Raw genomic sequence first — 1153433 nt, 5'->3', positions numbered from 1 at the left:
TGCCCTCAGTGAATATCAAGAGACGGCGGAGAAGGAGTGTAAATAAAGAGGGAAATATACAGCGCGGCAGTATGGGGAGGGGGACAGACCAGGGAAGATGCTGGCGGCTTTGGTTCGACCTCCACGCTTCTCGAACACAGCATAGGAAATTGAGGGGGAAGATAGGCAAAGGCACAGCGACGCGGCTGAGATTGTGGAGATCTTCAGGCGTTTTTACAAACAATTGTATAAAACTCAGAGCTCAGACAGCTGATTTTGCTCCCTTCTTCGAGGATACAGTGATTGCCTGGCTGGGGGACGGGCAGAGGGAATACCTTTTAAGACACCATAAGGATGAGCAAATCATTGCAGCGATAATGCAGTTACAGTCTGAGAAGGCTCCGGGTCCGGATGGCCTCCCGGACGAATTTTATAAAACCTTCCATCATCTCCTTATCCCAGTTCTGAGACACGTGTTTGAAGAGGCCCGGGAGAGCGGTATACTTCCGCCCACTTTGAGAGAGACATGTATCATTTCTATACCTAAACCTGGCAAATCACCTACTTTGTGCGACTCATATAGGCCCCTCTCCTTAATAAATGTGGACGTGAAAATCCTGCCCAAACTTATCGCTAATCGTATCAGTCCCCTTATGACGGCACTGGTGCGTCCGGATGAATCCGGTTTCGTGCCCACCCGGGGCACATCTCATAACTTGCGGATGCTATTTGTGCTCCTCCATGACATAGACCCGGACGCCAACGCTGCGGCGGTATTTCTTGACGCCACTAAGGCGTTCGATTTCCTGGAGTGGGACTATCTCGCTTTTGTCCTTCAGCGCTTGGGGTTTCCGACCCCCTTTATGGAGTGGATCAACTTGCTTTACTCCAGGGTGCGGGCCGGAGTGGTGGTGAATGACATTCAGTCTGCGCCCTTCTCTATCACGGAGGCCGCTGCTCTTTGCCATAGCCATTGAGCCCCTATCGGCGAAGGTCCGGCAGCACTATCGTGAGCATGCCCTAATATATCCTGAGAGGCAAATTTAAATGTCCTTATACGCAGATTACTTAACACTTTACTTGCGGGACCCCGCGGTTAGCCCTAACCCCATTCTCCGACTGCTCATTCTCGTCGGACAACTCTCTGGCGTTAATGTGAACTGGGGTAAGTCCCAAAAATTATTTTGCTGCAGAAAATGTCCTATCTTACTTGGGGCCACTTATACACAAACGGGAAGTTTGAGACTAGTGAGGAGTTTTTTGGCCCCTACACCCCATCTCCTTTAGAGCGCTTTTACTATGTGTGACTTAGGCAAGATGTGCAGTCACTAACCCGGAGCTTCCCGTCGGAGCCTCCCGTCATGGTTCCTTTACATAATCTACCGCAACAAAATCCCCCTTAGCATGTGGTGTCGCGTTTGTATAGTTCCACTCAAAGAGAATGGGAAAGGAGCCCTGCTCCAGCTAAGGGGAAGTGGGAGGAAGAGTTGGATGCTCCCATCTCGTAGGAGCAATGGGCCTATTGCTGCCGTCAAACACGGGTCATCTCTGCAAATAGTAGGCTACGCCTCATACAATATAAAAACATTCACTGCTTATATTATACACCTGCAAGGCTACACCGCCTACCCTTGCGAGACACTGACCGATGTGACAGATGCAGGGCTTAAGGCGCAGATTTTGGACATTTGGCATGGGACGGCCGCTTGTTCGGGAATATTGGAGGGAGGTTCTACAGGCGCTGGATGTCATGATGGGGGAAAATGTGCCTGATGATCCCCTTACCGTCCTGTTGGGCTATATGGAGCAAATTCCAGCTAAGGTCAGGAGGTTCGCCTCTCTAGCTCTTTTGATGGCGAAACGGCGTATAGCCTGTCGCTGGGATGCGGCCGAGCCCCCAAATTTAAAGAGTGGCTTACTGACCTCGTAGACTTCCAGGAACAGCTGCACACTTATGCTGACCTTATGCCACCTTCCTCACGCCCTAAGGATATTTGGGGCCCTCTTAGGGCATATCTTCTGGAACATACTGACACTGGGGAGGCAGAGCTGGGTTCGTACCGGGTGGGGAGTGGGAGGGGAGGTTGGGGGGAACTTGCAGGGGCAGGGGACTCTTCAGGCGTGAGCCCATAAGATCCTTCTGTGGACATTGGGGCAGAGGGTGGGGTATGAGGGGTAGCAATCCTTGGTTATACATAATTACCTGGGACCTGAGTGGCAACCGGAATAAGGTACTAGATGACAATGTGGCTTAACTGTGACTGTTGTTTTTTGCAAGAATTCTGTTTAGGGGGTTTTGGTTTACTGTTTCTTTTTAGGAGACCTAAATTGACTGCTGCCTGATTTGATTGCCTACCTGACGCGGCCGGCCCATTGGGTTGTAGGCGGCTTGCTGTGTACGTACCCCCCACTGCCTTATGCATTGAATGTCATATACTGCTGTGCCGGCCCGATGGGATGTAGGCACCCGGCTGTGTTACGTTTAGGACTTCAATAAAGGTAGAGTTTAACACCCTAAAAAAACAACAACAAAAAACAACATTGTGTACTGTTATTTTCTGTACGGTCAGCAACATCTCCTTATGTTTGAGTCGCAACACAGTAGCACAGCTGCAGTCTTCCAACACAGTAGTTATCATTTAAGCTGTGACTTGTCCCCCTTGGGGACAGAGAGGAGTATTCTAGCAGAGAGACCAGTCCTAGAACGAACGAAAGCAGGACCTGACATGCAGCCTTGCGTAAACTGAGTTTACACTCATGAAGCAGACCACCAAACCATATACACCAGGTATAGGGTCTGGGGCCAATCCCAGAGAGCACTAATATCCCTGTGCTCACACAGTAAGGCTAGGCTTAGAAAGATAAATAATTTGCCATGGTGGGGTTGTTTATTGTATAGAGCCTGCTAGCAATGTTGATTACGTTGCTTAGTTGTATTTGTTTATGTGTCGTAGCACATCTGCTTCATAATCTACAATAGTTTCAATAAATGTATTGTTAACTTTCTTCAAACCTTTCTTTATTTATTATAGACATGCATGAGTGAGTGACGAAAGGTGATGATCTTTTTTCACGGATCCCTTGAGGACTAAACGGTAATGTTCTAGGTTGACAAAATCACCTTAGGAATTCAGCTGAGGCACTGTGAGCTAGCAAGGATTTGGGCCAACAGGTACTGACGTGATAGAGATACTGAGTCCCTATATTCTGACGTCCTGTTATCCCAAGGCACAGTTCTGCTTTACCAGCATAATCCCTGTGACAGTGTCATGCTATGCCAGTCTGAGAGGTTGGAGCAGAGTTGAATGAAAAGTCTTTGGCAACTTTGCAAAGATGAAAGACACTCCAAAACAAATGGACATAAGGATTGAGGACAATTGAGACGTGGCAGAAAATTCCAGTAAGCAATTTGGAGGCTGTGAGCGATAGACTTTAATGAAGGTGGGCATATCTGAGCAGATTTTAATGGCAGAAACAAGAGACAAGAAAATGAACAAGCATTGGCATAGCCAATAGGTCTCGCCTTTGGGATCTTATAAGGATTTAGTTATGCAGCACAATATCCTTACTGCAACAAAATTAACTGTTGCATGGCTTAACACTTATAAGGTCCCAAAGGCGAGACCTATTGGCTATGCCAATGCTTGCTTATTTTATTTACAAATTGATCCCCATGAGTTACATTATTGTCAGTCTATGTAATAAAAAAAAAAAGTTCACGCTGACAGTGACAAGAAACAAAACAATCATCTTATTGCGGCAATGAAACACAAATGTGGCAACAGGTCTGGGAATGGCAGGTGACAGGACAGGACATGACAGAGACAAGGAAGGTTTCATCTGTAGGGATTCAACAGCAGGACCAAGCTTTAGGACATTTCAAGATGTCATTTAAAACTCAGTGAGTCATTTCGTTCCAGGAAGAATGCTGCAGTGTAAAGCTGCACGTTTTGTTTAAGACAGGAGTTCACGTGTTTATGGAGCTACGTTTCCTGGATTAGCAGCTACGTCTGAATTTGAGGGTTTGGTCGGCCAAACGCCGGAAGGCCAATTAACGCGCCATACACCCAGAACAAAGGTGACAGACTGTGAATCAGTAAAACCCAAACTATACGTGAAGCAATTGTAATACTATAATGGGCTGAGCAGTCTATGGCCACTGAAGAAGCAGCTTCTGATGAGCCAAAACGAAGCACGTGGAATGTCAGGCAAGAGTGAATATTCGGTGAACCAAAATAACATGAGAAAGAGACATGAAATAGTGCGATGGATGTGGCAGTATTACCCCATAGACAATAATAAAAGATGTTCAGCAAAAGTAAAGCTCGGCAAAGGATTTGAAAGGAACGAGTCCTAAGCATAACTATAAAAAACAAAAAACAAAAAACTAGGCAGCAAAAACCTAGTGGCAAATGCAACTGGAGATTCTCCTGGTGAAGAAACAATGGAAATAGGGCACTTTGTGGGATTGGAAACCAATGACTAAAAAAAGCGGATATAAAAGCACATTTAACTAAGGCTAAGGCTATGAAAGCAAAGCGGATATAAAAGCACATTTACTAATGCCGATATTTTAAAACAATGTGGATATAAGGATAAAATTCGCAAGCAATGCGGAATTGTTAAAGGACATTCAGAAGCACATTCACTAATGCTGATAAGTGCGTGCATGTATGCGGGGAGTCTGCTCCTTTTCAAAGCACATACTTGTGCTTGTGGCGCGCCGCTACGCACTTCCTCAAGGCGTATGCCGCCACAAGCACGAGTATGTGCTTTGTAAAAAGAGCTGCACGATGGCTAAAGGTCTCCTATGCAGTCCATGCGCACTGCATAGGCGAGACCTAAAAATACTGTGACACTGGACAAAAACATTGAGTTCAATGAAGAGTTTCTCTTGGCAGAGCGTTAGCACTCAAAGATTGGGGACAAAATTCATCAAAGTTGTTGTTACACAGAACCACAGATTGGTTTAGATTTTTGTGGGATCCCAACTTGGCATGAGGACGTGACAATGCATCACCCCAAGCCTAAAGGGGTCCCCTGCTGGGTGGCTCTTACTGCCCCTCTGTTGATCAACACTAATGTCAAAATTATAGCAGAGAATATAAACTCCATCTCACTTGGGATGCCCAAATATGTTCACACAGGCCAGGCAGGTTTTATTGGCCAAGATCAACTGGGCGCAATATTCGCAGGCTGTTTGAAGTGGGCAGAATTGGGCTGGCGAGGCAGCAGTGCCAACATTCGATGCAGAAAATGAGTTCAAGTCAGTAGTGTGGGCTTACCTCCTGAGGTCGCTCATCATTTGGGGGTTGGTTCTTGTCTGAATAGATAGACAGTACTGCTATAGAGAGAACCCACATCTAGAGAGTATGTCATTTGCACACAGTTGCTGCTGACTTGCAGTTCAGCATGGGGCAAGATTGCCCGCATATCATTTAATACTTGTTCTCGCTGTGAATCCACTGCCTTTTGAGTATGAACATGCAATGAGGGAACTGGAGTTTCTGTATATGTAGAATATCTCATATGTGGATTGTGTCCTCCCATTTGCTAGAGACCCCAGATCACTCAGCCCATAGACACAGATATCTAGTATGATGAGGCGTCAGGTTTGGAAATTAATTTTAGCAAGTGACCGGCCTGCCCCTTTTAATGATTCAGACGCTAAGAAAGCCGTATGAGCGTCTTGGAAACTAGAGTGATGGAGACGGAAGAAGGCCAAATAGAAAAGAAACAGCGAGAAATAGATGGAGTATTATATGCGCTACAGCAGAAGAACGAGGATTTAGAAGCGAGGTCTAGGAGGAATAATATATGAATCACAGGAATTGCAGAAACAACAGACATACAAAATATGGAGAAATATGAAGAGACAATGATGACAGACCTATTCGGACCGGACCTGTCCGCCATGTTCCTAACTGAACAAGCGCATCGGACAATGGGCCCCAGGCCAAGACCAGGAGCGCCGCCAAGACCTATACTGGCGAGAGTGCTCAATTACAGGGACCGAGACCGAGACACTATCCTTAGGTCGGCAAGGGAGCAAGGAGCCATGCAGTATAAAGGAAATGATATTGCACTGTATCCGGACTTCACGTTGCAAGTTCAGGCAGCTCGCAGAGAGTTTATACCCGCAAAGAAAATCTTTCAACAGCTCGGAACCAAGTATGCATTGATATATCCCGCCAAGTTGCGAATCCAGGGTCCTGGCAAGCCCACCTTTTTCACGGATGCCAAAGCTGCGTTGAAGTATGCGAAACAACTGGCGAAGGAGCAAAAACAAAAAACGGTGAACAACAGCTCCCAACCTGAGAACAATCTAAGTGACAATGATTGATGGAACATTACATAAACACTGGAAACGCAGATAATTGATATTACAAGAAACTCATTTGCCGACTACAGCAGTGGGTATGCTTAGGAATAACAGATGGGGGAGGTGGTTGAAGCGTGTTACTCTAATTATGCTAGAGGGGTCGCAATACTTATACGCAAAGGACTACACTGGAAGACGCACCATGCGATCTCAGATAGTGAAGGCAGATATATTATATTACAGGGTAAGCTATACAATACACCTACAGTGATATTAAATACTTATGCCCCAAACACAGATACCCCAGAATTTTTTCAACATATATGGCAGAAAGTGCAGGCAATGAATAACGCAGCAGTTCTGTGGGGAGGCAATTTTAATGTGGTCCTTTCGGACGTAGCTGACAGACAGGGTGCATCTCGTGAACATCATCCCAAAGCAGCAGCGGTGTTGACGAGCATTATAGCAGACCTTTGTTTAGTTGACTCTTGGAGAGCGCTGCACCCAACAGACAGAGAGGGCACATGTATGACGCATCGTCGAAATGCATGGTCAAGATTGGACTTTTGGTTGGTCTCTAGGGATCTACACACTTGGATAACAAATGCTGTACATCACCCATGTACTCTCTATGATCATGCTCCCACTCAGATACAACTTAAAGTGCCCGGACCATACCTTCAACCGTTTAGTTGGAGATTCCCATCAGACGCACTGCTAGACTAAGTTTTCTGAGAAGAACTATGAGGGAAAATAGACGAGTACTTTACACTGAATGAGGGAACAGTAGACTCACCTGGTACACTGGGGGAAGCATTTGAAGCTGTCGTGAGGGGTGACTGCATAGCACTCAAAACGGGGGTCTTAAGGGATATACGTAACACACTACTTAGACTTGAGCGCGAACTTAGAGAGTTGGAGAGATCGCACACATTGAACCCATCCAATGCCACTGCAGCGCAAATTAGGACTAAATTGACGGAATTCCAGGCAGAGGCAGAAAGGGAAACGACATACTTGCATAAACATGCCCAGGCGATATGGAGAGGGAGAGCACTCGGGGAGAACACTGGCAGGTCTACTTAGATCACCCAGGGGAGCAGACTACATAACTGAAATGCAAAAGGACACAGGAGAGGTAGTTAGAACATCGCCAGAAATTTTAAGTACCACCATGTCCCAATCTATCAACAATTATACACATCACAGACCAACCCGTCCCAGACCGAAATTATTGATTACCTGGATACTATCGCACTGGCCTGGTTTAACAACGGCGCCAGAGAATATATGGAACTATCAATCACAGTGGACGACATTAGGCAGGTAATAAATAGCATGCCAGCAGGCAAAGCACCAGGAGCAGACAGCTTGACTGCAGCGTTCTATAAAGAATATGTGGATGTTCTTGCCCCCCCCTCCCCCCCCATTCTACTGCAGGTTTATCTGGAGGCTATGGACACAAGCATACTCCCCACCACCCTGCGTGAGGCTACCATAATCACCCTACTGAAACCTGACAAAGACTCGACCAAACCGGACTCATTACGCCCCCTGTCCTTAATTAACCTAGATGCAAAGATATATGCTAAATTAATTGCAAACAGGCTACAACCGATGCTCCCACAGATAGCTTTGTCTGATCAATCTGGGTTCATACCAGGTCGCTCGACTGCACATAACTTGAGGACAATTTTTAGCCTATTGCATTATTTGGCCTCCCACGTTCAGGCAGTAGCTACACTATTAGACGCCACAAAGGCATTTGATTCACTAGAATGGAAGTTCCTGTTCATTTTGCTGTCCTGTATGGGACTCAGTCCCATATTTATCAAGGAAATTCAACTAATATATACAAACCCAATGGCAAGAATTAAAGTCAACGGTAGGATATCAGAACCTTTCGCAATAACAAGAGGCACACAGTAGGGCTGCCCTCTCTCACCCTTACTATTTGCAATTGCCACTGAACCGCTGGCAGCTAGATTAAGACAACACCACACACAAAGGAGCATAGGCTTTACATCAAGAGGTCTGCTGATATCAATGTATGCAGACCACATGATAATATATCTGACGAATCCCAGGGAAAACTTTGTTGGGTAATGAGGGAACTAATTCGGTATGGTGGGCTAACGGAAATTCAGATAAACTGGTTGAAATCCATAATAGTACCGCTCACAGATAACACGCGTCTTTTGACACAGAATTTCCAATACAGTGGGCTGGGGGAGAAATTAAATACCTGGGAATATGTGTTAGTAGATCTCTACAAGAAATATGGCTGGCAAATTATGGGAGAGTGATGGACTGGCTCGGGTGTAAAAAACTGAGATGGAAGCAGCTGCTGCTATCTTTAATAGGGCGAATAGCAATCACTAAGATGGTAATATTGCCCTAACCTGCTATAACTGTTTGTAAATATCCCGATGCCGCTAAACAACCATTTCTTCAAAAAGCTCCGTTCTACCATTCTAGAAATGGTATGGGCAGGTAAAGGACCATGGGTCTCATTGAGATTATTGACACAGCCCTTCGCTCAGGGAGGCTTGGCGGCTCCAGATTTTGAGCTAAACGCATATAGCGGGCAGGCGCAGTACCTGCACTTTTGGCAGCACCCGACGCCTTACCAGCCCAATGTGGCAATAGAAATTGATCGAGTTGCTCCCATCCCACTTAACACGGCGGTATATCAGTCTTATAAGAGACCACACCAGGAAATAGACACAGTAGAAGCAACACGCTGGGCATGGAGATGGATTGCAAAAAGGGCACACCACAAGGAACGATATGCTCCATCCATGCCAATAGGGGGCAATCTGCTACTATCTCCATTAATCGACACAGCTACTACAAGACGGGTAAAGGCTCATGCATTGGAGAAAGTTTGTGACCTTTACCCGGAGGGAACCTTTTTATCACTGCAGCAGATGTGCAAATCACAACAACCCACAGCGTCAGACATGCTTTTGTATTATCAGATTAGGGCGGCCTGTAGGACTAGGTATGTTGAATTCCCTCAGTCACCACCCACACTGCCAGCATTTGAAAATGTTTTGTCCAACTCTTCCCCCCGTAAGTTAATAACGCGCTTTTTTAGTATAACACAGGAGGACTGCCCAATAATCTCTCCTACATCTAAAGCAGATTGGGAAAAAGACACTGATCTATCTATCACAGACAAGCATTGGCAGTTTTGTTGCGCTCAACGGGAGCACCTTTCTCCAAACTATAGACTGCGGTTAATCCACTTTAACTTCCTACACAGAGTATTATGCACACCACATCAGCTATTCCGCATGGGCATACACCCAGACACAAGTTGCTGGAGATGTGGAGCACAGAGCGCAACGTTTGCGCATCTAGCATGGGACTGTGGACCGATAGCACGGTTCTGGACGGATGTATTCAGACACATTGGACAGATTACTAACAATCAGGAGCCAACTAATCCAATGGTAGCACTCCCAAAGTGCTCCTGTAAACTTACGGCCATGTTGCTGCTGCTGGCTAAACGTCAAGTAGCAATACACTGGAATAAGCAGCATCCCCCTACGATAGCAGCATGGCTGAATGCTGCCACCTACTGCAGGGACCAACTATCCCACTATTGGGAACTAATGCCTAGCAGATCCAGACTACTGACATTTGAGAACCATTTGCGCACTGGCTGGGGCCAACATCTGAGTTGACCATACTACGCGAAAAGCTATGTATTGATATACGTCAGGTGCTTCCACCCTTTAAGTAATACTATATAGTTCATATGCACAGTTGCAGGCAGAGGTCAGTCGACGTAGAGTAAGGACGGGGAAAATGTAGTTAGTCCTGAGCATGATTACAATAAAGCGGCTATACAATATGAATTTAAAACAAGCATTGGAAATGCAATAGGTCTCGCAGCATTAGAGTTAGTGCTTTTAGAATTGTTTATGGGTTTTTTTGTAAATCTTTAGCATTTTTGTTTCCTGTAGCCAATGCTAAAGAATTAAAAAAAAAACCATAAACATTTCTAAAAGCTCTAACTCAAATGCTCCGAGACCTATTCCACTGTGTGAGGGTGAGGGGTTGAGGGTGAGTGAGGGTGAGTGAGGGTGAGTGAGGGTGGGTGAGGGTGGGTGAGGGTGAGTGAGGGTGAGTGAGGGTGAGGGTGAGTGAGAGTGAGGGTGAGGGTGAGGGTGAGTGAGAGTGAGGGTGAGGGTGAGGGTGAGTGAGGGTGAGTAAGGGTGAGGGTGAGGGTGAGTGAGGGTGAGTGTGAGTGAGGGTGAGTGAGGGTGAGTGAGGGTGAGGGTGAGTGAGGGTGAGGGGTTGATGTTGAGGGTGAGGGGTTGAGGGTGAGTGAGGGTGAGTGAGGGGTTGAGGGTGAGTGAGGGTGAGGGTGAGTGAGGGTGAGGGGTTGAGGGTGAGTGAGGGGTTGAGGGTGAGTGAGGGTGAGGGTGAGGGGTTGAGGGTGAGTGAGGGTGAGGGGTTGAGGGTGAGTGAGGGTGAGGGAGGGTGAGTGAGGGTGAGTGAGGGTGATGGGTTGAGGGTGAGTGAGGGTGAGGGTGAGTGAGGGTGAGGGTGAGTGAGGGTGAGTGAGGGTGAGGGGTTGAGGGTGAGTGAGGGTGAGTGAGGGTGAGGGTGAGTGAGGGGTTGAGGGTGAGTGAGGGGTTGAGGGTGAGTGAGGGGTTGAGGGTGAGTGAGGGTGAGGGTGAGTGAGGGTGAGGGGTTGAGGGTGAGTGAGGGACCGCAAAGCTATGGGGGGCAGAAATACCACAGGAGGGGGCTATAGCATAAATACCACTGGGAGTTGATAGAGCGGGAAAACGGCCAGAGATTTGCAGGGCAGAGAGAGCACCACAGCGAGACAGCAACATTTTGAGTCTGGTTCCTGTTTACGGATGTTAATTTTCCATTTACTATTCCAATGTTCTCAACCAGCTAATACCTATTTTGAGTTGGCTTAGTAGAAAAGCAGTTGTCCGTTTTCTAACCTTATTTAAATCATGTATAGAATGAAGACTAATTCGTAGGTGCCCCTGTGTGGTCTTCTGTGTTTGTGTGTGCCGTGTCCAGTCTAAAACTCTTTTAATGTTTAAAGTATGCCATGGTATGTAAGAGGGAAGATTCATGTTAGTTTACAGGTCTCAGGCGAGCCGTTTCACCACTCCACATTAAGAATGCAAGGCTAGCTGATACTTTTAAACAGTAATTTCAGTAGCCAATAATAGATGAAATAATGCTCTCTGACAACTGCAATATGACTTTCATTCTCAGAAGTATGTACATCGTAGAAATCGTAGTGTAATGTTTTAACCGGGCTCGTTCACAAGAGACAGCTGAACAGTGAAGTTTCAACCTCTTTACGTGCTGCTTGGCTTGTGCTGAGTTACGGAATTATACACTGGGATTGTACATTGCTGATCTGCAGATTGTTAGTATCAGTTGTGAACATTTCGGACTAGAAAATAAAATTCTTGAATGTACCATTACCTAGGGAAACTGTTAATAGCCCTACCAGCCCCGATCTAAAGATGAAAACAAGACGGAGGGAAGAGAGGGGAGGGGGGAGGAGAAATGCGACACGGCGGGAAGGGGAGGGGGCGGAGCGGGTACAATAAACAAGACGGAGGGAAGAGAGGGGAGGGGGGAGGAGAAGTGCGACAGGGGAAATGCGAGACGGCGGGAAGGGGAGGGGGCGGAGCAATGAAGACTAATTCGTAGGTGCCCCTGTGTGGTCTTCTGTGTTTGTGTGTGCCGTGTCCAGTCTAAAACTCTTTTAATGTTTAAAGTATGCCATGGTATGTAAGAGGGAAGATTCATGTTAGTTTACAGGTCTCAGGCGAGCCGTTTCACCACTCCACATTAAGAATGCAAGGCTAGCTGATACTTTTAAACAGTAATTTCAGTAGCCAATAATAGATGAAATAATGCTCTCTGACAACTGCAATATGACTTTCATTCTCAGAAGTATGTACATCGTAGAAATCGTAGTGTAATGTTTTAACCGGGCTCGTTCACAAGAGACAGCTGAACAGTGAAGTTTCAACCTCTTTACGTGCTGCTTGGCTTGTGCTGAGTTACGGAATTATACACTGGGATTGTACATTGCTGATCTGCAGATTGTTAGTATCAGTTGTGAACATTTCGGACTAGAAAATAAAATTCTTGAATGTACCATTACCTAGGGAAACTGTTAATAGCCCTACCAGCCCCGATCTAAAGATGAAAACAAGACGGAGGGAAGAGAGGGGAGGGGGGAGGAGAAATGCGACACGGCGGGAAGGGGAGGGGGCGGAGCGGGTACAATAAACAAGACGGAGGGAAGAGAGGGGAGGGGGGAGGAGAAGTGCGACAGGGGAAATGCGAGACGGCGGGAAGGGGAGGGGGCGGAGCGGGTAAACAAAGACGGACGTGCACGCGCTTTTAAGCTCAATGCGCATGCGCATTGAGCTTAAAAGTCACGGGCACTGCAAGGAATCGCCACGATTCCTTGCAGTGTGGATAAAGAGTGGATAACTCGCAATACTCTCGCCTTGCTCGATGCGCATGCGCATCGACAGGCGAGACCTAAAAATGATTCAGACCCTACAATTGTTAATGGTTTCCCATTCAGAAGAGCCTCACATTTTTTATATATCTCGGTACTACCGTTTTTAAGGCTAGAAATGTCTGAGGTCAAGACTCATGTTACGTAAGCCGGTAACTGTTATGTGAATTTTAACTACCTCTAAACATCTATGTGTCTACTGTACTGTAGCATGTGTGCAGTGCTTATAACCCCTTTGTGGAATTATAAAGTACTTAACCACATGGACAGAAAGCTACACCATGTTGGGTGTGTGACGGATTTCTTCATGTTGAGCCTATGTAGGAAGTGTATTCAGAGGATGACCATAGAGGTGTGCTTATTGTGGTATGGCATGCAGCGCCTGGCGGTATGATGGGTGGTGAGTAAATAAGAGATTAACACATATTTTATTTTAATAAGGACTAAAACACATAGGTAGCTACAGAACACCAGCCTGGCTGCAAGGGCAGCAGGATGCTCAGTTTGTGTACTCCAATAAAAGAAGTGGTGATCAGAAAAGCCCCAATAATTCATACGCCAACATGCACCAGGCAGAAAAGGTGTTAAATGCGTAAAGATTCCAATGGGCAAGAACTAAAATTGGTAACAGAAGTACCAGCCATTCCTTTTTAGGTCTCCCCCAAGCACATTAACTCTCTGTTGTGAGACATGTTGGATTACATACAGTTTAGAGCCAGCCCGTTGCTTCCCATTAGGTGGCTTCATTGGCACTCCTTTGCTTCCAATGCTCACGTTTCAGGCACTACTTTTTTTCTCATGTTTTAAGCACTGTACAAGAGTATGTGTTTACCAACTCTCACTCGTCTACCTCTCCCTCCTCCATATTCCTCTTTCTTGCTCTCCCTCAGTTGCCATTCTTGCTTCTTCTGCACCCACCTTCCCTTGCCATTCTGGTTTCCCACCAGCCATGTCCAGTTGCACTCCCGCCCCTACCGCTCTCCCTCCCTTGACAGCTTGCTGCTGTACAGCATAGCTAAAATCATTACCAAAACCAATAGTTCTCAAACGAAAACTACTAGCTTTGACAACACTTGCAAGGATACTACCTATTGCTGAACAAATGACCCCATGGCCAAGAAAGGTAGTGGAAGAGGAATCAAAGCTGAGAAACTGCACTTCTTTAAAATGTAAATGTGAATGTCCAGTATTTGTAAAGCACAAACAATTACCCGAAGGTGTCAAGGTGCTGGGGGCCGTCAGGAAGATTGAGCGAGCTATTGCCCAGAGTCACATGGTGATGGGCTGATCTGCCCCGGGCACCGGGGATCGAACTGTGTGCCCCAAGGTTCCAGAGTCAGTCGCCCTGGCTGCTGCACCACACCTCTTCCTAAGAGGCTCAGATTCCACCTACTCCTACTGAGGCTAAAGATGCCAAGATTTTGAGAAGGTATTCACGCCACAAGTCTCTCTCAAGTTACCAAAAGCAGACAACGACCAGTTGTGTGAGCTCTATTCAGGCTGTGGCTCGGCCCCTACTTAGTCTTGCACCTTGCACATGCGAGGGTGACAACCATGCACTTGGTCAGTTGATGCCATGACAGCGCAAGATGATTAGCCCGCTTCATAGTATCTTTTTGTCATCACCCCTCAATGTGATCCCAATACTTATCTTAGATCCCAGAGTCCCTTGCTCTTTCCAGTTTACACAAGGAGCCATCCTCCTGCCTTACTAAAAATTACTTGCAGATGAACTTCTGGTTTCAATATTATAAATGACATTTCATGGTAAAAATTAAAAAAAAAGACAATGGGTTGAAAGGGGATTTAACCTGCGTGCATTGTTTTTGTTAATAAAACAGCACGCCACAGATTTGGTACATCTCAATTTGTTCAGCCTAAACACAGCTGTTCTCTGACGTTCTCATTCATATCAATTCCACAAGCCATACAATTGTAAGTAAAATGGGTAGGACCACCAGCTAAGACTAAACTAGATATATTTAATTGGAAAATAAAGTATGGGGAAATTAAAGTGCCAGATTTTCTAGACTATTTCTAATCAGCACAGTTCAATCATGCAGTTCGTTGTAACATCTGGATAATTGAAATCCACTGGTACATATGGAGAAAAAAAATCAAACTGAGCATCCACAGTTGGTGGCCCAGCTGACTGTCCGTCCCCTTGTGACATCAGGGTGGTAGAGTCAAAACTAGCAGGATGTATGATATCAGATAGGAATGCAACCCCCTAAAAATCACAAAGCAAAATGCCTTATATTCCGCCAGTGCAGTTGCGGTACAACTGTGTGATAAATAATTTAGACTGAAGGGGAAAGGACATGAATATACCGGAGGACTAACGATCGGATTTATCAATATGGTTTAAAATTGTGTGATTGATCTTTTGCTGAACCTGGCTGCCATGATTAAAAGCCTAAGAGTTCGACGTAATTAACTATTTGTTTGTATTGGTGTACTAATTTCACCACGCTGGGAAATCGGGTTAATAGGCACCCTCTTCGTGCTACCATGTTTAGTGAAACTGTGCTAAACATAGATTAATGCAACTGTCAATACAATGGAGGCAGAGACACCACTAACAGCTGCACTGCTTCTGTAAATACTGAGTGTGACTACTCTAACAAATAAAGATACAGTTACACAATGGAATACAAAACATAAAGGGTGTGTGTGTGGCTTAGACATTTAAAGAAGAAAACAGCTGCAGACAACACATTCAGCCTGGAACAAAGGAACAAACGACTTTATGACAGGACAGAAAGGGCACTTCAGCATTCCAAGAGAGATCCAAAAACTGAGATGCAACTAGTGCTGCTAGAAACGATGGTAGTGTCTTGTAATTTGAAGATATAGAGTAACTAGAAGTTCAAACAGATAACTTTACTGCGCACACAGATAACTGCTGTTGGTGCTCCCTCTCCAGTCATCAGACAACCAACTACAAAGGGACCCATCTCTGTCACAGTCCACCAACCCCCTAGAACAAGGGCGATGCAGCATTCTAGGTTGTTGATATTCACTGTATATTAGAAGAGAAAGACTTCAACTTACTTGTTTTCTCAACTTGAGCACTTTCAATGTCTAGTCTTGAGTTGGTTCACAGCCTCATCATTATATTTATTTCAGTTGTTAAACATGGAAGTTTACAATTCTAAAGGGAGATGATGTTGTGTGGAGTACCTGAAGTTTCTAGACTTGTGCCAACTGTTCAATTTATACTTCAAACAAGTAATTATTCAAAAGTCTGGGACCGTCAGTCATCAATATGCAAATGATACACAAATAAACCTGAAAACACCTTTATTGACTCACTCCTCCCTCAATCCTGCCTCTTGAAAGTAAAATAATGGCTGATGAACAACTTCATTCTTCCATGTCAGCCACCCAACACATATTACGTTTGATGCCACATGTCTAAATTAAGTCGACTTCGACAAGTTTCCTTTCATATATACACCATTAACTAAATTCCTGGGCATCACACTTGATACTACCCACTGGCTTATCCCCCAAAATAACTTAGTAGCTCAAACAGCTAACATCCACATTCACTCTCTAGCGAGAAAAAACATGCATAGCAGAAAGCAGGCACCCATGCTTTGACCGTCTCATATTTAGGCTGCCTAAAAGCCATTCTGGCAGGAGCGTTTCAGTCATACCTTGCACCCAGTAAACCCACTATTCACTCAAAACCATTGGATCATTCCTTCATGAGGAAATATCATTGCATGTCCACATTATTTAAACCAATGCTTGAAATGGAAAAATAGAAGTGCAGGTACTCTGTTACAGAGTACCTGCTTGTTTCTGAGAAGTGGCGGTACTCTCCAATTAAAAGTGGTGCCTTTCTCTTGAGAAGTGCGGGTACTCTCCCTCTCTAAACCAAAAAGTGCTGGTACTCCATACCGGACAGTACCGGCCCATTTAAACCTACGCTGGTGCACCACAGAGATCAGAGGCAACACAGGATACCCAAAGCCATTAACCTAGAAAACCTCATGCTATTTCACCAATTTAAAAAATACAAGCCTGCAACTGCCTCAGAAGTTAAGAAATCACTAAAATTGAAAAAAATTGATTTCCAAAAGCTTATACTTAAATTTACAGGCACAGCAACAATGTTATGGAATTGCTTACGGAAAAAATGAAAAATCTTCTCAGGCCTCTTCCACAATGTCCTTGAACACCGATTTCTTTCAACTACACCTAAGCAGTCTCTAATGGCCACCTGAAGTGGAGCTAATCTTTTTTTTTTCTTTTTCTTTTTGTCCTCATAACCACCATATAGACAAAGTGCCAAAAGGAAATAACAGAGATCAGCTGTCTCAGTTTATCTAGAAACTGGAAGGGACACAAATGTAGTGGGGGCCATCTATCCCTCAGCTGTCAACTGTGATCCAAAAAGGCACAGAGTCCATGATTTACCAATCTGCGGCAAACCTTGGGGTAATTGGCAGCCAATTGGGGCCGGGCATGAACCGGGTAACGGCTGTTCCACTGGTGCAAACTTTAGAGGCACCATAGGAGATCAATCATTGGACCCGAGGGGAAAAAAAAACCCGGATAAGTCAATGGAGCCAACATAATAAATACCAAAAAGCCCTTTTACTCTGATTACCAGATCTGGCCAGATCGGTACATGAGGTCTGCAGGACTGAAGTTTGCCAATCTCTGAAGGTCGGAGATGAAGAGTCTTTCCATTTCCTACAGATCTCGCTTCTTGCAAGCAGGATTGCATAAAATACTAGGCACCTAGCTGGGCTTTGTACACCTTCTAGAACACCAAATAACACCAGGGGCAGATCTATAGTGACAAGTCTTCCCAATGACCCTGTGAGGGAATTGCTAATCTCCTCCCAAAATGTGGCTAACTGAGGGCATTCAAAGAACATATGTGTATCTGATGCAGCAATCAACCCACATTTAGCACAAGACACTAACTCTCCTCCTGAAAATTTAGACAACCTAAGAGGGGAGTAGTATGCCCTATGCAGGGTAAAGATGTGATTCCTGCGTAACCAGGAGGGCTTGACAATGTTCCACAGGGGTTCAAAAGAAGCCATCCAAAGATCTTGTAGATTGTGGTCCATCAGGTCAGAACCCCATAGCGACTCCGGCAAAACAAAGTCCCCATCCGACTCATCCAGTATGAGATTATACCACTTGGATACTTCTTTTTTAACTGGACCCAGGTTTACTAAATTAGATACCAGTGGGCTGTGTCCTCCAAGTTTGAACTTACTCCTGTTAGCGGGAGAGGTTTTATAGGCTAAAGTCCAGCTAAGAATCTGTAGGTATTTAAATCGTGAAAGATTGGGGCCAACCTTAGCCTGCAGATGTTCCCACGAGAGTAAATCCCCCTCATAAAAGAGGTCTCCCCAAACTTCCAGACCTGCCCCTCTCAAAGGGATAGCTAGACTATCTTCAAGCCAAGCAGGATTTTCAGGCAATCCCCACAGGGGTGTTTTTTCACAAAAATAATTTTGTTTTATAGTTTTCGTAACTTCAGTCCAAGTGGAGCTAATATCTTGTTATATATGCTTTGAATTGCTAAATTGTTGCATACGTTCACCACATAGCAGTACTAGTTGTGTCCTTTGTAAAGTGCTTTAACGCATCCTTGGTGCAGGTGCGCAATAGAAAAGCTTATATAAAAATAAATAGGCTACGCTCAGAAGGGAGTTGGGATGGTGACGGAATGTAAAGGTCACATAAAACACTATCTCCCCTTACAATCATGATTAGTGTGCAAGGCCGACCAAAAGGCTTTTGGGACACACAGCAAAACAGTTTAGAAAAGAGCAACAAAGATTTCCCTTTCAGTTCCTGAAGATCACATCTTTAACTTTGGCACAAGAACCAGGTGACGATTCATTAATGATTTATAGAATCGTGCGATTCTTGAAAAGAAAGACAAACAGGACATAGGCTACGGATAACCTCATGAGTACTTGTCTTGCGTCTGCGAATTAAGATTCATTTAAGTTGAAAACAACGCTCATCCAGTGACGTATGAAAATCTGCATGATGGATGGTAGACAATACTGAAATATTTTACGTACACTGATAGTAACAGAATATGATAAAAAGACAGCAGTTGATAAACAATAACGAGAGGCTGAGAAATGTACAACTGCATTCGACCACGGAGTGACAGTATCCCTCAGTCTTGGCGATAAGCAGCGTTCACCTACGCCTCTACTTCAATGTGTTGCTAAAAAAGCATAACAAATGACTCTAGGGCCCTAGTGAATGCAACCGCCCTTAAATTAAAACAGATGATCAATCTTATAGACAGTCAGTGTGCTAAAAGACTGCAAAGGCATGTTGGCATTGGGTACTTGGACATAGGGAGAGCTTTAACAACACTTTTCAGCCATCAAAATACTACTAGACCAACACCGTTTCCTCCTTGCCTGGATTACGATGTATCTAGGCCCTTCACATCCACTAGGCAACATAGGCCAGACAAGCTAACTAGATTACCTGAATGATTGAAAAAAGTAACATATGCATCACCAGCATAACCAAAGTCCTTATGAGTAGGACTTTGATTGATGCTCACCAGATGCCATGCATACTTACTGAATTACTAAACAACAGTCAGCATTCCAACCTTTGTCCCCATAAGCAAGCAACCCCAAGGCAATAAAGGGACATTCTTTTTAAGAAATGTGTGAAATGTAAGTGAAGGCCCTGGATTCAAAAGAATAATGAACCACACAGACAGTAGTTAAGACGTACAACAAATGCAGCAAAAGGGTTCAAACGGTGTGCTAAAAACGCATTTATGAGTTAAACATGGCACTGGCAACGTCATCTGCATGAGGAAACATTTTGACCCTTATTTGTGTCTTTCCTTCATAAAAGAAAACGTGGCACATTAGGGTTGCGACCTCGGCAATTCATTATCTGTGCTTTGTCTAGGTATAACTGGAAAAAAAACAGTTTGTGTGCATCGTCCTCCTCTGTAGTAGAGATGTGAACTTTGAACACTTGAACAGCAGGCACACAAAATCACTTCAATATCCTCTGCTCTATGTAATAAGCTGATGACCATATCACCTGTAGCTTGGCATATACTAGCTTTGGCAGGTGGCCACAGTTATAATACAAACTGAATCTTTAGACTCTGGAAGACTGCACTTCAGTGCAAACCACAATTTCTAATGTAAAAGTGATCTCTACGTAAAGTGTGCAGTTCTATATAAGAAGACTACCAAACTCGACTCTAGTTGTAAGTTACATATACATTAGATGTCTAATGGTACAAATATATATGTATGCCATGCCAAAAAAAATAAATGTGGCCAAACAAAAAAATTGTTTTGTCGCAAAACTATAGTAATCACAATTCAGACATCTGTTACTATAGTGCAAAAGTCAAATTGAATTTTTGATCTGTCGAGGGAGATCAATCTTGATCTTTATGTTCTTCATCTTCATACTATATGAAGGAGAGTAGGATCTGCTTACTATGATTACCGCCACTTTTTGCTGGTGTTTCACTGTTTTTCGACTTTAGTCTGGCCTGGGCCCTGCTATTCAGGACCCCAGCCTAGCTGCTTCCTCTCTAGAATGATTGCATGTACTTTAGGTACACTCCAGATTGGTTACTGGATTACGCTTGTGAGTCCCTAGTAAATGGTACATTAGGTACTAAGGGCATAGGTACCCCAGAGGCCTACCAGGGGCTGAAGCGTGTATTATGCCATCGCTGGGAAGCCTTCCAAAATGACACTACAAGTCTACAACTGCAGCCTGGGTAAGTTGGCGCATGCACCCCTTACTAAGATACAGGTTACCTATATCTACCTTTAATCACCGACACATATAAACCTATAAGTCACTCCTATGGCAGGCCTTATCAATCCTGAAGGCAGAGTGCTTGGTTTTGTGTGAGAGGGTGCCCATGCATGAGCAGGACCTCTCTGTAGCTTTCAGAATCTATTCTCTGGTGCTGTTCTGTGATGCAGCCAGACCATATACTCCTAAGTGAATTATAACCTTGCAGTAAATGCTAACTTTGGAATGGCTGCATGGAAACATGTCGTGTTTGTTGTCAAACACTTTGGAATCCTACCCCCACGCCAATCCTGGCGGCGGGGGTAGAATTCCACCCTTCTAGAGGGAGAAGACATGTAAACACTTAACTGACCGGTAATAGTTTAAAAGAGCCCCAGCATCACAAAATGGATGCTGCTGGACGAAACTCCGGCAGGGGAGGTCTAGACAATAGGTTTCCTGTCACAGGTAGGTGTAACAACCTCCCAGACAGGCTTTAGCTTATTGGGGCTGGGTGCGTGCATTCATAGAATGATTTTCAGACAGTGCTGTGGGTACACTTGATGTCCCTGTGCATACCCCAGTTCAAACCCGTTGCAGGGGCACTCAGCCCCTGCTCTGGCGTGAAACTGGACAAAGGGAAAGGGGTGGAACCACCCCCTCCCTGGGTCCTCCCATAGGTGGGACCCTAGAGTAAGTCCAACCCTTAAACTTAGTATAAGTATAGGAACTCAGTCCTTAGGACTTTAGATTATACCTGGACGAAACTCTGCAACATATATCCTGGAACTTCGACATTCTATTTCGACTAGAAGACGGAAGAATCTCCCCTGGGGTCAAGGAGTGTCTCCAATGTTCAAAACTGAGACCTGCAGCCCTCATGAGAGACATAGAACCGGAACTCCTGGACACCATGCACATTTGCAAGTGCATGGACTTCCCGAGCTTTCCCGAAGTTTTGCATTGGGCTACTTATAGTCCAAGCCCCGAGCATCCTTTGCACCAAAGATTGTGGGCCTACACTCCACGAGTCTTCCGTGGGCCAGCTTCTAGCATTTCCGCTCAAGGCTCCTTTGCGATCCCTGGTCTGTCGACTGGTGGGTCCCCTTGAAGGTAACTTTTTTGTTTCTTGGGCTTTCCTGGTTGGTCCAGACGTGCTATGACTCCCCTCCAAAGGGTGAGTCCCTCAGACCTTTCTGGTCTGCACGGAAGCCAATCTTTGCTTTCTGAGTGGGTTGCTGTAGCCAAGAATTCTTGGGTCCAATCCGGATACCGACGCTGCAGCACTCTACATGCTTCGTGGGACAGCTCGAATCCAGCTCCTGGTCGTCATCGACGCCTCCTGGCTGAAGAGTCAAGGTTCACCTCCTGCACCTGAAAACACCCGACATCGGTGGGCATCGGCTCATTGCCTTCCTGGTCACTAGCTAGTGACCCAGACTCAGCTTTCAGGTTCTTCAGACCTCCGATCCACCCTTGGATCCATCCGGACACTTTCCACTTGGACGCCTGCAGCACTTTTCAGCAGCTTGCCATAGAAAACTATGACAAAACCTGACACGAAAAGACACCTATGCACCCAGCTTCCCTGGGTGAGATAACTCGAGAACTCCGGTGCTCCCATGGGTATTAACTCTAGAACTGCCTAGTTCTAAAGGCGTTTGCTCCAAGTCCACTTCTAAGTGTCCCTAATCTTTAAAATTCTAATCGCAACTTTCTCTATAGAAGTCAATGGTGATTCGCAGCTGTGTATAGACACTGCACGCATCCCCAGTGTGTCCCCTGTGTCACTACCTTGGGTGGTTCCTGGTGGCACCAGCAGTTCTACAGGCCATAGGCCTTGTCTATATGTCTGTTGTGTGTCTTATAGCACTTTGTTAGCATATTGTTTGGTACGCCCCTAGGGCTAACCATATATTGTGCTAATTTACTGTGTGCTAAATACGCTTACTGCATGTACTTTTGCTTCTAGCCTCATAGAGACTAGAGGAATGTGTTTAGAATATATATATATATATATATATATATATATATATATATATATATATACATACATACATACACACACCCGGTGTGGTTCTCCTTTCATTAGGTCATTCATGAGATTATAGACTCGTAAAACAAGCTGCTTTACATTCCTTCAAGACTTAATCTGAAGGCTGCTCTCCACAGTTACCACTAGGATAGCTTTCTATATAGGTTGTCCTTAAACCTACCATCAATAAGGGTCGTTTGGACTGGTGCAAGGTGCCCACTCGAATAGTGGACAGCATATGCCAGGCCAACTTCTCACACTATAGGCCTAGGTAATCAGATTGAGTTTTGAGGCTGCTTCAATACATGTTTTTGTAATGAATGCACATGCAAAAACAGTATAGAATTAACAATATAAACTCAAGGGCAGAGAGTAATATGTCATTTACTACCATGATGGAGGAATGGAGATGCATCACAATACACTCGAAGCTTTGGCTCTTGTGAATGATAGCCTCACCCCACACTTAACAATGGCAACGAGAGACACTGTGCATCTACGTATATTACAAAGCGGTGATCGCCACTGTGTAATCATAGTTTGGTCAGAGTTTCCATTAGAAGAGCGTTTATGTTTTGCTAATAACTTTTGAATAGTTTGACAACTGCAGAAAACTGTGCCAAAAACAGTTCATCCACCTCAGCTCCTTCGTGGAATATTTTGTACTGATCTGTCAAGCATGGGCCAAGAAACGGGGTAGGGAGTCCCAAAAACGGTCTTTTCCAATGTTAATTCTCAAAGGAAACTCTGCCTTTCAATACAGAAAAAAAACTGAACAGAATTACACCCAATTTGGCAAAAAGTTAGAACTTCATACAGGATGCGTTACTTTCTGTAATTCCATTCAGCTGTTGAAGAAATTTACGTTTAAAAAAATAGAAGTTAGGTATACCTGGACGGTGGGTCTTGTGGTACCAAAAATGTAAAGCATCAGTCCCTCTGATTGGCCGAGGGAGCTTTTTTTTTGTGTCTTCCATTTCTGTACTGAAGAAAAGAGACCAGTCCAGCAGTACCTCGCAGTGTGATTGACTGATGGCAACACTTAATAAAATGTTGTGGCTACCATTACATGACCCAGGGACTTGGTTCCAGTGTCCTGTATAAGGAGGAATGTTAGGGATACTTGGGTACTCCTGCGGGACCCAGCACGGACCCTAACATGAGGTCCTGGGGTGATCCAGCGGGAGCCACAACGCAGGCTTCACCCCCTACGGTAAAGATTGCACTGTAACACTAGGGTGAAGCTTGAATAGTGGGTACTGCAATACCTGAAAAAAATCAATACAAAACAAAATATGGGTAGGGTGTCTGTGTGGGCATGGGTGCTCACAGGAGGGCAGAAACTGTGCACAACAGGGGGTTGGCTGCCACTACTGGTTTGGGGGAACAGTTCCTGGTGGCCATGTGCGGGAGAGGTTAATTGCCTACAGCAAGATTGGGAGCCGGGCCTGACCAGCAGCCAACTGCCCACTGCACAGAGCTAAACGCCAAAGGCTGTGCGAAGAGGCAGAGTCTGTTGAATATGACTAAAATAATAATTAGCTGAAAACACACAAAAGTTAAAATGACATATCTGTTTATCTAAACTTTGTAAACAAACAAAAATTAAACCACTAAAATAAAAATCTGTGATAAAAAGCGAATTCAGCAGGAAAGACCCATAAAAACATGTAAAGATCCTAAAAAGCAAATTCTATGCATAATAAATTCCAAAGTACAGCAGGTTAACTATTATAGTGCACAAAGCTAGTGACCTTATTGTCAATGGGCGTTCACTGGAAAGAAAGCCATTTGTTGGAATTCCAAAATGGAATCCATATTTAATAACTTAATATGCCAAAAGTCACACTGCCTGAGCCTACGACTATACAGAATGGGAAAAATAAAAGTGATACATAAGTCTGATTAAACCTACACATTCTTCCAAATCAAGTGTTCACTTCAGATAAAAAAGCATTAAGTCTCTGTCGAAACCCAACGAAGCACCAATAATACCACAAAATGGAAAACATTAAGGCGAAAGAGCATATATGTGGAACTAGTCTTGAGTAACAACCCCAAAGGATGATACCGCTCAACATTTTGCTGCATTATGGCTTGTTGTTTGCTTACTGAATTTTAGGATTAGAACAGTCCACAAATCTGCGCCAGGATCTGGAAAATCCTAATAGCTGTTCTTTTACACTGAAATGGTTCTACGGGGGGAGGTTATCCTTATTTGTAAGAGTACATGAGAATTGCACTTTGTCTTGGAATAAAATGTTATTGTGTGTGTTCATTCAATGACAAACAACGCAATAACACTAATCATTCTTTAGAGTACACCTGGCCAGCTGAATACCTACTTGCATGCCATAGGCCTTTAATGAGTAAAGATTGAATCCAGTGTTGGACTTCGAATTCATGTGCCCTTGGACTCTATTCCCCAATACCAATGGCATTGCTGGCTTTCATAAGACTGCCTTGCTATTGGCAGCAGTGACTAAAAAACGACAGTGCCAAACATCACTAGTAAAGATGTAAGGAAGGTATCCCAGCTCAATCGAAAATCCAGTAGGTAAGACCTTGATCTGTACAGTATTTTCCTATAGGTACTGCCCGAATCCCTGCTCATCCACAGAGCCAGAGCAGGCGGAAGATCCTACTCTCACATTCCAGCCAAGACCTGGAACGAGCTTCCGGCAGACATCAGACGTGCCCCCTCCCTGAACATCTTCAGGAAGACCCTCAAGACCTGGCTCTTCGGCTAAACAGATCTGCAGACACCCCCCCTCCCCAGCGCCTTGAGCCCCTCACGGGTGAGTAGCCCGCTTACAATTCCTTAATTGATTTATATTCAAAAACACAGTATAAGCTGAAAACTACTAGCACATATATTGACATAAAAACACGCACTGCGCTATAAATCATTTGCTGTCACTGTTCAAAGAAAACTCCAAGAACAACTGAGCCAACTGGAAAGCATTGAACTGCTCTCGACCCAAACTGTGTGGCAATGTAGCTGAGGACATAAAATCTGCTTTACAACTAGCCATATTCTTCTCGGAGCGGCTCCTTGCTAGCGGATTCGAAAGAGAACTAACTGATTCTATCAGGTCTGTGACGTGTAGGCATTTAAAAGTGCTATGCTCGAAGGACTAACATTGAGAGAAACAGGAGGGATCCTGCTCCAGAGATGGCAGCAGAGCATATCAAGCATCTGTCTTTGTCAACATTTCTGCCTTCTTCTGACCCTGACAGAAACCATTTCACCTTAACCTAAAGGTATCCGTCGAGCGAACCCAAAGGTGTGGAACGCCATTCTGACACTGCATGCAATCATTGCATGACTGACTGTAATAAGCTTAACAATTTCTGTAAATAGGATGCTAACTTTGTTTTACCACTGTAACGAGCATCTACACAAAGAATGACCTGGTCCAGCCTGCTCTCCATGCTGCTTCCAGTAGATAGTATTTCAATGAATCTAGGAGAATCTCTGAACAGCACTTATCCCCTCATACTTTAATTACATGACTCACATAATAAACGTTCATCATGAGGCTCTAGGTTCTAACCCTGTATTGGGGGATCAGTATATATTGAGTTCCTTTAATAACGAGTACAGCTATGAGATATATATTATAAAGGCCCAATGTCTGAATACGTGCATGCTTCTTTACATTAAAGACACCTGCTCATGGGTTACCAACCATTCAACCCTGTTAAAATAAGCTTGGGGAAAGCCCCACGAGTACACTCCTCCATATCACCTCGAGCATGACATTGGAAGCTATGAGAGATAAAAACACTACCACATCACCTTGGATATCATCTCTTTCCATTCTTGGTAGATGTCACTGAATGACCAAAACAGTCCTTCGCTGACAGTAGGAAAAATGATAAAAAAGTAAAACATGTATTCTATCAGACACAAGCATATACACAAATAATATCCACCTACCAAATCCATATATGCCTCAGATTTGTATAATCTCATTAGCATCGCTACTACAATGACCTCTCAGCTATTCAATCAAGAACAGCTTTCCAATTATGGATATGTCATACAATGGTGGATTTCACCACCAAGGTCAATTTCTGTGTTAAACCTAATAAAATGTGTTGAAATAAAAGTATAACTTTCCATTAGTTTCAGGTTACTAGAAACGGTGCTTATAGATTACTCATACCAAGGGACAGACCTGTCCTCAAAGAAAGCAGACCAAAGTTGGATGACAGAGACCCTCAGCTTTGAATCACTTAAGCTTATAATTTCCGGCCTATCTCCAACATCCCCAAATTAGCCAAACTACTTGAAAATGCGTACAATCCCAACTCTGTGCTCACATAGATAATTTCCAACTCCTAGACCAACATCAATCCGGCTTCCGGAAGGGTCACAGCACCGAATCGGCTCTCACGCACATTATGGATGACATCTTTAAAATGTTGGACCAAAATGATTCCTGCCTCCTAATACTCCTTGACCTTTCTTCCGCTTTCGACACGGTTAATCACGACAACCTTCTATCCATTTTGAAGATCAGGATGGGTTTCTCGGGTCGGGTGATACAATGGTTCTCATCCATCCTTCACCACAGATCACAAAGAATCAAAGCAAACCACTCCCTCTCCCAGCCCTCTCCAGTACTCATGGGAGTCCCTCAAGGGTCCACCCTATCTCCTATCCTCTTCAACCTTTTCTTGGAACCACTAACTAACTCTCTAAATTCCACGAACATTCTCTTCCATGTGTATGCGGATGACACACAACTATCTGAAAATCTCATCCCAGGACAACATCTCCTCACTCAACTAGACTCCAAATACTACGCAAAATTGGTTATCGGAGAACCATCTACTGCTCAACACCTCCAAAACTTAATTCCTTTTCATCTTTCCCCCTAACCACATTCCCAAGCTAGAGCCTTGGCTGATTCACCTCACTGCCTTCAATTGCACCCCTCTCATCATAGACTCAGCCAAATCTCTCGGAATCACCCTGGACAAACACCTGAATATGGAAACTCATATTAGCAATGTGAGTAAGGGAGCTAATCCCTTGATGAGGACATTCAGAAACATCAAGCCATTCCTTCCACAAAAGGACTTCAAGCAGGTGGTACAAGCACTGGTCCTGCCGAGGCTGGACTACGGCAGCGCTTCTCTCTGTGGCCTTTCCAAATACACTCTGGCTCCCCTAAGGGCATAACTGAACACTGCGGCCAGACTGGTCACTGGTACTAAACAAAGTGAGCACATATCCCCAATCCTAAAATATCTTAAATGGTTGCCCTATGAAGCTCGAATTCATTTAAAGATTGCTGTTCTAGCGCACAAAGCCCTGCATTTCAAAACTCTCAGGTACCTAGCACAAAAGCTTGAATTATCCTCCGGTGGGAGAGCTTCAAGAAGCGCTATCACTCCCCTCCTGAAACCACCCATCCTTAGTAAAAAAAGAGCCGGTCTCCAAGCCTTCTCAGGCGCTGCCCCAAGGACTTGGAACTCTCTTCCACCAAAAGTATGCAGAATCTCCCCAACGACTGCTTTCAAACTAGAAGCCAAAAGATTCTTAATGATCACATTTTTACCTTAACTTGGCCCAGGATCGTTTGCTCGAAATCACTGTTCCTACTACCATTGTACCCACATGTGATGCTGCCCTTCTTTACTGCATTGCGTGTCCCCTTTTGTAGCCCATTATATTCATGCTTCTCGTATTACTCTCTTGTTTGGGAAACAAGCGAGTATTCCTATTGTGTATTCCTACTTGTTAGAACCGGGAGTCTCTGGTTGGCAAAGGTAAGTACCTTGGCCCAAGTAGGGACCCCTAGCTCCGGTCAGGGCGACGGAATAACCCTCTGAGATAACCCCTGCTCACCCTCTAGGTAGCATGGCGCGAGCAGTCTAGGCTAAACTCGGAGACAATGTGGATAACATTTGCACTTAACACAACAATAATCCCCAATCCACCACAAACTGAGACCACACAGGTAAGTATATTTTTATAAAAAATATATAACTTTATCTAGTTTCAGCAAGGTAAATCAAGCAGTTGCACGATAATCACTTCATTATTAAAATGAGGCACTTAATCTTAATGGTGGTACGTAGTTTCAGGAAGTTGTCACATAAAAACAAATGTCTCAAGTCTCTTCAAATCAGTATTAAACCTAATGCCACCGATTTATAATGGCTACGCTCTAAAAACGAGCAGTCCAAACAATGCCAGCGTTTTGAAGATATGCCAGAGTTATTGGGTTGACAAAGCTCTCCAAATGAGCAAAGAAACAATGCCAGCGTGATTAAACTATGCCCCAATGGTCCCCTGGCTTCAGGGACCACAAGCGCTCCTAGCGCGTCTCACCCGGTATCCTGAGGGAGGGGGGACTTCTTTCCCCGTGCTCGCGGTGACGCGGGTCCCCCAGGGGCACCTCGCGGGGGAAGGCTCAGTGTGGCTCCCGCCCGGCCGGTCTCCGGACGCTCTCCGCCCGCTCTGGATCCTTCAAAGAGCAGCGGGGAGCAGAGACGGCAGGCCAGGGGCTGGAGCACATGCGGAGATCCCTCGGCGAGGTCAGGTCACTTCTTCCCGGGCCCGGCGGTGATCGCGCTGATTCCTCGGCTTCTTCAGCTGCCTCAGCGAAGGCAGCCAATCCCCTCGCGGCTCCTCAGGCGAGCCTCCACAGCACCCGGGAGTCAGCCAATGGCAGTGCGGCTCCCGGGACAGGCAACGATGACGCTCCGCTCCCTAGGCCAATCACGGCCCAGCACTGCTGATGACGCTGCGCCGCACGGGCCAATCCCGTCGCGGCGTTAGTGAGGGGGCTCGGCTCCCTCCACCAATGGGAGCGCGGCGGCTTCGTTCTTCGCCGGTTCAGCGCCGATCAGGATGGCGCTTCCCTCGGAGGTTCTCTGGCCCCGGGCAGCGGCGGTGATACGGCCAGCAATTGTTTTTCAGCGCCCCTTGCGCTGCAGAGGCTCACAGGTCTCCGGTCTGCCCCACACACGTGTCGATGAACACGTCGACTTTGGCCCTGCAGCAGGCTGGGTCAGCGCGGCGCTCTCAAGCAGTAGAGAGCAGCCAATGCGCTAAACAGGCAAACCACACGGTTGCACGATCTCCTCGCCACACAGCAGCTTCAGGGGGGGGGCACAGCAGATTCTTGTAGCCTTGGGCAACCTTTATGTTCCTGGGTTGCAGACAGGGAGCCAGCTCTTCTCAGGCCCTTGGAGATTCAAGCTGTAGGCACAGCACACAGCAAAGTCTCAGCAGTTTCAAGCAGGCAGGGACACAGCCCACAGCAAAGTCCCTTTCTCCTCCTCAGCTTCCAGTGATACAGCAGAACAGGTCAGCCCTTAGAGCACACAGCAAGGCAATCTTCCTTTAGTTCTCTCGCCGTCCTCCTTCCAGCAGAGGGTCCGTCTTGATTGTAGAATTTCAGAATCTAATCTTCTGTAGTAAGGGGTCCTTCCCTTATACCCCTGAACGCCTTTGAAGTCCTTTGTGCAAGGGGATCCTTGGCTCTGGAATGTTTCTGGTGTTCTTCTTCCTGACAGCTTCAGGGCCAGAGGTGACAGTGGATCGGCAGGGGAGTTAGCCAGCACGGTGGTCAGGCAGGCACAGCCCAGCACTATCAGGCTCTTCTCTCTCCCCTTCCCCGGGCAACAGATGTCGCCTTTCACCCCTGGGCTGACTCCAACCCCCTCCGGGGCCCTGCAGCTCCTGTCACGCAGGCATTCCACACACAGGCCCAGGCACACAGAAAGGTTTATACAAAAGAACAGCCACTTCTAAAAATGCTATTCTCAACCCCAGGATCCAAAAACAACCTTCACCAAAAGATGTGTCATTTAATTCTGAGTTCAGGGATATCTTTCATGGATGTTCCATCTTGTTCCTATAGGGAGATAGGCTGGGATCCAATGGGACCAGCCTCCCCAGGCTACCCTAGGGAGCCCTACAGCCCTACAGCAGTGAGCACACAAAGTGGCTGCTGCTCTCTACCAGAGCATGTTACCTGCACTAGTACACGCTCTACCCTATCCATTCACTGCACCCTACCCAGGGGGGTACCTGGAGCCTTCCATAGGGGTGGCTGATGTGCACAGACAGGGGAGGGTTAAGCCCAGCCAGTGGGGACACTGGCCAGGCAGACATGGCAGTCCACTGACTGCACACAGGCCCTGCGCTGGCAGGCCTGAGACCCCCTTTTTGAGCTACTCATGTGGGTGGCGCAATCTGCGCTGCAGGCCCACTAGTAGCATCTGTCATCACCAGCCCTGGCACACACAGTGCACTTTACTAGGGACCTCCTGGTGATACAGATATGCCAATCAGGTATGCCCAATCAATATGACAATTTACAGAGGGAGCACTTACCCTCTGACACTGATCAGCAGTGGCAGAGGGTCCAAAGCATCTAAACCAGCAAAAACGAAATCCAGCACAGCATCAAAAATACATGAGTCAGAGGCAAAAAGATGGGGGAAAACCATGCCAAGGATGTCAGGTCTAACACTACTTAATGACGATATTTGATCTATGCTCTTCTTTTCCGCAGTGTGTACCCCTTCGTAGTCTGCTACATACCCGTTTATGGTACTACTCTCCTTGATTCATTTGTTTGGGATTTCTGCGATTATTTGTCTGTACTTATGCATGTATTCCTGTTGTGTAATCTTTTCCTGTTGGCGATATTGGATTCATGTCCTTCCTTCCTTCGTAAAGCGCTCCGATATCCTTCAGGATCTTGTTCACGCAATATAAAACTTTATAAATTAATAAAACCGGTATGCGTATCGGCAGTTCTGCCCTATTCTCACTGTACAACTTTCCATTACATAGCAACATTTTATTTTTTATATAGTCTTCGTCATACTAATACCCTCAACAGAGATGGTAGGGGCCATAGGGAGATTGAAATAGGTGGTGCATATCCTCCCATCTTAAGAAATAGCAACGCATGCAGCGTTGCAAAAGTAAGCTTCTGCCTAACAGTAGTTGCCCTATAAATCTATGTGTATATCCATTAAGGGCATCATAATGCTAGAATCCTCACCCACTTAGGTGGCATGCTTCATCATCGAGTGCAGCTCCTACAATTGGTGAGCACTCCAATGCCTAGCTGGCCCGATACCACCAAAAAGAGGAGAGGGCACTTCTGGTGGGAGACCATTTCACTGCCCTATGTCGTGATCAGTGCAAAGGTAAATGTAGCGTAGCGCTGTTTTGTACATTTGTCTATTCAGCCAGCAATCAAAAGGGGTTTTTAAGGCATGCTTATTCCACTGTTCTTTACGACTAACTGGTGTTTGAAGATAAAGCACAATATTAATTTGGAAAGTTGCAAAAGAGATCGGGAAAATGTGTTCTATAAATAAAATGTTCTGGCACCAACAACGAAGTACATATTCTTCACATGGCGGCAGCTTGTCAAGCACAACAAAAGTAAAACAGAACACCTGATGTTGCAGGGAAGTCTTACGTTCGAAAAGCAAAACTAGCCCGGTGGATCGTCTTATACGTTACAATATTATAGGGCTGTGGACTGAAAAAGCAAAACTGGAAGTCACCCTTGAGGGCCACTGAACAGAGAGGAGTTGAATGTCATTAAATAATAAACACTGGACTAACTAACGCATTCCCTCAAAAAATGAGAGGCTGGTGGGACAAAGAGGTAATATTACTTTCCAAGAGTATTAAACTTGTTGATTAAGCGATTGCTACTGAGCTCTCCCTGTAAACAGGCTCTCCTTCCTAGGTCAAGTAAGTGAATACCAATGAGTAGGCTGAAAGTGATATACGTTACACTAAAGCGAGTGAAAACTACAGCAGGTACTATAGCCCAAAAATGTAGCAGGAAATCCCAAACATCAGCGACAATAGTGAGTAGAGGTGGTGCAAATTCAGCATCACGGTGTTGTTGACAAACACAGTAGGTTGTGAACCTAAACCTAGGAACTCTAAATACGGAAGTAAACATGGACATTAGCGCAGATTAACATATGTGTCGCAAAAGAGCTGTGTAAACGAAGAAAACCCGCTGCTGGCATTTGTTTCCGACCTGCGGATCAAGAGATCGAATCACCTGAGGGCAAAATATGATGGTCATGTTTTCTATCAATTGAGCACTACAACTGAAACACCTGTTATTCACATTGCTTAAAACGGCAAGACTGCCTTTAAAGTCATTCTGCATACAAGCTAGATGCTGAGTGCAAAGCTCTAGAGGTCTCGATTACCCCATGCCAGGAGTAAATAACCAAATAAACTCAGTGTTGCCTATATTCACCCTGGTTTAAAACCAGAACTGCCTGTTCATTCAAGATCGCAAAGATTATCAGTACTAAATAAGATAGGGACTAGCAAGAGACCTTTAAGTCTACAGAGGTTGCCGAGTGCTAAACAAACTGTCCTGTGTATATAAATGTTCAGTGCACAAGCTATCCAGCCTGTTGATGGGTGATAACAACAACCCGCCCCTGCGCGCGGTTTCCCGTTAAACGTCGCTCTCACTGTACCTCGCGCACCGTGCTCTCCTGTCGCACAGCGAACTCCTCCTTATCTTTTGGGGTCTTGACTGTGACTTTGATGGTGTCGGGGCTCGGGCCGGGCTCCGGACTGCCTTCGCTTTCGGACATGGCGCCGGCAACAGGGTAAAAGAAGCGACGCGAAAGTTCGTGTGGGGAAAGTGAATAGGACAGGCTCAGACCCTAACTTGCGTGAAGCTCGGAAGGCAGCCGGAATTGCTTCTCGCAGATCAGGAGGTAGTTCGGAGACGGCTGTGCGTCTTCAGCCCCAGCAGCCCATCACCATAGAGCGGAGCATTGGTGAGTAATCAACACAAAGAGAGGACCAGCTCGCGACCCACGGGCCGCCATCTTGAACAGGAGCTCGAGAGCAACCCTCTAGCTCACAATAACTTATTCCTGGACACAATTTATTCTGGCTTTCAAAAAACGCAAGCGACGTCTACGCGCTACATTTGTGTTCGTGGTGTTAATATAGTTTTGTTATTTCCGAAAAATAAATTATGTTTCTAATAAGTTTAATAACGAGGTAAGTTTTATGTCCGCAATACACAAGCTGATTTGTTGACATTTCGTTAGCCTTTAATGAAATAAAGTCCGAGAACTGTCCTTCTGGTTTCTGCTGTGAACGATTCACCCTTTATTATGGACTCCAGACTCAGTTTCAGCGTCATCAGTGTCTGTTTCCTAACAACGGCTGCGTCATCGTATCGCGCTGATGCACTGCAAATCTGAAACTACATTGGGCATGCTGCACCCCCTTCACGGCCGTCATAACATTCTTTGCGAAGTGCCAATGTAGAGACTGACCCATGGAAGTGGGGTGTTTGCGCCCTGGATTTGGAGGGTGCATAGGTGCGCGTGATGCCATGATGAATACTTTACAAGGGAGCGCTCTTCAATTGACGTCACGCAGGGAACTTACTAGAACTGGAGCATTGAGGAAAAAAGTTGTTGCTGCATCATTTGATGCTATAACGCGCCTGCGCGCCATGTCCCAGGCGTTTTCATGAGTTTAACTCCTACATAGCGTCTTCATCTGAAAAGCATTGTCAAAACCAATTGGCCTGTCTTGCCTTTTGTTTCTTTGAGAAAATATTTTAAACAAGCAATGACAATAGGTCTGGCTTTAAATGACTGTTGTATGGTAATGAGAAGTATTACAAGTAAATAGCTATGCATTTGTGTTGAAGCAAATACATGTAGAATAATATTGGTGTAGGTTAAAAGGTTAGGGTTAAGACTCCATGTAGGTTAATGATTGTCCTCCTCCTATCTGTGTTGCTGCCAGAGGGAAACAACATACATTATCTTGTTTTTTATGACACTTCAGTAGCATTCAAATGTTGTGTGTGCCCCTAAAGTTCAAGTTTAGGCAGTTGGATAAATAAACTAAATTATCACAACTGTGGATGACAAGCACTTTTTGTGGAAGCACACAACGGCTGCCCAATCAAAACATGTACTCTGTGCTGTGTTACTTGTAGAGCATACCATTGTGTTTAGTCGCCCGAGGGGTGTTTGTGTAACCTCCCCTTCTGGGCGTAAGTCCTGATAGTCACGACTGACTTAGGGGCGTGAACAATTGAATAAAGAGGCTCGGTATGCAAGCGAGCGAGAGAAGAGTATACTGAGAATCCTGTTTTGCTTACTTTCTAAATCCAACCTACTTTCACCGGCAGGAGTGGTGAACATAACGACTGGCGACAAAGCGGTTGGTTCCTGTGTCTGTTGTTGCTCTGGTTCTGTGGTCTGTGGCTGTGCTGCAGTGGGCAGGGAGCACGTCTGCAGAGGTGCGCTGTCTTTACGGTGGAGTCTGTGTCAGCGTGTGGACCTGTGCTCCCCGTGTGGCGCTTGGTTCCGCTGGTGGATTCCTATAGAGGCCAGCTAGCTAGGCCCGTTCATTCCCGGGAGGCGTGGCCTGCTGTTTGGGACGCCACAGCTGCTGGGCGTGAGCGGATCCGGCTGGGACATGCCGTCTGCTCGTGCTGCCGGAGGACGCCTTTTCCTTGCTTGGGGAGTGGAGTGACCTGGGAGCCCCCAGCACTTCGTCCGGCCTTGTGGTGCAGGACTTGGTTCTGTTTTGGGCAGGCAAGTGCTTTGATATTTCCTTTGGGGGTTAAGTGCAAGTTTGTTTGGTGCCCCCTTGTGCTTCCTTGTGGTAGTCCAGGGAAAATACGTATGTGGAGTGGCCAGGACTTGGAGGGGGGGGGGGAGGTGGGGGTTGTGTTGTATTGTCCACTTGCTGTGGCTCCCAGTCGTTGGCACTTTATTTTCACCTAGCGCTATGTCGGCCATTCCCCCTGTGGATCTGTTTCTGCGTGATGACCCTCCTTCAGCTCAGGCTGCTAAGTGGAAGGACTGGGTGGATTGCTTTGAGACTTACTTTGCTGACATTGCCCTGGATGAACAACAACGGCGTCCTGTACTTTTACATTTAGGGGGCTCAGCTGTCCACAGGTTTGGACAGTCGGTGGTTGAAGGGGGCCCGCCATACACCTGCGATACATTGAAGCGAGCTGCTAGCGAACTCCGATTATGAGCGGTTTCTGCTGCGTCAAGCCAGGCAGCTGCCGGATGAGTCAGTTGGCGCATTTTATGCGTGTCTGAGACTAAGCAAGTCCATGCATGTTGCCTGATGCGGCGGATGAGATCCAAGCCCAATTTATACAGGGTTGTTCCTCTATTTAGCTACGTGAATCTAACCTGCATGTTCCGGGCATGTCTAGGGGAAGATCTCAAGAACTGTCGAAGGTGAAGGCGGCCCACATGGAGGCGGTGCTCCAACAGGGGGTGAAAGTGGAGCCAGTCAATACCGTTGCAGCCAGGACCCCAGATAGGAGGAAACAGAGAAATAAGGTGTTGTTGAAACCCAGAACCTGTTGTGGCTGTGGGGGGCCATTCTCTCACAAAGGTCCGTGTCCTGCATAAGGGAAAAGATGCTCTAACTGTAGTAAATTGGACTATTTTGCGAAGATCTGTTGGCCCACCCCAATGCCAAGGTATCCTCGCCCTACACCGCTCAACCAGGTATAGGCTGCAGATCATCCGATTGAGGAAGGAGACATGGACAACGACGATGTGGAGAGAGCTGTTCATAGAGATAAACAAGGACCCCCTGAATAGAATGAATTTCCTGGGTCAGGGTAAAGCAATTTGAAGCAAAGGTAAACACCCAGGCAAAAGATTTAAAAATATCTGGCAAAGTAAAATACAAGAATAAAAACAAGCACAAGAAGAGAAACACAAAATGATGTATTATGATAGCATAAGGAATTTAATTATAATTATAAAAAATTGATATAGACATATTCAATTATACATAAAGTTTTCTTTAAAATTCATTAAAACAAGAACAGGTTTTCTTGATCAAAATAATACACAGTATTTAGGGAAATATTAGAACATTGATAGTTCCCAAAACTGATTGAAGAAGCTGATGTCTGTCAACGCGTTTCGACACATACAACGTGTCTTCATCAGGACAATTTCAGCATAGTTCTAAAATTAAACAAATAATGATTTAGATCATTAATTCTTGTGTTTCATACAGGACAATTGTTATAGATTATCATAATTGTGCTATAATCTTTTGCCAGATACTTGATAATTCGACATGATATACCGCTAAGAGAAAACATATACGTTAACTTAATACTATTTACATTAATTATAATCATATTGTACAGTATACCAACCAGTATCAACATGCGAAATCTAGAATTCATAAGAGTAAAGATGGAGACATAAGTAAGAAAAATAGAAATAGAAAGTTCCTGGTGCTAATATCCTAGCTAAAATTATAAACCAAGTTCTTAATTCCTTGGGTAGTTTCCATGTCATCTAGCCTATAGTACTGCCAGATGGAGCATATTCATTAGTTACCTATTCTAGTTGTGTCTGATCATGATGAAATATTGTTATTTAGCTTTAGGCAGTATTTATACTAAGCCTAAACTACTATCACTATTAATATTATCTATCCTATATGTAATCTCAGACAGAGTTGCTCACCTTTAATCATGAAAAAAGTTTTTTTTCCAAAGAATTTATGTTCAGATTGGTAGGTAAATATGTTGCCTGTTTTGAGTTAAGAAGTCTAAAAAGAAGGGGGAGGGATAAAGCAAACGAACACAGGCATTATATTTTGCTTGAAAAAAGATATAACAAAACTATAAATGCTATTTGGTTGGAAATACGAATATCTTCATATTATTTTCTTTTCTTCTCAAAGGACGACACGACTATTCATTTATCTATATATAGGGAAATTATTCCTAGTCAATTGTACGTCTGCGTTTTTGACATAGAAATTATTAAAAGCAAGAATAAGTTTGTGCGATGGATAGAGAAATACTGCGTCATGAGCCTCCAGCTGCTCATTTGGAACGATGTTAATAACAGGATAATAAAACATAAAAGGGTCTTGTAGGGGTCCTAATTATTAAGGTTCAATTTAACATTTCTAGCATTCAAGTATACCTGTTATCTTTCTGACGTATATTTCCTGACAAATCTTCTAGTGAAAAACGCACAGTAACTATAACGGAAATCTTCTGATATTGGCCAGTTGATGTCTTGCAATCTGTATTAGGGGGAGTAATAATCCCATGAATAGTTTGTGATATCAAATGCGAATTTCCTATCTAAACACCTAGGAATTATCGCGAGTTTTACCTTTGGTTAATACAAAGGCGCTTGCGGCGTTCCCTCTTGTTATCAGGTAAAACCCTGGGGCTTTTAGCTAGACAGAGTATGGCTTATGCTGTTTCCTTTCACATATAAAATAATTTTTAATTATTATCCTTTAGGACAGCAGCATCACGGACCACGCTGCCCTATTGATTTTTATATGGTGAAACTAGCCTGAAGCCTTGTCGTCCTTGCCTGATTGAGTAACCTCATTTTCGAAGGTAACATGATCCGTTTTAATGTTAACTGAAATTAAATCTGGATCGTAATGATGAATGTGTAAAAACACGATTTCTTTTTCCTGAGTAATTCTTTTCAGAATGCGTTGATTGGGATGTGGTCTTCTCACCCGTAAATATTCCCGTATTCAGAGGGAACGCCGCAAGAGCCTTTGTATTAACCAAAGGTAAAACTCGCGATAATTCCTAGGTGTTTAGATAGGAAATTCGCATTTGATATCACAAACTATTCATGGGATTATTACTCCCCCTAATACAGATTGCAAGACAACAACTGGCCAATATCGGAAGTTTTCCGTTATAGTTACCATGCGTTTTTCACTAGAAGATTCGTCACGAAATATACGTCAGAAAGATAACAGGTATACTTGAATGCTAGAAATGTTAAATTGAACCTTAACCACATCAATGCTGATGGTATTCCCCTCCTGTGCTGAGATTTGATGATTCCCATTATTCATGACGAGCTGGGCTCGTCATGAGCGTGCGAGGAGGCTACCTCATGACGAGTCCAGCTCGTCATCAGCGTCGAAGGGGTTAATAATTAGGACCCCTACAAGACCCTTTTATGTTTTAATATCCTGTTATTAACATCGTTCCCAATGAGCAGCTGGAGGCTCATGGCGCAGTATTTCTCTGTCCATCGCACAAACTTATTCTTGCTTTTAATAATTTCTATGTCAAAAAACGCAGACGTACAATTGACTAGGAATAATTTCCCTATATATAGATAAATGAATAGTCGTGTCGTCCTTTGAGAAGAAAAGAAAATAATATGAAGATATTCGTATTTCCAACCAAATAGCATTTATAGTTTTGTTATATCTTTTTTCAAGCAAAATATAATGCCTGTGTTCGTTTGCTTTATCCCTCCCCCTTCTTTTTAGACTTCTTAACTCAAACAGACAACATATTTACCTACCAATCTGAACATAAAATCTTTGGAAAAAACCCTTTTTTCATGATTAAAGGTAAGCAACTCTGTCTGAGATTACATATAGGATAGATAATATTAATAGTAATAGTAGTTTAGGCTTAGTATAAATACTGCCTATAGCTAAATAACAATATTTCATCATGATCAGACACAGCTAGAATAGGTAACTAATGAATATGCTCCATCTGGCAGTACTATAGGCTAGATGACATGGAAACTACCCAAGGAATTAAGAACTTGGTTTATAATTTTAGCTAGGATATTAGCACCAGGAACTTTCTATTTCTATATTTCTATTTTTCTTACTTATGTCTCCATCTTTACTCTTATGAATTCTAGATTTCGCATGTTGATACTGGTTGGTATACTGTACAATATGATTATAATTAATGTAAGTAGTATTAAGTTAATGTATATGTTTTCTCTTAGCAGTATATCATGTCGAATTGTAAATGTGCTGGATTTGTAAAGCGCACGGCTGCCCGTGAGCGTCCCGGCGCTTGCTTAGGGAACCCGTCCTGGTATTCCCCTGTGAGAAACCCCGGCAGGGTGTCCACAAGGTGAAAGCCAGGCATCCCGCCGCGAGGGGTCGTAGTGGAGATTAAGCAAGCTATTGCCCAGAGTCGCAGAGTGTGACCCCGTGAGTTGAGTAGGCACCAGAGCGAGAATTGTCGAGTCCGTGGAATTTTTGAGCCGAGACCCGCCGAGGCGGGGAATCGAACCCTGGTCCACGGTCGATCTCAGCTTCCGGGTCTGCCGCCTCTAACCACTGAGCCACGCTTCTCCACAATTATCAAGTATCTGGCAAAAGATTATAGCACAATTATGATAATCTATAACAATTGTCCTGTATGAAACACAAGAATTAGTGCTCTAAATCATTATTTGTTTAATTTTAGAACTATGCTGAAATTGTCCTGATGAAGACACGTTGTATGTGTCGAAACGCGTTGACAGACATCAGCTTCTTCAATCAGTTTTGGGAACTATCAATGTTCTAATATTTCCCTAAATACTGTGTATTATTTTGATCAAGAAAACCTGTTCTTGTTTTAATGAATTTTAAAGAAAACTTTATGTATAATTGAATATGTCTATATCAATTTTTATAATTATAATTAAATTCCTTATGCTATCATAATACGTGATTTTTTGTTTCTCTTCTTGTGCTTGTTTTTCTTCTTATATTTTACTTTGCCAGATATTTTTTAATCTTTTGCCTGGGTGTTTACCTTTGCTTCAGAGAGAGCTGTTCATGTCACCCATGCCTTGCAACCGGGGGAGTTACCTGCGGAAGTGTATTCCAAAGTGCAGCGTGATGGTGGTGGGCCACCCGGTGCAGGCTCTGATTGACACGGGAGCCTCTATCAATATAATGGCCCGGAGCCTCTATCAATAGAATGGCCTGGTCAATGATGCTCACGTTACCTGTTTCACCTTTCCTGAACCGTACTACCACCAGGGTCTATGCTATGGGTCCACGGATTCTCTTCGTCTGGCAGGAGTGTTCATCGCTGAAGTGGCGCTTGGATCTCGATTGACGAAGACCAGAATATATATCACAAACAGGGGAGAGGGTATGCTGCTGAGTTGCCAGACGGCGGAACTACTTCAGTTGGTCGCCTTCGCACTCAGTGTGCATCAGGAGAGCGTGGATGATCTGATGACACAGTTTGCACCGTTGTTTGAGGGCATAGGCTGTGTAAAAGGTCGTACGATAAAGCTTCATATCGATTAGTCGATTCATCCAGTGCCTTTACGACACAGAAGGGTGGCATTCCATCTTCGACCGAAGGTGGAGGATGAACTGGCCAAACTTGAATAGGCAGGCATTATTGAGAAGTTAGATGACCCGACTCCCTGGGTGTCTCCGATTGTAGTGGCCTGAAAACCCAAGCAGCCAGGAGAGACCCGAATCTGTGTGGATATGCGCCTACCTAACCTCGCCATCAAGTGTGAAAGGCACCTCACCCCTACAGTAGATGATATCGTGGTTGAGGTTTGTGGGTCACAATGGTTTTCGAAGATGGATCTACGTGCCAGCTATCGTCAGCTGAGGCTTGATCCTGCCTCTAGTGTGATCACCACGTTTTCCACCCATGTGGGACTGAGGAGGTATAAATGTTTACATTTTGGGATCTCCAGTGCTGCGGAGGTCTTTCAGGACACAATCAGGGGGGTCCTTTCTGGCCTTGACTGTGTGTTCAATGTCAATGATGTTATTTTGGTGCATGCCCACAAGCTGGATGAGCATTTTTCCCACCTAATAGCCATTTTTTCACGTTTGATGGAGAATGGGCTTACACTCCATAAGGATAAGTGTGAATTTCATAAGAAGGACATGTCGTTTTTTGGCTATCGTTTTTCACAAGACGGTGTGTCACCGGATCTCCTGAAAGTCCAGGATATACGGACAGCCCCTGCCCCCATCAATGTGGCTGGTATAAGAAGCTTTATGGGAATGGTGAATTACTGTGGCCGTTTCATTCGCAACCTAACTGATCTTACTGCTTCATTGATGGAACTCACTAAACCCAATTTCACCTGGAATTGGGGTCCAGAGCAGGAAATCGCCTTTCAGGCCCCTAAGCAAGCCCTTTTGGCAGAAACAACATTGGTGTATTTCAATCCGGCTAAGGAATCCGAGTTGTCCTTGGATGCCAGTCCTATCGGATTGGGGGCAGTGCTTTCTCAACAGCAAGGCAGTGGGGAATGGGCCCCGGTGGCATATGCCAGTCGAGCGTTAACAGTGACGGAACAGAGGTACTCGCATATTGAAAAGGAGGCCATAGCTATCTACTGGGGGCGCAACCATTTTCATTATTACCTGTATGGCCAGCCGTTTATTGTGTATACAGATCACAAACCCCTCATTCCTTTGTTCATGGGATCATCATCTAAGCCCCCACCCCTAATCGAGAAATGGATTCTTCAATTGCAGGACTATGGTTTCAATGTGGTCTTCCGTTCGAGAACACAAAACCCACCTGACTATCTCTGGAGGCACTTCTGCCCAGCCACTCAGAGCAAGGAGTCGGATGCAGAGGAAACCGAGGAATATGTGTGCGTGGTGGTCGAGCGATCTAGGCCCCTTCCTTTATCTTTGGATGAGATTCTGGAGTCCATAAACTTGGATGAGTGCTTCCAACGTTGTCTTTCTGCCATGAGAACCGGAAAATGGGGCATTTTACTGGACAAAACAATTTATCGCACTGAAGACGCAGGGTCTACACTCGTGTCCCTTCACAAATTGAGGGGTGAGTTGATAATATCCCCGGAAGGGTGTTTGATGAGAGGTCCACAGTTGGTGATTCCTGGATGTTTGCAGGAAATGGTGGGGGATTTGGCCCACTTAGCTCATCAGGGGGTTGTCAAAACAAAATCCAGATTAAGGTGCAAGGTGTGGTTTCCTGGTCTGAATGCCCTAGTGGAACACACCGTTGAGGAGGTGAGCGCTTTGTCAATCAGCCGGGTCTGCTGATACACCAGCACCCATCCTTACAGAAGTGATTCCATCGTTTCGATGGCAGCGAGTGTTGGTGGTCATTGATGATTTCTCCAAGTATCCTGAGATTGAAATTATGGAGTCCACCACGGCCAGCCAGATTATTCCTCGATTTGAGAAGATTATGGCTTCCCATGGATTGTTTAATAAACATCGTACCGAAAATGGCCCTCCTTTCTCAAGCCAGGAATTTGCAGAGTACCTCAAGTCAAGGGGAATCCATCACTGGAAAGTAACTCCCCTCTGTCCTCAGGCCAATGGAGTGGCGGAGCGCTTTACGCGCACTCCAAATAAGGCCATCAGGATTGCAGTGGCAGAACGGCAGGAGTTGGATTATGCTTTATGTGGCTTCCTAAGAGAGTATCGAATGACCCCTCACTCTACCACCAAAGTAAGCCCAATGTCTCTGTGCATGAATCGACCAATGGGTGATGTGATTCCTTACCTCAAAGCTGTATCTGGCAAACATGAGCTGGTAGTAGTTGAACTGCGGCAAAGCAAGCTGAAAAATGACAGAGTATCATTGAGGCGTGGTTCGAGATCCCGCTCAATCAAAGTAGGGGATGCCATTATGGCACGGATTCGGCACCCTAAAGGGAAGTTTAGCCTGCCTTTTGAGATTGAGCCATGGGTAGTTCAGACAGTGCATGGGACCAAAATCACAGCGACGAGAAAAGGTGCGACAATCACGAGGAATGTGTCTTTCTTTAAGGCCCACCGGTATCCTGGCAGCAGTCAAGCGGGGGACTGTGTGCTTCCAAGTGAGTTAGACCTGGGCTCTGATGATGATTCTGGAGCTGGTGGGGAACTTGAAAGTGTCGGTTCTCCTGTTCGAGGTTTGTCTCTGTTGGAACAGGGTGATGCCTGTCCGCCTGGGGGAGTCGCCATGTGGGGTGCCTGAGCGTGACCTGTTGCCCTTCCCTGAAGAACCCCAGGGGCAAGAGGCTGGCATGTGGCGAGGGGGTGCTGAGCGTACCAGCTTCAGCCTTGCCCCGCCAGGTCTTCGTGTTTGAAGAACTATGTAACGTATTCAACTACATTTATGAAATAGACTTTTTTTTCTAAATTGTGTGTTTTGTTTTGGCATGGTATTGGTAGTATTTTTGTGTTTTTTGTTGTTTGTTGTGGTTTTGTTTTGCAGGTTGTGGAGGAGTGTGCTATGTTTCTTGTGGGGCATACCATTGTGTTTAGTCGCCCGAGGGGTGTCTGTGTAACCTCCCCCTCTGAGCATAAGTCCCAATAGTCAAGACTGTGACGTAGGGGCGTGAACAATTGAATAAAGAGGCTCGGTATGCACACGAATGAAAGAAGACTATACTGGGACTTCTGTTTTGCTTACTTACTAAATCCAGCGTACCTTCACCATCAGGAGTGGTGAATATAACATACTCCTGGCTGTGGGCGGAGTCGAAGACCCTCTATTGTGATGCTCACATAATTATGTGATGATATATAGTGATGTCGAAGGAGGAAATCTAGAGACTCCAGTAAGTGTCAAACATAAGTTTATAAGGATATATATAGGAGCCCCCGTCCCGCATGTCCTGCCTCCAAGGAATCAAAGATGTAAGTAGTATAACTGCAGCTGGATACCATGGAGAAAGAATGCAGAGCTCAGCCAACATGAAAGATACAAATACAAACCTAAGAAGTGAGCGTGACAACGCGTTTAACAGATGTGTGTATAACTGGTAAGTGCTATAGAAATGAAAGGAGGACACAGCATTACACTACATCTTCTTCCCCCTTACAAATAACAACAAAAATAAAATAACTTTATTAATGAACATAAAAATATCTTTATTTTATTGGACTAGACATGTGTGCAGTTCTACCACTGCCAACTGAGCAAGTAGCATTAGTAGTCAGAGGTAGCTCACACACAGCCTCCTTCCATGCTACTTGTCAACACATATTCTGTGTGATCTACATCAGTGGAGGAATCAAATATTGGAGAGGTAGGAGCTGGGGGATGGTAGAATTTGACATTGCAAATGGAGAAATAAGAGAGTGATTTGCATTGCTTTCCTCAGAAGTGAACCAAACATCATTTTGTCTTCTGTCATTCTCAATGTCCTTGTGTGTGAGAATTTTGCAAGCTTGCTCAGGTGTCAATCTCACAAGTGCCCTTTTGCTCCACCAACCTATTCCATCTACCAAACTGACCCACTTGCAACTCTGTTTATTTGTACTGGATCAAGGAACATTGAAAACTCCTTTTTTACTCAGATTGGTGGTTTGCTTTTGTTTTTTCCCACATGTGTGTCTTGTTGGAACTGGATTTACTACCTGGTTTGAACTACACAGTCAGTAGAAGGATTATGTCACTAAAAATCAGGTGATATTTGACCTTTTCTTCACTATTTTTTCTTTAAAAGCAGTAGCGATAATGGTCCTGAAGAAGCAGCGAGATACCACGTGGATCTAGTTAGTCTGCAGAAACATGTCGACCTAACATCTATATTAGTGGCTATTTGTTTACACCACTACGCACCTTTTGATTCTTAGGACTGAAGAGAATCCTAATAAATTACTTTTTCTCTTCCTTACCTAATTTTATATTTACTTCACTTTATCTTCACAACTTCACTTTGCACTTTAGTTTTAGCACTGCTTTTCAGTCACCATACTATACATCATGTGTTCTTTTCACACTGGGTACCACTTGTAGGATTAGGCTTTACAACAACTGCCAATCCACAGTGGGTCTCAAAATCTACCCTTGGTGAAGAGGGATCCCAGATGATGAAGGGCGGATCCGAGTGGTGACTGATGGGAATCTTTTCACAGTAACGAGAGACCCGATGTGTATTCTTTACAATACATTAGTAGTCTTTTCCTTCTTCCTTTTCCTTTCAATTCATTTCGTAGGAATCTAACTTAGTGTACATAGGTGCTGACCCCTTGCTACCTGTTGTTGTTTTGTTTGATCAATAGCCTATCAGAACATTTAAAATCTACACTTTTAACAGCATGAGTTTTGTCATAGTGCCCTTTAAGGGTTGGCCATTGCGGCCACTTGCTGCCACTCTTTCTTTAACTATATCAACCATTTTACATTTGCAATCTTTTTTTTTAGTAAGAAGGTCTGAAGTCCAATCAGGAAAAACCTGAGATCTGGGTTTTCTCTTTCTCAATAAAGGAGAGACCCCAGTAGTAGAGAGTGGAGTGAGATGATAAGCTCATATCTTTTTTATGAAAAATTCCAATACAGGAACTCTGCTGGCCTAGGCAGATTGAATACATTCTTTGAGAAATATGCTCATCCTCTCAACCAGGCCATTTTAGGTGGATCTACGTGCCGGTTAGATGATAATGAACAAAGTCCCTCATCTGTGAAAAAACAAAATGTGTTTTATTGTCGGTTACCAAATCTTATGGTGATCCTTCTGCTTCAAAATTTTACTTACCAATTTTATGACGATGGAGGTACTGGTCTTAGGAACAAAGTTAAAAAAAAAAATTTGGAGAAGTCATCAATTAAAACAATTAAAACTCGTTTGTCAGAAGGCAGAATTGGACCAGCAAAATCTAAAGCAACTTTGGAACAAATTTAATTGGGAAGGAGAACACTATGTGAGGGTGTCTGGTGAGTAGTCCAGTATTTGAAAGTAAACAGGTGCTGCATGCAGATACCCAATTAGCTACCTGTGTGTCTAAGGAAGGCCACCAAAATAATTGTTTCAAATTTTTACAGGTGGCTCTAACCCCTAAATGTCCTAGATGGGCAACTTCAATGAGTTTAGTTCTAATGTTAGATTGGGGAATAGATGCTTGATTTCGTAGAAGTATCCCATCAACAATAGAAAATTCACTTTTAACCTGTGCAAAGGATCTGAGTGGAGCTGGTAATGATTTTACCCTGGGCAAGCCTTTTCTTACAAAATCCATAACAGCAGACACAGTGTTGTCACTTTTCAAGGCAGACAACCTTTCTTCCCGAGAAATCATACCTCTTGAAGAGGTCACTATGTCATCCAAGGTAGCTACCACAGATTCCACTTCCTCGTTATTTTCAGCATTAAATTAGTACAAATCAGGTGCATTAATAATTATGTTCTTGATTATTCACTCTAGATAAAGTTTCACTGGCTATTTCATCCCAAGTGTAATGTACTTCTTTCTGCAACAACTTTCTAAGTGATTGCACTACGACAGCATAGTCTTGAATGGATCTTGAGTAGTACTCATTCATTCCAAGAAATTATCTCAAAGTGGCCTGTCTTTGGGTGGATTCACATCCTGAATAGCTTGTACCAAAGAACATCTTGGTCTTATGCTGTCCCCCAAAAATGTGAAGACCGAAATAATCTAAATCTTGCTTTAAAATGCAACATTTCTCAAATTTGAGAGTTATACCCACATTTCAAAAAACTTCTAAAACTTTGTTAAGTGTGACCTTGTGTTCTGCAACTGTGATGGAAATGATTAATACGTAATTCTGGTATGCTTGAGTGCCTGTTATACCAGATAAGACGGTATCCATTATAATCTGGAATACACTCACTGCAGATGCAAGACCAAATGGTAAGTGGAAACATTTGTAAGCTCCAAAGCTCCAGGTCTTGTGACTCTAATGCAAGCAGGATCTGAACGTAAGTCTAAAAGTGTAAAATATTTGGCAGAACATACATTTGATAACAAATCATGTATTTTGGGTAAAGGATAGCAATCTACTACCAGATTCTTATTAAATGTGCGTACGTCCGCACAAAGTCTGATGTCCCCATCTTTTTTTCGAACTACAACAATGGGACTTACTCATTCTAAGGAGTCTGTTTCCACAATCACACCTTCTCTGAATAAATTGTCAAGTAGGTTCTTTAGCTCTGACCTTATGGATAAAGATACTGGCCTGACTTTGTGAGCTATCGATAAAGCATTCTTCTTAAGCTTCATTCTATGCTCCAAATAGTTAATATTTCCAATACTATTTGTAAAAACATTTTGATATTTTTGCATCACTTCAGATAAAATACTATCATTATTTTCAGTGATTGAGCATACACACACGTTGTTCACTATAACTGGTCTAGAAGCACCAGGAACAAGCACCACACCCAACATTGCTAAATCTTGCCAAGCAATGATGTGTTTACCTTTTTTAGCAACACATATCTTGGTATGTGTCTATCTGCCTAAACATTCCAAATCATCCATAAAGAAACCTACCATGTTTATGTCTTGATCTCCACATGCCTTAGGAGAAACATCTGGGGAATTAAAGGATTTGTTTCAGACCAAGTATGTTTATAGAAGGTGTCAGAAACTATTGTGATGAGTGCCCCAGAGTCAGCCATCATGTTGAGTTTTATATTACCAATATGTCCATCACATAATGGACTCTCCGCAGGTTTCATGTCTAAAACATTAACATCAAGTGTGAGAACAACCCTTGACAGATCTTGTGAGCATTCGTCCATCACACTAGAAATATCTACAGAACTCACTCTAGGCATGTTTCCATAACTTCTACATACCCCTTGAAAATGTCCTATTTTATGACATTTGTTTCATTTTTTACCTGATGGCAGACATGTGACATATTGCCTAGATGTGTTTTTGAACCACATCTAAAACAATATGTCCCATATTTTTTTATTTTATTTTTGTGATTATTATTGCCATATGATAAGGCATTACCAACATCAGAATTTTGTAAAGAGTTCAATGCGTGCACAATAGGTTCAGAAACAATATATTTACTGGAAATGACTGAGCGTTCCATGGCTTTAGCCTTATCCAAAACTTCAATTTTGGTGGGATCGGGGAAACTGACTAAACGTTCCTTAATTATTTTTAATTGCAAACAAAAGCAAACTGATCCCCGATAACTGTGTCTAAGGTAGCTCCAAAATTACATTTGGTTGTGAGAATCCTACGGGCAGAAACAAACTCCTCAGTTGACTCTTCCTGAGAATGTTTTCTATTGTTGAAATTAAATCTTTCAAGTAGAACACTGGGTTGTTCACAAAATGTGTTCTTTAATCTATTTGTCACTTCCAAATACTCATTCCAACCCTCAACATCTCCAGGTGGTGTTAAAACAGGAAGATTATAAAATACTTGTTGCAAATCAATGCATGTTAATGAAATGCTCACGTGTCTCCATTACAGCACGTCATTATCACAGAGCGGTTTCCTTAGTGATCTGTAACCGTACATCAATGAGAATCCAGAGTGGTTTCCCTGGAAACGTATCTTGAGCGCACGTCACGAGCGGTGCGCACTTGCGAGAAAGCAAACAAAGGCGGCTCCAACTCCAAACAGGAACTAACTCTATTGCATGAAATGGCAGCAAGCACAGGACCACGGCAATCCAGAAGTAATACACATTAACCAATCCAATGCAGCAGTATAAATCCAATGCAGCGGTGCGAGGGAGGAGCCAGATGAAGTGGAAAATGCAGAAAACAGCCAAAATGGGGTTTGGCTCCTGAAATGACCCCCTCTCATTACCAAACATGTAGTGAGGTGGAAGGAGGATATCCAGAGGCTCAAGTAAGTGTCAAACATACGTTTATTACGATTAATACAGAAGCCCACGTCCTGCCTCCAAGGAATCCAAGCTGTAAGTAGTTTAACTGCAGCTGGATACCATTTAGAAGGAATGCAGAGTGTGAGCCAGCATGAAAGACAACACATACAATCACAAGCAGTATGAATTAGACCAAGCCTATTCCCAGGGAAAGTGAGGGGTACCAGAATTTGTTCCTGGAATGTTAATGGCCTAAGTGCAAAGTTAGAAGATGATTTTGTGGAATTCATCCAACAATATGACTTACTTCTTTTTCAAGAAACCTGGCAGATAAAAAAACTCTCCTTTAGTGGGCTATAAGGAACATTTTATTCCAGCAAATAAGGAGGCACAGTATGGAAGGGCAAAAGGGGGCTTATCGACCTTTATATCTACCGAACTCCTTTGGAGAGAAGCAAGCATCAACCTCGACTCCACATGGATGCAATGCACCAAAGCTGACCTTTCAACCTCATTGGCCTACATGTATTGAATCTCTACATTCATCCAGCAGGAAAGCAGAAGGGTCAAAGAATCAAGCAACTAATAGCGGCATTCAAAATGTTGAAAAGCACTTACCCAAGTGTTAACATAATAATAACAGGGGACTTTAACATGAATTTAATCCAAGGACAGGAAAGAAACCTAGCGAGTTTAATACAGCCAAGACAGGGCAATCGAAGCAGACAAGACACTATGGGCAAGAAATGCTCAGCAAAATTGAATGACCTTTTCTTACATAAGTTAAATGGCAGAGGGCCCTTGAACAGTCCAGCAGCATTTACGAGAGTTACAAGGAAAACAGGTTCAACAGTAGATTTCACACTAGCAGACCCTGATCCATTCCCTTATATAACGGATTTTCAAATACAGAATCGAGTCGAAAACGATCATTACCCTCATACTTTCACATCAACAATCACCCCAAATGGGACAGAGCAGGCCAAGCCTCTCACACTAATAACGCAACTATACAACCTGAAACGGCTAACCCGGGATGAAAAAAACATTGACAATATAATGGAGACATGCTGTTTATTGTTAACACCTCCAGACGTAGATCAAGATATTACAGAGGTCTGGGAGTCTTTCATAATTAACATCAATAAAAAATTCCAGACCAATCACAGAGATTATAAAACTCCAAGAACTGAAGGGGGGCTGTGGTACACGCCAAACATACAGGCAATAAAAACGCGGCTAAATAAACAACTAATGTCATCCCAAACCAAGGGCCCCCAACTGTCACAACAGACTCTCATAATAATAGAAAAAACAAAAAAAGGAATTAAAACATGAAATTAAGGTGGCCAAGCGATCATATAAGGAAAAACTTGAGATCAATATGCTCCACGCAAGCAAGCAGAGGAACTCAAAACAGTTTTGGGAAAAAATTAATCTGCTAAATGGCAAACATCGTCAGTTCAACTCGGACATAACAGAAAAAACCTGGAGCACTCACATAAAAGAAACATATAACACCACAACTGTACAGACTAGGTTCAGCACCAGTGACATTACAAATGAGATCAAAAGGTGCTCCAGTCTGGATTTAAAATCAGAAGCCAGGAGTCAGAGCGCGAAAAAGGGAGCATATCCCATTCTCAGGCGGTCATCAGTGGAAGCATCAGCCACTGACTTAAATAATTCATCCAATGTCAAATTTAAAACAGAAATCAGAGAAACTCAAAAAGAAAGCGATTTCACCAAGCAAGTGCAAAGAGATGAACCAGTTTAGATAACACAAAAGCAGGTCTTGAACATAATGAAACACTTGAGATCGGATGGGGCTCCTGGACCCAATAGCCTACCGAATGCTTTGTTCAGACACAATGCCGTGTTCTGGTCCTGCTATTTAATCCCCTTGTTCTCCAACAGCTTAGAGAATGGTATTATTCCCGATTCCGGGAGGGGCAGTATTCTTCAACCTATTTATAATTCAGGGACACGTTCAGACCCTAACAATTACAGATTGATAGCCTTTATAGACGTAGAGGCAAAGATCTATGCATCAAAATTACTGGCAGACCTGGAGATATGGGTAAGCAGTAAAAACCTGATTCCGAAAACGCAGACTGGATTCCGGGCCGGCACGGGCACTTTAACAAATATATCGGCACTCACCCTTTTAGCAAAGAAAGCAATTATCAACTCACACATCCCCAACGCATGCTTTGTGGACCTCAAAGCAGCTTTTGATAAAGAGCCAAGAGCCAAGCTATGGGTCAAAATGAAAGCGTGGGGAACCCCCTCCCCAAATTATTAGGAGCAATTGTCAACCTATACTCACAAACCTGGGTTCAGCTAAAAAAAGGGGATGGCCGGAGTCTAACTAAGATATCTCTGACAATAAACGGGCTAAAGCAAGGATGCGTTCTGGCGGGGAAACATCCTTTACAACGCAACTTTTACCACGCAGTGCCTTTACGACGCAACTTTTACAACGCAAACCATTACAACGCATTGCGCTGGGGGGCGCTCTAGGATAGGGAATAAGTTTAATTTACTGTCCAACATCTTCCCTAGTGTCCACGGGGACTGGAGTTGGAATAGTAAATTAAACTATTCACTATCCAGCGCCCCAAAGCACTATGCGTTGTAAAGGTATTCGTTGTAAATACCGCGTTGTAAAGGCATGCGATGTAAAAGTATGCGTTGTAACGTCATACATCCGTTCTGGCGCCCTGCCTATTTAACATCTATACTGCCGATTTAGAGAGCAACCATAGTCTCATCCAGGGTGATCCTCCTAAACTGGGAAAAACATCAATAGCGAGCCTGCAATATGCGGACGATATTGTGCTACTCTCTCAAACTCCACTCGGCTTGCAGAGACTGATTTCACAGCTAGCATTATACATCTCGTACGAACAACTGATAATTAATCTAAAAAATCTAACGTCTTATGTTTTTCCAGCATTCACAAAAAGCGCCCAAATTCATTTGGAGGACAAAGTCCAGTATCTTATTGCAGGTGGATGTATATAAATACCTGGGGGTCCTCTTAGATCGTCAATTAAGTTACAAACAACATCTAGACCATGGTCAAACTAGAATTAAACAATTATTATTTGCTTTCAAAACCTTACAGAAAAGACTAAGTGGTAGTTAAACAAATCACCTCTTAAAGGTAGTGGCAGCAACATTTTTGCCATCAATAACATATGGCTCAGAAATGCTGAACACCAAGGACTCCACAACGCTAGATCTAGGCCAGTCCAGATTATTTAAAAAACAGTTTTTAATTCCGTGTCATATCTCTCAGGCGCAGATACGTCTGGAATATGGACTAACCAACCAGATACAGGCTAGACAAGGAATCCTGGTTAAATATTGTTGGCGAATGAGGGCAACGGAAGACAACACGCTAGCTCACCACTGCTGGTAGGAGGTTGAAAAACAATCAAGGCAGAACATCTCTATATGTCAAATCTTAAAACAAGCCCTTCTATCGCTAAATCTAGAGGAAGCCTGGCATACACCTATGTCATACCCTGATTTAAAAAAATCACCAATAAATCAACCAAAAAATTATTGTTACTAACTGATAAAGCATTACTGGTTGGTAAAAGTCATGCATGGTCGGTGATCCAAACTTACAAGCAACTGAAACCACAACCCTACTTGCAAGAATGCTTCAGAGACCACTACAAGCGGAAATTGACTTTACTGAGATTGGGGCCCTTTCTGAACAAAGACCTTACCCCAAAATGGCTACAGACTTGGCCAACCCTGGACTGCCACCTCTGTGGTAACGGAGCAGAGTTGCTATTACATCTATTATGTATCTGCCCGGCATTATATAATTTAAGGACGTCACTCTTAAGGCCAATCTTAAGAGAAACTTAAATCTGGACCTGCAGAGCGGCCGTCATAAAATGCCTCAGTGGTTCCTCAGTCCAACTGTCTTGTAAGACTATCAAATTCTTGACACTAGCAGCACAAGAACGTGAAAAAAAGGAAGAGGCGAAATAAGAATTTGGAAACAAGGGCATAAAGCAGACATTCAGAGTACGTTTTAGATCTTTTTTGCCCTCCCCTTCTTTGAAATCTCTCTTTTATGACACGCATTATATTTGAAATAGGAGGCATTGACACATTCATATCAGTACACGATCTTGGATAGAAAGCCTCAGTGACTTAAGAATCTGGAAAGAAGGTCATCACTGAGCCGGGCCAAACCCCCTCCAGAACGTTTTGCACTTTTCTCCTCTCCCTTTCCTCCATCACCTCAAGCACTTTACTTGAAATAGAAGGCATGGACATGTTTACATCATTGCTTATGACAAATTTTTGCACCTTGGTACCATACCACGTGAGGGTCACCACTACTAAAAATGTTTTATTGTAATTTTTATTTTGTATATTTGAGTTATGCTGTTTATATTATGGTGGTAAGTTCCACCCTTTTTATGATTTTAACAAATCAAATAAAAGTATTATTATCTATCTAATCTATCCATTATAAGCAGTAAGTATGACAACGCGGTTAACAGATGTGTTTGTAACTGGTAAGTGCAAATGAAATGAAAGGAAGACAAAGCATTACACTACAGGACAGCTCCACTTTCAAGGCAAACTATTCAAGAGATGCCTGATACAGGTCCTATATAAAAATGCATTTGAGGTAAGCAATTTTGTGTCAGTTTTCTTTGAGTTTTTGAAATGTAAAACCCTTCCTGCATTACAGTGTACACACTCCATAGGAGGTGGAATGTAAACAGACAATATTGTGAGAATTAGAAGTCATCTGTTAAATTGTGACTCCCTCCGCAAATAACTGTTTGTGCAGGGATTGCAATTATAAGTGGTGCAAGTTTATATTGAGTGCTATAAAGTTCCCACCCTTCGTTCAATTTCAGCAGGTTTAACCTACAGGAGTTTAAAGTGGAAAAAAGTCCCAGTGTTTACAAGAACATGTAGATATTGGTGCAGTAATCACCAAAATTACAAGATGTTCTCCAAAAAAGCAGAATAGGTGGTAATTATCACACCTGCTAACGTTATCACTGTGGCATATGATTTTATCAGGTGCCATAATCATCATATCCACCACTTGTAATGAGGCCTTTTCTATAGTGTAAACAAATCGTAACAGTAATTCTGGGTGGCATAAAAAGCACAAGTGCTTATGAAAATGTTTTAAAATAGACACAAACAGTGTAAAACTGATATTGAAAGCACTGGGTAACCAAAGTGAAAAGCTCCTGAAGTTATAATCTGATCTAATGTTTTTATTTTTCAGAGTTGCCTTTGTTCCTTGGTATTTTTTATATTTGACATTGGGTTTTGTATACGATACACAATCAAATTGTAGTCATTTAGAACTGACCATTTATTATTCCATCTTTGTATTTTTTTTACCAACCTCTATCTTCACCGTCCAGCTAACCACCAGTCTGTCTCTGCAAGCAACTCCTGCAACCCTTTTCTTGCCCATCTTGTCACAAAGTCTGGCTTCCTGTATGTTTGATATTGTGTAGTAGACAACTGAAAATTAACATTATTAAAACAACGTTTTCATTCTGTCACGTCAGTCTGTTTATTTCTACCCCTTCATTCTCCTTGACATATTCTTCCATACCACTCAACTCATCCTCATGTGGACTCCTCTTCACCCTCCAGATAAGCAGCGTGCCTCTTGTAGAACTTGAATGCTATCACCTTCCTGGAAAATCTTCCACAGCCAAAATAAACAATTTCATTTTCATTTATTTTAATGGGATTATTCACCAAAATAAGACAATCTCACATTCCTTTTTGACACAGAATGCTGATTAGTGTCCTCCTGTAGGCTGCACATAGTATATTTAGTTACACACAGCACCACTAGAGCCAGGGTATTGTATTGGGTCTACAGGAATAAGATATTTAATGCAGGAAACAACAAGCCACATAACATATCCTTCCTGCACCTTTTTCAGTGATATTACTAGAAGACGCGCCCCATTAGAGGAGTCAATATGAGGTCCCCTTTGGTTTAGATTAATGTTGTGTTGTGCACAGTTTGATTTTCAACCCCTCAGGTTGCCCAAGTTAAACCAGGAAGAAGTATCACCGAATTGATACTGTATTACTATTTAACAATTTAACCTTGCTGCAAGTGAAATACTACTGTCGTATTACAAAAGATTGTTAAAAATACTGTCTGCAGTGTACTGAAATATTGTAACAATGAATAATTTCAAACTTTCGAAAAAATTAATAAAAACACATTTAAAGAAAAAAAATTGTGGCTTCTATTTAGAGAATGGTGACCACACCTCTCCCTGTCACAGGCCTGTAAACAATGTGGTTGATGACAGTGAATGAGAAAGTCATCTGAGTGTAGAGTGTTCCTTTGCGAATATCGCTTTATGCAAAGTAATGCTTCACAGGAAAGAGAATGGTTGTCCTGTTAAAATTATAGCAACTTAGCAGGAAACTAATTAGTTCCTCCACTGTCAACCTTTTTTATATCATTGACAAAAAGGGTTCCTGCCAGTGGAAATAGTGGATTATGCTAGGGGAATAGGGGTCCCCAATCTACTGACATACTACATGGCTGCACAGATGATGTAGATGGCACAATGGCTAGCTGTGGAGACATATCACGAGTGTATGGACTTTGCTGGGATTGCAAGAGGCTATAAGGAGGAGGAGTGGTTGCTGCACCATAAGTGCAAACGATGGTTTGGCCGGCTGCCTTGCACCCGCCAAACCGTCATGCTCACTTAGCATGTTCCCCACCAGCTGTATTGCACAACCTGGGTGGAGCACATGCACAGCCTCCCACTCCCTGTCTGAGCGCCAAACCACAGTTCTCTGACCAATCACCACGCTGATGTCATGCTGATGACAGGAGCATAGTGGTTGGCTAGGGGAGTCTGGGAGCCTGGAGGCTTCCATGAGACAGGATACAGCTAGGACAGAGGAGAGGTGGCGGCTGGCAACCAGCAGGTAAGTCTTTTTTATTTTTATTTTGTTTCTAATCCATCCACCCCCTGCCACCGTCCCTTACCAGCCACCACTGCTATCCACGCGACTGAACCATCAGAATCCAAAGTATTTGGTACAATGGTCACACATGGGGTGCAACATAAAGCAGTGAAACGCATGCATAGAGCACTAGCTCCTACCTTGTGCTTCTCTACTACCACAATCAGAGTGACTTAGTAGCAACATCTAGGGGAGGAAATACGAGAGACAGAGTTGGTGCAGGTTTTAGAATACACTAAAACTGTTAAAAAAAATCCCCACTTTAAATACATTCAGCTAATTACCTCCACCATGCAGATATCGTTCCTGCACATATAGCTAAACTGTACCCAAGAGGGGCGTAAAGATGTTCCAAATACGCAGCTGCAGACTTTTGCTATATGGTGTAGCACTACCTACGACACATTTGGTTTGATTTGACGGACATTAAAAGGGATAATACAGGACGGAGTTTAGATCTAGATATGGCATCTTGTCTCTTGGTGTTGGAAAGTGGATTATTGGTAGGGGCAACTGTAGGTCTGCCACGGGCAATAAGGCTACTAACAGAGTATAGGGCTCAAAATAGGTCTTAGAAAATTATTCCTATGCTCAACCCTTGGTAACGTGGCTGCGAGCAGACAGGCTTAACTTCAAAGACAGGTATTTAAAGCATTTAAAATCACCAATTCAGTAAATAATTAAGACACAACACAAAATAAAAATCCAACACCAATTTATAAAAAGTGGGAAATATTTGTATCTTTTAAATGACACAAAACGAAAAAATCCACTGTAGGGAACCAGAGATACGATTTGTTAAAGATTAGTCACTTTCTAGTGCTTGGAAACCAACAGTGCCCCTTTAAGTCATTTTGTTTGCTCTGACAGGGACACATTCACCTTTAGCAATTGTTCTGGAGGATTTCTCACCACTCTTGTGCAGCCTCCTCCAGCAGGCTAGGTCCAGTTAGAACTCCTTCCTGAAGTTCGTCTTGCGGGTCCCTTGCTGGAATCCTCAAGAGGGTCCTAGAAAGTGTGAGCCTTCAATTCCTGCAATCCGCTTGAACAAAACCCTTACAAATCCACTGGTAGTACTCCAGGTTGGGGATTTGTTGTGGTGATGTCCAGGTGAGCTCCATTAACCTGTATCTTGTAGAAAGTCCACTCTTTAGTCCTTTTGAAGCAGGTTTTATCCGCAGGGCTGTAGTTTCGAATGGTGCAAAAATGCACAATCTTCAGAGTTCAGGCCTTTGGAAATGCATATCAAACTCTTCAGCGCAGACCCTTCTGATTCTCTTAAGTTTCAAGCTGCAGATCTGAGAGGCACTGCCCCTCTCAGATACTTAGTCAGTGTTCTCAGGGGTTAAACATGAGGGCACTCCTGTCCAAGGAGCTGCAGGATTCCACCCAAAACTCTGACCACTTCCTGCAGAGTGTGGAAAAATGCTAAACCAGAAACCAATATTCTTCCAGAATTCAATATGTCAGAATTTTCATCAGGGAGAGGAAGACCTGGCTAGACACCCCCCTAGGATGGCTATTCTCCGGAGTCCCTCCCCCTTGCATAAAAGGGGTCCTCCCCATCGCTTGAAGTTCATGGTTTACGAATCCTGCTCTGGCATTCCTATGCCCAGCAACTTCTCCTCCCCGAGAGGCTTCCTAACCCCAAGGGTAATTTATCACTCTCTTCAATGCAGCCAGGCTCACCCACTTATCTCTGACCAATCAGGGCAGAGCAGTAAGGGTTGAATTTTGGCTTACAGACAAAAAAAGTCTTATAACTTCTTGTCTGTACATTTTACAATAAATTCAACAATACCATGTTGTTGGATTTATCATTATCATTCTACTGAGACCTTTGATCCTAGTTTTATGGATTTTCTTTCTCCAGTCATTAACTAATAACCTTTTCCAATGTTAACCTAAGGCATGGGATTTTAAATGGGAAAAGTGTCTTGGGCCATTTTTCCAGCACCAGGGCTTATAAAAACATATTTTATAAGTATGCTACATATATCTACAGGACCCCAACCCCAGGTTCACCTAGGTGAGAATTTAGGGGTTCTGAATATGTAAACATGTTGCAGATCCTCCCTCCACAGTGCCTCTACCACCAAAGTCGATTTTTGGCAGCACTTTATCACAACGTGGGGAGTGAAATGTGCAATTTCACTTTACCCAGGGCATATAAAACTCATTTTATAAGGGTCTACCTTATGGATACCTGACCCCCCACCTAGGGGAGACCGTGCAGGTACCTAATATGCCTAAACATTGTAAGTTAACCATTTTTAAGTGCCCCAAACACAAAAGTTGAGTTTGGGCAAATTTACTTTTTAAAAGCAGTCCTGCCACACAGAGCCACTTTTAAAAAAGGGCCTCAGGCTTCAGCAGTGCACACGTGCAAGTGCAGAAAGGTATGCTGGTCTCTAAACTGCAATGCCCTATTAAATACTAGGGACTGATAGGTATTTTCAATCCCCCTGCCCCAATATGTACTAGGGCCCAATGAGGTAACTCATGCCAATCACAGGGGTACCCCAACCCTTAGTCTTCCCTCGTGTACATAGGTGTTTTCACTGTATTCTAAGCGTTGTCCACATAGCACGGGCTCTGGGCCTGGTTACAGGGGGTTGTTCGAGCACACCTCTTCCAGCTGGCTCCGTATTGATCACACCGCAATTAGCGGTAATGAGAGATGGCTAGCCATGGGAAATCTTAACATGCTCTCCACCCGACTACAATGCCACAAGCTAGGTAGAGCAGGAGCCAAGTAGGTGCATGTGCAAGTAGGGACCCTTTACGAAGTATGTGGTTTCTTATTTTCTTGGGGATTGTATTTACAGAACTACTGGCAGTAGGAAGCAGATACTGATTAGATGTCTTCCTTTTTACTTTTTATTCTTTACTACTTAACTACTTAAGAGTTTGACTTTAGGGCTACCCCTTTAACCTCCTGCCACCGTGCGGTTATATGTTCCCAAAGTTAGGATGAATCAATAGGAGAAACAAATCAGATTTTTAGGTCGAGCCTAGCTATTGCGTAAGCAATCGCAATGCGAGAGATATAGAGGGGCACCAGAAAATGCTGCCAAAGACATTTGGAATGCGGTTTATGGCCAGTACATGTGAGGCATTCAAGCACGAAGCTGGGATCTGGCATCGGACTTGAAAGCAGCAGACTACTGTCGGCCTCACTTCCTGCTCTCCCTCTTACAGCAATTAACTTTCGTTATCGCTCACACCCCATATGCTCGTTCCCTCCCACCCTTCCTTTGATGTCCGCTTTTCTTGTTGTTTGGATGTCTTGTATGCTTTTACTGTTAACATTTAGGGTACTATTTTGTTTTTCTTTCAGCAGTCCTTGAGTGTATGCGTTTTCCAGCTCCCGCCATTGTGTCTTAGTGTGCTGTTTCCCTCTCAACACTCACTGACCCCTGCGCTCTTGGTGCCTCTCCTGTGTGCTCTTTGTCCCACTCACTTCACCTACGACTTTATTTTCATTTTATACTCCCTCCTCCTTCAAACCCATTCCCCTTTGCTGTCCTACCCTCACAATCATATGTTTTTCTCCACTTTTTTATTTGAAAGGTCCAACAGCTGCCATTTAGCTCCACTACATCAATAACAATATTGCTCGCTTTGCCGAAGTACGTGACCTCTGCCATCTAACACCAATCAGTTAAAAGAAAATGGTATATGGCGCCCGTGTCATGCCGTGATTAGCAACAGCAGCTGCTTCATCTCACCTTTGCTTTTTTTTTTTGCCGAAGCAATGCAGCGTCGCTGTAAAGCATTTTGCTGATGCTTAACAGCATCTACAACAATCATTAGCAAAGCCAGTGGATGCAAAAGGAAAGCCCTATTGGTCTTACCAATGCTTTTTTATTGAAGGTTGCCGAAAGGCTGTTTTTGCATAGTGGTATTTTCTTTCAGATAACCGCACGTCCCCACCTTTTGATAACCGAACTGCCCCCCAATGCTTGCTGTAACAACCTACGCCCATTTGTACTGAAGTCAAGAACGAACTGAACCTACAGAAGAGAGCTCTCTCAAAGTTTGCATTAGCAGCTATGGGGCTCTTTTCAGAAGAGCTGATGTGAGATTGTCACAAGTGCCAGAATTGACCAGTGCATAGCTCTAACAGGTGGGTCCTTCCCTGCTTGGTCTTGCTGCTTCATTTTTGGCCAGGATCTTCTTTACTGACTTCACACTCCATCCAAAAGGTCAGGACTCGCAGAGCCCTCTGTGACGTTTGACTCTTCATGCTGAAATGAACCTGGCCAGCAGGCAGAGGTGCCCCTGACCAGAGATCCTACTCTGTGGGTACTCTACTGCCCTCACTCTACCGCCCTCATGCCCTCACTCTACTGCCCTCACTCTATCACTCTACCGCCCTCACTCTACCACTCAACCGCCCTCACTCTACCGCCCTCACTCTACCACTCTACTGCCCTCACTCTACCGCCCTCACTCTACCACTCTACCGCCCTCACTCTACCAATCTACCGCCCTCACTCTACCGCCCTCACTCTACCACTCTACCACCCTCACTCTACTGCCCTCACTCTACCACTCTACCGCTCTCACTCTACCGCCCTCACTCTACCACCCTCACTCTACCACCCTCACTCTACCACTCTACCGCCCTCACTCTACCACTCTACCGCCCTCACTCTACTGCCCTCACTCTACCACTCTACCACCCCCACTCTACCACCCCTCCGCCCTCACTACCACTCTACCGCCCTCACTCTACCACTCTACCACCTTCACTCTACCAACCTCACTCTACCACTCTACCGCCCTCACTCTACCGCCCTCACTCTACTGCCCTCACTATACCACTCTACTGCCCTCACTCTACCGCCCTCACTCTACCACTCTACCGCCCTCACTCTACCACTCTACAGCCCTCACTCTACCGTCCTCACTCTACCGCCCTCACTCTACCACCCTAATTCTACCACCCTCACTCTACCACTCTACCGCCCTCACTCTACCACCCTCACTCTACCACTCTACCGCCCTCACTCTACCGCCCTCACTCTACCACTCTACCACCCTCACTCTACCGCCCTCACTCTACCACACTACTGCCCTCACTCTACAACCCTAACTCTACCACTCTACCGCCCTCACTCTACAACCCTAACTCTACCACTCTACCGCCCTCACTCTACCACTCTACCGCCCTCACTCTACCACTCTACTGCCCTCACTCTACCGCCCTCACTCTACCACTCTACCGCCCTCACTCGACTGCCTCACTCTACCGCCCTCACTCTACCACCCTCACTCTACCACCCTCATTCTACTGCCCTCACTCTACCGACCTCACTCTACCGCCCTCACTCTACCGCCCTCACTCTACCACTCTACTGCCCTCACTCTACCACTCTACTGCCCTCACTCTACCACCCTCACTCTACCACTCTACCGCCCTCACTCTACCACTCTACCGCCCTCATGCCCTCACTCTACCGCCCTGACTCTACCACTCTACTGCCCTCACTCTACCACTCTATCGCCCTCACTCTACCGCCCTCACTCTACCACCCTCACTCTACAACTCTACTGCCCTCACTCTACCACCCTCACTCTACCACCTTCACTCTACCACTCTACCCCCTCACTCTACCGCCCTCACGCCCTCACTCTACCGCTCTCACGCCCTCACTCTACCGCCCTCACTCTACCACTCCACCGCCCTCACGCCCTCAATCTACCACCCTCACTCTACCACTCTACCGCCCTCACTCTACCGTCCTCACTCTACCGCCCTCACGCCCTCACTCTACCGCCCTCACTCTACCACTCTACCGCCCTTACTCTACCACTCTACCGCCCTCACTCTACCGCCCTCACTCTACCACTCTACCGCCCTCACTCTACCACTCTACCACCCTCACTCTACCACTCTACTGCCATCACTCTACCGCCCTCACTCTACCACCCTCACTCTACCACTCTACAGCCCTCACTCTACCACTCTACTGCCATCACTCTACCGCCCTCACTCTACCACCCTCACTCTACCACTCTACAGCCCTCACTCTACCGCCCTCACTCTGCCACTCTACCGCCCTCACTCTACCACTCTACCGCCCTCACTCTACCACTCTACTCCCCTCACTCTACCTCCCTCACTCTACCACTCTACCGCCCTCACTCTACCACTCTACCGCCCTCACGCCCTCACTCTACTGCCCTCACTCTACCACCCTACCGCCCTCACTCTACTGCCCTCACTCTACCGCCCTCACTCTACCACTCTAATGCCCTCACTCTACCGCCCTCACTCTACCACCCTCACTCTACCACTCTACTGCCCTCACTCTACCGCCCAAACACCCTCACTCTACCGCCCTCATGCCCTCACTCTACCGCCCTCAATCTACCACTCTACCGCCCTCACTCCACCGTCCTCACTCTACCACTCTACCGCCCTCACTCTACCGCCCTCACGCCCTCACTCTACCGCCCTCACTCTACCGCCCTCACTCTACCTCTCTACCGGCCTCACTCTACCACTCTACTGCCCTCAAGCCCTCCCTCTACCGCTCTCACTCTACCACTCTACCGCCCTCACGCCCTCACTCTACCGCCCTCACTCTACCACTCTACCGCCCTCACTCTACCGCACTCACTCTACCGCTCTACTGCCCTCATGCCCTCACTCTACCGCCCTCCCTCTACCACTCTACCGCCCTCACTCTACGACCCTCACTCTACCACTCTACCGCCATCACTCTACTACTCTACTGCCATCACCCTACTACTCTACCACCCTCACTCTACCACTCTACCGCCCTCACTCTACCACTCTACCGCCCTCACGCCCTCACTCTACTGCCCTCACTCTACCACTCTACTGCCCTCACTCTACCACCCTCACGCCCTCACTCTACCACCCTCATCCCACCGCCCTCACTCCACCGCCATCACTCACTCTACCGCCCTCACTCACTCTATCACCCTCACTCACTCTATCGCCCTCACTCACTCTATCTATCTATCTATCTATCTATCTATCTATCTATCTATCTATCTATCTATCTATCTATCTATCTATCTATCTATCTATCGCCCTCCCTCACTCTATCTATCGCCCCCCTTACTCTATCTATCGCCCTCCCTCACTCTATCTATCTACCGCCCTCCCTCCCTCACTCTATCTATCGCCCTCCCTCACTCTATCTATCTATCGCCCCCCCTTACTCTATCTATCGCCCTCCCTCACTCTATCCATCTATCGCCCTCCCTCCCTCACTCTATCTATCTATCTATCTATCTATCGCCCTCCCTCCCTCATTCTATCTATCTATCGCCCTCCCTCACTCTATCTATCGCCCTCCCTACCTCTATCTATCTATCCCCCTCCCTCTATCTATCTATCGCTCTCCCTCTATCTATCTATCGCCCTCCCTCTATCTATCTATCGCCCTCACTCTATCGCCCTCCCTCCCTCTATCTATCGCCCTCTATCTATCGCCCTCCCTCTCTTCCACCCACCTCCTTCTCTAACTCCCTGTTCTCTTCTCTTCTCCCGTGCTGATCTGCTGCTCTCTTCCACCCTGCCTCCTTCTCTAACTCCCTGTTCTCTTCTGCTGTGCTGATCTGTTCCTCTCTTCCACGTCCGCCTCCTTCTTTAACTCCCTGTTCTCTTCTGCTGTGCTGATCTGCTCCTCTCTTCCACCCACCTCCTTCTCTAACTCCCTGTTCACTTCTCTTCTCCTGTGCTGCTCTCTTCCACTCTGCCTCCTTCTCTAACTCCCTGTTCTCTTCTCCTGTGCTGATCTGCTGCTCTCTTCCACCCCGCCTCCTTCTTTAACTCCCTGTTTTCTTCTCCTGTGCTAATCTGCTGTTCTCTTCCACCCGCCTCTTTCTGTAACTCCCTGTTCTCTTCTCGTGTGCCGATCTGCTGTTCTCTTCACCCGCCTCTTTCTCTAACTCCCTGTTCCCTTCTCCTGTGCTGATCTGCTGCTCTCTTCCACCCCACCTCCTTCTTTAACTCAGTGGTCTCTTCCCATGTGCTAATATGTTGTTCTCTTCCACCCGCTTCCTTCCTTAACTCCCTGTTTTCTTTTCCTGTGCTAATCTGCTGTTCTCTGCCACCCGCCTCTTTCTCTAACTCCCTGTTCTCTTCTCCTGTGCTGATCTGCTGCTCTCTTCAACCCGCCTCCTTCTCTACCTCCCTGATCCCTTCTCCCGTGCTGTTCTGCTGCTCTCTTCCACCCCACCTCCTTCTGTAACTTCCTGTTCTCTTCTCCTGTGTTAATCTGCTGCTGTCTTCCACCCCCTCCTTCTTTAACTCCCTGTTCTCTTCTGCTGTGCTGATCTGCTTCCTCTTCCACCCACCTCCTTCTTTAACTCCCTGTTCTCTTCTTTTCTCCCTCTGCTGATCTGCTGCTCTCTTCCACCCCTCCTCCTTCTTTAACTCCCTATTCTCTTCTGCTGATCTGCTGCTCTCTTCCACCTCGCCTCCTTCTCTAACTCCCTGTTCTCTTCTGCTGTGCTGATCTACTCCTCTCTTCCACCCACCTCCTTCTCTAACTCCCTGTTCACTTCTCTTCTCCCGTGCTACTCTCTTCCACTCTGCCTCCTTCTCTAACTCCCTGTTCTCTTCTCCTGTGCTGATCTGCTGCTCTCTTCCACGCCGCCTCCTTCTATAACTCCCTGTTTTCTTCTTTTGTGCTAATCTGCTGTTTTCTTCCACTCGCCTCTTTCTCTAACTCCCTGTTCTCTTCTCCTGTGCCGATCTGCTGTTCTCTTCACCCGCCTCTTTCTCTAACTCCCTGTTCCCTTCTCCTGTGCTGATCTCCTGCTCTCGTCCACCCCAACTCCTTCTTTAACTCCGTTCGCGTTTCTTCTGCTGTGCTGATCACCTGTTATCTTTCACCCCGCCTCCTTCTCTAACTCCCTGTTCTCTTCTCATGTGCTAATATGTTGTTCTCTTCCACCCGCTTCCTTCCTTAACTCCCTGTTCTCTTCTCCTGTGCTGATCTGCTGCTCTCTTCCACTCACCTCCTTCTTTAACTCCATGTTCTCTTCACCTGTGCTGATCTGCTGCTCTCTTCCACCCCGCCTCCTTCTTTAACTCTGTTTTTTTTCTCCTGTGCTGATCTGCTGTTCCCTTCCACAACCTCCTTCTCTAACTCCCTGTTCTCTTCTCCCATGCTGATCTGCTGTTCTCTTCCTCCCGCCTCATTCTCTAACTCCCTGTTCTCTTCTCCTGTGAGGATCTTTCTGCTATCTTCCATCCGCCTCCTTCTCTAGCTCCCTGTTCTCTTCTCCTGTGCTGATATGCTGTTCTCTTTCACCCCGCCTCCTTCTGTAACTCCCTTTTCTCTTCTCCTGTGCTGATCTGCTGTTCACTTTCACCCGCCTCCTTCTCTCACTCCCTGTTCTCTTCTCCTGTGCTAATATGCTGTTCTCTTCCACCCGCTTCCTTCCTTAACTCCCTGTTCTGTTTTCCTGTGCTGATCTGCTGCTCTCTTCCACCCCGCCTCCTTCTTTAACTCTGTTCTTTTCTCCTGTGCTGATCTGCTGTTCTCTTCCACCTGCCTCCTTCTTTCACTCCCTGTTCTCTTCTCCTGTGCTGATCTGCTGCTCTCTTCCACCCCACCTCCTTCTTTAACTCCCTGTTCTCTTCTCTTCTCCTGTGCTGATCTGCTACTCTCTTCCATCTGCCTCCTTCTTTAACTCCCTGTTCTGTTCTCCCGTGCTGATCTGCTGCTCTCTTCCACCCGCCCCCTTCTCTAACTCCCTGTTCTCTTCTCCTGTGCTAATCTGCTCTTCTCTTCCACCCGCCTCATTTTCTAACTCTTTGGTGCCTTCCCCTGTGATGATCTTTTTGCTCTCTTCCATCTGCCTCCTTCTCTAGCTCCCTTTTCTCTTCTCCGGTGCTGATCTGCTGTTGTCTTTCACCCTGCCTTCTTCTCTAACTCCGTGTTCTCTTCTCCTGTACTAATCTGCTGTTCTTTTCCACCACCTCCTTCTGTAACTTCCGGTTCTCTTCTCCTGTGCCGAACTGCTGTTCTCTTCCACCCCGCCTCCTTCTTTAACTCCCTGTTCTCTTCTCCTGTGCTGATCTCCTGTTCTCTTCCACCCACCTCCTTCTGTAACTGCCTGTTCTCTTTGCCTGTGCTGATCTGCTGCTCTCTTCCACCCCGCCTCCTTCTTTAACTCCCTGTTCTCTTCTCCTGTGCTGATCTCCTGTTCTCTTCCACCCACCTCCTTCTGTAACTGCCTGTTCTCTTTGCCTGTGCTGATCTGCTGCTCTCTTCCACCCCACCTCCTTCTTTAACTCCCTGTTCTCTTCTCTTCTCCTGTGCTGATCTGCTACTCTCTTCCATCTGCCTCCTTCTTTAACTCCCTGTTCTGTTCTCCCGTGCTGATCTGCTGCTCTCTTCCACCCGCCCCCTTCTCTAACTCCCTGTTCTCTTCTCCTGTGCTAATCTGCTGTGCTTTTCCACCACCTCCTTCTGTAACTTCCGGTTCTCTTCTCCTGTGCCGAACTGCTGTTCTCGTCCACCCCGCCTCCTTCTTTAACTCCCTGTTCTCTTCTCCTGTGCTGATCTCCTGTTCTCTTCCACCCACCTCCTTCTGTAACTGCCTGTTCTCTTCGCCTGTGCTGATCTGCTGCTCTCTTCCACCCGCCTCCTTCTTTAACTCCATGTTCTTTTCTCCCGTGCTGATCTGCTCTTCTCTTCCACCCGCCTCATTTTCTAACTCTTTGTTGCCTTCCCCTGTGATGATCTTTTTGCTCTCTTCCATCTGCCTCCTTCTCTAGCTCCCTTTTCTCTTCTCCGGTGCTGATCTGCTGTTCTCTTTCACCCCGCCTCCTCCTCTAACTCCCTGTTCTCTTCTCCTGTACTGATCTGTTGTTTTTTTCCACCACCTCCTTCTGTAACTTCCGGTTCTCTTCTCCTGTGCCGAACTGCTTTTCTCGTCCACCCGCCTCCTTCTTTAACTCCCTGTTCTCTTCTCCTGTGCTGATCTCCTGTTCTCTTCCACCCACCTCCTTCTGTAACTGCCTGTTCTCTTCGCCTGTGCTGATCTGCTGCTCTCTTCCACCCGCCTCCTTCTTTAACTCCATGTTCTTTTCTCCTGTGCTGATCTGCTGCTCACTTCCACCCGCCTCCTTCTTTAACTCCCTGTTCTCTTCTTTTCTCCTGTGCTGATCTGCTGCTCTCTTCCACCCCACCTCCTCCTTTACCTCCCTGTTCTCTTCTGCTGTGCTAATCTGCTACTCTCTTCCACCCGCCTCCTTCTCTAACTCCCTGTTCTCTTCTCTCCTGTGCTGATCTGTTGCTCTCTTCCACCCGCCTCCTTCTTTAACTCCCTGTTATCTTCTGCTGATCTGCTGCTCTCTTCCACCTGACCTCCTTCTCTAACTCCCTGTTCTCTACTCCTTTGCTGATCTGCTGCTCTCTTCCACCCCACCTCCTTCTTTAACTCCCTGTTCTCTTCTGCTGTGCTGATCTGTTCCTCTCTTCCACCCACCTCCTTCTCTAATATCATGGTCAAACTTAAACCTTCAGCACACTCCAAAGATCCTCTCCCCGCCACATTAGCCCAAGAATTCAAATCCACCATTGCCCCTATTTGGTCTAAAATTATCAACCCTGCATCCCTCCAACTTGGCCAAATTACGCCCATTCCCAAAAACTCCACTGCGGACCCCAATGATCCAAACAACCTTCGTCCCATATCTAACCTTCCTTTCCTCTCCAAAGCCCTCGAAAAATGTGTCTTAATGCAACTAGAGAAACACATTATCTCATTCAACCTCCTTGATGTCTTCCAGTCCGGCTTCAGAAAGGGTTGCAGCACTGAAACTGCTATGCTAAATGTCATGGATGATATTCACCGTTCCCTTGACAAAGGTGAATCCTCTATACTTATCCTTCTTGACCTCTCAGCTGCATTTGATACCGTTCACCACCCTACCCTTCTCAACACCCTCAAAGATCGATTCGGCTTTGAAGGCACGGTACTCAAATGGTTCTCCTCATTCCTCCAAAACAGATCCCAACAAATCAAACTTAGCCATTTCCTCTCCAAACCTCAACCTGTTACACTTGGAGTACCCCAAGGTTCCATCCTCTCCCCTCCCCTATTCAATCTGTTCATGGAACCACTCACCCTCATCCTCAAACACGCTAATATCAGTTACCATCTCTATGCTAATGACACGCAACTATACTACAAGATCAAATCTCACAAAGACATCCTTCACCTAAATGAGACACTGATTAAAATTCAAACCTGGTTCCATCTGAACCATCTCAAATTAAACCCCAAAAAAACTGAAATCATTATCTTCTCCCCCAAAAACAACCCTCTTCCCATCCAACTCTGGGTAAAGGACATCAATGCACTAAACTGCACTCTCTCCACCTCTAATACTGTTAAGTCCCTTGGCATCAGTATTGACCAAAATCTCAAACTCATCCCCCACATCAAAAATGCCTCCAAAAGCGCTCTTCTCCACCTCAAAAAACTCAAACCTTTCATTCCAGCAGAAGACTTCAAACTTGTTGTCCAGTCACTGGTCCTCTCCAGGATCGACTATGGCAACGCCACTTTGGCCGGCACTCCTAAAATCCATCTTGCCCCAATTAAATCTGTCCTCCACCTTGCAGCTAGACTCATCTCCGACTGCAGAAAATTTGATCACATCTCCCCCATCCTCAAAAATCTCAAGTGGCTTCCAATAGAAGGAAGATCCACATACAAAATTGCCTGCATCACTCACAAAGCTCTTCACCAAAACTCCCCTTCCTATCTTGCAATTAAACTTCAGAAAGCAGGTTGTTCCAAATCCCTGAGAAGCACTAACTCACTTATCCTGATCCCACCCAGACTTAAACATCAGAAGACCCAATCTTGTGCGTTCTCTAGTAACGCTCCCACAATCTGGAACTCCCTCCCAAAGGATATCCGATGCAACCCTTCCTACCATCTCTTCAAAAAAGAACTTAAAATACTGCTTCTCAACAAATACTGGGGTATCTAATGTCACGGACCCCTTGCATGCCCAATGTATCGTAATACTTGTAGTATGACACCATCCCTGTTAACTCCTCTCTCTCATACCATGCTCTCCCCTCCCTCCTCCGCTTTACCCTTGCCCTCTCTATCTCTCCCTCGCTTCACTTCCATCTCTCTCCTCCCTTCTTTATTTTTTATACTTTTCAATTTATTGTCCATACTCCTCTGACGCACTTGACTTGTTTGATCTCACTGTTCAATGTTTGCTTTTACCTTCCTTGTAAAGCGCTCTGATACTCTCGGGTCCAGCAGCGCTATATAAAACCTTTGAAATGAATAAATAAATAAATTCTCTAACTCCCTGTTCTCTTTTCTTCTCCTGTGCTGATCTGCTGCTCTCTTCCACCCGCCTCCTTCTCTAACTCCCTGTTCTCTTCTCTTCTCCTGTGCTGATCTGTTGCTATCTTCCACCCACCTCCTTCTTTAACTCCCTGTTAACTTCTGCTGATCTGCTGCTCTCTTCCACCTCACCTCATTCTCTAACTCCCTGTTCTATTCTCTTCTCCTGTGCTGATCTGCTGCTCTCTTTCACACGCCTCCTTCTTTAACTCCCTGTTAACGTCTGCTGATCTTCTGCTCTCTTCCACCTCACCTCCTTCTCTAACTCCCTGTTCTATTCTCTTCTCCTGGGTTGATCTGCTGCTCTCTTTCACCCCACCTCCTTCTTTAACTCCCTGTTAACTTCTGCTGATCTGCTGCTCTCTTCCACCTCACCTCCTTCTTTAACTCCCTGTTCTATTCTCTTCTCATGTGCTGATCTGTTCCTCTCTTCCACTCACCTCCTTCTCTAACTCCCTGTTCTCTACTATTCTCTCGTGCTGATCTGCTGCTCTCTTCCACCCCAACTCTTTCTTTAACTCCCTGTTCTCTTTCGCTGTGCTGATCTGCTGCTCTCTTCCACCCACCTCCTTCTCTAATTCCCTGTTCTCTTCTCTTCTCCCGTACTGATCTGCTAGTCTCTTCCACCGCCTCCGTCTCTAGCTCCCTATTCTCTTCTCTTCTCCTGTTACGATCTTCTGTTCTCTTCCACCCACATTCTTCTTTAACTCCCTGTTCTCTTCTCCTGTACTGATCTGCTGCTCTCTTCCACCCCACCTCCTTCGTTAACTCCCTGTACTCTTCTCCTGTGTTGATCTGCTGCTCTCTTCCACCCGCCTCCTTCTTTAACTCCCTGTTCTCTTCTCCTGTGCTAATCTGCTGTTCTCTTCCACCCACCTCCTTCTCTAACTCCCTGTTCTCTTCTCTTCTCTCGTGCTGATCTGCTGCTCTCTTCAATCAATCAATCAATCAATAACACTTATAGAGCGCGCTACATACCCGTAGGGTCTCAAGGCGCTTAGGGGAGGGGGGGGTGCCGCTACTGCTCGAACAGCCAGGTCTTCAGCTTCTTCCTGAAGGAGAGGTGGTCTTGGGTCAGGCGCAGGTCGGTCGGGAGGGAGTTCCAGGTCTTGGCGGCCAGGTAGGAGAAGGACCTTCCTCCTGTAGTTGCTCTTCGGATGCGGGGGACGGCGGCGAGGGCGTGGTTGGCTGAACGGAGGTGGCGTTTGGGAGCGTAGAAGTTGATCCGGCTGTTGAGGTAGCTCGGGCCTTGGTCGTGTAGGGCTTTGTGTGCGTGGGTGAGGAGGCGGAAGGTGATTCTTTTGTTGACGGGGAGCCAGTGAAGGTCTCTCAGATGTCCGGAGATGTGGCTGTGTCGTGGGATGTCGAGGATGAGTCTGGCTGAGGCGTTCTGGATCCGCTGGAGTCTCTTCTGGAGCTTGGCGGTGGTACCGGCGTAGAGGGCGTTGCCGTAGTCCAGCCGGCTAGTGACGAGGGCCTGGGTGACGGTCTTCCTGGTCTCGGTGGGGATCCACCAGAAGATCTTCCGTAGCATGCGTAGGATGTTGAAGCACGCCGAGGAGACGTTGTTGACTTGCCTGGTCATGGAGAGGGAGGAGTCCAGGATGAAGCCCAGGTTGCGTGCATGGTCTGTCGGTTTGGGTGCGGTGCCCAGGGCGGGAGGCCACCAGGAGTCGTCCCAGGCGGAGGGTGAAGAGCCCAGGATGAGTACCTCCGTCTTGTCCGAGTTCAGTTTCAGGCGGCTGGTCGTCATCCACTCGGCTACCTCTTTCATCCCTTCGTGTAGGTTGGCTCTGGCGGTGGCGGGGTCGTTGGTCAGGGAGAGGATCAGCTGGGTGTCGTCGGCGTAGGAGATTATGCTGAGGTTGTGTTGGCGTGCAATGGCCGCGAGGGGGCTCATGTAGACGTTGAAGAGGGTGGGGCTCAGAGAGGATCCTTGAGGGACGCCGCAGATGACGCCTCTGACTTGTACGGTGGTAGGCGGACTCTCTGTGTTCTTCCGTCGAGGAAGGAGATGATCCATTCCAGCGCCTTGTCCTGGATTCCGACGTTGCTGAGGCGCTGTACTAGGGTGCGGTGGCAGACAGTGTCGAATGCCGCGGAGAGGTCTAGGAGGATGAGGGCCGCTGTTTCTCCGTTGTCCATCAGGGCTCGGATGTCATCGGCGGCGGCGATGAGGGCGGTCTCGGTGCTGTGATTGGCTCGGAAGCCGGACTGTGAGGGGTCGAGGGATCCATTCGTCTTGAGGAAGGCGGCCATCTGCTTGTTGACGGTCTTCTCGATGACTTTGGCTGGAAACGGGAGGAGCGAGATGGGGCGGTAGTTCTTGATTTCGGTTGGGTCCGCTGTTGGTTTCTTGAGTAGAGCGCTGAGTTCGGCGTGCTTCCAGCTCTCAGGGAAGGTGGCGGTGTCGAAGGATGTGTTGATGATGTCTCGCAGGTGGGGTGCGATGACAGCGTCGGCCTTGTTGAAGACGTGGTGAGGGCAGGGGTCGGTCGGTGATCCGGAGTGGATGGAGTTCATCGTGCGGATGGTGTCTTCGGTGCTGATCGGGGTCCAGGCGTTGAGGGTGGTGGTGGGGGGTGGTTGTTCGGTCATGGTGTGCGTTGGTTGTTTGTTGAAGCTGTTGTGTATGTCCGCGATCTTGTTGTGGAAGTAAGAAGCGAGGGAGTCGCAGAGGTCTTGCGATGGGGTGATGTCGTTGGTTCCTGCGCTGGGGTTGGATAGCTCTTTCACGATGTTGAAGAGTTCCTTGCTGTTGTGCGCGTTGTTGTCCAGCCGGTCCTTGAATGCAGTTTTCTTGGCGGCGCGGATCAGCTGGTGGTGCTTCCGAGTGGCCAGTTTGAGGGTGGTCCTGTTGTCCGGTGTAGGTTCCCTTCTCCAGACTTTCTCGAGGGCTCGGCAGTTCTTCTTGGAGCTCTTGAGTTCGTCGGAGAACCACGGGGCTTTCTTGCTGCCGGGTCTGCTGGGCGGGGTCCTCAGCGGGGTGAGCTCGTCCGCGCAGATGCTGATCCACTTCGTGAGGTTGTCGGCGGCCTGGCTGGGGTTCGCTGAGCTGGCAGGAGGGTGCTGGCTCAGGGAGGTGACGAGCTGGTCTGCTGTGATCTTGTTCCAGCTTCTGCGGGCGGCCTGTTGCTGGTGGTGGTGGGTCGTCGTTCTCTTGAAGGTGAAGTGGACGCAGCTGTGGTCCGTCCAGTGGAGTTCTGTGGCGTGGCTGAAGGCGACGTCTTTGCTGGATGAGAAGACGGCGTTGAGTGTGTGTCCGGCGATGTGGGTGGGGGTGGACACCAGCTGCTTGAGTCCAAGATTGGTGAGGTTGTCGAGCAGGGTGCTGGTGTTGCGGTCGTTGTTGTTCTCCAGATGGAAGTTGAGGTCCCCCAGGAGGATGTAGTCAGTGGAGGGGAGGGCATGCGGGCTGACGAAGTCGGCGATGTCCTCGCTGAATTGTGTGCGTGGTCCCGGAGGTCTGTAGATCAGGGTGCCTCTAAGGGTGGTGTTCGGGTTGGTGTGGATCTGGAAATGCAGGTGTTCGGCGCTGGTCAGGGTGTTGTCGGTGCTGGTCGTGAGACGGATGGTGTTCCTGTGGATGATGGCGATGCCTCCTCCCATCTGGTTGGCGTTGCGGTCCCTCCGGACGATCTTGTAGCCCTCTGGGATGGCGATGGCGATGTCGGGGGCTGAAGAGGCGTTCATCCAGGTCTCCGTGAGGAAGGCAACGTCAGGGGCTGTGGCGTCTAGGAGGCTCCAGAGTTCGATGGCGTGTCTGTGGACGGAGCGGGTGTTGAGCAGGATGCACTTGAGGTGGGTGCTGCTGGTGTTCGACTTGGCGGGTGCTGGTGCGAGGCAGGTCCGGATGCAGGTGAACTTGCAGGCGTGGCAGCTGAAAGGTCCGTGGGTGCGTCGTGGGGTGGCTTGGTGGCATTCTGGGAGTCGGCCGGTGTTGAGTGCGATGAGGGTGGCGGCGGAGTACGTCAGGCGGGTCGGTCGGGGTCCTCGTGGGCCAGGGGTCCTGGCGCTGGTCGCGATCCGGTCGCGGACGGGCGCAGACGGGCTTACCTTTGGCGCGCCTTAGGCGCACAATCGGCGCGCCCGCTGCGCGTCAACGCTGCGCGTTCGCACGGTCGCCATATAAGGCCAAGTGCGCGGGTGGGCGGAGCAGCTGGGAGGCGGGAGCGGGGAGGGAACAGAAGGAAAAAAGGGGCGGGGTCTGCGGTGGTGGCGGGAAGCGGGGAGGGAAGACGGAGGGCGGCGAGGTAGGCGGGCAAACAGGAAGGAGAAACGCTGACACGGCAACAAAATAATAATAACAATACAAATGGGGTTTAAGACGCTTCCACCCTGCCTCCTTCTCTAACTCCCTGTTCTCTTCTCTTCTCCTGTGCTGATCTGCTGCTCTCTTCTACCCACCTCCTTCTTTAACTCCCTGTTCTATTTTCCTGTGCCAATCTGCTGTTCTCTTCCACCCGCCTCTTTCTCTAACTCCCTGTTCTCTTCTCCTGTGCTGATCTGCTGCTCTCTTCCACCCGCCTCCTTCTTTAACTCCCTGTTCTCTTCTCCTGTGCTGATCTGCTGCTCTCTTCCACCCGCCTCCTTCTTTAACTGCCTGTTCTCTTCTCTTTTCCCCTACTGATCTGCTGGTCTCTTCCACAGCCTCCTTCTCTAGCTCCCTGTTCTCTTCTCTTCTCCTGTGCCGATCTGCTATTCTCTTCCACCCACCTCCTTCTTTAACTCCCTGTTCTCTTCTCCTCTGCTGATCTGCTTCTCTCTTCCACCCCACCTTCTTGTTTAACTCCCTGTTCTCTCCTCCTGTGCTGATCTGCTTCTCTCGTCCACCCGCCTCCTTCTTTAACTCCCTGTTCTCTTCTCCTGTGCTGATCTGCTGTTCTCTTCCACCCGCCTCTTTCTCTAACTCCCTGTTCTCTTCTCCTGTGCCGATCTGCTGTTCTCTTCCACCGCCTCCTTCTTTAACTCCCTGTTCTCTTCTCCTGTGCTGATCTGCTGCTCTCTTCCACCCGCCCCCTTCTTTAACTCCCTGTTCTCTTCTCCTGTGCTAATCTGCTATTCTCTTCCACCCGCCTCTTTCTCTAACTCCCTGTTCTCTTCTCCTGTGCCGATCTGCTGTTCTCTTCTACCCGCCTCCTTCTTTAACTCCCTGTTCTCTTCCCCTGTGCTGATCTGCTGCTCTCTTCCACCCACCTCCTTCTCTAACTCCCTGTTCTTTTCTCCAGTGCTGATCTGCTGCTCTCTTCCACCCGCCTCCTTCTTTAACTCCCTGTTCTGTTCTCCCATGCTGATCTGCTGCTCTCTTCCACCCCGCCCCCTTCTCCAACTCCCTGTTCTCTTCTCCCATGCTGATCCTATGTTGGAAACAAAAAGGACACTGAGTCAGTCAAGCGAAGTAAATATTCCTACATGCCCAGTACATGTGTCTGGCGTTGAACCTTTGCTAATTCCAGCACAAACAATGGGACGTAGTATTCTCTTAGGAAATGATAACTTGGAAAAGGATAAGGCTGATGTTTCAATAGCCACCAGCATTGATTTTGACCTCTGCGGACGATATGTGGATAAGCCATCTTTGTTTCATCTGGTGCCTAATAAAACCCCCACTGGAGAAACACCATCAGGATTGCTACTTTATAGCAGCACTCCCTCCGTTAAATCCACAGACAACCTTTCCTCGCAGAGTGGTGTACAATCTCCGGAACTTAATTTATCGGGGATTTGTGCTTTTACATCATCCAGTTATCCAAAAAATGATAAACCTATTTCTGAGTCTCTCATAGCCCTTGAGCAGATTTTGTCTTCCATATTACTTTTAATGGGTAAATTTGCTGTAAATTCTGATTGTATTTTGTCTTCGGTTACTGAGATATTGCAGGTATTGCTGGCACTAAATGTAAAAAATGCTGAAAATATGATTAATCCTCTTATTATTCCTACTAATTCTGTTTCTGTTGTCCAAAAAGTTGTTGATAACACTGCAGAGGTGGGGGGAACTGCCCCCATAGGATTGTCTATAGAGGCGGATATTCATAGGCCCCCAAATCGTTCTTCCCCATCTTCCTTGCCACAGATAAATGATTCTGTGTTGGCTGAACAGGAAGAAAATGTGGTTGTTGAGATGCAAACGGAGGGTCATGAACTTTTTCCTATTTTTGTACAAGATAAAAAGGAGCCTGAAGGCCCTTTGGGGACTATTAGAGCTCCTAAAGTAAAATCAAGAGGGAAAAATAGGAAACTGATACGTAAATATAAAAAGAAAAGACCTAGGCAAATTATTTTTCAAAAAAATATAACATCTGAAAGGCCTGCTCTTATAGACAGTGGTTATAATCCAGCCTTAGATATCCCCGGTATGGTGGAAGTGGGAGGTAGCAAAAAAGCTGTATATGGGAGTACCCCGATTGAAGTATCTTTGAAGGAGGAAGTCCCATGTCTATTAGAAAATGTCTCTGTTCCTCTGCCAATAAGTCCCGAAGACACTGTACATACGCCGATAGTAACTAGAGTATTTAATCCGTCTGCTCCTATATTTCGGCCACAGACAGAGGTTGTCAGGAATTCAATCCCTCATTCAGCAAAAAGCCCAATTTTAAATGTGGATACTTTGTCATTAGATTTTCTCCCATTATTTGATTCAGATTTAAAAATGAATAGAGCCTGGTTATTAACCTGCTTTAAAGAGATAGAAAGTCTAAAGTTAGTTTTAACAAATGATATTGATTTAGTTCTCCCAATAAAATCTATAAATGGGCAACGAACAAGGGTAAAGTTTTACTCAAAAATAATAACTAATTTAGTTCTTCACCAGGCGGAAGCATTTCAATGTAGAGGAATTGACGTGCTACCCTTTGTGAATAATAATTCGTGCCTTTCATCTAGTGAAAGAAACACAAAGTTGGCTTCTGTTCATGATGATTTTTCTATGTGCAATAAAGACCTAAAAATTTGGGTCTCCAAAGGAAAACGAATGGTTTCACAGGTGCTTCCATTACCTGTTAGTACAGACGTTCCTCTAAATGAAGACAATTTGATGTGGAACTGGTTACCAGGAGTCTTATCAAATACAACCTCGAGAAACCCACGACCTTTTTCGCATCTTTAACACTTGTTTAAAAATTGTTTCTTGGAATGCCGCCGGTTTGTCGAATTGCCCTGAGAAATTTGATTTTCTTTCTTCTCTGAAAGCAGATGTGATATGTATCCAAGAAACATGGTGTAAAACTCTCCCTTATGGAGGGAAAGATTACTTTGTCTTAGAGGCTCCTGCAACACCATCAAAAAAAGGCCATGCTAAGGGAGGAATTGCCTGTTTGTTATCAAACGCACTACAATGGCAATTTTCCCATCATAAGGACGAGAGTAATCTATTCCAATCCATAACCATATCCAATATGGACTCTGTTAGTCAACGGTCCTCGCTTATAATATTAAATGCCTATATTCCTCCAGAAGATAATTACACGAAAGTTTTAAAACGTATGTTTTCCCATGTTAAACAACTAATAGAGGTGGATCACCCGCCATATTTACTGTTGGTGGGGGACTTAAATTGTAAAGTGTCTAACACTTCTTTGGCCATGTTTAGAAATAAAGATAAGGAAGAAGCATATAATATACCTGAAGCAGTCCTGCCTGCCCATATTAAAACTAACAAAAGAGGCAAGATTCTTCTCGGGGAACTTTGCTCCTTGGAGGGAATTATTATAAATGGCAGGATGCCTTCTGATACTCCTGCAAATTATACACACGGATCTTTTAGGGGTGAATCTATTTTGGATTATGTAATAACGGATTTTGATATGTTCTTTTTTCTTAAAGATTTGGTGATCTCTCACTCCCCTTTGAGTGATCATAAAATTATCAATATAACAGTCTCATTATCACCCCCTGCAACGAGCCTCTGGTCTTTAAAGAATAGAGATTTTTCAATCAAGTGCAATACAAATAGATGCTATTGGGGAAAAATTACTAGTAAGGATGTACTAATTATCCTTAGCCAATTATTATTGGAGTTGGACTACTGGCAAGGTAGGGAATTCCTCTTTCTTGAAAACCTTATAAAAAAAGTCACCGCGGTGGCTAAGATTTCAGGAAAACCAAAAAAGAAACATTTTTCTCCTAGTCCTCTATTAAGGTTAAATAAAGAAATAAATAAACTTGTGAGGAAGCAATACCTCAATAGATCGGGGGAAATTGAATCTCAGTTAGCTTTATTAAAAAGAAGGAGGGTAAGATTGAGATATAAATTAAAAAAAGAAAAAGAAGATAATTTATGGATCAAGTTAAGAGAGGCTTCAATTTGTAATAACTCTAGAGATTTCTGGTCCATAATAAGGCAAGGATGTGGCTCTATAACAACGCCTACTCCGATAGTTATTACGGAAGATGTCTGGACCGTATTCGTGTCCACCCTATACGCGTCTAATGGCGCAGGGGCGGACCCTCGGGTGCCAGGGCTAAATAGTGACTGTATAATGGAACTCCCCACTGAGCAATCCATAGCAACCGTAATAAAGAGCATGCGCTCTTCCGGGGCTATGGGGCCTGATGAATTGCCCATGTCTATAATTAAACAAGATGTTATGACTTGGAGCAAGATTCTTCTTCCAGTATTTCTGGCATGTTTTAAATTACGAACAGTCCCCGACTCTTGGCGGGGAAGTATCCTAATCCCAATTTTTAAAAAAGGTGATCGGGACAACCCCTCTAATTATCGTCTAATAGCTTTATTAGACTCAATAGGGAAAATTTTTGCTAAACTGTTATTATTATTAATAATGAAATGGATAAATCAACACAATATTTTACCCATGGAACAGACAGGATTTCGTAAAGATCATGGAACTTTAGATAATTTAACATTGCTACAGGTAATAATGGATAAATATGCACGTGTCCGAGGTGGTGGCGTATACGTTGCATTCATTGATTTCTCCACAGCGTTTGACAAAGTGGATCGTCCAACGCTGTGGAGAAAATTGGCGGCTATGGGTATGCCGGGATACCTATTAGACTTAGTTAAGTCCTTGCACTCGTGCACATGGTGTAAGGTGTTACAAGGAGGTGAGAGGGGTCTTTCTAATTCTATCCCCTCCCTGAACGGATTAAAACAAGGCTGTATATTGGCACCCATATTGTTTTCTTTATATACGGCTGATCTCCCTACGACTGTTTCAGTTTGTGAGGGGTTAGCCCCGAAAATTGGAGGGTCAGCTATATCAATTTTAATGTATGCGGACGATATACTTGTCTTAGATCTGACTCCGAAAGGTCTTTCTAATCGTCTTCATGCATTGAATCAATTTGCAGATGTACATTATATGAAAATTAATAGTTCTAAAAGTAAAGTTATGTGCATCTTCGGTAAGAAGAAAAGCAGGTCTAGTAGCTATAATTGGACAATTAGCGGAGAAAAACTTGAGGTGGTAAAAACCTACACGTTTTTAGGCAAAATAATATCTGCTAACCTTAGTGAGAAGCCTCACATCGAACATAATTCCAGAAAAGCGATGACCCATGGTATGGGATTATGTTCCTTGTATAAAGCTACTGGGAAGAGACATTTCTCCATATGCTTGGAGGTATTCCGAATGAAAATTCCTGCAACTCTCCTTTATGGAATGGAATTAGTGGAGTTGAAACAATGGGGTTTCATGCAAAAAATGGAAGGAAAGATACTAAGAAAAATATTGTCATTTAACTCAGCCTGCTCTACATCCTCATGCAGGCTGGAATTCGGACTTCGAAGTTGTTGGGCACAGGGGTTGGTAGCCCTTGTGAGATGGGTAGCTTGTCTGGCCAGAGGTAAACCGGGAACCTTACGGGAAATTATAAAAAAAGAACTATCAGGCAACTTTAATGAGTTCTCGCTGCTGGTAAGAAATTTTAGAAAAGCGGTATCGCTGCTTGAACTGGATGAAAGCACATTATTCTTACTTTCTCCATTAGAGTTAAAGTTGAAGTTAAAAAGTATGTCCTGGGAACTCTGTATCAAGTCAGATATACTTGCCCAACCGAAGCAAAAAGAAAGGGAAGCACTGGTTACGACATATACTCCCAAAGTAGCCCAACAATATTTAATTTGGAATATTCCACATGGCGTCCGTAGATTCTGGTACCTTCTACGCCATAATTTGCTTCCACTGAATTCACTGTTAGCAAAATGGTATGGGGTTTCGCCTCTGTGCAGTTTTTGTAAAAATGTTGTTCAGGATTTTAATCATGTTTTGCTTATTTGCCCGGTATTGGGTCCCATGCGCCAAAAATGGATAAAACCAATTTGTTTACAATTGGGAATTGTGAATGTAAAAATGTTTTTCCATGCACTTTATTGCCCCCCAAGCGAAATGTTCTGTTCCAGAATTTTTAACTATTTTAAAGCGTTTTTAGATATTTATTAATGAATTTCCGGGAGATGTTGATAATTGCCTCTCGTGCAGATAATTCTTGTGGCTATTTCCTATGTCGTATGATGTTTTGTATGTATAATATTGTGTTAATATGTGTGTATCTTTTTATGTGGCCCTCAATGAGAGCCAAATCATAATAAATTTTGACTTTGACTTTGACTATCTATATATCTATCTATCTATCTGCCTCACTCTATCTATCTATCTATCGCCCTCACTCTATCTATCGCCCTCACTCTATCTCCGCCCTCACTCTATCTATCGCCCTCACTCTATCTATCTTTCTATCTATCTATCTATCTATCTATCTATCTATCTATCGCCCTCTATCTATCGCCCTCTATCTATCTATTGCCCTCACTCTATCTATCGCCCTCACTCTATCGCCCTCACTCTGTCTATCTATCTAGCTATCTATTTATCTATCTATCGCCCTCACTCTATCTATCACCCTCACTCTATCTATCGCCTTCACTCTATCTATCTATCGCCCTCACTCTATCTGTCTATCTCCCTCACTCTATCTATCTATCTCCCTCACTCTATCTATCTGTCTATCTATCGCCGTCACTCTATTTATCTATCTATCGCCCTCACTCTATTTATCTATCTATCTATTGCCCTCACTCTATTTATCTATCTATCACCCTCACTCTATCTATCTTTCGCCCTACCTCTAGCTATCTATCGCCCTCACTTTATCTATCTATCGCACCACCACAGCATCACTCAGGGGCACCACAGCATCACTCAGGGGCACCACAACATCACTCCGCGCCACCACAGCATCAATCTGTGCAACCATTCAACAACAACTGGCTCAAATATGTTCTCTCAATGTTTTAAGCTTTATTACAAATGTCACAAAAAGATGTTAATATTTCACTTCTGTTCTTGTATTTTCGTCACAATAAAATACACTGAACATAATCTTCACAAAAGTTATTTGCAAAAGTTTAAGCTTTTGCCATTATAGATTACAATAACTTTTATTTAAGTATTAATTATTAAAAAAAATTAAAAGCCATTGTTATTTGTAATATCAATACATCTAAGTCACGTAAATACAAAACATGTTGCATTACAAATGCTATAGGTGTCACATTTGCAAAAGTTAAAAGTATTGGCATTGTAAATGACAAAGCTATTAATTTTGCTATTTTCAAAACCAACACATAAATAAGAAATTTGTCATTTACAAGACCAATAGCTCAAACTTTCCTAATGCGAGACCCATTGCATTGCAAATGCTTGATAAAAAAATGCCATTTCCATGTATGCTTGTATGTTGGTATGCAAGTGAGAGCCCTGTCTTCTGTGTGAATGTCTGATGTTTAAAGCAACATACACTTTGGGCACAAAATAATGAAAGACAAATGCAACATAGTATGCTATCACATATGAATTTACCTCCTGAATGTTGTATGAGGTGAGTGTGCACCCACCAGTAAGGCATACGTGGCGGTGATCTGCAAGCAAATCCCTACATTAAGTTGCATGGAATAAAATTGTCATGGTCACTACACACCATACTAATGTGCATGAGAGTGCATGCCACATTTTAAATAGCTACACAATGGCACATGATAAAGGAACAGCACCATATGCGCAGCCAAGAAATGTATACTCAATCTTAAATGAGATTCCTTTTTACAGGTCGTACCAAGAGTGGCAAGTAACCTACCAGGGTATGCAGTTGTTAATTGCATGCTACACATGATCAATCAATTGCGCAAATAGCTGCATCACTGGGGCAGTGTTCCACAGTTGAATCCACCCTGACGAAAGCCCCGGACCTTTTTAGGCCTCTCAGAGTAGGGCTGAAACATGTTGGTCAAGCAAGGATCATAAGACCATTAAATACTGCAGTCCCCTTCCATAATTTAGTTTTTACTGTCCCCATCCACTCTGCGAATAAAGGGATACCTTGGAGTGGATGAGGGATTTCTATCTTCCAGTTATGTCTCCAGTCTTTATTCCTTTAAGAGCTCCCTGAAAAAGGTTGAGCCCACCCTGACCTTTAATAGTCAGGGTGAACCCGATGTGTGTGACGGTTACATATAAAAAAGGATTTTTTTCCTTTCCCACTCTAGTGGGGTTGAGTCTAAGTGTGGCAAGCACTTCCTCTCATTGTGCCCAGTGTTGTGAGGCTAGGAGGGATACTCTATAGCTATTGTTAGTAAAAAAAAAGCACGTAACTACACCCTACATTGTGTAGCTCGCTTCACCTAGCACATATTTCTAATAGGCTTTATACAAATGCTACAATACAAACTTGCTTACTTGTAGGCACAGCTCACGTGACATATCCCTGGCAGCCCACCAGCCCTCCTTTGCTGCATCCAGTTTGCGCTGTACAGTGGAAGATAGAAAGCGAGGTCGTAGGATTTTTTTTACATTTTTAACTATGCTTTCAATTCCTGCCTTCTATCATATAACTCCCCCCTGTGGGCACCAAATGGATCTTGATTCCTTTTTTAGGTCTCGCCTGAGCCAGCGCATGCGCTGACTGGTGAGACATTTAGTGAATGGGCTTTTAAAAGTCTGACCGGGTGGCATGGAACGTGCGGTTACGCGCACAATGACAAGCAGAGGCTTTCCTCTCTCGTCATGGTGTGAGCACATCGCACACCACTCACCAGATGTGCATCCTTTTTTTTTTAACGCTCTCAAACACGCACTTCAACGCTCCTCCCCCTCCCCCCACCAGAGAGCGCGTCCCACTCCTCCCGCTGGCTGCTGCTGCTCCCAGCGCCATCTGGTGATCGCGATCACTTTTACGGCCGCGTCACTTTAACGGCCGCGCGGCCAATGCTTGTTTTACATAACGTTCTGCAGAAAGGCCTTTTGCTGCCCAGCCATGTCACAGGGTTAGTCATCAGCTCAGTACAACTGGTTAAATCTGGATTTGCCATGTTATTACATTAAGAAGGCCCTCATGGCTTCATGTCACATCTTTGAGTCCAGAAGCAGGGTAAAAAGAAAAGTAAACTTGCCTTTTTTCAGACAACACTCGGGTCAGCACACAGAGGAACAATGAAAACGGATGTAAACAGAAGCAAATACCTTAATAAAAACGCTGCGTTTAGAGAAGCGCAAGACGATTTTCAGAACAAGCTAATAAGGATTGTGACTATTACCACGGACAAGAACTTCAAGCACCTTGTTGGCCATACCCGCCTCACTAACAACAACACCAGCAGTAACTTGGGACCATCAGAGATGAGGATTCAAGTTAAAATCGGCTGGTCTACAACATTTGGCAAATTCATCTTAACGACCAGCGACAGGTCCTTGATGTGTATTCTTTCTTTTTCGAAGCACAACCTCTTTCAGCTGCGCCAACGTCGGCACCAAAACACTGCATAGCCGACCTGCACAAGGAGACTTCCCCTCTGCCAGTGCTGGCTTTAGCACTGGTTTCGCCCAGTGCAACAATCTTTGTTCACACCCCCCCTTCCAAAACCTTCTTTTCCACAAATTCCCTCTCTACGACGCTCCACTGGTGCCCCTAACCTGTCCATAGCCCCTCTCGCATGTATATTTCATTTGCTTATAGCTAGGGTGACCAGATTCTCAAAACAAAAAATGGAGACAGGTCATAGACATAGAAGCAGGACTACGGTTTGCAGTAACCATCGACATAAAAGTAGGACTATTTGACACCTGTCATAGACATAGAAAAAGGACTACAATGACAGCTCCCTCCACAGACCGAGATGAAGCATTACAGACAACAAATCTGAGGTCTTTTATTGGCACCCCTCTCCTTTACACAGCAGCATTAGTATTTTTATTACATTTACACTTTTAATAACTATGGCATATATTAGCCAAAAATCAATAAAACATCACAGGCTAGCAAATGACTGTGCAAAGAGAGCATGCACGCGCATGCTCAACCGGAAACATTAAAAATAGGGACATTTCTGTGTTTAACCCGGACAATATTTGAAAACTGGCACATTTGAGTCACTTGGAGAAAAGATTTTCTCTCTCTTGGTTTCTCTATGCTTATCTCTTTTCTCACTTGCTTTCTCTCCAATTATGACAAAGGCAGATCCTGTGGGTTGCTTTTTTTCAACACCTTAATAAGAATAACACTGGGCTTCAACTTACAAAAGTCGGGTGCTTCATCTAGGGCATATGATAACTCGGAATGGCTTTTCGCAATGTGGCCTCTCCTGCCTCATAATTCTGGTGACCCTAACTGTAGCAAATTTTAAACAGCCATGCTCTATAGCAACAGCCAGGACCTTTTCCAACCATCTGCATTGGGCCCGAGTCTGGGGGGAGAATAGGCCATGCATACATTTGAGATTAATGCTTAGGCGGGAAGGAGCAGGTGAATTGAGACGTTACCCATGCAGCATGTTGTGGTGCAAGGCGGCTTTAGAAAAAAAGATCTTGCCTTTGGGACCGTATAAGTGTTTAGTTATCCAGCACAATATTCTTGATGCAACCACATCAACTGTTGCATGGCTAAACACTTATAAGGTCCCAAAGGCGAGACCTATTAACTATGCCAATGCTTGTTCTAAGAAGTCTTCAGGCTGAGCCAGAGCCAGAGCCAGGCCTCTGCGTTGAGCTTGTATGGCTTGAACACCTGTAATAAATATATTTATATATACATTCATATATTACCTACTGGCGGTGCCAGTAGGTAGTTACAGTTAGGTCTTAGTTCCCATAGGAAAAGCATTTTTTGACTTGCCTATATTTTTGGCGCAGTTTGACGAATCTTCACAAAATGTTCCCACAAAAGTACGCCAGTGATGCTTGTTGTATACTTGGAAAGTTTCAGGGGGATCCTTCAAGCAGGGGGCAAGAAAAAAAAGGGGGGGGAATGTGTTTTTTCAAGTCCCATAGGGATTTTGAAGAGGTCTACAACTCAAACCGCTGGACAGAAATACACCAAACTTGGCAGAAGGCTAGCTCTTGGTCCGGAAAGAGTGCTTCTGGGTATCTCGTGTTAATCTGTTCAGTAGTTTTGGAGGAATTAAAAAAAAAATACCTGTGTTTATAGGAACACAGATCTACCGAGGATCCACCAGCCCATGTTGAAATGTAGTTAGCTGCCAACACTTCAACTAGGAAGTGTTGGCAGCCATCTTGAGACTCGACTTCATCTGAGTCCCAAAAAAGACGTTAAAAAAAGGGACAGGGTAGGAACCTATGCCTTTTGGGGGGGGGGGGGTTAGGTCCCACTGGGAGCTCATCTGGGGCAAAACAACCTTTTTTATTTAATTTTGTTGGTGGAAGTAGCACTGGATCCGTGGCTCTTGATGATGAGAAAAAAAGAAACGCAGGCTACGGCTCTTTTCTACAATATAGCCCCTGGGTTGGCCAAGTCCCGGAAGCATGCAGGCTCATAGAAAATGTAAAAGAGGGTGGTGTATGGCCCCCCCTCCTGAAGTTCATTGAGCCCCGGGGACCACCACTTCCCAGAGGCTAAGTAACACCCACAAACAAGGCCCCCAGAATGCGATTGCTGAGATCTCATCGGAGTCCTGCCCCCTTTCTTAACCACCCTGCAAAGGGGCATCCCTTCACAGGGTGAGGGGATAAAGTCCCCTTGGCTGCTGGGAGTCGTTGGAGACCAAAAACCCCTATTGTTGCCACAAATAAGTTCCCCACAGTGGGATTATTCAGACCTCGTTAGAGACCCGCCTCTTTTCTCAAACACTCTGCAAAGGGGCCTCCTGACACACTACTGGTTGGAGGATAAAGTCCCTTAGGCTGCATAGCGTCATTGGGGGCTAAGAACCCCTATTGTTGCTACATGTAAGTTTCCCACAGTGGGATTGCTGAGACCTCATCAGAGGCCCGCCCGCCCGCTTTCTCAAACACTCTGCAAAGAGGCCTCCTGGTGCACTACTGGTTGGGGGATGAAGTCCCTTTGGCTTCTGGGGGTTGTTGGGGGCAAGAACTCTTATTGTTGCCACAAGTAAGTTCTCCAAGGTGATATTGTTGAGACCTTGTTCAGGCCCGTCCCCTTTTTTACCCACTCTGTAAAGGGGCTTCTTGGCACACTACTGATTGTGGGATGAAGTCTCCTTGGCTGCTGAGGGTCGTTGGGAGCCAAGAACCCCTATTGTTGCCACAAGTTAGTCCCCCATATCTCCCTTTAAGTTGCTTTTATTATTCAAATGTACAAATCAATTGGAAGCTCCGCCATTAGGCCCGCCCACCTTAGTAGTATGCAAACATCTTCACACCTTTTGCCAGGATGATGGATAGCTTATGTCTAGGGGAGGCTCCTCCACGTGGGCGGAGGAGCATCGCCCCACTGCTTTCTCGCAGTGTGAGAAGTAGAAACATAAAATGGTATTATGAATTCCATTATCGCACTGCAAGAAAGCAGAAAGCAGGGTTTGGTTGGGGGCTGGTGGGTGGCTGCTCCAGGCAGGGGAGGAGTGGCTTGCTCACTGTTGTGGGCGCTGACTGTTTGGTCGTCCCCAGGGCCGACCAAACCAGTCATGCACATTCTGCATTTTCTCTACGTAGGCTACATGCAGCCCACATAGAGAAAATGGCCTCCCCATAGACACAGGTGGGGTCGGCGTCCCAGACAATCACAACGCTGCCATTGCAGAATTGTGATTGGCTTAGGGGAGAGAGGCTGTCTGCTTTCTGTGTGGAGATGAGAGAGGAGACACAACACATCGAGGGTGAGTTTAATTGAAAAATTTTTAATTAACTGCCCTTCCTCGCGCGACCCAACCACCACACGCGAGTCATGCCAGCCGTGACTGCTTATGTCATATTATACATATGCGTGCCTGAGTCCAGTAGGCAGGTTTGCTGCTGGCCCTCCTTATTTATGCTTATGTCATAACCCACATCCCAGGCGATTCCAATGGGGCGGCGACGCTAGTTCCCGAATCCCCTCCAGACTTGCACTTGGTGTACATAAGGTGACACAGCTCCAGTGGCAATTCCCATGGGCAAGAGAGTTGGGATGGAGAGGGTGTGTGGAGTCAAAAGATGCTGTAGCTTGTATACTCAAATGCAACACTGCAGCAAGCATTCACACTAGTCTGATGAATGGTACCGGCAGATATAGTATCTACAAATAAACAAATCATAAGGCTTTAGTCTGGTTATATCTTTTAAAGTATCACCTTATGAATGCCTTTTTAAATCTCAACAACCTTTAGTTTTGTTGTCAGTTGTTTTTAGATAGTCCATAGAGGTTCCTTCATCAAAGTTTCGAAACTGTAGTGAGTATGATTCCAGCATCAAACCCACAAGCTAATCTTGACAGGATTAGCTTCACCCAAGTCCTTTCTGGCAGAACCCTGCCAAAAGAAAGTACAAATTGAAGAAAACCACTAGTAACCTTGTCTGCAAGCACGATGTTGCAGCTATACTCAGCGCATAGAGAAATCAAGATGTTAATGTGTCTCTCTTTTTCTTCTTGTTTTTACATCGAGGTGCGAGACTGATGCAGGACATCTTTTGCGGTGAAGTCAAAAAGGAAGGAACAAGGAAGCTGGCAAGTCCTGGAAGCCGGGAAACAGGTAAATGGCAGGCGAAGAGGCTAAACGAAGGGGAGGAGTGTGGATGGTCTTTAAACAAGACTGCTTTAGAACTTTCATAAAGGTCCCATTCTAATTGTTTGAAACAAGGAATGGTGTAAATAATTAACTTGATGAGGCTGTCTTCTAGAAAGGTGATAAGGTATGAACGCCTTCAAGGGATTTATTTCACACATTTTTGTTTCTCTTCTTAGAGAGTTTCAACTTATTAGGGTCAAATGAATGGACACCTTTCTTTTGAGGAACAATTCCTATTCTGATTTTAACACCATACAAATTTAGTAATGTCTGAATCTATGTCATTTGGTCCACTGCCAAAATGTATTAAGTAGACTTACACATATTGTAAGAGAAATCATGCAAATAACGACAAAGAAAAAAGCTGAGAGGGTGTACATAAGAAAATAGATGATTTTATCTTGATCAAATACATTTTAGGGTACATAGAAAACAATTACACAAATGTAACAGATAGGTGACACTATTATTCAAGTAACCTCACTGTGACATTAAAAAACACCTTTCTTCAAAGTATTAATTCAAAAATAAATCATGGAAGAAAAGATGTAAGTCGACGTTTCGGTCTCTACGTTGTCATACATGAGACCATCTTCAGGACAGAAAGTAAGTGTTACAGTTGACCCCTATTGTAATGTAGAAAAAAGAATATTATTCCTTATTTGCATTATATCGAATACTTTAGTAGAATCCATTTAACATATATATAACACCCATCTCAAACAATAAAAACAGCTTTTTGTAAGTATTTACATTAGATTTACTTATGTATAGTACAATATTATATCCAGTCATATTGAGTTTGTACATTCAATGTTTAAAATTCACATTCTAATAGAACAGAGAAAACAGATGCGATTTCAATTGCTAATAATTTGTTATTCTGTTTAACCCAATTAATCATGTTCACCACATTTTGCTTTCGGACTATCAAATGAATACAATACAAATCCTAATGCTATTTGAACACACATTTTGTTATTATAAAACATCAAGATTCTCGACATAAATCGTGGGACATTCATGTATTGGTGACCCAAGTCAAGCCCATCTGTTTTTAGTGCTACTTGAGACATACGAAATATTAGTTCTATACCCATTTAGATATGTTATTAATTGACTTTTACCTTGGTAGAGATTTAGATGGCGTTTATGAAATTCCATCTTGGCATTAGAGAAAAAGGACGACTTTAGTGTGTCCGCAGGTTTATTTTTGCAGAGTCTGTTAATCAAAAGCGAACATATACGAAAAAAGTCAAAGATTGAGCTCTACAGAGTTTAAATGGAGCATATAAGTTTGGAGCGGCCATCTTGCTCCTTTGTTCTACCTGGAGGGTGCTCGCAGCGATGGCCGGCCCCGGTTGGAATTCGCCGGTCGGGCCAGGGCTGATGTTCTTTCTCGTGACTTTGCTCGGACAGACGACGGAGATCCGGACTGACCTATTTTGATTGGCTGGCTGCTCAGGATGCATTTCTTTTTCCCGATTTGCTATAACATTGCTATCTCCTGGTTTTTATTCTGGTTGTGGGGGTTGTGATTATTGTATTGATCTGTGATTCTAGATACGGATGTTTAGATTCTCTCTTGACTGAATGTCTTTTGAATTTACCGTCACACGGTGTGGGAGCTGTGCGGGCCTGTGTGAGTTCGGGTGGCAGGATTATGGAAGGAACTTGTGTGTTTTAGGTCTGGTGTTGACAGCGGAGGCCGAGATTCTGTTATTAGGGCCCTCCTCCGGGTCGGCTTCTTTTGATTGCTGGCGCTGTTTGTGGCTTATACAATCCATTTTGCTTCTGGGTATCTTCTTTCTGTTGTGTACGGCCATTTTGTCTTTCCGTTTAAATGGGGGCGGGCCCTCCGGGGAGGCCATGTTCTGGGATCCGTTTTCGGTCTATCCGGGGCTAGGGGGGTATTTTTCTCGATGGGCTGATGCTTGACTGACGAGTGGTACTCGAGAGGGGGCGCTTCTTCATTTTGTGCTGCTGTTCTATACGCTGACTTTCCCCCTTCTCTCCTGTGTTTCGTGCTGTACTATGGTATTTGGGATGGACAGTTTATTTGCGGTTGGGAAGCCCGGGAGCATGTGCAATTGGCCCTCTTCTCCGCGATGGCCATGTCTGGTGGGATTTGGTGGTTCTGGCCAGACTGTGGGTGTTTCCCTTATTGGTCCTGTTTGCTTAACTAGTGAGGACCCGGACAGCACCGTATTTTGATATGTTGATTTGCGCTGACCCGGACTTCTAGGTCTGCCTGATTCTGATACTCCTTGGGTTCTCGGTCCTCCGAATCTACTGTTGTCCGTGGCGTAGAGGTTATATGCGGCTGGGAAGTCCGGGAGCTCTGACATTGGGTGGGCTCCTCCCCGCCTTTCTTTTCTTTTCTGGGGGTAAGGGGATTAGTCTATCCCTTCTTACTCCCTATATCTCAAGTGTGAGGGGTCTTTCTTCCTTTTTCTTCCTTTTTCCTTTTTCTTCTTTCTTCGTCTGAATTTCGGGTTCTTTAATGGGCGACAGACACTCTGCTGGGGGGGGGGTAGGCCGTAGCCTCCGCATTGCTGTTGGGTGGGGGGTGGGATTTCTTTTACATTGTTTAGTTTCTATGGGCCTTATTTTTCTGTTTTTCTGCGCTTTCTTAACCTGTTCTTTTCTGGGTCCGTGATAGGGGTTGATGGGAGGGGCGGCGCTGTGTATGGTGTGCGAATGATGGCTGATGTTTTGGTTGTTTTTACTTTGTACCGCCATATTGTTTGAGGACTTGATTTCCATTGTTGCTATCAGTTTTGCAGCCGCCTGCCAATGTCGTGATGCTGTTATATGGACTCAGCTCTCTTTATGTCTTATTCTTCATTGCTTTCACTTGGTTCAAAACCGATAAAAGAAAAACCTTAAAACCTAACCTTGAAATGCTCCTTCTCCTCGGCGCCAAGTTTCTATTGGACGTAATATTTGATGCTTGTTGTTCTATCATCCGCTACCGCTGAGGAGTTGTATTGCCTGCACTTGTGCCTTAATGTATCGTGGCCGGCCTGACGGTTGTGGGCCCGTATTTGTTCTTTTCTTTCTGCACAATAAAGGTTTTTGAAAAAAAAAAAAAAAAAAAAAAAAAAAAAATGGAGCATATAAGGCTAGTGTCGTTCAGTAAGGCGATAGAATGGCTTGTTTTTAAAAAAAGGGTTGTGTTTATATCAAAAATAAACCTTTTGATCGACTGCATAATAGTCCCAAACTGATTTAGACAAAGTTTGGCTATATACTAGTCTCTAAGATCTTATATCCTAGGCATCAATTGAGGAATATTAATGTTGCATGAGTTACCTCTTTTTATGTATCGGGCTATTCCGTGCCTTTAATGGGAAGATAGAAGAAGCAATTCTATGTCGTGTCGCTATAAAACACAACCATAGTCGAGTTTATGGATTATTATCTATTATCAAAGGGTTACAATTTAGGAAACACAATTTGGAATATATTACCTTATTAAGTTATATAAAGGCCACAAGATGGCATACTTCTTGTATATATATCCGAGTGGCTTCCTAGATCGATTACAAAGCACTGCATGGTGACTGTGATCTAGTCTCAGAAGAGTTTCTTGTACTAAAAGGCAAAGATGAAAAACCATTCTTTTAGTTGGGATACTAATCATTCAAAACCCAAAGCTGCAAGGGATTTTCACCTTACATACCTGTATTACTTGCTTTATTCGCTCCGAGCGTAGCGTGCCATTCAATGGAATTAGCATATAGCCGCTCCGACCCATGCACGGGGCTTTTAAGCTCGTTTGGAGATGAAAAGAGGACTTCAATGCAACATGGCGGCCATCTTAGTGTAGCAAAAGAAGTATGTCGGCCATTATTAAATGTGGTCGATTAACTGGCATGATATTAAGTTTATTTGAAAAGATTGATTTTAATGGAAAGAGTTCACTCCATATGGATTTGGAAATGACCACTTTTAAGAAGCGCACGATCCTAATAAGGGATAGATTATTTTAACTTGTTTTTAGATTACGGTGCAAAGAGCATTTAATTGATATCTTGGAAATCAAAGTGTATTGTATCATCCTAGGAATGATGTCGAAAATCCAATTCTTTAAGTTTTATGTATATAATGAATGTCCCACTTTATGTAGTTTTTTTTTTCCCCCAAAAACCTTTATTGCACCTTTAAGTTTACACAGCTGTAGGCCTACAACCCTCACGGCCGGCCGCCATCACATTTTTGCTGTCAACATGCGGTGAAATCAGACTGGGGTCCGCAAGGTATTTTATGCACCGCCACTTAACTGCATCAATCAAAAGGTACAGTACAGTCATTATTCTGCCTATTAGTACATGTTCTTGGTTTTCTATTTTTTAAACAACAACAAAACAAAGAAAGATGAGGAATCACATTATGGTCACGCATTGTGTCTAATCAGTCGTATCAACTAAGTGCAGAGGCTGCTCCCCAGAGTCCCACCCACCTGGTTCTTCCAACCCCCCATTAAGGCCTGCTCATGGGAGTGGTCAGGCTCCCTCGGACGCAGTTCCCCTGGTTCCCTTCTCATCTAACCCTCGAGCCTGTCCTATAGTATCTCGGTGTGGCTAAGCTCCGTGGTCCCCCTGCCCTTCTGTATCTGTGAGGTTTAGTACACCTCTTCCCCCTCTTCATCCGACAAGTCCTGATCATCGGTAAGGGATCACACATCTCTCCCCTATACACGTTCCATTTGGTCCAGATTTTATTCCACTTCCCCGGACATGCTCTGCTAGAGTACACCGCTCTCTCTGTCACCATAACTCTGTCCATGTTAAGGCACCATTGTGTCTTTGTTGGCACTACTGCCGCTCCCCATTTCTGTGCGATATCTCGTTTCGCTATTATCAAGCCCACTGTGACCCAGAGTCGACCGTGTCTGGACAGGTCAGTAGGTTCCCATACGTTTAATAGGCACCTCCGTGGTTCGGGTAACAATGAGATCTCTAGCGCCTGTGAAAGTGTACGCATTATTTGTCTCCAGAACTCCTGGATATGGGGGCAGTCCCATATAGTGTGGTAAAATGTGCCCTCCTCCCCGCACCCACGAAGGCAGTAAGGGTGTTGCGGTGCAACATTGTCCTAGTGAAATATACTCTATGTAAAACTTTTAGTTGCACCAGTCTCAATCTTGCAGAGATGCCGACTTCCTTGGGCGACGCCATCGCCTCGTTCCATTCCTGTTCGTCCATCTCACAGGTGTCACCCTCCCATTTCTCCTTCACTACGGTCATTGGGTCCGGCAGGTTGTTAAGTAGTTTACGGTATGTAAGTGATGTCGCACGTTCAATCATAAACTCCGTGAAAAGGCGGTCTTCAAGCGGGGATGATTCCGGCAACTCAGTGTCGGGGGGTATGACTGCGAGCAATGCATGTTGTATCTGTATGTACCTGTACAATTCTCTCTCTCCCATGTCGTATAACTCCCTCAGCCTATCAAAAGGTATCACACCTCCCCTTTCCCAGAGATCCCCCACCGTGGATATCCCTATAGCATCCCAGTGTGAGAAGCCCCTGCTGTTTCTCATGTTACCCAGGGCTCGAGAGTCCCACAGTGGAGTAAGTTTGGTCATTCTCCCCTTCCTTCCTAATGCCGCTGTCGCCGTATGCCACAGCATCGCAGTTAGTCTGGTGGGTCCCACCAATTTAAGTAGTTTGCTCTGGTCGTACAACGGAGCCAGTAGACTAACCGTGCCCAGTTGTGCCCTATCTGCTCGGAACGCCGGTTCATGTTGCAGAGTATGCAACCAATGGTTGATTGGTTTCAATTGTGCCGCCCAATAATACAATTTCAGATTAGGCAGCGCAATTCCGCCATCGTACCAGCCCCTATGCAGTTTGGTTTGTGCAATACGTGCCGGGAGGTTCCCCCACAGCAGGGTTGAAACCAATGCTGCGACTTTCTGAAAGAATCTCGGAGTCACCGGGTAGGGAGTATTCTCGAGTATATATAGAAACCGGGGCAGGGACATCATTTTGTATAGCGCTGCCCTCCCCAGTAGAGTTAAAGGCAGTCCCGCCCAGAACTTAACATCTTGGTTAAGTCGCGCCATAGGCGGTCCCAGATTTTTATCCATAAGTTCCGCTGGGTCCTTCGTAACATGAATACCTAAGTATTTAAAGGAAGATCCAGCTGCCCTTAGGGGGCATTCCAACGGTAGTGCTGGAGCCGGACCCTTCAGGACATACATTTCTGACTTGTTCCAGTTTAACGTATACCCCGATACTGTACCATGGCTGTCACAGAGATGTAAGAGCGCCGGTACCCCATGTTCCGGGTCTGTTAAGTATACAAGCATGTCATCTGCATAGAGGGAAAGCCGGCCCTCCCAGCCCTCCGCCCACCGTATCCCCGTCAGTAGCGGGGAGGTCCTTATCAAGGTGGCTAGTGGTTCCAGGGAAATTGCAAATAGCAATGGCGAGAGGGGGCAGCCCTGTCGAGTGCCTCTCCCCAGAGGGAACGATCCCGAGATATGGCCATTCGCCACCACCTGCGCTACCGGGTCTGCATACAACAACCTAATCCAAGCAATGAACTTGGGGCCGAACCCCAAACAAGACAGGACCTCAAACAAGTAATTCCACTCTACGAGGTCAAAGGCCATTTTGGCGTCCAGTGTCAATATCACTGCTTGTGTTGATATCGAGTCCGCTCTAGCCAGCGCCCCATGTAGTCTGCGCAGTTATGTAGTTTTTTAAAACGTTTTACAGCATTTAGTTTGCATTCACAATACATAATACAGGTTAGCTGTTATTACTAATCAAATTCAAAAATAGCTGTTGTTATATTCTATAATTGATTTTTAGATCCAAAATTGGAGAACTAGTAATTTCCATAATTGGAGGCATCAATAAATAGAATCACATATCACTATGGTTGCAAACCTGACAATTATAACATTTTATAAACATGCAATATACATGTAAGCATTCTAGTGAATATTATTCTCTTGATTGAAATATGGCATGTATTTAAGAAGATTTTGAACATATCAGGAAAAGGACAGCACTCATTTGATACAGGCCAAAGCATGCCATTCAGCGGCAGTGTTGAGACCGCGGTTCACTGTGTCAGCAATGCATATCAATCTGCGTTCCCTAAGGGATAGTATCTTATCTACATTGTTCTGTCTTCTGGAGGGCTTGATTACATCTAGAACCCACCACAGCATGTCCTTTGCTTTGTTTTCTTGCTGTTGGTAGTGTTCTACCAAAGGTGCATTCTCTTTCAGACAGCGTATACGTGATTGGTGTTGTAGGATACGCTTTTTTATCGGTTGAATAGTTTTACCGATATAATGCAGTTTGCAAGGGCATTGGATACAGTAAACCACGTTGGCCGTATTACAGTTCGAAAACGACTTAGCCGTCAAGGTAAAGTCATTGATTTTGCATGATTTAACTGTGGATGTTGTTTCACAAGCTAGACACATATTACATTTATGGTGGCCAACTAATGGGACCAACTGTCTCATGTTATCTATGATATCATTTGGTGTTTTATCTTCTTAGGCACGAACCAATCTATCCTGCAAATTAGTTCCCCTTTTAAATGCAAACATTGGTTTTTGAATGAATTCTGGAATACCTTTTAATAGATTCCAGTGTTTAGATATTATTTTCTTAATAGCGTTGGAATGGGTACCAAAAGTAGAAACACAAACCAAATTGTTATTCTTTTCACGTTCTCTAATTGTGAGTAGTGTTTCTCGAGGTTGTATGACGTTACAACGCATGCTTTTACCACGCATGCTGTTACAACGCAGGTTTTACTACACATACCATTACAACGCATAGCGCTTTGGGGTGCTGGATAGTGAATAGTTTAATTTACTATTCCAACTCCAGTCCCCGTGGACACTAGGGAAGGTGTTGGATAGTACATTAAATCTATTCCCTATCCTAGAGCGCCCCCCAGCGCAATGCGTTGTAATGGTTTTCGTTGTAAAACCTGCGTTGTAAAAGCACTGCGTTGTAAAAGTTTCGTTGTAAAGGATGTTTCCCTTTCTCGATTATTGTACCATGCACGTTTCAATGATCTTTTGAGCAATCTTGCTGGGTATCCCCGAGCTTTTAATTTGTCCTTTAATTTCTTGGCTTCTACAAAATAGTCCGCCTTACGAGTGCAATTCCTGCGTAAACGCAAGAACTGCCCAAATGGCAGTCCGTCTTTAAGTGCTTGCGGGTGATGGCTTTGGTAACTTAAAAGAGTGTTTCTTGAGGTTGGCTTTGTATACGACGTATATAGATGGTTATTAACATCATTCTTAATCACAATATCCAGAAAATTCATTTCTTGCCTATTATGATCAAGTGTAAATTGGAGATGCGGGCTTCTTGCATTCAACCAAAAGTGAAAATGTTGTAGTTGATTAAGTGTGCCATGCCATATCATGAAGACATCGTCTATGTATCTAAGCCACTTCCTGATGTTATTAGAATATGGGTTAGATACATGCCAGATGTGCTCAAGTTGGCAACATAGATATTCGCAATATCCGGGGCGTAAATTGCCCCCATTGCAACACCTTTAAGCTGCTTATAGAAGGTGTTTTCGAATATAAAAAAGTTTTCACAAAGTGAAATTCTTACACAGTTAATAATGAAGTCAGTGGGGACTTCGTGGGGCCTTGGTCGTGTGTTTAGTAAATTTGTCAAGATTGTCAAAACCTCGGTTTGAGGAATGTTTGTATAAAGACTTTTAATGTCCATAGTGACAAGAAAGTCATTTGAAGGATCGAAATCAAAGTTTTCTACATCATTGAATACTGCCATGGTATCTCTAATATAGAAAGTCTGATTGACAGCAAAAGGCCTGATAAAAAAGTCAGAATACTGAGCTAACGGCTTCAGGATCGAGTTGCAACCTGCAACTATAGGCCGTCCAGGGGGATTTGAAGGGTCTTTATGCACCTTCGGTAGCAAGTATATTGCTGGCACTGTAGGTGTTTTATTAATTAGGAATGCTGCTTCTTTTTCATTCAGCCAGCCACCTTCAAGACCCAGTTTGCTCAATGATGTAATCTCCTTTGCCAATCGATCAGTAGGATTACTTTTGAGTTCTTTGTAAGGAGTTGGTATTGTCAGTTGTTTCAGTGCTTCTTTATTATAGTTGTTTCTGTCCCACAAAACTATTCCACCCCCTTTATCCGCTGGTTTTATAACGGTATTTGATAGGGACTGTAGTTTTTATAAGGCCTGCTGGTGTTCTTTAGGGAAATTGGAATGGAATCTTATTTTCTCTTTGAAGAGATTCTCCATTTCTATCATGGTAGTATTTTCAAAGGTAAGCACTTATTTTCTTACCATAGAATTCATTGGAAAAAAGGTTGAGTTATTTCTTAAGCCTGTAATACCATCATGGAGTGTGTTGATGGTATTCGCCCCAAATTTATTTTTTTTTTTTTTGAAAACCTTTATTTGAGTAAGCAAAAAAGTACAAGGATGGGCCTACAACCACACGGGCCGGCCGCTAAAAGAGGAGTAGACACATATCATATATGCCCGCAGAGGTAAAAGTCAAGAAACAATGCAATACTCAGCTCTATTTACAGGACAAAAACAGATTTTATTTATATGAAAGAACAAACACACACAAAAGGCGAAAGTATAGTACCGAAGGTCAGCTCAATGGATGTAAGGGGGGGGACAGCAACAGAAGTACAGTAGCAAAACACTAAGCACTGAGGAGCTCGGAGGGGGGGGGGGAGGGACACAGAAGTCAGTACAAAAAAGGGGGAGGGGGAGGGCCGGAGACACCAGCACAACCCCTATATGAAAGGTTCCAAGAACGCTTGCCTATGGAGACAGGGCAAGCCCAACAGTGCCCACAAGGGGAGGAGTACAAATGTCGCCACGGTAGTCGTTCCAGTGACCCCACATCTTCACCCATGCCCTGGGTCTGCCCCTGGCCACATAGACAGTTTTCTCACGGAACATGGACCAATCCATGTTATCCTCCCATTTCGAGAGGTCAGGGGGCCTGGAGGCCCCCCAGAGTTGTGCAATGTCTCGCTTCGCAACCATATAGCCCAGGGTGGCCCATCTAGTCTGTGCCACCGAATAGTCCGTGGGCTCCCAAACATTCAAAAGACATCGACGAGGTTCCGGACACAAGGACACACCTGTCACCACAGCCATCACTTCAAGCACGGCCGCCCAATAAGCAGCCACCATCGGGCACTCCCAGAGAATATGCAGGAAAGTAGCACGCAAACCACACCCACGCTTACACAATCCATCGGAGGAAAAGCCCATCACCACCAGTCGCGGTCCCGTCACGTACACCCGATGAAGGATCTTCAATTGAACCAGACGGAGACGAGCCGGAATAGCCACCTCCTTCGGGGAGGAGAGGGCTGATTGCCAATCCTCATCATCAAGTTCTAACCCATCTCCCATCCACAATTCCCGAAGTCGGGCCAATAAGTCGGACCGATTGTTAATCAACTTTTTATAGATCAGGGAGATAGTGCTATCAGGAAGATGTCCATCAAGGATACGGTCCTCAAGGGGGGAAGAGTCAGGTGGAATCTCACCAGGAGCAAACACCGAAGCCAGGGCGTGCCTGAGCTGTAAATAACGAAAGAATTCCCGACCACTCAGGCCATAGTCAGCCTGGAGGGCCTGAAACGAACGCACAGAACCCTTAGAGTACACATCCCCCACCTTGGAAATCCCAATCATGTCCCAACGGTCGAAACCCTTGGAAGACCAAAGACCGCCCAGACGTTCTGAAGCATAAAGCGGCGTCGCCAACGTCAAGCGATCCTCCCAGCCCAAGCTCACATTCGCGGCACGCCACACCGTCAAAGCAGTCAATGTAGGTCCCACAAGATGGCGCCCAGCGGAGCGAGAATAAAGCACTCTGTTAAAGTCACCTCCCGGAAGCTGAAGTTTATCCATTTCAAACGCCGGATTACGACCTGGCGAAAACATAGCGTGATTGATAGCGGACAGATGGGAAGCCCAGTAATATCTCTTAATATCGGGGAGCGCCATGCCCCCATCATACCACGGGATGGAAAGTTTCGCGAGAGCAATGCGCGGACGCCCATCCCAAATAAGCTGCCTCTGAAGGCTCTCAATCTCCCGAAAATAGGACTTAGGGATAGGATCAAAATAATTCTGGAGAGCATAGAGAAACCGCGGCAATGACATCATCTTAAACAGGGCCGCCCGACCCAGGGGAGACAGGGGAAGTCTGCGCCAACGGGCAACGTCCAAACGTAGCCTAAGTAACGGGGGAAGGAGATTACGATCAAAACGAAGGGACGAGTCCAAGGTAACAAAAACCCCCAAGTATTTGAAGCCATCCCTGGCCACCTGAAGAGGAAGTCTGCTCGGCAACGGAGGCAAGACACCAGACAAAACATACACACAGGATTTAGTCCAATTGATGACGAGGCCTGAGTTAGCGCCAAAGGACACAAGAACGTCAAATAAAACAGTTAAAGACTTGCGAGGGGAAGTAAGGTACAAAAGGATGTCGTCCGCATAAAGCGAGACGCGGTCTTCGAAGTCCGGGGCCCAGCGAATCCCTTTAAGGGACGGTTCCCACCGGAGCCAGGCCGCCAATGGTTCAAGAGCGAGCGCAAACAACAACGGGGACAGGGGGCAACCCTGACGGGTACCCCTGCCCAAGGAGAAGGGAGCCGACACTCTACCGTTTACCACAACTTGTGCCAGAGGTTCCGCGTACAACAACTGAATCCAGCTAATAAACTCGCACCCGAATCCGAATTTCTCAAGAGTCGCCCATAGATAGGGCCACTCCACAGTATCAAAGGCCATAGAGGCATCCAGGGACGCCAAAATGGCCGGCTCAGTCAGAAGCCCCGCCCTCGCCATCACGCCGTGAAGGCGTCACAGATTCAAAGCAGTGTTGCGATGCGGGATAAAGCCAGACTGATCCGGATGGACCAAATCCCCGAGAACCGAAAGGAGACGAGTCGCCAAAAGTTTTGCCAAAACCTTGGGTTCAACATTTAACAGGGATATGGGTCTATATGAGGAACAGAGGTCACGTGGTTTACCATCTTTAGGGATGACGACAATTGTCGCCAGGCGCTGATCATAGGGAAGGATGTTACGTTCACGAGATTCTAGAAACATGGCGCGAAGATACGGCGCCATCTTATCGGGGCGTAGCTTGTACAACTCAATGGGCAACCCGTTCGGGCCCAACGCTTTGCCCGAACGGAGCGAACGGATAGCAGTCGCTATCTCATCATTCGTAAAAGGGGAGTCCAAAGCAATACGGTCCAGGTCGGTGACACAGGGCAAAGTGATATCGCGCAAGAGTAAGCGGGAGTCAGCCACGTCCCTCTCAGACACGGGAGCATATACAACACGGAAATATTCCGCAAAACGATCAACAATGGCAGTCGGATCAGTCACATTCTCACCACTCGCAGACTGAATCACAGGCACCACACGATTAACTCTTTCCTTCTTGTCCAACCACGCTAGGAGTTCACCCGCCTTATCACCCACATCGTACAATCTGCCTTGTTGCTCACGAAACATCACCTTAGCAGCGTCTGTGACCAGGGATTTATATGCAAACTGTTTTAGACCCAGGGCATGGAGCTTCTCAGGCGTGACACCAGATTCCAACTCATCCTCCAAAGCAGAGATCTCCCCCTCAAGGTCCACCACCTCCCTCCTCCCGGCTTTCTTGGCTTCAACAATCAAGGAGAGGGCCTGTCCACGAATCACAGTTTTAAAGGCTTCCCACAGGGACACAGCCGAAGGGACCGACCCCTCGTTCTCCAGGAAATATGCATCTATGGACTTGAGCAAGAGGGTACGAGTCTCAGGAGAGGAAAGATACCATGGGTTAATTGGAGCCACTCGGCCCGCTGTCTCCACCCCAACCTCGAAACGAAGCCAGAGCGGCGAGTGGTCAGAAATACCCCTTGGCAAATGCAAAATCTCGCGAACCTCTGACGACTGGGCCGCGGGCATCAGGAAATAATCCAGCCGAGACAGACTGCCATGAGCCCCAGAATGGAAGGTGTATTGGAGCTGAGTGGGGTGCAAAAGTCGCCAGCAGTCCACAAGGCCAAAGGTATCTAGAAACCCACCCAACCACTGCTGAGCCTGCGGAGTATCCCTAGGGGGATGGCGATCGTGAAGGCCGGAAAGCACCGAATTAAAATCACCGGCCAGGAAGAGAGTACTTTCAGGGAGATCTAACAAAACACGGCCCAAATCAGTGAAAGTAGAAGTCTGTAAACCCGGGGGAACATAAACATTAAAGAGAGATAGGGTGCGGCCCTCATATCTACCCACCAAGACAGTATACCTCCCACGGTCATCCTGAATCACCTCGTCAATCGCTAGGGGGAGGGAGGTTCGAACAAGGATACCCACACCCCTAGATCCGGAGGTAAACCCCGAGTGCGCCACAAGGCGGTAGCCCCATCTATTCATCGCATTACAAACATTACCAATCAAATGGGTTTCCTGCATGAAAACAATATCTGGCGACAAACGTCGTATACAATTCAAGACCACACTGCGCTTAATACGATCTCCCAGGCCATTAACGTTCCAGGAAACAAATTTCAACCCTCTACCCCCCATCCCAACCACCCGAGCCAAGACCCCTCATCCACGAGCAAGACACCAGAAACAGCAGCAGACACAGGAGCAATTCGCCTTGAAAACAACACACAAAAAAGAAAGAACTTCCCAGCCCCCCTCCCCCAAACTGAAGGGAAACACCCCCCACCCTGCACCCCTGCAAAAAGCTAAAGAGCCACCCCAACCTGCAGTGTGCCTGTCGCCCCATAACCCCTAGTCTACACAAAGACCCCGGAGGAGGAAAGGTCTCCGTTCCACCCGCCCCTGACAAACATCAAGAACGAAAAGTAACAAAAGAAAGATAAAATAATCACAATGCAGAGGAACGCCGGTCAACAATCCTGAAAATGTATTCAAAATAAAACATGTGAGCCAAACAGTCAGATCTCCACACCACCTTCGGCACCACCAGGGTGAGCGGCGGATTCAGTCTCAGGAGCACGGTCAGGCAAGGAGTCTAGCCAGTCATTAACAGCATCTGGGCGATCAAAGAAAAGGGTACGCTCATTATACTCGATCCGAAGTCTGGTGGGATAGAGCATAGCATAACGTAAGCCCCGATCCCGAAGACGTTTCTTGGCCCCACGAAACTCCATCCGTTGTTTCTGAACTTGCTGGGAAAAGTCCGGGTAAAAGTTAACCGTAGCATTCTCAAAGGCCACCGGGCCCTTCACCCGTGAGGCCTGCAGGATAGCGTCCCGGTCTCTATAGTGAAAAAGATTCGCTACAATGGGTCTCGGCGGGGCTCCCGGCCGAACCCTGCCCCCTGGAACACGATGTGCGCGTTCCACCGTGAAGAACTTCGTAAGGCCGGAAGGGGCAAGATGGTTCAAGACCAGATCCTCAACCAGGAGATCCACCGAGTGGGGTTCAGGGTTCTCCGGTACACCAAACAGGCGACCACTGCAGCGACGTGCCCTATTTTCAAAATCCTCCAGACGTCGGGTCATGAAGTCGTGCACCCGACGGAGATTTCCGATTTCTGTCTGGAGCTCCGAGACGTCCTTCGTGAGGCTGGACGATTTAATGTCCAACGATTGCACCCTCTCATTCGTCTTGCCGAGATCAGCACGAATAAGATTAACCTCAATAGCCACGGTGTCAAGTTTATGGGCCAAGGCCTCGTACTGTAGGCCGGTGGATTCCCTCACGCCCGAGATGGCGCCCATGATGTCCTGTAGGGAGGGCTCCGCCGACTCTTCCAAAACTCGTTCGGACGCTGTACTAGAACCAGGCAGGGCAGCTCCGGGGGACCCCTTAGAATGAGTATAGCGGTCCATGACATTTGATTGAACCGGGGCTCCGCGCAGTGGTGCTTTCGCCTTGCGTGTCTCTCTGTCCCCTCTGCCCGCCATTTTGAAGATGCGTCACAGGACAAGCCACCAGGGTCGACGGGCCCGACACCCAAAGCACAGGATCAAAAGTACACAAAAATGAGGGGCACAACTCGGGTAGAGGTCGCCAAGCCAGCAAATAGTCCACAGGTAAACCCAACAGCCGATCCGCTTCCAGGTCTCAGCCGCAACTCGATAGGCACACCCGTGGCCCAAGTCGGAACAGAATCGAAACCGAAACTTAGGAAGGGGGACCCACAAGGCCAGATCTCCTGCCGTTGTTGTTCAATTCCAGGACGGCTACAGAACCGCACCCCGTCCCGGGCGCACCTCGAGGGCGGAGTCCAAAAGTTCAGACCATCATATCTCAGGAATAAGAGATCCAAATCAATTTCTGAAAGGTGCCAGGCTGATCAGCCAAACGTCCTCCACACGGATTCTTGCAAGAAATCAGGATTCAGTCAGGATAAAATGCCGGGGGCGGCGAGGGTCCGGAGAGCGCTGTGCTCAAGCGGCCATCTCGGATGCCCGCCAAGCTCCTCCTCTCCCCAAATTTTTTTAAGCGTATTGTCCGAAAAAATCTATAGATCTCCAACTTGGTCTGAAAAAGATCATTCTTATATGTTGGAACAAAACTAAGACCTGCTGATAACACTGTGGTCTCTTGTTCAGACAAAATATGCGAGGATAGATTGAAGATGGGAATAGTATGATTCGGTTTTACCACTCGTAATTTTGGTTGCGAGTTTTGCGAAACCCTGGTGTGTATTCGTTTCGATACCATCCTCTCCTCGGGGCTTGGTGTCTCCGTGGTGGCCCTGAGCCCCTGCGGTCCTGGCCTAAAAAAGCCTGATGTGAAGTAGAAGGTTGTTGATCAAATTGTCTAGGATGCGTGTCAAATGATTTATCACTTCCTGATTCTGAATTAGTATCAGAAAAGGTAGCCCGTTTTCTAGTTTGGTGATTCGGGCCCTGTGAAATATAAAAATCTTTATTCAGGTAGGGATATGTCTTTTCTTTGTTATAACGTCTTATATCATTTTGTAGTTTGTCAGTCTTTTCGTGTGAATTGCATTCTTCAAATTCACGAATAGTTTCTTGCACCTTATCTAGGAGAAATTTACTGTTGGTGATTGTAGAATCCCCTAGGATTTTCTTTTCAAGTGAATCATTCTCTTTAGTCAATGTTTTGATAATTCTAAGGGCTGTTTCGATGCTGAGCACCATCCACGTGCGTGAGCATCTATTAGCTGAGAAACTAAAGCCTATTTTGAATTCTTCATCTTGTTGGCATTCAAGCAATCAGTTAGAAATTTTGCGTGTAATTCTTTGCGCACTAGTTTTTTCTTTAGTCGATCGAGTTGATTTATGTCTGATTCATAAGGAGATTGTATCTGTGGGGTTTTGTTACCCAGAAGTGATGGACCTGCTGCTATCTTCAATATATATTCATCTGAGTAGGACAGTGTCTCTGCCTCAGACATAAGTAAATTATCTAATTCAAAACAACCACTCCAAAAAAGTGGCCCACAACAGACGACTGTCTGCGCTTAAATGATCTCAAGTAGAAAGAGCTGTAGAATGTTCACAAAGGTAGTGTTCTAATCGCTTATAGCGAGGAACAGGTGCAGATGATTAATTTGACTAGGCTGTCTTCTAGAAGGTGTTTTAGAATGTTCACAAAAGTTGCGTTCTAATTGCTTACAACAAAGAACAGGGGCAGATGATTAATTTGATGAGTCTGTCTTCCAGAAGGTGTTTTAGAATGTTCACAAAGGTCACATTCTAATTGCTTATAGTTAGGAACCAGTTCAGGGGATTCATTTGATGAGGGCTGTAATCTGGAAGGTTCACATTGAGGTCATCTATGCTGGTTGTTTGATGCTTATTCTGGTGGATTTTCTGGATGTTTCCTTGATGCCTGAAACCTGACCTTGCATATGCATGGTAAAACATTTGTAAAAGCTATTAATCCTTTTCAAACAAACCAGGGAACACCAGCTGCAGCTAGCTAATACTAGTAGCATGTAATATGGTCAAAAGTCAGGGTACACAACATTTGTTGATTCATAAGTGTAGGGAGGAATGATAGTAGCTGGGTCTGGTGGCTCAGTGAACTAATCACTAAGCAGGTCCACTCAGCCTTTCATCCATCCAAGGTCAATAAAATGAGTACCACTGAGTTGGGGAACAATAAATATCTGTTATTCAGTGCCAAGATACCTACGGGTGAAGGTGTGCATGTAATGTTATGTTATATGACTCATGCCAGTATATTATGATACAAAAGGGGGTGGTGATGGACGGAGCATCTGAATCAATCAAACACTTACACCCAGTCAAAAGATCTGGGTTTAATCCATCACCGTTCTTTAGCCCACTCTGCCACCCCAGTTCAGACATGGCCATATGCAAATCAGTCTGACCCTGTGCCTCATGGGAACAGTCCAGCCCTAACTGCCAAGCCAGGTCTTCCCTGGACTGGAAAGAAGCTTCCGAGGACCGGTTTCTGGCATTCCAGCCATCTTCAGCCCGGCTTGCTTGAATCCAGTGGCAAAGTGAGCAAGGGACTCACGTCTGAGCATACCCTGCCACACTTATGGTGGCCAAAGGCGGTACAAAAGGGGGTGGTGATGGACGGAGCATCTGAATCAATGAAACACTCACACCCAGTCAAAAGATCTGGGTTTAATCCATCACCGTTCTTTAGCCCACTCTGCCACCCCAGTTCAGACATGGCCATATGCAAATCAGTCTGACCCTGTGGCTCATGGGAACAGTCCAGCCCGAACTGCCAAGCCATGTCTTCCCTGGACCGGAAACAAGCTTCCGAGGACCGGTTTCTGGCACTCCAGCTGTCTTCAGCCCGGCTTGCTTGAATCCAGTGGCAAAGCGACGCGAGCAAGGGACTCACGTCTGAGCATACCCTGCCACACTTATGGCTGTCAAAAGCGGTACAAAAGGGGGTGGTGATGGACGGAGCATCTGAATCAATCAAACACTCACACCCAGTCAAAAGATCTGCGTTTAATCCATCACCGTTCTTTAGCCCACTCTGCCACCCCAGTTCAGACATGGCCATATGCAAATCAGTCTGACCCTGTGCCTCATGGGAACAGTCCAGCCCGAACTGCCAAGCCATGAGGCACAGGGCCAGACTGATTTGCATATGGCCATGTCTGAACTAGGATGGCTGAGTGAGCTAAAGAATGGTGATGGATTAAACCCAGATCAGTTGACTGGGGGTGAGTGTTTGATTTGCTCAAACGCTCCGTCCATCATCCCCTTTTGTATCGCAGTATATTATGATAGTCAGAAGAGAGGTGATCTGTGGCATTAATACTGACAGCTTAACAAGCGCCTGTGTGTTTTCAGCCGATATTGGTGAGGTGTAGTTTTGCTGAGGAAAATGAGACTATCTCCACCAAACAAAGAAGCACTTACTTCATATACTTAAGAAGAAAGGCCCTTGTTTTGTGGAGATTTACCTCGTTGTAGTCTCGTCTTCTCTGTAGGAGGATTTACATTATCACATATTTCTGAAAAAAAGACGTCCCAAGAACAACCACATTGCCAAAAAGCACACAAGCTGATAGTTGGCATTTCCTCGTGCTCCATTATGCAGTTGTAGTGTATAATTCATACTGGATATTTACTCAAAGAGGTAGCACTTAGTAATTAATCAGTAGAAAGTAATCCCCCTGGGTATTTTGTGCAAAACTGAGGACTCTTGTTGGATAAAGGGGCAGGTGTGGTTCCTTTGTGAATCATTCACTCATATACCCACTGACAGACCCATTCAGAAACTGATACACCCACTCACAGACAAACTCGAACCCACTTACACACCCACTCACAGACCTACTCAGTCACTCTCACATGAACTCATACACCCACTCAGACACTCATAGAACCACTCACAACCCCACTCAGGCACTCATGCACTCACTCACAGAACCAATCAGACACTGTCTCAGCCACTCACAGACCCATTCAGACACTCATGCACCCATTCACAGACCCACAGAGACTAACACACCCACTGACAGACCCACTCAGGCACTCACTTACAGACTAACTCACACTGATAGAGGCACTCATGAACTCCCTCAGACACTCTGACACCCACTCAAAGACCCACTCAGTTACCCACTCAGACACTCATAACACCCACTCACAGACCCACTCAGACACTCATGCTTCCACTCACACACCCAGTGAGACTTTTATGCAGCCGCTCCCAAACCCACTCACACACCCATTGACAGACCTACTCAGACATTGTTGCCTCCTTCTACTAGCATGACAGGGGCAGGATACAGATCACGGGACCTGCCACCACCCCACATAATGACACTCTGACCATGTGTGTTTTTATAAGTATGCATCTGATACCTTACCAGAGCTTACAGTAATGCACCTTTGCCTCCTACATTTTTAGGACACCGCGATACTAGTTTCTAGAGCTGAACACCGAATGGAGTGACACTCTCCTTGCAGGAGAAGTGTGGCTCAATGGTTAGAGCGGCAGACCCTGATGCAGAGGTCTGGCCCAGGACCAGGGTTCAATTCCCGCCTCGGTGGGTCTTGGGCTCAATTTCCTCAGACCTGATAATTCTCGCCTCGGTGCCTATTCTAATCATGGGTCCCACTCTGCAACTCTGGGCAATAGCTTGCTTAATCTCCACAACGGCCCCAACAGTGCTGGGATGCCTGGCTTCACCTTGGGGGTGCCCAGGAGTGGACATTTCACAGGGAAAAGCCAGGAAGGGTTCCACAGCGGTATGCGTTGCTGCGCCAGGACACCCCAGTTGGGGTATAAGTGCGCTTTACAAGTACAAATTTCATTTCATTTCATGAGTTACCAGTACTGTCACTACGTCCCCCGTTGGGGGTCGCTAGAGCAATTCCATTCTACTTTTGCATAGCCGGCTTTTAACTCAGTCTTCCTTTTAATCCTTTTAATTATCTCAACACTGGGAGTGAGATGTTCCACTCCATTTCAGTAACAGTGCGGACAACTGTGGAGAGGATGTCGGATTTACAGTGACCTTTCTACTATGTTATTATTGTTACATTACTAAACTGTGTGACACCACACTTTCCCCCATTATCTCTTTCATAGGTCACCACTTGAATTGGCGGGACACTGTGCTTGCATTCATGGTGCTTGGTAGGTAGGACATTTACCAACCACTGAGTGTAGATAGTGCACCCACTTGGTTCTGAAGAAATGCCACGGATCACATCAGACCACTGTGCATGAAACATGTCGACCATGAGAGTTGAGCCTAGCTTCACTGGATCATAAAGTCAGAGAGCGGCCACTCTAATGGCTTTTAAGAAGGTGGATAGCCATCCTGAATAAAAGTCTTATTTGGACTATCCAACCTTTTTTAATACCACTCACTTTCACTGCATCTACACCACCTAGACCCCTCTCACCCACAGCACCATACGGCAAGGAACAAAAGATCTCCGCTAAAGAGCCCCTTTACCGGTGCCTGTCGGGTATTACAGTGCCGACCCGACAAAGAGCAGGTCCAAATGATAAAGGGGTGTGTGAGGACCTCTTGTGAGGACCTCCTTCATCTTTATCACTTTATCCGCCTTGAGGAACTGCATACCTTCTGTGATTAGAGTTTGAATGAGCATGTATGCTGGACCTCCCTAAATAGCCCTTAAAGTATCTTCCCTTGCTAAGCACCAAGAACAATCACATTGCCAAAATGCACACAAGCTCACAGTTGACATTTCCTCATGCTCCATTATGCAGTTGTAGTGTATAATTCATACTGGATATTTACTCAAGGAGGTAGCACTTAGTAATTAATCAGTAGAAAGTAATCCACCTGGGTAGATATTTTGTGCAAAACACACCCATTGACAGACCTACTCAGACACTCTCACACCTATTCACAGACACACTGAGACGTGCATGCACTCACTCACACACTCACTCACAAAGGTTAGGAACTAAAATAAAAAAAACTTTAAAATTCAATTAAAAAAGCAAAGGTTACAGGGACGTTATAGTTAGGAAATAACAATAAAAAAAAGAGTAAAAATTCACTGAAAAAAACAAAGGTTACAGGGACGTTATAGTTCGGAAATAAAATTAAATTGTTTATTAATTCACAGAAAAAAACAAAGGTTACAGGGGCGTTATAGTTAGGCTCAGATTTCAGTTGCACAAAACCAGTGAAATTCAGCAGTTATAGTTACCTGAGCTAACTATAACTTACTCCCCCGCAATGCACTGCTTACGTCTTCACATAATACATCACTCACGACAAGTTTATTGACATCATTGATCACATGACTGATGACATCTCAAATGACATCATGAACGAAATCATCCATGCTACGGGTTCTCAAATTATTCTATAAACTCTTACATCATTTTAGAAAACAAAGTAGGTGGTAGAGAGCCAGCAAAGACATTCAGCATAAATTGACCGTATGTCCATGTGTGCATGTCCAAAATAGAAATAGTGTAGTACTTGAGACAAGTCTTACTCACAATGGCAAAGTTATATGGTGCACAGTTTAACTGCCAGTAAATGTTAAGTGCAAACAGTAATTCATTTAAACAAGGTAGAGACTGAGCACAACTAGTGTGAGTTGTAGATATACGTTACAAATAGGTTGCAGCCTAACTCAATGTCCTGTTGCCAAAATATGTGAGGAAAATTAAATCTAATCCTAACAATACATTATTCATCTGTGGTTTTCTGTGCACAAGCTTGCATTAAAGGCTTATGTAGGGCTATTAACACTTTCTATATAAACTGGTGATTTATAAGGTGCAGATATTTATTTCCAGAAGTGAAGTACGAGTTACTTACCTTCGGTAACGATGTATCTGGTAGAGACGATTCTAGCCGCAGATTCCTTAACGTAGAATTATCCCCAGACGTGAGACTGGATCCGTAATTTTTTTGCCTATCATCCCTGCGCACGGGGGCACGGCTTCACGCGACTCCGCCCAGGCGTCGTACATACGTGACGTCAGCGAGGTCATATAAGTCCCACCCCTGCGCGCCTTCATCAGTTTTCGTTGGAGAATGGGAACAGTGTGCGAAAGAGCAGAAAAATTGGAAAAAGGGAAATGGTGATGAACAACACCATAAGGAGCAGTGACCACACTGCAGCACCCAAAGGCAGGGAAAAAGGGAAAGAACAGAGCAGGCACCCTGCCAGTATGTAGACAGCCTCCGCCTTGAAACAAGGAACACATGTAAAATGGAATGACAACATGTAGCAGGACTACAACCCCAACCAAGAACAATGAAGGGTAACCAGTTCCAAGACAAGCAGGAACGGCAAAACTCCAAGGCAACCCCAGCACAGAGTGTGACAACCCCCCAACAAGCAAAGGTCACAAACTTGGCCAGAGGACCCCAATCCAGAGGAAGTCAGAGGAGCCATAACCTTAGCAACAAAAAGGGGAGAAGGAGGGGAGGGAGAGAGTGAAGGCAAGCCCCAATCCAGGGACAACCAGAGCAGAGGGGCACAGGAGTACCTCTAAACCTATCCTCCAATGAAAAGCAGAGTTTGAAAATGCACCACCTTAGGACACTCCAACAGCACTAACAGGCAAACCCTAGTCCTGTGAGATCCTCTGCCACCAAAGTCACAAGAGGTACCATTGAGTTATAGCTCCTGGTCCAAAGAGGAGGAAAGGAACAAGAAACAAGACAAATCATACCGTCAAAAAGAACGAAGGGATGCACTCACAGAAGACATAGCCACCCCCCAGGAGGCGAGTGTAGAAGACCAAGCCAAAGGTCCTCGCAGAACGGGAAGGAAGGGCGGGCCGTGAAGGAATCTGCGGCTAGAATTGTCTCTAGCAGATACATCATTTCCGAAGGTAAGTAACTCGTACATCTGAAAAAGACTACTAGCCGCAGATTCCTTAACGTAGAATAGATACCCTAGCCATACCCACGGGTAAGAAGGGTCTGCAAGAGGAAACCACCAGCCTGGACATAACAGAGGGTCTACCGAGGACTAGTCCAACGGACAGGGTGAGGAGCCCCGTCCCCCCAGGCAAAGGGAACCCTTACAAACCAAACACGACCAACCCCAATGGGAGTGTGGGAAGAAGGACGAAGAGGAAGCCTGTTCACACTCAACAGAGGAAACAAGGTCACGGCAAAGGGAGGCCGAAGCACCCCATGCCCACACAAGGCAACAGAACCCCCATCCAAGCCTAAAGCAAGGAAGAAGATCAACCTAGAGGCTCCAAGGAGATGAGGGAAAGAAGTCAAGCCCCCCCACCGGGAACACACCCCGCGAATAGGGGAGCTGAGCCCATCACAGCCAGAATTCAGGAGACCAGACAGAACGGCGCCAACATCAATAAAGCAGTCGGAAGCAGAAAGAGTAGCTTGGGGCACCCAAGAAAACCGGATAGGCTACGCCTAAAAGAGGGAGGAACACAAAATCCATCTCAGCCTCCAGGACAGAGAACATGAAGGTGAAGAAGGGCCCGGACACACCTAAGAGAGGGGCCTGCCCACACAACCCAAAAAGAAGTAGATCCAGGGCCACGACGCCTGGCCGTAGACAGCAGGCAGACCAGGCAAACAGCGCAGCGACCCCGGAGAAGTACACCTCGGAGCGCCACCAAGGCATTCCAAACCAGCAATAAGGGAAGTGCACCTGCAACGTACGTAAACGCCATGGAGAGAAGAGGCCCAAAGGCGACCACAACTCCCCAGCATAGAACAAGCTATATAACAGCTACCACTACCCCACATAGGGTATGTTAAGTCCCAAGACATGGGAACCCTCTTAGGAAGAAACTTCTGCAGCAGAGGACAACAGAAAGAGCCGCGGGTAAAACCCCCCGCAGAAGGCTTGATAGCAGCCAAAGAGAAAAAAAACAGAAGGCCTAATCTCAGGGCCAACCTGGTGTAGATAACCTAGAACAAAAACACACAGTGAAGAAGGGCCGGCCAACAGCCAACAGAACCACGGTCCCAACAAAATGGCTTGAGAGCACACAGATCACACAACTGGGGCGACCCACCCCAACGAAAGAACTGCTCCCAAAAACCAGATCAACTCACAGGTCACTGAGGGGGAGAAGAAGGAGGAGGAGGAGGAGGAGGAGGAGGATGAGTTCGAAGCCCCGCCGAGAACATTCGGATGGCCGAGTCTGCCGGGGCATGGAACAAAAGAATGCCATCGAAGGGAAGATCCACCAGTCGTTCCCTCACATTTTCAGGGAACACACAGTCCCAAAGCCAAGCATGGCGGTGAAGGGCAACCGAAGAAGCCATGGCATGACCAAGTACTTCTGAGATGTCTAAAGCAGAGCGAAGAATAAACGCCGCCAGCTCCCGGCCATCCAACAAATGGTGCCGCAAGTCAACTCCAGCATCCTACTTAGAAGCAGCAGATCCAAGGGACTCCGCCGAGTCCCACAAGCAAAAGGTGGCCCTAGCCAACACACACAAAGTGTTAAGGGCCCGCAGGGCCGCACAGGGTGAAGCGAACATATTGCGCCCCCAAGAGTCCAGCCAGCGGGCCTCCGGAGAAGGTGGAGACAACAGCAGCGGTAGGGATGGAAAAGCAGTCAACAAAAGGACTTGAGGCAGAGAGATGGAGGGACAGACACACCGTGTCACGCGGTGCTGGAAGGTGCCGGTGCAGAAGGTGTTGGGGCAGCAGATCTCCCAAGGTGGGGTACCCCGAAGTCCCCATCAAGGAAGAATGGAGCGAACCCTCAAACGGAAGCAGCAGCTCCCTCCCAATAGAGCCCTGGTGGAGAACTTCCAGAAGATGATCCGCTGGAAAATGTGCAGCCGGATCATCCATGCGCAAAATACCCACAGCCGTGGAAAGAGCGCGAGCGAAGGCAGCACCCGCATCCGTAGGGCCCCGTGGGGGAAAAAGGAGCTTCTCCATAGGCGACGGCTGCAGACTTAGGCGGCTGTCCCCTAAGCTAATCAGAGTGGGCAAAGGCCAGATCCGGAAAGGAGAAAGCGGGACCAAGGAGCGGGGGACCAGTGACTCCTCTGGCAAAAACCGCGGCCGCCGTAACGGCGAGGAGCCGTCCTTTGATGACGTTAGGGAAAAAGCCACGATGCGGTGGGCCGTCTCTGGGGAGGATGACACCAGCAGGCACCCAACCTCTGGGGAAGAGGGGGCGTCAGAGGACGAGTACACAACCCAAAGCCTGTCCGGGCCCGTAGAGTCCTCAACCTAAGTCATCGTCGTCCAGCACCAAAGAAGACTCCGGACAGGCCTCCTCCACACCACACGGCGCAGGAGACCTGGGCTGGCACGGAGCAGCTAAAGGACGGCGCTGGAACGGCGCCGACTCGACCTCCAACGAGGCAGCCGCCTGCGTGGAGGGACGATAGGGCCCGGGGAATAACAAGAAGTCGCCCACCAGCCTCGACCCATGATGGGGCGAGAGGGGCCCGCTGCTCCCAGAGGCGCCAGGGCTGACTCGACCTCTGATGAGGCAGCCACCTGCGTGGAGGGATGAGAAGGGCCCGGGGAGGGACGCAGGGTCCCCCGCCAGCCTCGACCCATGATGGGACGAGGGGGTCCGCCGACCCCTGTGGCGCCGCCAGGGCCAGCAGCCGCCGGTGCCTTAGCGGTGTCAACTCAGCCTCAGACAAGAACGTCGCCTGTCCATAGGGCTGAGAGGGGCTCGGGGATGCAACCCGAGCCCGGCGACCTCCAGCGACACCAAGGGACTCCTGCGGATGTTTGCAGCGAAGCAGAGGCACCGTGGTCCAAAGGAGGGAACCCCGAAGGGCGGCACCCCAATGGCACCACATCCTCCGAGCATGGATCCGAACCAGTCAGCGCTGGGGCCGCCGGCGACGCCGCGGAGGGCCCCACACTGCGCAAGGGATCCGCTGACGTCCCTGGAGGGGAAGGAGAAGAAGCCAGTGAGGCCTGCAGAGCTGCCGCATATGTCTCCATCTGGGCTCTCAACACCTCCTCACCGGGAAACGGTGGATAGGGGGACGTTACGCAGAGTCGCATCACCCGCGGAGAGCCCAACAGGCCATAAACAAGCCCTCGGGGGCAAACAGCTACACTTATCTACAGGGGAGCGACGCTCTTGCAGCTTAGGAGAAGGATGAGGACGATGATGGCTATGTCGAAAACCTTCCGCAGAAGCTGATCAAGGTGACGAAGACATGCGAGCCGAGAGAAGTTTCATCCGGCGCTCCAGCCGAGACTTCGGCTTCAACTGCTGGCCCGCCTTGCAATTGGTGGAGCCGTGGTCTTCCCCCAAACACCACATGTAAATGAGGTGAGGGTCCGTTGCCGACATCAGACGTCCAGAAGACAAGCGCGTTTTAAAGCCCGAAGGCATCTGCACACTGTTCCCACAACACGCACAATAGCAAAAGGGAATGGCCTAAACAGGCCCAGAGTACGAACCAGATCCGCGATGCACGCGGAAAAGGAAAAAACTGACATAGGCGCGCCAGGGTGGGACTTATGTGACCTCGCTGATGCCACGTACGCGGACGACGCCTGGGCGGAGTTGCGTGATGCCATCCCCCCGGCGCGCAGGGATGCTGGGCAAAACATTTCCAGATCCAGTCTCATGCCTCGGGATAATTCTACATTAAGGAATCTGCAGTTAGTAGTCTCTATCAGATGCTAAAATCTTAATAAATATTAAGGGAAAGTGACTTTTAAAACATTACCTTTTCCTTGCCTGAAACTCTTGGAGGCAAAATTATTGTAAACCGTCCAGCAACTCCCATCCAGTGCTCAGCCTGGAAAAAGGTGTGACATTTCTACCAGTAGCACACAAGGGGCTCACCTAAATAATCAGAGATAAAAGTTAAATCTAAATGTTCAGTATTTGTAAAGCGCCCAGCTATCTCCAGAGAGGTGTTCCGGCTCTGGGGGCCGTCGGGAAGATTAAGCAAGCTATTGCCCAGAGTCACATGGTGCTGGGCTGATCTTCTGCCGGCACCGGGGATCAAACCGTGAGCCCCAGGATCTGGAGGCAGTCGCCCTGGCCGCTGCGCCACAACTCTTCCACACCTCTTCCATGACTCCTGTGAACTAGGTGGGACTGTGGGCATTATGTTGAGACCACATTCTCAAAACCTTCCTGACAGGCCTGGTGAGCCACATGTAACACTTTGGTGTGGTTGAAAGTGAGAGAACTGCATGTCAGGAAAATTCTTGTGTATTTGCTGTCTGTTTGCTGAAGGACCCTGCTTCTGTCCTATCAGATATCTGTCTTAGGTTTGGTCTGTGATCGGGAAATGGGCTTGACAGACCTCCAGCTCCAGTAAACTCCTACTACCACCTGACCTCCCCGACATCCTCAAAGTGGTCTACAGATTTTGGCAGGAAACCTCATGGGAAACGGGCTGTGAGAAAACCCTGACACAGCAGACTCCACTGTAGCATGGCTGGCATTTCACACACACAAGGTTACGTCAAATGGTATAGGATTGGTATCTCTACCCTTGGGGACGTCTGGTTGGGAGATACACTCAAATACAATTCTCCCTGTCCAAGGCCCAGTTACAAAAATACCTCCACCTATGCCATGTACTACATACCTATAAACCTCTACTGGTCGGACTGTCTGGCCATAACCCCCTGGAAGCAAAGCTACTGACAGGACAGGTAAATTATGAAAAGGGGGCATATCTCAAATTTACCACACACTAGTCATAAATGCCTATGATGGATTCTAATCCCTGAAAGAGAAGTGGGAGGAATGGATTTAGGCCACTGGAGGTCTTAGACTGGACCCTGGCAAGTATGGTTCCTTGGGAAATTGTGATATTCTTTTTTTATTAAATTATCTTTTTATTGTAACACGACAAAATCATGGCAGTACATCATCAAACTCACAAGCACAATTGAACTTTGGCATCACTTCCAGCCTCGTACATTGCTCCTGGGCCACAAAGGGCCTCCACCCTTCTTATTGAAATTGTGATATTCTTGAGACTCAGGCTCATACAGCTCAACTATCTACACACGACATACCTCACCCAGAGAATGCTGTGGTTTCCCAACGCGAATGCTGTGGTTTCGGATTACCAAGGCAGTCTACTGTTACCCTCACATCACACAGGCCCTACTGTTCTCTTCATCTTAATCCTGGAAGTTCTTTTTTATCCCTGCTCTCTTCCTATGTCATGCCTTTCCAATTTTCCTCCCCTCCACCCCCTTCAATCACTTCTTCCTCGCTCTTGTTATGAGTCAAAAGTTGTATGATAAAAATAAATCTCTGTAGTCAGAAGTAAATGCCATAGCATGTTTGACTTGTGCACACCAGCCACACAGAATGTGATGTAGCCAACAATATGAGGCCCATAGGAGGAGGGACATGATGGAGGACAGTCCAGCACAAATATCAGAGACTGGGACGAACAGAGAGATGGAAATGACATTGAAAGGGAAGTGAGGAGGTAAGGAAAAATGATCATTCAAGCACTATTAACAAGGAAGCGTGGCAAAACGAAAGGGCACAGAGAGTCACAAGAAGTGTGGCACTGGCCTAAACCAAAAAGACTACTGAAGGACGTAAAGTGGGGTGGAACATGGAAACAAAGAACAGAGATGGACGAAAGAGGACACACTTGACAGAAATGTGTCAGGGAGTAGTGCTTCTGTCTTTCTTTGCCAGTTCTGTTCCCAGTCAGTGGCACAGCAAGGATACCATGGACATTAATGCAAGCAAGAACAATAGAACCCCAGCCACTGGATGGCCATTACAAATCTGCAGTGATCAGGATCCAGTGTGCCCCTCCCTCTACTGGGCAGCTTCAATAATCATCTGCAGCGGCCCATCCGAATGGGCTGAGGTGCCATGCCCCCACATTTTTCCATTATAGAAAACAATTGTTCCTGTTGGGTAATACAATTGCTGTGATCAGTTTAAATTGATTTTTCAACAAATGTAAAATAATTGTTTTGAAAAGGAAAAGAAAATGAAATTTTACGATAAGGACACACCAGAGAAAGAAGATTTGCAAAGATAAAGTTTTTTTACTTTTTGTTATTTCCAAAGAAAGGCTGTCACAAATACATCTAAATTGCGGTGATAAAAATGTGACAATAGTGAAAATAAGTGACGTGTGGTGACCAGTGAAGTCAGTGGTGCACTATATACAAGACACACAAAAGTGACATAGATACATTGGATACAAAACATTTTTTTATATATGTACTGTCCCTTGGTTTTTCACATGAATACTGGACCCAATGACGACTTTGTATTAGGGTCAAGGATGCCGCATGGACAGGTATGATGGTAATGTTGACATTTCGACCCTGGCAACCACGCAAATGTGGTGCGTTAAAAGCGGGTCTTTCTCAGGACTGTAAAGGCCAAGATAGACAGCCAGAAATCCTGCCTGAAATCAGGACGTAGTAGAAGTGGGTAAAAAAATTCACTTAACTAGGGACATCCACCATCCGGTCGGAGTCTCGTTGTGAAATATGCTCGATTTATGGACGACCTTCACCGACAGGTTGGGGTCTCGAAAGAGAGCTGTAGCTCACACAGTTAAGTTCCCCCAGCCGGTTGAAACCGAGTATGTCTGATTTATTAGTACCGCCAAATGTGGTCAGGTACAGCAGATCAAGTCTTTCGTCAGCCGTACATCTAGCGATTTCCCACAATTTTTCCAGGAAAGAAGAGTGTCTTTCAGGCTGAACAAAGGTCAGCCTGATAGACACTCTTCTTGTTCACGACAGGCAGGCAGGAGCTAGACATGTGCAAAATGTGCAGGCTCCCAGCTGCATGTAGTGACCTTTGCCAGGCTGAGGATTTAACTGCCCTATGGGCGTGACCTTCTCAGCCTGTCAAACGTGCCTCAAGGCCCTCCCCTCCTGATGAAGGGGAGCATCACTGATTGCCTCAGACCTGGGCACTTCAGTTTTAATGGTTGAAGTGCCCAGGGCAGAGTGGCAATCAGGCCCGGACTGGCCGTTGCGGGCACCGGGCAATTCCCCGGTCGGCCGCAAGGGTGGGGGCCGTTTTTGGGTCCCTGGGGGGCCGTTTTTGTGACAGGGCCGTTTTTGCAGCAAAGCTGCAAAATCGGCCCTGTAACAAATTCGGCGGAAAAGCGGCCCTGGTAAAGAGCTTGGTGGCATCCCCCACCTCCCCCAGGGGGAGGAGGGGGGGCCGGCCTAGCACTTTGCCTGGGCCGGTTTTGGTTCCCAGTTCGGCCCTGGTGGCAATCAGTGACACCTCCTCACAGAGTGGGTTCAGCAGTCTTACTGACCCCATCCTACTCTGTGACGAAGTTGGGACTGCTGCTTTCTCTCATTGACTGACTTTGAAGGCGGCAATACCAACCCTCCAGAGTTATCTGTGACTTGGGATTGCTGCCTTCCCTCATTGGCTGAGCCAATGAGGGAAGACAATAGTCCCAATCCTTCAGGACCCTCCGAGGCTTTCCTATTGGGAGAGCTGCAGTTAAGGTAAGTTTTATGTTTTTTTAAATGTTTGGTGTGTGCATGAATGTATGTGTCTTTGTTAGTGAGTGTTCTGAATGGGCGTGTGTGCACGCTTGATTGCATGTTAGTGAGGTGTATATGTGCGTGTGTGCCCCTTTGCCTTGTAAAATTTCCGGACGCCACTACTGGTAGCTGCGCCTCTCCTTCCAGTGTTGACAATGAGGAGGCTGACTAAAGTGCTAATGTCTTCAGCATCACCACTTTCTCGCTGGCTTCTGTACACATTTTCTCAAAAGCTCCTCTCAAGCCTACCTTTATACTTCCTGCTATGCGTCTAAATATCGATGTGCTTGGTTAAAAGTGTTATGTGGATTAATTGGATCCTCTGTATTTCTGGGGGACAGGAAAACCGGATATATATTAACAAAGTGCTGCCAAAATGCCTCAAAAACACAATTGTGTGGTGCAAAATTTCTTCTTTTGGTACATGCAAAGTTTGCTAATCCATGCTGTAATATTCTGGGGGTAAGGGGGTTACTCAAAGGGACGGCTATAAGTTTGTGCCGAAAAGGGCTTGCATAAGGCAACCAGAATAGGGTCCAATAGTGCTTTATTAAAAGTTAGAAGAGACTCTAAATATATGAGCCAAGCTGTATAAGTTTCATAAGCAAATTGACTTTTGCTTCCTCTGATTAAAAAGGAAGCTCCAACGTTAGTTCCAAATTCCAAAATCACTCCATGCTCATGGTGGGAGGCCAGAAGTAAGCTCTAGATCCCATTCAGTTGAGGTGTCTTGGCCACTGTGTATCCGTATAATGGTGGGGGAGTCAATTTCTGCCTCCTCATTGTCATCATCATAATGTGAACTAATCTGTGGTATGTGAATAGCATTAGATTCAGAACCATTCTTAGTTACCATCCCAGTTAAGCTCTAGTATGTCAGATGTGGCAGATCTTCAAATTGGCTGTTCCTTATTTTGTTTCAATACTTTTATTCCATTTCCTCTAAACGAGACAGAAGAAAAATAAACAGCAATAACTATTATTGAATGCAGCCACCAACTGACATTTCCCACAAACACACCCCTGCCCCCCAAATCCCCCTCCCCGCACTGGACCGAAGACCGTCTTTAATCATCAATTCTCAAAGGACACAGAGGAGCTAAATCCTGAGATAAATTAAGAGTTGAGCAGACTGAGGGTTTGCAGTGTTTAAGCTCAGGAACAGCCCATAACGTCTGAGTTCAAATAAGAGTTGTGGTTGCCACAATTTGAGGAAGAGTGTGGATTTATCAACGAGACAATAGTCCAGCTTCTTATGCCTCAAGAGATGCCACAGTTGATGGACCCAGAAATAGGACAGTCCTATCTTTTTATGTGCGGTACTCCGCAGTCATAAAGATACTACTAGTATTATAAGGAGTGTGATGTACTGTGGACAGTGACTGGTAAAAGGAATGGAAGGTCTGAGGTTTACTGTCAGTTGTGTTGTATGTGGTCCCGGTGCTATCTCTGATCTCACTGCTAAGTCTTTGAGTCAGGTATGCCCGTAGTTTATGCACTAACATGGTGTTGAGTTTGTTGCTTCCTCATGGAAGCGAGCCCACAGTCTGGTGAGGATGTAATTATCTGTATCATGTTCAAGCATGCAGAATTGATGTCTTCCTGCAAGCACTTTCCGTCAGAGTTTATTGGAGGGGTGTGCAGTTGTGCTGCAGCTCAAAGTCCACCAACTCAGCGGCCTGGTGAGTCCTGGTAAGTTTGCATATTTGTTTGAGGAATGGGGCTTGTTGAACAATGGGTCCCCAAATTAACACTTTAAGAGCATTCCAGATCACCAGCTTGTCCATGTCCCCATTTCTTCAAGGACCTCTACCAGGATCACTCGAGCCCAGAGAAGGGAGTCATTCAATCATCAGGCTTTCCTGGAGGGCCCGAGTGGGTGTCATTCCATCGAAGAGCAGTAGCAACTGAGCCATGATTGTAAAAAGTCTGGGTGAGTTGGTCAGTCTTTTAGAGAGAGTGTTTGAGCTTTGTGTTCAAAAAGATGAGTTCAATTCAGATATATGTGCCTGCGCTGCTGAGTAGTGGGAGTAATCAATTTTGAGGGGGTGTCACATGTGCCACGCATCTATTAGGCCTAGGTCTACCAGTCATGCTCATCCCTCAGGAGATAACATGGAGGGCCCGCCGTGACGCTGCTGTTATTCATCTTGCGTTACCCTAAGGACAATATTAAAGTCTCCCCCAATTATCAAGGAGCCCTCTGCAGAGGCACTGCTGATCAGTAATTTGTCCCTCAGAATGATTCTTGGCCAGAGTTTGTAGCACAGATAGAAGGAATGCTGATCGTTTGAGCATCCCAAAGGCCATTGACCACCACCCACATGCCATGTTTACCTGAGCAATAAGGATTGCTACTCCTGCTTTTTTTACAGCATGAACAAGCATGCTATTGGAGTGGATACACATGTGAATGGAGTCAATGCATAGAGAGATGCATCTCCTTAGGTAAGCAAACAGTACCACCCATCGAGTGAAGTTCTTCCAAAATACCTAATCGTTTAGAGGGATTTTAGAGACCCTGAACGTTATAAGCCATAACCTTTATCGTTGCAGGATTAGTGGTCATTGAGGGGTGATGGCGTGGGAATATGCGCTACTCCCTTCCCAGTTCCGGAACAGACATGTAGCTACAATAGATGGGAGTGGGAGGGTCTCTGTTGAATACCCTCCCACTGCCCAAGGTGTAATACAAAAAAGTGAAAGGAACACCAAAGAGAAAAATTAAACAAAACATCAAACAATGAAGTCCACCTTCATTACGGACGGATATCATCCTCCACACTGGGGATGGCTGGCAAGGGGCAAACAGCTGTATAGACAACACTCGAATTCTTAGTCCCCACACAAGCCTGAAGAGAAGGCGTGCACAAAGTCAAAAGAAGGGAGGGGTTGGACATCGGCAGATCACAAAGGCATACTAGGGGGAGGTGCAGTGTAGTCTCCACTTGGGCTCCCAAAATATCAACCCCCGACACCAGGGGTCAGTGCAAGTAACAAGAATGCTAACCTTGAGGCCCAAAATGGGGGTGAGGAGGAATCCACCTGTAACAATTATGTTGGTATGAAGAAATCTCATAGGGCAGACCACGCAGGAGCGAGCCTTGTAGGAAGGGGGCATAAGTGAAGCAGGGCCCCCACCAACTGAAGTTCCACAAGAGGCCCGAAGCACAACATGTATCCATTTGCGGTTACGCAGACACTGCCCAGGGTTTGGGCAAAGTTGATGTTGTATATTTATGAATCACATGTGCGTTTCGTATTGCGCCATGAGGTGCACAGGGATTGTGAGAAATGTTGTTGTTTAATGGTTGCAAGCATTCTGGCTTCTGGCTCGTTGGAGTGGCTGTTGAAATGCTCCCATTCTGACAGCGGCTTTGACATTCAGTCATGGGCTTCCCTACTATGGGACACAATACATTCTCCAACTTGCATTTCTTAGCTTACTGTAGTGTATTCCTAATACTACATATTTTGGCAACTAGGATGGCTGTATCAAGTATCTTCCAGGAGGTAAAAAAAAAAAATACCTCTAGGGCGGACTATTTGTCTAGGATGCCCTTGGAAGTTAATGTAACAGAAGACTTGGTGGATGATGTTGAATGTATGGTAGCTCTCATTGGTGATGGGAGCAGTGAACAAAATTGCATGATTTCCAAGATGGAGTGGTTAGAAGCTTTAGATTGCAAAGTGTGTGAGAACTGGGTGTCCCAAAGAAAGAAATCTAGAATCAAGTTTAAAGTATTTTAAACAAAGAAAAGAATAGTGCCTCACTCACAGCAAGGGCCAAAATAAAGCACTGCATGCAAACATCCAGACCCAAGCGCCATTCACCTCGTCCAAGTAGGCACCAGAGGAGGAGGGCTCTGGCCTGCCTGTGCTGGGATAGCCAGGTATCACAGCCCGACAGTAAGCCACAGGCATAGGTGTCCAATACCAGGATTAGTGTGCACACACTGCATAGCCTGAGTTCCGCCCACAACACACCAGGGGCCCAGCGCAGTCTCCCAATATGGCGCAGATGAGACGCAGGGCGGCTTGCATCAGCAATCTTGGCAGCGCGGCCAAGTATCATGCTTCATCTGCAGAACTGGCTGAGGCGTTATTGATCCGCCGCTGCGAGGGCCAAGGGCGGGCCTAGAGAAAACTGAACGAGGCAGGTTGTATAAGGATCAAGTGTCCGCCATTTAATTTTTTAAGGTATGCAGGTTGGGCTCTTGAACAAGAGGGATGAAGAATACAATACTAAACAATATCTCTACATGCAGATACTGGGAGCTTCAAAAGGAGGAGTTAAACTGGGGGCTCTCTTCATGCGGGTCTGGTTAGGGGGAGCCACGCTGCACTGTTAATATCTGCTTCCCCAAGCTGGGCTCCGACCGTGAGGAGTCACTCTTTGTCTTAATCGGGCACAAAACGGAAGGTAAAGAGAAACACAAGAATGTTGAGTTTGAGCTTCCTTCATGTGTGACCCTGAACAGGCACTCATTTTTTACCAGCCTTGACAATAAAAGTAATGTTAAGAATGGTAAAAGGTGGCAGATACACTATAAAACAAATAACAACATGTATTAAACTCCTCCATAGATCAAGTTAACACCATGTAGAGCACGGCTTGAAGCAACAGTGAACATTTTAGACAAAGAGAAGCACAGTAGGGAGACAGCTTGAAAACAAGACTTACAGGCCTCTTTACAGAAACTGTATTTGGAGCAAGTGAAGCGCTTGTGTGAAGTGCTCTTAAACAAAGAAAAAAGTAGTTCCTAAAACAGTTCCTAAAATGGGAGCAGTGGGTGGATAATAGTAAAATAGGAATTTAATCGGTTTTTGTTAGAGCTACTATCAATTCATGGCTTTTTACTATATTATAAGTGAAACACGCCATAAATTGTATGCTCATTTGTAGCGGAACTTTTATGACAAGAATGTCGAAATAAAGTAATAAACGGAACGGATAATAGTAACTAGTCCATGCTCTCGGAGAGGGCTAAACACAGGAAGAGGCATAATGCATGCATGTCATTGACAAATGGAGAGGAAGAATACGAGAGCTACAATGAAGCAAGCATTTGCTGTCTAGCCGAGATCTAAAAAGGCTTAGAGTCAAAGGTAATAAGGCTTGAAGCTCTGTTAGTTAACACTGAGGATGGAGCTACCAGAGGAAATATGAATGGATGTCCCAACAACTCAGTGAGGTCAGAAGGTGCACCTGGGTAGAGGTGTAGTATTAAAAATTTGGGGCTAACCTCTTTGAAGGCTGCTCTCTGCTGCAAATCAAAAGACTGCCCAGAAAACTCAGGCACATCTTTTCTAAGGCTGGAATTGGCTCAGTGAACGAAAATAAAGCCAGAAGGGAATCCTGTCGATGTCAAGAACGTGACCTAGATCAAGAACAAGAAAGTCAAGAAGCCGAGGGGTCCCATTTATGATGTATTGAGTGCTTTTAATTCCAAGTCTTCTTCATCTGCTTTGCCCTCGGCTTACCTAAAGAGGGTGACCTGGAATGGGAATGGTTTTGCTTATGCGCTCCACCATGTACCGATTGGCCTTCTGCTCTCTATTTCTAATGAATAAGAGAGTATTTATTGCATTACTTGGAGTCTTGTTTAGGCCCCAGAAAACACAGACAAACTTGCAGGTCTGTGGCTGTATGACACTGAATCAATCTATAATTCTTTATTAAATTACTAAAATAATCATTACAGTACAAAATAATACCGAAATAAAAAATTACAATAAATCAGAAGAATCCATAAACCAGTTCAGATTAAAAAAGAATGGAATCATGCATATTAACAGTGCCTTTAAAGAAACATCCCACAAATTTACAGACTCCTGTGTTAGTTCGCATTTTCAGAAATCAGACAGCTGGTCTACATTTTTCAATTCAGGGATTTTCCAGAACTGTAATTAAAAGGCATTGAATAAACAACTGATAACATTTACAAAAAAAAAAAATTCGACAAAGATTGTGGGGAAGATTTATCCCTGGGATAGATGTTAATAGAAACAGACTTTTACTGCCCCAGTGGAAAACATAGAAGACAAAGGGGCCGATTAAGATGTCAGTCGAAAAGCCTCTGATTGCAGTTTGGAGGCTTTGCAACTGACATCCTTGGTTTAAACTCCGACCGCCTTAATACAAAGAAGGTGGTCGGTGTTTAAACAGGCTGGTCATCTGGGTGGCTTCTGACAGGTTCAAGAAGCCCGTCGGCCATTCGGAGGCTGCTCATAATCCCCACCGTCGGGATTCTGATGTCAATTTCAGACAGGCTTTCCATGTTGGGCTTTCTGTCATGGAAAGCCAGTCGGAAAGCGACATAGGGGAACTCTAGCAGGGCACCCATCCCTCAGCGACGTCTGGTACGATATCCCTTTCTGACAGCCTTTTCATGTCGGGAAGACCGCTATGAAAAGGCTGTTGGAAACAGAATTTTGGGGCCCTAAACTGGGCCCCCATCCATCGTGGGCTACTGTAAAGTGGCCCTGGGGGCACATGTAGTGCCCCCACTCACCTTCATACACTGTGTGCAATGCACACCATGGTGCATGGATGTGCAGGAGGTGCTCCATACCACTGCAGCTTGTGCTGTGCCCCTCTTTCTTAGCCGCAGCACAAGCCACTGTAGTATGGAGCAGTTTCTGACCTCCAGCACGGCGGTAAAATCATAATGTAGCGGGTCTCCTGATTTGGGGGTCTGACTGACCACCATTGTGATAAGACCCTAAGTCACGTAGAGAACCTCCCATAGAAAAATGGTACTCGCTGGAACTTAGAATCATGAAGAGAAAGTGCAGGTCCCTTGAACATAAGTGGAGACAATCTAAACATACCCAGGACAAACAAACTTACAAAGAAGAGTTCAATAAATATCATAACGCGCATAAACAAAAGAAAAAGTAATATTTTGTAAAAAGAATTGAGGAAAACAGTAGTTCATCTAAAGAACTTTTCCTTCGCTAATCCTAGCCGTCTTTCTCAATCAATTTTTTTACCGACAAAATTACCAAAATCTATTTCACTTTCAAAATGCAACCAACGTTAGAGGAGGCTAATTGGGATCGTTTAGAGCCCCATTCTGACGCAACCTCTTTTTCTGAATTATTTAAACCGATTTCAGAACAGGTGAAAAAAACTAAAGAGTGAGGTAAAGTCTGGATTGCCTTTAGACCCCGGTCCTCATTTTATCTACTCTTGCTTAGCAACTGTATTGAGTCCATGCTTAACAGAGATACTCAATCGCTCATTATCTGAGGCAGTACATCCTGATTCTTGGAAACAAGCGCTGGTAATGACCATAGCAAAAAAATCTGGCATAGATGTTTCCATTCTCTCCATTTATCAGCCCATTTCCTAAATTTCTTATGTTTCCAAAATTTTTTAAAAATTGCTCAATGACCAGCTGACTACATATTTGGAAAACAATGATTTTTTTAGACAAGTTTAAAGTTTAAGTTCATTTGATTTAGTTCTCAACTGAGAACAACAAATATTTACAACATAAAATGTACCTTTAAAATGTGCCTATAAACTGATAAAATATCATTCTAATACAAAGTTAAAAAAGATTTAAAAAATGTACACATATTGTAACATACAAATTCATTGGGCGGTACCTTACATAGAGAGATCAGGTTCTGAACCAAGTTGTTTTTACATTTTGTGCAATTGGTTGTATAAACCTCTTTCTAGCTTCTACCACTGTCACATTTGGACAAGCGAATAACATATGTTCCAAGTCTTGCACCCCACCTTTACATAGATCACAGGAGCTACTAGCTTTTTCTTTTGGGAACGATTTAAAGGTGAATAACTTTAGAGGAAGTATCCCGAGCCGGAGAAGTATAATGCATCGCCTGACTCCATGCTTTAAGTTAAAATGAATATACTGTTGTGTTTTCTTATATACAATAGTTTCAGCATATGTTTTATACTGTGACAATTTGGAGCAGTGTTGTATGTCTACAACAAAGCTTAACCTTGGTGTTAAATGTTTTAAAAAGAGCTTCAAGTGGGCAGGAGTCCAAGATAGCAGCAGAACAGTATTAACATTTGATATTTTAAAAGCAATAAATACATTCCTACACAAAATACATATTTCGTAAGGATCGTGGGGTTCCTTGTTCCGCATGGATGAGAATGTATGCCCATCTTATAATATTAGTGATTCCTCTGGCATAAGAACTGACTAATGAGAGTTCTAGGCGAAGAGCTTGTATCGGTACAGCTTGTGACGTCTTACTTAGTTTCCGGAGGACTTTCCCTTCTTTGAGATCCAGATGTTTCCATTGGCAAAGTGGAATATATTCAAGTGCATATGATGGTACTGAAGGGATCTTAGCACTATATACTTGAAGAAGAGAGGAAAAGTGCCTTTGGCCAGTAGAGGCGTATAACGTAAAAGTGCCCCACTTGGACGTCACATTTTCGGCTCAGGTTCTGCAAGTGAAGCAAGTTTTGCAGAGATTGTGAAAAATGTTTCCCTAGGTATGTATATTCCTTTACCACTTCCAGCGGTATTCCCCCTAATGTCCAGTAGTATTTAGCATACCGTTTCCTTCCTGAGAATGGAACAATTTTTGTTTTAGTAATGTTCGGTATTAAATAATTTTCTTAGTGTAATTATATCAAGTGCTTGCAGATTCCTTTGCAGACCAAATTGCGTTAAATCTAAGATGACTACATCATCTGCACACAACATGGTGTCAATTTTATGAGATGCGATTTTGGGAGGAAAATTGCTGGGTTGTTTAAATCTTTTGGGCAGATCACTAACATATAGATAGAACAGTATGGGGGCTAGAAGACATCCTTGCTTGAGGCCGTTCGGTGTAGCTATTGGGCTAGTAAGACCCTTCTCCCTCCCCATTTGAACTTGACACCAAGTCCCTGAAAACAAAGATGTTAATAAATGAAGGAGGTTATCCGGAATTCCCATTTTTTTAAGTTTTCTCCAAAGCGTTCCTCTGTCGACCCTGTCAAATGCAGTCGCAAAGTCGTCAAAAACTGCGTACACAACCTGAGACTTTAGGGTTACATATTTGTCGAATATTGTTTGCAACACTGCAATGTTGTCTATGACAGAGTGTTTTGGCCTAAACCCAGCTTGATATAAGGGAATTGAACCAGAAGAGAATGCCCAGTCTTTGAGGTGTTCTAATACCGTTGCCTCAAATATGTTACCTGTTGCATCCAGGAGTGCTACCTGGGGGTAATTACAGGGGAGCATTTCTTGTAAATTGGGATTACGATGCTCCCCTTCCAAGATTTTAGGATTTCCCCTGTATGAAAACTATGGCGAAAAAGGGGAGCAAAAAACTTCCTCCATTCTTTGGGGTTGCTTTGGAGGACCTTAATTGGAATTTGGTCTGGTCCCGTGGCTGTCAATGTTCTTGCCTTTTTTCTATATAATATTCATAATTAGAGAAGAAGATGGAGCTCCATTGTCTAAGGTATTAACTCCTGACTTACTTGCCGTTAGATTTGTACTTTCTGACCTCTTATTTAATTTATATAAGTTGGTTAAGTACATTTCCCATTCTGAAGGGGGGACTGGGATGGCATGTAGTGATTTTTTTCGTGCCTGTTTCTATGGCAATTATATTCCAATAGGAACGTTAATTATTCTGTTTTGCTGTTATCTGTATGTCCACCCATTTTTTGTCCTGTATTTTTTTGCGATTTTTTTCCTTTTCTCTCCTACGGCTATTTTTTAAGTTGTTAATTTCACGTTGTTTTATTTCAGAGAATTGAAGGAATTGTGCCTTTATTAGTTTATTTAGTTCTGTAACAGTTGTATGTATGTTCCGTCTTTAGTTTTTTTCCGATCTTGGCCTTCGTTGTTTTAGATTTTCCTGCAAAGATTGTACCAGATTATTGATAACTGATTCAAAGTTTAATATCGGGATTGTTGAGTGAATAATCTGTAATGGTTGTGCCATCTCGATTGCAGACATAATTTTGCTAGGTGTACTCGAATTCCATAGCAGCCGCCCTTGGACCTGGTTCACCAAAACAGTACTTTCAGAATACATAATATGGCCTGAAGATGGAGGTTTTAGTTTCAACTCTGTTGTTAGATGTACAATTGCGTGATTACTTCCTAACATGAAATTAATATTTAAGTGTGAAGCTGATCCGTACAAGTCCAGACTACAGATCATATAATCTATGGTTGAGGAGTTGAGATTGCCTTGCCTTGTCTTGTGGAGGATGCCAGAATATCTCCTTCTACATTGCCATTTAGTCTTACTCCGCTCAGCATTTGAAGTGAGGCTAATAGAATTTTCCCTCTTTTGTCTGCTTTACTTCCTATGGGAAATTGAGGAATTGATATTGCCAAGGCTTCTTTTTTTACGCCTTTAACCCATTTTTCGAGTAAGTTGTTAGATATTTTCCCATTGAAGGCACCTGTTATGAAAACTGACGGATAGCCTTGTCCTTCTACCTCCTTTTCTATTTCCTCAATTATTTTTATTGCTAATGCATCCATTTTAGACCCAGGGTGATATAGACATTAAAGATGAGGAGGATTTCCAAGGTTTCCAGTGAGTAGGTCCCGAATTTGCCCTTGATACATTGAAAGTGTTTTGAGCAGATTGGGATAATTTCTTGGTCCCAGTTGAAGTCTTTGTTAAAAAGAATTGCTATCCCACCTTTCGCGTGTCCCGGTCGACCGGTTCTGCAGGGATGTCATACACAAAATAATCAGGGTGGTCAAAAGTTGTTGTTGACCACGTTTCTTGTAAGGCCACAATCCCTGGTCACTCTTCCATAATTAGTGATAAATTCTCCTGTGTTTTGTGGTACTGAAAATTCTGGACCCGTGTTATGAACATCATCGTAGCATGACGAATTTGATATCAGAAGACCGAGAATGGCTAGTACACTATGCACAAGCATTTTCGTCGTATTCGAGTGACGATTTCACTCGAAATCGTAATTTTCGTCCTGAACCCTCGGATTCCATTTTGTGTACGGCAGCCATTTTAGTGAGTTGCCCTCACATAGGCTAATGATTAAGGCCAAACATGATTCCAAAGGACACGTACACCTTGGTTGACTTCTCTGCGACCTGGGCAAGCTGGAACCATTGCCCCAGGCTGAACCTGCCCGGCCAGTTCCTTTCCCAGTGGCCGAGCGAGATAGCATCAAGGCACAGCCTACCATAAACCTCTTCATCGCACACACACCCTGCCTAATCTTGCTCACACTTGTCCCTGTTTCTTTCTCTAAGACTTGCTTTACGAGGAGGAGGTGCCCGTTTTTATTGGGGGTCCGTCGATATCTGATGAAAATGCGGGGCTTGCCGGATAATTTATTGTGAGCTGAATTAACTGAAATATGGGCTTGCCATCATGACTCTGCTTTTCCTTTGTAGTGAAAACATGTGAATGGTCAACTGAAATTTAAGGAATGTTTGCCTAAAGCTTAATATTTTGTATAAAAAGAGAAGGCTGGCTTTGTGAAGTTGAGCAGTCTCCTAAGAAAATACACCGTGTTGTACTTCTAGGACGCCTGTTACTTGGTTGCAGCCAATAAATTCGATCTTTGACTTCACCTAGAAGACTCTGAGTTTCTGTAGTCTGAAACAGGAAGAACCCAAAGTCTTTGGGTGTTATCCCTGGCCCCGCTGGGTTACCGGTTCGGTACCGGTTCTGAAAAACCCAGTACTTCAGTTTTTCCAGCTATATTCCAGGAGGAGATAGTCAAGCCGTTGCTAAAAAAGGGTGTTTGTTTTCCTTACCCTGTTTGTTGCTGTTTAAGTTCTCCGCAATCCATGCCCATGAATTTTCGTTGGTTGTAATTTCGTTCTTTGGTGTATTTTTGCTCCAACTTCTCCTTTCTCTGTTCGTTATCAATACGGATACATTTTCTTTGAAGAAGTTTGCAGGGTTATTTATGCCACTTTGCCTTTGGAACAATTGCTGATTTTCGATTTTATTAGTTTCCTCAAGGTTGGCTAATCTTTGGGTCTCATAAATAGGTACCGGTGTCAAGTAAAACCCGTATTTATGTAAAGTCTCGCTTTCCTTTAATATTATTCCTGGTGTCACTGGAGACCAGAATTCTACGATGGCCATTGTCGCCTGATCTTTCTGGGAAACCTACCAATTTTATTTTGTTTCTTGATAGAGACTGTAGCGGCGGTATCTTTTAAAGTAGATTTGTGATTCTCTCTTGATTGAGCGGGACATCACCTGAGGGGACTGGATCTGTGATTTACAGGCGACATGGTTGAGTCTTCTGAGACTGAGTATACATCTTCCCTATAAAACGGATTCTTAATGGGATATCCTTATATACCGGCGTCTTTATTCCTGGCGCTGTAGCTGAGTAGCTTAGGGCCATTGGATTGAGTTGGTTGGAGTTTACCCTTTGTTCTTTGATTGAAGAGTTCTGCCCCTTTTCTGTCAGATTTTGTACTATTTCTAGACTTTTGTCTTTTTCTGGGCACTTGAATATGGAGGGCAAGGTACTCAGAAACCTTATCTTCCGGGCCATCTGCTTTGCAAACCTTCTTGGCGCCCTTCTCTTTGCCCCCTTCCTATTGATCTCATCTAGTATCCTTTCTTTTTTTGATCTTTCTGGGCCAGGGTAGACTAGGGACGGAATTGCAGAGGTTTCTGTTTCTTTTTGATTGGGCACTAGAACAGTATTCAGATTTAATAGTGCGTTTGTTTTTGGTTGGTGAAGATTGGATAGTATGCAGTAAGCGGCTGATGAGTATCAAGCTTGTTATTTTCTGTAAACAGTTTTGTAAGGCAGTACATTTGATTATGGTCTTGTGGTCCCTTGTTTGCGTTTGATGTACTCCGACCTGTTTGAGTTGCAGCTTCTTTCTTCAGCGGAATACGTTCTTCTGTTGATAGAATGACTTTTGATTTGAGGAGGTTTTTCCCATTTGGATCTTCACCTTTTCCTTCGGGTGGTAGTGTTTTTAGATGTCGTTTCCTCCTTTTTTACCACTAGGTATTTTAGCATTCCTAATTGGGTATCCAGCATCTGGTCTGAGTTTTCCAAAATGTTCCCAAGATGGGAAAGAACTAATTCCAAGATTCTTTGTAGCGTAAATAGGGCTTTAGACACCGGGGTGTTTTCGTTTGAGGATTCCATGGTTTTTAATAGTGAAAAATCTGGTGAATGAGAAAAAGACCCTTCTGGGTCGAATGATTTTTGTGGTGTACTGTTCTGAAATGTCCGTGGCTCCTTAGGAACATCCTTGCAGAAAACCAGGTCCTTGATGTTAATGTCTGGACAAGTGACATCAAATTCTAGAGTTTGTTTTCAGACCCTTCCAAAAACAGGGTTTAGAGGTAAGAATAGTACAGAGTCCACCCTTTTAGCTGTGTTTGATAATATCAGACTACTCGTGGATCACGGCAAAGCCTGATGCTACTAGATCAATCAGTGGCTTTTGATTCAGTGTCATGCATCTTACTGATGGAAAAACTGCATCAATGTGGACTCCACTTTAAAATGTTACAATGTTTTAGTTATTTTCTAAAGAAATAGGACTCAGACAGTACAGTTTGGCTCCTGGAAATCATCCTCCAGGTAGCCAGATGTGGTACACCGCAGGGCTCATCATTGAGCCCGACACTTTTTTAATGTGTTTGTTTCCCCCCAGGCAAAGACTGTGAAAAAATTGTACTTCGACATGTTCTCCTACTCGGATGATACACAGTTATTGATATCCATAGGAGAAAGACATGATGCTACTAGAGATAAATTGGTTAACTACCTTTTAGAAATTGCAAATTGAACGACTGATCACTGCCTCAAACAAACTTTAGGCAGAGACGTCATAGATCTTACTTTTCGGCGGGGGCAAATCTGAATTGGGACTCCAATTGGTGGCAGGCCCTATTGGGAGCTGAGCCAGAGCCCAAGACAGTAGCAAAAAATCTGGGTGCGACTGCTGCTGTTATTACCTCTTGCCGCCCCCGCTTCGCGGGTGCAACTCGCGGCTCGAGGTCTGCCGGGATTGTGACCCTGTGGGAGACCGGAGGAATCTCTTGCCCATCTGGGGACTGTTTTCTGCTGCTTGCTGCCGTTTGCTGGCTCTGGGGATTCGGCGGGTGCGGCGGCCAGGGACTGCGAGTACCGGCATTCCCTGCCATTACCAACAGCTGGTACTCTTCCCCAGCCGGCCCCGCCTCCTGCCTGCTGCTGTTATTACCTCCTGCCGCCCCGCTTCGCGGGTGCGACTCGCGGCTCGAGGTCTGCCGGGATTCTGACCCTGTGGGAGACCGGAGGAATCTCTTGCCCATCTGGGGACTGTTTTCTGCTGCTTGCTGCCGTTTGCTGGCTCTGGGGATTCGGCGGGTGCGGCGGCCGGGGACTGCGAGTACCAGCATTCCCTGCCATTACCAACAGCTGGTACTCTTCCCCAGCCGGCCCCGCCTCCTGCCTGCTGCTATTAACTCTTGCCGCCCCCGCTTCGCGGGTGCGACTCGCGGCTCGAGGTCTGCCGGGATTCTGACCCTGTGGGAGACCGGAGGAATCTCTTGCCCATCTGGGGACTGTTTTCTGCTGCTTGCTGCCGTTTGCTGGCTCTGGGGATTCGATTCAGAAAAGGGGGTGGTGATGAACAGAGTGTCTGAATTAAGCAGACCACTCTTACCCAGTCCAAAGATCAGGGCTTGATCCATCACCGTTATTTATCTCACTGCCCCATCCCAGCTCAGAACCTGGCTATATGCAAATTAGTCTGTCCCTGGCCCAGTGCATCATGGGAACAGAGCAGACCAAACTACCAAGCCAATTCTTCACCAGAAAGGAGACAAGCTACCGGGGACCGGTTTCTGGCATTTCAGCCTCTTCGGCCCGGCTTGCTTGAATCCTGATGGAGCAGTGAGAAAGGGACTCATGTCTGAGTATACCCTGCCACACCTATAGTGGCCAAAAACGATTCAGAAAAGGGGGTGGTGATGAACAGAGTGTCTGAATTAAGCAGACCACTTTGCATATAGCCAGGTTCTGAGCTGGGATGGGGCAGTGAGCTAAAAAACGGTGATGGATCAAGCCCTGATCTTTTGACTGGGTAGGAGTGTTCTGCTTAATTCAGATACTCTGTCCATCACCCCCCCCTTTTTGAATCGTTTTGGCTCTGGGGATTCGGCGGGTGCGGCGGCCGGGGACTGCGAGTACCAGCATTCCCTGCCATTACCAACAGCTGGTACTCTTCCCCAGCCGGCCCCGCCTACCTGACCTATTTATACACTCCTTGTTTCTGTCCCGCGGGACGCGCGTGGGTCAAAGCGCGGGGCTAAGCCCGGGCAAAGGGCAGGCCCTCTACGGCACTCAGAGGCCAGAGGAGGACGGGACGGGCCACCCCACTTGACTTTTGACTTTTGTACTGGAGGAGGTATAGAGACGCTTCTTACTTATTGACTTACTTTGTACCGTGTATTGCCGCTCTTTGGCGTTTTTGATTATAAATGATGTCCATTTGGGAGGAGCTCAATGCCTTGTGTGGCACTAAGTATGTTCCGGATGCATCACCCCCCCCTATTACGGGCAATAATTCCGATATTTTAAATCGCACTCCACGGGGCCCATATCCACCTTCAAATAAAGACCAAATTCAACCCAATGTATTGCCCCAGGGTCTTAACATGAAATGGAAGCATGACGGGGAAAATGTCAATGCCAACCAACCAAAAATTCAAAATTTGTGCACCAGCCTTACATCATCTCCCCCTAACCCAACCACACTAACAGAGAATACACCTGCCGATAAAATAGATGACCCAGTATCGTCCCTTCAATCGACCTTACTGGCCCACCTCGAGCAACTGTTATTATCTGCCATCTCACCTTTGGTTACTAAAATTACTGATTTGGGGGAAAGGCTGACTAGTATTGAGGAAATGATTAAAAAGAAATCTCCACCAACCAATAAAATGACAATACCCATTTGCCCTAATCCTCCCATCACCCCCGAAAAGCTTAAGTCCGTTATGTGCAAGAATGGCGAAACTCCATTACTGCCTCTAAATTTTCCTATCTTAACAGGCCCTAAAGTAACAATAAAACCTATGCCAGCAACTCACACAGTGCCGAGAGCCGCTTTGGTAAGAATGCCACGTATTAATTTACCCCCCGAAGCCGCCCCTTATGTGTCAGTTCTTTCTGGGGTCCCTGCACTTAGCCAGGGAAAATACGAATCACACGAGGACCTGCTTAACAAGGTTATTTTTTGGCTGCAGAATAATAGACCTTTGCCACCTCATTTTGATGGTGGAATCTTGAGCGTTATGAGGGTGGGGTGGTTAGGTACGCTGCCCAAAGACACTGTTGGGGATGTGGTGTTAAGCAAATTTAAGAACAGGAATATCGTCCCCTACCTACGATCTTGCCAGCCCAAAGAAGGAGATGGTTCCATTTGCATTTGGGACCTGCATGATTTTTACCCCAGCTTCCTACACATCCCGCTACAAAGATCAACGGCAAAGAAATACAATTCCTGGGGAAGGGGATCTTGTGCTGCTAGCGCCACTAACCTTCTAGCCTCTAATAGTTTTGAACCTTTGTTTAAAAGTTGTACTTATTAAGAACCAACTATAAAGAGGCCATTTAAGAGTTCTAGCCCAACTGACACGGTAGTATTAACTAATATGTAACTAACAAGTAAACTCCTGTCTTATCTGATATTGAATTGTTTCTATATGGATTAGCTGATTCGTCATATTTATTTAATTTTGTCTTTTAATAGTTGATACTAATTTTGTAATCTAATGTTATGGTATTTACATATGTATTGTTGTTGCTTTTATGATTTTTAAACTAAAATCGAATAAAGCTAATCTGACTGACTGAGTGCTATTAGACAATTCGTTATTGAGGCACAAACAGGTTAAGACGACCTGTGGTAAAGGTTTTGCTATTTTAAAACTATTAAGGAGACTCTTTAACTGGATTCCAGTCAATTGGAGAAAAAACATAGTCCAGGCTCTCATAACAAGTAGACTGGACTATGGGAATGCTTTGTACGTAGGTAGGGCAGACTATCTGTTTTTTAGACATTAGGTAACACAAAATGCAGCGGCCATATTGACTTATAAGAAAAAGATAGATATAGTTCTGCATCCGCTTGTCTAGCAACTCTACATTGCTTGCCCATGCGCCAAAGAGTGAATTTTAAACTACCCTTCCATTCACATTAAGCTCTGTATAAAACAGGCTCAGTCACCCATCAGAAGAGAGTAGAATTTTACACTCGAACACGCAACCTGAGATCTAATAATCTTGCATAAGCAAAACCAAGGCGCATAAAAAAAGTCAGGGCAGTAGGCCGTGCATTTCACATCTGGCGGCTATTAAGTGGAATAAGCAACAGATGCATTTGTGTGGGATTGAGAAAGAAATTTAAAAAAACATGGTTGTTTAGGACTTCAAGACACCTGCATTTTTTGCTAATCACTACCTCTACAAACAACAGGGAGCTAGGATAGCACTGTGATGTTACCTTGGGGATGAATGATGTGCTTTATAAAAACATTAACATAAATTAATACATTTACATTTTATCTGGGGCAAGTACTGACCATGCTCTATTAAGAATGTTAATAGGCAGTAAAAAGATAGGTGCAAAAACACATCCTTGATGGAACCCTCAGTCACGTGAAAAAGCTGTGGTGCGCTGCCCTCCTCCAAATCTAACCGATCCTGAAGGTCGATCAAAACCTGGTCCAGATCCATGCTGGATAAAAGGCCCCAGACCGTAGTCTGATTTGCTTGGTCATAGGCACTACTGAGGTCCATCAAGGCTAAATATATGGGAAACCCATTCGCTACAGTGTATTTTCTCACTAACAAGTATAGATGTAGGCACTGTTCGATTGTCCTGAGCGATTCCCTAAATCCACACTGGACCTCAGAAAGAATCTTAGATTCAGTCATCCAAGCAGATATTCTATGTAGCACAACACAACCAACAACCTTGACCCACTGGGGTAACATAGTCCGCCGCAGCCCCTGCGGTGCGGGGGTGCCAAGCTGCAGGGGGTCCCCTCAGCACAGTACTTAGGCCTTAGAGCTCCATATTAAATATGAAGTAGGGGCCCCTTCATATACCTTGAAGGGGGACCTCTCAACTTTCGTTATGCCAGTGTCTTGACCATCGAATCCAGCAAGGAGATAAAACTATAGCATTGAGGGTGTTCCCAATTTCCCTTTTTTGAATACCAACTATTATAGCTGAAAGCCATGAAGTAGGTAACCTGCTGCTACAAGTCACATTTAGGGAGCTGGTGATAACCGGTGCCCATAGATCAATTTTAGACCTTGACCTCTAGATCCCCCAGATGAGCTCCCCACCCTACAGTGGAGGCATCCGTTATCACTGTAGCCACTGGAGAAGGAGGTTGAAACGGCTTCCCATGACACTCCACCATCACAGCTCCGCTGTAGTGCTCTGGAGATCCTGACCACCCCCTTGAGATCTCCATTGGGTTGAAACCACAGCCTGTAGAGGAACGACTGGAGGGCCCTCGTGTGCCAGCGTGCATGGTTGACCAACAGTATGGAGGAAGCGAACAGACCGAGCAGGCGCAAAACCTTCAGGACTGAAACAACCGCTCCATCGTTAAAAAGTTGAATCATAGCCTGGTTGTCTTGAATCGTCTGCAGAGCGGGAAGGCACAATTCACAGTCATGTCCTGTACTGCCCCTATGAACAGGTTGCGTTGGGAGGGCACAAGGTGAGATTTGGGTATGTTTATCGAAAAACCCAAGTTGAACAACAGACGCGTTGTTACTTCCAAATGATAAAGCACCATCTCTGATGACTTTGCTTTGAGCAGCCAGTCGTCCAGATAGGGAAACACAAATACCCAATCATCTCAGATGTGCTGCTACCACTGCCATCACCTTTGTGAAGATCCGAGGTGTTGAAGTAAGACCGAACGGAAAGACTGCAAACTGGAAGTGTTGAGACCCCACTGTAAATGGAGATATTTCCGATGCGCCTTCAGGATGGGAATGTGAAAATACGCATCCTGCATATCGATCAACATCATTCAGTCTTCCTGCTACAATGCCAGAAGAACCTGAGCTAGTGTTAACATCTTGAACATCTTGTGCTTGAGGTAAAAATTCAAGATCCTGAAGTCTAGGATCAGGCTCGATCGACTGTCAGGAAGTACAGGGAGGAGCATCCTTGAACCCTTTTCCTGCTCCAGAATAGCCTCTATAGCACCTTTCTGCAGCAATGATCGAACCTCCTGCTGTAGTAGCAATAGGTGCTCCTCTGAGCACCAATGCTGGCGAGGAGAAAAGGAGGGGGAAACTCCGGGATGGGTAGGGCATACCCATTCTCTACGAGATTGAACACCCATAGACCTGAAGTAACAGACCTCCAATTTCATAGAAAATGGGACACCTGTCCTTCCACAGGACCGGGTCCCAGTGTATAGAGGAAGAAGTTACATACAATTTAAATAGAATTAATCAACAACAACTACTTTGATCCACAGAGTTTAATTCACAATGGGATGCAGTATATCAAATATACATCATGCAGAAAACATTCAACTGTATTTAAAGTCATACAGTGCCCCGAGGAGGGAGAAGGGACGTGATAGTGAGAAGTTAGGGAAGTGGTGGGATTAAGTGACAGTAAAATCAATCCTTTAAGCACTTGTTCATGCTATAAATGGTGTAGCAACAACTTGCATACCGCATAGTGACATTGTTTGAAAGAAGGGCATACGACACAAGGTACAGTGTATATACAAAATGTTGGCGTGAGGTTGCCACAATTAAAACAAACAGTCGACGTTTCGACCCTCTTGTGGTTGCAGGATCGTTTAACCTTGCTGTGGGGTCTTCATCAGGACCATGGGGGGGGGTTGGGGCAAAGGACCGAAAGTTCGCGTCCTGCTGGTCTCAGATTCGGTAGTCAAATGGTTAAAATCGGCTGAAATTATGCTGCATCGAATGCTAGCGTCTTGTTCGATCTCAAGGATCGGTAATTTCAGACATCATGTGGTTTAAAGATGGGTTCGATACAACTGAATTGAAAGGCTCCGTACGTATCTTTCAAACAATGTCACTATGCGGTATGCAAGTTGTTGCTACACCATTTATAGCATGAACAAGTGCTTAAAGGATTGATTTTACTGTCACTTAATCCCACCACTTCCCTAACTTCTCACTATCACGTCCCTTCTCCCTCCTCGGGGCACTGTATGACTTTAAATACAGTTGAATGTTTTCTGCATGATGTATATTTGATATACTGCATCCCATTGTGAATTAAACTCTGTGGATCAAAGTAGTTGTTGTTGATTAATTCTATTTAAATTGTATGTAACTTCTTCCTCTATACACTGGGACCCCTTCCTCTCAGTATCTATCTAACCCAGGTCCCAGTGACTGTATATGGGTTCAACCCCCTTGTTTATAAACCTTCCACAGGACCAACATGCTCTATGATGGAGGAGCTAGAGCTGCATTCCTGCCATACCAGTTGGAGGGGCAGGAGAGGAGGAAGAGGAGGAAGAGACTTGCTGCTGAGCTGTGCTTAGCAGGCAACCTCCAACTTTTCCCCTGTAAAACCAGTACAGAGGGTTCGCTTGTTGCTGCTGTTGCGACTGCTGCTGTGGCTGCTTTGAAAGAATGAAGTCCTGCCACATCCATGAAACCTATGGTATCCAAAACCCCTGGACTGGGAGTGGAGACCCAATGATCTCGCTGTGGCTCTGCTATCTTTAAAGCGCTCTAAGAACGAGTCTGCTTTGGTGCCAAAAAAGGCGAGGACCATCAAAAGGCAAATCCAATAGGGTAGCCTGTACATCCGATGAAAACCCAGATCCCCCTGAGCCAAGCGTGCCTCGTGGTTGCAACAGAGGTACCCATTACCCTGGCAACAGAGTCCGCAGTATTAAGACCCGATTGAATGACCTGACGGACCGCTGCTTGAGTATCAGAAAGTACTTCTGCGAATGGCCCTGAACATCCTCTGGAAGCTTCGGGAGCACCTCCCTCGCCGAGTCTATCAGAGCATGGATATAACGACCCAACAGGCATGTTGCATTCATTGATTTCAGAGCCATACTAGCAAAGAAATTACTTTCTTTGCAGATTGCTCTATTCGTTTTGAACTCTCTATCTTCAGGCGTAGATGGTATTGAGCCGGCAGACTGTTTAGAGGAGCACGATGCCTGGACTACCAAACTCTCAGGAGACAGGTGGGTAGAAAGGAAAGCAGGATCTCTCTGAGCCACCTTAAACCTCCTTGCCACAGACCTGGGCAACGAAGGAGCAGTCACACCTTCAAGATAGGCTCAGACAAAGCCTCATTAAAAGGAAACAGGGGTTCCGAGACAGATGAAGGGGAATGAAGTACTTCCGTTAAAATGTTAGATTTAAGTTCTGCAGTAGGCAATGGAAAATCCAGCAGATCCACTGCCTTCCTTATTACATAATGATATGAAGACACCTCCTGCATTTGAAGGCCTTTTAGTGAGGAGAGCTCCCACTCAGGAGATATGTCCAGCCCACTAGCCTCTGTAGGCCCTCAAACTCTCATACAGGGTCAACAATCTCACTCTCTTCAGCCTCCTTCTGCTGCTCTTGATATTCCTCCTCTTCCATCAGAGTTTGTGCTTTCCTTCTGGATCTCATCCTTGGGACCGGCGTTGGCAGCGCCAGGCGTGGCGCCGGTGACTTCGAGACTGGCTTCGATGGAAGTTCCACTGGGATAGTAGAATACGCCGGACGAGGTTGTGTCGGTGCCGGACCGGAGCCAGATGCTGTTGGAGATGATCCGTCCAACTGCACTCTTCCCTCCAGGGACTGCGCTGGCTTTGAGAACCTTGGCCTCGGAAGTCAATGGCAAACCTCCAAGGGAGTAAACCAGCAGACCCATGGGGCCAACCGAAGCTCCAGCAGGGTTAGCAGCTGTGGCAAAGATCACATTAAGGAAATGTGAATAATCCGTACCTGAAGCCAGAAAGGCTGGATACCCTGGATCTGGTACCACTGGTTCTGAGACCGCTCGAGGAGGTAATCTAATGGTTCCGACTGCGGCACTAGAGACCCTGGAGCCGGGGGAGGAGTGGCCGGGGGCAGAGGCGTAGTTACTCTGGGCGCTGGTGAAGCTCTCGGAGCCAGAGACTAGGTCAGAGTCACGTGAGGAGAAGGGGAAGAAGGGGCTTCATCCTTGCGGTGACTTCGGAGAACCGGAAACCCTCACTTTGGTGTTTCATTCTTTGATGACCGATGTCATGATCTATGACGCTGCATCTTTTTATGTTTCATTGACGACTTTGAGGTATGCGGAGTCAGTGACTTGGACCCGGATCTCAACCTCCTTCGACTTCTTTTCTGTTTTTTTGTCTTGGCCATAAACAGCTTGACCTCCTTCTCCTTTAAGGCTTCAGGGTTCATGCGCCTGCATGACAAACACTTCAAGAAGGCATGGTCCGATGAGAGGTACCTTAAACAATCTTCATGGGGGTCAGTAATCGACATCTGACCCCCACATTCCCTGTATGAATTAAAACCAGACTTCCCCTCTGGGTGACTTTGATTAATTACACGGAGTACTTGCAAGAAAGACACTTCCAGAAATGGAGAGCCCTGGAAAAACCGTTATGCGTCGACGGTGTGCAAAAAAAAAAGGAACTGACGTCAGCATGCCGATGAGGTCTTCTTATGGCTCTGATAATGTCATGCGAAGTCGTACGCGTAGCCGTTCCATTTTGACATCGTCTACGTGGGAGAGCCATGGAGAAATGTTTCTGTGGAATGCTGCGCATAGGGGGTAATGAAAAAGGCGAGGAATTCACAGGCAGAGATGTATCCATCAAAATACTACATACTTTCTACTGAGTCACCTCCAAGTATTTTGTATCGGGCCACAACAGAGAGTTCTGCTGGTGAGGAGGCTATGAGCAGCACAAGTTTCTCACAGTGCCAGTGAGGGACAAGTTGGTCAGAACACAGGTACATACAATCGCATTGTTGTAGGGATTTTGCACAAACACAGAAATATGCGCTGGATTATGGGACTTTGGTATATAGGGACTGAGTCTTCCTACCACCTTAGTGCCCACGAGCCCAGGACCGACTAGCTATAGTGTCTCACTTGCTCCCCTATTCACTCACCGAGAAGCAAATGATTAGACACCCCAGAACACAACACTCTCAGATCTCTCTGGAATCGTGGTAACAAGACACACCCTTTCGCTCGCACTCTTGTACCCGTCCACAATAAGCTCTGCCAGAGTCACGAAATAGTTAAAAATATTTATTTTAACTAACGTGCCCTAACATGCAGTATACATGCCACCACAAGCAGAAAAATGCATAATACAAACATAGTCAGCATAGCAGCTAGTCATAAATAATGATGGGAGATGTCATCATGAAAAGACAATGGAGCCTATCCCCTCTCCCCTTGCTAAGAAGCAGTATTATTATATATTAGAAGATCTCTGGGATTTGTCAGCAGATCCCATACCATAGCCCATAGATGGTAGATCTACATCACAGGGGCTGTCTCGCTCTTCTCCCTGGAAAAGTCCCCCTCCAAGTCTGTCTCACCTAATTTGTGTACCCTACTAAAAACCAAAGTATGTTCTCCCAAAAACAGCTGCATCAGTATGTTTTGTCTAAGGGCTAAGGTTTGGCCACAACAAAATAACAAGGGGCATTGTTGTGCGACCTTGCACATAATGTTCAGTCAAAATCCCAGAAACATGCAGAGTGTGAACACAGTGACGAGTTCTCATGTGAAAGCAGTCATTGAAATATTGCAAAAATAAACATGTGTAGTAACGTGCGCAAAAGCAGCAGACAAGCTGCAACGTGCTCAAGCTAAGTTAGTGAAAATGACAACATCACCACGGGACAGGAGACAGCACAGAGAAAAAGTCACCTATTCCAGTTTCGATTGTGATTCCATTCAAATGTGTGAAGAGGAGGTACACAGGCGACAAAATATTGACAAGGCTAAAGTAAAAGAAAATACGGTATTCACAGGTAGGTGGGTGCATTGTGTGTTTGGAGGCAGTCAAGTGAAGAAGATACGAGGAAATGCATTCGGGAGACAGTGAAAAGAGGGTGCTGAAGAGGAAAGAGATAATATGTAGGATATGAAGATGGAGGAGAAGTGGGGACAAAAAAAGGGCATGCATGTCTAACATGCAGTGAACCTAAAAGGCGTGATTGAGACACTGCAGATGACTACCTCTTCCACACGCCACAGTAATGTTTAATTCACAGTTTTACAATTTCAGAATGAAAACCATTTTCAATATTCATTATTTAAAACAAAATCATTGTTGTTACTCATTAATATGAAACAGCTAGCAACCATTGACAAAACCAATAGTCCTGGCTAGTTTTAGGTATATGTTAGTTGTTGCGTTATATATTTGGAAACAATAAAAAGCACAGCAAGGAAACAAAATACTGGTTGGGTGGCACACTATGGGAATCATAAAAATGTAGCTTCTGTGTTTACACCAAGCCCTTAAAAACATAGCCACACTCTTTTAGAGACCACCCCCCTCACTTTTTTCATCCCACTTAAAGCCCCTGTGATGCCATCAGCGCTATGTAGCGCCTGATGAATGGGAGGAGCTCACCTCCTCAGCCCCCTTCTTGATGTCCAAGATGCCTTCTGGGGTTTGAAGTCTTCTGACAGCAACCAGCACATATGACACAGTATGAGATTGATATTCTTCGCTGGCAAATAATTTGTTGATCACAAAAAGTTGTTACAAGTTGAATGAAAATCAGAGAAGCAGCGCTCCAGATTCATGTGAAAGGTCACACAAGAAAAGAAACCGATGTCAGCACACATAGGATGGTTAGGTTAATATGTCAATTTTTTAAAATAAAATATGACTGCCATTCAGAAGGGTGTCCTACCGCTAAATGCTGAATTGAACAAGCTAACTCTACTCAAGGCCAGTCTAATTATTTGAGGAGTCTTCAGGGATTTTCTAAAGCTCAGATGGCTAGGATTTGTCGGAGATGGAGAGCTTTCCAGTGTTTCCCTGCCAGCACCTGGAAAGTGTAGCCATTGGCTCCTTCTCTTCTGTAATGCAGGACAGGTAGATTTGTGGTGAAAGTTGAGCGAAGTAGTCAGTTAGGAATATAGTATTGATGGACAAGTTACTTCTCTTTGGTAATGCTTTATCTGGTAGAGACATGATCCAGCCGCAGATTCCTTACCTTTGAATTTCCCAGGTGTCAGACTGGATAAGGGAGATTTTTCCTTGAGCAAACCTCGGTCGGCTCCACATGACCTCGGGGGATAGCCTCAGCAGGAAGCTGACGTCAGTTACTTTTCAAGAAATTCCATGTCAGGAGCGCGGAGCCATGTATTGCACTGACAGTAGTGTGTTTAGGTTCAATTTTTTTCATTGACTTTATATGGTATAACAACAATACAGCATAAGCCACCTACAACTCTTGGCCGGTGGTATTTGCAAAAGGAAGCTTGCATATTAGTTAGTGAACCAGGTGGGGGAATAGAAATTATAGACAGATACAGTAAGAAGGGAGGAGGAGAGAGGTTAGGAGGGGGGAGGTGGAGGCGTGCTGCCCCTCTAGTGCGAAGGCGTCCTGCAAAGGTGGTTGCAGTCTAGTGTTGTGCGGTGTATTAGGTGGCTGTCAGCCGCAAGATTCGTAGGTATTGGGGGAGGGATAACTCTCTGTATTCGTCCGACAAGTACTGTAGGCAAGGTTGCCACATCTTGTCGAACCGGAAGAGTTGTTGTGTCGCTGCGGCAGTCAGCTTCTCCATTCCCAATATGTCCCATAGTTTATGTAGCCAGTCTTGGTTTGTGGGTATCTTATCTGTCCCCCATCTAGCTAGAAGAAGTTGCTTCGCTGCACATAGTGTAAGAGTGATAGCTTTGCCTCTAGGTAATTTCAATGGGTAGGTGAGTGGGTTAGGCAATCCCAGCAGTATGTAGCTTGGAAATTTGGGTATGTCGGTACTGAACATTGTGTTGACAGTGTCCAAAACGCTGACCAAAATGGTTCTCTCCTGGGGCACTGCTATAGGAGGTGTGTGAGTGTTCCTTGTTGGCCGCATTCATAACCCATTATTAGTGGTGTTGAGGGCAGATGTTCGTGCTCAAGGTAGAATGTCATTCCACTCTTTATCTGAAAAGGGGCGCTCGCACTCTGTCTCCCATCTGTCCCTTGCGGGGAGGGCAGTGTGTGCGTGGACTGTGTTAGGAATGCGTAAATGTCAGAGAGCACTTTCTTATCTTTGTACCGCGTAAGGAGCTACTTCTCGAAGGGCAGTAAAGGTCTAGTAGTGTGTGGTTGGATCCCAGTGTGCCACTGCCAGATATTGCCATCTCCCCGTGTCTGGGAGGGTGCAGCATGTCTGTAATATGGTGAAATCCATAAGCCCATCTGCGTCAAAGACGTCTCCCAACCGCTTACAATTCGCCTCCTGTTACACCCTGAAGCCCGATCCCGTGGCTGCCGGGGGGAAGTTTGGATTACCTATCAGTGGTGTCTGTGGAGATATCAGAGTGGAGAGGGTATGTTCCCTGACTCTGATAGTCGATCTTGTGACTGGGGAGATGTACACACCCACTAGCCTATGTGGTTTAGGTAGCCATAGTATTTTCCATATGTGTGTACCCACGATGGCTTGGTCTCTGAAACAACAGTGTTGATCCGTGAGTGGGCGGGACCACTCTACCATATATCGCAGCCGGGACGCCTGGTAGTACATGCAGATGTTCGGAACCCCCAGGCCTCCCTAAGCCAGTGTGAGAAAGACCTGTGCTCTGGACATTCTTGCACATATAACCTCCCAGACAAAATCCCAGATCAGCGCCTGCAAGTTATCGAGTATCCCTGGTGGGGGCTGGGGCAGCAGAGTTTGCATTACATAAAGTAGCTTAGGGAGTAGTGTAATTTTAACGGCCGCCATCTGTCCCAGCCATGAAATCCCCTCGGATGGTGGCCTGGAGCGTGGGCAATATCTATAGTCCTAGATATGGAACCCCATCCTCTGCCCATTGAAACAAACTGGTTGCGAAGATGGGTTCTTTCAGGCTCCTGGAGGGTAAGGACCAGGATCAAAGATTTCTGTGGGTTGATTTTAAAGGCTGAGGACCCCCCCAAAACCCGATAGCTCTGTCATGGCAGCAGCCAGAGTGCTAGACAGATCCATGAGGGTCAGGAGCACATCGTCTGCATATAACATGATCTTGTGCTCCCTCCCCCCGCATCCAGATCCTGGTCAGCCCCGAATTGTTTCTCATTCGTTCCGCCAGCGCCTCCATGTAGAGTGCAAAAAGGAGCGGGGTCAAGGGACAGCCCTATCTGGTCCCTTGCCCTATTGGATAATTGGGCGTCTCCACAACATTGACTCAGATGCTATCCTGGGGGGCTGTGTAACAAGATTGCACCCAGCTGCAGAATTGTGGTCCAAGGCCCACGTGTTCCAGCCCGGTATAGATATGGCCAATGCTCTTGATCGAAGGCTTTCTCTGCATCAATCATCAGTGCAAGTGCTGGGATCCAGGTGCACTGAATTTTGTCTGATAAATGACAGAGCCTCTTCGTCTTGTCGCTGCATCCCCGCTCCGAAATTAACCCAGTCTGGTCGGGATTGAACAGGCCCTGCACGTAGGGTGGCAACTTGTGTGCCAGTACGCTGGTAAAAATCTTCGCATCCACGTTTCACAGGGAGATCGGGCGGCAGGAGGCGCAGCTTTGGGGGTCTTTGCCTTGCTTGGAATCATTGTGATGGTGGCAAGTTGAGTTGAGTCTTGCAGAACTCCTTGTTTATCAATGGAGTTAAATAGGTGCCTGAGAATTGGGGCCAGATGGGAGGCAAATGTTTGTAAAATTCCCCTCCATAACCGTTGGGAACTGGCTCTTCAGGGGGTTGCAGTTTGTGTATAGCAGTGAGTACCTCCTATATTGTTGTAATGTTCGTCTCCAGGGTAGTGTACATTAGGGCTTCTACATCTAGGGGGTAAACATGGGCCTGGTATGTCACCATGTCTTTATTCTGTAAGGGTTCAGCGGTGTAAGGGGCCATATAAAATGCTCTAAAGACATTTGCGTTGTCTTCATTTGTATAGCAAATGGAACCATCCGCCCCTTGTATTTCAAATATCCGCCGTTCTGCGACCTGCGTCCAGCGGCGGTGTGCCAACATGCGTCCCGCCTTATTGCCCCCAGCATAGTATTTGTAGCGCAGCAGCAGAAGAACGTATTCTGCCCTTCCCATGTCTATGGCGTGCAGCTGTTTTCAGAGAGCTATCAGTTGGTGACAGACCGCCACAGCTCCTGACCAGGCATGCGCGGTCTCCAACTCCTTAATCTGGGCTTCTAGGCAGCAGCGCTTATCCTGCCGCTCCCTGCTATAGCCCGCCGCAATTCCAATAAAGTGGCCCCGAAGGACAACCTTTAGGGTCTCCCACAGCGTGGCTATATTAGTCTCAGGGGTATCATTGATCTCCAGGAAGGAGGTCAATGGCCCTAGGGTGGCCATTCATTCCATGTTGTAAGTGGCGCCTTAATACAAAACTGCTCAGTGACTAGGTATTGTTGGCTGCTTGCTGAAGCGCAGACTAATGGGGGAGTGATCGAAAAGGGCACCTACCCCTACGTCCGCAGCCATTATGTCCCTCGTTATCCCTGAAGTTGTAAGGAAGTAATCAATGCATGTGTATGTTTGGTGAGCCGCTGAGAAGAATGTGTAGTCCACTTCCGTAGGGTGTATGTGGTGTCAAATGTGGGTTAGCCCTGCTTTGTCCAGCCAGCATCTAGTACCAGGAGTGAGTCCTTAGTCTTGGCTCGCTCTGAGAATAGATCAGTCCCTCTGTACGTCCATTACGACATTGAAGTCGCCCCCCACCACCATCTCCCTATCTGGGGTGGAATTCAGGTGGCCCAAGATGTCCCTGAAAAAGGTTTCCTGTGTGTCATTGGGTGCGTAGACAGTGGCAATCATGTACCGGGTGTCTTGTATTTGTACATGCAGTGCTAACAGTCGGCCAGGGATGTCCATAAAGACACCCTCCACTTTCCCTGCAAAGTGTGTGGCAAACAAAATGGCTGCCCCCGCTTTCTTGGCAGGCCCGACAAAAATATTGACCGTCAAACCAGTGAGAGCGCAACCATCACCAGTCTTGTTGAAGCAAATGGGTTTCTTGCAGCTTGAGGAATGAGAGCACTGCTAGTCACTTCATTGGGGAGTTAAGACCTCTGACATTGAGGCTAAGCAGGAATACCATGATCAGAGCCTATGCACAACATTATCCACTCATCCAGGTGCCATACTATCCCACCAATCCCCCATGTTAAAGGACTGGGTTGGGCAATATAAGGGGAGAGAAAGTGAGAGGAATGGAAATTAGAGAGCAAGGAATAACACAATAGAATCAATAAGACAAACAACATCTCCCACCAGGGAGCCATCGAAGCGGATATGCCCAACGAAGCTCAGCCGGTGAGGACCATCTAGCCGGGGTGTTCAGGGCATTGATCTGGACCATCCATGCAGTCGCCATCCAGGAGTTTGACAAGAGGACCAGTAGGTCAGCGGGAACCAGGTGCACCGAGGAGCTCAAAGGCCATCAGTGGAAGGCACAGGATTCCCCTCCTACTGTAGTTGGGGGAGTAGACGTGAGCACTCCTCATGGATGTCAGCTTCGGTAGGCTTATTCAGTGTGTTTCGTCTCCGCCTAGAACAATGCCTCACTTTCCGACCCTCACCCGTGGGCTCTCGAGCCTGTGATTCATTAGAAGCGGATTATCGAAAGTCCAGTACGTCTGGCAAGTCGCGGGTGGCATACAAAGTACGAATTATATGAACTTCCTCCTTCCATGAAAACTGCAGGCAAAAGGGATGGCCCCATTTGTATCGAATTACCTGGGCTTGAAGGAAGTCATTTAGTGGCTTGAGGGCCCGACGGTGCTGCAGCGTGGTAGAGGATAGGTCCTGATAAAGCCAAACCCTAAAGCCTTCAATTTCGATGGTTTTCAGATCTCTCTCCACGGTCATTGTCTTTTTTCTGCCTACAGTAATGGAGGCAGGTGAATATGTCCTGGAGTTGGCCAGGTGTGGTGGCTGGTCTCCCGGCTCAATGTGTGCGGTCCAGGGCAATCTCCTGGTCTAGTAGGGAGGGTGTCACATGTTTGAAGAGACAGATCATGAACCCCTCCAGGTCACTGGAGACGGCCCAGGACGGCACGTCCTTAATTAATACATATGTTGGAGCGTTAGGACCTATTTTCCAGATCTCCAATCTGATAGCACAACTCTGTGTTTTCGTCCCGTAGTTCCTGTAGCTCCTGGCAGTGCCCCTTCAGCTCCTCCTCCTGGGCATCCTGGTTTTGCTCCACCAATGTCAATCTCTGATCAATGGTCGACGACATCTTGTCTGATCCCTTTGATGTCCGACGTAATATCTTTATTGAGCTCTGCGAAGTCATCGCGAAGGGAGCTAAACAGCTGCTCCATAAAGGCTTTAGTGATTGGGAACACTTCCCTGTCGCCATTATCGCCACTAGCCTCGTCTGTGGACGTCCCTTGCTCCTCAGCCTCTAGTGGCATATATGCCCTTTTCCAGTTTGATCGCCCAAACATGTCTGTCGGATCTTTCTTGGATTGCCAGTGGGTAGACTTTCCGGCCAGGGATGGACTTCCCAAACGCACGACGAATGGCACACCACACTTATGTGCTACTTCTCTTAAATATCGCCAGATAGCCTTATTCTGGGTGGGGTAGCAGTGGTGTAGCAGTCGGCCCCCAGCCGGGCAGTCACAGTCCCCAAGCTTACATCCAACAACAAGAAAGAGAGGTGGCACCTAAGATCAGGGCCCGGCCAGGTCAAAAAGTCTGTCGGGGCGGGCCGATCCACCGTCAGAAGGCTGAAATCCAATGCCCTCGCCTCCCAGTCTGGCCGTATGTCATAGGGGGAGGTTGGTGCAGGCCCCCAGGGTCAACTCCACTACACCCCGATGTTCTTAGGCCCCCAGGCTCGCCAGTGAATGAGGGGGTAGAGGGGGTCTGAAACATCGGAATCATAACCTGAATATCCTGGACTTGCTGCTCAGGAGGATAGGCCGGAACTGCACTGTGTCCAGAACAGCCTAGATGAAAGGGAGCCCCTCATAAGGAGTCAGGTGTGCCTTTGGCATGTTTATAGAGAACCCCAGCGAATGCAGGAGGTTCAGTGTAGTCTAGAGGTGGGAGGTAACAGCCTGCAGCAAGCTACGTTTCAACAGCCAGCCATTGAGATGGGGAAGACTGCCACCCCTGATCTGCACAGAGGAACTGTGACCACCTCCATCACTTTGGTGAACACCCACGGGGCGCTGGTAAGGCCACAGGGAAGCCATGTGAACTGAAAGTGCTTGTGGCCTACCATGATCCGCGGTAACGCCGATGACCAGGCAGGATGGGAATGCGAAAATCGGGCATCCTGCAAGTCCAACGCTACCATCCAGTCTCTGGGGTCTAGTGTAGACAAGATCTGAGCCCAAGTGAGCATCTTGAACTTTTCCTTTTTGAAGAAGTAGCTTGCAAATATAGGATAGGACGAAGGCCCATGTCTTCTTTGTGGGACCAGAAAGTGGAGTGAATATCAACCACAGCTGACTTCTGGCACCAGAACCCTCTCTATGGCTCCCTTGGCCAAGAGAGTGCTTGCTCCTGAAGCAAGTTCAACTGGTGCTCCATCAGCCAGTCGAACGTTGGCAGCATGGAGGGAGGGGTAGTTTTGAATGGGAGGGAATAGACCCTTCAGACTATCTGAAAAATCCACCTGCCTAAGTTGATGTTTTACCAGTGATGGAGGTGATGGCTGATCCTGCCACCAACTGGCCGCCCATGATCTTGAAGGGCCAGACTAAGAAGGTTTGGAGGCTGCAGGGGGAGGAGTGGACTGACCTGACCTCTGGTGGTCAGACCCAAGGGGTCGAAAGTAGCCATGCCCATGGACGCTCAGAGGTTGCTGATCTTGCGCGGTCTTGTGGTTGCGATATGGCTGGCACAGTGAAAGCTTCTTCCATGGCCACGTAAGGGGAAAAATGCAGATGAGGGACGGGTGGCCACTGAGAGGCCCAAGGACTTGGTTGTAGCCTGTGATTCCTTTAAGCTCTCCAGGGCCATGTTTGCCTTGCTTCCAAAGAGACGGGTGCCATTAAAGGGCATGTCCATAAGGGAAGCCTGGACATATCCAGAAAAGCCAGAAGTTCTCAGCCAGGCGTAGCGTCGAACAGCCACCATCGATGATATCGCTCTACCCAGCGAGCCGGTTGTGTCAAGCCCACAACCGAATGGTGAACTTTGCTGCATCTCTCCTGTGTGATACTGCTTGAGAGAATGACTTGGGCTTCCTCCGGGACCTGTGGCAGCACTTTCACTCCCTTTTCCAGAAAGGAGTCGTAGTAACGGCCCAACAGGCATCTGGTGTTCACTGACCTTAATGCAAGGCTGGCGAAATAAAATATTTTCTTGCCCCTACTATACAGCCTCTTGGATTCCCTGTCCAGGGGTGAGAAAGAAAACGCACCTTGTGCGGTAAATGCTTGAACCACCAAGCTCTCGGGGTAGGGTTGTTGGTGAGGAATTTTTTATTGCCCGGTGCAGAGCAATGGCGGAAGGCAATTGTCCTATTCACAGGAGCCCCTGTGCTGGGCATGGACTAGGTTCCCAGAAAGACATTCGTCAAGGCCTGGTTGAAAGGCAGGAAGGGTTTAGAGAAGAACCTCTGTCATGATGTTCATCTTGACTTCCACTGAAGGTAGCTGAATATCCAGGATCTCCGCTGTCCTTCTCACCACCAAGCTCCCTGCTCCATAGCCATGGCATGGGGTAGAATGCAGACCAGAATCTGTGCGGTATCCAGTTCACTGGCCTCAACCAGTTCCTCATACTTGTCCATTTTGTGCTCATGCTGGTCTTTTAAAGGGTCCAGCGACCCCTCTTACTCCATTCCTATCCCTTCATATTAGGGCTGAAGAACCAACCTAAGACCTAAGGGTGCTGTTGGCACCAGGATCGGAAGGCGCCGATCTGACTCTGGGATGTGGGGGATAAGAATTGGGCTGGCACTGCCAGGGGGCGTCGGGAGTCTCGGCACAGGGGCGGCACTGTGGAAGGTCGCAGTGGCATGAACTGGCCTCCATTCAAATCCACCACCGGATCCACTGGGGGGCACCCAATGGAGCCCCCTCTGGGCCTCCGAAGCCAGAATGCACGCCAGGAGGGTCAGGTTACCCAAATATGAGGCATATGGTGTCCCTAAGTCCGACCCTTTTTAACTTATACATGTCCCCTCTGCTCACTCTGATTGACTCCTTCGATATTGAAGCAATCAGTTACGCAGACGACACCCAATTGATTCTGACCCTGGATAAAAACTCCACCGCGGCAGAAGAAAGATTTCATCACTGCCTCACCTCAGTCATGAAATGGATGGAGTCAAACCATCTCAGGTGTAACAGCTCCAAGACAGAGATTATGCTGTTTGGGAAAGCGAACAACTTCAACCCAACCCTATGGTGGCCCATTAACTCAGATCCACCGCCCGCCACAGTGGACACAGCCAAAAACTTAGGTTTTAAATTCGACCCTTCACTGTCCTTTCACAAACAGGCACTCACAGTCGCAGGTACTTGCTTTCAAATAATAAGAATGTTGAGGAAATTCTTTGATCTGCTTCCCCTGCACGCTAGGAAAACTGTTGCAGTGTCCCTAATTTTGTCTCGCCTTGACTATGGCAATGGGCTATATGCTGGAACAAAAAAAATGGTGATAAAACGACTACAAGTGATCCAAAATGCCGCTGCCAGGCTGGTACTGGGACTCCCAAAACGGTCATCCTCGACCGATGCCCTAAAAACCCTCCACTGGCTACCAATCCAGAAAGGATCTTGTTTAAGATCCTAACCATCACCTATAAAGCCACTATTGGAAGTGGGCCACAATATCTGAGAAATCACCTTAGACCCTACAAAACTAAACGAACTCTGCGGTCTTCCAACCAGAACTTGCTCACCAGTCCCCATTTCAAAATGAAAACCCGAGGGGGGAAAACCCTGGCTACACTGGGAGCTAAAGCTTGGAATCTCCTGCCCACCCAACTAAGACACACCAACAACGAGGCCATGTTTAGAAAGTTATTAAAAACTTGGATCTTTAGCAGTTCAGACCAGGAAATCCTAGCACTCATCTGATCCCCCTGCAACCATCCTTTTCTGCACCCTTTCCCCCCCGTTTTCCCCTCAGTCTTCTGTTATCTAGCGCCAAGATGCTCCTTGGAGTGAACACTGCGCTCTATAAAAACTAGTTTCATTCATTCATTCATTCATAAAATTCTTTAAGCTGGATGGGAGTGGCTCCGGCTCCTGAAAATGGAAGGGCGGTGCCGAGCCAGGTGAAGGTTCAGCAGAACGAGGACTAGAGCATTGAGATTCCTTCCTCACGTCAGGCGACGATGGGTAGAAATTGAAGCACACTTCGACTTCTTGCGTTTCTTATGCCTCTTACCTAACCGAGCCGATAACTACGAGTGGAAGGAGAAAGACTTAGGACTCCCAGAGCGGTGCCGAGACCTTCCTCTCGACCAAGAACGAGACACCCGGGGCAAGCAGTGTGGTGCAGCTTTAGGTACTGCTCCTTCAAAGCTTTCAGAGCCATGAGCCAGCAGTCTGAGCAGGACTGTGAGTCGTGGTTGCGCTTCGGGCATCAGAGACAAATCATGTGCGGATCCGTCATCGACATGGAGCCATGGGCGGCGCTGAACGGTTTGAATCTAGAAGTCTTCTTTGTCATGTTTGGAAAACACACCAAAAATCAGTCACAAACATTGAAAAAAGCCTGTAAAAAAGTGACAGAGAGTAGCTCTTTTTACGGATCTGCGCTAACTGTCGCGCAAGGAAAAGAACTGCCATGAGCGCGCCAAGGTAGCACCTATATAGGTGATGCAGATGTCACTTCCAAAGTAGAAGACATCACACAGAGCCGACCGATGAACAAGGGTGTTGCTCGAGGAAGTCTTCGCATCCACCTTAAAGCCTGGGAAATTCAAAGATAAGGAATCTGCGGCTGATGTCTCCATCAGATATTTGCCTTCAAGGTAACTAATATCAGTTTTAAAGATTCCCGATGAGTGAGACAGAAGGTTTTGAAAAAGAAAATTCTTATTGGAAACCAGTAAATAAAACATGTAAGAGGTAATGTGAATGTGTCTTTGTAAACTAATTCTAAATCAGCTTTAGAGTAGCAATACGCCTCCAGGGTGAACTCAGACCCTTGATTTTGTTATAGTCCAGTTTTGCTGTGATCATAGCCTAAACAACTGTTTACAACAGTCAAGGGATAATAAAGAACAAAGTATTAAATGCCAGGGAGCTGTTCCATGAAGCGCCAAGATTTTGAACAGTGGACGTCGTCATGCGAAGGGGCCCAGGTCATAAGGCGTCCAGTTTATCTGACTGATCAGTAGTGTGTTGCATACCATCTAATCTATGGTGAAAGGGGGCAACACAGATCTTAAATAGAGCAGGTCTCAAAGAAGAGCCCTGAGGGACATCTCCTTGCTTGACTGATTTTACATCTGACTAGTAGGTTAAGATTTTTACTACTTGCGTTCGGTCTTGTAGATTCAATGCCAGCCAATCATGGGCTATGTCTCTAATCCCAACCTTCTAGAGAAGGATCATTAACATTTTGATGCAGGTGGTATTGAAAGAGCAGATAGGTATTGTATTGTATTGTAATTCCATTTATATAGCGCTTACTACACCTGATGAGGCGTCATGTAATTTAAGGGACACACTCCCATCCTCTTCCAAAGATCATCGTAAATCATACACCACTGATACCAACTATATTTCTGTGCAGTGTAATAGGCTAAAGCCTAGCTGAGCTGTATCTAGTACAGAGTGGTTACCCAGAAACGTGGTACTAACTGTGTTGACACATTTTTCTAATTCTTTGATTGGAACTGAGGGGAGAGAGGTTGCACAGTAGTTGATTGGGATACTAAGATCAGCAGAAGATTTTTTTTCCATACAAGAGCGGCAATGTGGTATTTCCAACTAAGGAGAACATAGGACGTCGTAAGAGATATTTGCATGTTTCTGCGAATACAGGTGGTAATGTATAAATTTCTAACTGCAGAATCCATTCTGGACAGACTTCACAGGGGGGAGTCTGGTTTAAAGGTTAGGGCTAGCTCCTTAACACATTAAGAAGTTAGAGGATTAAATCTAGTACGACAAGAGGACGAGGTATTACTGGTATGAATTTACGTGTGTCCTGAAAGGTAAGAATCAAACTTGGTCCTGATTGAAAAAGTTGAACAAATGTTATCTACTTATTCAAAAGGAAACACAGCTGAGGATTCGCATAATTTTTCGCCTATTATATATATATAGTAGAGAAGTGTGGCTCAATGGTTAGAGCGGCAGACCCTGATGCAGTAGTCTGGCCGGGACCAGGGTTCAATACCCGCCTCGGCGGGTCTTGGGCTCAATTTCCTCGGACCTGTTAATTCTCGCCTCGGTGCCTATTCTAATCACGAGTCCCACTCTGCACCTCTGGGCAATAACTTGCTTAATCTCTACAACGGCCCCAACAACGCTGAGGATGCCTGACTTCACCTTGGGGGTGCCCAGGAGTGGGCTCCTCACAGGGAAAGGCCAGGAAGGGTTCCTCGGCGGTATTCGTACAAGCGCCGAGATGCCTACGGGTAGTTGAGCGCTATACAAGTGCGTAATCATTTCATTTCAATCATCATCATCATCAATCATCGTCAATCATCATTTCATCATTGGGCATTAGATACAGAGGGGATATTACATTTAGGATAAAGAGAGAAATCCATGATTTTTTTGTTAGTAGAGTTCACTTAAACATGAATTTGTCATGCCAGAAATGCCGCTTTGCTGTCCTAACATTTTTTGTGACTGTCTAGGACGGCCAAACAGATTTGCTAACTGTATTACAGTCCTGTCTTAATTTGCATTCGAGATTTTAGGTCTGGAATTAGTAAAGAACTCCAGATTTTACTAACAATATAGGAAATATATACTCACTTATAGGGTCTTTCAGCCAGCGTTCTTCATTCATTTGTCTGTTATTGTGTCATTCACATTTTTCTCCTCTGCACTACAGCATGTGGCAGTGGGTCAGCCCACTTCAAAAATTGGCTAACTTCATTGTGAGTGACGGCAGTCCACCCTTTCATGAGGAAGACATCAACACAGAATAGTTTCCTTCAGTGTCAAGGACTACTATGACAATGTGTGTATTTTAAGACCTAAAAATATTTTGGCTTTTAGTAATTTTTGGGGGGATTGACGAGGGTTTGGTAGCTTACTCAACAATAAAGTTACGCAAAATTACATCAAAACTAACATTGACTAAGCCAGAAGGCTGGCAGCCAGCACAAGACCTGCAGACTTCTCCAATAATTGTTTTACATTACCGCTTAGATAGTGGCAGTTTTGGTGAGTACCAAGGGTCTAAAGGCCGGTAGTGAAGGGAGAAAAACTCATTCAAGGGAGTTAAAGAGTCTAAGTAATGGATTTGCTAAGTCGACAAGTTATAACGGAGTGTTGGCGTCACCAATACTGAGGCCAGGAGTGAAATCATCCAGCTCCTTCTAGTATCTCTTGAGTTATTACCCCATGCTATGCCTAGGACATATGAAGGCTAACAAGTCCTGTCCATCTTGGTTCTAAGTTACTAATCAAAATGGTCAAGCCAGTGATCAGTCCAGATAATAGGAAAGGTTTCCATCAGACAAATATCCTCAAAAGATGACAAAATAGGGCCCAACTTGTGGCCTTTTATAGGTGTGACGCTATTAACAAACTGGGTTAAACCAAGATTTTGGCAGGCATAAAGAAGCTTAATAGTATCTGCCCAAGCTGGTCTGTACACCCATCAATCAATCAATAAATCAACAAATTTATAGAGTGCGCTACTCACCCGTTGGGGTCTCAAGGTGCTGGGGGGGGGGGTGCTACTACTGCTTGAAGAGCCAGGTCTTGAGGTGCTTCCTTCAACTGAGGTGGTCCTGGTTCAGTGAAAGGTGTGTGGGGAGGGCGTTCCAGGTCTTTGCTGCTAGGTAGGAGAATGATCTTCCTCCGGTGGTGGCTCTGCGGATCCGTGCGATGATGGCGAGGGCAAGGTTGGTGGAGCGGAGCTGGCGGGTTGGGGTGTAGAACATGAGTCGGCTGTTGAGGTATTCTGGGCCTCTGTTGTGGAGTGCTTTGTGTGCGTGGGTGAGCAATCTGAAAGAGATCCTTTTGCTGACGGGGAGGCAGTAGAGATTTTTCAGGTGGGTTGAGATGTGGCTGTGATGAGGAATGTTGAGGATGAGTCGTGCGGAGGCGTTTTGTATGCGCTGGAGGCGGTTCTGGAGTTTGGCGGTTGTTCCAGCGTTTGAGGGCGTTCCCGTAGTCCAGTCGGCTGGTGACGAGGGCCTGGGTGACTGTTCTTCTGGTTTCGGTGGGGATCCATCGGAAGATCTTCCGGAGCATGCGCAGGGTGTTGAAGCATGAGGATGAGACGGCGTTGACTTGTTTGGTCATTGTGAGCGAGGAGTCCAGAATGAAGCCCAGGTTGCGGGCGTGGTTCGTGGGTGTCGGTGCGGCGCCCAACGTCGAGGGCCACCAGGAGTTGTCCCATGCCGAGGGGGCTTGTCCGAGGATGAGGACCTCTGTTTTGTCCGAGTTAAGTTTGAGGCGGCTGTGCTTCATCGAGTCTGCTACCTCTTTCATTCCTTCCTGGAAGTTGGTTTTGGCGGTGGCTGGGTCCTTGGTGAGGGAGAGTATCAGCTGGGTGTCGTCGGCGTAGGAGATGATGTTGATGTTGTACTTGCGTGCGATGGTGGCGAGGGGGCTCATGTAGATATTGAAGAGTGTTGGGCTGAGTGAGGATCCTTGGGGTACGCCGCAGATGATTTCGGTTGCCGAGGAGCGGAAGGGGGGGAGGCGGACTCTCTGGGTTCTGCCGGTGAGGAATGAGGTGATCCATTCCAGGGCCTTCCCCTGGATTCCTGGGTCGTTGAGACGGTGTATTAGGGTGCGGTGGCATACGGTGTCAAAGGCTGCTGAGAGGTCCAGGAGGATGATATATATAGTAAAATAATTGAAAATGACTACGCTGGCGATAGAAAACATTACAGGTGTCCACAGTTCTAAGAGTAGTGTGCAGAAACTCAGGTCAGGAGAAAGTCAATACATGAGAATTCCTGAAAACAAACAGAAATGAGATGTTTCTAATTTAAATGCTAGTAGTTCAGCAGCAGCTAAGTGATCTCAAACCGCAGTTCTTAACTTTTTGACATATGTAGACCTCCACTGAATCACTTCTGTAACCTAGGGACCCCTCCCTAAGCATCTGCTACGTTTTGAACCATACAAAAAACAAAGAAACAATGTACATCAAACACATACACAAATTATGAATTATTTTATTTACAAAAACAAATAACATCCTGCAAAAAAAAAAACATCTAACGTTATTTTAATGGGAAGTTCGGAGCTTCTCAAAATTCAGTTCTATTTCTAAAAGACGAAGCAACTCTACCCTATCTGCCCCTAATGCATGCTCCTTTTTTAGGTCTCACCTAGGCAGCGCACATGCGCTGCTCTAGGAGGGCCTCTAGCCATCGGTCTTCACTTTTCAAGCACCGCACTCGTGTTTGTGGCGGCATCCACCTTGCGGGAGAGAGCAGCGGCGCGCCACAAGCACGAGTGCAGTGCTTGAAAAGTGAAGACTGTGCGCGCACGCACGTCTCCCTTCTAGTTTTATTCGCCCTCTCACCGTCACTCGCAGCTTCATGATCAGACTTTCTCATGCTGTTTACCATCCCCTCCCTCTTTTCCTCTGATTTCTTTCTTCCTCTGCTGTGCTCTCTCCCCAGTGCTTGGCGCCTTTCCAACCCTCAGTGGTGCCTCCTTTCCACCTGGCTTCTCTCTCCTGCTCTCTCCACTCTCCCTCCTTGAGTGTCTTACTCCCAGCTCTCCTCAGCCCACCTCCCGCCTCTACCCGCGCCCCGCCCCCGCATCCTTTGTGTCTCTCTGATTTACATGGGATATGCTCAGTGTTTCCAAGAAGTTGCAGGCCCCACCCCTTGCTGTAAATGACAGATAAATGCTTAATTCGTATGATTTGTAAATTGAGACGAAGTCGAAATTTTATTTTACAATAATAGCTAAAACATTATTCAAGATTGCCTAATAATGTTGTGTTGTACATTTGCGTCACATAACTAGAATAACGATATATGCATCTGAGGAATGTTTACAGTCACCTACTGTTTTTTAGCTCTTCTGAACTAGGTTGCCGAGGATCATTTTGCCACCATGTGTACAGAGGTCCCCAGATAGGCGGAAGCTTTCTCTCCGGGGGTGTTTCTGAGGAGGACGCTTTAGCGCTGTGCACAGTGTCAGCATGCGCAGCTGTGGATGCTATTTTGTGTGTTCAAGCCAGGGTCATTGACTGTGTGCAGGATGGATGGCGGAGGCTTAGCTTTTCGTCTTATACAGCAAAGTGAGTTGTTGTTAAGAAGGACATGTAGGCGGGTGGGTTCTTGGGACCTTTCGGGGGCTCTGCTGCTTCTAGGGTCTGTGTTTTGTTGTTTGATGTGGCTGCCAAGAGCAAAAGCATGCAGATTCAGAATTCAAACAACTTATTAGATTTCAGGCTCCTTCCTAACCAGCAGATGCTGATGGCTGTTATGCAGCAACTGTTATTGATGTAGAATTGCTGCATTTTAAACGGAAAAGTTCAAATAACTGACTTTATACTGTTTTGAAGGTTACATCTGCATTTTACAGTGCGATTTACTTCCTTGTAATTTCCAATCCGGAGCGCAACATATTTGCCAAACCTAATCTGTTACTGCGAACATTTTTTTAACAAGAAGTGTCAGAATTGGGTATTCGCACCCGAGGCATGTTTTACAAAATGTATTTTAAAAATATGCTGTTATTCTCATACACGAGCGCAGCAGTTTTACCACTAATCCTTGATTTATATCATGTATTATGACGAGGAGTGCCCCCATTTCCGCACCTCTCAGAGTCCCACCAATTGGATAAATATATTTGAAAGAAATATATCTCTAAAAACTGTTATTTCTGGTCGCTTTATACTTCCCAGACTTTGGTCTGTTTTTTGTGTCCGATGTTAGTGATTACGTGCATTATCCATGTTGCTCAGTCTTTCCACCAGGGAGGTCAAATGCTTCATTCACACTATTCAAGCCCCTTACCACCTCTTTGCTTCCTTAGTTCCCTTCCATTTCTGGTGCTTTGTAGCAGTTTAAAAAATCTTCTTAAAGTTTCTCATTGCTCTAATTGGTTTCATTAATATGTTTCACTTGTCCTAATTGCTTTATTTTTCTCACGGGAAAGTGTCACTCTTAGTTGCTAAAATGTAACTCATAATTCAGTTTAAATTATGAAAATGTCACACATAGCAATTTGAAACCTAGGCAGATATGTTGTCTGTGTCTGCAGATCTGCAAGTCACAGACACCACTTGGTCGAGAAACCATGCCTTCGGCCCGCTGGGGGAGCAAATTGCAGCCTTAGCGCTTTCTTGTGACCGATCTGCCAGGCTTTTTATTTCATTCTTGAACACGCATTTCTTTAAACGTCCGCAAACTAAAGGTAGAGTTGTCGCCATATTGAGTATTTTCAAACTCTAATCCCTATGATTATTTTCGATGTAATAATGTCCTGCTGCCTCCTCTTCACTCTCACAACAAGTGCCCTTCCATTTCTGTGTCGCACCCCCCCCTTTACTCTGACATACTACTACATTTCTGTTCACTAGTCCTCGGTTCACTCCAGCGCTACCACCCTTTCTTTGTTTTTTTCTTCACATTCTCCTCTATTTACAACCATCCTCTTCTCTCATTTTCATCCACACACTGACCAGCTGTTCCGCTGTTCGTACCCCCCAATTCCCCCCCCCCTCCCTCATTCACCTCAGGGCTGACTTCCTTTTCTCTGTTTTCACCCCTGCCTCCTCTTCACCCTGGAACTGACTTCCTAAACACTTATAAGGTCCCAAAGGCGAGACCTATTGGCTATGCCAATGCTTGTTGTTAAATACTAGGGCTTCAATTGAGGGTGCCAATAGTTTATACTAGATTATCTCCTGTACTTGAGATGCTCCCACAAATCAAGCTAAGGATACCAAATTAATTGCTAGCCTCCAATTTCAAATTCCTTCATATTTACAGAGCGTTTTAACACTGACAATTTAGGTTTTTCAATATATCTTTCCTTCATTAATCTGTTTATATTTAATGTTCTAAGCGGTAACGTATCCCTGATTGGGTGTTGCCGACCCCCAGGATGCTGCAGACCACAGGTTAATAAATGCTGACCTAAAATAAAACATTGGACCTAAACCGATTCTTTAAAAATCAAAATAATACACCCTCACTCTCCTCCCCCTATTTTCCCTGCCAGCCCTTAACACTTAAAAAGAAATCTGGAATAGCACAGAATAAGTCAGGATTAAAGAATTCATGCACTTAGGCCTCAGTAATAATAAGCTTTGGCCAATAGGTCTCACCTTTGGGACCTATGGGCTGTTCCAACTCTGAGATGGTCTGAAAAAGGCTTGTCCATAAAAAACAAGTTACTTACATTCGGTAATGTTTTACCTGGTAGAGACTATCTCACCTTAAAATTATCCCTAGGCATCAGGCTGGATCCGGTGGCCTAGTTCAGCTCTGCATGGCGGCGGCGTCTGAGCCGGAAGTGACGTGCCCGGTGCCTATACATCAGTTACTTTTTGCGACTTCACACATGAGAAGCGCGGTGCCACAAAGTACACTGTCCAGGGGTGTGGAAAACTAGGGCCCTGAAAGGGTAAAGCCTGTCCCTAGAAATCTGTTTGCATAGTGGGGAGGATGCATGGGTCGATAAGGAATCTGCGGCTACATAGAGTCTCTAACATATATGGAGTTACTGAAGATAAGTAACTTGGTCATCTGATAAAGATTTTTATATGCAGATTCCTAAAGCTTAGAATAGATACACTAGCAATACCTCCCTAGAGGTGTCTCGAAGGGCTAATTTCGCACAAGGAAGTCGTGCAGGACCGAACGGGCAAAATACCCATCCCTACGGACTGGACTGTCCAGGCAATAGTATTTGGGAAACTTGTGCAAGGAAGCCCATGTTGCTGCCTGGCCGATGTCTAGGAGGGTAACTCTGCATGCAAATGCGGTGTATGCAGCTTTAGCTCTGGTGGAATTAGTACACAGTCCCTCAGGGGTTGCTTCTTAGTCAATGCATAACAGATTTTGATAAAGAGTACGATCTATTGAGATGGTCTGCTTCTGTACAGCCCGTTCTTTCTTTGCTCCGCCATACCCCACGAAGAGTTGGTCGTCCACCCGGAACCCTCATGTGCGGTTAAGGTAAAACAACAACGCTCTTTTTGAGTTCAGATAGTGAAGTCACTCCTCTTCCTTGGAGGGAAGAGGCGGAGCATAAAAAGTAGGCCTTCATGAAAAGGAGCGACTAATTTCGGTAGAAAGGAAGCTTTCGTACGAAGTACCAGTTTGTCTGGGTAGATGTTCAGGTAAGGAGGCTTGGATGACAAAACCCGAAGTTCACTGACCATCCGGGCAGATGTTATAGCCACACAAAAGGCCATCTTGATGGTAAGGAGCCTGAGTGGGCAATTGTACAGGGGCTCAAACGGAGCACACATAAGAAAAGTAGGTATAAGATTGAGGTCCCACTTGGGCATAATAAAATGAGAAGGTAAACATTTCAGAAACCAATTTACAATATGGGATTTGAAGAGGGATGGCTGGTCAGGCAACTGCAGAAAAGCTGAGATAGCAGAAAGATAGCCTTTGAGAGTGCCCATATAAGAGCCCTGCTGGGCAAGAGAGAGAGAGAGATTAAAAATGAGATCCTGAGAAAGAGGGGGCAGAAAGGGGAATTGATCTGTCTCTCTGTACACAATGCCACAAATTTTCCCTAATGGCAGGCATATAATGTCTTGGTCAAGAGACGCCTGGCTGTCAAGATAGCGTGCAATAACAATACAGTGTCTCAACAGGAATATCATGTAGACAGACAATTTAGAAAAAGGGTAAATCACATAGCACAGGGAAAAAGAACAAGGGAGACCAAATGATAATTCAAAGTTGTTATTTACATATAGAAGCACAGAAGTACAACTAGATTGCAGTAACCATAACAACCAGATGTGTACTGGCAATGTGTAGGTGAGTGAACGGCGCAGTGACACATATGATTGTGAAACAACGTGAGGCGGCGCAAGGTGAAAAGTAATCAGTGAAGGTCAAGGTAAGATATTTACAACTATACACAAAATGTCGTTATTTTGAAAGTGACCAATAGAATGCCGCAAATGGCGTTGCAGGGTCGACGGCGTTTCAACCTCTATAACTTGAGGCCATCATCAGGACAATGGTTACATGGTTGGAATCAGTGCTCTGTCAGGTAAGTAGATTCTACGTCTGTAATCAGAGTGGCAGCGTCTTAGCAGATAATAAATGCCAAGCGTTAATCGAAGGCAGGAATTATAACGTCTAGAAATGGCGAAAAGCTGAGCAAGGAGTCACGCTCACACTTGTGCAAGAATTGCACAGCAATCAAGATTCCTCAGGGCGGGGGCAAGGAGTCCCATTCTACGAAGCGGGAGCCGGGCAAGAGGTCACGCTCGTTCTAGAGCAGAACTTTTGTAATGGAGTAAAGTTTCCACGGTGCGGGGCTATTCCGGTCAGAAAATTCCTGGGGGCAGCAATCAATGCAAAAGAAATGTGACCGCCTAAGGGGAGTGGAAGGTCCAGTCGAGTCGGGCAGCCGTTCAGACGAAGGAAGCGTCTCGTACTCACAGGCTTTGGTGTATGTCAAGATAACATGGCAAAGACATCAAAGAATTCAGGCAAAAGATCGAAAGCTGTCAACTGTCGCCACTTAATCACCACGCAAGAAGGTGGAGCAAAGACTGGTTTGGGTGAAGAACCATCCCCTGCTGCTGCAACAGAAGATCCTCCTAAAGGGGCAGCCTGAGCAGAGGACCGATGACCATGCTCAGCATCTCAGAATACTAGACTTTCTGTGCCCAGTCGAGAGCCAAAAGGTTGTATTGGACCCAGGTGCTCCTGATCTTCTTGAAAACTCTGGGCAGGAGTGGTATGGATGGAAACATGTACAGGATGCCCAAGTTCTACTGAAGACAAAAAGCGTCTTCAAGTGAGAGCCACCTTGGACACTCCAGTGCGCAGAACTGCTGACATTGTGCCTTCTCGGTGGAGGCGAACAGATCTAACCAAGGCTCTCCCCACTGCTGAAAGAGACCTTGCACCACTTCCGGATGGAAACGCCATGCATGATCTGCTAGGCATCTTTGGATAACTGTTTGCTCTGGTGTTCAGAGAGCCCACCAAATGTTGAACCACCAGGGAAATGCCCTGACGTTCCAGCGATATCCAGAGATGTAGGGCCTCTTGACAAAGTGTCCACGAACCCACCCCACCATGTTTTTTGCAGTACCACATGGCAGTGGTATTGTCTGTGAACGCCTAATGCCTTCCCTCGATGGAGGGTAAAAAGGCTTTTAATGCCAGCTATATTGCCTGGAGATCTAAGTTGATGTGGAGTTCGGATTGTCTTTGGATATTCTATTCTCTCCTGCGCACACCATTAATTACCATGTCCAGAACAGCTCTGATGAAAGGGAGCGACTGAGAGGGAGTCAGGTGTGACTTCAGAATGCTGATAGGGAACCCCAGTACATACAGGAGTTCAGCAGTAGTCTGGAGGTGGGAGAAAACAACCTGGGGCAAACCCACCTTCAACAGTTAGTCCTCGAGATAGAAGACTCGCACCCCTGATCTCCACAGATGTGCTGCAACCACTGTCATCACCTTAGTGAACACCTGAGGGGCGCTGGTGATGCCAAAGGGAAGCATTGGAAACTGAAAATGCTCATGGTCCACTGTGAAACGCAGGTAACACCTGTGAGCAGGCAGAATAGAGATATGAACATATGCGTCCTGCAGGTCTAACAATGCCATCCAGTCTCATGAGACAGGACCTAGAGCAAGAGTGAGCATTTTGAACTTCTTCTGGAGGAAGAAATCAAATGAGTGCAGGCCGAGGACAGGACGAAGACCTCCGTCATCCTTGGGCACCAGAAAGTAGCGGGAATAGCAACCATGGCCTACTTCTAGCATCGGCACCCTTTCCGTGGCTCCCTTGGCCATGAGAGCCATTACTTCCTAACAGAGAAGGGATAGGTTGTCCCCCGTCAGCCTGTCAAGTAGGTGGCATTAAGGCAGGGGTAGATTCGAAGAGGAGGGAGTAGCCCCATCAGATGATCTGCAAAACCCACCTGTCCAATGTTACGGACTGCCAGTGGGACAGGTGATGGTGAATTCTGCCACCCATTGGCTGCCCATTAAGGGAAAAGGGCAGATTAGGATGTTTTGGAGGCTGCGGCCGAAGGAGGGGTGGTGAATCGATCCGACCGCTGGCTGCCCGACAAATGGGGCTGGGAGGTACTGTGTCCTTGGCCATGCAGAGGCTGTGAAGCTTGCGCGCCGCTGTGACTGGGCGGGTACAGATGTGGCTGGAAGCCCCTTTCGTGGCCACCAAAGGAGCGAGAGGTGGACTGGAGGTGGCGAGGGGCCATGGAAAGGACCAAGGACCTGGCTGTAGCCCTGCAGTCCCTAAAGCACTCCAGCGCTGATTCTGCCTGGTCTCCGAAAAGACAGGAGCCATCAAAGGGCATGTCCATTGGCGATGCTTGTACAGCTCCAGAAAAGCCAGTCGTCCTCAACCATTCGTGGTGTCATAAAGTCACTGTTGATGAAACCTCTCTATTCAGTGAGTCGGTCATGTCTAGTCCACATCGAATCATGAACTTCTCTGCATCCCTCCTGTCTGAAACAGCCTGGGAGAGAACAGCATGGGCCTCCGTTGGGACTGTTGGCAGCACCGGTGCAACCGTATCCCACAGAGCATGGGAATAGCGGCCCAAAAAGGCACATGGTGTTCACAAAATGCAGTGCCAGGCTGGCGGAAGAAATCATCTTCTTGTCTAAATTGTCCAGCCTCTTGGATTCCCGATCCGGTGGTGCAGTTTGGATTGTTTTAATCAAAAAAAGAGTGTAATTCCTATAATTACAATTACAACCAAGAGAAAAAGAAAAAGAACACAGAAATACAAAACCAACTAGGTTTGTATGGAAGGCCCTCACTCACCAACCTGGTTGGTGACATGCTTCATCATTGGGCCCCACCGGGAGAGGCCGAATGCCTCCCCAGTGTGCTACAACGCCAGATTTACTGCGGAGCAGGTTTTTTGTGAAGTTTAGTTTACTTATGGTCCTGAAGAATGCCTGGTAACTTTACAGCATACACGGCAGAAACATGTTGACCCGATTATAATTAAAAGGAAGCAGCCAAACAATCTATTTGGCTTTCTTCCTATACATTGCTTTTAATATGTCTGATTGATCAACCCCCCCAAAATTTTTTGATACAACTTAGACATTTTTAACTTTAAAACACCACCACCAACTCACTTATCACTTCACAAAAAACCTGCTCCGCAGTAAATCTGGCGTTGTAGCACACTGGGGAGGAATTACACTCTTTTTTTGATTAAAACATTATTGCTGGGGACTAAGAGTGTACCACTACATTTACCTTACCTCTCCTTTTGATGACTAGCAGTTTGGAATGTGCCAGGATTTACGTGGGAGGTGGAGAATTTGCGGGGTGGATTAAAAAGTCCCCGGTGCAGGACCCTGTCCTGTTGCTGTGAAAGCAGATCCTCCGGGGGCAATCTGATCGGGGTACAGATGACAAAACCCAGGAGTTTTAGATACCAAAAGGTTGACTTAGATCGGTTCTGATCTTCTTGAGAACTCAGGCATGAGTGGTATTGGTAAAAAGGCATACAGGAGTCCAGAGTTCAACTCGTGGCAGAGTGTGCCTCAGATCGAGAGAAGTTTTGGAAACTCCAACGCAAAGAAGTGCTGACATTTCACGTTCTCAGTGGTGGCTAACAAATCAAGCCATGGTTCTCCCCATTGGTAGAAGAGACCATCTGCCGCCTCTGGCTCTAACTGCTACTTGGGATCTGCTAAGCTCCAACAGTTTAGCTTATCTGCCCTAACAGTGAATGGTCCTGCCAGATGGTTCACCACCAGGAATCTCCTTGGTGGTCCAGTCACTTCCAGAGTTGCAAGGCCTCCTGGCACAGGGTCCCTGACCTCAGCCCACCCTGGTTGTTGCATTATCATATGGCGGTGTTGTAATCTGCAAGCTTCCCCTTTGTAGTGTAGTTCCTATATTCCCAATAGTCTCTACGCATTGGAATAGTATATCCTATAGTTCAGACGTAGGACTGAGGTCGACTAGGTCTCTATCGAATATACTAGACTTAATTGTGTGTGTGCCAGCTAGCTCAGAGGTCACTAGAAACTTTCTCGAATTCACAAGGGATTAGTCTCTGACAACCGCATAAACATGACAACTTTGTTTCCCAAGAATAAGAAATGTTTCTCTAGAGTCGCGGAAACAATACATATTTTACTTAGTCAATTGTGCATGCTTCGTTTCACCAGAGGTGCAGAGAAATAGAGAGACGGGCATTTTCAATAAAAGTATTTATTGAACAGTCTTCTTTCTCATGCAGAAGAAATGAACTGCTATAATCGTAATACTGGTTGCAAAGTACAATGCATACAGTACGAAGAGTATTATAAAATAATACTGTAAAAGCATGATATGGTTTCTAAGCCAAGAAATACATAGAATAAATACATTATTAAATAAAGACTAAAAAAGTACTCAACTGGTGCTTCTAAAATACGCCTACCCTGGTGTACACGACTCGGTTCTCCTTTCTTCCAGCAAGGGGCGGCAGTAACACTGATCTTGTTCCGTGGATTGCTAACACAGGTACTGGTTTTCTGTACGAAGGTCCAAATTCCTTCTTCACCGCAATCTTTTCTCTAACTAGATCCCCAATCTTTGGAATCCAGACAGATCTTGCTGGGACAGGTGGTGTTTCTTCAGTGGTCGAGGGCTTTTGTGTTGTGTTGCTTAGAATTCTTCTTGTTTCATTTAAGTCCTGCAAAACGGTCTTTGATATGAAAGGGTTTTTGTTCCACCACTGAAGTATGACGATCAAGATCCTGGATGAGCATTCTAGTACCCAAAAGCATTTCATATGGAGTGATTCCACCCAGAGAATTTCTTGGCAGATTATTAAGACTACGTTGGACACTTATTAGATGTTTGACCCACACGTCACCCGAGCCTAATACCCTAGCTGTTATAGATTGATTTACGTCACAGTTTTTTCTTTGCACTATCGCATTTCCCTCAGGATGGAATGGACTTGAGTACCGGAATGCAACGCCCAAGCTCGCCATGGACTCTTTGTAAGCTCAAGAGCTAAACACAGGACCCTGGTCAGAATGTAGCGGGCCGATTGCGTATGTGCCGATAAAGACTCGCAAATCTTTTATAACAGTTCGGGCGTTAAATGAATCGGTCTTAATATTTGTGGGACTGCATCAGTCCATTCGGATATCCGCATGTAGATAGCCTTATGCTGTCTAACAGTGGTGTCTGTACTGGGCTGGCTACTCTGTAGTCAGGAATCTGGTGGTGTTCAAAGCTGTGGTATTTGTAACAGCCATCGCAATTAATTCCGAATTCGTATACATGAGCTTTCATCCTTGGCCACCAGTACCTCTCTTCTAATTCTAATAGAGATTTAGAGATCCCTTGATATACCAGACCCTCTCCCATATGTGCTTCAAAACCGAGAGCACCTCTCCTGTTCCTGCTTGGAGTTACTCTATCCCCCACTCCAGGGATTCGAGCAAAAGGAACAGAGTTTGCATCAATTATGTATGTATACTCGAGTGGATAATTCAGAGGTAACGTGGCTCCGCTGCCTTTGCTCGTGGCATTGACAGCGAGCATGGTTTCACCGTTTATTGTTTTTTTCGAACAATTGATTGTAGCTACGGAAGCCGTTTGCACAGCTCCCTTCGCGGCTTCATCAGCTGATGACTCAGTGTATGAATCACGTGAGTCTTTTGTAGTTCCTTCTGTAATAGAACTATTTGTTCTCAAAGCATTTTAAGCTTAATTGTGCCACCTTTTGCGTCTTTGAAACCGTTTTGAACCCAGTTCTGCAAATATTCATGGTAAGACTGGACGCAGTAATATGAATCGCACACTAGGAGTGGGGAACTTGCGATCAGTATTTTCAAGCGCCATCTTGAAAGCCTTTAGTTCAGCTCGTTGAGCTGTACAGTCTCCTAGTGATTGAGTTTTAGTGACCATAGGTTGAAATTTACCTTCGCGCCAGCGACCTTTAACAATCGCGCACACAGCACTATATGCTTGTTTACCTCCAATTGCGGGTTGTGCTGATCTGTCTGTATAGATTATACATCCGTAATGTTCTAGAGGCAGAATCTCAATGGGCAGAGGACATTCTTGTTCGTATTGTAGAAATTCTTGTGTTTTCAAGTATGGGTCTAAAACGTATTCTACGTCTGTTGCAGTAAGAGAGTTAACCCATTGTATCCATCTCGGATGTAAAGCTTTAGCATTTGGAATGCTCGCTTTTGTTACTGCCTCTAAGGCAGGTACAGGTGTAACGATCATTATGCGTTTACCCTCTGCGAGGGCTCTCTCCTTTGCTAGTGCAGTTTGAACCGCTGTCAGAATTTTTTATGTTGAAGTGAATTTTATTTCAGCTTATGTGTACAAGTGTGATTTGTAAGCTATTGGTACCTTTTTACCTTCATTAAATGTTAGGTACGTGAATCCGCATCTCCCTGGGATGATTCGGATTACAAGATTGCGCACGTTGTCGCGTGTCTGTAACTGTGTTTTTGCTAACATATCTGTTTGTACTGAACGCAAAATTTCTGTGTGTTTTTGAGTCCAATTAGTTGGTTTGAAATCAGGTTTGATTAGTTCGTAGAGAGGTTTAACCCTTTCTGCGTAATTTAGAACGCAAGTTCTTCCGAAATTCAGGAAACCTAGAATTGATTGCAAGTTTTTCAGCATCTTTGGAGTTTGGAGCAGCGCACATTTCTCTAGAAAGTTTGCTGCCAGGCTTTTGCCTTCACTTGAAAGTTTGTATCATAAGAATAGGACATTGAGGTGGGCAATTCGTGATTTCTTAAAATTGGATTTGTACCCTTCAGAAGCAAACCCAAGTATAATGGTGCTCACTCTTTTCAAGTGCCTGTCCAAGTCATCGTCTGTAAGATTGATGTCATCGACATAAGATACTGCCTCATCATCATACATTTGTAGTAATTCTGTTACTCTTGCTGAAAATAACCCTGGGCTATTCTTGAATCCTTGGGGGAGACGGCAAAATTGTCGCTGTGTCCCCATGATTGAGAAAGCGGTCAAATACCTGCTTTCTGGTGCAATGTTTTGACAGAAGAAACCGTTAGAAATATCTAATGTGGTTTTATACTTTTTACACACGATGTTATTCATCAGTGCGGCACTGTGTGCATTCTGTACTGCAAACGTTTTGCAACAGGAGTTTAGATGTCTGTAGTCCAAAACTAGACGATATGTATTGTCCGGTTTGGAGATAGGAAACAAAGGATTGTTCATAGACGAGGTGCATGTTTCAATCACCCCTTGGTATTGAAGTTGATCTAAGATCTCCCTGATCTGTTTTTTAGCTTCCTGTTTAACAGGATATTGTCTTTGCATTGTTGGTTGATTTTTTAACTGGATTTTATGGTGAGGAGAGTCCTCATCCCATCCTGCATGATTTTTATATAATGCTGGAGCCTGGGCCACAGCCCATTTTCTGGCATATGTGTATTTTTTATGAATTGGAATATGATTAGAGAAGGCTGGCATAATGATTTCTTCGCCATGTGGGCACTCCTTGACAAATTCAGGAGGCCAATCTTGTTCAGCTAGAAGAATGTCATAACCCTTAGATAGCTTGTCCCAAAAGAGTGCCTTTATTTTCCTAGTTATGTCCCCCTCCATCCGGAGTGTTACTTCATATAACTTAAGGGGGACACTAACCCTGGTGTCGGCAGTTTCAACTTGAATGCATTCATTCAAGTCCATTGTCTCCAGATGATCCTTCAGGATCTTGCGAGCTATGGTGACTTCTGCTGCGCTGTCTAGCATTGTCTGGGTCCACTCCCCGTTCTTGAGTTGTGTCCTCAAGATCCTCGGCATGTCTGATCTTTACACTCGCTACCTTCTTCTTGGTGAATTGAGTCTTCTTATTTTTAGGAACTTTCTGATCGTCTTTGGACTTCACGCATTCTTTCTTTTGTTCTGACCGTCCTCTTCTATCTGATTTCTGCGAGGAAGTCTGAAAGGTACGTGTATCAGTATCTTGATATCTATCAGGTTTTCTCAAATTATCCCTATTTCTGAGGTTGTACCTCTTTTCAGAGGGCTCCTTTTGAGGAGACCTTCATCTGGACTGGGAGCGCTTCTCTTTAGGAAGTGTCTGTTTAGTATTTTCCCACTTCTTTTTAGGAGTAGTGAGATTATTTTTAATAAAAACCTTTTCAGGATTTTCTGTCAGTTCGGGCTTTACTGGGTTCCCTCCCAAACTATCTCTACCTAGTTCTTCATAGGATTTTTCAATTATTCTTGCAAGTTCATATGGTTGCTCAGTTATATCTGTTTCTTTTAATTTTTGGGTGGATTGCCACGGATGCTGCTTCACCTTTGATGTTAGCTAATAGTATAGCCGAGACCTGTTTGAAATCTTTTAGTAACTTCATACCAAGATTTAAAGCAGGTTCTGGTCCGTATTCATTTTGAATCGGTCTTAGGACGTCTGGTATTACCGCCATAGACGGAACACCATGTGTTTTTGTGTAGATTGAAGCAAAGACTGTACCCCAAGTGTCACAGTCCTCCACGTGTGGTGCAATCCCCATTGGTAAACAGATTGTTAAAATTCTGTGTTTTTCATGAGACGAAGGATCAGGAAATACTGCCTCAGTTTGAGTAATTTTCTGTGCTAACCAGAACGGAATTTGTTCCCTTTTTGCGGGCAATTTACCAATGACTGATTGTATAGTCTGTGGTGTAATTTTGTTTGTGTTCCCCTGATGAGGGGTGTGCTGTGGAATTCTTACAGCAGGTTGGACCATTAAAGTCCCCATGACATATTGAACCAACTGTCCATGTATTTTAATTAGCTGTTTTAGCTGAGGTAGTAGTTCTGGACCTGCCATTCCCTCAATGTCAGGATGTGGTGTATAGCGGTCTAGTACCGGCCATGTTGCTCCTGGTCTACCTAGTGGACCGAGCCTGGTAATGTGATTTTGATGTTGTAGGGCGCCTTTAAACCAGAGCTGATGCTCCTGGTAAGTTAGTGGAATTTGGACGTCCTCGAAAGGAACGTATTCCGCTGGAGGTTCCTCTACCTTGTAGTATGGAACTCATGTGTTACTGGATTTGCTGTAGGAAAGAATCCATCAATAGAACACCTCTGTCTGCCGATATTCATGTGCCTCTATAACAAAGATTACTTTACCACCTCTCGATGATACTCCATTATTTATAAGTTTTATAGTGATTGTTTTCCTTATATTTACCGGGATGAGTATAGCATCCGGGTCATTCTGTTGGAGACCTGTGTCGTCTAAAACTGCCTGAGCTGCTGCTGCTGCAGCTCTCTCTCTTTCGTCGTCACTCTCCGTCATTTTGTTGACCGAAAGTTTGCAGAGCAAGTTTCAAGGAAACAAAGATAAGGTGCACAATATTTTTGGAACACTGTATCCTTCAACGTTGAACAAAATATATACGATTTTTCGTCCTACTCAGTTATGGCGGATATTATATCCTTTTACCCACTCCAGACGTCTATTGGAGTATTTTACGGGAAAAAAGGGGTCTTTGTTAAAAGCACGACTGAGCTACTCTAGTATCTAGTGTTAAATTAGTGCCTTACCAAACGTTGGGCGCCATGTAGTGTAGCTCCTATATTCCCAATAGGCTCTGCGCATTGGAATAGTATATCCTATCGTTTAGAGGTAAGACTGAGGTCCACTAGGTCTCTATCGAATATACTAGACTTAATTGTGTGCGTGCCAGCTAGCTCAGAGGTCACTAGAAACTTTCTCAAATTCACAATAAGGGATTAGTCTCCGACAATCGCATAAACATGACAACTTTGTTTCCCAAGAATAAGAAATGTATCTCTAGAGTCGCGGAACCAATAGATAGTTATTTTACTCAATCGTGCATGCTCCGTTTCACCAGAGGTGCAGAGAAATAGAGACGGGCGTTTTCAATAAAAGTATTTATTGAACAGGCTTCTTTCTCATGCAGAAGAAATGAACTGCTACAATCGTAATACTGGTTGCAAAGTACAATGCATACAGTATGAAGAGTATTATAAAATAATACTGTAAAAGCATGATATGGTTTCTAAGCCATAAAATACATAGAATACATACATTAATAAATAAAGACTAAAAAAGCACTCAACTGGTGCTTCTAAAATATGCCTACCCCGGTGTACCTAACCTAGGTCTAATACAAGGGAAGAAGTAAGTGAGGTGTAGATTAGTTTCAGTATTCTTTGCCAAGAATCTATCCAATAATTCTCCAAGGGTCTAATCAGCTCCGTACCTTGGTTTTAGAATGAAGGAGGTCTGGTCTCTCTCTCTCTCAGGACTCGATTTCCCAACAACCCGCAAGGGTAGCTTGGAAACACTGGAGCTGGATTTCTCGGCAGGAGAAAAGACAGCGTCTCTCTCAGTGCGTCTGCTGGAGGGTCGGCTTCCTTCGGCACTTGCTGCAGCGAGATGCGTCGGGCAAGTAGATAGTCAAACTGCTCCAAACCACTGTGTTTTTGTTTGGGCAGGTGTGGGCATATTTATACCTTGAAGGTGCCGAGTTTGACGTAAGGTTGGACATAATAACGTCATCAAAGGGTCTCAGTTCTTTGAAAACTCCATGGGTTCTTGGATAAATCAATACTCAAGCAGGGGGAAGTCCCCGACTGCTGAAGGCGGGTTTTTCCAAGAAATCGTTGTAGATTTTCGGAACTAGTGGAAGTAGCCATGCCGTATTAGGACTGCATGAGGTATGTCTTAATATGGTTATGATTTCTATGCCTATATAAGGATACAGTACTTTATACCTATATAAGGGCATGAATCGGGAAAATTACACTAGGGTCCTAAAATGCTATACAACACCTTGATGGATGGAAAGAAGGCTTTCAACACCAAGCAGGTGGTCCTCACCTCCAGGAAGTTGACCTGAAGCCGGGACTCTGCACAAGACCAATGGCCTCTGATCTCTTTCTCTCCCAGTTGGCCGCCTCAGCCCAGAGGCGATGCATCAGTCACCAGTGTCAGCTCTGGTGGGGGTATGGAGAGGGGTCGGAGGCTGACCCAAAATTGGTCCAGTAACCACAAGTCTCCTCCAAAATCTGGGTGTGGACAGAGAAGTCCCCTTGATGTTGGGCCCACTAGAATCTTCAGATCCCGCATATGACACCTGGCATGCTTGGCTAGCAAGAGGCCATCAGTTCCAGCAACCTCACCGAAACCCAGAACAAAGGATGAAATATTGGAATCATAGACTAAATGTCCTGAACACTCCTTTCTGGGGGAAAGGAACAAGACCAAACCCTGTCCAAATGGCTACAATGAAAGGCAGCATCTGAGGAGTCAGGTGTGACTTCGGCACATTGATAGTGAACCCCAATGAAGTGTGGAGGTGGTGAGCAGCTGCTTGTGGCAAGCTCAAGTTCAACAGCAATCATCGAGGTAGGGGGAAGGCTGCGACCCCTAACTTTTGGTGGTGTACTGCTACCACTGCCATCACTTTCATGAACACCTGAGGGGCCAACCAGTGATAGTTTCAGTATATATTTACATATTTTTCTTCCAAGTCTAAGTTTTGGTTTCATGCATATGACTGGTGGCTTGCGACTACTGTACCTGAAACTCACCATGCACAAGTCCCAGGCTTATCCCCTAATTATATATTGCTTTTTCAGCATTGAATAGGGTATCTGTGTGCATTAGAAACATGGTTAATGTTAATAAAGTTCAAATGTTGCCACTTTCATGCCGCAGGGAGTTGGGAAGTTCCACAAACCGGCATTTTAATCAATGCTTTTAAATTGATGCATATGTTGTTCTGGATCACAAACTGTGCATTACCCTTTCACACAGAACAAGGAAATGAAGCCCTCTACACACCCTGACCCATTAGTGACTTTCCTAACATGTTTCATGAACGAGTGGACTGATGACGATGCAGCTGTTTTACATATGCAACTCAAAGGAATACTGCCTTATAAAGCCAGGGCAAGACCTTTATTTATGAGTATAATGAGCATGTGGTGCGTGTTTTTCTCTAGTATAACAATCCTGTTTACATGTAATCCGTATATCAATTCCCACTGTAGAAAAATGCCTCGCCTTGACATGTTTGCAGAAACACAACAACAGCTGTTTTGTCTTTCTGTGTGACTGTCCTTCCAATGGATAACATTCATATCCATGGTGTGAAGAGATCTTTCTGTCATATTTTGAGAAGTCTGAAAAACATTGGCTGTTCGATAGACTGCTTGATGCGAAACCGTGGGAAAAGTTTAGGTTGAAACCTTGCGTGAAGTCATACGACTATTCTGTGTTTTTGAACCTTAAAGTGCGACTTTTCAAAGCAACACTTTGGGGTTGTGTAGTAAGTTCAAAATATTTGTGAAACAGATATTGTGACCATACTGCTCTCCTCACATTATGGGTTTGGAATAAGGATGCAACCTATTCCACTTTACAATAAAAAGCAATGAGAAGAAACTAAACTACTAGGTTGTAATCTTCCGTATATTCACATAAATAACATTATATATATATATATATATATATATATATATATATATATATATATATATATATATGTATACATAAGCTACTTGCGGTCGCCAGTAGGTAGTTATAGTTAGGACCTAGTTACCATAGGAAAATCGCAACATTCTATTCCCAATAACTTTGGCGCCATTTGACGAATCTTCACAACATTTTCAAAACTTATGGCCCGCTCCGGTCCGCTCATATCTTGAAAGTTGCGGGGTGATCCGTCAAAGGGGGGCAAGAAAAAGGGGGGGTTTCAAAACGTGTTTTCCCCGTGCAATTTCCCATAGGAAATTTTAGACACGGCTACAGCCCGAACTGCTGAACGGAATTACACCAAATTTGGCAAAAAGGTAGCCCTTGGTGCAGAAAGAGCCATTTTTGTTAAATGGTGTAAATCCGTTCAGTAGTTGCTGAGAAAATCAAAATTAAATAAAATATCTATCTAGAGGTGCGCAGGATCCGCGGAGCCTCCCGATCACGAGCTTCATGCTAATTGGCTGTCTACACTCCAAACCAGGAAGTGTTGGCAGCCATCTTGTGCCTGGGTAGAACCGAGGCACAAGAAAACAGAAAAACAAATGCGCAAAACAGGAAAAGGGGGCAGGGTAGAAACACCCTGACCCCCCTACGCCTGCTCAGGGCCCAAATAAAATCGGCGAGATTCGCGCACCCAGCGCACTCCCGCGCTTCGTTTAATTAAGCCCCCGGGTGGGCCAGGTCCGGGGGTAGTTAAAAAATTTAATAAATGGCAATATGTTCATTTAACTTTTGCCTGTTTTCCACAACAACACCCCAAAAAACCTTAGCCCCAGAAGCATTAAAAGCGGATATCCCTATTGCACTGTCAGAATCTGAAATCTCTGCCCCCCGCGACCCCAGGTCGAGATCCACGAAGGCACAGGAGGGTCCCTGCTAACCTGGCGGGGTCGCTGAGCGGAGGCATCGGTGACTAACCCAGCAGCTCGGCGGGGCGACTGCCAGGCAGCCGTGGACCTGGAGGCTTCTTGCACAGAATGGCGGAGGAGATCGGCTTGTCCTAGGGGCCCCTCCGCCCACCAACATCCACACAGGTTGGGGCTTGTCCTGCTCCGGCGGCCGTGCCTCGGGTCTAGTAGACCTAGGCTTCCTCTGCCCACTCTGCCGCGGCAGCTCTGCCCCTTCGACCCCAGGTCTAGACCCACGAAGGCAGTGGAGGGTCCCTGATGACCTGGCGGGGCTGCTGAACTGAGACTTCGATGGTGGTCCCGGGAGCTCTGCGGAGCAACTGCCAGCAGCCGAGGACTGCAACGAGAGGCGGGAGAGCTCTTCCTCTATTCGCTTGTCCAGCTGCAATGTGTCCCCGGTGACTCGAGACCGGAGCAGAGCACGGTGGCTGAGCTGCCGGGCCGCGGAGGCGGCAGGCCCCGGATGAACTCTGTGTTCGCGGCGCAGCTTGACCTCCATGCCGGCCGCCGATTGACTCTGGTTTACCCCTGCAGCCCCCGATTGTGATGACTGGAGGGGCCTTGGTGGGTGAGATCCCCCCCCCGCAGCGGGGTTGCCTTGGCGACTGGAGCCCTCAGTTAATTGGGGACTGGGAAGACACAGGAACGGGCTCTCCATGCCCCCCCCCCCCCTTGGGGAGTAGTTGTGCACAAAAGCGTTGATTCTACTTTCAGTTCTCACATCGGAACTAGTGATGCAAAGGATGATACACGCAGCACCCAGTTTCTGAAGCAGCACTTCCCTCTACTTCCCTATACTTCCAATGGGTCACACGATGTAACCTGCAACTTTGACTTTATTTTGTTTCAACCAACTCCGAGACGGCATAGTGCTCTGCACAAAGGTACTTTTGGATTTCTTTACTACCTCTCTTTGTCTTGGACGTCTCCTTTTCATTTTACTAAGCATTTTCCACGTTGGCAGTGGCACAAAATGGCTGGGGTCATAAACTACAATGGCAAATTGTCTCCCCCAACCACTGACCATTACTAAACACGGGTAATAGCTTTGTTTTTGACCTGTGCTCACCAAAACTGAAATAGGACTTGACTCCTCTTCTTCATGACCTAATCATCCAAACTGAAACAGGACTTATCTCCTCAGCCCCAGGATAGAAAGCGAAACAGGACTACACTCTATCTCATAACCCATGGAAACAAACAGAGGACTACATAGCCATTCTTTAGCTCTTCTAAGGAGTCGGCCATTTTAAACTAGTCCCTAAATCATAGTTTCTTCAGCCTCTTCGGCTACCGATCTCACCTCCGGCACACATTCAATCAGAACCTCAGTGCATTACCCCCCTATTTTGGCTCGACCTATCCCTGCTGGTATTTAAGAATGCCCATATTTTTGATTGACTCAACCACCTCCACATCCCTATTACATTAGCCCCGACTCAACACTACCCCAGCCCCCCCAATTTTGGCTCGACCTATCCCTGCTGGTATTTAAGATTGCCCGTATTTTAGACTGACTCAACCACTTCCACATCCCCATTACATTAGCCCCGACTCATCACTGACCCCAGCCAACTTTGACTCTCTAGCCTACACATCTACACGCACCACAACACACTCCCCTCACCTACACCACAGCTCACAGCATGGAACTCACAGGCACTCACACCTACAAAATCATTTACCCCCCTAAACTTACTAAAAAATCTGCCAAACGCTTCAAACACAACTTTTTAAAATATCACCCAGAAATGCCCTTTGCTGACCCATATTTCTCACTACACAATGGGATCACGGCCACCGATATAATTTTCTACACTAAACGTAGAGCTCAATGGAGGAAAGCCTTCTTAGCCTTATTTGCGATTTCCTCCATTAGGAAATCCGCACATGGTCTAATGATCTACACTGCACCATCACAACTCTTCCAAGCGACAGCGACCATCACCATTCACAACAACAGAACTATTCTCATTCAGTCCACGGATCGTAGTCTAAACCGATTTGATAACATCTTCCCTATTATTAAAGAGCAGGTATCTAATCCACCTACTTCCACCCAACTGACCCTCACACCTAGCACCCCAGACACCACAACTCCTACCCCCTATGCCACCCTCCCACCCCTTACCCCCTGCCACAAAGGAGCTCTGAGCCTTTCACCTCCCTCAACTATTCTACCCTACCCTCCAACACACGTCTCCTCTCTTCACCTAACCCTCACATACTTCCAACTTGCACGACTGTAACAAACTCACCCCTTACCCAATCGGTTAGGTCCCCCGCAATGACCATAGCCCCCCACCTCTAGTCCCCCCTCCTCCATCACCATCCTTCCCCCTACCTCTGCCCTGCCTCACAACAACTCCTTCTTCCTCCCCCAACCCAGTACTGAGTCCACACATTCACCCACTATAGAAGTTGTTCCCCCACTGGTTCTTATCAGAGATCACTTCCCCTCTAACAGCTCTCCCACCTTAACTCTCTCTTCCTCTATACCTTCCTTATTCCACTTGGTCACCCCGAACTCTGAAGCCTCCCATCCTAATCAACACCCCTACGTTTACCAGGTTGTGTATAAAAGGTCTCCCCACCACGACCACTCATTGATCGTCCCACCACCCTCTAACCCGCCTTTAGAACATATCCCACCTCCATTACACGTCCCACTCCCCTCCCCCTACCAAACGCAACCACTTCCCAGTTAGCTGCAACTACAACTCTCCTAATCACACACGCTACACCCTCTCATACGTTTCCACCAATTCATACACCAGAGTATACTACACTCCTGGACACACCTACCACACCTCTTCTCCCACCACCAATCACCCCAACTACCCATACATCCATGCCAACAATATGCCCAAAAACTACTCATCACCCCCCCTGCTCCTCCCTTGCCTTTATCAGATTTCACACCGAAACAAGCCAAACCTCCTCAACTCATACCTCGGTCCACCAACACTACCGTTCCAAACACCACTTTGGACAAGATTATGGCCACTCTTCTCCAAATTAAAGACGAACTTCATATTTTCAAAGAGTTGATCTCGAATCAACCCAGGCACCCCACACCCTCCAGAACCCTTTCACCCAACAAGCCCACCACCCATCCTCTTTTTTCATACAAACATAATCCTCCTTACTGGACCTCAATTCCCTCCCGTAATTCGGCCACTCGTCCTCTGCGAAGCATCAATCCACTTTCGGCGCACGACATACGCTCCCTCCTGCACTCGTATGATCCCGCTCTCACGACCCAAATATCCCCCACACACCTTCCCATCCCTACTATCCACCTCAACCCTCACAGGTCTCCACACAAAACGACAGAGGTATCGTTGCCAATAATCTTAAAAAAGTCACACTCACTCTTGACCCCTCCTCCTCCCTTGTCACTCCCCAGCTTAAATGCACACTCCTGAACTGTTGATCGGCCCCTAGACACGCATCAGACATTGCCGATCTTATTATCGCACATGACCTAGACCTGACCATACTCACCGAAACTTGGTTAACAGAATCTTCCTCGCCTCTCATTGACATTCTAGTACCCCCTAATTACCACATCATCAGACTGGATAGGAGTGGCAAGACAGGGGGTGGAATCGCATGTATTCACCGGAGCAACCTCTCAGTAACTAGAGCCATATCCCCTATATTCCCCTCCTGTGAACACTTCTGCCTCGACATCAACAGTGAAGGCAATCCTGTATGCTCCCTACACATTATCTACCACCCACCAGGGGACAACCTCACCTTTACTGAACACCTCATGGACATGATCACAACGAAATCTGGACGGCAACACACACAAATATTCCTTGGCGATTTCAACCTCCACTGGAACAATCACAACAACGCTGTGGTCATTAGTCTCAAAAATGTCCTCAGCGCTCTATACCTCACCCAAATTTGCAACAGCCCTACTCACGATAAAGGCTCTATCCTGGATCTAATCATCTCCAAAGTGGACTCCATTCAACTTGAGTCAATCGAACCCTGTGACTGGTCTGACCACCACATTATCACATTCTTCATCAATGAAAACGTAAAATCGAACCCGTTTCAACCCACCAAACCAAAGATCTGGAAGAGAGACCTGAAGAAACTCAATCCCAACTCATTACCTTCTCCCAGCTACAATCTTCTCCTACCCCCTACCGGTGCCTCTGACTTACAGGTTCTCACCGACCACTACCTTAAGTCAATGTCCTCTACTATCAACGAGGTTGCCCCCCTTCAATTAAAGAGAATCTAAAAACTCTAAACCATGGTACACCGGGCTGCTTAACGAAGACAGACGAGCTATGAGTCTGGCGGAACGCAATTGGAGATCAGTCCCTTCGGCTAAGCACCTCAAAACACTAAAGAGAAAAAGAAACGCTTACTTTAGAAAAATCAAAAGCTCGAAAGCAGGTTTATTTAGCCACCAGCTTGACCAAGCAAGAAACTGGCCCAAAAAACTGTTCGAGGTAATCCAAACTCAATCCAAGGATGACCCTCAACGACTACAAAACACTTCTAGCACACTGCCCACCTGTGAAGAATTCTCTACTTTCTTTAAGCTCAAGACAAACAACATCAGGAAAGATCTCCTCACTGATCAAAGCCTATACTCTAGCCCCCACAGCAAAACGCCCCTCGATCTAAAAAGCCATGCTACCTGGTCTTCCTTCGAAACTTACTCGGAAGAAACTATAGGCAAGATTCTCAGCACACTGAAGCCCTCCAATCACCGCACTGATCCTCTACCCGCAAAGGCTGTAAAGGACTTTATCCCATTGCTCCTCCCACTCTAGACCAAAATCATTAATAGCTCACTCCAACAAGGATGCATCCCGGACTCCCTCAAAGTGGGACAAGTATTGCCCCTACTAAAGAAACCCACAGCAGACCCCACCGATCTGAACAACTATCGCCCTACTATCACCAATATCCCTACCTTGACCAAACTGTTAGAAAAATGTCTACACATCCAACTGATAAAACACATCGAACACTTTGACCCCCTCAACTCACACCAATCAGGTTTCCCGAGCAGGCCACAGTACAGAATCAGCCATGACACACATAATTGATGATGCAATTCAAATTCTTGATCAGAACAGTACTTGCCTCCTCATCCTACTCGACCTCTCTTCAGCCTTTGATACGGTCCAACACGAGAACTTAATCTGCTGAGTCTCAGAATGGGTCTATCAGGGACAGTACTCAAGTGGTTTACCTCCTTTCTGCATAACCGGACCCAGAAATTTAAGATTAACAATACTATGTCCACACTCGTTCCTGTAACTCTAGGTGTCCCACAAGGATCCTCCCCATCTCCAACATTGTTCAACCTTCAAGCATCTAATGTGCAATTTCACATGTACGCAGACAATACCCAACTCTACCCTAAATTACACACCCCTGAAGACATCAAAATACTCAACACAGCACTTAGGAACACACAGACTTGGCTAGCAGAGAATCATCTCAAACTTAACGCTCTAAAAACGGAATTCCTCCTAATAGCACCTCCCACCAAAGTCCCCATCACTCAGGCGTGGCTGAATCATCTCACTCCACTCAACATGCAACCTACCATCGTGGACTCAGCGAAATCATTAGGCATAACCCTCAACCGCAATCTCAATATGCAGGATCATATCAGCAATGCAACGAAGGGAGCTAATTTCCAAATCAACACATTGAGGAAGCTGAAAACCTTCCTCCCAGCCAATGACTTCAGGACTGCAGTCCAAGCCCTAGTTATCCCTCGAGTAGATTATGGAAGTGTCACCCTCTGTGGCCTCCCTATATCCACAATCGCACCCCTAAGAGCCTCTATTAATGCTGCAGCAAGACTCATCACCGGCTCAAAAACGCTCACATCTCTCCCGACCTAAAATCATTGAATTGGCTGCCATACGAAGCTAGAATACACCTGAAAATCGCATGCATGATACACAAGGCTATACACCACAACTCGCCCAGTTTCCTCGCTCGGAAACTGACAATCTCGGGTGGCTCAAGAACCACAAGAAGCGCAGAAAATCTTCTTTTGAAACCTCAAATATTCCACAAGGAAAAAAATATAAGTGCTCCTTCTCAGGGATGGCGCCCAGGATCTGGAATGCCCTCCCTCCAGAAATCAGACTTATCTCTTCCACGGCATCCTTCAAAAAAGAAGTAAAAACGCTCCTTTTAGCTAAACTCACCTGAATATAGACTATAGAAATCTCATGACTAATTATTTTTCCTCGCATGACTATGTCCAGCCAGACCACCTATGCACCGTTGCTACCTTGCTTTACTCTATTGTTAACCATTTGCTCATAATTGCACTAAATGACTTGTTTAATTATTATTCCTTTGTCTTGTTATCCCATTTGTGTGTAAAGCGCTCTTGTTTGCGCTCTATAAAACTTCCAAAATAAATAAATAAATAAATAAATAAATAAATAAATAAATAAATCTTAGTTCGAGTGGGGCCCCAAATCTGTACCAATCGAGACTGTGCTGCGGCTATCCATGGTGCTGAACTCTCATTGGTTCATACTGGTCTCGCAAATAATTTAAAGGAATTTAGATGAAATAAACCATGAAAGAAACGGGGTAATGTGGTCGAACATTTTAGTTGAGGATAAGTGTCTTTAGTTGAGGATAACCTGAAATTATTGCAACTAATAATTTGCAACGGAAAACAGAATCCAAAAACATTAAGTAGTGTGACGCAGAGCATAAACGATGAATCGGTTATGCATTTGAACGTCTTGCAAGTACTTGGCATTATATTCAGCACATGGTGGGGCTGCATGCAGTAAGGTACACAGATTAAATCCACGCCCTGTAGCCATCTGTGGCGATGTTTTGGGGTATAGTTGGCGCTATAAGGGTCCGCTTGTGCGCCTCTCAGAGTGGAGCTGCCCGAAGTGTGGTGAGTTTCAGCCAGCGCCCTGTGTTTTATGGCGTATCTCAGTACTAACACATGCCACGGCAGGGCATGAAGAAAGGGCACGTGGTAGTGTTTCTTATAAAGCACCCAGGGTCGAGAACTCTAGGTGCCACGTTTGGACGAGCTCCCCGATGACACTGAGTTGGAGGCAAACAGTCTCAAATAATAATCCAAATAATCCAGGCATTGTCCGTCTGTCCTGCATAACCTGCGCCATACCTGCATGCCCACACGATGAAAGATGTGCAATTATGGAAAATGATGCTTTGCACTGCGCATGTCAGCCTGTTGTGGTTTGGAGGTTTTAACTGAGGTGTAGGCCAGGAGCGTGCGGCCTCTGAGGAGCAGGGGGCCCCATTCTGTGCAAGGTCATTGGTTATCTGTGAGAATGGGGGCGTAGGAGGGCCCTCGTCACATTCTGCAGGGGAGCCCCATCAGTTTGCACGTTACACCACAGGTGCAGGAAGGTGAGTGTAGAGGAGCGCCTACAAAAGGTGACCTCGATCTGTGGCAGGGGCTCTGTGCACGCAGAGCTCGATGGGATGGTCATGGGGGGCAGCCTGTAAAGTTTATTACAGGGGATGGGAGCCCTGCAAGGCGGAAGCACGCCTAATTACTGGCTTTCCCTGAATCCCAAGTACACACGTGTGTTCTCCGTTTCAGGTAAAGTATTTGAAGGATGAACTTACCATGACCAACGGTGGTCCCGCCAGTGAACCCTCCCCTCCCCCTACACACACATGCATGCTATTGCTGGGTACAGCGGTTTTAGCGGGTTAGGAACACGTGCATCTGGTGGGAACGTGTCTTGATTTCCAGGGAGGTGTTAAAGGTATAGCGTGGACTTGTGCCAAGTTCAGTGATGCGAGGGGAAGGGGAGACAGAGTCCTCTCTGGCCAAAGCCTTTTACGGTGGTGTGCCGCATTAGGGGCCCGGGGTGTGGGGCTGGGGGAGTCCTGCTCGGCATCCCCCAGCTATCAGAGAACCTGTATAAAAAAAACTCGCTCACATTCGCGCGCGGTCCAGTGCGTAATGAACACTAGTAAATGCTGTTCAAAGACATGGATAGCACTGATCACATAACCACGTGTGCACGGGCTGTGACAGCACAAACTCGGCCGAGAGGACGTGAACCAGGGGGAAACAACCATGATTGTGGCGGATTCTTGGCTCTGCACAATATATTGTGTTTATTGTTTTAGCTAGTCTACTAGAAGTGGCGGTGCATATATATATCAAAAGGTACACCCGGTGATTAAAACAGGGGTTGGGTGTTAATCAAGAGAAAGGCAAGAAAGAGACAGTCATGAGAAATGAGAGAGGGAGGAAGAGATGACAGAGGGAAGGAGGGAGAGAGAGAGGGGGGGGGAATGAGAGAGAAAGAGAAACGTGCCACAGGGCGCCTTTGCATAGCGGTAAAGGGAGGGGGCGGGGCCAGAGGTGACGTGTGCAAACGCGCCCTGTGGTGCGTTTAGAGTTGGGGAATTAAGTCCCCTTCAATCCTGGGGGCCAACTAGCCCATCAGGTGCTTCCAGTAAGCACCACTGCGCTGCGTTGCAGAGAGGTGGTCCAGGCCATGCCCCTTTTTACACCTCTCAACAACACATCACTGTGATCATCCATGTGATAATTTCATGCATCTTCTCACACCCTAATATAACTTTAGATACACCCACTCTAAATTACAGACTGACATTCTCAAAACCATAGACACTCCAACACCAATAACTACATACCCACTCACTGATTCTTAGGTTTACACATACATACACTCATTCACCCGAACAGTCACTCATACTTATGGTCACGCAGTACAGGACTATCATATGCACTCATGCACCTATATAGACACACACACATCGCCACTCATCCATAGAGGTACTCACACACCTAGTCAGTCATGCAAATAATTAATCACACTCCCATTTACTCACCTATACAGTTATACACACACCAGCTCACTTACTCATACAAATGCTAGCACATTCTTACGTTCTTATACAATCATTGATACAAGCAAACACTCATCTATGCAGCCACTCTCACAATCACACACTCTCACTTATAGCCATTTATATACTCTAACACACAGATATACTGCCTTTTATATATGTAGTTACTCACACATGTACCACTGAGATATACATTAACTCACTAACGCAAACCAAACACACTCACCCACCCATATAGTCCATCATAGATGCACACTTCAAACTATGCACCCAGTGACTCACCCACTCACACATCTATGCAGAGTCACACACACCCCACCCACACAAACACTCAGGCACCCATGCAGATACTCAGACAACCAATTAATAACTCATATAGACACCTATGTAGTTATTTACAAACCCATGCTGCCACTTATACACCAACAGACAGATGGATACAGAGATTCACACAGTTCAGTCACTAACCTATGCATTCAGTAAGATATGTTTAATCACTCACTTATAGTCAGTCACGCACCTAGTAAAACATCCATTGACACACTTATACACCCACTCATTCTTCAATATGCCTTTCCCTATATATATTAAACATATTTAAACTTAAAAGAAACACAGTCACTGGATGATGTCATTTGAGATGTCATCAGTGACGTCACTGACCATATCATGAGTGATGTAATATGTGACTTCATCAGCAGTGCATTGCGGGGGCATGAGTTATAGTTAGCTGAACTAACTATAACGGGTGAATTTCTATGGTTTTGTACGAGTGAAATGTCCAACTAACTATAACTTTACCTAAAACCTATGTTTTTTTCAGTGAATTTCAAAGGTTTTTTAAATGCTAATTTCTATCTATAACGTGCCTGAAACCTATGTTTTTTTCAGAGAATATATGTTCTGATATACATTTTTATTGATAGAAATACATTATATATTTTGTACACATTTTGGTACTGGATTCATTTTTGCACATTAGTCTGATAAAATTGTTTATGTCGTTTTAACAGATCTGAGGGGAGTCGTTCTTTTTTCCACTACAAACATCATGGTCATCATTTCTTGACACATACTGCGCTTGACAAATGAAGAGGAAGAGTGTCAGCAAATGTGCCTGACCGATGTGTCTACATATTTTAGAAATGCCTTTTTGCTGCAAACAGGTCCGTTTGTGATCACCCAGAGTTGAAAGAAGTGTTGTGTGCCACTGGACTTGATCTTAATTTATGTGTTTCCTGATCAATTCTGCATCACAGATCGGCAAAACTGTTCTACAACAATTTGAATGTGAGGTGAGTGCCTTGCCTATTGTGACGCTTCAGAGAACTGGAGAAAACGCATACAAATAGTTTAAGTTTAAGTTTATTTTTGCATAGTTAACTAAAACCATTGCAATATTACACTTAAGAATAAAAAAAATGTAAATAGACATTTAATATGCTTTCCTTCACCTTAACTGCCTTTTAGTTCTTACAGTTACTACAGAACATCTTTGCTAAAATCAGTTAAAAGCCAAAGGTGGAAAATTCATTGCAGTTTAAAATCACAGTTAAATTATGCTGGTTAAGGAAAGTCATTTGCTCACTAGATGTGATGTGCGGTCTCAGATTTTCTTTACTCCAGCCATGCTTGCCCGTTTGTCACATCATTCAAGTTATCTCAACTTGTTGCAAGATTTATCCCTCTGCTTCTAGCGAGCATCCTTAAAGTGGTTCTGCTAAGAACTTTTCCGTCTGCTGGACAGCTTACGGCGGCAGGCTTTGTGGATAATTTTTTGGTGAGACCTTGATTTGAGTAGGCGACTACCCTCGACGATAGTTCTGGCCGGTCCCTCTGACTGCTGGTGCTCCGTTGTCGCAGTTTGAGTGTACTGGATTTATTGGACTTGCATTGCTCAATAATGGAAATGGATAGGCTGGTTTTTAGAAAGGGGCAATGTCGATGCCCCACTTTAGAAATATCACCAATTCAGCTAAGATTGTATCTGCAATTTTGCTTGTGGTCCACGTGGTCTTGGTTGCCTCTGGGCTTTGGGTATTAGCAGTGTGTATGAATTCTACGGAGAATAGATCCATTGAGCTTATGCCAGCATACAAATAGTATTTTGACTTGTAGCGTCTTCTGAAATGATGATGCCTTGTCACCTTCAGAGCAGTAAGTTCTAACAGAATAACATTTTGTAGTGCCTACTGTGATCACTTTACGTCAATTATCAATCCTGCCATGTATGCCACCCTTCCCAGTAACAGCTACATCTGTGGTAATGGTCAATTGGGGTTGAGGGTGTGCAAAAGATCTACCCAGTCATAGATTGAGTTTGTGCAATCTGTGTTATTTCCTCCCAACTCAGACCGATAACAACACTAGATCCTCCTATAATCGAGTCGCTTTAGGCCATAGACTCAAATATTTCAGAAAATAATATATCTGTAAACGTCTGTTTGGCACCAGCTAAATGCATGAACATTTCCAACAATTTCAACTACTTCCTCAGGAACAGATGTTGTTTTAATGTCTGGTAAAGAATTCAACTCTCTCTGTGATTGCTTCAGGCTTCACTGCTACTGAAATGTGAGCGGATGCCAGACTTGACTGGAAATGGGCTTGTGAATCTCAGATTGTGATATTGTCTTCAGTGTATGGTTCTGTCATTTCTGAATTGTCATTACCTTCACCTGTCAGTCACCAAAGTACGGGTGACAACTAAGGTAATGCAATTACACAGCTCCCTCAGCCAGAGTTAAACACTCTTTGTACAGACTTCCTGCCAAAAGGCTTCACTTTGTACTGGCAATTCTTCCCACCTACTGCAAGAAAAATATTACTTACCCCTGGCAACAATGTTTCTGGTGGATACTTTATCTACCTGCAGATTCCTCACCTGTAGAATCCTTGCAATCAAGCTGGATCCGTAAACCTCAATGCTCGCACATTGCTAGAATGGGGCACTGGCTCCGTATCGATGCTGGAAGTGGCTTCAGATGACGTCACTTAAGCCATATAGCACTCATCCCGATGCAACAGCATCAGTACCCTTTTTTCTTCGCCTTCAACATGTTTCTGGAGCTCGTTCGCTTTCTTCTGAGAGTCGTGAGTTTTCCCCACAGAAATAGTAGCCTAGGGCAGTCCTATGTTGTATCCAAAATGTTCAGGCTGTAGGCATTGTAGGGATTGTGAGGGGCAGATATTCACCACAGACCCACACTCCATATACTTATGGTGCTTTGGATCAGACCAGGATTCCTGTTCCTGCTAATCATGCCTCAGTATGTATACGCAGGCAATAAAGGAAAAGGAGGCCCCTGAGGACAGGGGAGTCATCAACATTCAAGGCCCCGTTCCAGGTCTACTTCATTGCATTAAAGAGCAAAAAAAAAAGATGATTAGAGAACACAACATTTGACCCTGCTTTGGACAGCTCTGTGCCTGTTCCTCAGCCAGAACTTCGAGACAGATTTGCCAATGCCTTCCTTTCCATCATCACTAGCGCTAGCTTTATTCTTGACAGATCGGTTATGGCCAGCACCATAGATGAAGGATTTCAAAGCACCAACACCATCTTTCCAAGAGTCCCAGTGTCAGGTATGGACCCAGCGGTGTTGCGTAACGCAATGTTTGTCATTTTTGCTAGGGCCACAAATACTTCAGGTGAACAACGTCGGCCAGGGGTATCATTCAATCTCCCCATATTCATACAAATGGTACCATACGATGCAGGGCCTGTAGCACCAGTGCCTGTACCAGTCTTTACACCAGTTCACAGTAGCACCATCAACACCAACACTGCCACCTTCACTGGAGCTGCACTCGGGCCATTGGGTGGTGCCGCCTCCTCAAACAGGTCCAGGGGGCGTAAAGGCTCATTGAAGAAGAAGATTATAGGAGAAGGATCCGCAATATCGTTGGTAAAGAGTCCAACCTTCTTAACCTATATCCCCAGGGGGATAATGAAGGGTGAAGATCCTTATATTAACGGCCCTTCCTCTGCTAGATGTCTGGACACTTTGCCAGAGATGGCCATGGAATGTTTTGCCGTACCCCCTTCCGCAGAGGTTCTGTCATTTCACTTTGTAATAAAAAAAGTAGCTGAGTGTTCTGGACGTACAACTACGCTCAGTAGCCGTAAAGACTAATGTCCACACAAAGGTTCTGACAACAGTCAGAAGGGTAAGCGAGTTGCAGGCGCTTAGTTCCTGTCCTACTTTTACATCTTTTTCCTCTAAGGAGTTAGTGTTGAGAACCAGGGCTCCTTTCCTGCCTAAGGTTGTAACTCTTTTCCATCTGAGTTAGTCCAGCATTCTTCCCACCTTCTATTCCCAGCACCGTTCAACACAGGAGGAACAGTTAAATAGTTTGGATCCTAGAAGGTCAGTCAACAACTACCTGGACCGTATTAAGTACACAAAACCAGATGAGCAGCTCTTCATAGGGACTGTGGTGCCAAGAAAATCAAAGTGGTGCAGAAATGGACCTTTTCAACGTGGATCATCCTCTGCATTAAGACCTGCTATGCGTTGGCCGAAGAGGAACCGCCACAAGGGATCAGAGTCCAAACCATCACTCCTGCCTCTGCAAGAAGAGTTCCAATTGAAAAGCTATTTGAGGCAGTACCATGGGCATTTCTTAGCACATTCGCTAAGAATTACAGCCTGGATTCCAAGGTGTGTAGAGACTGCCATTTTGCCAGTTCCATCTTGCAGGATGACCTAGTATAACCATATATCAACCCTCTTCACAGGTAGATATGGCATATGCAACGTACTTTAAGAAATATGCAGGTAGAAGTATTCATCAGAAGAAAGAGCTACTTACCTGCGATAACTAATGTTCTGGTAGACACTATCTACCTGCAGATTCCACAATGATCCACCCACTTCCCTGTATGATAGTTATAAAGAAAGGTTAATAAAATCCCAAATATACATATATTTTGGTACAGCACTACTCTGTCAATGTTGGTCCATCTGGTTGCCTTAATGGCAGGAGAATAATGGATAGAAACTGACATTGTGCCAGGGTGCAAGTAGAGTAAACAGCAAACACACAAGATGATGGACGGAATGTTGCACAATGGCAAACCATTCACCCCCAGTCACAGATCTGGGTTTAATCCATCGTTATTTTGCTCACCAAGCTACCCCAGTTCAGACATTGCCATATGCAAATCAGTCTTGACCCTGTGCCTCTTGGGAACAGTCCAGACTGAACTGCCAAGCCATGTCTTCCTTAGACCGGAATCAAGCATCCTAGGACCGGTTTCTGGCTATCAGCCATCTTCAGCCAGGATAGCTTGACTCCAGTGGCTTAGTGAGCACGGGACCCACGTCTGGCCATAACCTTCCCACGTAGGGTGAACAGCAAAACACACAAGATGAGGGACGGAATGTTGCACAATGGAAAAACATTCCATCCATCATCTTGTGTGTTTTTAGGGTGCAAGTAGTAGCATCCATCAGAAATTTCAGGCCTTGATGATGTGCTGCATGCATTGGCATATGAAAACATGCATCTTTCAGATCCAATACAGTCATGTTTCCTTTGTGAAGGAATATGCTACTTACCAGTATGCATCTGTTCTTGGCATGTAGAGCTGCAGAGTTGTACACTTAGAAATAGATCGCCACCTGGTGTTGGGTTCGGATGATTGCAGGTTGTTGTCTTCTTGGAAGAAGTCTTTGTAGTCACGAGATAGGTGACTCCTCCCTTGGACAATATGCGCATGGTCATCGACTCCATCCTCAGATTGTTTTTCGCCATGATGGGAAATGATGGAGTTAGTAGAAGTAAAGAGAAAAGATGTCCATGCGTGTGCATCTAAGTAAGATGAGTACTGGAACGGATACAAGTCCCGGGGAGGCGGGAGGGCGTGTACAACACTGCAGCTCTACATGCCAAGAACAGATGCATACTGGGAAGTAGCATATTCCGTTCGAGGCATATGAGCTGCAGATTGTACACTTAGCAACGATTGTGCAGCAGTGTCTCCCCTAGCGGTGGTCGCTTGTATCCGTTACAGCATACTGAAATAGTGTTTTAAGGACAGCTTGGCCTACTCCAGCTTGCTGCTTGGCTTGCACATCAACACAATAGTGTTTAGTGAAGGTGTACCATGTTGCTGCCTTGCATATGTCCTCTAGTGGTATGTTTCCTAAGAAATGTTTATCAAAGGTAGACTAGGACACTTGTAACTACGTTACACAAGATTGTCTAGATAACCCTCATAAACGCTATGTTTTGAATTGTGCGGTGTATCTTGGTTCTCCGCCCCACATAGACGTTTGTGGCATTTATCATCGGGTGATTTATTGTGCTACATGCCAGTCTCAAGCCTGAGGTCCCCTCTGGAGTAGCGTAGCAGTGTCCAGAGATGTCTTTAGGTATCACCACACAGAAAGGTTAACTATTTTTTTAAAAGACAAACCTACACCCAAATTACTATTTTATTCCAAAGGATGTGATTTGTTATTAAAAATGATATTTGGGTATACTGTTAGATCAAGCAACTGGACACTCGTATATCACTTAAAACATACAGTCAACATGTTTCTGCTCCTTGTTGCCCAGCCAGGTCTATGGAGCATTCGTCAGGACAAACAAATTAAAATATACTCACACCTCTTGTGCAGTATGACAGGGGTTGTAATTGTACCAACCGTAATGTTAATTCAAGGTTTAATTTACCTTTAATGGAAATCACAAAATCAACTTCTGACTCTTTCGTATGTGATTGGTGTACCTCTGCATGTATATATTTTTAATTATGTTGCAATATTTTTGCAATATATTTTTGCAATATTTTTCTGTTGTAATTTTACATAGAGGGCAATAGTTGCCCATGGCATCTTCTTTACAGTTGTAGCATTTATAGGAAAACAATTTGGCGAATCACAGTTTGGAATCTCATCAGGGCAGAATGAGGGCACATTGTTATGGAAGGCAGTGAATGTCGATGATATTCAATCACACGGTAATAAATCTATTGTTTTTAAAAGGAGAAAAAGACATTTAAGGAAGTTCGTCAATTCTTAACTGTTTTTGTGGCAAAATAGGACATCGGGTGAACTGTACTCGTGCTCACTCTGTTACCAAAACGATACCTATGTTATAACGCAATGGTGTAGATGGCATTGATACCCTCACTGCGTGACAAATGTTAGCATTACCTTGTTTCTAGCGATACTTTGTATCATCGGGGGATTTATACTTTTGAGTCTCAGGCTAAAAAGAAAGGAATAAAAAGTTTACCGTTGTTAGGGTCTTCATTATTCTTAGGCAGCAGTAAGAAGACTCAATGGAATCTCGCATCTGCCGAGCGAATCATCTTACCCGCAATGGAAAGCGTATTCCGCGTCTGGTGCTGGCGCTGCCCCCGGACACGGAAACGCGTCAGTGTCTCGTTTTTCTATTCTCAGGTCTCATAATAATAGAAAACGGACCACAAGCGGTATTTCGTGAATTGATAAACATGGAAAACAGACACTGATTAATAAAGTTTTTGCTTATGTACAATCAATTGGGATTGACATTACTTAATCATAGTTGTAAGAACCTCTAAATGCACAGATTATCGATTGAAAAACCATAGGTTCTTTTTTAACTAAAGGCTCTGTAAGTCTGCTCGAATGGTATGAAGGATTTCTGTATGTATTCGAGCGGGTCCTGGGTAACATGTATATAAGTTGAAACAGGTCATAAAGTAGAAGATATAAAATGGACCGTCATTGAAATGTTGAAAGATAAGACCGGTAATGCCGAGAAAATCCTATATGAAAAAGAACAAAGATGGGTTAATCGTCTCAAAACTCACCAAACCGGACTTAATGATAATGTCCCTTGGCACCAATTTGCTTAAAAACGTATATACATGTTACCCAGCACCCGCTCGAATACATACAGAAATCCTTCATACCATTCAAGCAGACTTACAGAGCCTTTAGTTAAAAAAGAACCTATGGTTTTTCAATCGATAATTTGTGCACTTAGAGGTTCTTACAACTATGATTAAGTAATGTCAATCCCAATAGATTGTACATGAGCAAAAACTTTATTAACCAGTGTCTGTTTTCCATGTTTATCAATTCACCAAATACCGCTTGTGGTCCGTTTTCTATTACTATGACACCTGAGAATAGAAAAACGAGTCACTGACGCGTTTCCGTGTCCGGGGGCAGCGCCAGCACCAGACGCGGAAAACGCTTTCCATTGCGGGCAAGATGATTCGCTCGGCAGATGCGAGATTCCATTGAGTCTTCTTACTGCTGCCTAAGAATAATGAAGACCCTAACGGTAAACTTTTTATTCCTTTCTTTTTAGCCTGAGACTCAAAAGTATAAATCCCCCGATGATACAAAGTATCGCTAGAAACAAGGTAATGCTAACATTGGTCACGCAGTGAGGGTATCAATGCCATCTACACCATTGCGTTATAACATAGGTATCGTTTTGGTAACAGAGTGAGCACGAGTACCGTTAAACCCGATGTCCTATTTTGCCACAAAAACAGTTAAGAATTGACGAACTTCCTTAAATGTCTTTTTCTCCTTTTAAAAACAATAGATTTATTACCGTGTGATTGAATATCATCGACATTCACTGCCTTCCATAACAATGTGCCCTCATTCTGCCCTGATGAGATTCCAAACTGTGATTCGCCAAATTGTTTTCCTATAAATGCTACAACTGTAAAGAAGATGCCATGGGCAACTATTGCCCTCTATGTAAAATTACAACAGAAAAATATTGCAAAAAATATTGCAAAAATATTGCAACATAATTAAAAATATATACATGCAGAGGTACACCAATCACATACAAAAGTGTCAGAAGTTGATTTTGTGATTTCCATTACAGGTAAATTAAACCTTGAATTAACATTACGGTTGGTACAATTACAACCCCTGTCATACTGCACAAGAGGTGTGAGTATATTTTAATTTGTTTGTCCTGACGAATGCTCCATAGACCCGGCTGGGCAACAAGGAGCAGAAACATGTTGACTGTATGTTTTAAGTGATATACGAGGATCCAGTTGCTTGATCTAACAGTATACCCAAATATCATTTTTAATAACAAATCACATCCTTTGGAATAAAATAGTAATTTGGGTGTAGGTTTGTCTTTTAAAAAAATAGTTAACCTTTCTGTGTGGTGATACCTAAAGACATCTCTGGACACTGCTACGCTACTCCAGAGGGGACCTCAGGCTTGAGGCTGGCATGTAGCACAATAGATCACCCGATGATAAATGCTACAAACGTCTATGTGGGGCGGAGAACCAAGATACACCGCACAATTCAAAACATAGCGTTTATGAGGGTTATCTAGACAATCTTGTGTAACGTAGTTACAATTGTCGTAGTCTACCTTTGATAAACATATCTTACCTGGGGAATTGACTAGACACCTAATTCCTCCTCCCTAAATTTGATCAAGAATGTTTCCTAAGAAAGCCATAGAGGCTCCTAGTTTGCGAGTGGAGTGCGCTCTAGGAGGAACTGTTAGTGTACGTTTAGCTTTTTGATAGCATATTTGAATACACTTTACAGTCCATCTGGCAATTCCTCCTTTAGAGATGGGATTGCCTTTGTGTGGGGAAGAGAAAGATACAAATAGTTGTTTTGTCTTTCTGAAGGATGTAGTCCTGTCTGTGTAGTATAAAAGAGCTCTTCTAACATCTAAGGTGTGTAAAGCCCTTTCTGCAAAATAGTCTGGTTTTTGAAAAAAACACTGGTAACTCTACTGATTGGTTAAGGTGAAAAGGAGTAATCACTTTTGGCAGGAATTTAGGATTGGGTCTAAGAAGCACTTTGTTAGGGTGTATCTGAAAAAATGGTTCTTCTATAGTTCACTAACTATTCTGAGAGAGGTGATGGCAACAAGGAAGGCAGTTTTCCATGTTAGGAATTGCAGTTCACACTTGTGTAAAGGCTCAAAAGGGGGACCCATAAGTCTTGTAAGGACCACGTTCAGGTTCCATACTGGTGCAGGTGGTAACCTAGGTGGGATTATTCGTTTTAATCCTTCCATAAATGCTTTTATTGCAGGTACTCTAAAGAGAGATAGATGCTGCCTATTTTGTAAATAGGCTGCAATTGCTGCTAGATGCAGGCGTATGGAAGAATAAGCCAAGTTGGACCTTTGTAGGTGTAGAAGGTAGCAAATAATATTTTGGATGGAAACATCCAATGGATCAATGTGATTGTTGTTACAGTATATTGCAAATCTTTTCCACTTAGCAGCATAACATGCTCTAGTGGTGGGTCTTTTAGCTTCTTTAGTTATGTTCATACAGTCTGGTGGTAAGTTTAAGTAGCCAAGCTCTAAGACCTCAGGAGCCAGATCGCCAAATTCAGTTGGTTTGGGTCTGGGTGCCTTATTTCTCCATAGTTCTGTGTTAACAGGGATGGCGTGAGCCGTAATTTCTGATGTGGAACCAGTGAGAGATCTAGTAGCGTGGTGAACCACGGCTTACGTGCCCATGTGGGGGCCACTAGTATTAGTTTGAGAGACTGTTGTCTGAGCTTGCGTACTACTAGTGGAATGAGTGGGAGAGGCGGAAAAGCGTACGCAAATCTGTCTGACCAGTTCATCCATATCGCATTTCCCTCCGATTGTGGGTGTGGAAACCTGGCGGCGAAGGTTGGGCATTTTGCGTTTTCGTTAGTGGCAAACAGATCTATTTGTGGATGCCACCACTTTTGGAAGAATGGTTGGAGAACTTGTGGGTGCAACTCCCATTCGTGAATCTGTTGTGACTGACGACTCAACAGATCTGCTATCTGATTGTGAATTCCTGGAAGGTGTTCTACAGTCGGGTGTATGTTTTGAGGGATGTTCCATCTCCAAATGTTCTGTGCAAGCTGGGAGTTGCAGAGAGTGTGTCCCCCCCTGTTTTTGTATATAATACATAGCTGTCATATTGTTCGTCCGGATTAGAACAGCTTTGTTTTGTACTTGTAAAGTTTTGAGTGCTAGGAAAATCGCTAGCAACTCTAAATGATTGATGTGGAAAAGTTTTTGTTCGCTGTTCCATTGGCCTTGTGTGGTATAATGCAAGAGATGGGCTCCCCATCCTGTGAGGGATGAATCTGTCGTGAGCACTATTTGTGGAACAGGGTCTAGGAACGTCCGTCCCTTTGTCAAGTTTTTAGTGTTCCACCATTGCAGAGAGCGATATGTACGGCTGTCCACCAACACCAGGTCTGTGAGCTGACCTTCAGCCCGATTCCACGGTTGTGCTAGACATTCTTGTAGTGGGCGCATTTGCAGTCTTGCATGAGGAACTATGAAGATGCAAGACGCCATCATGCCTATTAGTTTCATGAACACTCTGGCTTGAAGAGAGTGTTGGTATTAAAAAAGGGAGACTAAGTTCTGAATGCTTTGAATCCTGGCTTGACTGGGATACGATAATGTTTGAATCGTTTGTTTTGTGTGTTGTACACACTGGTTGAACGATCTTGCTTTTATGAGCCAGTCTTCGAGGTAAGGGAAGACATGTATCTGTTGTCTTCTGAGATGTGCTGCTACTACTGCTAAGCACTTTGTAAACACTCGTGGTGCTGTTGTGACCCCGAATGGAAGGACTTTGAACTGATAGTTTTGTCCTTGTATGACAAATCTTAGATACTTCCTGTGCGCAGGATGTATAGGAACATGAAAATAGGCGTCCTTTAGGTCTAGTGTTGAAAGAAAATCTCCCTGTTCTAGTAATGGGAGTACTTTTTGTAAAGTGATCATGTGAAAATGATCTGATTGTATGTAGTGGTTGAGGGGCCTGAGGTCGAGAATTGGTCTTAATGTCCCGTCCTTCTTGGGTATTAGGATGTACAGGGAGTAGACTCCTGTTCCTTGTTCCTGTAATGGGACCACTTGAATAGCATCTTTCTCTAGAAGTGCTAGAACTTCCTGTTGAAGCAGAGTTATGTGTTCTGTGGACATTGGACGCTGCCTGGGTGGTATGTTTGGGGGGGCAGGGGGGTTGCTGTGAGTTCTAGGCAGTAGCCATGTTGGATAATTTGTCTTACCCACCTGTCTGTTGTGATTGAATTCCAGACAGGTAGGAACTGTGATAGTCTGCCCCCCACAGGAGTGGAATGTTGTAGGGGAGGCAGAGGGAAGTCACTGTTTGGGAGTGGAAGAGGAGCGGTTGTTGTTATTACCTCTACCTCTTCCCTTATTGTTGTTGCCTCCGTATCCTCCTCTAAAGTAGCCTTTATTAGATGAGGTTTGTGTGTGTGTTTTAAAAGATGATGTGTTATCTGCGCCGGTCTGCTTGGAACCTCCTCTATAAGAGGAGCGGCGAAAAGAACTTCCAGCCTGGGTGGATTGTAATGCACCCATAGACTTAGCAGTGTCCGTGTCCTTCTTCATCTTTTCTAGTGTGTTATCTACTTCCTGCCCGAACAACTGGTTCTGATTGAAGGGCTGGTTCAGGATGGTAGTTTGTACTTCTGGTCTGAAACCTGAAATGCGTAACCATGCATGACGTCTGAGAATAACACTAGTGTTAACTGCTCTGGATGCTGTGTCAGCTACATCTAGTGCGCATTTAATTGAGGCATTAGATATTAATTTGCCTTCTTGTAAGAGCTCTGCTGCCTGATTTTTGTATTGATCTGGTAGGTGTTCCATTAATTTTTCTAGTTGGTCGTAGTGAGCCCTGTTGTAGCGTGAGAGTAAGGCTTGTGTGTTTGCTATGTGCCATATGTTTGTTGCTTGCGCAGCAATCCGTTTCCCTGACGCATCAATAATTTTTGATTCTTTGTCAGGCGGGGGTGTGTCACCAGAAGTTTGGGAATTGGCTCTTTTACGTGCATTTGACACTACCAAAGAGTCTAATGGCAGATGTCCCTTAATGTAGACTGGATCAGCTGGTGCTGGTCTATACTTTTTCTCTATTCTGAGATTTAGCACCCTACACCGTACTGGATCTTTAAAAATCTCTGGAGTATGTTTAATGACCCCTTTGATCATAGGTAATATTTGAGTAGACCTTTGTGACTGCTCAAAAGTGTCTAATTAGAAATCCTCCTCAATGGCATCAGAGTGCATTGAAACTCCATGGTAAAGTGCAGCTCTGTTTAATAGATGATTAAACCCAATACTATCCTCCGGAGGGGAAGGTTTTGTTGGGTAGTACTGAGGATCAGGGATGTCTGGTGCATTATTTGGTGGGAAATTATATGCATCGTCATCTTTGGGATATTCCGGGTTGACATCTTCATCCTCATCTAAAGGGTATGTATGTGGCTCTGGTACATCATCCCCCCCACCTAAGTCATACTCTTCGTCAGTGTGGTGTGATGATGCAGGAGATTGAGCAGGAGAAGTTATAGGTTCAATATATGGAGTGATAGGAGAGGAAGAAGATGAAGGAGAGGAGGGGTGAATTGGAGAAGTTGCACAATCCTTTTTGGCAGGAACCACAGTTGGAAGTGGTGTGTCTGCTGGTCTTTTTTTATAAGGAATTGCTTCCACATGTCCAGTTTTTGGATTAATATAGACTTTTTTCTGTCTAGGATCTGGTCTAAACAGATCTTCCTCTTCTATAATCTTCTTCGGCGTCAATTTTTTCGGCACCGATAGGGGTTGCTTAGTGTTTTTGCCTTAGGAGGAGTGATTGAGTCCTGTGGCAATTTCTTCGGTGCCGAAGGTGGTTTAGGCTTGTCTGTATCAGGCCTTGGAGTCTTCGGTACCGCTATTGAAGATTTTGGCATGGAGACAGGTTTTGTTGGGCCTGCAGTGCCGGAATCTAGCTTCCCTTCTTTATTTTTGGAACCGGATGGTTTCGGAGTCGAAGCTTTCGGGTCCGTTACGGTTCCTGGCTTCGGCACCGATGCGTCTTTTGGTTGGGGTGCCGAAGGGTGTTTGGGCACCGAAGGGCGTTTTGGCTTCGGTGCCGAAGAGTCCTTCGGTGTCGAAGGATGTTTTGGTGCCAATGGAGGCGATGGAATTGGCACATGTGTTTTTTTCAGTGCCCAGGCACCGGAAGGCGTAGTCTTTTTCCTCGGAGCCGAGCCCGAAGGCGGGGCGTCGGAGGATAAATTTCGGTCTCGACTGGGCCCCATGGGTGGGAGTGCTGACCGTTGCCTTTGGTTTGGGCAGTGTCTGTTGTGCAGGGGCAGAGGTACTCACGGGTTGTCGAGATGGAATTGAATCATCCGAGTCCTTTGCTCCCGAAATAATCTGGAGATCAGGCGAGTCTTCCTCGGCGACGAGTGGAGCCTCGTCCTCAGAGATATCTTCGAGTGGGTTGTCTTCCTCAGAGACGTCTTCTTCGACGATCTCCTCTTCAAAGATGGCCTCCGGTGCTGGCGCTGATCTCCTCATCTCGTGTCGACGGGCCCTCCGATCCCGAATGGTCTTCTTGGATCGGAAGGAGGCACAGGCTGTGCAGGTCGACTCGTCGTGTTCTGGCAAAAGACAGAGGTTGCAAACCTCATGATGGTCGCTATGAGGGAATTTTACTCGACATACTGGGCATTTCTTGAATGGAGTTCTGTCCATGAGGCATAGGCCGTACGGCGCCGATAGGCCCAACGGCCCGCAACGACGCACCGGGATGTTGCTGGTGATGTCGAAAAGTTTATTCGATGTCGAAAAGTGTTTATCTAAAGTTTCACGCTTCGAAAATGCCGAAAAGAGTGTTTTCTAGCGGGAGCGGAAAACTTTCATTCGAACCCAGTGGCAGAAAAAAACAATCTGAGGATGGAGTCGATGACCATGCGCAGTATTGTCCAAGGGAGGAGTCACCTATCTCGTGACTACAAAGACTTCTTCCAAGAAGATAACAACCTGCAATCATCCGCGCCCAACACCAGGTGGCGATCTATTGCTATGTGTACAATCTGCAGCTCATATGCCTCGAACATAGATTTACCTCTTGCAACACTGTCATCTTGAAATGCAATATTCTGACAGATTTGTTCAGGAACATCGAGTCTAAAACCAGTCTGAATGTGCTATCCTCTGGTATGAGTAAAGATAGAGAATACTCCAATCCCCCTCACTCCAAATGTTGCACTACTGAAAAAAGTAAAGTACTTTCCTCCAATTGTAGTAGTAATTGATCCTTATTTGTTTCGAAATTTGCTGCTGGATTTGTAACTCTGCACCACCAACACCAGTTTTGTTCACATGGGCACCTCCAAAAGATCCCTATCACTTGTGGAGTCCTCCTGGGTTTCATACTGCCTAGTCATCCTCAAGTGCTACATGGAGCTGGTTGGTGCTCTACTCACAGATGAGAGCATCAAAATTCATTAAATGCTGATATACGCAACTATACTTGAAAGTCTCCTTTGCTTCGGACATTCAATGCCTTAAACACCGACTGCACATACTCCAGGCCTGAATGTCCAGCAGCTACCTGAGGCTCAACTCAACCAAGACAGAATTCCTGTTATTTTCTAAGAACAAGAAACATTACAAACTTGGCTCAATGACCTGAACCTTAATGGCTTAAAACACCAACTTTCATTGAATGCATAGTCCCTCAGATTCATATTGGACACTCCCCTCATCTCAAGGAAAACGCTGCCAATAAAACAAATAAGGCCTGGTAGCAGCTGGCTCTTCTAGAAAAGTGAAACGGATAAGTCTAGACTATGACTTCAGAACAGCTGTTCAAGGCCTGGTACTCTTGAATCTGGACTATGGTTATCCCCTGCTCTATGTCCTCCCACATTTCACACTAGCACTCCTCCAGGCAATACAACATGCTACAGCACATCTCATCCAGCGCCTTAAAAACATGATCACATTACCCACATCCTGATAGAACTCAATTGGCTCCCCTTGCCAGTCCGCACCGCCTTCAAAACCAACTGCATCATTTACAAAGCCATCACAGCCAGCACCCCTGCTTATCTTGGTGACTAGCTCACCATCTGTGGTGATTCTTAGCACAGCAACTGAAGGCAGGAGACCACCAGACTGTAGACTAAGAAGTCTAAAAAAACAAGAAAAAAAACAAGGCAACAGGCCTTCTCCACTTCATCTTGCAGAATCTGAAACATCACCGCATTCATCTGGACCGCCCAATGCTAATCAAATTTATAAGAGCTGCAGATACAACTTTTTAAAGGACACTACCACACAGTCCATTAACCATTCACAAACCAATTACCTCTCCTAAAACTCGTTGGCTTTATGCTCAACTTTGACTCGGTACAGTGCTCTGCTGCCTTTTAGCTAGATTTACCATTCAGAAGTACCGCGTACTTCGATACAGTAGCTGTTCTGTGTTGTTGACATAATCCACTGATCAAAGATAATTTCTTAACATTTTGCTGGAAGTAGTCATTGTCTTTCTCCGATAGGTGTGTCATCAGCGAGAATGTGAAAAGAGTCACTTTGCCGAGACCCCTCTTTCCCATGTGGGCATCTAGGTCTACATCTTTAAACTGCCTTGGGCACTGCTGTGTTTGAAGACAAAGGAACGTCTGCATTCGATGCTGATAATGACTGATAAGGTTGTCTTTAAACACCAGTCTGTGTGACACCTTTAAATGGTAAGAGCACTGTTGTCGCAAAGCACTCTCCTCTTTGCCCTACTTTACCTTTTAGAGCTTTTTGTCCACTTTTGGCTAAAAAAGTGTTCCCTGTCAAAAGGTGTAAGAAGTGTGGCTGCACCTTGTTTAAGGCCCAGAAATTCACAGCCAAGCATATTGTCTCTGCAGTTGGGCTCTCCATGCTGAATGTATCTAAGGAATCGAGGGCACAACAAACTCTCTCACTAAAAACCACCTTGCACACTTGTATTATCCCCTGCTCTCGTTCCGTGTGGTTCAAGATGGTCTCCCTCCTCCTGATTGATGAATGATCTGTAAAGTAGGGCATGTCAATTAGAAATGCGCCTGTTGATCGCTTCTCTTGCAGCCACTCCCATACGAGCTACATCTAGATGTGTACAATCTGTGTGAGGTGGTGGACCTTCTCCTGCCCCAGAGATAAAGCTCAGTTTCTGGCTTTAAGCACAACATCGGAGTCCGGCTGTACACGTCCTAGAATATAAATAAGATTTTGAAGGCTAGCTTTACATTTCTTCTCCATCCTCGGTGCAATAACTCGCTTTTTTCCACTTGGTCTTTAACCCGGGGTTAAAGCGTCTTTTACTAAGTCTTTTAAGTTTTCGGTTGTAGACTTGGAAAAAGCCTTTAATATTGGTAGGTACTCATTAGCTTTCTTTTACTAAGTCTCAATGAGAAAACTGTCTTCCTCCACTTCAACCTGCATGGTAAACCCAAGGTGCAGTGTTACACTCTGACTACAGCAAGGTAAGAGGAGGCTTGGAAGATAAAGGGGCGAGGCACCATCCAACCTTATTCTTAATTCTTCAAATAAATACACCTGGGTGCACAGATTCACTTGTTTATCGTTCAATTATATTCCATTTCTTTTCCGTACATTGATTTTACCTCAGATTCAGCAGACTCACTTCCTTCGCTAAAAAATAATAAATAAGGCTTTGACGATTTCTCTTCCCTTGGCCAGATCAGAGCCTCGAGATGCAGGGGGTGGGAGTCGGACCCAGAGCTGCAGCTGCTGGTGGCGTCATGCTCAGCACCCAGCACGACCTTTGACCAGTGACATTTTAAGGATTTTGGGGGCCCTGGGCCAAACATATTTTGGGGGCCCCTGTTCAGAACAGCTTTCAATTTATGATCCAATATGAGCCCCTGTTTCCCATGCAGTTTCCGCTTCCTCAGTTGCGTTAGCGATCTAGTTTGCATCACAGGCATTAGCCTATATGTTCCCGATGAAATTGGTCGCGCGCAGCTGACAGCGGTAGGATTTAGTGTTTCCTGCCCTTCTACTAGGTTTTTAATGCTTTTTAAATTGTATATGTGTGGCTGAATTACTCTGTGCTTTTTAACAATTTCTCCTACCTATGCGCACGTGCACTTTACTTGATTCTGCTTGCAAACACCTCCTTTGCTGCTTCGATTCGCATCTCGCTTTTCCTCCAGTCCTGGTCTGCCACGGCTAATACGCCGATTGTGCAGAGGGCTTGGGCTACTATCGGGCTCCTCACTTCCGCCCACAGTTTCTGCTTCCTCAGCTGCATTAGCGATCCAGTTTGCATTATAGGCATTAGCCTATATATTCTAGATGCAAATGGATGCGCGCAGCTGACAGCGGTAGGATTTAGTGTTTCCTGTCACTAGGTTTTTAATACTTTTTCAATTGTATATGTGTGGCTGAATTACTCTGTGCTTTTTAACAATTTCTCCTACATACGCGCACTTTCAATTTACTTGATTCTGCTTGCCTACACCTCCTTAGCTGCTTCGATTTGCATCTTGCTTTTCCTCCCGTCCTGGTCCATCGCGGCTGATACGCAGATTGTGCAGAGGGCCGGGGCTACTATCGGGCTCCTCACTGCCGCCCACGCAGTTTCCACTTCCTCAGCTGCGTTAGCAATCCAGTTTGCATCATAATATATATTCCCGATGCAAACGGATTAGAGCAGCGGGTGCACCGCTGGCGCGCCAAAGGCAAGCCCGTCTGCCCCCGGAGGCGTGCGGCACCGGCCATGCTGCCCAGTTCCCCTCCGGTGAATTTCTTCCACTATATTACAATAGGGAAAAACTGCTTAGCCTTAGGCGGCTACCATTATGTCAGTGTACAGCGTCTGATCTGATCTTGGAGGTAGGCTTTCGATACAATAAGTGCAACTGGTCTCCCCTCCAGCCCAGGAAACTCGCACCCAAGATCCTCCCATGCAACAATGTGTAAAAACAATAAGAAAACAGAGGACTTAAAGACCACCCCTTTTACATTTTCGCTCTATACAAAAGCATGAACCACACATTTATGGCCTACTTTTAGACGAACAGCCTAATCTTTTATTTCTCTTTGAGACCTGGCTGTCTGAAGCCTCCAACCCTATCACCTCGGCCATTCTTACCGGTTAAAAAATCTATAAGAGTGACCGACCGAGTGGGAAGGGGGGCGGTGTCGCCATAATTTACAATCAAAAACTAGACTGCTCTACCATCCCGATGGAAAACATCGAGGGTGCAGAGTCCTTAGGTTTCCACTGTACCTTATCCCCCCCATCATAGCATAGCTGGTTTTCTGATTTAAAGACCTCCCAGTGCAATTGGAAATTGTATTACTAAGTTTAATACAGCCACCACCTCCCTGGCCTTAAAATACAACAACTGCCTTATTCTGGGAGATTTCAATATACATATGGACAATGGAAAAGACCCTCAAACAATTTCCTTGTTGGAGACGCTGCAGGCCTGCAACATGTTTCCATCTATTTCTTCGGCCACCCATGAGAAAAGCCATACCCTAGACCAAATCTTTCACAACTTTGACATATCAGTAAGCCTACCTCTTCCCATTATCTGGTCTGATCTCCTCCTATTAAATTTTGCCATTCTCAACTCTGCCACAGCCGCTCTGGCTACTGCAGGGCACAGGGTCCCTAATTACAGAACGTTTCATAAAATATCCATCCCGATGTAATAAGACGCCCTTGGTCATTCCTCACCGGAGCCGTCTGGCTGCCCAACTCAGACGCCCTCTCAATAGATTTATGGCTCCGAACCAACATTGATGCAGCCGTACCAGTTGTTTCCCGCTCCTCCAAGAGTTCGGCCCCACCAGCTCCACGGTTTAATGATTCCCTCAGATCTAGCAAAAGAAATTGTAGAAAAAAGAACGGAAATGGCGTGAATCCTATCTACCTGGGGACAGGAAGGTGTATAAGACAACTTAAAAGCTCATTCCATTCTCAGGAAGGCAGCCAAGAAAAACTTGTTCCAAAACAAGATAGAAAATGCCCAAAATAAGAGTAAAGAATTTTTTAGCATATTTAAATCCTTTACCGCTCGTAAGCCGGCACAAAGGAAGGGCCATGCACAGATGAATGGTCTAAGCAAACAGCTCAATTCTTCCACAAAAAAATCTCTGTGATCCAACAAGCCTTCACTAACATCTCAGAGGAAGAACTGACCTTCTACCTTGGTTCGAATAGCAAATTTCCCCTCGCTTTAACTGAGTTTCAGCTTGAAGAGTCTCTGACTCATCTCCAAAGCATTAAGTCTGGCTCTACTACCGACCCATGTCCAGCGAATATCCTGTACCTATTAGCTCCCAGCATAAACTCCACGGTAAACCAGCTCTTTAATGCTTCCCTCTCCTCAGGCAACATGCTGAAATTATGGAAGAAGGCTAAGATTCTTCCACTGATAAAAATGGCTAACGCCAAACTGATGGACCCTGCAACTAGAGGCCAATCTCCCTTCTTCCGGCCCTCGCCAAAGTATTAGAGAAGCATGTAAACAAGGCCCTTCAAAAACACATTGAAATTGGGAAGCTCCTTCATGAGTCCCAATCCAGTTTAAGGGCTAACTACAGTACAGGGTCCGCTCTGCTGGAAGTGACTGAATTTCTCAAGGGTAAGCTGGACCAGGGAGGCAAGGTTGTTCTGATACTGCTTGATCTGTCGACGGCCTTTGATACGGTCCCACATGAAAGGCTCCTGGAGAGACTTGCTAACATCGGTCTGGGAGACCACCTTAACATGGATGTCATCCTTCTTGGCAAATAGATCTCAGGACATCTGGCTCCCCTCTTTCTCATCCCAGGTTCCGGCCATGAATGTAGGTGTCCCTCAGGGCTCCATTCTCAGTCCTACCCTTTTTAATATATATCTATTCCCCCTTGTATTTCTGGTAGAGGAAGAGGGCGCTAAAATTGTTTCCTATGCTGATGACATTCAGCTGATTTTTACGTGTAAAAAAGGAACCGACTTTGACAGGGCAATGATTAGTTCTTGCCTCACAAAGGTTTTTAACTGATTAATCAGATGAAGTGTAATCCTGACAAAACTGAAGTGGTTTTCTTTGGTAATCCAGTAACGCCTGACTGGAGCTCTTGGTGGCCAAAAGAAAAAGAGAAAGTCAAAACCTTAGGAATTGTCATAGACAAGACACTCTCCGTGTGATTTCAAATCCAAAATCTAACTGGCGCTTGCTTTGGCATACTCTGGATGCTAACAACATTTCTGCCAATGTTAATGCTTGAGAGCAGAAAGATCGTGGTGCAGGCTCTGGTGACATCAAAGCTTGACTATGTCAACAGCTTGTACCTCAGTCTTTCCAAATCCCTTATCCACCGTCTTCAAGTGGTACAAAGCGCGGCGGCCAGAGCCATCCTGAGATCTAAACCCAGATCTAGAAAGACCCCTATTCTTAAGTCTCTACACTGGCTCCGCATAAAAGAAAGGTTTGACTTCAAAGCAATGACCATCTTTTTTAAAGCTTTCCACGGCTTAGGAGCAGGCTACCTACATAGGCGTGTTAATCGCTACACAACATCTAGACCCCTAAGATGTTCCAATGCCAACCTGGCCATCGTGCCTAAAATATGCCGTGCCCGCACTGGAGGCAGATACCTCGGCTTTATAGGTGCAAAAATGTGGAATAGCCTCCCTGAGTCTCTGAGACTAACCACAGACCTACTCTCTTTCTGCAGGAGAACTTAAAAACCTATCTTTTAAATAACTAATGGTTTTTTTTCGCACATTGTCCTCCCGCTGTCACGGGCCAGGACACTCTAGTCTGAGTAGCTGCGCGCTTTATTAAATACAATATTTCATTTCATCAGGTCCCTGACAGGGCAAAGGAAAACTCATGCAAATTCTAAGGGCCTTATTTATGAGGCCTTGCTTCACTTTCATGCCACCGGTACGTCACTTTTTGTGACGCACCGGCAGCGTAAAAAATGTGCCATGTTGCGCCCTATTTACAAAGTGGTGCATCTAGGCAAATGCGTCACTGAGAAAACCCCTGCACCAAATTATACCTGCACCAGGTATATTGTATGCAGGGTGTGTGTTACACCGCAAAAAGCCTCATAGAAGTGGCACATTGAAATCTATGAGAACTCATGCGCCACAAATCTATGAAAACTTATGCGCCACTTCTAGGATGCCATTGCGTCAATATCTTACACCTGCCTCACAGCACGTGTAAGACTGATGCAGGCAAATCCCATGTCAAAGGACACATTGCTGGAGTTGAGTCTATTTCCAGACACACCCCAGCAATGCATCACTTTTGCGCCTACAGATATGTCAGAAATACTGACGTATCTGTAACTCCTTGCGACATGATGTGTCATACAGTAAATATGACGCATCCATCATGTCGCAACGAGGGCACACTAAGAAGTGACGCATCCCTGTTTTCACACAGCGATGCATCACTTCTCATAAATAAGGCCCTAAATGTGTTTACATCTAATATTCAGTGATAGTTATGTGTGTTTTCAATATTGTAACACAGCAGCAGCTCACCAATATTACTGCACATAATCTCTGTGACGCCCTCCCGTTTCTTATATGTTAGGCCTTTTTTTGTTTTAAAGGAAACTTTTGAATGAAACATAAGCATTTCTCTGCAGATTGGCTGTACTAGACTATCACACATCAGGTACATAAATAAAGGAAAACGGTTTTTAAACCGATCTGTTTAAGCAATATTCAAGGTCATTGGGGCAAAACTCTGGAGAACAGAGCTGACTCTGTCAGGGGGGCCCCTGACAGGCTGGGGCCCTGGGCCAGAGCCCACTTTGCCCAAGCATTAAAACGCCTCTGCCTTTGACAGAACAATAGAAAGGCCCTCTATGTAGAAACAGCTGTGGTGTGGCTCAAAACAGGGGCGAGCTCCAGTAAGACAGGGGCCGCCGACGGAGGATCTGTAAAGGTTCCTTGGAAATAGAAGACACGACGGAGAGCAGTGGGAGAAAATCTGGAATATGACGGAGTCGGAGTACCTGCTATCGAGCGGCCCATGGGGCGGCATGACGTTATTTCTAGAGTCCCCACTGCATATTTAAGCAGGGGCGTAGCTAACGGGTGCAGGTGGAGCAGTGCACCGGGGCCCAATGAAACCTGATTATTGCTGTATACTACTACCCCAGCAGCAGGGGCTATTTTGCTTTTTTTGCACCAGGGCCCGTGGCATCCTTTCTGCGCTACTGCATTTAAAAACAATGCTATTCATATTGACGCAGTGTGAGGTGGCAAGTGTTATGAATTTTGTGCTTTCCTGGTAAAAAATAAATGGCATGTATCACAAGTTATCACTGGAACGCGTCCATCGTTTAATACATAATGAACGCAGATAATGTACACTATACCATCTATGTATTTTACACTTCTTAAAATAGAATTTTTATAAAGGCACATACTGTGACGCGCGTCATATCTTTTTAAAAGACACCAGTTGTTTGGAGTTCATGTGAAATATATGGCTTATTTTATAAAGATGCAGACTAATATGTGGGCTCGCGTGAGTGTTGTTTTCAAAAGAAACAGAATGCTTGGTGTCCATGCATTATTTCGAAGTGTGTGCTTACTCAATTGCTTTACCTAGGCTTTTACTTCAAATTTTCGGAAAAATATACAGTGCAGAGCACGGTGCTCAATAGTGGAGGCAGAATATGTAAAGGGCACGACAGGTCAAAGTCTAAAGAAACAGTTTACAAACAACGTCTTCTGGGTATTATTTAGATGCGGACGTACCGGCTCCACAAGAAAAGCGACAGAGCACCTGGACTACACTTGTGAACACGTAGGCCCTAAATATTGTACGAACTGCTGTCCCTGCTACCGTCCACAAGTGTCACAAACAAATTCAGAAAAAGTGCTAAAGAAAATAAATAGAATATCAAAAATAACATCCACACATTGAAATAGGTATAACTAAATATTGCAAACGGAGGAGCAAATTTTATTTAATGATGAAATATAACAAATTATGGCATTTCTTTACCAGCAAGGTCATGAATTCTGTTCGAAAATTAGTTCTCTACTTTTCACTTCAAAATACTTTTAGAACCAATAGAAGGTTCAAAAATGTTAATGCAATACTTTCGCTCCTTCCAGTAAAACTGCGTAGGTTAGCAGTTGCACAGCATAAATATGTCCCTTTTTGCAAAACCCTCAAAAACAAGATCCGACTTTCTTTCACGCCGCTGCCGTAGCAAATCCTTGATCACCTACAGTTCTCTGCTTCAGCGTTTCTTTTACCTTTTTTTCCACCCTAAAGTGGGGAAAGCAAAATATCAATTAATGCCATTTGCTGAAACACATCACCTCATGCTTTATAAAAGAACATTAATTTGACAAGGACAGTTGTAGCTTAAAAAAAAAAGACTGAAAACAAGCAACAAACTTAAGTGTTTATAGCTTCTCAAGCTCCACTTGTAACGATTCATTCGAGAAGACATGGACCTTTCCTAAAGTAGACACATAGTTTTTGATATAGGTTAATACCTAATGCTCATACCTCATGCTATTAAGTGTGCTGTTGTAAAATGAGAAAAGTGTTTACCCAGTAGCATAGGCTTTGCAATGAGTTTATTTCCACTGCCGTCCAGCGGTGGGTCTTCCAAAGTAATGGTAATAGGCAAATAAGATTTAAGATCTTACTGAGGAGACATGCTTCACCTAAGTATGGGAGACTGTCTCGCAACACATACCGGCCACAGTCCTGCATTTCAGTCTTTTCATATAGAACACTGGACCACATAAATCTAGATCTAATTATGGCAGTGAATTTCACTGAGAGGAGCCCACAGTGAAAACGAGCATTACTAAATAGAGTTAAATATGGAAATGAGATTGTCTTCATGGGCCACGGCTTGCAGAAAACATTTTATTTTTAAACTGTAAATTGTGTTATTATTCAAACCATGCAAACATAATAAGATGATGGACAGAGCACTGAATCTTTCCAGACATTCTCCCCGAGTCACTATTAGATCTGGGATGAATCCATCATTCTTCTGCTCACTTCGCCACCCCAGTTCAGACCCAGTCATATGCCAATCAGTCTTGACCCTCTTCCTCATGGGTACAGTCCAGCCCAAACTGCCTCGCCAGGACTTCCCTGGACCAGAAATAAGCATCCCGAGTCCGGGTTTGGAGTAACACCCCTCATCAGCCAGGCTATCTTTAATCTAGTTGCAAAGTGAGCAAGGAACCCTAAAAAAACGTCAGCCTAACTATAACATCCCTGTAACCTCAGTTTTTTTCAGTGAATTTCAATGTTTTTTTATAACTAGTAGTCACGCTTTCAGAGTGCTGGAGAAAGGGGGCTGGGCCTCCGACCAGCTCTCACGAATCCCGCAGTGTAAGACTTACAAGAGATACCAGGAGGGCTTCTTGACCCCAAGGTCCCTCAGGAGGAAAGTGGACTTCATGCTCCAACTAGTAGTGCCCTATGAGCTGCGTTTGCAAAGTGGCTGAGAAAGGGGGCGTGACCTTCGAAGATCTCTTAGCAATTTTGCTGTGTGGGACTTATTGGAGATAACAGGAGGGGTTAGTTGGCCCCCAATGACTTAATTGCTCCAGTAAGTCCCACACAGCAGGATTGCTGTGATCTGGGGGAAGCGGTACAAAAGGGGGTGGTGATGGACAGAGCATCTGAACCAATCAAACACTCACACCCAGTCAACAGATCTGGGGAAAGGCCATGCCCCTTTCTCCGCCACTCCAAAAACGCCCCTCCTGGCACAGTACTAGTTAGGGGATTAACCCCTTCACTCTGGAGGGTCCCTGGGAGCCAACTAGCCCTCCTGTTACCTCCAGGAAGTCCCACACAGTGGTTTGCAGAGAGGTTTTCGGTGGCCACACTCCTATTCTCCACCACTCTGCAAACACGCCTCCTGGCACACTACTAGTTAGTGGTTGAAGTCCTCTTGGCTCTTGAGGTTCCTTGGGGGCCAACTAGCCCTCCTGTTACCTTCAGTAAGACCCACACATCTAACCTGACACATCTAAACTGCTCAGCGTCATCAGAGGCCACGCCCCTTTCTCCACCACTCTGCATCAAGCCTCCTGGTACACTCCTGGTTAGGGGAAAAAGTCCACTTTAATCCGGAGGCCCCTCAGGAGGCAAGGGGACCTCATCCCCCCACCAGCAGTGCGCCAAGAGGCGCATTTGAAGAGTGGTGGAGAAAGGGGGCATCATTAAAACATTAGCCCTGGAGAGGTGGCTGTCCCCAGGGCATGGGGGTTGCTGTGAGGGCAACCCCTGCATAAATGTAGAAAGAAGCCAAGGGGAGGTGCGGTCCCCTGGGCTTTAGGCATTCTAGGAGGGTGGCCTACTTATTTACACATGCCCCTGGGACCAGGCCCATCCGGGGACCTATATTAAACGAAGTGCAGAAGCCAGCGTTTGTTTAAAAAAAAAAGAAATTTGATTTTTAAATTTCAGTGGGAGCCTCAAGAGGTCTAGGGGTCATGGTGTTTCTACCCTGTTCCCTTTTTTAATTCTTTTTTTACTTGTGACTCAGTTCAACAGAGTTACAAGACGGCTGCCACAACTTCCTGGTTTGAAGTGTTGGCAGGCAATCAGATCTCAACTTCTTTAAGTCCTGGAACCGGTTTGGGGTGGCTCCCTCACAGTTTTGACAGAAACCAGAGATGATGCTGGTTCCAAGCAGGAGCATCTAAAACATGAACACAATGAAAAGTGAACAGGCAGCACCTGATTATCACCAGCCTTCCTAAAGTAGCAATCAGAGAAAGACAAAAGAGCAGACCATGGATTGAAGATTCCTCACTCTTACCAGAATATGACAACTCACCCCTGCTTCTTTACCATCAACCAAATTGCAAGGCACGGGAACAACTAATCAGCAATCCTCTGCTAAAAGGTCCTCACAGAATTTCTAAGTGTAACCTTTCACACATCAGTGTCAAGGGCTCTCCGCTTCAGCTCCAGTAATGCAGACGATACACTTTCACTGTCTGTGAAAGCTGTATTCCATCCCCCATCTTGTACCATGTCAAATCAGGAGCTATCCAAAATTGATCCCAATGTTCCCAGTAATAAGATTCTCAGAACAGTCTTGCTACTATTCATACTATACACACATACAATGGACATTAACATGGGATTGTCTGCACAAGGAACTTAGTGTCACGCCATCTTCACTCGAATGGCCCAGTAGGCTGTTCTCTTCCTGAACCATGAAAAAGATCTGTTATCACACCATAAAAATGAAGTATGCAGCCCCCAAAGTTTAAAGTGAGCACTCCAGGACATGGATAGTAGTTTTATGTCAATAAAGAGGGCATGCTTTGAGCACTCCCTCCAAGCAACAGAACAAGTTCTGGACCATAGAATCACCAAGATAAGGCCTAGGCTTCAGCGCATATGCTAGATTAGTGAGTGAGCAGGGCCAACAAAAGCGTCAAGATGAACAAGGTACTTACCTTCGGTAACACTCTCTGGTAGAGACCATCTAGCAACAGATTCCTCAACTTCTGAATATTTTCCAGGCATCAGACTGGATCCGGAAACTTTTCAGCAGTACCTCCGCACAGTGGTGGCTGGTGCCATGCGGCTCCGCATGGACGCCATTCTGTTCCAGAAATGATATGAGGAGCATATATAGGTGCCACTACCTGCGCACGGATGTCAGTTGCTTTCAAGAGTGTCCCCACCCCTGGATGCAGGGCCCCAAAAGCAAATTGGCATCACCAGTGTGCAGATTCCTAGACTTGGGATCTTCTTTATGAATAGAGTCCAACCACACAACAGCAAGGATGGGAGGGTTAGTGAGATATCGCCAGCTTGTTAGAGGCTGAACCAGAAAGGGTGTTAACAAAGGTTTGTAAAGTATTCTTCTGATGTACACTTTTAGCCGCATATTTCTCACCTTTTGAATAAATACCAAAATGTTACTTATTTGGAGTAGGATCTGATAGACTAACCAGAAAGTCCTGTAGACCAAGCATGCATAATGCCCCTCTCGGTGTACCAGACTGTCCAGACAATACTGCTTTGTGAACATATGGAGAGACAACCCTGTAGCTGCCAGGCACATGTCCAGGATAGGAACTCCCCATGCCGATGCAGTGGTAGCAGCTTTGGCTCTGGTGGAATGAGCACGCAGTACTTCCAGAGGCTGCTATTTGGCCAATTCCTTGCGGATCTTAATGCAAAGTATTTTCAAGCGGGGAAGGTTCTCTTCTGCACAGCCTTGCCCTTTTCACTCCAGTGAACACCGCAAAGAGCCGATCATCCATTTGGAGTTCTTTAGTATAATCTATGTAAAAGGTCAACACTCTCTTGGGATCCAAGCAGTGGAGTCTCTCTTCCTCCATAGAGGGGTGAGGCGGCAAAGTACACCAGCAAGATGATGCTCTGGCTGTCGTGCTATTGTATCATAACTTTAGGCAAGAAACAGGTCTGTCTCTGCTAAACCAGTTTGTCTAGGAAGAAGGTGTTGTAAGGCAGAATGACACAGAGATTGAAGATCCCTCTCATGCTGCACCGAAGTTATTAAGACAAGGAATACCATCTTGAGGGTGGGAAGGAGCAGCTGTGAAGCAGCTCGAAGAGAGTGCCCATCCGAAAGGTAAGGACAAGATTAAGGTCCCACTGGGAATGACAAATGGAAGGCGAGAAAACAAATGCTGTAAACCTTTCAAAAAGTACATAACAACCGAAGACTTGAAACTAATGAGGGCTGATCAGCTAACCCAAAAAAACAACAACAAAAAAAGAGTCGAGAGGTAACTTTTAAAAGAAAAAGTTTTATTAGGTCATTTAGAACAATACAATCAACAAACAGGGGTCAGGTCATAAGTACCACTTCATACAAAAATGAACTACAACAGTGTCCCCCACACAGGAAGCGGTGGGAGCAAGCCGGCAATGATGCAGACCGTGCACTGAACAATCACATTAGAGGCATATATACAGTCAATGTTCAGACCGATTTGTCAATCACAGCCATCATCAGTGTTGTCCGCTTTTAAAGCTAGGTAGAAACTAAAGGGTTCCCAAATATCTTGTGGGCGAGCTTGCGGGTTTTGTAGCTTTTCAAAGTTCTTAGCATGCTCCCTAGAAATGGCGTCATTTCTCAAGCAGTCCGCCATTGTAGGTTATGGGCCTCTAATCCATTGGCCAGCTATTTCTTAGCCAACAAGAGTAACACTCCCTCCAATTGCTTTCAGTATGTGTGTTGTGTGTCCCAGTAGAGCTAGCTGTGGGGTGCAGTCGATTGTGTTGTCTGCTATCTCAGATATGGTGTCAAGCATGTCTTCCCAGTATTGGTGGATTGGCGGGCATGCCCATGCATGGTGGAAGAAGCCCGCAGGATCACAGGGGCATCTAGGACATTGTACCGATCTCGCTGTGCCAATCCTATGCAAGAGCTGTGGCGTGCACTAAAATCTATTTAGAAATTTAACGTGGAGCAGTTTGTGTCTGTAATTGTTTTGTTTTTTAAAATGTTTTTATTGGCATTTGACATGCAGAGGGCATTTTGAGTTACATATATAGAAACATTTGAACAGTAATTTTACATTTCCGGTCCCTTATAGATGGATCATCGGACCATAAACAATCCCTTTGCCTATTCTCACAGCGTATACAACATAACATTCTTGGAGAATACCCTCTTGACAACATAATCTGTTAACTCCCCTATATACTCCCCTCCCTCCCTCCTCCATGTCTGAATGTCTACTTGAACTCTTGTTTTGATTCATGTTTGCGGCTCCTCTTATGTCCTATTCAGGGCTCATCAGGCTATTGTTAGTCATTACTTTATTCTCTATGGAATGTCCCCAGTACCAGGATACGAAGATGAAGGAACTCCAGGTCATTGCGTTTCCTTTACATCTTTGATCATTGTCTCCCAAACCCGTAAATGATCTCCAATTTTCACATTGTGTCTTATTTGTTTCAAACGAAGTGCCTCTGCTGCTGCCCATTCATAAACACCCTTCACCCACATCGCTACTCTTGGCGGGGCGTGACTCATCCAGGATATGGCTATACAGCGTTTTATAAGTACAAGCCCTAACATCACAAATTTCCTACTAAGGTTTTTGTGTTTAGAGTAATCCCAACAGGACTGAGCATATCTCCCTAGGGATCACCCATCCCGTGGCTTCCTTTAATTTAAATAACATTTCGGTCCAGTAAGAGTCTAAAGTTGAGCAAGCCCAGGTCATATGCATAAAATCAGCTTACCTTTCATCACAGCAGGGACATTGCCTTGACTTATCTGGGTATATTCTATTTAGTGCTTTGGGAGTAAGGTAGGTTTGATGCACATAATTGTATTGTATCAGTTTAAACCGTGTATTCAAACTCACCCGTTTAACCCCCTCATGTATTTAAACCCAATCTTTTTCTGTTAAAGGAGCTTCCACTACTGTTGCCCATTTTGACTGAACAGGGAGTACCCAGATAATCTTATCTTCCCAGATCACCCGCTATAGATGCGAGATCAGGTGACGTCCCTGGGCCATACATAACATTACTTGCAATACATTTGTGAGAGGGGGTTCTTCCGGTAAAGAAGGCCATATTTCCTGGGTTACTTGGGATATCTTCCTATATTGCAGGAACTGTCCTGTGCCTAGGTTAAAAGCAGTTTCTGCACTTTCTTGTGTGATGAATTGCTTATTTTCAAAGAGGCCCCCCATTGTTAGGCATCCTCTCTCCGTCCATCTACGGACAGACATAGAAGCAGCAATTTTAGAGAAGGGCTGAATCACCCAAAGCGTCATCTCTGGGGCATATGGCACATGAAGCAGCTCCTTCCTAACCGTATGTTCCCATATCTCTGCGACGTGCCGTATAATGTAGGCGCAGACAGGGGGCACCCCCTCCTCAACATCAAGAGCTCAGGAAGCGAGCCTCCTGGGAAGGTGCCTGCTAACAGTCTCTTCTTTCAGTTCTCTGCTTCATCAAGCCAATGCACTGCATTCTGTAATTGAGAGGCCAAATAATACAATTCAAAACATGGCACCTCCAATACCCCAGTCTGCCTTGTTCGCTGTAGAGTGGTCAGACTTACCCTCTTACGTTTGGTACCCTATAGCAGGTCTATTAAAAGGTTACCCAGTATTTCACTTGGATGCTAAGGCACTTGAAGGACTTTACTCTAATTTCCATTGAAATGAATGGGCACTCCATGACGAGTTACCCTTGTCATTAGCATCCAAGTGGTTTTAAAGAAGTGCTGCAGGATTTTATAAAGGGAGTGCTGCATCGCATATAAACATTGGGGTAGCATGATAATTTTAGTTATAGCATTTCTTCCCATAAGAAACAGAGACAATTCCTGCCAGAAACGCACAGAGCCCCGTATTCCCTATATTACCTTCCATTTGTTAAGCTTCAGGTACCCCTCAGGAGTAGCCCCCAATCTAATTCCCAAATATCTGGGCTACGTCTCCGCCCACGGGAGTCCCACCTTCGGCAGTGTCACTCGCGGCTCAGAGGTCAGCAGTCCAATCGGGAGTAGTTTCGATTTACCCGGATTTGCTTTTATTCTGGATATATCACCAAATCCCGCAGCATATCTAGAACTAATGGGATCGCTTGGACAGGCTGTCGAATGTACACCAGAGTATCGTCCGCATACAGTCTGTAATTAATTGACATCAGTTTAGTTTGGAGGAGCAGTACTTCCATACATCAGAGCCTGCCTACATCCTACTCCAAATCCACCTTCCATGTTCTAGGGCTCTCCTCTCAGTGCTTGTGCACATTTCCGTGTACAATGCATATAAGGAGGATACTGCCCCATTTCGGTTTGGATAAGATAGGTGAGCGGAGAGTAATCAAAACAAATACCAAAACATCAGGTTACCTTACCAGATGGGGGGTCTATGTGCATAGTACAGCACCAAACCACAAATCTATCTCAATGACAGGCATATACAGTATTTGTCAAGGGACACTTGGCTCACAAGGGGTGAAAGGGGTGGGGGAAGACTGATCGCAGGGCAGATGCCAAAGACCAGGATATCTGGATATAATAATTTTTGTGTTACCAATCCAGAACCAATAGGATGAATTGGGCATGATCAGTCCTGATCTTCTAGAGAACTCAAACAGAAGTGGTACAGGCAGTAAGTCATACAGGAGTCCTGAGTTCCACTTGATGAGGAACATGCCTCAGAACAAACGACGCCCATAAAACTCCACCCCGCTTCAGTTCTGCCTTTGCATGTTCTCTGTGGTGACGAACAGATCGAGCCAAGGTTTTCCCTATTCACGGAAGAGACCTTGTACCACTTCCAGCAGCAACTGCCACTGGTGATCTGCTAAGCACTGAAAGGGGAGCCTGTTCACTCTGGCAGTCAACGATCCTGCCTGCCAGAAGGTTCACCACCAGGAAAATTCCTTGGTGGTCCAGCCATTTCCAGAGCCGCAAGGCCTCCTGGTCCAGTGTCCGTGACCCCACTCTGTTTTTTTGTAGCTCCACATGGTGCTGCTGTTGTCTGTGAGCACTTGTACCAGCCACCCCTTGATGAATGAATGAATGAATGAGCATTTATAAAGCGCTCTGTTACTTCACGGAGTGCCCTGGCGCTCTGCAACGTAGCCCACGCATTGAGGCCAGATCAGTTTAGACTTGGTTAAATAACCATGTTTTCAATCTTTTCCTGAAATAGGACAAATCTGTGATGCTCCGGATCTCAGAGGGAAGTTAGTGCCAAGCTGATGAGTCTAAGATGGAGAAGGATCTGCCGCCAGTCCTAGTACGTCTAATCGCAGACATTTTGGCTAGAAAGGCTTTGGCTGAATGAAGGCATCTGGAGGAAGCATAAAAACGAATTGGTGTCCTAAGATATTCCGAGTCAATCTGATTAAGGGCTTTATTGACCAGAACAAGAGTCTTAAATAAGATTATCTTTTTTACAGGGAGCCAATGCAATTTCCTGGCTGACAAGAATAAAAAAATTTAGAAACCTTCTTAAGATATGGAGTAATTCAAAGCAGGACCCTACTACTGAGTTCACCTGCAGTAAAAATGAAAGGCAATCATCGATTTAAATGCCCAAACTCTTCACTGAGTGCGCTTGGTGCCCTGGAAAGGAGAATTCCACTGGCCAAAAAGATTGCCATGAATTTGGGGCCTAAGGTCCCAAAAAAATAATAGCTCAGTTTTTTCTGCATTACATTTGAGCTGATGAAGTTAGCCACTGGAAGCTGGCACGCACGTTCTAATGTTTTCACCAGGGAACCCTGTCTTACAGTCCCATGAAAACAGAAGCTGGGTGTCGTTAGCGTTCAAATTATTTTAGCTCCCAGAGCCTCCACAAGTAGAGCAAGAGGAGTAAGGTAGATGTTGAATAAAGTAGAGGTTGATGGATGACAGGAAGGCTTTCAACGCTAAGCGGGTGGCCCTCAGCTCCAGAAGGTTGACATACAGCCGGGACTCTGCTGGATAACAGAGGCCTCTGATTTCACCTCCCCCAGATAGCCAACCCTGAAGCAATGAGTCAGTCACCACTGTGAGCTTCGGGCAGGTAAAGGAGAGGGGTCTGCCTCAGACCCAACTGCATTCCAGTAACCAGTACTGCAGATCTTTTGCAGTCTACCCCAACACCTGAATGTTATCGAAGTGGTCCCCTTGATGTTGGGCACACTGGGACTTCAGATACTGCTGCAGAGCCCACATATGCCACCTGGTGTGCCCTACCAGTAGCATGCCAGATTACAGCAGTTCCTGGAGCCTCAGAGTTGACCTCACTGAAATCCAGGACTTCAGACCCTACTGCAGATCCCACATATGCCACCTGGTGTGCTCTACCAGTAGCATGCCGGAGTTCCAGGAGCCTCAGAGTTGATACACGGAAATCCAGGACTGAGGCTGAAAGATCAGAATCATAGCCTGAATGTCCTAGACTCTCTTCCCCAGGAGAAAGGCAGGAAACAGAACTGTGTCCGTAATGGCCCTGATGAAGGGGACTATCTGAGAAGGAATCAGGTGTGACTTCAGCACGTTGATAGTGAACCTCAAAGATGACAGGAGGTTCACTGTAGTCTGGAGGTGGTTGATGACTGCTCGGGGCGAGCCCGCCTTCAAAGGTCAGTCTTCATGATAGGGGAAGACTGGTACCACTGAACTCCAAAGGTGTGCCTCCACAACCACCATCATTGTGGTGAACACCCCAGGGATGCTGGTGAGACCAAAGGGGAGCACAGCAAACTGATAATTCTCCTGTCCCACCATGAACTGCACGTAGTGCCAGCAGGTCTGCAGGGCGGGTATATGGAAATAGGTGTCCTGCAGGTCGAACGCCACAATGCAGTATACAAGGTCGAAGGAAAAAAAGACTTGGGCCAAGGTGAGAATTTCGAATTTCTGCTTCCAGAGGAAGGCATTAAGAGGGTACAAGTGTAAAATAGGACAAAGGCCTCCATCCTTCTAGGGCCTCAGAAAGTAGCGGGAATAACAACCACGTCCTACTTCTAGCACTGGTACCCACTCGACAGTTCCTTTGGCAATAAGGGCTTGCACTTATTGCTGAAAAATAGATGATCCTCCATCAGTCGCTGGGGGGATGCTGGAAGACGTGGTGGAGAAAAGATGAAGGGCAAGGCATATTACCTGTGAACTATCTGAAGGACCCACCAGTCTGAAATTATGGCTTGCCAACTGATTAGGAATCTTGGGATCCTGCCTCCTATTCGGCGGTTGTGGTCCCTTAAGGGCATGCTAAGGAGTTTTTTCAAATGGGATTGCAGAGGGGGAGGGTGCAGGGGCGTGTGCAGCCATTGACCCTGACTGCAGGGATGGTGGGCACTGCCAAAGCCGCAAAAGGAGCAGTATGGTTGGTGCAGCTGGTGTGCTGAGGCAGATAAGCCCAGAGTGTGTGCAGTAGCTCTGCTCTCTTTGAATCACTCTAAAGCGGAATCAGTCTTGTACCCAAACAGGCAAGTCCTGTCAAAGGGTATGCCCATAAGGGAGGACTGGACATCGCCTGATAACCAGGTCGATCGCAGCCGCGCATGGTGGCCAATGGTAACACTGGTGCCAGTGCTTGCCCAATGGAATCGATGGTGCCCAAATCACAACGAATTGTGAACTAGGTCGCATCACAACTGTCTTGACTGGCTGGCATGGGGGAAAACAAGTCAGAGACCTTCAGGAATACCAGGGAGTACTTGAGCCACTGAGTCCCAAAGGGCGCGGGAGTAGCATCCCAGGAGACAGTTGGGATTTACTTAACAGACAGCTAGGCTGGCAGGAGAGAGAACTCACTTCACAAGCTCCACCCGTTTGGACTCCCTATCTAGGAGAGGAGTCAGAAAAGTGCTGGTGTCGATATGCTTGTGGATGCCTGCACCACTAAACCTTTGGAGGAAGGGTGCTGAGACCGGAAAGCACAGTCGTTGGGGCAGGGCACTGGCATCTTACAGTTTGTCTGTGCTGACTAGGTGGTGGTGGGAGGGCATTGCAGAGCAAAGTTTGGTCCAGGCTCCTAACAGGGTACCCGTTTATGACTCAGATGGCAGAAGGGACTCAGAAGACGTTTGCCTCTACTGGAGGACTTCCATCAGCACATTTTTTAACCTCCAAAATAGGGAGCTGGAGGTCAAACACTTCAGCCACCCTACGCATTACAGTGGCATATGAAGTGGATTATTTTTTGGCGGCACCAGGGGGGAGAGAAGACCCAATTCTCGGCGGAGGGGGGGGGAGGGGGGGGGTCAGGGGGGGTATTGAGGATGCCGACGTACCAATTGTCCTCATGATAGGACTGAGTGAACTTATCACCTGCTTCATAATCGGTGTTTACATATGTGCCAAAAAAGGTGTGTAAGGTGTACGTTCTCCCTTATAGAGGTATCAGATCAAGTGGGAGGAAGCAGTGACTCAACAGTGGCAGGACCACTGAAGAGTCAGAGGGTACTATAGGTTCTCCTCATCAGCGTTGATGGATTCAGTACCGGCATCAAAGATTTAACAACCTAGGTGGATTGTGGCGCTAGAGGCGGGACGTAATCGGAGCTGGAGCCATTGTGATGGACGAGGGTACAATTGGCACTGAGGGAGAACCCACCGGTGGTACTCCAGATGGAAGGCTTCTCAGCTCCTTAGGGCTCAAAGGCATGCCGGAGGGAGCTGGCAAAGATCATAAGAGCCAGAGCATGATCCTATAGATCTTGCTGCCTGGATGTCCGCAAATTGCTTAAAACTGAACGGCAACAAGACTGAGGTGCTCGTGGTGGGGAGTGGGCCGTCTGCGTGGTCATCGGCGTGGTGGCCGCCCTGCCTGGGTGAAGTCCCAGTTCCCTGCCGTGAGGCCAGGAACCTTGGTGTGTGGCTGGATAGGGACCTTACCTTCGGCCCACAGGTCGGCCGGGTGGCGGGGGTGTGCTTCGGTGTCCTGAGAGCTCTTAGGAAAGTGTTAGATCTGCTTCCCATCTCTGCTCGAAAGACGCTGGTGCACGCCCTCGTCACCTCCCGACTTGATTACGGGAACCTGCTGTTTCTGGGGGCCACAGGTAGGGTTGTGGGCCGTCTGCAGGTCCTTCAAAATGCGGCAGCGCGGCTGGTACTTAGGCTCCCCAGGAGGTCTTCCGCTAAACCTGCTTTGCGGGCCCTCCATTGGCTTCCCATTGAGAGGAGAGTGGAGTTCAAGGCTCTCGCCACTTGTCACCGCATCCTGAGCGGCAAAGCGCCTAGACCGCTCCAGAGCCTAATAACCCACTACGAGCCAACTTGCAGTCTACGGTCTTCTCAGACTGGGCTGTTAAAAGTCCCCAGAGTATCAAGAGCTTGCATGGGGGGGCAGGTCTTTTAGATACCTTGCTCCCAAGCGTTGGAATGATCTCCCGCTGGAACTGCGACTTGAACCCTCTGAAGTCCTCTTCAGGAAAAAACTGAAAACACTTCTGTTTAGCAGATAGCCTTTTGCGGGAGGAGGGGGGACAGCTACTTCACTTATCACAGCGCGGGGACACGCCAGTGGCGTAACCAGGCGCTTAATAAATGCCCAAATAAATAAATAAATAGAACTCTTCAATCTGTTTTGGTGTGGTGGATGGCCCCGGAAACTCCAGTTATTGCCATAACCAGTTGGGGGACTGACCTCGAAAAGTGAGATCGAAAGCCATGGTTCCGCACCCATGCCTTCTCAGGAGAACATGAGTGCAGAGAATGGTCAGAGTCAAGCTTCTATTTTTTATGCTTCTTAGACTTACCCGACTATTTAGATCTCGGTGAAGATTGGTCTCTAGAACAGCCTGGAACAAAACCGGTTTAATCGAGGGGTTTTCTTGTGTTTACTGATGTAGAGTTGTACCTTGGGGTCCCAGATGGTCTTTGGGTACATCAGCGTGCCATGACAGAAGCCTGTAGCGTCATACCTCGACCACAGCCACACCTAATGGGGATCTGTCCAAGATATTTGTTTACCACAGTCCTTACTGGTCTTAAAACATGTAGCTTTTGGGGATGATATTCTCATGCACACTGTGAATTGTAGATGAAATTTCTGAGGTGTCTCCTAGAGATAAGAGCGCGCTTTGAATCTGCGTCTGGTGGCGCAAAAACAAAGGACCTGATGTCAGTGTGGGGGTGTGGTGCCTGTATAGGCTCCAAACGTCATTTCTAGAGCACAACTTCAACAGTGCAAAGCCGCATGGAGCCACCTACCGGCAAGCACTTTTACTACTGAAAAGTTTCCGGATACAATCTGATGCCTGGGGGAATATTCCCAATGTGAGGGATCTGCAGCTAGAAGTCTCTATCAGAAATGGTATATACAATTATACAAGTGGGATTCCCAAATCCATGTAACCAGATGGTAACAACTCTTCCAAAAACACTATCTCAGGGAAACCTGTGGCACAATCAGCTTGCATTGAATACGGCTGTAAAGGAGATTTTATGATGCAAGTATAGAAGTATGGAATGTCAGAGGTATCTCTGGGGAAAAGTAGACTGTGATAGTCGGATATAAATATGGTCTCTGGGATGCATTGAGAGGTTCAGAAGCAGTGAGCGTAAAACTGACAAAACAGAAAAAAGGAAATACACAAATTGACTAGATCCTGGATTGAACATACTATTTGGATTCTAACGATGTTCTACCATCAAAATTAGGCAATCATGTTGTGGTAAATAAATAATTAAATACCTGATCTATTTTTCGGAATAATTAATTAACAGATAGCTCAATAAATAAGAGTCAAGATTCGAGGTAGCTGGAGTTTGCAGGTTTTAATACAGCATAAAGGACAGGAACAGGACAACCTGCACGATCTGGGATGGCTAGCTAGCACGGGGGGCAGGATCGGGACAACAGCGTCACTTTTAATAACAGTGCACAAGTATATATAGTTAAACAAAATACATAGCATTCAGTACAGTAGGCGTAGCAGTGGGCGGGGTTTGTAGCAGTCGCGAAAGATAAGGCATAAAGTAGGTGTAACAAGAGGCGTGAACAGGGCGTATACATAGACATGTGATGCAAACGTAACAGAATATGTCATAAATGGGGCGGAAACATGGAGGGGGCTACCTAAGGAGCCGGGACCTCTAACCTAGTGGTGCGCGCAAACTGACAATGACGTGTTACTAGGAGGAACTGGGGGCTATGACTTCTGCGCTAGAAGGAGAGACTAAAGTCTGGAGAGTCAGAGCGACATGTACCTAAACACTATCTAGTATCTGATGTTTAAAGAACATGTTGATAGAATCCAGAAGTTATCAGGGCAAAGACTAACAGACTCTAAGACTGGTGCATGCATTATTCTACATGTAGTGCGTGTCGAGGAATATTAAATGACCATTAATACAGTATTTCTCTTACATGGAGACGTAAAGGCTAGACCATGACGGAAACTATTGATGCGATTCAGTAGCTTAGGAATGCAGAGAAGGAGAGCTGGACTGATAACTAGAATCATAACATACTCTTGGCAGACTAGCAGGCAGAGCCAGGCCGAGCCGGGCACTGTGAGGCATGAAGTAAGTGAAGGGTCAGGGATGTAGGTGGGGGCTGTATCGCTCCTCGGAGAGGGTTCAGGAGACAGGAGCTGAATCTGAGTCCGGGCCCTTTTGAGGCCTAGAAACGGGGACTTTACAATGAAATAACGTGCACACTGAGAAGCGTGGCAACGTAACTTTACATAGGACTAATACTCGTAGCTTTCACGAGAACTGGAAACTGGCATACTAGAGTTGGACACAACTGTAATTGCGTCTTTAATCGATCATGGGGAATACATATTGCATATTAATCATGCACATATAGCATAAGATGGGGAACACGTAGGGACACAGAACATGGCAAAATGTACTTTTCCACATTCCCTCCTTGTCACTACGTTTCCATCAGGAAACATCAATATTCATGATACCATCTATCATTTCATGTAGCATCATTTGCTCGTCTCGAATTGTCTTGGAACGGGACTTAGGACTAAGACTTGGAATACAGGATGTAGCACAAATGCCGCAAATCGCAGGGCCACATTGTAAACAGAGGCAGCAACTGAAAACGATCATTACTGCTATACCTAGAAATGACAATACTTTCCATCCCCAGGCAGAAATTATACTCCAAAACCAACCGGACCATGTCCAGGTGCCTGGATTCTGGTGTAACTGATGGGCAATTTTATGAAGTCTGGTTATAGCTGAATAAATAGACGGCGCGTTATTAGGAATGAAAATGCAGCAACTAGATCCGATGACTCTACATGCTCCTCCTCTATCGGCCAGTATGACGTCAAGAACGAGACGATTTTGGAGCACGACAAATCTCATAGCAGATTGCTCTTCGGTTAAGTTACCTAGAGCAGAAGTAGTCTCATTCACTACTGCTTCAAGGGTTCTGGTTAACCTACGGATTAGCTTACTATTCTGGACAGGTCCTATAAAGAAGAAGAATCCTTTATTGAAATCTTGATACTGTTCTAGAGCAGTTTCAGTTTGATCGACAATCGGGGACTCAATCTCCCTTCTATGTCTAAGGTGTACTAGATGTGTGTTTCTATGATAATCGGATGGGGCTAGGAAAACTGGTGGCAGTAGGAAGGCAATGTAAAATGTTCCATCCCAATCGAGGGGCAGACGAACATATGCGGTCTGACCACAAACAAAATAAGAATGACGTGAAGCTTTGAAAATAGATTTCCCACTGTCACTATACTTGACAATAGTAGTACAATCACTATGTCCTACATGTGCGGAACCATTCTTTCGGACACATAATTCGCCTTTGACTGGTAGTACTGAAATAGCAGGTAAGTCTGGAGTAGGATCAGACTGAACATTCAGGACCATAAAATTCGATGAATAATTACCTAAGTTATAAACTTCATTTTCTAGATCTAACCCTGTTCTGTGGGGAAGACCTTGCTTGTCTGGAAAACATGTACTATTCAGAAGGGACATATCTGTTGAGGATGACATTAACATGGACCAGGCTCCACATGAACCATTATGTGAAAACGGATAAGGAAAGAGTGGCAGAACTCCCTTCGGTGTCTGGAAAGGGGGGAGTCGACCACACACCCAACAATTAGTGGCATTGCTGGTCTGGTGTGAATAATGTAGCATTCTGATAAATGTATTGTTGCGCATAGCAAGACGATAGGATAGCTCGTGAGGAGGCAGATCACTAAACGTGTGCTCTACTGTAGCATTAGAAAACTTATTTACATGAGAAATTGGAAAACATAAATGAAATGCATAACTTGTGCAGGTAACCATCAAACTTAGGAACATTATAAAACTTAGAAAAACGATACATCGGATTGAGTTTTGACTAACTCTCTCACTATGGGGGTCTATCTCATACATGTCAGAAACCTGTCTAACCGTTTCACCCGAGGGGGACTTAGACAATTAAACTGGCTGACTTATTTTACTAGACCGGAGTTTACTTTTATACTCCTGCTGCGGAGTTTTCTCTAACAGGGGAGGCTTGGAATCAAAGTCAATAGTGGGACAGTCCTTGAGAATAGGGCAATGTTTAGACTCGGAAATGTCTGTAGAAATGTCATTGAACGTTTTAGTTCTTAGTCCATGAAATTTCTTGACGTGAGACAGGTGCACCCAGCCTTTTCTGCCTTCCAACTTCACGGCCGTACGGGTGGTCAGAAGGACTAGTCTGGGCTCCTTCCAGCGAGGTTCCAGCGGACTTGAACAATCAAAATTCCGGACAAGCACTAGACTTCCTGGAACGATTTCATGCGGTTTCACCTCGGTATTGTCTGGAAATGCGGCGGCAACCTGTGAACGACAAGAGTGTAGGGCAGACATCAAGGAAGCTAGGTAATCTGTCAGCATATTACTGGAAACATCTGTAATACTTCGGGGTCTAGGTGTACCCCACATGTTCGGGGGGCGGCCGAATACGACCTCATAAGGGGACAGACCTGATCTGGAATGTGCGACCATGCGCATATAGAATAGGGCGACTGGCAGAGCTACTAGCCAGTCCACTCCTTTCTCTTTACAGACTTTGGCGATGTGGATTTTTAGGGTCTGATTATGTCTCTCTACGAGACCTGCTGCTTCAGGATGGCGTACACAATGAAACTTCCACTGGTACCCTAACAGAAGGGAAACGTGCTTCATTAACTCAGATGAGAATGGCTGGCCGTTGTCTGAATACACGACCCTAGGGAGTCCATAACGGGGGAAAAATTCACGAACCAGCTGCTTGGCAGTGGTCGCGGCTGTGTAATCTGGAACTGGATATGCCTCTGTCCATCTGGACAAAGCGCATACAACTACAAGGACATACTTGAAACCTCGACATCGTTCCATCTGAATGTAATCCATCTGGAGGACCTCAAAAGGGTGGTCAGGAGGCTGAAATCCCCCTTGTTCCACCGGGACACTTTTACCTGGATTGAACTGACAACATATCATACAGGTGCGGACTTTCTGCTTGGCTGCAGCTCGTAAGTGCTTGTTGAACCAAAGGTTCTGAATACTGTCTAACATAGCTTTTTCTCCTAGATGTGCAGGACTATGTGCGGTATTAATAATGACTTGAACCATAGAGTCGGGGAGAAACCATGTGGTTTTTCCCTTCGTCAACCATCCCTGATCTGTCTGGACCCCTCCTTGTTCGGACCATTTCTTGATTTCTTCGGGAGTAGCATGTGACTGGATATCTATGACATCTTGAGTGGGGTCCTTAACTGTCATACATGTAGTCGGATCTGGAGTATGTGTCAGTGTCTTGTTAAATGGAATGTCTGGAGTCTGGGCTGTGAGCTTGGCTGTTCGATCTGCTAGATCATTGCCTTGAGAAATAATGTCTGTAACTTTCGTGTGTGCTTTGCATTTCATGATAGCGATAGAAGTCGGTAAATGTATTGCATCTAACAGAGCTTGAATAAGGAAACCATGCTGAATCTTGGTTCCATGAGAAGTCATGAACCCTCTCTCTTGCCAAAGCACTCCGAAGTCGTGTACAACTCCGAATGCATAACGTGAATCTGTGTAAATATTAACTTTCAGGTTCTTGGCACGTATGCAGGCTTGGGTCAGAGCAACTAGCTCTGCTGCTTGGGCAGACAGGGTGTCAATACGGTGTGTCTCTATAACTTCAGTGTCAGTAGTCACTGCGTACGCGGCTACTAGTTCTCCTGTACTTGTTCTCATACATGAACCATCCACATAAAGTGTCAGGTCAGGATCTGGTAATGGAATATCTGTCAGGTCTTGTCTTGGCTTTGTCATGGTGTTAACTACTTCCACACAGTCATGTGTGGCAGGATTTGAAGAAACTGACGGTAACAGTGTAGCAGGATTTAGAACGTTGCAGCGTCTGATTTCTATGTGTGGCTGGAACAGTGTCAGTTCATAACCTGTCAAACGTGCAATTGTCAAGTGCTGAGTCTGTGTTCGGTTTAAAAGAACTTCCACGGAGTGTGGAACTTGTACTGTCAAGGAGTGTCCTAATACTATGGAATCACTTTGTCTGATAGCTAGTGCTGTGGCTGCAACTGACTTGAGGCACGCAGGCAACGCCTGGGCTACTGGATCTAATGTGCTAGAAAAATAAGCACAGGGCTTGTATTGTCCTGCTTGATCTTGTGTGAGAACAGATAATGCTGTACCTTCGCGTTCTGTGACAAAAAGTGTAAAAGGCTTACTGTAGCTCGGTGTTGCTAGAACAGGAGCTTGGCATAAGGCTTTCTTTAATTCATTAAAAGCAAGTGTATGTTCAGATGTCCAAGGGAGGACAGTCGATACGGCTGCCTCCTGTGTCGTTAACTGTATCAGTGGCTTGGCTAGAAATGCATACTGAGGAATCCATTGTCTGCAATAAGAAGTGAGGCCGATAAAAGCTCGTACCTCTTTCTGGGTCTTGGGCTGAGGAAGACTCGCTATTAACTGGATACGGTCAGGTGTCAACTGCCTACCCCTCTTGGACAGTAAGTGGCCTAAGTAGATCACTTGCTGGACACAGAATTGAAGCTTCGAAGGGGACACCTTGTGCCCCATCTCGGCTAGGAAATACAGAACTGTAAGTGATGCCCGCTCGCAAGCACGTTCAGAACGGGCTGTGATCAGTAGATCATCGACATACTGGAGCAGGGCAGTGTCAGTTGGCATGTGAATATTGTCTAGTTGTCTCTTGAGTGCTTGACTGTAAATACTAGGACTTTCTGTGAAACCTTGGGGAGCTTGTGTAAATTTATAGCTCCTTCCATTTAAACAGAATCCGAAAAGGAACTGGCTGTCTGGATGAATGGGGACACTGAAAAATGCGTTCTTGAGGTCTATGACTGTGAAAAATGTGGCTTCGGAATCAATGGCTGTCAATAGGGATGAAATATCTGGAACAACTGGGTACTGGGGAATGATACATTTATTAAGTTCTCGAAGGTCAATCACTAATCGATATACTGGGGGTGCATTTGGATCAGTACGTTTCATGACTGGAATGATAGGAGAATTACATACATTGGAGTCAGTATCTACAACTACTCCTTGAGCCATGAGCTCGTCAATAATTTTGGATAAGGCTGTTACAGCCTCAGGTGGCAATTTGTACTGTCTGATTCGTGGTAACACTACACCTGGTTTGAGAGTCACACGATGGGGTGTGATTTGCATAAAACCAACATCAGTTGGACCTTGCGCCCATAGATGCTGCGGAACATTGGACAATCTCGGATCAAAATCTCGTAAAACATAGTGACCCTTGAAGTCACGCAAAAACAAACGTATTCCCTCTGGGGAACAACATATGACTGCACCTAATTCTTTCAATGTCTTAATACCTAACAAATTTTCTGGACATGATTTCGTAAGTAACAGGTCAGTAGTTCGGGACAATGGACCTACTTCTAGAGTAACTGGTTTGGAAATCTCGTTAACTATTGGCTTTCCTGAAAATCCAAGGGAAACATTCTTAGAGCCTGAGAGCGGAGCCCCTGGAACCTCGTCATGACTGATAGTAGTCCTACTTGCCCCTGTATCAATCAGAAACTTTCTGTCTTTCCCTAATACTTGACTGTGAACATAGGGACCCTCTTGATCTACAGGTATCTCGATGAGAGGCAAGCCTACCTCCCTCTCTAGGCTGTTTCATGAATACTGCTGGTACTCTGGATACTCGGATTGTGCATACTGGTACATTTGCTGTGTAACATGCTGTGTTGCAGCAATAGGCTGCGGTGCTGGAACTGTCTGTTGTGCATTCTGTGGTGGCTGAGAAGTCTGTGAAACTTGTTCTTGTCTAGGCGGACGTGGTCTTTCTTTAGTCTTACCGGTAGCTATGTTGTGTTTCAGAACTGCACACTCGTTTATAAAATGACCTGGCTGTTTACAATAATTGCAAGTCCCTTTAACGGGAGCTGCAGGATGACTGGCTTGATTCGGACCCCTCTTCTGACTATCTTGAGGAACAGATTGTGCAACTAATACTTTCATTTCGTGTCTTTCATACGTTTCCTTTCATGATCTTGCTCTTCTCTGATTCTATTCTGGTGATATTGAAGCATCTGAAGCATTTGGGACGGAGTATTAGCTTGCCAGGTACTCTCGACTTTCAAAACTCTATTTTTAACTTGTGGACTTGAATTCTCGACTAGTTTAGTAACAAAAAGATGAGGGTATGACTCACTACTCGTCTTCAAACCACTGTTGATACTAAAACATTTCTCAAATCTAGAATAAAAATCACTAGTATCCTCGTCTGGTTTCTGTTTACATGCTGAGATTGCATCCCAGTCTTCCTTTTTCGTGGCTAATAATCTTGGCAAAACTTGTATTAACAGTTCGGGTAATTCTTTACATTTATCTCCTTGACCGGTACCTGGTACACGTGTATTTTCTTCAGCTTCTAGAGCTGTCCAATCTATCTTTTTCTCTCCCACCTCCCATTCTTTTTCTTTGAGTTTTTCATATATGCCCGCGGGCAACAGGACCTTTAACATTTTAATTATATCTGGATACGTGTATTCTCCCATACGGAGCATGTCTTTTAATTCACGGTGGAACCCTGCTGGATCTTTGTCGTGACAGGGAATTAACTTTTTCATCTCTAAGAGTTCCATCTTTGTAATCGGGGTGTAAACAAATACTCGTTGCATTGCACCACCCTGTGTCCTAACTGGGTGTACTTCTCGTAACGGATGCTGTCTGTCTATGTAAAACGGTTTACTTTCTGGGGGTGAGACGTGAACAAAGTGCGGGTTCAGAAACGTTCGGTATTTGTGGCGTTGTTCTAGAATGATACTAATTAAATCGGTACCTAGACCTTTCCATCTATGCTGGAGTAACTCGTTCAGAACATCATGTAACGGACCTGGATCAGAATGTTGACCCTCATACAGTGTAATGAGGTGCTGGATCATGTACATACCCACCAGTCGCTGCTCGGCTGGGGGCAGTTTCAGAAACATTTGTGCCACTATTTCGTCTGGAAAAGTGGTAGAATCAGTAGCCCATCGGACTGCTGATCGGGCTAGTTCTTGTTCATGCATGGTACCTAACTCACTATAACCGATTCGTGATTTCAGAATTTGATCGGTAGCTTGAAATACTTGTTCTAGAGAACCTTGTTCTGGTGCTGGAAGATGAAAGACTTTCTTGTGTTCTAGGCGTAAATGTCGGTCTGGAAATCTAGATTTACCTACATACGCTATTCTGGCGGGATTCTCGTCATCTACCTCTTCAGTAGAAGAGTCATTTTCTTTCTCGCTTACTAGAGCTTCTTTGCGTTGTTCGTGTAACCTTATTATTTCCTTACGAATTTTCTTGTACATACTCTCTATACAACTGAGTGTCCTGTGTCTTCCCTCGGCTATATTATCACTCCACCTTGTCAGGACTTTCATTTCGGTCGGATCTTTAGTCGGATAATCTTGTTCCCTTATTAAACAATTTATTAGAAACTTTAATAGCATGAGCTGAATCTCAGCTTTTCTTAGAAACATGACTTCGCCAATACTTTCTGGGTCTGTTCCTGTACGAATGAAACGATATATTCTGTCTAGATCTTCTTTCATATTTGGTAGGGTGTCCAAATACTCGGACACCTGCCTTATACGTACGGAATATATAACCATACTATCCTCGCCTGGGACTGGATCATAACAGCATTCAGTAAGAGCTCGCCTGATTTCTGCAATGGACTGATATTTGGGCGTACGCTGTAACGCACGTTCATGTAACTCGACTACCCCTAGACGTCTATTTGGCGGCGGGGTACCAGGAGGACCTCCTCCCGCGGCCCCTGAACTGGAATCGTCGACTGATACTCTTCGTGCTGGCAAAGTGACTGATGTGGCGGGAATTTGTACTACGGGCTGGACCGGGGGTACCGTAACAGGTGCTGTAACAGGTGCCCCGGTGGCTGGAGGACCATGAATTACATTATTTACAGGAGCTGGTGGAACAGGATTTGCATATTCTGGGACTGTGTCGTCCAAATAGGACGAGAGAAAAATATCAGCTGCGGTCGGTTTGTGACGTAGCTTGGTCGGAACTAAGGGCGGCGGAAAATTACTGGATGCCTCCGGGGTTGCTTTTGGCAAGCCCTCGGCAAGAAGAGGATACATACCCTTAATGAGGGCATTTCTCTGTCTGTCCGACTGTTCGGTTTTAACTCGTTCACCTATTTCGATTAATTCCCTTTCTTGGGCTCTCTCTGTGGATTCCCTACTTAATTCTGACTTTCTGATTTCTTTTTCGGTTCTTTTATGAGATTCTTTGCGCCATAACTCGATGGCATCTTTCTGTGACTGTCTGGCTTTCTTTTTCCATAACGCTTCTTCTACTCGCATGATGCACTCGGCATCCCACGTACCTGATACAGGCCATCTATATTTCTCTTCTAATTCCTTAGTGTACTCGACCCATAAGTCTAGATATAATATGGCACTTATGCCATGCTTTTGATACATAAAATGACCTGGACTGTCCCTAGGCGGGACAGGAACTGCTTCCTCGAGCAGACCTTTCCTAGTTCTTAACTGACGTAATTTGGAGAATAGAGGCATGACTGGGCTGGAGTCTAGACACAATACAATACACAATGAACACGATAATTACTGAAGAACAACACATTCATACCACAACATTGAAATACATGAATGACATTTAAGATAACTGTTCGGACAAAATACTACCTGGAATACCAAAAACAGAATACATGAATTTCTCGAGAACAGAACAGACTAGAACAGAAACTAGATGCACTGCTAAAACAGTACGAAACTTACCGGTCTCATAAAGAGACACGTCAGGACCCGCATCCACCTAAGTGGACACTTCGTGTTGGATCTGTGTACCCAAACCCACGGACCAGAGACAATACAATTGACCCTGTCTAGATACTACCCCAGCAACGGTACTCACCGGGCAGCAAGAACGGAAGGCCTCGGACTGGACTGGACTGCTACGACGACGGACGGACGAACTTCGGACTTCTGTTACGGGTGGGCCTCCGGATACCTCGGACCTTGGACTCTCGGCTTGGGCTCTGGTCGGGACTCGCCGCGTTCCTCCACCGCCTCGTCTGGATGCTGGACCGCAACCTCCGTCTCCTCCGTGGGCCTGAGGGATACTTGAAGCAGAAATATCTGCACGTGCACGGTATGGTTCCGTCACGGCTGCAGAGGATCAGGGGGCTTGCGTGGCTTCACCGGCGCGTGGGGAAAGGGCAAGTCCCTATTCGGGCGCCATTATGTGGTAAATAAATAATTAAATACCTGATCTATTTTTCGGAATAATTAATTAACAGATAGCTCAATAAATAAGAGTCAAGATTCGAGGTAGCTGGAGTTTGCAGGTTTTAATACAGCATAAAGGACAGGAACAGGACAACCTGCACGATCTGGGATGGCTAGCTAGCACGGGGGGCAGGATCGGGACAACAGCGTCACTTTTAATAACAGTGCACAAGTATATATAGTTAAACAAAATACATAGCATTCAGTACAGTAGGCGTAGCAGTGGGCGGGGTTTGTAGCAGTCGCGAAAGATAAGGCATAAAGTAGGTGTAACAAGAGGCGTGAACAGGGCGTATACATAGACATGTGATGCAAACGTAACAGAATATGTCATAAATGGGGCGGAAACATGGAGGGGGCTACCTAAGGAGCCGGGACCTCTAACCTAGTGGTGCGCGCAAACTGACAATGACGTGTTACTAGGAGGAACTGGGGGCTATGACTTCTGCGCTAGAAGGAGAGACTAAAGTCTGGAGAGTCAGAGCGACATGTACCTAAACACTATCTAGTATCTGATGTTTAGAGAACATATTGATAGAATCCAAAAGTTATCAGGGCAAAGACTAACAGACTCTAAGACTGGTGCATGCATTATTCTACATGTAGTGCGTGTCGAGGAATATTAAATGACCATTAATACAGTATTCTCTTACATGGAGACGTAAAGGCTAGACCATGACGGAAACTATTGATGCGATTCAGTAGCTTAGGAATGCAGAGAAGGAGAGCTGGACTGATAACTAGAATCATAACATACTCTTGGCAGACTAGCAGGCAGAGCCAGGCCGAGCCGGGCACTGTGAGGCATGAAGTAAGTGAAGGGTCAGGGATGTAGGTGGGGGCTGTATCGCTCCTCGGAGAGGGTTCAGGAGACAGGAGCTGAATCTGAGTCCGGGCCCTTTTGAGGCCTAGAAACGGGGACTTTACAATGAAATAACGTGCACACTGAGAAGCGTGGCAACGTAACTTTACATAGGACTAATACTCGTAGCTTTCACGAGAACTGGAAACTGGCATACTAGAGTTGGACACAACTGTAATTGCGTCTTTAATCGATCATGGGGAATACATATTGCATATTAATCATGCACATATAGCATAAGATGGGGAACACGTAGGGACACAGAACATGGCAAAATTTACTTTTCCACAATGTTATCACTCATTTAGCCTATACTAATGTTCTGGGCATCTTTTCATTAACTGCTGATGACATATAATATTAACCATCGAGGTTGAATGAATTCAATTCTGAGAATGTATTAACTGTAAATCTAACTAAACCAAGGGAATGTCTTTTGGCAAAATTACCAAACATTTAGTTTTAAAATTAGGATAATAACACGTAGACCATGTAAAATATACAACTACCTGGAGTAACGATCAACAACAAATTAAGAGTCAACCATATCTCAAGAAAACGAAAATCACATTATAACAAACAGTGAAAAGGTGTGCACACATAAGAGTGACTGGTCCTTCAATTACCATCTGAAATTCTAAGCTTATTATCTCGCTCCTTATGCATCACCGGTATTCAATCTTAAAACAGTACTGGAGCTGGATAAAATCTAAATGCATAAAATCTCTATTAAACCTACGTACCTCGATGCGACACTGTAAATCTGACTTGAACTTCATTTAAAATCATGAATATTCTTCATAATGCAGCAAGGATCAAATATATTTGTGACTGGAGTAGAGCCAAAATGGATATCTTAAAGCAGCACATTTTTGCCAAATGAAATCCAAAAGTAAAAAAATAATGTTGCGCTAAATTTAACCAGCAGTGATAAAGATATAAAACAATATAATCTTCTGCAAATGGATTCGCTGATCAGTAAGAGCTGACCCAAGCGCAAAGAAATAAGAAGTACTTTGAGGAATAACAACTATGGGAAATCTCTATTAACAGTGTTAAAATAAAGATGAAATATTTCGACTTCTCCATATTCCATTACAACAGTTGAAGGGGCTTAGAAATCACAACTTATGGTTTCAAAAGTCATGTGATTATAACGACAAATTTTTGGACCACATTATATTGGTCTGTATCCAAGTGTAAGTTTAAGAAGAAAACATTTGCAGACTCCATTTATTTAAGTAAACGTAAGTGCAATTAAAGAGGCAACCAAGTGCTGTTTTACACTGCAAACTAATTTCTTTATTAGTAAACTAATGAAAAGTTTATACTTTGCTTACAAATTGTTACAACAGACTACAAATATGAACTATAAGGTGTAATTTTACAAGAGAATATTTAATTACAGGATCACAAAGCTGATATTACGGTGTACATAATGATCCTCAGTTGCCTTTTCTTAACTGTTTTAAATACACTATTTATTGTAACTGATTTGTTTAAATACAATAGAATGGAGTAGTAATACTGCTGTCTGATTTATCGTGTTTCAGTCAGATTGGCATTTCATCAGCATGTTGCATAGCAACTGGGTTGGAGAGTGGCAGCAAAAAAAAAGGAAAATCGATACTGTACCGCTTTACAGAGACAATTATTTTTAATGATGCTAATATAAAGAAATGTGAACATGTGCACAAAAGTAGGCTTAAAAGTAGGGGACCGACTTTAACTTTAATACAACTAGCTAGGCATAAGTTCATTAAGGGAATGTTAAATCCAACATTGCATCTATCCTTGCAGTGAAAGGTCAGAAAACAATAGCTGTAGATACAGAGAGGATTTTAGGGGTAAGCAGAAGCTGGATTAATGGACCCATGGGAGGTAAGGCACGCAGATCTTTGGCAAATTCCATACTGTCTTGGAGGTGAAAGGCCCTTCCTGTCACAAACTGTGAAGTGAATCTTAATTAATAATGCCAAAGGTAGCATCAGTGAGTCAGATCTAGTAATTGTGAGTCCTGGTTGGAAGATAGTATAGTCTTTCTTTGTTTCATAAAAGTCTATTAATATTTTAAGCAAATATTAAATACAATCCCACGGAATGGTACAACTGAGGCAAAATAAGAATATCAATAGTAGAAACCCAGATACACATATCCTTCAAGACTTCTATTTACTTGTCAAAAGACATGAAAACATTTAGCTTCTGATTCACAAAGATCAGTAATTTGTGTGGACATCACCCACCAACAGGTGATAATAGTAATGCACCCATCAAGTCAAACGGGTTCCTCCTCTCCAGAATAGCCAATATCAACTGCGGTGTACCTTCGGTCCTGCCCTGTCACCAATACTATTTAAGATTTATATGGCCTCCCAACTGTAAACCAAGACTTTGTCAAGAACGGATTCTACATCTATGTGGATAACACACATTTCCACTTCAATCTTCAAGATGAGCTTAACAACTTTATGAACTTGTCTTGCTGTCATTCACAGGTTCACATGTTGATTGTTTCTGCCTAAATACAAGAAAAAAACTGAAGTCTTATTCCTAGAACTAATGAATCCTAGTCTCTCTATTGTGCCAAGAACAACTGGACTTTTCTCCAGCTCATTTGAATAAAGCCCGCAATTTAGGTCTGTTCTGAGAGTCACTTACTGTTTAGAACCTAAATAAATGTGGTCTCTAAAACAACTTTCCGCCATCTTTGTTTCTGAAAAGGAGATCCAATGCTGCTCCAGTGCTCTCAGAATCCTCGCTGTGGGCATGTCACACAGACTTTTGCAACAGTATATATACAGCCTACTATGCTATATATCTCTGTCAAATCTACAGAGTTCAAAAATATATAGCCTACTTCATCTTTAAACTGAAACATGAATAAACGGATACTGAAATCCTTTCATAGTCTCTCAGTACAAGAAACAACAATCCTTAAAGCATCCTGACACATTTGTAACGTAATTCAAGTCTGTCTACCAAACTGTTCATCATTTGGACAACCATCTCCTACTGCATGCCCCAGCATAGTCCCAAGAACAGCTTTGCCTGCCTTCCTCATCCAGGAAATCAGGACTGCTCCTCTTCTTCAAGACTCTAGTCACATTGGGGACACATACGGCCAAAGATATCTGACATCACCTATCCCCGTCATATAATCAACCAGGTCTTCCACATATGCATTACATCTGATCTTCCCTCTCTTGCAAGTACTTGCTCCAAGTGATTGGAGGCCTCTGCAGTGTGTTTGTGATCCCACACTCCTCATCAGAATTGTATCAGGACTATGCATTCCAATGTTTTCTGAATTGTGAAAAAAATGGAAGACAACAAAGCGTTGCTCTTTATAAATTTCTGTAGCAGCGTTGGAGGAGCACAGCCCTCACAACTTACCTGAAAATACAATTTGCAACCAAATGTTAACTTTGTGAGCACAACTCCATTCAACTAGCTTTCATTAGAAGCAGCTTTACCAAGACTCAAATAGGATGGCACTGCCACTACCATCTGCAAGTTGATGATGCCCATCAAGGGGCCTAGGAGCTCTGTAGACTGTTGTACCAGTCCAGAGGGTTATGTATCCAAATGTCACAGGAAGTGGACCACTTTCTTTGAAGCAGTTCCTGAAAACTAGTTATAACAGTGATATAACCGGACAGCGAAAGCAATGTCTCCTCTCATATATGCAGCTACAGTATCTCCTCATTTCTGTTGGGCTTGAGTCTAATGAACTCACTGCTCTCCTATAGTTCTTAAAACTCTCCGGATTCCCTTTCTGCTTCTTGATTTTAATCGGGCTCGGCTCTGTCTCCTGTAACCTGCCATGTGCTTGGGCCTAGACACAAAAGAATCAAGGATAAAAGATCACTCCAAATGAAAAACTGATCGCTAAATAAATATTTATGATCTTTTCTGAAAATCTATACACAGTTATGAACCTACTTGCAAAATATTTTAGTTACATCAAGAACCTATTCTTTACAGACTATAACAATTCATTTATAGTTGCAGACAATCAAAGTATTATTACATTAGCCATATGACCTCGTAGTTTCTGGCCAATTTTTGACTACTAATAGAGAATATAAGAATTGCTCATGATAGGCCAGATTAACTTTTTTCTACTGGCATCCATTATGTTGCTGGTTTGGCATGATTTACTTGTCTCATGAGACACTACTGCTGTTCTCAAAAACAAAACATTCCTGTCCTCTGCAGGTAAACATAGCCCGATATAATGATTAGTAAAACTTGACCTTTTTCAGTCATGTTGAAGCTACTGTTTCAGTGTATGGTCATTCCTTCAGCTACTTCATAGTCCTATGTGTCAAGTAAGATCACTGCTATGGGACATGCAGAGAAGTGCAGTGCTTGAGAATCAACTGACGTACTGGGCCCAACAACACAAAGATTGGGCATCATTTGAGGAAGTTGAAGGTATCGCAAGAAAATAACTGCATGCAACACAGGCTCTGCAGTACTTCAAAAGGAACTAAGGTACCAGGAAGAAGGCTCTGCTCTGAAAGGATACTGGTCACAGACCAAGAGCCCAAAAACGGAGGACAATTTTTTGATAGAGGTTCTGGGACCTACCAAATATTTCTCAAAGCACTGAAGGAGGAGGGGAGATATGAGGGTTGATCTCACGGAGTAGAACACACTGTCTGGGCTTCAGGTTTATGGACGTCCTCCAGTCCCTAAACTGGTTCCACAACTCTACTTTTGGATTCTTCTACATAAGGTTCATGCACTACATATTTTCAGATTCCTTGAGAACCTAAGCACCTGCACAAAAACGAGTGCCTCCTTAATTATTTGAAAGATACCCCAGCAAAATTCTGACATTAAGACATGGAGGTGAATATGATATCCCTCCAGCCCCTCACTAAAGTCTGAATTCTTCTCACAACAACCTAACTGAATTATCAGTTTGTGGTTGGTCATTTTTGCCTTCAGCAATATTTCTTGCTATTGCTATGCTGTGTTTGATTTTGCTTCCCAGTTTGTTTTTTAATTGACGTTTCTCTTGACAGTCTTTTAGTTTGCTGAATAGCTATAGGCCAGCCCTGTTACTCAAGTCTGGTACACCCAGTTTCAATGTTCATTGTCGTCTTGCTGATTACAATTTCTCGCTCTGGGGAAACAAGGACAAGGTGCAAAGTCTTTATTGCTGCAAAGCAAAGTGTAACATTAACGAGATACTGCACATAATGCAGACCAATTTGCTAATCTCTGATTATCTGAACGATCTTGGAAAGTCCCTAATTTATGAGCTTTCATTGAAAGTTCCATTCATCCTACGTTACTCTGGGTAAAGAAACTCCTTGAAGTAAACGTAGAATTATTACGTACAGGGAGGCGGGGTAGTCATTAAAAGTTCTTGTACCTATTTTTTGGCGAGGTCCACGTGCCAGAAGGAACCAATCTTAATCAGCAAGGGCCGGATGTAGATGGCCAAATAGCGAGCGCTAACGCTGAAATTCGTATTTGCGATCATTATTTGGCTGTGAACAATGTAGGGGAGTTTAAACCTACTAGCAAAATAAGGAATCACAAAATTGCGATTCCTTATTTTGCTCTTGCATTTAAGGAATCACAAAATGCGATTCATTAAATGCACTGTAAGTAGCACAAAAGAAAGTGCACTTTAGCCTTAACGAATCGCTAATTACCACCAGCTTCAAGTTGGAGGTAATTAGCGATTTCCTAAAAAAAAAAAACTTTTTTGCTTTCTTTAAAGTGCCATGTGGCACACATTCATGCCCTTGCCACATGTGCAGACATGCACATTTCAGAGGTGCAACAGGGTGTCCTTTTGACACCCTGGGACCCTTGAAATAGCGCCCGCTATTTGTGATTCTCTAATAGCAAATTGCAAATAGTGAATATCTTCCCATTCATTCCTATGGGCCTCCCAGCCCATAGGAATGAATGGGTAGGTATTCCTTATTAGTGAATTTCAATTTTTGATTCGCTATTAAGGAATATTAAGGATTCTCTAATATTTTAGCAATTCCTACCTACATTCAATTTTGAGAGTCCTTAATAACGAATCAGTGAAATTCGCTATTAAGGATTCGCAAATTTGATTTTACCTACATCTGGCCCTAAGTGTTTGTAGGATAACAGCAATATTGTATTAAACAATAAACAAGTGAAATGCACATTGATGCAGTGGTAAAAGACTATTAACATCTCATAGCACAAATGTCAGAATCTAGACATTGACTGTCACCACGTAGAATTTGGGAAAAAACAATTATGCTGACTGGGAAAATACTGGCAACATGTATGTAGGTAGTGTTCTCAAATCCATCCTTATCAAGGAAGAAAATAGTCATTAGGCGTTCTAAATGGTGGAAGGGGGGTGAAGTGAAGGAGATGTGAGGAAGAGCATTCAGGAGAGAGAGAACACTTTACCGTTTGTTTTTTCAGTGAAAAGGATGTTGAAGAGGAAAGAGGTGATGTGTAAGATACGTAGACAGATGAGATGTGGAGAGAAATGGGGCTTACAAGTCTAACAAAGAGAGAACATAATGTGAGTGATTAAAAGCCACTTAAGACCACTACCCCTTCAGAGACCTCAGTAATGTTTAATTTCTCAGTCTCACAGTATAAGAACTGAAACATTTTCAATATTATTTACAATAAAATCATTGTTGTTACTTATTTATATTAAACAGCCAGTAACCATTGACAAAGCCAATAGTCCTAACAGGTCGTAGGTGTATGTCAAATGAACAAGTTCTTTACCTTCGGTAACGATATATCTGTAAGAAACATAGGTTAAAGATTCCTTACCTTAGAATTACCCCCAGGCGTCAGACTGGATCAGGAGAATGTTTTCATCAGTAGTACCCTTGCGCGTCAAAAGGTGGTGTCAGTCGGCTCTGCGTTTGTCGTTGGCGTCGTGGTCGCCAGGATGACCTTGCAGCAGCTACTTAGACGCTGACGTCAGTTCTGTACGCGACTTTCCACGCCAGAAGCGGAGCCATGCAAGACACTGACCACTGGTGCACAAAACTAGGGCCCTGAAAGGAAGTCCTTAACCCTAGAAGTCAGTTTGTAGAACGGGGAGATGGGTGAGGCGGTAAGGTATCCATAATTAACCTGTTTCTTACAGATATATCGTTACCGACAGTAAGTAATTTGGTCATCTAAAAGAAACATTTAAATATAGATTCCTTACCTTAGAATAGATACCCCAGCAATAAACAACCCCAGAGGTGGAGCTGCGAACCAAGTTCACATCAGAAAGTCCTGGAGAACAGAACGGCCCAAAAAACTGTCTCTCCGGACTGTCCAGGCAGTAGTGTTTAGTGAACGTGTGCAGAGATGCCCACGTAGCTGCCTGACAGATGTCATTGAGGGGGACGCCTTGTCCCAAAGCAGTGGTAGCTGCCACCGCCCTGGTGAAATGGGAGTGCAGCCCCACTGGAGGCTCCTTCTTTGCCAAGGAATAGCAAGCTTTAATGCACAAAACGACCCACCTAGAGATGGTCGGTTTGTGTATGGCCCAACCTTTCTTGGAGCCCACAAAGAGCTGGTCATCCACCCGAAATTGCTTGGTGCGATCCAAATAAAAGAAAGGCACCCGTTTTGGATCCAGATGGTGGAGCCTCTTCTTTTGAAGGGTGAGGAGGCAGCAAGAAGGTGGGCAAAGTGATGGTTTGGCCAGTGTGTAAAGAAAGGAAGGTCTGGTTCTTAGTACAACCATGTCCGGATGAACAGCTAGGAAAGGAGGTTTTGAAGAAAGAGCCTGGAGCTCACTCACCCTGCGAGCAGAGGTGATGGTAAGCAGAAAAGCAGTCTTTAAGGTAAGAAGTCTGAGAGGACAGTTATTAAGTGGCTCGAAGGGAGCGCACATAATGCAAGTCAGAACCAAGTTCAAGTCCCACTGAAGCATTATGAAGGGAATAGATGAGTAATGCACTTGAGGAAGCGATTTACAACTGGGGACTTGAAAAGAGAAGGCTGATCAGGAATCCTACGAAAGGCTGAAATTTGCCGAGAGGTAGCCCTTAGGAGTGCCCAGAGCAGAGCCCTGTTGGGCCAAAGAAAGGAGGAACAAGAAAACCGCAGAAAGGAGATCCATAGCCTTTGCTGTGCACCATGCCACAAATTTGTTCCATCTGCAGGTGTATACAGTCTTAGTGGAGGGATGCCTGGCTGCCAAGATAACATCACAGACTTCAGGAGGAAGGTCGAAGACTGTCAACTGTCGCCGCTCAATCTCCACGCTAGGTAGTGGAGACTGGACAGGTTTGTGTGGAGGACCGTCCCCTGCTGCTGCGACAGAAGATCCTCCCGAAGGATCGGAGGATTGATGGCCATGTGTAACAGCTCAGGATACCAAACTCTTCGTGCCCAATCCGGAGCCACAAGAATGACTTTGGCCCGGTCGTGCTTGGTCTTCTTCAGCACTCTGGGCAGAAGTGGTATAGGTGGAAAAGCGTATAGAAGACCGCAACTCCACTCGCGATGAAAAGCGTCTCCTAGCGAGCGCCGCCTTGGAAATTCCAACGAGTATAATTGCTGACGTTACGCGTTCTCTTTTGTGGTGAATAGATCTAACCAAGGCTCTACCCACTGCTGAAAGAGACCTTGCGCCACCTCCGAGTGATGACGCCATTCGTGATCCATCATGCACCTGTGGCTGAGTTGGTCCGCCCTGGCGTTCAGAGAACCTGCGAGGTGTTGAGCCCCAGGGATATGCCCTGATGTTCCAGCCATGCCCAGAGACAGAGAGCCTCTTGACATCGGGTCCACAACCCCACCCGCCCTGTTTGTTGCAGTACCACATGGCGGTGGTGTTGTCCGTGAACACCTGCACTACTCTTCCCCGAACAATGGGAAGGAATGCCTTTATTGCAAGACGGATCGCCCGGAGCTCCAGAAGGTTGATGTAGAGCCCGGACTCCGCCAGAGACCAGAGGCCTCTGATCTCTGCCTTTCCCATGTGGCCACCCCATCCCATAAGTGATGCGTCCGTCACCACTGTGTATTCTGGTTGGAGAAGGGAGATGGATCTGCTGTTGACCAAATCCTGGTTCGTTAGCCACCACTGCAATTGTCGTGCAGTGCCCTCCGAGATATTGAAGCAATCGGACAGATTCCCCTGATGCTGCGCCCACTGGAACTTCAGGTTCCACTGCAGAGCCCGCATATGCCATCTGGCATGATCTACCAGCATGATGCAGGAGGCCATGAGGCCCTGCAGCTTCAGGGTTAATTTGATCGAAATCCGGGATAGAGGCTGAAAGATCGGAATCATAGCCTAAATATCACGGGCTCGCTGCTCAGGAGGATAAGCCTGAAACTGCACTGTGTCGAGAACTGCTCAGATGAAAAGGAGCTAATGAGAGGAAATCAGGTGTGACTTCGGCACGTTTATAGTGAACCTCAGCGAGTGCAGGAGGTCTGCCTTAGTCTGGAGGTGGGAGACGACTGCCTGAAGCGAGCCCGCTTTCAACAGCCAGTCGTCGAGATAGGGAAGACTGGAACCCCTGATCTGCGCAGATGAGCTGCGACCACTGCCATCACTTTCGTGAACACCCGAGAGGTGCTGGTAAGGCTAAAGGGGAGCACGGTCTACCGTGAACAGCAGTTGACGCCGGTGGGCAGGCATGACGGGGATGTGAAAGTAAGCATCCTGCAAGTCCAACACTACCAACCAGTCTCCAGGGTCGAGGGCAGACAGGACCTGAGCTAGCCTCAACATTTTGAACTTCCCCTTCCGGCGGAAGCGGTTGACGTTCCTGAGATCCAAGATAGGACTGTGAGGAAGGTGCCTTGTGGAGGGAAACCCTTACCGAATCGGCAGAACCACGACATCCAGAAGCCTCTGCTCTGTTTCCACAGGGACGCGGTCAGAGATATGCCCCGGAAGTACCACCCTCGCCACCCGGAAGACGAAGCCCGGGACCAATAACAGGGGAGCAGAATCAGCCTGAAAAAAGTGAGGAAGGACGCTGGAGAGGACTCATCGAGGGAGAAGACGCGGGACCCGACTTGCTGAAAGAAGACGCGGGACCAGACTTGCTGAAAGAAGACGCGGGACCCGACTTGCTGAAAGAAGACGCGGGACCCGACTTGCTGAAAGAAGACGCGGGACCCGACTTGCTGAAAGAAGACGCGGGACCCGACTTGCTGAGAGAAGGCGCGGGACCCGACCTACAGCGAGAAGACGCGGGACCTGACAAGCTGAATACCTGGACGCCCGGAAATACCGAGGACGGTGAAGAAAGCTGGTGCGAGGACTGGTGGTGTCCGGAGGTGACTGGGGAGCGGCCGTGACTCAGGAGAGTTACGGCGGAGCCTGGTGAGTGTTGGTGGTAAAGGGTAACAGGGAGAGGGGAGGAAGAAGAAGCGGGTGGGGAATACAGGGGGAGAGCGTAAACAGGAGGGTAGTCGGTGATTAGTTGCATCCTGACAGTTGTAAATCCTTTTTTGTGACATGTACGCCTAATCAGCCCGAGAACTTTGCCCATAGTAGCATATTGTGCACTCTTCTTCCTACATCATCCTAGGCACGTAATTATAAATCGTGATAAGGAGTTTACTGTTTTCTTTTCCCCATTTTCGTTCCCCATCTATCATTCTTTTTCCTTGGCTTTTGGTACTCAAAACCTTTAGACTAAGCACACCCAAAGACCATAGAGCACCAAGGTGTGGTGATGGGACTATACCATACCTCTTAAACAGTACAACATTCTGACGGCTCCTTTTCCTCTCTTTATCCTCCTATGAGCCTCCGGGGTGACCACCAAGGTCAAGGGGAACCAGGAAGCGGAGCAACACCGTTATCCTCATCAAACCCTTCCAGCTCACGGGAATCATCTGAGGAAGAAGAAGACCGTCTAGAGACCCCATCTCAACAATCTACAGTACCCTCTTTTGTCAATAAACCATCTTTCAAACCTATACTTCAGCCTCCACGCCTGTTTATCAAGCCCGCACTACCACAAGGACGCAGGCCTTTGTCCTTCTTGGGCACAAGAAAGGAGTGGGAATTGCAAGGGGAATAGCAACCACGACCTACTTCTGTGGCAGGAACTCGCTTGATCGTTCTCTTGGCCAAGAGAGCTGTAACTTCCTGCTGGAGAAGGGCCAGATGATCCTCCGACATGCGATGGTACAGAGGTGGCATGGCTGATTGAGTAGTCTCAAAGGGGAGGGAGCAGCCCCTTCGGACTATCTGCAAAACCCACCTGTCCAATGGGATGGTGTGCCAGTGGGGGAGGAGATGGTGTATCCTGCCACCCACTGGCGATTGGTGGCCCTGAAAGGTCGGACTAGGAGAGTTTGGAGGCTGCTGCAGAGGGGGCGGTGGACTGGCCTACTCGCTGGCCCCCAGACCACGATGGTGGGTCCTAGGCCTCGCAGAGGCTGAGTAGCGTGCGCAGGCCTGTGGCTCTGGGTGGAACGTGGCGGGGTACCCTATCTGTAGCCTCGAAAGGGGTGAAAGGCAGACTGTGCAGGACGGGTGGTGGAGAGGCCCAAGGACTTGACCGTAGCCCGGGAGTCCTTGAAGCGCTCTAGTGCACTGTCTGCCTTGTGGCCGAATAGGTGACATCCATCAAAGGGCATGTCCCTCAGGGTACTTTGGACATTACCGAAGAAACCGGTCTACCCCAGTCAGGCGTGGCGTTGAAGGACTACCGATGTTGAAATCTTTCTGCCTAGCGAGTCGGCGGGGTCCAGTCCACAACGAATTGTACACTTCACTGTGTCTCTCCCCTCTGCGACAGCACGGGAGAGCACTGCCCGGGCCTCCTCCAGACACTGAGGCAGCACCTGCGCCACCATTTCCCACACTGAGTGGGTGTAACGGTCCAACAGACATGCGGTGTTTACGGACCGCAGTCCCAAGCTGGAGGAAGAAAACATCTTCTTCTCAAGAAGGTCCAGCTTTTTGGATTCCCGATCAGGTGGTGCAGTAGAGAAGGCACTTCCTTTGGAGTTGGTGGCTTGGACCACCAAGCTTCCCAGGGGAGGGGTGTTGAGAGAGGAAAGTAGGGTCGCCCGGGGCCGGGCAGTGGCGTTGGACAATCATCCTATCTACTGGAGCCCGAGTCCTTTTGAGCACCCGAGCCAGGTGCTCAAAAGGACGTCTGTGAGGGCTTCGTTGAACGGCAGCAGGGGCTCTGAAGAGCTCACTGCTGGCTGAAGTACCTCTGTCAGGAGGTTAGTCCTGACTGCCCCCGTAGGTAGCTAGAGGTTGAGAGCCTCGGCCGCCCTACGCAACACCATGGCGTAAGACGCCCCCTCCTCCGTAGCCACGGTAGGAGACAACATGCCAAGGTCTGGAGAGGTATCCAAACCACTGACATCTCCCAACTCCTCTCTCCGGTCCTGATCATATCCCAACTGGTCAGTTAGAGGGTCTCCAGAACCCTCCAAGTCCTCCTCACCCTCCTCTGGTTGCCAATTTAACTGAAAAGAACCAGGGTAGAGCAGGGGAACAAAAGTACCCATCGGCGTCGGCATACGCCGGTCCAGCTCTGTCTCTACGTCGGAATGGAGGCCGGGGTCAACGCTGGTTGGGGGCACAACCGGCGTTGTTAGCGGACGTGGTACCTGTGGATTCGGCGCCAGGGGAGGTGTTATGAGGTCGACCAGCACCGATGCGGATCCAGGCCTGGACCCTGTGGTGCCAGAGCCAAAACTGCCGGCGTCGAAGGCCCAGGGCCCCTGGCCAAGTCTGCGGGGCCCGGAGGTGTGCCAGCAGAGTTGGGCTACCCAAAGATGGCATACATCGCTTTGTAAAAAGCTCGAAGCTGGGCAGGGGTCGCTCCGGGTCCCGGGAAGGGAGGGAAACTCGGAACCGACCCTTCGGGCTCGGCACGCAGAGCCGCAAGAGGGGCACCACCCGCATCCCTTGTCACATTAGCCGACGGACGGGGAGAAGTCGAAGAGTGATGGTGCTTCTTTGACTTCTTCTTGTGCTTCGACATACCCGAGGACTGCTAAGACTTCGAAGAAGAATGGTGATGGTGGCTCCACGACCGGTCCGTCGACCTCATGCGGGACCAGGACCTCGAACCGAGCGGACTGACTGCCTCGAGAAGCTGTCGGGACCGCTCCCACAAAGACTTCGGATTCATGTTCCGGCAGTCGGAACACGACTTGGGGTCGAGGTCCCGATCCACGCACCACAGCACACGTGGTGCGGATCCGTCAACGACATCAGCTTTCGGCAGGAGCTATAAGCCTTGAGACTGGGCATCCCTCGTGCACCAGGAGTCGTTCGACTCAAAAACGGTGTCGACAAAAGTCGCAAAAGATACAGTTAAAAAGGTACTGGAAGTACCGCTCTCTCCAGATCTGTGCTGGTTGGCGCGGAAAAAGAAAGAAGTGATGTTAGCGAGCAAGGGCGGTGTCTAATTAGCTGCCGCAATGTCATCATGATACCAACGACAAATGCGGAGCCGACCAACGCCACCTTTTGACACGCAGGGGTACTGCGGACGAAAAAATTCTCCGGATCCAGTCTGACGCGTGGGGGTAATTCTAAGGTAAGGAATCTATAACTAACTGCTTCTTTCAGATGTTGCATTATATATCTGGATGCAATAACAAAGTTCAGAGAGGCACCAAAATACTGAGCGGTGGTATGCTTTAGGAATCACAGAAACTGTTTTCTTGTTATGCCATGACTTTAATTACATACATCACGCCCCTTTTAGGGAACCTCCCCCAAAAACTTTCATCGCACTTAAAGCCCTGAGTGAGAGGTAAAATGTCCGTTCATAATTCTCCAAAAACAGAACTTCTGAAAGAGAACTCCACAGCAAAGTAGCAAACATAGTGCATAGTTTGTGCTGGCAGTCGGCACCAGCACTTATGTGTGAACATCGGCACATGTTTATGAGAAACACCCACATGCTAGCACTGAGTGTGCATCTTTTAGAAGATTTAATTAGTGCAGCATTTCATTATTTAATAAATCTTTAAAACATGGTAAAACTAGGAGTTGAACTTAAAGTTTAAAGTGACGTGGGTAGGGACAGCTACAGTGGACACGTGTGAAATACCTTGGGCCTGGACATTTTTTTTAAACAAATTTCACTAATAGAAAAATATTGAAATGTATACTTGGAATTGCTTATTGTAAAGGCTACCGAAATATCACTGTTCCACAAATTGAAGTGCTACTCTTTTCACTGTTCCAAAGGCGAACACGCATTGAAAGGTAGAGTCTCAAAGATAAAGCTATAGTTAAAAAAAAAAAATCTTTTTATTAACAAAGACTCGAGAAACCACAGCAGACAGAGATGATACCGTGAGGACAATGTTGCCATGTACAAGAAACCACAGTTGATACATTCTCAGGCGGGGCAGGTCAAGATATAGCTTTAGTTGATAATGACTATATCGACTATTGAGAAAGGCTGCACATTAAAGAAAGCAAATGAATACTGGGAAACATTTTTATTGTGTTTCTCATGACGCTATAAATGTTGCGCTGAAAGCGATAACACACTTCTTGTACTAACTTGATTTGTGAAAAACTTTGATATGCATCAGGAATAAATTTTCACTAAAAGAGTGCGGCTCGTCTAAAACCTTCTAAAATGTTTGCTTATAAAAGAAATTACACATATTTCGGTCTTATATATGCGATAAAAAAAATGATTTTAAGAATTAATTATGCTTGAAACACATCTTCAATGTTCCAAAGAAATGTGTGTAAGCCACAACGAAAGTAAGCTGGGACCGTAAATTGAAGAAAATCTGATCTCAACTAGCCAGTTTTTCCCATGTCAAAACAAGTGGTTCATCCAGTTTTTTACCATTGCTTTTTAGTCTTTGCGGGTTTTAAAGGTATTTTTAATTGAATTTTCAATCAATTTTACATTAGAAAAAAAGCAATGTGCAATTTTGTCAATAGAGATAAATGCTAGAGGTACTAGGTTCTGAAGAGAGTGGTTGCAGAACACAACATATCAAATAACCGTTTCCTTCCCAAAAAAAACCCTCCCTACCCCCATTCCCACACCCAATCAACAACTATAATTTTAAGGGAGACATTAGGTTATCAAGTTCCTTAACCCCTTCCATGCTGATGACGAGCTCAGCTCGTCATCAGCGTTACCTGCCGTGTGCTGATGACGAGCTGAGCTCGTCATGAATCGCGGTAATTTGAAAAATGCCGCATACAGCGGGAAAAACGGCCGCACGCATGCGGTTAAACACAAGGGGTTCATAAACAAGTAAGTGTACAGAAAAAAAGGTTTAAACAAAATCAGTTACATATGTTAGCTCTTGATGCAACTCACAAAACTAACTAGTACATGAATATACTTAGGGACTTTAATCTGGGTGAAAAGAAATGGCTGGAATTGCTCTCAATAGGAAGGTTAAGAATGAACCCAAGATTGATTCAAAATCTTTGTGCCGATCAAGTGCCTACGAGTGAAAGCTCTCAACAGATGTTGCATGGTTACAACTGAGATAGACTCTGATACCAAAGTGTAATGGGTTGGGGGAGGGAGGGAGTGTCTTTTTCCAGTGTGATGCCAATATCAGTGGCGGCTACTTTATTAGGACGGAGGAGTGTCGACCCACCCCCACTGGGGGCGCAGCAAACATGAAAAGTTTAATGCAATAAAATAATGTTATTTCCATTTTATTTTTCATCCTGCCAACCGAGTCTAAGGGTGGGGCAGGTCTATTGCTGGTGACGGACAGCAGAAGGTAAGAGTGGTGGGCACTTCAAGAGAGTATGTTGGTTTGGCCCGCTGTCTTGTGATGGCCAGCCGGATATGCACACTTTAAATCTCTCCAATCCGATATGCGTTGCACATCCGGGTGTAGAATAGGCATAGGCTCCCTGTCTCCGAGGGAGCACCAAGCCAACCCGCTCCAAGTAGTACTCACAATTCTCTCATGCTTGTTAACAGTATTGTCAGCATGAGAGCCGTGTCTGGATTGGTTCGGCGTGTTCACAAGACTCTGGGAGCATGTGCTAGAGCCATGGACTGCTGGAACAGAAGCAGCACACGGAGGTAGGGGGTAAGTATACTTTGAAACTTATTCATTAAAAAAAAAAAATTTTGGGACTCACTGACAGGCACTGTGGGAAACTCGCAACTCAAGACCTCTCAGTCTTGGTACCTTAGAAACACTGTTTGGAAAGGACCACGATTGAGAGCTTTGGCATTGAGACCAAGAGCATTGCAGGTTTCTAACCTTGCCTGTCAGTGGGCCAAAATATTCTCCCCAGTGCAGCACCACAGCATTAATTTGACAGCAGCCGCCTCTGGACAATGCAGTCCTGGCCTTGCCCCAGACAGCTGCACAACAGAATGAGATCAATTTTAGTTTGGTATTTTACAAAGGCATAACACCACAAAGTCAGCGTCTTGGGGGATGAGATATCCAAAAATGATTTCATTGGTGCAAAGATTTCAGCCCAGAAAGGTGTTGTGTGGACAGTCCCACTAGATCTGTAAAGTCGCACATTAAACCACAAATCCTGAAGCATAAATCACTAGTGGGTAGGTAGAGCTTTTGTAGTTTGGTTGGGCTAAGATACCAAAAAAAACACTCTTTAGTAATGTGCTTCCTTCCCTAGGGTGCGATAGAGATGTTGAGAAAAGTCTTTCCACGGAATACTCGATGTCTCACAGTAGGATATCAACCCATATTGCTTTTCATGGGTGATGTGATGTGACGGAGGCTTCACAAAGTATGTTATGTAGGGCCTTTAGTAATGATCTTTCTGGTGGAGAACATAACGTGTATTTGTAAAGTGCATGTTCACCCCGACGGGGCATCTTGGTGCTGAATAACAGATGTTTATTGCTATCTCCCGGGATTTGAACCTGTGACCATGAGGTCGAACACAGGCCCCTGCAGTGGATGCATTAGTCCACTGAGCCACCAGACCCGGCACACAGATACTCTATCTTACTGCAGATTTCTCATATTGTAAATATTCCCCAGGCGTCAGAATGCATCCAGAAAATTGAAAGCTGTAGTCCTGTATTCTGGTAGGTGATGAGCTGTGTCGTCGTTCTGCTCTGGAAGTGACAGGCAACACTGCATATATGCGCCACCAATGAACGCTGATTTAAGTTGCTTTCTTAGGCTGTTCCTGCCTTCAGACTCAGAGACCATCAGCATATTGGCATGACCAATGTGCAGATCTATAGATGTTCTTTGGAGCAATCAATACGTAATGTAATGTAATGTAAAGGTGTATTTATTTAGCGTGGCTATCACTCCAAGGAGCATCTTGGCGCTAATACGGAAACCAGAGATTGAAACAAAGCTGGTTAGCTGCTAACAATAGAAAGATAGGTGATCAAATCAGAGTTTGGCAGAGTGTGTCCGGTGCGCTAAAGATCCAGGGTTTAAGTGCCTTCCTAAACACAGACTCGGATGCAATCTGGCAAAGTTGAGGTGGGAGTTTATTCCATGCCTTTGAGCCGATGACTAAGTGATTTTACTCCCTTTAATACCAATCTGAAAGTTGGGATAATCAACAGATGGGCCACTTCAGTACCAGCTGTGCAGCCACATGCTGGACCATCTGGAGCTTGTGCATAACTGATCTGTTGGTTCCTGCATACAGGATGTTACAATAGTCCAGCCTAGATGTTATAAGGGCAACGGCAACAGTTTGCCTGGCTGAGAAGGGAATCAGGTTGAATAATTTCTTTTGACTTTTTATGATGTGGAAGTATGTACCAGCAACTGCCAGTGTTTGCTGTTTAAATGATAGGGTAGTGTCAAATTTTCTTCCTAGATTCCTGGCTACGTTTAATGTATAAGAGGGAGGAGTGGCATTTTCTGGCCACCAAAGATTAGGTGCGAAAAGGTTTTGTTGGCCAAAAGGCAGGATTTCAGTTTTTTCAGAGTTACACCTCAAGATGGTTATTGTTCATCCATCTGAAAGTCGCTGCGAGGCATTTGCGGAGATTTTCTTCCGCCTGGGCAGTGTCATTGTCCAAGACCAGAATTAGCTGCGTATCGTCCGCATATGAGATGGTGTTTATATTAAAAGACGATATTAGCTTGATCAAAGGGGACAAATATGCATTGAAAAGGGTCAGGCTGAGGCTTGATCCTTGAGGCACCCCTGATATGAGTGCTTTTTCTTGAGAGCTATATTGTACTACTGTGATCACTTGGCGTCGATCTTGCAGAAACTTCTTTATCCACTCTACGACACTGCCAGATATGCCAGATGGTGCGAGACGGTCTAAAAGAATGACACGTGAGACCGTGTCGAAGGCCGCGGACAGGTCTAATCGCACCAGGACTGCTTTCTTTCCCTGATCCAGGGCTGCTCTTAGGGTTTCTACAGTATACAATAGAGCAGATTCTGTTGAGTGTTGGCCTCTAAAACCTGATTGATTAGAGTGCAGCGCATTTGTTTTCTCTAGGAATGTAGTGTGTTGGCTATTAACAGATTTTTCAGTCAGCTTGCACAGACTAGGTAGAAATGAGATGGGACGTAGATTAGAGAGAATCATAGGATCCGCCAGTTGTTTTTTTTGGAGAGGTTTTACTGCAGTAAGTTTCCATTCTGTTAGGATCTTGGCTGTGGGAAGCAAGGAGTTTATTATATTATTAATAATAGGATTCAGAATGTCGATGAGAGCGTGTAGTAGGGTAGGGGGCAGGGATCGAAAGGGGATCCCGATTTGATGGACAAGATCGCCAGGCGCGATTCTTCCATCGTGATTGGCTTGAAAGTTGTCATACAAGCTCTGTCTGTGCCTGCAGAAAATTCCTCATTTATGGCGGAGAGAGTAGGAGGGGGAAGTCTTTTAAGAGTGTCAAAACTTTTTCTTCAAAGAAATCTGCTATATTATTACAGATGCTCTGGGAGGGAGGAATCTCTTGACGTAAACTATTGGGATTTGTGATTAACTATTTTAAAGATTTCTTTTTGATTGTTATTGGAGGTTTTAATAGCCTCAGTATAATATGCATTTTTTGTGGTTTTGATCAGAGCATGAGATTTTCTGCGTGCAATTTTGTAGATACTAAGCTCATTTTCATCGTAATTCAAGCGCCATCTGTGTTCTAACGCCCTAACGCGGCCTTGCAGTTCTTTTAGTGATTGTGAAAACCATGGGGCAGAGGGTTTCTTCTTAGATGAACTGTAAGGTTAGATCGTGGTTGCCAACCGGTCTCTCAGTTTGTGCATCCATTGCTCAAAAAGCTCGGGTGTCCTACCATGTTGGGTCTACCCATGAGGTCTTTAGGAAGGAAATCTGAATGCCCTATTAGTGCGTTCCATCTGGCCTTGTCCTGTTGTGTGGCTTTTTTTCTATCCTTGATAGGGGGCCTGTCCTTTATTAGGATCTCAAAGGGAATTAATTTGAAATCGGTCCATGTTTGAGCTACAGGGGGCTTGACTTTGAGGGTATCTTAGTTAGAATAAATACAGTCCAGAGTGTGGCCTGCACTGTGTGTTGCAAATAGGGAGTGTTGTTGTAGGCCAAGTACGTCCATTATCTCCCTAAACAAGTTGCTCCAGAGTCCTTTTGTGAGTCAAGATGTAAATTGACGTCGCCTAGCTTATTGACCTCTTAGGGTCCAAACAATGGAATCTCTCCTCCGCCTTGGGTGTGAAGTGAAGCAAAGAATGCCAGGAGGGCGATAGGCAGCTCAACATGAAATTGAGTGACCACTTTCGATAGAACAGCTGCTCGGGTCGTCAACATCAACTTATCTGGAAAGAACGTTTGCAAAGTGGGTTGACAGAAAGAACCTACATTTTGCATGCATGTCTAGCCAACATTATGGTGATAGGAAAGACCATCTTCAGAGTCACAAGTTTCAATAGACAAATGTGCAGCAGCTCCAATTACACATCAAAAAATGAGCACTAAGTTCAAATCTCACTGTGGCTTCACAAAGGGTTTGGGTGGAATAAATGTTACAAACTTTTAAAATTATCATCACGGCAGGTTGACAAATAAAGAGGGCAGATTCTACTACTGCAAACAGGCCAAAAGAGCCAATAAGTACCCTGCCCTGCTGCTGAGACAAAAGATTCGCCCAAAGCGGCAGCTTGATCGAAGGACAGATGCCCAGGAAGACAGGTAGCACACTCTGTTGACCCGATCTGGTGCCTCTAGCATGACTGGAATAATTTCAAAAAGGGGGTGGTGATGGACAGAGTATCTGAGTTAATCAGAACACTCCTACCCAGTCAACAGATCAGGGCTTGATCCATCACCGTTTTTTTAGCTCACTGCACCATCCCAGTTCAGAACCTGGCTATATGCAAACTAGTCTGTCCCTGGCCCAGTGCATCATGGGAACAGGGCAGACCAAACTACCAAGCCAATTCTTCACTGGAAAGGAAACAAGCTTCCGGGGACCGGTTTCTGGCATTACAGCCGTCTTCGGCCCGGCTTGCTTGAATCCTGATGGTGCAGTGAGCAGGGGACTCACGTCTGAGCATACCCTTCCACACTCATGGTGGCCAAAATAATTTCAAAAAGGGGGTGGTGATGGACAGAGTATCTGAGTTAATCAGAACACTCCTACCCAGTCAACAGATCAGGGCTTGATCCATCACCGTTTTTTAGCTCACTGCACCATCCCAGTTCAGAACCTGGCTATATGCAAACTAGTCTGTCCCTGGCCCAGTGCATCATGGGAACAGGGCAGACCAAACTACCAAGCCAATTCTTCACTGGAAAGGAAACAAGCTTCCGGGGACCGGTTTCTGGCATTACAGCCGTCTTCGGCCCGGCTTGCTGAAATCCTGATGGTGCAGTGAGCAAGGGACTCACGTCTGAGCATACCCTTCCACACTCATGGTGGCCAAAATAATTTCAAAAAGGGGGTGGTGATGGACAGAGTATCTGAGTTAATCAGAACACTCCTACCCAGTCAACAGATCAGGGCTTGATCCATCACCGTTTTTTAGCTCACTGCACCATCCCAGTTCAGAACCTGGCTATATGCAAACTAGTCTGTCCCTGGCCCAGTGCATCATGGGAACAGGGCAGACCAAACTACCAAGCCAATTCTTCACTGGAAAGGAAACAAGCTTCCGAGGACCGGTTTCTGGCATTACAGCCGTCTTCGGCCCGGCTTGCTTGAACCCTGATGGTGCAGTGAGCAAGGGACTCACGTCTGAGCATACCCTTCCACACTCATGGTGGCCAAAATAATTTCAAAAAGGGGGTGGTGATGGACAGAGTATCTGAGTTAATCAGAACACTCCTACCCAGTCAACAGATCAGGGCTTGATCCATCACCGTTTTTTTAGCTCACTGCACCATCCCAGTTCAGAACCTGGCTATATGCAAACTAGTCTGTCCCTGGCCCAGTGCATCATGGGAACAGGGCAGACCAAACTACCAAGCCAATTCTTCACTGGAAAGGAAACAAGCTTCCGGGGACCGGTTTCTGGCATTACAGCCGTCTTTGGCCCGGCTTGCTTGAATCCTGATGGTGCAGTGAGCAAGGGACTCACGTCTGAGCATACCCTTCCACACTCATGGTGGCCAAAATAATTTCAAAAAGGGGGTGGTGATGGACAGAGTATCTGAGTTAATCAGAACACTCCTACCCAGTCAACAGATCAGGGCTTGATCCATCACCGTTTTTTAGCTCACTGCACCATCCCAGTTCAGAACCTGGCTATATGCAAACTAGTCTGTCCCTGGCCCAGTGCATCATAGGAACAGGGCAGACCAAACAACCAAGCCAATTCTTCACTGGAAAGGAAACAAGCTTCCGGGGACCGGTTTCTGTCATTAAAGCCGATGGATTTAGGCCCAGATCATTGTACTGGGGTGAATGTATGACATTGTTCTACATTCTGTCCATCAACTGTGTTTTTTGCAATTTTCATCCCGAGTGGGCTGGGTATGCTCAGACGTGAGTCCCAGGCTCTCCACACCACTGGAGTCAAGCTATCCAGGCTGAATGAAGGCTGATAGCCAGAAACCGGTCCTTGGATGCTTGATTCTGGTCTGGGAAAGACATGGCTTGGTAGTTCGGACTGGACTGTTCCCATGAGGCACAGGGTCAGAGCTGATTTGCATATAGCCAGTGTCTAACCCAGGGTGGTGTGGAGTGCAAAAAAACCGATGGATTTAGGCCCAGATCCTTGTACTGGGGTGAATGTATGACATTGTTCTACATTCTGTCCATCAACTGTGTTTTTTGCAATTTTCACCCCGAGTGGGCTGGGTATGCTCAGACGTGAGTCCCAGGCTCTCCACACCACTGGAGTCAAGCTATCCAGGCTGAATGAAGGCTGATAGCCAGAAACCGGTCCTTGGATGCTTGATTCTGGTCTGGGAAAGACATGGCTTGGTAGTTCGGACTGGACTGTTCCCATGAGGCACAGGGTCAGAGCTGATTTGCATATAGCCAGTGTCTAACCCAGGGTGGTGTGGAGTGCAAAAAAACGATGGATTTAGGCCCAGATCCTTGTACTGGGGTGAATGTATGACATTGTTCTACATTCTGTCCATCAACTGTGTTTTTTGCAATTTTCACCCCGAGTGGGCTGGGTATGCTCAGACGTGAGTCCCAGGCTCTCCACACCACTGGAGTCAAGCTATCCAGGCTGAATGAAGGCTGATAGCCAGAAACCGGTCCTTGGATGCTTGATTCTGGTCTGGGAAAGACATGGCTTGGTAGTTCGGACTGGACTGTTCCCATGAGGCACAGGGTCAGAGCTGATTTGCATATAGCCAGTGTCTAACCCAGGGTGGTGTGGAGTGCAAAAAAAACGATGGATTTAGGCCCAGATCCTTGTACTGGGGTGAATGTATGACATTGTTCTACATTCTGTCCATCAACTGTGTTTTTTGCAATTTTCACCCCGAGTGGGCTGGGTATGCTCAGACGTGAGTCCCAGGCTCTCCACACCACTGGAGTCAAGCTATCCAGGCTGAATGAAGGCTGATAGCCAGAAACCGGTCCTTGGATGCTTGATTCTGGTCTGGGAAAGACATGGCTTGGTAGTTCGGACTGGACTGTTCCCATGAGGCACAGGGTCAGAGCTGATTTGCATATAGCCAGTGTCTAACCCAGGGTGGTGTGGAGTGCAAAAAAAACGATGGATTTAGGCCCAGATCCTTGTACTGGGGTGAATGTATGACATTGTTCTACATTCTGTCCATCAACTGTGTTTTTTGCAATTTTCACCCCGAGTGGGCTGGGTATGCTCAGACGTGAGTCCCAGGCTCTCCACACCACTGGAGTCAAGCTATCCAGGCTGAATGAAGGCTGATAGCCAGAAACCGGTCCTTGGATGCTTGATTCTGGTCTGGGAAAGACATGGCTTGGTAGTTCGGACTGGACTGTTCCCATGAGGCACAGGGTCAGAGCTGATTTGCATATAGCCAGTGTCTAACCCAGGGTGGTGTGGAGTGCAAAAGAAACGATGGATTTAGGCCCAGATCCTTGTACTGGGGTGAATGTATGACATTGTTCTACATTCTGTCCATCAACTGTGTTTTTTGCAATCTAGCATGACTGGGGCCTGGTTGTTCCCGATCTTCTTCATAACAATGGGAAGGAGAGGCTGTGGTGGGACGGCATTTAGGAGTCCCAAGGTCGCCTCCAAACAAACACCATATCAGAGAGAGCTGCTTTGGAAACTCCAACGTGCAAAATTGCTGACATTTCTTGCTCTCGGCGGTGGAAAAAAGATCAAGACAGGATTCTTCCCACTGCTGGAAGAAACCCTGTGCCACCTCTGGGTGCAATTGCAACTTGAGTTGGTCCGCCCTGGCGTTTAGAAATCCCACCATGTGATTTACCATCAGTGGTCCACCCACTTCTTGAGGTGCAGAGCCAGGCGACTCAGGACCCAAGACCCCCAACCATGCCCCGCTTGTTGGAGTACGACATGGCAGTGGTGTTGCCCATGGGCACCTACAAGTGTTTCCTACCTACAAAGCTAAGTAAATCATCTTTAACTCAAACAAACTGAAGCGGAAGTCAGTCTTTGTAGGGATCAAAGGCTTCTCCAACCCAGTAGTGATACATCTGTTACCACGATCAGCTCTGAATGGAGCAGAGAAAAGGGTCTCCCACTGACCAAATGTTACTGCAGTAGCCACCACTGCAGTTTTGCAGTCTTTCTTGAAATCTGGATACAATCTGACCGATTCTCCTGATGCTGTGCACACTAGACTTTGAGGTCCCACAGCAGACCTCGCATATATCACTTGGTAGATTTGGCCAGCAGGATGTAGACAACCCCAGGAGCCTCAGAGTGATCCACAGTGAGATCCAGAACTGAGGCTGAAACATCGGGATAATTGCCGAATATCCTGGATTCTGCATTCCTTGGGAAAGGCACATAACTGTACCATATTCAGATTATCTCAGGTGAATCGGATCGTCTGCGAGGGAGCCAGGTGCAACTTTGGCATGTTGATGGTGACCAGGAATGACTTTGCACAATGTTATGAGGTTGGCTGTCGGGTGGAGGTGGTTGACAACTGTCTGTGGTGAGTCTGCCTTCAACAGCCAGTGATCGAATGAGGGGACGATTAGTACCCCTATCCTCCGAACGTGTTCTGCGACCACCACCATCACTTTCGTGAACACCCGAGGGGCATTGGTGAGGTTAAAGCGATGCACTGTGAACCTCCTGGCCCACCGTGAACTGCAGGTAGCTCGTGTGGACCTGCCAGCAGGGATATAGAAATAAGCATCCTATGCAACCATACAGTCTCTGCAGTGTAGGGCACACAGCACCTGGGGGAACGTGAGCATCTTAAATGTGTTGTTTCGCAGGAAAGCATTGAGAGGGCGAAGACACAAAATCGGACGAAGGCCTCAGTCCTTCTTCACCACAAGGACATAGCAACAGTAACACCCCGCTTCTGCTTCTGAGGCCAGAACCCTCTCCAAAGCCCCTTTGACCACAAACAGTCCACGCAACCTGCTGCAGAGGTGGTCGTCGGTTACCTGCACTGATGGTGGAAAGTGCAATGGGGTAGGAAAAAAATGAGAGGGCAAAGCCCCAATGGACAATTTGTAGGATCCACTTGTCTGAAATGATGGCCTGCCAACCCTGAAAGAAATATCAGATCCTGCCCTCCACAGGTAGTCTGTGTGCCGGCAAGGACAAACAAACATGCTTTTACAGCTGTGGATGCTGAAGGAGTTCAGGACTGAGTTGCACGGTGTTCCAGCTGTTCTGGGATTTGTTCTCTGAGAACCATGGCCTCAGCATCCAAGGGGTTGAAAAGCCTGCTGGGCTGGTGGAGGTGTCTGGCACCAGCAAAACGGAAACCCCCCGCCCATAGATATGGAGATGGCGAAATTGCTTGTGGAATTGTCTTGTGGGAGAGGAAAGACTCAAGAAAAAGTGCACTGGCCTGGCTCTAATTAAACCGAACCAGGGATGAGTCTGCTCTTTCCCCAAAAAGGAGTGAACACCCTTGGATAATCATGTAGACCTCATCCAAGTGTGGTGCAGAACAGCCACACTAGTGCACATCTCTCAACCTAAACAGTCAGCCGTGGCCAAGCCAGAGCACATGATAAATTTTACATCATGACTGTCTTGAATAGCCTGAGAAAGGGACGCCCGAAGGTCATCCAGCACAGCTGATAACACTTGTACTTCTGTATCCTGAAGGACATGAGACTAGTTGCTTAGAAGGCAACTGGAATTTCCCGATCGATGAGCAAGGCTAGCAGATGATAAATCAATTTTGCAAATGCCTTTATTCTTTTAAGACTAGCAATAAGGTAGAGTGGATGGAAATTTGCTTGGACTTACTTTGCTGTTATACATCTGTACCAATAAGCACCCTGGTGTTGGATGTTGGGGAAGACAGGTTGAGTCGCCTAGTGCACTACAGAGGCAACAAGTGACCTGAACATGATTTCAACCATGTGCCCAAAACGGTATCTGTGAGGGCCTCATAAAATTGTAACGGGGGCTCTGTAAGGGCCCTAGTTAGTTGAAGTAGCTCAATTTAAACTTTTCGTCTTCACCTCCATAGAGGGTAGCTGTTCAAGTCCAGACTCATCTAATGCCCTTCACATTGCAACTGCACCGGAGGTGCTTTCCTTTGTAACAGCACTAAGGGGAGACACAAGTCCACTGTCCGGTAAAGTATCCAGAACACTGGCACCTTGATTGTCTTCCTACTAGTTCTCCTCATCATATTGAGGAACATAGTTGTCCACTTCATTGGAATTGCTACTGTCCGAGTCAGTTCCAAAAAGATTGTGTAACATTTGGGTCCTACCACATGGTCAGGGCAGTTTATAAGAATAGAAAGGATTGCCTATCGATTGTGTGCTCGGAGTCCGATAGCATAGTGGGCTACACATGGTCCTTCAGCAAAGACGGCATTGATGCGAAGGGAACTGGTGCCAAACCCTATACGAGTTTTATGGGCTACAGACAAACCAAGGCCAGACTGGCTGGCAGAAGGCTAGAGGACCTTGTGGATAGTTGGGGCCCGAAAGCACGCAGATGAGAACCAGTAAAGTGCAGAAAACACACGGCATGGCCTCACTAAAGAGGTCTACTTGATGCAATGTAGCAGACGGACCTAGGAATTGGGGGTACGCTGGGACCAGACTTGAAATTTGCTCTGATGGAGATCGGGAGAGAGACTGGGATGCACATTGACACCCTAGTACTCTCTCTGGAATCCATGAGTGGCGAGATTCCCACTTCGGCATCTTATGCTTCTTCTTGGACAAAATGAAACAGTCTTCAATATTAGAAATCATAATGGACAACTATGCAGACGCTCAAAAGAAGTGCACACCAAAAAGGTGAGCACTAACTTCAGTCTCACTGTGGCATCACAAAGGGCTTTAGCAGAAATAAATGTTGCACATTTTTCAAAAGTCTCATCACAACAGGTGATTTAAATAAAGAGGGCTAATGCAGCAACCGTAAAAAAAGCTGAAAGAGCCAACAAATAGCCTTTAATAGTGCCCCAAGCAAGTTCTTACTGGAGCAGGGACAGACAATCAACAAAACTAAAGACAACTTCACTTGTAATGGGTCATTTTGTCAAGTGCCACACAAACCCACAAATTAGTTGCAAAGACTGTGCTACACTGATTCCTAGCTGCCAAGATGAGATCAATGACCTCAGGGGAAAGGTTGAAGAAGGTCCACTGCTGTCAATCTATCTCCAATCATAGAGATGCAAATTGTGCAGGCCTGGGTACAGTGGACAAATGCTCATTCCCAGGAGTTCCAGGTACAACTCTTCAAGGCCAATTCAAACACAGTTGTTCCTGATGACCTTAAGAACCTGGGACAGGAGAGGCAAGATGGCCGCCGTAGCTCTGTAGAGGACAGTCGCTTATTCTCCTCTCTCCCATCCTAGGATGTGAACGGACGTGAGAACACGGGGATGTGGGTCCTGGCCGGATTACTGACTCGCATCACGGCAGGAATATTCAGACCAGGTTTACTAAAAAGACTTTCGGCTAAATCGGGGGCAACTTTGTTTGGCTGTTGGAGAAGAATAATCAACGCTGCTAAAATACCCCACAAAATGTCTCAAAGAAGCAAGCAGGATAAGGACAAAGATAAGTTAGCAACATCTGGGCAGACTAAAGGTTCTGCAGTAAGAGAAGGTGCAATCCCAAAGGTACTAGCCGCTGCTGCTAACACTGCCAAAAAGCAAACGGAACAACTTAATCGATCCTCTAAGAATGCCTTACTTAGGAAAACGGAAAGGCAAGAGAAGAAGACTGAAGTAAAGCCAGAGACCCGGCTAGCAGCGAGCAAGGCTGCAAAGGAGTTAATATCGGACACAGAAGGAAAAATCCATCGAGTGCAAATGGTGGCAGCAAAGGAGCAGCTGCGGCAATCGACCTTACCGGAATCCTTTTCCTCTAAATCGCTCCCGCTGATACAGATGCAGGCGCACGACCTTCGGCAACCCAGGGGCGCGAGTGGACTCTCATCGGGAAAACAGATTGAAACGGAATCTCTGCAGCTCTCAGCTGGGCTGAACGCGGGCGCCGGAGAAGCAACAGACCGCGAGGACGCCAGCGCCGAGGACTCGGTTGCTGGGCAACCACTGAATGCTGCGGGAGATAGTACGCAGCGAGCGTTACAGAGTACAGAGGCTGAGAAGGCGGATGAGGGGGGAGAAGTGAAAGCCGATCCAAAAGGTAACGCGCTAGAGCAGCTGGAAAGGCATAATACTCAAATGCTAGACGCGTTACTGAATGTGGAATTAGACTTAAACAAAAAAACTTTGCAGCACCATGACCCGAGCTGGGGGAGCGCACAAAGCTTAGGAGATCAGCAGGGGCTTATGTATGAACAGGGGAATGGCAAAGGAGGCATAGAAGATAGAGGTATGAGGGGAGGTTCCCCTGAATTCTTTTCAGTCAATGAGGGCTCTGACACTACAGATATCAGTGAACCTGAAAATGAGGAAGAGGGGAGCAGCACGGATCAGTCTTTAGGTTCAGCTACAAGTAAAGACTCTAGGGACTTAGCGACCAAGAAAAAAAGAATTGGGGTTAGAAGAGACGGAAGAGGGTCCAGAAGCAGTATGAACAAGAAATTGTCGTGGGACTACTCGGCTACGTCGGAAACCTATCAAGAAAAAGATCAGAATGAGGGAGAAAACGAGGAGAGGGGAAAATCTCAAAATGTAACTCTGGAAATGCTGTTTGGAACTTTGAAGCAAATGCAGTCCGAGGCTAGAGCAGAAAGCCGAAGAGCAAAAAGAGAAACAAAAAAACTTCAAGCCTCTCTTAGAAGGGTAAACAGAAAGCAGGAAGAGGTCGAAGTGAGAGTAACACAAGTGGAGGAAAGGACTAGCAGAGCGGAAGATGAGATAACGGATTGGAAGACTTTTAAAATGGAACAAGAAAAAGTAGTGTGATGTATTCCTATAGGTTCTGTATCGATCCCCCTATTCCTGACCCTATTCTGGTTAACAAACTAACAAGTTAACTAGCAGCCATCCCATGAGGCAGAAAACCCCCATGATGCAGGAACCGTTATCTGATAAAGCCACACTACGGCACAGGAACGTGTTATCTGATTAGGTCATAACGCTTGCCATCTAATTAGACAAGCGATATTCCTCCAGCCCCAGATAAGGCATACGGAGTTCTCAAAACAAATCAAACCTATGACAGACCTGGGAAAAACCCTGCGGCCATTGTTTTGATTTCACCGAGAACTTCAGCAAAAGAATGTGCTAACGACCAAGTCGTATGACATCCTTATTGACGTATCTATGTCCATCCTTACGCCAATCTCGGCACCTTAAAGGTATAAATATTACCGATATTGCCCTATGCAAACACACGCGGTGGGGACGAGATCGGAGCAGCCAGACTTGCCGAAGCCCAGAGCAGACCCCGCTGGCGCAGCCCCGCCTTCCTGACGCGCTGAGAACGAGACGCTGCTTTCTCCTGCCGAGAAATCCAGCACCGGCGCTTCCGGGTAGCCCTCGCAGGCAGCCTGGAATATCGAGACCAGAGACGAGAGATACCATCCCTCATCCATCCTAGATTCCAGGTACAGAACTGAATAACCCCTCGCAGAGAATTCTTTAGTCAGTCACTTGGCAAAAACAAACTTAACTTAAACTGTAACTTTCTATTCCCGCCCACGTATTAGGCTTAGGTCAGGTACACGGGGTAGGCGTAGCTAGAAACACCAGTTGAGTACGATTAGTCAAATGTATATGTGTATGTATATATCTTATTCATTTTAAACCTTCATATGGCTTAGAATCCATATCAATGTTTTTACAGTATTATTTTATACTTCTGCTTTTAATGTATGCACTTTACTTAACCATAAGTATTGCAATAATATCGATCCATTTCTCTTGTACGAGAAAAGAGACTGATCAATAAATAACATCTTTTATTGAACACGCCCGTCTCTTCCTTTTCTCTACAATCTGATGAGACTAAGAATGCACGTACTGACTGAGTAAAATAAATTGCCTTTTGTTCACACGACTCTAGAGATACACTCTTGATTAGGGGAGAGCAAAGTTGTCATGTTCTATGGTTGTCAGAAACTAAATCCCTTCTTGTCTATCCAGGGAGGTTCTACTCCTCCTTGCCTATTCGAGAAAGTTTCTAGTGAACTCTGAGCTAGCTGGCAAACCCAAAACTTTAAGTCTAATATCGACAGTAGTAGACCTAGTTAACGTCTGGTCTAGGCCTATACTATTGAAGGTATTATTCCAATGCGCAGAGCCTATTGGGATAATAGGAACTACACTACATGGCGCCCAACGCGTTTGGAAGGGCGATAAAACTAACGTAAGACATTTAGAGTAACTCAGTCGTGCTTTCTCACTCAGACCCCTTTTTTCCCATAATACTCCAAAGACGTCTGGAGTGGGTAAAAGGTAATATCCGCCAAACCTCGCAGGAGGAAACTCCTATGTATGGTACTTGGTTTAGTCAACGTTGAAGGATACACCGTTCCAAAATATTGTGCATCTAATCTTTGTTTCCATAAGAAACCTGATCTGTAAACAAACAAAATAAGCTTCCTGTCGGTAAAATGGTAGACAGTGAGGATGAAAGAGAGGCAGTTAGATTAGCAGCTGAAATAGTAGCAGCTGATACTGCACTACAAGAAGCTGACCAGGATATAATACTCATCCCGGTCATCAAAAGGAAATCTATAACTTTAAAACTTATAGAAAATGGACTGACACCTAGAGGTGGCACAGTCATATTCGTAATTGAGGCACACGAATATCGGCAGACAGAGGTATACTATTCATGGATACATTTTCCAGCAGCAAATGCTGTAACAAAGTACTTCCACTATTACAAAATAGAGGAACCTCCCGAAGAGTACACTCCTTTCGAGGAGGTGGAAGTACCACTTAAATTTCAAGAGCACCTGCTCTTATTTAATGGCGCCCTAAAACATAATAATCACATCACCAGGCTCGGTCCTTTAGGTAGACCAGGAGCAACGTGGCCGGTCCTAGCCGGATACACACCACATCCAGACTTCGAAAGAATGTCTGCAGCAGATCTTTTAGTACAACTAAAACAATTAATAAAAATACATAGACAATTAGTCCAATATGTGATGCGGACTTCAACACTTCAGCCAGCAATTAAAATTCCACAGCTGACCCCTCACCAGGGGAACACAAATAAAATTACACCACAGAACATACAATCCTGCCTAGGTAAAGTACCAGCTAAACGGGAACAAATACCATTCTGGTTAGCACAAAAAATCACCCAAATAGAGGCTGTGTTTCCAGACACCACCCCGTTAGAAAAACACAGGATTCTGACTATCTGTCTTCCAATGGGAATCGCACCACACGTGGAGGACTGTGACACTTGGGGTACAGTCTTTGCTTCCATCTACACAAAAACGCACGGTGTTCCATCCATTTCAGTAATACCAGATGTGCTAAAACAAATTCAAGACGAATACGGTCCAGAACCCGCTTTAACTCTTGGTATGAAATTACTAAAAGACTTCAAGCAGGTCTCGGCTATATTATTAGCCAACATAAAGGGAGAAGCAGCAAACGTGGCGATCCGCCAGAGGTTAAAGGAGACAGATATAGCAGACCAACCAGCTGAGATTGCCAGAATCATAGAAAAATCCTATGAGGAACTAGGTAGAGATAGTTTAAGTGGAATACCAGTAAAACCACAACTGATTGAAAGTCCTGAAAAATATTTTTTAATAATAATTCAACATCACAAAAAAAGAGCTGGGATGGAAACAAACAATCCAATCCTAAAGAAAAGAAATTCCAGTCCAGAGGAAGGTCTCCTAGGCGAAGAGAAAAATCTCCGAACCAAAGACACAGGTCACCCCAGAGTGACCCCTCTGGGAAAAGATATAACCTTAGAAATAGGGATAATATAAAGAAGCCTGATAGATATCAAGACATTGATACACGTCCCTCTCAATCTTTTCAGACTTCCTCGCAGAAATCGGAAAGAAGAGGACGATCAGAACAAAGAGAAGAGCACGCCAAGCCCAAAGACAAGGAACCTGCTCATCTAAAAAAGAAACTACAATTTCCAAAAAAGAAGGTAGCCAGTATCAAGGTAGTCAACAATGCCGAGAATACTGAGGACACAACTGAAAAACGGAGAATGGGCTCAGACAATGCTAGACAGCGCAGCAGAAGTGAGCATAGCTCGCCAAGTCCTTATGAATCATCTGGAGACAGTGGACACGAATGAATATCTTCAAGTGGAAACTGCAGACACCAGAGTTAGCAAACCTCACAAAATATATGAAATAACTTTACGTATAGAGGGGGATAAGACTAGAAAAATAAGGGGACTATTTTGGGATAATCTCTCCAAGGGCTATGACATCCTTCTAGCTGAAAAAGACTGGCCACCAGAGTTTGTCAGGGAGTGCCCTCATGGCGAAGAAATAATTATGCCTGCCTTCTCAAATCATATCCCAATTCATAAAAAATATACACTTGCTAGAAAGTGGGCAGTAGCTCTAGCTCCTGCTTTATATAAAAATCACATAGGATGGGATGAGGACTCTCCTCCTCACAAAATCCAGTTAAAATCACAATCTACTGCACAAAGGCAGTACCCAATTAAGCAAGAAGCTAAAAAACAGGTAAAAGAAATTCTAGATCAGCTAGAATACCAGGGGGTGATTGAAACTTGCACCTCACAAATGAACAACCCTTTGTTTCCGGTCTCCAAACCAGACAATTCATATCATCTAGTTTTGGATTACCGACACCTTAACTCATGTTGCAAAACTTTTGCAGTGCAAAACTCGCATAGTGCTGCACTAATGAATAACATAGTGCGCAAAAAATACAAAACAACATTAGACATCTCTAATGGATTCGTTTGTCAAAACATAGCACCAGAGAGCAGATATTTGTCTGCGCTCTCAATAAATGGCACTCAAAAACAATTCTGTCGGTTAGCCCAGGGGTACAAAAACAGCCCGGGAGTATTCTCAGCGAGAGTAACAGAATTACTACAAACATATGATGACGAAGCATTATCGTATGTCGACGACATATACTTAACAGATGATGACTTGGAGACTCACTTGAAGAGAGTGAACACCATAATACTTGGGTTCGCAGCAGAGGGTTACAAATTCAACTTTAAAAAATCCAGAATTGCCCATCTGACAGTCCTGTTCTTAGGATATGAATTATCAAGTGAAGGCAAAAGCCTGGCTGATAATTTCCTAGAGAAATGTGCCGTACTCCAAGCACCTAGAACACTAAAAAACCTACAGTCAATTCTAGGCTTCCTAAATTTCGGAAGAACATACATTGCAAATTACGCAGAAAGGGTCAAACCCCTTTATGATCTAATAAAACCAGATTTTAAAAGAACCAATTGGACTCAAATACACACAGAAATTTTGAGATCCTTACAAACAGACATGTTAATTAAAACTAAATTAGAAACACGTGATAAAACACGCAATCTTGTGATTCGAGTCATCCCAGGAAGATGCGGATTCACATACCTGACCTCTAATGAGGGAGAAAAGGTACCAATTGCATTCAAATCACACTTGTACACTAAGGCTGAAATGAAATTTAGCCCAACGGAAAAAATTCTTACTGCAACACAGACAGCTATAGCAAAAGAACGAGCCCTGGCACAAGGTAAACGAATAATAATCGTGACACCGATACCAGCCCTAGTGGCGGTAACAAAGGCAAGCATTCCGAATGCTAAAGCACTACATCCAAGGTGGATACAGTGGGCTAATTCTCTTGCTGCAACAGACGTGGCATACGAATTTGATCCTAACTTAAAAACACAAGAATTTCTCCAATATGAATTTGAATGTCCTCCGCCGACCGAAATTCTGCCTCTAGAACACTACGGCTGTATAATATATACAGACGGATCAGCACAACCCGCAGTGGGGGGTAAGCAAGCTTACAGTGCTGCGTGCGCGATTGTTAAAGGTTGCTGGCACGAAGGGAAATTTAAACCAGCTATTACTAAAACACAATCTCTAGGAGATTGTACAGCTCAGCGAGCTGAACTACTGGCATTCAAGATGGCGCTTGAAAATACCGATCGAGAATTCCCCACACTCATAGTGTGCGATTCGTATTATTGCGTTCAGTCTTATAATGAATACTTGCAGATCTGGCTTCAGAATGGCTTCAAGGATGCAAAGGTGGCACAATCAAGCATAAAATGCTCTGGGAACAAGTAGTTCTATTACAAAAAGAACTACCAAAGACTCACGTGATACATACACTGAGTCATCAGCGTGATGGCGTTCACGTTGCAGGGAATTTATTGGCTGAGACAGCCACAGCGGTAGCAACTAAATCGGCTTCCGTAGTTCGAAAAAAGTGTACAGTGAAGTATATTGACGGTGAAACAGTGCTGGCGGTGAAAACGTCATCAAAAGGCGACTGCTCAGCGCTACCGATCAACTATCCACTCAATTATACATACATAATCGATGCAAACTCCGTCCCCTTTGCTCGAATCCCTGGAGTGGGGGATAGAGTGATTCCAAACATGGACAGGAGAAACCTGTTAATTGCAGACGCGCATATGGGTGAGGGTCTTAGACACCTCAAACTAAAAGATTCTCTGGAAGAATTACAATCAAGGTACTGGTGGCCAGGCATGAGCCTGCATCACACCATGTTTGTAAAAAACTGCCCAAACTGCAACAGGAATCGCAGTGGTGAGAGAAACGGTGTAATACCGTGTCGTTTCACTCCAGAAAAAATCAAGAGTAAAAAGCAAGGCTTGCGATTAACATATACAGGCTGGTTTCCACTTATAATGTAGATCACCAGCACTCGGCTGACGTCTGGACTGTTATACAAAGATTTGCGAGTCTAAATGGCATATACGCTAAGAGCATGCTACGTTTGACCATTGTTTTCACTCTAGCCCTCCAGCCTGAGGGGAAACATGGCCAAATGAGCATAGCACAGCGGGAATCTTCTCACTTCCTTCCTGAGGGATACGGGATGGTGTAAAGAAAAAACCAAGGCATAAAGCAATCTATAACGGAAAGGATATTAGGTTCGGGAGCTGGGTGGGTCAAACATCTAATAAGTGTCCAACGTAGTCTAAATAACCTGCCAAGAAATTCTCTGAAGGGATTCAGTCCGTACGAATTATTATTTGGAACTAGGATGTTAATCTCTGACCTTGACAGTCAAACTTCAGTGGTGAAGGAAAAAAGCTTTGATATCAAAGACCGTTTGGCTATTTTACAGGACTTAAACGAAACAAGAAAAGACCTGAGCAACATAAAGTTGAAACAGCAGCCAACAACCACTGAAGAACCACCACCTGTCCCAGCAAGACCTGTCTGGATTCCAAAAGTCGGGGATCTAGTCAGAGAAAAGATCGCGGTAAAGAAGGAATTTGGGCCTTCTTACAGAAAAGCAGTTCCTGTCTTGTCTATCAACGGGACAAGATCAGTTGTACTACCGCCACTTGCTGGTAAAAAGGAGAACCGAGTTGTATCCATCGACCTGGTAAAACCACAATCATGTGGCCGATAACAAATAGTAGGCCAAGTGGACTCCCCATAAGTAGCAGAACACCAAGGTTTGCTACCAGTACAGAGGTCCTAACAAAGAGGCTAATCACATTCGAAACGCCTACAGAAGAACAACAAGGACTATGCAACAATGCAATGGAACTTAGACCTCTGAAAACCCAAATAAAAACATTTAGCAGAGACACACCAATCTATAATGAAGTACCAAATGATAATGCAAGGAACATAAATCCTGAAGCAATTGGAACAATTGACAGAACTGCATCCGGCTACTTCATAAACTTCGAGGATTCCTCTGAAGGCTTCAGTGAATCAAAGACACAGCCATCATCAAAAACCTTTAAAGATAAAGCTAAAGAACTTTTGGAACAACTGAAAGAAACATATCTAATTTCTCCATGGATCGAATTTTGGGTGGGTTTTGGTGCATTTATCCTCATACTTTGGCTCATCATGATACTAACTTTGGGACGCTTCATTGAGGGAAAATATGCTAAAATGGACACAGCAAGTCAGAAAATCAACTTGATCCTCAAACCACACACATCTTCACACATTGAGAAAAGAGAACTTTCTTCAGTCAACTTCACAGCCAATCCTATACCGGGTGGGGTAGCATGGGACAACACTGACTACGAAATCTATGGTCGGGTTGAAATCCTGAAATATCCACACCAAATTAAGATCTCATTGAGTGAGTTTGTAAAACCAAGCTCATTTGCTGATGATTGGGACTTCGAAAGTATAAATAATATGATGTCTGACTTAGTGATGTCTGCTAAATTTACCAAACATGATTATTTGCAGGGTTCTACAAATTATGATAGTATGTATTGTTATAACCACTATGGCAACCATTTTCTACATAGATCTGCACAACCTAGAAATGTTTTAAATTATAATCAATGGGAACATTGTGCAACCCCTCCAAAAGGAAGCTCAAGAACCGTTTACGACAAATATTCATACTTTTCAGGTTTTAACATAAGTAATGCTGAAACATTTTATTTCAAATTGTCAAATAAGAAAGGGACAAAGACCATGATAACAAACACGAAATTGATATATTCAGACTCATTCTTTGAAAAAATGAATACTTTTGGTTTTGATTATTGGGACAAAAATGTTGAATTGAAAAGTGTTTGGGGCACAAAAGAATGGCAAGTACAGGGTATAGAATCTTTGTTTAGAGCCTGCATGATCCCAGAACAAATTATATTTTTAAATGACACTGTTCAACAAACTACCTGTCTTGGCTTAGCCAAAATCAAAGACTTAAATAAACCGTCTATTCCAAAACCAACAATGAACAGCAATAGCTCTACGGATGAAGAGATAGACGTAAATTATGTATTAAACCAAAACAGAACACATCCTGATTGGAAAAAGTGGTTGATCTGGCCCACAGATACTAATAACTGTCAAGATAGATTCCTGAACAAAACACAGGGGTTCAAAATGACCAGGCCAGACCCTAGATATTCCCAAAGACAACACCCAGGAATAATAACCACCTACAGTGTGGGCAAATTATGCCTTCAGTGGCTACAAACTTCCACACTGGCAGAAATTAAGCAACACCTAACTTTACTTACTGATGGTGCTGACTTGCGTGATTACATTATGGGACCGCGCAAACAGCGTCAAAAACGTTTCATAGCAGCCTCTGTATATGCAGCATACAACGAGGCCTGGAAGGTTACTCAAAATTGAGACAGCAGAAAGGATACGGGAAATTGACCGTATTCATTTGGAAAAATCACTTTCTGTAGTGGACAATGGGTTAATGACTCTGTCCTCCAGAATTTTTTCTCTGGACAGCATTGTGTCTTCAGCAATCGACATATTATCGCAAGACTTACTGTTGTTACAACACGGTCAGTCTCAATTGCGTTCTATTGTACAGCTTGGCTGGACGTTACAAAATCTGCGTTCAGGCTATGTGCCTTGGCGTTTAATCAACACAACGTCACTATTCAATATCTTTAACCTTACTGATAAACAAATCAGTATGGCACAAAAGGGTGCTGATTATACAATCCTGAGCATTGAGAAACTCGAGAGATTACCAGTGACAATGTCAGAACGACCTGTCAGTGAATGGATAATACATGGGATAATTAATATTCCTATATCAACCTTCAGGTTTCAATACTGCCAAAAATATATACAGGCTGGCATGTACGAAAAACTGGGAAAAGGGTACATTAAAACAACATGGAACCTGCCCTATTCACATGCATGTTTTAGTAATAAAGGACAGAAAGTGTTTCTTAGTGGCAATAATTGTGCGATGTCACTAAGCGGTACACTTCTGTGTAACGGAATTAGTTTGCATGGAGCCTGTGAAGGGAACTCAAATAACCTTTCATGTCACCAGCAAGGCGCACCTGCAACAGAGATAGAACCATTCTTTCAAAGACTCTATAATGGGAGTTACATTCCAATTGTGGACCGCAGATGCTGTAGTCTTTATGCCCGGGACTCCTTATCTCGTAACTACGACTGCGAAGGTCAAGTGCTGTGGACGCTTATTGTTCCCCAGCTCCTTTCCAGACAGGGAGGCAAGGGCATGGCCCAACTTGAAAATTACTTCTATTCGAATAGATACTTTAAGCAGAATGAAAACAGTGCTTCTTCAGACGCCGACAAGGCTCACGTCATCAAAAGAAACGTATGATCTCCAAGTCGCAAGGACGACTGCAGAGATACATTCATTGTTATCAACTAATTCCCCCATACATTTCGCAGAAATCCTGAATGAAATCTTAAATATTTCTGATACCAGTGGAGTCTCAAAAGTATTTAAGACAGTATTTTCGATGGCATTAACACCATTCAAAGCCATACTGGGTATTTTTCTAGATTTCGTCCATTCGATTTTTGGCGGACTTCCCCTCATTTTAGGACTGATTGCAGGAATCCTATTCCTAGTCCTTATATTTCGTTATGGCAAACCATGTCACAGACAAAACACCTGCGACAAGGGAAGAAACAATCCTAGCCATTGGATACCGGGACCGGATATCAAAAATCCTGGGACTATCCCGGCTTAGAGACCTGAACATGACTTGGTTTCTATCATTTCGACCAATGTGGCAACGATGTGTTTTACCTGTATTAAGGTGCCTGCTATGCGGAGAAGAATGCGTGTTAGACACCTGTCTGACGCTACAATCGGATGCGCCAATGGATGCAGAAACATTGTTGAGTCCAACAAAGGCTCATGCTTTGTGCTGCCCTCAACGGCTACCAATCCTGATGACGGCATTCGTGGAAGCTTCACCACTACGATTAAGGGGTAGTGAAGTTCAAGATGAAAGCAGCATCGATCAGGTACGACCTTCTGTCAGCAATCCAAATCAAAATGTCAATGGAGACAATCATGCGCACGAATGCATGGTTACACCTATTTCCGAGTTAGTGGAACTCTCCCAGGAAGCTGTTGACAACTTTTTCGAGAGTCTAAATGATATGATGTTCTCACCAGAGCAGAAATAGAGACTTTTGAGCAAGCTCGTACACAGCGTTCCCTGAATTTGGCCTTCAACTAGAAAAGCAAAATACCATGAACAATTTTCCCTCCAGTTCACGGACAGCAATTTTTTTAGCAGCCCCAAAATATTTTTGCATATTTTTCGGGACACTATCTTCTGCTTAAAGTAAGAACTATTCTTAGAGAACTAAAATTTCTAATTTTAGATAGCTTATAGACATTAGCTGCCCGCTGGTATGTTCATAATTATTTTATTCTGTGATGGAATGGTCTCGAACTTTTTTTCTGTATTAAGAGCCATTTCATGTGTAAATTCTCATATACGAATTAGTAATAATGTATAGATATGCGTGATTACTTTAGCATATTCTGCAGCTTGAGTGCATATATTACATATGACTGTTTTTTCCGTATATTTGATAATTTCAAAATGCATTTATGTATTTTGGGGTGGTAAGGTATGAACAATACTCTACAGTATGTTTTTACTATGCATAGATTAGTAAATATGTCCATAGTTAGCGTGGAGTGGGTGTGATGTATTCCTATAGGTTCTGTATCGATCCCCCTATTCCTGACCCTATTCTGGTTAACAAACTAACAAGTTAACTAGCAGCCATCCCATGAGGCAGAAAACCCCCATGATGCAGGAACCGTTATCTGATAAAGCCACACTACGGCACAGGAACGTGTTATCTGATTAGGTCATAACGCTTGCCATCTAATTAGACAAGCGATATTCCTCCAGCCCCTGATAAGGCATACGGAGTTCTCAAAACAAATCAAACCTATGACAGACCTGGGAAAAACCCTGCGGCCATTGTTTTGATTTCACCAAGAACTTCAGCAAAAGAATGTGCTAACGACTAAGTCGTATGACATCCTTATTGACGTATCTATGTCCATCCTTACGTCAATCTCGGCACCTTAAAGGTATAAATATTACCGATATTGCCCTATGCAAAAAAAAGCGCGGTGGTGACGAGATCGGAGCAGCCAGACTTGCCGAAGCCCAGAGCAGAGCAGACCCCGCTGGCGCAACCCCGCCTTCCTGACGCGCTGAGAACGAGACGCTGCTTTCTCCTGCCGAGAAATCCAGCACCGGCGCTTCCGGGTAGCCCTCGCAGGCAGCCTGGAATATCGAGACCAGAGACGAGAGATACCATCCCTCATCCATCCTAGATTCCAGGTACAGAACTGAATAACCCCTCGCAGAGAATTCTTTAGTCAGTCACTCGGCAAAAACAAACTTAACTTAAACTGTAACTTTCTATTCCCGCCCACGTATTAGGCTTAGGTCAGGTACACGGGGTAGGCGTAGCTAGAAACACCAGTTGAGTACGATTAGTCAAATGTATATGTGTATGTATATATCTTATTCATTTTAAACCTTCATATGGCTTAGAAACCATATCAATGTTTTTACAGTATTATTTTATACTTCTGCTTTTAATGTATGCACTTTACTTAACCATAAGTATTGCAATAATATCGATCCATTTCTCTTGTACGAGAAAAGAGACTGATCAATAAATAACATCTTTTATTGAACACGCCCGTCTCTTCCTTTTCTCTACAATCTGATGAGACTAAGAATGCACGTACTGACTGAGTAAAATAAATTGCCTTTTGTTCACACGACTCTAGAGATACACTCTTGATTAGGGGAGAGCAAAGTTGTCATGTTCTATGGTTGTCAGAAACTAAATCCCTTCTTGTCTATCCAGGGAGGTTCAACTCCTCCTTGCCTATTCGAGAAAGTTTCTAGTGAACTCTGAGCTAGCTGGCAAACCCAAAACTTTAAGTCTAATATCGACAGTAGTAGACCTAGTTAACGTCTGGTCTAGGCCTATACTATTGAAGGTATTATTCCAATGCGCAGAGCCTATTGGGATAATAGGAACTACACTACAGTAGTGGAAGACTTACAATGGAAGTTAGAAGATTTCGAAAACCGCCAGAGGCGCAACAACGTAAGACTTTTGGGACTTGAGGAAGGACGGGAGGGGCAAGATCCTAGAGGGTATGTGATCAAAGTACTAACAGAAGCCTTCCCAGAATCAAAATGGCAGTGGGAACTTAAAGTACAAAGGGCCCACAGATATCCTTTATTTGTAAGGAAAAACCGGGGGGGACAAGAGAATGCCTTACCAAGAGCAATGCTGGTTTTTTTAGGGAACTTTTTAGCAAGGCAAGAAATAATTGACAAAGCAAGACCTGATTCTAGAAAAACTGCTGACGGAAACACATTCTTTGCCCGCCCAGATTTCTGCCACGTTACCGTGGAGAGAAGGTGGAAGCTAAGGCAAATGATAGCTCCCTTCCAAAAGCAAGGTGCAGAAACCTATTTGTTGTTCCCGGCAAGACTGAAAGTTATTAGGAAGGGGTACACAAGGATGTTTACATCAGAGATAAAAGCGGGGGAGTATCTCGCAGAGATTACGGAGTTAAACAAAAGAAAGGAAGGTAGAGCCAGAAGCCCGCAAAAAACCCCAACAGATAGCCCACCAAAAACCCCGTAATGGTAAAAGCAAACCAAAAACGGATAGAAGTATCTGATAGACGTAGAAGCAGGATGAGAGAGAGTAGCGACTCTGCAGACTACAGGGGCTACACATAGGTCAGGATTGACCTATTTGCCTGTATCAAGGGGGGGGGGGATCCAAAGGGGAGGGAGGTAGAGGGGGAATGGGGGGGGGGGGGAGAGGAGGGGGGGGAAAGATATGCATTTAGGTGGCGGGTACAAGCACAATACACGTAGGAGAGCAAAGAAAGACTTGGTGGGTAAGGTACACAATAGCGTTGTAAGAAAATTTGTAGGCAAGGAAATAATGAAGCTTATTGAATATTGTTGGTATAGGTATATGCAGAAAATAGGAAACAGTAAGAACTATAATGACGTGTAGGATAGTTTCGATAAATATTTGTGGACTGAATGAGTTAAATAAAAGGCTTAAAACTGCTGCTCTGTTAAAATCATTAAATCCCGATCTGGTGTGCCTTCAGGAAACACACATTGAAGGTAATAAGGCTTATTTACTAGACCAACTTGGTTTCAATGTATTAGCGAAAACTAACCAAAATACAAAGACGAGAGGAGTGGCTATTCTAGGCAAGAGGCATGACACAGGTTAAAAGAAAGAAGGAGGACCGGTGGGGTAGATGGGTGATAGCAGAACTAATGTTCAGAGGAGAAACTATTACGATTGTCTCGGTTTATGGGTCTACAGGAGATGATCCTGATATCTTTCAATATTTAGACACTGAACTAGCACAATGGCCGGAGCCCATCATACTATGTGGTGACTTGAATATACACGATGCAGATAGTAGCTTTTTAGACCCTGGTAGGAAATACTCAGGGAGGAAAAAGAGGACCTACAGAGCCTTAGCAGATATGGCAATGAATAACTCTCTGGAAGATCCTTGGTTAAAATGCCACCCAAATTTAGATGGGAGTACCTTTTTTTCAGCCCCCCACCAGATAATGGTTAGGTTGGATTATTTTTTAATTACAAGAGCTCTGCTGGATAGAGTAAGGATAGACAGGGAACTAAGGATTATTTCAGATCATAATCCATTAGTTCTAACTGTAATAGTTGGGCAAAGGAGAAATAAAGAGATAAGACAATGGACCTTTGACAGAACACTATTACAGGACCAGTCCTATAGAGAAAGAATGAATACTTGGATTAAGGAATATTGGGAGATAAATAGGGGTACAGCATCACCAGGGATAGTGTGGGATGCTTTTAAAGCTGGTATAAGAGGGGAAACCCTGAGTTATGTTATTAAGATGCAAAGAAAGTCAAAGGTAAAAGCCGAACAAGATAATAAATTAATTAGGGAAGCAGAGGAAGCACTTATTTCAGCCATACTTAGACATTCTCCAATCGACCAGATATTATTGAAAATAGTCGCTTTAAAAAATGAAGCTATGGATGGGATGGCGAAAAAGACAGTTGAGAAGTACGCAGCACATAAAGAAAAGGTATATGAACTTAGCGAACGAGTGGGGCATATATTGGCAGTGCGAGCCAGGCAAAGGGAGGGGTTGGCTGATATCAAGGAGATTAAAAATTCTCAGGGAGTCGCGGTCAAGGAAGCTGAACAGATTAGGGAAGTTTTCAAACATTTCTATACGGAACTGTACACCTTAGATGGTCAGGAAAGGGACGAAGATATTAGGATTTACTTAAGCGAGATAGAGCCCTCAGCGCTAACAGAGGAGGACAGAAATGGATTGGAAGAGATAGTGCAGCTGAACGAACTGGTGGAGGCTTTGAGGGATTTACCATCTGGGAAGGCAGCTGGTCCGGACCAAATACCAGTAGAATTTTACAAAGTCTTTCAACCATCTCTTTTGAAAGAAATGTTTAATGTAATATTGTTAGCACAAAAAGGTGATGATGTTCCAGAATCATGGGGTGGTGCAGACATTATTGTAATACCAAAGAAGGGTAAACCGACAGATGTTCCGGGGTCATATCGCCCCATTACTTTAATGAATGCAGATGTCAAGGTGTTCTCCAAAATTTTGGCAAAAAGACTATCTAGGGTAATTGAAACACTGGTAGCTCCTTCTCAGCATGGTTTTATACCGGGTAAGGGAACAACTCAGCATACTAGACAAGTAGTCACGGCATTCGACGTAGCAAACACTCTAAAAAATCCTATGGCTGCTTTGTTTTTGGATGCTGAGAAAGCATTTGACAGGGTCTCCTGGAGGTATTTGTGGGAAGTTTTGAGATGGAACGGTATAGGGCCAAGATATCTAAAGGCTTTGCAGACCCTATATATAAACCCGACGGCCAAAATAAGGGTTAACAGAGGACAGTCAACTGCAGTTAACATCCAGAGAGGTACAAGGCAGGGGTGTCCTTCTTCCCCCCTGCTCTTCGCTTTATACCTTGATCCTTATATACGAAAGTTGGAAAGCAATGTTCAAATTCCACCACTAGTGCTAAATGGATGTAGATTTAAAACGTTAGCATACGCCGACGATGTGGCCATTTTGACTGCAAGACCTACAGTTGCTATTAGAACAATTGAGGGTGAAGCAGGGCGATTTGGGCAATTTTCAGGATATAGTTTAAATAATATTAAAACTCAGATTGTAAAAAACCAGTGGGTAGTATGTATTGACGATAGAGTGGTAGGAGAGGCAACTTATCTAGGGGTGTGAATTACATCTGAAGTAGATAAGATTGTTAAAAATAATATGGACCCCTTGATTGTTCAAGTCAAAAAGGATTTGGAAAAAATGAACAACTTACATTTATCTCTGGTAGGATGCACAAACATCATCAAGATGATGATTCTACCTAAATTTTTGTATTTCTTTAGGGCCATACCTCTGTTGTTTGAAGCCAGTTGGTTTAATGGTATAGAGGCCTTATGTAACAGGTTTATCTGGGCACATGGCAAGACCCGGAGGGCCTATAGATTTATGACACTTCCCAGGGAAAAAGGGGGTTGGGGTGCACCAGATTTTCGTTTGTATTATATGGCAACTGTTCTGCAATATATACAAGGATTAATTGGGGGGAATATTGATGATGTAAGAATGCAAACTATGTCTACTGAGCTCTATGCTGTTGTACTTGGGCCAAACGTTTGTAATTGTTTTCTAAAATGCACAGATTTTAGTTATTTCAAGAGAACCAGGTTCAAAACTGTTATGGCGGCAGCTACGGTATGGAATGCTTTTTTAAAGAAAGTCAAGATGGGGAGATATAATAGATATGTCTCCCTGATTAATAATAGATCGCTCCCAGCGGAAATATTTGCTGATCAAACTATGGCAGAATGGGCAGCAAGAGGGATTACGCAAATAGGTGACCTGTTTACTCAGGATGGTTTTAAACAGTTTTCAGAATTACGAGAGACATATGGTATAGATAATAGGGGCTTCTTCAAGTACCTGCAGATCAGAAGCTTTTTAAAGAACAAAGTGGGAGGCCCGGTAGGCTTCAATAAAATAGAAATAATGGAGAAAATAAAATTGATGGGGGACTGCACAATTAGGTCTTTTTACGCAGCTCTGCTGAAAGAAAAGCAGGATGATCTAGAGAAATTTAGTCTGAAGTGGGCAGAAAAATTGGGGGTTGAAAGTAATTTGTTTTTTGATTCTTTAAATCTAGGATGTACAATATTAAGTGCAGCCCCTTTGCAGTCCCAGCATTATAAAACATTATATTTTCTTTATTTTACGCCTGCAAGAATCGCAAAATGGGGTGGGAATACAGGAATTAATTGCCCCCGTTGCAATGAGTTGGAAGCAGACAGCATACATATTTTTGCAACCTGTCCTCAGCTGCAATCATTGATTAAGGAGATAGAGGGGTTCTTAGCAAGGTCCTTGGATATCGCGATCTGTATCACCCCATCCTGGATTATGTTAGGAGTGGCTGAGCAGGAGCATGAGCAGTACACAGAATTTCTGTTTGTATTAATGGCAGTTTACAGATTGACAATAGCCAGGGCTTGGCTAGATAAAAATCCCCCAAAATTCCAAAATTCGCTGGCAAATACGTTATACGCTTACAAGATAGAGGAAAATATTTATGCTCGGAAAGGGAGGAGAGGAAGATGTCTGGGGAAAAGAATATGGGAGCCATTAAGTAAATGGAAAGAGAAGCAAAGAAAGGATGATTAGGGGGTGGATGGGAAGGGTAGTGTGGGGATTTTTCTTATTTAATTCAATTGCCCTTTTATGTTAGGTTTTGGTTTCTGTCTTTAGGTTTTGTTTTAGATTCATTTACTGCTTAAAATGTGCTAATTTATTTTGGTTGAAGCCTACCCTTTGTATGGTATATCTCAAAGATGAGATTTAGAAATTAGAAATTAAGCAAATTACTGTAATTGTTAAAATGTAACTTCTGTAAGTAGAACTGTGCTTATGTTTGCAAAAGAAAAATAAAAACTAAAAAAAAAAAAAAAGAAAAAAAAAAAAGAACCTGGGACAGGAGAAGCAGTGGCAGGAAGGCGTCCAGAGCTCCACTCCAGATAGAATGCACCTTAGAGAGGGAGAGTCACCTTAGAGCCTCCAACGCACAAAAGTCCTGTCATGTTCTCGGCAGAGGTGAAAGCATCGAGCCAGAGTTCTCCTTAGTGATGAAAGACGCCATGTGCCATCTCAAGGTGTAACTGCCATTCATGTTCCACTAGGAATAAGTGAATGAGTTTGTCCTCCCTGGTGTTTAGAGATCCCTCCAGGTGGTTTACCACTAAAGAAATTTCTTGGTAGTCCAGCCACTTCGAGAGGCGCAGATAATCTTGACAGGGCCAAACACCTGAGCCTGCTTGCTGCAGTACCAGATGGCAGTGATATTGTCTAGGAGCACCTCAACCAGTCTTCCTCTGATACTAGGCAGGAAGGCCTTCAGCATATCACCCTCAACTTCAACAGACTGATGTGGAGTCAAGTTTTCACTGGAGACTGGAGGCTTCTGATATCCCCCTCTCCCTGATTGCCTCCCATACCCAGAAGTGATGCATCTGTGAGCACCATCAGTTGAAGGTGGGGTACGGGGAGGGGTCTGCCACAGCACCAATCACAGTCTAGTAGCCACCACAGCAGGTCTTTTGCAGTCTCCTCAGAAATCTGGACACAATCCGACTGATTCTCTGGCTGCTATGCTCATTGGAATTTGAATTCCCACTGCAGAGCCTGCATGGGCGGAATCAAGCATCCAAGGACCGGTTTCTGGCTATCAGCCTTCATTCAGCCTGGATAGCTTGACTCCAGTGGTGTGGAGAGCCTGGGACTCACGTCTGAGCATACCCAGCCCACTCGGGGTGAAAATTGCAAAAAACACAGTTGATGGAATTTTCACCTCGAGTGTGCTGGGTATGCTCAGACGTGAGTCCCAGTCTCTCCACAACACTGGAGTCAAGCTATCCAGGCTGATGAAGGCTGATAGCCAGAAACCGATCCTTGGATGCTTGATTCCGGTCTGGGAAAGACATGGCTTGATAGTTCGGACTGGACTGTTCCCATGAGGCACAGGGTCAGAGCTGATTTGCATATAGCCAGTGTCTAACCCAGGGTGGTGTGGAGTGCAAAAAAACGATGGATTTAGGCCCAGATCCTTGTACTGGGGTGAATGTATTACATTGTTCTACATTCTGTCCATCAACTGTGTTTTTTGCAATATCCTGAACAGGAGCATCTGCGGAGTCAGGTGAAACTTCTGCATGTTGATGGTGACTCCATCGATGTTATGAGGTTAAAAGTCAGGTGCAGATGGCTGACTGGCTGGGATGAGCCCACCTTCACCAGCCAGTCGTTGAGGTAGAGGAAAGCTGGAACTTGCGACCTCTGAAGCTGTGCTGCGACCACAGATATCACTTTGGTCAACACCGAGGGGCACTGGTGAGGCCGAAAGAGAGCATGCCAACTGAAAATGCTCTTGCCCACTGTGAAAAGTGGGTAATGCCTGTGGGCCAACAGGATGGGCATATGCAAATAAGCATGCTGCAGATTCAACACCACAATCCGGTCTCTGAGGTCTAGGGCAGACAGTATCTGGAGTATGAGAACCTCGAATGTGCCCTTCCACAGACCAAAAGGACCTGCATTTTCTACTGCAAGATGGTCAGGTGATCCTCCGTCAGCCACCCTAAATGTGGTGGAAGGTGCAGCGGGGTAAAAAAGGGAGGGCATAGCCAGATTCACAGTTTGGAGGACCTACTTGTCTGAAGAGATGGCCAGCGATCCATGGAGGAAATATCGGATCTTGCCTCCAATATGGTGGTAGTGTGCCAGCAAGAACACACTACAGTGGGGCGCCACCCCAGGGTGCTGACGTCAGTTTATTTTTACATTTTTCCATGCCAGGAGAGTGGACCAACGAAGAACACTAACCATTGGTGGGGAAGACATGGGCCCTGAAGGGGAAGAGCCTTGATCTTGAGTCGGGAAAGAATCTGCGGCTAGATAGTCTCACCAAAATAAGGCGTTACCAAAGGTAATTAACTTGTTCATCAGATAGAGACTTCTAGTGGCAGATCCCTTACCTTGGAAGATAAACCCAAGCAATACGTTCACAGAGGTGGGTCTGTCAAACAAATTCACACTTGAAAGTCCTGCAGGACTAAACAGGCAAAGCGCCCATCCCTACGGGCCCGATTGTTCAGGCAATAGTGCTTGGTGAACATGTGGAGAGAAGCCCAGGTTGCTGCCTGGCAGATGTCCAGGACAAGAACGCTTTGTGCTAATGCATTTGTCACAGCCTTAGCTCTGATGGAATTAGCGTGCAAACCCTCAGGGAGTTGCCTCTTAGCCAGCGCATAGCAGATTTTCATGCAGAGGACGATTCACAGAGAGATGTCCCGTTTCGGCACACCCTTTGCCTTCTTGGCTTCGACATATCCCATGAAGAGCTGATCGTCCACCCAAAAATCTTTTGATCGGTCAAGGTAGAATGACAACACTCTTGTTGGGTCCAGTCGATGGAATCGGTAATCTTCCTTAGAGGGAAGCAGAGGTGTATAAAAGATAGGCAGGGTGATGGACTGGCCTACATGAAAGGGAGTGTGGTCGTGTTTCTCCTGAACCCCTCTCCCTGAGGTCACTCCCTAACCCTAAGTACAGTCGGAGACTTTGATATTTGGATTCAAGGTTCTCTTTATTGTCAGTTCAGAGTCCCGTTTTCTTTTGGAGCCTCTTGGGTATCATTTTTTGGGTTGGGTCCAAACACACACACACAAAGCTAAATGAAAACCAGGGACGGATAGTCTCTCTTCTCCGGTGGGCTTTCACAAGGGTTCTCTCCTGTTTTCTTTCTTCAACTGGAGACTTGCAGTTACCCAAAATCATACAGAAAATAGAAACGAGGGTCAGGTTCTTGCCCTTTTGAACAACAGTTAGAAATGAGGGGAGGGGTAGTGCCTTCACCAGGTCCCTAACGTGATGTGCCTACATGAGGGAGACTTCTTGGTGAGCTTTTAGTGGCCCTTAACCCGCTCCCACAGACCCCGAAAAATCCCCTTGCATGCAGACTGCACTTGCCTGCTACCAGGACCCCCTTGGGCCGTGGCTTTGGGAGACTCCGACTCCTCTCTGGTGTTGAGGGTTAAAGTCCTGGGCGCGTTGCTCCAAGTGCGGTATTCAGGTCCTGGTGCCGGTCTGCCGTCCTCTCTGCCTCCCGGTGCTGATTCGCCGGTCTCTCTGCCTCCCGCTGGTTCCTCGATGCCGGGTAGATCGCTCTCCTCCGCTCCTGCCTCGCGTTGCGTGTCCCAAGGATCCGCCGTTTCCCCGCAGTACACGTCCTCGCTCACCGAAGAACGCCGGGCTTCAGGGCCTCCGGCTATTTCAGCTGTTGCCCCTTTGGTTTGTCCGTGAGCCGCTAGACCACACTTCCGGTTGAGTCGTCGACAGCGGCCATCTTGGGTTGGTCGGAAGTATCTTGTGGGGGTACGAAACCCTCACAGGGAGTTACAACATTAGGAAGAAAGAAAGCGCTAGTGTGAAGAACCAGCTTCTCTGGAAAGATGGTTAGATATGGAGGCTTAGATGACAAAGCCTATAACTCATTGACCCTCTGGGCAGTTATCGCCACTAGGAAGGTGGTCTTGATGGTAAGGAGCCTGAGAGGACAGTTATGTAGTGGCTCAAAGGCAACGCACATCAGAATTGAAACTACAAGATTGACGCACCACTGAGGCATGATAAAGGTTGAAGGTTAAAACATATGTTGGAGACCTTCCAAAATGAAAATGCTACGCACCCAGTATGCATCGGTTCTTGGCATATAGAGCTGTAGAGTCATATGCTTTAGCATAGATCGCCATCTGGTGTTGAGTCCAGATGTTTGCACTTTGATTTTGTTCGAAGCAGTCTTATAGTCATGAGGTAGGTGGTGACTCCTTTCGGTGATAGGTGCATGGGCATCGACTCCACCCATAGATTATTTTGCCATAGAGGGTGATGATGGAGTTAGTAAAGAAATACAAGAGATGTCCATGTAGATTGTATCTAAGTAAGACATCACTGCAACAGGTAAAGGTACCCGGGGAGGTGGGTGGGTGCATATGACTAGAGCTCTGTATGCCAAGAGCAGATGCATACTGGGTAAGTAGCATTTTCCGTTAGAGGCATATGAGCTGTAGATCATACGCTTTAGCATGGACTATAAAGCAGTTATTTTGAAGCGGTGGATAACCTGTAGCTGTTGCAGTGGTTTGGAATAGTGTTCGTAAAACTGCCTGGCCCACATTAGACTGTTATTTTGCTAACACATCCACACAATAGTGTTTTGTGAATGTGTGTGGTGTAGACCATGTTGCAGCTTTGCAGATGTCATCTATGGGTATGTTTCCTAAGAATGCCATAGAAGCCCCTAGTTTACGTGTAGAATGCACCCTAGGGGGAATTGATAGTGTGCGTTTAGCTTTGATGTAGCATATTTGAATGCACTATTCAACTTGCAATGCCTGATTTTGAAATGGGATTGCCTTTATGTGGTGGAGCAAAAGCCACAAAAGGTGTTTAGTTTTCCTAAAGGGCTTTGTTCTTTCTATGTAGTAAAGCAGTGGTCTTTTGATATCTAATGTGTGAAAGGCACGTTCTGCCACTGAATCCGGATGAGGGAAGAACACAGGCAACTCAACAGATTGGTTGATATGAAAGGCAGAGATGACTTTAGGTAAACATTTGGGGTTAGTTCTAAGGACCACTTTGCTTTGGTGTATTTGCAAAAATGGTTCCTCTATGGTTAGTGCCTGAAACTCACCCACTCTCCTCAGAGAAGTGATGGCTATAAGAACGGCTACTTTCCAGGTAAGAAATTGTGTTTCGTATTTGTGCAACGGCGCGAATGGTGGGCCCATAAGTCTTGTAAATACTATGTTAAGGTTCCACACTGGAGAAGGTGGAAGTCTGGGAGGAATGAGTCTTTTGAGTCCTTCCATAACAGCCAGGAAGTCCTGGAGAACAGAATGGCCAAAAAAGCAGTCTCGGGGATTGAAGAAAACAAGGACCCCCTGAACAGTGGTCTGAAGCAAACTTCTAGGACAGGGATAATAGCATGTGAGTAAAAATTCCTAGACAGTTCAATTATTACAAAACAGGTGACTTACAAATGACAGCAAGAAAATAGTGACCATGGTCGTATAAAAACAATTGCTATTTTAATAAACAAAAGTTAAAAAATCATATAGATTACTGAACACCAGGGACTATATGATGGTAATACATGAATCAAGAAAAGAATAAAAATTCATACATGAAATAAATCTTAAAAACAAGGACACCCTAGGAAGAAATTTATGTAATTATCGTGGATGTCCTGGAGTAGTGGCGATTAAACTCGACGCGCGTTTCGGCGTAGACAAACGCCTTCCTCAGGAGCCACACAAACCGATCTGAAACATATATTTAAAGAAACAACAGTTCATTGTTACACTACATATATAAAATAAAACCATTTATGCAATTTATACATTTTCATATATTAAAAATAAGAATTTTTCATACATATTGTCATATAATCTAAGAAACCATACAGTTTTTTTGCTGTCAAAGTATAATTGTCTACATCATGTTTTCACAGTTTAGAGGATCAGACATTATTTCAAAGACCTGAGTACTCATATCAATAACTACATGCAAACTGAAATGGATATGTTTCTACTATCCATGGCAATTACAAACTAAAGTAGGTTCATCATTATCTGATATGATTGCTAGAAAGGGTGTTCATTTTAAAGAAGGAGAAAAATAATAACAACAATGTTTTACATTATACAGATAACCAAATATGATAACAATGGTCTTTCCAATGATATAAAAGTTATGTCTGAATTGTCAGTACAACAACTCACAGTTTCAAAGCGGTCAAATGCTTATTGTTGATATGTGCAGAATCCGCAATTCCATATTATTAAATTCGTACCCATTGAGAAAGAAGAGATCTGAAATGATATTGATAACATCATAAATACATATGTGGATAGAACCTAAACTTCCAGGACATACTATCGTCCATTGTATTCATTTGAACATGAAGGTGATTCAGGACTATAATACGGCGTACCGGATGTGATATGCAAAACTTCCAAAATGTATTTTCTTAAGCGCTTCCATAAATATGAAAAAACTGCTCGAGAACATCTTTCAATATCAGGTACAAAGATGTCACAGTTAATGACATTCAAATCCTATAGGTTTCTAAATGGTGTAATACCAGAATGCTTTAAATGCTCTATCTTAAACTATATCTAACAACTGGTAGAAACGTATATTGAAGGGTAAGAAGCTATGTTGGATCAATACCTGAAATGAAAAGACACGTTCGCCACGTAGTCTCACTTTCGTTGTTAATCGTTATGGAACAATAAAATATATATCTAGAAAAAGAACAAGGATAATACACAGAATTACTGTTTATCCCTAGTTAATAGTTATTACCCACAAACATATCTATATCGTATACACGCTACCCTTGGGAAGACGAAACTGTCGTTTTGGGACCGTTGAAGATACCTCAGGTATATACGATCTTGAATTTGATACAGGCCATGCGTCAATATACCATGACACTTGATTTGTAACTCTGTTTGTAGGTAATAACTATTAACTAGGGATAAACAGTAATTCTGTGTATTATCCTTGTTCTTTTTCTAGATATATATTTTATTGTTCCATAACGATTAACAACGAAAGTGAGACTACGTGGCGAACGTGTCTTTTCATTTCAGGTATTGATCCAACATAGCTTCTTACCCTTCAATATACGTTTCTACCAGTTGTTAGATATAGTTTAAGATAGAGCATTTAAAGCATTCTGGTATTACACCATATAGAAACCTATAGGATTTGAATGTCATTAACTGTGACATCTTTGTACCTGATATTGAAAGATGTTCTCGAGCAGTTTTTTCATATTTATGGAAGCGCTTAAGAAAATAAATTTTGGAAGTTTTGTATATCACATCCGGTACGCCGTATTATAGTCATGAATCACCTTCATGTTCAAATGAATACAACGGACGATAGTATGTCCTGAAAGTTTAGGTTCTATCCACATATGTATTTATGATGTTATCAATATCATTTCAGATCTGTGGAAAAGTAAATTTTGCCATGTTCTGTGTCCCTACGTGTTCCCCATGCTATGTTATATGTGCATGATTAATATGCATATGTATTCCCCATGATCGATTAAAGACGCAATTACAGTTGTGTCCAACTCTAGTATGCCAGTTCCCGGTTTTCGTGAATACAACGAATATCAGGCCTATGTAAAGCTACGTTGCCACGTTTCTCAGTGTGCACGTTATTTCATTGTAAAGTCCCCGTTTCTAGGCCTCAAAAGGGCTCGGACTCAGATTCAGCTCCAGTCTCCTGAACCCTCGCTGAGGAGCGATACAGCCCTCACCTGTATTCCTGACCCTTCACTTACTTCCTGCCTCACAGTGCCCGGCTCGGCCTGGCTCTGCCTGCCAGTCTGCCAAGAGTATGTTATGATTCTAGTTATCAGTCCAGCTCTCCTTCCCTGCATTCCTAAACTACTGAATCGCATCAATAGTTTCCGTCACAGTCTAGCCTTTACGTCTCCATGTAAGAGAAATACTGTATTAATGGTCATTTAATATTCCTCAACACGCACTACATGTAGAATAATGCATGCACCAGTCTTAGAGTCTGTTAGCCTTTGTCCTGATAACTTTTGGATTCTATCAACATGTTCTCTAAACATCAGATACTAGATAGTGTTTAGGTACATGTCGCTCTGACTCTCCAGACTTCAGTCTCTGCTCCTAGCGCAGAAGTCATAGCCCCCAGCTTCTCCCTAGTAACACGTCATTGCCAGTTTGCGCGCACCTCTAGGTCAGAGGTCCCGGCTCCTTAGGTAGCCCCCTCCATGTTTCCGCCCCATTTATGACATATTCTGTTACGTTTACATCACATGTTCCTGTATACGCCTCCTGTTACACCTACTTTCAGCCTTATCTTTCGCGACTGCTACGAACCCCACCCACTGCCACGCCTACTGTACCTACTGTAATGCAATTGTTTTAGTATATATATGTTGTGTACTGTTATTAAAGCTAGCGCGCTCATTCCAGATCTTGCCCGTGCAGGTTGTCCTGTTCCTGTCCTTTATGCTGTATTAAACCTGCAAACTCCTACTACCTCGAATCTTGACTCTTATTTATTGAGCTATCTGTTATTGTTATATCCAGTCAAAAATAGAGGTATTATTTATTTATTTACCACAGATCTCTTCTTTCTCAATGGGTACAAATTTAATAATATGGAATTGCGGATTCTGCACATATCAACAATAAGCATTTGACCGCTTTGAAACTGTGAGTTGTTGTACTGACAATTCAGACATAACTTTTATATCATTGGAAAGACCATTGTTATCATATTTGGTTATCTGTATAATGTAAAACATTGTTGTTATTATTTTTCTCCTTCTTTAAAATGAACACCCTTTCTAGCAATCTTATCAGATAATGATGAACCTACTTTAGTTTGTAATTGCCATGGTAGTAGAAACATATCCATTTCAGTTTGCATGTAGTTGTTGATAGGAGTACTCAGGTCTTTGAAATAATGTCTGATCCTCTAAACTGTAAAAACATGATGTAGACAATTATACTTTGACAGCAAAAAAAATGTTTGGTTTCTTAGATTATATGACAATATGTATGAAAAATTCTTATTTTTAATATATGAAAATGTATACATTGCATAAATGGTTTTATTTTATATATGTAGTGTAACAATGAAATGTTTTTTTAAATATATGTTTCAGGTCTGTTTGTGTGGCTCCTGAGGAAGGCGTTTGTCTATGCCGAAACACGCGTAGAGTTTAATCGCCACTACTCCAGGACATCCACGATAATTACATAAATTTCTTTCTAAGGTGTCCTTGTTTTTAAGATTTATTTCATGTATGAATTTTTATTCTTTTCTTGATTCATGTATTGCCACCATATAGTCCCTGGTGTTCAGTGCTCTATATGATTTTTTAACTTTTGTTTATTAAAATAGCAATTGTTTTTATACGACCATGGTCACTATTTTCTTGCTGTCATTTGTAAGTCACCTGTTTTGTAATAATTGAACTGTCTAGGAATTTTTACTCACATGCAAAAAAGCAGTCTCTCCAGACTTGGCTGTCCAGGTAGTAATGTCTGATAAACGGGTGCAAGGATGCCCACGTGGCTGCAAGACAGATGTTAAGTAAGGGGACTCCACGTCCCAAAGCATTAGTGGCTGTCGTCGCCCTGGTAGAGTGGGCACACAGTCTTACCGGAGGATACTTTTTAGAAATAGCAGAACTTAATGCATAGGACAACCTATCGAGAGATGGTACATTTGTGCACTGCCTGACCTTTCTTGGCACCCACATAACCCACGAAGAGTTGATCGTCCACCTGGAAGTCTTTTGTGCAGTCAAGATAGAAAGACAGCGCTGGTTTTGGGTCAAGATGGGGGAGTCTCTCCTCCTTTTTGGAAGGGTACATAGGTGGAAAGAAGGTAGGCAATGTGATGGTCTGACCTATGTGGAAAGAGGTAACCACTTTGGGCAGAAAAGAGGGCCTAGTACGGCGGACTACTCTGACTGGATAGACAGCAAGAAAGAGAGGTCTAGATGATAAGGTCTGAAGCTCACTCACCTTGTGAGCAGAGGAGATGGCAAGCAAGAAAGCAGTCTTCCAGGTAAGGAGATGAAGAGGACAATTAGGTAGTGGCTCATAGGGAGCACTCATAAGATAAATGAGAACAAGGTTCAAGTTCCACTGGGGCATTACGAAAGGAGGAGGAGGAGGAGGAGGAGGAGGAGGAAAGAGATGAGTAATGCCCTTCAGAAATCTGTTAACTATTGGGGACTTGAAAAGAGAAGGTTGATCAGGAACGCGAAGAAAGGTCGAAATTGCCGAAAGATAGCCTTTAGAGTGCACAGAGCAGAGTCCTGCTGGGCCAAACAAAGAACTAAGAGGAGAACCTCTGAAAGAGGGGAAGAAAGGGGATCCACAGCCTTTGCTGTGCACCACGCCACAAATTTGTTCATCTACAGGTGTATACTGTTTTAGTGGAGGGACGCCTGGTTGCCAAGATGACATTACAGACTTCAGGAGGAAGGTCGAAAGCTCTCCACTGTCGCCGCTCAGTCTCCACGCAAGGAGGTGGAGGCTGGACAGGTTTGGGTGCTGCGACAGAAGATCCTCCCGAAGAGGCAGTCTGATCGGAGGATCGATGCTCATGCTCAAAACTCGGGGTACCAGACTCTTGGCGCCAAGTCCAGAGCCACAAGAATGACTTGGGCCCGGTCGTGCTTGATCTTCTTCAGCACTCTGGGTAGAAGTGATACAGGCAGAAAAGCGCTAAGGAGGCCGCAACTCCACTTGCGTCGAAAAGCGTCACCTAGCGAGTGCCGCCTTGAAAACTCCAATGCGTAGAACTGTTGACATTGCGCATTCTCTTCAGTGGGGAATAGATCTAACCCAGGCACTCCCCACTGCCAAAAGAGATCTTGCACCACCTCCGAGTGAAGACGTCATTCGTGATCCATTATGTGCCGGTGGCTGAGTTTGTCCACCCTGGCTTTCAGGGAACCTGCCAAGGTTGAACCACCAGAGATATGTCCTGATGTTGCAACCATGTCCAAAGGCGAAGAGCCTCTTGACATAGGGTCCACAACCCCACCCCGCCCTGTTTGTTGCAGTACCACATGGCGGTGGTTTTGTCCGTGAACACTTGCACTACTCTTCCCTCGACAGAAGGAAGGAATGCCTTCAGTGCCTCTGATATCCGCCTCTCCCATGTGGGTGCCCGATCCTTGGAGTGACGCATCCGTCACTACTCTGAACTCTGGTTGGGGAAGGGAGAGGGACTTGAAGGTGACCCAATCCTGGTTCGTGAGTCACCACTGCAACTGACTTGCAGTTCCCTTCGAGATCTGGACGACGTCGGAAAGATTCCCCTGATGCTGTGCCCAGTGGAACTTCAGGTCCCACTGCAGAGCCCGCATAAGCCATCTGGCATGATCCACCAGCAGGATGCAGGAGGCCATGACGCCCCGCAGCCTCAGGGTTAGTCTCACAGAAATCAGGGATAGAGGCTGAAACATCTGTATCATAGCCCGAATATCCCAAACTTGCTGCTCAGGCGGATAAGCCCAAAAATGCGCTGTATCCAGAACTGCTCCGATGAAAAGGAGCTTTTGAGCGGGTTTCAGGTGTGACTTTGGCACGTTGATAGTGAACCCCAGTGAATGCAGGAGGTCCGCCGTATTCTGGAGGTGGAAAACGACAGTCTGTGGCGAGCCTGCCTTCAACAGCCAGTCGTTGAGATAAGGGAAGAATGGAATCCCTGATCTGCGCAGATGAGCTGCGACCACCGCCATCACTTTTGTGAACACCCAAGGGGCACTGGTAAGGCCAAAGGGGAGTACAGTAAGTTGAAAATGCTCATGGCCTACAGTGAACCGTACACCGGTGGGCAGGCAGGCTGTGGATGTGAAAATACGAGTCCTGCAAGTCCAACACTACCATCCAGTGTCCAGGGTCGAGGGCAGACAAGACCTGAGCTAAAGTTAGCATATTGAATTTTCCTTTCGGAGGAAGCGGCTGACGTCCCTGAGATCTAAGATAGGATGCAGGCCTTTAGTCCTTCTTGGGTACCAGGAAGTAGTGAGAGTGGCTACCACAACCTACTTCAGGCACAGGCACACATTCAATGGGTAAATTGGCCAAGAGAACCCTAATTTCCTGGCGGAGAAGGGCTAGATGATCCTCCAACATGCGATGGAGTGTTGGCGGCATGGAGGGATGTGTAGTCTCAAAGGGGAGGGAGTAGCCCTTTCAGACTATTTGCAAAACTCACCAGTCAGATGTGATGTTACACCAGTGGGGGAGGTGATTGCGGACCCTGCTGCTCACTGGCAACTGGCTGCCCTGGAAGGTCGGACAAGGAAAGTTTTGAGGCTGCTGCAAGGGGAGCATTGGTGGACTGGCCCGCCCGCTGGCCCCCAGACCCATGACACTGGGTCCCAAGTCCCCGGCAGCGCAGAGGCTGGGCAGCTTGCGCAGGCCTGTGGCCTTGGGTGGAATGTGGTGGGGCACCCCTTCTGTAGCTATGAAAGGGGCAAAAGCCAGACTGCATGGGGCGAGAGGTGGCAGCAAGGCCCAAGGATCTGGCTGTAGCCCTAGAGTCCTTGAAACGCTCAATCGCGTTGTCCGCCTTGTCGCCAAACAGGCGTCGGCCATCAAAGAGCATGTTCAAAAGGGTCAATTGGACATCCCCGGAGAAGCCAGTGGACCTCAGCCACGAGTAGCGTCTCAGGGCTACTGACATGGAAATCGTCCTGCCCAGCGAGTCGTCAGTATCGAGCCCACATAGGATGGCAAACTTTGCTGCGTCTCTACCCTCTGCAACAGCATGGGTGAGCATGGCCCGGTCCTCCTCCGGACACTGTGGCAGCACTTGTGTGACCGTGTCCCACACAGATTGTGTGCAACGGCCCAAGAGACATGCAGTGTTCACCAACAGCAGTCCTAAGCTGGTGGAAGAAAGCATCTTCTTCCCAAGGTGGCCAGCTTCTTGGATTCACTGTCTGGGGGAGCAGTAGGGAAACCATCTTTGGAGGTTGAGGCTTGGACCATCAAGCTCTTGTAGGTAGAGTATTGGGAGAGGAAAAGTGGGTCACTCAGGGCCAGGCGGTGGCGTCGGGTAATCATTCTATCCACAGGAGCCCCTGTGTTGGGCTTGGACTACCTGCCCAGAAGGATGTCAGTGAGGGCCTCATTAAAAGGCAGCAGGGGCTGCAAATAGGCCATTGCCGGCTAAAGCACCACAGTCAGGAGGTTAGTCTTTACTCCCACCGTAGGAAGCTCAATGCCCAAGGCCTCAGCCGCCCTACGCAACCCCACAATGTAGAAGGCTCCCTCCTCCGTGGCCACGGTAGGGGGAGACAGCATACCAACATCAGGGGAGGTATCCAAACCTTTGGCATCACCCAACTCCTCTTGCCAGTCTGGTTCCTCAAGTTGGTTGGTCTCCTAGAGGGTCACCAGCCCCAAACAGTCCTTCTCAGGCTGCCACTCAGGGCAGTAAGGAACGCCAGAAATGAATAGTGGGACAAAAGTACCCTCCGATGCTGGCACCACTGTCGTGTCTCACAATATAATTGAGTGGTAGGTGCACAGCACTTTTTATCAATATTAATTAGACTGTAACCAAGAAGGATCCGAAGCCCAAAAAACCAACTTAGTCATCAACATTTCTAACACAGACATCTCTGAACATCAAATGAACCTCCTCGAGAAGGGTACCTCTTTCGTTCCAGTCACTCACACCAATCTACTTGAGTTGGAAGTAAGCACTTTCAAGCTTACCAGAAAACTAAGGCTGCGACACTTCTTCGAGAATATCTTACCCCCTACTACTGACATAAAAACAGATCAGCTCATGGGTCTACGCCCGCCCAGCAACTACCTGGCCCCTCAAAGCCACAAAAGTATCGATCTGTTTGAGAAGCTAGTAAAAAATGACCTAGCAAAAGTGAACTTTGGAAGCTTCAGTAAACGTCGGAATACCTCACAGAAAGATCTAGACACTCTAAAGACTTTAGCTAATAATCCCAACATCCGATGTGCTAAAGCCGATAAAGGCGGAGCTCTCGTGATAATGAACACAACCATGTACACACAACGTGTATGTGAACACATTCAAGATCCAGACACCTACATGGAACTTCAGAATAATCCCACTAAAGAGTTCCAGGACTCGCTATTGAACATCATTAACCGGGCGCACCAATCAGGGACAATAGAAGACCGTACTAAAAAATACCTAATCAAAGAACATCCCAGAAGCCCTAAAATCTTCATGAGCCCTAAGATTCACAAAAACCTCCTTGACCCACCTTTTCGGCCCATCGTCTCCACAAAAGGATCGATCCACGAACCTACTGGCAAATATCTCGACAGATATTTGCAACCTCTGGTCATTCAAGCACAAAGCTATATAAAAGACACTACTGAATTTCTCAATAAGCTCGCTTCAGTTGACATCATGGATAATGAATCACTGATCCTATGCACAGCCGATGTCAGGTCATTATACACCTCCATACCCCACCAGGGAGGCATCGAAGCGGTAGAACAGGCCTTACTCAAAAGTGACATTAACCCTCAAATGCAAACATTCCTGATGGAATTGATGATCTACACGCTTTATCATAGCTATTTTCAAGAAAATGATAAATGGTACCTTCAACTTACAGGAATGGCCATGGGAAACTGCGCGGCTCCAACATACGCGAATATCTATATGGAGAACTTTGAGAAAAGCTACATATATGAGAACCCCAAATTTCATGGCAAACTAAAAATGTATGTAAGATATATAGACGATCTTTTTTTCCCATGGGCGCACTCACAAGAAGAACTCATCGCAGCCCTCACGGACCTTAACACTAAGGATCCACGAATTTTCCTATCGTGGGAGACAAGCAGTACAGAAATTCCTTTCCTGGATGTACAGGTCAAAATCCACAATCAGAAAATCATCACTGACTTGCATCGCAAAGTCACCGACCGCAACAACACACTACATTATCAGAGTTTCCACCAAGGGTCCCTTAAAAAACATCTGCCCTACTCACAAATGTTGCGCATTAAACGTATCGTCTCTGAACAAGACACCTACACTCATCGCATCAAGGAAATGCACCAACGGTTCATAGATAGAGGATATCCCCAAGCAATCATCAACGAAGCAGAAACACGTGTTGCCAACGTCACTAGACCACAAAGTCTAGTCAAGAACATTAAACCTCCTGCTCAACGCATGGTTCTTGTCTCCAAATTCTCCACAGCCACCAACAGATTCAAAAAAATCATTCTAAACCACTGGCCTATTCTCCAAATGGAACCAGACTTTCGGAATATCTTTGATAGCCCTCCGTTGTTCGCTTACACGCGAGGTAAGAACATTAAAGAGATTCTCTCCTCACCACCTACCGTTCAACAAAAATTCAAAGGATCCCAACCATGCCACAATTGTAACAACTGTAATTGTCTAATGAGAGGAAATCAAATCAAACATCCAATGAAAGGGACCTCTATCAAATTACGAGTAAACGCAACATGTGACTCTATGAACCTCATCTATGCCTTAAAATGCCCATGTGGCAAACCATATGTTGGCAAAACTGAAAGAAAAATCAAGGTTCGTATCAACGAACATAAGTCCAACATACGCACCAAACAAGAGAAATCCAACATTGCCACACACTTCCAGGAACTCCACCATACCATCGCACAACTGCAATTCATAGTCCTTGAATGTGTCCCACGAAGAGAAGGAATTGACAATCGTAAGCTGCTTTTGCAGAAAGAACTTGAATGGACTTTCCGTCTACAAACTCTAAAGCCCCATGGACTAAACGATCGTTTAGAATACAGTTGTTACCTGTGATTTACTACAGTTTACTATTTCGCATTGCTCTCTATTCTATCCTTATTGTACCTTCGTTTTTCTCACTTTTCATTTTTTCATTGTTTCAGCCTCTTCTAGTCCCTCATCAGTTTCCTTCTTTCCCCACTCTAAGATGGCCACCACTCACGAACCTTTTAGTCCGTTTTCTACGTTGCACCTTTGTATTTATATTTTGATTGAGCACACCGCGTCTCCAGACCGTCGCGTTATCTTTGCTGACCGCCACGGCGCATATCACCTAGTAAGTACTGAATCCTTCACAGTCCGCTTTGGATATCATAGCGAGCTTGTATATCCCTCACGTTTTTACCTGATAGTTAATCTTCACACTTGCATGCGCTAGTCGCGCATGTTCACTTAGTGATTCACTCTGCTTCGAGCACGTCTATTTCAACTCCCACGTCATCTCACCTATTGATCGGCACTTGTTAACTATTCAACCGGCCCATATTGACCCCCCTGTTTTACCTCCCCACCCTTACCCGGGCTCATTTTCCTTCTTTTCAGCCTCTCCTTGACAAAGGGCGGACAGCCCGAAATGCATCGGAGATCTATGGTTGTCATTGTATTGATATGCTGTTAATATCTACAAACCAATGAAATGGAGCAACAAAACTCCATAATATTCGAAATACGTTTGGAATAAACTCATTTCTTTGGAACCAACACACAGAGTCATTTCTATGAACTTCCCGGAGTGCGTCCATGAGGGGATGTAAATGCAAATCCTTTGCTTACACCACTTTATTGACCACTGTCGTGTCCACATTGGGGGTGAGGCTGGGGTTGACGCCGGTTAGGGGCACAACCGGCGCCGGGGGCATTGTCACTAGAATCAGTGCCAGGGAAGGTACCGCGTTGTCGACAGGCCTGGATGCATGGGTGCCCTGCGGCGCCAGGGCCGGAGTCGCTGGCAACGAAGGCCTAAGGCCACCAGCCGAGTCCGTGTGGCCAGAAAGCATGCCTGCGGAGTCTGGCTGCCCAAAAATGCTGTGCAGCGCTTCATAAAACTGATGAAGCTGGGCAAGGGACAATCCGGCTCCGGGTAAGGGAGGGAAGCACGAAGCCGTCCCAGAAGCGGACTCCGAAGGAGGAGCCGGAGAGCGATGACGCTCCGGGTCCCGTGTTGCGTCATCCGACGGATGGGGAGAAGGCGAAGAGCGATGGTGCTTCTTCGCCTTCTTCTTGTGCTTAGACTTACCTGAGGAGTGCAAAGACTTCGATGATGAGTGGTGATGGCTCTGCAACCGGTCCCGCGACCTTACCCTAGACTGGGACCTCGAGAAGTGCGGAAAGTACTGTAAGGCCTCCACAAGCTTATGGGATCGCTCCCACAAAGACTTCAGGTTCAGGGCCCAGCAGTCAGAGAACGACTTTGAGTAGTTGTCGCGCTCCAGGCACCAAAGGAACACGAGGTATGGATTGTTTACCGACATTAACTTATGATAGGAGTCACAGGGTTTGAAGCAGGGACGACGGTTGGACATCTCTCGTGCACCATGAGTCGATAAACTCAAAATAAATGTTGTCAATAGTCGGAAAAAAAGTTAGTCAAAAAGTGACTAAAGGCACCCTTTTTCAGGATCTGCGCTGGCTGGCACGGAAAAGTTAGAACGGACGTCCGCGCACAGGGGCTGCGGCTAAGTAGACACTGCAACTTCATCCCAGCGACCACAACGCTGACGGCGGATGAGGAGTCGACCAACGCCACCCACCGGTGCGCATGGGTACTGCTTTGAAAAAATTTCTCCGGGAGCCTGGGGGTTATTCTAAGGTAAGGAATCTATAACTACAGTCACTTTCAGATGTTCCAGTCAGGTCCATAGGTGCAGGGTCTCTTGAAGAACAGTCCACGACCCAACCCGCCCTCTGTGCTGCAGAACCACATGGCGGTGGTGTTGTCCATGAACACCTGCACTAGCCTTACCTTTATGGAGGGTAGGCTTTCAATGCCAGTCACATCAGCCAGAGCTCCAAGAGGTTGATATGAAGTCAGGACTCTGCTGAAGACAAGAGGCCTCTGATCTCCACCTCTCCCAGATGGCCGCCCCATCACAGGAGTGATGCATCTGTCACCACTGTCAGATCTAATTGGGGAAGGGAGAGGGGTCTGCCGCTGACCTAATCACAGTTCGTTAACAACCACTGCAGATCTTTTGAAGCTCCCTCCGAGATCTGGACCATGTTGGAGAGATTCTCGTGATGCTGCACCCACTGGAACTTCCCATAGCAGAGCCCACAAACGCTAGCAGGAATGTGTCACAAGCAATATGCAGGTAGCCATGAGGCCCAGCAGCCTCAGAGTCAGTTTTACTGAAACCCAGGATAAAAACTGAAACATCGGTATCATAGCCCGAATATCCTGGACTCCCTGTTAAGGAGAATAAGTCTGAAACTGCACCATGCTCAGAACTGCTCTGATGAAAGGGAGAGACTGAGAGGGAATCAGGTATGACTTCGACATGTTGATAATGAACCCCAGCGAGTGCAAGATGTTCGCCGTAATCTGGCGGTGGGCGACGACTGCCTGGGGTGAGCCTGCTTTCAATAGCCAGTCGTCTAGATAGGAAAAGACTGGTACCTCTGATCTCCGCAGATGAGCTGCAACCACCGCCATCACCTTGGTAAACACCCGAGGGGCGCTGGTAAGGCAAAATGGAGCGCGGAAAACTGAAAGTGTTCCTGGCCCACCGTGAACCGCATATGTCTGTGTCCTGGCAGGACGAGAATGTGGAAATATTCGCCCTGTAAGTTCAACGCTAACATCCAGGCTCCCCGGTCCAAAGCAAACAGGACTTGAGCAAGCTTGAGCATTTTGGATTTCTCCTTTTTGAGGAAGTAATTGAAAGGGCACTAGTCTAGGATAGAACGAATGCCTCCGTCCTTCAGGGTCACAAGTGGGAGTAACAACCATGACGTACTTCTGGCACCAGCACCCTCTCTATGAGTCATTTGGCCAAGAGAGCTGCCACTTGCTGGTGGAGTAATGAGAGATGGTCCTCCATCAGCCTGTCACAAGTGGATGGCATATGAAGCCACAAAGGGGAGGGAGTAGCCACGTCAGACAATATTCAGGACCCAGCGGTCTGATGTGATCTACCTCCAGTGGTTCAGGTGATGACATATTCTGCCTCCCACTGGTTGCCCATGAGGGTTGGAGGGTGAACTAAAGAGGTTTGGAGGCTGCTGCTGCTGGGTGGTGGGGCAGTGGTGGACTAGCCCGACCAACAGGGTCTGGGAAACAGCGCCCTTAGCCACACAGAGGCTGGGAAGCTGGCAGGCGGAGGTGGCTGGGCGGGTAAAGACGCAGCTGGAAGCCTCTTCCAAGATTGCAAACGATGCACTGAGGTTGGTGGGGTCATGGAAAGCCCCAAGGACCTGGCCATAGCTCTGGTATCCTTGAAGCGCTACAGCACTGAGTCCGCCACGTCTCCGAAAAGATGAGAGCCATCAAAAGGCATGTCCATAAGCGAGACTTGAACATCTCCTGAAAAGCCAGTCATTCTCAGCCACAAATGCGCCGTAAGGCCACTGACAAAGAAACTGCTCTGCCTAGCGAGCCGGTAGTGTCCGGCCCACAACTGATTTTGAACTTGGCTGCATCTTTCCCGTCTGCCATAGCCAGGAAGAGTATGGCCAGGGTATCCTCCAGGACCATGGGCAGCACACCTGCGCAACTGAATCCCACAGAGTATCGGAGTAATAGCCCAAAAGGCCCACAGTGTTCATGTACTTAAGGGCCAGACTGGTGAAATAAAATGTTTTCTTGTCTATGGTTTCCAGCCACTTGGATTCCCTATCTGGTGGGATGGATGGGAATGAGTCAGGGTTTACATGAGAAGTGGCGGATTGGACCACCAAGCTCTCTGGGTTAGGGTGTTGAGTGAGGATATTAGGGTCCCCTGTGTTGGGAAGATGGAGCCTGGCAATTACCCTGTTCACAGGAGGCCCTAGGCAGGGCTTGGACCAGGACCCAAGCAGGACGTAGGTAAGGGCTTTATTGTAATGGTAGAAGTAGTCCTGAGGGAGTCACTCTCAGCTGAAGCATCTCTATCAAGACATTAGTCTTGACTGCCACTGAGGGCAGGCTAAGGTCCAGGATGTTGGAAAGCCTTTTCACCACCATGGCAACAGCAGCCCCCTACTCCATAGCCATGGTAGAAGGAGGGACAATGCCAGTATTTGGGAAGGTGTCCAGTCCACTGGTGTCTGCCAAGTCCTCACACAGGTCTTGGGGATGGTATTCTTTAAGGTCCAGGGCCCCTCCTGATCCTCCCTAAGTCCTAGCCTGTAGGAATAGGTCTCAGTGTGTGGTCTGGAGGGCAAGGCTACAGTCCGTGCCGGAATTGGCCGAAACCCCTCTGGCTACGTGTCTGGATGAGACGGAGGAAGACGCAGCAAGTGTCGACATCAGGACAAGCGCTGGGAAAGTTTGACGTGGTACGACCGGCCCAAGTCTAGATCCATCCATGGATCCAAGGGGCCTGACTGGTGTCAGGGACGGGGTGGGCCCACTGGCAGAGAACCAGTTGGGGCCCCTCCTGAACCCAAAAAGTCCAAAGGTACACAAGCAGGAATGTAAATATTGTCACAAGAACAAACTCCCACCGACCTCTATCGCTTTACCATTGACTCTCAATACATCTCAAACAGTCTGGGGCAATCTCCAAAGATTATCTCAACACATCAATTTCTTTAATTATTTTTTCTTTTCTTTATTTGTATATATTATTTTTAAAAATAAGTTTTTCCACATATGATTATTTATATAAATATTTTCAAATACAGTTTTCCATGATTATACAATTCTCAATTGATTTGATCAAAACATTGCATAGTGTCGATTCATCATACTATACAATGTTACTTACAGAGACCACTTGTTAATACATACAATAAGTAAACAAGACAGTGTAACAAATACAATACCCTTCAAACATAACCCATTCAATAATACTCCACAGTCATACTGCACACTCTCACAATCATACTAACCCCCAGATCAACACTAGATGCACAGATGAACAAACCAAGGGGTGGCAATGTCCACCCTCTTGTGCTGTGCTTGTATCTGGGATATCAAACACTCCTGGCCGACAAACGTTTCAATGGATCTAGTTATTAATTTCCATCTTCATCAGGGCTTTTACACAAATGATTATTTTACGAATACGTGCCGATATGTAATAGGTGATGAATAAAGGGGAATCTGGAATTGGACTTTTGCCCAGCCTACGGACCTGCTCAATGTTGGCCCGATCGGTAGGATTAAGGCTGTGTGATCACTGCTAGGCCAACCTCGCCAAGCAATGTGGACATATGTTTCTCTAATATTATGTTGCTGTGAGTCTGGTCTTATCCTAAATAAGGCTCTGCAAGGCTAAGTAGGGGAAGGTGACACGTGTGTGATGTCCCTGATTCTCTATATCATACAGTCCTCCTGCTATGTCTTTCATTAGAGCCTTACACCAATAGACTTTTTCTATGTGTGTTATCTTCCTTTTTTTTTTAAATGTAATGTGGCCTTTTGCTTTTCTCACGGTTGGGCTCAAAGATTAGAAGAAAGGATATCTGCTTTGACCTCTCTCTTGGACCAGCCGACAGCCTCCGCGGTCGTGATTCTTTAAAAGGGAATGGCCTGCCTAAATATGAGGTGCATGGCCTCATAAAATTTGCGGAGTTTGGCGGGGGTTGCGCTGGCTCCTGGAAACTCGGGGAGGCATGGAGCCGGCCCAGGATCAACCACACAGCCAGGCCGTGAATGATGACGCTCCCTCGTCTCATTGGAAGACTTGGATGGGGTGAAGTCTAAGACCTCTTTGGCGTCTTACTCTTTTTCTGCTCATGGGACTTACCCGAACGCCTGGATGACTGAGTGCGACAAAGATTGATGACTCTGCGACCGATCCTGGGACCTTCCTCTCGGTCGAGATTATTGCAGTGTTGAATGCTGAGCGGCAAGGAGCTTGAGGGTCTTGTCCTTCAAGGCATTGGGGTGCATGGTACGGCAGTCGATGGAGGTTTTCGCGTTGTGGTCCTGCTCAAGGCACCAGAAGCAAACCAGATGTGGGCCCGTCACTAACATTTGTCAATGACAGGTGCTGCTGTGCTTGAAGTCAGCTTTCATAGAGGGCATTTCTGCCACACCAGGAGAAATATCTCAAAACCTTCAACAAAAGGCCAAAAAAGGTCAGTCAAAAACTGACTGGGGGTAGCTCTCTTTCGATATACGCTGACTGGCGTGGAAAGAAAAGAACAGATGTCAGCGCGCTGGGGTGGTGACTATATAGGCACTGCGCATGTCACTTCTGGTGCAGACAATGGCACGTACCAGCATGCAGGAGTAATGTTTACAAAAATAATTCCTGGGGTTAATTCTCAGGTAAGGAATCTATGGCTACAATTCTCATTCAGATAGACCCAACCATAACCACAGAGAGGGCAACATTGTTGGAATTGCCTGGTGGAAGCAGAAAGGCCCAAGGAATGTGCTGTGGTCCTACTCTCCTTAAACTGTTTCAGGGCCAAGCACACTTTTCCCCCAAAGAGGCAACAGTCATCAAAAAGAATGCCCATCAGGGACATATGGGCATCCCCAGAAAACCCCTTGGGCGTCATCCATGCATGGCACCAAAGTGCCACACTGGTGCCCACTGCTTGACCTAGGCAGTTGGTCATGTCCTAGCAATACTGTATGACGAATTTTGACGCATCGCAACAATCCTAAATAGTTTGAGTAAGGACACCAGAACGCTGTCCAGAACAGCTGGTTTAACTTATGCCACCAAGACCCAGAGGGCATGGCAGTTGGTGGCCTAGAACACAACTGCATTAACTGACATCAGAGCAAAAAAATGTTTTGCCAAATGTATTCATCCGTTATTAATCACGATAAGGTGGGGTGGGTAGAGAGACGTTGGGATTGACTTTACTGCTGGATACCTGTACCACCAAACTCTGGTGTCAGAATTGTGTAAGAAAGGTTGGGTCACCTGGTTCAGGACGATGGTGACGAGTGACCTGCCTATTAACAGGTGGGCCCAAACATGGTCTCACCCAGTTACACGAGAGGGTATCTCTGAGGGCTTTGTTTAATTGGAATAAAGGCTCTATAGGTGTCTGACCTGGCTGAAGAACCTCAGTAAAAACACTACTTTTTACCTCCATGGTGAGGAGCTGTAGAGCGAAGACTTCTGCGACCTTTGCCTAACGACTAAAAAGAGGCACTTTCATCTGTAGCAGGGCCATGAAGAGACACAAAATCAGTATCTGGAGAAGTATCCACCCCATTGGCATCTTGGAGTTATTCATGCCAGTTTTCCTCATTATATTGAGGGACATAATCATTCCTTTCATCATAATTGTCCGAGTTAATGCCGCAAAGATTGTGTAATGTTTGGGCCCTACCATGTGGTAAGGGTAAAGTGTCGGCATTGGACAGATTGTCTGTGTCGAAGCAGGACTTGGTCGAGGTGGATCCTGCTAAGCGTCAGATAGCACAATAGGCCATACTCGGTGTAGTTGGCATAACTGCAAATGGTACTGGGGTTGAAAATTAAGTGTGCACCAGAGCAGATGCTGAAGCTGATACATGTTCAAGAGGCACACATGGCACAGTGGGCGGACCCTCATGGTAGTCCGAATGAAGTCCCCCCACAGATGTTTGGGGCCCAATGGTGCGCCAAAGGGAGCTGGCAAGGTCACAAAAATGTGTGCCACTCCCTCTCCGAATGGCTCTACTTGATGTGACATTGCTGACTGAATCAGAGACTCTGGGTCCATCTGAGCTTGACTAGGTATTTGCTCCAAAGGAGATCAGGCTTGAGACTGGGAGGCACATTGACACCTTACGCCTTTTCTGGAACATGAGAGTTGGGGAAGAGAATGATTTCCGACTTCTCATGCTTTTCTAGGACTTACCTGAAGACTTCGACTATGATGGCGTTTGGCCATGGGAACGACTTCGGGAGCAGGGTCAGGACCTTCCTTTTGGCACTGAGCGGGCATGCTGTGGAGTCTTCTTGTGTTTAGCGATGTTAAGTTGGCCTTGTGGTCCTATATAGCCTGCAGATTTATCTAGGCGCAGTCATCACAGGACAGCAGCAGCAGTCCAACCCCGGTTACCAAAGGCAAACTTTGTGAGGGTCCATCACAAACATCTGTTAGTGACAAGCCCTACACAGTTTAAATCCTGTTGTCTTAGGAGGTGACACTATCACTTACACATTGGTAACATTTCAATGAAAATTTGGTCTGGAAGTTCTGGATCCGCTTCTGAGGGTGCGAAAAGAAAGGGACTGATGTCAGGGCACATGGGTGATGCTTATATGCTGCTCTGCTCATCACTTCTGCAACAATTCAACATCGGTACGGAGCAGCACAACACCACCTGCTAGTGTACAGGAGTACAGCTTTAAAGTTTCTGGATCCAGTCTGATACCCAAGAAATATTCACAAGGTGAGGACACTGCGGTTAAGTTTCCATCAGAATTCCCCTTTCGCAATGCAAGCCATTTTCACAGTTTTTGCTATCAGTGGGAAATCTCCGGTGGAGGCTTTCCTGATCATTGAATTTATCACCCTGTGTAACAGTTATGTACAATGACAGCATTCACTTTCACCTAAAAAACTTCCTCTTGCTTGTTTTTCCAAACATGACTTCAGCGCCATGAAACATTTCTGATATCATTAGTTATTCACCCTACCTCTACTTATCGAACTGAAGTCATTGCTGCTTTGAAGGTCAGATTACTATGGATTGTGGTGTATGGCGGGATGGGGGGTGATGTTACTTGTGCCTGTTTTCTGACTGCATCCTACACCTTAAGAATAGTATTCATAGGGGAGCTCATGTAGACTTCAGGGGGCCTATCTTATTTAGGTTTCCACACCAAATCCCACATACATCTACACGCAACTTTTAAATCCAAGGTGGGAAAGTCTGGCAGTACCAAGACTCCATATTTTTAGATCACCACACAATCCTATCCGCGAAGTGGCCTTGTTGGCCCTGCCAAATAAATCTTATTGTCAGTTTCTAGAGCTTCACAAAATATTTTACAGACAATTAAAGTAGGCATCTTAAATAGATGGAGAGCTACAGGAAGCACATTCATTTTGAGTTTATTAATTCTACCTGGACATTAAAGGAACAAGAGTCCATCTGCGATGATTTCTTTGTACAGATTTCAAAAGGTGTGGGTAATTTGCTTTGTATACATCAGCAGGATCTGGGGTAATATGCACACCCAGATATTTGCGAGTGTGTGTTGCCCTTCTAAGCGACATCTGCAGTAAGAGTGTACAGACATCAATAGGAGGAACCATCAAGTTCAGTACTTCAGACTGTGAGACGTTTATTTTGAAGCCTGCAACGTTCTTGTAATGAGACAAATTAGGTTGAAGGGCTAGGATGGATGTCTGAGTCATCTAGTGATAAGAAGAGGTCATCTGCAAAAAAAGTGATTTGATGTATTCCCTGGCAGAATGGGATATACTCTGTCTCCATCCTATCTAATGTGGGCAGCCAAGTATTTGATGCTCAGGGCAAGCAAGAGAGGGGACAATGGCCACAGCTGGTGGACGATTGCCTCTGCTAAGGGGGGAAGGTTGTGATATGCAGACGTTTATGAATACTCTAAGTTGGAGAGTGATATCCCACCACTCACATGGATAGGATTTTCAGCCAGATACCAAATTTAAGATGGGTCTTTATCAGAAATTGTGACCACCTAGTTAAAGGCTGCAATGGGCCCTTAGTCCATGTGGAGGCTGTTTCTTAGTCAGCACACACCAGATCTTAATGCGGAAGACCTTTTCAGCACTGCCTTTCCTTCCTTTGCCATGGAGAACCCCAAGAAAAGCTGATCTACTCGATGGTCTTTGGAATGAGCAACGTAAAATCTCAGCTCTCTTTGGGGTCAACAATGGAGTCTCTCCTGCTCCTTCAAGGGGTGAGGTGGGGCAAAGAACATAAGAAAAGTGATGGAACTGTAGACATGAAATGGAATCACAACTTTCAGTATAAAGGACACTCTAGTGGTAAGCACCAATTAGCCCAGAAACAAACTGGCAAAGGGTTTATGGACTGACAAATCTTCAGGCTCATGTGATAATCGAGATGAAAAAGACCATCTTCAGGGTCAGGAGACGTAGGGGATAGCTGTGCAATGGCTGAAAAGGGTTACACACAATGAAAAAAGATCAAATTAAAGGTCCACTGTGGCATCACAAATAGTATAGGAGCAAACATGTGGATCAAACCTTTGAGAAATCAATTCACAACTGGTGACTAAAACAAGGATGGCTGATCCTTAAAAGCAAACATGGTTAAAACGGCCCACAAGTAAATCTTAACAGGCTCACTGCAAGTCCTTGCTGGGGTAAAGACAAAATAAACAATCTCGGCAAGCAGTAGACCCCCCCCCCATTACTTACTTCTAATTTTTACATCGTTTATATTATACCCCTGTCAAAATGTATAAGTAAAAATTGAAAGACTCGGATCGATGTGACAGATGTGGCTTTGCTGGGGCAGATTTTCTTCATCTGGACTGGGACTGCTCCGTGGTTCACGAGTATTGGAGGTTGGTCTTTGAGGCTCTAGAGCAGATGACTGCACTTTCATTAGAACCCTCCCCGCTAGTTGCCTTGCTGGGATACACTGCATCAATAGCGCGGCCACAACGTCGCTTCTTGTCACTTGCTTTAATAGCTAAATGCCATTTTGCTTGCAGATGGGGCAGAGGCATAGCGCCGAAGTTTAAGGATTGGCTCTCCGATCTAACATACTGTTAAGAACAATTGAGTAATCATGCAGAACTTCTCCCCTTGAAGTCCCGACCTAGGGACATCTGGGATCCCCTCAAATCGACCTTAATACACACCCCATGGCAACTCCTGACATTGCTGAAGGCGAACCTGCGACATAGACATTTATGAGTGCAATATGCCGGAGATTCTCTCTTTGTACACTTCCTATCCAAACCTCAACCTCACTCTCTCCAGGAATATTTCCGGATGTTTCAACGCTGATATGTGGGTGCTAAGCCATGGATCCTCATTGTGTTAACGCTACTTGCCCCCTCAATCCTAGCCCAGCTGAATGGGGCTTCGATGACCCCAATACCTGCTTTACAGGGGTAGGCCTAGAGAAAACAGCAGGGCGGGGGTGGTTATTTCCCTTTCATTATGAACTGATTCTGTATGTACTGATTATCATGAGTAGAATCAAATTACCGTGTCTGTCTATTAATGATTTTAATGTTGCAATGTTATGTCATTGAAAACCAATAAAAACAATTTAAAAAAAAAGACAAAATAAACAGTAACACATGAGTGCTTGGCCTATTACGAGTCTGTTTCAACTGGCACACCAAGTCATAAACTTGTACCACCACTTAGTACTAACAGTCTTTCTCGAAGGTCATATGCCCACCAGGATTACATCTACTACTTAAAGAGGTAGATCGAATGGCTGCTGTGTAATTTTAACATATGGAGGTGTACATTGTGCAGGAACGGATCCAGGAATCTGCCCTGCTGCTGCAACAAAAGATCCTCCCGAAGTAGTAGCCTGGTCAGAAGACACATGTGCAAGCCCAGAAGTTCCAGGTACCACACTCTCCTGGCCCAATCTAGAGCCATCAAGATTTGGGCCAGGTCATTCCTGAAATTGTTCCGAATTAGCTGCAGGAGTGGTAATGGAGAGAAGGCATACAGGAGTCCCCTGCGCCACTCTATTTGGAATGCATCTCCAATAGAGAGGCTTCTTGGGAACGGGCAACGTGCATGCTATGTGAGTGCTCAGCTTCATTAATGGAAGCACTAATGCATGAGAACCCCTCAAGAACAGACAGGGTCTGAGAGCTCCAGCACGAATACCAACACAGTCTATATGATGGCATAATGTTGCTATTTTTTCTGACTTGGGCTGCTTTTTGTTTTTTTACATATAATGTGTTGTATGTGACATTTGTAGACAATGAATCATTGATCATTCACAATCGTTGCAGCAGATGAGTTTATAATTCATTTTTCCACTCTGCACATACCCACAAGATTAATGGATTGTGGTTTTGAATTCTAACATTATCATCTTAATAAGGTTGCTTGATTAAATGTCTCACTATGGATTTTCATTGAATGGCTCACTATGGATTTTCACAGCACATCTGTTTTCTACCCATTTTTATCACAGGAGTATATTTTTCTTATACAACATTGCTTCACTTCTCTTCTTAGGGACACGAGTACCTCTGTAAATCGGCAAACATGATGTTTCACAACTAAACAATTTCTTTTTGCCGAAATATTGCTAAATGTAATGCTTTTCTATACAGAAATACTATGCAATATTTTCTATTTGCACAGACAGCTTTTTTTGGTGCACTTCCAAGGGGCTGTTAAGTTTTAACGGGGTAGACCCTTAAAACTACCCGACCTGGGTCACATTAGCAGAACGTTAAAGAAAGGGTCGATGTAGTCCCTAGATAATTACATTAGCATTACCAGTTCACCACAAGACATTTCTGATTGAATTCAACAGGAACACATTTATTTTTCAATCAAGTATTCAATAAATGCTCTTACAGTTCAGAGTATTCATATTAGTCCATGAGGTTTCAATACACTTTCATTATATACAATATATACAGTGCTCTCAGTGTAAAAAGAGGAAAAGGTTTTAAGGGGAAATGGGGGTGGTTGGATAAGTGTCAGGTGGCGGTTTTCCGCCGTTTCGGGCGCCACAACATACATGCGGGAATACTCACTTCCAGATGGAAGTGGTATCCCGGTCTAGTCCTCCGGCCAATGTCATCACTTCCAGGGGACTAAGCTTATAGGCGTGAAGCACCTCCGGTACGGTGCTTCTGATTCAGTTTCCCGAGTGTGCACGGAGCCCAGCAGACGGCAGCGGATCGGCTCTGCCCTAATTCATCCCTGGAGGTTCCTCGGCACGACGAGTCACGGTAACGCTTCCCGAGCCTGCATGCGTTACGTTGCTTAATCCTGGCAGCTTGTTTCTAACAGGCGTGGGTTGCGCTGGCCTGTGCTTCCCGGAGCCCCCAGAGCTCAGAGGCTTGCACCGGTTGCTGAGCGCTAGAAGCGTTGTGTTCCATTGAGACCAGGATTAACCCGTCCCTGGCAGTTGCACAGGAGCACTACTGCTGGTGACCTGACGCGAGAAGCGTAGGAACACTGCTGATCTATGGCATGTGCTTACAGGCACTGGGCCGCGCTATAGCGCTTACCCTGGAGTTCTAGTTCTGGTCACTTACGAGCAGAAGCGCTTTCTTTTGTTTGTTTGTACTTGGTGGTTCTTGCGCAGGAGCGCTTTCATTCATTTCTTCTCCAAGGCATCAAGGCACCTGGACGCTACGTTGCTGGCCTCTTCCTTGGTTCGGCACGAGTGTGTCTTGGTGAGTACCGGAGCCAGGGGTTCCTTCCTGCATGTGTGTTGTGGGGTGTTCTATAGTACGGAAATACTTCCACGTCCTAATCAGGTCTTCTCTTATTTTCTCAGCTGTGCCAAGACCCTACCCTACGTCCCATCCACCAAGGCCACTCCTCTTGCTTTATTGGCCCCCATCCCTCGATCCATCCAATACGTGACGGGTGTTATTCCCCGCGGGGGTTGTTTGGGAACAGGGGCGGTGGTCCCTGTCGTCTCTGCAGAAACGCTTCACAAGCCCAGGTGAGTCTTGTGGGGCACCTGACAATAAGTGAGGGACTGGGTACAGGTGGTGTGACATAGACACAATTCCATTATGTGCAGTGGAACCTTTACAGCCTGATATATATCTATAGTTCCCTTATATTCATCACACATAGGGCCAAACAGATTGATTTCTTCAATTCCTATGGTTTGCGTTTGTATGGAAGTCGTATGGTAGTCTACGTTTCGGCCCCTGGTAGAGAAGGGTTGTTAGTTCCTCATTGTGGGGTCTTCGTCAGGACAAGATGGTATATGGAGCACCTGAAAATATAAATTAGATTCAGTGGGTGTAGTCAAATGTGGCCAATTGAACAGTGGATAACCTGGAAGGTACCTACTTAGGAAGCGGCTCAGAATGACCGATCCCGAGGGGCAAAAAAACCCCTCCTTGGTATCTGTAATAAGATATATGATCATCAGGTTATATATGGGAAAGAGCATCAATTGTCCTTAAAAAAGTGCAGTGTGAGGGAAACTCACTGGAATGGACGTGCACTCTGTGGGATAATTACTCTCCCATTGTTGTATTTGAACAATCTCGTACAGTCTGTAGTTAATGGGGACCAATCAGTTTCCTTAACTCTTTCGTAGTGTGTTGCTAATTAGTAAACAGGAGTGTCTATAATGAGACGGGAAATGAGGTAACATTTAAAATAGGAGAAAACTGGTACATATAGTAGACCTAACATGTTTACAAGGTGGCATACTTCATTCTCCAGTGTTACTTGCAAAACATGGGATGATGGAATAAGCGTCATCTCAGTGGTTGTGAATATGCAAGGGACAGCGTTTGTAAACATCGCTATTATTGACAGAAGACCCCTGACATCAATTAAAAAGATGATCCAAATATTATCGTTAGTCTCACACAAATCAAAGAGTATCAATGTTTCTAATCGGCCCGAGTCAAATTCACTATGCCGGTAGGCGCTAGTGAAAGCATCCGACAGTTGCTTAACGAAAAACATGGCCCTCTTAGGATTAGAGCCGCACGTTCTAATAAGCGTGTGCTTCATGTATACCGGTGAGGCGGATTTGCGGGGCCTGAATTTGAAAGCGCTCGTCTCAAGCATCTCGTTATAGTTAGTGCGTGCATCTAGATTGGGGTTGCTATCGCCGTTATGGGAAATCTAATCTGAGCTTTCCTCGTGAGGCAAGAATCATCGTAATACGCCCCAACATGCATTATTTAAGTCCGGAGTGCAGGACAGGCTCTTACCTTACTCGCTTCAAGGTTCCCAATGACAAGCAGATTGCTGTCGGAACTCGCCATTAAAGCTAAATGGAAGGCAGGGGGCGTGACCACGTCACGCGGTGCTGCCACTCAATGCTGATGGGGGCTCGTCTGTAAAGTAACCAATAGGCGTCAGTGGTGGGTAACCATGGCGATCTGTTTTGTTTAAGTCACTCAGTGATTTTATAAACCCCAGGGGGAAGAAAACGAAGATCGAATTATTCGAGGGCAAAGTAAAACCTCTCACAAGTTAATTCAATGATGCCATAAGACGATTTTTTTTAAAAAGGAATATCGTTCCATGATTATCTCTATGGACCTCTTGCTCGTGCATAGTATTGGTCAAAATAGCATTGGTATTAATCAGACGTAAATTACATTACTGTTCCTGTGTGTAATAATACATTGTGCTAAATGCGAACGCCACGGTATCGCTGTTCCCATCTCTACGTATTAGAATTTCACCGCCATTTGCAAAAGGTGCAGATATAATCAACATTGGTGTGAAAACATGGATACTGCCTTCTTGTACTTTTATGGCACGAAACATACCGTTATTCCTTTCTGCATAAAGATATACTCCGTGACAATTTACCCTTTGGGCAGTTCCTGCGGATTAGGAGGAACTGCTCCCTGAAAGACGATTTCTTTAAGGAATCAGATGAACTTATTTCTGACTCGGGCCGATTAGAAACATTGATACTCTTTGATTTGTGTGAGACTAACAATAAAATTTAGATCATCTTTTTAATTGATGTCAGGGGTCTTCTGTCAATAATAGCGATATTTACAAACGCTTTCCATTGCATATTCACAACCACTGAGATGACACTTATTCCATCATCCCATGTTTTGCCAGTAACACGGGAGAATGAAGTATGCCACCTTGTAAACAGGTTATGTCTACTATATGTACCAGTTTTCTCTTTATTTTAAATGTTACCTCATTTCTCCGCTCATTATAGACACTCCTGTTGACTAATTAGCAACACACTACAAAAGAGTTAAGGAAACGGATTGGTCCCCATTAACTACAGACTATACAAGATTGTTTAAATACAACAATGGGAGAGTAATTATCCCACAGAGTGCACGTCCATTCCAGTGAGTTTCCCTCACACTGCACTTTTTTAAGGACAACTAATGCTCCTTCCCATAATGCTGCGCCTCGGGATCGGTCTTTACGAGCCGCTTCCTAAGTAGGTACCTTCCAGGTTATCCACTGTTCAATTGGCCACATTTGACTCCACACACTGAATCTAATTTATATTTTCAGGTGCTCCATATACCAACTTGTCCTGAAGAGGACCCCACAATTAGGAACTAACCACCCTTCTCTACCATGGGTCGAAACGTAGACTACCATACGACTACTATACACACGCAAACCATACGAATTGAAGAAATCAATCTGTTTGGCCCTATGTGTGATGAATATAAGGGAACTATAGACCTATATCAGGCTGTAAAGGTTCCACTGTACATAATTGATTTGTGTCTATGTCACACCTCCTTTACCCAGTCCCTCACTTATCCAACCACCCCCATTTCCCCTTAAAACTTTTTTCTCTTTTTACACTGAGAGCACTGTATATATTGTATATAATGAGTGTATTGAAACCACATGGACTAATATGAATACTCTGAACTGTAAGAGCATTTATTGAATACTTGATTGAAAAATAAATTTGTGTTCCTGATCAGAAATGTCTTGTGGTGAACTGTTAATGCTAATGTAATTATATAGGGACTACATCGACCCTTTCTTTATCGTACTGCTTCCAATGGACAGGGCGGGGCATAAGGGATTTTCTTTAAAAATGATTGTTTAAAACCATTCAACCGTATCTGCCCGACAACAGCTTTATCTTGACTGAGATAGAGTCTTAGTTACCTGTGCCCAAATTCGAAATAATTTTTTCTGACTTTTATAGTATATGTGACAAGAGGTTTCCTTGCTCATGTTAATTTTCCAAGAGAGGTAAGATCCAGTCATATGGACCGTATGATTAAACCAAATATTTTTCCTATAATTTTTCTGACTGGTTCCATAGGGTAACCCGTATTCTTGGATACTTTTAGGTTGCTACTTCATTTTGTCCTGATGATCTCGCTAGAAATCATTTGTTTAAGGGGTCGAAACATCAGCGCAAATATATGATGACTTTGATGTATTAAGTGGTCCACAAACCTGTACTCCTACACTGAGTCGGTCTTTCTTACATTGAAAGACCATTGAGTCAACATATGTAGATTGTCTTAGATACCAGTGCACATACTGCTCACTTTTGTCACCAAACACATTAATTGCACCATATTTTTGGAGCACCTACTACTTAGTTTTTATATTGACTAACTTTAACAGTGATGAAACAAGAGGTCACTTACCTTTTAGCATATGATCATTGCATGTAGTCCTGTTGATTCACATGCCCTGCACACTTCTGCCATCAACTGCTGGGCTCAGATTGTTGCAACTAGTTTTTCTTTGAAGAGTCTTTCAAGCCACAAGGTCTCAGTGACTCATCATCTGGTTGTAAACGAGCATGGGTACTGACTCCATTGTTAGATTGTTCCCACACAGCAGGTGAGAGTAGGTTTGGAGTAGTGAATAGGATAGTGGCCATGCGTGTAGTATAAGTAGTTCTGAAGGTTGAAGCAAACACCAGCTTCTTGGGAGCAAGCCCATTTGAATCTACAGCACTAAATGCAACAAACAGATGCTCACAAGGTAAGTACCATAATCTGTTCGTAACATGCTCTGCATGAACTATAAAGAAGTACCCCACTGAATTATGCACAGGTCTGAAACAGAGTTGTGAGGACAGTTTGACCAACTCTTGAAAGTAAGGGAGTAGGACTGTTGCCATTCCTGGAGTTGTTGCCTTGTCTTGGAAGGAGTATACAGAGCAATAGGAATGTACCGATCTTATTATTTGCCAATGATTCACTACTCATTTCTAAGTCTCCCATGGGTCTGCAGGCCCTTGGTAAACAAAAGTGTAGGCTTTCGCAATGAAAGGGGTCTCGAGCTCAATGTCAATAAAACAACATTTATGATACTGGGTAAGGGGGCTAGGAAAGGCAAAACAACTATTCGGTCAGTAATGAGGTCCTAGATAGGGTTGACAATTTTGATTACATGGGGGTTTGGTTTCAGGATAGTTTCAAGTGGATAGACCTGATTATGAAAAGTAAACTCCTTCTCGAGCATAGGTCTAATGCATTTCTGAGGACTCAAAAGAACGGTATACCACGTAGTATCCCCAGTTCTGGAGATTTATCGTGCCAAGGCGCAAGGGGCCGCTCTCCATGGGGCTGAAGTTGGGGCTATGCTGATACCCAGCCCTTGGCACTTGTATAAAATAGCTTCGCTAGGAAAGTATATCTTCCTCACAGTACACCCCTTATCCCATTGTATATAAAACGGGGACTAAAAAGAGTAACTGATTTGGCTGCCCTGAAAATATTGGTTTATTGGGTCCGTCTTTGGTGTACACCAGTGCTTGCTGATTATAGGGATTCTTTGAATGAAGTTCTTAATCTATCAGGTGCTAGCTCACTTCCTTGGATTAAAAGTGTCTTCATGGATGGTAAAGTTAGGCCTCCATAGATTCTGGGCTGATCCTACTACATTAAAGAAAACGGATATACTCCTACTGAAAAACACCTATTGGGACTTCATCAATGAAGGTATAGTAAGAAGAAGCTCTGTAGGATCTTTGACTAATAAATTTCTTGACCTTAAATCTTTCCCATTTCCTGAGGAATACCTGGATTTTATACCTTCCACTTTCTCTAAAAGCCTTTTTTTTATGGTTTCGCTTGGATACACCACCTATAAGATCGTTTACTTACAAATGGAATATAATACAGTTATTAATGACCTGCCCAATGTGTAATCAGGGTGACTAAAACAAATCACATTAACTGTTTTTCTGTCCAGGGTATTCCTCTCCTCGCAGGAGGTGGATTATTCTCATTTGTCGTGAACTGGGATTTACACGTTATCAAATAGCCCTAAGAATCCTAAAAAACGATCAGAACTGTTTTAGCGGTTAGTAAATTTCTAGTGGCAGTTTGGTATAAACGCAAATGCAGTTTTTAAAATTAAACCAGTGTAATGATTATGAGCTCTATTTTAAACTTTATTTGTGATAATGAAATTATTTTTTATCCTGTATTGATTTGATGGCATTTTTACTGTAGCAAAGATATATATACTCATAATTGTTTTAAATTGATGCCATTTATGGTGCCACCTGTTGATTTTTGTTAAATTATTGTGGAATTAGGCGTTAATTGGATTTGAAGCACTTGGCACTTTAAATCTGGGTATGTCCCTGATGATTGTAGATATCTTACATTGCCATTTATGGTGCTATTTGTTTGATAATTGTTAAAGTAATGTGGTACTAGATGTTAATTGATTTTGATGCACTTGGCACTTTAAATCTGGGCATGTCCCAGATTAGGGTAGCTACCACGCACTGTTGCTACCATTGTATATTGGTATCTGTTTTACTCAAGTTTTATCTATTCATGGTCTAGTTTTATTGCTATTGCACAGTTTGTAATGGAAGTGGCAACTGCAAATAGTAATATTTCTCTTGCACTGGGGTGCTTACAGTTTTTAGCCTCTACTGATAATGGTATTTTTGGCACTAATATGTTTATACCTGTGTATTGCTGTTGACGTTTTTAACTTTTTGTTTCTTTTGTTGAAAACTTTGATGGTTGTAATAACCGAATAAAGTAATGTACTAATACAGAGCTTGTGGATCGCCACACGTCACGAACACAACTGTTTATCTTGTTCATATGTTTGTACAGTTTCTTTTATCTGAGAAGCATTGGCTTACAGGCTTCCTGCAAAGGAACCAGTCTGTTTTGTTAATGTTGTTAATACATGCATCTCCAAATGTAATTTCCTCAGCAAAACAGAGTTGACGTGGAGCTGCCTGATAGCACCTACTGGTGCATGGGGGCTGTGCTGAAAAGTCTTCCTGATCTCCCTCAAGGAATATTATAAAGCTTAGTGAACCTGCATTAGACATATCTACAGGAATTTGTTCGCAGTTCAGCAGTCAAAAGTGGGCCTGGCACTGGTGTTCTAAACAACCTTCTAAACACTGAGAAGCCATTCCCCGTAAATACACTATAACCTGTAAAACAATTAAGACAACTTTCTTAAGCATGTCAAAGTAAACTCTTGTTTTCATCAAATCGTGATGCTAAAGTAAACGGTCCTGTCATGACAAACATCACTACAAGCAAGAGCATCTCTCTGAAAGTATTTCTGAAAGTGAAGTCATACGATGCAAACTCTAAACAGATGTAAAAAGTTTTTTTAAGTATTGTAATTACCTGATACTTTATTAGCTCTGCTTGTAAACCCTTCACTTTTGATCTTTCTTGTTCTAATGCCACATGCAGACCAGTCACCTTAAGGAGAAGAGGAAAACGAAACTAAGTGTGCATTGCATCATTTAAAGCATGGAAGTTTCCAAAGCATGGCCAATTAGATGGTTGCAATAACAGCAAGGACCCTGAGCCATGAAATAATTATGAAAAAATCCTTACTATTTTGCCAGTGACAAAACACTCATGAAAGTACAGACCTAAAGAACAAGTTACTTACCTTCAATAATATATCTGTAAGAGACATATATTAGTTATAGATTCCTTACCTTAGAATTACTCCCAGGTGTCAGACTGTATCCGGAGATTTTTTTCTCAGCCATACACCTGCATGTCGGTAGGAGGCGACGGTCGACTCCACGTTCGTCGTGATCGCCGGGATGATGTTGCGGTACCTACTTAGACGCCGCCCTTACGCGCTGACATCAGTTCTTTTACACGACATTCCATGCAAGAAGCGCAGAGCTATGCAAGACACTGACCACTGGTGCACAAAACGTGGGCCCTGAAAGGAAGTCCCTTACTCTAGAAGTCGGTTCGTAGAACGGGGAGGATTGGTGGGACGGTAAGGAATCTAGAACTAATATATGTCTCACACAGATATATCGTTAACGAAGTTAAGTAATTTATTGATCTGAACGAGACTATTAGTTATCAATTCCTTACCTTAGAATAGATACCCCAGCAATACCAACCCCGTAGGTGGGTCTGCGAATTAAGTTCACACCAGAAAGCCCTGGAGAACTGAACCGACAAAGAAGCTGTCTCTCCAGACTTGCCTATCCAGGCAGTAATGTTTAGTGAACATGTGCAGGGATGCCCACTTGGCTGCCTGGCAGATATCACCGAGGGGGACTTCACGTCCCAAAGCAGTACTGCTTCCGTCGCTCTGGTGGAATGGGTAAGCAGTCCTACCAGAGGCTCCTTTTTCACCAAGGAGTAACAGATCTTACTGTAAAGGACGATCCATCTAGAGATGTTCCGTTTTTGCACGGCCGACCTTTCTTGGTGCCCACAAAGAGATGATCACCCACCTGGAATTGTTTTGTGCGATCCAAATAAAAGGATAACGCACGTTTTGGATCCAGACAGTGGAGACACTCCTTCTCCTTGGAAGGATGCATGGCGGGAAGAAGGTGGACAAAGTGATGGTCTCTCGTATGTGGAAAGAGGTAACCACTTTGGGAAGAATAGAAGGTCTATTTCGAAGGACAAACCTTGTCCGGATGGACAACAAGGAAAGGAGGTTTAGAAGATAGAGCCCGAAGCTCACTCACCTTGCGAGCAGAGGTGATGGCAACCAGAAAACCAGTCTTTAATGTCAAGAGTCTGAGAGGACAATTATGGAGTGGCTCGAAAGAAGGGCACATGAGACAAGACCAGATTCAAGTCCCACTGGGGCATTACGAAAGGAACAGGAGGAAAGAGGTGAGTAATGCGCTCAGGAAACCTATTTACAATAGGGGACATGAAAAGAGAAGTATGATCAGGAAGGCGAAGAAAGGCAAACATGGCCGAAAGAATACCTTTAAGGGTGTCCAGAGCAGAGTCCTGCTGAGCCAAAGATAGAATGAAGAGGAGAACCTCTGAAAGAGGAGCAGAAAGGGGATCCACAGCCTTAGCTGTGCACCATGCCACAAATTTGTTCCATCTACAGGCTTATACCGTTTTAGTGGAGGGATGCCTGGCTGCCAAGATAACATTACAGACTTCGAGAGAAAGGACAATAGCTGTCAACTGGTGCCGCTCAATCTCCATGCTAGGAGGTGGAGGTTGGACAGGATCAGGTGGAGGAACGTCCCCTGCTGCTGAGATGGAAGATCATCCCTAAGAGCCAGTCTGATCAGAGGATTGATGGCCATGTTCAACAGCTCGGGATGCCAGACTCTTCAAGACCAGTCCGGAGCAACAGGAATGACTTGGGCCCGGTTGCACTTGGTCTTCTTCAGCACTCTGGGCAGAAGTGGAATAGGTGGAAAGGAGTATATAAGACTGCCAATCCGACTTGCGAAGAAAGGCACTGCCGAGCGAGTGCCGCTTTGGAAATTCCAACGTGCAAAACTGCTGACATTGCACGTTCTCTTCGGTGGCGAACAGATCTAACCAAGGCTCTCCCCACTGCTGAAAGAGACCTTGCACCACCTCCGAGTGAAGACGCCATTCGTGACCCATCATGCACCGGCGGCTGAGTACATCCGCCCTGGTGTTCAGAGAACCTGCCAGGTGTTGAACCGCCAGGGACATGCCCTGATGTTCCAGCCACGTCCAAAGGCAAAGAGCCTCTGGACACAGGGTCCACAACCCCACCCCATCCTGTTTGTTGCAGTACCCCATTGTGGTGGTGTTGTCCGTGAACACTTGCACTACCCTTCCTATGACAGAGGAAGGAATGCCTTCAGTGCCAGACAAATCGCCCGGAGCTCCAGAAGATTGATGTGTAGCCCGGACTCTGCCGGAGACAAGAGGCCTCTGATCTCTGCCTCTCCCATGTGGCCATCTCATCCTAGGAGGGACGCATCTGTGACCACTTTGAACTCTGGTTGGGGAAGGGAGAGGGATCTGCTGCTTACCCAATCCTGGTTCGTTAGCCACCACTGCAATTGGTGTGCAGTGCCCTCTGAGATCTGGATGCAATCAGAAGGATTTTCAGGATGCTGAACCCACTGGAACTTCAGGTCCCACTGCAGAGCCTGCATATGCCACCTGGTATGATCCACCACCAGGATGCAGGAGGCCATGAGCCCCAGCAGCCTCAATGTCAATCTCAACGAAACCCAGGATACAGGCTGAAACATCGGTATCATAGCCCGAATATCCCGGACTCGATGCTTGGGAGGATAAACCTGAAACTGCGCTGTATCCAGAACTTCTCTGATGAAAAGGAGCATCTGAGAGGGAATCAGGTGTGACTTCGGCACGTTGATAGTGAACCTCAGCGAGTGCAGGAGGTCCGCCGTAGTCTGGAGTGGGGAGACGACAGCCTGGGGCGAGCCTGCCTTAAACAGCCAGTCGTCGACATTTTGGATTTTTCCTTCCGGAGGAAACGGTGGACCTCCCGGAGATCCAAGATAAGACGCCGGCCTTGGTCCTTCTTGGGTACCGGGTCTGGTGGCTCAGTGGACTAATGCAACCACTGCAGGGGCCTGTGTACGACCTCATGGTCACAGGTTCAAATCCAGGCAGGTCCACTCAGCCTTTCATCCATCGGAGGTCGATAAAATGAGTACCATTGAGTTGGGTAACAAACATCTGTTATTCAGTGCCAAGAGACCCCGACGGGGTAAATGTGGCTCTAAAAATACAAGTTTTGTTACCAGGAAGTAGTGGGAGTAACAACCATGACATACGTCTGGGACAGGGACTCACTCGATAACTCCCTTGGCCAAGAGAGCTGTATCCTTCTGACGGAGAAGGGCCAAGTGATCTTCCGACATGCAATGTAGCATTGGTGGCATGGAGGGAGGGGTAGTCTTGAAGGGGCGGGAGTAGCCCCTTTGGACTATCTGCAAAACCACCTGTCCGATGTGATGTTGTGCCAGTGGGGGAGGTGATGGCAGATCCTGCCACCCACTGGCAACTGGTGGCACTGAAAGGTCGTATTAGAAAGGTTTGGAGTCTGCTGCAGAGGGGGCACTGGTGGACTGGCCTGCCCGCTGGCCCCCAGAACCACGGCGCTGGGACCCACGTTCCCCAGCCGCGCAGAGGCTGGGTAGCTTGCCCCGGCCTGTGGCCCTGGGTGGAACATGTTGGGGCACCCCTTCCGTAGCCACGAAAGGGGCAAAAAGCAGGCTGAAATGGCAAAAGGTGGCAGCGAGGCCCAAGGATCAGGCCTTAGCTTTAGAGTCCTTGAAGCGCTTGAGCGTATGGTCTGCTGTCTGCCTTGTCGCTGGCCATCAAAGGGCATGTCCAAAAGGGTCGATTGGACATCCCCGGGGAAGCCAGTGAATCTCAGCCAGGTGTAGCGCCTCTAGGATACTGACGTAGAAATCGTTCTACCAGCGAGTCAGCAGTATCCAGCCCACATCGAATGGCGAACTTTGCTGCATTTCTACCCTCTGTGACCGCATAGGAGAATACGGCCTCCGGTCACTGTGGCAGCACTTGCGCAACCGTGTCCCACACAGTGGGTGTAACGGCCGAAGAGACATGCGGTGTTCACCGACAGCAGTCCTAAGCTGGTAGAAGAAAACATCTTCTTCCCAAGATGGTCCATCTTCTTGGATTCCCTATCTGAGGGAGCAGTAGGGAATGCACCTTTGGATGTTGAGGCTAGGGCCACCAAGCTCTCGGGGGTAGGGTGTTGGGAGAGGAAAATGGGGCTGGGCGGTAGCGTCGGGCAATCATCTTATCTACAGGAGCCCCTGTGCTAGGTTTGAACCAAGTACCCAGAAGGATGTCTGTGAGGGCCTCATTGAACTGCAGCACGGGCTTCAAAGAAGCAGCTGCCGGCTGAAGCACCTCAGTCAGGAGGTTAGTCCTGACTGCCACCGTAGGAAGCTCAAGGCCTCAGCCGTCCTAAACAACACCACAGTGTAGGAGGCTCCCTCCTCCGTGGCCAGGGTAGGAGTGAAAAAGCACACCAAGGTCTGGGGAGGTATCCAAACCACTGGCCTCTCCCAACTCCTCTCTCCAGTCCGGCTCTCCAAGCTGGTCTGCCAGAGACTCCTCCCAGTCCTCCTCACCCTCTTCTGGCTGCCACTCAGGGCAATAAGTAACCAGGGTAGAACAGTGGTACAAAAGTACCGGTCAACGCTGGTCCGGCTCATGTCCAAGTCACGGGGGAGGCAGGGCACAGCCGGTGTCGGAGGTGGTGGAGGTGTCGTCCGAGGAATCGGTGCTGGAGGAGGTGTCCAATCCAGATCCAGGCCTCGATCCCTGGGGGCATTGCGGCACCGAGGCTGGAGCCGCCGGCATCGAAAGCCTTGAGCCCCCAGCTGAGACTGTTGTGCCCAAAGGCGCACCGGCGGAGTCGGGCTGCTCAAAGATGGAGTGGAGGGCTTCATAAAATGCACAAAGCTGGGCAGGGGACGCTCTGGCTCCCGGGAAGGGAGGTAAGGCCGGAGCCGACCCAGTAGGCTTCGCGGGGGGAGCCGAAGGACGACGATCTTCAGCGTCCCAATGGCCGACGGGCAGGGAGAAGGCGAAACGCGATGGTGCTTCTACGCCTTCTTGTGCTTTGACTTACCCATGACGATGACTTCGAGGAGCAATGATGGTGGTGTAGTCAAGGACTTTCGTAGCTGGTAAGGTGGGCTTCACAACTACATTTTTGATTTGCTGCTCTAGAATCCAAATTATCCTTCAAACAGCAACAAAATACAGTTGATGCCTAGTTCTAGCTGATAATTCCCTACCCTGTCAACCACAGTCTTCTGGTCTACCATCCATGGCATGAACTGATTGCTGTACTTTGAAATCCACTGTGAAACAACTCAAAGCTATTTTCAATACAGTAGCCGGCCTGATCGTAGGCCACTTGAAAGTATGATCATTCCAACCTTATGATAACCTCGCAGCTTACCCCGTCGAGATCTCACTGAATTAAAGAATTTATATCAACTTCAAGGTCAAAAAGCCAGTAACGGTTATTCCCTATAAGTAACTTACCTAGGTAAATTAGCAGGTGAATAAATACCCTTTCTGTATAAATTGCTACCCTGATCTGATCCATTTTGGCAGGTGTGACCAACATATATTGAGAGCTGAGACAAATACACCACTTAGAATCATAAATATTTGCTAAAAATGTCTCAGCAATTAACAGTTCAATCAGAAATGTATCCCATTAGGAGTTTTTTTCCAGTGTATAGGATAAAAAAAATGGATTGGGTGGTATTACAAAAGACAATGTGTTTAAATAAACCATAGTATGCAAGCTAGAACAGCAAGGACATAAATACAATAGAAATTGTAGCTGCATAATGGACAAATAATTCCTCACTCGAAAAATACACAAAATTGACACATTTAAGCGATTAGGTCATTCTGTGGGAATCTTAGCCTCCATTTTACCCTGAGCAAGGGTTAATTAAAGCCCAAAATGCATTCGTGGGACAGGTGCCAATGTGCTAAGTGCAAGACTGAGTTAAGCAAGTTTATTAAGGCACCCATGGACAAAAGAAAGAGAAAATTGAAACATGCTTTTTTAACAGTGGTTTTTGGACAAAAAAAACAACTAAAGGAGTTGATGATTATGAGATATCAATGGAGAGATGAAGATTTGCAAAATGCAGTTAAGTACTTTCAAGTATGGTTCTATACTGTGCAAACAAGGGAGATACAAACCAGACAATGGGGAATGGATACACCAGTTATAATTAGGGTTTCGTGACCAGTAATCTGTATCCATGGAGAGGGCATCCAGAGAAAAAAATGCACTATCTCACTCGTACAGCACTATGGGGATGTAACATCATCCATGAACTGAATAGCACGGCACAGACACAGGATGAAACACTGCACTTTATATCATCTGGCAAGGCAGGCCTCCGAGACTGGGGTCTGGACAACGTTGTCTGGCAATCATATCAACGTCTTCAAATTTGTTAGGGAACAGTGTCAGAACCCAGGACACCCCCACGCCGCACAGCCCACCAGCTGTAGGCGCGTCTCTCCCCCAGTGACACAGGTCCAGCCCTGACCTCGGTGCCCCCTCGTTGCTGCTCGCTCTTTCGCCCGTTTGTACCGTTTTTTGCCCCTCTGTGCCCAGTTTTCAATGTTTTGTATTTATTTACTGCTTATTTACTGTTTAGTGCTTTATTTCGGTAAAGTAGGTTTTATTGCGCTTGTCTTTTGTCTCTGTTCCCCTGGTGTGACCCCCCTCCGCTCCCCGCTTCCCGCCGCTGCTCACTCGCGGCCCCACCCCCTTTTCCTTTCTGTGTCCCCATTGACCGCCCCGCTCCCGCCTCCCAGCCGCTCCTCCCTCCCACTTTGCCTTAAATGGAACCCGCGCGTACACGCAGCGGGCGCGCCGATTGTGCGCCGAAGGCGCGCCAAAGGCAAGCCCGTCTACGCCCGTCCGCGCCTGGACTGCGCCCAGCGCCAGGACCCCTGGCCCCCGACGATGCCAGCCCACACGACGGACCAACAACACCGCCACCCTCAATCCCGACCGGAACCCCGCCTGCTACCGAGCCACCCCAAAATGCACCCACGGGCCCTTCAGCTGCCAAGCCTGCAAGTTCACCTGCCTCCGGACCTGCACCGCACCCAAAAGACCAGGCACCAGCAACAACCACCTCAAGTGCATCCTGCTCAACACCCGCTCCGTCCACAGACACGCCGTCAAACTCAGAAACCTGCTCGTCACAACCTTACCAGACGTCGCCTTCCTCACGGAAACCTGGATAAACGCCTCCTCAGCGCCCGACATCGCCATAGCCATCCCGGACGGATACAAGATCACCCGGAGTGACCGCGTCAACCAGACCGGAGGAGGCATCGCCATCGTCCACAGGAACACCAACCGCATCATGACCAACTCCGACGACACCTTCACCACCGCCGAGCACCTCCACTTCCAGATACACACCGACCCCAAGACCACCCTCAGAGGCACCCTCATCTACAGACCCCCGGGACCACGCACCCAATTCAGCGAAGACATCGCAGACTTTATCAGCCCGCACGCCCTACCCTCCGCCGACTACATCCTCCTAGGGGACCTCAACTTCCACCTGGAGAAAAACAAGGACACCAACACCACCACCCTGCTGGACAACCTCGCCAACCTCGGACTCAAGCAACTGGTGAACACCCCCACCCACTACGCCGGCCACACGCTGGACCCCATCTTCTCCTCCAGCAAGCACATCTCCTTCAGCCACTCCACCGGACTTCATTGGACAGGAGCTGGAGCAAGATCACCGCCGACCAGCTCACCACCTCCCTCAGCCTGAACCCTCCCGCCAGCGCAACGGACCCCAACGAAGCAGCCCGCACCTTCACACAGTGGCTCACCAACTGCGCCGACGACCTCGCACCACTGAAGAACCCTCCCAGCAGACCCAGCAGCAAGAAAGCCTCCTGGTTCACCGACGAACTCAAAACATCCAAGAAAAACTGCCGCACCCTTGAAAAAGCCTGGTGCCACGACCAGACCATAGAAAACATGACTGCCCTCAAGAACGCCACCCGCAAACACCACCAGCTGATCCGCACCACCAAAAGGACAACAAAGAACAGCAAGGAACTCTTCAGCATCGTCAAAGAGTTCTCCAACCCCAACGCTAGAAACAACGACATCACACCCTCGCAAGACCTCTGCGACTCACTCGCCACCTTCTTCCACCGCAAGATCGCCGACATACACAACAGCTTCGGCGCACAGACCACGCACCCAACCACCGAACCAACGCCCCCCACCACCACCCTCTGCAACTGGACCCCGGTCAGCACCGAAGACACCACCCGTACGATGAACACCATCCACTCCGGATCACCAACCGACCCCTGCCCCCACCACGTCTTCAACAAGGCCGACTCCATCATCGCACCCCAACTCTGGGGCATCATCAACATCTCCAACACCGCCACCTTCCCGGAGAGCTGGAAGCACGCCGAGCTCAGCGCCCTCCTGAAGAAACCAACAGCGGACCTCACCGACCTCAAGAACTTCCGCCCCATCTCTCTCCTCCCTTTTCCTGCCAAAGCCATCGAGAAGACCGTCAACAGACAGCTCGCCGCCTTCCTCGAGACAAACGGATCCCTCGTCCCTTCGCAGTCTGGCTTCCGAGCCAACCACAGCACCGCGAGCGCCCTCATCGCAGCCACCGACATCAGATCCCTGCTCGACAACGGGTAAACAGCGGCCCTCATCCTCCTGGACCGATCTGCGGCGTTCAACACGGTCTGCCACCGCACCCTAGTACAGCGCCTCAACAACATCGGAATCCAAGGGAAGGCTCTGGAGTGGATCAACTCGTTCCTCGCCGGAAGAACCCAGAGAGTCCGCCTCCCCCCGTTCAGATCCGAGACCACCGAAGTCATCTGCGGCGTACCACAAGGATCCTCACTCAGCCCCACCCTCTTCAACGTCTACATAAGCCTCCTCGCAGCCATCGCACGCCAACACAACCTCATCTCCTACGCCGACGACACCCAGCTGATCCTCTCCCTCACCAACGACCCCGCCAGAGTCAGCCTACACGAAGGGATGAAAGACGTCGCCGAGTGGATGAAGAACAGCCGCCTGAAACTGAACTCAGACAAGACGGAAGTCCTCATCCTGGGATCATCGCCCTCCGCCTGGGACGACTCCTGGTGGCCCCATGCCCTGGGCACCACCCCTAAGGCAACGGACCACGCACGAAACCTGGGCTTCATCCTGGACTCCTCCCTCTCGATGACCAGACAAGTCAACGCCGTATCGTCATCGTGCTTCAACACCCTGCGCATGCTCCGTAAGATCTTCCGATGGATCCCCACCTAAACCAGGAAGACAGTCACCCAGGCACTCGTCACCAGCCGACTGGACTACAGGAACACCCTCTACGCGGGAACCACTGCCAAACTACAGAAAAGACTTCAGCGCATACAGAACGCCTCCGCACGACTCATCCTGGACATCCCTCGCCACAGCCACATCTCCACCTACCTGAGAGACCTGCACTGGCTCCCCGTCAACAAGAAGATCACGTTCAGACTCCTCACCCACGCACACAAGGCTCTCCACGACATGGGCCCGAAGTGCCTCAACAGCCGCCTCACCTTCTACACACCCACCCTCCAGCTACGATCGGCCAGCCTCGCCCTCGCCGCCATTCCACGCATTCGCAGAGCCACCGCTGGAGGAAGATCCTTCTCCTACCTGGCGGCCAAGACATGGAACTCCCTCCCCATCCACCTACGGCTGACCCAGGACCACCTCTCCTTCAGGAAACAACTCAAGACCTGGCTTTTCGAGCAGTAACAAACCCCTCCCCACAGCGCCTTGAAACACTACTGGGTGAGTAGCGCGCTATACAAATTGCTGATTGAGAACATTCAGGCAACAACTGTTGAGGCAATGTCTGAATTATAAGGCAGGCTTTGAAAAATCAGAAACATGTTACCAGATCCGCAGGTGTAAAAACCTGAATAATCACCTCAACCTAAATGTAATGTGCTTGACCCCATAAACCGGTCTCAAATTGTGTAATCCTAGGTAAATATTTTATTTCACATTCGCGCTGTTCATCGCTATCACGTAAGGGAGCAACTCCAAATATGTGAGTTCAGTAGGTTTGTGTACAAAAAACTCCTTAGTTTGGTTTAATACACTAAACTTTTGCTTCATGTATAATAAAAATCTAGGCCACATATTAGGGTACACGATACCTGACTTGACTTCAAGTTCACTAATAGTATTGTCATCAGATCGGGTGCAAGAATGCTTCTCGGTTCATATTTAAAAACTCTCCTTTATAATAAATATATTTCTAAAGCATGATGTGGTAATGCACTGTAATTTACAGGCAGGTAATCTCCATTGAAATGTTTACAAACATTCCCACTGATAGACAGTTTTACTGATAAAGCTTGATGAACGAGCTACTTATCTTCCGTAATGCATCATCTGGTAGCGACTGTCTAGCTGCAGATTCCTTACCTTTGAATTTCCAAGGTGTCAGGCTGGATCCAGAAACGTTTGCTGACCAATAGCCTTTGCGCGCGACGTTGGGTGGCTCAATTCGGCTCTGTGTGACGTCGTCGCAAGCGTCGGTTATGACATAGCGGTGCCTATATAGGCACCACCAAGGCGCACGGACGTCAGTACTTTTAGTTTTTCCACTCCAGAAGCACAGAGCCATGAAGTAACAGACGTAGATGTGTGCAACACTAGGGCCCTGAAAGGGGGGGGGACCAACCCTAGTCCTATAACATCAGTCCGGAAAGCGGAAAGGCATGGGTGGGGCTGTAAGGAATCTACAGCTAGACAGAGTCTCTACCAGATAATGCCCTACCGAAGGTAAGTAACTTGTTCATCTGATAGAGACTTCTAGCTGCAGATTCCTTACCTTTGAATCAGATAACCGAGCCAAACCATTCCAGTGGTGGGTTGGGGACTCACATCCTAAACTAAAACGTCTTGCAGGACTGAACGGGCAAAATAACCGTCCCTGTGCACTTGCCCATCAAGGTAGTAATGTTTTGTGAACGTGTGCAAAGATGCCCATGTCGCTGCCTGACAGATGTCTTGGATTGGGACACCCCGAGCCAAGGCCGTAGTCACAGCCTTTCCCATGGTGGAATGGGCTCTTAATCCACCTGAGGGCGGCCTCTTTGCCAAGGCATAACAAATCTTGATGCAGAGAACAACCCAGCAAGAGATGGTCCTCTACTGGAGGAGAAGTGTGGCTCACTGGTTAGAGGAGGCAGACCCTGATGCAGAGGTCAGACCCGGGACCAGGGTTCAATTCCCGACGCGGCAGGGTCTTGAACTCAAAATGTCCACGGACTCGATAATTCTCGCCTCGTGCCTACTCGAATCATGGGTTCACACTCTGCAACTCTGGGCAATAGCTTGCTTAATCTCCACTACGGCCCCACTGTGATGGGATGCCTGGTCTTCACCTTGAGGATGCCCAGTAGGGGTTATCTCGCAGGGAAAGCCAGGACGGGTTCCCAAAGCAAGCGCTAAGAGACCTGTCGGTGATTTGGCGCTATATAAATCGAAATTAACATAACATACTGCACTGTCCTTCCCTTCTTAGCTCTCACGTACCCCACAAAGAGTTGGTGATCCACCCAGAACTCTTTTGTGCGGTCAAGGTACAATGACAACACTCTTTTTGGGTCCAGCCGGTGGAGACAGGTAGTCCTCTTCCTTAGAGGGATGTAGGGGAGTAAAAAAGGTGTGCAAAGTGATGGACTGACCCAGATGGAATGGGGTCAAAACCTTTGGCAAAAAAGAGCCCGGGTGCGAAGCACCACATTGTCCGTAAAGACATAAGATAAGGAGGCGAGCAAGATAACGCCTGCAACTCACTCACCCTCCGGGCAGATGTAATCGCCACCAAGAAGGCTATTTTGATGGTCAACAGCCAGAGGGAACAACTGTGCAAAGGCTCAAAAGAAGCACACATCAGATAGGTAAGGACCAAATTATGGTCCCACTGTGGCTTAACTAAGGGCGTGGGAGGAAACAAGCGAGCCAGCCCTTTCAGATATCTATGTACAGTGGGTGAATTGAAGAGAGAGGGTTGGTCTGGCAGCCGCAAAAAAGCAGACAGAGCAGAAATATAACCCTTAAGAGTTCCCTAGGCAGAGCCCTGCTGGGCAAGGGTTACAATGAATAAAGGAAGGTAGAAAGAGGCGCCGAAAGAAGGTCAATAGACCTTTCTATACAGTACGATACAAATTTCTGTCAATGGCAGGTGTATACGGTCTTAGTGGAGGGCCGCCTGGCCGCCAGAATAACATTAAAGACTTTGGGAGGAAGGTAAAAAGCTATCAACTGTCGCCGTTCAATCTCCACGCATGGAGGTGCAGAGTTGACAGGTTCGGGTGGAGAACCCTCCTCTGCTGCTTGACAGAAGATCCTCTCGAAGGGGCAGCCTGATCGGAGGATCGGTACTCATTCTCAGAAGCTCTGGATACCGGACTCCTCGCCCAGTCCAGTGCCACACGAATGACTTGATTCAGAAAAGGGGGAGGTGGTGATGAACAGAGTGCCTGAATTAAGCAGACCACTCTTACCCAGTCCAAAGATCAGGGCTTGATCCATCACCGTTTTTTAGCTCACTGCACCATCCCAGCTCAGAACTTGGCTATATGCAAATTAGTCTGTTCCTGTCCCAGTGCATGATGGGAACAGGGCAAACCAAACTACCAAGCCAATTCTTGTACTGGGAAGGAAACAAGCTTCCGGGGACCGGTTTCTGCCATTTCAGGCGTCTTCGGCCCGGCTTGCTTGAATCCTGATGGTGCAATGAGCAAGGGACTCACATCTGAGTATACCCTTCCACGCTTATGGTGGACAAAATGATTCAGAAAAGGGGGTGGTGATGAACAGAGTGCCTGAATTAAGCAGACCACTCTTACCCAGTCCAAAGATCAGGGCTTGATCCATCACCGTTTTTTAGCTCACTGCACCATCCCAGCTCAGAACTTGGCTATATGCAAATTAGTCTGTTCCTGTCCCAGTGCATGATGGGAACAGGGCAAACCAAACTACCAAGCCAATTCTTGTACTGGGAAGGAAACAAGCTTCCGGGGACCGGTTTCTGCCATTTCAGGCGTCTTCGGCCCGGCTTGCTTGAATCCTGATGGTGCAATGAGCAAGGGACTCACATCTGAGTATACCCTTCCACGCTTATGGTGGACAAAATGATTCAGAAAAGGGGGTGGTGATGAACAGAGTGCTTGAATTAAGCAGACCACTCTTACCCAGTCCAAAGATCAGACACTCTGTTCATCACCACCCCCTTTTCTGAATCGTTTTTGGCCACTATAGGTGTGGCAGGGTATACTCAGACATGAGTCCCTTTCTCACTGCTCCATCAGGATTCAAGCAAGCCGGGCCGAAGAGGCTGAAATGCCAGAAACCGGTCCCCGGTAGCTTGTCTCCTTTCTGGTGAAGAATTGGCTTGGTAGTTTGGTCTGCCCTGTTCCCATGATGCACTGGGCCAGGGACAGACTAATTTGCATATAGCCAGGTTCTGAGCTGGGATGGGGCAGTGAGATAAATAACGGTGATGGATCAAGCCCTGATCTTTGGACTGGGTAAGAGTGGTCTGCTTAATCCAGAGCGTTCATCACCACCCCCTTTTCTGACACGAATGACTTGGGCCTGGTCACTCCTGATCTTCTTCAGAACCCTGGGCAGGTGCGGTATGTGCAGAAAGGTGTACATTAGGCCTGAATTCCATTTGCGACGAAAGGCGCCTCCGAGCGATTGCGCAGTATCACTGACACATCACGGCTGATTTAGTCCGCCCTGGCATTCAGAGAAGCTGCCAGGTGTTGAACCACCAGGGTAATGCCCTGCAGTTCCAGCCGTGTCCAGAGGCGCAGTGCCTGTCGACAAAGGGTCCACGACCCCAAACCACCCTGATTGTTGCAATGTCACATGGTGGAGGTGTTGTCTGGGAACACCTGCACCAACTTCACCTTGACAGAGGGAAGGAATGCTTTCAATGCCAGCAGGATCCCCATCTCCGCCGGAAACCAGTGGCCCCTGAGCTCCACCTCTCCCAGGTGGCGTCCCCTCCCAGAAGTGACGCATCGGTCACAACCGTGAGATCTGGTTGGGGAAGGGGTCTGCCATTGACCCAATCACGGTTCGTTAACCACCACTGCAGGTCTTTTGCGGTTCCCTCCGAGATCTGGACCAAGTCGGTGAGATTTCCCCGATGCTGTGCACATTGGAACTTTAAGTCCCACTGCTGAGCCTGCATACACCATCTGGCGTGTCTTACCAAGAAGATGCAGGAGGCCATGAGGCCCAACAGTCTCAGAGCCAGTCTCACTGAAATCCAGGATAGAAGCTGAAACATCAGAATCATAGCCTGAATATCATGGACTTGCTGCTCGGGAGGATAGGTCTGAAACTGCACTGTGTCCAGAACAGCTCAGTTGAAAGGGAGCGTCTGAGAATGAGTGCAGGATGTTTGCCGTAGTCTGAAGGTGGGAGATGTCAGCCTGGGGCGAGGACGACTTCAACAGCCAGTTGTCGAGGTAGGGGAAGGAAGACACCCCTAACCTGTGCAGATGAGCTGCGATCACCTCGCCGCACCGAGGGGCACTGGTAAAGCGAAAGGGAGCACGGTAAACTGAAAGTGCTCGAGGCCTACCTTGTACCACAGGTAATGCCTGTGGCCCAGCAGGATGGGAATATGAAAGTACGCGTCCTGCAGGTCCAACGTTCCCATCCAGTCTTCTCTGTCTAGGGCAGAAAAGACCTGAGCCAGAGTAAGCATTTTGAATTTCTCCTTTTTGATGAAGAGATTGACGGTACGAAAATCTAAAATGGGCCGTAGTCCCTTGTTCTTCTTTGGAATCAGAAAGTAGTGGGAATAACAGCCTGTCTACTTCTGAAACTAGGACCCTTTCTATAGCTTCCTTGGCCAAGAGAGACGTAACTTCCTCCTGGAGCAACTTTAAATGATCCTTCGACAGCAGTTCCTGTTTTGGCAGAATGAGAGGAGGAATAGAAAGGAAAGACAGGGAATAGCCTTCTTGGACAATATGCAAAACCCACTTGTCTGATTAAATGGACCTCCAGCGGGGAGATGATGATGAATTCTCCCGCCACCTGCAGTAGTGTGGTCCTGCAGAATCAGCGTAGGAGTGCTCCGAGGCAGCTGGCGGCAGTGTGGCCAATGACTTCTGGCTTCCATTCCAAGCTCAGAATGCATCGCATCCTCAACCTCACACGGCTTGGGCAGTCTGTGCAGGACGGTGGCTGAGATAAGGCGGATGCGTATGGGAACCCGTTCCTTTGCCACAAAAGGGGCAAAATAAAGACTGGCCCCGTAAAGGGAGGGGGGCGGGGCTTGGAGGAGAGGCCCAAGGAGCAGTAGCTCAAGAACTCTTGAACCTGGCCAGGGCAGAGTCTGCCTTTTCCCCAAAAAGACGAGTTCCATCAAAGGGCATGTCTATCAAATTGGCTTAGACATCACACAAGAAGCCAGTTGTACGAAGCCAAGGCCACCGTAGTTGGAATTGATCTGCCCAGCAATTCGGTCGTATCTAGGCTGCACAATATGGCAGATTTTGCTGCGTCCCTCCCATCCTTAACAGCTTGGGAGAATACAGCCCGGGATCTGTGGCAGCACTTGCGCAACCATCTCCCAAACAGAATGGGAGAAACGGCATCATAAGCACACTGACCACAATGCCAGGCTGGAAGAAGAAAACACTTTCTTCCCAAGTGAATCCAACCTCTTAGATTCCCTATCTGGAGGGGTGGAAGGGAACGCTCCCTGGGACGTAGAGTCCTGCACCACCAAAATCTCTGGGGTGAGGTGTTGGAGGAATTTTGGGTCGACCAGAGCCGGGCGGTGGCAGCGTGCAATCATCCTATTCACAGGAGCCCATGTGTTAGGTTTGGACCATGTTCCCAGAAGGACGTCTGTAAGTGCCTCATGGAAGGGCAACAGGGGTTCGGATGTGGAATCCCCAGGTTGAACCACCTCAGTCAGGAGGTTAGTCCTGACCTGCACCGAGGGCAGCTCCAGTCCAAGGACCTCGGTTGCCCTCTTAACCACCATGGTATAGGTTGCCCTCCTCCTACGTAACCACTGTTGGTGCAGAGAGCATGCCAGTATCTGGAGAAGTATCCAGTCCACTGGCCTTCCCAAATTCTCCTCAGAGACTTCCTGGATTTCAAGAGGGTCTCCAGGCCTCTCCCATTCCTCTCCAGAGCCTAGCACATCTTCAAAGTGTTTTTGGCGACAACACAGAACCTCTGGGTTCTGTCTACGTCAGAATCGGCGTTGATCGATGCCGTTCCGGCTCCGTGTTGTCGGCAATGAGAATGAGGCTTGCGCCACCGATGGGCATCGGTGATGTCGCAGGCACCGACTTATTCGATGTCGGGGAAGGTCACGTTGTTACCACCGGCGTCAAACCGGATCTGTGATTAGATCATTGGGGCCCCACCGGCGTTGTGGTTTGAAGTGATGGCGTTGAACCCAATGGGGGCCCTTCAGACCCCGCGGGGCTCGAAGGCTCTCCAGCGGGGTCGTTCTGCTCAAATACGCAGTGCATGGCCTCGTAAATCTCTTTGATCTGAGCAGGAGTCGCTCCGGCTCCTCGAAAGGGGGTGGGGGAGGCGCGAAGTCAAGACTGGCTCCGGCTCCGCGGAACCGGGCATAGAACGTCAGTGCTCCTCACCTCTCTCAATGACGGACGCCAGTTGAGGTGAAGACGAAGTCCGTTTGGACTCCTTCTTGCACCTCTTACCCGAGTACCCCGAATGGGAGGAAGAGGATTTAGGACTCCGTGAGCGGTCCCTTGACCACCTCTTTTTCGATCCGGACCGTGTCCTCCTCGGAGTCTTGCTTGACAGTGTCGACAGCAACTTCATCGCTCGCTCCTCCAAGGTCTTCCGAGCCATCGCCCGACAGTCCGAACACGACTTCGTATCATGGTTGCGCTCGAGACACCACAGACATACGCGGTGGGGATAGGTAACCGACATCGTGCGGGAACAAGTGCTGCACGGCTAGAAACCTGTCTTTCTCTAAGAGATCCCTCGCACACAAAGTCGGTATCCAAAAATATTCAACAAAAGTCAAGAAAAAGCCTGCCAAAAAGCAGCAAAGGGATAGCTCTTCCCAGATCGGTGCTTAACTGGCGCGGAAAGAAAAGAACTGACGTCCGCGCCACTGGGTTTCGCCTATATAGGCACTGCAACATCATAACCGACGCCGATGACGTCACGCGGAGCTGAATGGTGCCACCCGATGTCGCAAGCAAGGGGTATTGCTCAGCAAAAGTTTCCGGATCCAGTCCGACGACTGGGAAAATGAAAGGTAAGGAACCTGCAGCCAGAAGTCTCTACCAGATAACATACAAACAGAAATGTGTAGAAAATGGGTCGCAACAAATATTTATTATTGGTACATCACCATGTAAACGATTCTGATTTGTTTTGATCCAATTAAAATCTTCATTTCAATCCCACTTCAGAATTTTAAAAAAATTGACTTTCTAACTACTGAAGACCGGGGTAGTAGTCCCCAAAAATAGCCCACCCTGAAAAAAGCTGACTCGCCACAGGAGTGGGCGAGTAGATTTCTTGAAGCCTGTAGTGTGTAAACATGTGCTGGTAGTAGCAGCCATCATGCTGCATGAAAGTTAACCTCAGCCTTCCTCCCCCTCAGGATATCACTTTTACTGCATGACTGACTCCATGTTAGGTTGTTTTCCGCACAGCGGGTGAAAGGCTGTAAACCAAAGAATTGTAAACCAAAGATATGGGGCCAGATGTAGGTAGCCTAATACCGGTCGGTAACGGCCGAAATTACCGAATTTCGTCCATTACCGACCGGTATTAGGCTTTTCAGATGTCGGTGGCATGATTGTAGGATTCGGTATTTTACCGAATCGGTAACTTAAGGAATCGGTAAATTACCGAATCCTTAACATAACGATTCGGTAAATTACCAAATCCGTAACGTAGGGAGCACTCAAATGAGTGCTTTTCCCATTTTAGGATTCGTTATTTACCACCAACTACAAGTTGGTGGTAAATATCAAAAACCCTAAAAGAAGCAATTTTATGCAATTTAAAACAGTGACATGTGGCAGACATACATGCCCTTAGGGCATGTATGTGTACCACATGTGCACCCATGCACTATTGAGGGGTGCAACAGGGTGTCAAAGTAACACCCTGCCACCCTTCAATGTGTTCCCCCTTTTACCGAATCGGTACTCACCGATTCGGTAATTCCCCTTCATTCCTATGGACCTCCAGGCCCATAGGAATGAATGGGAATTACCGAATCGGTAAATACCGATTCGGTAATACTTACCGAATTTTTACCTACATTGCATTTACCGATTCTAAAATACAGAATCGGTAAAATTCGGTATTTTAGAATAGGTAAATGTAGTTTACCTACATATGGCCCATGGTGCATTATTGCACTGCATAGTGTGAGGAATTGTATGGTAGAGATGTACATCATAGCATTTGCATCAGGGGAGGAGGATTCGTTCACACGAATGTACAGCACTACATGCTACATCAAATGCCTACAGGTTAACTAACACATTCAATATGCAGCAGTGTGGCTGTAGACACACATGCTTGCCACAGACTAAATAGCAGTACACTCTCAGTTGCAGTGGGTATCATGGGGATGACGCAGATGTTTGAAATAATGTTCTTAATATTGCCTGACCAACTAAAGCTTGTTGGCAAGCTAATATATCCACATAATGGGTGGGGTGTAGACCATGTGGCTGCTTTACGGATGTCAGTTATGAGGATCTTGTCTAAGAAGGTAAAAGAGTCCCCATTTTTACGCGTAGAGTGGGCTCTAAGAGGACCATGAAGTATTCTTCTGGCCTTTAGTTAGAAAGTCTGGATACATTTGTCAATCCATCTGGCAATGCCAGCCTTTCAGATGGCGTGCCCTTTGTGAGGCTTAGTAAATGAAATGAATAGTTGGTCTGATTTGCAGAATGGTTTGGTTCTATCTATGTAATACATAAGGGACCTTTGAAAATCTACGGTGTGCAACGTTCTTTCAGCCACAGAATCAGGCTGTGGGAAGAAAACTGGAAGCTCAATAGTTTGAGATGGAAGGGGAAATTACTTTGGGAGGAATGCCGAGTTAATCCTGAGGAAAACCCTTGTAAAGGGTTCTACTAGGCAAAGAGCTTGTATCTCACTAATGCGCCTAACTGAGGTCATGGCGACCAGGAAGGTTACTTTCCATGAAAGGTACAGATGAGGACGAGTGTAGAGGTTCACCCATAATTCATTCCGGTAGATCGGGGATGCGATGTATTAGTTGAGGCGCCTGAGATCAATTCCTGGCCTGGGGGACCGTCCTTCTGAGGTATAAGGAAATAGAGTTAGTATACCCCTGTATTCTTGTGGCGTAGGGGTACAACCTGTATGGCACCCTTCTGTAGAAGTGCATATACTTTTTCTAGGAGGAGGTGATCAGTACAGAGGTTGAGAGGTGAAAATTGCATGGGGAATGTCAGCAGGCGTGTCATGCAGTTAGTGGCATTAACTGGGTTGTATAATGCCTAGCACCTATTTGTATGAGGTGCTCTGTTGACACTGATGGATGAAATGGCTTAGTCTCCCATCCATGACAGGTGACGTGTGATCGGGAGAGGAGGGAATTGGGTTTGGAGGGGGCAGTGGTAGGGAATTAGAATTGTGGGTTGCCACTGCTTAGGGGTGGTAGGCACCTTGTTGGCACCTCCCATGCCCCAGCCTCTGTTGTTCCTCATGCAACCTCCTCCCATGTGTTTATGGTACGGATATTGTTGCCTTTGGTAGGAGAGACCCCAGTCTGGGAAAGTGAGCTTGGAGCCACACATCAGCTGGTGTTTTCAAAGGGACCCCGAAATGTGGTGCCCTGTAAAGCACCCATGGACTTTGCTGTTTCAGGTGTCCTTTATAACATGTCAACAACATGTGGACCAAAGAAGTTTTCTTCGTCAAATGGCAGGCTGATGAGATGTTGCAGTACCTCAGGTTTAAAACTTGACATATGGAGCCTTTTGTGTCTGTGCAGTATGATGATGGTATTGAGCCCTCTAGAGGCAGTGCTGGCAGCATCTGAAGCACATTGTATATTTGCATTTGCAATTTCTTCCCCTCCTAATACTTATAACCCCCAACTTCTTTCTATGTTAATAAGGAATGTGTCTTAAGAGAGCTTCCATTTCCTCCCATTGTGCTCTGTTGTACCTTGAAGGTAGGCCTATTGAGTTGGCAATCCAATTAGCAGTTGCTCCCACTGCAACTCTCTTACATACAGCTTCAATCCTCTTATGCGCTTATGAGTAGTCTCAGCCACAAGGGCGTTGGATAGAACCTGTCCATTAATGTATGTGGGGACAGTTTAAACTTCTTTTTCACTTGTGGGGTGACTACCCTGGCTCTAATTGGGTATTTAAAGCTTTAATGGGCGGACTTGAGCATTCCCTTGTGCATTAGGAGAAACTGAACTGACATCTTGGACTTTTCTGAGTGTCCCAAACAAAAAGTCCTCCTTGTGCATCTCTACTTTATGGTAGGTGGTGGCACGCTGGATGACCTTATGGTATGATGAGTTGTCATCTGGAGGGGAAGGCCGGACAGGGTACTGCTCTAGATCAGTATCTCCTGCTGCATCGATAGAAAGTCTTGCCATGGTTCATCTGTGGGTTGTCTCTCTATGGGTTGATCGTATGGGTCAAAAGAGCCGTAGGGACTGCCCTTTGGAGAGGTGTAGTATGGTGACCCTAATGGAGTCTGACAGGGGCATCTGTGGAGGGGTGGTTGGCAGGGGAGGTATGAGGGTTAGTGGTGGCAGACTGTGTGAGAAGGGTAGGGATAATGGCACGGTCCCTATGCTTTTTAGGTGGGGGCTCATGTGTACAGGATGGAGAATGGCATGGTCCCTATGCTTTTTAGGTGGGGGCTCATGCGTACAGGACTTCTTCCAAAGTAATCTTTTTATGGGGTACAGAGTCCAGTTGTGGAGGGACCCCGGTAGTGATTTTTTCAGTAAGTGGATCAATAAGGAGGTGCTGCAGGTGAATGTTGTGTTCTTGTTGAGGCTGCTCAAGGATAGGAACCTAGAGATTTGCCTGCCTTAGAGTCCTTGAGCCCCTGATGTGGAATGAAAGAAAAATCCAGTCTGGGTATTAAATTTGGCTTCGCTGTTGAGGGAATATTAAGCATCGACTGCTGTTTCGGGGCTGAAGCGGCATTTGGAGACAATTTTTTTTTTGTGCGAATGGGGTAGCTAGTGTAAGCATCAGATGTGATGTGGCTTTCGATGCTGAATGGGCGACAAGAGGCCCTGATGTTTTTGGAGCGGATGGAGACTTTGGTGTTAGAGCAGACGGCTGGCTTTGATGGGAGGCTTTGCACCGTTTATTTGGTTTGGTCAGTGCCATCTGGGTTTTGTCGGGGTAGGTGGCCCATGTCCAGCTTTGTCCTTGCCAATGTTCTTGGGATTTGAGGCCCTACTTCCACAAGAGTGATGCTCTGACTCCGCAAAGGAGGTGGGCTTAAGCTGGTCATGAGTGGTATTCACAGTTTTCTGTCATTCTAGGGCTAGACTGAAACAATGGCGTCATCTTTTGCTCTTCATCGGATCCACTTGACTGTGATGTGACTGGCCATTGTGTAAGGGGGAGCCCTGGTGGTCCAGGCTCTACCTCTTTGTGGGTACCAATGGAAAAGTCTTCACCTCCCCCTAAGATGTCTTCCTGCTGCGTGGTGTGTACCCACTGCCACTACCTTTGGTAGCCAAAAGTCTTTTTCAACCTGAATGCCTGGCACGCTGGGCAGCTAGAATCATAATGTTCTGGCGTCAGGCAGAGATTGAAGACTTTGTGGCGACTCGTCCACGGTACTTCAAGTGGCATTGAGAGCAGTATTGGAACGATGGCCGTTCCATGAACCGTGTTCACTACAGGATAAGATGCCCCATTCACAAGTCTTTTTTGCCCCCACAGGGGCCAGGCCTTGAGGCCAATGTGGAATGACTTCTGAGCAAGAGTTCAATGTCTTTCGCTGGAGACAAAGAACTGAAATATTGATTAAGGACATAAAAGGATCTGACAAAACTGTCCGTACTACACCGACACTTGGAACCTAGTCAGTGCGCGTCCAAACCTGATGGTAGTAAACAACAGTCTAACATGTAGTCATTGTCCATGCCCAATGTATGGAGAGAGGAGGAATCAGACTGCACTCAGGAACTTTCTTTGAGGAAAAACAACTTGTAAATGTCAGAGCCCAAAACCAAATAGCAGAAGTATGCTAAGCATGTGTATCTACGACCATGCATACAAACAGTGCAAGTTCAATAACTTGTACGTTTTAGGCTAAAATGGAGCATATCCCTACTTTCACTATTGTTTCTGTATCTAGAAGAACATGTAGGTGGACCAACACTGGAGGTGAATTGTCTACTTTTTTCTGTGTTTCTAGTGTGACTTTTCAGTTTAGTTACGTTTTTACTCCAGTCACATTAGAGGATCTGCAGTACTCAACAGCTCACACTCAATGGAATATTTACAGCTTTCCCGACTGGAATGATGTGTGGGATAGAGTGTGGTCACTAAGATTTGGTCAATGCTTGATGATGCCTCCACACCTGTGGGTGTGGCATCAACCTGTTCCTTAAAAGGATCAACTTTGAGGTAGGATTTTCTGCTTAGTCCCTCTCCATATGATGGCTTGATAATATTCACCAACAGGTCAGCTTTCTTCGGCTATGTGAGCAGGACTAATTGACATCTGAGTACAAGTTAAACAGTTTTGCATTCTCCCTTTTCCCCTCAATTAAATAACAGATTTGCTTTACCTGGAAGCTGATCAGAAGTAGCATTTCAATTCATTGACCTGTCTTGCCATAGTGACAATAATCAACTCTAGCTCAAAATGTCCTTGCATAGTAGTATTAATCAATGTAGAAGGTTTATTAGGTCTTTGTTCCACCATAGCGCAGATGTTTCCTATCATACCATAGCCAGCACAGCAGCAATTCCCTGCTACTATGTGAAATTTTAAGGCACGTTGGTAGAAACAATTCTTCCACTGTTCTGAATTTTAAAGACAAACCAGATGTCCTCTTACTCCTTTTTTCAGCTATAGACCATGTTACTGTACAGCCATTAGAATGTGTATGCTGCATTTGGTTAAGAGAATTCGCTGCCAATTTATCAATGCACTCAGAAAGATAATCCATTTGCTATTCATCCAAATCTTTTACACTGTCCAGTGAAGGGAATGTTGGCCAACACCCTTTGTCGGAATGTGGTCAACAATCAAAGGGGTTCGAGAACAGGAAGGAGGACGGTTGGTGGGCTGACTGGCAGCTCTCTCTTTGCTGTCAGATACTTGCAGCAAGAATAAAACATCTTTTCTATACTCTCGATGTTGCGGATGTTTCTTTCACTGGCGATGAGAGGAAAGCATCACATGTGGGAGCTGGCAGTTGGAATGCTAATAATGACATTGAAGTGTTGAACAGCGGCACAGCCGACTGTAGGAGCTGCGCTGCCTTGGCATCAGTCCAGGGCTGCTGCAAGCAAAAGGAGACAACTTGATACTGGCTTTCCTGTGGTAGCTGTCTCGCAAGTATCAATTTGGGGAGAGGGCACAAGGGAGCGAGTGAAGCCGCACATGAGCGAATGTAGCCACTCGTGACCTCCCTGCATGTGCACCACTGTCATGTAACATGGGTGACGCCTAGCAAGACGCGTTGCCTAGCAGCGAGTGAAGCGGCTCATGACATCCCATTGTGTGTACTATTATTGAAGCGGATGAGGCCTATCGAAATGTGTTGCATAGCAACCTCCCGGCAGCGCGTCTCGGTTCACAAATCTGCGGTTTTCAGAGCTGCGTTGCCTAGCAACCCTTGCAAAGCATTTGATGGCACAGAACTGTAGTGGATTAACACATTAAAAAGTAAATTGGTGTACATCGCAAAGTGAAATAGAAACTATTAAAAGCTTATTGAGTTATTTCCACCTTTATCCATGTTACTTACTTAAAAAAAAAGTTTTTTATTGACTTCAGGCTTGTAGACTAGAATCTCCAATGCACAGAAACTGCCCCCATCTACACAAACTATGGAGGGGATGTTAGCGCCCATATTTGTCTTAAATGTGCCTGGAGAGTCCATCTCCACGTGGCAGGATCGGAAAGAGGGCTTTCAAGCTGAAGCTGTTGGTGGGGATATATTCACAGCCTCTTGCAAACTGGCAATTTTAAAACCTAGTTTAGGGGCAGAAGGGTGTTGAATTTTTAAATATCTGCCACCAGTACCAGAGGAGAATGATGAGGAATCAACGATGATTATGAGGTAGCAATGAAAAAAATGGATTTGAACTATGGGAAAAACAGCAATGAGGAGGTGGCACGATTGAGATTCATACAAAGGGCTAAAGTGCCTGGAGAATATGTAGACTATTTCATTGCAGCATTACGGAGATTGGCATCCACGTGCAACTACCAAAGTTTTGTAGATGAGATGTTACGTGATCAACTGGTACAGAAGGTTAGTGACAAATTCACACAGGAAACTCTTCTAAATACAGAAAATTTTACGTTGCAAAAAGTAATAGACATACAAAAAGGGAGGAAAATACAGAGGAAAGACTCAAAGAAAAGGGAGGAAAATACAGAGGAAAGACTCAAAGAATTGACGACAAGGAATGTCGGAAACGTGGATGTGGTAGGAAAAGTGAATGGGGTGCAAGCAAATACATACAATCCGCATGCAAAAAAAAGGAAGCAATACAAAAATACTGGATGGGGAGTGAGAAATTTATCATGTTAGAATTGTGGGTTGAAATGGCACATAGCCACTGATCCCAATTATCCTGCCATAGGTCAATTGTGCAGGAAGGACAAAATGCAAGGACACTTTGCTAGAATTTGCAAAAGGAAGAGAGGTAACTTTTCCAAATCAAAGGGGCCTGCTAACGTGGTTGGTGGGGGTAGTTCAGAATGTACTGTGAAGGAATTATTATTACAGATGAGTAAAGTTGGGATTTCCAGGGATAACAACCACCCTTGTTGCACTGTCAAAATTGATGTGGTTGATGTACAAGTAATGGCCAATTTGGGTACTTGTTATACTTTAATTGGAGAAAAATACCTTGATAAATTTACAAATCACAAATTGATTAAACCGTATATCAAACTTTTGGTTTATGGGAACAAACCATTCAAATGAGAACAAACCATTCAAATACGTGGGGTACTTTGTGAGTTCACTGGAATTTCAAGGAGTTCAAACTTGTTCCAAAGTGTACATCACCAAGGATGGGCCTAGTTTGCTAGGGTGGCCACAACAAAGAGCTTTAAAGATAAGGCTAGACCCGAGTCATCCTGATCAAGTACTGAAAGCATTAACTGATGCTAATTTGCTATGTAATACTGTGTGGCAAGAAACATTTCCTAGAGTGATTAAAAGTGTTTTGGAATTACTCAAGGGATTTGTGCACAAAATGATGTTGAATGAAAGGAGCATGTCCCAAGGTGCACAAACCACGCAATGTGCCTTTGATTACGAGGGAGCCTGTAAGAAAAGAATTACAGAAAATGTGTGAGGAAGATATCATCAAAGTGGTGAGTCTTCCGAATGGTTGGCCCGATTGGGTCTGGCAAAGAAACCTAATGGAGATTTAAGGTAGTGAGTTGATCTGCATGATTTTAACAAGGCTATCTGGGTGATTAGACATCCCCTTCCCAACACTGGTGACATGCTGGCAATGACCAGTTTGGCTAAGCATTTTTCAACTTTGGATTTGCCGTCAGCATACCATAAAATTGTTGTCCATCCCAACTCAAAGCATCTAACTTTGTTTGTCACCCCTGAAGGTGCATTCAGATTCTAGCATATACCATTTGAACTGGCGTCAGCGTCTGATGTATTTCAGAGTGCAATGGACCAAATATTCAAGGGGCAAAACAGTGGGACGTATTTTCAGGCCAACATTTTGGATTTTGGGGAGCATGAGAAAAAACACAATCCAGTCTCATCCAATCGGCGGTGGGTGTTGCATTATTGAGGGGAGAGTTTTTACTGCTGTCGGAGGCACTAAGAGGTCACATTTCGTTGTTGGCTCATGAGGGACATAGTGTAATGAGCGCGACTAAGCAGACAGTGAGGATTGAATACTCGTGGCCAAAGTTAGATTGAGATGTTGAGAGAGCAGTGACATATTATCTGTCCTGTGGGTGGAGCGATAAATCGTAGAGAACGGTGGAGTATCCACAGTTAGAAAGAAAATGGATGATCTATGGAAGAAAATGGGTCTAGACATTTACGGGCTCTATAATGTTTTGGATTCCAGGTCCAAGTATGCTATGGTAGTTGTTGACTACCATTAAAAGTGGCCCGAAGATAATTTGACAGATCAGGTGACCACTCAAGGTGTGATGACATTTTCGAAGGAAATATGGGAAAGATAGGGCATACCTGAAAACATAGTGACGGATAATGGAGTACAGTTTGTGTCTAAAGCCATGAAAGATTGATTTGGGTTAAATGTGGTGAAACAAATAGGATCACCTGTTTATTACCCCAGAGACAATGACCTTGTTGAGAGCTGGAACAGAACTCTTAAAAAAGAATTACAGTTGGCATTGTGTCAGGGTGGACAGTGGAGAGATGCTGTGAGGAAATTGGTCTGGGCATGGCGCACTACACCCAACAGTGTTACCGGCAAGGTGCCTTTTGATGTTATGTTAATGAAATTTGTACAGCGCACGAATACCCTCCGGTGTCTTGGCGCTAACAGACAAAAAGTGCTGTGTTCCCCAATACTTACTACTGAAATAGCCAGGTCTTAAGCTGTTTCCTAAATTCTAGATGATGGGTAATTTTTCTGAGATGTAACGGGAGTGAGTTCCATTCTTTGATGGTATTAAAGGCTAAACTCCTCCCACCCCAGTTCATCTTTTGTATCCTGGCTGGCTGCATAAGCATTTGCTGACAGCAGCACTCTGTTTGGGGAATACCATCTAAACAGATTTTCTAGGAACTTTGGTCCTTCTCTATGTAGTGCCTTATGTGCAATGCAGAGAGTTTTACATTTTATCCGCTGGCAAACTGGCAGCCAGTGGAGTTTTCTCAATTCAGCTCTAACCGATTGAAATTTTGGAATATCAAAAATCAATCTTGCATCCGCATTCTGTACTGCCTGTAATTTCCTAAGGAGGGCAGACTGAACCTTAATGTACAAACTGTTACAGTAGTCGAGCTTGGACAGGACTAGGGCAGTTACTAATGATTTTCTGCAGGTTTTGGGAATGAACAGCAGAACTTTCCTAATGGTCTTAATCATAAAAAATGAGAACGACACTACTTTAGAGACTTAAGTCTTGAAATTCAACTTTCCATCTATTAGAACCCCAAGATTTTTTGCTTTGTCTACAGGTGTGGGAGGAGGTCCCAGACTATCCGGCCACCAGGCAGGGGACCAGGAAGGGGAGAGATTTCCAAACATTATCACCTCTGTCTTAGTCGAGTTCAACTTCAGGCAATGAGTACTCCTCCAGTGGCTAAGAGACAACATGGAGAAGTGTGGCTCACTGGTTAGAGGAGGCAGACCCTGAAGCAGAGGTCAGACCCGGGACCAGGGTTCAATTCCTGACGCGGCAGGGTCTTGAGCCCAATTATCCACGGACTTGATAATTCTCGTTTCGGTGCCTACTCGAATCACTGTTTCACACTCTGCAGCTCTGGGCATTAGCCTGCTTAATCTCCACTACGCCCCCCCCGCGGCGGGATGCCTGGCTTTCACCTTGGGGATGCCCAGTATGGGTATCTCACAGGGAAAAGCCAGGATGGGTTCCCAAGGCAAGCGCCGAGATGCCTACGGGTAATCAAGCGCTATATAACAACGCATAATAAAAATAATAATAATAACAACATACAATTGTGAAGGTTGAGCGAATGATTAGTGCCCTTATCCACTGTGGAAATCACCAGCTGAGTATCATCAGCGTATGATTCTAATCAGGGGCGCTAACCCTGCTACATAAATATTAACGAGCGTAGGGCTCAATGAAGAGCCCTGTGGGACCCCACATTGGAGAGAAAAAGGTGCCGACTTAAAATTCCCCAAGTGCACTGATTGAGTTCTCTCAGATAAGAAAGATGTCATCAGGGCGAGAGCTTCACCTCCAATTCCAATCTCTTTCAGACGCTGGACCAAGAGAGAGTGATCCACCGTGTCAAATACAGCGGATAGGTCCAGCAGCACCAAGGCTGCTGAACCCCCACTGTCCTGTGACATGCGTATTTCCTCAGTGGTCTTGATAAGAGCAGACTTAGTACTATGGTTCGCTCTAAAACCAAACTGGCTATGATCTAAAACTTGATTTGACGCAATAAAAGTTGAAAGTTCGGCATTCATGATCTTTTCAATTATCTTAGGTGGAAGGGGAATTCTTGAAATCGGCTGGTAGTTGGCAGTATCCATTGCGTCCAAGTTGCTTTTTTTTATAGGAGGCAGGATGCAAGCCCTCTTCCATATGGGAGGAAAAGATCCCTGATCTATCATCTGATTAAATATTTTGGAGAGATGGGGACCAGCAAGATGATTATGAGAGGAAGAAGGCTTAGGGCGATGTCAAAGGAGGTAAAAAGGAAGAAATGGAGGGGTGATGAAACTGGGAGGTTCCAAGGGGAGTTTATGAGCAGATTTGCAGTGTGTGTTTGGGTGCATGCAAACAAGGGATGGAGAGAAGGTAAAGGGCTATCTAAGTTTTCCAAGCCTCTTCAACTCGGGAAGGTGAATTGTTACACTGCATTGTTGAGTGATGGAAACGTGTGGAATATCAATAACATGATGAAGGTGGCATATTGTTTGTTGGAGGATAATACGTTTGGTGGTGACGGGGAGGCTTATGAAGAATATGACTTTGGGCCTATGGGTTCGAGTTGAAGAACTCCCAAATGGTTCAATTATCTTATTATGGATAAATAAATCAGTAAAGTGGGTTTTCACCTTTGATTTGCATTATTGTATCTTATATAATGTTTTGTTTTATTGTAAGTATAGGTTGGTCATTCTGTTCTGGTTTATTATTGTTTAGAAACGCTGAATAACTTTATTGTATTGATTGTGTTTTGCATTGTTATGTTGTAATTACATGTTATGGTACCTTCATTATATTGTTCTTTAAGGAGGGAGATGTGTTATACTGTCCAGTGAAGGGAATGTTAGCTAACATTCTTTGTGGGAATGCAGTCAACATTCAAAGGTGCACAAGAGCAGGAAGGACGACAGTTGGTGGGCTGGCCGGCAGCTCCATCTTTGCTGTCAGATACTTGCAGCAAGAATAAAACAACTTTCCAATACTCACCATTTTGCGGACGTTTCTTTCAGTCCTCTTTCCTTCTCAAGCTGTAGACTATGTTACTGTACAGCCATTTGAATGTGTAAGTTGCATTTGGTGAAGAGAGTTCATTGGCCATGTATTAGTGCACTCAAAGATAATTCGTTTGATAATCATCCAAAACTGATGCATCGACCTTCTGTGCTTATGGCTTGAGTGCAACCTGGAGTTATTGATAAATCTGCGAAACATCTTCATCTGGGAGCAGTTCTCTTTCAATATGAGGATCGTTTCCCACAAGATACAGTACCTATGGCAAAGGAATAGGAGGGAGATCTACTGTTAAGCCTGACTCTTCACCATGTCCCTTTCATAGACGTTTCATAGGTACTGTGTCTAAAGGATTCTTCAAATGCCAGTCTGTTTTCTATTGAACTCTGAACTGACTAGCCCGCTTTTTGAAGTTGAAACCGGATTCAAGTCACCAAATGTGTTTCGTTTGTGACTTTTTTGAATTTTCACATAATACAGAGGACGGCATCACTCATTTGCATAAATGATCAAACTGCAGCTATAAGTAGTGTATAGTCTACATAACCAAGGAAAAATGCAAAAGATTTATAAGGAAATCTGAGTATCAAGATGTACCATGAATTAGAGATATACATAGATTTAGTAGTATGTGGTCTTTAATTATTTAGGGAGCAGGTAGACATGTAAAATTGTCCAGATAAATATCAAGGAGACATAAGATGATGGAACAGGTAATACTGACCCAGGGATCGGGCATAGAGAGGTCAGTCAGAGAGAAATGATCCTTATATATCATGAAAAAATTGTAGTTGGTCATTAAGTTTATAAATTAGTCTCATGTGCTAAAACGGTGACCATTGAGTTCATCTAATCTCCGTGTGTGGAGAAGGTTCAGAGGTAAAGAGAGGGGAGTTTGCAGATTAGAAATTCCATAGAATGCATAGTTTTACAGTTGCTAGGCTTGAAGCAACCCACTATCTTGAAGTGCATTGAGGCCTTCAATCTTAAGAGTATCATAAAGCAATGCCAGCTCCGGAGAGCTGATTAACAGATTAGATCTTCTAATAATATTGGGCAAGATTTGTTGCCAAAATCCTTGTAAACGCAAGTATTGCCAAAGAGTATGCAGTATGTCACCTACTGCTCAATTACAGTGCCAGCATATTGGTGTAGGAAACAATTTTGCCCTAGCCAGTTCATATGGGGTCCAGTCCCTTACACTTTAGTCATAGGTTAACATGGGCTCGGTCCAATCGTCCTCCGATCTATATATGTTTTTTCTCCCCTGCCATGTCTTGAGCCTGAACTCCATTTAAGTTCATGTGCTGATACAGCCTAGAGATTAGCTTTTCGTAGTGACCACATTTTACTTACTATTTACGTAAAGAGGAGGATGGCAGGATCTGTGGTAATTGGCTTAGTAGGGCTAACAGGCATTGTTTCAGTTGTAGGTATTGCCAGAATAGCGTGCTGTGTGGAGCGAATTCAGCGGAGATCCAAAAAGGATTTCAAATTGACATTGGAGAATATCTGCCTAATGGATTATAGCCTTTTTTCATGACAATCTTGCCACAAAAATGGCCTGCCATCTATCCTTATTGTTGCATTATTCCAGATGGGAGCCTCTGGATGTAGGAATGCTTTTTCAACTAGACTCTTGTGCATTGTGAACCAAACTTGCAGAGATTCCTGGAGTATGGTGTTGGTTGGGTCTCAGAAATGTAGTACCCTTAGAGACGGTATGACTGCCATTGGTGTAATTTTGTTGGCACCCCCTCCAGTAGAACCCAATCCGGTCTTTTCAAAGGCAGAGATGAAGTAGGCCATTCGGGAAAGGTGGTAGGCTTTGTAGTATGTTTTCATATGGGACAGTCTTAAACCACCTGCTGCTGTATCTGCATATAGTCATGTAACCGCAAATCTGGGTTTTTGGACTGCATATTTATTTCCTGATCATCAGTAAACTTTATAGTAGCAGCTTGCATTCAGATTGGCAGCACACGGAAGATATAATTGAATCTAGGGGGCAACACCCTCTTTACTATCTGGACTATGTCCCAGACAGAGCGCTGATTCTTCTCACAAGTCTATTTTCATTGGCTTGATAACAGCTTTTATACTGTTATTTACCACAGCACAGAAATCTCTGCTCACGAAGATTCCTAAGTTTTTCTGTTTGTGTCGTATCCATAAGACCGGATCTTTGGAGTAACCAGCTCAAAAACTCATCATTGGAAGGCTAAAGAGGAACAGTCTCCTTGGTGGATTGTTTAAAGATATCTGACCTGGAGGTCCATAGGACTTGTATATATGGAGTGCATGGGAGTGACATATGAGTGAGAGAAAGTGACTGGTGAGTGGGGAGATCAAAAAGTTGTATTATGATACACTGTGTTGTATTGATATTGTATTCACCGAGTATTGTTTATGAAATCTATGTATGAGTTTTAAGCACTGAATATAACGAAAGTTCATGTAAACATTAAATGGATTAATATAAAAAAAATTGTTTGGAAATAAAGTATGGAAGATAAAATAAAAATGTAAAGGAAATATTTTGGGTCACTCCATATTGGATTAATTTCATAGACAAATGTAGATAGGTTAAGTGGGAAGTTTTATTGATTGTTGTTTTTTTCGACTTATTTCCCGAACCTTACAGCATATAGTTGGGACTACTACCTTGAGTTTGATAATTTTATCCATATGAAGCGCCATCAGCCAAAGCATGCATCTCCTTAGCTGCTGTCAAGGCTTCACTTTTAGTTAAATTGATTCTATACCCCCAAAAGTCAGAAATGTCGGTGATGATTTCCAGCTGGGCTGGTATAAAAGTAGATAGTTCAGGTAGCGGCAACAGGATATCATCTGTATAGAACATTAATTTTAAGTCCATCTGCCAGGCTATGCACCCCCATGCTAGCAGGGCCTCCTCTAATGCTGATAGCCAATGGTTCCTGGGCCAGCATGAATACTAGAGGTGAGGGGCATCTTTGTCTGGTATTGATTTGATTGGTTTCTTTTAAAGGACCGAAGAACTGATTGTGTTTACCAACATGCCTTTTTCACCATCTTAGGAACCAGCCACTTGTTATGTAAACTAGCAGCTACCAGAAACACTAACAGCACCCCTTCTAATATAATCTGTGAGCACATAAAGAAACCACACATTACCGACGCTCAACTGGACAAGCTAATTCCCATTTAAGATTTCAATTTATCAACCTACTCCCATGATCACAGAACAATAAAGAAACATATAGAGAAAATCTTCCCACATTCCAAACACCACCTCATTCAACTCGCAAAACCCTTTTCAAAACCTCCACCACCTGACTTGGTCAAATCAAGAAGATACCTCCCCCCTCCTCTCTTGGGACTACCAGGCATTTGATATGCAACAACTGTCCTACATTAATGATCTTGCCATTAACATTCTCTCTTCTGCAATTCACGTATTCCTGTGTTTTTTTCTCTCGGATATTTCTTATCCTTCTGATTCAGCCTATTAATAATTGTCTCAAGCTTTGCCCAACATAATATCTTCAAGCAGCACAGAACTAATAGGGAACCTGGTGTGCGAGTTCTCAATAACACAAAATGAGTGAAATCAGTAAACTAATTAGGGGTAGATTTAAACAAAAGCAAAGTCTCCTGCTGTACTGTCTTCCCCCACCAAAAAAGAAATCCCTTTTAAATGTCAAATAAATACATTATGACCCTTTGACTATTGACCCTTCTTAAGCATTCCACACAAGTGTTGGTCTTGGGATTGTGCACAATTCTCTTTAGACTAATACAATATCTGGCTGAATATTTAGTCATTTTACAGCTCACAAACTGCGATCCATTTTCAATAACTACCTCTTTGTACAGACCTTTCCTACAAAAGACATCCTTAAGATACTCAATGACTACATCAGCAAACACAGTTTCTGCTTTCTGTAATTCCAGCTATGTGGACTAGCAGTCTAGAAGGACCAAAGTAAATGCTTCCTTGACATAACCACTAAAGATCCAACTATACCCACGCCTATGGGTCCAATAGTAACTCAATACACATGATGTTACAGAATTTTCATCCGCTTTGCACAAACTATATTAAAGTACCCACTTGACCCGTATCTCATCTATATCTGGCCACCAACAGAACTATGGGCCCTCCTTTTGGTCACAGACATACCAAGATATCCCCAAGAACAATGGAAAAGAATCAGTCTTCTTAAACCAGAGGGTCATCTTTATCCCTCACCAAAACACACAGTTGCAAGACTAACTCCTCTTGAAGTTTGAAAATGTCTTCAACTCATCCTGTAATTTTGACAACTTTGACCACCCTTCTTTTACATACCTCATCAACTAACTTGATAGCCCTCTAAAACCATGTCATAATTCCACTCTTTCTCAAACAGTGCTTTGCTTAAAGATGTTTTTATAAACTGCTCCAGATCCAATATAAGCAACTTCACTGTCAGACTCCTCTTTCCGCTTCACAATATCATTTAATGGTAAGCATGACAAGATCCCTTAATGATAAGCATGACAAGCAATCAGCATGTATATTACTTTTACCAGAGACTTTACTTATATATTATTGGAAACCTTGAATTTTTAAACGCAACACCGCCAATGCTGCCCTTAGCACCCTTCCATTTGCTGGTGCAGACATAGTCCATAGTAGTTTGTGCTCAGTGCATGGTATTAACCTTGGTCCATAGAAACACTCTACAGTGTGCCAGAGAATATGTACATCCAACAAGTTCTTTCCATCAAACAAAATATTTCTGCTCTGAATTACTCATTGACCTTGAGACTCACAACATCACACATTCTCTATGTCCATCGTGTTTCATCAATAAGCACCAATCTGACAACTAGAAGCACCATGACCACGCACTAACCCCATAATAAGGGATTTTAAGAAAGATGCTTGCACAGTATCATCTTTAAAAGACATCCGCTTATATCCATGTCCCCCCCATTTTAGTGCAAATTTCTTTTGATTCAATAATGGTTCCAGCATATTTGCAAATCGATCCATAAATCAGGCCTAGAATTCAGTGAGTCCCAAAAAGGACACAAATGGTTCTTATGACAGAGGCTCTCAAGCTTCCAGGATCATTCTGACATAATGTTTGGGTTTAATTTCAAACTCTGAAATGCTGTGACCCAAATACTCTTCTTGAGAGTTCAACTAAATGAGCGACTTCCTTACCTTTGATAACACTCTTTCCGGAGGATACTCTACCTTACTACAGATTTGTTTAGAATATTCCCAGGTGCCAGCCTAGATACTTTTAAAGCAATAGCTTCAGTATACTACAATGTGGATCCATCAGATTCTGATGATCTCTTGCTGCCCCTTAAGTGACAGGGCAAGGTCGCATATAGAAGCCACACCTGAGCACGAACATCAGTTTTTGTATTGTTGTACTTCCGTGTCCTAAGACATGGATCAGCTCAGACAAATTGCAGGCAAGCGTGGGCCCAAAACTACCTGGGATCTTTTAAAGCTACTGGAAACCTTAACACCGATTGGGGATGCAGGAGGGCATTCAGGAACTGGTGGGTAGATAGAGTTATTCACCAGAAAGTGTGTTACTGAAGGAAAGTGATAGCAGGATCAAACCAAAAATTCTTGCAGGACAGAGGGGGGAAAATGGCATTTTCTGTGGACCGGGCTGTGAATGTAGTAGTGCCTGGTAAATTTATCCACTGACGCCAAGGTTGCAGCTTGACAAAGGTCCAAGGCAAGAAAAAGGAGTTACTTACCTTCTGTAATGATCTTTCTGGTGGATACACTATTTAAACACAGATTCCCCACCTTAGAATAGATACCAAAACAGTACCTCTGCAAAGTGGAGGTTCTGTGGAGTGGGATCAGCTCAAAGCATCTTGCAGGACAGAGCAGGCAAAACGTCCGTCCCCTTGGACGTGGCTGTCAAGGCATTTGTGCTTTGTGTACATATGCACGATGGCCATGTTGCAGCCTGGCAGAAGTCATGGACAGGCACTCCGCATGCCAGCGCATGGAAGCAGCCTTAGCCTTTGTGGAATTGGGTCTCAGACCTTCCCGGGACTTCTTGACCAGTTCATAACATCATAATACAGAGCACAATCCACATCGCCAAGGTCCTCTTCTGTGCTGCCTTTCCTTCCTCCAGAGAAACCCATAAAAATCTCATGATCGACTCTTTGGTCATTGGTACCATCAACGTAGAAGCTTAAAGCCCTTCTGGAGTCCAACTGCCTCTCCTCCTCTTTTGAGGGATGAAGGGGAGTGAAAAACGTTCATACAGTGATGGATTGACCAATGTAAAAGCAGGTCACGACTTTTGGAAAGAAAAATGCTCGAGTCCTCAGCACCAACTTGTCTGGGGAAAAATTGGTGTAGAAAATTTGCACTGAAAGTGCCTGAAGTTTACTCATGTGACGAGGTGATTGCAATGCATAAGACGGCCTTCAAGGTCAGCCAATGCGGAGAGCAGCTAAACATCCACTCAAAGGACATACACATGAGAAATATCAAAACCAAGTTAAGGTCCCACTTCAGTATTACAAAAGAGAGGATTCATCAGTGTCTAACCTTTCATAAACCCCATTACAAATTGTAATCCGAACAAACACGGTGGATCCAACAAATGTCTAAAGCCATAAAGGCAGACAAACTTATCTGATTGAGACATCTAGCTGCAGATTCCTTAGGCGTCAGACTGGATCTGGATTTTATTTTGCAGCAGCACATCTGCGCGCCGGGGGATGGCCCCACATGACCCCGCCCTGACGAGGTCCACGTACGTGACATCAGGGAGGTCATATAAGTCCCTCCCGCTGCGCTGACGTCAGTTTCCTTCTTTTCCGCGTGCAACGTGGATCCGGCATGAGCGGTTCCTCTGGCCAGTTTTCAGGTCCCCGTTTCGGCGCTTCACGACTGGAAGTGTGCGATGCCTTTGGGCTTTAAAACTTGTACTTCCTGTTCGTGGCAGATGTCCGCAACGGACCTGTATCTTATTTGTATGTGGTGTCTGGGTGAGCACTACGGCTCCCCAGACTGCGATGCCTGCCAACACCTTAAGCCGAAGTCCCGGCGGGAGCACCTGATGAAGCTTCTCTCGGCATGGCTGTTCCGGTCGGAGTCGTCTTGCCCCCCGGCCTCTTCATCCCTCTCTTTTCTGATTCCGCCGATCGCCTTCTGGGGCCCGAAACCGTCGTTCACCACTTGTAGGTAAGTCGAGGCGCATGGTTCCCAGAACATTCCGGCAGTCGCCCTCCTCTCTTTCCTATCCGGATCGGGGACGACTAGGGCCCAAACGGAGGCCTATGCTGCTCCCTTGCAGGTCTCTCTTGGGTCCTCTCCCATTCCAGGGGCGTCCTCGGTGCCTCCGCTTCTTGTGGGATCCCCAACGGACTCGCCGGTGGGCTCGCCCCCGGCGCAGATTGAGCCCTTGCTCCCCAGGGACGTCGACCCCACCCCGCCCTGCTTGTGGCAGTACCACATGGCGGTTGTGTTGTCCATCAATATCTGCACTATCTTCCCCTTGACAAAGGGATGAAATGCTTTCAATGCCAACCGAATCATTCGGAGCTCCAATAAATTTATGATAAGCTCCAACTCCGCCAGAGACCTGTGTCCCCTGATCTCCACCTCTCCCAGATGGCCTCCCCATCCTAGAGTGACGCATCTGTCACGACTGAGATCTGGTTGGGGAAAGGAGAGGGGTCTGCGGTTGACCCAATCGCGGTTCGTTAACCACCACTGCAGATCTTTTGCAGTTCCTTCCGAGATCTGAACCATGTCGGTGAGATTCCCCAGATGCTTTGCCCATTAGAACTTCAAGTCCCACTGCTGAGCTCGCATACGCCATCTTGCGTCTCTTACCAACAGGATGCAGGAGGCTGTGAGTCCCAACAGCCTCAGAGTCAGTCTCACCAAAATCCAGGATAGAGGCTGAAATATCGGAATCGTAGCCTGAATATCCTGGACTCGCTGCTCGGGAGGATGACGTCAGCGAGGTTGCGAGCGAAGCCGTGCCTCTGTGACGTCGTCTGCGTCCTCGTAGGCATGGAAAGCTACAAAAGTTTCCGAATGCTGCTGGCACAGGGGATATTCACAAGGTGAGGAATCCACTGGCAGATGTATCCATCAGAAACATCGTTACCGAAGGTAAGTAACTCGTACATCTGATAGAGACATCTAGCCGCAAATACCTTAACTTAGAATAGATACCATAGCCATACCCCAAAAGGAGGCGGGTCTGCGACAGGACAACAGAAAGCGCCAGGCATGTGATCCGGCAACAGGGTGACTGATAAAGGGGAACAAACTGTGGCAGAACAGTCCGACAGCAACCCCAGAAGCTCTAAGAGCCGAAGTCACAGGATAGAAGATATCTGACAACATGCCAGAATGGCGCCACACCGTACCAGTATAAAAAATGATTGGTAGAACGGTATGATCCCCAGAAGAAAGAGAGAGAAGGATCTCTCTCTACTAAATGACGCACAAAAGAAAGTGCATTGATTTTTTTTTTTCGGAGAACATGGCGGCCGCTAGCTAGGGCGGTGCGCTCGTCCGACGGAGGCTCCTGCCGACATGCCCTAGAAGGCGAAGTAAACGCATAGGTCGTCACAGAATGAGCGAGTGGTGAGACGGCAAGCAAGGACACCGACGAATATCCCGAGAAAATAACATCGAGGTGGCGGTTTAGAGCGAGCCCGGCAAGCGGAGGGGTGTGAGAGGGAGGGAGAGCAGGCAGGCAGGCGGAGTCCGGGGAGGGTTAGTTCCAGCTGAACCGCTCGGAGAGAAGCGTGCATCGAATAGGAGAACCTGCCTTGGAGCTCCCGGGACAAAGGTGTGGGAGTGTTGTTTTCAGCTGAGCCGCGTGGAGAGGCGGCGTTCGCTGAATAGGAGAACCTGAAGTCACGGTTCTCCTAGAGCTAACGGGACAAAGTTGCGGGGAGTGTGTTTTCTTCAGCGAAGCCGCGTAGAGTGGCGGCGTTCATTACATAGGGGATCTTGAAGCCACGAGTTCCCGAGACAAAGCGGCGGGCAGAATCACCGGCTTTTCTAAAATTTCGAGACCCTACCTGGCAGGTGGAGAGACCAGTGGAGGGCGCTCGGGTCAGGACATCTACACGGTGCCGTGCTCGGCTGTGCGTTGTGCCGAGAGTTAAGAAGGCGTAGACGGGTGCCGGATCTGTGTCCTAGGAGAAAAGACTTACAGCTGGACGGTGTGGGAGCAACCTGGGCTTCGGAAACAACAGTGCTGCACCAAACAAAGGCGGATCGAGCTCCTAATGTGCTGGGGACAGGTTTTTCTTTCTGCACCCCATCGCTGGGGCGACGCAGCTGTGGAGCTCCGAAGAAGCAGAAGGGCAGCAGCATACGGTGTATCTACAAAAAGAGTGGCAACAACCAATTGGTGTGGTAAGGGGAACCATCAGGGGGGGAAGCTGTCGAGTGTTTCAAGAGGAGAAGCTCAGCTTAATGATAGCCGGCCCCATATTGAATTACAGGACTGCCATCCTTTGCAAGATTTAGACCTTACACCTAGAGTCTTTAGATTTAACGCACATTTTCAAGCCTCTAGCCAGGCACCCAGTGAGACTCCACTTAGAAACACCACCAAAACCCTGGGGAAGCGGAAAGCTAAGGGGAAAGGAAAAGGCAGCAATAAAGATAATAAGGATAAAAAAGATAATAAGGATAAAGAATTAGCTGCCCTTGCAGGTCCTAGTGACACAGGCCAAGCGCGAGTAACCGAAAGAAGTCCAGCGGAGCAGCTCCTCACAGAGTCGGAGCCAGAATCTGAGCTCGAGGAAGTAACCGATACATCACAACCCCCAGTCTCAAGGTTATCTAGAAGGGGTAAGGGGCATCAGTCACGGTACACCGCTCCGAAGGAGCTACCACACAAGGCGAGTTTGAATAAAGGGGGTTCTAAAACAAAAGTCAGTAAAATCTCCCGAATCACACCTTCACTGAAGTCTTATTTTAAGGTCCTTCCGCAGGTCTTAAACATAAATCAAGAATCTCAAAAATCCGCCAGCACACAAATTGTTCCCACACCAGTTGAAGATATTGAGCTTACAACTGCTTCTACATCCACACTCAGCAATCTGGGAGGGAAAGAGGAGGAAGTACTAGGGGTAGGAGAGCCAGCCAGTGGCATAGAGATGGGGGACCCAGTAGAGCGAATTCCCAATGCGACTTCTCCTCCGGACCAGCAAACCTGCACCTCAGTAGAGGGAAGTGAGTCAATAGACCTGGTTCAACGTAGTGGCGATTGCAAAGATAATGGAAGCGATGATACCCTCCAAACCCTACTTCTCAGTATGAGGGAAGAGATTAGGAATGGCTTTGAGGAGTCGAAAAGATGCTTCGAGGAGTCCAGACAAACTCAATCAGAGATTCGTACAATGTGTGAAAACTTAGAGTCTAAGGTTGACGGTCTCTCATTAAGAACTGGAGGTTTAGAGAACTGTGTTGAAGAGCTCAAGGCAAAATTGGAGTCTGCTGAGGCGAAAATTCAGACACTACAACGAGAAGGGAGTACAGTTAAAGAGAGGGTTGAGTCCCTCGAAACCTTTTCAAGAAGGAATAATCTGAGGCTCCTAAAAATTCCGGAGGGAAAAGAAGGGGGAGACTTAAAGAAATTTGTAGCAACCATATTAAAAGATTCTCTAAATTTGGATGAAACCTTGTCTGAGATAGAAATAGATATTCAGAGGGTACATCGAGATCCGTTCCGGCTTAAACAGGGCAGAGAGAAACCTAGGAAGATCCTGGTGAATTTTTTAACATACTCTCTGAAAGAGAAGATTTTGACCGCGGCTCTGAAAGCCAAAACTCTGAAAGCTCCTGATTTCTCTTTTGAAGTGAGGTCTGACCTGTCTAAAACTACACTAGATAGGCAGTGGGAATTAGGTCAAAGGATGGAAAAGTTCAGAAGCCTAGGAGCTACCGTGCAAATGAGATTTCCTGCTTTTCTCAGGATAATGTACAATAACAAAATGTACAATGTCAAGTCTCCCTTTGATGCTGATGAGTTACTTGTCACTTTTAGGGAACACGCCAACCCCCCGGAACGGGTGTAAAAATCTTTGTAAAATAATCTGTATCTGTAAAATGAGTAAAAAAAAAAAAAAAGGCGATAATGCGAAAGGAAAAAAAAAAAAAGGAGGGGGGTAAATAAAAGGGGAAACAAATCACGAAATCACTAATATTTTGGTGAGAGGAAAAAAAAAAAATGGGGAAAGTTAAAATATACATAACTTTCTTATAAAATGTAGGTATGCAATGGTTCGGGGTGATAAATAAATAAATGTTTATCAATGTGGAAATTTCACTATAAACTCCAACCCCCATTATACTCAATGTCAAAAGCTCTGAGCCACCAGGTTGCAACGGCGCCTATTCTTTCCCTATACTATTGCCCAAACCCATCCTTGGATATTTGAGCATCATTAATAATAAAATATGATCTAAAATAATTACCAGATAAGGGACTTAAACCACAGTTACACTAAGTATTAACCACCACCGCTTATATTTTAAGTACAATGACCAATAAGATAGATATCAGGGCATGGAGCGGGAACATGTCAGAGACGACAAGCTGGCAACACATCATGCCAGAGTAAGTTGGGGGGGGGGGGGGTAAGGCAAAACATAAAAGTCCTCATAAACCGAATCTTATAACCATGAAGAATATAGATCCAATGTTCTCTCAAAGCTGCTGTTTGGTTAAAATAGAAAGAGATACAGCTAAGGTCAGGCAGTCTTGCAAAAAAAAAAGTATCAGAGTTGAGGGATGGAAATCACGTTAAAGAGCTTAAAATTAATGTCAGATATTAAATTCCTATCCTGGAATGTAAATGGTCTGCGGGTTAGGGCTAGGAGAAATAGAATTCTACAATATTTACGAGATTCACCCGCGCAGATCATAGCGATCCAGGAAACACACTTAAATAAACAGGAGATTACAGATATATTTAAAAAACTCAAATGGGTTGATAAATTTGTAAGTACGGACCATAACGCAAGTATTCGCGGCACTGCCATCATTTTTAAAAAAGCAACAAGGGCTCAGATCACGGACTGGAAAACAGATGCGAGCAGTAGATGGTTGATAGTCAATGCTCAACTATACTCGAAGAATTTCACCATTATTAGTTATTATGGACCTAACCAGGATGACTCTTTTTATTTAAATATTCTACAGAATCATCTGATTACATGCACTGATCCCATAATATGGGTGGGGGATTTTAATCTCGTTCTAGATCCAAAACTAGATAAATCTCCTACTTCCAGGGCTGTAGTCCACAGTAATATGAGGGACACAATGCTTAGATGCATGTCGAATCTTGGCCTAATTGACTTATGGAGACAAAGAGCTGGCAAAGCCATGGGCGTTTCTTATCGCAACTACAAATATAGGCATAAATCACGCATTGATTACGCTCTATTTAGCCTCTCCATTAAAGATCAGGTCAAAAGCATAACATATCTACCTCTGCACTTGTCAGACCACTCTGCTATTTCTTTTTCGTTAAAATTAGAGCAGAAACCCGCTCATTCATCTTGGTCTTTTGATCGAACAATTCTTTTGGAGGAAGAGGAGAAAGACTATCTGATGCAGGAAACGGTCTCCTTTTTAGAGCAAAATCTAGGCTCCGCATCATTGGTTATCGTATGGGAGGCCTGGAAGGCGTTCATAAGGGGCTGTATTACTGGAAGGGCCTCATACAGGAGGAAAAAGTATGGGGAGGCAATTCGACATATTGAGCAAGAACCGACTCATTTGGAATCATTAGACCAGCTCCCCTCAGATAATCAAGAGGAGAAAATAGAATTAAAAGCCAAGCTAGACACACTACTGCAGGAGAGGTTAAATAAAAGATGGCAGGCAAGCAAACTTGCGCACTTCGAATATGGTGAATCTGCTGGAAAACTGCTGGCCTGGAAAATAAAAGCGGATCAGTCCAGAAACTTTATTAAAGAAGTGAGGGTCGCAGGGGAAGCTAATAATAGGTCAACAGATACTGGTATTGGTGAAGCCTTTTGGGAATATTTCCGGAATATCTATGCAGAGGAAATTAACGCTAATTCAGATGAAAAGAACGAATGGTTGGATAATATGACTCTCCCAAAATTGGAAAGCTCCCAAACTGAATATATAGATAAAGATATAACGGAACTAGAAGTCTCTAATACTATCAAACAACTAACACAGGGTAAGGCTGCGGGACCGGACGTCTCCCAGGAGAATTATATAGGGTACTTAATTCCATTCTTACCCCAGTCCTCACGAACCTTTTTAATGACATACTGATTAGAGGGGAGTCAGCACCAAGCTCCTGGGGGGAAGCCAATATAGCCTTAATACTAAAAACAGGCAAGGATCCAGCCGAGTGTGGATCATATCGCCCAATCTCGCTTCTCAACAATGATTATAAAATGTTCACCTCAATATTGGCTGCGAGATTGGGTCGATTATCCACCCCGACCAAAAGGGTTTTATTAGAGGCCGGCAATTGGCCGACTTAACCTATGACCTGGTGGGAGCCGCTGACATCGCCTCAACTTTCGGTCTACCCCTGGCCATCATGACTCTCGACGCCACAAAAGCGTTTGATAGGGTAAATTGGGCATATTTAAATCTAATAATGAATAAATTCCATCTTGGTTCCAAATTTTGTAGGGCCATAGGCTTACTATATAACAACCCCAGAGCATCTCTACTAATAAATGGTACGCGAACAACTCCTTTTAAAATTAGCCGAGGAACAAGGCAGGGCTGTCCTCTATCCCCCCTTCTTTTTAATTTATATGTAGAACCGTTTGCACAGTCTATTAGGGAGGACACCAATATTCCACACTTCACTTTTTCGGTTTGGGAAAAGAAGGTTGGCCTTTATGCCGATGATATACTTATTTATACAAGTGATCCCGCGTTGGCATTTCCTATAATTATAAAGAAAGCGGAGGTTTTTGGAAAATTTTCGGGATATGAAATCAACGCAGGGAAAACAGAAATCATGACCTGGAACATTCACAATCTTCAACTCCCGGTAAAATCCTCATTGAGGTACCTGGGAGTCATAATAACCAAAAATTTAGAACACCTGGCCCAAAACAATTTAGCCCGTATCTGCCGAGAATCCCAAAACTTGATGAAAGCCTGGTCTTTTCTCCCGCTTACCATCTACAGGAGAACCAGCTTGAAAAAATGAGTATTCTCCCGAAATTTACGTTTATTTTTAATTCTATCCCTCTAGCCTTTGATACCAAACAGCTTGCAAGATGTCAACAAAACATTAATTCATTTATTTGGGGATATAAATCCAGCAGATTGGCCTGGAAGAAACTGAGAAGGAGGCGGGGAAAAAGGGGGGCTTGCATTGCTAGATCTGGAATACTACGCCTGGGCATTTCATCTGTCCCATTCCAGGATGCTACTCAAGATCCCCTGGGAAAACGCAAATGGGCTTATGTATAAAGCAATGCTACTGGGTTAGGACCTTCCAGTGAACGGCTTTCTTTTTAAGTTCGGCCACCAGAAGTTCTTTAAAAAAAATTAGATTAAAGACATTATTGAGCACTGTAAAAGAATGGTCTCAAATAAAATCTAAGGTTGGGATAGGATATTTATCTAAATACGCCCCGATTTGGGACCTATCTGGGCTAGCTTCACAAGAAGCCAAGACTGTTAAGAGAGTTTTATTAGACGCAGATATAACACAGTGGGGGGATTTGTTGGTAGAAGGATCAATCATGGACTGGGACATGTTCAAGCTTAAGGCAACGTCATCACTCTCTTGGATAGTATACTTACAATTAAGTAGCTGGCTTCGATCCCAAACTAAGAAGAAAGCAATGATGGGAGAATATAGTCCTTTAGAAAACATCCTAGTGTAGAGACCTGCGGGAAGAAAGGAAGTCGCACTCTTTTACTGGCACATCATAGAGGATGGAGAGCGCGACCTCAACCTTCCGGAAAAACTTTGGGGCGCGCAGGGAGAACCACATATGGAGGACTTATGGGAGGAATCTTTTACCCTCCTCTATAAAATCATTAAGCCAGCATGGTTGAGGTGCAACCATTTCTTCACACTTCACAGAGCGTATTATACACCTAAACGGCTGCCGAAATTCCAACCCGGGAAGTGTTGTTGCAAATGTATGTACCCAGCAGCCTCAGATCTTCATATGTTTTGTGAGTGCCCGAACATTGCCACCTTTTGGCAAGAAGTTAAGACAACATTAGAATCCATCCTCAGATCACCTATCCCGTGCTCGTGGTCTTTAATGATTTTGGGACTAAATAATAACTTCAAGGGGTTAGAGAGGGATTTCCCGTTTTACGCCATCTTACTGGCAAGAAGAGAAATTTGTAAAAACTGGGTCAGTATAAATCCTCCAACACATGTTGAATGGCTATTGTCACTATATGCAGCATCAAAGCTGGACCTATCTAGAACATGTAGCCCTCGATCATTGAGATTTTGGGACCTTTTGATCAATTGGAGAAGAGATAGTTAGCCAACCCGGGTTTTTTTTTTTGGGGGGGGGTTTTTCCCCCCGGGTCCGATGATTAGGCCTAAAAAATCTCTCTGTCCAAAGGGAGGTACCGTACAGTTCTGGGACAACTGGCCAAATTGGTCCGAAGGGAGAACGTCAGTCCAAGCTCTGCTGGTGACATCGGGGCTGACCTCCCTGGGCACTTGGAGCTTAGTATTGGGCTTCTTCGTGCTACAGGGGGGTTGGGCCTCGTGTTTCTTGCGGCTAGGAGCATAGTTGGATCGGCTTAATGGCTAATGAGGAAAAAAAAAAAAAAGAAAGTGCATTAACCCAAGCTGCGAATGAACTGGAAGAGATGCAACCAGCGCCTAACAGACCAGTTATAAAAGGAGGGCGAAAGTGCCGGTGGAAAAAGACCAAAGGCAAGCCAGAACCTGAACAATGCATTGAAGATAGCCAGCAGGACAAGAAGCACGCCAAGCGCTCACCCAGCCCTAAAAGGGTAAAGAGGGGCAATAGCAACAACCCCTAACCCACTGAAGCAGGTAGGATATGCCGCCGGCAAACGGTAATAGAGGCCTTAAGTGGCTTATACAGGAACAGAAGAGCGCCCGACCAGGCAGCACGAAGCCAGAGGGAGCAACAACCACCATAGACTTGTTGACAGTAATTAATGACCATTGCCATCAGAAGAACTGTCCCACAGGCGTAAGACTAACAAGAATAGGCCACTGTGAAGGGAGAGGCCAAAAACGCCAAGTCAACGAATGGTGGAAAGAGACTTAAAATGCATGACCAACACTCCAAAAGACACGGATAGTGTCGAACACCAAAAAGAGAGCACATGACCATTGGAAAACACCCCAGGAAGTGGCAGCAAGGAGGACCAATGGCAACTTTGCAAACAACCTATAAAGGACTCCCCCACACATGGAGATATTGGAACAAACTTCGCTACCATGATGAGGTGGCAACGTAGGAAGAGAAATCAAAGGCAACCGGCATGTAGACATAACATATATGACTGACCATACCCAGCACATTGAAGAGCTGGTAGGAGCCGTTTACGAAGAGGAGACCATAAAACCTCCAAAAGAGATGGATAACCATGGCGAAAGCAGATGGCACCAAGGGAAAACATAGAATATCGTACAATGGACATTCAATAGGCGCATGGAGCCCACAACATCTCCAGGCCCTGGGAGATGGGCAAGGCTATACAAAAGCGTACAAGTACCCCACATGGAGTATGTATACACCGGACAATGGGGGACACCTCTTAGGGCCAAAAGCTAGATCCAAAAAATCCACAGTATCTAAGGCTGAACGGATTGTGAATTCGGCCATGTCGCGGCCATCCCGAATGGAGTGAAGAAGATCAGGGTGAGCACCTCCGGAGGTGGCAGTAAGCAAAGACTCTGCAGAGTCCCACAGGGCAGAAGTAGCCCGAGCCAAAACAAAAACGGTATTTAAAGACCGAAGGGCTGCACTAGTGGATGCAAAGACATTCCTACCCCAGGATTCAAGCCACCTGGACTGCCGAGAGGGAGGAAGCGTTAAAGTGGGCAGAGAAGGAAAGGCAGTCTGTAACACAAGCCCCTGCGCATCACGGTGCACAAAAAGACAGACCGGGTCATGTGGAGCTAGGCGGTGGCGGTGCAAAACTGAGTGCGCCACCTCATCAATTGAAGAAGGGCAGACCCAGATGCCCAAGAGGGCATCATAGAGGGATGTCTCAAAAGGCAAAAGTGGCTCTACAATGCCGGACACACAGTGGAGCACCTCCAGCAAGGGGTCCACCGACAAGAGGTAGAGGGGGATGCATATTGCCAAAGAGACCACTCTCAAAAAAGCCACAAGAGCCTCAGTAGCCCTCTGCTCGAGGGGAAAACAGCTCATCAGTGGGGGAGAGTTGTAGGCTGACCCTCCCAAGACACTGAGGGTGCGCCCAATGCCCCACGGAAGGAGGCCCCATTGAAGAATGAGGATCCTGACGGGGCTCCTGGGGAGGCGCACATCCTGCCGGATTTGGGAGCTCCTGAGGGGGCTCCACAAATTCCAAGGGGGGCGCCGCCAAACCCTCTCCGGAGGCCTCTTCAGAAGAATCCAGAACGCGGCGTCGACACAGCATTGAAACGACATGTGACGGCGCCGATTGTGCCTCGTCCGATACAGACTCGACAGCCTCCGGCGTCGAGTCGGCGCCGAAACTACAACAAGCTCCCCTACTGAATAAGAGTTCGCCGGAACGGCACCGACCCCAGCTCCGGACAGGCGGCCGCCTGTCCGGAAGGCTGGGGTGTGCTCAAGTCAGGGCTATGAGCACGGTCAACAACCTGCGGCGCCACAGGGAGCCCCGTGGGGCTATGCAGCGGGGCAGAGGCACTGTGGGACGAAGAGGGGGACCCAGGAGGCCCCGTGCCCTAACGACCCCACGTGGAACCTAGAGGAGGACTATTAGAAAAGGGGTTGCCAATTCTACAGGGGGTAGCATGGAGCAGAGCGGGCAGGCCAAACTTCAGAGGACATGTGCAAAGCATCCACGCAGTACCCACAGACGACACACCAGGCACACCACAAAAGAGACACAACACTGCTTCTGGTTGGAAATAGAATAAGGTTTGTATTATCTCCAACCTGCAAAGGTAAACACAATAATAGCAGTAATTACAAAAAAGGCGCTAACTGGCGCCAGGGCAATGAATGCAAGGGGGGATTATTTACATGGGAAATGGGAAAAGAATAAAAGGTAAGTAAGTCCAGCTGAAATAAAAAGAATGTTATCAAATACATGAAACACAGGGTCAATATTGCAGGGCATACACAGGCATTAATCCTTGGCAGCAGGCATTAAGCTTAACATAACACATTAGGTATGACGACCCAGCATACCTTGCATCAGCATCCCCTCCAAAAAGAACCACACGCACCTAGCATCAACACCTGGCATAGGGCGGAGCAGGCCTAAATTATGGGGCAGGAAACATCTACCAGGGGGCATGAAACCTTTAGCAGGATATTCAGCATACAATAAACATTAGGCGCAAGAGCACCTCATGCCTGAACAGGTAACATGAAAACACTAGGCCCGGGACCTGCATGGCCTGTAATCCCCTCTCCCCCTTCCTTTAGCTGGGGGCGGGGCTCACAAAATCAACCATAGTTAACAGGGCCCAGCTACAGTTCTCCCGGGGAGGGGCGGCCGTGAAAAGCAACAGCGCTATTCAGGATTGGGTACCAGTGCCACAGGTGAGCCAGTAGCGCTTCAAAGGGGCACAGCGCTTCCACAATAAACAGTTCTCCGGGGCCCGACAGCGCTTTGGGGGCTCAGTCCTCCGGATACAGCGCTTAGAGTACACAGCAGCGCTCACAGCGCTTGCGCCAGCAGCAGTTCCCCAGCGCTTTGAAGTTATAGCGCTTAACAGGCAGCTCCTCACAGCACAGCTCCTTGGGGGTACAATCCTCCCCATACAGCGCTTCTGCAGCACAGCGCTTTCCAGATTATGGCGCTTAGCAGGCAATCAGCAGGGCAGTCTTGGTCACAGCACTCTGGGGACACAAGCAGTCTTCTGCAGGCCAGCGCTTCCAGGCACACAGCGCAAGGGGGGGCGGACAGTCCCAGTAACACGCCCAGGGGTCCCAGGGTAACTCTTCTCACCTCCTGGGGGGTCCAGTCCACGATGCTCCTTCTCGGCGCTTCTTGGCGCAGTGCTTGCGTAGCGCAGGGTCCCGGCAGCTCCAGGGACCTAGGGGGGCCCTCCTTCAGGGGCCCGGGGGACAGAGCATTAGGCACTACTGGGCCAGGTCAGCAGTTAGTGGGGGTATCATCAAAACAGGGTGGTAGGCTTTCACCATCCCCACTGCAGCGTGGCAATCCTCCTACACAGCAGCCTGAACTCCTGCAGTGGGGCTCCACTAGCCCTGGGGACAGTAGGGGGGTCCTAGATGGGTGCAAGGCCCAGCACACAGGCCCAAGTGGCGGTATCACCTGGCAGCAAGTCCCCTAACATTCATGTCCCAGCTCTGTCTCTGCACATCACATCTCTACTGCTCGCCCTATACCAGAAAGGCTGGAAGCTTCTAGAAGGTCCCTTCAAATGCTGGGATTACTGGGTACCAGACAACTAGACCGCTGACCCACCTCAGACAGGCAAACTAGTTCTAACTGGCTCAGGGGGAGGAGTAGAGCACCCTGGGTGCCAGGCTTTCCCTCCAAATGCAGGGGTGGCTAGGTACCTAACAACTAGACTGCTAACCTCCTTCAGTCAGGTGGCACAACGCACAGCCATGGCAGCCATTTTAAAAACACAACATTCCACCAGGGTACATTTTACAATGGGGGAAATTGACAAGTGCTCACACCATTGCATGACATTACATATTAACAAGGTGTCTCACACCACACATGGCCTATACAGGTTTATTACCATGGGGGAGACATTTCAAATTAGGGGGGCAAAAAGAGAAAAAGTTTGGGGAAAAGGGCCAAGTCCAACAAGGACCCAGCAAGGCTGCGCCGTAATGACATCATATCTCCGACATTCCTGGGAAGCAAAGGCTCAATTTTCCGTTGGAGACCCCTCAAGAGGCGGAGGTTCAGAGGACGCCCCAGGAACTGGTGAGGACCCAAGGGAGGCCTGCAAAGCCATGGCATAGGCCTCCATTTGGGTCCGAGTTGCCCCCACACCCGGAAAGGGCGAATAGAGGGGGACGACCATCGGGAGCGCTTGTCCGGAAAGTTCCGGGAACCAGAGCCCCTGACAACAGAAGAAGGTGAGGTCAATGAACTAGGCGACAAGTGCCTCGACTTACCAAGTGGAGAACGACGACCCCAGAGGGCAATCGCTGGCAGAACCGAACAGTAGAGGGACCTGCAGTCGACGACAAGACCGGGGGGGCGAGACGACTCCGACCGGTACAGCCGCGCGGAGAGAAGCTTCATAAGGCACTCCAGTCGAGACTTCGGTTTCAGACGTTGGCAGGCTTCACAGTCTGAGGAGTCATGATGCTCGCCCAGACACCACATACAAATAAGATGCGGGTCTGTCGCCGACCTCTGCCGCGAACAAGAATTACAAGATTTGAAGCCCGAAGGCAAAGCACACTGTTCCCAATGCGAAGCGTCAAAAATGAGGCCTGTAAACAGGCCAGAGGATCTCACTCCAGATCCGCGCTGCAGGCGGAAAAGAAGGAAACTAACGTCAGCGCGCCAGGAGGGACTTATATGACCCCGCTGACGTGATCCGCATAAAATACCATAATAATGATTACTTGCAGGAAGTCTGGAAAGAAGAAAAGCCCTTACACTATAGGGATTGAAACCACTCAGGGCCACAAAACAAAAACAAATCTACTCCAATCCGTCTTGACGGTTAGGAAGAAAAAATAACACCTGCCGAGGGCAGGAACACCTCAACGGGTGCCACGTGAAGGTGGAATGCACCACCCTACTAAGTCCGTGGGGAGCTGGGGAAGCAAGTCCGCGGGGAGATGGGGAAGCAAGTCCGCGGGGAAAGTGGATGCACAGAGTAATCAAAATTAAGAGGCCCCACAGCCCGAATGTCCTGAAACCGCTGCAATGCAGAGTCGCCATGGGAGCCGATTAGACAGGCGCCATCAAAGCGCATCTCAATCAAGGTGTTTCGAGCAGCCTCTGAAAACCCAGTGCGCAACCAGGCATGCCAACGTAGTACCATCAAAAAGGCCATAACCCGGCCTACGGAATAAAAGGTATCCATACCACATCAAATGATTAGTTAAGCTGCTTGTTGACCATACCGTATTAACGGGCAAGGTCGTTTCGGGTCTCATCCAGAAGGGAGGGCAGCAGACGTGCCAATGAGTCCCACAATGTATGATGAAAATGTACAAGGATGCAAGAAGTATTAAGGGATCGCAGTGCAGAACTGGTGGAGGCGAAAATATGCCTGCCACAAGTGTCTAACCGTCTGGACAATGTCTTGAGGGACAGTAGGAAAAGCGTTGATACTTTGGGAGGCCGAAGCGGCCTGTACCACAAAACTGATGAGTAGGATGGCGGATCACTGGGAGCTGGCCGGTGTCTGAGCGAAATGGAGCGATCCACAGGGGCCCCTACAAAATGTCATAACAGAGCTTCACTATTAGGAAGCGCGGGCTCTACACCGGTTTAGCCTTGATGGAGGATGCCAAGTAAGTGATCAGTCATCATTTCCACAAAACGAAGTGTCATATCCAAAATGACACAAACTCGTCTGAGCATATTAGCTAGAGAGGAGCACGCCTCTGGAGCAAGGCCAGGATGGGAAAGGAGGCCTGAAGCTGGTGAAGACTCCAAGCCACTAGCTTCACCCAACTCAGTCAGTCAGCTGTTCTCCATAGGAGGATAGGCAGCGTCAGAGATGGGGTGGGGTAATTCCACATCCTCTCCATCACCTCCATAATCATGTTCCTCAGAAGGGAAACAAGACGTGACTCTATAGAGAGATGAGGAAAGGTGCCTGAGACAGGCGGCTCCACCGGCCCACATCCGATGCCGAAGCAGTGTTGCCTATGCATCGGAAAGGGGAAGTGGCGTGGAATCGATCGGCACCGGTGTCGTCGGCTGATCGTACCCAGGCGCAGAAAGTGGGAACCCCGAAGGGCAGTGCACCGGTGTCGAAACTGATTTGAAATCAGAAAGCCGAGGGGGCGAACCCTACGGTGTGGGCACAGTCACGGCTCCATGTACCTCCTTGGGGCCCGAGGCCGCTCCAGGGAAAGGCGTAGACCCAAAGACAGTATGAAGAGATTTGTGATATTCTCGCATCCGGGTCAGAGTTGGCACAGCTCCAGGGTAGGGTGGTAGGTGCGGGGTAGAATTGTGCACTGACTCTTCAACCGAAGATAGAGAACAGGTTTTATGTGGTGACATTGGTGGGGTGCAGTGACTTCGACTGCATGCGTCGTGACTTACCTTGTGACATTGATGGAGAGTAACATCTACAGGAACAGTTCTTAAAGCACGCCCGTGGTTGTTCCATGGAGTGCGAATGTGACAGAGGTTAACGGCAAGTCTTAGAAGACTGCAACATCAGCGGTACTAGGAGCTTCAGTCGAAGTTCAATCAGCGGCTTTGGGCGAAGGTGGCGAAAGGAGTTGCACTCCTCAGAGTCACAGTGCTCCCCAGGCACCACATACAGTTAGAATGAGGGTCTGTGGCAGACATTTGTCTTCCTCAGGACACACAAGGCTTGAACCCAGAGGACATGATAAATTGTTTAAAAGCACACTGTTCCGTTCGACAAAAACATTGAAGTAGGCCTAAAAACTGCATAAGTAACCGCGTACCAGATCCGCGTTGAAAGAACGCAAAAGAAACCGACATCAGCGTGTCGGGAAGGGCATAGGCAGTGGTCAAAGTCAATACGGAATTGCTCGATGCCTCTATAGGCACACACATGAAAACAAACTCTGGATCTAGTCTGGCACCTAGAGAGATTCCAAGATAAGATTGTGTGACTAAATTTCTATCAGACCAGAGAAGCCGGCTTAAATGACCTTATCACAAAAAATTTAAGAAGTATCGAGTTCTGTGCAGTACTATGGTAGAGGGGAGGAGTGAAGAATAAACAAATGCCAGTTTTCAGATTAATAATTAGTGAACTAGTCAATATTCTAAAATGCACCATCCCATGCTCCCCCTGATGACTTAATCTAATGGCTAAGGCGGAGGACTTTAGCACTTTAAACATGCGAGGCCCCAGGTTTCAATAGCCTCTCTGTGGAAATAAAAGTAGTGTTTTTTTTTTTTAAATCGCAAATGAGAATACCGTTCCCAAGCATTTTTGACTCCGAAGAATTATTATAGCAAAAATATATTCCAGATTAAAGTACACCAACAAGAAAAGAGACGGTGAGAGGCCCTGTAGAACTCAAGCACTCAAATATCTGCACTAAGCACCTTGAAAACCCAAGGGTGAAAGGCCAATGATCTACTAACCTAGACACTTTGATATCCCAGAATCTTTGGCACAGATATACTCGTAGACCGGTGTTAAGTCCTTTTAGAGTGCAGTGGAAATTAAATTGAATGACAGGATCTGTTGCACTCAAGCTCCTCTAATACCAGCACTAAGCACTTTGAACATCCAAGGGTGCAAGGCCAAAGGACCCACAAAGTCTACAAACTCTTGGCACTGATAGACTCATGGCGAGAGATTCCAAAAGAACAGTGGTACTTGAACAATGATTAGTTTTTATCAGTCAATAAAACTTTCTTTGTTTTTTTACAACCATAAAGGTATACAAATACAGCATATCATTAAATTAAAAATATAAGCAAGTCGATATCATAAAATATATAATACATCTTCTGCATGCCTAAATAACACATTTTCTTTAGAATAAAAAGCATTATTATCTTAAGATTTATTAAGACCAAGTATTCCATTCTTGGGCAACTAGTCCTTCAGATATGTCACCTACAATTCTGTTAACCTTTAATAACTCATTCTCCTAATATCCTAGAGATCTAAATTTCATCATTACTCTTTACATTTGAGGTACACTTTAACTTTATTTATGAATTTCCCCATGGCACAGGCAATATCTAAATTCGTCATTCCCACTAAAAGGTTTACAGCTTGCATCCGATTTTTTATTTCATATTTTTTAAAAATATGACCTAAAATCTCTCTCCGTATATCTAAAATCTACATACAGTCTAATAAAATATGTAAGATATCACAGGTGGAACCTAAAGTGCAAGTGCATTTACCATTGCTGTCTATCATTGAATTTTTAAACCCTTTATTCGCATAGCAGGGGTTTATCCCAATTCGCAATCTTAGCACTTCACGCCTTAATCGGAAACTAGGTAATCTGTCTACGAAGGGGTAATGCAAGTCATTTTTCCAGGCCAAGATCATATGGGACACTGAGGTTTTCCGAGCAAGGTACTCCTGGTCATATGTACGAGACATTTCAGTTCCCAATAACCTAAGTTCTTTCTTATATATCGTTAAATGAAGTGACTGAGGGCACAACTTTAGTTTAAACACTACAAATGCTTCGCTTATTGAGGCTCTTGTCTCTTTTGCCCAGGTCAACTCACTGTTGGCAATTTCAGTTTTACACCACTGAGAGATTTTTTGGTCCTCACCTGACCCTAAACGCTGGCAGAAACGTAATAAAGCCATGCAGGTTGTTATGGCCCATGAGTTGGTTCCCACTTCGAATCTCGCTGCTTGTACCATAGACGTTCTAGGCAGCGAAAAAAGGCTTTTACGGATATTTCCCTCCTCTTTGTCCCAACCGTGTTTGCCACTTAAATAGAGTACCTCTTCGCCATACAGGAATTGTGGAGGGACCATTGCTAGATAGGCTTTATAACCGGCATATCAGACATTTCTCCATATATACTGTTAAATCTTTTTAAACCCTTCACAGAAGCCCCTGCCCTCTTTTTTAAAGCGTCCAGGTGGGTATACCATTTCAGGTTACTTGCAGCAACCCACATCCCCAGGTATCTATATTCTGTTACTTTCTCCAGCAATTCTGTGCCTAGATACGAGGAAAACTGTATTTTGCTTTTTCCAAAGCATAGGATTTTGGTCTTCTCCATGTTCACCACTAACTTTTTATTGAGATAATATTCTTTAAACAGGTTTAATTTTCTTTGTAGACCAATCTCTGTCTGGTCCATAATTACCAGATCATCTGCGTATAATAAACAGGAGATATGGTTTCCTCCTAGTTTCAGGCTAGCCCCTCTCTCTTAATTTTAGGGGCAGGTCGGCTATAAACAGGGAAAAGAGCAAGGAGGCAAGTACCAATCTGGATCCTCCCAGACAATCCTCCTTCCTCATCCAAGATTATCTGGGCCTAGATTTCTGTATGCGGGGCTTGGATCAAGGCCAATAAATCGCCTTGAATGTTATACCCTACCAAAGTTGACCACAGCTGCTCCCTGTTCACAAGATCAATTGCTGCGCGGAAGTCCACAAAACAGCAGAACAAATTGCCCCTCTGTTCTATCGATTTCCGCCCAATGAACCAGAGAGCAAAACAGTGATCAACCATTGAGTGTCCCTCTCTAAACCCTCCCTGTTCTGGGGGCACTATCTGTTTTTCATCTGCCCAATCCTTGAGTAACCCCAAAATTACTTTGGCGAAAACTTTTTCGCCCATGTCCAAGAGATTTATTAAACAATAGTTTTTAGGGGAATTTACATCGCCTTTTTTATGTATTGGTCTTACAATAGCCCGTTTCCAACTATCTGGCATAATTCCTGTATTAAGTATCCCCTGGAACATATTCGAAAAAAACTGTGCCCACCATCCAAAAGAACAGTGGTACTTGAACAATGATTAGTTGTTAATTAATAATGTATCAGCCGACATCTTTTAATCTTGAACTAACTATTGTTCTTAATTGTATAGTAGACTTGCTTTGTTTGTCATTTCCTCTTCTCATCTTTTTAATGCATGTAATGGTCTTTATTAACTCTACATGGATGATAATAAAACTAGACTAGTGGAGTAGGAGATAAATACAAAATGTAAAATTATATGGAAAAGTAGTTGCAAGAAAATATTATCTAAAATGTAACATTACGCCTTTTTAACTATTTTGGCATCATTTAGTCCAAACTGCAGTCCACATGGCTTAACACCTTTAAGTGTCAAATAAACCCTTTCACAAGATCTAGGCACAACGTGCTTAACATGTATTTTTCTAAATGTACCAAGTCGACAAAACCTGTCAAAGAATTTACTTTGTTTTTTAATAAATTATTTGATAAACATTTGCAAACTATATGGAAATCCAAATACATGTGTTTATAGGTCAAATAAGATAAAACATAGTTCACTATTTCGATTATTCACATAGAAGTGTGGTTGTAACAATCTTCTCAATTAAATGTTTACAATAGGTTGCAATTTTAGCATTTTCAGCTCCCAAATCATCATTTAGGTGCCAAATAATGTTTATAAGAGTGATAACTACTTAGACAGGTAACATACCTGAAGAGTGAGCTCATTCTTGATGGTTAGCAATTCATCAACTTGCAGAAGGATGTCAGCTTTATCTTTCACTAATTGGAAATAAAAACAAAAAACAATTACTTGACCATAAGTACACAACTCACAAATGTTACCTTTAAGGAGAATATTTTTGCAATATTCTTAGCTTCCCTTACACTGTAGGCAGCAGGCCCTTCTAACCAGTCTTAAAATATTTTTATGGAGTTTTGAATTTAATTCAATTTGGGACCAGCAACGACACCGCTCAAATTTGCCAAAGGGAGCTAGAGAAGGCCTGGAGACAATCTGCATATCCCACAAGGCATACAATCCTTACTTCAAAACAAAAGCTTAAAATTCCCCTCATTTGCATTATATGCGTGTTTAGACTCAATAGTGACATTATTGAAGTTGGGAAGATGTAGAAGTTGGATTCACGATCTATATAGCAGTATATTGTGAAATGTGCACAATGCCCAAGTAGCACCCTGGCAAAATTCAATCCTAAAAATATTTTCTGGGAAAAAAAGACGGAGTCAATACATTGGAGGCAATACCTCGGAGAAAAAAAAATCAGCCTTAATAGAATGGTGTTACCTTTTTTAAATTTAAGAAAAACATAATAAACGTAACTACACTTATATAGATGTATTTACATGCTTAATAAATACAAGCAAAAATGTTCTGAAAAAGACTGAATAATGCAAATAATTAAAAAAGCATAAGACATAAATCCAGGATTAAATTATGTACTAAAGAATGTAAAACCAGAAACAATTCAGGCATTACATATGCTAACAGAAATAATACAGGAAAGTATTACTGTTGAACTAAAAGATCTTTTAAAAATATTTTTTTATTTTTATTTTTTAAAACCTTTATTGTACAGAAAGTGCTCACAAATACGGGCCTACAACCCAGCGGGCTGGCCACCACATATCAGAAGCAGAATTAGCAGTACAAAAGCACCCACAGGATACGACAACACGAACACAGGAGACATAGGCCGAAAGCCATAGAGCAACCAGCATGGACAGGATACGTGAAGGTTGATTTTCTATTATGGGAACGGGAAGTACAGGCTCATGACGGGCAGTAAGTCAAGCAAAAAGGGGGGGGGGCCGTGGTGAGCCGCGAACAAGCGATCACAAAGAGTACAGGATAAATCCGACAAGAACTAAACATATTGGGAAAAACAATTCCAACGGAAGCACCACTAGGAGAGGCAATTGCGCTCGCCGTCCAGCGCCCACCCACCACAGCTACAACCCAACTTAACAAACAGACGCAAAAAAAGGCCCATCGTATAAATCAATACGAAACACACCCCAATAAAAGGAGAGAAATCCCTCACGAAAGAGGGAGGGGAAGGAAAAAAGAAAAAGGAAGGGACTCCTCCTCAAACACGTGCCCCCCGGTGAACGAAACAGGAAAACATCAGCCGGCACACAGCATCCATTAGAATCAGCGACAGGAACACACAGTGAGCCGTAATCACAATAAGAACGGAAGGCCAGTGCAACCGAAACACCCCAGGGGAACACATGACAAGAGGGAGTCCCGAAAAAGAGAAGACTAAGAGCCATAGAACAAAATAAGGGGAAAAAAGGGGGAAAAAGACCCCCCAAAGTGACAGACCCCCCCACCCACCCCGCAAGCCCACCCTGCACCCCTGCAGAAGGCTATGGCCTACCCCCCAGCAGCGTGCCTGTCGCCCTAATTAGAACCCGAAATATAGAAGAGCAAAGGCAAGACGGAAACATAGGACAAAAAGGAGGGGGGGAAAGGGAGAAAGGGAAAGAAAACGCACGGGAGAGGGCCATAGAACAGGATCATCAGCACCCACCCACCCGCCTGAGGAAAGGGAAGAGCCCTCGAGAAGTCAAAGAAGTATAAGGATACACTCCAGGAGCACCACAAAGTCACACAGAGTCATATCATTACATGCCGATCATCCAACCATTACAAGACTACCGTACACAGAGGCAAGGTCGTCTCAGCCCTGTCCTTGTTTGTCCAAAGTTGTAGTCGTCCGATTCACCAAGAACCAGACCGCAAGGAACAGAAGGCAAAGAACAGGGAGATCAAACGGCAGTCCAGAGAAGATACGTGGAGCAGAACCCGGATGATCCGGAAAAGTCAGAGAACATCGCAAGCTATGCAGGCACAGTTTCAGGGACAGTTCGAGGAAGGCCGACCCAGCGGGGCCGGCACAGGAGCCAGGGTCGGTCAGTCGAGGCGAAGGGAGGCAAAAAGAATCATCGAGTCCAGTCCGGACGGGACCCGGCCCCCGGAACAGTGGCGCAGGAGATAGCACAGGACGATGAAGGGCAGCGGAACTCCGCACAGCCACAGACGCGGCCGTCGCCGGGCCCCCGCTTCCCAGGATAGTTCCAGCCGCACCCTGCAACGGCGACAAAGCCGCACCCAGTTTAGGGGGCCCAAACGGCCCGAAGAGAGGATCCACCTCCAGGATGACAACGGGTGCGGCCACCGAAGCTCGCCAGGAGTGTAGGGCGTCCAGGATGCTCTTAAGTGTAGGAAAACCTTTACAGTATCCGGCACCCGGGCCATGTGGCGGGCCTCCAGCGCTCGTCCAGGCCCGGCTAAGACATCCAGGGTCGGCCGCCATCTTGGAAGCCCGGCGGGGCCGCGGCGTCCGCCAACCCCCGTCCGGGCAGCAGCGAGGCAAATGAAGACCAGCCGACCGGCAGCAGGGCACCTCCAGAGCAGGAAGGGGGGCCACCAGAAGAAAGGGGATCGCCGGCTCCCCCGTGCCGCCGGCCCCGTTCTCTGAGTCCGGGCGGAGGGAATCAAAATGGCCGGACCGGAGAACAAAGGGGGAGCAAGCCGAATGTACGGTCAGCCCCGTCAACGAAAGGCAGCGCCTCCATCCAGGGCCACCGGTCCGCCGGAGCCGGCCAGCAAGTCACAGCCGGCCTACACGCACAACGGCCTCCACGTCCACTGCTCCATCAAGGGCCGATCATCGCGCTCCGCCCCGTCCGGGCGCCGCCGAGAGGATCCAAGCCAGCCCGCTCCGGAGGCCCCGAAGCGAGCGGGAGCGCCGTTCAGGATCCACGGCACCCAGGGACAACCGGAACAGGTGAGTGCCTGCAAGGTATCTGAACGCTACAGCATAGCAAAGAGGACTTCCCGGGGCAGGATAACAGCAGGATATGTGATAAAAACAGGCAGGCGAACGGAGCCGAGCTAAAACGCGGCCATCTCGGACGCGAGCTTGGCTCCTCCCCCTAAAAATATTTTTAAATGGTAATTGAATGAGAAAATTTAAAAAGAATAAATGATTTGCAGGAAATTAATCAAATACATTTAATGCATAAAATGTAATAAACTTTAATTATATATAGATATATGTATAGTTACACACATTTAATAAAGCATTGATAGTTAGCTTGCATAAATTAACTTCAGTATTATGGTGCATGGCTTTTTTATAACCATTAACTGCCAGTTTCTTAGTGTTTATTACATTTCAGTTAATCTTGTCAAGAAACACTCATTCTCTATCACTTGTAAACCCTTTTAAATTAAATATTTAGAAATTTTTTCAAAGTAGCTACTTGTTATTTGTTGTTCCGGAAGTACCCGAGTAGCTGTTTTTGCAAGTATAGGTTCTGGTATTAATCAAGCTGTTTTTAATTTGGTCGCTTTAGGGAACTGCAAACTGAGTTCTTATGTGATTCTGGAAGTTGTATTTTTTCCAATATTTTTGCTTTAAGTCTCATTTTAATCTGGATGTTTTCAAATATTAACCAACTTTAATTTTTTTTTGCAGGGGGAGGCTGTTATTTTCTCTGAATAAGTAGTTATTCTTATATTCTTATATTTCCACATTGATTTTCAGATTCTTTTAATTAGCACATTTTTTATTTAATTCTGTGGTTTCTGGCTATTTTTCAGATATGTTTCGTACAGTTTTCCATCCATTTTTTATTCCCGGAGTTGAAGCCCATTTTTGATTCCTTTATAGTTTTTGAAATAGCTTTTCTTCTACAAGACAAGGATTATTTTTGATTTGGTTACCTGAACTACATCTATCTCGTACGAATCACTTGTTTATGGATTTGGAGTGGAAGTATTCAGGAGAGCTTTAAAATTGCATTTTCATTAGAATCATACGGGAATTGAACAAACATTAAAAAAACACGCACTGTCAACAATATTACAAAATATTCTGTGAAGAAGTGACAGGCAACTTCCTACTTATGATTTGGAACTGTCCGCACCTACAAACATACTGAAAAGGAGGTGGTCGCAGAGCCTGCTGATATTCTGGGAACCCAGGTCCACACCACATTTTTTAGTTTAGGGAATTCCTTGTGAAGTACACCTACCCAGATAACTCATATTCTGCGTGCTGAGCTTTAGCAAAGCAAAAAGGGCTTTAGCTAGTAAGTGGGGAAGCCCCATCCCTTCCATTAAGAATCAATGGGTGACTGTATGGATTATTATATATTATATATATATATAATAATGCACTGCATGGAGGCAGAAAGGGAAGTCTATGAAGTCAGGGGCGGCCTGGGAAAATTTCAGACGGTATGGGAATGGTGGAGAACTTATTACAGCCTACGTTGGGAGACCATGGCCACCAGGACCGCTCCACCACCAGTGGGCTGCAATCTTGACTACCAAACAAGGCCAAGTGACAGGGGTATACCCAGTTGCTGAGGGGAGGGACCGGATTGGGGGAGGGACAAGAGAGGGTGAGGGACAACAGAGGGTGTGGGACCAGAGAGGGTGTGGGACCAGAGAGGGGGAGGGACCAGAGAGGGGGAGGGACCAGAGAGGGGGAGGGACCAGAGAGGGGGAGGGACCAGAGAGGGGGAGGGACCAGAGGGGGGGAGGGACCGGAGGGGTGGAAGGGACCGGAGGGGGGAGGGACTAGAGGGGGGCGAGAACAGAGAGGGGGAGGGATAAGAGAGTGGGAGGGACCAGAGAGGGGTTCCAGTCATTTAGTCCTGTAGATTATGATAAAGAGGAGTCGCTCAGACATCACAAGACATTCAACTACTCACTGGATATTGAGGCTGTATTGAATAAGACAGTGGTATGTGTTGCTGCTGCTGCAAATCAAACAATTTCATGCCCACTTAACTCTTTCAAGAATACTATTGCCATGTTCAAGGTTATAAATGGAACTCAAACCTCTGAAGTGCTGTTCCCTACATTGAAATTAGACTTCTGTGTAACACAATGCTTTAAATGTTTTTTGGAAAAACACATGTCTCCTAAAGAGGCTCATTAAAAAGCATCCAATTATCCATAGCCCTTATTCAGCCACTTATGTTTGGTTCTTCTGCTGCTTGCCATATTAATGGAATATGTATTTTTTTGGCACGAGCGGCTACAGATGTAGAATTATTAATGTATCCATTTACCACCTAATCGTGGTGACTTACATTAGGTAGCGTGGCAGGACCTAACTGGAAAAATTGCCTTGTGTGAACCTGAGTATCAAAGAAGTAGTGCAGCTCGAAGTATGGACGAAAGCTCAAACAGCTGTATAGCAGATGTTCAAAACCAGAACACCATGAGCTGGTTGTAGTCATAATCGTTGCTCTAGTGGAATGACATCTGTAATCTAAAGCCTTCTAGAGGATCCTTCTTTGTGGGGGCATAACACAGCTTGAAGAAATGGAAAATTTTGTGGGATGGTTTGTTTCTGGACAGCGCATTGGCCCATGCGCTCCTGCAAGATACATCATGTTGCCGGTGAGCACCTGAATCATCTGGTCTCTGATCGACAAAAGGAACCGCTTCAGGGTACGCAAATCCAACGGATTTATACGGGATTGCGTTCCCAATAAGGACCAGAGACTTCGAATCTCCACTTCATCCAGGGGCCCTTACCCAAGCCTCCTGCATCCCAACCACCCTGAGCCGAAGTGGGATTCAACATTGTAGTTATCAACACAGAAGAGCGGGAGTACCTACTGCAAAATCAGATTCATGCCGGTCATCCACCACTGCACATCACTAGAAGCACCACTGAAAATACTTATCTCATTTGAAAGGACCCATTGACAGTGTGAATTTCCTTGGAGACGTGCCTGTGTCATAGCAAAGGGCACCAACAGGATTCATTAGGCTATCGGGCACAGCAACCTCAAAGAATAGAACTGTTACTGCTGAAAGAACAGCTTTTACCCAATAAAAGACTCCAATGATGAGTAGCTTCTCTGAGGGTGAAAGATAAAACTTGTAACCACAGATGGAGAACTCCAGGTTGAACAACAGTGCCAGTGTGCTCTGCTCTAAAACCAACAAAGCAGAGCTAAGCTCAAATACAGAAGCAAGTCATGGATGTATGGGAACATGTCTATCCCCAGACCTGCAAGATGGGCATTAACAACTGGCACAACCTTTGAAAAGATCTAAGGGGCTGATATGAGGCCAAAGAAAAAGACTGCAGATCGGCATTGACTGGAACCTACCACAAGATGCAGGTATTTCCTGTGGTATTGCAGGTGGGGCATATGTATGCATCCTAAAAGTTCAAGGACACCATCCAGTTTTTCTGGCCAATAGGACTTGATCAAGGGACATTTTAAATATCTCCTTCCGGAAGAACCAGGTCTACATCCTGAGTTATAGAATCGGCTGCAGACCTACATCTTACTTGGGAACTATGAAGTAAGATGGGTAGCATTTTTGGACATGAAGGGTTTCAGACATGTTCTATTGCTCCTTTGGAGATCAACTTCAACAGCTCTCTAGTGAGAATCAATACATGCTCCATTGGGAACATAAGAACAGAAATATGTGGAGAAAAATCCTGAAATGGCAGGGTGTATTTCAGGCCTCGGAAAAGCAGAAAAAAGTTAGTAGACCTGCAGGTTGAATGACTTGAATAGTCTACTTGATCTAACTGTAATGTACTTGACCCATAAACTGGCCTCAAATTGTGTGATTATTGGCAAATATTTTATTTTACAGAGTTCCTTTTTTATTCATTTTCTCATATGAGTGCTGTAAGAAAGTGGCTCTGTATATACTGGACCAAAGTAAGGTACAGTGTGCACAGAGTCCACAGTCCCCAGAGGTATGGCAGAGGTTAAAGTTAGATACAACCTTACTCTCTAAAGTGGTAGTTTGGTCGAGCAGTAAGGCAGTATCATAGGACAGTGTAAAGCATTTGTTGTACACACTCAGTCAGCAAATGGTCTCACACCCAAGAACTGAACTCTAGGGCAATTGTTTTGTATATAAAAATATATAGTTGTTTATTTTAGAACCACAAGTAGGTATCAAATACTTTCTCAGAATGAGATGTTGCAATTGAATACTTTCAAATAGCAATAGACTTTTAAATGCAATAGTTACAGTTGTTGCAATAGGCAACACAAATTAAACACAAAATAACATTGAGCTCAACGGGAGGTTTTAAGTAAATGCAATAAATTCACTTTACAAAGGTTTTTTTTACTCATGGCTGAATCCTGGATTCAGCCCTGGTGCATTTCCTGTGAACAGTTGAAAGAAATCGTTTTTGTTACACAGGCAATTTTTAAGGAATATTTGTATGTTTTGAAAATCGACACAGAAGAAATTTTGGTGAAAACCAAGCAATGTATACCTATGGAGGAAAATTGGGTTAACAGTAAATCACGGTTATAATTACTTTTCAGGTTCAGGGCTGGGCTTAATGATACAGCACTGGGATCTCTCCCGATAGCAGGAGACTAATTTCGTTTTCGTTGATCGGCTGATTTTTTGTGAATATTTTAAAGTTGCAAAACTCGACACTCAAAATTCTGAGTGAAACTCAGCCAATGTTACCCTATGGAGAAAATCAAGTTATCGGGCTTTGGGTAAGTACTCGGCTGGCAGAGTTAAGGTTCTGGGGTAAGACTCAAGGGTCTCCCAGGGTCAGATAAGTACAGTTGTTACACCCTCAGTGGCACAGGGGCAGCCTGGTGCCGAGAGAGTAGGCCCAATGTCATCCTATGGAGATTAGGCGGCCTTCTGTTGGTGGCTGCTAGCAGGCAGACCATGAGGCTGTGGGAGCTGAGCTCCAGGTCACTTACACAGGGCAAGTGGGGAAGTAGAGTAGGGTAGATGCTGCACTCCCAGTGGCACTCGAGCAGCTGGGTGCAGGGTGCTTTTGGGCATTCGGGCGCAAAATGTATTTCAATGGAAAAGCTGGAAGTTGAACAAAGGCTGCAGGCTTGGGGAAGGAGATTCTTCTGGTGCGACCACCACTTTGAGAGGTAAGTTGGGATGTTGTAGGATAGGTAGGCACCCTGGAGTTGGGCACAGGGGGCCATGGGGTGCAGGGGTGTCTTTTGGTGTCGGGAAATCTTCACCTTTGCTGGTTGCCGTTGGAGGGGTCCCTGGTTGTGAGGCTGCAGGCGTCGTCAGGAGCGTCGAGGAGGGTGCTTGGGTACTGGATTGTGGGTCACAGTCGCCGGGGGGACGTCCTCGTGGTCTTTGTCCACTCAGGCACGGGCCGGGCTCGGCGGGTGCAGAGTGTGCCGGATTCGCAGTTCCTGGCTGGCACCAGGGGTTGTTGCTGTTTGAGCAGAACTACTGCTCGTGGGAGTCTCAGTCTATAGATGAGCAAGGCAGTAAGGTCCTTCAGGGTTTTCGAGGTTGCTGACCACAGGAGAGGCCGGTGTTTAGCAGGAGCGGGTTCGAGGGTCGACAAGCCTGTAGGGCAGGGGCTAAGTCGGTAGGGGTCGTCCTCTTGTTAGCAGCTGCACGGCAGGTCTTTCTTCTTGTTTCAAAATCGGGATCTGAGGAAGGAAGGTTCAGGGTGCCCCATAATACTAAATTTAGGGGCGTTAGAGCTAGGGCTAGGGCAAGGGCAGGGACTAATGGGTCCCTGTCCTGGGTCGAGTACACCCCTACCCTGCCACCCTCCAGTAGGAGGGGGCAGGAGCCTAGCTCTGATTGGGTAGGACTCCCTATTCTCAAAATGGCGAGAGCCCGGAGTTGTGCTTTACCTCGCCTCTCCCACCTGAGCGGTGGGGTTGGCAGAGGCTAGCACACCCCCTCTCCTTCCTTTATTTTTCCTGCCGGTCTTGTCGCCAGAGTGGGGGTCAGAACCGGTGGGTGCCAGTTGCTGAGTACAGCAAGTGGCTGGAGAAGCTCACAAAGGTGGCATGCCTTTGAAGCTGCCCCTGCCCATCCTGGGGGAGGGGACCTAGCACCTCGTCCCAGGATGTGCATTGTTGCAGGCCCAAGAGAGTGGAGGGCGCTCTACCCAGGGGTCCAGCAACATGTTTGCTGGGTGGCAGCCTAGCCAGCCTCTCAGTCAGGACACGGGTTGTAGGTTAGGTTCAGGGTGCAACTCTAGGATGCCCTCTGGCGTGCACTTTACATTAAATCCCACACTAGCATAAGTGTGGGTTTAATGTGCTGAGAAGTTTGATACCAAACTTGTCAGTCTTCAGTGTAGCCATCATGGTGCTGTGGAGTTCGTGATGATGACCTCCCAGCACCATATACTCTTAATGGCATCACTGCACTTACAGTGCCCAGGAATGGTCCTGGGTACTGTAGGGTCACAGGGCTCATGCACCTGTGCCCACACCACTGGCACAGTGCACCCAGCTAGAGGGGTGACTGAGGTATGCCAGGGCAGTGTTTTGTGGGCATGGCACACAGAGGTGTGGGCCATGTCGACTCTCTGTTTAGTTCTGCACCAAGACACTCAGCCTGCAAAGGCAGTGTATGTGTATCAGGGTACAGGGCCTCTAAGGGTGGCACAATAAGTGCTGCAGCCCTTAGGGGCATTCTCTGGTCACAGTGCCCGGGGTATCTATGGTACCATTTATGAGGGGCTGACCTGTGGCAAGAGATGCCAAATGGGTTTAAGCTTCAATGCAGTTTTAGGGAAGGCACATAGACCCTGGGTACCAGATTGGCAGGAACCCAGGGCACACTCAGTCAAAGTACATCAGCAATTCATCAAACATTGGGGGCATACCATGCAAGAAATATGGCACTTTCTCACAAGTGCATCTTCAAATAAGTGAGTTCAGCATTTCTGCTGTACAAAGCAAAACTTTTTTGTATGATTAAATAGACCAAACGTTTGCTCCATGTCTAACAAGAATCTAGCCCACATGCACTGTGGTACACATGGTCCCTTGACTTGCCTTTCAGTTTACTAATAGCATTGCCATCAGGGCAGGAGTGTTTCCCAGTTCATGTTTAAACACTCACTTTTAATATATTACTAAAGCTTGGGCCACTGTCATTTATAGACAGTTAATTTCCAAGAAATAGCAAAAACCTTCCCACCACCATGCAGTTTTCCTGATAAAACTATATAGTGTATTAACAATACGTGAACATTGGGTTTCACAAAATATATTTATCATTTTCACATCACCAAGTAAAGTGTTCTGATTTGTTTTGCATCCTATTAAAGGAAAATTTTACTTACCCAGTAAACATCTGTTCTTGGCATGTAGAGCTGTAGAATTACATGCTTTGCATACTCCTGCCATCTAGTGTTGGGTCCGGATGTTTGCAAGTGGTTTTCAAAGTCTCTCCAGTCACGAGGTAAGGTGACTCCTCCTTTTGGTGATAGTGCGCATGGGCATCAACTCCATTGTTAGATTGTTTTCCCACAGAGGGTGAGAATGGAGTTAGTAAGTGTAGAATAGAGATGTCCATGCGGATGCATGTAAACCGAGAACTGCAACAACTACAGGAGATCGATGAGGCGGGTGGGTGCATGTGAATCCACAGTTCTACATGCCAAGAACAGATGCTTACAGGGTAAGTAACATTATCACATAATGCGTTCGAGGCATGTGAGGTGTAGATCACATGCTTTGCATAGACTATAAAGCCGTATACTCCCAAAGCGGTGGCTAACATGTAGTTGTTGCAGTCATCTGAAACAGTGTTTTAAGTACTGCCTGGCCTACATTAGCTTGTTGCCTCACTAACACATCTACACAATAGTGTTTGGTGAATGTGTGCGGTGTAGACCATGTTGCTTCCTTACAGATGCCAGCTGGGGAATATTCCCTAAGAAGGCCATAGTTGCCCCTATTTTGCGAGTGGAATGCGCTCTAGGGGGCATTAGCAAAGTTATTTTTGCTTTTATATAATATATCTGGATACATTTTACGATCCATCTGGCAATGCCTGATTTAGATATGGGATTGCATTTTTGTGGTGGAGAAAAAAGAACAAAGAGTTGCTTTGTTTTGCCAAACTTTTGTTCTTTCCACGTAATATAGTAGAGCTCTTCTAACATCAAGTGAGTATAGAGCTTTTTCTGCGACAGAATCAAGTTGTGGAAAGAACACTGGTCACTCAACCGATTGATTGATATGAAAGGCAGAAATTACTTTAGGGAGAAATTTAGGGTTGGTCAGAAGAACCACTCTGTATTTGTGAAGTTGAAAGAAGGGCTCTTGTACAGTTAATGCCTGGAGTTCCCAAACTATCCTGAGTGAAGTTATTGCAATGAGAAAAGCAACCTTGCATGAGAGGAATTGTAATTGACACCTAAGCATTGGTTCAAATGGTGGACCCATTAGCCTTGTAAGGACTATGTTAAAGTTCCATACTGGTGCAGATGGGACTGTTGGTGGTAGCACTCTTTTTAATCCTTCCATAAAGGCTTTAATCACAAGTACTCTGAAAAGAGATAAGTGTTGTCTGTTTTGTAAGTATGCACCTACTGCTGCTAGATTTAAAGTAAATGTAACAGTCTAGATCGCTGTAAATGTAACAGATGATGTTCTGCATAGACGCATCAAGAGGATTGATATTTTTATTGTTACAATAGATAGCAAACCGTTTCCATTTTGCTGCGTAACATGCCCTAGTAGTAGGCTTTCTAGCCTCTTTTAGGATATTCTTACAGTCTGGTGTGAATTCTAAATAACCAAACTATGACTTCAGGATTCAGATCGCCAGGTTGAGTTCTTTGGGATTTGGATGCCTGATTTCTCCGTGGCTATGAGTGAGGAGACTTGAGGTGTGATGCAGCTTTTGGTGAGTAACTACTGACAGCTCCAGCAGGGTGGTGAACCAGGGTTGACGTGCCCATGTGGGAGGGATGTTTGCCTGAGCTTCCGAACTGCCAGTGGAATGAGTGGGATAGGCGGAAAAGCATAAGCAAATATCCATGACCAGTTTATCCATAGGGCATAGCCTTTGAAGAGCTGGTGTGGGAATCTGGAGGTGGGGCATTTTGCGCTGTGGTGAACAAGTCTATGTGAGGAAATCCCCATTCCTGAAAGTAGGGGCAGAGAAACTGAGGATGAAGTTCCCACTCGTGGATTTGCTGCTTCTGTCTGCTGAGAAGGTCTGTAATTTGACTATATACTCCTGGATGATGGTCTGCCAGGAGATAAGTCTTGTGGTGTATAGCACATTTCCAAATGTCTTGTGCTAGGTGTGACAGATGGAGAGAATGTCGCCCCCGCCCCTGTTTTTGTATATATTACATAGCTGTCATGCTGTCTGTGCGGACTAGGACAGCTTTGCCTTATGATGTGAATTTGAAAAGCTCTGTGAGGTAAAAACACTGCTAGTAGGTCCAGGTGATTTATATGGAGACTTTTGTGCTTTAGACTCCACAATCCTTGGATTGTGTGACCGTGTAAGTGAGCACCCCAAACAGTGAGCGATGCCTCTGCTGTTAGCACTGTCTCTGGAAGAGGATTTGATGAAGGGCCGCCCTTTGTATACATTTTGTGGATTCCACCAGTGCAGAGAGCGATGGGTGCGGCCATCTACCAACATTAGATCGGTCAATTGACCATGCAATTGGTTTCGCTGACGTGCTAAGCATTCTTGAAAGGGACACATGTGAAGTCTTGCATGGGGAACGATCATGATGCAAGACACCATCATTCCCAGCAGTTGCATGAAGACTCTTGCTGGTAATGATTAGTTGGGCTGAAACGGAGTGAGAAGAGACTGAATACTGAGAATTCTGGCTGCAATGGGAGAGGCTAGAGCTCTTTGAGTGTCTATTGTGGCTCCCAGATAAGTCTGTGTGTTGAAAGGCTGCAGATGGGACTTCAACGCATTCACTGTAAACCCTAGTTGGGGTAGCAAGTGGATTGTGGCTTGAGTGTGCTGGAAACACGTCTGGTAAGTGTTGGCTTTGTTAAGCCAGTCGTCAAGGTATGGGAAAAGATCTATATGTGCTGTCTTCTCAGATGAGCTGTGATTACTGCCAGGCATTTGGTAAATACTCTAGGAGTGGTGGTGACTCCAAATGGTAGTACTTTGAATTGGTAATGATGACCCGCTATCACAAATCTGAGATATTTGCGATGAGAAGGGGGAATGAATTGAATGTGGAAATATGTGTCCTTTAAGCCTAGAATAGACATAAATCCGCCCAGCTGTAGAAGTGGGAGCACTTGTTGAAGTGTTACCATGTGGAAATGTTCATATAGTATGTAGTGGTTTAGTTCTCTGAGATCCAGAATAGGTCTCAAGGAGCTGTCCTTTCTGGGAATAAGAAAATACAGGGAGTACACACCTTACCCTTGATATTGTAATGGTACAGGCTCTATGGCTCCTTTTAGCAAGAGAGACTGGGATTCCTGTCTGAGCAGGTATAAATGTTCTGGTGACATTTTGTGAGAACGAGGTGGAATGTTTGGAGGATTGGTGGTAAGCTCTTGGCAATAACCATGTTGGATAATTCCCAACACCCATTTGTCTGTAGTTATGGATTGCCAAATGGGGACGAATTGTAGAAGACGTACCCCGACAGGTGTTAAATGATCGGGGGAAGGATAGGTAAGTCACTGCTTGTTAGGGGAAGGGGAATTGCGTGGTGTGGAACCCTTGCCCCTACCTTTGCCATTGTTCCCTCTGTATCCTCCTCTAAAGAAGCCTCTTGTGGAGGAACATTGATTGTTGACTTTGTACGAGGCAGCATTATTGCCTGAGGATGTGGTCTTAAACACCCCACGGTAGAAGGAGCGAAAAATGGAGCTACGATTTGAAGGAGACTGTAGGTCTCCCATTGATTTAGCTACCTCAGTGTCTTTCTTCACTTTCTTCAAAGCCTCATCTACTTCGAGCCCAAAGAGAGGCTTTTTATCAAATGGAGTATTTAAGATGGATTGTTGACTTCAGGTTTAAAACCAGAAATCCTTAACTAGACGTGCCTCCTGAGTAACACACTAGTGTTACTCTATCGAGCTGTGTTGTCAGCAGCATCTCAAGCACATCTAATAAAGGAATTGGAGAGGAGCTTTCCTTCTCATCATGCCATTGAGCATAGGGAGAATTACTGGATCTAGGTGTGCTACTCAGAGTATCAAACAAGACATTTTCTTCTAGGGATTCTTTTTGTAGTTGAATTTGAATTTAAAAGGCTTGTATAGCGCAACGTACACCATTACGGTTTCTTGGCGCTTTAGCGGCATGCAATAAAACAGGGATGGGAACAATTAGAGTGGGAAGGCCTGAGTAAACAGAAAAGTTTTCAGTCCCTTACGAAAAAGGGAATATTGTTTTAAATTTCGGAGGTGATCCGGCAGGGAGTTCCAGAATACCGGAGCCAGATAAGAGAAGTTGGAACCTCCCCATTTTTTCCTGGTAAAACGGGGGACTTGCAATAGGGCCTGATCCGACGAACGAAGGTGTCTGACAGGAACGTAATTGGTTAGAAGAGAGGAAATGAAGTTGTACCCCGTGATATTCTGCAGCTCTAGCAAGTAATTCTAAATACCCTATATTGTTGTTAGGAAGGGGGGGGGGAGGCTTTGCAGGGTAAAGGACTGGGTCATTGTCTGTAGGTGAATCAGTATTGTAGTCTTTCCAGAGATCTACCAGTAAATGAGTATCTCCATCATCATCATCATCATCAGGCTGAGTTAGTTGGTATGATAAGTAAATGCTGGAGAAGGTGGTGAATGTGTAGGGGAAATGAAATCGAATTCTTCTCGCTCGGATCCTTCACCCAAGATGTCCGGTGTGTATTCGATGTTCTGGCTTTGCATTTCACAATGTCGAGCCCGACGACCGCAGAGCATTTTCTTCGATCGAAACAATCTGCATGCGCCGCTGTTCTGTTCGTTGTGCTCCGTAGATAAGCACAAGTTGCACACTTCGTGTGAGTTGGTGCACGGATACTGTGTGTGGCACCGAGGACAGAATTTGAACGGAGTCCGTTCCATCGGTTGCGAGGTGGACTGACGAGGTTAGGCCAGGCAGTCTTCCGATCGTAATAAAAATGTTCAACGGATACGCGGAGAAGTGGGATACGCGTATGAAACTATACAGACACAGGTAGAGTGGATTGCGCTCCTAGCGGAACCCAAAGAAAGGTTTTGAACCGGAGCATAGCAATACATGTCTGAACCCAATGGTGGAAAAAACAATCACTTTTTTCATCACACAGAAGTACAGAAAATGAGCATTCAAAACTACTGAAATATATTTTAAAAACAAGATTTAACTGCATCATTATTGCTCCCTCACTTTTTGACTGAGCAGAACACCTGTACTTTGTCAACTCCCCAGAATGGGCAAGGAGGTCCTAAATATAGCTCGACCTCATCAAATCTGACTAGCCACAGCAAGTGGGTGTGTAGATTTTTCGAGGCCTGTATTTGAACTTTACAATTAGGAGGACCCGGACTATAAGTCAGTGATTCAGAAAATGGCAGACTGGCCTTCCACTGGATGTTAGAGTTCGCACATGGGTGAACTGAAGAGGTATTGGAGCAGTTCCAGGAGAGGAGGAGAAGGAAAACTGCTGCTGCCTAAAATTTCTGCAAGGGCTGCTGAATTTGTTTGTGACAGTTGTTGCTGATGTACAGGGAGGCCCTGAGAGAAGGTACATACTTCCAATACTGTTGATGAAACTGTAGCACTGAAGGCCAGACTCAGTGAATGTGCAGCTGCATGATTTAGCTTGAGCATTTCCAGAAGAGAATCAGCCTTGTCACTGAGTCAGATGTCGGCACAAGGCGTATCCAGCAGAAAAGCATGGACGTAAACAGAAAATCCTGTAGACTCCACACAGGCATCTCTGTGATTATTAATACTGGCCTTCATACCACAGGCAAACAAATCTGTGGAATTTAAATCAAAGCGCAAGACTTATTTGGCTGCATCTCTGCCACCTTTGACAGTCTGCAAAAAAGATGGAGCGCAAATCCTCTTGTACGTTTGCCCATGGCATTACTCTGCTTAGATTCCCTTTCTAGGGGAGTAGAAGGGAGGCAATTTGGGTTAAGTATCCAACTATAAGCCTGCACCAACCACTCTGGTGAAGGATGCTATGTTAGAGTCGTATGTTAGAGGTTTTTCCCTTGGCTTTGACTTACCGGAGGACAGTGAGCTGTAGCGGGAAAAGCCTTGCTTCCTATGTGCCACAATGTAAAGCTTGGCCTCACGGTCCCGATGAACTCATCTGAATGCATAAGCGAGTATTTATTATTACATGCCATGGTGTGCCTAGGCACAAGGCACCACAGACAGATGTTGTATACTTCTGTTACTGACATTTGCTTACAACATGAATGATACAGTTTTAAACCCTGTAGTCTTCGGTGAGGACAACCTTACAACATAATTTGATAGATAAATGTTCAAGATAGAATGTAATGATAAAAGAACATAGATCTGAATGATGTGGGGGGAAAAAGTAAGTGACATCATGAAGGGATGGCACTGATAAGCTAATGTTCTGTGTCGTCATATCCTCAGGTGGAATGCAGTTGAGATGATGTGTAGGGTAGTTCCTATATTCCCAATAGGCTCTGCGCATTGAAATAATATATCCTATATATTTGACATAGGACTTATGTCGACTAGGTCTCTATCGAATATAACAAACTTAATTGTGTGTGTGCCAGCTAACTCAGAGGTCACTATAAACTTTCTCGAGTTCACAAGAAGGGATTCGTTTCTGACAACCGCATAAACATGACAACTTTGTTTCACAAGAATAAGAAATATATCTCTCAGAGTCGCGGAAACAATAGATAAGTATTTCACTCAGGCAATCGTGCATGCTTCGTTTCAACAGAGTTGCAGAGAAATAGAGAGACGGGCGTTTTCAATAAAAATGTTTATTGAACAGTCTTCTTTCTCATGCAAGAGAAGTGAGCTGCTACAATCGTTATGCAGACTGCAAGGTATAATGTGTACAGCGAGAATATTATTAAATAATACTGTAAGAGCATTGTATGGTTTCTAAGCCATATAAAAATACATACATAAATAACATTGACTAAAATACTCAACTGGTGCTTCTAAAATACGCCTACCCCAATGTACCTAACCTAAGTCTAGTAAGCGGGAAGAAGTAAGTATTTTGTAGCATAGGTTTAGTTGTTTTTGCCAAGAATCTACCAAATGTTTCTCTAGGTTGTAATCAGCTCCATACCTTAGTTAGAATGAAGGAGGTCTGGTATCTCTGTCTCAGGACTCGATTTCCCAACACCCCGCAAGGGGAGCTTGGAAACACTGGAGCTGGATTCTCGGCAGGAGAAGGCCAGCCTCTTGATCAGCGCGTCAGCTCGAGAGTCGGCTTCCTTCGGCACCTGCTGTAGGGAGCTGCGTCGGGCAAGTAGATAGTCGAACTGCTTCGAACCACCGTAGTTTGCTATAGCAAGTGAAGGCATATTTATATCTTGAAGATGTTTGGGAAAACCATAGTTGGACGTAAAGTTGGGCATATGAACGTCAGCAAAGAACCGCTAGGGACTAGTTGTTCTTTGTAAAGTAACTGAGTTCTTGGACAAATCAATATTTAAGCAAGGGGAAGTCCCTGACTGCTTAAGCTGGTTTTCCAAGAAGTCGTTGTGACGTTTGGTACGGGTGGAAGTAGCCATGCTTGTATTTCGGTAGCATGGGCTATGCCTAAATAAGGGATTGATTTCTATGCCTATAGAAGGGCAATGTGATTGTACCTACATTAGGGCATGAATCGGGAAAATTCACTTGGAGCTTAAAACGCCACACAACAGATGCTAGTGGTACCACTAGCAGTATGTAGAAGCTGTGGAAGTGGTCATGAATACAATATGTAAACTAGAATGATTCAGAAGGTAAGGACTTCAAAGTGTTATGGTTCTACTAAAACTGGAACTGATGCTGTGAGAAAGTGGCTCTATATATACTGGACTAGAATGAAGTACAGTGTGTATAGAGTCCACCAACCTCAGAGGTATAGCAGAGGTAAAAGTCAGAACTGACCTTACTCTCCAAAGTCGTAGCTTGATCGAGCAGTAAGGCAGTACCAGAGGTCAGTGTAAAGCATTTGTTGTACACAATCAGTCAGCAAAAGGTTTCACACACTCAAGGACTGAACTGCAGGCCAATTGTTTTTATATCCACAGATATAGTTGTTTTATTTTTAGAACCAACAGTTATAAAAATATACTTTTCTCGTTATAAGTACTCTCATGTAATTACTTTGCAAAGGAGCAATAAAGTTTGTGCACATAATTAATACAGTATCGACAGTAAGCAGCACAATCCCAATTCTTATCGTGGTACCCTGGTTTGGCTTGTGAGGTATCTTTGGGCCCACCCTCCTGGATAGGTTTTTGGGGGGCTACCTGGGACTCCTTACTTTTCTCCTTTAGGGGTTCACTATCTCTCTTCTGGGGAGGCTCTGTGACCCCTTCCTGTTGGTCACCCCCAGTGGACGTCCTAGTTACCCTTGTTTTGACCCAATGGTCTGTCTTTTTCCCAATTCTTGGGGAGAAAGTGGACCCAGGTCTACTAGATACTGATGCAACTTTTCATCAATGCAGTTACTTGAGATGTGTTCCTTCATAAAGAGGTTGTAAATTCCATTAAAGTCATGCACATTGTTTCCAGTTAACCAGCCATCCAGTGTCTTTACTGAGTAGTCTACAAAGTCAATTCAGGATTGGTTCTGGGTTTTGTGAGCCCCCCTGAATCTAATTCTGTACTCCTCAGTGGTGAGTCCAAACCCCTTATTGGAGAATCCCCCGACTCTAGATATAGAAAAGGCAATATCAGCTCAGCGGTTTTCCCCAAAAAATAGGGTAGACGTTACTAAGAATAACTGTGTGGTGGAGGGTGTTTCCGATATTGAATATATCTGTGCCCCGGAGAAAGGAATATCCCAAGAGCTATTTCCTATTTTTGTCCCCCCACTAAAGATGGAATAAAGGAGGTCTTATCGTTATCTTCTAAGGGAAAAGTAACGCACCTAAAAAAGAATGGTGGAAAAAGGAGGAAACAGCTGCGTAGATTTGCAAAGAAAAGGCGGAGGAAAATTAATTTCGAAAATAACCTCAATAATTCAATTGAGGAACTGCGGGCAGAAAAATTGTTGTATGAGACATCGGCTCTTCCAGCCACGGATGCTGTTCCGTTTTCTCCTCTTAAATCTTTTCAAATCCCGTCTTCCTCCTTCTCTATGCAGCCCATACTAAGCTTGCCTGGTCCGCCTCCTGTGGGCTGCGCTAATATAATTCCTTTTGTTGAGCCCATAAATCATGTTGCCCAAGAGCCAGCTAGCCTTAACCCATTAGCGAGGCCATTCCCTAATCTCGCAGGAGGGGACATAGAATCAATCAGGCCAACTAAGAAAATTGACCTGGAAAACATTGATACTTTTATTTTAGACTTCTTTCCGCTATTTGATTCGGACTTCATCCTTAATAGATCTACACTCCTCCAATGTTTCCATGAGATGGATGGTTTGAAATTGTTGCAGACTAACGATATAGATGTAGTAAAAATCATGAACACTGAAGCTGGGTCCTCAACTAGGGTAAGAGTTTATTCCAAGCTAGTGGTTAATCTTATACTCCAAAAAACAGAAAGTTTCCAGTGTAAAGGGATAGACGTTATGTCCTTTTTGGTACAACCCCTGCCTAATAGATTAAGGGATAAGCCTTGGTTTTCCCTTGCTGGAATTGGAAATGGGATGATCCCCCCTGACTTTGAAGATCTAAAAATTAGTATTGTAAAAAATGGGCGGCAGGTCAAATACCTTAACCCCCCTCTCTCCCATTCTCAAAGCGCTCAAGTAGAGGCCGTTCATCAATGGAATTGGCTGCCTGGGATCCTAGCTAGTAAATCCTCCCAAAAATTGCAATCACAACCGTATCTTTAACAATGATCTCAGGATAGTATCTTGGAACGCTGCAGGAATACGAAATTGCCCTGAAAAATTATCATTTTTACTCTCCTTAGATTTTAGTGTCATATGCCTTCAAGAAACTTGGTGTATAGAGAATTTTCCAATAGGGAAGGATTATTTTGTTTTGGAGGGCAAAGCAAGTCCTTCTAGGAGAGGCCATGCTAGAGGGGGCATAGCATGTCTCCTGTCCTCCAAGATTCATTGGAACTTTTCCCATTTTATAGACCCGAGTAATTTATTTCAAGCAGTCACGTTATTTGACTCGGCTAACTCAAAAATCAATCCAATCATACTAATAAACGTCTACATTCCACCTGATGTCTGTTACAACGCAATATTAGTTAGGGTCTTCACCTACATTAAATCACTTTTGATAAAGGATGTCTTCCCCCATATAATGTTAGTAGGTGATTTTAATTGTAAAGTATCCAATTCTAGCTTGGAAATCTTTCGTAATGAACATAAAGAAAATTCCCTACAGATACCTCAAGCTCTTTTTCCCGAGAATATAAAAACAACAAAGAGAGGGAAATTATTTCTTGAAGAACTATATGAAATAGACGGAGTTATAGTGAACGGTAGGCTTCCCTCTGATACGCCTGCAAACTATACGCACAAGTCCACCACTGGGGAATCTATTATAGACTATGTGGTGGTAGATATGTCAACTTTTATTCTCCTTAAGGACCTTACGGTTACCTACACTCCTTTCAGCGACCATAAAATAATTAGTATCTCATTAGATTTAAATCCTCCTCTTTCAGATCAATGGTCCCTGGATGGTAATTTGGTTAATTTTGGAGCCCATAGTGGAAGATGTTTCTGGAACTCTAAAGCCATCAAGGGCATTAAGCACCTTTTATACATTGCAGTTGATGATGTGTCTAACTGGAAGGGTTCTGAACTAATTTGCTTCTCTAACTTCCTGAATAGGATATTATTGGTTGCTAAAAAACCATCAAAGAAATCCAATATTAAAAAACTCCCTATTTCTCAGAAGTTATTTAATGTAGAAATAAACACACTTACAAGAGAACAGTATTTGAGGTACAGCCCTTTAAGATATCAGAGACTGGCGTTACTAAAAAGAAGGAGGACAAGACTAAAAATTAAGCAAAAAAAGGAAAATGAGGATTCGGTATGGATCAAACTGCCGGAGGCGGTCGTTAATGGCCAATCTAGGATATTCTGGTCTCTGATCGGGGAAGGTTGTGGTCATAGATGTAGACCCTTACCTGTCCAGATTGGAGAACAGAAATGGGTAGAATACATTCTGAACCTGTATGCTGGAAATGATAAGGTAATAGTCCCCAACAGGGAAAAAGAGAACAACTCCAGCCTTATTTCTCCCTCGGAAAAAACTATCGAATTGGCCATTAAAGGTATGCGCTTATCCGGTGCAATGGGCCCCGACGAGCTCCCCATTTCTGTACTAAAACAGAATAGTGACATCTGGAGTAAGATTCTTTTTCCAGTGTTTAGTTTTTGTTTTCTACATTCTGTAATCCTTCCCTCCTGGAAAGGTAGTATATTGATACCCTTGTATAAGAAGGGCGATAGAAATGTACCCCAAAACTATCGACAGATTGCCCTCCTTGATGCGGTCGGCAAAGTTTTTTCTAAATTCCTTCTGCAATTAATTAATAAGTGGGTTGATGAGAATAATATATTGCCTCTCGAGCAGACGGGGTTCCGAAAAAGGCATGGCACCTTAGATAACCTGACCGCACTACATGTCTTATCGGAGAAATACATCAAACTCCGAGGAGGGAGATTATACGCAGCGTTCATAGATTTCTCCACAGCTTTTGATAAGGTGGATCGTCCTTTGCTGTGGAGAAAGCTATCAATCCTGGGCATGCCTCCCGAGCTTCTAAACTTGGTCCGGGAGCTTCACTCCGACACATGGTGCAGAATACTTATGGGAGGTGAAAGGGGTCTTTCTCAAGCTATCCCATCTGCCAATGGGTTAAAACAAGGGTGCCTGTTGGCCCCACTATTGTTCTCACTTTATCTATCTGACCTTCCTCAATCTCTTTCCTTAAGTGATGGCATTACCCCGTCTTTGGGGGCAAACCGATAGTATGTCTGCTATATGCAGACGATATACTAATCTTGGATTTGACCCCCACGGGATTGAATAATCGGTTACAAGCGCTCCACGTATTTGCAGAATCCCATCACTTAAGGATAAATGTAACCAAGAGTAAAGTCATGTGCTTGGCTGGAAGAAAAAAGCAAAAATATGGGAACTTTTTTTGGAATATAGGGGGCCTTCGATTGGAAGTTGTCCAATCCTATACTTTTTTGGGGAAAATAGTTTCCAGTTCATTAAGCGAGAAAGCCCATATAACCAATAACATTCGGAAGGCCATGTCCCATGAGAGGGGTCTTAATACCCTCTATAGATCTACTGTCCAGAGGCATTTTGCCTATCTATTGGAGGTTTTTAGAGCTAAAATTCCAGCTACCTTATTATATGGCATAGAATTACTTGAAGTGGGGAGTTGGGGCTTTTTAAACACCACAGAGGGAAAAATCCTACGGAAACTGTGTACGGTCAATACTATGTGCACTATTGCAGCTTTTAGACTGGAATTTGGTTTACGCAGTGCATGGGTCCAGGGCCTTGCTGGGGTAGTACGCTGGGTTTTTAGTTTGGCCAAGGGTGAATCGGATACCTTAAGATACCTGATCCGAAAAGAACTTCTTGGTCCCCTAAACGAACATTCTATTATTGTAAAGAATGTTAGATCAGCAGTTAAACTCTTGAAATTAGATGAATTGACTCTTTTTTCTTTATCTACTTACCAGCTAAAACTGACCCTAAAACTGGCCTCCTGGAATCTAAGCTTTGACTTGGATAAAGAGGCCCTTACCGCCAAAAGGGGTCCGTCTCCTCTTATTGACCATTACCAAATTAGAATTCCCCAACCTTTTGTTTCATGGAATATCCCCCACAGTGTGCGTCGTTTTATGTTTCTCTTGAGACAGGACCTTCTCCCTCTAAATATGCTGTTATCAAAATGGTATGGCTCTTCAGTAAAGTGTAATTTTTGCAACAAATGCAATCAAGATGTTAAACACGTGCTATTTGTTTGCCCGGCCTTAAAAAATTATCGTTTAAAATGGTTGAGACCTACTTGTCTAAAACTAAATATTCTTTCCTCTTCTGCTTTTCTCGATGCCATTTATAATCCGCCAAATGAGAGGTTCTGCTGTATAATTTTTAACTTTTTTTTAAAGCTTTTTGAATTTATACTAGATGTGCTCTTTCATAACTTGTTTATAATGATTTAAATGTTGATGTTGGAAGATTGTATGTGGACCTCTGTCTAGAGTTCCAAAACATAAATAAATAAAAACTTGAGTCCAAATCCCTCAATCAGAGTGCTCTTCATGAGATCATAGGACCCTGCCTCTGGCCCAGAGAGGGTCAGAAAACTGTCTCTGCAGTTATCAGAGAACAGTTCCCACATGAGTGCCCCCCAGAGAGGTTTTTTTACTCTTCTTATTTTACAAGCCCTCTCAAAGGCTGTGAACCACTTGGTGATGTCATCGTCTTCCTCAAATTTAGGGACAATCCCTTTGGGGATTTTAGGGTCAGAAAGTTCTACCCTATTCTCACTTTATTATTGCTGCCACCATTGATGGGTGCTAAACCCATCTCTTTCCTTTCTTTCTCTAGAGCCAGGATTCTGGACTCTAGATCCACTCTTTTGGCCAGCTTTGCTAGAAAGCTGTCCTCTTCACTGGGGGTTTTCCCAGTGAACTCTCTGGTACCTGGTACACCTGTGTGGCCGCTAGGTTCCCAGATGCTGATTCTGGAGTTCAAGGGTATGGGGGCCCTTTCCTCCATAAAGATGATTGGGGGGAGGGAATTATCCTCCACCTCAGACACCTCTCCCCCTTCTGTCTGGTCTTCACCATGTTCAAAGGGGTGGCCTTTAGCATACTCAGCCAGGAGCTCCTGGATCCCTAGTGTGGTTGGATGCAGGCCTAATGGTATATTTTAAAGTTTGCATAAGGACCTCAATTCCTTGAAATTCAAGTGTAAGTAAGGTGTGAGGTTGAGCTCCTCAACCACCAGGTCCATGGTGTTATCTTCACTAATAGCTGGGTTCTGTTGAGGCATTCTAACCTGACAGTTCTAACCCTCTACCCTGATTATAGTGACTTATTTTTCTAAAATTCTAATGGGGCTTAAGCACAGCCCTACAAGACTTAGTATTTTGGAAAAACCAATTTCAGAATTCTTAAAGGCAATTTATGAGTTCTGTCATGTGATCAGATGGTAACCAAGTAGTCCAACAAATGCAAGTTTGTATCCCACCGCTGATCCACCAATGTGAGAAAGTGGCTCTATATATACTGGACTAGAATGAAGTACAGTGTGTATAGAGTCCACCAACCACAGAAGTATAACAGGGGTAAAAGTCAGAACTGACCTTACTCTCCAAAGTGGTAGCTTGGTCGAGCAGCAAGGCAGTACCAGAGGACAGTGTAAAGCATTTGTTGTACACACTCAGTCAGCAAAAGGCTTCACACACTCAAGGACTGAACTCCAGGCCAATTGTTTTCATATCCACAGATATAGTTGTATTATTTTTAGAACCAACAGTTATAAAAATATACTTTTCTAGTCATGAGTACTCTCATGTAATTACAAAAGAGCAATAAAGTTTGTGCACACAATTAATACAGTATTGACAGTAAGCAGCACAATCCTAAAACACACTATAGCATTGAGCTCAATTAGTTTTCCACATGTAAGTACAGTTGATTACTATACAGATTACTTTAGTAGTCCCAGGACCAGATCCTAGGTTCAGTCCTGGGGTCTAAGCTGAAACCAGATTAGCAAAAACGTTTTAGTTACTGTAGTGAATTTTCCTGAATATAAAGCGGTTTTAAAAGTTCACACTTAGAAACTTTTCAATGTAAATCTGACAATGTTATTAAAAAAAAAAAAAAAAAAAAAAAAAAAAAAAGGGAGAAAATTCAGGTTGCAGGTAAAGTACGATCGCATTACTGTTGTAATCCAGCACTGGTCTCCTGTGGCCACCACTGGGGTCTTAACTTAAAACAGGTAGGTAATTGAGTTTCAGTATTTCGTATGATTTTTAAAAAAAAATCTTTTTATTAAGATAATTGGCTTCGTAACAATGCACATCAGTCAGTATCAGAAGTTCGTTGGCAGATACAGACAAAATCAATCAAGAATATAAACCCCCCCATCAGCATCCCTGTAGCCTACCCAGAACAAACATTCCTTGTGAACATTCCAAATGCAGTAAGAACACTCCTTAACGCCCCATGCTAGTCCTCCCCCATACAGTCCACCTCCCCCGCCCGCATCTTCGCCCACCCGCCCCCATCACATTACAGCCAGGTCTCTTTAGATTAGCAGTACACAGGGCCTCATGAGAACAGGGCACACCACAACTTCAGTATACACATTCCCCACAAGGGGCATAGTGACATTGGCATACGCTCCATTAACCCGTGGCAGGCCCAGATTGGGTGTCCATCCATTCACCCCTGTATCGCCTCCAGACCCCCCATATTTTATCCCATTTCTTGGGGCATCCCCGACTTTCATAAATGACCTTTTCTGCCCTCTGGCACCAATCCAGATCATGCTCCCATCCTTCCACCGTTGGCACTAACTCACTCCCCCATAGCCGTGCTATGTTCCTCTTGGCCACCATGCTCGCCAGGGCCAGCCACACCTTGTCCCATTTTGGCCATGTAATGTCGCCTGTCACTCCCAGAACGGTCATTCCCAGAACGTGCCACCGAGCATCTAGTGGGACCTCCGACCACACCACCTCCCCCATTATACTTGTCAGCGTAGTCCAGTACGCTCGTATTTAGGTGCACTCCCATAAAATGTGAAAGAAGGTGCCATCCTCGCACACAAAAACAGGACATCACATATCCAATCATGTACTGCACTGTACGTGGGGTGTAAGATCTGTGGAGGATACGTAACTGAACCAGCCTGAATCTAGCACGGACTGCTACCTCCCGGGGGCACTGCAGGGCCTCCCGCCAATCATCATCTTCTAACAGTCCTATCTCTGACTCCCACTTCTCTCGTAAGGGCCCCAGTGGGTCCGGAAGGTTGTTAATGAGTTTTTTATAAGTAAGGTAAATGGCCTTATCGATCATGGGGTCGAGCAGGAGCCTATCCTCGAGCGGGGCATATTCAGGAAGCTGGTCCTCCTGGCTCAGGTGTGAGTGTATGGCATGTCTGAGTTGTTGATAATGCAGAAATTCACCGTCCCCCATCTGGAATTCCACCTGCAGGGCCGCAAAGTCTATCATCTTACCCCTTTTCCACACACCCCCCAACACCTCAATAACGATGAGACCCCATTGGCGTAAGTTTCGTAGCTTGCAACCTCTGGGAGGAAATTGCCGACCCAGAGTGGTGTGTGTTCAGTGAGTTTGTTCTCCCACCCAGAAGTTTGGTCGCCCGTTTCCACACCCCCACCACTACCGCCGTCTGGGGCGGTAAGGACCGACCGCCCCTATTCTTGGTGTATAGAGCTGCTAAGTAGGTGTCACCACCCAGGGCCATGCGGTCCACCCTGTACGCGGGCTCCTCCTGCGGGGCAAAGACCCAACCATTTATATTAATCAATTGTGTTGCCCAGTAATACCTTTGGACGTCCGGCACGGCAATTCCCCCGTCTTATGGCCCCCGTTGCAACTTTGTAAGCGCTATTCTGGGGCATCCTCCACTCCATAGTAAGGAGCGCTGTTCCGACTCTATTGTTCTGAAGATCTGCTCCGGAATCAGAAAGGGCGTGCTCTGCATGATATACAGTAGTCGGGGTAAGGCCATCATTTTAAATAAAACAGCCCGATCCATCAGGGAGAGCGGGAGGGTCTTCCAGTGCTCCACGTCTCCGTGAAGTCTGTCTAATTGCGCCAACACGATCAATCGGAAAAAACTCAGTTTCCGTCGCCATTATCCATATTCCTAGGTATCGAAATGTCTCTCTCCAGACCAACCCCCTGCAGTCATCCGCTAGTTGAGGTTGCAGCCCCACCAGGACATGTCCCAGGGACTTGTCCCAGTTAATGCGGTACCCAGAGCACTCCCCAAACGCACACAGAATAGCCATCAGCCTCTGTATGGAAGCAGCCGGTTGCTGTACGTATAGTAAAATGTCGTCCGCATAGAGCGATATGCGCTCCTCCCAGCCACCTCCCAAGTTTATACCCTGAACCTCTGGATCCGACCGTATCCAGTGGGCCAGGGGCTCTAGCGCCAAGGCGAACAGGGTCGGGGAAAGGGGGCAGCCCTGCCTAGCGCCTCGCCCCAGCTGGAATTCTCTCGACATTGCGCCATTGACTCGGACCCTTGTGAGTGGTGCCGTACATAACAGCTTCACCCATGCCCGGAAGTTGTTCCCAAACCCTAGCTTCTCCAAAACCGCATAGATGTACTGCCATTCCATGCTGTCAAAGGCCATATGGGCATCAAGGGAGAGCAGGGCTGCCGGCAGCTCAGGACGCCCTGATATCGCCTGCATAACCCCGAACAGGCGTCGTAGATTGAGCCGCGTGCTCCTGTGCGGCATGAAGCCCGACTGATCAGGGTGGATCCAGGACTGGACAACTGCTCCCAATCTGGTAGCCAGGATCTTTCCTAAAATTTTTGTTTCATAGTTAAGGAGAGATATGGGCCGATAGGAGCTGCATACCCCTTGAGGTTTACCGGCCTTGTGGATGACTACAATCGTAGCCGATCGTAGATCTCTTGGGAGTTGTCCCACCTGCTTCGCTTTGGTGAACATGCAGAGGATGTGAGGCGCGCGTCTGCTTGCCACACACCTAAACGCCTCTGCCGGGAATCCGTTGGGTCCCGGTGCTTTGCCCGCCTGTAAGCCCCCAATTGCCTCTTCCACTTCCTTGATTGTGATTTCGGACTCTAGGATGTCTTTGTCCGACTGGTCTAATGTGGGCAACTGCAAAGGGGCCAGGAAATCTCGGCACTCCTACTCCCCTCTGACTGTTTGCATTTGATAGACCGCCTCATAGTAGAGCGCAAATTCTTCCGCTATATCCGCGCTCGTGGTTCGAGCAGTCCCATCTGGTCGTACTATCTCCGGCACCCAGTTCTGCTCCCTATCCCTCTTTTCCAGCCAGGCTATCATCTTGTTGGCCTTGTCCCCTAAATCGTATACTCGTCGCTGGGTGGCAAGGGCATGCGATCTCACCTGTTCAGTAGACACATCTCTCAGTTCTTTGGCCAGGAGGCGCTCCCTGTGCTGGCTATCTTGTTCCCGTTCCTGCGTGTGGCCCCTGTCATCTGCTATAGCCGTTCCAGCTGGTCAATTTGAGCATATTTATCTTTACGTCGGTGCCCTACCTCCGCCTGGACAAAGTCTCTTGCCACAGTCTTGTATGCCTCCCAGATTATCCCCGGAGAGCTGACGGAGCCCACGTTTTCCACAAAATATTGGTCTACCCTCTCTTTGAACTTTTCCTGGAATACCCGATCTTTAAATATAAAAGTGTCCAATCGGGGGGGACACTCCAATCTCGCCCAGGGCCCACCATTTGCACCCCCACCGGGGAATGGTGTGATATTCCCCTTGCTTTGTGATGTCCGCCTCTAAAAAGGTTCATATTGCCCGTTAGTGTGAAAAGGTAATCAAGCCGAGACCCGGAGCCATGGGCCGCAGATGTGTGTGTGTATTGTCGAGTCTGTGGGTTATGTGCCCTCCATAGATCTACCAGGCCCACAGCCTGCACAAAGTCCCTAAAGTGGCTCACCCCCCACCCCCCCGGTCAGTAGGGTCTGTGACCTATCAGTGTCCCTTGCCATGACCTCGTTCATATCTCCTCCCAGGAGCAGCGTGCCACTAGGCAATTCAAAGAGTAATTTCCCAACATCAGGGAGAGTTGTTGCGTGCAGCCTAGGGGGGATATAGAGGGAGAAAATATTCAGCATTCTGCCCTCCCACTGCGTTGACAGCGCCGCATAGCGCCCCAAGGGGTCCAACCATCGCTGCCCCAAAGTCAATGGGAGGGAGTTCTTAATAAGTATCCCTACTCCCCTGGAGCCCGTGGTGAAGCCAGCGTGTGCGCGCAGAGTGTACCCAAACCGATCGAGAGCCTTACAGTGATTTCCTAAGAGGTGTGTCTCCTGAAGGAGAACAATATCTGGAGCGTGTCTACGGAGGTATTGAAGCACCATAGTGTGCTTGATCTTATTCTGCAGGCCATTTACATTCCAGGATATCACATTAATGTGTTGCTGTTTGGGTATGTGTGACGTAGCCATCAAACCAACCAATAGTACGGGACATCCCCCCTGCCTCCCAACTCCCACCTACCCTCCGATAGTGCAGATGAAGCCATAACGTGTACACAGTACAAAAGGAAACATGTAAAATACGAAGTGAAACCCCCCCCCCCCCGCTACCCTGCAACGTCTGCCAACGTGGCCAGACATTCCCCAACAAGCAGAGTGCCTGTAGCCCTTGCAACGAAAAACTTAGGGGACAAGTGCCACAACCAATACCAGTACCCGAGGCTTCCGTCTGGCCCACTCCGTAATATAACAGCCATCTTATCATCCCTGGCGACGGGGGTCATCATTTTGAGCAGAGTGACTGCGCCGAATCCCCCCCCCCCACCACCAAAGGCCCGGGCAGTCTGATTCATGTTGTCCGATTACAGTTGCATCTTCCATCTGGGGGCTACTGCCTGCATTCTCCCCAACGTCTCAGCACGCCCACACTCAAAAGCGTCAGTATACATTACATGGTCACAGCTGGCGGCCAGTTCACCACGCCCACCTCAGTCAGTTCAGCCCATACCTGGTGACGCCGACAAGCTGCGGGCCCCATTCCTGTCCTGTGGTTGAGGGCTTCCCGGCGTCGTCGGTCCCGTCCAACTGACCCCGCCGATGAGGCCGGGGAACCGGGCGCCGCACTCCTCCAGCTTCCACCCTGTCTGGGCCCCTCCGTCGAGCGCCCACGTTCCTCCAGCCACTCATGCACCACTTCTGGGGATGTAAAAAAGAAGGACTTCCCGTCCGTCAGGATCTTAAGACGCGCCGGAAAGAACATCATGTACTTGAGTCCGAGCTCCCGAAGCTGCTTCTTCACTGCATCATACGAGCGACGTTCCTGCTGGACCCTGAGCATGAAATCTGGGAATAGTCTGATCGTAGCATTATCAATGCATAGGTCCCCATGCTGGCGGGCCGCCTGCAAGATGGCATCCCGATCTCTATAGTTGAGGATCCGCGCAATGATGGTTCTCGGTGGGCCCCCCGGAGGAACCGGCGCCCTGTGCGCTCGTTCAATCACGAAAAATCGGGACAATCTTTTGGGGTTAAGGTGGTTCAGAATCAAGTCTTCCAGGAAGAGGTCCACGCTTGCCCCCTACATTTTCTCCGGTACCCCTACCACTCGTATGTTATTTCTTCGTGCCCTCCCTTCCTGGTCCTCCAGCCGAGCTATGGCTAGGTTTTGTTGGTGTGCGAGTCGCTGGACCTGTTCCTGCAACTGTTTTGTGGTACTTTGGAGTTCCGCAACATCCGCGGCGTTCTGCGTGGCTTTTTCCGAGGTTTTGTTCAAGTCTGCTCGCTGGAGCGTCCATTCTATAGACATTTTATCCATTTTCGACTCCAGTGTGGCACCCAGGGATTGTATTGCCGTCATTATGGAAGCTAAGGAGGGTTCACCAGGCTCCACCTGGGTCTCAGGCCCTCCACTCGGCACTGCTGTGTAGTTGTCCATTGTGTTGGCTTGCGACAACATGGATTTCTTGGGTCTCATGGCCACGATGGGTGTTTCCAACAGGAGAACTGATGGCCCGGTTCGCCGCCCCGTCCCACACCAGGATCACTGTAGTATTGTTAGCATTTATTTATTTATTTCAATAGAGTTTAGAATAAACTTATGTCATGGAATTCTGTGTGGGGCTGAGTATTTTGTAGGTTTTCAATTACCACTTGATAGCTGGCTCTTGACTTGTAGTGTAATCTATGAAGACACTACAATCGCCCACCGCCTGCCTCATAGCGTCGCCAATGCCCTCTCCGGGAAGATAGCTGCTGGATGGAGTGAGGGAACGCCTGGTATGCCCTACACTGTGCCCGCAATCTCACAGTAGCCGGTACCACACTGTCCTAGGGCACATCTGCACCTTCGCTTCCCTGCCACGTGTCCTCTGGTCCCCCGGGGTCTGTCCTCACTAGGTCCGCAGCCTCATCACCGGGCAGCTTCCCGGACGCTCACCAGGCGCCACTCCGTCGACAGGGCCCCGCTCCTGCACCACCACTCGCAGCCCCTCCAAGGTCTGGCCAGCCGCCGCTGGGTTTCTTGCCGCCTTACTCAGGGCCCAACACCCTTACCGGCTGTGGCTCGGGAGCTCGTCACCAGTCTCGTACACTGCCGCCAGTCACTTCGGGTCGCTATTGCACGCTGGGACCCACAGGGGACGGCGGGGGAGTCAAGACCCCGCCCCGGCCAGAGATCGGGCCCCTCGGGATCTCCGCCAGCCTCAGCGGCATCCAGTGCTCGCCGCCGCAGGTGCGGCCCGTCCAGGCCTCCAGTCACGCCAGGGCGGTGCTCTGTCTGCGGCCTATCGCCAACCGGGCAGCAGTAGGCCCTCCAACGCCGATCGGCGCCACTTCACTCCTGGATGTCGGGGAGGAAAACGAAAAACAACCCCGGCACCGGAGCGTTACGGCGAGGGAATGCCGTCGTTCAATTCCTCTTGGCTACAGGATAATTAGCGGATATTCTGGGCCTTCGGGAATACCTCAGGAGCGCCGCAGAGTTATGCGGCCATCTTGGTTGCCGCTTGGCCACGCCCCCTCTACGTATGATTTTTAAAGAATATTTCAAGTTTTCAAAAGTAGACACTTAGAAGAAATTTCATAGAAAAGCAGACAATGGGTTCCTATGGAGAAAATAAGATTACTAGTAAACCCGGTACGGGTTACTTTTACGGTTCAGTATTGGGCTGAAAGGTACTGTACTTACTTCTCCCCTGGTCACAGGTGAGTAGTTCGGAATTCGGAATATTTTATATGAATATTTTCAGTTTTCAAAACTTCACACTTATAAGAAATTTCATAGAAAAACAGACAATGGTTTCCTATGGCAGAAATTTAGATTACTAGCAGACACGGTTGTGATTACTTTTGTGGTTCAGTACTGGGCTACAAGGTACAGTACTGGCTTCTCTCCTGATTAAAGGTGAGTACCTCGGATTTTGATATTCGGCTGATTTTAGGTGAATATTTTAACATTTCAAAACTTCACAATTTGAAGAAATTTCAGAAAAAAACAGACAATAGTTTCCTATGGCAGAAATTTAGATTACTAGCAAACACGGTTGTGATTACTTTTGCGGTCCAGTACTGGGCTACAAGGTACAGTACTGGCTTCTCTCCTGATCACAGGTGAGTAATTCGAAGTTCGTTATTCGGCTGATTTTAGATGAATATTTCAAAGTTTCAAAACTTCACACTTAGAAGATTTTTCGAGTCAAACCAGTCAATGTTATCCAATGGCAGGAAAGTGAGTAATCGGTTTTCAGGTGAGTACTCGACTGGTGAAGTTAAGGTTCTGGGCTTAAACTCAGGGGTCTCCCGGGGTCAGGTAGATACAGTTAGTACACCCTCAGCGGCACAGGGGCGGCCGGGTGCAGAGGTAGTTAGGCCCAATGTTATCCAATGTGAGGCAGGGGGCCTTCGGTTGGTGGCTGCTGGCTAGCAGGCCACGCGGCTGTGGGAGCTGGGCTCCTGGTCACTTGCTCAGGGCAAATGGGGAAGTAGAATAGGGTACAGGTTGCACTGCCAGGGGCACCCGGCCGGCTTGGTGCAGGGTGCTTTTGTGCCTTTAGGCGCTCAATGTTATCCAATGAGGATCTTGAAAAGGGAACAAAGGCTGCAGGGTCGGGGACGGTGGATCTTCAGGAGTGACCAACACTTTGAGGGGTAAGTAGGGATCTGGGTGCAGGGGTGTCTTTTGAGGTCGGGAAATCTTACCGCCCTGCTGGTCGCGGTCGGAGGGGTCCTTTGTCCTGAGGCTGCAGGCGTCGTCGGGGTCGTCGAGGAGGGTCATTGGGCACTGGATTCTGAGTCAGAATCGCCGGGGGATGTCCTAGGGGTCATGGTTCACTCCAGCACAAGCCAGGCTTGGCGGGTGCAGAGTGTGCAGGGTTCACGGTTCTGGGCTAATGCCAGGGCTTGTTATTTGCTTTGAGCAGTACCACTGCTCGTGGGAGACCCAGGTAGTCAGAGTCACAAGGCAGTCAGGTCCTCCGGGGTTTTTGAGGTTGCTGACCACTGGAGACGCCGGGGTTTAGCAGGAGCAGGTTAGAGGGTCGACAGGCCGGTAAGGCTGGGGCCAAATCAGTTGGTGTCTTCCTCTTCTTAGCAGCTGCACGGCAGGTCTCCTTGTTTCTTGTTTCGGTATCTGGATCTGAGGAAGGAAGATTCAGGGAGCCCCTAAATACTAAATTTAGGGGCGTTACAGGTAGGGCAAGGGCAGGGACCAATGGGTTCCTGTCCTGGGGTGAGTACACCCCCTAGCCTGCTCCTCTCCTGTGGGAGGGGGGCAGGAGCCTAGCTGGGATTGGGCAGGGCTCCCCATCTACAAGATGGCCGGAGCCCAGGGTCGTGCATCACCTCGCCTCCCCCACCTGAGGGGTGGAGTTGGCAAAGGTTGGCACCCCCCCCTTCCTGATGTAGTTTTTCCCGCCAGTCTTCCAGCCAGAGTGGGAGTAGAATGAGTGGGGCCAATTGCTGGGTACAGCAAATGGTCTGGAGAAGCTCTCAGAGGCGGCATGCCATTGAAGCTTCCCCCTGTCCATCCTGTGGTAGGAGACATAGCACCTCGCCCAGGATGTGCATTGTTGCAGGCCCAGGAGAGCAGGGGGGCTCTCCACCCAGGGGTCCAGCAACATGTCTGCTGTGTGGCAGCCTCTGCAGCCACTCAGCCCAGACGTGGATTGTAGGTTAGGTTTCAGGGGGCATCTCTAAGATGCCCTCTGTAGTGCATTTCACATTAAATCCCACACTGGCATCAGTGTGGGCTTAATGTGCTGAGAAGTTTGATATCAAACTTGTCAGTGTTCAGTGTAGCCATTATGGTGCTGTGGAGTTCTTAATGACAGCCTCCCAGCACCATATACTCTTAATGGCATCACTGTGCTTACAATGCCCAGGAATGGCTCTGGGAACTGTAGTGGCACAGGGCTCATGCACCCGTGCCCACACCACTGGCATAGGGCACCCAGCTAGAGGGGTGACTGATGTATGCCAGGGCAGTGGGGTTGTGGGCATGGCACACAGGGATGTGTGCCATGTCGACTCTTTGTTTAGTTCTGCACCTAGACACTCAGCCTGCAAAGGCAGTGTGTGGGTGTCAAGTTACAGGCCCCCTTAGGGGTCTTCTCAGATCACAATGCCCTGGGTACCTAGGGTACCATTTACTAGGGTCTGATATGTGGCCAGAGATGCCAACTGGGTTTAGGCTTTAGTATAGTTTTTAGGGAAGAAACAGGCCCTGGGTACCTGATTGGCAGGGACCCAGGGCACACCTAGGAAAAGTGCATCAAGTATCAGGCAAAAAGTGGGGGGTACTGCAACAGGAACTCACTTTCTCACAGATGCGGTCTCTCAAGTGGAATATTTTTTGAGCAACTCTTATCAACCCATCATGTAAGGTAATTTTATTTCCCACTGGCAATATCCTTGCGAGAGTTTCAAGCAGAAACGTGGGTGTATATAATGTAAAATCCCTCTTAATATCCTCGCCTGCATATCTTAATGGGCGAGAAGGTGTTAGGAGTTCTCTTCCTTTTTCTGTTAGCTGAAGGTGGATCTACAGAATGTACAACAGTGAACTCAGAATTTGGCTGCATTTTGTGCTTAGGCTGACTTTTGTGCTTAGGTTGCACTGCTTTAGAAGCTCAAAGTCCGTGTTATAATCACAAGTGCAGAAGGGCATGCTGAAGAGGTACCGGAAGCATATCGTGCCTGGTGAAACAGACTGTCTTGATGACACTAAAAATGGCATTGATTGTCAATTGAGTAGCATGGGCTGTAAAGGAGTCAGAAGAGAGTTATCAAGTGGTTCATTATCACTGGAGGGGACAGCATACAGAAGAACCTATAGGTGATTAAATATGTTAGAATTCGTTTTGATGCTTCATTTTTTTGAGTCAAAATGAGTGTACATTTTGAATTTCACGGCAAGCACAATATCTACCTTGCTGTCCTTTCAAATGATTTTCTGAAACACAGTAGGACTACTGACAAGCCGGTGTGTTATTTTGATAAACCTATTCACTGACGAGTGGGGCTCAGCAACTTCAAACTCTCCTTTCAGCAGAGGCCAACTCTTTCCAGAGCAACAGATTCTGCTCCTACCAGAGTCCTTAATGCTCTCACATATAGCTATCTTCCCTCAAATACAGTGATGAGCATGTATAGGTTAGGAACCTAATCTTGGCCAAAAGAACAAGCTACGTCTAAGGTGAAACCTTCTGTAACTATCTTTCTAGTAGAGACTCTACTTACCAGCAGATTCCTCACCTTTTGAATCTCCTTCAGCCACCAGACTGGAACTGTAAAGCTGAAATATTTTTGAGCTCATAGGTGGCACCTCGGATCCAGGTCTACCTGGATACAATATCACAGAGCTGTATAAGATGTCAAATCAGCACATTAAATACCCTTTCCCACACTTTTTTGCAAACACTCAAGAGGTGGAGACAAGGCTGACAAGACAACATGGATTGTGATGCACCAAAACTAACTAGTGACCTTATTAAATGTCGCCTGACCACTACCCAGAAAGAGGAAGTGGCAGGGTTGGTGAATAATCTGCAGGTAGATACTAAGATAAGTAACCTATATGTCAGATGGATACTTCTACCTGCAGATTCCCCACATTTTGAATCAATACTGCAGCAGTATGCCCAAAGTGGTGGGTCTGAAAAGATGGCAAAACCAGGAATTCCTGCAACTCAGATCTGGGAAAATGTCCATCTCTGCAGGCTTCCAGGTCAAGGCAATAATGTTTGGTGAAGGTATGGACCAAAGTCCAAGTTGCATTACAGCAAAAATCCAGAACAGAAAGCACTTTAAACAATGCTAAAAAAACGTAGATTTCACCATGGTGGGATGGGTCCTGATGCCTTCATAAGGCTTCATTTGGGCAAACACTTTAATAAACCTCATCAAAATAGGTGATCTAAAAAAGGAAGAGCGGTCCAGCAAATGGAGAAAGGCTGAACGAACGGTCAAATAACATTTTATAGTGTCCACTGCAAGGCAGCGCTGGGCTATAGACAAAAGGAAAGGACGTCAAACAGCTTCACCTGCAAGGGATCAGTGTGGATGACATCCACTACTTCAGATAGCAGATTAAACACAGCTAATTACTGCTGTTCAATCTCTATGTGAAGACTGCGTAGATTTGGATGGAGGACCCTGCCCTGTTGCTGAGACAAGAGGTCCTAGCAAAGCGGCAGCCTGATCAGGGGAAGGATCCTTATGCCCAGAAACTCCAGGTACCAAGCTCCATTCAGGAGCCATATTGATGAATTGGGCCCGGTCATTCTTGATCTTCTTCAGAACTCAAGGCACAAGAGGAAGTGGAGGGAAGGTGGACAAGGGACCCATTTTCCATCCAGCCAGAATGCATCTCCTAGCAAGTTTTCTTAGAGAAACTCCAATGCGTAACATTTTTAACACTGCATGCTATATGGTGGTAAAAAATCTAATCAGGGATGCACCCCATTGTTGGAAGACGCTAAGCAACCTGTGGATGTAGGGGGCCACTTGTGACCTGCCAAATGCCGCCTGCTCAGTTGGTCCACTCCAGCATTCAGGGAGCCTGCCAGGGGGTTCGCAATCAGGCACATGCCCTGGCGCTCCAACCATCTCCAGCGAGGCAAAGACTCCTGGCAAAGGACCCAGGACTCCACTCTGCCCGGTTTGTTGCGGTACCACAGGACGGGGGTGTAGTCCATGACACCTGCACCGTCTTCCCCCAATTAATGGCAGGAAGATCATCAGAGCTAGATGAATGGCCCACAGCTCCAATAGACTGATATGGAGCTGGCCCTCTGCAGGTGACCAGAGTCCCATGATCTCCAGCTCTCTCTCAGACAACCAGTGGCACAGCAGTGCTCCATTTGCCGCCACCGTCCGCTCTGGGTGGGACAAGGAAAGGGATCTGTCGTTGGAACAATTGTTTTCGAGCATCCACCTTGGCGAATTTCAAATCACCTCTTCTGAGACCGAATGGAGTCCGCAAGATTGCTTTGATGCTGGGTACATTGGAACTTCAAAAGGTACAATGCAAAGCATGCATGTGCCACCTGGCGAGACTTAAGAGATCAAGAGGCCCCAGAGCCATTCTCGCTGTGATCCAGGACTGAGCCCAATACATCAGGATCATAGCCCAAATGTCCTAGACTCGTGGAAGCAGAGGAAAACCCTTGAACTACACTGTGTTCAGGATCTCCCCAATGATTGGAAGCCTCTACGTAACAATCGGGTGGGTCTTGAACTTGTTTATAGTGAAGCACAATGATCTCAAGAGGTTTGCGGTCATACGTAGGTGATCCACGACTGACTGCAACAAACCCACCTGCAGCAGCCAGGTGTTGGAGCATGGGAATACAGATATCCGTGACCTTGTAAGATGGGCAGCAACAATCACTTTCATGAACACTCGAAAGGGTCAAGTGAGGCTGAAGTGGAGCACAGCAAACAATGCACCTGGCCTACTTTGAACTGCAGATAATTCCTGTGGGACTGCCGGGCTGGTGAATGAAAATACACGTCCTGCAAGGACACCATGCAATATTACGGGTTGAGTGCAGACCCACATCGGGACCAGCGTAAGCATTTTGAATTGGTCCTTCTGCTGGCAGACATTAAGGGGTCGAAAGTCCAGGTTAGGCCTGAGGCCCCCATCTTTGTTATGGGAAGAGGAAATAGCGAGAGAAACAACCCACCCTCTTTTCGAGCCTGGCATCCTCCCAATGGCACTGTTGGAGAGCAGCAGACGCACCAGGAAGAAAAGCATCTTGTCTAAAATTTGTTCTGATGTTGAAGAAATAGTGGGCTTGGAAGAGAGAAAAGGCAGGACATACCCGTTCTGAACTATCTGTAAGACCTACCTTATAGACATGCTGGTCCTGCAACATGTAATGTTGAACCCTGCCTCTCACTGCTTGGGCATTTACCATCAAGTGCAAATTAAAATGGTTTGCTAATAATTGTGGAGCCAGCCCTTTGGAATAGCCTAAAAAATTAAGAACACGTGCAGAAACTGTTTGCCAGGAGTCAACATCCCTAAGAAGCACACCATAGCTCTTTTGTCTTTACAGTGTTTCAATTCCACTTTCTCCCCAATGAGGAAGGACATACCAAAGGGCCTATCCATTAGGAAGGCCGGTATATCACCAAAGAATCCTGTAGGTTGTATCCATGTGTGTTTAAAAGGATAACACTGGTAACGACCACCCTAACCAGGCAATCCATAGTATACAGGCCAGTAATGATAACATATTTGGCCGAATCCGTTCCATCATAGATCTTTTGGGCCTAAAAGGCCCCATTGGCAAAATTCTCGCTTGCAAAGTCCCAAAGGGTACTAGCGACTTTGAAGACAAACTGTATTTATGGACAGCAGTTCCAGCCTGGTTAAAGAAAACATGTGCTCAACAAAAGCATCAATCCTCTTGGGTTCCCTATCTGGAAGAGTGACTGAAAATGAGTTTTGAATAACCTTACTGGTCGAGGCCTGTAAAGTAAGACTCTCTGGAGTGCAGTGGGAAAATCTGAGTCATCGGCCATCTGTGACATTTGTACACCTGCCAATTCACAGACTGGAAAGTACTGACCAAGTAGCTAAAGTATCTATGAGGGCATCATTAAAAGAAGTCTCTAGCCCAGGCTGCACAATATCTGCCAGGACATTTATTTTGGTCTTAATGGAGGGTAGCTGTAATTCTAGTGCCTCTGCTGCCCTACTAAAAACAACTGCAAATTGAGGCTCGCTCCTGCGTTGGTGGCACAAGTGGCAGGTAAAGCTCTCTCTCAGGAGAGGTATCAGGCATTCTGTAAATCATCATACAACGCATCATCAATATAATTAGACAGAAGCAAGCAATCAACATCCTGGGTTGCCCTTTGCTTTGGCATAGGTTCAGAGTAAGAAACAAAAAGAAAATGGAGCCTCTGCTGGTTGCTATGATATGGCAGAGTCAGACTGCGTAACAACTGTTTCCATTTTTGTGATTTTGTAGCACGACATCGGTCGGCTCAAGCCAACACCTGTTCGGTGTCCAACACTGGTGTACGCACCGAACAACCTCTAGCGTCTGTGACATTGTGTAAGGGGTCAGGAACTGGCATGTATCTCGGGCTAGAGTGGAAGTCTGGACCGACATTGGTACATGTTTGGCAACAAGTCCCATGGCAGTTCGCGCTGGAGAGCTACCCGCCGGTGGCAATCTGACAGCCGGCTCATAAAGCGCATTTAAAATTTGCAGCATAACCTCTTTGCAGGGCTTGATTAACTAAAGGGTCGACAATAGCGCTGAAAATTCTGGGAGCATTGAGACCAACCGAGGAATAAGTTCTGTGCCAGAGACTTCAAAGTAGTGCAACTGACATTGTGATGCCTTGCTCCTTCTCTTTGTAGTCAGTGTGGCATGATGAAATCGGGTCCCACTTCACTTTGCTATGTTTGAATTAGGACTTGGACTTACTGGCGGTACTAGAATGAAAAGATAAGTGGTTGCGGCGGCAGCCAGAAAACCTGGACCGAGCCCAGGCCTATGACTTGGAGTGGGAGCCAAACAGACATGAAGGCTGTAACTTCTTGTATTTGGAAACATACAACTTTGCTTACTGGTCTCGGATTGCCATTGGGTGCATGAAGGCATACTTCTCACACCACATGGGTAAATTGAAAACTGTCGTTTTCAGTGGAGACATTGTTCCCTAGCACATTATGATATTGTTTCGAAGTTGTCAGAAAACTGACAAAAACCGGAGCAGATCCACGTCAGAAAATGAGAAAAGGAAAGAAATTAAATCAGCACGCAAGGGTGGGGCATATATGTGGCTAAAAACATAATTACTAGGGTGCTATCGAGCCAATGCACAGCTGCATGCCACCAGTTAGCGGCATGGGGGAGAATGGCTACGAAAACAAATCTGAATCCTGTTTGGTGTCTGGGGATTTTTTAAGGTGAGGACTTTGCAGTTAGAAGTATCCATCAGGAATGATTCTTTGTTCCAAATGAGAAAATAATGTCTGATATAGAAACTATTATCGACATTACCATACATGAACTGAAGGGAATTTATGGCTAAGGACTGAAACCTAAAATATCCACAACTTCTTTAGTTGAAGTCTTCTATGCAACCATAACCCTCACCTATTCTGCCTCCTGTGACATCCTATCAGGTCATAAGTAGTGCCTGGAGAGGAAGACAATTATGTTTCTGTAGTTCACCAAACGATAACTTGCAAATGATAACAGTACTTCGGTGTTCGACTAACTAGAACATCCCTTTGGCTTATATCTTTTAAAGGAATTTGAACAGGCACCATTGTTTCATCTCAGTAAAGAACCATAACTTCCTTGTAAAAATGTTTTTCCTTGAAATAGATGTACATATGCATTGCCATATGTGGCGAGTTCATGTGGTGAAAGGTGATATAAAATAAAGTACAGAGAATAATGTAAAAATAAACAACATTGACAAAAGGATGGCAAATCAATTAGAAATTATGATGGTGTGGAAATCCCCAAAAATCTTTTGTGATATAAGCACTTCCATAAATGTTTGGCATGCATTCCTGCTCCATCCTACAAGTACCATTATTAGCTGTCAAATTGCACAACACCGTGTACTCATTAGAACTTGACCTACAAACTGTTTAATAGAGATACCTGCAACCATGAATTTATCACTGAAAAAATAAACTATCAATACAACCATTTAAGTATGACTCACTTTCCCCTTCTTGTAGCATTTTCAAAAGCTGTGCATTTCTTGCCTTCACCTCCTTGTACTTTACCTGTGATGAAACAATATAAATATATAATTAAAGTATGACCAAGTTAAATGGATAAAAAGGTTTAAATCCTATGCTACAGATTTCAAAAACGATCTCTAAATATATAAAAAGGCATTTGAAAGTCAAGCGTAAAAATAATTACGACAAACTGCATGGATGAGGTTTTTATTCTAGCCAACTGTGGATCTGCACATGGATTTAATTTTTCTAGCTGCATGTCTGTGCTTAGATACAGAAAAGAAAAACATGCATGTAAATGGTTCTCCGTCGGAAAATGGCTGGCCTCACAACCAATAGCTAACTACAGGCTAGAAAACCGATGTGGCAACACTAGAAGTATTATAAAAATAATTCATCTCAACCATCTATCATTGTCAAAAAAACAAATGGTAGTAATTTCAAACGTTCTTTAACTGCATTCCTCCTAATGCTGCAATTCTGAGTACTTAACAGATTTCCCCCGCACAATTCACTGATGTAACAGAAATGAATATGCTACTTACCAGTATGCATCTGTTCTTGGCATGTAGGGCTGCTGACATTCAGATCTATAGCATAGATCGCTGCCTAGTGTTGGGTCCGGATGATTGCACATTGTTGTCCTGGAAGAGTCTTCGAAGTATCACGAGATAGGTGGCTCCTCCCATGGACTACAGTGGGCATGGGCATCGGACTCAAACCTCAGATTGTTTTTAGCCATTGTGGCAAAGATGGAGTGTAACAGTGTAAGCGATGGCCATGCTAAGAGTAAGTGTAAAAGGTCTGCAGCCGCTACAGGCGCCGGGCGATATGGATGTCAGCAGCCCTACATGCCAAGAACAGATGCATACTGGTAAGTAGCATATTCAGTTCGAGGCATGTGGGCTGCTGAATTCATATCTATAGCATAGAATACATAGCAGTCCCTCCATTAGCGGCGTCCGCCTGTGCCAGCTGCAGAAGTCTGAAAAAGTGTTTTAAGAACAGCCTGCCCTACAGCTGCCTGCTGCTTGGAGTGCACATCTACACAGTAATGCTTAGTAAATGTATGTGGTGTAGACCATGTGGCTGCTCTACAAATATCTTCCAAAGGGATATTACCAAGGAAAGCCATGGAGGCCCCCAACTTGCGGGTGGAGTGGGCCCTGGGGGGGACCGTTAAAGTGCGCTTAGCCTTGTGATAGCAAATCTGAATACACTTAACGATCCACCTGGCTATCCCTGCTTTGGAAATGGGGTTGCCTTTGTGCTGGGCTGAAAAGGCAACAAAAAGCTGTTGTGTCTTTCTAAAGTCTTTGGTCCTATCAATGTAGTACATCAATGCTCGTTTGACATCAAGAGTGTGGAGCATTCTTTCGGCTACCGTCTCAGGGTTTTGAAAGAACGTGGGCAGTTCAATGGTCTGATTGACATGAAATTGCGAAACCACTTTAGGAAGAAATTTAGGGTTAGTGCGCAGCACCACCCTGTTGGAGTGAATTTGAATGAATGGCTCTTGTACAGTGAGCGCCTGTAGCTCACTAACACGTCGTAGAGACGTAATGGCAATGAGAAAAGCCACTTTCCATGTTAAGAACTGAATCTCACATGAATGTAGAGGCTCAAAAGGAGGGCCCATCAACCTGGTGAGGACCACATTGAGGTTCCATACAGGAGCTGGCGGGGTCCTTGGAGGGATGACTCGCTTTAGCCCTTCTAGGAAGGCTTTAATGGCAGGCACCCTGAAAACAGAGAGGTGCTGCCTGTTTTGGAGATAAGCCGCTATGGCGGATAAGTGTATCCGAATGAAAGCATATGCTAGATTGCATTTGTAAAGATGTAACAAATAACAGATGATGTTAGGAATGGATGCATCTAGCGGGTTGATGTGATGTTCTGTACAGTAAATGACAAAACGCTTCCATTTTGCTGCATAGCAGGCCCTAGTGGTGGGCTTTCTTGCTTCCCGGATGATGTCCATGCATTCAGGAGGCAAATCAAGGTATGTATGTATGTATGTATGTATAGCCAAACTCTAAGACCTCAGGAGCCAGATCGCCAGATTGAGCTGTTGCGGATCTGGATGCTGAATGTCGCCATGGTTCTGCGTCAAGAGCCTGGGAGTGAGGCGCAGCCTTTGATGCGGTACCACGGAGAGTTCTAGAAACGTGGTGTACCATGGTTGGCATGCCCACGTTGGAGCAACCAGGATGAGTGTCATCGAGTGTTGCTTTAGCTTTCGTGCCACCAGCGGTATGAGAGGTGCTGGGGGAAAAGCGTACGCAAATCTGCCTGACCAGTTCATCCATATCGCATTGGCCTGCGACTGTGGGTGCGGGAACCTGGCGGCAAAGCTTTGGCATTTTGCGTTTTCCCTTGTGGCAAACAGGTCTATCTCTGGATGACCCCACTGCTGGAAGTACGGGTGGAGTACTGATGGGTGTAACTCCCACTCGTGCATCTGGTGGCTGTATCTGCTGAGCAGATCCGCCATCTGATTGTCCTTGCCTGGGAGGTGTTCCGCCATGAAGAAGATGTTCCTCTGAATGGCCCACTTCCACATGCTCTGAGCCAGATGAGACAACTGTGGAGAGTGTGTACCTCCCTGCTTTTGGATGTAGTACATGGCCGTCATGTTGTCCGTCCGGATCAACACGACCTTGTTGCACAGATGTACTTTGAAGGACTTCAGTGCCATGAAGATCGCCATCAGTTCTAGATAGTTGATGTGCATCTTCTTTTGCTGCGTCGTCCATAGTCCCTGCACCGTGTAGTGGAGTACATGAGCTCCCCATCCCTGGGGAGATGCGTCCGTCGTCAGGATAATCTGTGGCACAGGCTCTTGGAACGGTCGGCCCTTGCAAAGGTTGTGTGGATTCCACCAATGCAGAGAGTTGTATGCCCGACCGGTCACCAACACTAGGTCGTTCAACTGTCCTTGAGCCTGAGTCCACTGATGTGCCAAGCATTCTTGGAGCGGACGCATATGTAGCCTCGCGTGCGGGACTATGAAGATGCAGGAGGCCATCATGCCTATCAACTGCATGAACACTCTCGCTGGAAGTGAGTGTTGCGGTCTGAACTTTTGGATAAGCGACTGGATGTTGTCGAACCTCACTGAATTTGGCTGAGCCGTGGCCGCCAGAGTATCTATCGTCGCTCCCAGTTACTGCCGCACATGGGCTGGCTGAATGTGCGACTTCGGATTGTTCAGTGAGAAGCCCAGACCGTGAAGAAGGTGAATGGTGTGGGACATGTCGGCGGCGCACTGCTGGGCTGACTTCGCCTGAACCAGCCAGTCGTCCAGATAAGGGTAGACATGGACGTTTTGTCTCCTGAGATGCGCAGCCACTGTCGCCAGACATTTTGTGAACACTCTGGGGGCTGTGGTCACTCCAAGAGGAAGGACCTTGAATTGATAATGCCAATTCTGAATGGTGAATCTGAGGTATTTCCTGTGTGATGGATGGAGTGGAATGTGAAAGTAAGCATCCTTGAGATCCAAGGTTGCGAGGAAGTCTCCCTGATTGAGCAACGGAAGAACCTGCTGCAGTGTTAGCATGTGGAAGTGTTCTGAGAGAATGCACTGGTTTAGGGGCCTGAGGTCCAGAATAGGCCTGAGGGACCCGTCCTTCTTTGGGATTAAGAAGTACAGGGAATACACCCCTGTGCCTTCTTCCCCCACTGGCACGAGCTCGATTGCGCCTTTTTGCAGCATGACAAGAACCTCCTGCTGCAATAAGTGCAAATGCTCTGTGGACATAGGACGGTGTTTTGGTGGTATGTTGGGTGGAGTGGATGTTAGCTCCAAACAATAGCCGAACTGGATAAGTTTCCTGACCCACCTGTCTGTGGTGATGGATTTCCAGACTGGCAGGAACTGCTGGAGTCTCCCCCCGACAGGTGTTGGATGGTCATGGGGCAGTGACAGAGAGTCACTGTTTGTTGGTGGCGGAGGAACGGGAGTTGTTGTTGCCCCTGCCTCTGCACTTGGTGCTGTTGCCCCGGTATCCTCCTCTACTCTGCTTGGTGTAAGAGGATTGCGCCCCACCTTTAGTGAACTGTGTTTGTTGGGACATCTGGCCTCTGGAAACACCTCTATGGCCTGAGCGACGAAAAGTGCTCCCCCGAAACTGTTGGGACTGGAGAGCCCCCATGGACTTGGCAGTCTCGGTATCCTTCTTTATTTTTTCCAGGGTGGTATCCACCTCAGGACCAAATAATCTGTCAGGGTTTACCGGCTGGTTAAGGATGGTAGTTTGTATTTCCGGCTTAAAACCGGAGATCCTAAGCCATGCCTGACGTCTCAGCATCACACTGGTATTAATTGCCCTGGCTGCAGTGTCCGCAACATCTAGTGCACACTTAATGGAGCGTTAGAGATGAGCTTCCCTTCCTGAATAAGCATCTCCCCTGCCTCCTTATATTGGTCTGGTAGATGCTGCAACAGGGTCTCTAGTGTGTCGTAGTGTGCCCTGTCGTATCTAGCCAAGAGTGCCTGCGTGTTAGAGATACGCCAGATATTGGCCGCCTGAGCTGCTACTCTCTTTCCTGATGCCTCCAGTACTTTCGATTCTTTGTCTGGGGGAGGAGCTTCACCAGTGGTCTGCGAGTTCGCCCTCTTGCGGGCATTAGAAACTACCAGAGAGTCCAATGGCAACTGGCCCTTGATGTAGGTAGGATCGCCAGGTGCCGGTCTGTATTTTTTCTCAATTCTAGGGTTGACTACCATTGACCGTGTGGGCTCCTTAAAAATGTCCGAAGCATGCTTAAGGACCCCCTTCAGCATTGGAAGAGTCTTTACAGTCTTTTCAGCAGTTGAGAAAGTGTCAAAGAGGAAGTCCACCTCAATAGGGTCAGCATGCATTTCAACGTCATGGTTTTTAGCTGCCCTCTCAATCAAGGCATTAAATACCGCAGAATCCTCAGTGGGAGAGGTCTTGACGTTGTACACCTGAGGGTCATGGGCGGTGTGCTGATCCCCTTGGTCACCTGCCACAACCCATGAGTCCTGTTGTTCATCAGGCTCTGTGTTGGTAGGAAAATTGTATTCCTCGTCCTCTTCCCCGGCATCCTCTCCTTCAGAATAAGTGGGTGAGGGTGTTGCAATTCTTGGAGTCTGAGGAACTATTGGTTCGACCAAGACTGGTGATTCTGAATCAGGCCTTTTGCGCTTCAGAGGAATTGTGTATGACTCCAAAGGCTGCGATGCTGTGATTTTTCTTTTGTAAATCGTAAGCTTTCCAGTGTCGGCATCGATGAAATGCTCCGACTGCTCCTCTAGCAAGGGCGGTCGATGCTTCAAGCTCCCAGCCGGCTGAGTCGGCTTCGATACCACAGAGTCCTTGGGCACCGATCGTGGTGCGAATGCCTTCGGCGGCAACGTGAAGAGGATTGGCGTCGAAATCTTTGGCGTTGGAACAGATTGCTTCGGGGTGGAAGTTGTCTTTGGTTCCGCCGTTGAAGCCTTGTCCCTAATTCGTTTGAGGGAGTCCGAGACCTGCTTCGTAAAGGAAGCGGATGGCTTAGTCGACCCGACAGCCGACCTCGGTCCACCAACATGGGAAGACTCGAGCGTCGATGACCTTGGCTTTTCCGTCCGAGGCGTAGGAGCATCCTTTTTAGGGACGCTACGATCTCTGTCCGTGGCAGCAGACGTCGACGCCGACGGTTTCGGATCGGCGGCCTGGACTACTGGCTTCTGTGCCCCAGTCTTCGGCTCAACGCCCTTGCTTGACTTCGGCTCGACGCCCTTTTTGGACTTCGGCTCGACGTCCTTGCCGGACTCCGACCCGACGCCCTTTTTGGACTTCGGCTCGACGTCCTTGACCATTTTCAGCACGACGCCTTTGCCCGACTTGACCGGGTCGATGGCTTTCTTCGGCTTCGATTGCCCCGACACCTCGGAAGACGACGGTGTTGATGGGGGAGCAGGTGTCTTCGGTTTCGATGGCGCCTCAACCTCTTTTGTTTTTGTCGACACCGATGGTTTCACTTTCGTTTTCGACAATGGCGGCTCTGCCGAAGTGTCCGTAGCCGGGCCGGAAGGCGGGGCCGTGGATGCTGGTATAAGGTCTTGGGTAAGGCCGTGTGGCGATCCCTCGACCTGAGCCTTTGTAATTGTTTGAACGGGGCATAGCTCTTCCTCTGAGCTATCTTCCATGGCCCCATAGGCCTCATTGTCGTCTCCTACCTCGTCGATGACTTCTTCTACGTCTTGGCCTTCGACATCCGCTTCGTAGTCGTATTCGATGTCCACCGTTGGAGGTGAAATCTGCATCTGAACCTCTTGTTCGTCTGCTTCTTCATCGTCGAAGATGTCCACCGGTGCCGGGGCCGAGCGCCGGGCCTCAAGGCGCGCCACGCGCCGAAGCCGAATCGTCTTCTTCTAACGAAACCTGGAACAAGCCATACAGTTGGCTTCGTCGTGGTCCGGCGACAGGCACTTGTTGCACACTGGGTGGACGTCAATGTGGGGATACTTAGATCCACACACGGGACAGTTCTTGAACGGGCTCCGTTCCATGCCGTCAAAAGTCTTGCTGCGTCGACTGGGCCTCGATCACCGAAGGGTCACACGACTCCCTGGATATCCGACTCGAACTGAGTCGGAACAGAACCGGGCACCGAACGCAAACAATACCGACGGTTCGAAAAAGGCCTTCGGGCCTCGAAAAAGTTTATAATGATTCCGAACTGGATATAACGAAATTACATCCGAACCCAATGGCGGAAAAAAAACAATCTGAGGATGGAGTCGATGCCCATGCGCACTGTAGTCCAGGGGAGGAGCCACCTATCTTATGATACTTCGAAGACTCTTCCAGGACAACAATGTGCAATCATCCGGACCCAACACTAGGCGGCGATCTATGCTATAGATATGAATTAGATTCAGAAAAGGGGGTGGTGATGAACAGAGTGTCTGAATTAAGCAGACCACTCTTACCCAGTCCAAAGATCAGGGCTTGATCCTTCACCGTTTTTTAGCTCACTGCACCATCCCAGCTCAGAACCTGGCTACATGCAAATTAGTCTGTTCCTGTCCCAGTGCATGATGGGAACAGGGCAAACCAAACTACCAAGCCAATTCTTATACTGGCAAGGAAACAAGCTACCGGGGACCGGTTTCTGGCATTTCAGCCTCGTCGGCCCGGCTTGCTTGAATCCTGATGGTGCAATGAGCAAGGGACTCACATCTGAGTATACCCTTCCACGCTTATGGTGGACAAAATGATTCAGAAAAGGGGGTGGTGATGAACAGAGTGTCTGAATTAAGCAGACCACTCTTACCCAGTCCAAAGATCAGGGCTTGATCCATCACCGTTTTTTTAGCTCACTGCGCCATCCCAGCTCAGAACCTGGCTACATGCAAATTAGTCTGTTCCTGTCCCAGTGCATGATGGGAACAGGACAAACCAAACTAACAAGCCAATTCTTATACTGGGAAGGAAACAAGCTACCGGGGACCGGTTTCTGGCATTTCAGCCTCGTCGGCCCGGCTTGCTTGAATCCTGATGGTTTAATGAGCAAGGGACTCACATCTGAGTATACCCTTCCACGCTTATGGTGGACAAAATGATTCAGAAAAGGGGGTGGTGATGAACAAAGTGTCTGAATTAAGCAGACCACTCTTACCCATTCCAAAGATCAGGGCTTGATCCATCACCGTTTTTTAGCTCACTGCACCATCCCAGCTCAGAACCTGGCTACATGCAAATTAGTCTGTTCCTGTCCCAGTGCATGATGGGAACAGGGCAAACCAAACTACCAAGCCAATTCTTATACTGGGAAGGAAACAAGCTATCGGGGACCGGTTTCTGGCATTTCAGCCTCGTCGGCCCGGCTTGCTTGAATCCTGATAGGTGTGGCAGGGTATACTCAGACATGAGTCCCTTGCTCACTGCACCATCAGGATTCAAGCAAGCCGGGCCGAAGACGGCTGCAATGCCAGAAACCGGTCCCCGGAAGCTTGTTTCCTTTCCAGTAAAGAATTGGCTTGGTAGTTTGGTCTGCCCTGTTCCATTGATGCACTGGGCCAGGGACAGACTAATTTGCATGTAGCCAGGTTCTGAGCTGGGATGGTGCAGTGAGCTAAAAAACGGTGATGGATCAAGCCCTGATCTTTTGACTGGGTATGAGTGTTCTGTTTAATTCAGATGCTCTGTCCATCACCACCCCCTTTTCAGAATCGTTTTGGCCACTATAGGAGTGGCAGGGTATGCTCAGACATGAGTCCCTTGCTCACTGCACCATCAGGATTCAAGCAAGCCGGGCCGAAGACGGCTGCAATGCCAGAAACCGGTCCCCGGAAGCTTGTTTCCTTTCCAGTAAAGAATTGGCTTGGTAGTTTGGTCTGCCCTGTTCCATTGATGCACTGGGCCAGGGACAGACTAATTTGCATGTAGCCAGGTTCTGAGCTGGGATGGTGCAGTGAGCTAAAAAACGGTGATGGATCAAGCCCTGATCTTTTGACTGGGTATGAGTGTTCTGTTTAATTCAGATGCTCTGTCCATCACCACCCCCTTTTCAGAATCGTTTTGGCCACTATAGGAGTGGCAGGGTATGCTCAGACATGAGTCCCTTGCTCACTGCATCATCAGGATTCAAGCAAGCCGGGCTGAAGGCGGCTGCAATGCCAGAAACCGGTCCCCGGAAGCTTGTTTCCATTCCAGTAAAGAATTGGCTTGGTAGTTTGGTCTGCCCTGTTCCGTTGATGCACTGGGCCAGGGACAGACTAATTTGCATGTAGCCAGGTTCTGAGCTGGGATGGTGCAGTGAGCTAAAATACGGTGATGGATCAAGCCCTGATCTTTTGACTGGGTATGAGTGTTCTGTTTAATTCAGATGCTCTGTCCATCACCACCCCCTTTTCAGAATCGTTTTGGCCACTATAGGAGTGGCAGGGTATGCTCAGACATGAGTCCCTTGCTCACTGCACCATCAGGATACAAGCAAGCCGGGCCGAAGACGGCTGCAATGCCAGAAACCGGTCCTCGGAAGCTTGTTTCCTTTCCAGTAAAGAATTGGCTTGGTAGTTTGGTCTGCCCTGCTCCATTGATGCACTGGGCCAGGGATAGACTAATTTGCATGTAGCCAGGTTCTGAGCTGGGATGGTGCAGTGAGCTAAAAAACGGTGATGGATCAAGCCCTGATCTTTTGACTGGGTATGAGTGTTCTGTTTAATTCAGATGCTCTGTCCATCACCACCCCCTTTTCAGAATCGTTTTGGCCACTATAGGAGTGGCAGGGTATGCTCAGACATGAGTCCCTTGCTCACTGCACCATCAGGATTCAAGCAAGCCGGGCCGAAGACGGCTGCAATGCCAGAAACCGGTCCCCGGAAGCTTGTTTCCTTTCCAGTAAAGAATTGGCTTGGTAGTTTGGTCTGCCCTGCTCCATTGATGCACTGGGCCAGGGACAGACTAATTTGCACGTAGCCAGGTTCTGAGCTGGGATGGTGCAGTGAGCTAAAAACGGTGATGGATCAAGCCCTGATCTTTTGACTGGGTATGAGTGTTCTGTTTAATTCAGATGCTCTGTCCATCACCACCCCCTTTTCAGAATCGTTTTGGCCACTATAGGAGTGGCAGGGTATGCTCAGACATGAGTCCCTTGCTCACTGCACCATCAGGATTCAAGCAAGCCGGGCCGAAGACGGCTGCAATGCCAGAAACCGGTCCCCGGAAGCTTGTTTCCTTTCCAGTAAAGAATTGGCTTGGTAGTTTGGTCTGCCCTGCTCCATTGATGCACTGGGCCAGGGACAGACTAATTTGCATGTAGCCAGGTTCTGAGCTGGGATGGTGCAGTGAGCTAAAAAACGGTGATGGATCAAGCCCTGATCTTTTGACTGGGTATGAGTGTTCTGTTTAATTCAGATGCTCTGTCCATCACCACCCCCTTTTCAGAATCGTTTTGGCCACTATAGGAGTGGCAGGGTATGCTCAGACATGAGTCCCTTGCTCACTGCATCATCAGGATTCAAGCAAGCCGGGCCGAAGACGGCTGCAATGCCAGAAACCGGTCCCCGGAAGCTTGTTTCCTTTCCAGTAAAGAATTGGCTTGGTAGTTTGGTCTGCCCTGTTCCATTGATGCACTGGGCCAGGGACAGACTAATTTGCATGTAGCCAGGTTCTGAGCTGGGATGGTGCAGTGAGCTAAAATACGGTGATGGATCAAGCCCTGATCTTTTGACTGGGTATGAGTGTTCTGTTTAATTCAGATGCTCTGTCCATCACCACCCCCTTTTCAGAATCGTTTTGGCCACTATAGGAGTGGCAGGGTATGCTCAGACATGAGTCCCTTGCTCACTGCACCATCAGGATTCAAGCAAGCCGGGCCGAAGACGGCTGCAATGCCAGAAACCGGTCCCCGGAAGCTTGTTTCCTTTCCAGTAAAGAATTGGCTTGGTAGTTTGGTCTGCCCTGTTCCATTGATGCACTGGGCCAGGGATAGACTAATTTGCATGTAGCCAGGTTCTGAGCTGGGATGGTGCAGTGAGCTAAAAAACGGTGATGGATCAAGCCCTGATCTTTTGACTGGGTATGAGTGTTCTGTTTAATTCAGATGCTCTGTCCATCACCACCCCCTTTTCAGAATCGTTTTGGCCACTATAGGAGTGGCAGGGTATGCTCAGACATGAGTCCCTTGCTCACTGCACCATCAGGATTCAAGCAAGCCGGGCTGAAGACGGCTGCAATGCCAGAAACCGGTCCCCGGAAGCTTGTTTCCTTTCCAGTAAAGAATTGGCTTGGTAGTTTGGTCTGCCCTGTTCCATTGATGCACTGGGCCAGGGACAGACTAATTTGCATGTAGCCAGGTTCTGAGCTGGGATGGTGCAGTGAGCTAAAAAACGGTGATGGATCAAGCCCTGATCTTTTGACTGGGTATGAGTGTTCTGTTTAATTCAGATGCTCTGTCCATCACCACCCCCTTTTCAGAATAGATATGAATTCAGCAGCCCACATGCCTCGAACATGTAAGATTTGTCTGTACTATACTGAAATCGTAATTTCTCTCCAAATTGTCCCTTTTGCATAAAATATCTCTACGCTCTAAGTCTAGTCACTTGGTGATTTAAAAGTTCAACTTGTAGTCAACGAAACAAAATGATGAGTAGTAGTGTCAAACTCTGTATGAATATGATTGTACTATGACACCACCGTTACCAGAGGTTGCCAAGGTAAGAATTTCAATTACAAAAATTAATTTTAAAATGAGTGGAGCCATGCATGCTCCCATCAATCTGTTTTTTCCATCCAAAACCTCCAGAGGAAAGGAGGAAGGGAGTACACTTAAGGCCTGATTCCCTGAAGTACACCTGATAGAGTCCAAGGGTTTTGTGCAATGGACTTCCAGCCAACTGATCCCACTGGGATAGGGTGCTATACAGCTCATAATGGGATGCTTCTTTCTTCATTAGAGGACGGAGTAGGTGGTGAAGCAGTTTTTGAAGTTTATTTCTCTCGCCTATTAGAACTCCTCTAATGAAAGGAGTGAAGGCTCTCGTGCTTGGTGTATAAAACATACATGTATTTTGCTCTGTAAAGAAAATGGTAATTGTTCTGGGATAGTTGAAAACCACACTTCTTATTAGTTTAAGAAGACTGTCTTGCATAAAATTTATTGTGAGGAGTCTAGGGCATCTTGCTAGCATGGTAATGTTTTACTGAGCGGTTTATGAAGACACACATTGTTTATAATTTCTTAAACAGCAGGTCTTACTGTTAATCAGTGGTAGGAGGTGGCTGTGAATTCACGCCCAACTGTGTGAAGGTAAGGTAGGGGCATGATCATTTTGAAGTTGCTTTGAAAATATATAATTATTATGTTTAATTAAAATAAGATGTACATCCCCTAGAGCCGTAAAATAATAGCCTTTATGGTCAGCAACAATATTTCAAACTCCAGAATGCTTAGTAGAAACAAGGATTCTGCCAGAGACCAACGTTCATGTGCCTGAAGACCAATCATAACTGATTCCCAGACATTCTCCCTAGAGTTAATGGTGATGTGGATCCGCAGGAGCAAAACAATATCATTACCAAAATCATGTCTCCTTGGAAACAATGAGAGAAGTCCAGATAATCACAATTGAGAATGCTCTGGGTTGAGTGAGGCTCAATCTCCTGATTCGAACAAAGCTGTGACGTTGTGTTCATTTCTCCGGATTGTGAGACTTATCAAGGTGACACATTTGATGCAAGAGGCCATAAATGCCAGAGCACTTGTTCATATCACACCAGGGAGAATGCTCATCTGGAAAAATGATGTACACACTCTATGGATGAGGTTGGAGAGGGTGAAAAAAGATGTCTTCAGGAAGTTGTGGCTCATTAAGTTCTAGGGAGGAAGATCCTTTAAAAGGTGACAAGGGAAGAATTCCTCACGCTTACCTGCTAAAGAGAATCCAACCCCTCCTCTAGAAAGAGATCTCTGACCAGCCATCCCTCAGTCCTGCGGAGATGTGCAATATTACGAAAAATGACTGCTGAGCACGGAAATGGTAGCGCTCAACCCAAAGGAAAGACACGTTGTACTGGAGATCCCCACACAAAACACAGGAAAATTCTGTCTGGAGCTCAACAAGTGGTATGGAACTACCCACAGGTGATATATTCCCAGACCAATATTTTGAAGGCCTTGTTGTGGTGAACACTAATCTTATCTACTTCCTCATCATACTCTGAGATCTTTGTCTCTTGTTAAGGCAGGCAATGAACTAACTATGGTCGGACCACCTCAAAAAAGCAAGTACAGCATTGCAGCTCATCAAAACCACTTAATACTTGGCACCCAGTCAGGGTGCAGGATAGGATCTCTTCAACTTCTTGGTGACATATTTTTCATCAAATGTGCTGTTATAGAGTATGCTTCTATGGACTCTAATTAATCAAAAAAGGATAAATCTGCATATCGAAAATTGCAGGCGCATACTATAAAGATACCTCGCTCGAAGTCTCACGTATTTAGTACCACAGTGCTCCAAGCGGGGAGGAGCAGCTACCAAACGCTTCGCAAAGGAAAAATAATTTCCAAATTAAAGCAGATACCCTCAAACACTTGTCACTTATAATAGCCCAAGGATAAGAGATCCAGTCAGTGCTGATATTCCAATTCGTCTTTATTCAATTGATTCACTCTAGCCAACATGATTTTTGTCAACTGACTGTTAGGGACAGCGACCATATAATACACCAGAATAGCTATCAGTACGTAGCAGACCAAAACCCCCTATGCCAAATTACTTATTGTGAAGTTTTGGACATTACATTTGAAATGTGATTTCTCAAAATGCATCATCCACGTATTTCTTACTGTGACTAATTCACCCACGTGCTCCAATTTATAGTACGGTAAGCAAACCTTAGAACAACAAAATTCCCAAGTGTGATGCAACAACTAGTTTACTCCCTATGAAAAAACTAAGTAGTGCCCATAAGGCAAGTGTAAGCGCCCCCTATTATCAGGAACCCAAGCATAGTCCACATCATAATATTTAAATGCTAGTTAAATGGCAGACCCACCTACACATCTCCAATATCAAACAATCCAAAAATGGAATTCTGACATGTATTACTCTCCAGTATAAAAACAACCAAAACCCACTGTCCATAAAAACATTACAATTCATTGTATTTTACTAATTGGTTATACAATAAATTGGATGCACTTACACAGAATTGTGTGCAATACGTGGATGACATCGTGAGGAACCACGTTTCAAACAATGTCCTAAAACTACACAATAAAACATGTGGTGTAGAAATCAAGTTCCTCCTCATATCAACCCCAAAATGTTCCACCATCAATAAACCCTGCCTCAATACACACTGTGTTAAACTGCAACCCTTTAATTTTGGGGTGCACTGAATTTCTGGGATTTCTGGACAGGAATGTGAACCTTCAAGCACACATCAATACACTAGCAAAAGGAGAAAAGGTACAGATTAAACTCATAAGAAGAATGAATTCTTACATTATAAGAAGAATGAATTCTTACATTATACAAAGTTTCAGCTTAAACTCATCGGAGGAATTCATTGTCAGATTACTGAGGCAAAAGTAAATCAACTACTAAGGCTGTTAACTGTAGACTTTGAAAACTATATACTAATAGGAATTCCCAGGCTACACCCTACTCCTCTTCAAGTATCTATGCAAGAAGTTGCTAAGCTGGCCAATGGCTGAATAAAATCGTGTTGTACCTCTCGAATCCCGATGAAACAAAAATGGCTCTCCACGGATGCAGGAAGCATTAAGAAATTAGCATGCATTTCCCATAAGGCACTCCAATCTTGTACTTCATTTCTCTTCATCAATAACTGGTCATCACAGGAGGTAAGCACCATCTTCAGAGTTCTAACAACCTTTTCGAAATTCCAACCTTTCAAATGTCAAAAACAGTAAAGCAATACTTCTGTGGGGGAGCAAGCTCTAAAACTGTATCCCAACAGTTACCTGAAAAGAAAACCTTCCTATGTATCTGTCACAAAGAGCTGAAATCCCTATTGCAACATCACCTTTTTCCTCCAAAGGGGAAACAAAATTGCCAAAAATCGTTTATTTATACTGCCTCTGAGGGAGCTCCTAGAAATAAGATTGATATATGTTTTTATTGATATACTTTGTAACCTACTCATATTTTTTGTAAATATGTTTCTTCTTCCTGTGTACATTAATGATACATTGTTGCCCGACCACTATGTGTTTAACATTTGTATATATGTTATATGCACCAATTGCTCGTGCAACCTTGATCCTATGTAAATCGCTATACCATCAATTTGGTCTGGGTCACATAGTACGAAGCAGATACTAAACAAATATAACAATGAAGTTTGTCACTTACCACACACTTCAGGTACTAACGAGGGCTTGGAGTCACAGGGGTGTAAAAACGAAATGGTTACTTACCAGTAGGATTTGTTTTGCAGCTTGAAGTAGTTTCTGGATTTACATGCTGTGCATTACTCCGCCATCTAGTGGTCCCTGGAACTGTCTATTTCTTGGCTGTGGGCATCAACCACCATTAGGTGGTATGTCCATCCCCTGTGTGATGTCTGACGGCATTCGGAACTACCTGTAAAGTGTTGCCATCTTCGGATCCTTTTTTTTGCTTTCCTTTTTTGATGTAGTTATTCTTTTTAGGTCTCGCGTGGCGTTGCAGGGCACAGCCCTGCTCCGCGAGAGATTTTGTAAGAAAGGATTTTCAGAAGAGGGCTTTAAGCCCCACCCCTTCATTTCCATTGGCTGGGGTCACTGTTTATGCTAAACGGTGGCCTGCCATTGGAAATTAGGGTTTTTTGTTAACACCCTTCCTCTTCGAGCCGGACTGGCCCACCTGGTTTGCGTCGGTCGTGAAGACATTTCTTATCAGCTTGTTTATTTAACAAGCTGATAAGAAATGTCTTCACTTGAGCCGTGAAGGAGCATGCACCAGGCGTCCTGCAACCACGCTGGCTTCACGCCTGGAGCATGCACCAGTCAGCTCTCTCACTGGTCTGTCGCCGTCACAGAAACAGATGGCTCTCAGTCAGCTAATGAGAATTTACAAGCGTCACGCCCGGCCTGGGAGAACTTATGAACTATGGTACGCTATTGTGTGTCTAGTGGTTCTGCTGCCCCACAGCACATTCATTGTGGGGGCTGTCTCTCCGTTCCCATCTTTAATGCGTGTGCAGTCATGTGAAGCACGCTTTCGTTGTTTCTTTCTCATTCGTGTTGCTTTTGATATAAGTATATCCCTCGAATATATGCTCTGATTCTTTAACTCGTCCTGTCCGTTGGTCCCCTTGTGCCTCTGTAGAATTTAGTGCGATGCCCCATGACTTCGGCACTCACCCCTTGATCTCCCCACTTGTTCCAGGAAGACCTCCAGGCCAGGACATGAATTCAAGTCCAAAACAGCCAGCACTTCCGGGATGAGAGACGGAGATGGGAAGATCCATTCTAAGGGACGGGGATGTCGCGGTTTAGAGCGCCCCTCGAAGCTCCAGGAATAAGAAACTGTGACTAAACACTGCAGGTGCAAACGCCATTTCTTATCTCCCCTCTTCCCATTCTCCCTCTTCCTCAGTTCTGCGCTGTGTTCCAGCGATGCTCCCCTCCTGCTTTCTCACAGTGATTGGGCCGGTTGTCTTGGATACGCATGTACACTTGTGCAGCTACTGCTGCAAAACATGGCATCCTTTGTGAAGTTGCAGAGCAGGAGCCGCGAGATAAGGGAGGAAACTATCAGAGGAACAGGTACTACAACGCAGGGGAAACGAAGGAGCTCGCACAGGAAGACGTCCTTTATTCTGACCCTCAGTTGTGCTTTTTAATTACTTGTTTCCTTTTATAAATCTTTAAAATATTCATCCCTTCCAATACATGTCAAATATAAGTTCAAGTTAGACTTATTTAGTTGAGTAGTTCACAAATCACACAACGTTTATTTGTTGAGAGCCACGTGATCGATCCTAGAGCCAGTACAGCAAAGCTAAAGTTGCTGTGGTAGTATTGGCACTTAGTTCAAGCAAGACCAGAACAACGCAATGTGATTCTATTTCTACACTGAAATACCGATAAACTTAACAGGGAAACCGTTCCCTCTGGGCAAAACAAGGACTTGGCCGGTCCAAGCAAAAACAAGGTTCTTTTTTGGCTGGTGTGCACAAGACACTAGTTTGATCAGCCCAACTCCAGTCCAGGGGTACTGAGCCAAGAAGACCAGAATAAACAAAACAAGCATAAAAATACAATAGGTCTCGCCTTTCATTAAGTTAAAGCCATTTGCTATGCTATACAATACCATTAGAAAAGCAAATGGCTTTAACTTAATCAAAGGCGCGACCTATTGCATTTTAAATGCTTGTTTTGTTTTTCTTCCCATCTGGTTGCCTTTTTCCCCATTTCTGGAGTGGCGGGGGGGGGGGGGGGGGATGGGGGGAGGAGGGGGGAAATGGGCGCGGGTTGCATGCGAGTCCAGAAAAATATCCAAGCTGCAAAACTACTACTACTGGCAAGTAACCATTTATTTTTGCAGCATGAATCCTTTTCTGGATTTACAAGCTGTGCATTAGATTATATAGCGCTGTCCCTTCCCTTGGGTTGGTTAGGATGAAATGATGAAGTGCTAACAAACAGGTGTTGTAGTACCTTCTGCCCTACCTGTGCTTTCTTGTTCTTTTGAATGTCCAAACAATGTTTTGCAAAGGTGTGTGGGATGCCAATGTCGCTGCTGCGCAAATTGAGTTTGCTAAGAACGCCAGTGTGGCTCCCTTCTTTCTAGTGGAGTGGGCAGGGTCATCCCCGCTCTGCAACAGATAGTCTGTTTTGTTTCTACTATCCATCTTGAGATTGTTCCTTTAGTTACTGGGGAACCCTTGGTTGCTTTGGCGAAGGAGACAGACAACTGGTTGCCTTTACGAAACTGTTTTGTTTCTTGCAGATAGTACTTAAAGCCCTCTTTACATCCTTGTGTAGGGTTCTTTCCATCTGTATCTTAGGCTCTTTAAAGAAAGTTGGTAGCTGTATGCTTTGGTTGACATGAAAGTAGGTCATCACTTTGGGTAGAAACTGTGGGTTGGTTCTAAGCACCACTTTGTCCTTGTGTATTTGTAGGTTTTTTTTCCTGCCATTAACTGAATTAGAACTATGTTTAAGTTCCTCAATGAGGCTTGAACTGATGTCAGTGGTGAAATTAGTTTAGAACCCTCCAAGAACCCCGTTACCACTAGGGATGTGAAGAACCTATAACATGAAGTGCCCCTGGTGTAGGCTACTATTGCTGTCAGGTGTACCTTTGACGATGCATGGTTGCACAGATCATAGAAAGATAGCAATAAGGACACAACAGGACACAGTAATGACATACCTCACTCACCTGTTAGATACAGGTGAGTGAGGTATGTCATTACTGTGTCCTGTTTTGTCCTTATTGCCATCTTTCTATGACCTGTGCACCAGTGAATGTATCTGCTCCATTTTGTAGCACAACATTTCCTTGTGCTTGCCTTCCTTGTCTCCCAGGATTTCAATTGTCCTGGGCAGCAGCTGTAGATTCCCGAATTCTAGATATTCAGGAGCCAGGCCGCTAAATTGAGTGTTACTTGCTCCAGGAAGGGGGGTACACTCTCCCCTCTTCCATTGTCAGCAGATTTTGTTCAGCTTTGATTTTGATCATTTGACCCCTAGACATCTCTAGTAGGTCAGTGTACGAGGTCTGTCTGGCCCAATGTGGGGCTATGAGGTTGAGTCTTGTCCCTGATTGTCTGGCTTTCTTCAGCACCTTTGGGATTAGGGAAATCAGAGGAAAAGTGTATGCAAATTTCCTGACCAGTTTACTGACGGGGCATTCCCTTCTGGCTGATGGTGAGGAAACCTGGAGGCGAAGTGTTGCCATTTTGGGTTTTTTGCTGTTGCAAACAGGTCTATTTTTGGTCTCCTCCAGACCTTGATTTTTTTACAGGGTTTCTTGTTTTAGTTCCTATTTGTGGAAGCAGCTTTCCCATCTGCTTGGTCTGTCTGCCTCCATTTTTTGTTTTCCTGGTAGGTAACCTGTTTGCAGTGTGATCTTCCTAGGTATCGCCCATTATATATTTCTTGGGCTAACTTGCTCAGGGTGAACTAATTAGTGCCTTTCTGTTTGTTGAGATAAAACATGGTTGTTGCATTTTCTGTTTGGACTAGTACAGTTTGACCTGTTATGTGTGGTTGGAAAGGCCTGAGGGCTAGGTAAACTGTCTTAATTTCCAGGTAACTGATGTATTTCAGCACATCTGTGTTGTTCCATTGTCCCTGTACTTCCAGGTTGCCTGTGTGTGCTCCTCAGCCCTTGTGGGATGCATCCGTTGTAATGGTAACCATTGGAGTTGGTGTCTTGAATGGTCTCTGTATGGTAAATTTTTTGATTTCCACCATTGTCTCTCCTTTTGTACTTTTTCTGTGACGACCACTAGATTCTCCCCAACTCCTGGTAGCTTGTGACCATTTGTTGCGGATTCATTTATAGATGGGATGCATGTGTAATCTCTCATGTGTAATGAGTAGGATGCATGCCATCATGCCCACCAGTTTCATGACAGTTCCCACTGTCAGAGACCAACCCCTCTGGTAGCGGTGAGTCTGCTCATTTATAGCTTTTGCTCTCCTTAGGACTGGGTATGCTCATCCTGTCCTTGAGTTTAGGGTTGCTCCCAAAGACACCTTTTACTGTTCCAGTTGCGGTGATTACTTTTTGTGGTTTACTGTGAAACCTAGGCATTGTAGTGCGTCTAGCGTCTATCACTGTTTCAGAAACCTTGTGGTATTTTTTCTTTTGATTGTGCGTTTACTAGCCAATCGTCCAAGTATGGCTAGATAAAGATTCCTTTTCTTCAGTGTACTGCTACTGCTGTGAGGCACTTTGTGAAGACCCCTGGGAATCACTTTATGCTGAATGGTAGCACTCCGAATTGGTAATCCATTTTGTCCAATATAAATTGGAGGTATTTTTTGTGTTTTTGGCTCATAGGTACGTTTAGATAAGTGTCCATAGATCTAAGGTGGCCATATAATCCCCTTTACTTAGGAGTGGTACTACTCCTTGGAGTGCTGCCATCTTAATATGTGTACAAATAAATGTGTTTAGGAATCTGAGGTCTAGGATAGGTCTCGGGATTAGATCTTGTGTCAGGACCAGGAAATAAAGTGAGCAGGTTCCTTTGGTTGCTTCCTTTGTTGGTACCCTTTCTGTGGTTTTCTTTTGTAAGACTTCTTTGACTTCTTTCCTGAGCTGTATGATCCCTTGACCTCGAAACCTTTTCGGTTTTGGGGGACTTGTAGTGGTTCTTTGAGTAGTTCTATACAGTATCTGTCGTATTATTTTCAAAACCCAAATGTCTGGGGTGATTTTTCACACTCCTGTGGATAATTCCCTATTCTGTTCCACAAAAAGTATCCCACGGTCTTGTGAACACTGTTCACAAGTTCCAGCAACTAACCCTGGAAAGTTAGATATGGGAAGATCCTGCATGAAGCAATTTAGTTGTTACCAACTAGAGAGTGGGGAAGGAAACACGTCCTTTTATTTGTATTACCCTCACACACCCTAGTGGTGTCATGCTTCAACATCGGGTCACCCTGACCCCTACAAGTCAGGGTGGGCTCGACTGTATTCCAGGGAGCTCTTGATGAAATATGGCCAGGGGGAGTTAGAGATTAAAAATCCGCAGACAGATCCCAGTATCCCTTTATTCGTGGACCTGTTAGGGATATTAAAATGCTAAACAAGGGGGGTCAATGGGAATTTTATGGTTTAACCAGGGAGGATAACCCTCGTTTGCCCCGATGAAAGTCCAGGACACCTCTGGCCAATCAATGACTGAAACTTGTTGGCACTAGGGTCATAGGACCATAAAATTCCCATTGGGTAACAACTAAATTGCTTCATGTAGGATCTACCCATATCTAAATTTCCATGGTTAGTAGCAGGAACTTGTGAATAACGTTCACAAGACCGTGGGATACTTTTTGTGGAACAGTATATAACACGAGAGGACGTACTCCTACCTGCGATTACCTCTTTGCCCTTACGGCACAGGGGAATATCCATTCCCTGGTTGCCTTAGTTACTTTGTAGTTCCCTATTCTGCCTTCCACTGGTGATTTGGGTGGCATGTGCTGTTGTGCAAGTCACATGCCTGTTGTTTCTCCCCCTCTGGGAGCTTGGGCTCTTTCAATTTCTCGTCCACAGTAGGACTGCCTCGCAGGCTGCTGCCACTGCTGGTATGTGGTTTGTTGCGTGGCATGGTGTGAAATGCTCTGTGGCTGCTGCTGGTGTTGTTGACTTGATGTGAAAGGGGCTCTGCCTGTGGGCTTTCAGGATACGGTTCCTCCTCTCCTAAATTAACCCTTGTATTGTTGTGCCCCCACTGTCTTTGCCGTCTCGTTGTCCTTTGATTGTTGAAGGGACTCATCCACCACCTGCCCGTACAGGGCGTCTCCTGAGAACGCATGTTAATTATTGAGACTTGTACCTCTGGTGGTTTGAATCCAGACACTGATCCAGGCATGCCTTCGTAGTATTGTTCTGGTGCACATCTGCTTCTAAGGCTGACTATAGGCAGGTATTAGCGATGTTCCTCTCCTCTTGCATCTCTGCATTGGCCCTCTTTTTGTACTCCTCTGGGAAGTGCTGCATGAGGGACCCCATCTTGTTCCATTGTTGATGTCCGTACCTGTTCAAGAGGGCACTGGGGTTCAGAATCCTCCATTGAGTTGCTGTCTCCCTCTCCATTTTCCTTCCCACTAGGTAAAGTAATTTACTTTTCTTTTTAGGATGAGGACGTGTGGATGTATGAGCATGGATCCTTTTTTGGACAGTTGCAACAATTATGGAGTCTGCAGGAGTGTTCCCCTGGAGGTACTTAGGGTCTGAGTAGATGGTGTGTATTTTGTCTCCATTCTGGATGTTACAGCCCTTGTAGTGGCTGGTTCCTGAATGTCTCCTTCACTTTGTCCAATATGTTGGGAGCATGGCTAAATGTAGGTTCGCTTTGTAGGAGAGCATTAGGTTTACAGAAGAAAGCATGAATCTCCTTTTTCCTCGTTTATCTGTACCCCATATGTCTCAGCAGCCATTTTCATGAGGCTGTTGTGGAGGGATATGTCATCTGGTGGAGACGGCCTCGAAGGGTTGACCACCGCTCCTTCTGGGGACTGGCATTGAGATTGTGTCACATTATTCATTTATCGGACCCCGTAACTCCTTCGACCTCCTCAAGTTCGCAGAACTCTTCCGGCTCCTCTTCATGAGGTTCTGAAGTTGCAGGGTCCTCCAAACCATACCGGTCAACTTCAGTCTCGGTCGACGTCAAAGGCTTAGCAGGAATATGGAATTCCTTCAAGGAGTCATTGAACTCCTCCTTCCTTTGCAGGAGTGCTGCCATTTCAGCCTCAAGACTTCTTTTCTTGTGTTCGACGTCAAGCATCGGCGACAGCCTCTTCTTCTGCATCCACAGGTCTAACGTCTCCTTGATGTTCTATCTTGCTTCATCTCTCGCAGATGGTATCATGGAAGGTTTCGCCAGTGTCTTGCCTCCATCGGTATTCTTCAGTCAAGATTGGTGTGGCTCTTTGTGTTTCAACTGGCCTTCCATCAATGAGTGTTTTGAAGCCAAGGATGCATTGTGGGACTTATTGTCCAAGGGCTGGGGATCTGAGTGTGTCAGCGGTTCAATTACCTTCGGCTTCTTTCTGGCGTCCTGCCGGCTGCATTGGTCTCAACATCCGATTCTTCTCAATGAGCTGAATAAACTTCGACATTTTCATACTTGTCACTGGATAGGCATAGGTCTTTCAACAAAACGTGTGTCCTTTGAGTGCTGGCCATGGTGGTGTTCCAGCCTCTGTCATTGACATACTTTTACAGTCTTAGGTACAAACTAAGCGCAGGGCTCGCAGTCCCCTTCTCTGTGATCTTTTGGGAGACAGAGATTGCAGACCCTGTGGGGCGCTCTCTTGATAAACGTATGGTGGCAGAATTTAAAGGGGGTTTTCCAATGACACCTTACCTGCCTTCATAACCCGACTACCTGGCTAGTACAGTCGGGGTCCCTGGTCAGGAGAAAAAGAGAAGGATCCCCTTCTCTCTTATCATCGTTCCTCTTGCGGTCTTTGGGAATTTGGTCGAATGTCTTTTAAAACTTTGATTTTTTCGAAAAAACTTTCAGAGCTTCTCCGTGGCTTCCAGACCCAAAGTAGGAAAAAGAAATCTGAAGATGGCGACTACACACAGGAAGTTCTGGGGTGCCATTTTTAGAAAGCGTCTTGCTAGCATTGCACAGTATTCTACCCGCTCCCTTAGAAACGCTGCTTACTTTAGCTGATACTAGGAATTACCATCGTTTAATATTGCATTTTAATCGCCGATTTTTAAAACTTTTAAAACTTGTCTAAATTGTTATTTCCACACTGTTAGCACTCAGCATACCTCCCCAGCTCCTTGCATTTATTTTACACCGCTTGTAGAAGGTCTCAGCTGACCTTAGGGCTGAAACTCGATCTATAGGGATAACATCCCCTAAGGCGGCCATCTTAGGTGGGAGGCGACAGCAGTGAGAGCGCTCTAGCTCTCCACTACTTAAGGAGCCCCTAGGAAGCAAGCTCGTGATTTAGAAAGCGTTTTGCCAGCATTGCACAGTATTCTACCCGCTCCCTTAGAAACGCTGCTTACTTTAGCTGATACTAGGAATTACCATTGTTTAATATTGCATTTTAATCGCCGATTTTTAAAACTTTTAAAACTTGTCTAAATTGTTATTTCCACACTGTTAGCACTCAGCATACCTCCCCAGCTCCTTGCATTTATTTTACACCGCTTGTAGAAGGTCTCAGCTGACCTTAGGGCTGAAACTCGATCTATAGGGATAACATCCCCTACGGCGGCCATCTTAGGTGGGAGGCGACAGCAGTGAGAGCGCTCTAGCTATCCACTACTTAAGAATACGGTCGCTCTCCGCGCTAGCGGACGCGCTTTGCGGAAGCGCCTCGTTCAGCGCCGGAGTCACGCCTGAGTCAGCCCGTCTGCGCCTGTCCGCGCCACGGACGTGCAATAGGACCATGGCGTTATCATCACCTATCAGTAAGGAACACTCACAGGTATTGCATGTGGTGGAAGTAACTGCTAATACAAGCACTGCATATACATCTGACTATATGCAAACTCTACGATTTCCCAAGTCACCTCGGTGTACTCTGCTGAATTTAGGTCAAAGTGATATATGTCAAAACTGCCCCCTTTATTCAAATCCAGTAAGAACAAAAGTGTTTGAAGCCAGATCTAGCAGTCAATCCCCTGGAGACACTCCGACATTCTTTTCTTTTCTAAGTTTGAATTGTCGCTCTCTTCCAGGACATAAGACAGAAATATTTAATCTGCTACTTGACGAGACGCCTGATGCCTTGTTTCTGACAGAGACATGGCTTCAGGACAGTTCGGGACCCGATATTGCAACAGCTCTCCCGGACACATACGCTATTATAAGACAGGATAGGCCAAAAAAATTAGGTGGTGGTATAGCTATCATTTTTAAGAAAAATTACAACTGTGAAATTAGCCCGCTCCCATGTTTAGGGTGTGAGGGTGCTATTTTTAAGCTTCTGCTAGCCCCCAATTATACCTTTTCAGGCGCCCTTGTCTACCGTCCGCCAGGGCCAGTATCTAACTGGCAAGCTGCCTTGTTGGATCTGCTTACCCCGCTGGTAATGAAGGCGGCCAACTTTACAATCATTGGCGATCTAAATGTGCACTTGGATAATGCCAACTGTACAATCGCAACTGATTTTATCTCTGATTTTGCCTCCCTCAATTTAATCTTGAAAAATACTGGACCCACGCATCGTGCAGGGCACTTATTGGATCCCATTTTCTCCAATATCCTGGATATGATTACATTCCCTGCCCTTCCCATCCCATGGTCTGATCACTTCCTAGTAAAATTTTCCATTCGAACTAATTTAGGAAAAAACGAAAATATATCAACTATCGCTCAATATATTAGGAAGTGGAAAAAACTGGACATTAATATTTTAAATACCTTTCTTGAAACTAATGGCCCATGTACAAAATCAGACATTAAAAGCCTTTCTTCTTCAGTACAGAATTGGCTCATGACAGCCATTGATTCTTGCCTACCTAAAACAAAATTAAGAGGCCATACCCGTCATCCTCCTGCCCCTTGGTTTAATGACACTCTAAAGGAAGAAAAAACTAAATGCAAAAGTGCGGAACGCAATTGGCGGAAAACCTATTCCCTGGAAGCAAAACAAACTTATAAATCTAAATTGACGCACTATCAGATGTTATGTAGAAGAGCAAAAACAGATTATGTCTGTATGACAATTACGGAGGCGTTAAACAAATCAAAAACATTGTTTAATGTTGTAAAAGAGCTTGCAGGATCTAACACTGTTCAAAAACCACCCGATTTAAACAAAAAACAGTGTGACCAGTTAGCTTCCTTCTTTGTCAATAAAGTGGACAAAATTCATAAGGGCATAGAGCTCGCACAAAAAGATCAACACCAGCTTAATACGATCATTTCTGGTGATCCAATTATGGAAGTTGGCGATGCTTCCAAAGAGTTGGACTCTTGCGCCATTGACAAAAGACATGCAACCTTAGAATGTTGGCCACCGCTAAATGCCGACATGGTTATCAATTTACTAAATACGATCAAATCCGGCTCACCAAAGGACCCCTTACCCTGCTCTGTCCTAAAACAATTGAATAGAAATGTATTGACGTTCATTACAGATCTACTTAATGCCTCTCTTCGGGAAGCATACGTTCCAGCAGAATGGAAGCATGCTATGGTCCACCCATTGTTGAAGAAGGCTGGAGCAGATCCAAATATGCCCTCCAACTTTAGACCAATATCTCTTCTGCCTATCTTTTCAAAAATCTTGGAAAAGCACGTGCATCAGGTGCTGTCGGAATTCATAAAAACACACGATCTCCTTCCTTTACAACAATCTGGATTCCGTGTAGGTTTTTCTACGGAAACGACGTTGCTTGGAGTGACAGAAAACATCCGCGCCATGATAGACAGAGGAGAAACTGTGGCACTCATATTATTAGACCTGAGTGCCGCGTTCGATACTGTTTCACATGTGGTGCTGTTACGAACACTCTCCTCCATAGGTATTCATGGCGAAGCCATAAATTGGATTGAGTCACTGTTAAGCAATCGTACGTTTCAAGTTTTTTCTCAGTCTGCCTGCTCTGAGACTTTACTTCTTAAACATGGAGTACCACAGGGCTCAATTTTAAGTCCACTGCTTTTTAATTTGTATATGAGTCCTCTTGCGAGATTAGTTGAGGAGACAGGTTTGAATATGTTTTCATATGCTGACGACTCACAGCTCCTTTTCTCTCTTTCTTCAGCCGAAAGTAACCATCCTTCCATGCTAAAATTAGGGTTAGGTAAGATCGCTGGATGGATGCAGGATAATTTTCTTAAGCTTAACGGCGAGAAAACGGAGCTAATTATTCTTGGAAAAAATAGAGAGGCCTGGGGACCACAACATTGGCCATCTGAAATGGGCCCTCCTCCTATACCTGTTTCACAGGCACGTAACTTGGGAGTCATCATTGACGAATCTTTAGATATGCACCGGCAAGCCGTTAAGACTTCTGCTACATGTTTTGCAGTCTTAAAATGGCTAAAGAAGATCTGCTGGATGCTCCCTGATGGCACCAAAAAAACTGTCATCAATGCCTTGATTACTTCAAGGCTAGATTATAGTAATGTGCTGTACCTAGGGGCAAAGAAAGCTACAATCAGAAGGCTGCAATTAGTACAAAACGCAGCGGCGAGACTTCTTTTCAAAATCCCTATGTCCTGCCCCACTACTAAATACATCCGTGACCTTCATTGGTTGAAAATTGAAAATAGGATTAGGTTCAAATCCCTATGCTTTATGCACAAAATTTCAACTGGAACTGCTCCTAAATATCTGCGGAACCTTGTGCATCCTTACTTACCTTCGAGAGTTCTTAGATCAGCAACCGCTAATAATTTCATTATTCCCAAAATCAAATTATCACGGATGGGGGGAAGATCCTTTGCCTTCTTAGGCCCATCCCTCTGGAACAAGATGCCTCATTCCTTACGTTCGGAAGTCAGCCATGTGAAGTTTAGGAAAGCATTAAAAACGTGGCTTTTTAACATCTGATATTGACTGGCAAAATACGCATTTCTGAATTACTAGCGCCGGGAAACCCCTTGGTGGGTAGCTGTAGCGCTATACAAATTAAATAAATAAATAAATAAATAAATCTGACGTCACTCAGGGGATGGACATACCAACAAATGGTGGTCAACGATGCCCACTGCAGAGGGAAAAAAAAGACAATTCCAGACCCCACTACTAGATGGCGGAATAATGCACAGCATGTGTATCCAGAGAAGGATTCATGCAGCAAAACATGCATACTTTAGATCTAAAGTTTTACACATCACAGAAGACATAAGTCTATAATTGGCTTCAGAGTGTCATCCTTTTTTACAAACAGAATAGCAGATGAAATATGTTCATCTGACTGTGTTCCATTGACCCATTGGTAACTAAAGGCATTATTTAATTAAGGCCATGTCTCATCTTGGGAGATGAATTAGTGATATCTGCTCTAACTAATGGAGAAACCATCACTGACAGTTAAAAGTACCCACTGATCTTAGGTGTTCTACGACCACTGGTTTGGAAAACAAGCCAGGGCTCCCCAACAGGTGTTGAATTGGTCAGGGGGCGAAGGGGCACAAAGTCACTGTTTAGAAGGAATGAAGTCCTATATTTTGAGGGTCTCTGGATCTGGGTCTTGCATTGAGGTGGTTGAAACTGTTGTTCAGCCTGCTGTTAAGGCCACAGCAACTGACATCGTTGTTTTGGTCCTGTCACATGTTTGTGTTCTTTCCTAACAATGGTGAAGACGTTGCAAAACACTACTGATTTTACATTCTCAATAACATCTTCAATCTTTTCCCACATCTCATCAACCCTGGGGGTCAACAAAATAACCTCCATCCAATGGCATATTCAAGAGATGAAGATGCACTTCTGAAACGAATGTGCAAATTCTTATCCAGGCATGTTGCCAGAGAAGATGGCTTGTGTTTACCAATTTGCAAGCCGTAGAGTGGGCATCAACTGCACATCAAATACACCCTTTCGCTGGTGTCTATCATATTTGTTTAGCAAAATGAATGAGCAATTCTCTAGTTTATGGCTGTATCTGATGCACTAAATCCAAAACTGCAACTGCTATTTGAAGAGAAACTTGAATTGCTACGCACAAAGAATTAAACTAAGTGCAAGTTTGGACGATTTGTCAGAATAAATCACATTTATTATTTATGAAAAATTTCAAATTATTTGTTGGTTTAAAGTTCACCATAAAGTTCAGAACAATTCACAACACCGACAATACAAAATTCAATTTTCATAAAAATGACATTTGCATAAAAAGTGCACATTAGTGGGAAAACAACATTCATACGTGATTGATCAACATTCACATTCAAATTTAACTCTCTCACACATACCAGACATACACGAATCAGTATTTACAATTTTTGAATGTCACAAATTGAGTTTAAACAAAAGACACCAAAGACACTTATTTGGTACAATTGCAACAACTTTGTCAAGTCGAGATAGGCAATTTCAAGAATAGCGTTCTTATGGTGTAGAAAAGCGGTCTACGCGTTTCGAACCCTTAATCAGTGGGAGGGTTCTCATCAGGACCTCATAACTTTGGTATGAGTGTGCACTACTCGAAAACAAACCGGGCGAAGACACAATGATTGGTTTCAATGTGTTGGTTTTGAAATTTGGTAGATTCCGGGTGGGTGGCAAAAACTGGAGATTCAATCTCCAGTTTTTGCCACCCAACCGGAATCTACCAAATTTCAAAACCAACACATTGAAACCAATCATTGTGTCTTCGCCCGGTTTGTTTTCGAGTAGTGCACACTCATACCAAAGTTATGAGGTCCTGATGAGAACCCTCCCACTGATTAAGGGTTCGAAACGCGTAGACCGCTTTTCTACACCATAAGAACGCTATTCTTGAAATTGCCTATCTCGACTTGACAAAGTTGTTGCAATTGTACCAAATAAGTGTCTTTGGTGTCTTTTGTTTAAACTCAATTTGTGACATTCAAAAATTGTAAATACTGATTCGTGTATGTCTGGAATGTGTGAGAGTGAAATTTGAATGTGAATGTTGATCAATCACGTATGAATGTTGTTTTGCCACTAATGTGCACTTTTTATGCAAATGTCATTTTTATGAAAATTGTATTTTGTATTGTCCGTGTTGTGAATTGTTCTGAACTTTATGGTGCACTTTAAACCAACAAATAATTTAAAAATTTTCATAAATACTAAATGTGATCTATTCTGACAAATCGTCCAAACTCGCACTTAGTTTAATTCTCTGTGCGTAGCAATTCAAGTTTCTCTTCAAATAGCAGTTGCAGTATTGGCTTTCGTTTAGTTGTTTAGTGATATTGAGGCTTGGCCTTACTGTGGGGAGCCCACACCCAGTGTTGTTTTTGCACTGTATCTGATGCAGCCTTCAGGCCAACTGAGTCCAAACTCTAACTCTCCCTGTCTGGAGGAGGTCCACAAACTGTACTCTGGGTGAAAGCTTCTAGCCTGATTATATGAAGGAACATAAGAACAAGTTATTTACCTCTCGCAGCACGCCTTCTGGTGGATACTTTAACAGCAGAAACCTCACCTTTAGAATATCTTCAAGTGCGAGATTGGATCACGAAAACTCTTCAGCAGTGCTCCGGTGTATCTATAGATGGCACACTGTGGCACCGCAGTGACTCCATACTGCTTCAGAGGTGACAGAGCAGAGCTGCATTAAAGCACCATCCCTGCACACTGATGTCCCTTCCATGCCCTCAGACATGCGTAGAGTAGAGAAAATTTTAGAGACAGAGTGCCAATTCCTAACTCGGGTCTTTTTAGATGGATACGAAATCAAATTCATAGAACCTGAAAGGTGGGAGGGCAGTGAGGAATCTGTGGTTAGAGTATCCCCCCCCAAAAAAAAGTGTTGCTAAAAGTAAGTAACACCCTTCTCATGGCCTCATCTAACTGCAAACACCTCACTTTAGAAAATAAATCACACCATTACCTTGCAAAGGAAGAGAGTCCTGGGAGTGGACTCTAACCAAAGATTCCTGCAGAACAAAGTGAGCGAAGTGACATTTCTGTGGGGCCTAACCAGCGTATACACCATCACCCATGTTGCAGCATGGCAGATGTCTAGAATAGGTACCCCCTCTCTCATCAAGGCCAGTTTAGCAACCTTGGCCATGGTACAACGAGAATGCTGGCCTATATGTGACTGTTTCTTGGCATGTGTGCAGCAGATATTAACACAAAAGGCTATCCATCTCAATAGATCCTCTTCTGCATCGCCTTTCCATTATTTGCACTGGAAAGTGCCACATGGTCAAAGGGATCCCAATAAATTGAAAGTATTCCTCACCCACCATGGGTCGTAGGTAATGCATATAATTTTGCAGAACAGGTATAGGTTACTACAAGTTCTGCACGTCGAGGTCGCCATCCAGCCTCTCAGGTCTAGAGCTGACAGGATCGGAGTCAAAGTGAGCATTTTGAACCTGTACTACCCCAGAAAACCATTCAGTGGGGGGAGGGGGGAGAAGGGGTTCCTTAATAGGCCGCCATCTTTCTTTAGTAGAAGAGTCCAGTTTGCATTTAATGGTAGCGTTGAACAAAAAAAGGCTGAACTTTCCACATCAGAATTGCAGATGCTTCCTCCAGAAGTGGGAGGAGGGTGGACTGTAGAGGAAATGAAGGGCAGGGCATATAGCTCCTTTGAACATTCTGTAAGACCCATCTGTCTGATGTGACGGATGGCCAGCCACTGAGAAAATACTGTATTCTGCCCCCAATCGGCTAGGCATGTGCCTGAAAGGGCAAACCAAAGCGACTTGGTAGCTCGGTCACTAGTGGTGAAAGAATTAAGGACTGCTTTCCATGCTGGATGGCATGGCTTCTGTTAATGTGACATCCAAGGCATCGAAAGAATTGTTTTGGTTGCTGCAGAACTGGCGAGTGCCCTCTGCAGGCTTGCCCCCTGCAATAACCTCTGAATTTCCTGAACTGGTGGGGAAATTGCTTGGCCAGCATCAATAGCCCCATGGATCTTTCTGTGGTGCGAATGTCCATGAATTCTTCTAGCGCTGAATCAGTCTTTTCTCCAAATAGCCTGGAGACGACCAAGAGCATGTCAATTAAGGATGCTGCATACTGGCTGAGTTGTTGCCTATATTTTGGGCTAGTGATGCCCTGAGGTCCTCCGGAACAGTTTGCAAAATATACCTGGCCATGTCCCATTGTGCATGGGTCGATCACCTCCCCCCCCAGCCCCCCCAAACACAGAGGCAAACAGAGTGATAAAGATCAGAGTGTTAAGTTGCGGAGGAAAACATTCTCTTTTCAAAAGCATCAATTATTTTCCATTCCCTATCCAAAGGGTTGATTGGAAAGAAATTTAGATTAACCTCGCTTGTCAACCCCTCTACCCCATGCTCTCCATCCCCCTTCTCCCCCTCCCCTCCCCCACCCCCTTACCCCCCCCCCCCACTCACCACGCAGCTCTTACCCCCATGTAAGCCTCGGATTGGACCTATAGATTGGCCTTCCTGTCCTCCCCCCCTTCCTTCTCCCGCCTACGGTGCTCTGCATCCTGCAGCCCCATGCGTAGACACGATGCCACACATGCCTGATCTTGACTGACCTGACTGGACCACACATTCATAGATTTGATCTCGCCCAGTCTTTACTCTTTATTATCCCAGGTTGTTGTTCACAGTTTTTAGTTTTGAACGAAATTTGAATATACACTGCATTGTTGTCACACCTGGTTTTCCACAGTACCAATGGTATAACATATCTGTTGCACCAACCTGTACATTCCCTTGGATAGGAGTTGGGGAACGAATAGTTTATTCAGTGAACTGCTGTTGATATGCGATACATTATCTAGACTTGTTGTGCAACTATAACTAATGACCTTGTCATACTATGTACACCACTTTGCCATTATTATAATGTCTTTTATATGTACACATCAATCAATCAATCAATCACAGCATTTATATAGCGCACTACTCACCCAAAGGGTCTCAAGGCGCTAGGGAGGGGGGGTCCGCTACTGATCGAACAGCCAGGTCTTGAGTTGCTTCCTGAAGGCGAGGTGGTCCTGGGTCAGGCGGAGGTGGGTCGGGAGGGAGTTCCATGTCTTGGCGGCGAGGTAGGGGAAGGACCGTCCTCCTGTGGTGGCTCTTCGGATGCGGGGGACGGCGGCGAGGGCGTGGCCGGTTGATCGAAGCTGGCGTTTGGGAGCGTAGAAGTTGAGGCGGCTGTTGAGGTATCCCGGGCCTTGGTTGTGTAGGGCTTTGTGTGCGTGGGTGAGGAGTCGGAAGGTGATTCTCTTGTTGACCGGGAGCCAGTGCAGGTCTCTCAGGTGTCCGGAGATGTGGCTGCGATGGGGGATGTCCAGGATGAGACGTGCGGAGGCGTTCTGGATCCGCTGAAGTCTCTTCTGGAGCTTGGCGGTGGTTCCGGCGTAGAGGGAGTTGCCGTAGTCCAGACGGCTGGTGACGAGGGCCTGGGTGACCGTCTTCCTGGTCTCGGAGGGGATCCACCGGAAGATCTTGCGTAGCATGCGCAGGATGTTGAAGCACGACGAGGAGACGGCGCTGACTTGTCTGGCCATGGAGAGGGAGGAGTCCAGGATGAAGCCCAGGTTGCGTGCGTGGTCTGTTGGTTGGGGTGCGCTGCCCAGGGCGGGGGGCCACCAGGAGTCGTCCCAGGCGGAGGGTGAGGATCCCAGGATGAGGACTTCCGTCTTGTCCGAGTTCAGTTTCAGGCGGCTGTTCTTCATCCATTCGGCCACCTCTTTCATCCCTTCGTGTAGGTTGTCTCTGGCGGTGGCGGGGTCGTTGGTGAGGGAGAGGATCAGCTGGGTGTCGTCGGCGTAGGAGATGATGTTGAGGTTGTGCTGGCGTGCGATGTCTGCGAGGGGGCCCATGTAGACGTTGAAGAGGGTTGGACTGAGCGAGGAGCCTTGAGGGACGCCGCAGATGACTTCGGTGGCTTCCGATCTGAACGGAGGTAGGCGGACTCTCTGTGTCCTTCCGGCGAGGAAGGAGGTGATCCACTCCAGTGCCTTCTCCTGGACTCCGACGTTGCTGAGGCGCTGTACTAGGGTACGGTGGCAGACAGTGTCGAAGGCCGCGGAGTGGTCTAGGAGGATGAGGGCCGCTGTTTCTCCGTTGTCGAGCAGGGCACGGATGTCATCGGTGGCAGCGATCAGGGCGGTCTAGGTGCTGTCGTTTGCCCGGAAGCCAGACTGCGAGGGGTCGAGGGATCCGTTCGTCTCGAGGAAGGCGGCCAGCTGCTTGTTGACGGTCTTCTCGATGACTTTAGCCGGAAATGGGAGCAGCGAGATGGGGCGGTAGTTCTTGAGGTCGGTGGGGTCGGCTGATGGCTTCTTGAGTAGGGCGCTGAGTTCGGCGTGCTTCCAGCTCTCCGGGAAGGTAGCGGTGTTGAAGGAGGTGTTGATGTCCCGCAGGTGGGGTGCGATGACAGCGTCGGCCTTGTTGAAGACGTGGTGAGGGCAGGGGTCGGTCGGAGATCCGGAGTGGATGGAGTTCATCGTGCGGATGGTGTCTTCGGTGTTGATCGGAGTCCAGGCGCGGAGGGTGGTGGTGGGGGGCGGGGGTTCGGTCGTGGCGTGCGTCGGTTGAGTGCTGAAGCTGTTGTGTATGTCCGCGATCTTGTTGTGGAAGTAGGAGGCGAGGGAGTTGCAGAGGTCTTGCGAAGGGGTGATGTCGTTGTTTCCGGCGTTGGGGTTGGAGAGCTCTTTGACGATGTTGAAGAGTTCCTTGCTGTTGTGTGCGTTGTTGTCCAGTCGTTCCATGAATGCGGTTTTCTTGGTGGCGCGGATGAGTTGGTGGTGCTTTCGGGTGGCGAGCTTGAGGGCCGCCATATTGTCCGGAGTTGGGTCTCTGCGCCAGGTTCTCTCGAGGGCTCGGCAGTTCTTCTTGGAGTTCTTGAGTTAGTCGGTGAACCATGGGGCTTTCTTGCTGCCGGGTCTGCTAGGCGGGGTCCTCAGGGGGGCGAGGTCGTCTGCGCAGTCGCTGATCCACTTGGTGAGGTTGGTGGCCGCCTGGCTTGGGTTCGGTGTGCTGGTGGGGGGGTTTATGCTCAGGGAGGTCGCGAGTTGGTCGGCTGTGATCTTGTTCCAGCTTCTGCGTGCAACCTGTTGCTGGTGGTGGTGGATCGTGGTCCTTCTGAAGCTGAAGTGGACGCAGCTGTGGTCCGTCCAGTGGAGTCCGGTGGCGTGGCTGAAGGCGACGTCCTTGCTGGATGAGAAGACGGGGTCGAGTGTGTGTCTGGCGTAGTGGGTGGGGGTGGTCACCAGCTGCTTGAGTCCCAGGTTTGCGAGGTTGTCCAGCAGGGTGGTGGTGTTGCGGTCGTTGTTGTTCTCCAGGTGGAAGTTGAGGTCCCCGAGGAGGATGTAGTCAGCGGAGGGAAGGGCGTGCGGGGTGATGAAGTCGGCGATGTCCTCGCTGAATTGTGTGCGTGGTCCCGGGGGTCTGTAGATGAGGGTGCCTCGGAGGGTGGTCTTGGGGTTGATGTGGACCTGGAAGTGAAGGTGCTCGGCGGGTGCGAGGGTGTCGTCGGTGTTGGTCGTGATGCGGATGGTGTTCCTGTGGATGATGGCGATGCCTCCTCCTGTGTTGTTGATGCGGTCCCTTCGGATGATCTTGTAGCCGTCTGGGTTGGCGATGGCGATGTCGGGCACTGAAGAGGCGTTCATCCAGGTTTCCGTGAAGAAGGCGACGTCTGGGGCTGTGGAGTCGAGCAGGTTCCAAATCTCGATGGCGTGTCTGTGGACGGAGCGGGTGTTGAGCAAGATGCATTTCAGGTGGCTGTGGCTGTTGCTCGTCTTGGTCTTGGTCGGTGCTGGTGTAGTGGAGGTCTGGATGCAGGTGAACTTGCAGGAGTTGCAGCAGAAGGGTCCGTGGGTGCGTCTCGGGGTGGCTTGGTAGCATCCCGGGGTTCTTCCGGCGTTGAGTGCGTAGAGTTCGGTGGCGTCGTAGGTCCGGCGGGTGGGCCGGGGTCTGCGGGGGCCAGGGGTCCTGGCACTGGGCGCGGTCCAGGCGCGGACGGGCGCAGACGGGCTTACCTTCGGCGCACCTTCGGTGCTCCCGCTGCGCGGTCGCTGAGGGGGCGTCATAAGTAGGAGCCGTGAGGGAGGGTCGGCCGGGAGGACCAATGGGAGAGGAGGGGAGGCGGAGCTACGGGTCAGCGGCGGCGGGAAGCACGGAGGTGACCGGGGCAGCGGGGGCGGTGAGGAGCGGGGGCAGAGGCGGCAAGCTGCGGGCATAAGGCGAGCCAGAGGAAGATGCGGAGGGCAGCGGCGTGGGGGAGGTGAGCGGAGGTCTCGGCAATCAAGGGAGCGGCCAGGCAGCAGCTGAGTCAGCAGGCAGGCAGGCGAGCGAGTGGCAGAGCAGCAGGCAGGCAGGCGAGCGGCAGAGCAGCGTGGAGGGAGCGACCGCCTGCGAGGGCACAGGGGTCACATCAATGCACCTGAACAACTACAGAGATATGTAATGACTGTATTGTACACTGCTTATGACATTACTTCGCGCCTGTGTACTTGCCACAAGAATAACTAAACAAAATGCAATAAAAGATATTCAAAAAAAAAAAATTTAACCTCACTTGTCAAGGTTTTAACAATCAGGATCTCTGGTGTAGGGTGCTTAGTCAGGAAGTCTGTTTCACTTGGGGCCAGCGTATGTCATCCAGCCACATGTTGGCAATAACAGCTCAGATAAAGCTGGGCCTAGTTTAAGAATCTCAGTCAAAACGGCTGTCCTCCCAACCACCACTGCAAATGAGGTACTTTCTCCCATTGGTGGCAAAGGTGGTAAGTCTAGCTCCATTTCAGGGGGTGTATTTATTCCATTAGCAGTCGTTAAGTCCATATTCAAAGAATCCTCATTACAATGAGTGGGAAGCAAACTATACTCTTCCTTATCATCAGTGTCTTGAGGAACACTGAGTGCCTCTTGCACTGGGATCGAATCAAAACCAAAAATAGAGTAAATCCTCTGCTGATACCAGGGTAGGTAGGAGTAGAGGTACTGGATTGAAATTGGGCTGCATAACCATTAGTTGCACTTTTGTAATTTCATAGTGCATCATGCGTCATAGGCCTGGATCAAGCAGATGTTTGAGGTCAGAGATCTGCATCAGAATTGGATTATTGATCAGCACCAATACAGAAGAAACTGGTGTGGATTTTGTGCTAAGGTTGAAGTCAGTGCCAGAGTTGGTGCAGGTCCAGTAGCAGGTACCACAGCGATGGTCAGTGTCGAGGAAGGTTCTGCCAGTGGAATCCCCACTTGAGACTCCTGAGGCTGCACGTGGCCTCAAGGCATACCAGAGGTAGCCAGAATCTCATCCAAGTACCACAGCATGGCCTCTCTGAAGGCTGCTATTTGCTGTGGGATTGACAATGACTTGGGGAAATTTAGGGCTTGACCGGGCCAATCACTGGATTGGCTCAGACGTAGGATACAAGGGGAGAATGAGATCATTATTGTGACCCCTTTGCGCTTTCTTGATAGCTTTGAGTACCACTTGGCATTCTTGTGCTTGTCTCTGGATGTACTTACAGGAGGATTTGACCTGAGCGGATTTTTTGCAGGAGCGGTAAGGCCAGACCTGCAACTTGGAGCGTTACCTATGCTTTTACTGAAGCCTATTCTTGAGCTTGGTAAGGGAGCACTCTACGTTTCCATTCCGTATTGCCTTGGAATGCATGAGGGCACACTTGTTGCAAAGACAAGAGCCATGCATGGAGCTCAAGCACTACAGACACACCTTTTGTGGGTCTGTGACTGGCATCTGATTACTGCAGTCACTGCATGGACTGAATTGTTTTGTTTTCTGTGGAGACATCTTCCCCCAGCACACTGCATGAATTATGAAGTCATCAAAAAAATATCAGTGAAGGTGGGAGCAAAGCTCCAGATCGGTGTCCAAAGGTTCATAAAAAAGGAGCAGAAATCATTATGCAGGGGTGGGGGTTACAAGCGGCACCGGTCCATCACTTTCGGCTAAGTATGGAGCCCCCATGAAGCAACACAGCACCACTTACTGACACGCAGGAGTATTGAAGTATTCTACGGATCCAGTCTGGAGCCTTGGGATATTCGACAGTTGATGAATCTACTATACATATCAGAAATTCTGATACTGCATGGCATATAAAATAAATGAAATATTGAGGTGGCACCTTATATTTTCTCTCTACTCATGGTGTAATGGACTGAGCCTAGTCTTAACTGGATTTTTAACACTCTGTTATTAACTTCAGAACTCTCTTCAATATATGTATATGGAGATATTGAATGGTTTCTCAGATCTAGCAAGAGGCTCAATGAGGAAGCCATTTCTCTCGTCATCCACCTGCATGGTACCACCTTGATGAAAAGTTGCCCGGTAACTAAATTTGGGCCAAATCTCACCAAATGAGAATGCATTATTGAGATAAGCATCAAAAGCAACCTCCACCGATGCGTAATGGGTCAACTTAATATGTATTCCAAGCATTAGTTGCCATGTGCAGTTGATCTGTTTTTCATGCTCCACTTCTTCTCTTGCTTCAAATTCTGAGGTGGTAAAGGTGAGTGAGAAGTGGGATGCACTGCAAAGGAAAACGGTGATAGTCTGACCATCTTTTAGAATTGTTTTAACATTTCTTTTGTCTTTTTTGCGATTTACCTAGGGAATGGATGTCTGCTACTTATACGATGAGTGTGCCACTATACGACCCATTTCTGGATCAAAATGTGTCTACTTCCGTTTTACATCTCCTGTTCGCAGTTCTGTGACAATCAGTGCTCTGTCCCATCATTTGAATCAAACAAAGCAGAATGGCTTTTACAACTGATTTTTCTTTGACACCAGTGTTCTTATATAGTCAACTACATGCAAACCTCTTGTTGAAACTGCTTGAGTTACAGAATTCAAGAGTCTGAACTTCCTCTAGAGCATGAGCCTCTTCCAGGGTTCAAAGATCATCGTGAAACCCACTCTCCTCTTCGGGATATTTTCAGCTGAGAATTGAAACTCTTTTTGAGATCCACAAATCTGGAGGTAGGACCTCTTTTTGAAGGTGGTCATCTCATGGAAAATGATCCTTCTTGAGATTCTAATTCCAGCGCTAGTGTCTGATTCATGCAAGGAACTTAAAGGCCCCCAGGTGTGATGCTGTTTGAACCCAAAGCTACTGAAATAATTTGTTTTGTGTGTAGCTTCTGTGGGAATTCTTATTCCTGGCCAATATTGTCTGTGGGAGTTTTGCAGCAATGTATTCTCATGAATCATAGCCTTCTGTTTCTCGAGAAGGAGACTTACTACTTATTGTCCCCATCAACTTGAGGGGAGTGAATCACCAAATAACCTCTCCCTAGGCCCTTCTTTCTTTTTCTCCTCTTACAAAAGCTCAGTCTGTGACTCAGTAAGTATACTTTTGACCATGGTGGCTTAGTGTGCCCAGCGTGCAATGCATTCACAGATGAATTGTCTTTCTGGACCAAAACGGTATCCATGCTGAGAACACATCCCCTGCATGGTTGTTGTTAGAACTCATACTGGTCTTTGCAAAGAATTCAGCTTCTTTACTCGTGGCGACCAAAATGTTGTTGAGGCACAGGAAAATAAAAATAATGGTTGGAATTCAGAGATGGAGCCTAATTTCCTGTTTCTTGTGCTGTGCAGGGATTATGATCAAAGCCATTTGATACAACCACGTAACCAGAAACATCTAAAGATCAACAATATGCAATATTACAAATACAAAACTAGGTGGTTGGACAGCACTTAACATCTTTTGACAAGCATAAGGCATCACTGACCAGCTGTGTACAACAAAATCCTAAACAATCTGTTGGGAGGAAAAAACAAAATTGAAAGGCCACCAAGGATTTCAAGTCAATAAAATGCTTTTGGAGAATGAATTACACATCCAGTCATGGCAGGAGTTTAGAGTCCCAGAGAACTGCTAGCACAAACAAAAGTCAGCGCAATGAATGTGACTTACAAAAATTGGCACAAAAGACCTAGGTGAAAACTCCACAGGTAAGAATTCAAGGGGTGCTACAGGAAGACAGAGGAAAAAATGGTCCTTCTCACTGGAAAAAACACTATCAAATCTAACTTCAGAAGGGCTCAGCAAACAGTCAGCTGAAAGGGGAAATGTGTGCAGTGAACAAGCACCCTGCTAAGAAAAAAGATAATTATTTTCATTGAACGATGTACTGGTACCTTCATTTCTGCTTGGAAAATCCCATGTGTCTGCAGGCAAGGGGACTGGGTATGGATTTTAATTATAATTTACAGAGGGCATCTCTTTCAGTATAATTTCTGAAAATTTTCAAAGTGGAAAATTGCATGTAATTTACAAGACAGAATTTTAACATATTGAAATACTACTAACTGGCACACAGTCTAACAGTGATAAAGTACCTACCTCCCACTGTGTAACAACTTTTTTAAAATGTCTTATTTCTTCATTTTTCTTTTCAAGTTCTTCTTTTAGCTGTTCTGTTTTTCCATCTTTCAAAAAATGTTCCTAGAAAATGGAAAAATATTGTTTAATCCTGCCTGGTAACCAGTAATCACAAGAAGCGTGTAAGGATATTATTAAGTTTTCCCCGCCTCTGTAACGATGTCACTACTTTGTCTAAGAGTCATTACAGCACCACACATTTACCTTAGGGCATCGACTGATCTAGAACAGACAATCTATACTACTATTATAAAGCGAGAAGTGTGAACCTTTGAGGCGGGTAAACTCGGGAACCACAGCGCCAATCCAAACACCCAATACATCATTGGAATTGTCAGGGTCTGCAGAGTGACATAGGCTATATACCACAAAAAAATATACGTTCCTTAAAAAATATAAGTTCCAGAAAAAAGTGGTCCCTTGGAAGTAGCGCCGGCCGTGTGCGCCAACGACGTGCGTGCTGACATCAGGAGCGCATGGAGGAGCGGCGGACAGGAGCGCGGGGAGGAGCGGTGAACTTTGGCGGACTGGAACGGGCTGAGGTAGGTCAAGCAAGGGGAGGAGCGGCTAACTTAGAAGCGCGGGGACGAGCGGTAAACTTTCGTGGATCGGAGCGGGCCGTTTGGAGCGCGGGGAGGAGCGGTAAAATTTGGCAGACTGCCAGCGCGATGCCTGATTGCCCCCGGAGGGTCAAGCAAGGGGAGGAGCGGTAAAGTTTGGCGGACTGCCTGCGCGGAGCCTGATTGCCCCCGGAAAACGTCGGGGCGGGCTGCTAGTATTAGAATAAGCTTGAAACATCCAGCAGTCACATTATGAAAATGACTTGAAAGCGCTGGATTCGTGATTTCACCATTAAAATGTGCATAATTTATGGACCGCATAAGAGAAATACCATCCATGGATGTGATTGGGAGTAAAATATCAGCACTGGAGAGGGAAGCAAAGGTGAGGAATTTTACAGATATGGATAGTGGGCATGCTTTACAGAAAAAAAGAGCAATTGTCTTTTTCTGCTTGTTGTGCTTACACAAACGAGACGTAATATCTTTCTCAAAAATGCAAACAAATGCCCCAAGAGTACTCTTTAAAGCAGGAGTTTATCAAAATGACCTCTGCACATAAGCAGTTGCTAAACTTCATCTTGTACAGAAAAAGAATCGGCTTCCACTTTGCCTACTAGTACATAGGCACAGTGAGGCTAATGAAACAGTATAAGCATTTGTAGAGCGCACGTACACCAAACGGTTTCTTTGCGCTGTAATGAAACAGTAGCAGTTTGAACTTTAAATTGGGCGTGCAGGTGGAGCAAAGCAACATGGTGATGGCGAAGCAACACTGGGAAGGGTGAGGGCAAACAGCAGAATAACATGGGGAAGGGTGGGGAGGGAGAACGGGGGCGGAACGCCTAAGAAACACTGTAGGGGACACCAAAGGAACAGAGGTAGAGGGTTGGTGGATGGAAGGGGATTGGACGGGAACAGAAGCAAAATGGGAGTTGGGGGGGAAAGCAACAGTGGGCGCAGGTGGAGGGAACCAATGCAGAGAAGCACATGGGTGAGAGCAAGAGGAAGGAGAATGGGAAAAAGCAGTTGGGCATCGAGGAGCAAAAAGGAGTGCAGGGGGAGAGAAGTACACAAATAGGCCGAAAACACACACACTATATTGGAGTGATTTACACAAAAGAAACAAGCATTTGCAAAAGTTATAGCTATTGGCCTTTGTAAATGACAATGTTATTGTTTTGTAACTGTATTTATGAATTGCTTACTACCCCTGACAATGCAAAAAAATCACTTTTCAGTGAGTAGCTCACTACTCCGCAACCCAAAGGGGATTAGTGATGGATTAGTATAGGGAAATAAGAGTTAGTTTTGAGTAGTGGACACGAGAGTCTGTTAGTTGGATTGAGTAGGATAAAAATGGCAGAAAGAGGGGGGAGAAATAGCAAAAACCAATACCAACAAATACAGTAATCAAGTAAAAGCAGCACAAAATAAGCAATACGGCAGAAAGAGAGTAGGCGAAGGGGAGGAAAAAACAGCGGTAAAGACAAGAAATAACAGCAGATACAACAAATAAAGGAATCAGGTAAAAGCAAAAGAAAATGACACAAAATCAGAATAATATAGTGGGAAGCGAATGGGCAGTAGGGAGTATAAAGAAATGTAACTTGCTTATTATACCCGGATATACATTCACCATCTGAAGTAAAAATAAACACTTTAAATGTGTCAACCACTATGGCCATAAAGACTGTTTCTCCTGTAAATATCAGGAAAGGCTCTGCTGGGAACATTAGTGGCATTTTTATAGAGTGTATTTGTTCAGCCAAAACAGAATGTTGTTGCTAAATTATAAATACTATACACTTTAATCAGTGAAAACAATAATTAAAAATAGAGTAATAATGTCGTTAGGTATAAAACAAAAAAACATGAATATTGGTCATTGCCATCTGGTAGATTGATTTAAATAACTAAGGAAATTACTTTTCGGTACTTCTATAGCTTTGAAATAACTGCAAACTGTTTATTTATTTATTTATTAATAATAATAATAATAATAATCCACATTTGTAAAGCGCGAACAATCACCCATAAGGGTCTCTAGGCACTGGGGGCCGTAGGGAAGATTGAGCAAGCTATTGCCCAGAGTCACATGGTGCTGGGCTAATCTGCTGCCGGTGCCGGGGATCGAACCGTGGTCCCCAGATTCCGGAGTCAGTCGCCCTGGCCGTGGCGCCACACCTCTTCCCCTCATATATCGGACACTCTCAATGTATCTGTACACACCAAGGCTGCTGCTCTGAAACCCACGGCCGGTGCAATTATATGTCAGCGCACTGAAACCTGCCATCTGAGCACAGTGTCGAACGGGGCCCCCCCAGAAACTCGGGCCCCCACGCGCAGCAGGGGATGTGGGTGCTAATGTTACAGCACTAGTGCCGGTTGATTTTCACTGCTGTGGGTAAAAGCAGCTCCGTTCTGCTAATCCCTTCTCTGACTTTCCAGAGGTGTCGGAGGCAGGCCAGCCACTCTTGGTTACTGAGCGAGTCTGTTGCATTTTCTCAACATTTCTTCTGTCAGCATGTTTATTCTTAACATTTCTTCTGTCAGCATGTTTATTCTTAAATGCATGGTAACAAGAGGGGTAGATAAGATTCTTCTTTTCGCAGCCGCCATTAATTAAGACGTTAAAAAAATAGAAACTCGGGTGTGTAGGAAAAAAACCATTAGAACAACAACATCAAGGGGAACCTACATGATTGCATACGGCAGCAAATAATGAAGCACATTCTTTGAAATGCATAATCCCAGACCTGGACATTAGCTTCCCGGTTACCTGGAGTCAGTTTGCAGCTCTAATCAAGCGCTATATAAAACCGTAAAACAAACAAGAAAGCATGGCCGCAATTAATTAAGACCGTAAACAAAAGACACAAGTGGGCGAAAAATAAAAAATGAAAACATCAAGGGGACTCTACATTAATGTGTAGGGCAAGCGTGGTCCCGAAAGTGAAAGGAGGACCGCGCTGCAGCCGGAGCATGGGGATCTCTTGTTTTTATGGGTGCACGTGTTTCGAACACATGACCCCATGAAGATAAGACACTGCTCTGCGACAGAAGCAAAGCAGGCCACTGAGTCTGGCTCGGAGGCGAAAGGGCGTCTACAGAAAACCCTCATTTCCAATGGCAGGCCACCGTTTAGCATAAAGGGTGACACCAGCCAATAGAAATGAGGGGCAGGGCTTAAAGCCCCCTTCTGATATCACCATCACAAGGGTCTCGCAGAGCGTTGCTGTGCAACGCTACACGCAAGACCTAAAACGTAGTGAAAGCAGTGTTTCCAGCTAGACCAAGAAACTTAAAGAGTTAACGGTCCATGGGAGGGACAAGCAAAAGATTGACAACTGGGAAACAAATATTAAGCAGCCAAATGAGAAGGACCAAGAAAGGCAACTAATCGTATGCAATGGGTGGGCTCCAGGCCTCCCCATGTTCTTGGTAAGCCACAATATGCCTCCCAACAGACTGCACATACACTGTTTAGTAGGCTTGATCTAAAAAGGGCATTGTTTACAGACGTCTCTAAGGCATTTACAACTAGAGATGGGCATTCTTTCACTAGAATGACAATTGTGTGAAAATATCTTGGTAAGCAAAATCAGCTTTAACATAATGAAAACATATTCAGGCTATCACTAATCGTTAATAAAAGTAAATCAAGAATGTATAAGAGATTAGTGTCGGAGAGTAAGAGGTTTTTGAGCATTTTCACAGGTTAATTTGGATTTAGCACCAAAACAGTAGATGGAACAGTATTGTCATCAAAGATTGGAAATAAGGATAGCAGTACTTTATTTTGTTGCACTGACTGAACTTATCATGACAAAGTTGCAATGTTAACTTGATGGAACTGAAAAATATCTAAAATAAAAATTGATGAAATATTCCTGGTTAAAAAAACAGACTAATTATTGTGGCTCGGAAACAAGTACATGCAAATGTATGGATTTTAGCTACTGATTCACAAAGACACTGTCTGCTCCTGTAACACAAATGGACCTATTCCTATGTTTGTAGCCATTTCCAACATTTATGGAATTCATACAGAATCGCAAAATCAAAAAAGAAAACTGATTTCCTAAAAAAAACATTACACAAGATGGGTTTGCCCCTTTTTGGGGGTGGGGTGTGGCCAATGCCAGAGTGCAATACCCGCACCACTTTTGTTTGCCCCAAAGGCAAAATCCCTGGTGTCAGGTGAACTTTCTACATATTTCCACGGTTGCCCCTTCAGGAGAGGACATATTTCTCGATGGCAGGGTAGGCAGCACCCTCATTTTGTTTGCTTTGAAATACTTGGCGTTAGATGGGTATTCTGTCCCCTGGAGGAGGGGGGGGTCCGATTGTGGTGAATACCCTTACACACTCTGGTGTTTAGTGGGCTTTCTGCCCTTCCGGGGGACCGATCAGGGGTACTTACCCTTCAACAATCCCCAGGGGGGAGGTGGGGGCAGAAAGACTGTCTGACTTCTTGTTGGGGGAAGGGCATTGCCAACCCTAGAAGGGCAATCACCAACTCTATATATTTATATTTAAAACAAACATTTCCTGGTGTCTTGTGAGCTTTCTCCTCCTCCTCCATTCCCCCGGGGGGAGGGCAGATTGGGGTCCCCCTCCACAGAGGGAAGAATTAGTTTCATCACATTCTTTTTAGGAGTAGGGGTGTGGTCAAGTCCATAGTGAGCAGCTCCCAACGCTATATTTATTTTTTATTGACCTCGATGCCTAGTGGTCTTTATGTCCCCCCCCCCCCCCCCCTTGGGGATTTACCCCATCAGACGCCAGGGATGACTATTTTGTCCATGGTTTCTGGCGAGTGACCCCTTGGGCAAGGGTTGCTCCCCAAAGGGGGCAATATCCTTTTGATTTCACCCCCATTTTACCCTTGCTCCTCAGAAGCAGATTGGTTGTTTTTTGGGCCGATTTGCTCCCCCAGTGGGGCGGAAACCAGCTAGACATCAGGGATGTCTATATTTTCTATTGTATCTGGGGAGCGACGTACGAGTTACTTACCTTCTGTAACAATGTATCTGGGAGAGACTATTCTAGCCGCAGATTACTTAACGTAGAATTATCCCCAGGCATGAGACTGGATCCGGAAAACTTTTCTGCCACAGCAACCCCTGCGCGCCAGTGGGATGGTACCACGTGACTCCGCCCTGACGTCGTCTGCGTCAGAAACGTCAGCGAGGATACACGAGTCCCACCCGGCGCGCCTACGTCCGTTTTCTTCAGAGAACTTTTCCTCACCACAATGCGGAAACATCACAACAAAAACTGTGAGAATACGGTAACAGTGTGCGAAAAAAGTAGCCAACAGAAAGGGAAGAAACGAATGGTGTGGAACCGCACCATCCAGAATAGTGACAGGCACTATGGCACCAAAAGTCATGAAAGGAAAGAACAAAGCACAGCTACTGCAAGCAAGCCTGCAAACAATAGGACAGCCTCCCAGGGGCAGGAAGTATGTGAAAAATTGCGCAGCAGACGAAAAAGTCTGCAACCACAGCCCAGAATCGAGACGGGCATCAAGGACAGAACCGAAGAGGAATGACAATTCACCCCCAGACAACATCAACAGTGAGAGACATCCCCTGCAAGAGCTAAGGGTTGAGACCTGGCCAAGGGACCTCAACCTTCAGAACTGCAAAGGGGCCAGAAGTGAAAGCAACGAGAGGAAGAAGAGCATTAGCAGACCCCACACTGGAGACCAGGGTACAGGGGCGCAGAAGCACCCATGAAATCATCAACCAAGCACCAGAAGGGAAGAAATGGAGCCAACAACAAGACTAGCATCCCCCTAGGGAGGGAGTAAGAAAAGGCACTCGCAGAAAACAACCACCCTGAGGCAGGTGAGTGCAGAAGACCAAAGAAGGGTCCTTGCAGAACGGGGAGGCAGGGCGGGTCGTGAAGGAATCTGCGGCTAGATTAGTCTCTACCAGATACGTCGTTACCGAAGGTAAGTAACTCATACATCTGATAGATACTACTAGCCGCAGATTCCTTAACGTAGAATAGATACCCTAGCCATACCCAATAGGGAGGAGGGTCTGCCAGAGGGGAGCAGGGCCCAATAGGGGATGAGTCACAGGGACAGGGAGAAAAGCCCAGTCCCCTCAGGCAGAAGGGAACCTCGTCACCACTACAGAACACGGGACCCAGAGGGGGTGCGGTATGACGACAAAAAGAGGCAGCACAACCCTCATCAAGCAGGAGGAAGCAAGGACAAGGCGAAGAGAGGCCAGTGCACCCAAGCCCAACCAGGGATCTCCACCAGAGGAGTACCAAGGAAGAAGAGCCACCCACAGACTCCAAGGAGAAGAGGCAGAAACGCAGCCAAAGTCCTCCACCGGGAAACACACCCAGTGAAGAGGGCAGCCGAGCCTATCACAGCTGGAAGTCAACAGACAAGACAGAAAGGCACCTCAGCAATAAGGGCAGGGGGGAGAAGAAGAACGTGATCTCACAAGATTCCCGCAGAACAAGAAGCAGGGTCGCCAGAGGCCACGCCAAGGCCATAGGCCACGCCAAGGCCCCAGGCCACAGAACAGAAGAGCAGGCAGGTGCGGCCAGCCGCTGGCAAGCGCCACGAATTAAACGCCCAGACCACGTCAGGCTCAGAACAAGGGCATGGCTAGAAAAATCCGGAACGACCCCTAAAAGGTGACAGCTCCGGACAGAATCGAACCATGAAGAAGGGCGATCAGTTAGAATATAAGAGGAGAGACAAGTAGGACGGACCAGGCCGTCAACACAAGAAATGATCCCCTCAGAAACACCGGACAGAGTACCAGGCCAACCGGCAGACAAAGGGCAAAAACCCCTAAGCACCAAGCCATAGATGGCCAGGCCAGGCCATGCTCAAGTAAGGACCAAGGGCTGCACCTGCGTAATACAACAACACCAGGAAAGGTGAGGAACCCGCAAGGGGGAGTCCAGACCCTCCCAGCATAAGAGAGGGCTATAAAATAGCTACAAGTACCCCACATCGGGTAGGACACGTCCCAAAGAAAGCATGGGAACCACTCTTAGGGAAGACAATCCCGCATCGGAGAACAAATTATAAACCTGGGGCAGAAACCACAGAAGGCTTTGTAATCAGCCAAAAAGTACATTCGTACCCAAAAAATGGGGGCTAAATCAGCAGCCAACAGAAGAGAGGGGCCAACCAAAGGACCCCGAGGGCACAGTAACTCTCACAGAAAGTGTAACAGCCACTTCAAAAACCAAATACCAGAAAACAGTGGGATAACGCCTTCCACCAAGACCCAGAGGATCAGCAAACCAACTTACTGAGGAGGAGGACGGAGCCCCGCAACAAGACGCTGAATAGCGGAGTCTGCATGAGTATTAAACAGCAGGCCCCGTCAAAAGGCAGGTCAACCAGACGCTCCTTAATATTTTCTGGGAAAACAGCATTATGTAGCCAAGCATGGCGATGGAGAGCCACAGATGTGGCCGTAGCACGGCCAAGAGCATCAGCAACATCCAAGGCCGCACGAACAATAAACGCGGCCAACTCCCTATCATCCAACACATGGCCCTGCAGATCAGCACGGGCACCCTCATGAGAGACACGAGAAAGAAGGGACTCCACAGAATCCCACAGGCTAAAAGTAGCCCTGGTCAGCACACACAAAGTGTTAAGCGCCCTCAAAGCAGCACTGGAAGAAGCGAAGACATTACATCCCCATGAATCTAACCACCGGGCCTCCCGAGACGGAGGGAACAACAGCACAGGCAAACACGGAAAGGTATTTTGCAGTAGAGCGCCTTGAGTAGAAGGATGGAAAGAAAGACAGACCGGGTCGTGCGGTGCAGTGGTGCCGGAGGAACTGGAGCGCCCGTGTTCGCTTCAAAAGGAAGGAACAACTCCTGTCCACCAGAGCCCTGGTGGAGAATCTCCAAGAGGTTGTCTGTAGGAAATGGAGTGACAGGTTCACCCATCCTCAGAATACCAGCAGCCGTGGAAATAGCCCGAACAAAGGCAACACTGGCCGCAGTAGGGCACTGCGGAGGTGAAAGCAATTCCTCCGTGGGTGGCGGTTGCAGAATGAGCCACCCATCCCCAAGTCCAGGGAGAAGCGGCCTGCCCCGGCATAGAGGAGGATCCACAGAGGAATGAGGAACCTAAGGGGCCCTCAGAGGAGGGTGGAGAGGCCGTTGGAGAAGCCAGCCATGAGCCACAGAAAGAAGGGTTCGGGGATTTTTGCCGTGGGGACGGCGAAGAGCCTTACCTGGAAGATGCAACTACACAGCGCCCTGTCTCCGGGGAAGAACACACCAACAGAGGAGAGACCTCAGGAGACTAATGCAGAACCCGGCGCAGCTCCGTGGATTCCGCCTTCCGCACCTAATCAGCGTCTACCGGCTCCGGAATGGGCCTCAGTGGCGCAGGGCCGACTCCTGCCACCACGTGCTCTCCAGGAGAATGGGGCGAGGCGGACGCCAGACTGGCGAAGGCGCGGAGCCAAAAAGGCACCGGCTCAGCCTCGGATGGGGCAGCCGCCTGCGCCGAGTACCGAGAGGGACTCGGTAAGGTGCCCCAGGCCCTGGCATCCACCCACGATTCCACCGGAGCCGGGCAGGAAGGCTCCTGTCGCCGGAACGGCGCCAGCTCGACCTCTGGTGAGGCAGCCGCCTGCTGGGAGGACCTAAAGGAGCTCAGGTGCAAGCCCGGAGTCCCAGCAATCACCTGCGATGCCACAGGGAGCCCTGTAGGGATTTGCGGCGAGGCAGGAATGCTAGGCGCCGAAGAGGGGAGCCCCGAAGGACCACACCCCGATGACGCCACTCTCCTACGACCTGGAGCCAAAACCTTCGAAGCCGGAGCCACCTGCGACTCTGCGGAAGTCCCTGCATGAGGCAAGGGATCCGCGGAAGTCTCAGGAGTTGGAAGAAGGGCCAAATAAGCCTGCAGAGCAGCAGCGTAGGCCTTCATTTGGGCCCTAGTTGCCTCCGCGCCGGTAAACGGCGGGTAGGGAGGGGACAGGCGGGGGTGCACGTCCCGGGGGGAGACGGCCCCCGCAGGCTGAGGGAGGACAGGGCCTCGGAGACAAACTGAAGGACCTACCAGCCGGTGAGCCACGCTCAAAGGGTCGTGGCCAAAGGCAATTTCGCAGACAAAACAGGAGGCTCCTCGCCTCCAAGGTAGGGGACGGACGCTGGGACGACACCGACCTGAACAAGCGCGCCGACAGCAACTTCATTAGGCGCTCCCGCCATGATTCAGGCTTAAGGTTCTGGCAGGCGTCGCAACTCTCCGAGTCGTGGTGCTCACCCAGGCATCACATGCAAATCGGGTGAGGGTCAGTCGCCGACATGGGACGTGCACAAGAGGTACACGTCTTAAAGCCCGAAGGCATTCGCACACTGTTCCCCTGAACGCCAAGCGTGAAAAAGGTATAGAAGGCCTGAAAACACGCCAGGACACAACCCGGATCCGCGTTGCACGCGGAATAGAGAAAAAACTGACGTAGGCGCACCGGAGTGGGACTTGTGTATCCTCGCTGACGTCACGGACGCAGATGACGTTAGGGCGGAGTCACGTGGTGCCGTCCCCCCGGCGCGCAGGGATGCTGTGGCAGAAAAGTTTTCCGGGTCCAGTCTCACGCCTGGGGATAATTCTACGTTAAGGAATCTGCGGCTAGTAGTCTCTATCAGATACCTTGGGAAAGAGTCGCGCCCAAAAAGGGAAAAATAGTTTTTATTGTAGCCACCCGTGGGAACAAATTGGTCAGTTTTTAGGCCGATCTGCTTCCCAGAGAGGGATGGTAACCCACTAGACACCGGGGATGTCTTTGTTTCTGGGGAGCGACCCCTTGGGCAAGGGTTGTTCCCCAAGAGGGGCTATTATCTTTTGTTTCCGCCCCCTTGGCAGCAGATCAGCCCTAGGTCAATTTCCCCCTGGGGAGGGGTGGAAACCCACTAGACTCCAGGGAATTTGTGCCTTGGGCAAGTGTCACTCCCCTGAAGGGGGTATTTTTTTTCTTTTATTTACACTCTCCCTTGGGTGCGATTGGCCATATTCTAGGCCAATCTGCCCTTTTGGGGGTGGAGGGGTGGTTTACAAACACTAGACACCAGTGCCAATTATCTGGCTGCGCTTTGTGTCCCCCTTGGATGATAATCGGGCTTTTTTTTCATTCCGACGTGCCCCTCTGAGCAGACTTCATACTGTTTTTTGTAATGTATACTTCAAATGTTTATCATTGCCCCGTTTGACTGTTTATTGTGTAAGAATCTTTGTATATTTTGCTTATGTTTTATTTTCTTTCACATCACGTGAATTTGTGAAAGAGCTATAATGTACGGTGTTCTGTGTAATTTTCTTTTTGTTTTTCTTTTCTAGTGGGATATCTTTTGTGCTTGCTGTGTTTGTGCAGAGTAGGCACATTTGATCCTCAGTTGCAGCAAATAAGACGTACCTGGGTATCCTTTTGTAGTGGAAAGCTCATTGATTGGTTTCCATTGATAGTTTCTTCCCAGATCGTTATATTTCAAAAGTTGTATTTACTGTGTGATATAGCTTCAGTTTGTTGAGTTCGAATTTTACGCAGTGTTGTATACAGTTGTCTTTTTTTTTAAAGATAATTTTATTAGGAAGCATCATGGCTTCTCGCAGGCTGACATTCCAGCAGTTTGTCTGATTGATTTTTGATTCTGCCTCCGAACATGGCTCTGAGACAGACTCTGCATCGGAGGCAGACGACAAAGTGCAAGATTCTGGGAGTGAATTTTCTGTCTGAGAAGAATCATCTGATGATTCCACTATTGTATTGTATTGTATTGTAATTGCATTTATATAGCGCTTACTACCCCATACGAGGCGCCAAAATGCTTTTTTGGAGAGTAGCACGCTACTCCGGGACCCATAGAGGATTAGTGTTGAATTAGTATAGTGAAACATGCAAGTACATTTTAAGTGGTGGATAGGTTAGTAAGTTATTTGGATTTGGAATGATAGCAGAAGGATAGAGGAGGAAAAATGGTTTGTATTTATATAGCGCTTGCAAGCTGGATTGCAGCCAGGGACCGCAAGGCCTCCCACTAGAAGTACTGAAACCTGGGTTGCCAGAGTGCAGCCTGTATTGCCTGTCTTTAACGGTGCTGCAGGGTGTAGTGTTAATACAGAAAACATTTTGCCTATCAATTTCTTACATCTCTTTACTGATGATGTGATTTTGGATGACATTGTTGAGCAGACCAACTTGTATGCAGAACAGTATTTGATTGCAACACTGACACATTTAAGACCCACCGGTGGACGATTACAAATCTCCATGAAATGAAGCAATCCTGCTGTTTACATTTGTAGGTGGAATTGCAATGTAAGCCATCGTCTTTATACTAGTCCACTAGTCCCTTGATGCCAACAGCTATTTTTTCAGCAACCATGAGTGGAGATAGGTATTTGCTTCTGCAGTGGATGCTGCATTTTGTGGAAAATGCTATAGCTTTGCCACCTGATCACCTTGATTGTGACCGTCTCTCCAAGATATGGCCTGTGTAAGAAGTTGGCCTGGCATATGCTGTCCACTATTCTAGTGGGCACTTTGCAACAGTCCAAACGACCCTTATTGATGGTAGGTTTAAAGACAACCTATATAGAAAGCTATCCTAGTGGTAGCTGTGGAGAGCAGCCTTCAGGCTAAGTCTTAAAAGACTGTAAAGCAGCTTGTTTTACCAGTCTATAGTCTCGTGAATGACCAAATGAAAGGAGAACCACAACAGGTATATATATATAAAATATATGTATTTATTCTAAACATATCCCTCTAGCCTCTTTTTTGAGGCTAGAGGCAAAGGTACATTCAGTAAACTTATTTAGCACACAATAAGTTAGCACAATATACGTTGAGCCCTAGGGGCGTACTAAACCATATATTAAGAAAGTGGTATAAGAACCACGACTGACAGAGACAAGGCCTAGAGCCTTTAGAACCGCTGGGGCCACCAGGAACTACCCACGGTAGTGACACAGGGGACCCACGGGGGACGCGTGCAGTGTCTAAACACAGCCGCGAATCATCATTAACTTCTATGGGGAATTTTAAAGATTAAGGACACTTAGAAGAGGACTTGGAGCAAACCACTTTGGAACTAGGAGGTTCTAGAGTCAACACCAACGGGAGCACCAGAGTACTCTAGTTACCTCACCCAGCGAAGCCGGATGCATAGGTGTCTTTTCGTGTCGGGTTTCGTCGTCGACTTCAATGGCGATCTGCTGCAAAGTGCTGCTGGCGTCCAATTGGAAAGTGTCCGGGTGGATCCATGGGTGGATCGGAGATGTAAAGAACCTGAAAGCAGAGGGGACAGAGTCTGGGTCACTTGCCAGTAACCAGGAAGGCTATGAGCGGATGCCCACCGATGTCGGAGGATTTCAGGTGAAGAAGGTGAAGCTTGACTCTTCAGCCACGAGGACCAGGAGGCGTTGATGACCAGGAGCTGGATTTGAGCTGTCCCATGAAGGATGTCGGGTGCTGCGGTGTCAGTTCCCGGATTGGACCCAACAAGCCTTGGCAAGAGCAACCCACGCAGAAAGCAGAGATTGGCCTGGTGCAGACCAGCAAGGTCTGAGGGACTCACCACTCGGTGGGGAGTCAGGGCACGTCTAGAGCAACCAGGGAAGCCCAAAGGAAAGAAGAGTTACCTTCGTGGGGACCCCCAGTCGACAGACCAGGGATTGCGAAGGGGCCTCGAGCAGAAATGCTAGAAGCGGGCTCACGGAACACTCGTGGAGTGTAGGCCTACAATCTTCGGTGCAGATGCTCGGTCTTGGACTACAAGTAGCCCAATGCACTACTACGGGAAATCTCAGGAAGTCTATGCACTAGCAAATGTGCACGGGATCCAGGAGTTCAGGTTCCACGTCACTCGTGAGGGCTGCGGGTCTCAGCTTTGCTGGGATCTCGTGTCAGCCTCTGAGAAGTCTGGAAGTCCGGAAGTCCATGTCCTGAGTCGCAAATACTTCGGAGTCCGGTGGGAGCTTTGGAAATGCATACCGGCAAGATGCTTCTATGGTGCCTGTTTGAATAGGGGAGTTACTCCTTGACCTCAAGGGAGATTCTTCCGTCTTCCAGTCGGGTAGAATGTCGAAGTTCCAGGACATATATCAGAGTTTCGTCCAGGTGTAATCTGAAGTCCTAAGGACTGGGGTCCCATACTTATACATAGAAAGGGGGTTGGACAAACCCTGGGGACCCACCTATGGGAGGGTCTGGGGAGAGGGGTGGTTACACCCCTTTACCTTTGTCCAGTTTCGCGCCAGAGTAGGGGCTAAGTGCCCCTGCAACCGGTTTGAACTGGGGTATGCACAGGGACACCAAGTGTGCCCCCAGCACCGTCTGAAAAGCATTCTCTGAATGCACCCACCCAGCCTCAATACACTAAAGCCTGTCTGGGAGATGGTTACACCTCCCTGTGACAGGAAACCTATTGTCCAGGGCTCCCCTGCCGGAGTTTCGTCCAGCAGCAGGAGGTTAGACCTGGGTCTGTGGCTGCAGCATCCATTTTGTGATGCTAGGGTTCTTTTAGACCAGTGGTTCATAAACTTTCGACTCCTGGGGACCCCATTGAGTCACCACCCCCAAGCAATTTGTATGAGTTAAATTTCATAATTAAAACACTAATTCGAAAAAAATACACACGTGTGCACACAAAGCAAATACTCAAGGTACCTAGGATTTTGGGGCCAGATGTACGACCATTTCATTTAGCGCCTCGCAATTGGCGACACATTGAGAGTGGCAAATTGCGTGTCGCTAAATGAAATGTACAACAGTGTGTTTAACACTGTTTGGGATTCCCAATGGGGTCGCAAATTGCGAGGTTCATTAATATGAATGATCCTCTCGCAATCTGCGAGCCCATTGGGAATGCCAGCCCTCCCAGGGATGGTGGCCTGCTGGGCTCTGCAGAACACACAAGATGATGGACGGAATGTTGCACAATGGCAAAACATTCATGGGCTCCGTCCATCACCACCTTTAGTTTTTCCCTGCTGGGCTCTGCAGGCCACCATGTCTCGGACTGCTTTTAAATAAAGCAGTTTAAAAAAAATGCAGCCCGTTTACCATGCATTTAAAATAAAAAAGAAAATGAAACGTTTTCGTTTCATTTTCCAAGGGCAGGCAGAGGTCCCTGGGACCACTGCCTGCCCTTAAAAAATAATTTTGCATGCACTTGCAAAGGAGGAGGAGTCCCCTGGGGACCCCTTCCCATTTGCAAATGCATTACCATCTACTTGAAGTAGGTGGTAATTGTTTTGAGACTCCCTATTTGGAAGGGAATGCCCCTTCCAAACAGCAAATTGCAAATCCTATTTAGTGAGTCGCAAACAAATTGCGACTCGCGAAATAGGCTATGTACATGGCTCAATAGGTTGTTGCATGCATAAACGGGTTCGCGAACCCGTTCCCGCATATTAAAACAGATCGTACATCTGGCACTTAGTATTTTATATTAAAGTAATAGCCCCTCTGTCACGTGTATTTAATTTCTTTTATAGCATCTCTCATACCTTTGTAGGATGTCAGAGCACTTTACATCACACACATATAGAGACATTGAATCATACATGTAAATCAGTGTGTATATAAAATGTTTAAAGAGTGCTTAGTCTGGAAAAGCACAAACTCAGGATTCAGAACATAACACAGTGGCTAGCACTGACTTTAACATTAAAAATGCATTTCCACCCAAATGAATCTTTTTAGCAGCATCAGGATAATGAATAACTGGGAAACAATATAAGTTAATAACTGGTACCATGCAGTTTGCAAGCAGCTCTTTGATGACAGTTTATAGGTCCCTATGCTAGATTATGATTGTCACTTATGAAGTGCACAGTAACAAAAGAATTTCTGTGACAAAAGCAGTAACCACGAACCTATGCACATAAAATACTGCTTTTTAAGATGCATGATATAGTTCTTTGCAGTAGGCACATAAACCCTCTGTGCTACATTAGTTCAATCAAAGCTGCCACTGAACAAAACTCTCCTCTGCTCCAGCAGGTACATTAATCACTGGCATTCTCTTGACACTTTTATTGTTTCTGGAAGGCTGCCAATTATACAAGAAACGTTTCTGTGCTTTTAAAACTGTTGCCTATGGACCCCCTGGCAATGTGTCACGGACCCCTGGAAACACTGTTTTAGACGATTACCAGTTGGGTCAGTGTGTACATGTCTCTCCCTCTAGAAGGGTGGAATTCCACACACGCCGCCAGGAATGGTGGTGGGGGGTAGGATTCCAAAGTGTTTGACACCAAACATGACAGGTTTCCATGAAGCCATTTCAAAGTTTGCATTTACCAAAGGTAGTAATGAACTTAAGAGTATATTGTCTGGCTGCATCACAGAACAGCATCAGAGAATAGGCTCTGAAAGCTGCAGAGGGGCCCAGCTCATGCATGGGCACCCTCTCACAATAAACCAAGTACTCTGCCTTTAGGATTGATCAGGCCTTCCATAGGAGTGACTTATAGGCTTATATGTGTCAGTGATTAAATGTAGATATAGGTAGCCTATATCTTAGTAAGGGGTTCATGCACCACCTTACCCAGGCTGCAGTAGCAGACCGGTGGTGCCATTTTGGAAGGCTTCCCTGGGGTGGCATAATATAGGCCTCTGGGGTACCTATGGCCTTGGTATCTTAGCTACCATATACTAGGGACTTACAAGAGTAAACCAGTAACATATCTGGAGTGTACCTAAAGTACATGCAATCATTTTAGAGAGGAAGCAGCTAGGCTGGGGTCCTGAATAGCAGGGCCCCAGCCAGACTAAAGTCGTGAAACACCAGCAAAAAAAGTGGGGGTAACCATAGTAAGCAGATCCTACTCTCCTACAGCCTGTCCTTGACCATTTAATTGATTGTTTCTCATAGTTCTATGTTCCAGGTCAAGATATATCTGTGGACGAGTTTCTGGTACTGTTCAAGGGTGGTTTGGTTTCAGACAGAATATACCTAGCAAGAGAGCATTATGGTATTAAGCTGTATATATTGTGTGAAAGTGCCACTGGATATGTGTATAATTTCAGGGTGTACACTGGTAGGGATTCTTCAATTGACCTCCCTGGTTGTCCTTTCACTTTAGAGGTCAGAGAAAAAAATGTGTGGGAACTTGCCAGAGCCCTTTTTCACAAAGTCCACCATTTATATGTGGACAATTTCTATATAGGTGAGCAATTGTTCAGAGTGGGCACTGTGGCATGTGGCAGAATCTGCTCTAACCATAAAGGTTACCCTAAAGAGCTTGTGTGTAAGAAACTTCAGAAGGGACAGAGCAGTGCCCTGCGTAGTAATGAACAACTCACGTTCAAATTTTCAGACAGAAGAGATGTCCACATGCTCACAACTATTCATGATGAAAGTAATGCATCGGTGACTGTCTGGGGTCAGGTAGCAGAAGTGTGCAAAGCAGTGTGCATTCTAGACCACAACAAGCACATGGGAGGTGTAGATAGAGCAGATCAAAGGTCGGAACCTTACAATGCCACTAAAAAGTCCTAAAACTGGTACAAGAAGTTGGCTGTTTATCGATTACATTTAGTATCCTTCAATGCTTATGTTGTTTTCAAAGATCGTGCTCCAGATTCCAAGATGAGGTTTTTTACAGTTTCAGCAGTCTGTGATAGGTAGCCTTGTTACAGTAGAGTAACTAAGTGTTCCTAGGATAAAAGTGTTTAAGGATGTGTATAGATTGAAATATAGCCACTTTCCCACATCGTTTACATTGTACCAAACACAACTTTCAAGTTTTGGGAGCAACCTTGATAGTAAAAGGGAACTGACTGTGGTCTGCACCACCAGATACCTGGTAGGCAGTAGTTTGATATGTATAGTCACACCTGTTGTGTATGCATTCATAGTTGGTATTTCATCTTCTACCAATAGGTTGTTTTATTCTAGTTGATAGAAATGTACTGTTATTAGTTGGATGTTTGGTTTTCCTGTATCTGCTTTGTGTGTGTAATCTGTTCATTGTGGGAGTGTTTTAGAAACTAAAGTGGTGTGGACCTCATGGAGTTGTCGGAGTGGCATTTGGCTGGTGGTGTGTGTGTAAACTGCAGTTCAGCTGGCGGTGTGTGTGTGTGCACTAGCATTTGGATGGCAGTGTGTGAGAACCGGCGGCTGACTGACTGTGGGTGTAGTGGCAGCTGGCTGTCAGTGTGTTTAGTGACTTGCTGCTGGTCACTATAGACACATTACCAGCCAGACGCCACACACACCACCATCCAAAATCCAGTCCACACATTCTGCTAGCTGGTGTGATTGGTGTGTAAGTCCTGTGGGCATATGAAAGTGACGGGCCCTTGAATGAGGCAGTTTGTTGATGTGAGTATTGTAATGTGTTGGGCCTGCGGCTGGTGGTGTGAATGGTTTGCATGTGTGACACATGAAAGGTGTGTGTATGGCCTGTAAAGCGGTTGGTTCCTTGTCGTGACTTTACAGCTCATGAGCTGTGAATCACTGGTTCAGTATGGCAAAATTATAATTCTCTTATTAACAGTAATTTCTACAGGTAAAAGTTTGTGAAATCCTTTGCTAATAAAATTTACATTTTGAACTTTTTGCTCACCCATGTGACATATCTAACCAGTATGTGTGCGTACTTGAGTAGCAGATGGTTGTGCAGTAATATTTGTCTTTCCTATCTTTCTCAGCAAGAATGTACATTGTCTTTTGGGAAAATCTACCATCCCTAGATATTTTCGTAAACTAGACACCAGTGGGCTCCAGGGTGATGTGTCTTGTGTGGCTTCCTTGCGGTTTCCTTACCCAGAAGCCCTTGCAATCCTCAATCATGGTACAAACACACATTTCCTTCATATTTCTGAGACTCAAACGTGCTGGAATCTGTGGGGAGCTGCAAATTTCCTGCCACCCACATTTGCCTACCAACATAAATGGTACCTCAGCTGTCCAGGTACAGGGTCCCAGACACAAACGGACAACATCAAGATAAGGGGTAGCTGCAGTTTATGGCCTGGACTTGTGGCCACCCAGGGAAACCTTCAAAACCCATGCATTTCTGAAAACTGGACACCCAGGGGAGTAGAGGGTTGGGTGCCTCTCATAGATCCCACATTGATTTGCTACCTACAAAGTCCGACATTGGGGAATGGTAGGTGGTAGGAAATGTGTCACTCCACGCAGATTCCAGAACAGAAATGGGAGGAAAATGCATTTTTTTTTTAAATCAACGTTTGGTGTTTACAAGGGCTTCTGGGTAAGAATACCTGGTGGGAACCACACAAGTCACACTACCCTGGATTCATCCAAGTGTCTAGTGTTTCTCTAGGTGCCAGCTGAGCTAGGGCTCAAAATCAACAGCTAGCCACGTTGCAAAAAAAGGGTCAGTTTTCTATGAAAAGCATGTGATGTGTTCATGATGTGTTTTGGACCTTTCACTCTTGAGGGCACTAGGCCTACCCACACAAATGAGGTACCATTGTTATCGGCAGACATGTGAGAATACAAACTATTATACCATTTGCTAGCACCAATCTTATTTCTCTGCACTTGTTCCTTCCATATGTAAGCCAGTGTGTAAGAAAGAACACCTGCTCGTATTGGTACCCACAAATACAGATATGTACAAATAACCACTGCTCCTAAACTCTGTCTCTGGTGTTCATTTCAGAAATGCATTGGTTTTATTGAGACCCGTTTTTCAGTTTTAATATTTTACCATATGAATTTCTCTATTCCTGGTACACAATGGAAACCCATATTAAGGTGTAGTTCAATTGTTGGCTCTGGGTACCTCGGGTTCTTGGAAAACCTACACTGCAACAAGTAGGATCTAGCGGACACAATGATATATTGTGACAATAAGTTACAAATGATAACACTGTCACGAATGGATGTTTTTCCTACTCATTTTCAGTATTTTTTATTTGTTTATTTTAACAGTTAGTTTCTACAGGAAAACCTTGGGGAAGCTACACAGATGAACCTTTTCTGAACTCAGAATTCGGTCTACTGTTCAAAAATCTATAGCTTTTGAGGATCACACATGGGTTTCACCCCGGTTTCCACCACAAACTGAAAGTAGGTAAAAAGCACAAAAAATCTGGAAAAATGGTCTACCACTTTGAAAAATGACAAACTGTGATAAAACAAAAGGGTTTTTTGATTCAGCATCTGCATGTTCCTGAAAGCCAGGAAGATGGTGACTTTAGTAAAGCAAATCTTTAATTGATGCAACTTTTAGGGGAGAAAACAGACACTTTTTTGAGGAGCATTTTTTTCCCATTTTCTCCCAAAAACAAAAAAAACATTGCTATATTTTGGCTATTTTCTTTGTCTTCTCCACAAACCCTGGGTATCTCTGGAATCCCCTTGATGTTTAGGAAAAAAAAGGCACACAAATTTGGCGCGGATACCTTATGTGAAAAAAAATTATACACAAACTACTCCTAATAGCAAAACAAGCATTTACAATGCAATAGGTCTCGCAGCATTCAAGTTTGAGTTATTGGCATTGTGTATGACAATGCGTTGCATCAAATTTTTAGCAAACTTTGAATTGGTGAGCAGAGTGAGTGTGTGCAAGAGTATGCTGTTCTTGAAAGCAGTGTGGTAGAGAGTGCAGGAATTTGGGGGACCTGAGCAATGTGGATGATGCACCTCACGCACGGGGCTGATGCAGTTATTATTTACACAGCTCTGACGATGCGCCTCAGGCACGGGCTCACAGCTGTTATTATTCACACAGCTCTGATGATGCACCTCTGGCACGGGCTTACAGCTGTTATTATTCACACAGCTCTGATGATGCACCTCACGCACGGGCTCACAGCTGTTATTATTCACACAGCTCTGATGATGCACCTCTGGCACGGGCTCACAGCTGTTATTATTCACACAGCTCTGATGATGCACGCTTGGCACGGGCTTAAAGCTGTTATTATTCACACAGCTCTGATGCACCTCACGCACAAGGCTGACAGTTATTATTCACACAGCTCTGATGATGCACCTCAGCACGGGGCTCACAGCTGTTATTATTCACACAGCTCTGATGATGCACCTCATGCACGGCCTCACATCTGTTATTATTCACACACAGTGATGACCCCAGGGGCAGCCTGCACCTTCCTACGCTACTGTCTCTGCATATCACAATAAGTCTGGTAATGGGCAAACTGTCCTGGTTGGCATGACATGAGGAAGTCTGGTAATGGGCAAACTGTCCTGGTTGGCATGACATGAGTAGGGAAATTTTAAGGAAAAAAATGCAAAATTCATTTTCACAACCTCTTCCTTGAACTTTGCCAAGCAAACTATTTTAAAAAGACCCATGAAGACGCCCGCCTGATTTTTCCACTATGTGCTAGCAACATATGGGGGAAAGACAAACGAAGGGCCACAGCTAAAGTGCACTCATTGGATTCAAAACAGAGTTGGTAGGATTCTGGCATCTGACACATTTACACTTCTTAAATCGGCACCAGGGACACAAACATCCAACAATATCCAGTTTGCTGTGAGAATAAGGCATCATTTTCCCTTCGAATATTGAGCAATTTAAATGTTACTGCAAGCAAAATGATGGGGGAAAATACATGTACTGTATGCAGCCTATGCAGTAAAATCAGAAACATTGACCGTAGTAATTCCCACTAATTCCCCCACAGCAAGTTATCAGATGCTTTCATTACAAATCCAGATTGCACTTTAACTTCATTTTAAAACACATCAGCACTGCAATATGGTGGCTTGTGAACAGGTAGGTGTACAGTAGCCATAGCTGCCAAAGTTTGAGATTGCTATGTGTGACATTTTCATAATTTCAGTGTAATTATGAGTGACATTTCAACATCTATGAGTGACATTTTCTCATCAGCAAAATCAAGCAATGAAGACGAGGGGAACATATTAATATCATCACAGTATCCACGTCACAATATCAACTGCTTATTAAAAAATGGTCTTACCATCATCTAGGTGAGGCATACGTCAAGTGCATTATGACGATCCCCTGGACAACTTCAGAGGTAGATTGGTTGTCGGGCTCTCATAACATTCTTAACCAAATCTGTCCTTGCACTTTTTGGCGCTCCATAAACTGCAGGCATGCTCGGGCCGCCAGCCACCGCGGGAGGCCGTAGCAATTAGAGTTTGACCCCCGGCCCTCCTCCAGTGATAGTCGCGCAGGCCTTGGCACTGTCCTCCCACTGTGCCTGAAGACGACCCCCTGGACAACTTCAGAGTTTGAGGTAGCAGATTGGTTGTCGGGCTCTCATAACACTGTTTACCAAATCTGCCCTTGAACTTTATGGCGCTCCACAAATTGCAGGCAGGCGGGGGCCGTGGCAATTAGAGTTTGCCCCCACGGCCTTCCTCCAGTGATGGTCGCCCAGGCCTGGGCACTGTCCTGTCACTGACTCTTGCCGATCCCCACCCAGTGCCATGCTGCAGAAATGAGACTGTCCTGGGGGCCCGGATAACTCGCCAGCAGCCCCACTGTGTGAGGGACTTGGACGATGCCCACACTTTTTCAAAACAGAGGCCACAGGCTTATATTACAACTCCAAGGGAGGCGTGCAGCCGCATATTTAGATGGCTGCAACCGCAGGCGATGAAGGCTCGGGGAAAGATAGACCTGCCACTGATCCGAAGAGCTGGCTGAGATGAGGTGGGAGCACGGAATAGGAGAGGACCAACTTCTAGAGTTCGTGAGCAGGAGAGCCCCTTTCTGAGACCTTGCTTGAAAGGGGGAGGATCAGACTGGCAGGCTAGGACCTCGCAGCGGTGAGGGGACAGACGGCGGCAGCTGAGGACGGCACCTTTGACACTGAGAGGTGGGAAGGAGAACAGGCCCAAACTGCACTAATGCATCACCAGTGCAGATCAGTCTGCGATGGAGGAACGGCCAGGAGAACGCGTCGGCCCTGCTGAAGGTGGGAACAGTCACGGGCGCGGGCCGAGACACAGGCTGAGCGTCCTGTTGCTAATAGTGCATTGGAGGGTTGGATTGACCCCTACTGCACTGCTGTAATGCCTGAGCGGGTTGCCTCGGGGACAGAGAGACGATCCTGCCATGAAGGGCTTTGGCCTGGCCAGAGAGTTCCGGGCGGGGACGCCCACTAACAGACTGTCTGTCCTGGCGGCTCCTGTGTCACCGACTCCCTTCCGTCGGCCGCAGAAAAATATTGAATTCTCTCCTCAATAACAGCTAAGAAGCATGTGGCAGACCGGGTTGGAAAGAGCCCGCGGCTGCTGGCGCCATGATTATATTAAAGCTCCCTCCCTCCCTCCGGCCAATATTATATGCCTGCTACGCCTGGAGTGCCCACAAAATTGCCTGCTCCCTTCAGCTCGAAAAACATACTCCTCGCGCTCGGCGGCACTGAGACGTGCGCACGCAATTACAAAAACAAAACCTATCGTGGGGCGGGATTTCCGTCTTGTGAAGCCCGCGCCCACGGAGTGCCTGGCAGTGGTGACGCGGGGCTCCCATGCCCGAGGGAGAGCCCCGCGGAGGCTGCAGAAGTCCGGAGTGGCGGTAAGTGGGGCTTAGTTGTAGGGGGGAGGGGGGGGTGCGCTTGTGTGTGTGTGTGCGCGCATGTGTTTATGTGTGCGGGGGGGGGGAGAGCCGGGGGTCTCTGTATGTGTGTGTGCGTGCGTGCGTATGTGTGTGTTTAAAAGAGGCCGATGACTGTGGGGTGTGTGTGAGCGAGTGTCTGTCTGGCTGTGTGTGTATATGCGCGCGCATGTGTGGCAAGTTGAAGAAATCGGAGGGATGTGCACGGCGCGGGACGGAACGTGCGCGTTCGCGCACCCAAATCCTGGAGAAAAGCTCGTAACACCCTTTTGTCCCTCATTCCCCCGAGACTGATCACTAAAGTTCTCGAGACTGGACGCATCCTTCGGATGCTAACTCCAGCTCGACCTAAAAAGAGCTTAGCATTCTAGGGGGGAAAGGATTAGCTCCCAAAGGGTTAAGAGAAAATAGTGCCTCACAAAAACAAGCTTTTTTCTCAGTACCTAAGTTGAGAAGAAATCCAGGTTTTCTTTCAATACACACCATATGACAATCATTTGGTCATAATGATTGGCTAAGCACTTCCAATTCAACAGCCCTCCGATCGCAACATAGCACACCAACACACAACTTAAAATCACTATGTGCACTACAGAATAATAATTACCTACCTGGGCTGTGACACATGGATATAAAAGGATTTACTCAGGACTGGCAATGGCCAATTGAATACTCAGGTCAGATAAAAAGTTGAAAATATTTTCACTACCTACACAACAAGACAAAACACTCAAGACAAGACAATTTATCCTCATACAAACCAGTCCTTACGTATATACTGAAAAACTCTTCTAATTTCACAGTCAAACAGCAACTGATAGAGTAAGTGCTACAATTCCATAACTACAGAAGTTACCATGTATGCAAGTGGTGAAAACTCTTGGACTCAAATCAATAGAGCACACAAATAAACACACAATAAGTATGAATGTCCAAAAGGGAATTTCTCTTAATTTACACAGTAGTTACAAAGTACATTAAAAGCCATGAAACCAGTACATGCACAAAGACCCTGGAACATTCATGATATTGGTGTTTGAAGTACATGTGGTTGTCAACAAAGGTGAAGGGCTGAAGAAGCAAAGTATGAACTACAGTGAAAAATGAACAATCATAACTGTTGTTGCCAGATAAGGGACCTCTATATAGATGCCCCAAAATATTTGGATTGCCACTACTGACCCACAAGTGTGTATGATTGTGCTGGTCTAAAAAGAGAACCAACGGCGGACTCCAAATGCCGCACTAGCCTCAGTGTATTCCCCCAAGGTTTGGTCGAAGTATCGATTGGTTGAGCGGTGTGCACAATCAGCTCCTGCACCCGCAGTTGAAGGATGCAACCCGCCAGGTCAGAAGACAGAACTGTGAAAGCAATGGAGCGGTGCACTTCCAGGGTACTGTGACGTTAATAATGAAGCTTGATCAGTTCCTTCGTAGATACCATCTTTAAACACATACAAATGCAAAGAAACATACACCAGCCAACGCGCTACGTTCATGAAATGAACTTAGTCAGGGCAAATATCTGGGGTGAACGCGTCACTTGTGGTAAATTATAATCCAGTGTAAGTCCCCCAGTAAGGTCACCGAAGCGCAACGTAGGCCTCCATGATCAGGGTCAATGGTAGACAGCCTGAAATAAAGGTCTCAGCGTGTCGGCAAGTCAGGAAGTCATGATTGTGCTGGTCCTCTACTAGCTGGGGCTGTGAATGTGAGTCTGGAAATTTTTTCGAGTTTTCACTGTCCAGTATGCCATCTCTTCCAATGTCCCAGTCTCTTGTGCTCAAACAGGTCTTGCGACCAGACAGCACCACCCCAAAGTATCCCAGCCACGGGTCTTAGGTTTGGCAGGGAATGTTTTGTGTAGTTCTGAGACCAGTCACGGGGCATGGGCAAATGAAGCTGGTGCCCATGAATTATTTGAGGACTCGTACCTCTTCAATGCTACCAAATACTGCAACTGAGCCCGGCACCAAAAGGAGTCCAAAATGGACTTTACCCGTCATTCAGGTGATCCATCAATCAAAGTGGTGTAAGGAGCAACACAAGTAGCTGAAAAGGATTTCTTGAATCAAGATACATTAAAAAAAACAGAGTGAATTCGCCAGTAGACAATAAGGGCTAATCTTACTTTGTTATGGGAAAAATTTGGAAATAAATTTAAGGAGTGTATCCCTGGAATTGATAGGTAATATATGGAAAGCCAAATGTTTTCCTGAACCTTATATCCAGGAAAAGGCTTTGATGCCTATCAGTAATACCTGTCTATGTTGCATTAGCAATTCTTAGAAGTTGCAGAACTGCCAATTATACCCGGCGTAGCTCCAGTGGAAGAGATTGTATTGAGGGAACTGTGTAATGGAAAAACCTTGGTAGCCAAATGCCAGGGTAAAACCCAGTGGAACAAAACATGAAAATCCTGGGGACGTATTCAAAGGTGTTGTATGAGAACTCAGCTATTAATGTGCACTGAGCCCATTGTTCTGCATGATTCTTCAGGTACTTCTCCAGAGTTTGGTCAACCTCTGTTCTCCAATGAGTCTGAGGATGATAGCTCAATGACATGTAAGGAATTTGAAGAAAGGCGTCCCAGAATTTAGCAATAAACTGGGATATCCTACCTGTTATGATAACAGAAGGTAATCCATGGAGCCTTGTGTTTTCTTTTAGAAAAGCGACAGTCAAAGCAGGGGCAGCAGGCATCTTGTCAAGAAGTATGAAATTACCACTTATACTAAAATAGTCTTCCATTCTGATGACGGTAAATCTGTGACAAAATCCATAGAAATTTGTGACTAAGGTTGTTGAGCGGTAAGAAAAAGATGTAATAGTCCTGGTTTCATTCAGTATGGCCTGTGAGCTAACGGACCACTGTTGAATATATTGATCTATGTCCTTTCTTAAGAAAGGTCACCAAAAATGACGAGCAATCAGATCTCTAGTCTTTCTAATTTCTGGATATCTTGCTATATAGGAATCATGTTCTTGTTTTAAAATCATTTGTTGTAGGTCTTTATCAGGGAGGAATGCGCAATCATCGTGCCTGTTGGACTTGGCCCTTTTTGGCTAAAGTTTCTTAAACTTTTTGCCTTCCTCCTACACATTTTTCCTGACATTATGCTGTCGACTTAGATGCTTTGGGCACTTTGCCACTGCTGACCAGTGTCAAAGTGCAAGTGCTCCCTGCATTAAATGTTATGGTAATTGGTTGTCCATAATTGGTATGTTTGTCTTACTAGTAAAGTCCCTAGTAAAGTGCACAAGGTGTGCCAGGGCTGGTAATACAAATGCTACTAGTGGGCCTGCAGCACTAATGGTGCCAACCACACAAGTAGCCCCAAAAAGAGATATCAGGCCTGCCACTGCAGGGCCTACGTGCAGTTTGTTAACTGCCTTGTTGTCCTGACAAGTGCCCTCACTTGCCAGGCCTTACCTTTCCCTTTTTTCTGCACCTCAGACACCCCTATAGTAGGTATTCACAGAGGGAGCTATAGAGGGAAAAAGAAACACAAGTCGCCCTCCACTCAAATAATCAATCCTTACTACAAGACCTGGTTTCTAAGGTGCCTATTTTCAGGTTGTGTACTTTCTAAACGAATGCGATATACTATAATTTATAGAATCCATAAACTCCTCTTTCTTTTAACTATGAGGTAGTCGCCAAACGTTTACCATCTTTGTTTAAAACAACATTTATACAAAAGACAGTCCCCAAAACAGTGGAGAGTTACGTTCCTTTCAAATGAACCCAGAGTATATTCACACTCTCAGTGATAAGAAAAATGTGATAATGGCAAAATGACCCCTCATGTGTGCACCACCAACGGGTTTCACTGGTTGGTACTCACCAATTATGCCCACTTTTATCATCATTGGTGGTCATTTTGCCAAAAAGAAAAAGAAAGGGTGTCCAAAAGAAAAACTAAGTGCAGTGAAGAGGTCACATCTCACAATGTAACCACGTGCAGTTAAGATAGACAAATACACTCTAATAGCAACCACTTTATTATTTATGGAGTGTATTTTGTCAAGTTAAAACGGGTTGCTAAACATGCATACCGTTTCAAGCGCCAACATGTTTCTGTGCCATGTTATTTTGAGGCAAATTCTTAAGGGCAAATCACTTCGCCGAGGCACCAATATTGGACACACCATACACTGTTATGGGAGACTGTCGATTGTAAAAATTCAACACCATCTTACGTCAATCTCACTGTTCCCAATCTCAACCAATGTTACACCATTATATTATTAATGATGATGATCATATTCACCCTCAAAAAGCTACTCTCTCATACCAGCTTGTTGTATAGAGGTCTCTTGGAAAACTCTCTTTAGGAGTCCTCCTGGTGAGTGAATCTTTCACCTATAATGTCAATCTATAACATTGCGGGGAGAGCGAGTAAGAGAAAGACAACACACAAGATTAACTACTTATAGTGTGCTAAGTAGGAGCACTATCATTCTAATACACTTTCTTATGCTTGTCAGGGAAATGCGAGTAATTTCACAAGATTAAAAACTTGTAACGTGCTGGAAGAATGCGCTGTCATTTTAAACGCTCTCTTATACTTATCAGGAACTTACGAGTCAAATATACACCGCACCTCCCATGCTATTCATATCATGTGATACGCCATGCTCACTCGACTGTAATTAAATACACATCTTTACGTGGCTTTGTTGATTCGACCGGCCACTCTGTCACGGTAAATGTCCCATTAGCCTTAAATGCCGGCAACATTTCCACCCCATTCCTCCTTACCACCGAAAGCCTCACGGAGCACGTAAACTCCTCGCTGTACTCTCCCGGGCTGCCTCGCCCACTATAAACACGTCCGTGTGTATAGTCACGTTGGAACCGTCCCAGAATGCAGCATCACGGAAGGCTGCGCCATATTGGAATTGAGTTATTTATTATAATGGGCCAAATGCGATCGTTCTACATCCAAATTAGTGTTTATTTTAAAATCATCTCACGGAGGTTATAAAGTCATAAACCAAACTAAATACATGTGTTGTTTAAATGTAAAAAGAAGAGAGAAAAAATGACCACTTCTTCTTTAACTTTAACGCTGAATTTGTCTTTCTTTTTGCCACTCAATCATCCCTGCTAATAACCACTCTAAATTGTTGTTGTTTTTTTAACCTAGTTATACTATTATTTTATATTGTCACTCTCTGGTCAGGTCTTCACATGTAGTAAAGAGGTGTGATCAAATTCCCATCCTGATATATTTTCTACATGTCCAAAAACAGAGGTAACACTCCCCTTATTATTAGGCAGCTCGAAGTATACTACTTCTATCACAGATACCAAAGTCCAGTCAGATATTGGATTTAGATCCAAGATAGCGAGGGTCACCATATATTCTAGAAATTCGTCAAAGAGGATTCTAACTGGCCCAGACCTCAAACGCTCACCTCTACTACCATCATAGTACAGTATACCAAACATTTATCCAGCCTTATTCCATTCAATAGGCTCATTAAGCCCCCGTTGGTCACATTTCTCTTGAAAACTCCAACGCGCTTCTTTTGAGGCCAGGATCCTGTCAATATTCTGGGAGTTACATATTACCTTCCCAAGGACTACCCAAGGTAAACTATGTTTTTGTTCATGACAGTGCTGCACTAGTTTCGTTGTAAGTTTCCCTGTCTTTATCGTACTAAGGTGTTCCTGCATTCTGATTTTGATTTGTGTAGTTGTGAGCCCTATATATTGAAGGCCACAGTCACACGTTGGTCTATATACCACATTTGTGTTGTTACAGTTACTAAAGTGTGTAAGGAACCACTCTCTCCCCGAGTTCAAAGTTACACTCAAGGTTTTTATTGTCAGCTTGCAGACCGAACAGGATCCACAAGGATAATGTCCCTGCGAAATTGTGGTGTCAGTGGGCTTTTGTACAATAGCGATCTGCGTGTGTACAAGCTTACCTTTTAAATTGCTCGACCTCTTAAAAGCAAATCTGGGAGGTGGCATCTGGAAACCTTTATTAGATAGAAGGGGCCAGTGTTTTTGTATGGATTGCCTAATCATAGTAGCCAACGGATCGAAAGTCATCACCACCGGAACACATTCATCTTGTGTTCAACGCCCTCTTCTTGGCCTGTCTTACGATTTTCTGGGGACAATGACGCTGCTTAAGCTTCTCACTTAATTCCTCAGATTGTTCCAAATATGTAGCAGTGGTGGAACAGTTCCCCCGGTAGCGCAGGAACTGCCCCACCGGTAAATTATCCCTCTGTGCTCTGGGGTGATACGAGTCATATAGTAAAAGCGAGTTTCTATCTGTTGCTTTTTGATGGGCCAGCGTAATCAGTGACTCGTCCTTAACTTCAATATCCAAATCTAGGTACACAGCGGGGTCATTGCTGTATGTCCATGTGAACCTTAAACTGGGATCCTGTTGGTTCAACCAGTTTAAGAGCTCCAATAGTGTTCTCCTCCCGACCATATGCAGAGCACTTCGTCTATATACCTCTTCCAGAGGCGGAGGTTCCTCTGGAATGGGTTGGTGGCATGATAGACGACGTGCTCCTCAAACTGGCCAATGTATATGCATGCCAGACTGGGCGCCATAGTAGCGCCCATTGATGTACCTGTGGTCTGCAGGTATAGTTTGTCTTTGTAGCCAAAATAGTTCAGTGTCAAGGCCAACTCGACACATTGCAGTACAAGAGAGGGTTTAAAATGACAGCGCGTTTTAACAAAGGTGATAAACGTTTGGCGACTACCTCATAGTTTAAAGAAAGAGGAGTTTATGGATTCTATAAATTATAGTATATCGCATTCGTTTAGAAAGTACACAACCTGAAAATAGGCACCTTAGAAACCAGGTCTTGTAGTAAGGATTGAGCCCTATAGTAGGCCCAGGGTACCCCCTGGGCAGGGTACAGTGTATGTGAAAGGTAGGACATGTACTGAGGTGTGTACCATGTCCTGAAAGTGAAATACTGCCAAATTCGTTTTTCAGTGTTGCAAGGTCATCTTGTCCATAGGACAGAATGGGGAATGCTGTGTTCCATGTTTCCAGCATATCTTCCCATAGGCATAAAATGGAGAGATGGGAGTTCAGTGTGCCTGAGAATTTATTTACACATCTTTTTGTGAAGATGTTTTTTAAATTGTGTGTTTAGAAACCACGCTTTTAGAAGTGGATGGTTTCTGGTCTTAAACCATCCTGTGTGCCTCTGCTTAGTTGTGAATTCCCAGTCTGGGTTTGGCTGTGACTGGGTCTGGGAAGTGTCCTGCACCAGGGATGAGTAGGTGAGACAGCAACAGGCTGGCCTGCATTTGATGTGGGAGAGGATTAGCCCCCTAGATGTGAAGAGGGCTGTGTTGCTGCCACCAAAGGATGGCTCCACCTCCTGCAGAGCGTCTGGGTCCCAGATCCTGACTATCAAAGAAGAGGGTGTGCACTGGCAGGAAGACACCCAGGTCTGGTTTGGACTAGCCGCAGAGCCCCTTGAACACAAAGACTGCAAAGGCATTTAGGGGTATAAATGTAAGAGCTGAAACCCCTGAACTCAAGACTGAAATGCAGACTGAAAAAGGATTGAAACTACTTCATGATCAAGAGGAACCTCTGCCAAAGAAGAACAGCTGAAGAGACTGAAGAGAAGGACTGCCCTTGCTGTGTGTTTGCCGATTTGACTAAGGAGAGGACAAGGGACTTTGCTGTGTCCCCCTGCTTGAAAGGACTTTGCTGTGTGCTGTGTCCTGAAGTAACTTGTCTCCAAGGGCCTGAGGAGAGCTGGTCCCCTGTTGTGGAAACTCAGGAACATCAAAGTTTCCAACAGTGTCTCAGTGACGCTTGGTGCGTGTGCTTTTGCACGCCTGAGACTGGTGTGTGTGCTGTGGTGCTGTTTACGGGGTGCCCCGTGACCTCATTGCCCCAGCAGCGGGAAACATCGCCCACACTGCTGCATTGCTGTTTGTGGCACGAGCGGTCATCGTAACTGAGGTTGTAAGTAAGGATCGCTGCCGCCGGCCCGAGCCGCAATGTTCTAACGGATTTCTTGAAGCTAAAGGAGCTGCAAGGTGAAAGGGATCGTGATCGTTGTTCGCCAAGAGGAATCTACCCAAGATCGTTAATGAACGAGGAGGCAGCGCCGCAACCCGTCCAGCTACAGCATCGCCTAACAACGAGCGCAGAGAGGGCGAGGGCGAGGTAGCGCACCCCCCAGATAAGGCCTGGACTCCGGTAGGGAGCCGCAAGCGTGTGTGGCCTGGGGATGCATGCCTGAGGAGTACAGGAGCGCTCCGATCTCTCTCTTACTGCACCGTGTTAGATGCGCTGAGTCACCGAGGGGCCAGTACCTGCCCAGCAGTACCGATGCCACCCCTTTAAGCTTACGACCGCTGTCTCTGCTGTTGGGGCCTAGTGGTGCCCGAGTTGACCGCGCCGACTGGCTTATAGCATTAGTCTTGCATGACGAACTGCCTTCTTCTTGCATTACGAAGCGCATTATTCTTGCGGTACGAACTGCATTAGTACATGCATTTAGGACCGTCTTATTACCACATTACGAACTGCATTAGGACCAGCATAGCATTGCATTAGGACTGCATTAGATCATCTGCTCCTTAATACCGCAAGAACCTACAAGTGATTGCTGGCCTAATAACCGGCAAAGTGAAATATTACGAATACGCATATTTTGGGTCTCTATTGTTTGGTCTCATCGTATTCCTTTTGATAAAGCTTCCGCTATTTTTTATAAAAACCAGTGTGGTGTCCATTTGTGGTGTTATCACTGTGTTACTGGGAGTATGGTTTCAAACACTGCCTTGGAGATAAGCCTGGCTGCTTGTGCCAAGCTACCGGGGGATGTGCAGGGGTTATCTGAGAGGGTGTCCCTCCTTTCCCTGACTAGAAGCAAGGGTCCCTATTTGGACTAAGGTACCTACCTCAGCCAGCTAGAGACCCCCAGTTTTAACAGTGCCACAATAGTTTATTAAATGCTTTTTACTTGAGGGGATCTTTAGAGATCCACTGTTTCTTATCTGTTGTCTGAATAAACTGCAAAAGTTTGTAAACGAATTCTTGATCCGCCTCAGATGGATGAATCAGCTGGGCTAAAATGCCTGGAAGACTAATCATAGGTTAAAGTTCTTCCTCTTGTCTGAACTGAATATCATCTTTCCCAAGCTTATTTCATGGTCTGGATCTACCTCATAGCCAAACCTAGAAAAGAACAAACACCTGGCATGTCTTGGTTTCATGCATTTCATAGACTTAAGATAGCCAAGATTTTGTTATCTACCCAGATGGTAATAAGATTTTGAGCGCCTAGTTAATGGCTTTAATGTGAAAAAGCCTCCATTATTGACAAAAACGTTCTATCATAAATGGTGTAGTTCAGTTCTGCTGATATTAAAATTCAAGAATAATACACCACTGGGTGGATTTCATTTGTATACAGTTCCTTCTGAGACAGAATTGGCCCTATAGCGAAGGAGGAAGCATCCATTCCCACAGTGAAAGGCAAGTTACAATCTGGATGTGCGACTATAGGTGCATTGATAAATGCTCCTTTCGGGCTTCAAAGGCAATCTCTTGTTCCTTGTCCTACTGAAAAGTTTTAAGTTTTGATATGGGACGTGCACGCTCAGAAAACGTCTTGTATAAAATGTCTATAAATATTAGAACCCCCAAAAGCTTCCGCTCTTCTTTGAAAGGTTTGGGTTGGCAGTCAATTAAGTATTGCCTTAACCATTATTCCTCTTTAGGATACACTGAACCCCAGGAACACATTTTCAGGAACTTCAAAGAAAAACTTTTCAAGTTTGGCAAAAAGCAAATGTTCTTTCAATCTTGTTTGCATTACCTTCACATGGGCACAATGATCGTTGAGATTCTGTGAAAGATATATATTGATGAATTTATCTAACAGAGCTAAAAAATAAAATACATTTACAAAATGCTGAAAAGTAGCTTGTGCACTACATAAGCCACATGGCATTATCACATACTAAATATGCTTGCATTCTGTGGTGAATGCAGTCTTCCATTCATCTGCTGGTCTTATCCTTACTAAGTTGGAGGCACCATGTATATTAATCTTGGAAAACAAGTTGGCTGATTTGATGTGATCTAACAGTACTGGGATCAATGGTAATGGATGGCTATTCCTGGTTGTGATAACATTAAAGTCTTTGTATTCTATGCACAGTCTGAACTCACCTCCGGGTTTGGGATGAAGAAATTTGGCTGTGCTGACTTTGAAGAAAAATGATGAATTAATCCCGTTCTGTATTTTTTTTTAGACAAATATTCTTGAAGCATTTTACATTTTTGTGAGTGGCTACATCCACCGATGAGGAATCTTAGCTCCTGGTATCAAATCAATAGGGCAATCATAAGGATGATGAGGGGGCAGTTGGTCTACTCCACTTTTACTAACAAATATGTAAGAAATCCATAAGCTTAGGTTATCTTGCGCGATTCCTCCTTATTCTGTGCAGTACAACAAATTAAGGGAAGGGTACACTCTAATCCCTTCAGAGGAAGGCAGCTTTTCTGGTGATATTGTGACAAAAAACGGATGAGCTGTTCTTGCCAATCAAACTATCCCTTATACAGAACCACTCCTATGTATGTAGTTTCTTAGCAGACTTCTCTGGATATCAGACATTTCCTATCTATTCTTAACATGGGTTCCAAATTAGCTTTTTTTGTTTCAGTAAACCATTTTTTTCAAATTGAACTTCTGATAAATAAAGCAACCATAGAATCTCTACCTGGAGTGGAAAATGCTTTACAAATGGTGGATATCTTCTGACTATTGCAAGGGCTCGACTGGGGTTCGTCCTTCAGAGTTGAGTCCTGGAGTTTTGGGTCAGACTCAGTGATTTTTTAACAAAGTGCACTGGTCTTCCACAATAACTGCAAAGACCTTCCTTCCCATCTTCTTTGATCTTTCTCATCGGATGATAACGTACTGCACATCTTTTCTAACTGCATGGTAAAGTCGGTGGAACAGAAGTTTTCTTTGACAGCTTCGACAGGGACTGATATCTTTGCTGCAAGTCAACACCTTCCTTGTGTTCACAGAGTCTGCTGGACATCTACCTGTAATAAGAGATCAGTAAGTGCTGTAGTGCTTGTGAGTCTTTTCACCACTTGAGACAGCCTCCTTTACACTGCTATGAAGACCTTGATAGTAGGCAAATGCTTCAGATTCATCAGTCCACTGTACCTCAGCGTTTAACTGTTGGAAACGGCTATTATACGATACCTCCTGCGTGTAAGAAACTGGCTCTATATATACTACACCAAAATGAGGTATAGTGTGCATAGAGTCCAAGTCTCCCCATTGGTAGGCCGAGGTTAGAGTTAGATAGAACCTTACTCTCTAATAGTGGTAGCTTGGTCGAGCGGTAAGGCAGTATCAGAGGACAGTGTTAAGCATTTGATGTACACTCTCAGTCAGCAAATGAATTCACACACTCAAGAACTGAACTCTAGGCCAATTGTTTGTGTATAAAAATATACTGTTGATTATTTTTAGAACCAAGCAAGCCTGGTACAGGTAAGCATTAAATACTTTTCAGTAATAAGTAACTGGATATAGAACAGTTTGAAAATGCAATAGAAATTGTACTTTATTTGATTTACAGGGGAGCAGTAGTATGCAACACTTAGCAATTACAGTGCATTGGATGAATAGGCTTTGTCAATAAATTGCAGGTAAGTTACTTTTACGTTACTTTTTCTAACTCCGTGCTGGATGCCTAGATTCAGCACTGGAACATGTCCTGCAAACAGGTGAGAAAACACGTTTTGTTTATTTGTACGATTTTTAAAGAATATTATTAGTTTTCAAAACTCCACACTTAGTTGTTTTTTGGAGGGAAAATTGTCAATGTTATCCTATGGAGGAAAAACAGGTTATCGGTGTGCAGGTAAGTAAACGACTGTGGGAGATAAGGTTCTGGGGTTAAACTCAGGGGTCTCCCAGGGTCAGTGATGCACTGTTGCAACCTCAGCGGCACTAGGGCAGCCGGGTGCAGGGTGCTGTTTTGAGGTCGGGTGCCCCGTTTTTTCCAATGGAGAACCTCCGGGACAAAGAACCACTGCAGGCTCGGGGACAAAGATCTTCCAGGTGTGACCACCATTTCGAAGGGTAAGTTGGGATGTTGAGGGTTGGTTAGGCACCATTGGTTTGGGCACACAAGGCCGTGGGGCGCCGGGTGCAGGGGTGCCTTGGGACGTCGGATTTACTTACCCGCTCTGGTCACGGTAGGAGGGGGTCCTCTGGATTGAGGCTGCAGGCATTGTCTGGAGGCTTGAGGCAGGTCAGGGTTCGCCGGGTCTCGGGTCAGGATTACCGGGGGGGACCTCCTCATGGCTTTTTTACACTCTAGCTCGGGCCGGGTTTGGCGGGTGCAGAATGGGCTGGATTCACGGACTCTGGCTGGCACTAGAAGCTGCAGTTTGAACAAGTTTGGTGTTCATGGGAGATTCAGTCTTTGAAGTGATGGCAGGCAGGTCCTTCGGGGTTTTTGAGGTTGCTGGCTGCAGGACACACCGGGATGTTGCAGGAGCAGGTTTGAGGGAAGACAAGCCTGTAGGGCTGGGGCCAATTCAGTGGGCGTCGTCCTCTTGTTAGCTCTGCGTGGCTTTTCCTCCTCATCTTCTTTTCATGTCATTTCTAGATCTGAAGAAGGAAGGTTCAGGGTGCTTTTTGTCAGTTAGGAAGGGATGTCTATTTAGGGTACTGGAAGTTTGGCATAGGGTCCAAGTTGCGCATGGTTCCGGCTGTTATACCAATACACTGAAACGGAGGTGAGGCTTAATGGAGTTATATCTTAGACCTTCCAATTCGGGAGAGGAACCAGACATTTGGGCCAGCTGTCCTCACTCCTCCTTGTCAAACAAGTTATTTAACTTTAGTAATACTCTTTCAGGTGGATACCATCACATATGTATACATTACCCACCTTTTGAATACCTTCCAGGCACTATGCTAGATCTGGAAACTTGAAAAAGCTCTCCAGTGCCGATAGGTGGTGCCTCCACTCTGACCCGGCTTCGGGAATCACCCAAGATACCGTATAAGGCATCAGCCCTGTCATTGTTTCCAAAACTAACTTGAGACCTTAGTAACAGATGCAAGACTACTCCCCAGAACAGGAAGAAATCTGCAGGTAGATAATTACCTTTTGATGGATACTTCACTTCTACTTGCAGATTCTGCACATTCCAAATCAATACCAAAGAATATCTCCCTGAGTAGGTGGTCATACAAGCAAGTCCTGCAACACTGAATCAACAAAATGGCAATCTCTAAAGTCTTCTGAGTCAAGACAGAAATGGACCGAAGTCCATGCAGAATCATGCCAAATACAGGAACGCTTTGGGACTATACGGAAGTGACAACAGACATGGCAAAGAATAACACATCTCATAAACACACTTTGCTAGGATCAATTACCTCGTCAACACATCAAGCAATAAAACTGGTGCACAGACCTGAATAGACAGGTGGGTGATGAGATGACAAAATTACATCCACATCTGCTGCATGCAGTTCAAAAGAGCTCAGATTGTGCTGCTCAATCTGCAGGAATGAAGTTCGATGTTGTGGAGATATGGATGCAGTACTTGCCCCTTCCACTGCAAAAGGAGGTAGCCCTGCGCAGAAGCAGAAGAGAACGGCCAAACCCTTCATAACCAGTACAGTGAAACCAAGATCATCTGCACAGAGCGCTAAAGCAATTTCCTCAGAACCAAAGGAATGATGTCAGAGGAAACGCGTAGTAGAGATGGAAGCCACCCCTCAGATGGAATAAGTTTGTTATGGCTTCTGCACAGGACATTTCCAATCACAGTATTGCATGCAGTGCTTGTTCTTGTGTTTTGCAAAAATGTCCACCAGAGAAGCACCAAATATGGCAAAAATTTACTTGGCCACCTCAAAGTGAAGACATAATAATTAGTTACCAGGGTGGTGCTGACTGAGATCATCAGCCTTCATGTGCGTGGAGAATGCAAGATATTTTTGTACCAGCCAGACATTTTAAGCCTCAAGCCAAAATATAACCTCAGGGCCTCCACATACAGGGAAGGCACTGTTCACATTCCACACTGCAGTTGTGTTCTCCATTAGGATCTGAACCGCTCAACCCCAGTTGGAGGGTAAGAACATCTTGAAGGGCAAGTGGATTGCACAAAGCTTGAGCAAGTTGATATGACATTTCGTCTCCCAGGGAGACTAAAAGCCACTGATGGACAAGTACTTACCTTCAGTAATGCCTTAAATGGTAGAGACATGATCTAGCCAAAGATTACTTACCTTTGAATTTCCCAGGAGTCAGACTGAATCCAAAAGATTTTTCTTCAAACAATACCCTTGTGCGCCGGAAGGGCGCATCGGTCGGCTCCGCGTCTCGTTGTCGTCTCTGCCATTGAGACAGCGGTGTCACCTGTATAGACACGACCTCGGCGCGCTGACGTCAGTTACTTTTGATTTCTGACATTGACGTGTTTTGAAAGGGAACATCCCTGACCCTAAAAACCTGTCCGCAGTGCGGGGAGGGTGGGTTGGTGGGTAAAGAATCTGCAGCTAGATTATGTCTCTACCAGATAAGGCGTTTCCAATGTTAAGTAACTTGTCCATCTGTTAGAGACAGATTCCTTACCTTTGAATAGATACCCAAGCAACACCATCCCCGGAGGATGGACTTCGGACAATTTTAGTCCAAGAAGTGCTGCAGGACAGAGTGGCCAAAAAGGCAGTTCCTGCGGACTTGACTGTCCAGGCAGTAGTGCTTGGTGAATGTGTGCAGTGATGACCACGTTGCTGCCTGACATATGCTGAGGATTGGAACCCCACGTTGCAATGCTGTGGTAGCAGCCTTAGCTGCTACACATGGTAGAATAAGCCCTTAAGGCTTTAGGAGGCTGCTTTTCCGCCACAGATTTTGATGCAAAAGACGACCCATCGAGAGATCGCCCTTTTCTGGACTGCACAACCCTTTTTCACTCCCACCAGCAGCGGCTGCTACAGGGCAGTGTGGGGGGGGTTGGTGGGGTAGGGGGTAGGGGAGGAAGAGTCTTAAAAAAAAAGAAAGGAAAATAATTCACTTACCTGCCTGCTGCCACCTCTACTCAGTCCTCATCAGTCGACGCAGGAAGCACACAGGCACCCAGACTCCCCAAAGCCTTTCACGACGCTGCTGTCATCAGCATGACAGCAGCGTTGTGATTGGTCTGAGCAGCCTTATCAAGCGCTCATACAGGTAGTGGGAGCCTGTGCATGTTCCCCACCCGGCTGTGCAATACAGCCGGGTAGAGAACATGCTAAGTGTGCATGTCTGTTTGTCTGGCCAAAGACAGCTGGCTAAACAGTCATGTGCACCTAGAAAGTTCCCACCACTTCTCTCCTTGCTCTCCTTGCTCTGTGGGCAGCCCAGCCCCACTCCACCCCTCACTTTCAGAGCCGGTACTGAAAAATAAAATGATAACATGGTCTTATTATCATTCAATTTTTCCTGTGGGGCGACACTCCTCCGCCTTAGCGAAGGAGCCGTTGCTGGCTCCCACATACCCCAAAAAGAGTTGGTCATCCACCCTAACTCTTTTTGCAATCAAGTTAGAACGACAATTCTCTTTTTGAGTCCAGACTGTGGAGTTGCTCTTTTTCTCTAGGTAGGTGCGGAGGAGCGTAGTAGGTGGGCAAGGTGACAGATTTATTTATTTATTATTGCCCCATGTAGAATGGTGTTCCCTGTTTCGGTAAGAAAGAGGCCCTAGTGCGAAGCACCAATTTATCAGGGAAGATGGTCAGGTAAGGAGGCTTAGATGAAAGAGCCTGCAATTCTCTTACCCTCCTGGCAGAAGTTATTGCCACTAAAAAAAAGGCTGTTTTGATGGTAAGCAGCCGGAGGGGGCAGTTGGGTAGAGGCTTGATTAGAGCACACATGAGGAAGATAAGAACTACATTAAGGTCCCACTGAGGCATGATGAAAGTGGAAGGTGGGAACATATGTTCAAGCCCCTTGAGAAATCTATTTACAATAGGAGATTAAATAAAGAGGGGTGGTCTGGCATCCTCAAAAAGGCAGAGAAGGCCGAAAGGCACCCCTTAAGAGTGCCCAGAGTACAGCCCTGCTGGGCAAGGGTCAAAATAAAAAATAAGGCTTGCGAGGGAAGAAGAAAGAGGATCAATAGATCTTTCCGTACAAAATATTACAAATTTGTTCCACAGGCAGGCGTACACCATCTTAGTGGAGGGTCAACTGGCCGCAAAAATAACAGTGCAAACTTCAGGAGGAAGGTCGAATGCTTCAACTGCTGCTTCTCAATCTCCATTCAAGAAGGAGTAGAGTTGACAGGTTCGGATGGGGGACCCTTCCCAGCTGCTGCAACAGGAGATCCTCTCAAAGGGCAGCTTGAGTGAGGGATTAATGCTCAATTGGAGAAGCTCGGAATACCAGACAAAGGAATGACATGGGCATGGTCGCTATAAGGAAGAGGTGTGGCGCCGCGGCCAGGGCGACTGACTCCGGAATCTGGGGATCACGGTTCGATCCCCGGGGCCGGCGCCAGCACCATGTGACTCTGGGCAATAGCTCGCTTAATCTTCTCGACGGCCCCGAGCGCCTAGAGACCCTAACGGGTGATTGTGCGCTTTACAATGTGGATATTGATCTTTTTGAGCACTCTGGGCAACAGTGGTATGGATGGAAAGGCATATAGGAGGCCTGAGCTTCACTCGAGTCAAAAAGCGTTTCTGAGCGAGAGCAGCCTTGGAAATTCCAACGTGCAAAATTACTGACATTGCGCATTCTCGGCAGATACGAACAGATCTAACAAAGACTCACCCCACTGTTTAAAGAAACCTTGCACCACCTCTGGATGGAGACACCATTTGTGATTCGCTAGGCATCGATGGCAGAGTTTGCAGGCTTTGGCGTTCAGGGACCCTGCCAGGTGTTAAACCACCAGGGATATGCCCTTCTGTTCTAGCCATGTCCAGAGACGCAGGGCCTATTGACAAAGTGTCCAGGACCCCACCACTCCCTGTTTGTTGCAGTACCAGATGGCGGTAGAGTTGTCCAAGAACACTTGAACCAGCTTTACCTTGGCTGAAGGAAGAAAACTTTAGACACCAAGCGAATCACTCGCAGCTCCAGCAAACTGATGTTGAATCTGGATTCCACATTCAGGATGCAGGAGTGATGAATCTGTCACTACTGTGTGATCTGGTTGGGGAGGGAGAGTGGTCTGCCTCTGACCCAGTCGTGGTTGGTCAGGCACCACTGCAGGTCCTGTGCAGTTCCCTTCAAGATCTGGATCATGTTGGAGATTCCCGATGCTGCACCCACTGGAACTTCATGTCCCACTGCAGAGTCTGCATATGCCATCTGGCATGTGTTAGGAGCTAGACAAAAGGGGATGATGGACGGAGCGTTTGAGCAAATCAAACACTCACCCCCAGTCAACTGATCTGGGTTTAATCCATCACCATTCTTTAGCCCACTCAGCCACCCCATTTCAGACATGGCTATATGCAAATCAGTCTGACCCTGTGCCTCATGGGAACAGTCCAGCCCGAACTGCCAAGCCATGTCTTCCATGGACCGGAAACAAGCATCCTGGGACCGGTTTCGGATTCATAATCCTCATCAGCCAGGCTATTTTGAATCCAGTGGCCAAGTGAGCAAGGGAATCACGTCTGAGCATGCCCTGCCACACTTAGGGCGAACAAAGCGATACAAAAGGGGATGATGGACGGAGCATTTGAGCAAATCAAACACTCACCCCCAGTCAACTGATCTGGGTTTAATCCATCACCATTCCTTAGCCCACTTAGCCACCCCATTTCAGACATGGCTATATGCAAATCAGTCTGACCCTGTGCCTCATGGGAACAGTCCAGCCCGAACTGCCAAGCCATGTCTTCCATGGACCGGAAACAAGCATCCTGGGACCGGTTTCGGATTCATAATCCTCATCAGCCAGGCTATTTTGAATCCAGTGGCCAAGTGAGCAAGGGACTCACGTCTGAGCATACCCTGCCACACTTAGGGCGAACAAAGCGATACAAAAGGGGATGATGGACGGAGCATTTGAGCAAATGAAGCAGGAGCTCGTTTGAAGCTGAAACATCGCTATCATAGCCTGAATACCCTGGACTCACCGCTCTGGCGGATATGCCTGTACCTTTAGTGTGTCCAGGACAGCTCAGATGAAAGCGATCATCTGAGAGGGAGTCAGGTGTGAATTTCGCACGTTGATAGTGAACCCCAGTGAATGCAGAAGGTTTGTCGTAGTCTGTTGGTGAGAGACAGCCTGGGGCAAGCTCCCCTTCAACAGCCAGTCATTGAGCTAGGGGAAGACTGGCACCCATGATCTGTGCAGATGAGCTGTGTCCACTGCCATCACCTTGGTGAATACCTGAGGAGTGCTGGTAAGGGCAAATGGGTGCACTGTGCACTGAAAGTGCTCGTGGCCTACCTTAAAACGCAGGTAGCAGTGATGAGCCTGCAGGTCAGGAATGTGCAAATAGGTGTCCTGCAAGTCCAATGGTACCATCCAGTCTCCTGGCTCTAGGGCAGACCTGAGCCAGAGTGAGAATCTTAAACTTAGTTCTTGAACTTAGTAGTTGAGGGCTTGCAGATCTAGGATAGGGTGCAAGCCTTTTTCCTTCTTCAGGAGCAGAAAGTAGCAGTAATAACAATCACAGCCTACTTCTGGCAGCGGAACCCCCTCTTTGGCTCCCTTGGGCAAGAGAGTCATTACTGCCTCCTGGAGCAAAGTCAGGTGATCCTCCGTCAGCCAGTTGTAACTTGGAGGCATGCAGGGAGGAGTAGTCTCGAAGGGGAGGGAGTAGCCCCTTTAAACTATCTGAAAAACCCACCTGTCCGATGTGATGTTTTGCCAGTGGTGGAGGTGATGGCTGATACTGCCATCAACTGGCCAACCATGATCTAGCAGTGCCAGTTTAGGAGGGTTTGGAGGCTAAGGGGGGTGAGGCAGTGGAATGGTTAACTGACCCCACCTCTTGCCACTCGACCCACAGAGTTGAACTAGCCGCGCCAACAGTGGCTGCTGAATTGCATGGCCTTGTATGGCTGGCATGGCTGAACGCCCCTTCTGTAGCTATGAAAGAGGCGAAAAGCAGACCGGCGTGTGGCCACAGACACCTAAGGACTTGGGCGTAGCCACCAGTCCTTAAATCGCTTCTGGCTGTCGCTGCATTGTCTATGAAGAGATGGGTGCTATCGATGGTATGTCCACGAGGAAAGCCTGGACATATCTTCAAAAAAGGGATTGTGCTGTTCCTCTAGAAAAAATGCTAAAGGAGTCACAAGTGACTAGGTCCCACTATATCTAGGAAGGATATAGATGGGGTTCCATATGTTGGATCTTAATGCCCTCACACATCCTTTCAGGTGTCATGCTTCATCATTTGGACTGCTCCTTGTTGGGTTGGTGGTGCAATAGGGGCACTTTTTCAGAGATCTTCTATCCAACTGCCGTTTGGTGAAATGCGGGTGTGGGGCCAGAACTGTGTAGATGTGATTTAAAATGGAATTGAGAGTACCAAGAAGGACAAACTTTATTCTGGAGGTCTCCTACCCTAACTAAAAACAGTGTACAAGGCACTCGCCCGAGGATAATGGCTCGTATGGTGGTGTCCTTGTTAGAGTGTGTTGGTCAACATGTTTCTCGCTTTCCTGATCACTAAATTAGCGATTCTTCAGGACCTTGGTAAGTGTTATCTACATTTAATGAAAGCGGCGTACAGGGTCGCGCACACAAGAAGTGTCTATTTGACACAAGTACCTTATTACAACCTGGAACTACTCAATTCAGATGGTCCCCGGGCTTCAACAGTGCTGGATGGATTCACGCACAAGGCATTGCCCCTGTGTGTGAAGAAGGTTAGCGCGCTGTGCGTGTGCCCCTTGACCTGCCCAATCCACCGGGTGCGGAAGGAAGCCTGGACATCCCCAGAAAAGCCAGAAGCTCTCAGCCAGGCATGGCGTAGAACAGCCACTGTTGATGAAATTGCTCTGCCCGGATTCTGTTGTGTCAAGTCCACAACGAATGGCGAACTTTGCCATAACTCACCAGTCTGATACTGCCTGGGAGAGGATGGCGGAGGCCTCCTCCAGGATATGTGGCAGCACTTGTGCAAACGTTTCTCACAGGGATTGGGAGTAACGGCCCAAGAGGTATGCAGTGTTGATTGACCGCAATGCAAGGCTGGCGGAAGAAAACATTTTCTTACCCCAACTATCTTGCATTCCCTGTCCAGGCGTGCGGAAGGGAACGGGCCATGTGATGTAGAGGCTTGGACCACCAAGCTCTTGGGGTAGGGTGGTTGGTGAGGAAATAAGTGTCGCCCGGTGCAGGGTGATGGTACTGGGCGATTGTCCTCTCACTTGGACCAGGTTCCCAATAGCACATCAGCCAAGGCCTCATTGAAAGGCAGAAGGGGTTCCAAGGAGGAGATACCCGGCTGAAGGGCCTCCATCAAGATGTTTGCATGCCACAGAAGGAAGCTGAAGGTCCAGGACCTCAGCTGCCCTTTGCACGCCCATTGCGTTGAAGCTCCCTTCCCTGTAGCCACAATAGAGGGAGAAAGCAGATCAGAATCTGGAGAGGTGTCCCGTCCACTGGCCCCACCCAATTCCTCATACTCATACTAGTCCTCATACTCATACTAGTCCATACTATAGTCCATTTCTTGCTCTGGCTAATCTTGTAAAGGGTCCAAGCAACCTCTCCCAATCTTACTCCATTCCTAGCCCTTCAGAATAAGGCTGAGGAACTGACCTAGAACCAAAGGGTTCCGTCAGCGCCAGATTTGGCATCGGTAGGTGTCAATTCAGCTCCGTGTCTGCGAGGATGAACATGGGGCTGATGCCTGTGTTCAGAGTCTTGTGAGGGGCAGGTCAAGGGTAGGGGTGGGGGAAAAGAGGGGTGGGGGAAAAGGGGGGTGCAGCATAGGGGGCACTGGGTAGGGCAGTGCCGGGGAAGGTTGCAGTGCGTCGGTCCGGATCCATTACAGGATCCATGGGGGGACATCAGGCCGGAGTCACCAGCGCGGAACGAGATGGAGCCCCCTCTGAGCCTGGGGGCCAGAGGGGCACCAGTAGGTTCACGACAACCAAATATGAGGCACATGTCATAGAATTCTTTGCGCTGGGCAGGGGCTGCTTCTGCTCCCGGAAAGGCGGCGAAGCACGGAGAGGACCCAGGTCCAAGTTCAGCCGAACGAGGACTAGTACGTCGAGACGCCCCCGTCGCTTCAGCAGACCGACTTCTTGTGTTTATGTCTCTTACCTGATCTAACCGACAACTTTGAGTGGGAGAATGAGGGCTTGGGGACTCCTGGAGTGGTCCCCAGACCTTCTTCTCGACCGGTACCGCGAACGAGAGCTTCAGGGCACACGACACGGAGCCGAGCTGCAAGCTGCTCTATAGACCACTCACTCAAAGCCTTCGGAGCCATGGCCAGGCAGTCAGAACACGACTTTGAGTTGTTGTCATGCCCCAGGCACCAAAGACAAACCAGGCATGGTTCCATTACCGACATGGCGCGTTGACAGGCACTGCATGGCTTGAATCCAGAAGCCTTCTTGGACATCCTACACATCAAAAAGATTCGATAAAATGTCAAAAAAGTCTGTGAAAAAGTGACAGAGGGTGGCTTTTTTCACAGATATGCACTAACTGGTGCGGAAAGAAAAGAACTGACATCACACGGAGATGACGCCGCTGTCATACTGAGCCGACCAACGCCACCTACCAGCACGCAAGGGTATTGCTCAAAGAAAAGTCTTCTGGATCCAGGTTGAAGCCTGGGAAATTCAAAGGTAAGGAATCTGCAGCAGGATGTCTCTATCAGATATCTAATGCATCAAAGTGACCACCCCACCTGAGGAAAGAGGCACGGGTCACCACTGTGGCCACTGCTGAAAGAGGGGTAAAAGGCTACAGACAAGTGAGTTGGTCCATCACCAGTAGCCATAGTAGGTCCCGAGATGGTTCATGAGAAATCTAGATGTTGTCTGTGAGGACTCTCCAGCACTGTGCACCAGTGGAGTAAATGAATGTGCCACCGAGCACAAAGAATGAACAAAATGCTTGAGGTGAGAAGGCCCAAACAGCACAGGACTGTAGGGTCAGAAGAAGAGCTCTTTTCTTGAAACAGTGGACTCATAGCCTGATAGTTTTGAACCAGATGAGGATGCAGGAAGACCTTGAGGGAGCGAGCGCCTAGCTCTGCCATGATAAAGAGAAGATACTATGAGGGAGAGGTTGATCGAATAGTCCAGGTAAAAAGCAAGGAGATCATGCCTGCAGGTGGTCCGATACAAGCATCGGCGAGCCCACATTTGTCAGCAGCTAGTCACCTACTTACTGAAATACCAAGATCCCGAACCTGCAAAAATGTCCTGCAATGACAAAAATTACTTTTGTGAAGACTGTAAGTGCAGATGTTAACCTAAAAGGTAGGACAGTATAATCCACAGTAGAAAGAACCCACCAAAAAGCGTAGGCACCTTCTGTGAGACCACAGTATCTGTACTATAAGCATCCAGCAACTCAAGAAACACCATCCAGTCTTCCAACTCCAGAGCTAAGGGAACCTATGCCAGAGACAGCATTGTGAACTTCTTCTTGAGGAGCAATATGTTCAGATCACATAGGTCCATAAGAGGATGAAGGTCTTGACTTTCTTGGTAAGAAGAAAATAACACGAATAGCATCCCTCCTCCATCTCATTCGCTAGAACAACTCCATGGCAACCGTGCCCAAAAGAACAAAGCCTTGGGCTGCAGAATGGAAGAATATTTGTCCAGTGTGATTGATGGGCCAGAAGGTATTAGACGCTGCAAGTCCTGGATGGGAATGGCATGGTCCTACTGAACAATTTACAGGATGCAACGGTCCATTGTGATGGACTGACAATGTTGAAACACCCTAACCCCAAAACAAGCCACATCAGCTCCTACGGGGCAGATAAAAGCGGTTTAGCAGATGGTAAAAGAGGGATAGGAAAAGGAAAAAGAATGCTGATGTTGCGCTCAATGACCTCTGAAACCCTGTGCCTTCTGTAGCACTGAAAGAGATAGCTAGGTTGCTGTAACTGCGAAGACTGGCGTTGCCGAAAGGGCAGATCTTGGAAGTATCCCCTGAACCTTTAGTACCGCCTGTGGATCTGCCCTGCAAGGGAAGCCAGTTATAAGGGTCGGCAATGGCCCACCGTTGCTTGATGCACTTCAGGGCATACTTGGCTGTTTTGCTTAAGAGGCAATCTCAGACTAAGGGATGAACATAAGGTTCACTCGTCCCACCCCAGAAAACCTAGCAGAGTAAGCACAGCAAAGTGTGGTATTGGATGGCGAAGGAGGAACCCATGGACTGTACCAGTGAATCTGCCAGATCCGAGCCGGAGTGAATAATTTGCTTTGCAACATCATGCCCAATGCACACAACTTCAGCAAAATTGTCACAAAGGTGATCATGGAGATCCCAGATAGCCATTTGTTCCATCTCTCACATGAGTGAGAATAAAGGGCCAGAAGGCAAGTTACACTTGGTGAGAAAAGGCAAGTCTCCCTGAAGAGAAGTCCTTTTCTCTATGGCCTCAATCTTTGAATCAATGCCAGGGAATGTGTGTAAACAATTGAAGTAAGAGGTTGTGTGAAACATAAGGTTTCCAGATACATTTGAAATTGTTGGTAGCTTGGCCATGGCAACAGGTGATTTGGGATTCAAAGTCAGAGCAGAAGCTGGCTTATATTATGCCACTAGGATGTGGTCCATCAACACCTCACTGAAGGCATTCAACAGCTCAACTACAGAATAGACAGGCTGCAAAATCTGTGTCAAGAAGTAGCTTTGCTCTCTTCCTCAGGCAGTGGCAGCTCTAACTCTTCCACAGAACAGTTGTGGACAAGGCAACTTCCACAGTGGTAGGCCCAAAGGGCACTGTAGATCTACCTCTAAAGAGGTGTCTAGGACACTGGGTTCTGAAAGGCCAAATAGTAAAAAGAATCTGTCTCAGTGGGGTGAGTGTCTCACTGCTACCATCCTCGCTATGGTAAACTATGTTGGCCATCTGAATAGGATCCAAATCCCTACCAAAGAACTCCATAAGCCTACCAAAATACCCAATATGGGGCAAGGGTCTTTTGAGGAGCCTCCTCCATTAACTGCTGTGATATGCATCTAGATCTAACCTAGATCTATAGTAAGAACCGGAGGAGTCAGACACTGTGCTGGTGAAGAGACAACTGGCAAGGCCTTCAGCACAGAAGGTGGGTCTGAAGGCACCTGAACAGGGTCAGGAGGCATCACAGGTGGGTTAAAGGCACCACTTGTGAGACCAACCTCTGGAGAAGGAGGAATGCTGGGAAGCAGAAAAGTAATTCCTGTGCATCTTTTTGAAGGGCTTCTTTCAATCCCTGGAAGAAGACTTCTTCGAGCATTTTCCTGTCAGCTGGACCAGGACCTGGAATAATGCTCCTTCCCTGTGTGCCGCTCGAGCTTGTGCCATGAAAAGCTTGGCCTCCTACTCCTTAATAGACTTTGCTTGCATGCAGCCACATATCTTGCATTAAATGGAGTCATGATTGGTGCCCAAGCACCACAAACAGATGCTGTGTGAAACAGAGTGACATTTGTCTGCCGCAGAAATGGCAGTTTAACGCCCAACAACTTTGAGGGAGGCATGCCTAGTAAGCCACTACAAAACAACAAATATTTTGGAAAGAAAGGTTTTTAGAATAGCAACTCCAGATCTATGTTGAATGGTGTAAAAAAAAAACTGTCAGTGCGCTGGGGTTGTGTCTTCTACTGCTCCATGATGTCATATCCACGGTAGATCCCTAAGCTGGGTCCAAGTGAGGTGCCACCTAAAGGTGCAGGAGAGTTATTTAAAGTTTCTGCATTTAGTATGGCACCTGGAAGAGATTCAAAAGGCGAGGAAATTGCAGGTAGAATTATTCACCAGTATTCCCAACGAATTCAGAATGGGCTTTGGGTATAAATAACACAGCAGAAGTCCCCTTTACTGATGATCGTGGGAAGAGGAAGGGACATAGAGAACACCACTTAAAATACACACAGACTGGTTTAAATACCTGGAAACTGATTTTTTTTTTGTAATTCCGAAGTATGATGGAAACAAAGATTTTAATATGATCACATCTAATCTATACACGTTACTTGGTGATGCATAAATGATAAAGAGTCACTGAAACCCAATTTCCTGTTTTATGTCTGTGAAACTTCAGAGGCCATGTCAATGGAAAAAGTGCTGTCTGTAAATGACAGTGAGCTGCAGCACAATACTTTAGTTACATTTACAAAATAAAAATTAAAAAATGCCTGCTTCACGTCCATTAAAGTTTGCCCTTCTCTAACTCGGAACTCGAGGCTTGAGGCATTAGACTTGTGACCCATTGCAGATGAAATGAGTCTCTCAACCTTCTTTGCGGAAATGCCTGTGAGCATAACCCCAGACACTGTTCTTTCTGATGGTAGCTAGATCGCCCCACTGATCAAAGATGCCTGTGCCACCTTGGGATGGAGACTGCACTTGTAGTCTGCATGCCGATGTATGATCAGCTTGTTTGCTCCGGAGTTCAGGTACCCATGCAAGGCCACTGGATATCAAAGATCTTCTGCTGTTCTAGATACCTCCATATGCATAACACCTTCTGGCACAGGATCTAGGACCCCCAAATCACCCTTTTAGGTGGAGTACGACATGATGGTTGCATTGTCTATTAGGCTCAGTACTAGCCTTTTGACAGTCAGCAGTAAGGCTTTCAAGGTCAAACTGATCAGCCAAACATTAGAGGCATCTGTCAGAACTATGAAGTCTGGGAGGGGAAGGGGAGAGAGGCCACCCGCAGGTCAGGATGAGGCTCATCTGCCACAACAAGAGGTCCTGAGCCATATCTGCATATGCTGCTGCACTAGTAGGAAAGGTTGGCGTGGCAGGTATTTTTGGCAACTAGAACAGCCCTTTTTGTGTTGCTGGTGCAATTATCTGGCAAGGGACAGTTTCAAGGACCAAGCTGTGGTTTGACTATCTCTGAATTTCTCAAGCACGGAGTCTTTACTCAAGATAGCAGAAGGGTATCCGAAAAATTACAAGACTTTGAATTGTGACCAGAGCCCAAGTACCAAAGTCACGTGTGGGTCCGAGACCAACATCGGTTTCCTGCAGACTCAGAACAGCTCGAACCCTGTAGTTTTTTTTTTTTTTCAGAACAAAATTTTATTATGTTGTTGAGGGAGTGCAAAGAAGGCACTGCTCTCCAGACACCGGAGGAGAAGTGAGCAGGTGAGTAACCATCACATATAAGCAATTCAATCAACATTTTGATATAGATGAAAATCCCCGAATCCCCCCCCCCCCCCAACTCCCACCCATTCCCCCCGCCCCGAATCCCCCCCAGCCCCCCGCACAGTGCCTACTTGGTCCAAATATAAAAGCATATCAAAATACATTCAGTGTGTACTCCTTTTCACCCAGGGTCGAAACCCAATTGTCCTGCATCAGCATCTTGTTGCGCTGGTGGTTCCAGCCACAGTCCTCTATAGTCTGCCCATCTCTTCCATATTTTATAGTGTTTTCGGGGGCAGCCTCTGGCCTCCAACACCGGGCGTTCCAGTCCCATATAAAAATCCAATCCCTTTTCCCTCACCCCTACCAGGGGAGCCCTGGGGTCCTTCCAGGCCCGAGCTACATCTCTTTTGGCCACCGTGAGGCCCAGGAGCAGCAGATGCCGTTTATAAATATTGCCCCCCACTTGTTCCATGACATGAAGAAGGCCCAGCTGCGGTGAGCGGGGGAGGTCCCAGCCCAACACCTCTGACAGGCAATCCCACACACCGATCCAGAACCTTGCCAATTTGTCGCATTACCACACCGTATGCATGAATGTGCCCACCTCACGACCACACCTCAGGCAATCAGGGGAGGCAATCAGGCCAGCTCTCCACAGAACCCTGTAGTTTTAGTCCTTGAAATTATTTTTAGAGACTGACAAAGTTGGGAGCGGACCTCCAGATCCACGGCAAAGGGGGTGGAAAGAAAGGAACAGACGTCAGCATGCACTTGGGAGCTTAAATGTGGCTCAACTCCCTCACATATGGGACAGTATGGAGTCACCAAGAAGCCTTATGGCATGTGGGGAGCACTACAGAAAAAAAATCCAGATCCAGTGTGGCACCTGGGAATATTCTAAATGTGAGGATCTGCAGTCAGAACTAGCCATCACAACAAGCAGTACGTAAACGAGTTCCCTGACTGCCTCACCATTTCATACATCTGACATAACCACACTTCCTTTTTTTGGTGACTTTAACCTTACAGACACCTCAAGCACTAAGAACACAAGGCCCCCACCATAACCTCATGAACACATGGATTGTGGTACAGCCCGCCATCCAACCAACATGCTTCAAAGGCTACATCCTCTACCTCATCTACTGATCATCACCAACCATTCATTGCAAACACACATACCTCTAAACTAGATTAACTACTTCACCCTCCGTTACTCTACTCAGAGTCTAATCACTACACACAGGTAAATCCAAAGATATCAAACAAACCATAAAATTCTTCAAGGACTTCTCCAGCAACAGATTCATCTTGTGCACTGCAATCCTTCCCCACTATCAACTCCCTTCTATGTAAATCCATCATCTGGAGAAACACATGAACACCAACACTTCAACTGAAACAAACAAGTGAAACTACCCCTCAACATCCTGGTACTCTAAAGACCTCACCGACATTTCATCCACAGACTGGAAGAAATTGTAAGAAAAGCAGAATAGACTACCTCACAGTACTTAAGTCCATGCAGACAAGTCATCACATCAGCAAATGCCAAGTACAATACTAACAGCCAACGAAAGCAGAATGCTCTTCAAGACTATCAAGCACTGCATCAACTCCCTACCGGACCCTGCAATTCCACATGCCATCAACATATTGTTCAGCAAAGCAAAACAGAAGATCCAATGGCACATCAACACCACCAAACCTGCTTTATCTCCCAACACCCACCCCACTGTGTTGTATCCCACGATAGTCATTCTTTAAACCCCCATCTTTCGCAGACCCGGTCAACATCCTTAATTCTCTCCAAGCCACCACATATGTAGATTATGTCATACAATCAATCAAAGCTCTCTATAGAGGAGCCCTCAATCACAAACAGAATTGCCAACAACTCTTGCACTCAAGATAGGCCAGACCAACCTCTTATGGGGGACCCACAGTAAGCTCTGATAACCTCACCAATTACCTGCCCATTACTATCCACCCAATATCAGCAACCTTGTCAAAAAAGCAGTCCGGCTTTTCCAACTGTATAAAAATGTTAGAAGTGGAGACTGCGCAGACTCTCCCGGGATATTTCAGTATGTGTTAGAACATTTTGCAGCACAAAATATAGAAATTTTGTCCTACACAAATGGCCATTTTTGCTGCACTTTGTCCTTCCCACCATCTAAATTGGCTATATAAGAAAGACGGAATGAGTATGCCTTGCCCTAAAGCTTTACCAACTAAACAGTTCCTGCACTCAAACATTTCAAGGTTATCATCAGAGAGGGCCATGACATCTCCAACTCTGGTAACTTTGTAAAAAAACAACATTGGCTTTTCTGTGGACATGCAGGCATCCCTTTGTTGATATGCTTTTGACGGACCCCTCCTACTTAGCCAAAAGGCTATTCAGCCTTTGAAAGCTTTAAAGAAAGCAAAGACCCGGCACATTCCTTGGGCCTCTCCACCCCAGTTCAGCAGTTTCAGTCAAGCCAAAGCTACTCTAGAGGGTTGACGTACAGAGAACACTAGTCCCTGCCACTGCAGCCAATAGACACACCAGTTTTTTTGTGGATGGCTGGTGACTGGGATCAAGCAGGTATTGCGCAGGTCAACAGGGGCACTGTTCTTCTCAGACCTACACTATGCAGCGTCTGCCTCCCTGCCACTAAAGATTGCACTAGGCAGTAGTCAACTGCCCTGTGAGAGGTAGGATCAGACTTTTTATCCTAGGGTGGCAGCCCCTCACATACGATAGTTGAGTCCTCCAGAACATCCAGCAGGGTTATGCAGTCCCCTTTCCTTCCGTCCCAGCACAGATTCCTCCTACCTCTGAGCAATTTTCAGAGAAGCACCTATCCATTTTGCTGCACGAGGTGAAGCCTCTGCTAGCCAAAGAGGCTATCACGAGGGTGCTGACTTTTGAAATAAGGATGGGTTGTTACTCCTGCTATTTTCTTGTGCCGAAGAAGAAAGGAGGCCTTCATCTATTTCAGATCTTCGCCTTTACAATGCCGTCCTCAGGAAGGACAATTTCAAAATGCTCACACAGGCCCAAGTTCAGCCTGACCGGATCCAGGGGACTGAATGTTTGCATTGGGCCTTCAGAATGCATACATTAATATGCCCATTTTGAATTTCCCACAGATGTTACCTGGTGGTCGGCAAGGAGCATTTTCAGTTTGCTATGCTCCCCTTCAGCCTTGTCAGAGCCCCTCGGGTGTTAACGTAAGTGATGGCGGTGGTGGTGGTTGTCCACCTTCAGAAGTCAGGGACACCAGTTTTCCCTTACCTGGATGGCTGAGGTTCACTTTCATGGGTTCTAATCAGGGCACAGTGATATTCAGATCCTTTCTTCAGTCGCAAAGAGTGCAGCAACTCTGGGCTATGATACAGATGTTTCAGCCTTGGTCCTGAATCTTGGTGAGAGCAGCTCTTTGACAGCTTGGTCTGCTGGCCTCATACATCCTACTTGACCACTTTGCCAGATGGTATGTGCAGGTTATGCAGTGGGATCTGAAGTCTCAGTGAACCCAGCACCAAAGAAACCTGTTGGACATCATTCAGGTTTCAGAGAAGACTGCACAAGATCTGCAGTGGTGGCTGCTCGACCGCAACCTGACCGGAAGCAACTGAGAGCTGATGGTGGTGACAGATATGTCACTGCTGGGCTGTCGGAGGACTCTGGTCTCTAGCTGAAGGTCGCTACACATAAATCTGTTGGAGTTATGGGCCATTCACCTGGTGTTGAATGTCTTACTGCCGTCAATCAAGGGGATCCTGTTGCAGAGTCTCACAGACAACACCACCACCTTGAGGTGCAGCAATAAGCAGGGCAAAGTCGGGTCCAGGGTCCTATACCATGACTGGAGTATCAGGGCATCCCCCTGATTTTGAACCACCTGGCAGGATCTTTAAACACCAGGGTAGGCAAGCTCAACAAGCGATGCCTGGCAGATCACCAAAAGCCACTGAATCCTGAGTTGGCGCAGGGCATCATCTAACAGTGGGGACATCTTTTTGCCACTGTTGAGAATGTGCAATGTCAACATTTCTGCACATTTGAGTTTCCCAGAACACACACTCAAGGAGACACATTCATACTAGAGTGGAGTACAGGTTTCCTGTGTATGCCTTTCTGCCAATGCCTCTCTTGTTCAGAATTCTGAAGAATATCAGTGGGTCCAAGTCATCCTAGTGGCCCTTGATACGGGGCAGGAGAGATTGGTACCTGAAAGTTCTAGACATAAGATTTTATCTTCAAAAGAAAAAAGGAAATAATAAAGTTAGGGTAGAGTTAAGAGCCAGAATGGCCAAATTGGTCGAGGGGAGTAAGAGAAAGGGCTACCTGCGTATTAGTTGTGAGGCAAATGCGAAAAGAGATCAATGGTTGCACCCTGGTTGCAACCTTACTTTATTATTTTCTTTTTTCCTTCTCTGAAAGCACTTAAAATCTGTAACCTGGTCCTGAAGATGACCTGAACTGATTACAAGTTGAAACGCCATTGACCAACCAGTGTAATCTTTGGCGCAATCTCTGGGGTTCAGTAAAATTACCTATGTCCTCTAAAATCTTGTAAATGAATTTGAACCACAATAGGTTTTCAGTATATTTTGTATATTTTGACAATATTGTTTCCTTTGTGCTGTTTTTCACTTGCACCGTTCACCTTGTTTTTCACGCGCACATATGAGCACAAGTTTGTACAGGTTACAGGTACATTTATTGTAACATAGTGCCAACATTGTTTCTTCCACTTTGTTTAAATATAGACTGCTCTTTGCATTTGTTGCAACAATGATTAATGCCTCCCTGTCTCCTCCTCCTTGCAACTATTATGCATATTTTCAGAAAATTTCCTTTACTATTACCTGTTGAGATGTTATTTGGTATACACAGTAATCACCCAGGTCTCAACTGGGTATACGGGTAACCTCCCATGGTCTGTTTTCGTGTAAAGCCTGCAAGCCTAGGAGTGTATGACTGATGAACTGAGATCCATGGGACAAATCCAATTGCACATTTCAATTCATAAACCTTGCAAAGCAATCTAGTCTCGTACGATTGCCAGGGGGCTCAGTTGGGTCATGCAAGAAGCAGGTTTAGATACCAAACTTTTCGGAGTGCACTCTGCATGAGGCACCATGGCCTCCAAAGCCTTCTCTGTTGTGGCAAGGCTTGAGGACGTTATGAATGCTGCCAAATGATCCTGAGATTCCACATTTAAGAGATTTCATTTCAAACATTTCCTAGCAAACCTAAAGGAAAGTTTCAATTCTATTTAGGGCACGGAGGCCAGGATTATGGCTCCACTTAGAATTGGAATATTCTAATTTCCCACCCGTATACCTCAATCTGTTGTTTAACTAAGGGCTTCGGAAATAACTATTTCTCAGTAAGTAAAAGAGGTACCTTCTAATATCATTGTATTCCATTGTATTACAAATAAATAATGATGATCTCTATCGTAGTGAACTCTTTATTAAAACCATGATTTTTATGTATCAGGAACTGAACAGAAGACGAAGTAAAGCTACATTTGGGAGAAACTCCGTGGCTGTCTTAGAAGAAAAAGGAGGGGCAGGAAGGACATCTCTTCAGAGGATAAAATACTGTTGATTGGTTCATGTTTTTACTTGTTTTACTTGGTGTTCTGGAAAAAATAGTTTGGTTTTCTGAACAAGGTTGTTAAATTGAAGAACAAATTACTTACCTTTGGTAACAATGTATCTGTAAGAGACTTACATTAGTTATAGATTCCCTATTTTAGAATTATACCTAGGCGTCAGACTGGATCCGGAGAAGTTGTTTCTTAGCAGTACCCCTGCGCATCGGTAGGTGACGTTGGTCAACTCCGCGTCTGTCGTAGACGTCGTGGTCGCCAGGATGACGTCTCAGTGTCTACTTAGATGCCGCCCCTGCTCGCAGATGTCAGTTCGGACACGACTTTCCACGCCAAAAGCGCAAAGCCATGCAAGACACTGACCACTGGTGCATAAAAATAGGGACCTGTATGGGAGGCCCTATGCCTAGAAGTCAGTTCGCAGAACAGGGAGGATGGGTGGGTTGGTAAGGAATCTAATTCTAATGTATGTCTCTTACAGATACATTGTTACCGAAGGTAAGTAACTTGTTCATCTGAAAGAGACCATTAGTTATAGATTTTTTACCTTAGAATCGATACCCCACCAATACCAACCCCGGAGATAGGTCAGCAAACTAAGTTCACACCAGGAAGTCCTGGAGAATAGAACGGCAGAAATAGCCTCCCTCCGGACTTGGCGGTCTAGGCAATAAGGCTTTGTAAACTTGTGCAATGATGCCCACGTGGCTGCCTGGCAGATGTCAACTAGCGGAACTCCACGTCCCAAAGCAGTAGTGACTGCAGTCGCCCTGGTAGAGCCGGCGTGCAGTCCTACTTGAGGTTCCTTTTTTTGCCAAAGAATAGCAGATCTTGATGCATAGGACAACCCTCGAGAGATGGTACGTTTAAGCAATTCCCGACCTTTCTTGGCATCACATAACCCACGAAGAGTTGATCGTCCACCCTGGTCAAGGAAGAAAGACCCCACACGTTTTGGGTCCAGATGGTGGAGTCTCGCCTCCTCTTTGGAAGGGTGCGAAGGCGGGAAGAAGGTTAGCAATGTGATGATCTGACCTATGTGGAAAGAGGTCCCCACTTTGGGCAGAAAAGAGTGCCTAGTACGAAGGACCACTGTCCGGAGGGACAGCATGAGAGGGAGGTTTGGAAGGCACAGCCTGAAGCTCACTCACCCTGCGAGCAGAGGTGATGGCAAGCAGGAAAGCAGTCTTTAGAGTAAGAAGACCTAGAGGACAATTATGTAGTGGCTCAAAGGGAGCACACATAAGATAAGTAAGTACATGATTCAAGTCCCACTGGGGAATTACGAAAGGAGAAGGAGGAAAGAGATGAGCAATGCCCTTTAAAAATCTGTTTACAATAGGGGACTTGAAAAGAGGAGGCTGATCAGGAAGGTGAAGAAAAGCCGAAATGGCCGAAAGATAGGCTTTAAGAGTGCCCAGAGCAGAGCCCTGCTGGGCCAAAGAAAGAATGAAGAGGGTCATAAAGGGGATCCACAGCCTTTGCTGTGCACCATACCACAAATGTGTTCCATCTACAGGCCTACACCATTTTAGTGGAGGGAAGCCTAGCTGCCAAAATGACATTACAGACTTCGGGAGGAGGGTCGAAAGCTGTCCACTGCCGCCGCTAATTCTCCACGCAAGGAGGTGGAGGCTGGACAGGTTCAGATGGGGGACGGTCCACTGTTGCTACGACAGAAGATTCTCATGAAGAGGCAGAATGACCAGAGGATCGATGGCCATGCTCAAGAGCTCAGGGTACCAGATTCTTTGTGCCCAGTCCGGAGCCATAAGAATTACTTTGGCCCGGTTGCGCTTTATATTCTTCAGCACTTTGGGTAGAAGTGGTACAGGAGGCCGTAATTCCTCTCGCGACAAAAGGCGTCGCTGAGCTCGCGCCACCTTGGAAATTCTAACGCGCAGAACTGCTGATATTGCGCGTTCTCTTTGGTGGCAAATAGATCTAACCAAGGCTCTCCCCACTGCTCAAAGAGAACTTGCACCACAGCAGAGTCAAGACGCCATTCGTGGTCCATCATGCATAGGCGACTGAGTAAGTCCACCCTGCCGTTCAGGGAACCCGCCAGGTGTTGAACCACCAAGGATGTGCCCTGATGTTCCAGCCATGTCCAAAGGCGAAGAGCCTCTTGACATTGGGTTCACAACCTCACCCCACCCTGTTTGTTGCAGTACCACATGGTGGTGGTGTTGTCCGTGAAAACCTGCACTACTCTTCCTTTGACACAAGGAAGGAATGCCTTCAGTGCAAGAGGAATCGCCGGAGCTCCAGATGGTTGATGTGGAGCCTGGACTCTGCCGGAGACCAGAAGCCTCTGCTCTCCGCCTCTCCCATGTGGCCACCACATACCAGGAGTGACGCATCCGTCAATACTGTGAACTCTGGTTGGGGAAGGGAGCGGGATCTACCGTTGAAACAATCCTGGTTCGTGAGCCACCACTGCATCTGACTTGCAGTCCCCTGCGAGATTTGGACGACAACAGAAAGATTACCCTGATACTGCACCCACTGGAACTTCAGGTCCCACTGCAGAGCTGCATATACCATCTGGCATGATATACCAGCAGGATGCAGGAGGCCATGAGGCCCAGCAGCCTCAGGGTCATTCTCACCGAAATCCAGGATAGAGGATGAAACATCGGTATCATAGCCATACTATCCCGGACTCGCTGCTCGGCAGGATAAGCCCAAAACTGTGCTGTATCCAGAACAGCTACAATGAAAAGGAGCTTCTGAGAGGGATTCAGGTGCAACTTCGGCATGTTGATGGTGAACCAGAGTGAGTGCAGGAGGTCCGCCGTAGTCTGGAGGTGGGAGACGACAGCCTGATTTGCGCAGATGAGCTGCGACCACCACCATCACTTTCGTGATCACCGAGGGGCGCTGGTAAGGCAAAAAGGGGAGCACGGTAAACTGAAAATGCGAGTGGCCCACCGTGAACCCTAGGTATCGCCGGTGGGCAGGCAAGATGGGGATGTAAGCGTCCTGCACGTCCAAGGCTACCATCCAGTCTCCAGGGTCGAGGGCAGACAAGACCTGAGCGAAGGTTAACCTTTTGTACTTCTCCTTCTGGAGGAAGAGGTTGACATTCCTGAAGTCACAGATAGGACGCAGGCCTTGTCCTTCTTGGGTACCAGGAATCAGTGGGAGTAGCAACCACAACCTACTTCTGGCACAGGGACTCGCTCGATCGCTCCCTTGGCTAAGAGAGCCGCAACTTCCTGGCAGAGAAGGGCCAAATGATCCACCGACACGCGATGAAGTGATAGCAGCATGGAGGGAGGGGTAGTCTCAAAGGGGAGGGAGTAGCCCCTTCGGACTATCAGCAAAACCCACCTGTCCGACGTTATGGTGTGCCAGTGGAGGTGGTGATTGGGAATCCTGACGCCCACTGGCAACTGGTGGCCCTGAAAGGGCGGACTAAGAAGGTGTGGAGCCTGCTGCGGAGGGGGCATTGGTGGACCGACCCGCACGCTGGCCTCAGAGCCACGCCGCTGGGTCCCATGTCCCCACCCACAAAGACGCTGGGTAGCTTGCACAGTTGAACATGGATAGGCACCCCTTCTGTAGCCATGAAAGGGGCAATAGGCAGACTGCATGGCTCAAGAAGTCAGCCTACAGCCAAGGATCTGGCTGTAGGCCTAGAGCTCTTGAAACGCTCAAGCGCATTGTCATCAAAGGCCATGTACAAAAGGGTAGATTAGACATCTCCAGAGAAGCCAGATGTTCTCAGCCAGGCGTAGCGCCTCAGGTCTACTGACGATGAAACCGTTCTACCCAGTGAGTTGGCGGTATCCAGCCCACACTGGATGGAAAACTTTGCTGCATCACAACCCTCAGCCATGCATGGGTGAGCACGGCCCGGGCCTCCTCTGGGCACTGTGGAAGCACTTGCGCAACCGTATCCAACACTGTGTGTGTGTGTAACGGCCCAAGAGACATGCGGTGTACACCGACCACAGTCCTAAGCTGGCGGAAGAAAACATCACCTTCCCAAGATGGTCCAGATTTTTGGATTCCCTATCTGGTGGAGCAGTAGGGTGTTGGGAGAGGAAAGGTGGGTTGCCCAGGGACGGGCAGTGGCGTTGGGCAATCATCCTGTTTACAGGGGCCCCTGTGCTGGGCTGTGACCAAATGCCCAGAAGGATGTCAATGAGGGCCTCATTAAAAAGCAACAGAGGCTCCGAAGAGGCTGCTGCCGGCTGAAGCACCTTAGTCAGGAGGTTAGCCCTGACAGCCATCATAGGAAGCTCGAGTCCCAGGGCCTCCGCCGCCCTAAGCAACACCACAGCGTAGTAAGATCCCTCCTCCATAGCCACGGTAGGGGGAGAAAGCATACCAAGGTCTGGGGAGGTGTCCAGACCACTGGCATCACCCAACTCCTCTCTTCAGTCGGTTCCTCGAGCTGGTCTGCAAGAGGGTCATAAGACCCCTCCCAGTCCTCCTCAGCCTCCCACTCAGGGCGGTAGGGAATGCCAGGGATGAACAGTGGGACAAAAGTAAACTCTGACCCTGGTACAGACGTCGGTCCAGTGCTGTATCCACATCGGGGGTGAGGCAGGGGTCAATGCCGGTTTGGGGCACAACTGATGTTGGGGGCGTTGTCACTGGAATCGACGCAGGTGAAGGTACCGTGAGGTCTACCGGCACTGATCCGGATCCAGGCCTGGATCCATAAGGACCCTGACCCAGGACCCCCAGTAGAGTCCGTGGGGCCCGAAGGCGTGCTTTTGGAGTCTGGCTGCCCAAAGATGCTGTGCAGCGTTTCGGAAAGTTGACAAATCTGGGCAGGTGACGCTCCCCCTCTGGGAAAGGGAAGGAAGCGCGCAGCTGTCCCAACGGGCCACGAAGGAGGAGCCGAAAAGCGAGGACGCGCCGGGTCCTGAATCGCTTCGCCCGAAGGACGTGGAGAAGGCGGAAAGTGAGGGTGCTTCTTCTTGTGCTTTGACCTACCTGAAGAGTGCGAAGAGTGCAAAGACTTTGATGATGAATGGTGATGGCTCCGCGACCGGTCCCGTGACCTTCCCCTCGACCGGGACCTCGAGCTGACTGCCTGGCCTCCAAAAGGTTTCGGGACTGCTCCCGCAAATACTTCATGGTTCAGGGCCCGGCAGTTGCAGCACAACTTCGGCTCGTAGTCGCGTTGCAGGCACCAAAGGCACACGAAGTGCGGATCGGTGACCGACATCAACTTGTGACAGGTGTCACAAGTCTTGAAACAGGGCCAACAGCTGGACATCCCTTGTGCACCAGGAGTCGGAAGACTCAAATAACGTAGACAAAAAAAATAATCAAAAAAAGGTTAGTCAAAAAGTGACCAAGGGGCAAGGTCGCTCCGGCTCTGTGCTGGCTGGCGCGGAAAAAGAAAGAGCCGACGTCAACGCGCAGGGGCAGCGTCTAAGTAGACACTGCAACGCCATCCTGGCGACCACGACGCCGGAGTCGACCGACACCACCTACCAGAAGCGCAGGGGTAATGCCAAGAAAACATTTCTCCGGAACCAGTCTGACGCCTGGGGGTAATTCTAAGGTAAGGAATCTATAACTAATGTTCTCTTTCAGTTACTTTCCTTTAAGATTGCTTGGACATTTCTCATTATGACTAAGATTCATTTTTCACTGAGAAAACATTTTTTTGTTAGTAAGTTTGGCACCATTTTGACATATCTGCGTGACAACTGGAAAGCAATTAGAGAAAGTGGCTAGGTTTTGACGTGTCAAGTTTTGTACAGATCAGTATATACGAAGAAACTTTGGGAGGGAGGAGAAGGCAGAAAAGTGGTGGTTTGGAAAGTAATTTTTCACACTCAGGCTTTCATGGGAATGTTTTTTGTGCTCTGAGAGGCAAAAACATAGCCAGATGAGTGTTGACGATCCCCTTTGGCTAATTATCAATGTATAGTCATAGGACAGTGTAGGAAAGTTGGATTTGCTTTCATGGTTACCCCACTTTTTGCTGGTGTCAGGCTGTTTTTTGACTAGTCTGACTGGGATCCTGCTAATCAGGAACCCAGTCACTGTGGTTCCTCCCTAAATTTGACATGACAAGTACTTGGGTACCTCCACAATTGACTACTGGTGTGTCCTTGTAAGTCCCTGGTATATGGTACAAAGGTACCCAGGACATAGGTACACCAGGGTCTCCCATGGGCTGCAGCATGTATTGTGCCAGCCATGAGAGACCACTCAAACTGTGACTACAGGCCTGCCATTGCAGCCTGTGTGAATTGGCGGTTGCACCTCTAACAACAGATGTAAGTTTCCTTATATCTGAGGTCATTACACCTAAAACCTAAAGTCACCCCTCTAGCAGGCCTTTCAGTCCTGAAGGCAGTGTGCTTGGTTATAAGTGTGAGGGTGCCCCGAATGAACAGGACACCCTTACAAACCTCGGAGTCGATTCTCCAGTGCAGTCAGCCATTTTAATGCAAATAGTGGACATCAGTCATTACAAGATGTCTAACTATATAGTGGCTGCACTGAACCCGGTCATATTTTGTATCAAACATGTTGAAATCATTCCTAAACACCAATTCCAGTGTTGGAAGTATGATCCCATGTACTGGGGGCTCCCCAGTTACAGCCTTTCAGGATCTGAGCACAAGCTAGTGCTGCTGCAGACTCCAGACACAATTCTGCCCTCCTGCTGAGCTCGAGTAGGGGATAGAACAATAGGTCTCCTGTCACAGGGAGGAGTGACCACCTCCCAGACAGGACTTAGTGTATTAGGTTGGGCGTGGGCCCTGGTTGCTACCAGACTGCTTTATAGGGCACATTTGGGGCCTTCCTTGCATAGTCCAGTTTGAGCCAGTTCAGGGAGCCCTTGGCTCCCGCTTTGGCGCAAAATTGGACAAAGGATGTGCGAGTATCCTCCCCTCCGTCCAGTACCTCCTCTGGGAGGGACCCCTGAGTCGTCCTAGCCCTCTTCCTTGGGTATTTGAGGGCTTACCCATAGGTCGGTCCTCAGATTTGTAGTGGGACTAGACTCAAGCCTGAAACCACGCCACTCTTCGACCGTCTGGACACTTGGACTTTGCCTGGAACTGAGACTGCATCAAGGAAGACTCCTGCTGCTCCTGGTCTCGCTGTTCTGCAAGTCTTCTTCGATGTCTGTGTCTCTTCCAGGATCCTCAACAGACCCGTGGGCATCAATGACACCCAAAGTAATCTCCCTTGGAGTATAGGAATCACTCTCCTGCAGGCACCACAAGGAAGCTGACCGGACTGCTGCTCCTGACGTTCCACAGACTTCGAAAGGCTCAGCAACACAAGTGGTGGTTCTGCAACACCCTTGAGGCCTGATCTCTCCTCTCAGCAAGTTTAAGGCCAGTATCCCTCGTCGGAACCGCTAGGACCAAGCCCCCCTGCACCGCGTCAACTTGCCATTGCCAAGGCTTGTTGGCTCTGCACTCCACATATCTTCGGGCTAAAAGAAGCTCCAGCATCTCTTCCTGCCAAGTTCAGTGTCTTCACTGCATCCTCTGCACAGTGGGCTTTTCTTCTTGGTGATCTGCTCGAGGTCCTCTTAAAACTCCTGAGGGGCTTCTCCTGCTTCAGTGGCTCCCCTGTTTGCTTGGGACGCCTGCTCCGACTCCCCTGCTTGTGGCGATTCCCTTGGACCTTGATAGTCTCAACGTTACTCCTTCTCTTCCCACGCCTGTTGCAGCAGCCAGGGCTTGTTGGTGCTCCCACCAGACACCGACCCCTGGTTCACGACTTCCGACAACTTGTGCACGGCTCCTGGTCATCCTCAGCATCACCTGATCCCCACAGCTGCAGCCGCAAGGTCACCGTCAACTCCTTTGAACCGCCTGTCATCATTGGGCATTGTTCTGCCGTGCCTCCTACTCACCTCCGAGAGGCATAGACAGTGTCCACTCTGCTTGCAGGTTCTCCTTCCAAGAATACACCCTTGGATTCCACAGGACTCTTGCACAGTCTTCTCCAGCACATCTTTACTGAAGTACTCCATTGTGGTCTACGGTGGTTTCTGACATCACTTCGCACCTGGCTTCCCGGATGTAGGTAGCCTGGTTCATGGGGTATCCACAGGTGGGGTGACTCTCCAACCTTGTCTTTCACGGGGTTTCTTCAGGATCTACTGGATAGGGTCCTTCTTTAAAACTGCAACTGTGACATCTACGTTGACTTCCATTGGACATGCGGCTGTTTCTCCACTCTTGCACAGAGCCTCCGTGGGGTTACTGGGTACTTACCTTGGGTGGTTCCTTGTGTCCCCAGCACCTCCGAGTATCCTGGTCCAAGCCCGGACTCCGGTCACGGTTCACATTCCTAATATATGGTCAGCTCTCCCCCTGGAGACCACTGGATTTTGTCCTTACTTACCTGTTACAATTGAAGTAGTCTTGTGTATTTGTGTGTATATCTCCGGGTAGGAGATATACCAATGTGCTAGTGAGTGTTGTGTAATGAATATAACTATTTTTATATGTACACACTGTTTGGTTCATTTCAATTTAACCTACACTACATGATTAGATCTGGGAAAACAATATGCCTAACACTCCTTCAAGATAAGCCTGAAGGCTCTTCTCCACAACTACCACTTAAAGAGCTTTCTAAGGTTGTCTAAAACCACTAAAATCCCCATAAGGGTTGGGGTTGTCTGGAATAGTGCAAAGTGCTTCACTGTAATAAGTGTATACCATATAGTAAGCAAGACTTCTACAGCCAGCCAGATAAATCTGGTACTTTAGCACCTAGGGTGAGGTATGGGGGGGGGGGGGGGGGAATTTTGTTGAATTGTATTCTTCAACTGCCACAACTGATCTAATTCAATACTTATCGTAATGTGTTACTAGTTTGCCACCTATTTGGAGAAGTGTTGTAAAGTGTATCCAAACCGAAATATATAAAAGCAATCCAGAAAATAAATGGCATTACACAAACAAGAACTAGTAAATTACTTTAATAAAATACATACATACCGGACTGTATTCATGAGATACAACGCCTCCCACATCATTTACATCTGTGTGCTCTCTTCTTTTTTTCTCTCTTATTAGTATTTTACTAACATCATCTTCCAGTCTACTGAAAAATTCACCCTCCTGTGATAAGGGCTGCGGAGACCTCAATTCCTGCAAAGAACACAACGTATCTGATTAAATCCTGGAAAAACACCTACAAAACCATTGTTTAACAAAATCTTCTTTAAAATGAGAAAAAAAGGATATGGAATGGTGCAAGGTTTGAGGCACCATCAAAATAGAAGCCTTTTCAGTGAACATGGGCCATAACCCCTGCATTTTCATCAACACCTGCACACTTTCTAATTGTGAACGATCGTGAACTATGTTCCACTATTTTTTATTGATTTATTAAATGGAGGAAAATTTAGTTTTTAATTTTTACTTTTACAAAAAGTTAAATTTCAAAGATTTCTCATTGTACTTTGACTGCAATAGTCAGTCAACTTGCTTGAGTGGAGGAGAATGAGGATTTTCACAATGGTATCCAATTTCAAACAATAAGATCCAGTGTAAATAAAACAATGTCTAAGTTGGTGAGGAGGCGGTGCATTCCTGCGTTGGCAGGAGTGAGAAAGTATTAGTGTATTACTGTGTCTATGGGATTAATAGAATGACATGCTATTCATCTCCATGAGAGTGAGGGTAAATATTTCAAATCTGCTTTTATGAGTAGGGATGAGAGGGAACGTATTGAGGTGGGAAAAAATAAATGTAGTACACAAAAAACTTAATTGGGCTTATTGTCAAAGTAATGGTACTTTTTCTTAATCAATCTGAGAAGAAAGGGTGAGTTACCCTTGCCAGTACTGAAAACTGATTCTTAATTCTAATAAGCCAACCACTGCAGCAGGTGACCTGTATGTCGAACAGCGGTCTCTGCAGCTCACATGCACCACATTCAGCTGTTTTTCCTGAGAGGAAAGGGCGTCCCTTAGGGCGTTGGGGGTAAGCATTCTCATGCCTTGAGGACTTCCGGAAATGCAATAATGATTTAAATAAAACAAATATCCCTCATGGTACATACGCATGCCACCGTCCCTTGACCCCTCCCCCCAACACACCCCTACCCCTCGAGTCACTTAACAGCTAGTGAATCTGGTATCATGACCTTCTTTTGGGCCAAAATTGACTAAGACCCAGAGCCTAGCTCTAACGTTAAGTGGGGAGTGTGAAAAGCGTACCACTTCAGCAACACAAGACTATGATCTGTATTCCTTGGACATGCACATAGTACGGTGGTGGCAGCATACTATTCTTGAAGCCTAGTGTGGGGGGTTTGTTTTTTTCCTGTTTTCCAGAACCGAGCACAATGCCTACAGGGTCACTAGTGTACAGTTCTGCTTATGTGCCACACCAAAGACCTGTGCTGTCATACGCGGGAATGTGCGTTGAATGTGTGTTATGAGTATGTCCTTACTAGCAGGGCCTCACGAGTGTACGTATACTATAAGTCAGTGGGATCCACTTTGGATTGCCCTTGGCTTTGACATGGCTCAAGGTGGAAGTGTTGATACAGCCTTATGCACTTGAGGATAAGCAATGCCACTAGTACATATTTACTTTCTATATGGTGCAGAGCTGGATCAGACAGTTCCTGGCTGGTTCATGCTGACAATGTCTAATCTGAGTCCCCATTTCTGAATTATGATGAAAACATTATCCTCTGGTACTATGGAGGCCCACCGATGTGGGCATGCAAGGCACAGAGGCGTAAGACCACACAAAGTCAAGGCACGCTTTTTCTTCTGTGTGATATGTGCATAATCTGCAACTCTGATTAAAGGTTCTATGAAACCTACATCACACACTGATTACACTTGGTATTCTGGATTCTGGAGCTGCTCTTGGTAACTTTGTAACTCTTGCTCTTCGTATTCCCCTATTGGAAATATTTTGTTTGGTACCTTCAGGGACATTTTGAGGTAACTAAGGTTTTCTGAAATCCATATTTCTGCACAGATGAACTGTGTAAAAACTAATTTGATCCCCGGATCCAAGATATTGTCCTAAAAAGTAATTTTCATTCGACCCTCTTGAACCACTGTCCCATTGGAGCTAATCGATGAAGTATTATAGCCAATTTTTAAAGAAGGGGCCTTGTCACTTTTATACCTTGTCCTTGCTGTACTTCTTTCTAGTTTTCTGTCGCCTGGAGTCTGACTGTTCTACATTCCAGGTAGGTGCATAAGACTAAGGGGGTTTTCTTGAGGAAGAAAACAAGTTACTTACCTGTAACTTTGGTTCCCCAGTATTGGTAACTTTCATAGATTCCCATGCTTTGTATCATTCCCCGTCGTCGGACTGGGAGTCTCGGTAATAAAAAATATCATAGTAGTAGGTACAAAAGAGAAAGAAAGGCCTAGGCCTCATTCCCTTTTGTAACATATCAGCCTCTTTTTGTAAAAGAGACCAAACTCTAGGCGTCAGCCAATCAGAAGAGCCTCACCCTTAGAACCTTCCTGAAGGAACCTCAGAGCCTCAGATTTTCGTAGCCGTAGTGTGCTAGACACCATAGTTGCTGAAGGCTGAGCTTTCCCCGGGGAGGTGGGTGGGCGCATGGGAATCTATGAAAGTTACCAATACTGGGGAACCAAAGTTACAGGTAAGTAACTTGTTTTCTTGCCCCAGTATTGGAACTTTCATAGATTCCCATGCTTTGTATCAGAATAGCAAGCAGTAAGCATCATAAACACATTTTGTAAAGCAGTATATCATAACATTAGCCAGAAAATTACAAAATGTGTCACCCATGGAAGGTGGGATAGAAAGGAAAGCTCACCCATCACTTGAAGAGGTTTCTCAGGACAGCCTGGCCCACAGCCGCATCATCCTGTTGCAATGACTCTAAGCAATAATGCTTAGTGAACATGTGCACGCTGCTCCAGGTAGCAGCTCTGCAGATGTCTTTGATATGTACCCCCGCAAAGAGGGCCGTAGAAGAAGCCACTGATCTCGTCGAGTGAGCACGGATCTTGCCCACTAGAGGTTTTCCTGCTAACTTGTGGCAATGCAGAATGGCACTTGAGATCCATCTCGAGATCCCCTGTTTAGATAGAGGGAGACCTTTGTTTGGACTGCCGAAAGCAATGAACAATTGAGAAGATTTTCTAAAGTCTTTGGTGCGGTCCATGTAGAACTTCAGACAGCGTTGCAAATCCAGAGTATGCAATGTCTTTTCTGCTGGAGTGACTGGGTTTGGAAAAAATGTCTTTAGAATGACCGGCTCATTTAGGTGAAAGTCCGTGGGAACCTTGGGAATGAACCTTGGGTTCGTCCTTAAGATGGTAGTGTTCTTTTTGAACTGCAAAAACGGTTCTTGGATAGTCAAGGCTTGCATCTCCCCCACTCGCCTTGCTGATGTGAGGGCCAAGAGTAAAGCTAACTTCCATGATAAGAATTTTAGGTCTGAGCGGTGAATTGGCTCAAAAGGTCCCTTCATTAGTTGAGCCAGGACTAAGTTCAGATGCCATGCTGGAGGAGGAGATCGCACTGGCGGATAGACCCTGAACAGGCCTTTGAGGAATTGTTTGACAATTCTTGCAGACCACAACGAAGGACCAGAATCAGACCTTCTGAATCTCGAAATCGCTGCTAAATGAACCTTGATTGTAGAATGGGACAGATTAGACTTAGCTAGCGAGAGTAGGTAAGGTAGGAGCTGATGAGGTTGTGACGTGAAAGGATTAATCTTTTCCTTCTTGCACCAGATACAGAACCTTTTCCACTTTAGTCTGTATGTTTTGTTTGTGGACGGAGCCCTTGCCTGAGAGAGGATGTCTTTGACCTCCTTGGAAAGAGGAACATTCATGTATTCTCGCTGGTCAGGAGCCATGCAGTCAGGTGCAACGATCTCGGGTCTGGATGCCAAACTTGTCCTTCGGACATTGTAAGGAGATCCGGAACGTCCTGCAGCGTTATCGGAGGTACTAGCGATAGCAGATGGAGCTCGGTGTACCAAAATTGTCTTGGCCATGCCGGGGCGATAAGAATGAGCTTGCATGGTTCCATCTTCATCTTCCTGAGGAGACGAGGAAGCAGGGGAATCGGTGGAAATGCATAGAGAAATCTCCCCGTCCAGGCTATCGACAGGGCATTGCCCAATGAGCCTTGGTGATGGAACCTGCTGGCGTAGGCTAGGCACTTTTTGTTGGCCGGCGTGGCAAAAAGGTCCACCTCCGGTGTGCCCCATGTTTGAAAGAGTAGATCTATCACTTGTTGTTTCAGCTCCCACTCGTGACTGACTGAGGCGAGCCTGCTCAGCCTGTCTGCGCCCTCGTTGAGCACTCCTGGTAAGTGCTCTGCCTTTAGAGAAATTCCGTGAAGAATAGTCCATTCCAGAATCTGTTGAGCCTCCCGCGACAAGGGGAGTGACCTTGTCCCTCCTTCCTTGTTCACATAATGCATAGCCGTGGTGTTGTCCGTCCTGACTAGCACCTGTGAACCCTGGAGACGCGGAAGAAAGGCTTGAAGGGCTAGCCTGATCACTCTCAGCTCCAACAGGTTGATGTGTAACTTTTGGTCGCTTGGAGACCAATGGCCGCTGACTTGCAGGTCCTGCATCACTGCTCCCCATCCCTCCAATGACGCATCCGTCGTCAGTATGTGAGGTGATGGAACGCTTGCGAAGGATAGACCTTGGCATAAGTTCTGTGGATTCGACCACCAAAGCACTGCCTCCTTCATTTCTCGAGTGACCGTTACTTTGTCGTCGAACGATCCCTGCACTTGCTGCCACTGGAGGTCCAGTTGCTCCTGAAGGGGGCGCATCCGTAGCCTGCAGTGCGGGATCAGGGGTATACAAGATGACATCACCCCCAACAGCGACTTGTAATTGCGTACAGAAAGACACTTTTTTCTTTGAAGGCTTCCTGCTAATCTTTGCAGTTTCTGTACCCTTTCTCGAGTAGGAAATGCTTTTGAGAGCCGCGAATCCAACAGCGCTCCCAAGAACCGCGCTGTCCGTGACGGCTGCAGCGTGGATTTCTCCATGTTCAAGGTGAGACCCAGATTTTGGAACAGAGTGGTGCAAGCCTGCACCGCGTCCTGCGCTAATGATCTGGTCGGGGCCTTTAGTAACCAATCGTCCAGGTAAGGGAAGACCTGGAAGTGGTGTTTGCGCAGAAATGCTGCTACAGGTGCCAGCACCTTCGTAAAAATCCTTGGAGCAGAGCGAAGGCCGAACGGCAAGACTCTGAACTGAAAATGGCTCTTGGCTACTGTGAAGCGTAGGAACCTTCTGTGCGCTGGGTGAATCGGGATATGGAAGTACGCATCCTCCAGATCGAGCGTGGCCATATAATCCCCCGGGTTGACCATTTTCAAAACGTCCTGTAGGGATACCATCCTGAAGGATAAGGAGATGAGATAGGCATTTAGCTCCCTGAGGTCCAGGATGGGACGCCACTTCTCCTGCGTTTTCCTCACCAGGAAGAACCTGGAATAGAAACCGTGGCCCTGTTGATTGGAGGGGACCGGCTCTATCGCTCCTTTGCGGAGCATTTGTTGTACTTCTCGCCGCAGGAGATGCAGATGTTTGGAAGGGATGGCTGATGGGGGTCTGGGTGGAGGGACCTCCGTAAATTCCAAAGTATGTCCCCGTCTGATGATATTGAGCACCCAACGGTCCGATGTAATTTGGGACCAGTTCAGAAGGAATTTTGACACCCTGCCTCCAACTGATGATCTCTCGGAGGAGGGAGCAGTAGGCAGAGCCAGCAGGCCGCTATTGGCGTTTGGACGAGTCTCGTCCACGGGCAGTTTGCTTGCCCTTGTTGTAAGGCCGTGAATAACCAGAGGACTGGCCCTGTCTTTGTTGGTATGACTGGCGATTCGGCTGGTACCCAGAGCTGTTGGAAGAATAGCGTTGTTGTTGGTATGCGCCTCTATAGGTGCCACCTCTGCCTCTAGTGCCCCTAAAAGGAGTTTTGCGGTACTGGAGTGTTCCCAGCGATCTGGCTGTTTCCGTGTCCTTCTTGATGTCTTGCAGCGTTTCGTCGATCAATTTGCCGAAGAGTGCCTCGCCATCAAAAGGTAGATCAAGAACCTTGGTTTGGATTTCTGGCCGAAACCAAGTCGCTTTTAGCCACCCTTGGCGTCTTAGTACTGCTGCTCCTGCCAAAGCCCTAAAGGACGTCGTGGCAATGTCCATGGCACAATCTATTATCTCCATGGAGACCGCTTCACCTTCTTGCAAGGTTTTCTTGGCTTCCGGCCCGCTTTCCGGTGGAAGCTGATCCAAGTAGGGAGCTATATCGCACCATAACTGGCGATCATATCGTCCCAATATTGCCAAAGCATTGGCGGCGCGAACCAGAAGGCTAGCAATGGATGAAAATCTCTTGCCTGTGTTATCCATCCGTCGACCATCCTTGTCAGGAGGTGCTGTCAAGGGAGCAGAAGGGTTCCGTGACTTCCTTTGCGCCGCTTGGGAGATGACAGAGTCCGGTTTGGGATGACCTGTCAGGGCAGCCGGTGCATCATCCGGCGCTTTATACTTTTTATCAAGGCGCGGTAGCACAGGGACCACCGTCTCTGGGTTTTTCATGGATTTCAAACCCTCCTTCCATAGATGTTCCACAATCGGAATGGACCTCGTAGTCTTGCGGAGAGTGTCTTTAAAATCATACAGGAAACAGTCTGTGGTTTCCGCAGGCAATACCAACTTAAATCGGCCGGCAGCACGTTCCATCAGTTGGTGAAAACTGCCAATGTCCACAGGAGGAGAGTCACCAAGGTCCTGGTGGGGCGACGCTGGATCCGGGATGATGTAGTCGTTGTATTCATCCCCTTCCTGATCCGTGTCCTGATTATCACCGGACGACGCATCCGTATCATTATCATGATCCTCATCCGGATCCTCCGCTGTTCCAGACGCAGTCTGGGGTACTGGCCGCTGTGGTCGAGGAGGAGTTTGCACTGGGTGTGCCTGAGGGACACTTGAAGAGTTGTCCTTCACTGGTGTTGACGGAGTAGACCTCCTCGGTGCTGGACGCTCGGCCTTGGACTTATAGTCTTGCAACATCTTGTGCAGGTCATGCAGGAAGGACGTCGGTACTGAAACCATGCCTTGTGATTCACAGTCCATTAAGTGGTCTGTTTGTGGGTAGTCATCTCCACCTTGTTCATATGCCCCCTCTGAGTCCGTCTCTTGACTTTTAATGAGAAGCTGAGATGGGCTATTTGCATACTCAAAGCTATCCTGACCGTCTCCCTCAGAGTAGTCCTGGTCTAGCAACGTCGTTGGGGGTAATGAGGTCACCCTCCTTGGGGATGTCATTTCTGGCGTGATCTTTGTGAGAGAGATTGTTACCCTCCTCTCTGCAGCCAGTATCGTTGGTTGGGCCGTCGACGCTGGTGAAATCCTCGTCGACGAGATAGGAATAGTAGATGTCGTCGTCGACGCCACCGACGACGAGCCCGCCGTCGATGCAGAAATTGTTGTCGTCGTCGAAGCACTCGTCGACGACATGACCGTCGTCGAAATCGTCGACGACGTCGTCGTCGGTACTGCCTTCGTCGACACTGTCGTCGACGACGATGGTTTCTTCGTCGACGATGTCTTCGCCGTCGTCGACGATGTCGTCGGCATACTTCCCGTCGACGCTGCCGTCGTCGAGGTCTTCTTAACTGACGACGAAGCCTTCGTCGTCGACGTTCCCGTCGACGAGCCCGTCGACGGGACCAATTGGATCTTGGTTTTCAGTTTTGTCGTCGACGGAGCCACCGTCGACGAAGTCTTCGTCGTAGAGGACTTGGAACTCCTCTCTGAAGAGTGTGAAGAGGGTCTTTTGAAGGCTGGGTCTGTCTTCTCACCCTTAGGAGGCGAAACCAGTTCTGCCTTGCCCGACCCACTGCGGTGGGGGGAACCTCCTGAACCCCGGCCATCAGAGTCCCTGGGGGTCTTCTTTGAAGCCTTAGAGGGGCGCTCCACAGAGGAAGATGGGGAACCTCTACCCCTTTTCACTGACCTTTTAGAGGAAGCACAAGACACCAAATCCTCCTCATCACTGGAAACTCCATGTTTCCTTTCCTTCTGCTTCTGCAACCATGTAAGTAGCCTTCCAGCACGATCTCTCAAGGTCTTGGTGGAGAGAGTGCGACAAATCTTACATTCCTCTGCCCTGTGATCTGGATACAGGCAGTAGATGCAATCCTTGTGTTTGTCTTCCACAAACAGCCTTTTCTTCCCACAGGTGGAACAGGGCTTGAAAAGGGCTTTTTTCTTCTCAACCTCAGACATCTTGAAGAAGAAGAGTGTCCTGAAGAAAAACTGAAGAAAATCCTTAAGAAATATCTGTAGAAATGGGTTTAAAAGAGTAGAAATAGAGCAGAGCTCAATGGAGACTCCCTAGCACAACGTGCGGTAGAAAATCTGAGGCTCTGAGGTTCCTTCAGGAAGGTTCTAAGGGTGAGGCTCTTCTGATTGGCTGACGCCTAGAGTTTGGTCTCTTTTACAAAAAGAGGCTGATATGTTACAAAAGGGAATGAGGCCTAGGCCTTTCTTTCTCTTTTGTACCTACTACTATGATATTTTTTATTACCGAGACTCCCAGTCCGACGACGGGGAATGATACAAAGCATGGGAATCTATGAAAGTTCCAATACTGGGGCAAAATTAGCTGATCCTGGAACCATCTCTAATCCTTTCCTAATTTCTTTTTTTAGGGACGTTGCTTTTCAGTGTCCTCTATGCCCCAATGCTCTTCACCATGTCTCCCAGCCCTTAAGCCAGTGGAACACGTCAGCGTTTTTCAAACCTACAGTGTGTTTGGAAGAGGTGGTCATGTGCCTCCAATTGTAACTGACGTTAAAGGTATTTACCAAAGGTACTGACAAGTTACATTGGTGCTTCAACCAATGGCTGCTGCTATACTGGAGTTAAATCAAGCCCCCTTCGGAGTCCAAGCTCAATACAGGTAATTAGACGAGAACACTAGATTTTATTAGAAATGCTACATGTCATTCAGTAACGATAAGTTAATTCTCCTGTGTTTTCTATCAAGTGCCAGCAGTGGTGCAGGATCCATCACTTCCCGATACTGCTGCAGTCCACATTTTGAATTCCTCTGGTTATAATATTCCATTACATGTTATTCCGTTAACAGTATGTTACATTATTTCAAGGAAATCCTGAAAAACGTGTATCCTTTCCAACTCAGAGTTTAGTGCATTATACAATGAAACCCACCTTATTTTCCCGACTATCAATCCAAGGTAATAGTTATGATGGCAAATTTTAGAGGAGAACTTTGGCTTAAATAATTCATAGTGATATTAGGAAAACTCAATTCTGTTTTCATGAAACAGTATGCCGTATACCTTGTATTCAGAACCATGGGATAGACAAAGGACTCTTAGAGAACAAGTTGGGAATCCAGGCCATCCCAGTTCAAGCCTAATTCTTTGACTTCTGGGCTTTGCTGACCCCGAGCAAAGACAATGATAATTCAACTGGTTCAAATTAGTCTTTTTTGCTCTAATATTTGCACTGACCAGTATGATAACCATGGCTCAGCTTTCTCTGAAGAGAAGTGAGGGTAATAAAACCAAAAACTGTGACGATATCCAAGTTAACCCAAAAACGAATATCACGCAGAGTTAACTTAGAGGACCCATTCGTTGCAGAACCAGATGCTGAAAGCCCAGCAATAAGGAGCTGCAACTCTTCATTCATAAAGAATCATGTACTTCTTTTCCAAGAGGAGTTCCTAGGTTACCCTACCACAAGCGCCCATTCTGAAATACTTAAAGCCTCACCATATATTGTATGAAAAATATAGTGGGATATTTGCACTGCCAGCATCTGGCTAAAACCAGCCGCCTAATGCCTGTAATTAAACAAATGAGACTATCTGAATGCTTGTTCAATCACTTCCAAATTATTAGGTAAACTAAACACCACTAGACAGAATCGCAAATAGTTTTCAAAGCTCAATGAGATTAGGACAAAGAAAATAACTTGCATATCATTTCCATTAAATTCTCTAAAATGTGGGTGTTTAAATTTCTTGTGGGTGAACTTTAAAAAAATTTTTTTTTTATTGCGTTCAATATAAACTCAACATTATCCACTTGTTTTCGGTTTACATAATTTTTATATCAACCTTGGGGTCAAATATGTGTACTGAATTATATGATCGTTTTGACGATGATATTTGGTATTAGTGAAGGTGGTTTTAATTAAGCAAAACATTTTATTCATCAATTAAGATATATTTCTTCCACCACTTTAAGGATACATTTCCTCTCAAAACATCAGTATTCATAAGTTTATCTTAAAGTTCTGAGTTTAATGTGTTTTGTGAACACAGAATGATAAATGGCATCTAACACAGGGTGGTTGGAAATAGATACTGGCCAAACTAAAAATGCGTTTCAAGTGTAAATACTGGAAAGCAAATTACTTTGCGATTGCAGAGAAATCTCATCAAAAGACTTTGGGTGATTACAATATTCATAAAATCCCTAAGTAATGTTAGAAAACTTAATGAAAGTGAATACAGGAAATTCTAAAATGCACCATAAGATTGGGTATCTTGTCTATTTGCTAATTTTAAGTCATTGCTGGATATCTGTTCAGGATAGATTTTAACCTTAATCTTTTAATACTTGTGGGACCTGTGCTTGATAAATAACCTAGCAGTCCTGACTGGAGATATCAGAAATGTAAGTAGTGAAATGTATCCCATTCAATTCTATCAGGAGCCAACAATAATTTAATCGATTGTGTCTAGCAGCAGATAATATTCATGAAAACCAGGTCTCGCTAAGCCTGGTGCTCTGATTTTTGTGTGAGAAAGCAACTCTGGGCACCTTATTATCCAAAATTAAACTAGAAAAGCCAGACCCAAAATTACTTAAAGGAAAAAAAAAATAGGATGTAAAAAGGAAGAAGATGTAATCAATAAATTACATTTGCAGGACAGCCATTTTAGTATAATTTACCCGGCCTAATAGTGAAATAGGCACTTTTATTAACAGATTTGCAGCTGTTTAATCTGAACCCATCTTTGAAAGTAATTCAAGAAATACGATTTACGTAGCTCTTTTGGTACGATAATGCAAATATATCTAACCTTCTTTCCAATCCAACATCTCAGTCTTAGTGGCACTGAATTTGTACCCTGAAAATAAAGCTAGACCAATTTCAAATGGCCATTAGACAAGAAAGTGAAGCCTAGTCTTTAGTCAGATTGTCAGCATATAATTTCACTTTATGGCTACCATCATCCACAAGAACAAATTTATAGCCCCTAGATTACAAATCATTGCAGCAGGAGGCTTGATAAATAGATCAAAAAGCAAAGTACAAAGAGAATATCCGTGTAGATGAAGAGATTTGCTAATACTCCACTTCACTAACATCTTATTTATTTTTATTGTTTTTCAAAAAGCAAACAATGACATTATAATACATGCCCCTCGACCAAAAACACATTTAACACATGACAAAAAAAGAGAAAGAAAAACTCAATAACATCATTATCCCCAAGTCTCCTACAATCGAACGGCTGATGTCGAAATGAAGATAAAAACATTAAAAAAGACAAAAAAGAAAAAACATCTGCTCACTTATCCTAGTCATAAGTTACATAGTCGTTTTGGAATAATGCAGCATCAACTAGTCCACATGTTAGCCACCTCCCCTGCCCTCTCGACATTATTCTCCCAACCCCTTGTGTACGCCCTGCTGCTCAGCATCAGCCGCCCTATTTAATAGAAATACACGCAACGGCTCCCAGATATCTCTTGGTCTTGACATTGTCGGTAATTTTTCCCCATAAACTTCCCGATTTTCCTTACAGTAAACCAAGTCTTTTAACCACTGTTCTACTTTTGTACTGTACCTACCCCCCCCACACAACTGCCACTCTTCGCGCAGCCATCAACAAGGCCAATCTTACAAATCTCCCAGACACCCCCCCGATGTGCGGCACACAGCAAAGCAAACAAACAAGCGGGTGCACTGAAGCTCTACTGCCGTCATAGTCGCCAAGTTTCTCACCACCCCTTCCCAGAACTCATACACCTTTCGACATCCCCAGGCTAAGTGCAAGAACTCCGCACTCCCCTGACCACAGCGCGCACAACAATCAGATTTACGCAGTCCAAAACTGTGCAATCGTGCAGGCGTGTAATATACCTGAGGAATATATTTAAAATGTATGATGCGCAGATAACCATTCATACTAAGTGTCCCTGTCAATTCGCATACATGCTTCCAATCCTTTTCCATAATCAGCTCGGAAAGACCAGCATTCCATCTCTCCCAACTCTTGTCAGGTTCAGACATGCATTCATCTTCAATTATCTTGTATAATCTGGAAATACATTTTTTGTTAGTGGGAGTAGTGAGAGCAAACTGTAGTGATAAAAGCGTGAGAGGTTCCAGAGGGTAAGTAAGATAGTGCACCTTGGCCGCGTGTCGCAATCTATGCATCGCAAACCTGAATAGCAATGTCTGATTACTAATGTATAGGAGAGCGTCCGGTGTAATGAACGACCCATTCCGGTATATATCTTGCATTCGTTGAAAGCCTGCCTCGTGGAGTAAATGCATCGACGGTGCTTCATGGGTCACTGGCATCGCAGCATGGTGCTCTATGTACATGGCTGGTGCATATAGTGGCAGCTTTTGCGCCCTATTGCCGGACAGGCCGCTATGGTCGCATCTACTGCATTTATTTCAGTTTTCAGGGTGCCGCGCGTCCGGTGAGTAATCATGCTATGCAGCGGAATCAGGGAAACATCCCCTTCCTCCACCGCGACATGTGGAGTATATGTATGTGGTCTTGGCCAATAATATACGTATTGAGCCTGTTCTGAACTCCCCCTTGTCATACCCATTAGTGGCAGTCGACCATTTCACACAGGCGTTTTTGCCACCCCAGACTAGCCGTAGCAACACCCGTCGAACATTATGGAAAAAACCCCTCGTGAGTACCACCAGGATGTTAATGAACAGGTATAGAAACCGTGGCAAGACCACCATTTTAATTAAGGCAATGCAATCCGCCAGCGACTACGGCAGTGAAATCCACACATCTACCTGCTGTTCCAGTTTGGTGTATGCCCTCCCATAGTTTTCTCGTATCACCGTGTTTGGATCTCTATGAACCCACACTCCGAGATACTTTACCGGATCCGTAGACCACACCAGCGGAAGTTCCACGTGAGGCTGTAAAGTGGACTCTGTCAGCGGAACAATAATATGTTTGTCCCAGTTGACAAAGAGACCCGATAGGCGACCGAATGGGACATACTCCCGGAGTAGTTACGCCAGGTAGCGGGAAGGCTCGCGAACGAATCAGAGTATAGCGAAATAGCCACTGGCCGGTAGTTAAAATTAAGTGCTGTCTCTCTATGCAGTTGCCGGATAACACACGTCAATCGCAAAGAGCAGTGGGGATAGTGGACACCCCTGACGCTTGCCCCTCCCTATGTTGAAAGGTCCGGAAGTCAATCCTTCAACACCCACCCTAACCGATGGCTCCGCATAAAGCACCGCTATCCATTGTATAAATAAGAGTGGGAATCCCATCCGCCGCAGAACAAACTGCATATATTTCCATCCCACCGAATCAAACACTTTTGCAGCATCCTGCAGCACAGCCGCGGCTGACATGCTTGGCTCAAGTATGTGGAACATGGAAAAAATAGTCGGGAGATTATGTGATGTGGATCTTTCAGGTATAAAGCCCGATTGGTCAGGCAGCACCAGACACGACATCAGGGGTTGCAACCTAGTCGCTAAGATTTTGGCCAATATCTTCGCATCTATATTGATCAGCGACAGAGGGCGGTAAGAGTCATACCTGTCCGGTAGCTTATCTTGTTTAAGCAGACTAATTATCAGTGCTTGTCGTAATGTTGGTGGTAATTTCCAGGAATCAAGTGCCTCAGCATACATCTCTAATAAATATGGTGCGAGTAGGTCTGCATATCTCTTATAAAATTCCACCGTGAGACCATCTGGCGCAGGTGCTTTACCATTAGACAATGCCGAGATCGCTGCCTTGACATCCTGCTCGTCCATAGGCATACAGAGATATTCCCTGTGTGCGTCCGAAAGCCAGGCAGCGCCACATCTTCCAGATATTCCTCCATCTCATCCTCCGTCGCACCCCCCCTTGGAGGTGTATAACTGCGCATAGAAACCTCTGAATCGTTCCGTGATGGCCAGTGGGTGATAATGCTCCTTCCCATGAGCGTCTGTGATCATATCTGTACAAGTCTGCTCCATTCGATCTTTGATCTTGTGTGCCAGTGTGTGCCCTGGCTTACCTCCCTCTCCATACCGTCGGGCCGTGTGTCTGTGTGACAGATACTTTATCTCAGTTTCAGTCAGTGCATCATATTCTTTAACTAGCTCATTTATGCGGGCCAATGTGTCTGCCGCAGGAGACGCGGCATAGTTACGCTCTAACTCGCGCAGGGCGTTATCAGTGTTTTGTAACTTTGTCCTTATGTCCCGCAATATACCCGTCGCGGTATGTCCGAATGAGGTCGCACACCGCTCGTCCCATCAGCGTGTGACCCCGGAGCATGATGGTCGATGTAGTCGGTATCAGCGGGTGCGCTTCTACCCGGGTCTTGAGTCTTCAAGGTATTCACTTGGTGTGCTTGCCATCCCTGGACACGTGTTTCGCGTTCATTAACGCTCATCAGCAGGGATTAGGCATGTGCACGGGGTTGCTGCATGGGCTGCCAAAAATATTCGTAGGTCCAGATACCTCTTAAGGCGCGCGGATGCGTTATCTCGAGGTCGTCACCTCCACTGGCTCAAGGGAGCCTGTATAAATAGTATGTCCGAATGAGGTCGCATACCCGTCGCGGTACTAATGCACACACCCCTAATTGTGACCTTGAAAGCCTCCCGTAGCGTTGAGGCCTCGTCTACTGTGCCCTTATTTATTACAAAATATTGTTTAATGTCCTCCCTCACTGTGTTGTCATGGAGCGGGTCTAGCAGTGCCTCGGAGCGCAATCTCCATGTGAAAGGGCAATGTAAAGCAGTCAGGAATTCTAGGTCTAGCTGCACTGGGTTGTGATTAGACAATGTGCGTGGTAGATGTGCCACTTCCCGCACCCAATTCATGGCCTCCCCTCCCACCAACCAATAGTCCAATCTTGACCAGCTATCGTGCGAGGGCGTCGCATGTGTCCCTTCTTTTGCCAGAGGGTTCCTCACTCGCCACACATCAGTCAGGCCAAATTCCTCCATGGTGCAGGCAATATTTCTGGCTACTTTAGGAGTTCGATGGGTCATTGGGTTAGACTTATCCAACTCAGGATTTAGATATGTATTTAAGTCACCCCCCATAGTAAAGTGGCCTCAGGCCAAGTTCTCAATGCACCATACATCAGAGAAAAACATACCGGGTCATCCATAATGGGACCGTACATGTTGATTAAGTAACCAACGCGCCCCCTAGCTTACCCTGTACCATCGCGCACCTGCCCTCCTCATCCACATACGTACGGGCTGGCTGAAATGCTACTCCACTTTTAACCAAAATCATCGTGCCCCTTGCATAGGATGAAAATGACGCCGCCAATTTAAAGCCCGCCCACCTGCCTGCAATGCCCTGTTCAGTGTGTTTAGTCAAGGGCGTCTCCTGCAGTAGGGCTATGTGCACTGAATGTAGATTCAAATAGGCTTACACATGCCTCACTTTTGTAGGCAATCACCCATCGCTACTCTTAGCAACTCCTGCCCAGCCTAGCATTACCACAAACGACTCTGGAGGGATGCAGCCAACATAATACCCAGACACATCATCCTAATTCGCATATCTCTTCTCCAACCGACCTCAGTGTAACATGTGCAGAAATAAAAGAAAAAATACAACAACACAAGACATATCCCTTACCACCCACTCTCCTACCCCTGCCCACTCCAACCTCCCAATTCGGTCGAGATCGAAACCTACCCCCCACCCGCACATCACCCCCATTAACCATACAACTCGACATTTGGGGAATAACCACTAGGGCAGAGGTCTTCAAACTTTTGTAGGTCGAGACCCCCATCTAGACCTTTTTAAATGTCGAGCCCCACCGCCACCTGATAAAAAAGTTCTGGAAGCTGGTACTCTGCATCATTCATGGCCATTCCCTCTTGCAGAGTCCAGGTTGTATAGGGCAAATAATATTAAATAAAGTAAGAGTTTTAGTAAACTGAAGTTTTTGTAGTGCATGTGCTTATTCTAAAGTTCAAATGAAAAGAAAAAAATGTGCACAAAAAATGTAATTGGTGCTTTACTTTTCAAATAAAACACAAAATTTAGGATAGATTAGCAACAACACTCTCAAAACACAGGTGTGGGTGTGCATGTTTTTCTCCACAGAGACAATGTGTGCATGGATTCTTGCTTCTGCCATCTTTAGGTTGTGCTCCACTTCCAGTCTTGAGCAGTGCCTGGAAACGGGAGTGCTCACAAAATGCTGTAATACATTGTTTTCAGTTTTATATAGCGCGAACATGACCCAAAGGTATTGGGAGCGCTTTACTGGAGCATCTTTTACATTACACAAGCACACATTCATTTTTGTAAGCACAGGGAGATTTAGTGATTTGCCCAGAATTACAGGATGTTGAGCAGACATCAAGAATTGAACCTGGTTTCCAAGCTGTACAGTCATCCGCTCTGGCTGCTGTGCCACATCCTTGCCCCTAACCAGGATATCAGAAAGGAAAATGCTACTTACCAGTATGCATCTGTTCTTGGCATGTAGAGCTGCAGAATCCTACATTTTGCAATAGATCGCCACCTGGTGTTGGGCTCGGATGAATGCAGGTTGTTGTCTTCTTGGAAGAAGTCTTTTGTAGTCACGAGATAGGTGACTCCTCCCTTGGACAATACTGCGCATGGTCATCGACTCCATCCTCAGATTGTTTTTCGCCATGATGGGAAATGATGGAGTTAGTAGAAGTAAAAGATAAAAAGGATGTCCATGTGTGTGCATCTAAGTAAGATGAGTATTGGAACGGATACAAGTCCCGGGGAGGCGGGAGGGCATGTAGGATTCTGCAGCTCTACATGTCAAGAACAGATGCATACTGGTAAGTAGCATTTTCCATTCGAGGCATATGAGCTGCAGATCCTAAATTTTGCAACGATTGTGCAGCAGTGTCTCCCAGTGTTTAGTGAAGGTGTGTATTGTAAACCATGAGGCTGCCTTGCATATGTCCTCTAATGGTATGTTTCATAAGAAAGCCATAGAGGCTCCTAGTTTGCGAATGGAGTGTGCTCTAGGAGGAACTGTTAGTGTACGTTTAGCCTTGTGATAGCATATTTGAATACACTTTACAATCCATCTAGCAATACCTCCTTTAGAGATGGGATTGCCTTTGTGTGGGGGAGAGAAAGATACAAATAGTTGTTATGTCTTTCTGAAGGATTTAGCCCTGTCTGTGTAATATAGTAGAGCTCTTCTAACATCTAAGGTGTGTAAAGCTCTTTCTGCAACAGAGTCTGGTCTTTGAAAAAATACTGGTAACTCTACTGACTGGTTTAGGTGAAAAGGAGTTATCACTTTTGGCAGGAATTTTGGATTGGGTCTAAGAACCACTTTGTTAGGATGTATTTGAAAAAATAAATGGTTCTTCTATTGTGAATGCTTGGATTTCACCAACTCTTCTGAGAGAGGTAATGGCAACGAGGAAAGCAGTTTTCCATGTTAGGAATTGCAGTTCACATGTATGTAACGGCTCAAAAGGGGGTCCCATGAGTCTAGTAAGGACTACATTTAGGTTCCATACTGGAGCAGGTGGTAACCTGGGTGGGATTATTCTTTTTAATCCTTCCATAAATGCTTTTATTGCAGGTACTCTAAATAGAGATAGATGCTGTCTATTCTGTAAATACGCTGCAATAGCTGCCAGATGCAGGCGTATGGAAGAGTAAGCCAAATTGGACCTTTGTAAATGTAGAAGGTAGCAAATATTATTTTGGATGGAAACATCCAAAGGATCAATGTGATTGTTGTTACAATATATTGCAAAACGTTTCCACTTAGCAGCATAGCATGCTCTGGTAGTGGCTCTTCTAGCTTCTTTAATTATATTCATACAGTCTGTTGGTAAGTTTAAGTAACCAAACTCTAGGACTTCAGGAGCCAGATCGCCAAATTCAGTTGGCTTGGTTCTGGGTGTCTTATTTCTCCATGGTTCTGTGTTAACAGGGATGGCGTGAGCCGTAATTTCTGATGTGGAACCAATGAGAGATCTAGTAGCGTGGTGAACCACGGCTGACGTGCCCATGTGGGGGCCACTAGTATTAGTTTGAGGGACTGTTGTCTGAGCTTGCGTACTACTAGTGGAATGAGTGGGAGAGGCGGAAAAGCGTACGCAAATCTGCCTGACCAGTTCATCCATATTGCATTCCCCTCCGACCGTGGGTGTGGAAACCTGGCGGCGAAGGTTGGGCATTTTGAGTTCTCGTGGGTGGCAAACAGGTCTATTTGTTGATGCCCCCACATTTGGAAGAATGGTTGAAGTACTTGTGGGTGCAACTCCCATTCGTGAATCTGTTGTGATTTGCGACTTAACAGATCTGCTATCTGGTTGTGGATCCCTGGAAGGTGTTCTACTGTCAGATGTATGTTTTGAGGGATGGCCCATCTCCAAATGTTCTGTGCAAGTTGGGACAGTTGCAGAGAGTGTCCCCCCCCTGTTTTTGTATATAATACATGGCTGTCATATTGTCCGTCCGGACTAGTACAGCTTTGTTTTGTATTTGTACTTGAAAAGTTTTGAGTGCTAGGAAAATTGCTAGCAACTCCAAATGGTTGATGTGGAACTGTTTCTGTTGATTGTTCCATTGACCTTGTGTGGTATAATGCAGGAGATGGGCTCCCCATCCTGTGAGAGATGCATCTGTCGTGAGCACTATCTGTGGAACTGGATCTAGGAACGGCTGTCCCTTTGTCAAATTTTTGGCGTTCCACCACTGCAGAGAGCGATATGTACGGCTGTCTACCAACACCAGGTCTGTGAGCTGACCTTGAGCCTGATTCCACTGTTGTGCTAGACATTCTTGTAGTGGGCGCATTTGCAGTCTTGCGTGGGGAACTATGAAGATGCAAGACGCCATCATGCCTATCAGTTTCATGAACACTATGGCTTGGAGAGAGTGCTGGCATTGAAAAAGGGAGACTAAGTTCTGAATACTTTGAATCCTGGCTTGACTGGGATATGCTAGAGCTACCAATGTGTTTATAGTAGCTCCTAGATATTGATGAACGTGCGAAGGCTCTAGGTGCGACTTGGTGTAGTTTATCGTAAACCCTAAGTTGTGCAGTGTTTGAATTGTTTGTTTTGTGTGTTGTGCACACTGGTTGTACGATCTTGCTTTTATGAGCCAGTCGTCTAAGTAGGGGAAGACATGTATTTGTTGTCTTCTGAGATGTGCTGCCACTACTGCTAAGCACTTTGTAAACACTCGTGGTGCTGTTGTAACCCCGAATGGAAGGACGTTGAACTGATAGTGTTGTCCTTGTATGACAAACCTTAAATACTTCCTGTGCGCAGGATGTATTCGAATGTGAAAGTAAGCGTCCTTTAGGTCTAGTGTGGACAGAAAATCTCCCTGTTGTAGTAATGGGAGTACCTGTTGTAAAGTGATCATGTGAAAATGATCTGATTGTATGTAGTGGTTGAGGGCCTGAGGTCGAGAATTGGTCTTAAGGTCCCGTCCTTTTAATTAATTAATTAATTATGTGCTTATATAGCGCTGGAATCACCCCCGAAGGGGTACCTCCGCGCTTCGACCGCTGCGAAACCCTTCCTGGCTTCCCTGAGAGATGGTCCCTTAATGGGTATCTCCAGGGTGAGACCAGGCATCCCCGGCGGTCTGGTGGGGCCGTTAGTGAAGATGAGGCAAGCTAGTGCCCAGAGTTGCCGAGTGTGATCGCTGATCAGAGTGGGCACCGAGGCGAGAGAATTATCGAGTCCGCTGACCCTGGTCCAGAAACCTGCCGCGTCGGGAATCGAACCCTGGTCCCGGGCCGTCCTCTGCTCTCGGGTCTGCCGCCTCTAACCAGTGAGCCACACTACTCCACTACTCCACTCCTTCTTTGGAATTAGGAAATACAGGGAGTAGATTCCTGTTCCTTGTTCTTCTAATGGAACTACTTGAATAGCATCTTTTTGTAGAAGTGCTAGAACTTCCTGTTGAAGCAGAGTTATGTGTTCTGCAGACATTGGACGCTGCCTGGGTGGTATGTTTGGGGGGTTGCTGTGAGTTCTAGGCAGTAGCCATGTTGGATAATTTGTCTTACCCACCTGTCTGTTGTGATGGAGTTCCAGACAGGTAGGAACTGTGAAAGTCTGCCCCCCACAGGAGTGGAATGCTGTAGGGGAGGCAGAGGGAAGTCACTGTTTAGGAGTGGAAGAGGAGCGGTTGTTGTTACTACCTCTACCTCTTCCCTTGTTGTTATTGCCTCTGTATCCTCCTCTAAAATATCCTCTATTACAGGAGGTTTGCGTGTGAGTTTTAAAAGATGATGTTGTGTCTGCGCCGGTTTGCTTGGAGCCTCCTCTATAAGAGGAGCGGCGAAAAGAACCTCTAGTTTGGGTGGATTGTAATGCCCCCATAGACTTAGCGGTGTCTGTGTCCTTCTTCATCTTTTCTAATGTATTATCTACCTCCGGCCCGAACAATTCTTTCTGATTAAAGGGCTGGTTTAGGATGGTAGTTTGAACCTCTGGTTTAAAACCCGAAATGCGTAACCATGCGTGACGCCTGAGAATAACACTAGTGTTCACTGCTCTGGATGCTGTGTCAGCTACATCCAGTGCACATTTAATGGAGCCATTTGAAATTAATTTGCCTTCTTGTAAAAGTTCTGCTGCCAGATCCTTGTGTTGATCTGGTAGGTGTTCCATTAACTTTTCTAGTTGATCGTAATGAGCCCTGTTGTAGCGTGATAGTAAAGCCTGTGTGTTTGCTATGCGCCATATATTTGTTGCTTGAGCAGCAATTCGTTTCCCCGACGCATCAATAATTTTGGACTCTTTGTCAGGCGGTGGTGTGTCCCCAGAAGTCTGAGAATTAGCCCTTTTGCGTGCATTTGACACCACTAAGGAGTCTAATGGCAGATGACCCTTAATGTATACTGGATCAGCTGGCGCTGGCCTATACTTTTTCTCTATTCTAGGATTTAACACCCTACACCTTACTGGATCTTTAAAAATCTCTGGAGCATGTTTAATGACTCCTTTGATCATTGGTAATATTTGGGTAGACCTTTGTGACTGTTCGAAAGTGTCTAACAAGAAGTCCTCCTCAATGGCATCAGAGTGCATAGGAAACCCATGGTAAAGTGCAGCTCTGTTCAATAAATGATTAAAACCAATACTGTCCTCTGTAGGGGAAGGTTTTGTTGGGTAGTACTGAGGATCAGGGATGTCTGGTGCATTATTTGGAGCAGAATTATATGCATCATCATCCTTAGGGTATTCTGTGTTACCATCCTCATCTAAAGGGTATGTATGTGTCTCTGGAACATAATCCCCCCCACCCAAATCATACTCCTCATCAGTGTGGTGTGATGATGCAGGAGAGTGAATAGGAGAAGTTATAGGTTCCACATGTGGAGTAATAGGAGAGGAAGAAGGTGAAGGAGAGGAAGGGTGCATTGGAGAAGTTGCACAGTCCTTTTTGGCAGGAACCACAGGTGTAAGTGGTGTGTCTGCTGGTCTTTTCTTATGAGGGATTGCTTCCACATGTCCAGTTTTTGGATTAATATGGACCTTTTTCTGTCTAGGATATGGTCTAAACAGTTCTTCCTCTTCTATAATCTTCTTCGGCGTCGATTTTTTCAGAGCCGATAGAGGTTGTTTAGTGCTTTTTGCCTTATGAGGAGTAGTTGAGTCTTTTGGCAATGTTTTCGGTGCCGAAGGTTGTTTAGCCTTTTCTGGGTTCTTCGGTACAGATACTAGAGGTTTTGGCGTGGAGACAGGTTTTGCTGTTCCTGTGGCGCCGGAAACTTGCTCTCTCTCCTTGTTTTTTGAACCGGAAGGTTTCGGAGTCGAAGCTTTCGGGTTTGGTACAGGTTATGGTACGGGTGCCGGAGTGTCCTTGTCTTTGGGTGTCGAAGGGTGTTTTATCTTCGGTGCCGACAAGTCCTTCGGTGTCGAAGGATGTTTTGGTGCCAATGGAGGAGGTGTAACTGGCACATGGTGTTTCTTCGGTGCCGAGGCACCGGAAGGCATATTCTCTTTCCTCGGAGCCGGGCCCGAAGGCGGGGCGTTAGAGGGTAATCGTCGGTCTCGACTGGGCCCCATGGGCGGAGTGCTGACCGTTGCCTTCTGTTTGGGTACTGTCTGTCGTGCAGGGGCAGATGTACTCAAGGGTTGTCGAGATGGGATCGAATCGTCCGAATCCTCTGCTCCCGATATTATCTGGAGATCAGGCGAGTCCTCCTCTGCGCAGAGTGGAGGCTTGTCCTCGGAGATATCTTCGATTGGATATTCGTCCTCGGAGAAGTCTTCTTCGACGATCTCCTCTTCAAAGATGGCCTCCGGTGCTGGTGCTGATCTCCTCATTTCGTGTCGACGGGCCCTCCGATCCCGAATGGTCTTTTTCGATCGGAAGGAGGCACAGGCTGTGCAGGTCGACTCGTCGTGTTCTGGCGAGAGACAGAGGTTACAAACTTCGTGATGGTCGCTATGAGGGAATTTCGCTCGACATACCGGGCATCTTTTGAATGGATTTCTTTCCATGAGGCGTAGGCCGCATGGCGCCGATGGGCCCAACGGCCAGCGTCGACGCACCGGAATGTAACTGGTGATGTCGAAAGTCTATTCGATGTCGAAAGAAGTTTGAAGTTTCTCGCTTCGAAAAAAGCAGAAAAAGTATTTTTCTAGCCGGAGCGGAAAACTTTAATCCGCACCCAGTGGCGGAAAAAACAATCTGAGGATGGAGTCGATGACCATGCGCAGTATTGCCCAAGGGAGGAGTCACCTATATCGTGACTACAAAAGACTTCTTCCAAGAAGACAACAACCTGCAATCATCCGAGCCCAACACCAGGTGGCGATCTATTGCAAAATGTAGGATCTGCAGCTCATATGCCTCGAACAAGAAGTTCCACAAAACATGCTTTCTGACACAATTAAAAAATCCATGATTATGTGGAGTATGGCCGGGTGCTGCCATGCCAGTAGGAGGCCAGCCACAGTTTTCCGAAAAAGGCCTAGGGGACATTTACATCATACATATGTTATATAAGTGATTCAAGAGGATATATACATCCTTATTCTCTAGCAGCATCAAGAGTCAATTTGTAAGCATAGTTGGCTTATAGAGAAGATTGCCTTCCGAAGCTTCAGAAATAGCTGCACAAGAAAACATTTACATTTGGTCTACGAAAGAAGCGAGGACAGATGGTAGGCATACTTGACAATATTTGTTATATTAAGTTTGTGGACTCCGCTCTAAGGATTCGAACATGTTAAACAAGCACCAGTGACTTTAATCAAGGTCAAATTTCTTTTTCGTAAGTCACTGGTAAATTAAGTGATTTTGCCCAGGATCACAAGATGTTGAGCAGATACCAGGACTCGAACCCGGGTCCCCAGAACCAAAGTCAGCACCTATGGCATTAATGCCAAATCTGCTCCTCCTTGAAACATCCAATGTTCCCACTAGCATTGGGACGAAGGGGAAAGGACTGAGGCTTTAAAAAATAATACAAAAAGCTCTTAACTCTTACCTGCCAGAGAATGGAATCTTCAGGAAGGATACAACCATTGTAAACTCCTTGCAGTGAAACGTACTTCCGACGTGGGAAGCAACATGGGGCGCAACTAGACCTGAACTTCGGGGGGAGGAGGGGGCTTAGACTCCCAGCCAGGGCTGGCCCTAACACTGATTGCTTCAGCACATGTTGCAGCAGAAAGCCAGGCTTCCGGTTTTAGACGTCACATGGATTGAGGAGAGTTCCAGTGGGCAGCCTCCCCTGTGAGGTGTCCCATTTCAATCTCTGCCCTCCCTGCAAGTTTCAACAGCAGCTTGGGCCGTGGGGTCTGATTGCATTGCTGAACACTGATAATCCGTAGTCCCCCTTTGTCACTCAGACATGGCTGAAGAGCATGGGTACTGAGACAAGAAACAACAGTAAAATATGTTATGGACATGGATTTTATCATGTGTGAATTGACAGCATCTGAATCGGTGGCGGCAGCCATGTCAAAGGCCTTAAAAAACATACAGGACCGCCTGTCTGACCAGTTTCGACCTGCAAAGAGTCGCAGTTCGGACACACCCTGTGGGTGCCGGCGGGTACCCAAAGTGTGGATCAGAGTTAAGAGAAATCCGGAACAAAGGCATACTCTGTTGACAAGTTGCAGTTGTGAAGACCAGAGGGATGAGGTAGCTGCTGGACTCAGAGGTGTATTTTGACTAGAGAAGGGTGCTGCCCATAAAGGGGCTTCTGACTAAGACCTGGGGATACAATTGCCTTCACATCAGGTGCACAATGCCCATAGGGCTCAAAGGACTTTAGCGCCCTCACCCCCCTGCCCCCCAAACCCACCCGTCCTGTGTGTCAGCCCCGGCTGGGCAGAATTCTGGTGGAAAACCACCAGTGTGCTGGATGCACAGCGTGGATTAATGTATTTATATTTCACATTCTTAATCAACAATGAAATCACCAGTGCTAATCAAATCAATTTGAACTTCACATTTATCTGAAAGTACTTATTCCATCCAGCATCACAGAAATGTTTTTTTGTTGTTCATTTAAATAAAAATTGTCAACATGTGCAACATAAGATCATTGCATTTAACTAAATGCTGTACAAAATCAAAAAATTCAACAAATAATATGTCTTCAGTGGTGTTCTGAAGTTACATAGCCATGCCCAATGCATTTACGGGATTAACTCAAATCCCTTCTTCAGGGGACACTGTAGGAATAAAGAAACATACATAAACATACCATATATAGAATGCTGATATCATTTAAATTCTTTGAGATGCATCGTTTAACATGTCCAGGAGTGCAAGCACAGACCCTGTATGTATTTAACCCAAGGCAATACCACGAAAGTAGAGCTGTGATTTTGTGCACCATGCCTGAATTTGTGAAAAGAAGCAGTGAATGTAAAGAACTGAACACGTGACTCATAAGCCACTGAGACTGCATGCAAAACTGCACAAAACCTGCGTGCACCTCACTTAACAACTTACTGGATGGCTGTAACAAACAGTGCAACTCAAGAAAAAAATGTAGGCGACTCAACTACAGGAAAAAATAAATCTGTGGAAAAAATATGAAATCCATAACTGTGTGTCACCGCTGGCACCTTATTACAGTTATGGATAAAAAAAAAACTAAAAAAATGACTTACGAGTGGAGCACTGACGGCAATGTCAAACTGCTGGGGACAGCTCAATGTAACAATCAACTTCTGAACTATACGCTGAAAAAACATCAAAATCAGTGGTGAGTGGATTTAAAACATGCTCAAGTACATTGCATGTCATGCAGAAAAATTACCTGAAACAGAGTCCGTTCTTCACTGTACTTCGATGTCGACCTTAAACCAAAGTGAAAGAATTGCTACTCTCGGCTCTACTCTTCTCTCACTTGCCAAACTCCATAGGCAAAACTGATGGTGTAACTCCCAAGTCTCAGCTGAGACCGCTTCCTGGCACACACACACACAGACAGTTTTGGAGCTGCCAGAGCACACAAGTACTTCACAGGTCTTTAAAAGACCATTTATGCGTTAATACGGCTTTGTTTTTCGCCCCTTCTTAGAGCCCCTGAATCTCCACTCTTCCCATTGCTGGAAGAATAAGCCCCCCTCCCACTCCCCACCACCTCCGAAATCATTGTGCCGCTGGCATTTAAAGACCTGTGCCTCCAGACACACTCAGCCGAGCCCCCAGCAGCTGGGGCTGCAGCAGCCCGGGCTGGCTGAGATACACGACTGGCGCCTGAAAGCAACAATAGAAGGTGAAGTGCGCGCCCCCCCCGGAGCCACCCCAGGGGGGCGCGCCCCACAGTTTGAAGACCTATGCACTAGAGAGGACCAGCAACGATTACTCACACCAAGGTGTGGTCGCCAGATTAGTTCTATGCGGATCACCTGAGCGCAATGACAAAAGAAACAAAAATAGATTGTGACCATTGCTCTATAGTCTGATCAGCGCAATATAATCATAACCCCATGAAACGACGAACACATGTATAGGGAAGCATCTCCCGTCCGCTACAAGCTTAACACACAGGAGTAGACCAATAGTGCTTCGTAACTATCACTATAAAAACTAAAAGGAAAAAGGTCTGTCCATGTACATCCAGTGGAATACAGTATTATCCAAGCCCGATGTCGTTGCTGTGTTCTCCGCCCCGCCGAGGTCTAGATTTACAGATGTGCTTTGTGAATTTCAGGGCAGACTTTGAGTCAGTAAAGAAGTGCGCTTGCCCTTCATGCATTATTTTCAATTTGGCCGGGTATAACATAGCGTAGGGCACCGAGGTGGCCTGCAAACGTTTTTTCGCTGGTACAAATTCTTTCCTAGCTGCCTGCACTACTGGGGTGTAGTCCGGGGAAAAGGACAGTGTGTCTCCCTTATAGGTAACCGGTCCCCTAGCCCTCACCTCGCGCAGGATAGCGGCCCTATCAGCATAGGTCAGGAGGCGCGCAATGATCAGGCGAGGCGGAACACCTTGTTGAGGTCTGGGGCCCAGAGAGCGGTGCACCCTCTCCACTATCATCACTGTAGACAACACTGAACTAAACAGGTCACGCAACATCCAGTCCATGAAGGTCTCCATTTTGGAAATGACGGTGGACTCCGGCAGGACAATAATGCGAAGGTTGTTGCGCCTAGAGCGCGCTTCCAAGTCCTCATTCTTTCCCCGTATAATTTCCAGAACTTTCTCCATCTGCAAAATTTGAGTCCTAGATTCAGCCTGTGAATCTTGCATATCAGATAGTCTATTTTCCAAAACGTCAAACCTGTGCTCATGTTTATCCACTTCCTTCTTGTCGACGTCCAGTCCGGTCGCCAGTGCGTCTATTTTGCTATCAATCGACTTCTTGCCGGCATGCCGCTCTAACAGAATAGTTGTAGTGTCATCCTCCACGTCGTCCGCTGTCCCCGAAGCACCTTGTGATCTGGTCTGACCACCCATTGCATCGTTGGCACGTGTGCTTCGTTTGTTCTTAAATTGCAGCTTGGGCTGCTTAGGATCAGACTTTCCCATACTGGAGATGATGTCAGCAGATTGCTGGGTGTTGTCCAGCTTTGCCTGTTAGCACGCAACCAGTCCTTTCAATGTAAGTAAGGCCCACTCGCTGCGCACCTACTCGGCTGCCTTATAGCCGTCACAATCTGGGGGAGATGACCTGTATCAGGGCACATAAATTGCTATCCTCTGTTCACACTATCTCATGCGTGCCAGCTAAGGTCTGAGGTATCTCAATCGGACAGAGCGAGTAACAGCCAGTAATCAAGCGTTAAGCCACAACTTCAATCAAGCCAGTATCCAACATATTGTGTACTAGAACGAAAATGGCGTAAAAAGTACGACCCCTATGCCAAAAAATGCTATCAGGAAGCCAGAAACCTTTATCACGTAGCGTGTACAAAGGCAAGAGCTGCATTCGTCTCAAAAACAATCACCGAAGCAACTAACATGCCCAAAACTCTTTTTGCTAAAGTTAAGGAATTGGCGGGCGCACACACTACAGCCGCTGCACCCCCCCTAAGCGCTAAACAATGTCAGGCATTAGCTTGCTTCTTTACTGAGAAAATTGACAAAATTATCTCAGACATCAACACTAAAATATCAAACGCTGATCCACCCCCTCCATCCAACCCCTGCCTACCTCAACCCACTGTTGCTGACAAAAATCTGCTGGAATCCTGGCCGAATCTCTCATTAGAGAATCTCAAAGGAATCCTAAAATCTGTCAAATCCGGTTCCCCTAGGGACCCCATCCCTATTAAAATTATAAAGCAATTGGACGATCAGTCCCTGAATATCATTGCCAACCTCTTAAACTTGTCCCTCGACCTCGCCACTGTCCCGGCCCTATGGAAGCATGCCATGGTGACACCCCTCTTGAAAAAGCCAAATGCTAACCCAGAAATACTGGCCAACTATAGGCCTATATCTCTGCTTCCTGCTTTTTCTAAGTGCCTCGAGAGACACGTACACTCCACGCTAGCCACTTATGCAGAAGAAAATTTCCTACTCCACCCTTCGCAATCTGGTTTCAGGGCTGGGTTCTCGACGGAGACCGCCCTGTTAGGTGTCACTGAAAATATCCGACAACTTCTTGACCAAGGCCAAACGGTAGCACTTGTGCTATTGGACCTAAGTGCGGCGTTCGATACCATCTCCCACGAAACGCTCCTTAGAGAACTCCACACAAATGGCATAAGAGGAAAGGCTCTGGAATGGATTAAATCCTTTCTGGCAAACAGAACCTTTCAGATCGCATCAGCACAGGCCGAGTCAGACACCTTACCTGCTGCTCATGGAGTGCCACAGGGGTCCATCCTGAGCCCCCTGTTTTTTAATATCTATCTCAAACCGCTGGTAGAACTTGTTGAGAAACTAGGGCTAACACTCATGAACTACGCCGACGACACCCAAATCATTTTTTCCCTATCTAATTCTTGTCCCCACTCCCCGTCGCTACTCAAGGAAGGATTGCTAAAAATACTGAACTGGATGACAACAAACCAGTTAAAACTGAACGGGGATAAGACGGAAATTCTGATCTTGGGAAAAGACAAAGAACTCTGGAACCCCGCGCATTGGCCAGAACAGATGGGCATCCTGCCGACCCCGGTGTCCCACGCTCGAAATCTGGGCTTTATACTAGACAACGCCTTATCCATGGATAAGCAGGCCAGCAAAGTTACGGGATTATGTCTCACCATAACCAGATGGTTGAAGAAAATCCTATGGATGTTGCCTATGTCAACACAGAAGACCGTAGTCAATGCCCTTATCACATCAAGGCTTGACTACGGCAACATCCTATACTTAGGCGCAAATAAGTCCGTCATTGGACGACTACAAGTGGCACAAAACGCTGCGGTCAGACTCCTGTGTAAGATTCCCAGAAACGCTGGAGTCTCGAACTATCGCCGGGACCTTCATTGGCTCAGGATAGAGAACAGAGTTCGTTTCAAGGCTTTGAACTACATGTTCAAAATAAAAACAGGAGGAGCCCCTAAATACCTCCAATCCCTTGCTTGCCTCTATACACCAAAGAGAAACCTCCGGTCCCAGACAGCAGCATGGTTCTGCATACCAAGATTTAAACGTACAAGATCAGGGGGCAGATCTTTTGCCTATCTCGGACCGTCGCTGTGGAACACGCTTCCTCCAAGCATTCGGAAGGAAGATAACTACCACAATTTCAGAAAGCTTGTAAAGACCTGGCTGTACGAACAATAATCCCTCAAAGTCTCCCTCCGATTCTGTCTTTTCATCTCTAGCTGTGTCTAGGCGCCGGGAAACCCTTCTTGGGTAGCTGTTGCGCCCTATAAATTGACAAAATAAATAAATAAATAAATAAACTGCCCAGCATGCGTGGGCTGAATCTTCTTCACCGTGTACTACATACAACTCAGCCCAATAACTGGACCCGCAGGAGACTTATAGGCGTATCAAGACTTTGCACGCACACAGGGCGTCCCCGCAGCCCACCCCTCTGCAGCCTGGGGACCCTTGCGGCGCCCTGTGCCCACGGGCCCGGGCAAGAAGGCCAACTGGTACACTGGAGCGCCCTGGCGAATGCCCCCCACCGCAGAGTTCTTGGCACGCATACCCATAATCCTCACCTTGGGAGTGCTGCGTACCTGCACCTCAGAGAGCTGGCCAGCCCCGGCCCCGCCAGCCACCACCGCGCACCAGCACTGGGGCAACCAGACAAGGCCGCACCGCCCAACTAGCACCAGGCCCAGCCTGTGTCCCACACCCCACTTACTGTGCCTCCAGTCCGTCACCGATACCACCATGTTACCGATGGGCCCGTCTGCAGTTTCTGGGCGAGTACTTCAGCGGCCTCGATGTCCTGTAGCTCTCTCCTCCTCAATCGTCACTTTTTGTCCTTGATGACATAGCTGCAAATTCATCGATCGCCGCTGTGCTCAGCTCTTGATCCAAGTAATTTCAATCGGTCTCCCACTGAAGAGCCAGCCGTGCTTGTATGCGTACACTACCGCTTGCACCAGGTTCCGCGATTGAGGGGCCCGTCTGGCGTTCCATAGCCTGGCTCGCACACCACTCCGCTGCGGCCACAGGCACACCAATCCGCCGCGTACCCGTTCACCGCCGCAGCCGGGTTGGGTTAGGCACTCAGCAATCCTCACTCCTTGTCCACTGGCGTAACGAAAACTGAGGGGGCCTCCCTGCACGGCACGTAGAGGGGCCCCCTCCGGGCTCAATTATGAGCTCTCCGGCAAGAGTGCAGTGCCGGTGGGGCCCCTTGGAGCTTGAGGCCCCCCCGCACCGCGTGGGCTGCGGGGGCCTGTGTTACGCCCCTGTCCTTGTCGTCGTATGCTGATCTCCGCCTCGGCAGCGAGCTGCACAGGCTCAACCACTGCTATCTCCGGCTGTCAGCTCACAAACAGGCGACCCAGATCTGAGCGGGCGCCATTTTCCCCACCAGTCGCGTTTATTTTTAAATAGTCTCACGATGGTCGCAGGGGCGAGATCTTCCCTGCTCATGCACTCAGTCCATAGGCATAGTCCCACGGGGTCCAAGCAACGCACAGGTGGTTTGTACGAATAGTATTAGACCGATTAGGTATCTGGCTTGCAGAGCTCCCTCAAGAGGCAGCCATTCCGCCTCGCGCCAAAGCCATGCCCCTTAACTAACATCCTAACTGTAAGGGCGTGGTACGATGCTCGGATGTCAGAAAAACTGAAGAAGCTACCAAAGCATACCAAAAGTTTGACCAACAAATACCGGCAAAAGCTTTTGTGTCTACTATGCCATCACATCATCAAATACTGCTGGCTGATCTTCATGAACCAAATCAGTTAGAATAGGATATATGTGACATGCTAACAATAATGAATATATTTTATAATAACAGTTAAGAAAAGTAGTATGGTAAGAAGAATAAACAAGCATTTTCAATGGAATGGTTTCGACTTTGGAAAAGTTGGAGCTATTGGCATTGTAAATGTCAAAATTTGAATTAATGTGTTTGTTTTGAGAATAGCATAACAGATGGCATTGTCATTTACATTGCCATTAGCTTAATCTCTTGCAAATCTGAGACTTATGGTACCCTACGGATGAGCTCAGCAGACAGCAATAGACTTGTTGTAGGTGTAATGGTACTTGTACCATATATCTGGATGCAATGACAGAAACAGCAAAATACAAGTCTGGCGGCACACTATGCTAAGCACAGATTTTTTCACCTATGTGATTTTAAGCCACGCCCTTAATTACATTGACCACGCCCCTTTGCCCCCCCCCCCAGTTTTTTCATCCCACTTAAAGCCCTGGCCAGGCCCATCCAGACTGCTGCTTAAAGAAGGTGCCAGGCCCCTCCTGTCTGTGCTTAGTTAAAGAAGGGTTCAGGTCTGCCTCGAAGCATTAAACAAAATCAGTGAAAATGGAATCTGTGTTGAACACACTGAAGCGTGTGATGGGCAGGAGGCAAATACCACAGTCAGTAGTGCTACTACAATAAACAAGTGTAAAGGCTAGTGATTCCCCTGATAATCTCACTGTGCAAGGGGGAAAGGCAGCACGAACTGTGCGAGATAGGAAGGGAGCGTGGGATAATGTGGGAAAAGCAAATAAAATCCTACCTAGGACAAAGGGGACGTGCCGTGGGGTAATGGAAGATAAATCAAGGGAGTGAAAGGACATCGAGACCTCAGTGCCCCGTGATTTGAGGATCACCCGTCGTCTCAGATTTCAGCAGAGAGCAGTAATACTCCTAAGTGTTGTTTCTAAACGGAGATCCCGAACAGGTACTCCGTCAGGGGCCACTTGGCTGGGATCGCAGGCAGATCCTGTCTCAGCAGCGTAGCAAGGGGGTGTGTGGTCCGCCCCAGGCGGCAGGTGTTTTGGCGGCGGCCTCCCTCCCCCCTTACATTCGACCGCCGCAGGCGACAAACGCAGGGGCCGTGACGGGCGCCTAAGGCCTAGCTACGCCACTGTCCTGTTGAGGGCAGGCCCGGGCTCCCAGAAGCGGCGTTTCCTGTTCTGCCAGCTCAGGAAAGCCGTAGCCCCGAGCCACATTCACTACATTCTTCGCAGAGTTTCCACACGCTGCCTTCGGAGAGGAGGCAGCGGAACACTTGCTTGGGACTGCCTGCCTGTCGGGGAGGAAAAGAGAACCGAGAAGTGAGGGCGGCGTAGGCAATGGGGTAAGGAGCCTCGGGGAGAGACCATGCTGGAAAACGACAAAAGCGAAGTCGCATAGAAAACAGAGCGAGAGAAAATAGTGCTATATGGGGGAAAACAGAAATGAAAGGGAGAAAGACGGGTGAGGGGAGGGGGCGAGACAGATAGCAGAAGGAAAATAAAGACAGTGCGAAGTGAGACCGAATTAAAAAATGCACTCACCTGGACTTCCTCCGGCCGCGGAATGGCCAAAACAAACCTCGAGGAGCAAAAAAAATAAACCCCGCCCACCGCCGCACTGACGAGACAAAAGGGGCCGGATTAGAAAAATTCTCCAGAAACGCCCACGAGTCGCCTCGCAGGAGGACGGACGCCTCTGTTTGCCAATGACTAGCGTCCATTTATGGAGCTAGCCAATGGGATACAGAGGCGGGACGACCATCCATACTGTTTACAAAAGTTTTCGCCCTGGGCGGAGCACTGCGTGCTACGGCCAGGTCGAAACCTAAAAATGACAGAGGGAAGAGAGTGTCAGACCAGTCATCAGCATGTGAACAGCCAAATGAATCCCTAGAGGCACATGGTACCTGATAAGCACTGCATACCATAATCACAGCTAGAAAGTAACTATGATGCTGTGATTCACTCTAGAAATGTTTCTCACTGTTGAATGAACAAGGGTCGATGTTTTCTCCCTCCTTTCCATGGCATTGAAGTCTGCCCTTCCTTTTGGCTGCCATCAAGGGATATCCATAAGAGGCGCGACACCCTGCTATCAACTGGGGAGGACGCAAAGGAAATCAGTGACTAGCAAAAGAAAATGTCCAAACCCAGGTCGATGGAGGCTCTATGGAGCGCAATCCTGTGTTATGAAGCTATTCAGAGGAAAGCAGAAGATAGGAACAATTTGAATAACGGTCGGTGAGACAAATTATATGAATCTAAACAGTGCTTAGCAGCTTAAAACACATCTGTTACTTTTTTCTATAGTTTATCCCCGTCTATTATTTTCAATGCAGAGTTATTTAGAAACCATTGCGCCTGTCCCCCCTTTCTCACCTCCCTCCAACATGCCAACTCATGCCTCAGATTATGTCAAGATCAAAAGTGGCCAGGTCCCAGAGAGGCAGCCTGGACTCACACGAGCACAGTAAGGGGGGTTAATACTAATATGAATCAATATATTAACAATAAACAATGTGAAATTCAAAAACAATTTGTCATTCTCCTCATACAATTTAATCATTGATATCATATGTCATTTTAACAAAAGACGTATTCAAATAGCAAACATTTTACAATCTCAAAACTCAATAATGTACATTAATGCATAATTCCAAAATGAATCAAGCCCAATGCATTTCGGGACGCCTGTCCCTTCGTCAGGGGCGAATCTGTAAGAACATATAAATGCGCGTCATTTTCAAAGGACATAGAAATAACCATACATATCACAATGTATTTTATGAACACCATAAAAATAGATTTTCAGCTTGTGCCAGCACCCTTACGCATGCCAGACGCCAAGTTTCTCAATATGCGAGTCAACCACAGCATGCAATCCCGATACCATGAGGTGCACAAAATGAACAGTCCTGAGTGTGTAAGTGAAGACCACCAATCTGACCATCTACTCCAACCACATAATCCAATATATTTATGCTTACTAGATATAAAAGATAGCTTCTCTACTCAATAGAGGAGCTCAACAATCTGAAAATAGCAACATGAGAATCATGACGATATATCCATGTGAACAAAGGTGCGTTTAATTCTCAATAGTGTCTGAATTGCCCAAACGTACCTTAATGGATACACGCTAAGCGTGTTTCCACAAACTGAAAAACTGGACTCAAAGCGCTAAAAAAGTCAGAGAAACGTGCGCTAATTCCTGCAAGCGTTTCAAAGTATATGAACATCTTATGTGCTCAGGGGTTAGTGTCTAAGTAACCAGAACGTACCTCAATAGATACACGCTTTTCGACAAGCTAATAACTGGACTCCAAAAGTGCTAAAAAAATCAAAGAAACGTGCACTGGTTCCTACAAGCCTTTCAACATATGTGTAACACTTGTGTGCTCAATGGTCGACAAAAATCCTTAACATCGCTGAATATATAGTCTTGCTGCACCTTCTTTGGTATCGGACAACACTGCAACAAGAATCCGCTTATCAGTCCTGCACATACACCATGCGTGTGACAAGAAATTATCGATCACAGGCATCTTCTCCTTACCTAAAAGCCAAATTCTTCAGTTCCGTGTTCACCAATATTCTCAAAAAATGTCACTCTCGTTCCACACAACACTTTCCTCGTTATGCTTGGTCTGAAGCGTCACTGAAACAAAGATGCACTCATCAGTCCTGCATCTACCCCTGGCGTATAGCTTTAAACTATCGATAATAACCCCCTTCTCCTTACCCAAAGACTGAATCCTCTAATTCCTCGTGCTCCGAAATTCCCAATGTTGTTGCTTCCGCTATGCACCTACTTCCTGTGGACACAACCCTTGTTCACCGCATTAGCAATAATGAAAGGCGTCACCACGCAAGATATCCAGATCTCGTGGGCGCCATATTGGCCTGGACTCAAAGAACTTCCAAACCGATGTGAGGTGACGAAAACCAATACATGGTCCCGCGTGATTATCAAATCATGCGGGCGCCATCTTAGAGTTTACAGTGCGACCTCTAAAAGTGATGCACACCGAAAGATCAGCGTCAGCGCCATAATAAATAGGCTAAGGAAATTCATAGTGAGTGTAACCAACAACTATATGAAAATAAACGTGTAGAAGGAAAACATCAATGTAGTATAAATAAAAACATTTGTGCACGTCCTGCCAGCCGGAATTACAGCATGAGGCTTACACTCGAACACCCGTCACCAGACACACGGCATGCACAGAATGAAATGGCTCAATCGTGTTGTAACTTCGTGTACAGTACAATCACAGTATCCTTAGCAAGCTAATTACCAGTTATCTGGAAACTAACAGGTGAGAGTGAAAATGGTGTGGTTAATTGCATGATATTGAACTGGTGTGTGTGTAAATGCTCAAAAGATAGTGAATCATTTATAAAAAGCATGACATGTCCAACTCGTCATTGAGCCCGGTCGGCATCAAAGTGTTCAGTCTTTTCATCCAGAAAATTTCTCCTTGCAGAAGCAATTTTGCATTATCTACTCCATGTTGAACGGATATTTGTTCAATGATTTGAAACTTCACTTGGGCGATTGTTTGCCTAGCTTCTTCCCAATGTACAGCGAGGCTTGAAGTACTGTTTTTGTTCCTGATCCTGCTCTTGTGTTCGGATAAACGAGTTTTCATTTTCCTGTCCGTTTTTCCAACATACAGTAAACCCCAAGGGCATTTGATGGAATACACAATATGTGAGGAATTACAATCAAAGGCTTGTTTGCTCTTTCTCTTCTCACCTGTTCGGGGGTGCACAAGTGTGTCACCCAAAATAGCATTGTTGCAATGAACGCAATTACCGCAACTCATCATGCCTGGTTGTGCCACAAACACGTTTTCTTTCTGGTTGCATAGAATTTCTTTGAGATTGCGTGCTCTAGTGAAAGCAAACAACGGTTTCAGAATAAACCATTGAACTCCTGTTCTTCTTAAAGTAGTTCCCATTGTTTGTTGATGATTTGTTTGATGTTGGGTGACGCAGTTGAAATTTGGACACAAACACCATTCTGTTGCGGCTTGTCTTGGGGCATTTCTGCAGAAGATCTGTTCTTTTGCACTTGCGTGCTCGGTCTACATGTTTTTCCAATAATGCCTCCGGGTATCCTCTTGCCTTTCTTTTTTTTTTTTTTTTTTACTTCTTTTTTCAGGTTATATCAAGCCTGAAAAGCCTCTGTTCTTCAAAGATATGTGATAGCTTATCTTGAAATAAATCTGGAGGTTCTGCAACAAGAGAAGCATGCAAGATAGAGGAGGCTTGAGCTACATATGGTTTGAGACAATGTAAACCGGGAGAATCAGATAAACCTCCTTAAAGGCAATGTAAAAAGATAATAATTTAGAACTTGAAAAGAGGGCATAGATGAACATAGTAAATGCTAACAAGTCTCCAGTACAATCTTTACTTACATCTGCACGGGTATGTATATCCAAAAGTTTTTTCCCCATCACACCCAGCCCCTTTGCCTTATATTTTGCTTAGTTGCGCCATTAGTCACTCTTTTGTTGTTGAGGTATATTGTTCTGCGGAAGAAGAGTGGTTTCCTTTCCCTTACTCTCCTATTGTTTCATACATATTTGGCAGCGAACAGCTGCAAGAGTATTACCAATTTTGGTTTATACTAATTTTAAGTAATACAATCCCCCCTCAATTAGCATGGAAGATCTCGGCCTTTCTTACTCGAAAGAGGAGGTCGATGCATTGTTGGCAGACCCCTCTTTGTTTGCAGATCCCTCAGTTGCCCAGACCACCTCACAGACAACGGAGTGGGATAAACTCACGGAACAAAAAAGAAGCCGGATTCGAGCTAGCTTACATGGTACCATGCTCAAAGAGTATCTTAAAAATAACACTGCACCAAAAAGACTTTTTGTGACAAATGCTCCGAGAATTTTCCTAGACGATGCACTATTCCGGAAGGAGTGGGCCCAGATTGCGTGGCACTGCACCCGTGACTGGTCAGTGCTTATTATTAAAACCGCTCTCCGACTCTCTGAAGCCCTCCTAGTGGAAATTCAATTAACAGAGACTCACTTTAGAACCACCTTAACAGGGTACAAAAAAAGACTGGCGGAGCTCAATAAAGAACTAAATGAGTTCAAAGCACCTTAGCCCAGTCAAAAGCCCAGAAATTCCAAAAAGATCTAAAACATTGGTCATAGATAGGCTGTCCTGTTTTCAGTTTCTATTTTTGGTCAATTCTGGTGGGGTTTCTTCAGTGTTTTCAATATCTTAAAAAGCAGTTATCAGTGGTTACACATTTTCACGCCACTAAAAACAACAGAAAAAGTGTTTTTCCGGTGTTTATGGAACGTTTTGCTTTTATCATTGCTTGCTTTCTGCATTGAAAGAACATGGTATATAGACAGTGTAAGTATAGTGTACATGAGGTCCAAAGAGATTTTTGCAAATTAATCTTATTGTAGTACACCATACAATACTTCTTCAGTGAGTCTTTGGTCATGTGCGCTTGCGCTTTCCTTCCCATGTAAAGTTTTGTGAAAAGGCCCTGTCAGCATTCATAGCCCTTTGGGCTGAGAACCGTCAGCTAAGGGACACAGTTGGGATGACTCTTTCTTTGATGCCACAAAGCACGAAATGATAAATATTTGCATTTTAGTTCCTGGGCATAAGAAAACAGTGCACCAGAATGGACTAAAAAGTCAATAGTATCCCTCATTAACTCTGAAGATTGTAAAGATGCTTTCAGCATACCATCTAACAAGTGGCAAGGATCTCCTACAGGGAATCACTTCAGCTCGGGTATCAATTTTGACAGGTCATCACACAAATTTTTTATATACGTAGCTGAATCACTGCAAATACAAACAATATCACTCCAATCTTTGTTGAACTTGGAAAGAACCTTTTTTGCAGAGCATAACAAGTGACTCTGTGTACCATATTTTCCAAAAGTCTGGTTTCACGTTTTCACCACTATCCCAGATGCTTGGTGATATATATACTTGTCACTATACCTTGCATTTAATGTTTAACCCCTTCACTGCGGCGGCTATTCCGCCACAGTGCTAAGGGGGCACAGCTAAGGGGGAACAGCTCCGTCACCAGCGTCGGTTGAGCTGTGCTCGTGACGGAGCGGTTCCGTCACGGCCCGCCCCGCTCAATAGAACCCTCAGCGCAGGCGCGGAATTCGCGCCGCGCATGAGCGTTCTATCGAGCTGGGCGGGCCATGACGGAACCGCACCGTCATCAGCACAGCGCGACCGCGGCTGATGACGGAGCGGTTCCGTCATCAGCATGGGAGGGGTTAAAGCCTGAGGTGTTGGCAATTCACCTACTATCAATACTGACCCACTAGAAACTATGGTCTGATGTATTAAGGGTTTTTACCCATTCTCTGTGGGTAAATGTGATTACACATATTAGGAAAGATTTTTATGAAACTAGCCATTTTACCTATCAGTGAAAGAATCAAATGCAGCCAAAATATCAAATATGAGTTTGGTATGTCCTGATTCTCTACAGTTTATAAAACAATTAAACTAGACCTAAAACATGAAACTAAACCCTGCATCTTTAGACCAAAGGCCATAAAACTGAAAAAAGTAAAAGGAAGAAGAATCAATATTTTAGTGGCATCCCTAAAGAACAAAACTCAAGCAGAATAATGTTAGCCAGTCTTTCTTACTGCTAGCTTCTGTAACAAAGTTACATTTTATTTACCCTTCAGTAAGAACAAAATTACTCTTTCACTTTCTTTTTCCTTTCTTTGAATGGCATTTAGTTTGTGGTTGTGCAGGTTTTATTTCAGTGTTTATATGTTTTCGCCGGTTAGGGCTATTTTTCTTTCAGTGGGGTTTTATCAGTTATTATAGGTTTAAACCTAAAACCCCACAGCCTAGTCATAGACTAAAGTTTACCCGTATGCCAGCCCAGACTACATGCCCCCGAACCGAACAGATCACAACACTGAGGATTCAGATGATGATAGATCTACCACAAGTGGCTCAAGTGGGAAGAGCTTAAATAACAGACAACGAGGGAGAGGCAGGAATAGGAGACAACAGAATCACCAACCTTGGCACTTCTTCAGACAGATGTGGGAGGGGGTTACCACCAGCCCTACCAACCACCACCATTCCAACCCATGATGGGCTGGAACCCAGCCTTTATACCACACCGCATCTTCATCAGAACATGTACAACCCATCTCCTCCTTTTTTAGGGAGGGGTCGGAGAGGATGCGGCAGAAGAAGAGGGTCCCACCAGGTCCACTGGGAGAAGGAAGAAGCAGTGGGCGACAACACGAGGAGCAAGACCCAGGACCATCGGGCAGGCCCGAGCAACTTGAGAGCCTAGTTACTAACCTTTCTTCAATCGTCTTAAGCCCGGACGAATGTACTGTACTGGAAAAGGGGTTGGGTTTCATTCCTACTGCCCGTTTGGACCGATTTAAATTACATTGTGAACTCTCCGAGTTTTTTCGTAAGCTAAGATTGAATAGCTTTTTTGAAAAACACACGCTGGAACACTCTCAAATACCCAAGACTGATACAGGACTTAGGCTAAGTCCACTTTCACTCCACCCCCACATAGGGTGCCACCAGAAATTATAGCTTTCGAACAAGCTGTTCTCAATGATGTGGAATCGATGGTAGAACCTCCCATCTACAAGAACATGAAAGAATCGGAATTTCAGGCCTTACAAACACTCCAATCCAATGCCAGTATAGTCATTAAGGCTGCTGACAAAGGGGGTGGGGTTGTTATCCAGGACGCTGCAGCCTATGACACCGAGTGCAGACGCCTGCTGAATATTCAGACCAACTATGTCCGCTTAACTAATGATCCTTCACCACTTCTCCGCAATGATACCCTGGATATGGTGACTACATCAGAACAGAAAGGCCACATAACCAACCAAGAGGCAGACTTTCTGACAACCACCGAAGGCAAAGTACCCTATTTTTACACACTGCCCAAAACCCATAAAAACAGGGTTCCACCACCCGGTCGGCCCATAGTTTCTGGGATTGGTTCTTTACTTGAACCATTGTCTAAATATTGCGACTTCTTTTTTAAACCTTTGGTGCAGGCAACCAGCACCTATATTAAGGACACTAAAAGCCTACTGCTGACCCTACGGAATATTGTGATTCCGGAAGAACCTTGCTTTCTGGTGTCCTTAGACATCGAAAGCCTCTATCAATCAATAAGAACATTTATAGAGCGCGCTACTCACCCTGAGGAAAATTGAATTTTGCCTTGTCATATGTGCCTACGTGTCCCCCATCCTATGTTATATGTGCATGATCGATATGCATGTATCCCCCTATGGTCGATTAAAAACGCAATTATAGTTGTGTCCAACTCTAGTATGCCAGTATCCAGTTCTCGTGAAAGCAACGAGTATTAGGTCTATATTGCCACGTTTTACCGTGTGCACGTTATATTCCCCGCATTGTCCCCGTTTCTAGGCCTCAAAAGGCCCGAACACCAGATTCAAGCTCCAGTCTCCAGAACCTATTCCGAGGAGCAATGCAGCCCCCACCTGCATCCCTGACCCTTCACTTACTTCCTGCCGCGCAGCGCGGTGCCCGGCCTGGCTCTGCCTGCCTGTCTGCCAAGAATATGTTATGCTTTTAGTTATCAGTTCAGCTTTCCGTCTTCACATTCCTAAGCTACTGAACCGTATAAACATCTCCAGTTCTAGTCTAGTCTTTCTGTCTCCCTGTAAGAGAATTACTGTATTAGTATTCATGAAGATTCATAGCACACGCAATACATGTAGAATATATGCATGCACCAGCCTTAGTGTCAAGTAGCCTTTGCCCTGATAACTTTTAGATTCTATCAACATGTACTCCAAACACCAGATACCAGATATGCTATAGGTACATGTCGTCCTGACACCGCAGACTTTCGTCTCCTCTTCTAGTGCAGAAGTCATAGCCCCCAGTTCTCCCCGGTAACACGTCATTGTCCGTTTGCGCGCACCACTAGGTTAAAGGTTCCAGCTGCTCAGGTAGCCCCCTCCATGTTTCCGCCCATTCATGAAACTTCTGTGACGTTTTCATCACATGTCTACGTGCACGCCCTGTGCACGCCTTCTTTTCACGCCCATGTGTTCTTATCTTACGCTTGTCACTAGTTACGCCTACTGTATGTAATGTAATTGTGATGTTTTACTATATATACCTTGTACTGTTGATGAAACGTTGCAGCTGCCTCTCTATTTTATTTCAGGCTGTCCCGATCCTGTCCCTTCCCTTTTGCCTGAATAAAGCCCGTTCGACTCAGATTCCTTGGATCCTGCCTCTTATTTATTGAGCTATCTGTTATTATTAATGTATTCAAAAATAGTACCGGTATTTAATTATTTATTTACCACAACCCGCGAGGGTCTCAAGGCGCTGAAGGGGGGGGGGGGAGGGGAGGGCGCTGCTACTGCTCGAAAAGCCAGGTCTTGAGGTGTTTCCTGAAGGTGAGATGGTCCTGGGTCATTCGTAGGTGTTCAGGGAGGGATTTCCATGTTTTGGCTGCCAGGTGGGAGAACGATCTTCCTCCAGTGGTGGTTCCGCAAATCGGTGGGACGGTGGAGAGGGCGAGGCTGGCGGAGCGGAGCTGGCGGGTGGGAGTGTAGAACGAGAGGCGGTTGTTGAGGTATTCGGGGCCCATGTTGTGGAGCGCTTTGTGTGCGTGGGTGAGGAGCATGAACGTGATCCTCTTGTTGACGGGAAGCCAGTGCAGGTTTCTCAGGTGGGCGGATATGTGGCTGTGGCGAGGGATGTCGAGGATGAGTCGTGCGGAGGCGTTCTGTATGCGTTGAAGTTGTTTCTGAAGTTTGGCGGTGGTTCCTGCTTATAGGGCGTTTCCGTAGTCCAGTCGGCTGGTGACGAGGGCCTAGGTGACGGTCTTTCTGTTTTCGGTGGGGATCCACCTGAAGATTTTCCGGAGCATGCGCAGGGTGTTGAAGCAAGAGGACGAGACGGCGTTGACTTGCTTGGTCATCGTGAAGGAGGAGTCCAGGATGAATCCAAGGTTGCGTACGTGGTCCGAGGAAGTCGGCGCGGAGCCCAGTGCTGTGGGCCACCAGGAGTCGTTCCAGGCGGATGGGGACTGTCCGAGGATGAGGACCTCCGTCTTGTCTGAGTTCAGCTTCAGGCGACGTCTTTCATTCCTTCCTGGAGGTTGGTTTTGGGGGTGGCTGGGTCTTTGGTGAGGGAGAGTATCAGTTGGGTGTCATCGGCGTAGGAGATGATGTTGATGTTGTGCCTGCGTGCGATGGCGGCGAGGAGGCTCATGTAGAAATTGAATAGGGTTGGGCTAAGCGAGGAGCCTTGGGGTATGCCGCAGATGATCTTGGTGTCCTCTGAGCGGAAGGGAGGGAGGCGGACTCTCTGGGTTCTGTTGGAGAGGAACGAGGTGATCCAGTCCAGGGCCTTTCCTTGGATCCCAGTGTGGAAGAGGCGGGTTATTAGGGTGCGATGGCAGACGGGATCGAAAGCTGCCGAGAGGTGTAGGAGGATGAGGGCGGTGGTTTCTCAGTTGTCGATCAGGGTCCTGATGTCGTCGGTGACTGCGCTGAGGGCAGTCTTGGTACTGTGGTTGGCTCGAAATCCCACAGTATGACACCATCAGGGTTATCCAAGAAACCCTTGATAATGCCTCTTGGGATTTCCACACACCAAGGGAATTTGTGGTCGCTTGTGCTACACTGGCACTCAAGCAGAATTTTTTTCGAGTACCAGGGTGAGATCTACCTGCAAGCCACCGGTACGTCAATGGGCAGTACTTTTGTCCCAAATGTGGCGGGGTTATATGTGTGCGACTTCAAACTGAAACACATACTATCTCCACACAACCCCTTCACTGCTTTTGTAACCTTCTGGCAAAGGTACATCCATGATGTCCTGGTTATCTGGAATGGTCCAGAAGACATCCTATTGGATTTTTTGCAATGGATCAACTCGTGTGGCCCACATTTGAGTTCACCCATTGTTACAACAAAGAAGAAATGATCTTCCTGGACGTAACTATCACTAAGGAGGGTAATCACCTCAAAACCAAGATCTATCACAAACCAACGGCAAAGAACAATCTTTTACACTTCTCTAGTTTTCACCCGCGACCCTTAAGGGAGAACCTCCCTTTCGGGCAGTACTTACGACTGAGACGTAACTGTAGTGAAGTGACAGATTTCAAAAGTCAATCCCAAGATCTAACTAACAAATTACAGAAGCGTGGGTATCCAGCACGGTTCTTGAAGAGAAGTTGTAAGAGAGCCAGGAACCAGCATAGAGATGCCCTTCTGGAAAACAACCCGAAAGCAAGCACAGAAAATACCCCTTTAACGCGTGTAACCACGTATAATTCAGCCTCGAATGCCGTAAGCCCTTCCATCAGAAAACATTTGAAAATCCTGGAAAGTAACAAACATGACTGGGAAAAGCCTATATTCTCCTACAAACAGGCCAGGTTTGACTCCCTTCTCCACACACGCCCCAGGAATCAGATGAGGGAGGAAGAACAAACTGTACTGAATGCATGGGGTTTGCCTCCAGTTACCGGCCATTTCCCCTGTGGAGGATGTAGCGTCTGCCATCTGACCACCGCCATGAAATTTCTGAATCTGGAACCCGGGAGACAATGGGTGCAACGTAAACACACAAATTGAAATTCAACTGGTGTTGTCTATTTGATCGGGACGCTCACCTTGCTGCTGAACTACAGAGCTGGGTTGCAGACCTTGGACCCTTGTTCTTGCCCTTTCCTGTGGGCTTCTGTGGACGACGCTGCGGCTTGCCGCACCCGCTTCGCGGTGCCGCTTCGCACCGAGGGCGGAGGCGGCAGGTTGCGTCAGTGGACCTTGTTGGGAGAGTGGGAGCGCGGCAGTGGCCTCAGGGGTGGTGCGTGGCAGGGACTCTGTTTCCCAGGAGTCCCTGCACACCCAGGAACATCGCGGACGCGCCCCCTGATAGCCACGCCCCCTGCCTGTCCAGGTGTAGAAAGTTAGGCTCATCCTGTGAGCTTGTGGGACGCTCACCTTGCTACTGAACTACGGAGCTGGGTTGCAGACCTTGGACCCTTGTTCTTGCCCTTTCCTGTGGGCTTCTGTGGACGACGCTGCGGCTTGCCGCACCCGCTTCGCACCGAGGACCGAGGAGGCAGGTTGTGTCAGTGGACCTTGTTGGGAGAGTGGGAGCGCGGCAGTGGCCTCAGGGGTGGTGCGCGGCAGGGACTCTGTTTCCCAGGAGTCCCTGCACACCCAGGAACATCTCGGACGCGCCCCCTGATAGCCACGCCCCCTGCCTGCAACGCCCCTTATTTTAACAGCTCGTCCAACGTCTCGCGGGACGCCGAGCGAAGCCCGAGCAAAGGGCGGGCAGTCTGTGGCAGTCCGGGGCTGGCCAAGGCTGGGCTGGGCTGGGACACCCCCCTGTCATTTTGCTGCCCCCGGCAGTAAGGGCTGGATTTTGTTAGCTATAGTGTGTTGGAATTCCCCTGTTATTACCAATGTCCACACGCTCTGGGAAAATCCTGAGGGGGAGAGGCGGGGCCTAGTACTATTATAGGAACTATGGACCAGTTCATCACACGGGTAGCTGCAGTTATCGAGAAAGAGATAGTAATAACAGAGCGCCGCCTTTCCCAAGAACAGCTTCCACCAAAGCGCATTTCTCTGGGCTTATTAGCCCAGGTTAAGTCACCAGTGTGCAGCTCTGGTCCCCTCTCCCTCACCGCCCCCACATCTGATCAGTTACGAATTGCTTCCTTGAGGGACAGTATTGATAGGCTTGAGAACCTGATAGCGCAACCCATGCCCGCTCTAGTAGTTGGTAGTGGAATAGATTTGTGTTGCCAGGAAGCTCCAGCACCCTCACTACGCCTGACATCCTCTCCTAGTGGTTCTGGTTCTCCACTGGTCATACCGGTGATGGAAACCAAGAACCGTTCCCGCGCCAAAAGGACAAGGATTGCTAGTCCGCGTAAAGGTAGTTTCTTCAAATTATATCAGAGATCGAAGAAGCTTGGAGGTAGGGGTACAGGAAATGCAATGGGGGAGGGTTTAGTTGAGGACAATAACGATACTGAAACAAGCATTGGAAATGCAATAGGTCTCGCATTAGAAAAGTTGGAGCGATTGGTTTTGTAAATGACAATTTCTTTTTTAATGTGTTGGTCTTGAAAATAGCCAAATTAATAGCTTTGTCATTTACAATGCCAATACTTTAAACTTTTTCAACTGTGACACCTATAGCATTTGTAATGCAACATGTTTTGTATGTACGTGACTTAGATGTATTCATCTAATAAATACAAATGGCTTTTAATTTTTTTAAATAATTAATATTGAAATAAAAGTTCTTGTAATTTATAATAGCAATAGCTTAAACTATTGTAAATAACTTTTGTGCCTAAAATATGTGCCAGTCACACAGGTGCCCTTACATATCTATGCCCACTCTATGCAAAGGGCTAGGTGTCCTATGAAAAATACAGTGTTAGGTCGTGTGTTAGACACACAACTGGACATCTGCGCCGAGGATTTGCACGCAGATATTAGAAAAAAATGATATAACCTCTGCCTCTCTCAAACCCAATGCGCACAATGTTGTAGGGGGTGGACGTTTTAAAACAGCCTTGGAGCAAAGACGAGCACACCGACATCACTGAGGTTTCTGTGTGTCCTCGGTATTAGGTGAAGTGTGAAAGCCTCTATTCTTCCGTTCAGGAAGGAGGAGGAGGCAACAGCTGTAGCCAAATAGAGGGAGCAAGCATTAGCAAATGTAACAAACATTTGCAATGCAATACGTCTTGTATTTGTTTGACTTAACTATTGAAAATCGCGTAACATGCTGTAAAATAAAGCGGGCGCCCAGCTCTTTAAATAGAGTCCATGGTGAAAAGTGATGTGGGGAAACTGGGGAGATTAAGTAAAATGTAAGCAGTGCCATGCGCTGCGGCGATAAGAAGACGGAAAGGGCGGCCGTGGAAGGTGGGAGGGGGAGTAGGAGAGTGGTGCAGGCGGGGGGCAGGGAGCGGAGCCTTTGAAGAGGCAAATGGTCGCTGAGCAGGCATTGAAGAAAAAAATAATCCGCACAACAAACATGCTGTTGTTACACTCCATGGTCCATGCGTGGAGCTGCACAGCGTTTGCAGGCATGGTGCAACAGGTGGGGGCGAGGGAGGGGAGACGAGGGTGCTCTGCAGGGGTGATGGGACCTGGTGTAGAGAAGGCGAGCAGACGACTGTGGGGGGCGGAGGGAAGAGAGGGCAGTGGAGACTGGGGTGGCGACAGGGAGATGCATGCACGTGCATTGGGTGATAAGTTGCTTTCACGCAAGTGTTTATTGTCTAACGTTTTTATGTACATTAACACACAGTCAATAAACGGCAAGTGACTGCAGCTGGCTGGGCACATATGATGAGGCTTCTATGCGGGTAAAAAGGGCCTTTATGGCCTGGAAAGGACACGCACGGATTCCAAAGGCCGCCTGAGAAACTCTTTTCGGCCAGAAATGGTGAACGCGTCTGTATCTCCCGTCAAAGTGAAATAAACACGAGTGCTAAAAGTCTCAGCTTTTCCCCTCTAAACAACATGTCCTCCTGAATAATATGATTTATGTGCTGTTTCTTAGGCAGGCTAAAAGAAACATATTTCAATAAAAGCTGCCACATAATCTGAGCCCCGGCACCTATCCTGCCACAAATTAAGCTTCATAAAAGCAGATGCAACCCACACTGTAAAAGCGGCACTAGCTCAGCCAACAAAAAACAAGTCTACTCCAGCTTCACCAAAGGGGAATTGTCTACATGACAAAGTTGAGAAACGTTTACATTATTCCCTGTATTTTGCCCCTGTGCACTTACCTATCCTTGCACGTTCTTCTTGTTTACAAATACAAGCACATTTGTTTGCTGTAATGCTTTCTCTTGGGGTGCTGGGATGTAGTTGAACGTGGAAAACATACAAATAAAATACCTTTTATCCGAATCATAAAACGCGACTTTTTCTTCATTTATCACCCTTCTCCCCCAGTCAGATGCAATAGCTCAAGCTCGGGCAAATGCAAAACCTGTTGCATTTGCGAGACTTAAAGCTATTGTTTTTTTAAAACATAAAAGCAGGGGGCGTGACCATATCTAAAGCGATCCGCCCGTGTTGTAAATATAAAAAAACGGGTGACATGCTAACACAAAGCGGTGCGCCTGTGCACAATAATTCAAAAATAATGCTTAAAGTGGGCTCGAATAAGTGATTGATTGTGGAAATGAAAATGGAAAACCTGGGGAGAAGTGATAATGATTGATAGTGAACTTGAAAACCTTTGTGAGATGTGGTGATGACTGAATGTGAACTGGAAAGCTTGGCGAGTTGGGATGATGAGTGATAATGAGAACACGGGAGGGTGGTGGAGGCAAAGAGGGAGCGTCATTAAGGATTAAGGTGCGATCTGTAGAGAGAGAAGGAGAGGAGAGAACAGGATAGCAGGGTGGAGAGGGGGGCGGATACAATGGCACCAGTGAGGAAGAGGAGGCGGGCAGGGGAAGAGGGTAATCAGAGAGGCATGCAGGTAATTAAAGAGGCAGGTCGTAATAAGAGCCTAGAAAAGGAAATAGGCTGACTAAGCATCAGCGGGTAGAAAGTAACTACTGAGTTGGAAGGAAAAGGCAAAGTGGCAAAAGGACGCGAGAGGCAGGAAAGATTTACAAAAAAAAAGGAAACTGGGCACAGTGCTAGCTAGGCAGCGTGGAGCAGGAGCAAATTAATGAAAATAAAACCCATGATAGCGGGCATCGCGGTAGGCAGCGTGATGCCCGAGCACAATCATTTAAAAAAAAAAAAAAAAGACATGAAACCAGGCGCCATGCTAGGGAGCGGGGCGCCCTAGCACATTCATTGAAAGAATACCATAAAACCGGGCACCGTGCTAGGGGAGAAGCATTTGACGCATTATTTAAGATCCATAACTGGATTTAGTGAGGTGATGGTGAAAAGGAAAACAGTGGTGAAACCTGGGGATTTACAGCCTTTAAAGGCAGCAATGCACTTAATATGCACAGCTGTGTCTAAAACTCACGCTGCGCTGCGGGAGCCAAAGGGCTCTGCTGAGCGTGAAAAGTATTGAGGACACAGTATTATTTAAGATGGTTTCGAGCTCAAAGGATGCGGCAAGAGTTAAACAAGCAGCTGGATACTGAGACCGAAAAAAATAACAAGGAAGAGGGAAAGAAAGGATGGAGACTGACGGGCCAAAAGAAGGAAAGGAAAGAACGAAGGAAGAAAGGGAGCAGGGTGAACAGGGCACGCTGAAGGGCGAGGGAGGGAGGAGAAATGCGAGAAACGTGTGAAGCAGGGGCGGGGGTAGCGGATACCTTTGAAGTGAAGCTAAGCTTCACTTCAAAGGCTTGTTGGCACAGCGCACGCTGGGGGATGACTGTGGGAGGGGGGCTGGTGTCTGTGCACGCGCTTTTTATGGGAATGCGCATGCGTATTGAGCAAGCTTTCATGGGCACTGCAAGAAATCGCCTGGGAATCGCCTGATCTCGGTAAGCTCTGGTTAAGTCCCTATATATCGAGCTCCCGCTCAATGCGCATGCGCATTGAGATAGGTCGCTCGACCTAAAAAGGGGCAACCTTCCTGGTCCTAAAGTTAACGAAGCATGTGTAGCCCCTCCTCCTAATTGTCAACCAGGTGCCAGCCATGACCAGATAACACTTGTGCAAATCGAAAACATGATGAACTCATTACTGTCTCCGATAGTTGATAGAATAAGGGGGCTAGGGGGAAAGGCTGGACAGGTTTGAACAGACAACCTTAGATCACTTCTTCTCGCTGAAATCTCTCATCAAATTGCACTCAAGGATGAGGGAGGATGGTCAGGGAGGGGTAGCTGGAAATAGGGTGGCCCCAGACACTTTGCAGTCAACTCCCGCCACATCAACACTCACAGCAAACACAGTAATTCTACAGGCGTCTGAAAATGCTCCTGCAGTTTGTGTTGTGGAGAGCCCAGTGAGTACTACCCTGACTGCCCATGTACCCACGAGTATCCCCACATCTTCTGTAGCCCAGGGGATGAAGCCTAGTAAGACCAAGCCGACGGGAGTGAAGGGCTCCGGCATTAATAAGAGCACATCGAAGGGGAAGGGTCCAGGTAAGGGTCCTGGTCGGGCACTTCCCGTCCCAACTTCCAGTAGTATATCTGGGGTCCCAGCTTCCATTAGTACATCTGGGACCACCAAACCGGAAGGTTCTGTGCCAAAAATTGCCCCAAAGTGCCCCCCAGTCAATCTGCCCCCTGACTGTCATCCCTATGTTGCCATCCTTACAAATGTTCCAATTCTGAAGGATGGACAATACGAATCCCAACAAACACTCAAAAATAAAACCCTACACTGGTTAAAAACACAACAGACCACTTCCCAGGGGTGTTGATGGGCTGATCCTGGGAGTAAAAAGAGTAGGGTGGGTGGGGTATGGCAAAAAGCACCTTGAAGGGGATTGTGTGATAGTTAACTTCCAAGACAGTAGAGTAGCACAAGTTATTTGCAACCACAGGGACGCTAATGGCGGTCCCAGTATTGGTGTAGTAGACATGACCTATTTTTATCCAAGGCCTGCTGCAATCTCCATTTGTCCATATCCTGATAGGGGATGGAGTAGTGGTCCATCTCACTCTGGTAAACAAGTGGGCCCTCAGTTCCATCCCTGCGCTATATGGCCTGGTTTGGAATGGAGCCCTCCTGGATATTGAACCGACATTTATAATGGGGAGGCTACCCGGGCACAGAGTATGGGTAAAGTTGGTGTAGCCCCAATAGAACTAACAGAGGGTAACATCCTGGTCGACAGCACAATGCCACCTATTACTGCACTTGGGGATAACGTGTCCCATGGGAGATCAAGCAGGGGCAGCGAAATAGAAAGCCAGGATCAGTTGGAGGACATAGATGGCACTGTATCCCGCGGCGAGAGAGCTGTGGCGGATCCGGGCTTAAGGATTTGCAGCTGGAACGTCGCGGGTATTGATAGGAAGCTGGGCCTGCCGGATTGGAATACCCTTGTACAGGGTATTTCAATCTGTATTTTCCAGGAAACCTGGTGCAGGGAGCCTTGTCACAAGGTGGGTTACTCAACCCACTTTGTTCCAGCGGTTCCCCCGGTGGCAGGGAAGGGACGCCCTTCGGGTGGACTTCTTACCTGGGTTGAGACTTCCCTAGAGTGCAAGGTGGAGGAGCATCCTACTAACTCTCCCGACCTCCTTAACATCACCCTAAGGGACTCTAGGGGTGTCCTGCTTTTGGACATCTTTAATATTTACGCTTGAGGAACTAAGGGTGGTACACAATCGGCCACTATTGCTCTTCTAGAGGATCTCCTTAGGCAGCGCGCCCCTGGGTCCCATATCATGGTGGCGTGTGACCTTAATTGCACGTTTGAGCCCCTCGACTCGGATGATGTATTAGGCACAGAAGAGGAGGACTCAAGGCGGGGGATTCCTGCTCTGACTTTGCCTCCCATTAAGAGGTGGTCCCAAGTGGCTTTACAGATCAATTCCCTCAATATGGAATTTGACTTGAGGGCAGTCAATGGGAGGTCTAAATCAGATCTAAAAGGGGCCCATACCTACAACAGGCCAAATCACACATCAAGAATAGATTACATCCTGCTTGATGTACGTTCATGGGGCGACCTGAGGGATATGGAGATCATTCCAACCGTTGAGAGTGATCATAATCTCCTCTCGCTTGTTCTCTCTCCCCTGTGGCTTAAGGGAAGGAAGAAATCCCTCCCCCACATGGCCCCCAATCCCCAGGCAGTCGATATCTCTAATTGTGGTCGACGGCTGAAGTGGGCTAAATTTACCCTATCCCCAGAGAAAGTTGCTGCCGTAGGGTGTCTTCTGCTGGCAGCTTCGAACAAACTTGACCTGTCCCCTCACGTCTCTGAAGAGGTCTCGTTGACTTTTTGTAACCTAACTAGAGAATTAAGCAATTTATTCACTCTTCCTGGAGGGCGCATGGGAGCTAATAATAGGGAGCGACCACCTATCAAACAGGGCTGGTATACAAAGAAATGTAGGACTATGAAAAAAGCCTTGGTGGGTGCAGTTAGATCTAAATCCCAAGTAGCTACCAGGCTGGCAAGAAAGGATTATAATCAAACATTGAAGGCAGCGAAGAAGGAGTGGGAGGAAAAGTTCTGGGCGGACCTTTTGGCAGCCAGTATAGGAAGGGATGCTAGGGGTTTCTGGAGCATGGTCAGGAATAGGGATAGGCCGGTGGCCACGTTGGTCACAGGTAATATTCCAGCCTTGAGTTGGTACAACCACTTTGAGGCCTTGTACTCCTTACCTGATGGGGGCAACAGCGACATTCCCTCCACGGTGGCCGAAGCAATGGTTGACCTCCCTGATGCCTTCACCGCTAGGGAGGTCGAAGCTGTAATAAAGACCCTGGTCCCACTAAAAGCTGCAGGACCAGATGGGATTCCGGGCGACCTGATACGAGCCTTCCCTAACGAATGGGGTAAGTTGATCGCATCCCTACTGAACGCAATCCGGGGGGGGGGGGGGGGGGGTCCTGTACCCGATTCCTGGAAAGGAGCGGAGGTTGTCCCGATTTTCAAAAAGGGATGTCGGGACAGCCCTGCCAATTACAGGCCCATAAGCCTTTTAGATTCCTCCCAGAAGGTGGCAGGGAAGGCGATCCTGGGGAGGCTTCTCCAGTGGGTGGACGATAATAAGATCTTGTCAGACTTTCAGGCGGGCTTCCGGTCGGGAACTGGAACTATCAAACAGGCCTTTAGACTAATGCTCCTGCATTGGAAGGTGGTGGTGCTGGGCAAGGGCAGTCTTTATTTAGCCTTTATAGATCTGAAGACTGCCTTTGACCTGGTACCTAGGGAGGAATTGTGGAGGGTCTTGCAAAACATGGGGTTGCCCCCCTAGTTATTGATGCTTCTAACCAAACTGCGCACAGGTGCGGTGGGGCACAGGGGGGGAAAAGACAGATAGGATGTGCAGGGGAGTCCGCCAGGGATGTGTGCTAGCCCCCACCCTATTCTCCCTGTATGTGAATGGGGTGGTGGAGTATCTACAACAAGAACCGGCAGATGCACCCTCCCTGGCGGGCACCCGGATCCCTACTCTGCTTTTTGCGGACGACACCCTCCTCATTTCTAAGTCCCCCCAAGGCATGCAAACGCTTCTCGACCGCTTTCAGGAGTTCTGTTCCCTGAGGGGATTGGTGATCAATATCGACAAAACCAAATATTTGGTCATGAATCCCCCCAGGAAACTAGGGCGCCCACCGGTGCTGAATAACTGCCCACTGGAGAAAGTGGTTGAGTTTGACTACCTGGGAATCCGGCTTAGTGACTCCATGAGCTGGTCCCCGCACACTAATAAAATGCTACTTAGCCATAAAAGAGTGGGTGGTGCGCTACTTAGGGAATACTGTTCTTCCCCTAAACATTGTATGGCCCCTGTTATTGATATATATATAAAGCTAGAGGGGTCACCGCTGCATTATATGGGGATGAGCTGTGGGGTACTTGTAATCTGGAGAAACTAGCCAAAGCGGAGAGTAAATTTTTGAAAGATCTAATGGCTCTCCCCCAGAGCACACCCACAGTCCCTGTGTTACTAGACTTGGGATGTAGACCGATTGAAGATCAGGCACAATTACGGCCCCTGTTGTTATGGGCTCGTTTGTGGAGGGTCCCAGAACTTGCCTCATATGCTGAGGGCCTGTCCGAGGTGATGGATATGGGGGGTTGGCATAAGATAAAGTGGTTGAGGGATATCAAAAGTCTCTTGGGGGAGTTGGGATTGGGAGAAGCATGGGTTACTCGCTCCGCCCCTCCCAAAGCCACCTTAAAGAAACTGTACTGGGACTGGGTCTCCTCTAAACTCATTAGCAACCCACGCCACTGCAATTCCACCGCAGCTTTTTTACGAATCAAAGACGTGGTGGCTTACGAACCCTATCTTGATTTGATTTCGATCGGATTTGATAGGGCTCTGTACTTTAGGCTTAGGGTGGGTGCTCTACCAGTAGGCTATTTGACATCGAGATGGAAATCTACCTCCCAGCACTCCCCCTATTGTGCCCTATGTTCCACGAGGGTGGAGACGGTTGCCCATATCTTTTTTGAATGTCCAGATTACTGTAATCCAAGAAAGCGCTGGCTTAAACCTGTGTGCAGAACTTTTGGCACCCGCCAATATTCAGTGGCCCTTCGTATCTTACTTACAGATACCACTCCCCTTGTAGTATGTGGCATCTCTAAATTTTTTAAATGGTCTTGGTTGATCCGATTAAATAGGCTTTCTGTATCCATTTAATTCCCTTTTAACTGTATAAACTAAAAATAATTCTTTTTAATTGTATATATTTCAATGTTTTATTCTCTTTTTTAGCTCAAGGATGTATACCTATGTATATTTGTTGTATATCTTTTGTAATGTCTATTGTATGTATTGCTTTTAAGATATTTTTACGTATCGAAATAAAGCATGTCAACCATTTGATCAATTGCACCTGCAGGCTTAGATATGTGGGAATGACCACTAGAAAGATTAAACAGCGTATCTGCGAACATGGCAGCAATATAAGATGTCGCAAGAACACTACTAAAATGACTGAGCATTTTCTGCAACAGAATCACACCCCCAATGATATCAGGTGGACTATCATGAAGCAACTCCAGATGAATACAGGATCACACAATGTTCTTTTTGAGAAGGAACAAAGGTGGATTTACTGTTTGTCCACAAACCTTTCAGGGTTAAACAACAACATACCTTGTGGGTCAGTGATGCGCCATTGAGAATAGACAATCTGTGAACCACCTTTAACACCGAAGTTTGTTTACTCATAGTGGGTTCCTTCACTGACCCTGATATACCTCCCCATCCACTGATTAATGTACACATAGTATGATTGAATACCACCATTGACATATTATAGGTTGTGTCATACTAAAAGGACAATAGTGCATTAATAGGGAAGAGGTGAGAAAGGGTCTGGGGTCACAAAATAGCTGATTCTTTATATGCCGGTGTTGGAATTGGGGGTCTCTGGTTGGCGCAAGTATGCACTTGTGACAAGCAGGGACCCTCTCCTCCAAGTCAGGGCAAAGGATGACCCCTTAGAATTACCCTTGCTCGCCCTCTAGGTGCGTGGCGTGAGCAGCCAAGGCTATTCTCCAGGCGTTAGTTAGTTAAGCATTTGTAATCACACACACAGTAAAAGGTACCAATCCCCCCACAAATGGACACCAGGCTGTGAATATATAAAAATATGCTTCTTTATGTAAAAATATATATCTCTATGCAGTTCAGACTTAGTACAAGACCAAATAACGTTTTTTGTGGGGCCACAGGTTGTAAATAGGCAAGCTTCTTAGGTTACAGTTCAAATGTATCTTCTGTCTTGTTCACTCACTTGTAAACAGTTCTCTCAGTTCCATTTATGCAATAATTGGGGCCTCTTGCCCCGTTCCTGGAAGGTATGGCGCTCCCAAGCGCCTCTGTGGCCTTCGCAGCGCTCCTCTGTGCTCCACACAGAAGAAAACCCCGGGCCCTACCAATGCTCACGCATCTCGCGGTATGCTTGGAATGGAGACCAGAGAGGGCCTCGGGGAAACCCTGGGCCTTTTCCAGAGGTGGGGGCTGAGCTGCGGAGCAGAGCAGCAAGCAGGCGATGAGAGGAACCCCGGGTCTTTTCCAGAGGTGGGGGCTCTCAGCTGCAGTGAGGAGCAGGGAGGGATGAGAGGAGCCTCTGGGGCCAAGGCACAGGGAAGGCTGATGGGGAAATAAAACGTTGCGGGCCCCTAGCCCGATGTCTCTTCAGGAATGCTTCTTTCTTTCAGGAATTATCAGTGCAGAGGGGTCCCTTCTCAAAGCGGAGGATCTCCGGGAGGCAAGGCACAGCACAGGAGCCCTCGGTACTGACGGTACAGAGGGGGGGCTCCCTTCACAGTGCCGTGCGGCCTCTCCTGGGGGGGCAGAGCAAGGCAGGCTACAGACTGCTCGTGTCCCCGGGATTCCGGCGGGAGGGGCTGAAGTCTCGTCAAGGGCTCCGTGAAGCAGGCGGGGGCAGAGGAGCGGCCGGCCTTAGCCCTGGGGCAGAGAGCGACTCCTGGTGGAGCGAGGCTCTCAAGGGCAAGAGGGCAGGCTGGCTCCCGGGTACCACGGCCCTAGGAGGGGGCGAGAGGGGGCAGACTTCACCTCCGGCGGGAGGAAATACTCGGCCTCAGGCAGGGGACGTGCCAAAGCACAGGAGAACCCACTGGTCCTGGGGTTCAGTTCAGGGGGCAAGCTCAATCAAGCCCTTGGAGAAAAGTTTCAAGCACAAGTCAGCAAAGTCTTTTCAAAAGTCTTCTCCTCTCCTTCCTCAGCAAGGCAAGCAGCAGGCCAGTCCTTCCAGCGTCTTCTTCTCCTTCTATTCGGGCAGAGGTTCTTTGTGGTAAAACAGGATTCTAATTTACAAGGAGCAGGGCTCCTACTTTTATACAGAGTTTCTTTTGTTCTTACAGGCCAGGGGGGCCTTTGCATAACTGCTCTCAGCCTCTGAGCACTTGTTGGGGGTACTTCTGGCTTCTGCTTTCAGTGTGAGGGCAAGCACATCAGCCGCTCCCCAGGGGGGCGGAGCCAGCATTGTGTGGACAGGGGCAGCCAGGAGTACTTTGTTGACAGGCTTCGCCCTTCCTGGGCCAGGTGCAGGCTGAGTCATCAGTCGCTCCCCAGGGGGGCGGAGCCAGCATTGTGGTGGCAGAGCACAGCCTGATGCATAGTCCAGGGAAACTCCCACCTCCCACTAAGGTGTAATCCTCCCATTCACCACCTGTCATCCCCCAGCCCTGTCACTCACACCACCCAGACAGTCAGATACACATCCAAGCAGAGGCGGACTGAAATGGTTAGGCAAGCAAAGGCTAACTTTCTAAAAGTAGCATTTGCAAACACAGGATATTAAAATAAACTTTACTAAAAGAAGTATTTTATTATTCTGAGTTCAGGCATACTAAACATTAATTTCTACCATGTTCCCTGAGCCTGCTGGGATTATAGAGTGTAATAATTCCAGCAGCTCATCTGGCCTAAAGGGGACAGGTAGCCTTACAATAGTGAAAAACGAATTTGGCAGTAATTCACTATTAGGACATGCCACACACATCAAAGCATGTCCTACCTCACACTTACAATGCACCCTGCCCTCAGGCCTACCATAGGGGTGACTAATATGAAGTTAAGGGAAGGTTTAGAGGCTGGCAAGTGTGTGCACTTGCCCAGCCAGCATGACAGTACCAGACTGCACGCAGGTTCTGCAATGACAGACCCTAGACACATTTTTAAAAGGCTGCTTCTGTGGGTGGCGCAACCAGCACTGCAGGCCCACTAGCAGTATTGGCATTCACAAGCCCTGGCACTCCTGGTGCACTTTACTGGGGACTGACAGTAAATCTAATGAACCAATCATGGACATCAATCATAGTTACACTTTATACAGGGAGAGCATATGCACTTTAGCACTGGTCAGCAGTGGTAAAGTGCCCAGAGTCATTAAACCAACAAAAACAAGTCAGAGAGAGTATTGGAGGAAGGCAAAAAGTTTAGGGATGACCCTGCCAAGAAGGCCAGGTCCAACACAACCCCCTTCCAGCCAAAACGCAGGGTAGACCAATCACCACTGTGATGGGCTTCCCTACTTTGGGCGATAGAACCTGGACCTGTCCCGCAACAGCAGGGGCACATTCCAGTTCTACGCCAATCTTAACCTATTTCAAATCCTCTGTCCATACTCTCAGGGTCCACCCAACTAATCCATGGGGCACCCTTTTCTTCCTCTGTGGACACCACCTGTGCAGCCTCTAACCTTAACTTGCTCACAGGTGTGTCCCAACAGACAGACATCAAGTCACAGTGGCCACTGACAGTAGTCAGGGCTGAGACCCAGGCCTCATGCCTCTCAGGGCTCCCAAGCCTCTGTGGCCTCAGAGAGCGGGGGGCAGTAGCCCCAGGTGCTTGGCACCCTTTGTCCACTCTCCCTCCTGTCAGGTCAGGTATGTCATCCTGCCACTGACCCACCAGCCCCAGGCCTGCACCTGGCGGCTGGACCAAAGACTGGGGTGGGCTCTCCCACACCCGGTCCTTCTCCTTGGGGCTCTGTACCCTCCCACCTGGAGTGGTACCCCCTTCCAGCATTGTCAGGGCACCTGTGGCAGGTGACCTGCACAATTCGCCCACCAGTTCAGGGGTGCTATCCTGCAACTGGGGCACCAGGTCAGGGGGGGCACCCTGCACATGGCCCTCTATCCTAGGGTCTAAACCCTCAAACCGCACCGGGGGTCAGAGGCAAGGACTCCCTCCCTCTGCACCCCCTTCCAGAGTACTGCCCACTCCCAACTGGAGTGGTACCCCTAGAAGTGACATGGGCTAGGACACTGATTACAGTGGTCCCACCCTCCAGGTCAGACAACACCTGAACCTGACTCTCCAACTCAAGGACCCAACCCTGCAGTTGAACACTTGCCTGGCGCACCAGGACTTCCCGGGGAGCACGCATGCCCCCCCCCCCCCCCAGGGTGGCACATAGCTCATGTGTCGTGCGACAGTCTGCCTGGCGCAGATCTCCCAAACCCTGTCCCTCTGACAGTGTGGGAAGATCCCCCAGGACAGAAGTGGTGTCCTCATTGTCATTCACTGGGGACGCAGCCCTGCTGGCTGGCCCCTGACCCACTGGTTCTTCCACTGGGGACTCTTTCCCCCTCTCGCCCCTCTTTCTGGCCTTCTGCACCCTCCCAACTGGAGCGGTACTGCCAGACACCAGAACTACTGGAGCTCTGTTTACAGAGCGTCCACGTTCTCTAGCCACTGGGGGATCTCCCTCAGAGGGGGACTCATCCGGACAGCCTAGGCTCCCCACCTGGTGTTCCCTTAAAGAACCATCCAGGCTCTGAGACTGAGGTTGGGCACTACCGGGACAACACCCATTCTCACTCCTTCCCCTTAAGGACAGGACGTGAGGTCCTACACCCCTCTCACTACTACAGGACCTAGCTGGGCTACTCTGCGCAACTTCCACCACTCTGGGCTGGAAGATACCTGAACCACTCCCCACAGGAACACACCCCAATGCCTCTCCAGACCCTCTGGAATCCACCACAAGGTCTGCCTCCAATGTGAGCTCCCTGGGGTCAGAGAACTCACTCTCAAACAGGTGTTGGCATAGCTCTGGAAAACTGGGACTTAAAGTATGCTCTCCCACAATTGGATTACACAGCCCCCTAGCAGGGTTAACCAAACTATCCTTCACCTCACCATCCAGCGCCTCACACACATACTCCACACCATTCTCCTGAGACTGGCCAGACAGTAGCGGACTGTCTCTGTCGCACAACCCACACTCTTCTGGGCGGTCCTTACACTCACCCACCAGGACCTCAACCATGGGGGAATCCCTCCCACCACTAGGACCATGAACTCCTACGCCATCTACCCTATTCCCTTCAGGGACGCTGCGCACTACTGGAGCTACCTCATGCCCTTGAACCTCCTGGTGTATGTTAACCCCCTCCAAGTCAGGTGCCATATCTCTAGGTGCGCGCACTATGCTGTCAGCACTAGATACCTGAATGTTGCTGCCACCAGCTGAGCTGGACTCCACCTCCAACTCAGCAAAGCTCAATCCGCCAGCTACACAAATCTCTGGATGTTGGGCTGAAGCCCTCCTGGCTTCAAGCTCTAAATCAAGTTCTCTCATCCTCAAGTAGTAAGCTCTTTGGCGTTTTTGCGCTTCCATTGCCAATTATTGCTTCTCCATTTCCAATTGTCTAGCTAACTTTGCCATCTCCATTGCATGTGCCCTGTCTGCTGCCCTGTCTGCCAACTCCTCTGGGGACAGGCATCTGGTTGCTGCCTTTTTCATCCTCACTGAACCAGGCATGACGTCTTCAAAAACACATGGAGATCTCCCAGCAAAATTATAGAAATGGAATCCTGTGGCTGCGTTATAGGTCTGCTCTCACTATGTGGTGATCAGCAATTCACTGTATGTCAACTACAAATGCAAATTCGCAAATCCCACCGCTGCCACCAATGTTGGAATTGGGGGTCTCTGGTTGGCGCAAGTATGCACTTGTGACAAGCAGGGACCCTCTCCTCCAAGTCAGGGCAAAGGATGACCCCTTAGAATTACCCTTGCTCACTCTCTAGGTGCGTGGCGTGAGCAGCCAAGGCTATTCTCCAGGCGTTAGTTAGTTAAGCATTTGTAATCACACACACAGTAAAAGGTACCAATCCCCCCACAAATGGACACCAGGCTGTGAATATATAAAAATACGCTTCTTTATGTAAAAATATATATCTCTATGCAGTTCAGACTTAGTACAAGACCAAATAACGTTTTTGTGGGGCCACAGGTTGTAAATAGGCAAGCTTCTTAGGTTACAGTTCAAATGTATCTTCTGTCTTGTTCACTCACTTGTAAACAGTTCTCTCAGTTCCAGTTATGCAATAATTGGGGCCTCTTGCCCCGTTCCTGGAAGGTATGGCGCTCCCAAGCGCCTCTGTGGCCTTCGCAGCGCTCCTCTGTGCTCCACACAGAAGAAAACCCCGGGCCCTACCAATGCTCACGCATCTCGCGGTATGCTTGGAATGGAGACCAGAGAGGGCCTCGGGGAAACCCTGGGCCTTTTCCAGAGGTGGGGGCTGAGCTGCGGAGCAGAGCAGCAAGCAGGCGATGAGAGGAACCCCGGGTCTTTTCCAGAGGTGGGGGCTCTCAGCTGCAGTGAGGAGCAGGGAGGGATGAGAGGAGCCTCTGGGGCCAAGGCACAGGGAAGGCTGATGGGGAAATAAAACGTTGCGGGCCCCTAGCCCGATGTCTCTTCAGGAATGCTTCTTTCTTTCAGGAATTATCAGTGCAGAGGGGTCCCTTCTCAAAGCGGAGGATCTCCGGGAGGCAAGGCACAGCACAGGAGCCCTCGGTACGGACGGTACAGAGGGGGGGCTCCCTTCACAGTGCGGTGCGGCCTCTCCTGGGGGGGCAGAGCAAGGCAGGCTACAGACTGCTCGTGTCCCCGGGATTCCGGCGGGAGGGGCTGAAGTCTCCTCAAGGGCTCCGTGAAGCAGGCGGGGGCAGAGGAGCGGCCGGCCTTAGCCCTGGGGCAGAGAGCGACTCCTGGTGGAGCGAGGCTCTCAAGGGCAAGAGGGCAGGCTGGCTCCCGGGTACCACGGCCCTAGGAGGGGGCGAGAGGGGGCAGATTTCACCTCCGGCGGGAGGAAATACTCTGCCTCAGGCAGGGGACGAGCCAAAGCACAGGACAACCCACTGGTCCTGGGGTTCAGTTCAGGGGGCAAGCTCAATCAAGCCCTTGGAGAAAAGTTTCAAGCACAAGTCAGCAAAGTCTTTTCAAAAGTCTTCTCCTCTCCTTCCTCAGCAAGGCAAGCAGCAGGCCAGTCCTTCCAGCGTCTTCTTCTCCTTCTATTCGGGCAGAGGTTCTTTGTGGTAAAACAGGATTCTAATTTACAAGGAGCAGGGCTCCTACTTTTATACAGAGTTTCTTTTGTTCTTACAGGCCAGGGGGCCTTTGCATAACTGCTCTCAGCCTCTGAGCACTTGTTGGGGGTACTTCTGGCTTCTGCTTTCAGTGTGAGGGCAAGCACATCAGCCGCTCCCCAGGGGGGCGGAGCCAGCATTGTGTGGACAGGGGCAGCCAGGAGTACTTTGTTGACAGGCTTCGCCCTTCCTGGGCCAGGTGCAGGCTGAGTCATCAGTCGCTCCCCAGGGGGGCGGAGCCAGCATTGTGGTGGCAGAGCACAGCCTGATGCATAGTCCAGGGAAACTCCCACCTCCCACTAAGGTGTAATCCTCCCATTCACCACCTGTCATCCCCCAGCCCTGTCACTCACACCACCCAGACAGTCAGATACACATCCAAGCAGAGGCGGACTGAAATGGTTAGGCAAACAAAGGCTAACTTTCTAAAAGTAGCATTTGCAAACACAGGATATTAAAATAAACTTTACTAAAAGAAGTATTTTATTATTCTGAGTTCAGGCATACTAAACATTAATTTCTACCATGTTCCCTGAGCCTGCTGGGATTATAGAGTGTAATAATTCCAGCAGCTCATCTGGCCTAAAGGGGACAGGTAGCCTTACAATAGTGAAAAACGAATTTGGCAGTAATTCACTATTAGGACATGCCACACACATCAAAGCATGTCCTACCTCACACTTACAATGCACCCTGCCCTCAGGCCTACCATAGGGGTGACTAATATGAAGTTAAGGGAAGGTTTAGAGGCTGGCAAGTGTGTGCACTTGCCCAGCCAGCATGACAGTACCAGACTGCACGCAGGTTCTGCAATGGCAGACCCTAGACACATTTTTAACAGGCTGCTTCTGTGAGTGGCGCAACCAGCGCTGCAGGCCCACTAGCAGTATTGGCATTCACAAGCCCTGGCACTCCTGGTGCACTTTACTGGGGACTGACAGTAAATCCAATGAACCAATAATGGACAGCAATCATAGTTACACTTTATACAGGGAGAGCATATGCACTTTAGCACTGGTCAGCAGTGGTAAAGTGCCCAGAGTCATTAAACCAACAAAAACAGGTCAGAGAGAGTATTGGAGGAAGGCAAAAAGTTTAGGGATGACCCTGCCAAGAAGGCCAGGTCCAACAGCCGGCGACCTGAATCTACCAACTCCAAAGGGCACAGCTTACATGTATCCATGACCAGATAGGCATTGCCCCATTACCACCTTTCCTGTTAGTACTCACTTGCCACATTATCAGAGAATGTTTTTTGTTTCCCTGTATTGAGCATGTTAAGAAGTGGTTTAACTGCGTAAACAGGGTACACAGCCATATGTCACATAATAGCCGGTTTTTGAATGCAGATGATCTGAACCCATAGACCATCAAGGGCATAGCTCGCATATAGCCATGACTAGTTAGACATTGCCCCATTAAACATCTGTCCTGCTAGCACCCACTTGCCCCACACCATTGAGTAATTATTGTTTCCCTGTAATGATCATGTTAAAATCTGTCCTGCCTATGTAAACGGGGAATACAGACATATTTCCTTTTACTCTTGCGATCGCCTGACACATTCTGAGAATTTACACTGCTCGTCTGGTAGGATCGCAATAAAGTTTTTGAAGAAATCCCTGGCCCTTTAATTCAGCTTCATTTACGTCACGCCGCGCAATCCGGTGCGTGATGCTCATGTGACTACCGACTGCTATTTCATCCACAATACAACACCCAACCAGTAACATTCGGGCCGCGGGCGTTTGAAATACAGGTTGAGTGAGGGACTCTCCCACTAAACAAGTCAGTTAATGCGTATGTGAGAGCATGTATGCTTGCTACGGTGTCGGGCTAGTGGCCGGAATAACTAGTTTTATGAAATTTACAGTTAACCTTTTTGTTTATCCTAAGATGTTAAATGGCGATTAAACACCCGTCGCGGACCCCATGACGTGAAGCCATTCTTTCATTCAAGTAAGTGTTTTTTGCAACAGACCGAGTTTCTTCCATGCGACTAGGCACACTTTCTTGGGAAGTGTGTACTCACAAAATTATCTTTTTAATTGTTGGGGTCAAATAAAAATACACGAGTGGATACTCTATAGGCGGTTTATTGCGCACCCGTCTGTCCGAGTACGCTCATAAGCATAACTGTTGCTGAGTTGACTTTATTGACACACAGTAAAGCACAGTAATACCTGTCCTCTAACTAGTGTACACAACGGAGGTTTCTGCACAAGCGTCACAGTCTAACTTGTGCACTGTTGGGGCACTAGGTGATCCGAATCTACAGGGAGGCCAGATGGTTGAACACCTCTTCTAAATCTGAAAGGATGTAAATGTTTATAACCATGGATGTCTTTACGTGTTTCCTTGTGTTTTATCTTTTCAGATTAGGGCTTTTGGAAATGCCAGAAGAGCCCATTGAGTAAAACTGTGAGTTTTACCACACAACACACACACTCCCCAGGTCAGGGTACTCCTTAGCATGCGCATACCGCCGGGGCTTGGTTTTTCGGTCCTGATGAAAGCTTTGCTGAATTAGCTGATACAATCAGAAACATGTTGACCACTTTTGCACAGTAAACTTAGGGTACAGCTGACTCACCCGACAGGCCAGCACCTGTCCGCACCACTGATTTTAACGATCGCTGACTGCCCTTCTATTAAAGTTGGTATAGGGTGCAGCCCGCCATCTTTTAATCCCCACACAACTCACTTTTCTTTTTGCACTATCACTCAGTCAAAAAAAAAAACAGCTCCACTGTAATTCAGGCGTCGCACCACACCAGGGAGACATTCGGTTTCCCTGGTAGGAACCCGATGATGAAGCATGTCACCAACTAGGTTGGTGAGTGAGGGTTCCTTTTAAAAAACAGAGGTTTTTTCCCATCACACCCAGCCCCTTTGCCTTATATTTTGTTTAGTTGCGCCATTAGTCATTCTTTTGTTGTTGAGGTATATCCAAAAGTCACTCCCATAAAATAATTTATGTGAAAGAAGGGAATAGCAGTGCAGTTTGGAGAAAAGATCAAACTATGCTCTATTCAAACAAGGCGACAAGACGAAGTGAGGAGATCTGGCAGATTATTCACAGCTTATTTTGGCACTTTATATGAGGAAGGCTCAAAGTTATCCAGGACGGGTAGTTCATCTGATCTAGTCTCAGCAAAGCAACCTATCATAAGCACTTGTACAATCTCTATTTCTACTGCAACACCGCTCATAAACCTCAAAGATGTGACGGGCATCATAATGGAGTCAGGAAATGTATCTACAGCTTCCAATGGCATCTCTATGATGTGGCGGGGCAGGGGTTGTCAACTTCTACCATGCAGGTTTTCCCAGGCAGCTCTCAGAATGTTAGAAATTCTGTTCAGACTAGTTCTTTACATTCATTTATTTAAGTTTATATAGACCTAGGTGCACGTTCTAAAGAACCCACAATCTAGTTAATGAATTAGACACAACAAGATCACAACATGGTATATGCCCATGCATTAAGTGCAGCTATATGACTTTCATGAATTCGAAAGATTTTACAGAAGTAGGACAAGAAATAGTAGTCCTAGAAAATATTTGTGAACTGCATTTTAGCATGAGGAAATATGCATGAGTAGATTCGCTCATGCGAAAATACGAGTGTTTGCAAGTTCACTTTCCTGCCAACCCCTTTTTTTCCCCAACTCTGAAAGAAGGTTTACGTCTGCCATTGTCAGGAGTAGATTTCCAACATTTCTCAGTATGGGAAAAGATTAGAGAATCATTGTTGAAAACACTTAAAACATGAATGTTAGTAGGTTTGCACAGACTCAAAAGGGCATTCTATCCCTGGAACTATTGCTTACCACTACCTTCAGTCCCAGTATGTAGATCTGCGGAAACGTGGCAACATAAGGGGATTGCAAGTATTCAAACACTACTATGGTATGAGCCCTGGCATAATCAGAGAAGCAATGTCAGAGTTCTTATATAATAAGATTGCTTCCATAATTTTTTGCTGCATTATATGGCACTAAAGGGGCAAGTGGATTTTGCCACAGGACAAGTAGATTTATGAAGCAACCTGTCCCATGGACAAGTAGATATTTTATTAAATTCCACAGCCCGGGTATTTTCAACATAGCACTGGCCCTGGGCTGCCCAGAGCTGAGCCCTATGGTACATAAAACAGTATGGTCCAACTGGTATGTAATTGACACAAGAGTTTTTCATACCTCTGCATTTTATTTTGTCAAGGCAATTCATGGGCTCAAGCCATAACTGTGAAAAAACTGGTGTTTATCAAGACAACAGCTGCTCTTGCTTCTTTATCCAAGAAGCTAGGCAGGAAACCTCCAAGAGAGATCATTCAAATTTATAAAGCCAAATGCATTACTACTGCAATGTACGAGCGGAAGTCTGGGGTTTTGCTGATACCCACCCGATACAAGTAGTGGAAAGGCTTTTTAAGATATATTTGATCAGTTCTAGCCAGTACTTCTTCTTTATGCCTGCCATGATGCGCTGGGCAATCCTTTCATCTCAGACCTTATAAAACTGGAACCCATACTCCTGTGGCACAGGATTAGGATTTGGTTAAAAGAGCAGAACAAGTGAAACAGGGAGATTCTACAGGATTGCCTTAAACTGTAAGGGGTTCTAAAGATTCCCTGGGTTAGGTATGTGCGTGATTTTATGAACGACCTAGGGCTTGCAGAATATTTTTCTGACCCTAGATCTATGCAGGCAATTACTAGAAAGGATCTAAGAAAGGAGCGTCTCCAGTAATTGGTTACAATAAGAATGTCAGAAGAGATTTTAAAGCCCAGGATTAAACAACATCAGTTAATTTTAACCACTCTACACATGGAACCATATTCAACAATGTTTCCTGGTGGCTTTGACAGGCGGTTATTAACCAGATTTAAGCTGGGCAATGTCCACAGACTTGTGACCTTTCCTAAAATGAATGACTGGTCACGGAAACTGCAATTATGTTTGTGTGATAATTATTCTGACCAGTCCACTATTCATCCAGTTTTATTCTGTAAATTGTATACAGTGTTAAGGAAAGTATGGATTCTTCCACTTTTAAAACGTCAGGGGTTGAGGCAATGCCGCCCAGCACTAATTAAACTTCAGCTCTTGGAGAATGAACATATAGCCTGGTGCTTAGCAATGTTCTTGAAGAAGGTACTCCATCAAAGGAAAAGTATTATAATTGATGAATTGCAACTGAACGGGCATTTGCCACTTTTAGATGGTTTTCTTTTCATCGCATTAACTTTATTCTGAATTTTGTACTTTGCTATTTGATTGTGTGTAATTTTATGAATTTTGAGCTTTTATGATTGTTAAAAAATTCAGTCGAATAAAGCTTTCCTTGACTTGACACAAGATGCAACAATTCATTTGCAATACAAGCGAGCGAAGAACAAAGACAACAAAATGAATGAGTCAAAGTACATTATTTATGTATCAAAGATTAATTTATAATCCACTAGCAACAGAAAACATTAAATTCATTTCATAAAGGTTGCTCCAAATAGAGTAAGAGGAAAAGTGTTCTTAGTAGTGCTCATGTGCGCAGTGATAAGAAAGAAGAGTAGAAAAGGGGGAATTGCTTATTACTTCTAGTATTCAAATGAATTGTAATTCATTGGCTTTGGCATCCAATTTAACCAAGGCCAAGAAGCCTGTTTTAAGGATGTATAGAATCAATTTATTCTTTCTTATTCAGAAAAGGGTGGTGTCTGGGTGGAACATCCAGCCCCCAAAAGGTATAGACACTCAATCTAGGCAGGGTAGTTATTGTCGACATTTCGACCCAACTGTTGCACAAGGTAGATTAAGTCTTAGAATGTGGGTCTTCATCAGGACAGTATACAATAAGATGAAGTTAATGGGCCACCTCTCAGTGGTGCAGCCACACCGAGTGATGTGGGATGTGCTGATTCATTGTACATCATGCATTCTCAATCCCAAATAAAAGTGGCACAATCTCGGTCTTCTAAATCCATTAAGTGGCAACAACTTCATGAGTAGATGAAGTACGTGGTATGCGGCCACTTTCCAAAAGGGGAAACTAATTTCTAGTGCTGCTGTGTCTCGACGAGTAAATCGTTCCGAGATCTTCCTACAGAGTTCGGTAGAGTTTCTGGTCCAGAGCAGAGCCCAAGGCACTCTCAGAGAGAAAGAAAACCAGCATCCAGGGGTTTCAAATGGGGCAAAAAGTTAAGAGACACTGCAAACAGGTCCTGACTTCGAAACAATTACAGAAGCCATATAAAGTCTCCATTTTAACATTAGTGCCTAACTTGAATATTAATGTGCCCTATTCAAACCTAGTGTGATAGGTCAAATTAGTTACAAAAACAATAAAAGTCGTACAAGCAAATAGCTAAAAGCAGGAAGAGCCTTGACTGTTGCAAAGGCTTCCTTGGTGGTTGAGCTCACAGAGTACAGCATGTCAATACAAATCCTTATGAGCGCATACTTTGATAAAGTGTGACAAACAGACATTCATTAGGGCTGCTTCTGAAACTAAAACAGACTGAAGGCCTAATTCTGGCCTAGCTGTCAATACAAAGGAAAATACAGTTCTATTTAATGCAACAGTTTCATTTTAGTGCAGACATGTTTATAATGTTTACTGCACAACATCAATTTTCTCAGCTGAGCTAGCAACAGATTTAAGACATATGGGGAAGGCACAGCTGTAAGCGTGTTGTAGATTTCTGCTACGAACATATAATGCCCAGGTGCCTTACCATGTTTTTTTTTTTCAGTACAAAATTTTATTGGATTTTTCGCTGTTGACAGAATACAAAGAAGGCACCGCTCCCTAGAAGCCAGAGAGGCAGCGTGTATATAGTTATCCATCACATACCAGTTATTCAATCAACATGTCGATATAATTGCCTTACCCCGAACTCCCTGCCCCCAAACTCCCACCCTTATAACTCCCCGCCCGGTACCCACCCCCATCCCCGCACAGTGCCTACATGGTCCATGATAAAGAGCATAGTTAATTCAGCATCTATGTGTGTATCGTTTCACCCAGAGTCAACAAGTAAATGTTCTGCATCAGTATCCCGTGGCGCCGGAGGTTCCAGCCACAGACCTCTGTAGGCCGCCCGTCTTTTCCAGATTTTAAAATGTTTTCTGGGACATCCCCTGGCCTCAAATACCGGGCGTTCCAGTCCCATGTTAAAGTCCATGCCCCTCTTCCACACCTCCACCAGGGGGGCCCTAGGGTCCTTCCAGGCCCAAGCTATGTCTCTTTTAGCCACCGTAAGACCCAGGAGCAGCAGATGGCGTTTATAGATATTTCCTCCTACTTGTTCCATGACATGGAGAAGGCCCAGCTTCGGTGAGCGGGGGAGGTCCCAGCCCAACACCTCCGTCAGACAATCCCACACACCGGTCCAGAACCGCAGCAACCCAGCACACGCCCACGCCGTATGTAGAAAGGTGCCAACTGAACAGCCACACCGCAAGCAGTCAGGGGAGGCTATCAGACCAGCACGCCAGAGGCGGTCCCTAGTATAGTAGGCCCTATGCAAGTACTTAAATTGAATAAAGCGGAAGCGCACCGCTACTGCTGCCCCCCTTGGGGCCTCCAGGGCCTCTCTCCAATCCTCCTCTTCCAAGTCTCCTACGTCTCCCTCCCATGTAGACCGCAACTTATCAAGGAGCAATGTGTAACGAGTGTTTGATATATATTAGATATTTTCTTAGTTTCTAATTCCCGCATGAATACCATTGCCTCCAGGGGACTGAACTCCGGCAAAGATTCCAAGCCAACCAAAGTGGGGGACAGGGCGTGTCGGAGCTGTAAGTATTTAAAGGATTGGGTATGGGGCATATCATATTCTTCTCGTAGTGCCTGAAAGGACTTAAGGGTCGTGCCATTCATAACGTGACCCAGCGCCGAAATACCAATCGCATCCCAGCCACTGAATCCCCGTAAGGACGCTAGTGCTGGAATCCTCCCATTGTGCCACAACAGGGTTTCCCTCGTCAGCGTGTTCCACCACCCCATGCGGCGGAGAGTTCCACGCCACACCTGAAAGATCACCTGGGTGACCACCGGGAGCCTCTTTCTGATGGCTGCCGAGTACAAGATAGTGTGCAGCGTGTCCGGATCCATCAGGCATCTTTCCAGGGCATAGGCCGGGTCGCCCCGGTCCCCATACCACCACTCGTTTAGGACCAAAAGATGGGATGCTTGGTAGTAAGACAGGACGTCTGACGTGGCCAGCCCCCAACAATAGGTAGAGAGGAAGCAGGTGCGGAGCGCTACTCTTGCCGCCCCACCGGCCCATAAGAACTGGCGTAGCGCCGAGTCTACCTGACGAAACCACTGCGGCGATATAGGATACGGATGGTTTTGTAATTGATATAGAATACGAGGGAGAGCCACCATCTTGAATATGGCTGAGCGGCCATAGACATTCAAAGGCATCCTAGACCACGTTTTCATATCAGATGGTATTTTGTCCCAAACAGGTAGTACATTGCGTGACCAGGAGACTCCGGGCACATGTTAGAAAAACGCCCAGGTACTTAATGCTGCCCGCCGCCTCTTGTAGGGCCGATGCCCAGGAACCCACACCACAACTCTCCCCCAGCACCCACAGCTTTGATTTCTGTACGTTCAAGTGGAGACCAGACACTTCGCCAAATATTCGCATTATTTCAAGGACCCTGGGCCCAAATCTATTCAGGTCCGTTAGGAAGAAAAGAACATCATCGGCGTAGAGCGCGATTCTATCAGACGGCCCCGCCTCCCATTCAACACCTCGCAGCTGTGCGTCCATCCGCACCCACGCCGCCAGCGGCTCCATGGCTAGGGCAAATAAATAGGGTGAAAGGGGGCAGCCCTGCCGGGTACCGCGGCCTATAGGGAAGGGGCTGGAGACTGCCCCCGCCACTCTCACAGATGCCGTCAGGTCCGTATACAATAGCTGTATATAGGACAGGAAATGCGGTCCCAGATTGAGGCGAAACAGGAGCGCTCGGAGATATGTCCAACTCAGCGAATCAAAAGCTCTATCAATATCGGCAAGGAGTAGTGCCGCCGGAATCCCTGCCGCCCGCGCCGCCTCCACCACTAATTGCGCCCGTCTGATGTTGTGTCTCGTTGCCCTGTGGGGCATAAACCCGGCCTGATCCGGGTGGACCAAGTCTGCGATATATGGGAGGAGACGATTAGCTAAGGCCTTTGCCAGGATTTTCGCCTCAACATTGAGAGGCGAGATCGGTCGGTATGATTCAGGGCGGTCCGGGGGCCTCCCAGGTTTACAGAAAACCACAACCTCCGCATGCCGCCAGGCACCCACATTCTCTTGCCGCCTCCAGCGCCCTTCTGTAGCGTATCCCCAGCTGGAGATGAAACGTTTTCATAAACTCGCACGGGAAGCCGTTGGGCCCAGGGGCCTTTCCAGCATTCAATTCCCCCAGCGCCGCTCCCAGCTCCTCCGCCGACAGCGGGAGTTCAAGCCGAGCACGGCCTTCATCCGAAAGCGCCCTGGGTGGAAGGTCCGCAAGGAATTTATCGACCTCCTCTGCCGGGAGGGCCTCCCGGGGGGTGTACTGAGCCGCATAGTAATGCGCAAAGGTAGCGGCCAGGATCTCGGGGGCAGTCACAGGGTCCCCCGCCTCATCTCGGAGTCCCGGTAGGGACTGTGCCTGGAAGGCACCTTGGCAGAGTCTATAGAGCATCGTACTGGATTTGTCACCCCATTGGTATATCCTACTCTGCGTAGCCAGCCATAGCTGACGGGCCTCATCTAGTAATAAGGATGTGTACGACTGAAGACATAGCAAACGCCCTACAGCATCAACACTCCCCCCCGAAGCACACTCCGTCTCTAAATTGCGGACCTGAGCCGCTGCCTCCTCAATGGCCCCCCTGCGGGTCCTACGGTTCGCAGCGCACAAAGCAATGTCTATGCCACGAAGCACAGGTTTCAGGGCCTCCCACAGGGTCATGGCATCGGTGTCTGGCCTATCGTTGTCGTCCCAGTAGTGTGCTATGGCCTCTCTCATGTGCGACTGGTAGTTGTCTTGTTGCAGATGCCACGTGGAAAGGCGCCATCGAAAAGGCTGCCGCCTCCTATCCAAGAGCAAGTCCATTGTTATCGGGGAGTGACCCGACAGGCCACGCGGGAGTATGGACGTAGAGTTCACCCTCCCAATCCAGGGTTGAGGAATGAACAGGTAATCGAGTCTAGAGAAGGATTTGTGGACTGCAGAAACAAGTGAATTCACGGCTATGGGTATGCTGGTATCGCATGCGTCTATCCAACCCATCCCCCGCGCCAAGCTGCTCAATTTAGAGGGAGTGTCCGCAACCAGACCCCCTCCGGGCCTACAGCGATCCAACCGCCCATTCATCCCGTCATTCCAGTCACCGCCCACTATCGTCAGCACACTCGGGACTTCAACCCAAATATCGAACAGCCGTTCTACAAGGGCCTCCTGCAGCGGGGGTGGAGTATACACACTTTTAAACACCATGGGCTCATCCCCCACCATTCCCTTAATGAAAGCAAATCTGCCATGGGCATCTATCCATTGCGTCTCATGCGTATAAGACACCCTACGGTGTATCAGAACTGCGACCCCCCGGGACCCTCTCGCAAAACCAGCATGAAATACCTGATCATAGCCATATCTTTTTAAGCTAAGGGTTTTGGTTCCCAGGAGGTGCGTCTCTTGTAAGAGCAACACATCTGCCTTTTCCCTCTTCCCCAGTCGCAAGACTGCGCCTCTTTTAACTTTGTCAAGCATCCCCCTCACATTCCAGCTCATAATTCGCAGTGATACCCGCGGGAGGCCCGTCTCCTGTACATCAGCCGCCATCCACAGGCCAAAGTTTCAAAGTGCTGAGCGTCAGAGACCACACACAGATACATAAAATCGAACAGGCTCTCGTACACACTGTGCGAATGCTAACTACCCCAACCCCCCCAACTCCCCCCCAGACCCCCCCACCCCCCGACCTCCCTCCACTCCCACCCCCGCCCCAAACTGTACCCACAACTCCCCCTCCATCCCCCCACCCCATACCTCAGCAACATTGAAGTACCTGTCGCGGTGCAGGCGATCCCCACCCTCCAATGGGAGGTCAGAGACCCACTACGCCAATGGATCCCACCCAACTACCCACCTGATCTTAGTCTACCCCTTACCCAACTTACAAAACGAACTTCGAGAGTAGACCCGCCCTCTCTCGAGCGTCCCCCGACCAATGTCCCACCTACGTACATTCACTGTGAAGCAAAAGTTCAGGTGGCGAGTCAGCAAGAAGCATTTTCTTCCCTCGCGCCATCACGGTCCCTCAACAGCCACCGGGGGCCTCTGTGTCAGATGGACTCAAAGTAGCATAAGGTCTCAGAGCTTCAGGATTTGAGAGTCCGCCGCTTCCGCATCCTCCGTCGCCTCCTCCCGAGGCGGTGGGCGCTTCTGTGAGTGCGATCTCCAGTTGCTCCTACTCCGCGATCGTCGGGGAGTCCTTCCCGCCGTGGATGACGAGTCAGAGTCACGTCTCGGTGGGGTGTATACTTTAACGCGAACCGTTTCATCTGTCCATGCAAAGACCTCCTCCGGGGAGTTAAAAAACTGGGTACGGGACTGGAACACCACCCGCAGGCGGGCCGGATAAAGTAGGGCATACTGAATCTTGAGTTCTCGCAGTCGCGCTTTCGCTGCAGTAAAGGACTGTCGTTGCTGCTGCACTAGCTTAGTGTAGTCCGGGAATATCAGAATTTTGTGGTTCTCGTACATTAGAGGGTCTTTGGCACGGGCTTGTCGCAAGATAGTGTCCCGATCATGATAATTGAGCAGTTTGGCAATCACTGATCGGGGGCGAACCCCCACTGGCGGCTTCGGAAGAAGTGCACGATGTGCCCGCTCCACGACAAAGCAGCGCGAGAGGGACTCCGGGGGAAGCCACCCCTCCAGCCACTGGGTCAGGAAGGCCTCCATGTTACCTTTCTCACTGTCCTCCAGAAATCCCACGAACCGTAGGTTGTTCCTCCGGGCCCGTCCTTCCGCATCCTCAACCCAGAGTGCAAGACCCTTTTGAATCCCCTCCATGGCGGCCACCTTCTTCTTGAGAATCACCAGATCATCTTCCACCTCCGTGATTCTGGTTTCTGTTTCGGTAATGCGGGCGACAGTGTTACGTAAATCTTGTCGGAGCAAGGTCACATCAGCCCCCACTGCCCCAATTTTTGCATCCAGCATGTCCCTTGATTGCGTAATAGCTGCCATCAGCGCAGCATTATCCGGTCCCGAGCTTTGTTGACCTCCGGGTGCCCCTGCACCTCCGCTCGGCCCGCGAATTTGTCCATCGGGCCTTGTTTCCTGGTGCCGCCTCTGTTTCCGCCTCTCGTCATGTTGAGCTTAGGGCAAAATGGCAGGCCGTGGGGAGCGCGGGAACACCGACCCCACCTCTGCCGCTCCTTCGAGGTCTGGGGGGAAGCACACACGGGGTTCTGGGGGGGTCGGCGCTCTCGCTCGCATCCAACTGAAGGCTCACAGTATTGGCGCCAGCACCATGTCCCCACGCACCCCGCCTCAGTTCAGGAGCTATTAGCCGTCGTGGCGATGTCGGCGTCCCAGCAGGGGTCCACTCCGTACCCTACCCTGGAGACAGCTCGAGCCTCCCTCCTTCCGCCCCTGCGTTGTCGCCCAAGCCACTTTCAGGACCTAGCTGCCGGCCATGCACTGCCCAGTGTCAATGGAGGGGGCGCGTGTCCCCTCTCCGCGGCCCGATGTAGCCGCCGAACGGAGGGCCCCGCCCGAATATCGCCGTGATTCACCGGACTCAGCCGCCCCTGATGGAGTGTTGGAGGGGGGGGGGAAAGGAGGGCAAACGGGAAAGGCAGCAGCCCCCCAAGGCTCCGAGGCCACTGGACCCCCGCGGTCCGACTCGACCGCCGACAGCTCACCACAGCAGGAGCGCCCCCCCCCACCCAAGGCCGCCTGCCAAGCTACGGCCTCTTACCCCACAATCTCCGTCGCCGGGCCCTTCCGCTGTCCCCCGTCTGGGCGCCGACTCTCGACCGGGATCTCTGGTTTCAATTCAGCCGTGGCCGAGATCGGGGGCAGGCACGCCTCACTCTGCCAACCCAGGCGCCACCGCACTTCTGGTCGGTCAGCCCGCAACTCCAGGTCCCGGCTGCAGTGCGTGGCGCAGGCCGCACCGTTTCAGGGCTCAGGACGGCAGGATAGATGCGGCGAGGGTGCCCAAATCGCCACCGGGGCTTCCCTTCCGTAATATGCGATTAGCCACCCAGCCAGGGCGTCCTTGGGTCGGGGCAACGCAGGATACTTTGCAGGATATTGTGCAGGCGGGACGGAGCTCGTTTAAGCTGCGTCCGCCATGCTCGCCGCCTTGGCCACGCCTATGCCTTACCATGTTTTAATTCTTTAATGGCATCAGCAAGTTCTCTTGAAGATGTGCATTCACTTAACATAGTCATAACGGCATCAGTCATTTTTGGGAAATTACATTCTGGAGAACAGCGTCAATAGCAAATTCAGATGAGAAAGTAGGTGGAGAGCATGAATCTAAATAATTTAGAAAACTAGCTAGCTATCTTCTCTAATGCAGTAAGTTAAAACCCCACATGCAGGGCTCATTACACATTTTTTTAAACACATCAATACAATTTTTTTTCAAATCAATTCATCACCACAAAGAGCCTTTAACCTGTAAACGTTGCAACCTGCCTTTTTACTTAATAAGAATTTCAATCACATATAAGATTCTGCAGTGCTTCTTAAAATGCCACTTTTGGGAAGGGACAAAGTATTTCAAGCTTTTACATTTACTAATCCAATGGCTTTATTTTCATTAGTACTTCAATTAATACTTGTCATTATATTGTGGAACTACTGGCCAAAGCTTCAAAAGCATCTCAATTATTTAGTAAGGTAGCATCTTACTAGTTATTATGAACAAACAACATCCAAACATTCAAGAGTCAACCATTTTGGTCATGCTGATAAACTAATCTTGAAAGCAAACGGTATGGATTACACTAAAAGATAAACTGTTTTGCTGTTGGAAACCTAGAACTTTTTTTTTGTTTTTTTGTTAGCAACCATCTTATGGGAGACAATGCCTTCAGAGTTGTAGCTGCCATTTGACAATGTCTATTGAAAACATAAAAATGATATACAAATCTCTCAATAAAAAATTAAAACAAGGGCTATTATTCTCTGCATTACTGATTTACAAAATTCAGGAAAATCTCTTAGTAGACCACAATACAATATATTGAAGAGATTTTACCTTTTTTAAGAAGTGCAGCCAGAATAAACTTTCCTTCAACATTTATTCCCCAATCTAGAACTTTAATATGCGAGTATCTAGCAATCAATATAGCCACCCAATTCTTCTTCTACATTGTTAAACTGATGCTAATGGTTCTTAAGCTGATGAGAACCACTGTTTTTCCATGCAAGTTTCTGGAGAAAACATGACATTCATTCATTTGATAATTCTGAAATACAAACTTTTTTTTTTTACACTTTACCACTATATTTAAGACCTTTTACATTTAGGGAAATTACTTTAAAGGACTGCAGTTAAACATGGACATATTGGAAACGTTTGCTCCTGTTCTAAAGGTAATCTTTAGGATTCATCCTTTCCACATACAGAAACTTTGAAGCACCCCAACTTGAAATGCAAGTGCCCTATCCATTAGTGGTAGCAAAACATAAAAAATGGGAAGAACACACATATGATTAACTTATCTTCTTCAAAGAGATCTACCCGGCAATTTAACTTTTGAAGAACCTCCGACCCACAATCCACCACCGCATTAATGAAGATTTTAACATCTACAGTGGCAGAATACCGTTAAGTCTCTCAGCTATGTAAGCAACAGACAAACAAAGGTAACCATAAACTTAACCCTAGACTAATAACAATTCAGATCTTCGTACATTTTCACCTCCTGTTTCAATCAAATATTTATTAGTAAATTCTGGATTAGTGAATGAATTAGTCCCGTCATTAGTAGTAACTCTCCAAAAAGTACCATCATTGTCATGACACTTATGACTACAATACCAAAGTACTAGCTTAATATCTAAAAGCCTCTGAACACTTGAACATTCTCTTTGGCATAGTCTTGTATTTATATTCTTATTCCAGCAATCATTAATACAAGACCTGTAGGCTTCTCCATCTACACTAAACTATTATACCTTAGTAGTAAAAGACAAATTACAGGCAACTTTTTACCGTGGTTTCCATTTTGAGAAGAATGCATGTGTTTTGTCCACTTAATTTTTTTTAAATTAGGAATTAATTTATCAATGTATGCTCTACAATCAACTACTGAATATTGGAGAGAATTAAAGTGTGTATGCTGTATTAGCAGTTTATATTCGAAAATGTTCTGGTGCATTATAAAGTGAGAGTATCATTGACCACGAAGAGCCTGGTAAATTAAACTGGTTTAGAATTATCACAACCAAGCTTCTTCGGATCAAGCCAAGTTTGCGTCCCAAAATATAGTGCAAACAGTTTGGTTTGATGAGTGGGCTAGGCTGAATCCTATTGTCTCAATTAAATCATACAGTCATTACAAGGCTAAGGAAGGAACAAAGAAATGGTCTAACTTTAGCTTATGAGATCATTTCATATAGTACTAGAGGGAGTAGCCTCAGCACACTACAAGGAAAAGCACACCACATGAAGATGGCCGCCACTTTAGGAGTATCACTGACCACATGTTGACTGACTACATAAGTGGCAAGAAGTGATACAAAGAAGTATATATTATCCTGAAGCCCTCTACATTAATATTTGCTGCTAGAAAATCCACTGCTCATAGTTGAGATACCACTTCCTCCAAGCATGAGAGCAGAAAGTATTTCAATGAGCACATTACAATCTCTGATGAAGCCATATACTGTTGGGCATCAGCTAGATCAGAGCACCAGAGGTACAGAAGCACCGCTCTACTTCAGACACATTCACCAATAATCATGGCTCACTACTCTAGTCACATAATTTGTGTGGGCACTGCTCACCATATGTGCCTCAGTGGGGTAGCCCATGAACTCCGTATGACTACACTCCCAAACTCAGTAGCAGGGCACCACATATTATTTGGTGTATATTCCCAGGTTGTATTCAAGTTCTAGTCTGGAGTCCTCATCAGAAATGAGTTTTACTTTGCACTGTTTATTTCGCCTGATGTTGCCTTTACTTCATTATTTTCACAATGACACTTGCCAATACCTTGTCTGCCATTACAATCTGTACCCCTACCTCTACTAAGACTTGGGGGCCAGTGGCAAGATAAAAACTATAACAAGAGGATGCCAATGCAAGAGTAGCTTACATCTTAATAAAACACTGAGCACATTCAGCATACATGTTACAGAAGAGTACTAGTCCAAACATAAGGATACCTCCCACTGGAGGATTTGCAAATCAGTTGAATTGCTCTGGTAGCAGACAGAAAGTTGGTGCTTAGTGTGAATCAGAGAAGCCTAAACCACTAACTGCCCAGACAATACTAAACAAAGTGGTACCCAAAGACAGGCGTCTTTCAGAACAAGATCTGTCAAAGTCCCTTCAACTATCAAAGACTGTAAGGTAGATCTTGAAATTTACTCCATATCCTGGATCCAGAAAGATCCTTAAAAAAACAGCAGTTCACCTTAAAAGCCTAAATTACGAGTGCTGCACACAGGATGTCGCTACAGAGTAGCTGGATATAACTAACACACAATATACAATGCCAATGTAGTGCTGATGCAGGAGTATACATCCCAAAATCCAGAGGTACTTAATTTCTTGGTGCCTGTGGAATGAACTGAGGAACCCAGATAACAGTCCTACACCTGCTGAAAATGTCTATGGAAAGACTCAAAATAAAAAATATGCTAAAATAAATATTTGTATACTATAGCACTCGTCTAGAAAGCAAGCAAAGTGACCCCGTCCACTTGGCAGGTTAAAAGGTACTAGAGCAAAGGCAGCCAAGTGGGCATGGGCTTGTGCATATTTGTGTCTTTAGTTGCAAACAAAGCCTAGATGTAAATGCAGCCCCACTTGCATCATGCCTCAACCACACTAGCATATGGGATTCTTTTTGAAATTAAGTCACATGCAATGACAGGCAATCAAAAAAGACTTAATTCTTCATTATTATTCAGCTTGGTATGACTAGGGGAGTTACCATGCCCTTGCTAAGAATTCACTCTACCTCCCACAGGATTTTTTTAATAAACAAACAGTGAACACATTAGCATCTATTTTTAAGGGTGAATGATCCTTCGGAGGTGAGAAGTTAAAAGTATGAACTGGCACCAACTAGAAGTTAATGGAAATCGGTGTACCATGGTCGCCTTAATATTGCCGAAGTGTAAAGACCTCGTTTTTGAGGTTTTGAAATCTTAAAGTACGATTTGTTATTTTACTGCTACAAATATACAAGGGGTTTATGTCTAAAACAAGCAGCCAGTAAAAAGCCTAAAACATACAGCCAGTAAAACTGCGGTGAAAGCTTTTGAGTGTGTTATGCAGTTGCCATTGCAATATTAATCAAATAAGGTAAAAGTTAACATGTTCAAAAGTTGCATAAATTACATACTTTGGAGACCTCTTACCTCTTCCTTTTTACCGAGATGATCTGTAAAAGATAGAAAAAGACTAATCAACATTACACACAATTGAATGTGACAAAGGAAATTAGCTGTACTGTTTGGAGAACAATACCCATATTGGTTTCAGACTGGAAGTCCTTGAGTGCCACCGTGGTAGGCTTATCTTTTCCTTGATTCTTTTTTTTCTCTTTCTTGTGTGGACCCTTGGACTGGGGAGAAGCATTACCAGTACTGTTGTGTTCCTTGGAGAGAAAAAATATATATTTGCTTAATTCGACCTTTTTCTTTCAATATATATTTTCTGCTGTTTAAGCAACAATGTGTTGCTAGAACAAAAAGTGTCTTTTTTTAAAGTAGGAATAAAATCTGTATTATTAAAACATTTCCCCCTAAGCATGTAGTCTGACTTGGTGCTCGATAAAAAAAAATGTGATTTATTTACAATTCTGATAGGACATTAAGCTTAATACAACTGGATTACACAAGATGTCTTTTTTAAGAAAATACACCTCTGAAGAGTGTGTTTTCAAGAAGTTGGTACTGTGGTGGTCATCCTGAAACAGATTTCAGATACACTGATGGGAAGGTCATGTGTAAGTAATCTTAGCTCTCCATCATAGAATGTTCATTGAATTCATAGGAAATTACTATATATGCCCATCCGCGGGATGCCTGAAAATTTCCAAGATAAAACTTGTTTAGAAACATTTAGCTCTCTAAAGGCACACTTTTTTATTTTAGGATATCCAAATGAACATTATAGACCATAATTCTGCAGTAAGGGTATATAACTCTTAATTTACTAAACACAGTAGGTCAGCACCTTCACTGTGTTACAGTTACAAAATTGCACTATGCTTGAAGACAATGAGGGTGACCTTGTAGCATTGCTGAGTCAGTTGCTAGGAAGGTTACTGTCTAGCTTAGAGAGGGTATGAGGATCTTAAAAATAGACCACCTCACCCGCTTTCATTGTTGCCTGGGCAGAGGGTGAGATGTTCACAAATTAATTTTAAGTAAACATGATCGTGAACTACGATTATAACTAAGTAATTATCCCTTCTCCTTAAATGGGATATCCAATAAATATATTTGTTTTATTCTATCCACCTTTTTAATTAAGCATACGCAAAGAAAAATACCAAACTCAGGCCGTTAAAGGCATCGGATCGTGGTACCAGCGATGTATAAGACAACCATATGGAAAGTAAGGAATGTATGGGGTTTGGAGATCGCTTAATACATTTATTTATTTATAGCCAACCAGAAAGTTAAAATACATATTAAGGGGAGAGAATCAAAAAGCATAAAGATAACACATAGAGCTGGCAGTCCTGTTTGCTATAAATTTAGAATCCTTCATATAGAAACTCTCAGATACTGATAGGATACAGGCTATACACTACAATGGTCAAGTAACTAAGATGTTAGCATATGCTGATGATATACTCATAATAAATATAGCGGCAGAAACAGCGATTGAAGAAAAAGAGTCAACGAGCTTTGGAGAAATCTAGCGGCATGTCTTGAGATGCAAAACAACTCAGATTTTGGCAAATACATACTCTAAAATACAAGATTCTATAAGGTGGAGACTTCAATGTATTTAGGATTCAATATGGCAGCCAATATTGATAAACTGGTATCTGTGAATTATGATGAACAAGTTTCTTACCTTCAGTAATGCCTTATCTGGCGGAGACAATATCTAGCCACGGATTCCTTACCTTTTAAATTTTCTCAGGCATCAGAGTGGATCCGGAATTTTTTAGTGAGCAGTACCCCAGCGTCTGCAAGTGGCGCGATCGGTTCCACGTCTGTCAGTGGCGTTGTCCGTGATGGAAGTGACGTTGTGGTAGCTATATAGGCGCCACCCACGCATGTGGTCGTCAGTTACTTTTGACAACTTTCCATGCTAGAACACGGACCACTGGTTTCAAAACTAGGGCCCTGAAAGGGCCATCCCTATCCCTAGAAATCTGTTCGCCCGAGCAAAGAGGATGGGTGGGTCAGTAAGCAATCTGCGGCTATTTATAGTGCCTACAAGATAAGGCAGTTACCGAAGGGAAGTAACTTGTTCATCTGATAGTCTTCTTGTCGCGGATTCCCTACCTTCTGAATAGATACGCAATCAATACCATCTCCAGAGGAGGGCCAGAACTAATTTCAAACGCGAAAATCCTTAAGGTCTGAAAGGGCAAAGGGGCCATCCCTGCAGACCTGACTGTCCAGACAGTAATGTTTAGTAAACGCATGCAGGAAAGCCCACGTTGTTGCCAGGCAGGTGTACAAGACCAGAACTCCACCTGCTAACCCAGTGATGGCCGCTTTCGCTCTGGTGGAATGAGCCCACAAATCTCCAGGGGGCTGCTTCTTGACCAGTGCATGGCTGATTTTTATGCCGAGAATGATCCCTCTGGAGATGGTCTACTTCTGCACTGCTGGACTTTTCTTTGTACCTACATACCCCACAAAGAGTTGGTCATCCATCGGGAATGCTTGTGTGCAGTCAAAGTAGAACAACAACAATCTTTTGGGGTCCAAATGGTGGAGTTGCTCCTCTTCTTTACAAGGATGTGGAGCAGCATAAATGGTAGGTAAGGTGACAGATTGGCCTACATGAGAAGTGGTGACCACATTTGGAGGAAAGGAAGCCAATTTGCGAAGCACAGCTTTGTCAAGATAGACTGGGAGGAAACGCGTCAGATGATAAGGCTTGCAGCTCACTTACTCTGCGGACAGATGCAATTGAATTGCCAAAAGGAAAGCTGTATACAAGGTAAAAATCTGAGGGGACAATTGTGTAGAGGCTCGTGGGGAGCACACATCTAAAAAGTCAAAACAAAATTAAGGTCCCACTGAGGCGTAATGAATGGTGAAGGAGGCAAGAGAGGAGTAAGACCCATGTGGAACCTATGTATAATAGGGGACTTGAACTAAGAGGGTTGATCAGGTAACCACAAGAAGGACGAAATGGCTGACAGATGGCCCTTAATAGTGCCTAGAGCAGAGCCCTGCTGAGCAAGAGAAAGAATGAAAAGCAGAACTTCTGAAAAAGGGCCAGGATGGAGATCAGCTGATTTTTCTGCACATCATACCACACATGTTTTCCAAAGGCAGGCATACACCGTCTTGATAGGGATTGCCTGGCTGCCAAGATGACATTACAGACTTTGGGAGGAAGCTCAAAAGCTGTTAACTGTCACCGCTCAAACTCTATGCAAGAAGGTGGAGAGTAGATTGGTTCAGGCGGAGAACTCTTTCCTGCTGCTGTGACAGAAGATCTTCCCGAAGGGGCAGCCTGATCAGAGTCTCGATGGCCATGCTAAGTAGTTCGGAATACCAGACTCTCAGTGTCCAACCCTGAGCCACAAGGACGATTTGGGCACATTCATTCTTGATTTTTCTTGAGAACTCTGGGCAGGAGTGATATGGGCGGAAAGACGTAAAGGAGGCCTGAGCTCTACTCAAGACTAAAAGCATCTCAGAGTGAGTGCCGCCTTGGAAACGCCAGCATGCAAAATTGCCGACACTGCGTTCTCGGCAGAGGGTCTCCCAACTGCTGAAAATGACCTTGCGCCACCCCCCACGTGGAGACGCAATTTGTGATCCGCTAGGCATCTTCGGCCGAGCTTGTCTACCCTGGGATTCAGAGAACTCGCCAGGTGTTGAACCACCAGGGATATGCCCGAGGTTCTACCCATGTCCAGAGAGGCAGGGCTTCCTGACATAGGGTCAATGACCCCACCCCATCCTGTTTGTTGCAGTACCACATGGCAGTGGTGTTATCTGTGAATAACTGTACCAGCCAACGCCTGTTGAAGGGCAGAAAGGCTTTCAATGCCAGTCTGACTGTGCTGAGCTCAAGCACACTGATATGGAGTCTGGATTTCGCCGGAGACCAGAGTCTTCAGATCTCCACCTCTCCCAGATGGCCGCCCCATCCCAGGAGTGATGCATCTGTCACTTCTGTGAGATTTGGTTTGGCGAAGAAACGGTGGTCTGCCTCCTACCCAATTTATTAGCCACCAATGCTGATCGTTTGCAGTTCCCTCCAAGAGCTGGTGCAGGTCAAGGAGATTTCCCTGATGCTGCGCCCACTGGAACTTCAGGTACCACTGCAGATCCCACAAATGCAATCTAGCATGGGTCACTAGCAGGATGCTGGAGGCCATGAAGCCCAGCAGCCTCAGATTCAGTCTTAACAAAACCCAGGATAGAGGCTGAAACATCGGTATCATAGCCTGAATATTCTGGACATGTCGCTTGAAAGGGTGTGCCCGAAACTGCACTGTGTCCAGAACAGCTCATATCAAAGGGTGCGTCTGAGAGGAAGTCAAGTGTGACTTTGGCACATTGATAGTGAACGTCAGAAGGTTTGCCGTAGTTTGGAGGTGGGAAATGACAACCTGGGGCGAGCCTGCCTTCAGCAGCCAGTCTGAGAGGTATGGGAAGACTGGCACCCCTGACCTCCGCAAATGAGCTACAACCACCGCAATCACTTTGGTGAACACCTGAGGGGCGCTGGTAAGGCCAAAAGAAAGCACAGCGAACTTAAAGTGCTTGTGGCTTATCAGAAACCACAGATAGTTCTGATGAGCAGGCATGACGGGAATATTAAAATAAGCATCCTGCAAGTCAATCCAGTCTCCTGTGTCCTGGGAAGACATGACCTGTGCTAATGTGAGCATTTTGAATTTCTCCTTTTTGAAGAAAATATTTAGATTTTGGAGATCAAGGATAGGACAATGGCACATGTCCTTTTTGGGAACCAGAAAGTAGCGGGAATAACAACCACAGCCTACTTCTGGTACCAGAGTTCTCTTTATGGCTCCCTTGGCCAAGAGAGCTGTGACTACCTTGCAGAGAACAGACAGATGATTCTCTGTCAGCCGATCGTGAGATGGTGGCATTTGCGGGGAGGGGTATTCTTGAAGGGAAGGAAGTAGCCCCTTTGGACAAACTGTAAAACCCACCTGTCGGATGTTATTGACTGCCAGTGGGGCATGTGATGGCAAATCCTGTCACCAACTGGGTGCCCATGGTGGTACAGGGCCAGACTAGGAGGGTATGGAGGCCGAGATACCCCTTCAGGGGTGATTTGTGCGCTATACAAGTACTGGATTTACAAGGGGATGGCGAACTGACCAGATCGATGGCCACCTGACCCACAAAGTCTATGTATACCGCACCCTCGGCCACGCAGAGGTGGGGGAGCCTGCGCAATGTCTGGACAGGAATTGGCACAGCTGGAATGCCCTTTCATAGCTGCTAAAGGAGCAAAAGCCAGATGGAGGTGGACGTGGGGCAGTATAGAGGCCTAAGAACCTCGTCGTTGCATGAGAATCCTTAAAGAGCTCGAGTGCCAAATCTGCCTTGTCTTCGAAGAGACGGGTGCCATTGAAGGGCATGTCCATAAAGGAAGCTTGGACAACCTCTGAAAAGCCAGTCGCCCTTAGCCAGGCGTGATGGCCAAGGGCCACCGTCATGGAAGCCGATCTGCCTAGCGAGTCGTTATTGTCAAGTAAGCATCGAATAGTGAACTTTGCCGCGTCTCTCCAGTCGGTGACAGCTTGGGAGAGTACAGCCCAGGCCTCCTCCGAGACCAGTGGCTGCACTTGCGCATTCATATACTGAAAAGAATGGGAATAACCCAAAAGTAAGGAATATGCTACTTACCAGTATGCATCTGTTCTTGGCATAGAGGGCTGCAAGTGGTACATTTATGAATAGATCGCCATCTGGTGTTGGGCTCGGATGATTGCACTTGTTTTTCTCTTGGAGAAGTCTTTTGTAGTCACGAGGCTGGTGACTCCTCCCTTGGGTGATAGTGCGCATGGGCATCGGCTCCATCCTTAGATTGTTTTGCCGTAGTAGGGTTAGATGGAGTAGTATGATAGAATACAGAAAGAGATGCCCATGTAAGTGTATCTAAATAAGATAATGTTGGAACAGACACAGGTTTCCGGGGAGGTAGGGAGGGCATGTACCACTCTGCAGCCCTCTATGCCAAGAACAGATGCATACTGGTAAGTAGCATATTCCGTTCGAGGCATATGGGCTGCAGATGGTACATTTATGAATAGATTGCACAGCAGTTAACTACCTAGCGGTGGTCACCGGTGTCTGTTGCAACAGTTTGAAATAAAGCTTTTAGTACAGCCTGGCCCACCCTTGCTTGTTGTGTTGCTTGTACGTCAACACAATAGTGTTTTGTGAAGGTATGCGGTGTAGACCAAGTTGCTGCTTTGCATATGTCATCTAGGGGAATGTTCCCTAAGAATGCCATAGATGCCCCGAGTTTGCGTGTAGAATGAGCTCTAGGGGGAACAGTTAATGTTCTCTTTGCTTTTATGTAACATATTTGTATACATTTTACGATCCACCTGGCAATGCCTGCTTTAGAGATAGGGTTGCCTTTATGTGTTGGGGAAAACGCTACAAATAGTTGTTTCGTTTTTCTGAAAGTTTGTGTTCTTTCTATGTAGTATAATATTGCCCTTTTGACATCTAGTGTATGTAGGGCCCTTTCTGCTACAGTCTGTGGCTTTGGAAAAAAGACTGGTAGTTCCACTGGTTGATTGATGTGGAATGCTGAAATTACTTTAGGCAAGAACTTTGGGTTTGTTCCAAGAACCACTTTATTCTGGTGTAACTGTAGAAATGGTTCTTGTATTGTTAATGCCTGTAACTCACTCACTCTCCTGAGGGAGGTAATGGCTATAAGGAAGGCCACCTTCCATGTAAGAAATTGTATTTCACACCTATGCATAGGTTCAAAAGGTGGCCCCATTAGTCTGGTGAGTACTATGTTGAGGTTCCAGACTGGAGAAGGTGGTAGTCTTGGTGGGATAACTCTTGAGTCCTTCCATGAAAGCCTTAATTGCGGGCACCCTAAACAGGGATAGATGTTGCCTGTTTTGCAGGTATGCTGCTATAGCTGCAAGATGTACTCTAATGGAGGTGTAGGCAAGGTTACATTGCTGTAAGTGTAGTAGGTAGCAAATAATATTTTGTGTAGATGCGTCCAGAGGGTTGATGTTGTTACTGTTACAGTATACAGCAAACCTTTTCCACTTTGCTGCATAGCAGGCTCTGGTGGTGGGACGACTTGCTTGCTTAATAATTTCCATACAGTTTGGAGGTAAATTTAAGTATCCAAATTCTAAGATCTCAGGAGCCAGATCGCTAGGTTCAGTTGTTTGGGATCTGGGTGCATTATTTCTCCATGGTTTTGTGTAAGATGCATGGGTGAGATTCTTAATTTCTGGTGTGGCGCCTGTGAGAGTTGTAGGAGCGTGGTGAACCACGGCTGCCGTGCCCACGTGGGTGCTACTAGTATCATGGTCATTGAATGCTGTTGCAGTTTTCGGACCACTAATTGAATTAGTGGGAGAGGGGGAAAAGCGTATGCAAATTTGTTGGACCAATTTATCCATAATGCATTGCCCTCCGACAGGTGGTGTGGGTACCTGGATGCGAAGCTTTGGCATTTTGCGTTCTGATGAGTGGCAAAGAGATCTATCTCCGGTTGTCCCCATCTTTGGAAGAATGGTGAACCACGGCTGCCGTGCCCACGTGGGTGCTACTAGTATCATGGTCATTGAATGCTGTTGCAGTTGTCGAACCACTAATTGAATTAGTGGGAGAGGGGGAAAAGCGTATGCAAATTTGTTGGACCAATTTATCCATAATGCATTGCCCTCCGACAGGTGGTGTGGGTACCTGGATGCGAAGCTTTGGCATTTTGCGTTCTGATGAGTGGCAAAGAGATCTATCTCCGGTTGTCCCCATCTTTGGAAGAATGGCTGCAGTATTTGGTCGTGCAGTTCCCATTCGTTTATTTGTTCTGACTGTCTGCTTAAGATGTCCGCTATCTGATTTTGAACTCCTAGTTTTTGAATATGATACATTGCTGTCTTGTTGTCTGTTCTGATCTGTTCTGTTCGGCTAACAGTTACATGTTTTGAGGAATGGCCCATCTCCAAATTTCCTGCGTTAGTCTGGATAGTTGGAGAGAGTGTCCCCCCCCCAGTTTTTGAATATAATACATTGCTGTCTTGTTGTCTGTTCTGATCAGGACCGCTTTGTTGAGAATATGCATTTGAAAAGCTTTTAATGCTAGGGACACTGCTAGTAGTTCTAGATGGTTTATGTGCAGTCGTTTTTGCTGTACACTCCATCTCCCTTGTACTGTGTATCTGTCCATATGAGCTCCCCATCCGGTGAGCGATGCATACGCTGTTAGCACAACTTATGGAATTGGTTCCAGGAACGACCGCCCTTTGGAAATGTTTGTTGTATTCCACCACTTCAGAGAGCGGTGTGTGCGGTCGTCTACCAACACCAGATCTGTAATCTGACCTTGAGCCTGATTCCACTGTGTTGCTAGACATTCTTGCAGCGGACGCATTTGTAGTCTGGCATACGGGATCAGCAGTATGCAAGAGGACATCATCCCTAATAACTGCATGAACACTCGAGCTGTTAATGAGTGTTGCGTTTGAAATCTTTGAATCAATGTGAGCATTGTTTGAATCCTGACTGGATTGGGGTATACTATGGCTTTTTGTGTATTTATAGTAGCCCCTAGGTATTGTTGAACCGTGTTTGGTTGCAGGTGGGATTTTGTGTAGTTCACCGTAAACCCTAGCTGGTGCAGCAGTTGAATTGTCTTTTGTGTGTTTTGAAGACATTCCTGTTGTGACGTGGCCTTTATTAGCCAGTCGTCCAAGTAAGGGAAGACATGTATTTGCTGTCTCCTTAGGTGTGCTGCAACCACTGCTAGGCATTTTGTGAACACCCTTGGTGCTGTTGTGACTCCAAACGGAAGGACTTTGAACTGATAATGTTGTATTTCAACCACAAACCTGAGGTATTTTCTGTGGGCTTTGTGAATTGGGATATGGAAATAGGTGTCTTTTAGATCCAGTGTAGAAAGAAAGTCCCCTTTCTTCAGTAAAGGAAGTACCTGTTGGAGCGTGACCATGTGGAAATGTTCCGAATTTATGTATGCATTGAGAGGTCTGAGGTCTAATATTGGCCTTAGAGATCCGTCTTTTTTGGGAATTAGAAAGTATAGAGAGTATACTCCTGTTCCCTGTTGATGCTGTGGAACCTTCTCTATGGCATGCTTTTGTAGCAGTGATCGTACTTCCTGTTTTAATAATGTTAGATGATCTTGACTCATTGGACGCTGTTTGGGGGGATGTTTGATGGGGTAGCCGTGAGTTCTAGGGAATAACCATGTTGGATAATTTGTCTCACCCATCTGTCTGATGTGATGTTTTCCCAGACAGGTAGGAATTGTGATAGGCGTCTCCCGACCGGTGTTAAATGGTCTGGGCGGAGCTGTATGAAGTCACTGTTTTGGGGTAGGAGAGTTGCGGTTGTTGTTGTTTCCGCGACCCCTACCTTTGTTGTTATTACCTCTGTAACTGCCTCTAGAATTCCCTCTGGGTGATGTTGGGGTAAAAGAGGTTGATTGCTGGCTTGTGCCTGTATTCTTTGATCCGCCTCTATATGTGGACCTACGAAAGGAACCCCTATGAGCTGGCTGTTACAATGCTCCCATTGACTTAGCCGTTTCTGTGTCCTTTTTCATTTTCTCTAACGCTTCATCTGTACCTGAGCCGAAGAGTGTTTTACCATCAAAGGGCTGGTTCAATAAAGAAGTTTGTACCTCTTGTTTGAATCCTGATACCCTGAGCCATGCATGTCTTCTTAACATGATACTGGTGTTTATGGATCTTGCTGCAGTGTCTGCAGTGTCTGCTGCGTCTAAGGCGCACTTAATGGAAGTGTTAGTTATTATCTTCCCTTCTTGTGTCAGCTGATCTGCCCTCTTTTGGTGTTCCTTAGGGAGATGTGTAATGAGTTTTTCTAACTCATCATAATGAGCTCTATCATAACGTGCAAGTAGCGCTTGAGTATTTGCTATGCGCCAGCTGTTTGCCGCTTGGGATGCTACTCCTTTGCCAGAGGCATCTATTAACTTGGACTCTTTGTCAGGAGGAGGAGGAGCTTCTCCTGCTGTTAGTGAGTTTGCCCTCTTACGAGCGTTTGATACTACTAACGAGTCCAGAGGTATTTGCCCCTTAATAAATACTGGGTCTTTTGAGGCTGCCTTGTATTTTTTGTCAATTCTTGGGTTTAACACCCTAGCTCTCACAGGATCTTTGAATATGTCTGATGTGTGAGTGAGGAGACCCTTAAGCATAGATAGGGTCCCTGAAGATTTCTGTGCAGCAGGTAGTGTTTCTAAAAGGAAATCTTCTATCTGAGGTTCCGTATGTAAATCTACCTTATGGTATTTTGCTGCCCTATTAATTAATTGTGCAAAACCCGAATTATCATCAGGAGGATAGGGTTTTGAGGGATACAGGTCAGGGTCATTGTTAGACCTGTCTGGATTTTTTGCGCAGTCCCTCCTCATTATTCTTTATTTTGTCCCCTTTTTGCCCCTCATACCCTTAATATTTTTATGTCTACTATTTTTTTAGGTGTTGGTCAAGGGGATAGGTGTTCTTTCTCCCCCCCATAATCTTTTACCTCAGGCCCAGAGGCCTGTTCTGACAGGAAAGTTGGAACCACACAAAATGGTGGCTTCCAACTGCCCCAACTGTCGCACCCAGAACTTGGCCATAGCCTAACATAGGGCATTCCAGAACCATTGAAGGGCAGCCTATAAAAGGCGGATTGCGGGGCAGCCATTTTGTCTACCTGTGGAAGTCAGCTGGAGGACAGGTGGTAGCTGAGGGTGGGAAGAGGTTAGACTTAGGGTTGACCTCCTGGACTGGGAAGCTGCCTTATTGGTCCAGCCCACTACTCCCCTTTTGGTTACTTGTCCTGGCCCCGCTGTGGGAAGTTACTGGAGACCCTGGGCGCCTAGCTTGCCTCTTGTCCAAATGGTACAGGGGAAGTCTGAAGGAGAAGGAGACTGCAGTGCTGCGGTGTGCAGTCCTCTACCCAGCATAAGGATTCCAGAGAGACTGTTGCTGTAAAGAATCCCCAGTAAAGTGGGGCTAATCCTTGAGCCCCCCTGTTCTCAGATTGTTAGAAAAACGTTCTGTTTAACTGTTGTTGAACGACCCTACCGAGACCCCCTTCCTACCTGATGTGTTGAGGGCTGAGGGAACGAAGGCAGCAGGAAGACGCGCTGTCCTGGCTCTGGGCCGGCGTGGTGGTGCTGAGGAGGCGGAGGCTGGTGGGCAACGTGACATTCTTTCCCCCGGATTGGTGTGAGGTGAGGCGGCGCTGATTTCGACCTGCAACTGCAAGCCGGTGAGGAGCGGAGAAGAGGGGCAGCGCGGTGTGACCAGCGCAGTCTCTGTGGAGGAGACGCTACCTTCCTGCGCATGCCCCATTGAGCCGCCGGGCTCCGTGAGGCGGAGCCGGATCTGTGAAGGCGGGAGCAGCAGCTGAGGAGCGAGGAGCGCTCTGCGCATGCTCCAGTGATCAGCGCGCCCCACTCACTCGAGCGCCTCAGGAAGGAGCTGGCGCGAGTGGAAAGGGGGCATTGGAAGTGTGCGCTTTGTTATTCCTCCGCCCCAGTATCAGGAAAGTAGTTGGAGCGGAAAGGGGGTATTTGAAATGTGCTCTTTGCTATTCCCCCGCCCCAGCCTCAAATAAGCAGCTGGCTCGGCGGGACGGGGTAGAGTGAGGCCGGTGAGACCTCGAAGGAGCTTCAAGTCAGCAGCGACGCGTGGAGACTGGGACAACATCGTCTCCACGCTACAGTAAGGAGTGGGGCCCTCTGGGGAGTTCTAAGCACAAGGAATAATTTTAACTTATGACTGTGCATGACAGTTTGCCCCCCCAGGGTGGATTAGAAGCTCTGAGGAGCAAGAGCCTAGTACAAGGCATACTTAACTGGCCTAAGTAGGCATAAAGGTTACCTGCCAGATATTGTATAGTGCCTATTTAAATGTAATGAACTACAGGAATTGGTGATAACTTGCATTGCAGATTAAAAGTGTTATTGCAATGGCTGAGACCAGTTATAGAGTATAAGTCCTGTTTAAAAACTATGCCTAGTTGAATGCTAGAACCTCTAGTAATGTAAAGTTGGTGACTTAAGTTAACACCTTAGTGGAGACTATAGTAATTTCCTGATTAATAGGTAATGTGCTTTCTCCTCCAAAAGGGTTATCTGCCAAATGTCTAAGTGAATTATCTATTTTACAAATGTTGGTTGTTCTTATGTCCTAGAATTGAAAAGTATTCCTGCTATATTCCACACACCCTGAATGGTAATTTAACTGTGAATTCTAAAAGTGAAAAGAGCCAATATATATATATATATTATTTTTATAAAGCAGTACTTATTTTCCTACATTTTTGGTGTAGCGTTTTCTTTTGTGTGCTATTGCGTGGATTTACTTTTGGGTGGTCTGCAACCTTAACACTGTGCCTCTGAAGTATATGCCTTGCCCTAGGCTAGGCTACCCCAGGTTCTAACATTTGGTGCCTAGCGGTGGGATTACTGACTTGGTTGCAGCTACTCACTAGTAATTCAACGCAATACACTAACCTACACCAGGAGTTTTCTCCCTGCGGCCCTCCTAATTAAAATTTTGTTTTTTCTAAATTTATTTCTGGTGGTGGGTGGAGGTTAACCTCAGGTCACTTCGTGGTTTTCTCCTGTGAGTAATTTTATTTCATGGCAAAGATGGAGTTGAATTTTAAAGAGCTGGAAGCCAATACTGTGGCCCAACTTAGAGATTGGTGTCAGCATCAAGGGGTATTCTTTAATAAAGGTGCCAAGAAAGGAGAGTTGCTGACAAGCATAAGGGCATGGGTGGAAGCTCATTTAAGGGAGGAACCAGAAACTGAAGAGGGTGACGGGGACACTGTTACTGAGGCTGCCTTGTTGAACCAAGTGGGGAGTGGGAATCTTCTGACAGGTCCCAGGATACCTTCAAGGGCAAGCAGCAGCGTCTCAGACAGGGGTTTAACTGAAGCCGAGCTAGAAGATAGGAGGGAGGAGAGGAGAATGAAGCTGGAATTAGCTAGGATGGATATGGAAAGGGAGGAAAGGAGGTTAGCTCATGAGCGAACCATCAAGGAGATGGACCTACAAGCCGTCCTAAGAAGGTCTCCCAATCCTGATAATGGTGGCAGCGAAAAGAAAGTGGACACCAGGGAATCCAGACCCTATTTACCCAAAGATGTCATTGCTAGCTACACCCCAGGTGATGACATTGCCAAATGGTTGGCCGCCTACGAGGTTTCTTTAAGGGCTCACGGGATCCTAGAAACTCACTGGGGAGGTGGGCTGTATAAATACATGCCACCTGCTGGCAGAGACACCTTGTTGGCTCTGGAGCAGGATGAGCAAACCCACTACCCTGCCATGAAGGTGGCACTGGTGAAAAAGTTTGGACTTACCCCTGAAAGGTACAGACAGAAATTCAGGGGAAGTCACAAAATGAGTACCCAGAATTGGGTAGACTTTTTAGACTACGCCAAGAAAGCTTTGGAGGGTTGGGTCAAGGGCAGCGAGGTAAAAGACTATGAGGGGCTGTACAATCTATTTTTGAAAGAACACCTCCTCGAGAAATGTTTCCAGAGTTGCGCCAACACCTGGTGGACAGCAAGCTGACCGATCCCCGGAAGCTTGCGGAGGAGGCGGACACTTGGGCAAGTACCCGGGTGTCTTCCAAGGGGACTGGAGGGGATTCTCAAAAAGCCGGACAGGGCGCCCCCCAGAAGAAAGAGGGAGGAGATAAAAAGAAGGAGTTCTCCAAAGGTCCTCAAAATAATTTCCAAGGTAAGGGAGCAGGTTTCACCCCTAGGGCAAACCCGCCCAGAAACCCTAATCCTGGCCAAAGCCAGCAGCCAAGGGTTCTCCACTGTTTTGAATGTGGTGGTGTTGGACATTATAAGGGAGATGTCAGATGCCCAAAGAGACCACCCCCTCCCACCGGAGGAAAGTCACCGGGAGTAGCTAGTGTAGCGCTCGGGGAGGAGTTGCCCTTAGATAAGGGGGGTGAGTGGGCGGGTGTCACCTTAGTGTCCCTGGGAGAGCGGGAGATGGTACCAAAGATCCAGGTGCCCCCAAATACTACAAAGTATGGGCAATGGGTTACCATCAATGGCCAAAGAGGGGAGGCTCTGAGAGATACAGGAGCCAGTATGACTATGGTGAGAAGTCAACTGGTGTCTCCAGAGCAGGTTGTTCCTAATGTACTCCACCCCGCCGCGATGGCTGACGGCAGAATGAGCCACTATCCAGTGGCTGAGGTTCCCTTTGAGTGGGAAGGGGTTGCAGGTTCACTTCGAGTTGCCGTAAGCCCTGCCGTGCCAGTTGATTGTCTGTTGGGGAATGACATGGAGCACAACACTTGGAGAGAGGTGGAATACCGGACGCATTCTGCGATGCTGGGTACACCTGACTGGGCCTGTGTAAGCACACGGTCTGCGACTGCCCGGAGAGGGAGTTCGCCTGGGTTGGAGCCTGGAACAATGGCCCAACCCGCTGCCAAAAAGGGTCAGAAACGGAGACAGGGACAGCCTGCTTCGGCTTCCACGCCCCATGTGACAGATCGGCCACCTGCAGTGGTAGGCCAGGAGTCCGTGGAGGGGGGAGTAGACTCTTTGGAGGATTTACCCATCCCTGCTGAATGGCATGTGGAGGGAGGTCCTACCAGAGAGGAATTCTGTAAGGGGCAGAGGGAGTGCCCTACCCTTGAGGGACTGAGGCGTCAGGCTGAAGCCCAGGCAGCAGGTGATGCTACGGGACACCACCATATTTACTGGGAGGATGGCCTCCTCTACAGTGAACCCAAGGTACCTCTACCTGGCTCATCAAGGGCCTTGGTGGTCCCGCAGCAATACCGAGCCTTTCTGCTGGAATTGGCTCATGCGATACCACTGGCAGGACACTTAGGCCAGGACAAGACCTTTGCACGGCTTGTCCTCCACTTTTACTGGCCTCAGATGAAAGTGGCGTCCAACACATACTGTAGGACATGTGTATCCTGCCAGGCTAGTGGGAAAACAGGGGTGAAGCTAAAGGCTCCCCTGGAACCACTTCCTGTCGTTAGCACCCCCTTTGAAAGGGTGGGCATCGACATTGTAGGGCCATTGGATCCACCAACAACAGCTGGTCACAGGTTCATCCTGGTTCTGGTGGATCATGCCACACGGTACCCAGAGGCCATCCCTCTGAGGACTGTTACTGCACCTGTGGTAGCTAGGGCCCTGATGGGAATCTTTACTAGGGTAGCATTTCCGAAGGAGGTTGTGTCTGACAGGGGGACTAACTTCCTGTCCGCTTACATGCGGACCATGTGGAAGGAGTGTGGGGTGACCTACCGGTTCACCACTCCTTATCACCCCCAGTCCAATGGACTGGTTGAGAGGTTTAATAAGACCCTGAAGGGCATGATAAGAAGTCTGCCGGAGAGCTTACGGAGGAAGTGGGACGTCCTCCTACCTTGCTTGCTGTTCTCCTACAGAGAGGTGCCGCAGAAAGGAGTGGGCTTCAGCCCTTTTGAATTGTTGTATGGGCACCCTGTGCGTGGGCCTCTCAGCCTGGTGAAGGAAGGATGGGAGAAGTCTCCCAGAAAACCTCCCTAGGATGTGGTGAGCTACATGTTGGCCTTCAGAAGCCAGATGGCCAAGTTGTGGAAGCAGGCTTCTGACAACTTAGAGGCCAGTCAGGCAGTCATGAAGGAATGGTACGACCAAAATGCTCACCCGGTGGAGTTGGAGCCTGGCCAGAAAGTATGGGTGATGGAACCTGGAGAGCTAAGTGCCCTTCAGGATCGTTGGACAGGCCCATTTGAGGTGTTGGAGAAGAAGGGTAAGGCCACTTACTTGGTGGATCTTAAGACCCCGCGGCAGCCCCTACGGGTGCTGCATGCCAATCGCCTCAAACCCCACCATGAGAGGCCAGAGGTCATCCTGATGTTGGTGACTGATGGTGCTGAGGAAGCAGAAAGCGAGCCTCTCCCAGACCTCTTTTCATGTCAAGAGAAGGATGGGTCGGTGGAGGGAGTGATTCTCTCCCCGTCTCTCACTCCTGAGCAACGAGAGGAGTGCCGTCAGGTATTGGGGCAGTACTCTTCGCTGTTCTCCCTTGTCCCGGGAAGAACCCACCTGTGTACCCATGATGTGGACACAGGAGACAGCCCCCCAGTGAAATCCAAGACCTACAGGCTGTCGGACAAGGTGAAGGCTAGCATTCATGGCGAAGTTGCCAAGATGTTGGAGCTAGGAGTGATAGAACCGTCCAGCAGCCCTTGGTCCAGTCCGGTGGTGCTAGTCCCAAAAGCCGCCCCACCGGGCACCACACCAGAACTGAGGTTCTGTGTGGATTACCGAGGACTGAACTCAGTTACCAAGACTGATGCTCATCCAATCCCCAGGGCGGATGAGTTAATTGACCGGCTAGGAGCTGCCCAATACCTAAGTACCTTTGACCTCACTTCAGGGTACTGGCAGATCTCCTTGACAGATGGAGCAAAGGAAAGGTCAGCCTTCTCCACGCCTGAGGGACACTTCCAGTTCTGTGTGATGCCCTTTGGGCTCAAGAACGCCCCTGCCACATTTCAGCGACTGGTGAACCAGGTCCTCTCTGGAATGGAGGGTTTCTCGGCTGCTTACCTGGATGACATTGCTGTCTTCAGTAGCAGTTGGGAGGACCACTTGCAACATTTGCAAGCAGTTCTCCAGGCGCTGAAACAAGCTGGATTGACCATCAAAGCCAGCAAATGCCAGATTGGGCAGGGGTCGGTTGTGTACCTTGGACACTTGGTGGGTAGGGGGTCAGTGCAGCCCCTGCAGGCGAAGATTGAGGCAATCATGGCCTGGGAACCCCCCAAGACACAGACTGAGGTCCGAGCTTTCCTAGGCCTCACAGGTTACTACCGTCGCTTTGTGAAGGGGTATGGCACTATTGTAGCGCCCCTCACAGAGCTCACCTCTAGGAAACAACCTCGACGGGTAGTTTGGACAAAGGCTCGTCAGCAAGCCTTTGAAAAGTTGAAGCAGGCAATGTGTGAAGCACCGGTCCTGAAGGCTCCCGATTTCTCCAAGGAGTTCATTGTTCAAACAGATGCATCCGAACATGGCATTGGGGCAGTGTTATCGCAACTAAATGAAGAGGGCCTGGATCAGCCTGTAGTCTTCTTATCCAGGAGACTGCTTCCCCGGGAACAGAAGTGGAGTGCAATTGAGAGGGAAGCTTTTGCGGTGGTGTGGGCTCTGAAGAAGCTGCGGCCATACCTCTTTGGCTCGCACTTCCTGGTTCAGACTGACCACCGCCCCCTTCGTTGGCTGATGCAAATGAAGGGGGAAAATCCCAAGCTGTTGAGGTGGTCCATCTCCCTACAGGGAATGGACTTCCGGGTGGAACATCGGCCTGGAGTGGACCACGCCAATGCAGACGGTCTCTCCAGGTATTTCCGCCTTAGTGAAGAGGACTCCCAAGGGGTTGGGTAGTTCTCCCCACTTTCAGCTGGGGGGGACGCGTGTTAGACCTGTCTGGATTTTTTGCGCAGTCCCTCCTCATTATTCTTTATTTTGTCCCCTTTTTGCCCCTCATACCCTTAATATTTTTATGTCTACTATTTTTTTAGGTGTTGGTCAAGGGGATAGGTGTTCTTTCTCCCCCCCATAATCTTTTACCTCAGGCCCAGAGGCCTGTTCTGACAGGAAAGTTGGAACCACACAAAATGGTGGCTTCCAACTGCCCCAACTGTCGCACCCAGATCTTGGCCATAGCCTAACATAGGGCATTCCAGAACCTTCTGGTCCATGCTGGACCATTGAAGGGCAGCCTATAAAAGGCGGATTGCGGGGCAGCCATTTTGTCTACCTGTGGAAGTCAGCTGGAGGACAGGTGGTAGCGGAGGGTGGGAAGAGGTTAGACTTAGGGTTGACCTCCTGGACTGGGAAGCTGCCTTATTGGTCCAGCCCACTACTCCCCTTTTGGTTACTTGTCCTGGCCCCGCTGTGGGAAGTTACTGGAGACCCTGGGCGCCTAGCTTGCCTCTTGTCCAAATGGTACAGGGGAAGTCTGAAGGAGAAGGAGACTGCAGTGCTGCGGTGTGCAGTCCTCTGCCCAGCATAAGGATTCCAGAGAGACTGTTGCTGTAAAGAATCCCCAGTAAAGTGGGGCTAATCCTTGAGCCCCCCTGTTCTCAGATTGTTAGAAAAACGTTCTGTTTAACTGTTGTTGAACGACCCTACCGAGACCCCCTTCCTACCTGATGTGTTGAGGGCTGAGGGAACGAAGGCAGCAGGAAGACGCGCTGTCCTGGCTCTGGGCCGGCGTGGTGGTGCTGAGGAGGCGGAGGCTGGTGGGCAACGGGACATTCTTTCCCCCGGATTGGTGCGAGGTGAGGCGGCGCTGATTTCGACCTGCAACTGCAAGCCGGTGAGGAGCGGAGAAGAGGGGCAGCGCGGTGTGACCAGCGCGGTCTCTGTGGAGGAGACTCTACCTTCCTGCGCATGCCCCATTGATCCGCCGGGCTCCGTGAGGCGGAGCCGGATCTGTGAAGGCGGGAGCAGCAGCTGAGGAGCGAGGAGCGCTCCGCGCATGCTCCAGTGATCAGCGCGCCCCACTCACTCGAGCGCCTCAGGAAGGAGCTGGCGCGAGTGGAAAGGGGGCATTGGAAGTGTGCGCTTTGTTATTCCTCCGCCCCAGTATCAGGAAAGTAGTTGGAGCGGAAAGGGGGTATTTGAAATGTGCTCTTTGCTATTCACCCGCCCCAGCCTCAAATAAGCAGCTGGCTCGGCGGGAGGGGGTAGAGTGAGGCCGGTGAGACCTCGAAGGAGCTTCAAGTCAGCAGTGACGCGTGGAGACTGGGACAACATCGTCTCCACGCTACAGTAAGGAGTGGGGCCCTCTGGGGAGTTCTAAGCACAAGGAATAATTTTAACTTATGACTGTGCATGACAGTTTGCCCCCCCAGGGTGGATTAGAAGCTCTGAGGAGCAAGAGCCTAGTACAAGGCATACTTAACTGGCCTAAGTAGGCATAAAGGTTACCTGCCAGATATTGTATAGTGCCTATTTAAATGTAATGAACTACAGGAATTGGTGATAACTTGCATTGCAGATTAAAAGTGTTATTGCAATGGCTGAGACCAGTTATAGAGTATAAGTCCTGTTTAAAAACCATGCCTAGTTGAATGCTAGAACCTCTAGTAATGTAAAGTTGGTGACTTAAGTTAACACCTTAGTGGAGACTATAGTAATTTCCTGATTAATAGGTAATGTGCTTTCTCCTCCAAAAGGGTTATCTGCCAAATGTCTAAGTGAATTATCTATTTTACAAATGTTGGTTGTTCTTATGTCCTAGAATTGAAAAGTATTCCTGCTATATTCCACACACCCTGAATGGTAATTTAACTGTGAATTCTAAAAGTGAAAAGAGCCAATATATATATATATATATTATTTTTATAAAGCAGTACTTATTTTCCTACATTTTTGGTGTAGGGTTTTCTTTTGTGTGCTATTGCGTGGATTTACTTTTGGGTGGTCTGCAACCTTAACACTGTGCCTCTGAAGTATATGCCTTGCCCTAGGCCAGGCTACCCCAGGTTCTAACAGTCATTATCTGTATCTGACACTGCGTCATAATCCTCCCATGGGTCTGTGTCTTCTGGGATAGTATTGTTATCATCCCAAGGAAGGTCCCCATCCCCTGTGTCACTTTCTACATCTGTTTGAGGTGTAGATGGGCGTTGTGTAGAAGGTGGAGGAATAGCTGGCAGAGTATGAGGAAGAGGAGAAGAGGGTGTGTCCGTAGGCTGTGGAGAAAGGGGAGGAGTTGTATTTGTCCCTATTGTTCTCTTTTTAGGAGGAGGGACTTTGTCCTCCAACGGCTGAGTCTTCATCTTTTTAGGTAGTTTTGTCACCACCTTGACAGTTTGTGGATCAATAAACAAAGTCTTTTGTTTTGGATTGGTTTGTTGCTCCTGTGTCGGTACCGAAGTCTTTGGGTCCGAAAGGTGCTTTTGCTTCTGCGTTTCGGTGTGATGTGTTTTCGGCACCGAGAGTTTGCTCGAGTCCGTTTTTTTCGGTGTCGAGGGAGTCTTCGACGTCGAAGCATGTTTCGGTTTCGACATGGAATGTTTCGACCCCAAGCTCTCTTTGGTATGGAGCTTTGGTGTCGATGTCGATGTCGACCGTTTTTCGGATCCGACATAGTGGAAGGCCGAATGTTTCGGTTTCGTTGCTGAGCCGGAAGGCGGGGAGTCGGAAACTTTTTTCGGTTGTCTGACCGGGCTCGAAGGTGGGGTCGACACCAATCGGGGTCGGTTTTTCGGTAAAGGGACGTCGTCACTCACGGTTTGATGAACGTCGACTTCTTCGACTTCAGACTCGTCCGCTTCCGACCCCGACCCGTCCTCATTTTCTTCTTCCTCCTCAGGGTGTTGGACCTCGAACAGTTCTGGGATTGCATCTGACTCCATCCTCGACATCTCGTGTCTTCGGGCTCAACGGTTTCTAATCGTCGTCTTGGAGGAAAAAGCCGCACAGGCTTCACAGTCCCTGGATTCGTGGTCAGGTGATCAACAGAGGTTGCACACCTCGTGTAGGTCCTTGTGTGGGAATTTAGCACCACACGTTGGACATTTTTTGAATGGAGTCCTTTCTATGGACTCCGGGCTGGACTACATCGAGATAGGCCTCCCGGTCTCGCCGACGTAGAGTTGGAATTTGTTCTTGTTGACGTCGAAGCGCGTCGCAATGTGAATGAAGTCGCGCTCGATAAACAATACCGTCGAATTGGAAAGGGAATACGCGCCTAATATAACTTTTTTCGAAGTCGATCCGGAGCGCTTCGATCCTCATCCGAACCCGATGGCTGAAAAAAACAATCTAAGAATGGAGCCGATGCCCATGCGCACTATCACCCAAGGGAGGAGTCACCAGCCTCGTGACTACAAAAGACTTCTCCAAGAGAAAAACAAGTGCAATCATCCGAGCCCAACACCAGATGGCGATCTATTCATAAATGTACCATCTGCAGCCCATATGCCTCGAACTGGGGTGTTCAGGGACCGCAATGCCAGGCTGGCAGAAGGGATCATTGTCCCAAATTAGTCCAGTCTCTTGTACTCCTTATCCAGGAAAGCGGTAGGCAAAGAGCCATAATAGGTGGAGGCTTGGACCACCAAGCTCTTAGGGGTAGGGTGTTGCGCGAGGAAGTTTAGATGCAGGGTGATGGTGGGGGCAATCGTCCTATTCACAGGAGGCCTTGTGCTGGGTTTGGACAGGTACACAAAAGGACATCTATGAGGGCGTCACTCAATAGGAGTAAGGGTTCCAACGTGGAAACTCCTGGCTGAAGCACCTCTGTCAAGAGATTAGTCTGGACGGCCACCGTGTGTAACTGAAGGTCGAGGACCTCCGCACCACCATTGCGTCAGAGGCTCCCTTCTCCATGGCCACGGTACGAGGAGAAAGCAGATGAGCATCTGGAGACTTATCCAGGCCACAAGCCTCATCCAGGTTCTCACACCAGTCCAAACTTTAACCTACCTCATTGGGCTGGTGTTCTAAAGGGTCTAGTAAACCCTCCCAGTCTTCCCCGTGGCCCAGCCATTGTAAATAAGGCTCAGGCTCTGATCTAAAAGTAAAGCTCCTGCTGGCACCTGAGTCGGCATTGTGCGACTCCCATCCAGATCTGTGTCAGAGTTGGAATGACATTGGGATGGCTCTGGGAACATTGTCATCAGAACCGGCATAGGGGAATGTCAAGATGGCACAACCGGCGTTGGACCGGATCCAGAAATGGATCCCTGGGGCCTCGCCGGGCTGGAGCCGCTGGTGCAAAACCAGATGGGGCCCCCTTCCGACCCCGTGGGGCCCCAAAGGCGTGTCAATGGGGTCAGGTCGCCCAAATATTAGGCTCATGGTGGGAGGAGGGAGGGCTGCTCCTGTCTTTGAAAATTCGGGGAGGCACAGAGTTGGCCCAGGTGCAGATTCCGGGAAATGAGGACTAGAATACAGAGTTTCCCTCATCTCGTAGGCAGTGGACGAGGAGCAGTCGAAGAGCACTTCGACTTCTTGCTCTTCTTTTTGTGACTCCTACCCGAGTGTCCAGAGGACTTCAAATAGGACGAGGGCTCCGCGAATGATCCCGGGACCTTCCGATCAACCGGGATTTCGACTACTGCGGAGTTGCATGCCAGGCTGCTAGCAGCTTCAGGGACCGCACCCTCAAAGCCATCCGGGCTATGGCCCAGCAATACAAACACTACTTGGTGTTGTGATGGTGCTCCAGACACCAAAAACACGTGGTGCGGGTCAGTCACCAACATTGGTCGGTGACAGGCACCGCAGGGCTTAAAACACGACTTGTGCGAAGACATCCTTGACACACTAGGAGGTAAGCCTCAAAAAGAGTCAACAAAACATTGAAAAAGCAAGTAAAAAAATGGGTAGCTCTTCTCCAGATCAGGGCTGGCTGACGCAGAAAGAAAAGAACTGGCATCAGCGTGCCTGGGCGGCACAAATATAGATACCGCAACACCTACCGCATGCAGGGGTACTGCTCACAAAAATATCTTCTGGATTCAGTTGGATGTCTGCGGAAGTTCAAAAGGTAAGGAATCTAAGGCTAAAGGCATCTATAAGACCTATGCCTTGGTAATGAAGCAAACTGTTTTTAGTTCCAATTACCAAGCAGAGATACTACAAAAGAACAGTTTATGGTAGTGCAGTCAGCTATTAACACTTATAAACTTTGGGTTAGAACTTTCAAAATCACAAAATATAATTATTATACTCAATTATGGAGATCAGCCTCATTTCTATACATTTTTTGTGATAGATTTTATAATATTTGGGGAAAAGATGGAAATTGGTTAAGAGAAATCTGTACCATAAATACAAAGGTAGTTTTTTCTTATATATGGGAAAAATACGATCTTCTCAATGAATCTTTTTCAAAATATCTACAAATGAACTATTATATACAAGCCCTGAACAAAAAAAAAATCTGCACGACACAAACTTTGTCAATGCACACAACACTTAAAAGGAAGAGCCTCAAAACTTAGAACGTACTATAAAATATTTTCTGATATGGAAACTGGTGATATTGAGAGTCAAACAGAGCTGGAGTAGGAAACTGAATACAGAGTTTGAGGATTCTATACATTTAGGAAATATGATACTGCTGTGCCATAAACCTTACAGTTACAGCACTATAAAACAAGTTATAAGTTTATTATGCTTCTGAGAAATTGCTTAAATGGGGGATTATGCCGAATGCCAACACTATAGCGACTAGGGTGCAGAGACCCTACATATGTTTGCGACATATTTTAGGATTACAAACATAGGTATGAAATACTTTTTTATGGAAAAATTACGCACAGATTACAGTTACTTCACAGAGTTAAGAACAGACAGCCCGGTTACCAGTTTTAGCAGATCCCAGAATGCAATATTTGGCGCCAATGAGGTTTCCCAAATATATGAATGCTACAGCTTGGTTGGATGCTGAACAGCCTACACATCAACAGTGAAGGCACCACTCCTGAGTCAGCTTTCACCTTGAAGAATCTTTATATAAATGCAAAGGCAATGTGGCAAAGATTAGGTGATATAATATCTGGGGCCCTATAGAATACTGGAACAATTAATAATGGCACCAAGTATGAACTGTGTGAATTGCTTTTAAATCATACTTCAACAAGAGTTCTGATGCTGGCACTACGTTCCTTTGTCCTTGCAGAGAGAGGTCCAGTCGGCAAATTTACAGCTGCTGTTGTACTTTGCAGTTATTGTCTGTATTCTTCTTCAGGTGGGTCTGTCCTACCATTCTGGTCCTCAGACATCAGTTAGCTTGTCAGTGGTCCCTAAATGTCCTTAAGGTGTGAGCTATTTGAATGAGGAATGCATGTGTACCCATCCTTTCATTGCAAAAGCCCAAGTCTGCTAGCCACGGCTTAGCGATCCGCACACTCTTTACACCCCATTTAATGGATACCCTTAATTTGGCTAATAGCAGTGCCAGAGAGGTGCATCTCCTGTTTACTGGTGTCAACATCCTCACACATCCTAGAAATACGATCTTGCCAGATGGTATCCTTTCTATTTCCTTTCCATTTCAGTCTAGTAGCCAAAGATGTGGGGGCCTGCTATTTCCTTTTCTATGCCTATGTGTGGTAAGTACGCTTGTATTCCATACCAGCTGCTATTGTGTTATGCCTGTGCTACATAGTGATATAGCTGTATGTCGGGCACCTCCATTGCCTCCCCATTGTATAGCAGTGTTCGTATATACCACCCCACCCAAGTGTGTCCTCCCTTCCAGATTAACCTTAGCATAAGAGATCTCAGCTGTCTAAAGAAGGTCATCGGCAATGCCATATGCTTATTACTGAACAGGTACAAAAGTTTAAACAGAACTATAATTTTTATGAGCAATATTATCTAGATACTGTCAATCTGATGCACGGTAATACCTGTTCCTGTACCCTGAGGAGCACCTGGCTGTAGTATTTTTTCAATGACCAACGTGATGCCCTATTAAAGTTTTGTGCACCCCCCTCCCCATACCAATAAGGTCCGGTAAGGTCCTTGGTATGCCCAACATAATAGGTGGGGAGGGGGGCAGGGATACACACATCTCCAATTCACTTGCCGGACAACCAATGGAACCCCAAGATCTCACTTAGAAGTGGCAGCACATTTCCCTCAGGGTGCCTAATATACAGAAGATCATCTACCTACAGTGAAATTAGTACTGAGGTGTCGGACAACCGGGCCTGATTACAGCAGCCCGCTCCATTATTGTGTGCGCTTTCGAATCCCTGGCATTCCAGTTCAGCACACAGTTCAGCACACAGATGCTGTCAGACCACTGAATCAAGCACATTTTGGCACCTAAAAATATTGTTCCCAAGGTATATCAGTGTCAATCTGGTGCAACAGGCCAAAAAGAAGTCTGATGTTGCTCTTCCTGTTATACAGCCAGTCTGCTCTGGCAAGACTAGTCTAGCCATACAGGGCCTTAGGTGTTTAGTAGTTATAGCCAAGATTGTTTAGTCCAGATTAATCAGGGACAGATGTTCATACGAGACAAACTGTGGGCTTTTAATAAGGTGAATATTAATGCGTGATGTATTTGTCAGGGCAGTATACCTTTTGTTCTAGCCTCCTCATACATCAATATGGGACACCAGTAGGATTGCTGAATGTTTTTTAAATTCTGTCATAAATTCATCAATCTAAGGGAGCTTTCCTACCCACTCTTTGTCTCCGATCTCTGCACCGTCAATGGAGAACAAGGGGGTTCACACTCTTATCTCTCTATCTCTCTCTCTCTCTGTCTCTCGCAAAGCCATTGTGACTCTGTCCAAATAGTTGGGCAATTCTTGTTTGGAGGATACTTCTTGTACAGACCCACATGGAAATGCCTAAATTGACTTAATATTTCGTCCTCTGTCCAAGCTTTGTTGGCATCTTTTTCTTCAGTCTCTAAAATAGTTTAACTCACCCACTGTCACCTTATGAGGTGTGCCAGTCTTTTGTCAGGACGGTCTTCCTCCCTATATTGTCGAGCCACTAAGTATTCGTCCATTAGCCTAGCCTCTGACTTTGTTCTGTCACTGTGTCTCTTCACTAGATCTTTTACTTTAATAAACTTACCTTTACCCCCCATATGCTAGCATTCCAGTTCCTCCATTATGTATTTTACTTTCCAATTTCTGCATGTAGTATGCTGTGGTGCACGGCTGTACCTATGCTCCTGATTTATGACATGAAAGTCTCCCATAATACTCCTGGGATTAGTATTGATCCTGCATTTACTGTAAACAACTCATTTACGGCTTATCTCAACTCTTAACACTTCAGTCTTAAACACTGAATCCAGCAATGCCAACAGAATCTACCACTGTCTGGCAGCTCTGGTACACTGCATTGTAAGACTACGGGTGAGGACACACAGAAGAATTGAGACCTGCTCCACCCACGTACACGGATCTCTGGATAGCAGTCAATAGTCAAGCCTTGATAAAGCATTGTGGATCAAGAAGTAATATGTGTAGTCTTGTGTCTCAGGGTTCCTGTGCCTCCAAATACCTACCAATCCATATTGTCTGACTAACCGCAACAGCACCTTGATGGTAGTCATTTGTGTTCAGGCCACCAACTTTGACAGGTACTTTTGTATGTCTAAGACAATATTAAAATCTCCTCACCACACTCCGATAAGCGTTCGATGAACAAGTTACTTACCTTCGGTGACGCTTTTTCTGGTGGATACATTATCTGCCTATGGATTCCTCACCTTTTTAATTACCCCTTGCAGCAGCATTCCATGGACACTTTCCTAGCTTTCCCACGTCGACGAGGACGTCACAACTCCGCTCGCAACTCCGTATGACGTCATCGGAGCCAGAAGAAGACCTAGTTTGCATACTGACGTCAGTTCCACCCATTTTTTTCAATGCCCTCGAGGCAAACGGGCGGACTGACAACAAAATGCAAGTATATACAGTATACGGGAGGCGCTAGGGGGCGCACAGCGGAATGGCTGGCTAGCTTCGCAGCTCCGCCGGGCAGCCGTTAGCAATAAGGGAATCCACCCACCAAATGCCCTCCAAATGAGCAGCGGAGCATGGCGGATCGTGTCTGAGGGCGTCACGGAAGGAATGCGACGCCTTGCTGCTGACGGGACTACTGTTTTTGCATGATTGCGGCGAAATACCGCTCCCGGAGCCCATGGACATTCAAGATGGCGCCACCCGTCCGGGGAACTGAATCCTACCGCATCAAGAAACAACTGGTAGGTGCGCTGATCTAAACGGTAGGCGCTGTACAGCTCACCGCGCACTCACGGCGCAGATTTCAGAGTCGTGTCACCCGCCCGTACGGAGCCTCGGTAGCCGGCGATGCACGGCATGACACACAGGCTCGCTCCGGCTCAATTTCACAAAATGGCGGCACCCGCCGTATCGGCAATACCGGAATCACCAACATTTGCCGATGTCAGCTCCAACCTCGATCTTTAACATGTGCGCACCAATCTCTAACGGTCCTATTAAGTCGCTCTGCGGTGACCCGAGACACACCCGGTCGCTATGCTCAAGCCTCCCTTGAGGTATGCGCATTGAGTGTGCAGGGACAGTTTACCGAAAGTGCGCCAGAACAGAACTGCATAACGGCCGAGACGCCCCCACACCTTCGGCCTGCTCGCTAAGTGCTCCTTTTCTTCAGAAGTAATACCACAGTACGGATTGCGACATACACCCACAAGACCAGGGACACAATCATATTCACCGGTCCAGCGCCGGCAATTCTGGCAGCGATGGTGCGCCCGGACAGACAGCAACCAAAATTAAACTTCGAAAACAAAAAGGTGCAAAAAAACACAGAAGAGATGGCGGACGCGGCCACAGGGGCTGACCACCAGCCCACCAACAACATGGAGAAGATATTACTTGCCATACAATCAAACCTACAGGACATAAATGGCAAACTAGACCATCTAACATGCCGAGTGGATAGCATGGCGGCCAAATTGGAGAAACACGGCGAACGATGGAAACAGCGGAAACGCGCATCTCAGCAGTGGAGGATGAGTCCCATGCTACCACGTCAAGGTGCGCCGGCATGGAGCGAGTACTAGATGTCATTAAAGCGAAGGCGGAGGAGTTGGAAGCGATCTCCAGACGCAACAACGTGCGCATCGCAGGCTTGCCAGAGACGACGAATACTGGCCGTATGGAACTGTACGTAGAACAATTGTGTAAAGAAATATTTGGAGCAGAGGCACTGTCGTCCATATTCATCGTGGAAAGAGCCCATCGCTTGCTTGCACCCCGACCTCCACTAGGGGCCCCGCCACGACCCATATTCGCCAGAATATTGAACTACCGGGATCGGGACACCCTGCTGCGACTAGCACGCGAAAAAGGCACGATCACTCATCAAGGGAACAACCTTGAGTTCTACCCTGACCACACCGTGGCCGTCCAGCAAGCCCGGAGGGAATTTTCGGCTGTGAAGGCAAAGCTTCGTGATCTACATGTCAACTATTCCATGTTGTACCCGGCCAGACTGCGGGTGATGTGGGAGGGAAAAGCGATCATTCTATCGACTCCGAAAAGTGCACAAGAATTTGTCAAAAAAATGGCGAAGCAAAACAAAGAAACTGCACGCAGAGAGCAACAACCTGACTGAATAGCCACGAGCTGCTGATCTGATGGCGTTATTGTCTACACAGCGGTAAGGTTTTCTTATTTATATTGTTTGGACAAGGTGTCACAGCGTAGTCACCACATGCGTTTGTGCTACTGTGGCTGTTCGCGCCCCGTACTACGGACAGAGAACTTTCTCATATAATCGCAACGCTCCTTAGCTCTCGTCATGCAGCCCCATGCAGGCTACAATCCTGGGCGCGTTTCACAGCAGCTGAGCTCACTCCTGAACTTTATGTGGCGACGCCATGCCATGTAACTGCAGGATATGCCTCATGCACTACAGACCACAGTCTATCCCCAACATGAACTATACAATGCCAATTGACATTCTAACTGTTGGAATAGTACATATTTACCATATGCTAAAGACATGGCGCACCAGGGCACCTGCAGATACGACGCATACGACCTCGCCTCACAGTCTCTGCCTGTTCTCATAGCATATTGGACCTTGTTTGATTGTAATGCTTATATGCTTGTTGACAATTGCTAATGCTAAATGACATTTTGGAGGCATGACCTGGAGTTGGCTAAATGAGCATATCACGTAAAAATAGTTATGTTATTGGGAGTTGTTTTGATGGGTAATAGGCTTCAGCAAGATTGGGTTGCTGGAGTGGGTGGGAATGGGCGGGGGGATGGGGATGTTCGAGTTCATAGGCCAAGTCGCATACAATATCTGATCCAGCCTCCACTGACACCAATGAATGTACTGATATCACATGTAACAACATGCTACTATACTTCCTATGGTTCTTCTCCTGGAAAGCGCCACACTAGCCTTTCTGAACATTTTCCTCTTCCATGACGCACAAGGCACGTAACACCGGTAGATCTCATATAAACCTCCTCACGTGGAATGTAAGAGGATTCACGCAGCCCAGTAAAATAAGACAAGTGTTTGCCCATCTGAACAGATGGGACATAGACGTAGCATTCCTACAAGAAACCCATATTGCTCCCGGATCTCATCAGGCTACAGGCAAACGCTGGGCAGAGTCAACATACACGGCCAACTATTCGCCTTATTCTAGGGGGGTGATGACGCTCATCCGAAAGGGTACTAATTTTACATCACAGCAAGTAATAGCAGATCCTAATGGTAGATAAGTCATAGTGTCAGGTATCCTACGCGGCCAAAAGGTGATCCTGGCTAATGTGTACGGGCCAAATGTGGATGCCCCAGAATTGTTTCAGGAGCTGTGGGACCATATGGACACACTGCCTGACACGCAGATCATATGGGGAGGTGACTGGAACGTAACGTTAGTTGACAAAACTGATCAATCTCATAATTCCACCGAACCACATAGACGTGCTAGGACTAAGCTTACACACATACTGAATGATTTATCCCTGACAGATCTGTGGAGACACACACACCCAAACGTGCCGGGAGCCACACATGTTAACGTTCTACACAATAGCTGGTCACGCATTGATTACTGGCTAGGCACGACTGACATTGCACTGTGGCTCCAGGATATAATTGCTCTTCCTAGGACACTCTCAGACCACAACCCTGTGCTGCTGAAACTCACAATTCCGAATTACACGCCACCCCCTTTCCACTGGCGTTTCAATTCGACTGCACTGACAGACACAGTCTATGCTGACACCCTTCTTAAAGCGATCAAAGAATACTTTCAGATCAATGCACCGGTGACGGATAACCCATGCACTCTATGGGAAGCGTTCAAAGCCACGATACGGCGGGTGTGCACGAGTGTCACAGTAGGTATATTGAGGGACATAAGACAGCAAATACGCACACGTGAAGAACGCATGAGGGAACTAGAGTCAGTCTTTGTCACCACTCACGACATCTCCGCACTGGGGGAATTACGGCAAATACATACAGAACATCAAACATTTGTCGACGATGAGATAAAATATCTTAACAAAACACACGCGGCCAGATCTTTTGGGGAGGGAGGCAGACCTGGTAGAGTGCTTGCGGCTAAGATATGCGAGGGCAGGAGTCACACTGCAATCTTACGCGTCAAATCCTCTGATGGCACACTCCACACACAAGCGCCAGGTATTCTAAATTGTTTTAAAGACACCTACAGCGCCCTATACAGATCACATAAGGTAGCGTCGGCGGAAGAAACTTTGGCCTATCTGGAAGACGTGGCAATTGCATGGTTGTCGGATGGTCAGAGGGAATACCTAGCTGCCCCCATAACAGTGGAGGAAATTACTGATGTAATAAAATACTTACCGAATGGCAAAGCACCTGGCCCGGACGGGTTCACCAACGAATTCTATAAACAATACGTCGACATTTTAGCCCCTTATCTAGTTGCCATGTATGGTGAAGCCTTTGAGCAGGCGGAACTACCCCTACGCTCAGAGAAGCGGTCATAATCACCCTCTTAAAACCTACCAACGACCCGGAAGCATGCGACTCATACTGGCCGCTCTTGCTTATTAATGTCGATTCCAAAATTCTGGCAAAACTACTGGCGGTCAGACTGAATCTTCTGATGACGAACCTAGTACTCCCTGATCAAGCAGGTTTTATCCCAACACGTTCCACGTCACATAACACTAGGACACTATTTGCCCTCTCCCACTATCTAGCACCTACTACAAGGGCCGTGGCGGTAATGCTAGACGCTGCCAAGGCGTTTGATTCTCTCGAATGGCGCTGCTTAATCACTATACTGCATAGAATGGGCTTTCCTAAACGATTTGTACAATGGGTGTCCCTGATATACACAAAACCGCGCGCCAGGGTCAGAGTCAATGAGTACGTTTCGGATGCTTTCGACATTGAGAGCGGCACCAGACAGGGATGCCCACTCTCACCCCTGTTATTTGCTCTTGCCCTGGAACCGCTAGCTTGCAGGATCCGGCAGAAGTAGAAATCATCCGCATTACAGTTCCCGTCCAGACCACTCCACATCTCCTCATATGCAGATGACATGTTATTGTATGTTCGAGACCCTGAGGTGCATCTTAACCCATTGCTGAGAGAATATATTAAATTTGGAGGGCACTCAGGTTTAACAATAAACTGGCCCAAATCATACATCATTCCACTTACTGACACGACTACCCCACATGACTCTGACTTCCCTTTGGAATGGCAAACGGATCCCATAAGCTATTTGGGAGTCTGGTACCACAGGGATCCAGAGGTAGTAATCCGCTCTAATTACGGGTGCACAATCTCCAAACTAGAGGACAAGGTGAAGAGATGGACGCAACTACCATTATCGTTGGCGGATCGCATAGCGATAGTAAAAATGAACATCTTACCCAAACTCCTATATCTCTTTAATAACATACCTATTCAGCCACCTGGTGAGGTATTCCGGCGCATAAAATCACTGGTCTTACAGCTCATATGGGCGGGTAAACAGGCCCGCATAGATCTCAGAACGATGACTCTCCCCTATGCCAGAGGAGGTTACGCGGTGCCAGACTTCCTATTATACTACTTATGTGCTCAGGCGCACTACGCGGCCTACTGGTACCATAAGATTCCGTATCTCACCCACGCTGCCGTAGAAGAAGGGGATGCGACACCAATCACGTTATCAGCCATCTTGACCCATGTAAGACAACCCCTACATGCGCGTGACATTAATACGATCGATACCACAGTGAAGGCGTGGCGCAAACTAGGGCAATTAGCGAACAAAGTCCCTCTATACGCACCAGAAATGCCACTACACCACCACCAGGCGCTATCGGTCGCAAGCGAAAATGTGGGTATGTCACTACTGCGCAGCGTAGGCATAGAAACGATGGGAGACCTCTTCGCCGAAGGTAGATTTCGGGACATTAATGATTTAGACTACGTACAAAACAAAACACAACTGTTTTGCTTCACTCACTACAGACTGAAGAGGACTTTGAGGGAACACTATTCCCTAATGAACCAGACTGTCTCCATACGCTGCAACTCATAATCACTTCTTCAGATTTATCACATTTAGTGTGACGGCTATACACCGCGGCGCAAGCAGAAATACCGCTCACTACAGACAAGGCTAAGGCGCGATGGGATGCGGCGCTATCAGACCCACTGACAGAGCGCGAGTGGCAACAGACTTGCACCTTAGTACAGATGCTTACACCTAACGGAAATCTGCGTATCATCCACTACAAGTTCCTCCATCAGGTATACTATACACCTGCCAAAATGTATAAATATGGTTTACAAGTTGAAGACAGATGCAAAAGATGTGGTGGGGAGGGTGCAGACTTTGCACATCTAGCCTGGTTCTGCCCGCAAATCCAGGCCTTTTGGAGGGAAGTTGCGGCTAAGTTATCTGTTATGACTGGAGCTCAGCTGGATTGCGAGCTACGGTCCTGTGTACTGGGTATCACACCACTCGTATAGGCCTCTAAACGCAAATTTAGTGCAGTTTCACTTCTACTTGCAAAAAGACAAATTGCACAATGCTGGAACAGTAAAAAGGTACCCACGACCCTTCAATGGATGCGAGATATGGCAAGCTGCAGAGATAAACTTCTCACGTATGAGGAGGAACTTCCAACGAGATCTAGGCCAAAGAACTACTGGTCTTATTTTACGGAGTATATGAACTCACTGGAAGAAGGGGCGGGTATATGAGCTATAGGAAGAGTTCTACTGTATACATCCGCTACATTGTATATGTTATCCCAATGGCGCTGCCCGCGCGGACTTCCTGGAGGTTCTGTATGTATCACTGATATAAGTTTTGGATTGTACTGCTCTTATGATATGTTTCTGTTGTACTTTCTAATGCTTTTGTACTGTAAGAAAAAAACTAAAACAAATTTAAAAAAAAGTATATACAGTATACAATATATACATAAATACACACAGTACATAGGTATACAGGAAAAGCTAAAACCAAAGCATTTCCTAAAAACAAACAATATGGCAAGCAAATGACATAGGAAAACAACAATGTCATACAATGAAAACCTTTTCGGTGTACGTAGGTGGACAACAGGGAAGAGGGTGGGTCAGTGAGGAATCCACAGGTAGATATTGTATCTATCAGAAAAAGCGTTACTGAAGGTAAGTAACTTGTTCTTCTGATGGATACATCTGCCTGTGGATTCCTCACCTTTTGAATTGATTCCCACAGCAGTCCCGATCTTGGAGGAGGGTGTCCACCCACTCATACCAAAAAGGAACATCCCTCCTCACCTCAGAATCCAAGCAATAATGCTTCGGGAGTGTGTGGAGGGAGGCCCATATTGCAACCTTACAAATGTTGGCCACAGGGACACCTCTAGCCAAAGCAGATGTGGAAGACTTTGCTCTAGGAGAATGAGCTCTGATACCTTTAGGCGGCTCCTTCTTGGCCAGGGAGTAGCACATCTTGATACACAAGATGATCCACCTTGACAGCGTTCTCTTGTGAACAGCTTTGCCCTTCATCTTCCCCACATAGCCAACGAAGAGCTGGTTGTCCAACCTCGAGTCCCTTGTTCTGTCCAGATGGAAGCAGACTGCCCTCCGAGAGTCAACAGTGAAGTCTCTCCTCCTCCTTGGAAGGGTGAGAGGGAGGATAGAAGGTAGGCACATGTGATAGACTGTCCCAGGTGGAAAGGAGAAACACCCTTAGGCAGGAAAGCAGCCCTGGTCCTAAGAACCATCTTGTCTGCATGGACAGTAGTAAAGGGAGGCTTAGAACCAAGAGCCTGCAGCTCACTTACCCTCCTGGCCGAGGTGATAGACACCAGAAACATAGTCTTAAAATGAAGCAGGTTCAAAGGGTAACTTTGAAGTACTAAATTCAAATCCCACGGAGGCATTATGAAGGCAATGGGAGGAAACTATTGGCGAGGCCCTTAATGAACCTCATGACAATGGGGACTTAAATAAAGACGGCTGGTCCGACAAACAAAGGATGGCCAACAAGTATCCCTCAACCGTCACCACAGCACAACCTTGCTGGGCCAAAGTAAGTGAAAAACTAAGTACATCTAATAAATGGGCATTCAAAGGATCAATGGATCTCTCTCCACACCACTTCACAGATCTGGCCCATCTACAGGAATAAACAGATTTGGTGGAGTGCCTCCTGGACGATAAAATAACATCCACCACATCCAGTGGTGTGGTATGGCCTAGGGCCTGCTTTGTGAGCATGTTATGTTAGCATGGCTTATTAGAAGTTTAAACGCCATTTTACCCTTTGCTGCTTTTGCACACGATATTGCATAGCTGTTTTTTTAACTTAGCCTTCACGAAGGTCTACACATGAGAAAAGGTTTGTTTTCGACATCTCTAGACTTACATTGTGCCACTAGTCTGCACAGTGAGTGCTGAAGCCGTCAAGGTTATCAAAACATGTTAGCTGTTTTTCGACATGTTCAAGTAACGCTTTCTAGACACAACATTTTGGCAGCTGTGAGCCAAGTAAGAGTCTGGCGTCCTTTTTATCACACACTTGCCATGATTTCAGACACTTGGAAGATTTCAGTTTCCAGGGATGCAGAGAGCCTATGCTGATCCAGATGTAATTTATTCTTACTGAGCGGAAAGGTAATGGGGTCCCCCACACAAGCCTAAGAGATCATCTATAGTTTATAATACATAGTTCCTATATAGGGAGGGTGTAAATCTAGGCGCTATAGGACCTGTTTTCACCATCTTTGTGATATGATTTCTCCTTTTGTATTTTATGGAATTGTAACCATGCTAACCATATTATTTTTAATCATATGTCTGCTTATGTTGGCTAAAATTCTGGATATGAGATCACGTCGTTAAAATAAATATTTTACCCTTACTGTGTGTCTTATTTACTCCTGTTGTGGAAAGGTATGCGAGTATAACAAAAGAGTGTCCTCACTTCCCACCATTCCTGAGATGGTCTTAAGTCGCATGTTCTAGGTTGTCTACTCATTGGTTACTTTGCTATAGGACGAAGAGCTAATGTGACACTGATGCTAGCTGGTTGGGGTTTTTCTAAGTACGGAGGTGAGTTTCTGGTACACCACAATTCACAGACGTCCTAGGTCTCTCTGCACAGTTCTGTGTTTGAGCAGGATCCTTGCAACATGGCGCCGCCAACGAGTGTGGTCTTATTGTGAGACACTCGAGTAGTGCTTGTTTCGGGTTGACAGTAGTGACGGATAAAACCTACCTATAGTTACATAGGTATTTTCAAGCTTGATATTCTAAAACAGTTTTCCATTGAATTACTACCCAGTTGTGCCTCTTTCTATTGCATTGTACTTATCTATCGTTGTGTCATTATGGCTGCGGTTGATATCCCAGCACACAGTCGCTTGGCTGTGCGGAATCATTTGCAGGATTTCCTAATTTCATTGGAAGGACAGGCAGTTGTTTTTGTTGTATCAGCTGACGCAGTGTACCCGTTTGAGCTGCTTTACTCATGGGTCACGTTTCCTGCGGTGGATGCTGTGACTGGTGTATTTCACACTTACACTCTGGCTGCCGTGTCTGCAGAGTACGCTCCATATAGGACACAGGAAGTTCCGATTTTCTGCTTGGCAGCATGCCTTTTGGTTTAATGGCACCCTCCCACACGTTATAACGGGGGTCAGACAAGGACCGTTGTCAATCCCAGGCGCTAATTGGCCTGTTTTAGCTGCTTGTACCCCGCATCCTAATGCGGGGCCGTTAACAGCTCCGCAACTAAGACCCCTTTATGCCTCTGCTGTGTCAGTGATAAGGGGTATGGTTCATTATATTTCCCGCAACCTCTCTCTCGGGTGGGGCCCGGGTGGTGCAGCACATCCAGTTGGAGCGGGCAGGCTAAAGCTTAGTCCCGTCATGGGCAAGCGTCCCCAGGATAAGGATGAGATGCCTTTTTGGCTTGCCGAGAAATTCAACCAACTGGAAGCAGTATTCCCGAATACTACTCCTGTGGAAAAACACAGGATCCTTACCATAAGTTTGCAGAAAGACTTAGTGACAGACGTAAATGACTGTACAACTTGGGGTGTGATTTTTGCGAAGGTCTATATTAGGTGCTTCGGCACCCCGTCAATGGCTGTCTTACCCTCTGTCATTAAGCGTGTTCAGGATGAACACGGGCCGCAGTCAGCAGTGGAGTTGGGAATGTGACTCGTGGGAGCGTTTGACATGGTACGCGATATCGTCGTTGAAAATGTTAAGGGAATTGCGGTAAGTTTCCAGGTGTCTAATGCTTTACGCGATGTCCCCGACAAACCCCGTCAGTTACCGAGAATTATTACTGAGGCTTAGAAGACCGTTGGCCGTAATAGTTTGGGTGTTAAGCCTTTTGCTAAAAAACAAACAGCAGCAAACTCAGCAGGCGTCATCTGATAAAGATGGCCGCCAAAAAGTTCAGAAACAAAATTGGAGTAAGAACAAAAAACAGAGGAAACAGCAACGAAAACAGGTGTCCCGTCCTTCACCCACACCTGCAACTACTGAGCGTACATATGAGTTGCGCGACCGCACTACAATTAAGTCACCTGATAGATTTTGGGTTCCTGAAAAACGTTCTCCCCGCTCTTTGCAGGAAACATCGGTCTCACCCACCGGTGGAGGCGGCAGCGGCAGAGGTTGAGGTGCCCAACAGAGCCGTGAGCTGCCTCGCAAGGCTGACGGAAAAGGCAAGCAAGACGAGTCACCACGACAGAAACCCCAGTTTCAAAAGAAGAAAGTTGCTGCGGTAACAGCGAGATATGCCACAGATAGTGAGAACGCAGCTTTGGAATCAGACATGGGTTCTGACGCTGTTGGACAGCGTGGAGGAGATTACCATGGTGCGAGAGGCCCTGCGTCCACTACTGATAGTGACAGCGACTGACACCTTTGTTGTAGTTGAGACGGCTGACAGTGGAGTGGCCCCCCCCTGACAGACTTTATGAAATTGTCCTTGTAATTGAAGGTGACAAGGAACGTACCATAAAAGGGGTATTTTGTGAAAATCTAACTACTACCTATGATATATTGTTGGCAGAGGCCGACTGGCCCCCCACCTTTTGTCTTAGCTGCTTCCCAAGGGGAGGAGGTAATCCTCCCTAGTTTCGCACAGTGCCGAAAGAGCAGGCGCTGCATTTTGCAGAAGATTGGGCTAAGGCGCTTGCGCCGGCCATGTACTGTACTCACTGTGGGTGGTACAAATGTAACCCTTTACATGAGATTCCTTTGCGGTCGATGCCACAGCCTCAACCCCAGTACCCCATGCGGGGAGGAGCAAAAGCTTCCGTTGCAGAAATCCTAGAACAATTGGAATATTAAGGTGTGATTGAAACATCTGTGTCTCCGATGAATATCCCTCTTTTTACTATGACCAAGTCAGATGATTCGTAGCGTTTGGTATTGGATTACCGCCACTTAAACTCACATTGTCGTACGTGCCCAGTGCAGAATACACACAGTTCTGCTCATGTGGATAGTCTTGTGCGTAAAAGGTTTAAAACCACACTTGACACATCCAATGTTTTTTTTGTCCATAATCTGTGCCCACTTAGTAGTCAATGGACAGCTTTAACCGGTGGTGGCAAACACTGCCAATTTCGCCGTTTGGCTATGAGCTATAAGAATAGTCCTGGTGTCTTTGCCGCTCGCGTTGTCTCTCTCTTGGAGGGGATCGACACAGATGCATGTTCGTATGTGGATGACATTTATGTCACAGACGAATTATGGCCGCATCGGATCTTTGCCGAGTGGACCGTATAATTTGCAATTTTGGCTACAAATGTAACTTTGCAAAATCTTAAATTGCAGAGTACACAGTGTTGTTCCTGGGCTACGAGCTCAACAATGAAGGTCAAGGTTTAGCTCCTCACTTCCTGGAGAAATGCGCACTTTTGCGAGCTCCCACAACACTAAAGAAACTACAATCTTTACTGGGCTTTTTGAATTTTGGGCGTATCTACATTCCCGCATATGCCCAGCGTAACAAGCCTCTTTACGCTTTGATACAACCTTCTTTTTCCAAATCGTGCTGGCTGGCTGAACATGCAGCCATCTTGTAATCTTTGCAGGCTGATCTACTAGAATCTAAATTCTTGTTGACCCGTGATAACCACACCAACCTGGTGATCAGAATCGTACCTGGGGTGGTGGGTTTCACATACCTCACCTTTAATGAGGGTGACACAGTCCCTATCGCTTACAATTCACACTTGTACACTTCGGCGGAGTTGCGGTTTTCCACTGTGGAAAAAGTTTTGACATCAGTGCAAATGGCAATTCTTAAGGAACGTGCACTGTCGCAGGGAAAACGCAATTTTGTTGTTACTCCGTATCCTGCCTTGGAGGCAGTGAAAAAGCCTGTGTACCAAATTCCAAAGCTTTGCACCCTCGGTGGATACAATGGGCTCCGTCCTTGACATCCCCGGATGTTACGTTCATTTTGGATTCCTCTCTGCACACGCAAGAGTTCTTGCAGTATGAATTTGTTCATCCTGCTCCTCTGACTAGGCGCCCACTTGAGGATTTCCGTTGCATCATTTACACTGACGGAAGTGTGCAAGAGGCTACGGTTTCAAAGCACGCATATTCTTCGGCCTGCGCAATTGTGGTTTGTACGATGGTGAATTCAAGTCCGAGGTCGTGCATACACAGACATTAGGGGACTGTACCGCCCAGTTGGCAGGGTTTCATGCTCTGATGCTTGCATTGGAGTACACTGACTACTCTTATTGTAAGTGACTAACTACGGTGTTCAATCATACAATGACAATCTGCCCTTTTGGACTCAAAATGATTATCGGGACTACAAGGGGCGCACAATAAAACATAAAATGATCTGGGTTCGAGTGGCTAAGCTTAAAGAGAGGCTACCACTTGTCTTTGTAATTCATACTCTGGGTCACCAGTGTGTTGGAGTTCACACTGTTGGCAACTGTCTCGCGGATGAGGCTGCTAAGACAGCAGTTGCAAAATATGCAGTAGCAGCGGTTACACGTTCCAAAGTAAGATTGATGATGACATCTTGGCAGCTATTGCCGCTACAGAGAAGGGAGGTAATTACCCTAGAGGTTTCCCTTCTAATTACTTTTATCATTTAAGCCCTGATAAAGTTCCTTATGTGAGAATTAACGACGTTGGTGACAGGTAAATACCAAACGTGGACCGCAGACAGACTTTAATTACAGCAGCCCACACTGGGATGGCTTCCTCGCATGCCGGCGTGTCAGCTACTGTTTCTCTTCTCCAGCAACGGTATTGGTGGTGGGGTTTGTACAAACAAACTTGTGAATATGTCCTTCAATGTGGCATTTGTCAGCAAATTAAACCTTCTACTGCTGCACGCCCGCCCCAAACTCAGTTATATATATCGAATAAACCACTTGCATGTGTTTATTTAGATCACTGCGGTCCTTTCTTATCTGATACTGCGTATAAGTACATCTTAGTAGCAGTTGACTCTTGCACGTACTTTGTGTGGCTGTGGCCTCAAAGGAGTGCTGATTCCAGAACTGTCATAAGGGATTTTTGCATGTCTTTGGGGGAATTTTTGCGTGTGGTACCTTCCATTCGGACTAGGGTCCGCATTCGCCTCTAAGGCGTACAAGGATGCCATGGCTTCACTGGGGGTCCAGGCCAAATTTTCGTCTCCATACTGACCTGAGGGTAATAGTGTTGTGGATCGGATGAACCGTGACTTAAAGCAATCCTTGGATTTGTGAGAAGCTAGCCTGTCAGAAAAGTGATAGCAGATCTTCCCAATTGGGTATACCTGTTTGGAAAAGAAAATGCTTTTCTTTAGTTCCCTCACTCACCAGAGGTTGCCCTTAGGTGATATGCTTCATCATTGGGGCTTCCCAAGCATCTACTGCTTGGGGCGTGCTGCGACTTGCGAAGGATACGTAGGAGCACTTTTTGGTGAAACTATGTGTGGTGCGGTGTATGGTGGAGTGGTGATTAAGTGAGTTAAAAATACCTAGCTAGTAAGCCAACACATTAATTCTTGCCTCTAGTTGATATAATAAAAAGGGGTTAGATATAGGAATTAGAACATTAATGTGTTCAAAAACCTAGTTATCTTGTCGACCTGTATCAAGGTGTCCCCTACACCTTTTCTTCAGGACCACATGGGGACCAGCCCCATGTTTGCCACTCCTGTTGTGAACATAGAAATGAGGTTAACAAATGATTGGAAAGACACACCTAATCTGTGTATCTATCTTTTATACATAAGGTTAATGATGAATCCGTAGTATCTGTATTTAGGAAAGAAATAATAAAATTAGTACAAGGTGCCTGCCCACATGGGCAGGCCAAATCCCAATACAATAGCTGTTCCTCATGGACTGTGCCTATGGAGTGAAATCTTGCATTAGGTGCTCAGTGGGGTGCCCCTAAAAGAAGGAAGAAAAGGAACACAGGACAAATGGTCGTGATCCTCCATTTACGTCTATGCATAGTATTCCTGTTCTGGAAAAGTTATATATATATAATTACTTTTCCAGAACAGGAATACTATGCCTCGTAATCACCTCGTGAACTGCCGCCAAGGTATATTCTCATTAAGTCCCATACTGTCTGTGTGAAATTTGAACACCCATCTTTGTTCTTTTTCTAGTAGTGCTTGTTCAAGGTTAATCGCATTGCTTTATGTGTTCCAGGATTACCCATTGTAGATCGGTAGTGGTATGCTGTTTCTCATTGAAATGAGCCGCCATCTTAGTGCTTGCTCTGTGGCATCTAATGTTGCTGCGGTGTTCGCAAATCCTGGTGCTTGCTTTCCTTATCGTCATTCCAACATAGTGTAAGTTGCAGACACAGGTAATGAGGTATACAACTCCCACTGTATTACAATTGGTGAATTTCCGTAGTTGCCATGTTTGGCCTGTGTTGAAGACCACTTTTTTTGTGGTGTTGGTGAGGTGGCAAACACTGCAGTTGCCACATGGGTGGTGGCCGGTTGGTAGAGTGCTGATGGCTTGTTGGGTGCCCTTGTCATTCCTTTTTGGGCGGGTGCATACCAATAAATCTCTTAGGTTTTTTGCTCGCCTGTGGGAAAACATAGGAGTGGGTATGTTCAGTTTGCCACTATTAACTATTTGCCAATGTTTTTTGACAAATTTAGCGACTTGGGTTGATGCGATGTTGAATGTTGTGATACATATTGGTTTGGTTTCTTTTCCTGTGTCTTCCTTTCCATTGCATTCAAGCAGGGAGTCTTCTGTGATTGTTACTTGCTCTTTTCTTTGCCCTATTAATGGTTCCAGCTGGGTATTGACGTATTTTGAGTTTTTCAGCAAGCTCTCTGGCTTGTGTGTCGTAATCCTTCTTGTCCGAACAGTTCCTTCTCAATCTAAGCAACTGGCCAAAGGGGAGGTTTTCTTTTAGGTGGCGTGGGTGGAAGCTGTTATATAGTAAAAGGCCATTTTTTGCAGTAGGTTTTAAATGGGTTGTGGTCTTGAGAACACCTTCTCTAGCAAAAATGCTAAGATCAAGGAACACTAGTTCTGATTTACTCATTGTGTATGTGAATTTCAGGAATGGGTCCTGGGTGTTGAGCTAATTGGTGAAAGTGACTGCCTCTGCCTCGTCACCTTCCCAGATCACTAGAATATCATCGATATATCTTTTCCATTCCAGAATCTTTTGGCGGTGTGGGTTCTGTTGTGATAGAATTATCTGTGCCTCCACGTGGTGGACGTACAGTCCTGCCACACTTGGAGCAAATGTACTGCCCATACTGGTGCCATGTTGTTGTCTAAACAGAAGGACCTCGAACTGGAAGAAGTTTTCTGTGAGTGCCCACTTGCAACATTCGTGTACCACATGTTGGGGTGTGTGGTATTGCCAATTTGAGCTGTACATTGTTTCTTCCAGGATGTCCAAAGTTTCTTTATGGGGTAAGCTGGTATATAGGCTTTCCACATCTAGCCCTATCATGATATGTTTTTTCGGGTCAAAAGTAAGGTCCTTCAGTAGACACATTACTGCCTTGGTGTCTTTGAGATAGGTGTTCGTAGATTGAATTAATGGACGCAAGAAAGCGTCTGCAAATTTTGAGAGTGGCTCCACAATGGAACCAATACCCGAGACGATGGGTCTTCCAGGGGGGTTCTGTAATGATAATGTGTTGATCGTTAGGCCCCGTAAATTGCAGAAGTGGCTAAACCTCTCTAATAGTTTCTGTAGTGTTTTTGAGACCAGTAGCGTATAGTCTGCAAATAGGAGGGTGGGGGGTTTCTCCCCTAAGTATATCTACCAACTGTCCAATACCCTCACTGGGAAAATGTTTCATGTCATGTCTGTCTCTTTTGTGAGTGTGCGTCAACAATGAGTGTGCTCAAAGTGTGTGTGTGTGTGTGCTCAAAGTGTGTGTGTGCTCAAAGTGTGTGTGTGTGCTCAAAGTGTGTGTGTGTGCTCAAAGTGTGTGTGCTCAAAGTGTGTGTGTGCTCAAAGTGTGTGTGTGCTCAAAGTGTGTGTGTGTGTGTGTGCTCAAAGTGTGTGTGTGCTCAAAGTGTGTGTGTGTGCTCAAAGTGTGTGTGTGTGTGTGCTCAAAGTGTGTGTGTGTGTGCTCAAAGTGTGTGTGTGTGTGCTCAAAGTGTGTGTGTGTGTGTGTGTGCTCAAAGTGTGTGTGTGTGCGCTCAAAGTGTGTGTGTGTGTGCTCAAAGTGTGTGTGTGTGTGCTCAAAGTGTGTGTGTGTGTGTGTGCTCAAAGTGTGTGTGTGTGCTCAAAGTGTGTGTGTGTGTGTGTGTGTGTGCGTGTGTGTGTATATATATATACACATAGATATATTTTTTACAGAACAGGAATACTATACATAGACGTAAATGGAGGATCACCACCATTTGTCCTGTGTTCCTTTTCTTCCTTCTTTTAGGGGCACCCCACTGAGCACCTAATGTAAGATTTCACTCCATAGGCACAGTCCATGAGGAAAAGCTATTGTATTGGGATTTAGCCTGCCCATGTGGCAGGCACCTTGTACTAATTTTATTATTTCTTTCCTAAATACAGATACTACGGATTCATCATTAACCGTATGTATACAAGATAGATACACAAATTAGGTGTGTCTTTCCAATCATTTGTTAACCTCATTTCTAGGTTCACAAACGGAGTGGCAAACATGAGGCTGGTCCCCATGTGGTCCTGAAGAAAAGGTGTAGGGGACACCTTGAAACATGTAGACCAGTTATCTAGGTTTTTGATCACATTAATGTTCTAATTCCTATATCTAACCCCTTTTTATTATGAGAACTAGAGGCAATAATAAATATGTTGGCTTACTAGCTAGGTATTTTTAACTCAATCACCACTCCACCATCCACTGCACCACACACAGTTTCTCCAAAAAGTGCTCCTACGTATCCATCGCAAGTCGCAGCACGCCCCAAGCAGTAGATGCTTGGGAAGCCCTAATGATGAAGCATGTCACCTAAAGGCAACCTCTGGTGAGCGAGGGGACTAAAGAAAAGAATTTTCTTTTCCAAACGGGTATACCCAATTGGGAAGACCTGCTATCACTTTTCTGACAGGCTAGCTTCTCACACATTCATTGACTATGGGTTATAGTGTTATACTTCAGAATCAAGAGGCGGAACCTAGCCTTTGCCTCTTTCTCCCTCTCTTTTGATTAAAGCAATCCTTGACAGCTAAGGTATCAGATTCTGGCAGAGACTGGCTTAACCACCTCAATAGCGTACAGTGTGCACTAAATAATCTCCCTAGAAGGTCTCCTCTGGGTGGGCGGACCCCATACGAAATGCTGTTTGGCATCAAAATGTTTGTCCCGGACCTTGGTGGTCTAGACATGGCGGCAGCAGCAGCATCCTCAGACGTAGATGAACATTCTAATGTTTTGCAGAACCTACAAAAGACCAGAGGCAGTCTTGCAAAGGAACACTTGCCCTCCACATCTGATGCTGTGTTGCAGATTCCGGTAGTCGGCTGGCTACCCCAAGTTGGAGAACTGGTCCGAGAGAAGATCAATAACAAGAAAGAATTCTGTGCTTGGCGTGCAAGGTACAAGAACAGTCATTTTACCTCCTCTTCCTAGGCAAAAGGGGAACAGGTACATCTCCGCGGACAATGTCAAATTACACAGGGTGGCCGATTCTTCATAGTATGACGTCTGCGGTTTCGTGTCCAGTAATGGTGCGACACTGTTTTAGATCCGGATCCTGTCATCAGGCCTGATGTTGCCACTGAGATGAATACAGTTGCGAATCCTTTATTGAATCTACCCGACGGTGATCCTCTTAATGATACTGAATATACTTACCCAACTGACTTGTCTATGCCTGATTTGGAGACTCGTGTGGCTAATCAATCCCATTTTTCCTTTGACTCTGGCTCGTCCACATCTAAGTCCCCTTCAAAAGTTTTGATTTTTGCTACCTGGTTTAAAAAATATTTTTCGATTCCCCTTGGACTTATATTTGGCTGGGACTTTTTGCATTTTTTTATTCATGTCCATCGGATTTGTGGTGTACATTTTTCATTTTATTAATGGACACTACGTTCAAGAAAGAACTTCAATTAGACTAATTGATGGAACTTTGGCTCCCCACTCCTCTTCACACATCATGAAGAGGGACCAGGCATTTGTGAATATAACTGCTTGGCCCGGTTTAGATGGGATTGTATGGGATGCTCTGAAGTTCCAGATTGATGGGCCCACAGAGGTTATTAATGTTCCCAATGTACTCCGTGGTTCTATGGGGGGTGTGGTTAAACAAAACATTCGCTCTGATGATTTGGACGTCCAGGCCGTAGAGGCTTTGTTTTCTGATTTGAAATATTATGCTGCCTTTAATGCTGAAGATTTATATTTAGTTAGAGTCTGCAAACTATGGTGATTTGTACGGTTACCAGCATTTTGGCAATCACTTTCTGCATAAGACAAATTCATTTAGAAATATGGTTAACTACACACAGTGGGAACACTGTCCCGCACCAGTGGAAGGCAGCTCAAAAACGCTTTTGAAAAAGTCTTCTTATTTTACGGATTTTAATCAATAAAACACTAATGCATTTCATTTTAAGATGACTGAGAAGTCCTCTTCCAAGGTTAGACTTACCCACCCAAAATTACTGTATTCAAAGTCCTTTATTGACCAGTTGGTTGTTGGGGGCTATGAACTGTAGAAAGATACCATTGATCTTAAATCTGTTTAGGGTTCTAAAAGTTGGCAAGTTCAAGGCACAGAGGCTTTGCATCGTGCATGTCTCATCCCAAACCATATGTTGTTTCTGAATGCCACTATTTCACAAACCACCTGCTTTGGAAAAATTAAATGCTCCTTCATTTCCTGATTTGGGTGAATTTCCCAATTGGAATAATTACACCAGTACTTCCCTAAGTGAGTTACAAGCCCTGTTGAGAAATTCCTCTTTTAATGTTTCCAACATTAATCCCGAAGGCTGGTTGCTATGGCAAAACTGTGCAGATTCCTGCCAGCACCGTTTTCGGGGTCTGACCCCTGGCTATACAGAGGTTAGAGTAGATCCCCGTTTTCAGATTCAACATTCAGTCACCACTTATTCTGTAGGCAAATGATGTCGGAGTTGGCTCAGACACTCAACCTTTGCGTCTGTTAAGCTACATTTGCCTGAGCTGACTGACGTCGTTGACTTAAATGATTTTGTTAAAGGTCCTGCAGCAGGCAGATCAAAAATATGGATATATGCTGCTTACAACGAGGTTTGGAAACTGTCGCAAATTGTAGCTGCTTCTAGGCTCAGAGCTATAGATCAGATCAGGCCAATTTAGAAAAAGTGCTTGCCGTTATAGATAATAGCATTAACACCCTTGATAATATTGTTTCATTTGTGGTTGATATTGTGCAAGAAGACATTGCAGTTTTGTACCATGGGCAGAATCAATTGCGTTCTGTTATGCAGTTTGCTTGGACTCTTCAAACGTTGAAAAATGGAAAGGTGCTTTGGGATTAAATGAGCACGTCTTTGTTATTTTTGCCTTTAAACAACAATTTATGCCAATGAAAGATGCCACATTTTCACTGCTGCACATTGAAAAACTGGAACCGTTACCATTTTCAGTGGCCGAGTCGAATTCTGCGGTTTGGCTCATCCATGGGTTGATAACTCTACCTTTCCCCCTGTTTAAATTTGAGTCTTGCATGAAACACTATGCCATAGGTAGATTTGAACCTTTAGGTAGTGCTTATCTTCATGAAGTTTGGAATCTCCCATTCACATATAGGTGCTTGAGGGAAGGAAAGGAAGTTTATTTGAAAGGTGAAGATTGCACATCCACACCAGATCATTCATCAGTCTGTAGAAATCTACATTTGCACGGTTCTTGCAATTTACAGGCACCAAATCTTGCGAGTGTTTTGAGGCACCCGCACCGTGGCTATTACACAAACTTTCACATTGCTTGCAAACGGTAGTTAATTGTTATTAAATAATGAAGATTGCTGTGGTATGCTTGCTGGTATTCCTTATATCATTACAGTTTCCCAGCTTGTGGGGGGGGTGGGAGGGGAGTTGGGTTGTTAGGTAGATACGGGGGGGTTCGAGGGGGGAGAAACATAAAAGCGGACAAGTGAATTCCTTGTGAAACGGCTGCAACTGTTAATGCACTAATGGGATTGGTGTTTTATTGCTTGATGCCGCCCGACCTCCGGGTTGTGGGCTTAAAGGCCGTGTACGAAGGCAAACGAATGATGAGGGGCGCTGACGTCAGGAGAGCGGTGCCTACACACATGTACCCTGTATATAATAAGTCTGCAATAAAAAACTGTTAAAAAAAAAAATCATTACAGTTTCCCAGCGTGTAGTTTGCTGTAAGAATGTCTTGTTTCCTCCTCCACTCCACATGGGAGGCTCGATGTTTCCATCTGGCCTTTTATCCCGACCTTGAAAGCAGAGTTCAACTAGATGAGTCGAATAAGAGCTCTTTTGTCCCAGAAAGAAGTCCCCCTTACATCTGCTCGTGAGACATTCGTCATTCACATTGCAAATACTCGTACTGAGGTGAATGCCTTATTAAATACAAACCTGCCCCTGCATTTCGGTGCTTTGATTCACCCAATCTTTAATGCCTCGTCGACCACTTGCCGGGCACACTTTTTATAGTAGTAAGTTCTGGCCTTGTGACCTAATTTCAAACTATATTTGGTGTGATCCCTGCATTCTTTCATTCGATTTTATTGAGTGTCTTCGGTGGTTTCCCGTTAATTCTCGCTTTGGGAGCGGGCATACTGCTGTTACTTTGTTTACTCCAGAATGGATGCACAGTCTTTGCCCCACAACGAGCTGCCCCGGCTGCTCCAGCTTCGTAACCGGATGCTGGAATACTATTGATCGCTGCCTCTGGCTACTTTGAGTTTGGGGTATGGTTTATCTTTCCGTTTCTCATTCTTCACTTGCGTGCAGCCTGGTTTCCATTGCCTGGATTGTGGATTTGAATGAGCCCTGGATTTGTCTCTGTGCAACACAGTGTCTCCTGACCCGGATTTTAATCTACTAATGAGTCCCTTAGTTGCTCATGAAATGGATTCATCAGTCCAACAAGTACCGACTTGCACCCACCTGGGTGATCCACTAAAGAACGACAAGTACCAGAGTCCCGAGGGACTTTCCGGAGGAGGGGCTAGCGGTGTGAACTCCATTGATGACTAAATGAAATAGATTGTTCTAGTTTCTGGATTATGGCTTGCGCAGCGGCTCATGGGGTTCTAGGGTAAAATCAACTGGGAAAGGGAGGGTGGGAGTGAAGAATCAACTGGGAAAGGGAGGGTGGGAGGGAAGAATAAAATGAGAAAGGGAGGGTGGGAGGGAAGAATAAAGTGAGAAAGGGAATGTGGGAGGGAAGAATAAAATGAGAAAGGGAGGGTGAGAGGGTAGAATCAAGTGAGAAAGGGAGGGTGGGAGGGAAGAATCAACTGGGAAAGGGAGGGTGGGAGGGAAGAATCAACTGGGAAAGGGAGGGTGGGAGGGAAGAATCAACTGGGAAAGGGAGGGTGGGAGGGAAGAATCAACTGGGAAAGGGAGGGTGGGAGGGAAGAATCAACTGGGAAAGGGAGGGTGGGAGGGAAGAATCAACTGGGAAAGGGAGGGTGGGAGGGAAGAATCAACTGGGAAAGGGAGGGTGGGAGGGAAGAATCAACTGGGAAAGGGAGGGTGGGAGTGAAGAATCAACTGGGAAAGGGAGGGTGGGAGGGAAGAATCAACTGGGAAAGGGAGGGTGGGAGGGAAGAATCAACTGGGAAAGGGAGGGTGGGAGGGTAGAATCAACAGGGAAAGGGAGGGTGGGAGGGTAGAATCAACTGGGAAAGGGAGGGTGGGAGGGAAGAATCAACTGGGAAAGGGAGGGAAGAATCAACTGGGAAAGGGAGGGTGGGAGGGAAGTATCAACTGGGAAAGGGAGGGTGGGAGGGAAGTATCAAGTGAGAAAGGGAGGGTGGGAGGGAAGAATAAAATGAGAAAGGGAGGGTGGGAGGGTAGAATCAAGTGAGAAAGGGAGGGTGGGAGGGTAGAATCAAGTGAGAAAGGGAGGGTGGGAGGGAAGAATCAAGTGAGAAAGGGAGGGTGGGAGGGAAGAATCAACTGGGAAAGGGAGGGTGGGAGGGTAGAATCAACTGGGAAAGGGAGGTTGGGAGGGTAGAATCAACTGGGAAAGGGAGGGTGGGAGGGTAGAATCAACTGGGAAAGGGAGGGTGGGAGGGAAGAATCAACTGGGAAAGGGAGGGTGGGAGGGAAGAATCAACTGGGAAAGGGAGGGTGGGAGGGTAGAATCAACTGCGAAAGGGAGGGTGGGAGGGTAGAATCAACTGGGAAAGGGAGGGTGGGAGGGTAGAATCAACTGGGAAAGGGAGGGTGGGAGGGTAGAATCAACTGGGAAAGGGAGGGTGGGAGGGTAGAATGAACTGGGAAAGGGAGGGTGGGAGGGTAGAATCAACTGGGAAAGGGAGGGTGGGAGGGTAGAATCAACTGGGAAAAGGAGGGTGGGAGGGTAGTATCAACTGGGAAAGGGAGGGTGGGAGGGTAGAATCAACTGGGAAAGGGTGGGTAGAATCAACTGGGAAAGGGTGGGTAGAATCAACTGGGAAAGGGTGGGTAGAATCAACTGGGAAAGGGTGGGTAGAATCAACTGGGAAAGGGTGGGTAGAAACAACTGGGAAAGGGTGGGTAGAATCAACTGGGCAAGGGCGGGAGGGAGGGTAGAATCAACTGGGAAAGGGCGGGAGGGTGGGTAGAATCAACTGGGAAAGGGCGGGAGGGTGGGTAGAATCAACTGGGAAAGGGCGGGAGGGTGGGTAGAATCAACTGGGAAAGGGCGGGAGGGTGGGTAGAATCAACTGGGAAAGGGCGGGAGGGTGGGTAGAATCAACTGGGAAAGGGCGGGAGGGTGGGTAGAATCAACTGGGAAAGGGCGGGAGGGTGGGTAGAATCAACTGGGAAAGGGCGGGAGGGTGGATAGAATCAACTAGGAAAGGGCGGGAGGGTGGATAGAATCAACTGGGAAAGGGCGGGAGGGAGGATAGAATTAACTGGGAAAGGGAGGTTGGCAGGGTAGTATCAACTGGGAAAGGGGGCGTGGGAGGGTAGTATCAACTGGGAAAGGGAGGGTGGGAGGGTAGTATCAACTGGGAAAGGGAGGGTAGTATCAACTGGGAAAGGGAGGGTGGGAGGGTAGTATCAACTGGGAAAGGGAGGGTGGGAGGGTAGTATCAACTGGGAAAGGGAGGGTGGGAGGGTAGTATCAACTGGGAAAGGGAGGGTGGGAGGGTAGTATCAACTGGGAAAGGGAGGCTAGGAGGGAAGCATCAACTGGGAACGGGAGGGTGGGAGGGAAGCATCAACTGGGAACGGGAGGGTGGGAGGGAAGCATCAACTGGGAACGGGAGGGTGGGAGGGAAGCATCAACTGGGAAAGGGAGGGTGGGAGGGAAGCATCAACTGGGAAAGGGAGGGTGGGAGGGAAGCATCAACTGGGAAAGGGAGGGAAGCATCAACTGGGAAAGGGAGGGTGGGAGGCAAGCATCAACTGGGAAATGGAGGGTAGAATCAACTGGGGAAGGGAGGGTGGGAGGATAAAATCAACTGGGGAAGGGAGGGTGGGAGGGTAGAATCAACTGGGGAAGGGAAGGTGGGAGGGTAGAATCAACTGGGGAAGGGAGGGTGGGAGGGTAGAATCAACTGGGGAAGGGAGGGTAGAATCAACTGGGAAAGGGAGGGTGGGAGGGAAGCATCAACTGGGAAAGGGAGGGTGGGAGGGAAGCATCAACTGGGAAAGGGAGGGTGGGAGGGAAGCATCAACTGGGAAAGGGAGGGTGGGAGGGAAGCATCAACTGGGAAAGGGAGGGTGGGAGGGAAGCATCAACTGGGAAAGGGAGGGTGGGAGGGTAGAATCAACTGGGGAAGGGAGGGTGGGAGGGTAGAATCAACTGGGGAAGGGAGGGTGGGAGGGTAGAATCAACTGGGGAAGGGAGGGTGGGAGGGAAGCATCATCTGGGAAAGGGAGGGTGTGAGGGAAGCATCAACTGGGAAAGAGAGGGTGGGAGGGAAGCATCAACTGGGAAAGGGTGGGAGGGAAGCATCAACTGGGAAAGGGTGGGAGGGAAGCATCAACTGGGAAAGGGTGGGAGGGAAGCATCAACTGGGAAAGGGAGGGTGGGAGGGAAGCATCAACTGGGAAAGGGAGGGTGGGAGGGAAGCATCAACTGGGAAAGGGAGGGTGGGAGGGAAGCATCAACTGGGAAAGGGAGGGTGGGAGGGAAGCATCAACCGGGAAAGGGAGGGTGGGAGGGAAGCATCAACCGGGAAAGGGAGGGTGGGAGGGAAGCATCAACCGGGAAAGGGAGGGTGGGAGGGAAGCATCAACTGGGAAATGGAGGGTGGGGGGGGGGAAGCATCAACTGGGAAAGGGAGGGTGGGAGGGAAGCATCAACTGGGAAAGGGAGGGTGGGAGGGAAGCATCAACTGGGAAAGGGACAGTGGGAGGGAAGCATCAACTGGGAAATGGACGGTGGGGGGAGGAAGCATCAACTGGGAAAGGGAGGGTGGGAGGGAAGCATCAACTGGGAAAGGGAGGGTGGGAGGGTAGTATCAACTGGGAAAGGGAGGGTGGGAGGGAAGCATCAAATGGGAAAGGGAGGGTGGGAGGGAAGCATCAACTGGGAAAGGGAGGGAAGCATCAACTGGGAAAAGGAGAGTGGGAGGGAAGCATCAAGTGGGAAAGGGAGGGTGGGAGGGAAGCATCAACTGGGAAAGGGAGGGTGGGAGGGAAGCATCAAGTGGGAAAGGGAGGGTGGGAGGGAAGCATCAACTGGGAAAGGGAGGGTGGGAGGGAAGCATCAACTGGGAAAGGGAGGGTGGGAGGGAAGCATCAACTGGGAAAGGGAGGGTGGGAGGGAAGCATCAACTGGGAAAGGGAGGGTGGGAGGGAAGCATCAACTGGGAAAGGGAGGGTGGGAGGGAAGCGGGGAGGGTGGGAGGGAAGCATCAACTGGGAAAGGGAGGGTGGGAGGGAAGCATCAACTGGGAAAGGGAGGGTGGGAGGGAAGCATCAACTGGGAAAGGGAGGGAAGCATCAACTGGGAAAAGGAGGGAGGGAGGGAAGAATCAACTGGGAAAGCGAGGGTGGGAGTGAAGCATCAACTGGGAAAGGGAGGTTGGGAAAGAAGCATCAACTGGGAAAGGGAGGGTGGGAGGGAAGCATCAACTGGGAAAGGGAGGGTGGGAGGGAAGCATCAACTGGGAAAGGGAGGGTGGGAGGGTAGAATCAACTGGGAAAGGGAGGGTGGGAGGGTAGAATCAACTGGGAAAGGGAGGGTGGGAGGGTAGAATCAACTGGGGGAGGGTAGAATCAACTGGGGGAGGGTGGGAGGGTAGAATCAACAGGGGAAGGGAGGGTGGGAGGGTAGAATCAACTGGGGAAGGGAGGGTGGGAGGGTAGAATCAACGGAGGGTGGGAGGGTGGAATCAACTGGGGAAGGGAAGGTGGGAGGGTGGAATCAACTGGGGAAGGGAGGGTGGGAGGGTGGAATCAACTGGGGAAGGGAGGGTGGGAGGGTAGAATCAACTGGGGAAGGGAGGGTGGGAGGGTAGAATCAACTGGGGAAGGGAGGGTGGGAGGGCAGAATCAACTGAGGGAGGGTGGAAGGGCAGAATCAACTGGGGAAGGGAGGGTGGGAGGGCAGAATCAACTGGGGAAGGGAGGGTAGAATCAACTAGGGAAGGGAGGGTGGGAGGGTAGAATCAACTAGGGAAGGGAGGGAGGGTGGAATCAACTAGGAGGGAGGGTGGAATCAACTGGGGAAGGGAGGGCGGGAGGGATGAGAGGGCAGGAGGGAAGAATCAACTGGGGAAGCGAGGGCGGGAGGGTAGAATCAACTAGAGAAGGGAGCGAGAGGGTAGAATCAACAGGAGAAGGGAGGGTGGGAGGGTAGAATCAACTGGAGAAGGGAGGGTGGGAGGGTAGAATCAACTGGAGAAGGGAGGGTGGGTGGGTAGAATCAACTGGAGAAGGGAGGGTGGGTGGGTAGAATCAACTGGAGAAGGGAGGGTGGGTGGGTAGAATCAACTGGAGAAGGGAGGGTGGGAGGGTAGAATCAATTGGAGACGGGGTGGGAGGGTAGAATCAACTAGAGACGGGAGGGTGGGAGGGTAGAATCAACTGGAGACGAGAGGGTGGGAGGGTAGAATCAACTGGAGACGGGAGGGTGAGAGGGTAGAATCAACTGGAGAAGAGAGGGTGGGAGGGTAGAATCAACTGGAGAAGGGAGGGTGGGAGGGTAGAATCCACTGGACAAGGGAGGGTGGGAGGGTAGAATCAACTGGGAAGGGAGGGTGGGAGGATAGAATCAACTGGGAAGGGAGGGTGGAATCAACTGGGGAAGGGAGGGTGGGAGGGTGGAATCAACTGGGGAAGGGAGGGTGGGAGGGTGGAATCAACTGGGGAAGGGAGGGTGGGAGGGAAGCATCAACTGGGAAAGGGAGGGTGGGAGGGAAGCATCAACTGGGAAAGGGAGGGTGGGAGGGAAGCATCAACTGGGAAAGGGAGGGTGGGAGGGAAGCATCAACTGGGAAAGGGAGGGTGGGAGGGAAGCATCAACTGGGAAAGGGAGGGTGGGAGGGAAGCATCAACTGGGAAAGGGAGGGTGGGAGGGAAGCATCAACTGGGAAAGGGAGGGTGGGAGGGAAGCATCAACTGGGAAAGGGAGGGTGGGAGGGAAGCATCAACTGGGAAAGGGAGGGTGGGAGGGAAGCATCAACTGGGAAAGGGAGGGTGGGAGGGAAGCATCAACTGGGAAAGGGAGGGTGGGAGGGAAGCATTCACTGGGAAAGGGAGGGTGGGAGGGAAGCATCAACTGGGAAAGGGAGGGTGGGAGGGAAGCATCAACTGGGAAAGGGAGGGTGGGAGGGAAGCATCAACTGGGAAAGGGAGGGTGGGAGGGAAGCATCAACTGGGGAAAGGGAGGGTGGGAGGGAAGCATCAACTGGGGAAAGGGAGGGTGGGAGGGAAGCATCAACTGGGGAAAGGGAGGGTGGGAGGGAAGCATCAACTGGGAAAGGGAGGGAAGCATCAACTGGGAAAGGGAGGGTGGGAGGGAAGCATCAACTGGGAAAGGGAGGGAAGCATCAACTGGGAAAGGGAGGGAAGCATCAACTGGGAAAGGGAGGGTGGGAGGGTAGCATCAACTGGGAAAGGGAGGGTGGGAGGGTAGTATCAACTGGGAAAGGGAGGGTGGGAGGGAAGCATCAAATGGGAAAGGGAGGGTGGGAGGGAAGCATCAAATGGGAAAGGGAGGGTGGGAGGGAAGCATCAACTGGGGAAAGGGAGGGAAGCATCAACTGGGAAAGGGAGGGAAGCATCAACTGGGAAAAGGAGGGTGGGAGGGAAGCATCAACTGGGAGAGGGTGGGAGGGTGGAATCAACTGGGAAAGCGAGGGTGGGAGTGAAGCATCAACTGGGAAAGGGAGGTTGGGAAAGAAGCATCAACTGGGAAAGGGAGGGTGGGAGGGTAGAATCAACTGGGAAAGGGAGGGTGGGAGGGTAGAATCAACTGGGAAAGGGAGGGTGGGAGGGTAGAATCAACTGGGAAAGGGAGGGTGGGAGGGTAGAATCAACTGGAGAAGGGAGGGTGGGAGGGTAGAATCAATTGGAGACGGGGTGGGAGGGTAGAATCAACTAGAGACGGGAGGGTGGGAGGGTAGAATCAACTGGAGACGAGAGGGTGGGAGGGTAGAATCAACTGGAGACGGGAGGGTGAGAGGGTAGAATCAACTGGAGAAGAGAGGGTGGGAGGGTAGAATCAACTGGAGAAGGGAGGGTGGGAGGGTAGAATCCACTGGACAAGGGAGGGTGGGAGGGTAGAATCAACTGGGAAGGGAGGGTGGGAGGATAGAATCAACTGGGAAGGGAGGGTGGGAGGGTGGAATCAACTGGGGAAGGGAGGGTGGGAGGGTGGAATCAACTGGGGAAGGGAGGGTGGGAGGGAAGCATCAACTGGGAAAGGGAGGGTGGGAGGGAAGCATCAACTGGGAAAGGGAGGGTGGGAGGGAAGCATCAACTGGGAAAGGGAGGGTGGGAGGGAAGCATCAACTGGGAAAGGGAGGGTGGGAGGGAAGCATCAACTGGGAAAGGGAGGGTGGGAGGGAAGCATCAACTGGGAAAGGGAGGGTGGGAGGGAAGCATCAACTGGGAAAGGGAGGGTGGGAGGGAAGCATTCACTGGGAAAGGGAGGGTGGGAGGGAAGCATCAACTGGGAAAGGGAGGGTGGGAGGGAAGCATCAACTGGGAAAGGGAGGGTGGGAGGGAAGCATCAACTGGGAAAGGGAGGGTGGGAGGGAAGCATCAACTGGGAAAGGGAGGGTGGGAAGGAAGCATCAACTGGGAAAGGGAGGGTGGGAGGGAAGCATCAACTGAGGAAAGGGAGGGTGGGAGGGAAGCATCAACTGGGGAAAGGGAGGGTGGGAGGGAAGCATCAACTGGGGAAAGGGAGGGTGGGAGGGAAGCATCAACTGGGAAAGGGAGGGAAGCATCAACTGGGAAAGGGAGGGTGGGAGGGAAGCATCAACTGGGAAAGGGAGGGAAGCATCAACTGGGAAAGGGAGGGAAGCATCAACTGGGAAAGGGAGGGTGGGAGGGTAGCATCAACTGGGAAAGGGAGGGTGGGAGGGTAGCATCAACTGGGAAAGGGAGGGTGGGAGGGTAGTATCAACTGGGAAAGGGAGGGTGGGAGGGAAGCATCAAATGGGAAAGGGAGGGTGGGAGGGAAGCATCAAATGGGAAAGGGAGGGTGGGAGGGAAGCATCAACTGGGAAAGGGAGGGAAGCATCAACTGGGAAAGGGAGGGAAGCATCAACTGGGAAAAGGAGGGTGGGAGGGAAGCATCAACTGGGAGAGGGTGGGAGGGTGGAATCAACTGGGAAAGGGAGGGTGGGAGGGAAGCATCAACTGGGGAAGGGAGGGTGGGAGGGAAGCATCAACTGGGAAAGGGAGGGTGGGAGGGAAGCATCAACTGGGAAAGGGAGGGTGGGAGGGTGGAATCAACTGGGAAAGGGAGGGTGGGAGGGAAGCATTAACTGGGGAAGGGAGGGTGGGACTGTAGAATCAACTGGGAAAGGGAGGGAAGCATCAACTGGGAAAGGGAGGGTGGGAGGGAAGCATCAACTGGGAAAGGGAGGGTGGGAGGGAAGCATCAACTGGGAAAGGGAGGGTGGAAGGGAAGCATCAACTGGGAAAGGGAGGGTGGGAGGGAAGCGGGGAGGGTGGGAGGGAAGCATCAACTGGGAAAGGGAGGGTGGGAGGGAAGCATCAACTGGGAAAGGGAGGGTGGGAGGGAAGCATCAACTGGGAAAGGGAGGGTGGGAGGGAAGCATCAACTGGGAAAGGGAGGGTGGGAGGGAAGCATCAACTGGGAAAGGGAGGGAAGCATCAACTGGGAAAAGGAGGGAGGGAGGGAAGCATCAACTGGGAAAGCGAGGGTGGGAGAGAAGCATCAACTGGAAAAGGGAGGTTGGGAAAGAAGCATCAACTGGGAAAGGGAGGGTGGGAGGGAAGCATCAACTGGGAAAGGGAGGGTGGGAGGGAAGCATCAACTGGGAAAGGGAGGGTGGGAGGGTAGAATCAACTGGGAAAGGGAGGGTGGGAGGGTAGAATCAACTGGGAAAGGGAGGGTGGGAGGGTAGAATCAACTGGGAAAGGGAGGGTGGGAGGGTAGAATCAACTGGGAAAGGGAGGGTGGGAGGGTAGAATCAACTGGGAAAGGGAGGGTGGGAGGGTAGAATCAACTGGGAAAGGGAGGGTGGGAGGGTAGAATCAACTGGGAAAGGGAGGGTAGAATCAAGTGGGGAAGGGAGGGTGGGAGGGTAGAATCAAGTGGGGAAGGGAGGGTGGGAGGGTAGAATCAACTGGGGATGGGAGGGTGGGAGGGCAGAATCAACTGGGGATGGGAGGGTGGGAGGGCAGAATCTACTGGGGAAGGGAGGGTGGGAGGGCAGAATCAACTGGGGAAGGGAGGGTGGGAGGGTAGAATCAACTAGGGAAGGGAGGGCGGGAGGGAAGAGAGGGCGGGAGGGAAGAATCAACTGGGGAAGCGAGGGCGGGAGGGTAGAATCAACTAGAGAAGGGGGGCGAGAGGGTAGAATCAACAGGAGAAGGGAGGGTGGGAGGGTAGAATCAACAGGAGAAGGGAGGGTGGGAGGGTAGAATCAACAGGAGAAGGGAGGGTGGGAGGGTAGAATCAACTGGAGAAGGGAGGGTGGGTGGGTAGAATCAACTGGAGAAGGGAGGGTGGGTGGGTGGGCAGAATCAACTGGAGAAGGGAGGGTGGGTGGGTAGAATCAACTGGAGAAGGGAGGGTGGGTGGGTAGAATCAACTGGAGAAGGGAGGGTGGGTGGGTAGAATCAACTGGAGAAGGGAGGGTGGGTGGGTAGAATCAACTGGAGAAGGGAGGGTGGGAGGGTAGAATCAATTGGGGACGGGGTGGGAGGGTAGAATCAACTAGAGACGGGAGGGTGGGAGGGTAGAATCAACTAGAGACGGGAGGGTGGGAGGGTAGAATCAACTGGAGACGAGAGGGTGGGAGGGTAGAATCAACTGGAGACGGGAGGGTGAGAGGGTAGAATCAACTGGAGAAGGGAGGGAAGCATCAACTGGGAAAGGGAGGGTGGGAGGGTAGCATCAACTGGGAAAGGGAGGGTGGGAGGGTAGTATCAACTGGGAAAGGGAGGGTGGGAGGGAAGCATCAACTGGGAAAGGGAGGGTGGGAGGGTAGAATCAACTGGAGACGGGAGGGTGAGAGGGTAGAATCAACTGGAGAAGGGAGGGTGAGAGGGTAGAATCAACTGGAGAAGGGAGGGTGGGAGGGTAGAATCAACTGGGAAGGGAGGGTGGGAGGATAGAATCAACTGGGGAAGGGAGGGTGGGAGGATAGAATCAACTGGGGAAGGGAGGGTGGGAGGGTAGAATCCACTGGGGAAGGGAGGGTGGGAGGGTGGAATCAACTGGGGAAGGGAGGGTGGAATCAACTGGGGAAGGGAGGGTGGGAGGGAAGCATCAACTGGGGAAGGGAGGGTGGGAGGGAAGCATCAACTGGGAAAGGGAGGGTGGGAGGGAAGCATCAACTGGGAAAGGGAGGGTGGGAGGGAAGCATCAACTGGGAAAGGGAGGGTGGGAGGGAAGCATCAACTGGGAAAGGGAGGGTGGGAGGGAAGCATCAACTGGGAAAGGGAGGGTGGGAGGGAAGCATCAACTGGGAAAGGGAGGGTGGGAGGGAAGCATCAACTGGGAAAGGGAGGGTGGGAGGGAAGCATCAACTGGGAAAGGGAGGGTGGGAGGGAAGCATCAACTGGGAAAGGGAGGGTGGGAGGGAAGCATCAACTGGGAAAGGGAGGGTGGGAGGGAAGCATCAACTGGGAAAGGGAGGGTGGGAGGGAAGCATCAACTGGGAAAGGGAGGGTGGGAGGGAAGCATCAACTGGGAAAGGGAGGGTGGGAGGGAAGCATCAACTGGGAAAGGGAGGGAAGCATCAACTGGGAAAGGGAGGGTGGGAGGGAAGCATCAACTGGGAAAGGGAGGGTGGGAGGGAAGCATCAACTGGGAAAGGGAGGGTGGGAGGGAAGCATCAACTGGGAAAGGGAGGGTGGGAGGGAAGCATCAACTGGGAAAGGGAGGGTGGGAGGGAAGCATCAACTGGGAAAGGGAGGGTGGGAGGGAAGCATCAACTGGGAAAGGGAGGGTGGGAGGGAAGCATCAACTGGGAAAGGGAGGGTGGGAGGGAAGCATCAAATGGGAAAGGGAGGGTGGGAGGGAAGCATCAACTGGGAAAGGGAGGGAAGCATCAACTGGGAAAAGGAGAGTGGGAGGGAAGCATCAAGTGGGAAAGGGAGGGTGGGAGGGAAGCATCAACTGGGAAAGGGAGGGTGGGAGGGAAGCATCAACTGGGAAAGGGAGGGTGGGAGGGAAGCATCAACTGGGAAAGGGAGGGTGGGAGGGAAGCATCAACTGGGAAAGGGAGGGTGGAATCAACTGGGAAAGGGAGGGTGGGAGGGAAGCATCAACTGGGGAAGGGAGGGTGGGACTGTAGAATCAACTGGGAAAGGGAGGGAAGCATCAACTGGGAAAGGGAGGGTGGGAGGGAAGCATCAACTGGGAAAGGGAGGGTGGGAGGGAAGCATCAACTGGGAAAGGGAGGGTGGGAGGGAAGCATCAACTGGGAAAGGGAGGGTGGAAGGGAAGCATCAACTGGGAAAGGGAGGGTGGGAGGGAAGCGGGGAGGGTGGGAGGGAAGCATCAACTGGGAAAGGGAGGGTGGGAGGGAAGCATCAACTGGGAAAGGGAGGGTGGGAGGGAAGCATCAACTGGGAAAGGGAGGGTGGGAGGGAAGCATCAACTGGGAAAGGGAGGGAAGCATTAACTGGGAAAAGGAGGGAGGGAGGGAAGCATCAACTGGGAAAGCGAGGGTGGGAGAGAAGCATCAACTGGGAAAGCGAGGGTGGGAGAGAAGCATCAACTGGAAAAGGGAGGTTGGGAAAGAAGCATCAACTGGGAAAGGGAGGGTGGGAGGGAAGCATCAACTGGGAAAGGGAGGGTGGGAGGGAAGCATCAACTGGGAAAGGGAGGGTGGGAGGGAAGCATCAACTGGGAAAGGGAGGGTGGGAGGGAAGCATCAACTGGGAAAGGGAGGGTGGGAGGGAAGCATCAACTGGGAAAGGGAGGGTGGGAGGGAAGCATCAACTGGGAAAGGGAGGGTGGGAGGGTAGAATCAACTGGGAAAGGGAGGGTGGGAGGGTAGAATCAACTGGAAAGGGAGGGTGGGAGGGTAGAATCAACTGGGAAAGGGAGGGTGGGAGGGTAGAATCAACTGGGAAAGGGAGGGTGGGAGGGTAGAATCAACTGGGAAAGGGAGGGTGGGAGGGTAGAATCAACTGGGAAAGGGTGGGAGGGTAGACTCAACTGGGGGAGGGTGGGAGGGTAGAATCAACTGGGAAAGGGAGGGTAGAATCAACTGGGGAAGGGAGGGTGGGAGGGTAGAATCAACTGGGGAAGGGAGGGTGGGAGGGTAGAATCAACGGAGGGTAGGAGGGTGGAATCAACTGGGGAAGGGAGGGAGGGAGGGTGGAATCAACTGGGGAAGGGAGGGCGGGAAGGAAGAGAGGGCGGGAGGGAAGAATCAACTGGGGAAGCGAGGGCGGGAGGGTAGAATCAACTAGAGAAGGGGGGCGAGAGGGTAGAATCAACAGGAGAAGGGAGGGTGAGAGGGTAGAATCAACTGGAGAAGGGAGGGTGGGTGGGTAGAATCAACTGGAGAAGGGAGGGTGGGTGGGTAGAATCAACTGGAGAAGGGAGGGTGGGTGGGTAGAATCAACTGGAGAAGGGAGGGTGGGTGGGTAGAATCAACTGGAGAAGGGAGGGTGGGTGGGTAGAATCAACTGGAGAAGGGAGGGTGGGTGGGTAGAATCAACTGGAGAAGGGAGGGTGGGTGGGTAGAATCAACTGGAGAAGGGAGGGTGGGTGGGTAGAATCAACTGGAGAAGGGAGGGTGGGTGGGTAGAATCAACTGGAGAAGGGAGGGTTGGTTGGTAGAATCAACTGGAGAAGGGAGGGTGGGTGGGTAGAATCAACTGGAGAAGGGAGGGTGGGTGGGTAGAATCAACTGGAGACGAGAGGGTGGGAGGGTAGAATCAACTGGAGACGAGAGGGTGGGGGGGTAGAATCAACTGAAGACGGGAGGGTGAGAGGGTAGAATCAACTGGAGAAGGGAGGGTGGGAGGGTAGAATCATCTGGAGAAGGGAGGGTAGAAATAACTGGGGAAGGGATGATAGGATGATAGTATCAACAGGGAAAGGGACGTTGGGAGGGTAGTATCAACTGGGAAAGGGAGCGTAGGAGGGTAGGATCAATTGGGAAAGGGAGGGTGGGAGGGTAGAATCAATTGGGAAAGGGAGGGTGGGAGGGTAGTATCAACTGGGAAAGGGAGGGCGTGAGGGACACCAACAGCGAAAGGAGGGTGGGAGGCAAGCAACTCAGAAAGGTAGGGTAGAACCAATTGGGAAAGGTAGGGTAGAATCAATTGGGAGAGGGTGGGTAGAATCAACTGGGAATGGGAGGGTAGAATCAACTGGGAAAGGGAGGGTAGAATCAACTGGGAAAGGGAGGGTAGAATCAACTGGGAAAGGGAGGGAGGGTAGAATCAAATGAGAAAGGGCGGGAGGGAGGGTAGAATCAACTGGGAAAGGGCATGAGGGAGGGTAGAATCAACTGGGAAAGAGCATGAGGGAGGGTAGAATCAACTGGGAAAGGGAGGGAGGGTAGAATAAACTGGGAAAGGGCAGGAGGGAAGAATAAACTGGGAAAGGGTGGGAGGGAGGGAAGAATAAACTGGGAAAGGGTGGGAGGGAGGGAAGAATAAACTGGGAAAGGGCGGGAGGGAGGGAAGAATAAACTGGGAAAGGGCGGGAGGGAGGGTAGAATAAACTGGGAAAGGGCGGGAGGGACGGTGGGTCGAATCAACTGGGAAAGGGAGGGAGGGTGGGTCGAATCAACTGGGAAAGGGAGGGAGGGTGGGTCGAATCAACTGGGAAAGGGAGGGAGGGTGGGTAGAATCAACTGGGAAAGGGAGGGAGGGTGGGTAGAATCAACTGGGAAAGGGAGGGAGGGTGGGTAGAATCAACTGGGAAAGGGAGGGAGGGTGGGTAGAATCAACTGGGAAAGGGAGGGAGGGAGGGTGGGTAGAATTTATTTATTTTATTTATTTAAGAAGCCTGTAAAGCGCACGGCTACCCCCAGAAGGGGGTGTCCCGGCGCTATAGATTACTGATCAAAAGGAAAACTATATTAAGCAATAGTAAACAGCCAAGTCTTGAGCTTGCGGCGGAACACTTGTTCCGACTCACAAAACCTTAGATCTAAAGGGAGGCTGTTCCAGAGCTTGGCAGCAGCTACTCCAAACGTTCTTCCCCCACACCTGGTGCGGCGAAATATGGGTACCACCAGGAGACGTAAGCATTTGGATCTCAAAGATCTGGATGATAGAGATAGTTTGAGTCTTTTTCTCAAATAGACCGGGCCCGAGCCATTAATAGCACGGAAAGCAAGGATCAGAACTTTAAACTGGATGCGGCGAGAAATGGGGAGCCAGTGCAGTTCCTTCCGATAAGCTGCTACCGAATGGCGGAGAGGAATATTTCCGATTAGTCTAGCCGCTGCGTTTTGAACCACTTGTAACCTTTCAATAAGGTATAAGGGGGCACCGGCATATAGACTGTTTGAATAGTGAAGGTGTGACGTAATCAAAGCATGGACAATGGTTTTACGGGAGTCCAAAGGAAGATACGGAAAGATCTTCTTAATCATGCGGAGTTTACCAAAACAGGCAGAAGTAACCTTATTGATCTGGGCCTTGTGAGACATGGTATTATCGAATTGAAAGCCCAGGTTACGGGCCGACTGGACAGGATCAACTGGGAAAGGGAGGGAGGGAGGGTGGGTAGAATCAACTGGGAAAGGGAGGGAGGGAGGGTGGGTAGAATCAACTGGGAAAGGGAGGGAGGGAGGGTGGGTAGAATCAACTGGGAAAGGGAGGGAGGGAGGGTGGGTAGAATCAACTGGGAAAGGGAGGGAGGGTGGGTAGAATCAACTGGGAAAGGGAGGGAGGGAGGGTGGGTAGAATCAACGGGGAAAGGGCGGGAGGGAGGGTGGGTAGAATCAACGGGGAACGGGCGGGAGGGAGGGTGGGTAGAATCAACTGGGAGAGGGAGGGTGGGTAGAATCAACTGGGAAAGGGAGGGAGGGTGGATAGAACCAACTGGGAAAGGGAGGGAGGGTGGATAAAATCAACTGGGGAAGGGAGGGTGGGAGGATAGAATCAACTGGGGAAGGGAGGGTGGGAGGGCAGAATCAACTGGGGAAGGGAGGGTGGGAGGATAGAATCAACTGGGGAAGGGAGGGTGGGAGGGAAGCATCAACTGGGAAAGGGAGGGTGGGAGGGAAGCATCAACTGGGAAAGGGAGGGTGGGAGGGAAGCATCAACTGGGAAAGGGAGGGTGGGAGGGAAGCATCAACTGGGAAAGGGAGGGTGGGAGGGAAGCATCAACTGGGAAAGGGAGGGTGGGAGGGAAGCATCAACTGGGAAATGGAGGGTGGGAGGGAAGCATCAACTGGGAAAGGGAGGGTGGGAGGGAAGCATCAACTGGGAAAGGGAGGGTGGGAGGGAAGCATCAACTGGGAAAGGGAGGGTGGGAGGGAAGCATCAACTGGGAAAGGGAGGGTGGGAGGGAAGCATCAACTGGGAAAGGGAGAGTGGGAGGGAAGCATCAACTGGGAAAGGGAGGGTGGGAGGGAAGCATCAACTGGGAAAGGGAGGGTGGGAGGGAAGCATCAACTGGGAAAGGGAGGGTGGGAGGGAAGCATCAACTGGGAAAGGGAGGGTGGGAGGGAAGCATCAACTGGGAAAGGGAGGGAAGCATCAACTGGGAAAGGGAGGGTGGGAGGGAAGCATCAACTGGGAAAGGGAGGGTGGGAGGGAAGCATCACCTAGGAAAGGGAGGGAAGCATCAACTGGGAAAAGGAGAGTGGGAGGGAAGCATCAACTGGGAAAGGGAGGGTGGGAGGGAAGCATCAACTGGGAAAGGGAGGGTGGAATCAACTGAGGGAGGGTGGGAGTGTAGAATCAACTGGGGAAGGGAGGGTGGGAGTGTAGAATCAACTGGGAAAGGGAGGGTGGGAGGGAAGCATCAACTGGGAAAGGGAGGGTGGGAGGGAAGCATCAACTGGGAAAGGGAGGGTGGGAGGGAAGCATCAACTGGGAAAGGGAGGGTGGGAGGGAAGCATCAACTGGGAAAGGGAGGGTGGGAGGGAAGCATCAACTGGGAAAGGGAGGGTGGGAGGGAAGCATCAACTGGGAAAGGGAGGGTGGGAGGGAAGAATCAACTGGGAAAGGGATGGTGGGAGGGAAGAATCAACTGGGAAAGGGATGGTGGGAGGGAAGAATCAACTGGGAAAGGGAGGGTGGGAGGGAAGCATCAACTGGGAAAGGGAGGGTGGGAGGGAAGCATCAACTGGGAAAGGGAGGGTGGGAGGGAAGCATCAACTGGGAAAGGGAGGGTGGGAGGGAAGAATCAACTGGGAAAGGGATGGTGGGAGGGAAGAATCAACTGGGAAAGGGAGGGTGGGAGGGAAGAATCAACTGGGAAAGGGAGGGTGGGAGGGAAGCATCAACTGGGAAAGGGAGGGAAGCATTCACTGGGAAAGGGAGGGTGGGAGGGAAGCATTCACTGGGAAAGGGAGGGTGGGAGGGAAGCATTCACTGGGAAAGGGAGGGTGGGAGGGAAGCATTCACTGGGAAAGGGAGGGTGGGAGGGAAGCATTCACTGGGAAAGGGAGGGTGGGAGGGAAGCATTCACTGGGAAAGGGAGGGTGGGAGGGAAGCATCAACTGGGAAAGGGAGGGTGGGAGGGAAGCATCAACTGGGAAAGGGAGGGTGGGAGGGAAGCATCAACTGGGAAAGGGAGGGTGGGAGGGAAGCATCAACTGGGAAAGGGAGGGTGGGAGGGAAGCATCAACTGGGAAAGGGAGGGTGGGAGGGTAGAATCAACTGGGAAAGGGAGGGTGGGAGGGTAGAATCAACTGGGAAAGGGAGGGTGGGAGGGTAGAATCAACTGGGGAAGGGAGGGTGGGAGGGTAGAATCAACTGGGGAAGGGAGGGTGGGAGGGTAGAATCAACTGGGGAAGGGAGGGTGGGAGGGTAGAATCAACTGGGGAAGGGAGGGTGGGAGGGCGGAATCAACTGGGGAAGGGAGGGTGGGAGGATAGAATCAACTGGGGAAGGGAGGGTGGGAGGATGGAATCAACTGGGGAAGGGAGGGTGGGAGGATGGAATCAACTGGGGAAGGGAGGGTGGGAGGGTGGAATCAACTGGGAAAGGGCGGGAGGGAGGGTCGAGTCAACTGGGAAAGGGCAGGTGGGAGCGTAGCATCAGATGGGGGTGGGAGGGAAGCATCAATTGGTAAAGGGAGGGAGGTTAGCATCAACACGGAAAGGGAGGGTAGAATCAATGAAAAAAGGGAGGGTTGGAGGGTAGAATCAACTGGGAAAGGGAGGGTTGGAGGTTAGAATCAACTGGGAAAGGGAGAATCAACTGGGAAAGGGAGGGTTGGAGGGTAGAATCAACTGGGAAAGAGGGGGTGGGAGGTTAGAATGAACTGGGAAAGGGAGGGTGGGAAGGTAGAATCAACTGGGAAAGGGAGGGTGGGAGGGTAGAATCAACTGGGAAAGGGAGGGTGGGAGGGTAGAATCAACTGGGTAAAGGGAGGGTGGGAGGGTAGAATCAACTGGGAAAGGGAGGGTAGAATCAACTGGGAAAGGGAGGGTGGGGGGTAGAATCAACTGGGAAAGGGAGGGTGGGGGGGAAGCATCAACTGGGAAAGGGAGGGTGGGGGGGAAGCATCAACTGGGAAAGGGAGGGTGGGAGGGAAGCATCAACTGGGAAAGGGAGGGTGGAAGGGAAGCATCAACTGGGAAAGGGAGGGTGGGAGGGAAGCATCAACTGGGAAAGGGAGGGTGGGAGGGAAGCATCAACTTGGAAAGGGAGAGTGGGAGGGAAGAATCAACTGGGAAAGGGAGGGTGGGAGGGAAGCATCAACTGGGAAAGGGAGGGTGGGAGGGTAGAATCAACTGGGGAAGGGAGGGTGGGAGGGTAGAATCAACTGGGGAAGGGAGGGTGGGAGGGTAGAATCAACTGGGGAAGGGAGGGTGGGAGGGTAGAATCAACTGGGGAAGGGAGGGTGGGAGGGTAGAATCAACTGGGGAAGGGAGGGTGGGAGGGTAGAATCAACTGGGGAAGGGAGAGTGGGAGGGCGGAATCAACTGGGGAAGGGAGGGTGGGAGGATAGAATCAACTGGGGAAGGGAGGGTGGGAGGATGGAATCAACTGGGGAAGGGAGGATGGAATCAACTGGGGAAGGGAGGGTGGGAGGGTGGAATCAACTGGGAAAGGGCGGGAGGGAGGGTCGAGTCAACTGGGAAAGGGCAGGTGGGAGCGTAGCATCAGATGGGGGTGGGAGGGAAGCATCAATTGGTAAAGGGAGGGAGGGAGGTTAGCATCAACACGGAAAGGGAGGGTAGAATCAATGAAAAAAGGGAGGGTTGGAGGGTAGAATCAACTGGGAAAGGGAGGGTTGGAGGTTAGAATCAACTGGGAAAGGGAGAATCAACTGGGAAAGGGAGGGTTGGAGGGTAGAATCAACTGGGAAAGAGGGGGTGGGAGGTTAGAATGAACTGGGAAAGGGAGGGTGGGAAGGTAGAATCAACTGGGAAAGGGAGGGTGGGAGGGTAGAATCAACTGGGAAAGGGAGGGTGGGAGGGTAGAATCAACTGGGAAAGGGAGGGTGGGAGGGTAGAATCAACTGGGAAAGGGAGGGTAGAATCAACTGGGAAAGGGAGGGTGGGGGGTAGAATCAACTGGGAAAGGGAGGGTGGGGGGGAAGCATCAACTGGGAAAGGGAGGGTGGGGGGGAAGCATCAACTGGGAAAGGGAGGGTGGGAGGGAAGCATCAACTGGGAAAGGGAGGGTGGGAGGGAAGCATCACCTGGGAAAGGGAGGGAAGCATCAACTGGGAAAGGGAGGGTGGGAGGGAAGCATCAACTGGGAAAGGGAGGGTGGAATCAACTGAGGGAGGGTGGGAGTGTAGAATCAACTGGGGAAGGGAGGGTGGGAGTGTAGAATCAACTGGGAAAGGGAGGGTGGGAGGGAAGCATCACCTGGGAAAGGGAGGGAAGCATCAACTGGGAAAGGGAGGGTGGGAGGGAAGCATCAACTGGGAAAGGGAGGGTGGAATCAACTGAGGGAGGGTGGGAGTGTAGAATCAACTGGGGAAGGGAGGGTGGGAGTGTAGAATCAACTGGGAAAGGGAGGGTGGGAGGGAAGCATCACCTGGGAAAGGGAGGGAAGCATCAACTGGGAAAGGGAGGGTGGGAGGGAAGCATCAACTGGGAAAGGGAGGGTGGAATCAACTGAGGGAGGGTGGGAGTGTAGAATCAACTGGGAAAGGGAGGGTGGGAGGGTAGAATCAACTGGGAAAGGGAGGGTGGGAGGGTAGAATCAACTGGGAAAGGGAGGGTGGGAGGGTAGAATCAACTGGGAAAGGGAGGGTGGGAGGGTAGAATCAACTGGGAAAGGGAGGGTGGGAGGGTAGCATCAACTGGGGAAGGGAGGGTGGGAGGGTAGAATCAACTGGGGAAGGGAGGGTGGGAGGGTAGAATCAACTGGGGAAGGGAGGGTGGGAGGGCGGAATCAACTGGGGAAGGGAGGGTGGGAGGATGGAATCAACTGGGGAAGGGAGGGTGGGAGGGTGGAATCAACTGGGAAAGGGCGGGAGGGAGGGTCGAGTCAACTGGGAAAGGGCAGGTGGGAGCGTAGCATCAGATGGGGGTGGGAGGGAAGCATCAATTGGTAAAGGGAGGGAGGGAGGTTAGCATCAACACGGAAAGGGAGGGTAGAATCAATGAAAAAAGGGAGGGTTGGAGGGTAGAATCAACTGGGAAAGGGAGGGTTGGAGGTTAGAATCAACTGGGAAAGGGAGAATCAACTGGGAAAGGGAGGGTTGGAGTGTAGAATCAACTGGGAAAGAGGGGGTGGGAGGTTAGAATGAACTGGGAAAGGGAGGGTGGGAAGGTAGAATCAACTGGTAAAGGGAGGGTGGGAGGGTAGAATCAACTGGGAAAGGGAGGGTGGGAGGGTAGAATCAACTGGGAAAGGGAGGGTGGGAGGGTAGAATCAACTGGGAAAGGGAGGGTGGGAGGGTAGAATCAACTGGGAAAGGGAGGGTGGGAGGGTAGAATCAACTGGGGAAAGGGAGGGTGGGAGGGTAGAATCAACTGGGAAAGGGAGGGTGGGGGGTAGAATCAACTGGGAAAGGGAGGGTGGGGGGGAAGCATCAACTGGGAAAGGGAGGGTGGGGGGGAAGCATCAACTGGGAAAGGGAGGGTGGGAGGGAAGCATCAACTGGGAAAGGGAGGGTGGGAGGGAAGCATCAACTGGGAAAGGGAGGGTGGGAGGGAAGCATCAACTTGGAAAGGGAGAGTGGGAGGGAAGAATCAACTGGGAAAGGGAGGGTGGGAGGGAAGAATCAACTGGGAAAGGGAGGGTGGGAGGGAAGCATCAACTGGGAAAGGGAGGATGAGAGGGAAGCATCAACTGGGAAAGGGAGGATGAGAGGGAAGCAACAACTGGGAAAGGGAGGGTGGGAGGGAAGCATCAAGTGGGAAAGGGAGGGTGGGAGGGAAGCATCAAGTGGGAAAGGGAGGGTGGGAGGGAAGCATCAACTGGTAAAGGGAGGGTGGGAGGGAAGCATCAACTGGGAAAGGGAGGGTGGGAGGGAAGCATCAACTGGGAAAGGGAGGCTGGGAGGGAAGCATCAACTGGGAAAGGGAGGGTGGGAGGGAAGCATCAACTGGGAAAGGGAGGGTGGGAGGGAAGTATTAAATGGGAAAGGGAGGGTGGGAGGAAAGCATCAACTGGGAAAGGGAGGGTGGGGGAGGGTAGCATCAGATGGAAAAGTGAGGGTGGGAGGGAAGCATCAATTAGGAAAGGGTGGGAGGGAAGCATCAATTGGGAAAGGGCGGGAGGGAGGGTAGCATCAACTGGGGAAGGGAGGGTGGGAGGGTAGCATCAACTGGGGAAGGGAGGGTGGGAGGGTAGCATCAACTGGGGAAGGGAGGGTGGGAGGGTAGCATCAACTGGGGAAGGGAGGGTAGTATCAACTGGGAAAGGGAGGATGAGAGGGAAGCAACAACTGGGAAAGGGAGGATGAGAGGGAAGCAACAACTGGGAAAGGGAGGATGAGAGGGAATGAATATGCTACTTACCAGTATGCATCTGTTCTTGGCATGTAGGGCTGCTAACATTCATATCTTTTGCATTAGATCGCCGCCTAGTGTTGGGTCCGGATGATCGCACATTGTTGTCCTGGAAGAGTCTTCGAAGTATTCTGAGATAGGTGGCTCCTCCCCTGGACTACAGTGCGCATGGGCATCGGCTCCATCCCCAGATTGTTTTTAGCCATTGTGGCAGAGATGGAGTGTAAAGTGTAAAGGATGTCCATGCTAATGATTGAATGCAAGAGTATGTCTGCAGCTGCGACAGGCACCGGGGAGGAGGGTGGGCGATATGAATGTTAGCAGCCCTACATGCCAAGAACAGATGCATACTGGTAAGTAGCATATTCAGTTCGAGGCATGTGGGCTGCTAAATTCATATCTTTTGCATAGAATATATAGCAGTCCCTCCATTAGCGGCGGTTGCCCGTGCCAGCTGCAGAAACCTGAAAAAGTGTTTTGAGAACAGCCTGCCCAACAGCTGCCTGCTGTTTGGAATGCACATCAACACAGTAGTGTTTTGTAAAGGTATGTGGTGTAACCCATGTGGCTGCTCTACAAATGTCCTCTAAAGGAATGTTCCCCAGGAAAGCCATGGATGCCCCCAATTTGCGTGTGGAGTGCGCCCTTGGGGGTATTGTTAAGGTGCGTTTAGCCTTTTGATAGCAGATCTGGATGCACTTAACAATCCATCTGGCAATTCCTGCTTTGGAAATAGGGTTGCCCTTGTGCTGTGGCGAGAAGGCAACAAAAAGTTGTTTTGTTTTCCTAAAGTGTTGTGTCCTGTCAATATAGTACATCAACGCCCTCCTAACATCCAAAGTATGGAGCATTCTTTCCGCCACCGTTTGTGGGTTTTGGAAGAATGCAGGCAAGTCAATAGTTTGGTTGAGATGAAACTGTGACACCACCTTCGGAAGGAATTTGGGGTTAGTACGTAGTACCACCCTATTTGGATGAATTTGTATGAATGGCTCTTGGATTGTGAGCGCTTGCAGCTCACTGACACGTCTCAGTGACGTAATAGCAATAAGGAAAGCTACTTTCCACGTTAGGAACTGGAGTTTACACGACTGTAGTGGCTCAAAAGGTGGTCCCATCAGCCTGGTGAGGACCACATTGAGGTTCCACACCGGAGCTGGCGGTGTTCTTGGGGGAATGACTCGTTTCAGACCTTCAAGGAAGGCCTTAATGGCAGGCACTCTGAAGACAGAGAGATGTTGCCTGTTCTGAAGATAAGCTGCTATGGCGGATAGATGTATCCGAATGGAAGTGTAGGCTAGATTGCACTTGTAAAGATGTAACAGATAGCAAATGATGTTAGGGATAGATGCATCTAGCGGGTTTATGTTATTGGCTGTACAGTGAAGGACGAAACGCTTCCATTTTGCAGCATAGCACGCCCTGGTAGTCGGCTTCCTTGCCTCCTTGAGGATGTCCATGCATTCTGGAGGTAGGTGAAGGTAGCCAAACTCTAGGACTTCAGGAGCCAGATCGCCAGGTTGAGCTGTTGCGGATCTGGATGCTGAATGTCTCCATGGTTCTGCGTCAAAAGCCTGGGCGTTAGGCGCAGCCTTTGATGCGGCACCACCGAGAGTTCTAGAAACGTGGTGTACCATGCTTGGCGTGCCCACGTTGGAGCAACTAGGATGAGTGTCATCGAGTGCTGCCTTAATTTTCTTGCCACCAGCGGTATCAGAGGGGCTGGTGGAAAAGCGTACGCAAATTTGCCTGACCAGTTCATCCATATCGCATTCCCCTGCGACTGTGGGTGAGGGAACCTGGCGGCAAAGTGTTGGCATTTTGCGTTTTCGTTTGTGGCAAACAGGTCTATCTCCGGATGACCCCACTGCTGGAAGTACGGGTGGAGTACTGATGGGTGTAACTCCCACTCGTGCATTTGATGGCTGTATCTGCTGAGCAGATCCGCCATCTGATTGTCCTTGCCCGGGAGGTGTTCCGCCATGAGGAAAATGTTCCTCTGAATGGCCCACTTCCACATGCTCTGAGCCAGATGAGACAGCTGTGGCGAGTGGGTGCCTCCCTGCTTTTGAATGTAGTACATCGCTGTCATGTTGTCCGTCCGGACTAACACTACCTTGTTGCACAGATGTACATTGAAGGACTTGAGCGCCATGAAGATTGCCATCAGTTCCAGATAGTTGATGTGCATCTTCTGTTGCTGCGTCGTCCATAGTCCCTGCACTGTGTAAGTGAGCAGATGAGCTCCCCATCCCTGGAGAGATGCGTCCGTTGTCAGGATAATCTGTGGCACTGGCTCTTGGAACAGTCGGCCCTTGCAAAGGTTGTGTGGATTCCACCAATGCAGAGAGTTGTACGCCCGACTGGTAACCAACACTAGGTCTGTCAATTGTCCCTGAGCCTGTGTCCACTGATTTGCTAAGTACTCTTGGAGCGGACGCATATGTAAACGTGCGTGAGGGACTATGAAGATGCAGGAGGCCATCATGCCAATCAACTGCATGAACACTCTCGCTGGAATCGAGTGTTGTGGTCTGAACTTTTGGATTAGAGACTGCATGCTGTCTATCCTGACCTGGTTTGGCTGAGCCATGGCCGTCAGGGTATTGATCGTTGCGCCCAGAAACTGCCGGACATGTGCCGGCTGAAGGTGCGACTTTGGGTAGTTCAGCGAGAAGCCCAGATTGTGAAGGAGGTGAATGGTAGTCGACATGTCCGCGGCGCACTGTTGTTCCGACTTGGCTTGAACGAGCCAGTCGTCCAGGTAGGGGTAGACATGGATGTTCTGCCTCCTGAGGTGCGCCGCTACCGTCGCCAGACACTTGGTAAACACTCTTGGGGCGGTGGTCACTTCGAAGGGTAGGACTTTGAACTGATAATGCCTGCCTTGGATAGTGAACCTGAGGTATTTTCTGTGGGACGGGTGTAGTGGTATGTGGAAATAAGCATCCTTGAGGTCTAAGGTTGCTAGGAAGTCCCCTTGGTTTAACAAGGGAAGAATCTGTTGCAGTGTAAGCATATGGAAATGTTCTGACAGTATATACAGGTTGAGGGGACGCAGATCCAGAATGGGTCTGAGAGATCCGTCCTTCTTTGGAATAAGGAAGTACAGGGAATATACCCCTGTGCCTTCCTCCTCCACTGGCACGAGCTCGATTGCGCCTTTTTGCAGCATCACCACTACTTCTTGCTGCAATAAGTGCAAGTGCTCTGCGGACATAGGCCGTTGCCTTGGTGGAATGTTGGGTGGAGTGGACTTTAACTCTAGACAATAACCGTACTGGACAAGTTGTCGTACCCACCTGTCTGTGGTGATGTTTGTCCAGACTGGCAGGAACTGCTGGAGTCTCCACCCGACAGGTGTTAAATGGTCGGGGGGCAGTGACAGAGAGTCACTGTTTGTTTGGGGCAGAGGAACGGGAGTTGTTGTTTCCTCTGCCACGTCCTCTGGTGCGGTTTCCTCGATAACCCCCTTTATTCTGCTTGGGGTACGAGGACTGCGCTCCACCTCTAGAGAACTGTGATTGTTGACCCATCTGTCCTCTGGTGACTCCACGTGCACCTGAGCGACGAAAAGTGTTGCCCCGGAATTGTTGTGATTGAAGGGCCCCCATAGACTTAGCTGTTTCGTTGTCTTTCTTAATCTTTTCGAGGGTGGTGTCAACATCAGGACCAAACAGTCTATCAGGATTGACAGGCTGATTGAGTATGGTCGTTTGAATGTCTGGTTTAAACCCTGATATGCGTAGCCACGCTTGTCGTCTCAGCATGACGCTAGTGTTAATAGCCCTAGCTGCTGTGTCTGCGGCATCAAGTGCACACTTTATGGCTGCGTTGGAGATGAGTTTGCCCTCCTCTATAAGTAGTTTGGTACCCTCTTGAAACTGCGAAGGCAGGTGTTGTAAAACTTGCTCTAGGGTGTCGTAATGCGCCCTATCATAACGTGCCAATAGCGCCTGTGTATTCGCAATACGCCAGAAATTGGCAGCCTGCGCAGCTACCCTTTTGTCCCCTGCCTCCAGCACTTTAGACTCCTTGTCTGGGGGAGGAGCTTCACCCGTCCTCTGGGAGTTTGCCCTTTTGCGGGCATTCGCAACCACAAGAGAGTCTAGTGGCAACTGTCCCCGAATGTATGCAGGGTCCGCAGGTGCTGGTCTGTATTTTTTCTCGATGCGTGGATTGACCACCCTCGCCCTGGTAGGCTCTTTAAAGATGTCCGCAGCATGCTTAAGGACACCTTTGAGCATAGGCAGTGTCTTTACTGTCCTTTCAGAGACTGAAAAAGTGTCAAACAGAAAATCTTCCTCCACTGGGTCAGCATGCATGTCCACATCATGATTAGCAGCTGCCCGTTCAATGAGTGCATGAAAACCTGCAGAGTCTTCTGTTGGGGATGCACGTGCACTGAAAGGCTGTGGGTCCTGCCCCACATTCTGGATTCCTTGGTCACCTATGTCGTCATGGGAATCTTGCTGTGCATCGGGTTCATTGATGGGGAAAGTGTACTGGTCATCTTCTCCATATTCCTCTCCCTCAGAGTGTTCAGGGGAAGGTGTTGGACTCCTTCTAGGAGGAGGCTGGATAGGTTCAATCAGGGCTGGAGCGTCCTGTGCAAGCCTCTTCTTCTTTAGTGGGATAACATAGGAGTCCACTGGTTGGGAAGTGATTTTCCTCTTGTAAAGGGTCAACTTGCCCGTGTCTGCGTCGATAAAACGCTCAGAATCGTCTCCTGAGTCGAGTTGTCGACCCGATACTCCTGCAGACGTGGACGATTCCGATGTCTTTGGCGCCGTCTTTGGCGCAAAGGCCTTTGGTGCCTCCTTTGGCGGCAGAAGGAAGAGAAGTTTGCCAGCAGGCTTTGCCGGCATGTCCATCGGCTTCTGGTGCGACGGCGCCGGAGCCAACGTCGCAGAGGCCTTATCCCGAATTCTCTGGAATGAAGTGGCGATGAGGGATGTGTCACCCACAGCGGCACTTGGCGCCGACGAGGAGGCCTTCACTTTGCCTTCGGATCCGACGTCCTGTGGGCCCTTTGGAGTCTTAGACGTCGATGCTGCAGCCGTAGACACAGAGTCCTTGGACCGATGTGTTGAGCTTCCGCTCTTCGATCCGTGTGATTTTGCAGGCTCCGTCTCAACCACGCGTCCGACTAACGACGTCCCAGTCGGTACCGGAGTCTTGTCGCTGGCTTTGGCGGACTTTGACGGCGTCGTACCGGTCGACCCGTGCCGGACGACCTTCTTAGAGGACGCCTCCTCTGCCGACGACTTCGGCACTGTCGAATCAACAGTTTTCTTCGACTTCTGTGGACCGGAGGCCGACGGAGTCGATGAGGTAGCAGGCTTTGGTGTTTTAGGTGGAACGACCGCCATCTTAGGTACACTCGAATCCGTTAGTTTCTGTTTCGTTTTCGGTCGGCCATTTTAGGTGTAGTCGATACCGTTGGTTTCAGTTTCGGTTTCGATACGGGCTGCGTAGCAAGTATGTCCGTGGCCGGGCCTGAAGGCGGGGCCGTGGCTTGCGGTACGGGGTCTTGGGTAAGGCCGAGTGGCGATCCCGTGACCCGAGCCTGATCCGCGTAACCTTCGGGGCATAGCTCATCCCCCGAGCTATCTTCCGCGGCCCCATAAACTTCTTCGACGTCCCCTACCTCGTCAACGTATTCAAGGCCTTGACCCACGACTCCGTCGTCGTCTTCCGGATCCGCCTCGACCTCCGTCGCGGGCGGTGAGATTTGAAGATGATGGCTTAGGCCCTCTTCTTCCTGGTCGCCGAAGATGTTCTCTGGATCCGGGGACGCTTGTCTGGCCTCAAGGCGCACCGCGCGCCGAAGCTTGAGCGTCTTCTTTGACCTGAATCTGGAGCAGGCCATGCAGCTGTCCTCGTTATGGTCTGGCGAGAGGCATTTGTAACAGACCGGGTGCACGTCGATATGTGGGTATTTGGACCCACAGACGGGACAGTATTTAAACGGGCTCCGCTCCATGCTGAAAAGTTGCGGTCGTGTTGCGATGAGAAGGCCTCGATGTCCGAAGAGTGATACGACTCCACAGATTCCGACTCCAAGAGACGGAAGAACTCGAGACCGTACGCAAACAATACCGACGTAATGAAACTAAGGTCTTTTGGCCGTTAAAAAGCTAGTTTTCTCGGTTCCGACAGAGAGACGTCGAGACCACATCCGAACCCAATGGCGGAAAAAAACAATCTGGGGATGGAGCCGATGCCCATGCGCACTGTAGTCCAGGGGAGGAGCCACCTATCTCAGAATACTTCGAAGACTCTTCCAGGACAACAATGTGAGATCATCCGGACCCAACACTAGGCGGCGATCTAATGCAAAAGATATGAATTTAGCAGCCCACATGCCTCGAATGCAACAACTGGGAAAGGGAGGGTAGGAGGGAAGCAACAACTTGGAAAGGGAGGGTAGGAGGGAAGCATCAACTGGGAAAGGGAGGGTGGGAGAGAAGCATCAACTGGGAAAGGGAGTGTAGGAGAGTAGGGTCTGCTATCCTATGGTCACCCCAAATTTTTGCTTTTTGCTTCACTGGTTCTCGACTTACTGAGGCTGTGGGCCTGCTAATCAGACCCCCAGCCTGCTGTTCTCTCTCTAAACTATAATACATGTGCTATAGGTACATACCACAATTGGAAATGGACTCCTTGTCAGCCCCTGTACCATGCACTATAGGTGCTCAGGGCATAGGTGCCACCAAGGCCTACCAGGGGCTGCAGCATATCTTTTGCCACCCCTGGCTGGTTCTTAAATTGACACAACTGGCTGATCACTCAGCTGGGGCAAGGTGGTGTAATCACCCCTTGCTTAGATATAGTATACCTATATCTAAACCTATATCTGGACACATATAAACCTGTGAGCCACTCCTATGGAAGGCCTCATCAATCCTGGAGGCAGAGTGCGTGGTTTAATGTGAGATGGAGCTCTAGAATGAGCTGAGCCTATCTGCAGCTGTCGGGAACAACTCCCTAAGGTGTTTCAGGATAATGCCATACCATATACTCTTAAGTGCATTATAATCCTCGCGGTTATATAGCAACTTTGGTTTGGCTTTATCAAAACATTTCGTGTAAGGTGTCATACGATTTGGAATACTATCCCCTCGCCAGTCCTGGCGACGGGGGTAGCATTCCACCCCTCTAGAGGGAGAAGACATGTTACTTTACTGAAATGCGGTTAATTTCTAATAGGACCTCAGATCCACAAAATGGATGCTTCTGCCACAGACACAAGTCTGACCCCCTGAAGCTGACCGAAACTCAGCCAAAGGGGCCTGGACAAAGGGTTTCCTGTCGCAGGGAGGTGTCACACCCCCCCAGACAGGAGATAGTGGATTGTAGGAGGGAGGTTTGAAAGAAACCAGACACTGCTTGGGGCGCACAAGGCTGCCCCTTGCATAATCCGGCCAAACCGGTTCTGGGGCACCCCAGCCCCCGACCCAGCGCGGCCTGGATCAAAGGAAAGGCGTGTAACCACCCCCTTCCTGGGTCCCACCCATAGGAGGGGACCTAGCAGGTAATCCAGCCCCCTAGATTGGTATAAGAATGGGAGCAGTGCCAAAGCACGTCAGATTATCCTGATGAAACATAAGAAACGAAACTCTGGACCCTTCGACATCCTACTCAACGTAGAAGACTGAAGAATCTCCCTTGTGGTCAAGGAGTGACCACCCTGTGCAAACAGGCACCATCCAGCCATCGACGTCTGCTTTGTTGCAGTTCCCGCCGGAACTCGAGCGACAGAGATCGACGAGATCAAGCTTTCCTGCCTTCCTACAGCCCGATCCACAGTCCCTGCAGAGCTGAGACCCGTGGAGGCGACCGGAAGCGTGGGGCACGCCATCTTGGAAAGACCACGAGACGCTGACCGTGCAGCCCACGAGTGACCCTCGAAGCTGTACACCGGGGTTTGAGAAGCCCCAATCCTGAGCCACTCTTGCACCGAAGTTCAGCCCTCCACACTCGACGAGTGCCGCTTGGGGCTCTTCTGCTTCTTTTTGGCTCAACGCGTTGGCCAGTCCCTTGCCAGCTGGCTTGTGGCCCCTGTGCCGACGAAACATGAAATACGGCTTGTGATTCTGGTTGCTCCAGATTTGCACCCACTCCCCTGAAAAGGAGTACCCACTCTGACCCTCCTGGTCCGAGTGAGAAGCAATCTTCCAGTTCCGCGTGGATTGCTTTTGCCAAGTATTGTTTGCTCCAATCTTGAAGCCGACAGCGCCGACGGCGAGAGCCTTCGTGGGACAGATCGTGACCCGCTCCTGGACTTCGTAGATGCCCCAGAGCCCACGTGACAGCGGAGAGAAGCTCCTCGACAACCACCTGATTGCGCCCGACATTGCCTGGTTCCATCCTGGTTCCACCCTGGTCACTGCTGAGTGACCCAGACTCTGTCCCCTCTGCTTTCAGGTACTTTTCGACTTCGATCAACCCTTGGATCCCACCGGACACTTCTCCGTCCCAGCGCCTGCAGCCTCTTCAGCTTCAAGCACCAAGAACCAGCGTGACGAAACCCGACACTACTTCGACCCTGTGCACCCGCTTCCTGTGGGTGAGGTAACATTGCAACGCCGGTGTTCTCACACTGGTACACACCTCTAGGGTCTGTGTCTTAAGTTTTGTCTTTCTAGGTTCAACGGAAGTGTCCTAAAACTCTATTTGTGTAACTTTTACGCACCATTGACTAACATTGGTGCATGCGTGCGCTTTCAGCGCTGCAACCGAATCCCGCGGGCTTTTCCCGACTTCAGCATTGCTTGTCCCGACTGCTCCCAGCGATTCCCTAGGCCCTAGGCCTAACCACTGTTCGATTGGTATCTCTTATACCACTTGTTTAGTAGTGGCCCCCCGTCCTCATCCATAATTGTGCAACTTTGTATGTTATACTGTGCTTTTGATTTAACGCTTGTGCCCCTTTATTCATAAAGAGTACTGGGGATTATTTTTAGTAATAAATACATATATTTTTATAATATATACTTGTGTGGTGTCCTTTAATTTTATATTACAGGACTGTGATTGGTAAAACAGCTCGCTTAACACGACCTCTTGAGTTGAGACTTTAAGGCTGCTTAGTCTATGCTACCCTTAGGATAGCTTGTCTACAAGGTTGACTTACAACCAGACACCATAAGGGATTGTTTGGACTGATACAAGGTGGTTCCAGAATTGGAAACATCATATATAAGGCCAACTTCTCACATTGGTGCGCAGCGGTGCGGATTTGAGCTTGCTGTTTTACCATTGCAATCTTTTTATCAAATTGAAAGATCACATCAAGTACCTTAGGTACATATAAATCAAAAGCTTAGCATATTAAGTTCTACTGAACTTAGTAGTTGTAGATTAAAGGGAGTAGCACACCCTGACTACAACTCACTAGCAAGGTACAGTAGGAAAACACTTAGTGTAGGTAAGTGCACCACTTACACCTCACTAGCAGTCATGTCTGGCACAGGTGAAGCTTCAGGCTCTCTGCCTGTGACAGTTGACCTTACCAAGGCAACTTCCAGCTATGACAAACTTAGCCACAAAGACTTGTGTGCCTTGTGCATATCAAGAGGGCTAAAAAGGGGCAGAGGTCCCACCATTCCAACCCTGATAGCCATTCTAGAACAGGATGACTTAGCTAAGGCGAGTGCAGCTCCCCTAGACTTAGGAGATGGAGTGAACCCCCCTGTAACTGATACCACTCCAGAGGAGGAAGATCTAGAGGAGGAAGAAGAGGAGGATGGGTCAGATGTAGATGATCTTGAAGATCAGGATCTAAGGGGTAACAAGGTTATAGTTGCCAGGCTTAGCCAGGCCAACTTAAACCTACTGGGGAATGGATAGAGAGGGCCAGCACCTCCCCAGATCCCATAATATCATTCTCCCAGGCAACAGAAGAGTGAGATCTCCATCAGGGGATTCTCACATTTCTAGTGCCTCAAGAGAATCTCAGAGAGGGATGACTTCCTCTCAGAAGATAGAACATAGAGCCAGGATGAGGGCTGTCAAACTCCAGATAGAGAGGGAGGAGGTAGCCCTGGCTCAAGCTAGACTTGCCTTGGCAAGAGAGCAGAAATTGAGTGGCTTAGATGCCACTGGTGGCAGCATAGTTCCTAAAGAAAAAGACAGGAGCTATGACAATAGAAACCTGACAAAAATTGTGCCCCCCTACAAGGATGGGGATGACATCCACAAATGGATGACTGCTCTTGAGAGAGCCTGCATGGTACAGCAGGTTCCTCAGGATCAGTGGGCTGCAATTTTATGGTACTCCTTTTCTGAGAAAGGGAGGGACAGGCTCCTCACAGTTAGACCCGAGGATGCCAAAAACTACTCTGTCCTGAAGAGTGCTCTTATTGAAGGGTTTGGCCTAACCCAAAAAGCACAGACACCCAAAAAGCACAGACTCAGGACTGGACTGATTTTGTTGAGTGTGCCACTAAGGCTCTGGAGGGTTGGCTGCAGGGAAGTAAAGTCTCAGACTATACAGGATTGTACAATCTTATAATGAGAGAGCAGATCCTTAACTGTCAGAACCAGCTGTTGCATCAATACCTTATTGACTCTGATCTGACCTCTCCCCAAGAATTGGGAAAGAAGGCAGACAAATGGGTCAGAACAAGGATTAAGCAGAAACCCCAGAACCAAGGTGGTGACCAGAAGAAAACAGACCAGAAGGGTGGGAATCAGAAAGATAAGGAAAAGGACCAGAAGTCTTCATGCCCCCAAACTAGTAATAAGGAGGGTGGTTCCCAAAATGGAGTCAAGAAAAAGAAGAATGATGGCCCAAAGAAACCTTGGTGTAATACCTGCAAATCAGTTTCACACTGGGGCAGTGACTGCACCAAGAAAAATCCAGTCCCCACCACTGCAGCTCCTAAAGCACCTGCACCCCCTAGTACAGTTAGCAGTGGTGGTACACAACCTAAGGGTATAGTGGGGTTAACCGTGGGTACTGAGATGGAATCTGGCCTAGTCAGAATCCCTACTCAGGCAGTTCTCCTATATGATGTGGACTTGGCTTTGTCCACTGCAGTGAGTCCCAGTAACCTGGGCAAATATAGGCAGACGCCTTTGATAAATGAGAAACTGGCTCAGGCCTACAGGGACACGTGTGCCAGTGTCACTATGGTGACACCTGACTTTGTAGACCCTGGACAGATTGTACTAGGTGAAAGTTACCTAGTGACCAATGCAAGCAACTCCACTACTTCACATAGTGTGGCTGTTGTGAACTTCTCCTGGGGAGGGGTAGATGGCCTAAAGAAAGTTGTTGTGAGTGCAGACCTCCCAGTAGACTGTCTGTTAGGCAATGATCTTGAAAGCTCAGTTTGGTCAGAAGTGGAGTACAGGACTCATGCAGAAATGCTAGGGATTTCAGCACATGTCCTTGCAGTGACAAGGACTCAGGCTAAGAAGTGCCTTCCTGAACCAGTGGTGGATCTTGGAACAATAGGCCAACCACAGCCCAAGAGAAGGAGCAAAAGGGTTAAGGCTGTGCCTTCCCCCAGGTTGAGGATCAGATTTCACAGGAAACTGATTCTGCAGTCCAAGAGGAGACTGTCTCAGAGGAACTTGAGCCTGATCAGGTTGAGTTTCTGGGGACAGGGGGACCCTCAAGGGCAGACCTGGGGCAGGCCCAATTAGATTGCCCTTCACTTGAATCCCTCAGACAGCTAGCTGCTGATGAGGCTGCAGGGAATGCCCAAGGTGCCCATAAAGTATATAGGGATGATGGACTCCTTTACTCAGAGGCTAGAGACCCCAAGCCTGGTACAACCAGGAGGTTGGTCATACCTTTGAAGTTTAGGGGTTTCCTTCTCACCTTGGCCCATGATATTCCCCTTGCAGGACACTTAGGCCAGAACAAGACTTGGGACAGGCTTGTTTCACACTTTCACTGGCCTCATATGTCAGAAAATGTCAAGGAGTTTTGTCGCTCCTGTGCCACTTGCCAAGCCAGTGGTAAGTCAGGTGGCACAACAAAGGCCCCCCTGATACCACTACCTGTGGTGGGGGTGCCCTTTGAACGTTTTGGAATAGACATTGTGGGTCCCATGGATCCTCAAACAGCATCTGGGCACAGATTTATACTGGTGGTAGTGGATCATGCCACCAGGTACCCAGAGGCAATTCCCCTAAGGACCACCACAGCACCTGTGGTGGCAAAAGCCCTCATTGCAGTTTTCTCAAGAGTGGGCTTTCCAAAGGAGGTACTATCAGACAGAGGTACAAACTTCATGTCTGGATATCTAAAAGCAATGTGGAAGGAGTGTGGAGTAAACTACAAGTTTACCACACCCTATCACCCACAGTGCAATGGGCTTGTAGAGAGATTCAACAAGACCCTCAAGGGAATGATAAAAGGTTTACCAGAGAAGCTCAGGCGGAAATGGGACATCCTTTTACCCTGCTTGTTCTTTGCTTACAGAGAGGTCCCACAGAAGGGGGTTGGCTACAGCCCTTTTGAACTTTTGTTTGGCCACCCTGTGAGGGGTCCACTATGTTTGGTGAAGGAAGGATGGGAGTTACCTCTCAAAAAGCTTAAGCTAGATGTTGTGGACTATGTACTTGGTCTCCGCTCCAGGATGGCTGAGTATATGGAAAGAGCATCCAAAAACCTGGAGGCCAGTCAAGAATTACAGAAAGCTTGACATGACCAAAAGGCTGTTCTGGTTGAGTTCCAGCCAGGGCAGAAGGTGTGGGTGTTGGAGCCAGTGGCCCCAGCAGCACTCCAGGACAAATGGACTGGACCCTACCCTATCATTGAGAAAAAGGGAGAAGTCACCTATCTGGTTGACTTTGGAACCCCTAGGAGCCCCCACAGGGTGCTCCATGTAAATCGTTTGAAAGCATTTGTGGACAGGGAGGACATGAGCTTGCTCATGGCCACAGATGGGGAACAGGAGGAAGAGAGTGACCCTCTCCCAGACCTGCTTTCCCAGAACCCTGATGATGGTTCAGTTGATGGTGTAGCCTTGGCAGGCAGCCTCACTGACCAGCAGCAGATGGACTGCAGACAAGTTCTGCAAGCCCACAGACACTTGTTTTCACTCACACCCAGTCAAACTAACTGGTGCACCCATGAGGTGGACACTGGTGACAGTCTGCCTGTGAAGAATAAGATCTACAGGCAACCTGACCATGTCAGGGATTGTATAAAGGCTGAGGTGCAAAAGATGTTGGAGCTTGGAGTGATTGAGCCATCAGAGAGCCCATGGGCAAGCCCAGTGGTCCTTGTGCCAAAACCTCATACCCAAGATGGAAAGAGAGAAATGAGATTTTGTGTGGACTACAGAGGTCTCAATGCTGTCACTATGACAGATGCACATCCCATTCCAAGAGCAGATGAGCTCATTGATAAATTGGCTTCTGCCAAGTTTCTGAGCACATTTGATTTGACAGCTGGCTACTGGCAGATCAGACTAGCCGAAGAGTCAAAAGCCAAGACAGCATTCTCTACCCCTAGTGGACATTATCAGTTTGTGGTAATGCCCTTTGGTTTGAAGAATACACCTGCCACTTTCCAAAGGTTGGTGAACCAAGTCCTTGCTGGATTGGATGACTTTTGTGCAGCATATCTAGATGATATTGCTGTCTTTAGCTCCACCTGGGATCACCTGATCCACCTGAAGAAAGTTCTTGAGGCCCTGCAAAAGGCAGGCCTGACTATCAAGGCTACCAAGTGCCAGATAGGGCAGAGCAAGGTTGTATACCTGGGCCACCTAGTAGGTGGGGGTCAGGTTCAGCCACTGGAGAGCAAGATCCAGACCATACAGGACTGGGCTCCTCCAACTACCTAGACACAAGTCAGAGCCTTCTTGGGCCTGACTGGGTATTACAGAAAATGTGTGAAAAACTATGGGTCCATTGTGACACCATTAAATGACTTGACAAGAAGATGCCAAAAAAGGTTCAGTGGACAGTTAGCTGTCAAAAGGCATTTGATGACCTGAAGAAGGCCATGTGCTCTGCACCTATCCTGAAGAGTCCGGACTACTCCAAACAGTTCATTGTACAGACAGATGCCTCCGAGTTGGGGGTGGGAGCTGTGCTTTCACAACTTAATCAATATGGTCAAGACCAGCCCATTGCTTTTATTAGCAGAAGGCTGACCCCCAGGGAGAAACGTTGGTCAGCCATTGAGAGGGAGGCCTTTGCTGTGGTTTGGGCCCTGAAGAAGTTGAGGCCAAACTTGTTTGGAACTCACTTCCTAGTTCAGACAGACCATAAGCCCCTCTTGTGGCTAAATCAGATGAAGGGTGAAAATCCCAAACTGCTCAGGTGGTCCATTTCCCTACAGGGGATGGACTTTACAGTGGAGCACCGCCCAGGGACTGACCATGGTAATGCAGATGGTCTCTCCAGGTACTTCCACTTAGAACATGAAGACTTATCTGGTCAAGGTTAGTTTAATGTCCCTGCGTTTGAGGGGGGGGGGGGGGGTTGTGTAGGAGAGTAGGGTCTGCTATCCTATGGTCACCCCAAATTTTTGCTTTTTGCTTCACTGGTTCTCGACTTACTGAGGCTGTGGGCCTGCTAATCAGACCCCCAGCCTGCTGTTCTCTCTCTAAACTATAATACATGTGCTATAGGTACATACCACAATTGGAAATGGACTCCTTGTCAGCCCCTGTACCATGCACTATAGGTGCTCAGGACATAGGTGCCACCAAGGCCTACCAGGGGCTGCAGCATATCTTTTGCCACCCCTGGCTTGGTTCTTAAATTGACACAACTGGCTGATCACTCAGCTGGGGCAAGGTGGTGTAATCACCCCTTGCTTAGATATAGTATACCTATATCTAAACCTATATCTGGACACATATAAACCTGTGAGCCACTCCTATGGAAGGCCTCATCAATCCTGGAGGCAGAGCGCGTGGTTTAATGTGAGATGGAGCTCTACCATGAGCTGAGCCTATCTGCAGCTGTCGGGAACAACTCCCTAAGCTGTTTCAGGATAATGCCATACCATATACTCTTAAGTGCATTATAATCCTCGCGGTTATATAGCAACTTTGGTTTGGCTTTATCAAAACATGTCGTGTAAGGTGTCATACGATTTGGAATACTATCCCCTCGCCAGTCCTGGCGACGGGGATAGCATTCCACCCATCTAGAGGGAGAAGACATGTTACTTCACTGAAATGCGGTTAATTTCTAATAGGACCTCAGATCCACAAAATGGATGCTTCTGCCACAGACACAAGTCTGACCCCCTGAAGCTGACCGAAACTCAGCCAAAGGGGCCTGGACAAAGGGTTTTCTGTCGCAGGGAGGTGTCACACCCCCCCAGACAGGAGATAGTGGATTGTAGCAGGGAGGTTTGAAAGAAACCAGACACTGCTTGGGGCGCACAAGGCTGCCCCTTGCATAATCCGGCCAAACCGGTTCTGGGGCACCCCAGCCCCCGACCCAGCGCGGCCTGGATCAAAGGAAAGGGGTGTAACCACCCCCTTCCTGGGTCCCACCCATAGGAGGGGACCTAGCAGGTAATCCAGCCCCCAAGATTGGTATAAGAATGGGAGCAGTGCCAAAGCACGTCAGATTATCCTGATGAAACATAAGAAACGAAACTCTGGACCCTTCGACATCCTACTCAACGTAAAAGACTGAAGAATCTCCCTTGTGGTCAAGGAGTGACCACCCTGTGCAAACCGGCACCATCCAGCCATCGACGTCTGCTTTGTTGCAGTTCCCGCCGGAACTCGAGCGACAGAGATCGACGAGATCAAGCTTGCCTGCCTTTCTACAGCCCGATCCACAGTCCCTGCAGAGCTGAGACCCGTGGAGGCGACCGGAAGCGTGGGGCACGCCATCTTGGAAAGACCACGAGACGCTGACCGTGCAGCTCACGAGTGACCCTCGAAGCTGTACACCGGGGTTTGAGAAGCCCCAACCCTGAGCCACTCTTGCACCGAAGTTCAGCCATCCACACTCGACGAGTGCCGCGTGGGGCCCTTCTGCTTCTTTTTGGCTCAACGCGTTGGCCAGTCCCTTGCCAGCTGGCTTGTGGCCCCTGTGCCGACGAAACCTGAAATACGACTTGTGATTCTGGTTGCTCCAGATTTGCACCCACTCCCCTGAAAAGGAGTACCCACTCTGACCCTCCTGGTCCGAGTGAGAAGCAATCTTCCAGTTCCGCGTGGATTGCTTTTGCCAAGTGTTGTTTGCAACAATATTGAAGCAGACAGCGCCGACGGCGAGAGCCTTCGTGGGACAGATCGTGACCCGCTCCTGGACTTCGTAGATGCCCCAGAGCCCACGTGACAGCGGAGAGAAGCTCCTCAACAACCACCTGATTGCGCCTGACATTGCCTGGTTCCATCCTGGTTCCACCCTGGTCGCTGCTGAGTGACCCAGACTCTGTCCCCTCTGCTTTCAGGTACTTTTCGACTTCGATCCACCCTTGGATCCCACCGGACACTTCTCCTTCCCAGCGCCTACAGCCTCTTCAGCTTCAAGCACCAAGAACCAGCGTGACGAAACACGACACTACTTCGACCCTGTGCACCCGCTTCCTGTGGGTGAGGTAACATTGCAACGCCGGTGTTCCCACACTGGTACACACCTCTAGGGTCTGTGTCTTAAGTTTTGTCTTTCTAGGTTCAACGGAAGTGTCCTAAAACTCTATTTGTGTAACTTTTACGCACCATTGACTAACATTGGTGCATGCGTGCGCTTTCAGCGCTGCACCCGAATCCCGCGGGCTTTTCCCGACTTCAGCATTGCTTGTCCCGACTGCTCCCAGCGATTCCCTAGGCCTAACCACTGTTCGATTGGTATCTCTTATACCACTTGTTTAGTATATGGTCTGAGTGGCCCCCCCGGCCTTATCCATAATTGTGCAACTTTGTATGTTATACTGTGCTTTTGATTTAACGCTTGTGCCCCTTTATTCATAAAGAGTACTGGGGATTATTTTTAGTAATAAATACATATATTTTTATAATATATACTTGTGTGGTGTCCTTTCATTTGATATTACAGGACTGTGATTGGTAAAAAAGCTCGCTTAACACGACCTCTTGAGTTGAGCCTTTAAGGCTGCTTAGTCTATGCTACCCTTAAGATAGCTTGTCTACAAGGTTGACTTACAACCAGACACCATAAGGGGATATTTGGACTGATACAAGGTGGTTCCAGAATTGGAAACATCATATATCAGGCCAACTTCTCACAGGGAGGGTGGGAGGGAAGCATCAACTGGGAAAGGGAGGGTGGGAGGGAAGCATCAACTGGGAAAGGGAGGGTGGGAGGGAAGCATCAACTGGGAAAGGGAGGGTGGGAGGGAAGCATCAACTGGGAAAGGGAGGGTGGGAGGGAAGCATCAACTGGGAAAGGGAGGGTGGGAGGGTAGCATCAGATGGGAAAGGGAGGGTGGGAGGGTAGCATCAGATGGGAAAGGGAGGGTGGGAAGGAAGCATCAATTGGGAAAGGGCAGGAGGGAGGGAAGCATCAACTGGGAAAGGGAGGGAAGCATCACTGGGAAAGGGAGGGTGGGAGGGTAGAATCAACTGGGAAAGGGAGGGTGGGAGGATAGAATTAACTGGGGAAGGGAGGGTGGAATCAACTAGGGAAGGGAGGGTGGAATCAACTGGGGAAGGGAGGGTGGAATCAACTGGGGAAGGGAGGGTGGGAGGGTGGAAATAATTGGGGAAGGGAGGGTGGGAGGGTAGAATCAACTGGGGAAGGGAGGGTGGGAGGGTAGAATCAACTGGGGAAGGGAGGGTGGGAGGGTAGAATCAACTGGGGAAGGGAGGGTGGGAGGGTAGAATCAACTGGGAAAGGGAGGGTGGGAGGGTAGAATCAACTGGGAAAGGGAGGGTGGGAGGGTAGAATCAACTGGGAAAGGGAGGGTGGGAGGGTAGAATCAACTGGGAAAGGGAGGGTGGAAGGGAAGCATCAACTGGGAAAGGGAGGGTGGGAGGGAAGCATCAACTGGGAAAGGGAGGGTGGGAGGGAAGCATCAACTGGGAAAGGGAGGGAAGCATCAACTGGGAAAGGGAGGGAAGCATCAACTGGGAAAAGGAGGGTGGGAGGGAAGCATCAACTGGGAAAGGGAGGGTGGGAGGGAAGCATCAACTGGGAAAGGGAGGGTGGGAGGGAAGCATCAACTGGGAAAGGGAGGGTGGGAGGGAAGCATCAACTGGGAAAGGGAGGGTGGGAGGGTGGAATCAACTGGGGAAGGGAGGGTGGGAGGGTGGAATCAACTGGGGAAGGGAGGGTGGGAGGGTGGAATCAACTGGGGAAGGGAGGGTGGGAGGGTGGAATCAACTGGGGAAGGGAGGGTGGGAGGGTGGAATCAACTGGGGAAGGGAGGGTGGGAGGGAAGCATCAACTGGGAAAGGGAGGGTGGGAGGGAAGCATCAACTGGGAAAGGGAGGGTGGGAGGGAAGCATCAACTGGGAAAGGGAGGGTGGGAGGGAAGCATCAACTGGGAAAGGGAGGGTGGGAGGGAAGCATCAACTGGGAAAGGGAGGGTGGGAGGGAAGCATCAACTGGGAAAGGGAGGGTGGGAGGGAAGCATCAACTGGGAAAGGGAGGGTGGGAGGGAAGCATCAACTGGGAAAGGGAGGGTGGGAGGGAAGCATCAACTGGGAAAGGGAGGGTGGGAGGGAAGCATCAACTGGGAACGGGAGGGTGGGAGGGAAGCATCAACTGGGAACGGGAGGGTGGGAGGGAAGCATCAACTGGGAACGGGAGGGTGGGAGGGAAGCATCAACTGGGAAAGGGAAGGTGGGAGGGAAGCATCAACTGGGAAAGGGAGGGAAGCATCCCTGGGAAAGGGAGGGTGGGAGGGAAGCATCAACTGGGAAAGGGAGGGTGGGAGGGAAGCATCAACTGGGAAAGGGAGGGTGGGAGGGAAGCATCAACTGGGAAAGGGAGGGTGGGAGGGAAGCATCAACTGGGAAAGGGAGGGTGGGAGGGAAGCATCAACTGGGAAAGGGAGGGTGGGAGGGAAGCATCAACTGGGAACGGGAGGGTGGGAGGGAAGCATCAACTGGGAACGGGAGGGTGGGAGGGAAGCATCAACTGGGAAAGGGAAGGTGGGAGGGAAGCATCAACTGGGAAAGGGAGGGAAGCATCCCTGGGAAAGGGAGGGTGGGAGGGAAGCATCAACTGGGAAAGGGAGGGTGGGAGGGAAGCATCAACTGGGAAAGGGAGGGTGGGAGGGAAGCATCAACTGGGAAAGGGAGGGTGGGAGGGAAGCATCAACTGGGAAAGGGAGGGTGGGAGGGAAGCATCAACTGGGAAAGGGAGGGTGGGAGGGAAGCATCACCTGGGAAAGGGAGGGTGGGAGGGAAGCATCAACTGGGAAAGGGAGGGTGGGAGGGAAGCATCAACTGGGAAAGGGAGGGTGGGAGGGAAGCATCAACCTGGGAAAGGGAGGGTGGGAGGGAAGCATCAACCTGGGAAAGGGAGGGTGGGAGGGAAGCATCAACTGGGAAAGGGAGGGTGGGAGGGAAGCATCAACTGGGAAATGGAGGGTGGGAGGGAAGCATCAACTGGGAAATGGAGGGTGGGAGGGAAGCATCAACTGGGAAAGGGAGGGAAGCATCAACTGGGAAAAGGAGGGTGGGAGGGAAGCATCAACTAGCTTGTCTATAAGGTTGACTTACAACCAGACACCATAAGGGGATATTTGGACTGATACAGGGTGGTTCCAGAATTGGAAACATCATATATCAGGCCAACTTCTCACATTGGTGCGCAGCAGTGCGGATTTGAGCTTGCTGTTGTTTTACCATTGCAATCTTTTTATCAAATTGAAAGATCACATCAAGTACCTTAGGTACATATAAATCAAAAGCTTAACATATTAAGTTCTACTGAACTTAGTAGTTGTAGATTAAAGGGAGTAGCACACCCTGACTACAACTCACTAGCAAGGTACAGTAGGAAAACACAGTGTAGGTAAGTGCACCACTTACACCTCACTAGCAGTCATGTCTGGCACAGGTGAAACTTCAGGCTCTCTGCCTGTGACAGTTGACCTTACCAAGGCAACTTCCAGCTATGACAAACTTAGCCACAAAGACTTGTGTGCCTTGTGCATATCAAAAGGGCTAAAAAGGGGCAGAGGTAAGCATGGGCGGATTTTGCGGATCCACGATTCGCGGATTTGCGTATTCACGGATCGGCGGATTTGGGGCGGGGCTTCCATGCCAGGATCATCGTGCCAGATTGAACCCTGCCCTTCATATTTATTCAAGAAGACGCCACCGTTTTGTGCCATACCTCTACTCAACTGGAGTACTTTCTACTAGATAATCAGTAAGTGCTACCTCGTTGGGTAGATGTATAGTGCTTTTACTACACTACAGCTGCCTAAAGTGCCAGAGAGTTGTCTACAGCGACCAGGTGTGTGTTACTATGCAATCGCGCCGAAGGGCGCAGGGGTCCCTTGAGTGAGCTGTCCATCATAGTGGGTAAATGGCGGGAAGACTGTGCACACCGCGAGTGTGTGGGCGGGGCTAAACGGACAGGGCTTCCATGCGAGTGCACATGCCTCTTGTGTGCATTAAAGCAAAGGTCAGAGACCGATCAGAGCAACAGATGAAGATACAGAAGCTCCTGACCACAGGAACAGCACGAGGATTGCGCTCGTGAAAGTCAAGGATGCAAAGGCCTCTGTCCAGCATCACAGCTGATTTGCGATGGTATATTAGGGAAGAAGGCACATCTGCCTAGCCTTGACAACGCTCACGATTGTTTTTGGGCCAATGAATGAGTCACTGAATTTAAGCTTCAACTAGGGCACATGCTTAATCGATATCTGAAAGTGCTTGCGGTTGAGGTTTAATTTTTGTGCCAGGACCGTCGTGCCAGAATGAACCCTGCCCTTCATATTTATTCAAGAAGACGCCACCGTTTTGTGCCTGTTGTAACTAATTTACGATGGCGCCGGCAAGCTGCCAGCGCCATCCTAAAATAGTTACTAAATTAGCTTCAACAGGAAGCTCGAATAGATAAAATAAAGCAAATGCACGAGCGCCTGCTTCATTTTATCTATTAGTGCTTCCTGTTGAAGCTAATTTAGTAACTATTTTACGATGGCGCTGGCAGCTTGCCGGCGCCATCGTAAATTAGTTACAACAACAGGCCAGGAAGGCTTGAACTTTTGGCCTCGGAATCCGCCGCTCGCGGATTGCGAATTTTCGGTAAATTCGTGAGAGTTCGCGGATCGCGGATTTACCGAAAATTCGCAAAATCCGCGAGCGTAGCGGATTTTGCGCTCATGCTTAGGCAGAGGTCCCACCATTCCAACCCTGATAGCCATTCTAGAACAGGATGACTTAGCTAAGGCGAGTGCAGCTCCCCTAGAATTAGGAGATGGAGTGAACCCCACTGTAACGGATACCACTCCAGAGGAGGAAGATGTAGAGGAGGAAGAAGAGGAGGATGGGTCAGATGTAGAGGATCTTGAAGATCAGGATCAAAGGGGTAACCAGGTTATAGTTGCCAGGCTTAACCAGGCCAACTTAAACCTACTGGGGAATGGAGAGGGCCAGCACCTCCCCAGATCCCATAATATCATTCTCCCAGGCAACAGAAGAGTGAGATCTCCATCAGGGGACTCTCACATTTCTAGTGCCTCAAGAGAATCTCAGAGAGGGATGACTTCCTCTCAGAAGATAGAACATAGAGCCAGGATGAGGGCTGTCAAACTCCAGATAGAGAGGGAGGAGGTAGCCCTGGCTCAAGCTAGACTTGCCTTGGCAAGAGAGCAGAAATTGTGTGGGATAGATGCCACTGGTGGCAGCAATATTCCTAGAGAGAAACCCAGGTCCTATGATAGTAGAAACCTGACAAAGGTTGTGCCCCCCCTACAAGGAAGGGGATGACATCCACAAGTGGATAACTGCTCTTGAGAGAGCCTGCATGGTACAGCAGGTTCCTTAGGAACAGTGGGCAGCAATCTTATGGTACTCCTTTTCAGAGAAAGGGAGAGATAAGCTCCTCACTGTTAGACATGAGGATGCAAACAATTCCAAAGTCCTGAAGCGTGTTCTGATAGATGGGTTTGGCTTAACCACTGAACAATACAGGTTAAGGTTCAGAGACACCCAGAAGACACAGACTCAGGACTGGACTGATTTTGTAGATTGTGCTACTAAGGCCCAGACGGGTTGGCTACATGGCAGCAAAGTACATGACTTTACAGGATTGTATAATTTGATTATGAGGGAGCAGATCCTAAGTAATTGTCAGAACCAGCTCTTACACCAGCACCTGGTGGACTCAGATTTGACCTCTCCCCAAGAATTGGGAAAGAGGGCAGATAAATGGGTCAGAACCAGGATTAGGCCTAAGAATCAGGACAGTAACCAGAAGAAGGAGTCTACCAAGCCTCAAGAAAAGGGTGGGGATAAAAGTAAAGAAAAGACTTCCCCAGGGCCCCAAAACTCCAAGAATGGGGGTGGGTCCCAAGACACTTCCTCAACTGAGAAAAAGCCTTATTGTTATGCCTGTAAACAGGTTGGGCATTACAAAACAGACAACTGTTGTCCCAAGAATAGCAATAAAGAGAATATACCTCCAAAGCCAGCTCCAACACCTCCTGTTACTGTCAGCAGTAATCCCCCCAGGAAGTGGGAGCACACCCAGGAATCTGGGTGGGTTTACTTTTGGAGCCCAGGTGGACCCTGGCCTATCCAGGTCCCCATCCCCAAATAATCTTGTTTATGAGACTGGCATGGGGTTTGCCAACTTCTCTGATTGCCCAAATACCTTGAGCAAATATAGACAAGAACCCATCATCAATGGTTTGAAAGTTGAAGCTTTTAGAGACACAGGGGCTAGCATCACCATGGTGGCTGACTGTATAGTCCCCTCTAAACAACGTTTACCTGGTGCCACATACCAGGTAACAAACATTGATGGCATCCAAACAAATCATCCCATGGCAGTAGTAAGTCTCAGCTGGGGAGGTGTCACTGGCCCAAAGAGAGTGGCAGTGTCATCAAACTTGCCTGTGGACTGTCTACTGGGTAATGATTTAGAAATCTCAGCCTGGGCTGAGGTTGAACAGGAAACCCATTCTAGAATGGTAAATGCTAATGGAAAGGTTAGTGGGGCTGTGATGGATGGCTACAGCTCCAATCCAAGATGTTCCTCCTGAAAAGGTTGGTAGGGCTGAGCAACTCTCTGCCCCATCTTTAACAAAAGCTCTTCCTGAACAGAATAGCAAAGCTGTTATGGTAACAGCAGAAACCCAAACGGAGTCCCCTCCTGAAAAGGTTGGTGGGGCTGTGATGGCCACAGCCCAAACTCAAACTGATGTGTGTTGCGAAGCCTGAAATGATGGATAACTCCACACAAACTGAGAGCACAGAGGAGGACGAGAAATCTCCCCCTCACCAGACTTTAGGAAAGGATCAGCCTCCTCAGGGAACTGATCTTACCCCTGATGAAGGAACTGCCCCAGAGGTAGTTAGGCCTAGCCTGACAGAGCCTCATGTCAGTGGACCCTTCTCAGGTGGGACCCAGTCTGGAGCAGGTAACCTGCCCCTCTCTACCTTGCCTTAGTCAGCCCAGGGCTGCAGAGGACAAGAAGGACAGTGAGACCCAGAGGGCCCCCTGTCAAATAAAGCACCCCCATCAACAGATTAGGGGCACCAAAACTAGTAGCCCTAGTAAGGTGAAAACTTTAAAAACTCCTGAGGGAGCCCCCTTAAAAATAGTTAGGGACCTCCCACAGATGGATTCTGTTGGGCACAGCCAAACCTGGGACCCAAAGGGCCCAAACCTGAACTGTCCCTCCAGCAAGCCAAACAGAGGGACCCAGCCTCCAGCTTTAGGTAGTCAGAGGTTGACCCTGAGAGCACAGTGCAACTCAGTTGAAGAAAGAAAGGCACACATGGTGGAAGATAATTGGAGGAAGCTGAGCCCTAAATTAGTGGAGCCTCACTTCAGTACTCCATGTCCAAACCAGCCTTTAACTTTGCATAAACACACCCAAGGTAGTGATTCCCTATGGTGGAGACCCTCTAATACCCCAAGGGTGAAGGACTGCTTAGTGGACCATGAGACAGGGGGTACCCATGCTAGTGCAGGTACTTCCTTATATGGCCACTCAGGCAATATAGGCTTACCTGGCCAAGGATAGCTGTGAGAAGTTGGCCGGATATATGATGTTTCCAATTCTGGAACCACCTTGTATCAGTCCAAATATCCCCTTATGGTGTCTGGTTGTAAGTCAACCTTGTAGACAAGCTATCTTAAGGGTAGCATAGACTAAGCAGCCTTAAAGGCTTAACTCAAGAGGTCGTGTTAAGCTAGCTGTTTTACCAATCACAGTCCTGTAATATCAAATGAAAGGACACCACACAAGTATATATTATAAAAATATATGTATTTATTACTAAAAATAATCCCCAGTACACTTTATGAATAAAGGGGCACAAGCGTTAAATCAAAAGCACAGTATAACATACAAAGTTGCACAATTATGGATCAGGGCGGGGGGCCACTCGGACCATATACTAAAACAAGCATTTACAATGCAATGGTTTTGCCTTTGTTAAAGTTTGAGCTATTGGCAAAGCTTGTGACCATTTTTTTTTTTAAACATAAATAAATGGCATTGTTATTTGCAATGCCACTAGCTTTATCTTTCACAAATGTCCCCCAACACATACCCACACAGAGCCCCCCCACACACTGCGAGCCCCACCACACACTGCGAGCCCCACCACACACACTGCGAGCCTCCCCTATACACTGCGAGCCACCCCCTACACAGAGAGCCCGCACACACCGAGAGCCTCTTCCACACACTGAAAGCCCCCCCTACACACTGAAAGCCCCCCCCCACACACAGAGCCCCCCGCCCACACACAGAGAGCCCTCCCCTTGTTTGACAATGTACACTAAGCCGTAGAGTTTTATAAAGCTTTGGAGAGAGTTATTTGCAACTGTTCATTATAAAGAATATATTCCTTTCTAACTATACAATGGTGGACAATATATCTTATTGAAGCCACTCTCAGATGGACGCAGGCAGCTGCTTAGAAACTTTTTTAAACAACATACACAATGAGGTCAAGGTCTTAGAATGTGAGTGCATGTACTGTTGTAAAACACTAATAAGGCACATGTTATGTTATGTTATGTTATGTTATTTATGTTTTTAATATAGCGCAACGGATACTCAAAAAGAGTGTCCCGGCGCTTTGGGTAAGGGGAACAGATTCAGAATAACATAACGCAATTAAAAAGAACACAAAAAGACCACACACACACAAAGAAACAAGAAAGAGCAACTAGTGAGGCCTACTGGGTGAACAACCAGGTTTTAAGACCTCTCCTGAAGTCCAAAAGACTAGTCGCTCCCCGAAGTGAGAGTGGAAGCGCGTTCCACATCTGTGGGGCTAGCAGACTGAAAGAACGGCCGCCCCGGCGAGCTCTCTTAATGCGAGGGACGACCGCCATAAGCAGCGATTCAGACCGCAGAGAGCGGCCCGGATGGTAAAAGACCACTCTCTTCTGGAGATGTTTAGCTCCTACAGCGTGGAGTGCCTTATAGGCCAATATCATGGCCTTAAAAGCGATCCGTTTACGGATCGGAAGCCAATGCAAAGTCCTAATTAACCCAGAGGCACTGGCGCGCCTGTTTAGACCAAAAATGGCCCTGGCCGCCGCATTCTGCGCGACCTGAAGCCGCTGCAGCAGGTACTCAGGTAGGCCCAGGTAGAGAATGTTGGCATAATCCAACCTGGAGCCTATCAGGGCCTGCACTGTCAGCCTCCTATGCTCCTCCGACAAAAGAGGCAGGAACCTCCGCAGCATTTTTAATAGGCCGAAGCAGGTGCCGGTCACCCCGAAAATCTGGGCTTTCATTGACAGTCCCCCGTCCATCTTAACCCCCAAGTTCTTAGCCACAGGGGAAGAGCCGGACGGAGGGAACATGTCAATGGGCCACCAGGCCTGCCAGCTAGGCTCCGCATCGCACCCGAAAAAGAGTACCTCGGACTTATCGGAGTTGCACTTGAGGCTGTGCAGATGGAACCATGAAAACACAGCCCCAAGGCAACTCCGGATACTCTCCCCGTCAAAGTCAGCCCCTCTCTCGCAAGAGAAGAGGAGCTGGGTGTCGTCGGCATATGACACGATCCGGACACCGAAAGACTCCACGAGCGCCGCCAAGGGGGACAGAAAGATATTAAAGAGGGTCGGGCTCAAAATAGAGCCCTGCGGGACCCCGACTCCCAATGGCGGGATCACAGCGGTGTCAGGCGGCGTCCAGATCGTTTGCCGGCGGTCGGCAAGAAAGGATGAAAACCATTTGAGCACCGTCCCCCGCAGGCCAATCTCATAGAGTCTTGCGAGAAGGCCATCATGGGGGACGGTGTCAAAAGCCGCCGACAAATCCAGCAACACCAGCATGACTTTGCCCCCGGTATCCAACACTCCCTTGATGGTTTCAGAGACCTCAAGGAGCGCGGTTTCGGTACTACGATTAGTGCGGAAGCCAGACTGGGAGTCGTGCAAGATCTCATGAGACTCCAGGAAATTGGAGAGCACCGACTGGACGTGCTTCTCCAGGATTTTAACGAGGGCCGGCAACAGCGAAATCGGTCTATGATTGGCTGGGACCTTCGGGTCGAGCCCCGGTTTTTTTTAGCAGCGGGATGACCATCGCCTGCTTCCATCCTGGCGGAACCACTCCCTGACTCAACGAAAGATTGAGAAGAGGGTTCGCCAGTGGGTTAACCACCTCCGCCAACATGTGGATGACACACAGAACCATGCATAGGCACAATATTGCACAGTGACTTTACTAGTTTAAATAACCCCATAACTTATGAAGAATATGAAGATTGATGTATAAAATGTTGCATGGATGAATGGATGTGTGAAAATGTGGGTGGATGATTGATGGGTGGATGGATAGAAATGTGGATGTCCAAAGGATGGATGTATGGATGGAAGGATGAAAGGGTGGATGGATGCAGGATGGATTGTTGAAAGTGTGGATGAATGGATGAAAGGATGCGTGGAAGGATAAAAGGGTGGATGGAAGAAGGACGGATGGAAGAAAAGGTGGATGTATGGATGGATAAGGCTTCCTGTGTAATTACTGAAAGGCAGGGGTAGACATTAATTATTGAAATACACGTTTCACTGCAGCCTGTCATGCTTTGCTTGACAATGGAGGGTTTTTTGCATCACAAGCGAGCCAAGTATGCGCAAAGTTCTCTTAAACCAAATAATCGGTTTAACAGATACCAGCTTCTGGTGTAGCCAGATTAATATGCCATGTAATTTTCCTAGACCACTTTATATAGACGTTTGCAATTAAAACAAATTCGTTTTGTATTTTCTAAAAGGTAACATTGTAATAGGGCACATATGGATTTTATATGCTTACATGTACTTTTCGAAATTCATCAATATAGTATATAATCTTTACACATCAACACCATAAAAATGCACTTTCTAGAGTTCTGCAAATAATAAAACGTTAGAATGAAGTGTCACATCTGTTGTTGGTGGATCCGACACTGCGATAAGTCCTACCATTAATTAAAAGGACACGTTGTATTACTTTCTTAAATATGGTATAATTGGTCTAAGTACAGATGATTTAGTAAAAAGGGATGGACTCAAATTCTTGAATCAATATTGAATCAGTCGATTCCGCAGGTTTCCATTCCATTGTTTTGATTTTGCCTGCGACGGTATAAGACGGTAGCAACCTGTCATTCGAGACAGAAAATATCGTGTGCACTTTTAAATTGAGCAAACTCGAATACTGCGAAAGCCTATTTGTGTGTCTTCCTCAGCATTAACTGTGCCTCTCCACCCTCAACCCGTCCACGCCTAGGCAAGATTATGAGTTTTATCTTGTCCAGCACCCTTAGACACTCTCCTATCTCATGCCAGACACCGACACGGTCGTTTATACCTGCGTGGTAATCACGGACACAAAATCACCTGGTGGTCTATACTATATGCATAGGTTAGGGAGGACAGGAGTAGTGGCATAACTATTAACAAAGGGGTTAAATGGTGAATGAGGCGGGAAAAGGGCAATTCTGACAATTTGGTGTGTATTACAAAAATAAAACAAACTTTTCTTTATGACCAGTTCTCAACAGAAAACAGGAGCAGTAATTTGACTCAAGGATTAGTAGGCCATGTGGTACAGCGGAAGACTAAAGTGTTTGAGCTACTTTTCGCTGTACCACATGGGGCAATTGACTTCGCAAGTATAAACATTGTCTGCTACGCACTAGTAAGCAAGTAGAAACGTTTTCTGCTACACACTAGTAACACACAAACTCTTCAGGACGGTGAATTAAAAAATAAAATTATATATATCACACCGGGATGTCTACCATCGCAAGCGAGAAATATCAATACGCCCCCGTGTTCACTGGGTAGTGCTCACCAAACACACTCGAGAGGTTTTCCTTTAACCTACTAGCAACGCTGTTCGGGAATACTCCACCTATTTCAATTTTAGTTGTGGGATTTAAGTGCACCCACAGATGTCAGCTACTACATCATGAAAAAAATGATGTTCCTCCACACCACTCCTTATCCACGGATATTTGAACTCGTGTTTAAATTTGGACGTGTATAGAAGGCCACACAAGTTGTATTGTTTGCCCCGCCGAAGGCTACACCTCTCACAATCCTCTATCAAGGCCACGGATATATATCCTTAGTACCCCACTGTAAATTTAATTGGCTTTAATTAAAGACACTCCGCTCTAATTAACTCTGAAACCCGAGCCTGCTCGGGGACGCCGCTGTCTGCTTTGATATTGTCAGTCCAGATGTCCTAATAAAACCCCCTCCTCCGCCCAAATCCCAGGCGCCGAACTAGAAACAAAATGCAAATGAAATGTAAAAGCTAAAGTAGCGCCGGCGGTGCCATCAAGAAAGGTACCTCTAAACTTCCCTCTTTTATGGCACTGCGAGAAGACCTCTCCGGGATAAGGGAATGCAAGCTGAGGAGCACAGATCTTTCACACTGTAACCCAACCTCCCTCCACCCACCAACATGTCCAGGACTAGGTAGGCCACGAGCAACCAATATTACCTCCCATAAGCAAAAGGCTCGCCTTTCAACCGTTTGTGACTTCACAAAGTCTATAGCGCCCCGACGAGTTAAGGATGTTATTAGTAATAATGGCCCTAAAATTCCTCAAACAGAAGGCGGAAATAAATCTCCCGGTGCCACAACACTCCACCGCCCTAGCACCCCAGCCTCAAACCACTAAAAGGCAGAGATTGCTTATTTAAAGGGTGATTTCACCACGCTTTGTCTAATAATTGTTCCAACAAGCAGCACGCTACAGAAAGTGTACACACATTAACGCATTGGCGCTATGTCCCTTCCACTACTCGTACAGGGGGGTCTCAAAACACGGCCGGCTACTATTGTTGTACTGCGCTTCCTTTGCATCGCTGACTCTTCTAGCGCCTAATAAATAATTAAAGCCTTAAAAGCAGGTCTAGGCTCCACAGCTCGTTTTCCCGGCGCGTGGAAGCGCAGCGGCAGAGCCGAGACGGTGAAAAGCGGCCCTAGGCGCTGCGCCCACCCAGCCCCCCTGCCTGCGCCCACCCAGCCCCCCTGCCTGCCCGGGAACCTTGTGCGAGCTGCGAAGGGCACACGAGGCTTCCTTCCGCGAAAGCTATTCCCACACTAAGCATTAGGGTGTTTTCCATGCTAATTGAGTCACTTAAAGCGCTTTCTAATTTAACTTTACAAAAAATAAAAAAAAGCCACACTGCGGCGATTTACATTTTTTTTTAGGATATTGAAATGAAGACGAAAAACTGCCGGGTGGTGAGGCCGCCCTGAGGGGGGCGGGAACGGCGCACGGATAGCGGGAGGGGGGGGGGGGGGTTAATTAACCCTTTGTGGGTTCTCCGTGCAGCGCTCATTGTAGCAAATAAGTTTCGGTGACACAACCTGGCTAACAACCCTGTTTCAATATGCACGAGGTAAACGGAGGGGGGGGCGGAAAGGCACGGAGAGCGGGAGGGGGATCGGGAACGGCCACACACTGACAGCGGGAGGGGGAGGGGGGCGGGAACAGACACGGACAAATCAATAAACAAAAAACAAAGCACTCACCTGGACATCTTCCGGCAGATCTCTTGCTTCCTGCTCTCCACTCCTCCTCCCGATGACGTGGTGGAGGCTCGGCCGGCTGGGCCAATCCCAGCGCGGCCCTGGCTGGAGGCGGACGGCTGCTTCTTTCGGCTGGCCGGCCTGAGGAGAGGGAGGGAAACGGGCTGCCACGGAGCGGGAGGGAGGGGCTATCGAGCGACTTTTGTGCAATCGTCCCGAGCAGGAAGGCAGAGGCAGGTGCCGGCAATGCCGGACCAGATTCGGGGGCGTTCCCGGCTTTCGGCTGACGTCGCGTGACGTAGCCAAAAGGGAAAAATTCTCGGGAACGCCCCCGAATCTGGTCTGAGATTGACAGACAGAGCCCTCTACCAATGGCTAGCCTCCATTTATGGAGCTAGCCAATGGGAGGAGGGGCGGATACCCGACCCCACATAGAGATATCATTAGATTTTGCTAGCGCATGCGTACTTCGTACGCATTGCGTAGGCAAAACCTAAAAATGGTATAAGAGATACCAATCGATCAGTGGTTAGGCCTAGGGCCTAGGGAATCGCTGGGAGCAGTCGGGACAAGCAATGCTGAAGTCGGGAAAAGCCCGCGGGATTCGGGTGCAGCGCTGAAGCGCACGCATGCACCAATGTTAGTCAATGGTGCGTAAAAGTTACACAAATAGAGTTTTAGGACACTTCCGATGAACCTAGAAAGACAAAACTTAAGACACAGACCCTAGAGGTGTGTACCAGTGTGGGAACACCGGCGTGGCAATGTTACCTCACCCACAGGAAGCGGGTGCACAGGGTCGAAGTAGTGTCGGGTTTCGTCACGCTGATTCTTGGTGCTTGAAGCTGAAGAGGCTGCAGGCGCTGTGAAGGAGAAGTGTCCGGTGGGATCCAAGGGTGGATCGAAGTCGAAAAGTACCTGAAAGCAGAGGGGACAGAGTCTGGGTCACTCAGCAGTGACCAGGGTGGAACCAGGACGGAACCAGGGAATGTCGGGCGCAATCAGGTGGTTGTCGAGGAGCTTCTCTCCGCTGCGACGTCCAGGAGCGGGTCACGATCTGTCCCACGTAGGCTCTCGCCGTCGGCGCTGTCGGCTTCAAGATTGGAGCAAACAACACTTAGCAAAAGCAATCCCGGCGGAACTGGAAGATTGCTTCTCACTCGGACCAGGAGGGTCAGAGTGGGGGCTCCTTTTCAGGGGAGCTGGTGCAAATCTGGAGCAACCAGAATCACAAGTCGTATTTCAAGTTTCGTCGGCACAGGGGCCACAAGCCGGCTGGCAAGTGATCGGGCCAACGCGTTGAGCCAAAAGAAGCAGAAGGGCCCCACGCAGTACTCGTCGAGTGTAGAGGGGTGTACTTCGGTGCAAGAGTGGCTCAGGGTTGGGGCTTCTCAAACCCCGGTGTACAGCTTCGAGGGTCACTCGTGGGCTGCACGGTCAGCGTCTCGTGGTCTTTCCAAGATGGGGTGCCCCACGCTTCCGGTCGCCTCCACGGGTCTCAGCTCTGCAGGGACTGTGGATCGGGCTGTAGGAAGGCAGGCAAGCTTGATCTCGTCGATCTCTGTCGCTCGAGTTCCGGCAGGAACTGCAACAAAGCAGACGTCGATGGCTGGATGGTGCCTGTTTGCACAGGGTGGTCACTCCTTGACCACAAGGGAGATTCTTCAGTCTTCTACGTTGAGTAGGATGTCGAAGGGTCCAGAGTTTCGTTTCTTATGTTTCATCAGGATAATCTGAAGTGCTTTGGCACTGCTCCCATTCTATACCAATCTAGGGGGCTGGATTACCTGCTAGGTCCCCTCCTATGGGTGGGACCCAGGAAGGGGGTGGTTACACCCCTTTCCTTTGATCCAGGTCGCGCTGGGTCGGGGGCTGGGGTGCCCCAGAACCGGTTTGGCCGGATTATGCAAGGGGCAGCCTTGTGCGCCCCAAGCAGTGTCTGGTTTCTTTCAAACCTCCCTGCTACAATCCACTATCTCCTGTCTGGGGGGGTGTGACACCTCCCTGCGACAGGAAACCCTTTGTCCAGGCCCCTTTGGCTGAGTTTCGGTCAGCTCAAGGGGGTCAGACTTGTGTCTGTGGCACAAGCATCCATTTTGTGGATCTGAGGCTCTTTTAAAAATGAACCGCATTTTAGTAAAGTAACATGTCTTCACCCTCTAGAGGGGTGGAATGCTATCCCCGTCGCCAGGACTGGCGAGGGGATAGTATTCCAAATCGTATGACACCTTACACGACATGTTTTGATAAAGCCAAACCAAAGTTGCTATATAACCGCGAGGATTATAATGCACTTAAGAGTATATGGTATGGCATTATCCTGGAACGGCTTAGGGGATTGGTCCCGACAGCTGCAGACAGGCTCAGCTCATGCTAGAGCACCATCTCACATAAAACCACGCACTCTGCCTCCAGGATTGTTAAGGCCTGCCATAGGAGTGACTGATAGGCATATATGTGTCCAGATAAAGGTTTAGATATAGGTATACTATATCTAAGCAAGGGGTGATTACACCACCTTGCCCCAGCTGAGTGATCAGTCAGTTGTGTCAATTTAAGAACCAGCCAGGGGTGGCAAAAGATATGCTGCAGCCCCTGGTAGGCCTTGGTGGCACCTATGCCCTGAGCACCTATGGTGCATGGTACAGGGGCTGACAAGGAGTCCATTTCCAATTGGGGTATGTGCCTATAGCACATGTATTATGAATTTAAAGATTAAGGTACCATTCAAACTACTCGCAGTATGATTCATAAAAACTCATAGTGGGAGGGGTATTTTTATATAAATCCTTTTTTCCCCTCACTGTACTATATAGGAGCAAAGATTTCTCAAAGCCTGATCCTCGGATGAGGATTCCCAAAAACTCTTGCCTACAGGTAAAACCGGCTCTTGGTCAATTGTGTGTATAACACCACACGTGCATGGGTGGTTAATTCTTCTTGCCCTTTTGACGATCAAGTGTCATACTCATCAATCAGTTGGTCACTGGGCTCACTACCTAGGACGTTATCATTCTACTGGGGGTTTATCCATTTTCCTACGCCGGCCCTCAATCATCACCACACCCCTGCACAACTATGGTCTTACGTGCTGGATCTTTATTTGCCCCCCACCACACTTCCCATTCCTGTCCCTTCACCATTAGTCCTGTAAATTGATTTCCCCTCTACCTAGTACCCTAGGACCTCAACCAATGTCCATTGTTCCTTACAGCACTACAAATGAGACAACCCAGTCCTGATGATGGTCCACATTCAATAAGGACCGAAACGTCGTCGACTCCACAGCGCAAATTATAGGCGCATTCAGTTGTGACATCAAAATTACTATGTGTATTATATAAAGTCGTTTTGAATACTTGTCACTTGTTGAGCTAGTCACTGTATATATCACCTTGCTCACCTGCGCCGTTTATCGCTGTTCACTCACTTTCACTTGCGTCGCCACCCTTTCACTTGTAAATATTGAGCACCAAGTTTTATTGGTTGTCCTTTGATTTTTTCCAATTACGTGCTGTATATATTTTTGTGGCTTGAATTTACTTTCATAATTTTTGATTATCAAGAAACTAAAGATCATTTTTGGATTTAAAAACTTGTGAATAAGTGTCTCCTTTTTTAGGTCTCGCCCTGGAACAGGGACGGAGACTTATAGTCGGCTGATGCCGGGGAATGAGGGACACAAAACTGGCACGATTTTTAGCAGTCGGATTTGGCTGCGCGAACGCGCACGTTCCGTCCTGCGCCGCCCTCCCAGCCTACTGCGCATGCGCCGCCCTCCCAGCCTACCGCGCATGCATGCATGCACACAGACACAGACACACACACACACACGTCGCAGACAGACACTCGCTCACACACACACACCCCCTCCCCCACAGTCACACACACGCACTCCAAGACACATACACACACGCACGCACACACATACACACACATACACAGGCCGCCCCCCCCGCGCCTACATGCTCCTCTCCCTCCGCCCGCCCGCCGCTCAGCAACGCACTCACCGGCTTCCTCTCCTCAGCTGCAAGGCCCGGCAGCAGGACTCTTCTTCCCTCCTTCGGCACCGGGGCGCAGGGTAGGCTCCTGCCTGCTCCGGTGCTCCCTGCTCCCAACACGGCTCCAATCGCGGCTCTTCCGTGGGAGGCGGGGTAGGCTCCCGCCCTCCTACTTCCTGTTTCCGGGTGTCGCGCCGGCCTGCCTGACTTCCTGGTCGCAGGCCGGCAGAGTAACGAGGATGTTTTGCGGTATGTATTTATTTATTTAATTATGCATTTTTATATAGCGCAGACTTTACCCGAAGGCGGTATTTATTTATTTATGTATTTAAGCATTTTTATATAGCGCGGACTTTACCCGAAGGCGGTATTTCTTTATTCATGTATTTATGCATTTTTATATAGCGCAGACTTTACCCGAAGGCGGTAATGCTTGCCTTAGCGTAATGGTGTTCCTTCTTAATTTATTGGTAGTGTCCCTGTTAGAATTATTCCCACTTTTAGTCTAGCAATGCTTGGCATGATGTTGGCATCTTTGGCATTATTGAGCCCATCCCTGGTATAATGGGACCACAACGTATTGTGGGCATTCTTGACCCAATTGTGCTTCTCTTCACCAGCGGTGATGGTCATCCCTGGCATGCGATGGGTGTTCATGGAATTGGATGTTGATATGTAGACATGTAAAGCCAGACTCTGTCCATGGGGCAGTAATATTCATGAGTACTTGATGACATGGAGATCAAAGATACAACTAAAACTGAAAAGCCATTATTTTGAGAGACTGTCATATTTGTTTTTGGGAATCAGAAATATTTATTAAAATGAAATGCTTGTAATAACAAGCCAATGCATGATTACCAGCTGTGATCGTGTTTTCAAAATGTTTGTAAAGTTGATATTAAAGTGATAATTCATGCTAATTTCTGTAGTCTTATTTACATCTTGTTTACAATTATACTATACTACTAATGTATGTTTACTAGCCATAACTGTACTGTTATATGTTACATTTTAATTACAGTGTTTGCCTTTTACAATCATTTTCTTACAAACTACCTCGTAAAACAAAAATATTTATGGCTAAAATATTTTGCACTGTTTGCACAATATATTTGTGATGTTTACACTTACCTATTTGAAATTAAAATGTACAAATGGACATTTAGTCAATTACCATTAAAAAGTTTAACTTTTTTGCTGAGATATTCTTGTAATCTTTTATGCAAACAAATTTAAATACTGCATAAATAATTTTAACAACAAATACTTTATATGTAGCTTTTTATGTACATAAGAAAACTATAGCATAAAGCAAAAAACATTGCCATTTACAATAATAATAGCTCAAACTTAAATAATGCGAGACCTATTGCATTGCAAATGCTTGTCTGACCTTTGTAATGCCCTGTGCATGCAACATAAACTGACTTGTTCATTCATACCTATTGGGATAATGTATTTGCTTTGAATCCAGGATTATTAAGGCCTGCCATAGGAGTGGCTCAGAGGTTTATATGTGCCCAGAAATAGGTTTAGATATAGGTATACTATATCTAACCAAGGGGTGATTACACCACCTTGCACCAGCTGAGTCATCAGCCAGTTGTGTCAATTTAAGAACCAGCCAGGGGTGGCAAAAGATATGCTGCAGCCCCTGGTAGGCCTTGGTGGCACCTATGCCCTGAGCACCTATAGTGCATGGTACAGGGGCTGACAAGGAGTCCATTTCCAACTGTGGTATGTACCTAGGGTACATGGAATCCATTTTACAGAGAGAGCAGATAGCCTGGGGCCCTGATTAGCAGGGAACCAGGCCAACTAAGTCAAAAACCAGCTAAACACAAGGCAAAACATCGGGGTAACCATAGTCAGGTAGCCACCTTCCTACAAAGGGTGGGAGGATACAATCAACTGGGAAAGGGAGGGTGGGAGGATACAGTCAAATGGGAAAGGGAGGGTGGGAGGATACAATCAACTGGGAAAGGGAGGGTGGGAGGGAAGCATCAACTGGGAAAGGGAGGGTGGGAGGGAAGCATCAACTGGGAAAGGGAGGGTGTGAGGGAAGCATCAACTGGGAAAGGGAGGGTGTGAGGGAAGCATCAACTGGGAAAGGGAGGGTGTGAGGGAAGCATCAACTGGGAAAGGGAGGGTGGGAGGGAAGCATCAACTGGGAAAGGGAGGGTGGGAGGGAAGCATCAACTGGGAAAGGGAGGGTGGGAGGGAAGCATCAACTGGGAAAGGGAGGGTGGGAGGGAAGCATCAACTGGGAAAGGGAGGGTGGGAGGGAAGCATCAACTGGGAAAGGGAGGGTGGGAGGGAAGCATCAACTGGGAAAGGGAGGGTGGGAGGGAAGCATCAACTGGGTAAGGGAGGGTGGGAGGGAAGCATCAACTGGGTAAGGGAGGGTGGGAGGGTAGAAGCCACTGGGAAAGGGTGGGTGGGAGGGTAGAAGCAAATGGGAAAGGGAGGGTGGGAGGGTAGAAGCAACTGGGGAAGGGAGGGTGGGGGGTAGAAGCAACTGGGGAAGGGAGGGTGGAAGCAACTGGGGAAGGGAGGGTGGAAGCAACTGGGGAAGGGAGGGTGGAAGCAACTGGGGAAGGGAGAGTGGGAGGGTAGACGCAACTGGGGAAGGGAGGGTGGGAGGGTAGAATCCACTGGGAAAGGGAGGATAGAATCAACTGGAAAAGGGAGGGTGGGAGGATAGAATCAACTGGAAAAGGGAGGGTGGGAGGGTAGAATCCACTGGGAAAGGGAGGATAGAATCAACTGGAAAAGGGAGGGTGGGAGGGTAGAATCAACTGGGAAAGGGAGGGTGGGAGGGTAGAAGCAACTGGGAAAGGGCGGGTGGGAGGGTAGAAGCAACTGGGAAAGGGCGGGTGGGAGGGTAGAAGCAACTGGGAAAGGGCGGGTGGGAGGGTAGAAGCAACTGGGAAAGGGCGGGTGGGAGGGTAGAAGCAACTGGGAAAGGGCGGGTGGGAGGGTAGAAGCAACTGGGAAAGGGCGGGTGGGAGGGTAGAAGCAACTGGGAAAGGGCGGGTGGGAGGGTAGAAGCAACTGGGAAAGGGCGGGTGGGAGGGTAGAAGCAACTGGGAAAGGGCGGGTGGGAGGGTAGAAGCAACTGGGAAAGGGCGGGTGGGAGGGTAGAAGCAACTGGGAAAGGCCGGGTGGGAGGGTAGAAGCAACTGGGAAAGGGAGGGTGGGAGGGTAGAAGCAACTGGGAAAGGGAGGGTGGGAGGGTAGAAGCAACTGGGAAAGGGAGGGTGGGAGGGTAGAAGCAACTGGGAAAGGGAGGGTGGGAGGGTAGAAGCAACTGGGAAAGGGAGGGTGGGAGGGTAGAAGCAACTGGGAAAGGGAGGGTGGGGGGGTAGAAGCAACTGGGAAAGGGAGGGTGGGAGGGTAGAAGCAACTGGGAAAGGGAGGGTGGGAGGGTAGAAGCAACTGGGAAAGGGAGGGTGGGAGGGTAGAAGCAACTGGGAAAGGGAGGGTGGGAGAGTAGAATCAACTGGGAAAGGGAGGGTGGGAGGGTAGAATCAACTGGGAAAGGGAGGGTGGGAGGGAAGCATCAACTGGGAAAGGGAGGGTGGGAGGGAAGCATCAACTGGGAAAGGGAGGGTGGGAGGGAAGCATCAACTGGGAAAGGGAGGGTGGGAGGGAAGCATCAACTGGGAAAGGGAGGGTGGGAGGGAAGCATCAACTGGGAAAGGGAGGGTGGGAGGGAAGCATCAACTGGGAAAGGGAGGGTGGGAGGGAAGCATCAACTGGGAAAGGGAGGGTGGGAGGGAAGCATCAACTGGGAAAGGGAGGGTGGGAGGGAAGCATCAACTGGGAAAGGGAGGGTGGGAGGGAAGCATCAACTGGGAAAGGGAGGGTGGGAGGGAAGCATCAACTGGGAAAGGGAGGGTGGGAGGGAAGCATCAACTGGGAAAGGGAGGGTGGGAGGGAAGCATCAACTGGGAAAGGGAGGGTGGGAGGGAAGCATCAACTGGGTAAGGGAGGGTGGGAGGGAAGCATCAACTGGGAATGGGAGGGTGGCAGGGTAGAATCAACTTGGAAAGGGAGGGTAGAAGCAACTGGGAAAGGGTGGGAAGGTAGAATCAACTGGGAAAGGGTGGGTGGGAGGGTAGAATCAACTGGGAAAGGGTGGGTGGGAGGGTAGAATCAACTGGGAAAGGGTGGGTGGGAGGGTAGAATCAACTGGGAAAGGGTGGGTGGGAGGGTAGAATCAACTGGGAAAGTGCGGGTGGGAGGGTAGAAGCAACTGGGAAAGGCCGGGTGGGAGGGTAGAAGCAACTGGGAAAGGCCGGGTGGGAGGGTAGAAGATACTGGGAAAGGCCGGGTGGGAGGGTAGAAGATACTGGGAAAGGCCGGTGGGAGGGTAGAAGCAACTGGGAAAGGGAGGGTGGGTGGGTAGAAGCAACTGGGAAAGGGAGGGTGGGAGGGTAGAATCAACTGGGAAAGGGATGGTGGGAGGGTAGAATCAACTGGGAAAGGGAGGGTGGGAGGGTAGAATCAACTGGAAAAGGGAGGGTGGGAGGGTAGAATCAACTGGAAAAGGGAGGGTGGGAGTGTAGAATCAACTGGGAAAGGGAGGGTAATATACACTGGGAAAGGGAGGGTAAAATACACTGGGAAAGGGAGGGTAAAATACACTGAGAAAGGGGGGGTGGGAGGGTAGAAGCAACTGGGAAAGTGCGGGTGGGAGGGTAGAAGCAACTGGTAAAGGGCGGGTGGGAGGGTAGAAGAAGCATCAACTGGGAAAGGGAGCGTGGGAGGGAAGCATCAACTGGGAAAGGGAGGGTGGGAGGGAAGCATCAACTGGGAAAGGGAGGGTGGGAGGGAAGCATCAACTGGGAAAGGGAGGGTGGGAGGGTAGAATCAACTGGGCAAGGAAGGGTGGGAGGGTAGAATCAACTGGGAAAGGGAGGGTGGGAGGGTATAAGCAACTGGGAGAGGGTGGGAGGGTAGAAGCAACTGGGAAAGGAAGGGTAGAAGAAACTGGGAAAGGGAGGGCTGGAGGGTAGCATCAACAGGGAAAGGGTGGGAGTGTAGCATCAACTGGGAAAGGGAGGGTGGGAGGGTAGCATCAACTGGGAAAGGGAGGGTGGGAGGGTAGCATCAACTGGGAAAGGGAGGGTGGGAGGGTAGCATCAACTGGGAAAGGGAGGGTGGGAGGGTAGCATCAACTGGGAAAGGGAGGGTGGGAGGGAAGCATCAACTGGGAAAGGGAGGGTGGGAGGGAAGCATCAACTGGGAAAGGGAGGGTGGGAGGGAAGCATCAACTGGGAAAGGGAGGGTGGGAGGGAAGCATCAACTGGGAAAGGGAGGGTGGGAGGGAAGCATCAACTGGGTAAGGGAAGAATCAACTGGGAAAGGGAGGGTGGCAGGATAGAATCAACTTGGAAAGGGAGGGTAGAAGCAACTGGGAAAGGGTGGGTGGGAGGGTAGAAGCAACTGGGAAAGGGAGGGAGGGTAGAATCAACTAGGAAAGGGCGGGAGGGTAGAATCAAGTGGAAAAGGGAGGGTCGAAGCAACTGGGAAAGGGCGGGTGGGAGGGTAGAAGCAACTGGGAAAGGGAGGGTAGAAGCAACTGGGACAGGGTGGGAGGGTAGAAACAACTGGGAAAGGGAGGGTGGGAGGGTAGAAGCAACTGGGAAAGGGAGGGTGGGAGGGTAGAAGCAACTGGGAAAGGGAGGGTGGGAGGGTAGAAGCAACTGGGAAAGGGGGTGTGGGAGGGTAAAATGAACTGGGAAAGGGAGGGTAAAATCAACTGGGAGAGGGAGGGTGGGATGGTAAAATCAACTGGGAGAGGGAGGGTGGGATGGTAAAATCAACTGGGAGAGGGAGGGTGGGAGGGTAAAATCAACTGGGAGAGGGAGGGTGGGAGGGTAAAATCAACTGGGAGAGGGAGGGTGGGAGGTTAAAATCAACTGGGAGAGGGAGGGTGGGAGGGTAAAATCAACTGGGAGAGGGAGGGTGGGAGGGTAAAATCAACTGGGAGAGGGAGGGTGGGAGGGTAAAATCAACTGTGAAAGGGAGGGTAGAAGCAACTGGGAAAGGGCGGGTGGGAGGGTAGAAGCAACTGGGAAAGGGCGGGTGGGAGGGTAGAAGCAACTGGGAAAGGGCGGGTGGGAGGGTAGAAGCAACTGGGAAAGGGCGGGTGGGAGGGTAGAAGCAACTGGGAAAGGGCGGGTGGGAGGGTAGAAGCAACTGGGAAAGGGCGGGTGGGAGGGTAGAAGCAACTGGGAAAGGGCGGGTGGGAGGGTAGAAGCAACTGGGAAAGGGCGGGTGGGAGGGTAGAATCAACTGGGAAAGGGCGGGAGGGAGGGTAGAATCAACTGGGAAAGGGCGGGAGGGAGGGTAGAATCAACTGGGAAAGGGCGGGAGGGAGGGTAGAATCAACTGGGAAAGGGAGGGTAGAAGCAACTGGGAAAGGGAGGGTAGAAGCAACTGGGAAAGGGCGGGTGGGAGGGTAGAAGCAACTGGGAAAGGGCGGGTGGGAGGGTAGAAGCAACTGGGAAAGGGCGGGTGGGAGGGTAGAAGCAACTGGGAAAGGGCGGGTGGGAGGGTAGAAGCAACTGGGAAAGGGCGGGTGGGAGGGTAGAAGCAACTGGGAAAGGGCGGGTGGGAGGGTAGAAGCAACTGGGAAAGGGCGGGTGGGTGGGTAGAAGCAACTGGGAAAGGGCGGGTGGGTGGGTAGAAGCAACTGGGAAAGGGCGGGTGGGTGGGTAGAAGCAACTGGGAAAGGGAGGGTGGGTGGGTAGAAGCAACTGGGAAAGGGAGGGTGGGTGGGTAGAAGCAACTGGGAAAGGGAGGGTGGGTGGGTAGAAGCAACTGGGAAAGGGAGGGTGGGTGGGTAGAAGCAACTGGGAAAGGGAGGGTGGGTGGGTAGAAGCAACTGGGAAAGGGAGGGTGGGTGGGTAGAAGCAACTGGGATAGGGTGGGTGGGTGGGTAGAAGCAACTGGGATAGGGTGGGTAGAAGCAACTGGGATAGGGTGGGTGGGTGGGTAGAAGCAACTGGGATAGGGTGGGTGGGTGGGTGGGTAGAAGCAACTGGGATAGGGTGGGTGGGTGGGTAGAAGCAACTGGGATAGGGTGGGTGGGTGGGTAGAAGCAACTGGGATAGGGTGGGTGGGTGGGTAGAAGCAACTGGGATAGGGTGGGTGGGTGGGTAGAAGCAACTGGGATAGGGTGGGTGGGTGGGTAGAAGCAACTGGGATAGGGTGGGTGGGTGGGTAGAAGCAACTGGGATAGGGTGGGTGGGTGGGTAGAAGCAACTGGGATAGGGTGGGTGGGTGGGTAGAAGCAACTGGGATAGGGTGGGTGGGTGGGTAGAAGCAACTGGGATAGGGAGGGTGGGTGGGTAGAAGCAACTGGGATAGGGAGGGTGGGTGGGTAGAAGCAACTGGGAAAGGGAGGGTGGGTGGGTAGAATCAACTGGGGAAGGGAGGGTGGGAGGGTAGAATCAACTGGGGAAGGGAGGGTGGGAGGGTAGAATCAACTGGGGAAGGGAGGGTGGGAGGGTAGAATCAACTGGGGAAGGGAGGGTGGGAGGGTAGAATCAACTGGGGAAGGGAGGGTAGAATCAACTGGGAGGGTAGAATCAACTGGGAAAGGGAGGGTGGGAGGGTAGAATCAACTGGGAAAGGGAGGGTGGGAGGGTAGAATCAACTGGGAAAGGGAGGGTAGAATCAATTGGGAAAGGGAGGGTGGGAGGGTAGAATCAACTGGGAAAGGGAGGGTAGAATCAACTGGGAAAGGGAGGGTGGGAGGGTAGAATCAACTGGGAAAGGGAGGGTGGGAGGGTAGAATCAACTGGGAAAGGGAGGATAGAATCAATTGGGAAAGGGAGGGTGGGAGGGTAGAATCAACTGGGAAAGGGAGGGTGGGAGGGTAGAATCAACTGGGAAAGGGAGGGTGGGAGGGTAGAATCAACTGGGAAAGGGAGGGTGGGAGGGTAGAATCAACTGGGAAAGGGAGGATAGAATCAACTGGGAAAGGGAGGATAGAATCAACTGGGAAAGGGAGGGTAGAATCAACTGGGAAAGGGAGGGTAGAATCAACTGGGAAAGGGAGGGTAGAATCAACTGGGAAAGGGAGGGTGGGAGGGTAGAATCAACTGGGAAAGGGAGGGTGGGAGGGTAGAATCAACTGGGAAAGGGAGGGTGGGAGGGGAGAATCAACTGGGAAAGGGAGGGTGGGAGGGAAGAATCAACTGGGAAAGGGAGGGTGGGAGGATAAAATACACTAGGAAAGGGAGGGTGGGAGGGTAAAATCAACTGAGAAAGGAAGGGTGGGAGGGTAGAAGCAACTGGGAAAGGGTGGGAGGGTAGAAGCAACTGGGAAAGGGTGGGTGGGAGGGTAGAAGCAACTGGGAAAGGGTGGGTGGGAGGGTAGAAGCAACTGGGAAAGGGCGGGTGGGAGGGTAGAAGCAACTGGGAAAGGGCGGGTGGGAGGGTAGAAGCAACTGGGAAAGGGAGGGTGGGAGGGTAGAAGCAACTGGGAAAGGGAGGGTGGGAGGGTAGAAGCAACTGGGAAAGGGAGGGTGGGAGGGTAGAAGCAACTGGGAAAGGGAGGGTGGGAGGGTAGAAGCAACTGGGAAAGGGAGGGTGGGAGGGTAGAAGCAACTGGGAAAGGGAGGGTGGGAGGGTAGAAGCAACTGGGAAAGGGAGGGTGGGAGGGTAGAAGCAACTGGGAAAGGGAGGGTAAAATCAACAGGGAGAGGGAGGGTGGGAGGGTAAAATCAACTGGGAAAGGGAGGGTGGGAGGGTAGAATCAACTGGGAAAGGGAGGGTGGGAGGGTAGAATCAACTGGGAAAGGGAGGGTGGGAGGGTAGAATCAACTGGGAAAGGGAGGGGTGGGAGGGTAGAAGCAACTGGGAAAGGGCGGGTGGGAGGGTAGAAGCAACTGGGAAAGGGCGGGTGGGAGGGTAGAAGCAACTGGGAAAGGGCGGGTGGGAGGGTAGAAGCAACTGGGAAAGGGCGGGTGGGAGGGTAGAAGCAACTGGGAAAGGGAGGGTGGGAGGGTAGAAGCAACTGGGAAAGGGAGGGTGGGAGGGTAGAAGCAACTGGGAAAGGGAGGGTGGGAGGGTAGAAGCAACTGGGAAAGGGAGGGTGGGAGGGTAGAAGCAACTGGGAAAGGGAGGGTGGGAGGGTAGAAGCAACTGGGAAAGGGAGGGTGGGAGGGTAGAAGCAACTAGGAAAGGGAGGGGGGGAGGGTAGAAGCAACTGGGAGAGGGTGGGAGGGTAGAAGCAACTAGGAAAGGGAGGGTGGGAGGGTAGAAGCAACTGGGAGAGGGTGGGAGGGTAGAAGAAACTGGGAAAGGGAGGGTGGGAGGGTAGCATCAACTGGGAAAGGGAGGGTGGGAGGGAAGCATCAACTGGGAAAGGGAGGGTGGGAGGGAAGCATCAACTGGGAAAGGGAGGGTGGGAGGGAAGCATCAACTGGGAAAGGGAGGGTGGGAAGCATCAACTGGGTAAGGGAGGGAAGCATCAACTTGGAAAGGGAGGGTAGAAGCAATTGGCAAAGGGCGGGAGGGAGGGTAGAATCAACTGGGAAAGGGCGGGAGGGAGGGTAGAATCAACTGGGAAAGGGAGGGTAGAAGCAACTGGGAAAGGGTGGGAGGGTAGAAGCAACTGGGAAAGGGCGGGTGGGAGGGTAGAAGCAACTGGGAAAGGGCGGGTGGGAGGGTAGAAGCAACTGGGAAAGGGCGGGTGGGAGGATAGAAGCAACTGGGAAATGGCGGGTGGGAGGATAGAAGCAACTGGGAAAGGGCGGGTGGGAGGGTAGAAGCAACTGGGGAAGGGCGGGTGGGAGGGTAGAAGCAACTGGGAAAGGGAGGGTGGGAGGGTAGAAGCAACTGGGAAAGGGAGGGTGGGAGGGTAGAAGCAACTGGGAAAGGGAGGGTAGAAGTAACTGGGAAAGGGAGGGTGGGAGGGTAGAATCAACTGGGGAAGGGAGGGTGGGAGGGTAGAATCAACTGGGAAAAGGAGGGTGTGAGGGTAGAATCAACTGGGAAAAGGAGGGTGGGAGGGTAGAATCAACTGGGAGGGTAGAATCAACTGGGAAAGTGAGGGTGGGAGGGTAGAATCAACTAGGAAAGGGAGGATAGAATCAATTGGGAAAGGGAGGGTGGGAGGATAGAATCAACTGGGAAAGGGAGGGTGGGAGGGTAGAATCAACTGGGAAAGGGAGGGTGGGAGGGTAGAATCAACTGGGAAAGGGAGGGGTGGGAGGGGAGAATCAACTGGGAAAGGGAGGGTGGGAGGGGAGAACCAACTGGGAAAGGGAGGGTGGGAGGGGAGATCTGGGAAAGGGAGGGTGGGAGGGGAGAATCAACTGGGAAAGGGAGGGTGGGAGGGGAGAATCAACTGGAAAAGGGAGGGTGGGAGGGGAGAATCAACTGGGAAAGGGAGGGTGGGAAGGGAGAATCAACTGAGAAAGGAAGGGTGGGAGGGTAGAAGCAACTGGGAAAGGGCGGGTGGGAGGGTAGAAGCAACTGGGAAAGGGCGGGTGGGAGGGTAGAAGCAACTGGGAAAGGGCGGGTGGGAGGGTAGAAGCAACTGGGAAAGGGCGGGTGGGAGGGTAGAAGCAACTGGGAAAGGGCGGGTGGGAGGGTAGAAGCAACTGGGAAAGGGCGGGTGGCAGGGTCGAAGCAACTGGGAAAGGGCGGGTGGCAGGGTCGAAGCAACTGGGAAAGGGCAGGTGGGAGGGTAGAAGCAACTGGGAAAGGGCGGGTGGGAGGGTAGAAGCAACTGGGAAAGGGCGGGTGGGAGGGTAGAAGCAACTGGGAAAGGGCGGGTGGGAGGGTAGAAGCAACTGGGAAAGGGTGGGAGGGTAGAAGCAACTGGGAAAGGGTGGGTGGGAGGGTAGAAGCAACTGGGAAAGGGCGTGTGGGAGGGTAGAAGCAACTAGGAAAGGGCGGGTGGGAGGGTAGAAGCAACTGGGAAAGGGAGGGTGGGAGGGTAGAAGCAACTGGGAAAGGGAGGGTGGGAGGGTAGAAGCAACTGGGAAAGGGAGGGTGGGAGGGTAGAAGCAACTGGGAAAGGGAGGGTGGGAGGGTAGAAGCAACTGGGAAAGGGAGGGTGGGAGGGTAGAAGCAACTGGGAAAGGGAGGGTGGGAGGGTAGAAGCAACTGGGAAAGGGAGGGTGGGAGGGTAAAATGAACTGGGAAAGGGAGGGTAAAATCAACAGGGGGAGGGAGGGTGGGAGGGTAAAATCAACAGGGAGAGGGAGGGTGGGAGGGTAAAATCAACTGGGAGAGGGAGGGTGGGAGGGTAAAATCAACTGGGAGAGGGAGGGTGGGAGGGTAAAATCAACTGGGAGAGGGCGGGAGGGAGGGTAGAATCAACTGGGAAAGGGCGGGAGGGAGGGTAGAATCAACTGGGAAAGGGCGGGAGGGAGGGTAGAATCAACTGGGAAAGGGCGGGAGGGAGGGTAGAATCAACTGGGAAAGGGCGGGTGGGAGGGTAGAAGCAACTGGGAAAGGGAGGGTGGGAGGGTAGAAGCAACTGGGAAAGGGCGGGTGGGAGGGTAGAAGCAACTGGGAAAGGGCGGGTGGGAGGGTAGAAGCAACTGGGAAAGGGCGGGTGGGAGGGTAGAAGCAACTGGGAAAGGGCGGGTGGGAGGGTAGAAGCAACTGGGAAAGGGCGGGTGGGAGGGTAGAAGCAACTGGGAAAGGGCGGGTGGGAGGGTAGAAGCAACTGGGAAAGGGCGGGTGGGAGGGTAGAAGCAACTGGGAAAGGGCGGGTGGGAGGGTAGAAGCAACTGGGAAAGGGAGGGTGGGAGGGTAGAAGCAACTGGGAAAGGGAGGGTGGGAGGGTAGAAGCAACTGGGAAAGGGAGGGTGGGAGGGTAGAAGCAACTAGGAAAGGGAGGGTGGGAGGGTAGAAGCAACTGGGAGAGGGTGGGAGGGTAGAAGCAACTAGGAAAGGGAGGGTGGGAGGGTAGAAGCAACTGGGAGAGGGTGGGAGGGTAGAAGAAACTGGGAAAGGGAGGGTGGGAGGGTAGAAGAAACTGGGAAAGGGAGGGTGGGAGGGTAGCATCAACTGGGAAAGGGAGGGTGGGAGGGAAGCATCAACTGGGAAAGGGAGGGTGGGAGGGAAGCATCAACTGGGAAAGGGAGGGTGGGAGGGAAGCATCAACTGGGAAAGGGAGGGTGGGAGGGAAGCATCAACTGGGAAAGGGAGGGTGGGAGGGAAGCATCAACTGGGAAAGGGAGGGTGGGAGGGAAGCATCAACTGGGAAAGGGAGGGTGGGAGGGAAGCATCAACTGGGTAAGGGAGGGTAGAAGCAATTGGCAAAGGGCGGGAGGGAGGGTAGAATCAACTGGGAAAGGGCGGGAGGGAGGGTAGAATCAACTGGGAAAGGGCGGGAGGGAGGGTAGAATCAACTGGGAAAGGGAGGGTAGAAGCAACTGGGAAAGGGTGGGAGGGTAGAAGCAACTGGGAAAGGGCGGGTGGGAGGGTAGAAGCAACTGGGAAAGGGCGGGTGGGAGGGTAGAAGCAACTGGGAAAGGGAGGGTGGGAGGGTAGAAGCAACTGGGAAAGGGAGGGTGGGAGGGTAGAAGCAACTGGGAAAGGGAGGGTGGGAGGGTAGAAGCAACTGGGAAAGGGAGGGTGGGAGGGTAGAAGCAACTGGGAAAGGGAGGGTAGAAGCAACTGGGAAAGGGAGGGTGGGAGGGTAGAATCAACTGGGGAAGGGAGGGTGGGAGGGTAGAATCAACTGGGGAAGGGAGGGTGGGAGGGTAGAATCAACTGGGAAAAGGAGGGTGGGAGGGTAGAATCAACTGGGAAAAGGAGGGTGGGAGGGTAGAATCAACTGGGAGGGTAGAATCAACTGGGAAAGTGAGGGTGGGAGGGTAGAATCAACTAGGAAAGGGAGGATAGAATCAATTGGGAAAGGGAGGGTGGGAGGGTAGAATCAACTGGGAAAGGGAGGGTGGGAGGGTAGAATCAACTGGGAAAGGGAGGGTGGGAGGGTAGAATCAACTGGGAAAGGGAGGGGTGGGAGGGTAGAATCAACTGGGAAAGGGAGGGGTGGGAGGGTAGAATCAACTGGGAAAGGGAGGGGTGGGAGGGGAGAATCAACTGGGAAAGGGAGGGGTGGGAGGGGAGAATCAACTGGGAAAGGGAGGGGTGGGAGGGGAGAATCAACTGGGAAAGGGAGGGTGGGAGGGGAGAATCAACTGGGAAAGGGAGGGTGGGAGGGGAGAATCAACTGGGAAAGGGAGGGTGGGAGGGGAGAATCAACTGGGAAAGGAAGGGTGGGAGGGGAGAAGCAACTGGGAAAGGGCGGGTGGGAGGGTAGAAGCAACTGGGAAAGGGCGGGTGGGAGGGTAGAAGCAACTGGGAAAGGGCGGGTGGGAGGGTAGAAGCAACTGGGAAAGGGCGGGTGGGAGGGTAGAAGCAACTGGGAAAGGGCGGGTGGGAGGGTAGAAGCAACTGGGAAAGGGCGGGTGGGAGGGTAGCAGCAACTGGGAAAGGGCGGGTGGGAGGGTAGCAGCAACTGGGAAAGGGCGGGTGGGAGGGTAGCAGCAACTGGGAAAGGGCGGGTGGGAGGGTAGCAGCAACTGGGAAAGGGCGGGTGGGAGGGTAGCAGCAACTGGGAAAGGGCGGGTGGGAGGGTAGAAGCAACTGGGAAAGGGCGGGTGGGAGGGTAGAAGCAACTGGGAAAGGGCGGGTGGGAGGGTAGAAGCAACTGGGAAAGGGCGGGTGGGAGGGTAGAAGCAACTGGGAAAGGGCGGGTGGGAGGGTAGAAGCGAAAGGGCGGGTGGGAGGGTAGAAGCAACTGGGAAAGGGCGGGTGGGAGGGTAGAAGCAACTGGGAAAGGGCGGGTGGGAGGGTAGAAGCAACTGGGAAAGGGCGGGTGGGGAGGGTAGAAGCAACTGGGAAAGGGCGGGTGGGGAGGGTAGAAGCAACTGGGAAAGGGCGGGTGGGGAGGGTAGAAGCAACTGGGAAAGGGCGGGTGGGAGGGTAGAAGCAACTGGGAAAGGGCGGGTGGGAGGGTAGAAGCAACTGGGAAAGGGCGGGTGGGAGGGTAGAAGCAACTGGGAAAGGGCGGGGGGAGGGTAGAAGCAACTGGGAAAGGGCGGGTGGGAGGGTAGAAGCAACTGGGAAAGGGCGGGTGGGAGGGTAGAAGCAACTGGGAAAGGGCGGGTGGGAGGGTAGAAGCAACTGGGAAAGGGCGGGTGGGAGGGTAGAAGCAACTGGGAAAGGGCGGGTGGGAGGGTAGAAGCAACTGGGAAAGGGCGGGTGGGAGGGTAGAAGCAACTGGGAAAGGGCGGGTGGGAGGGTAGAAGCAACTGGGAAAGGGCGGGGGGGAGGGTAGAAGCAACTGGGAAAGGGCGGGTGGGAGGGTAGAAGCAACTGGGAAAGGGAGGGTGGGAGGGTAGAAGCAACTGGGAAAGGGAGGGTGGGAGGGTAGAAGCAACTGGGAAAGGGAGGGTGGGAGGGTAGAAGCAACTAGGAAAGGGAGGGTGGGAGGGTAGAAGCAACTGGGAGAGGGTGGGAGGGTAGAAGAAACTGGGAAAGGGAGGGTGGCAGGGTAGAATCAACTTGGAAAGGGAGGGTAGAAGCAATTGGGAAAGGGCAGGAGGGAGGGTAGAATCAACTGGGAAAAGGAGGGTGGGAGGGTAGAATCAACTGGGAAAAGGAGGGTGGGAGGGTAGAATCAACTGGGAGGGTAGAATCAACTGGGAAAGGGAGGGTGGGAGGGTAGAATCAACTGGGAAAGGGAGGGTGGGAGGGTAGAATCAACTGGGAAAGGGAGGGTGGGAGGGGAGAATCAACTGGGAAAGGGAGGGTGGGAGGGGAGAATCAACTGGGAAAGGGAGGGTGGGAGGGGAGAATCAACTGGGAAAGGGAGGGTGGGAGGGGAGAATCAACTGGGAAAGGGAGGGTGGGAGGGGAGAATCAACTGGGAAAGGGAGGGTGGAAGGGGAGAATCAACTGGGAAAGGGAGGGTGGGAGGATAAAATACACTGGGAAAGGGAGGGTGGGAGGGTAAAATCAACTGAGAAAGGGAGGGTGGGAGGGTAGAAGCAACTGGGAAAGGGAGGGTGGGAGGGTAGAAGCAACTGGGAAAGGGAGGGTGGGAGGGTAGAAGCAACTGGGAAAGGGAGGGTGGGAGGGTAGAAGCAACTGGGAAAGGGAGGGTGGGAGGGTAGAAGCAACTGGGAAAGGGAGGGTGGGAGGGTAGAAGCAACTGGGAAAGGGAGGGTGGGAGGGTAGAAGCAACTGGGAAAGGGGGGGTGGGAGGGTAGAAGCAACTGGGAAAGGGGGGGTGGGAGGGTAGAAGCAACTGGGAAAGGGGGGGTGGGAGGGTAGAAGCAACTGGGAAAGGGGGGGTGGGAGGGTAGAAGCAACTGGGAAAGGGGGGGTGGGAGGGTAGAAGCAACTGGGAAAGGGGGGGTGGGAGGGTAGAAGCAACTGGGGAAGGGGGGGTGGGAGGGTAGAAGCAACTGGGAAAGGGGGGGTGGGAGGGTAGAAGCAACTGGGAAAGGGGGGGTGGGAGGGTAGAAGCAACTGGGAAAGGGGGGGTGGGAGGGTAGAAGCAACTGGGAAAGGGGGGGTGGGAGGGTAGAAGCAACTGGGAAAGGGGGGGTGGGAGGGTAGATGCAACTGGGAAAGGGGGGGTGGGAGGGTAGATGCAACTGGGGAAGGGGGGGTGGGAGGGTAGAAGCAACTGGGAAAGGGAGGGTGGGAGGGTAGAAGCAACTGGGAAAGGGAGGGTGGGAGGGTAGAAGCAACTGGGAAAGGGAGGGTGGGAGGGTAGAAGCAACTGGGAAAGGGAGGGTGGGAGGGTAGAAGCAACTGGGAAAGGGAGGGTGGGAGGGTAGAAGCAACTGGGAAAGGGAGGGTGGGAGGGTAGAAGCAACTGGGAAAGGGAGGGTGGGAGGGTAGAAGCAACTGGGAAAGGGAGGGTGGGAGGGTAGAAGCAACTGGGAAAGGGAGGGTCGAAGCAACTGGGAAAGGGAGGGTGGGAGAGTATAATCAACAGGGAAAGGGATGGTTGCAGGGTAGAATCAACTGGGGAAGCGAGGTTGGGAGGGTAGAATCAACTGGGAAAGGGAGGGTGTGAGAAGTTGGCCTGATATATGATGTTTCCAATTCTGGAACCACCTTGTATCAGTCCAAATATCCCCTTATGGTGTCTGGTTGTAAGTCAACCTTATAGACAAGCTACCTTAAGGGTAGCATAGACTAAGCAGCCTTAAAGGCTTAACTCAAGAGGTCGTGTTAAGCGAGCTGTTTTACCAATCACAATCCTGTAATATCAAATGAAAGGACACCACACAAGTATATATTATAAAAATATATGTATTTATTACTCACAATAATCCCCAGTACTCTTTATGAATAAAGGGGCACAAGCGTTAAATCAAAAGCACAGTATAACATACAAAGTTGCACAAATATGGATGAGGGCGAGGGGCCACTCAGACCATATACTAAACAACTGGTATAAGAGATACCAATCGAACAGTGGTTAGGCCTAGGGCCTAGGGAATCGCTGGGAGCAGTCGGGACAAGCAATGCTGAAGTCGGGAAAAGCCCGCGGGATTCGGGTGCAGCGCTGAAAGCGCACACATGCACCAATGTTAGTCAATGGTGCGTAAAAGTTACACAAATAGAGTTTTAGGACACTTCCGATGAACCTAGAAGGACAAAACTTAAGAAACAGACTCTAGAGGTGTGTACCAGTGTGGGAACACCGGCGTTGCAATGTTACCTCACCCACAGGAAGCGGGTGCACAGGGTCGAAGTAGTGTCGGGTTTCGTCACGCTGATTCTTGGTGCTTGGAGCTGAAGAGGCTGCAGGCGCTGTGAAGAAGTGTCCGGTGGGATCCAAGAGTGGATCGAAGTCGAAAAGTACCTGAAAGCAGAGGGGACAGAGTCTGGGTCACTCAGCAGTGACCAGGGTGGAACCAGGACGGAACCAGGCAATGTCGGGCGCAATCAGGTGGTTGTCGAGGAGCTTCTCTCCGCTGTCACGTGGGCTCTGGGGCATCTACGAAGTCCAGGAGCAGGTCACGATCTGTCCCACGCAGGCTCTCGCCGTCGGCGCGGTCGGCTTCAAGATTGGAGCAAACAACACTTGGCAAAAGCAATCCACGCGGAACCGGAAGATTGCTTCTCACTCGGACCAGGAGGGTCAGAGTGGGGGCTCCTTTTCAGGGGAGCTGGTGCAAATCTGGAGCAACCAGAATCGCAATTCGTTTTTCAAGTTTCGTTGGCACAGGGGCCACAAGCCGGCTGGCAAGTGACCGGGCCAACGCGTTGAGCCAAAAGAAGCAGAAGGGCCCCACGCAGCACTCGTCGAGTGTGGAGGGCTGAACTTCGGTGCAAGAGTGGCTCAGGGTTGGGGCTTCTCGGGTCACTCGTGGGCTGCACGGTCAGCGTCTCGTGGTCTTTCCAAGATGGCGTGCCCCACTCTTCCGGTCGCCTCCACGGGTCTCAGCTCTGCAGGGACTGTGGATCGGGCCTTAAGAAGGCAGGCAAGCTTGATCTCGTCGATCTCTGTGGCTCGAGTTCCGGCGGGAACTGCAACAAAGCAGACGTCGAGGGCTGGATGGTGCCTGTTTGCACAGGGTGGTCACTCCTTGACAACAAGGGAGATTCTTCAGTCTTCTACGTTGAGTAGGATGTCGAAGGGTCCAGAGTTTCTTTTCTTATGTTTCATCAGGATAATCTGAAGTGCTTTGGCACTGCTCCCAATCTTATACCAATCTAGGGGGCTGGATTACCTGCTGGGTCCCCTCCTATGGGTGGGACCCAGGAAGTGGGTGGATACACCCCCTTCCTTTGATCCAGGCTGCACTGGGACGGGGGCTGGAGAGCCCCAGAACCGGTTTGGCCGGATTATGCAAGGGGCAGCCTTGTGCTCCCCAGGCAGTGTCTGGTTTCTTTCAAACCTCCGTGCTACAATCCACTATCTCCTGTCTGGGGGGGTGTGACACCTCCCTGCGACAGGAAACCCTTTGTCCAGGCCCCCTTGGCTGAGTTTCGGTCAGCTTCAGGGGGTCAGACTTGTGTCTGTGGCAGAAGCATCCATTTTGTGGATCCAAGGTCCTTTTAGAAATTAACCGCATTTAAGTAAAGTAACATGTCTTACCCCTCTAGAGGGGTGGAATGCTATCCCCGTCGCCAGAACTGGCGAGGGGATAGTATTCCAAATCGTATGACACCTTACACGACATGTTTTGATAAAGCCAAACCAAAGTTGCTATATAACCGAGAGGATTAGAATGCACTTAAGAGTATATGGTATGGCATTATCCTGGAACAGCTTAGGGATTTGTTCCCGACGGCTGCAGACAGGCTCAGCTCATGCTAGAGCTCCATCTCACATTAAACCACGCACTCTGCCTCCAGGATTGATGAGGCCTTCCATAGGAGTGGCTCACAGGTTTATATGTGTCCAGATATAGGTTTAGAGATAGGTATACTATATCTAAGCAAGGGGTGATTACACCACCTTACCCCAGCTGAGTGATCAGCCAGTTGTGTCAATTTAAGTAGCAGCCAGGGGTGACAAAAGATATGCTGCAGCCCCTGGTAGGCCTTAGTGGCACCTATGCCCTGAGCACCTATAGTGCATGGTACAGGGGCTGACAAGGAGTCCATTTCCAATTGTGGTATGTACCTATAGCACATGTATTAATAATTTAGTGAGAGAACAGCAGGCTGGGGGTCCGATTGGCAGGCCCACAGCCTCAGTAGTCGAAAACCAGTGAAGCAAAAAGCAAAAATTTGGGGTGACCATAGGATAGCAGACCCTACTCTCCTACAGAGGGTGGGAGGGTACAATCAACTTGGAAAGGGAGGGTGGGAGGGTACAATCAACTGGGAAAGGGAGGGTGGGAGGGTAAAATCAACTGGGAGAGGGAGGGTAAAATCAACTGGGAGAGGGAGGGTGGGAGGGTAAAATCAACTGGGAGAGGGAGGGTGGGAGGGTAAAATCAACTGGGAGAGGGAGGGTGGGAGGGTAAAATCAACTGGGAGAGGGAGGGTGGAAGGGTAAAATCAACTGGGAGAGGGAGGGTGGGAGGGTAAAATCAACTGGGAGAGGGAGGGTGGGAGGGTAAAATCAACTGGGAGAGGGAGGGTAAAATCAACTGGGAGAGGGAGGGTAAAATCAACTGGGAGAGGGAGGGTGGGAGGGTAAAATCAACTGGGAGAGGGAGGGTGGGAGGGTAAAATCAACTGGGAAAGGGAGGGTGGGAGGGTAAAATCAACTGGGAAAGGGAGGGTGGGAGGGTAAAATCAACTGGGAAAGGGAGGGTGGGAGGGTAAAATCAACTGGGAAAGGGAGGGTGGGAGGGTAAAATCAACTGGGAAAGGGAGGGTAAAATCAACTGGGAAAGGGCGGGAGGGAGGGTAAAATCAACTGGGAAAGGGCGGGAGGGAGGGTAGAATCAACTGGGAAAGGGCGGGAGGGAGGGTAGAATCAACTGGGAAAGGGCGGGAGGGAGGGTAGAATCAACTGGGAAAGGGCGGGAGGGAGGGCAGAATCAACTGGAAAAGGGCGGGAGGGAGGGCAGAATCAACTGGGAAAGGGCGGGAGAGAGGGTAGAATCAACTGGGAAAGGGCGGTAGGGAGGGTAGATTCAACTGGGAAAGGGATGGACGGTAGAATCTACTGGGAAAGGGCGGGAGGGAGGGTAGAAGCAACTGGGAAAGGGCGGGTGGGAGGGTAGAAGCAACTGGGAAAGGGCGGGTGGGAGGGTAGAAGCAACTGGGAAAGGGCGGGTGGGAGGGTAGAAGCAACTGGGAAAGGGCGGGTGGGAGGGTAGAAGCAACTGGGAAAGGGCGGGTGGGAGGGTAGAAGCAACTGGGAAAGGGCGGGTGGGAGGGTAGAAGCAACTGGGAAAGGGCGGGTGGGAGGGTAGAAGCAACTGGGAAAGGGCGGGTGGGAGGGTAGAAGCAACTGGCAAAGGGCGGGTGGGAGGGTAGAAGCAACTGGGAAAGGGCGGGTGGGAGGGTAGAAGCAACTGGGAAAGGGCGGGTGGGAGGGTAGAAGCAACTGGGAAAGGGCGGGTGGGAGGGTAGAAGCAACTGGGAAAGGGCGGGTGGGAGGGTAGAAGCAACTGGGAAAGGGCGGGTGGGAGGGTAGAAGCAACTGGGAAAGGGCAGGCGGGAGGGTAGAAGCAACTGGGAAAGGGCGGGTGGGAGGGTAGAAGCAACTGGGAAAGGGCGGGTGGGAGGGTAGAAGCAACTGGGAAAGGGCGGGTGGGAGGGTAGAAGCAACTGGGAAAGGGCGGGTGGGAGGGTAGAAGCAACTAGGAAAGGGAGGGTAGAAGCAACTGGGAAAGGGCGGGTAGGAGGGTAGAAGCAACTGGGAAAGGGTGGGTGGGAGGGTAGAAGCAACTGGGAAAGGGTGGGTGGGAGGGTAGAAGCAACTGGGAAAGGGTGGGTGGGAGGGTAGAAGCAACTGGGAAAGGACTGGTGGGAGGGTAGAAGCAACTGGGAAAGGGCGGGTGGGAGGGTAGAAGCAACTGGGAAAGGGCGGGTGGGAGGGTAGAAGCAACTGGGAAAGGGCGGGTGGGAGGGTAGAAGCAACTGGGAAAGGGCGGGTGGGAGGGTAGAAGCAACTGGGAAAGGGCGGGTGGGAGGGTAGAAGCAACTGGGAAAGGGAGGGTGGGAGAGTAGAAGCAACTGGGAAAGGGAGGGTGGGAGGGTAGAAGCAACTGGGAAAGGGAGGGTGTGAGGGTAGAAGCAACTGGGAAAGGGAGGGTGGGAGGGTAGAAGCAACTGGGAAAGGGAGGGTGGGAGGGTAGAAGCAACTGGGAAAGGGAGGGTGGGAGGGTAGAATCAACTGGGAAAAGGAGGGTGGGAGAGTATAATCAACAGGGAAAGGGAGGGTTGCAGGGTAGAATCAACTGGGGAAGCGAGGTTGGGAGGGTAGAATCAACTGGGAAAGGGAGGTTGGGAGGGTAGAATCAACTGGGAAAGGGAGGTTGGGAGGGTAGAATCAACTGGGAAAGGGAGGGTGGGAGGGTAGAATCAACTGGGAAAGGGAGGGTGGGAGGGTAGAATCAACTGGGAAAGGGAGGGTGGGAGGGTAGAATCAACTGGGAAAGGGAGGGTGGGAGGGTAGAATCAACTGGGAAAGGGAGGGTGGGAGGGTAGAATCAACTGGGAAAGGGAGGGTGGGAGGGTAGAATCAACTGGGAAAGGGAGGGTGGGAGGATAAAATCATTGGGAAAAGGAGGGTGGGAGGGTAAAATCAACTGGGAAAGGGAGGGTGGGAGGGTAAAATCAACTGGGAAAGGGAGGGTAAAATCAACTGGGAAAGGGAGGGTGGGAGGGTAGAATCAACTGAGAAAGCGAGGGTCGGAGGGTAGAATCAACTGGGAAAGGGCGGGAGGGTAGAATCAACTGGGAAAAGGCCGGAGGGAGGGTAGAATCAACTGGGAAAGGGCGGGAGGGAGGGTAGAATCAACTGGGAAAGGGCGGGAGGGAGGGTAGAATCAACTGGGAAAGGGCGGGAGGGAGGGTAGAATCAACTGGGAAAGGGCGGGAGGGAGGGTAGAATCAACTGGGAAAGGGCGGGAGGGAGGGTAGAATCAACTGGGAAAGGGCGGGAGGGAGGGTAGAATCAACTGGGAAAGGGCGGGAGGGAGGGTAGAATCAACTGGGAAAGGGAGGGTGGGAGGGTAGAATCAACTGGGAAAGGGAGGGTGGGAGGGTAGAATCAACTGGGAAAGGGAGGGTGGGAGGGTAGAATCAACTGGGAAAGGGAGGGAGGGAGGGTAGAATCAACTGGGAAAGGGAGGGAGGGAGCGTAAAATCAACTGGGAGAGGGAGGGAGGGTAGAATCAACTGGGAAAGGGCGGTAGGGAGGGTAGATTCAACTGGGAAAGGGCGGGAGGGAGGGTAGAATCAACTGGGAAAGGGCGGGAGGGAGGGTAGAATCAACTGGGAAAGGGCGGGAGGGAGGGTAGAATCAACTGGGAAAGGGCGGGAGGGAGGGTAGAATCAACTGGGAAAGGGAGGAAGGGTAGAATCTACTGGGAAAGGGAGGGTGGGAGGGTAGAATCTACTGGGAAAGGGAGGGTGGGAGGGTAGAATCTACTGGGAAAGGGAGGGTGGGAGGGTAGAATCTACTGGGAAAGGGAGGGTGGGAGGGTAAAATCAACTGGGAAAGGGTGGGAGGGTAAAATCAACTGGGGAGGGTGGGAGGGTAAAATCAACTGGGAAAGCGAGGGTCGGAGGGTAGAATCAACTGGGAAAGGGCGGGAGGGAGGGTAGAATCAACTGGGAAAGGGCGGGAGGGAGGGTAGAATCAACTGGGAAAGGGCGGGAGGGAGGGTAGAATCAACTGGGAAAGGGCGGGAGGGAGGGTAGAATCAACTGGGAAAGGGCGGGAGGGAGGGTAGAATCAACTGGGAAAGGGAGGGTGGGAGGGTAGAATCAACTGGGAAAGGGAGGGTGGGAGGGTAGAATCAACTGGGAAAGGGAGGGTGGGAGGGTAGAATCAACTGGGAAAGGGAGGGTGGGAGGGTAGAATCAACTGGGAAAGGGAGGGTGGGAGGGTAGAATCAACTGGGAAAGGGAGGGAGCAAGGGTAGAATCAACTGGGAGAGGGAGGGAGGGTAGAATCAACTGGGAAAGGGCGGTAGGGAGGGTAGATTCAACTGGGAAAGGGCGGGAGGGAGGGTAGAATCAACTGGGAAAGGGCGGGAGGGAGGGTAGAATCAACTGGGAAAGGGCGGTAGGGAGGGTAGATTCAACTGGGGAAGGGAGGAAGGGTAGAATCTACTGGGAAAGTGCGGGAGGGAGGGTAGAATCTACTGGGAAAGGGCGGGAGGGAGGGTAGAATCAACTGGGAAAGGGTGGGAGGGAGGGTAGAATCTACTGGGAAAGGGCGGGAGGGAGGGTAGAATCAACTGGGAAAGGGCGTGTAGGAGAGTAGGGTCTGCTATCCTATGGTCACCCCAAATTTTTGCTTCACTGGTTTTCGACTTACTGAGGCTGTGGGCCTGCTAATCAGACCCCCAGCCTGCTGTTCTCTCTCTAAATTATAACACATGTGCTATAGGTACATACCCCAATTGGAAATGGACTCCTTGTCAGCCCCTGTACCATGCACTATAGGTGCTCAGGGCATAGGTGCCACCAAGGCCTACCAGGGGCTGCAGCATATCTTTTGCTACCCTTGGCTGGTTCTTAAATTGACACAACTGGCTGATCACTCAGCTGGGACAAGGTGGTGTAATCACCTCTTGCTTAGATATAGTATACCTATATCTAAACCTATATCTGAACACATATAAACCTGTGAGCCACTCCTATGGAAGGCCTTATCAATTCTGGAGGCAGAGTGCGTGGTTTAATGTGAGATGGAGCTCTAGCATGAGCTGAGCATGTCTGCAGCCGTCGGGAACAAATCCCTAAGCTGTTTCAGGATAATGCCATACCATATACTATTAAGTGCATTATAATCCTCGCGGTTATATAGCAACTTTGGTTTGGCTTTATCAAAACATGTCGTGTAAGGTGTCATACGATTTGGAATACTATCCCCTCGCCAGTTCTGGCGACGGGGATAGCATCCCACCCCAGCCTTAAAGGCTCAACTCAAGAGGTCGTGTTAAGCGAGCTGTTTTACCAATCACATTCCTGTAATACCAAATGAAAGGACACCACACAAGTATATATTATAAAAATATAGGTATTTATTTCTAAGAATAATCCCCAGTACTCTTTATGAATAAAGGGGCACAAGCATTAAATCAAAAGCACAGTATAACATACAAAGTTGCACAATTATGGATGAGGGCGGGGGGCCACTCAAACCATACATTAAGAAAGTGGTATAAGAGATACCAATCGAACAGTGGTTAGGCCTAGGGCCTAGGGAATCGCTGGGAGCAGTCGGGACAAGCAATGCTGAAGTCGGGACAAGCAATGCTGAAGTCGGGAAAAGCCCGCGGGATTCGGGTGCAGCGCTGAAAGCCCACGCCTGCACCAATGTTAGTCAATGGTGCGTAAAAGTTACACAAATAGAGTTGAAGGACACTTCCGTTGAACCTAGAAAGACAAAACTTAAGACACAGACCCTAGAGGTGTGTACCAGTGTGGGAACACCGGCGTTGCAATGTTACCTCACCCACAGGAAGCGGGTGCACAGGGTCGAAGTAGTGTCGGGTTTCGTCACGCTGATTCTTGGTGCTTGGAGGTGAAGAGGCAGCAGGCGCTGTGAAGGAGAAGTGTCCGGTGGGATCCAAGAGTGGATCGAAGTCGAAAAGTACCTGAAAGCAGAGGGGACAGAGTCTGGGTCACTCAGCAGTGACCAGGGTGGAACCAGGACGGAACCAGGCAATGTCGGGCGCAATCAGGTGGTTGTCTAGGAGCTTCTCTCCGCTGTCACGTGGGCTCTGGGGCATCTACGAAGTCCAGGAGCAGGTCACGATCTGTCCCACGCAGGCTCTCGCCGTCGGCGCTGTCGGCTTCAAGATTGGAGCAAACAACACTTGGCAAAAGCAATCCACGCGGAACCGGAAGATTGCTTCTCACTCGGACCAGGAGGGTCAGAGTGGGGGCTCCTTTTCAGGGGAGCTGGTGCAAATCTGGAGCAACCAGAATCGCAATTCGTTTTTCAAGTTTCGTCGGCACAGGGGCCACAAGCCGGCTGGCAAGTGACCGGGCCAACGCGTTGAGCCAAAAGAAGCAGAAGGGCCCCACGCAGCACTCGTCGAGTGTGGAGGGCTGAACTTCGGTGCAAGAGTGGCTCAGGGTTGGGGCTTCTCAAACCCCGGTGTACAGCTTCGAGGGTCACTCGTGGGCTGCACGGTCAGCGTCTCGTGGTCTTTCCAAGATGGCGTGCCCCACTCTTCCGGTCGCCTCCACGGGTCTCAGCTCTGCAGGGACTGTGGATCGGGCTGTAAGAAGGCAGGCAAGCTTGATCTCGTCGATCTCTGTGGCTCGAGTTCCGGCGGGAACTGCAACAAAGCAGACGTCGAGGGCTGGATGGTGCCTGTTTGCACAGGGTGGTCACTCCTTGACCACAAGGGAGATTCTTCAGTCTTCTACGTTGAGTAGGATTTCGAAGGGTCCAGAGTTTCGTTTCTTATGTTTCATCAGGATAATCTGAAGTGCTTTGGCACTGCTCCCATTCTTTTTTTTTTTTTTTTTTTGAAGACCTTTATTTGCATCATTGGGATAAACATGTGCGGGCCTACAACCAATCCGGCCGGCCACAAGTCAAAGACGATCAAGAATCAAAATAAGCGACACAAGGCCAGTTGGCAGGCAAGAAAACATAATTAAACAATGCTTGAAATGGGATAAGCGGCAATAACGGCCCAATATCAGGATAAATGAGGTCTATTTTATGATAAGGGGACAAGGCTCATGGCTGACTCACAAATACGGTATAACCCAGAAACAGGAATACACCCATGCCAAAACGAGAGGAGGATGTAAGGGCACGAGTCGACCGTAGCACAAAACAAACGCAAAATATAGCGGAGAAGCATACAAGTGCTACCAAGATCTCATGTCCCCCACCCAATAACACACTAACAGAGGCCAGGGGAGCGGATAAACTGTACAAACCGAACCCACTTCTCTCAATACGAGCCTGGGAAAAAGGGGGAGGGGGGGGGGGGGTAAGGGGAGGGGAAAGGGGAGGGGAAAGGGGGAAAAAATAGGGGGGAAACAAAGGGGAGGAAACCAAAAAGGGACAGAAAAGGGGGGAAAGGAAGGAGAAAGAGCAAAATAAAAGAAATATAAAAGGAGAAACACAATCGTGCAAGATGGGCGCCACCCCGGGCCAGGCAACCCGCGGCTAATAGTACAGAAGAAAGTGGAGAGCTGGCGAAAAGAAGGGTATGGCAGTCGCGAAGAAACATCGAAACCGATAAAAGTGGCATAGCAACAGACCCCAACCCACTCATGCCTGAGAAGCGAGGACAGAAGCGGCACCGCTATAAAGGGATAGAAAAGGGCCATAGAACCAAAAGAAAACATCCGAAAGACCCCGCCCACCCGTCCCACCCCGCACCCCTGCAGAAGGATACGGCCTACCCTCCAAACAGCGTGCCTGTCGCCCTAATCCGAAACCCGAAATATAGTGAAAAAAGGAAAGTAGAGGAAGAAGACAAAAAGAGGAGAGGAAATACGAAACAAAAATAAAATGTGAGGGAGGAGCCAGAGGATATGAGCAAACACATACGGCCACGACCCTCCCCCGACCAACGAATGAATAAGTATCAAGTCAATACTACACCTTCACATACAGGAAAAACCATAGGGAGGGGGAGGAGGAAGAGATTGTAATGTTTCACCGTGTCGGGAGTACAAACATCAGTGCAACGGGCAGGTAAACCAGCAAACTATCATGTCGTGCAACTCACCCCCAACCCTTCCTAACCACGAAACCAACCCAATAAAGGATAATGTGGAGCGGACCACCCAGCACAAAATAATCGTAATGTTGTCCAAAGTCACGGCAGTGATATAAATCAGGGAGAGCCTTCGTACGGAGGGAATACAAAAAGTCAATAAAGCAAGTCAATTGTAGCAGCAACGACAGGGCAAGCAAAGGCAAGCCGGAGTCCAGGTGCGCAATTCGACAATACAAAGGTACCCCTCCAGGACAAAAGTTCGAATCCAACGAAGCGGGAGCAAACAGCGGCCCACCATAAGTCCCAGGCACCCGGGAAGGAGCAGATCTCCGCGTCGTGTGGAAGTCCTCGAAATCCAGGCGGTGAGGAAGCAGAGGGTCAAAAGTCACCGGCCCATCAATCGGCCGAAGAACAACAACAGCAACTCCTGGCGCAGCCGAAGGGGGCGAAGCAATGGCGGCATAAGGACGATAGGGGTGCCTGAAAGAGCGGCGGCCCAAAATGGCGGCGAGCCGCATGGGGTCAGTAGAGGCACCGGGGGCCAAGACAGCGTACAATGACATCAAGGCGTCCAGGACATCTCCGGGCGTGGGCGCTCGAGTACACACCCAGGCCTCCGCACAATCCGGCCGGTAAGGAGCGTTGGTGCAGAGCGGAGCACCCCCCGCGTTGTCGGTAGCCATCTTGTGAGTTTCGCCGCCCCACACTCCACCGTGGGCCCCCAAACAGTTCCCAAATGTAGGACTTTACAGACCTCCGGAGGCTCCCAACAACGGCCTCACCGGCAAAGGATGGGCGAGCGCCCGATGGGGGGGGGGGGGGGGTCCCCTCCGAACAGTGGCAGGCCCCACAGGCGAGAGCCAGGCGCGGGGTTCAGGGCCGCCGGACAGGACAAAGGCGAAGGGACCCCTTCACACGATCAGCCCCCAACACATCTCGTCCCCCTCCAGCCGCACGGCCCAGTCATCGGGGTCGGTTCAGGATCTCCGGGGCACACGCATAACGGTTCCCACCAGTGGCTCACTCTCGCGGCCGGGGCCGGCAATCTCTTCTCCGCCGGTCGGGTCCCGCAGGCGAGGTCCCGGTCTCGAGTGCCCAGAGGCCCCAATCTCACCGAGGGCACAGCTGCGGACCCACAGCACACAGGAACCTCCGGACCAGACGGTGAGTAAGAGTGGGTCTTTAAATTTCAAATTCTGCATGGAAGTATCATCGCAGTGCAGGATATATTGCAGGATAGTCGAGGTTAGCCGGAGGGCTGACGGAGCCGAGCTAAAAGGCGGCCATTCGGTCCTCGAGCTAGGCTCCTCCCTCAACTGCTCCCATTCTTATACCAATCTAGGGGGCTGGATTACCTGCTGGGTCCCCTCCTATGGGTGGGACCCAGGAAGTGGGTGGATACACCCCCTTCCTTTGATCCAGGCTGCACTGGGACGGGGGCTGGAGTGCCCCAGAACCGGTTTGGCCGGATTATGCAAGGGGCAGCCTTGTGCTCCCCAGGCAGTGTCTGGTTTCTTTCAAACCTCCCTGCTACAATCCACTATCTCCTGTCTGGGGGGGTGTGACACCTCCCTGCGACAGGAAACCCTTTGTCCAGGCCCCCTTGGCTGAGTTTCGGTCAGCTTCAGGGGGTCAGACTTGTGTCTGTGGCAGAAGCATCCATTTTGTGGATCCAAGGTCCTTTTAGAAATTAACCGCATTTAAGTAAAGTAACATGTCTTACCCCTCTAGAGGGGTGGAATGCTATCCCCGTCGCCAGAACTGGCGAGGGGATAGTATTCCAAATCGTATGACACCTTACACGACATGTTTTGATAAAGCCAAACCAAAGTTGCTATATAACCGCGAGGATTATAATGCACTTAATAGTATATGGTATGGCATTATCCTGGAACAGCTTAGGGATTTGTTCCCGACGGCTGCAGACAGGCTCAGCTCATGCTAGAGCTCCATCTCACATTAAACCACGCACTCTGCCTCCAGGATTGATGAGGCCTTCCATAGGAGTGGCTCACAGGTTTATGTGTGTCCAGATATAGGTTTAGAGATAGGTATACTATATCTAAGCAAGGGGTGATTACACCACCTTACCCCAGCTGAGTGATCAGCCAGTTGTGTCAATTTAAGTACCAGCCAGGGGTGACAAAAGATATGCAGCAGCCCCTGGTAGGCCTTGGTGGCACCTATGCCCTGAGCACCTATAGTGCATGGTACAGGGGCTGACAAGGAGTCCATTTCCAATTGTGGTATGTACCTATAGCACATGTATTAATAATTTAGTGAGAGAACAGCAGGCTGGGGGTCTGATTGGCAGGCCCACAGCCTCAGTAGTCGAAAACCAGTGAAGCAAAAAGCAAAAATTTGGGGTGACCATAGGATAGCAGACCCTACTCTCCTACAGAGGGTGGGAGGGTACAATCAACTTGGAAAGGGAGGGTGGGAGGGTACAATCAACTGGGAAAGGGAGGATGGGAGGGTACAATCAACTGGGAAAGGGAGGATGGGAGGGTACAATCAACTGGGGGAGGGAGGGTGGGAGGGTAAAATCAACTGGGAGAGGGAGGGTGGGAGGGTAAAATCAACTGGGAGAGGGAGGGTGGGAGGGTAAAATAAACTGGGAGAGGGAGGGTGGGAGGGTAAAATAAACTGGGAGAGGGAGGGTGGGAGGGTAAAATCAACTGGGAGAGGGAGGGTGGGAGGGTAAAATCAACTGGGAGAGGCAGGGTGGGAGGGTAAAATCAACTGGGAGAGGCAGGGTGGGAGGGTAAAATCAACTGGGAGAGGGAGGGTGGGAGGGTAAAATCAACTGGGAGAGGGAGGGTGGGAGGGTAAAATCAACTGGGAGAGGGAGGGTGGGAGGGTAAAATCAACTGGGAAAGGGAGGGTAAAATCAACTGGGAAAGGGCGGGAGGGTAGAATCAACTGGGAAAGGGCGGGAGGGAGGGCAGAATCAACTGGAAAAGGGCGGGAGGGAGGGCAGAATCAACTGGAAAAGGGCGGGAGGGAGGGCAGAATCAACTGGAAAAGGGCGGGAGGGAGGGCAGAATCAACTGGTAAAGGGCGGGTGGGAGGGTAGAATCAACTGGGAAAGGGCGGGTGGGAGGGTAGAAGCAACTGGGAAAGGGCGGGTGGGAGGGTAGAAGCAACTGGGAATGGGCGGGTGGGAGGGTAGAAGCAACTGGGAAAGGGCGGGTGGGAGGGTAGAAGCAACTGGGAAAGGGCGGGTGGGAGGGTAGAAGCAACTGGGAAAGGGCGGGTGGGAGGGTAGAAGCAACTGGGAAAGGGCGGGTGGGAGGGTAGAAGCAACTGGGAAAGGGCGGGTGGGAGGGTAGAAGCAACTGGGAAAGGGCGGGTGGGAGGGTAGAAGCAACTGGGAAAGGGCGGGTGGGAGGGTAGAAGCAACTGGGAAAGGGCGGGTGGGAGGGTAGAAGCAACTGGGAAAGGGTGGGTGGGAGGGTAGAAGCAACTGGGAAAGGGTGGGTGGGAGGGTAGAAGCAACTGGGAAAGGGTGGGTGGGAGGGTAGAAGCAACTGGGAAAGGGTGGGTGGGAGGGTAGAAGCAACTGGGAAAGGGCGGGTGGGAGGGTAGGAGCAACTGGGAAAGGGCAGGTGGGAGGGTAGGAGCAACTGGGAAAGGGAGGGTAGAAGGAACTGGGAAAGGGCAGGTGGGAGGGTAGGAGCAACTGGGAAAGGGAGGGTAGAAGGAACTGGGAAAGGGAGGGTTTGAGGGTAGAAGCAACTGGGAAAGGGAGGGTGGGAGGGTGGAAGCAACTGAGAAAGGGAGGGTGGGAGGGTAGAAGCAACTGAGAAAGGGAGGGTGGGAGGGTAGAATCAACTGGGAAAGGGCGGGAGGGAGGGTAGATTCAACTGGGAAAGGGAGGAAGGGTAGAATCAACTGGGAAAGGGAGGGTGGGAGGGTAGAATCAACTGGGAAAGGGAGGGTGGGAGGGTAAAATCAACTGGGAAAGGGAGGGTGGGAGGGTAAAATCAACTGGGAAAGGGAGGGTGGGAGGGTAAAATCAACTGGGAAAGGGTGGGAGGGTAAAATCAACTGGGGGAGGGTGGGAGGGTAAAATCAACTGGGAAAGGGAGGGTGGGAGGGTAAAATCAACTGGGAAAGGGAGGGTGGGAGGGTAAAATCAACTGGGAAAGGGAGGGTGGGAGGGTAAAATCAACTGGGAAAGGGAGGGTGGGAGGGTAAAATCAACTGGGAAAGGGAGGGTGGGAGGGTAAAATCAACTGGGAAAGGGAGGGTGGGAGGGTAAAATCAACTGGGAAAGGGAGGGTGGGAGGGTAAAATCAACTGAGGGAGGGTGGGAGGGTAAAATCAACTGGGAGAGGGAGGGAGGGAGGGTAGAATCAACTGGGAGAGGGAGGGAGGGAGGGTAGAATCAACTGGGAAAGGGCGGTAGGGAGGGTAGAATCAACTGGGAAAGGGCGGTAGGGAGGGTAGATTCAACTGGGGAAGGGAGGAAGGGTAGAATCTACTGGGAAAGGGCGGGAGGGAGGGTACAATCTACTGGGAAAGGGCGGGAGGGAGGGTAGAATCTACTGGGAAAGGGCGGGAGGGAGGGTAGAATCTACTGGGAAAGGGCGGGAGGGAGGGTAGAATAAACTGGGAAAGGGCGGGAGGGAGGGTAGAATCAACTGGGAAAGGGTGGGAGGGAGGGTAGAATCAACTGGGAAAGGGTGGGAGGGAGGGTAGAATCAACTGGGAAAGGGTGGGAGGGAGGGTAGAATCAACTGGGAAAGGGTGGGAGGGAGGGTAGAATCTACTGGGAAAGGGCGGGAGGGAGGGTAGAATCAACTGGGAAAGGGCGTGTAGGAGAGTAGGGTCTGCTATCCTATGGTCACCCCAAATTTATTTTTGCTTTTTGCTTCACTGGTTTTCGACTTACTGAGGCTGTGGGCCTGCTAATCAGACCCCAAGCCTGCTGTTCTCTCTCTAAATTATAACACATGTGCTATAGGTACATACCCCAATTGGAAATGGACTCCTTGTCAGCCCCTGTACCATGCACTATAGGTGCTCAGGGCATAGGTGCCACCAAGGCCTACCAGGGGCTGCAGCATATCTTTTGCTACCCTTGGCTGGTTCTTAAATTGACAACTGGCTGATCACTCAGCTGGGGCAAGGTGGTGTAATCACCTCTTGCTTAGATATAGTATACCTATATCTAAACCTATATCTGGACACATATAAACCTGTGAGCCACTCCTATGGAAGGCCTTATCAATTCTGGAGGCAGAGTGCGTGGTTTAATGTGAGATGGAGCTCTAGCATGAGCTGAGCCTGTCTGCAGCCGTCGGGAACAAATCCCTAAGCTGTTTCAGGATAATGCCATACCATATACTATTAAGTGCATTATAATCCTCGCGGTTATATAGCAACTTTGGTTTGGCTTTATCAAAACATGTCGTGTAAGGTGTCATACGATTTGGAATACTATCCCCTCACCAGTTCTGGCGACGGGGATAGCATTCCACCCCAGCCTTAAAGGCTCAACTCAAGAGGTCGTGTTAAGCAAGCTGTTTTACCAATCACAGTCCTGTAATACCAAATGAAAGGACACCACACAAGTATATATTATAAAAATATAGGTATTTATTTCTAAGAATAATCCCCAGTACTCTTTATGAATAAAGGGGCACAAGCATTAAATCAAAAGCACAGTATAACATACAAAGTTGCACAATTATGGATGAGGGCGGGGGGCCACTCAAACCATACATTAAGAAAGTGGTATAAGAGATACCAATCGAACAGTGGTTAGGCCTAGGGAATCACTGGGAGCAGTCGGGACAAGCAATGCTGAAGTCGGGACAAGCAATGCTGAAGTCGGGAAAAGCCCGCGGGATTCGGGTGCAGCGCTGAAAGCGCACGCATGCACCAATGTTAGTCAATGGTGCGTAAAAGTTACACAAATAGAGTTTTAGGACACTTCCGATGAACCTAGAAAGACAAAACTGAAGACACAGACCCTAGAGGTGTGTACCAGTGTGGGAACACCGGCGTTGCAATGTTACCTCACCCACAGGAAGCGGGTGCACAGGGTCGAAGTAGTGTCGGGTTTCGTCACGCTGATTCTTGGTGCTTGAAGCTGAAGAGGCTGCAGGCGCTGTGAAGGAGAAGTGTCCGGTGGGATCCAAGGGTGGATCGAAGTCGAAAAGTACCTGAAAGCAGAGGGGACAGAGTCTGGGTCACTCAGCAGTGACCAGGGTGGAACCAGGACGGAACCAGGCAATGTCGGGCGCAATCAGGTGGTTGTCGAGGAGCTTCTATCCCCTGTCACGTGGGCTCTGGGGCATCTGCGACGTCAAGGAGCGGGTCACGATCTGTCCCACGTAGGCTCTCACCGTCGGCGCTGTCGGCTTCAAGATTGGAGCAAACAGCACTTGCAAAAGCAATCCACGCGGAACCAGGAGATTGCTTCTCACTCGGACCAGGAGGGTCAGAGTGGGGGCTCCTTTTCAGGGGAGCTGGTGCAAATCTGGAGCAACCAGAATCGCAGGTCGTATTTCAGTTTTCGTCGGCACAGGGGCCACAAGCCGGCTGGCAAGTGACCGGGCCAACGCGTTGAGCCAAAAGTAGCAGAAGGGCCCCACGCAGCACTCGTTGAGTGTAGAGGGGTGAACTTCGGTGCAAGAGTGGCTCAGGGTTGGGGCTTCTCAAACCCCGGTGTACAGCTTCGAGGGTCACTCGTGGGCTGCACGGTCAGCGTCTCGTGGTCTTTCCAAGATGGCGTGCCCCACGCTTCCGGTCGCCTCCACGGGTCTCAGCTCTGCAGGGACTGTGGATCGGGCTGTAGGAAGGCAGGCAGCTTGATCTCGTCGATCTCTGTCGCTCGCGTTCCGGCGGGAACTGCAACAAAGCAGACGTCGATGGGCTGGATGGTGCCTGTTTGCACAGGGTGGTCACTCCTTGACCACAAGGGAGATTCTCCAGTCTTCTTATGTCGAGTAGGATGTCGAAGGGTCCAGAGTTTCTTTTCTTATGTTTCATCAGGATAATCTGAAGTGCATTGGAACTGCTCCTACTCTTATTCGAATCTAGGGGGCTGGATTACCTGCTAGGTCCCCTCCTATGGGTGGGACCCAGGAAGGGGGTGGATACACCCCTTTCCTTTGATCCAGGCCGCGCTGGGACAGGGGCTGGTGTGCCCCAGCACCGGTTTGGCCAGATTATGCAAGGGGCAGCCTTGTGCGCCCCAAGCAGTGTCTGGTTTCTTTCAAACCTCCCTGCTACAATCCACTATCTCCTGTCCGGGGTGGTGTGACACCTCCCTGCGACGGGAAACCCTTTGTTCAGGCCCCCTTGGCTGAGTTTCGGTCAGCTACAGGGGGTCAGACCTGTGTCTGTGGCAGAAGCATCCATTTTAACCGCATTTTAGTAAAGTAACATGTCTTCACCCTCTAGAGGGGTGGAATGCTATCCCCGTCGCCAGGACTGGCGAGGGGATAGTATTCCAAATTGTTTGACACCTTACACGACATGTTTTGATAAAGCCAAACCAAAGTTGCTATATAACCGCGAGGATTATAATGCACTTAAGAGTGTATGGTATGGCATTATCCTGGAACAGCTTAGGGAATTGGTCCCGACAGCTGCAGACAGGCTCAGCTCATGCTAGAGCACCATCTCACATAAAACCACGCACTCTGCCTCCAGGATTGTTAAGGCCTGCCATAGGAGTGACTGATAGGCATATATGTGTCCAGATATAGGTTTAGATATAGGTATACTATATCTAAGCATGGGGTGATTACACCACCTTGCCCCAGCTGAGTGATCAGCCAGTTGTGTCAATTTAAGAACCAGCCAGGGGTGGCAAAAAATATGCTGCAGCCCCTGGTAGGCCTTGGTGGCACCTATAGTGCATGGTACAGGGGCTGACAAGGAGTCCATTTCCAATTGTGGTATGTACCTAGGGTACATGGAATCCATTTTACAGAGAGAGCAGATAGTTGGCCTGGTTCCCTGCTAATCAGGGCCCCAGGCTAAGTCAAAAACCAGCTAAACACAAGGCAAAAAATCTGGGGTAACCATAGTCAGGTAGCCACCTTCCTACAAGAATCAACTGGGAAAGGGCGGGAGGGAGGGTAGAATCAACTGGGAAAGGGCGGGAGGGAGGGTAGAATCAACTGGGAAAGGGCGAGAGGGAGGGTAGAATCAACTGGGAAAGGGCGGGAGGGAGGGTAGAATCAACTGGGAAAGGGCGGGAGGGAGGGTAGCATCAACTGGTAATAGGCGGGAGGGAGGGAAGAATCAACTGGGAAATGAAGGGTGAGAGGGAATCCAACTGGGAGAGGGATGGCGGGAGGAAACATTCAACTGGGAGAGGGATGGCGAATGGGAGGGAAGCATCAACTGTGAGAGGGTGGGAGAGAAGCATCAACTGGGAGAGGGCGAGGGTAGGAGGAAAGCATTAACTGGGAGAGGGCGGGAGGGTAGGAGGGAAGCATCAACCGGGAGAGGGTGGGAGGGAAGCATCAACTGGGAGAGGGAGGGAGGGTAGGAGGGAAGCATCAACCGGGAGAGGGTGGGAAGGAAGCATCAACTGGGAAAGGGAGGGTGGGAGACCCTTGACCCTGTCCTCAGGTAGGTCACCCCCCCCCCCCCAGCCGCCACACGGTCCTTCTGTGGCGCTGCCCCTCGCTTTCTGCTGTATTCAGTCCACCTCTCCCCCTCCGAGGTCAGCCTTGCCCTTGCCTTTGCCTGTGCTTGTTTTCCTGCGTGCGTCCTCCGCTGTCTCTGTTGCCTCTTTGTTTTTCTCACTTGTTGCCTTTATTGTACTTATTCACTGCCATTGTTGTGCCCTTTGGGTCCTCGCCCCCCGGTCTTGCCTTCTGTGTCACTTTCCCGTCGCTGCGTCCCTGCGGCCCTGCCCCCCGCTGTCCCATTCGCCAACCCGCTCCCCCCTCCCAGCTGCTCCTCCCTCCCACAGCCCCTCATATGTAGGCCGCGCAGCGGGCGCGCCGCTCACGCGCTGATGGCAAGCCTGTCTGCGCCTGGACCGCACCCAGTGCCAGAACCCCTGGCCACCTTGGGAGCCAGGGTACCCGACTGAAATACGACACCGCCGCCCTCAACACCGGACGACCAACTGCCTGCTACCGAGCCACCCCAAAACGCACCCACGGACCCTTCACCTGCCTAGCCTGCAAATTCACCTGTCTCCGATCCTGCACCCCGCCCGCTGGATCTAACAACAACAACCACCTCAAGTGCAACCTCCTCAACACCCGCTCCGTCCACAAGCATGCCATCGAACTCTGGGACCTCCTCGACACAACAGCACCGGACGTCGCCTTCCTCACGGAAACCTGGATGAACGCTTCCTCGGCCCCCGACATGGCCATAGCCATCCCGGACAGCTACAAGATCACCCGAAAGGACCGCGTCAACCAAACCGGAGGAGGAATCGCCATCATCTACAGGAACACCATCAGTGTCACGACCAACGCCGAAGACACACTCTCCACCGCTGAACACCTACACTTCCAGATCCACACCAACCCCAAAACCACACTCAGAGGAACCCTCATCTACACACCCCCAGGCCCACGCACACAATTCAGCGAAACCATCGCCGACTTAGTCAGCCCGCACGCACTAACCTCACCAGAATACATCCTCCTAGGAGACCTGAACTTTCACCTGGAGAACAACGACAACACCACCACCACCACCACCCTACTCGACAACCTTGCCAACCTCGGACTCAAGCAACTGGTGAACACCCCCACCCACTACGCCGGCCACACGCTGGACCCCATCTTCTCCGCTAGCAACCACGTCTCCTCCAGCTACTCCACCGGACTACACTGGACCGACCACAGCTGCATCCATTTCACCTACAAGAAGACCACATCCCACCACCGCACGCTACAGATCCCCCGCAGATGCTGGAGCAAATTCACCACAGACTAGCTAACCACATCACTGAGCCAGAACCCACCAGCCGACACCTCTGACACCAAGGACGCAGCTCACAATCTCGCACAGTGGATCACCAACTGCGCCGACAACCTTGCTTCACTGAAGAACCCCCCAGGCAAGACCAGCAACAGGAAAACCACATGGTTCACCGACGCACTCAAAGAAATCATGCCGTACTCTCGAAAAAACCTGGCGCCACGAACGGACGACAGAAAACATGACAGCCCTCAAGAACGCCACTCGCGAACACCACCAGCTGATCCGCACCACCAAAAGGACATCGTTCAAAGAGCGGCTGGACAACAACACCCACAACAGCAAGGAACTCTTCAGCATCATAAAAGAGCTCTCCAACCCCAGCGCCAGCAACATCACACTGTCGCAAGACCTCTGCAACTCCCTCGCCACATTTTCTACCCCTAGATCCCAGATATACACAACAGCTTTGACGCCCAGACTCCGCCTCCAATCACCAAACCAACGACCCCCACCACCACCCTAAGCGACTGGACCCCCATCAGCACAGAAGACACCACCCACGTCATGAACACCATCCACTCTGGCTCTCCCTCTGACCCATCACATCTACAACAAAGCCGACACCATCATCGCACCCCACCTCCGGAACGTCATAAACAACTCCTTTGCATCAGCCACCTTCCCAGAGAGCTAGAAGCACGTAGAGATCAACGCCCTTCTGAAAAAACCCACAGCTGATCCTAAAGACCTCAAGAACTTCCGCCCCATCTCTCTTCTTCCCTTCCCGGCTAAAGTAATCGAGAAGACAGTCGATAAACAGCTGACTGCATTCCTCGAGGCAAACAACTCGCTCAACCCATCCCAATCCGGATTTCGAGCCAACCACAGCACAGAGACGGCCCTCATCGCAGCCACCGACGACATCAGGACCCTGATGGACAACAGGGAGACAACCGCCCTCATCCTCCTAGACTTCTCAGCCGCCTTTGATACCGTCTGCCACCACACCCTAATAACCCGCCTCTACAACACTGGGATCCAAGGAAAAGCACTAGACTAGATCACCTCGTTCCTCTCCAACAGAACCCAGAGAGTCCGCCTCCCGCCATTCCGCTCCACGGCCACCAAGATAATCTGCGGCGTACCCCTAGGCTCCTCGCTCAGCCCAACCCTCTTCAATATCTAAATGAACCCCCTCGCCGCTATCGCACGCAAACACAACCTCAACATCATCTCCTACGCCAACGACACCCAGCTGATACTCTCCCTCACCAAAGAACCAACCACCGCCAAAACCAACCTCCAGGAAGGAATGAAAGACGTCGCGGAATGGATGAAGCTCAGTCGGCCGAAACTGAACTCCGACAAGACGGAGGTCCTCATCCTCGGACAATCCCCACCCGCCTGGGACGACTCCTGGTGGCCCACAGCGCTGGGCACCGCACCGACACCCACGGACCACGCACGTAAAGCTGGGATTCATCCTGGACTCCTCCCTCACGATGACCAAACACGTCAACGCCATCTCATCCTCATGCTTCAACACCCTGCGCATGCTCCGAAAGATCTTCCGGTGGATCCCCACAGAAACCAGAAAGACGGTCACCCAGGCCCTCGTCACCAGCCGACTGGACTACGGGAACGCCCTTTACACAGGAACCACAGCCAAACTTCAGAAACTACTTCAGCGCATACAGAACGCCTCCGCACGACTCATCCTCAACATCCCTCGCCACAGCCACATATCTGCCCACCTGAGAAACCTGCACCGGCTCCCCGTCAGCAAGAGGATCACGGTAAGGCTCCTCACCCACGCACACAAAGCGCTCCACGACATGGGCCCCGAATACCTCAACAACCGCCTCTCGCTCTACACTCCTACCTGCCAGCTCCGCTCCGCCATCCTCGCCCTCACAACAGTCCCACAGATTCGCAGAGCCACCACCGGAGGAAGATCGTTCTCCTACCTGGCTGCCAAGACATGGAACTCCCTCCCCGCACACCTACGACTGACCCAGGACCATCTCACCTTCAGGAAACACCTCAAGACCTGGCTATTCGAGCAGTAGCGCCCCCCCTCTCCCTTCAGCGCCTTGAGACCCTCGCAATGAGTAGTGTGCTCTATAAATGTATTGATTGATTGATAGAGAAGCATTAATTGGGAGAGGGCAGGAGGAAAACATCAACTGGGAGAGGGCGTGAGGCTGGGAGCGAAGCATCAACTAGGAGATAAGGGAAGAATGAACTATGAGCAGGTGGGAGGGTGCGAGGGAAGCATCAACTGGAAAATGGAGGGTGGGACGTAAGTATCAACTGGGAAAGGCCGTGTGGTAGGGAAGCATCAACTGGGAAAGGGCGTGTGGTAGGGAAGCATCAACTGGGAAAGGGCGTGTGGTAGGAAAGCATCAACTGGGAAAGGGCGTGTGGTAGGAAAGCATCAACTGGGAAAGGGCGTGTGGTAGGAAAGCATCAACTGGGAAAGGGGGTGTGGGAGGAAAGCATCAACCGGGAAAGGGCGGGTGGGAGGGAAGCATCAACCGGGAAAGGGCGGGTGGGAGGGAAGCATCAACCGGGAGAGGGCGGGTGGGAGGGAAGCATCAACCGGGAGAGGGCGGGTGGGAGGGAAGCATCAACCGGGAGAGGGCGGGTGGGAGGGAAGCATCAACCGGGAGAGGGCGGGTGGGTGGGAAGCATCAACCGGGAGAGGGCGGGTGGGTGGGAAGCATCAACCGGGAGAGGGCGGGTGGGTGGGAAGCATCAACCGGGAGAGGGCGGGTGGGTGGGAAGCATCAACCGGGAGAGGGCGGGTGGGTGGGAAGCATCAACCGGGAGAGGGCGGGTGGGTGGGAAGCATCAACCGGGAGAGGGCGGGTGGGTGGGAAGCATCAACCGGGAGAGGGCGGGTGGGTGGGAAGCATCAACCGGGAGAGGGCGGGTGGGTGGGAAGCATCAACCGGGAGAGGGCGGGTGGGTGGGAAGCATCAACCGGGAGAGGGCGGGTGGGTGGGAAGCATCAACCGGGAGAGGGCGGGTGGGTGGGAAGCATCAACCGGGAGAGGGCGGGTGGGTGGGAAGCATCAACCGGGAGAGGGCGGGTGGGTGGGAAGCATCAACCGGGAGAGGGCGGGTGGGTGGGAAGCATCAACCGGGAGAGGGCGGGTGGGTGGGAAGCATCAACCGGGAGAGGGCGGGTGGGTGGGAAGCATCAACCGGGAGAGGGCGGGTGGGTGGGAAGCATCAACCGGGAGAGGGCGGGTGGGAGGGAAGCATCAACCGGGAAAGGGCGGGTGGGAGGGAAGCATCAACCGGGAAAGGGCGGGTGGGAGGGAAGCATCAACCGGGAAACGGAGGGAAGCATCAACTGGGAAATGGAGGATGGGAGGGAAGCATCAACTGGGAAAGGGAGGGTGGGAGGGAAGCATCAACTGGGAAAGGGAGGGTGGGAGGGAAGCATCAACTGGGAAAGGGAGGGTGGGAGGGAAGCATCAACTGGGAAAGGGAGGGTGGGAGGGAAGCAGCCTCGTATGGATTAATGGGGTACACTGGACTCCCTCTCTCATATGAGGAGCTTGGTCATCCCTCTGCTGAGTGTGCTTGAGGAAGGTGTGGTGGAGAAGGTAGAGGGAGTGGAGGTTCAGGGTGCGATAGTGGTGCTGGATTAGTGCCGTTCACAATGTTTCCTCAACTTAGGTGGAGGAGAGGGTTTCTCAGCAAGCTCCTTCTCAAAAGTAAGTTTTTGTTAACGGGACAGAAAGTGTTGCTCCTTCAGAGGTAGCTTGGTTAGAATTCTTCCGGTCCAAGGGTAAACTGTGAGGTGCCGCTGTCTGGCATAGATCTCCTCCTGGAAGCAGGATGGACTTTGGGCGCCAAGCAAGTCATTTTCGACACAGTTTGTTGCATGTCATGCACCTAATGGCTTTTCAGCGCCAAAGGATTCTTGGGAGCGAAAGCAGGTTTCGGTGCCAGCTTTGAAGGAATTATCAGCACCAGGGCTGGAGCTTTGGAAATGGTTGGCTTGGACTGAGCTCAGGTCTTCGTTTCAGTGCAGGCCATAGCCTGCACAACCCATCACTTTGGTTTACTTCAATGCAATGCCCTAAGTGCAACAGGTATGTCCAGAAGTGCGTCCCTAGCTGCCTTTGCTCCTGGAACCAAGCTACACCCGACTGAAGAGCCCCAACTAGGATGAAAATTGGCCTTGGGTGGCTTGAGTTCCAGTTCAGAGAGGACTTGGTATGGCAGCTCAGTATTGACCGTTCCTACTGGAGCAGGGTTAAGGCTGATTTGCATATAGCTGGGACTAATACGAGGTGGCATTGTGGCAAGAAATGATGAGCTGGGATGCGTGCAAGTAATTACCAGAGATTCATTCAAGCATCCCTCCCATAATTATTTTGTTTACTTCAGGCTATGGCAGACAAGTGGTTTGAGCAGGAACCACGGGGCTCGTTGCTCAACCCTCTAGAGGGCCGTACTCCGCCTGCTAGTGCCAGTGTGGAGGTGGGGGTGTAATAGTAACAGTTGACGTCTTCTGATGGACGAGAGACAGTTCTTCAGCCTTGGAGTCGGAGTGTGAGCTCAGTTATGGGCTGAGGCAGAGGGAGTGTTGGCCCAAAGTCTCTGGCTGAACCTCGATATCTTGGTCCCCGAAGAGATCAGGAGTGTCATCTTCCTGACCATGCCTATGGTACATTGAGCTAGGATCAAAAGATGAGGCAGGGCACACTGGAAGCCTCATTGTGGGAGAGACACGAGTTACAGACCCAATGGTGATCTAACAATGAAGCCGCTGCCCCTACCAGTAATAGGAGGACTCGCCATACCTTGTGACTCAAAGAATTATTCGAAGAAAAACAACTTGCATGCATCCAAGCCAACCACTAGAAGACAGGAATACGCACAGCATGTTTATCAACAGTTACACATGCACAAGAATATTCTTTCAGATCAAAAGATAAAAAATTCATGAATAAATGCTGGAAAAATGCCCTGTGCACTATACAATCACAGACAGACATTGAAAAATCTCCTTCCTCCTCACTTTTATTTTGCATTGGAATGTGCAAAGACAGATAAACACTTAGACTCTGAGGATACCCAGAGGGGCTGCTGCACGATGGAACAAGGCATGGAGGAAACGGGGAAGATTTGGCCCCTGGAATGAAGGACAGCCCAGTGACGGAGCCCCTGGATGAATCAGCGGCAATGGATCTGCCTAAGTCCCTGGAGCCAGCGCTAGGATTGCGCTCGAGGCAGGGTCGCAGTTGGACCGGCTTAGAGGACGACTCTGCTAGGAGTAAAGTTGGCTGAATCAATTTACCCTTGGACTTGAATCAGCATTGAGGGGACTCACTTTCATAACTTTTCTAATTCTTATGTTTCTTCTGTTTTTTTCACTCCGGTGGACTTGTAGGATGTGGAGGAATGGGAGGGGGACCTTGTCCTTTATCTGGAATGAAAATGGCTTCTCTGTGTTTGCGAGTCATAAAAAGTTTGACCTTAAATTCCTTGAATGCCTTGTGATTCATACTGTAGCACCGATCGCATAATCCCAAATCATGTTGTGACCCCAGGCAATCTTTGTGGGGCAAATCCTAAAGTTGTGAGGATAGACGTTCTGGATGTGCATCGTAGATGTGGAAAAAATGGGGATATGAAAGTTTCTGGCTCCAGTCTAGTGTCTGGGGATATTCAACAGATAGATGAGCATTATGTAGATATCAGAAATGCTATTTATTACCATTGTTGACAGTAGGTAGAGGCTGTGACTTCTTCAGCCAACTCTAAAAACGGACACTCAAAGTAACCATTTTTCAATTTCGAACCCAATGATGGAGAAAAGAATCAAAACATGGAAATGGTGCACAGAAATTGTGGGTTTTCGCTTATAGTCGTCTGTAGTAGGCAAACAAAAGAAAAAACGGATTTATTAAAACAATCTTTCCAGACAGCATGACTAGATGGTGGAATAATACACATCATGTGAATTTATAGTAGAATAATGCTGCAAAAGTTTATAAGTATAGACCACACAAGAAGGCGTAGTGGAGAAGAATGTGTAGCAATCTCTGGCTTACATAAATGTCATTACAGTAAATTTTAGAAAACCAAAAAAGTAAGCCAATAATTTAGAATGAGAATATTTTCAATCATTTTCAAAACTTGTGAATTGGGTCCTTCTTTAGAGGGTCAGCTGGAATGCTGTGCACACAGGCTAGAGAATGACATAGGAACTTCTACACTAACTGCTAAACAAAAATGTAAAAAAGACTGTTCACCTACAGCATACAAGTAATAAAAAACTACCTGCAAAACATCACAGTAATTATGGAACAGGTAATCATTGTTTGTAGAAGTGGTTCATCTTCTACTTCAATTACATTAACATTAAAATCGCTCTTCCCGCTATTAATTTAACAAACTGCTTTTAACTAAATTATTATGCAGTTAGAAGTGTTACAGAGAAGACTTAAAATAAAATACCTTCTTGTGTTCTTCAAATTCCAGCTTGCTCATCATCAAAGCTTTCTCAAGGTCTGCTTCAAACAAATTGGTGGTCAGCTGGAGAAACAATTAAAAAGTAACATAAAAGAGTACTATTACATGTGGGTAGTACTTTTTGCAAAAATATAGGTGTCATTTTGAAACAATTCACCAATATCTGGAATGCTGCATCATCAAAGTGGTTGCAAACTATGATATACCAAGCCCGCGATCCAAAGACAGGTACTGTAACACAAATAACCTCACATTTACGTAACATGAGTTCCAACTACAAATAGGGGGCAAAAGTACAAAAGGTGCAAATTGTTTTGATTCTAAAGAAACCCTTTGATTAGACTGTTTCATTCAAAAATGCTTAATAACTGGAGTGAATTTGAAGGAGGGGAAACGTTTGCTCTTCAACTGGGAGCGCGAGGCGAGATTAGATGTTACATCATCGAAAAATCCATAGAATAAGGACTCTACGCTGGGGCTAAAAAAGTGATGTGCACGGCTCTCCCCATCTTCACACCTCTCTGTCCAGATCCAAGAGATTTCTTGTGATAGTGATGGAGGAAACGGATCTGCAAGTGAGCAAAGTTAGGCAAGGGACAAAGGGGGGACTTCTTACCAATCTGCTAACTTCCCAGTGATGTGTGAAGAGATGCAAAAGTGGGAGGAGAGAGGCGTGGAAAAGGGCAAGTGTGAGTGATAAAGGACTACTCCTAATTCCAAGAAATATACGGATGCTATTTACTCACAAAAAGAAAGAAGACGTGTCAAAGCCAATAGTTCTGGCTCATACTGTTCTTCACAGCCGATGTCCATTGGCTTTACCAATGTGTGTGTGTATCCAAGGAAGCCACCTTGTGCACTTAAAAGCAACAGCACCCCAGCAGCAGGGAAACAGTCTGACTTGTGCATTCACTGCGTGTGCAGCATCTAGGTGGCAAGGAAGTGGCGCTGCCAGATGGGGTCATGGTGTGAGCAGCATCATGACGGCAACATAGACAAGCAGCTGACAATGATTAAAGCAGAGCTCCCAGGAGCACAGAAAGAAGAAATGGCCCAAGCACCATCCTGGCAGAAAACGTCAAGAGCCGCCTGGAATGCTCACGGTGTGAGCAACATCCCAGTAGCAGGTGAAGGGAGCCAACAAAAGATCGCTAAAGCATAGTTGCAAGGCAGCAGAAAAACAGAGACCCAGATCAGGAGAGACAAGTGTTATATTGTTTAATGTGCAACAGGTGACTACTTTTCAGTAAAACACTTAATAGAATACTTAGAAGGGCGTGCACAGAGGGTAGGTGGTCGCCTGCGGGGTTTCTGGAAATAAGCACCCATACCGTATAAATGTCCTTACTGCATACAATTTGTCCATGCTTCTGTATTATAACTATTTACAATGGAAACGTGGCCATATAGCCACTGTTGGATAACCTATCGTCAATAGAAACTTTGGCTATTCTCACAGATTTTTGGAACAGGCTTCGGCATTAAGCCTCAACCTACTTTCAAACATATCTCTGCAACTCAGAACAGGTGAGCTCAGCCTTTAATTTACTTAAAATGGAGCAATACTATAGTCCCAAACTTTTTTTTTTTTTAATCGGTTAATTGCATTTTAAGCAGGCACGTTACATTCCATACATGTACCAAGTCCCACAACACTCTTAGGTTTACATTAGGTACCACCATACTGCCCATTACATACAAAGATGACAGCTCTACAATGTGCATGCAGTATTAGGTCCTTCTGTATATAGGGCTGGTAAGTTGGCCATATCGGATTACATTTTTCCCTTCTTTTTTTAATTTATAAGTCAAACCATGTCATATATAAACTAAGTTTAATCACTTTCCATGTACCTATGCATCCTTCCACCCATCTGCCCCTATCGCCTTCCCTCTAAATCTCCCAGTTTATTAACTTTAAAAGTAACTTCCTCCTAGCTCCCTGCTGTTTGCTAGTTATGTTACTGTGTCAGGTGGTTGATATTTCACCCACTCCCTTCACCATTGAGTAATTTTACTGATGTCTTTCCGTTCTTCTTGTATTAGAATAATGTGTTTCCTCTTGGCCCATATGCTGACATCACATTTCCAGCTACGGAAGTCCATCTGCTTTCCAATACATGGCAAAGCACCTTTTGGATAGTATAAATACTAAGCCATTAAACCTATTACTAGCTCTACTTCCTTTAAGTTTAAAGAAAATCTCTAACAGGCACACTTCCTATATGCAGCGGAGTTCCCTATGAACCAGAGAAATCAGCGTTTGCACCATTTGTTTCAAGTAATGTCTCAGAGTCTCCTAAAAGGGCACCAGTTCTGAAAAGTCTGCATCTATGTTGACATAGCTCAGTCAACTCCGTATTATCTGTCTCTAGTACATGGTTCAATCGTCTACGGAAGTGGTGTGCAGATAATTAAATTGCAAGTATTGGAGTCTTGCTTTCTACAGAGTTTATGATTGTGTTCCTTCATCCTATCTCGTTCTTTGGCTCTACGGGAATTCTCAATGCGAAATTTCCATCTTATTTTGGTAGTTAACAGATTGATTTTAGTCATGTCTATAAGTGATTTGTAAAACCTGGAAATCCGGTTACTGCCATTTTCCATGGTGTACAACAGCAGCAGTGCTTCGTTGGAAGCGCCATACCTTCACAACTCCAGATCTTTCTCACTATGCTTCCAAGTTTACCATAGGCTAGGAATTGTGTCAGAGAAATTCACACTTCTTCCACCTTTTCCTCCAAAGTGAGCAGTTTCCCGGCCTTAAAACTGTTCCCTATCGCCCTAGTCTCCATTACTTGCACCCCAAACTTTAGTGCTTTGTAAATGGTGCACTATATAACTTTTAATATGAAAAATATTATTTGCCTCCGCAGCTTATGCCGTTTTCATTCTATGAACTCACTAACTTTATGCTGCTTATGACCATTGTGTCATCAGTGACGTAACTAAACATGTCATGAGTGATGCAATATATGAGGCAATAAGCAATACATGGAGGGCCCAAGTTACAGTTAGCTCAGTAAACTAAAACTGGCATATTCCAGCAGTTATTCTGGTCTTTAAACTTTAAGTTTTTACCTTATTTCAACATCCAACTATAATGTAACTTTTACTTTTGGTTTCTTCAGTGATTTTTCTTTTTTAAGCAGAATTTCAGACTTATGCCAAAACTAAAACAGGCAAGATATCGCTGACTCAATACACTTTTTTTATTTAGTGTAAGACAAATAGGTGTTGGATACTCCAAATGAGTCAAAAAATCAGCTACTCCGAAAAACACCAGCAGCAAGCATATCCTGCTGCGGAGAGAAGATAATATGCACAGAGATAATCAAGTTTTAGACTGCACAGTTAGAGCTAGGATACTCGTGCTCATAGCTAAAAGTAAGAAATATTAAGCCCAGGAGGACACTGCCCTAATTTATGTGCATCCATTCCCGCCCAATCTATGACAGTGCCTTATGGATTTACTGTCTGTCTCAAAATGGCAACTAAGTCCTTGCTCCAGGGTACCTCATCTGTCCTGAACTCTTATCAAGCAAAAGGGTTTACCTTCCATAAAATGGAATTAACCACTCTTCGCACTAACAATCCTTAACTACATTATTAGGACGCCATATTCAGATCTCCTCACCCACCTTCACCTGCAACATTATCATCCAACATTTAATCTCCAATTCTCCCTCAATACAACAGACCAAATGCATAGTTCTGAAAGATCTGCGTTGCTAACTCCTAAATGGCAGTCTGACACTAACATCCCACCATATGAGATGTTATTCGCTCCATGTCCTGTTCCCCAAAATTCAGGATAACCTACAAAAACCGATTCAGAGCCAGGAAAGAGGCCTTACCACCCTGTTCAAGAAATTCTCCACATTCTCTGTCTCCATCGCAAAGCCCTCCCCCTCAAGCCTCGTCCGCACTGCTGCAGTCAGACCAACATGCAATTCCCATTTGTTCAAAACAGCAGCCATCCAACGTTCAGTATGTTTATGTCCAGTAAGTTGGCCCAACCTTCCTCGTCTTAAATCACATTCTTTAGAAAACCCTAGTTCTACGGCAATACTCTCACTGTAAAATGCTGCTAGCAAGCACACTCAACATTTTTGCACTAATTAAAGTAGTATCACACTCAATACAATCAATGCCAAATGGATCCTTAACTTGCCCAATCCACACTCCTCAGATTCCTAGAATGGCAAAAGAGGACTGGCTGCCTGTTGGTCAAAAGCAAAACATGTTTGCCATTCCCTCCTCTAATTCCATACTTTAAGATAAAAAAATCACCCACACTTCGAAGAAAAATCATAGAAGATGCCAAAAACTCCAGGTAACACTTCCTCACATCGACCACTTTTGTAATTCATTAAATGATTTTGAGATAGCTTTGCATAGTTCTTCACCATGTATGAGTGTGACCTCACCTTGCAGCACCCACTTACTAAGTCCCTATCTAGGAGTCCAGGTCATTGGTGTCCAGTGGCCTGTTAAGGGCCCAACTGGTTCTTTAGATTTTAAGATGGGGACAGACAGAAAATATTTAGTCCGTTTCCGCTCACTCCCAATGGCAGTAGTCAAAAGTCCAGGTTCCTTGACCTTTGTTGCCCACCAGTCTCAGTAAAAAATTAATGGTGCTGGATCACCAACATGAGTCAGGGTCACAAAGAGCAGTTCCGAGTGTCACTGCTACCCAAAAGATTCAAGTCAAATGATGTTACAGAGGGCTGCCCTTTTAACCAGCACAAAGTCTTGAAATGTAAGGTCTAGAACAATGATTCAAATGATTCAAAATCTGAACTCAACTTGTCATGAAACCACACACTATGTCAGGGGTCGAGGAGGAAGATGGAGACCAACCAGGTTCTTATCACTCTGAGCAGAGGAAATGCAAGTAGAGGCGTTCGTGGGGCAGGCAGTGATGAAGAACGCAAACCCTTCTAAACTTAAGGTGATAGACCAGATTCTCATTGGCAGCTGGGTTGGGCCAGCCTACAAACCTCCGAGTGGTTTTTGTTCCTTGTGATGCCCTCACAACAGTCTTTCCAGTCACCGGGAGATTGTGTTGCCTTTCACGGAATTACTATTACTAAATTTATAGAGCACAAATGTAACATAAACAGGGCAACCTGGCTCTAAGGTCAAGAAAACAGAGTGGAAGGGATTACGCATTTGAAAGAGCCAGATGTGTCATTTAATGAGTAATTTCAGAGGTGTCATTTTAACATCTTGAGGAAGGACATTCTAATGTTTGTACTCATTGGTGTCAGAAGACTAAATATTTTTTTTTAAACCTAAAGAACACAACAAAGATGCTGAAGTACTAATGTAGGTGCTGAAAAGGCTCTGAACGTAGACACGGAAGCATGTGGTTTCTATAGAGCAGTAGTCCTTTTGAAGAGTGGCATGGAGATGTACACTACAACCCTTACCACATGAATTTGGTTTTTATGGCTAACCCTGATCTTACCCTACTAGGTGGTCTTTGAAAGAGCTAGGCAGAAAGGGATAACATCAGGGCAGCCCTAAACATAATGGGGGGGAGAGGGGGATGGACAACATGGGGGCGGAGTAGCAGCCTTTCAGTGGAGCTCCGCCATGAGTGGCCTTTAAAGCACCATTTAGACAGAAGCAGCTTGTCGCCTGCGGGGTGGCGGTGTGGGCACCCGCTCATCGTGCATCCCTGCAGATGTGCAACTTGTCCCAGAGAAACGAATTCCAGTGAAGATGGTGCCTAAGAATCGGAGGCAAAGGTCCGTGGCCACAGCTTAGGAGTGGCCTAACTGAGCTAGAGGCAGGTGGGTCGCTGAATGAAGTGGCAGAGTGCGGCTGAGACGGAACAACACATGCAGGCTGACAGGAGGCAGGAGCTACGGTGCAGAGAGAGGGGGCTGCGACGACAATGACATTGTAGCTTACTAGGAGGCCGTGACTGCTGGAGAGGCTCCAGAGACCCCGAACCTCATGACCGTGCGAGTCCTGACGTGGCCCTCGGAGGTGGAATATTGAGGCTGGGCAGCATCCCTTCCAAGTGAGTCGGGTGTGTGATGAAACACCTTGGGCTGCCCTCTCCCTCCTTTCCTCAATTGCATTCTTGTTTAACTAGGACAGCAGAATACATGCCTGTGTGCTAACTCCATAAATTCCCTAAAGCTTGTCAAACGTAGGTTTTCCTTTAACCACAACCTTGTAGGTAATGGATTCTACTTTCAAGTGAACTCTTCACCTCTCTGTCATCAGCAGAAGATTTTGGCCTGCACTGTTCTTTCACCAGATATAGCTGTGTGATGCTTTCTACTGCTGTCTGCTGTTTTGCCATGATTCCATATTTCACATTTCCTAGAACAGTCGACCAGCTTCGGGAGCGTGCTTGAGAGGCATGGAAACGCCTTGGCGCCTTCTCAGGTGTACGAGAGTGGGGGGAGGGGTAGAGTTCTGCTTGGATATCTTATGTTTTTACTTTGACTTACACGAAGATTTAGAATGACAATCTCTGTACCTAATTCCGAACGTTGACCAAACTTTGGACTTGGACCAGTCTAGCCACAGTCTTCCAAATGTATTAGCTTCGCCAAGAGGTCCTGAATGGTCTTCGAATTCATCACTGCACAGTTATTGCAGGCCTTACAGTTGTTGCCCGACCCCAGGCACACCTGATGTTGATCGGTCACACACATTCGTTTGTAACAGTCATTACAAGGTTTAAACCATGCTGTCTTAGGGGGTGACATTTTCCTAGCACACTTTGTAAAATTGAGGTAAACGAGTCTCAAAAGAGACAAGAGGCAGTTCCGGATCCGCTTCTGGTGGCACAGAAAGAAAATGGCGTTAGTGTGCGTAAGTCGCATCTATATTGGTTCCACACTTTATTCCTGCAGCAGAACAATGTCAGGGTAGAGTCTCACGATGCCACCTGATGGCAGGCAGGGGTACTGCTAAAATGTTTCCAAATCCAGCCTGACTGGGAAAATATTCAAGAGGTAAGGAATGCGCAGTTAGAAGATTCCATCACAAACTGCCTACACATCATCCAGACCTGAATGTCCAGCACCTACCTGAAGCTCAACCCAATGAAGAAAGAATTCCTGTTACTTGCCAAGAAGAACAAACAAAAAACATAAACTTGGATAAATGACATGATTCTTGATGGATTCAGACCCAACTTTTCCCAAAAGCCACATCACTTGGATTCACCATGGACACCAACCTCACCCTCAAGGAACTATTTGCCAAAAAAAACAAAGACAGGCTGATACCAGCTCTCTCTTGTAAAGAAAGTGAAACAGTTTCTTCCAGCGCAACATCAAAACTGCTGTTCAAACCCTTATACCTGGTTGGTGATAATGTCCTACTCTATGGCCTCCAAGATTGCACATGAGGAAAAGGGTCAAGACTGATTGTCATGTGGTTGGGTCCAAACTGTGGTGGCATAGTGAGCAAAAGAACAATGGATTAAACCCAAATCTGTGCCTGGGATGAGTGGTTGGAAAGTTTCAGCACTCCCTCCATCATCTTGCTGTGTTTGCTATGTTTGCCCTAAGAGGCCAAGGGTATGCTCAGACGTGGGTCTCTTGCTTGCTGTGCCATTGAATTCAAGCTAGCCAGGCTGATGAGGGGTAATACCCGAAACCGGTCCCAGAATGCTTGTACATGGTCCAGGGAGGACCTGGCCTGGCAGTTCAGGATGGACTGTTCCCATGAGGAACAGGGTCAAAACTGATTTGCATATGGCTGGTCCAAACTGGGGTGGCACAGTGACTAAAAGAACGATGGATTAAACCCTGATCTGTGACTGGGGGTGAGTGGTTGAAACGTTTCAGCACCCAATCCATCATCTACTTGTGTTTGCTATGTTTCCCTTGCTGAGCCACATCATGTTCAAAACCAGCTGAATCATTTACAAATCATGACCAGCACCCCTGCTTATCCTGCAGACAAGTTCACCGTATTTGGTCGTTTTCAGTGCATACACAGCCGAGATACCATCAGACTGCAGACTAAGAAGTGTAAAAAAGAAAAATCAAGGCTCCATTTATGTAGCCAGGATCACATCCATCAGGATCATCCCACCTCTGCTACAATTTAGGAAAGAGTTAATGACTCACCTCTTCAAAAACACTACATCACAATACACTAACGCTACACAACCAAGCTACCTCTCATCACTTAATGTCAGTCTTTGACCCTGTATAGTGCTGTGATGCCTTTTCACTAGGTTTCCGCAATAGAAATACCATATACACCCATGTACAGCTCAAACAATGAAAACATGGTTTCTTTAAAATCACCTGTTCATCTTTTTGCTGCCACTGTTGCCAATCGTCTTCATGAGGCTGTTTCTGCACCACATTGGGAAACACTTGCTCAGGCAGAGCACCTTGGATTCCTTGGGTTGATTTCGGAGGAATTTTTTTGAAAGCAAGGTTTCTAAGCTACAATACAGGAATAAGATGAAGGGGTCAAAAAAATAACAACTGTGATAACATGAAAGAAAATTAAATCACGGTTTCATATAACTGTATTAAAAACACAATAGTGATTTTTCAAAATTACAAATATGTGTGTAAAACTCAGAACTTAAGATGTGTTTCAGTAAAATCTTTTTTAGCGGACCATGAGGCAAACAGGAGTTACTGGGCCCAACCGTGGGAATGGAGGCCATTTACTGTTGATGTCCCAGGGTCGCCCTATTATTGGTTTGAGCAACTGCACCACGTACCCCTTCAGTCCTTGACTCTCTGTGGTTTGTGCAAGTCTAGCAGTCCAAGGCTTCTCGGGGTGGAGGTAGATGTAAGGAGGACAAAGGCTCCTAACTAAAAAGTTTGGCAACCTCAATAAATTAATGTTAAGACAAATACTCACTTTTATTCAAAAAAGCATTTATGCACACAAAGAAAGCAAAATATGGTACACACTAAATAATAACACATTCTTCTTATGAGGTCTGTATTCTACACTGTCTGTGCAGACACTAGCGTCTGGCTCTTCTAGCGATGGGCATGGGTTATTCCCTACTTAGGTGAGGCAATAACCAGGCTAGGCGCACTAGATAATACACGTCTTAGAAGTCCCACAATAGATATTAAAAGTCCAAAAGGTCCAATGCCTTCCGAGCTTCATTCAGATAGGATTCTCGCCCAAGATCTCTGTGACTCCATGTTTAGTCTTATCAGCTTCCGCTGGAGACAAAACAGAAGACCTTCAAGCCTCCAACAGTGTTTGGCAGAGGTCAGCTGCATCTGGTGCAAGTGATGAGTGGTAGTCTTGTAGCGGCCATCTTAGGATCCGGACCTCGACAGAGCTCCTCCGGAGTTATGGTATCTTTGGTCTGTGAAGAGAGACCTGGGTGGTACTTGAGGCGGCATCCCTCTTTGGGTGACAACATTGCATAAGGCGAAAGCCCTCTCTTAAACCGTCACGGGACTGCACTGGGCGATGGTTCTTAAATGTTATCAAGGCCCTCACCTGGTATATGGGAGTAGCTTTCCACGCACTCAAGGCGGCATCCTTCTCCGGGTCTTAACAGTGTAATCTTAAGGATTTTTGGGGCGACAGGCACGATAGCCATTGGGGCTCCCTGTTTGGAACAGCTTTGAATCGTTTTACAAATGTTCTGCTTTGCCTTTGACAAAGTTAGAGCTATTGGCATTGTTTATTTATGTGTTGGTTTTGAAAACAGATAAATAAATGGCATTGTCATTTACTTAATGTGCCACTGGTGAACGACCACACACACCCACCGTCAGGCTTTCGTGCTATTTAATGAACACCGGAAATGCAATTCATGGCCCGATAAGGCAAGTCTGCAACCTAAAGGAATTTAAACGATGAATAAAAATAATGTTATTAAATAAACACCTCCACTAACCACCAGTCAGTAGAAGCAATCAAAAACCTAGACTGATTAATGGGAGGATTTACATGATGCAAGCTACTCGATTATTTTTACAGCTTCTTTCTGAAACGTGCAAGTAAATGAGGGATGGACTGGTGTTATCTTTGTAGTATCTACACCCTTACTGTAACTTTGCATTGTGTTTGAATAGTCTTTATTTACCAGGTTTTGCCATGTGCAGTGCCTAGATGGAGCCTAAAGGCGCTCTTTTCAACGTATAGTGTGCCATGGAAGAGTACTTAATGAATTAATCAACCTACACAATGTGTCACCAAACCTAAAATAATTAAATGAAAACGGTCTGATAATCATGAACTACCTTCCAGTGAAGTGGGTGATATTCACACTAGGTGTAATGATGGTGGTTTACTAGACTTGTGCCCTGGACACAATTACACCATCAAGCAGCTCAAGGACAAAGATGCCGTCTGAGGGATGCCCTCGTGTTCAGATTCCAAGGGCGCAGCTGGCTTCCAGCAGCCATGAAGCATTCCTCACAGCTGAGCCCGTGCTATGGAATACCATTACCCTCTGGCTCTGCCTGGGATTTCAAACACCAGCTGGCTACTTTCATCTCTCTGGAAATGTTTGAGTGGCCTCACTGAGCCAAGTCGTGCGCATGCGCAGGGATCCGATCTGTGGCGTTCACTTCAAGACCTAAAGTTATCCTGGACTCAAAGTACTCATATAGCAGGTGTGATGGCAGAGGTGGAAGGTAAACAGAAGCTGGGCCATGGCAGTCGAATGAAGAGTCAGTAGTCAGGCCGGAAGTGGGATGGGGTGATGACCATAACTGCACACCCCAGGGTCTGCTCTGGGCAAGGTGGTACTGTGAATCTGCTGCATCAAGCTCCTCTGAGAGGTCACAGGTCAGCTTTCCGGATTATCAGGGGGAGAGTCCGACGGAACAGGCCATGAACAGGGACAAAAGGCTACAATATCCAACAACATGCTAGTGTTACCAGAAGTCTGCATGAAAAAGGTTAAAACTGTGCCTTAGCCAGAATCAAATGCCAGGTCTCCATGTCCGCTACTGTTTTATGGCAACCTTCACTCTCGACTCTCACTACGGTCTATCATGCTCTGGTGAATTCTGCGTTTATTTCAAACATGCCAGGTTAATTACCCAAAATCGCAGTGTGATTATTACACACAACCACAGTAGTCACGGTACCACTCCCTTCTAAGCGCTAGACTGCTCTTGTCTCTGCATCGGTCCCCCAGGTCCACACTATGGAATTTCAATGTCCTCCCCATCACTTCCGGCAACCAACATACCCGAGGCCTAAATGACACGAGACTCCCTGAGCGATGACATCAGCTAGGCAACGTCATTACATGGAAGTAATGTACAGCGATGACACAGTGCCTCATAATATACACAACCACAAAAAATTAGACCTAAAAAACACACAACGAAGTACTGGTAATCACCTCTCTGCTTACTTTATCACAGTCCCTCCTTAATTAGAACGAGATGTTTGATTTGGAGAACTTCCTGTGGTCCATTCAAAAGAGAGCACAGTTACTCATTCGAAGATCCCAGGCAGCAAAGAAAGCTCCTTCATGTCCGAAAAATGTTTACACAGTTGAACTCCATCAGCCGGAACTAGCATGTCCCAAACCGGAAAGAACGTTCACAGGCCCACACTGTCACGTTGATGGTTTCGCTTCCTGCTGCTGAATCTGGTACCTCTCACAGGCACCCAGGCATAAAGCCATGGCGAAGGGAAAAACAGCGCGAAAAAAAGGCTCTCCAAACAAGCAGTTCATCCCATAAGAATCCCAATGGACAGAGGAGCCGAGATCCTTTCCCCCAGAGCAGCTTCGGAGAATGATCCGGCACAACCGCGTCGAGGATGGAGCCTGCCTGCAGTCACCGCCCTCCCTCTGAGCCACGAGCCGAGCTATAGTGTGGCTGCCTCGGGCAGGAAGACAGCAAGGCTCCCATCACCCACGGCCCAATCACAAGCCGGCAGCCCCAGGATACTACGTTTCCGCTGATTCCATCCCCAAGCTGCCAAAAGGAAAGCCTTTGTTACTCTGGACAGCAGTCCCCACACGTCAGGAAAAAACACACTCAACCACTTTCCTCAGAAAACAACATTTCTACTGTCAGCCGCAGCTACTTTCTAAGAGGCTGGGTGGCTCGCCCCGTTTCGGGCTGAGAGGACTTTCCACGCTCTGATACACCCCTCCCTAGCTTTAAAAACAAAACACTTAACAAACATGCTGTGGGAAGGCCAGTAGGTCTGAGTTTAATGTACTAACGCACGGAAACCCAACGTTAACACGTTAAAAGCAGGCACTGTAGGCCCCCTTGCATTCACTACAGTCCTCTTTGCTTCCATCTGAAATTTAGCCCGGGTGGCAAGGGCGCGGTCATTAAAGCCCTTTTATCAACATTCGGATATAGACACTTACGAAGAACTATAATGAAGGGTACTGTGCAACCAGTGCCACATTCCACGAAGCAACAAAAGGAGGACTATAATAAAGGCAAGGGAGGCTTCAATGCAGATCACTTGTCTCTAAACAAGGGCTGCCAATAAATAACAAGCACTCGATTCTGCCCCACAACGGCGAAGGCACGGACAACGGGAGGGAGGGAGGGCGGGGGATAAAGAAGGCACAACAACGGCACAATAACTCCTTGTGGGCGTGTTTTTCGCCCTCTCCCCTTCCCATTGGCTGGAAGGTAAAATTCCAGCCAATGGGAAGAGGAGAGGGCGGGACTTAAAAAAAGACCCAGAACGCCCCCGAATCGCGTTTTCACGGGGAAAGCGTGATTGACAGCCAATCTCTTCCAATGGCTAGCCTCCATTTATGGAGCTAGCCAATGGAAGACAGAGGCGGGACCAAAGCCCCATATGTAGGACATAAGATTTCGCCCTGGGCCGAGCAACTGTACGCAGTTGCTACGGCCAGGGCGAAACCTAAAAAAATGTAATTATATTTAAACTTTCAAGAAGGGGGGGGGAATACAAAAACAGCTTTCCTGGGGCCTCAAAAATTCTTAGAATGACACTGGGTACTGGGAGAATGAGTAGAGGTAGGCAAAAAGAGGGAGCCTGTTTGAGATAAACCGCTAGATGTGAGAGAAGGAGAGAAAAAGGCGGGGGCCCTGGACAATTGCCAATTTTGCCTACGCCTTAAAACATTGCTGCTGCATAGAACGACGGCCATATCTTCACCACAGTGCTAAATTATGACGTCGGCCCTTAAGCTTCAATGCGACCCCCAACTGCCATTGGGGGCTGTAAGCAGAATCAGACAGCCCAATCAGTGTGGCAGTTTAATCTTCTCTGCCGCCCCCATTCCGACAGACCAAAATCTCACACACGGCTTCCAGGTATACGGTCACTCCCTCCAAGCGGCGGCCTTCTCTTAACTGGCTCTGCGGATCTTGGGTCAGGAAGAAGCTGGTGCTCGTGGCTGAGTGGTCTTGATTCTCCTGGGTGATGTCTCCTCACCCAGCATAGAAGCCTGGGTTGTGCTGGGCTCCTCCATGCTGATGTACAGGTTCAGTTTGACAATTAGGGAGTTGATAGCGCCCCTTTTATAATTATTTTCCAGACACAAATGTTGATTAGTGCCCCGAGCCTGATTTAGATGCACTTGTAATACGGCGGACAGGATACCAGTCCTGTTTATGACGGAGTAACCGGTATTCCAAACTCTAAATCAGGGGAGCTGTCTTTAAAGTTTGTTTTCTAGGGGTTGCCCACTTTGAATTCTCCATTCCTTCATCCTGTTCTTCTCAGAGAGCAGTCTATCACAGCAAGAGTGTCTCCTAATCTCATACCCCCAAACACAGGCCATGAGAGTGACTACAGCCTCACATCTGGGTATCAGCCTTAGTGATATATGTATCAAAGGGTTACAATGGCCCCTAAGCCCTACTTTTTATAAAACCCTTATCAGCCCCATCCCATTTCTGAAATGTGTCCAGGACCCTTTGAACAGAGACCACTTTTCTTTAGAATCAAGGAACCCTTTTAATGAGTACTGAAGAGCATGGCTCGTTCTTTCTCCAGTATGTGCGGCTCTTACTTTGTACAGCAGGTGTTGGCCAGCCATCTCTCAGGAATTCAGCAATCCACAAATCTGTTAGGGAGCTCCTCTACGTCTCTGGACACATCCCAGATGTAATTTTTGCACATCCAGAACTAGTTACCTTTCAAACAATTACTCCAGTCACATGGTTAGACCACTATTTGTTAGCTTTCGAACATAAAACACCACAAAGCAACACACCTAAAAACCACCTTACATACATTCACCTATCGATCGTGGAACAAACTCAATTTTGAATACTTGGAAACACAAGTAAGAAAACAAGTTACTTACCTGTAACTTCAGTTATCCAGTATTGGTATCTTTCATAGATTCACATGCCTGAATCATTCCCCGTCGCCGAGGCGGGAGTCCCACGGTATATAAAAAAGCAGTGCTAAAAGTAAATTATAGTAGTAGGCCCTAAATACAGGCCTGAGGCCTAGATTGTAGTAGCCTATCTACCTCATTATGCTGAAAAGACCCACGTCTTTGTCACAGCCAATCAGCTGTCAGCACCCTCTAGAACCCTCTCGGCAGAGCCAGTTCTCCTCAGATTTTCGTTAGCACAAGTGGGGAAAAAGTATCCCAATTCTAGAGAACTGACTCTCCGGGGAGGAGGGTGGGTGCATGTGAATCTATGAAAGATACCAATACTGGATAACTGAAGTTCCAGGTAAGTAACTTGTTTTCTTATCCAGTATTGGGGTATCTTTCATAGATTCACATGCCTGAATCAGAATAGCAAGCAGTAACCAAGTGATAGTCGGTTGCGGATGGTGGGAGACTGGTGATGGTTTAATGGGGCTGTTTCAGTACAAATCTATTTACAAATGTTCTACATATTATTGTCATAGACAAAGAGTAACAAAAGTTTAAACAAGCATTTACAATGCAACGGTTTCGCCTTTGTAAAAGTTAGAGCTATGTTAATATTGTGCTGTTAAGACCTGGTATATGGTCACCAGGCACTCTTCACACTGCATGAGAACAAAACTACACTAAACAGTAACCCGATTGGCCCCGACGTAATGACACCATCAGTGCTGATACAGCGACCTCCCGCTGTGCCATCCAATCAGTGGTGTCCTGCTACCAGTCTGTCCGTCTTTGGGACCCTGGCACAGAACCTTAACGAACAAATGCGTTTCACATTTATTCTAATTAATGCAGGAAATGACGCACGCGGTGTAGACAGGTCAGCAAGTGTGAACACTGCTAGAGGACTCGACAGACACGCAATGTATTTGTGAAGGACCAGCAAAAGCGCACAGACAAAAATATCATCATAGTAAAACAAATATATTTTATTTTAAGAACCGAACACTAATATTGCAAAATACAAATGACTGCTTATTCGGCTTTGACAAATAATAAAAAAGCCTCATGTTTCACGTAGCTATTAATGTGCATAAAGCGTGTTTCCTTGCGATGTGCTCTAAAGACATTTAAACAATCTACGTTTAACAGGGCTAGTTAGCCGTCTTCTAAAAAGATTTAAAAACTGATATTTTGATCTTCTTTGACAACCAGAAAAAAAAAACGTTGTTTCGTTTTATTTTTACATTTACATTGAAACTCATCTATACCTGTTGCTTTCTTTGCGCATTAATTATTCCGATGTTTTTTAAGGAGCTCACGGTTAGGGCTGCTAGACTTACCGACGATGCTGCGAAAGTACTCCTCCTCTCTTCCCTTGACACCCCCTTTCTCTGAGTTTCCCAAGATTCCAGTCGCCAGGGGCTATTCAGGAGCAGCCGTCCACTTTCGACAATGTACAGGGCTATGACCGGAGGTGGGGGTACGCCGCTGCCTCTAGCTGGCATTCATGAGGAACGGGGCTCGCATTCTCAGGAGCGGCACCTGAGAGGCGACAGGACTTCCGCAAGGCCGCCCGAGCCTCCGCGCACTGGGCTTGGCAAACACCACAAGCAAGCAGCCTGGCCTTTAACCCGGTGACGAACCATCCCACACAGTGTAAACACGGCCTGAAACGTTCATTACCTCATGTATTTTTGGCTGCTCACAATTTTTACTACCTCATGTATTTTGTTTGCTCACAATTGTCACTATTACCTTTACTACCTCATGTATTTTTGGTTGCTCACAATTTTGACTACCTCATGTATTTTATTTGCTCACAAATGTCACTATTACCTTATGTAACGTAATGTATGCTTTTGTAATCTGTTCTTCTGTAATGTTTCTCATTATGTTTCAATTTTGTTCCTTTTGTGAAGCGCTCTGACACCTTCGGGTAAAGTACGCGCTATATAAAAATGCATAAATAAATAAATAAATAAATGCCCAGCGAAGCTTAATAAATAGAAAAAAAAGTTTCACAGGACCTTTAGCACTGACTGTTGCATGGAAATAAAATGTAACCCAGCATAAAATGAATAACGTCACCGCATTCATGTCTGTTCTAATCACCGACCGCATCTGGCACCGGGCGCTGAGGGCCCTGATGAAGAGAAAGATGCAGTCCCCAGCGGGGCCGGCGGAGCCAAGCCCGGCCGGACACCAGCAGGGAGTCTGAGGTAAGATGCGGGAGGGGGGGGGGGCGGAGCAGAGCCCAGCCGCGACGGCAGCAGCAGCGGGAGAGTCACCAGCTCACTTCAGACCCCGGCTCGCTTCAAGCCCCAAGCCCCAGCCAAACAGCGTTTCCCCTTTGAAGAGGATTTTTAAATCTATCGGAGCCTACGAGCCCAAAGATGCCTCGTTCAAGTTCAGGACGGCATGCAGAAAAATACTTTTTCAAATATATATTTTAAACCTGCGGTAAATATTGTTAAACCACTTACACTCTCATTCTGAGTTCGTATTGGGAGCACGTAAAATCACATGCAATTTTACCTTTAGAGTGCAGTACATCTGCCCCACTACAATGGTTTGGTGAATTACCATGGGGACAGAGTGTTCCAGTTTTAAGACCACATGTAATTAACATACATTTACCACCTGATATAAGATGGTGAATGTATGCGCAGGCCTTTAGGTCGGTTGGTAGTGGTGAATGGGGGGGGAGAGAATATGGGAGGGAGGAGAAAGGTATGTTCTGGCAGCTCTGAGCCATCAGAAAAATAGGGGAAAGGAGGTGTGGCTGCTTCTTCAAACAAAGCCTCATGTGATGTTACTGTGTGGAACGACCACACAGTACATTTGTGCCTCGTTCTCCCATACCCATGTGTAAAAACTGTTCCAGTTGGAATTAGGTGGAGAAAACACTCCATGAGTGAATTCCGCTCTACCTGACTTGTAGCTAGTTGTAATGAGGGCTTAAATGTTAGGATAAGAAACACATTTTAAATATTCAGCAATATTGTGCCCGTGTCTTATCCATTGCCAAAAAGGTTCATTAATCCAAGTGCAGTGGTACAAAGTCACGAGAGAGCCTTGGAACTTCCAAGCTAGCTAGAGGCAGCAAAATCTGTTCTCCGCAGCAACAACAAGTCAGGTCCCGGGCCGTGCTGTGATTGGCTGACGTCACGGGGGTGTCCCGGGCCGGCAGCCAATCACAGCGCGGCCTGGGAATGACGTCACGGGGGTGTAATGGCATGGCAGAACTGGATTGCTGAGGCTATCTGTAGGAGAGTAGGGTCTGCTATCCTATGGTCACCCCAAATTTTTGCTTTTTGCTTCACTGGTTTTCGACTACTGAGGCTGTGGGCCTGCTGATCAGACCCCCAGCCTGCTGTTCTCTCACTAAATTAATGATACATTTGCTATAGGCACATACCACAATTGGAAATGGACTCCTTGTCAGCCCCTGTATAATGCACTATAGGTGCCCAGGGCATAGGGGCCACCAAGGCCTACCGGGGGCTGCAGCATATCTTTTGCCACCCCTGGCTGGTTCTTAAATTGACACAACTGGCTGATCACTCAGCTGGTGTAAGGTGGTGTAATCACCCCTTACTTAGATATAGTATACCTATATCTAAACCTATATCTGGACACATATTAACCTGTGAGCCACTCCTATGGAAGTCCTCATCAATCCTGGAGGCAGAGTGCGTGGTTTAATGTGAGATGGAGCTCTAGCATGAGCTGAGCCTGTCTGCAGCTTTCGGGAACAAATCCCTAAGCTGTTTCAGGATAATGCCATACCATATACTATTAAGTGCATTATAATCCTCGCGGTTATATAGCAACTTTGGTTTGGCTTTATCAAAACATGTCGTGTAAGGTGTCATATGATTTGGAATACTATCCCCTCGCCAGTTCTGGCGACGGGGATAGCATTCCACCCCTCTAGAGGGGTAAGACATGTTACTTTACTTAAATGCGGTTAATTTCTAAAAAGACCTTGGATCCACAAAATGGATGCCTCTGCCACAGACACAAGTCTGACCCCCTGAAGCTGACCGAAACTCAGCCAAATGGGGCCTGGACAAAGGGTTTCCTGTCGCAGGGAGGTGCTACACCCCCTCAGACAGGAGATAGTGGATTGTAGCGGGGAGGTTTGAAAGAAACCAGACACTGCCTGGGGAGCACAAGGCTGCCCCTTGCATAATCCGGCCAAACCGGTTCTGGGGCACTCCAGCCCTCGTGCCAGGGCGGCCTGGATCAAAGGAAAGGGGTGTATCCACCCCCTTCCTGGGTCCCACCCATAGGAGGGGACCTAGCAGGTAATCCAGCCCCCCAGATTAGAATAAGAGTGGGAGCAGTGCCAATGCACTTCAGATTATCCTGATGAAACATAAGAAACGAAACTCTGGACCCTTCGACATCCTACTCGACGTAGAAGCCCGAAGAATCTCCCTTGTGGTCAAGGAGTGACCACCCTGTGCAAACAGGCACCATCCAGCCATCGACGTCTGCTTTGTCGCAGTTCCCGCCGGAACTCGAGCGACAGAGATCGACGAGATCAAGCTTGCCTGCCTTCCAACAGCCCGATCCACAGTCCCTGCAGAGCTGAGACCCGTGGAGGCGACCGGAAGCGTGGGGCACGCCATCTTGGAAAGACCACGAGACGCTGACCGTGCAGCCCACGAGTGACCCTCGAAGCTGTACACCGGGGTTTGAGAAGCCCCAACCCTGAGCCACACTTGCACCGAAGTTCAGCCCTCCACACTCGACGAGTGCTGCGTGGGGCCCTTCTGCTTCTTTTGGCTCAACGCGTTGGCCCGGTCACTTGCCAGCCGGCTTGGGGCCCCTGTGTCGACGAAATTTGAAATTCGACCTGCGATTCTGGTTGCTCCAGATTTGCACCAGCTCCCCTGAAAAGGAGCCCCCACTCTGACCCTCCTGGTTCGAGTGAGAAGCAATCTCCCGGTTCCGCGTGGATTGCTTTTGCCAAGTGTTGTTTGCTCCAATCTTGAAGCCGACAGCGCCGACGGCGAGAGCCTGCGTGGGACAGACCGTGACCTGCTCCTGGACGTCGTAGATGCCCCAGAGCCCACGTGACAGCGGAGAGAAGCTCCTCGACGACCACCTGATTGCACCCGACATTGCCTGGTTCCGTCCTGGTTCCACCCTGGTCACTGCTGAGTGACCCAGACTCTGTCCCCTCTGCTTTCAGGTACTTTTCGACTTGAGTCCACCCTTGGACTCCACCGGACACTTCTCTTTCACCCCGCCTGCAGCCCTTTCAGCTTCAAGCACCAAGAGCCTGCGTGACGAAACCCGACTCAACTTCGACCCTGTGCACCCGCTTCCTGTGGGTGAGGTAACTTTGCTCCGCCGGTGTTCCCACACTGGTACACATCTCTAGGGTCTGTGTCTTAAGTTTTGTTCCTCTAGGTTCAGCGGAAGTGTCCTTAAACTTTAACTTTACAACTTTTACGCACCATTGGTTAACATTGGTGCATGCGTGCGCTTTCCGCACTGCCCCCGAATCCCGTGGGCCTCTCCCGACTTCAGCATTGCTTGTCCTGACTGCTCCCAGCGATTCCCTAGGCCCTAGGCCTAACCACTGTTCGATTGGTAGCTCTTATACCACTTGTTTAGTATATGGTTTGAGTGGCCCCCCGCCCTCATCCATAATTGTGCAACTTTGTATGTTTAAACTGTGCTTTTGATTTAACGCTTGTGCCCCTTTATTCATAAAGAATACTGGGGATTGTTTTTAGTAATAAATACATATATTTTTATAATATATACTTGTGTGGTGTCCTTTCATTTGATATTACAGGATTGTATGTGGTAAAACAGCTCGCTTAACACGACCTCTTAAGTTAAGCCTTTAGGCTGCTTAGTCCATGCTACCCCTAGGATAGCTTGTCTAATAAGGTTGACTTACAACCAGACACCATAAGGGATTGTTTGGTCTGATAACCGGTGGTTCCAGAATTGGAAACATCACCTATCAGGCCAACTTCTCACACTATCCATCAGGAGATCGTAGCCTTGTTAACAGCTGTTCCCAACGTGGTCTGTCCATAAGCTACAAACAGTTGATCAGATTTTCTGAAGTTCTTTGTCCTCTGTAAGTAGAATTTCAGATATCTTTTGATATCTAAGGAATGCAGTGTCTTTTCTGCCAGCGTAGTCTGGTTTGGAAAGAAGACTTTCAGTTTAACTGGTTCATTTAAATGGAACTGAGAAGGTACCTTAGGTATAAATGAAGGGTTCGTTCGGAGAGTAACGCAATCCTGTGAAAAATGTAGGCAGGGCTCTTTTACGGTGAACGCTTGTATCTCACTCACTCTTCTAGCTGATGTCAAGGCTAGGAGTAAGGCAACTTTCCACGTAAGGTACTTGATTTCATACTTATGTATAGGCTCGAATGGGTGCTTCATAAGTTGTGAAAGAACTGTATTGAGTTCCCACTCCGGTGGGGGATGTCTAATTGGAGGATACGCTCGGAAGAGTCCTCTCATGAACTGTTTAATTAGGGATGACGAACATAGTGAAGGAATGTTGGACATTTTCCTGAATCTGGACAGGGCCGCCAGGTGAACCTTTATTGATGAAAAGGAAAGGCCAGAGCGAGCCAAGTGTAGTAGGTAAGGAAGAACTTCTGCTGGTGAGTTAATCAGGTGGACATTGTTGGATGCACACCAGGAACAGAACCTTTTCCATTTCAGCCGGTAAGTTTTCACAGTACTTGGAGCTTGAGATCTCCTTAAAATATCTCTGCAGTCTTGCGGAATTTGAAGGTGGTCAAACTCTAGGAAATCAGGAGCCATGCGTGCAATTTTAGAGATTGAGGATCTGGGTGAAGAACCTGCCCCTCGTTCCGTGACAGTGGTGTTGGAGATGGAAAGAGGCGAATTGGCTGATCCTGAGACAACAACATGAGCTCTTGAAACCGATATTGGCGTGGCCATCTTGGTGCAATTAGTATCAAGCGGCAACTCTCGCACTTCATCTTGTGCAATACCCTCGGTATCAACGGAATCGGGGGAAAAGCGTAAGCAAAAATCCCTGACCATCACATGGACAGGGCATTCCCCCTTGACCCCTGTTGAGGGAATCTGCTGGCGTAAAACCGGCATTTTTTGTTCTGTTGTGTTGCGAACAAATCCAACTGTGGTTTGCCACAAATCTGAAAGTCTAGGTGCAAGTGAGCTTGATCTAACTCCCACTCGTGGCAATCTGACAGGGATCTGCTGAGCTTGTCCGCCAGTGTATTCTGGAGGATTTTGACATGTTCCGCTCTGAGAGTTATGTTGTGGAGTGTAACCCAGTCCCATAACTCTTGAGCTTCGTGCGACAGCGTCATAGATCTTGTTCCTCCTTGTTTGTTCACGTAGAACATGCTGGTGGTATTGTCCGTCCGTACCAACACTGACGATCCCGCTATTCTGGGGAGAAAGGCTTGCAAAGAGAGGAAGATGGCCCTCAACTCTAGACTGTTGATGTGCTTCTGTCTGTAATCTTGAGTCCACCTGCCCTGGACTTGCAGATCTTGGAGATGGCCTCCCCATCCCTCCATGGATGCATCTGTTGTAAGTATGAAGTCTGGAGGAGTCTGTATGAATGAAAGTCCCTGCTTTAGATTGTGCAACTGTGACCACCACCGCAGAGCATTTACCATGCGCGGCGTGACCTTGATAATGTCCTCGAAGGAACCTGTTGCCTGCTTCCATTGATGATGCAGCTCTTCCTGCAGAGGTCGCATCTTGAGGCGTGCCAATGGGATGAGATTTATGGCTGACGAACACATTCCCAGAAGGGAAGCAAATAGTCGGACCGAAAGTGACCTTTTTGAGATTTGAATTGCCAATTGTTGCAAGTGGAGTTGTCTCTCCTGTGATAGGAACACTTTGCATTGTATTGTGTCCAGGCGTGCCCCTAAAAAGGGTAGGACTTGTCTTGGTTGCAGTTGGGATTTGTTTAGATTTATAGTCAGACCCAGAGAAGCAAAGAGAGCACGACAGCTTGTCATGGTGTCCTGTACACTTTTTGTTGAAGGGCCCTTGAGTAACCAATCGTCCAGGTACGGGAACACTTGGATTCCCCAAGAACGTAGAGTTGCTGCTACCGGGGCCAGGCACTTTGTGAATATTCTTGGTGCCGACTTGAGGCCGAAGGGTAGTACTTTGAATTGATAATGGGCGGCAGCCACATTGAATCTGAGATATTTGCGGTGTTTGGGATGGATGGGGATGTGGAAGCATGCGTCCTCCATGTCTAAGGAAGCTAAAAAATCACCTTCGTTCAGGCAGTTTAGGATTTCTGAAAGAGTGACCATGCGAAAGCCGTGCTTCTTGAGGAATTTGTTGAGGCTGCGTAGATCTAAAATTGGCCGCCATTCTCCCGACTTCTTTTTTATAAGGAAGAATCGGGAGTAGAACCCTTGTCCTCTTTGTTGAAACTGGACTTTTTCTATGGCATTCTTGAGGAGCATTGTTTGAACCTCCTTGAACAATAAGTGAACACGAGGGGGAGGGGGTCCCTTAGGCGGAACAGTTGGCGGTTTGTTAACGAATTCCAGGGTGTGACCATGTTGTACCAAATCTAACACCCATTGATCGGTGGTAATCTTTTGCCACTGTTGATGGAACACAGATATCTTCGCACCCACGGGAAGGGATAAGGATGCGGATGGCGCCCCGGTTGAACTCACTTGTTCTTGCGAGTATCTCGCCCTTAATTGTTGGAGCGTCTGCGGCCCCCTTGGCGAGAGAAACCCGCTGTGTTCGATTGACGGTAAGATGAATTATAATCTTGACGGTAGTGGGATTGGTACTGTCTGCCCTGCTGATGGTAACCTCCTCTAGAAGAGTAGCCACGTCCTCTAGCGCCTCTGTAAGAACCTTGTTTAAATTGCAGGGAACCGAGTGATCTAGCAGTATCTGTGTCCGTCTTGATCGTTTGTAGGGCATCGTCAATGTGTTTGCCAAATAGAGACTCGCCGTCATAGGCCATATCTAGTACCTTTAATTGAACCTCTGGTCTGAAGGTGGTGGCTTTTAGCCAACCTTGACGACGGAGTACAGCCGCTCCAGCCAATTGCCTGAAATTTGTTTTGGCAATATCCAAGGCACCGTCGATAGTTTCTGAGGCTGCGCGTTCTCTCTCTGTCAAGATCTTAGGGCTTCTGCTCTGTGGTCTTCAGGTATTAAGTCAATGAAAGGTGACATGTCCGACCACATTTGGCGATCATAGCGCTCTATGATCGCCAGCAAATTAGCTGCTCGGATAGAAGCTGCCGCCATGGTTGAGAATTTCTTCCCAATAAGGTCAAGTCGACGCCCTTCCTTATCCGGGGGAGTAATGATGGGCGTAGCTGGATTTTTTGAGCGGTGCTGCGCCGCCTGAGAAATAACAGAGTCTGGTCTCGGGTGACCCACTAGGCAAGATGGACTGTCCGATGGAGCTCGGTACTTCTTATCGATCCTTGGCAGTACTGCCGGCACGGAAGCAGGATTCTGAATGATCTTAATGCCTTCCTTCCAGATGTAATAAATCATTGGAATTGCTCTAGAAATCTTTCTAACGTCCTCTTTAAAGCCATGCAGGAAACAATCAGTTTTTTCCACAGTGACCGGAAGTTTAAATCTTTTTGAAGGCCTTTGTATGAGATTGTGGAATCCACCTATGTCCTCTGGTGGAGAGTCGGATGGTTGCAGAGTTGGCAATGGAATAATATATGAATCCCACGGATCAGCAGGGGGATTCTCTGGAAGCTCTCCTTCCTGGACTTCGTCGTACGAGGACGTATCAGGGGTACGTGGAGGTGGTGCAGGCTGGTCTATGATTGGAGACCTGGGCGCTGAAGGTTGAGGCTGAGGTACTGGGTCTGTTCCTGCTGCAGAAACCGGTGGTGGGATGACCTGTTGCGGTGGAAAACGGTGTCTACAGTCAGCTAACATGGCTTGCAGGTCTTGAATGAGGGTAGGAGGTATGTGACTTGTTTCTGCTGCCTTTGGATAACTTGCATGATGAGGAACCATAATGTCCTCTTGATAGTAGTGTGCAACGTAATCCTCCTCATCGTCATCTTGACATTTTATAACTAAGTCAGAAGGATGGCCGGCTACTCCAAAGGCTCCCACATTGTCATCATCCTCATAGTCTCCTTCCTCGTCCGGATCATAAGTATCGAGGAGGTGAGAAGGTGTAAGTGGCGAAATATAGGAGTACTCCTGTCTCTGGAAAGAGCGAAGTTGGAAGCTCTTGGAGGTAATAGGAGTTGAAAATGTCTGCATTGCTGGCATGATGCCGTGGAAATCGTTGCCAATGCTGTGGATGGTACTGGACTCTTCTTTTTCGTCGTCGACGGCGTCGTCGACGGAGGCATCGTCGACGGACTCGAGGTCGACGGAGGCATCGTCGACATCAACGGAGGACTCGACGGAGGCATCGTCGACAGAGGCATCGTCAACGGGCTCGTCGTCGACGGAGGGCTTGACGTCGACGGGACCGTCATCGACGGGGCGTCGTCGCCAGGATCGTTGTAGACAGGGTCATCGTCGACGGCTTGATTTCTTCGTCGACAGGGCAGTCGTCGACGACAGAGGATGATTTTGTCGACGACGAAGCTGCCATCGACTGTGTTTTCTTCGATGAATGCTTCAACGACGAGGTTCTCGTTGACGACTCGTCGACGATGGTCTTTTTTGTGACGATAGCAATCCTAGTTGACAGGATTGGAGAGGTAATCACAGTAGTAGATATAGTAGCCGTCGACGAAGGAACTGAAGATGTAATTGTAGTGAAAGCTGAAGAGACAGAGCAAGTCTTACTCACTGTTTTATGCTTCTTAGGATCCTTAAGGATAGAAGGTCCTGAAGATGCTGGAGGAGACCTTTGAGTAGAGCCAGGAGTGGAGTGGGAGGTTTTAGAATGTTTTCTCCCCTCACTTGATGTTCTTTCCTGAGATCTCGCTCTTTTACTTGATGTTGAAGCTCCATCATCATCATCCTTAGAAGATTTGAGCCATAACAAGACTCTAGCCTCCCTATCCCTCAAGGTTTTAGAAGGGAAGGTATGGCAAATCTTACAATTTTGGGCCTCATGAGAAGGATAGAGGCAATATATACAGTCCTTATGTTGATCATCAACATGGACTCCCTTTTTGTCGCATGTCCTGCAAGGCTTGAACAAGGCCTTCTTCTCTGACATCTTTGAAGGAAAAAACTGAGCTGGCACCCAGGGAGACTCCCTTCCACACGACGTGCGGTGAAAATCGGAGGAGAACTGGCTCTGCAGAGAGGGTTCTAGAGGGTGCTGACAGCTGAATATGCTGAAAAGACCCAAGTCTTTGTCACAGCCAATGAGGTAGATAGACTACTGCAATCTAGGCTTCAGGCCTGTATTTAGGGCCTACTACTATAATTTACTTTTGGCACTGCTTTTTTATATACCGTGGGACTCCCGCCTCGGCGACGGGGAATGATTCAGGCATGTGAATCTATGAAAGATACCCCAATACTGGATAACATGGAATGGGGTAGACTGGAGTGCAGTCCTGCAAACTGAAGTGGAGTGGGTTGGATCGGGGGATACTGGAGTGGGATGATTTGGGTAGACTGGAGTGGAGTAGACTGGGGTAGATTGGAGCAGAGTGGGATAGATTTCAGTGGAGTGCTGTAAAATGGGGGGATAGGTCGGAGTTGAGTTAATTGGGTTCGATTGAGAGAAGTGGGGTAGATTGGGGTGGGGTAGATTGGGGTGGGGTAGACTAGAGGAAGATTGAAGTGGGGTAGACTATAGTAGAGTGGGATAGGTTGGAGTGAGGTAGGCAAATTGGGATGGGGTAGACTGGAGTGGAATGTGATAGACTGAAGTGAGGTGAGTCATACTGAGGTACATTGGAGTGTAGTCGGATACAGAGAGTGGGGTACATTGGAGCGGGGTAAGTGGTGTTGAATGAGTGACATGGAGTGAGTGACATAGATTGGAGTGACGTTGAGTTGCATTGTGTGTTGTAGAGTGGAGTGGCATATCGTAGAATGGAGTCAACAGAGTGGAAGGGCATGGAGTGGCATAGTGTGGAGTATGCATGGTGTGGTAGTGCACTGCCATTACTGATAACACATTTTCAATTGAAACAACCAGTATATTTGCATGGAAAAACGGTTTTACTGCACAAAACGATAAGTGCAAATGTCATCACCTAAAGAACGGATGTGTTTTGATCGTATTCAAATATTTGTTTCCACCACACTTCAGAATTACAAAGCAAGCATTGGCATAGCCAAAAGGTCTCGCCTTTGGGACCTTATAAGTGGTTAACCAAGGAATTACAAAGCAAGCATTGGCATAGCCAAAAGGTCTCGCCTTTGGGACCTTATAAGTGGTTAACCAAGGATATTGTGCTGCATAACTAAATGCTTCTAAGGTCCCAAAGGCGAGACCTATTGGCTATGCCAATGCTTGTTGTTCGCATGTCAGCCACACATCAAAGCAGTGATTGACCTCTTGGCTTGTGCATGTCAAACTGTAGGTGGTGCAAATCGGTGTTGGTGCGTCGCGGCGGGGTGAGGGCTGATGTGGGGGTTAATGGAGCGTAAAACGGCACCTACGGCAAGAAAAATTAAAGCAATTTCATCTGAATCACTGGAACCATGTAAGAGGGGTGTTGCTGTCTGCAGGGCGGCTTTAATGCAGACAGCTCCATACAGATTGGCACCCTGGTACTGGGCTAAACCCGCCCACGCCAAAAGCCAACCTTCATTGTAGGGTTTTGGTTTGAACCACAATTGTTAAAAAAAAAAAAAAAAAAGAACGGCGGCACTATCTGCTTTTACATTGGAAACCAAAACCAAACCAAATAAAGGCATAATCGATGTAAAACAAACAAGGAAAACCCCCTGCCCCGCATTTGTTTAATAAAAGGATGCTATAGTTGGAGAGCGTGCAAGATGTAACTGTATACAGAAGATTACAGTTATGCGTATGGGGGTGTAGGAAAAGCTGAGCACATAAAAGGTGGACATGGGAGAACACAAAAACAGTGGAAACGATGGACACATCGAAAAGGAGGCTGCAACAGAAGAAGCGGAATAAAGGAAAATACAAAGAGTAGGAGAGAAGGTGAGAGGTATGTTAAAAGGCTATTGATGGAGAGGAGAAAGTAGGAGGACGAGAAGAGCAGGGGCAAGGAAAAAGGGTGTAGAAACAAAAAAAGGCAAATGGCAAAGTGAGAGAATAAGACATGATGTGAAATAGTGATGTTGAGATAGAGCGGAAGAGAAAAGCATTAGGAAAGGGAAGGAAGCAGAATGAGGGAGTGGAAGAGAGAGGGGTGTCAGAATGAGACAAGAATTAATAAGTAGACGGCTGGGGCCATATTATAGAAACGTAGGAGTGCTACCAAAACAGTATACAATAATTGTGCACTGCTTTTCTATGTATCTAATAAAAATAGTTAAGTCTAGGCGAAGGAGAACGGAAATGATGAGAGTAGGGGAGATAGAAAAGTAGAATTTTTTTAGAGAGGTTGAACAGGAAGATTAAAAGTGTGAGGCAGGAAAACAGAGGAGAAAGATGGACAGGCGAGTCAGAGAGGTCAAGTGTATGTCTGCGAGTAAAAGAGAATGCATGTGTGCAGAATGAAAGACACCAGTGCTGGCAATGGGGGAAAAATACACCGGGTAAGCGTAAATAGGGGTAAGCATAAAAGGGGTGGGATCACAAGGTGCATAGTATGACTGTCAGCGTATACACAAAAAAAAAAAAAATGCAGCACCTATATAAATGTGCAACAAGGACCAACAATTTGCTCGGCCCCTGACGGGTTGCAGCTCTGAACGTACAGTACACAGAAAGCAGCGCAGATGACTGTCTGGATCCGGCTCAATAATGACTGCCGGACCGGATCCCACTAGATTTCAAACCCCCTCCCCTCAACACTAGAAGAGAATAAGAAAGAGAGAGAGAATAAAGTATAAAGAGAAGGACAACGTGAGAGAGCGGGAAGAGAAGTGAGTAAGAAATGAAAACAAAAGTGGGGAATTTACAAGGTACAAGGTCGCAGTTACACGAGTTAAAGCAATTGGTATTGTAAATGACAATGCCTTTTATTTAGGTTTTTAAAACGAAAACAAATATAAAAGGCATTATTATTTGCAATGTCAATTGCTCAAACTTGCGTAAATGCGAGACCTATTGCATTGCAAATGCTTGTTTAAAGGATGTTCTTTGCTTGTACTACTCTATCCCTGCCCATGGCACTTAATTCGTCACAAACATAATTAGCAAGCCCCAGGGTATTTCACAAGAGGCCGTTCTTCCAAGTGCCTGTACCACTGTTACCGTCAAACCATCACACTGCAACAGTTGTGACAATTTGGATTATTTCATGTCACAAAAGCTGTAAAAATGATGCCCTGTGACATTGGCTGGGTGACCAAAGATGCGTGTAGAGGACTCGTGGTCTGTTGGCCTCTTTACCACCCGTCTGTGGTGCAAGGCTGGAAGAACATTCATTGCAACGCCATCAGTGGTAACCTATGAAGGGATGCATTGTGGGAGTTGCCTCGTCTGACAACCAGACATCTACTCACCCGAAGCGCATACATTACCAGAACCTCATTCACCCGTACCTCACTCATTACCTGAACCTCTCACCCGAACCTCATTCCTTACCAGAATCTCACTAACCAGAACCTCATACATTTCCAGAAACGCATTCATCCGAACCTCACTCATTACCAGAACCCCACTCACCCCACCCTAATTCATTACCAGAACCACTCTCACCTGACCCCTACTCATCATCTGAACCTCACTCACCGGAACCTCACCCACCGGAAACTCACCCACCGGAAACTCACCCACCGGAAACTCACCCACCGGAAACTCACCCAAACATCATTCATTCATTAGCAGACCTCACTCATGCGGACTTCTCATTACCAGAACCTCATTTATTAGCAGAACCTTGCTCGCCTGAAACTCTTTCATTGTCAGTACATCACTTACCCAATACTCACCCGAATCTCATTCATTACCAGCAGACACCTGAATCTCACTCATTATCAGAACTTAACTCAACCAAACCTCACCCACCCAAACCTCACCCATCCGAACCTCACCCACCCGAACCTCATTCATTCCCAGAACCTCCCTCTTTATCAGAACCTCATTCATTACCAAAGCCTCACTCACCCAAATCTCGTCAATTACAAGAACCTCACTCATTACCAGAACCTCAGTCACCCGAAACTCATTCATTACCAGTACCTCATTCATTAGCAGAAGCTCAGTAAGCCGAACCTCAATTATTACCAGATCCTAACTCACGTGAACCTCACTCATTACCAGAACGCCACCCACCCGAACCTCACTCATTACCAGAACCCCACTCCCCGAACTTCACTAATTACCAGGACTGTCATTACCTCTAGGGCGGTGTAGCGTGGGAGACGTGCGCTGGTGAGTTAAATGTATCTGGATACATGGAATTTCCTGGGTGCATGTAAAAAGGTTTTCTGCATTTTTCTGCCACACATTCTGTAGTTGTCCAAGTTTTTCTTACACTCCATGAAGCTGGTGGAAGCCAAGACCTGCGGATACCCCAAGAGGGGGCAGTGGGGGGGCGAGGGTGGTCATGAGGGCAGCGGTCAGGCTTTAGGACGTCAGAGGACCGGGAGCCTTCGTTGTGTGGTGTGTCAAGTGTTGGTGTGTGATGAGTTGTTAGGTGCACCGCGTGACCCGAGCAAGAGCACAACACACTGCGGCGATCCGCGCTGGGTATAGTTGGGGGGTCACAAGGGCAGGGGTGAGGCGTTAGGACACCAGAGGGCCGGGAGCCTCTGATGTGTACGCGGGGATCTGCACTGGATGTAGTGGGGGAGGTCACAAGGCCGGGGGTGAGGAGTTAGGACACCAGAGGGCCGGGAGACTCGGTTATGTGGTGTGTGAAGTGTTGGTGTGTAATGTTTTGGTAGGTACAGCGTGGGACCCGTGTAGGAGCACAACACACTGCTGTGCTCTGGGATCTGTGCTGGGTGTAGTGGGAGTGCAGGGTCCCTCTGTTTACTCGTGTTCCCGTGCCTTCCATCCCTAGCATGACCCCGGATGGAGAACTCCATTCTTGTGGCTGTAAATACCGCTGCTGATTGCGAAATTTACCACTCGCTAATCCACCCCGAGCCTTAAACACAATCTTAAACGAAGAGACAGGCAGGCAGCCACAAAATGAGGCACCCCCACAGCGAAAACAAAAAAACACTGGGTAGGGAGGATGCAAAGAGGCAGATAATGTGCCGGAGACAAGCGAGTCAACCCCACAGCGACATTTCACATGCTCATCTCTGCCTTAATGTGTAGCGCACTCAGATGCGACCATACAAGGCCCCATGGGATTAGAGCGCGCGCATTGTGTGCGGCATCACATCCCTCCTCATCAGGGGGGAGACACAGCCCTGCTGCCCTAAGACCCACTCCCCCGCAGCCCACGATATGGGTGGGGTGGGGGAATGGAGGTATGCCTTGTGACGTGTTAAGAAACTGTCCTCATTACGCTACCGCACTGTCTCCTTTTCGTCCAGCCCATCCGGACTGGATCCTTTATTGCTTCACGGCTTGTTTACTAGAGATAAGAAATTGCTTCATGACCGCCGTGAAGCAAACGATCCAGTCCGGATGAAAAGGCAAAAGGGCGGCAACAAAAAAGCATCCTTTTCAATGGGATGCCAGCGTTTAGCATAAACGCTGATGCTACCCAATGAAAAGGATGGGCAGGGCTTCAAGTCTTCTGAAATCTACTCATCCACCATATCTCTCGCCGAGCGAGCACCACATGCGCTGCAACGCTAGGCGAGGCCTAAAAAGGGCAGTTATTACCCTTGTTGTTTACTTTGTTTACATATTTCATGCCATTAACAACCATAGTAAGGTCTGAGGCATTTCTTCAGTACTAGGAGGTCACTTTACACCTTTCCCATTTGAAATATATTTAAATTAGGTCAGGGAAACAAAAGTCATTCCTGTGTCTACCATCTGGGGTCAGTGATATTTTCTCAGTAAAAGATTGCATTATATCAGTCCCAATTTATCGAATTAAGTAATCAACAACCGAAAAGTGACTATTTACAGTGTCTGAATTCGACAAGCATCACATGCCAATTTTCTTTTTGTTAACGTATTTTTTACATTGATTTTTCATATGATCTGCACTAGAGAGTGGAATATGTAGCATGTGCAGGGCATTCACACTTCAGCAGAAAACGCAGAGGCCCACTATCCCATTTTTCCAGTAGCCCTGTTTATAGGTTCTGAAGATAATGTTATGTCAGAATACTTCTACAGTGAATGAATCTACAAATTGTAAATAAGCATGTGATAAAACAAATATATTTTTTTAAATGCCTAACGTTTGTAGTACAGTTGAAAATGTTTCCATCAACAAAATACTTCAGAGTAAGTTAGAATGGCCTTACATTAGGGTGAATCACAACACTGTTGCAAGTAATACATGCTCAGAATGCATCGAAAACTGAATGATCGTTTGTCAATACAAAAATTAGGGTCGTATGAACAAGTTGGCTTTATATAAAATCTCTGACTCACAAATGATCTAAAAAATACATGAAAGCCACAACTCCCCTGAATTCAGTGTGAAAAAGTCATGGCATAGTCAAAAGTACCTCATTAGCCTCGCTCTGCTGTTGCTCCTTCTTTTTTCTCCTCTTTTCTTTCTTCTTCTCATTGGCGTTGGACTTTGTACCACTAGCTCCTGCATTACGAGACTTGTTTGTTGTCTGGCCCAACTGGCATTTGCCAGATTCTGAGTCGGAATCACTGCCACTGTCCACTTGAAGCAAAGCAAATCTGGAAGCCGTGGTGGGGACTGAGCTAATTACAGCTGAGGCCATTGTATAGATAAATGTCAGAGAAGGCACAAAAATCCTGAGTACTGAGATCCTGAAATTAAATTAAGAACAGATGAAATTCTTAAACGATCATGTGTCTTGCATATTTCAAATTCTCACTAATGTGCACAGGTATGTGGTACTCCGAAACTTCGCACATTTGCTTCTGCCAATTTCTGTAGCTACCATAAACATTTTGTTGAATGTTCTCATGCTTTGTGGTAAAATTCTTGTTACCTTACTATCACCCAACAAAAATCATCTTTTTACCAACAATTGCAACAAGCAATCACATCCCCTAGTATCTGTGGTTGACAATTATATACATTTGTTCAATTTTCCAGGTAGTCTCATTAGTAAGGTCAGAGTGTCTTGCGATGTATGCTCAGTGTACCTATTACACGTGTTAGTCTCGCTTCTATTTATAGTGACCAGGGAGCTGGGGGAATTGCTGCTATAATTCTACTTATATGGATGTTTTATGCACGCATGCTTATACAATTTTTATGCATATGTCTGAGCCTAAACATTTTATTTAGTATCACCATCGTTCAGCAGAGACTTAGCCACAAGGACAACAAGAGCACCACAAATAACATAGAACAGTTACAGAAAAGAGATAAAGATAAGGCATCGGATAACTTGTAGGGGAAGAAAAGAAATGTTAAGTCTTTAATGTACATCTTAAAAAGAAGACGTTTTAATTCTGGAATGGTAGGTAGTAAATATTGAATCGGAAATCTTTGGGTAGTGGATTCCATTATCTTGGAACTTGAGAAGTTGGTTCAGAAATGTGTTTTTAGGGTTTTGGGATTTACAGAAGTAAGCAGGCTATATTTTCTTTTCCAATAATGGTTAAAAGTTTTTCTTAAATTAATGGGGTCAGGGGAAAGCAAGAATGCAGTGCTTTAAGGAAGTCAGCTTGACGGTATGCAGATCCAAAATTGTCCCGAGCATGAATGAATTGCAGTCATCCCACAACTCTAGCAATCATGAATTCGTCTTTCCCATGTCAGAGGGGTTGGATCTTTAGTAATAGTTCTAATGATAACTTGCTGCAGACGCTACTGGTTTGGCAGCACATGGAAAAAATTAATTTAAAGATAAATCTTAATATCCTTACTTTGTCCTTTGGTGAGCTATTTGACAATCCCACTATAAACGAAGGCCCTTTTTTTTACCCTTTTAAGCATATTATCCACCTGTATGTGGTAGAGGGTATGATGTAGCACTCCAAGGCAGCAGCAGGTATTTCAACTTTCCACTGCTAGCCATCCCAGTCCTAAGTGCTGAGCAGTTTTCTTTTGCTTTCTGGGGTAGTTCGCTCTTAGACATCCATAACTTTTTGTCAACATAAGCTATCCAAGCCAAACCCCTAGCTGCTCAGCCCATCTCCCAACTGACAACACTCACACCAGGCACCCAAGCATTCCACACATGTCAATCACACTAACATTCTACCCGGAACACTCACACTGGCTGAGCAGCTGGATGAAGAGGAGTACAGAAACATATGTACATATGTACAAACATATGTACAAATCTGAAGATACTACATTATCCTCTTCCTCTCGAAATGAAAAACAAAAGAGAAAATAACAATGGAGGAAAAACTATACACAGTAAGAATAAACAATAGTAATAAGAAATCCATAAACCCAGGGATGAGGATGACACCGCATCACGAGAGGGAAAACAGACAAATAAGAAAATAAAGAAAGAAGAAAGAGACAGTAAACACTAACACTATCCTCCTCCTTTAATAATGAACAAAGAAAAGATAAAGAGTGAAAGAAAAACTCACAAACAAGTGAGCATGACCTAACGTGAAGTGGAGGTCCTCACGAAAGGAGACTGTGGCAAAAGGAAAATAAACCCTAAATGCCACCCCTCATGTGAGGGACTGAGAAAATATTGGGCTAACCCATAACCAAATAATTGATGGTGTAACAAGGGACCGAAACCCAAAAACACACGCAGCAAGAGATGGTGCAGCACAATGTGGCCAACGCACACAAAGTCAAGATGAAGCACAAGGTGACTTACAAACACAAGACAGTGTAGGAGTACAAGGTGATGCGCGGGGCGGCTTACACACACAAGAACAAGTGAGCCATGAGACTACTACACACACATGAGAACACAAGGCGACTTACACACGACAATAAAAAGTGATGTGCAGGGCGGCTTACACACTGGACACACTAGAAAGTGACACGCAGGGCGACTTACACACAAACGACATACAACAAAGTGTCCAACACACGTAGAGAAGAGATTATCACCCTATAACCCAGACATAAGTGTTAACAGTAAGAATGGTGAAATTACCATGAAATGTAGAGAAGGAATTATCACCCTATAACCCAAGAATGAAGGTTTACACTAGAAATGCATTACAAATGACCTAGAAAGGGGATTATCACCCCATAACCCTAGAATGAGGGTTAACAGTAGAAATGCATTTAAAAACGGCCTTGAACCATAAAATATGTATTAAGTTGGTCCATACATACATATAATGATGTAGCCGAGGCAGATGTAGTTGAGTTATGTAGTAGGTTTATTCAGCCCATAAGTAGGTTAACAGGTAGTATTAGTCTGGAACAAGCAGCCCCACCAGGAGCAGCCTCCTAGCTGCTCAGCCCATCTCCCAACTGACAACACTCACACCAGGCACCCAAGCATTCCACTCATGTCAATCACACTAACATTCTACCCGGAACACTCACACTGTCTGAGCAGCTAGATGAATAGGAGTACAGAAACATATGTACAAATCTGAAGATACTACACTATTGCATTTGCACCCACACACAGCCACACACACATACAGCCACACACACACACGCAGAGCCACACACACAGAGCCACACACGCACAGAGCCACACACGCACAGAGCCACACACGCACAGAGCCACACACGCACAGAGCCACACACGCACAGAGCCACACATGCACAGAGCCACACATGCACAGAGCCACACATGCACAGAGCCACACACACAGAGCCACACACACAGAACCACACACGCACACAGCCACACACGCACAGAGCCACAAACGCACAGAGCCACAAACGCACAGAGCCACAAACGCACAGAGCCACAAACGCACAGAGCCACAAACGCACAGAGCCACAAACGCACAGAGCCACAAACGCACAGAGCCACACGCACAGAGCCACATACACACACAGAGCCATACACACAGAGCCACACACACACACACACACACACAGAGCCACACACACACACACACACACAGCCACACACAGAGCCACACTGTTGGAACCTGGGATGTCAGGTCACCTAGGGTAGCCTGGCCTAGGGTAAGACATGCAATCCTAGAGGCACAAGTGTGAAGGTTGCAAACCACCCAGCAGTAAATCCACGCAATAACACATAAAAAGGACGCTACACCAATGTTGGAAAAATAAGTACTCGTTTATAAAAATAATATCTTTGCTCTTTTCACACTAGAATTCACAGTTCAATATAATGCATTCTGTCAGGAGAAGAACCAGTACTTTTAAAATTGCCAAATAATGTCAAAACACAGTTCTATTAACTTAACAGCACATTACATTTAGATGTCTTGGAATCCGTAGTTCTACTTTCAGAGAGGTTAACTTATTTCAGTAATTACTATCAAAATGACATTTAATCAGACACCAACATTAACCAGATTTGACTTTGATGAGAAATTTCAGTTAAACTCGAAGTTTCCTTAGACACCAGCGAACTCTGTGAGAAACTTCTGCCTTTGCTTAACCAGCAGGTTCCTTCCGCCCTCTATTTGCAGATGATTCCCCCCCAAGCTACTCCCCACCTTGTGTCAAACAATGTAGGAACGACCAGTGTCTAAGGCACTCCCTTGTAGGCGCTAGCGCCCCTTTCCCCCTGCAGCTCACCTCCTTACTTGTACCAAAACAGGCGGTGGCAGTTGTGCTGCGCCAGAGAGTGGGGGAAAACACTTGGCAGGACCAAAGGGAGCCACACGCTGGCAAGGTTCACCAGCCTCTGGGGCCCCTCAGCTCTCCTCTGCGTGGCGCCAAAATAAAGGAAGTAGTCTCAGTCGTATCTCCTAAGCCGCTTTTGGGCTCCACAGTCCTCCCCTCCCGCCAGCCACAACAAGCGGCGCTCGAGCAGGGGAGAGAAGTTGCCACTCGCCTATGCCGCCGTGGGACTCCCGGCGTCATCCTCCACAACTCCCTCGCGCTGATCGGAAGGTAACACTGCTCCTCACGGCTGGCTCCGCCTCAGGGAGTCGAACGCACCACCGGGCATGCGCGAAGGGGAAGCGTCTCCCCACTGAAGCCCGCGCTCTCCTACCGGTGCTCTTCTCCACAACTCCGCCCACTCAGGAAGTCCGCAGGGATTCCTCAAGGTCCGCTCCTCACCTCCAAATCGCCTCTTCAGCCACAACTCGGCGCCGCTCCCCACGCTGTCACAGGGGCGGAACAGCCCGATCTCTCCTGGCCTCTGCTCCCTCAGCGCCCGCCGCTCCTCTCAGTTGGCGCTCAACCACTGATCCAGTGCAGCTCACCAGGCACTGGCTTCACTCCACAGCAGGTGAGAGATGACACTCTGTGGGGTGATTAAACTAGGGGACAGTCGCTGTAACCGGGGCAGGTTTTTATTGAGGTCTGAATAAAAAGGGGGGCCACAAGGATTAGCCCTCCTCCGTCCGAGGGAATCTCAGCAGAAGTCTTTTCACTGGGCAGAGGACTACACCCCACAGTGCTGTAGTCTCCTTCTCCTGTCCACCTCCCTATTCTTTCAGTTCAGGGATTAGTCAGGCGCCCAGGGTCTCCCATCATCCAACGCAGCAGGGATAGGACAAATAACCCAAGGGAGGAAGGGTGGTGAATCAATAGGCCAAACCTCTGACTATCCTACCCCCACCTTAAGCTACAGCCTGTCCTCTAGCTGACTCTCTCTGGTAGACAAAATGGCTGACCAGCATTCCGCCTTTTATAGGCTGACCCTCAGGAGTCCAGAAGGGACCAGAAGGTTCTGGAACGCCCTATACTAGTCTATGGGCAAGTTCTGGGTTTGGCAGTTAGGGCAGTTGGTAGCCACCATTTTGTGGTCCCAACTATTTTCCTGTCAGAACAGGCCTCTGGGCCTGAGGTGAAAAACTATGAGGGGGAAAAAGAACACCTATCCCCTTTACCAACATCTAGAAAAAGTTAGTGGACAAAAATTATTAAAGGTATGAGGGGCAAAAAGGGGACAAAATAAACAATAAATTGGAGGGACTACGCAAGAAGCCACACACACACACACACACACAGAGCCACACACACACAGAGCCACACACACACACACACACACACAGAGCCAAACACACACACAGAGCCACACACACACACACACAGAGCCACACACACACACAGAGCCACACACACACACAGAGCCACACACACAGAGCCACACACACAGAGCCACACAGAAACAGATGCGGAATCCTTCTGTAGAACTTGTTGACACCAGGTTCCAAAATTACCACTGCGCATGTGCGCAGCCTACGCTAGCCGAGACCTAAAAACGAATGGGAGGACTGGAAGGGGTCTTGAGAGGCATTAGCTGAACGGTCACACGTGGATCTTCCTCGTAGAGCTCTTCGTCAGTATAATGTTTTAGCCATTTATACCCCCACCTTTTTTAGCCTCTCGGCAAACGATGCATGGTATGGTATGGTATGATAGCATCCGGCATTCTGTGATAACATCCGACATTCCGGCCCCAGGGACACCAGAGCAGGGGGAGACTCTTTTCTGGATGGATCAGGGAATGGGGCAAATATGGGGGGGGGTATTCCGGGCAGCTGTATGGACGGCTTTCCTAAGCTCCGACCATATAAACGGAACTGGCAGCCAGTACTCACCAGAGGAGGTGCGTTCCCTCTTTGATGGTAAAGGCCACCTGCAGCCTCTTCCCTTTACTGGGTGAGAGGCAGGGAGCGCTGGAGAGTTGGGGCAGGTAGAAGCGTGTCACCCCTGGGGGACTTGGGCAATTAGAACAGTTTTTCACCTCAACGTGTTGTACACACAGTGAGGGGATTGGACCTGCTTCTTTTTTTGGAGCGGGCTGGACAGACCAGAGCGCGCCCTGCCCAATAGCCCCTTCCCTCCACGCGGCAACAGCTAATAAAACCCATTTGTTTACTAATTGGGAGAATGAAAAGCTGCTCTGAGCAGGTTAAAATGGGTGCATCGAGTCAAGTAAACAGGAGGACTGACTAAACCATCTCGTAATCACCGACCGGGAAAGGGAAAACACTTGAAAAAGATGAGTAAGCGATCGGTCTGCGTTGCACGATGTCTCAGCAAGGGGGGCATTTTCACTACAGGAACCTAGTCTGCTGGCGGCAGCAAGAGACCTGCCCAACTCCCTCACACAGAACTCTGGCAGCGGCGCACCACGCACGTCCACTGCATGGGGCAACTGACAACACAGGTAGGGCACGAACCAAGATATAAATACACAATCCACCTAGCATTCCGTGATCAACCCTCCAAGGAATGTGAACACAAACACACACTACATAATGGCAGACAGCACGTGGAAAGTGCACAATCGACTACACGGGATGAACACGGAAACATAAAGTAATTGGAGCAAACACACACAGTAGCTATACATACGCAGCACAGACATACAGTACGCGAAGAAAAAACACACACTGGGCAATCATGCCATGTTTTTCTGTTACTGAATGTTAAGGTCCTGAACGTTTTCTTAATATTTTTCCTACAGGCCCCTGATGAAGGGTTATTTTCTTTCAACCCGAAATGCATTGGGCATAATATAAAACAGTGAACTTGTGAATTTTCATGAATATAATGAACTTTCTTGCAAAAAGTGAAAACGGTTCCAAATGAACAATTAAATACAATGATGAAATCTATGAAATAGTCAGTCGTAATGTGTTCATTCAAACGACTGGTGTGAAAATTGATTACATACACTGAGTGAGTGAAGAAACCCTACAGTTTCATTTTTAAGAAGCGCGCATTCTTCGTGGTTTGTTGAACCACATTCGATATCAGTAATTTTAACGCACTGCAGACTCAGTGCGACAAGGATAGCGCCAACACGAATATTGCTGAAATGGTCATAACCAATAGGTGTGCACGAAGATAATATTGTTTCAATCATACCACACGTCACGGATGCACAATTAAAAGTGAAATAAATACACGATCCTAATGCAGAAACATTACGCAACGCCAGCGAATAGGATAGATCGCAAGTCACCAATCCACAGTCACCCACAGCACATGACACAAATGCACAATCACATACAGAAAGAGAATGACATTCACAACCACACACACAGCAGAGGCGGAGTGCATTTTCCGCAGAAAGGGCAGCGCGCACCTTTCACAACACACACATCCTTTTGTTCCTCGCTGTGAGCAGCATGTCTTCAGACAGAGACAGTGAGACTAGCGGACAGGATGGAGGGCTTGGAATCCCGGCTCTTCCCCCTCCGCCAGAGCCGGCCGCGAAGATGATGGGGTGCACTCTCCCACCACGCCTCGTTTAAACATCTCCGCCCCCGTAATGAGGCCGAGCGAGGCTGTCCGCACCCCGTGATTACGCAGTGATGCGGCCGCTCCAGCAGCAGGGTATTCTGGCAACCTCTCTGATCCTATTAGCCCCCTTTATTCTTGGAGGAGTCCTTAACAAAACAAAACAAAACAAAACACATATATACATATATATATATATATATATATATGTGTTCTCTCCCAAAACACTCCTGCTGCTTCAAAGGATCACTCGAACAGCCAGGTAAATGACAACTCACTTTATTGCCACGCTGAAAATTTCATTTAACCTGTAATTGTTTCCTCAGAGCCGACGTGTTTCGAAGCTGTCCGCTTCTTCCTCTTGGGCTCATGATGCAAAGCAGATTTGGCAGTCCTCAGTAATTACCCATGATTCCTAGTGCTTTTGTAGCGAATGAATCCAGTTAAAGCTATAGTAGTTCAATTGTCTTGGAACTCGTAGTTACTGTCTGCCATAGTGTTTACCCTCCGTGGGTTCTGCGATACAACAGTTATTTAAAAGGTTTCAGAGGTTCTGTACGAAACCTCTGCATTAAGGCACTCCATTGCGCCCCGGATGAAACGGCGTTTTCAGTAGTGATTGGCCCCTGCTGCGCCGGTTAAGGCAGGACATTGCCTGCTTTCACAGCCCCCACTTGATCGGCATCAGCCTTCCGTAGGTGGTGCTCCTTTACACGGCCAGAAGCTGCCGTGTACATATTCTCTCCCAAAACGCTCCTGCTGCTTCAAAGGATCACTCGAACAGCCAGGTAAATGACAACTCACTTTATTGCCACGCTGAAAATTTCATTTCATCTGTAATTGTTTCCTCAGAGCCGACGCGTTTCGAAGCTGCCCGCTTCTTCCTCTTGGGCTCATGATGCAAAGCAGATTTGGCAGTCCTCAGTAATTACCCATGATTCCTAGTGCTTTTGTAGCGAATGAATCCAGTTAAAGCTACAGTAGTTCAATTGTCTTGGAACTCGTAGTTACTGTCTGCCATAGTGTTTACCCTCCGTGGGTTCTGCGATACAACAGTTATTTAAAAGGTTTCAGAGGTTCTGTACGAAACCTCTGCATTAAGGCACTCCATTGCGCCCCGGATGAAACGGCGTTTTCAGTAGTGATTGGCCCCTGCTGCGCCGGTTAAGGCAGGACATTGCCTGCTTTCACAGCCCCCACTTGATCGGCATCAGCCTTCCGTAGTTGGTGCTCCTTTACACGGCCAGAAGCTGCCGTGTACATATTCTCTCCCAAAACGCTCCTGCTGCTTCAAAGGATCACTCGAACAGCCAGGTAAATGACAACTCACTTTATTGCCACGCTGAAAATTTCATTTAATCTGTAATTGTTTCCTCAGAGCCGACGCGTTTCGAAGCTGTCCGCTTCTTCCTCTTGGGCTCATGATGCAAAGCAGATTTGGCAGTCCTCAGTAATTACCCATGATTCCTAGTGCTTTTGTAGCGAATGAATCCAGTTAAAGCTATAGTAGTTCAATTGTCTTGGAACTCGTAGTTACTGTCTGCCATAGTGTTTACCCTCCGTGGGTTCTGCGATACAACAGTTATTTAACTGATGCCGATCAAGTGGGGGCTGTGAAAGCAGGCAATGTCCTGCCTTAACCGGCGCAGCAGGGGCCAATCACTACTGAAAACGCCGTTTCATCCGGGGCGCAATGGAGTGCCTTAATGCAGAGGTTTCGTACAGAACCTCTGAAACCTTTTAAATAACTGTTGTATCGCAGAACCCACGGAGGGTAAACACTATGGTAGACAGTAACTACGAGTTCCAAGACAATTGAACTACTATAGCTTTAACTGGATTCATTCGCTACAAAAGCAGTTCACACAACACAACACAAGCAGCTCAACGACCCAGCCGCTCGACGGACTCCAGCGCCCGCTCCTTATTTCTCCACTCAGAGACTTTTAAACTCTCTTCACATTTCTGACTGGATTGCACGAATCCATTTTAAAGCAGCTATTGTTTTTTTTATTTACTCGTCGCCGCCCACCGCAGCCCTTCGCACCTCGCTTAGCTGATGACGGGGTCGGCTGAAACAGGGGAGGGCACGGGAAGGGGCTGAAGCAGGGCTCCTTAAACAGTGCAGCACCGCAGCTGTACTTTAGCGCAAGAGTGGACCGGGGAAAAGGGGCCTGGAGCAGAGATTCACTGCGGATTACAAGCCTCTGATGACGGGATCGGCTGAAACGGGGGCAGGAAGGGGCTGAAGCACCACCATCTTTCTCCGAGGCGAGGCAGAAATGCCTCGGAGAAAGCAGCATCATTTTCTGATTCGGGGGGCGTGGTTTTCTTTCTCTCCTCTTCCCATTGGCTGGAAGGTAAAATTCCAGCCAATGGGAAGAGGAGAAAGAAAACAAGAAAGAAGTGAAAAAACACGCCCCCGAATCAGAAAAAGACGGGGCTTGCACAGAGTGACGCCCCTTGCCTCCAATGGCTGGCCTCCGTTTAGGAAGCCAGCCAATGGAGAAGAGGGGCGGGTTCAAGCCCCCATTCTGGTAAACATTAAGACGAGAGGGAAAAAACAGCCATTTATGACAATGTTTTCATCTGTAATTTTTTGTCACCATGACAGATTTGCAAAAGCAAAGTAAATTTAGTTCGCTAGTCCCTTTTGGTTGTGGGGGTATGTAGGTTCTCCAAGAACCCAAGGTACCCAGAGCCAAAAACCGAGCTGCACCGCACAATGGTTTTTCATTGTGTACTGAGTATAGACCAATTCATTTATTTATTTATTTTTATTTCAAATTATTTTATAAACTTTTTTATTGACATATAAGATCGCTTACAGTTACAGGGTATCAGCCTAACTTGGCTGTTGTTGCCATGGTTACAGGTAAATGGTATACATGTTTGGCTGCCCCCCTTTACAGTTTCTTGCTAAGACATTAAGAGTAGGTAAAAGGAAAGGAAAAAGAATAGAAAAGAAAAGAAAGAGGAGATAGTGTACAAGAAGAGTGATTTGGTCATGGGCCTAGTCAGTGTTTGTTGCCAGCCGCCCCTCTCAAGTGCGCTCACGGTGGTTCATAGGAGTCCAGGTACGCGTCAAGCGATGTCCACATCCCCCTAGTAGCTGGTCTCCAGGGTGAATTTTGCAGTGTGGTGCTATCTCGCCCCTGAGGTACGTCACCCAATTGAGCCAGCCTTTGGATGTCGCCTTACAGTTAAAAGAGAGCTCAGAGTTGTAGATGCTGCTCCACGCTGGGATGCTATGGAAAATAAAGTAATTTTTATAATCTTCAAGACCCATCTTTTCATGGAGACCAGTTGGTGACCTGTGCGGGGCACAGGTACAGGCATCCCACCCCTGGAATACAATTCTAGTGTTAACAACGAAAATCAAGACAAAGAAGAAAAACTGGATTTAACAGAAAAGAGTCCACTGCCACGGAGTACTTGTGACATTTTGATGCGCCATGTTATTTAATTCATCGATTCAGTTTAAGAAATATGTTAAACTGTTAAAGGGAGAAGTTCTTTGAAATCTCTGTACTCGTTGTGTTGCCTAGCAACAAGTCCATCGCTGGATTGCACGCTGTTGAGATATATGCCTCGTGAGCAGCCTCGTGAATTGGTTCATTTCAAAAAGGCTAATTTGTGCGCCTCGCGCCCATCTCAAGACTGTCTGACTGTGTTTACTATATTCAAAATTAACACTTGCCTCGATTGAGAGCCAGCAATAATAAGTCTTGACCACATGGTGTCGCTCGCACTCTGAAAAAGAAAGTTATATAATGAATTTCATCGTGAAGTACTCACTGAACGACTTTAAACGAACCTCGCAAGGATTTTACTCAAACTGAATGAATATTAAAACATTATACCAATGTTGTAAAGTCCGACGATCGTTATCTTCTACACATTCCTGCACGTTTGAATCAGCTCTTCAGCGCTTACTGCCTCATTTTAATACTTTGAAAGAAACAAAGGACGACATCCTACGGGCAACACTGAAGCTAAAGGAAGGAATACAACGTCAAGCCAACCAAGGAGAAGAAAGACTACGACATAGAAGGAAGGGATCTGAAGTTTTAACTTAAAAATTAACTTCAAATTAATTAATTTAGGTCTATATTTTAATTTATTATATTAAATTGTTATTTTTTAATTTTTTATTTCAGAGACCATGTCTGATCAAGCAATGTCTTCTCCACCTCCTTTCCTATCTAAACCTGGTGAGCCTATCATTCCCTGGAAACAATTGAAAGCAATGTGTATACCTTATTTGTTAGCTATTGGGGTGATAAATATGGACCTATTAGACGTCAGGCTATACTTTTACACCATTTGGGAGTTCAGGGTAGCAGGATTTATGAGGAAATACCGGAGATATCCTTAGGAATGGGTGATGGCCGACCTAATAACATATACGACATGTCCATCCAAATGCTGGAACTGCATTTCACGACTAAAACTAACGTAGTATTAGAGGGTCACTAATTCTTTAGCAGAAATCAGAGAGATGATGAAGATATTACTTCATATGTTTCTACCTTAAGGGGTTTGGCTATTACGTGTAAATTTGAATAATTGAATGATTCACTCATAAGAGATCAAATAGTTTGCTGCACTAGTAACAAGAGAATAAAAGAGAAATTATTCATGGAAGAGTACACTTTAGAGGAATGTATTCAGATTGCCAAAGGGCTCGAAGAAATAGAAAGCCCAAAAGAAGATAAACAAAATAAGATAGAAGTAGTAGAGAGTAAATGTGAAAATAAAGATACTGTTTGTTCCGGTACGAGTTACGTAAAACCAGAAGGTGCGAAAAAATGATTCCTACCAGACATAATAGTCAGAGTACAAAATATACAAAACCACAATTTGAAACAAAAGATTTTTTTGCTAGAGATGTTAAATGTTTTCGCTGTGGTTCTCCTGGGCATATTGCGTCCAGTTTGAGATGTATGGCTAGATGTGTCCCCTGCTGGGGCTGTGTGGGGAGAGGACATTTTGCCAAGATGTGTCGAACTAAAATGTTTGAAAAAAGACAAAGTACATGAAATGGAAGATATTTGTGAATACATTGAAGAAATCGTTCTTGCTATTGACTATGATCAAAAAGATTTGGATGCAGTCAATGTGAATAATTCAGGGGCTGACCAAGATGTAAAGTTAGAAAGTACAGATAAGTTAGAGGAGCCACGTTGTAGTATAACTTTCGATGACGAGAAGATAAAAGTTTGAGCAGATTCCGGAAGCTTATATACTCTCATGAATCATTTTTTAAAAGTTTGGCCGAATGATAATACTGGGGGCCCATTCTTACCTAATTCTGATATTCCTGCTGTAGGTTATACTGGGAAGAGGATTGAAATAAGAGGGATGTGTTGGAGGACATTGAGGTTCAAAGGAGAAGCAGTCAAAGGAAGGGTCTACATAACGAATTCTTGATCGGACCTTTTAGGCTGGCGCCACCAGAAAGACTTAAATATTATAATTGATCCCAATGCTAAAGAACCAGTCATGGTAATGGAGAAAGTGAAGGTTAAAGAGGTGGATGGTTGTCAGAATGAATTGTTTGATAAATATCCAATTTTTTTTAGTTCCATGTTGGGTCTATTAAAAGGATTTTCACATAGAATAATAAAAAAAAAATGATTCTAAACCTGTCGTGCATAGAGTCAGAAATGTTCCTAACAATGCTAGAACCCTTACGTCAAGAGATCAATAGCTTATTGGAACAAGATACTATTGAACCTATTGAGGCACCTGAATGGCTAGCCCCTATTGGTATAGCTCCCAAGGCGGGTGGCAAAATCCGTCTCTGCATAGACTTAAGTGATTTGAACAAAAATATTTGGATAGACAACCTCTACCAAATATATCGGAAATGTTATCTACCATGGGTGAAGAATGTATTATTACAGTGTTAGATATGTCTGTTGCGTATCACCAAATTAAACTCCATGATTCATCTAAACATCTTACTTCGTTTGCCACACCACTGGGGGCATTCAGATATAAAAGGATGCCATTTGGACTGGCCCAGCCGTTTTTCATAGCGCCATGGAGAAAATCTTTGGAGATATGAAGCAAGTCTGGTGTTTAAAGCAGATATGCTGAGGCAGGTGCATCGCCTAGTTTCTTGGTTTGAATCGCTTATATTGTTCTTTTGAACTTATTTGTAGGTGCTCCACAGGAGGCGTCTGACATCCTGAGACGCTTGAAATTGTAACTGAAAAACGTGCTCCTAATAAGACATTAGTTGCATCCCTGTAGGCACTACAGGGATGCAACTAATGTCTTATTAGGAGCACGTTTTTCAGTTGCAAGTCTGGTGTTTCCAAGACAATATTTGGATTGCCGGAAAGAACACACATGGTCATGATAGTCTGTTTGAGGAAGGTATGAAGAGATTAGAAAGGTAAAATTCTAGGCATAAAAAAGGAAAACTTGTCAGTTAAAGAAAAAACTGGTGAACTATTTGGGGCATGAAATAAGCTCAGAAGGTATAAGGCCTAAGAAGGACATTGTGAAAGATTTGACTATGGCACCTAAACCATCCAATAAAGATGAACTTCGGTCTTTTTTTAGGTTTGGCCGAATATTGTGCTAAGTATGTGATAAGTTTTTCAGAGATTGTTGAACCTCCGAGAGTTAGAATGGAAAAGGATGTCTGGTTTGTGTGGGATGATGGATGCAAGGGAGCGTTTGAATGCATTAAGAAAGCTTTTTCTGATGCACCCACTTTAGGGCGATTTGAGATTAATGGGAAAACTACCTAACCACTAGCGGGGTGGGTATTGGAGCCATGCTGTCGCAAATATTAAATGGTGAAGAATGGATTGTGGGGTTCGCATCCAGAAGATTACACGGTGCTGAGGGTGCTGAGAGGTCCTACTGATGGTTGCTATCAGTAATGGAATTTAATTTCGTAGTTAAGTATGTTAAGTATGTAAAGGGGAAGAGAAATGTGGTTGCTGATTATCTTTCAAGGATGCCCTCAGAAGATGATTGTGAAATTATGTGTAGTGATATCTTCAGTGGTGTCAAAGGAGAAATGGCTTTATCTCTTGAAGAGTGGGAAAATGCTTAAGACAATGATTCTGTATTCCTAAAAGTTGAAGAAAAAATCGTCCAAGGATGGGAAAGTAACAACGCCAAGGATGAGGAGTTAGGTGAGTTTTATAAGATAAGGGACGAGCTGAGTATAAGCAATGGTAAAGTTAAAGGAGGTGGCAATTTATACCTCCTAAAGGGATACGTAGACGTGTCCTTGACATTATCCATGAAGGACATCCTGGGCGAAGCATGTCAAAGCGCAGACTCAGGGAATCATTTTGGTGGCCCAAAATGGAAGGTGACGTAGAGGACTTAGTAAACAAATTGTCATTTTTGTGCTAATATCGATAAGTCTAAGATAATACGTGAACCGCCTTTGGCCTGTAGTAAATTTCCATCGAGGCCATGGGAAAGGTTAGCTATTGATTTCATCGGTCCAGTTGCGAAATTGGGTCACAGAAATAGGTTTATTCTTGTGTGGGTGGATTACCACTTTAAGTGGTTCACTGTGGAAACAATGACTGAAATAACTACTTCTAATGTTATAAGATTCTTAGAAAAAGTTTTCTTAGAAGAAAGTTTGCCAGCCTCCATTGTATCTGATAATGGTGTACAGTTCATTTCTAAGGAAATGGTAGACTATCTTAAAAAGGTGGGCATTTCTCATTAGAGAGTGGCTCTTTTTAGAGCACAGGCTAATGGCTTAGTAGAAAGAGTGAATCGGATTGTGATGGACAACATTCAATTGTCGCTTGCTAATGGGTTGTCTTGGAAACAAGAATTAGAAAAGATGATGTGGACACAGAGGGTCACCTCCCATTCTACCACGGAAGCGTCTCCATTTGTGTCTCTTAAAGGAAGAGAACCTGGAAAGCAGGTGTGTCCCACATGGTTGTGTGAGAAGCAGAACACTTGGATTGTTAGAAATGAACTTAGAGAGACAATGGAAAGGGAACAGAAAAGAATGATGACCAATTACAACTTAAGAGTTAAAGTGTGGGTTCAAGCAGGTGATTGGGTTATTATTCAAAAGAATCAATGGGTATGGAGGGGTGAAAGCAAGTATGTAGGACCTTTTTGTGTTAAAGAAGTAAAAGATAACGTTGTGTAATTAGAGGATGTATCCATTTGGAGTTTGGGAAATATCTGTAAAGTATGTAAACCACAATAATTACCTGTACCCGTTATTAGAATATACTTTCCATTATATTTGATGGAATGTTCAATCTTTAAGCTAAAATGTAACTTTTCTATATTGCATTTTTTCCTGTCTTCGCCTGTTATTGGATTTCATGTTTTCTCTATTGTTTTATCGCATAAGGAGGAGATGTGTACAGATCTAGTGATGTCATGTTGCTTAGTTATCATTGGAATTCTTATTGTGAGAATTCTAGAACAGTTGAAAGAGAGCTCAGAGTTGTAGATGCTGCTCCACGCTGGGATGCTATAGAAAATAAAATCATTTTTATAATCTTTAAGATCAATCTTTTCACTCCAGCTCCGCAGAACCGTTCCTAGAGCGTCATTACTCCTTACACCTTGTTCGTCGACAGATGACAGTCAAGGCGAAGATTAAGTCCGCTTGGACTTCTTATTGTGCCTCTTCCCCCAGTACCCTAATGACCTCGAGTGGGGCAAAAAGGACTTGGTGCTCCGGGAGCAGTCCCACAACCTCCTCTTCTTCGATCGGTACTGGGATCTCCACAGAGTCTCGCTGGCCAGTGTCGGCTGCTGGGCTGCAAGGAGCATCAACGCTCGCTCCCGCAGAGCCTTCAGAGCCATGGTCCGACAGTCCGAGTACAACTTCGAATCGTAATCACACCTGAGACACCAAAGGCAGACGAGGAGGGGATTGGTTACTGACATGGCGATGTGACAGGCCCCACAGTTAAAACCCTGTCTTCCTTGAAGATATCCTCGCACATGATGAAAAATACAACAAAGTCTCTCCAGAATACACCATTTCCAGTCGCCCCCCGCATATTTCACAGCGATAAACGCCAAAGTGTCCACCCTGCTGTGGGATGGAAAGGCGGCCCGTATCGCCAAGAGTAAACTAGTTAAGAGCTGGTACGATGATGGCATTGCCCTCCCCAATATAAAAGTATATTACTGGGCTTCCCAGCTCACTGTCATTAATCAGTGGCTTCATGCACCTCAGGACGACCCAGCGAACCTCATGGATAGATATCTACTGGAACCTGGTGGGATTATGGGAATGCTCTATAACAAGGTCAAACGGACCGCTCTCACAGGTCCAAAGGAACACACCATTCAGGTGTGGTTTGAGGCGCAGCAAACACTGGGCTGGGAGGGGGTTATAACACAAGCCATGCCACTATGGGACACGAAAAGGCTAGGTATGTTACGCAACACCAAAGGCTTTAAACAATGGGACTTGATAGGCATCTCAAAGGTGGGAGATATGTGGAAGAAAGGTGAAATAGTCACATTTGCCCAACTACAGCACACATATGGCCTAGCGCAAAAGGAAATGTTCCGTTATATACAGATTAGACATGCGCTCAATGAGAGAATCCCACCGGGCACACAATTTCAGAGGCATCGCCGCTGGAGGACAGACTCCTGACGGAGCACTTGACCAAAAAAGCCATCTCCCAAACCTATCGAAAAATAATAAATAATCAGCCGGACACCACAACAGCCCTTAAGGCCAGGTGGGAATTGGAGCTAGGCAAATTGGATGCCACAGATTGGCAGGAGGCACTTGCGTCCCCTAAGGAGGTTGCGATATCTTCTAAATTCAAGTTGATAAAATGAAAAAATGTGCATCGTACATACTATTCGCGCACACTTCTGCATAAAATAGGCGGGTCGGATACACCGATCTGCCTCCGTCAATGTGGAGAACCAGGCACATTCCTACATATGATCTGGCAGTGTCCGAAGATTGTACGTTACTGGGGTGGAGTCATGCGCACAATGTCACAAGTTACGGAAGTTACTGTTTTACCAGAACCAAAAATATGCATTCTTAACATTTGGGAGCACACAGATCTCAATTGCATGACTCAGGAATGGGTGACACTCGGTACAACGCTGGCAAAGCGGAACATAGCTCAATGTTGGGGGTCCCGAAAAACCCCTCCCCTTCCTCAATGGTGGCGAGACATGGACAGTGCAATGGTGGTGAAGTCAGTCTATATTCATAGAGGGAGCCTAAAGAAATGGACACGGATATGGGGTGGGTGGAACGCTTACCGGGGGCATATCTGTGAACCCCCACATGAGGAATCATTATTGGATGTCAGTGACTGATTAAACTAACACAGAGATGATATGTATAGCATCTGGAACCCCTGTGGTCTTGAAGTGGGATGTATTGTAGAACATTTTCGGATGAGAATATCGGTCAAGCAACTGATACATACTGCTTTGGAACAACATGTATGCACCATTGAATTTGACTGTGTAGTACCATGTTTTGTTATTTACAAAATGTCAATAAAAATATATATTTTTTAAAAATACAACAAAGTCAACAAAAAGTCGAAAAAGACCTGTCAAAAAGTAACAGAGGGGTAGCACTTCCTGGATCGGCCGTTAACTGGCACGGAAAGAAAAGAACTGACGTCCACATGCATGGGTGGCACCTTTTTTAAAAATTTTTTTTTTTTTAAAGGACCTTTATTGTTTCAGCAAGGAAATACAAACATGGGCCTACAACCATTTCGGCCGGCCGCTAATCAAGTCGGAAATAGAGCAATACATTATAAAAAGACAGCGGTACGGAAATCAAGGTCTGAAGAGCGTCCAGGATAGAACACACGCATAAACTTACAATGTGAGAACAAGGATCCAAGAAGGTCCATTTTACTTTTTTAATTTCAAAAGTTTTTTATTGGTTGTTTCAGCATAGACATATAAAAAGTAAATCCATTAGCGTAGTGTGAGTCATAAATATACGAATCAGAATTACTGTACGCTACAAAATGTCATAGTAAATGTCAGTACAAAAGTACATGGCTGGCGGCTAGCCTAGAGCAATAGGTCCCGTATCACATACTCAATAACAACTTAGTAACATACAATGTATTTCAACAGCATTTTACACATTCATTAAGGACAATTTTCCACGATGGTTAATAGTGCAATGAAGGCAGTCGGGGAGCATATGACGGTGGGTCGTGTACGGTGTGTGGGCCAGTCTAAGGTGGCTTATGTGACGTGAAGTAGTTATCAAGGGTCGACCATAGTTTTCTCGTGGGAGGGCACCACGGTGTCTGAAGGAGTGTAATATTGTCAGCTCCACGTAAGCGGATTATCCAATTCAGCCACCCAGCGTAATTGGCCTTGCTAGTATCTTTCCAGTTGCTGAGGACAGTCTTAACCGCCGCCGAGAGGAGGAGGTCCATTAATGCCCTATCATCTGCATCAAGGGATGGGTCCTGCGTAAACCCGAAGACTAGGTAAGGGAGCTCTTTTACCGGTGAGACGTGGAATAGCTTTGAGATCAATTCGAATATCTTCCCCCAGAATTGCGCCACGCAGTCGCATTGTAGGATGATGTGTGACAAGTCGCCCTCCGCGCGTTTGCAATTCCAGCAAAAGGCATCTGGGGTGAGGTTGTGTGCAAATAATCGAGCTGGGGTCCAGAAGGCCTTATGTAAGAGCCAATATTTTGCCTGTGATAGTGTAGGGCTGATGTTATGTCTCGTGCAAGATATCCAAGTGTTGGTCCAGTCTGAGTCTGTGATTGGCCTGGATGAAAGGTTATTCCAGAATTGTGTAATTGGGGCAGTAATGCCAGATTGTTGTGGACGGCTGAGTCTATAGAGAAAGGAAACCTGGTGTCCTAGTCTATTTAGTCTGGCAAGGTATGGCGGGAGTGAGGGTGGTGTCGGAGAGAGATTGGTTTTGGACAAAGCCGTTTTTACGTTTAGGAAGTTGTAGAATTCTATTGGTGCAAGATCGTATTTGATTTGTAGGTCACTGAAGGGAATAGGGTATGCTCCCGCGTATAGTTGGTGTGGGAACATTATGCCTTTTTTGATCCATGTCTCGTTGTGCATGGGTTTACCCTTGTACATAATGTTACGGTTGTCCCAAAGGGATTCCCATCGTGAGCACCGGATACTGTTTTCTAGGATTTTATCAAACTTCAGGAGGGCAGATTTTGTGTTGTGAAATATTGATTTAGAGTGTGTCAGCTTGTTCAGGTTAGATGAGAGGGCCGCGCTAGGTGAGATACCGTCTAGAATTCCTTCCTCAATTTCTAGCCATACTGGGGTATAGTCAGGTGAGGGAGCGAGCCAATGAGCTCCTTGTTTGGCTAGGAATGCGGTCTCATACCTTTTAAAGTCAGGCAAGTTGACCCCACCTGCGGATTTGTCTAAGCGAAGTTTTTTTATGCTGATTCTTGCCCTTTTCCCTTTCCATAGGAAGTTAGAGATGGTCAAGTTTAATTTGTGATAGAAGTCAGACGTGAGGGTTAGTGGGAGCATAGATATGAGGTAATTAACTAGAGGTGAAATCATCATCTTGATGGTTTCCACTCTACCCCACCAAGTGATGAACCGGGGGGACCACCCCTCTAGTTGGGTCTTGATTTTATTTAAAGTGATTTTTTCATTTCGATGGAGGGTCTCCATGAGGGAGCCACCAAACTCGATACCTAGGTATTTCACAAACTCTGGTTGCCAACATAGCCCTGAGGTTCCCAGTATCTCTTTGGTGGTTAAAATATTGAGTGGTTTGACCTCAGATTTATCCCGGTTGAGTTTGTATCCTGAATGCGAAGAGTAATTATCTATGGTGGTCATTAGTGCAGTAATGGAAGATTCTGGTGATTCCGTTACAATCAGGATATCGTCCGCATAGGCGGCAAGTTTGACGCCCTTATCACCGAATTTCACACCTTTGATGTTTTCATTTTTTTTTATATGTGTAATTAGGGGTTCCATCGCCAAGAGGAAAAGTGAGGGGGAGAGGGGGCAGCCCTGTCTTGTCCCTTGTTCTAAGGGAAAAGGGTCCGACAATGAACCATTTATAGCAATGCGTGCTGAAGGTGAACGGTATAGGGCCATAACCAAATCAGTGAATGGGTCTCCCAGGTTAAAGGCGGACATGCAGCTCTTGAGGAAATACCAGGAGACTCTATCGAACGCCTTCTCTGCGTCGAGGGTAATGGCTACGGTCGGGGCAGCGAGCTTACTGGCTTTTTCAACGACGTGACAGAGGATCCTCGTATTATCGTTAGACATGCGCTGTTTCATGAAGCCTACCTGTGATGTACTAATTAGCTTTGGAAGTTGTAAATTTAGACGTGTGGCGAGGATCTTTGCGTACATTTTGCAATCTAAGTTGATTAGGGAGATTGGCCTGTAATTTTTGGTTAGCAGAGGGTCTTTACCTTCTTTAGGTATGACTATGATGGTAGCTTCACTCATTGAATTGGTAATACCTTTTGTTACGTTAAAGGATTGGAATAGTTTCAGGAGAGTTGGGCTCAGGGAGTTCGTAAGTTCTTTATAGAAGCTGGCTGAGAACCCGTCAGGACCCGGTGCTTTCTTGCATTTAAGCGTTTTGATGGACGCTGATACTTCCTGTAGGGTAATCGGGGAGTTCAGTGTGTCCTTGTCAGCATCGTTGAGTTTAGGAAGACCCAGAGAGGTTAGGTATCTGTTACACTCCTCCGAGTCAAAGTCTAGGTTATTTTTGTACAAGTCTTGGTAAAATGATTTAAATGTATTAAGAATTAGGTTCTGCTTTGTTTGGATGATATTGTTGCTATCTTTAACTGAGGCAATGTTTGCTTGTTTTTATGTTTTAGATATGACGCTAAAATCTTTCCAGCTTTGTTGCCCTCACATGTTCTTAGAGCCTTAACTTATTGACCCAGACCCCCGCCCTTCTACTGAGTATCGAGTTGTATTCATATTTGAGTTTGATGAGGTCGCTTAAAATCCTCGAATTTTGGAGATCTGCCATATGGGCGGTTTCCAGCTTTTTGATGTTACCTTCCAGAGTGGACAAGTCTTTGTTTAATTTTTTGTTAGCTTGAGCTCGAATGCCTATTAGTACTCCTCTCAGAGTGGCTTTGAGTGCCTCCCAAACATTCGCAATGTCTGAGTCGGGGGTGTCATTAATTTTGAGGTACTCTAGGATGGCGTCCTCAATCTTACGTTTGTTTTCCGGCTCTGAAAATATTTCTTCATTGAATCTCCATCTTTTAGGGGGGAGAATGGAACTGGAACCCACTAGTTTGGTCTGTATGCTTGAGTGGTCGGAAATCAGTTTAGGGGCAATACTGGTTTCTTTGATGAGGTGAGTGAAGGGGCTATTAATGGGGATATAATCTATCCTCAAGTAGGAATTGTGAGGTGGCGAGTAGAAGGTGAAATGTCGGCCGTCAGGGTGTTGGAGTCTCCATGAGTCGTGTAAGCTGAATCTGGAGCATAGGCGGTGTAAGCTAGAATGTGAACGTGTGGGGTGGTAGGCGCAATTCGAGTGGCGATCAGTGATTGGGTCAAGTGGCAGGTTGAAATCACCCCCCATAATTAGTAGTTCTCCCTGGGGTATACGATCTAGGGTCGGGGCTAGTGAGTCCCAAAACTCTGGATCGTCATTGTTGGGGCCATATACGTTCAAGACATGGATTTGATCTTCGTTTCTCTGAAGGTGTGCCATGACGAAGCGGCCGTTATTATCGTGAGTGTGTGTAACTACGGAGATGTTGGATTTCTTAGCTATAAGTGTAAGAACCCCCCTCTTTTTGCTAACTGCTGGTGAGCAAAGAATGTGAGATATCCAATGTTGGTTTATAAAGTCAGCGCCATCTTTCGACAGTTTAGTCTCCTGTAGGAGTAGAATGTCACCCTTGGATTTGGCCAGGTACTCCAGAACTTTTCTCCTTTTGACCGGGTGGTTGAGACCTTTCACATTGAGGGAAACAATATTAAGGCCCTCCAAGATAGATGTATTACGAGTCATTGGATAATATGGTATCGCTCTTGTTCAGGCGTAGTATCGTTGAAGAGTATGTTAGAGGGTGGTAGGTGTGTGTTGAGACTGAATGAGTAAGCTGCGTCATTGGTTCTATACTGTCTCGCGTGTACTGCTGTTATCATCAGGGTGGGTAAAAGGACTGATGCACCTGTTCTGGAGTGGGAGCAGTGTATGACCACAGAATAAAATAGGACATAGGTGCAGCTCTCTCAGGCACTGCGCCCCGCTCCCACCCCAGAACAGGTGCATCAGTATTTTTGACCTGCCAGGGGTGAATTGAGGGTGTTTACCAAAAATCTGCCCCCAGGGGACAGAAAGGTCACTAGATTCCAGCAATTTCAACATGGCTTCAAAGCAAACAAAAGGCTGTGGTGACCTACTCTGGAATTGAGCCAATACTCCTGCCCCAGAATTGGCAACAGAGTTGATTTGATTCAAAATCTATATTTGGCACAATTACAGTGCCAAATACTGCACTTTATATATGGGATGCCATACATTTTAGGAACAGCATTATACTGTAGAGATCATCAATAGTGGTGATTTAACTCTGTCTAATACAGTCTTTTGAATGTTTTATATTTATGGATATGTTTTATGTACTTTTATGGCCACTGTAAATGTGCCAAATATAGATTTTGAATCAAATCAACTCTATTGCCAATTCTGGGTCAGGAGTATTGGCTCAATGCCAGAGTAGGTCACCACAGCCTTTTGTTTGTTTTGAAGCCATGTTGAAATTGCTGGAATCTAGTGACCTTTCTGTCCCCTGTGGGCAGATTTTTGGTAAACACCCTCAATTCACCCCTGGCAGGTCAAAAATACTGATGCACCTGTTCTGGGGTGGGAGCGGGGCGCAGTGCCTGAGAGAGCTGCACCTATGTCCTATTTTATTCTGTGGTCATACACTGCTCCCACTCCAGAACAGGTGCATCAGTCCTTTTACCCACCCTGATGATGGATTGAGGGTGTTCTCCAAAAATCTGCCCCAGGGGGATAGAATGGGCACTAGACACCTCAATATAACATAAGTGAGAAGCATTCTATAAATGGCAGTCTACAAATGTATTATATTGTCATTGTGTATGCATAGGCTGTCCACTTTAAGGTTTAAGCCTATAATAACTGTTAAAACCTCACCGGAAGGGAAAAGGCCGTCACCAGTGTACACATATAAACACTGAAAAACCCCTTCACAACCACAAACTGAATGTTATTCAAAGAAAGGAAAAGGAAAGTGAAATAGTCATTTTTATTTCTTCCTCAAGGGGCCAATACAATGTAACTTTGTTATATAAGGTAGCAGTAAGAAAGACTGGCCTAACATTATTCTGCTTGAGTTTTGTTGTTTAGGAATGTCACAAAAAATATTGTTTCTTCTTCCTTTTTTCAGTTTTGTGGTCTTTGGTCTAAAGATACAGGGGTTAGAAGCATGTTTTAGGTGGTGTTAGGAAGTATCAAAATCACATTTGATTTTTTGGCAATGTTTGAGTCTTTCACGGCTAGTAAAAATGTAGGTTTCATAAGAACCTTTCCCAATATGTACCATCACATTTAACCACAGAGAATGTGTAACAAGCATTGAAAATGCAATAGGCCTCGCCCTCGTTTAAGTTCAAGCAATTCTGTTTGTAATTAGGTGGCTTTTTAGCTTTGCTTTATAAGTGTTTTTCAAACTTTCATTTACATACCATCCATATGTATGCATATATGTATAAACATATGTATGCATGCATTTATATTTGTACTTCTATACACATACTTTATATATATATATATATATATATATGCTTATGCATTACCTACTGGCGGTCGCCAGTAGGTGGTTATAGTTAGGACCTATTTTCCATAGGAAATCTGCAACATTCTATTTGGAATAACTTTGGTGCCGGTTGATGAATCTTCAAAACTGGTGAGGCGCTCCGGTCCGCTCCTATCCTGAAAGTTTCGGGGTTATTCGTCAAGCGGGGGCCAAGAAAAAAGGGGGGTCCCAAAACGTGTTTTCCCCATGCAATTTTCCCTAGGAACCTTTAGCTACAGCCCGAACTGCTAAACGGAATTACACCAAATTTAGCAAAGAGGTAATCCTTGGTTCACACTCGTGCCTTTTGGTTAAATGGTGTAAATCTGTTCAGTAGTTTTTTTAGATATTAAAGGAAAAAATACATATATATCTGGGCGGAGCCTATTGACATCTCATCGTGAGATCTGATTGGCTGTCAGCACTTAATCCAAGAAGTGTTGGCAGCCATCGTGGGACCAATATACATGATAGCACCTCATTAAAAAGCATTGCAGTAGAAGGTTTTAAGACTTTAGTTAGATTATAAATCGTTTGTTGATGGTACCATACTCATTTTAGGAATTGCGGTGTGTTCTAAGGTGATTTTACCATGTGAAAAAGCCTTCTGCTGGGATATCATGAATCATTTTTGAGAGAAAACTATTTTCTCATGCTTTTCCCACAGAGGTATGGAAGGTGATCTATAAGGTAAACTGAGAGCATATTTTCTGTAAATTCACATAATCTTTCTCAGTCATGTAAGAATGAAGTCTGACATTCTCAGTAAAACATGTACATCCAACAACGGCAGAGACTGTTAGTTGATTCCTTTGTGTTCTACTGTAGCTTCCCAGAGTGTTCTAAAGACCAACTAGAGCGCTAACAGTCCTACTTATGACAATTGTATGGCACACCTGAAGGCATCTTGATTGGAATAAAGTGGTAACTCTTAAAACATTTAATTTAAAAAGGAACAAAATGAGGGTGTTTCTTTTGCCACAGAAAGTACGATTAGTGCTGCAGAAAGAAAAATTAGGGCACATTTTGAGTGACTTCTCAAATCCTTTTTTATTTCATCAAAAGAAATTCTGACATGCAGACTGAAACATGTACTTTCAATACCAGCAGCGGACTTCCCTGGTGAGCAGTAGCTTTACTACAGTGATCAAATGAGCAACTAGAGTGTAAAACACTGAAAGTATTTCCTACTGAGGAGACTGTAGTAAATGAGTAAATTAGGAAACTTCATAACAAATAAGTCACCCAGGTGGCCGCCAGAGACTAAAGAGCCCAAATGTAGCACAACTATCACCCAGATGCAGCCCAAGTATAGCCCAATGACAGAATGTCCCAGAGTGTTCTAAAGAATAACTAGAGCGCTAACATTCTTACTTATGACAAAAGTATGGAACACCTGAAGCCATCTTGAGTGGAATAAAGTGGTAACACTTAAAACATTTAATTTGCAAAGGAACAAAATGAGGGGCTTCATTTTACCATAGAAATTATGATTAATGCTGCGGAAAGAAAAATTAGGGCCCATTTTGACTTCTCAAATCCGCTTCTATTTCATAAAAATATTCTAACATGCAGACTGAAACATGCACTTTTAATACCAGCAGCAGACTTCCCTGGTGAGCAGTAGCTTCACTACAGTGATCTAATGAGCAACTAGAGTGGCAACATTCAGAATGTATGGCAAATGTGTGACACATCTTAATGGCCTCTTGATGGAACCAAAGTAAACAAGCATTGAAAGTGCAATAGGTCTTACCCTCGTTTGAGGTTAAAGCAATTCTGTTTGTAAGTCAGTGGATTTTCAGCTTACCTTTTATTAGTGTTTTTCAAACTTTCATGTACATAACATGCATATATGTATACATGCATTTATATTTTTATTTATATAGATATGCAGATTATATATATATATATGTTTGTTTATGTATGTATATGCATCTAAATGCCTATATATATATATATATATATATATATATATATATATATATATATATATCCAAGAAAGAAGTGACTCAAACAGATAGATTCACCAAAGAACAAAAATATATTTCCACTACAACGTTTCAGCTTCCGCCTTCCTCAGGTAGTTTCAAGATGGTAAGCTCAGTGGCTGCACAGATGACACAGCTGAATTTTCAAAAAGCATCATGAGTGAAGATTCCATTTGGAATGTGGAATCAATGCAGTCCTGAGAGTTCTTGAGATATGCAGTAATCAGGATGTATTGTCAGTAATGTTCAGTCCATCTGGATGCAATGATTTTAAACGGTACATCCAGAAGTTTTCCCTGGAGTCCAGTAGTTCTTCCTTTGAGACATGTTCCACGGGGAAAATCTTCAAATCTGATAGTGAATGATCCACAAGGTTAAAATGATTGGCTACAGGCTGGTCAATTTTCTTATTAATTATTGCTGATTTGTGGTTCCTGAATCGTGTGCGGAGGTCATTCATTGTTTGGCCTACATATTGTTTTTTACAGCTTTGCCGTTGGCACTGAATCACATAAATAATGTATGTTGAGCGACATGTAAGATGCTGCCTTATTGCATAGGTCCTTCTGGTAACATAACTAGTAACTGATGATGTTTGTAAAAGGTATTCACACGTGATGCACCTTTTAGAGTCACAGCAATGAACCCCTGGATTTGTTACAGCTTGCTTCAGTTCAGCTCTCACAATAAGAGATCGTAAATTTGGAGCTCTGCAGTAAGCAATGACTGGCGGTTTTGGAAAAACCTTTTGCAATTTTTCACAAGTGGACAGTAAGGGAAATGTTTTTTGCATTATATTTCTGTAGTTGGGAGCTGATGGATGATAGTCAACTACAAATGGAGTTCTGTCACTTTTGTTTCTGGCGTTGGTATTCCAAATAAGTGCTTCTCTGGGTAACTGCAAAGACTTGCCAATTTGTTGCTGTATGATATGCAGAGGATAGCCTCGCCTTCTAAATAATGTAGCAAGCTCCTGTAGATGGTCTTTACAGGTTTCCTCATTGCTGCAGATGCGTCTTATTCTGAGTGCTTGGCTGTAGATGATGCTCAGTTTAGTGTGATGAGGGTGACATGAAGTCCAGTTTAGATACAAATGAGCATCTGTAGGCTTGTGGTACAGATCAGTTGTAATTTTGTGTTCATGAATGGTGACTAGCACATCCAGAAAAGGGAGATGATGCTTCTGTTTGGAATTGCTGCTGGTAAATTTGATGGTAGGATGGATATTGTTGATATTAGCTGTAAATTGTTCTAATGTTCTACTTCCTGCATTCGATATTATAAATATGTCATCAATGTATTGTAGCCATACCAGTGGTTTGATGCTAGAAGTAGCAAGTATACTGTTCTCTAGTTTGCCCATGAAGATATTTGCATAGGATGGAGCCATCCGAGTACCCATGGAAGTACCTTGTATCTGCAGATAGTGTTTACCATTGAATGTAAAATTGTTGGATTTAAGGATAACTCTAGCAAAGTATATAAATATATAAATATGAGTGTCTGTAGAGAGAGGTAGGGAGGCTAGAGGTGTAGAGGTAAAGAAGTGGAGCGTAGTAGAGAGGGGTGTAGAGAGTGAGTAATAGAGAGTAGAGTAGCAGAGTGAGTGGTAGCAGAGTAGAGTGGTAGCAGAGTAGAGTGGTAGCAGAGTAGAGTGGTAGCAGAGTAGAGTGGTAGCAGAGTAGAGTGGTAGCAGAGTAGAGTGGTAGCAGAGTAGAGTGGTAGCAGAGTAGAGTGGTAGCAGAGTAGAGTGGTAGCAGAGTAGAGTGGTAGCAGAGTAGAGTGGTAGCAGAGTAGAGTGGTAGCAGAGTAGAGTGGTAGCAGAGTAGAGTGGTAGCAGAGTAGAGTGGTAGCAGAGTAGAGTGGTAGCAGAGTAGAGTGGTAGCAGAGTAGAGTGGGTAGTGCAGAGTGGGTAGTGCAGAGTGGGTAGTGCAGAGTGGGTAGTGCAGAGTGGGTAGTGCAGAGTGGGTAGTGCAGAGTGGGTAGTGCAGAGTGGGTAGTGCAGAGTGGGTAGTGCAGAGTGGGTAGTGCAGAGTGGGTAGTGCAGAGTGGGTAGTGCAGAGTGGGTAGTGCAGAGTGGGTAGTGCAGAGTGGGTAGCGCAGAGTGGGTAGCGCAGAGTGGGTAGCGCAGAGCGGGTAGCAGATAGAGAGTATAGCAGACAGAGTAGAAGAGTAGTAGAGAGTAGTAGAGAGTAGCAGAGAGTGAGTAGTGGAGTAGTAGAGAGTAGAGTTAGGAGTGAGTAGTAGAGTGAGTAGTAGAGAGTGAGTAGTAGAGAGTGAGTAGTAGAGTGAGTAGTAGAGAGTGAGTAGTAGAGAGTGAGTAGTAGAGAGTGAGTAGTAGAGAGTGAGTAGTAGAGAGTGAGTAGTAGAGAGTGAGTAGTAGAGAGTGAGTAGTAGAGAGTGAGTAGTAGAGAGTGAGTAGTAGAGAGTGAGTAGTAGAGTACTAAGAGAGTAGTAGAGAGTGAGTAGTAGAGAGTGAGTAGTAGAGAGTGAGTAGTAGAGAGTGAGTAGTAGAGAGTAAGGAGTAGAGTACTAAGTGAGTAGTAGAGAGTGAGTAGTAGAGAGTGAATAGTAGAGAGTGAGTAGTAGAGAGTGAGTAGTAGAGAGTGAGAAGTAGAAAGTAGTGGAGTAGTAGAGAGAGTAGAGAGAGTAGTAGAGTGAGTAGTAGAGAGTGAGTAGTAAAGAGTGAGTAGTAAAGAGTGAGTAGTAGAGAGTGAGTAGTAGAGAGTGAGTAGTAGAGAGTGAGTAGTAGAGAGTGAGTAGTAGAGCGTGAGTAGTAGAGAGTGAGTAGTAGAGAGTGAGTAGTAGAGAGTAGTAGAGAGTGAGTAGTAGAGAGTAAGGAGTAGAGTACTAAGAGAGTAGTAGAGAGTGAGTAGTAGAGCGTGAATAGTAGAGCGTGAGTAGTAGAGAGTGAGTAGTAGAGAGTGAATAGTAGAGAGTGAATAGTAGAGAGTGAATAGTAGAGTGAGTAGTAGAGAGTGAGTAGTAGAGCGCGAGTAGTAGAGACTACTAGAGTGAGTAGTAGAGAGCGAGTAGTAGAGAGCGAGTCGTATAGAGCGAGTCGTATAGAGCGAGTCGTATAGAGCGAGTAGTAAAGAGCGAGTCGTAGAGAGCGAGTCGTAGAGAGCGAGTCGTAGAGAGCGAGTCGTAGAGAGCGAGTCGTAGAGAGCGAGTAGTGGAGAGTGAGTAGTAGACAGTAGTGTAGAGAGTAGTAGAGTGAGTAGTAGAGTAGTAGAGAGTGAGTTGTAGAGTAGTAGAGAGTGAGTAGTAGACAAGTAGAGTGAGTAGTAGAGAGTGAGTAGGTGAGAGTAGGAAAAGAGTAGAAAAAGAGAGTAGTAAAGAGTGAGTAGTAGAGAGTGAGTCGTAGAGAGTGAGTAGTAGAGTGAGTAGTAGAGAGTGAGTAGTAGAGAGTAAGTAGTAGAGAGTAAGTAGTAGAGAGTGAGTAGTAGAGAGTGAGTAGTAGAGAGTGAGTAGTAGAGAGTGAGTAGTAGAGTTGTAGAGAGGGAGTAGTAGAGTGAGAAGTGGAGAGTGAGTAGTAGATAGTAGATAGCGAGTAGTAGAGAGTTAGAGAGTAGTAGTGAGTAGTGTAGAGAGAGTAGTAGAGAGAGTAGTAGGGAGAGTAGTAGAGAGAGTAGTAGAGAGAGTAGTAGAGAGAGTAGTAGAGAATGAAAAGTAGTGTGAGTAGGTGAGAGTAGTAGACAGCAGTGGTGAGAGTAGTAGACAGCAGTAGAGAGAGTAGTAGAGAGTAGTAGAGAGTATAGTGTAGAGTGAGTAGGAGCGAGTAGTAGAGTCAGTAGTAGAGAGTGAGTAGTAGAGAGTGAGTAGTAGAGAATGATTGAGAGAGAGTAGTAGAGTGAGAAGTAGAGAGTGAGAAGTAGAAAGTAGAGAGTGAGTGGTAGAGACTAGTAGAGTGAGTAGTAGAGAGTGAATAGTAGCGAGTGAGTAGTAGAGTATGCAGTAGAGAGTGAGTAGTAGAGAGTGAGTAGTAGAGAGTGAGTAGTAGAGAGTAAGTAGTAGAGAGTGAGTAGTAGAGAGTAAGTAGTAGAGAGTGAGTAGTAGAGAGTGAGTAGTAGAGAGAGAGTAGTAGTCAGAGAGAGTAGTAGTCAGAGAGAGTAGTCAGTGTCAGCCAGGCAGTGTCAGTCAGTGTCAGCCAGGCAGTGTCAGTCAGTGTCAGCCAGGCAGTGTCAGTCAGTGTCAGCCAGGCAGTGTCAGTCAGTGTCAGCCAGGCAGTGTCAGTCAGTGTCAGCCAGGCAGTGTCAGTCAGTGTCAGCCAGGCAGTGTCAGTCAGTGTCAGCCAGGCAGTGTCAGTCAGTGTCAGCCAGTCAGTGTCAGTCAGTGTCAGCCAGGCAGTGTCAGTCAGTGTCAGCCAGGCAGTGTCAGTCAGTGTCAGCCAGGCAGTGTCAGTCAGTGTCAGCCAGGCAGTGTCAGTCAGTGTCAGCCAGGCAGTGTCAGTCAGTGTCAGCCAGTCAGTGTCAGCCAGGCAGAGCCAGGCAGTGTCAGTCAGTGTCAGTCAGTGTCAGCCAGGCAGTGTCAGTCAGTGTCAGCCAGGCAGTGTCAGTCAGTGTCAGCCAGGCAGTGTCAGTCAGTGTCAGCCAGGCAGTGTCAGGCAGTGTCAGGCAGTGTCAGGCAGTGTCAGGCAGTGTCAGGCAGTGTCAGGCAGTGTCAGGCAGTGTCAGGCAGTGTCAGGCAGTGTCAGGCAGTGTCAGGCAGTTTCAGGCAGTGTCAGGCAGTTTCAGGCAGTGTCAGGCAGTGTCAGGCAGTGTCAGGCAGTGTCAGGCAGTTTCAGGCAGTGTCAGGCAGTTTCAAGCAGTTTCAGTCAGTGTCAGCCAGGCAGTTTCAGTCAGTGTCAGCCAGTCAGTGTCAGCCAGTCCGTGTCAGCCAGTCCGTGTCAGCCAGTCCGTGTCAGCCAGTCCGTGTCAGCCAGTCCGTGTCAGCCAGTCCGTGTCAGCCAGTCCGTGTCAGCCAGTCCGTGTCAGCCAGTCCGTGTCAGCCAGTCCGTGTCAGCCAGTCCGTGTCAGCCAGTCCGTGTCAGCCAGTCCGTGTCAGCCAGTCCGTGTCAGCCAGTCCGTGTCAGCCAGTCCGTGTCAGCCAGTCCGTGTCAGCCAGTCCGTGTCAGCCAGTCCGTGTCAGCCAGTCCGTGTCAGCCAGTCCGTGTCAGCCAGTCCGTGTCAGCCAGTCCGTGTCAGCCAGTCCGTGTCAGCCAGTCAGTGTCAGCCAGTCAGTGTCAGCCAGTCAGTGTCAGCCAGTCAGTGTCAGCCAGTCAGTGTCAGCCAGTCAGTGTCAGCCAGTCAGTGTCAGCCAGTCAGTGTCAGCCAGTCAGTGTCAGCCAGTCAGTCAGTGTCTGCCAGTCAGTCAGTGTCAGCCAGTCAGTCAGTGTCAGCCAGTCAGTCAGTGTCAGCCAGTCAGTGTCAGTCAGCCAGTGTCAGCCAGTCAGTGTCAGCCAGCCAGTGTCAGCCAGCCAGTGTCAGCCAGCCAGTGTCAGCCAGCCAGTGTCAGCCAGCCAGTGTCAGCCAGCCAGTGTCAGCCAGTCAGTGTCAGCCAGTCAGTGTCAGCTAAAGCAGATCTGCTGATCTGGTTCTCGGGCTCCAAAGCAGCTCTGCTGACATGGTTTTCGGGCTCTAGAGCAGTTCTGCTGACCTGGGTCTCGGGCTCTAGAGCAGCTCTGCTGACCTGGGTCTCGGGCTCTACAGCAGCTCTGCTGACCCGGTTTTCGGGCTCTAGAGCAGCTCTGCTGACCTGGGTCTCCGGCTCTAGAGCAGCTCTGCTGACCTGGGTCTCCGGCTCTAGAGCAGCTCTGCTGACCTGGGTCTCCGGCTCTAGAGCAGCTCTGCTGACCTGGGTCTCCGGCTCTAGAGCAGCTCTGCTGACCTGGGTCTAAGGCTCTAGAGCAGCTCTGCTGACCTGGGTCTCCGGCTCTAGAGCAGCTCTGCTGACCTGGGTCTCCGGCTCTAGAGCAGCTCTGCTGACCTGGGTCTCCGGCTCTAGAGCAGCTCTGCTGACCTGGGTCTCCGGCTCTAGAGCAGCTCTGCTGACCTGGGTCTCCGGCTCTAGAGCAGCTCTGCTGACCTGGGTCTCCGGCTCTAGAGCAGCTCTGCTGACCTGGGTCTCCGGCTCTAGAGCAGCTCTGCTGACCTGGGTCTCCGGCTCTAGAGCAGCTCTGCTGACCTGGGTCTCCGGCTCTAGAGCAGCTCTGCTGACCTGGGTCTCCGGCTCTAGAGCAGCTCTGCTGACCTGGGTCTCCGGCTCTAGAGCAGCTCTGCTGACCTGGGTCTCCGGCTCTAGAGCAGCTCTGCTGACCTGGGTCTCCGGCTCTAGAGCAGCTCTGCTGACCTGGGTCTCCGGCTCTAGAGCAGCTCTGCTGACCCGGTTCTATGGCTCTAAAGCAGCTCTGCTGACCCGGGTCTCGGGCTCTAGAGCAGCTCTGCTGACCTGGGTCTCGGGCTCTAGAGCAGCTCTGCTGACCTGGGTCTCGGGCTCTAGAGCAGCTCTGCTGACCTGGGTCTCGGGCTCTAGAGCAGCTCTGCTGACCTGGATCTCGGGCTCTAAAGCAGCTCTGCTGACCTGGGTCTCGGGCTCTAAAGCAGCTCTGCTGACCTGGGTCTCGGGCTCTAAAGCAACTCTGCTGACCCGGTTCTATGGCTCTACAGCAGTTCTGCTGACCCGGTTCTATGGCTCTACAGCAGCTCTGCTGACCCGGGTCTCGGGCTCTAGAGCAGCTCTGCTGACCCGGGTCTCGGGCTCTAGAGCAGCTCTGCTGACCTGGATCTCGGGCTCTAAAGCAGCTCTGCTGACCTGGGTCTCGGGCTCTAAAGCAGCTCTGCTGACCTGGGTCTCGGGCTCTAAAGCAACTCTGCTGACCCGGTTCTATGGCTCTACAGCAGTTCTGCTGACCCGGTTCTATGGCTCTACAGCAGCTCTGCTGACCCGGGTCTCGGGCTCTAGAGCAGCTCTGCTGACCCGGGTCTCGGGCTCTAGAGCAGCTCTGCTGACCTGGGTCTCGGGCTCTAGAGCAGCTCTGCTGACCTGGGTCTCGGGCTCTAGAGCAGCTCTGCTGACCTGGGTCTCGGGCTCTAGAGCAGCTCTGCTGACCTGGGTCTCGGGCTCTAGAGCAGCTCTGCTGACCTGGGTCTCGGGCTCTAGAGCAGCTCTGCTGACCTGGGTCTCGGGCTCTAGAGCAGCTCTGCTGACCTGGGTCTCGGGCTCTAGAGCAGCTCTGCTGACCTGGGTCTCGGGCTCTAGAGCAGCTCTGCTGACCTGGGTCTCGGGCTCTAGAGCAGCTCTGCTGACCTGGGTCTCGGGCTCTAGAGCAGCTCTGCTGACCTGGGTCTCGGGCTCTAGAGCAGCTCTGCTGACCTGGGTCTCGGGCTCTAGAGCAGCTCTGCTGACCTGGGTCTCGGGCTCTAGAGCAGCTCTGCTGACCTGGGTCTCGGGCTCTAGAGCAGCTCTGCTGACCTGGGTCTCGGGCTCTAGAGCAGCTCTGCTGACCTAGGTCTCGGGCTCTAGAGCAGCTCTGCTGACCTGGGTCTCGGGCTCTAAAGCAACTCTGCTGACCTGGGTCTCGGGCTTTAAAGCAACTCTGCTGACCTGGGTCTCGGGCTCTAAAGCAACTCTGCTGACCTGGTTCTCTGGCTCTAAAGCAGCTCTGCTGACCCGGTTCTATGGCTCTACAGCAGCTCTGCTGACCTAGTTCTCTGGCTCTACAGCAGCTCTGCTGACCTGGTTCTCTGGCTCTACAGCAGTTCTGCTGACCCGGTTCTATGGCTCTAAAGTAGTTCTGCTGACCCGGTTCTATGGCTCTACAGCAGCTCTGCTGACATGGTTTTCGGGCTCTAGAGCAGCTCTGCTGACCTGGGTCTCCGGCTCTAGAGCAGCTCTGCTGACCTGGTTCTCTGGCTCTAAAGCAGCTCTGCTGACCTGGTTCTCTGGCTCTAAAGCAGCTCTGCTGACCCGGTTCTATGGCTCTAAAGCAGTTCTGCCGACATGGTTTTCGGGCTCTAGAGCAGCTCTGCTGACCTGGTTCTCTGGCTCTAAAGCAGTTCTGCTGACCCGGTTCTATGGCTCTAAAGTAGTTCTGCTGACCCGGTTCTATGGCTCTACAGCAGCTCTGCTGACCTGGTTCTCTGGCTCTAAAGCAGCTCTGCTGACCTGTTTCTATGGCTCTACAGCAGCTCTGCTGACCTGGTTCTATGGCTCTACAGCAGCTCTGCTGACCTGGTTCTCTGGCTCTACAGCAGCTCTGCTGACCTGGGTCTCTGGCTCTACAGCAGCTCTGCTGACCTGGGTCTCTAGCTCTACAACAGCTCTGCTGACATGGGTCTCTGGCTCTACAACTGCTCTGCTGACCTGGTTCTCTGGCTCCAATGCAGCTCTGCTGACCTGTTTCTATGGCTCTACAGCAGCTCTGCTGACCTGGTTCTATGGCTCTACAGCAGCTCTGCTGACCTGGTTCTATGGCTCTACAACTGCTCTGCTGACCTGGTTCTCTGGCTCCAAAGCAGCTCTGCTGAACTGTTCTATGGCTCTAAAGCAGCTCTGTCCACTCCTACAATCACCCTGACAAAAGCATGCCCTTATCTAATCACTCTGCGGAAACATAAGTGCTTATAAACTTATCTTGCTGTCAACCACTAGCAATCTAGGAACCCAGTCACTGCAGATGCACTTGCAGAATGACTCTGGCTTTGAGACAAGCAGTGGTACAGTCACATGTGCACAATATATGCGGTCCCTTAACCCCTTGCAGACTACTGAGTCGGTCCTGCAAAAGTCCAGATAATAGTCATGCTTGTCTGGAATCGTACTGCGAGTCTTTGTCCACTCATAAAATCACCCTGACAGAAGTATGTCCTTATCTAGTCCCTCTGCTGAAACATAAGTGCTTATAAATGTATCCTGCTGTCAACTACTAGCACTCTAGGAACCCTGTCACTGTCTATGCACTTGCAGAATGACTCAGGCATTGAGACAGTACCTAAGCACTTCTAAATTAACTGAGCTCTCTGTTTGCAGCACTGTCATCATTCTAGTTACTAGTGATGTTCTGACCTAGGCACCAACACAAGTACACATACAATATTCTGTGCACAATCCCTACACAATCTAAGCAGATACATACTATTGGTACACTCCTCTAAATACTGAAGTAGTACTCATGCAGCCTAGGATACCTCCTGTCAGTCTCATGCAGTTCGTCAATCAGCCATCCAGCACTATGTTCTTATTGTATCACTCTGCCAATACCCAAGTACTTTTGGGGCAGATTTACAAGCCCCCTGCGCCACCAGTACATCACTTTTTGTAAGGGAGTGATGGCGCTGGGGAATCCTCCATATCTACAAGGAGAGAAAAAGCCACCCTGCGTGGCTTTTCTCCTCGAAAATACGACCCATTCAAACGCAGCACTTTGCGTTGAAGGGGCGTTCCATGGGTGTTGCTGTGTCTATTCCCACACAACACCCATGGAGTAACATCTCAAGACTTACTAGAAAGTGTAAATCTGTAGATAAGTGTGAATGGCGAGCCACTCTAGAGGTGGTATAGCGAGGCACAACAAGGAGAAATGTTTTCATTTCTCCTCGTTTTTTCCTCTTTCAATGCATGATGCATTTCACAGCACACATTAAAGGAGGAAAATGCCTTTAGTGTTTGTTTTTGTGCAGGAAGTATTCCCTCCCTGCAAAAAAACAATCTCCCCACGACACAGATATCCTTGCACCATGGTGCAAGGGTGCCTGCTTCACTGCATGGCTGCAGTTTGTGTGCTAGTGCAGAGGGAGCAAAGAATTGCAACATATTCATGTAAATATGTCACATCCCTGTGCTTCAGAAGTATCTCAGCGCGGTGCAGCTAAAGGGCTTGCAGTGTCACACTGCAGCACTTCCTCATAGATCTTCCCCTATAAATTAACCATACAGTACTAATGCATTCTTTCAGTCAATCATGCTCTACACATACATTCAAACAAACTTTCAAACATTACCATGCAATTATAGTTCTTTTTTTAAACCAGATAAGGTAGGTCGGAACTTTTTTTTCCTTGTTTTTTGTTTTCTATTTTTTTTGTAGTTTATCAATTTTGTACTTTTTTTGGTGTTTTTTTAATATTGAACAAAAAAGGAACTAAGTAAACAGTTAGCTTTTGGAATTCAACATCATTCCAAAAAAAACAAAAAAATGTGCATTTGTGGGAACCTGTGCAGCATTTGTGTTGAGCTGCACAAATAGCGTCCACTGACTGTTTACCATAACAGATTATGGTTTTGCACTTAGTGCAGTGCTGCTGCAGAAAAGCAAATTCTGGCCAAATGTCTACTGGTGGTGCCCAAGTGGACGCTCCGGCAGTGTTAGCAATGCCTGGTGGTGGATTTTTTGCTGCACGCCTCATTTCTTCTCATGCCAGATTCTTCGGGTGAATGGTCCGCAGATGGTTATACACACAGCGCTGTTCCACAGGAGTATTTCTTGTCACTGCCTCGCAACAGGACCCTGTCACACAGCAAGCATGTGACGTTTCTTGCATTGACCTTTTTTCTCTGGCAGGAACGGTGAAAAATTTCCATACCACTGATTCAGGCCTCTGCTTAGGTGGATCTTCTTCCAAGATATCTTCATCTGAAGAATGATGAGGAGGTTGCGAACCAGATGCATTTCTCCAATGCGACTTTTTAAAAACAGCAAAAACATTCCAAAACCAGCTCTGGAAGAAGAGATGTCTCTCATCAACTGCTCCAAACAGAACAATTAAAATGGGTGGGGTCCTTCAATAGTTACTGGGGGAAATGTTATGAACCAATCAAATCTTTTTTTTTTAGGTCACATGGGATCCGCGCACCGTGCGCTCACGAAGAGCGCACCCGGCGCGACTTCGTGAAAATATATTTACAAATAATATAAGTTTATTACAAGTAGAAATACATTATTTTTATGAATACCTCTTAGATAATCTTTTACCCTAATATGTACATGAAAGACACGTACATATTTTAGAACATAAAAAATTTCACGGGAGTTGCGCACCCAGCGCGCCCCAGCAGGTATACGACGTCATGTGGGGCCCACCACTGCGAAAGCGTTGTGTACCATAATACGCATGTGTTGTGAATGCGCGGGAGCAGGAGTCGTGGACCGGTCACATAACGGTCGCGCACACCACGTAACATTTTACGTATATCACGTAAGTGAAAAAAAACACGCATTCGTCGCTCACCATACGCGGATCCTTCACAACTTTTCCAAAATGGCAGCTAGAATACGTGGACCCGCTGTGGTAGGTACGCTTTGGGTGCGCAACTCCCCCAAAAAAAATTGAAAAGAAAATTATATAAATATATTAAAATACCCAAAAAAACTAAATAATTAAAAATATTCCAGTTTTACATTTATTTTAATTTTTTGTGCAATTTTCAGAAAAATATATCATGTTTATTAAATAAAATATTTATAAATAAACAGTTAAAAAACTGTAGAAATTCAGTACAAAAAAATAGATACAGCTACTATTGCACTTACAAATTGGCATTTAAAAAACCTTTGAAATTCACTGAAAAAACCATAGGTTTTAAAGACGTTCTAGTTAGAAATTAGCATTTAAAAAACCTTTGAAATTCACTGAAATAAACATAGGTTGCTTGAGTGTTATAGTTATCTGGACAGTTCACTCGTACACAGCCATAGAAATTCCTCCGCTATAGTTAGTTGTGCTAACTATAACTCGCGCGCCCCAATGCACTCCTGATAATGTCACATATTACATCATTCATGACATGGTCAGTGACATCACTGATGACATCATCCAGTGAATGTAGTTTTAGGAAGTAGAGTGTAGAGAGTAGAACGTGTAGTAGGGAGTAGAGGGTAGAGTGTGTAGTAGGGAGTAGAGTGTAGAGTGTGTAGTAGGGAGTAGAGTGTGTAGTAGGGAGTAGAGTGCAGTACGGAGTAGAGTGTAGTAGGGATTAGAGTGTGTAGTAGGGATTAGAGTGTGTAGTAGGGAGTAGAGTTTGCTCAAACGCTCCGTCCATTATTCCCTTTAGCATTCGCTCAATAACTCTGGGGGCATATGCGCCCAGTTCAACGCATATGTTGCAGAACCGGTCGCAGAGAATCACAATCTTCAGGTGCACCATTATTGGCATGGAATTCTATGTCAGTAACCAGAGTTAGCAAATTGTATACTGGCTATTTTGGTGTTGCTTGTCCCAAGTGCCATGGTTGAGAGGGCCTTTCACAAATAAAAGTTTACATGGAAAGGAAAGAGTGAGCGTGCATGACCAAAGAGTCACTAAAGAAGTATTGTATGGTGTACTACGATAAGTTTGATTTGTAAAAATGTATTTGGAGATCATTTACACCATACGAACACTGTCTATATACCATGCACTATCAGTGCAGAAAGCAAACAATAATAAAAGCTAAAAGTACCATAAACATCTGAAAAACACAGTTTCTGTGGTTTTTAACGACGCGAAAATGTGAAACCACTGATAACCACTGTTTTTCTAAGGTATTGAAATTAATTGAAAACACTGGGGGAAAAAACACCAAAATTTACCAAAAATAGAAACTGAAAACAGGAAAGCCTATGTATGTACAAACAATTTTTTTTAAACTCCAAATCACAAAGATATTTCTTAATTGTTATTGGGATTATCAGAAAATGTAGTAAATCCAATTGGCACCTGAAGTCCAAACAACAAAAGATATTTGTAGTTCCAATTAGTTGGTTAAGGTACCACAGACAAGCACGTTAAAATATGAACAGTGAAACATTTGACGCCGACACAGCCAACACTTTTTGTCCATTAAACACTGGAACCTCTTCAGGGCATAAGCAAGAAAACATATGCAATGGTCCAGTAGGTAATCCATTCCTTTTTCACCGCACAATAATGGTAACACGACTCCCGGCACAAATCAGTAGTAATATCAGCAGCATATTTCGCAGGTGAATTGTAAATTGGCCGAAGATAGACAAGTTGTTTGGACTTCAGAAACCGACTGGATTTACTCCATTTTATTTTTGATTTGGAGTTTTGGTAAATTGTTCCAACATACACTTATGACAATAAAATACATTTATAGACTGCCATTTATAGTGTTTCTCCATTATGTTGTCATATTTTGAAGCCTTACGGTGTTTTTGGGGTGGTTAGCCCTGGGAGTACACCTGTTGTATGGAAACGATAGTGTGCTGTAAATATCACAACAATTCTATCGCTGATATTGTGAACTAGACCCCTCAATATTTCTCATAAAAATATTCCCTGGGTTTTAGTGAGCTTTATGCCACCCTGGGGGCTTACTGGGGAATAAAATCCACCAGATTTGTCCCAAGTGAGGCAGACCGGCTCCATTACCATTTTTGATGGGGGGATATTGGCTCAGCCTGATGTGTGGCAGGCTGCCCTCACCTGTAGATATTGCGCACACAAAACAAATCCCAGGCTTCTGGTTGGCTTTCTGCTTCCTGGGGAAGACTGGGTGTTAAGTCTGCCGAAAATTGCCCCAGAGGGATAGAAAGACTGTTGTGGCATGACATCTGTTTTTGGCCAGATGTGCCAGAGGGCCACTCCCACCCCTCATTTTCTGTCGGAAAATACCTGCACTGGGGTTGAGTGGGCTTTCCCTGATTCGTGACCGGGGTGGGGGGGTTGGAGGGGGGAGGAGTTGGTGGGCAGAAGGGCTGCATTGCAATTTTGTGGGTGCTCAGCCTGGTGTGTTTGGGAAGGCAGCCTGCACCCCTCCCTACTGCACAAAAATCCCTGGGGACTAGTTGAATATCTGTCAACTGTGTCAAATAAGGAAGAACGAACCAACAGCATCTTAATGCTAGGTTACATTTAGCTAACATTTTAAGAAAGAATAACTGAACATCCAGAAGACAGTTGCTGTGCTCCTATCAGGGTAAACTCCAGCCTACCAATGACCCAGAATATTTTCCCCTACTACGTATTCTTGTCTTTCTCAAGCAAATTCAAAATTAACGGATTAATTACTTAGAAGTAACCATCATTACTCCGATTTCAAATTTGCCTTGTTCCAGTCCTTACTGCAGGCATTCAGCCTCCGGAACAGAATGCTCCATTAAGTGGAAATAAAGCTTTTCCTTTCACTCTAGACCGTCTTTCGCCCTTGTCTAATATTTCCCCTCAGAACCACTCCATACAACGTATATCTCATCTGAATCTCAAACAGAGATCACCTACTCCAAAGTTTCGTAAGACAAAAACCATGAGTGAGAACTAAAGAAAAGGACTGGGATAAGAAAAACTGGAGTAATTAAGCACTTAATTCATTATCTCCTCATCAGTTTTCCTCGTTCCATTCCTTACTTATGTGAGAAAGTACCCAAGACATTTTATTTTTTGTTTTCACTGAGGACACCTTCATTATTATGACAAGGTTGTGCAGACTTAACTTTAATTATTTTTATTGAGCTTAAATGAACACAAGTTTGTTTTATGAATCTCACAGGCTTTAGCATTGAAGACATCTAAACAATAATGAAAAATAATTATTTGGGTGTACATGTCGTACATATTTTACGTGTCGCAGCTTCTTTTGTTTCTGTCCATGAAGTCCCTTCGCCTCTGGTGGATTGTCCTTTAATAATTTTAGAAACATTCCGGCATAGAGCAGAATATGCTTGAGAAATAACTGTTTTAACCTAAAGAATTTAGGTTGAGGAAATTTCAAGGGCCCCCATAGGAGACAGTTTGTGAGAAGAAAAGCTTTAGTCCTGTTCAGGTAAATGGAAAAAGATCTATGTACATCTAAAACTGGTTAGAGTCAGTCATTCCCCGAGGGAAAAAATAGGATGTATTATTTCCTGAGATAGATGAAATTTAGAAAAGATTTTAAGGCACCTTGTTTTTAAAAACTATCAGGAAACAAATTGTAGATAATGTGTTAAAATATCTCATTTTCATAATTCACCTAATACACATGCCGACGGTAAAGCTGGAACGAAGTCAACCTCAGCAGATAGCCTTATGACCGAACAGAAGATAATAGGACAATATTTTTATAAGGAACTGCAAAGTCGGCCAAACCCTCAAAATGTCACCCAGTGAGTGACTAAAATAAAAAGAAGCTAGACCTTTAAAAAAAAAAAAGAACACAAGAATTAAGTTTAGAATTGGAAATTGATCACAAGCTCTTGGGTTAAGAGAGTCTTTATCTTTACACCAAACCTAAAAGAAATTCCAAACCTTGACATACACTAGAATTTATGGATGTCTAGGTACTTGAATAACTACAGCCACCTCCTGCAACACTCCCAAAGTTGCAGACCTAAACTTTCCACCTCCATTCTGTGAGGTGATTGCGAGCAAGAATATGGAGAGACAGAGGCACAAACTAAATAGGAGATGGGGGGAGATTAAGATGAAATGAAGGACCAACTGGCAGGGAACCACAGGCAGTGAGGCCAAACCGATGCCACGAGGATCACAAAAGCAGCATCCCCCACTCTCTGGAGGGGGGAAGCAGATGAAAGAGCTGTAGAATAACCATGGGCCAACTTAGAGACATGACATCCACATCCCAGTCTCTGTGCAGAATCGAGGAAAGAGATGTCCCTTTGGAGGCAAACAGGTTGAGCCAGAGATAGTCAAAATTATTCACAATAATCTGAAAAGCTTCTTTTGACAGGTGACGATTAATAGGGGCAGGAAAATTGCCTGCCATTTGTTTTTTGTTCCCATGAGCAAAACATATTAGATTAATCTCTCTCCGAAAAAGAAAGTATTTTGAGATAACTGGCTACATCTGGGATCTTGAGTGGGATCCCACCCACTCAATGAACTTAAGCTTCAATACTTGGTTATCTGTTCATCAGAACTGTTTTCCCCTAAATAACCAGAAGACACCATTGAAGGGTTAGAAAGGTTGCAGAGAATTAACTTGAGTATAAGGAATACTTTGTTCAGTCAGAGTATCAAAACAAATGGTTCACTTGGGTAGTATTTTGAGCTAAGGCAGCATACGAACTAGACAGAAATATTTCAACGTAAATGATAGTCGAAGTGAAATTTGATCCCCTTGTCAAACTAGAAAGACACTATAAAGTTTTTTTTTAAATAAATACACAGACCAAAATCTAGAATAAGATATAAAATAAGAGTCAACAATCATAAAGTAATAATAAAGCTGAGGTTCTGGTTTGAGCAGGAGAAGAGATTAGATTTTAATATAATATACTGAAGGTAAAGAAAACACTAAATGTCAAATAAACCACAGATAAAACTTGAAATTATGCACTGAACCCCAAAAAATGTTTTGAACAAATAATGCAGTACATAATATAGAAACTGAGTCGCCATTTCAGCCCTTATGGTGAAATTGACCAGGCCATCAAAAGGATAATTAGGAAAGCAACCTAGAGAGAGTGCCACTAGAACATGTGAGAGAAGTGTGTCCAAAAAAGGACCTAAACATTCTTTAGAAAGAAAACCTAAATTATAGCAGAGGACCCAGGATTCTCACAACCAATGATTTGTTAAGAAATGTCTTCAACAATACCTGGGACACACTAGAGAAAACAACCACCACCCGAGGCAAAGCAGAAGGCCAGATTAAAGGAAGCTTGGAGGTGTGTAGGATTAACACATGGGGTCACGTCCACCAGGCCCACCACCAAATACAATTATTCCAGGACTTGTGAAAAGTACGAAACATATTTTGAGCCAAACAACCGATGCAGGAGAATTCACAGTGCGAGTCCCATGCAATGCATAGGAATGGCCTCAGAGCACTGATAATGAATTTCCTAATTCTCCAAAGTAGCCCCCTTAACCTCAATGACTCCCCATCTCTTAAAATGAAAGGAGATAGAGAAGCCAAAGAGATCCCTCTTTATAGATACTCCGTAACCAGACACCAAGCTAAGTCTGGAAAATAGCTGGAATTATTGAGATTGGAGTCTCGGAATTCCTGGATTTTGGAAACCTGTATATCAGCAGATGAGAAATTAGAGGTTTGAGATCAAGACATTCCATGGGAGCAATGCAGTTGGAGACGCCATGCAACCATGGATTCTCAGTCAGTCTTTGGCAGACACTTGATGTTGTATTATTATTTCAGAAACAAGAGACTGAAGACAGTTGTCTGTTCTCAGGAAGGAAAACTAATAAAAATAAATCTGCAGGGAAGTTAGCACTAATTAACCAATATTCTTGTGCTGGGACCACCTGAGCTTTTTCCATAATCAACAGAAAGCCCATCTCTCAGACAAATGGTGACTTTCAGGATTGTTTCCTCTGCAGTAAAAAAAGAAGCAGCAGAGAATAACTAGCCATCAAGAAAAGGAAAACATTCCCCCTAATTGTAAAGTAGCAACAACCAGGATCAATATCTTCATTTATTTATTTATTATTTAAAACATTTGTATGGCGCGGCTGTCACCTTGCAGGTATCCTGGCGCTGGACAAGAAAATTACTCCTCAGGTGGAAAATAAGAGGGAACTGAGAGCGGGTAGCCATCGTAAGTAGTTAGGGGAAGAGCCAAGTTTTAATACGTTTTCTGAAGGGAAGGAGTTGCGATGTTTGGCGAATGTCTAGGGGCAGTCTATTCCATAATTTTGAAGCTGCAACTCTGAAGGATCTTCCCCCAGTCCTGACCTTGTTGAATCTGGGTACTGTGACAAGGTAGGCTGAGGCTGAGCGAAGAGCTCTGGTAGGGGTGTACCAGGTGAACATAGCTTGCAAGGGTCTGGGCCCGACTCCGTGCAGTGCTTTAAAAACGAGGCAGAGTGCTTTGAAAGCCACTCGTTGCTTCAAAGGGAGCCAGTGCAGCTCGGCTAAGGCCGCTGTGGCAGAGGATCTCCTGGTCCAGCCAAAGGCTAATTTGGCGGCGGCCGTCTGAACCCTTTGGAGTCGGTCTAACAGTACAGCTGGAGACTCGAGCAGCAGAGCGTTACAATAGTCAAGGCGACTGAGAATAGTGCACCTGACTATTAACGCTCGGGCCTGTGCGGGGAGGAGTGGCATGATCTTGCATAAGGAGCGCAGCAGGGCTGAGCAGGTGGACACTGTTTTCGCAACCTGAGTCTCCATGCTAAGCTTGTTGTCCATCATGACACCCAGGTTGCGGACAGTGGTGACTGGCTGTGGTTTTTCCGGGGCTTCCGGGGGCCAAAATTCAGTTGGGAACAGGCGAGGAATCCGACTTCCAGCGCAAAACAGAACCTCGGTTTTGGCGGAGTTAAATTGCAGGGAGTTTTTGTGCAGCCAGCCAGCAGTGTCTCTCAGCATTCATGAAACGATTCTAGAGGGATCGATTCTTCCCCCTCCCAAGAGAAAATGAGCTGGATGTCATCCGCGTAATTTATGGCTTTTAACCTATGGGATTTTATTAATGTGACCAAAGGATTAAGGTAAACGTTAAAAAGAATGGGGCTGATGGACGAGCCCTGGGGCACCCCATGGGGCACTGAGGAGAAGGCAGATTGAAATGGAGGAAGGGACACAGCCTGCTTCCTGTCCCACAGGTAGGACTGGAACCAAAGCAGGGCAGTGCCGTCAACCCCAGCCTCCCTTAGTCTCTTCAGCAGGATCACATGATTGACCGTGTCGAATGCGGCAGACAGGTCCAGTAAGATCAAAGCTACTGCTTGGCCCCTGTCTGCACGCATACGAAGATCCTCCATGGCCGTGAGGACAGCTGTTTCGGTGCCATGGGCTGGACGAAAGCCAAATTGAATGTCGTCCAGGATGTGATTCTGCTCCAGATGTGTAGAGAGACAAGAGCTCACCCAGCGCTCGGCAACCTTTGCCGGGAATGGCGAGAGAGATAGGCCGATAGTTTAGTAAACACTCGGGGTTTAAGGAGGGTTTTTTCAGCAGCGGGGTGATAAGAGCCTGCTTCCAAGGAGTCGGAACAAATCCGCAATGCAGGGATTGGTTACAGATCCTGCGTAGGGTGCAGAAAAGTTCTGTTCCAAAAGCTTTCCAAGTTTTAGGGGGCAAAGGGTCGAGAGGGGAACCCAAAGTGATCCCATGCACCAGACTCTCCAAATCCGCTTCCAAAATGGGGGGGGGGGGGGGGGGGGGAGACGGTGGGGGGGGGGGGGAGGGGGGGGGGGGGGGGGGAGTCCCGCAAACATACAGTGGGTAGGTTCCCTAGGTTCACCGAGTCGGAGTCAGCGGAGACAATCCCAGGGCCGTGGAGACTATCCAGTGAGGGGGAGATATTCAGGTTGTGGATAATGGTTTCAATTTTATCCTTGAAGAACAGTGCGAGATTATCGCAGAGTGCTTGTGTAGGAGGGATTGTTTTTTTGGCACTGTCGGGGTGGATGAGGTTGTTAAGAATCTGAAAAATGCTTTTAGAGCTGTTAGCGGCATTAAGTATAGTGGAGCAGAAGTAGGTAGATTTGCGTTTAACAATTTCAATTTTGTAATCCCGGAGTTTATTTTTCCAAAGTAACTTATTTGTGTCGGAGTAACCTTGCCTCCATTTCCTCTCGGCCTGTTTACAGGTTGATTTGAGGGCTTTCAGAGATTCGTCAAACCAAGGGGCTGATGGTCTGCACCTGGGTTTGCATCTTTTTAAGGGAACATGGGAGTCGGTCGTGGAGGATATCCTCGTATAAAAGGCCTCGTAATTGTCCTCTACCGGGTTTGCGGGCGAAAAACTATCTTTTACGTGGAACACCGCACCGGTAGAGCTCAGCTTTTCCAGAACTTTCCAGTCTCTGTACCAGAATTCTGAGGAGGTGCTGTGTGCCGGCAGTCTGGCCCTTTACTGATAATAAGGAATTTGAGAAGGGCATGATCAGTCCAGCCCATAGGCAAGATATCGTTCAGGTGTACTAACTGAGGGGTGGAGAAGATAAGGTCGAGTCGGTGACCTGCTATGTGAGTGGGTTCTTTGACCAATTGATGGAGTCCCACGCTTTCACAAGAGAGCAGGAGATAGTGCAGTCCGGAATCCAGACTACCGTTCGGCCAGAGATTAAAATCACCTAAGATGATTAGCTTGTTGTGGGAGGTCGCCATATTTGTGAGGGTGGTGAGTAACGATTGTTGTTGTTGGGAGTTAAAGGTCCCCGGAGGGCGATAACAGATAATGGCCGTGAACGTGGCTCCAGTGTGACAGTTTATGGAGAGGCCGAGGAGCTCGGTCCCAGCGACCGGGTCTATGTCTAAGATGTTGATGAGCCACGATGCTCTGTGGATAATACCGACTCCACCACCGCGGCCTTTGGGCCTAGGAAGATGCAGAATTTAGTAGTCCTGAGGACAGGCCCAGTCTAATTCGATGTTACAGTCGGCGTGGGTCCACGTCTCAGTTAGGAAAAGAACATCTAAGTGATGGTTATCAATAAGTAACTGAATTTCATTAGCGTGTTTTGGCAAGGATCTGACATTGAGAAGACCTCCCAGGAGCAGACCCCTACTAACGAAATCATGCAATGGAAAGGCAGTGTCAGCAAAAGTAAGATGACCTTCGTGCGCATACTCTCTCAGATTGAACAAGGTCTCACGAGTATAGAGAGGGGTAGGAGCCCTGGGCCTCGTGAGGATCTGAGCAGAGTGGACCGCGTTAGTCGCGTCCTGATCGGTGACGAGCGCAGACGAGCTTGCCTTAAGCGCGCCTTCGGCGCGCCATCGTCGCGCCCGCTGCGCTCGTCCGCTGCGCTTCCAGCAGAGACTCATGATTTATAGTAAAGGCTCTGGGCGTTGGAGGGGGGGGTGTGGCCGACCGAGGTGGGCGTGTCTCGTGGCTCCCTCACCAGGCAATGGCGGCAAAAACGAGCGTTTTGGTCGGGCAGCGTTCAATCTGCTGCTCGATGACAAATTAGGTAAGTGCCAGGGGGTCAGTGCAATAGTATTTAAAATACACAGTATCACCATTTTAAAATCAATAAGAATTTGGAAGTCACAGCTCCCGGCTTTCCGCCTCAGGAGTTTCTCAGTTTAGCAATGCAGCGCTAGTATTCAGCGCATACTATTTATACCTGCGAGGGGGGGCGTGGCCGACCGAGGTGGGCGTGACTCATGGCTCCCTCACCAGGCAATGGCGGCAAAAACAAGCGTTTTGGCCGGGGCAGCGTTCAATCTGCTGCTCGATGACAAATTAGGTAAGTGCCAGGGGGTCAGTGCAATAGTATTTAAAATACACAGTATCACAATTTTAAAATCAATAAGAATTTGGAAGTCACAGCTCCCGGCTTTCCGCCTCAGGAGTTTCTCAGTTTAGCAATGCAGCGCTAGTATTCAGCGCATACTATTTATACCTGCGAGGGGGGGCGTGGCCGACCGAGGTGGGCGTGTCTCGTGGCTCCCTCACCAGGCAATGGCGGCAAAAACAAGCGTTTTGGCCGGGGCAGCGTTCAATCTGCTGCTCGATGACAAATTAGGTAAGTGCCAGGGGGTCAGTGCAATAGTATTTAAAATACACAGTATCACAATTTTAAAATCAATAAGAATTTGGAAGTCACAGCTCCCGGCTTTCTGCCTCAGGAGTTTCTCAGTTTAGCAATGCATGCATGCCCTTGGACGAGAAGGTCGCACAAAAAGTAGTACTCTGAAATAGATTGTTGAGGTCCTTCAGCAAATACCTGCAATGGTCAACTTGATGGATGGATAGAGATGCTAAAATAAGCATTCCTGATAATATACTATATTAATATTGACTATGCCACCTTGAGAAACCAAGGGAATCACTGGATTGCAATTTTATCATTCTGAAAATAACAATCTGCACACATTTCTTGCCCCATTTTAAGTTTAATCTAAAAATAGTTTTGGAGACTACAGACAAGACAATATAATACGAGTTTCAAATGATCTTGAGGGTCAGGGACTATTGCTTGTTGATTCAACAAAGATTCTATCCACTGCAGAGTGCTTATTATATGAAATATAGTGGCAGGAGAGCGATTCTAAATAGTTGTTCTGCTGGTTACTGATGAAACTAATGTCCAATTTTTTACTACCACTTTGCTCTAGATGACTAGGCCAAATTTTGTAGAAGGATTGTATTCTGGCTCCTGGACTTAAGACAGCTTTGTCAGGATTTTGGAAGTTGTTGCTTTTGCTGCTGGGGGAGGGGGGGGGGGGCTTGACGCTACCTCTTAGGATAGATCCTTGGCATCTAAAGGATAGAAAATTCAAAGATAAGAGACAACAGACAGACCAGTATTTTCAAGAAAATGAGGGGACCCTATGGGAGGTGTTTATGGCAGTATTGCGTGCCCATCCTCAGGCCCCAATTATGGATTGAAAAAGGAACAGACTATCAAATATGACATGCTAAATCCTTGTATCGGAGGTGATGGGGGGGGGGGGGGTTAGAGGAGACGTGCCTGTCTGTGCCATAGGCTCTGGCATTGGCAGCAGGAGGTGAGGAACCTGGCAGAGAAAAAGCCCAAGCTCTCGCTCTGGCCACCCAGAGGCGCCTCTACAATGTTGGCCATGAGGCCAATAAGCTCATAGCCTGGTTTGACAGGAGAGACGGGCACAAACTGGGTTGTAGAAATCCAGGACTCTGTTTGGGCATTACATACCACTGGGAAGGCCATAGCAGAGGCATTTACGACATTATGAACACTCTACTCTTTCACGACTTACTGATTTGGTGACAACTGTGCTGACCTCTCAAATGAGGAGAGGGAAGTATTTGAAAAGGATTAGAGGCCACTATTGTGGTTATTCCTAAAAAAGGTAAACCGTCTGCGGTGTGCAGTTCCTACAGACCTGTATTTCTCCTGAACTTGGAGGCTAAGGTCTTAGCGAAGGCCTTGGTTAACCGACTCAAGATAGTAATAGCCACGGTGGTACATCTGGACTAGTCTGGCTTCATGCCACACAGGGGGACCAAACTGAATTTGAGGAGCCTATACGGGGTCTTACACATGATGTGTGCCATCCAGATTAAAGATGCTTCTCTGCTTTCCTTAAATGCGAGGATGGGATTCAATAATATTGAATGGTCATACCTGTTTGCTGCCCTGGTCTGACTGGGATTTGGCCCTGAGTTTTGTGCCTGGACTAGACTTCTGTACCGAGACTCCTTGACGAGGGTGCGGGTTAATAGCATGCTACCTCACTCTTTCGCTCTTCACAAGGGCACAGGCAGGGCTGCCCCAGATCTCCAATGACTTTTGCCTTGGCGCTAGAGTCATTGGCAGCCTGGATTGGTCAAGACCCTCTTCAGTGGGGTATCAAATGGAGTGGTGATGGTGACTAGGAGAAACAGATCTCCCTCTTTTCTGCAGCGTTTTATATAGTGTGAACTATACCCGAAACGGGGATCAGAGCGCTTTACATAGCACCAGTTGCATTACATGAGGACACATACATTTTTGTTAGGCACGGGGAGATTAAGTGATTTGTCCAGAATCTAAGGATGTTCAACATCATTGCAGAAACTCGAACCCAGTTCCCCAGATTTGAGGTCGAATGCCCTAGCCATTAGGCCAACTCCCTCCCCAAGACGAAGAAAACATCCTGTTATACGCTACAACGCCTCACTTCATGTTGGACACAAATCTCCATATTTTCAACTTTTTGAAAGTTATTTGGAATCCAGATTAACTGAGACCAGTTCCTCATTTTCCCTCTAGCTGGGGGAAACCCGTTCTTGCCACCAGGATGTGTGGCCCCGGTTCTGATGAACGGTTTTCAGTACCAGGGAAATAATGTAACCAGAATGCCTCCATAATTATGTGGAGCATTGGCGGACACTTCCTGTGTCCCTGATGGGACAAGCCGTGTTCTTTAAGATTATGGCCCTCCCCTGACTGCTATTCGACCTTCAAAATACCCCCTACAGAGTACAGCCCGACTGCTTTTGCAAGGTTAATAGTGAGCTGCGCATTTCCTACAGTAAGCTTCAGCAAGGGGTGTTTGAGAGTGAGCTGGTTGTCACCGACATGCACACCCATTACTAGGCAGTACAGTTGATCACAATTGACGACTGGGTGTATGGGGACATGAAAGACCAGACTATTGAGTCAATTGGAAGGCTATGGGAGACCGAGGCTACCCAGCAATCTTATATAAAAGGAAACAGGAGAGTTCACTACCAATACACACACAGGTAGTTGTGAGGGCAGGGAGAGAGGCCAACAAATTACTAGGCTGGGATGGTATGCTTACAAACACGACCCCACTCTGGGATAGTGAGTTGCTACGAGAAGTCTGGAACCTACAGGGTTTTAATAAATGGGGGCCGATAGGTACAGAGTACCTTGGAGACGTCTGGAGAGGGGGTGCACTACTAACCTTTAAGGACCTAAAGAGAGTAAGAGATAGGAGAAATGGAACATTTAGGTACTTGCAGTTAAGGGCATGTGTTAAGGCGTCATTTGCTGGAGGGAGTAATTCTCGGACTCAGCCCCATAGGAAGACCAATAACTGTTGAACTCTATGCCAGACAAGGCGATCTACCTGACTTGTAAGAAATGAATGAACAACTCCCCCCCGACTCACTGCGGTCCCAGCAAGAGGCATGGGAAGGGAACATAGGACTTCTTGAAGATGACGATTGGGTGGTGGTACTCCAGAGCCCCAACGAGGTTGCAATAAGAGTCTGCTTCCATCTAATACAGCTATGGATATTGCATAGATCATGTTACTCACGGTGTCTGTAACATCGACTGGGGTGCTAAGTAATGCCCCTCTGTGCTAGAGGGTGTGGAATGGTAGGTTCATTAGTCCATATCCTGTTAATGCCATGTGATCCATCAATACTAGAAGGGGGTGGTGCAAATTATGGCCAAAGTCACAGGTCTCACAGTCCCATTGGAAGTCAGATGGCATTTATTACACATAATGGGAGACGACGGCTGGCCCAGGTATTTGACGATCTGGTTGATATTGGCAGCCAGGGTGGCTAAAAGAAACATTGTGAGGACATGGTGAGCAGGTAGACCACCCCACCTGCCCCTATGACCTAGACTGGTGCCAAATAGCAGAGCGGATGATTTATCAGGGTTGTCCTTTGGAACCAATAATGCACATACAGGTTATGGTCATGTTATGGAGCGCATCCCACGCCTGCAGCACTAAACTCAGGCAGTCATACGGAGGACTTTAAAGGGCCAGGTATGGACACCAGACTACGAGTTTAGATACTGCAAATGGCCACGTTCTGGAGCTTTAGCCCCGACGTCGATTACTACTCTTACGGGGAAGGAATCCAGATCTGTAACTGAGTCACTGTTGGGAGCCCACGATAGTTTCTGATGTGACAACGAGATGAGCGCATTGCCGGGGGCGCAAGTGGTGAGGTGCTGGGTATTGCGGTGCGCCAGGAGGAACCTTGATACTGCAGCAGACATGCGAGGTGAGCGGTCCCCTCTCCCCTCCACCCATGCGCGAGGCAAAATGGCTGCCCCCACTGTATAGGGAGATGTGTCCCGGCGCATCTACAGGGCGCCTAAGGACGCCGGGCTTGATTGACTTTGTGGCCTGTTTAAACAACTAATGGGTGGCGGACTCTTCCATCCCTGCAAAGCTCCGCTGCACTCGACACTCTCTCGGTATGGCACAGGGTCCAAGGATGTCTGAACTCAACATGGCTGACAATGATGACCTCTCCCCCCCCCCCCCCCCCCCTTGCTGATCTTTGACTTACTCTACCCATCCAGGACTGCGCCTGCCCTCATGAGGACGTCTGCAATTCTTTCGGACCATGGCTCCCCCCCACACTTTTTTGACTATCCCTGAGCTCACATGACCTCTATCCTGACAGCGGAGTAGCAGCATTATGTCCGACGCCCGGTGGAGCTGCTCTGTTCAGCTGAGGAGATCGGCCCTGGCTCACCCCCTGACAGTCACCTGCCCCGCCGGACCTTGGGCACAGTTTCTCCCGTCTCCCTGTCTCGCCCATTCCTCCCCTCTTTTCGTATTTCCTACGCTCTGCCTTTGCCCGGTCTCCTTTCTATCCACCTTTCTGACCTATGCCTGTTGGGGATTCCTGTGAGATATATAGGGGAACTGGCTCTGGACTACCTTTCGGACAGATGACCGTTAGAGCTTCCTGGAGAGCTATAGGGGAGACTGGCCTTGGATTATCTCCCTGGCCCTCACCTACCCACTCAGTCTTTGGGCTGACTTTCCCTTTATCTCTTTTCCATTTTCCCCCTCATCCTCTCCCTTCTCACTCTACCTCTCCCCTTTCCCTCTCTATTGGCCTCTCCGGACAGACACAGTTCTTCCTTCTCTTTCTGCTATGCCTCCTTCCTCCCCTCCTTTCCTATAAATTCCCTCAACCTAGTTGTTTGTTTACTGTACCTTACTACACTATTGTAACGGATGTAAATTGTAACACAATGGTCTTCTGTTACAGCGCTCTGATACCTACGGGTCTAGACAGTTCTTTATGTACCTTCTAATGCAACGTTCCCCTGGTTTTGCGCTCTGATAACTCTGGGTCTAGATAGCACTATATAACCTTAGCAAATCTACTGTTTTTTCCTGAACGCTGAGACCTGAGGAACATGGCTGATGACTGGGGGAGCTGCTTGACAGCTAATGAGGAGATTGGCCCTGGTTTTACCCTTGACCGTCACCTACTCAGCCAGACATTGGGCATTGTTCCTCGTCTCCACGCTATTACTCCTTCCTCCCCTCCCTCCTACAAATTATTGAAACATTGTTTATGTGTACTGAACCTTACTATGCCCTTGTATCTGATGTAACTTGTAACCCTACAATCCTAAATATAAAGAGCTCTGATACCCTCTTGGGTCACGTTCACGCTATATAAAACTTTATAAATAAATAAAACAAATAAAACATGGAAAGATGAAGGGTCACCGTGGGGCAGATGAGGGTTTTTGGAGCTAGGTGGGTGATTGAGAATGATAGTACTTGCGTTGAATTAGGACTGTATCTATGTGATCTATACGGTTGTTTGATATTGATTGGGACTGCAATGATATTATGCCTTTTCTTCACTTAGTGCCACACTATTCGTACAGGTTTTTATCAATATTTTGTGTATTGAGCAACTATTTAATAAACAAAAAAGGTTGCTCAAAAATTAAAAAGAATTTACAGAGCAGGAGACTATTTCAGATAAGTTTTATCCCTGCAATATACATTCCGTTAAAGCTGGGGAGGAACGTGGTGGAGTGCAGCAACCAGCAAGAAACATTTTATCTTTAGAGAATAAATTATGCCTTATTATAAAATCCTGCTACAGTAGGAATAAATGCTGGTGCAAGCCTCAAAGTAACAAATCTTTGTTCACCCGGGATAAAACCAGCAGACTACCTTTGTGCCTGCGTTTGAAATCCCAATAAAGCAGGAATCAATCTAGACGAAACAGGCTGCCAAGAAAAACATTAAATAATAAGAACCTACTGATGAAGGCTTTTGTTGGCAGACAGAACAAAGGTATTCTCTGCTTGGGAATGGGAGATGATGTATGAGATTTCCCGAGGAGACCGAATAGATAGGAAAGAGAAACCTTCCAGAGTAAAACTAAAGGCTTTCTTCCCAACTACCAGGATGAGGGTATTCTGTCCTGGAAGGTTATGCACCTCACTCACGTAAGTAAGGAATGGAACGAGGGAAATAGATGAGGAGGTAATGGGATTCCTTAAATGTGTCTATGATGTTGAAACGTAGGGATTTAGCAGAGGGCACTACTATGGGAGAGATATTTACTTGTGCAGTTATGCCAAGCCATTTTTTAATTGATTAGTGGAGAATCATTGCAGTTGAGAAATTCTGTTTTAGACTGCTTCAGTTTAAGGTTTTAGGAGTTTATCCTCTTTACCAGCCTTTTAAACACACCTTTAGGGTGATAAAGGGTTGGACACAGAGGTACACTTGGATGTCAATAGTGCATTGGTGAATTGTTGTCTCTTGCAACTGAGCCCAGCAGATCCACGTAGAGTGTGAAAAGGCATGGCGAAAGAATTATTCTTAGTGGCACACCACTGTTTAATGGGAATGCAAAGTATTTGAAGCCATCCATTTTTACAAATGTGGATCTTGGTTTGAAAGTCCCCTGGGTCAAAATTTGCTTTCTTGAGGAAAGGGGCAAACTTACCAGATTTTAGTTATAGTGGAAATATGCTTTGTACTAAACAATTTATGGTTCTGCGTAATAAAGGTTCAGTATCCTCAGCATATGATTTAAACATTGTTTGCCAGCATTAGATAGTCTACCTTGAATAATTACTTAAGGATATGATTTGCAACAGAGATATTCAGATAAGACTGGTGAGCGGAAAAAAAGCAGAGGTCCATTCAGCTTCCAGAAGACAAAGTATGTTCATCAGAAAGGTGGGGCAGGGAAGTGGGGGCAAAATGAAGCATGTGCCGATATAGCAGAGTCGCAGGGAAAGTCGTCTAGGAGACACTCGTCCAAAATATTCACAGTTTGCGGTTTATATTATCTCCGCTCATGTGGTTTGGTGGATAGTGTCATCATTGGACCTGTCACTTAAGTATTCTGTTCTCCAAGTGACCCGTTGTCTTCTACCAGTAGGGAGACTGTCTGAATGTTGACAGTAGTGAAAAGTAAAAATTATCTGCAATCCTACGCAGATATATTTCATTGAACAAAAAGGATCAGGATAAGAATATGGCTAAAATAAGGGGGCGGTGTTCAGTGGATAAGTAACTGGTCCACAACACCTAGTGATAAGTACGACATGTTTCAGCTGGAAATTCACCCCAAGTTTCTGATGGCCTTTATCAGGAGCGAAGTGGAGAATCTGAGGGTCTGAGAACTCCACATGTAGTGTAGGTAAGTATATACACTCCCCAATCTTCGTCAATGAGCGCATTTTGCTCTCGCCTGGTATGTGTTCTAGGTGCAGACTTTGGGCCGTAACTTTTAATAGAGAATGTATTACTCCATCGGATACGAGGGGACTAGGATAGAAATCCTCAGTCTCTGTTGAAAGCATCCAGCACGGCAAAAGATGGCGGCCGCTCGAGTGGCCGAGTAGGCTGGTGTAAATGCTCCTCTGGCGAAAACCTCCTGCATAGTAGCTCCACCGAATCTATTTTCGGAATTAACTGCTTCTTTTAAAAAGAAAAGCAAAGGAAAAGAAATGGGTATTGTTTGTTTATCTGATGTACACGCCGGTTTTCAAAGTATGATTAATAGACTTCTATGGCTTCAGGACAAACTCACCGTAAAGACGCGCTGGCTTTGGGCACGCCCGATTTTGAGCTTCCAGTTTGTTTTTCGAGTGCTGCATGCCGCGATGCCTCCGAAGACAGCCCCCAAGAATGCCTCTGGTACGGGGTGGACCCACGGCTCTACCCGCTCCGCTGGTTCTGGCGGTGAGGAGTTGCGAGTCTCCAGCGGGAGTTTGGCGGCAGCGACAGCTGCAGGAGTCAACAGCAAGCAGAAGGTAACATTGGCGCTCCTTCTAAAAGGTAAACAGACTCTTTCCGAGATTTTTCGGCACCAGTCTGTTAAAGTCAAAATGGCTCAGGATGTGGATTCTCAACAATCGGCAGACTCTCTAAAACTGGTAAAAGATTCTTCTCCGAGGGCAGGTGTGGCGTTGCTCGCTCATTCATCAGGCGCCCTTGTTTCCAGTCGTGAGGAGGGCAGTAGTACACCTACTTTTTTGTGCGCTCAAGGAGCGGATTCTGCCCTTACGATGAATGGGGTAAACTCTTCACCAAGGTTGTCAAATAATTCTGTTTCATTTCGTGGCAATGAGGAGCTTCTATGTGAAGCAGGGAACAAGGAAGCCTGTCCTGATGTTATTACTCCAGAGCACTGTATGATGGGTCCTGTAGTCCAATCTAAAATACAGGTTCTGAATCATTCAGCACTGGGGGGCGCTTCTTCTGACTGTTTCGGAAGTTTCTGTGGATCTAAAGGAGGTTGAGGGGGCTGAAGGTGCTGAAGGAAACGACAAGTTCTATTCCATGTCAGATCATTCTGTGGGCTCAGTGGAGGATGGCGATGAGATTGAATGGTCGGATTATGACAGCGAATCTGGGGATTGGCATCTGAGTGAGGCATCTAAAGATGAGACTATGTGGGAGCGCTGGTACAGTTCATAAAGTCGCGAAGTGTAAAATTCCTACACCCTCAGTGTTGGGGGGTGGCCCTGGCTTGGGCCCTCCATTATCAGCATTGCAGGACTCTCCTTTCTCAGTGCAACATAATTTAGCTAATGCGGCGGAGGCAATGACACTTACAGGGGGCAATATCAGCGCTTCACTTACATCGGAGCCGAAGGAAATGACCCTATCCATTATCTATCAGTCCATTATGGCCCACCGTGAGGAGACAAGACAGGAGAGTGCTCGAACCCAGGGGGCCTGCCGTAGGATGCAAAATTCTATCCGAAGACTGGCAAAAACTTGCTCTGATTTCACTGCGAGGATGGTCGAGGCGGAAGAGCGTATATCTACTTTGGAAGATGCGGTGGCGGTTCAGAAGGGGCTTGCTGATGTGATTAAAGTCCAACGGGAAGATGTTCTTTGGAAATTGACTGACTTGGAAAATAGGTCAAGAAGGAATAACCTTAGGATCCTAGGAATTGACGAAGGCAAAGAAGGTCAGGATGTTCGCCAGTTCGTCGTGGAGCTCTTTGCCAAAGCTTTTCCAGACGTTAAGCAATGGGACTGGCGGCTGGAAGTCCAGCGGGCTCATCGCTTTCCGTTTAAGAAGACGAAGCAGACTCCTGGTGATAAGCCACGAGCATTCTTGTTTGTTTGAATAATTTCTTGGCTCGAGAGAAAATGTATGACCTTGCTAGACCGGATAGGAGATGGGTGGGAAAGGGCTGCGAATTCTTTGTCAGACCAGATTTTTGCCCAGCCATGGTTGAGCGGAGGTGGCACCTCCGCCAGTTTATCACTCCATTCCAGGCCAAGGGGGCGCAGGTCTATTTGCTCTTCCCCTCAAAGTTGAAAGTAATCTTTCAGGGTCAAACAGCATTTTTCCTCTGAGATTCAGGCAAAGGAGTTTTTGGACTCTACTTAGTGGACATTCTAGCTTTATTTTTTCTGTGTACTATGATCGGGGGGGGGGGACTATTGATAATGTTATGGTATATAACGAGGGCTGGTCTGATCTTCATATGCTGATTATGTATCAGGTATTTTCTTTGTTATTTCATCGGCAAATGCCCTCGGGGGATGATTTGAGAGGCGGGGGGTATGACCCCAGGGGAGAATGGGTGCACCATCCTGAACCATCGAATGGGCTTCGGTCCTGTTGCCATACGAGGGGGGTGAGGAGAAGTGTGGGTGGTAGGGGGGGGCTTGGGGTAGCTTCAGGGGGTGGTGGCGGGGGGGTTCACAGGGTGTGTTGGGTTTGCTTTTTTTTGGTCTTTTCCAGTCGTGGAAGCAATATATGTTGTTGTGACCGAATGTTTCTTCTCCTCATCTCCTCTAAGTTGTTAATGGCCACTAAAATTCCAATTAAAAATTTGTTCTTTAGAAAGCAGGGCTTAAAAGTTTTAATTAATGGGGCAGAACAGATTGCAAATTAGGTCTTGGAATATCTGTGGGTTGAATGACGGGGAAAAGTGTGGGTTGCTCTCTAAGATCATTACAACAATGCAGGTTGATATATTATGTCTCCAAGAGACCCACATACCATGGGGTAAGCGGGAATCATTAAAATTGCCTGGCTATGATCTTATTGCCTGCTCCCGTCAGACTTCCATGATTCGGGGGGTGGCTGTTCTTCTGAAGAAAGGAATAGGCTGCTGCAAGAGAGTTAAAGAAGATAAGGCAGGTAGGTGGATGATAGTTGAGGTCGTTATAAATGTCAGGTCATTCTCGGTCTGCTCAATATATGGCCCCAATTTGGATGATCCGGAAGTCTTTAGGCATTTAAATATTGAATTAGCAACTTGGCCACGTCCAATGTTTTTTACTGGCGACCTTAATATCAATCTGCTAAGTCAATTCAATTTAGTAATAAACTCTAACTACTCTGGCAGGAAACCTCGTGTTTTTAAGGCACTTCAGACTCTGACTCTAGAGCACGGCTTGATTGATGCCTGGCATTATCATCATCATCAGAATAAAGATGGCTATACATACTATTCGGCCCCTCATAACAAAATGGTTCGTTTAGATTATGTATTTGTTACTGATCAGCTTGTAGGGTCAGTCGATATATCTATTTTACCAAGGACCTTATCAGATCACAATGTATTAATGGCAGAATGTCCCTGGGAGCGATCGATTAAATGTCCTAGATCCTGGACATTTGAGAGAAAGCTTCTTTTGGATTCGGCCTATTGAGATCACATGGAGAGATGGATTATGGAATTTATGAATATTAATAGGGCTTCCACCTCAGATTGCATAGTTTGGGATGCCTTTAAAGCAGCGTTAAGTGGGGAGAGAAAATGTTTTTCAGCTTATCGCTGGAAGCAGACGCAGGAGCAGACTAAAAGCCGTTTTGAGGAGCTGCGGCTCGCAGAATTGGAGCTAGCAGCTAATATTAATCTTGGTTTGAGCACTGATCAGTCACATGGCTGTCTCTGTACTAAAATCTAAAATTTTAGAGCCTTTTGGCCGGGATCTTGCTGCCAAATATGTGCAGTATCGTACTTCAATGTATGAATTTGGTGAAAATTCCGGTAGGATTCTTGCCAAAAGGCTACAACAGAAAAGTGTTACAAATCGTATCCTTCGCATCCTTGATCAGCAGGGTAATATTGAGGACACCCCGGCGGGTGTAATGGATGTCTTTAAGAAATTTTATGCCTGGTTGTATTCTGAGGAGTCTGCGGTCTCTCAAAGTGAGAGTGCGGGGGATGAGTTTCTTCAGTCGTTAGATACTTTCGTGGTTACGCAAAAGCAGAATGAATTACTTTCTGCCCCAATTACTTGGGAGGAGGCCGAGGTGGCAATTAAAACTCTTGCTAATGGGAAGGCTGCTGGCCCTGACTGTCCCTCTAGAATTCTATAAGTTGTTTTCTTCATTACTTAGTCAGGATCTGCTGTTAGAGTTTAGGGCTGCCCAAGGTGGGGTTATACCCGATTCCTGGCGGCAAACCACGGTGGTTCCCTTTAAAAAGAAAGGCAAATCGGAATTAAATCCTTCTTCATATCACCCGATTTCACTCAAACACTCACAGTAAGATCTATTCTAGGATTCTATCTATTAGACTCTCGCAGGTTATTGTCCCTCTGGTTTCACTATGTCAGCACGGTTTTATCCCGGGTAGTTATTTTTCTGTTGGACTGGGCACAGACCACGGGATCCCCTTTAGGTGTGATTGTCATGGTTCCTCGATCCCCCCCGTCCCCCCTTCTCCCCGCTTGCCTGTTGTCCGTGTGCATGTGTGGACGCTCGTATGGGTACAGGAATCCTCACTTCCGGTCTCGGCTGGTAGCGGTTCAGTCGCCGACCGGAAGCGCAACCACGTCACCCGAGCTTCCGGGGAAGGTCGCTTATCAGGCGCGACTCCCCGAAGCTCGGCACTTCGTGTACTTTCCACGGCGCGTTCCTTTGCCGAACGCCGTTTCAGACATCCGGATCCGACCGCGCTAGGAGCGCTTGCCTTTCTGTGTGGGTAGCGCAGGAGCACATCCGCATTTCCTTTCAGACCGCGCTAGGAGCGCTTGACATTTGACTTGTTGCCGCGCTAGGCATTTGACTTGTTGCAGCGCTAGGAGCGCTAGACATTTAACCAGTTGCAGCGCTAGGAGCGCTTGGCAGGTACTTTGATTACAGCGCAGGAGCGCTTGGTTTTTCCTTTGTTACAGCGCTAGGTGCGCTTGGTATTTCCTTTGTTACAGCGCAAGGAGCACTTGGTACCTACCTTGATTGCAGCGCAGGAGTGCTTGATGTTCGTTATATCCACTTCCTGGAGTGCTTGTGGATACCTTTCGTTTCATTTTCCATGATGGCAGCAGGGCAGCTGTAAATATGAGGAGGTAAGCTGTGTCCCATATGAGTGTTGTGGGTTGTGTTTGCAAGCTAGAGAACGGTGGTTAATCAGTGTTCCCTTGTCTCCCCGTTCAGTTGGTGCTCTGGGACTACTCACGAGAGGGACTTCCGCCACCACCTACATACCCAGCATTCCTGCCCAGACCTTTTGGCTGCCATCCTCACACGCATCCTATTCCTGGTCTTGTTACCTATCCAGAGCACGGTAGGGTGTGTGTGTGGGGGTGGTAGTTCGTGTTGTCTCTGCGAGGACCCACCACAAGAAGCAGGTACTTGTGGGGAGCCCCGGGACAGTGATCCTGTTGGATGCCGAAAAGGCGTTTGACAGGGTCTCCTGGGGGTTCCTGTGGTCTGTGCTCCGTTGGAAGGGATTCAGCCCTGAATTTATTCAGGCTCTTCACTCATTTTTTATCTCTCCATGGGCCACAATTCGTATTTCAGGGCAGGAGTCAGGGGGCTTTAACATCAGCAGGGGAACCAGACACGGATGCCCCTGCTCTTTGCCCTATACATTGAACCATTTCTTAGAATAATTGAAGCAAGTGTAGATATTCACCCAGTTAGTGTTCAGGGGGTTGAGTACAAGGCGTTGGCTTATGCCGATGATATTGTGGTCATTACTAATGACGTTAGGTCTGCTTTTCTTGCTCTAGAGGCATTGTCTCTGCAATTTGGCGCTCTCTCGGGGTAGAAGTTAAATATCACCAAAACTCAGGTTATCCAGTCAGAAAATATGCCCCTTTCTGGAGTGTCTGTGGTAACTGAAGAAACCTATCTGGGAGTACAGATATCTCCTGCAGTTGCCGATATCCCGGATTTAAACCTACTTTTGGCCATAAATTCCCTAAATACAAAGTTGGAGAGGCTTGATCACTTACATCTGTCATTGTTTGGGCGTTGCAACATCTTGAAGATGTTAATTTTGCCTACGTTTTTATATTTTTTTAGGACAATTCCTTAGTTGTTTCCATATAAAACCTTGGCAAAGGCTGAAAGGATTTGTCTTCGCTTTCTCTGGAGCTATCGACGGGCACGAAGAGCGGCGAAGTGGACTTGTCTTCCTAGAGCACGTGGTGGTTGGGCGGTCCCTAATCTGTTATATTACTAATGGTCTGCTATGTTACAGAATTTGGGTCTCCCATTGCTGGGGGATAGAGCTGATATTCCTTTATTTATCAGGCCATCTATATATGAGATAGCCCTAGGCGACACCGCTAAGGGCGTTCTAACACGGGTTCTTTAGCCGAGCTACTTTAAAAAGATAAGGTTTAAGGTCAGTTGGGCCATGTTCTCAGTTTGGCAAAAAATTCGTCACAAGTTCCATATTCCAAATATTACTTATTATACTCCATTTAAAGCCCCAAATGTGCTTCCATCTATTTTTCAGGATAGTGTTACTTTCAGATGGCAGAGTTTGGGCTTAAAAACCATCAGTGATTTAGGGTCTGATGGACAACTGGCCTCTTTTACCTGTTTAAGGGAGCGGTTCCATTTGCATTCCAATGATTTTTTTTAAATACCTTCAGATCAGGAGTTTCCTAGATTGACACTGCTATAATTCTTCCATACTTTATGACAAGACTGCCTTAACTGAATTTGTTAAAATTAGGGCTAGAATAGGTGTTCTATATCAATGTCTTCTCTCAGATCTTCCTGATGATCTGGATGCTCAGAATATTAAGTGGTCGGGGAAATTAGGCATCTCTGGTGTGGATCTGGGACCTGCTCTTGAATTAGCTAGCTATGTTTTAGTGTCAGGCAGCTTGCGTATGCAAAGCTATATGGCTATGTTTGATCTGTCACAATTATAGAGTGGAGTGCACTCCATTTCATCCATGTAATCAATATCATTAGTATTGGCAATAGAATGCGTGTATTCCGGAAACGCGGTCCGCCCTCCATCCGCGTGGAAGAGTAATTGACAATGGGTTAGGGAACGTAATTTCGCTCCCATACCGGAAGCACTGCTGAAAGGCTTTGTCGCACAAAAGATTCCAAAAATTGATTGGGAATATGATACTATTGAGGATTAACTATGTATGTTTCCTGCCGTAAAAATAAGGCCCGGATGGGCATATTTACCGCATCAGAATTAAATACATAACGGTTTTTAATGTGATGGACGAAAAGGAATTACAAATTGAGAACTGGAATAAATGGATTAAAATTACAAAACTGGATCAATTTTGGGAATCTTTTGTGCGACAAAGCCTTTCAGCAGTGCTTCCGGTATGGGAGCGAAATTACGTTCCCTAACCCATTGTCAATATGTTTGATCTGTACCATACTCCGTCTAAGATCGCTAAGAGGGGGGGGGGAGGAGGAAGGGAGACTCCTGCTCTAGGTGTAGACTTCAAGCAGCAGATATAATACATATGTTCTATCTGTGTCCAAATCTGAGTGATTTTCTTGGTGATATCTCGGTTTTTATCAATGAGGTACTTAATATTCCGGTGGAGATCTCTCCGGGTCTAGTTGTATTGAGGTGTGAATATCCAGAAGTCTTCGAAAGATCTAGATATACCAGAGCATTTTTGTTTGTAGCCATAGCAATGATACAGCTTTGTATAACCTCACAGTGGTTAAGTCCGGAGGCTCCTACTTTTTTTAACTTGAGAGCCAGGATGTTAAGCTTGGTATAATTTGGAGTCTTCTATATATCTTTTAAGGGGGACAAGACGTTGTGAATTGGCCTCTAAGATCTGGGCCCCTTTCAAGCAGTGGTTAATGATTTGAAAAGAATGTATTTATCTTTTTCTACTTAGTTGTTTATGTTTATAATTAATATTGATTTAATGGTTTGGTACCTTTATTATTTTTTTAATATCTGCTTGCTTTTGTAGCCTGATTTAGATCTCTGTGTTTATCAATATTGTATCCACGAACTGGAACATTCGTGTGTTATTTTTTGTTTGAAGAATTATATATAAATCAGAAAAAAGAAAAAGAAAAGAAAGCATCCAGCGGAGAATAGCTGCATACCCCCCTCTCCCGAATACTGTGAATGTGTAGTTGAGGGTCTCAGAGATTACTTTCCCTGAGTCTCTGGTGTATCGACACGTGATTCATCCTCCCCTTTTTAGGTCTCGCCTCTCAATGCGCATGCGCATTGAGCGGAGCGAGACTATAGGGGCTTAAACAGAGGTTTACCTAACTGGCGATTTGATGCTGTGCCTGTGCGCTTTTAGGTCAATGCGCAAGCGCATTGACCTAAAATGCGCGTGCACAGCATCAAATCGCCAGCCATCTGTTCCCCAGCTTGGCGCCTCCGCTCCTGCTCTCTCCTGGCTGCTCCTCCCCTAATTATTCACGGCCGGCAGGCCGTGTCTAGTTTTATTTTATTTACTGTCGGGTCTGCGATCACTACTCGGTCTTCTTATCTACTTAGCCTATTACTACCCCAACCATCTCTTCATCACCCGCTCGTTTCTTTCTCACCTCATCCACCTCTACCTCCGCACTGTCCTAATCTGCACTCCTCGCCCACTGCTCTTTATTTCTCTCACATCTCCAAACAGTTCCCATCTCTCACTCATCCGTCCGGTTCCTTTCCCTCTCCCGGCACCTCACACTATTGTTACTTTCTTACCTCTGCACCCTGTACCCCATCCCCAGCCTCTGCAATCCGCAATATAGCTGGTAATGTACATACGTTGACTAATGTATTTATTTCAGGCTTTTGGTGTGCTATATGCAGGACAAAAATTCAAATGCCGGCGCATTGTCTTGGCATTTCATCTTCCCAGTGTCGATAATATCTAGACCCGACAGATTAGCAATCTCCGTTTACAACAAAACATAAAAGCAGCATCACGGCATTAAGTTTTATTGACAAATAGTTGCACCTCAAATAAACATGGACTACAATACTGCCACGGTGCAAGGCTTAAATAAAACAATGTTATTTCCGCTTCCTGTCCACTGCATTTCATGGCGGTAAAACCGCATACGTCAGACATGCTGTCAATTCAACAAAGTAACACACCTGTTTCTTGTTTATTCGAGGTGACACTCCAGCTGGCCTGTCTTCTTCGCTACCTACTCCTTCCCCCTGCTTTTATTGCGGTGAATGTGCCTTTCAACAACTTCGAGAAGGGATTGCACACAGCTGCGGCTGGCTCGTCTCCTTGGGTGCCTCCTCCCAGTATGTCCAGCACAAAGGAGCAACCTAGCCTGGTGCCATGTGACCTGCAGCCAACCGGGTGTACATTAACTGTGCCAGAGGTTTACGGGTGTAGGAGGGCTAGCAGAGGTTACTGCACTGAGGAACATGCAGCAAAACATTGGCTCCCGGTGGGGTTTAAGGGCAGGTCTCCACACAGTTTAGGCATCTTTATTTCACGGCTCCGCCCCGCACCCACTCCAAGTCCCCTCACATCATGTGAGGTTCCCGCCTCCAGCAGCTCGGCCCCTTCTCTCCCAAGACGGCCCCCGGGGTCCGGCGCACATCAAAGGTGCCGCTCCAAATTCCATGAGCAGGTTTCAAAAGAAGCTCTCGGATTGCAGCTTGGCTCATTAGCACAATAAACCTGCAGATGAAACTGTTCAGCTTCTTTTGAAACATGCTCGTGCAGAAAAGAGTGGGGATAATTATTTGTTTTATCTCTGTGCGCAGAGTGACGTCTTTCAGCTTCACCATTTCAAGAGATAAACAAGCGCTCAGTTTCATCTGTGTATGACCTGCCAGGATCTAGGCGGAATCCTAGCATGTCCAATATTGGTACATTGTTCAGGGCTCTCCACTGTATAAGAGAAATGTTGAATAAATATGTTTTATGTGAAGAACTTTGGATTACACGATAGTAATGTAGTTGAGCTCCTCCTGTGTGGCAGCATATATCCCGGTTGGTGCAGACTGACTGTCGTCATCTGTGCATGGCATGCGCACCTCTCAAGTTTTCCCCATCTGACTCTCTCCCTCACACACATGTTTGCCCCCGCCCCCTGTGACATCACGTCTCACTCTGCAGACTGCAGACCTGCATGGCCAGGCTCCTTTGCTCTTTAAAACTTGTCCTTGCTGAAGATGGCATCTGCCAATACCTGCTGAAAGGGGGTGCGCACTGCGCCACTGTTTGCAGCAAATGGACACTTTTTAAAAAATCCAACCCCAAAAGGGAATAGAAATGCATTTTTTAATCTGATATAGGTGGTGAAACTTCTAAAGAAATGATATAAAAGCTGAGAAAATAGGAAACAAGTAATGCTGGTGTTGATGAAAAATTAGAACATAGCTGCAAGCGCATTTGGGGAAGCATTTGCAATGCAACAGTTCTCGCATTTGTGAGAGTTTAAGCTATTAGTATTCTAAATGACAATATCTTTTATTTAGGTTTTAAAACCAAAAACAAATTAAAGGCATTGTCATTTACAATGTCAATAGCTCAAACTTGTTTTTATTATTACCTTGTGCTCTCTCTGGTGTTTTTGGATTGTTCGTATTATTGCCTCTTTTTTTCACCTTTTATTGCTATTTATGTTATATTGTTCTTTACAGCCTAATTAACTATAAATGTAGCGCTATTGGGTCCGTTTTTTTATTTGTTGATGCACAGGACAAAGACAAATGCTTGTAACTAAGAAATTCCAAACATAGACGTGCATGAGTGATTCGAAAATGGTAATATTTCCAAGCGCACTCCACACGCAACTTGGTTTTGTTTCCTTGTATTCAGATAAAAGTCCAAGGTAATATTAGCAGTGTGCTCCCACTTTGGATTCAAAGCCTTCCACAACAATAACACTCTCCTTAATCACAGCATTACTCAACACCACAGCATTAATCATGGCAACCACAGCATCACTCGGGGCCACCACAGCATCACTCGGGGCCACCACAGCATCACTCGGGGCCACCACAGCATCACTCGGGGCCACTAAAGCATCACTCGGGGCCACTAAAGCATCACTCGGGGCCACCACAGCATCACTCGGGGCCACCACAGCATCACTCACCGGGGCCACCACAGCATCACTCACCGGGGCCACCACAGCATCACTCACCGGGGCCACCACAGCATCACTCACTGGGGCCACCACAGCATCACTCACCGGGGCCACCACAGCATCACTCACCGGGGCCACCACAGCATCACTCACCGGGGCCACCACAGCATCACTCACCGGGGCCACCACAGCATCACTCACCGGGGCCACCACAGCATCACTCACCGGGGCCACCACAGCATCACTCACCGGGGCCACCACAGCATCACTCACCGGGGCCACCACAGCATCACTCAGCGCAACCACAGCATCACTCAGCGCAACCACAGCATCACTCAGCGCAACCACAGCATCACTCAGCGCAACCACAGCATCACTCAGCGCAACCACAGCATCACTCAGCGCAACCACAGCATCACTCAGCGCAACCACAGCATCACTCAGCGCAACCACAGCATCACTCAGCACCACCACAGCATCACTGGTTTAAATATGTTCTTTCAATGTTTCAAGCTTTATTACAAATCACAAAGAGATGTTAATATTTCACTTTTGTTCTTGGATTTTCATCACAATAAAAAACACTGAACATAATCTTCACAAAAGTTATTTACAAAACTTAAAGCTATTGACATTACAAATTAAATTATTTAAGTATTAATTATTTTAAAAAAATAAAATCCATTGTTATATGTAATATCAATACATCTAAGTCACGTAAATACAACACATATTGCATTACAAATGCTGTAGGTGTCACATTTGCGAAAGTTATAACTATTGGCATTGTAAATGACAAAGCTATTAATTTAGCTATTTTCAAAAACAACACATAAATAAAATATTTGTCATTTATAAGACCAATAGCTCAAACTTCGCTAATGCGAGACCTATTGCATTTCCAATGCTTGTTTTACTTGCAATAAGGATAGTAGAATTATTGAAAGGATGACCAGTTTGGAATGCCTTGGTATTTTTTGAGAATTTCTTGTATATTTGTTGTATCTTTTTAACGATTTTTTTTTGCAGGGGTGTTTAAGCTGGGAACTTCTGATTATTGGGAAGGGTTACCCACAAAGGTCAATAATTTGGATCAGTGCGGCATATTGATCTTTTGAAGTAGTTATGCTTAGCATGTAGAGCTTATTCATTGAGAATTTTTCTTTTCCTTTTTTTTTTTGGCTTGTTGAGTTTGTGCTGTTTTCCTCATCTTTTCTAATGTTCCCATTGCCCTTTTACTAGTATGGAGTTCTCTGGTATGCCAAGGTTCAGAGTTCAATAAGGATATCTACAGACTTGTTACAGCATTTGGATACGAGGAGTATCATGGTTACAGCTATTGCTTGAGGTCTTAAATGTTATCGGAAAGGGATATTTTTAGTCTTCTTCTTATGAACAAAATAGTTTCAAAATGTCCTTTTAATGTAGACCTCTAACTAAGTAGTGTGACTTTGTATTACAAAATGATCCAACCAGTCAGGAATGAAGGGTTCAATGGGGTGATGAAACTGAAAGGGGCAATTAGGAGGCTCGAAGTGTTGCTGTGCGTGTTAGAAAAGAGAGGGGGCTCATTTCATAAATATATTTCTGTAATTTATATGGCATCATGATTCGTTGATGTCCCATAGTATACTGATTCTCTTTGAGAATGTTGACATATTACGTTTTCATTGAAGTGAGAAATGTCTTACGTTTTCCAGGAATTATGTCCAGTACAAGAAATGTAAGAATATGATTTAGTTTGTGATGAAGTGATAAGACCTCCCTCCCGGGAATATTTAACGATGGAACGACCCATAGATGGTCAACACTTGGCATTAACACTCTTGGGGATCTATATGGGGCACAAGGATTCTTACAGTTTCATACTTTACAAATTCTTTATAACTTGACGGAAAATATGAGGTTTAAGTATATACAAGTACATGATTTTCTAATTAGAAAGAAAAAGCTATTTAATATCTTAGATTCTGATATTTGGAACTGCTTATACTCTAACAAAAGCAAATCAGTGATAAGCGAGGCATATAAACATTTCTGTGCTGCTAAAATCGATGACTGTCTACAATTAGCTCAAAAATGGAGCAACAAAACTGGTTTAAATATAACGCCTCAACAAATCAAATGCTCTTTAGCTAACATAAACAACGCTGTACGCTCATCTAGCTTGAGATTACAACAGTTCCGCACAGTCTGTATGCTATACTACACACCGGAAAAGATTTCAAAGTGGTCCCTTAACGATACTCAAGGAGACCGCACTAAATGTCCTAAATGCCTTGCTTATGCAGCAGATCTAGAACATATGCTGTTTTCTTGTCCAATGCTAAAAGACTTCTGGGGGGAACTAACTAAAATTTTAAAAATTAAAAAAATATTTCTTCCAACGCTTACTCAAATTCAAATTCAAATTTATTTATTATGTTTTGGCTCTCGAAGAGGGCCACATAAAAACATGTACAAACAAAGCAACAGAAATCATCACAAGTGCAAGAGTAATAAAAACATGATATTCGAACCGTAACATCAACACTACAGACCCTCAGTCCCACGAGGCCGGGTCGGCACAATCTTCCAGAAACATTAATAAATAGCTAAAAATCCTTTAAAAAAGTTAAAAACATGAGCACAAAACATTTCATTCGGTGGGCAATAAAGTGCATTCAGGAAATCTTGTAAAGTGACAATGCCGAGGCGTAGGCAAATTACTTTAAGCCATCGATTGCGCAAGCTACGTAACATAGGACAAATCAGTAGTACATGCATACAGTCCTGGTTATTCAATTTACATAAATTGCACAACGGTGAAGTACCATGCCATTTGGATAGCAGCACATTAAGGGGGATTAAGTCGTACCGTAACAAAAACCAAAACCTACGAATCCCGTGTGGTAAATTCCACAGGGCATACGGTTGAGGCTGTTTCAATCTATAGGAAGAGATGAGTGGCACCACATTCCTTTTATCTCCGATTGTTTTTTTATCAGATAAAAAACAATACTCCCACGAAGCCTCCTTAAGGACCTGCTTTAACAGCATGGGAGAGTAGGAGAAGAGCGCACTTTCATCCAGTCTAAGGATTTTGACAGCCCTTCTAAAATTACTAACAAGTTTGGAGAATTCCTTAAAATTGCCCAATAGTTCATTTTTGAGTAAAGCTCGCAGGGTTCCCTCTCTTGCTCTGGCCAAACTGGCTACCCACCTTATTAAGGCACACAGCCCCTGAACCCAGGCACTTCTGAGTCCAAAATCCAACCTGCAGGCGGCCAGAGGACAGGCATTGTTTAAAGTCGAGAGGGATCTTAGGAGTTTTCCCTCGATCTTGTGGCAAAAGTCCCAAAGTTTTATCTCTATTATTTCTATACCGTACAAGATGGTTGCGGGGATTTTAGCTCTAAATACTTCAAGAAGGCTAGAGAAATGTCTTTTCCCCGTTGCCAGGTATAGGGACTTTAATCCATTGCCATGGGCAAGAGCTTTGCGAGAGCAATGCTCTATATGGGGATTCTCGCTCATGTTGGCCGAGACTATTTTCCCTAAAAATGTGTAACAAGTTACGACCTCCAGTCTATGAGCTCCAATGGCCCAGCCAAAATTTGTCGAGCGGCATTTCTTCCTGCCAGCTATACACATCACCTTACTTTTATTGATATTAATCTTCATATGATGCTCCCCAGCAAAGTCCTGAAGAGCCTGAAGCCGATTTGCCAGACCTACGGGAGTTAAGTCAAGCAATAACACATCGTCGGCATACATCAGGCAGGCGATTGGCATCCCTCCTATCAACGGTGCGATCCCCTCACTGTGGGACACAACAGCAGGGAGGTCAGTAGTATATAGGGAGAACAACAGGGGCGCCAATAAGCAGCCCTGTTTAAGGCCATTCTGGGATGGTATTTTGGCCGAAAGTCCCCTCTCACCCCCCATTAAGACCCTGCACCAGGTCCCAGTGTGCAGAGCCCGCACCAATTCCAACAGGGGAGTAGGGACGCCCAGTAACGCCAATTTTCTCCACAGCGTTCCCCGATCTACTTTGTCGAACGCTGTGGAGAAATCAATGAAGGCGGCGTATACGACACCCCCTCTCACCTCGACATATTTGTCAGTGACAACCTGAAGAGCAGTCAGGTTGTCCAGAGTACCATGTTCCCTTCGGAAGCCAGTCTGTTCCAACGGCAAGATATTACGCTCCTCGACCCAATCAGAAAGGGAACTCAGGAGGCATTTCGCAAAGACCTTTCCGATGGAGTCAAGGAGCGCAATCATGCGATAGTTGCAGGGGCTGTCCCGTGCCCCTTTCTTAAAGATAGGGACCAGAATGCTTCCTCTCCACGATGCAGGAACACGATTGGAGAGATGGCATGCCCTAAACAGGGGATATAAGATTTTGCTCCAGATTAATGGATCCTTTTTTAGGACCGTCATCGGAAGCTCATCCGGTCCCATGGCCCCAGAGGAACGCATATTTTTTATAGCCAACTCGATTTCCTTCTCAGAGGGAAAGAAAACCGAGTCATCAGGGGTGGCATACATGATGTTATCCGTACTTGTGGTCCCATTCCCTGCATATAATTCCCGGATATGAGAGGACCATATATCCTCAGGTATAGCTATGGGAATAGGGGCGTGGCGTGTACCACATCCTTTCCCGATTATTGCCCAAAAGTCTTTAATGTTGCCATATGCAGCAGATTCCCTAAGTTTGATCCATACTTCATCCTCCCTGTCCCGTTTGATTTTTAGCTTGAGTCTGCTTCTCTTTCTTCTTAACCTAGCAATATTTTTCCCTCGTTCTGGTACCCTTTCAACGTACTGTGCACGGATCAGTTTGTTTAAATCCCTATTTAAATTACGGAGAGTCAGAGGGACTACCTCTCCTTTTTTCCTAGGGGGGACAGTTTTTTTAGCATTCAAAAGAATCTTTAACATGAATTCCTCAAAACAAACTATTTCATTTCCGTTCCACTCTTCTATTTCCTTAAGGGTATCGGTCAGTAGTTCCTGTTCTCCATTAATGGCAGCATAATTCCAGAAGCATCTTCCGGTTGTTGGGAGGAAGGTGACCTCCTTGCCATTTAGCGACCAGGGTGCCGAATTCAAAGAGTTTAGTGAGATTGATATTAATAATATACTATGGACGCTCAGGGTCGTGGGGATGATCTGTAAGTCAAGAATCTGGGGAAACAGACCATAACTGGCGATGGCGTAGTCCAAAATTGATGACCCAAAGGGGGATTTATGGGTATAATTTGCGGGGACGTCAGATGGAAATCTTCCGTTTAAGATGATACCATCCCCGATCGCTAGTTCTTTTAACAGGATCTTCCCCCTTTTATTTGTCTTTAAATCTTCCGGGAAAAGTGTCTGGGGGATGCAATATGCTTCCTCCTTTGCTTTATCCCTGAAGAGTTTTAGACTAGCATTTGATACTTTACAATTCAAATCACCAATAAGTAAAATTGTGGGAAAAGGAGGTGAATTTTTTATCTTATCCATATACTGGAGAACCCGCTGCAAGTTGTCATTAAAGCGTTCCTCAGGCGGAATATACACATTAAAAATTACCAAAGGGTATTGTGCATTATCAAAAAATATATTTTCTAAAGTTATTGTGTGGAAAAGTCTACTGGAATCAATGTAATGGGAAAATCTCCATTGAAACTTATTTGACAGTAAACAGGCGAGGCCCCCCCTAGCATGCCCTTTCTTAGAGGGCGCAGCCGGTATTTCCAAAACATAATAATCTTTTAATGGCATTAACCTGTCTATGCACCATGTTTCCTGGATACACAAAATATCAGCCTCCAGAGTGGATAATAGGGTCATTTTCTCCGGGCTGCTATGGAAACCGGCCGCGTTCCAGGAAATTATGTTTAAGGCTGGGTTAAAGATGTTGGAACAATTTGGGGTTATCCTTATTTTTTGTTGATAATGCACTATGAAGCCAATTCCACCGGTTATTGTCATCATTGAGTGTGGAATTCTCAACTAGTGGAAGAGGCTTCACGTGCGATACAGAACGTTTTCCTCTGGATACCCAAATTTTCAGGTCTCTCAGAGGAGAGGAAACCCCATTTTGCTCACCGCCCCTCAACCCCTGTTTATCAGAAGCGTTTGGCTTGCCAAGGGTAGAAATAGGGAGAATATCAATACCCAAGCGTTGGAAATTTTCAGCCTGCTCTAATATCAGATTTGATATAATGGGGGAATAAAATTTCACCCGAATACTCGAAACCCGACTTCCACCCAGCAGAGTCACCAGGTCTATGTCTCTAGACTGAATGTGATAGAAACATTCGACTTCACTGAAACGCTTAAGAAGCCAGGCTCTATTTAACAAGAGGTCAGTATCAAATAATGGAACAAAATCTAGTACACGCACATCCACGGGGGCCTTTGGCCTACTTACGGGAGGAGCCAAAGGGCAAGAATTTTCAGAGTCAATTGTTACCACGAAGGGGGGGGCAAAAGGGTTTAAATTCCCGGATGGATGGGGAATTAAGCCTCCCAGTGCACTCCGAAAAGGTGAGCCTGGGGGAAAGCCCCCAATTTGTGGAAGATCTTCCTGAGAGGGCAGGCTGTCTTGTTCATTTTCCTCCTCCACTGAGGTTGAAGTGGTTAAGTTCACATCCATGTCCACTTTTAGGGAAGTAGATAAGGATTCCCCATTCCTTGTTTCATTCTCCCTTGCCTCTGTGCATTTTTGGAAGATGATCCTCCGTTGCTTCTTTTTTCTATATTTTCGAATTGGCTTCCTCTTAGTGGCTTTGGTACTTTTTTGTTTACCATGTTTTCTTTTTTCTTCATTGACCTCAAGTTTATTGGCCGGGAGATCTTTTTCGCCATCCGGGACAAAGATAGGAAATAACTCCTGAGCCGTTTTGAGGCCAGGCGGAACCTTATCCTCCTCCTCTATCTCCAGGACTATATTCTTGATGCAGTTTGATGCTGCGGTATGAGGCCTCTCCTTAAGAGGCACCATATCAGGCTCTTCATTTTTCTTGACTAGTTCACTTCTAATAGCAATACCGTTCCCCTCGGGTACAGATAGTCCAGGCTCGCGGGGGGAGGGCATACTCAAATCCGGCATTTTCTGCAGCAGTAACTTTAGGATTTGAGTAACTGATTCAAGGATACAGTCAGAGCTGCCAACAAATTTCCCCAAAAGCTGCAAGATAGAAGCAAGAAGTTGTTCCAGCACGATCATGAACTCAGAGATCGGCTTTTCTCGTGCTTCCGCAGTGCAGATATTATCTAGGAGATTGAGGTCAGGGCTCTTGGAGGAGTTTAGTAAGTCAGATAATTCATGTCTGTTTAGCGACGGGGTGCTACTGTACAGCATTAACCCTGATGGGGTGGCGCCCCCCTGAGCTTTACATTTCTCCAGAGATTCCATTTTTGCAGGGCTTACGTAGCGACCCCATAGTTCCAAATCAGTGAATGATGCAGACAAGTCAACCTCCGGCCTGTCATTCAGGAGTACCTCATGGATCGATGGTATGTGCACTGGCTCACTTATAATCCTCGGCTTCCCATCTGTAGGATCCCGGGTGGAAGACCCTCCTACCATTGTTTGGGGAGCCCCCTGCTGAACCAGGGGAGATCGAACCTCAGGGGTAGCTGGTAAGCGTACTTCCGGAGCTTTAATATCTGGATTATGTAAAGTTGTACCTTGAGATTTTTTTATACCAGACAAATCCCAGAGTTCAGATAACTGACATTGACCTTTCAAAGGTGGGTTGTTTACTGACTTGTTTCTTGTCCGAATGGTAGTTACTTTCCGGACAGGTTTTTCTCCCACTACCTTTCCTGAACGTAAAGTTTTAGACATTTTTCCACAATAATATAAAAATAGATAAATAACAATATTAAACGTATAAAAGTCTGGAATTAGGACCGACCCGGGCAAAGCAGGTAAGACCAGGGTGCAGTGTAGCTATCACAGTTCTCGCATGGGAATATCCTCCCACTCAGATGAACACAGAAGCGGATAGATGATAGCAGTGTAAAATATAAAATATAAGAGAGCGGGCCCGGCCCGGCCTACCTCGGTCACTGAGGGCCACAGAGGGCCCGCCCTTTGCCCGGGCTTCGCCCGCGCGCGTCCCGCGATGCGCGGACCCTCTGCACAATTGTAGCCAGGTGAGGGGGGCGTGGCGGGGAGTTGTTCTTGGCCCCGATGGGTTTGTGGGCTTTGTAGTTTCACACTGACCAGCCACCGCCCGTCGCCTTCACTCCTCACACGAGTGTTTCCCGCGCAGCGGGAAACGCGAGCAGTTTTTCACCAGCGCTGTCAGCTAGCGCTTTGCAGGAAATCAATGTAGGCACGTTGCTCCAAGATTAGGAGATGCAGGCTTCGCTCCAGCGACCAGGAATCCAGCAGAGTAAAGGAGTTCTCCGCTCCACAGCAGACCCTCTGCACAATTGTAGCCAGGTGAGGGGGGCGTGGCGGGGAGTTGTTCTTGGCCCCGATGGGTTTGTGGGCTTTGTAGTTTCACACTGACCAGCCACCGCCCGTCGCCTTCACTCCTCACACGAGTGTTTCCCGCGCAGCGGGAAACGCGAGCAGTTTTTCACCAGCGCTGTCAGCTAGCGCTTTGCAGGAAATCAATGTAGGCACGTTGCTCCAAGATTAGGAGATGCAGGCTTCGCTCCAGCGACCAGGAATCCAGCAGAGTAAAGGAGTTCTCCGCTCCACAGCAGACCCTCTGCACAATTGTAGCCAGGTGAGGGGGGCGTGGCGGGGAGTTGTTCTTGGCCCCGATGGGTTTGTGGGCTTTGTAGTTTCACACTGACCAGCCACCGCCCGTCGCCTTCACTCCTCACACGAGTGTTTCCCGCGCAGCGGGAAACGCGAGCAGTTTTTCACCAGCGCTGTCAGCTAGCGCTTTGCAGGAAATCAATGTAGGCACGTTGCTCCAAGATTAGGAGATGCAGGCTTCGCTCCAGCGACCAGGAATCCAGCAGAGTAAAGGAGTTCTCCGCTCCACAGCAGACCCTCTGCACAATTGTAGCCAGGTGAGGGGGGCGTGGCGGGGAGTTGTTCTTGGCCCCGATGGGTTTGTGGGCTTTGTAGTTTCACACTGACCAGCCACCGCCCGTCGCCTTCACTCCTCACACGAGTGTTTCCCGCGCAGCGGGAAACGCGAGCAGTTTTTCACCAGCGCTGTCAGCTAGCGCTTTGCAGGAAATCAATGTAGGCACGTTGCTCCAAGATTAGGAGATGCAGGCTTCGCTCCAGCGACCAGGAATCCAGCAGAGTAAAGGAGTTCTCCAACGCTTACTCCATCAATTATATTACTCGACTTATATCCTACTGGTATATCACAACCTGTTTTGACAACAATCCTTATGTCTTGCGCCAAACTCACACTGGCTAGAGCCTGGATCTGTCCCAAACCTCCCAATATCTGGGAATGGTGGTCATTAGTTAACGAAATTCGCTCCATGGAATTTGGGTTAGCTAATCTTAGAGGAACTCGATCACGAATGAAAGTTGAAAAAATATGGGGTGATTTCATTGATGGTCCTGAGCTTGGTTATGCTTAAAATGCTTAAATGTTTGTATCAGAAGTATTGATATACTTTTTTTTTTTGTTTTGTTTTTTTTCTGAAATGTGCCTTAAATGGGAAACTGAAATCTGTTTTTGTAAAGATCGTGCAATGTATACTTTGTATTTCATTTAATGTATTTTTGTTATGTTTCTCTCATTAGTTTGCAAATAAAAAAAAATAATAATAAAAAAAAAAGAAGAAGTGATAAGACCTGAGGAGGGGAGCATAGCTTGGGTAAATCTAGGTGAAAGGAGTCCACCTGCACACAAGTGTATCCCATATGTGGCCAATGGTTAGGAAAGGGCCATGAATGGATTTGTGAAACAAACAAGTTACGGGTGGGGTTATTATGAAGGTAGGCAGTGATCTGCATCCACCCCATATGCAAGACACAGCACCATACTCTTCTTAGGGCAACTCTGCCTTTAAGCTCAAGTTTAGATAGTTGGTGCATTTTGCTCCATAAAGTAGTCCCCTCTAAGGTTAAATGCCTTTAAAATATTTAAGTTCTGGGCAGATCACTAGAGGGAACTGTAAAGTAGAAACAACAATATACTAACATCCAAATGATGCGCAAGTAGGACAGAACAAAGTAGATTTCTTAATGCATGCACATTTCACTTTATGTATGTGTAACCCAAATATAGCAGCAACATATTTCTTGGATGTTCACCCACTGCATTTGAGGTAAATATGCTGAACAAAAAAAGATGGGAATGTGTTAAACTATGTAAAGTGTGGGGGGGGGGGCTAATTAACCACTTGAGATGGTTTGAGGCGATCTTTCCAGACAACTGATAGCTAAATGTTTCGGATGGTGATCCCGCCCTCTCCGCATAACTGAGAAAACCAGAAGGATGTCAGAATGATACATTTGCCAGTTCAAATTCCTACGATCTCGAAATACGGCCCTAGAAGTGTTATTAATGCCTTTTTTTCAGACAGTGGATCAGCTGATATTCTGCTGGAGGCCAGGGGGTGGAGCAAGTGTTATGGGAGCAGATACAAAGCCAGTAGGATTTTGTGGTAAAGGAGAGGGAGGGATAAAATAGATGTCGGTAAACAAGCATGAGACAGACAGTTATGGTGTTTTGTTATTTCAACATGACAATGAATGTTGGTCAAACTACTGAATAAAGAAGAGTTATTTAAAAAAAATATTATTAAAGTAAAGGGTTTGACCTGCAGCTATGACGGTTACAGTTGTAGCGTGCTTTACAATTTGGTGTAACAAATAAATGGTAGAGTTCTACTTAAGAAAATTTCTACGGAGCTAAATGAAATTATTTTTGGCTCAATGCCCTTTTTGTAATGCATTTGGTGTTTTTCACTCGATAAACAGTTTTATTGAAAAAAGAAAGTGAACTAAAATATCCCACAATAATATGTGCATTCAAGTGCCCAAATAGGGATATATTCTTCTAAAAAATGTAATACCACCTACATTTTGCTTGAGCTAAATCTCAAGTCTGGGACTACTAGAAAGCTCACATACATTGTACAATTTATGACCCCAATTCTATGAAAGCGTATCAATGTTAAGCACAAACATTTATCCCACTCAATTTTTATGAGCAAAATTGTGCTCTTTGAGCTGAATTTTGAATAATCATGCAATAGCCAACATCGTTTGCGCCTGAAGCAAATAGTCAAAATTCGCAAATTAAGTTGATAGTGGCAAATGAGAATAGGACGAGTAGGGTGCGGCTCACAGTCCACAATTCACAAGCTTCATAGGGCTTGAAAGTAGTACACTTCTTTTTGGCAGGTTTAGTGAGAAGGTGTACTCTAAAACCGTAGACATGAAATGTGCACCCACAATTGCACAGGCAAAACATTACTTCAAAGAAGGTTTCAATTTTAGACACATGAAATGGTTGGCTACATGACTCGGTAAGTTAAGTGCTTGATGTAGGCATCTAGTGTAATTAAAGTCATAAATTTGAACCCCAACATGGCCAACTCACCCTTTCATTTTTCCATTACACCACTACACTGTGTAACAGTAACATGTATTATTCACAGTCCTTATGAACTGCAAAAAGCTGTGGTGTAAAGGCTCCGATTATAAAAAAAGAAATGTCAATTGTCTTGAGAATTATTCGTAAGCAAACAGTTAATAGTATGCACACAACACTTGTGTGAATAACTGATTTCAAAACCATGAAAAATGCTATCCTTATTCAAAGCCTACAGACAAGACATAAAAGATATTTGTATAACATTTTGAGACACTAGATATTTTCTCAACAATCTTAGGTATGAAAAAGATGATCAGAGTTCAAAATATTACAAATGTTTTTTCTTTAGGTTTGATTTGAGGCTAGTGTTGAGTGACTCACGATGACATCCCCTGAAGCTCCCAATGAATAGGGACCCTGACTGCTATGATTGTGTATATATTTTCAATAATGTATACTCCTCAGTAAACCAAACCACACCAAAGTTGAGTTCAAACCTACTTCAAAATGTGTGTATAGGCGCTAAAACCCATCACTCACACTATTGCTAGCATCGGAAACAAAATACAGGAACCAGCTCATTGGTAGAACTGTTGTCCTGAAGACTCAATTATAATACTCAAATAATTATGGATCACATTCCCCACAACAACAGTGCATAGGAAATAGAATTCATTTTAGATTAGAATTTTTTTGTCTTTGAGTTGTTTCCAAGTGCTTTATTGTAAGGCAGGGCACAAAGGAGAGATGCCGTTGCTTTCGCAGTGCTTTATTGAAAGGCAATGACGCCAGGAACAATGTGGTCACATAGGCATTATCATTTTGCAACTGTTTGTATCATTTTCATTTTAGGGTTAAATAACTTTTTATTGGCATTTAGCTCATTTGTCAACAATGAAATGATCCCCCCTTCTTCAATTGCTGAACCCATTCCTTCCTTAAGCCCTCCCTCCTCCCTGTGCCACCCGCCTGCCTTCCAACTACCGTCTCCATCATCCTAGTATATTCTCATTCCCTGTTGGGGTCTGGTCAGACAAGTTATGAAAATTTTTTTCTTCGTTGGCTTGTAGAGTAAATGCCACGGAGTTTGGAGTTTTTCAGAACTTTAACTGGAAGGGCCTTATTTCGATGTTAATATATGGGATACTCTATTACAAACATGGCAGATATCAGTCTGCTGTATTACAAGTTCATTATATCCTATGATGCTTGTGATACAGCGGACAGGATAACTGTCACATTTGTGACGGCGTATTCTATCCACCAAGAAATAAATCAGGCCCCAAGTCTCTCAGGGAACGACAGCTCTTTGTAGTTTTTGGTTAAAAATAAAAAAGGCTGAGGAGCTGGCTCCATTGGTTTGTGAATTCTTTTTCCTTGCCTTTGCCACATTTTAACAGTTTTAAAATGCCCAAGATACGCCACAGTCTTTTGGTCTACTGCAAGTCCATAGGGGCCAGTTGTCGTCCCCAGAGGAGAATCATTTGCTTGGCAAATACCAGGAGAATGGAGAGGCACCTATTTCTCCTCCACAAGGGATATATGTCCACAGATGACTACCCCAAAAGTACTAACTCTGTGCATTTGGCCAGTTCTTCAGTCGCGATTTGTCCTATTGTTGCCAAGACAGAATTCTAGAATGGTTTCACCTTGGGGCAAGACAATAAGATGTGCGCTGGTATACCATCTTCACCACATCTCTGACAACAATGTGAATTACCCACAGTCTTATCCGTGCTAGCCATGCTGGGATGTAGAGCCAGCTATATAATATTTTGAACATTATTTCGCTAGCCCCTGTGTTAGAGGTGAAGCAATTTGTGTGAAATAAGAGGTCTTCCCATTGGCCTACGTCATGAGTAATTTGTAGCTTTTTCTACTAGGCACACCAGAATTAAAATGTCTTGCCCTTTTGCCTAAGATTAAGCATGTTGTATATTTTAGAAATGGCATGTCCATCTTCGGTGCATGTTAGTAGGTGCTTCTAAAAGGGCGTTAAGGCTAATTGCCTCTTGTTTGACCTCTTAAGCAAAGAAAACAATAGCAAGTATCAAAACACTGGGACAGCGTCTTTTTAGTTGTTTAAACTATTTGAGGGGGCGTGGCCAACATGGCGGCGGGGTAGGACGTGCTTTTCAGTCCCTCCGGCGCCACCCGACATTAATCTTTGGAAATAACCACTGCTAGTTCCCATCTCCGCTAGCACAGGCATGCAACAGTGTTCCCCAGCTGCCCTGACATTACTGGGGCGGCTATTTTGCGGAGTGGTGCGGTCGCCGAGCAGCTCGGACTGGTGAGGCCCTGACCGGCTCCGGGCCGGGCGACCCACGTGGCGGGAGGAGTGCGTGGCGGCCTCCCATTACCGGATCGGCGTTGCGGTGGTCTGAGGAGCGGGGAGCGGCGCTGAGGCTGTGGCCGCGGCAGACTCAGGAGCGGCGCCGTCAGGTGTGAAGCAGCGATTTGGCCGGGAGGAGAGTGGGCAGCCTGCAAGTCTGGGGCGGCAGCAGCGGTTGAGACCCCCGCGGGGCGGGCGCTCCCGCGCTGCACAGGCCCGGACAGTGCCTGAGGAAGCCTATACCCCCGAGCGAGGTGAGGAGTGCGGGGGCAGCCCCAGGAAGGCTTGCAGCTCGGTCCGCAGGACGGCGGACGGTGTGGGGCCGCCACGGGGGCGCGGCGCGCTGAGGCCCCGGTTTCGGGCTCGGGAGCAGCCAGCAGATGGTGTGTCCGGAGGCCCCTAGTCCAGGGGCCCTGTGGACTGGATGGGCCAGATTCCTGGGGGTTGACGGCAGGCCCAGCCAGCGGCGGCGCGTCAATGTTCCCTTCCCTCTGGGCGCCTGGGCACGCAAATCCACGGACGGCTAAGTGAGGCCTGGGAAAAGAGATCTGGACATTCGCCACTCGGCCCGCGTACCGGCGGGGAGGCCTTGCAGAGTAGCAGCTGAGGGAGCGGCCGCTCTGCTGTGTGGGTCAGTGGGCACCCTAAAGCCCCTAACAGCTTGCCTCGTGGTGCGGCAGTGAGCACAGGAGACCGCAAAGGGTAGGCCAAAGCCCTCTAGAGTGGTCGACTGCTGGGCAATGCGCCTGGGGCCTCCCCGTAAACGGGCCCGGGCGGGAGTGTACCTCTCGCCCCTGTGTTGACTACGGGGAGCTACAACCTCAGGAGTTGGAAGGCCGGAAGTCCGCTACTAGCTTTTACCTCTGGAAGGTGGCTTGGTATTGATCTGCCCTTGACTGTGCTGTCCCTCTCCCGGTGGCAGCGGACCGCGACATTTAAGGTGGGCTGCTGGGTCGCTGAGACGTTGCCCGTTCTTTCAGAAGCGGAGTAGACCGGTCCTCTTCCGTCCCCCACGCTTCGGAGACTTCAGTGGAGCCGGGCTTGTGTCTGGGAGCGAAGGAGTGGAATCTTGGCTGGGGTCCATCCCGGTGTCTACGCTTCCTGCATAGCCCTTAGTACTGGGACACGGGTCCCCTCAAGGGGCATGATGGCGGCGGACAGAAATCGGAAAGACAAGCCCCCGAAGGATGTGCCCCAGAAAGTGGCTGGGCAGTCTACCTCGCCGGCTGCTGATAAGTCCCCGCGGCCTGATGATAGTTAAGAACCGGCAACCAAGTCCTTCATGCTAGAATTGTTCTCTGCCATTAAGGAGGATATTTCAGAACTGCGCTCCCAGCTTACGTCTGACCTGAGGGAGATGAGACGCGATGTGGACGCTGTGGGAGAGAGGGTGGCGACACTGGAGGAGCATGATCTGGGAACGGCAGAGGACATACATCAACTCCAGCAAGATGTGATTCGCCTGACGGGGCAGAACTTGGACCTTCAGGCGCATGCTGAGGACTTAGAGAACAGATCTCGACGAAATAATATCCGGATTCGGGCTGTTCTGTGGAAAGGCGAGGGGACTGATCTCCGCGAGTATGTGGGAGCCCTTTTTCGTCAGATTCTGGATGAAGAGCACCTGCAAGATATTCAACTGGACCGTGTCCACCGTGTGGGTCTGCCTCGGGGGCCCAAGTCCCCTGACATATTGGCGTGCGTGCATGACTTTCAGCTCAAAGAAAGCATTCTACGGAAAGCACGTGATCTCAATCCCCTCCAATTCCTTGACCACTACCCAGCGCTTTTCCAGGACCTGGCGGCCTCCACGCTTGTCAAGCGCAGGGAATTCAAGCCCATCACTAACCACCTGAGGGAGCAGGGCATTCCCTATTTGTGGGGGCACCCGTTCAGGCTCATTTTTAAGTTTATGGGCAAGCTGATTCAGGTTCGCTCCCTGGAGTCGGCCTTCGGCACTTTGGGGGTGGAGCGGGCCGCTCCCTCGCCTGGAGAAGATAGGTCTCCCAGCAGACAGCGCAGATGCTCCGTGGAGTGGCAAAGGGTCGGTAAGTCTGCTTCCGCCACAAAGCCTGACTTGTCAACGAGCCTGCTGGAGAGAGGGGCTGCGGTTGCTTCTGTGGCCCTGGTAACTGATGCGTCTGGGGTCTCTTGAGGCCCGAAGAATTGGCTTGGCACGGCACTAACTGGGCCAGTAGCTGGCGCCAGAGGAGACTGTTTACTTGATGCAGGTCGGTGACACCCTTAAGTCCTTCGATGGAGACCAGTCCTATATTAGGAATTGGGAGAGTGGGAGGTTGGCCCCATGTTCCCCTGCTACTGGGGCCTGTTTAACGGACTCTTGTTTGCTCTTTTCAACTGTGAATGTTGAATCTAGTGTTCTTCTGGGTTTACATGTGATGGGGGTGAGGGATGAGGGGTTGGGGGTTTGGGGTTGTTTTGGGGGCTCCGCATCAGCTTTCGGGGGAACTAGACGAGGATCCAAGGGACAGTTGGGCCAATGTGGTACCATAGGAGCTTTAGAATGGGAATGTGCATAGGCGATCTGTTTCTCTTATTGACATGATGAGTAGAGATCTGAAGGTAGTGAGCCTCAATGTCAGGGGCCTCAATAGCCCAGTGAAACGCGCTGCTATTTTATCCCTACTGGAAAATGCTGAGGGAAGTGTGTGCCTGCTACAGGAGACCCATCTCCTCTCTAAAGATGACCGGCGCATGGCAGACAAGCTCTTCCCACTCCAGCTGTGGTCTTTGGGACCAAATAAAAAGAACGGGGTGGCCATTCTTTTTAGTGTGCGCGCACATTGCAAAATTATCTCCCAAGTGGTGGACATTAAAGGCAGATGTCTAGCTGTTCGTGGGCAATGGGGTGAGACGCAGTTTACGATAAGGTCCATTTATGAACCAAATGTTAACCAGGAGTCCTTCTTGCAGGCAGCGCTTTCGCAGGTGCTGGCGTCACCGGACGCACCGATTCGGGTGGGCGGTGATCTGAACATTGTACTGGAGGCGGGGGTTGACAGATCGGAGCAGCGGTCCCTCCAGTCAGGGGCGATGTTACACCTACTTCTCAGCAGCCCATAAGACTTATGCGCGCTTGGATCACTTCCTGGCCACGTCCTCTCTCATGCCTCGTTTGTCAGCAGCAGATATTGTGCTGCGTTCCCTATCAGATCATGCGCTTATTTCTGTTGTCCTTACTTACAGCAGTGCTAGGCCGCCGCCGGCCGGCTGGTGCCTTCGTGACTCCTTGCTCCACTCAGACTCGGTGGTTGCGAAGATCCGCGAGACCATCGTTCATTACCTTGCCGAAAATGAGGTGGGGGTTACGGCTCTCGCATCGGTCTGGGAGGCCCTGAAATTGGTAGTACGGGGCGAATTTATAGCGATTGCAGCGACATACTCCCGCCTGCACAAAGAGAAAGGAGCTGAGTTAGAGGGGGAGGTTAGTGGCCTGGAGGCGATTCATAAGAGGGCTGGGGCACCAAGGGTCTGGAGGGGGTTAGAGGCGAAGCGGCGCATGTTGAAACATCTTGACCTAGATAGGGCTTTGCATGCCTTATTACGCCTGCGACACAAGTTATATCTATGTGGGGACAAAGCAGGGCAGATGATTGCGCACAGGCTACGGGCGCACACCCAATTGACCACTATCCACACCGTTAGAGGCCCGCAAGCGACAGAACACACCACTGATGCTGCCATTGTAGACACTTTGCCAACTTTATCAGACCCTATACAAGAAGGAGGGAGTGTCCTCTAAAAGAGTGGCGGACTATCTTGAATCATGCGGAGTTACACCCCTTCATCGGGAATCGGCAGAGGCTTTAGACTCTGCGATCCCCATTGAGGAGGTCATCTCGGCTATTGCAAAGCTGAAGGTGGCTAAATCACCTCGGCCAGATGGTTTTTCCGCTATCTTTTATAAAACTTTCTGCGTGGAGATGGCTCCTCTCTTGACCCGCCTTTTTAATTCCTTTCTTGATACGGAAGCGGTGGCTCCGTCCATGGCAGAGGCGGCCATCACGGTCATTCTTAAACCTGTGAAAGACCCTAAAGAGTGTGGATCGTATAGGCCGATCTAGCTGCTCAACATGGACGCCAAGTTATTTTCGGGTGTGCTGACGGCGAGGCTTAGCCCCTTGATGGACGGAATCAGAGCCCGATCAAGCGGGATTTATTCCGACACGGCAAGGGGGAGACAACACAAAGCGGTTGCTCCACCTCATGGACTTGGTCCATCGCTCTCGGATGCAGGCTTTCTTGCTTTCTATAGATGCAGAGAAAGCCTTCGACCGCGTAGATTGGGACGACTTGTTGGCTGTGTTGAGGGCGTTCGGGTGAGGGATAATTTCCTGCGGTGGGTTCAGGGCCTCTATGCACCCCCTAAGGCGGCTGTGCGTGTAAATGGCTGCAGACCTGCCCTTTTCCCCATTACGAGGGGAACACGACAGGGGTGCCCCCTCTCCCCGTTGCTTTTTGCGCTCTATATGGAGCCCTTTGCTCAGCGCATTCGGTCTAACGTTGATATCACCTGGATCAAATTTGGGGCCGAAACACATAAGATCAGTCTGTACGCAGACAATGTCATTCTCGCATTAACCCACACCCACCCCCACTCCTCCTTGTGGTGCCTCTTGAAGGAACTCTTGGAGTTCCAGAAGGTGGCGGGCTTCAACTTTTCCAAATCGCAAATTCTTAATCTTTCCATCCCTGAGGCAGACATACTGGATCTGAGGCAGGACTTTGCTTTCCAGTGGGCACACTCCGTTCTTGGGTGTCCGGTTGGCCCCTTCTATTGCTAAAACAGTGTCCCTGAACTATGAAGTGCTGGTTGATCAGGTTACCAAAGCCCTATCGGATTGGTCCCGTCTTAAGTTGGCCTGGTATGGGAGGCTGGCGGCTCTGAAAATGACTGTACTCCCCCACATATTGTATTTCAAATGCTACCTTTGAATCCTCCGCAGGGCATCCTACGGAAGCTGCAGAGGCTCCTCAATAGGTTCTTATGGAACAATAAACGGCCGCGGCAGGCATTGTCCGTAGCAATCACCCCGAAGGCGGCTGGGGGGGCTGGGCTTTCTCCTGCTGATAGCATACTTTCAAGCATCTTGCCTTGGGTACAAAGTCGAATGGAATAGGCCCCTGTCTGGTAAACATTGGAACTTTATGGACCAGACAGTGGCAGGTTGCAATATTTGGCGGGAGCTGTGGTTGCCGCGCAAGCACAGAGCCTGGGGCCTTTATTCCTCCCTGGTGACTTCCCTGACCCTCAAGGCATGGGATCAGCTGGCGCATCGCAAGGGGTGGACTGCGTTCCCCTCCCCAATGACCCCTATCATTGATAACCCGGATTTTCCACTGGGCCGCGCATCCTCAGTCTTCCATCACTGGCGGGAGGGTGGGTTCCCTCTTTGACTTAGATGGCCTGATTCCGTTCACCCGGCTACGCACGGAGTTCCTCCAGCTGCCGATAGCTGATGCTTTTCACTACTCACAGGTGGCACATTGGGTTACCCAACCAGCCAACGTTGCCTCCATGTCCCGACCTTTGACGGCGTTTGAAAAATGGTTGGTCTGCAAGAACGATGACCGGAGACTCATCTCGGAGCTATACGCGATGATTTTGACTCAGCCTCGGAGGCAGCGTACGCCTGCGCAAGTCCGTTGGGAAACGGAGTTGGGACGTCCGTTGGCGAGAAAAGAGTGGGAGCACGTTTTCTATCGCGCACAGCACACGGCCTCTAATACCGCGTGCACCGAATCGGCCTACAAGGTAGCGGCCTATTGGAATTACACTCCGGCGTGCGTTAGAGCATGGGATGTCACCAAGTCAGGCCTCTGCTGGCGGGGGTGTGGTCTTTCAGGGACACTGGCGCACTTGTTATGGCACTGCCCGAAGTTGGGGAGGTATTGGACCACGATCTTGGATGAGTTGAATGCTGCGTTTCAGATTACATTCCCTCGGATGCCGGAGCATACTCTGTTGGGGCTTCCCATCCTCAGTTTTTTCCCCTGCGCTCGCTGAAGGGTAGGCAGATTGTGCTGGCTTCGTTAGCTGTGAGGCAGTTGCTCCTGGCGCACTGGGGTTCCCCGACTGTACCTGACCCTCGAGATTGGTTTCAAAGACTCTGGCACATTCTAGCAATGGAATGACTCTCGCTGGGAATGGATGGGAAGGGTTCTCAATATGCTAAACTCTGGGGGCCGTTCTTACAGCTCCTATCCAAAGACCTCCGAGAAGTAACTTGCCCTAAGTATCTACAGATCCTGCAACTCATTCCTTTAGAGTCAGAAGGGGTTAAGCCTGTGAATTGAGTTTTGCCTGGTAGAGCAGGTGGATCCTGGGGAGTGAGCAGCGCAGATAGAAGCTGATGCGGAGCGGGAATGGGAGAGGGCTGGGGTTCTGATTTTTCTTTCTTGTTCGTTATTTGATATAAGGCGGAGGTCATAGCACAGGCGGGCTGCTTCTCAAGTTCTTTTGCCTACGCGGGGTCGTCCTCCGGGATGTAGGCCCAGACGCTGTGTCATTGCACTGAGTTTACGCCCTGCCGGCAAGTTGATGTAGGCAGCTGGGCTGTGTACCATACTGCATTCCCGCATAATAAAAAATGATTGACTCTAAACTATTTGATGGGGCCTTCCTCAAACCTATTCCTAAGCATCTTGCATCCCGCTTCAAACCACTGGTTAAATGCTACTCTTTCTAACCAGGGGGGTGGGAATTGTTTCCCCCGTAGTGGTGTGAAGGGCAACAGGAAAGTTGCAATTCCCTTCCTCCTTGCTAGTTAACCCCATATATCTTTAGAGGAGCTCTCGTTACTGGAGATATGTAACAAATATGCGCCTTTTCCCACCAAGGTATTGCCCAGTGTGGTCCATCATACAACAACCTTTCTCAGTCTCTCTTCTGAACCAGTGTATTAGGAACCATTAAATGTGTTTCAGCATATTTGTAGGTCAGGCATGGGATTACCAGGACCCTGTAGCAAGACCTGAGCGAACACTGAAACCAGGCTATGCTCTCTACCTTGCCAAATAGAGTCAGTAGTATCAGTGTTCCTATTTTTTCAATGATTTTTGCATCAACATTGAGGACTGAAATTGGTCAGTAGGAGCGTAGCTGCTGGGTTCCTAACCTGGTTTGAGCATCAGAGAGATTGTAGATTCCGTCATCGAGGGAGTCACTCACCGTTCCTGTATGAATTCCAGATACCGCTTGTGCAGAAGTGGAAGCGAGGGTGGAGGAGCGGCAAAGCATTTATAAAAGGTTGTAAAGCAGTCAGGGCCTGGGGCTTTTACTGGATAGAGCCTGTTAATTAGGCTGCTCTCATCTGTGTATTTGTGGGCTGTTTTGTGTATAACTGGTAATACAACTTCCGAAAACATTACATATTGTCCTATTCCTGCGTTTGCAATTGGCCATCAAGAGATTTAACTTCTGTTGATATGTTTCAGTCTGGAGGGCACGCAGGAGATGTGCCAAGAGTTTCCCTGATTTATTATCTAACATGCAATAGTTATTGTACAATCTAGCTAACAGTTATGCAGCAATGTCCATTCTTATTGTTTTATTCTAGGCCGAATCATAAGGATTTAACTTCATGTGTTTTGGGAGTGGGTGCATTTATGAACCTGCTAGAGGTCTTTATGGTCTGCCTTTTGAGTAAAGCTGCATTCATGTGCTTTAAACAAGCCATCGCCGTGATAACGTTTCCTTAGAGATCCGCCTTCAGGGAATCACAAAGGGTAGCTATGGAGGTGTCCTGTGTCACTGTTCGCTATATATTCCGTATGCTATTTTTTTTTAGGTCTCGCCTGAGCCAACGCATGTGCTGCTCTGCGAGACATTTAGTAAGTGGGTTTTCAAAGTGCTACTACACACTTTTGCTGGCCTTAAGCTTGCGGTTACGCACGCAGCCGCATATCTGGCTTTCCTCCGTCATGGGTCATTAAGTGCATCGCTCGCGGGCACCCTTACAGCCCGCGATCACTTTCATGGCCGTGTCACTTTTACAGGTGCGCGGCCAATGCTTGTTCACTAAAGTTCCTTGATTGTTTTCTGCCCACTCTATAACCAGATTTACAACCGCTTTGATGCCTTTGCGCTCCACTGCTCAGAATAAAAGACCTTGCTTACACGTTCACCTCCTTGTCCTTTCAAATGCGACTAGAATATCCATGTTTCCCATTTTCATGTAAGTTTTAGCCAAATAAATCATATTTCTGAAACGCACCACTGTCTGTCTGCCAAGTAAGGTGCAGTAGCTTGTAGGAGACAACGAGGAAAGGAGTGTCTCTCCAGTGAACTGGAGTTTGCTGTGCTGCAACCTTAGCGAAGGAGAACTACCCGGTGTTGAAGTGGTTGGCGCTCGTGATGATACCTCATGTTAGTGTTTGTACTGCCAGCATGATTGCTGGCCCATCAAAGTGCAATATTGTTGTCGCCCACTAGGTGGCACTGCCACACCATATATTAGAAATGCTTTTGCAATCTTCTGTCATTGTAGGAACACTTTACTTCAGTAGAAAGAAATCAAATCGCTATGCTGCCTTCATGGTATGATACATGATACTAATAGTAATAACGGTTAGTTGACACTTGTTAAGTGGTAACACACTGTGCTCATGTAAGACCTATGTAGAAATGCTGTTGCAATCATGTGCCCTTCAGTCCCGTGACTGTTAAGCGATGTTTCGGTTTCTTCTGCTTTTAATTGCCTGTAGTGATTTTATTCGATCTAACTATTTTATTCGATCTAACTTTTTTATTCTCTTCTTTCTATGTTCACTATTAATATTTTCGCGTTTTCTGTTATTTCCTTTCACACTTCCAGTCTTTCTCTGTCACCTTTCCCCTTATTCTAAGTTCATTAAACGCCATTGGCCTTCCCACTGTTCTAAGTTCATTATGAGACGCTGTTGATGACCAATTGTTCAATTATTTCTAGCGATCTGCAAGCGTTTACCACAATACCACTTAAAAATTGGAGAAATTCGACCTACGATGGAGAAAATGCTGACCGAAGAAAAATTATTTTGCATTTAAATGCTTGGGCTTTGGACTGTAAACCGAAGTTCCAAGCTGGTCACTGGTCATCGTCTCTGTCAGTTTCCTAAACACAGTGATTAAATTGGGTTTGGCTTTCCTATTTTATTTTATTAGGCCAACCGGTTTCTGCTGCCTGTATCGAGGTGAGCAATATTGCTTTATGTACAAGAATGTTTCCATTACGCACGGTAAAGAGGAGATAAAGTAAGATAGGAGCGTGCAGCCTTCTAGTATCCTGGCATGCTGGAAGATTTAAGGGACGCCAGACATACTTCTAGTGTGGTCGACAAAACTGTGAACTGCAAAAAAGAGCATAGACCGGCTGCAACAATGCCCAAGCATGCTTTGCCGAGAATCTACAACAGTGCCTCTTCTACGGGGTACATAAAGGTGATGGGGCGGGCCTTCAATATACAGGCTGCTCAGCTCTGGAACTTCATGCCCTCAGCATTCTCTCTCTCGCACGTAGGCCATGCGGACTTCCTAAGAATGACAAGCATTGGCATAGCCAAGAGGTCTCGCCTTTGGGACCTTATAAGTGTTTAGCCATGCATCAATTGATGTTGTTGCACCAAGGATATTGTGCTGGATAACTAAACAATTATAAGGTCCCAAAGGAGAGACCTATTGGCTATTCCAATGCTTGTTATTATTAACAGTCACTGGGTCTTTTAAGAGAGCATGTTTAAGGCACCATATATGCCCAGAACCTGGTGGCCTAGTGTACGTGCAAGTCAGAGTACAAGTGAAAGGGATGTGATCAGAGTGTGACAGGTTCTAATATGGCATCGGTTATGCCTGGTAGTAAGCGCTTATCCAGGAAAATGTAAAAGAAGTAAGGCATATGTTTTGTGAGCCCCAGAATAATGGGAGAAATCTCACACCAAATGGTGTAGGAGTCTCCAGACATAGTTTAGTTCTAGTTCTTCTTGTAGAGCTTTGCTTATTGGTGAGAGCACTATGATGCTCTTGCACCAAGGTTGATCTGCCCTGCTATCCAGTATGAAGTTTGAGCCATCATGAAATTATTTGGGTTGGTGTACAAGTCGTGAGGGAGTGTATAGTCCATGTTAAAAAGTGCTCTTGCCTAATACGAGGAGTAAATAGATGCTTCTGTCAGTCGTTTCCCTCTCAAGGCCCCTCTCAGACTATCCATCTACCAGGTGTGTCTTTTAAGGTTTCCTCTACTACTAATGGGCATCTGTTGCTTATTAAGATCCCCACCCTGCCACTGTCTTCCCTCCTGAGGAAAAGTATTGTGTTTGGTAGACTTGGGATATCAGTCTGGCAATATCTTGCTTCAGATGTCTCTCCAGAATAAGCCCAATATCTGTGCGGTGAGAGTTTAATTTGTGCAGAACAGTCCGTCTCTTAAGGATGTTGATAAATCTCCAACGTTACATGTAATGATGTAAATTTTGCCTGTCAGGGGATTTATGGTCTGGAGGCTCAATAGTTTCCTCTACATCCCAGTATCTGTGGTGGGAAGTTAGCAAATAAGTGGCAGCAATCCATCTGCCCCATTCCCTTAAGAATCCCCCAACCCCTTCAAAAAAATTCAATGTCTATCTAGGTAACCATAGCAAAACAGGAATGTGAAAATTATTAATCCCCAGAATATAGGGGTAACTACAGATCCGTCAAATGTCCCTCTTATGGATAACACGTGGGAAAAGTCACTCAGGTGTCTGCCACGACATGAGCCTTTGTTCATATTATCGCTCATCGACACCTCCTATTTCTGTTAATATCAGGAGAGGACTGTGATCCAGTCACTGTTACTTTGGGTGTTTTGTCGTTGATTGACCACTGACTTTTTGGACTTGTACAAATGCTGCCTTGCTTCCTGCTAGTATTTCTTCTTGCTTGGGAGTTTTACATCAGCCCTCCTGTGAACTGTTTACCATTATGTGGTCTTTGGACACGGCAGATAAGAGGGTGAGTCACTGTCCACCTCATGGGGGGGGGGGGTCCAGGACTTGGCAGGCCTATCCTAGTGATTTGGTCACCCATCACATGCCTTGCCGTTCAAAATGAAATCTGAAGGGGTGTCCCCAACGATATCAGAGGTTGTGCTCCATATGGAAAGCTGTAATTGGGGAGAAGGTGCCTCGTTTGGCTAATATTTGAAGATTATAGGAGTTGTAATGGGTGTAGCCTTTGCATCACACTGCTTCATGGATTGTCTCTTTATCTTCAAAGTGGTGGAAAAATACTAGAATATCAGGAGCTGGGATTGGGTGAGCCTGCTCTGTGTGCGTGGTCTATGTGAAGTGGGTAAGAGCTGTGTTCCACCAAGAGTGTCTCAACTGCACCCTGGATGTAGCTTTTTATATCTTTGCCCTTTGTGTCATCATTTCCATCACTACAATTCTCTCTGGTATGCTTATCCATCTATAGTTCTTTCATCATGTTTGTTGCCCATGGCCTGTAACCCATCCTTGATCGTACTTTCTCGTTTGGGCTTAGTAGTGGTCATATGCAGAAAGACAATCCACATCAGTGCTAATGTGAGATGAGAAAGTCTCTGAACACATAGGGAGAGGAGCAGGTAAGCGACCATATGCCCTCCTATTGAAACGCAACTAAAACAAATAGGTATGGCAGCTGTAGGGAGAATACATTATCCAGTATTACTACCCTAAATCAGACATACAGAAGTCCAAGTAGGACATTCACAGAATTCCTGTGCGAGTGCAGAGGGAAGGTCATCCTTATAGATGAGGAAGCATCACACACACAATTGCGTCATGTTTCTTCATCTCAGCCTCTCCCCACCCTGGTAAGGTAGAACCACCAGGGTGGACTCAACCTCTTGTTGGACTCCGCGCAGGAGGGAGTTCTAAGATTTAAAAAACTACTTGATATGGAAGTGATCCAGATCACTGAATTAAAAACACCTTATGGCCAGGTAGGTTGTCTTCAGTAGCTAATTCAACATGCTACTGCCTACATTAGAAGCCCAAATGGGCCTGGTGAATTCTTAAGGGCCAGGGATCCCTAACTATAAGAGTCGAACAGGAGGTGGAGTCCTCCCTGGTGCCACTAACCTACCAGGGTGGGGAGAGGTTGCCGATGATGAAGCATGACACAATTGGTCATCCTAGGCAAATATTTTATTTTGCAGAGTCACCTTTTTCTACATTATCACATAAGAGAGCACCTTCCAATAGGTGAGTTCAGCATTTCTGCTGTATAAAAAACCTATCTGATTTAATAGACTAAACGTTTGCTCTGTGCATAATAAGAATCTAGCCCTCATATAGGGTACACATGGCCCCTGACTTGCCTCTTAGTTCACTAATAGCACTGCCAACAAGGCGGGGCAAGAAAATTTCTCAGTACATCTTTAAAAACTCACTTTTACTAACTATATTACTAAAGCATATGGTGGTAGGGCATTGTCGTTTAACAGACACATTTTCTATTGAAATGGCCCAAATAAATTCCCACTAACATGCAATTTTACTTATTGTATTGGAATTCCATTTATGTAGCGCTTACTACCCCCGACGAGGCGTCATATCACTTTTTCGGCTAGTAACACTATTTCGCAGCCCATAAACGATTAGTGGTGAATTAGTATAGTGAAAATAATTTGAATTGTGTATATGTTAGACTGCTATTTGGATTAAGGGTAGCGAAGAGGTAGAAGAGGTCAAAAGGTTTGCATTCATATGGTGCTTGCTACACCGGAGGTGTTGAAGCACTTTATAAAACTATATAGTGCACAAACAGTAGTCTGTGGAAATAGAGTTTCAGCAAACATATGTATCATTTGCACATTACCACGTTCATTGTTCTGATTTCTTTTCAAAATATTTTTTCAAAAATTCATCATACAGAATTACAAAAACATGGGCTTTCATAAATATCGAAATTTGGTTTGAAATGTTTGTTAAGGTAACTTTTTAGCTATTTAAATGTGTGTTAGAATAAAACATGACATCCTACAGCCTTTCATTTCACAATTTCTGTTCAGCAAGTTTGTCAGACAGTTCACTCTACAAAATCCTCGAACTTTGCAGTGGGAGAAAGTAAAGTAATCGTAGATGTAACCTGAGTTTTGACTTCTGTCTCTGAACAAAGAATAAACTTGACAAGATAAAAACAAGATTTAAAGGCATTTTTAATGTTCCTTCACTTTGTGAATGAATAGAACACCTGTTTGTCAGCTCGCCACAAGGGGCGAGTTGGCCCTAAATATACCTTGCCCTGATAAAATCTAACTCTCTGATACATTTTGTCGAGGCCTGAATAAGAGTTCAAACCACCAATGTTTTCAATCCTGCAGTCTGGATCATATAGAGCCGGAGCTCAAGCATAGTACGTCGGAAGCCAAGCTGCACTCATCCGGATCACAATGCAAGTCAGTCATAATCAGGATAGCAGCATGAGAAGCATTGGTTAAAAGTTTTGAGCTGCGGGCAAGGAAGGAGGCAAAAGTACGGATTGTCAGGAGAATAGATTTTCATACTTTGAGGACTCAGCCTGAGAACAATTGGTTCACTGGTTAGAGGTATGACTTTTCTGAAAAGCTAGAATTTCAAATAATAGCAAGTCGGAGACACATAATTGATGGGAGATACCAGAAAACTTCAGTTTCTGAGGCAAAACTGCACAAGTGGTCCGAGTGGACGAGTTCAGCAACTATCCCGTTAAGGACCGATTCCGATGCGGGTTGGAAAGCATTCCCACCTAGGGCCCGATTCCGATGTGGGTTGGAAAGCATTCCCACCTAGGGCCCGATTCTGATGCGGTTAGGAAGGCCTCCTAAAAGGCATTTGCTCCTTCCAAATAGGATCGGGAACGTGCCTTCCCAATCCAGGGCCCAATTATGATGCGGTTAGGAACATATGCTCCCATTGAAGTCAATGGGAGTCCAACCAAATCGTATCTGGAAGCATCCGGATGCATCGTACTCCGTCGGTTGGACGTTCCCGGTCCGAGTGGGTCGGAAACCATTCCAAACCGATTTGATCGGGAAGATTTCCAACCTGCATCAGAATCAGGCCCCAAGTGTGAAAGTGGATCTACCATCCATTAGCAGCAACTCAATGAGCTTACGATGAGGGTGATATGATCAAAAAGCCATCAGTCCTTCAGATCAAATGTGCTGCATGCAAGGAGGCTTTGAGACGGCAGATACATTTTGAGACCGTCGGATAGGATAGCCTTCCCATAATCTAGTCTTGACAAGACCCACTTTTGGATGCTTCCTTTGGATCGTATTTGGGTAAGAAAGATTTGACGCTGGTGATTAGCATTTCTGATGCTCCACCACCAGACTGTCCTTCACTGTCCAGCTGAATAATAAAAATCGAGTAGGACATTGGTGGGTTGAGTGTGTTCATTAAGCAATTCCCCTGTCAATATTATAACTAACAAGAGCAGAACATATGCCAGTAGGGACCTGGGTCTAGGAGTATCTAGGGAGTAATGACTCAACTGGAACTCAGTGAGCTACAACATTCCTACAGTGAAGTTGCTAAGTAGAATAAATATACCTATTAAAAGATAGCCTTGCAGATAAATTAATCCAACATTTCAGCACACACAAATAAATGTATCAACAAATGAAATGTTTACATTTCTGACAACAACAAAAAAGAGTACATAGTGCCTGCCCCCAGTGTAGAGAAGCCAGAAAAAAGGAAGAGGTGAACATGCAATAAAGGAACTGCATGTATGTAGGCACGAAGCACTTAACTGCAATCTATATTAAGTTTTAGCTGTAAAAAGCCCTAATGTTTGAATGAATCTATGTGTTTCTGCAGAGTTTATAAAATAATTATTGTTGAAGGTGTTTTGACCAGTTTTGTATTGCTGCAGTCTCATCAGGACATCAAAATGTAAGTGACACTTAAAAAGAAAGTTATGATAGCCACTGTTATTTATAATTATAATGTGCTGCTAGGCTGGTCAATGGAAGGGGAATAAATCCGTCTGGTTGTACAAAAGGCCACTTGTGTATGTCCTTGTTTCAGAGAATAAATCTATAAAATGTACGGCATTGGTACGGTACTGTACAGGTGAAATTGTGTGCAGTTCCTGGTGGAAGATTTTCATCTTGGGTCGACAAGACAGAAACTGGGTGAATGTGTAAACTACTTTAATTCTACTCAAACAACTCTCAAATTCACCAGCTATGCTGATAACCACTGAAAACCAATGCTGCCTTGACCTTGACATCAAGAATAAGCACGAGGAAGATAAACTTCTCACCTTCTTCTGAAGGAAACCAGACAACAGAGAAGAGCACTTTGTTAAAATACTACGGTTTTCATCCACAAGCACTAAGGGATTACTTATGGGCAAATTCTTAGAGTGTGTTGTAACTGTGCACATAAAATTGATTACATTGCTGAAGCGAACATCTTGATGGCTAATCTTATGAACAGAGGCGACCCATTCAGGGTGGTTAAAATAGCTAGGAAAAAGGCTTGGTTTTCACATAGAGAATAACATTTACAACCAAAAACTAAAACAAAAAAAGCTGGTGAGTGTAACATACTGTCACCACACTATAGAAAGAGTGAAAACTATGAAAATCACACTGGCACATACTGCAAATCCCTCACTTGAGCTTTCCCTGTTCGGTTATAAGAGAGGAGGCTACTAGAAGGGTAACGATTATTAGTAATGGGTCTTCGCCCACATGAAGGTGGTGACCGGCATCTCAGTTTAAAGATTTGAATTCAAGCAATGCTTAATTATGGGACAGATCAACCTAACCTTATCACTGGTCACCAATGGTTGGTTGTAACTGCCCCAACAATGGCTAAGAAATTAATTCTTAAACTGCTAAGCTAACTTCTTAACTGCCAACCATTTTTGATCTAGCTGCACTTTCCAAAACACCAGCATAAAGTTTCAGTTTTAAATCAAGTGTCATGACAGACATGCAAATACGGGCCTTTTTTCAGAGCATGTTATTCAATAGTCACCAACCTAGTTTTTAGATTTTGTTTACTTTTTTTACTGAATGTACTAAATAGCTAAAAAAATATACCTTGCTGAATAATACCAGGTGATAAAACATCAAGACTTTAGAATATGTAATTCTGCAGGGAAAAAGCCATAGTGGCCACAGAGGATTATTGAACTTTAACAGGCTTGCCTTTAACATGGGGTGCCTGCGCCTTGTATTGCTTCAGATGCTATTTATCAGAGTATCAAGATGTTGTGCTCTGTTTTTGAACCTTTATGGAACTTCGATTAGTTGTTCACTGCCACTGAATTTTGACAGTCTTTTAGCATTCACTGTTTGCCTTTATTTCAGTGGTTTTTAGTAGATCCGGATGAGAGGGGGTTCCCTGGAGTTCAAAGCATTTAGACTGTATTTGTTCATACAACAGTTATACTAGACCTCGATGAGAGGGGAATCATGGGTTTTTAAAGCAGTTGCACCTTAATTCTTCATACTGTAGGGTCCCTACAGTTCCCTTACGGTTACTTCTTTGATGGCACTTAGATTTAGACTAGTTACTTATTTCTGATGAATTTTGATGACAAGGGTCTTCTAGTATTCAGTTTGCCGTTATTTCAGCAGTTTTTCAAAGACTTTGATGAGAGGGTGTTCAAAGCATTTGCACTTTAAATGCTCAAATAGCAATTTTAGTAGCCCTTGATGAGAGGGGTCCCTGTGTGCCTAAAGCGTTTTAACTTTAATTGATCCTTTGTGGGTTCCATATCGCTCTCCTTTTAACTCACAAATTCAGGTCTCAAGAAATCTACTCGCCATGTGGAGTCATTTTATCAGGGCAAGCTATTTTTAGGGCCTACTGGCCCAGTCTGGCTAGCGGACAAGGAACAGGTGTTCCGTGCACTTCTACAGTGAATGAGCAATAAGGATGCCTTTAAATCTTGTTTTTATACGGTCTCATTTGCTCTGCATTCAGAGAGCGAGAGGTCACAAGTCAGTTTGTCTTCTTACAATTATTTGCTTTTCTCCGACTGCAAAATTAAAAGATTTTGTAAAGTGGTCTGACAATCATGCTGTACAAAGAGTATGCAATGAAAGGCTGTATAATGTCAGTTTTTTTTCTAACACACAACATTCAAATTGCTTGTAAGTGAACTGTACAAATATTTCAAAATATATTTCAGTAGTTATGAAAGCACATTTTTTTACAATTCTGTGAAATGAAAAAAGATTTGAATAGGCTTAAAACAAATCAGAAATTTTTATCGGGAAATGTGCAAAAGACAAATTTTAGCTGGAATCTCATTTTCAGATTGTTTATATGCTATATTGTTTTTATCAATAAAACTACGTTAGTTAGAAGGTTTGTGGCCATTTCAATGGAAATTTTGATGTTTGTAAATGACAGTGCAACTTGATGGCAATGCTATTAGTGAAGTCAGGGGTCATGTGTACCCTCTACATGTGGGCTGGATTCTCATTATACATCGAAAAATATTTTGTGTTTTAAACCAAACAAAAGATTTGTTTGCACAGCAGAAATGCTGAACTCACATATTTGAAGGTGTGCAGAAATTAAATAATGAAGAAAAAGGTGGCTCTGTAAATTAATTGTACAAAAATCAAGAACGTTGAACCTTATAAAGCATAAATACAGGCAGCGTTTAAATACCGTTTCATAAGACTCAAGTTGTGGTGCTGTATTAAGTATGCTATTTTGAACAAACAGGCATGCGTCATAGTAGAAATTAAATTGAATCCTTTGTGACCTTTAAGGAGTCCTGAGTAATAGGTGACAATAGATGAGAGATGAAATATGCGAGAATGAAACCTTTGAATTGAATTGCCAGTCAATAAATACACTTTGAGGGAACGTAAAATACAACATTAATATTTTACCTTTTGGGAGCTAAGAGGATAAAGAAGTCAAGTACGGCTTTGAGTAAAAAAATGTATTTAATAAAAAGCATTTTAAAAAGGGGTCAGTTGTTTCTTGGGGAGAATTGCAAAGGACTGTTACACAATAGGAGGAGAATCCATTATAGGAAGTTGTATTGTGTGCGGTGGGAGAATCCTACTAATAAGAGCACAATGAACACTATCATATCACACGTGAAAGTGATTAACAAATATTCATGAACAGTATCCAGTGCACGATCACTCATGGCCCAATACATAGTATATGTAGCAGCTTAGGAAGGGCATAAGCACTACAGTTAATTTTTTTAACTATAAATATTAGTTAAAAAGACACAAGGAGTCGAATGGAGCAGATGGGAGTCAGAGAAACACTGGCTCTTCCAGGACCAGGCCATAGCAGGCCGACCACTCCAGGAAGTACCATTTCTCCGCAGACAGCATAGACCTCCCAACCTCTATGCTTCTTACATCACGAGGGTACCTCTGGAGGTATGGGACAGCACCAATCTGGCGCACGACCTGACTACCTTTCCCTTCCCGCTAACACCTCTACTTGATAACCCCGAGTTCTCCCCCGGACAGGAGGTTGCAGCCTATTCGAGATGGCGCCCGGCGGGATGCAGGACCCTGTCACATATGTTTGATGGCGGCGGAATCATCCCCTTTGAGACGTTCAAGCAGACCTACGGTTTACCGGAGTCGGAACGTCTTCGATATTTGCAAACGCGACACTGGGCTCTTAACGAACAGGTACAGGAGTCGGCGACCAGGCCCTAGCGGCCTTATGAGTACTGGCTGCTCACGAGAAAGACAGATAAACATCTCATCTCTGATCTCTATCGCATGTTGCTAGACCGCTATACCCATGTCTATAACTCGGGCAGGGCCAGATGGGAAAGAGAGCTAGGACGCACACTCCGCTCTAAAGACTGGGAGGGGATATACTATCGTGCGCCGCACTCCGCCTATCACATGGGCCTGACTGACACCCTCACCAAGGTAGTGACATATTGGTATTACACCCCAGAGAGGTTACATGAGATGGACCGCAGTAAGGAGGCAACATGCTGGCGCGGCTGCGGGGAAGCGGTGTCCTTAACACACCTTCTATGGGACTGTGCACACCTGCGGGGTTATTGGAAGTCGGTCTTGGATGAGGTTGATGCCCATTTTGACACTGAAATCCCAAGGTTTCCTTCATATGTGCTCCTAGGCCTCCCAAACCCCATTACGTACCCCTTACGTTCACGCAGGGGCAGATTGATCGCCATTGCAATTGGGTCTGCACTACAAAACATCCTGTCCCTTTGGCGCACCACTCATGTTCCCTCATTCCAGGGGTGGCTGGCTAGATTGTGGGCGGTACTGGGCATGGAAAAGCTGTCCTTAATCAAGGCGGGGGAGGGCGCGAAATACGGGAAATTGTGGCAACCATTTCTGTCTCTTTTAGACACAGAATTCAAGGAGGTCACATGTCCTAGGTACTTGCGCGTCTTACGTTTGTCCCAAATAGAGACCAGCTGAAGTTAGAGGAGGATTGCCTTGTGTGTGTGTGTGTGTGTGGGGGGGGCGGGGGGGGGAGTTCGGACCTGGAGAGTGGGGGGGATGGGAAGGGATGCGGGGGGGGCTTAGTTGGGGTGGGAGGGTTTTCCTTTTCTTCAAGTTATATGCATTATCAGCCCTCACTCACTGGGGTCTGGCCACATCGCTCCTTTGGTCACAATGAGATTTTATGACGCGGCCGGCCCCTCTGGGTTGTAGGCGGCATGCTGTGTTTAACGCTTGGTTCATAACCACAGTTTCTGGTGTGTATGTACAGTATTGCCTTGTCGAGCCAGCCCAATGGGTTGTAGGCGCTTGATATTCGATCTTGTGTGCTCAAGATTACCAATAAAAAGATTTAATACTAAAAAGACACAAGGAGAAACACAAGCTTAACCTATCACATGTCTATTTTAGAATCAAATTCCCTGTTCCAGTTTCTCTGCAAGCCTCTATTTACAAATGTCTAAATTATGACCACATTCGTTCAACATTTTCAGAAAAAACGCCAATTGTAACAAGTTCAATTTAGATTCACTGTAAGGATCTTAAATGGATATTCTCAGGATTCTCCCTCCCGATGAACATCTACTATACGCCATACTACGTGAAAAACTGATCAGAGGGTGATCCTATGTCATGTGGCGGGCCCATTATGCTCCAGCTTAGACTAACAGATATCTGTCAATTTACCACTAAATCAAGAGATCTCTCCTAAACACTTGCAGTAGCTCTCCTCAAAGTCCAGACTTATATGCTCAAGATACCAAACAGGAAATATGGTTCAAAGTTCAGATCTTTGCCATTTTATTGTATAGCCTTTATTTCAAGCAGACTCTGGTGTTCCGATACAGCACCACAGCCATAAATAGTGTGTCAGGTAGGACCAATGCTTACATTTATTCTAGAAAACCCAGACCAAATAAATTGATGAAAAATCAACATAAAAAATTAAATCTCTGCCGGAACTAAAGAACGCCCCAGCCACAGACACCTCTGCACCAGTCTGCTCCAGGAAGCGTTGCTCCCACATGACAACTCAAAGGGAGAGCTTTGCTCCTCATGTCAGACTCCATTAAAAGATACATTATCTCAGTAGACCCAAGCACTGCCACCTTCCACCTCGGCTGAATCCTGACACGATTAAATTCTGGGCCTTACGTGCAAAGGATCTCCATCCACAGCATGATGGACATGACGACAAAGTCTAAACTTTAAGATATCAGCGATGAGGATATTTAAATAAACAGACAAATAATGGTAAAGAATTAAGAGTGTAAATGCTTTATATGCAATTGGAGTGATTTTAGTGCTTTAATAAATTCACTTTGGTAGGAGATTATACTTTTACAGCTGCTTCACAATGAAGCCAGAAGTGGTTAGTTGGCAGACTTAAGCAGGGACATTAACTAACTACCTCCGTTGTTTTGCATAAGTCCACAGATTCAGAAGTACAGTAGTTCCTGAGCTGATGAGAAACCATTATGTTTCAAAAGGTCCACTGTTGCAATTTACGTTGCTTCTTAAGAACCATTCTAGGGTCTGCGTGCAGTCAGTGGGCGATATACATATATGCAAGGTCTCACTTTATATACTCCTCTATGATTCAGTAGGCCAGTTTCAGAGGAAGGCAAGTCTGCTTGGAAAAACGCAAGTGAATTGCACATCCGTTGTGATCTTAAAACAATGGCTCCTGTGCCACTCTTGGGAAAAATACATTATTAAAGGATAAACACTAACATTTTGAATTTGCTGCAGAAACAGATACGTTTACTTGCCCTGCATTGAAATGAGTAAACCCTTAGCCACAGGCGCTAGAATATATTTCAAAATTAAACTGGAATCTTCCTTTCGTTTAGGAACCTGAACATCGGCTCAAGAAGAATCAAGGCCTTCGTTGCCTCCGTCTCTAGGTGAGGCAGCGTTACAATGAACTTCACGCCCACCCACCTAAAGTTCAAATTCCTGGGTCTTAATAGCCTACTTATCTGATCACAGCCTTGCCCATTACACATATACACACTCCCCAACTTGTCCGCAGTTTTTTTTTTACCCGTATACACTCACTATTGTCCCACATCTCCGGCTTGACAACACACAACCTATTATCAGTTCCAACCCCCGCTTCTGGTGAAGAAAGGCTGCTCCTAACCCCAAGGATCCCGTGTCCCGTAACTCACCGAGCGCAGTCTGAACAGCGACTAGTTTACAGCAGAGGAAACGACCTGGCGACTGCGGTCACGTGACGAGTACGTAAACCGCTGCGGGACGCACATGCGCTGTCTCCCCGCCCCTGGCCCCGCCCCCTCCTGCGACACCGGGCCTCCGTTTCGGCTGCCGTTTGGCTCCTATTGGTCTGAGGTTACACGAAGGGGCGGGACAGACCAGGACCGAGAAAACCAAAATAAGAGAGTGGGTGAAATTGTATTGGCTATCCTCCTTGCTCTGCCATGTTACTCAGGGGTCTTCTGCGGGTCCCGTGCACGGAAAGCCCTCTCAACCATAGAACTGTCTAGAGAAGATACCAGAGTTAGAAACAACACAATGCACGTTACCGTTCAAATGATGACAAGTTATAACAGAGCTGCTAAAGTTAATACCTGGCGTAGAGCCAGAACAAAATGACAAGCAAAACGGCGGAGTGGAAACAAAATATATTTCTTTTTTTAATGCTATACGTAGTAGATCTCTAAAAACTAAACGTGGTTAAGGTCACATGTTGTGTCTAATTTTAGTGCTAAAATGTAACATTTGGGGGGCGACTCGCTATGTTATTTCTGTTTTTTCAAGATCAATGGATGTTGTGTTTAGTGTTTGATCTGACCGTGATATAGCGTTAGTTTTTATTGCCCAGTAGTAAAAAAAAAAATAACCAAGAATTGAGTAAAGGAAATAGGCCAACTTTGCCAACCTGGTGCAACATTTAAGTTTGTATTTTAATAATTTAATGATATGCCACCAAAATAGATTTATAAAAGAAAATAATTGCGGTAGAGGCCGCAAAGCTCCACTAAACAAATAAAGAAAAAATGCATCTAATTTTTATAAAATAGAAAAGGTATTTCTTGGGAAGTAGATGTACATAAAACAGGTATAGAAACACTTTCATTTTAACGCACATTAAAGAAAAAAAATCTTATTGGTGAAAAGAAAAGTTACTATAGGCATGGATTTACTGTCTGTCACCTGAAGGCACAGATTAAACACAAAAGGATGTAAAACAAGCACAGAACTGTAAACAAGGTAATACAATTAAATATGACTGACACTGCCGATTAGTCTATTGTTGGGTACAAGCCCTTCCATCTGCCAATTGTCCGTCAGAAGTAATCCAATTCCTTTTGTTTTTTGCGTCAACAGGAACATTTTTGTTTTGACTCTCGAATAAGTTAGTGGTGAAGGTGGATCCAGATATTCACTGCCCTTGGTTTACAGAGTGCAGACATAGAATCAAACATGTATAGGTTTGCCAAATGCAGCTCGTTTGGTAGAATCGTAAAAACGTTATAATACCCAGTAGTTAACTGAAAACTATATCATTACTGTACCTAAACATAGAACATTGTACTTTATATATGTCACTGTATGTGCGCGAGAGAGAGTGAATGAAGTGTGTTTTTCTGTCTAGTGTGGTTATTGTGCGGATATGCGGATATAGATCTGATTATAGGTCTTTTGTTGTAAGTGTTTTCTAGGATCCTATATGCTTAAATGTTTAAGTAAGCTAACGTGTGAAATCATGAGGTTTGCCTTGGACACCTGACCCGTGCTTCCCTCACATACATACTTAGATCACACACAGCCACATGTATTTAAATAGTGTGGGTCATATATTCACTCACACACGTCAATTGTGTTACGCACATTATATATGTGTGAAACGAAAACACACATACAGCACTCCCCAGTCGCAATAATATATACACTCAAGTTCGTGTACCAAACCCCCTGCCTGAGGGTAGGGTGACAGAGGAAGAGGAGGAGAAGTGTGTGTGTGTGTGTGTGGGGGGGGGGTGTAGGTGTTCATTTGCCTGTCTTAAAATTGGAAGAATAAAATGAAAGAGAAGGGAGTGTGACTTACAGCAACAATGCCTCCGAATCCAGCGTTGGGCGTCTCTTGGCATCCTCAGAGTATCCGGGAGACTTTCCATGCCCGTTCTGAGTTGGGTAAGGGCTCCCTGCCCGTTCTCGGTTGGGTAAGGCCTTCCTGACAGTTCTCCATTGGGTAAGGCCTTGTCCTGACTGCCCGGAGCAGCCCAGGGGACTGACAGAGTCGCACGCTGACTGACCACCTCATTGCCGGCCTCGGCAGCTGACAGGAGAAGGGGAGGGGGCATCACAGCATTCCACACATCTGCTCGCTCTGAAAATAAAATCCAGTCCCGACCCAAGATGAGGGATCCCAGTCTTCTGTTCCAAGAACACCTGCCTCGCCTGAGTCCTGGAGTGTGGCCTGGCTGCCTGTCTTGCTCAAGCCTCACGCCTGTAAAAACGTAAACAGGAAGACAAGAGAAAGGAGGAGAGCAAAGAGGAGTGTGGACCAAGACACAACACACCAGAAGGGGAAACACCGAGGAGAACGTGAGAGGTGCACGACAGTCCACACGCACGACCGGGACACAGGTAACATCACTGGAAGTAAGCATCCACGTGCGAACCCGACAGTCACCCAGGAATGACGGAAGTGAGCAGGCCGGTCTGTTGGCAACACCCACCTCTGGGATGGAACGGACACAGGGCCGCGGAAATCCAGGGGCAGAGGCCTCAGGGACACCGGTGGCAGCGGATCCCACAACGAGAGACGGACTGTTGAAGCTCGCGCTGAAGATCCTGGAAGACCGAAGGTCGCACACGACGGAACCAGTGCCAACAACACCCTTTCAGGTGGAGCTTCGGACACGGAGAGAGGACCCGTAGCGACGCCCTTCAACACGTTGGAGCGGCAAGGCGGCATGTCCTCCGGTCCAGTGGGAGCCTGACAGAAAAGGGCCTCCGGGTCATCCAGTGAGAGGGGACACCCACGAGAGAGGGGTATCCGTGAGAGGGATAACCTGCAGCTGAAGATCCCGTCAGGAACAGACACCAGTTTGAACCAAACACTTTAACCAGGACGGTCCAGCGGAAAGCAACACACTCGGGACCTGCTATTCTTACCTCTACACGTTCACAGGATGTGAAACAGAGCGAGAGAGACTGTACAGCCCACCTACAAGCTGCAAGTCTGCCGAGGCAAGAAGAGATACCATTGCCAGTAATTGACGTGACCAGCAGTGGAGAAGACTACGTGGGAGTCGTCGTGATTGAGTTATGGGTTTTGTGTGAACTCTATTCTTTCCCACAGGTTGGACTTTAGTTAGTGTAATTTTATTAACTAAGGTTGGGAGGGATGTAGAAACGTAAGACACGGTCTAGTGTCTCACTCATGATGTAAGCACACTAAACACCCACCCACCACCAGACGTCATTGGTCAGATGACCCTGGCCAATAAAAGGTACTGAGTGCACGTGCTCAGGGCCCAGTTCCTAACCCACATTCTGGTGTCAGTGTCTGATTTATCCACACAGCCTAATGAGGGCCTAGCGCCCCTCACCAAACTCTACAACGCCCATGGCATCTAAGGGAGTGGGGCAGTTATTCAATAAAATCAACACCGCCAATGGATTCGTGTCTATCACTGCTGGAATCTAGAGGGCTTTCATCACTTGTGCAACTGTCCTTCATGCCTTCTAGCAGGCTGCTGGTACTGGACTTCAGAGACTCTGCCCATCAGCATTAAAGTTCATCTACACAGGTATATGAATTGTTGTATCACTCTATATTCTCTCTCAGAGCGTTTTTTGCAGTACAAGAGCAAACAGACACTTTTATTCAATTCCAGTGGCTTGTACTTGCTAAGGTTCAGAAAGCCAGCATATGTGAAGTCTGAATGCTGCATGGTGAAGGAGACCCGCTGTGTACCCATTGTTTGAGCAATACAATGTATAAGTTCCCAAAGGTTGTGATTGGAGAAACACGAACAATTACATCAAGAAAAATAACGTTATCAGTTAATTATGTATGGTGATGAAGATAATATTTTGAAGAGTTGGGCATTGTAAGAATATAGAGTGATACAAAGAATCTTATCAGTAGAAACCAGTAACAAAAATGTGGGACATTTTATACTAGCTGATTTAAGACACAGGCCCATTCAGGGCAGAACAAATCCTGCTTTGTCTGAAAGTAGGTATTAAACCATTCCTCTCTATAACCCTCCCTCAACCTCCACTGCAACTCTCACATGTCCTCAAGCTACTTTCTTCGCCTCTTTATCAGGCAGTACAAGGGACACGACCCACCCTGTAATTCTACATTTGTTATATATACGGCCTCGTTCTGCTAGTCGCACTAAGCTTAAAAGTCAACGTGTTTTTAAATCACAGCTTTTGCACAAGCTGCACTATGTCCTGAGTTTGTGCACAACTTAACACTTGATGTATGTACAATACCGGTCATCAGGAGTAATGTATTCTTAGCTGGTAAATAACAATAAACGAGTCATGGGTGGCCACCTAACGACAAACAGCTGATGAGATAAACAGGTGCTGCTAAAGAAAGGTCAGGACAACAAGCAGTAAGTGTACCATCAATTGTTGGAGCAGGTTTATTTTTCCACTGGCATCGTTTCACATTAACCACCTGGTTTTCAGGTAATCCTCTTCCAGCAATTGCTGAAATCCAAGCAGTTAAACACAGCCAGGAAATCCCAGATTTTCCATTCACTACTTGCAAGATGTTATTTCATGTTCTGTATGTTTGGAAACTTAAAAAAACCAAGCACTGCCGAGACTCAAACAGCAGCATGTTTATTTTTGCATTGCGCTTTAAAGTGAAAGCGGGATGCAAAAACTAACACACTGCTGCCTCGGCAGGAAAACACAAAGTCTGCCGGGATCCCCTTGTCCTCTCCATGGCCTGTGCGCCTCCGCGCTCTGTGCCTGCTTCAGGGCTATACTGAAGAATTTTCTTATCTGCTTGTTAAAATAAACAAGCAGATAAGAAAAGTCTTCACGACAGCCGCAAACCAGGCCATGGTGTCGGGAGGGGCTGTCCGAAAAACGTGCAGGGTGGCACCCAAAAACACTCCTTTCCATTAGGAAGCCAGCATTTACCATAAACGCTGATGCTACCCAGTGGAAAAGAGGGTCGGGGCTTGGAGTCCCTTTTAGAAATCTTGTATTTACAAGATCTCTCGCAGAGGCAGAGCAGGGCTCTGCCCTGGCACGCCCACGAGACCTAAAAATTACAGTGAATGGTGTAGCGTCCTCCCCAGCCTGGTAGATTGCAAAATGAACAGAGCTTGTAAATTACGTCTTTATTCATCAGCGTACAACATTCAACTGAAATTCTCATTATCTCATAACCATTAATGACCTCACCTTGACACCTCCCCCAAATGGTATGTATTCTCTCATTGAGTCCGTCCAGAACCGCGGGGTCGTGACACTCACAGTCTTAAGACACTCCATCTTCCCCCTAGTTAAATAAAAAGGTGTAAACAATAGCAGCATTTTATATTTCTTCAATAAGTCGTTTAGTTGCTTAAGCTGTTCAGCCAGCTCCTGTGGTCTGAGGTAGTTGAGATGCACCCTGAGAGAACACAGAGGGTATGGGGGCTAATGTTGGATCTGGGTAGACAGGTGGGGCAGCCCCATCTGGGGCTACAGGGGATGATGAATGTCCAGATAGATATCTGAAATGTGATAAATCCCTTATGATGGATGTTCAGGGACGTTGTGCCGTTAATATATGTCCTTTGCGCGTCACAACTCGCAGAGGCTCAGCATCAAACAGAAGATCTGTTTTCCGCTTCTGGTTTAGCATCAGCATGGACCACGAGTGCAGGGATTAGCCCGAGGACAAGAAGATACCAAACTGACCGATTAGTAACAAAAACTTCACCCTGATTTTCTGTGTCAAAATATGTACCTGTGATGCAGTACTTGGCTTCAAGGAACTGATATGTATTGAATGTTTATTATGAGCCTTGAGAAAGCCACTGGCAATATGGCCTGCAGTGGGCGAAACATGTGTCGGCTGTTACAAACTTACACCTTCATGTAGATAAAGAAAATAATTGAAGATAATGATGCTGCAAATTAAAAAGCAATGTCCCACTTAAAACATGAAACAATGCGCCTTATTAGTACTACAGCGAGGAGCTGCCATAAAATGAGGAAGCTGATTACAAATACAGTAGCAGTACGTACTCAACATTCTACATAATCAACGCTAACAGGGGAAAGGAAGGTTGCACCCTCGAGTTACGTCATATTGCGCTTACCAAAATCAGAAGGCATTAATTAACTGAGAGAGTTCTTGGACCTTCACAACCTTAACACCCCTTGCGCTCATAGTCTTAAGACACTCCATCTCCCCCTTTTTAAATAAAAAGGTGTAAACAATAGCAGCATTTTATATTTCTTTGCTAAGTCGTCTAGGGGCTCAAGCTGTTCAGCCAGATCATGTGGTCTGAGGCAGTTGAGATGCACCCTGAGAGGACACCGAGGGTCTGGGAGCTGATGTTGGATCTGGGCAGTCAGGTGGGGCAGCCCTATCTGGGACTACAGGGGACGATGAATGTCAAGATAGATATTTGAAATGTGACGAATTGCTTGTGATGGATTTTCTGGTACGTTGCACTCTTATCATATGTCCTTTGCGTGTCACAACTCTCAGAGGCTCAGCAGCAAATGGAGGATTGTTTTCCACTTCTGTTTTTGTTTGACAAGAACCCAGTCCTGAGTTTTCCGACGGTGAGCAGCATATGTTTTCATTTTACATTTTTGAGCAGTGTCAGTGGCATGAACTTCGTCAGCACTTACAGCTCTCCCAAACAGCAAGGTGGCAGGACTCTCACCAGTGGTGGGCTGCGGAGCTGAATTATAGGCACGGAGAGCTTGACATAATGCCTAACTCGATTCGATTCCCTCCATTGATGCACCTTGGATCACTCTCTTTAGGGTGCCCATAAATCGTTCCACAACACCATTGGCTTGGGGCCACAAGAGTACACTCTTTTGGTGCTTGACATTGAGTCTAATTAGAAACTCCTTAAGCTCCTTGCTTTGGAACTGTGGGCTATTGTCAGATTTAAGGATGTCTGGGATACCCCATGTTGCAAATATGTTGTCTAACCACTCAATAAACTTGTTGTGTGTTGTTGATGATATTTCCTCCACTAGAAGAAAACAGGAATACTTGTCAATGACTACCATGAGATGATGTCATTCACAAGAGTCCAAAGAATTCAACGGCTACTCTTTCCCACGCACGCGCAGGAAGATCAGACATGGTTAGTGGAAGCTGGGTCACTTTAGGGGAAAGGAAATTACATAGGTGGCACTCCTTTAGTTCCCTGTCAACTCGCTCATCCAAGTGCGGGAACCACACTCGATCTCAGGGATCTTTTGGTGGTGACATTGTCACAATGTCCTTTGTGAGCGAGTTCAATGACTTGCTGTCGGAGACTCTCAGGTATGACGATCCATGAGCCTCTCAACACAATGCCTTCTTTAGTGACAAACAGTTCATCCTGTAAATTCTTGAATTTTGAAATTCAACATAATCACTTAGAGGCCAAACACTTTGTCTTCATGACTGCGCTGAAATAATGTCTTTAAGGGCAAGCATATCTTTAGCGGCATTTATAGCACCAATGATCTGTTCAATGGATAAGGCCGTTGGCATGCTGGACCTTGCAATAAAGTTGGTGTACTCTTCAGCTGTTTTCGATATTGAGCTGCACCGATGTAAGGGTACTTGTGAGAAGTAATCTGCATGGTTTTGGTTCTCGCCTGGTTTATGCACAGTTGTATAGTCGTACCCCTGTAAACGCAAACCTCGCCTTTCAATGTGAGGGGACACATTAGCTTTTGGGTTTTCGACAATGGTGGGCAGTGCTTGGTGACCTGTTACAACTGTGAAATTCTTTTCGTAAAGAAACACATGAAAGTTTTCGCAGGCCCACACCACAGCCAGACTCTCCTTTTCCTGCTGGGAATAGACACGTACTGTGTAAGACAGACTTTGGCTAGCATACGCCACAATTTGTCTTTAAGCATTTGAATGTCCATTATGCTGAGCAAGGATTGTTCCCAACCCTCCCGGGCTTGCATCAAAAGTAACCTCAGTGTGCAATATAGGACCAAAGTAAGCCATCTCAGTGGCATTTTCAACAGCATGCTTTATCCTTTTGAAGCTTTGGTTGTATTTAGAGGACCATCAGAACTAGGCATTTCGTTTAGTCAGGTCTCTCAATAGGGCACTTACTGTGGCAATGTCACGAATGTACCTTGAACAATAGCTGACCATGCCCAAGAAGGATTATAGCATGGTGACATCTTGTGGGGGGTTGGGGTGGCTGACAGTGCTTTTACTTTATCTGGGTTAGGAGTCATTCCCTCATCTGAGAATATGTGAACAAAGAACTTGAGTTTAGTTTTGTGAATTTCACACTTTTCTGCATTTAGAGTGGCACTTGCATCTGTAACTGTCACACTTGTTTGAGAGCCTTATCATGCTCCTTCTGTGTTGTCCCAAATACAAATATGTCACCACTGCAAGTGAAAGCATGTGTATCAGGTTGAATTATTCTACATATGGCCCTTGGAATATTTCTGCTGCAGATGACACTCAAAAAGTCAACCTTTTGTATCTGAACAAACCAATGTGAGTCGAAAAAGTGGTAATGTACTTACAGTTTTCTTCCAATTCGAGTTGATGGTATTCCATGTTCAGGTAAAGGTGGGAGAAAACTTTGGATCTGTTCAGCTGCATGATCATTTCTGCAATGTGTGGACCCGGATGTCTCTTTTTCTCAATTGTTTTGTTGGCCTGGCGCATATCCACACAAGTGCACACTGCATCTCCACTGTCCTTTTTTGGCACTACCACAATGAGCATTACTCATGGCGTGGGACCAGTAGAGTGCTCAATGATGTGGTGCTTCAACAATGTTTCTAGTTCCTTTTCTACCCCTTCCTGCAGCTGAAATGCTGTTCTACGGTGTTGCTGTGCCACAGGCCAGATGTCTTTGTTATTGTGAAGTTGCACCTTCATTGTCTTGAGCTTTCCTAGGCCATGAAATAACGATGGGAACTGACTCACAATTTCAGATTGTGCATGTAGGTTATAATTGATAGATATTGATCCCATGTCAGCAGCAGTTGCAAAACTAACTAGACATGCACTGGACAAACTATCTTGTAGAACGTGACTTGGGGCTTGCACAGACATCTTTTTATGTCATAAGGTTGTCGTGAATGATCCTTGACTCTGCAACAGATTGGGAACAGCCCATGTGTACACTGTAATGTTCTGGGACTGCGTGCTCGCAGTCTAGTTGTTGCGCACGTAGCCGTGCGCTGGCGGGGCGTGATACATCACCCCCGCGCAAGGTATAAAATAAAGGAGGCGTGGCCACGGAGTTAGTCCGGACCACGCGGAAAGCAACCATGGTGTCCCGGGTCCCCTTATTGAGCGCAGCGGCAATGGCGCTGCGCACCTGTTAATGAGGGCCCGACAATGGCGACGAGGGCTAGACGAGCCCATGCTGTGCCCCGAGGCACTATTTAGCCTGCTCTGCTGCCGCGTGTTTTCGCGCTCCTGACCTCGGCAGGCCTCACACGCTGCAGCTCTGTTCGAGGCTGTCTGCCCCATGTGGGAGTGGCGGCGCGTGCCGACAGGCCTCACGGGCGGCCATCGCAGCGGTGACTGCACGGAGGAGAGCGGCAGTAGGCGCACTGCGGAGGAAGTGAAGACGGTGCACAGACGCCCCGCACCAGATACCTGCGCAGCCCCACACGCGATCGGCCCGCATGTACCCTGCATCTCCTTCATGGCACAAGGGAGCCCACCCCAGAGACTAGCAACCCAGTCTCCGCCGGCAGAGGCATAGCCCAGCGATTCTCAGCGTCCTGAGTGGAGAATCGGACAGGGAGTAGCCCCAGTCCTGCGACGCCCGGCCCTGCGGCCCACAGAGGAACGGTTGGCCACTACGTACAACCATGGCGACCATTCCGCCCATCGAACCGTTTGTGGTCGACGGAGCTCCAGCATCCCTAGCGCCGCGGTGGAAAGACTGGACGGAGCGGCTGCAGTTTTACTTTGAGGGGGCCGGCACGGCGAGAGAAAGGCGTAGGGCACTCCTCCTCCACCTTGGTGGGAAGGACATTCATCGAATCTGTAAGACCCTGGTGGAAGCCACCCCTCATACTTATGTCACGCTCCTCAACGTGCTCAATGCTCACTTCGAGCCAATGGCCAGTAATGACTACGAGCGTTTCATTTTCAAGCAGGCGCGACAGGAAGCTGATGAATCCCTCGACGCATTCCATGAAAGACTGAAGGAACTGGCGAGCACATGCGGTTTCCGCGACGAACAAGAGGAAATACGTGGCCAAATCATTCAAAACTGTTACTCCTCCAACCTTAGGGTGAAAATCCTTCAAGAAGATGGAAAACCGTTAGCGGACATTTTAAAGCTAGGCCGCTCCAAAGAGCTATCACAGGCGAGAGCATCGCACATGGAAGCAGCACTCCACAGGCCTGTCAAGACGGAGCATGTCCATGTGGCCGAGCAAGTCAATGTTGTCAGACCGAAGCAACGCCCGTTCGGGAGAGGAAGACCACCAGAACGTTGAAAAGAATGCGGGTACTGTGGTGGCGCGCCACACCGGGCTCTAGACTGTCCAGCGTGTGGGAGAAAATGTGGATCGTGTGGGCGGATGAACCATTTTGCATCAGTGTGCAGATCATCAAAGCAGAAGCCCGAAGCAGCCCACGCTGTGAGAGAAGACCCGGACAGTGAAGACATGGACGACGACTCCAATAATTACCCGGTCCACTATGTGTTTGCCATAGACCAACCACCGAAGAAGAAACGGCGACTCCCGAAGTGCAGAGTAAGAATACAACACCAAGAGGTGAGAGCAACAATCGACACAGGAGCTTCGATTGAACTCATGGCGGCAAATGTCTACAACCAATTGCGAGAAAAACCCGTACTGAAGGCGGCCAAAATCCGAGTATTCGCCTATGGACAAAAGACGCCGATCCCATTGATTGGGTGCTTCCAAACAGAGATACAGCACCAAGACCAGAAAACCCCGTCAACCATCTACGTCACCAAGGAAGGCAGTGGGAAGCTACTCAGCGGCCAAGCAGCCGAAGACCTCCGCCTGATATCATTCGCGATGGCAGTGCTGGAAGAAGAACTGGACACGATTCTTGAAGAGTTTGAAGACACATTCCAGGGCATCGGATGTCTAAAAGGAAAAGAAGTGTCTCTCCACATCGACCCGTCCATTCAGCCAGTAGCCCTCCGACATCGCCGAATAGCATTCCACCTAAGTAAAAAGGTGGAGCAAGAACTTGAGACCCTCGAGAAACAAGGCATAATCGAGAAAGTCAGCGGGCCCACCCCGTGGGTGTCGCCAATCGTGGTGGCGCGGAAGCCCAAACAGCCAGGGCAGGTCGGCATCTGTGTCGACATGCGCCTACCTAACGCAGCAGTGAAAAGGGAACGGCACTTAACCCCCACAATAGACGATATCCTGGGAGAGCTAAACGGGGCAAAGTGGTTCTCCAAAATGGACCTGAGGTCAGGATATCATCAACTACCCCTACACCCAGACTCCAGGTACATCACCACTTTCTCCACCCACGTGGGCCTCCGGCGTTATCGTCGACTCAACTTATCGAGCGCCGCCGAAGTCTTCCAAAATACGATTCGGGAGGTCCTGAGTGGGCTCCCAGGAGTCCTGAACGTCAGCGACGACCTGCTAATATACGCCAACACAGTGGAGGAACATCACCAGAGGCTCAGAGGCGTGTTGCAAAGAATCAAGGAGTCAGGCCTTACGCTACACCGCGAAAAGTGTCAGTTCCTGCAGAACAAAATCAGCTTCTTCGGATATATGTTCTCCGACAAGGGAGTGGCCCCAGATCCGGACAAGGTGAGAGACGTGCAAGCAGCCCCGGCGCCGACCAACATTTCGGAAGTTCGGAGTTTCCTAGGGATGGTAAATTTCTGTGGGCGGTTCATCCCAGACCTGTCCAACCTCACCAGACCACTACGGGAACTCACCAAGTCTACCACCCCCTGGCAGTGGGGAGAAGAACAGGAGCTAGCATTCCAAGATACCAAAGCTGCGCTGTCGGCTGACAAGACTCTATCATACTTCGATCCTGCCAAAGCTACCAACATAGCCGTTGACGCCAGCCCGTACGGACTAGGAGCAGTGTTAACTCAGAGCCAAGGTGGTGAGGACTGGGCGCCCATTGCCTACGCCAGCCGGTCCCTGACTGAAACCGAACAACGGTACTCTCAGATCGAGAGGGAGGCGATCGCAATCCATTGGGCCTGCAGACACTTCCACGTCTACGTATATGGGCATCCCTTCACCGTGTCTACCGATCATAAGCCTCTGATTCCACTCTTCAGAGGGTCAGTATCCAAACCTCCGCCCAGAATAGAGAAGTGGATCCTCCAACTTCAAGAATACGACTACTAACTGGAATTCAAACCGGGCGCAACAAACCCGGCAGACTACCTCTCCAGGCACCCCAGGGCAGCAACTAACAGGGAGAAAGAAGATGCCGAAGAAACAGAGGAATACGTGAGAATAATCCTAGAAAGGTCACGACCCCTGCCCATGGGCCTTGACATGATCGTGGAGGCGACTCGCAGTGATGAGGTCCTCCAACTAGTAGTAAATGCCGTGCGACTTAATGACTGGAAGACCCTTCAAGCATCACTAAGCAAGAGAACGCCGGAAGCAAAGCGTGCCCTGGAAACCATCCTCAAAGTAAAAGATGAACTGTCAGTGGACAGCCAAGGGTGCCTCCTCAGAGGACCGCGAATTGTGATGCCGACGAGTCTGACCCAACAAGCAATTGAATTGGCTCACCCGGGACACCAGGGAATGGTGAAGACCAAAAGCAGGCTTCGAGCAAAAGTGTGGTTCCCGGAAATGGACACCAGAGCAGAACAGACTGTCAAGGAATGCCGATGGTGCCAGGCGGCAGGACCACCCCAGTCCCCGCCCCCAGTCATTACCGAAGACAACCCGAGGAAGCCATGGGAACGAGTGAGCGCAGACTTCGGACACCTTCCGGATGGCCGCTACATGCTCGTCATCATCGATGATTTTACCAAGTATCCAGAGGTAGAAATAATAACATCACTGACTGCCAAAGAAGTCGTAGCAAAATTCGAAAAAGTCATTGCCACCCACGGTATCTTCAAGCAGGTCAAGACCGACAATGGACTGCCCTTTCAGGGGCAAGAATTTGCGGACTATCTCCAGGAATGGGGAATCCAGCACCGGAAAGTGACCCCCAGATGGCCTCAAGCTAATGGAGAGGTAGAGAGGTTCATGCGGACTCTTAACAAAGTCATCCGGATCGCCCATGCTGAAGAAGCACCGTTGGAGAGAAAACATATACACGTTCCTGAGGGAGTACCGGCTCACGCCCCATCGCACGACCACAGCTGCCCCGGGGCCATCGGCAATGGGAAGGATAGTCAGAGACACGATATCCCACCATCATACTTGGACCCCAAACGAAGCAAGCTCCTGACAAACCCTGCTCAATCGGAAGCGCTCAAATGACTATGCCAGTTTCAGACGCCGAGCCAAGGAATCGTCCATCTGGGAAAGAGATCACGTCTACGTGAGAGACCGATACCCCGGGAGCAAATTCCGACTCCCGTTCGAACCCAGACCCTGGACAGTCACATGCCGATCTGGCACCATGGTAACAGCACAACGCGACGGAGAAACCGTCACCCGCAACGTCTCTTTTTTCAAGCGAGCCTTCGCCCCATCCGAAGATCAGTCCAGCCAAGAACCTGACAGAGCGCCACCAAGCCCAGCAGAATGCAACAGCAGCCCCTCGGAAAGTGAGCACGAAAACACAGTGGACAGGTCAGCAGTGAACTCACCGTCTTCCGAGAGGCCTAGTGCTGCCAGCCCCCACCGGCCTGGGGAAGGGCTGTCGCCAACCCTGACCCGACACGAAGCCCCACGGAGGGTTCTGTTTCGTGGAGAGGCCGCGGGCTATGGACTGAGAAGAAACCCAGCCCCATCTTCATGGCTGGCGGACTTTGCAGTAGGCTGAGATCGAAGCGCCTGATCACCGGATTGGTAACCGGCCTGCCGGCCATTCATATTTTCTCCCAGCCTGATAATGCATAGTGACTTTTTGAAAAAACTGTTATGTTTTGTTTTAATAAAGGTTAAAAGGAATGTAATGTTCTAGGACTGCGTGCTCGCAGTCTAGTTGTTGCGCACGTAGCCGTGCGCTGGCGGGGCGTGATACGTCACCCCCGCGCAAGGTATAAAATAAAGGAGGCGTGGCCACGGAGTTAGTCCGGACCACGCGGAAAGCAACCATGGTGTCCCGGGTCCCCTTATTGAGCGCAGCGGCAATGGCGCTGCGCACCTGTTAATGAGGGCCCGACATACACCTTCATGTTTGACGTGTTGAGTTGCGGTACGGTTGACAAATTGATGTTGATCGCTGCATCGCTGTTAAATACAAAGGTTATGGGGCAACCGTTGTCCTTTAGTGTGATCTTGGGCCGTGCCCATATGAATTCTTTTATTTTATTGACCCTCTTGGTTTTGTCATTTGTTCGTCTTCTTTGCAAGCAGCAAGACCTATGTATGCATGTCGTTTTTTGGCGGATATGGTCATCTCATATTCACTCTCTTCACTGTCGCTTGATTGTGAGGTCAAAGAACTTTTGTTGGATGAACTTGATGGCGATCAACTTTGTTTAGTTTCCACCTGTTGCAATTGAGGTTTTTTTCTGTCTATGTGACCATGGCGAGAATGCTTCTGGAACTTTCTAGCATCCATTTTCTCATCTCACCATGATGCACATGGATTCTCTTTTGCTCTGCAAGCCGTCATGAATTGGTTTTCCTTTTCACTACCTTTGCACGTCTGTCTGATGGCTGAACCTTTGCTCTCATGTGGAAATGAAAATCCACTTCGGAAACAGAGCGTTCCTATATATATATATATTTTTAAAACCTTTATTATGCAGTAAGGAATATACAAATACGGGCCTACAACCAGTCAGGCCGGCCACGACACAGTATGAGAGGCCAATGACTCCGGAAGGATGTTCCCCGGAATCAGCCAACAATATAAAAGCAATCAGTTCAGTCTGAAAAGGTTAAGTACGGCCATCGAGCAGGATCAAAGAAGGTTAATTTTATAATAAGGAGTATAGCAGGATCAATTGCAGTGTACGGATATCCGAGTTCCCATAGCGGGCCACGAAGCAAACAGCAATACATAAGGGCATCAATATGGATAATCATCAGCAACAGATTACATCAATCAGGATATGGACGCCATATATCAGAGCAGTACCCACCGTGGCTCGTCTCTTGTCTACCTATCACCCAGTTACATGTTTTAGACAGAGCGGAGGAACCGGAATAGCAACAGTGAATATAATCATCCGCTATACTAACCTAACGAAGAAAAAGAGGGGAGAAGGGAGGGAGGAAAGGGGAGAAGTAATATAAGCAAGAAAGAGAGAACGCCGCGCTGATGCAAGCGCCCCACAGCAATAAGCACGCAAAGAAAGTAAGGATATCGCCAGCAAGGTGGGCATATAAGTCGTAATAGCAATGTGGCAAAACCGTAAGAAGGAGAACAACACACCTCCAGTTCCCACCCTCAATCGTACCATGGGAGACAAGCACAGACGCGGCGCTCCGATAAAGGGATACAAAAGAGCCATAGAACTAAGGAAAAGAAAACAGAGAAGAAGCCCCAGCCCACCCACCCCACCCTGCACCCCTGCAGAAGGCTACGGCCTGCCCCCCCAGCAGCGTGCCTGTCGCCCTAAATCAGAACCCGAAATATAGAGAAGTCAAGGAGAGATAGAGGAATAAAGAGGCAAAAAAGGGGGAAAGAAATCAAGAGGGGGGGGGGAGGAGACCATCAATCGAGTCGTTCGGCCCCAGCCCCCCGCCCACCCACACAATTATGCAGCGTCTAAACGAGATCGACACAATCTCAGGTATCACAAACTCTCAAAGGGATCGTCTAGTTTATCATGATTGGGGGTCTGCCTCATCACAATCCGTTCACCGGTAGTCCTCAGGGTTCAGTTTGGCTCACCCCTGGCCTTTCCTAGTCATCACTACCACACATGATATAGCAGTGGGAAGCAAACATTTCAAGATGGAGAGGCTATTCGATCGGAACAAAACAAGGCAAGGGTGTAGACCAGGGGGCCCCGGCAACCAGCAACAAAACAAGAATTTTTTTCTGCAGTCCGGAACTCTCAACAATGACACCAAGAGCAGCAAAAAACAGGAGTTCAGTCTCGCTGTATAAGAAAGCAGAGGCTCCCCCGCAGTACAACAGCACGACCTCACCAAAGTAGATCGGAGCAGCAGTCCACAACGCTCCTCGAACACTCGAGCCGGATCGGGCCCCAACATGGAGCCCACGCCCTCGCACTCCACACTCACAACTGCCAGGAGATTCGGGGCCGCAGGCTTGCAGTCTTGTCGATGCACAGCAGTAGCACTCCTCGCAGCAATCGAGGGGGATGAAGCAGCACCACCACGAAGTCGAGCCGCGTCCATGAAGAACGGTCCATCAAAGATGGCGGCGGACCGTATACCTTTCACAGGGGCACCGGGGGCCAAGGCCGCATGCAGAGACTGCAGGGCGTCAAGGACATCACCAATCGTGGGCTCACGCTCACATGACCAGGCCCCCGTGCACTCCAGCCACACAAGTCCGCCGCCCCGAGGAAATCCGTGTCCCAGGGCGTCGGCCGCCATTTTGCGGGTTCAGCCGCGTCACCACCCTCCGCAACTCCCGAAGCGGGCTCTTAAGCGAGGACACCCCTGGAGTTCACTCAGGCCCCAAGAATGGCAATCTTGGTGCAGAAAGATGCGCCACCAAATTCGGGGGGTCCGCCTGCGCCACCACCCGCGGGCATCACAAGCTGACTCCGGGCGCAGGGCTTCAAGATGGCCGTATGAGGCAGCAACGGGGGCGTCCTCCTGCACGGTCTTCCCCCATCCACGGCGCGCCGCGCCCTACCACGGGGCCTCCCGGCCGCTGGACCGGGCCCGGTCAGTATCCACCGGAACAATCCCATAACGGCCTCTCACAGTCGGCCCTCTCTCCCGCCGGGGGCCGCCGCCGACACCGCCACCCCGGCCGATCCACGCAGGCAAGGCTCCGGTCTCCACACCGCGAAGGCCCCGGACCGAGCAGGAGCACAGCTTCGGATCGACAGCACGCAGGAGCCCCCAGGCCAGACGGTGAGTACGAGCGTTGCTTCACGTTTCCGTTTCTTCCCGAGTGTGTCGTCTCGGGGCAGGATATTTGTCAGGATTTGCGTGTTGGGCAGGAAGGCTGACGGAGCCGAGCTACAGAGCGGCCATTGCGGTCACGAGCTTGGCTCCTCCCAGCGTTCCTATTTTTGAGGATGTTGACGTACGTCTACTACTTTGTGCTTGTGTTTGCTCTTCATGATTAGTGCTGATTCACTCTTTACGATTCCAGCTTTCATGTCAGCATCTTGCCAATCTGCTCTTTCCTCAGCTCTTGCAGCCATTAGCACTTTTTCTAAACTGAGTGCCGATCTCAATATATGTCTTCTGAAGGAGTCTGAAAGGCAGCCATCAATGACTCTGAGGCGCATGGCTTCTTCATCATTAAATTCACAAAATGTACTATGTTTGATAATGACATCAAGTCTCTCAACATACTCATCCATCGTTTTACCAGCTTATTGTTTCACCTGTATGACAATGTACTTTTCATAGTCGACGTTTAGCATTAGATTGAACTTGGCTTCTAATGCTTCTTTGATTTGATGGTATGAGATAGTCTCAGTCTGTGAGGTTTTCTTTATCACTTCTTTTACTCTGTCACTGGCAAAGTTCTTTATGTACTTAATGATTTTTTTATCATCCTCTTCTTCCAGGACATCTGTGAAATAATTGAACATCTGAATCCATGTGGTCCATCGTACGCCAATATGCTGGTTTTTGGTGGTGTCGAATGCCAGTGGGGGATTCAGGAATGCAGCTGCGTCATACTTCACGCTCCCATCAGCAGCCACTGAAAGATTTCACAGTCCCAAAGGCCTTCTCAGCGTCTACAGGATCTGTACCTTCTGCAAACACAACCCCTGTACTTTCACTTGGGTTGTTTCGCCCAATTCGAGGTAGTATGGAACTTCCCTCACTCAATCTGGCGTTTTCACTCTGTATTGATGATGGCTCTGTATTAAGCTGTGGCTCACTATCTCTTCTTCCAGCATTACCAATGAGTTCCTTGCAGGCTTTTGAGGATACTCCTCTGCAGGGCCTTTGACTTCTTCGAGGGCCGTATATGGGCTGGAGCTGGGCTTCCATTCCATTCACGCCAACTTCGAACGGCCTCTCATTGAGGAGGCGCATGTGGTACACATGAGTAGTTTTCTGTAGCATTGCTAACCCTCAGGGAGAGGAGTCTCGTTTAATCTGGGCACACATCCTGCACTTGTCGCTAGTTGTAGCATCCTACCCAGTCCAGTAGCATGCAAAATGAAAATGCAACACACGGAACTCATAACTGACGTCTTTATTCACCAGAATACAACATTCAACTGCTCTTCTCATTATCTCCTCATGATTAATTACCACACTTTAACACCTCCCTAAATAATTACGTAATTCTCTCATTGAGTCTGCCCAGAACCACGGTGTTCTGACACTCATAGCCTTAAGACGCTACAAATGGAAAGAAGGAAACATTGCCAATGTAAAGTAGTGAGCCACCTGCCCTATAACAGAAGGGCACATCTCAGTATCTGTTTCTCCACTACTACTGGGTGGACATTCTAACTTCTCCAGTTCCACAAATGTTTGCATTGACCAGTTTGGGTGTCCAATTGTTGGTCACTGAGCCTGGTATCTGTATTGTGTATACTTTACAGTGGTACAGTATTCTGATGGGATGCAGTTCAGCTGAAGGAATAAGTGCCAGACAAGCATATTATTCTTCTCCTGCTGCTCTTCCCAGTGTAGTGATGTATCAATTTTTCCAGGGTTTACACTAGATTTCTGAACCAGATGGTCTCTTCAGCATCTTGGGCGTTGGTAATGCTCCAATTATTCACTGGTAATCTTCATTACTTTTAGTCCTACTCGTTCTCATCCCACTCATTACCTTTGAGGTGTCTACCTCCACTGTGACTGAACCAAGCCAATAAAATCTGAAAAGGCAAGCCCCATCCACCCTTTTTTAATGCTGTAAAGGGGCTGGAATTCCCAGATTCTTCCTATTACCATGCTCTGTCAAAGGCTTAAAGGAAGGAGAATAGATAGGATGTTGTTAGACCTGGCATCCTTGGTGTTGTTTCCCCTGTATTTTTGCCATTGCCTCCTGTATTTCTACTGGGTGTTGGACTTCGTTTTTGCTGGTCTAGATGCTTTGGGCACTTTGCCATTGCTGTTCAGTGCCAAAGTGCCAGTGCTCCCTCTGTAAATTGTTGTTATGGATTGGTGATTCCATGATTGCCATATTTGATTTACTAGTCAGGCCTTAGTACAGTGCACTATGTGTGCCCAGGGCCTGTAAATCAAATGTTGCTAGCCGGCCTGCTGCACTGATTGTGCCAACCACATAAGCAACCTGTAAATGTTATTCAGACCTGCCACTGCAGTGTCTGTGCACAGTTTGGTACTGTCATGTCGAGCTGGCAAATGCACCCACTTCCCAGACCCTAACCTTCCCATTTCTTACATGTGAGTCACCCCTAAGGTAGGCCCAAGGTATCCCTCTGGGTAGGGTGCAGTGTATATGAAAGGTAGGACATGCCCTGATGTGTGTGGTATGTCCTGATAGTGAAATACTGCCAATTTCATTTTTCCACTATTGAAAGGCTATCTGTCCCATAGGATAGAATGGGAGTTCATTTATAACATCTTATAAATATAACTTCCCGTTGGGACAAGATAGAAAGATAAAGTTTAGTATGCCTGAACTCAGGATATGAAGATACATCTTTTAGTGAGGAGGATTTTTACATTCTGTGTTTAAAAATACCACTTTTAAAAAGTAGGTATTTTCTTGCTTAGCCATTGCATAGGATTGTGTATTGACTGTCTGGCTTTGGAGTGACAGGGACTGGAGATGTTCATTCTGTTCAGACAGCCACTTGGGGGCGTGAGGTGTGTTCTGCCTTTCCAGGGTGAGTCAGGGCTGAGCTGAATAGACCTAGGCGGCATTCAGACCAGGTCCATTCACACCTGAATGGACCTGGTCTGCCTTGGACAATGCTGTCTCCACCTCCTGCCAAGATGGTGCACCAGAGAGGACAGAACTGGTTTTAGCTGGGCAAAGAGCTTCTCTACTACTATAGAACAAAGGCATTTGTGCTATAAAAAGTGGGGTCTAGACCCCTGAACTTTAGATTACTTCTGGAATTCAAGAGAAACTTTTGCCAAGGAGAAGAGCTGAAGAAACTGAGGAGAAGTACTGCCCCTTTGCTGTGTGCTGTCTGGGGTTGGCCTGCTGTGGCTGTTTCTGCCAAGGAAAGGACAATGACTTTGCTGTGTGCTGTGTCCCCTGCATGAAGAAGATTGCCAAGGGCTTGAAGTAGAGCTTTCCTACAGTTTTTGAAGTCTCAGGGATACAAAGACTTCACCCCAGCTCCCCTGAACTCCCTTGCTGAGAGTTCTGACCCACCAGGAGGTTTATTTACTTGAGTTTTATATAGCGCTGGCTAGACCCGGAGGTATCAGATCGCTGTACATAAGGACACAGCGAGTTACAAAAGTTTCACAGTAGGTACATAATGAATAAATAAACATGTAGGAGAGTAGGGTCTGCTTTCCCATGGTAACCCCAATTTTTGCTTTTTGCTTCACTGGTTTTCAACTTAATGTGGCTGTGGGCCTGCCAATCAGACCCACAGCCTGCTGTTCTCTCTCTAAATTCAACACCATGTACTTTAGGTACATCACCAATTGGGTATTGGGTCACCTTATGAGCCCCTGTACAGTGTACTATAGGTACCCAGGGCATAGGTGCATCCAAGGCCTACCAGGGGCTGCAGCATATCTTTTGCCACCCCTGGCTGGCCATCCAAACTGACACCACTGGCTGATCGCTCAGCTGGGGTAAGGTAGTGTAATCACCCCTTGCTTAGATATAGTATACCTATTTCTAAACCTATATCTGAACACAAATACACCTATAAGTCACTCCTATGGCAGGCCTTAACAATCCTGGAGGCAGAGTGCTTGGTTTTATGTGAGATGGTGCTCTAGCATGAGCTGAGTCTGTCTGCAGCTTTCGGAACCATGTCCTTATAGCTGTTCTGGGATATTGCCATACCATATACTCTTAAGTGCATTATAATCCTCGCGGTTATTGCTAACTTTGGTTGGCTTTATCAAAACATGTCGTGTAAGGTGTCATACGCTTTGGAATACTGTAGTGTGTTTATCTAGGAACCTGAATCGATATTCCTATTTTATGCCCTTGTCCGGCTATAATCAATAATATCCATACAACGGCATAATAATCATATCCATAATTCAGTCGTAGCACATGCTGTCACATTAAGCAAGCCTACTCCTCCAGCCCCCTAGAAAGCACACCGAGTTCTCTAAACAAACCAAACCTCCAGCAACCTGGGAAATCCCCATTGCCTTTGTTTTGATTTCGTCCGAGAACTCCTGTAAAGCACTGTAAGAACGGGCAGTTCTTAGTGACATCTTTATTGACGTCTTATGTCCAACCTTACGTCAAACCCAGGCACCTTTCAGGTATAAATATACCAACGCTGCCTTAAGCAAACACACGGTGGTAATCCTGGAGCAGAGCAGCTATCTACTTCCGAAGAGCCCAGCTGATGCGAGAGCCCACGGACGCTGCCCCTCCCTTTTGACGCGCTGAGAAAGACGCTGTCTTTTCTCCTGCCGAGAAAATCCAGCTCCGGCGTTTCCAGCCTACCCTTGCGGGTTGCTGGGATATCGAGTCCTGAGAAAGAGAGATACCAGACCTCCTGCTTTCTATTACCCAGGTACTGAACTGACTAAACCCTTACAGAGAATTCTTGAGTCAGATTCTTGGCAAAACAAACTTAACTTAAACTGCTACTTACTTACTCCTTCCCACGTATTAGGCTTAGGTCAGGTACACCGGGGTAGGTGTAGTTAGAAGCACCAGTTGAGTACGATTAGTCAATGTATATTGGTATGTATCTATTTTATCTATTTTAAAGTATCATATGGCTAATAAACCATATCAATGCTTTTACAGTATTATTTTATAATCCTGCTTTTACTGTACGCACTTTACTTTACTATACGTATTGCAATTGTAGCAATTCATTTCTCTTGTATGAGGAAGGAGACTGCTCAATAAATAATACCTTTTATTGAAAACGCCCGTCTCTCTTTTCTCTGCAATCTGGTGAAACTAAGTACGCACCTTTGACTGAGTGAAATAGCTGTCTTTTGTTTTCACACGCCTCTAGAGATATACTCTTAATCAGGGAGAGCAAAGTTGTCATGTTTTATGGTTGTCAGAAGCTAATCCCTTCTTGTCTATCCAGGGAGGTTAAACTCCTCCTCGCTTATTCGAGAAAGTTTCTAGTGACCTCTGAGCTAGCTGGCAAAAACTAAAGTCTAATATAGTCAGTAGAGACCTAGTTAACCTCAGTCCTACGTCTACACTGCTGAATATATTATTCCAATGCGCAGAGCCTATTGGGACTATAGGAACTACACTACATGGCGCCCAACGTTTGGTAAGGCAATAAATCTAACGCAAGACGTTAGAGTAACTCAGTTGTGCTTTTTCACACAGACCCTTTTTCCCGTAAATACTCCAAAAGACGTCTGGAGTGGGTAAAAGGTTAAAAATCCACCGGAACTTAGTAGGAAGAGATTTCTATGTATAGTTTTTGGTTTATTCAACGTTGAAGGATACAGTGTTCCAAAATATTGTGCACCTAATCTTTGTTTCCTTGAAACTTGATCTGCAAAGAAAAACCTTTCTGCCAGTAAAATGGGGGAAAGTGAAGAAGAAAGGGAGGCAGCTAGAATAGCGGCTCGACACCTAGAGGATGACAATAGTCTCCTGCAGACCGACCCGAATGCAATACTCATTCTGGTCAACATAAGAAAAACTATAACTCTTAAACTTATAGAAAATGGACTGACATCGAGAGGTGGTACAGTCATATTCGTAATTGAGGCACATGAATATCGGCAGACAGAGGTATTCTATTCATGGATAAACTTTCCAGCAGCAAACGCTGTCACACATGAATTCCACTATTACAAAATAGAGGAACCTCCGGATGAGTACACTCCTTTCGAGGAGGTGGAAATCCCATTAAAATACCAAGAGCACCTGCTCTGGTTTAAAGGCGCCCTAAAACATAATAATCACATCACCAGGCTCGGTCCACTAGGTAGACCAGAGCAACGTGGCCGGTTCTAGCCAGCTACACACCACATCCAGACATTGAAAAAATGTCAATACCAGAACTTTTAGCACAGCTAAAACAACTGATTAAAATACACAGACAATTAGTCCAATATGTAATGCGGACTTCAACAGTCCAACCAGCTATTAACATTCCACAGCTGACCCCTCATCAGGGGAATACAAATAAAATAACACCACAGAACATACAATCATGTCTGGGTAAAGTACCCATAAAACGGGAACAAATTCCATTCTGGTTAGCACAAAAAATCACTCAAATAGAGGCAGTATTTCCGGATACTACCCCTACTGAGAAACACAGAATTCTGACTATTTGCCTTCCAATGGGGATCGCACCACATGTGGAGGACTGTGACACATGGGGCACAGTCTTTGCTTCCATTTACACAAAAACACATGGTTTTCCGTCCATGGCGGTAATACCAGATGTGTTAAGACAGATTCAAAACGAATACGGTCCAGAACCTGCTTTAACTCTGGGTATGAAATTACTGAAAGACTTCAAGCAGGTCTCAGCTTTATTATTAGCCAACATAAAAGCGGAAGCAGCATCTGTGGTGATCCATCAGAAATTGAAAGAAACAGATATAGCAGAACAACCATTTGAACTTGCCAGAATCATAGAAAAATCCTATGAAGTACTAGGAAGAGATAGTTTGGGTGGGAAACCAGTAAAACCCCAAGTAACTGAAAATCCTGAAAAAATATTTATTAAAAATAATCTAAACGCTCCAAAAAAGAGCTGGGATGGAAATTAACAATCCACTCCCAAAGAAAAAAGACTCCAGTCCAGAGGAAGGTCTCCTCGGCGGAGAGAAAGATCTCCAGACCAAGGACACAAGTCTCCCCAGAGGGAGCCCTCTGAGAAAAGATACAACCTTAGAAAGAGGGATAATTTGAAGAAACCTGATAGATATCAAGATATTGATACACGTCCCTCTCGATCTTTTCAGACTTCCTCGCAGAAATCGGAAAGAAGAGGACGGTCAGAACACAGGGAAGAGCACGTCAAGTCCAAAGACAAGGAACCTGCTCATCAAAGTAAAAAATTACAATTTCCAAAAAAGAAGGTAGCCAGCATTAAAGTAATCAAACATGCCGAGGATCCTGAGGACACAGCTGAAAAATGGAGAGTGGGCTCAGACAATGCTAGACAGCGCAGCAGAAGTGAGCATAGATCGCAAGATCCTGATGAATCATCTGGAGACAGTGGACACGAATGAATACATTCAGGTGGAAACTGCAGATACCAGAGTTAGCAAATCTCATAAAATATACGAAATAACATTACGTATAGAGGGAGATAAGACTAGGAAAATAAGGGGTCTATTTTGGGATAACCTTTCCAAAGGCTATGACATCCTTTTAGCTGAAAAAGACTGGCCAACAAAGTTTGTCAGGGAGTGCCCTCATGGCGAAGAAATGATTATGCCTGCCTTCTCAAATCACATTCCAATTCATAAAAAATATACACTTGCAAGAAAGTGGGCAGTAGCCCAAGCTCCTGCATTGTATAAAAACCATGTAGGATGGGATGAGGACTCTCCTCCTCACAAAATCCAGTTAAAAAGTCAACCAACTGCACAGAGGCAGTACCCAATTAAACAAGAAGCTAAAAAACAGGTCAGGGAGATCTTAGATCAACTTGAATACCAGGGGGTGATTGAAACTTGCACCTCACAAATGAACAATCCTTTGTTTCCTGTCTCCAAACCAGACGATTCATATCGACTAGTTTTGGACAACAGACACCTTAATTCATGTTGCAAAACATTTGCAGTACAAAACTCACACAGTGCAGCACTAATGAATAATATCGTGCGCAAAAAATACAAAACAACATTAGACATCTCTAATGAATTCTTTTGTCAAAACATTGCACCTGAAAGCAGGCATTTTGACCGATTTCTCAATAATGGGCTCGCAGAAAATTCTGTCGACTCCCACTGGGGTTCAAGAACAGCCCAGGATTATTCTCAGCAAGAGTAACAGAGTTACTACAAATGTATGATGATGAGGCATTATCTTATGTCGATGACATCTATCTAACAGATGATGACTTGGATACTCACTTGAAAAGAGTGCACACCATAATACTTGGGTTCGCAGCAGAGGGTTACAAATTCAACTTTAAAAAATCGCGAATTGCCCATCTAACTGTCCTATTTTTAGGATATGAATTATCAAGTGAAGGCAAAAGCCTGGCAGACAATTTCTTAGAGAAATGCGCTGTAATCCAAGCACCTAAAACGCTGAAGAACTTACAATCAATTCTAGGTTTCCTGAATTTCGGAAGAACTTACATTCTAAATTATGCAGAGAGGGTTAAACCTCTCTACGAACTAATAAAACCAGATTTTAAACCAATCAATTGGACTCAAAAACACACCGAAATTTTGAGATCATTACAAACAGACATGTTAACAAAAACAAAATTGCAAACTCCCGACAATACACGCAACCTTGTAATCCGAGTCATCCCAGGAAGAAGCGGATTCACGTACCTAACCTCTAATGAGGGAGAAAAGGTACCAATAGCATACAAATCACACTTGTACTCACAAGCTGAAAAAACATTCAGTCTCGCGAAAAATGTTGTAAATGCGGTTCAAACAGCTGTAGCAAAAGAAAGAGCCCAGGCCCAAGGCAGACGGATTACTGTTTTAACAGCAGAATCAGCCTTCGAGGCATTAACTAGCCCATGTAATTTAATTACTGTGGCATTAGATCCGAAATAGATACCATGGGAAAATTCTCTTGCTACAGACAAAGTGAAATACTATTGCGTAATATACACAAACAGTTATGCAGAACTATCAGTTTGGGGAAAACAAGCCTATAACGCTACGTGCGAGGTTGTTAAAAACCGGTGGCGCGGAGGTAAATTGAGGACTCTGGTAACAATATCACAATCTGTAAAAGACAATTCGGGTCAACAAACTGAACTAATAGCTTTTAAAATGGCGCTAGATATTGCCGATCGCGAATTCCCAACACTAATAGTGTGCGATTCGCATTACTGCGTCAAATCATACAATAATGACTTGCAGAAATGGGTTCAAAACGGTTACAACGATGACACAGGTGCCACAATCAAGCAAAAATCGCTTTGGGAACAAGTAGTTCTTTTACAGAAAAAACTACAAAAGACTCACATGATACATTCACTGAGTCATGAACGTGATGGCGTTCACGTTACAGGGAATTCATTGGCTGAGACAGCCACAGCGGAAGCAACTAAACCGGCTTCCGTAGCTACAAAAGAGCGTTCAGATAAATCCATAGACGGGGAAACGATGCTGGCGGTAAAAACGTCATCAAAAGGCAACTGTGCAGCATTACTCGTGAACTATCCACTCAATTATACATACGTAATCGATGCAAACTCCGTTCCTTTTGCTCGAATCCCTGGAGTGGGGGATAGAGTGATTCCAAACACGAACAGGAGAAACTTATTAATAGCAGACGCACACATGGGGGAAGGTCTAGGGCATCGAGGGATCTTGAAATCTCTGAGAGAATTACAATCAGAATACTGGTGGCCGGGAATGAGCCTGCAAAACTACAAATTTGCATTTTACTGTCAAAACTGCAACAGAGATCGCAGTGGCGAACTGCCCGGAGTATTACCATTGCCCTTCTTTTAGATATCACAAGAATATCAATACGAAATACCCAGAAAAAATGCGTCCCATTAATATTATTTAAGACTAGATTCACTTCAAATGTAGACCCCAGCTCTCGGCTGACGCCAGAACTGTTATAAAAAGATTCGCGAGTCTATATCAGCACATACGCAATTGGCATGCTACATTCTAACCAGGGTCCTGCTTTTTAGCTCTCGAGCTTACAGGGAGGCCATGACCAGAATGGGCATTGCATTGCGCTAATCTTGTCACTTCCTTCCTGAGGGAAACGGGATGGTGGAAAGAAAAAACTGAGACATATAGCAATCTATAACGGCGAGGGTATTAGGTACGGGTGATGGGTGGGTCAAACATTTAACAAGTGTCCAACGTAGTCTTAACAATCTGCCAAGAAATTCTCTAAAAGGTTTCAGTCCGTACGAACTATTGTTCGGGACTAGAATGCATATCCAGGACCTTGATAGTCAGACTTCAGTGGTAGAAGGAAAATGCTTTGATATCAAAGATCGTTTGGCTATTTTACAGGACTTAAATGAAACAAGAAAAGACCTGAGCAACATAAAGTTGAAACAGCAGCCAACAGCCACTGAAGAGAAACCACCTGTCCCAGCAAGGCCTGTCTGGATTCCAAAGATTGGGGATCTGGTCAGAGAGAAAATCGCGGTAAAGAAGGAATTTGGGCCTTCTTACAGAAAAGCAGTACCTGTCTTGGCTATCAACGGAACAAGATCAGTTGTACTACCGCCCCTTGCTGGTAAAAAGGAGAACCGAGTTGTATCCATCGACCTGGTTAAACCACAATCATGTGGCCAATAATAAGTAGTAGGCCCAGTGGACTCCCAAGAAATAGCAGAACACCAAAGTTTGCTACAATACAAAAGGTTCAAACTGAGAGACTAATCACATTTGATAAACCTACAGTGAATCAACAAGGACTATGCAACAAAGCCATGGAACTTATGCCTCTTAAAACCCAAATTGCAACAGTTCGTCAAGGAACACCTGTCTACAACGATGTAGCCACAGACTATGTTAATGAAACAAAGAAAATTCCAAAAGCAAATGAAAATCCAGAAGCGATTCCAACAATTGACAGAACTGCATCAGGCTACTTCATCAATTTCGATGACTTTTCTGAGGATCCAAGCGAACCTGAGGAACAGCCAACAGAAACTAAGACTTTTAAAGACAAAGCAAAAGAACTCTTTCATCAACTCAAAGAAACCTATCTGATTTCTCCATGGATTGAATTTTGGTTTGTGCTAGGTGTACTTTTCCTCCTGCTTTGGCTCATCATGGTACTGTGCTTGGGACATTTCATTGAGGGAAAATATAGTACAATGGACACAGCAAGTCAGAACATCAACTTGTCCTAAAGCCACACAAGTCATCCCACATCGAGAAAAGAGAACTATCATCAGTAAATTTCGCAGCAAATCCAATACCCGGTGGGGTAGCTTGGGACAAAACAGATTACGAAATTTATGGGCCGGTCGAGCTCTTGAGGTATCCACATCAATTCAAGGTTTCATTAAGTGACTTTGTAAAACCGAGCACATTCTCTGATGATTGGGACTTTGAAAGTATTAATGATATGATGTCAGATTTGGTTATGTCAGCAAAATTTACAGAACATGATTATTTACAGGGTTCATCAAATTATGAACAGATGTATTGCTACAATCACTATGCTAACCATTATTTGCATAAATCTGCTCAACCTAGAAATGTTTTAAATTATAATCAATGGGAACATTGTGCAACTCCACCAAAAGGTAGTTCAAAAACATTTTATGAGAAATTCCCATACTTCTCAGGGTTTAACACAAGTGAAGCAGAACCGTTTTATTTCAAACTGTTAAATAAGACAGGAATGAAAACCATGCTGACAAACACTAAATTAATCTATTCAGAAACATTTTTTGAAAAAATGAATACATTTGGTTTTGATTTTTGGAAGAACAATATTGAAACAAAAACCATCTGGGGTACCAAAGATTGGCAGGTCCAAGGTATAGAATCATTATTTAGAGCCTGCATGATCCCAGAACAAATTATATTCTTGAATGATACCAGTCAACAGACAACCTGTCTTGGCCTAGCCAAAATTAAAGACTTAAATAAACCGTCTATTCCAAAGCCAACACCTGACAGTAATAGCACTACAGATGTTGAGATAGACGTATCCTATATTTGTAACCAAAACAGAACACATCCTGGTTGGAAGAAATGGTTGATCTGGCCCACAGCACAAATAACTGTCAAGATAGATTCCTGAACAAAATACAGGGGTTCAAATTGACCAGGCCAGACCCTAGATACTCCCAGAGACAACATCCAGGGATAGTTACAACATACAGTGTAGGAAAACTCTGCCTCGAATGGCTACAGACATCCACACTGGCAGAAATTAAGCAACACTTGACTTTACTTAAAGAAGGTGCTGACTTGCGTGATTTCATAATGGTACCACGCAAACAGCATCAAAAACGTTTCATAGCGGCCTGTATATATGCAGCTTACAACGAAGCTTGGAAAATAATGCAAATTGAAACAGCAGAGAAAATACGGGAAATTGACCGTATTAATTTGGAAAAATCACTTTCTGTTGTGGACAATGGGTTAATGACTCTGTCTTCCAGAATATATTCACTGGACAGTATTGTATCATCTGCAATAGATATAATAGAACAGGACTTATTAATGTTACAACATGGTCAGTCCCAATTACGTTCTATTGTACAGCTTGGCTGGACGTTACAAAATCTGCGTTCAGGCTACGTGCCTTGGCGTTTAATCAGCACAACGTCATTATTCTCTATCTTTAACCTTACTGATACACAAATCAGCTTGGCACAAAAAGGAGCGGAATATACAATTCTGAGCATTGAAAAACTTGAGAGATTACCATTGACAATGTCAGAACGACCTGTCATTGAATGGATAATACACGGAATAATAAGTATTCCGATAACAAGTTTCAAATTTAACTTCTGTCAAGAATATATACCAGCAGGCCAGTATGAAAGGTTGGGTAAAGGGTACATTAAGTCATCATGGGAATTACCTTACACACACACATGTTATAGTGAAAAAGGACAGAATGTATTTCTTAGTTGTGATAATTGTAAACGATCACTAAGTGGTATACTTCTGTGTCAAGGTATTAATCTGCATGGGGCCTGTGAGGGGACTTCAAATAACCTTTCATGCCACCAGCATGGCACACCTGCAACTCGAATAGAGCCATTTTTTAGACGGCTTTCTAACGGGAGCTACATTCTAATAGTGGACCACAGATGTTGTGGCTTGGTGACAGGAAAAGCTTATCTAGTAGGCGTTTCTTCCATGGTCACTTGTTGTATGCAAGTATTGTTTCCGTACAACACTCCAGATAGGGAGGAAAAAATTTGTCCCAGTTTGAATATCTCTTCTATTCGAAATTGATACTTTAAGCAGAATGAAGTCTGTCCTTTTGCAGACAACTGTGCCCTTGACGTCATCAAAAGAAACGTATGATCTGCAAGTCGCAAGGACAACGGCAGAGATACATAGCCTTTTATCAGCAAATTGCCCCCTACATTTCGCAGAAATGTTAAGCCAAATCTTAAACATGTCCGATACGAATGGTATCCCACATGTATTTAAGACAATTTTTTCGGGACTGTTAACACCCTTCAAAGCAGTCCTGGGCATCTTTCCTAATTTTGTCCATTCGGTTTTTGGTGGCCTACCACTCCTGTTGGGACTCGTAGCAGGCATTTTATTTTTGATTCTCCTGCTTCGTTATGGCAAGCCAAAACGCAGACAAGACTCCAGCAACAATGGAAGAAACGATCCTAGCTATACGCTATCGGGACCGCATAACTAAAGTCCTTGGGTTAGCCCGGCTAAGAGATCTGAATATGACCTGGTTTCTTTCATTCAGACCCATCTGGCAGAATTGTATCTTACCTGTGTTAAGATGTATGCTGTGCGGAGAAGAATGCGTGTTGGACATCTGTCTTACACTACAATCAGAAGTACCATTGGATACAGATACTTTTCTAAGTCCTGTAACGGCTCATGCATCGTATTGTCCCCAGCGGTTACCCATCCTGATGACGGCATTCGTTGAGACTTCCCCACTGCGATTAAAGGGTAGTGAAGTGCAAGATGAGAGCAGCATCAACCAGGTACGACCTTCTGTGAGCAATACTGATCAATACATCGATGATAGCAATCATTCTCACGACTGCACAGTTGCGGCATTTTCCAACTTGGTCGAACTTTCACCTGAGGCGGTAAACTGCTTTTTTGAAAGTCTGTCTGAAATGATGTTTTCCCCCGAACAAAAATAATAACTTTTAAGAAAACTAGTACGCAGCGTTCCCTGAACTCTGAATTCGGCCTTCAGCTTTGATAAACAAAAGCTACTGAACATATTTGGAACTATATTTTTTCTCTCTCCCCTGAAAGCGAAATTATTTTTTACCCGATTCCAAAATATTTACTTTTTTTGGCACAAATACTCTGCTTGCAGTAGAACTATTCTTAGAGAACAGAGCTTCTATTTTAGGACCTCTAGAGACAATATATTACCTCAGCCTCTAGCATATTTACAAATGACTGTATTTATATGTGATGGAATGGTCTCGCACCTTTTTTCTGTATTAAGGGCCATTTCATGTGTAAATTTCGCAAATCATTCATGCCGATATATATATGCATCCTTTTTTTTGAATGATTACACTGCTTGAAACGCGTACAGTACCTATAATCATTTTCATGTATTTCGCATACACCATTTCAAATGCAAAAATGTATTTTGGGGTGGGTTGGTATACACGTGCACCCTTTATGTTTACTATTGCTTAGTTTTTAGTAATGATGGACATTAATTCGTGGAGTGGCTGTAGTGTGTTTATCTAGGAACCTGAATCGATATTCCTATTTTATGCCCTTGTCCGGCTATAATCAATAATATCCATACAACGGCATAATAATCATATCCATAATTCAGTCGTAGCACATGCTGTCACATTAAGCAAGCCTACTCCTCCAGCCCCCTAGAAAGCACACCGAGTTCTCTAAACAAACCAAACCTCCAGCAACCTGGGAAATCCCCATTGCCTTTGTTTTGATTTCATCCGAGAACTCCTGTAAAGCACTGTAAGAACGGGCAGTTCTTAGTGACATCTTTATTGACGTCTTATGTCCAACCTTACGTCAAACCCAGGCACCTTTCAGGTATAAATATACCAACGCTGCCTTAAGCAAACACACGGTGGTAATCCTGGAGCAGAGCAGCTATCTACTTCCGAAGAGCCCAGCTGATGCGAGAGCCCACGGACGCTGCCCCTCCCTTTTGACGCGCTGAGAAAGACGCTGTCTTTTCTCCTGCCGAGAAAATCCAGCTCCAGCGTTTCCAGCCTACCCTTGCGGGTTGCTGGGATATCGAGTCCTGAGAGAGAGAGATACCAGACCTCCTGCTTTCTATTACCCAGGTACTGAACTGACTAAACCCTTACAGAGAATTCTTGAGTCAGATTCTTGGCAAAACAAACTTAACTTAAACTGCTACTTACTTACTCCTTCCCACGTATTAGGCTTAGGTCAGGTACACCGGGGTAGGCGTAGTTAGAAGCACCAGTTGAGTACGATTAGTCAATGTATATTTGTATGTATCTATTTTATCTATTTTAAAGTATCATATGGCTAAGAAACCATATCAATGCTTTTACAGTATTACTTTATAATCCTGCTTTTACTGTACGCACTTTACTTTACTATAAGTATTGCAATTGTAGCAATTCATTTCTCTTGTATGAGGAAGGAGACTGCTCAATAAATAATACCTTTTATTGAAAACGCCCATCTCTCTTTTCTCTGCAATCTGGTGAAACTAAGTACGCACCTTTGACTGAGTGAAATAGCTGTCTTTTGTTTTCACACGACTCTAGAGATATACTCTTAAACAGGGAGAGCAAAGTTGTCATGTTTTATGGTTGTCAGAAGCTAATCCCTTCTTGTCTATCCAGGGAGGTTAAACTCCTCCTCGCTTATTCGAGAAAGTTTCTAGTGACCTCTGAGCTAGCTGGCAAAAACTAAAGTCTAATATAGTCAGTAGAGACCTAGTTAACCTCAGTCCTACGTCTACACTGCTGAATATATTATTCCAATGCGCAGAGCCTATTGGGACTATAGGAACTACACTACAATACTATCCCCTCGCCAGTTCTGGCAACGGGGGTAGCATTCCACCCTTCTAGAGGGGTAAGACATGTGGGTAACAGTAAATGCGGTTAAAACTAACCAGAGCCTCAGCATCACAAAATGGATGCTGCTGCCACAGACACAAGTCTGGCCTCCTGTTGCTGACCGAAACTCCGGCAGGGGAGACCGGGACAAATGGTATCCTGTCACAGGGAGGTGTTACACCACCCCAGACAGGATATAGTGGATTGAGGCAGGCAGGGCGAGTGAAACTAGACACTGCCTGGGGCGCACAAGGCTCCCCATGCATAGCCCAGTTCAAACCGGTGCTGGGGCACTCCAGCCCCAGCTCTGGCACGAAACTGGACAAAGGGAAAGGGGTGTAACCTCCCCCTTCCTGGGTCCCACCCATAGGAGGGACCTAGCAGGTAATCCAGCCCCTTGATTTGGAATAAAGGTAGGAGCTGTGTCCTTAGACTTTAGATAATCCTGAATGAAACTTTGATACATAACTCTGGACCCTTCGACATCCTACTCGACGTAGAAGACTGAAGAATCTCCCTTGTGGTCAAGGCATGACCACCCTGTGCAAACAGGCACCATCAAGCGCCCAACGGTTTGCTTTGTTGCAGCTCCCGCCGGAGCTCGAGCAACAGAGATCGACAAGAACCGGATTCTCAGATATCCAACAGCCTGATCCACAGCCACAGCAAAGCTGAGACCCGTGGCGGCGACGTGAGATGTGGGACCGGCCATCTTGAAAAGACTGCAAAGTGCTTCCCGTGCAGCTCCCGAGGCACCCTTGAAGCTGTACATTGGGGACTGAGAAGCCCCAGCCCCGAGCAGCGTGTGCACCGAAGATCACCCCTCCACACTCACCGAGTGCTGCGTGGGGCCCTTTTGCATTTTCCTGCTTGACGTGTCTGTCCGGTCACTTGCCTGTTGGCTAGTGGCCTCTACGACGACGAAACTTCGAATTTACTCTGCTGGTCTGGTTGCTCCAGACTGGCCCTCGCTCCCCTGAAAAGGAGCAGCATCTCTGACCTTGCTGGTCCGAGTAAGAAGCGATCTTCAAATCCTGCGTGGGTTGAATATGCCAAGGCCTGTTGACTCCGATCCGGAAGCCGACACCGCCGACAGCGAGAGCCTTTGTGGGACAGTCCGTGTTCCACTCCTGGTCATCGTCGATGCCCCCGAGTCCACGTGGCAGCGGAGACAAGCTCCTCGACAACTATCTGATTGCGCCCGACATCGCCTGGTTCCTTCCTGGTTCCTTCCTGGTCACTGGCCAGTGACCTAGACTCTGTCCCCTCTGCTTTCAGGTACTCTACATCTTCGATCCACCCTTGGATCCAACCAGACTCTTCTCTCCTGGCCGTCTGCAGCATCTTCACCTCCAGGCTCCATAGAACTCCACGACGAAACCCGACACACTTTGGCACCTATGCACCCGCTTCCTGTGGGTGAGGTAACGATAAAACACCGGTGCTCCTGTAGTGGTTTACACCTCTAGTGTCCTAGTTTAAAGTGGCTAAGTTCTAGTCCAGTCGGAAGACTTCCAAAACAGTAACATTGTAACTTTTCCGCACCATTGACTTTGCATTGGTACACGCGTGCACTTTAGACACTGCACCCGTATCCTGTGGGCCGCCCCAGTCCTAACTACTGTTAGTCCAGTGTAGTCCCAGCGATTCTCAAGGCCCTAGGCCTTACCATTGTTCGTGACGTGGCTCTTATACCACTATTTTAATATATAGTTTAAGTGGCCACCGGGCCTATCCATAATTGTGCAACTTTTAGAGGATTATTCTAGTAATAAATACATATATTTTTATAATATATAACTTGTGTGGTGTCCTTTCATTTGGTATTTAAAGGATTGCATATGGTAAAACAGCTGGCTTCACATGCCCTCCTGAGTTAAGCCTAAGACTGCTTAGTCCATGCTACCCCTAGGATAGCTTGTCTATAAGGTTGACTTACAACCACCCACCATAAGGGTTGTTTGGACTGATACAAGGTGATCACTAGAATAGTGAACATCATACATCAGGCCAACTTCTCACAAAACAATACAGGAGTAAATTAGCGAACATGAAAGTCAGGATAGGAAAGACCAGGGACAGCAGGTAATCCACAGGGAGGCGACAGCAGCGGGGAAGAAAACGAGACAAATGTCCGTGATCCGGCTGGGTAGGTGACGGCCATAGCGGTGTGCCAGGGCCAATCTCCCCTTTAGCTGTCGGTGCAGCTCCACCGGGAAGCGGCCATGTATGCGTTTAGGGCTCCACCAGAGCAGAGTGAGGATCAGGAGGGGATCAGAAGGCTAGAAACCAAAGACAGGTGGTAGGCGCTGGCGAGGCCAATCTCCCCTTTAGCTGTCGGCGATGCTCCACCGGGAAGCGTGCCTGCTGCTGTTCTGGGCCTCTGGAGGTTGTTCCTGCTGTTGGGAGATGGAAAAGTAACGCAACGAGGAGAAGCGCGATGCATCTGTACCTGTTTCCAATGCATCGCCGAAGAAACCGACACAGCGCCTGCCCGCAGGTTGAGAAATCGCCGCACGCCGCATCGAGTGCACCGATCTATGAAGGCTGAGATCACAGCACCGATTCTGACACAGGCCCTGCTGTGCGGCTGCAAGAACCAACGCATCGTGGGACAGGGTTGAAGAAATCAACGCAGTGCCATTTCTGCCGCCACATCGAGAACGATGCATCCCGATTCTCACACATCACACCGGGGTGCCAAGTCTACAAAGACACTGGTGCTACAGTAAGAACGCAACACATCACCTCTCCACATAGTAAGAACCGACGCATCACCTCACCTTCAGTAAGGAACCTACACATCACCTCTCCTGCGTGGCAGTAAGGAACCGATGCATCACCTTCCCTGCGCCCAAGGAACTGACGCATCACCTTCCCTGCGACACATCCAAGGTACTTTGTGTTGAAAGTGTCTCATCTATTATTTTCTATAGACAGAACTGTTTCTACCTTTTAAAAGTCATATTTCTATTACTGTATTGTGGTTTTTTGTCATTTTTGGTCTTATGTGGCTTAGATAAAGATTGCTTATTTTTATAAACTGATGTGGTGTCCATTTGTAGTGTTTTCACTGAGTTACTCTGTTTGCACAAATGCTTTAAACACCCCCTCTGCTCATGCCAAGTTACCAAGGGGGTGAGCAGGGGTTATTTTAGAAGTGTATCCCCCTTACCCTGACTAGGAACAAGGGTCCCTACTTGGACAATGGTGCAAACCAATGCCAACGAGAGACCCCCATTTCTAACAGATGTAATGACTATGCCAAGTAGGACTAAGTGTAATGAAGATTACCAGTAAGCAATTGGAGCATTATCTCTAAACCACTCTTCCCAATACTTACTTTTGGGCTATTCTAAAGCCAAGGCCTTGACCACTTAAAATGTAAACTGTTAAGTATGTAATACCCAAACATTTATTCATACCAGTGGAGGGTTATCACAAATCACAACTGTGTGACAAACAATAAAGTCAATAAACGAAACTATAGCAGATAGAAGGACCCCAACATCAAAATTAGTTGCTGAGACTAGGAGATTGTTTAAACATGAATTTTTCACAAAGGTATGGTCAGATGACCAGGTTGCATCTCTATGGATGTCCTGAATAGAAACTCCATACAACTTGGCCCCAGACGTTGCCATCCCCCTTGTAGACTTTCCCTGGACTGAACCTTAACAGTTTCATCTGCTCAGAATCATTTTGTAACTCTATTTCCTAATCCCGATTGTCCATATGAAACAAACTAGTGATCTGATTTTACTTATGTGACCTGTCACGATAAATCAAAAGTGCTCTTTCAGCATCCAAAGTATGTGACACTTATTACTCCACTGAGTAAGGAGATGGATGGAAAGAGGAAAGAACCCCCCCCCCCCCCTCCCCCCATGTGTCAAATGAAAAGAAGAATTGACTTGAGGTCTAAAAGAAGGGTCAGATCTCAACACAACTCTTTCCTGAAAAGAAATCTTAGAAAGCAGCATAATACATCAAAGCAGAAAGTTCACCAATGGAATTGTGTGGCGTTGAATTGTATGATGTGGCATTGTGTGGAGTTGTGTGGCATGGTGTGGAATTGTGTGGAGTGTAAATAAGGGGCACATTGCAGAGTTGAATTTTGTTGAGTGTAATTATGTGTATTGAAAAGTTATGATAATAAACTAAGCCCTACAAAAACAAAAGTGCAGTAGTATCTAGCTTCTTCAATGTCCTTTGATATGTACGGTTTTCTGTATACTGACATGCCCTGCTGTAGCCAAGAGACTCTCCGAGGCCGTTGCTTCAATCATGAGTGAGGAGCCCAAAAACAAATGGGTGGTGGGGGCGGTTCCTTCTGTAACAGTGGGGCTAGGCGGCTTTCACAACTGGAAGGAGGCATCGCCGCTCCCGCGCCCACCCTTTCACATGAGCAAGAGGACCCCCACGTGGAAGAAAAGTCTCTGACATGTGACTTAGAATGGGCAAACAGAGCCATGTGATGAAGCTCACAAGCTAACCAGGTGGTCTTGTTGAGGAGGTGGGGGAGCTAAGGGTGGGCGTGGCCTCATGCATGAAATGTAAACAGAACTGTGGGATGGGGTGGAGAATGGAGCGAGAGGGAGGAAACAGGGTTTGGGTTGGGACAATAAGAAGGAAAAGTTCGGAGGGTCTCACCGTTTTGCTGAAAATTGATATTCTATTTTTTTACATTTACAACACTTCTAAAAAAACTTGTAATGAAATGAAAAAGAGAACAAAAAATGCGATGATGACCTAACACCCATCGTTATCTTTTGTCTCGTTGTCTGTCTCACCCACCCCCTTTCACTGCTGTCACAGAACGTGTTGGCACAGTAGGCTGCAGCGGCCGGCTTGCTTGTAAAGTACAGGAGACAGATGTCTAGCACCCACTGCTGACTCTTGGCCCGAGACATATGTCTAACATCTCAAAAACATCTCTGGCAAATATGCACTTATTGGAAATGAGCTTTAAAACACTTATTGACCCAGCGGTTTAATGGGAGCCATTTACTAAACATTTTACAGTCAACATGTTTGTAATGCAAACCATCACCGTCTTCAACTAATGTTATCGATGCAGTCAGTGTCTTTCTTTCAGCCCAACTGTGTGCAAATAACTTGAGGGACAGAGCATCGTTCACAGAAGAACTGACTTTGAAGCGCTCTGCAGACACACCTAACATGAAACCGAATAAAGCACTTTTAACACAGCTATTTTCACCTGGACAGTTTAGAGATGCATTGACACAAACTGTCTGCAGAGTACTTTAGAGTTGAAGCATCTTTCACACAAATGTGTCCAAAGCTACAAAAACTTCGATACAAACTATTTAAAGAACTGTAAGATTCAAAGTGCCCAACTGGTGTTTCTTTAAGTATTTTAGACCTATAACAGACTTTTTAAGAAAAAGTAACTGCGAAGCACTTCAGAGACACTGCGCCTTTCACGCGTTAATATCATACGCAAATTGCAGCTACGTTACCTTTCATAGAATCTCCACCCAAACACCTCACAGACACAGCGTCATACAAACTGTACAAAGCACTTTAAAGACATCACTGTCTGCAGGGAAAACGTAAAGGCAACCCGCAGAAAACAAGCAGTGTTGTGAGGGTGCAGTACTACACTAGGGGCCATATGTAGGTGGCCAAATACCGGTCGGTAAAGCCGAAATTCGGTAAATTTTGGCTTTACCGACCGGTATTTAGCCCTGTGCGATGTACGTATTACTGAATGACATCGGTAATAACGAATCGGTAAATCGTTACCGATTCCTTATTTACCGATCGGTGAACACCGAAACAAACACTACCGAATCGGTAAATGACGAATCGGTAAAAAATCAGAAATGCGATGTAGCAAAATTCGGTAATACCGAATTTGACCAAAATCGGTATTAACTAATCGTTATTTACCACTGATCCAGAGCAGGTGGTAATCAGGTGCAGTGCATAAAAACAGCCCCAAAATGCAACAGTGTGAACACAATGGCGGCCCTCTACGTCATAGCAAGGCAGCTACGTCTGAGAGCAGCAAGAGTGATGATTTGGAGACCGGAGGAGCGTGTGTACAGACTGCGTGTCACACTGTTCCAAATGACTGAGCCAGAAATCCATGAGAGGTACAGGCTACACCCACACACCATCCTTGACCTGATACGGGACCTGGAACCATATCTTGAGCATCAGACACCAAGGGCACACGCAATACCCACCCATGTACAGGTGCTCTGTTGCCTGCACCTCCTGGCATCAGGAAGTTACCAGGGTGTGATAGCCACAGTAGGTGGTGTGTCACAGCGCTGCCTATCCCGTTTTTTCAACACCTTCCTGGATGCCATGATGGACAGAATGCATGTGTAAACCTCTTGGTCCTCAGGGTCGACGTGACACCAGTGAGAACAGGCACGGAGGTATACCTACAGGGCAAAAAGGGCAACAACTGCCTATGGGGTTCCCTGGGTGAGTGAGACAGAGGTACGGGATTAGTTCGCCCTTCCCTAAGCAATACGAGACAGCATTAAGAACGCCCAGAGAACAACGAGGTATAGTACGGTTAGGTTTTAATGCATCACCAAAGAAAAGATTACTCATCCAGGAATAAAGAACAAAGGAAAGTCAACGATACCCTTCGCCAGTCAGCAACTCCTTGCGGAACCCCCCTCGGCTGACAATGCCGAGCGATCCATAGGGACCAACTGTCCTCCGCAAGAGCACCCGTCCTGGTAGCTCACCAACGGAGGGCACTGTGCAAAGTAGCGGCCGAAAATGCCGCTCGAGTTCCGCTTGCTGAGGTAGGGAAAGTTTAGGCTGCGGAGTACAGCACCAGCGGTTTAACTACACCGCTTATGTACCCATTAGCGGGTCTCTGGAGCTTGCCTGCTCGGGATTGCTTCACTCAGCAAGTGCCGCTAGTGCAAACCCCCGAGGCAGCTGGCAGGCAATGGGGCAATACAAGGCAGGGCGGAAGGCTCCGCGTACTTGCCCGTTACAGTGTTCCAATTAGGAGTGCTCAAGGTTCCTCTCTGAACAAAGGTAGACAAGCGCCAGCCTCGCGCTCCTCCCAGGGTAAGCTAGCCTCTGCTAGCGTCCGGCAATATCCGACACCGCATCTGTATTGCGGCCGGCATTTATGCCAGAAACGGCCTGCGCATGCTCCGCGCACGGCCTGCTGGGAAGTGTAGTTTGCAGCGCGGCGGAGAAGCTTGCCTGCTCCGCGTGCTGCCGGTAGGCCAAGGATGGCGGCTGTCACGGACGCTGCCAAGTGCATCGCGCATCCGGGCACCGGGACAAGGTACGGGGGGTTTTGGGGGTTTGAATCTGACAGCATGATTACATAACCTTCTCCAGCACACAGGCGGAGCTGCAGAAGACCAAGCTGGAATTCTACCAAATGTCACAGTTCCCACACGTAATAGGCTGCATCGATGGGACCCACATACCAATCTGCCCACCAGCAGCAACAGAATACATTTACCGCAACCGCAAATCCACTCACTCCATGAATGTGCAGGTGATATGTGATGCAAACTTCATTATCACTGACATTGTTGCCAAATTCCCCGGGAGTACCCACGACTCATACATATTCAGGAACAGTGGCAGCTACACACGTCTGGCTGCTGGTGAATTCAGAGAAGGATACCTACTAGGTAAATCAATGTCACACTCCCTGATGTATACCTTGGATTAACCTATTGGTGACACAAAATAATTGCACTTTCTTTCACATTTTGGTGACAGTGGATATGCCCTCTGCTCTTTCCTACTCACCCCATATCTCAACCCATCCACCCCAAGGGAGAGGAGATACAATGTGGCACATAAGGGCACACGCAACGTGGTGGAGCGCACCTTTTGACTACTAAAAAGCAGGTTCCGTTGCCTCCACAAAAGTGGAGGTGCACATCAGTACAGCCCCATCAAATGTTGCAAAATAATAGCAACTTGTGCAATGCTACGTAACCGTGCCATAAAAAAAGGAACAGCAGTGGAACTAACTGACTCTGAGGACGAGGGCGAGGACAATCCCCAGGCAGAGCCCTGCACAGCTGGTGTGGCAGCAGAACAGGATTGGAGACACAGACGGGCTGAGATAACATGCAACTATTTCTGAGTAAGTAAGGAGACAGAGCCAGTTACTGTATTTGTGTGATGGTGTTTAATTTGCACACCACCCAGATCTAAACCAGTGTCCATACAGACATGGGTTACATCACCCATCAAATGAGTCACAAATCCCAGTAGGTTCTATTTCCTGCGCCCACGCGCTGCATGTTCACGTTCACTGGCCACACTGTCTGTGCTGCCGGTTTGTTCCTGGGCAGCACTGTGGCGTTCGCTGCGCCTCCTGCCCTCAGTGGGAGAGGGCGTGATGCTCCCACGGCTAGTAGCCTCCTCACTGTCACCCCCCGCTTCCATAGTGGCCACCTTCACATTCTGCAGCAGTTCCAGTGCAGAGGTCATTGACATCATACCCCTGGCCACATCCCTACTAAAATGTGCCATCTCCTCCTGCATGGCTATTGACCTTCTGCACATTAGGGAGGTAGCAGTGGCCAGCCGGTTCACTGCCTTGGTATAGGCATGTAGTCTCTGCCTCTCTCTGTGCCTACAAAGATGGTCCTGCTCCAACTGGCTGCAGAGCTTGTCCACAGACGTCGCAATGTCTCTCATGCCCTCAGACATGTTGTCGCCCATTGCACTTATGCCCTTTTCAATTCGGTACATGTGCTTGTTCATGTGAGACACCTCTCTATGCAATGACGGCATCTCTCTCCATTGCAGGCGCTGGACCTTAAGCATGTTGCCTTCCAGTCCAGCGAAGAAACTTTCACCCTGTTCCGACACTTGAAGACTGGCTGGCCTTGACCTGCAGCGTCTTGAGGATGTGTGGGCGCGCTCTGATGGTGTCTCAGCCCTCACCATGTTGCTGTCCTCATCGACTGGAGACTGTTGGCCCCCATTGCCCTCCTCCTCCGACTCATCCATCTGCTGGAGGGTGGCCACAGCATGCCTCCTGCCTGACTGTGGTGGTGGTGATTGTGGCAGTGGGGATAGAGTTTGGGGAGATGGCGGCCTTCTCTGGTGCTGTGGTGATGTTGGGGAAGGAGAAGTTGTTGGTGGTGGTGCAGTTTTTGTGTGCCCTGCAGGCAACCTCTCTTCCTCCTGTTGCCTCCCCTCTGGCCTGGTTGCCTTCACTCTGCTCCCCTCTGCAGCACTTTGAGATGTCTCCCCTGTAATGACAGAATGTAGATAAACTCACTTCTCTGGCTGCATTTGCATTGCATTAAACGTCATGCCTACAGTTCACACTGACTGTCCTCTACTTGCAAATTTCTTTCACATGCTATTGGGTTTGCTAGGCTGACTGTCCTATACATCTGTTCCCTGAGACTACATCTCCCACAATGCATAGCAGGTAATGAGTAAAACATGGAGTGGTGTGGGAGCCCCTATGCCTCTATGGGGATTGGGTTTGGGGAGGGGGAAGCACAGCATGCTGGGCATGCATCTTACCTTGTTTCCTGGCAGCTCTGGCAGAGTTGTCTACGTCTCTCACGCCACTCACACTCTCCGGCTGGAGGGTGGACTCATCCATGAGTTCCAGTGATGTTGGTGCAGGTGCTGGGTTCTTCCCTCCACCAGTTTTGCCAGCCTGCCTCTGCCTCTCAGCCATCCTTGCCTTCGCCGTCTTCCTAAGGTCGTACCACCTTTTCTTGATGTCCTCTATAGAGCGCTGGGTGACCCCAATGGAATTGATTTTGGTCTGGATCCCAAGCCATATCTGTCTCTTCTGAGACTCAAGCACATGGAGGGCCTGCTTTCCAAAAAGCTTTTCATGGTCCTTGCTCACATCCTGGATTAGTACCTCCAGCTCCTTCTCGCTGAACTTCAGCTTCCTTTTTCTTTCTTTTCCCTCCTTCTCTCTCTCCTGGCTTGCCATTTCCAAGGTTTGTTGATTTTGATTTGTTGATGAGAGGCTCTGTTGCTCCTGGATCCTCAGCTCACCTGCCTGCCTCACAGTCAGCTCCAGGTTCAGTGCAGCTGCCTGGGTGTGGCCACTTCCTGTTTGGGAGGTAATTGGGATGCACAGGATTGGCTGATTCATCAAAAAATGAATTTTTGAATTACCGAATCGGTAATTACGATTCGGTAATGGATTCGGTAATACTAATTCGGTATTAGTGTTTCGGTATTTTTTTTTACCGATTGCTTCCGAATCGATATTTTTTACCGAATTTTAACGAATCGGTACATTTTAACGAATTTTTACGTACATCGGAGATACCGATTCCTTAATACCGAATCGGTAAAATTCGGTATTAAGGAATCAGTATTTCACGATTACCTACATAGGTAATCCCTTGGGACGTCTTTTGGCCACATTTGGTACTGCAGCTTGCAACTTGGCTAGGTAAAGAATATGATGCAGCGATGAGAGCTGCTACCTGGTAAGCTGGAGATCCTGGTTCGAGTCGGTTGAGATAATGGGCTGATTGTTTAATTTCCAGAGCCCATGGCTAGGGGTGCTATATAAATAAAAACCTTTGTTAAGTAAAAAAACAAGCCAAACCGCAGTGGCCTCAGAGTGGTGGTGGGGCGCTTGCAAGCAGTGTTGTGGAAGGGATGAGGGGGAGGCACGGGGAGATTAAGGGATAGGAAGCAACCAAAGCAGTGTTGTGGGACCTCAGGAGTCAAAGCGACAGAAAGCAAATGATGCAACAGAAATTTCACTGTACAAATAAACAGAACAGTTAACAAGCAAAGAGGCAGGCCAACTACAAAAAAAGGAGTTCTCTCTAAGTATAAATAACCCAAACATTAAGAACACATGTAAGAGAGGCAGTCTTCCTGGGAGGATACAAAATTCCAACTCACCAGTAAAAAGCCAGCATTTCTTAAGGACAGCAACAGGAACCAAGGAAAAAGATGGGCGTTGTTTCCAAGCCCGTATCATATATACAGCATATCTTGCAGAGACAGTGCATGCGCTGCCTAGGCAAGACCTAAAAAACTATTGAAGGGCTTTGCAATCAAACATTCAACATCAACTAAAGGCTCAGAAATCTCTCTGAATGTATTTATTGAAAACCAACGTGATTTTAAAATAGATAACGAAAGAATTGTAACAGATGAATGAGAACAAGATAGAGTGAGAAGATCATGAGTAGAGCACCATCTAGCAAAAGACACAGAGTGTTTAGAGTTAGCTTTTAAAGAAGATGGACATCTAGATTTCCAAATGGTCTTCAAAACGAAATAGAAAGACCTTTACTTAAAAGATTTAACCTCTCAACCTCCAAACCAGGCCCGGACTGGCCGTTGCAGGCACCGGGCAATCCCCCGGTCGGCCGTGAGGGTGGGGGCCGGTTTTGTTACGGCACTGTAACAAAATCGGCCGAAAACCGGCCCTAGCAAAGAGCGCGGTCGCACCCCCCAAACACCCCCCCTCCCGGGGGAGGGGGGGCCGGCCGAGCACTTTGCCAGGGCCGGTTTCGGTTCCCAGTCCGGCCCTGCTCCAAACTGGAAGATTTAGGTTCAGGGATAGAGTTAGAAATAATGGTCTGAGAGGAGATTGAAAGAGAGGAAGAACCCAAGGAGGGTGAGATGTTAGAGCCTTTAGATCAGGGAACCTCAATTGTGGATTTCAGGGGACCACATTTCTCTTCCTGGATTTTGAACAGTATGTTTGGGATCAGATAAAATGGTGGAAATACATAAAGTAAACCTCCTGTGCCCCTTCAAAAGCCGAGCATCCACTCCCCAGGCTCCCTTTTCTGGGAATCTGGAGCAGAACCTGAGCAGAAAGGCATTGTCTTCTCAGACAAACAGATCCAGATTTGGCGTTCTGAATCTCCTGCAAATCTTTCTGAAAATCACCTTCAATAAGAACAGGTCCTGAGATGATGGAAATGTCCTGCTCAATAGATTTGCTTGGGTATTGTCTGTTCATGTGATGTGGATTGCTGCTGGACTCGACAAGCTCTTCCCTGGCCACACATTTAATTGTGTTGTGACTGGGAAACATCCTTTACAACTAAACTTTTACAACGCACTACCATTACGACGCAACTTTTACAACGCAAACTATTACAACGCATAGCGCTTGGGGGCGCTCTAGGATAGGGAATAGGTTAATTTACTATCCAATAACCTTCCCTAGTGTCCACGGGGACTGGAGTTGGAATAGTAAATTAAAGTATTCACTATCCAGCGCCCAAAAGCATTATGCATTGTAATGGTATGCGTTGTAAAACTTGCGATGTAAAGGTAGGCATTGTAAAAGTATGCGTTGTAACGTCATACATCCATTGTGACATGATTGAGGGTTCTGAATGACATTCTTTAGCCTTACTATATCCTGGAAGTTTTGAAGGGCCTTGACGATAGCAGTCAACTCCTTACAGTTCAATGATCTCTGACTTTCCACTGTGGACCACTTGACCTGGCATGATTTCTGGTTCAATGTTACATCCCAGCACAGGTGACAGGCATCTGTAGTTAGAACAATTAACTAATTCAAATGCATAATCACCCCGTGAGAAAGATTGTTTACATCCATGTATGATTCCAACTTGTGAGAAGTTGGCCTGATATATGATGTTTCCAATTCTGGAACCACCTTGTATCAGTCCAAATAACCCCTTATGGTGTCTGGTTGTAAGTCAACCTTGTAGACAAGCTATCTTAATGGTAGCATAGACTAACCAGCCTTAAAGGCTTAACTCAAGAGGTCGTGTTAAGCGAGCTATTTTACCAATCACAGTCCTGTAATATCAAATGAAAGGACACCACACAAGTATATATTATAAAAATATATGTATTTATTTCTAAGAATGATCCCCAGTACTCTTTATGAATAAAGGGGCACAAGCGTTAAATCAAAAGCACAGTATAACATACAAAGTTGCACAATTATGGATGAGGGCGGGGGGCCACTCAAACCATATACTAAACAAGTGGTATAAGAGATACCAATCGAGCAGTGGTTAGGCCTAGGGCCTAGGGAATCGCTGGGAGCAGTCGGGACAAGCAATGCTGAAGCCGGGAAAAGCCCGCGGGATTCGGGTGCAGCGCTGAAAGCGCACGCATGCACCAATGTTAGTCAATGGTGCGTAAAAGTTACACAAAGAGAGTTTTAGGACACTTCCGTTGAACCTAGAAAGACAAAACTTAAGACACAGACCCTAGAGGTGTGTACCAGTGTGGGAACACCAGCGTTGCAATGTTACCTCACCCACAGGAAGCAGGTGCACAGGGTCAAAGTAGTGTCGGGTTTCGTCACGCTGGTTCTTGGTGCTTGAAGCTGAAGAGGCTGCAGGCGCTGTGAAGGAGAAGTGTCCGGTGGGATCCAAGGGTGGATCGAAATCGAAAAGTACCTGAATGCAGAGGGGACAGAGTCTGGGTCACTCAGCAGTGACCAGGGTGGAACCAGGACGGAACCAGGCAATGTCGGGCGCAATCAGGTGGTTGTCGAGGAGCTTCTCTCCGCTGTCACGTGGGCTCTGGGGCATCTGCGACGTCCAGGAGGGAGTCACGATCTGTCCCAAGTAGGCTCTCGCCGTCGGCGCTGTCGGCTTCAAGATTGGAGCAAACAACACTTGGCAAAAGCAATCCACGCGGAACTGGAAGATTGCTTCTCACTCGGACCAGGAGGGTCAGAGTGGGGGCTCCTTTTCAGGGGAGCTGGTGCAAATCTGGAGCAACCAGAATCACAAGTCGTATTTCAAGTTTCGTTGGCACAGGGGCCACAAGCCGGCTGGCAAGTGACCGGGCCAACGCGTTGAGCCAAAAGAAGCAGAAGGGCCCCACGCAGCACTCGTCGAGTGTAGAGGAGTGAACTTCGGTGCAAGAGTGGCTCAGGGTTGGGGCTTCTCAAACCCCGGTGTACAGCTTCGAGGATCACTCGTGGGCTGCACGGTCAGCGTCTTGTGGTCTTTCCAAGATGGCGGGCCCCACGCTTCCGGTCGCCTCCACGGATCTCAGCTCTGCAGGGACTGTGGATCGGGCTGTAGGAAGGCAGTCAAGCTTGATCTCGTTGATCTCTGTCGCTCGAGTTCCGGCGGGAACTGCAACAAAGCAGACGTCGAGGTGCAGGATGGTGCCTGTTTGCACAGGGTGGTCACTCCTTGACCACAAGGGAGATTCTTCAGTCTTCTACGTTGAGTAGGATGTCGAAGGGTCCAGAGTTTCATTTCTTATGTTTCATCAGGATAATCTGAAGTGCATTGGCACTGCTCCCACTCCTATTCGAATCTGGGGGGCTGGATTACCTGCTAGGTCCCCTCCTATGGGTGGGACCCAGGAAGGGGGTGGATACACCCCTTTCCTTTGATCCAGGCCGCGCTGGGACTGAGGCTGGTGTGCCCCAGAACCGGTTTGACCGGATTATGCAAGGGGCAGCCTTGTGCTCCCCATGCAGTGTCTGGTTTCTTTCAAACCTCCCTGCTACAATCCACTATCTCCTGTCTGGGGGGGTGTGACACCTCCATGCGACAGGAAACCCTTTGTCCAGGCCCCTTTGGCTGAGTTTCGGTCAGCTTCAGGGGGTCAGACTTGTGTCTGTGGCAGAAGCATCCATTTTGTGGATCTGAGGCCCTTTTAGAAATTAACCGCATTTCAGTAAAGTAACATGTCTTCTCCCTCTAGAGGGGTGGAATGCTATCCCCGTCGCCAGAACTGGCGAAGGGATAGTATTCCAAATCGTATGACACCTTACACGACATGTTTTGATAAAGCCAAACCAAAGTTGCTATATAACCGAGAGGATTAGAATGCACTTAAGAGTATATGGTATGGCATTATCCTGGAACAGCTTAGGGATTTGTTCCCGACGGCTGCAGACAGGCTCAGCTCATGCTAGAGCTCCATCTCACATTAAACCACGCACTCTGCCTCCAGGATTGATGAGGCCTTCCATAGGAGTGGCTCACAGGTTTATATGTGTCCAGATATAGGTTTAGAGATAGGTATACTATATCTAAGCAAGGGGTGATTACACCACCTTACCCCAGCTGAGTGATCAGCCAGTTGTGTCAATTTAAGTAGCAGCCAGGGGTGACAAAAGATATGCTGCAGCCCCTGGTAGGCCTTAGTGGCACCTATGCCCTGAGCACCTATAGTGCATGGTACAGGGGCTGACAAGGAGTCCATTTCCAATTGTGGTATGTACCTATAGCACATGTATTAATAATTTAGTGAGAGAACAGCAGGCTGGGGGTCTGATTGGCAGGCCCACAGCCTCAGTAGTCGAAAACCAGTGAAGCAAAAAGCAAAAATTTGGGGTGACCATAGGATAGCAGACCCTACTCTCCTACAGAGGGTGGGAGGGTACAATCAACTTGGAAAGGGAGGGTGGGAGGGTACAATCAACTGGGAAAGGGAGGGTGGGAGGGTAAAATCAACTGGGAGAGGGAGGGTAAAATCAACTGGGAGAGGGAGGGTGGGAGGGTAAAATCAACTGGGAGAGGGAGGGTGGGAGGGTAAAATCAACTGGGAGAGGGAGGGTGGGAGGGTAAAATCAACTGGGAGAGGGAGGGTGGAAGGGTAAAATCAACTGGGAGAGGGAGGGTGGGAGGGTAAAATCAACTGGGAGAGGGAGGGTGGGAGGGTAAAATCAACTGGGAGAGGGAGGGTAAAATCAACTGGGAGAGGGAGGGTAAAATCAACTGGGAGAGGGAGGGTGGGAGGGTAAAATCAACTGGGAGAGGGAGGGTGGGAGGGTAAAATCAACTGGGAAAGGGAGGGTGGGAGGGTAAAATCAACTGGGAAAGGGAGGGTGGGAGGGTAAAATCAACTGGGAAAGGGAGGGTGGGAGGGTAAAATCAACTGGGAAAGGGAGGGTGGGAGGGTAAAATCAACTGGGAAAGGGAGGGTAAAATCAACTGGGAAAGGGCGGGAGGGAGGGTAAAATCAACTGGGAAAGGGCGGGAGGGAGGGTAGAATCAACTGGGAAAGGGCGGGAGGGAGGGTAGAATCAACTGGGAAAGGACGGGAGGGAGGGCAGAATCAACTGGAAAAGGGCGGGAGGGAGGGCAGAATCAACTGGGAAAGGGCGGGAGAGAGGGTAGAATCAACTGGGAAAGGGCGGTAGGGAGGGTAGATTCAACTGGGAAAGGGATGGACGGTAGAATCTACTGGGAAAGGGCGGGAGGGAGGGTAGAAGCAACTGGGAAAGGGCGGGTGGGAGGGTAGAAGCAACTGGGAAAGGGCGGGTGGGAGGGTAGAAGCAACTGGGAAAGGGCGGGTGGGAGGGTAGAAGCAACTGGGAAAGGGCGGGTGGGAGGGTAGAAGCAACTGGGAAAGGGCGGGTGGGAGGGTAGAAGCAACTGGCAAAGGGCGGGTGGGAGGGTAGAAGCAACTGGGAAAGGGCGGGTGGGAGGGTAGAAGCAACTGGGAAAGGGCGGGTGGGAGGGTAGAAGCAACTGGGAAAGGGCGGGTGGGAGGGTAGAAGCAACTGGGAAAGGGCAGGCGGGAGGGTAGAAGCAACTGGGAAAGGGCGGGTGGGAGGGTAGAAGCAACTGGGAAAGGGCGGGTGGGAGGGTAGAAGCAACTGGGAAAGGGCGGGTGGGAGGGTAGAAGCAACTGGGAAAGGGCGGGTGGGAGGGTAGAAGCAACTAGGAAAGGGAGGGTAGAAGCAACTGGGAAAGGGCGGGTAGGAGGGTAGAAGCAACTGGGAAAGGGTGGGTGGGAGGGTAGAAGCAACTGGGAAAGGGTGGGTGGGAGGGTAGAAGCAACTGGGAAAGGGTGGGTGGGAGGGTAGAAGCAACTGGGAAAGGACTGGTGGGAGGGTAGAAGCAACTGGGAAAGGGCGGGTGGGAGGGTATAAGCAACTGGGAAAGGGCGGGTGGGAGGGTAGAAGCAACTGGGAAAGGGCGGGTGGGAGGGTAGAAGCAACTGGGAAAGGGCGGGTGGGAGGGTAGAAGCAACTGGGAAAGGGCGGGTGGGAGGGTAGAAGCAACTGGGAAAGGGCGGGTGGGAGGGTAGAAGCAACTGGGAAAGGGAGGGTGGGAGAGTAGAAGCAACTGGGAAAGGGAGGGTGGGAGGGTAGAAGCAACTGGGAAAGGGAGGGTGTGAGGGTAGAAGCAACTGGGAAAGGGAGGGTGGGAGGGTAGAAGCAACTGGGAAAGGGAGGGTGGGAGGGTAGAAGCAACTGGGAAAGGGAGGGTGGGAGGGTAGAATCAACTGGGAAAAGGAGGGTGGGAGAGTATAATCAACAGGGAAAGGGAGGGTTGCAGGGTAGAATCAACTGGGGAAGCGAGGTTGGGAGGGTAGAATCAACTGGGAAAGGGAGGTTGGGAGGGTAGAATCAACTGGGAAAGGGAGGGTGGGAGGGTAGAATCAACTGGGAAAGGGAGGGTGGGAGGGTAGAATCAACTGGGAAAGGGAGGGTGGGAGGGTAGAATCAACTGGGAAAGGGAGGGTGGGAGGGTAGAATCAACTGGGAAAGGGAGGGTGGGAGGGTAGAATCAACTGGGAAAGGGAGGGTGGGAGGGTAGAATCAACTGGGAAAGGGAGGGTGGGAGGGTAGAATCAACTGGGAAAGGGAGGGTGGGGGGGTAGAATCAACTGGGAAAGGGAGGGTGGGAGGATAAAATCATTGGGAAAAGGAGGGTGGGAGGGTAAAATCAACTGGGAAAGGGAGGGTGGGAGGGTAAAATCAACTGGGAAAGGGAGGGTGGGAGGGTAAAATCAACTGGGAAAGGGAGGGTAAAATCAACTGGGAAAGGGAGGGTGGGAGGGTAGAATCAACTGAGAAAGCGAGGGTCGGAGGGTAGAATCAACTGGGAAAGGGCGGGAGGGTAGAATCAACTGGGAAAAGGCCGGAGGGAGGGTAGAATCAACTGGGAAAGGGCGGGAGGGAGGGTAGAATCAACTGGGAAAGGGCGGGAGGGAGGGTAGAATCAACTGGGAAAGGGCGGGAGGGAGGGTAGAATCAACTGGGAAAGGGCGGGAGGGAGGGTAGAATCAACTGGGAAAGGGCGGGAGGGAGGGTAGAATCAACTGGGAAAGGGCGGGAGGGAGGGTAGAATCAACTGGGAAAGGGCGGGAGGGAGGGTAGAATCAACTGGGAAAGGGAGGGTGGGAGGGTAGAATCAACTGGGAAAGGGAGGGTGGGAGGGTAGAATCAACTGGGAAAGGGAGGGAGGGAGGGTAGAATCAACTGGGAAAGGGAGGGAGGGAGCGTAAAATCAACTGGGAGAGGGAGGGAGGGTAGAATCAACTGGGAAAGGGCGGTAGGGAGGGTAGATTCAACTGGGAAAGGGCGGGAGGGAGGGTAGAATCAACTGGGAAAGGGCGGGAGGGAGGGTAGAATCAACTGGGAAAGGGCGGGAGGGAGGGTAGAATCAACTGGGAAAGGGCGGGAGGGAGGGTAGAATCAACTGGGAAAGGGAGGAAGGGTAGAATCTACTGGGAAAGGGAGGGTGGGAGGGTAGAATCTACTGGGAAAGGGAGGGTGGGAGGGTAGAATCTACTGGGAAAGGGAGGGTGGGAGGGTAGAATCTACTGGGAAAGGGAGGGTGGGAGGGTAAAATCAACTGGGAAAGGGTGGGAGGGTAAAATCAACTGGGGAGGGTGGGAGGCTAAAATCAACTGGGAAAGCGAGGGTCGGAGGGTAGAATCAACTGGGAAAGGGCGGGAGGGAGGGTAGAATCAACTGGGAAAGGGCGGGAGGGAGGGTAGAATCAACTGGGAAAGGGCGGGAGGGAGGGTAGAATCAACTGGGAAAGGGCGGGAGGGAGGGTAGAATCAACTGGGAAAGGGAGGGTGGGAGGGTAGAATCAACTGGGAAAGGGAGGGTGGGAGGGTAGAATCAACTGGGAAAGGGAGGGTGGGAGGGTAGAATCAACTGGGAAAGGGAGGGTGGGAGGGTAGAATCAACTGGGAAAGGGAGGGTGGGAGGGTAGAATCAACTGGGAAAGGGAGGGAGCAAGGGTAGAATCAACTGGGAGAGGGAGGGAGGGTAGAATCAACTGGGAAAGGGCGGTAGGGAGGGTAGATTCAACTGGGAAAGGGCGGGAGGGAGGGTAGAATCAACTGGGAAAGGGCGGGAGGGAGGGTAGAATCAACTGGGAAAGGGCGGTAGGGAGGGTAGATTCAACTGGGGAAGGGAGGAAGGGTAGAATCTACTGGGAAAGTGCGGGAGGGAGGGTAGAATCTACTGGGAAAGGGCGGGAGGGAGGGTAGAATCAACTGGGAAAGGGTGGGAGGGAGGGTAGAATCTACTGGGAAAGGGCGGGAGGGAGGGTAGAATCAACTGGGAAAGGGCGTGTAGGAGAGTAGGGTCTGCTATCCTATGGTCACCCCAAATTTTTGCTTCACTGGTTTTCGACTTACTGAGGCTGTGGGCCTGCTAATCAGACCCCCAGCCTGCTGTTCTCTCTCTAAATTATAACACATGTGCTATAGGTACATACCCCAATTGGAAATGGACTCCTTGTCAGCCCCTGTACCATGCACTATAGGTGCTCAGGGCATAGGTGCCACCAAGGCCTACCAGGGGCTGCAGCATATCTTTTGCTACCCTTGGCTGGTTCTTAAATTGACACAACTGGCTGATCACTCAGCTGGGACAAGGTGGTGTAATCACCTCTTGCTTAGATATAGTATACCTATATCTAAACCTATATCTGAACACATATAAACCTGTGAGCCACTCCTATGGAAGGCCTTATCAATTCTGGAGGCAGAGTGCGTGGTTTAATGTGAGATGGAGCTCTAGCATGAGCTGAGCATGTCTGCAGCCGTCGGGAACAAATCCCTAAGCTGTTTCAGGATAATGCCATACCATATACTATTAAGTGCATTATAATCCTCGCGGTTATATAGCAACTTTGGTTTGGCTTTATCAAAACATGTCGTGTAAGGTGTCATACGATTTGGAATACTATCCCCTCGCCAGTTCTGGCGACGGGGATAGCATCCCACCCCAGCCTTAAAGGCTCAACTCAAGAGGTCGTGTTAAGCGAGCTGTTTTACCAATCACATTCCTGTAATACCAAATGAAAGGACACCACACAAGTATATATTATAAAAATATAGGTATTTATTTCTAAGAATAATCCCCAGTACTCTTTATGAATAAAGGGGCACAAGCATTAAATCAAAAGCACAGTATAACATACAAAGTTGCACAATTATGGATGAGGGCGGGGGGCCACTCAAACCATACATTAAGAAAGTGGTATAAGAGATACCAATCGAACAGTGGTTAGGCCTAGGGCCTAGGGAATCGCTGGGAGCAGTCGGGACAAGCAATGCTGAAGTCGGGACAAGCAATGCTGAAGTCGGGAAAAGCCCGCGGGATTCGGGTGCAGCGCTGAAAGCCCACGCCTGCACCAATGTTAGTCAATGGTGCGTAAAAGTTACACAAATAGAGTTGAAGGACACTTCCGTTGAACCTAGAAAGACAAAACTTAAGACACAGACCCTAGAGGTGTGTACCAGTGTGGGAACACCGGCGTTGCAATGTTACCTCACCCACAGGAAGCGGGTGCACAGGGTCGAAGTAGTGTCGGGTTTCGTCACGCTGATTCTTGGTGCTTGGAGGTGAAGAGGCTGCAGGCGCTGTGAAGGAGAAGTGTCCGGTGGGATCCAAGAGTGGATCGAAGTCGAAAAGTACCTGAAAGCAGAGGGGACAGAGTCTGGGTCACTCAGCAGTGACCAGGGTGGAACCAGGACGGAACCAGGCAATGTCGGGCGCAATCAGGTGGTTGTCTAGGAGCTTCTCTCCGCTGTCACGTGGGCTCTGGGGCATCTACGAAGTCCAGGAGCAGGTCACGATCTGTCCCACGCAGGCTCTCGCCGTCGGCGCTGTCGGCTTCAAGATTGGAGCAAACAACACTTGGCAAAAGCAATCCACGCGGAACCGGAAGATTGCTTCTCACTCGGACCAGGAGGGTCAGAGTGGGGGCTCCTTTTCAGGGGAGCTGGTGCAAATCTGGAGCAACCAGAATCGCAATTCGTTTTTCAAGTTTCGTCGGCACAGGGGCCACAAGCCGGCTGGCAAGTGACCGGGCCAACGCGTTGAGCCAAAAGAAGCAGAAGGGCCCCACGCAGCACTCGTCGAGTGTGGAGGGCTGAACTTCGGTGCAAGAGTGGCTCAGGGTTGGGGCTTCTCAAACCCCGGTGTACAGCTTCGAGGGTCACTCGTGGGCTGCACGGTCAGCGTCTCGTGGTCTTTCCAAGATGGCGTGCCCCACTCTTCCGGTCGCCTCCACGGGTCTCAGCTCTGCAGGGACTGTGGATCGGGCTGTAAGAAGGCAGGCAAGCTTGATCTCGTCGATCTCTGTGGCTCGAGTTCCGGCGGGAACTGCAACAAAGCAGACGTCGAGGGCTGGATGGTGCCTGTTTGCACAGGGTGGTCACTCCTTGACCACAAGGGAGATTCTTCAGTCTTCTACGTTGAGTAGGATTTCGAAGGGTCCAGAGTTTCGTTTCTTATGTTTCATCAGGATAATCTGAAGTGCTTTGGCACTGCTCCCATTCTTTTTTTTTTTTTTTTTTGAAGACCTTTATTTGCATCATTGGGATAAACATGTGCGGGCCTACAACCAATCCGGCCGGCCACAAGTCAAAGACGATCAAGAATCAAAATAAGCGACACAAGGCCAGTTGGCAGGCAAGAAAACATAATTAAACAATGCTTGAAATGGGATAAGCGGCAATAACGGCCCAATATCAGGATAAATGAGGTCTATTTTATGATAAGGGGACAAGGCTCATGGCTGACTCACAAATACGGTATAACCCAGAAACAGGAATACACCCATGCCAAAACGAGAGGAGGATGTAAGGGCACGAGTCGACCGTAGCACAAAACAAACGCAAAATATAGCGGAGAAGCATACAAGTGCTACCAAGATCTCATGTCCCCCACCCAATAACACACTAACAGAGGCCAGGGGAGCGGATAAACTGTACAAACCGAACCCACTTCTCTCAATACGAGCCTGGGAAAAAGGGGGAGGGGGGGGGGGGTAAGGGGAGGGGAAAGGGGAGGGGAAAGGGGGAAAAAATAGGGGGGAAACAAAGGGGAGGAAACCAAAAAGGGACAGAAAAGGGGGGAAAGGAAGGAGAAAGAGCAAAATAAAAGAAATATAAAAGGAGAAACACAATCGTGCAAGATGGGCGCCACCCCGGGCCAGGCAACCCGCGGCTAATAGTACAGAAGAAAGTGGAGAGCTGGCGAAAAGAAGGGTATGGCAGTCGCGAAGAAACATCGAAACCGATAAAAGTGGCATAGCAACAGACCCCAACCCACTCATGCCTGAGAAGCGAGGACAGAAGCGGCACCGCTATAAAGGGATAGAAAAGGGCCATAGAACCAAAAGAAAACATCCGAAAGACCCCGCCCACCCGTCCCACCCCGCACCCCTGCAGAAGGATACGGCCTACCCTCCAAACAGCGTGCCTGTCGCCCTAATCCGAAACCCGAAATATAGTGAAAAAAGGAAAGTAGAGGAAGAAGACAAAAAGAGGAGAGGAAATACGAAACAAAAATAAAATGTGAGGGAGGAGCCAGAGGATATGAGCAAACACATACGGCCACGACCCTCCCCCGACCAACGAATGAATAAGTATCAAGTCAATACTACACCTTCACATACAGGAAAAACCATAGGGAGGGGGAGGAGGAAGAGATTGTAATGTTTCACCGTGTCGGGAGTACAAACATCAGTGCAACGGGCAGGTAAACCAGCAAACTATCATGTCGTGCAACTCACCCCCAACCCTTCCTAACCACGAAACCAACCCAATAAAGGATAATGTGGAGCGGACCACCCAGCACAAAATAATCGTAATGTTGTCCAAAGTCACGGCAGTGATATAAATCAGGGAGAGCCTTCGTACGGAGGGAATACAAAAAGTCAATAAAGCAAGTCAATTGTAGCAGCAACGACAGGGCAAGCAAAGGCAAGCCGGAGTCCAGGTGCGCAATTCGACAATACAAAGGTACCCCTCCAGGACAAAAGTTCGAATCCAACGAAGCGGGAGCAAACAGCGGCCCACCATAAGTCCCAGGCACCCGGGAAGGAGCAGATCTCCGCGTCGTGTGGAAGTCCTCGAAATCCAGGCGGTGAGGAAGCAGAGGGTCAAAAGTCACCGGCCCATCAATCGGCCGAAGAACAACAACAGCAACTCCTGGCGCAGCCGAAGGGGGCGAAGCAATGGCGGCATAAGGACGATAGGGGTGCCTGAAAGAGCGGCGGCCCAAAATGGCGGCGAGCCGCATGGGGTCAGTAGAGGCACCGGGGGCCAAGACAGCGTACAATGACATCAAGGCGTCCAGGACATCTCCGGGCGTGGGCGCTCGAGTACACACCCAGGCCTCCGCACAATCCGGCCGGTAAGGAGCGTTGGTGCAGAGCGGAGCACCCCCGCGTTGTCGGTAGCCATCTTGTGAGTTTCGCCGCCCCACACTCCACCGTGGGCCCCCAAACAGTTCCCAAATGTAGGACTTTACAGACCTCCGGAGGCTCCCAACAACGGCCTCACCGGCAAAGGATGGGCGAGCGCCCGATGGGGGGGGGGGGGGTCCCCTCCGAACAGTGGCAGGCCCCACAGGCGAGAGCCAGGCGCGGGGTTCAGGGCCGCCGGACAGGACAAAGGCGAAGGGACCCCTTCACACGATCAGCCCCCAACACATCTCGTCCCCCTCCAGCCGCACGGCCCAGTCATCGGGGTCGGTTCAGGATCTCCGGGGCACACGCATAACGGTTCCCACCAGTGGCTCACTCTCGCGGCCGGGGCCGGCAATCTCTTCTCCGCCGGTCGGGTCCCGCAGGCGAGGTCCCGGTCTCGAGTGCCCAGAGGCCCCAATCTCACCGAGGGCACAGCTGCGGACCCACAGCACACAGGAACCTCCGGACCAGACGGTGAGTAAGAGTGGGTCTTTAAATTTCAAATTCTGCATGGAAGTATCATCGCAGTGCAGGATATATTGCAGGATAGTCGAGGTTAGCCGGAGGGCTGACGGAGCCGAGCTAAAAGGCGGCCATTCGGTCCTCGAGCTAGGCTCCTCCCTCAACTGCTCCCATTCTTATACCAATCTAGGGGGCTGGATTACCTGCTGGGTCCCCTCCTATGGGTGGGACCCAGGAAGTGGGTGGATACACCCCCTTCCTTTGATCCAGGCTGCACTGGGACGGGGGCTGGAGTGCCCCAGAACCGGTTTGGCCGGATTATGCAAGGGGCAGCCTTGTGCTCCCCAGGCAGTGTCTGGTTTCTTTCAAACCTCCCTGCTACAATCCACTATCTCCTGTCTGGGGGGGTGTGACACCTCCCTGCGACAGGAAACCCTTTGTCCAGGCCCCCTTGGCTGAGTTTCGGTCAGCTTCAGGGGGTCAGACTTGTGTCTGTGGCAGAAGCATCCATTTTGTGGATCCAAGGTCCTTTTAGAAATTAACCGCATTTAAGTAAAGTAACATGTCTTACCCCTCTAGAGGGGTGGAATGCTATCCCCGTCGCCAGAACTGGCGAGGGGATAGTATTCCAAATCGTATGACACCTTACACGACATGTTTTGATAAAGCCAAACCAAAGTTGCTATATAACCGCGAGGATTATAATGCACTTAATAGTATATGGTATGGCATTATCCTGGAACAGCTTAGGGATTTGTTCCCGACGGCTGCAGACAGGCTCAGCTCATGCTAGAGCTCCATCTCACATTAAACCACGCACTCTGCCTCCAGGATTGATGAGGCCTTCCATAGGAGTGGCTCACAGGTTTATGTGTGTCCAGATATAGGTTTAGAGATAGGTATACTATATCTAAGCAAGGGGTGATTACACCACCTTACCCCAGCTGAGTGATCAGCCAGTTGTGTCAATTTAAGTACCAGCCAGGGGTGACAAAAGATATGCAGCAGCCCCTGGTAGGCCTTGGTGGCACCTATGCCCTGAGCACCTATAGTGCATGGTACAGGGGCTGACAAGGAGTCCATTTCCAATTGTGGTATGTACCTATAGCACATGTATTAATAATTTAGTGAGAGAACAGCAGGCTGGGGGTCTGATTGGCAGGCCCACAGCCTCAGTAGTCGAAAACCAGTGAAGCAAAAAGCAAAAATTTGGGGTGACCATAGGATAGCAGACCCTACTCTCCTACAGAGGGTGGGAGGGTACAATCAACTTGGAAAGGGAGGGTGGGAGGGTACAATCAACTGGGAAAGGGAGGATGGGAGGGTACAATCAACTGGGAAAGGGAGGATGGGAGGGTACAATCAACTGGGGGAGGGAGGGTGGGAGGGTAAAATCAACTGGGAGAGGGAGGGTGGGAGGGTAAAATCAACTGGGAGAGGGAGGGTGGGAGGGTAAAATAAACTGGGAGAGGGAGGGTGGGAGGGTAAAATAAACTGGGAGAGGGAGGGTGGGAGGGTAAAATCAACTGGGAGAGGGAGGGTGGGAGGGTAAAATCAACTGGGAGAGGCAGGGTGGGAGGGTAAAATCAACTGGGAGAGGCAGGGTGGGAGGGTAAAATCAACTGGGAGAGGGAGGGTGGGAGGGTAAAATCAACTGGGAGAGGGAGGGTGGGAGGGTAAAATCAACTGGGAGAGGGAGGGTGGGAGGGTAAAATCAACTGGGAAAGGGAGGGTAAAATCAACTGGGAAAGGGCGGGAGGGTAGAATCAACTGGGAAAGGGCGGGAGGGAGGGCAGAATCAACTGGAAAAGGGCGGGAGGGAGGGCAGAATCAACTGGAAAAGGGCGGGAGGGAGGGCAGAATCAACTGGTAAAGGGCGGGTGGGAGGGTAGAATCAACTGGGAAAGGGCGGGTGGGAGGGTAGAAGCAACTGGGAAAGGGCGGGTGGGAGGGTAGAAGCAACTGGGAAAGGGCGGGTGGGAGGGTAGAAGCAACTGGGAAAGGGCGGGTGGGAGGGTAGAAGCAACTGGGAAAGGGCGGGTGGGAGGGTAGAAGCAACTGGGAAAGGGCGGGTGGGAGGGTAGAAGCAACTGGGAAAGGGCGGGTGGGAGGGTAGAAGCAACTGGGAAAGGGCGGGTGGGAGGGTAGAAGCAACTGGGAAAGGGCGGGTGGGAGGGTAGAAGCAACTGGGAAAGGGCGGGTGGGAGGGTAGAAGCAACTGGGAAAGGGCGGGTGGGAGGGTAGAAGCAACTGGGAAAGGGTGGGTGGGAGGGTAGAAGCAACTGGGAAAGGGTGGGTGGGAGGGTAGAAGCAACTGGGAAAGGGTGGGTGGGAGGGTAGGAGCAACTGGGAAAGGGCAGGTGGGAGGGTAGGAGCAACTGGGAAAGGGAGGGTAGAAGGAACTGGGAAAGGGCAGGTGGGAGGGTAGGAGCAACTGGGAAAGGGAGGGTAGAAGGAACTGGGAAAGGGAGGGTTTGAGGGTAGAAGCAACTGGGAAAGGGAGGGTGGGAGGGTGGAAGCAACTGAGAAAGGGAGGGTGGGAGGGTAGAAGCAACTGAGAAAGGGAGGGTGGGAGGGTAGAATCAACTGGGAAAGGGCGGGAGGGAGGGTAGATTCAACTGGGAAAGGGAGGAAGGGTAGAATCAACTGGGAAAGGGAGGGTGGGAGGGTAGAATCAACTGGGAAAGGGAGGGTGGGAGGGTAAAATCAACTGGGAAAGGGAGGGTGGGAGGGTAAAATCAACTGGGAAAGGGAGGGTGGGAGGGTAAAATCAACTGGGAAAGGGTGGGAGGGTAAAATCAACTGGGGGAGGGTGGGAGGGTAAAATCAACTGGGAAAGGGAGGGTGGGAGGGTAAAATCAACTGGGAAAGGGAGGGTGGGAGGGTAAAATCAACTGGGAAAGGGAGGGTGGGAGGGTAAAATCAACTGGGAAAGGGAGGGTGGGAGGGTAAAATCAACTGGGAAAGGGAGGGTGGGAGGGTAAAATCAACTGGGAAAGGGAGGGTGGGAGGGTAAAATCAACTGAGGGAGGGTGGGAGGGTAAAATCAACTGGGAGAGGGAGGGAGGGAGGGTAGAATCAACTGGGAGAGGGAGGGAGGGAGGGTAGAATCAACTGGGAAAGGGCGGTAGGGAGGGTAGAATCAACTGGGAAAGGGCGGGAGGGAGGGTAGAATCAACTGGGAAAGGGTGGGAGGGAGGGTAGAATCAACTGGGAAAGGGTGGGAGGGAGGGTAGAATCAACTGGGAAAGGGTGGGAGGGAGGGTAGAATCAACTGGGAAAGGGTGGGAGGGAGGGTAGAATCTACTGGGAAAGGGCGGGAGGGAGGGTAGAATCAACTGGGAAAGGGCGTGTAGGAGAGTAGGGTCTGCTATCCTATGGTCACCCCAAATTTATTTTTGCTTTTTGCTTCACTGGTTTTCGACTTACTGAGGCTGTGGGCCTGCTAATCAGACCCCAAGCCTGCTGTTCTCTCTCTAAATTATAACACATGTGCTATAGGTACATACCCCAATTGGAAATGGACTCCTTGTCAGCCCCTGTACCATGCACTATAGGTGCTCAGGGCATAGGTGCCACCAAGGCCTACCAGGGGCTGCAGCATATCTTTTGCTACCCTTGGCTGGTTCTTAAATTGACAACTGGCTGATCACTCAGCTGGGGCAAGGTGGTGTAATCACCTCTTGCTTAGATATAGTATACCTATATCTAAACCTATATCTGGACACATATAAACCTGTGAGCCACTCCTATGGAAGGCCTTATCAATTCTGGAGGCAGAGTGCGTGGTTTAATGTGAGATGGAGCTCTAGCATGAGCTGAGCCTGTCTGCAGCCGTCGGGAACAAATCCCTAAGCTGTTTCAGGATAATGCCATACCATATACTATTAAGTGCATTATAATCCTCGCGGTTATATAGCAACTTTGGTTTGGCTTTATCAAAACATGTCGTGTAAGGTGTCATACGATTTGGAATACTATCCCCTCACCAGTTCTGGCGACGGGGATAGCATTCCACCCCAGCCTTAAAGGCTCAACTCAAGAGGTCGTGTTAAGCAAGCTGTTTTACCAATCACAGTCCTGTAATACCAAATGAAAGGACACCACACAAGTATATATTATAAAAATATAGGTATTTATTTCTAAGAATAATCCCCAGTACTCTTTATGAATAAAGGGGCACAAGCATTAAATCAAAAGCACAGTATAACATACAAAGTTGCACAATTATGGATGAGGGCGGGGGGCCACTCAAACCATACATTAAGAAAGTGGTATAAGAGATACCAATCGAACAGTGGTTAGGCCTAGGGAATCACTGGGAGCAGTCGGGACAAGCAATGCTGAAGTCGGGACAAGCAATGCTGAAGTCGGGAAAAGCCCGCGGGATTCGGGTGCAGCGCTGAAAGCGCACGCATGCACCAATGTTAGTCAATGGTGCGTAAAAGTTACACAAATAGAGTTTTAGGACACTTCCGATGAACCTAGAAAGACAAAACTGAAGACACAGACCCTAGAGGTGTGTACCAGTGTGGGAACACCGGCGTTGCAATGTTACCTCACCCACAGGAAGCGGGTGCACAGGGTCGAAGTAGTGTCGGGTTTCGTCACGCTGATTCTTGGTGCTTGAAGCTGAAGAGGCTGCAGGCGCTGTGAAGGAGAAGTGTCCGGTGGGATCCAAGGGTGGATCGAAGTCGAAAAGTACCTGAAAGCAGAGGGGACAGAGTCTGGGTCACTCAGCAGTGACCAGGGTGGAACCAGGACGGAACCAGGCAATGTCGGGCGCAATCAGGTGGTTGTCGAGGAGCTTCTATCCCCTGTCACGTGGGCTCTGGGGCATCTGCGACGTCAAGGAGCGGGTCACGATCTGTCCCACGTAGGCTCTCACCGTCGGCGCTGTCGGCTTCAAGATTGGAGCAAACAGCACTTGCAAAAGCAATCCACGCGGAACCAGGAGATTGCTTCTCACTCGGACCAGGAGGGTCAGAGTGGGGGCTCCTTTTCAGGGGAGCTGGTGCAAATCTGGAGCAACCAGAATCGCAGGTCGTATTTCAGTTTTCGTCGGCACAGGGGCCACAAGCCGGCTGGCAAGTGACCGGGCCAACGCGTTGAGCCAAAAGTAGCAGAAGGGCCCCACGCAGCACTCGTTGAGTGTAGAGGGGTGAACTTCGGTGCAAGAGTGGCTCAGGGTTGGGGCTTCTCAAACCCCGGTGTACAGCTTCGAGGGTCACTCGTGGGCTGCACGGTCAGCGTCTCGTGGTCTTTCCAAGATGGCGGGCCCCACGCTTCCGGTCACCTCCACGGGTCTTAGCTCTGCAGGGACTGTGGATCGGACTGTAGGAAGGCAGGCAAGCTTGATCTCGCCGATCTCTGTCGCTCGAGTTCCGGCGGGAACTGCAACAAAGCAGACGTCGAGGTGCTGGATGGTGCCTGTTTGCACAGGGTGGTCATTTCTTGACCACAAGGGAGATTCTTCATTCTTCTACATTGAGTAGGATGTCGAAGGGTCCAGAGTTTCGTTTCTTATGTTTCATCAGGATAATCTGAAGTGCATTGGCACTGCTCCCACTCTTATTCGAATCTGGGGGGCTGGATTACCTGCTAGGTCCCCTCCTATGGGTGGGACCCAAGAAGGGGGTGGATACACCCCTTTCCTTTGATCCAGGCCACGCTGGGACTGGGGCTGGTGTGCCCCAGAACCGGTTTGACCGGATTATGCAAGGGGCAGCCTTGTGCTCCCCATGCAGTGTCTGGTTTCTTTCAAACCTCCCTGCTACAATCCACTATCTCCTGTCTGGGGGGGTGTGACACCTCCCTGCGACAGGAAACCCTTTGTCCAGGCCCCTTTGGCTGAGTTTCGGTCAGCTTCAGGGGGTCAGACTTGTGTCTGTGGCAGAAGCATCCATTTTGTGGATCTGAGGCCCTTTTAGAAATTAACCGCATTTCAGTAAAGTAACATGTCTTCTCCCTCTAGAGGGGTGGAATGCTATCCCCGTCGCCAGAACTGGCGAGGGGATAGTATTCCAAATCGTATGACACCTTACACGACATGTTTTGATAAAGCCAAACCAAAGTTGCTATATAACCGTGAAGATTATAATGCACTTAATAGTATATGGTATGGCATTATCCTGAAACAGCTTAGGGATTTGTTCCCGACGGCTGCAGACAGGCTCAGCTCATGCTAGAGCTCCATCTCACATTAAACCACGCACTCTGCCTCCAGGATTGATGAGGCCTTCCATAGGAGTGGCTCACAGGTTTATATGTGTCCAGATATAGGTTTAGATATAGGTATACTATATCTAAGCAAGGGGTGATTGCACCACCTTACCCCAGCTGAGTGATCAGCCAGTTGTGTCAATTTAAGAACCAGCCAGGGGTGGCAAAAGATATGCTGCAGTCCCTGGTAGGCCTTGGTGGCACCTATGCCCTGAGCACCTATAGTGCATGGTACAGGGGCTAACAAGGAGTCCATTTCCAATTGTGGTATGTACCTATAGCACATGTATTAATAATTTAGAGAGAGAACAGCAGGCTGGGGGTCTGATTAGCAGGCCCACAGCCTCAGTAGTCAAAAACCAGTGAAGCAAAAAGCAAAAATTTGGGGTGACCATAGGATAGCAGACCCTACTCTCCTACACAACTTGTGAATGATTTATAAGGATAATGTGACTAGCTCTTCTAATGAATAAATTGTGGTGCACCAAAATCTGCAGATATGCCATAAAAGTGGTCAAAGATAGAGTCTCACCCACTAAACCATGAACACATATGCAGCTAGTTGACCGTGGCCTTCTAAGCACAGCCTGGTTAGTGCTACTGTAGACAAGTAATGCAGTTATCTGAAACAAACCCCTGCCGTAGGTCGGTCCTGAGCCTCGTGCTGATGAACTTCAGATCCTTTGAAGACTGGAGATGACTCTCACATATGCTGCATTTACATAGTCACTTACTCAACCATATACCACTGAGACATCCATTCACTCACCGACACAGCCGTACACACCAGCCTTGGTCCGTGCAGGTAACAGCCATGGGGCCGGGTAAGGGGGGGATTATTTATTTATTTAATTTCCCCTCTGCATCGTCCCTTGAAATCCCTCCTTACCCTGCCCCACCACTGTTACCTGCACGGACTGTGGCTGGTACGCACACTGACTCACCCATACATCCCCTCTCAGATGCACTCATGAACCCATACAGCCAGTGATTCACCCATTCACTCATCCATGCAGCGAGTCACACACCCCCTCACCCACCCACACAGACACTCAGGCACCCATACAGGTAGTCAGACAACCAATCACTAACCCATTTAGGCACTCTTGTACCTACTCACCAACCCATGCCGCCACTTGCACACCAACTGACAGGCTGATACAGACATACACTTATTAGTCACTCACCCATACATTCACTGAGACAAGTATAATCACTCACTTATACAGTCAGTCATGCATCCACTAAATCATCCATACACTTTGGTGTATAAATATTTCACACTCATAAACTTTTTAGAAACACTCCCAGTCACCGGATGATGTCATCAGTGATGTCATTTGAGATGTCATCAACGATGTCACTGACCATATCATGAGTGATGTAAATAGTGAGGTCATAAACAGTGCATTGCGGGTTCACAAATTATAGTTAGCTCAGCTAACTATAACTTCTGAATTTCTCTGGTTTTTGTACGAGTGAAATGTAAGGCTAGCTATAACATCCGTGAAACCTTTGCTTTTTTTCAGTGAAAAAAAAATATATATAAACATATACATATAAGTATATATATATATATATATATATGTATGTATATATATATATATATATATATATATATATATTACCTACTGGCGGTCGCCAGTAGGTATATATAGTTAGGATTTTTTCTCTATGGGATTTTTGAAAATTCTATGTCAAATAACTTTGGCGTTTGTGGACGGAATTGGCTGAAATTTTCAGGAAAATGGCACATTTTGTTTCTGAGCAGCCCCTGAAAATTGGGGGGGGGGGTTCGTCCAGGGGGGGTCGAGAAAAAAGGGGGGTCCCAAAACGTGTTTTTAACATTGAGTTTTCCATAGGGCGGTTGGCCTCACTTTTAGCCCGAACGGCTGAATGGATTTGCACGAAACTTGGCAAAATTGTAGGGACTGGTAGCCCGATGTGCCTTTTGTAGGTCTCAATATATGTGCTACAGTGGATTTTGAGAAATTAACGTTTAAAAAAAGATATATATCTGTAACAGCGGACCGGGCAGCGCTCCAGTACGCGTACTTTTCGCGCAACGGAGCTTTGTGAAGCGAAGCTGATTGGTTCTCCGGCGTCTGTAAACATTCCAAACAGTCCGTAGCGGCCGCCATCTTGTCTCTCGGTAGGATCGAGAGACAAGAGGAGGCCAAAGCGAAGGGGCAAATGACCATAAGGGGGCATAGTAGATCCTCGCTGACCCCCTAGGTTTGATGTGGAGGTTTTAAAAGGGCCCCGCGGGGCAAAAAAAAAAAATATTAATAATTATCGAACGGCTGAATGGATTTGCACGAAACTTGGTAAAATATTAGGGACTAGTAGCCCGATGTGCCTTTGCTAGGTCTCAATATGTGTGCTCCAGTGGATTTTGAGAAATTAACGTTCAAAAAAAGATATATATCTGTAACAGCGCTCCGCTTCGCGTACTTTTCGCGTTACGGAGCTTTGCGAAGCTGATTGGTTCTCCGGCGTCTGTCAACATTCCAAACAGTCCGTAGCGGCCGCCATCTTGTCTCTCGGTAGGATTGAGAGACAAGAGGAGGCCAAAGCGAAGGGGGAAATGACCATAAGGGGGCATAGTAGATCCTTCCTGACCTTCTAGGTTTGATGTACCATTTTGCCAAGTTTGGTGTAATTCCGTTCAGCCATTCAGGCTGTAGACGTATGTAAATGTCCTATGGAAAATTGCATGGGGAAAACACATTTGAAAGTGTTGAAATTTAGAACCAATTAAAATGTTACTTTGGTTTTGTATTTGTGTGTGATGAAAGTTAATTGGTTATGTATATATGTCAAATGAGAGGAAACCACAGCCATTTTGTGATACTACTGTCTGAGGTACATTTGTGAGGAATTTTTGGTGGTGAATTTCTGGTGTTTGATTTACACAGTACTAACACTTCTCCTACTTTTAAAAAGGTGAGTTGTTAATTTGTAAGGGGAACTATGTTGTACACTTGAAGATAATTTGAAAAATGTTTTCTGTTATTTATTTGCAGTCCTTCTGTTATACTAAATACTTGATAAAGTTAGTTTTATATTATGTATTACTAAAAACGATAAATGAAAGTGATTATTTTTTTCTGCAATTTACAGCAAGCAATTTCAAAATAAAATGGCTCACAATGAAGAGACCGTGGCAATTTCTTTTGAATTGTCCACTACATTGATTGAAATTGAGAGCACCAATAATGAAATATTGTCACAAGGAGGAGATGACTTGTATGATTCCATTAGATTGATTGAAATGGACAGCACCAATAATGAAATATTGTCACAAGGAGATGACTTGAATGATTCCACTACATTGATTGAAATTGAGAGCACCAATAATGAAATATTGTCACAAGGAGGAGATGGCTTGTATGATTCCATTAGATTGATTGAAATGGACAGCACCAATAATGAAATATTGTCACAAGGAGGAGATGACTTGAATGATTCCACTACATTGATTGAAATTGAGAGCACCAATAATGAAATATTGTCACGAGGAGATGACTTGAATGATTCCACTACATTGATTGAAATTGACAGCACCAATAATGAAATATTGTCACAAGGAGGAGATGACTTGAATGATTTTTTTGATCAATCTGTTGATGGCGAATTTATCGAATGTTTGGAGACCATAGAGTTACAAGAATCATCATTGCAGACTTTTCATGAGGAAATTGCTGATGAGGACATGTTACTAGTTCTTTCAAATTTAGAAAATTCTGAAGAATAAATTTATATTTAGAAATCAAAAATTGTTTGAGACATTATTCATTTTTATAATTTATGAGGTTGTAGCGAAGTGATTGTAGTATAAAATGAGACTTATAGTATAGAGTGCAACATTTTTATGTTACATGGTAAGTTTACTCATATTTACTTCCCTTCTGCCACTATATTATCTCCAATGTGTATTTGACATCTCTTCTTCATCTCCGGCCTCCTTTCTCTCACTGTGTGTCTCCGATGCATCTTATCGCTGCTACTTTGTGTAATTACAGAAGAGAGTAAAATAAAATAGTTCGGAACGTGAAAAGGGGGCAAAGTAGAGTACCCCTCACCCCCTAGGCCTTTTTAGGCGGTCCCAAAAGGATCAGTTTCTGCTTTCCTGAGAGATTATGGTATGAGTTCCATATACCACAATAATTTGCATTACAACATGCAAGATATCTATCTCCTATTACCAACTTTGAGATATTCGCGCTAAGCGCGAATATCTCCAAAAAGTAACACCTGCCCTGAGCAGTTCTTAGCCATGTTATCCAATGGGAGGTGGATAACATGGCTAAGAGCATTAGCTCGGTAATGCATGAATATCGCTGACTTTTTAGCGATATTCATGCATTGCGGCCGTTTATTATCGCATTTGCGATAAACCTTGATAATAGCAAGGTTTATCTTCGATAATGTCTGACGATGCTTAGCGGTAAAAAATTCGTTGGTAAGCATCGTTAGCGATAAATATCGCTTAACTTTGGTAATATGCACCAACGTCTGTTAACGTTCGATTCGAAGGAAATGAGGAAGTGTTGAAAAACATTGTCTGCGCCATCTTGCCTTTTTTGAAATGCCACACTTTTGTCGTGCACGGCAGCCATTTTAGATGCCTTGACCAGACCCACTCTCTGCACGCTGTCGATTCGTAGCATGGCTCCCCACCCTCGCAAGCATCTTCCCCAGGCACTGGTCACCCCCGCTCTCTGTCTTATGCATCGGCAATAAACCTCCCCCCATCTGCGCTGCTCTTCCCTGAAAATCACACTCTGTGCCCGCCCGACACCTCCCTTTCGCCCTATTCACTACCGCACCCTCTGACACTCCTCTTCCTCTGTGTCCGATTGTCCAGGCTATCACCTAGCCCTGCAGATGTAGTTTATGGCCCCAGCTGTAAAGAATCACCCCTCTTCAAAGGAGTTATAGTAGATCAAGGCCCACACCCGATGAGATCCGTCACACCACACGTGTTCCTACTATCTGAAAACCATCCTGTATTGTGATTGGGGAGGGGACCGAGCCTGAAGCGGAAGATTCCAGGAATGACTCTTTGTACATCAAAGTTTTTACAATTATGTGTCACATTAAAAATATATAGCACTCCAACAAAGTAGTAGGAATATAAAACTTTAATAACATATAAATATATACAACAAAACAAAAACAGTAAAAACATTTAAACAACGAAGAGACCGTGGCAATTTCTTTTGAATTCCTGATGAGGACATGTTACTAGTTCTTTCAAATTATGAAAATTCAGAAGATGTTGCCTGGGGGTGGGTCGTCAGTAGCAGTCTGTTGTGCGAATAGTTCCAAGGCAGCAGAACGCGCTGAAATCTAGATGGCACGAAAGTGATGTCTAGTAAGTTGCCGCCCAGCAAATAACGGCGTGGGGCGCCGCGGGGGTGAGTGAGTCCAGTAGGCACCACAGCTATTCTTACCGGCATTGCAGAATTACTGCTGGGGACAATGCCTGTGCTGTAGCAGGGTCACAGCAGAAACAAAAAGGATTCTGTTGAAGATGTTGTTGGTTTTCAATTTGAATACAGTTCTGGTGTCAACTGCTATGCTAATGTAGTGGTTAATGTTTTGTTTTCTCTAGAAAATGTAAAAGAGGGGGAGGCAGTCCAAAGTTCCGTTAAAAGGGCAAAGGAAAGGATCGGTGGTTTGAACTATCAGTCAAAAAGGGGAGGGGGTGCAACAATTTTTCCTACCGGGTCACACTGTGCTTTCACCGGAACTGAGGTCTGCAGGATTCTAGTAATTCAAAGTGAGGCTGGCGCCAGCATGGGAGCGCCGACGTCCCGCGGATACAGTTTCGTCACTCCACGGGCGATCATGGCAGTCATTCCCCATCGGGGGTCGGAGACTCCCGCGGCTCCTCTAGAATCTTCAAGGTCGTGGAGGACTACGGTGGTGGAGTCAACCAGTGACCGGGCCATTTCTTTATGCTGGGCCCGCTCTTGCCAGGTCGACCGCCATTTTGAGAGTTCGGTAGCTACTGGCGATCGCGGGGTCAAATGAGCGGACGGGCTCCACCCTGCCGGGCGAGACGTTGCAGCATGGCCACAGTAGAAGAACCCTTTTCCGGGCGCCTGGAGCGCTGAGGGTGCAGCTGGGAAGCCTCCACCTGGGGAGGCGGGAGAGGCCTGTTCGCACCGTCTCTCCCTCCCAGTGCACCCCACGGCGTCTCGCTTGAGATTTGTTATGGCCGGACCAGGCGATGAGGACGAGGGGGGGGGGGGGTCGGAGGCATGTGCAAGACATCCCCCCCCCAGTGTTGTCGCAGCCATTATTCAAGAAAGAAGAAGTGTCCCGTCCGTCTTCGGGCCGGGCTTCCGGTAGATGTCGGCCGGACGCCCCTGGCTCTGGCCCCATGAACGGGTTTCTTGGTTTATCGGCTGCAGCCGGATCCCTTCGGCCTCGGCCCCCCGACCGTTGGTGGCCGGACCGGAAGAGCATGTGGCGGGACTACCTGAAACTGTCAAGGGCCACCGCGGCCGGACTGGGAGAGAGAGGGGAGGGTCGAGGAGACATTCCCCCCCCCTGCAACTGTTCAGCGTTGTAAAGGCAATCCCCTGGCCGGGTCCCGCTGGCCTCGGCCTCTCCTCCGGCTACACCCTACGTTAGGATCTCCTGGCCGAGGCGTGGCAGCAGGACCCGCCTTATATGGGCTGCTCCCGGCTGGGCGTAGCCGCAACCCTGCCCAACCTTGGAAGTTTCCAGAGTGGGGGCGGATGTTCTACTGACTTGCATTTTCCCTAGTCTATCGATTTTTTTGGCGTGGCAGGCGGTGGGACAGCGAGGGGTGATTTGGTTTCTCTTACTGTTTTTCTGGTCTCTCACCACTGGCATATTTTAAAGTTTTCTTGTTTCTAGGACATTAATAGGTTTTATCATTACGTTATGTTATCGTTTCTTTGTTCGTTGTTTAATAAAAGTTCATGTTCATCAGTGGCCTACTGATTTTCGTTTTCCTATTCTTTTCTTTCCAGGTTGTTTCATGCTAAAGTTTCTGTTAACAGGATACAGTGATCACTTCGTTATTATTGCATATGTCCTTTTCACTAGGGGTGCTCTCTGGTCGGGCCAGATGACGTATCTCTAGTAAATGGTCCGGGTGAAACAGGTGCATCAATCAGTGGGGAGTAGATAGGCATGACAGATTACAACGGGGGAGAAAGGTCCGCATTACGTACCCTTTCACTATTTACAAAGATTTTCCTACGTATATTTGCAAGCAGGGAATACCTCCAAAAAGAACCAATTCCCAAACAGTCAATGTTTGGGGAAACAATCAATCAATGAGGAACGAAATAGGCACGACGTGTTAAAGGTTTGCGTTACCTACCCGTCACTATCTGCAAAGGGAGAGAGAATATTCCTATTCTTCCTCGTTTGCAGGCAGAGAAGATTCTTAAGAGAATCAACTTCGAACAATTCAATGCTCGATTCAAACAATCAACAAGGGGTACTGTGAACACAAATGAACGCCGCTTATGTACATACACATTGGTATTATCAACAGGTTGTTCCTAATGTTTCTATTTTAGGGAGGTCAAAAAGAGATCCCATTAGTGGCCTACTGATTTTGCTCGATTCCTTTTGTTTTTTTACACGATTTTTCGCTATCTGCAAAGACTAAACAGAGTATTGCGACTCTGTGCTTGTTTGTAAATAGAGAATGAACCAAAGAGAACAATCAATCAAATGGAGAGAGAAGCAGGCACGACGGATTACAACGGGGGCAACGGGGGCAAAGGCCTGCGTTAACTACCCTTCACTATCTGCAAAGAGAGAGTACTCCTAATAGAAATGAGGGGTGGGGGGCAGCATTCAAAGCAGATCAGTGTGCATAAACACGAAAATGTTTTTACTTACCACGTACTTGATATTCGACAGCTTATGATATTTGCTATTAAAAAACCATTGAAATTCACTGAAAAAAACATAGGTTATAGACCATATATAGTTAGGAATTAGCATTTAAAAAACCTTATTTTACTCACACAAAACCATTGAAATTCCATATATAGTTAGTTGCACTAACTATATATCGCGCACCCGCAATCCACTGCTGATCATGTCACATATTACATCATTCATGACATGGTCAGTGACATCACTGATGACATCACTGATGACATCTCAAATGACATCACTGATGACATCACTGATGACATCTCATTTGACATCATTCTTGTGCTAATACGATAAACCTCTTCAGACTCTAATATAACCTTAGATACACTCAGTGTATACAGACACTCACACACTGCCACTCATCCATGGAGTTACTCACACACCCAGTCAGTCATGCAAAGAAACAATCTCACCTCCATTTCTTCAACTATACAGTTAAACACACCTTACTTATTGAAACATATACTAACACATATTTACTCTCTTATACAATCCCTGATACAAGTTCACAATGATCGATACAACCACTCACTCATTCAGTGGCTCTCATGCACAGTTATTTATATATGCCAACTCTCACATGTACTGTGTTTAACATATGTACTTACTATGACATGTAGCATTGAGATATCCATTCACTCATCAATACACTCATGCACACAGTCAACTGCCCATGTAGCTGTTTCCACATGCAGTCTTGAACTCATACACCTAGTGAATAAACTGCTCACACATCTATGCATAGAGTCACACACCTTCCAGCCACCCCCACACAAACTCAATCTCCCATAGAAATACTTGGGCAACCAATTAATAACACATATAGCCTCTCGTATAGCTAATGATCAACACATGCAGCAGTTTACATCACAACAGACATAATGATGCACAAATTAAGACAGTTTAGTCACTAACCCATGCATTCAGTGAGACACATTTAATCACTCACTCATACAGTCAGTCACGCACCTACTAAATCCATCATCCAGACACTTATACATCCACTCATTCTTCAATATGTAAGACATATTTTAACTTTACAGAAACATACAGTCTCTGGATGTTGTCATCAGTGATGTCATCAGTGCTGTCATTTGAGATGTCATCAGTGATGTCATCAGTGATGTCACTGACCATGTCATGAATGATGTAATATGTGACATGATCAGCAGTGGATTGCGGGTGCGCGATATATAGTTAGTGCAACTAACTATATATGGAATTTCAATGGTTTTGTGTGAGTAAAATAAGGTTTTTTAAATGCTAATTCCTAACTATATATGGTCTATAACCTATGGTTTTTTCAGTGAATATATATATATATATATCAAACACCAAGTTTGCCTGCTGTAAGGACGCCACAAACAGGTAGGTTCAATCACCCCGGTTTTTATTCACTGAAGGAGAACAGTATTCAGACAGCTGCAGCACCTCGCAAAATTAATGTCCTGCCCAACGCGTTTCATGATGCAAATCACTTCCTCAGGGGCTGCGGGCATTTATGCTGCAAAGAAACACGTCAGCACAGGGTCAGAGCTGATTTGCATATAGCCAGTGTCTAACCCAGGGTGGTGTGGAGTGCAAAAAAACGATGGATTTAGGCCCAGATCCTTGTACTGGGGTGAATGTATGACATTGTTCTACATTCTGTCCATCAACTGTGTTTTTTGGAATTTTCACCCCGAGTGGGCTGGGTATGCTCAGACGTGAGTCCCAGGCTCTCCACACCACTGGAGTCAAGCTATCCAGGCTGATGAAGGCTGATAGCCAGAAACTGGTCCTTGGATGCTTGATTCCGGTCTGGGAAAGACATGGCTTGGTAGTTCGGACTGGACTGTTCCCATGAGGCACAGGGTCAGAGCTGATTTGCATATAGCCAGTGTCTAACCCAGGGTGGTGTGGAGTGAAAAAAACGATGGATTTAGGCCCAGATCCTTGTACTGGGGTGAATGTATGACATTGTTCTACATTCTGTCCATCAACTGTGTTTTTTGCAATTTTCACCCCGAGTGGGCTGGGTATGCTCAGACGTGAGTCCCAGGCTCTCCACACCACTGGAGTCAAGCTATCCAGGCTGATGAAGGCTGATAGCCAGAAACCGGTCCTTGGATGCTTGATTCCGGTCTGGGAAAGACATGGCTTGGTAGTTCGGACTGGACTGTTCCCATGAGGCACAGGGTCAGAGCTGATTTGCATATAGCCAGTGTGTAACCCAGGGTGGTGTGGAGTGCAAAGAAACGATGGATTTAGGCCCAGATCCTTGTACAGGGGTGAATGTATGACATTGTTCTACATTCTGTCCATCAACTGTGTTTTTTGCAATCTTGTGGGTAAAGGGATTTGTTTTGAAGACAGATCACAAACAATTAATGAATCATTTCACCGCAATAGGCATTTTGCCAAGAGCCAATATGGATTACGAGAATTCCATTGCAAATTGGAATATGTGCCTTGGGCTAAAAGTTATGTAGCTGATTGTCTGTCTAGATTGCCTTTGGAGGAGAGTGAAGAAACACAGGAAGTGATGGATGATCTTGAGATGGTATGTGTTGTGAGTTCAGTTAATGACAACATGAAGGCAGCTCTGTCTGAGCAGGAGTGGTTGAAAGCAGTGTTGAACGAAAAGGAGCTACAAGAAATGACAAATTCTGTAGATCAGTGGTTGATCTATTATCAAAGATACTCCTGAAGCATTAATTCCCTACAGGAGAGTGAATAAGGAATTGTCCGTTATTGGGGGCGTTAAGTGCAGGAGTGGACAGCTGATTGTCCTGGGGCCCAAATGCCAAAATGTTTTGGATTCGACCCATGAAGAGCATCTTGGGATTTATGACATGAAGCAGAGAGTGAGGGAGGATTTTTGGTGTCCAGTGGTAGACAAAGCTATTGAACATTATGGTTGTGATTGTTGTGTGTGTGTCCTCAGTGATAACTTGCAGCTGACGTATCCCTCTCTTGTCAACCCTATCATAGTTAAAAATACACCTTGGTGTAAAGTGTCATTTGATTTGTCTGGGTTTTTTGAGGCTACAGATAGTACCTAAAGATTGAACAAGAGTATGCAGTGCCTTGTGAAGACCGTGAGGAAAGTGTGTATAGGAACGGTTTATTAGAGGGGAAATATGCTCCAATGGAAGCAAGAGCTCTCACACACCTGTTTGAGTGTCATACGAGATGTGAAAGCAAAAAATTGTATTAAAATAGACTAAGCGATCCTCAGGGGCAAAAAAGTGTAATGAATGAGTTCACTTGTCTAGTTAAAATGGTAATTGCTATCGAACAATATTCTGGTCCAAGATAGCTTAGTGGGTTTTAATCTATCTAGGACCATTATAAGCTTCAAAAGAAATAACCTTTTTTGCCTTGACAACTATTTCACTAATCTACACTACCAGCCCACACACCCTCACTTCATAAAATAGCAGTTCTTTAAAAAGATCTCTGGCAAAGTGCCCCCTTGCTGGTGTCCATCTGGCATTGCAGCACTGGCCTGACGAGGACTAGCCCAGTGATGAAGCATTACACCCATCTGGGTGTATGAGGGCTTTTACTCCTACTGGAGTGTATCCCCCTTCTAACAAACTGTTCCTAATTACACTCTCCCCACTGTTTTCACAAGTAACTGCATACTCTTGTTGAATCTTCAGATACTGTAAGGAGCTCGTATGTTGGACCTAAATGCTCCTGCCCCACCCTGATATAGTTACAGGTAGTACACCCAAATATGCTTTGGTCTTGGTAGACTCAATAACTAAATGGCTCAAAGTGAAGTTTGTGGACAACATCAATTCTAATGCATTCATTAAATTATTTAAGGAAGTGTTTTTGAGAGAGAGATTCCACAAGGGACTAGTGACTGATAGCAGTACCCAACTTGTATCCAGGGAAAAGAAAAGTTTTCTAGAAAAATCAGGTATAAAGAACATTTGTACCATCCCCGCAGTACTGCTTTGGTAGAGATGGTGAACCAGATCATCAAGGACCAGTTACAGCTTGCACTCATCAATAGGTTGCATTGGAAAGAAGCGACTGATGATATGCTATGGGCAATAAGAACTACCTGTACTGTTAATAACATAATAATATGATGTAATCCTGGATTAGAATGTCCAGGTAGGGATTAGCTTGTCATGGCTTGTAATGTTCTGAAGCTTTAGTACTGTTGAGACAGATGTAACTGCTGAGGACATCAACTTGGAATAAACACTACTGGCCAAGTATCTGGAGTGGTGTGCTTTCTTTATTTACTGGCGACGAGCTGTGTCTGCGCAGGGGGCAGACTTAATGATGTCTTCACCCCTGGTCTAAAGGAATTTATAGGGGAGGTGATCTACACAACCGGTAAGATCATCTTAAGGAAAGAAAAAAAGAGTCAAAGTATTACTATTTTAAGAAACTATTACAGTCCCACATTTAATTGTGCCTGGCGAGATCCGAAACATTGTCGAATGAGAGGGAAGTGTCTTTGAAGGCGTGTCAGGCACAATAATCGAGTGCCGGTGTAACTATTGAATGCTGTGCCATATGACAAGAGCGTTATTTAAATGAAAGACATTTTTACTGGGGTGGCAGAGTGGGCTAAAGAACAGTGATGGATTAAACCCAGATCTGTTGACTGGGTGTGAGTGTTTGATTGTTTCAGATGCTCCGTCAATCACCACCCCCTTTTGTACCACTTTGTTCGCCATAAGTTGGCTGGGTATGCTCAGACGTGAGTCCCTTGATCACTTTGCCACTGGATTCAAGCAAGCCGAGCTGAAGACGGCTGAAATGCCAGAAACCGGTCCTCGGAAGCTTGTTTCCGGTCCAGGGAAGGCATGGCTTGGCAGTTCGGGCTGGACTGTTCCCATGAGGCACAGGGTCAGACTGATTTGCATATGGCCATGTCAGAACTGGGGTGGCAGAGTGGGCTAAAGAACGGTGATGGATTAAACCCAGATCTGTTGACTGGGTGTGAGTGTTTGATTGGTTCAGATGCTCCGTCCATCACCACCCCCTTTTATACCCCCCCCCTTTTGTACCCCCTTTTGTACCATATGACAAGAGCATTATTTAAATGAAAGACATTTTTACTTACCAAATCTTCTGCTTCTGAGCCCCGAAGGCATCTGTTTAACTGTGTGCATGTTGAGAGTCTAATAAAGAGGAAAAAAAGAATAGAAGTGTATACCCACACATGGAAATAGAAATAGGACAAAAGGAGAAAGAAGAACCACACTCAAAGAAAAAGAACTAATACATCTAGGTGTTTAGCCACAGATAAAGAAGAAAGACTAAGATGGAAAACAAGAAATGAAGGAGAAGGCAGGGTAAACAAAATCATGGAATATAGGGAAATTTGTTATATTAACTCATTGTGTTAGTCTATTTTATTAATTTCTTATTTTACTTTCTTATTTTAAATAATTATTTCAGTTTGTTGTTTTACATTCTTATTATAGGTATTAAACATGTCTGATCAAGCTGTAGCATCACCTCCAACCTTTCTTGCCACACCTGGTAATCCACCTATTCTGTGGGAACAGTGGGAAAATATTTTTTACATACATGTTGGCCATAGGTGGTGATAGGTATGGTCCAGGTAGACACCAAGCTATTTTATTACACCATTTGGGAGGTAGAAGGGAGAAAATTGTACGAAAAATCTATCTGAGGTTTCTTTAGGAATGGGAGATGGTCTCCTAGTAACGTGTATGAAATGTCTATTCACATGTTAGATGAAACAGTTTATTTCCAAGATAAATGTAGTAATGGAACGCCATAAGTTCTTTTCAAGAACACAATTACTGGAAGAAGATATAGACACATATGTTGCAGCATTACGAGGCTTATCCTTCGCTTGTAAATGTGAAAACTTAGGTGATTATCTCATTAGGGACCAAATAGTGAGAGAGAAATTATTGACGAAGGACCTCAATCTTGCGGAAGCCATTCAGATTGTGAAAGGCATGGAACAGGCTGCAAAGTGGCTCAAGGAAATGGACACTTCATGAAAAGCAATTCGCAAGTTTGAAGGGGAATGTACTCCTATTTTGGAAGTACGAGGGCCTAGTGGAAACATAACGATGAATACTAAAGGAGATATGAAGAAGGGCATGTTCAGTACCGGAGGCAAGAAGGAAGTTGTAACAAGAGAAATACAATATTTTAGGTGTGGTGCTCGTGGGCACATTGCCACTAGTTTTAGGTGTGCAGAAAAAGGCATTGCATGCCGCAACTGAGGAAAAAAAGGACATTTTGCTAAGATGTGTAGGGCAAGTTCCAATCCAGCGAGTATTAGTGTTAAGGAAGTCGAAGAGGTGTGTGAAAGTGTTACCGAAATTCTGCTGGCCATTCATGAAGAGGAACACGTTATGCAAGTTCCTAATGATATTACACATGGAATTGTGAGGGAGCTTAATGGTGTGAAGGAAAGCAATGAGAAACTAGAAAAAACACATTGCATTGTGTCTCTTGATGAACAACAAGTAAATATGTTGGTGGATTCGGGGAGTATGTACAACTTAGTGTCAAAGGATACTTTGTCTAAAAATCATATGACGATTGATCTGAACTGACATAAAGGCCGTGGGTTATGGTGGAAAAAGAATTGAAATTTCTGCTATGAGATGGATGGATATATCATTTGGTGGTTCATGGTCGGGTGTATCTAACCAATTTTGGTTCTAATCTTTTGGGATGGCGCCATCAGAAAGACTTGGGGATTATTTTGAATCCTAATGCAGAGAATCCGGTCATGTTAATAACGCATGAATCACAATGTGTGAATCAAGTGGATACGTTTGATGAATGGGTGGTGAAAAAGTTTCCTCGCGTCTTTAAGGACGATTTGGTATTACTAAAAGGATTCGCACAAAAGAGAATTCTTAAGAATGGGACAGTTCCAGTAGTACATAAAGTAAGGAATGCCCCACTTCTGATGAAGGAACCTCTGCAATTATAATTAAACAAGTTGTTAAATCAAGGGATAATTAATCTCATAGAGTCATCGGAATGGTTAGCTCCAATCGTTGTAGCTCCTAAGGAGGGTGGTAAGATCAGGTTATGTAGAGACTTAATGGACCTAAATAGAAATATTTGGGTTGATAGACAATCCAATATTTCAAAAATGCTGTCAGCAATGTCTGTGGGGGGGAGTGTTCAGTGTAGTTAATATGTCAGCGGAATATCACCAGGTCAAATTGCATAGGGACTCCAGGCATCTAACATCTTTGTTACTCCATTAGGTGCATTCCGTTATTTATGAATGCCATTTGGGCTGGCATCAGTGGTGTTTCAGAGATTGATGAAGCAGATTTTTGAAGGCTTAGAAAATGTGTGGTATTTTCAAGATGATGTAATGATAGCTGGAAGGGATGAATTGCATCATGATGAACTGCTTGAAAGAGTGATGAAACATCTGGATGAATATGGATTAACTGTTAAGCGAGAAAAGTGTCAGTTCAGGAAAAACGTGTCACATATCTTGGGCATGAGATATCAAGTGAAGGGATACAACCGAAAGAAAGTATTGTCCAGGGGATAAAGGATGCACCATGTCCAGAATGTAAGGATCAACTCAAATCTTTCTTGGGCTAGCGGAACATTGTTCAAAATTCGTAAATAATTTTACTGAAATAGTTGAGCTTTTAAGAGTATTGATGAAGAAGAATGCCGTGTTTGAATGGAGTGATGTGTGCGAAAAGGCATTTCAACAGATCAAGAAAAGAATCATGCAAGCCCCTTCTCTTGGTCACTTTGAAGTAACAGCTAGAACGTACTTGACAACTGATGCTAGTAATGTTGGCTTAGGAGCAGTGTTGACCCAGGTGGAGAAGGATCAAGAGAAAGTTATAGGATTTGCTTCCAGGAGGTTGCAGGGTGCAGAGAGGTCATACTCTGTGATTGTGAGAGAGGCTTTGGCATGTTTTGGGGCATCAAGCATTTCAAGCATTTCCTGTGGGGTATGCCTTTTAGAGTCAGGACTGACCATAAGCCGCTGGTACATTTGTTTAAAGGTGGCAGAGGATTGGAAGGAGGAGTTACACCTAGAATTTCAAGATAGATATTATCATCCTGGAATTCATTTGTGAAATGGAGTATCTGAAAGGGTTAAGGAATGTAGTAACAGATTGCCTTTCCTGTTTACCTACTAAGAGTATAGTAGAAGATGAAGACATTGATGTAAATGACGTATGTGAGGTCCAAGAGGGCATGGTCTTGAAAAAAGAGGACTGGGATATTGCCATGAAGGTGATTTGGTGTTGGAAAAGGTGAAAGAAAATGTTAGACAAGGATGGCCTCATGAAGTGCATCATGATGATCAGATGGAGGAATATTGGAGTGTTAGAGAAGAATTGAGCATTTTGGGCAACAAAGTGATGAGAAGGAATCATATTAATTCCCCTGTAGTACTTCGTGATCGGATTGTTCAATTTTGCGCACAAGGGTCATCCTGGGAGCAACATGACCAAAAGAAGGATAAGATAAACATATTGGTGGCCAAAATTGGATAGCTTGGCGGAGGATGCAGTGAGACATTGTTGTGCATGTGCCAATAGTGATAAAGTGAAAACGTTGAGGCCACCTCTGTTGAAATGTGTTGAAATACCTGCAAGACCTTGGGAGAGATTAGCTATGGATTTTCTTGGTCCCATAAATCAGATTAGATTAGAATACTAATGGCATGGCTGCCTCGGCAATGTGGCGTCCCAGCGCTGAAGCAAGATGGAGTGGGAATCAGCCGAGGAGCTAGCGTTTAGAGAAGAGCCAGGTTTTCACAAGCCATCTGAAGACCTGGTAGTCAGAAAGGCTGTGGATGTGTAGAGGAAGAGAATTCCATAAGGCGGGGGCCAGTCGCCTAAAGGAGCTGGTCCTTCGTATACGTGGAATTCTTGCAAGAAGCAAGTTCGCCGAGCGCAGTGCTTGTGCTGGTGAAGAGAGGGCGCACAAATCGCTCAGGATTTCAGGACCGATACCTGTCAGAATCTTGTGCGTGGTACAGAGCGCCTTGAAACGCACTCGATGTTCAAGAGGCAGCCAATGCAGGCAGTGGAGGAGATTGGAGACATGGCTATACTTGGGGAGGGCGAAAATGTCACGTGCTGCAGCGTTCTGGACCTGCTGCAATCGATAAATTAGGTACTGAATGTAGGTTCATTAGGGTGCCTTTACTGCTCGAAGAGCCAGGTCTTGAGGAGTTTTCTGAAGGTGAGTAGGTCTTGGGTCTGCCGTAGGTGGGTAGGGAGGGTTTTCCAGGTCTTGGCGGCGAGGTAGGAGAAGTATCTGCCGCCGGAGGTTGCTCGTTGGATGCGGGGGAGAGCGGCAAGGACGAGGCTGGCAGAGCGGAGCTTGTGGGTGGGGGTGTAGAAGCTGAGTCTGCTGTTCAGGTAGGCTTGTCCGGCATTGTGGAGTGCTTTGTGTGCGTGGGTGAGGAGCTTGAAGGTGATCCTCTTGTCGACGGGGAGCCAGTGTAGGTCTCTCAGGTGGGGGGGTGATGTGGCTACGGCTGGGAAAGTTGACGATCAATCAGGCGGAGGCGTTTTGGATGCGTTGTAGTCGTCGTAGGTGTTTGGCTGGGATTCCTGCATAGAGTGCGTTGCCGTAGTCCAGTCTGCTGCTGACGAGGGCCTGTGTCACCGTTCTTCTTGTTTTGGTCGGGATCCACTTGTAGATCCTGCGGAGCATGCAGAGGGTGTTGTAGCAGGAGGGGGAGACGGCATTGACCTGTTTAGACATCGAGAGGGAGGAGTAGAGGATGAATCCTAGGTTGCGTGCATGGTAGGTGGGTGTTGGTGCTGTTCCCAGTGTGGTCGGCTACCAGGAGTCGTCCCAGGCTGAGGGGGTGGGTCCAAGGATGAGTACCTCCGTCTTGTTCGAGTTCAGCCTCAGACTGCTGTTCCTCATCCAGTCGGCGACGGCCTTCATTCCCTCGTGGAGGTTGGTTTTGGCGGTGTGCGGGTCCTTGGTGAGGGAGAGGATGAGCTGGGTGTCGTCAGTGTAGGAGATGATGTTGAGGTCGTGTTGGCGGGCCACTTGTGCAAGGGGGGCCTTGTAGACTTTGAACAATTTCAAAAGGGGGTGGTGATGGACAGAGTATCTGAGTTAATCAGAACACTCCTACCCAGTCAATAGATCAGGGCTTGATCCATCACCGTTTTTTAGCTCACTGCACCATCCCAGTTCAGAACCTGGCTATATGCAAATTAGTCTGTCCCTGACCCAGTGCATCATGGGAACAGGGCAGACCAAACTACCAAGCAAATTCTTCACTGGAAAGGAAACAAGCTTCCGGGGACCAGTTTCTGGCATTACAGCCATCTTCGGCCCGGCTTGCTTGAATCCTGATGGTGCAGTGAGCAAGGGACTCATGTCTGAGCATACCCTTCCACACTCATGGTGGCCAAAATAATTTCAAAAGGGGGTGGTGATGGACAGAGTATCTGAGTTAATCAGAACACTCCTACCCAGTCAATAGATCAGGGCTTGATCCATCACCGTTTTTTAGCTCACTGCACCATCCCAGTTCAGAACCTGGCTATATGCAAATTAGTCTGTCCCTGGCCCAGTGCATCATGGGAACAGGGCAGACCAAACTACCAAGCCAATTCTTCACTGGAAAGGAAACAAGCTTCCGGGGACCGGTTTCTGGCATTACAGCCGTCTTCGGCCCGGCTTGCTTGAATCCTGATGGTGCAGTGAGCAAGGGACTCATGTCTGAGCATACCCTTCCACACTCATGGTGGCCAAAATAATTTCAAAAGGGGGTGGTGATGGACAGAGTATCTGAGTTAATCAGAACACTCCTACCCAGTCAATAGATCAGGGCTTGATCCATCACCGTTTTTTAGCTCACTGCACCATCCCAGTTCAGAACCTGGCTATATGCAAATTAGTCTGTCCCTGGCCCAGTGCATCATGGGAACAGGGCAGACCAAACTACCAAGCCAATTCTTCACTGGAAAGGAAACAAGCTTCCGGGGACCGGTTTCTGGCATTACAGCCGTCTTCGGCCCGGCTTGCTTGAATCCTGATGGTGCAGTGAGCAAGGGACTCATGTCTGAGCATACCCTTCCACACTCATGGTGGCCAAAATAATTTCAAAAGGGGGTGGTGATGGACAGAGTATTTGAGTTAATCAGAACACTCCTACCCAGTCAATAGATCAGGGCTTGATCCATCACCGTTTTTTAGCTCACTGCACCATCCCAGTTCAGAACCTGGCTATATGCAAATTAGTCTGTCCCTGGCCCAGTGCATCATGGGAACAGGGCAGACCAAACTACCAAGCCAATTCTTCACTGGAAAGGAAACAAGCTTCCGGGGACCGGTTTCTGGCATTACAGCCGTCTTCGGCCCGGCTTGCTTGAATCCTGATGGTGCAGTGAGCAAGGGACTCATGTCTGAGCATACCCTTCCACACTCATGGTGGCCAAAATAATTTCAAAAGGGGGTGGTGATGGACAGAGTATCTGAGTTAATCAGAACACTCCTACCCAGTCAATAGATCAGGGCTTGATCCATCACCGTTTTTTAGCTCACTGCACCATCCCAGTTCAGAACCTGGCTATATGCAAATTAGTCTGTCCCTGGCCCAGTGCATCATGGGAACAGGGCAGACCAAACTACCAAGCCAATTCTTCACTGGAAAGGAAACAAGCTTCCGGGGACCGGTTTCTGGCATTACAGCCGTCTTCGGCCCGGCTTGCTTGAATCCTGATGGTGCAGTGAGCAAGGGACTCATGTCTGAGCATACCCTTCCACACTCATGGTGGCCAAAATAATTTCAAAAGGGGGTGGTGATGGACAGAATATCTGAGTTAATCAGAACACTCCCACCCAGTCAATAGATCAGAGCTTGATCCATCACCGTTTTTTAGCTCACTGCACCATCCCAGTTCAGAACCTGGCTATATGCAAATTAGTCTGTCCCTTGCCCAGTGCATCATGGGAACAGGGCAGACCAAACTACCAAGCCAATTCTTCACTGGAATGGAAACAAGCTTCCGGGGACCGGTTTCTGGCATTACAGCCGTCTTCGGCCCGGCTTGCTTGAATCCTGATGGTGCAGTGAGCAAGGGACTCATGTCTGAGCATACCCTTCCACACTCATGGTGGCCAAAATAATTTCAAAAGGGGGTGGTGATGGACAGAATTGGCTTGGTAGTTTGGTTTGCCCTGTTCCCATCATGCACTGGGACAGGAACAGACTAATTTGCATATAGCCAGGTTCTGAACTGGGATGGTGCAGTGAGCTAAAAAACGGTGTTGGATCTAGCCCTGATCTCTTGACTGGGTGAGAGTATTCTGCTTAATTCAGAAACTCTGTCCATCACCACCCCTTGTTGTTAAATATTTTGTCCACCCTAAGCGTGGAAGGGTATACTCAGATGTGAGTCCCTTGCTCATTGCACCATCAGGATTCAAGCAAGCCGGGCCGACGACGGCTGAAATGCCAGAAACCGGTCCCCGGAAGCTTGTTTCCTTCCCAGTGTAAGAATTGGCTTGGTAGTTTGGTTTGCCCTGTTCCCATCATGCACTGGGACAGGAACAGACTCATTTGCATATAGCCAGGTTCTGAACTGGGATGGTGCAGTGAGCTAAAAAACGGTGTTGGATCTAGCCCTGATCTCTTGACTGGGTGAGAGTATTCTGCTTAATTCAGAAACTCTGTCCATCACCACCCTTTGTTGTTAAATATTTTGTCCACCCTAAGCGTGAAAGGGTATACTCAGATGTGAGTCCCTTGCTCATTGCACCATCAGGATTCAAGCAAGCCGGGCCGACGACGGCTGAAATGCCAGAAACCGGTCTCCGGAAGCTTGTTTCCTTCCCAGTGTAAGAATTGGCTTGGTAGTTTGGTTTGCCCTGTTCCCATCATGCACTGGGACAGGAACAGACTCATTTGCATATAGCCAGGTTCTGAACTGGGATGGTGCAGTGAGCTAAAAAACGGTGTTGGATCTAGCCCTGATCTCTTGACTGGGTGAGAGTATTCTGCTTAATTCAGAAACTCTGTCCATCACCACCCCTTGTTGTTAAATATTTTGTCCACCCTAAGCGTGGAAGGGTATACTCAGATGTGAGTCCCTTGCTCATTGCACCATCAGGATTCAAGCAAGCCGGGCCGACGACGGCTGAAATGCCAGAAACCGGTCCCCGGAAGCTTGTTTCCTTCCCAGTGTAAGAATTGGCTTGGTAGTTTGGTTTGCCCTGTTCCCATCATGCACTGAGACAGGAACAGACTAATTTGCATATAGCCAGGTTCTGAACTGGGATGGTGCAGTGAGCTAAAAAACGGTGTTGGATCTAGCCCTGATCTCTTGGCTGGGTGAGAGTATTCTGCTTAATTCAGAAACTCTGTCCATCACCACCCCTTGTTGTTAAATATTTTGTCCACCCTAAGCGTGGAAGGGTATACTCAGATGTGAGTCCCTTGCTCATTGCACCATCAGGATTCAAGCAAGCCGGGCCGACGACGGCTGAAATGCCAGAAACCGGTCCCCGGAAGCTTGTTTCCTTCCCAGTGTAAGAATTGGCTTGGTAGTTTGGTTTGCCCTGTTCCCATCATGCACTGGGACAGGAACAGACTAATTTGCATATAGCCAGGTTCTGAACTGGGATGGTGCAGTGAGCTAAAAAACGGTGTTGGATCTAGCCCTGATCTCTTGACTGGGTGAGAGTATTCTGCTTAATTCAGAAACTCTGTCCATCACCACCCCTTGTTGTTAAATATTTTGTCCACCCTAAGCGTGGAAGGGTATACTCAGATGTGAGTCCCTTGCTCATTGCACCATCAGGATTCAAGCAAGCCGGGCCGACGACGGCTGAAATGCCAGAAACCGGTCCCCGGAAGCTTGTTTCCTTCCCAGTGTAAGAATTGGCTTGGTAGTTTGGTTTGCCCTGTTCCCATCATGCACTGGGACAGGAACAGACTAATTTGCATATAGCCAGGTTCTGAACTGGGATGGTGCAGTGAGCTAAAAAACGGTGTTGGATCTAGCCCTGATCTCCTGACTGGGTGAGAGTATTCTGCTTAATTCAGAAACTCTGTCCATCACCACCCCTTGTTGTTAAATATTTTGTCCACCCTAAGCTTGGAAGGGTATACTCAGATGTGAGTCCCTTGCTCATTGCACCATCAGGATTCAAGCAAGCCGGGCCGACGACGGCTGAAATGCCAGAAACCGGTCCCCGGAAGCTTGTTTCCTTCCCAGTGTAAGAATTGGCTTGGTAGTTTGGTTTGCCCTGTTCCCATCATGCACTGGGACAGGAACAGACTCATTTGCATATAGCCAGGTTCTGAACTGGGATGGTGCAGTGAGCTAAAAAACGGTGTTGGATCTAGCCCTGATCTCTTGACTGGGTGAGAGTATTCTGCTTAATTCAGAAACTCTGTCCATCACCACCCCTTGTTGTTAAATATTTTGTCCACCCTAAGCGTGGAAGTGTATACTCAGATGTGAGTCCCTTGCTCATTGCACCATCAGGATTCAAGCAAGCCGGGCCGACGACGGCTGAAATGCCAGAAACCGGTCCCCGGAAGCTTGTTTCCTTCCCAGTGTAAGAATTGGCTTGGTAGTTTGGTTTGCCCTGTTCCCATCATGCACTGAGACAGGAACAGACTAATTTGCATATAGCCAGGTTCTGAACTGGGATGGTGCAGTGAGCTAAAAAACGGTGTTGGATCTAGCCCTGATCTCTTGGCTGGGTGAGAGTATTCTGCTTAATTCAGAAACTCTGTCCATCACCACCCCTTGTTGTTAAATATTTTGTCCACCCTAAGCGTGGAAGGGTATACTCAGATGTGAGTCCCTTGCTCATTGCACCATCAGGATTCAAGCAAGCCGGGCCGACGACGGCTGAAATGCCAGAAACCGGTCCCCGGAAGCTTGTTTCCTTCCCAGTGTAAGAATTGGCTTGGTAGTTTGGTTTGCCCTGTTCCCATCATGCACTGGGACAGGAACAGACTAATTTGCATATAGCCAGGTTCTGAACTGGGATGGTGCAGTGAGCTAAAAAACGGTGTTGGATCTAGCCCTGATCTCTTGACTGGGTGAGAGTATTCTGCTTAATTCAGAAACTCTGTCCATCACCACCCCTTGTTGTTAAATATTTTGTCCACCCTAAGCGTGGAAGGGTATACTCAGATGTGAGTCCCTTGCTCATTGCACCATCAGGATTCAAGCAAGCCGGGCCGACGACGGCTGAAATGCCAGAAACCGGTCCCCGGAAGCTTGTTTCCTTCCCAGTGTAAGAATTGGCTTGGTAGTTTGGTTTGCCCTGTTCCCATCATGCACTGGGACAGGAACAGACTAATTTGCATATAGCCAGGTTCTGAACTGGGATGGTGCAGTGAGCTAAAAAACGGTGTTGGATCTAGCCCTGATCTCTTGACTGGGTGAGAGTATTCTGCTTAATTCAGAAACTCTGTCCATCACCACCCCTTGTTGTTAAATATTTTGTCCACCCTAAGCGTGGAAGGGTATACTCAGATGTGAGTCCCTTGCTCATTGCACCATCAGGATTCAAGCAAGCCGGGCCGACGACGGCTGAAATGCCAGAAACCGGTCCCCGGAAGCTTGTTTCCTTCCCAGTGTAAGAATTGGCTTGGTAGTTTGGTTTGCCCTGTTCCCATCATGCACTGGGACAGGAACAGACTAATTTGCATATAGCCAGGTTCTGAACTGGGATGGTGCAGTGAGCTAAAAAACGGTGTTGGATCTAGCCCTGATCTCCTGACTGGGTGAGAGTATTCTGCTTAATTCAGAAACTCTGTCCATCACCACCCCTTGTTGTTAAATATTTTGTCCACCCTAAGCTTGGAAGGGTATACTCAGATGTGAGTCCCTTGCTCATTGCACCATCAGGATTCAAGCAAGCCGGGCCAACGACGGCTGAAATGCCAGAAACCGGTCCCCGGAAGCTTGTTTCCTTCCCAGTGTAAGAATTGGCTTGGTAGTTTGGTTTGCCCTGTTCCCATCATGCACTGGGACAGGAACAGACTAATTTGCATATAGCCAGGTTCTGAACTGGGATGGTGCAGTGAGCTAAAAAACGGTGTTGGATCTAGCCCTGATCTTTTGACTGGGTGAGAGTATTCTGCTTAATTCAGAAACTCTGTCCATCACCACCCCTTGTTGTTAAATATTTTGTCCACCCTAAGCGTGGAAGGGTATACTCAGATGTGAGTCCCTTGCTCATTGCACCATCAGGATTCAAGCAAGCCGGGCTGACGACGGCTGAAATGCCAGAAACCGGTCCCCGGAAGCTTGTTTCCTTCCCAGTGTAAGAATTGGCTTGGTAGTTTGGTTTGCCCTGTTCCCATCATGCACTGGGACAGGAACAGACTAATTTGCATATAGCCAGGTTCTGAACTGGGATGGTGCAGTGAGCTAAAAAACGGTGTTGGATCTAGCCCTGATCTTTTGACTGGGTGAGAGTATTCTGCTTAATTCAGAAACTCTGTCCATCACCACCCCTTGTTGTTAAATATTTTGTCCACCCTAAGCGTGGAAGGGTATACTCAGATGTGAGTCCCTTGCTCATTGCACCATCAGGATTCAAGCAAGCCGGGCCGACGACGGCTGAAATGCCAGAAACCGGTCCCCGGAAGCTTGTTTCCTTCCCAGTGTAAGAATTGGCTTGGTAGTTTGGTTTGCCCTGTTCTCATCATGCACTGGGACAGGAACAGACTAATTTGCATATAGCCAGGTTCTGAACTGGGATGGTGCAGTGAGCTAAAAAACGGTGTTGGATCTAGCCCTGATCTCTTGACTGGGTGAGAGTATTCTGCTTAATTCAGAAACTCTGTCCATCACCACCCCTTGTTGTTAAATTGTAGACTTTGAACAGCGTCGGGCTGAGGGATGCGCCCTGGGGGATGCTGCAGATGATGTCCGTGGCCTCGGATCGGAAGGGCGGGAGTCGGACGCTCTGGGTTCTGCCGGAGAGGAAGGACGTGGTCCAGTCAAGGGCCTTTGCTTGGATTCCGGCTTCTAGGAGGCGTGTCTTTAGAGTGCGATGGCAGACCGTGTCGAAGGCAGCTGACAGGTCCAGGAGGATGAGGGCTGATGTTTCGCCGTTGTCTAGTTGGTGCCTGGTTTCGTCTGTGGCGGAGATGAGGGCTGTCTCGGTGCTGTGGTTTCGTCTGATCCCGGACTGGGACGGGTTGAAGATGTTGTTGTCTTCCAGGTGGCGGGCCAGTTGCATGTTGATGATTTTCTCGATCACCTTCGCCGGGCACGGGACCAGAGAGATGGGCCGGAAGTTCTTGAGGTCCTTGGGGTCCGCCTTGGGCTTCTTGAGGAGGGCGATGATTTTGGCGTGTTTCCAGCTTTCCAGGAATGTCGCTGTTTCGAAGGAGATGTTGATGACCTTCTGTAGTTGGGGTGCGATGGCAGCGTCTGCTTTGAATACGTGGTGTGGGCACGGGTCTGACGGAGATTCTGAGTGGATGGAGTTCATGACCTTGCGTGTCTCGTCGTCGTTGACGTTGGACCAGGATGTCAGGCGGTTGGCGCTGGTGGTGTTCATAGGGGAGGTGGGGTCTGGAGTAGTCGGGGCGGTCATGGTGTTGAAGCTGTCATGGATGTCAGCGATCTTGCGGTGGAAGAAGATGGCCAGTGCACAGTTCTTGTGAGGGCAGTATGTCGCTGGGGTTGGAGAGTTCCTTTACGATGCTGAAGAGCTCTTTGCTGTTGTGTGCATTGTTATCCAGGCGGTCTTTGAAGGAGGATCTCTTGGCTAATCTGAAGAGGTGGTGATGTCTGCGGGTGATGTCCTTGTGGGCTGCGTGGTTGTCCGAAGTGCGTTTGTGGAGCCATATCTTCTCCACTTTCCGGCATGCGCGTTTGGAGGTCTGCAGCTCGTCGGTAAACCAGGTGGCTCTCTTCCTGGCGTGGTTGTTGGAGGGTTTCTTGAGTGGGGCGAGGGTGTTGGCACAGTCGTCGATCCACTGTCTGAGGTTGCAGGCTGCAGTGTCTGGGTTGGTGGGGTCGGTGGGTGGGTTTTGGGCGAGGGTGGTGATCAGCTGGTCTTTGGTGACTTTGCTCCAGCAGCGGCGAGGTAGCTGTTGGGTGCGGTGGTGCGTGGTTGGTTTATTGAAGGTGAAATGGATGCAGCGGTGGTAGGTCCAGTGGAGTTCGGTGGTGTCGTCGAAGGTAACATGGGTGCCAGTGGGGAAGACGGGGTCCAGCATGTGTCCAGCGGCATGGGTGAGTGCGGTGACGAGTTGTCTGAGGCCGAGGTTGGCACCTGCAGCATGCGTCTGCTGCGCGGCCTCCATAAGAGGGGGCTAGGGAGGGAGGAGCAGCTGGGAGGCGGGAGGGGGTGGCCAATGGGAAGCAGGGGGGCGGGGTCGCAGGGACGCAGCGGAGGGAAGGAGCGGGAAACAGCGGGAAAACAGGCGGGCAGCAGGGAGCAGGTACAAGGCAGCTGGCGTCAATGTGGTGACGTGGGGAGCGACCTGCCTGCGAGAAGGGTCAGAGGTTGCTTCTACGCCACTGCACGGCCTCCTTAAGAGGGGGAGAGGGAGAGAGGAGCAGCTGGGAGGCGGGAGCGGGGTGGCCAAAGTGGAGCAGGGAGGCGGGGTCGCAGGGACACAGCGGCGGGAAGGAGCGGGAAACCCAGGGAAACAGGGGGGCGGCAGGGAGCAGGTACGAGGCAGGTGGCGGCTGTGTGGTGGCATGGGGAGTGACCTGCCTGCGAGCAGGGTCACAGTTTCAGAGTTTCTGACAACCGCATAAACATGACAAATTTGTTTCCCTTAGAATCGGAACAGTCTCAGAATCGGGGAAACAATAGATAACAGTTTCCCTCAGTCAATCGTGCATGCTTAGTTTCTACAAAGTTTACACAGAAATAGGTAGACAGGCGTTTCAATAAAAAGGGTTTAGTGAACAGTCTTATTGCTCGTACCAGAGATATGAACTGCTACAATCGTAAGACAGAATTTGAAGTATAATACGTACAGCGTTAGCAGTAAGATAAAATAATACTGCAATAGCATGGTTTGTAGCTATGGCATATATTCATAAAAATACATACATAAATAACACAGGCTAAAATGTGAATACTCCTCTGGTGCTTCTAGCTAGTTCTACCCCAGTGTACCTAACCTAAGTGTAGTACGAGGTAAGAAGTAGGTGCTGTCTTTCTATAGTCTAGTTTAGCTATAGTTAGGATTTGTGTTGCCAAGATTTGCCAAAAGTCCATCTAGGTTCTAGTCTGCTCCATACCTTAGAATGAGAGAGGTTGGAATCTCTTTCCAGGTCTTGATCTCTAACACCCCACAAGGGGAGTCAGAAACACTGGAGCTGGATTCTCTGCGAGGAGGATGACAGCGCCTGGTCAGTGCGTCAGGCGGGGACTCGACTTCCTTCCGAACTTGCCGTAGCGAGCCGTGCAAGTATGCAGCCATGACTTGCCATGGCAAGTGAAGGTGTATTTATACCTTGAAGGTGTTTAAGAATGCCAATATTGACGTAAAAGTCGGGCAGAAGAACGTCATAAATAAATTCCTAAGGAATAGATGTTCATGCATAATAAATGAGTTCATGGAGAAATCAATAATCCAAGCAAGGGGATGTCCTAAAGGCTTAAGAATCTTGTTTTCTAAGAACTCGTTGTGACGTGGATGGACGGATGTAGGTGGCCATGCCTGTATTTGATTAGCATGGATAATGCCTAAAAAGGGTTGGTTTCTATCCCTAAATAAGGGCAATGTGAATTGTGCCTATATAAGGGCATAAATCGGGAAACCTATACACGGTATCTAAATCGACACCCAACACACTCTCAAGACCATGCTATAGAAATAAAGTATGGCAATTGGTAGACCGAACGTCCTAAAGAAGTTTAGTCTAACAAGAATCATGCAATCTAAGAGCTCTGCTGTGACTACACAGAAAAAGAGCAAAATAACCTGATGTTCTGAAAATAATCTATGACTATCTGTATTATACATAGCAACCTTTCTGTAAAATAACAGTAGTCAGAATAAGCCTCAGACAACTTTAGAATATTTGTTTTTTGTATTAAAGATCCTTAGTCAATGCATACAAGTAACATTTTAAGAAGTTCAGTCATAAATCAAACAGTTCAAAATATAAAATCACACATCTAGTTAAAGTAATCTAAACCTAAATAACAGAATCCATAAGAGGATGGTTTAAATTCAGCAATATCTCTATCAACAACAAAGCAAGAAGTTGGTTCTCGGAAGTTCTCTAAGCATGGGTAAGGGGCAAAGAGAATGGAGCATCAATCAGGAAAGTTCAAGTCTGGTATCTCACCAAACTTCTCCAAATCATCCAATGAGCAAGTTAATCAGCAAGGGCAAAAATCAAAGGGGCCTGATAGAAGTAGTTTGTCAGGCAGTTTGGAGGCAAGGAATAAGTCATGAAAAACGAATGGCCTTGCATTCTCATAGGTTAATAGACAAAGGGCTTGTTCAGCTTGTTATGCTTTATGGATATTTGGAAAAAGTTATCTTTTCCCCACTCACCCACAAGGGTAAAAGAACAGTCTTTGTTTTCATAAAGAATGTTCCTTGAACCAAGACAAATAAAGCTCCATTTGAGAACATATCAAGTCCATTGCACAAGGCTATAGAATAATGCAGCCTAAATAGAAAAACAGCTTAACGTGTTTAAATTCAACATTTCATTTTTTAGTATTGGAAATTGCTAATAAGATTTAAGCATAATGAAATAAATCACACATATCATATATAAGCTTTTTGTCAGTAAATGTTCCATAGAAATGTTCAACTTTAAGTATGGCCTACTGCCATTATTTCAGAAAAGTAACAACATGTAAATTAATTCTAAAAGTCATGAAAATAAAATCATTTTTTTACAGAAATGAACTTTATACTGTTAAGCATGTATATGGAAAATGTCATACATCTACTGTAATTCATTTAGGATTTGCACCAAAGTCGAGTTTGTTATGATAGTCTGCAATGAAGTCAAATAGCAATGCAAGGTTATCATCAACTTTCATAACATTTCTTGTTAACCCCTACGATGCGCCTGTTGGCCAACGGCCATCGCGAGCACTACCTCTGTAGTGCTGTGCATGTCCGTTGGCCGACGCAGCACCGCCCACTCATTAAAAACCGCCGCACCGTGGCGGAATTGCCGCAGCGGTTAAGCGGTTAATAATATAAGGTAATTGGTTACTTAAACATCTTAAATTCACAAATTGATTAATCCTACTGTTACGACCTAGTCAAGAATGCTTTTACGGTGCTGGCTAATAACTTTTTCGAAGTTTCGGTGTCATTTTTCTCAACATGTGCAAGTCGCACATTTATTCTTATTGTTGTAATTATGTGTGTGTGTGTGTGGGTGTGTGTGTGTGTGTGTGTGTGTGTGTGTGTGTGTGTGTGTCGTGTCGTGTAAAGGCAAGATCCTCTTTTATGCTTACTCAAAGCCATGGACTGTTGGTGAGAAGAAAGGGGCAAGACCTGGTGCTGGGTTGTTGGAGGAGGAATACTGAATGCAGAGCCACTGGCATCACAATGGTAAGTTAGCTATGTGCAGGACACATTATCATGCCGCCAAGATGCCAGCGGACATAATCTATCCCAGTGTGGCCCTCGCTCTGCTTTTAAGACGTTGGGCATTCATTCACACAAATCAGACACAAAGGTGCCCATTAGGATCTCGGGCGGATCGCCACCGCCCGCATGGCGGTGGCGATCTGCTCGAGATCTGTCCCCACCCGCCACCCATTTCCCCCCGCCATTTTACTATGGCGAGGGGGACCGCGGCGGATGGAAAGACCGTCCGCCGCTTTTCCGCCCGGTCAACTAGTTGACCGGGCGGAAAAGAGTTTAATATGGTGGTGGTGTCTGTTAGACACCGCCAGCCATATTACTATATGTGCGGAAACATGCCTTTCTGTGGCAGCATTGCCGCCACGGAAAGGCATGCTGTAATTGCTTGCGGGGGCCCATTGCGGGCCCCTAGGATTCTGGGGAGTGGGGGGTGCACATAGGGGGTACCTATGGTACCCCTCTGCAGTTCCATGCACAACACGGCAGGCACTGCACGGTGCCTGCCATGTTGTTCATGGAAGTGAACAAAATGTCTTCCTGGCATTGTGGCAGGCGGTGCTGAGTGCACCGCCCGCCACAATGTCAGGAATGCTGGATGCGCCCGTTACTGGGGCAGGCGCATCCTAATGGTCCCCACGGGACCCCCGCCCTTATGGTGGGCGGTCCCATTTCACGATGGGATGTCCGCCCGCCATCCTAAAGACCCCCAAAGTATCTATCACTTTATTGTGCTACAATTCTCATTTAATCAATCTGTATAAAAACATGGTGGATATGTTATATAATAACATCCATTCGTTCAAAGAGAATAAAAGGTGATTGAAAATGTTCTTGGTGATATGGTGTTATACATTTCTTGTTTATTTGATAATTTACAACATGATAATTCCAGTACTAGTTATGAATTCTAAAGGTGCCATATAAATCCCATGGGACCCTTATTGCATATTTTGTTGAATTACCCTGGTCCAAGTAGGTATAGGGGCAAGTCCTTGTTCTTATAAACAGTTCCTCAGATACATCTTCTGTGCAAGGGGATGGCTCTTCTAGAAGGTATTAATGGGGTTGCTGCAAGCTGGAGTAATCAAAACAATGGCACAGTATAATGTGAGAACTCTGCACCTGGCCTGGCTGTTGTCAGCCTTCCTAAATCACTTATAAGGGGCATACAAAAGGGCAGGCTCTACCCAGAAACGTCCTCATCTTGAACAACAGAAACTGCAGTCTCGCCCGTGTCACTACCATATACCAAACAGCAGTGCTCAGAAAGAACTAATCAGCAGCCTTTTGTTAATAAACCCCCTTACTGAATGTTTAGTGTCTCCACCATCCCATACTTTTCTGGATTTCCACAGTCTAGTTATAGTCACTACACTTCCACTATCTGGGGAAGCTGCATTAACCTCCGCTTTGCCGTGCTAAACCTGAGGCCATGCAGAAGTGAGCCTACTGGTGCCAGTTCTTCTAACATACATGTATTACACACTCACTGCACATACATGCATTCGAAACGCACATGGAATGTCAGCACAAGGATTCTGCAATTGACATATAAACTAAATTTACTTGAGAGGGGTAAGTAGACTCTCCTCTTCCTAACAGAGAAAAATGACCGGTCATAATATTGACCCACAAAAACTCAGTACACCACCACTAACACTTTATGTGATTCACCGAAAGCAGGAGCAGTAGCCCTCCAACCATTATGAGACATGCTTCGCTTTTGAGCACCCATCCAGGTCACAGACAGGCCTCTGCGGACATTCTAAATTAGTGTAATGCCAGGGCTAACATTAAGGTTGGGTTTCACAATCAGTGGAGCACTGAGGGCAGGGTCATGCCAGTTTACAATGCTGGTGATATTCCTGTGCCAAGACCCCCGTGCTCATACCAAATTGGGTTTTGCTTAGCAAACCCTCATACGTTTCATGAAACAACTATAGTTAGCCAATGAAATTCCTGAATTAGAGTAAATTGGGCGTACTTTAACCCCCCCACCATGCGCTTCTCATGAGAGAACACTCTACATCATTGATGTCATCTTGTATGGCATCATCTATTGCATCATCTAAAGCATAACTGATGGTAAAGGATTGGGACAGTTTAGCATGGCCAACTATTGTGTTCAGCTACATCAGAATTATTACCTATCAATCTAGCTGTGCACAGCCAATGAAGTGTATGAAGTTTGTTGACGAGCGTCAGGGTTTGGGCAGAGTTCAAGTTAAATTATGGCTATCTTAGCTAATAAAAATCTGTCTGTTTGTAAAAACCTCCACAAATTCCTGAAGAAACACAATTCAGGTGATGGTGTATATTGGACCTGGCCCTCTTGGCAGGGTGATCCCCAAACCTTTTGCCTTCACCCCTCCGATTTTCTGAACCTGATTTTGTTGGCTTTCAGGACACATATTGTGCCTCCCACTTAAGTAGCCTTTTAAAAAATTCTCAGGCCTGCCATTGCAACCTGTGTGTACTGTTTTAAACTGCCATTACGACCTGGCAAAATAAACATGTTGCCAGGCCTAAACCTTCCTTTTTAATACACATAAGTGACACCTAGAGTGAGCCCTAAACAACAAACAGGGCAGAATGAAATATATTTAAAAAGTTGGATATGTATGTTTAATTTTTACATGTCATGGTAATGAAAAACTCTTAAATTCGTTTTACACTACTGTCGGGCCTACCTCCCCATGGATAACATTGTGTTACCTTATTACAATTAATAAGTGATCACTTTCAATTGGGAATAAGTAGAGAAGTCAAGTTTGGTCTCTGAAGAATTGTAATTTAAAACTGTCTTAATACTAAAGTTGGATTTTAAAGTCACAATTCTGAAAATGCCACTTTTAGAACATTGGCATTTTCTTGTTCCAATAATTTGGTTTTCTCAACAACAAAACCGGGTCCTGATTCTCAGAGGTGTTCATTGTAACATCACCCATCTACTACTGTGTGTAGATGTACTTAATCTACCACCCACGTTACTTTCCTAGACAGGGTGTGCCTCAATTATGTATTACTAAAAACCATTGTGTGTCTATGTATACCTGTGTTACTACCTCCCAAACACTACACTTAGGGCCTCATTAGGATGACGGGCGGACTTTGCCCGCCCGTCATCCCATCGTAAATCGGGACCGCCCGCCATAAGGGGGGGGTCCCGGGGGTGCCATTAGGATGTGCGCGCCACAGTGGCGGGCACATCCTGTATTTTCAGCATTGTGGCGGGCAGTGCAGAGAGCACCGCCCGCCACAATGCTGAAAATGCACTTTCACATTGTCATTTACAAAGCGGCAGGCACCGCGCGGTGCCTGCCGCTTTGTAAATGACTATGAAGGGGGGTACCACAGGTACCCCCATGTGCACCCCCCCACCTGTACTTCACTCTGGGGGCCCGCAGGGGGCCCCCAGAGTGAAGACCGCATGCCTTTCCGTGGCGATACCGCCACCATATTATTCCTTTTCCGCCCCGAAAAGCGGCGGACGGTCTTTCCGTCCGCCGTGGTCCCCCACACCATCCTAATATGGCGGGGGGGAAATCTGGTTATGATATCGGGCGGATTGCCTCCACCAGGCTGGCGGTGGCTACCGCCAGCCTGGCGGAGGAAATCCGCCTGATATCATAATGGACCCCTATGTGTCCTGGAAAGGAAATTGTGTGTGAGGCAGGAAGGAACCTCCCGGGAGCAACCACCATGGAACTACTGACTGGTACTCGTCAGTTTGTTCCTCTTGTCATCATTGGCTCCTTCCAACCGTAAACGAAAATGATGTGAAAAAAGTGTAAGTGATTCTAAAAAACTAAAATGTGATCCTACCTACTTACATCTATAATCACCCGCCCCCCAGGGTAAGAGGACCGCTATTCAATGCTCTACCCTACTAAAAATGAGTTAGATATCCCTAGATAAATGATCCTCTTTATTCTTGCTGGGTATCTACTCCTATTAAAACCTACACTCTTCAGTTGAGCTTCGTTTTAACCTATGAGAAGCCAACATGTTTCGTTGCCTATCTTACTTGGTCGGCAACTTCTTCATGGCTGTTTTTTTTTGTTGCCACACACTGCTGTAAACATCCAGCGCTCAAACCTGTAGAGACACAGACATAGACACACCAATAAAAATATAGAGTGACACTGATTATAAGATGCCCATACTCCAACTGATTGCATTGTTTACCAAATGTGTCATGGACGTTTGAAATTTACCTCGTGGTGGCCATCTGTTGGCATACCTGTGGCCACCAGTGTTCCAGACTTCGTTGTAGGTCCTTGGTAATTGCTATGTCTGTGTCTCTACAGGTTTGAGCGCTGGATGTTTGCAGCAGTGTGTGGCAAAAAAAAAACACAGCCCTGAAGAAGTTGCCAACCTAGTAAGATAGGCAACCAAACATGTTGGCTTCTCATAGGTTAAAACGAAGCTCAACTGAAGAGTGTAGGTTTTAATAGGAGTAGATACCCAGCAAGAATAAAGAGTATCATTTAGCTAGGGATATCGAACTCATTTTTAGTAGGGTAGAGCATTGAATAGCGGTTCTATTACCCCTGGGGGCGGGTGAATATAGATGTAAGTAGGTAGAATCACATTTGAGTTTTTTAGAATCACTTACACTTTTTCACATCATTTTCGTTTACGGTTGGAAGGAGCCAATGATGATCAGAGGAACAAACTGACAAGTACCAGTCAGTAGTTCCCTGGTGGATGCTCCCGTGAGGTTCCTTCCTGCCTCACACACAATTTTCTTTCCAGGACACTAAGTGTAGTGTTTGGGAGGTAGTAACACAGGTACACATAGACACACAACGGTTTTTAGTAATACATAATTGAGGCACAGTAGACGGGTGATGTTACAATGAACACCTGTGAGAATCAGGACCAGGTTTTGTTGTTGAGAATACTTTGAGTGGAGGGTAACCTGGGTCCTTTGTTTTCCCTCTAGGCTCCTGATTGTGCGGATCCAATCATTTGGTGCCTGCAGCCTATATCCTGAGCTACATGACCAGGTGTAGCTGGTCAGTTTGTCTTTGTGTAGTAAGACCAAGAGGGAATAGATGTGTCTGGTTGGGCTATCTTTGTCAGGATGAGGGGGAGGAGTTGCCACCTACCAACCATCTACATCACAAAAACTCTGCCTCAGCACACTCAAAAAGGGTTTCACGCTACTCGTTTGTGTCCACAGACAAGCTGAGCCTAAGGCAGGGAGGAACAAAATTCCAGACACCACCGTTGGGGGAGGGTTCTAGAGGCCTCTCCCACTTCAAAGTGGACACCAGTTATAAGCAGTGGACCCTCATACCCAAATCTTCAGATCACTTCTTGAACTGAGGACTCTGCCAGGAAGGACTGCAGAGCTATGAAGTCTGCCCTGCTGACCTGCTTACTGACCAAGGACTGCTTTACTGCCCAAGGCCTGCTGTTGCTACAGTAGAACTCTTCTGCTGCTGTAAGCTGCCCTACTGAACCCAGATTGCCCATGTGGATCTAGGGCACCAAGGAAACTCCAAGGGCCAGTCAGCTCGACTCCTGGTCAAGCCACAAGGAAATAACAGGCTTCTTCTCCTATCGTGAAGCAGAATTGCGTGGGTGACTGCTGTGAGGAAAACGTCCTCCAAAAGCTAAGGTTGTTAAACACTACATGAGGATATCAGTTAGGCGATTGAAGGAGATTATCGTCCTTCCACTCTCTCTGCAAGAAAAGCGGGTGATTTATTTACTTTATATGAGAAGTGTGCCACAGCAAAGGATCATCATTTCCTGCCGCTTCCCAGCATCATATGAGTTTTAATTCTACTTGTATCACTTCACCTGCCTATTATGGTTTTTTCTTCAAAACTTAAGAATTTGACAAGAAGATACATCATTTAAGTTCACGGATAGGATGAACATTTCATTATCGCCATTGGCAAGATTTTACTAAAAGGCATGTATGATATTGTGCCTATTTTAGAAGAGAAAATAAAAAATCAATGTCCTGAAGAAGGTGGTTTAGAAAGAATCTTTGACTCCAACGAAACGTGTTGACGCCTCCCTTTACATTGTTAAATTCGAGGAACATTTGAGCCTGATCTTATGAAAATTGATAGACTCTTACTAAAACAGTCAAATTAACATAGCCATGATGATTTTTAATGTTTCAGTTGTTCTTTGTCTCTTATATACATTGTTATAATTTTTACTTTGTTTATTTATATAAATCTGTGGACTTATATTCTGTTTATCTTATGGTTTTATCAATTGTGATTTTAATAAATGAATTCTTCATAATATCAAATATAAATTGTTTTGCTGTATGTTTATAATTGCTATACGGGTCCTTTAATCCCTAGGGAATTAGTATTTTTGAATGCTTTGAGCTTGATTGAGCGCATGGTTGATATTTTATGTCATTATTCAAGAGACACTTCTCTTTTTACATTGATTGTTTGACGTTGACACATCTCCAAGCATCTTGATGCAGTGCAACACAGCTTGCCATCGATTTCAGCCCAGCGCGGCACAGCTTGTCTTCGATGTCAATGCATCGCAGAGCAAGACCTTGCAAGCCTCTGCAGCTTCTTTGACACCGACACAGTTTGAAGCTGACACTGGCCCAGTGCGACTCATCTCTTTCCCTGCACCAAAGTATCGCAGCTCAAGTCTCTGCAAGCCCTAATGGTTTATTCAACAACAATTTCGGACTTCGCACCTCTTTGTCAATGGTCATCGAAGATGCCGCTGTGCGATGCATCTCGATGCCGGACCTCGCATCGCAGCTCCTCGTGTGTAGTTCCTCAACGCCGGCCTATGTAGTTTGATGCAACAACTTTGCATCTCAATACCCAGGCCCCAAGGTACTTTTCAGCGGGCTGAACTCAGTCCTGTATCTGGCTTGTGCTCCATCACGGTCAGCCTGAACGTGTGACTTTAACCCAGTCTGCAGCGACCAGATAACCGCGGTTGGTGCTTTTTGATCATAGAGTTTAATTTCTACAAAACATTTAAAATTGCATATCTCCGGTTCTACTTGCTGGAAGTTTATCATTTTGGGGTTGAATAATTTATTACATTTTAATCTGTTTTTCTAAATTGGTGTCGAATTTTTTGTGTGTTGTTTTTCCACTTTATTACTGCTTGTGTGCTGCATAAATACTGTACACATTGCCTCGAAGTTAAGCCGGACTGTTTTTGTGCCAAGCATAGGCTAATTTAGAGTTTGCTTGTGTTTTACCATGACAAGAATTCTGGTTGCTGCTTAAGTGGGGTTTCACCCCCCTCAACTAGTAACCAAATTCCTACAGTATGTGTTAACAATTGGATTATAGAACTGGTGCTGTGTTGAGACTCTGTTGTACTCTGCATCACCCGACATTGGATCCGGTGAGCTTACCGGTGGGAATAGTGTGGCTTTGCGAGGCTCTCCATCGTAATGTGTTGGATCTGGAGGAACCAGTGTTAGGCAGGGAGGAGTGCACTCTGACTCTAGCCATAGGCCCAGAACCTTGAGGACAACACTTGGAGTCAGGAATCACTCCCGCGGAGGCCAACAGAGGGGATCAGGTCAGGTCCAGTGGGTCTGGACTGCTTGAAAACAGGAAAGGCCTCTAGATGTTTGTTATGCCCCTGTAGTTCAAGCAAGAGGTCAGCAAACTGACCCTTGGACTGACTTCTGGGTTCGTGGGTCAAGGCAAGCTGGTCCAGTTTCCCTTCTTCAGACAAAATGGCCCCCCTTTTTCTGAATCTTTTTGGTCTAGAAGTGATGTGATTTTAGATTCTGGGGATGCCACTTTTATGCCCAATACTAGCCTGTATGTGGGGACACCCCTTTGTCTAACTTAGAGCCTGGTTCTGGACAGTTCTTTCCTGTCACTTGGGTTTGTTTCCAGTCTGTCTAGCGAAACAAAGGGTAGGCAGGTCCAGGTGTGAGCTGTGAGAAGGTAGGTTTCTTCTGAAGCCAGGAAGGGCTGAGTACAATCCCAAGGCTACCCTTTGAAGCTCAGGAAATGTCTTTCTGAAAGTGGCATTTCCAAAATCGCAATTTAGGTTTTAATTTGTTTTTATTGACATGGATACAATTTTCATAGCCGCCTCACAATACGCAATATGATCCAGTGACCAAAACATGCATTACTTCATTTGCTAATACCTGCAAAGGTACAAACCAACATATTCTCCCATAAGTGTGTGAGGCGTGCAAAATGTCGATTTAGGTACTACATAGGAACAAGAAAGGCAATAGTACTCAACATTGTCAAAAGGTATTTAAACAGAACCCCCTTCCCACCCCTCCCTCCCGCAAACTGGTGTGCACAATGCCTAACCCGGCTTTAAAATTGGTGTTCAGAGCGAGTTCCGTAGCAAGTCTCAAGTTCCAATGGGCGGCTCCTCAGGTGCCGGGAGTCGAATGAGGTGGAGGTAATTTGGGCATGTGAGCTCCTTAAATTCGGTGGACAGAAGAGACACAAGCGGCTGTCAAACCTCCTTGAATCCAGATGCTGTGTTTGTGAGGGAAGCTTGTATCCTTTCCATCCCCAGGATATGCCATAATCTATGTAGCCAAACCGTGTACGTCGGTATCGTATATGTCCCCCAGTGTGATAATATGTTCTGAAGTGCTGCCCCTAGAGCTAGGCCCATCTGCTTCCCTTTGTGAGACTTCAGAGGGAATGTTAAAGGATTGGGTAGCCCCAACACTACATAAGCCGGGAATCTTGGAATCAGCGTCTCAAACTGCTGATTTATTTCGTCCAGTATCCTGGGCCAGTACGTAGCCAGCTCCGGACATTCCCATAACAAATGTATTAATGTCCCCTCCTCCCCGCATCCCCACCAGCAAGTAGGACTGCGGTCTGGATTCCAATTATTAAGGCGCACGGGTGTCAGATAAGTTGCGATCTTAAAAGCAGTTTCTTTGCTGGCTGAGTTTCGCGCCGTATGTTTGGCCCTGTAATAGTTTTCTCCCACTCTTTCCTCGTGAGTTCCTTTCCTAATTTTTTCACCTAGCGGTTCTGACTGGCAGTAGGCTGTGTGAGGATTGGCGGACGTAGCATATCATATAGCTCAGAAATCACTTTCCTATCGGTTCGCTTCGTCACTAGCCATTTTTCTTATTTTATCCATTTTCTGTTGATTTTCAGATGTACGTCAGGATGGAGAAGCTAATGTCTTATTTGTAAATAGTGGAGCCTTTCTGTCTCTGGGAGGGTATAGTCCTGCCTTAGTTGTGAAAACGGAATGATCCCCTCTACAGCAAATAGATGGCCTGACGCCTTGCAATCTATAGCCTGCCACGTCGAGAACGCCTTTCCATCGAGCCCTGTGGTAAACTCCCTGTTGTCAAATAGGGGATTCATCGGGAAAGGAAAAGTCATCAGCTCCCTTCTACTGGCCACCTCGCCCCATACCTGCAGCACTGTTTTCGTGATAGGTGAGCCCATAAGGTTCTGTGGTTGGTCCGCTCTCTTCAGAAAGAAAACTTTCCATAGGGAGAGTTATGCTAATGCCCTATCCTGAAATAGCCATCTCTTTTCCGATTCTGTTCTACTGTGGTGTTGGGTTCAAATCAGGCCTACATACTCTGCTAAACTCTCGAACGCCTTAGTATAGAAGTTGGCACGGACACTGGAAAAGGTAAAAGACAAGTTTATTAAGACCCCATGGGGTGGTGATACATTCCTACAGCACCCTTCGGCAATGTAAGAAGTAGCACACCGAACATTGGTGCGCGACCTCTTTTATACAGTTTAATAGCAATAAAAAGATAGGCGGTTACAAGTTACACATTTTAGGTACATATAAGGTCATTTTTGGAACACAGCCAACGTGTGGGAGGAGTTCAATAACACTGGTCAGTTAGTGCTAACATTCCTAAAGAGTGACCAGTTGATGCATAGTGCGCATGTGCGCTTGACCAGTACTAAAAATAGCCTGTTGCCGAGCAGAATAGGGACCATGGGTATCAAGAAAGGACGAAAGGGCACACTGACCACGAGGCAGCGTGTTCATAGGAAACGGAAGTCAGAGGGATTCAAAATGGCCCCCGTTCGTTTTGGTCAAGTTAACAGAAAAGACCGTGTAGCTGTGCTAAACGCTAACTCAGGAGCTGCCAAAACACGACAGACGGCCCTTTTAGCGTTTAGCAAAAGCTACCTCATAGTGGACGTAGTCAGAATGTTCATCCTCAATGTTAATAGCCATTATTTTCAATACTTCATCATTGATCAGTTTCTCTTGCTTAACAATAGCTCGTTTGGACGGAATACAGGCTGTGATACATACAGAACATAATGTAGGGCCACATTGAATACATAGACAAAGGAAAAATAGTACTCCAATAAAAACACAGAGAATCGTTAATAATTTCCAACCCCAAGTACTAAGCAGGGTCCAGAACCAACCAGAAAAGGTCCATGTTCCATTTTCTGGGTGGATCTCAGCAGCTATCTTATGTAATTTTGTAATCGAATCATATACAGAAGGTGAGTTATCTGGTACGTACACGCAACAACTACTTCCGATGACGCGGCATGCTCCACCTCTATCAGCTAGTATCACATCTAGAACCATTCGATTCTGGAGCGCCACAATTCTGGTAATTTGCAATTCCTCAGTAATATTCCCTAAAGCGGAGGCAGTTTCGTTAGCGACTGCTTCCACCACACGCGTAAGCCGCCTTATCTTCCTGCTATTCAGTGCAGCTCCTACAAATGAGAATAACCCCAAATTAAAATCTACATATTGTTGTAAAGTGGTATCAGTCTGGTCTATTTCATCAAGATCTACTGTTCGTTTGACCCTGTTCAGTATGAAATCATGGTATAAAACGTAATCATTGTGGTACATGGGAGGAGCAATAAATACAGGTGGTAATACAAAAGCTATATAACACGTTCCTAACCATCCCAATGGTAGATGATGGTATCCCTTATTTCCACAAATGAAATATGTGTTACGTGAAGCTACAAATGCAATTCCAGTTGGTGTATCAAAGGTAAGTGTAATATTACATTCACTGCGGCCTACAGGGATTGTACCTTTATTTCTAATACACAAATCTGCTTTTGTATCAATGACTGTTATCATATGCGAGCTCGTCACATTTATAAGTCTTTGATTCGTATATACACGAGGTGTAGAAACGTTGTCCGGACGGTACTCTTCCCATTCAAACTTAGTTCCTTCAGCGTGTGGATAGCCGTCTTTGTCGTTATAACATATTTTATTCAACCGAAAAAGTAGTCCACCTTTCGTTGGCCATCGCAGAGTAAAAAGAAGAGTGTACCAAGCATGACAAGAACCATTATGAGAAAACGGGAGAGGAATGAGTGGTGTTCCTCCCTTCTTCTGATGTCCGGGCAACATTCCACATACCCAACAATTGGACGTGTTGGTCATGTTATGAGTATGATGCAGAATCTTAATAAAGCTGTTATTCAAATAAGTCTGCCTATGTCTTTCTTCGTGAAAAGGCAGAGTGAAATGAAAATGTTCAGACGGACTTGGAGTGGTGGGCAGCAAATGTTCTCGTACAGGAAACAACAGTTCTATAGTCCAAGCTAATACTGCGATCACCACTATAGTCAAGACAAACAAAACAGCACCAAGAATCCTCCCTCTTCGTGTCGAAGGAGATGCCATAGTTCACAAAACAATACTCTTCAAAAACAACACTAAGCGGGAAAAATAAAAACGATGGTTCTGAACCGAGGCTGCCGTTGATTTGTTCTCCGGGATTCAAGACGGGTGTCGCTACACTGGGCAGAACTGATCCCCCCCCCTTGATATTCCCGGCTTCCGTTTCACAAACCTCAGAGCGGTTACCAACCAGTTTCAAAAACACAAAAGGAATCTTATTTCCTGGGGCGTAGATTGTACTTCACTTTATCAGAAACAACGTGGTCCGGGAAGGCTCCCTCCAATTCATCAGGCGTGACAGCTGGGCTCTTTTCTGTATCCAAAATCTTTCTGTAGTCGGATAGCACCACAGGGCTCACCAGATCCGGAGAGACACGTCGGCAGTGCGTTGAATGTATCCACCGCTTCTTGTTGGTGACTCTCACAGCAGTTCGCGTAGCCAGCAGCACTTGCTCAGGGCCATGCCATCTCGGTTCCAAACTGCTGGATCGCTCAAAGACTTTGACCATCACGTGGTCCCCAGGGCGGAGATCGTGAGCCTCACCAGTGAAGTTATCAGGGAGCGCCTCTCGAACCTGTTGATGAATAGAAAGCAAATCATTTGTTAATCGTGCCAGATAATCGTTCATCATTATACAAGGCATATCATGTATCAAACGAGGTTTTGGAACTCCCCAAATATTCATAGGCCTTCCAAACACCACTTCGTAGGGTGTGAGGCCAGATCGAGAATGTGGCACTGATCGAATGGACAGCAATGCCAGAGGCAAAGCATCCGGCCATTTCAGAGATGTAGATGCCACTATCTTTGCTAGCTTCAGCTTCAGAGTTGCATTGTATCGTTCTACTAAACCTGCTGATTGCGGATGAAAGACAGCATGGAATCGTTGCTTGATTCCCAATCCTTTCAGGACGTATTCCACTACTTTCCCGATGAAATGAGGGCCATTATCACTCCACATAAGTTTACAAACACCGTAGCGCGGGAAGTACTCCTTAAGTAACACCTTAGCTGTTGTCAATGCTGTATTGTCTTTCGTAGGGTAAGCCTCAATCCATTTGCTGAAGGCACACACCACTACTAGGACATACTTGAGATTATTACAGCGTTCCAGCTGGATGTAATCCATTTGTAGTACTTCGAATGGTGCAGTAGGTGGAACAAACCCTCCTTTAGGAGTATGAGTCCCTTGTCCAGGATTGTGCTGCAAACATATCAGACAGGTCTGCACTACTCTCTTAGCCGTGCTAGCAATGTCAGCATTTTCCCAAACTCGTGTAAGCAATTTAGTAATTGCGAGAGCTCCAATGTGTGCCAGCCCGTGTGTCATTTGCACCATTGTTTGTAAATAGGCCATGGGTAGTTTCCATCTCTCCATATCTTTACTACGCCAGCAACCCTCATCATCCAATACTCCTTCAGTGGCCCATTTCATACGTTCTGCCTCAGATGCTGACTTCTGTATATCTAGTATTTCTTCTCTAGCATCATGCCACCGCTCAGCTTGTGACTTCACCACATACATGGGGAAATTATTTTGCAGCATAGCGGTCTCTCTCGCAATGCGGTCTGCGAAAGCATTGCCTTGCCCTATTTTGTCCGTCACCTTTTTGTGTGCACTGCACTTGACTATTGCAACTTTCTTTGGGCATAACAGTGCATTCAGGAGATCGCGTACCAATTCTCCATGCATGATGTGTACTCCGTGTGAAGTCAGGAATCCTCGTTCCTTCCAAAGTAGGCCAAAATCATGCACTACTCCAAAAGCGTAACGACTATCCGTGTAAATGTTCACACTTAGCCCAGCACTTAACTCACATGCTTTCGTTAAGGCTATCAATTCAGCTGCTTGAGCCGATTTCTGGGGTATTCGTGCTGCTTCTACCACGGTCTTAAGTGTCGTGATCGCATAAGCTGCGGAAGTCGCACCATCTGGTAACCTCACGCACGATCCATCAACCCACAGTTCCCCATCTACATCTGGAAATGGCGTATCCTGTAAATCGATACGACCCTTTGTCTGTTCCTCAGTCAGAAAAACACAATCATGTTGTTCTTCCTTCTGGGTCTCAGCAACAGGATCCGGCAGTAAAGTAGCAGGATTTAGTGTCGCACATCGCTTTAGTGTGATGTGCGGCGCCAACAACGTTAGCTCATATCCTGTCAAACGGGCACTGGTTAGATGCTGCGTTTTTGTTTGATTCAGTAACGCATCTACCGCATGGGGAACTAGCACCAACAATTTGTGTGACAAAACTATTCCCTCACTTTGTCGTATCGCAACTGCTGTTGCTGCAACTGCTCGAAAACATCCAGGCAATCCTCGAGCCACAGGGTCGAGTACCGCCGAGAAGTATGCACAAGGCCTCTGTCTCCGTGTGTCTGCACTAACACTGACAATGCACACCCATCCTTCTCGTGTACATATAATGTAAAAATCTTCGTGTAATCAGGTGTACCTAACACTGGTGCAGAACAAAGAGCTTGTCTCAATTGTTCAAAAGCGTTCTGACATCCATCCGTCCATTCAATGGGAATCGGTGTGTCTTTAGACAACAATGCTAACAATGGTTTAACGATATGTGAAAAACCCAATATCCATTGCCTACAAAAAGACGTCAAACCTATAAAGGCGCGAACATCCTTCTGAGTGCGAGGGACTGGAGTATCTAGGATTGCTTGAATTCGATCTGGTGTCAATGCACGGCCCTCCTTAGACAAAAGATGACCGAGGTAGGTCACCTTTGGTCTACAATATTGTAGCTTTTTCTTCGAAACTTTATGATTATGTTTGGCCAGGAAGGAAAGCAAGGAAAAGGTACTCTTCTCACATTGTTCTGGCGTGTCTGCAGCAAGTAAGATATCGTCTACATATTGAATGAGAACCACTCCCTCTTGTAAGTCAAAGGAATCAAGCTGTCTTTTTAATGCCTGACTATAAATGCTAGGACTTTCAGTATAGCCTTGAGGAACTCGACAGAATCTGTACGATTTATTATTTAATGTAAAGCCGAATAGATATCGACTGTCAGGATGTACAGGGATCGAAAAGAAGGCATTCTTCAAATCGATGACTGTAAAAGTAGTTGCCGTCGATGGAACCAACGTAAGCAACGTGGTGATGTCAGACACCACCGGGTACTGAGGCACTACTATCTTGTTTATTTCCCTCAAATCAATAATGAAACGGTAAACCTTAGCATCTGTATCTCTTTTAAGGATCGGTAAAATTGGGCTATTGCAAACATTGTAGGGGACTTCCTCAACTACTCCTGCCAAAATCAAATCGTTCACAATGTGCATCAAAGCAAGTTCTCCTTCTCTGGAAATCTTATATTGTGGGACACGTGGTAGAGATACTCCCTCCTTTACAGTAATACGTACTGGAGGGATTAACATCTGCCCCACATCCGTGTCAGAAGTGGCCCACAACGTGTTTGGTAAGGAGGCCAATACTTCAGATTCATGGAGAAAACACACTCGCTCAAAGTCTGGGTAATTCTCATTCAACACAACTCGCACTCCTTCTGGGGCACAGCGAATAGTAGCTCGAAAGTGTTTTAACATATCGAGTCCAATAATATTATCTGGTGTATTTGGAGACAACAAAAAGGGACAAGGGGCAGCAAATTTATCAACATGAAATGCAACTGGTTGAGACAGTGGGCTAGAAGTAGGTGTTCCATCGAACCCTATTGCTGTAATTACCTCGCCAGACAGGGGAGCCCTTGGAACCAAGTATTTGGACAAAGCGCTACGAGTAGCTCCTGTATCGACCAGAAATTGATCAGTAGAACCCAGAACATGTGCTTCTATGTATGGACCCCTTTGATCAACTGGTACCTCAACCGATTCCACACCCCATCCTACGCAATCCTATGCATAATGCTCATCCCGTGGTTCAGCAGGACCACCCTCATTTATCTGATATTGATTGCGATTATCAAACGTATTATAATCTGACTGACCACGACCCCTTGCTCCATATCCTCCACGATCATTCGTACCATAGCCTCCTCGATCATTCGTGCCATAACCTCCTCTTGACCCTCCATAATAATTCCTAGATCTCCCACTTCCTCGTCCCCTCAAATTACGCTGCTCTCGAAACACCGGACAGTCTGCAATCCAATGCCCAAACTGTTTGCAGTATGCACATTGATTCACAGAAATGTCAGAACGAGGGGGAGGAGCATTACTGTATGATCCTCGCCCTCCTCTACTGTTTCCTCTCGTAGCCTGAACCTGAGCTAACATTACCTTCGTCTTCAAATCCTTCGCCTTCTTTTCACCACTTTCTTTCGCCTCTAATTCCTGTCTTTCATAATATTGAGCCATAGTCAATAAAGAAGCAGGGGTTGCTGTGGTCCATGAACTTTCACTCGTTTTCAATCGTTTCCCAATCTCCGGTAGGAGATTAGCCACATACTTATCAACGAATAAATGCCTGCCAGTATCTTCTGTCAATAATTGACCACTGTAATCATGGAACGCTTCCTCGAAGCGAGAGAAAAAATCGGAAACTGATTCATCCGCTTTCTGCTTACAAGAGGCTAATATAGTCCAATCAATCTTTTTAGCGGGAGCAAGAGTCTTTAGTTTTGTTAGTATGGCCCCTGGAAGGTCTAATATTAATTGACACGGCTTACATGCTGGTTCTCTATCTAAATCAGCCTGAACAAGATCTTTCCAAGTGGCCCCGAGAGTCGTGAGGTCATCAAACCTACGAATCGCTCTCCACATATCAGGGGGCAATATCAACCCGAAAAATAGATCAATATCAACTAACGTCATGATACATGAAGAAATTGCACTTTCAACATTTTCATAAAAAGCCGCAGGGTTTTTACGGGGATCAGGTAAAGCATTCTTAAGCGCCATGACATCTGCTCTATTCCAAGGCGTATAAACCCAATTATATACAAAATACCCTTTCGCGTCTTTGGATCTTTTATCATCATCTGTGCCATCCCCTTTATGAGGGACATATAAAGGCGCAGCTTCTCGCATAGGTCTAACATTAATCGCAGCGATCTTATCTGTTTCAAAGATAGGGCATTCTTTGGATATCCCCGTCGCTCCGGACGTAGACGAATTCTTCGACTTTTCCAACTCCCGTAGTCGTGTCGCCTCATTACGCAGTTCAATCAAACGCTTGAAGAAGTCGTCCGCATCTGAAAGAACAAAAAGACCTTTACGAAAATACTCACGACCCTTGGATATCTCCTTTGGTTCTAACTCGAGAGAATATTTTCTATACCGCTCAACAACTTCATCTCCAAAATGATCTAAAAAATACAGTCGTTCCTTATCAGGCCACTGTTCCATTTGTTCAGTAACGTCAGAAACAGTAACAGTATTAATATTTAGTTTTCGTGCAAATGAACGTAATTCCGCAGCTCGTTCCGCATGTAACCTGGTACGCTGTGTTCGATCACTATCCTCGTCTGATTCCTCGCTCGGAGCCGTGGGTGCGACGTACGGGGGCGGACAACGATCTAGTAATGAAAAATCATCCGTTTCATTAGTAAGGACTGGATAGAGAGGACGCCTGATAGGGAATTGACCATTAACCTGTAAATTGCGTTCTCGTCTCTCCCTCTCTTTCTTTTCCTGTAATTCCTTCTCCTGTAGCTGTAAAGCTTTGTCATGTGCAGCCTTCCGCTGCACTTTCTCCGCCAAGGCTTCCTCACGCTTCGCTCGTTCACGCACCTCTTTCTCCCACATACGCACACAATCAAACATATCTTGTCTAGACCTTCGCTGAAACAAACACTGCTCTACATATTGTACCTTTCGAAGGTCAAACGACCCATATAGCGGCCACTGTAATTCATGATCAGTTTTAGTATACTTATGCCATAATGTACTATACATTATAGGTGGAATACCGAATTTGACATACATTTCACGATTTGGAGTCCCCTCTGGGGGAGCCGGCTGTTTTTCACTTAATCGATAATTGGTACCATTTTCAGAACAGCACATCCTACGGAGTGTGCTAAAAACAGGCATGTTTCAAAAAGTACCATGAAAGCACGATACTACAAAAATGACACCTAACGCGGTGTACCGTTCAAATCAAATAAATCAGAGAAATATCCCTACATGCCTGCCTATGTGAGGTGCACTTCACATATTCAAATTCAAATTCAAAGATTCAAAACGTTAGCTAACAAATTCAAATTCAAATTCAAAATTCAAAAGGCCACAGTAAGTGTCAGTAGACTACCTCACCGCTCAAAAGCTTACCAAATATTTTCAAACGTCCAAAGTCCAACTGCCAAGTTCTGTGGTCAAATCAGCCAAAACGGCACATCACGACAATCCAAGATCAGAATCTCAGTCGAGGACCGGCGCCACCTGGAAGGTCAGATCGGAAGGAAGGGAAAACACACCGTGGGTGCCGAGACTCGGGTCACTCAGTGGCAGCGTACGCGTCCATGGCGAGTTTCCTGACCTTCGTCACGACCTCTCCTTCGGGCATCCGAGTCACCGATGAGTCCCTTCGTGGTCGCCAATTGTGGTGTTGGGTTCAAATCAGGCCTACATACTCTGCTAAACTCTCGAACGCCTTAGTATAGAAGTTGGCACGGACACTGGAAAAGGTAAAAGACAAGTTTATTAAGACCCCATGGGGTGGTGATACATTCCTACAGCACCCTTCGGCAATGTAAGAAGTAGCACACCGAACATTGGTGCGCGACCTCTTTTATACAGTTTAATAGCAATAAAAAGATAGGCGGTTACAAGTTACACATTTTAGGTACATATAAGGTCATTTTTGGAACACAGCCAACGTGTGGGAGGAGTTCAATAACACTGGTCAGTTAGTGCTAACATTCCTAAAGAGTGACCAGTTGATGCATAGTGCGCATGTGCGCTTGACCAGTACTAAAAATAGCCTGTTGCCGAGCAGAATAGGGACCATGGGTATCAAGAAAGGACGAAAGGGCACACTGACCACGAGGCAGCGTGTTCATAGGAAACGGAAGTCAGAGGGATTCAAAATGGCCCCCGTTCGTTTTGGTCAAGTTAACAGAAAAGACCGTGTAGCTGTGCTAAACGCTAACTCAGGAGCTGCCAAAACACGACACTACTCCATTCCACCAAATATCGTAGTTGGGCAACGCTAAAATACTCTAACAGATTCGGGATCCCCAAGCCTCCCTCTTCTGGTCTCGAATGCCCCAGCTCCCTCAACATGCGTGGACGCGCTCCTGCCCAGACAAAATGGAGTAGTTCTTTTTGCAGCATATGAAGTGTCCCCTTTGGAGGCCAAACTGGCAGCGTTTGGAACAAATATAATGCCTTGGGGAGAATATACATTTTAACCGCAGCAACTCTTCCCAGCAGAGACATTTGATGCTGCTTCCAGTTCTGCAGCTCTCTTGTAACCTGTCAGGCTAGTTTGGAGTAGTTTAGTGTGATCGTCCGCTGGATAGACGCGGTCGATTCAATTCCTAAATATGGGATGGACTCCATTATCCTAATCCCTGAGGAATTAAAATGTGTAAACCAGGAGACGGCCTTTAACTTCAGCTATCTTATCGACCTCTGTCCCTAAAATCACTCGGTGACCAAATTAGCCACCCCCGCTTGCCGAAGTGAAAGAGAAAAATTGACGAGGAAATTACCGTGACCTCATCCGGTGCCAATCTTTAGGGAGAAGGAGGGTCTCCTGGAGGAGACACACATCTTCACCCAGGTTCTCCAAATATGAAAGGATGGGTTTCCGCTTAATAGGATTATTAAGACCCTTCACATTTAGGGTAACTTCTTTCACTGTTGAATTTGCCATGGTATAAGATTATCGTTGATCCTACGCTCCCTTAGGACTGTGAGCCCTCAATCCCTCCTTAAACCCCCCTCTTCCACTCCTCCTGCCCCCGGATCGATCTCCATCACTGCAAAACCAGCACCCCGCACACTGGTTCCTTCTCTCCCCCTCCCTAACCCCATCCAAGCACCCCCAAACACCCCCTAATGTCCAGAGCCCACAGTTCTTGCTCGCGTGCCCTTGGAAAACAGAAATAAGAGGGGCATAATGTGGTCCAAGTCCCGTTGTCTCCCTGCTCCTATCTACTCCCCCCCCAGCTCCGCTTATCCGCCTATGCCTGTCTCTTTTAGGTATCCCCGCAGAGTTCAATAGTCATCTTGGGAAGCTGTGTCTTTGAGCACCGTCTCGAGGACTGACTGCCTATCCTGTGCCATGGTTGTGGGGTCTGGTCCCACATATGCTCTGTGAGACGCCTCCCTCGGACTCTTTGCCATAGATCCCGTGGGGACTTGCGTTCTTGGCTGGCTGCCTCCTCCTGACTCGGTTGTTCTAGGCCCAGTACACTGCATGCTTCTTGCAATGATTTGATTTGGTGAAGTTTTCTGTGCCACTTAAATATCAACAAGAAAGGGTGGCCACAGGAGTATGCCACCCCTTGGTCCTGCAGATGAGTTGTCACCACTCGAAACTCCCGTTGTTTTTGTAAAGTTATTAAAGTCAAGTCTTGGTAGAGGGCCATGGGATGGTTTTGATATGTGAGCGGGTGCTTCACTCTGGCTTCCCGTAGAATACGTTCTTTGAGGGGGCAATCCGGTAGGTAGGTCAGGATGTCAGGCGGGGGTTCGGGTGCTTTTCTGCTCCAACCCACTCTATGTGCCCGGTTTATCCTAATGTCACAGTCCAGTGGGACCCCCAGTATGCTCTGAAACAGCCCCTGCAGATAGCGAACAATATCCGAGCCCTCTTCCTCCGAAGGAACTCCCTTCACACATATGTTGTTCCGCCTGGACCGGTTCTCCAGGTCTTCCTTGTGTGCGTGGAGATCGATCAGCTGCGCCCGCAGCCGTAGCACCTCCTGTTGGAGCTGCTACAATTCTTCATCCCTGGCCTATTCCTGTTCTTTGATGTTTGCCACCCGTTCTCCGACTGCATCAACATCTCGCCGGATTTCTCTCACATCCCTCGCAAGTACGCCTGTTAGTGACTGAAAGCCGTCCCTTAGCGTGTTAAACAATGTTTCTAGGAAGGAACGGGTGACAGGGGCTTCCGCTCCCTCTGCCTTGTGATCCAGTTGCGTGGTTAGAGACATTCTGCCCTCTCCTCCGCTCGTCTGCGGAGTTTTGGTCAGCATGTCCTTCAAGGTCCGATCCTTCTTTCCTCTCAGCGAGGACAAGCTGGCTGTGCTGTCTGTAAGTAATATCGATTTTTAAAATATCGAAGTGTTTAATATCGTTTGTAAAAACATTGTTGTTTCGCGACAGCCCTCTATCACATTTCTATTTGTTGTAGTTTGCTGGAGACCCTGCGACTTACACCCTCCAAGACTGTGCTCCCTAAAGGGCAAACCCTTCTGGTCACCTCCTCGATCCCACGCTGGTGCCTCTCTTGGATTACATGCCGTGCCCTCCGTTGGCAGCCCTGGGGCTTATCCGTGCAGCTTGTTTATCATACCCGGACAGACAATCTTTCAGGCCCTGGTCTCCCTTCTTTGTGGGCCTGCCCCACCAGACCAGTCCAGTTTGTGGCCTTCTCTATTGCTTACAGGGGGATCTTGTTTGGTTGGACCGGTGGCTCTTGCTCTCCTCCGGCCCTAAATAAGAGGGCTTCCAGTCTCCCTTCCCTTGGCGGCCTTTGCCCACAACTGATCTGTGATTGTTCGTCCTCAGGCAGTCTAAGCTCGATCTCCTTCCGCCCTGGCACTAGATATGTAGGGCCCCTTATCAGGTCTTTCTGTCGAGTGCGTGCCCCTCTGGGTCTTCACAGATCACTCTCCAGCCTCCTGCTCCACTCCCCTTCTTCAATGGCCCACCTGGGGGATGTTGTGTGCACCCGGTTGGAGGGCCTAGCTGCGATAGTCCTCTTCGGTGGCCCTGTGCTCTGGCTGTGCGTCTTAGCGGCCCTGGGACTTTCACGTCCTCCTGCCTCCCAATATCACTCTCCTGCCCCGGGCATTTCCGGGCCTTCGCTCACCGCGTCCACCCTTCCTGCTGTTTGCCCTGGGGGATTATCAGAGGTTGGGCCCAGTAAATATGAACCACATCTTCTTCCCTGACCGCAGAAGCCCCGGAGTCCCGGTCCGTCTGCCCTCGCTGCTCCTCATTAACTGCCCCGCCTGTCACTTTTGTGCCTAGGTGCCCAGCTCATGGCGTAGCACTGTGCTGGCTAGACTAGGGGTTGTGCAACTCTCTGCACCAGACCTCCGTGTGACCAGCTCCCTCCGGGCCCTTTCTTCAGCCATCGGCCTCCCACCACCTTCGTGCCGCTTCGCTGGTGCTCTCCTGCGGGCCTGGCTCAAAGGCGCAGTGATCCCGCTCATCTGGTGACTCCTGTTCACCGCTCTGGACACCACATTCTGTACTCCACAGGAGCAGGTGGCAGCAGCCCAGGCGCCGCTGGACCAGCCCGGAATTTTTGCTAGAGCACTCCGCCTTGAGGATTGGCCGGCGAGGCCCACTGCCAGTGTCCTCCCTCTGCGTGCAGATCATCTCTGGGACCCCGGCTCCCAATTTCACCAGGTTTGTCTAGGCTCCACTAGGCACCGCCACTCTATTGGTCCACTTGCGGTGGATCCAACGGCCATGGCCAGGCTGCTGTGGGCCCCCGTCCGGGCACCCTGTTCCACTCGTGGGCCTTCCCTCTCCGCAGACCTCTCGCCGCCCCCCTCCATCCAGAAGTGGTCTCCGGTCTCGCCGCAGCTGGGCCCTGACGTGCCTCGGGGGAGATCGGGCGTGAAGAGCAGCCTCAGCAGGCCCGTCCGAGTCCGCCCGCCATTTTCAAGCGCTAGCCTTGCATCGTCCCAGAGTTCTCACTCACCCAGAGATGGCCCCCATCTCCAAATTACATCTCTTCACAGGTGCAATTAGGTCAAGGCATGTGCCTACCCCAGCGCTATGGTTCGATGAGGTAATACCGCTCTGATCCAGGCCGGATTGGGCGCTCCGGAGCGGGGAGACGAAAGAGACACGTCTTACCCGCACGCCATCTTGGCACGTCCCCAAAATCGCAATTTAAAACCTGGCTTCACCATTATAGAGGATTTTAAATTTTCATTAAAATGGGTGAAATTAAAATTTTCCTAGCTGTTCCCAAACTGAATATAACACTTAAATGTGATAAGGTAAACCAGTGTTAGTCAATAGAAAGCTAGCCTTGGCACAGTGAAACATTTCTTTGGGGGGTTTTCATTGCCAGGACATGCAAAACATAAAATATACATATTCTACTTTTTAAATATCATGCATGGAGCCATATGAGCATTTAGGGCCTACTCTAAAAAGGAAGGTTTATGCCTGTCAAGAGGTTTACTTTCCAGGTCGAAATGGCAGATTAAAACTGCACAATAGGCTGCATGCTGTACTGTGCTACCTTAGTGTGTAGTGCAATGAGAGCGTGCAATGAGAGCTGCAGCCCACTAGTAGTATTTCATTTACAGACCCTGAACATATATAATACCACATTACTAGGGACTAGTAGGTAAATTAGATGTGACAATTAGGTATATGACAACCTAACCTTGTTAAGAAGGGAGAATACATTTTATCACTGATTAGCAGAGGTAAAGTGCACAGCGTCCTAATGCCAACAAAATGGGTTCAGCAAAAATAGGGAAGTGACGGCACAAATGCGGAAGGAATACTACGCAAAAGATAGGCATTTCCGAAATGTGTCCCCCTCAGCAGAAAATAGGGTGAACTACCCACCATCGTTGGAGTTCGCATCGCTAAGGCGGAACAATCTGGACAGACTATCAGAATTAGTGTGGTCATTCCCTGTAAGGGGATGCTCCACCTCAACAGCTTTGTATTTTCACTCTGCATTTTTTTATAAACATATTTTTGTTAGCATATTTAAAATACAACATTGTTAAAAAAGACTATTTGCAATCCGAACAGCCATCTCCAACTGTGTCGCAAATAATAGAGGCAGGCACAAGCACAAATAAAAACAAATATAAAGAATACATCAAAAGTAGTATGTAATCGTGCTGTAAGCAGCCAACAAGATAGAGTGCAAGTAAATAGCTAAATAGCAGTTCATATGATGTTCAGAAAAAGGCAAAGAGACCACCGTAAATCTTAGCGATCCCCTTCGTTGTCTTCAGTTCCCTCCCCATCTAAGGAAAAGTGCACACTGCCAATTTCAGGGCGTGCAAAGTCATTCCTCAAGTCTGTCCAACTCCTCCTTGGCTTTATCATCATGTCAACAGCGCCTCAGGCGTATCTCCTCAGCCACAGCCCAATCCACCACACCCGCTCCAAAGCGCTCTACACTGGGAATCAGAGGTTTCATCCGTGTAATCGCAACTCACCTTTTGGCGAGGAGCAGCACCAAATGTAAAAACTTAAACACCATCTTCCAACCCCGTTGGTAACTAATATCACCCAGCAGACATATTGTTGGGGTGTCATCTACAGTCATCTGTACCACAGATCACTCTGCATTTGCATCAGCCATCTCAGGGGTCTGTGGTCTGTCTGAATCTAGAAGTGAGTCCCAAACAGGTTTGGCCTCAACTTCTTCAGAGCCCAGGCCTCTGCACATACTTTCCTATCAACTTTACTCCACCTCTGTTCCCTGGGAAGTAGCCTCTTGCTGATGAAGGCTACAGAATGGACAAAGCCTTAAGCGTGTAGTTGTGATAGGACAGCCCCAATGAAATGCTCTGAAACATCAGTCCGTACCAGACATTATTTCGAGAAGTCAGAGGCCTTAAGCACTGATGCTGTGCACATAGCTTTCTTCAGGGTGTCAAATACTTTCTGGCACAGTGCAGAGACTAAGGAGGTCATTAGCTTAGGGGGCGGATTGCCGCCGCCCGTATTGCGGTGGCGTTCTGCCCGCTTAAAACCACCGCCTGCTTTGAAATCACCCCCGCCACATTACCATGGCGGGGGGGACCCCAGTGGACGGAAAGACCGTCCGCCGGTTTTCTGACCGGGCAGAAAAGCTGTTAACATGGTGGCGGTGTCTGGGAGACACCGCCATCCATATTAGCATTTCAGCTGGGACATGCCTTTCCGTGGCAGCAACGCCGCCACGGAAAGGCAGGCGGTTTTTGCCATTGGGGCCCGTAGTGGGCCCCCAGGGATTCTGTTGGGTGCACATGGGGGGTACCTATGGTACCCCCCTGCATTTCCATGCACAACATGGCAGGCACCGCGCTGTGCCTGCCATGTTGTGCATGAAGTGCACAACATGCCTTCTTGGCATTGCGGCGGGCGGTGCTGAGAGCACTGCCCGCTGCAATTTCAAGAATGCAGGATGCTCCCGCCAGTGTGGCGGAAGCATCCTAATGTCACCAACAGGACCTCCGCACCAATGGCGTGCGGTCCCATTCCATGGAAGGATGGTGAGCGGACAAAGTCCGCTCGCCATCCTAATGACCCCCTCAATATCGATGTATAAATATCGGCTTGCACCAATATCGAGGTAAAAATATCGTGGCTGAGAAATATCACCAGAAAAAATATTGTGGTCAAGAATATCAATTGTTAGGTTAGCAATATCGATTTACAAAAAATATTGATTTTTAAATATCGAAGTATTTAATATCGTTTGCAAAAATATAGTTGTTAAAATTATCGATTTTTTTATTAATGTTATGTACTTTAGTATATATTTTATATGTAAGTGATGTGTTTTTTTGTACAAAAATTGTTTGTATTTTTATTATGTGTGTAGTAGTTATTAATTATTTTTAACTAGAATTTAGCGTTTTTAGTACCGTAGCGATTTGTGGGTTTATAGGGGAATAGGGTGGGAAGTAATTTCATTATATTAAATGTATTGATTGTTTTTAGTTGACATTAATTATTTTTTTTATTTGAATTTTGTGTTTTTAGTACCGTAGTGGGTTGAGGGTTTACAGGCGAATAGGGTGGGAAGTAATCTAATTATATTAAATGTATTGAATATTTTTATCTTTATTAATATTTGTTTAATTGAGATGTTATAGTGTTAAATGTGGAAAGTACTTTTTTATGAATTCATTAATAATTTGTTGTTAATTAATTTTTAATTAATTAATTGGTAATTAATTAAGGTAATTGTGGAATTAAATTTATTTAGGTGTGTGTTGTGGTATGTAGGTGTAAATGATGGAAAGGGTGGGAAGTAATTTATTTTTAATTAATGATTTAATAATTAGATGTTAATTAATTTTAAATAATTAATTAGTAATTAATTATGGTAATTGTGTAATGTATTTTAGGTGTGTGTTATGGTATGTATAGGTGTAAATGGTGGGAAGGGTGGGAAAGGTAGGAAGTAATTCATTTTTAATTGATTATTTAATAATTAGTTGTTAATTAATTTTAAATAATTAATTAGTCATTAATTATGATAATTGTGTAATTAGTTAGGTGTGTGTTGTGGTATCTATAGGTGGGAAGTAATTTATTTTTAATTGATGATTTAATAATTTGTTAATTAATTTTAAATAATTAATTAGTAATTATTTATGGTAATTGTGTAATTAGTTTCAGGTGGGTGTTGTGGTATGTATAGATGTAAATGGTGGGAAGGGTGGGAAGTAATTTATTTTTAATTGATGATTTAATCATTAGTTAATTAATTTTAAATAATTAATTAGTAATTAATTATGTTCATTTTGAAAATAGATATAGGTGCGTCTTGTGGTGTTTATAGGTGTAAATGGTTGGAAGGGTAGGAAGTAATTTATTTTAATTTGATAAATTAATAATTAATTAATTAAAATTAATTAAAAATGAAATACGGTAATTTTGTAATTAGTTTTAGGTGTGTGTTGTGGATATTATAGTGCTAAAGCATGTGTATTTCATAAATGTTCATTATTTTATTAATAATAATATTTTAATTGATTATTAATTATGTTAATTATGGAAATATATTTAAATAAAATGTTTTAAGTGTTTTTTATTGGTGTGGTGTTCTAGAGTAGGAAACAAAATAAATAAATTTATGTTTTACATATTTCTGTTAATATTTGCTCCTTTTAAATATTTATTGTTTTTAAATGCATTGATTATTTTTTTTATATAATATTTGCAGCTTTTTGTTATATGTAATTTATATATCATATGTGTTTATTTGATATGTTTAATACATTTAAATGCATATGTTTTAAATATTGTGTCTTTTTTTATGATTTTTATTTTTTTTCCTTATTGTTTAAATGTTATTAGTCATTTATTTTTCTCTGCAATCCAGCACTTTCTCTACTCTTGCACTCTTTGGAGTGGGAATAGGAATTTATACCGCTCCGCTATCCAACACTTTCCCTACTGTTGCAGTCACTGGAGTGGGAATAGTAATTTTTACCCATCCGCTATCCAGCACTTTCCCTACTGTTGCACTCACTGGAGTGGGAATAGTAGTTTTTACCCCTTCCGCTATCCAGCACCTTCCCTACTGTTGCACTCACTGGAGTGGGAATAGTAATTTTTACGCCTCCGCTATCCAACATTTTCCCTACTGTTGCACTCATTGGAGTGGGAACAGTAATTCTTTCCTCTCCGCTATCCAACACTTTCCCTACTGTTTCTCTTACTGGAGTGGGAATAGTAATTCATCCCCCTCCGCTATCCAGCCCTTTTCCTTCTGTTGCACTCACTGGAGTGGGAATAGTAATTGTTACCCTTCTGCTATCTAGCACTTTCTCTACTGTTGCACTCACTGGAGTGGGAATAGTAATTTTTACCTCTTCGCTATCCAGCATTTTCCCTACTGTTGCATTCACTGGAGTTGGAATAGTAATTTTTACCCCTTTGCTATCCAACATTTTCCCTACAGTTCCATTTATTGTATGTTTTAATTTTTTTAAATAAGTTAACGTTTTAAATTATTATAGAATGTTTTTTTTATTTTAAAATATTGATATATATTTCATTTGTATATAATTTTAAAGTTTACAAATTAAATAAAGATAATATTTATATATATATGTATAAAATATTATGTTTCTGTGTTTGTATTTTTTTAATTTAAGTTTATTTGTAATATTTAGTTAAAATGTTTATTAATTTTAATTTAGTTTGTTAAAAATAATAATATTATGTAATACATTTAATATATTTTATTTTATTTTATATATATTTTTAATTCGATATTTTTTACATCTATATTTTTAACTTTGATATTTTTAAATCAATATTTTTGTACTTACCTGTTTAAGTATAGGGAGTCAATATTTTTTCATTCTATATTTTTTCTTTGATATTTAGAATATCGAGCCTTATCTGGCACTTACTGGCCATGATACAGCTTACCTGTTGCAGGGCTTGGAGCTCTTTCCGGAGGTGGCACAGTTGGTCATCCTAAGTTCTAAACTGGCACCCTTTAGAGCGGCCTTGGGTACCAGTACCACTGGACTGGATCAGGGACTACAGGAGACCTCAATCACCCCCAAATTCAACATCTTGGACACCTTCGTCTAGATGCTGGCCCTCACCTTATCAGACAGTCTGTAGATTGTATATTTGACAGGCATGTTGTCCCCCATATCTATGCTATGGGTATACCAAATGGTGTGCCCTGAGGCAGTGATAAGAAAGAGGCAAACTGCCCCAACAAGTGCTCTGGAGTAAGGGTAGGGGAGAAGACAACTCCCTCCACTGACCCATCTTGCTCCTTGGAAGACAAGTGTTCTGGGATGGGATGGCTACTCCTCACTATCATCTGTCACCAAGAGTATAGTGACTTTGAATCACTGGAAGTGGGGCTTGAAGTGGACCACTTGCAGAACCCTTTAGGGGTTTCTGGATGTCTTGAGGTCCACCCGGTAGGTGACCTCCCCTTTCCACTCCTTGACCTTATACAGCCCACAAAACCAGTCCTTGAAGGCCCGAAACTCCACAGGGTCCATCACACTCACGTTTGGCCAGGCTGTTCCTCCACAAGAATGGCATTCTGGTTGTGCCAGTGTTTCATCATTTTCTGGCTGCCCTCTAGGTTGTCAAGCAACCTCTTTCAAGGAGCACTTCATCTGAAACCAGAGTGCCAACAGGTAGCTTACTACATCTTGGTGGGGTTTCTTGGAAGCCTGCTCCCACTCTCCTTTATAAGGCAGAGAGGCCCCCTGACAGAATGGCCTCACAGAAGTTCGAAGCGACTGAACCTACTCCTTTCTGAGGCCCTTCCCTGTAGGCAAACAGCAGGCATGGTAAGATGGCCCCCACTTATGTCTCAGGTGCTCTGGCAGCTCCATAATCATAATTAATCATGAATCTCTCAACAAGCTTACTGGTTTTACGCGGTATGGTGTGGAGAACTTGTAGGTGACCCTACACTCATCCTTCATTGACTTCATGTATGGTGACATGAAGTTGGTGCCCCTGCCAGGCACAACCACCTTGGGGAAACCCATTCAGGTAAAGATCCCTATCAGGGCCCTGGTCATCCTGGATGCAGTCATGGACCTCAAGGGAATGGCATCTTATGTGTTTTGCTGTTCACCCTATGTGGGAAGGGTATGCCCAGACGTGGGTCCCGTGCTCACTAAGCCACTGGAGTCAAGCTATCCTGGCTGAAGACGGCTGATAGCCAGAAACCGATCCTAGGATGCTTGATTCCGGTCCAGGGAAGACATGGCTTGGCAGTTCAGGCTGGACTGTTCCCATGAGGCACAGGGTCAAGACTGATTTGCATATGGCCATGTCTGAACTGGGGTGGCTTGGTGAGCAAAATAACGATGGATTAAACCTAGATCTGTGACTGGGGGTGAATGTTTTGCCATTGTGCAACATTCCGTCCATCATCTTGTGTGTTTTGCTCCTCAGGGTACCTGGTGGCATGGTCCACCAAAACACCGATAAACCTGCTGCCCAAGCGTGTCTTTGAGTCCAGAGGCACCACAATGTCGATCCCCACACTGTTAAAGTTGAGTTACCACAACAGGGAATGGAAGCAGGGGGAGCCTTCCGCTCTGCCTCTGACTTTCCACTGGCCTATTAGATATTGCAGGCCCACAGAAGGCATATGTGCTTGTCCTCATCTGGGCCTGATAGAAGTGGGTGACCAGTCGGTCAAAGGTTTTGGCCGGTCCCAGATATTCTGTCAGGGGTATTTCATAATACAAATAGAAAAAGCAAAACCCTGCCTGAAGGTCCTCTAAGGGATCCAACACTGTTGTTTATGGAGCAATATTACATGTGTATAAATATATATTTATTGGTTTTTATACAATCTGATATATCAGATTGTATAAAAACCAATAAATATATATTTTCGTAAAAAATTATGGACTGAAACATAGTTGTTGGATGTTCTCTGGCTCTGATACACATGTAATATTGCTCCATAAACAACAGTGTTGGATCCCTTAGAGGACCTTCTTTTGATCATTCAGGCAGGGTTTTTCTTTTTCTATTTGTATTGTTATAATCCCCTTCTTTCCTGCCTATATCATTTATCTTATTGGGGAACCCCCTTCTATTGTGTAGGGGTATTTCATAAGCCAGCATCGGTAGGAAGGCCATGTAGCACTCTGAGACCACCAACAAACAGGTTGCTCAAGGCTCAGGGACCTTAGGCTCAGTGTACATGATAACATGCTCCCAGTAGATAAGGTGATCATCAGAGGTGTCTCCATTTGCCTGGCCCATAGCCTGTCGCTGTAAGCCCTCCATAGTATGGCACTCCCTCTGCGCTTTGCAGATCTCTGCCTGGTACAGTCTCCCTTCAGTTTACCACCAGGCAAACTCAGGTAGGTCTCCCAGGGCAACAATTCTTTCCCTGTAGGTTCAGGAGCGTCACCCTCAGAATCAGTCGCCTCTCGAATTGTGGCAACTAATGGAGTGGGGTTCACACCCCTTGCCCTTCTTCTTTTCGGCAGGCACCTCTGCTATTTTTACAGGGTCCAGGTCCTTATGACCACCCTGTCATGCTGCCAATGACCGTGTGGTCAGGCAACCCTCTCAGGCAATCACAACGTCTCCAGGTAAGACCTGAGCTCCACCTCTGTCCGGACGGTGTACTCTAGATTATTTCCTAACACTCAAAAAACATTCTAGACTATTAGCTGCCTTCAAGGAACTTGGGACCCTCCAGCCCCCATTCAAAGGGAACTAGAACCCCTGGATAGTGGCTCATCTGGTTTTCTGTTGTTGCAACCTGGTGGACTGCATCAGGGACTACCTGCTCTGAGGAGTACAGATGACTCCTAACAGTAGTCATACTGGCTCCTCTGTGCCTGCCCATCGATGGTGACCCACTGCCTATACATTTTGATATTGTTAGGCATGTGAGCAGTTGGTAGCATCTCCTTGTCACTGAGGGGCACCAGGGTAAGCTCTGTACTCTCCCCAACACTAACTGGGGCAACTTCCCCCTCCACCACTAGAGTGCTCATTTCCGGGGCAGTCCCACCAGTGGGGACTGCTTCCTGCACTGACAGATGGGATCCTATTTAAAGGGTCCAAACTGTGGCACTTGGGATGGATATAATTGATGGAGACCCCATCTACCCTTCTGGTGCCCCCCCCACTGTTCTCGCCCGCAGGTACCTTCTTGAAGACCCTGGTGCTGAACCAGTGGTCTGCTTCCTTTACAAGCTCTCTGGGTACAGTGAGCTTGGATTCAACAAGGTGTAGAGGTGCAGCTCTGGAAACAATTACTGAACATGTGCTCTTTCATGAAAAGATTGTACTGATTATCATAATTACTCACTATACTGCACTTAACCTAACCATCCAGTGCCTTACTGAAATACTCCACGAAACCCACGAGGACTGGTTAGGCAGCTTCTGACTGTCTCTGAACTTTAACTTGTACTGTACTTTTATGGGATAAGACCATTTTTCACAACCAGGGCTTTTTTTGAACCAGGGCATCCTTCATCCAGTACCCCTTTCCCAGGGCCAATAGGGTATCAGTCCCTTAATTGGGCATATGGTTCTACAGACTAGCTCCCCAGTCCTCCTCAAGGACTCTGTGCACCTCTTAGACCAGTTAATAGACCTCAAACCATTTATCAACATCACCCCCCACCATAAAACTATGCACCAGGTCTTTTGATATGTGTATCGGTTTACCTTCCTTAAGCATTCCATTTTCCCTGCCACCATCATCACTGGGCTCTGCAGCTCTCTTGCCTTTCAGCTCTGGTTTCTTCTGACTTATTTCATGAGCCATCAACCTTTTCTTCACCTACAGAGCTAACTTTCTTTCCTCCAAGTCCCTCTCAGATTCTGCTTTTTTTTACTCCAACAGAACCCTTTTTGCAGCTGCATCTGCTTTCCTTTCTTCCATGGCCAGGGTGACCCGTTGCAGCATGAGATGGCTCTCCATTCTTCTGCCCTCTGATTCTTCAGAGGTTAGGTTGTGGGAGGTCACACTGCTCCCTGCTCTGGATCCGGCAGGAGACCTCACTCCTGTGGGCACTCCTCTTTCTTCTGGCTCTTGGGCTATGGAAAAATATTATCTCCCTCCTCCTCCATTTCATCTTCCCTTTTTGCTTCATCATCCTCCTGCATCTTTGGTGTAGACTGCAACATGCGTACCTCTTTCCAAGCTCTGAGGGCTATCTGGTACTCTAGTTTCTTGGAATGTTTTGCTAGCTTCAGCCCCCTCTCCTTGCATAACGTTTTTGACTCTGTCCCAGTAATATTTTCAATATTGCTGAGATCACAGTCCATCCCTGCATGAATATACAGGCATAATGTATGAGGCTGGAATTGAATTTGGAAAAAAGGAAATAATATCCATTTGAAAATGTGGAGAATTCAAAAATCAAAAATCAATTTTGAAGTCAGATTATAACAGGGGATTGTTGGTTTTGCATATATCACTGAGTGGCACTGCACACCCCATGTACTGTAAGAAATTGGATAATTGGTTGGAGGGGATGAGAACCCACTTCAAATAATAATCACAATCCTTATCAGGGTGAACCACAAAAGTAACTAAATAAACCTGTGCCTAATCCTCTGGCAGCTTGGCACAAAAACAGTCAGGCTTAATTTAGAGGCAATGTGTAAAGTATTTATGCAGCACTCAAATAGTAATAAAGTGAAAAACACAACAGAGGAACAACTCCAAAACAATTTAGAAAAATAGAGTACATTTTAATAAATAAAATTACACCAAAATGACACAACTTCGATCAGCAGAACAAGAGTTATGTGTTTTAAAAGTTTTAGGCATAAATAGATCCAAAGATGCAAAGCATCAACTGCGGGTAGCTAGTCGGACTGGGATGAAGTCACAAGCTCAGGCCAACAGTGATGGAGCGCAGGCTGGATACATAACCAAGACTGTGGAGTTTTACCTTCTGACTTTGAAGCAAGGATGTTGTGGCTCTACGGGACCCTGAGTTGCTCTGCATCAGATCCGGTGCAGCTTTCAGTTGTGAACTGCTCAATCCTGCTTGGCTTCTGTTGAAAGCTAGGCGATCCTGCAAGTCTCTGAATTGATTCACATTGGATCAGTGAAGATGGCTGTGCTGCGTGGCTTTGCACCGCTGAGCACTGGATCCAGTGAACTTTCCATTGAAAGTGACACAGTTTACTGTGCTTTGTATTACTTCTTGTTGAACTTGGAGAAACCTGGGGATGCCACTTTTGTGCCCAGTGCCAGCCTGTTGGTGGGAAAGCACCCCTTTGGCTAACTCTGAAACTGGTTCTAGCCAGGTATTCCTTTTCCCCTGGGTTTGTCTGTCTAATAAAACAAAGGGCAGGAAGGTCAAGGTGGGAGCTGCATCTGCCAGTGACAGGGTAGGCTTTTTCTGAAGTCAGGAAGGCCTGAGTACAATCCTCAGGCTACCCATAAAAGCTCAGGAAGGCACTGGGTAAAAGCCCTTGGCCATCCTGCTCAGGAGAGGAATACCCTTCTCCACACCCAAGTCCACTGTCTGGGAGGACTACACATCACACCATAGGAGACCCTTTAACAGTCATGTGACCCTGGACACTAGCAGAAAAGCACATTTGACTTAGTCAGGAAAATAGCACTTTCTAAAAGTGGCATTTCCAAAATGGTAATTTAAAATCCAACTTTAACATTAAAGAAGATTTTAAATCACCGATACCGGTTGGACTCCCTGTGATACTACAATTGAGCCAGCCCCAGGGATGGGGTTCCCAGGGCCTTAAGAGGCTCTGGGCAGGTGGATGCGTGCCCCCATCCTCTTTAATTTTTAATCAACCCTGGGTGATTGGGTCCCTGGGGTCTGAGTAAGGCTCAGGGGACGAATGTGCGAGCGTCACTATCCACATTGGTATTGTGCGGGCCCCAGGGGATTGGATCTCTGGGGCCATATTCAGCCTAGAGATGGTGAGCCCTGATCCCCCTCCCATATTTGTAATTTTTGGCCCCAGGGGATGGGGTCTCCAGGGTCTCAATGAGGCTCAGGGAGGTAGGCCCACAGCCCCCTCACCATTGTTATTCGTGCCGGTCCCTAAAAGTCATTTCATTTTTTTCAAATAAAATTGAAGCTTTTTAAAAAAAAAACACATTGTGCAAAATCTTGTGTAATTTGAATGGGAAAAATGCGTTTTGGTACCCTCTTTTTCATGGCCAGTGCTCTATTGATTTCCCCAACACTTTCAAGGAAGGAGCTGAGGTGGATGAACTTTATGTTTGAAAATTTCGTGAAAATTTCGTGAAAATTTGTCAATCAGCACCAAAGTAATTTGCAAAACAAAAAAATGCACTTCCTATGGAAGCTCTTGCCAAGCGATAACTACATAGTAGTAACAGCAGCAGTGTAATTCATTTAGATATCTATATAGTTAAAATAGCAAATGGATGTTTTGTTTTGCTAATAACTTTAAGGCCGTTTGACGAATCTTCACAAAACTTTCCATTAAAAAACTTCATCTACCTCATTTCCTGCCTGGAAAAGTTTGAGGTGATCTGTTGAGAAGGGGCTGAGAAAAAAGGGGGTTCCCAAAACTCAATATCCCCATGCAATTTCCACAAGATGTGTTAATAGCGCTACAGCCAAACCAGCTGAATGATATTAAACCAAATTAGGCAGAAAGCTAGATCTTTACCTGAAAAAGCAATCGCCTTGTGATTTGGTGTAAATCTGTTCAGTAGTTTGTGAGACATTAAGGTTAAAAATGTATAGATATCTGGACTGCTGGTCTGAAATTCAAAAATCCAAGCATTCTGACTGACTGAGGGGCTTTTTCAGGACGAGAGCTCTGATTGGCTTCCCACAACATGAAAAGAAATGTTACAACAGCAATTATAGGACTCAAAGACTTGGGCTCCTGTCTTGTAAAGGTTTTTGAAAAAGGACATTAGGGGGCAAGGTAGGGTTGCCCTAACACCCTGGCCCTTGGAGGGGTTGGGGGGTTGTGCCGATTATGCAAGACTCCTGAGAGACTGGGAAAATGAATTACAAAAACAAATGTGGTGTGTGTGTCCATGGGAGGGGGGTGGATGGAGGGCTGGTCATCAGTCCAGACCCTGCGGCCAACTCCTCACCATGCACAGCCGCCCACTGGGGGTTGCGTATGGTAATATGATTTTACTTTCCGTAAAAGAAACCCTTGTAATTCCCTGAAAAAAGTATTTTTTTAAAGTGATGTTAAAGTTAGGTATGGTAATGCTATCTTACTTTGCATTAAAAAACTCAGAAATTTACTAAAAAACAAGGTTAATTTGACCTTATAGTTAGAGAATCAGGTCGATCGATTGCTCTGTTCCGTACCGGCTGCCGCACACCCAGCGCTCAGGAAGATCACCGGGAATCTTTCACCAGCTGCAGCTGCAGCGAGATGCTCGAACGAGCCCAACGTGCAGGCGCGCCCTCACGGCTCCTGCGGCTCGCGGCTCTCGCGGCTCTCGCGGCTCTCGCGCCCTCCTCATCGTCGAAGAATCCCGCAGCAGCTAGTAGACGCGGGGAGGGAAGGAAACGTTCCCCCAATGCCCAAAACACTTCCCCTGTGGAGAGGATACACGGAAGTTCGGCGGGATGGCGCTGTAAGGGCTCGTAAGCCTGCGAGCCTGGGGGAAGATGAACCTTGGCGAACCTCGGCTGCAGATCCTGCAGGCGGTGGAGGAAAAGGCGCCAATAAAGAATTCAAATACATTTATTGATTTAGAAGCCCGGCAGAAGGAGGGCCCTGGCAAATCTGGCAAATCTGTGTACCCAGGCGCTGATTGGATTACACAGTAAGGTTTTGTGGAACATTGGACCCTGACATGGGATTTTGAGTGTGTGTGATGGCAGACCGAGGAACAGAGGTAAGTGGGGTGTAGTCTATTCAAGATCTACTCATAATTTAAATATGGGAAAATTGTAAGTGTGGCCCCCCAATACAAAAAGCTAAGCCTGGTGAGAAGGAGCTGCTCTCCCCCGTAACAGCGGGAGTGGGGGGAAATACCATCATTCCAGGCCTTATCAGTGCTAATCCGAGCCCGGAGAAAGAATATAGAAGCAAATAAAAATGGCACCGGCTAAAACAAGAGGCCTTAAAATTTAAAAACGGGGAAAAAGCCAGAGAAGAACTCCTCGGAGTCCGGGGATGATAATGAGACAGGTATTCCGGATGCAGTGCTGAGTGAGCCAACAAGAAAAAAGAAACATGCCTTAAGAGATACCCAATCCTTGTCACTAACACCTACATTCGTGAAGCTAAAAGGAACAAGCAATGACTCGTCAGTATCAAACCCAATTAAAGTCTTCTTGGAAAAACACTTTAAGGGGAAGGATGTAACCAGTAAGGAGCCAAATGCTGTCATAGATATAGACTGAGTCCAGGAGCGACGATGTCTCAACCTCCCTGAATCAGTCCACCCTTAATTTATCAGGAGTACAGTTGAACCCACGTTTGTCTTCTTCACCTAGATTATTCCAGCAGTCACTTGAATGGGATTTTAACGACGAAGGAGATGACGTATCCATACATAGTAATGGTCTAAGCTCAAATGATCAAAATGGAACTATGAAGCAACCTAAGGAAAATGTGGATGTGAATGTGGATTTGAACTGCTCCTTTGATCTAGGAAATGAACATCTAGGAAATGAACATTTGCAATCACCACTGCATGGGCTTGAGGTTACAGGAGCCTCGAGTACCTCTATGCTTGAGGTTATGTGGATCCTCCAAAAAACCCTGCAAGGCTTGCTAGAGGCTTCCATAGTAAACAACAATCTTTAAAAATCCTGGGGGACCAGTCTAAAGCAATCTTGGGTGAGCTGACCCAAATTAGAGGTTTAATGCCAGCTCTGGTTAGACCAATATATGGAAGCCAGGTGGGGGACGGCAGTAATAAGGTGGAGGAGGATGTGTTAGGGGCCCCAAACTCAATGAAAGAGGAACCATCAGTATATATATCCAGGCAGCCAATTATTGTGAAAAAATGGGGGGAAATGAGATATCATACGGGTAGATTCCCGAGAAGGGAGGCTACTCGTATAAAAAGTTGCCTAGGAACAAACCCTACCAGGAACTTGAGTAGAGGGAAAGGAGAAATGAAGGAAGTAGGAGGTAACAAGGGGGGGAAAATTCAGAGATCAAAGTTGAATAATGTAAAGCCACAAATGGAACAGAAAGAACAATGGAACAGATCAGTAAAACCAAAGCCTAATAAAAGTGGGTTGGCTCATATAACAAGGGAGTTAGAGGTTATAGAGGAGGAAAGTATGAATAGGAAGCCTTAGGATCTCGAGAAACGCCAAGGTACAGCAGGGTCGCGATTGACGACAACAAGAGGGACCATATGTCTATGAAAAGGGAAGCTACCTCAAAGGGGGTTAACCATGGGGCCAGGCAAACAGGCTCTAACGATCTATGGATTTTCCTAAAACCCGATAATGGTGGAAAAGGGGGGAAAAAAGCTAGGAAACTACACCCATTAAATCGATCTCAGCTTTTATACATAATGGGTAAATGTGCAAGTCTTAGGAGTATTGGTACAATGGACCTCAAAGAAGTAGGATTCGTTGCAAGCAGTACAGGAGAAGAGGCGACTAAGGTACTCTTTCATTCTGCTTGGGTGAAAGAAGCGGTGGAAAAAGCGAAAAATGAGTTACAAAAGGAGGGGATCAGACTGGTAGGGAAAGAGGAAGTACAGGGACAGTATTTCCTGACGAACCATGCTGGTCTAGGGTTACGGCAGATAAGGTTAATTAATTTGAACTGGAATAATAAGGAGAATATTGCAATCACTGTAACTGACTGTGAAGCTGCAGGGTATGGGGAAGGTGTATTTGCTAGAAATAGATATGAAGCCCTAGCACCCCTAGACTCTAGGGAGTACGATGAGGAGGGATTTCTAAGCGAAATCGATTAGGAGTAACCCTGGGCGTAGTGTGCGGAGTGGGGCTTCGCGGAGCTACGTGAAGTGGGCGCAAAACTACGCCCACCCGCGCACTCCGCGTAGCCCCACTACGCGCCGCCCGCCTCCCTCCCGCCCTCCCTAAATATTTAAATAAAAGGAGTCAAACTGGTTTTAAAAACACTTACCTGTCCGCCGCGTCCCCGGGGCTCCCTCTCCCGTCCCTGGATTCGCGCCGCCGCCATTTCGGATACTAATGCGCATGCGCGGGCGGCCGCGCATGCGCATTTCTCATGAGAAATGCGCATGCGCGGCCGCCCGCGCATGCGCATTAGTATCGGAAATGGCGGCGCCGCGAATCCAGGGACGGGAGAGGGAGCCCCGGGGACGCGGCGGACAGGTAAGTGTTTTTAAAACCTTTCAATCCTTTTATTTAAATATTTAGGGAGGGCGGGAGGGAGGCGGGTGGCGGCCGGCTACGCTCCGTCTGCGGAGCGCGCGTAGTGCCGCCTGGCTACGCCCGCTACGCAAAATGCGTAGAAGACGGCAGGAGTGCACGGAGCGTAGCTGGCCGCCCACCCTTAATTAGGAGAATGGGTCGTCACACAGCCTTACAGTTCTATCATGGAATATAAATGGCTACAAGAAAATATCGGCACAGATCGAGTTCGATACAATTATAAAGAGTAACGACATCATATGCCTTCAGGAGACATGGCTGTGTGACGATACCCTAAATTCCTTAGTTATAGAAGGATTTGCCCAATACTCTAAAGCAGCAAAGACAAATAATTTGGGGAGGCCATCAGGGGGTCAACTAACGCTAATCTCCACACAGATAGTCAGGAGGGTTAAAAGGTTAAATTTACTTAGTGAGTGGGCACTAGGTTGCAGAATCTTATTGCAGAAAGCAGACCCCAGATATGAGGGAATATGCATTATAAATGTGTATATACAGAAGGGAAAGGCCCATGAATATAAGGAAATTTGGGTAAACTGAAAGAAGATCTGGAGTCAACTAGTGCCAAGCATCTGAAGGATTTAGTACTAGTAGTAGGGCATTTTAACCATAGATTAGACCCCAAAAAGGTGGACAGTTGGCACAAAGAATTGCTAGAAGCATATAACATTGAAGCTGCACTCTTTCCAAGGGGGGAGCTCTCACAGCAGGATGAGTCACTTAGTCAGCTAATGGGGTCCTTGGGCATGGTATGTGCAAATGGAAGATTTCAGCAAGACCAGCCCACGGGAAAGACTTTTGTGAGGGGCCAGCAACCTTGCGCAATAGACTATATGTTCTGTCAGGCCTGGTGCTTCAATCAAATAAGAAAATTTGAGGTGGTGAAATTGACAGGTAGTGACCATTTCCCTTTGAAGTTAGAAATACGCATTCCGAAATGTAAAAGTAGAGAGAGAGTTCTACAGGTCCATCTGGATTACCCCAAACGATTAACAACCTGTATATCAGACGAACAGATAGAAAAGCTTAGGCTAATTCAACAGTCAATCCCAACTGAAGAAATTCATTCTAATGCAGGAATCCCGTGGTTTGAATTGACTCCCTCAAGAAGGAATTCAAGGTAAAAAAGTCAGGACTGGGCACCTATGTAGTTAATAAAAATAGGAAACCCTGGTTTGACGAAGAATGCAGGGTAGCTAAGGCCCTGATAAGACAGAAGGAGAGAAGAGTAAGGGCCATGTTCAAAGTGGACCTATATCAGACACTTCAGCAACTAAGGTTAAAGTATAAAACATTAATTCGGAATAAAAAAAGAAGGTATGAAGAGAAATGTTGGGCAAATATGTTGGAGGTGATTGAAACCAAAGATGTGAGAGGGTTCTGGAAATTAGTCCAAGAGAGTTTGGGCGGTAAATCCGGTTCCTTGGCCTGTATGGTCCCGGAAGATGATTGAGTAGGCTATCTGGAAGAAATCTATGGAAGATGGCCGACACAACCAATACCGGGAACCTTAGGTTGGCCACGGATGAGGGATGATATAAAGGACTACTTTACCCCAAGTTATATAACGGAGATTATAGGTAGTTTGAACCTTACCCGTGTCGCAGGACCAGATAACCTCCCGGCAGTGATTATTAAAACGAGGCCTGAATGGTGGGCAGAGTTTTTTGCAAAGATGTTCCTGGTAATCCTGGATACGGGAATCATCCCAGAAAGTTGGAAGGGTGCAATTATTAGGCCTATTCATAAAAAGGGTAGCCACACAATACCGAAAAATTTTAGGCTTATAAACCTCCTCGATATAGGGGAAAAAGTCTTTGCAAAAGTAATTTTAAACTTATTAAAAGATTGGGCAGAGGAAAACCAAACCATCCCCCCGGAACAGGGTGGGTTTAAAGCCGGCCACTCCACTATCGACCATTGTTTTGCTCTTTGGGCCATAGCACGGAAGTCAATGGAACCGCGGGGTAGGTTATTCTGTTGTTACGTTGACTTCCGTGCAGCCTTTGATCTAGTGGACCGGGAGCTGCTGTGGGAGGCCCTAGTTAGTCAGGGAATTCCTAATGATATACTGCGGCTGATACAAATGCTCCACACTAAAAACTGGGCACGGATAATTTTAGATATAGATGGTGGTCTATCAGGGAAAATAGAAATTGGAAATGGTCTGCGCCAGGGATGTGTATTAACTCCCCTGTTGTTCTCCTTGTTCCTAGCAGACCTACCATTAATGTTGGGGAACACAATTGGGGCAAGCCCAAAACTAAATGGCAAGCAGATAGCATGCCTACTCTATGCCGACGATCTGGTGATTATGGACCAGACCGAGGTTGGCTTGCAAAGAAAACTAAATGCTTTCAATGACTACTGCTTAAGAAAAAAACTAGTGATAAATATGGATAAGACCAAAACATTGAGCTTTGGCCGGAGGAAAACTGAGTTCTCATGGTGGATTTGGTCAGAGAAAGTGGAATCAGTAACAGAGTATAGATACTTGGGGTTATGGTTCCAGCAGAATTTGAAATGGAATACCCACTTAGAGGCATCTAAAGTAAGAACCTCTGCATCGATTAGCGGTCTGATATTGTTTAATAAAGCTTATGGTGCTATGACCGACAAACCAGTGAAAAAAGCCTTTGCTGCTATTGTACCCCTGCAATACTTGTATGGCGCTGAACTGTTGTTCCCAAGTGGTAAGGAAAACTGGGATGTGGAAGAAGGTAAAAACCTAAAAAAGTTATTTATGCTCCCCCGGTCAGCAATGGTTCAGGCAGTAAGACTGGAACTAGGCCTGACTTCATGGGGTATACAAGCTGGTATGGCCCTTTTGCGCTTTTGGCAACGCCTTGAAATAGGCACAATTACCAAAATATCTCAATGGGGCAAAAATGAAATACAAGACAGCGAACTAAAATGGGCAAGAGAGACCAGGGGGAAAGTAACAAAGCTATGCTTGAAGATGAGAGTTAATGTGTGCCCTACTGTCTACGTGGCTAATATTGATAAAAAGTTACTCAGGTCGACGGGGAAGGAAATATCGCATGCACAGGACAAAATCTATCTTGCAAGTAAAACTTCGACCAGTTTTATGATTGATGCATGGAATAATGTTTATTGCTTCCCCTACATAGATAAGTTACCGGACCGTCAATTACGAAATGAGGTTCTGAGGGTTAGAATTGGGGTTAACCCTTGTTATATGAACAACTCGGTAAAGCGGGCCATGATCAATGAGCAGGGAAGCTGTACTTGCTCTTTAGGGTCCAAATGTGATATGCTGCATATTCTATTAGATTGTTTGAAGTTTTTGGACTTGCGTATCAAACTTTTAAAACCGATTCTTATGAAATATGAGATGAAAACTAGGACCCAGGCTGTAACATTGATGACAAAAATGTCCCACTTAGATATTGCTGTGGCAATGGGGAAATATATGCAAAAAGTGAAGGCAGTTTTATATCTTTTAAACGAGTTTTAATAATTAGTATTTTTAAAATATGTTTTAGGGTGTCTATGTGTGTTAATGAAATGTTTTATTTAACTCTTTGGATGAATTTTTTTATCGATATGTATTGTTTGTGGACCAACGGTCCAAATAAACGTGAAATAAACTTGAACTTATAGTTAGGTGAAAATGTCAGTTAAAACATAACATTTTAAACTCAAAAAGCAAAGAAATTCACTGCTTATTGTTTATTTAGCTAACTAGAACTTGTGCCCCCACCAAGCTCTGCTTATTACCGCACAGATTACTTCACTCTTCACATGTTCAATAACATCATTGATTACATCACTGATAACATCTCAAATGACATCATTGATGACGCCAATGAGCATGGTGGGAGCACAAGTTCTAGTCAGCTCAGTAAAATATAACTGGTGAATTTCAGTGTTTGTAAATCTGAAATGACATTTTCATCTAACTATAATGTCACTTTAGTCTTTGATTTTTTTCAGCGAATGTATATATTTATATATATAATCCCCTCACCTCCACCACCCCTCGGGCCGGACTGGGAACCCATAGCAGCCATGGCAATTTCATTTGACCAGCCCCCGCACAGTGAGTAGTGAGCAAGCCTGACCACTACAAGGAGTTTGGGGCGGGGGTGCAAGTGTGAAGCACAGGCTGGCCCCAGGAGACTGGAAACGAAAGTACGCGTATTTATACTTGCTTGCTGCATTTGTTACTGGGAGCCAATATTGCAGCACTGTTGCAAAACCGTCCCCCAGTAACAATACCTGCCCCCTCCAGCCTCTTGGGCAAACGCCCGATACCCAGACTGCCAGCCCGGCCCTGCCACCCCTGCTTACACAGCAGAAACAGTCCATGCATCTTCACGTTCTCCCACGCACACTGAATCTGACCCGGAAATCCGATGTGCATGTGGGAGCACTTTCACGGTTATACGCAGCATCTGGACAAAGACACTTTTTTTCCATGCTTAAGGTATACAGCGCCAAGATTCCACCAGTATTGTCATACGCTCTTGAATATATACCAATAAGCCAATGGAGTTTTTTAGATCTAAAAGAAGGAAAGATCCTACGGAAACTAACAAAGCTGTCTCAGGCGGTACCAGTCCAAGCTCTCCGCCTAGAGTACTCATTAACCAGTTCCTATGCTCGAGGAATTGCCAATATCATCAGGTGGGCGTACAATCTCGTCCACGCGGAAGAAGGGACGCTTCGATCTCTGCTCAAAATAGAAACATTTGAATGTGATTCGTCGAAACATGTATTTTCAAAAAATGCTGCATCCGCTTTCAAGTTATCAGAGACTAACATCAATCTGTTACTATCTTGGACACCTGCCCAGCTGAAACTCTTTTTAAAGCACTTTACTCCAAGACTTAGTTTTGACCTTGACTCTCAGCACTGATTTAAATTGCCTTTATATAAGAATGTTACAGAAACTATAGTTTTTAAGAAACCTCAGCAGTATATTAATTTTAATCTAAACCATGGGGTCAGGAGATCGATTGTTCTGGTCCGATTTGGGATACTTCCTGTAAAAACCGTCACATCTAGGTGGCACCCAATAGAAAGCACTATTTGTAATTTGTGTAATGGTGGAGAGCAGGACTTGGAGCATTTGTTGTTTATCTGCCCAAATGCGATAGTGGTAAAGGCAAGAAAGAGGTTTTTACAACCAGTTTATACCAAATGTAGAATTAATTCAGTACAGGAACTGATTATTTTATGTAAAGCTCCGCCAAATGAATTTGTTTGCTATAACTTTTACAAATCTTTAAAACCATTTTTAACTTTGTATTAGAATGAAAATGTTAACAAAACGGTGTAAAATTGAATACTGTGCATTAAATATTTGTGGTTCTCAGTAGAGAACCAAATCAAATACATTAATTAAACTTGAAACTCCCACGCACACCAGCCAATCTACAGCATCTCAGCCTGCGTAGCTATGAACACCACCATGCCAACACATCACAGACACCTCCAAATTAAAAGGAAACGATATGCCTATAGCATCATCAAAAAATACACTCTGCAGTTCATATCTGAAACATGAATGAGTATTCTAAAAATATTCTTGTATATTAGGTCAAGCATCTCAATCAATTTAGAAGTGTAACAGGTTGTTACAAGAGACTGAAATGAAAATATTCCACCAACGAAAAATATCTCTCCAGAGCTGTTTTATATGGTTGATTTAAGGTTTTGGGTTTCGAGTTCTAGTTCCACACAATGGTAACTATATTTCTGGTGCGTTAAGGCGTAATATCGTTCTCTAACTGCGTCGTAAAATCAGCGGAATCACAGCCCACCTCAGGCTCAGCTTTTAGAGAAAACAGAGGTAAGTACGCATTATTTCAGCTAAGAGCACGCAGGGTTTTAAATGTTTTATTTTGTTCTAAAACACTAAAACAATACAAACATCACCATTGTGCTCACTGCTTCATAAGTCAATATAAATGTGCAGCTTGTAAGAATATCAACATGCCAGCCTGGTGACAAACGTGCGATAGCTCAAACAATTTTACATATTTTGCTGGGTCATAAATCATGTCTTTTAATATAGTTATTGATAACTTGCCTAATGCTGCTGCTCGATGTCATGCGTTTGTTTTTCCACATTTCATTCACAGTATATATATATATATATATATATATATATATATATATATTACCTACTGGCGGTCGCCAGTAGGTATATATAGTTAGGATTTTTTCTCTATGGGATTTTTGAAAATTCTATGTCTAATAACTTTGGCGTTTGTGGACGGAATTGGCTGAAATTTTCAGGAAAATGGAACATTTTGTTTCTGAGCAGTCCCTGAAAATTTGGGGGGGGTTTCGTCAAGGGGGGGCCGAGAAAAAAGGGGGGTCCCAAAACGTCTTTTTAACATTGAGTTTCCCATAGGGCGGTTGGCCTCACTTTTAGCCCGAACGGCTGAATGGATTTGCACGAAACTTGGCAAAATTGTAGGGACTGGTAGCCCGATGTGCCTTTGCTAGGTCTCAATATATGTGCTTCAGTGGATTTTGAGAAATTAACGTTCAAAAAAAGATATATATCTGTAACAGCGGACCGGGCAGCGCTCCGGTTCGCAGACTTTTCGCGGTACGGAGCTTTGTGAAGCGAAGCTGATTGGTTCTCCGGCGTCTGTGAACATTCCAAACAGTCCGTAGCGGCCGCCATCTTGTCTCTCGGTAGGATCGAGAGACAAGAGGAGGCCAAAGCGAAGGGGCAAATGACCATAAGGGGGCATAGTAGATCCTCGCTGACCCCCTAGGTTTGATGTGGAGGTTTTAAAAGGGCCCCGCGGGGCAAAAAAAAAAAAATAATAATAATAATCGAACGGCTGAATGGATTTGCACGAAACTTGGCAAAATATTAGGGACTGGTAGCCCGATGTGCCTTTGCTAGGTCTCAATATATGTGCTCCAGTGGATTTTGAGAAATTAACGTTCAAAAAAAGATATATATCTGTAACAGCGCTCCGCTTCGCGTACTTTTCGCGTTACGGAGCTTTGCGAAGCTGATTGGTTCTCCGGCGTCTGTAAACATTCCAAACAGTCCGTAGCGGCCGCCATCTTGTCTCTCGGTAGGATCGAGAGACAAGAGGAGGCCAAAGCGAAGGGGCAAATGACCATAAGGGGGCATAGTAGATCCTTCCTGACCTCTTAGGTTTGATGTACCATTTTGCCAAGTTTGGTGTAATTCCGTTCAGCCATTCAGGCTGTAGACGTATGTAAATGTCCTATGGAAAATTGCATGGGGAAAACACATTTGAAAGTGTTGAAATTTAGAACCAATTAAAATGTTACTTTGGTTTTGTATTTGTGTGTGATGAAAGTTAATTGGTTATGTATATATCTCAAATGAGAGGAAACCACAGCCATTTTGTGATACTACTGTCTGAGGTACATTTGTGAGGAATCTTTGGTGGTGAATTTCTGGTGTTTGATTTACACAGTACTAACACTTCTCCTACTTTTAAAAAGGTGAGTTTTTAATTTGTAAGGGGAACTATGTTGTACACTTGAAGATAATTTGAAAAATGTTTTCTGTTATTTATTTGCAGTCGTTCTGTTATACTAAATACTTGATAAAGTTAGTTTTATATTATGTATTACTAAAAACGATAAATGAAAGTGATTATTTTTTTCTGCAATTTACAGCAAGCAATTTCAAAATAAAATGGCTCACAATGAAGAGACCGTGGCAATTTCTTTTGAATTGTCCACTACATTGATTGAAATTGACAGCAGCAATAATGAAATATTGTCACAAGGAGGAGATGACTTGAATGATTCCACTACATTGATTGAAATTGACAGCACCAATAATGAAATATTGTCACAAGGAGGAGATGACTTGAATGATTTTTTTGATCAATCTGTTGATGGCGAATTTATCGAATGTTTGGAGACCATAGAGTTACAAGAATCATCATTGCAGACTTTTAATGAGGAGATTCCAGATGAGATGATTGAAGAGGAAATTCCTGATGAGGACATGTTACTAGTTCTTTCAAATTTAGAAAATTCAGAAGAATAAATTTATATTTAGAAATCAAAAATTGTTTGAGACATTATTCATTTTTATTTTTAATTTATGAGGTTGTAGCGAAGTGATTGTAGTATAAAATGAGACTTATAGTATAGAGTGCAACATTTTTATGTTACATGGTAAGTTTACTCATATTTACTTCCCTTCTCCCACTATATTATCTCCAATGTGTATTTGACATCTCTTCTTCATCTCCGGCCTCCTTTCTCTCACTGTCTGTCTCTGATGCATCTTATCGCTGCCATTTTGTGTAATTACAGAAGAGAGTAAAATAAAATAGTTCGGAACGTGAAAAGGGGGCAAAGTAGAGTACCCCTCACCCCCTAGGCCTTCTCAGGCGGTCCCAAAAGGATCAGTTTCTGCTTTCCTGAGAGATTATGGTATGAGTTCCATATACCACAATAATTTGCATTACAACATGCAAGATATATATCTCCTATTACCAACTTTTGGAGATATTCGCGCTAAGCGCGAATATCTCCAAAAACTAACACCTGCCCTGAGCAGTTCTTAGCCATGTTATCCAATGGGAGGTGGATAACATGGCTAAGAGCATTAGCTCGGTAATGCATGAATATCGCTGAGTTTTCAGCGATATTAATGCATTGCGGTCGTTTTTTATCGCATTTGCGATAAACCTTGATAATAGCAAGGTTTATCTTCGATAATTTCTGACGATGCTTAGCGGTAAAAAATTCGTTGGTAAGCATCGTTAGCGATAAATATTGCTTAACTTTGGTAATATGCACCAACGTCTGACGTCTGTTAACGTTCGATTCGAAGGAAATGAGGAAGTGTTGAAAAACATTGTTTGCGCCATCTTGCCTTTTTTGAAATGCCACACTTTTGTCGTGCACGGCAGCCATTTTAGATGCCTTGACCAGACCCACTCTCTGCACGCTGTCGATTCGTAGCATGGCTCACCCTCGCAAGCATCTTCCCCAGGCACTGCTCACCCCCGCTCTCTGTGTTATGCATGGGCAATAAACCTCTCCCCATCTGCGCTGCTCTTCCCTGAGAATCACACCCTGTGCCCGCCCGACACCTCCCTTTCGCCCTATTCACTACCGCACCCTCTGACACTCCTCTTCCTCTGTGTCCGATTGTCCAGGCTATCAGCTAGCCCTGCAGATGTAGTTTATGGCCCCAGCTGTAAAGAATCACCTCTCTTCAAAGGAGTTATAGTAGATCAAGGCCCACACCCGATGAGATCCGTCACACCACACGTGTTCCTACTATCTGAAAACCATCCTGTATTGTGATTGGGGAGGGGACCGAGCCTGAAGCGGAAGATTCCAGGGATGACTCTTTGTACATCAAAGTTTTTACATTTATGTGTCACATTAAAAATATATAGCACTCCAACAAAGTAGTAGGATTATAAAACTTTAATAACTTATAAATATATACAACAAAAAAAAACAGTAAAAACATTTAAACAACGAAGAGACCGTGGCAATTTCTTTTGAATTATCCAATACATTTATTGAAATTGACAGCACCAATAACGAAATATTCTCACAAGGAGGAGATGATTTGAATGATTTTTTTGATCAATCTCTTGATGGCGAATTTATCGAATGTTTGGAGACCATAGAGTTACAAGAATCATCATTGCAGACTTTTCATGAGGAAATTCCTGATGAGGACATGTTACTAGTTCTTTCAAATTATGAAAATTCAGAAGATGTTGCCTGGGGGTGGGTCGTCAGTAGCAGTCTGTTGTGCGAATAGTTCGAAGGCAGCAGAACGCGCTGAAATCTAGATGGCATGAAGGTGATGTCTAGTAAGTTGCCGCCCAGCAAATAACGGCGTGGGGCGCCGCGGGGGTGAGTGAGTCCAGTAGGCACCACAGCTATTCTTACCGGCATTGCAGAATTACTGCTGGGGACAATGCCTGTGCTGTAGCAGGGTCACCTCAGAAACAAAAAGGATTCTGTTGAAGATGTTGTTGGTTTTCAATTTGAAAACAGTTCTGGTGTCAACTGCTATGCTAATGTAGTGGTTAATGTTTTGTTTTCTCTAGAAAATGTAAAAGAGGGGGAGGCAGTCCAAAGTTCTGGTAAAAGGGCAAAGGAAAGGATCGGTGGTTTGAACTATCAGTCAAAAAGGGGAGGGGGTGCAACAATTTTTCCTACCGGGTCACAGTGTGCTTTCACCGGAACTGAGGTTTGCAGGATTCTAGTAATTCAAAGTGAGGCTGGTGCCAGCATGGGAGCGCCGACGTCCCGCGGATACAGTTTCGTCACTCCACGGGCGATCATGGCAGTCATTCCCCATCGGGGGTGTCTGCGGGGGTCGGAGACTCCCGCGGCTCCTCTAGAATCTTCAAGGTCGTGGAGGACTACGGTGGTGGAGTCAACCAGTGACCGGGCCATTTCTTTATGCTGGGCCCGCTCTTGCCAGGTCGATCGCCATTTTGAGAGTTCGGTAGCTACTGGCGATCGCGGGGTCAAATGAGCGGACGGGCTCCACCCTGCCGGGCGAGACGTTGCAGCATCGCCACAGTGGAAGAACCCTTTTCCGGGCGCCTGGAGCGCTGAGGGTGCAGGTGGGAAGCCTCCACTGGGGAGGCGGGAGAGGCCTGTTCGCACCGTCTCTCCCTCCCAGTGCACCCCACGGCGTCTCGCTTGAGATTTGTTATGGCCGGACCAGGCGATGTGGACGAGGGGGGGGGGTCGGAGGCATGTGCAAGACATCCCCCCCAGTGTTGTCAAAGCCATTATTAAAGAAAGAATAAATGTCCCGTCCGTCTTCGGGCCGGGCTTCCGGTGGATGTCGGCCGGACGCCCCTTGCTCTGGCCCCATGAACGGGTTCCTTGGTTTATCGACTGCAGCCGGATCCCATCGGCCCCGGCCGTTGGTGGCCGGACCGGTAGAGAATGTGGCGGGACTACCTGCAACTGTCAAGGGCCACCGCGGCCGGACTGGGAGAGAGAGGGGAGGGTCGAGGAAACGGACATTCCCCCCCCTGCAACTCTCCAGCGTTGTCAATCCCCCTGGCCGGGTCCCGCTGGCCTTGGCCTCTCCTCCGGCTACACCCTACGTGATGATCTCCTGGCCGAGGCGTGGCAGCAGGACCCGCCTTATATGTGTTGCTTCCGGCTGGGCGTAGCCGAAAACCTGTTGCCCTTTGGAAGTTTCTAGAATGGGGCGGATGTCTGCTGACTTCTATCTTTCCCAGTTTGCCGTTATTTGGCCGTGGCAGGCGGTGGGACAGACACGTTTTGGGGCAGTGAGGGGCGATGTTTTCAGGTTTCTTATTACGGGCTTACTTCTAACGTTTCTTGTTACTAGGACAATAATAGGTTTTATCATTACGTATTGTTATCGTTTCTTTGTTTGTTATTTAATAAAAAGTTCATCAGTGGCCTACTGATTTTCGTTTTCCTATTCTTTTCTTTCCAGGTTGTTTCATGCTAAAGTTTCTGTTAACAGGATACAGTGATCACTTCGTTATTATTGCATATGTCCTTTTCACTAGGGGTGCTCTCTTGTTGGGCCAGATGACCTATCTCTAGTAAATGGTCCGGGTGAAACAGGTGCATCAATCAGTGGGGAGTAGATAGGCATGACAGATTACAACGGGGGAGAAAGGTCCGCATTACCTACACTTTCACTACTTGCAAAGATTTTCCTACGTTTATTTGCAAACAGGGAATACCTCCAAAAAGAACTAATTCCCAAACAGTCAATGTTCGGACAATCAATCAATCAATGAGGAATGAAATAGGTATGACGTGTTAAAGGCTTGCGTTACCTACCCTTCACTATCTGCAAAGGGAGAGAGAATATTCCTATTCTTCCTCGTTTGCAGGCAGAGAAGATCCTTAAGAGAACCAACTTCGAACAATTCAATGCTCGATTCAAACAATCAACAAGGGGTACTGTGAACACAAATGAACGCCGCTTATGTACATACACATTGCTATTTTCAACAGGTTGTTCCTAATGTTTCTATTTTAGCGAGGTCAAAAAGAGATCCCATTAGTGGCCTACTGATTTTGCTCGATTCCTTTTGTTTTTTTACACGATTTTTCGCTATCTGCAAAGACTAAACAGAGTATTGCGACTCTGTGCTTGTTTGTAAATAGAGAATGAACCAAAGAGAACAATCAATCAAATGGAGAGAGAAGCAGGCACGACGGATTACAACGGGGGCAAAGGCCTGCGTTAACTACCCTTCACTATCTGCAAAGAGAGAGTACTCCTAATAGAAATGAGGGGTGGGGGGCAGCATTCAAAGCAGATCAGTGTGCATAAACACGAAAATGTTTTTACTTACCACGTACTTGACATTCGACAGCTTATGATATTTGCTATTAAAAACCCATTGAAATTCACTGAAAAAACCATAGGTTATAGACCATATATAGTTAGGAATTAGCATTTACAAAACCTTGAAAATTCACTGAAAAAACCATAGGTTATAGACCATATATAGTTAGGAATTAGCATTTAAAAAACCTTATTTTACTCACACAAAACCATTGAAATTCCATATATAGTTAGTTGCACTAACTATATATCGCGCACCCGCAATCCACTGCTGATGATGTCACATATTACATCATTCATGACATGGTCAGTGACATCACTGATGACATCACTGATGACATCTCAAATGACATCACTGATGACATCACTGATGACATCTCATTTGACATCATTCTTGTGCTAATACGATAAACCTCTTCAGACTCTAATAAAACCTTAGATACACTCAGTGTATACAGACACTCACACACTGTTACTCATCCATGGAGTTATTCACACACCTAGTCAGTCATGCAAAGAATCAATCACACCTCTATTTCCTCAACTATACAGTTATACACACCTTACTTATTCAAACATATACTAACACATATTTACTCTCTTATACAATCCCTGATACAAGTTCACAATGATCCATACAGCCACTCACACATTCAGTGGCTCTCATGCACAGTTATTTATATATGCCAACTCTCACATGTACTGTGTTTTACATATGTACTTACTATGACATGTAGCATTGACATATCCATTCACTCATCAATACACTCATGCACACAGTCAACCGCCCATGTAGCTGTTTCCACATGCACTCTTGAACTCATACACCTAGTGAATCAACTGCTCACACATCTATGCACAGAGTCACACACCTCCCAGCCACCCCCACACAAACTCAATCTCCCATACAAATACTTGGGCAACCAATAAATAACATATGTAGCCTCTCGTATAGCTAATGATCCACACATGCAGCAGTTTACATCACAACAGACATACTGAAGCAAACATTCAGGCAGTTTAGTCACTAACCCATGCATTTAGTACGACACATTTATTCACTCACTCATACAGTCAGTCACGCACCTACTAAATCCTTCATCGAGACACTTATACATCCACTCATTCTTCAATATATCTAACATATTTAAACTTTACAGAAACACACAGTCACTGGATGATGTCATCAGTGATGTCATCAGTGATGTCATCAGTGATGTCACTGACCATGTCATGAATGATGTAATATGTGACATCATCAGCAGTGGATTGCGGGTGCGCGATATATAGTTAGTGCAACTAACTATATATGGAATTTCAATGGTTTTGTGTGAGTAAAATAAGGTTTTTTAAATGCTAATTCCTAACTATATATGGTCTATAACCTATGGTTTTTTCAGTGAATATATATATATATATATATATATATATATATATATATATATATTATTTTTTTAAGAATTCACTTTTTTGGTACATTAATACTAATAAATTGCAATACGGTCCATTTTGCTTACAATCAATGATTTATTGTTAATGTTCATTCTGTGATCTAATTTTCTACATGTGTTACTAGAGGGCGCACGAGATGCTTGTTTCAGTTGCCACTGTGGCCTTGAGGGATTGGTGATCCGGATTTTTATCTGGTTCACTTCAGATTCCCACTGATGGTTGCCATGGTGCTGAACATATGTTTTCAGCTGCTACGGAAACAAGAAAATGAATTGATGATTTTATAAATGGCAAAAAAAATTAGGAAGTTCTTTGCTGCTCACAAAACAGATCTAGAGTTTTCTGGTACAACTAAGCTTAAAGAGAACGATTTAGAAGTATTTTCGGTAAGCTATTGCAGCTGAATATATAAGGATGAGTATGTAGAATTCCCTTGCACGCTTGCTACATCCACACATTAGGAATCATAGAAAATGTAACTACTGTACATTCTTTTTTCATCGTTTTATAGACAGCCAAGAACACATCAAGTTTAAGACCCGGCAAAACCAGAATTAAACATTAGATAAACCAGTTCTCTTGCTTTCTACCAGTGTCTTCACTGACAAAATCTTTACATGGTTTACTTTATTTATGAATTCTTGTTATTTGCAAAGTGTGCGTGTACGGAAAAGGTTTCATAGGGCTGAAACACTGTGACCAGGGCCGGACTGAGAACCAAAACCAGCCCTGGCAAAGTGCTCGGCCGGCCCCCTGGGAGTGCAACCGAGCTCTTTGTCGGGGCCGGTTTTCGGCCGATTTTGCAGCTATGCTGCAAAAACGGCCCTGTAACAAAAACGGCCCCCAGGGCCCAAAACCGGCCCCCACCCTTGCGGCGCACCGGGGGATTGTCCGGTGCCCGCAACGGCCAGTCCGGGCCTGACTGTGACAAATGAACAATCAAGGAGATGTAACGAAACAGACAGTCTTTATAAATCTTCAAGATCAGTACCATCACCTACAGGGTCCTAAGAATCCATACCCTGCTGAGAAACTAATCGCTGTAGGGGAACAGTGCCACTGCAGGAGCCAGCATGCTACAAAGATACCTCATTGACTCAAAATCACATGTAATAGCTTGGAAATGTAAGCACCACGGTTAAGTCATGGCCTGCTTTAGACTTAATCGTATATATATTTTCACTAAAGTATTTACACACATTTCTCTCAGGCCTACAATTTTCAAAAATCACTATGGACCTGATTACGATGTCCGGCAGAAAGCCTCCAACCAGTGGTCGGAGCTTTCTTCCAGACATGGTAGGTTTACAGTCTGAGTGCCAAATTAGGATGACGGGGTTGGAGTTTATACCTGTGGGGGGATTCCGATATGGTTCCGACTGGCTCAGGTCCGTCAGGATTATGATGTCGGTTTCTGACAGCCATTTTATGTTGGCTTTTACGACATGGATTTGGGCCTGGGGGGCACCAACATCCCTGCACCGTGTGGTAAGCATTATGAGGTGCCTGCCACACGCTGCAGGGATGTTTCAAAACATACATTTTTCAATGGAAGCTTGTGCTGCGGGCCATTTCCGCCCGCCGCACAAGCTTCCATTGTGAAATGGATGTTTGCGCACTGCATCGCTAAATTCGATGCAGTGCGCGCAACGAAATTCGTTTTATTTATTCATATGTTTACTTACCTGCATTTGCCCATATTCCGTAGTTTACTACCCCCCACATTGCCCCACGTCACCACCTGGCAACACTCCCACCACCGACCGCTACTGGTGTACACACTTGCACAAAGGCTATCACACTGCATCTCCAAAACATTGTGAACACATGTGTCATAGTTTTAAACATGAAAAAGAGTGCTGGTTCAGATCCAGGCGAGAACTCATTTTTATGATAAGAAACAAGACCTTAACTACAATATGAAGTCAAAGTGTGCTGGGGCCGCACATCCTGTTGAAAAGTTTAGAAGGGGGTCAATTAAATCAAGTTTTATGTAATTGTCCGATGGCTTTTTGGCTGTTCTTTAACTGGATTCACTATGAGTGTGTTTACATATTTAGCTTTCTTTCTAGGAAATGATGAGGCATTTAGAACTTTGGGGACTGTGTGCTGGGGTCTTCGTCATAATGGGGTCCACTGGGTGCTTACTTTTACATAGGATACACCCCGATTAGGAAAATGGGAGCACTGCGCATGTATTTTGGCTTTGCTTTCTGAGGAAATGCACGAGGGCACATGGCCCATGCGTTTGGTTCAAAGTATAGGCAGACATCCAGTGCTGTATCCTCTGCCCAAGGTATTTTTGCTGCTCATGCCTTTGGTGTGGAATCACTTCCATTTCTTTAACCCCTTTGACGCTGATGACGGAGCGGTTCCGTCATCAGCGTCTGTTGGGCTGTGCCGATGACGGAACCGCTCCGTCATCAGTACAGCCCTGGGGGGGAGCGCTGGCGCTCCCCCCCCTGGGGCATCGATCTTGGTGTTTTTTTCTGGGGTGGCAGCGGAAGACTTTCCGCTGCCACCCCCTGGCCCCCCCAAGCTTCCTGGTGACGTCAGCGCGCACAGCGCGCGCCGACGTCATCAGGAAGCGCTGGACGCGCTGGAAGCCATTTGTTTCCAGCGCGTCCAGCAGCTAGGGTGAGTCTTAGTGCCGTTGAGCCAAGTGAGGTATCATTTTACTCGGGAGAACAAGGGGAACACTGGGCTGTAGGACTTTTGTGCCGGCACGGAGATCCCACGCAAAAATGTATGAAAAAGTGTTTTTTTTAACCTAATTTTAAGGTTTGCAGGGAATTCTGGGTAGGTAAAACTTGGGGGACCCACGCATGCCATACCTCGCTGGACTCCCCCTAGTGTCTAATTTCCAGAAATGTGTGGGTTAGGTAGGTTTCCCTAGATGGCCGCCGAGCCCCGGGCCAAAAACTCATGGGAACCCCCTTGCAAAACCCGGTTGTTTAGTGATAGGTTATTTTGATGTCGCCTCCTTAGGTTTGGGGCCCTTGCCTGTCGCGGGTCCTTGAGCCACCCACGCAAGTGAGGTACCATTTATTTTGGGAGACCTGGGGGAAGATGGGTGGGTGGAAATTTGTTGATCCACGCAGATTCCAGAACTTTCCACCACAGAAATGTCAGGGAAATGCGTTTTTTTTGTCAATTTCTTAGCTTTGCAAGGGATTCTGGGTAACAGAACCTGGTGGTAGGCAGTCGAGTCACCCCATCCTGAATTTCCCTGGGTGTCTAGTTTTCAAAAATGTATAGGTTTGCTAGGTTTCCCTAGGTGCCGGCAGAGCTAGGGTTCAAAAACAAAAGGTAGGCTCTTTGCCAAAAAAGGGCACGATTTCACTGCGAAATTGAGGTGCGACCACGTTGCGTTTTGCACTGTTTCCTGTCGCAGCCACTAGGCAGACCCAGGCAAGTGAGGTACCATTTTTTTCGGGAGACCCAGGGGAACGCTGGGTTAGTGGAAATTTGTTGAACCACGCAGATTCCAGAACTTTCCACCACAGAAATGTGAGGGAAATGCGGTTTTTTGTCAATTTCTTAGATTTGCAAGGGATTCTGGGTAACAGAACCTGGTGGTAGGCAGTCGAGTCACCCCATCCTAAATTCCCCTGGGTGTCTAGTTTTCAAAAATGTATAGGTTTGCTAGGTTTCCCTAGGTGCCGGCAGAGCTAGGGGTCAAAAACAAAAGGTAGGCCTCTTTGTCAAACAAGCATTGGAAATGCAATAGGTCTCGCATTAGAAAAGTTGGAGCTATTGGTCTTGTAAATGACACATATTTTATTTATGTGTTGGTTTTTAAAATAGCTAAATTGATAGCTTTGTCATTTACAATGCCAATAGTTATAACTTTTGCAAATGTGACACCTATAGCATTTGTAATGCAATATGTTTTATTTATGTGACTTATATGTATTCATTTTACAAATAACAATGGCCTTTATTTTTTTATAATTAATACTTAAATAAAAAATATTGTAATTTATAATGGCAATTGATACCGAGGGTTGTGAATAACCTGAAGCGATCACTGAATTTAGAGAAGATACCACAGAGGGTTAATTTGTTTATAGCAGGAGTTCTTGTTGTAATTGCAGGTAACAAGTTCCAGTCCTTGCAAAATAACGCAGTGGGCTATGTCTTTGGAGCAAACATCTCCATGCAAATGGCGAGATTTACGTTTGAATATGTGCGAGGTATTTTCTAAAATGAGAGCGTTTGGTAGTAATTAATACCATTATTTAGTTACCAAAAAAACAAAAACAGTAAGACGAACAAGACGGAGGGCATTGCTGTGGGGAGGGGGGAGGAGAAATGCGAAACGGCCGCAGCAGGGGGCGGAGCGGGGAGAGCGGCGATGGGGGAGAGACACGGGCCGTAGTGTGAAGCAGCAGGGGCCTTTGTGCCACAGACCTCAGACACAGCTTACAGTTAACTTGCCTGATTGATACCGAAGGTTGTGAATAAGGTAACAAGTTCCAGTCCTTGCAAAATAACGCAGTGGGCTATGTCTTTGGAGCAAACATTTCCATGCAAATGGCGAGATTTACGTTTGAATATGTGCGAGGTATTTTCTAAAATGAGAGCGTTTGGTAGTAATTAATACCATTATTTAGTTACCAAAAAAACAAAAACAGTAAGACGAACAAGACGGAGGGCATTGCTGTGGGGAGGGGGGAGGAGAAATGCGAAACGGCCGCAGCAGGGGGTGGAGCGGGGAGAGCGGCGATGGGGGAGAGACACGGGCTGTAGTGTGAAGCAGCAGGGGCCTTTGTGCACAGACCTCAGACACAGCTTACAGTTAACTTGCCTGATTGATACCGAAGGTTGTGAATAAGGTAACAAGTTCCAGTCCTTGCAAAATAACGCAGTGGGCTATGTCTTTGGAGCAAACATTTCCATGCAAATGGCGAGATTTACGTTTGAATATGTGCGAGGTATTTTCTAAAATGAGAGCGTTTGGTAGTAATTAATACCATTATTTAGTTACCAAAAAAACAAAAACAGTAAGACGAACAAGACGGAGGGCATTGCTGTGGGGAGGGGGGAGGAGAAATGCGAAACGGCCGCAGCAGGGGGTGGAGCGGGGAGAGCGGCGATGGGGGAGAGACACGGGCTGTAGTGTGAAGCAGCAGGGGCCTTTGTGCCACAGACCTCAGACACAGCTTACAGTTAACTTGCCTGATTGATACCGAAGGTTGTGAATAAGGTAACAAGTTCCAGTCCTTGCAAAATAACGCAGTGGGCTATGTCTTTGGAGCAAACATTTCCATGCAAATGGCGAGATTTACGTTTGAATATGTGCGAGGTATTTGCTAAAATGAGAGCGTTTGGTAGTAATTAATACCATTATTTAGTTACCAAAAAAACACAAGATCACAGCGAAATAAGAAAGTATAACTTGAATCCTAAAACAAAGGTGAATGAACACAGGCGTGCTGGCCACAGAATATGCAAATCGGTTTAATGCAGCTGCACGCAAGACCACAGTTTTGACATTTGACAGGAGTATACACTTATGAATTCTGTGAAACGTACATGTGCCCTTCGGTGTACTTCTCTCTGCTAGAAAAATAAATACATAAAGTACACTCTGAGAGCACCAGATATAGAAAAAGCTTCAAGCAGCTATGGCATTTCTTCAACAGGAAAGTGGATTCGGCTGGGGGGGGTGAGGGGTGAGGCGGTTTGTTTTAGAAACAGAGGAAAGCAGGAGGAGGGGGCAGTCGGTTTTAAAAGACATTGTGATGGTATGCGTTGTGAATGTATGCGTAACGTCATACATTCCATCACCACAGTACCTACGGAAGGTAAAGGCCGATCTGGAAGTCTTTTTAGCTGTTCTAAAGTTATCAATTGTTCCTCTATTATGACTGGATGATGTGAGTAAATACCGAGCTCTATGTTCAGACAGCCATCACTTTTTTGTAGGTAATGTTTTATTGAATTATAAAATGAACTTTTCATGACAATCGGCAAATAAGTGAATTCAGGCAGTCACTGAATTCTCAAAAACAGAGTGTCCCACAGTTGCATGGCATTCACTTGGGAGGCGAGGGAGGGAGGAGAAATACGAGACGGCCTTGCGGCCGTGAGACGTGTGAAGCAGGGGGCGGGGGGAGCGGATGCCTTTGAAGTGAAGCTAAGCTTCACTTCAAAGGTGTGGGAGGAGTGCGGCTGAGGGAACAGACGGCGATTTGATGATGTGCACGCGCATTTTAGGTCAATGCGCTTGCGCATTGACCTAAAAGCCACGGGCACAGCACCAAATCGCCCAGTTAGGTAAAGTCTGTTTAAGACGCTATAGTCTCGCAAGCTCAATGCGCATTGACAGGCGAGACCTAAAAAGGGCACGATTTCACTGCGAAATTGAGGTGCAAACATGTTACATTTTGCGCTATTTCCTGTCGCAGGCACTAGGCAGACCCAGGCAAGTGAGGTACCATTTTTTTCGGGAGACCCGGGGGAACGCTGGGTGGGTGGAAATTTGTTGATCCACGCAGATTCCAGAACTTTCCACCACAGAAATGTGAGGAAAATGCGTTTTGTTTGTCAATTTCTTAGCTTTGCAAGGGATTCTGGGTAATAGAACCTGGTGGTAGGCAGTCGAGTCACCCCATCCTGAATTCCCCTGGGGGCTAAGTTTTCAAAAATGTATAGGTTTGCTAGGTTTCCCTAGGTGCCGGCAGAGCTAGGTTTCAAAAACAAAAGGTAGGCTCTTTGCCAAAAAAGGGCACGATTTCACTGCGAAATTGAAGTGCGACCATGTTGCATTTTGCGCTGTTTCCTGTCGCAGCCACTTGGCAGACCCAGGCAAGTGAGGTACCATTTTTTTCAGGAGACCCGGGGGAACGCTGGATGGGTGGAAATTTGTTGATCCACGCAGATTCCAAAACTTTCCACCACAGAAATGTGAGGAAATGCGTCTTTTTTTTGTCAATTTCTTAGCTTTGCAAGGGATTCTGGGTAACAGAACCTGGTGGTAGGCAGTCGAGTCACCCCATCCTGAATTTCCCTGGGTGTCTAGTTTTCAAAAATGTATAGGTTTGCTAGGTTTCCCTAGGTGCCGGCAGAGCTAGGGGTCAAAAACAAAAGGTAGGCTCTTTGCCAAAAAAGGGTAGGATTTCACTGCGAAATTGAGGTGCAAACCTGTTACGTTTTGCGCTGTTTCCTGTCGCAGGCACTAGGCAGACCCAGGCAAGTGAGGTACCATTTTTTTCGGGAGACCTGGGGGAACCCTGGGTGGTTGGAAATGTGTTGATCCACGCAGATTCCAGAACTTTCCACCACAGAAATGTCAGGAAAATGCGTTTTTTGTCACTTTGCAAGGGATTCGGGGTAACAGAACCTGGTGGTAGGCAGTCGAGTCACCCCATCCTGAATTCCCCTGGGTTTAGTGTTCAAAAATGTATAGGTTTGCTAGGTTTCCCTAGGTGCCGGCAGAGCTAGGGTTCAAAAACGAAAGGGAGGCTCTTTGCCAAAAGAGGGCACATTTTCACTGCGAAATTGCGGTGCGACCACGTTGCGTTTTGCGCTGTTTCCTGTCGCAGGCACTAGGCAGACCCAGGCAAGTGAGGTACCATTTTTTTCGGGAGACCCGGTGGAACGATGGGTGGGTGAAAATTTGTTGATCCACGCAGATTCCAGAACTTTCCACCACAGAAATGTGAGAAAAATGCGTTTTTTTTATCAATTTCTTAGTTTGCAAGGGATTCTGGGTAACAGAACCTGGTGGTAGGCAGTCGAGTCACCCCATCATGAATTCCCCTGGGTGTCTAGTTTTCTAAACTTTATAGGTTTGCTAGGTTTCCCTAGGTGCCGGCAGAGCTAGGGTTCAAAAACAAAAGGTAGGCTCTTTGCCAAAAAAGGGCACGATTTCACTGCGAAACTGAGGTGGGACCACGTTGCGTTTTGCGCTGTTTCCTGTCGCAGCAACTAGGCAGACCCAGGCAAGTGAGGTACCATTGTTTTCGGGAGACCCGGGGGAACGCTGGGTGGGTGGAAATTTGTTGATCCACGCAGATTCCAAAACTTTCCACCACAGAAATGTGAGGAAAATGCGTTTTCTTTGTCAATTTCTTAGCTTTGCAAGGGATTCTGGGTAACAGAACCTGGTGGTAGGCAGTCGAGTCACCCCATCCTGAATTCCCCTGGGTATTTAGTTTTCAAAAATGTATAGGTTTGCTAGGTTTCCCTAGGTGCGGGCAGAGCTAGGGTTCAAAAACAAAAGGTAGGCTCTTTGCCAAAAAAGGGCACGATTTCACTGCGAAATTGAGGTGAGACCACGTTGCGTTTTGCGCTGTTTCTTGTCGCAGCCACTAGGCAGACCCAGGCAAGTGAGGTACCATTTTTTTCGGGAGACCCGGGGGAACGCTGGGTGGGTGTAAATTTGTTGATCCACGCAGATTCCAAAACTTTCCACCACAGAAATGTGAGGAAATGCGTTTTGTTCTGTCAATTTCTTAGCTTTGCAAGGGATTCTGAGTAACAGAACCTGGTGGTAGGCAGTCGAGTCACCCCATCCTGAATTCCCCTGGATGTCTAGTTTACAAAAATGTATAGGTTTGCTAGGTTTCCTTAGGTGCCGGCAGAGCTAGGGGTCAAAAACAGAAGGTAGGCTGTTTGCCAAAAAAGGGCACGATTTCACTGCGAAATTGAGGTTCAAACATGTTACGTTTTGCGCTGTTTCCTGTCGCAGGCACTAGGCAGACCAAGGCAAGTGAGGTACCATTTTTTTCGGGAGACCTGGGGGAACGCTGGGTTGGTGGAAATTTGTTGATCCACGCAGATTCCATAACTTTCCACCACAGAAATGTCAGCAAAATGCGTTTTTGGTCAATTTCTTAGATTTGCAAGGGATTCTGGGTAACAGAACCTGGTGGTAGGCAGCCGAGTCACCCCATCCTGAATTCCCCTGGGTTTAGTGTTTAAAAATGTATAGGTTTGCTAGGTTTCCCTAGGTGCCGGCGGAGCTAGGGTTCAAAAACAAAAGGTAGGCTCTTTGCCAAAAAAGAGCACGATTTCACTGCGAAATTGAGGTGGGACCACTTTGTGTTTTGTGCTGTTTCCTGTCGCAGCCACTAGGCATACCCAGGCAAGTGAGGTACCATTTTTTTCGGGAGACCCGGGGGAACGCTGGGTGGGTGGAAATTTGTTGATCTACGCAGATTCCAAAACTTTCCACCACAGAAATGTGAGGACATGCGTTTTTTTTGTCAATTTCTTAGCTGTGCAAGGGATTCTGAGTAACAGAACCTGGTGGTAGGCAGTCGAGTCACCCCATCCTGAATTCCCCTGGGTGTCTAGTTTTCAAAAATGTATAGGTTTGCTAGGTTTCCCTAGGTGCCGGCAGAGCTAGGGGTCAAAAACAAAAGGTAGGCTCTTTGCCAAAAAAGGGCACGATTTCACTGTGAAATTGAGGTGCAAACATGTTACGTTTTGCGCTGTTTCCTGTCACAGGCACTAGGCAGACCCAGGCAAGTGAGGTACCATTTTTTTCGGGAGACCTGGGGGAACGCTGGGTAGGTGGAAATTTGTTGATCCACGCAGATTCCAGAACTTTCCACCAGAGAAATGTCAGGAACATGCATTTTGTTTGTCAATTTCTTAGCTTTGCAAGGGATTCTGGGTAACAGAACCTGGTGGTAGGCAGTCGAGTCACCCCATCCTGAATTCCCCTGGGTGTCTAGTTTTCAAAAATGTATAGGTTTGCTAGGTTTCCCTAGGTGCCGGCAGAGCTAGGGTTCAAAAATGAAAGGTAGGCTCCTTGCCAAAAAGGGCACATTTTTACTGCGAAATTGCGGTGCGACCACGTTGCGTTTTGCGCTGTTTCCTGTCGCAGGCACCAGGCAGACCCAGGCAAGTGAGGTGCCATTTTTTTCGGGAGACCCGGGGGAACGCTGGGTGGGTGAAAATTTATTGATCCACGCAGATTCCAGAACTTTCCACCACAGAAATGTGATGAAAATGCGTTTTTTTGTCAATTTCTTAGCTTTTCAAGGGATTTTGGGTAACAGAACCTGGTGGTAGGCAGTCGAGTCACCCCATCCTGAATTCCCCTGGGTGTCTAGTTTTCAAAAATGTATAGGTTTGCTAGGTTTCCCTAGGTGCCGGCAGAGCTAGGGTTCAAAAACAAAAGGTAGGCTCTTTGCCAAAAAAAGAGCACGATTTCACTGCGAAATTGAGGTGCAAACATGTTACGTTTTGCGCTGTTTCCTGTCGCAGGCACTAGGAAGACCCAGGCAAGTGAGGTACCATTTTTTTCGGGAGACCTAGGGGAACGCTGGGTGGGTGGAAATTTGTTGATCCACTCAGATTCCATATCTTTCCACCACAGAAATGTCAGGAAAATGCGTTTTGTTTGTCAATTTCTTAGCTTTGCAAGGGATTCTGGGTAACAGAACCTGGTGTTAGGCAGTCGAGTCACCCCATCCTGAATTCCCCTGTGTGTCTAGTTTTTAAAAATGTATAGGTTTGCTAGGTTTTCCTAGGTGCCGGCAGAGCTATGGTTCAAAAACAAAAGGTAGGCTCTTTGCCAAAAAAGGGCACATTTTCACTGCGAAATTGCGCTGCGACCACGTTGCGTTTTGCGCTGTTTCCTGTCGCAGCCACTAGGCAGACCCAGGCAAGTGAGGTACCATTTGTTTCGGGAGACCCGGGGGAACGCTGGGTGGTTGGAAATTTGTTGATCCACGCAGATTCCAGAACTTTGCACCACAGAAATGTGAGGAAAATGCGTTTTTTTGCCAATTATTTAACTTTGCAAGGAATTCTGGGTAACAGAACCTGGTGGGAGGCAGTCAAGTCACCCCATCCTGAATTCCCCTGGGTGTCTAGTTTTCAAAAATGTATAGGTTTGCTAGGTTTCCCTAGGTGCTGGTAGAGCTAGGATTCAAAAACAAAAGGTAGGCTCTTTGCCAAAAAAGGGCACATTTTCACTGCGAAATTGCGGTGCGACCACATTGCGTTTTGCGCTGTCTCCTGTCGCAGGCACTAGGCAGACCCAGGCAAGTGAGGTACCAATTATTTTCGGGAGACCCGGGGGAGCGCTGGGTCCATGAAAATGTGTTGGTTCACGCAGATTCCAGAACGTTCCACCACAGAAATGTGATGAAAATGCATTTTTATTTTCAATTTCTTAGCTTTGCAAGGGATTCTGGGTAACAGAACCTGGTGGTAGGCAGTCGAGTCACCCCATCCTGAATTCCCCTGGGTGTCTAGTTTTCAAAAATGTATAGGTTTGCTAGGTTTCCCTAGGTGCCGGCAAAGCTAGGGGTCAAAAACAAAAGGTAGGCTCTTTGCCAAAAAAGGGCACGATTTCACTGCGAAATTGAGGTGGGACCACTTTGCGTTTTGTGCTGTTTCCTGTCGCAGCCACTAGGCATACCCAGGCAAGTGAGGTACCATTTTTTTCGGGAGACCCGGGGGAACGCTGGGTGGGTGGAAATTTGTTGATCTACGCAGATTCCAGAACTTTCCACCACAGAAATGTGAGGACATGCGTTTTTTTGTCAATTTCTTAGCTTTGCAAGGGATTCTGGGTAACAGAACCTGGTGGTAGGCAGTCGAGTCACCCCATCCTGAATTCCCCTGGGTGTCTAGTTTTCAAAAATATATAGGTTTGCTAGGTTTCCCTAGGTGCCGGTAGAGCTAGGGGTCAAAAACAAAAGGTAGGCTCTTTGCAAAAAAAGGGCACGATTTCACTGCGAAATTGAGGTGCAAACATGTTACGTTTTGCGCTGTTTCCTGTCGCAGGCACTAGGCAGACCCAGGCAAGTGAGGTACCATTTTTTTTGGGAGACCTTGGGGAACGCTGGGTGGGTGGAAATTTGTTGATCCACGCAGATTCCAGAACTTTCCACCAGAGAAATGTCAGGAAAATACGTTTTGTTTGTCAATTTCTTAGCTTTGCAAGGGATTCTGGGTAACAGAACCTGGTGGTAGGCAGTCGAGTCACCCCATCATGAATTCCCCTGGGTGTCTAGTTTTCAAAAATGTATAGGTTTGCTAGGTTTCCCTAGGTGCCGGAAGAGCTAGGGTTCAAAAACGAAAGGTAGGCTCTTTGCCAAAAAGTGCACATTTTCACTGCGAAATTGCGGTGCGACCACGTTGCGTTTTGCGCTGTTTCCTGTTGCAGGCACTAGGCAGACCCAGGCAAGTGAGGTACCATTTTTTTCGGGAAACCCGGGGGAACGCTGTGTGGGTGGAAATTTGTTGATCTACGCAGATTCCAGAACTTTCCACCACAGAAATGTGAGGAAAATGCATTTGTTTTGTCAATTTCTTAGCTTTGCAAGGGATTCTGGGTAACATAACCTGGTGGTAGGCAGTCGAGTCACCCCATCCTGAATTCCCCAGGGTATCTAGTTTTCAAAAATGTATAGGTTTGCTAGGTTTCCCTGGGTGCCGGCAGAGCTAGGGTTCAAAAACAAAAGGTAGACTCTTTGCCAAAAAAGGGCACGATTTCACTGCGAAATTGAGGTGCGACCACGTTGCGTTTTGCGCTGTTTCCTGTCGCAGGCACTAGGCAGACCCAGGCAAGTGAGGTACCAATTATTTTCGGGAGACCCGGGGGAACGCTGGGTGCGTGAAAATGTGTTGATTCACGCAGATTCAAGAACGTTCCACCACAGAAATGTGATGAAAATGCATTTTTATTTTCAATTTCTTAGCTTTGCAAGGGATTCTGGGTAACAGAACCTGGTGGTAGGCAGTCGAGTCACCCCATCCTGAATTCCCCTGGGTGTCTAGTTTTCAAAAATGTATAGGTTTGCTAGGTTTCCCTAGGTGCCGGCAGAGCTAGGGGTCAAAAACAAAAGGTAGGCTGTTTGCCAAAAAAGGGCACGATTTCACTGCGAAATTGAGGTTCAAACATGTTACGTTTTGCGCTGTTTCCTGTCGCAGGCACTAGGCAGACCCAGGCAAGTGAGGTACCATTTTTTTCGGGAGACCTGGGGGAATGCTGGGTTGGTAGAAATTTGTTGATCCACGCAGATTCCATAACTTTCCACCATAGAAATGCCAGGAAAATGCGTTTTTTTTTGTCAATTTCTTAGCTTTGCAAGGGATTCTGGGTAACAGAACCTGGTGGTAGGCAGTCGAGTCACCCCATCCTGAATTTCCCTGGGTGTCTAGTTTTCAAAAATGTATAGGTTTGCTAGGTTTCCCTAGGTGCTGGTAGAGCTAGGGTTCAAAAACAAAAGGTAGGCTCTTTGCCAAAAAAGAGCACGTTTTCACTGCAAAATTGCGGTGCGACCACGTTGCGTTTTGAGCTGTTTCCTGTCGCAGGCACTAGGCAGACCCAGGCAAGTGAGGTACCATTTATTTCGGGAAACCCGGGGGAACGCTGGGTGGGTGGAAATTTGTTGATTTACGCAGATTCCAGAACTTTCCACCACCGAAATGTGAGGAAAATGCGTTTATTTTGTCAATTTCCTAGCTTTGCAAGGGATTCTGGGTAACATAACCTGGTGGTAGGCAGTCGAGTCACCCCATACTGAATTTCCCAGGGTGTCTACTTTTAAAAAATGTATAGGTTTGCTAGGTTTCCCTAGGTGCAGGCAGAGCTAGGGTGCAAAAACTACAGCTAGGCACTTTGCCATAAAAGGGTCAATTTTTAACTTCAAAATTGAGGTGTGACCACGTTGCATTTTGTGCCGTTTCCTATCGCAGGCACAAGGCCGACCCACACAAGTGAGGTACCGTTTTTATCGGGAGACTTAGGGTCATTCAGATTTGTAAATCAACTGTTATTACCTATTGAGTTTTCATGCATTTCTCCCTTCCCAATGAAAGACATTGTGTAAAAAAAAATCTTTTTGAAAAATGACCAATAATTCGCATGCTAGTATGAGTATTCCCAATTTTGAAAATGTGCAAATATATACTGTTTCTAAACTCTATAATTTGTACCCAATTCAGAAATACATATGTGTCTTTCATACAGATTTTTCCATGTATACATTTTCCAAGAATAAGTGCTCTATACCCAGTAAATAATAAAATACCATTGCAAGTTGCTGCTCAGTTTTTGGATCTGGGTTCGTCGGGTTCTTGGTGAAACTACAAGTCCTATATATCCCCACAACCAGGATGGTCTAACAGATGTAACGGTATATTGCTTTCCAAGAGCAGTCAAAATTACAAGAAGTTTTAGGTAAAAACGTTGTGACAAAAGGCTGTTTTGTTCAACAAATTTTCAATTATTCCAAAATTTAACTGTTAGTTTCTATAAAGAAACCTTCATGGAGTTAGACACATGACCCCTTTCTGAGTTTAGAATTTTGTCTACTTTTCGAAAATGTATAGCTGTCCAGGATCCATTATTGCTTCTAAACTCATTTCTACCATGAACTGGAAGGAGGTTGAAAGCTCTAAAAATAGCAAAAATAGGCTATGTCCCAGAAAAATGCCAAAAATGTGTGAAAAATATTGGTTCTCTGACAAAAGACTGTCATTCTCTAAAAGCTGAGAAAATGGAGATTTCAGCCCCACAAACCCTTTTTTGATAACATTTGCAGGGAAAAACCCAGAGGCTTTCATTTGCAGCCCGTCTATCCAATTTTTCTGAAAAAAACTAAAATTTCACTGTATTTTGCTTAATTTCTGGGACCCCTCCAAGGGAATCCACAAACCCTGGGCACCTTTAGAATCCACATGATGTTGGAAGAAAAGGACGCAAATTTGGCGTGGATACCTTATGTGGTCAAAAAGTTACAGGGGCCTAAGCGCGCACTACCCCAAATCGCCAAAAAAAGGCTTAGCACAGGAGGGGAAAAGGCCTAGCAGCGAAGGGGTTAAGGGCTGGGATCTCCTGGGACTGAGTGCAGCATCCTAAGTGTGAGCGAGTGCCCTGGCTGTTAGTTCTTCTGCTGGGACTCTCTGCTGCTTGTGTTAGAGCTCTGGCTACAGGAACAAGGAGCAACCTGGGCCGGTTTTGGTGTTTCTTTCAGGGACCTGAAGTCCACAGTGAGTGTGGTGGAATCTGCTGTGTTAGAAAGGCCTGTTTTTGGAAGTCCTGAAAGAGTTGGAGCAGGACCAGTCCCAACACATTCCCAAACTTCCATTCATCTCCTACTAGGCTATGCACCATCTTCTCATTTCCCCATAAAATCCAGCCCTGGTGATACCATTCCAGAGGGCCTGGCACTTGTTGTATAACCCTCCTGCCCAGCATCACATGGTTCACTGTCAAGAAGAGATGCGCTGCTCTATTTTCAACCCCAATGTATTCTGGTCAAGAAATTGAAGGCATCCAGCACAAAATGGCAGCCTCTGCTGCTCACAACTCCCTTACACCTGTAGCTTATTCAGTGTCTTATCAGTACCAGGTCCCAGAAGGTGTGTATAAGCGAGAAATGGAAAGTAAATTCAAGCATAGTTTCTTTCCCTTGCATGTTTGCCACAATCAGTGGCCTTTCCCTTCATGGCTACCCTTGTACTGGGTGATGGACCCAATGTTGCACCTGTATGTATCTATTTTCCTGCATTACCTCATAATCCAGCTTCATCTGTTTAAAGGGTTTAAACTGTCCTTTAATTAAAAGATTGACTATCTTTGTACTCATTTGCTCCTTCTGTGACATATTCTTCCAGAATCAGCAGGAATCCACAAAATTCCTACCATCCAGCATTCTCCCACTTATCCCAATAAAAACGCTCCTCACTTATGTGGCTGAACCCAGTTCCTGTGACAGGAACAGATCAAACCAAAGTCAACGAGAGCCCCTTTGAGAGGACTCCCATTGATGTTAGTTTGATCTGTTCCTGTCACAGGCACAAGGTACAGCCACACAAGTGGGGCAGCATTTTAATCGGGACGAATGGGGTAACGCTGAGTGGTAGGAATATTGTGGATTCTTTCTGATTCTGGAAGAATATGTCCCAGGAATGCAAGTAAAATTTGCTATTTAGGCACATTTTAAGGTTTGCAGGGCATTGTGGGTAAGAACTGTTTGTGGGATCCACAAGAGGCACACCACTCTATACTTTCCTCTCTGTCTATTTTTCAGGAATCCCTGGGTGTGGCAAGTTTTCCTGGGTGGCTGCCGAACCCAGGCCCAAAAACAACAGCTACCCCTTTTGTGTATGTTGCCACATTGATTCTTGGATCCTGCCCGTTTCTGGGCACTAGGCCCAGCCACATAGGTGAGGTACACTTTTTATCTGGAAACATGTGGGAACTCTCGATGGTAGGAGATTTGCGGCTCTCCACAGATTCAAGTACTTTGAGTCATAGAAATATGAAGAAAAGATGTGTTTTTAGCCTATGTTCGAGGATTCCAAGTGCTTCAGGGCACAAAAACCTTGTGGGATCTTTGTGAGCCACCCTTGAGTCCCCTGGTGTCTAGAGCTGGTAGATTTTCACTGGAGACAATGTACACCCTGGCAGGGACAGACAGAAAATAAAAATATTACTGCAAAACAATCTACTACTCAAGTACACACACAGTATTTGGTATGAGGGTGACTGAAAGGTTAAAAATGTAAATTTAATTAACAAAAGATTTGATGAAAACTGAGAAATCACTGTTTATAAGATAATTTTATAATACTGATCCAGTGACTCTCAGCTCATGAGCCGTAAAGCCTTGAGAAGGAACCAAGCACTTTAAAGGCCTTTCACACACCTTTCATGCTTCACACACACAAAACCATTCACATCACCAGCCGCAGGACCAGTACATTACAACATCCACATCAACAAATAGTACCATTCAAAGGCCCATCACTTTCATTTGCCCACAGAACTGGCTCAACAATCACACCATTCAACAAGTAGGGGGGCCACTGTTCCTGAGAGACTAGAGAGAAAAAAGATCTGGGTAAACTGGACAGTCAACAAGACTGTTTCTTGTTGCCCTCACACATCCCAAGGGATATCATGCTTCATCATAAGGCGGGTGCTCCTCGTCGGACCGGTGCTGCACTTTAGAGGAGATATTTTGTTTTACTCGTTGTATGATGCGTGTGATAGAGTGATAGTGGGGTGGTGAATAGTGTGTGTTAAAAAGTGAGTCTAAAATTGTCTAGGGGATTTTGATTAATAATTTTTTAAGTAAAGAATAAAAATTGGGTCAACGTGTTTTGCGCCCCTGTTGGTCTCTAGGAGATCCTCTGGCTTCTTCAGGATCAAAATATTGTGAGGGGAGGGAAAGTAGCTTACCCCAGGTGGATTCAGAGAGAGACGGGCCTCCTCTAGCAGGGTGGTCCCGGCTCGTGTATCAATTCACTGGTTGTCCAACCTATTATTGTTAATGGTCATACACCATGGGTCAGATCAGAAGGGTGCGCACGCTCATGGAGGTTTTGCCTGGTGTGTTGCTCACAGCACCGACCCTTCCTCCTCTCTGCCTGGAAGTAATGGTATGTGAAACGAGGCAGGTGCCATGAGCAACGCACTCGGCAAAACCTCCATGGCCATGTGCACCCTTCTGATTCAAGCTAGCCTGTCCGAAGAGGCGTAATACCCTGTAACAAATCCAAGGATGGTTGTTTCTGGTCCAGGGAGGACCTGGCACGGCAGTTCGGGCTTGACGGTTCCCATGGGGAGCAGGGTCAAGGCTGATTTGCATACGTTTGGGTCCAAACTGGGGTGACATGGCAAGCAAAATAACTATGGATTAAACCCAGATCTGTGATTGGGGTCAGTGTTTGAAAAGTTTCAACACTCCATCCATCATTTAATTTTGTGATGTTGATATGTGTGCCCTAAGTGGCTAAGGATATGCCCAGATGTGGGTCCCTTCCTCGCTGCGCCACTGGATTAAAGCTAATCTGACTCATGAGGGGTGATACCCCGAAACGGGTCCAGGATGCTTGTTTCCAGTCCAGGTAGGACCTGGCTTCGCAGTTTGGACTGGGCTGTTACCATGGGAAGCAGGGTCAAAACTGATTTGCATATGGCTGGTTCCAAACTGGGGTGACGTGACAAGCAAAATAACGATGGATTAAACCAGTTAACATTATAATAGACTGTGAAGTCCTCTTTACCGCAGGCACATACTGGTTGACGAACACACATATGCACATCTTGGACACAGGGAAGCAGTTGATAACGGTGTCTTGTATGGACTGCATGTGTCGCTGTCCATGCAACTGTGTGGGTGTTGCGGGTCATATGTTTTACATGTTCTGTTGCACGTGATTTTCTTTGTGTAGTTACCTGAGAATCTTTTACTGTAACCTACCTGTACACGATCGCCAGTGCAACCAAGGACTCTACATGGTCACATGTGCGCACACATGCAGGGGCAAACATAAACTAACACCCAAGTTTCATTGGACACTTAAGACTGTGAGATATACATGAACTACCATGTCCTTGTGTCCCCTCTCCCCTTCCCTTTTTCCTTTCCTCACCTACGTATTGGAGCTCTATTGGAAATGCTCATATTGACCTTGTCCTCCCAGATTTGTTATGTTGCATTGGCATATGTACTAAAACCGTATAAGCATCTGTATGTGGCACGATCTGTAACAACTGCACCGCCCAACAGTACATATATCTGTAGTTGCCATGATACTCTTATATGAGAACTCAATAAAAACAGATTCACACAAAAAAAATAGACTTTGAAGTCTGCCCCTGGGGACAGATCGTTATCACAAAAGTCTGAACTGCCCCAAGCGGAACACAAAACAAAGGAAAGAAATTAGCACCCCAGAGGGGAGTGACCCTTACCCCAGCCAAACACAAATCAAACATCAATTCACACACACCACCATCAAAATACCAGCCAGCCACCCACATCACCAGCCAGAAGCCAGTCTACACACATCATCAGCCAAATGCCAGTCACATGCCAGTCCACGCACACCATCAGCCAAACACCAGTACATGCACAACGCCAGCCAAATGCCAGTTCCCACACATATACATAAACGTATTTCCTGATGTCTAGTGGTTTTCTAAGCCCCTCCCGCTCCCTCTCCCTGTGGGCAGTCTGGCTTAAAAAAATTCTGATCTCTCCAAGGGAGAGCAGAAAATAAAGGACATGTGTGGGCAATGCTGGCCAACAGGCTGCTCCACCAACATCTATAAAAATCAAATCCCTGGTGTCTATTGGTTGTCCAACCCCCCCCCCACCCCCCAGGTGGCTCAGCCTAAAAAGTGGCCAATCTGCCAGCATGTCCCTATAAAGGGGGTGTGCCCCTTGCCCGAAGGGCTGCTCCCCTGTATATATATAAAATAAAATCCCTATTTTCTAGTGGTTTTCTGCCTCCCTTTGGGGGAAGATTAGCCTACAAAATGACTGATCTGCCCCCAGGGAGGGTGGAAAACATCAAAACAGTTGCTTTCTGCCTGCCTTGGGGGGAGATCAGCCTCCTAAATGGACGATCTGCCCCCAGGGAGTGGGAGAGACAGACAAAACATCTGCCACGAAATGGGGATCGACCCATTGCCCAAGGGGCCGCTCCCAACAACAAAAAACATTCCTGGTATCTAGTGGGTGCATTCCTGCTGCACGATCACAGTCCCCCTGTGATTCCGCAGCAGAAATGCACTGCAGAGAGACACCAGTGGAAGGGAAAAACTCTTTCCTTTTCCCTGGTGTCTCTCCAGATCCCTCCCAGGACCAAAAACGTACTTATCTCCTGGACGTTCTGGAGGCAAATGGCTGCCAGCTTGTCCCTGGCGGCTTTTGATGACATTGGCATGCTGAGCACGCGCTGATGTCATCAGATCAACCGAGGAGGGGTTAGGGGTGGATGGGGGCCCTCTGGGGGGAGTGCCAGCACTTCCCCCGTGTGGGGGGGGATGCCAGGACGTGCTGGATACGTCCTCAGAAGAACCCGAGCACCGGTGCTGAGGACGTGTCCAGCTCGTTCTTCGCACCCAAGCAGTTAAACAATTCACACTATTGGCATTTTTTCAGCATTGAGGGAAAGCAGTATCAACTTTATTTTGCCCCTAATGGTGGTAATACTACTACTGCTCATGATAAATGCTGAAATCCTTGGAGTTTCAATCAAACATGACTCTGGCCACTGCCTCACGGGCCTAATTTGCTACAGGACACCGGGGCATATTAATGTTACTCAACAGCAGGAACTGCTCACGGTCATTAACAATATATCAATCTCTCATAGCAGGCTGCTGGTTTTGGGAGATTTCAACCTCTGGGACAATGACCAATTACACACAGCCTTTCTCAATATTACTCAATCTTGTAATAACTTAGGGTTGAAACAATGGATAACTACTCCTACACATAAGCAAGGAAACATTTTGGACTTAATATTCGCCGCAGAGGATACAATTATCATGGGCATATCTCTTCCAGTAGACTGGTCAGACCACCATCTTCTTCTATTTAAGATCCACACCCTGGTTAACACAGGACCTACAAATGTACAGACCAGATCTTTTATCGGTCGTAATTGGAAGAGCCTGCAGAAAAGGAAAAAGGAAGGAAAATCTGACTTCAGTCAAATCGGAACCTCGTTCAACCCAGATAACGATGTCTCTACAAATTATCTCTCGCTGTGTAAAGAGATTACTAAGAAGCTTGACGATATCATACCCCTGAAAACCATCAGGAAAGAGGAAAACCCTACGCGCCCTGGTATGCAGATAAACTGAAAGAACTGAAAAACGCCTGTAAAAAGGCGGAGAAGCTCTGGAGGAAAAATTATTCGGAACAGGAGAAATTAAGATGGAGACTTACCATTGTACAATACAAGAAAGAAATCTCCTCAGCCAAAGTAAATTACTTTGCAGACTTAATACTAAACAGTTCCAATCAATCCCGTGACACCTTCAGGATCATCAGAGAGCTATCCCATCCTGCCTGTGCGAGTAGCCAAATCAAGCCCTCACAAGAACTGTGTGATGGCATAGCATTATTTTTTCAGGAGAAAATCACCAAAATTGTAGAGGGAATAAAAGATGTGCCGACCCCTCCGTTGCTGGATAATAGTAACAGCTCCTCGGAGGGTAGGGAGACAAATGAGGAAAATGTAAGATGTCCACAACCAAAGGCCTTCTTGAAAAACTTTGAGACCCCCACGGAGCAAGAATTCATAAAAATAGCCCTTAATACGACATCAGGATCCCCTCTGGACCCTCTACCCCACAAAACAGCAAAGGAGTTCGGAGATGAAATCCTTCTAGTACTGCATCAGTTGTGCAACCAATCTCTCAACACAGGCACCGTACCAAAAGACTGGAAATTGGCGATTGTCACTCCACTATTAAAGAAACCAAACCTAGACCCAAACTGCCAAAAAAAATACCGACCTATTTCGCTCCTGCCATACCCCATAAAAATCTTAGAGCGGTGGGTCAGCAGGTCATTAGCCCTCTTCCTGGAAACTAACAACATCCTAGAAAAGGAGCAATTTGGATTTAGACCAGCTCACGGAACTGAGTCAGCTTTGCTGACAGTTCTGGACGATCTACGAATGCGGACAGACAGGGGAAATTCAGCAACCTTAATTCTGCTGGACCTGTCCGCCGCATTCGATACGGTGAGCCATGACATCCTGTTGACAAGATTAAGGAACATTGGAGTCGGAGGAATGGCGCTGGACTGGTTTTGCTCCTACTTGATGGACAGATGGTGTAGTGTAGCTCCTATCTTCCCAATAGGCTCTGCGCATTGGAATAATACCTACAGCAGTAAAGGCCTAGGCCAGACGTTAACTAGGTCTACTACTGTCGATACTAGACTTAAAGTTTTGGGTTTGCCAGCGTAGCTCAGAGTTCACTAGAAACGTTCTCGAATGTTCAAGGAGGAATTAACTTCCCTGATTAGACAAGAAGGGATTTAGTTTCTGACAACCATAGAACATGACAACTTTGCTCTCCCCTAATCAAGAGTCAATCTCGAGAGTCGTGTGAACAAAAGGCAAATTATTTTACTCAGTCAGTACGTGCATTCTTAGTCTCATCAGAATGTAGAGAAAAGGAAGAGACGGGCGTGTTCAATAAAAAGGTGTTATTTATTGATCAGTCTCTTTTCTCATACAAGAGAAATGGATCGATATTATTGCAATACTTATAGTTAAGTAAAGTGCATACATTAAAAGCAGAAGTATAAAATAATACTGTAAAAACATTGATATGGTTTCTAAGCCATAAGATGTTTTAAAATGAATAAAATATATTATATACACATATACATTTGACTAAACGTACTCAACTGGTGTTTCTAGATACGCCTACCCCGTGTACCTGACCTAAGTCTAATACGTGGGCGGGAATAGATAGTTACAGTTTAAGTTAAGTTTGTTTTTGCCAAGTGAATAACTAAAGAATTCTCTGTGAGGGGTTATTCAGTTCTGTACCTGGAATTTAGGATGAATGAGGAATGGTATCTCTCTCTCTGGTCTCGATATTCCAGGCGGCCTGCGAGGGCTGCCCAGAAACGCCGGTGCTGGATTCTCGGCAGGAGAAAGCAGCGCGTCTCTCAGCGCGTCAGAAAGGCGGGGCTGCTGCCAGCGGGGTCTGCTCTGCTCTTCGCTTCGGCAAGTATGGCTGCTCCGTCTCGTCACCACGCGTGTGTTTGCATATGGCAAGATCGGTAATATTTATACCTTTAAGGTGCCGAGATTGACGTAAGGATGGACATAGATACGTCAATAAAGATGTCATACGACTTGCTCGTTAGCACATTCTTTTACTAAAGTTCTCGGTGAAATCAAAACAATGGCCGCAGGGTTTTGCCCAGGTTGTCATAGGTTTGATTTGTTATGAGAACTCCGTATGCCTTATCAGGGGCTGGAGGAATATCGCTTGTCTAATTAGATCGCAAGTGTTATGACCTAATCAGATAACACGTTCCTGTGCCGTAGTGTGACTGCGTCAGATAACGGTATCTGCATCATGGGGGTTTTCTGCCTCATGGGCTGACTGTTAGTTAACTTGTTGGTTTGTTTAACTAGAATAGGGTCAGGAATAGGGGGATCGATTCAGAACCTATAGGAATACATGACACCCACTCCACGCTAACTATGGACATATTTACTAATCTAGGCATAGTATAACATAGTACAACATACTATAGAGTAGTGTGTATACCTTACCACCCCAAAATACATAAATGCATTTTAAAATTTTCAAATATACTGAAAAAAATTGCAGACATATATATATGGTATGCACTCAAGCTGTAGAAAAATGCCAAAGTCATCGCATTTGTATACATTATTGCTTATTTGGTATATGAGAATTACACATGAAATGGTTTCTTACAGAAAAAAGTTTCGAGACCATTCCATCACAGAATAAAATATCTTTATGAACATGCCAGCGGGCAGCTAATGTCTATAAGCTATCTAAAATTTAGAAACCTTAGTTCTCTAAGAATAGTTCTTACTTTAAGCAGAAGATAGTGTCCCGAAAAATATGCAAAAATATTTGGGGCTGCTGGAAAAACTGCTGTCCGTGAACTGGAGCGAAAATGTTCATGTGACTTTATTTTTAAAGTTGAAGGCCGAATTCAGGGAACGCCGTGTGCGAGCTTGCTCAAAAGTCTCTATTTCTGTTCGGGTGAGAACATCATATCATTTAGGCTTTCGAAAAAACTGTCAACAGCTTCCTGGGAAAGTTCCACTAACTCGGAAATAGGTGTAATCATGCATTCTTGCGCATGATTGTCTCCATTGACATTCTGATTTGCATTACTGACAGAAGGTCGTACCTGTTCGATGCTGCTTTCATCTTGAACTTCACTACCCATCAATCGTAGTGGTGAAGCTTCCACGAATGCCGTCATCAGGATTGGTAGCCTTTGAGGGCAGCACAAAGCATGAACCTTGATCGGGCTCAACAATGTTTCTGCATCCATCGGCGCATCCGATTGTAGCGTCAGACAGGTGTCTAACACGCATTCTTCTCCGCATAGCAGACACCTCAATACAGGTAAAACACATCTTTGCCACATTGGTCGAAATGATAGAAACCAAGTCATGTTCAGGTCTCTAAGCCGGGAGAGTCCCAGGATTTTTGATATCCGGTCCCGGTATCCAATGGCTAGGATTGTTTCTTCCCTTGTCGCAAGAGTTTTGTCTGTGACATGGGTTGCCATAACGAAAAATAAGGACTAAGAATAGGATTCCTGCAATTAGTCCCAGGATCAGGGGAAGTCCGCCAAAAATCGAATGGACGAAATCTGGAAAAATACCCAGTATGGTTTTGAATGGTGTTAATGCCATCGAAAATACTGTCTTAAATACCTTTGAGACCCCATTGGTATCAGAAATATTTAAGATTTCATTTAGGATTTCCGCGAAATGTACGGGGGAATTAGTTGATAATAATGTATGTATCTCTGCAGTCGTCCTTGCGACTTGTAGATCATACGTTTCTTTTGATGATGAGAGCCTGGTAGGCGTCTGAAGAAGGACTGTTTTCATTCTGCTTAAAGTATCTATTCGAATAGAAGTAATTTTCAAATCGGGCCATGCCCTTGCCTCCCTGTCTGGGAAGGAGCTGGGGAACAATGTGCGTCCACAGCACTTGACCTTCGCAGTAGTAGTTACTAGATAAGGAGTCCCAGGCATAAGACTACAACATCTGCGGTCTACAATAAGAATGTAACTCCCATTATAGAGTCTTTGAAAGAATGGTTCTATTTCTGTTGCAGGTGCGCCTTGCTGGTGACATGAAAGGTTGTATGAATTCCCTTCACAGGCTCCATGCAAACTAATTCCGTTACACAGAAGTGTGCCACTTAGTGACATCGCACAATTGTTGCCACTAAGAAACACTTTCTGTCCTTTATTACTGACACATGCATGTGAATAGGGCAGGTTCCATGTTGTTTTAAGGTACCCCTTTCCCAATTTCTCGTACATGCCAGCCTGTATATATTTTTGGCAGTATTGAAACCTGAAGGTTGAGATTGGAATATTTATTATCCCATGTATTATCCATTCATTGACAGGTCGTTCTGACATTGTCATTGGTAATCTTTCTAGTTTTTCAATGCTCAAGATTGTATAATCAGCACCCTTTTGCGCCATACTGATTTGTCTATCAGTAAGGTTAAAGATTTGGAATAGTGACGTTATGTTGATTAAACGCCAAGGCACATAGCCTGAACGCAGATTTTGTAACGTCCAGCCAAGCTGTACAATAGAACGCAATTGTGACTGACCGTGTTGTAATAACAGTAAGTCTTGCGATAATATATCGATTGCTGACGACACAATGCTGTCCAAAGAAAAAATTCTGGAGGACAGAGTCATTAACCCATTGTCCACTACAGAAAGTGATTTTTCCAAATTAATACGGTCAATTTCCCGTATTTTCTCTGCTGTTTCAATTTGAGTAACCTTCCAGGCCTCATTGTATGCTGCATATACAGAGGCTGCTATGAAACGCTTTTGACGCTGTTTGCGTGGTCCCAAAGTGAAATCACGCAAGTCAGCACCATCAGTAAGTAAAGTTAGGTGTTGCTTAATTTCTGCCAGTGTGGAAGTTTGTAGCCATTGAAGGCATAATTTGCCCACACTGTAGGTGGTTATTATCCCTGGGTGATGTCTTTGAGGATATCTAGGGTCTGGCCTGGTCATTTTGAACCCCTGTGTTTTGTTCAGGAATCTGTCTTGACAGTTATTAGTATCTGTGGGCCAGATCAACCACTGTTTCCAATCAGGATGTGTTCTGTTTTGGTTTAATATATGGTTCACGTCTATCTCTTCATCTGTATCAGAGTTATTGCTAAACATTATTGGCTTTGGAATAGACGGTTTATTTAAATCTTTGATTTTGGCTAATCCAAGACAGGTGGTCTGTTGAACAGTGTCATTTAAAAATATCATTTGTTCTGGGATCATGCAGGCTCTAAACAAAGCTTCTATACCCTGTACTTGCCATTCTTTTGTACCCCAAACACTTTTCAATTCAACATTTTTGTCCCAATAATCAAATCCAAAAGTATTCATTTGTTCAAAAAATGAGTCTGAATATAACAATTTTGTGTTGGTTATCATGGTTTTGGTTCCTGTCTTGTTCGACAATTTAAAATAAAATGTTTCAGCATTACTTGTGTTAAAACCTGAAAAATATGAATATTTGTCGTAAACGGTTCTTGAGCTCCCTTTTGGAGGTGTTGCACAATGTTCCCATTGATTATAATTTAAAACATTTCTAGGTTGTGCAGATCTATGTAAAAAGTGGTTACCATAGTGGTTATAGCAATACATACTGTCATAATTTGTAGAACCCTGCAAATAATCATGTTTGGTAAATTTAGCAGACATTACTAAGTCAGACATCATATTATTAATGCTTTCGAAGTCCCAATCATCGGCAAATGAGTTTGGTTTTGCAAAGTCACTCAATGAGATCTTAATTTGGTGTGGATATTTCAGGATCTCGACCGGACCAAAAATTTCATAGTCAGTGTTGTCCCAGGCTACCCCACCAGGTATCGGATTGGCTGTGAAGTTGGCTGAAGAAAGTTCTCTTTTCTCGACGTGTGAAGATGTGTGTGGTTTGAGGATCAAGTTGATTTTCTGACTTGCTGTGTCCATTTTAGCATATTTTCCCTCAATGAAGCGTCCCAAAGTAAGTACCATGATGAGCCAAAGTATGAGGATAAATGCACCAAAACCCACCCAAAATTCAATCCATGGAGAAATCAGATATGTTTTTTTCAGTTGTCTCAAAAGTTCCTTAGCTTTGTCTTTAAAGGTTTTTGATGATGGCTGTGTCTTTGATTCGCTGAAGCCCTCAGAGGAATCATCGAAGTTAATGAAGTAGCCGGATGCAGTTCTGTCAATTGTTCCAATTGGTTCAGGATTTCTGTTTCTTGCATTTTCACTTGGTACTTCATTATAGATTGGTGTGTCTCTGCTAAATGTTTTTATTTGGGTATTCAGAGGTCTTAGTTCTATTGCATTGTTGCATAGTCCTTGTTGTTCTTCTGTAGGCGTTTCGAATGTGATGAGCCTCTTCGTTAGGACCTCTGTACTGGTAGCAAACCTTGGTGTTCTGCTACTTATTGGGAGTCCACTTGGCCTACTGTTTGTTATCGGCCACATGTTGTGGTTTTACCAGGTCGATGGATACAACTCGGTTCTCCTTTTTACCAGCAAGTGGCGGTAGTACAACTGATCTTGTCCCGTTGACAGACAAGACAGGAACTGCTTTTCTGTAAGAAGGCCCAAATTCCTTCTTTACCGCGATCTTTTCCCTGACTAGATCCCCGACTTTTGGAATCCAGACAGGTCTTGCTGGGACAGGTGGTGGTTCTTCAGTGGTTGTTGGCTGTTGTTTCAACTTTATGTTGCTCAGGTCTTTTCTTGTTTTGTTTAAGTCCTGCAAAATAGCCAAACGGTCTTTGATATCAAAGGTTTTTTCTTTCACCACTGAAGTCTGACTATCAATGTCAGAGATCATCATCCTAGTTCCAAATAATAATTCGTACGCACTGAATCCCTTCAGAGAATTTCTTGGCAAGTTATTGAGACTACGTTGGACACTTATTAGATGTTTGACCCACCCAGCTCCCGAACCTAATATCCTTTCCGCTATAGATTGCTTTATGCCTTGGTTTTTTCTTTACACCATCCCGTACCCTCAGGAAGGAAGTGAGAAGATTCCCGCTGGGCTATGCTCATTTGGTCATGTTTCCCCTCAGGCTTGAGGGCTAGAGTGGAGACAATGGTCAAACGTAGCATGCTCTTAGCGTATATGCCATTTAGACTCGCAAATCTTTGTATAACAGTCCGGACGTCAGCCGAGTGCTGGTGATCTACATTATAAGTGGAACTAGCCTGTATATGTTAATCGCAACCCTTCCTTTTTACTCCTGATTTTTTCTGGAGTAGAACGACGAGGTATTAAACTGTTTCTCTCCCCACTGCGATCTCTGTTGCAGTTTGGGCAGTTTTTTACAAACATGGTATGACGCAGGCTCATGCCTGGCCACCAGTACCTTGATTGTAATTCTTCCAGAGAATCTTTTAGTTTAAGGTGTCTGAGACCCTCGCCCATATGTGCGTCTGCGATTAACAAGTTTCTCCTGTCCATGTTTGGAATCACCCTATCCCCCACTCCAGGGATTCGAGCAAAAGGGACGGAGTTTGCATCGATTGTGTATGTATAATTGAGTGGATAGTTGATCGGTAACGCTGAGCAGTCGCCTTTTGATGACGTTTTCACCGCCAGCACTGTTTCACCGTCAATGTATTTTAATGTACGCTTTTTTCGAACTACGGGAGCCGATTTAGTGGCTGCCGCTGCGGCTGTTTCAGCCAATGAATTCCCTACAACGTGAACGCCATCACGCTGATGACTCAGTGAGTGAGTCACGTGAGTCTTTGGTAGTTCTTTTTGTAAAAGAGCTATTTGTTCCCAGAGCATTTTATGCTTGATTGTGCCACCTTTCGCATCCTTGAAACCATTCTGAAGCCAGATCTGCAAGTATTCATTGTAAGATTGAACGCAATAATACGAATCGCACACTATGAGTGTGGGGAATTCTCGATCGGTATTTTCAAGCGCCATCTTGAACGCCAGTAGTTCAGCTCGCTGAGCTGTACAATCTCCTAAAGATTGTGTTTTAGTGATTGCTGGTTTAAATTTTCCTTTGTGCCAGCGACCTTTAACGATCGCGCACGCAGCACTGTAAGCTTGCTTACCCCCCACTGCGGGTTGTGCTGATCCGTCTGTATATATTATACAGCCGTATTGGTCTAGAGGCAGAATTTCGGTTGGCGGAGGACATTCAAATTCATATTGTAGAAATTCTTGTGTTTTTAAGTAAGGTACACCACGTCTGTTGCAGCAAGAGAATTAGCCCATTGTATCCATCTCGGATGGAGTGCTTTAGCATTTGGAATGCTTGCCTTTGTTACCGCCTCTAGGGCTGGTATTGGTGTCACGATTATTATTCGTTTACCTTGTGCCAGGGCTCGTTCTTCTGCTATAGCTGTCTGTGTTGCTGTAAGAATTTTTTCCGTTGGGCTAAATTTCATTTCAGCCTTAGTGTACAAGTGTGATTTGAATGCAATTGGTACCTTTTCCCCCTCATTAGAGGTCAGGTATGTGAATCCGCATCTCCCTGGGATGACTCGAATCACAAGATTGCGTGTGTTATCACGTGTTTCTAATTTTGTTTTAATTAGCATGTCTGTTTGTAAGGATCTCAGAATTTCTGTGTGTATTTGAGACCAATTGGATTTTTTAAAATCTGGTTTAATTAGATCATAAAGGGGTTTGACCCTTTCTGCGTAATTTGCAATGTATGTTCTTCCGAAATTTAGGAAGCCTAGAATCGACTGTAGGTTTTTTAGTGTTCTAGGTGCTTGGAGTACGGCACATTTCTCTAGGAAATTGTCAGCCAGGCTTTTGCCTTCGCTTGATAATTCATATCCTAAGAACAGGACTGTCAGATGGGCAATTCTGGATTTTTTAAAGTTGAATTTGTAACCCTCTGCAGCGAACCCAAGTATTATGGTGTTCACTCTTTTCAAGTGAGTCTCCAAGTCATCATCTGTTAAGTAAATGTCATCGACATAAGATAATGCTTCATCATCATATAGTTGTAGTAATTCTGTTACTCTCGCTGAGAATACCCCCGGACTGTTCTTGTACCCCTGGGCTAACCGACAGAATTGTTTTTGAGTGCCATTTACTGAGAATGCAGTTAAATATCTGCTCTCTGGTGCTATGTTTTGACAAAAGAATCCATTGGAGATGTCTAAGGTTGTTTTGTATTTTTTGCGCACTATGTTATTCATTAGTGCAGCACTGTGTGAGTTTTGCCCTGCAAAAGTTTTGCAACATGTGTTAAGGTGTCGGTAATCCAAAACTAGACGATATGAATTGTCTGGTTTGGAGACCGGAAACAAAGGATTGTTCAGGTGCAAGTTTCAATCACCCCCTGGTATTCTAGCTGATCTAGTATTTCATTTACCTGTTTTTTAGCTTCTTGCTTAATTGGGTACTGCCTTTGTGCAGTAGGTTGTGATTTTAACTGGATTTTGTGAGGAGGAGAATCCTCATCCCATCCTACATGATTTTTATATAAAGCAGGTGCTAGAGCCACTGCCCACTTTCTAGCAAGTGTGTATTTTTTATGAATTGGAATTTGATTTGAGAAGGCAGGCATAATTACTTCTTCGCCATGAGGGCACTCCCTGACAAACTCTGGTGGCCAGTCTTTTTCAGCTAGAAGGATGTCATAACCCTTGGAGAGGTTATCCCAAAATAGTCCCCTTATTTTCCTAGTCTTATCTCCCTCTATACGTAATGTTATCTCGTATATCTTGTGAGGTTTGCTAACCCTGGTGTCTGCAGTTTCCACTTGAAGATATTCATTCGTGTCCACTGTCTCCAGAAGATTCATAAGGACTTTGCGAGCTATGCTCACTTCTGCTGCGCTGTCTAGCATTGTCTGAGCCCACTCTCCGTTTTTCAGTTGTGTCCTCAGTATTCTCGGCATTGTTAACTACCTTGATACTGGCTACCTTCTTTTTTGGAAATTGTAATTTCTTTTTTAGTTGAGCAGGTTCCTTGTCTTTGGACTTGGCGTGCTCTTCTCTTTGTTCTGATCGTCCTCTTCTTTCCGATTTCTGCGAGGAAGTCTGAAAAGATTGAGAGGGACGTGTATCAATGTCTTGATATCTATCAGGCTTTTTTATATTATCCCTATTTCTAAGGTTATATCTTTTCCCAGAGGGGTCACTCTGGGGTGACCTGTGTCTTTGGTTCGGAGATTTCTCTCTTCGCCTAGGAGACCTTCCTCTGGACTGGAATTTATTTTCTTTAGGATTGGATTGTTTGTTTCCATCCCAGTTCTTTTTTGGTGAATTATTATTAAAAAATATTTTTTCTGGACTTTCAGTCAGTTGCGGTTTTACTGGTATTCCACCTAAACTATCTCTACCTAGTTCCTCATAGGATTTTTCTATGATTCTGGCAATTTCAGCTGGTTGGTCTGCTATATCTGTCTCTTTTAACCTCTGGCGGATCGCCACGTTGGCTGCTTCACCTTTTATGTTGGCTAATAATATAGCCGAGACCTGCTTGAAGTCTTTCAGTAATTTCATACCAAGAGTTAAAGCGGGTTCTGGACCGTATTCGTCTTGAATTTGTTTTAGCACATCTGGTATCACCGAAATGGATGGAACACCGTGCGTTTTTGTGTAGATGGAAGCAAAGACTGTACCCCAAGTGTCACAGTCCTCTATGTGTGGTGCGATTCCCATTGGGAGACAGATAGTCAGAATCCTGTGTTTTTCTAGCGGGGTGGTGTCAGGAAACACCGCCTCTATTTGGGTAATTTTCTGTGCCAACCAGAATGGTATTTGTTCCTGTTTAGCCGGTACTTTACCTAGGCAGGATTGGATGTTCTGTGGTGTAATTTTATTTGTGTTCCCCTGGTGAGGGGTCAGCTGTGGGAGTTTAATCGCTGGCTGAATTGTTGAAGTCCGCATCACATACTGAACTAATTGTCTATGAATTTTTATTAATTGTTTTAGCTGTGTTAACAGCTCTGCTGCAGACATCCCATTGATGTCTGGATGTGGTGTGTATCCGGCTAGGACCGGCCACGTTGCTCCTGGTCTACCTAAAGGACCGAGCCTGGTGATGTGATTATTATGTTTTAGGGCGCCATCAAATAAGAGCAAATGCTCTTGGAATTTGAGTGGTACTTCCACCTCCTCGAAAGGAGTGTACTCATTAGGAGGTTCCTCTATTTTGTAATAGTGGAAGTACTTTGTTACAGCATTTGCTGCTGGAAAATGTATCCATGAATAATATACCTCTGTCTGCCGATATTCGTGTGCCTCAATTACGAATATGACTGTGCCACCTCTAGGTGTCAGTCCATTTTCTATAAGTTTTAGAGTTATAGATTTTCTTTTAATGACCGGGATGAGTATTATATCCGGGTCTGCATTTTGTAGTGCAGTATCAGCTTCTGCTATGTCAGCTGCTAATCTAACTGCCTCTCTTTCTTCCTCATTGTCTGACATGTTACTGACAGGATGGTTATTTCTTTTGTTTGCAGATCAGGTTTCTTGTGGAAACAAAGATTAGATGCACAATATTTTGGAACTGTTTATCCTTCAACGTTGACTTTACCAAGAACCATACATAGGAGTTCCCTCCTGCGAGGTCTGGCGGATATAACCTTTCACCCACTCCAAACGTCTTTGGAGTATTGTGGGAAAAGGGGTCTGAGTGAGAAAGCACGACGGAGTTACTCTAAATGTCTTACGTTAGTTTTATCGCCCTTTCCAAACGCGTTGGGCGCCATGTAGTGTAGCTCCTATCTTCCCAATAGGCTCTGCGCATTGGAATAATACCTACAGCAGTAAAGGCCTAGGCCAGACGTTAACTAGGTCTACTACTGTCGATACTAGACTTAAAGTTTTGGGTTTGCCAGCGTAGCTCAGAGTTCACTAGAAACTTTCTCGAATGTTCAAGGAGGAATTAACTTCCCTGATTAGACAAGAAGGGATTTAGTTTCTGACAACCGTAGAACATGACAACTTTGCTCTCCCCTAATCAAGAGTCAATCTCGAGAGTCGTGTGAACAAAAGGCAAATTATTTTACTCAGTCAGTACGTGCATTCTTAGTCTCATCAGAATGTAGAGAAAAGGAAGAGACGGGCGTGTTCAATAAAAAGGTGTTATTTATTGATCAGTCTCTTTTCTCATACAAGAGAAATGGATCGATATTATTGCAATACTTATAGTTAAGTAAAGTGCATACATTAAAAGCAGAAGTATAAAATAATACTGTAAAAACATTGATATGGTTTCTAAGCCATAAGATGTTTTAAAATGAATAAAATATATTATATACACATATACATTTGACTAAACGTACTCAACTGGTGTTTCTAGATACGCCTACCCCGTGTACCTGACCTAAGTCTAATACGTGGGCGGGAATAGATAGTTACAGTTTAAGTTAAGTTTGTTTTTGCCAAGTGAATAACTAAAGAATTCTCTGTGAGGGGTTATTCAGTTCTGTACCTGGAATTTAGGATGAATGAGGAATGGTATCTCTCTCTCTGGTCTCGATATTCCAGGCGGCCTGCGAGGGCTGCCCAGAAACGCCGGTGCTGGATTCTCGGCAGGAGAAAGCAGCGCGTCTCTCAGCGCGTCAGAAAGGCGGGGCTGCTGCCAGCGGGGTCTGCTCTGCTCTTCGCTTCGGCAAGTATGGCTGCTCCGTCTCGTCACCACGCGTGCGTTTGCATATGGCAAGATCGGTAATATTTATACCTTTAAGGTGCCGAGATTGACGTAAGGATGGACATAGATACGTCAATAAAGATGTCATACGACTTGCTCGTTAGCACATTCTTTTACTAAAGTTCTCGGTGAAATCAAAACAATGGCCGCAGGGTTTTGCCCAGGTTGTCATAGGTTTGATTTGTTATGAGAACTCCGTATGCCTTATCAGGGGCTGGAGGAATATCACTTGTCTAATTAGATCGCAAGTGTTATGACCTAATCAGATAACACGTTCCTGTGCCGTAGTGTGACTGCGTCAGATAACGGTATCTGCATCATGGGGGTTTTCTGCCTCATGGGCTGACTGCTAGTTAACTTGTTGGTTTGTTTAACTAGAATAGGGTCAGGAATAGGGGGATCGATTCAGAACCTATAGGAATACATGACAATGGCAGGCAGTAGCCATCTCTCCATTTCAGTCAGAGGCTGTCAAAGTCCCACATGGAGTCCCACAGGGGTCTGCGATCAGTCCTATACTTTTCAACATATATATGCAACCCCTGATAAACATCATCAAGACTCACGGCGTCAGCGTGATTAATTACGCTGACGACACGCAGTTGATGATTTCTTTCAATGGCACTCAGGTTGACTCCCTTGAGACCTTTCACACCTGTATGTTGGAAATGACACTCTGGCTCAATCGGAATTCACTGCAATTCAACAGTGACAAGACGGAAATACTGCACTGCACGGTAGGAAAAATCCCCAAAAGTCTACCCACCGATTTTTGGCCTCCGGAGCTGGGGAATTCTCCAGCCCCAGTGAACTCAGTAAGGAACCTCGGAGTCACCTTTAATAACAGGTTGAGCTTAGAGACTAATGTCAATAAGCAGGTTAGTAGCTGCCTTGCTCTAATGCGAGGACTGCGCAAGCTACTACCCTTCTACCCCCACAGGTTAGAGCTACTATAGTCAGGAGTACCATTCTCAGCCTCCTGGACTACTGTAATGCCCTCTTACTGGAATCTCCTATCTACCTAATTTCCAGGCTTCAGAGTATCCAGGCGGCTGCAGCAAAATTGGCATTGTCTCGAGAGCGAAGATCCTCTACCACTCTTGCCCTGGCTGACCTACACTGGTTGCCCATACATCAGAGGATCCGCTTTAAATCCCTATGCATTGTCTTTAGGGCAGTGCATGGGTTAGGCCCCCAACCACTTCAAAATAAATTTAATTGGTACGAACCCACCCGGTCTCTTCGATCCTCTTCTTCAAAACTCATTAATGTACCCAGGATCAAAAAATCCACCCTTGGCCGCAGAGCATTCAGTAAAGCGGCAGCTCAATTGTGGAACAGTCTACCAATTGACATCAGAAAAACAAGTGAATTGATGCCCTTTCGAAAAAAGGTGAAAACATGGCTCTTCCCGAAAACTTAATTTACCAGAACCCAAGGCCACTGTACCCCTCTGTTGCACAGTGTTTTTCAGCCATATGTACGCAGCGCCAGGATGCCCGTAGGGTTGCAGAGCGCTTTACAAATAGCAAAATTAATAAATAAATAAATAACATAATAATAATGATAATGATGATGATAATATTAATAATAATAATATAATAATTATTATTATTTTTATTATAATTATTTTGTTTTTTCTGATGGCTACTTTTACCTGCAGATTCCTCACCTGGTGAGTAATTACAAGCATCAGACTTGTTCTGGAAACTTCAAATCTCTTTGACAACAGTAGAAAGCACTTGCATTGTTTTGGTGACGTCCAATGATGTCATCAAAGCCATATATAGCATCCACACTGGCATACAACATCAATTCTATTATGTGTCTTCGACGCAGATCTGAAGTTTGCAACCTCTGAGTTTCGCATTTCCTAAAAGAAAAGAAAAGAATTACGCAGAAAACAGGTACCGTGCTAGGGATGTCTCTCTCGAAGCGTTCAGTCTTCAAGCCTTGAGGGACTGGGAGGGACTCACCAAACCTCACTCTATCTGCCTTTGATACTTCAGGTCGGACCATGACTCTAAGTCAGAGGTCTTCAAACTTTAATCGGCCGAGCCCCTCCCATCTAAACCTTTTTACGCGTCGAGCCCCCCCACCGCCACTAACACCTGACAAAAAAGTTCTGGAAGCTGGTACTCTGCATCATTGAAGGCCATTCCTTCCTGCAGAGCCCAGGTTGTATAGGGCAAATAATATTAAATAAAGTAAGAGTGTTTAGTAAACTGAAGCTTTTGTAGTTCATGTGCTTATCCTAAAGTTAAGATGAAAAGTCTCCAAGAAACAAATTAGCACCAAAAATTACATTGGTGCTTTATTTTTCACATAAAACACAAAATTTAAGATAGATCTGCAAAAACACTCCCAAAACACAGGTGTGTGTGGGAGTGCTGGTTTTTCTCCACAGAGACAATGTGTGGACGTATTCTTGCTTATGCCATCCTTAGGTTGTGCTCCACTTCTAGTCTTGAGCAGTGCCTGGAAACAGGAGTGTTCACTACATTTTGCAATATATTTTTTGTAGTTTCATATAGGGTGAACATGACCTAAAGGTATTGGAGCGCTTTACAGGAGCATCTTTTACATTACAGAAGCACATATTCATTTTTTGTAAGTACAGGGAGATTAAGTGATTTGCCCAGAATCACAGGATGTTGAGCAGACATCAAGAATTTAACCTGGTTTCCCAGTTCTACAGTCATCAGCTCCAGCTGTTGTGCCACATCCTTGCCCCTAAACAAGATATCAGAAAAAGAAGTTCCACAAAACATGCTCTCTGACACAATTGAAAAATCCATGATTATGTGGAGTATGGCCAGGTGTTGCCATGTCAGTAGGAGGCCAGCCGCAGTTTTCCAAGAAGCCTAGGGGACATTTACATCATACACATGTGATATAAGTGATTCAAGAGGATATATACATCTTTACTTTCTAGTAGCATCAAGAGTCAATTTGTTAGCATAGTTGGCTTATAAAGCAGATCGCCTTCCCAAGCTTCAGAAATAGTTGCACAATATTTTTTTTTAATTTGGTGTACGAAAGAAGCAAGGACAAATGGTAGGCACACTTCACAATATTTGTTATATTTGACTTGTGGACTCAGTTCTAGGGCTTGGAACATGTTAAACAAGCACCAGCGACTTTAATCAAGGTCAAATTCATTTTTCGTAAGTCACTGGTAAATTAAGTGATTTTACTCACACGATGTTGAGCCGAACCCAGGACTCGAACCTGGGTCCCCAGAACCCAAGGCGGCACCTGTGGCATTAATGCCAAATCCACTCCTCCTTGAAATATCCAATGTTCCCACTAGTATTGGGACAGAGGAGTAAGGAGCGAGGCTTAAAAAAAAAATACAAAAAGCTCTTCACTCTTACCTGCCAGAGAATGGAATCTACAGGAAGGATGTAACCGTTGTAAACTCCTTGCAGTGAAATGATCACTGTGAGTGCAGAGTGTGCTCATGTGACCGCAGGGTAAGTGGAAGGAGAACGGTGTAAGTTCATGGTGAGTGGCATAAGTGCAGCGTGGTCACTGTGAGTACAAGGTGAGAGGGTGGGTTCAGTGCATAGTGATCAGTATGAGTACATTGTGATCCCAGTGAGTGCAGGGTGAGTGTGAAAGTGAAGGACGAGAATGAGGAGTGAGTTGTCTGAATGCAGGGTGCATCCTTAGACACATTTGAAGTTACTCTGCATGTTATTGAGGCTTGGCATAGGGTTTCAGATATAAGAAACTATTGCTTTTATGGCAAGGTCCAGGGATCGAGGGTGGGGGAAATAAATATTGTGCTCATCCTGCAATAAACTTCCAGTCTTGCGATTAGGGTTGCCAGCTCATTATATTGATGTCCCAGAAGGTACAAAAGTAAGCAGTCCCCTAAAGCCTATTTTCAGCTCTGATCGGTGCACACTTGGAACAGCAAAAATACATAGAAAGGATTTTTAATTGTGTTCTAAGGCTGCCTGAATGATCTATGACTTATAATTAAAGGGAACAAAGATTGAAAGGCACATTACAAAGGAATACATACTATTTCATTTATAACCCTATTTAGTGTCAAGACAAGGCCTTTGCAGGCTCTTTAAACAGCACATGGCTGGCATTTTTATCTTGGTAACCCTACTTTATATTCCCTTTCATGAAATGCATTCTCACATGAAGTCAGTAAAAAGTAAAATGTAAGGAATAGGCAGAGTGGGGGCACAGGGAGTACTGGAACCAGAAAACAAACAGCCTCTTTAATCAGTTTACAAGGGCATGTAAATATGCACATGGGGGCAGATTTACAAGCCACTTGTGCCATTTTTGCGTCACGTTTTCCATGTTGAAAGTGGCGCAAAAGTGGCGCAAGGGGCTTGTAAATAAGCCACATGGTCTTTACCAGGCGCACAACGCCCATGGGCTCAAAAGGCTTCAGCATGCCTCTTACACACAACCCTCCCCCTACCCCCACCTGTCATGTGTGTGTGTGTGTGTGTGTCAGCCCGGGCTGAGGCAGCTTCCCGGGCACACACACAGACAGTTTTGGAGCTGCCAGCCTCAGTACTTCACAAGTCTTTAAAAGACCATTTACGCATTAATGAGGCTTTGTTGTTTTCCAGCCTTCAGAGCCCCTGCATCTCCATGACCATGAGAATTAGCCCCGCTCCGAAATCGTCGTGCCTGCCTCTGGCCTTTAAAGACCTGTGACTCTTGACACTCTCAGCTGAGCCCCCAGCAGCTGCAGCAGCCCAGGCTGAGAGGCACGCACGTCTTGCTCCTGGAAGCAACAGTGTGGTGTGAAGTGCGCGCCCCCCCTGAAGGGATGCGGTGCCCCCCCAGGGGGGCGCGCCCCACAGTTTGAAGACCTATGCTCTAAGTCATGTGGGCAGTGCCACAGCATGTACCTAAATGCAAGCAAAGAATAGCACGGGCCCATGATGAAAAAAGAGGCGGTTGTCAATCCAGAGGTCAGGGTCACTTTTGAGCAAGAGAAAAAAAAGCACAAAAAACACTATAAGCATTCATCTAAAGTTAAGCTGTCTAGATGACCTTGGACTCACTTAGGATCTTCATCCTCTGTGCCATAGTAAATCATCCTGGCATCTCCCTATCTGCCTCAACCGGCTGATTCACCTCCGGCATCACCCTCAGAGCTGGCAGTTGATTCGATCGAGTCCGGGCAGCCTCTAGCCAGGCGTGCAACACCCATTGGGCTCACGGGGCTTCAGCCACCCCCGTCGTGTCCGTCAGCCCAGGCAGAGACAGCTTCGCGGGCTGGTGAGCATCTTATTGCAGCCGCACCCCAGTACTTAACAGGTCTTTAAAAGAACATTTACTTGCAAATGAGGCTTTTGTTGTGTGCTGACCCCTTCTTACAGCCACTCTGTCTAAGGTGGAAGAATTAGCCCTCCCCCCGAAATATTTTTCAGCCCCCCCGAAATTTGTCTCTAGTTGCCCCCCTGTAGCACTGTTATCATTCTACCCTGACTCTCCAGCTACAGGATCAGATCCAGTGTTGTTCCTTAATGCTATGTTCAGAATGTTCACTAGAGCGGCAGTGCCCTCTGGTGTGCCTCTGGATTCATGGGGCCATACGGTATGCCCATGTTCAGGACCAGGTCAGAGAACTAAAGAAAAAATACACTTTGTGTTTGTATGTTTAAATGTAAATATTGTGTATATATATGTTTATGTGATGTAAATGTTTGTATATATGTGAAAAAAGAATACATTCTTTCAGACTTTAAAAATTTACAGAATAAACACGGAAAAGTATGCTTCAATGAAAAGCACTTTAAACCACATAGAAATGCCTTTGACCATTGATTCTTTTTTAAAAAAAGTATAGAGTTTTCTAGAGATTTATACCCATAGGAATAATTCAATCCAATCAGAAATTTGTATAGCACGCTCCCAGAGGGTCTCAAGGCGCTTAAGGGAGAGGGGTTTGTTACTGATCAAACAGCCAGGTCTTGAGTTGCTTTCTGAAGGAAAGGTGGTCCTGGGTAAGACGGAGGTGGGTGGGGAGGGAGTTCCAGGACTTGGCCGCCAGGTAGGAGAAGGATCTTCCTCCCATGGTGGCTCTTCGGATGCGTGGAATCGCGGCGAGGGCTTGGTTGGACGATCGTAGTAGGCGGGTGGGGGTGTAAAAAGTCAGGCGATTGTTGAGGTATCTGGGTCCTAGGTCGTGGAGGGCCTTGTGTGCGTGGGTGAGGAGACGGACCGTGATTCTCTTGTTGACGGGGAGCCAGTGCAAGTCTCTCAGGTGTTCGGATATGTGGTTGTGTCGAGGTATGTCCAGGATGAGTCGAGCGGAGGCGTTCTGAATGCGTTGAAGTCTTTTCTGTAATTTGGCTGAGGTTCCGGCGTAGAGGGTGTTTCCGTAGTCCAGTCGGCTGGTGACAAGAGCTTGGGTGACCGTCTTCCTTGTTTCGGTGGGGATCCATCGGAAGATCTTTCGGAGCATGCGTAGGATGTTAAAACATGATGAAGAGACGGCGTTGACTTGTCTGGTCATCGAGAGGGAGGAGTCTAGGATGAATCCCAAGTTGCAGTCATGGTCCGTTGGTTTGGGTGCGCTGCCTAGGGCCGGGGGCCACCATGAGTCGTCCCAGGCAGAGGGGGATGATCCTAGGATGAGGACTTCCGTCTTGTCTGAGTTCAGTTTTAAGCGGCTGTTCTTCATCCACTCTGCTACGTCTTTCATCCCTTCGTGTAGGTTGGTTTTGGCGGTGGTTGGGTCTTTGGTGAGGGAGAGGATCAGCTGAGTGTCGTCAGCATAGGAGATGATGTTTAGGTTGTGTTGGCGTGCGATGGATGCGAGGGGGCTCATGTAGACGTTGAAGAGGGTGGGGCTGAGCGATGATCCTTGTGGTACGCCGCAGATGACTTCGGTGGCCTCTGATCTGAAAGGGGGGAGGCGGACTCTCTGGGTTCTTCGGCGAGGAACGAGATGATCCAATCCCATGCCTTATCTTGTATCCCGACTTTCCTGAGGCGATGTACAAGGGTGCGGTGGCAGACCGTGTCGAACGCTGCGGAGAGGTCCAGGAGGATGAGGGCTGCTGTTTCCCCGTTGTCGAGCAGTGTTCGGATGTCGTCTGTGGTTGCGATGAGGGCGGTTTCGATGCTGTGGTTGGCTCGGAAGCCGGACTGTGAGGGGTCGAGGGAACCGTTAGACTCAAGGAAGGCGGCGAGTTGACTGTTGACGGTCTTCTCTATGACTTTGGCGGGGAATGGGAGGAGCGAGATGGGGCGATAGTTCTTAAGTTCGGTGGGGTCTGCTGTAGGTTTCTTCAGGAGGGCGCTGAGTTCGGCATGCTTCCAGCTTTCCTGGAAGGTAGCGGTGTTGAAGGAGCAGTTGATGATATCCCGGAGTTGGGGTGCGATGACGGAGTCGGCCTTGTTGAAGATGTGATGGGGGCAAGGGTCGGTTGGCGATCCGGAGTGGATGGCGTTCATCATGCGGATAGTGTCTTCGGTGCTGATCGGGGTCCAGGCGCGAAGGGTGGTGGTGGGGGGGCTTTGGTTCAGTGGTGGGAGGAGTGGATTGGTCGCCGAAGCTGTTATGTATGTCTGCGATTTTGCTGTGGAAGAATGAGGCTAGAGAGTCGCAGAGGTCTTGAGAGGGAGTGATGTCGTTGTTGCCGGCGTTGGGATTGGTGAGCTCTTTGACAATGTTGAAGAGTTCCTTGCTGTTGTGGGCGTTGTTGTCTAATCGATCCTTGAATGCTGATTTCTTGGTGGTGCGGATCAGCTGGTGGTGTTTGCGGGTGGCGTTCTTGAGGGCGGTCATGTTGTCTGTGGTTGGGTTTCTTCGCCAGGTTTTCGCGAGGGTGCGGCAGTTCTTTTTGGAGTTTTTGAGGTCGTCGTTGAACCAGGAGGCTTTTTTGCTTCTTGGCTTGTTGGGATGGTTTTTCAAAGGTGCTAGTTCGTCAGCGCAGTGGGTGATCCACTGTGCGAGATTGATGGCTGCTTGATTTGGGTCTGTTGATCTGGCGGGAGGGTTTTGGTTCAGTGATGTGGTTAGGTGGTCGGTGGTAATTTTGTTCCAGTTTCTGCGGGGAACCTGTTGCGGGTGGTGGTGGGTCGTGGTCTTACTGAAGCTGAAGTGGACGCAGCTGTGGTCCGTCCAGTGGAGTCCCGTGGTGTGATTGAAGGAGATGTGCTTGTTGGAGGAGAAGATTGCGTCGAGCGTGTGTCCGGCGTAGTGGGTGGGGGTGTTCACCAGTTGTTTGAGTCGAGATTGGTGAGGTTGTCCAGCAGGGTGGTGGTGTTGTCATCGTTGTTATTCTCCAGGTGGAAGTTAAGGTCCCCTAAGAGAATATAGCCATCGGAGCGGAGGGCGTGTGGGCTAACAAAGTCAGCGATGTTTTCGCTGAATTGTGTGCGAGGTCCTGGGGGTCTGTAAATGAGGGTGCCTCTGAGTGTGGTCTTGGGGTCGGTGTGTATCTGGAAGTGAAGGTGTTCGGCGGCTGTGAGGGTGTCGTCGGAGCTGGTCGAGATGCGGATGGTGTTCTTGTGGACGATCGCGATGCCACCTCCTGTTTGGTTGATACGGTCCCTTCGTATGATCTTGTAGCCGTCCGGGATGGCTATGGCGATGTCGGGTGCTGATGAGGCGTTCATCCAGGTTTCCGTGAGAAAGGCGACGTCCGGAGTTGTGGTGTCGAGTAGGTTCCATAGTTCAATGGCGTGTCTGTGAACCGAGCGGGTGTTGAGCAGGATGCACTTCAGGTGGTTGTTGTTGGATCTCTGTTTGGCGTTTGTGGTTGTAGTGTAGGTACTGGTGCAGCAGAACTTGCGGGATTGGCAGGTGAAGGGTCCATGGGTGCGTCCTGGGGCGGCACGGTGGCAATCGGGGAGTCGGCCGGTGTTTAGTGCAGTGAGGGTGGCGTCGTCGTACGTTCGGCGGGTGGGATGGCCTCTGCGGGGGCCAGGGGGTCTGGCGCTGGGCGCGGTCCAGGCGCGGATGGGCGTAGACGGGCTTACCTTTGGCGCGCCGCGCGTGAACGCTGCGCGTTTGCCACTCTGCCATAAGTGGAGAGTGGAGGGGGGCGGAGCGAGGGAGGAGCAGTTGGGAGGCGGGAGCGGGGTGGCGAGTGGGGAGGGGATCGGGCTAGAAGGCACAACAAAATGGCACCACAGCGAAAACAAAACAATGCAGGACGAGATCGGGGGCACAATCTGGCACAGATATTAATTAAAGCAATGGCACAGAGATCGGGCGCAGATATTAATTAAAGCAATGGCACAGAGATGGGGCACAGATATTAATTAAAGCAATGGCACAGAGATGGGGCACAGATATTAATTAAAGCAATGGCACAGAGATCGGGCGTAGATATTAATTAAAGCAATGGCACAGAGATCGGGCGCAGATATCAATTAAAGCAATGACGATACGATACCAGTGAGCCAAGGAGCGGGTGGAGCGACCGGATGTTGACCAGGTCAGTAATTTAGGTATCTCTTCAGCCTATTGGATAGTTTGGTTATTTATCCTGAGGCATTATTATTTGTATTTGATTCTGTAAATGTACCCAGATGCCAAAGGGTTACTTGGGTTACCTCCTGTTTAAACATGTTCAGGACCTGTGCACCATCTCTAGTGCTGTTTCCAGGTACACTTTCAGGCCCTCTCTTTCTACTGGTCCAGAAAAACGTGGCACCGTCTCTGGTGCCACCATGGCTCCACCGCCATTACCCAACTGACCTGGACTCCACTGGCGTTATATCCAGTACCACCAGCACCAATGCTATTCCCCTCTCCCTGATCCGGTGCAAGAACACAGAATGAAATGAGAGACCCAAAGACTGTTGGGAGAGGAGGCGTACCAGCAGGAAATGGTGCTTTCTTATAGTCAAACATTTTACGAGGTCTTCTTTTCTGATTCTAGTCTCCGCAATCTTTATGGGACTGGTGAGGAACTGGGTCAGATTCAGCGTTGAATCTGTGGGCATTATTATGGCCAGTGGCCTCGATACCTCACCTGAGGTGGAGACGGAGTTCCCTTTGCCGCCTCATTCTCCTCCTCCTGAAGTTACTTTCTTTTATACAGTGGTGAGAAAAGTGGCAGAAGTGCTAGGGTTACCGCTTCTCTTGTTGATATCAAAACTAATGTACAATATGAATGCCTCCATTCTTCGACCCACCTTCGGAACCATTGCTCTTCTTCAATGATGCCTAATTAGAGCCGGTACTGGCAGCAAGGGAGAAACCTGCTTGTGCACCAGCAGTAAATGGACTCGTGGCAATCAACTACTGATCTGCCCATGGAGCGCCACCTTTCCCGCTCACTCATCTAGCTCTAGAGAGTTTGGGTATTCAAACGTATTGCTCTCCAAGGCACGTTTTCAGAAGATTCCCATGAACTCAGCCAGACAGGGAGTCTAAGTGCCTGGTGGCTTGGGGCAAAAATGGTTTCTCTGCCAGAAGTATTGTGTTTAAATCTTTGAATACTAACTGAGTTGTGGTTAGATACACCCATGCGATATGGGACATGGCCCAACTAGATGCCCCTCATGTCCCAGATGACCTCAAGGCTCAGTTTTCGTAGTCATTAAGGATGGCCAGGATGCCTCACAGCACATTATAAAGGCATCCCTGCATGCTACTGACTCAATGGCTCTCATTATGGGGTTCTCTGTTGTGGTGCACTGTCATGCTTGGCTTCACATGTCGGATTTTTCAAACAGAGGTGGAAGCCACCGTATGGACCTCCTCTTTGACAGTGCTCTCTTGTGGAGATAAAGCCTATTGAGCCTTGGAAATGTTTAACGCTACTACAGCTGCAACCAGGTTTCTAGGTCCTCAACATCAGTGGGAACTTCACCAGATTGGTGCTACATGATTTCCTCATCTGACCATGCATCAGCCAGCCTCCTGAAAAAGTATTGCTTGGTAAGCTATTCAACAGGTGAGGAATCTGCAGGTAGGAGTATCATCAGAAGAAAAGGTTAATTACTTTTAGTAATGATCTTTCAGTTGGATACACATTCTACCTGCAGATTACTTATCGAACCCACCACCCTCACTACCTGCACCTTCCTCCATCAATCCTACACGACCTCCCCATCTGAAGGATAATTGTACAGGCTAGTATTATTAATGTTACAATTACAGTTTGGCATTGCACTGTATCTGATCAATGTTTCTCCATCTGGTTGCCCCGAAGGAACGGGACCTGGGGGAATCAGAGCCCATTCCACCAGGGCCAAGTCATTGCCTTCGACTCTTGTGAGAGGTGTTCCCATTGCAGAGATATGTAAGGAGTTTATGTGGGCGCCCTTGCAAACATTCACAAAACGCTACTGTTTGTTCTCAGAGGTACACAGGGCAGCCACTGCACCAGATATGTGCTGTAACATTTCCTCATCAGACCACCCATCAGCCCACCTCATGGGAAAGTATTACAAGGGAATCTATTCAAAAGATGAGGAATCTGCAGGTAGAAGTACACATCTGTAGAAAAAGTAACTTTTCTTTGATAACACGCTTTCTGGTGGATACTCTATTCCCCTGCAGATTCCTTACCCATCCCACCCACCTCCCCATTGGATGGATGAATGTTCAGGGACGCTATTAATAAGGTTGGTACTGCACTGTATCTGATCGATGTTCCTCCATCTGTTTGCACCGAAGGCTCCAAAAAAACAGATGGAAACTGACAGTGTTATGCCGGGGTAGATGCTCTATGGCTTCGGTGACTTCACCAGGCACCACTTCCTTTGCCAACACCAAGCTAACACCCCCTACATGCATCAAAGAGATTTGAAATGTACAGATTCAGTCTGACGCCTGGGATTTTCCACCAGATGAGGAAACAGCGAGAGATTTTTCGGTTACACTCGCCTGGAGGGGCGGCTCAGCATTGCACGTAGCGCTGCTCGGCAGCGCGTTTCTTTTTTAAAACTCCAGTTTTGTATTTGCTTTATTTTTTGTTTCTCTTCCCTTGTTTTTAACCAGGACGGCCCCTTGACTGCATATAATTGTAAAACACTGCTCTTTTAGCGGGTCCGGGCTCTGGGGTGGTTGGGCTTAGCAGTGTCCTGACTTTGGCTGCCATATTTGAATGGGCAGTGGCGCTCTGGTAGCGCCATCTTGAGCGTCCTCGTGGGGCAGGTGAGACCCATTCAGGAGGACCTACTTAAGGCGGTCCTTGGGTGTGTGTGCTCTGTTTCGGTTACACTCGCCTGGAGGGGCGGCTCAGCATTGCACGTAGCGCTGCTCGGCAGCGCGTTTCTTTTTTAAAACTCCAGTTTTGTATTTGCTTTATTTTTTGTTTCTCTTCCCTTGTTTTTAACCAGGACGGCCCCTTGACTGCATATAATTGTAAAACACTGCTCTTTTAGCGGGTCCGGGCTCTGGGGCGGTTGGGCTTAGCAGTGTCCTGACTTTGGCTGCCATATTTGAATGGGCAGTGGCGCTCTGGTAGCGCCATCTTAAGCGTCCTCGTGGGGCAGGTGAGACCCATTCAGGAGGACCTACTTAAACCGTTCCTCTCAGCGCAGCGGGATCGCGCAGCGGGGTTGCCCTCGCGTTTGCCTGAGTCTTGCCAGAGTCCTGCCCGTCTGCGCCCGTCAGCGTCCCGGAGGCGGCGGAGCGGAGGTAGGGGTCTGGAGGCTTTTTCCTCCTTTGTATTCATTCTCGGGTATAATGATTCACTACTCTGCTATGGAACTCTGCGCTTTGCAAAAACACTCTGGTGCCTGCCGGTCAGTGTTTCCGGCCCGCTATAGGGGGAAACGTCTATGCCCTGGATGTGGTTGGGCGCCTATTTACACCCCCGCTGTGCCACGAGGGAGAGGGGATGCCGGCGTGAGACATCTCGGCCTACTGCTTAATACCAGATCGGTAGGCAAGCATGCCTTGGAAATCTTTGATCTCCTTGTCAGAGAAAAACCTCTATTTCTTCTTCTGACTGAAACATGGCTGGGGGAGACGTCCAATCCGGACATTATGGCGGCAATTCCGCCGGATTATAACATCTTCCGGCAGGATAGAGTCAAAGGCAGAGGAGGAGGGGTGGCGGTGGTAGTGAATAAGTCAGTATCCTGTTCTATTCTTTCTCTTAACACCATTACAGGATCTGAGTCCTTAGCATTCACGATTAGATTGACCCCGCAACAAGCTGTGAAAGGACTGGTGGTGTATAGACCCCCTGGTCCAGTGGGTTCTTTTTTCGATGACCTCCAGATGGCTATTGCTGGTCCGGCCTTGAGCACACAGCATTGCCTGTTGGCAGGAGATTTTAATTTTCACATGGACGTGGGCGATGATTTGGACGCCAACAAACTGTTGGACATTACGGCTCCTTTGGGTCTTGTCCCTTTTCTTACAGGCCCCACACATGATAAAGGGCATACTCTAGATCAGATTTTCTCCTCGTTCCCTCTGGTCGACATTGAGCTCCTTCCGGTGCTCTGGACTGACCATAGGCTGGCCAGATTTTCCATCCTGGCCAGTGAGTCTCTCCCGTGTAGTGCGCCCAGACAACTTGGCCCTGTTAGGAGGGCCTTGCATAGAGTCACGCCTGAGTTGCTAGCCATGGCCGCTGTGGACCATCCGTGCCCTCTTATAGGTGATTTAGAACAGGACGTCGAGTCCCTGCAGGGATGGTTGTTGGAGAGGCTGAATGATCTGGCCCCCCCCTATGGCCCTGCGGGAGACGGCTAAGAGGGTTTCGGCCCCGTGGTTTACTGAGGCACTGCGGGCTGCCCGCAGCCAGTGTAAGGTTGCGGAGAGGGCATGGCGCCTTAATTATGATCAGGGGGCGAGATTGGCCTATAAGACCATGGTTAAATCATACCATCGCGATATTCTCCGGGAAAAAAGAGACTATCTGGCTAGGAGGATTGATGCCGCCTCCAACTCTTGTAAAGAGATTTTCACGGTGGTCAGGGAGTTTATGGCCCCCAGATCCAACCTTCCCCAGGGTGCTCCATCGGAGCTGTGGGTCTGTGACTTGGCCAAATTCTTCACAGATAAGATTAAAACTATCCAGGACTCGTTCACAGTGGAGTCTTCAGGGGAGGGTGTGAGTGCGGTGACAGGAACGGCACGGCTGTCCACGCCGGCTACGGTTCTCGCAGAGTTCCCTGCTATTTCCATCGATGCCTCCCTAGCGCTTTTGGCCAATCTTAAATCGGGCTCTCCTTTAGACCCCTGTCCAGCCAAATTTCTGGCTAAGATGGCTACCGTGGTTAACCCACTGGTCAATCCACTTGTGAATCTGTCTCTCAGTGTGGGGAAGGTCCCGTCGCCCTGGAAAAGGGCCATGGTGATCCCCCTCCTTAAGAAGGCCGGTTCGGACCCAGAGGTTTTGGCCAATTACAGGCCGATTTCCCTTCTCCCAGCATTGGCTAAGATCACGGAGAAGCATGTGCATGGCGTCCTCTCCGGCTATCTAGAGGCCAGCGATCTGCTTCACTCTTCACAGTCCGGTTTCCGCCCTAATTTAAGCACGGAGACGGCACTGTTGGAGGTGTCGGAGATCATTAGGGAGACTCTGGATGCTGGAGGTAGGGCCATGCTGGTCATGCTTGACCTGTCGGCGGCCTTTGACACCGTCCCCCATGAGGTGCTCCTTGCCAGACTACATGACATCGGTCTGAGGGGGATGGTGTTCAATTGGTTTACATCTTTTCTTGAGGGCCGCCGACAAACGGTCTGGGCCTCTCCAAGCTCCGCCGAAATGCCGCCATTGGGAGTCGGGGTTCCACAGGGTTCTGTGTTGAGCCCGACTCTCTTTAACATCTTTATGACACCTTTGGTGGCACTGGTGGAGTCTTTTGGGGCCCGGATCGTGTCCTACGTGGATGACACGCAATTGCTGTTTGCGTGTGGGAAGGATCAGGCCTTCGATGGAGAGAACATCCGGGGATGTTTGGAGCTGGTTTTTAGCTGGCTTCAGCGGAACAGTCTTAAGGCCAACCCCAGTAAATCGGAGGTGCTGTTCTTCGGCTGCTCCCAGGACCCTGATTGGCGTGCGTGGTGGCCCGTGGATAGCTGTCCTCCTGCCCAGGCATCGCTGGTGGCTAAAAACCTGGGAGTAAAGTTGGACAATAGCCTGTCGCTGATTCCACATATTCAGGGTCTGACGGGTACCTGCTATGGGCTACTTAAGATGCTCCGGAAGTTTCTACCTTTGCTCTCAGAAGAAAATAGGAAGATCACCGTGCAAGCCTTAGTGGGCTCCAGATTGGACTATGCGAACGTCCTCTATCTAGGACTCCCGGACTATCTTGTTCAGCGGTTGCAGGTTGTGCAGAATTCCGCGGCCCGTGCGATCATCGGCCTTCATAGGCAAGCGAGAGCTTCCGCATTGGTGCAGTCGCTTCACTGGCTGCCCATTCGAAAGCTGGTCATGTTCAAGGCTTTGACCTTGGCGCATAAAGCGCTATTTGGCGCAGGAGCAAAGTATCTACAACGCAGGTTGTCCTTCTATCGTCCGACTAGATCACTACGATCAGAGTCTCTGTTTCTGGCCATGGTGCCACGAGTGAGGAAGGCACGCACTGGGGGTCGCTCCTTTAGTATGAGGGCCCCTCAGTTGTGGAACACCTTGCCTTTGGCGTTACGTTCCTCCTCGAATTTGCTCCTGTTCAGGAAAGGCCTGAAGACTTGGCTTTTTAATCTTTAGGAGCCCCTTTTCTTTTCTTCACTTTGTCTGTTGTCTGCATCGGTGTTATGTTTTTTATGCTGAGCTGCCTCGATAAAGCGCCGGGACACTCCCCTGGAGTAGCCGTGCGCTATAAAAATAAATATATAACATAACATAACATAACAGATAGAGCATCCACCAGAAAGATCATTACTGAAGGTAAGTTTTTCATATAGCACTAAATACTTCACTTCTGACAACTCAGCACTGCAAACAAAAATATGTTACCATTACAGCTGTTACTATTACCAAATGCATGGTAATATAAAAATTGGCAATATTTTCCTCATATTTTCCCTTATGTATAAAAGGATTTGACCCTTTCTGTGTCTATGGGGAAATGCATTGCTTCATGAGGGCCATTGGTGTCTAACTGCCTTTTCTTATAAAGCATGCTTAGACTGGTGAATAAGCTGGAGCATCATGACATCATTGAACCTACGGGTCAAGATTTTGCTGCATAATTTCCGCCCACATTCTGTAGGGAGATGGGTCCAATGGCCTTTTCACTAGGTTTCTTTGCATATTCTTGTTCAGTCCTCCGGCTTTGTATCTATTCAAATAGATTTTATCTTTCCAGCCCATTATTTAGAAGGGCCATTTTCTATTGTCAAGCAAGTAGTTTAGGTTTAGACCTAACCCCAACAGAGCCAAACAGTCCTGAAACAACTGCATAATTATTTGATAATATCAATAAAGGCAACACGTAATAGATACCCTGAAATATAATGTGCCACTCAAGACTTTGGACAATCAACTACATTGAAAGTGGCTTATAAAAGACCCTACTAATTAGTTATAATTGAATTTACACTTGCCTTTGACTATGTACAGTGCTCTGCTGCCTTTTGGTTAAGTTTGCACTATAGAAATACTGTATACATACACACATACATTTACACATACAAGTGTGCATTGCCACACTTATTCAGCAGTCTTTTGAGCCAATTGGATAGCTAAACATTGGTTTGAAGTTTTAAAATGTTTGAATCTGAAGATATCTATACTCTATGAATTACTAAAGGTGCATACGAGTATGACTGATCCATGATTCCACCGAATAGAATCTGCATTAATGCATCCTGCAACCCTTTTCAACGGTTGTTGGTTTGTTTTGTAACCAGTAGTTACTGACCTATCCTAAAGACTCAAAATCTGCGATCTAACTGGTTGAAGGACTGTGATATGATAATATAAATGAGCATTACAGAATAAACTGATTGCAAGGTGACAATTCAAGAGTGTTACAAGCTATCCCTGTAATAGGACTAAACCCTATGACCCTGAATGCTTATTACAATCTAAAAATGGAAAACAGGAAGAGCACAGAATATTCGTTGTTATGACAAACTATAATGTGTGATAGGTGGCATTTAAGCTTAACCAGTATCACTGGCATTCAGTAGCTGCAGGTAAAGACATCTGTATGACAGGCCTCTGATTGTGTTTAGACACAAAGTGAACCTACGCCAAATTTTAGTGCAAAGAGCTAGACCAAAAAAGATGATAAAGAAATACCTGTGAAGACCATTGTGATTTACCTAGAGTGGGTTCCCACTGCAATTGTGGTAAATGCAAGGCATGCTTACACCATTGAGAATTTTTTGTTGTGTTCTGTAAAGCTGAAGGTCTACTTGCCAGTTCATTGTAAGGGAAATTTAAGACAATTGTTATACATCATTCTGTCCTTGTGGCTTTATTACTTAGGGTAGATTTCAAGACATACCTAGACATGCATGATTGAACACCGTTCTTGAAACCAAAATGCAAAGGACTGCACCAGATTAGTATCTTAGATTTCGGAAAATGAATAACCTGAAGTTGATTTATGCAGTTCAGTGTTAGAATTGATGTTTTTCTGGGGAAATTGAAGTTATATCACTCTTAAAGAACAAAATTGATCTTTCATTTTAATAGTGCAAGAACTGGCCTAAATGAAGTGATTGATAGGGGTGAATTGATTAATCAGGGACCTCTTTAGAATTCTGAACTAACTATTGTTTTTCATTCTATGCTCTCTCTAAATACGTAGCGGTTGTCATACCTTTTCTGATCGATGTAACTTAGCATTTAAATTTGACCTTCTCTGCTTTTTCAGCCCTTTTGTGCTGCTTTTCTTTATTCAGTATTCATTTTGATATCCTAACCCCATAGTCCCCCTTTTGCCATTTCCTCACGAGTAATATATAGGAAGATTGTTAGGTGGACCACTTTCCCTTGCCAATGGATTATTCTTTAAATGCAACTTAAGTGCATGCTGACAGAATCTGCAGCATGATGTGCATTTTTTCCTAACTTTTGTGTTTCCATTCCTAGTTCCCCCATGTTTACGCATTTCCTCAGTTGTGTTCTTTTTGACAATATATGTACGGATGTTTCAAAGGTGATGTCATCTGACAAGTCATCAGGCTGTAGCAAGATCATTCCATTTGGTGTATATTAGACGTATATTCTTATTGCGTACGTTGGTCTGATGACTGGCAATAGTTTTCACACCCCTTGAAACTTCTGAACATTTTCCATTTCCGCAATGCTTTTAACTTTACTTGTTTTTGTGTTTTTTTGCAGTGGATCCCCTGCTGATGTACCATAGTGGTGTATGAGTGCTGGATTCACTCTTTTGCCATGCACTTTAATGAAGGACAACACCCTTTCTATATTTGACAGGGTGAGTTTCAAGCCCCAGCCAGTGGTCCCTGGATCTACATCTAGTAAATGATTTAGATTGATAATGATGCTAGTTGCTTTTTCCTTGTAGAATTGAATGCTTTGGGGCTGTGTCCTCAAGGTTTATTAAGGATTAGATGTAGGTGTTGAAAAGAAGACCGAAGGAGTCGCCAGGTAAAGTTCAAACTTCTTTATTGCCACCAAGTCAGAACAACGGACCGCTGGACCGGACGGTACAGCAGGATAGCAGTAACTGACACACTCCCCTGAGCCTGGAGTTCTGGAACACCCATGAGGTGAGGGTTACTTGAGGCCACGGGGAAATGACATGTAAAGCATAACCCAACAGGTGTCCTCTCACTGCTGGTTATCAGGTTCTGCCATTAAAGTAAGTGCACTTTAATTTAAAACCTTTCATTTTGGAAAACCTCTTTTTTTTAAGTTTGAAGTTTATTAAGGCATAAAGAAGAAAAAGCAGTACATGAAGAAACAATCATAAGTTATAAAAAACAAGAAATCTCTCTTACAACGGAATGGAATTGATCAAAGAAAAGGCGTGAAACAAAAACAATATATATTAAAATTTCAGGAATTGTGAGGGTAAGGGGAAAACAGCAGAAATTTTGGAAAACCTCTAACATATGCAGACCTAGATACTCAGGGGTGCTCTTCTAGTTTTGTAAAAGATGAGGTTCCTTATATAGTTTAGCATTTTTATGTTTGCCACTGGTAAGCTGATATTAAAATGTTGTAATATGCTTTTCTTGTCATTCTTTTTTGTACATTCATTTTTGGATATTTTACTGATGGCTTTTTTTGCCATCCAAACATAATTTGTTTGTATTGGATTGCCTTTAATGGTAAGCCCAAAGCCTGGCTCCTGATAGCCATTTGAAATGTTGCATTATTGTTTTTTAGTGATCAGGAAGGCAGCAATAACATTTTGGGGCATAACGAAATGGTGACATTTTGCTGCAGGTTAATAACCATTTTGTACTATTTCTAAAGATGTGACCTGTGTTCAGCACTAATAAAGTGATTTACACATGCAATTTTTATATAGTTTTTTTAATGATTTTTACATGGATTGTATATATTGCATCACCATCAGATGTATCACGGCATACATACAGGTGTGGGATCAGTTTGAAAAGGTACATACATATATGAAACATCCCAACCTCCCTCACCCCACACGCTGCACACTGGAGTACATAATAGGCATTCGTACTACTTCAAGTCACTAGGGCAACAAGTGTGTGATATAGCTATCTCTCCCCTTATTGGAATTCCACACATGCAGCTTCAGCATTCGTATTCTTGATTGTGAACTGGCTTACGCACAAGGGCCCATAGCATCGCTTCCCTACTGCTTGACTTGTCTTCCCCTACACCCTGTGTGTTTTACTCATATGGTTCACTACCAGTGCCATTTTTGGGTGGCACTTCACCTTGAAGGTCTACCATCATCTGTCGCCATGCTGCAAAAATCATCATCCAATCTCTCATTGTGTCTCACGAGCTTCATTCTGACTTTCTCTGCTACCGCCCACTCGGACATATAACACAGCCATTCAGTATATCTTGAAGGGTGTGCTCCCAACCATTTGACAGCGATCCGTCTATTAGCTAGTATTAAACCCAACTTCAGAAGCTTACAGCTAAGCTTCTTTTTTGACGGAGCCGGGATCAGCCCCAGTAGTATTGTCCGTGGTCATATAGGATTTCCTATCCTGTCACTCCGTTAAACATGGCAAGACGTCTCCCCGGTAGGACACTATTGGGGGCAACTCCACTCCATGGGATCAAACCCTGCGGCAGGGGCTCTGCGGACATTGGTCAGACTGTGTAGGGTATATGTCATGTAGGGTCTTGGGCGAGAGAAATGCACGGTGTGTGTAGTTATATTGTATCAGCTTAAAGCGTGCATTAGAACTCACATTGTCACCCCCAAATGGACTTTTTCCCAGTCTTGTGTAGTGAGATTTGTAAGGGTTTACCTTAAGTCCTGACACCTCACCGAAATCGTCCAATCTATGCATAAGCACCAGGACAGAGTCATTCAGGTTGAGCAGATACACAAGTGCGTCGTCAACGTAGAGAGACACCACATGTGTGATGTCACCCACCGTGATCCCCCAGGGTTCAAGTCTGTGACACAACAGAGCAACCAGCGGTTCCACTGCCAGGGCAAACAATTGGGGCAATAGAGTACAGCCCTGCCTGGTACCACTTCCCAGTTGGAATCTCGCAGACACCATTCGCCTGTTCGAATCCTAGCAGACGGCTCTGCATAAAGCAATTTAACCCACAATATATACTTTGGACCGAGACCCACCTTCTCCAGTACCTGCCAATGGTATTCCCATGTTACTGAGTCAAAAGCTTGTTCAAGATCGAGGAATGCCAATGCACATGACCCCTCGCACACACACGGAGACTGGATGACATGAAATACAATGTGCAGATTATACATGGTACTTCTCTGTGGAATGAAGCCGCATTGATCTCCATGAATCAGAGCAGTCAAGTAAGGGAGCAGTTGGGCTGCCAAAATCCTACTCAGTATTTTTACATCTACATTCAGCATTGAAAGTGGCCTGTAAGACGACACCTCCACTGGATTCTTGCCCGGTTTCAGTATGAAAACTATCAGAGCCTCACGCATGGCGTCATGGAGGTGTCCGCACCACAGTGCCTACTGACGTAACTCCAGGCTCCAGGACCTTATCCATCACCACAACAGCATATTTGTGGTAAAATTCAGCTAGTAGGCCATCACCACCCAGTGTTTTAGCAGTATAAGGACCTTCTCTTTTGTTATGTCTTTGTCAAGAGCCGTTGACTCCTCTGCGTCCAACTGAGGGGCGCCTACACCAGCCAGAAAGGCCATCCTACAGTCCTCTGGTCCCTCTCCACGCCTTGCAAGCTCCTGTGTAGTTGAGATTCTCTACAGGTCAAGTCTCGGACAAGTTGTTGATGGATCTCATATGTGGTTTTTAAGCAGATTCCTCTGAGTACTACCTTCCTTGCATCCCAGTCATGGCCCTTGCTACTCGAGCTGCCCCAATTTTCTCAAAAATAATGAGTGAGCTCCTGTCGCAGTGTAGCCGCGAAAGGTGGGTCTGTCAGTGCCTCCGTGCACAGGCGCCATAACGGCACCACAGGGCAAGTACACTCCTTCTACAGGCACATTAGGAACAGGGAATGGTCAGATATATACAGTGCCGGATAGGAAATCTCACCAATTTGTTGCACCAAACCAGATGTAGTAAAACAATAGTCCAGGCGGATGCAGGTTCTTGTAGCTGGAGTATAGCAGGAGAACAGCCTAGAAGCTGGGTGCCTCTCTCTTTCCAGACATCTAAAGCTCTGCATTAGCTCTCTCAGTTGCCCAGTCATACGCAGCTTTGTGTTTCCCCGGGTGGGGGGGCGGCGGCATTGTTCACAGTCCAGCATCCCATCAATCACACAATTACAATCACCTGCTAATATAATTTCAGCAGTCAAATAGGGGGCAACAGCCATCGCAAGCCCAGCAAGAAATAGTTAAATGTTAATAATTGTTAATTGTTAATAGGAATTTATTAAGCGCGCGTACACCCGAGGGTTTCATGGCGCTGGTTGCTGAAGTCGCGAAATCCAGGCCTTTAGGCATACGCCTGCTCAAATAGCAGTGTTTTTAAGGATTTTCTGAAGCAGAGGAGGTCATTGCAACTTCTCAGAGCTAGAGGAAGAGAATTCCACAGTCTTGGGGCCAGGCGGGAAAAACTACACCCTCCCTGACATTTCAGTCTGAACGAAGGGGTATCGAACAGAAGATGATGAGCTGAATGCAGGCTACGCCGGGGAGAGTATTTGGTGAGAGTGCGACTAATAAATCTGGGGATCTTGCCATGAAAGGCTTTAAAGGCTAAGCAGCCAGTCTTGAAAGAAATCCGGTGAGCTATCGGAAGCCAATGAAGTTGGGCCATCGAGGGTCTAACAGAGGACCATTTAGGTTGTTTATAAATAAGTCTAACAGCCTGATTTTGAGCCATCTGTAGTCGTTTCTGCAAACCAAGTGGAAGTCCAAGGTAGATCGAGTTGGAGAAGTCGAGCCGTGAGAGGACAAGGGCAATCACCACCTGGATCAAAGCAGAATGGGTTAACAGATGTACAATTTTCCTTATTTTACGCATTTGGTGGACACTGGAAGAAATCACAGAGCCTATCTGTCCACGAAGTGAGAGGTCAGCATTGATAGTGATGCCAAGGCTTCTCACAGAGTGGGAAGGAGTCGGAGGAGGACCGAGTTCCGGCGGCCAAAATTGCAGACTCCAGCTGTTCCTACTATTCCCAGGCTGAACTAGCTCTGTTTTTCCAGGGTTGAGCTTCAAATGATTCACATCCACCCAACGTTGGATATGAAGCATGGTAGTTTGAAAGTCACTCACAGCACTTGGGGAACTGAGGGAAAAAATAATCTGAAGGTCGTCTGCATAATTGAATACTGTAATATTTCTGTTTTTTAATGAATGAATCAGAGGTCTTATGTATAGGTTGAAAAGCACTGGGGACAGCGAGGAGCCCTGTGGCACACCGCAAGTAGTGGAAAGTTTGGGGGCAGAGAACTTTCCCAGCCTGACCGCCTGAGTGCGGTCGGCTAAGAAGGATTTAATCCATTCTAGGGCGGGGCCTCGCAGGCCGGCCTGTTCGACACGGTTCGACAAGATGGTGTGGTCGACCGTGTCGAACGCGGCTGATAAATCCAAGAGTACCAGGGCTTGATGGTCACCCCTGTCAGCATTGACTCTGAGGGTATCCAGGAGCACCAGAATAACAGCCTCCGTGGAGTGACCCGGGCGGAAGCCGGCTTGTTTAGGTTCAAGGTATTCAGTCTTCAATTAAATTGGACAGGCTGCTGGCTACATGGGCCTCCAGGATTTTTGCAAAAAAGGGAAGGAGGTAGATGGGGCGATAGTTCACAGGGTTAGCTGGATCAGCCCCCGGCTTTTTTAGAAGGGGAACTACTGTAGCATGCTTAAATGTCATAGGGACCTTGCCTTGTGCCAGTGACTCATTTAGGAGAGGGAGCACACACTGGGGTAAGGTGGTAAATATCTCCTTAAAGGCATGCGGAGGGCAGCAGTCCGCAGGAGAGCCTGACTTCACACGGGTCGCAAGTGAAGATAAGGTTTTTATACATATAGGTGGAAAGGAGTTTAAGACCCTTTGATTAATGGCGGTGTCTTCCAGCGGTTCCCAATTGAGGGTATTGGGAAGACTTTTAGGAAGCACACTTCCCGTCCATCCAGGACTTCATGCAGGATCATAAAACGAACCTCTGGATCTATTACATGTCCCCGATGTTGAAAAGGACACCCAAGGGGCCACTAAATTCAGGGCACCCCTTGCATATCCGAAATGCGATGTTGCATAGATCTGGCCCCTCCACCTCCTGCGCAAACTTGGGATACAGTCTCCCCACACATGCGAGTCCTGCAAGAAAGCCACAGATGCACGATATTGTTTGAGGTAGGCATACACCCTTCATCGTTTCACCAGCTGCGCGAGCCCCCGACATTCCATGTCAAGAGTTTGAATACCTCATCCACCATAAGTCTCACTACATATCATCTACACAGGGTATGGGTCCTAGAACAAACCTCCCCACACCACACACCATGACCTCCATTCCTGTGAGCAGCTAACCTTCTCCTTTAACTGCGCAAAGAATGACACATCACTTCCCCTCAACACCCTGTCACATGGACACTAACTCTAACTCACGCTGTCTATTATAAGGCAGCGCATAAACATGTGGTTCCAGACCCATTTCCAGCATTCTGTATACTTATCCTACCAAGAATACAAGAAACAAACAACTAATTGCTTCGCTAGAGGTCAGCATCTTGAGGCGGCCACGTGACTAAGTCCCTACATAGCCGTATTAGCGCCTATACCCCTTGTCCCTACAACCCCTGCTAGCTCCTACCACTATCCCCATCAGGCACTTATTCAGGTATACTTGATCATCAGGGTTTACTGATATTTCCAGTGGCAGTCCCTGTCCTGGGGTAGAATTACATCCCTGTGCCGGAGCAGGTGCATCCAATCATCAGTACCTTGCAGGCACATATATTCGCCGGCCTGCAGGCACTTCTGTGGCTTAGAAAGTCTCCGTCTAGGCTACAACTACGTGGCTGCGCCTACCATGTTTCACATCAAAGTCAGGCCGTACACTCATCCATGCTGTCCAGGCCAGACTCCAGACTGCGCCACCTGCTCAAGAATGTGTCTTGTGAATATGGAATGGCATCTGTGTCTCATCACAATGTGGCTCGGCATGCCCGAGATGTCTGAGCATTTTTTTTTCTACTTCCTTTTTTCTGATGCAGGATGATTGTCTCTGCACTGTGCAGAAAGGCACCGCAGAGCACTCTGATCTCTGAGAGACATCTCCAGGTAGTGTATCCACCCAGGCATTGACCTCCTCTGCTGTGAAAAAGAGGTGCACCTTCCTGCCATGTACTACGGGAGTTTTGCTGGGAACATCAGGCTGTAGCGCAAGTTGAGATCAAGTAGTCTCTTTTTGGTGGCTATGAACGTTTTGTGCTGATTTTGGACCTTCCAAGTATAGTCTGGATAGATAGAGATTGGGTGCCCCTCAAAGTTTGGTGTGCCTCTAACTCGCACTTGTTGCAGGATTGCAACTTGGTCTCAGAAATTTAACAGGCGGACTATAATGAACCCGCGGTGGCGCACCGGGGCTCGTGGCTGCACCAAGACCCTATGTGCCCGCTCAACCGTGAAGAATGCGGACAACATGTGCGGGTGCATAATTTTCCAAACTGCTCCTCTATAAACAGTTCTGTGGACTGACCCTCTTCCCTCTCTGGGAAACCCACAGATCGTGACATCTCTCCCCTTCGTTCTGGACTACTTAGAATGGCTAACTGGCTCCATTCAAAAAAATTAAAGTTGAATGGGGATAAAACAGAGTTACTTATTTTTGGCAACCAAAAGAATCTTTGGGGCCCGACCCATTGGCCTGTTGAAATGGGCGCTACCCCGACTGCGGTACAATCCGCACGCAACTTAGGGGTAATAATTGACGACAAGCTGTCTATGCGCACGCACACAGCCAAAACTGCCTCCACATGTTTTCTGATCCTCGAATGGTTGAGAAAAATACTGTGGCAATTGCCAGAGGGAGCGCAGAGGACGGTCCTACAGGCCTTAATTACTTCGAGATTAGACTATGGTAACGTCCTATTCTTAGGAGTCACGAATAGTACTCTGAATCGACTCCAAGTCGTTCAGAACTCTGCGGCCAGAATGCTCCTCAATCTCCCAGGTCGCACGAGTATGACAGAACATCTTAAAAAACTGCACTGGTTGAGAGTGGCAAGTAGAGTAAAGTTCAAGGCACTCTGTTACATGTATAAGATCAGCTCAGGGACAGCCCTGGAGTACCTATGTAAGATGGCACAGAAATACCTACCCTCTCGGAACTTACGCTCAACGAACCAGGCGAAATTCATCGTTCCCAGGGTAAAAAGAGCTCGACTGGGCGGTCGTTCTTTTGCCTACATGGCACCTGTACTGTGGAACTCACTCCCCCTCCAACTACGGTTAGAACCCTGCTATCTACGCTTCCATAAGTGAGTGAAATCATGGCTGTTCGATCAATAATTGCCCCCCTGCTTACTTTTCAGTAACACAGATCCAAGGCGCCGGGAAACCCTCAGGGTAGCTGTCGCGCCATACAAGTGCAATAAATAAATAAATAAATAATCATAAGTTATTCCTCCCGGATCTTCCTTTTGAGTCCTCAACATGCCCTATTATTTGCTGCAATGACAACACTGTCTCTTGGATAGTCACCACTTCTCACTGCAGGTCCCCTACCTGCCCCTCTGTCAACATTACTTCGTCCGCCACCATACAGAGGTCTGCTCTGAGCAACTTCACATCAATGGCGACCAAACCTATTTTTGTTGCCAGTTATGCTTTTGAGCCCTTGATGTCCTCCATCAAGTCCGACAGCGTCGGGTCTTTATCAAGAGGAGTTGCTGTTTGGGCCAATGAAGAATCCGCCTGTCCCCCTCCTGTTTTTCTGTCATCTGGAGTGCATGTGTATAATTAACTATTTTGGAGGCCTGGGTTGATTTGACCTCTTTATCTTTCACCATTGAGTTCCAATTCTTAAGTACTGCCTCACTTTGTACCGCTGTTCAGTTTAACACTTCAAAATATCTCTTGTGATGAAGTTCCCCCGGATGTATGACGTTACAACGCATACTTTTACAACGCCTACCTTTACATCGCATTTTTTACAACGCATACCATTACAACGCATAATGCTTTTGGGCGCTGGATAGTGAATAGTTTAATTTACTATTCCAACTCCAGTCCCCGTGGACACTAGGGAAGGTTATTGGATAGTAAATTAACCTATTCCCTATCCTAGAGCGCCCCCAAGCGCTATGCGTTGTAATAGTTTGCGTTGTAAAAGTTGCGATGTAATGGTAGTGCGTTGTAAAAGTTTCGTTGTAAACGCTGTTCACCAGTTCCCCCTCAGGCAACAGAATCAGCAAGACTTCAGGAGCACCATGCCACAGGGGGAGCCCACATCTTCTGTTTAAACAGTCTGGAAAACTGACTGCTTGAAGTCGTGGCAGTTCGGTGTGAGTGACGGGACCGCGTATTGCAGGTATTGAGTGCCTGGTTTATTTTACCTCCAAAAAACTATATGGACTGGTGACGCTAATATGTCTTCTTCGTGTAGAGTGGAATACAACCTCTGAAGGGTCGAAGGGCCATTGTTGGCGAGTCGGCAGTGGGTCCGGTCCCTGCCAGCCGAGCGTTTTTTCCATTAAGAGAACTAATAACCCACCCAGAAATATTGAATCCCCTGTCCTGATGATGCCAAAAGGAATTTCTGGCTGAAACGCGACCGCGCCAGCGTCGACATTTCTAAAGGCGTCCCAGCAAGTAGAGCTGTGTGAAGAACGTAAAGCGCCTTTTGCATTGTTTTGGAGGTGTTATTCCTCAGGCGCAATAGGGACCACCTTGTAGTGTATTGCTCTGATTCAAGAGTGTACACACTGTTTGTTTTGTTCTCAGTAGGGGAACCAATTATTGATTTATTGGTTTTTTGATATGTGTATATCTTGGATATATGTTGTATAGGTTGTATTTATTGTATATATGTAATGTATTATATATATATATATGAGTGTGATTTAATTGTTTTTGTAATATATATTGTGTATATATGTAAATTGTATATGTGTTGGTTTGTTGTGATTATACTGTGTTTCCTTTCCCGTCACTTGTAACGTACACTAGCTAAAATAGCAGAAATTTATTTTTCTTTAATCAGAATCAGAGAACAGCAGGGTAACTAATTGTACTCTGTATGTAAATACATTTTCTTGTTTGATCCCTCCTTACCATTTATTTTTTTGATTCCACATCGTTGATGTTTATGCTCAGGTATATGAGGGTAATTTGGGCATGACCCCTACTACTATATATACATCTTATGTTTAGGTCAGCGCCATATGGTCCATGAAGCCCTCTACTGCTCTGTGAATTCTGTCCCCTCCAGCATGCAGCCACTCATCTGTGCACCAGCTCAAACAATGCCCTATGCATCAGCCATGTGTTGCCAGCATTTGCTGGGGCCGGTGGCATTTAGGGGCACAGGATTAATGCAGGATATTATGGCGTCTGGCCGGATCTCCGCTCGAGCACGTCTAGTTGGCCATCTTGCTGGCCACTCCCCCCTATACCTGCTATTATTGTTCCTTATATAAGGTGTGCCCCTGTCTCTTCTTTCTTTTGGTATTGTATTTTTGAAGTGACTACTGGTGGATAGGCTTTATTTATTTAATATTTCTATGTAGATTTTATCTAGCACACACTAATGTCACAGCATTTTGTGTTGTAATTTGCTGTGTTCCTCTGTCATTCCTTCCTGTAGTTGCTAAGTAGTTGCATACAAGTTAGTATATTTGTTTCAAAGCATATTTCATGTTTTAGTGTCTCACATGTATTTCATGCATTTTTATTATTTAAAATAAATATATTTTTGATACATACTTTGTCCGAGACGACTTGTGAAAAAATCTATAATACGCTAGGTTGGACCCCAAGAATTGCCTATTGTAGAAAATTGTATTCCCAGTTACAGAGTTTTGATTATATTCGCTAGCCACTGTTTATCTTACTCATATTTTAAGGTTGTGACATCACACCACATTTTTTACCCTAACTAATAACCTGCTGTTTTAGGTTTGACATATTAATAGCACTTGCTACATTCATGGCAAACATACAGCCACAGATTTGCTAAACTTTGACACAATGCAACACAGCAAGGGAAGCTGCTGCACCGCATTGTGCCAAAATGAGTGAACAGAAATACACCATATCTACTAAGATATGGCGCAGTTATGCTCTATTGTAATGTTGGTGCACTTCTGGCTGCTTAGTGCCAAAGCAGGCACCCTTGCAAAGGTGCCTGCGATCAAGTCAGAATCGTTTTTGCACAGAAAGGGATACAGCACCCATGCAAAGAGGAAGTAACAAGGAGAAATAAAGTTATTTGTCCTGGTAACGCCAGCCTTTGGAAGGCACCCTATTTTGGCAAGAACCCATGTTTAGTACATATGAGTTTGCCTTAAAATACATGGGTGGATGCATGGAAATGATCATGCTCCACCCAAGTAATTTTGGGATAAAATCCCACACAAAGCTGCATAAGGTTTGATTTGTGTGGCTTGGCAAATTCTAACATGGGTTTTGCCTCAGGGCTGCGCCACAAAATTGATGGAGCCCCACTCAAACTTTTAGTAAATCTGGGCTATAATGTATTCTATACATAGACTAAGGACCTAAGAAAGGAAGAAGAGAAGAACAGAGGCTCTCTAAATGGCTAGACACTGACCTCAACAAGGGATTACAGGACAACACCCTCCAGTCCTGTATGTAATTTTAGTAAACTTAGACGGTATTTGAGGTCTTAAGGTTTCACGTGTAATACTCAATAATCAATAATTGACAAATCAATTAAGAGTTTTTTTTATTGATTTAAGAGTTTCTTCATAGGCTAAAACATGTTTCACAACAAAATGTTGGGCCAAACGATATATACTTTACAAAAACAATTTTCACGGCGATGAAAAGAAAAAACTGCACTTTTGGTCTTGATCTTGAAAAGGCACAAAAACCGAATAACTCGATTTCACCACGGGTCCCCAGGTTAAATAGTAGTGGTAGGCGAGCCAGCAAATTAACAGAGAGAGCTAGAGCCCATGCACGAGCCACGCCCTGAAAATATTTGCTATGTAAATCATACAACAAACATCAAGTAAAATATGATACAGTCTTTTAAAAAATCTAAAAAGTGTATCTGTTTAACATGTGAAACTTTGACAATAATAAGACACAATATAGCACTGCACTGAGAGTACTTATTAAAAGTGATAATTTTGGACAACTGGTAATCTGAACTCACACGTTTGAAAGTGCTTTCATTTGTACTTTCTTTAATGTCTTTACCTTAGTTCATTTGTATGTAGTTTTTAAATACAGCGCGAACTCGAAACGATAGTCGAGCGCTTGACAATGAGCACCAGTTAGTTACATTACACAATGGGGGTGAGCCCTCCTCAAGGATCCTTGGCGGTGACCCTTGCCTGCATCTACCTCTGCATCTACGATCTACCGGACATTTGCAGTGCCCACCCGACGACAACAACCCGTGAGGTAGGGTCGCTGGCTGCTCGCTGATTCCTAGCAGAGCCACCCGCTAACATATCGCACCAACAGCGTCAACATGGCCTTCACCACCTGGCGCAAGCTCACCCCCACCGAGCCGGCTGACCGCAAGCTCTCCAAGATGGCGACGCGCCTGCAGCTGGCCTCCAGCTTCATCTTCCACCTGGACTCCCACCTTCTCTCCTGGACTTCTTGTTCTGTCCTGGCCGACACTTTGCTGCTGTTTTCGGACAGTTTTCTCTGGACTCTAGCCCTCCTTCCATTCCATCGCCCTTTAACCCCTTATCCCCGTGGATGATCCTCAAATGTTTTCTCCCTTTTCTGCTTTCCCTTCTCTCCTTACCCTTGCATCCCTCCCACCCTCCCTTTGTGCTGTGACTGCATTCACACTTTTGGAACTCTGCTCTGTGATTCATTGAAATAACTCTAATCACTGGTAAATGCAGTAGACTCTTAGAGTATATCCATTCATTTCCCCTCCCTATGTATATAGGGATAACTCCAATCACTAGTATATGCAGTAGACCTTTGTACTCTCTACCATTCCTATATGACCCTTAAAGTATATCCAGTCATATCCCTCCCTATGTATATAGAGATAACTCTAATGACTAGTCTCCTATGTGACTTTTAGAGTATATCCATGTGTATCCCCTCCCTAAGTATATAGAGATAACTCTAACGACTAGTCGCCTATGTGTCTGTTAGAATTTATCCATGTGTATCCCTTCCCTATGTATATAGAGATAGCTCTAATCACTAGAATATGTAGTAGTCCGCGTTGCTCTCTACCCTTCCTATGTGACTTTTAGAGTATATCCAGTCTTACCCCTTCCCTATGTATATAGAGAAGAGATAACTCTAATCACTAGTTTATGCAGGAGTCCGCTGTGCTTTCTACCATTCCTATGTGACTCTCAGAGTATATCCATGTGTATCCCCTCCCTAAGTAGATAGAGATATCACTAGTATAGGCCTAGATTGTATCCATTTGTATCTCCTCCTTGTGTGACTTTATCTCTTGTACATTTGCAATTTTTTCTGTTTGTAACTTTTTATAACGCATGTAATCCTAAATCTTTCTATAACGCATGTAATCCTCAATCCGTATGTTTTCAACTGGTTCTTATGTAAGTCAACAATTTGCAAATTCTTGAGTACCGTCAGTCCTTATGTTTGAAACTGGGTCCTATGTAAAGCGCTCTGACACCTTCGGGTAAAGTTCGCGCTATATAAAATCGCATAAATAAATAAATAAATAAATAAAGATCACATGCATTGTTTATGGGCAAGGGGAAATTGCCATTTGTCCCGGATCATGGGATGTTGAGCCGACCCTGAAACTCTATCCCACGTTCCGCCGGGGGCAACTCTGACGTAATGACAGATGGGTAGAGGGAGGCAGGCAGAAGCCACATGAGAACGCTCGGCTCGCTTCGGGCTCGAGGTTCCAAAAGGACCTCGAGCTGACCTGACCCATAGCGAGGCTTCAAGGGGGCCGAGGCTAGCTCGAGTTTTCAGTGGCTCGTCCACCTCCATTAAATAGTACCAAAAAAAACATTTGCATTGAGCCCCGGTATCACTGCACCTTCTGAAATATTACTATCTACGCCCCTGAGTGCTATGGTTTACGTACCTGGGAAAAATGCTGCAGGTGGGGCAATAGGCAGGTACTGTGTGAAATCCATTGCATGATGTCTATCTAACAAGCACACTAACTAAGCGCCGGGAAATCTGGACCGCATATACTTTCAGTTTCCGATTCAAGTGCCATGCTGCTGTTTTTACAACCGTACATTTCGTAAATATTTCGCTAGGTGGCAGGGTCTCACCGATGAAAACTCTTCAGGAAACGTCCATTCGAAGTTTTTTTTTTCTGTATGATTTGCATAGATTGTTTTATTTGGCACGTTCGGTCGCTCGGGGTGTAGTCTTAACAGTCTGGTGTATTCTGTATGCAGACAGGACGAAAGTGCGTAAACAAGGATGGAAATCAGCCCGGCACGCTTACAACTACTTAAATAATTTAAAATGATGAGTATGAAGTATAATCGTTCTATATACTTTCAAAACCCAGGAGACATGCAAGGATGTTTACTTTTATAGTTCGAATACATTCTAAAATTATATGCAATAGTTGCAACGTCGTTTTTTTTCGCAGAACGATGTGTAGTGATAAACTGTGAAAAAAGTAAATCTGTATAATCCTGTTGGAATGTTAAAAAAAGTAATACTATTAAACCGGGTATTAAACCGGGAGTGATTTCCAAGTATCATCTTTACTACAAAAATTATCATCTATGTTGTTGGAGTTATATAATCAGCACCAATAAATGTATGCAGAAATTGAGGTTCATATTATGCAACAAGAAAAGGCGAATTATGCGGCACAATACAGCACGTTCGATGGCAGTATTAATTCGCCATCTTGACAATGTAACAAGCATTAATATTGTCTGGGCAAACATTTGACCTATGAGTACCAGCTGAACAACCAAATACCTGAATACATTGACACTGGAACACCTGAATACATCAATCATCAACCTTTGTAAAGGGTCTCCCGCTGTGCAGCACCATTTGCAGCAATTTTTAGTTCAAATCTATTTTATTTTGAACACAGCGGTATGCCTACAACCTCATGTCGAGGCCGGCCGCGTATGATATAGCTCTTTGAGTGCGGTGCCAGAGCGGCCGGGGAAAAAGCTTTAACACAGCGCCTTGCCTACAACCCTCTCAGGAGGGCCGGCCGCATGGCTTATAGATGCAATGTCAAAATGCTTGTCGCGGGCTGGGGGTATTCGCTTTAGCAAGTAGGATATGTGAAGGGCGGGTAGCCCACCTGTCTCTAACTGCCCAACGGGGCGCAACCGTCTCAAAGAGAGACAAGTGCCAGAGTGGCAAGTAGGAAGAGAGAGAGTGGGAAAGACAGAGAAGCCTAAGTGTAGACAGAGAGGGGGGGGGATAGAATGGCGGGTACAGGCGGTATGGCGGAGGACAGCTGGTAAGGGGGCGTGTGTGTTTGCAGCCGCAGCTGCGTTGCGCATGGTGGTCAAGGATGCAGTCTGGCCGGGTCTCTAGGGACATTGCAGCAATTTTTAAAAACTTTTTATCTGTTTGAGCTAGAGATTTTTTTTAAGTCTGCACATTTTGCAGCGGATGGTGTATTAAGTGGAATAAACTGCAGTTCCATAATTATATGGATAATGCTATGGCCATAGAATCAGATAATTGCAGTGGTCTTGATAATACAGAAAATTCTGCAATGTGTGTATAAAGTAGGGTACCGATAATTCTCCTTTTTTTCTTTCTTTCTTTGCTTCTTTGCTTCGTTCCTTCTTTATTTATTTAGTTCTTTCTTTTTTCTTTCTTTTTTCTTACTTACTTTATTAAAAGAACGTAATTGGTTTTGAACAAATCATCCAACAGATTAATCCATCCAATAAGGTTAATTAAATAACTAATTCTGAAACACATTTACACTCTCCATTGAGAAATGCAGAACACAATACTAAACCAATTACACATTAAACTACACACACACACCTACAGATTATATTATAAGACAAGTTATGAAATGTATATACAGGAGCCATTATCACACAAAAAAGTGCAATGCGTTTCTCTGGAACAAATATCTTCCTAGATCTGTAAATCAATCATTGCTCTGAACTTGCTTCAAAATGCTATGGCGCAGAGGCAATCTTGAGCACTATACAAATTCATTCACCCAGTCATGATATAAGCGCAGTCACTAATTCTCCATCAAAATAAATAGGAACGTGTCCCACAAATAAACTAAACAAGGATACTCCAATAAAAACGGCATCCTTTTCTGTTTGCAGGTGCAGATTGGGACCATCACATGACCCTTGCTATTCGCCTAGCTGGTCGTGTCGCTGTCACCGCTTACTTCAATGATTTGCGAGAAATAGTCCCATAGGTAAATATTTCCCCAATGTCCTTTTTCATCGTCCACTGCACAGCCTCTTGTTCGGGATATTCATTGGATGTCTTTACCAGCTAGATACCGCTTTTGGCCGCCATAAGTGTGGCAGGGTATGCTCAGACGTGAGTCCCTTGCTCACTTTGCCACTGGATTCAAGCAAGCCGGGCTGAAGACGGCTGTAATGCCAGAAACCGGTCCTCGGAAGCTTGTTTCCGGTCCAGGGAAGGCATGGCTTGGCAGTTCGGGCTGGACTGTTCCCATGAGGCACAGGGTCCGACTGATTTGCATATAGCCATGTCTGAACTGGGGTGGCAGAGTGGGCTAAAGAACGGTGATGGATTAAACCCAGATCTTTTGACTGGGTGTGAGTGTTTGATTGGTTCAGATGCTCCGTCCATCACCACCCCCTTTTGTACCGCTTTTGGCCGCCATAAGTGTGGCAGGGTATGCTCAGACGTGAGTCCCTTGCTCACTTTGCCACTGGATTCAAGAAAGCCGGGCTGAAGACGGCTGTAATGCCAGAAACCGGTCCTCGGAAGCTTGTTTCCGGTCCAGGGAAGGCATGGCTTGGCAGTTCGGGCTGGACTGTTCCCATGAGGCACAGGGTCAGACTGATTTGCATATAGCCATGTCTGAACTGGGGTGGCAGAGTGGGCTAAAGAACGGTGATGGATTAAACCCAGATCTTTTGACTGGGTGTGAGTGTTTGATTGGTTCAGATGCTCCGTCCATCACCACCCCCTTTTGTACCGGTTTTGGCCGCCATAAGTGTGGCACGGTATGCTCAGACGTGAGTCCCTTGCTCACTTTGCCACTGGATTCAAGCAAGCCGGGCTGAAGACGGCTGTAATGCCAGAAACCGGTCCTCGGAAGCTTGTTTCGGGTCCAGGGAAGGCATGGCTTGGCAGTTCGGGCTGGACTGTTCCCATGAGGCACAGGGTCAGACTGATTTGCATATAGCCATGTCTGAACTGGGGTGGCAGAGTGGGCTAAAGAACGGTGATGGATTAAACCCAGATCTTTTGACTGGGTGTGAGTGTTTGATTGGTTCAGATGCTCCGTCCATCACCACCCCCTTTTGTACCGGTTTTGGCCGCCATAAGTGTGGCACGGTATGCTCAGACGTGAGTCCCTTGCTCACTTTGCCACTGGATTCAAGCAAGCCGGGCTGAAGACGGCTGTAATGCCAGAAACCGGTCCTCGGAAGCTTGTTTCCGGTCCAGGGAAGGCATGGCTTGGCAGTTCGGGCTGGACTGTTCCCATGAGGCACAGGGTCAGACTGATTTGCATATAGCCATGTCTGAACTGGGGTGGCAGAGTGGGCTAAAGAACGGTGATGGATTAAACCCAGATCTTTTGACTGGGTGTGAGTGTTTGATTGGTTCAGATGCTCCGTCCATCACCACCCCCTTTTGTACCGCTTTTGGCCGTCATAAGTGTGGCAGGGTATGCTCAGACGTGAGTCCCTTGCTCACTTTGCCACTGGATTCAAGCAAGCCGGGCTGAAGACGGCTGTAATGCCAGAAACCGGTCCTCGGAAGCTTGTTTCCGGTCCAGGGAAGGCATGGCTTGGCAGTTCGGGCTGGACTGTTCCCATGAGGCACAGGGTCAGACTGATTTGCATATAGCCATGTCTGAACTGGGGTGGCAGAGTGGGCTAAAGAACGGTGATGGATTAAACCCAGATCTTTTGACTGGGTGTGAGTGTTTGATTTGTTCAGATGCTCCGTCCATCACCACCCCCTTTTGTACCGTTTACCAGCTAGATGGCAGAAAGCCCAGCAGGACATTTTTCTTGGCATCAAGTTTACCTTAAATGAAGGGCCAAGGAGTCTGCAGAGCAAAACACTATCTGGAAAGGGGTGGATTTTGGCTGAGAAAGTATGTTAAAGAAGAAATCATTTTCCAGCATACGTTTTTTATACTGAGTGGGCACTCTTCCTGTAAAGGCGTTTACTGTGAAATGGAAGGGTGGTGACAGGGTGGACTGCCCATCCTGTGAAGGACACAAAGAGACCATTCTGCATGTGATATTTGCTTGACCATTGTATGCTAAGCTCCGTTCTGCTTGGATTGCACCAGTCTGTAGGCAGATAGGTACCCCTAGCTACCTTGTAGCTCTAAGAATTGTACGGATGACACATCGCCGCTGTGCCTTTCGTGCCATGGACAAATTCTTGGGCCTGATGTGGGAGAAAAGGAGGGTCTCTATTGCTGCTAATAATGCTAAAGGCTCTTAAAGGTTTTGATTGACCGTGTAGACCTTTTATCATGAATTTTTAACTATATTTTATAGGGAATATCTTTTGTAATGGGTTTTGCTTCAAGTGAATAGTGATTGTTGCCTGAAATAGGTGAACAGCCTTTACGACGCGGCTGTTACACCGCCGTGCCGTTACAACGCGGTCTTTTCAACGCAAGTCGTTACCACGACTTGCGCTGGAGGGCGCTGCAGGACAAGGAATTTTTTAATTTGCTATCCAACACCTTCCCTACTGTACGTAGGCTGGTGTTGGAATAGTAAATTAAAAAATCCCTAAGTCCCCACCCCCTCCAACGCAAGTCGTGGTAACGACTTGCGTTGAAAAAACCGCGTTGTAACAGCACGCGTTGTAACAGTACGCGTCGTAATGCCGTACATCCCCTGAAATAACCTGTTTAATGTGAGTATTTGTTAGTACTGTGACATTGTGTGTATGTAATATGTTTTACTGTTTACTTTTATGGCTATGCCGAAATAAAGTTATCCATGATGATGAAAATCCACCACATTTTGAGGTGAACCTTGCCAGTCCTTCCACTGTAGCCACAACAGATGGCTGCTTGGTTACAACTTGAGGGGCAAGTGGCAGGATTCAAGATATTTTGTTGTCCTAGATGACACAAAATTCCTGATATTGGTGCATAATTTTAGGGGAGATTTGGCCAATGGACAAGCTGCTGCGAAAGTGACCAAGTGTCATAATATTTGATTTCTGTTAATTTATACTTACATCATATACAAAACAGCAGCTCAATAATGCCGCGTTAATTTTCTTATTCCAGGCGAGTAATGACAGTGATAAGCACACGGTTATAGCTCCCCAATTTTCAGGTATAATTGTTTTGGTTATTATATCTTAACGTTTTCTCTTTGCTGCTTCGCACAGCGAGGGGTGGCGATATTTACGATGTCCACTCAAGCAGTGGTTATGATTGTACAAAAAAAAACAGATCTTTGTCTTTCAGTAACTTGTAATTTACAGATACTCCCAGTGGCCAATGCCTTACTCCTGCTTGTTCCAGCTACAGTGAATGTTTTTTTTCTAAATGCACCAAAATAATGCACATAACATATGCCCAACTTTTGTTAACAACAACAACCAAAAAAACACCACAATCATTAACTTTCATTGAAAGGTGTTCTAAGAAAACTGCTGAGAGAGGATCAACACAAACAGTTGTCGGAAGAAATATGTAAGACAAGATCTTTAAACCATGTCAGTTTCAAGGTGTGCGTCTTTTCAGAGATCTGTCCTTTTCCAACAGGCAAAGAGGGAATAGGCTGGGGCAGAAGTCTTCCTCTGTTGCTGAATCCACCGTTTGACTCTGGCCGTGAAAGCCTTTTCATTGGATCACATCAGGCTCTTTAGAAGGTCTAGACAAGGAGATGGGCCTAGTCTAGAGCTAGATGTCTCAACGTTTTATTTCTTGATTCCCTGTCTGACTGTAATGGAAACATAACTTGGTTGATGAAGATCATATACCTGGTCACAGCCCCTCACATGATACCTCTTTATCAATGTTCCCAGGGCCTGACTGACCTAGCGGGCATCGGGCATTTCCCCAGGAGGCAGGAAGGGTAGGGGCCGGTTTTCCAGCAGTGCTGCAATATCGCCCTCCAGTAACAAACGCAGCAGGTTTTCAGAGTTTCCACCTCCCCCCACCCCCCTGAGGAGCTGGTCCAACAAAGTTGCCAGGGCTGCTTTGGGTTCCCTGTCCGGCCTTGAATGCTCCTGTCAGGGATGTTTCAAAGCTCACACTGAGTCTACCATATTTGTTCGCCCAGTCTGCAGCCTGGCACATGCACTACTCTGTTTAGTAGCAGAGCCAGTGTGTCGCGGGCCGTAGTGCAAGGAAGGAAATGGCCCCCTGTCTGCTCTTATAATGAGTAAATACAGCAATAATCAGAGTTCAGTGGGCCCCTTAGGTCTCTGGGCCCTGGTACCACTGCACCTGCTCCACCAATGGAAGCCACATGCCTGATCCAGTGCGAAGAGTCTTCTTGGAAAAGACCTGTAAATAGTAATACGTTGGGGACCTCACCAATGTGGCAGCGTTGCCCTCCCATACGCACAGATGCCATTATGATGGGTACATTCAGCTCTCACCCTAGTCTCTTCGCGTTTCCTGCAGACATGTTTACTAAGGAATTCTCCCCAGTTCAGTGTTATTGGGTTCACATTATCTCACCCTGAAATTCTTAAACTATTGAACACCACACAGTAATGAGTCATTTCCAGCCAGTGATATAAACCACAACCTATCTGGAATGATTCTAACTAGTAGAGGTAAGCCACTGTGGCTTGTGGGTTCAATCACATGTGTTTCTTTGACACATTAGGCTTGCTCATATAAAACATTGTAAGCCTGCCCACATGGGTTTACTCTCACTTGGGGGTACATTTTAAATATTTCTAACGGGTGCAATAAACAGTACCTTTTATTCTGAGGCACTGGTATTCAAGGCCATATATGCAAAGGCCTCAGGCAGTTCAGCATATCTGCCAAAGTAGGACTGAGTGTTCCTCAATATATAACCCGGACCTACTGCCAGGGCCGGCTTTACCAATGGTTGCAGCTGGTCCAACAATCTTTGTTGGCGCCCCCCAACTACCTCCTTTTTTAAGGATTTTTAGGTCTCGCCTGGCGTTAGCAGTGCGCATGCGCTGCCCTCGCCATGCGAGGGCCTTTGCAATCAATTCAGCCAAAGCTGAATGCAAGTGTGTCCAGATGGACAAAGATGCCTTCTCTCACCATCTCGTACGGACAAAAAAATGTACGCGCATGTGGACAGCCCGTCGCCATCTTTCTTTGCGTGGGGATGTGCACATGCGCGCGCATTTTTTTGTCTGTACGGTTCCACTTTCATTCTTTCACAGCCGCTTGAGTCTGCCGGTAGGGTCTGATCATTGATACACACACCCACTTCTTTCTCGACCCTGCCTCCCCCGCACCCCCACCCTTGCTTATCTCAAGCCCATGCACCCTCCATGTTTACTCCTGGGATGCTGAATACCAGGAATTTGTATTTTACCTTAAACAATACCGCACTCTAATGAACAGCATTCCACAGCGTTCCACGGCTCCATTTGCCAGTCGCTGGTTTTAAGCTGAGAGCTATTGTCCTGGGATGCTGAATACCAGGAATTTGTTTTTTAGCTTAAACAATACCGCACTCTAACGAACAGCATTCCACAGTGTTCCTCTGCTCTGTTTTCCAGTCTTAGGTTTTAAGCTGTGAGCTATTACCGAACCGCTGCATTTAGAATTAGTTCTAGGGCTGTGAAAACTAAAAATGGATTACTAGTTTAGTAGTATGGCCTTGAGCGGTACACGTCAGTGGAAGTGTAGCTCAATTCATGCATAACTTGTAAACAAGTTGCTCACCTAGCAGAACGTTGCAAACATCCTTGGGCATTAGCTGAACCCACAGGGCTCACTCAAAGGCTACCTCCAGAAATAGTTATAAATGTATGGTTACACTGGGAGGCGCAACATTTTGGCAAATTAAAGAAAAGTTCTGTCAAGAAAACATTGCTGTTGACCTTTTAGAATAGATAGCCCAACAACACTGAGGGAAGGAAGAAAATCAGGTAAATCCCTTGAGGTAGCAATCTGACAAAAAACACACAGAGACGAGAACCCACAAAATGTTGGAATGGCCAATTAAGCTGTTTGGCTAGGAGCTGCACCAGGAACCAGCAGCATATCGTTCTTCTTTTAAGAATACACAAAGTGCTTCATTTAAGTTTTATTCCATGTTGTGCAATTAAAATGGCACAAAACTGTGCGCAATGCGCGTGGCATTATAAATGAAATGGTTTTCAGTCTCAACGCCAGCATCCGATGCAAAAAGAGACAATACCTATTTGATGCTATCCTTGTATTGATGGTAAATACCAGGACGCTGGAGAGCGGGATTAAAGCAAGCACATGGCTATACACAATCTCATTCCAGAATTGTGAACGACAGGCCCCCAAACACAGAATAACTTGTGTTCACCCTGACGTTGCTTCATCAAACACTAGGTGGTTTGTAGTGACTTTATGACAGCATGTAGGTGAGGTCCACCCAGGTCATTCGCCTCAAGTTTTGAACCACAAAACAAGCAGATTGTGTGGCTATTTAATTATTAGGTGGAAAGGTGAACATCTGTGTGCCTTGATATAAATATTTGCCTCCTTTTTCCATATTCTTCGTTGACATAGGTGGTAAATGTAAATTAACGCAGTGCCATAAACTTTAGGCGGGTTACGCGTGATTGCCAGCGAGCTTAATACGCACATCCGCTTTATACATTCAGGATTAATGGAAAACAGTCACTGCACATTGGTTCCTCAAAAGGTGACGCCGAATTGACAATAAATAGTTACAGCTCTAACAGAAAGGTTTAAAATTGAGCCTAGCCGAAATTTCAATTACGCTGGTGTGATTTATATAATTCCCGTCATTTTGTTATAATTTTTCAATGGAAAATTCTGTGATATAACGCCACATGGAATTTCTGTGGGACACCTGGGCTAAAAAAAAACAAAACTATTGCAGAGCCCCGTAAGGGCCATAACAACATGAAAAGACAGACACGAACAGCTCTTCTTTGCGACGCTTGTATTTTATGTGCTTTTTAGTACAGAATATGTAATTGACTCCGTTTTGGAAGCGATGACACTGCACTACAAATATTTTTCTGTAAGTACATATTAAACAAGCATTGGCATAGCCAATAGTTCTTGCCTTTGGGACCTTATAAGTGTTTAGTTATGCAACACTTGATGTTGTTGCACCAAGGATATTGTGCTGGATAACTAAACACTTATAAGGTCCCAAGGGCGAGACCTATTGGCTATGCCAATGCTTGTTGAAGTGTTGCTATGTGAGTTTAGCGAAAGTAAGTGAGAGTAAGTGAGTAAAAATGTGTGTAGGATTGTGAATATGTTTGAGAGTATGTTAGAGTCTGGGGTGAGTGTGTGTGTGTGAGGGAGAGTGCATGACAGTGTGAGGGTATGTATGTCAAAACAAGTGTGTGTAAGAGTGCATGTGTGTGTAACAGTATGAGTGTTGGCGTGAGTATGAGGGTCTGTGTGGGAAAGTGGGAGTGAGTTTAAGAGAATGTGAGAGCATGTGTGGAAGTCTGAGTGCCTGTTAAAGTGTAAATGTATCTGAGTCTGAGTTTGTGTGTGTGAGAAGTTGGCCTGATGTATGATGTTCACTATTCTAGTGAGCACCTTGTATCAGTCCAAACAATCCCTTATGGTGGTGGTTGTAAAGTCAACCTTATAGACAAGCTATCCTAATGGTAGCATGGACTAAGCAGCCTTAGACTTAACTCAAGAGGGCATGTGAAGCCAGCTGTTTTACCATATGCAGTCCTGTAATATCAAATGAAAGGACACCACACACGTTTTATATTATAAAAATATATGTATTTATTACTCGAATAATCCTCTGTACTCTTTATGAGTCCAGAAGCACAAGCGTTTAAACAAAAGCACAGTTAAACATACACAAGTTGCACAATTATGGATAGGGCCGGTGGCCACTCAAACTATATACTAAATAAGTGGTATAAGGACCACTTCTCGAACAATGGTAAGGCCTAGGGCCTTGGGAATCGCTGGGACTACACTGGACTAACAGCAGTTAGGACGGGAGTAGCCTGCGGGATTCGGTTGCAGCGCTAAAAGCACACGCATGCACCAATGCAAAGTCAATGGTGCGTAAAAGTTACAAAGTTAATGTTTTGGAAGTCTTCCGACTGGAATCGAATTATGCCACTTTAAACTAGAACACTAGAGGTGTAAACCACTACAGGAGCACCGGTGTTAGATCGTTACCTCACCCACAGGAAGCGGGTGCATAGGTGCCAAAGTGTGTCGGGTTTCGTCGTGGAGTTCTATGGAGCCTGGAGATGAAGATGCTGCAGGCGGCCAGGAGAGAAGAATCCGGTTGGATCCAAGGGTAGATCAAAGTGTAGAGTACCTGAAAGCAGAGGGGACAGAGTCTGGGTCACTAGCCAGTGACCAGGATGGAACCAGGAAGGAACCATGCGATGTCGGGCGCAATCAGGTGATTGACGGGAAGCTTGACTCCGCTGCCACGTGGACTCTGGGGCATCGAGGATGACCAGGAGTGAATCACGAGCTGTCCCACAAAGGTTCTCGCTGTCGGCGGTGTCGGTTTCCGGATCTGAGTCAACAGGCCTTGGCAAAGGCAACCCACGCAGGATTGGAAGATCGCTTCTTACTCGGACCAGCAAGGTCAGAGCGGTGGATCCTTTTCAGGGAAGTGAGGGCTAGTCTAGAGCAACCAGACTAGCAGAGTAGTTTCAAAGATTCGTCGTCGTAGGGGCCACTAGCCAATGGGCAAGTGACCAGACAGACGCGTCAAGCAGGAAAATTCAAAAGGGCCCCACGCAGCACTCGGTGAGTGTGCAGGGGTGGTCTTCCGTGCACGAGCTGCTCGGGGCTGGGGCTTCTTAAACCCCAATGCACAGCTTCGAGGGTACCTTGGGGGCTGCACGGTCAGCACTTCGCAGTCTTTTCAAGATGGCCGGTCCCACGTCTCACGTTGCCTCCATGGGTCTCAGCTTTACTGTGGCTGTGGATCGGGCTGTTGGATGTCTGGGAATCTGGTTCTTGTTGATCTCTGTCGCTCGAGCTCCGGCGGGAGCTGCAACAAAGCAAACCGTTGGGCGCTGGATGGTGCCTGTTTGCACAGGGTGGTCACTCCTTGACCACAAGGGAGATTCTTCAGTCTTCCACGTCAAGTGGGATGTCGAAGGGTCCAGAGTTCTGTATCAAAGTTTCAGTCAGGATAAATCTAAAGCCTATGGACACAGCTCCTACCTTTATTAAAGTAAAGTAAAGTTCACATTTGTAAAGCGCACAATCACCCGTAAGGATCTCTAGGCGCTGGGGGCCGTCGGGAAGATTAAGCGAGCTATTGCCCAGAGTCACATGGTGCTGGGCTAACCTGCCGCCGGAGCCGGGGATCGAACCGTGGTCCCCAGATTCCAGCGTCAGTCGCCCTGGCCGCGGCGCCACACCTCTTTATTCCGAATCAAGGGGCTGGATTACCTGCTAGGGCCCTCCTATGGGTGGGACCTAGGAAGGGGGTGGTTACACCTCTTTCCCTTTGTACAGTTTTGCGCCAGATCTGGGGCTGGAGTGCCCCAGGGCCGATTTGAACTGGGCTATGCATGGGGCACCTTGTGTGCCCCAGGCAGTGTCTAGTTTCACTCGCCCTGCCTGCCTCAATCCACTATCTCCTGTCTGGGGTGGTGTGACACCTTCCTGTGACAGGAAACCTTTTGTCCAAGCCTCCCCTGCCTGCCAAGTTTCGGTCAGCAGCAGGAGGCCAGACTTGTGTCTGTGGCTGCAGCATCCATTTTGTGATGCTGAGGCTCTGGTTAGTTTTAACCGCGTTTACTGTTACCCACATGTCTTAGCCCTCTAGAAGGGTGAAATGCTACCCCCGTCGCCAGAACTGGCAAGGGGGTAGTATTCCAAAGTGTATGACATCTTACACAACATGTTTTGATAAAGCCAAACCAAAGTTAGCAATAACCGCGAGGATTATAATGCACTTAAGAGCATATGGTATGGCAGTATCCCAGATCAGCTATAAGGAAATGGTTCCGAAAGCTGCAGACAGGCTCAGCTCATGCTAGAGCACCATCTCACATAAAACCAAGCACTCTGCCTCCAGGATTGTTAAGGCCTGCCATAGGAGTGACTTATAGGCATATATGTGTCCAGATATAGGTTTAGATATAGGTATACTATATCTAAGCAAGGGGTGGTTACACGACCTTGCCCCAGCTGAGTGATCAGCCAGTTGTGTCAGTTTGGATGGCCAGCCAGGGGTGGCAAAAGATATGCTGCAGCCCCTGGTAGGCCTTGGATGCAACTATGCCCTGGGTACCTATAGTACACTGTACAGGGGCTCATAAGGTGACCCAATATCCAATTAGTTATGTACCTAGGGTACATGGAGTCCATTTTAAAGAGAGAGCAGATAGCCTGGGGCCCTGATTAGCAGGGTCCCAGGCCAACTAAGTCGAAAACCAGCTAAACACAAGGCAAAAAATCTGGGGTAACCATAGTCAGGTATCCACCCTCCTACATAACCCCCCCCAAACGAAAGAAGATAAGGCTATCCTTGACCAGGTAAGCCTATATTTCCTGAGTGGACATATAAGGAGGAACCTGCACTGGCATGGTTACCCCCTATCTCATGGTCCACTAAGCAATCCCTCACCCTAGGGGTATCAGAGGGTCTCCACCATAGGGAATTGCTACCTGTAGTGTGTTTTGGCAATGTAAAAGGCTGGTGTTGAGATGGAGTACTGAAGTGAGGCTCCACTAATGTAGGGCCAACTTCCTCCAATCATTATCCACCATGGATGCCTTTCTTTCCATGACTGAGTTGCACTGTGCTCTCAGGGTCAACCTCTGGCTGCCTACAGCTGGAGGCTGGGTCCCTTTGGTTGGCTTACTGGAGGGACAGGTCAGGTTTGGGGCCTTGGGGTCCCAGGTTTGGCTGTGCCCAACAGTGTCCATCTGGGGGAGGTCCCTAACTAGTTGTAAGGGGGATCCCTCAGGAGTTTTTGCATTTTTCACCTGGCTAGGGCTGCTAGCTTTGGTGCCCCTAATCTGCTGATGGGGTGTTTTATTGGACAGGGGGCCCTTTGGGGTCCACTGCCCTCCTTGACCTCTGCAGCCCTGGGCTGACTGAGGCAGGGTAGAGAGGGGCAGGTTACCTGCTCCAGACTGGGTCCCACCTTGGAAGGGTCCACTGCCATCAGGGGTTCTGCCAGGCTAGGCCTGACCACCTCTGGGGCAGTTCCTTCACAAGGGGTAAGATCAGTTCCCTGAGGAGGCTGATCCTTTCCTAAAGTCTGGTGGGAGGGAGATTTCTCTTCCTCCTCAATGCTTTCTGCTTTTGTGGAGTGATCCATAGTTTCAGGCTTCACAACACATGAATCTGTTTGAGTTTGGGCTGTGGCCATCACAGCCCCACCAACCTTGTCAGGAAGGGACTCAGTTTGGGTATGGGCTGTTACCATCACAGGCCTGCTAATCTGTCTAGGGAAGGAGTCTGCTTGAGATGGGGCTGAGACTAGCACAGCCCTACCAACCTTTGCAGGGAGGACATCTTGGATTGGGGCTGTGACCATCACAGCCCCACTAACCTTTCCATCGAGATTTACCATTTTAGAATGGGTTTCTTGTTCTACCCCAGCCCAGGCTGAGATTTCCAAATCATTCCCCAGTAGACAATCTAAAGGCAAGTTTGTTGACACTGCCACGCTCTTGGGGCCAGTGACCCCTCCCCAGCTGAGATTCACTACTGCCATGGGATGATTTGTCTGCACTCCATCAATATTGGTCACCTGGTATGTGGCACCAGGTAAGAGTTGCCTTGAGGGGACTAGATTCTCAGTCACCATATTGATACTAGCCCCTGTGTCTCTATGGGCCTCAATTTACTGACCATTGATGAGGGGCTCCTGTCTGTACTTGCTCAAAGTGTTTGGGCAAGCAGTGAAGTTGGTAAACCCTATGCCATTTTCACAGACAAGAGTAGCTGTAGTTGGGGACCTGGTTAGGCCAGAGTCCACATGAGTTCCAAAAGTAAACCCAGCCAAATTCTTGGGGGTGCTCCCACCACCTGGGGGATTACTACTAACAGTAACAGGAGGTGTTGGAGCTTTACTTGGAGGAATATTTTCCTTATTGCTATTCTTTGGACAACAGCTATCAGTTTTCCAGTGGCCAGTCTGCTTACAGGCATGGCAATAAGGTTTCTTTGGGTTAGAGGAAGTGTTTTGGGACCCACCCCCATCCTTGGAGTTTTGGGGCCCTGTGGGAGACTTGTCTTTTGATTTGATTTTGAATGATCCTTCTTTTGGTCATTACCCTGATTCTTAGGCCTAATCCTGGTTCTGACCCATTTGTCTGCCCTCTTACCCAATTCTTGTGGAGAGGCCAGATCTGAGTCCACCAGGTGCTAGTGCAAAAGCTGGTTTTGACAATTACTAAGGATCTGCTCCCTCATAATCAAATTATACAATCCTGTATAGTCATGTACTTTGCTACCAAGTACCCAACCTTCCAGAGCCTTAGTAGCACAAACTACAAATCAGTCCAGTCCTAAGTCTGAGCTTTTTGGGTATCTCTGAACAACAACCTGTATTGCTCAGTGGTTAAGCCAAACCCATCAATAAGAGCACTCTTCAGGACAGTGTAGTTTTTAGAATCCTCAGGTCTAACTGTGAGGAGCTTATCTCTCCCTTTCTCAGAAAAGGAGTACCATAAGATTGCTGCCCACTGGTCTTGGGGAACCTGCTGTACCATGCTGGCCCTCTCCAGAGCAGTCATCCATTTGTGGATGTCACCCCCTTCTTTGTATGGGGGCACAATCTTTGTCAGGTTTCTATGGTCATAGGACCTGTATTTATCCTTAGGGATATTGCTGCCACCAGTGGAATCTAATCCACTCAATTTTTCTCTCTTGCTAGAGAACGTTTAGCATGGGCCAGGGCTATCTCTTCCCTCTCTATCTGGAGTTTGACAGCTCTCATCCTGGCCTGATGCTCTTTTCTCTGAGGTGAAGTCATTCCCCTCTGAGAAACTCTTGAGGTAATTGAAATGAGAGATTCCCTGGAATCTCTTCTAATGCCTGGATTTAGTCTGCTATTAGGTCTGGAAAGGTGGTTCACCTCTCCATCCCCATGTAGGCTCAAGTTAGCATGGCTAGGCCTCCTAACTTGGACCTCTACATCCCCTTGATCATCTGAGTCTTGATTCTCATCTACCTCCTCATCTACCTCTGGGGTGATGGTCTCATCATCTAGGGGTGTTATTCCATCTCCTGGATTACCTGAGGGGACTGCAGTAGACTTCTCAAGATCATCCTTTTCTAGGACTCCTATCAGGATAGGAATGGTAGGGTTGTGACCCTTTTCAGCCCCCTTGTAGTGCACAAGGCACTCAAGTCTCTGAAGCTGAGTTTGTCATAGCTGAAAGGTCCCTTGGTAAGGTCACCTGCCACAGGTAGAGAACTGGGTTGCTCACCTGTGCCAGACATGACTCTAGTGAGGTGTAAGTGGTGCACTTACCTACACTATGTGTTTTCCTACTGGAACCTTGCTAGTGAGTTGTAGTCAGGGTGTTCTAGGCCCTTTGGTCTACAACTACTAAGTTCAGTAGAAATTAAGTTGTAAGCTTTGTTTATATGTACCTATGGTACTTAATGTGATCTTTCAAATGATATAAAGACTGTAATGGTAAAACAACAGCAAGCTCAAATCCCAACCGCTGCACACCAATGTGAGAAGTTGACCTGATGTATGATGTTCACTATTCTAGTGAGCACCTTGTATCAGTCCAAACAATCCCTTATGGTGGTGGTTGTAAAGTCAACCTTATAGACAAGCTATCCTAATGGTAGCATGGACTAAGCAGTCTTAGGCTTAACTCAAGAGGGCATGTGAAGCCAGCTGTTTTACCATATGCAGTCCTGTAATATCAAATGAAAGGACACCACACAAGTTATATATTATAAAAATATATGTATTTATTACTAGAATAATCCTCTGTACTCTTTATGAGTCCAAAAGCACAAGCGTTTAAACAAAAGCACAGTTAAACATACACAAGTTGCACAATTATGGATAGGGCTGTTGGCCACTCAAACCATATACTAAATAAGTGGTATAAGGACCACTTCTCGACCAATGGTAAGGCCCAGGGCCTTGGAAATCGCTGTGACTACACTGGACTTACAGCAGTTAGGACGGGAGTAGCCCGCGGGATTCGGGTGCAGCGCTAAAAGCACACGCATGCACCAATGCAAAGTCAATGGTGCGTAAAAGTTACAAAGTTACTATTCTGGAAGTCTTCCGACTGGAATAGAATTATGCCACTTTAAACTAGGACACTAGAGGTGTAAACCACTACAGGAGCACCGGTGTTAGATCGTTACCTCACCCACAGGAAGCGGGTGCATAGGTGCCAAAGTGTGTCGGGTTTCGTCGTGGTGTTCTATGGAGCCTGAAGATGAAGATGCTGCAGGAGGCCAGGAGAGAAGAGTCCGGTTGGATCCAAGGGTGGATTAAAGATGTAGAGTACCTGAAAGCAGAGGGGACAGAGTCTGGGTCACTAGCCAGTGACCAGGATGAAACCAGGAAGGAACCAGGCAATGTCGGGCGCAATCAGGTGGTTGACGGGAAGCTTGACTCCGCTGCCACGTGGACTCTGGGGCATTGAGGATTACCAGGAGTGGATTACGAGCTGTCCCACAAAGGTTCTCGCTGTCAGCGGTGTCAGTTTCCGGATCGGAGTCAACAGGCCTTGGCAAAGGCAACCCACGCAGGATTGGAAGACCGCTTCTTACTTAGACCAGCAAGGTCAGAGCAATGGCTCCTTTTCAGGGGAGCGAGGGCTAGTCTGGAGCAACCAGACTAGCAGAGTAGTTTCAAAGATTCATCATCGTAGGGGCCACTAGCCAATGGGCAAGTGACCGGACAGACGTGTCAAGCAGGAAAATGCAAAAGGGCCCCACGCAGCACTCGGGGAGTGTGGAGGTGTGGTCTTCGGTGCTCGAGCTGCTCGGGGCTGGGGCTTCTCAAACTCCAATGCACAGCTTCGAGGGTACCTCGGGAGCTGCACGGTCAGCACTTTGCAGTCTTTTCATGATGGCCGGTCCCACGTCTCACGTCGCTCCACGAGTCTCAGCTTTGCTGTGGCTGTGGATCGGGCTGTTGGATGTCTGGGAATCCAGTTCTTGTTGATCTCTGTTGCTCGTGCTCTGGCGGGAGCTGCAACAAACCAAACCGTTGGGCGCTGGATGGTGCCTGTATGCACAGGGTGGTCACTCCTTGACCACAAGGGAGATTCTTCAGTCTTGCACGTCGAGTGGGATGTTGAAGGGTCCAGAGTTCTGTATCAAAGTTTCAGTCAGGATAAATCTAAAGTCTATGGACACAGCTCCTACCTTTATTCCAAATCAAGGGGCTGGATTACCTGCTAGGTCCCTCCTATGGGTGGGACCCAGGAAGGGGGTGGTTACACCCCTTTCCCTTTGTCCAGTTTCGTGCCAGATCTGGGGCTGGAGTGCCCCAGGACCGGTTTGAACTGGGCTATGCATGGGACACCTTGTGTGCCCCAGGCAGTGTCTAGTTTCACTCGCCCTGCCTGCCTCAATCCACTATCTCCTGTCTGGGGTGGTGTGACACCTCCCTGTGACAGGAAACCTTTTGTCCAAGCCTCCCCTGCCAAGTTTCGGTCAGCAGCAGGAGGCCAGACTTGTGTCTGTGGCAGCAGCACCCATTTTGTAATGCTGAGGCTCTGGTTAGTTTTAACCGCGTTTACTGTTACCCACATGTCTTAGCCCTCTAGAAGGGTGGAATGCTACCCCCCTCACCAGAACTGGTGAGGGGGTAGTATTCCAAAGTGTATGACACCTTACACAAAATGTTTTGATAAAGCCAAACCAAAGTTAGCAAAAATCGCGAGGATTATAATGCACTTAAGAGTATATGGTATGGCAGTATCCCAGATCAGCTATAAGGAAATGGTTCCGAAAGCTGCAGACAGGCTCTACTCATGCTAGAGTACCATCTCACATAAAACCAAGCACTCTGCCTCCAGGATTGTTAAGGCCTGCCATAGGAGTGACTTATAGGCATATATGTGTCCAGATATAGGTTTCGATATAGGTATACTATATCTAAGCAAGGGGTGGTTACACGACCTTGCCCCAGCTGAGTGATCAGCCAGTTGTGTCAGTTTGGATGGCCAGCCAGGGGTGGCAAAAGATATGCTGCAGCCCCTGGTAGGCCTTGGATGCACCTATGCCCTGGGTACCTATAGTACACTGTACAGGGGCTCATAAGGTGACCCAATATCCAATTGTTATGTACCTAGGGTACATGGAGTCCATTTTAAAGAGAGAGCAGATAGCCTGGGGCCCTGATTAGCAGGGTCCCAGGCCAACTAAGTCGAAAACCAGCTAAACACAAGGAAAAAAATCTGGGGTAACCATAGTCAGGTATCCACCCTCCTACAGTGTGTGTGACTTTATGTACTTGTGTGTGTGGTAAATGGGTCAGTGTATTACTGGGTTGATGCATACGTTTTCATGTGTGTCAGTGTGTGAATTTTTGTGTGTGTGTTAAGATGTTGCTATGCTGTGCCTGCTTATGCCTGCACTGTTGTGTGTGAACTGTGTGCCATGCATGACATGGTGCATGGCATACAGTGTGCGCACGACAGCGCAGGCGCTGCAGTGCGGCGGCACTGCCTTCAGGCTCCTCTCTCTGTGAGCAGAAGCATGCACCGCTGCAAGACCGCTGCCGGCACCCCCCCACCTAGGCGGTAAACTCCAAATGCAACGTTGAGATGACGCTGGCTTAGAGGAGTTCTCCCGACCACTGACACTGCAGCCTGGCGTTCCGACCCCCAAGGTCGTAATAAGTCCCTAAGCCTCTACTCTCTACATACACCGTAGCTTCTTTGTTCCTTATATAGTTCAAAAGATGAGTAAATACCGCAACCATATGCTTATATCTATCTAGTTTACTGGAAGTGGGATGATCTCTCTATTACAGCGGCATACTTATTTTTCAACACAACCAACTGCCCCCATCTTGAGCTCATAGCTAGTAGTTCTATAACACTGAATTGTAAGGCAGAATCGCCCAAAAATCTTCCTTAAAGTTTCCTAGATAGTGGCTATCAGAGAGGACCCCACTTGAAATGATCTCCCAAAGTGCCAATCAGTGATCAATAAAGGATAGAATAACCTGTTGTTTGTTTTTAAGTTACAAAAACAATGAGTGATCAAAGTCCAACAATGTGGGCCTCCCTGGCCATGTAATGGATAACCTTTCAGTTTCAAATCTAGAATAAAAAATTATAATTCAGTAGAATTTTAGGAATAATCTTCATCTGTGTGTGATTTAATCCTCTCTAAATACATAGAGCCAGGTCCAGGAGCCAATACTACAAATGTGGATCCAAATAATACATATCTACTGCCAATTTTCCTTTCAGAAATGGCCAACTCAGTCATGTCCCTTTTATTGGAGGTATCACATACAGAATTCAAAAGTATGTTAAAATAATGGCAGATAGTTTAGGGACAATCCTAGTCTGGCAGGCAGTTCAGAAAAGTTCAGGAAAATTCACAAAAAACATGATCATCTATTTTAGGCCTGTATTCTGAGAAAACCGCGAACTGATTTGCAACATTAATCAAGTTTGCAATAGCCTGCTGCCTTATCATCTGTCTTCCCCTTCTCACCTCGTGGCAATTGGTGGGAGTGGTATGAACACCTTACCCAGGAGCCCCTCCTTCTTTGTTGATCTGCCTCTCTTATGGGCCCTACACCAAGGTTCTGTGTTGGCCCCTAGGTCAATCTGTGGCTCGTGTCTGGAAACCAGTCCTATCTTGAGGTGTGCCCAGTACAAATTTGGCTGTGCGGCCTGATACCTGACTCCTATACGTCTAGGGCACTCAATAGCTTATTACTTACCAGGCTGGGACCTTCACACCATATCCCAGTACCTCTGTTTTGCTGTTGCTCACGCTCTGAAGTGAAATCCACAATTTTTCTCTCAGTGTGGCAACATAATTCTCAAGTGCACACTTTTCACAACTGTGTGAGAAATCAAGAGCAGGGATGAGTCTCTGTGCTATGATTGTGGTTCCAGATCTTCCACATCTGAGGGGTGCTGACAGGGGGAGATGTGCGGGTGTCATGGACAGGAGGCTGTGCGGATCCAGTCAAGATGATTATTATTCATAACTGCAGCAATATCAAATCTGCTTATTACAGGAATTGAGCTGTTCCTTTTGGACTTTCATTATGGACAAAGCGGCTTTGGTTCATAGAGTTTGCAGTTGAGGCGTACACCTACTGTCTCCAGTTTGAAGATTTGCTAAATGTTCTATAAATAAGGTGAATTGTGGTTGTGTGTGATGGGTACACTTTACTCTACTTAACCTTGCTGCTTAAAAAGCACCATAACAAAACCTATTAATGATGGTCAGGGCCAGCGCTTGGCATGGGCAGCAGTCAGGACCCCGCACTCAGTTCACCCACATGGGGCCTCATGCCAGTGTCCCCCCCCTGACCTGGGCCTCGTACCTATGCTCCAGCACTGCAAGGCTCAGGGGAAGGGACACTTCTCTACGAACCCTCACAGCCATGTGTAGCGATGCCAGGAATAGGGGAAGGCCCTTTGAAACGACAAGCAACTCTCACTCTTTCAGCCCTTGAAGAGCTGTGAAAGAGATGTTTGACAGTATCTGGGAGGGGAATTACTACAGGAGAAGGGACCCACGTGATGCAGGGTCAGGATCACCTTCAACAATATTTGTTTTAAAGAGTTTTATATAGCGCGAACTAGACCCGAGACATCGGGTATCAGAGCGCTTTACATGAGCCCCAGTTGGGTTACATACACACACATTGATTTTGGTTTTTTTAGGCACGGGGAATTAAGTGATTTGCCCAAAATCACAGGATGTTTAGCGAGATTCCAGAGACTCAAATCCAGTTCACCAGCTTCAAGGTCTACCGCTCTAACCATAAGGCTACATCCTCTCTACATTATTGGAATGCAAATAAGGCTGCCACCTTTCCAAGAGAAGTATCCAGGCCATTTGTTGCTGTTTTAGGAGTCTGCACAGGACCGGGACACCATACTAAATAGCACTTTAAAGAAAATCGTATGTATTCATTTATAACAAGATGTTACTGTCTTTGTTTACCTTAATTATTACTCAGTGATCAAACACAGCTCTAGGACATATTTAAATGTCTTTTCTGGTCAATTTTCAATTAAATTTTTTTATTTTGTTTTGGAACTCCTACGAGGTCCACAAAAACACACCCACAAATTAAAAGGACAAACTTTACATGCAATACGAAATTCTTCCTTATACATTGCTATAAAAATTCTTATATCAAACATACTGAGAAATGTGCAAATAATGCTATAAATAGATGAGACAATCAAATAACCAACCAATACAAAATTCTTATATCAAACATACTAAGAGATGTTCAAATAGTGCTATGAATACATGAAGCAATCAAATAACCAACCAGTCGATATGAAGTAATGACAACAAAACTACTGTTAGAAACTGTTCTAATAAATAGGCAGAAATGTTTTAAAAAATTGATACATCTTAAAACAAACCATTTTATTCGGAGGGGACAAAACCAAAGATTGTGCCTCCTGAGCAGAGTGAATATTAAATTTGGTAAAAACTGGCTTTAAGAACACTCGCCTGGCACTATGCAGTTTTGAACATACAAAGAAAACGTTATGTAGATCTTGGATTTGCAACTGGCACAATTCACAAATTCTCTTTTCTCCATTTGTTATATCCCAGATGCCAGTAACATCTCTTAGAGGCAGCAGATTGAATCTCAGTAGGAGTAAAAAAAATATCAGCCTTCGAATCCCGTGAGGGATATTCCAAGTTAAATAAGGCTGTGGTTTATTCCCCAAAGCACTCCCTCTGACCGTCACATTATTGGACATGGACTGACTTAAAGCAGCGTCTCTCGCCAAACTGATAGGGGATCTAGACTTCTTTAAGAGCTGTTTCAGTACAGATTTAGACATAAGAGAAATGGGATTCAAACTAAGACCGAAAGTATAATTTGCACATACAAAGAACCTAAAAAAGGTTGAATGTTCTTATTAGTGTGCCAAAGATTTCTTTTCCCAGGGCGGCCCTAAGTGTACCCTCTTCCCCCAAAAAGAGGGAGTTACCCCACCTGAGAACCGCTGCTTGGGATAAAATGAAGGACAAGACTAATCCAAATTCAAGGCGCAGTACATGTGGGGCAGCCAAAGAGTTTAAATTGCAAATTTGACGCAGGATTCATCCTTCCGCCTTATAAAACGATAGTCAACAATTCATGTCCAACACCTCAGCAGCATATATTAACGAGGGAGGGATTTTGACCTTAAAAACAGATAAGACATGGCTAAAATGACGTCTCCCACAAGTTTTATAGGATCTGTTCAATGGACTTGCCTGGAGACAACTTTGCTAACACAATGTTTAATATGCTCCAAGTCTCAACCTGTTTTGGAAAAAACCTTCCCTAAATATAAATACGAGTCAACCAGTTCCTGTTTTTCAGAACCAAGCATCCATCTTAGACATCTCTTTATTCTAAGCCTCTTCTTGCGAAAAACCAAAATCTTGCTTTTTGCAATATTAATTTTCAAGAAGAGAGCCCCTACATATTTACTTAAGGCGTCTAGCCGACGTTGCAGGCCAATGGGCATTAGATTGAATATTGCAACATCGTCTGCATATAATAGAGAGCCAACCGACATTGTACCAATTTTGGGGGCATCCCCCCTTACAGAGTTCAGAGGGCCAGGGATATCAGCGATAATCAAAGAAAATAAAAGTGGTGCTAATAGGCAACCCTGCTTAAGCCCATTATGCGTTCTAATTTTACATGATACCCCCCGCGAACCTCCCATCAGGTGTCTGTATGCAATTCCATAATCAGACACAAAAGATGATTTGGTATGCCATGGAAGGCAAGTTTTCTCCACAGCGTCTGACGGTCCACCTTGTCAAACGCCGTGGAGAAATCGATAAAAGCTGTATAAATTGGCATCCCTCGGGAGAAAACATATTTCTCTACAATTATCTGAACAACCGCTATATTATCCAGGGTGCCATGGTTCTTTCTAAAACCAGCTTGTTCCGGCGGAAGAATATCCTGATCATAAACCCATTGTTGTAGATGGCAAAATATGCTGTTTGCAAATAGTTTGGCTGAGGCATCCAGGAGGGCAATCTGTCTGAAATTAGTCGGCACCGTTTTCGGTCCTTTTTAGGTCTCGCCTGTCGATGCGCATGCGCATCGAGCAAGCGAGACTATAGGGGCTCATCCAGACTTTATCTAACTTGCAAGGAATCGTGGCGATTCCTTGCAGTGCCCGTGACTTTTAAGCTCAATGCGCATGTGCATTGAGCTTAAAAGCGCGTGCACAAGCCCCCAGCCGCCTGCCTTGCCTACTCTCTCTCACAGCCTCCCCCAGCTCCGCCCCCTCACTACTTGATTGCACGGCCGCTAGGCCGTGCCTCCCCTACTCTCCTCCCCCCTCCTCCTCTCCTCCCCTGCCTGCCTGCCGCTAGGCCGTGCCTCCCCTACTCTCCTCCCCCCTCCTCCTCCTACTGCCGTGTCGCACCTCTCCCCTCTCCGCCCCCTCCCCTGCCAGCCGTGTTACGGTGAAAGGCTTGTTTTATTATACCTCCTTGCAGCTCTTTCACTCTTCTGGCCCCTTGCCTCCTTTTGGCCTGTTTCTCGTTTATCCCTGCTTGTTTTTTTTGTTACACGACATTCCTGGGGATTTACTTTTCAAAGTACAGGCTATCTTAGGACCGTGAAGAGGATACAGCGTGTACACATAACACTGCAGCAAGCATGCTGAAACGCCATGCACAAACGTTCAAAACAATAAAATAATAATGTATTTGCACTATTCAGAGCTGCAGGACTTGATTTGGATCCGGATTTATTATGTGAATGTTTTTGTTTTTCGAGGACTCATGTGATTCTCTCACTTGGAATGAACTGCCGAGAGTCGGGAACATGCCTAGCTCGTCGACGGAAGACACTCTTGGTGTCTCTGGCTAATTAAACTACTTCTTATGTACGTTGACCAGAATTTAAAAACGATATCGGGACATTCTGCAAGGATATAAGTAGGGCTACACATTTACATTGACAGAATAACTTAAGCACCACCTTTACCAACTTAGTGAGCTACTATGGGGAATGATGTGCAACGTTTAGCCACCGTGCCATCTAACTGAATCACCTAGTCGGAGATTTTAATCGCTTCTTGACTGTCAGTATTTCCATCAACTGGGGCTTGCATTTACAGTATTTCAGTTCTTACAACTGTATTGTCGCAGATACCATGAGCTGGGTTGCAACAATCATTTAAATGTTCAGAGAACATGTACAATTATCAGCTAGGAGGTTGAAGACTGTTAAATCTAAAACCCGCATTCTGGGGTAAGAGTCATTCTCCACGGCCGCCAAGCCACATCAAAGGCTTCCGCTGACCCGGCATCAATCACCCTCCCCCAGCGCTGCCCCGCCCCCTGCTTCACAGCCATCTGACTTATTCACGGCCGCAGGCCGTGACTCGACAGTCCTGCAGTGCTTAACTCCCTCCTCCTCCCTCGCCAAAGAGCACCCCGCCCCCGCAATGGATTGTATCCTGTGTGTCTTTTGCGCTTCTTTTGGATAAGCTGGCTTTAATGTATTTGTTTTTTCTAGAATGGGTAAACTTGCACTGAGAATCAAAATTGGGCAGATATAAGGTTTGCATTACTACCGGATTGTTTAATCTGATCCCACCTGTGCCTTCCAGTTGACATTATCACAAATTCTTACCACCATATCTCTCCTGTGCTTCCTCCCTCTTCTTGCTTACCCCGTGCCTCGCGTCACAGGTTTTCCTTCTTTTTTCCCGCCTTTCTCCCTCTCCTCGCTCACTCCATAGATGATGCCGGCGCCTGTGCTCAGCACAGAAACAATTATATGGTCTAAGACTCAGTTTAATAGCGTGCCCCCCGCGAGTGCCCCCCCCTGCAGCAATCAGTGTCTAATCCGCCATCACTGCTGACAGACGCAGGCCCTCGTGCTCCGCTCCGGTGCTGGCTTCCCGAATCCTCTCAGCGGGTCCCAAATCCCGACATGCTCGGGTTGAGTTGCCTGCAGTGCAGTGCTCTGCTCCTGTACGGTGGAAATGATTTACCATTGTCTCTGTATAATCCGGATTTATTTGCTCTCGTGTTCCCTTCGAGGGTGCTGTGACATTTGGCGAGATCCCACTCACCCTCACTCACCCTCACTCACCCTCACTCACCCTCACTCACCCTCACTCACCCTCACTCACCCTCACTCACCCTCACTCACCCTCAACCCCTCACTCACCCTCACTCACCCTCACTCACCCTCAACCCCTCACCCTCACCCACCCTCAACCCCTCACCCTAACTCACACTCACCCTCACTCACCCTCACCCTCACTCACCCTCACCCTCACTCACCCTCAACCCCTCACTCACCCTCAACCCCTCACTCACCCTCACTCACCCTCACTCACCCTCACTCACCCTCACTCACCCTCACTCACCCTCACCCACCCTCACCCTCACTCACCCTCACTCACCCTCAACCCCTCACCCTCACACAGTGCAATAGGTCTCGGAGCATTTGAGTTAGAGCTTTTAGAATTGTTTATGGCTTTTTTTATTTGTAATTCTTTAGCATTGGCTACAGGAAACAAAAATGCTAAAGATTTACAAAAAAAACCCATAAACAATTCTAAAAGCACTAACTCTAATGCTGCGAGACCTATTGCATTTCCAATGCTTGTTTATACAGGGGACTATAATGCTCCCCTTCCAAGGGGTGATTTATTCATAAAGAAACAATATTTAAAAAGTGGCTCTAAAAAATCACCCCATTCTTCTGGCTCCTTTTTAATTAGTGCAATCGGGATTCCATCCAGCCCTTGTGCGCCAGAGGTTCTAGCATTCTTTATATAAGTTACCACTTCCTTCCCTTCCGGGGGGCCAAATTTAGTAACTTCAGTAGACGCGGATTTAAGCCCATCAGTCATCATGAGAGAAACTGGGCTAATATTTCCATATAATAGAGAGAGGTAATCCACCCAGTCCTTTTCTAGAATCAGTATGGGTAGAGCCCTCTGCCTTGAATCGCAATATTCCGCGATCAAGTGCCAATATTTTCTTGAATCCTTGGTCCTTGCGGCTTCCCTCAGCCCTATCCACTTAGCATTAAGCTCCCTTCTTTTTTCACTGAGCATAAAATGTCTTCTCTCTCGCTTAAGGCGATTGATTTCCTGCTGCCGGCCAAAGTGGAAATGTATATGCTGTTTTCAGACACGATGGTTAATTGCTAGTTTTAAAGATATCATATGGAATGTATCCTGTTTATACAGGTGAGGTTCAGAAGATGTAGAGCTTAAATTACAAATCTTCTTCATTTGAGCCTCAAAGAAGGGTATGATATTGCAATGAATAATACCCTGCTTTTCTACATAAGCCATCTTCACAATGGAGCCTACTTCAGTGATTCAGAAGGACAGACCATTTGCTTTTTTAAAAGTGGCCGTGCCCTGACCGGCATTCCCAGAGTCCAATGAGGGTAGATGAAAAGCCACTGTCATACCCACTATGCTATGGTCGCTTCATATCGATGGGCTGTCAAAAAAATGATCACAAGCCCCAAACATTTGGTAGGAAACAATCACATAATCTAAAAGGCTCTGAGTGTGTTGAGAAGCAAAGGTGAAATGGGCTAATTTATCAACGGGCACTCTCCCATTTAGGATAACAAGATCTAGACTTCTGAAGCTATCAAGCAAAAGAAACCTCCACTTATCTGTTTTTACTTTATTTGGTAATATAATCTCGGGAATGGTACCAAATTTCTTCTTTGTCAGTATTGGCATAAATCCCAGAGGCAGAGTTCGAAATTTTAGCATTTAAGTCCCCCACTAATGTCATTAGGAGGAAATCTTCCCTGGTAGCTGTATCCTGAATAAAAGAAAAAAATACACGCAAAAGATAATCAAAATGTTTCCCAGGGGAGATACAAGTTTGCCACAAGGAAGGAAGTGGACCTGCCAGAATCTCCCAGACATGCCAACTTCACGCATATACAGAGGTTTAAAGGGTGGTAGAAAACCTTCTGATTCCAATTAATGGAGTTTTTGAGCAAAATAGAACCCCCCCCACTAGCATGTCCCCTTTCCAGTTGCTGAGCATAGCAAGAGTACACAAAATAGCCATCACATTCAAACTCTTTACAAGACCGCGTTTGTTGTAAGCATATAATTAAATGTCCATCATTTTTTAAGGAATTCAATTTTTTTTCATTGGGTCCCAGACCGGCCATATTACAAGACAACAGTGGCCCACCCGGGCTACCTTAACGGAGTACTCCTTACTGCTTCCGAATGAGTGTTATTCAGGGATTTTGCATCCCTACTCCACTGGGCGAATTCATCTTCTATTTCTAGAGTCTGAGGGGCAACTGCCACATTGAGCACAACATTTATTAGACGCCCCCTAAAGTCCACAAAAACCACTATATCTTTAGGATTGCTCACAGAATACTCGGTATCGGGGCCCAACGCATCTAGCGCCACTGAATTGGTAGCCCTAGAAACTTTCAGAAAATGGGTTTTAGGGTCAGCAATTTGATATTCCTCATATTCATTAACAGGTGTTATATCGAGCCCTCATTTAAAAAAAGGCTCACAAATCTTTAAAACCAGGTTTGGCCACTATCAGGGAACAAAAAGTGACCCTAGAGTACGGAACAGTGTCATGTACATTAATCATCACATTTAAAATATCCTTGCTAGCTATCAGCTTTACTGACTCTAGTTCTTAAAATAAGCTAAGAATGTATCCTCTATTTACCGGGGTGGTTTCATTATAAAATATCCAGATATAATCCAACCATGCGAGATAAACTGGGCTGTACCCGACTAGTTTTCTTTGAGGCATCTCTCCGGGGAATCCATAAAGGGACCCTCTCCGTAAAGCTGACAACTTGTGTCCCACCATGGTGTTGGATATTCGAGTATGAGACCGTATGGAGAGTTGGAACCTCAGAATTTCTATCAGGCGTAAATGAGGTCCCTATGTGGGTTCTATTCGGCCCAACCTGTGGTGTAATTGGAGCTTTGGGCCCTTCCTCTTGGTTACCGTCCACCCTGGGATCAGTGGAGTCAATGGCCCCAGTCCCGATCTGAACCCATGTGCATTTTCCCTCCCGATTGAGCCACTAACTCCTTAGAGGAGGGATGGATTCCTTGGAGGGACTTCTACCACCGGGTTAAAGTAAATACTCCCAGTCCAGAGTCACCCAAACTCCTAATTAATGCTGTGGGCGCTCTGATGGATTCTTTTGGGTTGCCATCTGCTAGTGGTGTTTTAGGGCCTCCCTCCTCCGTTATTAAATGGGTATCGCTCTGGCTTTCCAAAATCCGGGAAAAGTGCAATTTTGACACTTCCCTTTTGGAAGATCGTCTCACTTTTTTGTGTTTCTTTTTCATATTTTCCCCCTTATGTTTTGATACTAGGCTATCCCTTTTACCTACTTTCTTTCCTCCCTTCACTGACAATATGGGGGAGTGCACCTAAGTATTAGTAGTAGAGGTTAACGCTTCCCCCTTTCCACCCGCCCTTCCCACCTGTTTAGATTGCTTAGCATGACCTCTGATTTTGTCAATTTCTCCGGCCCCCCCCATTCTACCCTTTTTAAACAGAGGGAAGATTTTCAAGATGGACTTCTTCAAAGGGGGACTGTGAGAAGTTGGCCTGATGGATGATGTTCACTATTCTAGTGAGCACCTTGTATCAGTCCAAACAATCCCTTATGGTGGTGGTTGTAAAGTCAACCTTATAGACAAGCTATCCTAGGGGTAGCATGGACTAAGCAGTCTTAGGCTTAACTCAAGAGGGCATGTGAAGCCAGCTGTTTTACCATATGCAGTCCTGTAATATCAAATGAAAGGACACCACACAAGTTATATATTATAAAATATATGTATTTATTACTAGAATAATCCTCTGTACTCTTTATAAGGGCAGAGGCACAAGCGTTTAAACAAAAGCACAGTTAAACATACAAAAGTTGCACAATTATGGATAGGGCCGGTGGCCACTTAAACCATATACTAAATAAGTGGTATAAGAACCACTTCTCGAACAATGGTAAGGCCTAGGGCCTTGGGAATCGCTGGGACTACACTGGACTAACAGCAGTTAGGATGGGAGTCGCCCGCGGGAATCGGGTGCAGCGCTAAAAGCACACGCATGCACCAATGCAAGGACAATGGTGCGTAAAGTTATAAAGTTACTGTTTTGGAAGTCTTCCGACAGGAGTAGAATTAAACCACTTTAAACTAGGACACTAGAGGTGTAAACCACTACAGGAGCACCGGTGTTAGATCGTTACCTCACCCACAGGAAGCGGGTACATAGGTGCCAAAGTGTGTCGGGTTTCGTCGTGGAGTTCTATGGAGCCTGGAGATGAAGATGCTGCAGGCGGCCAGGAGAGAAGAGTCCGGTTGGATCCAAGGGTGGATCGAAGATGTAGAGTACCTGAAAGCAGAGGGGACAGAGACTGGGTCACTATCCAGTGACCAGGATGGAACCAGGAAGGAACCAGGCGATGTCGGGCGCAATCAGGTGGTTGTTGAGAAGCTTGACTCCGCTGCCACGTGGACTCTGGGGCATCGAGGACAACCAGGAGTGGATCACCAGCTGTCCCACAAAGGTTCTCGCTGTCGGCGGTGTTGGCTTCTGGATCGGAGTCAACAGGCCTTGTCAAAGGCAACCCACGCAGTATTTGAAGATCGCTTCCTACTCGGACCAGCAAGGTCAGAGAGGTGGCTCCTTTTCAGGGGAGTGAGGGCCAGTCTGGAGCAACCAGACTACCAGAGTAGTTTTATAGTTTGTCATCGTAGAGGCCACTAGCCAACGGGCAAGTGACCGGACAGACGCGTCAAGCAGGAAAATTCAAAAGGACCCCATGCAGCACTCGGTGAGTGTGGAGGGGTGATCCTCGGTGCACGAGCTGCTCGGGGCTGGGGCTTCTCAAAACCCAATGCACAGCTTCGAGGGTACCTCGGGAGCTGCACGGTCAGCACTTTGCAGTCTTTACAAGATGGCCGGTCCCACATCTCACGTTGACTCCACGTGCCTCAGCTTTGCTGTGGCTGTGGATCGGGCTGTTGGTGTCTGGGAATCTGGTTCTTGTTGATCTCTGTTGCTCGTGCTCCGGCGGGAGCTGCAACAAAGCAAACCGTTGGGTGCTGGATGGTGCCTGTTTGCACAGGGTGGTCAGTCCTTGACCACAAGGGAGATTCTTCAGTCTTCCACGTCGAGTTGGATGTCGAAGGGTCCAGAGTTCTGTATCAAAATTTCAGTCAGGATAAATCTAATTTCTGTGGAGATAGCTCCGCCCTTTATTCCAAATCAAGGAGCTGGATTACCTGCTAGGTCCCTCCTATGGGTGGGACCCAGGAAGAGGGTTGTTACACCCCTTTCCCTTTGTCCAGTTTCGCGCCAGAGCTGGGGCTGGAGTGCCCCAGCACCGGTTTGAACCGGGCTATGCATGGGACACCTTGTGTGACCCAGGCAGTGTCTAGTTTCACTCGCCCTGCCTGCCTCAATCCACTATCTCCTGTCTGGGGTGGTGTAACACCTCCCTGTGACAGGAAACCTTTTGTCCAGGCCTCCCCTGCCAAGTTTCGGTCAGCAGCAGGAGGCCAGACTTGTGTCTGTGGCAGCTGCATCCATTTTGTGATGCTGAGGCTCTGGTTAGTTTTAACCGCGTTTACTGTTACCCACATGTCTTAGCCCTCTTGAAGGGTGGAATGCTACCCCCGTTGCCAGGACTGGCGAGGGGGTAGTATTCCAAAGCGTATGACACCTTACACAACATGTTTTGATAAAGCCAAACCAAAGTTAGCAATAACCGCGAGGATTATAATGCACTTAAGAGTATATGGTATGGCAGTATCCCAGAACAGCTACAAGGAAATGGTTCCGAAAGCTGCAGACAGGCTCAGCTCATGCTAGAGCACCATCTCACATAAAACCAAGCACTCTGCCTCCAGGATTGTTAAGGCCTGCCATAGGAGTGACTTATATTATTATTAAGTGAAATTTGTAAGTAGCGCGACTAAACCCGTAGGCATCAAGGCGCTGAAGATGGAAAAGAAGAGGCTCAGAAATCACCCAAGGAGGAGTTATGGATAGGCATCTTGAAACAGCCAGGTCTTGAGGGCTTTGCGAAACAAGGAGTGAGAAGGAATCACCTTAAGGTTGCTGGGAAGTGTGTTCCAAAGACTAGGTGCAAGGAAGCGGAAGGACCTTCCGCCCCATCTGGTCTTGGCTATGCGAGGAACGGCTAGCAAGTTTTTGCTGGAGGAGCGGAGTGCTCTACCAGGGGTGTAATAGGCCACCAGAGCGCGGATAGCCTCCGGACCAGAACCATTAAGATACTTATAGGTATATATGTGTCCAGATATAGGTTTAGATATAGGTATACTATATCCAAGCAACGGGTGATTACACGACCTTGCCCCAGCTGAGTGATCAGCCAGTTGTTTCAGGTTGGATGGCCAGCCAGGGGTGGCAAAAGATATGCTGCAGCCCCTGGTAGGCCGTGGATGCACCTATGCCCTGGGTACCTATAGTACACTGTACAGGGGCTCATAAGGTGGTCCCATACCCAAATGGGGATGTACCTAAAGTACATGGTGTTGAATTTAGAGAGAGAACAGCAGGCTGTGGGTCTGATTAGCAGGCCCACAGCCACATTAAGTCGAAAACCAGTGAAGCAAAAAGCACAAATTGGGGTGACCATAGGAAAGCAGACCCTACTCTCCTACAGGGACTCAGTTCGACCTCCTCAAATAATGTGCGTAAGCATAACTCTTCCTTTTCAAGATTACATACAGGAGCCATGGGGAGCACCAGGAAGAGAGGAGTTCCTGCCTGTACAGAGATGTCTCTTGACTCTCCTGAGGGAAGGTATGGTACAGGCCTATCACCAGCCGTGGTGCGTCCATTGGGGCGTAGGGGCGTAGCCCCACCAGCCAAATGGACCCGCATCACAGCCGCAATCCTCTTACAATAAAATTACTCACAGAAGTGTGTACAACATTACGAGTCAGCCGAGTCAGCCGCCGGGACACACCCGGCGATTTTGGAATGAGCAGGGGGGGTGGCATGCTGCAGCTTGAGTGACAGTACACTCAGGCTGCAGCAGACAGACCGTAGTGCGCACTGAAAGTTCCCCAGCGGGACCCAGTGGTACTTCTTAGCCTGCCTTAGCCCGGGTTTCAAGGGGCGACAGGGCGAGCAGCAAATGTGCCCCCTAGCCAATCCTGGCGCTGCATGCAGCGCCAGGATTGGCTGGTCCAGTGCAGACCAATCACTGTGTGATTTTGGGACGCCCGCCGCTGTGACGTGTAGCCTGGAGCTGGAGCTCGCCTCGTGCGCAGGCAGCAGACCGTGTGTGTGACTCCCGCCTCACCGTCGTCACGGTACAGGTAAGGCCACAGTCAGTGCATTATATGTGTTAGCATCTCTATGTAAGGCAGTACGTTGTGTGTGCCGGAGGAGCTGACAGTATGTTTGACAAGAGTAGGCTACCCTTTGTGCTGCTGGATGTGGTGGTCTGTCTGGTACTGGGTGAGTATGTTCCAAACTTTTTGTATTGCACGGCGTTTCCACAGCATGCGCCTTTGATAAGCAGCACACGTCACTGGGCTGTACGGTTACCTCACGTGCGTCTCTTAAGTGTGTTGTGCTAGTGTGTTTCAGTGCATCTGCGGGGTGTATATATATAATATTGCAGCTTGGCCAGGCTGACTATATCTGCTGCTGCTGTCATTGCTGCATGGCCAAGCCTGACACTCGCCTTCCTCCCTGGAAGACACCGGTTCTGGGCGTCCTCCTCCGTGCTCCGTACGAGTGTTTTGGCTTGCATTGCATGAGCAAATGTATTTTATAATGCACACAAGTGATCTGGCGAGATAAAATACTGTGGCGGATTAAACTGTATTTAATATTATAGAATGACAATTTTACTGGTTGAGACTTTGCCGCTTAGGGTTTCATTTTATGCAGCCTTTGCCATAAAGATTGAGCTGATGCTAGTCTGTTCCCTGGAAATCCTAGTCAGCCAGTTGCAATTGGGCTTTTATAAATTCGTTTTTAATGGCCGGCTGGTAAAACTTGGGAAATGTTAATCCAGTTGCAACAAATAGCCATAATTAGAAATCAGTTCAAATGTGCAACTAAATTTGCAGCAGCGCCAGCGTATTAGTTGTCCCAAACTCTCGTTCTAAAAAGTGAGTCAGGTAGAAACCATCTGTAATTGTTCAGTTTGAGTTTTTACTAGTGCTGGCGACAAGTATTTATGATAGTAATTTTAGTTAATAGTCTAGTTGAGCAGTTAGCAAGTGGTTTATGTTGAAACTGCGTATGTTGTGAGATTTATGTATTTATTTTGTACATTAACTACAAAATGACTAGGTGGCCAGCAAGGAACATTCCATTGGTTAATGTGCACGTGACTTTTGTGAGTCCACCTTAAGATTGATAAGGACCAAAAACACTCCATAATTAATTTTCTTATTAATAATTACCTCCCGTAGTGAGATACTTAAGCCCATCCGAGCTTTTTCTTCATCTTTGTCACCCCTGTGTTGTCTGTTAAGATGCAAACGTGGCATTTAACTGGGGTTCTGCATTGTGTGACTAGGCTGGAATTAGAGGAAAAAGTTAACCATGTCCTAATGAGTTTTGTGATGTCTGTTTATCTGAAATGGGAATTAAATAAAAGTCGAAAGCATGTTACATCGTTTTTTATGTAAGATCAATATTGTGGCCGTTTATATTTTTAAGTCTGTTACAAAAAGTTTGTCATCTGGAATTATTATATTATAAAGGTGTGTTAAATGTATCTGGGTTTCTGTTGAAGTGCTCCGTATCCAGTGGGCTGTGTCCTTACACCATGAGTTTCAGAATGGTGAACTACATACACTTAAAGTGGCCAGTCCAGTGTGGAGAAGAAAATCAGATCTCTTTATCTAGGCTTGCAACGCTAATACCTACTAGCTATAGGAATTCTAGAATGTTACTTTGTTTAATGTCAGCTTGGATTTTGAGATGCATTCTGACATCTTTCACAGGATTGCTTTTTAACTCCAGTGTTAATACTTTGAAGATGTGCATCACCTCCAGTTTTTGAAAGCGCTAATGGCGCTCATAGTAATTGGGGTTCTACACTGGACAGAAGCTTCGTTGAAATCTCTTGTGTCGCACAGTGATGTTTGATGTCCTTCACAAATAGTACTTGAACATGCATTTTTATGGCAGTGAATTTTATCAAGAAAATGTGATTCTTAAGCATAGAGCAATTAAAGTAAGATACGAGAGTCCGGGATTTCTCGGCAGGTCGCAAATAGTCTCTACCAATTTTAGCTGAGGTCATGGTCATTATTCTTGAACCAGATGTTGACTTTCATGTCAGTGAGGCTTTTGTTTTCATAAGTAATATTTTGTACACATGTAATTATTTGACATGGTTTTAAAATTATTTTTTTATATTCGAAGTATTTAGTCTTTTAATGCTCCCTGTGGAGGATGTCGGTTGCAAGATTAACCTCCCAGCTACTGATGGAGACGCCACAATGCTGTGGGTCGAGGAATCTGGAAGATGCATAAACATTAAATATATAGGATAGGGCTGTATGGGTGTTGCCCTTGAGCAGAAATCCTCCCCTTATGGAGGTCACTAGTTCCCCGTTTATCAGTCTAGCCATTGGCCAAGTGGATGGAAGCTGTGCCTATTTAATATGCAGCAAGTCCCTGTGCTCCCAAATTGTTAACCAGCCACTATAAAATTAACCAAGTATGTTGCCAACAGGTTTAATAGTTTAGTCATGCAGTCTTGTAACTGTAGAATTGGATGATGTTTTTATGTCCTGTCTTGTATGCTGTGTATCCAGCCCTGGTTGTGGAGGTCGCACCTGCAGGTTGAATCTGTAAGTAAGAACATTGTCTGCTAATGGAGAGAACATCTAGAGTATTGTGTCCAGGGCCACTGCTCCAAAAAGATAAATAATGCAGATTGAAGACAGATGTGAGGCAAGCCATGAAGGCAATGCTCCTCTGATATTTTATGAAGAAAGATGAAAGGACAGGGTGGTCGGAAGGTGGACAGGGGGCATGGGGTGGGTACAGGTGGTCATTATTCCCCAGGCCCCATGCTTTTCCAGGGCCCAACGCCCATTCTGCAAAATGTATTTATGAATTTTGGAGCAAGTCTGGTCTGTTTATTAATGATGAGACAACCAACACAATTATGCTACTAGATGGCGTCAGACGCTTCAGCTGCTCTCTTTTCTTTTGCTCCAGTACCATCGGGTCGAGTTCGTTCTATATAAAACTGCAACAAAAAAAAAATTGTTTCACATAGGATGGGTCATGAGGTCTCGCTGTGCAGGAAACCCATCTTGGGAAGTGGATATGAGATAGCACAGGGTTGAAGTCACAATGTGAGGAATGGACATGAGCTAGTACAGGGCAGGAGCAACATTCTGAGGAGAGGACATGGGGTGGTCCAGGGCAGGAGTAACATCCCATGGAGAGGTCACTGAGACTCTCAGTGACCTCTCCATGGGATGTTACTCCTGCCCTGGACCACCCCATGTCCTCTCCTTAGATTGTCGGTCTTGCGACTGTGTAGGAGTCTCACCCTTTGAAGTGGGCATTGATTGATTGACATCCCAAGGAGTGGCCATGAGGGGACACTTTGCATGAGTCTCATTCTGTGGCGTGGATATGAGGTAACACTGTGTAAGAGTCAAAACCCTATGGGGGATCTGGTCTTCGCCACTGACTGGACTCAACACGATCTCATGTAGATTCCAACAAGTAGAGTGAGCATCAGAAGACTGATGCATGCTTTGTCAAGCAGGCTGTGAACCAAGTGACATTGGGTGGGCAGATTGGACTCCATTTGAACGAGGGTACGCTGGACTTCACGTGACACTCTGCAGGCCACATCCATGGGTAGTGAATGTATGAAGCTCTGTGGTTATACTGAATAAGCAGCTACCTATGTTATGCCATCTATTAATGTAATAACTGCACTTTCACAATTGCTTTATTAACCTTCCTGCTTTCTCAAATTTGCTTGAAAATGCACGATTTTTCTTCTTTTTTTCCAAAATTTTCTAGGGGGGGTAACCCCCGCAAACCACCCTTTTGGGGTTAGGGATGGCTCGCTGCACTCGCTCGCTACGGTGCTGTCTGCAAATCACTTTGCGCTGCACCACTTTCAAATGTCACCCACCGCCCCTGCCTATCACTTGCTCGTTCTCCCATCTGGGGGAGAATCGTAGCGATAGATTTAGTGTTAACAGACTTATTTACCTTTTGCACTTCAAATAGCATTACAGAAATCATTTCCAGTATGTGGTCAAAACTCAGTTCACATTTCTCTAATAGGGAAAGTATGGAATGTAAAGAATTCTCAATACGCACAAGATATTCTGAGGGCGCACCCTCTCTCTCATTTCCCCATTTCGGTTGAGAATCAGGCAAGAATACATCATGGACAGACTCCATAGAGGCATCAATCAAATGACTTGTACTGCAGTATAAGAGAGGCATAGCAAGGCCCCTAAGGAAGGAGCTTTTAATTGGAGTATTGACACCTCTGTGACCAATCATTAACTGATTGTCTTTATGCCTACAGTCAAATGGTCTCCCCAGATCCTTTTTTGAGCTTCTATATCAATGTCCGGGAGTGTAAAGTCTTACCCTGGCAATAACCCTTCACATAACTTTGCCTTCTCCTCCGTGGCAGCGCCCAGGCGATCATCCAGGCCACCTTATGGAAGTCCGTCCGAACTGGTGAAACGAGCAGTAAAATCTCAATCATACTGTCATTCCTTGACAGCTTTGACTGCTTTGTCCTATTTAATAAAATAATTAACGGACTCTGCTGGCTAGCAAGAAGATCAGAAGCCAAATGAGTGGTTGCTCACTGGAGCCCTCCTCCACTCTTTCAGTAATCTGATCCAAAGACCGAGGCCTTCCACTAGACTGCACCTGGCACCCAGCAAGGCTGCCTTGGAGTTCCAGTGAATCGGCGAGAGGCAATGAAGAAGAGATTGAAGGTGTTACAGGATGAAAGGTAAAGATCTGGCCTTCTTGGATCACAGCTGCCACCTCAGGGTCAATCCGAGGCATTTTACGAAAGAAACCAGTTATAACAGGGTGGGATTTATAGCAGAGATGCTGTAATTGTTTGGTGCCGCTAAATGATCTTCTTAGTTTATGACCGGGGGAGGAGGAGAGCACTCGCCCTGAGCGCAATTTTCTAGAAGTCATCTCGATTTGAGTTTCGGACTGAGTTTTGGGCATGCCTACTAGTTGATTCCTGCCACCACACGGTTAAGCGCTTAATCACTTAATCGGAGGAAAAAGAGAAAAGTTCACATTTCCGGCGATAGCTTGCCCTTCACTCTCCACTCCACTCTACTCCAGACTCCACTCTCCACGCTGCACTTATCAATCCTAAATCTTTCCCTTCAATTCCAGGAGAGCCACCCCTGCTTATAGACCGAAGATCCAACGAAATCTGAATGTCTGAAGTCGGGCAGTGACCACTGGACCACAGGACCCCTCTGTACTGCACTGGTCCACACTCACAGATGGCGTTTAGACTGACACACCGCTCAAGTTCACCACGGCTCGCTTTGGGCTTACCTGGTTAGATGAGCTGTGGCCCCAAGTGCCTCAAATACCGGCCCTGGGAGCAAGACACAGCACCAAGGATGGACAAACCAGGCTGGATCAGGGCCCCGCGAAGTCACACTATACGATGCTCCACAGCTGCACAGCCACCTCTTACGCTCCTGCTCCGCGTCCGCTCCGCTGGTGGCAGAAGTTTAATAGCCAAAGAAGTCTGAAGGACGTGGATGTACCACGGTCGTAAAACTCGCCGTGCTCTCTACTCACTGTTGCTGCTTAGGCTTGCAGTTCTTCAGACTTGCAGCTCTTCCGGCACTCCACAACCACTCTGCTCTCCAGCAATAGCACGGCCGGTGGGGGAAAAAAGCAGCAGGGCCACAGGGGGCGAGACTTGGTCGCTCTCTGCAACCCACAACCGAATGGCATTTTTGATGGCCCCCCCCCACCATGAAAACAAAACAAAACTCAGCGGAAGCCGGGAGGGCACGAAGCGTTAATTCTGCAACCTCCTCGCGCCTCCTCGGACGCCCGCTCACTTGCTTGCGGTCGGCGTGAAAGTGTCATATTTGCTATTTTGATTATGTACAGATAAGGGCTAAAAATAATGACTTTAGGTAATTTGCTTATTTTTGCCCCGGCCGGGAAATGAAACAGGACAGAACAGAAAATCAGCCAGTTGGCAGCCCTAGATGCAAACAGCCTTGAATGAGGAATCAAAGCCATTTTCTGCAGGTTTGGATAGCACAAACGTGACTCAAAGGTTTTGGAGCGCTATACATGAGAACCAGTTACATTATACGAGGACACAGTCTTCTTTAAGGCATTAAATGATTTGTCCAGAATCACAGGAACTTGAGCCGACGTCAAGACTGAAACCTGTTACCCCAGTTGCAAAGTAGGCAGCTCTAGCCATCATCCACATCCGGGTTAGATGGAGGGTGGCAAGCAGAATTAACATCATGGTCTTGGACTGCCGGCCACCTCCCCCCTTGAACACCGACTGAATTACCCAATTCAACCAGTCAACACATGGGGGTCTTTGGAAGTCAAGGGGGGGTACGGGGCCCCCCCCCTGGCCGTATTTATTAAAATATAAAAACAAATCAAAAATTTTAATCAAATAAACATTTCTGACAATTATTAAAATGCACACTTTTCAGAATATTAGATTGACATCCGTTTCGACATGGTATGATGGGCTAACCTTAACAAATAGCTAATACAGCGTGTCTCCTAACGTAATCTAATCATCCTGAAAATTAAACTGCATTCTAATATTTCCAATACTTTTTAATAACTTTAATAAAGGCCTACGGCAAGGTCGCCAACCGGTGTCAGATCCTTTTACAGCTGCGCTCTCACGTTGAAGATGCGCATGCGCAACCCAGGGCACGTTTCACCCACGTGCGCTCCCGGAACTCCATTTAACCATAACAGGAGGGCCCAGACACTCGCGCACCTTAGTGACGTCATAGTGTTGTGAGGGGTGGCTACCAGCCTGAGGAAAGCGTAGACTCCCTCCCCCGCACCCTTTACAACGGGATATCATATCCTGCCCCTGAAGTTCTGAGAGAGACCAATGGCCCCTCCCGCGGGCGGCCCCTTTCGTGAATGGGTCCGCCCCCCCGTAAGGACCTTAAAATGCTGCTCACCGATTAATGACCTTACCGCCAGACACACATAATAAATACGACATTGCTATTCTAAAAGGAAAAAAGGCCTAAGGAGAAAATTGTTAATACACAGCAAAGCACAAAACATATACATATACAGATACTCCTGTAAGCGGGAAAAAGGCCTAAGGAGAGAATTAGTTAAATATCATGGCACTGCACAAAATATTTACTTCTGTTCTACCTTCCAGTAGACGGGAACTTCAAGGCCTACTGGATCAAACCCCCTAAACCTATAGTCTGGCACATTGACCAACCTGATTCTCACCATTTGCCAGGCCCCAAGGTCTGCTAACAAAGGGATGGAGGGTGGGGAAAATTACACGGCCCCACGGCGGGGCGAGGAGCGAGCCTGGGAGCGCGGGCACAAAGAGGCCGCTTCCCGCGCTCCCCAGGCTCTTAACCCCTTCGCCGCCGCGACCCCGCCCCCTCGCCCCGGAAGCACACCAGTACCTCCGGGGCGAGGGGGCGGGGAATGCGGCCCCGAAGGGGACGGGTTGTGGGAGGGACCGGGCCCCGCCATGCTTGCGTGGGGGCCTATTGGCCCCCCCTTGTATCATGGTCTTGGACTGCCGGCCACCTCCCCCCTTGAACACCGACTGAATTACCCAATTCAACCAGTCAACACATGGGGGTCTTTGGAAGTCAAGGGGGGGTACGGGGCCCCCCCACTGGCCGTATTTATTAAAATATAAAAACAAATCAAAAATTTTAATCAAATAAACATTTCTGACAATTATTAAAATGCACACTTTTCAGAATATTAGATTGACATCCGTTTCGACATGGTATGATGGGCTAACCTTAACAAATAGCTAATACAGCGTGTCTCCTAACGTAATCTAATCATCCTGAAAATTAAACTGCATTCTAATATTTCCAATACTTTTTAATAACTTTTTAATAACTTTAATAAAGGCCTACGGCAAGGTCGCCAACCGGTGTCAGATCCTTTTACAGCTGCGCTCTCACGTTGAAGATGCGCATGCGCAACCCAGGGCACGTTTCACCCACGTGCGCTCCCGGAACTCCATTTAACCATAACAGGAGGGCCCAGACACTCGCGCACCTTAGTGACGTCATAGTGTTGTGAGGGGTGGCTACCAGCCTGAGGAAAGCGTAGACTCCCTCCCCCGCACCCTTTACAACGGGATATCATATCCTGCCCCTGAAGTTCTGAGAGAGACCAATGGCCCCTCCCGCGGGCGGCCCCTTTCGTGAATGGGTCCGCCCCCCCGTAAGGACCTTAAAATGCTGCTCACCGATTAATGACCTTACCGCCACAGGCCAGGTAGTTTACCGACTATCTGGCCCCCCCCCAACCGCCTACACTGAAAGGTCATAACTTCCTAATCCAAACCCCTCTACCCCTGCTATTATGTTCCCTACCCCCATGACATCCCTGACTCTGTCCACTGGACCCCCCACCCTGTGAGTAGAGCCTCTAATAAACGTCAACTCCTCATTATCAGCCGACTGTTAGTCTACTTGGTCCTGATATGACCCCTTGTGGGATATTCTGTCATTAAAGTGTCCTGATATGACCCCTTGTGGGATATTCTGTCATTAAAGTGTAGGAAATAGTTTCTCCAACCAAGTGTAGATCCTCTTTATCGAGTTATTCTTCACCGAGTGACTCCGTGCACTCGCTTAATTCCCCCCCCCCCTTTTACGTGCAGCCGGGGGAAAACGCAGCCCCCCCCCATGGTGCAATCTGGGTCCTATCATCGTTACCCCATGTCCTAAAATGAACGAGGGTGTGGGGGCATGCCTCTCGAGGGTCCCTGCAGATGCTGTGACCGGGGCTATCCTGGTACTCCCATCCTACTCTTCCCACTGGCCTACTGTACAGTCTGCTAACCATCCACACCCAGCCACTACGCTCTGGAAGTGTTTAAGTGTATGGTACTACTTTTACCCCACTTCATGAACCGGGGAACTGAGGCGTTGCATAGGCCTATCAATCCTGGGGTTGCCGAAGCTAGGAATGTACACCCTTGTGTACTATCCCATCTCTACCGTTGTCACTTACCATTCGGTGATCTATGCATATCATGCTGACACTGGTGGCCCTGCGTGCACAGGCGCCGTTACTGTAGGTATACATTTTCCTGTTACGGCAAATACTGCCATTTTTGTGAAACCACATCCTGCTACATTACTGCCGCCAGCCCAATATACGGGCTTACACACCGAAACAATCCACTCTGTGTTGGCACCTCTTGTGTCTTTTGATCGCTCGCCCATCCCACTTGCGTTGTTGTTTGCCATCTTGTACCTGACGTCAGCATCCCTTGGGCTGTCCACCTGAAGCAGCTGTTGTGATGCGGAGCACTCCAGATATCCACCATGGACCCGGCCATACATAAATGAAACAGATAAACACAAACCATTAGTGTTTCTGGCGATAACTGCAGTACATGTGCTAGTCTTACATTGCCATCCCTTGCCACGTTTGAGATACGATTAGCGTCAGATGCATACTCCTTAATACTTCCGACTAAGTGCTGAGCATAGCTCAGTTTGGGTTCCCTTGTAGCGTGACTGTATTAGTGTTACGAGGAGTGCCCTGTACAATGGCCTTCCTTAACAAACACTACCCAGTGTGCAGTGCAGTGACACAAAGCATGGAGTCCCCAGTGCATACCATAACGCCCTCATGACCCCTTAAGGATAATTAGGATCTCAGCTCAAAAGGAACAGTCCGTTTGTAATAGCACCCACCCAAACATAACTTGATGGGATATACGTATTCTAAGTCTCGCACCCCTCGTGCCTGACTGTTGGCTTGGACCGTAACGCGTAATATAACTCAGGGGCTACCACAAACTATATATATTATTCTTAAGGTACCTGACTGAGCATCATTCCCTTAACCAGTTGCAGTAACCGGTGGCCCTCCAACTGCCACACATGATTTTCCACAATTCATAGTATACCGCCACCTATTCATGATGCAACATTAGTTTCAACCGCTCAGGGTTTAATGTGTTACCGTTCATTAACCCATTCTGCTTCCCCCAATTCAGCCCTGTTCCTATACACATCTGTCTGCCCCTCCTGCCCCTACAGGAGCTCCATCAGTATCAGAGATGGGATTTAGGCATGGGCACGATCTTCCACTTTAGATTAACTCTACATTAGTGAGTCCTTTGCGTGCTCTAAGGCCTCTGAGTAAATTACCTGAAACTAACAGGCCTACTATGGAATGGCTATTTCCTGGCTAACATCTGGTACGGCTGACTTATTTAAGCAATAAAACAGGGGAGGAAGAATTAAGTGCGAAATGCTGTTAAGTAAACACGCAAGTGCACCCAGGTGACCCAGAACTAGTATTGTCAATATTCCTGATGGATGTATCCCCTACGTAGCCCCTTTACCATGGTACCGTTGGTAAGTAGCCTTACCTCGGTTGGGGTGTCAAAGGTTTTCTTCCACTGTAACCAGGCTTACATCGCATTGTGACGGCTAACCTGTGCTACACCTTTGATAGATCTGGCTAGATCAATGTTTAACGCATTTAGCGCCCTCTACAGAGCATCTCAATGAACAGGAGTACCACTATAAATCAACTGTAAGTGATGTAGGCAAAACAGGGTTCTTTGCCTCGTAATTTCCTAAAGGGACCCGAGGAAAGTGTTCAGAATACATACCTATATACACATCTATATCCACCCGGTGTGGTAGAACTTTACTTTCCTCACTCGTGAGAATTTTTAGACTGGTAAAACCAGCTGCTTTTCCTCCCTAGCCGCTTGAGCCTGACGGCTGCTAACCACATCTACCCCTAGGGTGGCTTTCTGATAAGGTTGTCCTTAATCTACCGTCAATAAGGGTCGCCTAGACTGGTGCAGTGAGCCCCTTATAATGTCAAACTTACTCTCTCCCACTATGCTCACATAATCTGGCTCCCTGATCTGGCCAGATCAATGTTTAAGGCCTTCTGAACCACCACAGCTACCACTAGGATAGCTTGTCTAATAAGGTTGACTTTAACCTACCATCAATGAAGGGTCGTTTGGGCCGGTGCAATGTCCCCCTAAAGTAGTGAACGGCACCTCAGATGTTGATTACCTTCACAATCGCTAGCAAACATTAGTCATACCAGCAAATTAAATCTGTGAGGTGCAATATTAGACCTCAAAAATTCATACAGGTGGTTGGTAACTAAACCATAATCAAGGACTATCAGAGACTTGCGCAGGGAAGTTATTTGTGATTTGTGCAGAGCACTATTTGATTTCAAAACAACATCTATGTTAATTGTACCATTGATGGGTCAGTTGCCAAGCACAACATTAGGAGTTTGCACTTCGGTCCAACTGCAATTGGCAACTTAATACTAGGTGAAGTTCAATGTAAACGTTTAACACAAGCCAAAAGTTGCAAGCAAAATATATCTTGTCCAATTCATAAAAACCATGTAAAAATCCTTGCCAGCAGGATTATCATCCTGTATGGCTGTGGCTCTCTGATCTAAAGGAATTCACCATTACACGCGTGCATACAGCATGCCACAGTCACCGGTTTCCAAGAGTACTCCTGGGAAACCGTTGATGTGAGCAATTTCCCCCGAGTTGGGGGCCATTTAGTACAAGTTTGATTGGGCTCTTGTGAGGAGTTAAATATGCTGTAATCAGTTTTAGGTTTGAAAAGCCTAGGCCATGGCTAGATGGGCAGTCTGAGCAAGGACACAGGCGTGGTAGTGCCAGTGCCAAAACGTCTGCATAACTCTGGATCTTTGGGAAGGAAGATTCGAACACAGGATCTGCCTTGATTACTCGACAAGGAAGACATCTATGGGGAGCATGATCTAGGTGTCAGGGAAATCAACTTGAAACACATCCCTCAAGTACTGAAGATCCACATGAAACTGTGATGTATATATATTCCCTACCACTCGCATTGCACATCATGGTCTCTGAGCAACAGTATTTACCCCCCAAAAAGTAGATGGGTAAAATGGAGTTTCTGTGGTCCGGTACACATTCTGAAATCTCCACAGACAGGACACACAAAGGATGCTCACCATTTATCAACTACCATCAAACTGAGACACTGCTGTTGTACACCTAAACTACTTTCCCCAGAAGCATAAAGTTCAGCCAGTGAAGTGACAAGCAAGACAGATAACTGGCTTGTAAGGGGTCAGCGTGCTGCATTATCTTCCTTCAGAATGCATGTGTTTGATGCATCAAAATTAACCTACTGTGTTACCCTCACTGTGTAAGCGGCCAACACTGACACACACCTTGGTGGAAACAAAAGCATACTTTCTTTTTGCTTTCCTGATTTCAAAGTTTACAGTGCATATACCCATACATATTACTGAAACAGGAAAACAATGTTCCACAACGAAAATCACACACTTTTTAAGTTACTTCCGCTGTAGGATCGTTCTGTTTATTAGGACATATTATCTGCTCCCAGTAGTGTTCAAAGAAGCATCTATTCTATTGCGTTGGCAATCTTTAATCCTATGTAACACAGGATTATATTTAGGCTTGTAGCTTATTTCCTGATTTGGCCTCAAACCCTGGCGTCGGACATGTAAATGGCATGTGCCTCGACGGCGGTGCATTGTACAACCAGCCCTTTTCATTCAGAAACCATGTCCACTACCCTAAAAGCATGTACCCATTGAATTTTGACAATGAAAGCAACAGTATCCCTACTGGCTCGTCCTCAATTCCGCTGTGGACTTCATGTTAAAATTCCACATGTTTTTGAGTGGCTAAGAAACCGTAGCAGCCATTAAATTAAGCGCCTGCGACAATGATTCTTGGCGATGTTCTCCAGCTTTACAAATAGCCTGGTTATAAATGGCATTTATCAAACCAACCGCTTAAAGTAATGGATACACAACCATTAGCCATATACCAGGTCCGCCTACGTGCGTGAGCGCTGTGCAATTTGTTACATGCCTTAAGCGCCTAATCTTTCCCTGTGGTCTCCCATCCAAGCACTACACCAAGACTGTGAGCCAAGACTATACCAGGTCCGCCTATGTGCGTGAGCGCTGTGCAATTTGTTACATGCCTTAAGCGCCTAATCTTTCCCTGTGGTCTCCCATCCAAGCACTATACCAGGACTGTGAGCCAAGACTATACCAGGTCCGCCTATGTGCGTGAGCGCTGTGCAATTTGTTACATGCCTTAAGCGCCTAATCTTTCCCTGTGGTCTCCCATCCAAGCACTACCAGACCCGACCCTGCTTCGCTTCAGACATTGAGCGTTCCCAACTGTAGGCTGTTTGCTCCCTTCCCGTTCGTTTCCTAAGATAAAAAAGGGGGGGTGAGGCACCGCACACAGCCCAGAATGAGACAGGAAATAAATGGAACAAAAGCGCTCTGCCCCATATCACAGTAAATGTGAAAATAGTCATAGTTCCAAACAGATGAGTTAGAGACCAGCAAAGGAAGCCACATGTTTTCGAGCGCCCCAACTACACCTATGACCCCCCCACCCACGGCCTCGACGAGACCTGCTGATCAGTGCTTAAAATTGGAATACTTTCTTCAATCGTGAGCGCATTGCCTTGTTTTAGTACAATTTACAACCGTTTTGTAACCCGGGGCATAACGCACCCAATACCTGCAGTTAGCGTTCAAACCACGCACCTTTCCCCACAGAGCTTAACCCCTGCTCCCTCGAATGGCACACCAAAGCAACAAATGCCCCGGTCACCAAGAAAATGCCCCCCACTTGTTGGTCAGCAATCTGGCTAGCGTACATTCACCTGATATTGCTTTGTGCGCCTCGTGAGTTTTCCTCGTCATCCCGCTGTTCCAGCGACCGCTGCTACCATCGCGCTGTTCCAGACGCTGTCCCAGGGCTCACCGACCGTCCCGCTGTTTCCCAGGGCAGTTCCCACGCACGATGACCACACCAGCCGCACTGATCTCCGCCATTCCTTCACGTTGTCCTGTGGTCCGATCCCGTCGCTGTTCGCCTTCCTAGAACCCGCGTCGTCTCCTCTGTCCTGCACCCGATCCTCCTAAAAAAGAAAGAGAGAGAAAATTACACGGCCCCACGGCGGGGCGAGGAGCGAGCCTGGGAGCGCGGGCACAAAGAGGCCGCTTCCCGCGCTCCCCAGGCTCTTAACCCCTTCGCCGCCGCGACCCCGCCCCCTCGCCCCGGAAGCACACCAGTACCTCCGGGGCGAGGGGGCGGGGAACGCGGCCCCGAAGGGGACGGGTTGTGGGAGGGACCGGGCCCCGCCATGCTTGCGTGGGGGCCTATTGGCCCCCCCTTGTATGAAACTCAGTTCCTTATGGATTTGTGGTTCAAACTGGACGTCGAGCTGAACAAGGGCCAGGTAGTACGCCTTCGGTGTCTATAGTGCTGCCATATTATCAGATGGTGGAAAAGACACAAAGAGAGTTTTTTTTGCCGAGGGTCAAACAGTTTGTTAAATTAGTAGACCCAGGACAGTGGTACACTGCTACTTGGTGCAACGGCTACATACTTGCGCTTTACTGCATTTAGGTGACTATTACACATGACTAGGCACCTCCCATCTCTCAGGGAAAATTCAGTACATTTTTAAAAATCTCGGTGACTAGCAATTTTTACATCGTGTCAAAATACTCCCAACATTGCCAAGGAGGGAGCAGCACAGGAATAAGCAGGGCCACTGGAATTAAGTGGCATGGGAAGGTCAAATTATGCAACAGGGATGAGTAAATTAAGTCCCAAGAAAAGGCATGTTATCCGGCATAGTTTGGTACACTTTATAATAGTATTACTACACTATATTGTCATTTTTGTACTTATTAACACTGTCTGGGCATTGGTTGCACTTAATTAGCACCAGTTTAACATCCACCAGCAATAAGCAACAGAAAGGTAACCAGTCTAGCTGTACAAAGAATCTTTGGCTGTTCTGCAACACCTGTCGTTGTGTTATTAGGAACTTTTGAACCATCAGAGCTAGAAACAAAAAAAGTTTTTGTTAAAACTTGCAGATTATTACCTAACCTCTGCCTTTACTATTGGGCGACGCAACTGGTGGCCGTCAATCATTGGATACATGGTTCACCCTTGGATCCGGCCTTCCTTCTTGACAGATGTCAGACTGGACGAGAGGGCTACCTGGGGGCCCTATACAGTAAACCGGTCAGGAATAGATATGTTGGACCCATGGCACACACGGTCGCAACATGGCATAGAGCCAACAAGAGTATGGGGTGGTCGGATAAACTCACCAAGGCAACACTCCTATGGCCATCGCAACGCCTGGGTTCCCTTTGCTTCCTTTAGGGATTCGACAAATGGGACACCATAGGGATTTCGACGGTGGGAGACCTTGTCCATAGGGGTAAATTACTGACATTCGCTGATCTTCAGGCCAAATATTCCCTTGCATTGACAGAATCTTTCCGTTACCTGCAAATCAAACACGCCATCCTCGCCGCCATCAGTATGCATTGTTGATACTGATATTTACCACTGGTGTTTTAAAGCTTAAAACTGTTTTATTCTGTTTGAATACCAAAGTTCATTATCTAAACTTGTCACTCAAAATTTGCAATTGGTGAGCAGTTAAGGCTCACTCCAGGGTGTGGTAACAGGATTAGAGCTCAAATATAGTTTGAAGAGTAATCACTCTCGATAAACTCAATCTCCAGCTGAGTTATCTTTTATTATGCCCTGTTTTAGAGGAGGGATTTAGAATGAAGCCCCAAAAATATGCTATGTGACTCTTAGTTCCACTGCTCCCAAATAAACATCTTCCACAGTCCCTGCACACAAAATGTGTCTCCACGCGTGCAGTGTTTCTCCAAAGGAATAAAGTGTCCTGTTAAGTGATAATGGAAAATTGGCTAACCTACTTGGCTCTTGCAGCGATGGCTGGGGACCATCACTGAGGTCTTACAACACCAGACTATGGATGTAAAGCCCAGGGCAGTGGGCCACATCCCATGGGCCTTGCAGCACTATGTCATAGCTGTGAGGCTAGAGGATGGGACAACATGCCCATGGGCCACACAGCTGTGGATCATGGTGGAGTGGTCCATGGGTAGGCGCACCCTTCCCCAGGGCTTGCAGTGCCACACTATTGTTGTGAGGTTAATTGTAGAGGGTTACCCTATCCATGGTACCCTCTCCTGGGCCCCGCAATACTAGAACATGCTTACATGCTGCAAAGCCCATGGTTAGTGAGTTTCCTCCCCTAATTCTGTCACTGCTACACCATGTCTGAGAGGCCCAGGAGGAGGGTGGGAGGGATGCCTCATGTGGGCCCCTCCCCTGGGCTCTGTACCAAGGCTCTGTGCATAGGTCGATGTCGCGGTCCATCTCTTGTGATGTAATTTCCTGTGAGTTCACGTTGCATGCAAATTAGAGGGGCCTAACACATTCCTTTTTTGCCCGGGCATAGCTATCAGTCTGGGGTATAGCCATCAGTAGTGCAGCAGGTGCAGTGGAACTGGGCCCAGGGGTATTACGTGCCCAATGTTCCCAAATTATGACTTCATTTTACTTTTATTTTGCACCAGCACTCATGGCACCACTGCCGTGCTGCTTGCTTCTCTGCCATTGGTATTGCAGCCATGTTCCAGAGCTGTGAGGCCTGGGAGAGGCACTACCTGCTCTGGGCATTGCAGCTGGCCTTGTTTGGACACTCAGGGAGGAGGCGCCAGCCCATGAGCTTAGCAGTGTAGGAGTGCGGCTTTGAGCCTCAGTGGGGGCCTCTCCCAGGGTGTAGATATCAGTAGTGCAGCAGGTGCAGTGGCACCAGGGCTCATGGATGTTCTGAACCCAATGCACCCAGATTATGGCTACAGTTTACTGATTGGCATAATTTTCTTGCATCACAGCCCATGGCTACATTACTAAGCCACTGTTCCCTTATCTCATGCACCGCAAAGCCATGATCCAGAGCTGCGAAGGTCAGGAAAGGTCCATCCCCCAGGTCTAGCAACCATGGTCCAGTGCTGAGATACTCAAGGGAGAACTCCTACTGTTCTGGGCCTTGCAGTACTGGTCCATGGCTGCAAGGCCCAGGGCAAGAGGCCCCTCTGAAAGATGTAGCTATTAATAGCGCAGCAAGTGCAGTGGGACCGTGGACTCACAGGGTTATGGTGCCAATGGGCCAAATTTATGGCTGTATTTTACTGTTCACAAAACAAGTATACAAAAAGTGATGGATGGAATGCTTGAAATACTCACAGCAACTGGTAAATACTCAGGCTGCATCCCACTCCATTGTTATTTTGCACACCATGCCACTTCAGTTTGAACTCAGTCATATACAAGTCAGCCTTGACCTTGCTTCAATAGGAACAGTCCAGACCAAACTATCAGGCCAGGTCCTCCCTGATAATCCAGCAACAAGGACCTGGCTTTATCTGACACTTTTATCAATTGATATGTGGATACGTAGGATTACTTATAGGGCGATAAATGTATCTATTCCCAGACTCAGTAGTTCTGACCTAATCCCCTGTGCCTCTATAATTAATCATTTAAAAATTCCAAGACAGGAGGAGATACCAGTCAATAATCAGTTCACTCAGCCAGCACCAATCAACAATGATGTGTATAAGTGTCACAAAGAATGAAAGGTGCAAAAAATGTGTAGAAAAATGAGAAAGTATCCCACGTGCGCACCACCGGGGGAGCTACTGGCAGGTTCTCACCAGCTTGCCCACGTACTTATCATCATCGATAACTTTCTCATGCAAAATAAAATGTGTGTCCAGTGCGGTCAAATTTTGAAAATTGAAAAGAAGACCCCAAGAGAAATGAGACATAAGATGTCTCAAGTAAAATTGAGAACGCCTCACATACGCATTCCTAACAGTTTATTCCACAGCGTGGGTTGGCTCAGTATTAAAAACACAGCATGTTGTTAAACACTTTGAGGATGGCAATCCTACGTATCCACATATCAATTGATAAAAGTGACGGATAAAGCCTGGTCCTTGTTGTTCGATTACATGTTGATTGGAGGGCGACCTGGCATATATATTCCCTCTGCAGCACCTTTTTGGAATACAGGTCCTCCCTGGCCCAGAACACAAGCAACCCAGGATAGTTGTCGCTCTAGTTAGGGATTATCATATTTGGGCATACTCATCCTACTTAGTCTCACTAAAGTATGCAAACAAGTGAAGGATGGAATGCTTAAATTAATCTCAGCCACTGCTGAAGCTGATGCCCCCTATGATAAATTGAGGTCCACCAGGGGACTCTCGCCCCACTTTGAAGACCTCTTCTTAAACCATTTGTCTTTATATTTTGTGCACTTCGAATTTGAGAGATTTCACTAAGATGATGAGGCACATATATTTTGCTCCATATTGTTATATTCCTAGAAGTTCTATTGAGATTTTTAGATTTTTGTTCTGTGTTAGACAGAAAAATATTATCCATGATGGTAAAATACTGACCAGACACAACCCTAGAGGCCTGACCTCTTTCCCATGGGCCTTGCAGCCATAGTTCAGCACTCTGAGGCCCAAGGAAATGGACTAGTTAGTGGCTCTGGCTCGCAAAAAACAAAGCTTTGAGAAGCTAAGAGTGGAACAATTCCTAATCCAACTAACACCGAATTTATACAAACTAAAGAAATGCAAAACACCACTGCTTACAAGGTAAGACTCTTTGCTGAAAACCTGTTACAGGGATTCTGCACAAACACAGAACTATGCGCAGGAATATGGGACCTTGGTGTATAGGGACTGGGTCTTCCTACCACCTTAGTACCCACAAACACAGGACTGACTAGCTATGGTGATTCATGGTGATTCACTTGCTCTCCTACTCACTCACAGAAAAACAAATGATTAGACACCCCAGATCTCTCAGAAATCAGGGTAACAAGACACACCCTTTCATTCACACTCTTGCACTTGTCCACCATAAGATCTGACAGAGACATGAAACAGTTTAAAATATTTATTTTAATTAACGTGCAGTATTTGTGCCACAGCAAGCAGGAAAATGCATAGTACAAATATAGTCAGCATAGCAGCTAGTCCATATATCATAAACGGAGATGTCATCATAAAAAGACAATGGAGAAAAGACTATAGTGTCTAACCTCCCTCCCATTGCTAAAAAGAAGTGTTATTAGATAATAGAAGATCTCTGGGCTTTATCATCAGACCCCATACCTTAGCCTATAGATGGTAGATCTACATCAGAGGTGCGGTCTCACTCTTCTCCCTTGAAAGATCGTTCTTCAAGTGTGTGCTACCTATTCGTGTATTCTAATAAAACACAAGTACATTTGTCCAAACAGCAGTTGCATTGGTATGTTATGTCTATGGGCTAAGGTCTGGCCAGAACAAAATAACAAGGGGCATTGTTGGTCGACCTTGCACATAATGTCAGTCAAAATCACAGGAACATGCAGAGAGTGAACACAGTGAGTGATGAGTTCTCATGTGAAAGCTGTCATGGAAATATTGTAAAAATGAAGACGTATAGTAACGTGCGCAAAATCAGCAGGCAAGCTGCAAAGTGCTCATGCTAACTTAGTGAAAAACGGCAATGTCCCTATGGGCCACATGACAAACCAAGGGATACAATAGCTAGACTCAATATCAAGAACTCTACATACTAAACCGCAACTCCATTTATCTTCAATAAAACATGAACCATTATAAATTATTTATGTGTGTTTCTAAATATTAGTAAAGCAAATTTAAAATGCATATCTTAATAAAAACATAATACAAAGGCAAATTTTAGATTTCGAATTAAAATTTACTATAATAACTATCGACATATAAATAAATATACAAAATAACCAACATTATGTTATATAAACAAAGTTTTTTATCTCCAATAGAAATGTGCTATCAGTATAAAAAAAATCATATACTTACAGAATAAATAGACGAATATAACCTTGACTTTGCGGGTTTACTATTCCCACTTCATACTTAACCACATTAGGGAGAGTACTGGACTATGGTGGCATCAAATTTACTATTTCTACCCCCAAATTAAACCACATTTGAAAAAGTATTGAATTTTGAGGGAGGGATGTGTCAGATTAACTATTACCAATCCAAATCAAACCACATTGGGGAAAATGCTGGAATTTGGAGGAGTAACATTTTCTGTTGAGGTTCTGTGGTTTTCGACTTCGCTTCGTATCTAGCCGCCATTTTGTGTTCAGCCGCCATTTTGTGTTGCCTCACTCAGGCAGCACGGCGAACGTAGTGTTTTTGCTTTTTCAACTGCTACGTGTCTCTTCTGTTAAAAAGTAACCCTTTGTCCTTGTTTACGAAACCGATGTCAGGGTCTGGCCGAGTTTGTTAATCCATGTCTAGACTGATTAATCCTTGTCTTAGTTGACGGTTTGGGTCCCACAATTCTTTCTTACTTTATCTTATTTGACTGGCCTTCGCTATTTTCTTCGTGTATTCTCTTATTACACAAACTATCCTTTGAAGCACGCGAATATGTCCTGCCACCTGCAAATTGGATTGTGGACACTAACACTGATTAACTTGAGGGGAGGGGAGAACACGGGGTCTGAAAGAAGGGCGTATTCAAGATACTTGATAGCTTGTTTTTAAGCTCTTCTTATTTGTCAGTTTTGTATGTTTTGGGAGTAGGCATTGTAAATATGTGTACTATAAAAGATTGTACGCCACGGAATTAAGTGGCAGTCTCCTGAGAACCTATTATTGGTGCACTTCTTGGACAACTGTGCTTAGCTGCAGCTAATAAACTCGATTTTCTACGCCTAACAGAGTGTCTCGTGTCTCTGTCTGACAAGGCAGGTGAACCCGGAGATTTCAGGCGTGCCCTGCGCCGCTCCGCCCATAAGGCCCAGTTCTCCAACTGGCGCCCAACGCGGGGCGACTTCAGTGGTAGCGGTTCAGCCCGAGGGTCGTGAGGAGCCTCGCAAGAAAATTCTGGAGGATTCGCGAACCACGTAAGCGACCCCTGTATGTCGAAGTGGACCTAAGGTCTTTTGCAGCGCGGCTACTCCTTTCCAACGGCTGCTGACGACTGCTGCCCTGACTGTCGCCCTGCCTTGGCCCTCTGGTGATGATTGGTATCGCGAGACGTTAGACGGACATCTGTTGGCGTGGAAAACATTTAATTAAGTATTTGTGGGTAGCACCCACCCTTTTGTTTTGTTTTTGTTATTCGACTAGTGCACTTGTCGAAGCCAAGGGGTAAGTACGTTTGTGCTGTGATTATTGTTTTAACCCCTTGAAGTTTGAGAATAGTCCAGTTCGTTACGAAATGCCTGGGCTTAGTACGTTTAGGAAGTTTTGCTGTTTAGGCTGTAATAGGGATTCCCGGCTAGAGGACTCTTGTCCAATTCCTCCAGTTGGAACTCCCACTTATGAGCTCTATTCGAAACATGGTCTTGGCCCTATTATTTTTAATGAAACATGGATTCGATACACAAAGAAAGATGGTGTCTTGCAGTGGCCACAAAATGGTAGTTTTGAGCATGACATATTAGATAACTTAGAAGCGATTTTGTTTAAGAGAAAAGCCCGGCCGGCAATGTTTAACTCTTTCCGCCTATGGCGTAAGGAAGCCCAACAGAAAGAAATTAAACAGGCAAAAAGAGATAAGAAAGCGTAAGATATGACGATTTTACAGGCTGCCCAACAGTTTAAGAATAATGAGACTGATCAGATGATTGAAGTCTCAGAAAGACAGCATCGTATGGTAATAGATAGATGTTATCCTGTGTTGCCTACTTCCCCACAGAGTAAGGATCTTGACGAAGATCCCTTCATCTCTCATTTGTTGAGATGACCTCCACCTATGTATTAGGTGCTAATGCACCCCCGTTACAACTTATTGTTCAGCAACCTGTTGCTCAACCAGTTGTTTCGGTTCTTCCACAATTGCCTCTTCCAGTAATTCCACCTCCACCTCCTTTGCCACCTACTTCTGTACCTCAGTCTCCTTTACCGCCAGTTTCTCTTGCAACTAGCTCTTCTCCTACTGTGCTTAATACATTGTCTCCCGTTTTATTGTCGGATTCTCCTACGGCTCGTCAATGATTAGTCGAAACTGTTTCCGGTCTCTTATCACCTTTCTTTGGGTCTCTTAATTTGACTCCTGCCTCGTCCCGACGGCAATCCCGTAGTCAAATTCCGGACTCTGACGAGCAGATTAAGTTAGACTCTCTCGCTCACAATTGGATAATGAATGGTCCACAGTATAGCGTGCGCGATATTCTGGATACTTTTCTTCAGTGGAATGCGCCTATGCAGAGATATGTTTTTAATGTTATGTGTAATACTCTTGTTAAAGGATGGGGAGATATGGATTTGGATTTACCTCCTCAGGGTTTGTTTGACATACAGGCTAAATTTGATAAAGGACTTATTGTGGGTACCGAAGTCGAGGATGCCGTCCAGACACTTGTCACTTTCAGGTCTTTCCTTTTCTCTCAAACTTCTCTTGCACCTGATCCTGCGGTTCGGCGTAAAATGAAACACTATCCAATGTGCGAAGTTCCCCCGGTCTGGAGGGATGCGGTTTCACAGGCAGGCGCTGTTCCAGGTGTCCCTGCTCATTTCCAGTGTATATGGGTACATGACCCTTGGAAAAGATCGGAAGTTTTGGCGCTTAAACAGTCTTTACCGGACCCTCGTCAGAATCCTGCTGGGTATTATAAAGAGCTGTCCCAGACTGTTGATGCGTGTATCATGAATTTGGCAGATATTGATTTGCTGATGGGAAATGTAGTCCCACAAGCATTATGGGCTCGGATTCGTAGGGAAGACCACGATCAAGCTTTAGGTGGTAATTGGGCTGTTCTAACAGCTGCAGATGTAGGTGGTGCTAAACCCGATGATTTGATCACAGAATTGCCTGGTAGAATAATAGCTCTAATGAAAACGATGATGCCTGCCGTACGTGTTAATTGGGATAAGTTAGCTTCGTGTAAACAGAAGAAAGATGGGAGTGTCTCTGATTTCTTTACCCGTTTTGAAGAAACGTTCATCGACCACAGTGGTATGAGTACTGAAGGTGGACAGCGATTATTCGTAGATAAATTTGTATTTAATTTACTCCCAGAATTATCGCACAAATTGAAAGATTCAGAAAGTTTGTGGGCCGTTTCTTCGTCGGCTCAGATATTAGCTACTGCTCAGTATTATGAGAATAGGGATAAGGAAGAAAAGGATAAAGTGGAGAAAAAGACTAAAGAGTTAAAGACGAAGGTCCTTTTGCAATAAGCTTATCCCCCTCGTTCTGCTCAGCGTAATTTGCAACAGCCTCCACAGTTTCAGAGATTGTTACAGAAACCTGCACCTCTTGTTCCGCGACCTTTGTTGGGTCCTAATCAATGTGCCTATTGTAAAGAGGAAGGTCATTTTAAGAATAGTTGTCCAGTTTTATTGCAGCATAATGGTGGATCGCCAGTGCCACGAGGCCGTGGTGGTTTTCAGTCAGCACCTAGGGGTAGAGGGCGAGGTGCGTTGTCTCAGGGACATCGTTCCTTTCCCCCTCAGAATACTATGAATTATTTTGATCAGCAGAATTCTCAGTCTGCACAATATTACAATGACGATTATTGTACAGAAAGCGAAAATTCTGATTTTCACACTAGCTAGGACAGCCATGGACAAAGCAAGGGAGTCGTATCAGTTCCAGTGGATCAGAATGGGCCTTATGTTGACGTTGTTGCATTGGGTGTTACAGAACCATTTCTTTTGGATACTGGTGCAATGAGAAGTTCTATCATTCACTCCAAACTCCCTGGGGCACCTTTGTCTGGCTTAACGAATGTTTCTGTAGGATTTTCTGGCGCCCCAGTTCGCAACCCGGCTTCTTGTCCTTTGCCTATTTCCATTGGTCCCTATGATTTGGAAGCTCCGCTCATTCTAACGACTGGTTGTGGTGAGAATTTGTTGGGTTTGGATCTATTAAAACGTCTACATGCAACATTGTATTGGTCCCCCTCTGGTGTACATCTTACTTTGGGTGACAAACTGGTTTCTCCTATGTATTTGTCTAAGGACCAATTGCCACTTGAATTGCGTTCACTTCCTGCTACGCTTTGGGCCACTGGTCCGAATGATGTTGGTTTGCTCAAAATTCCACCTTATGTGATTACTGTCAAACCCGATGTTAAATTACCACGTATTCCTCAGTATAAGATTTCCAACGACGGCGAAAGAGCTCTGTTGGCTATTGTTTATGATTTAGTTCAGAAAGGTGTTGTTGAAGAAACAAGAGGAAATGTTTGCAACAGTCCTGTTTTGCCTGTCGTTAAACGTACTGATCCTTCTAAGCCTCCTGTGTACCGTTTTGTGATTGATCTTCGAGAGGTCAACAAAATTGTTGTCCCTCAGTTTCCTGTTGTCCCGGATATTACTACTTTGCTCACAATGATACCTGCTTCAGCGGTTTGGTTCTCAGTTATTGATCTCAAAAATGCTTTCTTTAGCATTCCTATTGCTGAGGAAAGTAGGGATCTCTTTGGTTTCTCTCTTGGAGGCCGAAGTTTTCGATTTAAACGTGCACCTCAAGGCTATTGTGAGAGTCCCTCCATCTATAGTCAGGCTTTGAAATCCCAGCTTGACGCTTTTTCTTTGCCTCCAGGTGCTACTCTTATTCAGTATGTGGATAATTTGTTAGTGTCTGCCGATTCAGAGGATGTTTGTAAGGATGAGACTGTGTCGCTTTTGCGACATTTGTCTGATCTGCACCACAAGGTGTCACCTTCTAAATTACAATAATGTCGCCAAGAGGTTACCTATTTAGGTCATCTCTTGTCGAAGGAGGGAAGGCGATCGACCCCAGAATGTATCCATGCAATTGCACGAATGTCTGTACCATCCACACAAAGAGAGGTGCGTGCTTTTCTAGGCATTACCTCTCATTGTAGACAGTGGATTCCGAATTTTTCTTTGTTGGCTAAACCTCTGTTGGCACTTACTCTGAAAGATACGCCCCAACCTCTTCCTTGGACTGATGAATGTCAGAAGAGTTTTTCTGACTTACGTACTGCTTTGTGTTCTGCTCCTGTGTTGGGTACTCCAGATTATAGTAAGCCTTTCACACTCTATGTCCATGAAAGAGAAGGTTGTGTGTTGTCAGTTTTAACGCAACAATTTGGAGACAAACAAAGGCCATGTGCCTATTTTTCGGCTACATTGGATCCAGTAGCCAAGGCATTGCCTAGTTGTCTCAGAGCAACAGCAGCAGCAGCGATCTCCATTCGTCAATCTGCTGGATTGGTGTTGGATCACACTCTTGTTGTTATGGTACCACATGCAGTGGATACTCTCTTGAACAGAACAAAAACACAACATCTCACAAGTGCTCGCTTGTCTGGGTATGAGTTGACGCTTTTGGCTAGTCACATACAAGTGTGAAAATGATCCAAGAGGAAGCAACTGAGAAAGAATTGAGTACGTGGAGAGAGAGTACGGGAATGTTGGACTCGACAGGGTGTTGGACGGAATTGTCAGAACACCAACGTTGGCTGTTACCAGATGCCTATGTACTACCTGTAGTTACTATGGCGCATGGTCCAGCTCATATCAGTGCAAAAGGAATATGCAAGCTTCTGGCTCCAGTATGGCAGAATGAATGTATCCCCAAATGTGCGGAAAATGTGGTGAAGCATTGTATCGTTTGTTTGATGCACAATCCAGGAAAGGGAACAACAACTCCGGCAGGTCATTTTGCTCCCCCTACGTACCCTTTTGAGGTATTACAAATAGATTACATTCATATGGAGCATTGTAATAACCTTAAGTATGTTCTGGTGGTGGTTTGTGCCTTTTCCAGATGGATAGAGGCCTACCCCCTAAAGGATAATACTGCTTTGTCCACTGCCAAAGTCCTCTTGAAGGAATTCTTCCCGAGGGTTGGTTTGCCGCACATTGTCTGGAGTGACAATGGGAGTGAATTCGTAGGCCAAATTATGCAGAAGGTGTGTACGGGTCTTGGTATTAGACAGAAATGCCATGCGGAATTGCCTTTGGCACTTCTCTCTACGAGAACAATGGTACATTCTCGTTTAGGACTTAGTCCTTATGAGGTAGTTTTTGGGCGCCCAGCCAATGTCTGGGGGGTCCCTCGACCTAAAAAGTATTCCGATATTCCATACCCATTGTTGGTTGATTAATTGCATGACCTCACCACTAAATTACGTGTTATTCATCAACAGGTCCAAAACGCTTTGCCGGAGGCTTCCTCAGATCCAGGCCATTCCATTCAACCTGGAGATTTCGTATGCTTGAAGAATTTCCAGAGGAAAAAGAATTTGGAACCTCGTTGGGGGCCGCCGCGACAAGTGCTTTTGACGACACGTACTGCTGTGAAGGTCGTCGGGAAGAAAAACTGGGTCCACGGCGTGCACTGTAAGAGGGTACCATTGCCTTTACCTTACGACCAGTGGGTCCGAGAAGGCGTAGGTGACAGTGAGAGTGAAAAAGTACCCCGATTTGTACCTTTCAGTAGTGCACGCCTGGACTGGACAAGTTCTGAGAAAGACGATGACGACGTGTTGCAAGAAGCTGTACCAACACATTTGTGACTGAATACGACAAACCCAGAGACTTTGTTTCGAGACCAAATGATACCTGGCAAGACACGGTACAACCTAAGACCTAGGTTGACTAAAGACAATTGAACTTTGTTTTTTTTTCCTTTTTGCTGGTTATATTTTTTATTAAAAGACATTTCCTTTTCACTATCCATCAAGTTGTAGGGTCACGGTCTGAGTCTTAGGCTGTGACCTGAGTAGTGACCTAGGTCAGCAGGACTTGCAGTGTCATAGGACGGCTAATAACCACAACTAAGTGATCCAGGAAGATTACCGTGAGCAACGCTTTTAGAGAATGGATAATAAAGTGGAAGGGAATGATATTAAGATTGTAAAAAGAAATAAGTATAAGAAATTATTGTTTAGTCGATGTGGCGTAGCATTATGTATTCTAGTATGTTTATGTATTTTATTAGCTTGTGTGGGTTGGATTGCCCACACTATGCAGCAAGCACCTGTTCCTACTTCTGTTTCTTTGCCTTTTTCTACTACTACCTCCCCGCATAAGTTCTATACACTCCCAGATCATGAGCAAATTAGGAGAACAGAATATCTCAACAATTCATTCATCCAGTTGTTACATCAGCATCAACTGGTAGTCAACACTACTGACTGTTGGGTTTGTGGGCTTATGCCCCATAACACAGAAAGAGGGATGCCGTATTTAGTCCTTCCGTTTTCATATGAAGGTTCCGCTTGGGCTTATCTGGCTATGTTTTCTAATGCATACCAGAATCAACTTCGATATCCTCCTGGTGGTCCATATAATGGTGGAGCAGATTTTAGTCATAGTCTTTTGATAAAGGAAACAGTGACTATGGCTAAAATTGCCGACATTAGTAAGATTCCCATTGATGAGAAACTAGCATATGATGGTTGGAATGTGACTCGTTACGTTACTATTCTCAATGATAAGGCTAGACAAAGAAGATCTTCGCCAATTTGGACCATACCTCATAAAGGTAACTTATGTCTGCAGATAAATGGTCAGAATACTAAGAACAAACAGTAAAAGAGTGTTTGTTCCCATACATACATCTATACACCCCTGATTTCTTCACCACTGGTACCATCTCAAGGTACATATTTTGTTTGCCATGATAGAGCCTACACATGGCTTCCCACCTATTTTTCAGGAACATGTTATGTGGCTTTCCTTCTTCCCCCGACATTGAGGTTCTTTAATTTTGACTCCATCTTACATTTGTCATCAATTTGTGTTGCCTTTACACAGACTGCTCTATTCATGAAGTGTTTCTGCCCTTTGGACTGCAACGTGTAGAAACCCCCCCTCTGTCCTTGCTTTGAAAGCAATCTCAGACACTAGCTGGCCTAACTGCATACAGACATGTTCTGCCATTACTGATTGACCTATAAGTGCTGTAATTGATTGACTTATGGGTTGGGCAGAAACACGACGTAAGGGGGACATTCTGGTTACATGATGTTTTTCTATTGGCTAATATTTTGCAGATCTTGTATGTCCATATTAGGTATTTTGTATGCTTGCAGAAGCTAGGACTGCCCCTTTCTTTTATGCTGAGTTTGTAAATCCTAAGCATATAAAAGACCTCTGTGTTCTGTATTCTTTAGACTACCTCATTCAGTTGCTACGGCTTCTGTGTGATGTGGCCTCACTTATTAAGTTTAATAAAGATGTCTTTTCATATTTCAGCTTCTGTGCCAAGTTCTTTTGTATTAGTGAGACCCCTGAGAATGAAGATTTCAGTTCTTCAGATGGCGCGGCCAACGCGGGCTTCATCAGAGAAGTGACTTTCTGTGGGAGTGATCTTGTCAGGAGGCAGAAAGCTACTGAGGAGGACAAGATAGGATTCTACTAAGAAGGTACTCTGTGCACAGGGATTCTGGGGATTCTTCATCTCTGCAGCCCAGTGTATTTCTGCTCTTCCTGATTTTGATCCTCCACATGATGTCACTCCTGACTGAGAACCTTTTTGGCGTGAGTATTAAAAAAAAACCAAAGCGACCGTTAGGTCATTTAGAACTTGACAGTTAGAATTTGGATAACCTTTTTGATTGGTAAGAGTAAGGCAGTTTAGTAACCCTTACTGTAGCTTTGGAAGAGTAAGGTAGTTTAGTAACGCTTACTGTAGCTTTGGAACTTTGGAATTTGTGTTGGCCAACTTTGGATTTGTATAGGTTTGTATATGCAAATTGCAATTTGTGTAGACAGGTAATGAGGAGAATTTTCTCTATTTGGTTTAGTTGAACGGTGCACGTACGAAAAGTACATTAAGCACTATTTTGATTATAATATTGTATATTTTGCAATATTTTGGGCATGCCTGTTTGAAAGCTCACATAAGAAGAATGTGTTGCTTTATTTTGAAGGTACCATGTTGTGATGTGAAGTAAATAAGCCGGCTTCCCTAGAGGGAATATCTAAATAGGTTTAGATTTACAAACATATTTCTTCCTTGGAGGTTTTGTATCCCCAGGGAATTAAAATATGGACATAATACATACAAGGACCCTTTGTTCTGTGCAATTTTATGAATGAAGATATGCAGAGCGGTTTTTGGTGTTCTGCTAGTCAAAGCTAGTGAATTGAGTGTATTTCACTTCTTGGACATACATCAGTCTGTTGGGCTGTTTTCACAGTCTTTTGGAACACAATTGAGAAGCGTTTCTTGTAAATATGACTTACAACTAGTATTTACAAATGGTTTGGTTTAAGTACAGTCTGTGGGCTGCCCTTTATTTCTGTCCTGAGTATTGATATGTGGGTTAAATGTGTGTTTAAATGTCTATGTGGTTTTCCCATTAGTGCAATTTCTGTAAGTGAATAGCGATGGCGCTATTCACGAAATGCATGGCTAAAAGCGCGCCGTATTGTGTGTCCTGAGTGTTTGACCTCTTTCTGTTTATGTCTGAAATGAGCTCAAATGTGTGTTTGTGTTTTTTCTTGATGTTTTCAGTCTATTAAGCAAAATGTCTAGATGTTTAAAAACTAAAATGTAAATTCACATTCACTAGGAATAAAAAGCCCCCAAAAACGAAATTGGGTGTTTTGCAAAAAAAAAAAATAAACTTACAGCATTTTCCTTAGATACATTGTGTTAGATATTAACAGGCAAACAGATCAGCTGAAGTAAATTCCTGCTGAACTCAAAATAATATAGAACACGCATTGATATGTTTTAGTTTGAAAAAGACTGCCAGCTGCTCATGTTACAAACACTTAGAGACAAGCTAAATAAACTAATAAGCTAAAAAAAATGAAGTCAGATTCGAGGAATTACAGAGCCTTAATATGTGGAATTATCAAAAATGATTGGGTTATAAAAATAAGTGGTACAAAATTTGTTTTTTACTATTTATGAAGCTTAATACTTATACTGTGACCTCCTAGCATTATAATTTAATTTAAGGTATGGTATATTGCATAATGAGGACATTAGCATATAGAATTTCACTTGACGCAGGCGTGAAAAACTCATTTTTCTCAGGATTTGCAGGAGATATGTTTAATGTCCAATCTCTACAATTTGTAAAGAACATTCTGAGGATGATTAATATGTAACATTATTATAGGATATTTATTTTTAAGTGCCCCAAATATCAAAGTCGAATTTGGGTAAAATGTGGGCATTTTTGCCATTTACAATAGCTTTAAAGTGCTTTAGGCTTCAGTAAATGCATACATTTAGGTATAATACAAATTTGCAGGTTGTTCCCATTTGGGTTTCCTTTTAAATAGGTCAGTGAGCCAATGTGCCTGGTGCAGAGGTTTGAGTTTAATATCAGGGTGGAAGGTTTTAACTTTTGCTGGACCTAACTGAGACCTTCATCCATTTAAGGTTGATGAAATGAGTGCCATTGCAAACAAGCATTTGTTCTAAAAACTGGTATGTGTGTTTTTATGTTCTGCGAATTATTCACAGTAACTGTTTTAATAATTTAAGTATAGAAATAAATTGTAGCCCCTAACAGGAGCAATATATATATCATGTATTTTTAAATAGGGTTGGTTATTGCAGGTTAGAAAGAGTTGGGAAGGTTTTTTGTCTTTTTTTCAGCCTTAGAGTGAGGAACAGATAGAGGGCTGAGGAGCCCGCAAGGCAGATTTTGACCTTAAGGTCAGTAAGGTTGGATAGGAGTAAGTGTAAAGAGATGGAGAAATTATTGCTTGGAAAAGCAGGGCCTCAAAGGGTGTTGGCGCACGGGACACGCAGAGTGTCTGTGAAAAAGTTTTTGGAAAGTTAAAAAGGTTTAGCATGTTTTCAAAAGATGGTTGTTACAGTTGATATTTTGTGTGTTATGTGCAGAAATGTTCGTGCGTTTTACATATTTTTGCATTTTATCCTTTTATGAATTGTTCCTGCTGGTCCTGTGTGTCAGAAGCGACACAGTTAGTTGTGTTTTGACAGCCAAATGTCCACTAACTGGTGATCTGCTGTCAAAAGGAGGGTGAGGATTTTAAGCTTGACAAATTAAGCAGGCCTGAATATTCTGTTTTGGGCTGCAGGTTCACAGTGCATAAAAGTGCATGCAATAGTGTTGTGTGTCACCGCTTATTTACATATGCTATTGTTTTGTCTATGCTTTTTGTGCTTGATATACAGCGCGTATATCTGATGGCTTGGCATATGTGTGTGGTTTTTTTTTTGCGCTGATACTAAATTTCACAGATAAGATTTTTCGTGCTGTGAACAAAACAAGACAACACTTCACCAGTGTATGTCAAATTTGGCTTTAATGGTATTTGAAGGAAAATAAAAAAGAGATATACAGAATCAAAGTGTGTCATCTGCAATTAGTCACGATACTGTCCTCTTCCCTTAAAGGAACAGGCAGCCCTAAATGTATGTATCCTGATTGGACGTAAGGATAAATTATAGATTTGTGACTCTTGTACATGGTGACCTAATTTCTATATTACATTAGTCAGTTTTGTTCTGCTTCCTAAGTAGTGTATGGCTTTGTACCATAAAGGAAACAAGGCTTCATTTTTACCTAGTCCCATTTCCCTTTTCCAAATTCCTTTCACCAGTTGGTGTATTGCTCAGGTTCACACTTCCAGACTGCAGTAATGTACCAGAGACCCCATATTATGTATAATTCCCTTTTGTATGACCAGTCTGGTTTTCAAAAACATTTCTTTAGGCCTACTCTGATGTTTTCCAGTCTGACTGTTAGGGTAGTGATAGACTGGTTAACTGACTCAATACTATAGTAAGACAAGTTTTCCACCTCAATAGGAGACACCTTACTTTTTTTGAATATGACAAATTCAATGCCTATTCTAATTTGTTTTTTAGTTCCTTTTTTCTGCTGCTTTAATTTTGATGGACCAGATGTATTTTAAATAATGGAAATACCAGGACTCTCTAGTTCTTGTCTTTTGTTTCCACATTTTGATCATTAGCTTTTGTATTGCATAGTCCACCAGATGCACAATTATTAAAGGGAGGTATCTACATGTCCCTGATAATATGTATTATGTGATCTCTCTTTTGAGGTGCTCTAGATAAGGAATTTAGGAACACCTATATGTAATCATTTAGAGAAAAAAAATGTGTTTGCCCCATTAGACAATGCCACTATGTGTGAGGACATCCATTCAGATAGAATTCCCATGTCGCTATCTACCCTTAGATGGTAGAGGATATGCTCTCACATGGAAACCCAATTAAAGAGGCTAGAGGCACTGTTTTGCCTACTGCCTTTGTCTTTGTATTGCCTTTGAGAATGACAGTGTGTTCTAGACCAGAAATGTCCCATGACGTATGGCCACTCCTTTAAAGATTGCAGGCCACTTGCTTGCAGTCCCCTTGTTATACAATGAACTGTTTTCGTACTTAAATTGAAGGAAACAACTGTGTCACATTTCCTATGTCACTAGGTTCTGCGGGATCTTCTAGAGTCAAAGGAAGAATGATACCCTGCAGAACGGTGATAAAGATGAGTTCTAATTCTCATCAGTGTCAGCTACAGATGAGGGCTACATACCTTGGCCCTACAGTCCCAGCACCCAGACAGCGATCGCCAGCGTGCCATCAGTGATATCTCCAACGTATTGTACTTGCTTCACCAGAAGGCGTTGAACATCAGGAAAGAAGGAGGATCTGGTTTTGCCACAGAACCAGAATTTCAGTGCAAAGAGCGAAAGAGAAGGATTCTTGTTGTTTGAGGCTTCAGTTTTCCACCCACCTGTCATATGCTGGTTAACCTCTGACAGTGTGCAGTCCCTTGAGCCCCTTGGCCTGAGTTTTGGCCACACAACCCCTTTTCCTTTGCTCCAACGGAAGTGCAGTGCACCGGAGGATTTGAGATTGGCAAAAGGCACTACATTATGGTACCCATGAAAGAGCAGCCCGAGCATCCTCTGACACTGAATAGAGAGTGTTGGAGCCTGAAAGTGTTGCTGAGAATGACAGTCTGTTGCTCTTCCCGATTAATAGTACTTGGGTCTGCATGAGATGATCTGTGCCCTTGATCAATGAAGAGCACACTATCTGTAGTGCCTGCAGCACAGGAAATATTGGTGCACTGCATTGAGACATTGAGACTTTCAAGTGAGCTGTGAGTGTTTGCCAGGAAGGCACTCCAACGGATACTGAGTAACATCATTTTCATGAAAGGCCTGAATGAAGAGGCCCATGCGGAAGAAAACAACAGAAACAGGATTTGATGGACAATAGAAGCCTGCCAGAAGAGGCTTCGACGGACTCTGGGTATTTCCCATGCGATTGCATAGAATTGGTGTTTGGAGACTGATTCCTATTGTTTTATTGGCATTGTCAATAGTCACTGAAATACATAATGTTTGCAAAATAATTTTAGGATTTGCCTGTGTAATGGCAAAAGGGGGGTCTGAGGTTCTTTAATTTTGACTCCATCTTACATTTGTCATCAATTTGTGTTGCCTTTACACAGACTGCTCTATTCATGAAGTGTTTCTGCCCTTTGGACTGCAACGTGTAGAAACCCCCCCCTCTGTCCTTGCTTTGAAAGCAATCTCAGACACTAGCTGGCCTAACTGCATACAGACATGGCTTATGGGTTGGGCAGAAACACGACGTAAGGGGGACATTCTGGTTACATGATGTTTTTCTATTGGCTAATATTTTGCAGATCTTGTATGTCCATATTAGGTATTTTGTATGCTTGCAGAAGCTAGGACTGCCCCTTTCTTTTATGCTGAGTTTGTAAATCCTAAGCATATAAAAGACCTCTGTGTTCTGTATTCTTTAGACTGCCTCATTTAGTTGCTACGGCTTCTGTGTGACGTGGCCTCACTTATTAAGTTTAATAAAGATGTCTTTTCATATTTCAGCTTCTGTGCCAAGTTCTTTTGTATTAGTGAGACCCCTGAGAATGAAGATTTCAGTTCTTCAACATACACTGCTCCTTCAGGTCATCACAGAAAAAGATATGGTTGAGGGGTTATTGATTCCAAAGACACAGCTGGACAAGAGGGAGGAGACTTTATCAAAGGGTTTCTTCCTTTTTGGGGTCCAACGGCCAATAGCAGAAACATTAGACAACTAGTTCGTGTTGTTGAGGCTACAATGAATGTGAATGTGACTTCCGGAGCCTTGAGTAATTTGACAGCCGAACTTCAGGCGGATCGCCTTATGACTTTGCAAAACCAAATGGTTTTAGACATTGTCCTCGCAGATAGAGGAGGAGTCTGTAAATTGATTGGATCTAGTTGCTGCATTTACATTCCTGATAACGCCCCTACAGTATACCAAGCCATCTCTAAGTTACATGTAATTTCCGAGTCTATTCATCAGGACACAGGAGATTGGTCTGTGATGGGATGGTTTTGGGGAATACTGTCCACGTGGGGATGGAAAGTGTTAACTTTCCTTGGAATGATTCTAGCCATCATTTTTTCTTGCTGTCTCTGTTTGCAGTGTGGCCCCGCCATCTGTGGACTATGTGCCACCTTGTGTGTTCCAAAGCCTGTGTCCCAGAAAACAGAGAACATTAAAATGATGTTGCAGCAACAGCTCAGTGACCTCATGACCATTGACATCGACTCAGACTAACATGAGTCCTTTGTGCTTGCCTGAGTAATGGCAAATGGAGGATCTGAGGTTCTGTGGTTTTCGACTTCGCTTCGTATCTAGCCGCCATTTTGTGTTCAGCCGCCATTTTGTGTTGCCTCACTCAGGCAGCACGGCGAACGTAGTGTTTTTGCTTTTTCAACTGCTACGTGTCTCTTCTGTTAAAAAGTAACCCCTTGTCCTTGTTTACGAAACCGATGTCAGGGACTGGCTGAGTTTGTTAATCCATGTCTAGACTGATTAATCCTTGTCTTAGTTGACTGTTTGGGTCCCACCATTCTTTCTAACTTTATCTTATTTGACTGGCCTTCGCTATTCTCTTCGTGTATTCTCTTATTACACAAACTATCCTTTGAAGCACGCGAATATGTCCTGCCACCTGCAAATTGGATTGTGGACACTAACACTGATTAACTTGAGGGGATGGGAGAACACGGGGTCTGAAAGAAGGGCGTATTCAAGATACTTGATAGCTTGTTTTCAAAATCTTCCTATTTGTCAGTTTTGGGAGTAGGCATTGTAAATATGTGTACTATAAAAGATTGTACGCCACGGAATTAAGTGGCAGTCTCCTGAGAACCTACCATTGGTGTACTTCTTGGACAACTGTGCTTAGCTGCAGCTAATAAACTCGAATTTCTACTCCTAACAGAGTGTCTTGTGTCTGTCTGACAAGGCAGGTGAACCCGGAGATTTCAGGCGTGCCCTGCGCCGCTCGGCCCATAAGGCCCAGTTCTCCACTGTTCCCATTCCAATCGTAACCATATTCGGGAAAGTATTGGACTTTGGGGATTTCAAACTTAGTATTCCCCCCTACTACATTAACCACATTAGAGAAAGTATTGGACATTGAGTGGTTGAGATAGACTAGTCCTACTCCAGACTTAACTACATTGGGGAAAGTGTTGCACTTTGAGGGAGTCAGATTTATTATTCCTACTCCAAACTAAACCACATTGAGGAAAGCGTTGAACTTAGGCATGTTCCAACTTTTTCCCAGTCCATACTTTACGACATTGAGGAAAGTGCTGGACTTTGGGGGGGGATCAGATTTACTATTTCCATTCCAAACTTAATCACACTGTGGAAATTGTTGGATTTTAGAGGAGTCAGATTTACTTTTCCTACTGCAACCAGAACCACATTGGGGAAAGTGTTGGACTTTGAGGAGGGTGGATTTAAATGTACTATTTCCACTCCAAACGTAATCACACTGCAGAAAATGGTGATCTTTGACTGGGTCATATTTAATATTCCCAAGCTAAATTTACCCACTGTTAGAACTGGGGGTCTCTAGTTGGCTGAGGTAGGTACCTTAGTCCAAAAAGGAACCCTTGCTTCTAGTCAGGGAAAGGAGGGACACACTCTTATGTAACCCCTGCTCACCCTCCGGTAGCTTGGCATGAGCAGCCAGGCTTATATCCAAGGCAATGTGTAAAGTATTTGCAACCACACTCCCAGTAACACAGTGATAACACCACAAATGGACACCACACTGATTTTGGAAAATAGCTGTATCTTTATCAAGAAGAAATACGATGAGACCAAACGATAAAAATATCCAGCATATGCGTATTCAGAAGATTTCTCTGGGCCGGTGATTAGGCCAACAATCACTTGTAGGTTCTTGCGGTATTAATGAGCAGTTCAGGATGATCTAATGCAGTCCTGATGCAATGCTGTGCAGTTTGTAATGTAGAAATAAGACAGTCCTTAATGCAAGTACTAATGTGGTTCGTAAAGCAAGTAATAATGCAGCCCGTAATGCAAGCACTAATGCGGATTGTAAAAGCAAGTAATAATGCAGTTCGGCTCCAATCGTGGTGCTAGCGAAGGTCTCTATGCCACTCTTGGCTGACTCACGGTCAGCGACTGGCAAAATATGCCCCCAATACGGTTACGAAGGAAACAAAGTGCAGCTCCACAATCTGACCCCGGTACTGCCACTTCTCTGCGAGTAAGGGCCGCGATATTGACTTGAGTGGAGGCTCGCGCTGCAAAGATGGGAAAGGCTAAGAGCGGTCTCTCGTAGCACGCACTCCGCCCCAGGTGGTGACACACGCACGCTCGTTGAGCGTTACCTGGGGGGTGCAGTCTCTCTCTCCTCTCCTTGCGGCTTGGGCGCCACGCTGTGCGGCTTCGGGTTGGCGGCGGCTGCTCCTCCCTGTGAGAGTCGGGCTACCAGGCGACGGCCTAGCAGCTGATCGGTCCCCGGCGCGACTCTGTTGATCTTGGGCAAAGGACCTCAGACCCACGATGGTGACGGTTCACAGGTCTCTCCATGGCACAATGGCGTCTCTCCAAACATCATCCGAGGCGCTTGACCCGACTTTCCATTTTACAGAATTTAAGCAGGTACGACTTTATTTTCAGACGCGCCTAGTAGATCCGGACGTAAAGGGAGAGAAGAGCTTAACTGACACGCTTCTCCCTTTTTTCTTAATTCCGTTTCAGACTGCGGGCGGTCTTGCTTCATATGGGAATCGGGATTACAATTTAACCCGCAATATACCCCACCACCGACATTAAACGGTTAACTTCGCTTGGAGTACATCTCTGCGCCCAAAAAGTACAGCAGCCAGGTAAACTCGGCGTGATTATCCTGTTTTAGGGAACCGCTATCGAATGTTTCATGCCATAAATCTGTGTCTTACAATGATACCTAGTGTTCATTACGAATGTGCATAATAACGTTCTAATTTGTTTGATCAAGGAATGACGAAACAAACAATATGCACCTATTATATCTAAGGTGGTGTGTATGACCATTTCTCTGATGGGGATATACACTAGGCAATGGTTTATATACCATGTCTTCCCTTAACGAGAAGGTGTAACTCTTTTCTATACAAATGTAGTGAGCAATGGAAAATCAATATATTCCTTTTTCTATTTTAGATCAAACTGGTGATCAGATTTATATATGGCCACGTATCCCGACTCCTTTAAGTAGTGCACGGGAGCTTCGAACTTTGTATAGGTGCGTGATATAAGGATGCCCTAACTTTATTTAGTATCAGAGACTGTGCATATTAGTATAAACAATTGCGCATTTTAGAATAACAATCCATGTATTCTTTTATTCCAATACTTAGATAACCATTAAATGGTATCGCGGAAACCGTTTTGAAATCTTGAGGTCGCTGAGCGACCCGATATGAGGTAAATATTGTATTAGCTATTGTCTAGGCATACATGCCATATGAAATCAGTTATAAATTGTCACATGTTGACGGACAGTGGCAATTGCATCAATCATAAATAAATAAGTACAAATGGAATCGAGGAGGATGTTGACAGTAACTCCTACCGAGTCTCTTCCCTTTACGTATAATAAGAACTAGAGAGGTGAAGAATTCTGTATTTTGAGGAAAGCAATATGTGCTCCTTGATTAAACTGCTATGTAATCGTTAACAATGAGAAATCATGTTTGCTATGTCTATGACTGTGATTGGGTATGAAACTGGTCTTGGAGCACTGAGTAATTTGTAAAGGTATAACTTTGGTTA

The 1153433-nt window shown here is 46.6% G+C and overlaps 2 protein-coding genes across 6 annotated transcripts in view; both read right to left on the bottom strand.

Moving 5' to 3' along the window:
• The window catches only part of UBQLN1 (ubiquilin 1), a 440323-nt gene extending 406781 nt beyond the window's left edge, over nucleotides 1-33542 (bottom strand). Inside the window, exon 1 of one of the 3 annotated variants that reach the window (XM_078675823.1) lies at nucleotides 33157-33542. In XM_078675823.1, the coding sequence (XP_078531949.1) occupies nucleotides 33157-33276 (120 nt within the window). In that variant the 5' untranslated portion in view covers nucleotides 33277-33542. The remainder of the gene's footprint in view (nucleotides 1-33156) is intronic. The other 2 variants (XM_078675826.1, XM_078675824.1) reach the window with 2 other exon arrangements.
• Nucleotides 33543-208290: 174748 nt separating this feature from the next.
• On the bottom strand, nucleotides 208291-873079 carry GKAP1 (G kinase anchoring protein 1). Of its 3 annotated transcripts, none has more exons than XM_078675829.1 (12): nucleotides 872957-873079; nucleotides 771114-771390; nucleotides 747461-747604; nucleotides 739155-739232; nucleotides 594006-594135; nucleotides 593897-593919; nucleotides 515646-515798; nucleotides 451577-451678; nucleotides 412422-412485; nucleotides 371281-371351; nucleotides 315206-315283; nucleotides 208291-208639 (listed from the first exon to the last, which is right to left on the bottom strand). In XM_078675829.1, the coding sequence occupies exons 2-12, from the start codon at nucleotides 771339-771341 to the stop codon at nucleotides 208592-208594; spliced, it is 1119 nt and encodes a 372-aa protein (XP_078531955.1). In that variant the 5' UTR covers nucleotides 771342-771390; nucleotides 872957-873079; the 3' UTR covers nucleotides 208291-208591. The 3 variants fall into 3 exon arrangements, with proteins under 3 accessions (XP_078531955.1, XP_078531954.1, XP_078531953.1); XM_078675828.1 differs by lacking the exon at nucleotides 872957-873079 and adding an exon at nucleotides 782583-782630; XM_078675827.1 differs by lacking the exon at nucleotides 208291-208639 and adding an exon at nucleotides 236985-237288.
• Between the last annotated feature and the right edge of the window lie 280354 nt (nucleotides 873080-1153433).

This window comes from Lissotriton helveticus, chromosome 2_1 (assembly GCF_964261635.1).
Source record: "Lissotriton helveticus chromosome 2_1, aLisHel1.1, whole genome shotgun sequence".
Classification (NCBI taxonomy): Eukaryota; Metazoa; Chordata; class Amphibia; order Caudata; family Salamandridae; genus Lissotriton; species Lissotriton helveticus.
Note: the sequence above shows the minus strand (reverse complement) of the source record. Positions and strands in the feature narration are given on the sequence as shown.

Excerpts from the sequence above, each read along its gene's own strand:
- GKAP1 (XM_078675827.1), bottom strand. The coding sequence starts at position 771,341 with ATGGCCTCAGCTGTAATTAGCTCAGTCCCCACCACGGCTTCCAGATTT. Across the intron at positions 412,486-451,576 it reads AAGTTGTTACACAGTGGGAG|GTAAAGTACAAGGAGGTGAA; the intron begins GTAGGTACTTTA and ends GTTTCATCACAG. Across the intron at positions 315,284-371,280 it reads AGAATGAGCTCACTCTTCAG|GTGACTGGTCTGCATGTGGC; the intron begins GTATGTTACCTG and ends CTTCTCCTTAAG.